The sequence below is a fragment of the Amyelois transitella genome, chromosome 17 (genome assembly GCF_032362555.1).
Source record: "Amyelois transitella isolate CPQ chromosome 17, ilAmyTran1.1, whole genome shotgun sequence".
Taxonomy (NCBI): Eukaryota; Metazoa; Arthropoda; class Insecta; order Lepidoptera; family Pyralidae; genus Amyelois; species Amyelois transitella.
Window position 1 is genome coordinate 483,136 of NC_083520.1, and position 1,102,417 is coordinate 1,585,552.

At 36.9% G+C, this 1,102,417-nt stretch overlaps 57 protein-coding genes, 2 long non-coding RNA genes and 1 other non-coding gene across 92 annotated transcripts; 32 read left to right on the plus strand and 28 right to left on the minus strand.

Moving 5' to 3' along the window:
- Positions 1 to 67,621: 67,621 nt before the first annotated feature.
- LOC106137186 (uncharacterized) lies at positions 67,622 to 93,443 on the minus strand. Of its 2 annotated transcripts, XM_060948718.1 has the most exons (9): positions 93,216 to 93,443; positions 92,583 to 92,747; positions 91,528 to 91,761; positions 90,436 to 90,508; positions 89,347 to 89,448; positions 88,285 to 88,418; positions 87,588 to 87,686; positions 70,944 to 70,993; positions 67,622 to 68,185 (listed from the first exon to the last, which is right to left on the minus strand). In XM_060948718.1, the coding sequence occupies exons 1-9, from the start codon at positions 93,314 to 93,316 to the stop codon at positions 68,145 to 68,147; spliced, it is 999 nt and encodes a 332-aa protein (XP_060804701.1). In that variant the 5' UTR covers positions 93,317 to 93,443; the 3' UTR covers positions 67,622 to 68,144. The 2 variants fall into 2 exon arrangements, with proteins under 2 accessions (XP_060804701.1, XP_060804702.1); XM_060948719.1 differs by lacking the exon at positions 67,622 to 68,185 and having other exon boundaries at positions 68,249 to 70,993.
- LOC132902705 (uncharacterized) lies at positions 73,499 to 75,153 on the minus strand. Its single transcript, XR_009657218.1, has 3 exons — positions 75,013 to 75,153; positions 74,491 to 74,596; positions 73,499 to 73,587 (listed from the first exon to the last, which is right to left on the minus strand). It is a non-coding gene; the product is annotated as an uncharacterized LOC132902705 (long non-coding RNA).
- A 92-nt stretch (positions 93,444 to 93,535) lies between the features above and the next one.
- Positions 93,536 to 96,522, plus strand: LOC106137188 (enkurin domain-containing protein 1). Its single transcript, XM_013337977.2, has 4 exons — positions 93,536 to 94,288; positions 94,411 to 95,037; positions 95,280 to 95,444; positions 95,955 to 96,522. The coding sequence occupies exons 1-4, from the start codon at positions 94,255 to 94,257 to the stop codon at positions 96,113 to 96,115; spliced, it is 987 nt and encodes a 328-aa protein (XP_013193431.1). The 5' UTR covers positions 93,536 to 94,254; the 3' UTR covers positions 96,116 to 96,522.
- Positions 96,523 to 97,011: 489 nt separating this feature from the next.
- LOC132901735 (uncharacterized) lies at positions 97,012 to 106,645 on the plus strand. 2 transcript variants are annotated; one of them, XR_009657216.1, is made up of 2 exons: positions 97,012 to 103,475; positions 106,567 to 106,637. XR_009657216.1 is itself a non-coding variant. In XM_060948717.1 (2 exons), exons 1-2 carry the CDS (start codon positions 97,683 to 97,685, stop codon positions 106,600 to 106,602), a joined length of 2,082 nt encoding a protein of 693 aa, XP_060804700.1. In that variant the 5' UTR covers positions 97,012 to 97,682; the 3' UTR covers positions 106,603 to 106,645. The 2 variants fall into 2 exon arrangements, 1 of the variants encoding a protein (XP_060804700.1); XM_060948717.1 differs by having other exon boundaries at positions 97,012 to 99,728; positions 106,567 to 106,645.
- LOC106137193 (nucleoside diphosphate kinase 6) lies at positions 103,469 to 106,490 on the minus strand. Its single transcript, XM_060948720.1, has 3 exons — positions 106,159 to 106,490; positions 105,436 to 105,596; positions 103,469 to 104,752 (listed from the first exon to the last, which is right to left on the minus strand). Exons 1-3 carry the CDS (start codon positions 106,365 to 106,367, stop codon positions 104,607 to 104,609), a joined length of 516 nt encoding a protein of 171 aa, XP_060804703.1. The 5' UTR covers positions 106,368 to 106,490; the 3' UTR covers positions 103,469 to 104,606.
- Positions 106,646 to 106,762: 117 nt separating the features above from the next.
- LOC106137189 (U5 small nuclear ribonucleoprotein 40 kDa protein) lies at positions 106,763 to 111,565 on the plus strand. Its single transcript, XM_013337979.2, has 6 exons — positions 106,763 to 107,006; positions 107,098 to 107,224; positions 107,810 to 108,013; positions 109,042 to 109,284; positions 109,786 to 109,964; positions 111,086 to 111,565. Exons 1-6 carry the CDS (start codon positions 106,890 to 106,892, stop codon positions 111,263 to 111,265), a joined length of 1,050 nt encoding a protein of 349 aa, XP_013193433.1. The 5' UTR covers positions 106,763 to 106,889; the 3' UTR covers positions 111,266 to 111,565.
- LOC106137190 (uncharacterized) lies at positions 111,338 to 114,173 on the minus strand. Its single transcript, XM_013337982.2, has 3 exons — positions 113,787 to 114,173; positions 113,366 to 113,595; positions 111,338 to 112,655 (listed from the first exon to the last, which is right to left on the minus strand). Exons 1-3 carry the CDS (start codon positions 113,878 to 113,880, stop codon positions 111,894 to 111,896), a joined length of 1,086 nt encoding a protein of 361 aa, XP_013193436.1. The 5' UTR covers positions 113,881 to 114,173; the 3' UTR covers positions 111,338 to 111,893.
- A 449-nt stretch (positions 114,174 to 114,622) lies between these two features.
- LOC106137198 (stimulator of interferon genes protein) lies at positions 114,623 to 126,926 on the plus strand. 3 transcript variants are annotated; one of them, XM_060948742.1, is made up of 9 exons: positions 114,623 to 114,830; positions 114,930 to 115,072; positions 115,697 to 115,770; positions 118,483 to 118,533; positions 119,171 to 119,409; positions 121,175 to 121,336; positions 122,083 to 122,362; positions 123,503 to 123,616; positions 124,598 to 126,926. In XM_060948742.1, the coding sequence occupies exons 2-9, from the start codon at positions 114,978 to 114,980 to the stop codon at positions 124,687 to 124,689; spliced, it is 1,107 nt and encodes a 368-aa protein (XP_060804725.1). In that variant the 5' UTR covers positions 114,623 to 114,830; positions 114,930 to 114,977; the 3' UTR covers positions 124,690 to 126,926. The 3 variants fall into 3 exon arrangements, with proteins under 3 accessions (XP_060804725.1, XP_013193446.1, XP_060804726.1); XM_013337992.2 differs by lacking the exon at positions 114,930 to 115,072 and having other exon boundaries at positions 114,625 to 114,830; positions 124,598 to 126,925; XM_060948743.1 differs by lacking the exon at positions 114,623 to 114,830 and having other exon boundaries at positions 114,958 to 115,080.
- An 839-nt stretch (positions 126,927 to 127,765) lies between these two features.
- On the plus strand, positions 127,766 to 134,682 carry LOC106137197 (nucleolar pre-ribosomal-associated protein 1). Its single transcript, XM_013337990.2, has 3 exons — positions 127,766 to 128,048; positions 128,284 to 132,985; positions 133,681 to 134,682. Exons 1-3 carry the CDS (start codon positions 127,850 to 127,852, stop codon positions 134,654 to 134,656), a joined length of 5,877 nt encoding a protein of 1,958 aa, XP_013193444.1. The 5' UTR covers positions 127,766 to 127,849; the 3' UTR covers positions 134,657 to 134,682.
- An 11,071-nt stretch (positions 134,683 to 145,753) lies between these two features.
- Positions 145,754 to 230,792, plus strand: LOC106137196 (uncharacterized). The gene is made up of 6 exons (XM_013337989.2): positions 145,754 to 145,813; positions 182,560 to 182,919; positions 205,326 to 205,444; positions 224,954 to 225,055; positions 225,822 to 226,019; positions 226,613 to 230,792. Exons 3-6 carry the CDS (start codon positions 205,343 to 205,345, stop codon positions 229,307 to 229,309), a joined length of 3,099 nt encoding a protein of 1,032 aa, XP_013193443.1. The 5' UTR covers positions 145,754 to 145,813; positions 182,560 to 182,919; positions 205,326 to 205,342; the 3' UTR covers positions 229,310 to 230,792.
- Positions 183,150 to 193,517, minus strand: LOC132902738 (uncharacterized). The gene is made up of 12 exons (XM_060948955.1): positions 193,475 to 193,517; positions 192,892 to 193,017; positions 191,750 to 191,858; positions 190,944 to 191,107; positions 189,639 to 189,716; positions 188,761 to 188,843; positions 187,761 to 187,886; positions 187,142 to 187,316; positions 185,952 to 186,073; positions 185,459 to 185,607; positions 184,007 to 184,085; positions 183,150 to 183,299 (listed from the first exon to the last, which is right to left on the minus strand). The coding sequence occupies exons 1-12, from the start codon at positions 193,515 to 193,517 to the stop codon at positions 183,150 to 183,152; spliced, it is 1,404 nt and encodes a 467-aa protein (XP_060804938.1).
- Positions 230,793 to 230,941: 149 nt separating the features above from the next.
- LOC106137195 (CDK5RAP1-like protein) lies at positions 230,942 to 236,571 on the minus strand. Its single transcript, XM_013337988.2, has 7 exons — positions 235,920 to 236,571; positions 235,534 to 235,684; positions 234,482 to 234,696; positions 233,334 to 233,464; positions 232,695 to 232,851; positions 231,844 to 231,971; positions 230,942 to 231,349 (listed from the first exon to the last, which is right to left on the minus strand). The coding sequence occupies exons 1-7, from the start codon at positions 236,455 to 236,457 to the stop codon at positions 230,963 to 230,965; spliced, it is 1,707 nt and encodes a 568-aa protein (XP_013193442.1). The 5' UTR covers positions 236,458 to 236,571; the 3' UTR covers positions 230,942 to 230,962.
- A 105-nt stretch (positions 236,572 to 236,676) lies between these two features.
- On the plus strand, positions 236,677 to 240,412 carry LOC106137194 (PEST proteolytic signal-containing nuclear protein). The gene is made up of 4 exons (XM_013337985.2): positions 236,677 to 236,899; positions 237,017 to 237,190; positions 237,472 to 237,730; positions 238,672 to 240,412. The coding sequence occupies exons 1-4, from the start codon at positions 236,869 to 236,871 to the stop codon at positions 238,835 to 238,837; spliced, it is 630 nt and encodes a 209-aa protein (XP_013193439.1). The 5' UTR covers positions 236,677 to 236,868; the 3' UTR covers positions 238,838 to 240,412.
- A 1,440-nt stretch (positions 240,413 to 241,852) lies between these two features.
- LOC106137187 (small ribosomal subunit protein eS26) lies at positions 241,853 to 243,378 on the minus strand. The gene is made up of 3 exons (XM_013337976.2): positions 243,277 to 243,378; positions 242,891 to 243,068; positions 241,853 to 242,045 (listed from the first exon to the last, which is right to left on the minus strand). The coding sequence occupies exons 1-3, from the start codon at positions 243,277 to 243,279 to the stop codon at positions 241,879 to 241,881; spliced, it is 348 nt and encodes a 115-aa protein (XP_013193430.1). The 5' UTR covers positions 243,280 to 243,378; the 3' UTR covers positions 241,853 to 241,878.
- A 323-nt stretch (positions 243,379 to 243,701) lies between these two features.
- LOC106134456 (uncharacterized) lies at positions 243,702 to 271,855 on the plus strand. Its single transcript, XM_060948820.1, has 10 exons — positions 243,702 to 244,181; positions 249,477 to 249,681; positions 251,286 to 251,419; positions 252,507 to 252,647; positions 253,235 to 253,438; positions 254,407 to 254,637; positions 254,937 to 255,105; positions 256,697 to 256,804; positions 260,981 to 261,243; positions 265,023 to 271,855. The coding sequence occupies exons 1-10, from the start codon at positions 244,001 to 244,003 to the stop codon at positions 265,238 to 265,240; spliced, it is 1,854 nt and encodes a 617-aa protein (XP_060804803.1). The 5' UTR covers positions 243,702 to 244,000; the 3' UTR covers positions 265,241 to 271,855.
- Positions 271,856 to 272,218: 363 nt separating this feature from the next.
- LOC106141528 (inositol polyphosphate multikinase) lies at positions 272,219 to 289,057 on the minus strand. Of its 3 annotated transcripts, none has more exons than XM_060948824.1 (6): positions 288,851 to 289,057; positions 276,879 to 277,076; positions 275,811 to 276,056; positions 275,346 to 275,534; positions 274,553 to 274,742; positions 272,219 to 273,649 (listed from the first exon to the last, which is right to left on the minus strand). In XM_060948824.1, the coding sequence occupies exons 2-6, from the start codon at positions 277,060 to 277,062 to the stop codon at positions 273,163 to 273,165; spliced, it is 1,296 nt and encodes a 431-aa protein (XP_060804807.1). In that variant the 5' UTR covers positions 277,063 to 277,076; positions 288,851 to 289,057; the 3' UTR covers positions 272,219 to 273,162. The 3 variants fall into 3 exon arrangements, with proteins under 3 accessions (XP_060804807.1, XP_060804806.1, XP_060804808.1); XM_060948823.1 differs by lacking the exon at positions 288,851 to 289,057 and adding an exon at positions 278,152 to 278,401; XM_060948825.1 differs by lacking the exons at positions 275,811 to 276,056; positions 288,851 to 289,057 and adding an exon at positions 278,152 to 278,405.
- On the minus strand, positions 278,800 to 288,832 carry LOC106134711 (hydroxyacyl-coenzyme A dehydrogenase, mitochondrial). Of its 2 annotated transcripts, none has more exons than XM_060948829.1 (5): positions 288,579 to 288,832; positions 288,156 to 288,428; positions 286,325 to 286,410; positions 284,496 to 284,710; positions 278,800 to 280,546 (listed from the first exon to the last, which is right to left on the minus strand). In XM_060948829.1, the coding sequence occupies exons 1-5, from the start codon at positions 288,690 to 288,692 to the stop codon at positions 280,293 to 280,295; spliced, it is 942 nt and encodes a 313-aa protein (XP_060804812.1). In that variant the 5' UTR covers positions 288,693 to 288,832; the 3' UTR covers positions 278,800 to 280,292. The 2 variants fall into 2 exon arrangements, with proteins under 2 accessions (XP_060804812.1, XP_060804813.1); XM_060948830.1 differs by lacking the exon at positions 278,800 to 280,546 and adding an exon at positions 281,963 to 282,730 and having other exon boundaries at positions 288,579 to 288,828.
- Positions 289,058 to 289,748: 691 nt separating the features above from the next.
- LOC106134721 (probable 3-hydroxyacyl-CoA dehydrogenase B0272.3) lies at positions 289,749 to 292,604 on the plus strand. The gene is made up of 5 exons (XM_060948831.1): positions 289,749 to 290,042; positions 290,196 to 290,471; positions 291,088 to 291,173; positions 291,639 to 291,853; positions 292,250 to 292,604. Exons 1-5 carry the CDS (start codon positions 289,929 to 289,931, stop codon positions 292,489 to 292,491), a joined length of 933 nt encoding a protein of 310 aa, XP_060804814.1. The 5' UTR covers positions 289,749 to 289,928; the 3' UTR covers positions 292,492 to 292,604.
- Positions 292,605 to 293,583: 979 nt separating this feature from the next.
- Positions 293,584 to 304,218, minus strand: LOC106134726 (transcription initiation factor TFIID subunit 9). The gene is made up of 3 exons (XM_060948832.1): positions 303,700 to 304,218; positions 303,114 to 303,336; positions 293,584 to 294,107 (listed from the first exon to the last, which is right to left on the minus strand). The coding sequence occupies exons 1-3, from the start codon at positions 304,065 to 304,067 to the stop codon at positions 293,988 to 293,990; spliced, it is 711 nt and encodes a 236-aa protein (XP_060804815.1). The 5' UTR covers positions 304,068 to 304,218; the 3' UTR covers positions 293,584 to 293,987.
- Positions 304,219 to 305,119: 901 nt separating this feature from the next.
- Positions 305,120 to 414,124, minus strand: LOC106134651 (stress-activated protein kinase JNK). 2 transcript variants are annotated; one of them, XM_060948827.1, is made up of 15 exons: positions 413,943 to 414,124; positions 413,082 to 413,198; positions 399,199 to 399,267; positions 361,926 to 361,953; positions 341,930 to 341,983; positions 326,462 to 326,570; positions 325,500 to 325,664; positions 317,775 to 317,904; positions 316,049 to 316,246; positions 314,967 to 315,101; positions 313,735 to 313,864; positions 313,300 to 313,457; positions 311,408 to 311,533; positions 310,559 to 310,720; positions 305,120 to 309,818 (listed from the first exon to the last, which is right to left on the minus strand). In XM_060948827.1, exons 7-14 carry the CDS (start codon positions 325,649 to 325,651, stop codon positions 310,559 to 310,561), a joined length of 1,191 nt encoding a protein of 396 aa, XP_060804810.1. In that variant the 5' UTR covers positions 325,652 to 325,664; positions 326,462 to 326,570; positions 341,930 to 341,983; positions 361,926 to 361,953; positions 399,199 to 399,267; positions 413,082 to 413,198; positions 413,943 to 414,124; the 3' UTR covers positions 305,120 to 309,818. The 2 variants fall into 2 exon arrangements, with proteins under 2 accessions (XP_060804810.1, XP_060804809.1); XM_060948826.1 differs by lacking the exons at positions 399,199 to 399,267; positions 413,082 to 413,198.
- A 1,506-nt stretch (positions 414,125 to 415,630) lies between these two features.
- Positions 415,631 to 418,404, plus strand: LOC106134674 (RNA-binding protein lark). 2 transcript variants are annotated; one of them, XM_060948828.1, is made up of 5 exons: positions 415,631 to 415,815; positions 415,925 to 416,598; positions 416,871 to 417,079; positions 417,578 to 417,619; positions 418,146 to 418,404. In XM_060948828.1, the coding sequence occupies exons 2-5, from the start codon at positions 415,933 to 415,935 to the stop codon at positions 418,192 to 418,194; spliced, it is 966 nt and encodes a 321-aa protein (XP_060804811.1). In that variant the 5' UTR covers positions 415,631 to 415,815; positions 415,925 to 415,932; the 3' UTR covers positions 418,195 to 418,404. The 2 variants fall into 2 exon arrangements, with proteins under 2 accessions (XP_060804811.1, XP_013190238.1); XM_013334784.1 differs by having other exon boundaries at positions 415,632 to 415,815; positions 416,871 to 417,142.
- Positions 418,405 to 419,320: 916 nt separating this feature from the next.
- LOC106134735 (bone morphogenetic protein receptor type-1B) lies at positions 419,321 to 494,685 on the minus strand. 2 transcript variants are annotated; one of them, XM_060948822.1, is made up of 3 exons: positions 494,566 to 494,685; positions 424,446 to 424,636; positions 419,321 to 423,905 (listed from the first exon to the last, which is right to left on the minus strand). In XM_060948822.1, exons 1-3 carry the CDS (start codon positions 494,567 to 494,569, stop codon positions 422,646 to 422,648), a joined length of 1,455 nt encoding a protein of 484 aa, XP_060804805.1. In that variant the 5' UTR covers positions 494,570 to 494,685; the 3' UTR covers positions 419,321 to 422,645. The 2 variants fall into 2 exon arrangements, with proteins under 2 accessions (XP_060804805.1, XP_060804804.1); XM_060948821.1 differs by lacking the exon at positions 494,566 to 494,685 and adding an exon at positions 427,265 to 427,503.
- A 217-nt stretch (positions 494,686 to 494,902) lies between these two features.
- On the plus strand, positions 494,903 to 496,340 carry LOC106134499 (large ribosomal subunit protein eL34-like). The gene is made up of 3 exons (XM_013334566.2): positions 494,903 to 494,975; positions 495,112 to 495,183; positions 496,016 to 496,340. Exons 2-3 carry the CDS (start codon positions 495,119 to 495,121, stop codon positions 496,308 to 496,310), a joined length of 360 nt encoding a protein of 119 aa, XP_013190020.1. The 5' UTR covers positions 494,903 to 494,975; positions 495,112 to 495,118; the 3' UTR covers positions 496,311 to 496,340.
- A 2,620-nt stretch (positions 496,341 to 498,960) lies between these two features.
- Positions 498,961 to 501,507, plus strand: LOC106134753 (serine/threonine-protein kinase RIO3). Its single transcript, XM_013334885.2, has 2 exons — positions 498,961 to 500,474; positions 500,859 to 501,507. The coding sequence occupies exons 1-2, from the start codon at positions 499,131 to 499,133 to the stop codon at positions 501,333 to 501,335; spliced, it is 1,821 nt and encodes a 606-aa protein (XP_013190339.2). The 5' UTR covers positions 498,961 to 499,130; the 3' UTR covers positions 501,336 to 501,507.
- On the minus strand, positions 501,499 to 505,865 carry LOC106134764 (40-kDa huntingtin-associated protein). Its single transcript, XM_013334897.2, has 6 exons — positions 505,628 to 505,865; positions 505,295 to 505,544; positions 504,920 to 505,133; positions 504,393 to 504,471; positions 503,549 to 503,661; positions 501,499 to 503,274 (listed from the first exon to the last, which is right to left on the minus strand). The coding sequence occupies exons 1-6, from the start codon at positions 505,690 to 505,692 to the stop codon at positions 503,117 to 503,119; spliced, it is 879 nt and encodes a 292-aa protein (XP_013190351.2). The 5' UTR covers positions 505,693 to 505,865; the 3' UTR covers positions 501,499 to 503,116.
- A 652-nt stretch (positions 505,866 to 506,517) lies between these two features.
- Positions 506,518 to 508,753, plus strand: LOC132902725 (general vesicular transport factor p115-like). 2 transcript variants are annotated; one of them, XM_060948894.1, is made up of 3 exons: positions 506,518 to 506,755; positions 507,104 to 507,238; positions 508,511 to 508,708. In XM_060948894.1, the coding sequence occupies exons 1-3, from the start codon at positions 506,678 to 506,680 to the stop codon at positions 508,691 to 508,693; spliced, it is 396 nt and encodes a 131-aa protein (XP_060804877.1). In that variant the 5' UTR covers positions 506,518 to 506,677; the 3' UTR covers positions 508,694 to 508,708. The 2 variants fall into 2 exon arrangements, 1 of the variants encoding a protein (XP_060804877.1); XR_009657224.1 differs by lacking the exons at positions 506,518 to 506,755; positions 507,104 to 507,238 and adding an exon at positions 507,828 to 508,162 and having other exon boundaries at positions 508,511 to 508,753.
- A 578-nt stretch (positions 508,754 to 509,331) lies between these two features.
- Positions 509,332 to 511,569, plus strand: LOC132902726 (general vesicular transport factor p115-like). Of its 2 annotated transcripts, XM_060948895.1 has the most exons (3): positions 509,332 to 509,569; positions 509,919 to 510,053; positions 511,327 to 511,524. In XM_060948895.1, exons 1-3 carry the CDS (start codon positions 509,492 to 509,494, stop codon positions 511,507 to 511,509), a joined length of 396 nt encoding a protein of 131 aa, XP_060804878.1. In that variant the 5' UTR covers positions 509,332 to 509,491; the 3' UTR covers positions 511,510 to 511,524. The 2 variants fall into 2 exon arrangements, 1 of the variants encoding a protein (XP_060804878.1); XR_009657225.1 differs by lacking the exons at positions 509,332 to 509,569; positions 509,919 to 510,053 and adding an exon at positions 510,643 to 510,977 and having other exon boundaries at positions 511,327 to 511,569.
- Positions 511,570 to 512,153: 584 nt separating this feature from the next.
- On the plus strand, positions 512,154 to 525,017 carry LOC106134771 (general vesicular transport factor p115). 2 transcript variants are annotated; one of them, XM_060948754.1, is made up of 12 exons: positions 512,154 to 512,385; positions 512,735 to 512,869; positions 514,142 to 514,276; positions 514,962 to 515,908; positions 516,995 to 517,208; positions 518,307 to 518,414; positions 519,216 to 519,462; positions 520,166 to 520,312; positions 521,042 to 521,220; positions 521,571 to 521,708; positions 522,550 to 522,681; positions 523,527 to 525,017. In XM_060948754.1, the coding sequence occupies exons 1-12, from the start codon at positions 512,308 to 512,310 to the stop codon at positions 523,620 to 523,622; spliced, it is 2,556 nt and encodes an 851-aa protein (XP_060804737.1). In that variant the 5' UTR covers positions 512,154 to 512,307; the 3' UTR covers positions 523,623 to 525,017. The 2 variants fall into 2 exon arrangements, with proteins under 2 accessions (XP_060804737.1, XP_060804738.1); XM_060948755.1 differs by lacking the exons at positions 512,154 to 512,385; positions 512,735 to 512,869 and adding an exon at positions 513,560 to 513,793.
- Positions 525,018 to 526,914: 1,897 nt separating this feature from the next.
- Positions 526,915 to 531,543, minus strand: LOC106134511 (vesicle transport through interaction with t-SNAREs homolog 1A). The gene is made up of 5 exons (XM_013334593.2): positions 531,341 to 531,543; positions 530,624 to 530,682; positions 530,206 to 530,326; positions 529,210 to 529,415; positions 526,915 to 528,282 (listed from the first exon to the last, which is right to left on the minus strand). The coding sequence occupies exons 1-5, from the start codon at positions 531,432 to 531,434 to the stop codon at positions 528,133 to 528,135; spliced, it is 630 nt and encodes a 209-aa protein (XP_013190047.2). The 5' UTR covers positions 531,435 to 531,543; the 3' UTR covers positions 526,915 to 528,132.
- Positions 531,544 to 533,148: 1,605 nt separating this feature from the next.
- On the plus strand, positions 533,149 to 536,422 carry LOC106134529 (tyrosine-protein phosphatase non-receptor type 13). Its single transcript, XM_060948909.1, has one exon. The coding sequence runs from the start codon at positions 533,149 to 533,151 to the stop codon at positions 536,353 to 536,355; it is 3,207 nt and encodes a 1,068-aa protein (XP_060804892.1). The 3' UTR covers positions 536,356 to 536,422.
- Positions 536,423 to 539,814: 3,392 nt separating this feature from the next.
- LOC106134538 (heat shock protein 60A) lies at positions 539,815 to 541,902 on the minus strand. Its single transcript, XM_013334628.2, has one exon. It carries the CDS (start codon positions 541,743 to 541,745, stop codon positions 540,027 to 540,029), a length of 1,719 nt encoding a protein of 572 aa, XP_013190082.1. The 5' UTR covers positions 541,746 to 541,902; the 3' UTR covers positions 539,815 to 540,026.
- A 203-nt stretch (positions 541,903 to 542,105) lies between these two features.
- LOC106134549 (uncharacterized) lies at positions 542,106 to 552,994 on the plus strand. Its single transcript, XM_060948725.1, has 6 exons — positions 542,106 to 542,302; positions 542,490 to 542,645; positions 543,567 to 543,710; positions 547,245 to 547,434; positions 548,309 to 548,479; positions 549,269 to 552,994. The coding sequence occupies exons 1-6, from the start codon at positions 542,289 to 542,291 to the stop codon at positions 549,635 to 549,637; spliced, it is 1,044 nt and encodes a 347-aa protein (XP_060804708.1). The 5' UTR covers positions 542,106 to 542,288; the 3' UTR covers positions 549,638 to 552,994.
- LOC106134560 (uncharacterized) lies at positions 543,665 to 545,386 on the minus strand. The gene is made up of 3 exons (XR_009657217.1): positions 544,807 to 545,386; positions 544,454 to 544,649; positions 543,665 to 543,801 (listed from the first exon to the last, which is right to left on the minus strand). It is a non-coding gene; the product is annotated as an uncharacterized LOC106134560 (long non-coding RNA).
- Positions 552,995 to 555,449: 2,455 nt separating the features above from the next.
- LOC106134566 (histone acetyltransferase KAT6A) lies at positions 555,450 to 574,399 on the plus strand. 3 transcript variants are annotated; one of them, XM_060948726.1, is made up of 11 exons: positions 555,450 to 556,640; positions 557,937 to 558,098; positions 558,524 to 558,690; positions 559,396 to 560,726; positions 562,285 to 562,579; positions 562,833 to 563,230; positions 563,452 to 567,439; positions 567,946 to 568,055; positions 568,880 to 569,409; positions 569,880 to 569,985; positions 570,219 to 574,399. In XM_060948726.1, exons 1-11 carry the CDS (start codon positions 556,089 to 556,091, stop codon positions 570,506 to 570,508), a joined length of 7,929 nt encoding a protein of 2,642 aa, XP_060804709.1. In that variant the 5' UTR covers positions 555,450 to 556,088; the 3' UTR covers positions 570,509 to 574,399. The 3 variants fall into 3 exon arrangements, with proteins under 3 accessions (XP_060804709.1, XP_060804710.1, XP_060804711.1); XM_060948727.1 differs by having other exon boundaries at positions 557,940 to 558,098; XM_060948728.1 differs by having other exon boundaries at positions 555,452 to 556,640; positions 559,396 to 559,469.
- A 2,779-nt stretch (positions 574,400 to 577,178) lies between these two features.
- LOC132902739 (uncharacterized) lies at positions 577,179 to 582,853 on the plus strand. The gene is made up of 2 exons (XM_060948957.1): positions 577,179 to 577,714; positions 581,932 to 582,853. The coding sequence occupies exons 1-2, from the start codon at positions 577,404 to 577,406 to the stop codon at positions 582,851 to 582,853; spliced, it is 1,233 nt and encodes a 410-aa protein (XP_060804940.1). The 5' UTR covers positions 577,179 to 577,403.
- On the plus strand, positions 577,943 to 579,939 carry LOC132902704 (uncharacterized). Its single transcript, XM_060948730.1, has 2 exons — positions 577,943 to 578,123; positions 579,257 to 579,939. Exons 1-2 carry the CDS (start codon positions 577,943 to 577,945, stop codon positions 579,904 to 579,906), a joined length of 831 nt encoding a protein of 276 aa, XP_060804713.1. The 3' UTR covers positions 579,907 to 579,939.
- On the minus strand, positions 578,106 to 580,648 carry LOC132902703 (uncharacterized). The gene is made up of 2 exons (XM_060948729.1): positions 580,269 to 580,648; positions 578,106 to 579,170 (listed from the first exon to the last, which is right to left on the minus strand). The coding sequence occupies exons 1-2, from the start codon at positions 580,568 to 580,570 to the stop codon at positions 578,285 to 578,287; spliced, it is 1,188 nt and encodes a 395-aa protein (XP_060804712.1). The 5' UTR covers positions 580,571 to 580,648; the 3' UTR covers positions 578,106 to 578,284.
- On the minus strand, positions 581,702 to 585,554 carry LOC106134488 (F-box/LRR-repeat protein 15). Its single transcript, XM_013334555.2, has 3 exons — positions 585,279 to 585,554; positions 584,731 to 585,197; positions 581,702 to 584,077 (listed from the first exon to the last, which is right to left on the minus strand). Exons 1-3 carry the CDS (start codon positions 585,480 to 585,482, stop codon positions 583,927 to 583,929), a joined length of 822 nt encoding a protein of 273 aa, XP_013190009.1. The 5' UTR covers positions 585,483 to 585,554; the 3' UTR covers positions 581,702 to 583,926.
- Positions 585,555 to 586,541: 987 nt separating this feature from the next.
- LOC106134416 (uncharacterized) lies at positions 586,542 to 589,220 on the minus strand. The gene is made up of 5 exons (XM_013334480.2): positions 589,097 to 589,220; positions 588,704 to 588,797; positions 588,491 to 588,592; positions 587,581 to 587,801; positions 586,542 to 587,233 (listed from the first exon to the last, which is right to left on the minus strand). The coding sequence occupies exons 1-5, from the start codon at positions 589,218 to 589,220 to the stop codon at positions 586,542 to 586,544; spliced, it is 1,233 nt and encodes a 410-aa protein (XP_013189934.2).
- An 8,095-nt stretch (positions 589,221 to 597,315) lies between these two features.
- On the plus strand, positions 597,316 to 601,563 carry LOC106134405 (uncharacterized). The gene is made up of 5 exons (XM_060948958.1): positions 597,316 to 597,439; positions 599,100 to 599,193; positions 599,509 to 599,616; positions 599,924 to 600,144; positions 600,872 to 601,563. Exons 1-5 carry the CDS (start codon positions 597,316 to 597,318, stop codon positions 601,561 to 601,563), a joined length of 1,239 nt encoding a protein of 412 aa, XP_060804941.1.
- A 917-nt stretch (positions 601,564 to 602,480) lies between these two features.
- Positions 602,481 to 604,698, minus strand: LOC106134401 (uncharacterized). The gene is made up of 4 exons (XM_013334459.2): positions 604,581 to 604,698; positions 604,109 to 604,304; positions 603,685 to 603,902; positions 602,481 to 603,202 (listed from the first exon to the last, which is right to left on the minus strand). Exons 1-4 carry the CDS (start codon positions 604,696 to 604,698, stop codon positions 602,481 to 602,483), a joined length of 1,254 nt encoding a protein of 417 aa, XP_013189913.2.
- A 740-nt stretch (positions 604,699 to 605,438) lies between these two features.
- On the minus strand, positions 605,439 to 608,607 carry LOC106134397 (uncharacterized). The gene is made up of 4 exons (XM_060948959.1): positions 608,490 to 608,607; positions 607,336 to 607,531; positions 606,525 to 606,742; positions 605,439 to 606,154 (listed from the first exon to the last, which is right to left on the minus strand). The coding sequence occupies exons 1-4, from the start codon at positions 608,605 to 608,607 to the stop codon at positions 605,439 to 605,441; spliced, it is 1,248 nt and encodes a 415-aa protein (XP_060804942.1).
- A 6,802-nt stretch (positions 608,608 to 615,409) lies between these two features.
- Positions 615,410 to 623,753, plus strand: LOC106134391 (cytochrome P450 4d1). The gene is given in 10 exon segments (XM_060948960.1): positions 615,410 to 615,566; positions 616,226 to 616,315; positions 616,716 to 616,826; positions 617,672 to 617,863; positions 618,640 to 618,836; positions 619,446 to 619,506; positions 620,056 to 620,257; positions 621,135 to 621,286; positions 622,555 to 622,734; positions 623,587 to 623,753. Coding segments are annotated over 10 exon segments (1,509 nt in total).
- Positions 623,754 to 625,007: 1,254 nt separating this feature from the next.
- LOC106134383 (uncharacterized) lies at positions 625,008 to 628,352 on the plus strand. The gene is made up of 4 exons (XM_013334417.2): positions 625,008 to 625,125; positions 626,365 to 626,560; positions 627,099 to 627,316; positions 627,637 to 628,352. The coding sequence occupies exons 1-4, from the start codon at positions 625,008 to 625,010 to the stop codon at positions 628,350 to 628,352; spliced, it is 1,248 nt and encodes a 415-aa protein (XP_013189871.2).
- A 1,853-nt stretch (positions 628,353 to 630,205) lies between these two features.
- Positions 630,206 to 633,533, plus strand: LOC106134375 (uncharacterized). Its single transcript, XM_013334405.2, has 4 exons — positions 630,206 to 630,323; positions 631,270 to 631,465; positions 631,967 to 632,184; positions 632,754 to 633,533. The coding sequence occupies exons 1-4, from the start codon at positions 630,206 to 630,208 to the stop codon at positions 633,473 to 633,475; spliced, it is 1,254 nt and encodes a 417-aa protein (XP_013189859.2). The 3' UTR covers positions 633,476 to 633,533.
- Positions 633,534 to 638,601: 5,068 nt separating this feature from the next.
- LOC106134576 (Ig-like and fibronectin type-III domain-containing protein 1) lies at positions 638,602 to 782,108 on the minus strand. 5 transcript variants are annotated; one of them, XM_013334680.2, is made up of 31 exons: positions 781,943 to 782,108; positions 733,979 to 734,013; positions 709,234 to 709,296; positions 704,903 to 704,969; positions 671,463 to 671,723; positions 669,865 to 670,011; positions 668,982 to 669,207; positions 667,480 to 667,652; positions 666,884 to 667,101; positions 666,612 to 666,727; positions 666,206 to 666,359; positions 665,297 to 665,463; positions 664,671 to 664,893; positions 664,182 to 664,307; positions 663,626 to 663,806; positions 662,969 to 663,103; positions 662,510 to 662,694; positions 661,510 to 661,654; positions 659,696 to 659,825; positions 658,971 to 659,172; positions 656,713 to 656,818; positions 655,722 to 655,862; positions 654,226 to 654,404; positions 651,841 to 652,008; positions 644,215 to 644,338; positions 643,092 to 643,293; positions 642,653 to 642,825; positions 642,172 to 642,344; positions 641,887 to 641,973; positions 641,306 to 641,506; positions 638,602 to 640,656 (listed from the first exon to the last, which is right to left on the minus strand). In XM_013334680.2, exons 4-30 carry the CDS (start codon positions 704,967 to 704,969, stop codon positions 641,312 to 641,314), a joined length of 4,404 nt encoding a protein of 1,467 aa, XP_013190134.1. In that variant the 5' UTR covers positions 709,234 to 709,296; positions 733,979 to 734,013; positions 781,943 to 782,108; the 3' UTR covers positions 638,602 to 640,656; positions 641,306 to 641,311. The 5 variants fall into 5 exon arrangements, with proteins under 5 accessions (XP_013190134.1, XP_013190125.1, XP_013190118.1 ...); XM_013334671.2 differs by having other exon boundaries at positions 665,297 to 665,457; positions 704,894 to 704,969; XM_013334664.2 differs by having other exon boundaries at positions 704,894 to 704,969.
- Positions 782,109 to 845,648: 63,540 nt separating this feature from the next.
- On the plus strand, positions 845,649 to 871,075 carry LOC106134593 (sodium-coupled neutral amino acid transporter 9 homolog). 3 transcript variants are annotated; one of them, XM_060949029.1, is made up of 12 exons: positions 845,649 to 846,013; positions 848,404 to 848,481; positions 849,078 to 849,183; positions 852,067 to 852,167; positions 852,572 to 852,729; positions 853,299 to 853,460; positions 856,475 to 856,684; positions 864,119 to 864,315; positions 864,720 to 864,824; positions 865,829 to 865,897; positions 867,956 to 868,119; positions 869,917 to 871,075. In XM_060949029.1, the coding sequence occupies exons 1-12, from the start codon at positions 845,937 to 845,939 to the stop codon at positions 870,086 to 870,088; spliced, it is 1,599 nt and encodes a 532-aa protein (XP_060805012.1). In that variant the 5' UTR covers positions 845,649 to 845,936; the 3' UTR covers positions 870,089 to 871,075. The 3 variants fall into 3 exon arrangements, with proteins under 3 accessions (XP_060805012.1, XP_060805013.1, XP_060805014.1); XM_060949030.1 differs by having other exon boundaries at positions 849,093 to 849,183; XM_060949031.1 differs by lacking the exons at positions 848,404 to 848,481; positions 849,078 to 849,183 and having other exon boundaries at positions 869,917 to 871,074.
- A 259-nt stretch (positions 871,076 to 871,334) lies between these two features.
- On the minus strand, positions 871,335 to 880,661 carry LOC106134629 (phosphoglucomutase). Its single transcript, XM_060949028.1, has 10 exons — positions 880,270 to 880,661; positions 879,986 to 880,067; positions 879,080 to 879,279; positions 877,926 to 878,082; positions 877,115 to 877,303; positions 876,063 to 876,263; positions 874,759 to 874,966; positions 873,273 to 873,456; positions 872,521 to 872,600; positions 871,335 to 872,107 (listed from the first exon to the last, which is right to left on the minus strand). The coding sequence occupies exons 1-10, from the start codon at positions 880,507 to 880,509 to the stop codon at positions 871,969 to 871,971; spliced, it is 1,680 nt and encodes a 559-aa protein (XP_060805011.1). The 5' UTR covers positions 880,510 to 880,661; the 3' UTR covers positions 871,335 to 871,968.
- Positions 880,662 to 881,089: 428 nt separating this feature from the next.
- On the minus strand, positions 881,090 to 893,278 carry LOC106134365 (fatty-acid amide hydrolase 2). Of its 7 annotated transcripts, none has more exons than XM_060948815.1 (12): positions 893,130 to 893,278; positions 890,969 to 891,231; positions 890,210 to 890,336; positions 888,614 to 888,785; positions 886,876 to 887,000; positions 886,216 to 886,305; positions 885,512 to 885,660; positions 884,415 to 884,497; positions 883,800 to 883,983; positions 882,830 to 882,955; positions 882,423 to 882,560; positions 881,090 to 881,524 (listed from the first exon to the last, which is right to left on the minus strand). In XM_060948815.1, the coding sequence occupies exons 2-12, from the start codon at positions 891,194 to 891,196 to the stop codon at positions 881,381 to 881,383; spliced, it is 1,566 nt and encodes a 521-aa protein (XP_060804798.1). In that variant the 5' UTR covers positions 891,197 to 891,231; positions 893,130 to 893,278; the 3' UTR covers positions 881,090 to 881,380. The 7 variants fall into 7 exon arrangements, with proteins under 7 accessions (XP_060804798.1, XP_060804795.1, XP_060804796.1 ...); XM_060948812.1 differs by having other exon boundaries at positions 890,969 to 891,348; XM_060948813.1 differs by having other exon boundaries at positions 890,969 to 891,348; positions 893,121 to 893,244.
- A 284-nt stretch (positions 893,279 to 893,562) lies between these two features.
- Positions 893,563 to 908,425, plus strand: LOC106134466 (fatty-acid amide hydrolase 2). Of its 6 annotated transcripts, none has more exons than XM_060948808.1 (13): positions 893,563 to 893,707; positions 894,834 to 894,879; positions 897,409 to 897,675; positions 898,112 to 898,238; positions 898,915 to 899,086; positions 900,099 to 900,223; positions 901,762 to 901,851; positions 903,106 to 903,251; positions 904,119 to 904,201; positions 905,368 to 905,554; positions 906,252 to 906,374; positions 907,210 to 907,347; positions 907,764 to 908,425. In XM_060948808.1, exons 2-13 carry the CDS (start codon positions 894,841 to 894,843, stop codon positions 907,914 to 907,916), a joined length of 1,650 nt encoding a protein of 549 aa, XP_060804791.1. In that variant the 5' UTR covers positions 893,563 to 893,707; positions 894,834 to 894,840; the 3' UTR covers positions 907,917 to 908,425. The 6 variants fall into 6 exon arrangements, with proteins under 6 accessions (XP_060804791.1, XP_060804789.1, XP_060804794.1 ...); XM_060948806.1 differs by lacking the exon at positions 893,563 to 893,707 and adding an exon at positions 893,917 to 893,995; XM_060948807.1 differs by lacking the exon at positions 893,563 to 893,707 and adding an exon at positions 893,945 to 894,046.
- A 2,398-nt stretch (positions 908,426 to 910,823) lies between these two features.
- LOC106134744 (fatty-acid amide hydrolase 2) lies at positions 910,824 to 922,737 on the plus strand. The gene is made up of 11 exons (XM_013334874.2): positions 910,824 to 911,288; positions 911,794 to 911,920; positions 913,243 to 913,414; positions 914,370 to 914,494; positions 915,871 to 915,960; positions 916,989 to 917,134; positions 918,078 to 918,160; positions 919,678 to 919,855; positions 920,634 to 920,756; positions 921,423 to 921,560; positions 922,357 to 922,737. Exons 1-11 carry the CDS (start codon positions 911,067 to 911,069, stop codon positions 922,501 to 922,503), a joined length of 1,551 nt encoding a protein of 516 aa, XP_013190328.1. The 5' UTR covers positions 910,824 to 911,066; the 3' UTR covers positions 922,504 to 922,737.
- A 44-nt stretch (positions 922,738 to 922,781) lies between these two features.
- LOC106134477 (S-adenosylmethionine decarboxylase proenzyme) lies at positions 922,782 to 951,922 on the minus strand. The gene is made up of 8 exons (XM_013334543.2): positions 951,569 to 951,922; positions 950,465 to 950,551; positions 930,728 to 930,929; positions 927,402 to 927,498; positions 926,893 to 927,050; positions 925,974 to 926,066; positions 925,392 to 925,547; positions 922,782 to 924,706 (listed from the first exon to the last, which is right to left on the minus strand). Exons 1-8 carry the CDS (start codon positions 951,688 to 951,690, stop codon positions 924,569 to 924,571), a joined length of 1,053 nt encoding a protein of 350 aa, XP_013189997.1. The 5' UTR covers positions 951,691 to 951,922; the 3' UTR covers positions 922,782 to 924,568.
- A 510-nt stretch (positions 951,923 to 952,432) lies between these two features.
- On the minus strand, positions 952,433 to 953,424 carry LOC106134521 (uncharacterized). The gene is made up of 2 exons (XM_013334604.2): positions 953,033 to 953,424; positions 952,433 to 952,740 (listed from the first exon to the last, which is right to left on the minus strand). The coding sequence occupies exons 1-2, from the start codon at positions 953,309 to 953,311 to the stop codon at positions 952,453 to 952,455; spliced, it is 567 nt and encodes a 188-aa protein (XP_013190058.1). The 5' UTR covers positions 953,312 to 953,424; the 3' UTR covers positions 952,433 to 952,452.
- Positions 953,425 to 954,322: 898 nt separating this feature from the next.
- On the plus strand, positions 954,323 to 968,809 carry LOC106134780 (activating signal cointegrator 1 complex subunit 2). The gene is made up of 14 exons (XM_013334927.2): positions 954,323 to 954,517; positions 954,622 to 954,699; positions 954,964 to 955,115; positions 956,085 to 956,265; positions 957,238 to 957,435; positions 958,263 to 958,513; positions 958,956 to 959,135; positions 959,631 to 959,771; positions 960,440 to 960,750; positions 961,094 to 961,208; positions 963,510 to 963,638; positions 964,679 to 964,832; positions 966,604 to 966,758; positions 967,494 to 968,809. The coding sequence occupies exons 1-14, from the start codon at positions 954,497 to 954,499 to the stop codon at positions 967,648 to 967,650; spliced, it is 2,223 nt and encodes a 740-aa protein (XP_013190381.1). The 5' UTR covers positions 954,323 to 954,496; the 3' UTR covers positions 967,651 to 968,809.
- Positions 968,810 to 1,003,505: 34,696 nt separating this feature from the next.
- On the plus strand, positions 1,003,506 to 1,023,396 carry LOC106134505 (frizzled-10). Its single transcript, XM_013334581.2, has 2 exons — positions 1,003,506 to 1,003,841; positions 1,021,891 to 1,023,396. Exons 1-2 carry the CDS (start codon positions 1,003,671 to 1,003,673, stop codon positions 1,023,253 to 1,023,255), a joined length of 1,536 nt encoding a protein of 511 aa, XP_013190035.1. The 5' UTR covers positions 1,003,506 to 1,003,670; the 3' UTR covers positions 1,023,256 to 1,023,396.
- A 110-nt stretch (positions 1,023,397 to 1,023,506) lies between these two features.
- LOC106134357 (Golgi-specific brefeldin A-resistance guanine nucleotide exchange factor 1) lies at positions 1,023,507 to 1,060,563 on the minus strand. Its single transcript, XM_060948802.1, has 31 exons — positions 1,060,002 to 1,060,563; positions 1,056,428 to 1,056,546; positions 1,055,861 to 1,055,969; positions 1,054,887 to 1,055,054; positions 1,051,711 to 1,051,801; positions 1,051,048 to 1,051,241; positions 1,050,271 to 1,050,430; positions 1,049,755 to 1,049,823; positions 1,049,068 to 1,049,236; positions 1,047,763 to 1,048,383; positions 1,047,119 to 1,047,269; positions 1,046,505 to 1,046,698; positions 1,045,404 to 1,045,612; positions 1,043,875 to 1,044,034; positions 1,042,112 to 1,042,343; positions 1,040,854 to 1,041,002; positions 1,039,821 to 1,039,947; positions 1,039,023 to 1,039,147; positions 1,037,642 to 1,037,769; positions 1,036,191 to 1,036,413; positions 1,034,621 to 1,034,753; positions 1,033,897 to 1,034,006; positions 1,033,188 to 1,033,377; positions 1,032,925 to 1,033,028; positions 1,032,335 to 1,032,419; positions 1,031,617 to 1,031,702; positions 1,030,378 to 1,030,539; positions 1,028,034 to 1,029,227; positions 1,027,308 to 1,027,407; positions 1,026,359 to 1,026,723; positions 1,023,507 to 1,025,690 (listed from the first exon to the last, which is right to left on the minus strand). The coding sequence occupies exons 1-31, from the start codon at positions 1,060,300 to 1,060,302 to the stop codon at positions 1,025,103 to 1,025,105; spliced, it is 6,816 nt and encodes a 2,271-aa protein (XP_060804785.1). The 5' UTR covers positions 1,060,303 to 1,060,563; the 3' UTR covers positions 1,023,507 to 1,025,102.
- On the plus strand, positions 1,052,558 to 1,052,683 carry LOC132902763 (U11 spliceosomal RNA). Its single transcript, XR_009657234.1, has one exon. It is a non-coding gene; the product is annotated as a U11 spliceosomal RNA (small nuclear RNA).
- Positions 1,060,564 to 1,060,686: 123 nt separating the features above from the next.
- On the plus strand, positions 1,060,687 to 1,074,070 carry LOC106134620 (ubiquitin carboxyl-terminal hydrolase 16/45). Its single transcript, XM_060948722.1, has 7 exons — positions 1,060,687 to 1,060,838; positions 1,061,009 to 1,061,873; positions 1,064,443 to 1,064,566; positions 1,065,334 to 1,065,484; positions 1,067,993 to 1,068,140; positions 1,068,927 to 1,069,022; positions 1,069,424 to 1,074,070. The coding sequence occupies exons 2-7, from the start codon at positions 1,061,033 to 1,061,035 to the stop codon at positions 1,071,355 to 1,071,357; spliced, it is 3,294 nt and encodes a 1,097-aa protein (XP_060804705.1). The 5' UTR covers positions 1,060,687 to 1,060,838; positions 1,061,009 to 1,061,032; the 3' UTR covers positions 1,071,358 to 1,074,070.
- LOC106134610 (recQ-mediated genome instability protein 1) lies at positions 1,074,071 to 1,079,492 on the minus strand. The gene is made up of 8 exons (XM_013334708.2): positions 1,079,470 to 1,079,492; positions 1,078,439 to 1,078,613; positions 1,078,164 to 1,078,360; positions 1,077,691 to 1,077,787; positions 1,076,981 to 1,077,093; positions 1,076,167 to 1,076,307; positions 1,075,170 to 1,075,864; positions 1,074,071 to 1,074,688 (listed from the first exon to the last, which is right to left on the minus strand). Exons 2-8 carry the CDS (start codon positions 1,078,519 to 1,078,521, stop codon positions 1,074,539 to 1,074,541), a joined length of 1,476 nt encoding a protein of 491 aa, XP_013190162.2. The 5' UTR covers positions 1,078,522 to 1,078,613; positions 1,079,470 to 1,079,492; the 3' UTR covers positions 1,074,071 to 1,074,538.
- Positions 1,079,493 to 1,080,255: 763 nt separating this feature from the next.
- LOC106134347 (macoilin) lies at positions 1,080,256 to 1,102,039 on the plus strand. The gene is made up of 13 exons (XM_060948712.1): positions 1,080,256 to 1,080,507; positions 1,081,100 to 1,081,241; positions 1,083,809 to 1,083,935; positions 1,084,658 to 1,084,929; positions 1,085,508 to 1,085,627; positions 1,086,273 to 1,086,399; positions 1,087,351 to 1,087,470; positions 1,089,355 to 1,089,497; positions 1,090,450 to 1,090,622; positions 1,094,707 to 1,094,775; positions 1,097,087 to 1,097,213; positions 1,097,948 to 1,098,110; positions 1,098,914 to 1,102,039. Exons 1-13 carry the CDS (start codon positions 1,080,428 to 1,080,430, stop codon positions 1,099,051 to 1,099,053), a joined length of 1,803 nt encoding a protein of 600 aa, XP_060804695.1. The 5' UTR covers positions 1,080,256 to 1,080,427; the 3' UTR covers positions 1,099,054 to 1,102,039.
- The last annotated feature ends 378 nt before the right edge of the window (positions 1,102,040 to 1,102,417 follow it).

Below are 1,102,417 nucleotides of genomic sequence, written 5' to 3' on the forward strand. Positions count from 1 at the left end.
ATTGGATACATGGTATCACTTATTGACGTCACATCACTTAAATCTAATTATAACTACTAACGCTTCCAAAGCGCATTTGTAGAAGAAGCGGCGGAACGAACTACACTGCAACTTTTTCACCGGACGTCAATTTACAAATATTTATGTAGATCTCTTAAATCGAAATCGCACATAGTCTACATTATAAAAAAATTAATTAATATAAAAGTAATGATTTCAATACGAATATTTCGTCAAATAAATATATAGATTAAATGAGATATGTACACACTGCATAAATTATGTCAAAATGCATATATATATATATATATATTATATATATATAATATACGGGAATACTCGTAGACATAACTCAACGAAACTATCCTACTAATATTTTAAATGCGAAAGTTTTTGAGTATGTCTGTATGAATGTTTGTTACTCTTTCACGCAAAAACTACTGAACCGATTACGATAAAATTTGGTATGTGGGTAGCTGAAAACCCAGAATAACATATAGGCTACTTTTTATCCCGGAGTTCCCGCGGGATTGATAGGGTTTCCATGCGGACTTAGTCGCGGGCGGCCTCTAGTATGTTATAATTAATACATAAATAGCTCCAAAACCTCAAGCAGAAAGAGTTTGTTTTCATTGTCCCGGGTTCGAATCCCGGAAACACTTACAACAACGCATTACCACTAAGCCGCAGAAGCCGCCGCTATTGAACTTGGGATTCTTCATTCAGTCGATGTATTGGCAAATTGTCACTATTTGAATCTCAATTTCAGTATTTTTAAGACTGTTAGCTCTGCCTACCCCGTAATGGATATAGACGTGATTATATGTAGGTGTGTACTTATTGTTGTAACTTATATGAAGTGTTTAAAGCTTTATTGAACTAAGTAATATTAAGTTTTATTTAATGAATATTCACATCTTTCAAGGGTGCGAAAATTGTCATATTTGTATTGGATTTTAATGCTTGTCCCTTGACCGGCGCTGGCCTTTACGATTTGGCGGCCATTGCTCTTTGTGTGGCCTGCACAGAGTAATGTTCAAAAAGATGTTCTGTGCTCTGTGATGAGATAACCATAAAAACTTTAATAATTATTCCGGTTTTTATTTAGAAAATTTATATATCGCTCCTTCAATACAAAAGCACCACAAGTCAAAAAATTTCAAAAACGTTATTTTTGCATAAAAGGCATCTTAAACGATGAAACTTTAATATTTCGCGAAAACAGCCATTGTTTTATGACTATAAACACCCGTAAACGCACACACGTTAGTTTTGTTTTGTACCGTTTTTGTAACTGAGTTCCGCGAAAAAGTACCATATTGTCAGTTGTCAGCAGTCATTCGGCACAAGCACACGCTTTTTTTGTGTAAAACTACCACATTCCAAACAACTGCTAAAAGACGCGTGAAATCATATATTTAAAAGTGCCACATTCAAAAATAATTACCTTTTGCAGATCACATACACGTAAGTATCTTATCATTTTTATATGCAATAGTACAATGTTTGCAAATTGGTTAGTTTTGAATTAATACATGTGGTATTTGCTCTTATTTTTGTATGCAATACCACCATATTTTGAATTAAGTGAGTTTTGCAAATAAAATTCTTTAAGCTAAAGTATCGTATTTCGAAATATGGCATTTTAGTATTTGAAAGTAATCTCTAAATAGATGTTATTTTTAATTAAAAAGCAATGTTTAGTTTTAATGCTGCTATTTTGTCTGAAAGTTTTTTATTGTACACTATAAGCTTCAAGTGACAAATCCCACTTTCGTTGCGGGCTATACCTACTCGTTCCATGTAGGTATCGCGCAAGCCGCAGTAGGGTTCAACAACCTACCTACTCACCTTACCTTTTTTTTTGTTCAGCATGACATCAAGAGCGTACCGTATTTTGAACTTGGTACCACCTGAGGAATATGATGCTGATGAGATAGAAGATAGCAAATCATCCGTACCAGATAGTCAATTTGATTTAGATATTCTAAACTCTAATGAAGAAAACGAAGATATTCCAGAAACGCCTCCAAAACACAGAACATTCAATAAACCATCTTTATTCATCCCAGAAACAGACTCAGACAGTAACTCTTCATCTGATGAATCTTCTAGCTCTTCGAGCAGTTTTAGTTCTTCAAGTAGCTCCAGTTCTACAAATAGCCATAAAGATTTCTCATCCGATGATAGTGTCAAAGATCCTACGTATGAAGATCCATTTATTAAAAAACGCAAAGCCCAGTCAGATTCCGAAGAAGAGCAACAACCACAAGCGCAGTTACCTGGCATTCAAGATTTTCCACAATCATCAGCCGTAGATAACCAGGAGTTATTCAAAATTAATTCACCATTACCTAGAGTTGATGACCAGCCATCTAGCGTTGACGAGCACCCATCTAGCGTAGACGAACAGTCTCCTAGTGTTGTTGCTGTGGGCAACAAAAGAACAAATTCATGCTTGCAATGTACCAATATGCGACTCAAGAATTGCCAAACATCAAGAGTATTACTCATAAGTTCCTTATAAAAGGCCACACACAAAATGAAGGAGACTGTGTTCATTCGGTCATTCAACGTAATATTACTAGAGCATTAAAATCATCTCCAATTTACGTTTCAGACCAGTATATCACTCTGATTAAAACAGCGAAGAAAACTGGAAAACCTTATACTGTTGAAGAACTGACACATGAGAATTTTTTTGACCTCAAATCTCTGTGTATAGGAAACAACAATATAGATGATAATGGCAATAAATTAAAATGGGCTGATATAAAGATTCTGAAGACAGATAAAGTAAGCAATGGCATATTTTTCTTTAAAACGTCCTACGAAGACGAAGAGTTCAAATCGGTATCTACGTTGAGAAAACGCCGCACGAAGTCGAACCCAGTACCTGATAATAATTTGACTCTAAACCAACTTTACACTGAAAAGCTTACTGTTCCTGAAGTAAAAAAGCAAGGGATTCTAAAGCTAATCCAAAAAAATGTCGTGCCAAAATTTTATGAATCTTTTTATAATAATCTCTAAATTCGTGCATAAGTTACTGTTGTGAACTGATTTTTGATGTTTTAGTTTAAGTTTTTTTTATACCTTTACGAGCATTACGCTCCATGTAGTTGTAAGTCAACCTTTTATAAAAAATATATTTTTGTAAGAACACTTTTATACCACGTTTATGTGCTTTATATGGTTGTGATTAGTGTAGAATGTAGATCAGGGAAATAATTTTGGAGGTGTCTACTCCATAAGTAAAACAATACAAATTAGTATTATTCCATTGAAAAAGTCTGATTTGATCGTGACTAGGTGTAGCTTAAAACATTTTATTATTAAAGTATAGTTATTTTTTTTTTACTTATTATTTCGGTTGTTCAAAGAGGTTTCAGTGAATGTAAAGTGAGAATAATTACAAGTACCTACATTGTTGTAACTGATAGTTGTTAAGTTTTAGGAGGCTAGTTAAATACCTGGATAGTGTATTTACTATTACAATAATTCTTATTATTTGTTTTGTTAATTCTATGCAAGAGTTTTTTGTTTTTATAGCTTAAAAGGTTTGTTTTGTTTGTATTAAGTTAAAAACTTAAATTTATTCCTCTTACCTACTAAAAAGGTAATATATTAATTAGAAGACTTAAATATTGATCTCATGGTATGTTTATTTAACTTGAAAACTGATAATAAAACTCAAATTTTCCTTATTATGTTGGTTTCATTTATAAAATTCGAATGTTCTTGAAGTCGAAGTCTATATACAAAACTAACTTATCTGCATTTTTTCGAGGATCTATTTGAGGTATGGTTAAGATTGCTTTATTTAATAATAGTCTATTTAATTACGCGTCTTTTGATACCAAAAACATTACTTAATTACCCATAGATTATAAAAAAAACACAAAATTATCCAAATTATTTTTTCAAATGCCTCTCCTGAACAATTTGCTTATTTTGACTTGTGGTGCTTTTGTATTGAAGGAGCGATATGTAAAGCTTACAATCATTTATGAATCGTAAGTAGGTACACATACATATATATATATCACGTCTTCATCCCTTGCGGGGTAGACAGAGCCAATAGTTTTGAAAAGACTGAAAGGCCTCGCTCAGCTATATGTCTTTATAATGGCCTTTTACGACATCCATGGGAAAGAGATGGAGCGGTCCTATTCTTTTTGGTTTGTTTGTTTGTTTGTAATATCTTTATTGCATAGAAATTTACACAGTAACAAGAAAATAGTACATGGCATTTGGCCGTGGTGTCATTTGGCTGCCAATATTGTCTTCAGAATATTGTCACAGCCAAAATTTATAGACCCGATCTTCTTGTGATGTTGGGGTTTTGTGTCCCAACATACATACATACATATGGTCACATCTATATCCCTTGCGGGGTAGACAGAGCCAATAGTCTTGAAAAGACTGAATGGCCACGTTCAGCTTTTTGGCTTAATGATAGAATTGAGATTCAAATAGTGACAGGTTGCTAGCCAATCGCCTAAAAAAGAACTCCAAGTTTGTAAGCCTATCCCTTAGTCGCCTTTTACGACATCCATGGGAAAGAAATGGTGTGGTCCTATTCTTTTTTGTATTGGTGCCGGGAACCACACGGCACTGTGTCCCAAGATCGTATATATAATCACTAGTCAATAATAATAACAATAGTTACTATTTCTATTTTCTAAGTTTGCATAATTGTGAAGTTGACGTTGTTGAATAAAGCAAACTTAGTTTTAAGTAATTATTTTACGTTAACCAATGTTGTGAAACCAATAGATATTGTTAAGTGATATTGAAGTGTCCAATAATTATGAATAAAAGTTTTGAACACACTCCATCTCTTTCCCATGGATGTCGTAAAAGGCGACTATGAAATAGGCTTTCAAACTTAGGATTCTTCTTTGGCGATATGCTAGCAACCTGTCACTATTTGAATACCAATTCTATCATTAAGCCAAACAGCTGAACGTGGCTTAACAGTCTTATCAAAATTGTTGGCAATATACATATATATATATATATATATATATATATATATATATATACAATACATATAAACTATGTAACTTAAAACATATTTGATAAGTGTTCACAACAGATCCTACTGTCAACAAAAAACAAGTATAAATAAAATAAAAACAATCAATAAAGAATAACTCAATAAAAACACATAAAAGACAACTTCTAAGTTCATAAAAAAACTGTCGTTAAGCATCGAAACTGCGGTTAAAAGTGTAGTTATGGACGTTTTCGTATTGTTTAGCTGTCGAGGGTGAGGTGTTTACCATTATTCTGCACATTACTGCACATTGGGAGCACATAATGATCGGAAAAGGGATCTTCGGTCCATAATTTTAAGGCTATTGTTGGACGATTATAATTTTCTCCCTTTTATTGGGTCAGAGGAAGTTTTTGGACAATTTTATTTACATTGATATTTTTGGGGCGACTAAGGGATAGGTTTATAAACTTGGGATTTTTCTTTTAGGCGATGGGCTAGCAACCTGTTACTATTTGAATCTCGATTCCATCATTTAGCAATACGGCTGAAGTTGGCATTTCAGTCTTTTCAAGATGGTTCTGACTAACCAGCAAGGGATATACACGTGACTATATGTATATATGTAACTTTCTTCAAACACAAAGTTACTCATCACACTTTATCTTTTAAGTAATTCTTGAAATTACACACAGTATCATGCTGGTAAACATTTACATTTACCAAAAAGTCTTTTCGAGAAGAGCCACAAACAAAAGCTAGTAATAAATATAACTACGATGTATCTATTTCCGGGAAAGTTACTTAAAATGGAATAGCACGCAAAGGCCGTAGTTCAAGTTTAAAAGTTACTGTTATTGTCGTGGTACAAATGAAAAATGTGCTGCATAAGTTTTAAGTAACGTATCTTGATCAAATAAAGGACGTCCTGGTAAAGGGTCAGGTCAAGAGTACCCGAAACCGCCGAGCTTGCATGATGAGAGTTTTGAGAGTGAATGTGGATGAAGCGAAGGAAGTATGCAGAGATCGTGGCAAGTGGAAGGAGGTAGTCTCTGCCTACTCCACCGGGAAAGAGGCATGATTTGATGTATGTATGTATAAGTTTTAAGCTCCTAAACGCAGGTACTTCTTATTTTCCTCCTGGCTCTAGTCCCAGTTGCATCCTCACTCTGGAGAGGAGCCTGGGGTATGCCTTTGACCATGGATCAATTGGGTTTGAGTGAGTCAAGTTTTACACGAAGCGACTCCCATCTGACCTCCGAAAAATTTGCAGGGGAACCTTAACCCGTATTGGATTGATCATGGTTACACATCCAGTTGCCTGGATATGCAGGTTTCCTCACGATGTTTTCGGTCTCTGTAAGAGCATCGGTTATTATTCAAACTAATGTACATATATTTAAAATAGTAATTGGTATGTACGTGGCCGAAGTGGGATTCGAACCTATGCCTTTTAGCGCCACACACATTTTAACCGGGCATCTTACCGATTCGACCAACGACGCTCTTACAGATCTTCCTGAATTATCGGATTAATTTTAAGCGAGCCTTATTTGGATTTCGAATTACAATTCAGATTTGCGTAGATTAGAACAAGGATTTATAATATTACGCATTTAAATATCACTTTTAGCTAAATATCAATGAAATCTCCGTGCCCTCGGGATACCTATTCGTAAAAAACCTGGGTATATGCAAAATTTTAATTTCTAAACCCAGCGGTTTGTGCTGTGCGTTGATAGTTCATTCAGTTAATATCCTCTTTCACACATAAGGGAGGAGGGGTAGGCAGAGACTACATCTTACCACTTTCGGGTACTCTTGACCTAACCTTTTGCCAGAACGTCCTATATTAGATCAAAGTACGTTCATCTATATCATATTTGACGGCCTCTGTGGCGCAGCGGCAGTACGTTTGTCTGTGACACCGGAGGTCCCGGGTTCGAATCCCGGCCAGGGCATGATGAGAGAAGATCTTTTTCTAATTGGCCTGAGTCTTGGATGTTTATCTATATAAGTATTTATTATAAAATATAGTATCGTTGAGTTAGTATCTCGTAACACAAGTCTCGAACTTACTTCGAGGCTAGCTCAATCTGTGTAATTTGTCCCGTATATATTTATTTATTTATTTATGATCTAGGTCTTGCCACTCCAACATACCTTATTCACATGTTTGTAAACTTCTAACACAAAGAAAAACAAAACGAACAGCCATCAGTGCCTCATCTCGAATGGTATCTATACGAATCGTGGAAAACAATAAGCCGTTTATTTTAATACGGCCAGGCCTTGACTGGAATCGAACTGTGGTCTTGCGCAATGCGCTGTGCAACTACCGAACTACTCGTTTTGTGTAGTTGCTATGCCGTCATAGATTAAAAATAACAGAAGCGATTTGTGAACGTATTGTTTATACCTTTCCTGCAATGTCTTCTGAGAGGCGTACAAAACTTTTTGTAGAGAGTTTAAGAAAGACACCTTTAAACTTGGACACAATGTATATGGACTTCTTAAACTTCACCCAGACGCGTCATTCTCGTCATGCTAGCCAGTCACTTACGATACTCTTGACCTGACTTGGCTATAACGGCCCCGATAAGGTCAAGGTTCGTCGTTCGTCTTAACCTTCCCTTCATTTTCATTCTATAAAACACAATATAATCATGTAGAAATTTACGAAGTGTATTTAGTTTCCTTAACATAACGTTAGTCTTGCTTTATCAATTTGCACGTTACCGATTGACGCTTCAGAGTTCTTTATGAAATGCAGTCTTTTTTGACTAATTCGTTGTAAACTTAGTTTTTAACCTTAACCCTACAAACCAGACAAAGTCGAGTTGAAAACGTCGGAAAGCATAGGAACCACACGGCACTTTTTTAGTTGGTCTTCCTGGACCAACTAAAACAGTGCCGTGTGGTTCCCGGTTCCAATAAAAAAAAATAGGACCACTCCATCTCGTTCCAAAGGATTTCGTAAAAGGCGACTAAAGGATAGGCTTATTAACTTGGGATTCTTCTTTTAGGCGATGGGCTAGCAACCTGCCACTATTTGAATCTCAATTCTATCATTAACCAAGATGAACGTGGCCTATCAGTCTTTTCAAGATTGTCGGCTCTGTTTACCCTGCAAGGGATTTAGACGTGATTATATGTACGGATGTAGACCAACTAAAAAGACGCGAAATAATGAAAGAAAAATCGCCGTATGTACAAATAAATTGTGTGACACACTTAAGACAATAGGTACAAAACATTTAACGCTTCTGTACTTGGAATCATTGCGGCGGTCGTCGACCCTTCGCCGAGGCCGCAACAACAGCTGAGTCTTGTCCGTGTGTGTGTGTCATTTATATATATATATACACAGGACAGCTGTCGTATGTGTGTGTGTAAACGTTGCATATGACAGCTTCGTTTTGTTGATACGTACTTACTTACACGGACTGTTTGCTAACCAAAACCAAATAGTTAACCGATTTCGAAATAGGAAGATTTATGTGCCGTGTGGTTCCCGACACATTGGAATAGGACCATTTTATATCTTTCGTATGAAGCGACTAAGGGAGAGGCTTAAAGACTTGGGATACTTCTTGTAGGCGATGTGCTAGCAATCTGTTACTATTTGAATTTCATATTTATCGAGGAAGGCTTTAGGCTCTATACTAATATTATAAAGCTGAAGCGTTTGTTTGTTTGTTTGAACGCGCTAATCTCAGGAACTACTCAGGTTCGAATTGAAAAATTATTTTTGCGTTGAATATACCATTTATCGAGGAAGGCTTTAGGCTATATAACATCACGCTGCAACTATAAGAAGCAAAGAAATAATGGAAAATGTGAAAAAAAACGGGGAAAATTATTCATCCTTGAGGGCTTCAATGATGCCCAAAATAACTATTCCACGCGGACGAAGTCGCGGGCACAGCTAGTTTTCAACAAACCTACTTCAATGACCATATGACCGGTGTTATTTTTGGTACCCACGTTACACTAAATTTAGAAGCACTCGTAAAATAAATTTACATGTAATTTTGACAGTCACGCGAACTAAAAAAAGTATGAACAGGTTAACGGTAGGTACTTACGTGAGCTATTCATATTTCTATAAATAAAACTAAGTTGTTTAAGATTAAAAATTTGAATATTATATACTAAAGATGGCGTATCACACGAATACACGAATAAACTTGAAACGGCCTCTGTGGCGCAGCGATAGTACACTTGTCTGTGACAACGGAGGTCCCGGGTCTTGGATGTTTATCTATTTAAGTATTAATTGTAAAATATAGTATCGTTGAGTTAGTATCTCGTAACACAAGTCTCGAACTTACTTCGAGGCTAACTCAATCTGTCCATTTGTCCCGTATATATTTATTTATTCTATTCCGTTCTGCGACATAAAGTTGTTAAATTGCATCTAAAGCTTAAATCCAAACACTTACTAACTGCAAACACTGCTGTGTAGTTTGTTCCGCCGCTTCTTCTACACATGCGCTTTGGAAGCGGTACCTAGTAGTTATAATTAGATTTAAGTGATGTGACCTCAATAAGTGATACCTTGTATCCAATTTTGCAAATAAATATATTCTATTCTACATACATAACATACATATGGTCACGTCTATATGCGGGGTAGATAGAGCCAACAAACAGTCTTGAAGACTGTATGGCCACGTTCAGCTAATTGGCTTAATGATAGAATTGTATTACATACATACATACATATGATCTCGTCTTTATCCCTTACGGGGTAGACAGAGCCAACAGTCTTGAAAAGACTGAATGGCCACGTTCAGCTATTTGGCTTAATGATAGAATTGAGATTCAAATAGTGACAGTTTGCTAGCCCATCGCCTAGAAAAGAATACCAAGTTTGTAAGCCTATCCCTTAGTCGCATTTTACGACATCCATGGGAAAGAGATGGAGTGGTCCTATTCTTTTTTGTATTGGTGCCGGGAACCACACGGCACTAATACAAAAAAGAATAGGATATTCTATTCTACTTAACTACAAGTCAAGCAACCTCCCGAGCGGCTTAGCAACAGATGGGTGGGCAGTATGTAAACAATGTATCATTGTTATGCGTTACATATTGTCCCGTACAATAGCATTCATTATGTTGTAAGTATTATAAAAAGCGTTGGCAAAATTTCATTATTGTTTTTGTTTTAGTAGTTTTACACTTGGATTTGAATGAGTTGCCGTGTGGTTCCTGACACTTTGAATAGGATTACACCAATTCTTTCACGTGAATGTCGTAAAAGGCGAATTAGGGGTAGTACTAATAAACTTGGAAATCTCGACACTTTAGAATTGAACATCTCTTTCCCATGGACGTCGTTAAAGGCGACTAAGGGTTAGCCTTATAAACTGGCTATTCTTTTTTTCAGCGATGGGTTAGCAACCTGTCACTATTTGAATTTCAATTCCATCATTAAGCCATACAATTGAACGTGGCCTATCAGTATTTTCAAGACTCTTGGCTCTATCAATCCCGCAAAGGATATAGACGTGACTTGTGTGTTTTAAACTAAGCACATCGATGCCGATATGTGTTTAAATTAAAAAAAAATAACGACCGGCCACCCAAACCAAAAACTTATCATGCGAGCTACGAAATTGTGACTTACCTACTTAATTAAGTAAACATTTCACACAGCCGATTATATCGTAACGTAGGTATCAATATTCGATTCCCGTGCGGGGCATAAACCATGTAGGTAGGTACCGATTAATTTTAGATGCCATAAACCGAAAGTGCTTTCTGAGTTCAGCTCACATTAAATTTGTATTAGCGCCATCTATGTATGTTGTATCGTTAGATTTTGTTTTATTTTACGATGACAACTGTGCCGTGTGGTTCCCGGCACCAATACAAAAAACGAATTGGACCACTCTGTCTCTTTCCCGTGGATGTCGTAAAATGCGACTAAGGGATAGGCTTACAAACTTGGGATTCTTCTTTTAGGCGATGGGCTAGCAACCTGTCACTATTTGAATCTCAATTCTATCATCAAGCCAAACAGCTGAACGTGGCCTATCAGTCTTTTCAAGACTGTTGGCTCTGTCTATAGTAGAAAAAGTGTCTAAAAAGATCCCAGTAAAAACTAAAGTTCGCGAAAAATCTGTATTCTTTTGTGATAAATGTTGTCGTTATTTTATGGATTTTTACATACATACATACATATAATACGTCTACATACCATACGGGGTAGACAGAGCCAACAGTCTTGAAAAGACTGATAGGCCACATTCAGCTTTATTATGGGTTTTCAATTATCTCTAACGTGACTCAATGATGAAAATGGTAATGTAGATATATAATGTAGTACCTACATAAATAATTTTCCAACATGACTACCATGAATCTTGATCAAATTAAGGACGTCCTGTTAAAGGGTCAGGTCAAAAGTACCCGAAACCGCCGAGCTTGCATGAAGAGAGTTATGAATGTGGATGAAGCGAAGGAAGCATGCAGAGATCGTGGCAAGTGGAAAGAGGTAGTCTCTGCCTACCCCTCCGGGAAAGAGGCGTGATTTTATGTACCTATGTATGTATGACTACCATGACGTACAAGCGAAGCAAGAACATACATACATACATACACATACATACATATGGTCACGTCTATATCCCTTGCGGGGTAGACAGAGCTAACAGTCTTGAAAAGACTGAATGGCCACGTTCAGCTATTTGGCTCAATGATACAATTGAGATTCAAATAGTGACAGGTTGCTAGCCCATCGCCTAAAAAAGAATACCAAGTTTGTAAGCCTATCCCTTAGTCGCCTTTTACGACGTCCATGGGAAAGAGATGGAGTGGTCCTTTTTTTTTTTGTATTGGTGCCGGGAACCACACGGCAAAGAAGGTAGGAAGCAAGAAAGGTAGCAATACAAGCATAAGTACATGCTCTCTCTCTCACAGCATGACAATAACGTAATGTTGCCAGTCTCGAAATAGACCCGAAACAGTTCATAGAAAGTCGAACGTGACGTGACGCGACAAAAGCTGAACCACTACTACGAAACTTGGATACAAAATTCGTCAGTGATACGATCAAGTTACGTGTGGCGAACAAACTGATATTATAATCCACTAGCTGTGCCCGCGACTTCGTCCGCGTGGAATAGTTATTTTGGGCAACATCGAAGCCCTTAAGGATGAATAATATTTCTCCGTTTTTTATTTCACTTTTTCCATTAAGTATTTCTTCGCTCCTTGTAGTTACAGCATGATGTTATATAGCTTAAAGCCTTCCTCGATAAATACATATGGTCACGTCTTTATCCCTTATAGGGTAGACAGAGCCAAAAGTCTTGAAAAGACTGATTGACCATGCTCAGCTATTTAGCTTAATGATAGAATTGAGATTAAAATAGTAACGGGTTGCTAGCCCATTGCCTAAAAAAGAATACCAAGTTTGTAAGACTATCCCTTAGTCGCCTTTAACGACATCCATGGGAAAGAAATGGAGTGGTCCTATTCTTTTTTGTACTGGTTCCACACGGCTAGTTAAATAGAGTATTCTATTAAGTATTCTATTATTCTAGTTTAAGTATTCTATTTTAAAAATAAATCTATTTCTACCGTGGTAAGGGATCCGAGTTCAAGTTCTGACAGGGTTTGAACCGGTTAACTTGGCAAATTTATCCCTTTGTCACGGGAATAGCTGAATTTGGTTACAAATAACGTTGAGAAAAGGCTTCAAGGGACATTGCATGAAGTTTATCAAAGGACCACTGCCTCTATAGAATTAGTTGTAAAGGGTTGAGGAATAGCGTTTCAAGGTGGTCAAGGTTCAAATTCTGACACGGTTATGAACCAATTACAGACTTTATAATTAGACAATGTGCATTCGTCCGAGATTTAGATGTAAACAATCTATATTTGCAAATTGACATACATACATACATATAATCATATCTATATCGCTTGCGGGGTAGACAGAGCCAGCAGTCTTGAAATAAAAACTGATAGACCACGTTCAGCTGCTTGGCTTAATGATAAACAAATAAACTTACTTTCGCATATATGTTAGTTGGGACATGTAAATGAATAAATTTTTTATGGAATCACATAAAGCCGGCTTATCTGGTGACCACTGTGCCCAAGTTAAGCAAACAATACCATCTATACTAATATTATAAAGCTGAAGAGTTTGTTTGTTTGAAATTGTGCTAATCTCAGGAACTACTGGTTCGAATTGAAAAATACTTTTTTATGTTGCATAGACCATTTATCGAGGAAGGCTTTAGGCTATAAAACATCACGCTGTAACTATTAGCAGCGAGGGAATAATGGAAAATGTGAAAGAAAAAACTGGGAAAATTATTCATCCTTGAGGGCTTCAATGATGCCCAAAATAACTATTCCACGCGGACGAAGTCGCGGGCACAGCTAGTTATTGATATTCACGATGTCCACCACACCATATCTGCAAGTTATCCAACAGAAAGTATTCACTATTCATGAGGTGTGTTTCATCGATTATGGTTAAGCAATGCTAAGCAGAATAGAGGCGATTAAATTTCAACATACATATATGTCATTACGTCTATGTCCCTTACCGGGTAGACAGAGCCCTGTTGGCTCTTGAAAAGACTGAAAGGCCACGTTCAGCTATTTGGCTTTTTGATAGAATTGAGATTTAAATAGTGACAGGTTGCCAGCCCATCGTCTAAAAGAAGAAGCCCAACTTTATAAGCCAATCCCTTAGTCGCCTTTTACGACATCCGTGGGGGAGAATAGTCCTATTTGTTTTTTCTATTGGTGCCGGGAACCACACGGCACGGTAATTTCAAATTTGCAATAAAATGGTCTTAATGCCGTGTGGATCTCAGCACTTTAGAATAAGATCACTCGTAAAAAGTGACACATTGTATCCAATTTTAAAATGTATTCCATTCTTACAATTTGCACTGGAAGGAAATCGGTCAATACTACTAATATTATAAATACGAAAGTTTGTGAGTATGTCAGGATGTCAGTATAGATGTTTGTTAATCTTTCACGCAAAAACTACTGAACCGATTACGATAAAATTTGGTATGTAGGTAGCTGAAGACCCAGAATAACATACAGACTACCTATCCCGGAATTCCGATTGATTGATAACTTATGATAGGATTTCCACGCGGACGAAATCGCGGGCGGCCTCTAGTATTTGATAAATAAAACTATGGATCTTATCAGCCGCCCATCACGCAAGGGACAGCGGCTTGATTGCTTGCCCTAGGTTATTGAATACAATGCGCGACGCGTCATACATATCGATGCTGCGTTTGTTTACGGCCGACCAGTGTATTGTAATACGAGACTCGAATAAAGATGCCTTGTAGACTTCTAATACGCGTAGTCTAAGAGCTAGGTGGGGAAAAAATGTGTTAACGAATGAATGTTTATGTAGTTACAGGATTAGAAAAGGGTATGTTAAGATGGTTCGGTCATGTGGAGAGGATGAATGAAAGCAGGTTGACTAAGCAGATATAGAAGGAGAGTGTGGAGGGAAAGGTCGGAGTGGGAAGACCAAGACGAACGTATCTTGATCAAATTAAGGACGTCCTGGTAAAAGGTCAGGTCATGAGTAACCGACACCGCATAGCTTGCGTGAAGAGAGTTATGAATGTGGATGAAGCGAAAGAAGTATGCTGAGATCACGATCTTGCCACGGCAAGTGGAAAGATGTAGTCTCTGCCTACACCTACGGGGAAAAGGCGTGATGTTGTGTGTGTATGTTTGCTCTTATGATTCGAATAAAGCTTTTGAAGCGACTTCACTCGCATGTGCTGTCGTTTATCTCAAATTCCATGAAAACAGTATTTTTCAAGTATGAAATGTATGGTGCCCATGTAATATGATTGCCCGTATTAAAGAAGTGCCGTGTGGTTCCCGGCACCAATAGAAAAAAGAATAGGACCACTCCATCTCTTTCCCATGGATGTCGTAAAAGGCGACTAAGCGATGGGCTTATATACTTAGGGTTCTTCTTTAAGGCGATGGGCTAGCAACCTGTCACTATTTTCATCTCAGTTCTATCTTTAAGTCAAATAGTTGAAAGTGGCCTATCAGTCTTTTCAAGACTGTTGGCTATGTCTACCCCGTAAGGGATATAGACGTGATTATATGTAAGTATATATGTTATATTTAAGAAGACTTCTTCTTCGTCGTTACCTTTTCCCGCTTTCTACGCGGGGTCGGCACAGTATGTTAGTTTTTTCCATTTACTTCTGTCAATTGCCATCTCACTGGTCACGCCCTATAGAAGAAGAAGACTGATAGAAGATCTGAAAAGCAAACAAATACACCTTCTCATTTATAGTATTAGTACGGAGTAACTTTGGTCTCCTGTCCCCTGGCTTAACCCTGGATCCATCATATTTATGTATGTACCAGTAAATCGAGTACGGACCCTGAATGCCAAGCGTGAACCGGCCACAAGTGGAACCGACAAATGAGTGAAATTATAATAATTTTATGCCGTGACGATGGCGACTTATCTATCAATCCTTGTATAGTTTACACAAATACATACATACGGTCACGTCTATATCCCTTGCGGGGCTGACAGAGCCAACAGTCTTGAAAAGACTGAATGGCCACTTTCAACTATTTGGCGTAATGATAAAATTGAGATTCAAATAGTGACAGGTTGCAAGCCCATCGCCTAAAATAATAATTTCAAGTTTATAAGCCAATTCCTTAGTCGCCTTTTACGACATCCATGGGAAAGAGATGGAGTAGTTCTTTTTTCTATTAGTGCCGGGAACCACACGGCATAATATGGTGGTGGTAATAAACCACAAAATTCTCTTGACAACCCTAAATTTAGGGTTTAAGTTATATTATCTATTAAATCACCGGGAATGCGTATCAATTCCGTCAAAATTGCGTCCCTTCGCATTCCCTACATAATACCGTTGAATTATAGCTGAGTTCACACTGGACGAGTGGTTTTGGCTAGTGAAATGGTGAGTAAGTTGGCCGATACTTTAGCCCGCTGATTCATTGTTAGCAATTACTGTACAGCGAATATTAAAATACATGTCAAATATTAAGAGAAAATAATAAACAAAATCGCAGAAAGATATATTTTTTTAAAATATTTTAATTGAAAGAATGTTCTGGCTAATTTAAGACAGGAGCGTTTTAAAATGTCAACATCAAACTATGATTAGCTATACATATTTTCTTAACAACAATCAATATTTTCTCAACCCTACTCTTGCCCAAAACACAACAATAACAATGAACATTCAATATGTCATTTTTGGTTTAACCGTATAATGGCATTATTATTTTAGGCATAACGTTATTTTGCATAATTATTTACGTATAACTATTTAAAGCGTTACTTACCTAACCTAGCTTGAATGAAAATAATTTCACTTGCCCAAAATCAATTATGCCTTAGGCCTTAGGTATAATTACCAAAATATTTAATGCCTAAGTCCGCCATTGCAAGTGATGTAAATTTCAATGCAATAAAGATATTACAAACAAACAAACAAATGTTAAAACAATATAATTTATAGGAAAAACGTTGTCCCCATACTTAGAACGATACATTTTATTCGAATTCGCATTATATTCCTTTACTAGTATATCACATCTACCAATCTGAACTTAAAGTTACCGAATTGGTTTCAAGAGAATTCCAATAGATTGATTAAATCGAGGTTTCAAGTTAGACATCTTTGATTTATCGCAAGATTGGGTGATCTGAAATACACACATACCTACATATAGTCACGTCTATATCCCATGCGGGTTAGACAGAGCCGTCAGACTAGAAAAACAATAAACGCCGTTCAGCTGCCTGGCTTTATAATGAAATTGACATTAAAATTGTGACAGGTTACCTCCTTCAAGTAGAATCCCAAGATTATAAGCCTATCCCTTAGTCTCCTTTTACGACATCCATGGAAAAAATGTGGAGTGGTTCTATGCTAAGCCGAATAACTGAACGTAACCTTTTAATGTTTTCAAGACCGTTGGCTCCGCCTACCCCGCAAGGGCTATAGACGTGATTATATGTATGTTCCTATGCGTTCTAACATTAATCGCTAAAGCTTTTTGCTCAGAATTGCGTGTTCAAATCCCGTATCCCATTCATATGCGGCTGATATCCCTTATGGAGTAATAATGCCTATCATAAAATTCTATGTAGTGATTTGTATAATTTCCTCATGTTCGCGTAGAATTAGATTCCGTTTATGTATGTATGTATGTGTTTAAATGAATGGTAATAAGGCCCACATGAAGAAATTTGCGAGAGTAATTTCGTTGTATTAGTTAAGAATATATGTATATGTGGTACTAGCTCTGCCCGCGACTTCGTCCGCGTGGAATAGTTATTTTGGTCATCATTGAAGACCTCAAGGATGATTAATTTTCTCCGTTTTCTTCACATTTTCCATTATTTCTTCGCTCCTAATAGTTGCAGCGTGATGTTATATAGCCTAAAGCCTTCCTCAATAAATAGTCTATTCAACACAAAAATATTTTTTCAATTCGAACCAGTAGTTCCTGATATTCGCGCTTCAAACAAACAAACAAAGAAACTCTTCAGCTTTATAATTTTAGTGTAGATTATTACAGCCTCTGTGGCGCAGCGGTAGTGCGCTTGTCTGTGTCACCGGAGGTCCCGCGTTCGAATCCCGGTGAGGGCATGATGAGAAACGAACTTTCTCTGACTGGCCTGGGTCTTGGATGTTTTAAAATATAGTATAACAATACTATAGTATCTCGTAACACAAGTCTCGAACTTACTTCGAGGCTAACTCAATCTGTGTATTTTTCCCGTATATATATATTTATTATTAAGAGTATTCACCATGCGAGATTGAAAACTGATTTTTTGAATTCAATGCAAAGAAAAAGTGGTCATGGCCGGCGCATCCCAAATAAATTCGAAAGTCATTTGTTTGGTACATCTTCACGGATTATCTACTTCATTAATACATACATAAAATCACGCCTCTTTCAGCGGAGGGGTAGTCAGAGACTACCTCTTTCCACTTGCCACTATCTCTGCATACTTCCTTCGCTTCATCCACATTCATAACTCTCTTCATGCAAACTCGTTCGTTCTTAATTATTTATGAATTAAAAAATTCTTCTTGAAATATCACGTATAATAAGAGTCTGGAGAAAGAGTACCTTTTATCCCGGTAAAAACTATAGCTCCCGTGGTATTTGCAAAAAACCTGCATTAGTTTTTCGGTGGCGCTAAATTCGTCGCTTTTTGTGAGTAGCGTTTAATTTGTCGCTTTTTGTAAATGGCATTAAATTCGTCACTTTTTGCAGGTAGCGCTAAATTTACGCGGACGGAGCCGCGGGTAAACGCTTGTAGTCTTTATACCGATTCATATAATCGCCCATTATTATGTTTAACCAAAGCAAATTATGTATGTGTGTCAAATAAACCTGTGCTTTTGTGCCAAATTAATATTATTTAATCAAGAATATGGCGTTATGTCACCTCTGAACAAGCATTACATCTGTGCCAAGGCTGGCATTACCATAACTACTTGTCTGTGTAAATATAATTAAGTAAACGTTTTTATTTTACGTGCGAAGGTGCGCGCCTTTATAACAAAATACCCTCTGATACATACATACATATAGTCACGTCTATATCCCTTACGGGGTAGACAGAGCCAATAGTCCCGAAAAGACTGAATGGCCACGTTCAGCTGCTCGGTTTAATGATGGAATTGAGATCCAAATAGTGACAGTCCATCGCCTAAAAAAAGGATCGCAATTATATAAGCCTATCCCTTAGTCGCCTTTTACGACATCCATGGGAAAGAGATGGAGTGGTCCTATTCTTTTTTGTTTTGGTGCCGGGAACCACATGGCACCAATACAAAAACGACCCTCTGATATCAAAAATATTACCTCGTTCGATGTATTCAAGAGACAATTAGCCGAGTGTATACGTGTAATCTCAATTTACTGAACTTTTGCTGTTATATTTCGTTTATTGGTGTGAACTTATTTTTTTTTTGTATTTAAGTTTGTTTGTTTGTAAATACTTTATTGTACATAACAAATTTTTAGAAGTACATAAAAATTATTTTTGTGTTGAATTGACCATTTATCGAGGAAGGCTTTAGGCTATATAACATCACGCAACTATACTTTAGGAGCGAACAAATAATGGAAAATATAAAAAAACGGGAAAAATTATTGATCCTTGAGGGCTTCAATGATGCCCAAAATGACTATTCCACGCGGACGAATTCGCGGGCACAGCTAGTAAATAATAAAAGAACATTTTTTTCTATAAGTTATCCTTCTTCATTCATTTATATTATTTAATAATTTATTTAATAACATTAAGGTTTAATCAAAAATTAAATTCAACCTAACTTACTTAAATCAACTCATATTGGATCATGGTTATCTTAATCCATACATCCTTCTCGTACATAACCAGGTTCGTAAACATCGACCAAGGACTTCAAGGCCCATTGTTGCGTTTTCCGTAAAACTTTTAATTAGCACACAAGAACACTGTGTTATGAAGTTTCAAGTAATATATTTTGTTGGCAAAAGGGGTGGCTAATAAATCGTTGATAACTTAAATTTATAGATAGTATCTATAAATATTAGATACACAAATCATCATTTGGCGGCCTCTGTGGCGCAGCGGGTAGTACGCTTGTCTGTGACACGGAGGTCCCGGGTTCGAATCCCGGCCAGGGCATGATGAGAAAAGAACTTTTTCTGATTGCCCTGGGTCTTGGATATTTATCTATATAACTATTTATTATAAAATATAGTATCGTTGAGTTAGTATCTCGTAACACAAGTTTCGAACTTACTTCGAGGCTAACTCAATCTGTGTAATTTGTCCCGTATATATTTATATTTATCATCAAATCTATCACTAAACTAAAAGCCATACAGCTGAACATACTCTTTCAGTCATTTCGAGACTGTTGGCTCTGTCTACCCTGTAAGGGATATATAGTAGTATATAACCCGTGAAGAGGTAACATACAAACAAATAAACTTACTTTCGCATTTATAATATCAATTGGGATGGGATATATACATATGTCCAAGGATGTCGTAAAAGGCCATTAAAGGAGATGCTTACAAACTTGGAATTCTTCTTTTAGGCGATGGGCTAGCATCATGTCACTATTTGAATCTCAATACTATCATTAAGTCTATTATTAAATAGTGACAGATTGCCAGCCCATCGCGTAAAAGATGAATCTTAAGTTTATAAGCCTGTCCCTTAGTCGCCTTTTACAACATCCATGCGAAAGAGAAGGAATGGTCCTATCTTTTTTTTTTTATTATTAACGCCGGGAACCACACGGCAACCAAGCTAGAATACAAAAAAAAACTCTTTTATTTGTCCTCCAGACATTAAGTTGTCTGTGTCAATATTAACTTAGCCAGAAGTTTGGGGCTAAAAAGAAATGCTCTCGTCTTTTCCCGGGCCTTGTAAGTATATAGCTCCAGGGTAATGTTTTCTGTGCAACATCCGGGCCTTGTAGGGTTATTATTCACTGCAATGTTGTTAATAATAACAAGGGAACAGGGGAATGAGAGCTGCTTTTCTTGCGACTTTATCTGACTTCACATTCATTTTATATTAGAGGCCGCCCGCGACTTCGTCCGCGTGGAATACCTATCATAACTAAACAATCAATCCTGCGGGAATTCCGGGATAAAAAGAAGCCTATATATTATTCTGGGTCTTCAGCTACCTACATACGTAATCGGTTCGGTAGTTTTTGCGTGAAAGAGTAACAAACATCTATACATCCTGACATACAAACTTTCGCATTTATAATATCAGTAGGATTCTCTTATAAAAAAAATCATTAAACCAACCAGCTGAACGGGGCCTATCAGTCTTTTCAAGACTGTTGGGTCTGTCTACCCCGCGAGGGATATAGACGTGATTATATGTATTAGAATTAAGGGAAAGCTCGCCCAAAAGTATTATCAGGCGTGCGGGCGAAAGTCTACTTTTTATAATGTGTATGGGTCTATCAGCCCGAACCAATTGTATGAGTGATCCAACATACATAAATATCACACCTCTTTTCCAGAAGAGTAGGCGAAAACTACATCTTTCCACTTGTCACGATCCCCGAATACTTCTTTCGCTTCATCCCAGGGGACCTGAGTTAACCACTCTGGATTATCCCAGGGGCACGCTAGGAATGTACCCACTGACAAAGGTAGGATCATGGTAAAAGTGTTAACCTAATTTATCTTTAAAGTGCGTGCCTTGTGGTTCCCGGCACCAATACAAAAAATAATAGGACCACTCCATGTCTTTCCCATGAATGTCGTAAAAGGCGACTAAGGGATTAACTTATAAAATTACGATCCTTTTTTTTAGGCGATGGGCTAGCAACCTGTCACTATTTGGATCTCAATTCCATCATTAAGCCGAGCAGCTGAACGTGGCCATTCAGTCTTTTCGGGACTGTTGGCTCTGTCTACCCCGTAAGGGATATAGACGTGACTATATGTATGTATGTATGTGTCCCCACCTTTACAAGGAAGCAACAAATTTTTAATTCCACACACAACCCCTAGAGGCGTGCCATTTCGTGTGTTTTCGGAATTTCCATCGTTTGAAATTATTATGATTTGACGAAAGTTCCGCTGTTTTAGCCGATGGTACAAGTGATAAACTTACGAGGTTTTTTCACACTTCAGACGGCCTCTGTGGCGCAGCGGTAGTACGCTTGTCTGTGAAATCGGAGGTTCTGGGTTCGAATCCCGGCCAGGGCATGATGAGAATAGAACTATTTCTGATTGCTCTGGGTCTTGGATGTTTATCTATACCTATAAGTATTTATTATAAAATATAGTATCGTTGAGTTAGTATCTCGTAACACAAGTCTCGAACTTACTTCGAGGCTAACTCAATCAGTGTAATTTGCCCCGTATATATTTATATTTATTTATATTCATGTTAGGGCCCGTGCAGTGTGACGCCGACTTCGTCCGACAAGGTCTGACCGACTCGGACAGACTGGATTAAACGTGTGTGATTAAACGGCATAAGAGTATCAGATAAGATTTAAAAAAGAACCAAAAGGACAAAGTCGAACATACATACATACATATGGTCACGTCTATATCCCTTGCGGGGGAGGCAGAGCCAATAGTCTTGGAAAGACTGAATGGCCACGTTCAGCTATTTGGCTTAATGATAGGATTGAGATTCAAATAGTGACAGGTTGCTAGCCTATCGCCTAAAAGAAGAATCTCAAGTTTGTAAGCCTATCCCTTAGTCGCCTTTTACGACATCCATGGGAAAGAGATGGAGTGGTCCTATTCTTTTTTGTATTGGTGCCGGGAACCACACGGCACAAGGTCGAAGGTATCTGATTTACTGGATAGGATAAGAACTCTGAAGTGGGAACGGGCAGGGCATGTAAGTAGAATGACAAACGATAGATACTCGTAGGCTAAGAAACTTACTGAACGGTTACCCAGAGAAGGATATTTTGAGAAGGATATTTTGAGAAGGATATTTTGAGAAGGATATTTTGAGAAGGATATTTTGAGAAGGATATTTTGAGAAGGATATTTTGAGAAGGCTATTTTGAGAAGTGTAAATTGAATTGAATGCGGATGAAGCGAAGGAAGTATGCAGAGATCGTGGCAAGTGGAAAGATGTAGTCTCCGGGAAAAAGGCGTGATTTTATGTATGTTACATACATACATTATAATTGAAATTGGGATTCTTCTTTGAGGCGATGGGCTAGCAACCTGTCACTATTTGAATCTCAATTCTATCAGCAAACCAAACAGCTAAACGTGACCTTTCAGTCACTTCAAAACGGGGTAAATTATTCATTCTTGAGGGCTTCAATGACGCCCAAAATAACTATTCCACGTGGACGAAGTCGCGGGCACAGCTAGTGATAGATATAATTCATCCATGACGACCTGTTTAGCATATGATTAATGTTCCTGCCTTTCAATCACATGTCCCGTGTTCGATCCTTGGTCAGGTGATAATGGAAATGTTGCGGCCGTCCAGCCTCCATGGACAGACAGACATTCAGACGAATAACTCTGACTGATAGATTAGTAAAAAAAAAGACTATCGATTGGATTGAGACGACGACTTGTTAAACCTACATGGTTTTAATTCAATAACGAACACACTGGCCATAAATATTATGTCAAGTAGATTCAAAACTAGTGCTACTGCTCATTCTCTTCTCTCATCAGCTGTGTCGTGTACTTATGTGTATCTAAGATTTTATCTGCAAGAAATAAACTAACGTACTCACAGCACTCTCTGCGTTCACTTATTATAAAACGACTAGACAAGAGTCACCTTGAACGAAATTCTGCTGTTTTTCATTGACTACCAGATCCTTGGCCCGTTCAGGAAAACTTTAAAATATTCACTATGAAATTTACTTTCGCTTTTAACTCTACTGTTTGAAAATCTAGAGATAGTAGGTACTTATAAAATTATTTTCATACCCGATTTTCAAATAACGTTCGAATCCCGCTCGCGTCCGTCACTTACACCGTAGCGTATCAAAATCGCGCGCCATTTGCCAGCGCAGCGAGCGCGAACACGCGAAACTTCCAAACGTGCGCATATTTTACGTGCGCGAGGTTCAAACGGCCTTCAACAAAGAAGTTCGAGTTTGCATGGATTTTCTTATAATTGCAAGTTTTAATGAAAATGAGGAAACTTTTACGGTTAAAGATTACGTAAATGTTCGTACATAAGGAGCATTTACAAAAGATAAACAATTATTTAAAGCAGTTATCTAAGACTTTTCAAATAGAGATTAATGAGAAAACTGAACCTATACCTAAATGTCCTAATTATTTTACATGTGTGTAACCCGCTTTATGTAGTCAACCTAATATTATTTTTCGTGAAGTCTGTACAAACTGCCCATATACCATAGTCATTTTGTTACCCTCAGAACTGTTCCCGCTAATTTATATACCTTTCATGCATATTCAGTGCCGTGTGGTTCCCGGCACTAATAGGTAAATGAATAGGACCTCTCCATCTCTTTCCCACGGATGTCGTAAGGAAGACTTACATACTTGGGATTCTTCTTTAGGCAATGAGCAAGCAACCTGCCACTATTTAAATCTCAATTCTATCATTAAGCCAAACAGATGAACGTGATCTAATGACCTGATCGACCTTATATTACTTTTTTTGTTTTTTTTTTTTGTTGGTTCCATCTAACCCGTAAGGGATATAGTTGTGATTATATGCATGCATATACCTTTTAAAACACACTTCAATGGCCATAAAAGTTAAATGTTTTTACCATTAAAAACAGCTGCTACATAAATACAGCTCAAGGGAGTTTAGAAATATTCCAAGACGTTAAACAGGACATCAGGCATCGAAACTTACATTTGACTCGAATAAATATCGTTCTTTACTTCTACCAGCTGAGGATTTTATTCGGTCGTTAAGCTTACTTAAGTAATATAAGGGCGATGTTACACGTCGGTGTATTTATGTATTTTGTAACACAAAAAAATATTTTAACTGTGTGTTATTTATCTGAATTATTACATGATATCGTCAAGTTATACTTTTTAGAAATATATTTTATTTCAAACCCTAAAATAAGCAAGCCACGAAAATATTCCTAAGTATCTCTCGTGTCAGAGAGAGTGGAGAGTGTGGAGGGAAAGGTCGGAGTGGGAAGACCTAGACACACGTATCTTAATCAAATTAAGGACGTCCTGGTAAAGGGTCAGATCAAGAGTACCCGAAACCGCCAAGCTTGCATGAAGAGAGTTATGAATGTGGATGAAACGAAGGAAGTGTGCAGAGATCGTGGCAATTTTATGTATGTATGTATGTATCTCTCGTATATAGACGTAATTATATGTATGTATGTCTCATGTTTGCTCAGGGATTAAATACCCTAAAAAATAGAGTACACATAAATCGTAATCAAGTCGGAAAATGGACCCCGAGCCCCGAAACACTTCTGTGGAGGGTGCAACCGGGAACACGCAGAGATGAGAGAGAAATCGTAATCAACTCACAAACAAACATTCAAAGAATACAAAAAACTATTTCTACATTTTTTTCTTTAAGACAATTTATACATTTAATTTAAGTTGCGAAAATAAATAGAGGCAACAGTGTAACATCGCCCCAACGTGACCGATTACTACAAAGTCCTCACGGTAACTGCTTTCAGAACTCTTTCTCCAGCAATCGCAGTTCCGACACTTGGAGTAAGGCAGTAACGTTTACGACCGAATAGCGATTTAAATGCGATGTCGCTACGTTTACTAACGTTTCAATGTTATTTTTACCTTGTTCCAATTTACTTTTTCTTTTGGTTTTTGTGTCTTTTTTATTTACTGATTTTGTAAAAGCAATCTAAAATTTCAACCATTTTGTAATATGTTTTTATTGCCTAAAAATACTTGTAAATATACTGCTGAAGCAAGTCAATAAAAAACCGAAGTAATAAAGTTTAGTTTTAGAAAATATTTTTTTAAAATTTTTAGTTTTAATAAGTTTTCCATATTAATTTTTACACTAAACGTCGGATCGTGGTACAAATTAGTATGTACATACATACATACATATAATCACGTCTACATCCTTTGCAGGGTAGACAGAGCCAATAGTCTTGAAAAGGCTTATAGGCTACGTTCAGATCAGCATCAGTATGGTTTAAGAATTGAGAGTCTAATAGTGACGGGTTGCTAGCCTATCGCCTAAAAGAAGAATCCCAGGTTTATAAATCTATCTCTAAGTCGCCTTTCACGATATTGAAAAGAGATAGAATGGTCCTATTCTAGTGTATTTTTACTGAAAATCATTTAATTAGATCGTTAACTAAGTGTAACTGAAAACTTTAACAGACTATGTATAGTCACCAGCTGTTCCTCTTCAACTGTGAACCACGTTTCACTTTGTAGTCCATGGATATAGTCGTAAAGCTGTAAAATTTCATTTTACGAGCAGCGAACGCTATCACGGCGCTGTCACGCGCGCTGTGTGGCCAGGAACAGCCATTTTACTACTTTCCCGGTTACGACACGGTGTAAATGATGTCATTTGTCACGAAAAGTTGCGCTATGATGTGTTCGGGTGACGGGTATAGTTCGAATTTTAAAATTTATTTACTTTTAATTTTTCCAGTCTGGTTTGGCAGAAAATGTAGTGTGCCAGTTGTTTTCCGCGCTTATTGATGAAGTAATTTAAAGTATTCTTTTTACATAGGCTACATTTCACAACATAGAACTGCTTACGAGGAACAACATACCACTTCCTTTTAGAGAATCAGTCACAGTTAAAACTTTTTAAATTAAATTAAATTGTCATATTTGTATGGATGTATGGATGTTTGTTACTCTTTCACGCAAAAACTACTGAACCGATTACCATGAAATTTGGTATGTAGGTAGCTGAAGACCCAGAATAACACATAGGCTACTTTTTATCCCAGAGTTCCCGCGGGATTGATAGGGTTTCCATGCGGACGAGTGTCGCGGGCGGCCTCTAGTCTGTTATATTTTTGTTGTCAAACCTACTAGTACTTATTAATAAGTGTATCGAGAGTGCATTGTTTCATTTTTTTATTTTATTTTTCATCATGGCACCCAAGGTATACCAGCGTTGTGGTAATGCCACGCCAAATGCTGAAGATTTTACCATTTTGGTACAAAAGTTGGTTTATTGTTTCTGTTTCAAATATTAAAATTAAAAAAAATGTACCAAATATATTGTTTTTCATTCTATACACATATATATGTATATAACTGTTCCGTTACTGACTGACAGTCCAAACTGCTGGGTCTAAGGACTAGAAATGTAAATCTTGCTAAAGATGGTTATCGAGTTTTTTTTTCCAAACTGAAAAAAAATGGTAAGGACGTACAACGGGATTAAGGTCAGTTCAGGTTTATAAATAACATCTGACTTTGTCTATATCCCGTACGGGACAGACAGAGCCAACAGTCTTGACAAGACTGAAAGACCACGTTTAGCTGTATGGCTTGAGATGGAATTAAGAATTTAAGATTCAAATAGTGAATGGTTGCTAGCAAATCGGCTACAAAAAGAATCCCAAGTTCATAAGCCTTTCCCTTAGTCGTTTTTTACTTGAAAGAGATGGAGGGATCCTATTCAAAAGTCCCGGGAACCACACGGCACCAACAATATCGTCTTAAATTTAATAACAGCACACCAAATAGTTTTAATAACAACAAAAATCTGCTTAATAACAGCTGATAGCTTAGACCTTGACGCAAAAATTAGGTGAACATCGAAATATATTTAATACAACCTTAAAATCTTACTAATAAGGTCGAAATCCACTTGGCAAATTGATGATAAATATTCACACGTGACTCGGAAGCCGAATGTATGTACATTTACATGATAATTACACATTGAATTTTATAATTTTAAATTTCGTTATAATATAAATACAAAATGTAATATTAAGGCTCTATTACGTAAGTAAAAAACAGGTTTATATTACATTATGTTTTTGTTAGAATTTTTGCAATATACTGGCGGCCTCTGTGGCGCAGCGGTAATGCGATTTTCTGTGACACCGGAGGTCCCGGGTTCGAATCCCGCCCAGGGCATGATGAGAAACGAACTTTCTCTGATTGGCCTGGGTCTTGGACGTTTATCTATATAAGTATTTATTATAAAATATAGTATCGTTGAGTTAGTATCGTGTAACACAAGTTTCGAACTTACTTCGAGGCTAACTCAATCTATGTAATTTGTCCCGTATATATTTATTTATTTATTTACTGGCATCTCGTCGGTGGCTGAATGATTAAAGTACATACATACATATAATCACGTCTATATCCCTTGCGGGGTAGACAGAGCCAAAAGTCTTGAAAAGACTGACAGGCCACATTGAGCTATTTGGCTTACTAAATGATAGAATTGAGATTCAAATAGGTAGTCACTATTTGAATCTCAATTCTATCATTAAGGTTGCTAGCCCGTCGCCTAAAAGAAGAAGCCCAAGTTTACATATACGCCTACCTATCCCTTAGTCGCCTCTTACGACATCCGTGTTAAATGAGATGGAGTGGTCTTATTATTTTTGACTGAAATGTATAGAGGGATACTTAGAATATTTTTATATTGGTGCCGGGAACCACACGGATTATTTTTTGTTATGTAATAATAATTAAAATAATGCGTTGTATTTGTAATTATAGTACACAAATTAAAAACAAACAGACGAACACGTGTACGGTATACTACGATAGAGTTACCATTCCATGGAGATAATTATATATAATCAATAATATTTTGTAAACAAAATTTATATATTTAGAAATGATACCTAAGTGTATAATATATGTCTATATATACATATATACACTTAGATATATATATATATCTATATATATACACTTAATATACGTCCAATGAAATTGCTGCAGTGTAGTTTGTTCCGCCGCTTCTTCTACACATGCGCTTTGGAAGCGGTAGTAGTTATAATTAGATTTAAGTTATGTGACGTCAATAAGTGATACCTTGTATCTAATTTTGAAAATAAATCTATTCTATTATATTCTTTGCCGTGTGGTTTCCGGCACTATAGAACAGAACCACTCCATATAATAAAATTTTATGTGGTCTAGCGATGCACGATAGGAGAGTTTCACGAAATTCCCGCGGGAACCGCAATTAACGGGATTTTTCTATTTCGCATATCTAAATATGGTGGAGCCTGTTCTCTCTCTGGAGTCTGTATTCTCTCGTCCACATTTGTGTTCTAAGTTTGGACAGTTGTGAAGTTGACATTGTTGAGGAAAATGCTGCAGTGCAGTAGGTATGTTACCGCTTCTTCCGCACTGACGCTTTGGAAGCGGCAGTAAACTTAGTTTTAAGTTATTTATTTGACGTCAACCAATGTTGTGAAACCAAAAGATATGACAATTATTAAGTGATATGAAGTGTCCCATAATCTATACTAATCTACACTAATATTATAAAGAGGAAAACTTTGTTTGTTTGGTTGTAATGAATAGGCTCAAAAACTACTGGACCGATTTTAAAAATTCTTTCACCATTCGAAAGCTACATTATCCACGAGTAACATAGACTATATTTTATTTTGGAAAAAAATAGGGTTCCGTAATAATATATAAAAATAATTGGCAAAACAGCGTTTGCCGGGTCAGCTAGTATATTATTATAAAGCTAAAAAGTTTGTTTGTTTGAACGTGCTAATCTCAGGAACTACTGGTTCGAATTCGAATTGAGAAATTCTTTTCGCGTTGAAAATTTTACCTAAACCTACAAAAACTCGAGTTGACCATCAAAATTTAACACAATCGCTTCTAACCACAGATTTTTCCCCTTTACTCGACTCAACCGATCCAAATTTCGCTGCTAACTATCTAATTAATACACTTAAAGATCTAATTTCCTTACACACTACTACATTTGTTCCAGCCCGTCATAGGATAATAAAGCCATGGATCACTCCTGGACTACTTAGGTGTATTCGCAATAAAAGTAAGTTACACAAAAAACTCTTAAGAGATCCTACCAACATGACAATTCGCACAACTTATGTAAGATATCGCAAATTTTGTAACGCCACCATAAAATCGGTCAAAAGAACTTTCGAAAAAGAGACTATTGGAAAGGCTGGCAACAACTCCAAGGCCTTGTGGAAAGCAGTCAAGAGGGTTACTAATTTAGAAAAATCCCCTTCTACGTCAAGTGACCTACTTGATTGCAAACCCACTTTTGAAACTTCTCTAAATTATGTAAATTCTTACTTTGTCAATGTCGGTAAAACTCTTGCAGAAAACATAAGAAGTCAGATTAACTCTACTGCTACTTCCTCAACATCTCCCTACTGTAAAACTAATTCATCCCTGAATTCTTTTGTTCTTCTTGACACATCAGCTGAAGAGGTAGAAAATATCATAGATTCTTTAAGAGACGACTGCGCCGTTGGCTGGGATAATGTTTCTACATCATTTATAAAACGCAACAAAAAATTGTTAACTCCCCTTATTACCCACATCTGCAACATCTCCCTATCCTCCGGTATTTTTCCCTCAGCCTTCAAGAAAGCTGTAATCCACCCCATATATAAAAGTGGTGCAAAAGATCTTCCTAGCAACTACCGGCCTATATCTATTCTTCCGGCTCTTTCTAAAATTTTAGAGCGCCTCATTAATATCCGGCTCAAATCTTACCTTGAAGCGCATTCCATTCTCTCCCCTAACCAATATGGCTTTCGCACAGGAAGATCTACTAATGACGCTGTTAATGAGTTGACTGACACTATAGTTAGAAATCTTGACAAGGGGAACAAGTGCGCGGGGCTGTTCTTGGACTTTTCTAAGGCTTTCGATACCGTTTCGATCTCTAATCTCCTGAAAAAGCTAGATTCTATCGGTGTAAGAGGTACACAACTGAAACTCTTCGAAAGCTACTTGACAGATCGATCTCAATGTGTGTCTATAAACCACAAAGTAAGCTCTGACCTGCCTATTCAGTATGGAGTTCCTCAGGGAAGTATCCTGGGCCCCACCCTATTTTTAGTCTATATTAACGATCTGTTTACACTAAATATTCCTCACTGTAAAGTCATATCTTACGCAGATGACACTGCTCTATTATTTTTTGCAAAATCTTGGGAAGATACATACCGTCACGCTCAGATTGGCTTAGACTCTGTTTCAAGTTGGCTACTACACAATCTTTTAACACTTAACGTCCAAAAAACCCAACTTATAAATTTCTCCATTTATAACTTAGTCTCCCATCGTAATGCTATTGCGAAACTGTCAATAACTGCTCACTCACATTTTATCCATAACAACACTTGTTTTTGTACTCCCCTAACTCCTTCTGCATCTGTAAAATACCTAGGTATTGTTTTAGACCAAAATTTGAACTTTAGATTACATATTAATGCTATGGCCGGCAGAATTCGCAAATTAATATATATATTTAAAAGATTAAGACATGTGGCACACACAAAAATCGTGAAAATGGCTTATATTGCCTTAGGACAGTCGTTACTAACATCTATATATATAAAACTCTTCCGTTACTGAGTGACTGACTGACAGACAACGCACAGTCGAAACTACTGGTCGTAGACAGCTGAAATTTGGAATGTAGGTTCCTTGGGATATGTAGGGGAGCACTAAGAAAGGATTTTTGGAAATTCAACCCCCAAGGGGGGGAAAAGGGGTAAAAACGTTTCTATGAAAAATCTTATTCCTTGGGTTTATAAACTTGAAACTTGGCATGAACACGTACATAGGCAAGTAAATATGTTTGACATTATAAGTTTTTTCAAACTACCCTCCAATCGTGATCGTAGGGGGTGCGATTGGGTGACTGATTTATTAACGCACAGCCGAAACCGCTCGGTATAGGAGTCTGAGATTTTGAACAGAGGTTCCTTTAGTAACATAAGTGAGCACTAAGAAGGGATTTTTGAAATGTCAACCCCCAAGGGGGGGAAACGGGATAAACTGAGCCGGGGCTGCGGGAAAGTTCTAACGAGATACCGTGGCCCCGGAACGCAAAGGGCAACTGAAGAACGAGGTGGGTTTTAGTCAGTAAAAGTCTGACACTCCCTTCCGTTCCACCCAGAGCGGGAGAGGTCATTTGATGATTTCCCATCCTTAAAAAAAAAGACTTTGTATGACAACTTTCAGTCGTCTCTTTAACATACATAATAACATACATAATTATGTACATACATGCATAACATTAATAACATCACGCCTTTAAATCCTTATTTTGTGTTAACACTACCCATACAAACAGCTAAAACGAAACAAGTGAAGAGACGAAATTTGTCCGCATCCATTTTCACCTAAATTCTTAACGTTAATGAGATTTACTTTTTATTATCAGGTCAACCTAATAGCCTCATATGTACGTATAACTTCGTAAGAATTTTCTTTCAACTCCTAACCGTTGAGGAGTTGTACCTTCCATCATCAGCTCATTCACATGGGATGATGACTATCAGACGCAAATACTTAAACAGATCTATGAAATTGTCAAAAACGTAATTGCCTGTAAATTTGAGGTTTGCCCTTGATTTCCCTGGAATACCATCATCAGATCCTGACTAGGTAACAACGGGACCAACTTGAAAGTATACTCTACCGAACAAAAAAAGAATCACGTAAATCGGTCCATAAATCTCGGCGTAATCGGTATGCATAAATAAAACACCCGAATTTTATTTTCTATTAACTATCACGAGTTGTCTCGATGCTCGATAGATGGCGTTGGCATCGAGATAGATCGCGCTATGGTTTCGTTACCGTCATTTAGCTAGGTAGCGTAAAATATTTTAATTTATCGTGTAATTTTAGCAGCGCCCCTAGCGGACATACGCGAAACTACATATTACACACTACAAATATTTTGATTTGAAATTATTATTCGTTTGATTCATTAACTTTTAACTTGACTTATTTAACTTATTTTACTCTCTATTTCAGTTAATTTTTGATTTGTTGATTAGATTTGATATTTTTGATAGTGATAGGTGTCGAAGTGCGAGAAGTCTTAAATATTGGTTAGTAAAAAATACGTATCAGTTGCGGAAAGCAGGATGGCACTAAATAGGATGGGATGGGACAGGATAGGACTGGACGGGGCAGGACGGGACACAACAGGTTGGGACGGGACGGAACAGAACGAGAAGAGACGGGACAAGACGGGAGAAGCCATATGAATTTAAACCAAATATAAACATAAAACAGCCCCGCACGATACGGGATAAAAAAATGGGTGAAATTTTATGGCGTATCCTTATAATATAAATACATTTGCGCGGGCGAAGCCGCGGGCAAAAGCTAGTATTGTATAAGCTCCTGGGGAGGAGCGTGCAAGTCCATATTAATTAAACTTGAAAGAGCTCAACGAGCTCTTCTCAAGGTCTGTACCTCCAAACCATTTTCATATCCTACATTCCAACTATACCAATATTGTGAAGTATTAACTGTCCGACAGCTATACATCTTGCGGGTTATTACTCAACAGCACGGCAATACTCGTTATAACCCGAACCGACTCAACCGTCTTGTAGCTACCTCTTCTCTCTTCTTTACGAAATTTGCACATAGATTTACTTGTTTTACCGGACCCTTTTTATACAACAAGGCTCACTCAAAATTGGCTTTGGTAACACTTTCTACGTTCTCTTGTAAAAAATCTATCCTCAACTATTTGTTTTCCCTTAATTACGACGAAACTGAAAATCTCCTACATCCTCTTATCTGATTCGTTATTTATTTTTCTTGGTACGTATCTTATATTCACATGACTTATTTGATATTAAATATTATTGTAGATCTATGCAATTTATACTAACTTTTATCCCTCACTCCAAATTACATGTTACACGTCACTATATAGTTTAGCTCGTAAGTTCGTACTAACCACCCTTTAAAATGGTAAACCTTCTGAAAAATTGTTCTACTTATGAATTGTATGTACTTCTTCTTCAACCGCTGTGAGAGCATGGCGTACTGTTACACAGGCTTGAGTCTTTAACAGACGCCAGTCTCCACCAATATTTTGTACATTTTTTGTAATTTTTCTGTGCCTACGGAGACGAAATAAATACTTTTTACTTTACTTTTTACTTTTTACTTTTACTTTGAATAGACCATTAATCGAGGAAGGCTTTAGGCTATATAACATCACCCTGTAACTTTAAGGAGCAAAGAAATAATTAAAAATGTGAAAAAAAGGGAAATTATTCATCCTTGAGGGCTTCAATGATGCCCAAAGTAACTAAACCACGCGGACGAAGTTGCGGGCTGAGCTAGTAATGAATAAAATTTCGAATTTGAATTGAATTTGGAGCCGCGGGCGACCTCTAGCGGTATATTTGTAAATAGAGTTACACGTGGAAGCTCATAACAATTACACACAACATAGTTATACCGTTTTACGGTTTGTTTGTCTGTCTGTTACATCATACCGGCAGACGTTACGACTCCCATTAATACGCTTTATGATGTAATTGACAAGCTCTTAGATAGGCAAATATAACTTTTATTTTCTTACGCTTTGCTTTAGTCCCGGTTGCATCCTCACCACTCAGGAGAGGAGTTCGGGGTTAGACTTTGACCATGGATCCTGGATTATGGGACTACATACATATAATCACATCTATATCCCTTGCGGGGTAGACAGAGCCAACAGTCTTGAAATTACTGATAGGCCACGTTCAGCTATTTGGCTTTATGATGGAATTGAGATTCAAATAGTGACAGGTTGCTAGCCCATCGCCTAAAAGAAGAATCCCAAGTAATTATATAAGCCTATCCCTTCGTCGCCTTTTACGACATCCATGGGAACGAGATGGAGTGGTCCTTTTTTGTTTATTGGTGCGGGAACCACACGGCACAATGGAACTTGCTGGATAGTCTGCCATTATAGGACTTGGGACCATATATAGGCCTGGTCAACATAATATGTGTGCAACTGTTATAAAATGCACATACATATAATCATGTATATATCCCTTGCGGGGTAGACAGAGCCAACAGTCTAGAAAATACTAATTGGCCACGTTCGGCTGACTAACTTGAGATTCAAATAATGACAGGTTGCTAGCCCATCGCCTAAAAAATGAATCGTAAGTAAAAATTATCCTATCCCTTCGTCGCCTTTTACGACATCCATGGGAATGAGACAGAATGGTCCAATTCTTTATTTTTATTGATGCCGGGAACCACACGGCACATATGCATATATTATAATGTTACCGTTATATTGTGGGTGCAACCTACACCAAATTAAATCATGCTTTTACTATCACTGGATGCGGGTGTTTAGTAAGAAATATTTGGATCTATTCCCATAGAACTTATAGACGCACGCGCATAGTAAATAGTCTTAAAAGACGCAAGTGATAGCGTCAAACGGCATGATATACATATATATATTATAACATACATACCGTGTATTTACCTGCATTTTATTAATAGGCGACTAAGGGAATAGGCATATTTATCTGGTGCAGTTGTTACCATGATCAATTAAGTTTACTATATTGATCATTGTTTGACACCTTTGCAGTGAAAACTTCAGATAGCCATGAACGATCCAAGAGTTAGGTTAGCTCCTGCAAAGGTTGCGGAGGTCAGACGGCAGATGTTTCGTGTAAAAACCTGACTCACCCAATCCAGGATCCATGGTCAAAGGCATACCCCGGGCTCCTCTCTAGACAGTTATTGAAGTACTAGGGATTTATATCAGAACGGAAGAAGAAAATATAGCATCTATGATTGTACATTGTGGTTCTGACCACTCCATCTCTCTTTTATGGATGTCGTAAAAGATGTTCCTAAGGGAATAGGTCAATCAGATCTCCGCAACCTTTGCAGGGAAACCTTACCCATTTTGAATGGCAATAATAAATAAATACGGGACAAATTACACAGATTGAGTTAGTCTCGAAGTAAGTTCGAGACTGGTTGTTACGAGATACTAACTCAACGATACTATATTTTATAATAAATACATAGATAAACATCCAAGACCCAGGCTAATCAGAAAAAGTTCTCATCATGGCCGAGTTTCGAACCCGGGACCTCCGGTGTCACAGACAACTGTACTACCAGTGCGCCACAGAGGCCGTCAAATAATTGTCAGTAATGATCTATCACTTCACGACATTAATGTTGGTGAAGTCCAAAGTGGCAAGAACCACACGATAAAATCAGGGATGTTCTGTCTGTGTGTTCTGGGATAATTGATGATTATGTAAAGCCACGCGTGGCCTTGGGAGCTGACACGTGGAAGATAATGTGTTACATGACTAACTGCTGAATAAACATTGTGTATGTAATTAGCATTTGAAGAGGGAGGAGAGATATTTTTATATGTATTCTATGACATTAAGTTTTACACTTAATTGCTACCTAGGAACTAATTATCGTCTAGATTTTTCCATTTTAACAGTAGGGTACTAACCTATTCCACTGTCATATCCGTTTTTACATACAGCTACCAATAAAGAAGGGAGACCTTATGACCTAGTTATTAACCTTTTAATAGAAATCACAAATGCCGTGTGGTTCCCGGCACCAATAGAAAAAGGATAGGACCACTCCATCTTTTTCCTATGGATGTCGTAACAGGCGACTAAGGGATAGGCGTTTAAGCTTGGGATTCTTCTATTAGGCGATGGGCTAGCAACCTGTCACTATTTGAATCTCAATTGTAGCACGAAGCCAAACAGCTGAAAGTGGCCTATCAGTCTTTCCAAGACGTTGTCTCCGTCTACACCGCAAGGGATATAGACGTGTTTATATGTATGTATGTATGTATGATGGAACTCTCAACGACGACTACTCAGAAAAAGAACCTTCATGATTTTAACATTTTTAACGTCAGATATCATAAAACTTACAGATATTAGGCTTACAAACTTGGGATTCTTTTTTAGGCGATGGGCTAGCAACCTGTCACTATTTGAATCTCAATTCTATCATTAAGCCAAATAGCTGAACGTGGCCATTCAGTCTTTTCAAGACTGTTGGCTCTGTCTAGCCCACAAGGGATATAGACGTGACCATATGTATGTATGTATGTGATATCATAAAACCATGATCAAGATTAGATTCCCCTGCAAAGGTTCTGGAGGTCTGACAGGAGTCGCTTCTTGATAATCCTAACTTATTTACTACTATCGCTGTTTCGCTTTTTGTGATGACGCGAAACGCGACAGCGGTAGTTTTTCGCGCGATGAAAACGGCATCGCGCGCGCATCGGTTGGGATTGACCTTTATAACTACCAAATATAACAATACTTTTTTAGAACACTATAAATATTGAACAACACTCTCCCCGAACGAAATTGAAAGTCAATTTAAGAATACATCGAGTGCCAACTAGCTATAATGTAACACACGTGTTTGCATACAAATTGCACTCATTTAGCTATAAATTATGCAGTTTCTTTGACGTCATCTCCCATATTTATCTCGATATTTTTATTCCACTGATCTCGCTCATTTTGTCTAGCATTATACCCTTATACATTCTTACATGGTACATTTAATCTCGCCAATATTGCTTGCGGGGTAGACAGAGCCAGCAGTTTTGAAAATATTGATAGAACACGTTCAGATGTTCGGCTTAATGATATAATTGAGATTCGTTTAGTGACAGGTTGCTAGTACCTACATCACCTAAAAGAAACATTCTAAGTTTATAAACCTATCCCTTAGTCGCCTTTTACGATATCCAACGAAAGAGATGGAATAGTCCTATTCTTTCTCCACTGATGCCGGAAACCACACGGCACTTATAGAGAAAAAAAATAAAATTCACCATTATTACTGCCTGTGTATCATATTTCAGAGATAGCCACGGGCAATTACTAGTTTTACACAAACGAAAACAACTTCCAAGGCTCCCATTAATGCCCATCTTCTCCGCCCACCACCTATTTTTTTTTTTGTAAATAATACTACGTCTAAACCAGTGTTTCTCAAAGTGTAGTAGGTACGTGTAAGTATGGGAGTATCCCATTGGTCATTAGGGTACTCGTGATAAAAATGGCCGGGAAGACGTTTTTCATTGTATTTTTTTTTTATGAATTAAAACAGCAATACAAACTTAACACAGACATTTTGGTTTTTTTTTATTTAAAATACCTTTTTTAAATATTATACACATATAATATATATAATCACGTCTATATCCTTTGCGGGGTAGACAGAGCCAGCAGTCTTGAAAAGACTAATAGGTCACGTTCAGCTGTTTGGCTTTAAGATAGAATTGAGATTAGATAGTGACAGGTTGCTAGCCGACCGCCCAGAAAACAAGTATAATGTATAAAATCCCAGCCCATTCCCTTGTTAAAATTGCCGTAGACGAAAAACGGCTACAAAAGTTTGAGAAACCATGGTGTGTACAAAACCAATGTATATTTATGTAAACAAGTGGTGGGCGAGAATTATGGTGCGATGCGACACGTGGCGTTGTCTGCCCACGCGCAGGGTATCATCGGGTGCAAAACAGTTTAGGTATGTTATAAAGAGAATGACGTTTTTTTTTTTGAATTCTGAAAAGAAAGAATTCTGACTTTTAAAGTTTGCAGACGTTTTTTTTAAAAAAAGAAATAGAAAGAGTTCTGAATTTAAAAGTTTGCATTTACTGGTTCTTCATAAATGGACGTACGTTAGCTGAAGGCTTTAGGTACTTGTTCTCAATAATTATTATTTAGTGGACCTAATTTAGTGTTAGGTAGTTGTTTATGTTACTTAAAAAATATTATTTAAAAAAAATTATTTGGTAAATTAAACATATGTTTTTAAATTTTTTTACATCTCCGTTTAAGTCCATTTCATTTGTTAATTAATTTTCGAACTTTGAGTAGGTGAGAATGCTTTTAACATTAAATTTGTATTTAAGCTTTAACGATTTTGTTAGCGACTGTACCTTATACGTCTAAGTTTAGCTTTTATGATTATTGAATAAAAACACAACCTACTGTCACTCTAATGTCGAAATGAACAGATTCCCTTTACGGTGCATTTTAACCGATTTGAAAAGGAGGGTGTAATTTTTTTTTATTACTTACATACATACATATGGTCACGTCTATATCTCTTGCGGGGTAGACAGAGCCAACAGTCTTGAAAAGACCGAATGACCACGTTAGGCTATTTAGCTTAATGATAGAATTGAGATTTAAATAGTGACAAGTTGCTACCCCATCGCCTAAAAGAAGAATCCCAAGTTTGTAAGCCTTTTCTTTAGTCACACTTTACGACATCTATGGGGAAGAGATTGAGTGGTCTTATTCTTTTCTTCTTTTGGTGTCGGGAACCACACGGCATAAGTGATATCTAAATTGAGAAAATAAAAGGATGCTTCATTTTGAGAAGCGAAGCCACGGACAAAAGTATAATGTTATATAATACCCGATAACATTATACAATTCTCGTAATGTAATACATAAATAATCAACATCTATATTAAATACACTTTGATCCTCAAAATGAGCGCCATCTTCCATTCAAAACTAACCTAATTCACAACATAACAAGATCCTAATTTCTTTGACCGGGGTAATGTTAAAATTACAACGTGCTGTAATTCTGATAAACAAGATTCCGGCAAACAGTTGTATTTTTAGAAGGAGAAAAAATATTTGTGTCTCGCCCCGGATCAGGTCGGGGGGATACCTCGTCCTGTAATGACACTTTCAGTGTTTCGTTACTTCGTCAGTAAAAACCTGGTAGGGTTGTCAAAACACAATGTTGGTATTTAAAAAAAAAAATTTTTTTTTCAATATGTACTTAAATTTTTTCGAAAACAGATTACTACTCTGCTTCATGCATACGTAAATCAGGCCTCTTTCCCGGAGGGGTAGGCAGAGATTACATATTCCATACGCGTACAAATATATCTCAAAAATATTACTGTCCTCTGGTGGCGGTAATATATATCTCTCTCTCTCTCTTTATTTTAACGGGAAAGCGAGCTACTATTTCAGGACGTAAATGGAAATAAATACATACATATAATCACGTCTATATCCCTTGCGGGAAATACAGAGGCCACAGTCTTGAAAATACTGACAGGGCATGTTCAGCTGTATGGCTTAATGATAGAATTGAGATTCAAATAGTGATAGGATGCTAACCCATCGCTTAAAATAAAAAGAAATAAATAAAATATAAAATCATGCCATTAATTTATTTCGTCTTTCCGACCGTGCCAGCCCTGGAAGTAATGAAAGGAAGTGAGGAAGGTAAAAGTTTTGGCCGTCAGGGAAACAAACGTAGGTACTCCGAAATTTATGTCTTGTTTATCGGACCGACTGTACTTTCTTCTGTAGAACTAGTGATTCACCCCGACTTCTCCTCGGTTCAGTTATGGGTTCAAATCCAGCGGGAATTTGTTTAGAAGTTTTATGTAAACACTAGCGACTAGCCTCGCACGGGTAGTATTTAAAGATTTAAACCTTACTCAGAAAACCAACTTTTCTACATTTTAAACAGGAACTTACTGTTGAAGGTTTCTTGTCAGTGTTTGAAGACTGCTAGCTCTTCTAATGAATATGAATTAATGGGCATTATACGCGAGGCGGCCCGCGAGCTATTGCTATGTATGTATGCAGAATGCAGATATAATAGTATACTACTATTGTAGTATACTATTATATACACACGTGCCGTGTGGTTCCCGGCACCAATAGAAAAAAGAATAGGACCACTCCATCTCTTTCCCATGGATGTCGTAAAAGGCGACTAAGGGATAGGCTTACAAACTTGGGATTCTTTTTTAGGCGATGGGCTAGCAACCTGTCACTATTTGAATCTCAATTATATCATTAAGCCAAATAGCTGAACGTGGCCATTCAGTCTTTTCAAGACTGTTGGCTCTGTCTACCCCGCAAAGGATATAGACGTGACCATATGTATGTATGTATACATACGTACATACATATAGTCACGTTTATATCCGTTTCGGGGCAGACAGAGCACACAGTCATCAAAGATCGTAATAACAAACTTACTTTTGGTATATTATCTACGGAAGTATCTAAACCAAACTAACTTGCTGCTTGCATGGCTTGGGGGCTTGTTCAAACCGGCTCGAAAGGTCAGCGCGTGCGCAGAGACCGACATCCGATGTTTTTATATATATAGATGGACCGATTCTCCATACATACAAACATTTAATAACGTCTAAATCCCATGTAGACAGAGCCTACAGTCTTGTTAATACTGATAGGCCACGTTCAGCTGTTTGGCTTTAAGATAGGATTAAGATTCAAATAGTGACAGGTTGCTAGCCCATCGCCTAAAACAAGAATCCCAAGTTTGTAAGCCTATCCCTCAGTCGCCTTTTACGACATCCATGGGTACGAGACGGAGTGGTCCCATTCTTTTTTTTAAATTGGTGCTGGAACCACTCGGCATATAAACTTACAAAGTAACCAAGCGCATAATAACCTCTCTTTTCATGTCGGAGGTTAACGAATTTACGCGCAGCCACGCGCAGAATTAATCAAAACATACAGTTCAGTTATATTCGCTTTTCTTCGGCCCCTTTTAGAAAGGCTGACGAGACCAATCGCCCCGGGCGACGACATTTTCCAAGATGGCCGGCGCCAACCATAGACAAAGTTAAGTTTTAGACGTGATACCGAAGGCTTTTGGGTGTAACATATTATATACATAAAACATTGAATGTTTATCTGTGTATGTAAATTTTTATTATAAAATACAGTATCGTTAAATTAGTATCTCGTAACACAAGTGTCGAAATTACTTCGAGGCTAACTCAATCTTTATAATCTGTACCGTATAAACTTGGGATCCTTCTTGTATGACGAGCTAGCATCCCACAGTCACTATTTGAATCTAAATTCTATCATTAAGCCAAACAGCCGAACGCGGCCTATAGTCTTTTCAAGATTGTTGGCTCTGTCTACCCCGCGAGGGATAGAGACTAGCAACCTGTGACTATTTGAATCTCTATGCCCTAGCGGCTTTTTTTTCCATCTGTAAGCTCTGTCTACCCCGCAAGACGTAATTATATGTATGTAAGTGTGTAACCTATGTCACTTTTGAATTTCAATTCCATTCCATTATTAAGTCATACAACTGAATGTGGCCTTACAGTCTTTTAAAGACCGTTGATATTAGTCTACCCCGTAAAGGATAAAGACGTAATTATAGGTCTGCATGTAGGTTTCCTAATTCGACCCTATAAGTACTTATATACTTTTTCAACAACATCTGTATAACCTAGTCTCGAGCGTGCCACTTCTGCCATGGGGTTGGGCGACCCCCAGGTAATGGCTAGCCTTACCCTGGCATGCGGGGCTCTGCTGGGGCGGACAAAATTGTTCCCTTGCGTCTCGTGGGAATCGCATGGATGCAAATTTTTTGAAAGAGCACCTAAATGGCGGCGTTGGTGTCCGCACCCCATCACGTCTCGTTCCCGGCGGGAGCGGTATGCGGTCTGCTGAAAGCCGCTTTGCGACGATGAATGTAAGAGGAGGAATGAAGGATAAAATTGAGGAAGTATGTCAGATGATGGATGAAAGACGGTTGGATGTGTTGTGCGTGAATGAAACGAAGCGGAAAGGATGCGACGCGACGCAGCACGGCCCTTACACGGCGTATTGGTCTGGAATTTCCAGTACCAGCCGAGGCTGTCAAGGGGTCGATCTAATCCTTTCTGCACGAATGGCTGAGTGTGTGAATGAGTATGAGTGTGTCAGCCCTCGTCTTCTATGGATTAGGCTGAAAGTTGGAATCACTCGGATCTTCGTTTTAGGTGTTTATGCACCGTGGGATGTGGGTTCGAGGGGTACAACATCAGCAAAAAGCGAAAACGAGGAGTTCTGGAATAGTGTAAGAGAAGTATTGAAAGTTACCAAGCCAAATGAGAAGATTATTATGTTAGGTGATTTTAATGGATGGGTGGGTGTAAAGCGTGATGGATATGAAAAGGTGCTTGGTGCGTTTGGTGACGAAAAGGTGAATGATAATGGAAGAAGTGTATTAGAAATTTGTCTAGAGTGGGATCTTTTTGTGTCGAACTCAATGTTTCAACATAAAGAGATCCACACCTATACAAGAGTGGAAGGTATTTTAAAAAGTATGATAGACTTTGTGATTGTAGATGAAAGATTGAAGAACAAAGTGCTGGATACCCGTGCATATCGCGGTGCTGGCATTGACTCGGACCATTTACTGGATATCCCGGATAAGGGGTATCTTCAATCGCTGGCGGCACAGGTAGAAAATTTGCAAGATATGGATGTAGGTAAAAAGTATATTAATAGACTGAAGGATGAAATTGAAGATTTAGATGAGAGGAGCAATATTGAAGATGGATGGAAGGAATTTAAAGAAAGAATTGTGAAAGTAGCTGTTGAAGTGTGTGGTGTAAGTAGAAGAAGGAAAGGGAAAAATCACAAAAATGCGTGGATGAGTAAAGATGTGCAAGAACTTGTGCGATTAAAGAAGAAAGCATGGCTGGATTTGTTAGCAGCAAAAGCTAACTTAAGAATGCAAGAGGTTATAGATGAGGATGTGAATGAAGCACGTAAGGAATATAAAAAAATGAAAGATTTGGTTAAGAAAGCTGTGATTAGAAAGAAAGAAGAGTATAAAGAGGATTTTGATAAAAGGCTATCAGAAGACTTTCAGTCAAATCTGAAAGTATTCTGGAAATCCGTAAGGTCAGCCCGAGGAAAAACTATAACCAGAGAGCTGACTAGGATCAGATGCCAGGATGGTAGCGTTGTGAAAGGAGAAGAATGTGTGCTAAAGATATGGAAGGACTATTTTGAGAGTTTATTTGAAAAAAGGAAGAAAATAAGAAAGAGTTCTGCTATAGCGAAGAAAAAGAGAATGAGATGGAAGGCGAAATTGAAATGTTTGAAATTGTGGAAGCACTTAAGAGTATGAAAGCGGGTAAGGCTGCCGGGTATGATAGAGTATCGGTCGAGATGCTTAAAGCAGGAAAAGGCGTCGTAGCTAGACAGTTGTACTGCCTTTTCAATTTGTGTTGGAGAAGCGGCCGAGTACCAAAAGATTGGTGTAAGGCTGTTATTGTGCCACTTTACAAAGGAAAAGGGTCACAACTGGACTGCAAAAATTATCGTGGTATAAGCCTGCTTAGCGTCGTCGGCAAATTGTATGCTAAGGTATTGATTAATAGAGTCAGGAATGAAACTGATGACAAAATATGGGATGCTCAAGCGGGATTTCGAAAGGGAATGGGATGTACTGATCAGGTCTTTTCTTTGCGGTGCATAGCCGAAAAGTTTTTGGCCAAGAGTCAAAAAGTCTATTGCACATTCGTGGATTTGGAAAAGGCCTATGACAGAGTTGAGAGGAATGAATTGTGGTCAGCACTTTCTATGCATGGGGTGAGCAGTCTCTTGATACGAGCACTAAAATCCTTATATGAGGATTCGAGTGCTTGTGTCAGGATAAACGGAGCGCACACTGAGTGGTTTAAGATTGAGAAAGGTGTTAGGCAGGGATGTGTTGCGTCACCGTGGCTGTTCAACCTATTTATGGATAGTTGTTTGACAGATTTGAAAGAGTCTGAAAGTGGATTAAGGATGAATGAATTACTCGTCAAATGTCTGCTCTATGCCGACGATCAGGTTATACTGGCGTCATCAGCGGAGGAGTTACAGGAGATGGTAAACTGTATGCATGAAGCTTTAAAAGAGAAAGGAATGAAAGTGAACGTAAGTAAAACTAAAACACTGGTTTTTGAAATGGAGAAAGAAATGACAGCATGTAATATTTTGATTGGAGGAGAAAAAGTTGAGCAAGTGAAAGAGTTTGTATATCTAGGATCAAAGTTTACATCAGATGGCAAGTGTGATAGTGATATTGAAAGGAGAGTGAACGCGGGGAACATGGTGAATGGAGCTTTGCATGCTTTTATGAGCAGTCAGAAACTATCCAAAAAGGCTCGACTGGCTGTGCACAGGGGCGTGTTGGTCCCGACATTAATGTATGGGAGTGAAAGTTGGGTATGGCAAAAGAAGCACGAAAGCAGAATAAATGCAGTGGAAATGAGAGCGTTAAGGAGTATGTTGGGTGTGAAATTGAGTGACCGGATAAGGAACAGCGTGATAAGGGAATGTTGTGATGTGAAAGAAGATGTAGTTACAGGAATAGAAAAGGGTATGTTGAGATGGTTCGGTCATGTGGAGAGGATGAATGAAAACAGGTTGACTAAGCAGATATACAAGGAGAGTGTGGAGGGAAAGGTCGGGGTGGGAAGACCTAGACGAACATATCTTGATCAAATTAAGGACGTCCTGGTGAAGGGTCAGGTCAAAAGTGCCCGAAACCGCCGAGCTTGCATGAAGAGAGTTATGAATGTGGATGAAGCAAAGGAAGTATGCAGGGATCGTGGCAAGTGGAAAGAGGTAGTCTCTGCCTACCCCTCCGGGAAAGAGGCGTGAGTTTATGTATGTATGTATGTCTGTATAACATGTAGTCTATGATATGCATAGTCTATGAAAAACATAGACCCTATAAGTACTTATATAGTTTTTCAACAACATCTGTATAACATGTAGTCTATAATATGAATAGTCTATGAAAAACATAGACCCTATAAGTACTTATATAGTTTTTCAACAACATCTGTATAACATGTAGTCTATAATATGCATAGTCTATGAAATACTAGTGGCGCCATGGCTGCACGCTTTCACACCTATGGCTTTTGCGTTCCAAAAAAAAAAACAAGTTAACCGCCATCTTTTATACTTAAATGAGCACGTCAAGAAACAATAGCTCAATAATTACATTTATGAGTTTGTCCAATTAAATTCTTTGATTGACTTAATCTTTGATCATTTCATTTCACTTGATTAAATTCTTTAAGTTAATCATCGTTGATTTTTTCTACATACATTATTATTACATTTATATAATCATGTCTATCCCTTACGGGGTAGACAGGGCCAACAGACTCGGAAAGACATGAAAGCCACGTTAAGCATCAACCCATCCATCATCCGTTAAACAAAACATTGTGTTTTTTTTTTGCAGATCCTGTAACTTAGCCAAATCACATAGGCATGTTTTGTATACATACATAAAATCACGCTTCTTTGCCAGCGAGGTAGACATAGACATCTTTCCACTTGCCAGGATTCCTGCATACTACTTCTTTCGATTCATCCACATTCACATCTCTTTTAATGTAAAAAAACATTAATAACATTCGCAAGTTTGTGCTATGTAGGGACTGTACTGTATTTGTAAATTTGTTTCGTAATCATCTTTTTTATAAGTAGTTTTAGTTTAAGTTATTTCTAATAATTACTTGTATATGTAATTACAAATAAACCAAAAAATAATATGTAAAAGAACAAATACATATACACAATCCAATTAATAATTATCGACTCTTTTAAACAGCACAAACTCAGAAACAGTGGGTAACATTAACCTTGCTTATAAATAAGAAAATTTAAGAGCACGTATCAAGTAAGAATTACAGGAAGTTTTAAGGGCGCATTAAAATTGATGAAATATCTGAGTTTTCATCGATAATAACCCATGTTTATTGAGATTCGTTTGTTTAATGAGAAAGGGGCCCGTGAATGTAGATAAGGTTGCTCGTCAGACTGCCTGTTACACCGTAACGTAACATTCAACAACTCTTTTGCCGCTTTAATTATGTTCGACGCAAGAAACCTAGAAGATCGTCGAACTCAATTCGACATAACATTTTTGTACAAAATTCTTAACAGTTTCGTGGATTCTCCTACTCTTTCGTCAAAGATTAACTTCATTAGTAAAGCTCGTCTTCCGGTTCGTAACACTTGTCATCTAAGGGTGGGCCAGGAATTAGTTAACATTTTAAAAATTCATTAAAAAAAAACTATTATATTTACATCAAAAATTATTTATTTAAGAGATAGCTTATAAAATGGAAATTACTTTTTAAAAATAATATCATTTAAATAGCCACCATCACGGCGTTGGCATTCCTCTAAACGAGCACGAAAATTTTCGAATACTCGCCGTAATAAAGATCGTGGGATCGCTGACATTTCGTCTCTTATTTTCGCCTTTAATTGAAGCAATGTCTTTGGTTTGTGGGTATAGACACGATGTTTTAGATATCCCCAAAGAAAAAAATCGGCTGGCGTTAGGTAAGGGCTCCTAGGTGGCCACGGAATGTCACCTCTTTGGGAAATGAGCTTTTCTGAGAACATTTCTTTGACGACCGGTAGGGATTCATTAGACGTGTGGCAAGTCGCTCCATCTTGCTGAAACCACGTCTGCCGATTGTAGCCGGCAAATTCTTGCAGCTGTGGTGTCAAAAATTCTCTCAGCAGCTTCACATACTCGGAGGAGTTTACTGTGATCGTACGGCCACGAAAATCCTCAAAAAAATAAGGACCAATGATTCCTGTAGCTGAAATGGCTGCCCATACAGTGACCTTAAGGGAATGAAGAGGCCTTTGTTGTTTAGCCCTGGGATTTTCGCTGCTCCAATATCTGTTATTTTGTTTATTGACGTGCCCATTGAGATGGAAGTGGGCTTCGTCAGAGAACAAGATGTTGTCAAAGTTACGGAAGCGATCCAACATTGTTTCAGCATATGTTTTGCGTAAAATCAAATCATTAGGCTTTAGTTCTTGCACTAATTGAATCTTATATGGATGTAATTTTAAATCACATTTCAAAATGCGGCGTAAAGACGTGCGAGATATGCCTAATTCAGCCGAGCGTTTGCGCGTCGACAAATTTGGATCGCGCCGAACTGAAGCTGAAACTCTCTGCACGTTCTCATCACTCCGTGAAGTCCGTGGGCCGCCGGTTTGCTTCACATTTAGCGTCGATCCGGTCTTTTCAAATTTGTTTACCCATTTCTTTATTAAAACTGAGCTTGGGCACTCATTTAGGTCGTGTAAATGGAATTCCACGCGAAATAGACGCCGCACAGAGTGAGCGAACTATTGTTTAAATAAAATTGCTTTACCCAAAAGGCACGCTGCGGTCCCGTGAAGCGATCCATGTCAACTAAATTTCCAAGAACTGAGCTAGCTGTTAGACCTCTCCCCGCACCACGCCCCTCTGCTGTTTGCGCGCGAAGTCAAATTCAAATGTAAACAAATTCATGGCCCACCCTGTATTTGTGCCACCTCGCTTTCTCAAGAACTACACTCGAGTGAATTTCTTCTACCGCAGTTTGAAACGCTATAACAAAGACTTCACTGACATTGACCTTCTCTCGCAAAAAAAAAAAGAAACGAGCTGAACGTTCAGCTGTTTGGCTTAATGATAGAATTGAGATTCGATTTCGATGAGATTCGGCCTATCAGTCTTTTTAAGACTGTTGACTCTGTCTACCCTGCAACGGATATAGAAGTGATTATATGTATGTATGTATGGACCACAATTTATCAACTTGGAGCGAAAACACAGATTTTTAATGTATGTACGAGTAGGTATATCTATGCCAGTCTGATTTGGATGAAACTCAAATGAAATGTATGTAGGATTTGTAAATATTATTTGTAAGTTAATAGGGCATCAATATCGGTGAAGTAATATTCGAGATATTCACAATTTCGTAAAAATAAAAATGTTCGCAGCGGACGACTAGTTGGCACACGTTAAAAAAAATGCATATTTTAATAACGTACCCAATAAGTTAATATAGCTATTTCGTTCTGGTAACAAAGATAAAAACATAGTGTGTGCCAGATACTTGACACTATCAAACTTTCACACTTCACTATCACACTTGCAAATTGACGTCCGATGAAAATGCTGCAGTGTAGTTTGTTCCGCCGCTTCTTCTACACATGCGCTTTGGAAGCGGTAGTAGTTGCAATTAGATTTAAGTGATGTGACGTCAAAAAGTGATACCTTGTATCCAATTTTGAAAATAAATCTATTCTATCTTATCTGATTGTATGTATGTTCGTTTTTATTTATGTAGGTACGTACCATACTTTATGATTTTCAAATTATTGGGAAGCTTTAATTTGAATTAAAATCTACATCGGTGTGACTGCAGTCAGGTGCGTACGCATAAAAATCGGCGCGTAGCTGAGTGGATTCGGGTATCATGGCACATATGGGGACTACGCAGCTCTACTAAATGTTATACAGTACATACAAGAACAAGTGTACAGTTTCCTTTAATATAAGAATACAATGTATGTTTGTGCAATGAAGAGTTTACAAATAAATTATTTGAAGACATCAGTGGTCGAGTTGGTAAGGTTTTTCAAATAAGCCTGTTCGTTTTAAGGTGCACAGATCGTATCCTCATAAGGCCATCGTTAGGATGGTTTTTAGGATTTTTCGCTAGTGATGAGCGAGTTTTCAGTCAAGAGCCTTGCAGTCGTCGAGACTCTTGGGTCTGTCTACCCCGTAAAGGATAAAGTTTATAAGAAAAAGACGTGTAGTATAGAATAAACTTATGTATATTAGCGTGTCAGAAAAACTGAGTGGAAAAATGGCATAAAAACTTCCCAGAAAACTTGTTTCTACGATGACTTACTGCATAAACGTATCCATTTATGAGTTGGAAAATGTAAATAAAAAAGATTGTTCACTTGTCCACATTTTTACCAAACAAACCTCAAACATAATGCATTACTCACATCAAACAGTGAATAGAAAGCGTTCAATTCAAATAGAACCTTTACAAATACATTACACGTGTCATATACACTGCCTACCCCTTCGGAACAGGAAATGTATGGAGTGGCTTCGATATATATTTTTGTTCGAAGTGAAGAGTTTTGAGGTCACTTGAGAAGAAAAAATAGGTCGCTTTTTGGTGTTTATTTTTTCGGTAAAACTCGCGCATATTTATCACGTCTTTTTCTATAACGGTGTGGACAGAACCAATACTCAAAGGCCTTTAGGGAGAGTTACAGATAGTTCAAAATGTAAAAATCTTTTATATAAAATTGTCGTGTCACAATGTTCGTTCCCGTTCCCGAAACGGCTTGACCGATTCTCATGAAATTTTGTAAGCAGATTGAGTAGGTGAGAATCGGCCAACATCTATTTTTCATACTTAGGTTGATAAGGGTTGTCCAGACTTAACATTTTTTTTAACTAGAAAAAACACACAATACAAGCAAATCAACGTTTGCCGGGACAGCTAATATATATATTTTTTTTACTGGAGATAGAATTGATCAAATTTGTTTTTAAAAAATAACAGCCACAAAAAGATTCTCCACCTTTCCAGAATTCCTCTCGGGTATTGGTGCTATTTCACGTGTAAAAGTTAAAGTTAAGTTGTAATTATTTATCAACCGATATTTTTTTACTAATAGTAGGTAGGTATATAATAAAACGCAAAAGTAATAAACAAAATCCTACATTACATTACCATTACATTACATATGGTCACGTTTATATCCCTTGCGGGGTAGACAGAGCCAACAGTCTTGAAAAGACTGAATGGCCACGTTCAGCTATTTAACTTAATGATAGAATTGAGATTCAAATAGTGACAGGTTGCTAGCCCATCGCCTAAAAAGAATCCCAAGCTTGTAAGCCTATCCCTTAGTCGCCTTTTACGACATCCATGGGAAAGAGATGGAGTGGTTCTATTCTTTTTTGTGTATTAGTGCCGGGAACCACACGGCGGCAGTTAGATTTACAATTTACTACCCGTTAGTAAATTGTAAATCTAACTGCCGCTCTGAAGGTTCTATATTCTGAAACCTATCCTAATTGTGTTTGATCCGGTTGTTTGCCATATCAATCGACCCGGCTCCAGTCGGCAAATTAAACCGATTTTGATATAAAAATCGTTTAATATCACCATTTACTACATGCATCCATATTTTCTCCTGTTCCAATGCGGTATATTACTCTAGCCGTGTAAAGTATTTCTAAAGAACCGTGTGGTTCCCAGCACTTGAAAATGTAACATATACACAGTAAAAAGCGACTAATGGAATAAGTGCATTTTAATCTAGTGCACGTGTGTAAGCGAAGAAAAAACATACATATGACCACGTCTATATCCCTTGCGGGGTAGACAGAGCCAACGGTCTTGAAAAGACTGATAGGCTACGTTCAGCTATTTGGCTTAAACGAAGAATTGAGATTCAAATAGTGACAGGTTGCTAGCCCATCGCCTAAAAGAAGAATCTCAAGTTTATAGCCAATCTCTTAGTCGACTTTTACGACATCCATGGGAAAGAGATGGAGTGGTCCTATTCTTTTTTTATATATGTGCCGGGAACCACACAGCACGGAAAAAACATAGCGTGTCTTTATTCCTTACGGGGTAGACAGAGCCAATTTGAAAAACTCCGGTACGCCACATTCAGCTGTACAGCTGTCAGCTAACAACCCTGCATTGAAGAAGTGGTAGGCAGACCACATCTTACCACTTGCCCCGATCCTTGCATACTTCCTTCGCTTCATCCACATTCATAACTCTCTTCATGCAAGCTTGGCGGTTTCGAGTACTACTGACCAGACCTTTTGTTAAAACGTTTCCAATTTGATCTAGGAGCTGTGTGATTCCCGGCACCATTAGATAAAAAGCATAAGACCACCCCATCGTTCTCCCATGGATGTATATATATATATATATATATAAGAGACAAATTAAACTGATTGAGTTAGCCTCGAAGTAAGTTCGAAACTTGTGTTACGAGATACTAACTCAACGATACTATATTTTATAACAAATACTTATATAGATAAACATCCAAGACCCAGGCCAATCAGAAAAAGTTCTTTTCTCATCATGCCCTGGCCGGGATTCGAACCCGGGACCTCCGGTGTCACAGACAAGCGTACTACCGCTGCGCCACAGAGGCCGTCTAATGTCCTAAAAGGCGACTAAGGAATTAGGCTTATACACTTGGAATTCTTCTTTTAGGCGATGGGCTAACAACCTGTCACTATTTGGATCTCAACGGCCTGTCTACAAAAACATTTGGCCTATCAGTCTTTTCAAGACTGTTGGCTCTGTCTACCCCGCAAGGTATATAAACGTGATTTTATGTATATTACACAGATTGAGTTAGCCTCGAAGTAAGTTCGAAACTTGTGTTACGAGATACTTACTTCGAGGCTAACTCAATCTGTGTAATTTGTCCCGTATTTGTCCCGTATTTTATGTATATATGATCTAGGTGCGTTCCTACCTATAGATAGAATAATATATCTCCCCCTGGATAAAAATAGCCAAGCAGGAATTTTGACGGAACAAGCAACATTGGCCATTTCTCTTAATATTAGATGCGACGACAGGTGGAGTCTCATCCTAATTGAATTCAAGCTGAGAGTTCCCGCGAGACGGGTACACTAAAAAAAAGTAAAGACAGAGCGCGCGTATCAAATATATTTTCATACTAGAGGCCGCCCGCGACTTTGTCCGCATGGAAACCCTTTCAATCCCGCGGGAACTCTGGGATAAAAAGTAGCCTATGTGTTATTCTGGGTCTTCAGCTACCTACATACCAAATTTCGTCGTAATCGGTTGAGTATTTTTTGCGTGAAAGAGTAACAAACATCCATACTGACATACTCACAAACTTTCGCATTTGTAATACTAGAGGCCGCCCGCGACTTCGTCCGCATGGAAACCCTATCAATCCCGCGGGAACTCTGGGATAAAAAGTAGCCTATGTGTTATTCTGGGTCTCCAGCTACCTACATACCAAATTTCATGGTAATCGGTTCAGTAGTTTTTGCGTGAAGGAGTAACAAACATCCATACAAACTTTCGCCTTTATAATAGTAGTAGGATTAGTAGGATTAACAGGCAAGTACATACGTCGTACGTTGCCACGATCATTGATACTTCTTTCGCTTCATACATACATACATACATATCGTCACGTCTATATCGCTTGCGGGGTAGACAGAGCCAACAATCTTGAAAAGACTGAATGGCCACGTTCAGCTATTTGGCTTAACGATAGAATTAAGATTCAAATAGTGACAGGTTGCTAGCACATCGCCTTAAAAAGAATCCCAAGTTTGTAAGCCTATCCCTTTCGCTTCATCCACATTCATAACTCTCTTCGTGCAAACTCGGCGGTTTCGGGAACCCTTGACCTGACCAGGACATCCTTAATTTTTAATGACCTTCATGCTAATTGAGACAAACATTCGTCACACATACGGGTCAAACTGACAACCATCTTTTTAAATGCGGTCAAAATTTATGGATGGCTAAGAATTTAAAAACAAAAACCAAAGTATTTGGCTACGTTACATTTGCCTTTTCGACTAACAGCTTTCTCTTAAATTATTATGCCAAACATAGGGTTGTTTTATAATAACAACGCCGTGTTCGGTACATACATAGGTACATACATATAGTCACGTCTATATCCCTTACGGGGTAGACAGAGCCAATAGTCCCGAAAAGACTGAAATGGCCACGTTCAGCTACTCGGCTTAATTATGGTATTGAAATCCAAATAGTAACAGGTTGTTAGCCCATCGCAATTTTATAGGCCTATCCCTTAGTCGCCTTTTACGACATCCATGGGAAAGAGACGGAGTGGTCCTATTCTTTTTTATATTGGTGCCGGGAACAACACGGCACGGTGTTCGGTATATGTATTAATTTTAGATGTGGAAGTAAAAATAAGGGGTGGAATGTAAATTGATATAGCTTCATTTATTTTCGTAACAAAGGAATGATTCAACGGTTGCAAGTCTTTGTAACTGTTTTCCGCTCACGGAAACACAAAGATAACAACGTATGTATGTTTGTAACAATAATATGGAAATGTTAGCAAGACGTAGAAAGGTTGTGTTCGCGAAAATATATCATTATTGTTGTTGGGAATGCTAAACAAAAACTACAAAAATGACAACTAAACGTGGCCTCTTCAAGACTGTTGGCTCTGTCTACCCCGCAAGGAATATAGACGCAACTAAATTAATGAAAATAAACATTTATAGATTAACTCTAAAGAATTTTCCATACAGCAAAGGTTTAGCCCTTTCTAGAGAAATGTTGAATTATCAATATCTTTTTGAAACATTGTTGAAGAATTACCTATGCTTTTCAAGACCTATTCTTAAGTAGCAGGACTGCACGGCACAATAACAAACACAGAATATAACAATAAAAGTTTTAGTAACAATAAAATAGGTCCACCTCCTGCCGAGACCTGTTCATGGACATATCGTCTATTGATACGCCCGGGATCAGGTTTTGGCAGGAGAACAACATAACATCAACTTCTCCAAAGGGCCTCTACGTGTCGGATTTATATCCCCACGCAAGCCTCTCAAAAATCCAGGGTGTATAGAACCGTCAAATCCAAGAGAAGTAACAATAATTACTCTTTTAAGTGACATACATACATACATATGGTCACGTCTATATCCTTTGCTCGGTAGACAGAGCCAACAGTCCTGAACAAACCGAACGGCCACGCTCAGCTATTTGGCTTAATGATAGCATTGTGATTCAAAAAGTGACAGGTTGCTAGCCCATAGCCTTCAAAAGAATCCCAAGTTTGTAAGCATATTCCTTAGTCGCCTTTTATGACATCCATGGGAAAGAGATAGAGTGGTCCTATTCTTTTTTGTATTGGTGCCGGGAACCACACGGCAAATGTATATATTTTTTAAGTGACAATGCGTCTTAATTTTTCACTAGTCTTAAGACGCAGATGCCAAACATGAGTATTAAGATTTTCCGCCGTAAGACACTCGATAAAAAATGAATACCTAATACTCGGGGCGATGTTAAATTCAAAAGAAAAGGGAAGTTTGCAAGTTTGGCTTCACTAATAATAAAAAAAGAAAACTCCAAAACGTAAATTATTCATGAGTAATTAAAAAAACTCAAACTTTTTTGACTTCCATTTTGTTTTTTAAACAGCTTTTAAGACTCTTGTTGAAAGAGTTTGTTTTTAATACTTTTCTTTGTTACATTTTCCACGTCAGAGCCGCTGACTGGCGTGATGATAACTAAAACAAATATTTCTTTAAATAATCTCTTTCCAATGGATGTCGTAAAAGGCGACTAAGGGATAAGCTTACAAAGTTAGGATTCTTTTTTAGGCGATGGGCTAGCAACCTGTCACTATTTGAATCTCAATTCTATCATTAAGCCAAAAATAGCTGAACGTGGCCTATCAGTCTTTTCACGACGTGACCATATACAACATTATGTATGTATAATAAACTTATTTCTGTGAGATAACTAGTTTCAATAAAACATTGGTTCAGTAGGTAACGCGTGAAGAGAAAACAAACAAATAAATAACAGAAATCAAAGCATACTTTGGTGGTTTTCGAAACCGAAGCTTTATATTAGATAGAGAGCTTTACCTAAAGCGCCTTAAGGTCTACCTGAAGCTTATGCCAGAAATAGAAAGGGCTTTAGGCAAAGTTATACGATTTACAATTTATTCGTTCATTCATATAATCACGTCTATATCCCTTGCGGGGTAGACAGAGCCAATTGTATTGAAAGACTGAGAGGCCAGGTTCAGCTGACATTCAAATAGTGACAGGTTGCTAGCCCATCGTCTAAAAGAAGAATCCCAAGTTTACAAGCCTATCGTTCAGTCGCCTTTTAATACATCTATGGGAACGAGATGGTGTAGTCCTATTCTTTTTTTTTATTGGTGCCGGGATCCACACGGCACCCTTACATCACCTATTAGCATAAACGCCTAAAAGTAATGAGAAGCAATTACTTCATTCAACTAAATGCCACCGTTCGCCATCGATCTACAGGCAAACAAACATATAGTCACGTCTATATCCCTTGCGGAGAAGACAGAGCCAATAGTCATAAAAAAACTGAGTAGCCACGTTCAACTATTTGGCTGAACGATAGAAATGAGATTCAAATTTCAGTTTTTAAAGACTGTTCGCTCCGTCTACCCCGCAACGGATAAAGACGTGACTGTTTGTATGTATGTTTATGCACATATATTATATATATAAAAAAATATATACAAAGGAATCTAAATAACAAACTATTCCATTTATTATCCCCAAAAAGGTATATATAATTTCCGCATATCCTGTTGCTAACGGCGATGGGTACAATTTATGCTCTCCCGTGTTTTCGGGATAGAGGGGGAATGGGTGGTAGGGGTTGGGGGGAGGGGGGGAGGGGGTTAATTACTGAGATATCATTTTCCAATTTTCAACAACCGCCGTATTTGACGGCACGTGGATATGTTTGGTAGCTCAAATAACAAAATGTCGGGTTAATAGCTATTTGGAATTAATTAAATTGTCGTCCCGTCCTTAAATTAGAATATTATAAATGCTAATGTATATATGTATCTAACATATACATGCTTATTATCACGTCTTTGTCCGTAACGAGGTAGACAGAGCCAAGTCGTGAAAATAATGACGGCCGCGTTCAGCTGCGTAGCTTTGTAATGATATTGAGATATTTGTATCTCAATATCATTACAAAGCTACAAATTGCTGGCCCATCGCCTAAAAGAAAAATCCCTTGAATTATAAGCCTAACCATTAGTCGCCTTTTACGACATCCATGAGAAAGCGTAATGGAGTGGTCTTATTTTTTATTAATGCCGGGAACCACACGACATTTTCTCGCACCGTAAAAGCTTACATTAAACAAATGTATTTCCTGTTGCTGTTTATTTCAGATCACATTATATCCGCATCCGTCTCCCAAGGCGTACATCAAGTAAAACACTACCTAATAACATCAATTTACATGCCAAATTACCTCATCTCACAACGAAGGAATAGAGTTGAAAGTCCATTAGCCGTAGCTTTTTACAGAGCCACGTAAAATATAAGGGAACGTGTGGTGCTTTCGCGAGATTCTTGTGAAATTTCCTTCAAAACAGAGTCGTTGTTTGTCATTTTTTTTTGGCAAACAATGGTTTAATGAGTAACTGAATAAGACGGCATTATTAAAATAAATACTTACTTGTAACTACATGTACTTACTTGTACTTGTAAGTGCCGTGTGGTTCCCGGCACCAGTACGAAAAAAGAATAGAACCACTCCATCTCTTTCCCATGGATGTCGTAAAAGGCGACTAAGGGATAGGCTTACAAACTCGAGATTAATTTTTTAGGCGATGTGCTAGCAACCTGTCACTATTTGAATCTCAATTCTATCATTAAGCCAAATAGCTGAGCGTGGCCGATCAGTCTTTTCAAGCTCTCTCTCTCTCTCTGTCTACCCCGCAAGGATTATAGACGTAATTATATGTATGCATGTATTATATTGAAGCTTTAACCGTGTTTACGACATGGCAACACTCCATGATTAGAAGTTGGCAACACTATAAAACTTTATGGCCCATTACCTCAGATGCTATATGTTGGCAACTTTTTAATTATGTACATTGGGGTACTGTAAGTGGAGGGAACATGACGGAACCATGTTTTTTAGGGGCAGGTCCCTTAGTCGCCTTTTACGACATCCATTAAATGAGATGGAGTGGTCCTATTCGTCTTTACATACATACATACATAAAATCACGCCTCCCTCCCGGAGGGGTAGACAGACTACCTTTTTCCACTTACCACGATCTCTGCATACTTCCTTCGCTTCATCCACATTCATAACTCTCTTCATGCAAGCTCGGCGGTTTCGTTTTCTATTCGTTTTTAAAAGCTTTTATTTAGTTTGACTTGTATGTTAACAAATCTAACAAATTTAATTTTATTAATGCCGGTAGCCACACGGCATAGATTCATATAATCTACATTTACCGAAAGTTTTGTTTAAGAAATTTTTTTATGAATAAGATATGCGAGTTTTAACTAACTCCACCACTCGGCTTCACGCGGGGTCACAACTGAAATGGACGAAATATTTCATTCCCGAAAAATTCCGTCACGCTAAATTCCAACTCAGGAATGAATATGGAAAAACGTGACCTCCTTTATGCGGAGCTAACAACAACATATTTGTCGTTACTACGCGTAAATCGGTTTTTTGTGAGAACCACACAATTTTAAGATTGAAATTTTCTTTATTATTAAGCCTTACATATGTTACTAATTTTCAAATGGAAATTCTCTTTATTATTAAAACCTTAAATAAGTTTACGCTGTGTGGTTCCCGGCACCGATAGGAAAAAAAGAATAGGACCACTCTTTCCCACGGATGTCGTAAAAGGCGACTTAGAGATTGGGTTATAAACTTGGGATTCTTTTAGGCGATGGGCTAGCAACCTGTTACTATTTGAATCTCAATTCTATCTTAAAGCCACATAGCTGAACGTGGCCAACAGTCTTTTAAGGCTCTGTCCCCACAAGGGATTTAGACGGGATTATATGTTTAAGTTTACTCACTTATGGAGTAACAATAGGAATCTTGGTGTGGGAAGGCCTGGACAAAAGACCTTGAAAGTCGGAGACGCCCTGGCAAATGGTCAGGTCAAGAGTACCTAAAACCGACGAGCTTGCATGAAGGGAGTTATGAACGTGGATGAAGCGAACGTTTGCAGGGATTGTGGCGAGTGGAAAGATGGAGTTTCTGCCTACCCCTTCGATTAAGAGGGATAATTTAATGAATTTATTTATTAAACCTGAATTTATGGACTCGTTTTGGCGGACAGATAAGAACATTAAGAGGGGATTACCCAGAATTAATCCGGGAAGGGAAATTAACAACATTTTTGCTAGAGGACTACTCGCGGAGTCACTTTGATAATTAAATAAACTGACAGAGCTGAACGTGGCTTATCAATCTTTTCGAGACTGTTGGCTCTGTCTACCCCACAAGAGATATAAACGCGCTAAACCAGCATTTACACTTTTGATGTGAGACAGCATCGACGATGTTTAATGTCCCCGAGAGATAGAAAATAGAAATCTGCGCCAACTTTTGCATGTTAATTTCATTGCATAATGTTCTAAACATGTCTTCTTCCTCCTGGCTTTAGTTCCGGTTGTATCCTCACCACTCTGGAGAGGAGCCTGAAGTATGCCATTGACCAGGGATCCTGGATTGGGTGAGTCTGGTTTTTACACGAAGCGACTCCCATCTGACCTCCGCAACCTTTGCAGGAGAACCTAATACGTATTAGATCGATCATGGTTACACATGGTTAGTATTCAAACTAATGTACATAACTTCGAAAATTAGTTATTGGTCCATGGCCGAGGTGGAATTCGAACCTGTGCCTTTTTTCGCCACACGCATTTTAACCGAGCACCTTGTGGCGACATCTCTACGCCACTCGTCACAACATTCAATGTCACCAAAACAACTAATGTCAATCATCGCGAAGAAATTGACGCGCTCAGCCAATAGCAGCGAAGAATCCAAATCGCGATTTCAAAGATTTCATGGATTGGAGCTATATGTACAACCTCCGACTCAACATCGTCGGAGCCGCGGTTCCCCAGGCATAACACCTAGCCTGGCGGAAGATCTTCCCTTTGGTGGCGGTCGAGCCGAATCATCGCTCCCGCTACAACCTTATCGATTCGGCCACCAACGCTCTAAACTAGTCTTATCATTTGCCTATTACAAATTCTGTCTATAAATGATATCTATTTAAACGTAACAGCTAAGCGTGGCCAATCAGTCTTTTCAATACTGCTGGCTCTGTCTACCTCGCAACGGATAACATATGTAAATATACATACATATAATCACGTCTGTATTCCTTGCGGGGTAGACAGAGCCAGCAGTTTTTAAAGACTGACAGGCTACGTTCAGCTGTTTGGCTTAATGATAGACTTCAGATTCAAATAGTGACAGGTTACTAGCCCATCGCCTATAATAACACGTGAATATATGTATGTAGGTATATTTGAAAGTAATCTCTTACGATAAATCAAATCGTTGCCCAGATTTTCAGAGCGCATCAAAAGAGAGAGACGTCTGATAAAGGTATTTTCACCCACATACCCTCAAAATTCCACCAGAAAAAGTTGAAAGGACAAAATAACGTGGAATTTGTGAGAACTCGCCGGCATTTCAGTCTTCTATAAAGAAGGAATTTTCAGGGAAATATGTTTTGATGTCGGGAAAATATGAGTTTGTCGTGATAATATGAACTACAAGAAGAACCCCAAGTTTATTTATCATTTCCTTCTTAGATATACACTTGCAGGGTCTAGCTAGATATATGTCCGTTTGCCGGACCTTATAAATAACTCAAGTCCTTTTAACTTTGATCGACTACACTCAATGTTTACAAAGAAATTGTTTCGTTCGCTGAAATCACAAAATAGTTAAGGTACAAAAGGATGCCGTGCCCTGTTGTTCCTGGCACCAATAAAAAAAAAAGAATACGATCACTTCGTCTCGTTCCCATGGATGTCGTTAAAGACGACTAAGGGATAGGCTTATAAACTTGGGATTCTTCTTTTAGACGACGGGCTAGCAACCTGTCACTATTTGAATCTTAATACTATCATTAAGCCAAACAGCTGAACGTGAATGAACGCTGAATTTCCTTAATCGCCCTTTACGACATCCAAGGGAAAGCGATGGAGAAATATAAAGCGCCGGTAGCCTTACCGCTTATACCTACGTTAATTTTGTGATTTTTAGTTTTTAAATTCACATTACTGGCCGTGTCTTGAGTAGCATCTGCATCCTTTTTAATTTGTAACTGCTAAACATTCTATTATTCACTCAGTCACTAGACAATATTATTGCTGAGGCATCGACTTATCAAAGGGTTCTTATTGACCAGTCAGAAAATATTACGGCCCAATTTATTTTCCATTTTCCTCCTTTTGAGAACTATGAATTATTTATTACAGCTCCTTCATTGTTGAACAATCGAAAAACAAAGGAGTCTTGGAAATGAGAACAATAAAAACAATGTCAGTTTCAACAGATTAAATTAAAATAATACATACATATATTCGTGACAGGTTGCTAGCCCATCGCCTAAAATAGAATGCCAATTTTGTAAGCCTATCCCTTAGTCGCATTTTACGACATCCATGGGAAAGAGATGGAGTGGTCCTATTCTTTTTTGTATTGGTGCCGGGAACCACACGGCACGGCAGCGAAATATTAAATTAATAAAAAGGCGTCCTCAGCTCAGTAATTAGGGAGGACCATTCTGCCTCGTATTAACTGGGACCCATGCATAGCAACGAGCTTCTATCCCGGATAAGGGAAAACGGGAGATGTAACATCAGATACAAAGCATTATCTATCCATATGCATTTAAACTCTCGTCAGTCGGCGGCCATTTTGATTTTTTAGGTAGTCGAGTCGGTTGAGGTATCAAATTACAACTGGGTACTTTAAACTAACTTTAAAAATTATGATAATTTAATTTTAATTTTAAAATAATAACTATCATCCGACCGTCGAAGAGCTAGAGCTTGTATATCCCTTCACTTGTCATGATCCATTTATACGTCTTTTGCTTCATCCAAATTCATAGCTCCCTTAAAGCAAAGTCGATTTAAAGTATCCTAGACTTGACTGGCCTTATCCATACATACATATAGTCACGTCTATCGCGGGGTAGACAGAACCAACAGTCTCGTAAAGACTCAAAAGCCAAGTTCAGATTTAGGGCTTTTTGATAAAATTGAGATTCAAATATCTTATCCATACTTATATTATAAAGAGAAAAGATTACCTTTGGACCAAAACTTGTGAGACAGAAAATGCCTTAAGGCATCAAGTCCACCTGTTGCTTTTTCAATACAATAAAGTTAATAAAATATATATCATAACATAAAATCATTTTTCCAATTGCCACTATTTCTGTATACTTTTTCCGCTTCATCGACATTCACTCCTTTCATGTAAGCTAGTCACATGAAGGGAGTGATGGATATGGATGAAGCGAAAGTTGGAGTCATTGTGGCAACTGTGTAGTCTCTGCATATCATTCCGGGAAAAGGGAATTTTAGGTTTAAATGTATATGGGATTACTCAATTGAATTTATATCAAACAAATATTTCTTTCGGTTTTAAGAGGCATTACATCTTACAAACACAAAATTTGTCTTACAAACTTGGAATTCCTCTTTTAGGCGATGGGCTAGCAACCTGTTACTATTAGAATCTCAATTCTATAATTAATCCAAATAGCTGAACGTTGCCTATCAGTCTTTTCAAGACTGTTGGCTCTGTCTACCCCGCAAGAGATATAGACGTGACCGTATGTATGTATGTAAACACAAAATATCCTTTTGACAATCCTTGACATTTTACATTATTTTTTTCTAAAATAAAAGTATTTTAAAATAAAATAACAATAACTTAAAATAACAAAAACGACTTAAATAAAAAACGTTCACAACCCACATGTATGTGCAAAGTTACTATTAGCAAGATACCTAAAGATGAAAAATTAAAAACATCTCCTTATTTCCATCATCTAAAGTATAAACCCCTCGAGAGGTCAGTTATAATATCTGGGTAAATAAGTAACGTTAGTTGGAAGTTGGATCAAGCCGGGTTCATTTCTCGGGAGCTCTATTTTTGGCTTCCTATTTACTCTGTATTCTCGTGTTACCCAACTGCTGAATTTAGATTAAGTACAAAACGTATGTACATACATATAGTTACGTCACTATACCTTGCGAGGTAAAAACGAGTACAAGAGTTTCGGGATCCGATCTTTATAAAGTAATTCCGACACAATATTACATACATACATACATAAAATCACGCCTCTTTCCCGGAGGGGTAGGCAGAGACTACCTCTTTCCACTTGCCACGATCTCTGCATACTTCCTTCGCTTCATCCACATTCATAACTCTCTTCGTGCAAGCTCGGCGGTTTCGGGTACTTTTGACACAATATTAAAGACAGAAAATCCTCTTTCATTGCATTTCAAGAGTTTTTTTTTTAATAAATCACTTTATCAAAATTACCTGCCAGTCTTCTCTTTTGCCGAAATCCTACATTATTTTTGATAAACTGCCAGTGCTATTTAGGCGTTGTTTACTTTTTTGCCCTTTTTTCGCCTTCCATAGACACAAAATATTTCCTCATTGCCACCGTTACGAGTTATGTTGATTTATGACGTCATATTCGACGTGTCTGCTGTTTTGGGCCCTAACCACGATACATTTCCTGCTACAAAAAGATTTATAGATGTACAGTATTTTTGGTTTTTAATCTATTTAATACACACACATATAATTACTTCTATATCCTTTGCGGGATAGATAGAACTAATAGTCTTGAAAAGAGTGTCAGGCTACGTTCAGCTATTTAAGTTTGAGTTAATGTTACGAGCTCTTTTAGAGTGTTCCGAACTCCTTTCTATTGAATAACGTATTGTAATTTAAAATAAGAACAAAAAATAAATGACAGTCTTTTTTGAGTGTGCATCATCTTTTCTTTAACAGCGCAAATATTTTATTATTTTCAGCGTATTTCCTATAGTTAATGATAGAATTGAGAGTTAAATACTGACAAGTTGCTAGCACATCGCCTAAAAGAAGAATCCCGAGTTTTATTCTTAATTTTTTCGAGATTGTTGGCTCTACCCAAAGACTGATAAGGGATAAAGACGTGATTATATGTATACATGTACTAATATTTATGTAAATATCGTAAATTTTGTCGCACAAATGAAATAGATGAACAAATTTTACTGAAATCTGTCATGCTAATGGTTAAAATGTAAAACACGCGTCACTGAAAAACGCAAAGAGTTCGTTTTAATGGAATAAACCGTCAAATTGGCCAATCAAAAAATACAAAAAAAATACATTAACTTGTCTTCTCTTTTACTAACAATACCTACTTGTTGTGTTTGTCTTTTTGTGTTTGTACATTTGTTAACCTTCTCCTTTCAGATCGTATACCGTCCAATTTCGTAACTTCGTGTCTCTACAAACCATGACATTGGCAGAATCACCGAAAGCCCGGTGGAAGCCATAATATAGAAAAGAAAGAAAGAAAGACATATTCTTTTTCTAAACGTACGTAGTAAATATATTTGTAGGCAACCTTCTTGGTATACGCCATAGCAACGGTTGCCATAATTTTGTTTGCTAGAAAAATGTCAGAGATATAATTTTTATTGTTAACTAGCTGTTGCCCGCGTTGTCGACCGCGTAAATTTCGAGTTGAATCTACAATAATGTGAAATAAATCAATATATGTACTAATCATATGAAATATTAACTTAAATAATATGTGACCTTACCGAGTAAATTATTTTTGACCGATAAAGCAATTACTTGAGGTAAAGTTAACTCAAAGAATTTCTTTATAATTATAACCAGTTGCAAGCAAACTCATGCCTTGAGTTCAATCAAATGACGATAACTTTTTTTTTAATGAACCGATTTTGATGAAACAGTCTTTAAATGCATTTCTGAGTTAAAACAAAGCAATTGGTGAAAGTTTTAAGTAAATCGGTTCAGTACATTCGGAGATAAGCGTGATCATACATACAGACAGACAAACAAGAAATTCAAAAAACATATTTTTGCTTTCTATTATTCATTCTAAGTATCCCTCTATCCATTGCAGTCAAAAATACAAAATGTACAGACAAAATATTTTTACTGTTTTATTACATGTATAGATAGACTAGCTGTGCCCGCGACTCCGTCCGCGTGGAATAGTTATTTTGGGCATCATTGAAGCTCTCATGGGTGTTTTATTCACATTTTCCATTATTTCTTCGCTTCTAATAGTTGCAGCGTGATGTAATATAGCGTAAAGCCTTCCTCGATAAATTGTCTATTCAACACAAAAATAATTTTAGTTCCTGAGATAAGCGCGTTCAAACAAACAAACTCATCAGCTTTATAATATTAGTATAGATAAATACTTCCTACAATATTTACCAATGGTAACACCCAAGCGTGCCCCGGGCACAATTTGCCGTGAATCACGTTCAGGATAAATGTCTGCGTATGACTGCTCAGTTAAATAATGGCTCGTGTTACACCAACACCGAGGGTACAGATATCACCCGTAATCTGTTCAGGAAGCTTTCACGTTTTCTTTTTATTCAATACTAGCTACTACTACGACTTACATCCTACTACTATTATAAAGGCGAAAGTTTGTATGGATGTATGGATGTTTGTTACTCTTTCACGCAAAAACTACAGAACCGATTACCATGAAATTTGGTATGTAGGTAGCTGAAGACCCAGAATAACACATAGGCTACTTTTTATCCCAGAGTTCCCGCGGAATTGATAGGGTTTCCTTGCGGACGAAGTCGCGGGCGGCCTCTAGTACATACATAAAATCACGCCTCTTTCCCGGAGGGGCAGGCAGAGACTACCCCTTTCCACTTGCCACGATCTCTGCATATTTCCTTCGACTACTACGACATCGTCCGTGGAATACTTAGTTATTTTGGGCATCATTGAAGCCGTCAAGGATGAATAATTTTCCCCATTTTCTTTCACATTTTCCATTATTTCTTCACTCCTTATAGTTGCAGCGTGATGATATACAGCCTGAAGCCTTCCTCGATAAATGGTCTATTCAACACAAAAAGAATTTTTCAATTCTATGATTAGCGAGTTTAACGGCCTCTGTGGCGCAGCGGTAAAACGCTTGTCTGCGACACTTGAGGTCCCGGGTTCGAACCCGGTCAGCGCATGACGAGAAAAAACTTTTTCTGATTGGCCTGGGTCTTGGATGTTTATCTATATACATAAGTATTTATTATAAAATATAGTATCGTTGAGTTAGTATCTCGTAACACAAGTCTCGAACTTACTTCGAGGCTAACTCAATCTGTGTAATTTGTCCCGCATATATATAAAAAAGAAAAAAAAACTAACTTTTTAGTTTTATAATATTAGTACAGATTGGATTAGGCAATAGGCTTCCATGACAACTGATGGTCAGTGACGTTGAAGACGAAGATGTTGCATGATTATCCATAAAAATACATACATACATAAAATCACGCCTCTTTCCCGCAGGGGTAGGCAGAGACTACATCTTTCCGCTTGCCACGATCTCTGCATACTTCCTTCGCTTCATCCACATTCATAACTCTCTTCATGCAAGCTCGGCGGTTTCGGGTACCCTTGACCTGACCCTTTACAAGGACGTCCTTAATTTGATTAAGATAACGTATCTTGATCAAATTAGTTTAGGCCTTCCCACTGCGACCTTTCCCTCCACACTCTCCTTGTTATCTGCTTAGTCAACCTGCTTTCATCCATCCTCTCCACATGACCAAACCATCTTAACATACCCTTTTCTTTTCCATAAAAATGTTGACTACTATTTCACTTCGTATCAAATTTTTCACTTCTAGACGATTAGCTAACAACCTGTCACTATTTGAATCTCAAATTCCATCATTACGCTCACGGCTAAACGTGCCTTTCAGTCTTTGCTTTACCGTTGGCTAGCTGTCAAGAGCATACGACAAAGAAGGTATAGAAAATATGGTCCAATTGAGAACCTCCTCCTTTTTGAGGTCGGTTCAAAAGAAGAAAAATATTGTCCATTTCCAAATATAGAATTATCTGCGAAAAATGTGCGCGCGTATTTACGGCGGCGAGCGATCTACATGATTATGCGCATCACAAATAGGCATTACGGCATAATAACGCCGCTCATATTAAATTTTTTGATAAACTACCTAATTTGCTTTGGGTTTTTATTTAAGACTAGAGGCCGCCCGCGACTTCGTCCGCATGGAAACCCTATCAATCCTGCGGGAACTCCAGGATTAAAAAGTAGCCTATATGTTATTCTGGGTCTTCAGCTACCTACATACCAAATTTCATCGTAATCGGTTCAGTAGTTTTTGCGTGAAAGAGTAACAAACATCCATACTGACATCCTGACATACTCACAAACTTTCGCATTTAAAATATTAGTAGGATTTAAAATTAATTCAACACCGAAAAGCCAGAAAAATCAAATGAGTTAAGGTATCTACACCTTAACTCATTTGATTTTTCTGATGTGAAATGAGTTAAGGTATCTACACCTTAACTCATTTGATTTTTCTGATGTGAAATGAGTTAAGGTATCTACACCTTAACTCATTTGATTTTTCTGATGTGAAATGATTTAAGGTATCTACACCTTAACTCATTTGATTTTTCTGATGTGAAATGAGTTAAGGTATCTACACCTTAACTCATTTGATTTTTCTGATGTGAAATGAGTTAAGGTATCTACACATTAACTCAATTGATTTTTCTGGCCTGTCGCTACAAATAGATATAAACTTCATTTACTTAAAGTGTACAACGCCAAAGATTTATAAAAAAAAAAGTAGGGTCAACGTCACCAAAAAAAATCAAAAAAGGAACATCCTCTGGTTCCAATATTACATACATACATATGGTCACTTCTATATCCCTTGTGGGGTAGACAGAGCCGACAGTCTTGAAAAGACAGAAAGGCCACGCTCAGATTTTTGGCTTAATGATGCAATAGAGATTCCAATAGTGATTGCTAGCCCATCGCCTAAAAAAGAATCTCAAGTTTGTAAGCCTATCCCTTAGTCGCCTTTTACAATATCCATGGGAAAGAGATTTTGTACTGGTGCCGGGAACCATACGGCACTGTTCCAACGTAATATGGTTCCAATATTACGTTGGAACAGATTTTATTTTACCCTTTTTTTTCAAAGCTTCTTAGGTACACTATCATAGAACATGTAAGTATGTATTGCATAAACATCGCAGGCCCTAATAATGTTAAAACATTTCACATATTACTATTCGCTGTTTCCCTCCAGAACCCGTCTAAAAGGAAACAATATTTCCTACCTCACATCGCGTCAATATCTCAAATCTATCACGAGCGAAAATCATCCGAAAACTTTCATTTCTTAAAAGGGTGTCCCGAAATGTGACAACCTTTATAAACCTAAGGAAAGTTGGCGGGAAAATGGATGCTATGTCGGTAAGTTTGTGTTCCGTGATGGATCAGAACGACCCATTGGTCAAAGTCGCCCTTGTAATGAAGATAAAGGTAGCATCCATCTATGTCAAGCGTTTAAAAGGTTGCGCCGTGTGGTTCCCGGCACTTAGAGAAAAAAAAATACGGCCACTCCATCTCTTTGCCATGGATGTCGTATTTTAGGAAATTGTCCGAGTATTTTTCTATGAGGTATAATTTTAAAAGGCAAGATGTACTTTAGTATTTTATTAATATAAATAAATAAGTTTTATTTACTTAAGGCAATGAACAAATACTTAATGTTTTCACTTAACATAGCTATTCAATGTTCTTAACATCTAATCAGAATGAACCATAACAAAACCCATTATTCTTACAAACATAAAACAAGGTTATTTTAAATATTATTCACTATAGTGGTTTAAACCATATCTCCTTAAAAAAAATATAGATATATACGGGACAAATGACACAGCTTGAGTTAGCCTCAAAGTTCGAGACTTGTGTTACGAAATACTAACTCAACGATACTATATTTTATAATAAATACTTATATAGATAAACATCCAAGGCTCAGGCCAATCAGAAAAAGTTCTTTGGGATTCGAACACGGGACCTCCGGTGTCACAGACAAGCGTACTACCGCTGCGCCACGCAGGCCGTCGATAAAGATAATTAAAATGTTCCTTATAATTATATATTCTTTAAACCAAAGTCACATTTACTAGACAAAATGAAAAGACCATTATTGGTAAGCGGTCCCAAATCATAGAAGCCAAGGGTGCGACTGGTAACAAATTCACTGAGAAACTAAAACAGCGTCTTATTTCACTCGGAACACGTACAGGTTGAATGGAAGCCCGCTGAAACTGAGACAATAAAACAATTCACTGACTTTGATATAATTTTAATAACAATAAATCAAACAGGCTTTAAGTCAATACTGGTAGTAACATAACAACTATAATGTCAATAATATAATATTTATATATAATACAGGTATTAAACGCGCACGTAACATACCTACCTTTATTTTTTACGTTTTGAATCACGTTACAATGATCCGTTGTCACCGAGCGAGTAATAAAATAACGTTACGTACGCGTTTAATACGTGTAGTATTTATAAATACTTAGTACAATGCAACGCGCAAGTTTGAAATCAATAATATAAATTGTAATTTGTAACATTATAATTTACAACCCGGCCCGTTTCGCTATTACAATCTAACAACAATATTTTATATGTGAAATAGTGCTTGTTTGTTCACGCTTTATATATTACGAGTACTTATTACATAATAAATATGATATTTTGCTCGATCATATTTGCGAGTGAAGAAAATGGCATTGACTTCGTTTTATCTCGGAAAAATACTGTATTTGCGTTAAAAAATGTTTCGGATAGTTTTTTTTTTTTTTTTGTTTGCGAAAAATTTATGAAATTGTTAATACATTTCTAATATAAAGTAGCAAAATTAATTCACTATAAATATTGTTTATATTGAATTATATTTATTATATTAATTCATTATAAATATTGTTTATATTGAATTAATTTTACAATAGCTCTCAAAACAAACATTTGGGACGGGTTGTTAAAAAAACCTATGTTGAAAATTATTATATTTATATTTGTATATTTTTACAAAAATTTAGTTGCAATTTATAATATGACATTTCGTACATGATTTTTAAATTATAATACAACAAAATATATCGCGCTCACAAGACTTTCAAAATAATTATAATGGCCAAATGAATAATGTTATGAAGTATGAATATTGACGTAATAAAAAATGCATCTTATGACAATTCAAATTAGGAATAACGTTGACCAAGGTCAATCAATGGAAAGGCCGGGAACCACACGGCACTTAATAATGGGCTTTAAAATTCTTCTTTTAGGCGATAGAATTAGTAACCATCACTATTTTTTTATTTCCAGCCATTAATCCCTGGCTACATGAGCATAGGTTATCTATAGATACTAATATTATAAAGCTGAAGAGTTTGTTTGTTTGAACGTGCTAATCTCAGGAGCTACTGGTTCAAATTGAAAAAATATTTTTGTGTTGAATAGACCATTTATTTAGGAAGGCTTTAGGCAATATTACATCACGCTGCAACTATTAGGAGCGAAGAAACAATGGAAAATGTGAAAAAAAGCGGGGAAAATTATTTATCCTTGAGGGCTTTATCAATGATGCCCAAAATAACTATACCACGCAGACGAAGTCGCGGGCACAGCTGGTGTAAGTATATATAAAAACTTGCAAATTTATGCATGTAGATTAACTCATTGTAACTTTATATTATACTAGAGGCCGCCCGCGACTTCGTCCGCATGGAAACCCTATCAATCCCGCGGGAACTCTGGGATAAAAAGTAGCCTATGTGTTATTCTGGGTCTTCAGCTACCTACATACCAAATTTCATGGTAATCGGTTCAGTAGTTTTTGCGTGAAAGAGTAACAAACATCCATACATCCATACAAACTTTCGCCTTTATAATAGTAGTAGGATAATTATTTTAATTCTCCAATGTTATTTTAATCACGTAAAATAAGATTTACGAGTATATATATTATAGGAGAAATTTAATCAAAAATATTACAATGAGGCTGTGTCGTGGCACTAAATTACGCCCGCGGCTATGTCCGTGTGAAAATTACTACCATGTTCGATCCGTACTCGTCCACTACATGTCTGCAAAATTTAATGTAGCCTTACATAGTATAAAGCAAAGTCGCTTTTCGCGTCTGTCCTTATGTCTGTATGTATGACTTTGTTTTCTTTTTAATACATAAAGATTCAAATGACGAAATATTCATATTGACATAATTAGTTCTACATTCATTCATGTTTTTTAATGTAGACAATGTGCATTCGTCCACGATTTAGATTTAAGAGATCTATATTTGTAAATAGACGTCCGATGAAAATGCTGCAGTGTAGTTTGTTCCGCCGCTTCTTCTGCGCACTACACATGCGCTTTGGAAGCGGTAGTAGTTATAATTAGATTTAAGTTATGAGACGTCAATAAGTGATACCTACCTTGTATCCAATTTTGAAAATAAATCTATTATATTCTATTTAAGAGGAATGTTCATTTGCGTAAATGCTGCCGGGGGGATAGCTAGTTTACAATATTGGTATGCATTTGAATATGCATCGCCTACAAAAATAATCTCTAGTTAGCCGTATTGGTTCATATTGGTTCTTTACAGGCATTCAATTATTTTTTCCCTCTTTAAAACCATTAAAAGTCTTGTGCCGTGTGGTTCCCGGCACCAGTACAAAAAAGAATAGGACCACTCCATCTCTTTCCTATGGATGTCGTAAACGGCGACTAAGGGATAGGCTTACAAACTTGGGATTCTTATTGTAGGCGATGTCCTAGCAACCTGTCACTATTTGAATCTCAATTCTATCATTAAGCCAAATAGGCGAGCGTGGCCTATCAGTATTTTCAAGACTGTAGGCTCTGTCTACCCCGCAAGGGATATAGACGTGACCATATGCATGTATGTAGAAGTCTTGTGAACGCGTTATTATGAAACAATAACAATGAAAAATGTAATGTCATTAGAAAGTTCGATTCCTTACTTCCTTTTTACGTTCTCACCTGGAGGGGTGTCCATTTTTTCCGAAGTAACCTCAAACTGTGTGTCCAATCTGAAATAAAAAACAAATTGATCACGTCTTTTTTCTTTAAGGCGTGAACAGTATCGAAAAGACGACGTTCGGCTGGATGACAGCCCATCCAGCCGAACGTCGTCTGGATGGCCATGGGATGGGATTATGGAAGCCTTAAGGAAGAATCCCAAGTTTATAAGCCTATCCCTTAGTCGCCTTTTACGACATCCACGGGAACGAGATGGAGCGGTCCTATTCTTTTTTTTAAATTATTGGTGCCGGGAACCACACGGCACGACTCTGAAGTATTCTCTTTGAATATTCCATACAGCGCAGAATATTTTTACTAACTTAGCGACAATTAGTTACCATAAAGCAAGGCTTAATACACATTTTATTCAATTTCTGAGACAAGTTTGTCTTTGATCTATGAACGATATTATCCAGTCAATGACTGGATAAAAAGCCTTGAAATCTAATTGAATTGCTAATCGAGAAATCTCTATGCGTGTTTTCACTCACAATGTTTAGTATATACATATTTCTATAGACAGATAGGTATTTTGTATACATATAATCACGTCTTCATGTGCCGTGTGGTTCCCGGCACCAATAGAAATAAGAATAGGACCACTCCATCTAATTCTCATGGATGTCGTAAAAGGCGACTAAGGGATAAGATTATGTAATTGGGATTCTTCTTTTAGGCGATGGACAACCTGTTACTATTTGAATCTTAATTCTATAATCAAGCCAAATTACTGAACGTGGCCTTTCAGTCTTTTGATGACTGTTGGCTCTGTCTACCCCGCAGTAGATATAGACGTGATTTTATGTTTTTTGTCATTGGTGGGTTGTACTAATTTCGTCCCTTTTAGTGGAGGGTGCTAATAGCAAAAGCGGGGGGGGTGATGTTAGGTCAAGAATGGTAGGTAGTATAGTAAGATAAGGGGTGCGCTACTTTAGTAGGCCTCCCCGGATAAAAAATCGAGATGTCTTATGACATCTGTCAGGTTTTTACACATTTGAAGCGACTTGACCTGACCACGGCGATAACATGAGGACTATATCCGAATCGTAAAGCGAAACCATAGCGCGTTTCATTTTGGCACAGCGCCATCTAGTGGACTGTTTTTAAAACACATGATTATCACTGCATAGAATTAAAAGCAAAAACGCTTCCCGCGTCTGTGCGTGTCTATATTTATGTGTGAATATTAAGATCTTTCAAACTACAAAACGGGTTTTGATGCAGTTTTTTTAATAAATAGAGGTACTTATCGCTCGCCTAGTAAAAGAGGGGCACAATTCGAAAAATGCGATTTTTGGGAATAGGGTGATAAAGATTTGACTTACGCGGATTTTTTTTTTAATTCTTATTAACTTCACCATTTTTAACGCTAGAGTTTTGAAATTTTGTATACTTTATTGCAGGTAAGTTTACAACAAAATCATAAGCAAAATTTTTTAGCATATTTAAATTTAAGTAAAATATAGCTTAATTAAAAATAACTTTCTAATTTAGGCCTTTATTATACCTAATGTCTGTATTTATTTAAGGCAAATTTGGAATTACGACTTTTTAATATAACAGTTTAAAACATTTAAAGGTCCTATTTCAAAATAAGACTATACTACTCATAGATTCTAACATTAAATAAGTTTAAATGCGATATTTTTACAAAAATTTATAGTTTCAAAAATTTTACTTATCCAAAAAAGAACAATAATGCGTCAGATACTTCTTCATTTCTTATATAATGAAAAAGAATATTAAAAAAAGCGAATACCTATTCTTAAAAAGAACCAAAAAGCAATCAAACAATTCTGCATTTGTGTATTTATATTTAGGTGTAACAGAAGATATGCTTGATAAAATAAAAATACGTTGGAGTTGAAGGCTTCCTAATGCCCAGAAGGATTTAAAATATTCAATTCTTTTACTACCATTAATTTTTTCACTACATTTTAATCTACATTTTTGAGTACATGGTGGCTTCATTTCCCGAGCAAGAATTTGTTTTTTGGTATTAGTAGATGTGTATGCTTCTCCTAAGTTTCGTTTGATCTTTTGCTGATTCTGCTTCCACTTGGTAGGGTCGGCTTTACGTTTTCTTGTTAATTTCTTAGATGTGGACACTTCAGCTATGGTTTCTGTTGCAGAAGACAAAGATGTGGTGGTTGATAAACGTGGTCTACTTCCTTGGTTATAGGTAGGATCATTGTCGCTAAGATCGACCTCACTTTCTCCAGAATTTATCGGTGAAACATGATAATTTACTGCAGGGGCTCGACGTGCAGGCGTCGTTTCAATATTATTAAAATTGAAGGTGAATCTGATATCTGAATTTCAGGTTGTTTGTCTTGAGGTGTTACAGATTTTTCTCTATTTATTGGTGTACCACTACGGGATGATGAACTACTAGTACTACTGCTGCTGGAACTAGACGATGAGCTGGAGTAGAAGATGCCCTTGATCTCATAGATGTAGATGCAATAGTTAAAGTGGTGTCAGTTACGAGAATATTGGGAGTAGTATCAGAGTTATTGAATTTTTCAAGATATTGTGTCGTCATGTTTTGGCGGACTACATGAAGGAATATTCTGTTTTTCAATAATATCTGAGTTAACATCTGAAAAAAAAAGAGACAGTGATTGCAGCATATCACTCAACTTATAGTTCTATTAGGTTCAGAACTATTTAAAAGTAGCATTCACGTAAAAAATCGCATCAAAATCAGTCTCTTAAAAACAGATAGGTGAATCTATGTTTAACAGATACATACATAAAATCACGCCTCTTTCCCGGAGGGGTAGGCAGAGACGGCCTCTTTCCACTTGCCACGATCTCTGCATACTTCCTTCGCTTCATCCAAATTCATAACTCTCTTCATGCAAGCTCGGCGGTTTCGGGTACTTTTGACCTGACCCTTTACCAGGACGTCCTTAATTTGATCAAGATATGTTCGTCTAGGTCTTCCCACTTCGACCTTTCCCTCCACACTCTCCTTGTATATCTGCTTAGTCAACCTGCTTTCATTCATCCTCTCCACATGACCGAACCATCTCAACATACCCTTTTCTATTCCTGTAACTACATCTTCTTTCACATCACAACATTCCCTTATCACCCTGTTCCTTATCCGGTCACTCAATTTCACACCCATCATACTCCTTAACGCTCTCATTTCCACTGCATTTATTCTGCTTTCGTGCTTCTTTTGCCATACCAAACGTTTACTCCCATACATTAATGTCGGGGCCTTTTTGGATAGTTTCTGACTGCTCATAAAGGCATGCAAAGCTCCATTCACCATGTTCCCCGCGTTCACTCTCCTTTCAATATCACTATCACACTTGCCATCTGGTGTAAACTTTGATCCTAGATATACAAACTCTTTCACTTGCTCAACTTTTTCAAGATTTTTTAACAGGTACCTAGGTGTATCCAATTCAACCAAATAAGGATAACAAAATTATAAATAAGCAAAATGTAGGTATGATAAATAATAATGCCTAATAATTTTAAATCCAACCTTATCTTTTGAACCTGTAGTTTTTTGTATGATTCGAGGCGGTGGAATCGACGAATTTAGCATGTTCAAAATTTTTTGTGAACACGGCGACTTTTCTTTAAATATTCTGAAAATAATCATAGTTCATTTACTGAATAAATTCAAAAATATCTTCAATATTTATTATTTAGTTAATTCAATAATAGTAAATTTAAGAATAGTGATATATATCATTTTATATTTAAATTGAAAATGAAATTCAAAACTAGAAATTATATTAAAGTAGTTGAGTAGGTACCCAACTTTGAAATTAATTAAAGAAAATGTACAATATAAAGACATAAATTTAAATCTGCTCCTAATTAATTCCTACAATTTACTGGTACATGGCATCATTCAGATATATTTACGAAAAATATTTACTATGTTTGTATAGTAAGGGATTAATTTGAAATAACTCCACAAATCGAAAACTATTTTGGTACTAAACGGATCTTAATCGAAATGAGCCTTTGTAGTACAAACAGTGTTTGTAGTACTTACCAGATTATTCATGATAGACGGGCCTAAATCGAAATCGGCTTCCACGCGCGGCGTGATGCTTCCACAAATACTGGCGCCTTACTAAATGGGCCTCTTTCGCGGGAAGAAGGACGGGAGGAAATCCTCCGTGTGAAAGAGACACAAATTCAGCGCTCGTTTGATTTGAGCCTTTATTCTTTTTTTATTAAATTGTGGTGCTAGAACTGTTTGTTTTGGGCCGATTTATCACAAAAAGTCGAAAACGGAAAATTTTGAATTGTGCCCCTCTATTACTAGGAGAGCGAGAGGAAGGTTTATATGTATAAATGCTACTCGTGCGAATCTGAAGCGAGTTGCTACTAAGATAGAAGAATAGATGAAGAAGAAGAATGTAATCTCTGTGTTCTGTGATCTCCTCTGTGGAGAGGAGCCTGGGGTGTGCCTTTGACCATGAAACTGGATTGTGTCAGGTTTTCATACAAAACGACTACTCCCTGTCTGATTTCCGCAACCTTTGTAGGGAACCTATATTGAATAAGTTACAGATTCAGTTGTCTGAATGTGCAGGCAAGCTGTAAGAAGAATATTAATAATATTCTATAATATTATTATTATATTATAAGAATACTAGCTGTGCGACTTCGTCCGCGTGGAATAATTATTTTGGGCATCATTAAGCCCTAATTAAGGATGAATAATGTTCCCCGCTTTTTTTCCATTATTTCTTCGCTCCTAATAGTTGCAGCGTGATGTTATCTATACATATTAATATGCAGCAAAGTAAAATGGAATATGTGAAAAAAACGGAGAAAATTATTCATCCTTGAGGGTTCAATGATCTATTCCACGCGGACGAAGTCGCGGGCACAGCTAGTATAGTATGAAGCCTTCCTCGATAAATGGCCTATTCAACACAACATTTTCAATTTGAACTAGTAGTTCCTGAGATTAGCGCGTTCAAACAAACAAACTCTTCAGCTTTATAATATTAGTATAGATAATAACTTACAGAATATCACATACTGCGTTCATTCCGTTTTCATAGCTCCTCTGCCTCACCCTTTTTGTAGCACCTTATAACTATACTGGCATAAACCAAACAAAAAAGTATTCCGTCATAATGTTGAAGCTACAAAGAATTAACACTACGCAGTAACATGATCACATAAAACCTTTTGTCACAACATCAATTAGAAATTGATAATAAACAACGCATTCTAAACTGTACCAGTCAGAGATTAAGACTGAAAATCGTAAGGAAAATCACGCTTATTCCCGTTACGTCTACAAGATGCGATCAACTCTTGAACTATGTATGTAGGTTCCATGATAGTCTAAAAGCTATACATAATAGTGTGTACTAACTGATTCACTTCCCGCGTAAATGTTTTGTAATATGAAGTGAAAGATATATAATTCAAAAATTTTTTGACTATCTGAATCAATTCATCATTGAGCATATGACAATTATTAAGTGATATAAAGAATAAAAATTTTGAATTAGAATTTGAATTTAAAGATTTTTAAATTGAGGTCTCTAATAAAATTCTTTTGTCCATGAGATGTAGTCGATAGCTGGCCAGAGATAAGTTTCACAATAATATTTTTTTATTTAAACTATTGTTGACATCAATATGTTGATATAGAATATGTAGTAGATGTTAACTTAGTTACGTGAGTTACGGTAAGTGAGCTGTTTAATTCTTTATAAGTAGTTATTGTTGAATATTTAGAGATAAATATTCTTTAGTTCTTTTTATTATATTAGTGTTTTTTATCAGTGAGGACATATTATTGACTTTTGGCGCTATGTTCTGTAAACGGTTATTGGTCTTTTAAATTAATACATAAATAAATGTGCATTAATCGAAAGAAGTAAACAAGAATCGTGGCAAGTGGTACGATGTACTTATGGTTTCGTGTCGGATGTAGTCTCAAAATTATTTTATGAGTGGATAGGGGTCAAATCTAAGGCTCCTAGTGGACGCCACCGTCTCCGTCATGTCGCGGCAAAACATTGGAAGCGTTAATTTAGACAAATGTCCAGTTTTTGTCGGGTGCCGAAGGGTGTGTAATGTCCCGGCAGTTGGATTAATCAACCATTAGCCTGGTTTATTTGTTGTCACCGCACACATACTAACACGTCTTGTGTTGAAAAAGCTTCTGTCATTTTGTCCCTTTAGTCGCAGTATATGATATTCGCAAAACATCATAAGAGCAAGACACGTAATGGCCTATAGTTTCAGCGCAAATAGTTTTTGTCGTCATTTTAGGTGACTTTAGTTTCAATTCACTGTTTAGCTTAGATATGTCATGTAAAAATATTAGCAAACCCGTTAAACAGTCTGAAATGGTTTTATAACAAACGTTTGATCTACAAAACGGTTCGACATCACAATTATTATGACGGCCTCTGTGGCTCAGCGGTAGTACGCTTGTCTGTGACAACAGAGGTCCCGGGTTCGAATCTCGGCCAGGGCATGATGAGAAAAGAACTTTTTCTGATTGGCCTGGGTCTTGGATGTTTATCTATATAAGTATTTATTATAAAATATAGTATCGTTGAGTTAGTATCCCGTAACACAAGTTTCGAACTTACTTCGAGGCTAACTCAATCAGTGTAATTTGTCCCGTATATATTTATTTATATTTATTATTCGTCTAAAGAAATTTGAGCGTTAAGCCATTTTCAACTTTGAACGATAGCTTCGAAGCATTTGTCGACAGAATACCCCTTTTTCTGTCGACAAATGCTTCGAATATGAAAAATCCTAAAACATGAACGCCCCAGGACGTAATAGTATGTTCTCAATAAGACAACTGAAAGAGAGCAGATTAAAACTCTCGCGTAAAAATTTTGTACAATTGAAATAGACAGTTTTCTACCTATCATGTTGAAAAATGTCAGAGTTCCCGTCACTATATCCGACTTGAACTTATAAAAGTGGATAGGCTTAAAACTTGGGATTCTTTTTTTAGGCGATGGGCTAGCAACCTGTCACTATTTAAATCTCCATTCTATCGTCCAGCCAAATAGCTGAACGTGGCCTATCAGTCTTTTCAAGACTGTTGGCTCTGTCTACCCCACAAGGGATATTGACGTGACCATATGTATGTATGTATGAATGTAACTTATAAAAAAAAACATGGACGAGATCATCGCTCCCTCCACAGATTATACGTTGAATTATACACCTCGCATTCAGGAATCAGATGCCCCCATACATAATAAGCAGACGCTTAAACATTTTGATTAATTTCATACAACGCGCTGTATAAACTGAACGAATTATACAGGTCAATCGGAGAGCGAACCTGGGTCCACGAGGTCGATCACCTGCGGCATTGGCCCTGACTACAGAAGTTTCTGGAAAATGGTAGACGGATGATGATTGAGTGAGGGTATTTACATATTATCTTAGCTATAAAACGCCCGAGCAGGATAGTTAAATCAATTGATTTTGGCTGATTTAATGTTGCTTCCCGGCACCAATACAAAAAAGAATGGGACCACTCCATCTCTTTCCCATGGATGTCGTAAAGGCGACTAAGGGATTGGCTTACCAACTTGGAATTCTTTTTTAGGCGATGGGCTAGCAACCTGTCACTATTTGAATCTCAATTCTATCATTAAGCCAAATAGCTGAACGTGGCCATTCAGTCTTTTCAAGACTGTTGGCTCTGTCTACCCCGCAAGGGATATAGACGTGACCATATGTATGTACGTATGTTAATGTGTAATACAGAGCTAAACTATACCTATTTATTTTTTAAATAATAATTTGAGTGCGTTTGACTTCAATCAGCCTGGATTATGATTGATAAATTAGATTTAAGTGATGTGACGTCAATAAGTGATTCCTTGTATCCAATTTTGAAAATAAATCTTTTCTATTCTATCCTGGTGGTAAGCAAGATGGAGCCTAAGGTGGTGCACTAAATCCCATCGTAATTGGACTTTCAGTCTTTTCAAGACTGTTGGCTTTGTCTATCCCGCAGGGATATAGATGTGATAATATGTATGTTTATAATCTTTGACTAAACCTTTTTTTTTAATTGATCATGTACAATTTGAGGGTTAAGCTAAATCATTTTGTAACAAATTATTGCAACTTCATTATTTGAGTTTACAATGTGTCATTTCCCAACCAAAAACAATCTAACTAGATAATAGACGTAAAATAAACACTCAAAAGGAAATGTAATGCAAACAATCCAGTTGATTGCTTTTAAACTCATTGTAAGGCGATGTCTACACAGCTATAGATAGTGTAACAGAGACTGTAAAGTCTAGTACACATTGGGATACTTTTGGTCGCAAGTTTTCCAATTTGGGCCGGTTTTCGTCACCTGCGGCCAGTTTGAAAAGGGTTGAATATAGATAAAGTAACTCGCAACTTTACTGCCGTGGAAAGCAGGATTTAAAATAAAAAAATCAACTCGATTGTCTAGTCTATATCTGTATTGAAGAGAAAAATGTCTGAGTTTAATCGTTACGAATAGGTATAAGTACATTTCTTTTCAAGGTATCACCTGAACGTGGCTTTTCAGTCATCATAAAGAGGTGATTATGAGCATTAGAATAGCAAACGCGACGACATTTTCAACGCGCGATAAACTATCGCTCTCCCGTTTCACTGTATAAGAAAGAAGTGAAACAGCGATAGTTTATCGCGCGACAATAACATCATCGCTCGTACAAAGCTATCCCCACAGAAGTGTGTATGAAAAGATTCGTAAAAGTTAGTCTGGATTTCAAAACATACCACATGAGAAGAGAGATTGACTTCAAAAAATGTCATCAAAACTGGTATCACATTAAGTGCATATGCGTCAAAAGACACTTAGCACAAGCCTTTTACATACATACATATAGTTACGTCTATATCCCTTGCGGGGTAGACATAGCCAACAGCGTTGAAAACACTGAAAGAACGTTCAGCTGTATGACTTTATGATGGAATTGAGATTCAAATAGTGACAAGATGCTAGCCCATCGCCTACAAGAGGAATCCCAAGTCCATTAGCCTCTCCCTTAATCGCCTTTTACGACATCCATGGTAAAGATATGCCCATATCCTACAAGAGGAACACCAAGTCCATAAACCTATCCTTAATCACCTTTTACGACATCCATGGGAAAGATATGGAGTGATTCTATTCTAAAGTGCTGGTAACCACACGACGCTCTTACTCTAACAATCTGAACTTTATACAACTCATGTTCTGGGCTTCTGAAATATTATCTGCAAACCATATGAGAATCAAAACTCGGTGTCAATAGATCCTTTATATATACGGTTCCGTAGGGCCTCACCCTTTGATTAAACCACGACTCGAATGGAGAGGGGCAATGCTTTGTAAAACCGAGTAAAACCTATTGAATTGTCGGTAATTTAATGGCCTCCATATAAGAGAATAGATTATTGGATAGAGTCAAAGCGACATCGTAATTTACGCGTTAGCATAAAGTACGCCCATAATATAATAAAATAAATTGAGTCTGTCAGACCCAATGGCTGACTGGTAGATGATGCTACTAGCATTTAGCCCGCCAATTGTGCTATACATTTGTATTTTGAGCATTGACGTACTATAAACAAGTTGTTTATAGTTGATCGAAGATTTTGAGCAATAAAGTTCAAATAAATAAATAAATAAAACAATCATCGTACAATCTTTGCCATGCATGTGGCGTAGTTCGCGAAGATTGTATAGATTACATCGAAACAATAGAAAAAAGAAATACCAGTCATAAATTTGCGTACAAATATACATATACAGTAGACAAAGCCAACAATCTTGAAAAGTCTCATAGGCCAAATTCAGCTGCTTGGCTTAATGGCAGAATTTTTAGCTTGAGATTCATATAGTGACAAATTGCTAGCCTATCGCCAAAAAAAGGAATCCAAATTTTTTAAGTCTATCCCTTAGTAACCTTAAACGACATCCATGGAAAAGAGACGGAGTGTTCTTTTACCAATCAGCGCAGAGAACTACACGGCACAAATGTTCTCAAAATGAAATTTTTTTTTTAACCAAACTAAAGATTGTTTGAAAGCTTGGTCTCTATACCGTATCTAACCTGTGTCAGTGTGTTACGCTATGCCCATTGTTATCTGCAAGGGCCTCCTTTCAGTACGTGAATGGCGTTCGTCCCTTTTAATCATAGTATTTTATTTACTTTTTTTTCCAATTCAATTCAAATTACGAGTTACGCAATAGCGGAGTCCCGAAATAATTTGTGACGTCAAATGACCTTAATACGAGTATGTACGTCTGTACAGGTATGCCATTGTCCCTTTTAGTCGGATAAAGGGGTAGTAAATTAAATTTTAATTTATTGAAAGACTTAGACTATATAATGCATAAAATTATCAAATATAGATAGATAAAGAGTAAAACATACAAAACAGACAGAGATGGTACAAAGGCGGACTTATCGCTAATGCAATCTCTTCTAGTCAACCTTTGGGTGGAAGGAAACCAAACAGGAGATTAGCGTTGGCGCAGAGCAAGATAAATAAATGTTTAAACATAATTAAATGCACACAGAATATATATCAATATATAATACATATAAATACATACAAATACGCAAATATATTATATTTTAAAAGTAAAAGTAAGATAAAAGGGTTTTTTATATCTCTTTAAAGTTTACACAAATTGGTTTTTAAAAATCTGTATTATGTATATCAATTTTTATTTTAGTTTTTTACGGCACAAATTACACTGATTGAGTTAGCCTCGAAGTAAGTTCGAAACTTGTGTTACTAACTAGTTATAAACATCCAAGACCCAGGCCAATCAGAAAAAGTTCTTTTCTCATCATGCCCTGGCCGGGATTCGAACCCAGGACCTCCTGCCACAGACAAGCGTACTACCGTTGCGCCACAGAGGCCGTCAAATCAACATCCTACTACTATTATAAAGGCGAAAGTTTGTATGGATGTTTGTTACTCTTTCACGCAAAAACTACTGAACCGATTACCATGAAATTTGGTATGTAGGTAGCTGAAGACCCAGAATAACACATAGGCTACTTTTTATCCCAGAGTTCCCGCGGGATTGATAGGGTTTCCATGCGGACGAAGTCGCGGGCGGCCTCTAGTACATAATACATAGACGTGAATATGAATACAAATCAAGACTGACGACTGTTTAGACATACACTACATAGCCTGTATAACATAGCAATGATATAAAAACATATTAAATTAACCATATTCAATGCCTTGTGGTTTCCAGCACTTTAGAACAGAACCACTTCATAAATTTCCCGTGGATGTCGTAAAAGGCGACTAAGGGATAGGCTTATAAACTTGAGATTCCTCTTTTAGGCGATGGGCCAGCAACCTGTCACTATTTGAATCTCAATCCTATTATGAAACCATAACTACACCTGAATGTGGACTTTCAGACATTTCGAGACTGTCGGCTCTGTCTACGCCGCAAGACGTGACTATATATAAGTATGCATGTATTAAATTAACCATTTCAACCAAAATCAACCATAAATAAAGCGTACAATAATATCCTACGAAAAAAAATAAAACGCCTCACAAAAAAAAAAATACACAAAGGGAATTTCGTGTGTAATGTAACCCTTACCTATTTATAACATCAAAACATATCCCTGATCAAATTAGGGACGTCCTGGTAAAGGGTCAGGTCTAAAGTACCCGAAACCTGCCACGATCCCTGCATAAAGGAAATATGCAGGGATCGTGGCAAGTGGAAAGAGGTAGTCTCTGCCTACCCCTCCGGGAAAGAGGCGTGATTTTATGTATGTATGTATGTAAAACATATCCCGCCGGAGAAGTTGCAAAAATGTGTACGAATTAACTGGAGGTAGCTTTTCAACGGTGAATATCAAGCTGTCACTGAGGACGATTAAAAAGATAAAAAATACGTCAAGTGCGAGTGGCACTCTTTCATGAAGGTTCCGTCCGTTTAAGCCGTGTGCCGTGTAGTTCCTGGCACCAATAAATGGAAAAGAATAGGACCACTCCATCTCCTTTCCACGGATGACGTAAAAGGCGACTAAGGGATAGGTTCATAAACTTGGGATTCTTTATTTTGGGCGTTGGGCTAGCAATCTGTTTCTATTTGCATCTCAATCCTATCATTAAGCCAAACAGCTGAACGTCGCCTTTCAGCCTTTTCAAGACTGTTGGCTCTGTCTACCCCGTAAGGGATAAAGATGTAACTATGTACGATTGAAGTAAAATGAATGTATGTACGTATGAATGAAAGATGTCCGCCAATTGTGCGAAACATTTGTTTTTTGTACAATTACATACATACGCACAATGAACTACATCTGTACAATAGTTTAAATAAATAAATAATTAAGTAACCTAGGTTTTTTCAATAAATGGTTCCGTTGTTTTCCCTTAAAGTCGCGGATCCCCAAAAAATACGTGGAAATCATTTTCACACTCGGGGCAACGAAAGGGCCTGCCTTCGACCATCCATCATGTGTTTCTGAAAATGCTTTCAGATAAACTAAATAATGTCTTCACGTCGTGAACACTGTACACACGCCTCTTTTTTATTCGGGGCACATCAGTAGTCACTAACATTTGCCCGCGTCTCTCCATCTCTTTTCCATGGATGTCGTAAAAGGCGACAAAGGGACGATGGGTTAGCAACCTGTCACTATTTGAATCTCAATTATATCATTAAAGCTAAATAGCTGAACGTGGCCATTCAGTCTTTTCAAGACTGTTGGCTCTGTCTACCCGCAAGGAATATAGACGTGACCATATGTATGTACATATCCTTTGAAATTTTTTGATCACGGCTGTATCTCAACGGGGTAGACAGAGACTATGGAATTCAACTTGCTACGATCGTTAAAGACCTCTCCCGCTTCCTCCACACTCATTACTCTTTTCATGCATATTCGACGATTACGGGTACTCCTAACATCTCCCTTTTATACTTTAATATCCTAATAAATGAATTTATTTATTTATTTTAATAAAATTAATTTATTTATTTTTAATAAATAAATTATTAAATTCTATTTAAATATTTTTATTTATTTAATTTTATTTAAATATCCTTTGCACTCCACAATATATGTATGCAAAAAAATCATGAAGATTGATTTAGTGGTTTTGATGTGAAAAACAGACAAACAAACAAACACACTTACACATTTACAATAAAACGAGTAGGGTAGATTCATACGAGTAAGTATTTCACTTCACCGTTACTTACGAGAGAGACGGAGCAAACAGTCTCAAAAAGACTGGAAGGCCACGTTCAGCTTCTTAATGATAGAATTCAGATTCAAATACTGACAGGTCGCCTAAAAGAAGAATTTCAAGTCTATGAGCGTAAGAGGTAGCCTAAAAGAAGGTTCCAAGGGTAAGAGATGGAGTGTTCCTATTGTGAAGTGCCGGAAAACACATGGCATATTATATTATAAAGTAACTAGCAAACCGCCCCGGATTCGCGCGGATAGCATTTATACTCGTACATACATTCCTTCATTCATTCCTCTTAAAATCACTCAATCTATTAAAAAATCAAAATCCGTTGTTTCAAAGATCTATTCAAATACATAGGTATATGTGTATATATATATATGTACTAGCTGTCCCGGCAAACGTTGTTTTGCCATATAAATAAATATTTAGTAATTTCTAGGTAAAAAAAAATGTCTAGTGTTGGCAACCCTTATCAATAAGAGATATGAAAAATAGATGTAAGCCGATTCTCAGACCTACTGAATATGCATGCAAAATTTGGTTAAAATCGGTAAAGCCGTTTCGGAGGAGTACGGAGACAACCATTGTGACACGAGAATTTTATATATAAGAAGATAAGTCCTTTCTCAATTGATAAAATAAAAGCGAGATTGAAAGGGGTCATGTACAAGGGTTGCCATGGTTTCCTGGGCAGTTTGAATGCACGTCCACTGTACAGTTGCAATCGGTCGTCGACCCTGCACACCTGGGTGGGAACCTTTGCAGGGCTGCCAGCCATCTATAGCTATTAACATACAACTTAAGCTCAGGGTTTTTAGCCCGTGGAAATTTATAAAAAAAAAAACAGTACAAAAGAAAATTCTGATTTCGATCTGATTTAAATTCTGATTTTAAATTTGATCAACAAACAGACAAAATCATCAGGAAGAAATATTTTCCTACTTTCACCAAAATCGGTCCAGTAGCTTTTCGTTTATTCATTACAAAGAAATATACAAATATTTTCTGTTTATATCTCTATTTTGATAGACCTAGACATATTTTAATCACGACTTGAAGTTTCATTAACCAACTAACCTAATTTTAGGTACCTTAAACATTTTATATTTATCTTATACTACTTTAGTGAACAAATTCAAAAATTTTATTCATTATTATGGGACACACATTTCATTTCACTTAATACCTGTCATACCTTTAAGTTTCACAACATTGGTTGACGTCAAATAAATTACTTAAAACTAAGTTTACTGCCGCTTCCAAACAATAAAGCATTAACTTACTTACTTACTTTTAAACAAATATTTATTTAAAGTTTATTTATATAATATTATTTAATATTACATTTAAAATTATTTAATTAATTATTTATTTAATATTATATTTAAAGTCGACAGCCCTATAAACCAATAGTGTCCTCCTGGCTGGTCTCATCGATAAATGCATAGCAATTTATTTATATCTCGAGTTTTTTACCTCGCATTATTCCAGATTACATTATGAATGTTCCCTGCGGACATAGGTACAAAGGGGTCAATAACCCCCAGTAGCCCCTTGAGCTAAGCGTACAACGATTTCACGCTAATAAAATTAAAGTCTGTTTGGTGAAACAAAGATAATCTTTTCTATCGAAAAGTGTCACTATTTGAATCTCAATTCTATCATTAAGCCAAATAGCTGAACGTGGCCGATCAGTCTGTTGGCTTTGTCTACCCCACAAGGGATATTGACGTGTTCATATGTATGTATCGAAAGTGTACACTATATTGTACACGAGCTAGCAGGTTAAAGCATTCATTCATGTTATTTTTAATGTAGACAATGTGCATTCGTCCACGATTTAGATTTAAGTGATCTTGACGTGATTTGTTGACGTCCTGTGAAAATGCTGCAGTGTATTTTGTTCCGCCGCTTCTTCTACACATGCGCTTAAAGTGATGTGACGTCAATAAGTGATACCTTGTGTCAATAATTAAAAAAATAAATCTATTCTTTTCTGTTGTACTTTAACCATAACGCGTGAAAAATACAATATATATATGCAAAATTTCATGCAGATCGGTTCAGTACCTAGTTTAACTGTGAAAAGGTAACAAACAAACAAACTCACTTTGGCATTTATAATATTAATATGGACTAGAGAGCACCCGAAAAAAACGAAAATAAAACGAAAAATCTCTTTAAAATTGATTCCCGCAGAAATCCTCTCTTAGTGCAACTCTAGACCATATAAAGAACTATATAGTTCACTAACAAATAGCTAGTTTTGACAAAACTTATCCGATTGATACATCCGACAATATAAAAACAAAAAATAATTAAATATTTCAATTTACTTTTTTAATAACGTGAGTTTTATTGTGACACGGTTCGCCAAGGGGGCATTTAATGTCTTTTGTGTAACGCAATCATTGTGGAGTCGCACGTGTTCCATTACTTTCCCAGAGTGTTTCAAAAGCTGAAACTTGGTCAAAAACGGTTCAATGAGCCGACTGAAAGCGGCGTTTAAGGGGTTAAAGAATTTATTATACAATGAATGAGCCCCTATTCACTTGAAATTTCTGATTCCGAGGGCGGTGAGATAAATGAAGGTGAACTTTCAAAAAGACACCCTGCCAGTGGTTTTTTTTTCAATACTAATTGCTCACTGTTTATTTGAATCCTTAATACCATCATAAAACCATCCAGCCGAACGTGGCCTTTTAGTATTTTCGGGGCAACACTCACGGTCAACAGGTCACGTCTATATCCCTCGCGGGGTAGACAGAGCCAACAGTCTTGAAAAGACAGAATGGCAACTATTTGGCTTAATGATAGAATTGAGATTCAAATAGTGACAGGTTGCTAGCCCATCGCCTAAAAAGAATCCCAAGTTTGTAAGCCTATTCCTTAGTCGCCTTTTACGACATCTATGGGAAAGAGATGGAGTGGTTCTACTTTTTTTTGTATTGGTGCCGGGAACCACACGGCACTAGAATAATATATATTTATTTTTAAAATTGGATTCACGGTATCACTTAATGACGTCACATCACTCAAATCTAATTATGTCTACCACCGCTTCCAAAGCGCATGTGTATAAGAAGCGGCGGAACAAACTGCACTACACCGCAGTCTAACAATAAGTCGGCTGACATCATTAAAACGTCACACGCCATCAACCATTCACAGCGTAGATTGTAAATCGCTTGCCGCTACAACATAATATATGTATGTATGTATTTTTATTTTTTTTTATAATACAAAAAATTTTCTGTTAGCAAAAATTTTCCAAGATTAGTTATACCTACTGTAAATTTGTGAACAAAAAGTAGCGTTGATGGGTATCTGCTATTTGATACAGATAGCGTATGTATGTATTAATGCAATTACCTTAAATTCCTCAGACGACAGTCGGAGATGATGCTGATGCGGGACCGAGAATCGCCAAGGTCGAGGGGAGCCAGGAAATTCTTCGACCTTCCCGACATACTGTCACAGAAGAATTGACATTTAACGTCATTATACTCTCACCAACGAAGTCGAAGGACGAACAAGAGTGATGCATGTGGATGAAGCAATGCCTATCGATTCTCCATTTCAGTCAGTTTTACCTCACCGTATTAATTTGGAAGTATACAGTGTTTTTTAATGTAGACAATGTGCATTCGTCCACGATTTAGATTTAAGAGATATTAGGTATATTTGTAAATTGACGTCCGATGAAAATGCTGCAGCGTAGTTTGTTCCGCCGCTTCCTCTACACATGCGCTTCGGAAGCGGCAGTAGTTATAATTAGATTTAAGTTATGTGACGTCAATAAGTGCTACCTTGTATCCAATCCAATTTTGAAAATAAATCTATTCTATTCTATTAAAAACTAGAGGCCGCCCGCGACTTCGTCCGCATGGAAACCCTATCAATCCCGCGGGAACTCTGGGATAAAAAGTAGCCTATGTGTTATTCTGGGTCTTCAGCTACCTACATACCAAATTTCATGGTAATCGGTTCAGTAGTTTTTGCGTGAAAGAGTAACAAACATCCATACATCCATACAAACTTTCGCCTTTATAATAGTAGTAGGACTCACACGCCCTTGGAGAACATCCTGCTCTTCTCAGAGTGATGCCTCTTGGGGCGGATCTTGTCCACGACGGAGTCGCCGGCGCCCCTGAGCGACGCTTCCACCGGCGTGGTCGTCTTCAACGCGCTGAACTGAGAATCCTGGAAGAACGTGTCAGACTGCAGTCTTGTATGTAGACCAACCTCATGGGTTATATGAGCCGTATCATTGGATAAACTGACTTCAAACTCCAAGTCTTGAAAATACTTAAAACATCGATGATGCCGCAACTCCGTCCGCTCGCCTTTCACTTATTCATACATACATATGGTCACGTCTATATCCCTTGCGGGGTAGACAGAGCCAACAGTCTTTAAAAGACTGACAGGCCACGTTCAGCTAGTCCAGCTAAAATAAGTTAATAAGCCAATACCTTAGACGCCTTTTACGACATCCACGGGAAAGAGATGGAGATGTTCCTATTCTTTTTTATATTGGAACCACCACCGTCCCGCCGTCGTAAATCAAAAAATCCCGTCAATTCCCGTTCTTGCGGGATAATCTGGAAATATTCTAATGTACTCTTTTGTGTCCACATAACTAACGTTTGCCGTGTGGTTCCTGGCACCAATACAAAAAAGAATAGGACCACTCCATCTCTTTCCCATGGGTGTCGTAAAAGGCGACTAAGGGATAGGCTTACAAACTTGGGATTCTTTTTTACGCGATGGGCTAGCAATTTGAATCTCCATCTCTATCATTAAGCCAAATAGCTGAACGTGGCCAGCCAGCCTTTTCAAGACTGTTGGCTCTGTCTACCCCGCAAGGGATATAGATGTGACCATATGTATGTATGTAACTAACGTACCTACTCATGCTAAAATCTCTACACTGGGTTTGGGCTGTACTTTGTCGTGAAATATGTATGTATACGTGCTAGCAGATACTGTATTCTTTAGTGTGTCTCACATATCATTGACCGACTTCAAAAAAGGTGAAACTGTTCTCAATTGCACCATGTTTAATTTATTTAATTGTTGAGTGCGAAGTTCCCCAATTCCCCAGCATCATAAATAGCAAAACACGTACAGTCGGAGAGATATCTTCACTGCTGTAATCTGTAACTCTCTGCAGAATCTCACTCTCAGCGCCTACCATCTCATCAGTGCTTATCGACGGCGTGCTCGTGATCTGCAAGAATTCGTAAGACAAAAAAATAAAATAAACAAATAAAGTAAAAGACTTAAACAAAAGCAATAAAATTAAACAAAATCTCAGATGCGAAAAACCTCGTCACTACATTGTATAAAACAAAGTCGCTATTTTAGTGTGTTTGTCTGTATGCTTAAATCTTTAAAATTACGCAACGGATTTTGATGCGGTTTTTTGTAACAGGTAGAGTGATTCAAGAGGAAGGTTTTTATGTATAATAACATTTATAATTTTGCACCCATGCGAAGCCGGGGCGGGTCGCTAGTTAGAAATAAGACGCCGTTGACGTGACAGAGAGTATGACCATCTCTCCTGATGATAAATGATTTGAATGGTTCAAAGGATATCCAAAGCCATCCAAAGAGGAAGCTAGTGTGATGAGTACCTTTTCCATCATTAAGCCGAGCAGCTGAACGTGGCCATTCAGTCTTTTCGGGACTATTGTCTCTGTCTACCTCGTAAGGGATATAGACGTGACTGTATGTGATGAGTACCTTTGAGCCGGGTGTTATTTGGGTGGAATCTTCGACTGAATTTATTAGGAAAAAATCTATAAGTATAAATGCGCATTCAATAACCAATTTCAAAGAAAAATATTCAGAACGACGACAACAACAGCTTTAAAATATTTTTTACTTTACATACAAAGTAGACAGAGCTAACAGTCTTGAAAAGACCGAATGGCCACGTTTAGCTGTTTGGCTTAATGATAAATTTGAGTTTCTTTCATTCAAATAGTGACAGGTTGCTAGCCCATCGCCTTAAAAAGAATCCCAACTTTGTAAGCCTAACCCTGAGTCGCCTTTCACGACATCCATGGGAAAGAGATGGTGTGGTCCTATTCTTTTTTGTATTGGTGCCGGGAACCACACGGAATTTACCAAAGTCTGATTGAAACGTGTTGCTGACGGCTCACACTTATTTAAACAACTAGCTATCTACTTATTAAAATGTAAATACACTTACAATGTCGCTCGCAGACACTGGCTTGTCACGTCGCCATCTCATTTCCTCTGGGACGTTAATTTTACCTGGGAACCTGTTAAAAAAATTAATCAATTTAATTCTTTAACGTTTGTTTGACACCTTGTCTCCTTTTTATTACTCCTCATTCCTCCTCATTACTCCTCATTCCTTCTCATTACTCCTCATTCCTTCTCCTTCCTTCCCCTCTCCTTCCCCCTGCCTCCTCCTCATTCCCCCTCCTTCCTTCTAAATACTCCTCATTCCTTCTTATAACTCTTCATTCCTTCTCCTTCCCCTTCCTTCCCCCTCCGTCCTCATCCATCTTCCTTTGTGAGGAGCATTACGGCTGGTATTTAGAACGTCGGTTTGTCGAGTGGTTAAATTATCTGACTTGAACAGTGAACCCATGTTTGACTTCCATCCTACGCACCCATATACCAATGGATCCTTTATGAATTATAAATCTGCCCTTTCAGCAAGGGAAAACATCTTGAGGAAACCTACGCACCTATATACCTACCTACCTAAATGTGTCAACATGATCCAAGGTGGGTTGACTATCCCTGTTAAAAGGCTGTCGGAGGTCAGATGCAAGTTCATGAAACCTGACTTCTCCACTCCTATTCAAAAGCAGACCTTGGGCTCCTTTTGAACTTCTCATTAGAAGCCTCCTCATTAGAAGCCTCCTCATTAGAAGCCTTCTCATTAGAAGCCTCCCCATTAGAAGCTTCCTCATTAGAAACCTCTCCATTAGAAGACTCCCCATTAGAAGCCTCCCCATTAGAAGCCTCCCCATTAGAAGCCTCCCCATTAGAAGCCTCCCCATTAGAAGCCTCCCCATTAGAAGCCTCCCCATTAGAAGCCTCCCCATTAGAAGCCTCCCCATTAGAAGCCTCCCCATTAGAAGCCTCCCCATTAGAAGCCTCCCCATTAGAAGCCTCCCCATTAGAAGCCTCCCCATTAGAAGCCTCCCCATTAGAAGCCTCCCCATTAGAAGCCTCCCCATAAGAAGCCTCCCCATTAGAAGCCTCCCCATTAGAAGCCTCCTCATTAGAAGCCTCCTCATGAGAAACAACGAGAGATTAAAATAACCAATATTCCGAAGGTATAGGTTCAATTTTCGGCATCTCCAAAGACTCGCTGCTGGTCGCCTTTTGCGGCGGCTCGTCTATGGATTCCTCGACCACGATCAGGTCCTGTTTGCACCAGCTGTCTTTGGGCGAGGGTTCCGGAAGGTCGTCCGGGATCCAGGACTCCAGCCGCTTGGGGATATAGCAGGGGGGGTAAGCGCTAGGGTCTTCGCCTGGATCGTGACGGTAGAATTCCCTGTGTGGAAAGTGTACAATACATACCTACATATATTTACCTAATCACGTCTATATCCCTTGCGGAGTAGAGAAAACAGTCTCGAAATAGGCCAAAAGGGACTCAAATAGTGACTGGTTGCTAGCCCATCGCCTAAAAGAAGAATCCCAAGTTTATAAGCTTGTCTCTTAGTCGCCTTTTACGACATCCATGTGAAAGAGATGGAGTGGAACTATTCTTTTTTTTTATTGGTGTTGGGATAGATACGGCACGGCGTTGTAAAAGTGTTTTAGTAGGTACTTCATACATACACGTGTTTGTTACTCTTTCACGCAAAAACTACGAAAGCAGCGGATTTTCATGAAACTTTGCAGTCATATAGCTTAGAGATTGGAATTATAGATGGCGCCGTAATAAATCAACATACATATAATGGTCACGCGGAATAGAATAGAACCTATAGATTTAATTTCATTTATTATCGTGTGGTTCCCGGCACCAATACAAAAAAGAATAGAACCACTCCATCTCTTTCCCATGGATGTCGTAAAAGGCGACTAAGGGATAGGCTTATAAACTTGGGATTCTTCTTTTAGGCGACAGGCTAGCAACCTGTCACTATTTGAATCTCAATTCTATCATTAAGCCAAATAGCTGAACGTGGCCGATCAGTCTTTTCAAGACTGTTGGCTCTGTCTTACCCGCAAGGGATATAGACGTGACCATATGTGTGTATGTATGTATGTATCCCCTACATCTTAACGTGACCTCATTGGAGACGACCAAAGGGTGTGCCTTTCCATCATGACCTTGGATGGGGATAATAAAAGACATGGAATTACCAGTTGATCAGCTTCAACCAGGCCGCAGCGGCACAGTGGACCGTGAACTCAGCAGTCTGTCTCTCCATGTATTTGCTGTAACATATGTTCATGGCTTCTTCTATGATGTCCTCCCGGATCTCGAAGATCATGAGGTCATTCTCCTCTTTCTGCAGGATTTCAGCCCTTGAATATGCGATGAGTAGCGTTAGCAAGAGATTGACAAACGCAAGAGAGTCTTGGGATAGTATTACGTGGAGAAAGCTGTTCGTACTTCGTTTTGGAAACGGAGTCTATAACATCTGTTTTTCCAATGCTTAAATGCTTATATTTGAGCCTTTTTTCATAATGTAACCTGCGCCATTTAGCACTTAATAGGTACCTACTTTATAGGTTTATAGGTTGGGCGCTAACTTTTCCATCGACGTAGAAAATTCCTTTGTTTACATCCTTGATCAGGAGGCAAATACCTCTATTTAAATAGTACCTACAGCACATATGAGAATGCAAAGAAAACACGTTTTGATGAGAGAAGATCCCTCGCCTCAGAAAATAAATAATTTCGTTTTTTGATGAGAGAGAAAATTTCGCATCCTATGACTATTTAATTTATATATTTATATTTAATTTATAAAGACTATTTAATTATGTTACCAAGTCCTTTCCGGTACTTCCTTTGGTAATGCCACCAAAATCCTTTGGTCATCTGAGGATTGCAATTTCCGACCTCTTCGGGATAGCTTGTACTTATTCATGATCTTTGATTGATAAATCTACAGAAAAATTGATGATTTTACTTCATAGAAAATAAACGCGAGCTAAAATATAAAACTGATTTTTAATCCGACTCTGACAAAGAGAATGAAAAAATATTCCTAACTGTGTGACGTATTTATAGCCAGTGAATAAGGTTTAATATGTATTCGATACTGCTGATAGCTTACCTACATAGTGATTTTATAGGGAATCAAGAAATGGTGCATGCGCTATTACAGAGGCAAAAGGGAGAGCAGTATACCAAAGATTGGTAGAACCATGGGTGTTTGTGTGGTGGGATGGTGTTATGTTACTACCTACTAAAAGGAAATAGCATCCTTTTGGTGTTTGCTCCGCTTCACTGAGAAGAGAGGCAGTAACTCGCGACTGACGTATCCCAAGCGAACCCAACTATTAAGTTTGTTGCAAGTATAATAATTTTTTTTTCTTAACTTAAACTTAAGCTTCGCCTTTGCAACTACCTACCACATTTCAAATTTCAAGAAAATCGATCTAGTGGTTAACTGTGTGGTAATACCTACAGTGATACATACACATAAATTAATTAAGTAGGTACACAGTACTTCCTCCGAATATTTTATCAGTAAAGGATTATTCTCCAAGGTAATGCGGACGCAAATCCAAACAAACAATTTATTTTTCAAACGATCAATATACATATTTAGTTGTAATCGGAAACAAAAAGTGGCCGGAAACAATTTTTGACCATAGACCAGGCGGCCAACGACAGCTGACAGCTGTTTGAAAAATATACAGGTGACAAAAACCGAACGCAAACTAGAAAAATCACCGAAATAATTTCAAATCCATATTCACAAGTGCAAAATAATGAACATTAGTGCGTACGCTGTTTTCTCCGGACTCTAAATAATGAGTGTATATTTTCTGTGTTCTACTTTCGTGGTTTGATACTAAGATGTATACTTTAAAAGGCATATTCCCCGAGCCAAGTAAGTAAAAAATTCGTTATTTTTTTTAATTACAAACTCACGGTTGTCATGACTTTTGTTATTTTTGATCTCATTGGCATTACTTATACTTAGAAACTACATAAATTGCCATGACGTTTCAGAAAAGGAGCAAAAAAGGAATTTTATTCGAGAAAACATGAAGCAACTAAAGTTTATTCAAGGTAAATCGCCCAAAGAGCCGAGATTTATGTTGAAGAATGTCCAGGGTAGCCGTTTGGGCAAACCCATGGGGGTAGGCAGTTCCCTCGGGCAGGTCAAGTCTTCGCCATCTAATAAAAGTGGTAAAGTTTCACTAAACGTAGGTAAAACTAGTTCTACAAATTCGCGGAAGAAATACACGGAGGTCCGGATAAAAAAGGGTGACATGGCTGAATTTTTGAAAAGAAAAGAACTACGACAAGTGAAACAGGCCGAAGACTCGCCTGAGGAGGATGTGCAGTCAACGGAATCATCTGGTAGATTACGAGACGTGGGTTGTCAAACAGTCGACCAAAGCTTGGCACAGAAGCTGTCGGAGAGTGCTAAGTTAACAGTTTTATATCCAAAGAAAGACAGCGAGGAAGAGGCTAAGATGAAGGCTAGTGGGGACAGCGGACAACACCGCAGCGAATCTCAGTCGCCTCCTCGAAGGACTGCTGAAGAATTAATCGAGATTGAGAGAAACCGCAGTCGTTTGAATTCTATTTTGGAAAGGAAAAGTAATAATAAGGATCCCTATCTACCATCAGGTAAACTATATTTTATTTATTTATTCCTGTGATTTTAAAATGAATTGATCGATAAAAGGTGACTAAGGGATAGGCTTATAAACTTGAGATTCTTCTTTTAGACGGTATGCTAGCAACCTGTCACTTTAAATCTCAATTCTACATTAAGCCTAACAGCTGAACATGGCCTATCAAGTCTTGGCTCTGTCTACTATATAGAAATGGTTATATGTATATATATGAGAATGTTTTTCTTATTCCAGGTTACCAAAAGGGCGTGGTGCCAAAGTACCTTCGTGAACGTAAAGAGATGATCGCCAAAGAAACGGAGAGTCCGAAACCTGATGATGACCAGGTGGTCTGCCCCCCGGGACATGTCACACTGCCTGACACGGAGCGGAAAGAGACATTGCGCATGCTTAGAAATAGTATGTATAATTATTTTTTATATATGTATATCGATGATCATAGCCAAGTAGAATTCCTCTGGGAGATTGTGGGGGTCAGGAACTGCATCATGGTAATAATTTGACTCACCCAGTCCAGGATTTTGGTCATGAGCAGACACAAAGTTTGCCTCCAGAGGTGAGGACGCAAATAAGATTAAAAGTGTATGATGATAAAAAAAATTAAGGAGTTATTCTGGTCTGATCCCCAAAATATAATACCTTTGTGGATCAGTTTTACTATATTTTCTAGTAAATTAATTTATAATTTATTAATTTCTTAGTAAATAGATGGACAAAAGTAAGAATAAAACTGGATCCATTTCGGTGATCAGACCTGAATTAGTCATTTTCAGATTGCATGAAATTTTTTTGTGTTGATTTTCACCAAAATACAAATATATTGAAAGTAAAAATTACAAAAAGCCATGCAGTAATTTTTTGAGTGCAAATAAATTGTAGCCATTCCTAAAAGTCTATATTCAATTACAGGTTTTGCCGAATTAGTAAGCGAACTTAACAAAATGCCAGTCAAGACTGACACATTGCGAATGAAAAATAGGAAAATGGAGCTTGAGAAACAGCTGTCCAAGCTCGAAGAGGGCATCAAAGTCTTCTCCCGTCCCAAGGTCTTCGTCAAAATAGGAGAATAATCGATTCTCTTCACATCTCCCTTATCCCAAACAATTACTAAGGGATAATATAATCTTTTACCGTCCAAATTGAAAGTATACAAAAAATTTTTGTGATGTTCATATAAATAAGTTAATTTTGTTCTTATATGTTAGTAGTAATGTATGTTAACTGTTGAAATATAATATGTCTCGTTTGTATGTTTTACAGTGTTTCTATAACGTTTTTGGATGTTTAAATACATTATATGTCTACTTAGTTGTGATTCTTTGGAGTAATAAAAATAAGGTTTATTGTGTATAGAAATTATATTTCTATTTTGAATTGTACATAGGGTAACACTTTAAAATGCGCTTAGATCGGCAATGAACAAATGCCGTATAAAAAAAAATTGTCGATTAGTTTTAACATATCTCCATAATCTCATTAATAAAAAATATGATTACATTATCAGTCCCAATGGGACGATAACAATTAACATACATACATATAATCACGTCTATAACCCTTACGGGGTAGACAGATCCAACAGTCTTGGAAAGACTAATTCAAATTCAATTGAGATTCGAACATATAGTGGCAGGTTGTTATCCCGTCGCCTAAATGAAGAATCCCAAGTTTATAAGCCTATCGCTTAGTCGCCGTTTACGAAATCCATGGGAAAGAGAAAGAGTGGTCCTTTTCTTTTTTTTATTTGGTGCCGCGAACCACACTAACTCGGTAAATAACTACCCACAAATCACAAGATAGCTCAGCTTTATGACCCATTGGGTTGTGCCATGGTAAGACAACTGAAACAAGTTCTTTAGTGTAAGAAAATGCTGAAATACGTAAAGTGACGAGCTGTCAACTAAACCCTATTTTCATGGGTCAAAATCGTCTTCTCATGACCCACTATGGGTATGTGGGACTGTTAGGTAACCGACTAAAATCCTTTTCCTTACCTACAACGCCATCTAGTATCGTCCTGTGACATCTACACGTCAAGATTGCAACCCCCTCCCGGGCGGTCGCGCCAAAAAGTAGTCGAAGAAAGATCGAAGTCACGCAATCTCGCGCGTAACAAAATTAAAAATACTCAAAAATACCCAAAAGTGATTACTGCTGTGTGATAATTATTCAATTCATTCACCTCTAAGACAAGGAACAGTGCCCCGGGGACAGAAGATTAACAGCAAGCCAAATTCACAAAAAATTTGCTGTAAGTACCTACCCCTTCCTTTTAGTCGGCATTGTTTCTATTTTGGGTGTTAATTTATATCAACAAGCATTAGTTTACGCAACATAATTTGGTTCTTCGAGCCGTATGTAATTGGCGTTTCAACAGGGTATCAAAATAGATAAATACACTTTATTTCACTTGTTAGCCTACGCCTTGTAGGTACCTACTTACGTTTTATTCAACTCATATTTTGCACAAATATTCATTCAATAGTTCTATTTGTTGCAATATTATAGTTATATACGTAGTAATACATCTATACTTATCTATTTCTATCATATTTAATATCTTTACGACTCAATTTAGTGTATTTTTGTGTTGCGGCACGCGTTATACCTACCTACCATTTTCGTTCGTAATTCAAAATGGCTCCGTTGTCGGAACTTGAAATAAAAATTAATACACTTATTAGTCGAAAAGAACGATATTTTAGGCGTGTTCAACAATATTATGATGTAGCTCAAAGTGTAGAGAACAATAGTTTCGAACTTAGCAAATTGTCCGTGCGGGTCACTGACCTCGAGTCCACGCGTGAGATATTTGAAAAAATTGTCGATGAAATTACCGCGTTGCAATTGAAACGTGACCCGAATTATATTATTTCTGATCAAGAAGTACATGCTTTCGATGATCTTTATTTCGAGATAAAACGAATACTTCAAAAGTTTGATGAATCGTGCTCAAAATCGTCGAAACATAGTGAAATAAAAAACGGATCGGAACGCGGCGCCCAGCCTCGTTTACCTAAAATCGAGTTAGTGCATTTTGATGGAAAATTAGAGAATTGGGTTACATTTCGTGATACATTTTCGAGTTTGATCCATACAAATACTGCGATAGGCGATATCGAAAAATTCTATTATCTATTGTCAGTAGTCAGCGGACCTGCGCTTCAAATCGTTAAAAGTTTGCCTGTATCGAATGATAATTATACCATCGTGTGGACAAGTCTATGTGACAGGTACGAAAACAAACGTGCTATAGCCACGCGTTATTTGGATAAGTTGTTTGCGTTTAAGCCGTTGCCTAATGAGTCTGTAAACGGATTAAATTCATTTTTAGAAACATTTCAGGAGTGTGTTCAGGCCCTTGAATTGTTGAAAATAAATGATTTAGCGGGATTTATTCTATGTTATATCGGACTTCGTAATTTAGACCCGGTTTCTAGACGTGAATTCGAACAAAAAATTGATTCTAAGGAAATACCTATTATTAGAACATTAATCGATTTTGTCAACAATCAAACCCGTATGTTAGAAATGTCAACAAGTACAAGTACCTTTAAGCCCGGTGTTAGTAAGTTGTCTATGTCTTCGTTTTCAAATATATCTAGTGGTAAACCTAACACGAAAAATATCAATACAAAAACGTGTTTGGCTAGTAATGCGGCCACTGTTAAGGCTGAGCCTACAAACAAAGGCTGTTTGTATTGCAATAAACCTTTTCATTCAATTTATAAATGTTACGAATACATTGCGTTGACACCGGTGCAACGAGTAAACAAAATAAAGGAACTCCGCTTGTGCGAGAACTGTCTCCGTCAAGGTCACGCGCTTAGCGAGTGTCCGTCAAAGATAACGTGTACGGTATGCAAAAGTAAACATCATCACACGTTACATGTTGATTCTAAAATGAATTTAGTGAGTACGGATAGTGATCGTTCTTGTTATGATAATGTTAACAATAATCATGGGACTCAAGTTTCATTGACGTGTTCTACTGGGTCCACAGTAATTTTAGGTACTGCGGTTGTTCATGTATCTGATGTTTTAGGCAAATATCAGCCCGTACGTGTAGTGATCGACAGTGGTTCTCAAACCAGTTTTATGACAAATGATTGTGCACAACGTTTAGGACTTTCGCGTCAAAAGTGCAACACTCAGTTGTTGGGTTTAGGAGGAACATCTGTTCGTGATCAAGGTGTGGTTTTATGTCAAATCAAACCAACCATATCCAACAACCCCATTTTCAATATTAAAACGGTAGTAATTCCAAAAATTTCTGGTGATATGCCATCGGTCGATTTGTCGGAAGGATTAAAATTCGAATATAAACATTTGGTGTTAGCTGACCCTACCTTTTATTACCCGAGCCGCATCGATATGCTGCTCGGCAGTGACGTATTTCCATTAATTTATGACGGTGGTAAATATCATCCGTCACGACAGGGATTACCTTTGGCGTTAAGTAGTGTGTTTGGTTACGTGATTACCGGTCAAATGACATTAAATAATAATACTCAAAATGTGTCGACTTGCATGTTTACTAGTTCAGCAGAGGTTCATGACTTAATTCAATCTTTTTGGGAGACTGAAACTTTAGCTTGTGACTTACCTAAAAACCCGGAAGACGTCATATCCGAACATATGTTTGTTAAGGAACATAAACGGGATAGTACCGGTCGATACGTGGTGAGTTACCCGTTTAAACCAAACGCTGATTTAGGTGATTCGAAACAAATTGCATTGAAAAGATATCAAAATTTAGAACGAAAATTATCGCGTTTGCCTCTTTTGCGAGGAGAGTATAAAAAGTTCATGGATGAGTACGTTTCACTCGGTCACATGGTTTGTGTCGGTGACGTCTCACAAGTGGAGTCAGGGTACGTAATCCCTCACCACTGTGTTCACAAGCCTGACAGTAGTAGTACAAAACTTCGTGTAGTTTTTGACGCCTCCTGTCCAACTACAAACGATAAATCTTTAAATTCTGTTTTATACACAGGTCCAAAACTGCAAGCTGACCTTGTGGAATTATTAATTCGTTTTCGATTACGTGAAATTTCATTGTGCGGTGACATTTCAAAGATGTACCGTTGTATATTAATTGATAAATCTCAACGTAAATTTCAGCATATACTGTGGCGTGATTCGCCCAGCGAACCTATAAAGGTGTACGAACTGTGCACAGTGACGTACGGGGTAGTGAGTAGCCCGTTTTTGGCGATCCGTACGTTGCAACAGTTAGCTGCGGACGAAGGCAGTCGCTTTCCCGACGCTGCCCGCGCTCTGCGCGAAGGGTTTTATGTCGACGATTTCCTTTGGTCAGTAGATAATGTAGAAGAAGCATTGAAACTTCAGCAAGAGCTTGTTGAATTACTCAAATTGGGCGGATTTGAATTGCGTAAATGGTCGAGTAATAGCGTTCAGGTACTCAATAAACTGCCTAACGATCAACTCGAGCCCCCGGTTCAATTTGATGATGGTAAAACCTTGTCGATTAAAATCCTTGGTTTACATTGGTTACCGGAAGAAGACGCATTTTCTTTCCGTACTACACCGATGACAACGAATGTCACGAAACGTTCGGTGCTTTCTGAAATAGCTAAGCTATTTGATCCCTTGGGATTCGCTGCGCCATGCACATTCCTTGCTAAGCATTTTATGCAAAAACTATGGTGCGCGAAACTAGGATGGGATGATTCTCTCCCTAAGACTTTACTTGATGAATGGTTAACCTTTTCATCTCAAATACCGTTGTTATCGAAATTGAGACATAATCGGCATCTTTTTATCAAACACCATACGGTAGCTCAAGTAGTAGGTTTTTGTGATGCTTCAGTGGCTGGATTCGCAGCCACCGTGTATATTCGCAGTCAGGATGCACATGGGAATGTGAACGTGAGTTTACTGTTATCTAAATCTAAGGTCTCGCCCTTAAAAACAGTATCAATCCCTCGTCTTGAATTGATAGCTGCTCATTTATTGTCAAAGGTTCTATGCTATGTGGTGGCTATGTTGTCTAAAGACGTGCAGATCGATGAGGTGTTAGCGTTCACCGACAGTTCGGTGGCACTGACGTGGATAAATACGCCTGCATTCAAGTTAAAAACCTTTATTGCTAACAGGGTTACTAAAATTAATGAAAATCCATATGAGCTGCAGTGGTATCACGTCAATGGTACTGATAATCCCGCCGATGTGTGCTCTCGCGGTGCCACCCCGGCGCAATTACTTGAGATCGCGGATCAGTGGCTCCGTGGCCCACACTGGTTGTATGAACCACGACAAACATGGCCGGTGCGGACAATTGATGAGTTTAGAGGTGAACCATTAGAACTCAAACCTGTCAAACATAATTATACATTGCTGAGTGAAGGTTCCAACGTAAAAACGGATTTTTACTCAATAATTCTTAAATTTTCAAATTTTAATCGATTATTGCGTGTATTTGCTTGGTGTCTGAGATTCATAAATAATTCTAGAGTTTCTTCCCTTAATAGATCAAAAGGTGCCTTGCTTACCGCTGAATTAAATCAATCTCATGATAAAGTTATTCAAATAGTTCAACTTAATCATTTTCAACATGACATTGAATCTTTAAAGAAAGGCAATCAATGCTCTCAAAGTCTACGTAAACTCGACCCGTTCATAGATAGCCGTGGTCTCCTCATGGTGGGGGGTAGACTTTCACAAGCAGACTTGCCATTTACTCAACGTCACCCATTGATTTTGCCTAAAAATTCGCACTTTACTAATATTTTGATAGACTATTATCACACTGTCTATTTACATACTGGGCCTAGGTCACTTCAAAATATACTAGCTCAAAGATATTGGATTGTAGCTGCCAGGTGTATAATACGGTCTCGTCTGTCAAGATGTATTAGATGCTTTAAAAATAGGCCCTCTATTAATCAACCTAAGATGGGTTCTTTACCTAAATGCCGTTTACAAGATGTATACCCATTTCACACAGTCGGTGTCGATATGGGAGGTCCATTTTACATTAAAGAGTCAACTCGACGTAACGCAAAAATATCAAAGGCGTATTTATGTCTTTTTGTTTGTTACTCAACGCGAGCAGTACATCTCGAAGTAGTCTCTGCGTTAACTACTGAATGCTTCTTGGCTGCATTCGACCGATTTACGGGTCGACGTGGCCTTCCGCATACGGTCTATTCCGATAACGGTAAAAATTTTGTGGCTGCCGGCAAGCATTTCAATGAATTATTTGACTTCTACAATAAAAATCAACATCAACTAACTGATAAGTTTACGGTCAGGAAGGTAACGTGGAAATATAATCCTCCGGCAGGAAGTCATTTTGGCGGAATGTTTGAAGCCGGAATTAAATCGGCTAAATATCATTTAAAACGCGTACTTGGTACACGTGCTTTGTCGTTCGAAGAACTGTGCACTTTATTTTCTAATATAGAAGCGATTTTAAACTCGCGGCCTCTGTGCAGTTTGTCAAACGATCCCAACGAATTCGACGTCTTGACCCCAGGACATTTTTTAGTTGGTCGTCAATTAGTGTCGACTCCTACTTACGACTCCTCGAATACGTCTCTTAATCGCTTAACGCGATGGCAATGTATTCAGCAGGCCACGCTGCATTTTTGGCGTCGGTGGAAAGGTGAATACCTACATACATTGCAGCAAAGACAAAAATGGCTAGTTGACACACCTAACTTATCCGTAGATGACTTAGTTTTGATCCATAACGACAACATTCCATGCCAACAATGGAGCCTAGGACGTGTCGAAAAAATTCATCCCGGACTTGATGGAAGGGTTCGCGTTGTTACCGTTCGAACGCAAAATTCGCGACTGCAGCGCCCTGTCACTAAATTGAGTCCTCTCCCAAAAGAGCAGGATGAATAGATACATTCTCATTTTCAAATTCATTCAATATACATACATATATATATAGTTAAGTAATAAAGTTAAATAATATTTATAGTTATATATAGTATATTTATATCCACATTTATACAGTCCACTTAAAATATTCTATATCTAGATAATACCTATTTTATCTCGAACAGGTACACTGATCTCGTAAGTTCTCGTATTGTACTCAAAACATTATTTATTCTGTGTTTATCCATTTTGAAATCAATGTTGATTTCGGTGGGGGGAAATGTTAGGTAACCGACTAAAATCCTTTTCCTTACCTACAACGCCATCTAGTATCGTCCTGTGACATCTACACGTCAAGATTGCAACCCCCTCCCGGGCGGTCGCGCCAAAAAGTAGTCGAAGAAAGATCGAAGTCACGCAATCTCGCGCGCATAACAAAATTAAAAATACTCAAAAATACCCAAAAGTGATTACTGCTGTGTGATAATTATTCAATTCATTCACCTCTAAGACAAGGAACAGTGCCCCGGGGACAGAAGATTAACAGCAAGCCAAATTCACAAAAAATTTGCTGTAAGTACCTACCCCTTCCTTTTAGTCGGCATTGTTTCTATTTTGGGTGTTAATTTATATCAACAAGCATTAGTTTACGCAACAGGGACAGACCGAAATTCACAATTTGAGTGCAAATGGATGAGTCCATTTCATAGATGAGTATTGAGGTCTGATTAAAATTCTACAAGATCTAATATTTCAAAAGAAAGCTGAATTTTGCTTTGGGCTCCCTAAAACTTAAAGCTTTGATTGGAACAGGGCGAGCCCTTTGGCTCTATATTGAATAAATGGTAATCCGTCCAAGGGAAATCCATGGATTTCTAAGTCTAAGAAGTATGCAGAGATCATGGTAAGTGGAAAGATGTGTAGTCTCTGCCTACCCCTCCGGGTAAAGACGTGATTTTATGCATGTATGAATGTTCTAATTCTAATGTTTCTACACTTGTATGAAATAGTTATCTGGTTGTAATAATTATATTTAAAAACAATAACAATATTATAAAACAACAAGTAACCTATCTATAAACAATAAATTCAGTAAACCACCCACATAACTTCAATTTAAATCATAATTACCTGCTAATAATTTATAACAAAATTGGAAAAAAATCAAGAAAATCACTGATTTTAGGCTTCCGGGAGCGAAATTAACAATGGATTCGTCTTAAAATTAAAGCCATGATTATAATAATTTAAGAAACAAATTTCTACCCAAGAAACTTTTTCTGCCCTCTGGGCAATAGCGAACGTTACGTTGAGTGAGCAATTGTCACAGAAGGCAAAATCAGTTTGTTTTGCAAAGCTTTTATGTTTCAAAGAGCATAACACTTTGTGGGATGACAGCTTTTATCTGTGAACTTTGAGCATAGTCACACAAAGTGATCAATGCTTTGTAAAAAAAAATTTAAATATATTTTGAATATCAAATCTGGGTTACACACATACAACATCTATACAATTATGTGGTTAACAAAGCCAAGAATCCGAAATTTAAAGATTCTTGATTGGCTTTTACAATCTGCGTGGAACAGAACTAGCTGGTACCTGCTAGCGGTTTCTTTGCTAACAGACCAGCATGGAAGCTGGATATCAAAGTATCTACATTTCTCCAATAAATATAATTACACTACTTATTTATACTTTTGTTCCCTAAAGCCTCCGGACATGTTGGAACAGGAAGTCGTTGAAGATGATCGGTCCTTTCCTGTAGACAACCTCGTCGTTGTGATGCCAGTCGTAGAATGAGAAGTCCGGGAAGAAAAACTTTATTTCCCTCTCTGCTGATGTTGGAGAGTCTGAAATAAGAAATTTTTTGTATGAAATAGATGATGAATCTCTCATTCTGGTGCATTCCCAGTTGCACACTGCCATTAAATCTCAGGGCCCGCGGTCCGCTTTCCTACTTCTCTCTTACCACTTCTTCTGGTATACCACATCGTCGGGTCTAAAACCATGGGCACATATATCATCTGATGCGGATGATCAACCCAGGATAATTCACAACAAACATCTAACGTAATAACGTCGTGCTGATGCGGGGACGCCGCGCCCTCTCCCCCCGCCCAGGAGCCCTTTATCAGCGCGCGCGCCCCGGGCTATCGCCTTAGGGCCACTTCGGCCTAACCAAGTAGCTCGCTATCCTAAGGTGGCTTCTTGCTGGATCATACGTCTATAGCTAATAAAAATTTTAACTAGTCTTAATAAAGGTAGTTATTCTATGGATTTTTGAATTATCTCCTGTCACTCTAAGCTGCATTGTTTTACCTAAACAAAATTTCAAAGACTGAAAGGTCACTCCCAGCTTAGATAGAGATTCAAATAGTGACAAGTTGCTAGCCCATCGCCTAAAAGAGGAATCTCAAGTATATAAGCCTATGCCTTATTCGCCATTTACGTCATCCATGGGTGATGTGAAGTGATGGAGTGGTCCTATTGTTTTTTACATTAGCCAAGAATACAAATCTCACAATGCCAATACCTGAGCCATGAGCAACATTCCTGGTGTCAGAAATCCCAAACAGGCTGCGCAAACAATAGGGCTCCTCGAATTGTGCCTTGTACACCTTTGTGGGGCCCAGCAATCTTCGCCAGAGCTCTATCGCATTGCTGTGACCTATTACATGGAGGTCTATACAGCCACTGCAGAAGATATTTAAAAATTATTGTAATACTTGAGTTTGATCAACAGATGTATGATAAAAAAATTGTTAGCAATAACAGACACTCCTTTGTGTTACATTAAGTTCTAGTAAGGTGCATTGAAGTGGCATAATTTTACATTATAGTGAATTAAATAAAATTTATGTCAATGTTTATATCATAACTCGTAATAATACTATATATGTAATAACCATTATTATCTACTTGTTCAGGGGTCTACGTGATGGTGCAAATGTGCTTGTGGTAAAAAAAAGGATTTTTAGTAAAAATCCTTATATTTGATTCCATAGAGATACCCCAAGCAGGTGTCAGGCAAGACATTAAATTTAAGTTGAATGCATAGGTAGGTATGATGTAACATTTTTTCAATGTTCTGGTGTTTTGTGTAGAATCAAGAAGTCTATCAAATTATCAACAAGAATTAACGAAACTACTTCAAATGCTAGAGTTATATAGCACCCCAACTAATTTTGAATTCTTATACATCATGCAATGCGAAAGTTTTGTCTTTAGAGGTTATGTTCTTTTAATTAAATCTTACCTCGCCATAAAGGTAACAAGACGATTGTAAAAGAATTTTCCCACATGTTCTTTATAGAAATTTTCTGCTGTTTCTTTATCCAAAGAAACTCTCTTTGTTTTAATTACAACGAACTTATTTTTTATAACATTTCGAATGTAGGAGAGAGCTATCGGGTTTTTCACTGCATGCGGCTTGATTATTGCTAAAGTCAGTTGCAATTTCTGCATTATAAGTATTACAGAATAATAATATTCAGACACATAAGATTAATTTTAATAGAATCATTTTTTTTATTTTTCTTTTGAAAATTCAAAATAAATTCCCCGCCTCCATGACATTTTCTTTCTTTCTTTTAATGATAATTATGACAGTGACAATAACAACAACTTACTTCAAATGTCTTATTTTTTTTCTTTGAACTTTCAGGGACCACGATATGCAGTTGTCTGTTATCCACGATGAAATGGTAAAATGAAATTATGTATAATTAAAATTAATATGTAAAAATTATAATTAATTAATTATTATCAAAGGCACAATTAGTGAATGATATGGTGCAATGCAGCGTGCCACCGAATTCTAGTCGGCTGACGGCGGCACACTGCCTTGGCCTTTATGAAAAATGAACGAATAAACATTCTTTTTCGCTTGTTGTTGTCTTGTCTGTGGATTGTTGTGTTGACAAAATTATTAAATTGGGGTTATATTTTGTTGTAAGATTTTGATTTGAAGTTTATTTTTATTCAAACATGCCCGAATTGGAAATAAAAAGAAAAGCGGAAGAATATTCCGTAGTACCATCTAAAAGGGTCCGCCATGAAATATCTGTTGCTGGCACAAGAGAAAAGGCTGTGGTTACTTCAGCGGTAAGGATTGTTTATTAAATTTTTGTCTAATAAAACAATATTAGATAACGCAATTCTCCAATTACACTTAAATTAAATTGTACAATTACAGGTACCACGCACATCTAATCTATATGCCCCGATAATGCTCTTAGAAGGGCATCAAGGAGAGATTTTTACTGCAAAATTTCATCCTGAAGGAAAACATTTAGCATCCGCAGGATTCGATCGGCAGATATGTGAGTATTACTCGTAATTAACAGGCACGTATTCTCCTTTGCAAATTGTAAAAGTCAATTAAGGTAAAGGCTTATGAACTTGGGATTCTCCTTCTAGTCAATGGGCTAGCGGAGCCCACCCAGCTTAATTTGAGTCTCAATTCCACCAATAAGGCATATAGCTAAATATGGCCTTCCAGGCTTTTTGACATTGTTGTCCACCCCATAAGAGTTAAAGACGTGATTATATGTATGTATGTAGTACAAGAGTACCATCAGCTAAACAGCTTGGTTGGTTATGTAAGTAAAGGTTCTCTGCTTAACCTAATGGTAGACTATTTAATAAATTAGCATTAAGTCTGCCTATTGTACTTTACAAATCAACAACTTATTTTTAATGGACCAATATTGATGAAAGAAACTTCAAATGTTTGTTGGATGTTGTAAATAGCGCCTAGCAACCTGTCACTATTTGAATCTCAAATCTATCATTAAGCCATACAGCTGAATGTGGCTTTTCAGTCTTTTGATGACTGTGGGTTTGTCTACCATGCAAGGTAAATAGATGTAATTATTTAGGTTAAATTATCATTTTCTCTATTACAGTGTTATGGAACGTATACGGGCAGTGCGAGAACGTGATGGTGATGACCGGCCACACGGGGGCCATCATGGAGCTCTGCTTCTCACCAGACGGCGCCCACCTGTACACGTGCGCCACTGACAACACCGTAGCCGTGTGGGACGTGCCGACAGGACAGCGCGTCAAGAAGCTGAGGGGGCACGCTAGCTTTGTTAATTCTGTCTCAGGTGTGATAAAACATACATACATACATACATACATACATATGGTCACGTCTATATCCCTTGTGGGGTAGACAGAGCCAACAGTCTTGAAAAGACTGAATGGCCACGTTCAGCTATTTGGCTTAATGATAGAATTGAGATTCAAATAGTGACAGGTTGCTAGACCATTGCCTAAAAAAGAATCCTAACTTTGTAAGCCTATCCTTTAGTCGCATTTTACGACATCGATGGGAAAGAGATGGAGTGGTCGTCTTCTGTTTTGTATTGGTGCCAAAACTACACGGCACATTGTGGTAGTAGTAATGTAAAAGTAGATTGTTTTTTGTAAATTTTCAGGAAATGTTTAAGTTGTAGAAATACAACATTTTAAATTGTCTTAAAGTATTTATTTTTATTTAATAGACATCTAGCAACATTCAATAAATCTGAGAAGTCCTTGCGAAAGGTCACATTAAAGTATGTACCCTAAACTGATAAGCGCGCGTAAAACAAGTTATGCATATGCACGAAGTAGAGAGATGTGGTCCCTGGCTCCTCCTCCGGGAAAGAGGCGTAAATATATGTATGCATATTAAGGTCCTTCTGAAATGACGGTAATAAATGATAATGATAATAAGAATATCCATAAAAAAAATTTGCCCCAAAACTAATTACAAATCAAAGGGCTTTGGAACAGACATAACTGCACATGGTAATTATTATTTTGTCTGGAAAGAGCAGCTTAATGGTAGGTTACGATTATACGACTGTCAGTCGTGCCGACTTGCGATTTATCCTATTCACGGTTGGTCCAATACATCATCACATTTCTTGCGAACAAATTAAAATAAAGAAATTAAAAACAAAAACATTTCAAGATTAAAATTTTTTATTCATTATTATAAGATACTTCGTATCTCTTAATAATTGTCAAAACGTATGGTTTAACAACATTGGTTGACGTCAAATCAACAACTTAAAACTAAATTTACTGCCGCTTCCAAGGCGTCATTGCAGAAGATGCGGTAACAAACTTTTTATTTCTTCTTCAGGTGCACGAAGAGGGCCAGAACTCCTAGTTTCCGCATCAGACGACAACACCATAAAACTCTGGGACGCCAGGAAACGCAACCCAATAGCTTCATTCGACAGCACATTCCCGGTCACATCGGTGCTGTTCAACGACACAGCGGAGAAGATCATATCCGCTGGAGTGGACAACGTTATCAAGGTGTGGGACATCAGGAACAATCAGATCTCGTATAAGATTAAGGGGCATACGGATACTGTTACGGGTAAGTGGTGGGCTATATGTATTAAATACAAATTCAAAATTTTTATCTGGTTTATGAGACATTTCAAACTGCATCCTCTTGGCTTTTAATCCCGGTTGCATCCTCACCTTTGTGAAGAGCCCAAGGTATGCCTTTGATCATGGGTTCTAGATTGGGTGAGTCAGGTTTTTACACAAAACGACTCCCGTCTGACCTCCGCAACCTTTGCAGGTGATCTACCTGTATTGGATCCATGGTTACACATCCAGTTGCCTTAATGTGCAGGTTTCCTCACAATGTCTTTCCTCTATGGGACATTTCAAACATCACTTAATAATTGTCATATCTCTTGGTTTCACGACATTGGTTGACTTCAAATAAATTACTTAAAACCAAGTTTACTGCCGCTTCCAGAGCGTCAGTGTAGAAAAAGAAGTAACAAACTTCTTCAATAACATATAAGCCACTTGTTATCTTAGCTTTAAGGCTCTATAAAGATTTAAATTAAAAAATAATCTACAGGCATGTCACTGTCATATGACGGCTCCTACCTCCTGTCGAACTCTATGGACAATACGCTTCGCATTTGGGACGTCCGCCCGTTCGCGCCATCGGAACGCTGCGTCAAGCTAATGTCAGGACATCAACATAACTTCGAAAAGAACTTGCTCAGATGCGCGTGGTCACCTGATGGATCTAAGGTAATTAATTCAAATTGTTTTTTTTCTATTCATTTGGTACTAGCTGTCACGGCAAACGTTGTTTTGCCATATAAATAATTTTTAAGTAATTTCTGGTAAAATAAAATGAAAAGGGTGGATAACCATTTTCATTAAGGGGTATGAAAAATAGATGTTGGCCTATTCTCAGACCTACTCAATATGCTTACAAATTATCATGAGAATCGGATCGAGTACGGGAAAGAACATTGTGACACGAGAATTTTTACTAATATTATAAAGCTGTAGAGTTTGTTTGTTTGTTTGAACGAGCTAATCTCAGGAACTACTGGTTCGAATTGAAAAAATATTTTTGCGTTGAATAGACCATTTATCGAGGAAGGCTTAAGGCTATATAACATCACGCTACAACTATAAGCAGCAAAGAAATAATGAAAATATGTGAAAAAAACAAACGGGGAAAATTATTCTATCCTTGAGGGCTTCATTGATGCCCAAAATGACTATTTCACGCGGACGAAGTTGCGGGCACAGTTTGTCATAAAGACTAGGTACTTACTGACAATCGACCTCAGTTTACATTACGCAATTACACATTCATTTACCTTACCTTTATTGTTATATCATGGACAATAAATAAAAATTGTAGCAATTTGTACAAACACCCATATAACTGAAGAGCTGTCCTCGTAATATGGTACTGGCAATGCAGTTTTTATCGTGCGAGAAACTATCGCTGTCCCGTTCCACGTCATAAAAAAAACGAAACAGCGATATAATTCGCGCGATAATAACAGCGTCGTGCGTACCATATTAGGTACATACATACATACATATGGTCACGTCTATATTCCTTGCAGGGTAGACAGAGCCAACAGTCTTGAAAAGACTGGCAGGCCACGTTCAGCTATTTGGCTTAATGATAGAATTAAGATTCATATAGTGACAGGTTGCTAGCCCATCGCCTAAAAAAGAATTCAAAGTTTGTAAGCCTATCCCTTAGTCGCCTTTTACGATATCCATGGGAAAGAGTTGGAGTGTGTGACTATTCTTTTTTGTATTGGAGAACCACACGGCACCATATTACAGGGGCTGATAATTATAATCTGTTGTCTTTTCAATTCTCAATTTGTTCCAAACAGGTGGCGGCTGGGTCTTCTGACCGTTTCCTGTACGTTTGGGACACCACATCCCGAAGAGTCCTGTACAAGTTGCCCGGACACAACGGATCAGTGAACGACGTAGACTTCCACCGGACTGAACCTATTGTACTCTCCGCTTCTAGTGACAAACAAATATATCTTGGAGAAATTGACCATTAGTGTTGAAACTTGTGATAAATGTGAATTGAAATCTTAAAAAACTCTTTGTGTTACAATTTTTGGTACATCACGCCTGTCTCCCAGTGGGGTAGGAATGTACTATGACTGGCTACGATCCTTACAGACCTCTCCCACTACATAAAGTGAAAAATCCCATAATGACTTATATGGCGAATTTCAAATTGTGCCGCGATAAGTCAGTCAGTCTGTCTTCTCATTTATACATTAATACTGTTGTTGCTGGTCAAACTGATGACTTGAATTGTAATTCCACATAATAAAATACATGTAAATAAGGAACATGAGTTTATTTTTTTTTTCTTACACAGTTAAAACAATTTACAATTTTAGTGTTTCAGTAACTTATGACTATTGTTTAAAGGGCATTTCTATAATTTATTATTTTTACTAGTTATCACAGCTGAATAGAAAATAATTACATCTTAACAAAACAGTCTTATGTCGTTAAATAAAAGGTACAGGTTATAATTTGGTTGTCACCATGGTGTTTAAAATAAAATCAAAACGACCAAGTCTAGAAAATCCTCAAAGAAAACTGAGAGTTATGAATTCCTTTCTTTCTCTTCTGTGACAATGTCTACAACCAAATTATTTAGGTTCAATTAAATTATAAACATAACTCTCTTGGTGGTGGATCTTCGGGAATGAAGCCTAATTTGAATTCTTCGCAACTAAACGCTTCAATATCCTCTTTGGACAAGTCCTCCATTTTACTGTACACTCCCGGATCATCCGCAGGTTGCTGCTGAAAAACATTACTGAAACCCTGATTTTGTTCTTTGATCACATTCTGGGTAAACGGGGAAGGATTTGTCGGTTTGAATGGATCTGACAAAGCAGTCACAAATCGATTTGAATTCTGCTGACCAAAAGTATTCGGATCCTTTCCGAATACAGATTGATTCGGACTTCCAAAAACATTTTGGTTTTGAACTGGTTGGCTGGCAGCAAAAACACTAGGACTTGCTTGAGAGAAGATAGATTTTGCCGTTGTATTCTCAATTGGAGCACCGAAAACGCTATTCGGTGCTTGACTTTGGTTGAAAACGTTTTTCGATGCTTGTGCAAAGATTGATTTTGCTGCAGTATTGTCTTGTGCTTGTCCAAAAACGTTAGCCGAGGCAAATATTCCAGTGTTCGGAGTAGGTTGTGGTTGTCCAAAAACAGATGTGTTCTGTGCGGCACTACGGAATATTGATGAAGCATTGCCAGAGTTCCTGAAGGTATTTTGAGCTGTGTTGTTGAATGGAGATGATGGAATTTCTCCTTTGTATATGCTCCTTAATACTTTGATTATTGCCGCTGTTGGTTGCAAGAGTTGTTCATACTTATTACGATTTTCTTTTATCATGTTGTTCATATAAGTCACCTGAAAAAAATTAAATACATTTACAAGGGCTAGCAACCTGTCACTATTTGAATCTCATTGCTATCTTAAAGTCAAATAGCTGAACATGGCCTATCAGTCTTTTCAAGACGATGGCTCTGTCTACCCCGAGAGGGATATAGATATAGACGTGATTATATGTATGTATGTAGTTCAAGCCACACAGACTACCTACTTATTATAATATTATCTGTGTAAAAAATATATAGTGCCTGTGGTTCCCTGCACCAACAGAAAAAAGAATAGGACCACTCCATCTCTCTCCCATGGATGTCGTAAAAGGCGACTAAGGGGTAGGCTTATAAACTTGGGATTCTTCTTTTAGGCGATGGGCTAGCAACCTGTCACTATTTGAACCTAAATTCTATCATTAACCTAAATAGCTGAACGTGGCCTATCAGTCTTTTCAAGACTGTTGGCTCTGTCTACCCCGCAAGCAATATATATAGACGTGATTATATGGTAAAAAATATATTTAGCACAGATTACACAGATTTAGGTTGAGACTTGTGTTATGAGATACTCAACAATACTAATTCTAATTAAAAATTGTAAATACAATTTTATAATAAATAATTATATACATAAAGATCCAAGCCAATAACAAACAGTTTCGTTTCTCATTATGCTCTGATCGGGATTTAAACACGGAACCTCCGGTGTGCGGTGTGATATAGAAAATGATTACCAACCGCTTGATCCACATTATTTTTAGCTTTCGCCTCATAAATGAACAACCGTGCTTCTTCTGGAGACAAATCTGAAATCCCGGGGAATACAGGCTTTTCCTTAAATGGTGCATAACTGGATAGAATCCATTGGCCTCCTTTCAGCGCAGCTTGGATATCCGACTGCACTTGGTTTACAAGTTGTTCGTCGGTTACCCCCGTCTGGCTTTGAGATTGAGCAGGAGCATTGCTAGCTGAAATAAAATTATAATAATTACTAATGGATTAGTAAGATAGCCCCTCAACAGTCCAACAGCAAAATTTACACAGTTGGACTGTTAACCACTAAGGTATGAATCTCTCCAAAGATACAATGCAAGAAACGCTGGTCTGGTGTTAATAATATAGTTCATAAAGTAGGTACAGTGAAATAAACATTTCTTACCGTGATAGCTGTATTTCGACCCGTAAATATGTTCAAATTTGCAGTTCTGCCCATACCGACAGTTACCTTGTTGAAAAAATTTACAAACCACCATTTTACTGAAAGTAGCGGCAATTTATGAAAATAGAACGGTTTATTCCACTTTGGTCACCTGAGTGATAAATATATAAAGATATCACCTGGGACAAACACGACGTAGTGGTTATATTCTTTTATCTATTTGCACACAAGCCTTGCCAAGCTTTATTATTATTATGACATTTCATTCGAACATAATGTCGTTAATGCATCAACCGTGAATCAATCTTGCTTGAAATTGACAATGAAATCTATAATTTCCTACCAAAAAAAACTTCAGATTCAACAAAATTTTAACTCTTATGACTAATGTCAAAATCAACAAGTCAGTGGCGTAGCGTGAGTGTCGGCTGCCCGGGGCGGAAGACAATTTTGCCAGTACATACATTCATTATAGAGAACTTCTATACAGGTTAGATTTAAAAAAAAATTGTCTAAGTTTTACAATCACATTTATTAATACAAAAATTCATTTACTTTAACCAATTATATACATTGATATAACTTAGGTACCTATCACTTAAGATAAGTTACACTTTAATGATCGACGAGATTAAATAAAATCAATTTTTAATTAGAATTAGAACCATACTATAATATTATATTTTTATTGAAAATAATACGAGTATTTGTTAGAATTAAAAACAAAACTTCCGTCTTCAATTAAAAATTTATACGTCTACTTTTTTAAGAGCCAACTTTATAATTAGTTGTAAAATTTTGCCGCCCGAGGCGGGCCCCCCTCCCGCCCTCACTACGCTATGCCACTGACAAAAGAAAAAATCTCAAAACAAATTTTGTTGAATTTTATGTAGAATGTAGGATGTAGGATAAGTTAGGTATTTACTTATAGTTCGTTCGTATATCATTGCAATAGTATTTTTAGTCAGTGTTTTTTTAAATTACAAAACCAAAGAAAATTTAATAAATCTGTAATAGGAATAGGAGACAATTACAAATAAGCAGGTACGTAATCTATGCGGTTATTACTTTTTGAATATATTTGAATATCTTTATGTGATATTTGCTCATTTTCTGTTTATAATATACTAGCATGATACATAGATTTTAGGCCGTCGGTTGTCTAATCGGAAAGGTGCCGGGTTAAATTACATGATGCGCAGAAAGGTACAGGTTCAAATCCCACCTCTACCATGTACCAATCACTACGGTGAGGGAAAAAATCGTGAGGAAACCTGCACATTCAGGTAACTGGGTGTGTAACCATGATTGATCCCATAACATTACCAGTTTACCTGCACAGGTCCCAGAGGTCAGATTGAAGTCGTTTTGTGTACTAAAACCTGACTCAGTCCAGGATCTATGGACAAAGGCTTACTCCCAGGTTATCTGCAGAATGATGAGGATGCATACCGATGATTAGCTCTTATAAAACACAAACAAAGATGCAAACTTTACCTCTTTAGAATATTAATTAAAAAAAAGAATAGTGGAATGGAGAGGTACTGGGTGGTGCCCGGCACCAATAGAAAACAGAATAGGACCACTCCATCTCTTTCCCATTGATGTTGTAAAAGGCAACTAAGGCAACGGCAAAGGGCAACTAACTCGCCTATCCCTTAGTTGCCTTATCAGTGTTCAAATCTCAATTCTGTCATTAAGCCAAACAGATGAATGTGGCCTAGTCTTTTCAAGACTGTTGGCTTTGTCTACCCCGCAAGGGATATAACCGTGATTATATGTATGTATGTATCAATATCTGTCATGTAGTTTTAAAGATCGAAGCATACATACAGAGGAACAGATATAGTGATATTTATCTGTCAATTCTAGAACTTATGAAATTATAATCACTCTTTTGCATTTCACAGAATGGCTGATAAAAAAATTAATGAAACTCTTGTGTTTGGAATACAAACTCTAATTGTTACCTGTGTTCTGTTTGGTAAGTTATTGTTTAAATTCTTCAATATAATTTAGTAACAGTGTCCAAAAACAAATTATGGTTCTCAGTTTTACCTGTATGTATGTATGTATGTCCGTGCTTATATCGTGTTTAGTTGAACAGATTTTGATGCAGTTTTGAGGAAAGTGCTTGTTACACATAAGACAAAGTAAATGCCACAACTGATAAGAAGTATCCTATAATAATGAATAAAAATTTAGAATTTGAACTGAATTTGAAAAAAATTCAACCGATAGTTCTCTTATTGCAAAAGTTTGAAATGAAGTTAAACTTTAAAATTGTAAGTAAAATACATATGGTAACGTCTATGTCCCTTGCAGGTTAGACAGAGCCAACGGTCTTGAAAAGACCGAATGGCCACGTTCAGCTATTTAGCTTAGTGATAGAATTGAGATTCAAATAGTGACAGGTTGCTAACCCATGGCCTAAAAGAGAATCCCAAGTTTGTAAGCCTATCCTTTAGTCGCCTTTTACGACATCCATGGGAAAGAGATGGAGTGGTCCTATTCTTTTTCGTATTAGTGCCAGGAACCACACGGCACTAAATATATGAAAAAAATAATTTACCCAGATTTCTATGAGATCCAGCTATTTTTGAAATTTCAACAAATTCGTTACAGTTGTTTTTGAAAATGCGAAATAGGTATATACAAATATTTATTTCATTTAATGTACAGGAATAGAATTATTTATTCCCAATTTTAATATTTAATACATAATATTGATCCCAATTTTTGAAATTCGCTAACAAAGAGTTTATTCGTCTCATAAAGCAAGCGGGAAATAAGTAGGTAGACCCTAAGCCCTAAAATTTGACACTTCCAAGGCAAGGTGCGCAGAATCAATTTTACATAGAAAAAAAAACTTCTGCGCAGCGTCCATAGAGTAGAATTTTGTTCAAATCTCGTGCCGAGCAGTACGTGACTCCAGTAAGGTTATAAAACACAACAAGGGCTCTTTGCGAAAACTGCCTACTGAGATTAGTTCGTGTTACATTTTGTTTATATACACGATAAGTTACGGGTTTTAGGCCGCCCACAAACTATTTTTATCCATACGTAAAAAATATTATAAAAATTCCTTGCTCACGACTTCAACTGCTTTCTTTTTTCGCAATTTCCTCAGAATCAATTCTATCTCTGTAGGTGCGAAATTTCATCAAAATCGGTTCAGTGGTTTAAGCGTACGTGAACAGTCAGACAGAGTTACTTAGTCTTTTTTTTATTATCAGTAGAAATAAATTTTCATCCTTATTTTTCTAATAGAGTACCTAAATGGGTATCACTTGGACAGGCATGTCTTCGTTCTCATCGTCACTTCCCGTCAGGTGAGATGGAAGACAAATGCCTAATCCAATATTGAATAATAAAAAAAAGACGTGTGGTTCCCGGCACCAATATAAAAAAGAATGGGACCACTCCGTCTGCCCTCTGTATGTAAATTTTTATGAAAATCGGTTCATTTGATGTAACGTGAAAGACGGACAAACAAACACACTTTCACATTTATAGTGTTAGGATTATTATTAAATTAAGTAAGATATCCCATAACTCAAGACTCAAAATATGATCTGTGTGTGTTGACAGTCATTCGTATCTATGGTATGTGATCTCCCTTATTCGCGTTCTACGAAATAATTAATTTATAGTATTTCACTGTGCCAGTTGGAGGCGCAGACTGTTAAAATATCGTCGGTTAAGCATTGTATTTAGTGATGCGAAAATATTAATCGATAAACTGATGCATCGATAGTCATAGTGCCCGGCACGAATGTTGGATAAAATTCTACTCTATGGACACAGCGCAGAAGATATTTTTGAATGAAAAATTTCAACCGAACATCCCGGAAGCGTCAAATTAGGGTCTACTTATTCGGTATCGTATAAACTTTAAGTTATAACGAATTCTTCAGCGAATTTCGATTAATTATTTCGGCTGCGTTTTTATACATACCTCTTCTTTATTGAGTTGTCCCCGACACTTATTATAGCTCTTTCTGACACCCGCCCCCGAGCTGAAATGTCAATTGTTGTACTGCAATTACAGCGAGATACAAGAGTTATTCTGTTTTTGGATTTTAAGTTTAACGTACTTGTAATAAGGTCGTGATTTTATTGAGTTTTTATTCAGTTTGGTTTGGCGGTATGTTGCGCTATTCTGTGCTGTCGAGCACTGCTGAGGCGACTTATAAAGGTAGTACTAGACTTAACACACGAAAGATGTACCAAACCAATGACTTACATTGCTGCGGTAGAATTCGCATTATGGAATGCGTATACGCTTTATCAACGCTGTACCAATGCTTTTTAACCGCCTTCAGAAAAGGTAGTTCTCAGTTTGAACTGTATTTATGTTTGTCCGCTATTATCTCGCGTTTCGCTGAACCGATTTTGCTGCGGTTTTCAGGAAAGTGTTTGTTACATTAAAATGGTTTTTTAAATTTAACTGACTTCAAAAACCGCCTGCTACCCCCGTAGGCGGTTCTCTTACAAATGTTATAAACTGAATTAAACTATCGAGTATCGACATTGGCCTTTTTCACATCACTAACTCGCTCCCTTACCATACCATTCGTGTTTCAATAGTGGAGCATATCAGACGTTAAAATGTTTTGCAAACAGATACGAGTATCATTGCTTCAGTGGTTGGTATGGGGTGTTCCGATATTGATAATTTATGTGTTGATTGCAGTGTGCAAGGGAGTCACTTTTGACAACACGCAGAAATGGGTGGTTAATATTGGTAAGTTTATTTTTGTTGAAACATACATAAGTATGCCATTCAGTCTTTTCAAGACTGTTGGCTCTGTCTACCCCGCAAGGGATATAGACGTGACCATATGTATGTATGTATGTACATAGGTATGCCATGTCTTTACCCCTAAAAGGGTAGACAGAGCATTAGCTTAATTCGATGTTAAGTTATCATAAAATATGATCATTAATCACCGACCAGTGGAATTGATATTCAAGTATTAAATGTTTATTTAAATTCCGTATAAACTAATTACCTATAATAATAATGTTCTCCCGTCCACATTTCCATTCTAAGTTTGGATATTTGTGAAGTTATTGAAGAAAATGCTGAAGTGCAGTTTGTTACCGCTTCTTCTGCACTGACGCTTTAGAAGCGGCAGTAAAGAAGTTTTGTATGGCGCGAAGATGTTAAGCGGTTAGCCAATCAGAGCGCGCGATTTGAAACGGCAGACCGAACTGTCCGCTATTTTGAACGAGATTTACAGAACAATTTATTTTTGATTTTTTAAGTGTAATGTTCTGGTAATAAAGTCGTTATTTGATTGTCGGTTTGATTCGGCGGTAGTTCGTCGTCGAATCGTTTTTAAATATTTATTTTAAAAAGAAAAACATTTTATTTTCAGTCCGATATATTTTCTACGTGCTCTTTATACGGGGGTCTTACGAAGCAACCTCACTTGCGTACAAAATGATCAAATTAAGACAGAACACTAACATACAAATTCTGTTTCAAGTGTACAAGACATATTTGTACATTTTTGCGGGCGTCATCGCATTTTTAATGTATAACAACGAGAGCTTGTTCGGGGATGAATTTCTGTTTCTTTTCATTGCTTGGCTAGTGGCTAAACAATTGGAAATGGTAAGTGTTTATTATAATTATTAGGTTCTTTTTGGGCACCTCGAAAAAAAACTCGAATTTCACATAAAATTATTAAAATTATTTCAATATTCTTTTAAAATTGCGATGCCCAACTGGGTTCATATTGTACCTATTTATAAGCAGTAACTGTAATTCAACGGATGTACTTTATGATACACAATAAAGATTTTGAATTTGAAAAGTTACTTAATTTAAAATTGTCGAATTTACATTCATTTAGTTAGTGACAAGTCGCTAGCCCTTAATTTAAAATTGTCGAATTTACATTCATTTAGTTAGTGACAAGTCGCTAGCCCTTAATTTAAAATTGTCGAATTTACATTCATTAAGTTAGTGACAAGTCGCTAGCCCTTAATTTAAAATTGTCGAATTTACATTCATTTAGTTAGTGACAAGTCGCTAGCCCTTAATTTAAAATTGTCGAATTTACATTCATTTAGTTAGTGACAAGTCGCTAGCCCTTAATTTAAAATTGTCGAATTTACATTCATTTAGTTAGTGACAAGTCGCTAGCCCTTAATTTAAAATTGTCGAATTTACATTCATTTAGTTAGTGTCAAGTCGCTAGCCCTTAATTTAAAATTGTCGAATTTACATTCATTTAGTTAGTGACAAGTCGCTAGCCCATCCTATCGAAATGTTTACAACTGCATGCCAACGCGCCAGGGTGATAACGCATTTATAATCATGGATAATAAGAAGTGTGACGACGCGTACAATTCTGCCGGAAATCTGAAAAAAATATAAAATTGTATGCTCAGCCTCCTTTTCCTCTTTCTCTTATTAAAAAAACACTTTTAACCGCAGCTGCCCGCGCGAATTTAGCGCTATTTACAAATGCGGCCATTTTAGCGCCACTTACAAAATAATATTTTTTTTGCAAATGCCCACGGGAGCTATTATTTTTGCCGCGATGAAAGGAACCCTATGTTCTTTTTCACAATCTTTATTATATATAAGCGTAATTTCAATAGGATAAATTCGGCATAAAGACGCGTGCGTGAAGAAGTAATAAACCAACGAACTTACTTTTGCATCTATAATGTTAGTTGGGATATTTTTGTCCATTTTAAATTTTACACATACAATAGTAGAGATCTGTTACATGTCTTTATAGTATGACTATGTTTTATCCTGGAGAGGATGTACAATAGTTAATTATCACTCACAAAAATATCTTTCAGATACACATGTTTGATGCATTAAAAAAAACAAATAAGAAGGAATATTAAAAATTGTCATTTAAAAAAATCATTTATCGTTAAATAGCATTTTTCTAATAAAAATATGTAGTTTTAATTAATGTCTTCTTAAAGTTAAAAAAATTTAGATCCTTAAAGCACTCTGGCAATTTTTTATATTACCTATAACAGTAGATAATATAAATCTTCTATATATATAAAAATGAATTGTTAGTCTCGCTAAAACTCGAGAACGGCTGAACGGATTTATCTTATCTTGATCTTGAATTATTCGTGGAGGTCTAGGGAAGGTTTAAAAGGTGAGAAAATATCGAATAATTGCCGGGAAAATCCTCAAAACAGCATTTTTCTATTTCCCATACAAACGTTTTCTAATACGTACAGTCAATTTGAGCTTTATTGCTAATATATAAAGTTCACTGTTGTGTAAGCAATGTAGGTCTAATAGATAGGAACAAAAAAAACTGTCATATTACAAATCTTTTTGACAGAACGAAGTCTGTCGGGTCCGCTAGTTATTATATAAAATTATTCCCTTGCAGGGTTACACTCCATCCTCAATCCGTTACGGCATCGGCATGGCTTGCAGTTTCTTCGAGGGTTATTTGGCGCACGTGATCCCCAGCGACGGCGCACAGTTCGTGGGCTTCGAGGAGAACATCCGGATCTACGAGGCTCGGGCTGGGATTGTGTTCCCGGTTAAGGTAGGTTTAAACAGACAAAAAACCAAAAGGAAACGTGTCATCATAAGAGAAATAAAAAAAAAAAAACAGAAAAAAAATGACTGGTGGAATTTCAACTTAACTCCAACTCTTAAATTTAAAAAGAAAAAGAATTATGTATATGAATAAAACATTTGTTTTTTTTCACTTCTAAATTGACACCGGATTATTAGTCTGTTTGCTATTACTAAAGGTTGACTGTATGAGTATTATTATTAGCATTAAGTCCACATGTTACACGTTACACCTTTGACGCTCAATAAAGATTTAAAAAAAATATTCAAAGCTTGGCTGCTTCGCGATAAGTCCGCCTCTGCTCGACATTTTCCTAATCCTATGAACATACATATAATCACGTCTATATCCCTTGCGGGGAAGACAGCCAACAGTCTTCAAAATACTGATAGGCCACGATCAGCTGTATGACTTACCGATAGAATTGAGATTCATATAAAGTGATACTTTGCAAACCCATCGCCTAAGAGAAGAATCCTAAGTTTATAAGCATATCCCTTAGTCGCCTTTTACGACATCCATGGGAAAGAGATGGAGTGATCCTATTCTTTTTTTCTATTGGTGCCGAGAACCACACGGAACAATGTATTTTCACGGCTTTATGTATATTTTAACTACATATGTTATTTTTATGGACAATAAAGATAAATAATTTGTATTGTAGTATTGTATTGTAAAAATCAATAAATACATTATGTATTGGTATTTTGTAGGTTTTGTTCATCATCATCACCAAGTCCATGTACTGCCCCCCGGATCTGATGATGTTCAACAAGCCCAACACCGAGGAGGTGTTGCCATATTTGGAAGCATGCGAGTCGCTGGAGGACGTGACGAAATCGGTGGCTGGCGTCAAGAACCGCATCTACCGCAACTCGGCGTACAAGATCCACCGCGCCGGCGCGGGCGCAGCGCCCGTGTACCTGGCGGCCGAGTGCGCCACGCCGCTGCACACGCTGCACAGGGTGCTCCAGCGCAGGGCTCTGTACCACGGTGGGTGAGCCGTCTCACGGTTATTTTATTGTATTGTATTGTATTGTGATAGTTTTAATTCAATTGAATTAAAAAAATCGTATTGAATTACATTATATGTACATACATACATATAATCACGTCTATATCGTTGCCGTATGCCGTGTGGTTTCCGGCAATGCCGTGTGGTTTCCGGCACCATTCGAAAAAAAAGAATAGGACCACTCCCATCTCTTTCCCATGGATGTCGTAAAAGGCGACTAAGGGATAGGCTTACAAACTTGGGATTCTTTTTTAGGCGATGGGTTAGCAACCTGTCACTATTTGAATCTCAATTCTATCATTAAGCCCAATAGCTGAACGTGGCCTTCAGTCTTTGCAAGACTGTTGGCTCTGTTTACCCCGCAAGGGATATAGACGTGATCATATGTATGTATATGTACGTCTATATCCCTTGCGGGGTAGACAGAGCCAACAGTCTTAAAACCGCCCCGGTTTCGCACAGGTGCAAAATTATAAATGTGATTAGGTATACATAAAAACCATCCTCTTGAATCACTCTGCCTGTTACAAAAAAACCGCATCAAAATCCGTTGCGTAATTTTAAAGATTTAAGCGTACAGACAAACAGACTAAAATAGCGACTTTGTTTTATACTATGTAGTGATGATAATTTTAATTCAATTGAATTAAAAAATCGTATTGAATTATATGTACATACATACATACATATAATCACGTCTATATCCCCTGCGGGGCAGACAGAGCCAACAGTCTTGAAAAGACTGAATGGCCACGTTCAGCTGTTTGGCTTAATGATAGAATTGAGATTCAAATAGTGACAGGTTGCTAGCCCATCGCCCTAAAAGAGAATCCCAAGTTTGTAAGCCTATCCCTTAGTCGCCTTTTACGACATCCATATCCATGCAAATTGTCAATTTAATTAATTATGATTTTTTTTTATTTTTTTTTTACAAATTACACAGATTGAGTTAGCCTCGAAGTAAGTTCAAAACTTGTTTTACGAGATACTTACCCAACGACACTATTTTATATTATTTTCAGACATCCCTATCGTCTATATAGACGTGATTATTTGTATGTATGTTTGCAAATTACATACATTACATTGTATTGTAATCAAAATATTGATATTTCTAGAACTGAAAAACAAAGACATAGACGAGGTGGTGACGGACTTCTGCTATATGCTGCGCAGCATCATCTCCAAGAGCGATGAGTGTCGCGGGAAATGCGAACTCGTATACTTTGACAGTAAGTACTCAAGTATCCCTTCGTTTCTCGCTCACTCTTCGTCTTTCTCTCCCTCACTTTCACGCTCTCTCTTTATCATTCTCTCCCTCTCGCTCTCGCTCACTCTTCATCTATGTCACTCTCTGTCTTTCTCCCCCTCTCTCTTTTTATCTCTCTTTCTCCCCTCTCTTTTTCTCTCTCTTTCTCCCCTCTCTTTTTATCTCTCTTTCTCCCCTCCCTTTTTCTCTCTCTTTCTCCCCCTCTCTTTTTCACTCCCTCTATCCTTCTCCTTCTTTCCAGTTACATTCTGAAACCTCTGGAGAGGAACCCGGGGTATGCCCTTGACCATGGATGCTGGTTTTCACACGAAGCTTCTCCTGTCTGACCTCCGCAACCTTCCCAGGGAAACCTTACTCGTATTGGATCATGGTTCAAAAGTTCGCAGGGGAGACCTAAAACTAACAATTCATCATAACTACATAATCCACATTTCTAATTCCAAATTTCGATTATTGTAAAGTTGACGTCATTGAAGTAAATGCTGCTGTGCAGTTTGTGACCGTTCCTCTGAACTGACGCTTTGGAAGCGGCTGTTAACTCAGCTTTAAGTATTTTATGCGACGTCAACCAATGTTGTGAAACCAAAAGACATAAATGAAATGTGATGTTTGAAATGTCCCATAATAAATTATAAATATGTTGAATCTGAATATTTATGAATACAATTTTATATAATCCTACTACTATTATCCTACTACTATTATAAAGGCGAAAGTTTGTATGGATGTATGGATGTTTGTTACTCTTTCACGCAAAAACTACTGAACCGATTACCATGAAATTTGGTATGTAGGTAGCTGAAGACCCAGAATAACACATAGGCTACTTTTTATCCCAGAGTTCCCGCGGGATTGATAGGGTTTCCATGCGGACGAAGTCGCGGGCGGCCTCTAGTAAATAATAAAAATGTTGAATCTGAATAATTATCAATACAATTTTCAGATACAAACCCACAGTTGAATTTAGCTGATGTTTTGCTGGACAAAATACGTGAGCTCGAGCCTAACTTCGAAAACGTGCAGTCAAAAACGTAACAGATTAAAAATATATTTGTAATAGCTATGACGTTAAATTTGTGATTTAAATTTAAAGAATGTTCGAAAATGTTTTATTTTTTTTTTTAAACCACTCGCATATGCATGCTACTAGTTGTTCAAACTTCATTCTGATTGTTTTTTTTTTTAAGAAATGGACAAAGTAGAGAAAACGTCATTCAGATAATTTTTATAATCTTTTTGTTTTTTTTTAGACCATCATTAATTAATTTCAGAGTACAACTAATTACGGTATAACTAAAGTCGGCGACAAAAAAGTTTTTAGAGAGGTTTTTCTGTTATTTGTGGACTTACAAAAAGTTTAACTGAATTACAATGGACGAAATATATATTATTTTTGTTTGTTTTATATAATTTTTTTTAATAAAAAAATATTATTATTATTGTAAGAGTAAATGAAAATTTTACTTGCAAGTTACTATTAAGAACACGTGCATTTAATAATTTTTCAATAGTTTTAATTGTAGGATTTAATTTGTTTTATTAAGTTTCAACGCAAAACTTACAAATTCATTTGCATTTGTCATAAATCGATTAAATCGATGGATACTAAAAACTGCACAGATTAACCTTATTTAGATTTTCCATCACTCGTTTTGATATAGATTTAGTTTTTATTCAGAGAAAATTTTTCGTTAAATCAAACATTGTTTAATTTTGCGTATTTTTTAAAAGTTATAGTTAATTTTTTATAATAAGTTAATTATTAAGTTATCACTTACAATATTACTTATTTTGACAATAATTTTATCGTTTATCCTAGTTAATCCTGACATTGCATATAAATATCTTTTGATGGCATTCTTAAAAATAAGTTTTCGTAACCAGAGCATTTTTGCCCAATGATAGCATTTTTATTTGTCAAGTGACTTCTTATGATGTTTAGTTATATAACTTTTTATTTTAAAGCCTATTAAAAATTTTTAGAAATTTAATTTACGCCATAACTTAACCAAATACGTGTGCGAATGAAAGTTTGGAAAAACTACTATTTTTATATTATTTTATTGGTTGACATAAATGTTTTACAAATAATTGATATTGTAATGTAAGTTAAATGATTATCATAATTTTGTAACGTACGTTTTCATTACAATCTATTGGTCTTATTAGTGAAAGGTACAAACTTCATAATGTACCTATAAACCTACAAATGTTTTCGATAGTGAGATGTTAAGCTGAGTACACACCAGGCCAACGATGGCTAAAGAATGTGCCAATGAACGTTAGTAAATTAATAATAATATATAGGGTGACTTTTAATTCAACTGCGTAAATTTAACTGTTAAGTGTACTCATCTAAAGGATATTTAATAACGTTAAAAGAAAAATATCGGTTCATATTTCAGAAAGTACGAAAAAAATAAAAGTATCAAAATCCACGATCCTAAATACGTCATATCACCCCGGCCGGCGGAAAAGCGACGCGTAAGATTCAGAGGTCAACGAAACAATTCATTCAGCTGAGCGATCTCGACAACTCTGTACTTTACTTGATCTTGATACTAGAAAATTAATTTAGTTTTAATTTCTTTTTGTAATATTGGTCTTTAATAAAGCGTGTGACGTAGATTTTGAGGGTTTTTTAAATGTGAAAATGATGACGTTTAATTTAAATAAAAATAGGCTTAAACAGCTCAGAAGCATGGGTATAGTCTATGTTTAAAAGGATGCAGTTGTTTTAAATGTCACCCTATATATATTTACGAGACAAATCACACAGATTGAGTTAGCCTCAAAGTTAGTTTGAAACTTGTGTAATGGGATACTACAATCAGAAAATGTTATTTTACCGTCATGATCTGACGAGTGAAGGAACCCGGGCCCTTTTGGTTCAGAGCCGAGATTCCGACAACTGTGCCAAACAGGCCGTCACATGTGTTGATATCATACTAATATTGTTCCGATTTCTTTGGTCCGGTGTGTGTTATCATCGTTATGCGATAATTGTAAGCCTTGTTTTTTGAAATAATTAAGTGGAAACACTTTTGTGGTGATATCACTTTGAAAACCTATTTTTGTGATTTTTTTTTTGCGCGAATCAGATTTAATTTAGGGCGCTGTAAAGCAACTATTACTCTCTGTGTGACATTGTTAAGTGCTTTTAGGTTATTCTTACACAAATTTTAAGTCAAATTAGATTATTTTGTTCTCAAGCATAGCTTGATCTTAAGACTGTAAGTCATAAGTTATCTCAAAGATAATAAAATTGATTATTTTCTTAACAAAAGCTTGTTTTTATTTGTCCATCTCTCTTTCATCCTGGCTTTCAACCCACTTACATCCTTAGTGCCGTGCTGTAAAGGAGCCTGAGGTGACTTGACCCAGTCCTCTATTGGATAAGACAAGTTTTTACAGAAAACGACTGCTAAAAACTACATATTCGAACATTGTAAAAGAGGGTAAAAGCTGCCTTTCCTTACTCGCCTTTTACGATATTCATGGAAAACAGTAATTTTCTTACATACATACATACATATGTTCACGTCTATGTCCCTTGCGGGGTAGACAGAGCCAACAGTATTGAAAAGACTGAATGGCCACGTTCAGCTATTTGGCTTAATGATAGAATTGAAATTCAAATAGTGAAAGGTTGCCAGCCCGTCGCCCAAAAAAGAATCCCAAGCTTGTAAGCCTATCCCTCAGTCGCCTTTTACGACATCCATGGGAAAGAGATAGAGTGGTCCTATTCTTTTTTGTATTGGTGCCGGGAACCACACGGCACAGTAATTTTCTTATATGCGGGAATTAAACGGTCTTTACTGCTGCAAGAAGGCATCTGACTGAAATAGTCATTTTCTGTGGTCATCTTCAACCCTGATTGTGCCTTTCTTTTTGGGCTTGAATTATATTTTGCCGTTATTCAAGACAAAATAACTTATTATTGCGATTATTTGTGTAGGTAAGTAAAAATTTAAGGCGAACGTTTTCCTGTTTTACTGTGAATATTGCATTTGCTACACGTAACAAAAAAAAGAGTTTTATTGCAAATGTCAAAGCTGAATGTCAAAGTCTGAATTCAATCAAAGTCAGAAACACGTGTGGTTGTGTAGAAATGTCAAATAGGTAAGCAATGTGCAATTGTTGTTTTTGTTTCGATATTTACTAAATAATTACTGAAGTGCAAATAATTATTACAATGGGTAAACGTAAATACGAAGAGAATACACGTGAAAATGAAAATAAACCAGAAGAAAATGAATCTGAAACCCATTTATTAAAACCAGAGACGGATCGGCTTGACGATGCAATCTCTACTCAAAAAAAGAAGAAAATAGGTGGTTTTGATGTGAAACACTTCCGAAAAGAGTTGGCCGCTAAGCAGGGACAAACTATGGGTAAGCGCCAATAATTTATCATCTATTTATAACCATTGAAACATGCTATTTATGAGGCCACTTAGTTTGGTGGCCTAAGACTGGGTCAGGCGTTATTCAAAACAGATTAGTCTGGTGTCCGATCTTCTATGCTTCACAGTTTGTGGGATAGTTGTTGTTGTTTATTGGACAATATGATCTTTTAACGATCATGAGCTCGGATTATTTATTAATTAATTTATTTCATAAATTTCAGTTTTGACCCAGTTCCTGCAAGTCTGTCTGAACCCCGACAATGAGGTTGACTACTTACTGGAGTACCTGAAGATTGGTGGCAATTCCCATGAGATTCTGCGGCAGATTGGCGCGGAAAACAAGAAAAACCTTACCCTCGCTACTCCTGCCTTCCATCTGTTCCATCTCATCATCCTTAAAGTGCAGTCTTCCCTCCCCCACATGATTGCAGTCACCGAAGAAGCATGTCGGTATTTTCTGAACAATTTCATGTCTACTGTTGAAATTATGATCAGTGAAAACTCGGGCCCTCGGCATAGGAAAATAGTTCTCAAGTTACTTACTTCTATGGTGACTTTGAATTCAGATTTGGGCATTGAAGTTCTCAATCAAGCTCCGTTGACGCCAAAGCATTTACAATATATAACTGAGAAGCCGAATTATAAAGAGAAGGATAATGTCCGCACTGCATTTGTTCACTTTATGACTTCATTTCTCGTTGAGGGACATCTACCTTTAATTAAAGCGTTGCTAGAAAAGCAGGGTTTACTTGCTCTAGTCGTACCAGGGCTGGTCCATGATGAAGCTGAAGCAGTGTTAATTTTCCTTAATATCCTCAAAAAGAATGTTGTTGAAAATCCACTTATTTCCAAAAGCTTAAAATTGAAGACATTCAGTCAACATGTTCTTCACAATATGTTCAAAATATTTTCATGGAAAGGCCCCCCGGAGACGAGTCGTGAAGTACAGAACGAGTTTCGTCCAGAGATCACCAGTCTTTTATCGCAGATTATACTGACCGTATTTACTTCACACAAACTAGGTGTTTATTTTACCGACAATTCTCTAGGGACCACAGATGTCCATAAGAATCAGAATTTGTATAAGGCCTTGCTATCTCTGAAAAGGCCCTGGGAGAATGAAAAGGAATGTGAAGTGATCCTTCAGATTGTTGACAAATGTCCAGATCTACATAGAGCTATCATAAATGTGATAGAGCAAAGCTTTGAACCACAACATTCACCGATCTGGGAGCGAACTGTGGATTTTACATTGAAATTATTAGATATATTAAAACCTGAAAATTTTATCTCCAGACTTGTTAAATTGAGTGTTAGTCAAGTTTCTAATTTTGTGAGGTTCATTACTTTACCACTTCCTATATTGAAATTTGTAAATAGAGACTTGGGTAAAGATTGCACAGTGTCTTTATATTGCATTAAATTGTTAGTTAAAATGCTTCAAACTTTAAGACGATACATGCAGATATTGGGAATGCAAGATACACTGGCACAAATAACAGATTTGAAAAGTAAATTGGAATATTTCTTTCCTAAACATATGCCTGCGCCAGCCGCTGTTGTAGCGCTCATTAAAGAAGTAATGAAAGATAAAGAAGATGCAGACAATATACAGGGTTATAGGCTTCCGAAATTAGACAAAACTGAGTCTCTGACATGCCTTGTAGACTTATTGTTACTTTATAATGAAATACAGCCAGCCTTTTTTGAAACTCTAGAAGATAACATAAATATGAAAGAAATTCTGGACTTTTCTATGAGTCTGGCAAATGGAAATACTTCCCTATTAAAGTTCAAAATAGTTTCATTATGGTTGACACTTGATGATACTGGTATTTCAGTAAAAAATCCCATGTTCAAAGAGCTGTTTCTTATAATGTTAGAGGTTTATACAAACGAAGATGACAATACATGGATTGAAGCAAAAGATACACTATTCAACTTTTTCCAAAACACCACTATTTTCGAGGCCGACGAAGATGAAATTCATCTGGTCTTATATTTATTGCGTAATTCTAAAGTTAATCCGATATCTTTAGTAGCGGATATTATTGAATATGTTCTTATCAATATAGATCAGCTAACAAATGTAGTAAGAAATAATGTAATAGATTTTGAAAATAAACATAAAAGTAATGAAGGTTCTCTCGATAAACTTTTAGATGATTTGACTGAAGGTAGAAATACTGATGAGAATGTTTTTCTAGAAAGCAAAATGCCTTCTCCGTTTGTGGTCGGCTGTGTGCAATATGCTCAACAGAATAAGATTGCAAAGAAGAGCATGAAATCATTTATATCACTGTACATAGCCAATCTATTTCACAGTAATTATTCGCCTGAATTTTCGGAAGTGTTACTTGGAGATCTGAAACTTGATGCTAGAATTTATGTTAATAGTTGGCTGTCAAATCCAGTCGCATTATCTGATTCAATAATTGGAGGAGAAAATACGTTAAATATTATTTCTAGGTCTATTATAAACGGAGAAAATATTCCACTGAAGAATATTCTAACATTTATTGATGAAGTCATAGAAGAAGAAAGTGATTTGGCTGTTGATGGCACTTATTACAAAATCGTATCTAATAAAAACATAGATGGTTCAGAAATGTTAATGTGGGCAAAATATTTGATATTTTGTACAGTCAGATTGTCAGATATGGGTTTATTGGAAGAGGATCGACAGAAAAAAATAACTCTATATTTTCAAACTCTTATTAGTGTTGGGAAGAAGCGACACATGATGAACATGTGCAGAACTATTTTTTTGGCTTTATTCAAGAATCCGTATGTACTAAAAATTTATAAGCCTCTCGATTTGAAGGAAAGTAAAAGTGCTCTGTTGCCTACCAAATTTCTTTTGGATGTAATACAAGAACAGAAGGACATTATCAATTATTTAGATCAAAAATTCAAGATATTAAAAGCTTATCAACAAAAGAATTACTCTGAGATTTTAAAGACGTTAAGTAAAATTAATAAGAGAAGGAATATCAACAGTGAACACACAATGGAAGTAATGAATGCTGTAGGATTAACCAAAGATGACGATTTGCTAGTTCTCAATAAAATATTTAGTTGTGAAGCAAATTGTTGCGTCAAAGATGACAAAGAACCCAGCATAGTATTAGACGTACTCCAGGCATTGTTAGATAAATATTCAAAGTCCATAAATACAGATCTACCGCAACACGTTTTACGGAAAGCCATGAAATTGTATACGGAACTACTTATCAATAAAGATGTAACAGCGAATCTTACTAATTTAGAGCAAACATTCATAAAATATTTGGAGAATAAACCACACGAAGTGGCATTTGTACCAGAAGATATATTCAAAAAGTTTTTCTATGCCAATGCGATTCGGAAATCTACATCGAATTTAGCCTCCATTTTGTTAACATTCAATACGAAATTTTGCAAAGTTTTCAAGGAAGAAATGACTAGACCAGAAATTATAAGCCAGAGAGAACTGTGTTTACCCTTAGGTAATGCTGTGTTAAATCATAACCAGTTAATGATGAATAAAGAATTCCTACCCGCAATTTACAACGAGTACAAATCAAATATAAATAAACTTCTAGAAAAACCACATAAAGCTGGACAAGTTTACCTCACCAACTGGAAATTTATTAAGAAATTAATATTGGAATGTATGGATTTTCAAGATTGTCAAAAAGTTTTTGGAAAGGCTCAGAAATATGAAGTAGTTGAGACAAGACATTTAGATCTCATCCAGGCTGTTTACATGAAATTATGCCTTTCAGATGAAGGTCATAAGAAGGAATATTTTAGCAACTATTTGTTATCTGTGCTTCATATTATAACAACTGCTTTAAAAGAGAGCAGAGGAGATGAAGTGCTAGCTCCTATTATATCTAGCGTTAATGAAGTTATTCGTATCTCTAAATCTATCAAAGGTTTTGATATAGAACAGAAAGATGACTTCAAAAAAGTAACAGAGAGCGCTGTTTGGCAGAACTTCTGCAAAATGGTATTGAAGGATTCATTAAAAGTTAAAAAGGCTGATCAAAGCAACAATTGTGGTCATAAATTTCTGCATTTGCTTAGTACTTTGGTTAAAATTTTATATCCCTCCGATCATGAAGATATAGTGTTGCTATTTGACATGGTTACATCCCATTCAGAGTTTTTGAATGTGATGTTGAGCTACCACAGTTCGGAGATTAAGACTAGTTTGGTCGAGTTTCTGTACACTTTGACGTGTACGAATAAATCTGTCATGAAATTGACTCACGTACCAGTATATTTAAGTTCGTATCACGCGACGCGGAGTCCGTGTGACCGATTAATTTTAGCAATATTGCATTACTACGAGAGCAATGGTCAACCCGTGAACGAGTATAAGCCTTATGTCTTCGGAGATTCTGCGGCCAATTACTACGCAGTCAGGAAAAACAGATCAGCGACTCTATGGAGTCATCCAACTCCTAATAGAGTTCTTAGTTTATTTGACAGAGATGTAATAGAAAGGACTGTAAGAAATTTCCCTGTGAATCAAAAATTGGTATACCATTACGAACTTCCAAATGAAAATTTGACTCTGACAGATTCATTGATGAAAATTACAAAAGAGGGTATTCAGAAATCAGTGAAAGATAACGAGGGTGCAGTAAAAGCGTTGATTGCGAATTTGTTTTACTCTGAAACAAATAGCCTTATAACAGATGAAATTTCAAACATTTCACACGTTGATTTAGGGCCAGATATTTACGACCCTGCATTCGTATTCCCTCTTTTGAGTCATCTTCTAGCGCCTGGGTCAGTGGCGTCCTGTTTCAAACTCCTGCGCACTGGTTTGCTGTCTTTGCCGGTGGCGGCGCTGAGTTCGCTATGTCCCGTGATGAGGGCGGCTGCGTACCATGTCCTACATAGATTCTCTATGCTGCTGGAGACTGAAACGTGAGTACTTAATAGTTATTCATTCATTCACATCTTTATCCCTTGCGGGGTAGACAGAGCCAGCAGTCTTGAAAGACTGACAGGCCACGTTCAGCTGTTAGGCTTAATGGTAGAATTGAGATTCAAAAAGTGACAGGTCGCTAGCCCAACACCTAAAAGAAGAATCCCAAAGTTTATAAGCCTATTCCTTAGCGGCATTTTACGTCATCCATGGGAAGGAGATGGATCCTATTCTTTTTTATATTGTGCCGAGAACCACCTAACCCATATTGGATTGTCATTGAAATCAAGTTAATTTAGTATTGTGATATATATAATAATATATAAATATGTATAAATATTTCAAAAACCATTTGTGCCTGAATAAGTAAAACAAGGGCCAACTAGTTTGATTCGTATCAAATCGCGAACAAACCAGAAGGCCTTTTAAAGACTTAAAGACAAATGTGACACAACAGCCCAAAGTGTAAACAAATAAAATTAATAAAAAAAAAAAAAAAAACCCATATTGGATCATGGTAACACATCCATTCGCCTGAATGTGCAGCTTTCATAACGATGTTTTCCCTCATCGTTATATCATAGGTTAGCAATCAAACTAATGTACATACTTCTATATTGAGATAGATAAAATTATATTGCAAATGCTATTTCAAAGATGATATGCAACGATGCTATGATTTAATTTTTTTCAGGAGACACAAGAACGACAAGCTGTTCCTCACAGATTTCGTCACGACCCTCCGTCAGAGCCTATCGGCTAACGCTTCTCCCGACTTCAACAACCCACGTCTCCCAGCCATCGATGCCCTCTACCTAGCCCGAGCCCTCATGGTCTCCACTTCCCCAGCAGACCCTCTCTACAAACCAGTCAACAACTTCTTCATTGCTAAACAACTTGTGGATTTAACAACCGTCCCAGATTTCCTAAGCCTTTTCCATGATAGCGACGTCGAGGCTGCAGAGAGAAGGGCTTGGATCTTAGACGTCATCAGGGATGGAACTAAAACTATGACAGACGTAAATGTTATCTTCAAAACTATGTGTCTCAAAATGATTATGGATTTCTACTCCTCAGTACTGTGTGATAGAAGGACGAAAGAAAAGATTATAGGAGTTCTGTCCGCTTTGGTGTCTATTCCGAGAGCGTTCGAAATTTTAGTCGAAGGTTACGGATTGATGTCGTGGATCAAATCAGCCGTTTCTATTATCAGAAAAGACGACAAGATTTTGGTCGTGAAAATGATTGATTTTGTCAAAAACATGTTGCATAGTCTATGGATAAACGCGTTGACTAAAAACTTGTCTGTGGCTAAGAATGGGAAGGCAATATTCGAATTGAAAATTAGTAAAGACGTTGAATATGAATTGATGAGAGTTTTATATGATTTGCAGCAGTACACTAATAGTTTGTATGACGAGGAGTTAGTAGCGTATGTGGATGTTTGTTTAATGCTTTCTAAAAGAACAGTGAAGTTATTGAGTAAAGAGCAAATGTTGATTTTCGTCAGTCGCACCGCTTCGTCATTGGAAAGTGAGAGCGTTAAATTGTTAGCTAAAGCTGTAGTTGACAATGATTCGACTGTGTTATGTAGTAACAATTTGAATGGTTCACAAAGAGATTGTTTGCTTGGAGAGATGACAAGTTTCGTACGTAATTACTTGATGTAAAATAATGTGAAATATTAATAAAGAATCGTTTGTAATAAAATAGTGTTAATCAAATTTTGTTGTTTATTTTTTTATGAAATTATATTATTAGACTGAATTTTTTTAAGCTGTTATTCAAAATCAATGTACCTACTTAGGAATTATGTATTTGATTGCCGCCATTTTGTATTAGAAAAAATGTGTTCCTTTATTAGTCTGTGTAAGTGACTGACAGTAGGTGATGTAGGTTTAAAAATATAATAGCGGTGAGTTTATTTTTATCATCAAACGGTTCTGAAGTCTAGACTTGCGTGCAAATGTTATTAACTGTAAAAAGATTTAAATATACACGACAGAGCGGTAATAGACTATCGATCGTGTTATCTGTATCTAAATCTAGAATCTAGATTGTAAAACAGTTTTAGGTTATCTCGCGTAAGGCATGCAATCCTTGTAATTTTATCACGGGCTGATAAGAGCCGTTACAACTTCAGTTTCGCACGTGTCACTAATTAAGTAACTAAGCGGGGGTTCTTATTATCTTTTTTCTTTTTTTCTTGGGTTATAAAAGCTAAACGGAACAAAACCGATCAAGAACATAACGAAATAAGTTCTAATGCTTAGCTTCAAATTTCAAAGAAATTAAATTCGAAGAATATGCGGTGTGGTTCCCGATATCCATAAAAAAAGGGAATAGGATCCACCTCTTACCCAAAGATGTCGTAAAAGGCGACTAAAGGATAGGATTGTAAACTTGGGATTACTCGTAGGCTCTTGCGACGGGCTAGCAACCTGTCACCATTAGAATCTCAATTCTATTATCAAGCCAAATAGCCCGTGGCCTATCAGTCTTTTGGATAGACGTGAATATATATGTATGTATGTAAATACAACAAAAAAGTACCTACGTTTTATAGTCATTTCATTAGCGCTCTCCAGGTTACTAATCTGAAATGCCCTGTGACCAGGGAACATGCAAATGAGGACTCCACACTTTCCTTAAAGCCGTTTAACTAATTTTATAGTGAAGAATCTATAAGTAAAATATCTCTTTACGATTTAAAAGATTTTTTTATTTTACATAAGTCGCAGTCAACAAGAATTATTTATCTGTAGAAGTCACTTGAAGCCTGCAGATGCATAAAAAAAATAAACAGCAAATGAGCGACCACCCAAACAAGCCTTTCATGTGTGTACAAAGCATGTAAATTCAGTTGTGAAAGACAGACACAAAATCTGATATTCACATGTCTTCGTCACTCTTACACGTTGTGATAACCGTGTAAAGAAAATTCCAACTTATACTTATTATAAATGCGAAGTTTGCTTTTAACGCGTTGTCTACTGAACCGATAGTATTGAAATTTTGCGTATGTATAATTTAGAGTCTGGAGAAGAATAAGCGGTACCTTTCGTCCCGGTAAAAACTGTAGTTCTCGTGGAATTTGCGAATAACTTGTATTGTTTTGCAGGTGGCGCTAAATTCGCGCTGCCGAAGTTGCGGGTTAAATCTATTATATAGGGATATACCGGACAAATTACACAGATTGAGTTAGCCTGTAAGTGTACGAAGTAAGTTCGAGACTTGTGTTACGAGATATTTACTCAACGATACTATATTTTATAATAATAATAAATACTTATATTTTATAAACATCCAAGAACCAGGCAAATCAATCTGATTGGCCTGGGTCTTGGATGTTTATCTATATAAGTATTTATTATAAAACTAGCTTTCCCCCGCGACTCCGTCCGCGCGGATGTCGGTCTTCGCGTAGATGGTTTATTTCTCCATTTTATTTTCAGTCCGGTCAATTTAGACCAAAAAATAGGAATGAAGCTACATTAATTCCCATCAAGCTGAAAATGAGTATAATTGTTTAAAACACAATCAAAAGCATTATTTCAAAATTCCCCATGATTCCGGTTTAAGGAAAAAAATTACCCAAGGTCAAAGGTAAGAAAATGGGATTTTCACGATTTTCTTCAAAACGTTTTATAGGAAAATTACCTCAGACATAGATTGTAGATCATAAAGATATCTATAAAAAGGAATCAATATTTTTTTTTCAATAAAGCTACCGTTTCTGAGATGAAAATGAAGATGATGATGATTACGATGCAAAAAGTTGCAAGCGTATGCATATTGCATATGCATAAGCACGTCTCGTATATACTCTATGTAGCAGTAATATAAGTAAAAATATTGTTCTGTCGGTAATTTTAACTTGAATTCAAAATATAAAATATACATAAGTATAATGAAACCCAGTCCCTTCATTTATACTGTAGTGAAACCTTGAGACAACATCTGTCTCTCTGTTTAATTGTGTACGTGGCTAGGGTCGTATAGCTGCTTTATCTCAGAATGCTCAACACTGTAGATATTAATGGAGTAAAGTCAAGCGGATCAAGCGTCTCAATTGGTGTTCCTCAGGGCTCAATTTTAGGACCATTCCTCTTCTTGGTATATGTCAATGACCTGCCTTTTATGGTGGAAAAACAGGCGGGTATAGTGCTGTTTGCCGATGACACTTCTTTAATATTTAAATTAGATCGCCATAGCGAAAATGTAAGTTCGGTTAATAATATACTGTCGGCCATATCTATCTGGTTCTCAACCAACAATCTTCTTTTAAATGCTAATAAGACCCAATGCATTAAATTTACCCTTCCAAACGTAAGGCAGGCCAATACTGACATAATACTGGAAGGCCAGAAATTAGAATTTGTTGAAAATACAAAGTTTTTAGGAATTATAATTGATGCAAAGCTACAGTGGGGTGCTCATATTTCTAAACTATCCAATAGACTTAGCTCTGCCGCTTATGCTGTTAGGAGGATCCGACAATTGACAGATGTAGCTACAGCTAGGCTTGTTTATTTCAGCTATTTTCATAGCTTGTTATCTTATGGTTTACTTTTATGGGGTAGCGCGGCTGATATACAAACTATTTTTATAATTCAGAAAAGGGCCGTTCGCGCAATTTACGGCTTAGGACCAAGAGACTCATTAAGACAACTCTTTAAGAAAATAAACATACCTACAGTAGCGTCCCAGTACATTTTTGATCTTATAATGTATGTTAGGAAAAATACCTCTTTTTTTCAAAAAGTTAGTGCCACAACTGATAGAAATTTACGTAATAAACATAAATTAGTCATACCGTTTCATAGGCTTAGCAAAGTCAGTAAATCATTTATGGGGAACTGTATACGATTTTATAATAGGTTGGCGGAGTCTGTTCTTGATATGCCCTACCGAAAATTCAAAGAGTATGTAAAGAAAGTACTTTGTGAGAAGGCTTATTATAGGACTGATGATTACCTTAATGATAAAAACATCTGGCTCGAGCTTGGCACAGGAACCTCGTAATTAATTGTAGTTTAATTTGAACTTAAATCAAAATTTCAGTACACTCTGTACATAAATCTTTTTAAAATTGGCAATCCATAAAATATATATATATATATATATTTTTCTTTTTTCAATATTAAATCTCATAAATATATAAATCTCCCGTGAACAATGTATTCTCCCGTCCACATTATATTCTAAGTATAATTTAATATTGTGAAGTTGACGTTGTTAAAGAAAATGCTGCAGTGCAGTTTGTTACCGCTTCTTCTGCACTGACGCCTTGGAAGCGGCAGTAAACTTAGTTTTTAAGTAATATATTTGACGTCAACCAAGTTGTTAAACCATACGACAATTATTAAGCGATATAATAATATCCTATAATAATGAATAAAAAATTTTGAATTTTGAATTTTTGAATTTTCATGAAATACCGTTAGTCTTTAATAATAGTTGTCCTTGCGGGGATACCGTTGTCGGCTATGGACACCACGGCCTCTCATGCCCTAGGAGTGCCGGCCGTTTAGAGCGCCATGCCGCCCTAAATGATATAATCCTCCGTGCTCTTGCCACCATCCATGTTCCAGCCGTTCTAGAACCAAACGGTCTGGCTCAGGATGATGCCAAGAGACCGGATGGTATGACTTTCTAAATATATAAATCTCCCGTGAACAATGTATTCTCCCGTCCACATTATATTCTAAGTATAATTTAATATTGTGAAGTTGACGTTGTTAAAGAAAATGCTGCAGTGCAGTTTGTTACCGCTTCTTCTGCACTGACGCCTTGGAAGCGGCAGTAAACTTAGTTTTTAAGTAATATATTTGACGTCAACCAAGTTGTTAAACCATACGACAATTATTAAGCGATATAATAATATCCTATAATAATGAATAAAAAATTTTGAATTTTGAATTTTTGAATTTTCATGAAATACCGTTAGTCTTTAATAATAGTTGTCCTTGCGGGGATACCGTTGTCGGCTATGGACACCACGGCCTCTCATGCCCTAGGAGTGCCGGCCGTTTAGAGCGCCATGCCGCCCTAAATGATATAATCCTCCGTGCTCTTGCCACCATCCATGTTCCAGCCGTTCTAGAACCAAACGGTCTGGCTCAGGATGATGCCAAGAGACCGGATGGTATGACTTTGGTACCCTGGAGATTGGGGCGGCCTTTGGTGTGGGATGCTACTTGTGTCGACACACTTGTGCCGTCTCATCTTCAGGTTACTAAATCTAAGGCCGTTCTGCTTCAAATGAGGCAAAAAACCACAAAAGGCGCAAATATGTAGTTATCGGTAATATCTATACTTTTGAACCTTTTGGGGTAGAAACTCTGGGACCGGGGGGCCTATCTGCCCATCAGCTTTTCCGACAATTGTCGAAAAAGCTAATTGAGGTATCTCTTGACCGGAGGGCTGGAAATTATCTGGCTCAGAGAAACAGCATTGCCATTCGAATTGGCAATGATGCCAGCCTTCTGGGCACATTCCCACATGTTGATGCTCTGCAAGGACTGTACAATTTATAAATTAAATTTTAGTTTGTAGTCATCTTTTTTCTTTCTTTTTATAAGTAGTTTTAGTTTTAATTTGATTATTGCATTGAATTTGATAATTGTAATCTCTATTATTGTCCTAAGATGATTTTCTTCACTTAGGGTTATTCTATTTTTTTTTAAATAATAAATGCGAAAGTTAGTCTTGAGTGCCACTGCGTAGTGAAAACACGTGTTTATTCTAACCTATTTCAAACTTTTTCAAGTTTAATAATAAAAATGTAAAAAAAAAACGCGCTAATTGTACACTACCTCAGAGGTGGCAAGGAAACGGATGCATATTATGACGCTTGCAACTTTTTGCATCGTTATATCACAGAAAAGGTAGCTTTGTTGAAAAAAAATATTGATACCTTTTTTATAGATAACTTTATGATCTACAATTTATGTCTGATATAATTTTCCGATTTGAAAAACTTACCGTTTTAAAGAAAATTGCGATACACCCATTTTTTACCTTTGACCGTGAGTAAATTTTTTTCCTTAAACCGGAATCATGGGGAATTTTGAAATAATGCTTTTGATTGTGTTTTAAATAATTATACTCATTTTCAGCTTGATGGGAATTAATGTAGCTATGTAGTATTTTTTTCATAGTAATTAGTAGCGGCCCGCTTGTGCAGCAAACGGTTCAAGCCAAAGCCGACTTTAGGCGCTACAGGTTACGGCGCTAAATCCACTGCGGGTAACACAACGTGTGTTCGCGGTTCTACAGAACAACGTCTATGGATAAACTGAAAAATTAAGATTTTTTTTTTCTTCGTATTTTTTCGGGATAAAAAGTATCCTATTTTACGCCCAGGATAATAAGGTATAATTATACCAAGTTTCATCAAAATCGAACCGTTGGTTTTCACGTGATGCCTGAACATACAGACAGACAGACAAAAATTTTTTTAATCACATTTTTGTGTTTGGTATCGATCCAGTAACACCCCCTGCTATTTATTTTTTCAATATTTTCAATGTACAGAATTGACCTTTCTACAGATTTATTATATGTATAGATATAGTATCGTTGAGTAAGTATCTCGTAACACAAGTTTCGAACTTACTTCGAGGCTAACTCAATCTATGTAATTTCTCCCGTACCTATATATTATATTAAATCAGGACAGTGCACTTTTAAAGCAGGTATTTGGTACAATTTATTTTTGCCAATCCGGACGTCGAGACAGGAAAATTGCGTATCAAATTGTTCCGTTTTGCATAATCAATTTAAAATTAAACATATCAACAAAGTTAGTCCAATCGATTCTTTTAAAAGGAGGTTGTTTAATGGCTATGTTGGGTGCTGTGTAATTTCCGGCATCCTGCTCATATTTGTTTTCTTTTTAAAAGTAGGTAGGTACTTACATGATGTTTATCTATATTAATATTTATTATTATTTTATAGAAACGTTGAGTTATTAGTATCTCGTAACACAAGTGTCGAACTTACTTCGAGGCTAACTCAATCAGTGTTATCTCTCCCGTATATAGTATTTTTTTATTTAATACTAACTGCGACTTCGACCGCGTAAACGAAGTAACGGGATTTTTTTCGACTTGACAATTTTATTTTTATCAAATTAATTATAATGGTGATCAATGTTTGAGCTATATTAAGACACAGTTTCATAAAAATTCGTTCAGAAGTTTTTGCGTGAAAGAGAAACAAACACACATCCTTTTATACGTTTTATATTATTATCATTTGAACTTACCTATGGATTTAGGCGCACCGCACCTATTTCTAAACTAATTCAATGAGGTATTTCGTAACTTACTAATATGGATGTTTGAATGGTCTCTTTGTGGTCCATGGGAACTCGCCGTTCTCATGAGAACATGACCTTGGACTTATTTCTATAGGCATGTACTTATATTTTAAAGCTAGCATTTACCCGCAACTTCGTCCGCGCGAATTTAGCGCCACCTACATAACAATACAGGTAATTGGCGCCAACGACAATCTCCTGTTTGGTTTCCTTCCACCCAAAGGTTGACTGGAAGAGATTGCATTAGCGATTAGTCCGCCTTTGTACCATCTCTGTCTGTTTTGTATGTTTTACTCTTATGGTGCAATAAAGAGTTTTATCTATTTATCTATTGTTGTTACCGGTATGAACGGTACGCTATGTCCTCCAGACTCTTATTATATGTACACGAATTTCAAGAAGCTTTTGTAGATTACGCGTGAAGAGGTAACAAACAAACATACATATATACACAATAAAAAAATGCCCTTCACATTGATAAAATAATTCTTAGTTACTTAAATGATTATTTCTACGTTGATAATAACGACATTTATACTAATTCAATGTTTGAACTCTAACTCGAATCAAATTTCATATGTTTTAAATTAAATATTATTTTGAACAACATAAGTATCATGTTTCGAGATAATTGTATGTCGACGATTTAATTTTATGGTCTGTTTGTTGGTTTATACCTCGTAAACTTACGAGGTTTCGTTGGGAACTGAGATATTAGAAATTTTATAGTTGTTGATGATAATTTGATTGTTTACCTAAGTACTTCATATTGACTTTAATTGTTTGCGCTTGAAAATCAAATTTACCAAATATAAGCACTAACTCGAAATACATACACTTAAACTAATTATAATTATTACAATAACTAAAACTTGTAGGTACAAACTTGGGATTCCCTTTTTTAGGCGATTTGTTAGCAACCTGTCACTATTTTAATCTCAATTCTATCATTAAGCCATACAGTGTCAGTCTTTTCAAGACTGTGGGCTCTGTATTCTCGCAAGGGATATAGACGTGACCATATGTATGTATGTAGGTACAAAATAATGTATTACGTTACTACAAACAAGTTATAAGTACCATTTCTAAGCAACACCCTCGATAATTATTCAGATTATATTCGTCGCTTATACAATCTAACATGACTGACATATTTGGAGTGATCATGAGCAGACTTATACAAAAAAGTAAAGTATTAATGTGGCAATAAAAAGCGCGGATCGTCAGAAAATAGGCCAACGTCAAAGGTTAGTTAAAATTTTTATCAAAAGAAACATAGGTATCCTACTAATATTATAAATGCGAAAGTTTGTGAGTATGTCAGTATGGATGTTTGTTACTCTTTTACGCAAAAACTACTGAACCGATTACGATGAAATTTGGTATGTAGGTAGCTGAAGATCCAAAATAACATATAGGTTACCTTCTTTTTATGCCGGAGTTCCCGCTGGATTGAATGTTACGTTATGAATGGGTTTCCACGCGGACGAAGTCGCGAGCGATCTCTAGTAGCTACATAAAACGATGCCACATCCTGTAGGAATAGGCAGAGACTACATCTTTACTTGCGATGGTCAGCATTCTCCTTTGTTTCATCTAGATTCATAACTGTCTTCAGGCTAACTCCTCGGTTTCGTGTACTTTAGCTAGCAGTCAGGTGTCTCCGCTAAACACTAGATGTGCCCGCGACTTCGTCCGCGTGGAATAGTTATATTGGGCATCATTGAAGCCCTCAAGGATGAATAATTTTCCCGTTTTTTTCACATTTTCCATTATTTTTTGCTCCTTATAGTCGCAGCGTGATGTTATATAGTCTAAAGCCTTCCTCGATAAATGGTCTATTCAACACAAACATATTTTTTCAATTCGAACCTGTATTTCCTGAGATTTGCGCGTTCAAACAAACAAACTTCTGCTTGATAATATTAGTATAGATTAGTGTAAGCTATAGAGGCGCTGGTACAGGTTGGAGAAATGGAAACGATGGCTTGATCTTTAATATGTTATATTTCAGAAAAACTCATGTTAAGATACAATTTCGGAGCAAAATCTTATCTTCAATTTATTTTACTAAGGTCCTATCATATCCTTTTTTCACATTAAATTTGGTCCAAAGGTTCGGCTGGCAGAGAATGCCTTGTGGCATTAAGTCCACCAGTTGTAAGTACTTACATTTTACGTGCATAAAGTTTAAATAAATAATTTTTTTTTTTAAAAAGGTGTCCTCGGAAAACCAGCGTTGTGGTTACGACCGCAACATTATGCTGAGAGGAAGCCTTTTTGATATTCACAAAAACGCACAAATTGTAAAATCCTGTTACTTAGTATAGTTAAGTTTGTGATATCAAATAAAATATTTTTCTTTCTTTCTTTAAAATGTATGGCGCCGAACCAAAACATTTAAGGCAGCGTGGCCGTCGCTAAACTCTTGTTTCCTGGCCACACACCATTCAACCAGCGCTCGCCGGATCTGTTTGACCACATTCGGATTAACGTCACTTAGTTGACTCTAACTGACGGGTTAGATAACTAGCACCCTAAGTTATAGCACTAGCTCTAGCTAGCGGCTTTTCGCGTGGCGTGCTGTATTAATATAAAAGATGCATACATACATACATACATATGGTCACGTCTTTATCCCTTGCGGGGTAGACAGAGCCAACAGTCTTGAAAAGACTGAATGGCCACGTTCAGCTATTTGGCTTATTGATAGTGAGATTGAGTAACTGAGATTCAAATAGTGAATAAGTTTATATACCTATCCCTTAGTCGCCTTTTACGACTTCCATGGGAAAGAGATGGAGTGGTCCTATTCTTTTTTGTAATGGTGCCGGGAACCACACGGCACCAAAAGACGATAGGTAATTAATAAAAATAGGTTGTAGTTACTGACATGTTGTAACTGCTTGCTGCAGTGTAGTTTGTTCCGCCGCTTCTTCTACACATGCGCTTTGGAAGCGGTAGTAGTTATAATTAGATTTAAGTGATGTGACGTCAATAAGTGATACCTTGTATCCAATTTTGAAAATAAATCTATTCTATTCTAACATGTGAGCGACGATGGTCGAACCGGAAAGGTGCTCGGTTAAAATGCGTGATGCGCAAAAAGGCACAGGTTCAAATCCCATCACGGCCATGTACCAATGACTATTTTCAAAGTTATGTAGGTACATTAGTTTGATAACTAACCGATGCTAGCTACTAACTACGAACCAGCCGAACAGCTGAACGTGGCCTATCAGTCTTTTTAAGACTGTTGGTTCTGTCTGCCCCGCAGTGGATATAGACGTGATTATATGTATGTATACAACTTAATGTCACCACAAGCAATAAAATGATGAATAACAGCACCCCTTGGGGCGACATCTGCGAGATACTTTCGTAATAATATGCAAATGTAATTAAGTTCACTAGCTGTTATATCTGAGTGAAATACATCTATACTAATATTATAAAGCTGAAGAGTTTGTTTGTTCGTATGAACGTGCTTATCTCAGGAACTACTGGTTCGTATTTAAAAATTCTTTTTCCGTTGAATAGACCATTTATCGAGGAAAGCTTTAGGCTATATAACATCACGCTGCAACTATAAGGAGCAAAGAAATAATGGAAAATGTGAAAAAAAAAACGGGGATAATTATTCATCCTTGAGGGCTTCAATGATGCCTAAAATAACTATTCCACGCGGGCGAAGTTGCGGGCACAGCTAGTTAAGATATAAAATGACGTAAAGTTAAACACACACACACAAATACACAAACATACTGAGAACCTTCGGATGTCGCCTCTGCTTGCATAAATCGGCAACATTTTTTTTAATCTTAACCCATAATTTTTTATTCAATTATGTAAAAATGAAAATTGGCTGCATATCGTGGACAAGATAATTTTAATTTAAGTGCAATAAAAATACAATTGTTCTGACTTTTACTATTTTCATCATTCTTTTGTGCGTAAAGGTGAAAAAGAAAAAAAAATACATCAACAATCCATTGATTTAGTATTTAATAATTACTAAATCGATGCTACAATTAAAGATTAACTTTCTACAATTATATAAATGGAACACATACGTCTAATAAAGTAGTTTACATTACAGTTGTGGTACAAGCTCTTTATCGATGGGAAAACAAGAAACAATACGGCGAAAAAGCTAAACTTTTTGCAGACATTCGATCAAGGCTTTCGAGATCTTGCATCTCTTTTCAACTATTATCATTCAGTCAGTGTAAGGGAGAAAGAAAAGGTCGCAAGCTGTCGGAGTCGTCGCTTCGAGGTCCGCGGAGACGCACGAGTGCGTTCGAGAATTCAAAATTCGAAAAGGTTTCTTTTCCAATTCTGAAAATGTGACGGTGAATTTTTGTGGATGTTAGTGGCCAGTGATTTATACTTTTGTCAGTTATTTTTTTTTGTGCTGTTATTTATGATTTTCAGTGTCGTGTTTTTTTTTTAATTCCCAGCATAGTGGTTCCCGCTAAATTGCTCTGAACTGGACGAATGGGTATGTAAGTTTTTTTTGTTGTTATTATTTTATACAGTTTGTTATCCTTTTCAGTGTATGTAAAATATGTAGCTTAAAACGGATGCAGAAATCGATTATTTTGTAAACTTGTCGTCGCCCCTAGTTACGGAAAGCAATACTTACTTTAGAACGTAAATATAGTTTTTTAATATTAAGTTTATGTATACTTATAAGATTATATATATAACGGGGTCAATCATAATTTTATTACCATTTCCCTGTTTTTGTTTCTGTGGCAGATTCTTTTTTTTTCATTTTAGTGCCCATATACTTAATAACAATTGAAAAATAATGTTATGTAGGTTCTTATACGATTCCAATTATCTCGACCGCGTCAAGAGTAACCCTGCTGATGAGATATGATGAATAATAATGATTGACCTCTGTCTAAGATGTTTCTACGTACCTATACGTTTTTATTATAATCTTTCGATATAAGTTTATCGAAAGATTAGATCGAATTTATTTAGAAGCTAACTTAATTTGTGTAATTTCTTAAAATCGAAAAATTAATCATCTAAGATCCAGGCCAATCAGAAAGAGTTAGTTTCTCATCATGCCCTGGCCGAAAACGAACCCGTTGCATAGACAAACGCACTACTGCGCCACAGAGGCTAAGCACAGGGGCCGTCAAACTTATCCATCTATACTAATATTATAAAGCTGAAGAGTTTGTTTGTTCGTTTGAACGCGCTAATCTCAGGAACTACTGGTTCGAATTGAAAAATTCTTTTTGTTTTGAATAGACCATTTATCGAGGAAGGCTTCAGGCTATATAACATCACGCCACAACTATAAGGAAGGAGGTAGAAATAATGGAGAATGTGAAAAAAACGGGGAATATTATTCATCCTTGAGGGCTTCAATAATGCCCAAAATAACTATTCCACGCGGTCTAAGTCACGGGCACAGCTAGTGAGGTATAAAAAAGACGAGTTATCATTCATGCTAACCATACCTTTTCCATTACAGTAAGATACTTACTAAACACAAGTGTTAATATATCATAGTGTTAAAATTTCAAAGAAGACGCTGCTTATTACTCTACGGCTTTTTATTTATTTGACATTAGTGTTTGCTACCGTCCACATAAGTAAATTGGTTAATAACTTTTGCATTTTAATGTTTTTGACTTTACAAAAATTGTTTACAAGAAGGCTAGTACGGGAACCATGCAAGAATTACATACATATTATCACGTCCATATCCCTTGCGGGGTAGACAGAGCCAACAGTCTTGAAAATACTGATACTTAGACCACGTTCAGCTGTTTGGCTTACTGATAGAATTGAGATTCAAAAGTCTATGTGTTATTCTGGGTCTTCAGCTACCCACATACCAAATTTCATCGTAATCGGTTCAGTAGTTTTTGCGTGAAAGAGTAACAAACATCCATACTGACATCCTGACATACTCACAAACTTTCGCATTTATAATATTATTAGTAGGATTGTAGTCTTTGTCCATTTAAAGAAGACCGTTATTTAAATAAGTGATATAATCATACGCCACATGGAACACTGATATATTTTCTATTAATTTCTGACAGGATGACGCGTGATACTAATTATATTTCAATCTTAACAATCACCACGTCGGATGATTCGCCTTAAATGGGAGGGTGCTATCGATTTAAGTAATCTATCATTCATATGTCTAAGAAAAATTGAGATACTATTTCAACCATTCAGTGAAGGGGTTTCGAAATATTGATGGCGAATGACTTGTGGGAATCAAAACAAAATGTCTTAAAAAAAATATGTCTATACTATTACTATATTATTATAAAGCTGAAGAGTTTGTTTGTTTGTTTGAACGCGCTTATCTCAGGAACTACTTACTGGTTCGAATTGAAAAATTATTTTTGTGTTGAAAAGACCATTTATCGAGGAAGGCTTTAGGCTATATAACATCACGCTACAACTGTTAGGAGCGAAGAAATAAATAAAAAATGTGAAAAAAAAACGGGGAAAATTATTCATCCTTGAGGGTTTCAATGATGCCCAAAATAACTATACCACGCGAACAAAATCGCGGGCACAGCTAGTAATATAATAATTGAACAACATTTATCGCTAAAAAACAATCACTGACAGATCATTTTTCATCTTGACCTGAGCAGATATCTGGCCCAGGGTTATCTAGACAGATAAACAATATGAAAGGTGCAATATAAGCTAGCGGTGGAAATCGATAGCCCGCTGATGTAATGACTTCGACCGTAATGTTTGTCTGTCTGTACGTGCTGTGGTTTCTAGGAAACGGCCCATTTCGTAATAGCTTGGTTCTCGTGTAATGTATTCTTATTTTGATAATCTTCTTGGAGCTTTGAGCTTTTGATAGACAGCTATTTGTACGTTTGTTTAAGATAACTAATAACATCCATGAAATTCCAGAGATAGTCCGCGTAAAACGAAAAATCCCGTTATTTCCCTTTTCCTAGGGAATTTGCTAAAATTCTTCTTATTAATTCTTAGTAACAATCAATCTTCCTGCCAAATTTCATCTTTATTTGGTCAATAGTTTCTGAGATTTCGTGATTAGTGTGTGAGTAGGTAAAGATTTTTGCTTTTTTTTATACATACCTAATAAAAGATAGATACTATAACATATGTAGTACTAAGATTCAAATTTTGTGGTCATGGAAAGATGAAATACGATAAATGATTTAATATTATATTTGAAGTAACGCAAAAGATCCACTTATTTATACTTTTTTGAAAACAAATTTTCCTGAGAACATAATAAAGTTATAAACCTAACAGCTGAGCGTGATCTTTCAGTCTTTCGGGACTGTTGGCTCTGTCTACCCCGCAGTGGATATAGACGTGATTATATGTATTTATGAAAGTTATATACTTATTCAATCGCTAAATACGCTTTAATTTTTAAACACATATTTTCGCACATATCTTAACAGGACACGTGACATCTCCTGTTGGTTAAATATCAGGTTTTTGTCCTTTTATTCCTGTCTGAGGTCCAGGTTTACATCCGAGACCCCCCGACCGATACTCGATCCCGCAGGTGTGGGGTTAATCGCATGACTTGACTCTCGGCATGCAAACTTACAAGGCGTCATGATTTGTCATCATAATACACACACACACACAGCGAGAGAGAGAGAAGCGTACGCGCATACGCACACAAACACATAGATTAACGATATGTTTGCAAGAAATATGTTAAATAGGTAAATATGTCTACATACATAAATATAATCACGTCTTTATCCCTTACGGGGTAGATAGAGCCAACAGTCTCATAAAAACTGGCAGGCCGCGTTCAGCGGTATGGCTTAAAAATGGGACTGAGATTCAAATAGCGACAGGTTGCTAGCGTATCTCCTAAAAAAATCCCAAGGTTTAGTAGTTTATCCCCTAGTCGCCTTCATAGTTTGTTTATTTAAAGTTTATTCGAACATCGTGGGCAAGACTGACATAAATAGTTGTCACAAAACAAGTTAAAAGAATAGATTCGGCCACACCTTCATGTCGAAACGTCCATATCTCATAAACTTAATAAAAACGTCAAACGACGCTTATAAAAACTAAGCCTCCAGTCATATAATTATTGTTCAGTAATTTCTCAATATTCCACAATAGATCGTTGATATTTATGGCTGTAAAGGCATAAAAAAATAAGAAAAAGGCATTAAAAGATAATGATTTATTAATGCATCTGTTATTCAATCAATCTTTGACGGCCTCTGTTTCGCAGTGGTAGTACGCTTGTCTGTGATGCAGGATGTCCCAGGTTCGAATCCCGGCCAGGGCATAATGAGAAAAGAACTTTTTCTGATTTCTTGGATGTTTATCTATATAAGTATTTATTATAAAATATAGCATCGTTGGGTTAGCATCTCGTAACACAAGTTTCGAACTTTCTTCGAGGCTAACTCAACTCAATATGTGTATTGCACTAGCTGTACCCGCGACTTCATCCGCATGAAATAGTTATTTTGGGCATCATTGAAACCCCACAAGGATGAATAATTTCCCCCGTTTTTTTTTTCATTTTCCATTATTTCTTCGCTAATTCCTAATAGTTGCAGCGTGATGTTATATAGCCTAAAGCCTACCTCGACAAATGGTCTATTCAAAAAAAAAAAAAAATAAATTCGATCCAGAAGTTTCTGAGATTTTCGCGTTCAAACAAACAAACTCTTCAGCTTTATAATATTAGTATAGATTTGTCCTGTATATATTTATATTTTATAAATATTTTTAATCCATACAAATGCAGATTGATTCACCTGTATTATTATAAATAGTTTGATTCAATTCTTTAGTGGGTTCGAGTTTTTGATGCACGGCAGTACTATAACCAAGTTTCTTAGTGTTAAATATTTTGTTCATTCATTCATATGATCACGTCTATATCCCTTGCGAGGTAGACAGAGCAAGGAGTCTCGAAGGACTGATAGGCCACGTTCAGCTGTTTGACTTAATGATAGAATTGACAGTTAAATAGTGATGGGTTGCTAGCCCATCGTTTAAAAGAAGAATACCAAGTTTATAAGCCTATCCCTAATCGCCTTTTACGACATCCATGGGAAAGACTACATTGTGACCTTATTCAAGGAATAAATGATTATGATTATGAAAAAAAAGAGACAGAGTAGTTCTATTATTTTTTCTATTGGTGCCGGGAACCACACGGCACACATCGGTGTTTAGTAATATGTCGCAGAATCGCAATCTCACGGCGTTTAAACGTACAAATTAATTTGAAACGTGCTAATAACAGAGGAAAGTATTTAACCGAATGACCGGAACGCACGTGAGAAATCACAGTTGAAAGAAAGGCGGCCATTGTTTTGTGCCACGGCGCCGAATTACGTCAATTAAGGGTCCGTTCACACTGCGAAGAGATGCATCGGAGGAGTTAGTGCGAGTTTCACTCGATTATGAGTGTGGATGAAGCGAAGGAAGTATGCAGACATCGTGGTGAGTGGAAAGATGTAGTCTCTGCCTAACCCCTCCGGGAAAGAGGCGTGATAATATGTATGTATTGTAGTGCCGTGTGGTTCCCGGCACCAATAGAAAAAAGAATAGGTCCACTCCATCTCTCTCCCATGGATGTCGTAAAAGGCGACTAAGGGGTAGGCTTATAAACTTGGGATTCATCTTTTACGCGATGGGCTAGCAACCTGACACTATTGGAGTCTCATTTCTATCTTAAAGCCAAATAGCTGAACTGCCGGGAACCACACGGCACGATTTATGAGTTCATTCGTCAGAAATGAAAAATAGAAACAAATTTTATAAAGATAAACAATTTTCTTTTGCACCTCCGTAACTATGCGGACAAAAATATCATAAATTAAAACATTAGTCGCATAAAATGCCTAAAATAGAATTGTTTCGGCCACAAATTGTCCGTTATCAGATGCAGCACGAACGCAATTGCATGGGAATTGAAAGGGGAATTGTCTGACCCTAAAAATGATAATAGAATTAAAGTCTAACATACACGCCATTCATAAAATTGGATATTATTATATAAGATATGAATAACAAACTAATTTATTAATTGTAATTAGAATGCAATATCAGTTTTGATCAAGCGACCAAATTCAAACTCCAAACTTTTATTCATTTTTATGGGACGCTTGAACATTACTTAATAATTGTCATATAAATTCAAAGTGATCAAAAATTTTATGAAAACTAGCTGTGCCTGCGACACACCGCGTGGAATAGTTATTTTGGGCATCATTAAAGCCCTTAACTTTATCTGTTTCTTTCACATTTTTCATTATTTCTTTACTCCTTTTAGTTGAGTTGCTTAGTTTAGATACTCGATAGGTATATATAACAGAGTCCCTTTGGCTTCTACATCACATGATCCAGATCATCAATTTTTTTTTTCGCCATAATAAAACGCTCATCAGGTTGAACAACTTTTGTTCAGACGTCTTTTCCCATAATTCGGATGATTTACCTGGTTAATATGGTTCTGAATCAGGTGTTACAGATTTTCGATAGTTGAAGGAGCGCATATTCTACTCTGCTGTAAAACCATATTATTATACCCTCCTTTTTGTGCCATTGAGTAACAATTCTTATAACAAACATGCGTGGCCGCCGCCCATCGTTCAGCCTTAAACCCGGAATAGATTTGGTGACATTATCGCGTGACAAACAGACATAAACACAAACTGTGCCGTACAAACAATGACTTACGTTAGACATACATATGGTCACGTCAATATCCCTTCTGGCTAGACAGAGCCCACAGTCTTGAAAAGACTAAATGGCCACGTTCAGCTATTTGCCTTAATGATAGAATTGAGATTCAAATAGTGACAGGTTGCTAGCCCATCGCCTAAAAAAGAATCCCAAGTTTGTAAGCCTATCCCTTAGTCGCCTTTTACGACATCCATGTGAAAGAGATGAAGTGGTCCTATTCTTTTTTGTATTGGTGCCGGAAACCACACGGCGCCGGCTTACGTTAGACCTGTCGATATTTACATTTCAAAATTGAGTACACAGCTCGTGTATAGCGAAAATTAAATATTCTCACGGGAATATCGGGGAATATTCCCGTGGTAATGAAACCCAGCAGGCGCGACGCCGTCTTAATCGTGCGAGAAACTATCGCTGTTTCGCTTTTTATTATGATGTTTAACGGGACAGCGATAGTTTATCGCGCGATAAAAATGGCGTCGCGCGACTTGACGGGCCTGGACCACATTAGGCCAAATTTCAAATTTCTAGACATAGTATTTAGAAGATGGCAGTTACAGACATCGGAATTAAACTTATTCAGATTATTTAGATGGCACACATTTCATAAAGAAGATATATAGGTACATACGTCAAATAGTGACGTCCACAAAGTGCATATCAATGTTACGTAACGATAAAACACGATTATCACTACAAAGATAACGCCGCATAAATAATCGATTCATACTATCGATTCCTCGTGATGTTCCTTTTAAGGCACACCAAACCCGCACCTTAAATGGTACCTTTGTTTTCAATTTATACCCAGGGTAGGGGCAACGTGACCAAATGCACGCTAGTTAATTGGATATATACGAATCTTAAGAAAATATTGGTCCAATTATCACTGACCTTTTAATAAGTACTTTTAAGACTTTTAATAAACTGTGTGGTACCCGGCACCAATACAAAAAAGAATAGGACCACTCCATCTCTTTCCCATGGATGTCGTAAAAGGCGACTAAGGGATATGCTTATAAACTTGGGATTCCTCTTTTAGGCGATGGGCTAGCAACCTGTCACTATTTGAATCTCAATTCTATCATTAAGCCAAACAGCTGAGCGTGGCCTATCAGTCTTTTCAACACTGGTAGCTCTGTCTACCCCGCTAGGGATATAGATGTGATCATATGTATGTATGTTATACCTAGGGTAGGGACAATGTGACCAAATGCACGCTAATTAATTGGATAGATACAAATCTTAAGAAAATATTAGTCCAATTATCACTGGCCTTTGATACTTTTGCTACACTTTTAACTATAAGACTTATAATAAATCTACATAATTATGCTAATATTATAAATTTTAAGAGTTTGTTTGTTTGAATACGCTAATCTCAGGTACTACTGGTTCGAATTGAAAAATTATTTTTGCGTAGAATTGACCATTTATCGAGGAAGGCTTTAGGCTGTATAACAACACGCTGCAACTTTAAGGAGCAAAGCAATAATGGAATATGTGAAAAAAAACGGGGAAAATTAATAAATATAAATAAATATATACGGGACAAATTACACTGATTGAGTTAGCCTCGAAGTAAGTTCGAGACTTGTGTTACGAGATACTAACTCAACGATACTATATTTTATAATAAATACTTATATAGATAAACATCCAAGACCCAGACCAATCAGAAAAAGTTCTTTTGTCATCATGCCCTGACCGGGATTCGAACCCGGAACCTCCGATGTCACACACAAGCGTACTACCGCTGCGCCACAGAGGCCGTCAAAAAAAATTATTCATCCTTGAGGGCTTCAATGATGCCAAAATAACTATTCCACGCGGACGAAGTCGCGGGCGGCCTCTAGTAGTACCTACATATAGAGTTGTGATTATCTAAAGCGAAGTCCTAAAATCAATCACGGTGAGCGGACGCCCGACCGCGAAGCCCTACGTGACGTCACTAGCCCTGGCCATTCGGCTGTAATTCTATACGCCGGTATCAAGGAGCCCCGTGATAAAAATCAAAAGAAAGCCGATTCGGCCTGTATCAAGCTATTCCCGAGAAAAATGTAAACAGACAGACACACTCTCGGACACGTGAACAAAATGGCTACACATTTAATTGGCAGATATAATTCAACATGCAAATTGTGAGATTAAAATCGACGCCGGCGCGCCGTAGCAACATGCCAACGTCGGGAACCTTTTGAACAACATTATAAAAGACTAGCCGTGTGGTTCCCGGCAACAATACAAAAAAGAATGGGACCACTCCATCTGTTTCCCACGGATGTCGTGAAAGGCGACTAAGGGATAGGCTTACATACTTGGGATACTTTTTTTTTAGCCGATGGGCTAGCAACCTGTCACTATTTGAATCTCAATTCTATCATAAAGCCAAAATAGTAGTAAAGTCCCAATTTTGTAAACCTATCCCTTAGTCGCCTTTTACGACATCCCTGGGAAAGAGATGGAGTGGTCCTATTCTATATCAAATATCAAAATATTTATGTGAATATATTCTCAAACTCCTAATGGTATTTCTCAGATCGAGTTCCGAACATTGATACGAATCTGTTATTCGCGTCGTATTAATTAGGTACCCGACTGTGAGCCGCCCACTCGTAAATTAAAAAAAACGTTATCTTAATATCTACTAATGCCTGACACTACCGGTTGTATATACATACCTACATTTAATTACGTCTTTATCCCTTGCGGGGTAGACAGAGTCACCAGTCTTGTAAAGACTGACAGGCCACGTTCAGCTGTATGGCTTAACGTGACTTTTCAGTCTGTTTGGATGTAGCTTTTGCCTACCCCGTGGGGAAAAAAGCGTGTGATTTTATGTGTATACATGTATATATATATTGGTTCCGTGTTGTTTCCGGCACCAATAAAAAAAATAATAGGACCACTCCGTCTCATTCCTATGGATGTAAAAGGCGACTAAGGAATAGGCTTACACTCGAGATTCTTCTTTTAGGCAATGGGCTAGCAAACAGTCATTATTCTAATCTCAATTCTATTATTGAGCAAAACAGTTGAACGTGGCCTATCGGTCTTTACAAGATTGTTGGCTCTGTCTACCCCGCAAGGGATATACCTAGATGTATGTATGAATAAATACCTATTTCTCAAAAGCAGAAGTCGGTGAATCTTAAAATAAAGACGCTATATAACAATTCGAGAAAGTTCGCCTCCCATATTGGGAAGTCATAAATAAAACAGGACACATGTACAAAAGAGAGGCTTGAATGGAGGCTGCGCGGCGCAGGCGCAGGGTCAACGAACTCGCGATTCGTCAGAAAGCTCGCAGATGTCGCCTGCTGTTTTTTTAAAAAAATTTAATTTTGCAATTTAGTAGAGAATTTAGCAATAATGAATTGTTGAGATGACAACATCTTATTGTATGTATGTATGTAGTTACAGGAATAGGTAGAAAAGGGTATGTTAAAATGGTTTGGTTATGCGGAGAGGATGAATGAAAGCAGGTTGACTAAGCAGATATACGAGTACATGGAGAGTGTGGAGGGAAAGGTCAGAGTGGGAAGACCTAGACGAACGTATCTTGATCAAATTAAGGACGTCCTGGTAAAGGGTCAGGTCAAAAGTACCCGAAACCGTCGAGCTTGCATGAAGAGAGTTATGAATGTGGATGAAGCGAAGGAAGTTTGCAGAGATCGTGGAAAGAGGTAGTCTCTGCCTACCCCTCCGGGAAAGAGGCGTGATTTTATATTTATACATACATACATATACATATGTTCACGTCTATATCCCTTGCGGGGTAGACAGAGCCAACAGTCTTGAAAGGACTGAATGGCCACGTTCAGCTATTTGGCTTAATGATAGAATTGAGATTCAAATAGTGATTCAAATTTTATATTTATGTATGTAAAAATCTTATTTACGAATGTTACAACTAGAGATACATACATACATACATACACTTTCTGATAAATTAATAAGCGTCGGTTAAAATCCGTGATGCGCAGACGCAGAAAGACACAGGTTCAAATCCCACCTCGGCTATGTACCAATGACTATTTTCGAAGTTATGTAGTATATTAGTTACAATGTTAACCGCTCTTGCGGTGAGGTTAGGTTTCCCTGCAAAGGTTGCGGAGGTCAGATGGGAGTCGCTTCGTGTAATAACCTGACTCATCCAATCCAGGATCTCTCCAGAGTGGTGAGGATGCAACCGGGACTAAAGCCAGGTGGAAGAAGAATGTAAACCCAGAATCCAAAACCATCGCTTCCTAGTTAAATGTCTTTTCCTAGGGCGACAGGTACAGAGGTGTTCTGCAAAGGGTATATAAATTATACCATACATTATAGACTCGCATATTATATGTATCTTACATACATTCATATATTTATATATAAAATATATAGAAACCGAGTCGGACGTCGAGAAAATAAAACTAATATCTATGTATGTATATATATGCGATTTCATTTTTCATCATTTCAATTTCATAATTTTTACAAAAAGAAATGGATATTTGAAAAGGTAACCATTTCTAGGAAGGAGTAAAGATAAAAAAAAGTTGTCCAAAACACTAATTCTCTATTTTGCATAATTCAGTGACGGTAAATAATAAATTCTTGTCAAACTAATGGTTTCTTAGAAAAAGATTAGCAGATAATAAAGCTATAACTGACGTTAAACACGCCAGCTTACGGAACCTGTTTCTCTCGTCCAGAATATAGTTCAAAAGTTATCCAGATCTCATTAAATAGTGATAGGTTGCTAGCCCATCGTCTACAAGTAGAATCCCAAGTTTACTAGCCTTTCTCTTAGTAGTCTTTTACGCTGTTTACATCCATGGGAAGGAGATGGAGTGGTTCTATTCTATTTTTTTGTTGGTGCCGGGAACGGAATTATATGTTTGTATGTCAACATATTATTCAGTTCTAACTACATTGATAACTTGATAAATATCTACTTCTAGGATATCACGAACTCCTCTTAGGAATATGTTAGGTTGGCTTTACTTCATTTCAATTAATATTCACAGTATATGAACAAAACAAAACCACGCCGACCTCAGTTCAAGAGGTCGAGGTCACTCCGTTTGACCTCTTTATACCCGCTGCTTGACCTCCACGCCTCTATTCTTGCACAGTCTAGTGGCTGTAATGAGAGATCTTATCATACGTGAAACATCATAAAATATATAAAACTATTGCACTTAAAACACTCACCATTTTCATTTGTACTAAATAGCTTTATGTTATTTTTTTGTTGTACGTACATACATACATACATATGGTCACGTCTATATCCCTTGTGGGGTAGACAGAGCCAACAGTCTTGAAAAGACTGATGGGCCACGCTCAGCTATTTGGCTTAATGATAGAATTGAGATTCAAATAGTGAAAGGTTGCTAACCCATCGCCTAAAAAAAGAATCCCAAGTTTGTAAGCCTATCCCTTAGTCGCCTTTTACGACATCCATGGGAAGGAGATGGAGTGGTCCTATTCTTTTTTGTATTGGTGCCGGGAACCACACGGCTCTCGATAATATTTACAATACATCTCGTGAAATATGATGTAGGTACTGCCTTGACTTGACCACTCAACATTATACAAAGTAAAAAAAAACAATGCCTAGCATGGTCTCATGGTACACGGGAATCTGCCTCGGGCCAGGCACAGCAGATTATTTAGAATAGTGCCCTCTACCTGGACATAGCCGGTGGTCCAAGTTGTAAGCGGACGGTGTTCTTAATTGTATGACGGCCTCTGTGGCGTAGCGGTGGTGCGCTTGTCTGTGAAATCGCAGGTCTCGGGTTCAAATCCCGGTCAGGACATGGTGAGAAACGTACTTTTTCTGATTGGTTTAGGTCTTGGATGTTATTTTTTTTTTAATAATAGGTATTTATTATAATATATAGTATCGTTGAGTTAGTATCTCGCAACACAAGTCTCGAACTTACTTCGAGGCTAACTCAATCTGTGTAATTTGTCCCGTATATATTTATTTATCCTATTTATAAGAGGAAATACGGATGGAAAATGGAGACTTCCATCGCAGCGCATATACATATATTTTGCTAATTTCACATTTATAATTTCCTCAATATATAATTAAATGTATAAGTAACCTTAGTGAAAAATATCCACTAATATTCCCAAGAATATTAGTGGATATTTCTCACTAAGGTACCAGGTTTGTAGAAGGCGATAAGGTATCAAAACTACGGGTAACCACTACCTTTCCTGAGAGGAGTTTTACTTACTTAACTCGCACAAACTGCAGTGTAACCTCACCCGTATTGCAACGTCCGCTATCGCTTATGATATGTTAACGCATTACCTTATAAGGACATTCCAGAGATATTACCCGACTTTAAAGGATTGTGCAACAGAAAAAACTCAAGACTTAATACCACTTTATTACCCCGGCCGTCGAACATGTAATTTGGGATCTCCATCATATTCAGCGTTGACTGGTTTTAGAAAACAGTGATACATACATACATATTACCATGTCTATATCTTCAGCGGGTAAGACAGAGCCAATAGTCTCGAAGAGTCTGAAAACCAAACAGCTGAACGTGGCCTTCCAGTATTTCAAGAATGTTGGCTCTGTCAACCTGCAAGGGATTGTAGACGTGACTTAAAAAGACTGATAGGCCACGTTCAGCTGTTTGGCTTAATGATAGAATTGAGATTCAAATAGTGAGTTGCTAGCCTGTCACCTAAAAGAAGAATCCAAAGTTTATAAGCCAATCCCTTAGTAGCCTTTTACGACATCCATGGGAAAGAGATGAAGTGGCCCTATTTTTTTTTCTAATAATGCCGTGAACCACACGGCCGGCACGGAATTTTTCGTCCCATAAATTTTAATGTGCATAATCAGATATCACATAACACTTTTACACATATTCATCATTTTTCGTAAAGTTATTTATGCACATGAGGGCCTGCTGGTAGAAATTTCTCTACAAATAAGTAGTGCCCTTGTACTTCATTTCTCATTATTTTAAGTTTTATTATTATATATTTGTCTTAGTATAGTAAAATATAGTATATTATTGTTTTATATGTATGAAAATGTTATGCGAAAGTTGATTATGCTATTTAATATATTAAAGCTGTTATAGACCATCTGAGCTCCAAAAGTTCGAGACTTTTTTACACAATGCGCTATAATGTTTACAACAAATACGGGGTGTATCATCACGACTTCGTGAATCGAACCCATGCCCTCATGACTTGAGACACTCTTGTTGTGCCACAGAGGCCGTAATATGTTCCTAGAATCTCTACAGAGTGACATTTAAAACAACTGCATCCTTTTTAACATAGACTATACCCATGCTTCTGAGCCGTTTGAGCCTATTTTTATTTAAATTCAACGTCATCATTTTCACATTTAAAAAACTCTCAAAAACTACGTCACACGCTTCATTAAAGACCAATACTACAAAAAGAAATTAAAACTAAACATGTAAATAAATGTCTGAAAAATAAATTATTTTTCTAGTATCAAGATCAAGTAAAGAACAGAGTTGTCGAGATCGCTCAGCTGAGTGAACCTCTGAATCTTACGCGTCGCTTTTCCGCCGGCCGGGGTGATATGACATATTTAGGATCGTGGATTTTGATACTTTAATTTTTTTCGTACTTTCTTAAATATGAACTGATATTTTTCTTTTAACGTTTGTAAATATCCTTTAGATGAGTACACTTAACAGTTAAATTTATGCAGTTGAATTAAAAGTCACCCTGTATAAGATGAACCTCTGAGTCTTACAGCTATCTTCTATAGCCGTATATACTTCGCCTTCTTGATTTAATTGTCAGTTCATCTTTAGCGGCTATACATCACAATTTCTCATTTATCTTGATATATGATGTCGAAAGTATTATACAGTGTTCAGTATTCATAACTTTGGTAGCAAATTATGATCAGAATGTCAGTTTAAATTAAAACAAATATAAATTAGAAAACAATTCCAAATAAAAAAAATCATACAGCTGAGTGTAGCTGTAGTATTTCACGTCTGGTATGGTCAAGTCTATATCCCTTGCCGGGTAGACAGAGCCAACAGTCTTGAAAATACTGAATGACCACGTTCAGCTATTTGCCTTAATGATAGAATTGAGATTCAAATAGCGACAGGTTGCTAGCACATCGCGTAAAAAAGAATCCCAAGTTTGTAAGCCTATCCCTTAGTTGCCTTTTACGACATTCATTGGAAAGAGATGGAGTGGTCCTATTCTTTTTTGCACTGGTGCCGGGAACCACACGTTCAACTTTTTTTCTTGAAAGTTACAATTTTGTAATGGAGCGAAGCCCAGCACATCAACTAGTATACAAATACAGAAGCATTTCCTTACATTTTATTACACACGCCGCATTAAAAAACTAAACTTATTGATGTTTCGTCTACAGTTGAAACAGTGTGTGTTTCAATCATTCTAAAGTCTTTAAAATTATTTTCCAACTGTCAAGAGATTTTCTTACGAAACCGATTTTAGCTTTAATGCTGCGAACAAAATAATACAGTGTGTTCCAGCGTCTTACCATCCCGTGCAGATTATAATTTCCATGAAGGGAGAGGCAAATAAACTTTTGATTCTTTTTTTAGACGAAAGGTTAGCAACCTGTTATTATTGAAATCTCAGTTACATCATTCAAAAAAGATGCACGTAATCACTGCTATATCCTTATCCTACTAATATTATAAATGCGAAAATTTGTATGTCAGGATGTCAGTAAGAATGTTTGTTACTCTTTCACGCAAAAACTACTGAACTGATTACGATGAAATTTGGTATGTAGGTAGCTGAAGGCCCAGAATAACATATAGGCTACTTTTTATCACGGAGTTCCCGCGGGATTGATAGGGTTTCCATGCGGACGAAGTTGCGGGCGGCCTCTAGTATATATATATATATATATGTATATATATATCATCACGTGTTTGTCCCTTACGGAGAAAAGAAAAAGACAGAGATAGACTACTGTTTATATACATTGTTGTGATGTGTTAATGAGCATGCCACAATATTAAAATGGCGTCGCATGTCATAAATGACACTTCGGTGTCAAGAAATCGTTAGAAAGTTAACGATAGCCGGTAAGCAGTTACATAATTACGTCTTCATGTCAAACAGGGAAGACAGAGCCGACATTCTCGAAAAGACTGAAAGGCCACGTTTAATTGGAATCGAGACTCAAATAGGCACAAATTTATATAGCCCATCGCCTGAATCATCATCAGTCATCGGTATATAGCCGAGGTGGGAGTTGAACCTGTGCCTTTCTGCACATCACGCATTCCAACCGGGCACCTTACCGATTCGACCACCGACCCCTTACTGTATACATACATACATATGGTCACGTCTATATCCCTTGCGGGGCAGACAGAGCCAATGGTCCTGAAAATACTAAATGGCCACATTCAGCCACTTGGCTTAATGATAGAATTGAGATTCAAATAGTGACAGGTTGCTAGTCCATCGCCTAAAAAAGAATCCCAAGTTTGTAAGCCTACCCCTTAGTCGCTTTTTACGACATCCATGGGAAAGCGATGGAGTGGTCCCATTCCTTCCCGCATTGGTGCCGGGAACCACACGGCACCTTACTACACTACAGCACGGCTTACTGTATACCTACGTAATATACCTACCACTTATTGTCGAATACCTCAGGAATTTCTTCATCTCTCCTACAGCCAATTGTGATTTCGTTAATAACATAATCATCCTGAGATTGATATCAGTTACCGTTCAATTGACGCCCTCTAATTTTGTTTTATTACATAATCACTCTACTGTAATAGACGTCTTAATTCTCCTGGTATTTGCTTTGTAGTTATTAAAATTATATGGTTTATTCATCTATATTTATTTCTAACCTAACATTCTACATTCGTAGAATGAAGATTAATAGAATTGAGATTCAAATAGTGACAGGTTGATAGCCCATCGCCTAAAATAAGTATCCCACCAAGTTTATAACCCAATTCCTTAGTAGCCTTTTACGACATCCATGGGAAAGAAATTGTGTAGTCATATTCTTTTTTCTATTGGTGCTAGAAACCACACGGCAGTACAAATAAATAAACTATAAATATAAATGAATCTCAGTTCTATCATTAAGCCAAACAGCTGGACGTGACCTATCAGTATTTTCAAGACTGTTGGCTCTGTCTACCCCGCAAGGGACATAGACGTGATTATATGTAAGTATAGATAAACATCCAAAACCTAGGCCAATCAGAGAAAGTTCGTTTGACATCATACTCTGCCTGGCCGGGATTCGAACCCGGGACCTGGTAATTTTCAAGACAAAAAACAGCTAAGCAATAAAAATCATATTTCCTGTAAATGTTATAACGCCGTAAACAATCCATTTACATGCAAAGTGTAGTATTAACTCAATATGGAAGATATAAATATGGTCTTGCTATTGCTAACAGAAAATAACTTCTAAACTTTGCGTAATAAAAAATTATAGAGCGCGTCGTTGCCGCCATTGAATAGGGAAGATTTAGAAATCGGGAACATTAAAGATGAGCTTTGTAGGAAAGCCTGTTACAGCACGGAGGATTATATTTTTAACTAGCTGTGCCAGCGACTTCGTCCACGTGGAAAAAAATTTGAGCATCATTGAAGCCCTCGAGGATGAATAATTTTCCCCGTTTTTTCTCTCATTTTCCAAATTATTTCTTCACTCCTAATAGTTGCAGCGTAATGTTATATAGCCTTCTTCGATATATAGTCTATTCAACACAAAAATAATTTTTCAATTTGAACCGGTAGTTCCTGAGATTAGCGCGTTCAAACTAACAAAACAGCTTTATAATATTAGTATAGATAAACATGTGTGGCCCGAGCTTAAATGAATGTGCATATATTTTTTTTTATATTTGATTTATAACTGTTAGATTTATAACTATTTGACGTAATATTCGTATTTTTCTTCATACAAACTTACATAATATAATTATATAATCACGTCTACATCCTTTGCGGGGTTTTACTTTTTTACTGATTCGCCACGGTCAACTGTTTGGCTACCGCTTCATCTGCACTGACGCCTCGGAAGCGGCAGTAAACTTAGTTTTATGTTATTTATTTGACGTCAACCATTGTTGTGAAACCAAAAGTTTTGACAATTATTAAGCGATATTAAGTATCCTATAATAATGAATAAAAATTTTGAATTTAGATATTTGAATTTTATTATCGAAAAATAAGTACATAAAATATATCTCCGTAATTTCCACTGTCTAAGTAGTTGTGCGCACTCTATAAATATCTTTACTCTTCAGGCTCGTGTTGTCCTGTCTTGTGTCTTGCTCTTATTTGGTGCTTGCCTCTTTTGGAATGGAGTCGCGAACCTTTAATATATACGCTAAAATCAGAGGAGACTTCTGTCGTGTTCAGTACATAAGGTACGAAATATCTTCGGCTTCTTTTACCGTGGAATTTGAAGAAAGTAAACGCAGATTTACTCCAAACCTTATTATAGACTCGATTGATGGAGTTTGGAAGCGGCAGTAGACTTTGTTTTAAGTAATTTCTTTGACGACAAACAATGTTGTGAAACCAAAAGATATGACAATTATTAAGTGACATTTAGTATCCCATAATAATAAACAAAATTTTTAATTTGAATTTTTTTGAGATAAGTCACTCTGAATGTTAAATATTCTATAGACTCTTATTATCAAGAAATTGTTGCAAAAGTAGCCGATGACGCTAAGCAAATTATCGATGTTACGATCGAAGCACAAGGTAAACTTGAGGTATTATTCAACTGCACTAGAATACTAGTGCCGCGTGGTTCCCGGCACCAATAGAAAAAAGAATAAGACCATCTCTTTCCCATGGATGGCGTAAAAGACGACTAAGGGATAGGCTTATACACTTGGGATTCTTCTTTTAGGCGATGGGCTATCAAACTGTCACTTTATATGAATCTCAATTCTATCAGTAAGCCAAGCAGCTAAACGTGGCCTATCAGTGTTTTCAAGACTGTTAGCTCTGCCTACCCCGCAAAAGATATATACGTGATAATATGTATGTACAGATGTATGTTTAGAGGTCGTATTTCCTTTATCGTTTTAAAAATAATCCTTGGTTCGGGTAATTTAAGCACGGCTTTATAAACTTTCTTTAAGAGTAATCTGCCTTACAAAGAAATGTACAGTCATGACAAATAATATCCCACATGAAGATTACATCGGCCAGGAAGCAACAAATTTTGGAGCTAATAATTCAATTACAATGGCTTTAGGTGCTTCCGTAATAGTTCTATGGCTGTTATTAGTTTGCATAATTAATGAAAATGAAAAAGTTTATTTGTTTAACTCCTTTACAGTATCTCATTTTGAATGGGATCTCCATTTAAATGTTAAATATTTTATTTTTTATTTATGACTTTATATTTGTACGCCACTTTGGCAAAATACAGAGCACCTTAATTGTATTGACATCTTTGTATTTACCAGTATTTACAAATAAATTATTTTGATTTGATTTAAGTATAAATACTTGTGTTTGGAGAATCCGCTCTTCTTATGTGGTAAGAAATAATTACAAATAATTATTGAATTTGATAAATCAAATTAGAATACAACTAAAAATAAAAACAATCTTGAAAAGACTGGAAATCCACGTTCAGCTGTAGGTATGGCTTTATGATGAAATTAAGATTCAAATATTCCAAAGTTATAAGCCTATCCCTTAGTCGGCTTTTGCGACATCCGTGGGAAAGATATGGAATGGTTCTATGCCGTTAACCACACTGCACACGCCAAAATAGTAACTTTACATACATACATACATATAATCACGTCTATATCCCTTATTAAGCTTTAAGATAGAATTCGACGGCCTCTGTGGCGCAGCGGTAGTACGCTTGTCTGTGACACCGGAGGTCCCGGGTTCGAATCCCGGCCAGGGCATGATGAAAAAAGATCTTTTTCTGATTGTCCTGGGTCTTGGATGTTTATCTATTATAAGTATTTATAATAAAATATAGTATCTTTGAGTTAGTATCTCGTAACACAAGTCTCAAACTTACTTCGAGGCTTACTCAATCTGTGTAATTTGTCAAAAAAAAAATAGGATTGAGATTCAAATAGTGACATAAAGCTAGCCCTAGCTAGCTAAATAGTAACTTTATACCACAAAAATACTGGCTACTGAATTGAGAACCACTTGCTTTTATGATGTCGGTTAAAAATTATCAATAGAAGTAACTAACTGTTAAAACATTAGTCTGTACTGGTTCTCGTTCTTGCATGCCCGATTATTTTCAGTGCATGCTCCCTGAAGGCACACCTCAGGGCTACGGAGCGTGGAAACGACCGTGTAATTCTGCGCGTACGCAACTAAGATCTTTTTAAGATCAGTGGCTCAAAAACTAGTGTATTTCCTTAAATTATATACCTACTAGCTGTCCCGACAAACGTTGTTTTGCCATATAAATATTTTTTAAATAATTTCTAATTAAAAAAAATGTTAAAGTGGACAACCCTTATCTCTAAGGGGTATGAAAAATAGATGTTGACCGATTCTCAGACCTACTCAATATGCTCACAAAATTTCATGAGAATCGGTCAAGCCATTTCGGAGGAGTACGGGAACGAACATTGTGACACGAAAATTTTATATATATTTATAATTTTCTGCTTCTATATATATAAAAATCCCCTGTCATGGGGTTATATGCCGTGTGGTTACCGGCATTTTAGAATAGAACCACTCCATATCTTTCCCATGGATGTCGTTAAAGGCGACTAAGGGATAGGCTTATAAACTTGGAATTCCTAACTAGCAGGCGATGGGCTAGCATTATGTCACTATTTGAATCTCAATTCTATCATTAAGCCAAATAGCTGAACGTGGCCATTCAGTCTTTTCAAGACTATTGGCTCTGTCTACCCCGCAAGGGATATAGACGTGACTATATGTATAAATATATATAGAGACATATCTAAACAATAAATCTTTTTTGGACCAAACACGCGATGAACACGGTAAGATAAAGTATTTACATACTTAGGTAAGCGATTTTCGTATGGAAATTAATATAACAACATTTATTATGTGTCTCGAAATCTCTTTTTAACGATTCAACAAGCGTGAGAAGCAACAAATTTCTCCATTGTTTTTGTTGTTCAATCTATCAGAATAGGTTGAACTTGGCACGGCCTTAAGGGCCCATAACCATTCATTTTTACGCCATTTTGTTGGTGCCGTGTGGTTCATGGCACCGATAATAAAAGAATAAGACTTCTCCATGTCGTTCTCATGGATGTCGTTAAAGGCGACTAAGGGATAGGCTTATGAACTTAGGATTCTTCTTTAAGCCGATGGGCTAACAACCTGTTCGGATCTCAATTATAATCATTAAGCTAATCAGCTGAACGTGTCTTTTCAAGACTCTTGACTCTGTTTACCCCGCAAAGCATATACTTAATTTCTCTTTTCCTACAAATCTTAGTCCTTTTTGGTAATATGTCAGAAAACGAAGTACCTATTTTTGAATATAATACCTACAAATTCGTTACATAGTTCCTGAGAAACTACAAATACCTGATCCTGAGATACTACAAAACAGGTTCCCGGCACCAATAGAAAAAAGAATAGGACCACTCCATCTCTCTCCCATGGATTTCGTAAAAGGCGACTAAGGGGTAGGCTTATAAACTTGGGATTCTTCTTTTAGGCGATGGGCTAGCAACCTGTCACTATTTGAATCTCAATTCTATCTTAAAGCCAAATAGCTAAACGTGGCCTATCAGTCTTTAAAAGACTGTTGGCTCTGTCTATCCCGCAAGGGATATAGACGTGATTATATGTATGTATACTACAAATTGCTTCACAGCATTCGCTAAATGAACAAATGATTGCGTAAACACTAGTTTCGCGCCGCGGAACACCTCGTAACTACACGGAAGCCGGTGCTCATGATACTATCACGTAATGATATAATTCAGTTAATGAAATGATCATTGAAAAACGTACGGTGGACTCGTCAGTTAGCTGTGTCACCTCGCCTTGAGAAGTGTATGAGAGGTGCCCAAGGTATCTCCTGAGCTGAGTGTATTACCTGGATTTTTTTAAATTCTTTTATTTGCTGTATATTTTGTCACAAGCGTTTAAAACTTTCTGGTTTGTTTGCTATTTCATGCTGCTCAAACCAGTTGGATAGTGTTTTTGTTTTGTAGCAGAAAATGGTTTATTATACATATAAATAAATAAATATAAATATATACGGGACAAATTACACTGATTGAGTTAGCCTCGAAGTAAGTTCGAAACTTGTGTTACGAGATACTAACTCAACGATACTATATTTTATAATAAATACTTATATAGATAAACATCCAAGACCCAAGACAATCAGAAAAAGTTCTTTTTCTCATCACGCCCTGGCCGGGATTCGAACCCGGGACCTCCGGTGTCACAGACAAGCGTCCTCCCGCTGCGCCACAGAGGCCGTCAACACACATATTTACTTATTAACTTTAATATATATATTACTGTTATGGTACTGGGCCACTAAACGTTAATATACTCACTTCTATTTGAGTAATTATTATTTTAAAAACCGGTACTAAGTAATTACTATTTTAGTAACATATGTATCTACTTAAATAGCAATTTAAGTTGTTTGAGGGTTAGGCAGAGTCCACATCTTTCCACTTACCACGATCCCTGCATACTTTAATTTTATGCGCAGTTTACTTAGTTCTTTTTTTTTTCAAAATGTCAATGTATTCTTTTAACATCATACTTAAAAGTAATTAATTTACCGCTAAAGCGTTAGTCTAGTACATTCCCTATTAATGATTCTGTAGCACTACTAATAAATAAAAGGCCAAAGCTAAATGTTTGTCACCACCAACACTTGAAATCGCTTATTTCTCGCGGTTCGTAAAAGCAAAACTCATGTCCAACATCGACAAACCTGCTTTCAATTAATCAGACACATATTTAGATCACAGAAACAGTGAAATAAGAATTTACTCGTATTTGCTTATTCTATTGAGAAAATATAACACGGCCAGATAAAAAAGTTAAAAACAATATTACTGCAGTGATGACACACTGATTGTAATACTCGTAAAATACTGATTACATCGAATATTCAAGAACCCTAATTCTACTAAACGCATACTACAAAAAACGAGTTAAGTCGATTTGATAACGATACGTCCCTTAATGTAGAGTTCATTATATTTATATTTTATCAATTATATTGGCTTGGCTTGTCATTACATAAATTTATAAGATCAATTTTTAAGAATTCATCATTGCTCTGAGTTCACATCTCCTCGTTTCTTTTATCTGTAGACCAACTAGATCACTATACAAAGCTCGTTAAAATACTTCGTACTGATTTAGAGAGATTAAATGTGAGACGATCTTACTGTTTATAGCTACGTCCACATTAGTTCTTGTCGCTATCAACTTTCTGAAACAACATTATGATCTATTTATAAATAATACAGGTATTATATGCGCATGCAATAACATCTTGAAAATAATATAATTGGTAGATGTGGTAAATTTATTTATTTACGACTATCTATGGCCTGAGAATTGAAATTTGTAAATTCAAAATGGTAGACGACAAAGAATTACAAGAAAGGTCTATTGACTGTATTGTATACCTACTTAAATTTCAATTCTATTATGAGTCGTGCAGCTGAGTCTTCTTGAGACTATTGTCTCTGTCCACTACGTAAGGGATAACATACATATACACGGCCACGTCCATATCCCTTGCGAGGTGAACAGAGCCAACAGTCCCTAAAAGAACGGAAGAACAGTCCCTAAAGGTCACGCGCGGCTGTACGGCCAAATGATGAAATTGAGATTCAAATAGTGACAGGTTGCTATTGCTAGCCCATCACCACAAGAAGAATCTCTCAAGTTTTCATCCCTTACAGGGTTGACAGAGTCCTCAATCTCGAGATATATGTATGTAACGTAAAATAAACAAAATTCAACATTTCCCAAACATGTAATGTGGGATAGTTATAGTGTGTGCAACAAAGAAGTTAAACTTAAAGAAACATAATTTATATGGTAATTAGTGCAACAGTTGTTACAACTAATTGTCAGATAACATACAAAAACCTCTTTCTAACTGTGTGATTTTTTCTGTGAAGTGTATGTTTGTATTTTTTACAACAACAATTTTATTGTAGGTGGCGCAAATTTCGTCACTTTTTTGTAGATGGCGTTAAATTCGTCGCTTTTTGCAATATGGCGGTTAATTCACGCGGACGAAACCGAGGGTAAAAGCTAGTAGAAATATAAACATATAATAAAGGTGTATAATTAGGACGAATAATAAGGCATAAATATTAGGCAATAGTTTCAAATTCAATTTTTATTTGCATATATAATTTTACCTTGATCAAATTGGAGACGTTCTAGCAAAAAGTCCAGCTCAAAAGTACTCAAAACCGACGAGCTTGCATGAAGAGAGTTATGAATGTGGAGGAAGCCAAAGAAGTATGCAATGATCGTGGCAAGTGAAAAGATCTGGTCTCTACCTACCCCTCCGGGAAAGAGGCGTGATTTATGTATATATATATATATATATATATATATATATACATAAATCACGCCTCTTTCCCGTAATCCTCTATATATATATATATATATATATATATATATATATATATATATATATATATATATATATATATATATATATATATATATATATATATATATATATAGAGGATATAGAGGATATAATATAGTTTTATGCAGAACATTCAAAGTCAAAAAACAGGTAAGAGGTGTTAATAAAAAAAATCGTTAAAATGCATCCCGACGACTGCAAATGAAGTTGTAAAGATATGCACATAATCGTAAATTTGGATTCGAACCCACATACCTGGCGGGGACATAAATTAACATCGCAATATAAAACTCCACTTGTGACCGCAACGAGTCACGAGTTAGTGTCCATGTTTAACTCAACTGCGCAAGAGGAGTGTTATGAAAAGAAGTATGTACCTAGTACCTTAGTATTGATGGTATGTACCTACTACATCAGTATGGATGTTTGTTACTCTTTCACCCAAAAACTACTGAACCGATTACGATGAAATGTGGTATGTAAGTAGCTGAAGACCCAGAATAACATATAGGCTACTTTTTATCCCGGAGTTCCCGCGGGATTGATTCCACGTGGACGAAGTCGCGGGCGGCCTCTAGTTGTTATATATTTAGAACTAGCTGTGCCCGCGACTACGTCCGCGTGGAATAGTTATTTTGGGCATTTTTTTCACATTTTCCATTATTTCTTCGCTCTTAATAGTTGCAGCATAATGTTATATAGCCTAAAGCATTCATCGATAAATTGCCTATTAAACACAAAAATAATCTTTCAATTCGAACCAGTAGTTTCTGAGATTGGCCCGGTCAAACAAACAAACAAACTCTTCAGCTTCATAGGTTAAGCTAGTATGCTGTAAAAGAATGATTGAATTGAGAGTATTCAAAACCGCCGAGTTTGCATGACGAGAATATGGATGAAGCGAAAGAAATATGCAGGGATCGTGGCAAGTAGAAAGATTACTCTGCCTAACCCTCCGGGAAAGAGGCGTGATTTACCTATGTGTGTGTATGAATTATTGATTGATTTCACCTCAATAGTGAATTCCACCAAATAGTTTTGCTGTCTAATCACTTTTTCTATCGCCTGAGGGCACTATAGTCGGTTTAACGGTGCCCTTGCAGAGGAAATATATACCCAGAGTACAGTCTTCATAGAAAGACTTGATATCTGGACAAAGAATTATAATTACGGGATTGTAAGATCTGGGTAGGATAAAATTAAAGTGACATTAAGCACTTACAGCACTTTTTGAGAGAGACATCTTTTATGTTCAAGCAACAGTCAAGAATTGAGTGCAGTCCGAAATTTCTCACTGAAATATAATTTTTATTACAGATTAACATATGTGAATTTTCCAAAATTATCTGTGAAAAAATAAAGTTTGCAATGATCGTGGCAACTGGAAAGATGTCATAGTCTCTGGCGACCCCTCGAGGAAGGCGCTTTTTTATATTTATGTATTTTTGTAATATCTATGAAATGACAAGGTAAATAGTACAATTATTTTAAACACAGTAAACCCATTACGTAATACAAATCATTTGTAAATGTACGCGTTAAAAAATAGGTGTGTAACTAGTACCAAATATTTACGCATTACAGAATCGAATCCAAGGCCTTGCGCGTATCAGTTTTGACTCATGAAGTTTATTTGATTTGTCTCGCTCAAATCATATTGTCATTGTGTATAGTTTAATCATTACCGTGTTTCCTCTGACGTGAGAATGTTTGGCTATACGTAACAATCCTGAATTATCACTCGTGAGAACCACAAGACATACTGTGACCTGTACGAGGTATGTGATTGCATGTGACAAATATACGAGATTAATTGTAATAATTTATAAAATAAGGGTAGTTGTGACAAAAGGTCAGGTTAAGAGTAACCTGAATCGGTGTGCTTGCATGAAGAGAGTATTGAATGAAAAATGATATTTATTTATATATACAAATATATAAAAATATACAAATACATCAAGGAAAATAAGAATAAAACTTAAAATAAAGAATTGAATTATTATATTTACTATTAAGTACAAGAGTTTCTAGAAATTTCTTTAAGCAGGCCCACCACAGGAAAGTGTAAAGAAAGGCATTGGCTTGTGAACATAATAATTAAGATATAAACTTTTATGTATCTATGTATGCTTAATTGACCACTTTGTCGGCGCGAAGATTGTTTCCATTCCAACTTACATATTTCTAGATAGATATATACAAATCTTTATTTCACCATAAGAGTAAAACATACAAAACAGACAGAGATGTTACAAAGGCGGACTAATCGCTAATGCAATCTCTTTCAGTCAACCATATTACAAATTTCTAGTAATATTTGTTTTGGGAAAACGCGGAAGGACAAACGAACATACATACATATGGTCACGTCTATATCTCTTGCGGGGTAGACAGAGCCAACAGTCTTGAAAAGACTGAATGGCCACGTTCAGCTATTTGGCTTCATGATAGAATTGAGATTCAAATAGTGCTAGCCCATTGCCTAAAAAAAAGAATCCCAAGTTTGTAAGCCTATCCAATCCTAAGTCGTCTTTTACGACATTCATGTGAAAAGAGATGGAGTGGTCCTCTCTTCTTTTTTCATTTGTGCCGGGAACCACACGGCATATATTTATAGTTTTGCCTACAGTACGGAAACAAAAATAAGTGTCATTTGCAAGTAGCTTGGTCACTATGCATTATTTCCTCTATTCGAACGCGTGCCTCCGCGTGACAACCGTGACCCGTGACGGCGACGATACCGGAGCGTGACGGCGGCGTGACGACACGCGTGCGCGACAGGTGTCCCGCCGAAAGTAGTTTTTTGTCTAATTTATAAGTTAGTTATATCTTGTCAAATTGATTTCAAACTTTGTACATTTTCTGGCGGTCATTTTAAAAGGGTTATGAAACTTATGAATGTCACTTGGGACAAACGGGGTATGACTTAGTTTCGTCTGGTAACCAAAAATACTTGAAATTCCCAAAGGAAAACAATTTGAAGAAGATTTATATAAAGAAGTATTTAAATAAAAAACTATCGTGGAGCATTTACCACGACTCAATATGAGTTAGGTTACCTTGCAAAGGTGGCGGAGGTCAGACGGCAGTCGCTTTCTGTATAAACCTGACTCACCCAATCCAAGATTCATGGTCTGAGGGATACCCGGGCTCCTCTCCAGAGAAGTGATCACAATCACACATAGTTTTCAAAGTAAATTCAATTCTTTCGTCATACTAATAAAATTGTAATTTAGTTGTAGTTGAATCGACTAAAATAAATACTGAATTTGTAGGAAATTTATGCTAAGCAAGTTTATGGACTAATAAATTATGTCAAGGCTTAAAAATATGATTATAAAGTTGCTTTCGTTAAGATTTTTTTAACTTAACGTTATAAACGGCCTCTGTGGCGCAGCGGTAGTGCGCTTGTCTGTGACACCGGAGGTTCCGGGTTCGAATCCCGGCCAGGGCATGATGAGAAACGAACTTTTTCTGATTGGCCTGGGTCTTGGATGTTTATCTATATAAGTATTTATTATAAAATATAGTATCGTTGAGTTAGTATCTCGTAACACAAGTCTCGAACTTACATCGAGGCTAACTTAATCTGTGTAATTTGTCCCGTATTTATTTAATTATTTATATTTATTTATTTATGAACGACACAGTGGTCGAGCGGATATAGTAAAATGTGATACATATATGTACATGCGAGGTAGACAGAACCAACAGTCTTGAATAGACTAAAAGACCACGTTCGGCTGTATAGCTATTATTATATTGATATTATTTTATTGATAGAACTGAGATGGAGTGAGCAGGAACAATATGGAGTTGTTTTATTCTAAAGTCGAAAACACGAGACACATTATGTTGTTATATGTAAGATTGCATTGTTTTTCAGGATACGCGATACGGGCAGGTCATAGATCGTTTGTAAATTAGATAGCGTTCAGAAGGGTTAGTAGTCGATTGGCACGAAAATTATTCGCACGATCGTGCGAATCGACCCCCTTCAATAAGAATACTTTTTTAGTAGGCGATTCGCACGGAAGTATTTAAATTGCGTGCGAATCGACCCCTTCAAGAATTAGTAGTATGCGATTCGCACACCGTATATAACCCGTTCAGAAGTGGTATAATTTGTATATTACACATTATATTTATGTGGGATTGAAAGTAAAACAGTGCGGAATTATATCGTAAATCTTCTTAGTTTATTAGACTTCTTAAAAACACATCTTTTAACGTCTTACATCGTACCACAGACTTTCTAGTCTGTATCTTAATGTTGCCAGCGTAAAAAATAGTAAGAGGTCAACTAACAAAAAGGATTTAAATAAAAGCAAAAAACTAAACTTTTCCCATATATTATCTGTATTTTCGGAGGTTCTGTGGCATAACACATAGATTGACGAAAGATCTGCCCTTTGGTGCCGGTGGAGTCGAAATCGTCACCCCCAGAACTGGCTCTGTCTGCCCTGTAAGGAAAAATGACGTGATCCATCCACCCATCAACGAAATCGATAGCAATATCGTAGTAAATATGTACATACAAATATAATCACGTCCATATCTCTTGCGGGGTTGACGAAGCCAACAATCTTGAAATACTAATAGGCCACGTTCAGCAGTTTGGCTTAATGATAGATCCCAAGTTTATTAGCCCTTAGTTGCATTTTAAAACATCCATGGGAAAGAGACGGAGTGGTCCAATTTTTTTTTCTATTAGTGCCGGGAACCACACGGCAGATTCTGTAGTATTTATAATATATACCGCTTTGAGATGCTATCGACCCCGAAGGCCTGCACCGGTCTTGCACAATGAAGTTAATGCAACGAGAAATTCTGAATGCGTTTGATGGATGCACATTACATTGTTGTGAATGACTACAGTGATTTTCATAATAATAAATAAAGAGAATAAAGATAGATAGATAAAAACGTTTATTCAGTTGCTACAGACACAAAATACAGAGTTAAACAAAACATTATAAAAAACACAGTTGAGATGCATTTGCGTGCTGCAGCAAGTAGAAAAGGTCATAACTCAGCGGAATTTTTGCACTAATTGAAGTGCAAAACGCTGATTTTCAGTTATCACCATTGAAGTGGGTGCGGGCGCTAAAGTGAAAGAAAGAAAAAATAAAATAAAGAAAAGTAAATAAATATATACGGGACAAATTACACAGATTGAGTTAGCCTCGAAGTAAGTTCGAGACTTGTGTTACGAGATACTAACTCAACGATACAATATTTTATAATAAATACTATTTAGATAAACATAAATAAAGGGGGTTGACACTGACTTATTTTTTAACGCATTGCAAAATGTCCCACTTTTTCAGTCAGCTATGCAAAGTTTGTGAATATCCCGTTAAAAGACACACCCACCTTACAATTTCAGCGTTTATTTATTATTATTTTATTTATTTATTTATTTATTACACAATATTCATAATGAACTTAAAACAATATTCCGCAAAACTGTTTTCGCAATTTGTCTACGGTCAGCCTCATTTAAAGTTACTAATTTAACACAATAAATAAAACTATATTATCTATAACGTGTAGGTAACAATTTAGTTTTAAGCTTACAAACTTCTATAGAATTTGAGAAGTAATTTTTTTTTGAGTTGTTTTGTTAGAATTACAAATTCGGTTACCAATCGGTTACCAATTGTCGGCCTCTGTGGCGCAGCGGTAGTACGCTTGTCTGTGACACCGGAGGTCCCGGGTTCGAATCCCGGCCAGGGCATGATGAGAAAAGACCTTTTTCTGATTGGCCTGGGTCTTGGATGTTTATCTATATAAGTATTTATTATAAAAATATAGTATCGTTGAGTTAGTATCCCGTAACACAAGTTTCGAACTTACTTCGAGGCTAATTCAATCAGTGTAATTTGTCCTAAAAAAAAAAAAAATCCAATGACAGTGAAGCTACTCGTATCTCTTGAAAAGTTATTGAGATTTCGTCAATGTCTTGTCACGATCGACTTCTGTGATTGGCCCGGATGTCAAATTAAGAAGAAATATGGTTAGCCACATTTATCTTAATCTCTAGGGAACACTAGACAGGCGGTGACAGGAATGGAGTGTCAGGTCTGATGACTGTGGAATTTCAATTAAATTGAATTAACAATTTTGTGTCGAAATTGCAAAGTTCTTGGTCTGGTAGAGAAGGAGGAGTGTGCCTCGCGGGGTAGACAGAGTCCACGGTCTACTATGATAGAATCGAGATTTAAATAGTGATAGGTTGCCAGCCTTAAGTTTAGAAGGCTATCCCTTAGTCGCCTTCTTCAACATCCATGGGAAAGGAATAGAGTGCTCCTATTCCTTTTTCTATTGGTGCCGGGAACTACACGGCACTTTATTACACGGCAAAATATTTTTTGCGATGTTTTTCTTATGTGAAATGAGGGGGGAATCACATTCTCATTATTTTATTTTTATAATAGGTAGTGTGCTTTTATTAAGATGAGTTATCTCACACAGCTGAACGTGGCCTTTCTGTTTCTTCGAGACTGTTGGCTCTGTCTACCCCGCAAGGGATATAGACGTGCAATATGTATGTTTGTCATTCATCCTCTCAACAACCGTCTAATCATTCTCTTCAACATTTATATCTTATTTAAATCAAAAATGATGATTAAGGAACTACACTATGTAAATATTTGGATCATTCCGTTGATCATTAGCGATGATCTCGTCTCCGGATGACAAACAAGCTTGATTTAGACCGGTCCGTTTGATGGTTGATAATTTTTCAAAGAATTCCATGTGAATTAATCAAGATGAAGATTTAGAATAGAATAAATAAATAAATATATATATACAGGGACAGATTACACAGATTGAGTTAGCCTCGAGGTAAGTTCGAGACTTGTGTTACGAGATACTAACTCAACGATACTATATTTTGTAATAAATACTTGTAAGATAAAAATCCAAGACCCGGGCCAATCGAAGTTCCCTGGTCGGGATTCGAACCCGGGACCTCCGGTGTCACAGACGAGCGCACTGCCACTGCGCCACTGAGGCCGACATATAATAACACAAAGAACAGAATAAAATAGATTTATGTTCAAAATCTTATACAAGGTATCACTCATTAACGTCACATCACGTAAATCTAATTATATCTACTACCGCTTTGAAAGCCTTGCGCTTTGGAAGCGGTAGTAGTAGTAGCGGTAGTTTTGTAGAAGAACCGACGGAACAAACTGCACTGCAGCATTTTCACCTCTTAAATCTTAATCGTGTACGAATGCACATGGGGTCTACATTAAAATATGTGAATTCTTTACAGATATACTTACTTACCGTGTAGTTCCTTCCCGGCACCAATAAAAAAAAAAAAGAATAGGACCACTCCATCTCGTTCCCATGGATGTCATAAAAGGCGACTAAGGGATGGCTTATAAACTTGGGATTCTTCTTTTAGGCGATGGGCTAGCGACCCGTTACTATTTGAATCTCAATTCTATCATCAAGCCAAACAGCTGAACGTGGCCTATCAGTCTTTTCAAGACTGTTGGCTCTGTTGTGTAAGGGATAAAGACGTGATCATATGTATCATATGTATGTATACTTACTTACCTACATTTTGAATTAAAACATCTAAAAACAGATAGACCACCCTCATTTGACATGCGTGAGCTCCACAAACACACAGTCACCGTTAGCGACTTAATTGTCCACTATTAAAAACTGTTAACTCATAGAGTTCACGTCAATTATACATATTGTTAGAAATCGCGGCGAAACGATACTTAACAGCGTGGTTTTATATGCTGCTCTTTAATTGATCAATCTGTCTAAATTATGATTGCTTCAAACAGTAAAAAAACATCTATAGGTATACTCCAAGCGAAAATAAATAAAATGTTGTAAAAGGCGATTAAGGGCCTATCCCCTCCGTGCGCCCTTTTTGCCATTTTGAAAAACCTACACTCGCCATTCGGAGTCACATCATTTATTTTAACTTTGTGTATTGGTGCCGTGTGGTTCCCGGCACCAATAGAAAAAGAATAGGACCACTCCACCTCTTTCCCATGGATATCGTAAAAGGCGACTAAGGGATATGCTAATAAACTTCAGATTCCTCGTGTAGGCGATGCGATGGGCTGGCAACCTTTCACTATTTGAAAATCAATTCCATCATAAAGCCATACAGCTAAACGTGGCCTTTCAGTATTTTCAAGACTGTTGGCTCTGTATACCCCGCAGGGGATATAGACTTCACAAATTTTCCTACACGTTTAAACAGAGATGCATTTTATACAAACTATAAAATACTAAGTAGTATGCAGTGATCGTGGCAAGTGGAAAGATGTAGAATAGAATAGAATAGATTTATTTTCAAAATCGGATATAAGGTATCACTTATTGACGTCACATCACTTAATTCTAATTATAACTACTACCGCTTCCAAAGCGCATGTGTATAAGAAGCGGCGGAACAAACTACACTGCAGCATTTTCATCGGACGTCAATTTACAAATATAGATTTCTTAAATCTAAATCGTGAACGAATGCACATTGTCTACATTAAAAAACATAAATGAATGAAGAACTAATGTAGTCTCTGCCTACCCCTCTGGGAAAAAGGCGTGATTTTATGTATGTATAAAATACACGTTCTGAACCGAATTATCTCTAAAACTTCAACAAATAAAAGTTATCTAACCAATTTCTTAGTTATAATGCCCTTCTCAGTCTTCCCACACTTACACCTTTTCTGGTGGTCGCACAGAGTATGAAAATACAGAGATATCAATTAATGGAAATTATTTTGGCAGGTTCCAAAAGCTATTACCTATGTAAAATGTAAATTTTATCACAAACCGCTTCGCCATATTGGGACTTTATAATTCTTTGGTTGAAGATGGAATAATTTTCATACCATAACATATAATCACGTCTATATCCCTTGCGGGGTAGACAGAGCCAACAAGTCATCAAAAGAATCAAAGGCGACGGTCAGCTGTTTGGCTTAATTATAGAATTGAGATTCAAATAGTGACAGGTTGCTAGCCCATCGCCTAAAAGAATAATCCCTAATTTATAAGCCTACCCCTTAGTCGCCTTTTACGATATCCATCAGAAAGAGATGGAGTGGTCCTATTATTTTTTCTATAGGTGCCGGGCACCACACGGCGCGGAATTATTTTCACTATTTATTATTAAACTATTTTTAAAAACAGCTACAAATTAAATTAAAGTCAACCTTTTTTTAGATTTATTTTAATATAATTCAATTATCTTACAATATCTATAATTATATATAATCTTTAATACAATTATCATAAATGTTATACAGTGTATTTATTAGTGTGTAATAAATTACAAATTTAACATAAAAAGAATAATAAACGCTTACTGATAAAAGTAACACTATTTGAATCAGATTACTCTGTATATAAATTGCGTACTCTGTGGCGGTCGCCCAAATAATTAATCGGCTTGATACCCGATTAAACTCATATTAAATTAGAAGCAATCGCCCGTTTCCGAATTCCATTTGTATTATTTTTTTGTGACATAAAGAATTCTTGACGGCATTAACTATACGGTGCTAAACAGCGCTTTGAACAGTTGATTTTAACATAATGACAAAATCTGTAATGTATTTTATTTATTTATATTTACCGTGTGGCACCAAAAAAAAGGAATAGGACCACTCCATCTCGTTCCCATGGATGTCGTGAAAGGCGACAAAGGAATAGGCTTATGATCTTGGGATTTTTCTTTAAAGCGATAGGCCACGTTCAGCTACTTAGCTTTATGATAGAATTGAGATTAAAATAGTTGCTAGAACTATTTTAATCTCAATTCTATCATAAAGCTAAGTAGCTGAACGTGGCCTATCTGTCTTTTCAAGACTGTTGGCTCTGTCTACCCCGCAAGGAATATAGACGTGATTTTATGTATGTATGTTATATGAGCTTATGTACAAACTGTAAATCCTGTTTGTTTCTGTAAGTAACTTCTTAGTTTCATGCCCATATTATACTTTTTCTTTGTTTTTGAATTGAAGACTGTCAAAATTGTATTTCGTTATATCAGAATTCTTTGCCAAATACTTTAAATAAATAATTAAATCTTCCTTAAGACAACATACTCCATTAAACTCACAACATCTTTACAACTGCTATCTGTGAAATCGGAAATGCGAGTTGGCGACTTCAATTCGAACCGTCCCAGGTTCGAATTCTTATAGAGATGTCCAAACGCTAACACTTGCTATTTATTATGGCTTTCAATGCATCGTGCAAAGCCGAGTGTAATTCTAGTATTGTTCTTATGTTAGTTTATTATCTGGTAGTGAGAAACCAAGGACCATATTAATATACATACATATAATACATACATACATATTATACATACATACATATAATCACGTCTATATCCCTTGCGGGGTAGAAAGAGCCAACAGTCTTGAAAAGACTGATAGGCCACGTTCAGCTGTTTGGCTTTATGATGGAATTGAGATTCAAATAGTGACAGGTTGCTAGCCCATCGCCTGTAAGAAGAATCCGAAGTTTATAAGCCTATCCCTTAGTCGCCTTTTACGACATGCATGGGAACAAGATTGAGCGGTCCTATTCTTTTTTTTATTGGTACCGGGAACCACACGGCACCTGCACTTTCGGGCAACTAAATGTGTACCATGATCTTTTTGTTTTTTATTTTTTTTGAAGGCAGTTAAAAATCGAAATAGTCTCTTGAACGACGGCCTCGGCTTTGACGGCCTCTGCGGCGCAGCGGTTGTACGCTTGTCTGTGACACCGGAGGTCCCAGGTTCGAATCTCGGCCAGGGCATGATGAGAAACGAACTTTTTCTGATTGGCCTGGGTCTTGGATGTTTTCCTATATAAGTATTTAATATAAAATATAGTATCGTTGAGTTAGTATCTCGTAACACAAGTTTCGAACTTACTTCGAGGCTAACTCAATCTGTGTAATTTGTCCCGTATATATTTATATTTATTTATTTATAATAGTTCCTCTAGATTTTTACCACAAACAAGTGTCGCCGCGGGTGGCCTAACTTTATGAATGCCAAATTAATTGCGGCACAACGTCGACCAATTAAATACCAGCGGGGGGTAACCGCTTCATCCGCGTCTACAGAAATCGTTTCTAATATTTTTACCATAATTCATTCATATAAATTATAGGTGCCGTGTGGTTCCCGGCACCGATACAAAAAAGAATAGGACCACTCCATTACTTTTCCCATGGATGTCGTAAAAGGCGACTAAGGGATAGGCTTACAAGCTTGGGATTCTTTTTTAGGCGATGGGCTTGCAACCTGTCACTATTTGAATCTCAATTCTATCATTAAGCCAAATAGCTGAACGTGGCCATTCAGTCTTATCAAGACTGTTGGCTCTGCCTACCCCGCAAGGGATATAGCCGTGACCGTATGTATGTATGTAAATTATAGGTAAATATGTATTATTTAATTGATAAATAGTGAGCGCCCGCGGCTCCGTCGTCGTAAAATGAAAAATAACGTTAACTTTCCATGACGAATTTCGTGTGCGTTGTTTGTCTGTCTGTAACTAGTTACGGAAGAGTTTAATATACATACTAGCAAGCGCCCGCGGCCTGCCGTAAAACAAAAATTTCGTTATCCCCCTTTCCCGCGGAAAATTCCAAAAACCCTTCCTTATCGGGCGACTCCTAGTTACAATGTGTTCCATTGAGATTGTTTTAGGCGATATTTTTTAAAGTTTCCACGAGCTAGGGTTGGGAGCGGCATATCGATTCGCTCTTGTGATATCGATGAAGCCAATGAGGCAACTTGATCACGTTTTTGTTGTAAAAAGAAAACCCATATCGTGGTTAAGTGGTGATATTGGAAAGTTTGAAGTGACGTTCATTTTTTCTGTATTTAAAACCAATTTTTATCTGAGAAGGAAATATTATTTATAAAATTTAGAAATCATAAACGTGTTAAAAAAGGCGGACAGAGTGTGGCTTAAACAAAAGTGAAGCATCGTAATAGTGGCATTATTCGTATGAATGAGTGATGTGATGAGTGATGAAGTATGATGAGTGCCGTGTGGTTCCCGGCACCATTTACAAAAAAGAATAGGACCACTCCATCTCTTTCCCACGGATGTCGTAAAAGGTGACTAAGGGATAGGCTTATAAACTGTAGTTTTGTATCTATTATTATTCCTTAAACTTTGTAAAAGTATACTTACATACACATAGTAAACATGTAGATTCTGCCCATAGCCTCTGAGGTCAGCGCAGATATTAAACCGTAAAGGTACATGTTTATTTAAAGTACGAGCTATTATACGCGACCTCATCCATTTTAAATCTCTCTAAAGTTAAAGTTACATAAAGTCAATGTCTATATTTTTATTTGGCTATATTACTACCGTGTGGTTTCCGGCATTTTACAAAAGAACCAATCCATATCTTTCCCATGAATGTCGTAAAAGGCGACTAAGGGATAGACTTAAAGAACTTGGGATTCTTCTCGCAGATGATGGATTAGTCACATGTCAATTGTTTCATAAAGCCATACAGCTAAACGTAGCCTTTCAATTTTTCTAAAGCTCTGTCTACCCCGCAGGAGATATAGACGTAACTATATGTAGGTATGTATGCATATTACTGCAAAGTTTCATGGTAATTAGTTCAGTAGTTTTTTCGTGAACATACACACATCCTTGCAAACTATTGCATTTTAAATAGGTAGGTAAAATTACATAAGATATCGATATCAAATCAATTTCTTAACTATACCAGTTTTACTACAAGTCACAATACTATGCCGCTATTCTGCGCTAATAAATGTGTACGGACCCTAGCAAATCAACTTCTTTTTTCCGATCAAACCTTTCTCTCGTCATCGCCGATGCATATTTAATCATAATAAATATTTCTGTTTCAGGTACTAGCACTGAGTTGGAGCGAGAAGCCTATAGAATCGGAAAGGTGCGTTGTGTTGTGTGACAAGACGATTGTGGCGCCCCGGTGCGTTAGTTGTAAAGAAACTTTACGACGCACCTGTTGTGCTATAGCAATTCTAAATTTAAATTTTAAACATCGAATCGTACTGCATTATTCAGAAAGTAGTGTTGTGCTGTAATTTTTTTTAACAATAATTATCGATGAATTGTGAAATGTCAAAGTGAGATTTCGAATTAAAAGTGTTATTGGAATGAAGTGCATTGTTTGAAGTTAGTGTGTGAACAGTGTTACTATTTCGTATGCGGAAGGTCAACAAAACATTTTATTGAAGTGATACGAGGTAAGATTTTTTAAGCTATTGTTTGCCTGGTTTTTTATGCCAGATACATCATTTTGTGCCGTGTGGTTACCGGCACATTAGAAAAGGATCTTCTCCATGGATGTCGTTAAAGGCGACTTTGGGATAGGCTAATAAACTTTGGATTGCAAAAACTCTATAAATATCTAATAGAAAAAAAAATTACTAAAATTTTAAGACACATTTTATTTTGTTTTGGAAAACTACAGTCTTTACAAATGCCACTCCCACTTTGAGGCATCCTTCCATCTGTACCAGTTCAGCTTGCCCTGGGTGGGACGCCAAGGGATCGTGGTGGGATATTTTTCGAATGGATTCGGCATAATCTTGTTACCCCTCTCCGCTCGGCCGTAAATGGTTACCTGAACATAAAAACAATGACCATAATAACAAATTAGGTGTTGGGAGATATTAAACAATACTAGCTTTTGCGCTTAGCTAGCTAGCTTAGTGCCGTGTGGTTCCCGGCACCAATACAAAAAAAATAGAATAGGACCACTCCAACTCTTTCCCATGGATGTCGTAAAAGGCGACTAAGGGATAGGCTTACAAACTTGAGATTCTTTTTTAGGCGATGGGCTAGCAACCTGTCACTATTTGAATCTCAATTCTATCATTAAGCCAAATTGCTGAACGTGGCCATTCAGTCTTTTCAAGACTGTTGGCTCTGTCTACCCCGCAGGGGATATAGACGTGACCATGTGTATGTATGTATGTAGCTTTTGCGCAGGGCTTCGCTCCCATTGGAATTTTTAGCCTATGTTACTCCCGAACACTTAATTATCTGTGCCAAATTTCATTCAAATCGGTGCAGCGGTTTAGATGTAATAGCGAAACAGACAGTCAGACAAATAGATATACCTTCGCATTTATAATATTAGATAGAGACTAGCCGTGCCCGCGACGTTGTTCGCGTGGAGCATTGAATAACAGCCTCTACTTTAAAATAAGTAAGGAGTTTAGTAAGTTCTTAAAATAATCTTAATTATTAGGAGTTAGTAAATAAAATACATTACAATAACTCTTTATTGCTATTTACATTAATAGGGAGTATTAAATTAATAAATACCTCAATTTCAGCACGGAACGAAAAGAAAAATCTGACTTCCACGTAAGCCTTCGACTTGAAAAACATGAAGCATTCCAATCTGAAATTTAATTGCAAGAACAAAATATATATATTTTTTTTATTTTTGCCGTGTAGTTCTTAGTGCCGTGTGGTTCCGGCACCAATACAAAAAAGAATAGGACCACTCCATCTCTTTCCCATGGATGTCGTTAAAGGCGACTAAGGGATAGGCTTACAAACTTGGGATTCTTTTTTAGGCGATGGGCTAGCAACCTGTCACTATTTGGATCTCAATTCTATCATTAAGCCAAATAGCTGAACTTGGCCATTCAGTCTTATCAAGACTGTTGGCTCTGTCTACCCCACAAGGGATATAGACGTGACCATATGTATGTATGTATGTTTTTCTTTTTGTTGTGGCAGCATACAATCCTACTAATATTTTAAATGCGAAAGTTTGTGAGTATGTCAGGATGTCAGTATGGATGTTTGTTACTCTTTCACGCAAAAACTACTGAACGGATTACAATGAAATTTGGTATGTAGGTAGCTGAAGATCCAGAATAACATATAGGCTACTTTTTATCCCGAAGTTCCCTCGGGATAGATAGGGTTTTCATGCGGACGAAGTCACTGGCGGTTTCAAGTTAAAAATAATGGTTAAGTGTAAATAGTTAACTTATAACCTAATGGATAAGATATCCGACTTGAAAAAAAGATGTACAGGTTCAAATCTATATTATGCGAGCAGTCGCAGACAGTCAGACGGGAGTCGCTTCGTGTACCTGACTCACCCGATCCAGGCTCCATAGTCAGAGGCGGGTTTTATTATTATTTATTTCTAAACTAGAGGCCGCCCGCGACTTCGTCCGCATGGAAACCCTATCAATCCCGCGGGAACTCTGGGATAAAAAGTAGCCTATGTGTTATTCTGGGTCTTCAGCTACCTACATACCAAATTTCATGGTAATCGGTTCAGTAGTTTTTGCGTGAAAGAGTAACAAACATCCATACAAACTTTCGCCTTTATAATAGTAGTAGGATTTTATGACAAATATTTATATAGACTAGCTGACCCGGCAAACGCTGTTTTGCCAATTATTTTTATATATATACGAACCCTATTTTTGTCCAAAATAAAATATATAAAATATAATATAATAAAATATAGTCTATGTTACTCGTGGATAATGTAGCTTTCGAATGGTGAAAGAATTTTTAAAATCGGTCCAGTAGTTTTTGAGCCTATTCATTACAACCAAACAAACAAAGTTTTCCTCTTTATAATATTAGTGTAGATAAACATCCAAGACCCAGACCAATCAGAAAGAAATTCGTCCCCCCGGAATTTGACCTCAGGTGTCAAAGACAAACGCTACTACCACACAACATACAAACCATGATCGCTTCTTCTACGCGTCGCGGGCAACAAACTAGTTTCCCCGTACTTACTTGCGGAAGTCGGGACCCACGTCGGAGTAATGAAGTCCCGTGACGTCACGATGGCACATGTGTTCGATCCAGACAGCGGCGTTGGTTCTCGCCGTCACCTCCAGGGATACCTGGACGCACATTACTGAAGCCGCTTGCAATACAGACATCTGAGGACCAAAAATAAATTCAAATTCAAAATGCCGTGTGGTTCCATCACAAAAAGGAATAGGACCACTCCATCTCTTTCCCATGGATGTCGTAAAAGGCGACTAAGGGATAGGCTTATAAGCTTGGGATTCTTCTTTTAGGCGATGGGCTAGCAACCTGTCACTATTTAAATCTTAATTCCATATGGCTTCATGGTATAAAGCTGAACGTGGCCTCTCAGTCTTTTAGGGACCGTTCGCTCTGTCTACCCCGCGAGGGATATAGACATAACTATATATGTAGATAAACAGACTTTAGCCGTGTAATATGACGTTATAAAAAAATTAAATAATCGATTACCTACATAATAAAATCCTTGTCCGAAATTCTTGGTGGAGAATACTTCGGAGCTTTCTTTAAAAAGTACGCCCCCCCTCGCCTTCTTGTCCGAGCACTGCCCGTGTTCCTTCGGGATCTTCAGGTCAGCTGAAATGTTCAACGGTTTCCTTAGAATTCGCCTGTAACGATGGTTCCAACCATTACGGGATAGACTGATCTTGCCAATTGACAGACTCGATTGTGACTGTGGATTGGAGCATAAACATTCCTTGAGTTTTAAAAGCTATATTTGTATAATACTAGCTGTGCCCGCGACTTCGTCCGCGTGGAATAGTTATTTTGGGCATCTTTGAAGCCCGCAAGGATGAATAATTTTCCCCGATTTTTTTTCACATATTCCATTATATCTTTGCTCCTTATTGTTGCAGCGTGATGTTATATAGCCTGAAGCCTTCCTCGATAAATGGTATATTCAACGCGAATAGAATTTTTCAATTCGAACCAGTAGTTCCTAAGATTTGCGCGTTCAAACAAACAAATAAACAAACTCTTCAGCTTTATAATATTAGTATAGAAAAGATTTCGCCTGCGTCAAAAGAACCCTGCCCTTTTGTACATTATGTACCTTATTTTAGTGAATGAGTATGCTTAATTGAGTAAAATAAATCAAAATCAATATTTTTTTATACATATAGTCACGTCTACGTCTATAACCCTTGCGGGGTAGACAGAGCCAACAGTCTTTAAAGTTCTTTGTGGCTTAATAATAGAACTGAGATTCAAATAGTGACAGGTTGCCAGCCCAGCGCCTATAAGAAAAATCCCAAGTTTACAAGCACATCCATTAGTCACCATTCACGACATCCAAAAAGAGATAGATTAACCTTATTCTCTTTTTATATTGGTGCCGGGAACCACACGGCACATATACATACACATGTTGGAAAGATCATGACGATAGCTTTGACGGCCTCTGTGGCGCAGCGGCAGTACGCTTGTCTGTGACACCGGAGGTCCCGGGTTCGAATCCCGGCCAGGGCATGATGAGAAACGAACTTTTTCTGATTGACCTGCATCTTGGATGTTTATCTATATAAGTATTTATTATAAAATATAGTATCGTTGAGTTAGTATCTCGTAACACAAGTTTCGAACTTACTTCGAGGCTAACTCAATCTGTGTAATTTGTCCCGTATATATTTATAGCTAATTTACCGGAGTACATTGTGAATGCGACAGGTGACTGCCTTCGGAAGTACATCTTCACTGTCCTCTCCTGCTCGTCAGGGTTGGTCTTGGTGATGACGTCATCAATCCAGGGTAGGAAGTCGTGCATAGTGACGTAACGCGCAGGCGCGCCGCAGCCGGGACCTCTCATGCTGAAGGCTATCTGGGTGACGAAGACTTTATGGCATAAAAACATACATACATACATAAAATCACGCCTCTTTCCCGGAAGGGTAGGCAGAGACTACCTCTTTCCACTTGCCACGATCTCTGCCAATGTCTCGTCGTTTCATACGGCATAACAAGCAGTTTTCTGTGCCGTGTGGTTCCCGGCACCAATACAAAAAAAGAATAGGACCACTCCATCTCTTTCCCATGGATATCATAAAAGGCGACTAAGGGATAGGCTTACAAACTTGGGATTCATTATTAGGCGATGGGCTAGCAACCTGTCACTATTTGAATCTCAATTCTATCATTAAGCCAAATAGCTGAACGTGGCCATTCAGTCTTTTCAAGACTATAGGCTCTGTCTACCCCGCAAGGGATATAGACGTGACCATATGTATGTATGTATCTGTAAAAAACAAAAATATGCGTAATTTACTATCATCCAGTGGCCCCAAGACTGTCTCGTGATGAGCACCGAACCCGCGTCCCACACGCACGGTGCGCCCTGAGAAGTGGCCACTGCGCATAGAGGTCTTCTCGGTTTCATCATTTCGTATGTCAACTGCAACATGCATATATACATACATATGTACATACATTGTATCTTTGTACACTTTGTGGTAAATGTAATAAACACATTTTTATTTATTTAGATATTATTTACGTACAAACATATAATATCGTCTATATTCTTTACGGGGTAGACAGAGCCGAACAGTCTTGAAAAGACTGATAGGCCATGTTCAGTTGTTTGTCTTACCTATGTGCCGTGTGGTCCCCGGCACCGGAAATAAGAACATACATATAGCCACGTCTATATCCCTTGCGGGGTAGACAGAGCCAACAGTTTTGAAAAGTCTGATATGCCACGTTCTGTTTGGTTTAATGATAGAATTGACATTCAAATAGTGACTGGTTGCTAGCACATCGCCTAAAAGAAGAAACCCGAGTTTGTAAGCCTATCCCTTAGTCGCCTTTTATGATGTCCATGGGAAGGAGATGGAGTGGTCCTATTGTTTTTTTGTATTGGTGCCGGGAACTACACGGCCACGTTGTAATACGTTTGCATTTTTAAGCACAACGTTATTAAAAACCTTTATACATATTTTTATGATACAGAGTTGTATGTATATATATGTATAATATATAATAATAATAAGTGCCGTGTGGTTCCCGGCACCAATACAAAAAAGAATAAGACCACTCCGTCTCTTTCCCATGGATGTCGTAAAAGGCGACTAAGGGATAGGCTTACAAACTGGGATTATTTTTTTAGGCGATGGGCTAGCAACCTGTCACTATTTGAATCTCAATCCTATCATTAAGCCAAACAGCTGAACGTGGCCATTCAGTCTTTTCAAGACTATTGGCTCTGTCTACCCCGCAAGGGATATAGACGTGACCATATGTATGTATGTATGTATAATAATAATCACCCCTTTCTGATAGTAATACTCCTCACAGTCCTTGTTCCCAACATAATTCACCTTGGTTGCTTCTTTGTGCAATTCACCTCCGTCTGAAAATGTATTTATTTAAACTTAATTGCACAAAATACAAATGTAAAGCACAACTTGAAACCGCCAGTGACTTCGTCCGCATGGAAACCCTATCAATCCCGCGGGAACTCCGGAATAAAAAGTAGCCTATATGTTATTCCGGGTCTTCAGCTACCTAAATACCAAATTTCATCGTAATCGGTTCAGTAGTTTTTGCGTGAAAGAGTAACAAACATCCATACTGACATCGTGACATACTCACAAACTTTCGCATTTATAATATTAGTAGGATTAGCGGGCTTAATGCTAGAAGCATGATAATGATTCAACCATTGGGTCTGACAGAGAACTTTATGTAGGATCAAACTTGATAAATATATTTACTTATATCTACACAAAATATAAAATAAAATAATTATAATAAACATATACATAAACAATATGCACAAATAAATAGGTGCAGCGATTACCGAAATGAGTGAAAAGGCTTATAGGTATTAAATACCCTCGCGGCTCAAGAGAAACGAAGAAAATGCTGCAGTGCAGTTTGTTACCGCTTCTTCTGCACTGACGCCTTGGAAGCGGCAGAAAACATAGTTTTAAGTAATTTATTTGACGTCAACCAATGTTGTGTAACCAATAGATTTGACAATTATTAAGCGATATGAAGTATCCTATAAACAATGAATAAAAATTTTGAATTTGAATTTTGAAACTAGAACGACTTGGTTGATAATTGGTAACTCTTTTCTAATATAACTATAGTTGTATTTCTTGGACAATAAAGATATAACAAACAAGAAGTATGGAGGTACCATCAGTAATCCTGACAGAGAACAGCTGGTCGTAAGTGCCGGCACCAGACAATGGCAAGCATATAGGTAGAACCACCGCTGAAATCATAAAAATAAATGTACATTTAATTCAAAATCATTTATTTATTTATTTATGTAGGTACTTACACAAAATTATGTACTTATACTATTTGAATCTCAATTCTATCATTAAGCCAAATATCTGAACGTGGCCATTCAGCCTTTTCAAGACTAGACTGTTGGCTCTGTCTACCCCGCAAAGGATATAGACGTGACCATATGTATGTATGTAAATTATATACTTACAGGAGATTTTAACACAGTTATTCTAGTACAAAGGTGCTACATATTTCAATAGAAATCTCTTCCAGTAGACCCGTGAGAGGTGAGATTTAAAAACAGAAAATAGGAGAGAGTCGATGAGGCACTGTTTTTTTCTGACTGATCTGAATGACTCTATCGGGTTTCTACATTAGTTTGAGTGCTAACTGATGCTCTTACAGCGGGGGAAATCTACGTAAAAAACCTACACATACAAACATCAATTTAGGTTTTTTTTATTTTATTAGTTATAACTTTAAGTTTGTTTGTCACTAGTGTAAAAAGTATTTTCTTTAGCTTCCTGGTTTGGGTGCTATTTGATGCATCTTCAAACCAGGTTGCTAGCAGTTACAAAAACAACTGTAACGTGATGACGCAAATGGTTTATTATATAGATATGTTTATATAATATTGCATATATTTTTTTAATATTTATTTTATGTGTGTATATATATTATCATTATTTTATTATTATATTATTGTGCTTAGATGTTCCTATTGAGTTCTTTCAAATTGGAGAAAATATATTCGACAAATTTGGTCAGTGAGGCCATCGACTGTCCTTTAGGTTAGGTTAATCATGGTTTCGTTGCCTGGCGAAACGGCCCTGGGTTGAAGGCGCTTGTGCGAGGCGCCCCTCCCCTGGCGGGTAGAATTGAAGGCCGACAGGTCACCCCGCTGGTCTCCGTGGACAGCTGCCGAGGAACGGCCGCCGCGTCAGGAATATGAGCGAGGGCAGCTCACACTCCTGGCAACGAAGCGGTAGGCGACGGCACCGTGTGGTTTTATTGGACTAAAGCCATGAAAAATGTTCCACTGGCAAATGCATCATCTGTTCATCTGATGTTAATTGGTCACCCGAGTCAGTCATATGCTAGTAAATATAATCTCAATTCGATCCAAAGGTTCGACTAGCAGAGAATGCCTTGTCTAACTGTTGTACATTTTACGTGCATGAAGTTTGAACGAATAAGTAAATCTCACATGGGTAAGAGCTGAAGCCAGTTTCTCCGTTGGTGATGAGCTCCACCAGCGCCAGGGTCGCGAAGGTCACCTTCTCCTCGTACTCCGGGTGGAGGAGGTAGTCCTGGACCTCGATAGCATACTTTGTTGTCTCACTGTGCCATAATATGAACTTCGTGTTGTTCCTGGGAACAGTCGAATAGAATAGAATAGATTTATTTTCAAAATTAATAAATAAATAATAATAAATAAATATAATAAATATATACGGGACAAATTACACTGATTGAGTTAGCCTCGAAGTAAGTTCGAAACTTATGTTACGAGATACTAACTCAACGATACTATATTTTATAATAAATACTTATATAGATAAACATCCAAGACCCAGGCCAATCAGAGAAAGTTCATTTCTCATTGGCCTGGGTAAAATTAGATACAAGGTATCACTTACTGACGTCACATCACTTAAATCTAATTATAACTGCTACCGCTTCGAAAGCGCATGAGTAGAAGCAGCGGCGGAACGAACTACACTGCAGCATTTTCATCGGACGTCAATATACAAATATAGATCTCTTAAATCTAAATCGACGAATGCACATTCATTGAGATTCAAATAGTGACAGGTCGCTAGCCCATCGCCTAAAAAAGAATCCCAAGTTTGTAAGCCTATCCCTTAGTCGCCTTATACGACATCCATAGCAAAGAGATGGAGTGGCCCTATTCTTTTTTTGTATCGGTGCCGGGAACCACACGGCATATAGGTAGGTACCTTTACAATCATTTTGCGAGAATAAACTTCATCACACTCTCCCTATACTTACAATATGGTTTCTCTTGGAATCCTGGCAATGTCCTCGGCAGCAGCGATGGCGTACACGGGGTGGATCAGGGTTCCACTGGTCACAGCGTACCTCGCCTTACCGCCCATGTCTCCAAAATTAAACATATGGTCACGTCTATATCCCTTGCGGGGTAGACAGAGCCAACAGTCTTGAAAAGACTGAATGGCCACGTTCAGCTGTTTGGCTTAATCATAGGAAATGAGATTCAAATAGTGACAGGTCGCTAGCCCATCGCCTAAAAAGAATCCCAAGTTTGTAAGCCTATCCCTTAGTCGCCTTTTACGACATCCATGGCAAAGAGATGGTGTGGTCCTATTCTTTTTTTCTATTGGTGCCGGGAACCACACGGCACTCTAATCTAAAATTAAAACTCGTTTTAGGACTTTAATTTGTTCCCAGGGTACGCCCTGGTGAGGCATGATGGAATGCCTTGTAATTTTAAGGATCCTGCCTCATTAAGTCGACAGAAACTCAATTAACTTAAAATTCCTCATGTGAGATAGAATGAGTGAGATGGGAGTCGCTTCGTGTAAAAAATTGACTCATCCAAACAAGGGTCCATGGTCAAAGGCATAACCCAGGCTTCTCTCTCGCTCTCTTCTTCAGAGTGGTGAGGATGCTTACATATATACATACATATAGTGACATCTGTATCCCTTGCGGGGTAGACAGAGCCACTAGTCTTGAAAAGACTGATAGGCCACGTTCAGCTGTTTAGCTTGATGATAGAACTGAGATTCAAATAGTGACAGGTTGCTAGCCCATCGCCTAAAAAGAAACCCAAGTTTGTAAGCCTATCCCTTAGTCGCCTTTTACGACATCCATGGGAAAGAGATGGAGTGGTCCTATTCTTTATTTTTATTGGTGCCGGGAACGAACCGGGATTAAAGTCAGGAGGAAGAAGACCTTGACCCCTCCGTGCGGCCTTCCCCGCAAGGGATATATATATACGTGATAAAATGTATGTATGTATGTATGTATGTGTACACCGCACCACTTAAGAATAAGGACATCTTGATGCTCATCAAGATACTCTTATCACCAGGCAGATTGGGGTCAAATGCATTAAATAAATAAAAATAAGATACATCAGAAGTGTCACATAAAAAAATCCAATTTACAAAAAGTATGCTGGATGACACCCAGCCAAGGGAATCGCCCTATTGGCACGTTTCCTTCGGGAACCCGCTGTTCAGGGTCAGTCGAGCATTTGATCAGGTCCCAATCCACGGATAAACACAGTTTTACTGCAACAAATAACAATATAAAATGAGCACTGGACGAATATGCTCGTTCCCTTAGTCGTCTTTCACCACATCCATTAGAAACTTCTTAAGAGAAACTAACTTTTCAAAATGATGACCACAAATATTTCGAGTTGGACCAAAGACATTTCACTTGACCGATGTCAAAACTCCGAATGACCGGTCTATTATCTTCTGAATTCGTCATCAATGCAAAAAGAAAGACGACAAGTCATACAATCTCACGGTATGTTTGTAAATGTTACTTACATTGAAATTGATTTTCTCAACTAACACGGAAATAATACAAGTACAGTGGACCACATAAAAAGTATGCTTGAAAACGACTAAGATATGAAGATTTTGTGTGGCTTACTTTACAAACAAAACTTATTTATTTCGATTCGCGCATTCATGCACTTTTCGATTCGCCGAATTATGCGATTACTAAAATGTATACCTCTGTTCCGCTTGAGTTTTTTAAGGTAAGAGTGAATACGCATTATTTGCACTTGCGTACACCATCTTAGACACCATTTCGCTTACCATCAGGCAGATTAAGGTAATAATTCTGAATTAATAATAATCATGAAAATTGGATTTCCAGGAGGTCACAATTTCAAATCCTGATAAGACCAAAGATTAACAAAAAACTAATCAATACAATTTAAATAATTCCATACATTAACAGGTTAACTAATATGTATTATAACGCAGATCCAATTAATAAAGCGGTGTCATAAAATTTACAATTAAGTCATAAATACACGTTGTGGACATTTATCGGGAATATATTAATATTAATTGCGATCGAATTAATTTTATTTGAAGATGGCGTACACTGTTTACACAAACAAGTATAAATAAATGAGAGTAGTTAGTATAATTTCTATTGGTGCCAGGAACCACACGGCATACGGTAAATTTCATTATTTTCATAAAATTCCCATACAAGCCAAATCCGCTGTACAATTTTATTACGTGCGCAGATGACCTGCACTAGCACCTAGGTCATAACTGAAAATCAGCGTATTGCTCTATAGCAATAAATTCGTTGAGTTGTGACCTTTTTGTATTGCTGCAACTCACACCCTAATGAATTTGTATTTCATATAAAATTGTAAATTGTGTGTAGCAAATCAAATAAATGAATTATCTATCTATCTAATTCTTGTAGAAAATAATGATACCTACCTTACCACATCTATCTTTTATAAGATCTATGTTTGTATATTTACGGCCCAGACAGTATTTTGCATAAGAATTTGTCGTAAAACCATCGGGTTTTTATGTACTAAATGCATTTATATTTATATCAACTTATAATTATACGATTATAAGAAATTTTTTGTTATTTTGTGAGAAAGGTGAATGTTCTTCAACTTGTTTGTTTTTTTATAAGTAACTTTTTTGTTTCTTACACATAATATTATACTTATTATTTGTCCTTTTCATTTGAAATGAAGACTGTCAAGATTTTATTTTGTTATATAAGAATTCCTTGCCAAATAAGTACTTTAAGAGGTGTACTACTACCGTTGTATTATTGACGTAAATAAATAAATGATAACCTGCTTTTTCATTACTTTTACATGTTTCAAAAGGCCCGTCTTTTTGGCGTGGTCGGTTTAAAAATGAACAGGTTTCGTAAGCGCATGAGTGCCTATTTAAAGTAAATATACCGAATGTGTTTGTTAACCAATTAACCTTCATGTGCTTCCGCTGACATGTTGTGGCTCCCAGTGTAAAAAATAAATGTAGAACAGAATTTACAAGGCTTTTGTGAAATAGTCACGAACTTTATCAATTTTCAAAATTGGATTGAGGCTTATTGACGTCACATTACTTTAATCTAATTACAACTACTACCGCTTCCAAAGCGCATGTGTAGAAGAAGCGGCGGAACAAACTACATTGCAGCATTTTCATCAGTGTGATTGGCCTGGGACTTGGATGTTTATCTATAAAAGTATTTAATATAAAATATAGTATCGTTGGGTTAGTATCTCGTCACACAAGTCTCGAACTTACTTCGAGTCTAACTCGATCTGTGTTATTTGTGCCATATGTATTTATATTTATTTATTTAGTTATCCCAAGATCTTACCTTTGTTGGCGGTCGAGCCCGGAACATTGTTACCGCTAGTTTATTGTTTAACATACGTGGGCGAAGTCGCGGGTCGAAGCCAACTCATAAATCTAAACTAACGCCTAATAATTTATAGCTGGCTATGTAAGTAAACATGTCACTTTATCGCCACGACGGTCATAAGGCACGAGTGAAATCGGGCGTAAAAACTAGTCCATCGTATCTTGGGCCGCGGCCGTGGGCGGCGGAAACATAAACATTGTAACAATATGTATGTCTGTGCCGCGATATTTCCTAAACTTTGGCTCAAAAATGAGGTACATATAATGTGTGTATTTTGATTATATATAAGTATATATATAAGTATATATAATCAAAATACACACTGGAGAAAAATAAATTGTTGTGATTAGAATTATCGATGGCTTATGCTAAAGTCCCAGGTTTGATTCCCGATTCCAAATAGAAAAAAATCTTTGGCGAATTTGACTTTCCTCCTGGATATTTACATACATTTTCATCAAAACCGCACCATAATCGGTTCAGCGAAATGCGAGATAATTACGGCCAAACATACATACATAATATACAAACAAACTGAGAACGACCTTTTTTGACGGCGGTTAAAAATAAACCAACAATGGCAGATGTTAAGCATATAAAAATAATAGAATAAAAGCGCCCATTCATAGTCCCCCCGCAATTTAGAAATGAATGGTGACCCGGAAGTTGTACAGAAAGCTGTTAATGAAAAAAGCTCACGTGGTTCCGGTGTAAACTTTCTAGTTAGGTATATAGTACTAGCTGCGCCCGCGACTTCGTCCGCGTGGAATAGTTATTATGGCCATCATTGAGGGCTCAAGGAGGATTAATTTTCCCCGTTTTTTTTTCACATTTTCCATTATTTCTTCGCTCCTAATAGTTGCAGCGTGATGATAAATAGCCTAAAGCCTTCCTCGATAAATGGTCTATTCAACGCAAAAAGAATTTTTCAATTCCAACTAGTAGATTAGCGCGTTCAAACAAACAAACTCTTCAGCTTTATAATATTAGTATAGATAAGAATTATCACTCTTGAATCACTATTTGAATATCAATTCCATCATAAAGACAAACAGCTGAACGTGGCCTATCAGTATTATCAAGACTGTTGGCTCTGTCTACCCCGCAAGGGATATATATGTGATTATGTGTGTGTGTAGATAAGAATGTCATCATAAAACAAAACGGTCGTCATCACATCGTTATGCAAACGTGACAGTCACATGAAAAAACCGATAGATGGCGTGCATCGGCTCCAGACAATGAAGTAGGGAAAAACTTCATTAGAATTCTGATCCACGCGGAAACGGTACGTGAAGGAATGCGACAAAAAACAATGCAATCTATACTAATATTATAAAGCTGAAGAGTGTGTTTGTTTGAACGCGCCAATCTCAGGAACTACTGGTTCGAATTGAAAAATTCTTTTTGTGTTTAATAGATCATTGATCGAGGAAGACTTTAGGCTGTATAACATCACGCTGCAACTATTAGGAGCGAAGAAATAATGGAAAATGTGAAAAAAACGGGGAAAATTAATCCTCCTTGAGGGCTTCAATGATGCCCAAAATAACTGTTCCACGCGGACGAAGTCGCGGGCACAGATAGTTCTAAATATATCACAATTTTGGCTTCTGTTGGTCTTAAATAGATCCAGATACGGACATCGCTTACTTACAATATTATTATACTTATAGATAATTAATTTCTTACATACATATATACATACTAGCTTTTGCCCGCGGCTTCGCCCGCGCAAATGTATTTTAGATTATAAGGATACGCCATAAAATTACACCCATTTTTTAATCCCGTATCGTGCGGGACTGTTTTAAGTTTATATTTGATTTAAATTCATATGGCTTCTCCCGTCTCATACATATAATCACATCGTCACCCTTGCGGGGTAGACAGAGCCCACAATCTTGAAGAAACTGCAAGGCTACGTTTAGTTGTTTATTTATTTCATGAGTATTTTGGCTTAAACAAACTACAATTTGGATAATTAAGTTTATAAAGAAAACACGACGAGTTTCTACAAAGCTGTAAGACTTATGCTTTATTATAACTATTGCATGCCTTACACAATATATTTCTACAGTAAATTAATTAATCTATTCTTGGACTTTATGACAGCAATCTACCAGGCGTCATGTTCAAGAACCATAGACAGTAATAGACGTGGCTCTATGAAATATTAATTAAGCGAGGACCTGTCTCAGACCTGTGAGGATATAGTACTGACTGGAAGTATTCATGCCATAAAAAACATTTTGTACAAAAACCCAAGTCTCGCAGCTCAGTCTTTCTACCGTAAAAAGTTGCGAGATCCATGTAATACCAAGTCGGTTAATCTATTCAGTCTCTACTTAAAGGACTAGGATAAGGACTACTTAAAGGATAGTTATTATCATGCCAATATTAAAAATATTTTACGTATTAAACAAATAGATCGACTTGGACATCGCATAATTTGATTATTAGATATTTGTAGAAAAACATAATGAACGTGGCTCTGTCTAACCCACAAGAGATAGAGACGTGACCATATGTATGTATGTATGTATGTTTGGCGGCCTCTGTGGCGCAGCGGTAGTGCGCTTGTCTGTGACACCGGAGGTCCCGGGTTCGAATCCCGGCCAGGGCATGATAAGAAACGAACTTTCTTTGATTGGCCTGGGTCTTGGACTTTATCTTATATTTATTACAAAATACAGTATCGTTGAGTTAATATCTCGTAACACAAGTTTCGAACTTACTTCGAGGCTAACTCAATCAGTGTAATTTGTCCCGTATATATTTATTATTTATTTATTTTATTTATGTACTGTAGTGTGAATAGACCTTACAAACTAGGACCTGTCCAAGGCGTTATAAAATGATAACTGGTTTTATTTCGATGATAAAAACCATTTCACGGCACTAATGTAGGCTATTATAAGAGCACTGTGGATCAGAAACTTGATTGTAATGCTTAGACTAAATCTAGTTCTACAGGTTGTTGGGGCGAGAAAGAGTCACAAACAGTCATAGATCCTCATAAACTGTTAAACTATCGCATTGCACGATTATTAATGTATGCAAACGGAAATTAATGCGAACATCAGGAAAAAAAAGTGCCGTGTGGTTCCCAGCACCAATCCAAGTGCCGTGTGGTACCCGGCACCAATCCAAAAAATAATAGGACCACTCCATCTCTTCCCCATGGATGTCGTAAAGGGCGACTAAGGAATAGGCTTACAAACTTGGGATTCTTTTTAGGCGATGGATTAGCAAGCTGTCACTGTTTGAAATTCAATTCCATCATTAAGCTGTACGTGGCCATTCAGTCTTTTCAGGACTATTGGCTCTGTCTACCCCGCAAGGGATATAGACGTGACAATATGTATGTATCTGGAAAAAACGGTATACATACAAACATACAATCACGCATCCTCACCTCTCTGGAGAGAAGCCCGGGGCACGCCTTTGACCATCGATCCTAGATTGGGTGAGTCAGGTTTTGACACGAAACGACTCCTATGAGACCTTTGCAGGTAAACCCTAACCCGTATTGGATCCATGGTTACACATCTAATCGCCTGAATGTCCAGGTTTCCTCACAATTTTTTCCCTTACCGACTTGATATTGATATACGTTTATATGATCTTGATCAAATTAAGGACGTCCTGGTAAAGGGTCAGTCCAAAAGTACCCGAAACCGCCGAGCTTGCATGAAGAGAGTTATGAATGTGGATGACGCGAAGGAAATATGCAGAGATCGTGGCAAGTGGAAAGAGGTAGTCTCTGCCTACCCCTTCGGGAAAGAGGCGTGATTTTATGTATGTATGTATGTTTATATGATATGATATTTTTTTAGTGCGTATAATGGGATTTAACCTTAGTAGCATTCCTTGAAGCGACTTAATTACCTCATCGGCGAGAGACTTGGCACTCGCATGTCGGTTCCTAAAAACATGATCTGTTTAACATCAAATACCCTACTCTGAAGATGAGACGACTTTCGTACGCAAACTAGTCAGGTCGTCGTCCATATTAACTATAGATCACTTAAAAGCATATTAACTATAGATCACTTAAAAGCATATCTAGTATTATATTCATACAAAGAAAATAAAAATTTAAACAGAGACAAAATGGAATCATATACATTATATATATATACACTACCATACATACCACACTGAGTGGTTTAAGACACTCATTCCTCTCAACTCTGTCATATAATGAACTTGTTTTAACTGATATTTAATTTTGAGCATTATTTAATTCTAGTTTTAACAAAGGCATTTAGTAAAAACTAGTTCTAACTAGGGAAAACGCGTTCTATCTAAAAACTAGTTTTAACTGTAACATATATATATTGAGCTTTTTTTTTTTAACTTTTTCATACCACCACGTCAAAGGCTGGTCCATACATCGTTGCTAGCCCATCGCCTAAAAGAAGAATCCAAGTTAAAAAGCCTATTCCTTAGTCGCCTTTAACATGCATGGGAACGAGATGGAGTGGTTCTATTCTTTCTTTTCTAGGTGCCGGGAACCACACGGCACATATATATATATATATTAATTAATTTAAGATTTCTAACCACTCATACTAGGTTTCCATCTCATTAACTGGCCTCTTTCGTAACGGAACCAAGATCTTTATAAACAATGAAAGAATTTCGACGTGCTCGATATAAAGACCGGAAATATTGAATAAGATTAGCCCAATTTTTTGTAGATTTTTTTTTATCAAATGTAAAGAAATAATAATGAACCTTATTTGTGTAGATATAAGTGCTATTAAATAGGCTACGTTCAAATCTTTTGATCGAATTATGAAGGTCCAAATGAAATTGATGAATGTACATATCTAGATGATATTGGTCGAGTTGAGAGAGTTAGAATATTTTTAAGAAACAAAAAAAAAATTGTTCTTATATTTTCATGTAGCCTTTAAAATTTCCGACTTTAGCACCTAACCCGTATTTGTAGCATCAAAGTGTTTTTTTTAGACATTATACTAATATTAACCTGTTCATCATCACCTGGCATTAGTAATTCTGTCCTCTCCCACCGAGGTAAAAGCCCAGGAAACGCCTATCTACCAAACTCTATAGTTACCAATGGTGAAGCTATAGTTACGAAGAATTATGTCATCATAGTCGCACCTCTAGCTCCTCTATGACGGGGTGAGGACACAACCAGGACTAACGCAAGAATGAAGAAGATTACATGAGTTCTTCCTGATATCACTAGCCCGTGTGGTTTCCGGCACCAATACAAAAAAGAATAGGACCACTAGAGGGAAAGAGATGTTTCCCATGGATGTCGTAAAAGGCGACTAAGGGATAGGCTTACAAACTAGGGATTCTTTTTTAGGCGATGGGCTAGCAACCTGTCACTATTTGAATCTCAATTCTATCATTAAGCCTAATAGCTGAATGTGGCCATTCAGTCTTTTCAAGACTGTTGGCTCTGTTTCGTGATAATATGTATGTATGTATCACTAGCCCAGACAATAGACCAATGTGAACACAACTGTTGCAACAAGGAGCTCATCAGAATCGTCCAAGTACATGTATCAGAAGGGTTTGGCGGAACTCGACCGTGTATAATTCCTTATTGTTTACAATCAGTCTTCTGTATGTTAGTGATAGGCGAAGCGGAAAGCGGTTTCATAAGCTTATCGAATATTTAAACTGACAACTTACGACTATTAAGTCGACGTTTAGACCGCTTTATTTCAAACGTGATGTTGACAACGGTGTAGTGACAGCGATGTTAAGGCAAAATCTTTGCCAGGCTTAAAGAACCGTAGCTCGAGCGGTTAAGTCAGTGGTTTTATTTATGCTTCAATCTGTAGAAACTTTGTTTGTGCGATTTAGGATTTTTCGATATTGTGGCGTATTTACAGCGACAGTAAGGCTTGGTGTGCCGTGTACCGAGGAAACCGCACTAAGCTAAACTCACCGATAAACTCGCCGGAAGACGAAAAAATAAACCACCAGCACCATATTTATCAATCAGTTGACAAGGAATATAAAAGATTTAAAATTATATTCAATTTGCAATCAAGAGTGCAGAGTCCAGTGATCCTTGTACTCTATGGTGACGTAGCAAGTGACGCCATGACACTTTGAAGCACAGGTGTGAATTTTAAATTTATGTAATAAAAAGTTCCCACATAAAGGTTCTCTGCTTAACCCAATGGTAGACTGTTAGATAATGCTGTTAGCATTAAGTCCGCCTATTGTACTTTACAAATTGCAATTGTTACAATAAAGAATAAATAAATAATTAAATAAATTTTTAAATACTCAACCTTAATTTTGAGCAGAAATATATCATGCCTATTAAGTACATGCATTCTTATCAATATTAAATTCATATTCTATGAATGTCAATACTACTAATTTCAAAGTCAAATCGCTACCTCTTATGTAACAAGACCTATATATAAACGAATAAGATCGATTTGTATCTTTGTCTGTTCCATTGACAAGCTTCAGTGACGGACAACGATGCGTCCCAGACGCACTATATAGTGCAGTGTTAGGTATAGACAAATTTATAAAGTGCATTAATAAGGGACAAAAGAGTTAATGGTGAGACTGTTTAATTTAAAAAATAAACCGGTACAAGTTCTAACCTACATCAAAAATTGCACATTCTACTAACCTTGATGATTTTATGCGTTTGTGGATTAAATTCGAATTCAAAATTTATTCATTATTATGGGACACTTTAATACTTATCACCTAATAACTGTCATCTTTTAGTTTCACGACATTGATTGACGAAAAAAAAATTACTTTAAACGGTAACAAACTGCACTGCAGCATTTTCTTCAACAACGTCAACTTCACAACTATCCAAACTTAAGAATAGAAATGTGGATGAGAGAATACATTGTTGTGATTAATGACTCATATGAAATTAAAATAATAATTTTGATTTAGGTTCAAAAACTACAATTCTTTATACATACATACATACATAGCGGGGTAGACAGAGCCACCAGTCTTGAAAAGACTGATAGGCCACGCTCAGCTGTTTGGCTTAGTGATAGAATTGAGATTCAAATAGTGACAGTTTGCTAGCCCATCGCCTAAAAGAGGAATCCCAAGTTTATAAGCCTATTCCTTAGTCGCCTTTTACGACACCCGTGGGAAAGAGATGGAGTGGTCCTATTCTTTTTTGTAATGGTGCCGGGAACCACACGGCACTTTTTTATCTTCGTAAAAATCTAATTAGCCGCTCTAGAATGGGTCCACGGGTTCCTTCACCTAACAAAGATTATACTTTCTTCACGTTAACGTCTAATTATGTGTGTGCTCTAAAAATATTATTCGATTCGACACAAGAAACTAAACGCATAAAAATCAATCGTGCGTCGCCTTTTAAACGATTCACGACAAAAACGTGTATTCTGTAATCGATTACTATTCATTATGTGGTCTACATTTTGATATTATTGCCAAGCGTGAGTTTGGCGGATTCAATTATATTTTGTGCCATTTCAGTTAGGCCTTTGCTTAAAAAATTGTTTAAAATTTGATAACAGACGTCAGCTTAAAATTAAAACTAAAGTTATATTTCTATATCCTGAGATTTAGAGAAGAGTTTTTTAAGAATTTCCTTTTTACCAAATTTGTAGTTAAACTTAGGGTTATAATTCTTGTGAAGAAGTATTTCTGCATAAGTTCACTAATGTTAACAGTAAATTTAAAGGGAGAAGGAAGATAAGATTTACGACTTTAATGAAAAGAACACATTCCTAACTCATTTTTAACACTACATAAATACATACGTCTATATCCGTTGCGGGGTAGACAGGGCCAACAGTCCTGAAGAGACTGACAGGCCACGTTCAGCTGTTTGTCTTTATGATAGAATTGAGATTCAAATAGCGACAGGTTGCTAGCCCATCACCTAAAATAAGAATCCCATGTTTAAAAGCCTATCCCTTAGTCGTCCCTATCCCTCTTACGACATCCACGGGAAATGAGATGGAGTGGTCCTATTCTTTTAATATTGGTGCCGGGAACCACACAGCACTAATTAATAAACTTAACACCAGTTTATAAAAAGAGTTAATATTTCCTTTCCACAATTGAATTGTTCGTTCGTAAACACAATTAAAACATATTATTTGTTTTACTTCAATGCTATAAAAAGTACCGTCTCAATAACAGTATTTCAAAACTTTTACGACGGCAATTTGGAAATAATAATAGTAATGTTGCGGTTCTGAACGCATTATTTGAGGCCAGGTGCGGTTGCAAGACCTTCTTTGGACTGTGCGGTTACCATAGATGAAGATAGCGTTAGATTAATATTAGCTTTATCTTCTTCCTCTTTACTTTTAGTCCCGGTTGCATCCTCACCTCGAGAGGAGCCTGGAGTATGCCTTTGACCATGGATCCTGGATTGGGTGAGTCAGGTTTTTACACGAAGCGACTCGTTCGTCAATTTTTTTAGCAAATTAAAAAACAAATATGCAAATAAGTCACAATTAGTGGCTAATTTTATTTTGTTTTAATGTTAATAAATTGACATACAAACATAACTTGTGTGTTTGTTAATTGCAAATAAATTTAAAAAGTTACAAGAAATAGTACATGGTTATAAAATAAATGAATCACTTGCAATGGCGGACTTGTTGATTGGAAATAAGCAACCTCTTTATGTTTGCAACTGGCCACAAATAAAAAAAGAGTTTTTTTGACAGAACATAAATAAAAAAGTGACGATCAAGAGACAAGTTGAAGAGCAAATTGTTAACATATAAGTCCCGTTTGTATTTAATGTATAATGTAATTATTTTAACGAAAATATACAGTTTTAAATTAGTTCAGGAAGAGTGAAGTTTTATTTTCATTTGTTTTAAAGTAATTTTTTTCCCGTAACAAAATATTTTAAAGTGCATGAACATTAGTCTTATTAAAAAATCTTAAAGATTTTTTTTAACAAATTAATTATTTTTTAAAGTTTCATTTGCAGTGTACCGATCTATCAGATATGCGGTCTATGGCCCTAACCCTTCGTATTATCTCAGCGTTTCTCAACTTTTAACTCAAACTTTACTACTCCATGATAAGATGGTTATTTTAGATCCACCATTAAAATTATGGCCTGGTAATGGTAGCCAATGAAAGTGGGCTTCAGGTGGTTTTATAGCCGTATAAAACTCTGTATAGATAATAACAGCCTGTGTGTTTTATCCATCCAATGTAGAGACATATCCGTTTAATGAATTGAAATCGTTCCAACCCACTAAAGAGATATACTTAACATACATACATACATTAATATGGTCACGTCTATATCCCTTGCGGGGTAGACAGAGCCAACAGTCCTGAACTGAAAGCCCACGTTCAGCTTAACGGCTAAATGATAGAATTGAGATTCAAATAGTAACAGGTTGCAAGCCCATCGCCTATAAAAATAAACTCAAGTATAGTCCCTTAGTCGCCGTATACGATATCCATGGGAAAGAGATGGAGTGGTCCTATTCTTTTCTGTATTGGTGCTGGGAACCGCACGGCATTTTTTATCTAACAAACAAAACCATGGCAACCGTTGCTACGGCGTTATTTTAGTCTGTTTGTCTGTATGCTTAAATCTTTAAAATTACGCAACGGATTTTGATGCGGTTTTTTGTAACAGGTAGAGTTATTCAAGAGGAAGGTTTTTATGTATAATAACACTCAAAATTTTGCAACCGTGCGAAGCCGGGGCGGGTCGCTAGTCTACACTAATATTATAAAGAGGAAAACTTTGTTTGTTTGGTTGTAATGAATAGGCTCAAAAACTAATGGACCGATTTTAAAAATTCTTTCACCATTCGAAAGCTACGTTATCCACGAGTAACATAGACTATATTTTATTTTGGAAAAAATAGGGTTCCGTAATAATATATAAAAATAATTGGCAAAACAGCGTTTGCCGGGTCAGCTAGTCCTACTACTATTATAAAGGCGAAAGTTTGTATGGATGTTTGTTACTCTTTCACGCAAAAACTACTGAACCGATTACCATGAAATTTGGTATGTAGGTAGCTGAAGACCCAGAATAACACATAGGCTACTTTTTATCCCAGAGTTCCCGCGGGATTGATAGGGTTTCCATGCGGACGAAGTCGCGGGCGGCCTCTAGTAGGAAATAAAATATTTTTTTCTGTTGTCACAGTGATGGTGTGATACCGCATGGGTCTGCCCGCGGCGCTGCTAGACGCGGCGGCGCGCGGCGACGCCCCACGTTTGGCGAGCGTGCTGCGAGCGCTCGAGCGAGCGGACGTGTGCGACGAGGTGAGACTATATCTCCTGCACTCTTCTTATTAACCCTCAACTGAAAGATGATAAGATTTCATAGAGATTTTATATAGAAATTTCGATTTTTTCCGCGTTAACTTATTTGCACGCAAACTCATGATTTGAGTGAGTCAAATGACGATATCTTTTTTTTTAGTGTACCGATTTTGATGAAACAAACTTTAAATGTTTTTCTGAGTTAAAGCGAAGCAATTGGTGAAAGTTTTAAGTAAATCGGTTCAGTAATTTCGGAGATAAGCTTGATCATACATACAGACAGACAAAAAATACGAAAAAAAAATTTTTGCTTTCTATTATTCGTTCTAAGTGTCCCTCTATCCATTTCAGTCATAAATACTGAATTTATAGACAAAATATTTTTACTGTTTTATTATATGTATAGATTATGTGAATAATTGTAACATTTACTGTGTTCTGTGGTTTTTTACATATGCGCACAATTTAGCAAAAACAAAAAAAAATTGCTCGCGAGGTCTTAGTTGGCGACAAATCACTAATTTTAGCAGTTAACTGGACTGTCTAATTAACAATTCTACACTTTAAATATCCATTCACTTGTCACTTTCACGCTTATGAAAACGAATGTATTTTTTATCATTTCACGAGTAAGCAATTTGATTTTCTAATTAATTAGTTTAATACGAAAGATATATCATTTACTGCCGTCATAGGTCAGTATCTTACAAGCTATTAACTTTCTTTTAACATATTACGATGTTATTTTCTTGCCCGCCCACTGTTCGGCTGAATTTTAACCTCTAACTACCAATTTATGGTAATTTTAACCATAACATGAAGTAGTTATATGTACATTCAGTTTACGGATAACAAATATATTCGAACGTGTGTGGCCAAGTGTCGTATTATAAGCAGGACCGATTTTTTTTTCGTATGTCGTATTAGGCGACTAAGGAATTAAGCAATTTCACCTAGTGAAATAATAATCAGAACTGGGTAAGGTTCCCATATTCGCCAAGAACAGATATGAATCTGTACTACAAAATAGTTCATTACAAGAAGGTAGAATTACATAAAACTTTACATACATCCATATATATAATCACATCTATAATCCTTGCGGGGTAGGCAGTGCCAACAGTCTTGAAAAGACTGATAGTCCACGTTCAGCTGTTTGGCTTAATGATAGAGTTGAGATTCAAATCAAATAGTGAAAATAAAAGACGAATCTCAAGTTTATAAGTCCCTTAGTCGCCTTCTACGACATCCATGGAAAAGAAATGGAGTGGTCTTATTCTTTTTTTATTGCACAAAAATAATAACTAATTATTTATGCTAATGTAATGTACAAAATGCGGCCTTTATATGTACTTATATAGGTAAGAAACTGCTGCCAGTTTAACAAAGATTCCTATCTTCAAACCCATAAGAGAGAAATTACAATATCATAATAATGAAACCGTCTGATAAACTTTAATTTAAAAAAGTAGAAGTATATTATAAAAAAAATTCCTTTACATGTCTTGTGAATAACTAGTTTACGGCTTTTTTAAACATCGTTAATAACGGCTAAGTAAACAAACTGTAATTAATGTAAGTACAGTGTACGTCACATCAGCTCATCGTTTACAATAAGTAAGACCACACATTAAAAGCGGTTCTATTATCACGAGACGCTTATGAACAGGTTTTAATTTATAACAAATATTAATTACTGGATTGGTAAATAAGAATGATTTTACCTATAAACGATTTTAAAAGACTAAATTTTCCCAAAACCCTTTTAAATTTGCTGAGCGAAATGCGTCCTAATGGACTACGTTATGCGTTGATATATTGTCACACATGAATATAAACACGTGTATATTGCCTTGCGGGGTAGACAGAGCCAACAGTATTGAAAAGATTGATAAGCCACGTTCAGCCGTTTGATTAATGATAGAATTGGGATTCATATAGTGACAGGTTGCTAGTCCGTCGCCTAAAGGAAGAATTCCAAGTTAATAAGCCTATAAGTGAGTATCATTAAGTATTTTTAACTTAGTTAATTATATTCTAACCAAATATTGTGAAAATCACTGCATTAGTGAAAATGAAAATATTTAATTACCTACTTTAACAAAGTCGTACAGTATAAAGAAGTATTTGTGACCAGTACAGTTCTTTTCTTCGTCACGAATACTTGTTTTCATTTTTCTCCAATTGTGTCAAGTTTCAACCTATTTTTAGTGGTCTAGCAAACTGTCCGAGTCTAAAGTCATTCTATAGTCATGCTGCATGACCGTTGACTAAGAAGCCTTCGAGTATTTTGTTGTTAAGCTTGTTTAGTTTTTAGCTTGTTAAAGTTTTACTTCTTAGCTTAACGGTAGCCACTTCTTTCCATTTGGGTAAATAAATATATCAACAAATAAATTAAATAAACATAAATGTGGACGAAAAAATATGTAATATTGAAAACAACATTATAATATAAAAAAAAACAAATTTTTTTTAAACAACATTTTAATAATATTTTATCGTCCACATTAATTCGTCCACATTGAGATAGGTACCGACCACTCAGTAAGTGACAGAACAACTGCCAACTAATTTGTGGCATTGACAGTGACAATTCGTTTTGTTTTTAGTTTGCTTTCAAACGGTGCGTTCCGTCTAATGCAATTTTCTCGGTACGTTCCTGGTTATGTCTAAATTTAATTTCTTATTATTATTATTTTTTTTCTGTATACTGTTTACTAAGACACTTAACTTTCGTTCAAAGTTGTTTTCAGTGACAATTTACTTTGTTATTTTTATAATATTGTTAAGTTAGTGAATTGAGTTGGTTGTCTGGAATGCTATGTAAACATTAATTGACTACTTACGTTGTAAGCCGGCAGGCCATTGCAGATTTGGTGGTAGTGCACTTATTTAAGACTTGTATTCTGTTTTAAAATATTAAGTAGGTATATCTTATTATATTTTAAGTAGTATATAACTAATATCATTTATTTATGGATGACTCTTTTGAGTCGGCTGGGGAAGATTCTTTTCATGATGCCGTCTCACTTGGTGATTTAGTGCGTAAAGACTTGATGCCCGTTAAAAAATATTTTAATGTTTGCCACATCAATGCTCAAAGCGTAGCAGCCCACTACACTGACCTCCTAGAACTTGGAATGGTTGAACATCTCCAAGCAATTCTGGTTTCAGAGTCTTGGCTGAAGCCTTGCCTTGATTCATTTTTGGTTGCATTACCTGGCTATATACTGATAAGAAATGACCGCACTGATAAAGTTGGTGGAGGTGTAGCCATATATTTACGCAGCAATCTTTCGTATAAAATTTTGTTCCAATCTCCCTCTTCTTACTCGGCATCAGCCGAATACATTTTTATAGAAGTTGAAGTGAGCCACCAGAAAATTGTATTGGGGGTTATGTATTGTCCACCAGGAATAAACTATTTTTCTTCTCTTGAGACAGTACTTGATCCTGTTGCTTCTGTATACTCTCATTCCCTTGTATTCGGTGATATCAATACTAACCTCTTACTCGACACCTCTTCTTCTTGTAAACTTCGTGATATTGTTGACTCCTTCAATCTTTCGGTTCTTCCTTTTAATGCCACTCACGTCAATAAGGACTCCCCTGACACCTGGCTTGACCACATATTTACCTCATCACTCGATAATATCATGCTTCATGGTCAGCATCCTGCTCCAGCATTTTCTCGACATGACCTTATCTACGCTTCTTACAGGATTCACACCACTAAGATTAAGGCAAAGTCAGTTTTAATGCGCAACTTTGCTGGGCTGGATATTGAAGCGCTGCGTACTGATGCTGCTGGCACTGACTGGGATGCCATATTAGCTGCTGATACCGTGGAATCCAAGGTTGGCCTTCTTAATAGCTCAATTGTTTCTCTTTTTGATCGTCATGCTCCATTCCGTCGTGTAAAAATTAAACGACCTCCTTGTCCGTGGATGACCAGGGGAGTGCGCATGGCCATGGCAAAACGTAATCGAGCGTTCTTAAAATTTAAACGTGATCGTTCTGATGACAATTGGGATATATTTAAGAGGGCACGAAATCTTTGTAATCGTATGGTGAGGTCCGCGAAACGTCGGTATTTCCATGAAAGCATATCGAATTCTTCTCCTGCTGATGTGTGGAAGTTCCTCAAAAGCCAAGGTGTAGGTAAGGGTAATTCCAAGGTATTCAATTCCTCCTTTTCTCTAGATGAGATAAATGATCATTTTACTTCCACTACTTCTCTGGATCCTTCATCTAGGTTGCAAACTATTTCATATTTAAACTCCTTACCTTGTTTGCTACCTGACACGTTTTCCTTTTCTACAGTGACCATTGAAGACGTTAAAAAAATTGTCCTTTCCATAAAAACAAAAGCCATGGGGATCGATGGAATTAATCTCCGTATGATTCTTCTTCTTTTGGACTTCATTCTTCCGGCTCTCACTCACATCATTAACTATTCCCTTAGTTCAGGTGTATTCCCTTCCTTATGGCGGAAGGCATTTGTGATTCCTCTACCTAAAACTAACAATCCTGGCAGCTTAAATCATTATCGTCCTATATCTATTCTTCCATTTTTCTCTAAAATTCTTGAAGCAGCAGTGTATTCCCAACTATCCTCTCTTGTTCTTTCTAATGGACTGCTCAGTGAATTTCAATCGGGATTCCGCCCGGGACACAGCACGGGTACTGCGTTGTTGAAGGTGACTGAGGACATCAGAAATGGCATGGAGCACGGCAAGGTGACCATCCTTGTACTTATTGATTTCTCCAATGCTTTTAATACGGTAGATTACGATGTTCTCCTTGCTTTACTTGCTCGCCTTAATCTCTCTCCAGTGGTCCTCGATTGGTTCGCCTCTTATCTTCGTGGCCGACAGCAAGCAGTCCGTGTTGAGCAAAATATCTCAAGTTGGCGTGACCTTGTTTCTGGCGTTCCCCAAGGTGGCATATTGTCCCCTCTCCTGTTCTCTATCTTCATCAACTCTCTTACTTTACTCCTTTCTTCCTCTTTTCATCTTTATGCAGACGACCTGCAACTCTACCACTCATGCGATTGTGAGGGTATTGACTCCTCGGTTGCGCTCATTAACAGGGATCTTAGCATTATTGCAGACTGGTCGACTAAGTACGGAGTAGTTGTAAACCCGGGTAAATGCCAGGCTATAATTATAGGAAGCTCCCGGCAAATTTGTAATATTAATTTCGAGGCTATCAATCCCGTTAAATTTAATGATGTTACGATCCCTTACTGCCCCAGCGTAAAAGACCTTGGACTGCAGATCGATTCAACTTTTAGCTGGGTTCCTCACGTCACTGAGGTCTGCCGTAAAGTAACTGGTATGCTTCGTTCTCTTTATAGACTAAAGAACTTCCTTCCTCTGAGAACCAAAATCTCCCTCGTCCAATCTTTAGTCATTCCTACTATTGATTATGCCGACGTGTGTTACTGCGATCTTACTCAAGTCCTTCTCATTAAACTCGACAGATTAGCCAACAACTGTATTCGCTTTATTTTTAATATCCGTAAATACGATCATATTTCTTCTTTTCGTTCGCAGTTATCATGGCTTCCTATTCCTGAACGTCGTAAAGCCAGAATTCTTTGTTTTTTGTACTCTCTACTCAATGATGCTCACTCTCCTCTTTACTTAAAATCTAAATTCCCGCTTCTGAGTTCCACCCATTCCCGTTCTCTTCGCTCTTCAGACAACCTGACTCTGCGTACTCCTCTGTTCCGGTCTACTTTTTTGGAGAAATCTTTCCAGGTTCAGGCTGTAAGGCTCTGGAATGCTCTTCCTGAAATGATTAGGAGAGCTCCTAGTCGCTCTGCGTTCAAACATGCTGTGAAGGGGTTCTTTCTTCGGCAGATTAATGATGGGTCATCCTAATTATATATCCTAATTATATATTTTATGTATGTATAATAATATGTATTTATAGTGTATATTATGTATATATATCTTGTATGTATTTACGCATTTTCTTTTTGTAATGTATGTATTTTGTCAGTATGCATGTGCACTTTATCGCACCACCAACTTAAAGTTTTTTCTGTTTGGTCAACTGGTTGACTGGTAGAGAATGCCAAGCGGCATTAAGTCCGCCTTTTGTACATTTTTTGTTTTTGTGCAATAAAGTTTAAATAAATAAATAAATAAAATTAATCAACATACCGTGAAAATATAATGTTGCCATTTAAAACCAATAACAAAAGATCAAATTGCCACACTCTATCTGTAGTCTTATATACTGACAGTGTAACTACAATCTAGCGATTACGTGAGACGGGTAATTGTATCCCACGCTCATAACCCATCGATCAATGTTCACATTGAAACATTGGCGGTATTTGGTACACCTTCGGTGGTTTTAGGGTTAAACTCTGAATGGTCTAATTCTGTAAAACCGCTAAGTTTGTAACCATTTTCTTTTAGAAAACAATTTCAATATTAAGCTTCAGATTTAGGCTTCGGGTTTTATAATATAAGCTATTTTTTATTATTTATACATACATATATTCAGGTCTGTCTCCCTCGTAGACAGTGCCAACAGTCTTGAAAAGACTGATAGGCCACGTTCAGCTGTTTGGCTTAATGATAGAATTGAAATTCAAATATTGACAGGTTGCTAGCCCATCGCCTAAAATAGGAATCCCAAGTATATAAGCCTATCCCTTAGTCGCCTTTTACGACATCCATGGGAAAGCGATTCTATTATTTTCTATTGGTGCCGGGAACCACACGGCACAGTATCTATATTGCGATTATTTTATGTATCACATAGGTAGTACAGTACGCACAACACACCTACCTACTTTTATTTTTATTATTTACTAGCTGTGCCCGCAACTTCGTCCGCGTGGAATAGTTATTTTGGGCATCATTGAAGCCCTCAAGGATGAATAATTGTCACCATTTTTTTCACTTTTTCCATTATTTCTTTGCTCCTTATAATTGCAGCGTGATGTTATATAGCCTAAAGCCTTCCTCGATAAATGGTCTATTCAGCGCAAAAAGAATTTTGCAATTCGAACCAGTAGTTCTTGAGATTAGAAGAATTTAAAGAAACAAACAAACTCTTCAGCTTTATAATATTAGTATAGAGAGTAGGTACCTACCTTTGATTTAGGTTCATGTTTGATATAAATAAATAAAAATGACAATGATATGTATTAGTACCTAATCTCGAATTAAAGCATATATTTAAAGACAGAAATCGTTATTCAAATATATTTAAAGATAATTTGCATAATTCGCCAATTATTATGGACGGGTATTGATTTACTGTCAGCACTTACGATAAATATATAGGTATATATTCATAACTTGTACTTTATTTAAACGCACATACTTCTGCCGGCGACTTTGCCCGTAAAGATCTTGTTAACTTTTCTATTTTTAAGAGAAAAATTATAAAGTACGGTAGTTATATTTTATTTGAAAATCAAGTATTTAAAAAAATTATTGCAAATATAGTTTGTTTGCTTCTATTATATTAATTGTTTACACGAGAAAAAACACAAAATATACAAAAGCAGACTTACTTATAATATTATCCTATTAAGGGATAGTTTTTGTTTTTCAAAGTAAAACATTTGAAAGCCGTATATGCCTAATCATTTCAGTAATTCCGTACTTAGTTTTAATCGTAAAAGTTGTATCGTAACACGATATTTTTACTCCGTTACAGATAGCTTACCATCCAAATTAACAGTTCAAAGTGGACATTGAAATACTTTTGACTACTTAACATAAAATTCCGATCATAACCGATAAGGTACGAACACTATCTTAAATCAGCTTCCTCTTGGCCGTCAATAAATCAAATTTGTTCTCGCTACCGCACTTAACTTTTGGAGCCACACGTGGCCTATCACAACATTCATATTTATTTCATTCACATTAAGAAAAAAACAGTCAAATAGAGTTTGTACATACTACGCACATAAATTAACGTCTCATTCCCGGAGAGTTAGGCAGAGATCTTTTCCCTTGTCACGATCTCTGCATACTTCTTTCGCTTCATCCATATTCATAGCTCTCTTCATGCAAGCTGGGTGGTTTCGGGTAGTCTATAACATCATGGATTGATCCTAGTTGGACAGATTCAAAATTATGTGCGAAAGCTTAACAATTCATATACCCTGTACGTATCACGTCCGTACCAGTTCAGGTATAAACAGAGTTAATAGTGTCGAAAAGATTTGAAGGCTGCGGTCAGCTGGAAGGCGTATAATATAATTGAGATAGATATATATGAGATGCTGCACATTCTGGCCGGCCCACAATCCAAATTATAACAATAAATACATAATATTTTAAAACTTAGTCCTTAACTAAACAAAATACATTTTTAATAAGCATCGTTCATAAATTAAAACACATTAAAACTTTATCGCATAAACTTGTCTTATTTCTACTTCATAAAGGTTTTCTATTACAGCTTAGGTCATCAAACTAAACTTACTAGCAGGTGGAAAGGCAGCACCCATAAAAAATTCCACAATAGAAACTAAACGCACGACGCCTGACGCGGCAAAACCGTTGGGACGAAAAAAAAAGAATTATAAAAAAAAAAACAAATACCAGAGACAACCGGTCTCTAGAACCGAACTAGTTTTTAATGATCCCCCATCGATACCGGCAGATGACAGCAGATATGTAGTGATAGCCAATAATTAATTGTTGGTAGTATACCATGTTGATTAGTTTTTATAATACGATTCCAAAGGGACTTGTCGGTATGTTCCATATTTTGGCTAGTTACCTTTTTGGTCTCGTTTTGTTTTACCATTAGAACTAGTTGGAACTTGAATGTTCAATACTGGCTGAAAAAAAAAATTAATGTGGCTTTCGTTTTTTTTATTTATTTACTCGTCTAAGCATAGATAACATTTGTAGATTTTTTTTTAATTTGATCATATTAAAACTATAAATGTCCAGTAAATCGGTAAAAAATCCTGTTTCTTTGTTCACGCGGACAAAGTTGCGGGTGGCAACTAGTTTTTAATACAAGGATTTCTCCTGTGTGCTTCCGTCGTTCGCGTGTTATCTAGAAAACTGAGACATTTGCCGTCTTTAGCATTGTTAGTAGGTACTATCTGATCGAATTGTAAGCGAGCGCCTCTGACAACCACAGCGGCTCTCAAACAGTTTAAATTAACGACGTATAATGTTTAAATTGTGCCGTGTGGTTCCCGTCCCTTTTGAATAAGACTACACCTCTCCCATGGATATCGTAAAGGGCGACTAAGGAAATATGGACACGATCATCTATTATAAACTTCCATGCTGGTTTGGTAGCGAAGAAAAAACTTAGTGTTAATTCCTTCCCGAGTCAGGCAAGGTAAAGGTTTACTAGTAGTAAAGTAAATGTATCATCTCAATTAAACTCAATTCAGGTGTGGAAGTAACCGAGATTTACGGCAGGTTTAAGAACAACTATAACTTTGCTTCATATGTAACTTTGCAAATAGGTTACCATAAAGTTTGTCAACCACTGGCCCGCAGAGCGCCGAGCCCTTAAAACGACTGAAACCAATTAAGCGTCGTATCAATAAACTCCTAATTAATCGATTTTATACACGCGGGTTTATGCTAATTGGCAGAATTAAATATAAACCTTTCGCTTTAAGTTTTTATGTCTTATTTTGTCACTTCTAATTGGTCGCTTAACTCGCGCCTCGTTTATCGCCAGAAATTTGTAAAAAGTGTTTTTTTATCGTTTTATAGCTCAATTCTTTAAGTAAATTGATAAAATTGACACTTGTTGTACTATAGGCACTTTATTTTACGCTAGCTGTGCCCGCGACTTTGTCCGCGTGGAAAAGTTATTTTGGACATCATTGAAGCCCTCATGATGAATAATTTTCCCCGCTTTTTTTCACATTCTCCATTATTTATTCGCTCCTAATAGTTGCAGCGTGATGTTATATAGCCTAAATAAATGATCTATTCAACACAAAAAGAATTTTTCAATTCGAACCAGTAGTTCCTGAGCGCATTTATTATGCATAGCGCGTTCAAACAAACAAACTCTTCAGCTTTATAATATTAGTATACATAGATTTCAGTGCGTTCTTAAAATCTTGATCACTACTGTATGGCGTTTACATTACCTTACATAAGACTAGATCCCCATATCGTTTTTTTAACAACATATTTCAAGTACCGACAACGGTAAGTTACTATTTTATTATATGTATGTATGTAAGACGACTAAGGGATAGGCTTATAAACTTGGGATTCTTCTTTTAGGCGGCAGGCTAGCAATCTGTCACTTTATAAGAATCTCAATTCTATCAATAAGCCAAACAGCTGAACGTGGCCTATCAGTATTATCAAGACTGTTGGCTCTGTCTACCACGCAAGGGATAGAATAGAATAGATTTATTTTCAAAATTGGATACAAGGTATCACTTATTGACGTCACATAACATCCGTCACAAAGTCCGCTTCCAAAGCGCATGTGTAGAAGAAGCGGCGGAACAAACTACACTGCAGCATTTTCATTGGACGTCAATTTACAAATATAGATCTCTTAAATCTAAATCGTGGACGAATGCACATTGTCTACATTAAAAAACATGAATGAATGTAGAACTGATTATGTCAATACGAATATTTCGTCAAATATTCGATATAGACGTGATTATATGTATGGTTATGTTTCAGTAAGCTAGAAAAATAGCATATCATAACAGTAAATGCGTTTACATACATGTCATATACTTATCAATTAGGTGTTCGCATACACGTGTACAATTGAATCGCTCTTTCGGTCAGCGAAACACTAACCACGGGTTATTACACGTTTTTAATTCAATTATTTTAACAGTTAACATTATAACCACTACGTAAACCACAGTTAAATAGATGGAACCATTTCGTGAGTTGATTTGTACGGTCGTGCGTGTGAAGTGAAAGTGAATTATAAATATGTCTGACTCTTTATATCGTTTGGTGTTCAGACAGGATGGATGTCAAAACAATAACATATACACAAACATACATATAATCACGTCTCTATCCCTTACGGGGAAGACAGAGCCAACAGTCTCGGAAATGATAGTTTGAGATTGAAATAACAGGTTGATAGCACATCGCCTACAAGATTACAAACCTATACTTAGTCGCCTTTTACGACATCCATGGGAAAGAGATGGAGTGGTCCGCCTCTTTTTTGTATTGGTGCCGGGTTATTATTAATTTATCTTCATCATTAACTTTAATGTAATGCTTCATTTTGTCATTCAGATTGGTCAGTCTCAACTTGGAAATGACTTTCAATGTTTAATGATTTGTTGTCATCATTTGCTGTGAAAGTGATTTTAATACGCTCATTTAAAAGCGACCATCAAATTTTTTATTTAAATATTTTAAAGTTGTAACGCCTACCTGGTTGTATTCTTAATGGCCTGTTGTCGGATTCTCGGATCCGAAAGCTTTTTCTAAATGGCCTAAATCTTAGATATTTTTCTAGGTAAATAAATATTCATTATAAAATATAGTATCGTTGAGTTAGTATCTCATAACACAAGTCTAGAATTCACTTTGGGGCTACCTCAATCTGTGTAATTTGTACCGTATTGACTTATGTAAGTATAATTCATATTATTTTAATCTCACTTGGCTTAAAAGAACGAAATTTTGCAAAGTTTTCAGAGTCAACTATATCACTTATTTTGGCTTGGACTCTCTATATCTCTTATTTCGTAAGAAATGACTTGTAATTTTTATGAATTGATTGTAATAAAACTCCTTATAAAAGACATCAACGCGTGTTATCTGTTCTTTTTTTTTACTAAACTTTATTTTAAACATATAATACTTTTTTTTAAACTAATAATATTAACTAAAAATCATAATGTAAAGATACTGAAGACTAGCGCTCTTCAGTGCTCTGTGTAACAGACATTTCCTAATTTAAATGCTCGAAAGGTTCTCCACGAAGCGAAGTGTGTAGTTATCCAAGTTATTCTAAAAATCCTGGCTGACGAGACACCGCCCTGCAACATTTTTTTCTTGTTCTAATTAACACTAAGCAGTGTAGGTTGGCAGTACTGTTTCGCGCTTAAAAAACACATAATGCCGCGCGTTTTAGTGATGGGAAAGATATGGTATTTTCTTTAAAAAAATAACAGTACCTATTCTGTATTCAAAGATTGGTTTTTTACTCTTTGTTCAAGATATATATTTTTTTATTAATACTCCAAGTATACTAACTACTAATGGAACTATCATTCAGTTTCGTCCGAATGGTAGTAATTACAAGAGCTTGAAAACAAATGACGGAGCATGTAATTTATTTAAGGGTTAATAAAACATTAGTCGAGAAAAAGCACTATAAGAAACTATATTACAGAGTAAAATTTATTATTTTTTCTTCTTACAGCGTATATCAATAATAAAATACCAAGTTTTTAAACACAAATAAACTGAGACAAAGCAACATCATCATAGTTAATTTCCGTACCATTTTCAAAGCGAAATCACCTATGAAAGGCATTTGAAAGTGCACTCGCATTGAAATCAACATTTCAATAAGTCAGAGCAGTAACTTGTGACAAGCTGAAATATACTGCTTTCTTATCTCATTCAGTATCAATTTCACGAACGAGAAACATTACTCAGGATTGTTTCACACTACTACCTAAATTGAAGAGCGTGCAGAAGGGCCACTTTACAATTTTATCGACTAAATTATACTCGGAGTTAAATAAATTTAATGTTTATCTTTCAGAAAATTTATAAAATCTTAGTAAGAGTTATAAATTATAATATTTACACAGTTATAGAATAGAAATAGCCAGCGGGGCACGCGCGATGCCGTTTTTATCGCGCGATAAACTATCGCTGTTTCGCTTTTTATTATGACGTGAAACGGGACAAAGTTAGTTTATCGCACGATTAAAACTATGTCATGCTAGCCCCACAGTACAACATCCCTTTTATTGAGATAAGGAAAAAGAACAGATATTAGGTAGAGTTTAGAAGCAAAGTTTATTCGTTTGATAAGTTATTAACAGATTTAATAATGAAATGTTTTTACACATTTGTACTATCTTTATGTTTTCTATCCTTTTCCAACTATTCAACAGACTGTTCGTCGACATTGTTTCACTCGACTTTTCACATCCCTATGAGAACTGAACATGTTTGTTATGTTTGATGCGTGTATGTTATTCGTAATTTAAAATTGTATTACGTGAATTTTCGAATGCTTTGATTTTTTTTTAACTTATTTTCATAAACTAGCTGTTAACTGACACTCCGTCCGCGTTATACTTAAATTCCCGTATTCCCATTCCCGTAAGAATTTCAGCTAAAATCGACCGTGACGATTACCTTCAAATAATTTATTATTCCATGAAAAGGATTAAAACTCTATTCTGACAAAATTAAGCTCTTGAAGAAGTTTAATGAAAAAATACAAACATTTTTGTTTTTGAAATATTTTTAAGATATAATCCTATGTAGCGAAATGTATTAATATTACCATATTATTATGGAACCAACGATTATGAAGCAAAAGGTGTGTAATACCGAAGTTTAACGATACCCATTACACGAGAAAATAGCTGCGATAAAGATCTTAACCATATCAAGTAAAACGGTTGTAATTTAAGTGTCTATTAAAATCGAAGTTTATGCGAAATGTCCAACTTTTGTTACGAAATCCCGCGGTGGATCGCATGACATTTATCCAGGATAATCCGGAATTTATAACGCACATAATCGGCCATCGCCACGCACCATAAAGTATAGCTCACACCGCGAGCGAGCGAGCGACGCAAGCGAGCATCTTTTTACCAAAAGAGGTACCTACATGGTACAGTCAAGAAAATATCAACTTACATAAATTCACTGCAAATACGCTTCTATCACCGCGTCATACAGTTTTGCGTGCTCGCAAGTTCAGTGTAAGCACATCTTTAAAACCACAAATTATTATAAAACTTATAATAGACGTTGCCAATGCCTCCATTACTATACTTACTATAAATCATGGAATTATGAATGTTATAACAATAATCTACGGTTTGAATTCCTTTGAGAATACTGGAATTCTTCGTCGTATAAGTAAGAGGTGCAAGTGACATTGGTAGCTCGTAAAAAAGATTTATATTGGTCGAGTGGGCGAGTAAACACAAGAGGCATTTATTATCCAGCGACTTGATAATTCATACTTATAAAAGACTACTACTACGATACTTATATATTATCTTTAAACATACATAAAATCAGGCCTTCCCGGAGGGGTAGGCAGAGACTACATCTTTTCACTTGCCACGATATCTGCACACTTACTCTCTCTCTCTTTTCATGCCAGCTCGGCGGTTTCAGGTATTAAATTATCTTAAATTATCTTTTTACACCAAGAAATTAAAACAATATCTTTTTTATGTAAAACTTAGTCTGAAATAAGTTTCTTTGACAGTCATGAAAGGCGACCGACGCCAGATTCATAAGTATTCGAGAAAAATGAACGTAGTTTTAAGTAAGGATAAGCTCAAGTTGCGCAGAATAAAAACGAGCTCTTTATAATACTAAGTTTGTCAAATAAAATGTCATTACGCTGTCTGTAGCATAATCATAATAATAAACATTTATCCCTTGAATATGGTTACAATGTAAATCTTAACTATCTTTTTAGGTACAAGTCAAGTAAAATATGCAATCAGCATGATTTTTTGTAGTCAATCAAATAATCCACTGCATTGATTGAACGGACATCATTTTACTGAAACGTATAACCAAAAGCTTTCAAGCGCCATTTTCCCTACTCGCCCAATCAACTCGTCCAATATGAACATATTGAAGTAAGTGTCATTGGTCTAACGTAACTGTTTTTGATGGTCACAACTCAATGATTGCCGCTTATCCGATAGTAATATACTCGGAAGACGGTTGGACCTGTTCCCATCCCTAGTCGATATTGTCTTCCTTGTTTATTTTTTTTTTTTATATTTATCTTTGTCATGTTTTACTGGCCACGATCAATGCATACTTCTTTCGCGCTCCATGCACATTTATTAATTTTAAAATTTAATTCCACAAAAAAAAATGTACAAAAGGCGGACTTAATGCCGTCAGCTTTTGACTGCTTTGGTCAGCTGGTTGACTGGTAGAGAATGCCAAACATTCTCTACCAGTTAACCAGCTGACCAAACAGAAAAACTTTCAGTTTTTATCGTTTTGTGTATTTTGTATTTATCCAGGACTAGACTTTTTTCCAGTGCTTCATTCTGTGGGAATCTCCAGGAGGAAATGCAGCCTGTGCATTTATAACTACTAAGTATTATGATGCTGCATTGGGGAAGTTTTTACACGAATTGACTCCCGTCTGACCTCCGCAAGGTTTGTGGGAGAACCTGACTCCAAATGGTTATATATCCAGTTGCCTGAATGTGGAGGTTTCTAGTTAACCATTCGAATAACTACTGACTAGCACAGTAATCGTTTTATCTCGTTAGAGTCCCATAAAATACCTGGGGTGAAACTCAAAGTAATGCACCTAACATAAATAATGTTGGTATTATTTCTATCACAATCATATAAATAATTTCATGTGAACATCGACAATAAGAAACAATTTATTAAACCATTGATCAAACCACGGTCATAACACGTTCACGGTTACTATAAACGATTAATTATCGCACTTCAACGTACGGCCATAAAATATATAGCGTATAGATGTGGCTCTTCTTAAGCTGCCTACACACCCGACTAACGAAGGCTAGCGGAACCGTCGACACGCGCTAGGTACAACTAAAAAGATATATAGCTACGATTAAGATAAAAAACATCTCTCATTATTACGTATTTCTAGCAAGATTTCTACGCGGGGCGTCGCTCCCGTTAGAATTTCCAAGTAGCCTTTTAACTCTTGAAGTGTCATATCCCGTGAAAATCTGTTTATTAGTTTAACTTTTTTCGTTTCAAAACAAAAATATATATATTTACTATAATTTAAATAAGGTAATATTACCGAATATAAAAAGTATAGTATACTCCATCGCTTTCCCATGGATATCGTAAAAGGCGAATTTAGGATAGGCTTATAAACTTGGGATTGTTCTTTTAGGCGATAGGCTAGCAACCTGTCGCTATTTGAATTTCAATTCTATCATTAAGCCTAACAGCTGAACGTGGCCTGTCAGTCTTTCGAGATTGCTGGCTCTGTCTTCCCCACAAGAGATATAGACGTGATTACATGAATGACTGAAAGTAAAGGACTCAAGCCTGAGTTGCTGCATTATCGCTCTGGGCCAACTTTATTTTTATAACTACTGTACAAATTATAAATCTCCGAGCATATATACTCCAATTACGAAGAGAAAGAATTCACTAATGAACTTCGAGCACAATGTGAACCGATGTTCGGCATCTTGCAATCCTTGTTTATGGCAACATGGAAAAACGAATGAAGAAACAAAACGCATTTACTTTTTTTTAAATTTTACGGCCGTGGCAGTCGACAGTTTAGCCACGTAAGGACGTTTAATCTTTATTATTTCCTTTTAAACGCATGTTCAGTATATTCTACTTGTAGTTAAATGTGACCGATGTAATCCTACCTCATTAACAACAAATAAAGTTACTTTGAATTGTTCTTGTACGATTATATTAAATTGTGGTTAACTTATTGTAATAAGTAAAAAATAAATAAGGACCTACTCAATACGTAGTAGGTAGGTGTAAGAACTGTCAGAAGTACATTTTTAATGTTATTCAAATTAAATGTTTTATTCAGAAAGAAAATTATTTTGCATAGAAAAATAATGAAAACTTTTATTATTTTTAAATTTGTGTAGGTCAAAACGATAATCACGTTATTTAGACTAGGTTTCATCACCTCGTTTTCTCAAACAAAACCGCCTAAGAAGGGAAATCAATTGTCACACTCAATACATGATAAAAGTTTACGAGAACTAGCCAAATTGAATGTCGGCCTGTTAATTCAATGGTTAGTTTTATGAATGAAACCCTATGTTATTATGAGTATCTCTCCTAATAATAACACAGGGTCAGCTTTGCTTTTCTATGGGTATTACAGCTGTTTGGCTTATTCATAGAATTGAGATTCATATAAAGTGACAGGTTGCTAGCCTGTCGCCTAAAAAAGAATCCCAAGTTTATAAGCCCATCCCTTAGTCGCCTTTTACGAAATCCATGGGAAAGAGATGGATGGTCCTATTATTTTTTCTATTTGTGCCGGGCACCACACTGCACTCTTTCATTCAGTCATGTAATAGGTAATTCATGTAAGTAATAGATAGTGGATGGATTTAAAATAAATCCACTCCCTCTCTTCCCCGTGAATGTCAAGGACCAAACTCAAAAGAGCTGCATGACACATATTATCCAAAAACTTTGATAACACACATACATATAATCACGTCTATAACCCTTAGGGTAGACAGTGTACGCTGAGTGTAGAGCTTAAAAAAGCCCGCCTTAAATAACACTTACTAAAAATAAAAGTAAATTATCTAAACGATTGAGTTCCTAATCTTATCTTTGTAATTCACAGCGTAAAAATATAAGAGCAGTTTCATTCCAATCCGAAATCTACACAGTACACACTCATAGTCTAGCTACACTAGATATTTATCCACATTTTATTTAAGTAGTAAAGTTGTCCAGCTTCATCTATCTTTAGAAAACAAGATAAATTAATGAATAAGTTATAAGTACGCACGAACATTGCTTATTCTAAGTACGCAATAACGATAGTACAGAAAAGACACTTCATAATTTAATAGCATGAGTAGGTTGGTGAATGTGGACGAAAAAAGTTAACGAAAAAAGGTGCAGGACTCTTTCGAGCAAGATGTTATCGTATGCATTAATAGTTTTTGACGACCAAGGGAATTATAAAAATACCTTATTTTTTTAAAAACTTCATTATTAACTCGTAGTCATCTTGCTTGGGGAGAAGTCCAGGTTCATTCATCAACACTATGTTATCTTATAGTACTCCTTACTGTTGATTGTAACTTACAGTTATTTAGAACGAACATAAGCATCATTCAAATTATTTTATACCCATAAGCCTTTTCACTAATTTCGGTAATAGTTGCATTTATTTAATTATGAATATTGTTTATTTATTGTAGTTTTTCTGTATGTTTATTATAATTATTTTATTTCATATTTTGTGTAGGCATAAATAATTTATTTAGTTTGACCCCACATAAAGTTATCTGTCAGATGCCAATGGTTAACTGGTAGATAATACTTCTAGCATTAAGTCCGCCAATTATGCTACATATTATATTTTATTATGTACAATAAAATTTAAATAAAAAAATAAAATTGTTCGAAGTTCACATATAATGGAAATTAAATCTCTCGTTTCTATTCATATTTTTTATCCTGGTAAAGGGTCAGGTCAAGAGTACCCGAAACCGCCGAGTTTGCATGAAGAGAGTTATGAATGTGGATGAAGCGAAGGAAGTGTGCAGAGATCGTGGCAAGTGGAGAGAGGTAGTCTCTGGGAAAGAGGTTAATTTTATGTATGTATGTATTAATATTTTTTCATTAGGACTGGGCGCTATGCAGAGCGACCTTGAAAATTAATATTTGGACGAAACATACTGGTTTGTATGATGGATTATAATCTGTTTAAAAAATAACGAATGAGCACGTTGCGAATAATGACTTTTCTATTCAACAGACGAAGAACTTTCCAGATAAATCACACAATATGTAATTCTGTGTTCTTATTATTTTGTGGTAGCGATTTATCGGACCGCTTTCGCAGGAATCTTTAATTGAACAGTAAATCCGCCGGTTACCCTGTACTCGACGACTTTATTACCGATTTTACTCGAATTGGATATTATACTGAATGGCGAAATACGAAGACATTAATATAAGGCACAAGTATTGATTGTATTTTATTTAATTGCAGTCTTTTACTCGTTTCGAGATACGTAATCACTGTATTACGCCGCTCGGAGGTAGAAAGACTGTTGATTTATTTTAATTTCATGGTTTCATGTTTTTTTTTTTGCTTAATGTTTAATATTCCACCTTATTATACGTTTTAGGTATAAAATATTAAATTATTCGGAAGACCGGAAGGGTTAGTGCGAGTTTTACTCGATCAAACGTGTCGAGCAAACAAACGCGAATTTGTATGTGATTTGATCAGCGCCACCTAGTGGTAATAAATAAATATATAAGGGATAAATTACACAAATTGAGTTAGCCTCGAAGTAAGTTCGAGACTTGTGTTACGAGATACTAACTCAACGGTACTATATTTTATAATAAATACTTATATAGATAAACATCCAAGACCCAGGCTAAACAGAAAAAGTTATTTTCTCATCATGCCCTGGCCGAGATTCGAACCCGGGACCTCCGGTGTCACAGACAAGCGTCCTACTGCTGCGCCACAGAGGCCGTCAATGCTTGTTATCTCCTGTGCTATTAAGATCTTAAGATTTCTCGACTAAATTGTGAACTAATGACGTTTCGCTCTCCACAATTTCAGAACGGATGCACCGCGTTGCAGCGCGCAGCCGCTGACGGCCACGTGGAGGCGGTCCAACTGTTGCTCCAGCATGGAGCGAGCCCCAACAAGCAGGATCTCGTTGTAAGCATCTTTTTTCGTATGCTTTTGACACAGCAGTCGCTATCAGGCGTGTTTTTGAGGCGCGCGTTTTTTTTTTTCACAAAAGGATACTATGTTTGTATCGCTCATTGACGTTAACTTAACCCAATTTTAATGATATTTAGTTACTACCGCTTCCAAAGCGCAGGTGTAGAGGAAGCTGCGGAAGAAAATTTTAACCGGACGACATTCTATACTAATATAATAAAGCTGCAGAGTTTGTTTGTTTGAACGCGCTAATCTCAGGAACTACTGGTTTGAATCAAAAAATTATTTTTGTGTTGAATAGACCATTTATCGAGGAAGGCTTTAGGCTATATAACATCACGCTGCAACTATAAGGAGCGAAGAAATAATGGAAAAATTTTTATCCTTGAGGGCTTCAATGATGCTCGAAATAACTTTCACGCGAACGAAGTCGCGGGCACAGCTAGTTAAAAAATAAAAATCTAGGCCGTGGACAAATGCACGCGTTGTACTCAACATACAAAAATGGTTTAACGATTTCAATACAAATATTAGGTATTGCACTGTTTCACGCCGGTTATATCAAATTAGGGTTGCCAGGCTTGACCAGGAGATAGCCTGGCTGTTTGTTTGGCTGTTCAGCCAAAATTTACGGTATCCTGCTTTTGTCAAGCTTTTTATATTGCGGATCGAAACTCAAGAAGTAACTCAAGAACAACACAAGATGTTTACGACATCCTGTCATAAAACTGCATCTCTAGACCATTTTTTTATTTTCCAGCATGGCAACACAGCAACGCACGAAGCGGCGTGGAAGGGCTACTCGCGATGCGTCGCCATTTTGGCCGCGGGGGGCGCCGACCTCTCGGCGAAGAACGCGGGCGGCTTCACCCCCCTCCACCTGGCCTGCCAGAACGGCCATAATCAGTCCTGCAGAGAGCTGCTATTGGCTGGAGCGTCGCCTGATGAACAGAACAATGTGAGTAATAAATATATGTGTTTACATATAAATATAACCGTGCCGTGTGGTTCCCGGCACCAATACAAAAAATAAAAGGACCACTCCATCTCTTTCCTGTGGATGTCGTAAAAAGCGACTAAGGGATAGGCTTACAAACTTTGGATTCTTTTCTAGGCGATGGGCTAGCAACCTGTCACTATTTGAATCTCAATTCTATCATTAAGTCAAATAGCTGAACGTGGCCATTCAGTCTTTTCAGGACTGTTGGCTCTGTCTACCCCGCAGGGGTTGTGGACGTGACCATATGTATGTACATATATAAATAAGTGTTGCCGATCGACAGTCCACTATGTTGAGTAAAAGTAATACTATCGATATATATCGATAAATAATTTTCCAGGTCAACTATATATAGTAAAATTATCGATAGATAGATAGCTAATATCAATATATAAATACGGGACAGATAACGCAGATTTAATTAGCCTCGAAGTAAGATCAAAACTTGTGTAACGAGACACTAACTCAACGATACTATTTTACATTAAATGATTACTTATAAAGATAAAAATCCAAGACAAACAGAGATTAACTGGTGTTACACGTTTCAGTACGGCGACACATCCCTGCACACCGCGGCGCGTTACGGCCACGCCGGAGTCACCCGCATCCTCATCTCCGCGCAGTGCCGCGTCTCCGACCAGAACAAGAACGGGGACACCGCTCTTCACATCGCAGCCGCCATGGGCCGAAGGAAACTAACCAGGATCCTCCTAGAAGCAGGCTGCGACAAGTCCCTCAAGAACCATCAGGGAGAAACCGCGAGAGACATAGCGACGAGGAAGGACTTGTCTGAAATTATTAATATTCTTAACACTCCAATCGCTAAACAACCGAAGAGGAAAGAAAAGAGGGACAAAAGCAAGGAGCGGGCTATAGACGAACCTGATGCTGGAATTAAGAAAAAGGATAAAGACAAGAAGAAGAAGAATGTGCATTTCGAAACGCCTAAGGTTTCTGTTCCTTGGTCTCCGTATGGATGCCACTATTACCCTGATACCAAGTTCTTCCCGAAACCTAAGCTGAGCTCTCTACCCACCGAACCCTTAAAGAAAGGCGAGCAGTACTACTTAGATTTGGCAGGGAACATCAAAAAGGGTCCCATTGGCGCCGGATACACTTGTTATTGTGCTCCGTTCTTCAAACATATGGAGGATAAATTGAATGAAGATAAGAAAGATCTGAAGCGTCACATAGATCGAGCTCACGAGCGATTAGACCAAAAAGTCACGGATTTGGAAATGAAAACTCAAGGACAAATATCTGAGTTAACAAGATTCGTAGCAGCAGAAAGAGCTATGTGCAAAGAAAGACACAAACACTTGGAACAGTGGCTGACAAGAGGAATGATGTTCAGAGCATCAGAGAGAATAAGAAAGTTAGATTATAGTCCGAAAGGCTCCCTAGATATAGCACCATTGAAACGGACGAGGAGTTTAGAGTTGCTAGATACCCACGCAGAAGAATGGAGTAAAGTTCATAGAATAATTAAGAACTTTAATCAAAACACAGAGCAATATGAGACAAACACCAAAGATCTGCACGATAAAAACAAAGTCACATCGAAGAGTACAGAAGTTTTGGACAGTAGGAGATCGCCTGAAGGTCCTAGGAGAAGATATTTGCTTAAGAATTCAAGGAGCAGCGATCACTTGGATTCTGGTCCTAGCAGAAGTTCCAGATCGCCCCATACTTCCGTGTCACACACTAGTCCCGTCCGAGATGGTAATTTGCAAAGTGTCACTGCTGAAATTCACGTCAAAGGCTCCAATAAAATGTCAGTTTCCCAATCGCCCGTTTCAGTTGAAGTACAACAATATAACGAGCGTTATAGATCACCTAGTCGACAATCTAATCTGAAATCTCCGAGTGGAAGCAACGTGACACCGGAATGCAGAAGTGATGCGGAAGGAGATAGAAAAACTCCCACCAACGTACCTGTATGGAAGAGCCAAGTTCTTCAAAGAACAGCCGACGATATTAGGAAAAGAGTGATAATTGAAAAGGAAATGTCTGATGTGATAGCGCGCGGGAATACGAAAGCTATGGACATATCACAAGACGGTTATGTTAGGCTTAGAAAGCAAACGAGTGATCCAAAAGAACAGGGTGTAGACAGAGGATCTAGGAAGTCTGTACAAGAACTCGTTGCGCAAGTTGAGAATCAGCAGAGATGTCAATCTCCAGAACCTTGTGTTATGCCTCTACCTCGAAAGATAACCCCCACCGAAACGCCAGAAGCCGTTAGTCCAGTAAATGTTCAACCACCTTCAAGTATCCTTAAGATGCCTCAACAACCACAAAGACCCGCTCCAGTACTAAAGGAAAAGCCACCGAAATCCAAACGTTTTAGCTTACACAATCTAATACCCTTCCCCACAAGAAAAACCTTTCAACCGCCACCTAGAGACAATGGGAACAATTCTGAAAGTAGCGATGAAGAAGACAATCCGATCCGAAGTTCAAACCAGCCAGGGCTGATGCGGAACTCCAATTTACTGCAAACATTACCGCTGCCAAACTACGAGACTATGTCAAACAAATCTTCATCCCCTGCGCCTCACATCCAACTAAATCAAAACCTTTATGCTCATGAAGTAAGACCGGTTATACCAAAAGACGCGTACTTCCATGAGATACCAAACAGACAAATTCCCCACCAAATTCCTTACAGAGATATGATGGAAAACAGCGTTCCATTACCTCAGTACAATTCAAAGCAACCCCAATACGATTATAACGAGACGGGTCTACCACAAAACCAAATACAGGGCCGAAACAGGAACCCTTTGTACCACCACCAGACCGGAGTGTTTGACGCCATGATGCAGGATCACATCATGCGTGAAATGGAGCGAATACCCCACTGTTACAGTGACCATTTGGACCAGAACACGGAGGTAGAGATCGCAAAACAAAACGACCACTTTCGCGGTTACTACGATAACCATGCGCCAATGTACGGAGGGAAACCACTATCAATGAACAGGAAACCTGCGCCTGATCATAGTTTATTGCACAGTAGACTTCAATCCTTGGCTATTAATACTCATTTGACGGAAACACAAAGTCAGGCGGACAGGGAATCGCATAATGACTCAGGGTATAGCACGAAGGTTTACGGTAGTTCTCAGGGTCCATCGCCAAGTCTGTCAGGTCACGCAGGATCTGATAATCTTTCTGGACAGAGGATTAATGTTTCCCATGGGAAGATAGGCGGCCAGATTGGGAGTTCTAGCTTAGTCTGATAAATGCAGTTTCCACAATCGTCGTCCTAAGACCGAGAGAGGATTTCCATTAAGTTCATGTTGCATGACTCATTTTAAGAAAAAAAAATCTGAACCTGGTTAGGTACGAGAAGCACATAAATAAGTAGAATCAAAATGGCGGCCATCTGAGCAAGTGTGATCACAGAAATTCGGAATACTTATTATTAAATCTAAGATTGTCACCTTAAATATGCACTGAACAGGTCAATTTATGTGCCAGGCGCTGTATCATATCTAATGGCAAATAACGATGAGGAAATTCAAGATTTAAATGAGTTTCACATGCATGTTTCTTGTTAATTTGTCAACTACAGATGCACTACAATTAAGATTATTCAATGCCTAATTTGATCACAATTTAGACACGAATTAACCAACATTAGATTTATTTTTTATACTCATAAAGAGAATTCATAACACCAAGTTCACTTTAAATATGTTTAATTCAACATAATGGCGACCATTAAGTGCCTATACTACACATAACTAAAATATAAGGAATCTACACCATTGACCTATAATTTTATTCACTGGATAATCCACCTGTCTAATATAGTACCTATAGCTCATAATACGATGCAGTTCTTCATACAAATTTTGTGAACTACCCGAAGTAGGTAAAAAATGGTGATACGCAATACATACATACATAAAATCACGCCTTTTTCCCGGAGGGGTAGGCAGAGACTATATCTTTCCACTGATACGCAATCTGGGCTATTATTTGGCATATTCACAAATTGAAAATTAAAGACAATCCAGTGACTATTTAATTTTAAGAGTCAGTGAAATGCACGGACTTACATATCATGAAATTTTAATATAGTACAAAAGTAGATATACGATGCCATGTATTTACAATAATTAAGTAGATATAATATATTTAGTGTTTCCTGTTTTTAATGTATATTTGCTGTGTGCTTTGCCAGTTTTGTTACGCCCGAATATTCAAACACATTTAAAAAAAAAACAATTAAAAAAATATTTGTCATTCAAATTTCACAGCATTGCTTGGAAGAAATTTTGAACGAAACATCTTTATACTTAATTTGGTTTAGTATTAGAAGGAGCACTGAGGTCTGAAGTACAGGTTATACCTATGTACTCGTACTTTAATATTATTTAATATTAAGTATTTACTGCTTTTCTGTTTGGTCAAACAAAGGAATTATTATTAAAATATATATATATATTATTACCTAAGGAAAGAAAGTAATTATAAAACAAAGACTCGATTAAAAATATATTATAATTACATAAAACATCAATTTGCTTTGGGGATTAAAATCCTTTCCCTGTTTTTGTGGTACGCAGCAAATATATTTGATACGTACTTTTATTTTTTGGATTTGTTTAAATATTCCGGCGGGAACTTTTTGCATTGTGTAAAATAGATATTTATTGTGTTTATTTTATGTATGTTTTTGTAATGTACTTATTGATAATTTGTGTACCGTTTCTAATAAAATGCACTTAAGAAGTGTCACAACTAATTTGTGGTTAATAATTTTTTCTCCAGTAAATACAGAATTTATACGAATTTTTAAAATAGTTACCAGAATAGACAAAAATCGAAGAAGACAATAAAAACAATTGATTTTGTATTACCTAAAATAATTTATTTCCATAAAATTACAATACAGCTCTTTCACCCCAACTCTTCTCGCTATAAAACTCTTTAATGCTACTATGATACAAAGGAATTCCGCTCAGCACAGAACTTTTCGCGCCAATAATTTTCACAGCCACATAGTCGCCCGGTTTCGGAACAGTTTCGCCGCCATCTTGATTTTGAACCGCCATTTTGTCGAACACCACTTTCAAATACAGTTCGTTTCTGCCCATTATTTGGCCAGTTTTGTTAATAGTACCCTCAATAAGAACTAAATGGGTGTTCCCTACTTCTTTTTCGTTAAGCAGTTGACATTTTCGCCGATATATGTCTATCATACGGTTGTGTCGATCTTTTTTCACAGCTTCGGGCACATCGTCTTTGTATTTGCGGTGTGCCAAAGTTTTCTGTAAAAACACACAAATATGTAAGTTGTATACAATTTTTATAATGTAAGAATGTGTATGCGCGATGGTATAGTCTAGTCGTAAAATGAATCTTTCTTTAAATGTTTCGACTGGTACGGAGAGTACAATTTGATATAGAATGAAGAAACATTTTATAAAGTTAAAGTCGTGTATTAAGGCCTAAGGTCTGAATAAGGCCTATTTGAATGTTAAGCCTTATTCGAATTAATGATAGAAAACTATTTTTTTATACTACATACACACAAATAATATACATATCTACATAAAATGACACCTCTTTGGATGACATACATACATACATTATATGAATAAAACGCGCACGTAGTTGTTACAATGATCCGATCATTGTAACATGAACATGATTTGAAACATCCGATATAAAATAAAGATACGTTACGTGCGCGTTTAAAAATATTATAACGCAACGCGATAGTTTAAAATCAGTTATACATACATATATACATATAACCTACCTCTCTCATGCTGTAAGGGAACAGGAAAGCCATATTGTAATCCACTATCTCCATCAGAGACAGCGTCTCCTGGAACTCCTCCTCAGTCTCGCCGCAGAAACCGCAGATCATGTCCGTTGATAAACCCACTGGTGACAATCATCAACATATTAGTTGGACACCGACAAGATACATAGATATTTACATACATACATATGGTCACGTCTATATCCCCTGCGGGGCAGACAGAGCCAACAGTTTTGAAAAGACTGAATGGCCACGTTCAGCTATTTGGCTTAATGATAAATAGAGATTTAAATAGTGACAGGTTGCTAGCCCATCGCCTACCTACCTACCCCGCAAGGGATATAGACGTGACCATATGTATGTATGTACAGGACAAATTACATAGATTGAGTTAACCTCGAAGTAAGTTCGAGACTTGTGTTACCAGATATTAACTTAACGATACTATATTTTATAATAAATACCTACTTATACAGATAAACATCTAAGACCCAGGTCAATCAGAGAAAGTTCGTTTCTCATCATGCCATCACCGGGATTCGAACCCGGGACCCACTGTGTCACAGACAAGCGCACTACCGCTGCGCCACAGAGGCCGTCAGTAGTCAGAACTGAAATTAACAAAAAGGTATGCAAACAAATAAATTGAAACTGAAATTATTACAGAGGCCGTTTAAGCTAACCTTAAAGTACCCGAAACCGCCGAGCTTGCATAAAGAGAATTATGAATGTGGATGAAGCGAAGGAAGTATGCAGAGATCGTGACAAGTGGAAAGAGGTATTCTCCGCCTACCCCTCCGGGAAAGAGGCGTGATTTTATGTATGTATGCATGTATTCAGCTTACCTCCCGGAATAGTCCTGCAAACGTGTTCAACCAACTCCAGGTAAGCCTCCCTGGTGTAACCGCGCCGCATTCTCTCCAGCACAGCGCTGGAGCCAGACTGTGCTGGTAAATGCAGCATCTTGCAGATGTTGGGACGTTCAGATATTATTTGGAGCACCTGATACATTCAAGTTTTGTTCTGGACAAACAGAAATCTGACCGGGCCTCTCCGCAGAAGTGAGAGACAACATAGATACATACATAGGCTCACGTCTATATCCCTTGCGGGGTAGACAGACCCAACAGTCTCAAGACTGAAACGCCACGTTTAGCTGTATGGCTTTATGATGGAATTGAGATAGTGACAGGTTGCTAGCCCTACAAGAAGAATCCTAAGTTTATAAGCCTATCCCTATCCCTCAATGAGTCCGGGGTGCCAAAGTCCCAATTCAAAATCTTGGTTCTGAAGGTTACAACCAAGATTTTGAATTGGGTAAGTCAGCATTTTACACGAAGCGACGTTTGCCGGTGAAGGAAAACATCGTGAGCAAACCTGCACATTCGCGCAACTGAATGTGTAACCATGATCCAATGAAAACAACAATATGCCAGCCCATGATATTTGAGAAAAAGAAGAGAATAAATAAAATAATATATAACCTCATCAGGAAAATCCTTGGGGTGAGCTGCTGTGAACCGTATTCTCATCTCAGGGTCCACAGAAGACACTTGATCCAGAAGATCCGCAAACCTGAGACCGCCTTTCTTGTTTTTGTACACTGTTTTAAAACCTATAAATAAAAATTAAAAAACTAAAATTCATCTAAGTTAGTTATGTTGTGTAAGATACTTGTAAACTCCACAAAAATGGCGAAAAGATACTTGTAATATAAATTACATACATACATATAGTCACGTCTATATTCCTTCCGGGGTAGACAGGGCTAACAGACTTGGAAAAGATTTATAGCTCCTGTTCAGCTATTCGGCTTGATGATAGAATTGAGATTCAAATAGTGCTAGCTCATCGCCTAAAAGAATCCCATGTTTATAAGCATATCCCTTAATCGCCTTTTACGACATCCATGAAGAAGAAAAAGAGCGGTCCTATTCTTTTTTATTAGCGCTGGGAACCACACGGCACAATATAAATTAAACAGCTAAAAAATATATTATTTCTGCAAAAGATCGAAATTACTTTTATAGAATGTTTAAAAACTGTGTTCTTGGTCCTTATTAAACCACTGTGGTTTAATAAGGTCCTAGCAGAAACTTTGTTTGTTCCTTTTGCTTTCACAACATTGGTTGACGTGGAATAAATAACTTAAAAATTAGTTTAGTGCCGCTTCCAAAGCTTCAGTGCAGAAGAAGCGTAACAAACTGCACTGTGGCATTTCTACAATAACATCAAATTAAGAATAAGAATAGAAATGTGGACGAGAGAATACAATGATTATGCATGATGAATTGATCTAATTAGAATTAAAATAATTTTAAATGGAATATCAAATTTAAATAAATATACATAAACTTATTCTGTGTGGTTCCCGGCACCAATATAAAAAAAGAATAGGACCACTCCATCTCGTTCCCGTGGATGTCGTAAAAAGCGACTAAGCGATAGGCTTATAAACATGGGATTATTCTTTTAGGCGATGGACTAGCAACCTGTCACTATTTGAATTTTAATTCTATCTTAAAGCCAAATAGCTGAAGGTGGCCTATCAGTCTTTTCAATACTGTTGGCTCTGTCTAGCCCGCAAGGGATATAGACGTGACTATATGTATGTATACATAAACTTATATACCTTTCGCCATCTGCGTATCCGTTTTCTCCGTCAGCCGCGAGACATCCCGGTAACTGTTCACGTTCTGCCCCAACAGCGTGACCTCCCTGACCCCCTGAGCCGCGAGGTGGCGCACCTCGTCCGCGATGGAGCTCACCGGCCTCGACCGCTCTCGGCCTCGCGTGAACGGCACTATGCAATACGTGCACATGTTGTCGCAACCGCGCATTATTGAGCTGCAAGTTTATATGTATAATCACGTCTATATCCCTTGCGGGGCAGACAGAGCAAATAGTCTGAAAGGCCAGTGATGGAATTGAGACTCAAATATTGTCAGGTTGCTAGCCCATCGCTTACAAGAAGAATTGCAAGTTTGTTAGCTTTTCCCTTAGTCGCATTTTACGACATCCATCGTCTTACTCTAAAGTGCCGAGAACCAGACGGTACGGAACTCGTTGTTGGTATTCAAACTAAAGTAGGGCGGACTAAAAAGGCCCACTGTATTAAAAGGCCCATATATAAAAAAAAACATTAACTAAATTTATATTCGTAGCAAGGCGATCCCTATTGAATAAATGATCAATAGAAACACAAAGTACTTAATGCTACTATACTAAATGCTATTTGGCTATAGCTGAATGTGGCCTTTCAGTGTTTTGATGACTATTGGCTCTGTCCACCCGGCAAATTTAAATACCCGCATAGACGTGACCAACATGATTACCAGACATGTGGTTGTCATCGTCCTCAGAAAAAGGATTCCAGAATCTAGGAACAAGGTCCCAATTTGACCTGAGATTCATTTGTGAAGAAGGGTTCCTTGATAAGTAAATCATTATAAAAAAAATTTGCCAATTATCAGCAACAAGGTTTATCAAATGCTTAAATAAACTCATTGGCATTATGCTTTCTCCTTCCTCCGGGAAGTAAATGTGTATATATATAAGTGATATAAGTGAATGAAGCGAGAGAAGTATGCAGGCAAGTGGAAAGATGTAGTATATGCCTACCCCTCCAGGGAAATAGCAGAATTTTATGTGGGTACGTAATTATTTATCAAAAATACCACTCACATAAATGCGGAGACACTGTCCTGGTTCAGCCTCACAGGTACCACGTCAGCGTAGGTTTCATCCAATGACAGTAACACGTTGACTGCAGTCTGTCCACTCTCCGTCAGTGCCAGGAGGCGAGGAAGGTCACGATAGCTGTCTGGACCAGCCACTAAAAAATTATATCATTTTTTATTTTATTATGCTTGACATTAGTCACGTGCAATTATAGAATTATTCATGAAAGAAAAATAGGCCAGGCAGTATTACAAAATGACAACAGTGTAAAGTTACACTGTTTTCGTCACTTACAAGTTACTTTGGGTAAGTGCCCAAAGGCAAACCTAACTCTGTATGAAGAAGGGTAATTTTTTTTTTTAATATTTGTAGTCCTCAATACAACTCACCAACATCAACTGCTCTTTCTTTCTCTATCAGCTTTTCTTTTAGTCTTTCCGCCATACATCCAAGTAGTCCTATCTTCACTGGTGTCCTGTTAAATCTTGACTGAGCTCGACGACGCTTGAACCCTCTTAAATGGTCTAAACGGTGCCAAACCTTTGACTCTGCACCTTCCCTTATAGCACACGTCATTACCAGAAAAATGTCAGCCTCCTCCTCGACGTCCGTCTTCTCGAAACCTTCCTTCTTCAGTATAGACCACACAATATCTGTATCATTCAAATTCATTTGACAACCGTACACATCGAAGAAAACTTTCCGTTTTGACGTATCCTGGATATTATCTGGCAAGTAGGGTATGTGAGGAAGTTCAGTAAGAACTGGTTCAGATGATCCAGTAATGAATTCTTTCAAACCAGGCCCCTGTTTTAATTTCTCCTTCATCAATGTAGGTCTCGGTGAATCAGTATAACATTGGCATTTTTGGTACGATTTTAACGTGATCGGTTTCACCCAGCGGTACGAACGGCGCAAGAATAGCATTTTATTAGCTAATTCCTTCGTTCTGAAAGATTTTGGTAGGATGGATCATCAAAATCGAATACAATCTAAATAAAATATTTCATAACATAACCTCAAAACCATCAGCTCAGCTAAGCCGTTTGGACATCAATAAAATGTCACTGTCAGTGTCATTGAACATGGCTCCATCTTTTAGTCTGTGATAAAGTCCAAGGTCTCTATTGTGTCTATGGTATGCTATTAAAAAAATCTAAAAAATTAAAGAAAATGGTCGCCTGATTGACTGACATTTAGATATCCAAAGAGCCAAAAATATCGGGTTGTGACTGACAAAAAATCTGTTTATTGCGTTTATTGTGAAACAATCATTGTGAATGTTATCCATTAATAGTGAAGTCGTAATGAACTAATCTTTATTAAAATTAAACGACAATGAGCAATCGTTATCAAAGCCACAGCACAGGTATTCGAATATTTTGAATTTAACTTAAAGCTATTTCCTTTTATCAGCAAACAATCAAGTATTTTGCTTGGTTTTTTATATTTTTATTTATCTTTGCCAGTGTTTTCACATTGGCAGGGTCGTCTAGATCCTCGCGTGATGATTATAGGGTGCAGAAAGAGGAGCGTGATGGCAGAGACAAATACAGGAAGGAAAAAAGGCGAACCAGGTCTCGTTCGAGATCCCCTACAAGGACGTACTCACCCCCAAGAAGCAGTAAATCAGAAAGATCTAAAAGCAGAGATTATGAAGGTGATTTTTTTCATAGTGATTGTATTTGCCTCCATTTCAATTCATAGTATTATGTAGTTGTGTTGTGATTTTACTATCAAATAATGATTTAAAAACAGTACCAAAATGTTTAATGTGAGACTTGTTTATCAAATTTTTTGTAAATAAAGAATCAAAGTTACGTCGGTATTATGCAATCTAAATAAATCACTCATTAGAATCTACTAAGTATTTTCTGAGGTATTAAATTTTCTATCTTAAAGTTTGTCTATGTCTTAGTTTTATTAAATTAATATTTTCAGAGAGGAAAATTAGTGAAAAGAATGACTGGGAGGATTCAGACGAGGAAGTCCCACCACCTCCCCCTCCCCCTCGCATCACTAAGATCTCCATCGACTTTTCTAAACCCAAAGCTCCCATCAAGATGAACTTGGGTGGATCAGCTAAGGGACCGACCGCCCCGCCAAAACCTACAGTAGCCTCGGTGTTCAACGATGATGATGATGATGAGCCGGAGGAAATGCCCGCTGAAGCCAAGATGAGGATGAGGAACATTGGCAGGTTAGTAAAAACATTCGGGGTGTATAGACCTGAGGCTTCCAAAATGGAGATAAAAATAATCAATTTTGTTTTTTTATCACCATAAAATACATATAAGTATTTTGAATTGGCACTATATAAATACTTTGGTTTGGGATTCTTTTTTAGGCGATGGGCTAGCAACCTGTCACTATTTGAATCTCAATTCTATCATTAAGCCAAATAGCTGAACATGGCCATTCAGTTGGCTCTGTCTGTCTCTGGGATATAGATGTGACCATATGTATGTATGTATGTATGTAAATACTTTGCTTCATCTCTATTCATTCAAATACATCTGTCCATGAATAGGTAGGACAGCCAAGGCGACGGAACACAACCCTTGCCCCCCTTTAAATTAAAACACTTGGTATGGACTCAGTAAATCCTAAAACATATATGACATAGAAACTTGCATTATGAAATACTAACGATACTATATTTTATACTAAATACCTACTAATATAGATAAACATTCAAGACCCTCAGAAAAAATTCATTTCCCAGCACGCCCTGACAGGGATTCGAACCTGAGACCCACTGTTTCATAGAGAAGGGTACTACTGTTGCACCAGAGGCAGCAATCAAAAAACAAGCACTGTAAACCTCATAATAAGGATTTCAGAGTTGCATTTCATTTTATATTACCTACATACACATGGTCACGTCTATATCCCTTGTGACAGAGCTAACAGTCTTGAAAAGACTGATAGGCCACACTCAGCTATGTGGCTTAATGATAGAATTGAGATTCAGGTTGCTCGCCCATCGCCTAAAATAGAATTAAGTTTGTAAGCCTATCCCTTAGTCGCCTTTTACGACATCCATGGGAAAGAGATGGAGTGGTCCTATTTTTTGTTGTACTGGTGCTGGGAACCACACGGCACATTTTTGATATTCTTATAAAATATTCTTCCGCACAGGGAAACGCCAACATCAGCCGGTCCAAACTCTTTTGGCAAGACGAAGCAGGGCTTCTGTGACGCCAAGAAGGTGTTTGAGAAAAACCTGAAGCAAGCCCTTGAGACCGCTGAGAAGCCGGGCATATCCAAGTTTCCGCAGACTATATACAAGATCAAGGGACCTTGATAATGTTGTTACGATATGAACAGAATTAGGTTACCGCTCATTAGTTTCAGTTTGAATCCGTACTAATGTTTGAAATAGAAAAGCATGTTTGTGTATGCTGTAAGTATTTGAACTATTATAATTTGACACACACTTAGTTGGAGTACAAATACAAAGTAGCCAGTACTGGTGGTCATCTCAGAATAAATAGTGTTACCATGGAGTTTGCTATAAAAACTACCAATGTACGCAAGCAGAGCTGCAGGAAAAAGCTAGCACTAAAGGAATTGGTTATTTATTTATTTACATACATATAATACATATAATATGTCACCGATAAATAACAAGCTTGTAATCTTTCGTAGGAATCTTAACGAGACATGAATTGTATGAACCACATTTCAGTAAATTGATAAACTTACCGATTTCACGCGTAAAATAATAATATTTTATTGACCATTGATCGCTACACATAAACAAATCGGTTGCTCGTGTGTTTTGTTCAGTTTTTTAATGTATAACGAAACTAAATGGACTGAATATTAGTACATGATGTCAGTTAAAAGCGGTAACCAAAAGTCTCAATGCTTGGTTTAGTTATTGTAGTTTTGTAATCATATTAAATATATTTTTTCTTTTAATATGATGATATTATTATTATTATAGTTTACTTAACTGTGTCATAAAATCGTCGGCCATTTTGTATTGCTGTTCTTGTCTTACAGATAGGTTGTACAAGAAACGGCGATATAAAACGTTTCGAACGAAAATGTCTCTTATCCGCGCGCGACATGTAATATTAAGACTTGATCTGTCTAAATAAAGGTATGGAATTAATATTACCATCTTAATCAGGAAAATCTAAATAATATACTGGAAAATGCTAATATTATTCAGATTTCTATGAAGCTGAGCGCGGCCTGTCAGTCTTTTTAAGACTGACGGCTCTGTCTACCCCACAAGGGATATAGACGTGACCATATGTATGCATGTTTCTATGATCAACTTGTCGCGCGCGAGCATAGTGGATTTTTAGAGGCATCCCTGTTTGTAAAACATTCTGTAAATAAGTGTTTTTAATTCAAATATTACGATTAATAGTGTTCATTAGTACACGTGATTTCGTGAGCGTCTCCTCATAGTTTTATATTAAACTAGCGACCCGCCCCGGCTTCGCACGGGTGCAAAATTTTAAAAAAAATTATACATAAAAACCTTCCTCTTGAATCACTCTACCTGTTACAAAAAAACCGCATCAAAATCCGTTGCGTAATTTTAAAGATTTAAGCATACAGACAGATAAAAGACTTTGTTTTATACTATGTGGTGATGCTTATTTCTAAATAAGTCTTAGAGATAAAGCGGGAAACAATGTCTTGCTTGTTATTTTTACTGTTGTAGACCATTTGTTTTAAATTCGTATACAGTACTGCTTATATACTTTTCAATGTCTTGAACTTCAAATACCTACCTACCTACTAGTTACAGAAAGTTTTATTCAGAACTTTATAATATAATACTTAAAACTTATATTATTTTCTATTCCAGAAATTGTTTTATACATTGTATAATGTAATAAAATAGATTCTATGCTCAGATCGGTCTTTGATTTTCCTTCATTGTCTCTCGGGAAAAATCGATGAAACCCAGTAAGTGGACAGAGATTAAAATAATGTTATTTGCCATGTGGTTGCTCTGCACCAATAAAAAATAATAGGACCACTCCATCTCTTTCCCATGGAAGTCATATAAGGCCACTAAGGGATATGCTTATGGGATTCTATTAGGCGATGGGCTAGTAACCTGTCACTTTTTGAATCTGGAATTTTATCGTATATATAGTGGTCTATCGTTTTTTCAAGACTGGTGGCTCTGTCTACCCCGCAATGGATTTAGACGTGACTTTATGTATGTACCTATGTTATTTTATACATGAATGTTAGACGCACTAAATGTAACAATTATTTTACGAGATAATGGCATGAAACACCCTTCATGTGGTTTCTGGCACTTTAAAATTGGACCAGTCCATCTATTTCAAATGGATGTAAAAGACGACAAAGGGTCCTATTCTATCGTTTATTTCTTAGTTTGGATTATCGGATGACGTTATTGAAGAAAATGCTGCAGTGCAGTTTGATATCGCTTCTTGTGCACTGAACACTGTGCAATTAAAACGTATGCTAGGTTTTAATTTATCCACCGTCAACTAAAATTTTATTTATTCGACGCTAACAATGTTGTGAAACCATAACTATTATATTAGTGATGTAGGGATTTTCTTATCGCTTCAGTGATGTTCCCCCATACCACCGAGAAATCTTACTAATAGAAGTAGGTAGCGATTTTTTTTCCTAATAAACTTACTAATAGTAGGATTACTCTTGTGAACCAGCTTTTTTCACATTACTTTCGAGATGACCATAATCATATTTTTAAACATAAAAAATATTTTTGGAAAATTCTGATTCGCCATTGCTCTACATATATAAATCTTCTTTATTAGTGGCGGAATGAACTGGTTCCATGTGGAATGAATCAAGATAAACAAAATTAGTGGGGACGGGAAAAGCGCACGAAGGGTTCAGTACCATGAAAATAAATTTTGAATTGAAAATATTGCAAGCTTGGGTTTCTTTGCATTCCTATGCAGCTTTTCAACATGGTCAGAAAAATATTAGCTTGTTGGGCACACTCCCGCATGTTGATGCTATGCAGGGACTGTACAATTTGTATATTAAATTTTAGTTGGTAATCATCTTTTTTCTTTCTTTTTTATAAGTACCTAGTTTTAGCTTGTACTAGAGGCCGCCCGCGACTTCGTCCGCATGGAAACCCTATCAATCCCGCGGGAACTCTGAGATAAAAAGTATCCTATGTGTTATTCTGGGTCTTCAGCTACCTACATACCAAATTTCATGGTAATCGGTTCAGTAGTTTTTGCGTGAAAGAGTAACAAACATCCATACAAACTTTCGCCTTTATAATAGTAGTAGGATGTTTACAAAAAAACAGAACAAAAATAAAAACACCAAATTGGTTTTTTAGTTTTTTATTGAAGTTCACTTCCTCTGTACATTCTGTGGACGAGCCATGTCCCTGGGGAAGGTGCTCTTGGGCGGTGTCCGGATGCGCCTGTCCTTCTTGGACCTGTTGCGGACCACTTTACTGTGGATCGCGCAAGAGACGCAATAGTGGAGCTTAGCGTATAACTTGGGCAGCTGGAATGCTGGAAAACATCAAGAAAATAAATTAATTTTGGCAATTTGAATAATCATAGGTAAGATTTACAAAATTGATGGGCTTGTCCATTGTGTGACATCTCAAATCTCACACACCACCAGGCCTATCCCAACACATATGTAAAATCGCAAAGGTAAATATTTCATGGATTGGAGAATATATACAATCTCTGGCATAGAGCTGCTGTTCCCCAGGCATACCACCTAGCCCAGCAGGAAATCTTCCATTTTTGGCCTGAACTATTGCTCCCGCTACAATAGCAATATAAATACATCTGAAGTAACAGCTAAATAGTTGCCCAAAATGGGATACAAATAAATATCAATGAATTGCAAGAAATCTATTTCATCTACAGATGGATGATAAAGATGAAAGTATTTCAAAAGATGATTTACATGGTGGCTGAGAGTTCTGAACGAGAAGTTATGCTTTCTCTATTCTAAATTAAATTTAAGGATCAAAAGCAACTGAGATTTTGAAACCATTGGTTGTAAATAAAAGCAAATTGAATTAGGTACTGCCCAGTACCCGAAACCGTCGAGCTTGCATGAAGAGAGTTATGAATGTGGATGAAGCGAAGGAAGTATGCAGAGATCGTGGAAAGAGGTAGTCTCTGCCTACCCCTCCGGGAAAGAGGCGTGATTTTATTTATGTATGTATGTACGCCCAGTCCAACCTTGGTCACATGCAGACCTTGGCTCCTCTACAGAAGCTCAACCGGGACGATGGCCAGGATAATGCAGATCAGACAGGAAATAAATTGTCGTCAAATCCATGTTGTTTATTTCAGACATAGCAATCCAAAGAACGTAAAAACAATGCATCACTTACAGGCATATACGGAGGCTTCATTGATATCTCTGACGGCCGCCGCTTCAACGATATTCCTAATGACGAACTTCTTGATCGCTTTGTCCTTTGGCACGCAGCGCGCGCAGTTGGTGCATCTTACGGCCTTAACGTGGCCTCTTCCGTGCTTGGCACGTCCTCCATTACGGCGTTTGCGAGTCTGGAAACATAAATTCTTGATGAACTGGATAATCCCAACACAAGCCACATGCTCTTAAATTTGACAGCCGCTTAAGCTTGAGGTACCAGAGACCCTATTCAAGAATTAATGTTGTACGTGACTAAACCAATAATTTCTATTGAAAATGGTTAAAAATCACGTGAAATTTTACACGATTTCAATGTATTTACAACAAAATGTTACGCACCATGTTTCTAACCTCCGATACGGTAAACGAAGAACGATGAAAGAGAATTTCTGAGCATAGACACGCGTTTGACAGCAAGACTTCATTTCCGTTTTATATAATGTTGCCCTATACAACTGCTTCCGTCAGTTCGTTTTCATTTACAAGTATAGTTAAACCATTACCTTTCATGCTTTTTAAGGCGAAAGTGTCAATTTACAATGGAAAGTCAATGAAGGTAATAAATGTAGGTAATAACACAATTATTAGTTTGTATATCTATTAATATTTTGCGAGAATAACATTCCTTCAAAAACCATTTGGTCTAAGGGATTGAACGACGGGTTTGATCAAATCTATGGAAAAAATTGTTTATGGTGAAAAACAAAAATGGACACGTTTTGTTGACAAGACAATCATTCATTTCATTCAACACTGACATTTCTTCACTCAGTCATCATCAATCATCAACAAAAAATTATCTTTTCTGTCACGAAGAATTTCTTTCAGTGCTAATATTATTTTTGTTGCTAGTAGATTCGTGAAATTTCGTTTGTTTAGCTTTTTTGCGACCACAAAACAAAGTGCAACAAATATGTTCGATAGGTGTTCATAATCGGCACTAACTTTGTAAACTTCGTCATCGTGTTCGTCCTCGGTGCTTATCCGTAACTTTTGGTTACAAATCAACGTTTGTGAAGTGAAATGCTGTGCAGGTAGTAATTAATCGTGAACCGCGTGTGAAATGTCACAACATGGATGTCCTGAGAGACTGTCGAATAGGTCGAAAGGGTTCCAAGAAGATGTCCCAAGTCAGCAGACGATGGAGGTGCTGGTGGAAACCCTTACGGGAACGGCATTTGAAATGACTGTGTCACCCTCAGATACCATACTAGCTATCAAATCCAAGATATTCAGGGTTGAAGGTGAGTTTTCGATATCTATATTACACAACATTTCAATTTGCCATTGCATGTTTTATTATGCGTCACAAAAGTACAACAAAGAATATCGCGGTATTTTGCGACACAATCGCATGGCTTTTACTTTTAAAACCTAGGTTAACACCATAAATACCAAGTCCAGTTTTCATGTTGTTGTTAATGCAACAGTAATTAATTTAAAGAGGCAGATAAATAATTGATTTTTCTACATTAAACAAATAATTCTTTATTATGTTATTATGTAATATTAATCAAGAATGAAAATGGCTGAAGCAAAAAGTACCAAAACAATTTAAAAAATCCACTGGAGTTTATCATGTTATTAGTTACAGCTGAACCAACACCACCCAACACCTACCACCTCAGCATAAAAACTATTTACCCAGTGCGGTGGTATGCAACCTCAACCCTAGCTTTGACACCTTTTAGCCTTAAAATGAATATTTCATTTGTGTCACATGCTCAAGTCATACTGTATAAATTTATTAAATAAAGCCATATGTACTAAGAAATGGTTAGTTATTCTACACCCAGGTTTATATTGTGTGAAACAACTTTTCATTTAATTATAATGTTTTAACAACACACATGACAAATATTTATGAATTCTTATCATTTAGATTATTTCAATATGGTAGGCTAGGCATAATAAATTCCACATCTTTTCTATCAATCAATAATGCTAAGATCTTACAATGGCATTAAGGCATCTTTAATTTTGTGGTATTTTCATATTTCACGGGCTAGCAACCTGTCACTATTTGAATCTCAATTCTATCATCAAACCAAACAGCCGAACGAGGCCTATCGGTCTTTTGAAGATTGTTGGCTTTGTCTACCCCATGAGAGATATAGATGTGACTATATAAGATTCAAAACGGGCTAGTTGGTTGCCCATCACCTCCAATGACTACAATATACACGGGAAGAGAACTAGCGTACACTGTATTCTTTCTTCACTATGAGACCAGCATGGAAGGTTATCTAAATTATTATTATTAGAACATGCAAAACATACTCCAGCATGCTGTAATTCAGATCAATAAGATGTTACTTTTGTACATTTGAATTGTTGCCAAAAGCTCATTCTATGGTGATCTGATAATTTATTGGTATTGGTAACAAACTTAACTGAATATGGCCTTCGGATCAGTTTTTTAAAGTAAAGTAAAATGTAAAAAATTATTCAATTAAAATCAAACAAAAAATATACATATAGGTACTAGCTGTGCCTGCGACTTTGTCCCTGTGGAATAGTTATTTTGTGCATCATTGAAGCCCTCGAGGAGGAATAATCTTCCCTTTTTTTTTACATTTTTAATTACTTCTTCGCTCCTAATAGTTGCAGCGTGATGTTAAATAGCCTAAAGCCTTCCTCAATAAATGGTCTATTAAACACAAAAAGAGTTTTTTAACTGGAACCAGTAGTTCCTGAGATTAGCCCATTCAAACAAACAAACTCTTTAGCTTTATAATATTAGTATAGATATGAGTACAATAATAAAAATGGTCTTTACGAAGGGTACCACCTAATGCTGGCTGTATATATCAAGTATACTATATATATATATATATGTGGCTGGCTGTGAACAACCGGTGCTGATCTTCTGGGGGTGCTATTCGCGACTATATTCTCTGTCTACCTGGTAAGGGGTCTTCTTCTCAATCATTCACTTATTGCTATCATCACTTATTGACGTCACATCACTTAAATCTAATTATAACTACTACCGCTTCCAAAGCGCATGTGTACAAGACGCGGCGGAACAAACTACACTGCAGTTCCTCTTTTCCTGACACCGTTCGATAGGGGTCATCAGCGGGGCTAGCATAGCACGCGCGAGACAGTTTTTATCGCGCGATAAACTATCGCTGTCACGTTTCACGTTATAATAAAAGGCGAAACAGCGATAGTTTAACTCGCGATAAAAACGGCCTCGCGCGTGTTATGCTAACGTAGCTAAAAGCGTGGATATGTGTGATGTATGTATGTAGAAATTATATCCATAGCAAATAAAATTAGCCTTGAACTGGGTCAAATCTTAAGAAAACAAACTGATTGAAATGTTTATTTAATACGACCTATTTAAACAGAAAACATTGGTGTGTAGGTGTGTTTGTATTTAGAAAAGTTTATTGCTATAACACCAGCACTATCTGAATCTCAATTCGATCATTAAGCCATCTAGGTGAATGCGGCTTTTCAGTCTTTTTGAGACACTTATAGCTCTGTCTATTCCGTAGGCAATGGGGACGCAATTGGCATACCAAGTTTATTAATAGCATTTCCCTTGATCGGCTATTATTATGGGCTTGTGTTCGGAAATAGCTTCATTTGCAATATAATTTGTTTTAAATTAAATTACATATATCTACTACCGCTTCTAAAGCGCAAGTATAAGACGACGACTACTGTGGCGCAGCGGCAGTACGCTTGTCTGTGACACCGGACGTCCCGGGTTCGAATCCCGGCCAGGGCATGATGAGAAACGAACTTTTTCTGATTGGCCTGGGTTTTGGATGTTTATCTATATAAGTATTTATTATAAAATATAGTATCGTTGAGTAAAGTATATCGTAACACAAGTCTCTAACTTACTTCGAGTCTAACTCAATCTGTGTAATTTGTCCTGTATATATTTATATTTATTTATTTATAAAAGAAGCGGCAACGAATTACACTGCAGCATAGCAGACATAAATTTACAAAATATACAGGTCTTTACCGGGGAAGAATATTAATTGTCTAGATTATATTTGTGCCGTGTGGTTCCCGGCACCAATACAAAAAAGAATAGGACCACTCCATTTCTTTCCCACGGATGTCGTAAAAGGCGACTAAGGGATAGGCTTACAAACTTGGGATTCTTTTTTAGGCGATGGGTTAGCAACCTGTCATTATTTGAATCTCAATTCTATCATTAAGCCGAACAGCTGAACGTGGCCATTCAGTCTTTTCAAGACTGTTGGCTCTGTCTACCCCGCAAGGGATATAGACGTGACCATATGTATGTATGTATTATATTAGTATCAGTGGGTGACTAAATCGTTAATTTCTATATCTGATCTGTTGTCATGTAAAAATAAATAGAGATTCAAAATAAATAATAGTGCCAGTACCAACAGGTGTATCTTTGTGTTTTCTCCTGGCCCGCCTCCAATGATGAGTCATTATCTGATTGACAGCCGAGTGGGGCTGACCGTTTAATATCGAGTAGAGGTCGTTTGTGACTAGTAGAGACCATTTTGAGGAATTCTATATATTAATATTTTCTCCCATCGCCTAAAAAAAGAATCCCAAGTTTGTAAGCCTATTCCTTGGTCGCCTTTTACGAAATCCATGGGAAAGAGATGGAGTGGTCCTATTCTTTTTTGTATTGGTGCCGGGAACCACACGGCACTTTTGAAGAATTCTATATAGGTAAATACTTTATTTTTCTTCTGCCGTGTGTTACAATCCCTTGCCGTGTCTTTAAGAAAGAAGAAATGTTTTTTGACGGCCTCTGTGGCGCACGGTAGTACGCTTGGCTGTGACACCGGAGGTCCCGGGTTCGAATCCCGGCCGGGGCATGATGAGAAAATAACTTTTTCCGATTGACTTGATGGAAACATAAGGAATTCTTAATCGTTCTAATAATAAATAGGATCATCCATTTGACCGCCTCTGTGGCGCAGCGGTAGTACGCTTGTCTGTGACAACGGAGGACCCGGGTTCGAATCCCGGCCGGGGCATGATGGGAAACTAACATGCATTGACCTGAGTCTTGGATATTTATCCGTAGAAGTTTTTATTATAAAATATAGTATCGTTGAGTTAGTATCTCGTAACACAAGTCTCGAACTTACTTCGAGGCTAACTCAATCAGTGTAATTTGTCCCGTATATATTTATTTATTTTTTGTGTGACCCCAGCTAGACATCCTTAGTCACAAAGCTTCGAAGGCCAAGATACGATCAAAGAGTTGCATAACTTAGAAACTAAAACGCCTTAATACGTCATAGGCCGAAAACTTGCATGAAGTGAAAGTTCACCATCTCAACTCGAAAACTGCATTCCGTGTCCGGTATGACGTCACTTAGCATATGTCATGCGTCATCATGACGATTCTATGAATGCCGAGAGATATCTCACGGATACTATAAGGCAGTGTTCACACTAGGTAACGCTGGTTGACTAGCGCCGCGAGTAAATGCAAACAGTACATTAAATGATGAGCTTTGTAGGAAAGCTTATTGCAGCACGGATGATTATATTAATGACTAGCTGTTCCCGCGACGTCCGTGTGGAATAGTTATTTTGGGCATCATTGAAGCCCTCAAGGATGAATAATTTTCCCCGGTGTTTTTCACATTTTCCATTGTTTCTTCGCTCCTAATAGTTGCAGCGTGTTGTTATATAGTCTAAAGCCTTCCTCGATAAATGGTTAATTCAACACAAAAAGATTTTTTCAATTCAAACCAGTAGTTCCTGAAATTAGCGCGTTCAAACAAACAAACTCTTCAGCTTTATAATATTAGTATAGACAAACATGTGTGGCCCGAGCTTTACATAATGCCCGCTTAAATGCTTGTGCATTTTTGACATGTTGTTGACATAATTTGTACAGTGTGTACTTATCTCATTTTATCTTTATTTAATTGATGAAATATTCGTATTGATATCATTAGTTTTACATTCATTCATGTTTTTTTTAATGTAGACAATGTGCATTCGTCTACGATTTAGAATTAAGAGATCTATATTTTTTAAATTGACGCGGAATCAAAGCGTTTTGGCAACTATTGAATATGTGCAGTTGCAACAGATGTAGGATAGACTAAGGGAAACGGGTGCCGTGTAGTTCCCGGGAACAATAGAAAAGAATAGAACCACTCCATCTCTTTTCCACGGCTGTCGTAAATGGCGACTAAAGGATAGGCTTATAAACTTGGGATTCTTCTTTTACGCGATGGGCTAGCAACCTGTCAATATTTGAATCTCGATTCCATCACGAAGCCATACACCTGAACGTGGCCTTTTAGTCTTTTGGAAACTGTTGGCTCCGTCTACCCCGCAAGTGATAAAGTCCTGACTTTATGCATGTATACATACATACATAAAATCACGCCTCTTTTCCTTTCACTTGCCACGATCTCTGCATATTTCCTTCGCTTCATCCACACTCATAACATGAAGAGTCATGCAAGCTCGGCGGTTTCGGCTACTTTTGACCTGACCCTTTACCAGGACGTCCTTAATTTGATCATATTATATAGGTATGCATGTATATTTTTCAGGAATACCAGTGTCCCAACAGCATATCCTATACAACTTGAAGGAGCTGGATGACTCGTCGTCCCTTCGCTCGCACGCGATCACAGATGGCGCTAGGTTGCGTTTGGTGCTGGGCATGCGCGTCGGGCCGATATCCACGAGACGGCTACCACCACCACCGAATTCTGAACCGTGGCGGGATATTGAGAGACTCCTCGATAGTAACAGGTATGATAGTAAATATATACATATAATATATTTACTCAATACTCAATCATTTATTGCATCTCATGTGTTTACATAAATTGTACATACATATGATACTACTATACTATTATAAAGGCGAAAGTTTGTATGGATGTATGGATGTTTGTTACTCTTTCACGCAAAAACTACTGAACCGATTACCATGAAATTTGGTATGTAGGTAGCTGAAGACCCAGAATAACACATAGGCTACTTTTTATCCCAGAGTTCCCGCGGGATTGATAGGGTTTCCATGCGGACGAAGTCGCGGGCGGCCTCTAGTATGATATAAAAAGTAAATTAGTTCAAACATGAACCCTGTTAGGGCGCAGCAAATTAAATTAATTTAAAATTATACATGTTTAATTATTTTATGTAGTATCCTATGTATGTATGATAGGAATGATTTTTCATTTATTTGTACATTCTTTTTTGAGAAATTGCCGTGTGGTTCCCGGCATTGGACAAGTATAGGACCGCTCCATCTCTTTCCCGTGGATGTCGTAAGGCGACTAAGGGATGGGCTTATGAACTTGGGATTCTTTTTTTTTAAGGCGACGGGCTAGCAACCTGTCTCTATTATAATCTCAATTCTATCGTTAAGCCAAATAGCTGAGCGTGGTTTATTAGTCTTTTCAAGACTGTTGCCTCTGTCTACCCCGCAATGGGTGTAGACGTGAACATATGTATTTCTTTATAGAAACATCAGAAGTGGGTTGCCTCATAGATCACAGAATGCGCTAGGTTGAGTGAGGTCACGGGACGATTGTCTGAAGTGATTCTGAGTCTTAAGGACCTTTCCAGCTCCTAACACGGATTGGATCGAGCATGGTTACACGTCCAGTTGCCTGAATGTGCAGGTTTCCTCACCGTGAGAGCATTAGCTAGTATTCAAACTAGCGTACATAACTTCGAAAATATGTAGTCGTTGGTACATGGCCGAGATGGGATTCGAATCTGTGCCTTTTCACCTTACCGATTCGACCACCGACGCCCACTTACACACACGGGTTATGGCCGTTGACCATCACAAATATTGAGCTGGCCCCAAAGTTCATTCCCTTCTGATGCCAGAAACAAACTATACATACATATGGTCACGTCCATATCCCTTGCGGGGTAGACAGAGCCAACAGTCTTGAAAAGACTGAATGGCCACGTTCAGCTATTTGGCTTAATGATAGAATTGAGATTCAAATAGTGACAGGTTGCTAGCCATCCCATCGCCAAAAAAAGAAATCCCAAGTTTGTAAGCCTACCCCTTAGTCGCCTTTTACGACATCCATGGGAAAGAGACGGAGCGGTCCTATTCTTTTTTTGCATTGGTGCCGGGAACCACACGGAAACAAAACTATAAAAGTACTAGAGGCCGCCCGCGACTTCGTCCGCATGGAAACCCTATCAATCCCGCGGGAACTCTGGGATAAAAAGTAGCCTATGTGTTATTCTGGGTCTTCAGCTACCTACATACCAAATTTCATGGTAATCGGTTCAGTAGTTTTTGCGTGAAAGAGTAACAAACATCCATACATCCATACAAACTTTCGCCTTTATAATAGTAGTGAAAGTATTTAAATCTTTCTCAGGGAGGAAAGCGAATGGAGTAGTAGTCCCGGATGTCGCGTCACGGTGCTAGTTTTGCGCGACGGCGGCAGAGTCAACTTGCTGCGCGTGCGTCAGAACAGCGACGGAACTTATTGTCCGATTGACAACAACAAGTGTGAGAGTTTTTTTTTGTTTTTTTTTTTAAATTATATGTGAAGTATGTAAATATGTGTTGTTGTTGGTATGTATATGTTCATGTGTCACTGTCTTTACACACTATAGTTTTATCAGAAGGGTTTAAGGTTCCAGTAAAACGACTTGATGCAGTTCACGAAAGTCCGAATATATTGTTCGATAACTGACACAGAAATACGGTTTCACATAACTTTAGATACACGATACAATATGTGGACAGAAATCCACTAGTGCGAATGGAGGCAGGCGGAGGGCGACTGGCGTCCGTTCGCGTTACAGGAATTTGCTGACAATGAACAATAGGTACCATGTATGTGTGTACCCCTACATATATACGGGTCATTGAGCTAGTCTCTGATTTCTAGATTATATATTGGGTTTATATGACAACAAGTGTGAGAGTTTTTTTGTTTATTTGTTTATATTTATATACGGGTCATTGAGCTAGTCTCTGATTTCTAGATTATGTATTGGGTTTAGATGAAGTTTTATCAATGTACTAGCGACCCGCCCCGGCTTCGCACGGGTGCAAAAATATATATGTTATTAAACATAAAAACCTTCCTCTTGAATCACTCTGCTTGTTACAAGAAACCGCATCAAAATCCGTTGCGTAATTTTAAAGATTTAAGCATACAGACAAACAGACTAAAATAGCGACTTTGTTTTATACTATGTAGTGATACGGGTCATTATAGAGCTAGTCTCTGATTTCTAGATTACGTATTGGGTTTAGATGTAGTTTTATCAAGTAAGTAACAAATTATATCTTACAAGAGGTCGCCCGCGACTAAGTCCGCGTAGAACCCTTATCAGAACATGACAATCAATCCCGCGGGAACTCTGGGATGAAAAATAGCCTATATATTATTCTGGGTCTTCAGCTACCTACATACCAAATTTCATCGTAAACGGTTCAGTAGTTTTTGCGCGAAAGACTAACAAACATCCATTATTCATCCACGAGGGCTTGAATGATGCCCAAAATATTCCACGCGGACTAAGTCGCGGGCACAGCTAGTATATGTATAAAAAGTTTAACGGGACTAACCACTACTTATCTGCAGACTCATCATCCCTGACCCTGGCCGAACAAGACCTGGACGAGGATGTGGCTGACTCTGTCCACGACAATGAGGTCACGATGGGCAAGATGATCGACCTCCGCAGACGGATGGAGAACCTGTCTGTCCAGAAGAGGAAGGCTGGTGAGTTTGTTTACTGAATGTTCCTAGTGAGTCACGTCACATTTATTTATTTATTTAAACTTTATTGCACAAAAAACAAAAATGTACAAAAGGCGGACTTAATGCCGTTTGGCATTCTCTACCAGTCAACCAGCTGACCAAACAGAAAAAAACTTTAAGTTGGTGGTGCGATACATTGATAGAATAGAATAGATTACGTACATACATACATATGGTCACGTCTATATCCCTTGCGTGGTAGACAGAGCCAACAGTCTACCTTGTGTCCAATTTTGAAAATAAATCTATTCTATGTGCCTTGTGGTTCCCGGCACCAATACAAACAAGAATAGGACCACTCCATCTCGTTCCCATCGATGTTGATCGTAAAAGGCGACTAAGGGATAGGCTTACAAACTTGGATTCTTTTTAGGCGATGGGCTAGCAACCTGTCACTATTTGAATCTCAATTCTATCTTAAAGCCTAATAGTTGAACGTGGCCTATCAGTCTTTTCAAGACTGTTGGCTCTGTCTACCCCGCAAGGGATATAGACGTGATTACATGTATGTATGTACCTATGTAAAAAATTATCAAACTTGTCTCCAGGCAACAAACAAGAAATCCAGAAAACGAGGAGCGAGGAGTCCCTATCGATCCCGAGTTTGCTTGATGACGCGTCAACGGAGCCCTACAACAGCGGGGCTTACACGTACACGGAGGGAGACTTCGCGCCGATGTACGACGGAAACTATACGAGATATCAATACGACTGCTCATTCGCCGATAGATATACTCTTCTACCGCCTTTGGGTATGTTTTTGGTTTATGAAATAACGACCTTGTTATAAGCGCATTGAACTTTAAATCCAAAAGCAAAATGTCTCTTGCTATTGTGAATAATAATTATTATAATATTAGTAGTAGCTGTTTTCCCTCGACTTCGTTCACGTAAATTGTAGTCCTATGTTACATGTCCATATTAATATATACGTTTCAGTTCATTGACCCCAATTAAATCTACCTGTTCCGATCTCTGGTGATAATACATTCATACATAAAATCAAGCCTCTTTCCCGGGGGAGAATCACCTCTTTCCCGCGTTATTGTAATGAATCAGAAATATACTGAATACTTACCGCCGAATAAAACGTGGAATGGAGACTTAATAAAATAGCGACCTTATTACAAGTACATTAAATTAAAAATCCAAAAACTATTTGTTAATGCCTTTGTTGTCTTCTTCCTTCTGACATTTTCCCGGTTGTCCCGGTTGCATTCTCACTACTCTGGAGAGGAGCCCGGGGTATGTCTTTGACCATGGATCCTGGATTGGGTGAGTCAGGTTTTCACACGAAGCGACTCCCATCTGACCTCCGCAACCTTTACAGGGGAACCCAACCTGTATTGGATCGATCATGGCTACACATCCAGTTGCTTGAATGTGCAGGTTTTGCCAGACACAAATCTAACTAATATTATAAAGCTGAAGAGTTTGTTTGTTTGCGTTTAGTCGCGTTCAAAACGCGCTAATCTCAAGAACTACTGGTTCGAATTGAAAAATTCTTATTGTGATATATAGAACATTTATCGAGGAAGGCTTTAGGCTATTTATCATCACGCTACAACTTTTAAGAGCGAAGAAATACTGGAAAATGTGAAAAAAAAACGGGGAAAATTATTCATCCTTGAGGGCTTCAATGACGCCCAAAATAACTATTCCACGCGGACAAAGTCGCGGGCACAGCTATTCTGAGTTAAAATAAATAAATCAATTACAGAATGGAGCGTCACACCAAACTTGCCTCCAATCGGCACCAGGACAAATTCCGAACCGGTGCAAGAACCTGACGACAGACTGAAGTTGTCGGACGCGTTGGCCGGTTCGATTCTCGTGCAGGGCAGGCGCGAGAGGGAAGAGGAGGGCGCTATATTGGAGGAGTGCTTGGACAGCGAAGGTATAAGGGAGGGGTCGCCCCAAATGGCGGCCAAGATTCCGGCCGCGGAGTATGGTGAGTTTTTCGTAAATCTGTTTTATATTGACGCAAAATTGTGTACCATAGTAGTAAGATAACAAAAAAAAAAAGGAAATTATCAGAAATATACTGAATTTAACTTACCGCCGAATCAAACGTGCAATGAAGACTAAATAAAATAGCGATTATCTGTCTCTTTGATACTCTACCCTTGACTTGTAGACTCTGCAGATACGGATAGTCACCCTATGCTGCGGCCTTCACGGTCGGCAGCAGGATACAGTTATCTCCAGTGGACCTGTCCGCCCATAGTTAATATGTTATACGTTGTGCAGGTCCCCTGGTGTGCGGCAGCGGGTCTGCGTGGCGCGCGTGGGGCCCGCCGCTGCCGCCGCCGCCGTCCGCCTCGCTGCAGTCGCTGTCGGCGCTGCGCTCGCTGCTGGCCGGCCCGCCGCCCGCCGCCTTCTCGTCCTCCACCTCCGACCTGGAGCAGCTGCGGCGCACGTCAGTATCTCCCTCCCCCCCGCTGCTGGCCGGCCCGCCGCCCGCCGCCTTCTCGTCCTCCACCTCCGACCTGGAGCAGCTGCGGCGCACGTCAGTATCTCCCTCCCCCCCGCTGCTGGCCGGCCCGCCGCCCGCCGCCTTCTCGTCCTCCACCTCCGACCTGGAGCAGCTGCGGCGCACGTCAGTATCTCCCTCCCCCCCGCTGCTGGCCGGCCCGCCGCCCGCCGCCTTCTCGTCCTCCACCTCCGACCTGGAGCAGCTGCGGCGCACGTCAGTATCTCCCTCCCCCCCGCTGCTGGCCGGCCCGCCGCCCGCCGCCTTCTCGTCCTCCACCTCCGACCTGGAGCAGCTGCGGCGCACGTCAGTATCTCCCTCCCCCCCGCTGCTGGCCGGCCCGCCGCCCGCCGCCTTCTCGTCCTCCACCTCCGACCTGGAGCAGCTGCGGCGCACGTCAGTATCTCCCTCCCCCCCGCTGCTGGCCGGCCCGCCGCCCGCCGCCTTCTCGTCCTCCACCTCCGACCTGGAGCAGCTGCGGCGCACGTCAGTATCTCCCTCCCCCCCGCTGCTGGCCGGCCCGCCGCCCGCCGCCTTCTCGTCCTCCACCTCCGACCTGGAGCAGCTGCGGCGCACGTCAGTATCTCCCTCCCCCCCGCTGCTGGCCGGCCCGCCGCCCGCCGCCTTCTCGTCCTCCACCTCCGACCTGGAGCAGCTGCGGCGCACGTCAGTATCTCCCTCCCCCCCGCTGCTGGCCGGCCCGCCGCCCGCCGCCTTCTCGTCCTCCACCTCCGACCTGGAGCAGCTGCGGCGCACGTCAGTATCTCCCTCCCCCCCGCTGCTGGCCGGCCCGCCGCCCGCCGCCTTCTCGTCCTCCACCTCCGACCTGGAGCAGCTGCGGCGCACGTCAGTATCTCCCTCCCCCCCGCTGCTGGCCGGCCCGCCGCCCGCCGCCTTCTCGTCCTCCACCTCCGACCTGGAGCAGCTGCGGCGCACGTCAGTATCTCCCTCCCCCCCGCTGCTGGCCGGCCCGCCGCCCGCCGCCTTCTCGTCCTCCACCTCCGACCTGGAGCAGCTGCGGCGCACGTCAGTATCTCCCTCCCCCCCGCTGCTGGCCGGCCCGCCGCCCGCCGCCTTCTCGTCCTCCACCTCCGACCTGGAGCAGCTGCGGCGCACGTCAGTATCTCCCTCCCCCCCGCTGCTGGCCGGCCCGCCGCCCGCCGCCTTCTCGTCCTCCACCTCCGACCTGGAGCAGCTGCGGCGCACGTCAGTATCTCCCTCCCCCCCGCTGCTGGCGAGCTGGCTGGCTGGCTTCGTGTATAAACCCTGACCCACCCTATCCAAGATCCATTACCAAGGGCGTACTTCGAGATGATTAAAAAAGATACAATAAAAAAAATCTTTATTTGTATATTGACGGCCGCTGAAAATGCTGTAGTGTAGTAGTCTGTTCCGCCGCTTCTTCTACACATGCGCTTTGGAACCGGTAGTAGTAGTAATTAGATTTAAGCGATGTGACGTCAATAAGTGATACCTTGTGTCCAATTTTGAAAATAAATGTATTCAATTGTATTGTATCGTAATAATTGTTGCGCAGGCGCATGCTGCCGTCGCTGAGCCGCCACCGGCCGCGCTCGCGGCTGCACCTGTGGGGCTCCGGCCTGGAGCTGCGGCCGCGCCGCGAGGTGGGCGGCGAGCGGGCCAGGTAACTGTACACACTATGTTATACATTCTAAATTCTAAATGCCAGGTATGTATTCAAAAAAATATATAAGTTCTAAATTCAAAATGACAGGCACGTAAAAAAAAAATATCTAAATTCTAACTTCAAAATGACAGGCACGTATTCAAAAATAATTCTAAATTCAAAATGCCAGGTACGTATACAAAAAAAATCATAATTCTAAATTCATTGATATGAGATACTTCATATAAAAAAAATAATAAAGTTCTCTGTCAGACCCAATGGTTGACTGGTAGATAATGCTTCTAGCATTAAGTGTATGAAATTTATTATAATTGACTTCTTCACTTCTTCTGATTGATTCACGAAGCCGGTGCGTGGGGCTAGTATATGGGGCATTCCATGGTGACGGTCGGGACATTTTAACTCTCTTTTCTATGTACTTAAACACATATTTTATAGTTATATTGAACAGTACACAATAGATATGAACAGTAATATAAAATTCAATAAGTTAGCTCTAATTTACCTGAATTTCACGTGTTAAGATTATATTTTTCATTGAAAAAAAAAGTGTTACAAATTGTGACGGTCGGGACTCTTACTTAATAATCTACTCCAGATTTACAACTACTTATGAAAGTTTGTAAGAAACTGTTAATGATATTAGTCCAAATAATTATGTGTGTATACTTAAAGGTTAAAACTTTCGATACTTACAGATCTGTTCGAAATTAAATTATAATTTTCAACAAAATTCTGATTTGAAGAATGTGACGGTCGGGACAAGCCGATGTGACGGTCGAGACAAGTAGCAAATGAACAAAAATGCATGTATTTTTTATACCTTTATTAACGGTTGTTACGAAAAATATGGCGAAAAAGGTTTAAAAAAGTTAAAAAGTTAAAAAAAAAGTTAGGTCATGCCTCGAAAACATCAATGTTTTCATTGAATTCATAAAAAATTCGGTCTCCACTGGTATGGATGGTTGGCTCTGGTAGCACCTTAATTATTTCTGACATCATTACGTATGCTACATCGCTGGGATTACTTATAAATTGTTTTGCTTCATCTCCTTTAGAAACATTTTTCATGTACATCACCTTTACTTCGGAATCTTCCTCTGGAGGTCCCTGACAAATAGCGACGTATCTATAAATTTTATTTTTTCTTTTTGCATTTTCTACCCTTACTAACACAAAACAACCATGCTGAATAGTGTTTTCGTGCGTCATACTTGGACCTGGTGCTAATGGTACCTCATCATCATCTCTTGCCCATAACGAAGGCCCAATGTTGAGCGATTTATCGCTAGAGACATCTGAATCTGATGAGTATACGTCGGCATAGTTGATTTTGTCCCTGATAATCAAAAGCTTGTTTTTTGTGTTATATGTTTCGCTGTAAAGAAGCATAACTGAATTTTTTGCCTGAAATTTGTGGTGTTTTTGTATACGTGGTATGGCAGGAAACTCCGACCATCTTTTTTCGAGATCTTCTTTATGCTGTTCGATGTCCGCAATAGCCACAAAATATAAGTCTACTCCGCTAATGTTCCTGGACTTGAGGTTGGAATAACAGTCATAGCTATTACTGACATTTGCACGCCTCGTCATGATGGCTGACCACAATAGCCTCTTGGCTGTTGCACTGATTCCGTCGACAGCCCCTTTCCCGTGACTGGATGCAAAAAAGCTCCATTCTACTTGTACCCCCCAGTCAGATTCACTATAGCAAAGATTGAGCAAAGTATACCTATTTTTGAATTGCGCAGCACAACCATCAGAAAAAACGGACACTTTTTGCAACTCAGGATACTTTTGTTTCAGGTCTTCAATTATTTGGCGCATAAAAGTCCAAACTGCGTATTTGTCGTGGTTCAATTCATTACTCATAATAATATATGAATGTTTAGAATTTCCAGCATTACCCCAAGCGCATCCAGTGAACATTGTTACTTGAGGGTGAGACCAGTGTGCGCTTTGAATTTCATCTTGGCTCAAAATAGAAAAATTTTCTGCAAAATCAATCTGCAGTATGATCTCCGAGGCAGTGCTGCTTTTCTTCTTGGACTCAAAATAATTGGACTGTTGTCTTTTCACAAAAACGTGTCTTTTGAAAGATGGCGTTTGGTTCTTCATTTCTTGAATCAATTCATGCAATGAGCCCTGACGAGATATTGTGGCATACTGGGATTCGGATTTCTCCCATTTCTTCCTAACAACTTCCATATTCGTTAACAAATTGACAGGCAATATATCAGTAATGTTAAAGCAATCTGGGCATTCATCTTCCAGCATAAATTTTTCATTGTTTATATCACATGTCATTGCAGATAACAAGTCAGCAGTAGTTGTGGGTAAGCTTTCGACATATTTCCTTAGAGTTTCCAACATAAAATTGAAATTGGCATGTTGTGGACATACACAGACATTATGAGGCATGTCATTCATAGTTTTAACATGGACTGGTCGAAATTCAAAGAATTTGGACTTTCCTATCTTAATATTGGGATAGTCCTTCTTAAAAAGCTGATACCCCTCTGCTACTGACATTGTCATATGTCTTTTTGCGACATGGGTTCGTTTTCCAGTAACAGTGTCCTTAATCGAAATAGTGTCTTTCCTTCCAGGAGCAGCCCGACTAATTTCATCCAGTTCATAAAATTTACGCACCACTTCTTCATCTTCTTTCCTAATAGCGTCTGATCTTGGTTCTTTGCAATCTGAAACAGATTTTAAAGACAGTGATGGCAAAATGTTAACAGCGAGTTGTCTAACAACAGCCTGTTTTTTTGTTGGGCTCTCTGGCATAGCCCCCATGACCTTATTTATTGCTTTTTTTAATGTTCTCTTTGTTTTATAAGAACCCATTGGAGAACTGGCACTATCATCAACATCAACAGTTTTGGCTGCTTTCTGTTTGTTCCTGTATCTTTGTTTTCTAAGGCGCTCTTTTTCTCTACACAGAGACTTCGCTTCTTGGTCTTGGTTTTTCTTAGCTTCTATTCTTCTTTTCCTACTTCGTTCCTTCTCCTTCTCTAACAAAAGCTTTCTCTTATCTGGGTCTTCTTTTTGTCTGGCCCTAGACAAACGTTTTCGCTCTGCCGCGTCCATAGGCATCTAAAATTATACCACAACCACTTCATGCCATGCGAAATAAAACCAAAAACTAATAAAGCCAACACAAAACTAATCATATTTTGGATATACAAGCGATATAAGGGATATTTGCAAAAAACAAAAATTTTGCTAGCATAGGATCATGACGGTAGGGTTTGTGACGGTCGGGACTGTGACGGTCGGGACATACCTAAATATTAATGTCTAAAAAGCCCAACGGCCCATAGCTACTTTAAAATGTATACAATCACTCAATTTCTATCCATTCGTTACTTACAAAGCACACATTTTATCATAAGCAATCGTTTTTGAGGTTAGAATTTACAAAATTGAATCAAACTGTGACGGTGTGACTGTGTCGGGACACAAGAAGTCTGGTTACCAAATTTTGTTTAATATCATAGAACATAACTTACCGTTTTGCTTCGTATTTTTTGCCGTAAATCTTTAATAATATATCAATTTGCTCACGTTGACAACGCGCCGATTCACAAACAAAATGGCCGAAATATTTACTTTTAAAACCATAGACAATTACTCTATGCATTGAGCTTGACTACATCCGGTGTTGCTATTGAGCAAAAACAGTAAAAATGCAGATTTTCACGAAAAAATAAATCTGTTTAGTAAGGTTAAGATTATGTACTGTTATTCAAAAGGCATATTCTAACATAATTTTCACTTTTATTTTTTTTTGTTTGGTGTCACTTACCTTGGAATGCCCCATATGTATTTATATATATTTTAACGGTAATGTATAAAATCTAGGAATTGCATACAAATCCTAGGAAAAGTATACAATTCCGAAGCTATTTAGGAAATGTATAAAATATTATATGTGAATAATATATTAATACAAGAAGAATCCCAAAATTATTAGTATTTCTCTTTAACCTTAAACCTGCAAAAATAAATCAAATTCATCTAAATATTTGAAAAAACATTGCCGTGATAAATTACATCTAAACGTGGCCTTTCAGACTGTCGGCACAGTCTACCCCGCGAAGGATATATACGTGATTATATATGTACCTATGTATAATTTATATATACCATCTTTTTTTTTGTTTCAAGCGTAAACAACTCACACGCAGACTTGAACAGCCAACACAACCCGTTGACCGACCACGACGAATACATAAACGACTTCAAAACTGGCGCCTTCAACGCCGATACGGCCGACTTCAACGATCTAAACACTGTTGAAGTGTGCCGGGATGATGAGGAAGACAGATTCGCTACGAGGAGCGGTGAAGCTGAGAAGGTATACAGGTTCGATGATTACGATGTGAAGGAGGACCTCAAGAAGCAGGCGGAACAGGCTGCGCTGAAAGATGGTGAGTTTTGCATACGTACATATGGTCACGTCTATATCCCTTGCGGGGTAGACAGAGCCAACAGTCTTGAAAAGACTGAATGGCCACGTTCAGCTGTTTGGCTTAATGATAGAATTGAGGTTCAAATAGTGACAGGTTGCTAGCTCATCGCCTAGAAAAGAATCTCAAGTTTGTAAGCCCATCCCTTAGACGCCTTTTATGACATCCATGGCTAAAAGATGGAGAGTAAACGTATATATTAGCATTTCGAGGTTCACAATTCGACCGTATTTTTTTATTTATTTATACTAATATTATAAAGCTGAAGAGTTTGTTTGTTATTTTTAATCTCAGGAACTACTGGTTCGAATTGAAAATTATTTTTGCGTTGAATAGACCATTTATCGAGGAAGGCTTTATATGTATAATAATGGAGAATGTGAAAAAAAAATCGGCGAAAATTATTAATCCTCGAGGGCTTCAATGATGCCCAAAATAACTATACCACGTGGATGAAGTCGCGAGAACAGCTTATATTGGATACTAGCTTTCCCCCGCGACTCCGTCCGCGCGGATGTCGGTCTTCGCGTAGATGGTTTATTTCTCCATTTTATTTTCAGTCCGGTCAATTTAGACCAAAAAATAGGAATGAAGCTACATTAATTCCCATCAAGCTGAAAATGAGTATAATTGTTTAAAACACAATCAAAAGCATTATTTCAAAATTCCCCATGATTCCGGTTTAAGGAAAAAAATTACCCAAGGTCAAAGGTAAGAAAATGGGATTTTCACGATTTTCTTCAAAACGGTAAGTTTTATAGGAAAATTACCTCAGACATAGATTGTAGATCATAAAGATATCTATAAAAAGGAATCAATATTTTTTTTCAATAAAGCTACCGTTTCTGAGATATTACGATGCAAAAAGTTGCAAGCGTCATATTATGCATAAGCACGTCTCGTATATACTCTATGTAGCAGTAATATAAGTAAAAATATTGTTCTGTCGGTAATTTTAACTTGAATTCAAAATACCGTTAGTCTTTAATAATAGTTGTCCTTGCGGGGATACCGTTGTCGGTTATGGACACCACGGCCTCTCATGCCCTAGGAGTGCCGGCCGTTTAGGGCGCCATGCCGCCCTAAATGATATAATCCTCCGTGCTCTTGCCACCATCCATGTTCCAGCCGTTCTAGAACCAAACGGTCTGGCTCGGGATGATGCCAAGAGACCGGATGGTATGACTTTGGTACCCTGGAGATTGGGGCGGCCTTTGGTGTGGGATGCTACTTGTGTCGACACACTTGCGCCGTCTCATCTTTAGGGTACTAAATCTAAGGCCGTTCTGCTTCAAATGAGGCAAAAAACCTCAAAAGGCGCAAATATGTAGTTATCAAAGTTTACATCAGATGGCAAGTGTGTGATAGTGATATTGAAAGGAGAGTGAACGCGGGGAACATGGTGAATGGAGCTTTGCATGCCTTTATGAGCAGTCAGAAACTATCCAAAAAGGCTCGACTGGCTGTGCACAGGGGCGTGTTGGTCCCGACATTAATGTATGGGAGTGAAAGTTGGGTATGGCAAAAGAAGCACGAAAGCAGAATAAATGCAGTGGAAATGAGAGCGTTAAGGAGTATGTTGGGTGTGAAATTGAGTGACCGGATAAGGAACAGCGTGATAAGGGAATGTTGTGATGTGAAAGAAGATGTAGTTACAGGAATAGAAAAGGGTATGTTGAGATGGTTCAGCCATGTGGAGAGGATGAATGAAAACAGGTTGACTAAGCAGATATACATGGAGAGTGTGGAGGGAAAGGTCGGGGTGGGAAGACCTAGACGAACATATCTTGATCAAATTAAGGACGTCCTGGTAAAGGGTCAGGTCAAAAGTACCCGAAAGCGCCGAGCTTGCATGAAGAGAGTTATGAATGTAGATGAAGCAAAGGAAGTATGCAGAGATCGTGGCAAGTGGAAAGAGGTAGTCTCTGCCTACCCCTCTGGGAAAGAGGCGTGATTTTATGTATGTATGTTTGTATGTAGTTATCGGTAATATCTATACTTTTGAACCTTTTGGGGTAGAAACTCTGGGACCGGGGGGCCTATCTGCCCATCAGCTTTTCCGACAATTGTCGAAAAAGCTAATTGAGGTATCTCTTGACCGGAAGGCTGGAAATTATCTGGCTCAGAGAATCAGCTTTGCCATTCGAATTGGCAATGCTACCAGCCTTCTGGGCACATTCGCGCATGTTGATGCTATGCAAGGACTGTACAATTTATAAATTAAATTTTAGTTTGTAGTCATCTTTTTTCTTTCTTTTTATAAGTAGTTTTAGTTTTAATTTGATTATTGCATTGAATTTGATAATTGTAATCTCTATTATTGTCCTAAGATGATTATTCTATTTTTTTAAAAAATAAATGCGAAAGTTAGTCTTGAGTGCCACTGCGTAGTGAAAACACGTGTTTATTCTAACCTATTTCAGACTTTTTCAAGTTTAATAATAAAAATGTTAAAAAAAACGCGCTAATAGTACACTACCTCAGAGGTGGCAAGGAAACGGATGCATATTATGACGCTTGCAACTTTTTGCATCGTTATATCACAGAAACGGTAGCTTTGTTGAAAAAAATTATTGATACCTTTTTTATAGATAACTTTATGATCTACAATTTATGTCTGAGGTAATTTTCCGATTTGAAAAACTTACCGTTTTAAAGAAAATTGCGATACACCCATTTTTTACCTTTGACCGTGAGTAAATTTTTTTCCTTAAACCGGAATCATGGGGAATTTTGAAATAATGCTTTTGATTGTGTTTTAAATAATTATACTCATTTTCAGCTTGATGGGAATTAATGTAGCTATGTAGTATTAGTAGCGGCCCGCTTGTGCAGCAAACGGTTCAAGCCAAAGCCGACTTTAGGCGCTACAGGTTACGGCGCTAAATCCACTGCGGTTCTACAGAACAACGTCTATGTATAAACTGAAAAATTAAGATTTTTTTTTCTTCGTATTTTTTCGGGATAAAAAGTATCCTATTTTACGCCCAGGATAATAAGGTATAATTATACCAAGTTTCATCAAAATCGAACCGTTAGTTTTCACGTGATGCCTGAACATACAGACAGACAGACAAAAATTTTTTTAATCACATTTTTGTGTTTGGTATCGATCCAGTAACACCCCTTGCTATTTATTTTTTCAATATTTTCAATGTACAGAATTGACCTTTCTACAGATTTATTATATGTATAGATATATTTTTTTTGTAACCTAAAATCTATAAAAGTAAACTTATGCAAATGGTTAAATAATGGGTGGCATGTTTGATAATTATTCAAAGTCAAAGTCAAATTATTTATTGCAAATGTAGGTAACATATGGGATGTTATATATATATATAAATAGTACCGCTACATTTTACCTTTCGGCATGCAATTACTGAAGTTCAGATTTTATAAAAAAAATAATAATAAATTCAGTGGAAGCTAATAAGTCAAACAAAGTTATTATATTCTAAGAATTGAAATGAGTCGTCATTGACGGCCTCTGTGGCGCAGTGGTAACCGTACGCTTGTCTGTGACACCGGAGGTCCCGGGTTTGAATCCCGGCCAGGGCATGATGAGAAAATAACTTTTTCTCATTGGCCTGGGTCTCAGATGTTTATCTATATAAGTATTTGTTATAAAATATAGTATCGTTGAGTTAGTATCACGTAACACAAGTCTCGAACTTACTTCGAGGCTAACTCAATCTGTGTAATTTGTCCCATATATATGTATTTATGAATTAAAACAGCTGCGCCTGCGCCCCGGCCGCCGCGGCCGCGCTGCAGCTTCTGCCGCAAGCGGCTGAGCATCGCCACGGAGCACCGCTGCCGCTGCGGCGCCGCGTTCTGCGCGCCGCACCGCTACGCCGAGGTGCACGGCTGCGCCTACGACTACCGCGCGCGTGCGCACGCGCTGCTGGCCAGGGAGCACCCGCGCGTGGCTGCCCCCAAGCTGCCCAAGATATAGCTGGGGATGATACAGGCATGTTTGTTTTGTTGGAGCCGTTTCGAATTTCAGTTGAATTTGTTGTCATCTTGTTTTGAGCCGTTTCGTTTGTTGGAGTTGAATTTGTTGGCGTCGCGTTTTGTGAGTTTGAAACTTTTCTGTCTTATTGTACGTCAGTTAAAAGTGTAATAGATTTATTTTCGAAATTTGATGCGATGTATCACTTATCGTTTTATCTAATTATAATTACTTATTTTAACTGATGTACAATATTAATACGTAGAGTTTAAACGGTTTTGAGAACAAAATTTTTTAATGGCAAACGAATTTGTTTGTTGTATTACATTTACTTTGTTATATTGCAAAAAAAATATATCAATAATTTCAATCGAGTCGCGAACGTCCACAATAAAATTATACGCGCTCTTATAACCTGTCTTATTTACAGTTAATTATACGAAAATTTAAAAATTGTATATTCTCAAACAATTTGTAAAAGATAGCATTGTTTCCTCACGAAAGACTCAAAAAATAAAGAATTATAAATAAATATGTCAAAAGTGTGTCGATATTGTGTTTATGGTCTTGTTGGAAAAGATTTTGTCAATATTCTCTCATCTCTGCGTGTTCTCGGTTTCACCCTCAACAGAAGTGTTTCGGGACCCTGGGTCCGCTTTCCAACTGTTCTCACTCCCTTGGTCCGGTTTTCGGGGTCCTCGGATTTCAGTCCATTGTCATTTAATAATCTGTACCATAGTTATTGCACATACAATTTCAAATATGGATGAAGTGATAGAGGTAAGCAGGAATCGTCGTAAAGCTCTCTACCCTTTGTGGGAAAGACGCATGATTGTATGTAAATGTTAATTACTATTCTATAAGACACTTTATCAACACACTATTGGTACATTTATTTTTAAAAAAATACAGCATATCCAGCTTTACATGAAGAGGTTTGTGTATAAATAGTTTAATTTTGAAAGTCGAAACTTATTTTCCTGGTGAAATTATAAAATTGACCTTTAAAATTAAATATTTGACGGAGACGATACATGTAAAACCTCATACGGTGTTAATTTAGGTGTTAGTATCGTTTTTAATAAGACCATAAACAATTTTATTTTTTTAATTTTAAATTTTATATCGAAATATAACCTCATGTCTGGAATGCTTACAATTTTGAATGAAGGTAATATTGTTTGTGAATATACAATACAGTGTAAAAAATTGACGCCTTAAAAAAACTATAAACAAATAAATAACATAAAACTAATTTGTAAATAACTTCGTTTGATTAACGTTAAAAATGGTAAGGTTGAAACGTTTCGACGGAGTAGCGTTCGCATAACGGTTACTTTAACGTTGACATTTTCGAGAGATAAGCTATAATAATGGTTAAACATAACGTTAACTATCATATTAGTTTTAGTTAACCATTCGTCAAAAACGATAAAATTTAGTTTTTTAATAAAATGCAACCATCACTATCATTAAGACTCACAATTCCGCTAATAGTGTCCAAAAACAATCAAATTCGTCTGTCTCTTAGAAAATGGATCTTAACATAATGTCAATAAAGCGCACAGTCCTGTAAATGTTAAACTCTAATTTTTATATTTAAAGATTGTATGCTTTATTGCAATAAGTTAAGATCCATTTTTGAATGGTATAAATTTGTAAAATGATGTTTCAAACTGAGGACGGTGTTTTGTTTTGTTCTCACCTGTAAATCTAAGTTTATAGTTTATGGAGGATTGCCATTAATTAACGTTAGGGTTTAACATTAACAAAACGTGGTGTATATTATGTTTTGTGGTGTAATGCACCTTTGGTAACAGAATATTAATTTTTGGGAGAATAATTTTAGTTTTGTATACTCATATTGATGATATAAAATGTTTATAAGGCCGATAGTGTAGTTCAGACATGTTTGAATCGTATTACAGCGGTGTACGGTTGAAAACTGACTGGCATTTTGTCTACCGCGGCCTGTTGTGAACGTGTATATATATTTGACGTGTATGCAAACGCCACATTAATGTTTGAAGATTTCACTTGCTAAGTAAAATATAACTTTTTTATGAGATATTATTAAAAAAATTCGTATAAATTCATCTTCAAATATGTATACATGTTTAGCAAAAAAATTGTATATAAATTGTTATTATAATTATATTAACATGAATCGCCTATGCAACGCAGTTTGTGTAAATACATATATAGACATAAATATATACTAGGTCCGTTTGAATTGATTACGAATATTTTAAGATGTTTATATAAATAACTATTTCATAAAAAGAATTAAAAATGTATTCATAGCATTCTGTATGTGAAGTTCAAATTTAAACTGTTGTCAAACACAAAAGCCACTTTTAAGACACACGCTAAATTTCCTTGAAGATTTTATGATTTGTATTGAATAAAATAGTTTTTTTGTTCATATTTTGATATAGTTTTTAGTTAAAGTTATTTAGTTTTCTTAACTATCCTTAAAATATTCGTACTCGTTTTGTACGAACCTTATATTATAGAAAGTAAAATAAATATATATATATAAAATTGATGTGACGACTGGTAAACGCGAATATGGGCTTTAGAACACGCATCAAAATGACAAAATGGCGACATTTAAAAGAAAGCCTAGATAACAATTTAAATTATTTTGCTAATTGCACCGAGTGTAGCGTTTGACTTATCCAAAATGGACACGATAATTTTAGAATTTATTATGTAGTAGTCGAATAATTTAGATTTTTATCTGGGCAATAATTTTTTTCATTATATCATATAACATCATATAAATTTGATTTTGAGTTTCATGGATTTTGATATTTGTCTTTTCGAGGACTCTCTCGATCCCTCAATGTTGTAGACGTGATGCATGTATGTAAAAATATGAAAATCTGCTTATTTCTTTTATAAAGAGCATTAAAGTTTATTATATTTAAAATATATTCAGATGATATAGGTGTAGCAAGAGAAACAATTATAAAAAAAAAAACAATTTAAATTAGCTAAGTTCACTTTTTAACCTGAGTCTTTTTCTCGACCGCGAAGCTCATATTTAAAAAATCCTTTACTTTGTCTCGTGGTCTGTGAAGATTTCTAGTGACCTAATTTTACTTCGCAATACGTGTGACGTTATATCCGTTCCGATATATATCCACTTTTAGTATGCTTGTTTACCATGTCTGTATGACGTCATGATATGGGAACTAACAAGTTTTCTCACAAAAAAGATTATATATAACAAAAAAATGGGACTAGTATTTTTTTTTAAACTTCTTTTAAATAACAAAATTAAAATAACTGGGTCAGTCAACAAATTTTACTTAACCAGTTGTTGAATAAAACTTGCAGATTATTATATTATTTCAAATCTATACTAATATTATAAAGCTGATGAGTTTTGTTTGTTTGAACGCGCTAATCTCAGGAACTATTGGTTCGAATTGAAAAATTATTTTTGTGTTTAATAGACCATTTATCGAGGAAGGCTTTAGGCTATTTATCATCACGCTACAACTATTAGGAGCAAAAAATTTACGGAAAATGTGAAAAAAAACGGGGAAAATTATTCCTGCTTGAGGGCTTCAATGATGCCCAAAATAACTATTCCTCGCGGGCGAAGCCGCGGGCACAGCTAGTATTGGATATATATTTTTTTCTAACCTAAAATCTATCGAGGCAAACTTACGCAAATGATATAAAAATGGGTGTCATGTTTGATAAAAATATGTAAAAAGGAGTTTTTATTTATGTAAAACTTTAACTACCTAGTTATTTTCCTTGTAAACTTTGAACAAAATAAATCATTTTTTTTGTGGTGTGAATGTTTGCGTAACTTGTATCTTGAAACTCATTTTAAGCACTTTCTGCACTCGTGTTGTCTCTCTCTCTCTCTAGAGATAAAAGAAAAAGACGATACGATAATTGATAACGAAGTATTCAAAATTCTAACATTAGTTCTTATAAGTAAATCTACATATTTGAATTCATTGGATTTATATATTACTTACAATAGAGCGGTTTTAAATCGATATTGTTGTTTGGTCGCAATTTTATTCGTAAGTTGTATGCGATGCTTGTGTACTAATCCTAAGGCCTAAAACAGTGCTAAATTCTAGTCTTTTTGCAATATTTCTTTTTACATTTTGAGTTGTACGTGTTTCAATAATCACCAGCTAATAATAAGAATTTTTCTTCAATTATGTATGTGAGTGAGTCATACATAATTGAAGGCTTGAAAATTCTATGTTTGAGAAGGTTTACAAGTATTCGAAAGCTAGTAATCGCGGTACAGTACTTTTCCGACATGAAAAGTAACACCATATAATTCTCATTGCTTTAAACCATTGAAGTTTCAAAAACATAAGTTAAGGGAAAGCGTGAGGTAACAAAATATAGTAGCCTACAGACAAACATGTCCATACACATTGAAAATATGGGTCAAGATTATTTGCAACGACTATAAATAGATTATTTATGGCTTCATGTGCATTAAAAACATGCAATCACATTTTTCGTTTATAAAAATTATTTGGGAATCTTTCTTTTTTATTATTACGTACGTCAGCTGTTCTACAAGCATGTGTTAGAATTAGTAATAACGCTGTTTTAGGCCTGATTCGCGCGGGAGAGTCGCGCCAGTTTCCGCGGGAAACCATCGTCGGTCTCCGATCGAATCGAACAAATTGTGATAAAATATTTGACCTAAATTAAGAATAAAATGTGGGAAATCATCTGCCATGTGTGTCTGTGTGTGTGTTTTGTTTCTTTTGTTTTTTTTTTGTAATGAAATAATATTGAAAAATTATCAAAAAAAAAAGAATATAATTATTAATTAGTTAATTAAAAATATCGCCCTTAGTTAACTCGAGGTGCTTTATTTTGTAATAGTTGGTATGGTTTCTGTCATTTGTTGTTGTATATCACATTGTATAACGTTAGATTAATGATGCTTATAATTATTTTTTTTTGTCATCGTAACGCATTGGGCGCTTGGCGGGCTTAAATTAATCTGTAGATATTGTAAAATCTTCTTGTACATCAACATCTAGCCATTTTTATTAATGTGAATGTACAATAAGATTTTATTTAAGTTGGTTTGCATAGTTTGCTACGATATTTATCGATATATAATTGTTTGATATCAATTTTGTATAAATGTAATGGCCATCGATCTATTTGGTAATTAACAACGCTTTTAGATTATGCACAGAAATCATTTTTATTCCTAAATTGATGTGTTATGTGTAATTCTTGACGTAAGCCGTGGTACTTCAGATTTATTTATTAATGAGAAACTATTGTATTGATGAATATGCCAGACATTTGCAAAGTAAAAACATTTTTAAAGGAATTTAGTCAAAACACAGTAAAATCCATTGATATTTAAACACTGACTTACACAGAGGCATATTAAAAAAATTATATATTATATATATATATCGTTATATAATATATCGTTATATAATATATCGTTATATAATAACGTAAATATAGATTAATAATCATTCTGTGCTATAAATAAATTTACTCGCTATTTTTAAGACTTGTGTTTTAAAAATAGCGAGTAAATTTCATCATCATTCATTTTGACAATAAGCCAGGCCTAAATCTCGTTTAATTGATAATAGCAGTGTTTTCTTTTTAAATGAAAGTTGGCATGAATTGTGTGAGAATTGTTTGAAAATTGGGCGTAAGAAGAATGTTATGATTAAAGATAACTATTGTATTAATTTTGATTTAAAAATATGTAAAAGCTCCTTACCGGGGAGAATGGTATGGTACAGTAGCCTGCAGATATATATATAGGCACCAGTTAAAGTCAAAATCATACTGGACACGTTTCTTTGTAAGTGACTGTACATACCTTAACGTTTGAATAAAAATAACCTTAGGTATTGTGTAAGTTTTCATAAATCATATTGCATGTCAAAGTTTAAAGGCGTTCATTTTTAATTGAATGTAATATTACTGTCGCTCCAGTGGTATTTAAAGTAAGAATGAGATGGAAATAAGACACAAAAATATGTCAAAAAATGTTTTATTTTCCGCTCATCACACATTTTCATTTAGTAATTTCATCTTATTAAATATTGATGTACGGCACCAGTTTTAAATTAATTAGCACCTTGTATGTGTTATAGCTTCACTGAATGTATGAAACAGTGTTATTGCAACATTATTATATAATAAGTTGTATTTTTTTTTATGTTTGGAAACTTGATTTGAAATTCATGGAGCGGCATGTATATAGTTACAAGAAATAATACACAGTTATAAAAGAAATAAATCACTTGCAATCGCGGACTTATCTCACGAAGGGATCTTCCAGTCAACCGGCAAACAATAAAGGAACTAGATAATTAAGTAAAAATATTTTGTTTTTTTTTTAATGTTTAACTGTCTTGTGGAGAATTAAGTGATTAATTAATTCATTCATTCATTCATTCATTACTCTCGTATCAATTAATATATGTGCAATTGAATAGATCGATGGTCATTTGTCAGTCACCAAATGCGCCCGAATCATTTCATATTAAATTGTATTATTAAGTTTATAGATAATTTTATTTGGGAAAATAATTTTGGCTGATTTCGAAATAAATATTTATAATGCGAAAGCGACACTTTGTTTTCATTTACGACAAAAGAATTTTCATTATCAGGAGAAACCTTTTTAAAAATTTCATACATAATAATGACATTAAGTCAATAGCTGAACGTGACCTATCAGTCTTTTCAACACTGTTGGCTCTGTCTACCACGGAAACAAGGGATATAGGCGTGATTATATGTATGATACCTACTCATACTAATAAGAGTAAAAGTGTGTTTGTTTTTCTGTCTTTAACGTCAAAACCACTGAACAAGTCTCAATGAATATACATACAATTATATGTTGGATACATGAAAGGGTTATAGATAGGGTATTTATCACGCGGGCAAGGCCGCGGACGAAAGCTAGTGAAAAAATAAGGGAAACGAAAGTCATTCTTAACTATTTTAATGACTAAAAAACGTTCATACAATCAACTATTAAATTTTAGGTTAACAACGTAGAAGTTTCAGAGAATTATACAAGAACAATATATTTTAATATAACATTATCATATCCTGAATTTGTTTAATTATCGCTTTGACAGCTGAATGAGGACTTTCAATATTTCCAAGGCAATGTCTATCCCGCAAGGGATTTAGACGTGATGTGAATGGTACGTATAGCCTTGAAATCCACAGCTGGGCGACGTCTTAACTAAGAGGAGGAATTGTCTATTAAATTATTAATGTCTATGTACATTGCTGAATACATACTGCATAATACTTAATTAGTTTTATTAAGATTTATTATAGTTTTATTAAGGTGATTTCAATACTTTAATATATGGGAAATTTCAATAAATCATAGTAACAACTGGCACTACGTATCTATGACAATAAGGTTCAATTTTCAGCATGCATATACTTTAATTGTTCTAAGAAGATTTAAAAGTTAATACATTTATTACTTAGTGTTATATTACATGGAGTAACATATCGTATAGAAAAATATTAACTTCAAGTAACTGTTCTCATTTTGAGCAAGTACAACTTTAATTATAATGTAGATATAATATTTTAACACTTAAACATTTTGATAACAATAATCCTCTTACAAAATTTACAATAATTATTCAAACATAACAATTTATTAACAAATATGTATATCTTGCAAATCACTACCACAATTTTTGTCATTACTAAGATATAGAGATCATTGAACATCATTATTTTATCTCTAAATTCTTTTATTAATACTTTATCTTATTAAATCTTTAAATACAACTTGAAATGCTTGAAAAAACACAATGACAACACTTTAAAAAAATGAGCTTTATAGGAACATTAAATTTCTAATACAACCTTTTTAACCAACATACGAACAAAACGAAAAATCAAATAATTTGATCGCTTGTCTCCCTCAGAAACGACTCGAAAATCTTGACGAAATTGTCTATGCCTTCGCTGAAATTGTCGTCAGTGGTCGCGTCATCGTCTTCATTGAAGAACGCGTGCGCAAAGTCTATGATCTTAACGGTCCCCCAGGGGTTAGGGTTGGGGGTATCGCTCGACATTTGGTCTAACGTCGCTCTGAAGTTCATTTTCATTTTGGACAGTTTATCTTCGTAATTGTGGTCGAACGAGTGATTGTGGTTGAGTTTTTCTAGAACGTCGTTCCAGGGGGTGTTTATGGGTGTCGGGGGGGTGAAGGGGAGTAGTGCGGGTGTGAGGGGGGCGAGGGGCACGGGGCTGACCTTCTTGTAGACGGGCCCCGCGTGCGAGAGCTGCCCGCTGAAGCTGGCGCCGGCGGCGGGGCTGTGCGTGGAGTGGATGGAGCTGCGCCGGCGCAGCGGCGGCTGGCAGCTCGATTTCGGTTGGGGGCTGGTAAATAAACAGCGTCATGGGCCAACGATAGAGAGGTGCTGTACATACAGACATATATTCACGGGGAATACAGAGACAGCAGTCTCAAAAAGACCCAAAGGCCACGTTCAGTTGTATGGCTTACAAGAATAATACCAAGTTGATAAGCCTATCACTCCCTCAGTTTGGCAGCATCATAGACAAGCAATAGAGAGGTGCTGAACAATTTGTAACAATGTAAAGATAACTCACCTGATCTTCTCCTTCACACAACACTCCCTCAGTTTGGCAGCGTCATAGACTAGCAATAGAGGTGCTGTACAATTTGTATCAGAATAAAAAAACAATGTAAAGATAACTCACATGATCTTCTCCCTTCCACAACACTCCCTCAGTTTGTCAGCGTCATAGACAAGCAATAGAAAGATGCTGTTCACTTTGTATCAGTAAAAAAAACAATGTAAAGATAACTCACATGATCTTCTCCTTCACACAACACTCCCTCAGTTTGGCAGCGTCATAGACAAGCAAAAGAGAGGTGCTGTTCAGTTTGTATCAGAAAAAAAACAATGTAAAGATAACTCACATGATCTTCTCCTTCACACAACACTCCCTCAGTTTGGCAGCGTCATAGACAAGCAATAGAAAGATGCTGTTCACTTTGTATCAGTAAAAAAAACAATGTAAAGATAACTCACATGATCTTCTCCCTTCCACAACACTCCCTCAGTTTGTCAGCGTCATAGACAAGCAATAGAAAGATGCTGTTCACTTTGTATCAGTAAAAAAAACAATGTAAAGATAACTCACATGATCTTCTCCTTCACACAACACTCCCTCAGTTTGGCAGCGTCATAGACAAGCAATAGAGAGGTGCTGTACATTTTGTATCAGAATAAAAACAATGTAAAGATAACTCACATGATCTTCTCCTTCACACAACACTCCCTCAGTTTGGCAGCGTCATAGACAAGCAATAGAGAGGTGCTGTACAGTTTGACAGCGCGCTGCGTTCGCGCCCACTTCTGTATCTGCCACAGAGACGAGAGGATCCGCAGCAACAGAGCACGGCACACCACGCCTTCGGACACGTTCAGGTATTTCTTCAGTGCTGGAATAAAAAAAAATGAGTTTCACTAAAAAGGTGTTCAGCGTTCACCTCAGTTCTTCCCCGGAGGGATAGCAGAGACTATATCTTACCACTTTTCACGATCCCTACATACTTCTTTCTCTTCATCAAAATTCCTTTTCATGCCAACTCGTCGGTTACAAAGAAATTAAAAATAAAATTCAGAAAAACAGCGACACTATATATATGTATATATATTAGATAGATATATTATATTTATATTCATTAGCCCGAAATGTGTTTAAACATAGAGTGCCTACGTATTATTATTTTCTAAGCAAATTATAGTTGCGTCCTTCCAATAGGTAGAAGACAGAAGTCCAAGAATAAAACTATTATTGTACTTACATTAAAATATTTAAAATAGAAGAGAAGAAGAAGACAGATCTTTGAATTCCAAGTATAAGATCGTTTACGACAAATTCTATCCTTGGGAAGAGATAAATAAACGCCCTGAGTCTTAAGACTAAGTACTTGGTTGACCGAGCGGTGCTCGATGGACGTCGATTAAAACCATAGTAAATATTAAAAAACTAAAAAATCTATTAGTGACTGGGGCTCAGTCCTGGGTACTCCGGGTCTTACCATCTCTGACCATCTCGCCGTGCAGCTTCTTGCCGTAGTCCTTGCCGTACTTGTGTAGCTGTCCCGTGGCCAGACGATACACCTGGAAGCCGGGAATGCAGAACGCGTATTCCTGTTTGCATAGCGCGTATTTTGTTTGTTCGTTTTTTATTTTCTCCTCGGTGGCTAGCGGGTCCCATGTACGTCGACCTGATGATAAGATACAGAAATCTTTCGTTTTATTTAATGAATAACGTTTTTGTTTTATTAATTGTTTTATTTACTTTATTTACATTTGAATTTATAAAAGCACCACGGTCAAATACTTTGTCAAAGCAGACACTTAATGTGATAGAAGGAGTATCCAAAAGTTAATATCAAAAGAAAAATCATTACCAATCGAAACTCCTGAACTTATATCAGCACGAACATTACGTGAGGAAAACTTAAAATGGCTCTCGTACAGATAATACAAAAAAAACTCACCAATCTTAACATCCATGATGCACGGCTCCAACATCTTCTGCGTCAGGTCTTCCAGCACTATATACTGCTGTTGGTGTCCGTTATACGTATAATGTCTACTGCCCACGTATCGTGGTACCAGCCGACTCAGTTCCACCAAATCTGACTCCGTGGCTGATGAGACCCGCTCGTAGAACTCCATCTCGCGGCGCTGGGACTCTTTGATGATCGGTTTCAGGATCGTACCATCGTTGCATTGCAGGAGACCTGGTGATTATTGGTTTCTTAGCTCCTGGGATCTTGAACGAAGCTTGCTTTCAACTTACCTTCGACTTTGCTCCGCTTTGTAAGAGACAAAGGTTTGTTTGTAAAATGCCGATGAAGTCCATTAATTAAGCATAGTCAATTATCGTTGGGAATCAAGAAGAGTTGGATTTTGTTAAGCTATCTCAGAAATCTGATGGACCACGAATAAGTGGCCAAATAAAAAACTATCTGAGGAAATTACTAGCCTGACAACATCGTTACGATGTCGCCAGGAATGAACTGACAGTTAAAGAAGATTATTATTGACCAAAAGGGAATTCGGAAGGTTTCTTGAGTCATTTATGTACATACATACATGTAATCATGTATATATCCCTTTCTAGAGAGGTATGATGGTGCCGTGTGGTTCCCGGCACCAGTACAAAAAATAATAGGACCACTCTTTCCTATGGATGTCGTAAAAGGCGACTAAGGGATAGGCTTACAAACTTGGGATTATTTTTTTAGGCGATGGGCTAGCAACCTGTCACTATTTAAATCTCAATTCTATCATTAAGCCAAATAGCTGAGCGTGGCCTGTCAGTCTTTTCAAGACTGTTGGCTCTGTCTACCCCACAAGGGATATAGACGTGACCATATGTATGTATGATGGTGACTAATTGAAGAAACTGTCTCTTCTGGGTAGACAAGGTCTCGTGAGGAGAATATAACTGACCTAAGTTTTACTTCCTTTTGGGGTCATACGCAGCCCCAGGAGAGACAGACATTAGGTGGAATCTCTTGTCCTGAAGTAGTCACCAGTTCATTATATGGGTGCCTTACCTAAGTACTTCTTCCCGTTGGTAGCAGTGTGCCCTGCTACCTGCCTATCGTAAGCCTGGATCTCCTGCTCGGAAGGCATCTTGAGGGGCTTCGTGATGACCGTCTCCTGGCGAGGCAGGTTGTAGTGGACGCTGTGGATGGACCGCTGCCAGCGGACGGGTTGGTGGCGTCTGACATCACTCATTTAGGTGCGGACACCTGGATTGACAAAAATGGAAAAATTTCAGTATTTATTGAAATATGTAAATGACTAAAGTACCCGAAACCGCCGAGCTAGCATGAAGAGAGTTATGAATGTGGATGAAGCGAAGGAAATATGCAGAGATTGTGGCAAGTGGAAAGAGGTAGTCTCTGCCTACCCCTCCGGGAAAGAGGCGTGATTTTATGTATGTATATGTATGTAAATGACATTAAGGGTAACTTATACTAGTAAAAATGACATCGAATGACCTTTTTATTTGCATCCTTTTCAAATTAGGCCAATAAGAAACAGACAGATCTTTTTTCAATTCCCAAAAAAAAATCAATAAAAAAGAAATGGCGAGTGTCGAAAAACTGCAAGGTCCGTCTACATTGCTTTTATCAGTGTTTTTACCTGGATGGTTTTAGAGCAACGGGCAAATAAGTAGACTCTAGAATTTGACGCGTCCGGGATGCGCAGTAGCAATTTTTAATATAAAAAAAAACTATTGCGCAGCGTCCATAGAGTAGGATTTTATTCAACTTTCCTGCTGGGCACTAAAACTACCTACTACTTATTTTCACAAACCTAACGATGACATGAAATACCTGTTTGTTAGTATCACATTTATCAACACAAATATGACCTCTGAGTGTTAAAATAATTCACATATCTTTGTACTTTAGCACTTACGAAAACAAAATCTATAATAAACGCATAGTAGTGTTGACCTAAAGGCACTCTAAACTCATTTGATAAACTGGTTTAAAAATAGAAAAACGAAATGGAATTCCGATTTAAAAGTAATTAACAATTCATGACGTATGGTTTCCGGTACTTTTGAATTGAACCACTCGAAACCATTCCCACGAATGTCGTAAAAGGCGACGAAGTTCAGAACTTGGGACTCCACTTGTAGACGATGGGGCTAGCAACCTGTCACTATTTAAATCTTAATTTTCTTAATTCCATCATAAAGCCATACAGCTGAACGTGTCGTTTCAGTCTTTTCAACACTGATGGCTCTGTCTATCCCACAAGGAATATAGCAGTGACCCTTTGTATGTATGAAACAATTCATAAAGAACTCACAATTTTCCTTAATCACCAACAAGATTTCTGCTTTCTCAATACTGGCGGCAAACGAAAATATTGGTTCTTTTTTTTTAATCCAATAAATCTTGTCTTTGCACCAGATGTTAGCTTGTGTCATAGGATTTTAATACTGGCACATCACACCTATTTTTGTTTAGAAATTATTAATCGAAAATGTGCACTCATAAAATTTTCATGATCACGTCACCAATACTCGCGCCAAATATATCTATTGTTGATTTTTTTTTTAATAATTCAAGTTATCTTATCAATACATAAATCAAGATGGACTTGCTTTTATCACTCAATATACTTTTACGACATTCTCTGAGATAAGGGGATGTAATCTTTACTTAGATAAAAATAACAACAATAATAAGTTCAAGTAAATAGTCTACCTACAATCCTGTATATTAGACTCGAATCTCAATTCTATCATCAAGCCAAACAGCTGAACGTGGCCTATCAGTCTTTTTAAGACTGTTGGCTCTGTCTACCCCGCAAAGGATATAGACGTGATTATATGTATGTGTATATGTAAATGAATCGAACGTTATCTTAGTGGTTCAACAGGTCTCATGATTTTATAAACAGAATTTTAAATACCAGACTTTTATTATTAAAGCAAATGAAAAACTTTACACATCAGATATTGCAACATTTAATCATCATGACATGGTTATTAGAGTTCCAATTGATAATTTCCTGGGTTCACTAATAATCATAATGTGTGAAGTCATGAGACGCAACAAGTCTAGTGATATTAATTGGTTTATCATTTATCAAAATTGATATTGATGCGGAAAAGAAAACAAAAATACGTCTTTATAAACTAAAGATGACAAAATAAAATACTACCCAATGACAGGGCCTCATTAGGACCTCTGTTATTTAATATGTATTAAGGTCATAAAACAATATGTGTTGATAACATTAAATACATTTATTACGAAAAAAATTTGTTTTCATTTTGACGCCATAACTTTTTATATTCTTTTAATTTAAAAAAAAAACATTATTTTGGAATCGGTTCAGTAGTTTTTGCGTGAAAGAGTAACAAACATCGATACTGACATCCTAACATACAAACTTTTGCATTTATAATATTAGTAGGATGCGATTATTTCACCAAGGTTTATGTTGTTGTTAAACTTAATTAATTAACACTAAAACAAAAATCGGTTATCATGCCTAAGTATTCAAAAAAGTTGTGAAGATATTCCAAAACAATATTATTTAACTTGTGAAAAAGGGAAATGTTGCCTTTAATATCAGTGCTGTGAAGACTTCAGAAGCAATATCCTAGCCCGCCGTTCCTGATTCCGGCCCTGTCCAATGACGTCACTTTATGATAAAAACAATTATCCTTATCATTTCGGTTGTGTCACACCCCGAACGATATATAAGTACATTACAATTGGCAAGAGTCCGCCATTGTATTTATTATCTTACTAATATTATAAATGCCAAAGTTTGTATGTCGGCATGGATGTTTGTTACTCTTTCACGAAAAAACTACTGAACCGATTACGATGAAATTTGGTGTGTAGGTAGCTGAAGACCCAGAATAACATATGGGCTACTTTTTATCCCAGAGTTCCCGCGGGATTGATAGGGTTTCCATGCGGACGGCCTCTATTATTATTATAAATCCAATATGAAGATAACTGTATTGTAATTTGTTATATTTCTTTCCACGTGCAATCAAGAGTTGACAATGAAACTCACACTTATAAATATTTGTAGCTTAAGTATGTCGATATAGATATTTTTTTGGAAGATCTATCTATTTACTTTTTATATGTCATGGTCTCATCATACGTCTTCGGTCGGCCAGTCAGTGCACTGGTTTGTATTTACCTAACCATATATCTTACTGACGGTTAGCGAAAAATTAAAAAATGACAAGAAGGTTCACATAAAATAAGTAGTTTGAAGTTTGAGCATGTTTGTAATTGTTTTTTATTTCTTAGATCATAATAAATACTTAGAAAGAATCCAATCCAATTGATCCAATCAGTTTAATCGACCTCATCGATATTAATTGAGTATTCTTCCCGCGGAATAGGCAGCGCCTTTTTATAAGTGCATAGTAACTTTGCACTACTACCTAGTAGGTATAAAATCCATAATTTTTCTCATTCAACTTTCTTTAACATCTCATCGTATTCATAAAACCCTCCTCCACTCTTTCTGCCCAGCTTGCCCTCGCTAACCAACCTCTCTAAAAGAGGTATGCGCTCAAACACAGGATTTCCAGTCTTCTCCAGCATAACCCCAAGTATGGCTACTTTGGTGTCCAAGCCTGTGAAATCAGCTAGTTCCAGGGGGCCCATTGGATACCCTGCGCCGAGTTTCATGGCCGTGTCGATGTCCTGGGCGGAAGCATCGCCTGGAAGAGATGTAATCATCAAGACTCTTTGGGTAATTGTATAAACATACATACATAAGCATCTATAGCCTTTGCGGGGTAGACAGAACCAACATTCAAAGACTGATAGGCCACGTACAGCTGTTGAAACAATAACAGGTTGCTATCCCATCGTCTAAAAGAATAATCCCAGGTTTATAAACCTATCCCTTTCGCCTTTAACGACATCTATGGGAAAGAGATGGAGCGATCCTATTCTTTTTTCAATTGTTGCCGGGAACCACACGGCTGTTGTAAAAAAAAACACAAAAGTAGAAATGAACTACATAGTAAGCAAAGTGAATTTGCTAAATAATTTAACGAAATATTATGCTTACAAACTTAGATACCCTGGTACCAGGGTAGATTAAAAGGATATCTAGAAGTTAAGCCGGATATCCTAGGCAGGCTAGAGATGAAAGTTTAGCCGGATAGCCGGATATCCGGCTGCCGAATACCCGGTGGATAACTGCTATTCGGCCGGATAGTACTTATTAAGGCCGCGTGATAGGCCAGATACCAGATAGTTGGCAGATATCCATTTCATCTCTAGTATACTATGTAAACATACATTCGCTTGATACAATTTTTCATATTTTTCAAGTTACGTTTTGCATATATGTATGATATATTACGTAATGAACGGTAATCAGATAAAAGGTATCAATCTGTAATTCCTCACGATAAAGATTATCTTTTGAATTCAGGGAATATTTTATGTTTTATTACAACGGGAAAACTAAGATAATCTCTTTATAAAGACTTAACCTATCGCGTTCCATTTATTTAAAGGCCTGAATAAATGTTATGTTCTCGTTAATTGCCATACATACATATAAATAAGTTCTTAAATTAAAGACTGATTGGCTCTGTTTACCCCGCATGGGATATATACGTGATATGTATGGATCTTTCTTCGTCATTCAATGACTACTTAATCCTTTGTTTGTTTGCTTGTAAAAATTTTATTGTACATAACAAATTTTTAGTAGTACATAAAAATACATTAAAAATAACAATGCACAAGGGCGGACTTATCCGTGTAATCCCTATTATCCTTTGTCTCTTCTTACCACTCCAGTTAACTTTTTAACGTTCGTGAATAAAGGGACACGCGTAAGTCAAGTCACAATAATGTAGCGGGAGCGATGTTTGGCGCTCGACCGCCACAAAGAGAAGATGTTCCGCCGGGCTAAGTGTGATGCCTGGGGAACCGCACGACAGACGATGTTATGTCGGAGGTTGTATATATACTCCAATCCGCGAAATCATCCGTTGTTTGTGTCAGACAATGATATAGAAAATATTTGGAAGCTGTATCAGCATATTTCTGTATTTTTAATTTTCGCAGGAATGTAGGAAAGGTTTATATAATTATAATTAAAAAAAAACACGTAGTTATAAATTGTATAAAAATATATTAAACAAATTCAAAACACTCTCACATACCATTATTACAAAAGCAGTAATCTTTTCACCTTTAGAGTTAGAGAAAATATAATCATTTAAACATTACACGTCATGTTTTATATCGTAATGAAACAGTGTTGTATAATATTTTTACAGGATTGTTATGTATACCACAATATAAAATAGTGTCGTATTAAAAAAAATCCTTTCTATATCCAGAGCTGAATTTGATGGGCAACCAAGATTCTGTTTTTTTCAATAAAAAAAAACACTTATATGATTTTTGTCAAATCCTCTGTTGAAATCATTTTATTCCTAGCAATAAAAATATTTAATCACTTATATAACACAGACTTTTTCAAATACGGCCCTGTGCGCATCTAACATTAAAAAAATATATATCTTCCCACCCCTCTAACATACACGCGAATACATAAGGCCCACTTAAATAACAATAAAACATAGTTTAAACTTTTAATATATGTATTTGTAGATAACAATAAAATATCGTTCAAACTTTAGACTTATTATACTTGTAAAATCCTTCTCCAGTTTTTATACCAAGCTTGCCTTCCGCGACCATTTTGTCCAATAATGGGATAGGCTTAAAGACAGGGTTGCCAGTCTTCTCGTACATCACTTGCATGGCATATTTGTTTGTGTCTAGCCCGGTGTAGTCCGCCAGTTCGAAAGGCCCCATTGGATAACCAGCGCCTAATTTCATTCCGATATCAATATCTTCTTTTGAGGCGTCACCTGCAAATTTTTAAATAAATTTGTAAACCTCCATACTGGTCTGGTAGGGCATAAATAAATAAATATATACGGGACAAATTACACAAATTGAGTTAGCCTCGAAGTAAGTTCGAGACTTGTGTTACGAGATACTAACTCAACGATACTATATTTTATAATAAATACTTATATAGATAAACATCCAAGGCCCAGGCCAATCAGAGAGAGTTCGTTTCTCATCATACCCTCACCGGGATTCGAACCCTGGACCCAAAAACATAGTGGCTTCCACCTGTTCCTCTTCCCGTACACTGTAAAATCAATCAAGGGAAAGATAAATAACTTGGGATTCTTCTTTAAAGCGATGGGCTAGCAACCTGACTATATTTGAATCCCAATTCCATCAATGAGTCATTCATACAGCTGAAGCCTTTTCAAGACTGTCAGCTCTGTCTACCCCGTAAGGGATAAAGACGTTATTATATTAATGTATGGAAAAAAATTACATTTTATTCTATATTATTTGATTTACATTCCTACTTAATAGCGATAGATTCACCCCCAAGTTCGCCCCTTGCAAGGCACAGTTCAGGCAGAAAGGTACTTATTATTAAAAGTATTGATACTTACAGGATTAAGCAGAGAGAAAGCATGCATGCATTGTATTGAGTGCACCAAAACCATAAACAATATTTGGGAAAAGCGAAATGTATGTTTCTAATTGACGCAGCACATAAAAATGATATAGCTTCGATGTAAATAATGTGGGAAGACCTAGACGAACGTATCTTGATCAAATTAAGGACGTCCTGATAAAGGGTCAGGTCAAAAGTACCCGAAACCGCCGAGCTTGCATGAACAGAGTTATGAATGTGAATGAAGCGAAGGAAGTATGCAGAGATCGTGGCAAGTGGAAAGAGGTAGCCTCTGCCTACCCCTCCGGGAAAGAGGCGTGATTTTATGTATGTATGTATGTAAGTATGTTAATAATGTGATAGTCTAGACACCCAGTAAGATGCATTTAATAGTCACTAGGTTGTCATACTTTATTTCTAAACTTCACGGGGCTGATAAGGGGCACGCTTGTGACCAAAACACTAGTGAATAACTGTCTGAACATTTTGAAAAAGTGAATATCTGCGATCAACTATACAGGGTGTCAGGTAAATCGCGTTACATATTTAACACGGATTTAACAAAAAGAACAGATGACGATATATTCAATTCAAAATTGGATTTTAATGTTTACAAAAAAGCACAAGACAATACAAGATACAACATAATTTTATATTTGACGATTGTGTGCCCTATTTATTTTAATGTATTTAATCGACCTTATATTATTTTAATATAAGGTCGATTTTTAAAAGGACGGACGTATTTGTCTAATTCGTACACTTTTTATAGAAATTGATGAATTTACCAGTTAATGAAACTCATTCTTTATTTTCAAACTTCAAATGCCAAATTGGTAGTCAGGGTAGAGGTTATGTGGTTATAGAAAAAAAAACACAAGAACCAAAAACAAAAATAATGTAGTAAATTGACGGCCTCTGTGGCGCAGCGGTAGAACGCTTGTCTATGGCATCGGAGGTCCCGGGTTCGAATCCCGGCCAGGGCATGATGATAAAAGAACTTTTTCTGATTGGCCTGGGTCTTAAAATCTATATATGTATTTATTATAAAATATAGTATCGTTGAGTTAGCATCTCGTAACACAAGTGTCGAACTTACTTCGAGGCTAACTCAATCAGTGTAATTTGTCCCGTATATATGTGGTACCCACCTCTCTCATACATCCTTATAGCTTCAGCGCTGTACGGCCCCAGCAACCTATTGACAACGAAGCCAGGAGTGTCTTTGCACGTGATACAAGTCTTCCCGATAGACTTGCCCCACTCCATCATAGCCTGGTAGGTCTGTTCCGAAGTGTGCTCGCCCTTTATGACTTCCAGGAGGCGCATAACCGGGACTGGGTTGAAGAAGTGAAGGCCGCCGAATCTGACGAGACACGTTTGATATGAGACTAGAAAGTTCCGACGTCGTAATGTGAAAAATCGCAAAAAAAATTAGCTGTTTCATACATACATACATACATATGATCACGTCTATATCCCTTGCGGGGTAGACAGAGCCAACAGTGTTGAAAAGACTGAATGGCCACGTTCAGCTATATGGCTTAATGATAAAATTGAGATTCAAATAGTGACAGGTTGCTAGTCCATCGCCTAAAAAAGAATCCCCCATTTTGTAAGCCTATCCCTAAGTCGCCTTTTACGACATCCATGGAAAAAAGATGGAGTAAAGTAAAGTAAGTAAAGTAAAAATCTTTTATTTTCTCTAACAATCGTACATGAAAATTACATAGGTTAATTATAATAAATTGTGAGTGATCCTATTCTTTTTTGTATTGGTGCCGGGAACCACACAGCTGTTTTATACATATTCCTAATCAATTTCATATAGAACAGCTGTTCTTTTTTGGCGAATTCGGTGTTGGCCCCATAGGAAAAGTTGATCAGTGGGAAGGTCTGAGCAAGTAGGTTAAAGGTTGTGCGTTTAGCAATAGTAACCCTGTATAAATAGATAGAATTTGGTGCCGTGTTGTTGCCGGCACCCAAAATTAAAAAATAATGGGACCACTCCATCTCTTTCCCACAGATGTAAAAGGCGACTAAGGGATAAGCTTGGGATTGAACCTGTAGCTATTTGAATCTCAATTCCATCAGCTGACCGTGGCCTATCAGTGTTTCATACATACATACGTACATAAAATCACGCCTTTTTCCCGGAGGGGTAGGCAGAGGCTACCTCTTTCCACTTGCCACGATCTCTGCATACTTTCTTCGCTTCATCCACATTCATAACTCTCTTCATGCAAGCTACTTTTGATCTGACCAGTGTTTCATCATATGAATAAATAAAAGAATTTGGTGGCAGTAACACCTACCCGGCCTAACTTAAAATACATACATTACACATTGGTTGCACACCTTAAAAAAAGAGGTTCCCATTTTCACTTAACAAAATCCTAAGAACCACATGGAAAATAAAAACAATTGTCTTTATTTTCCATGTGGGTCATGTTCAGCATGATATACAATTACAAAGACTAGATATCACTCAAGTCACTGTACCGTTTATGTGATAAGACTTGCATACATACATATACTTTATACCATACAGGGTTTGACACAACCAATGGCTTGCAAATACTGAAAGTTACGTAAAGCTGTACGACTTATTTATAGAATTGAGATTGAAATATTGACATAGATAGAGAAATGTGAATAGAGAAAGTGTGCCGTGTGGTTCCCGGCATCAATATAAAAAAGAATGGGACCACTCCATCTCTTTCCCATGGATGTCGTAAAAGGCGACTAAGGGATAGGCTTGTGAACTTGGGATTCTTTTTTGGGCGATGGGCTGGCAACCTGTCACTGTTTGAATCTCAATTCTATCATTAAGCCAGGGAGCTGAACGTGGCCATTCAGTCTATTCGAGACTGTTGGCTCTGTCTACCCCGCAAGGGATATAGACGTGACCATATGTATGTATGTATTTATAGAGAAATGTTTTATAATCATATTCCTTAAGAGGTAAAAGAAATATTACCTGTCCTTCCTCTTGATGCCTTCTCCAATGGCATTGACGGATATCGACGAAGTGTTGGTCGCCAGGATTGTATGTTCCGGGACCAGCTGGAATATACAAACAATTTTTGTTAATTAGGATCAGTCCCTTAATTATTAAAATTGCTTTTGTGCGATCTTAGCCACCTTGGGACTTTCCAGAAGCTTATGTTACTCTTGAAGGTCTAATCTATACATACATACATACACATGGTCACGTCTATATCCCTTGCGGGGTAGACAGAGCCAACAGTCTTTTCAAAAACTGAATGGCCAGGTTCAGCTATTTGGCTTAATGATAGAATTGAAATTCAATCCCAAATTTGTAAGTCTATTCCTTAGTCGCCTTTTACGACATCCATGGGAAAGAGATAGAGTGGTCCTATTCTTTTTTGTATTGGTGCCGGAAACCACAGGGCACGTCTAATCTATCTAAATTTCGTCAAAATCTGTCCAGTAGTTTTTGAGTTTATTTATTACAAACAAAAACACAAATAATTTCTCTTTATAAGTATGGAAGACTCGTAAGCATATAAGATACATGAAAAAATGCTTCATTAATATAGATAATACGTACATATATACTATATCCCTTGAAGGATAGACAGAGCCAACAGTCTGAAGACTGATTGTGCAATACTAGGTTTAAACAATTCTAATTAGATTTAAAATTATAATGTGATACTAAGTAGGTACCTTTATGTATAAGTTTGTATGTCTATTAATACATAATAAATGTTTGCAACGTTCGAAAGGGCAAATATGAAGATCTGTTATACATAATATTTAAGACCTTGTTGTACTCATATTATGCAAATAAAAGTTTGAATTTGAATTTGATAGAATAGGTTCAGCTATTAAGAATATATTTGATATAGATAATTCCAGTCTTTTGGGAATGTCGGCTCTATCCATAAGGGATAAAGATGTTATATTAATGTAAGTATATTGAGATAAGTACTTCTGGGATGTATATTAAGATATGTACAGGAGGTCTTCAGTCAAAAGTACAGTATTAAAAATGATTAGATAAAGTTATTTACACTTTTTATCTGTTTTTAAGCCATGATTATATGTCGACTTTGGCCACCAACTACTACATATGCATTCATCCACAATTTAGATTTAAGAGATCATACATACATACATATCATCATGTCTATATCCCTTACGGGGTAGACAGAGCCAACAGTCTTGGAAAGACTGAATGGCCACATTCAGCTATTTGGCTTAATGATAGAATTGAGATTCAAATAGTGACAGGTTGCTAGCCTGTCGCCTAAAAAAGAATCCCAAGTTTGTAAGCCTATCCCTTAGTCGCCTTTTACGAAATCCATGGGAAAGAGATGGAGTGGTCCTATTCTTTTTTTTATTAGTGCCGGGAACCACACGGCACTTTAAGAGATCCATATTTGTAAATTGGTATTTGGTGAAAATGCTGCAGTGTTGTTGATTTAAGTGATGTGACGTCAATAAGTGATACCTTGTATCCAATTTTGGAAATAAATTAATTCTGTTCTAAAAATAGATTGTTATTCAAAACTTTCAAAAATTTCACAATGACTTTGCATAAATAAAAGCATTACATCCCATTCCCTCATACTTAATAAAAAAATCTTAAGAATGCTATGGAACAAAGTAAAATGTGAATAGGCAACAAAAAAATAAACTTACTTTCGAATTATAACATTAGTTAAGATTGATGAAAGAAGAAAAGAGATGTTTTTTTTTATGTGTGTAAAAAAAATATTATTTACACACATACATAAAATCATGTTAGCCTATATCTTAACAATTATGTATGATATTTTTACCTGATCGAGCTTATTGAAAAGCTCTTGTTTAACATCAAGTTTCTCAACAATAGCCTCTATAATCAGATCAGCTTTCACTCCATCTTCAATCTGTGTGGATGTTTTAATCCTAGAGAATGAGTCTCTGACAAAATTCTCTACTTTAGCAGCGTCATCCTTGAAGGTTTTCTTCCCAATCCGCCCCAAATTGGTCTGGATAGATTTTTGTGCCTTTTCCAGCAATTCAGGTTTTATATCCACTATGGTAACATTTTGTCCTGCCTGTGCCGCCACCTAAAAACAAATCTTAATTTTTAATTTACATTCCACATTTAAATTAAGAAAAGAGTATGTTTATCTCTGACCTCAAATTTATGTTTGTTTGAGACAACAAATTCAATAAATACTTTAGGTGCAAAGTCCAAATAAATAGAAAATATTTACCTGAGCAATGCCGGAGCCCATTAAGCCCCCGCCGACAACCGTTATGGTTTTAATTGCATTTCGTGTCGAGGAACTAGAAAAGTTTCTTGAGGCACCAACTAATAACTTGTTCATCGTAAAAAAAGTTAATGCACTTGGCGAAAGACACGGAATGAATGGCAAAAACTGGAACCAGACGACTTGTAAACAACTAGCGAGCGTTCAAGTGTAAATGCTTGGCGGTTGGTCGAATAAAATTATCATAACTGATAATGTAATGTGCAGTTGCTTACCCATAATAAACAGGTTTATGGCGAGATGATAACACAACACTGAACATATTGATAAGATAAAATGATAGTAGAAATAACACTGAAAATATGAAGGTTCAAAAATAAATAATATTACAATTTATTTCGATAAAATAAAATAGAATGGAGTTCGCGACTGTAGAAATTGAGATTCTTGTTTTGTTGATTTTGTTTATTATAAATGTCAATGTCAATATGTGACATTTGTTTGTAGTACACAGGGATGACGATCTGAGATTAATTAATCAAAAATCGATTGTTCATGTCCAAAAAATCGATATGTTAAGTCGATGTGCAGTACTGAAACGTTGAAAAATGTCATGCGATTTTTTTTTAATTTATATATGAAGTATTTTGAAAACAAATTTACATTATAAATGCAAACTTGAAAAAATCATATCTTTTTGGAAAAAATCACCATACCTAGAGTGAAATAAACACGTGGAAGATGAAGAAAGCAAAGACGTTGTGAAATGAAAGCGTCTATGTTTAAAAATAAAAGCGTAGTAATAACCAAACATCATTGGATAAAGTTTTTGTCATTATTTTCACTTTAAAATACGACATGATAAAAACCGGATCCCAAAATCCAAAGCAGGTGGTAAGAGAGAGAGAGAACAAACCACTGTATAGTTAAATGTATAAATTTTGATTCGAGAATCCAGAATAATATTATTATACTTATATAAAGTGGTTGTGAAAAAAACGCTTCTCATACCGGCAAAATAGAAGCAAGGAAGAGAAGATAAAAGTAATTGTCACTGTCAATATGACTTCACTTCTCCCTCGTCACCACACATCATCATTCATTCTCCAACATATCTCTAGTCTTCTATTTCTCTCTGGCAGTATTGTTAAGACAGGGATGGCAACAAATATGTAGCGATCTTCGGGCGACAATCGCTATACGCTTGTTTTCATCTCATCAATTGGTACCGGCCGGTTTGGACTTGAACTTTGGATTTTCATAACTTTTAATATTTTTTTTTCAGTTTTTTACTCGTAATATCTTAAGAATAATTAGAAGTGAAGCAGACATTAAGTGTATTTAAACTTTAAAATGAACCAATTCGGAGTAATAGTAAGAAATTTCTCAAGTTCCAATGCAGTACAAAGTGCAATCAAAAATGTAACTGTTATTGGAGGAGGCCTTATGGGCTCTGGCATTGCTCAGGTAAATAAATTATCAGCTTTGTAAATATACTTTTTACTAAAATACTTAATTACTCGCAAAGGTCCAAGAATCACCAATAAAGTTTACTTACTGTAAACTTTAACATTCACCTTCTTTTATTATATTAAAAATGCCTTTGCCACCTACTTCCAGGTGACAGCCCAGGCTGGCCAAAATGTGACCCTTGTGGACGTGAGCTCCGATGTCCTGGCTAAAGCCCAGAAGTCCATCGCCAACAACCTGGGTAGGGTCGCGAAGAAGGTTTACAAAGACAACCCGGCCGAAGGTGAGAAGTTTGTCTCCGAGGCTTTGGGGAGGATCAAGACATCCACAGACCCCGTGGAGCCTGCGAAGACTTCGGACTTGGTGGTGGAAGCCATAGTTGAGAACATAGATGTGAAGCATAAGCTGTTCAAACAACTTGATGATGTAAGTTTACGTATGAATAAATTCTTTGGTCTGGAATAAATTCTCTGGGCCTTACTTATACAGAAAGTGACCAATTACATGAATATTTTTATTAATTAGTTACTAAGATAAGCATACAGCAATATCTATAATCTATTTTATTTATAATTTTCCTAAGGTTTAAAGTCCAATTATTCACTGATTCATTCTTAAGTCTATAGCATAGAATTTTCAAAATTGGATAGAAAGTATCACTTATTGACGTCAACATTCATCTATGCAACATCTATCTTGCTCTGCACCAATGCCAATCTCCTGTTTGGTTTACTTCCACCCAAAGGTTGACTGGAAGAGATTGCATTAGCGATAATTCTGCTTTTGTACCATCTCTGTCTGTTTTGTATGTTTTATTCTTTTGCTGCAATAAAGAGTTCTATCTATCTATCTATGGGTTCAAGGGTCAAATTTTATTTACAATATGTAAGGTGTTACTCATATTTCGTCTTGAACTGACCCATGATTTGATTAAAGGAAACTCAGAATAAAAGCAGGAGAAATCTATATAGGTATTTAGACTTGAAATCTTAAATCACAAACATTCGGAGAATAACAGTTGTAACCCTTCTTTTATCTCCAGGCAGCTCCGGCACACACAATTTTGGCGTCCAACACATCATCACTCTCAATCAATGAAATTTCTTCTGTGGTCAAGAGGAAAGACAAGTAAGTCATATTTCTTATTAAACCTTAATATTTATAACCTAATATAGCAGGTTATTGATTAATAACTTATGTAAAAAGGGACCTGCCTCCAATTGAAATTCTCCTTTGTTGAAGTCTGTAAAATTTCACAAAACATTCTCCTAAGTGTTAAAAACACTTTCCTGAAAACCAAATCAATATAGTTCAGATATACATATATAATTGTGGACAAACATACATACATACAGGTGAAACTGAGAACCAGTTTTATTTTGAGGCGGTTTAAAAAGGAGGATATTGTTTCTCTCATCTTTGTGTGTTCACTTTATCTGATTTGGTTGCATCTTCCACCACTGTATGCATTTATATGTAAGACATAATATGTCTACATGTTTTCTAGAGATGGGCCTTGACATCTGGTACACAGTTAACTTCTGCACATGTCATTGTTATCATCATTTTTTTTTTATTAAAAAAAAATTCTAGATTTGGTGGCCTCCATTTCTTCAACCCAGTACCCGTGATGCGACTGTTGGAAGTGGTCCGTGGCGCGGAGACCTCGGAGGAGACTTACAAGAGCATGATGGCGTGGGGCAAGTCCGTGGGGAAGACTTGTGTTACGTGCAAAGACACCCCGGGATTCGTGGTCAACAGGCTGCTGGTGCCTTACATCTGTGAGGCGGTCAGGATGTACGAGAGAGGTAACGCTCATTCTAATTTGAAGTACACAGACTCATAAATGAAATAGGTAGAAATTAAAATAGAACAGAAATTAATTCATTTACAAATTACTTACATTAATTACAAAATTTAAAGCTGACAGTTGATTTAAATAATAAAAAAGAGAATATGACCACTCCATCTACCATGGGTCTCGTTAAAGGAGACTAAGGGGTAGGCTTATGAACTTGGGCTTTTTTTAGGCGATGGGCTACCAACCAGAAACTATTTGACACTCACTCCTATCACTAAGTCACATCTGAACATGGTCTATTAGTCTCGAAATGAAAGTATACTATATGAAGATTTAAGAAGACAGGGGCACATTGTGCTTTGTGTAGTGCTATGTTTTGTAATAAGTCTGCTCTCTCTACCAGGGGACGCCTCAGCCCGCGACATTGACGTAGCCATGAAACTAGGGGCCGGGTACCCCATGGGGCCTCTGGAATTAGCTGACTATGTGGGTCTGGACACCAACAAGTTTATCCTGGACGGCTGGCACAAGAAGTTCCCGGACCAGGCTCTCTTCAAACCCATCCCGTTGTTGAACAAACTAGTGTCAGAAGGAAAGTTGGGTGTCAAGACAGGGGAAGGATTCTACAAGTATGATAAGAAATAAGTGAAGTTGTTTGAAGAATATTTATTTAGAAGTGTGCTGTTATATCGTTGGTTAATCGTGAATTTAATATACAAATGTTATGATGTATTTTAATCAATAAAGTCTGAATCAGTTTTTTCAGTTTTAATATTGACAGTGTAAATACCTATAACATGTGAAATAAAACTAGTATCTATGTACTCTATATCCCATCCTACGTATTTAATAGACAGCAGATAAATGGAAGAAGAAGAAGCATTACATTTAATCATGTAAACATACTGGATCGTTGTCAGGTCAGGGAGTAGAAAGAAATAAATAACAGAATCATTATGACAAAAAACGGGAACTCTGAATCAAATGATAACTGTACTTTGGTCTCAGTCATAACAAATCGCAAACGAGGTACTAACATTCTCGATACTTTGCGACGCGGGAGCTCGACCTGACAATTTCGTGAAATGACGCCAAAAATTCAATACAAATTTCATCACGGACATAACCGCACTGTTTTAATAGTACAAAATATATTGTACTCTATCTCGAAAAACTACGGCTATAGCCGCGGAGCGGTTATGACGTGTATGACACTCCGGTGTTTGCGTTTAGGTATGTTTTGAGATTTTTTTTTAATACTTAAATTTGACGGTAGCGAAAGTTGAGTAGATCACAGATTGCCAGTATCTAAATCTTGGCCTATACGATGATTCCATAGTCATGGCTCGGTTATCACCGTAGCTCCGTTTATACCATCTTTTTTAGAGACAGCATTTGCCGTACTGTCAATTTTCGAATTTTAGCGAGTACTGCTATAACAGTTCCGCGCCGCAAATTGTTAACCTGAGTATCATAATTCACTCAAATCTAGGTGTTTACGTGTGATGCCCGGATCATTCAAAAGGCGAATAACGCGGCAGTATCTGCTGAAAGCCTCAAAAAGCGCAAATATGTACGTTTTTCTAATAACTATATTTTTGAGACTTGGGTGGAGACCTTGGATCAATGGGATCCATCAGCTTTTCATTTATTTTCTTAGAGCCCGATCGAGGTATCTCGTCAGTAAATTTTTACGGTGACCGAAGACGCGAGTGACACAAAAAAAAACATTTAAAATAATAATCTTATATGTATTCAATAAACATAATTAATACTTAACCATACTCCTATAAATACGAAATACAAAAGCATTTTAACCAAAGACCGTAGCTCATAAACTAGCATAGCCAGCAAACGGTGTAAAAGCAAAGAAAAATATAGTGTGTCAACTGCTTGTCTTAGGGCTTTTATAAATTTAGAATGCTTTTAGGCGATGGGCTAGTAACCTTGTCAGTCACTATCTGAATATCATTATTTATTTATGAAGGTTTCAGAAATTTTACCGACTTCAAATAAGGAGGATATTGATTTGGCTAAACTGCAATATAATTTAAATAGACAAACTAAACTCAAGAGTTCAAGAGTTGCCTATGCTTAAAATGCTTTTACAAATCATGTTTTTCTTAAGCCTAACTTATAGACTAGAGATCATAATCATCGTCTTCTCTCTTCCGCTTCTGTGCGTGTTGTTCGTCCACCTCCATCTTGACGGGGCCGGCAGGCGGACCCGCAGTCACCCTCACTGCTGGCTTCGCCACTACCTGAGATTAAAAAAGGTTTTATGTATGTAATTTTTTTTCACAAATTTGACCTGATCCATTTATCTGTATAAGATCTAAATATGAGATCATGTTGGAGAGACAAACCCCTTTAGTCGCAGTATATGATATTCGCAAAACATCATAAGAGCAAGACATTATAATCTCAAAATAGCACATTCTCAAAATATGATATTCTCAAAATATCATAATAGCTAGATATCATATTCGCGAATCATAATGTTCCCAATACATCATATTTGCAAAAAAGCTAATACTCAGGAAATCATATTCAATCAAATATCATATTCGCATTTCACGATATTTTTGATCCAAAAGTAACATCAGCTACAATAAAACCAAGACTGCGTTTAATTGATTCTTGTCCTAAAACGTGGTACTGGCTGGCCATTTATTTTCCTTTATTATTTATGACTAATAATGACAGGAAAAACGTCAACTTTGATTAAACATATTATTTATTGCCTCAGAGGGTAAAATACTTTGCTTTAATTAGTGTTTCTCTGCTTAGGCATAAATATGGAACAATTCAAATGTAATAATAATGAAATAAAGTTCATCAAAAGTCAAAAAAATAAACCGGTGTTACTCTATCAGGGATACAGGTACAATTTCTATTTAAAAAACAAATCTGGGACGACAAACTGGCGGTGTTCTAAGCAACAAGAATGCAGAACGTCAATAACTCTCAACGCCAACAATGAAATTATCAGACCCGCTAAGCATGTCTGTGATTCTCCCAATTTTACAAGCAACCTAATAGATTTGATTGTTGATGACTGTAAGAATGAGGTGTGCACCAATTTTACTTCTGCGCAAAAGATTTTTGAGAACAATATTTTAAAACACGATTTCAAGGGTCAAGAACATGAAATACCAATATTTGCGTCAAAAAAAGATACTCTGTACAGAGCTAGAAATAAATATTTAAATATGGATAACTTGAAAAAAGACTCATTTAACATAAGACTTCCAGATAACTTAGTAGGAGATTTCTATTTATACGACGTACATGAATCATTTGGCCGTATTATATTTTTTTCAATGTTGACACGTGCAGAGATACGTGAATATTTAAAAACGGTATCAAGTATTTACGGAGACGGTACGTTTAAGATTGTACCTAAGCCGTATTATCAACTATACAGCTTACATGTCGACGTGGCACGTACTGAAGAAACAATTAATTTTATTCCAATAATTTTTGCTTTACTTCCCAACAAACAGCAAAAAACGTACGAGTGCTTTTTTTCTATACTTAAACTACAATTCGGATTGAACTTAAATATGTACAAGTGCGATTACGAACTGCCTGTTGTTAAAGCTGTAAACCAGGTATTCCCAAATGCAACCGTCAAAGGCTGCTATTATCACTTTTGCAACGCTGTTTTCAAAAAAAGCAAAGAATTCGATCTCTCTGCAGAAAATCGAAAAATTGTGCAATATTGTTCATTGTTACCACTGCTACCATCAAATTTGATACCGGAGACATTCTACACGATTATGGAAATGTCATCACGAGACCGAGACATTAATAAATTTCTTGATTATTTTAATAATCAGTGGATGAAAAAGATAAGCAGTTCTATATTAAGCTGTTATGATCAAAAAAACAGAACTACAAATGGAGTCGAAGGATGGCATCGCCGAATTAATAGTAAAATTCCTAAAAAGCCAACATTGTATCAATTTATAGCATTAATGAAAAAAGAAGCAAAAATACAAAAAGTAAAACTAGAAAGAAACAATTTACATTTTGCTGACAAGAAACGAAATAAAAAAACGATAGACAAAAATAAAAAAATTAAAAGTATCGTCAATGATTGTGTACTTAAAACAATAAGTCTTCCGGTATGTCTAAAACGGTTAAGTGTTTTACAGAAATATTAGTAGTAAATATATTTTGAATATAATTAATAATAATAAGAATATTTTTTATTTTGTTTTTTGTAATAAGAATAAATAATTTGTTTTGTAATACCTAACAAATAATACTATGTTTCGAAATAATATATCTACCATTTCCAGCACTTCCAGCGGTCACCTCCTCCGCTCTTTTTTGTCTAGCTACATAAATTTTTGTCATATATCGTAATATATCAATTACATATGCCTTACTGTACTTAGAATATAATGTTTTGAGCTTATCATATTTTGCGAGTGTGGTATATTGCGAAAATCATATTTCGTGAATGTGTTTTTACGAGAATCTTATGTCTAGCTATTATGATATTTTGAGAATATCATATTTTGAGAATGTGCTATTTTGAGATTATAATGTCTTGCTCTTATGATGTTTTGCGAATATCATATACTGCGACTAAAGGGACAAACCTCTGAGTTTTAGAGGTATTTTTTTATGGTTTCATATTTGATGATTTTTTTATGATTGTTTTAACATTTGAAGGCCTCTGTGGTGCAGAGGTAGTTTGTGACATTGGAAGTCCCGGGTTAGAATCCTGGCCAGAGCATGAACAAAGAACTTTTTCTGATTGGCCTGGGTCTTGGATGTTTATCTTTACAAGTATTTATTATCGTTGACTTAGTATCTCATAACACAAGTCTCAAACTTACATCGAGGCTAACAAGGCAATCTGTGTAATTTGTCCCGTTTATTAAAAAAAAGATTCATGTCCTGTCTCTGCCACTCATCTTGTATGTTACTTAGATCAAAGGTGACTTATAATAAAATATCTTTTATATTACTGAGTACTTCAATTTTAACCACTAGCCTGGTAAATAAGTATATCTCTAATCCAAACCTAGGGGTTTACTATCAGCCAGTTAGTTGAAGTGTAGCTATTTCTTAAAATAATATGTCCAAGCATAAAGTTTTGTTGTAAGTTTATGGACTCTTTTGATTTTTGGCATTGTTCGGTTACTATGGTTTTTTATCTTTGTTATTAGTTGGTAAGATGGAGGAATAAATTTTTCTTTTTTAGTTCGCCTAGGACACGGTATTTTTATTTAATTGGACCCTTATTGAACATGGTCCTATCGCCGGATTGCGGCCTAGTTCCGCAAGCGACATACGGAAGCATCTAATGGCGGATATTTCACTATTGCTTCATAGCATGAACCCAATGAAACAGATGTGTTTTTTATCATCAAAGCGTGAAGGTATCAATACTTATCAACCGATAGAAAATGCAGTTTTATTTAATGTGGTGACAAATCTGTAAGTAATCTGTATCTTGAATCTTCTATAAAGGGGAAAATAATAGATACCTATAGAGATTGTCTAAAAGTGCACATATAAGATGAGTTCGTTGTTTAAGCTTCAGTATGATACTATTTCTAGTCTCTCTAAAGCAAGGCGTAATTTTAAAAAGACTCCCAAGGATAGACTTACCAGCTCTTATGTGGAGACGAGACTAGAGATTCTTGATACATTGTGGTCATCTTTTTATTCCACCCATAGAAGAATAATTGAAGAGTGTAAACCAAATGAGTTGGAAGAATCTGATTATCACACTCAAGATTTGTATTCGTCAACTGAAGATGTTTACATTGAATATAAATCGGATTTAAAAGAAATGCTGTGCACGTTGAAAAATAATTACGCAAGTATATCAGATAATGAGATGTCCGATGCCTTTCAACATGTTTCCAATATAAAGTTACCCAAAATTTCGTTACCAATTTTTAGCGGCCAGTATTCGGAATGGACTAGCTTTTATAACTTATTTGTTTCGCTAATTCATAACAATAAGACACTCGATGAAGTGCAGAAACTTCACTATCTTAAGAGCCACTTATCAGGTGAAGCAGAGCAGCTGCTACGGCATGTGCCTATTACCGGGGAAAATTATATGATATGTTGGAACAAATTAGAAAACAGATATAACAATAAAAAGTACTTGGCTAGTTGTATTTTGTCGCGATTTATGAGTCAAAAAAACATTACTGTTGAGTCATCGAGTGCCTTAAAAGAATTATTAGACACAAGTAATGAATGTCTTAATGCTTTGAAACAATTAGGTATTAATGTAAAAGAATGGGATATAATGGTAATATATATTTTAAGTTTAAAGTTAGATATAGAAACTAGAAAACAGTGGGAATTAGCTGTCAGTAGCTCATCTCAAGAATTGCCATCGTGGAATCTGTTTCAACAGTTTTTAGAGAACAGATTTCACGCATTCGAGTTTTTAAATAGTAAAAATAGTGTTAATAAGACATTCAGCCGTAACTCTTTTAACAATGTTAAAGCTCTTCATGTCACCACTACCTTAAGTTGTCCATATTGTACCGAAAACCATAAATTATATACATGCCAAAAGTTTTCGAGGGATGATGTCGATACACGTCGCAATTTTGTCCAAAACCAGGGTTTATGCTTTAACTGTTTAGGTCCACGCCATTCCGTAGTTTCATGTCGCATGTCAACTAGATGCCGAATATGTTCCAGGAAACATCATTCTCTACTTCATTCCAATTCAGCAGTCCCGTCGATTGATGACACAAGCGATACAAATACCAATCAATCGGATGGGGCCGAAGCTGTGTCCTCAGTAGTCATACAAGGCGATTCCAATGATGTTGTAGTAGGCTGTTGCTCTAAAGCTCAATCTCAGGTATTGCTGGCAACTGCTTTAGTTAAAATTCAATCTCGAACAGGAGCAAACATTACTTTTAGGTCAATGTTAGACCAGGGTTCACAGGCTTCGTTTATAACAGAGTCTGCAGTTCAATTACTTGGACTGAAGAAAATTGCAAGCAAAAGTAATGTTTCGGTATTAGGAAGTGACAGGAGCCCTTCAGTGGTTTCTAAGTATATAGTTTTTATCCAATTGCAATCACTTCTTGATACCAATATTGTTGTTCGAGTAAAGGCTCATGTGTTAGACAAACTGACCAACTGTCTTCCTAGTAAGAAAGTGGCAGTTCAATTGTGTCCAAAGTTTACACAATTGTCGTTGGCTGACCCTACCTTTGCTACTCCCAATAAAATTGATCTTTTGCTCAGTGCAAAGGTGTACAGTCAAATTATAAAGCAGGGCCTAGTTAAAGATTCTAACAGTTGCCTTATAGCGCAAAATACATCTCTGGGATGGATAATATCCGGAGAAACTGATGAAGGTGAAGATGTTGGGACGATTATTTGTAATACAAATGTAACTATGCATGTTCAGATAGAAGAAAATGATAAGCTTTTGAGGAAATTTTGGGAAATAGAAGCCGAACCTTCGTTAGTTAAAGCAAAGAAACATTTAACGGAAGAGGAACAGCTATGTGAATCAATATATTCAAGCACGACTAAAAGGGATTCTTTTGGTCGTTATATAGTGAAGCTGCCATTCAAAGAATACAGTCCACAATGCTTAAATGGAAACTCAAAAGAAATAGCACTTAGAAGATTATATTCATTAGAACGTAAATTAGACAAGGAGAAAGATTTGAAAGAAAAATATGCAGAGGTATTTGCTGAATATCTCAGTCTAAATCATATGGAGATTATTCCACCTGAAGAACATAAAAGCTCCAAAGGTTTTTATTTACCACATTTTGCTGTGGTGCGCAACGATAGAAGTACAACAAAAGTACGTATTGTCTTTGACGCATCGTGCCCAGGATCCAACGGTGTTTCTTTAAATCAAGACTTATTGGTTGGTCCCACATTACAGGATGACTTGAGACATATTTTAATGAGATGGCGGGCACATCCTGTATGTATTTCTTCTGATATTGTGAAGATGTATCGTCAAGTTCGTGTATCTTCAGAAGATGTTGATTTTCAGCGTATTCTTTGGCGTGAAGATTCTGCTTCTGAGGTGCAACATTATCGACTTTTGACAGTTACATTTGGTACATCGTCAGCTCCATATTTAGCAATTCGCTCATTACGTCAAGTAGCTTATGACGAGGGTGTTCATTTCCCAATAGCTGCAAAAAAAGTGTTGTCAGACTTTTATGTTGATGATTTGATGTCAGGATGTGAAAATTTTATAGAAGGTCAACAGCTATATACTGAAATGAAACAATTGCTTAGAAAAGGAGGGTTTGAATTACAAAAGTGGACAAGCAATGATAAAAATCTAATGAAGTGGATAGAAAACGAAGAAAAACTTGGAGATAAAAGTATGAAAGAGCAAATAAAACATAATAGAAACAGTGAAGACAATGATAATAGAATTGCAGAGGAAGAGTCTAAGACAGAGACACCAAAGTTTGTTGATAAATCTGATTCGATTACTAAAATATTGGGTCTTACGTGGGACAAATGTAACGATACATTTAAATATTTAGTGCAGTTGCCGACAATTGAAGAGCCAATCACGAAACGGAAAGTGATCTCAGATATATCACGTCTCTATGATCCATTAGGTTGGCTTGCTCCAATTGTAATAAAAGCTAAGATTTTTATTCAAAAACTATGGACATCAGGTTTGAAATGGGATGAAAAACTTACGCCTCAATTACTAACCGAATGGGTCGCATATAGAAACGAGCTTTTATTAATAAAAAGTTTCGAGATACCCCGATGGATGAACACTCGAAAGGATGATACTTCTGTTCAGCTTCATGGATTTTGCGATGCATCGAGTGAAGCATATGCCGCAGTTGTCTATATCCGTGTTATTGATAAATGTAGTAATATTAATGTAAACCTTGTTACTTCTAAAACAAAAGTAGCTCCTATCAAACAACTGTCAATACCCCGATTAGAACTTTGTGGGGCAACAATACTTTCTAAATTATTAATAGAGGTAGCTGATATTTTAGGTATTCCAAAGCAACACATTCATGCGTGGAGTGATTCTTCAGTTGTACTTGCATGGCTTAGTAGCCATCCAAGCCGGTGGAAAGTATTCGTCGCTAACCGTGTAGCAGAGATTTTAGGAAGTTTAGACAGATCTCAATGGTCTCATGTCCAATCAAAATATAATCCTGCGGATATTGCATCGCGTGGAATTATGCCGTCTGACATTTCAAAAATGAGACTGTGGAAGCAAGGACCAGATTTTTTGAGAAAGGTAGTCATAAATTACAATGGAGATGATATAACATATGATACAAATACAGAAGAAAAAGGTATTAAAATATGTCAAGTATTAACAAGTATAGATGATGATGTTATTATATGGGAAAGATTCTCATCATTAAGGAGACTTCTAAGAGTTATATCGTGGTGCAGGCGATTTATTTTGAAAAGCATTAATAAAACCAATGAAGGTCCTCAATGGCTAACTAATGTAGAATTACAACAAACATTACATATATACATAAAGCAATGCCAAGTTCGAAGTTTTTATGAAGATATTGAAAGTATAACTAAAGGAGGAACAGTTAAAACAAAAAGCAAACTTAAACCGTTAAATCCTTACCTTGACGATGATGGACTTTTACGTGTTGGTGGGCGGTTGGATAGAACAGCTACTTTCTTGAACGTAAATAAAAGACATCCAATCATTCTTCCGGCTAAAGCTCATTTAACGAACTTAATTATAAAGGATACGCACGAACGAACTATTCACGGGGGTATTCAAATTATGATCAACCATCTTAGAACAAAATACTGGGTTATTGACGCTAAAAACCAAATAAAGCATTATATTCGCAATTGTGTTATTTGTATTCGATATGCAAGTCAACGTAGAGAGCAACTGATGGGACAATTGCCAACAGCCAGAGTTACACCAATGAGACCTTTCAAAAGAAGTGGCGTCGACTATGCTGGTCCTATTGCTATAAGAACGTCCAAAGGGCGTGGTCATCATGCATATAAAGGGTATATTTGTTTATTCATCTGCATGGTGACTAGAGCAATCCATCTAGAAGTAGTAAGTGACCTTACTGCTCAAGGATTCATTGCTGCCTTTAAAAGATTCGTAGCTAGAAGAGGACATTGCGCAGAGCTTTTTAGTGATAATGGTACAAATTTTGTGGGTGCAGAACGTGAATTGAAGTCCTTATTATTTGCAGAAAAGTCTAGATTACTGCCAGAAATAGCGAATTGGTTATCTACAAATGGTACTGAATGGCATTTTATCCCACCGCATTCCCCCAACTTTGGAGGACTATGGGAGGCTGGCGTAAAATCCACTAAATATCACCTTAGACGGATAATCGGAACTTCTACACTTACTTTTGAAGAAATGAGCACTCTCTTATCTCAAATTGAGGCTTGTCTTAATTCGCGTCCATTATCAAGCTTAAGCTCATCGGCTGATGATCCCGAGCCTTTAACACCAGGTCACTTCTTGATTGGGGAACCATTAGTACTTGTACCAGATGCAAACTTTGAAACGTCAAACATGACTAGCTTGAAACGATGGCAGTTTATGCAACGTATGGTACAAGATTTTTGGCGAAGGTGGTCTCAGGAGTATCTTACACAATTTTTACATCGGTACAAATGGAGTTATCAAACGCCAGAACCAAATATTGGTGATATAGTACTAGTAAAGGAAGATGATCTTCCCCCTGCGAGATGGTTGTATGGAGTTATAACTCAAAAGCACCCTGGGTTGGATAAGATTACGCGTGTTGTTACTTTAAAATGTAAAGGGAATATAATTAAGAGACCCGTCTCAAAGTTGTGTATTTTACCTATAGCTAAATAGAAATTTGTGGTATTTTTTTTTTATCATTTACACTGATACACATGCACTTCTATTAACCTTTTCTTATGAATTAGTAGGTTAGTTTCTTTTTGTTATTTTTACTTTCGTTACATTTATGAAGATTTGATTTTAGTTAAGTAAAACATTAAGTTTAAAGATAGCATAGTGAATGTTTTTAACATCTCATTCATTGTTTTATGGACATAATGTCCATGGTGGGCGGAATGTCCAAGCATAAAGTTTTGTTGTAAGTTTATGGACTCTTTTGATTTTTGGCATTGTTCGGTTACTATGGTTTTTTATCTTTGTTATTAGTTGGTAAGATGGAGGAATAAATTTTTCTTTTTTAGTTCGCCTAGGACACGGTATTTTTATTTAATTGGACCCTTATTGAACAAATATGAAGATATTCATAGTTTACCTTGCTTGACGAAGTAAACTTCAGCACGGGTTTGGGAACAACATTGGCTTTGGAAGACGCAACATTTAAGATGGCGCCCGGGGGCCTGTTGACTACCACTTTCTGCTGCGGGAGCTTCTGCGTGGCCATGGTTTTGATGGTGGGCGTGGCCGAGATGTTGGCTTTGACCATTGTCTTCTTAGTGGCAGGTTTTAGTCTATAGTTACAGGCTGATAGGCAGTAACTGAAAGAAATAATTAAAGGTGTTTATGGATTTAAATTAAAAAATATTTTGCAATTTTCAGGTTAAAAACAAAGGCTTGTAAATGGCAGATAACATAAAGAGCACATTAAATCAAAGCATCTTTTGATTTTCACAAATTACAAAATGTGGAAATAGTAAATAATGAAAATGGAACTTGTATTACTGATATGTCTGACTGCATCCATCATGGAATCATGCTTTTAATAACTGTTGAAGTTATCATTGATGTTTATAAGTGTAGTTTAACCATACTGAATGATGAGCATAAGCATAAAGTGTGCGCCACTTTACACAATACAATGACTTAAAACAAAACTGATGCTTATTGATCAAACAACTTACCGGTCTGGGGGTAATCTCAAACCACAATGAGGTTTAATTAACGGCAGTGGATTTACATTCTTCACCCTCGCTAGTTCCAGCAGCACTTCTCTCTGCGGAGGGCTGGTAAATGACTTATCAAGCTGCATTTGAACGGCCAAGCGAACGTCTTCCAAATCAATTGTCTTTTTCTTAGCGTGATTGGCAAAAACACGCGCGTCTTCTAAAACCGAAGTGACATATCGATATGTGAACTCCAGGAGCTGGTTAACGACTCTAGGCTCGTAGTCCGCCACTCCAACTTCCTTCATGATGGACATGATGACTTGGGCATCCTTGGGAATGTGTTTTGTTTGGGTACTGGATTTGGACTTCTCTTTTTCAGACATGGTGACTTTAAAAGTTTTCTAACTTAGCTTTAACTCGCCAGTAAGTAAACATGTACCTTGATAATTTTAATGAATTTAAAAAAACATTCTTATGTAGGTACACGCGGCGTCTGTTTGGTTTATTTTTTATGAAGGAATTTGGAAAAACTTGACAGTTTTGACATTGACAGAACTTTCAATGGAATCGATTTCAACGTCATGTCAGGAAGTCGTGTCATGTCAACATGACTTTTTTTTATGCGATCTGTTTATGACGCTGATAATGCTCCAACGTAATATACAACGCAGCGTTAGAAACTTCTTTTGATCAACTGTCTTCGAATGATCAACTATTCCGCCCATCCGAGTTATTCCAAAAATCATTGACTATTTTAAAACGAATCGCTAGATTATGTCTTTCGTATGTTACTATTATCCTTTAGAATATTTATATGGCCTTTGGGTTAGCCTCGAAGTAAGTTCGAAACTTGTGTTACGAGATACTTACTCAAAGATAATATAATTTAAGGACTGAATACACTGTAATAGAACATTATGTGTGTGTGAATCTTTTGCCAATCCAAACTTGGTAAACATCGGTTTATAAGTATTATAAACACACATACATACATAAAATCACGCCTCTTTCCCGGAGGGGTAGGCAGAGACTACCTCTTTCCACTTGCCACGATCTCTGCATATTTCCTTCGCTTCATCCACATTCATAACTCTCTTCATGCAAGCTCGGTAAGTATTACAAGTAAGTATTAAAAATGCGAAATTTATTTTTAAACCACTGAATCGATCTCCATGAAATTTTGCGTGTACGGAAAAGGATTTAGGGTACAATTTACCCAGGCGAAAGTTAAGAATATAGCTTTGCCCGCGCTGGAAATCGAAATCCAGAACCTCCTATCAGCAGCAGACGTAGACGTAGGTATAACTACTTCCAAAGGTACGTACGTACAAAGGTACAAGTTAATTATTTGATATACACTTTCAAGTACAAGCCGTGACAGTCTAGTGACTTGTGTGAATAAAGGTCAAGGTATTAATTTTAAATCAAACAAACATTTATAATAACCAATTCGATTTTATTCAGTTAAAATATGAAATAACTTACGTGTACAGTAAAAATAAGTTGTTTTTAGATAGTCATCAAGTGTAACTCAAATGTATACTAGAGTTCGCGGACGACCGCCCGCGACACCTTAACTCGCCTCCAAGTGTACTAAAATACATTCTACGATTATATTATTGTAATTTGTATTAGGTACATTAACATATGGACAATTTGGACGTACAATCGTGATTTATATTCACTATAGTGATCAAACTCCTAAGGTTAATGTCCTGTGTTCTTCACTTTCGTTCCGTTTCGTCTATGGTTTTTATATTTACAATTCCCTTAAACCTAAATTATTGTATACTTTCATAATGTTATGTCAAGTTGATTTAAATGAAGTCAAGTAGATAAGCATAATATAGAAAAGAAAGAAAGAAGGGTACTATTACCATTTGTAACAGATTGTGTGGACACATTTGTCGCGAAATTGATTAAAAATACACGCTTGTTATGTCTTTTTCTTATTTGATGATAATTATAAAAATGAAGCATTTAATGAGTTTAAATAAATACAAATATTCTGAAAATTCATATAGCTAAATAACATGTAAATAACATATTGTAACTATTATTTTGTAGGTAATTAAATTTAAAATTTTATTAAGGAAAAGGTGAGCTTAAGAGTAATTCAATTGAAATTCGTCAAAGAATTTGAAAACATAAACATAATTCTGTGATTACAAAAAAAAAAAACATTTTGGTGGTCAGATAATAAAAAGAGATAAAAGTCAGAGTTACAATGATATCAGTAAACCTGGTCTGACCTCAAAGTTTGTTCACAAATGTTGACAAGGAATTTATCTAACAAGTTAACCTCAAAGTCAGAGTTGGAGTGAAAATAAGAAATATGACTTGACAGCGTTCGGGAATAACCCTGCATATAAATGAAGAAAGAAGACAGTTACTATGTAGTATATTATTCATGCTATTAAGTAATCGCAGCACTCAAATAGATAACATCAGGTATGTAATAAAGTTTCATGTAAAACAACCCATTTTCGATTTCATAAGTTTGAAATAAGTATATTTGGAATCAGTCTTTTGTTAATTTTTGTGACATTGAGCACACATGAAGACATAACTTTAAAAAAGAGCAAGATTTACAGTTATGTCGCATTAACGTTTACAATATTCCTGTTAATTTACGTTATTTTGGTAATTTTTTGTTTCTTATTGATTTCTTTGTGTTTTTATTGTGTTATCTATTAAGAGTGCAGAGAAAACTGTTTTATCTAAGGTATTATTGCTTTTTTTATCGACATCGATACAAAACGCGAGAACATCACAAACTTGATACCGTCCGGCTTCACCTATAGCTAGTAAATTGTGCTATTTACTGAAACCATCCGAGACAGCTATCTTTCTTCATCTTATTATAATCATATCATCTAGTGAGGTTTCAAACAATAACCTACTTATACCTCACACGTTAATTTGCGTCTGGCAATGAAAAAAAGTGTGAAGGTCCTAGGTGTCATCCTTGAGGAACCGCCAATGCATGGTATAACAATTAAAATATTTAGTATTTAAATTAATACAGTCAGTTGATAGATTACATAAAAACCTAGAAACGGTAAGAAAATAGCTATAGAAAATGTATGATTTACATTAAATGTGCAAGATTAACTATATTTGATATAGAATAAAACGCCAAAGTCAAAACTATCTTTGATCGGTCGAATTAATTTATTTAAAAAAAAAACAAAATTAAAACAGAACTAACCATGTTGCATATCTCTTAATTTCATTGTTAAATACATTGTTTATATCGAATCATTACAATATATTTATTTATGGCACTATACTTCATCTATCCAAGCATAAAACGCGCAGGATTTAATGATTCGCATTACCGTGCAAGGTATTTACATTTGATATAATTAACCTTATAAATACAGTCGCCGACAATATTATTGTCAAATATCCACAACGTAAATTGCAATTCATTCCTAAGCGACGCTTTTCATATTCAAATTCATTAGAACCTTAATACAATGATCTTAAAAACGTAATATTACACAATAGCATCATAAAAATAAGTGCCAAAAATAAATATGTAGATGTAACTACAATCTGTTATTTTAGGTATACATATATTTTATTTTGGTTGACTAAGCAAACAAACAAAGTGTGAATGGAACTGTTGGAGTGGAAAGGCCTAGATGAACGTACCTTGATCAAATCGGAGACGTTCTAGCAAAAGGTCTGGTCAATAGTACCCGAAACCGACGAGCTTGCATGAAGAGAGTTATGAATGTGGATGAAGCGAAAGAAGTGTGCAGGGATCGTGGCAAGGTGAAAGATGTGGTCTCTGCCTACCCCTACGGGAAAGAGGCGTTAATTATGTATGTATATATAGATTGATTAATTAAGCCAATGGCGTCATAAATACAATAACTATATCTTGATGGTAATTTTTATTCACCTATTTTTTTCAAATTCATAAAATAAAACTATAATTGATAGATAGATTTTCGCATTTTGCAATAACGTGTGAGGTGTCCTATAAAAGTACTACTTAAGTAGAAATGTCCTTATAATTAATCCCGTACAGTATATCAACAATGCCTAGGAGCCTACCTACGAGAAACTATCAACATCACGAAACCCCATCTGATTGTGTAAAGCTAAGGAAACTATAATACATTTTGGATAATCACGATATTCCCACCCACCATCGCAAATTCAAAATAATCTTAAAATCAGGAGCATAACTTGATGACAACTCTATTTCTAAGATTTAGCGAAAATTCTTCCGTCTATATTTTCCGCCTGTTAATATTTGGACAATATAACACTGGCAATGAAATTTTGTTGAATTTGCGATAGTGGTTCATAATAATATTAACTACAGAATATTATTCATATTACATTTAAATTAAATTGCACGATAATTAAAATGAGGGTTTTCAAAATCCACTATGACAGATGTCAGCACTGGTGCGTTGGATCCGACGCACATCTTTGGGCGAAGATTCGAAATTTGACAGCAGTCAAATGGAACACAATATTTGAAACATCCGACTGTCACGTGACCACAACTAGCGCTATCTGTTGGCAGACATCGTTAAAACCCCCATTCGGACAACACATATTAATAAGCTCAATTTTTTTTATTATCATCCGTAATTACATTATTATCAGTATATAAATTGAAATAAAATATAAAAAGAAAAATAAGAAATATTGCATTGAATCGATTGATTTTACATTTCGTTATTACAAAAATATTCAAACATATGAAAGTCAGTCCGCAAGCTGGTAACCGCTTTATTGATTCGCAAAGGCACTCCTTTTTGCAAATAAAAAGGGAAAACGAAACGGGGAGACTGAAATAATGCCGAGCTTTACTCAAAGAGCCACCTGTCAGCCAAACAAAATTACCAATTTGTGCCGATTGAGAAACGATTTGAAGGTACGATTGAGCGAGAAAAATATATTTATCTCGCTCAGACTTCTCTATGACACTATCAATTCTATATAGAGAGACAAGGATAGAAAGATGCTACCATGTCGATCATTAGGACCAATAATTTCACGCAAATAATATTTTCATTTTACTCTGCCAATATAACCAGTATTTTTTTGCCAGAGAGATAGTTGTCAATCGTTTCAAAATTGCCACAACACTTATGCCTATTTATTATAAGAAATAGGAAGAAACTACAAGAAACAGACAATAATAAAACGTTTCCTCAAAATTATATAAACTTATTAAATGGAGTACAAATTTACGTTTCATCTACGCTACGATTACAATGTTAAGCTGCCTAATGTTTACACTCGGACATTCTCTGTACACGGGAAAAAAATAATGGCTTATTGGCCACACATAACGAGCGAGCGAGGCAGGCAAACATTAATTCATCTCTTTTCATTTTTCGCTTCATACACCAAATATAAACAATGTAGGGTCGTTGCAAAAAAAAAAAACGTTTCTCTGTTTAAACAAAACGCTAATTCTATAGCCGCTTCTGTCACTCACTTGCTCGAAGTTTGAATCACATCGCTTGGCTCTTAATTTTGTTAGTCACGTTTCGCTCGCCTATAGGTAAAGTCTATAAATGTACCCATTAAATATTAACATGGCGTCAACAGAGTCTCAGTGTAATAATTTTTAAAATTTCTTGTACGGATTACTGAATGATAAAAAGTTTTTAAACCATAAAGCTGAACGTGACCTCTCAGTATATTCGAGATTTTTGACTCTGCCTACCCCGTAAGAGATATATGTAGACGTGATCATATATGTATGTACTTTATCAACGCGCAACATTGGCATATATATTTAACTAGCGACCCGCCCCGGCTTCGCACGGGTGCAAAATTATAAATGTTATTATACATAAAAACCTTCCTCTACAGACTACAACAGACTAAAATAGCGACTTTGTTTTATACTATGTAGTGATGAAGACTCGACCTCGCTCGCTTGTATTTATGTCGTGTGACCTCGCTCTAAACAATTTACACTTCATCCGAATATTGCACATAACATTTCCGGTTTAAATATGTACATAGTCATAGTCGTGTCATCGTCGTGTTGGTGTGAAGCTCAGCCGCCGGGCCACTGCGCAGGAGTGGCGCGCTGCAGTGTCACTCACTGCTTATGACGATTATATCTCGGCGGTCAGCTCTGTCGATACCTAAGACGGAATATTGTCGAATTAAACACAGTTTTGTGTTTTAACGTGTACAGTTAACAAAAAAATGGTATTTCAATCACCAAAGAGAATATAGTAAAGTCGATTTAGTTAGACAATGTCGGTACACCCCATATATGGATGGATATGTTATCGTAACAAAATCCATCCCAATATGTAAAAAATAAGCGATGTCTGTACTAAAAAAATCGATATAGGGGATCATTATAAAGCCAGTAGAAGCTATAAATGTGATTATCATATCCTATTATCCATTTTATATGGGAAAACGAAAATGATTTGGGTAAAAAAAAATGAGAAACACTAATTTACCCAGACATCGGTCTAACTTAAATCAATTTTTTACCCTTTGCCTATAATTCAAATTTAACGAAATCATTAGAGCCGTTTTCGAAAACGCGATAAACAAATAGTGCTTGTTTTATAATATAGTACAGTATAGTACAATACAGTACAGTACAGTGATAGTAAAGTATAGTACAGTACAGAACAAAACAGAACAGTACAGTATAGTTCAATACAGTACAGTACAGTATAGTACAGTACAGTATAGTACAGTACAGTATAGTACAGTACAGTACAGTATAGTACAGTACAGTATAGTACAGTACAGTATAGCACAGTACAGTACAGTATAGTACAGTACAGTACAGTACAGTACAGCACAGTACAGTACAGTACAGTACAGCACAGTACAGTACAGTACTGGGAGACACACTCACCTATGTGGTGAGCGCGGGCTGCGCGTGGTCGGGCGGCGCGGCGAGCGGCGGCGCGGGCAGCGGCGCGGCGTACTCCACCACCTCCTGGTAGATGAGCTGCTTCCACTGCTCCACCGTGTGCTCGCGCTCGTCCACCGAGTGGTCGTACGACGCGGGCGCCGGCTGCAACCACGGCATCGCGGGTTTGTATAAAAAAATTGAATTTGAATAACTAAAGGGTGGGACCCTTATCACTGAGGGGTATGAGAAATAGATGTTGGCCGATTCTCAGGCTGATTTTAGTCTTACGCTGACGGCACGCGCACCGTCAGCGCTGTTGGCCGAGATATATGAACTACTAGGAAGCATTATTGAATGACACGTAGCTACGTCACAAATTCTCCTGCAACGGCTGTCTGCTCTATCAGTGGTAATACACTCCGCATTTTGGTCGTCGGCTGTACAGTAAGGCGGTTAGTATGATACTGAAACGAACCACGCTGAGCCTCAGCGCTGAGAAACTACGCGCTGAGCTATGAGCGCTGACGGTGAGCGTGAGACTAAAATCAGCCTTAGACCTACTCAATATGCTCACAATATTTCATGAGAATCGGTCAAGCCGTTTCGGGAGGAATACGGGAACGAATATTGTGCCACGAGAATTTATATATAAGATAAACGACATCCCTGTCGCCAATGGAGTCCTGACACTTCACAAGTGTATAAATTAACCCCAAGAAAGTCCAAAAAGCTCCCGACACCCTCCAGAAGTGGAGACTGTCGGTGACCGTGGCTAAAACGCAGGCCCTCGTCCCTAGACACACCCCCTATGTCAGTGAGTCAGTGAGTCAATCAGTCAGTGAGGCTCACCGCGTTGACTTCCCCCTCGTCGTACCACACGTTGATGTAGGAGTGCAGCAGCGCCTCGTCCACGGAGATGCGGCGCTCGGGGTCGATGACCAGCATGCGCGAGAGCAGGTCGCGGGCCTGCGACGCCTGTCGCATACATACATACATAAAATCATCATAATTCCCGGAGGGGTAGGCAGAGACTACCTCTTTCCAAGCTCGACGGTTTCGGGTACTCTTGACCTGACCCTTTACCACGACGTCCTTAATTTGACATATATATAGATATATATAAATTACTAATTAACATACATTATATAAAATTAAGGACGTCCTGGCAAAAGGTCAGGTCAAGTGTACCCGAAACATAGATATAGACGTGATTATGAATGAAAATTTGACGGCCTCTGTGGCGCAGCGGTAGTACGCTTGTCTGTGACACCGGTGGTTCCGGGTTCGAATCCCGGCCTGATGTGAAAAGAACTTTTTCTGATTGGCCTGGGTCTTGGATGTTTATCTGTAGGTATAAGTATTTATTATAAAATATAGTATCGTTGAGTTAGTATCTCGTAACACAAGTCTCGAACTTACTTCGAGGCTGACTCAATCTGTGTAATTTGTCAAAAAAAAAAAATTTACTAAAACTTTACATACCCATTTTATTATTTAAGGTCGTTAACATATTCAATTTTATTCTTGAAATTTGGCTAATTCTAAAAGGACGTTACTATGCAATGACGTCATCTGTATGAACTTATCTAGTTTTAAACGTTTGCCAACGTTGTCAGTCTTGAAAAAACAAACCAACTTGACGTTATTGAGACTTCATTGACACTGACAGTGCTTTGTACACAAAAATATCCTATGAAATGTTACTTATTTCGTTTTTGTTACGTTGTTTCAAAATGTCGGTAAAAAACGTCATTAAGCATTATTGTTTTCAAAATTTAGTACTTCAAGTCACATAACAATGAATACAAAAATGAAAAATTTACAAAAAGAGTTTATGTTTACGCTTGTCTAATGCTAGCGAATTATATTTTCCCAGACAGTTGACAATTAAGAGACTGTCAGTTGATGAATTGAAGCTAGCAGCAGAAGATTACGAATTAAGATATGTAACTAACTTCTCTTCGTCATAAAGATAACGTCACAGCTCTGATAGTGGATTTTATTATTTTTCTCAAAATGAAATCGATACGAACAACTTATTACAACAATAACATATAACATTAACAATTAGGTATATTTTATTTTTGATCTAGAATAGTATAATAAAAATACTTAATTTTGTTCATTAAGACACTTTTTTACCGCATCAGGAAGATGTGTTAAAATAAGTACTTATTGCTTCCCTTCCTCACAATTCGATCCTTCTCCCATTAGATACTTCTCACTTCCCCCCCCCCATGTGATAACTCCATAATCGGATACTTCACTCCCTCCCCTAATTGAACATCCCCACATCATTTAGGCACTACTCCTCGGCACTGACCCAGAGCCTGCCCCCCCCCCCTTTCCACCCTACACACACACACACACAGGTTGCAGGCGCGCCATTCTTCTCCCCCCTCCCCCATTAGATACTTCTCAATTCCCCTCCACTTGACTCCTCCTATCTCTCTCCTCTCTTAACTCAACAATTGGATACTTCTCTCGCTCCCCCCCAATTCAGCATCCCCACATCATTTAAGCACTACTCCTGGGCACTGACCCAGAGCCTGTTCCCTCCCCTCCCCCCACACAATTGGACACCCGAGCAGGGCGTGACGGCATATTGAAGAGCCGCAATGATGAGGCTCCTCCCCAATTCAGCATTCCCACACCATTTAAGCACTACTCCTGGGCACTAACCCAGAGCCTGTCCCCCCACAATTGGACACATTGAAGACCAGATCAGACGAGGCACCGACCTTGAGCCTGTTGTGCTCGTTGCTGTCGCTGGGGAACAGCAGGTCGGGGAACAGCCGCTCGAAGGAGTAGCCGGCGTACCGCGGCCGGTTCTCCACGTAGTTGCGCACGGTCGGCTGCAGGCGCGCCATGAACGCGGCGGACGGGGTGCCCAGTTGTTCTGAAATTTAATTTATTATCTTATTCATAGTATAAAACAAATTATATAAATATTATAAAGATTTTGATGAAGATTCACACTTTATAATAGGTATATAGTGATTAGAAAATCATCACATACAGTGTATTGATTAAGGTGACGCGCATAAGGCGGTCTTATTTCATAATGCAGTTCTCAGATTGTCTTTTGCGCGACAGTTCGACCAGAACTTGCTGGAGTCGACCGATCAGATGTCCAGGGTGTCTGTAGCCGGCGTCACCTGGTCACGGAACATTACCTATGATCTTGTTCCACTGGTCGATGTGGTCCGTGCCCGGGAACAGAACGCCGCCCCGTATCATCTCGCCCATGATACAGCCCACCGACCAGATGTCCACGTTCTCCGTGTAGCCCATGCCCAGGATCACCTGACGGAAGACATAGGAGAATCATGAACATGGGTTCTGTCAACTACATTACCTAATGACAGAGTCAATGGAGAATTATTATATAAAGAAGGGTTTTGTCAACTACATAACCTAATCCAAACCGTTAACGTTATTCAAGTGACCTCAGTGAACTCATTTTGACAAAATGTGTAAGAATTACAAGTTTTTGTTTTGTTTCATCCATTCATCAAATATGTATATGGCATTTTATGAAATAATCTATTATCCTATTCTTTGTTCTATTTGTGCCGTGTAGTTCCCGGCACTAATACAAAAAAGAAAAGGACCACTCCATCTATCTCCCATGGACGTCGTAAAAGGCGACTAAGGGGTAGGCTTATAAACTTGGGATTCTTGTTTTAGGCGATGGACTAGCAACCTGTCACTATTTGAATCTCAATTCTATCTTAAAGCCAAATAGCTGAACGTGACCTATCAGTCTTTACAAGACTGTTGGCTCTGTCTACCCCGCAAGGGCTATAGACGTCGCTTTGCCATGGATGTAGTAAAAGGCGAATAAGGGACCGCGTGACCACGCACGGAGTCATCATGAAGGTGGTGCCGGGATGTTCAGAGCGTCTCATCGCCACATAGCTCAACTTACGCGCCGCGGGCACTGACCTCTGGCGCGCGGTAGTACCGCGTGACCACGTACGGAGTCATCATGAAGGTGGTGCCGGGATGTTCAGAGCGTCTCACCGCCACACAGCTCAACTTACGCGCCGCTGGTACTGACCTCTGGCGCGCGGTAGTACCGCGTGACCACGTACGGAGTCATCATGAAGGTGGTGCCGGGATGTTCAGAGCGTCTCACCGCCACACAGCTCAACTTACGCGCCGCGGGTACTGACCTCTGGCGCGCGGTAGTACCGCGTGACCACGTACGGAGTCATCATGAAGGTGGTGCCGGGATGTTCAGAGCGTCTCATCGCCACATAGCTCAACTTACGCGCCGCGGGCACTGACCTCTGGCGCGCGGTAGTACCGCGTGACCACGCACGGAGTCATCATGAAGGTGGTGCCGGGATGTTCACAGCGTCTCATCGCCACATAGCTCAACTTACGCGCCGCGGGCACTGACCTCTGGCGCGCGGTAGTACCGCGTGACCACGTACGGAGTCATCATGAAGGTGGTGCCGGCGGTGCGCGCCAGCCCGAAGTCCAGGATCTTCAGCGTGCAGTCGCTCTTCACCACGATGTTGGACGGCTTCAGATCCTGAATGCAAATCAATATCCTTTATAAACATATCAGTCTTCAATATCACGTGACCAGACCAAACGTTTTGACAATTATTAAGCGATATGAGGTATCCTATAATAATGAATAAAAATTGTCGTTTATAAACATTTCAGTCTTCAATATCACGTGACTAGAGCAAACGTTTTGACAATTATTAAGCGATATGAGGTATCCTATAATAATGAATAAAAATTGTCGTTTATAAACATTTCAGTCTTCAATATCACGTGACTAGACCAAGCGTTTTGACAATTATTAAGCGATATGAGGTATCCTATAATAATGAATAAAAATTGTCGTTTATAAACATTTCAGTCTTCAATATCACGTGACCAGACCAAACGTTTTGACAATTATTAAGCGATATGAGGTATCCTATAATAATGAATAAAAATTGTCGTTTATAAACATTTCAGTCTTCAATATCACGTGACTAGACCAAGCGTTTTGACAATTATTAAGCGATATGAGGTATCCTATAATAATGAATAAAAATTGTCGTTTATAAACATTTCAGTCTTCAATATCACGTGACTAGACCAAGCGTTTTGACAATTATTAAGCGATATGAGGTATCCTATAATAATGAATAAAAATTGTCGTTTATAAACATTTCAGTCTTCAATATCACGTGACTAGACCAAGCGTTTTGACAATTATTAAGCGCAAACGTTTTGACAATTATTAAGCGATATGAGGTATCCTATAATAATGAATAAAAATTTTGAATTTGAATTTGTTCAAAATCAAAGATAATTGGTACTCTCTCTTCATAGAAAACATATATACGAACAATGTAAATCACACGGAAGAGACGGGGCATCGCAGTCTTATGTAAGATTTGACAATTATTAAGCGATATGAAGTATCCTATGATAATGAATAAAAAATTTGAAACTTTGTAAGTATGTAAATGTGCACACCCTGTGTATGATCCCAGCTAAATGCAAATGTTTGATGCCGCACAGCATCTGATAAAGCAGGTAGCTCATCCTCTCGTGGTCCAGGTCCATCTGGATCACCTGGCAGAGGTTCGCGTCCATCAGCTCCATCACCAGGTACACGTCCTGGAACTCCTCCAGGCTGCGCTGCGGCGTGAACGCGTTCAGGAGACCGATTATCTAGAGGAATGAAGGAATGGGAGCTATGAAATCTCATCTAGTGCAAAAGTATGTATGCTGATATGAGTGCCGTGTGGTTCCCGGCACCAATACAAAAAAGAATTGGACCACTCCATCTCTTTCCCGTGGATGTCGTAAAATGCGACTAAGGGGTAGGCTTATAAACTTGTGATTCTTCTTTAAGGCGACAGACTAGCAATCTGTCACTATTTGAATCTCAATTCTATCATTAAGCCGAATAGCTGAACGTGGCCTGCCAGTCTTTTTAAGTCTATTGGCTCTGTCTTACCCGCAAGGGATAAAGACGTTATTATATGTAAGTATACAATGACCATATTGAACCAATAAAATGTGAGTTTGGATCATCGAAAAAGTTAAAACTCGAATCCGTTTTGTTGTAAAACTCCAACATTATCCAACAAACTGTCCTAAAAGCATATTGACACGGGTGCGGGTAAAACGGATTACGTGTAAAAGACAATTACCAGAGTTGACATCTCTCACAAAAATCCGCAAATAGATCTTTTGTACTTGTTATTTTGTAATACTTAAATTGTTTTGTTACTATATTATTACTTGTTTATACATTATTTATGTTTATGCATTATTTTTTATATTATATATTATACCTACTAATATTATAAAGCTTCTGGCTCGAGCTTGGCACAGGAACCTCGTAATTAATTGTAGTTTAATTTGAACTTAAATCAAAATTTCAGTACACTCTGTACATAAATCTTTTTAAAATTGGCAATCCATAAAATATATATATATATTTTTTTTCTTTTTTCAATATTAAATCTCATAAATATATAAATCTCCCGTGAACAATGTATTCTCCCGTCCACATTCTATTCTAAGTATAATTTAATATTGTGAAGTTGACGTTGTTGAAGAAAATGCTGCAGTGCAGTTTGTTACCGCTTCTTCTGCACTGACGCCTTGGAAGCGGCAGTAAACTTAGTTTTTAAGTAATTCATTTGACGTCAACCAAGTTGTTAAACCATACGACAATTATTAAGCGATATAATAATATCCTATAATAATGAATAAAAAATTTTGAATTTTGAAAAAGTTTGTTTGTTCGTGACAGTTTTAGGACAGTACGGTACTCTGAAGCTTCTTCTACCTCCTGGCTTCAGTCCCAGTTGCATCCTCACCACTCTGGAGAGGAGCCTTGTATACCTTTCAAGTACCAATACATACATACACATAATCATGTCTATATCCCTTGCGGAGTAGACAGAGCCAACAGTCTCGAAAAGTCTGAAAGGCCACGTTCTGCTATTTGGCTTAATGATAGAATTGAGATTCAAATAGTGACAGGTTGCTAGCCCATCGCCTAAAAGAATCTCAAGTTTATAAGCCTATCCCTTAATCGCCTTTTACGACATCCATGGGAAAGAGACGAAGTGGTCCTATTCTATTGGTGCCGGGAACCACACGGCACTTCAAGTACCAATACTCTGAACCTACAAGACCTCTTATTTAATATGTCAATGTCAATAACTTTTAAAAAAATGCTCACATTTTTGTGGTTCACCAGCTTCATGAGTTTGAACTCGCGGTATGCGCGCTTGGCGTGCGTCACGTTCTGAAACGGCCTGGACAGTTTCTTAATGGCCACATTCTGCTGTGTCACCGTGTCGTACGCCGCACTGTAACATACAAAAAGTATATAGAATAGAATAGATTAATTTTCAAAATTCGATACAAGGTATCACTTTTTGACGTCACATTACTTAATACTTATGCCGCACTGTAACGTAAAAAAAGAATAGTAGAATAGAATAGTATAGATTAATTTTCAAAATTCGATACAAGGTATCACTTTTTGACGTCACATTACTTAAATCTAATTATAACTGCTACCGCTTCCAAAGCGCATGTGTAGAAGAAGCGGCGGAACAAATAACACTGCAACAGTATATGTATTGTAACTTCAGTTTATTTGTTTTAAATAAATAAAAACCCTATAGGTACAATGTTAGCTAGGAGTATAAAACTAATTAGCTAGCATTATTGATGGACTTTTGGCCTTGGAAAAGTTCGACACCATAATTTTTCATCCTTGCGCGTGCAGCATTCATTTACCAACAAAATTATGACATTTTTACTAATAGTTCAAAAATAAAACGTACTATCCGTCGTCCATTGAAAAAAAAAAAACTCGTCGAACCGTTAATATGGCCGAGGACAGCCGAATAACTGTCAAACTTACTACGTATTAAAATTATATAATAAAAGTGCAATGCAATAACGAGCCACAAAATTACATTCAAAAACAAATGCACACATAACAAGCCATTCATAATAAAATAATGCAAAATATGTAATATCATTGCAAAGCTGATTCAAATTAATGTTTTATTGCAATGAGATTAGTGCAGCCGTGGTGCAATCAGATAGCGTGAAATTTATTGTTAACTAGCTGTGCCCGCGACTTCGTCCGCGTGGAATAGTCATTTTGGGCATCATTGAAGCCCTTAAGCTGGAATAATTTACCCCGTTTTTTTTTCACATTTTCCATTATTTCCTAATAGTTGCAGCGTCATTATAAATAACTTAAAGCCTTCCTCGATAAATAGTCTACTAAACACAAAAAGAATTTTTCAATTCGAGCCAGTAGTTCCTGAGATTAGCGCGTTCAAACAAATAAACAAACAAACTCTTCAGCTTTATATTATTAGTATAGATTCTAAAAGGTGACGTGTGGTTTTCGGCACTTCATTTATTTATGTACATTCATTTGTGTATATACATAAGACAAATAAACAAAATAACAGAGCAAACACACGAACGTAGGAAGCTCTACCGACTCGAGTAAGCTCTTAAATTTAATACGACGTACGTATACATACATAAAATCACGCCTCTTTCCCGGAGGGGTAGGCAGAGACCACCTCTTTCCACTTCCTTCGCTTCATCTACATCACTCTCTTTACCAGGATGTCCTTAATTTGATAAGACGTACGTATGTACTTAGTAAGTAGGTATGTAATGGATACTATCTACGAAGGTCGTATAGACACTGGCCTTCGTGTATCACGTTCAATACAGAGCCCATTTAACTATCAGTTAAGGAGAAATATCTATTTACAAGCTGAAACAACAAAGCATGTTCCAGTTTCATGATTGGCACATCATTGAGTGGTTACATACAATGGGGGGGCCAAAACAATATACGAGGAACATAACATAACATATAATCACGTCTATATCCCTTGCGGGGCAGACAGGGCCAATAGTTATCAAAACACTGAAAGGAGATGCTCAGCTGCTTGGAATTAATGACAGAATTGAGATTCAAATAGTGACAGGTTGCCAGCCCATCGCCTTAAAGAAGAATCTCAAGTTTATAAGCTTCGTCGCCTTTAACGACATCCATGGGAAAGAGATGGAGTGGTCCTATTCTTTTTTCTATTGGTGCCGGGAACCACACGGTCACCAACCTTTGAATTTATTACTTATTTATACTGTAGTGATTCGCTTACCCACCGGCTTTTTTAGCTCTCAGACACAAACGCTCACTGTACCTTACATCATGAACTGCTGTCTAAAATTATATCATGGTGGTGTGTGTGCTAGAGACGACATAATACTTCCTTCTCATTCACTCTTATCCATATGCACATATACGAAATGAAAAACAAAAATTAAGGTACAAAATTGGTTGATAAGTTTACCTGTTTTATATTTGTGTTTGTCATACATACATACATACATAAAATCACGCCTCCCTCTTTCCACTTGCCACGATCTCTGCATACTTCTTTCGCTTCGTCCACATTCATAACTCTCTTCATACAAGCTCGGCGGTTTCGGGTACTTTTGACCTGACCCTTTACCAGGACGTCCTTAATTTGATCAAGATACGTTCGTCTAGGTCTTCCCACTCCGACCTTTCCCTCCACACTCTCCTTGTATATCTGCTTAGTCAACCTGCTTTCATTCATCCTCTCCACATGACCGAACCATCTTAACATACCCTTTTCTATTCCTGTAACTACATCTTCTTTCACATCACAACATTCCCTTATCACGCTGTTCCTTATCCTGTCACTCAAATTCACACCCATCATACTCCTTAACGCTCTCATTTCCACTGCATTTATTCTGCTTTCATGCTTCTTTTGCCATACCCAACTTTCACTCCCATACATTAATGTCGGGACCAACACGCCCCTGTGCACAGCCAGTCGAGCCTTTTTGGATAGTTTCTGACTGCTCATAAAGGCATGCAAAGCTCCATTCACCATGTTCCCCGCGTTCACTCTCCTTTCAATATCACTATCATACTTGCCATCTGATGTAAACTTTGATCCTAGATATACAAACTCTTTCACTTGCTCCACTTTTTCTCCTCCAATCAAAATATTACATGCTGTCATTTCTTTCTCCATTTCAAAAACCAGTGTTTTAGTTTTACTTACGTTCACTTTCATTCCTTTCTCTTTTAAAGCTTCATGCATACAGTTTACCATCTCCTGTAACTCCTCCGCTGATGACGCCAGTATAACCTGATCGTCGGCATAGAGCAGACATTTGACGAGTAACTCATTCATCCTTAATCCACTTTTAGACTCTTTCAAATCTGTCAAACAGCTATCCATAAATAGGTTGAACAGCCACGGTGACGCAACACATCCTTGCCTAACGCCTTTCTCAATCTTAAACCACTCAGTGTGCGCTCCGTTTATCCTGACACAAGCACTCGAATCCTCATATAAGGATTTCAGTGCTCGTATTAAGAGACTGCTCACCCCATGCATAGAAAGTGCTGACCACAATTCATTCCTCTCAACTCTGTCATAGGCCTTTTCCAGATCTACGAATGTGCAATAGACTTTTTGTCTCTTGGCCAAAAACTTTTCGGCTATGCACCGCAAGGAAAAGACCTGATCAGTACATCCCATTCCCTTTCGAAATCCCGCTTGAGCAGTGTTTGTCATTAAGAAAGATATTTGATAATTTTTGTATTGTAATTATTAAATCCCATCTAATATTATAAATGTGAAAGTTAGTAGTTATCTAATGAAATTCTTGAAATTTTTCATTAATATAATTGAGAGTTTGGAGAAAGACATAGAGAACTTTTCATCCCGGTAAAATAAAGCTCCCGGGGGGATTATTTTGGAGATATTTGCGAATAACCTAATTTTTTTTGTAGTTGGCGTATCATTCGCGTGGGCGACAACCCAGATGATTCTTCTTCATACTCCTGGCTTTAGTCCCGGTTGCATCCTCACCACTCTCGAGAGGAGCTCGGGGTATGCCTTTGACCATGGACCCTGGATTGGGCGAGTCAGGTTTTTACACGAAGCGACTCCCTTTTGACCTCCGCAACCTTTGCAGGTAAACCTAACCCGTATTGAATCGATCATGGTTACACATCCAGTTGCCTGAATGTGCAGGTTTCCTCACGAAGTTTTACGCTCAACGTGAGAGCAACGGTTAGTCTTCAAACTAATGTACATAACTTGGATAATAGTCATTGGTACATGGCCGTTGTGGGATCCAAATCGAACCTGTGCCCTTTGCGTCACATGCATTTCAGCCAGGCATCTTTACCGACTCGACCACCAACGCTCTGAGCATCCACCAGCTTGTATTAAGGTACAGGAAGAGAAGAAGTATGAGTTGTATCGTTAGGAAAGTAATCTTGAACGGGCTAATTGAGGTGTTAGTATATTTTCTTGTTATATTAGTTACGTTTTTGTGTGATGTTAAGTTGTGCTAAGGTTAATCAATTTATTTGGCGGTGCAGTGAGGTACATAGAAATCTGTCCCTGTTTTTAAAATAATGTAAGGCTGTTCACAATATTTGATAAGAGATATATCTTTATTTTCGTCTTCCGTATTGATACGAGTCCGATTGAAAGACATTTTGAGATGGGTTCTGTAAATATTATGTCATACATTTTAATGGTGTAATTTGAAGATTTATATATTATTATGTGACACTTCATATCACTTAATAATTGTCATATCTTTTGGTTTCACAACATTTAAGTCAAATATGGTTTGTCGTAATTCTATATGAATAATTACGCGAAACTATGTTTATTGCAAAATCGTTATGCACGTGTATAAAGTGAGTTATGAATGTGGATAAAGCGAAAGAAGTATGCAGGGATCGTGGCAAGTGGAAAGATGTAGTCTCTGCCTACCCCTCCAGGCCGCCAAGTGATATTATGTATATTTGTTAGTTACGCCGTTATTAAAAATGGGACATTATAAAAAATGGTCTTACCCATTTAATGTACCAAAAAAAAAGGGACAGATTTCTACAGCTCCTTCGCCCGCCACCAGACTACTTACCACACCACACCCTGGACTCCAGAATCCAGGAATTTGAGTTGGGCGTACCTCACTGGCACGGTGAAGACAGAGTCACCGGCGCTCACCGAGTAAAACTGTTCCATTTCGACCATTAGGTATCTTACAGCATCAGCTAGGAACAGAGATCACGGTCATCCACCTCGCTATGGTGCTGGTTTGGTTGAGGTCGGTGAGGAGCCCGGGGTCCGATTGTGTTCCATGTGTATAGGTAAATAATGCCGTGTGGTTTCCGGCACGTTAGAATAGAACCGTTCAATATCTTTTTCAAGGATATCGTAAAACAGGATTAAGGGAATTTTAAACTTGAGAATCCTTTTGTAGACGATGGACTAGCAACCAGACACTATTTGAATCTCAATTCCATTATAAAGCCTTACAGCTGAACGTGGCCATTCAGTCTTTTTAAGACTCTGTCTACCACGCAAGAGATATGGACGTGACTATATGTATGTTATGTGTAAATTACACGTTCAGTTGCCTCAGTAATTTCTTTTTTCTATTACAATATAAGCTAGGAAAATAAATTAATCATGAGTAACACATCACAGAATAATTCTATATGTGTAGGCGAAACTGACCATATTTGCCAGATGGCTTGGCCTATCATTAAGCCAAATAGCTGAACGTAACCTTTCAGTCTTTTCAAGACTATTGGCTCTGTCTACCCCGCAAGACATATAGACGTGACCATATGTATGTATGTATGTCTACAACGAAGTCGTTCATTAATTTATAAGGTTTAAAGAATTTATTCTCATAAAAAGATTACAATTAATCCACTAACATATTGGCCTAAAATATTGGCTGTTCAATGTATTACTCAGTATGTATAAGGTGTTTTTATGTTTACTTACTCGTTTTTAGATAGGTGTAGTAATAATATTTAATGGCATGTTTTATTATAGTAAAAACGAGATGTGAAAGCAGAGAATGAAATACTGAGGAAGAGAAGAATTCGCAGAAGACAAGAGATCGCAGAATATTGTTAAGACAATATATACCTACTTAAACAGGAATTATGTTTTAATAGGCTGACTATGTACCAACTGTACAAAACTAAAATTTTGCGCAGCGGTAGTGCGCTTGTCTGGCCAGGACATGGTGAGAAACAAACTTTTTCTAATTTATTTGTCTATATAAGTATTTATAATAAAATATAGAAGCTTTGAGTTAACATCTCATTAATACTCATAACTCAGTCTGTGTAATTTTCCCCGTATATATTTATTTATATATTTATTGAAATAAATAAGTGACGTAAAATAAAGAAACAACTCCATAGAAATAAAATAATGGAACGTTACGTGCGCTTTTAATACCTGTAGTATATATAAAAAGTATCATTTAATTATTGTGTGAAAGCATAGTACTGAGCTAAAAATAACAACATTGAAAACAGGAAACACCAGCATTCATTAAAATTAAAATTGAACAAGCAAATAAAGCGAGTGCGCATAGAGAGGCGAAATAATGAATACTGCAAAGGAAAACAAAAATCCAAAGCTGGCAACACTGCAGAAAGAAGAGCTCTTTCATTTGTATAATGTAAATGTATAAACTGTACAGCTATACAGGGTGATTGGTAAATCGGGTTGCATATTAAATTTTAATGTGTCAAAAACAAAAGAAAAAGAAATGCTGTATAATTTTATGTTCCACTCAAAAACTTTCCTATTAAAAGTTCGCACAAACTATTTTTTTCAGACACTGTGTATAAACAGTTTAAGTTGTAAATTTAATGAAATATTTAAAGAATTTAATTAAATTAACAAATCGAATTGAATAAAATACATGATTAAATGAACAAAACCGCTTGAAAACCAGTCACCCTGAATATGTATGCGTTGAATCTTTAAAAGGGCAAAAGTTAGTTTAGACAATTTTGAAGTCCATTCAATGGCTTTTGTATAAGAAATTGACATTTTGAATCGTTTAGTGTGGTTGTTGTGTTAAAACAAAATATAGTTTGTTTGAGTGTAGATACTGTTGGAAAAATTAATGAGCTGATTTGAAAAAGACACAATTATCCTTCATACTTAAACTTATAAAAATGATCCAATCGTTAAAGATAGGACTCCATGCAAGGAGGTTCCTATCCACTTAAAACCATGCCTTAATAGTAAAATCACACAAAAAACAAACTACATTAAATAAACTATAATAACACTCCACATGTAAGCTTCTGAACACGCTCAATAGAACCGGAATAATAATTTCCGATTTGTTGAGCTTAGGGTAAAAATACAAGTGAATCATGTGAGCTTCAAGCTCAAAAACCAACATACTAGATATTAACACCTAAAACCCATTATAATAAGGCTCATTTCTCTCTGTAACCTTCACCTTGGCTGCAGAACTGTCCACCTCCAAAAGTCTTAGGAATAGAGTAGTGTAACAGAAATTAATCTGCCCCTTTGGTGATGAACGCTTACATGGCATACTCGACAGACGTATAATGTCTCTTTTTCAATCATTTCCAAAAATTAAAAAGACAAAAAGAGAGAATTATATTAGGCTGAAAACAATGCTCGTACGACCATCAGCGCTGGCCGTCAGTCGGCGTAGCTATGACCTATGTCAATGCAAAATATGCCGTGTGGTTCCCTGAGGAATAGGACCACTCCATCTTTTTCCCATGGCTGTCGCTAAAGGCGACAAGGGGTAGGCTTATTAACTTCGGATTCTTCTTATAGACGATGGGCTAGCGACGTGTCACTATTTGAATATCATTAGGCCAAACAGTCTTTTCAGGACTGCTCTGCTTAGTCATTAAGGTGATAAAAGACGTGCATATATATAAATATATATATAATATGTATATATATATATATATGGACTGCTCTGCTTACTCATTAAGGGGCTAAATGCGTGAATATATATAAGAACATATATAATATATAAGAACATTCACCAAACAATCCCCTGGGCGCCCGAGCCGATCGGCTTGAGGTTCTGGTAACGCTTGAGGATTGTGAACCTCGTGTCTCCGACTTCGACGGTATAGAAGTGTGGGTGTCGCGGCGGGGCCGACATGGCGGTGGCTGGAGGCGCCGCGTGGGGCATCGACCACCCCTGCCTGAGAACAAGGATTGATTGGGTTATAATGTGTGATGTGATCAGTGATAATGTGCCGTGTGGTTCCCCCGGCACATATATAAAAAGAATAGGATCGCTCCAACACACTTACCCATGGATGTCGTAAAAGGCGACTAAGGGAAAGGCTTACAAACTTGGGATTGTTTTTTTTTTTTTTTTGGGAATGGTCTAGCAACCTGTCACTATTTGAATTTCAATTCTATCATTAAGCCAAACAGCTGAATCTGGCTTATCAGTATTTTCAACTAACACAAAAACAACAAGCTCTGTCTACCCCGCAAGGGATATAGACGTGACTATATTAAATGAATGTGATCAACTGGTCCGCATAGTATTTAACCATTCCCCCGAAATAGTACGCAAATCATTCATCAATAGCTTAGACATATTAGATAAACCTGCCCACATACTAACACTCATTAACAAAGCCGTCATTCTTAACAAACCCCCTCCGACCCTTAACTGCTTGGCTTATAGGCCCGCAAGTTATTTAAATATTGTTTATTATGCCGTGTGGTTCCCGGCACCATTACAAAAAAGAATAGGACCAATCCATCTCATTCCCACGGATGTCGTAAAAGGCGACTAGGGGATGGGTTTATAAACTTGGGATTCCTATTTTAGGCGATGGGCTAGCAACCTGTCACTGTTTGAATCTCAATTCTATCACTAAGCCAAACAGCTGAGCGTGGCCTATCAGTCTTTTCAAGACTGGTGGCTCTGCCTACCCCGCTAGGGATATAGACGTGATCGTATGTATGTTTAAAACAGACTTACTTTACAAAAATATCCTTGCAAGAGGTGTTTCTCTATCCATATACCTCCGAGGAGAGCCGCGGTCTATCACAGTTCAGCTGAGTTCAACTTACACGAAGTCACGTCACGTCTGTGGACAAAAAAAATAATTTAAATTTTTTATCTCTGGAAATTCCCAGGGGTGCGATGCTTCGGGCATCAATCTACTATTTGTTTACATACATACATAAAATCACATCATTCCACTTGCCATGATCTCTGCGTACTTCCTTCGCTTCATTCACATTCATAACTCTCTTCATGAAAGTTCGGCGGTTTCGGGTACTCTTGACCTGGCGCTTTGCCAGGATGTCTTTGATTAGTACAATATACTATTAGTATATACAGAACTAATTTCGGTCCTTTTTAAACATTACAAAAACAAAATACAAATTAATAAATATAAGTACAAAAAAAATGCCAATTGTGTATCGATAGAGTAATTGACCATAAAAAAATCAATACCAATGCCAAAACACTAATGGTACATTTTATATCTTACAAATAAAATTAAATCTTACAAAATTTATAATACATCCTACAAAATTGAATTTGAAAATAACTGTAAGTTTAAAAAATTGCGTTGTATTTATCAAACTCCGTGCTTTGAAGATGTATGAAGAGAACTTATACGGCAAATAAAGATATTACCCAGCATTTTTTTTCTAAAAAAAGAAATAAACAAAAACCAACAGACATCCGACGTACAAGCTGAGCTCGTTCCTGTCCACTTAGCGAGACGAGGTACAAGTCTATATAATTAATTTAATTCAATTCCGTCTCGGAGTCAAGATGGCCTCTCCACCATACTGTTTGCGCTGGACGCTAGAGTGTTTGCTTATTTCTGCGATATCATAGCTTGTTTGCAGTTGTAATTACTTATAGACAACGAATCCCAGCCTCTGAGATCCTGCAGTGTAGTTTGTTCCGCCGCTTCTTCTACACATGCGCTTTGGAAGCGGTAGTAGTTATAATTAGATTTAAGTGATGTGACGTCAATAAGTGATACCTTGTATCCAATTTTGAAAATAAATCTATTCTATTCTATTCTGAATCATCCGAGGGTGCAACTGGGAATACGCAAAGATGAGAGAAATTATTATTATATCTCATTTTTTCCTTTTCTCCTCAGATGAGGGTAAATTTTCTTCTAACGCGGCGGGTCGTGACCAAGCGATAGAAGCAGAAGATAGATAGAAGAGGTTACCTAAATAGAAAAGTTAGATGAAATGTTAGATGAAGTTAAAAAAAATATTATTATTATTAAGGTATAAAACTTTATGCTCTTGAGCAAATGCCGAGCTTTGGATATAGAACGGAGAGGTAAACAAGTTAATGTAAGACATTCTTTACAAGATAAGTCAGCCATAATGAAATTCAGATCCATAGAATAACTACATCAGCCTGTATTAGGACTATATTTACAAATTTTACGATCGATTTACGACGGATAGCGAGCTACTTACCCTTGCCTTTGGACTACTACAGGTCTTAGTAGTAGCAGAGTTAAGTAGCTCGCTATAATCTGGCGGCCACTTGCTGGATCTCGTGTTTATAGCTAAACCCACGACCCTCTTCAAATTTGTAAATATTGTTGTAATAGAGATTGATGTAGCTATTCTATGGATTTTTATATTATCTCTCATCTCTATTACCTGCGACGTTTTATTTTAAAATCTACAATATAGTTATCCGATATGCAAAGATAATTTTTATTTCAAGCAAACTACATGCTTTAAAAATAACATACATACATATAATCACGTCTATATCCCCTGCGGGGTAGACAGAGCCGACAGCCATGAAAAGACTTAAGAAATAGGGGAAGACCGAAAACGAGATGGATGGACAGCGTGCTCATACTATCCTTGCATGAGTAGAAGTGACCAGTGCGATAGCACGTGACAGAAGTAATTAGAAAAAACTAACATACCGTGTAAGTAAGAGGGAAAAGGTGTAGAAAGTATAGTTGCAAAGTGATTTATTCCTACAGAAGATAGAAAGAGAGAAGAGTAGAGAAATAATCAAATTTAAAATACTATATTATTGAACATAAAATAAAAATATTTGACAATAAAAAAAATGTGGTTCCCGGCACCAATAGGTACAAAAAATAATAGAACCACTACATCTCTTTCGCATGGATGTCGTAAAAGGCGACTAAGGGATAGGCTTACAAACTTGGGATTCTTTTTGAGGCGATTGGCTAACAACCTGTCACTATTTGAATCTCAATTCTATCATTATGCCAAATAGCTGAACGTGGCCATTCAGTATTTTCAAGATTGTTGGCTCTGTCTACTGCGCAAGGGATATAGACGTGACCATATGTATGTATGCATGTTAAAATAATTTTATCTGACACTTTTACCTAACTAACCACACCATGGCAACCGTTGCTTTGGCGTACAAGCACTACAAAAGGGAATGCCAAAAAATTGTAATTACACTTGTTTTGGATTTAATTTCCACCCACTCAGACAGTATAATTAAGTTGATACGATTCGAGCCCGTTTCAAGATGGCCTCCTCACTATTGTTTGACGCTTGGCACTCGAGTGTCAGCGTGCTTATACAACCGGGTTTGAATAGTTTGTTTTATTTAAAATAACAGTCTTAACTTGTTAAGGGATATGATTATACTGAAGAGTGCCGTGTGGTTCACGGCAGCAATAGAAAGAAGAATAGGACCACTCCCTTTCTCTTTCCCTTGGATGTCGTAGAAGGCGACTAAGGGATAGGCTCTTAATCTTGGGTATTCTTTTTTTGGGCGACGGGCAAGCAACCTGTCACTTTTTGAATCTCAATTAGATCATCAAGCCAAAAAGTTGAACGTGGCCTATCAGTATTTTCAAGACTGTTGGCTCTGTCTACCCCGCAAGGGTATATAGACGTGATTATATGAATGATCGAATGAATGTATATATGATCCGATCCATTCACTGCAGTGGTAACTTTGTTAGTCCTCAACATGAGTATTCTTTCTTTCTTTTCGTTGCCTGCATCTCTTCGCATGGACGTCGTAAAAGGCGACCAAGGGATAGGCTTACAAACTTTGGATTCTTTTTTAGGCGATGGGCTAGCAACCTGTCACTATTTGAATCTCAATTCTATCATTTAGCCAAAAAGCTGAACGTGGCCATTCAGTCTTTTTAAGACTGTGTTGGCTCTGTCTACCCAACAAGGGATATAGACGTGATTATGTGTATGTATGTATGTATTTGCGTTTCGCGCAGTCGAAAAAGTGTGTCAAGAAATGAACTCGGGCGGGCGGGCATGCGCACTAGGCACTCTGCTTACTATTGTGTTACAGTGTGTATTGTAAAAAACGGGTCGAGAGCATACATATATTGTGAGTCCTATACTTGTACTTTAACGCATCTACATACATACATACATACGTATAATCACGTCTATATCCCTTGCGGGGTAGACAGAGCCAACAGTCTTGAAAAGACTGATAGGCCACGTTCAGCTGTTTGGCTTTAACGCATCTACATATTCTATATCCAAATTCTAACAAAAAAAAATATTCATTATTATTGGACGCTTCATATCACTTAATTATTGTCATATCTTTTGGTTTCACAACATTGGTTGCCGTCAAAGAAATTACTTAAAACTATGTTTACTGCCGCTTCTAAAGCGTCAGTGCCGAAGAAGCGGGTAACAAACTGCACTGCAGCATTTTCTTCAACAACGTCAACTTCACAACTATCCAAACTTGGAATAGAAATGTGGACGAGAGAATACATTCAGTCAGAAAAGTATCGGGAATGGATTATTTATTTATGGTTCCAAATTCAAATTTTTGTTTTTTTTGTTGTTGTTAGATTGGCACAACTGTTTTCCATTTTGGCGCGGAGTTTGAGTTGCATCTGTTGTTTACATTAAATACAGTGCTATTTTTAGTTATATCATATCTAGTGTGTGTTGCTAATTTCATAATGGATAAAAACATCGAACAAAGAGTTTGTCTTAAATTTTGCATTGCCAATGGAATATCGTGTTCGGAGTCACTGAAAATGTTACAGAAGGCTTACGGTGAATCGACTTTATCAAAAACTCGTGTTTATGAGTGGTACAAAGCGTTCAAAAGCGGTCGAGATGTGATGGAAGATTTGCCTCGCTCTGGTAGGCCATCAACGTCTGCAACTGAAGTTAACATCGCAAAAGTGAAGGAAATAGTGACTGAAAATCCTCATTCAACTTTGAGAGAGATAGCCACCGAACTTTCTGTATCTCACGAGTCGATCCGTACCATTTTAACTAATAATTTGGGTATGAAACATGTTGCCGCTCGGCTAGTCCCAAAAGACCTGAATTTTTTTCAAAAACTCAATCGCATGAGAGTCGCTGAGGACATGCTAGAACGAGTCAATTCCGACCCAACATTCATGAAACGCATTGTTACTGGTGACGAGACGTGGGTTTACGAGTTTGACATGCAAACTAGTCAACAAGCTTCGGAGTAGCGCCTTCCAACTGAACCGAAACCGAAAAAACCACGCCAAAGTCGTTCAAAAGTCAAAGTCATGTTGACTGTTTTCTTTGACTATCGCGGTGTTGTGCACTCGGAATTCTTGCCGGAAGGTCAAACGGTAAATAAGGAATATTATTTGAGTGTTATGCGGCGTTTAAGAGAGCAAATCCGACGAAAAAGGCCAGATTTGTGGAAAGAAAATTCTTGGATTTTGCACCATGATAATGCACCTTCGCACAAGGCCATCATTGTGAACGAATTTTTAACCAAACACTCAACAAATACCATCGAGCAACCACCATATTCACCAGATATGGCTCCAGCCGACTTTTTTCTTTTTCCTAAACTCAAATTACCACTTCGTGGCACCCGTTTTCAATCGGTAGAAGACATAAAAGAGAATTCGCGGCGAGAACTGACCTCAATTCCGGAAACAGCGTTTAAAAAATGTTTTGATGATTGGATTATTCGTTGGCGTAAGTGTATCGTTTCTAAAGGAGCATATTATGAAGGTGATAAAATAAATTTGGATGAATAACAAACAGTTTGTGTATTATTGATCTTTTCCTGCTACTTTCTTGACAGAGTAGTACATTGTTCAGATTAATTGATTTATATGAGTTTTCAATAATCTATCATTGAGCCAAACAGCTGAACGCGTGGCCTATCAGTCTTATCAAGACTGTTGACTCTGTCTACCCCGCATCGGATATAGACGTGATTATATATGTGTCCCGGGTAAGTAGAACGTAAACCCCGAGTTCGCACTTGACACAATATAACATGCGGAGCGGACCCTTCAGATGCGGGTCAAATGCATGCGCATAGCATAGCTATTGAAGTTACAAGCTACATTCTTGAAATTTTGTGTAATATTACGACTCTTGAGAAGGACATAGAGCACTCTTCACCCCGATTAAATAGTATAATTGCCACGGGGTTTGCTCAAATCCTGTATTTATCCTACTACTATTATAAAGGCGAAAGTTTGTATGGATGTTTGTTACTCTTTCACGCAAAAACTACTGAACCGATTACCATGAAATTTGGTATGTAGGTAGCTGAAGACCCAGAATAACACATAGGCTTTTTATCCCTTTATATCACTTTTTATCCCAGAGTTCCCGCGGGATTGATAGGGTTTCCATGCGGACGAAGTCGCGGGCGGCCTCTAGTTATTATATATATTCGCGGGTGGTGGTGGCGCTAAATGCGCGCGTGCGGGTGAAAGCTAGAATACCATAATATTTAGAGAATTCTTTGTTTAAATTTCAAAATTAAGGAACCAAATGCGTAGGTGTAAACCACAGATTAAAAAATAAAAAAGTAAAATTACTCGCTCGCTTCGCGGAACCGCTAAAATATTACATTCCAAAAATACGAGCACATTTCCACGTTTGACCCTTGACCTTTGGCAATAAGGGCGTTGTGTGTTCCGAATAAAAATAATGATTACTGAATAAATAAACGAGTCTGCTCGACATTGAAGAAAAAAGAAAAACTATTTTACATACATACACTAGCGACCCGCCTCAGCTTCGCACGGGTAGCATTTATTATAAATATACCTTATATTCCCTACTTATGATACCTAGTTATAAACTATCCTGGGAAAACCCTCTTTCCAACATTTGACGGCCTCTGTGGCGCAGCGGTAGTGCGCTTGTCTGTGACATGGGAGGTCCCGGGTTCGAATCCCGGTGAGGGCATGATGAGAAACGAACTTCCTCTAATTGGCTTGGGTCTTGGATGTTTATCTATATAAGTATTTGTTATAAAATATAGTATCGTTGAGTTAGTATCTCGTAACACAAGTTTCGAACTTACTACGAGGCTAACTCGATCTGTGTAATTTATCCCGTATATATTAATTTAATTTATTTAAAAACAGAAACAAAATCCGTTTTCGAAACCTTGTGGGCTTTCATTCTTTTCGTGACTGGCTTTTGGCTCTGTCTACCCCGTAAGGGAAAATAACCTTTAAAGCAGCCGATGCAGTGGTGTCATGGCTCCGGCTTGAAGGCCGGGGCAAACGTCCTTTTTATAGGACCCCACGCAAATATATCTAGTGTGCCGATAGCTTCTAAATATACAGGCGTAGTGGATAAACTTAGTAACTGGTTTAAGGACGTGACCCGAGTATGCTGCATTACGTAAACTTCAGATTTGATGTCCCAGAATAATGTTAAATAGTAATTACACAAAGGATTTGTTTTTTTGCTTGTAATATTGTAAGTACTACATACGAAAGAACACAAAAATACCTACAGTAAATTTGTAAGTCAAAATATACAAAGCTATAAATGAACAAAATATATATTTGAATTTCAGACTGGTATATGATCAGGCATAGAGGTTTACATGCGAGCAAAGTGATTTGAAAGAAGAACAGTGATGTTTAACAATAATAAAAAAAATGGGGCATAAAATACATTTTTTGTATTCATTTAAGTAGGGCAACGATATCAATAAGGTATTTTTAGAGATGTTCAAAGCAGTAAAAAGTAATATATAGAAGTATATGTACATATACTAGCTGTGCCCGCGACATCGAATACTTATTTTGGGCATCATTGAAGCCCTCAAGGATGAATAATTTACCCCGTTTTTTTTTTCACATTTTCCACTTTATAATATTAGTATAGATATGTGAAGTTAATATGAAAGTGTTCGCGAGGTCATCCGCGGCGAACGACTAGTTATTTAATCAACATTAATTTGATCTCTAGTGATTCCTAAAATAGAATAGCTATTACAAGATTCATCCTAAACGATAAGAGAGAAACCTAATCCGATAAATGTATCTCATTTATAATGCAATGATACTCGTACGCATCTAAATATAGAGAGCCATATTCTTCAGATAATCCCGGTTATATCCTCAACCATTCAACCTTGATGCTGAATTGAATGAGTCAGGCTTTTAGATCTGACTTCTGCAACCATTTTTTGCAGAAGAACCTAACCCATGCCTTGCCGTGTGATTTCCGGCCCTTTAGGATAGAACCACTCCATATCTTTCCCGTGGGTGTCGTAAAAGACAATTGAGGGATAGGCTTATAAACTAGTGATTTCACTTGTAGACGACGAGCTAGCAACCTGTCACTATTTGAATCTCAAATCCATACATATTGCAAAATTTATTTAAAGTATAAACCGCATGGCAAGATATTAACGTCACATGCCATCAGCCAATCACAGCGCGAATCCTACGCCACCAGCCAATAGCAGCGAAGAATCCAAATCGCGCAAGCAAAGAGTTACTACTGTAATCCCCTTAAACCATCTGACATTACACTTATGCCATCTGACATTAGACTCTAATCAAAATTAAATCTGAAATGAAACCGGGAAACTTCATAAATCTGTTATAATTTTATTCATGGAAAATGTAAATTAACCGGTTAGTGTTAGTTTGCCGGCATTCCGCATCTGTCCTGGCTTTAGTTAAAAATATTACCGTTTTTAGAGTACCGCAATGTCAGAGGAAAACCCTTCAGAATAAAAATATTTTCGCCAAGACATTTTTTCTAGGAACGCGTAAATGTAAGTCTCATGCTTCTTTCTCCTGGTGTTTATTCTTCAAATTTTTTGCACATTTCTCTGCATCTGCTCTCTTAACTGAATGTGCAGGTTTCCTCACTTAAGATCTTATCTGCATCTGTGTAACATTGCTATAATTAGGCCTACAGGTAAGTCACGTACATATATATTCCTAATACCGCATCACTTAATGCGTTATCACTTAATGCCGTGTGGTTCCCGGCAAAAATAGAAAAAAGAATAGGACCACTCCATCTCTTCCCCACGGATGTCGTAAAAGGCGACTAAGGAATAGGTTTTAATACTTAAGATTCTTCTTAGGCGATGGGCTAGCAACATGTCACTATTTGAATCTCAATTCTATCATAAAGCCTAACAGCCAAATCGTGGCCTATCAGTCTTTTCAAGATTGTTTGCTCTGTCTACCCCGCGAGGGATAAATACGTAACTATATGTATGTATGTATGTTTATTTATTTATTCATTTAAATGCATTTATATTTTATTGCATGCATTTTTTTTATGTTAAATGCCTTAAGGATCAAGAACGCAGTGTGATACAAGTCAGATTCCCCAGCAAACTCCCAAGCACGACTAGTCTTTTACCGTATTTATTTCTACCACTGCTGTAGCGTAGCACTGTAAACTAATATACATTCCGTTTGCGTTAATGTATGCCTCCCGGCCGCGCCCAGGGAAATGATTGCGGAATGCAGGCGGCTGCGGCGTCCGCCTGAATTTTACATCTCGCGCGGGAATCTGACGCTTGATCAGTAGTTACTGTCGGCCCGTGTTCGTGTAGTCTTAATTGCTAATACATACATACATATGGTCACGTCTATATCCCTTGCGGGGTAGACAGAGCCAACAGTCTTGAAAAGACTGGCTGGCCACGTTCAGCTATTTGGCTTAACGATAGAATTGAGATTCAAATAGTGACAGGTTGCTTAATTGCTAATACATGTACGGTATGTTGTAATTTGATATGCTGTTACATTGTGAAGGAAAAAAGACAAATCTATACTGAAATTATAAAGCTGAAGAGTTTGTTTGTTTCAACGCCCTAATCTCAGGAATCGCTAGTGTGAAGATAAAGGTGTTTGTTACGAACTCGTTTCTATGAGCCATAAAGGTTTGTGTAGATACATACATACCTATAGTAACGACTATATCTCTTGTGGGAAAGACAGAGTCAACAGTCTTAACAAGACTGATTGGCCGCGTTCAGCTGTGTGGCTTAATAATAGAATTGAGATTCAAATAGTGACAGGTTGCTACCTCATCGCCTAAAAAAGGAATCCCATGTTTATAAGCCTATCCCTTAGTTACCTTTTATGGAATCCATGGGAAAGAGATGGAGTGGTCCTGTTCTTTTTTGTATTGGCGCCGGGTACCACACCTTTTGTGTAATTTAAAATAAGAAGAAGTACTTAATAAACTTCTTAGGAAGAATAATCATATCTTTTTATTCCAGCGCAACATATTATTTTAATAGCAAATTTCTTGAATATCACTATAAGTAAATGTTATGTGATAGCGAAGGGCTGCCTGCGACCGGTATTAAAATTAAGCAAAAAAAAAATAGGAAAACAAACACGTTAATTACATGGAGAACGCATTCTTTAAGCAGACTTTAGATAAAGATGTAAATAGGTAGAAATTATTAAACAAAAAATACAAAGCATACAACGAAATGTGTCACAACATTTTTGTTATCAATATTTCATCGGTTAGCCGCCGACACAAGCAAATCCACGGTCGTAAACCAATCACAATCGGGCCGGGCCGGGCCGTCAGTCGTACACCGTTTGAATACAAAATGGCGCGGGTCGGCCATTTGTTATTTTCGACAATATGCCTTTTGATTTTCCGGGAAAAGTGACGTTTTCCATTCGTTTGTGTCGTTATACAGGCTAACAGCGGCGGTGGTGTGATCGACGTTTCTAAAATAAATGTTATTTATAACTTAAACCTACCCGAAACCGCCGAGTTTGCTTGAAGAGAGTTATGAATGTAAATGAAGCGAAGAAGTATGCAGAGATCGTGGCAAGTGGAAAGATGTAGTCTCTGCCAAAAAAGGCGTGATTTTATGTATGTATAACCTGACAAAAATGAGCTTTGTTTTATATATTTTTTTTGACATATAAATTTAAGTCTTCTACTAATATTACATCATTTCACAAAAACATAGTCTGTGCTACATAATGTGTTTTACTTCACATTCGAGACAAGATAGACAATCTAAATGCTTACAAGAATTTATTGACAGTGGTGTCTATAAGCTACGAATCAGCTACGAATGCTACGCAAAACGCACTGAAACTGCTACGAAAATACTTGCATTTGCTACGATGTCTACGAGCTACGCTTTCTACGAGTATCAAATGTAAATTTAAGTGAAACAGAACAAATTTCCTTTTTATTTTACATACATACATACATATAATCACGTCTATATCCCTTGCGGGATAGACAGAGCCAACAGTCTTGTAAAAATTGATAGACTACGTTCATCTATTTGGCTTTAAGATAGACTTGAGATTCAACTAGTGACAGGTTGCTAGCCCATCGCCTATAAGAAGAATGCCAAATTTATAAGCCTATCCCTTAGTCGCCTTTTACGACGTCCATGGAAAAGAGATGGAGTGGTCCTATCCTTTTTTTATATTGGTGCCGGGAACCACAAGGCGACTTGTGCGTTGATATGTCAGTCAAACCAATTGTCAAATGGTTCAACGCAGTACAAAATTCTACGATTTTACTTTTCCACATCATAACAACCAAAACCCATGATTAAATCGGGCGAGCCGTATCAATTATTCGCGGGAAGCCATCTTGTAGACGAGTCGGGACAATTAACAGCTGTCACCGGACTTGCGCCGACGTCAGACGCCGGTAATGACAAGATTGCCATCTCTCTGCCGCTCTGATGGTTCTTGCATACTACAACGTAAATATATACTAGTACGTATACATACATACATACATAAAATCACGTTGTTAAAGAAAATGCTGCAGTGCAGTTTGTTACCGCTTCTTCTGCACTGACGACGCCTTGGAAGCGGCAGTAAACTTGGTTTTAAGTAATTTATTTGACGTCAACCAATGTTGATTTGACAATTATTAAGCGATATGAAGTATACTATAATAATAAATAAACATTTTGAATTTGAATCTATATCCCCTGCGGGGTAAACAGAGTAGACAGTCAGAGTATACGTTAGTGTTGTAACTAAATATATTGAGTTCTACAGACATATGTATATATGTATGTGGTTAGATACCGCCCGTTCAACTATCAGTACAAAAATTCAAGTGTCTTTCGTATGGATATCTCAAAGGCGATTAAGGGATAGGCTCATAAACTCGGGATTCTTCTTTTAGGCGATGGGCTAGCAACCTGTCACTATTTGAATCTCAGTTCTATCATAAAGCCAAACAACCGAACGTGGCCTTCTGAATCAGACTTTTGAAGATTGTTGGCTCTGTCTACCTCGCGAGGGATAGAAACGTGACGTATGTATGCACCCTAAGCATTGTCGTCAGTTAGTCACTCAGTTATAGTAATGGAGTGATGTTGGGTGTGGCAGAACAAACACGAAAGTAGCATAAACGCGGTAGAAATGAGAGCACTTAGGAGTATACTATGATAGGTGTAAAATTGAGTGACAGGATAAGGAACAGCGTGACATGGGAATGTTGTGATGTGAAAGAAAATGTAGTGACAGGAATAGAAAAGGGAATGCTTAGATGGTTTGGACATGTCGAGAGGATGAATGAAAGCAGGTTGACTAAGCAAATATACAAAAGAAATGTGAATGAAAACAAAAACTGTTGGTGTGGGAAGGCCTAGACGAACGTACCTTGATCAAATCGGAGACGTTCTAGAAAAAGGTCAGGTCAAGAATACCCGAAATCGACGAGCTTGCATAAAGAGAGTTATGAATGTGGATGAAGCGAATGAAGTATGCAGGGATCGTCGTAAGTGAAAAGATGTGGTCTCTGCCTACCCCTCTGGGAAAGGGACCGCGTGATTTATGTACGTATTGTAGCGTGGGTAGTCTGCCACCGTGAATACTAATTAGCGGTCGATACATCTCTCGGACACTAAGCCCGGACAAACGTAGAAATTCACATTAGTACAATAATTATATATTGGTACTAGCTGAGACCGCGACTTCGTCCGCGTGGAATTGTTATCATCATTGAAAATTGAAGCCCACAAGGAGGAATGAATATGATAGGAATAATGTTCCCCGTTTTTTTTTCACATTTTCCATTATTTCTTCGCTCCAAATTGTTGCAGCGTGATGATAAAAAGCCCAAAGCCTTCCTCGATAAATGCTAATAATATATTCAACGCAAAAATAATTTTTCAATTCGAACCAGTAGATTCTGAGATTAGCGCGTTCAAACAAACAAACTTTTCAGCTTTATAATATTAATTTAGATATTAACATATCAGGTGGCGAGCGTCGCTGGGAGAATCGATAGGATAATATGCGTGCTGCGCAGAAAGGCACAGGTTCGAATCCCACCACGGCCATGTACCAATGACTATTGTCGAACATTAGTTTAAATACTAACCGATACGGCGATCCGATCTTACGGCGAGGGAAAATATCTTGAGGAAAACCTGCACATAAAGCCAAACAGCTGAACGTGGCCTACCAGTCTCTTCAAGACTTTTGGCACTGTCTACTCCGCAAGGGATATAGACGTGCCTATATGAATGAACGAATGAATAAATCTATTTCACCCCTCTTTTTCTTTCGCGAGTTAAAAATACGCATGGCGAGCTGGTTGAACACCGTTGTAAATGAGGCTCGTCGTCCAAGCCGACCGTGCTATTAGTTAGCGTCGCTGGAGCCGGATTTATTTATTTACCTTCTCGATCACGACGCTCTGTGCGAAATTATTTTTACGCGACTCTCCTAAACTGGAGTATCATGTCTTTGAGTTTCTTTGTGTTCCATTATATCCTATACTACATACTATATACATACAAACATACATATAATCACATCTATATCCCTTGCGGGGTAGACAGAGCCAACAGTCTTGTAAAGTCTGATAGGCCATGCCCAGCTGTTTGGCTTATTGATAGAATTGAGATTCAAATGACATGTTGCTAGCACATCGCCTAAAAGAAAATTGTCGAGTCTATAAGCCTATCCCTTAGTCGCCTTTTACGACATCCATAGGAATGAGACGGAGTATTCCTATTCTTTTTTTTATTGGTGTCAGGAACGACACGGCACATTATACAGGGTGACTTTTAATTCAACTGCATAAATTTAACTATTAAGTGTACTCATCTAATAAAAATATAAAAATCCACGATCCTAAATACGTCATATCACCCCTGCCGGCGGAAAAGCGACGCGTAAGATTCAGAGGTCAACGACACAATTCATTCAGCTGAGCGATCTCGATAACTTCTACTTTACTTGATCTTGATACTTGAAAAATAATTAATTTTTCAGACATTTATTTACATTGTTTTAATTTCTTTTTGTAGTATTGGTCTTTAATAAAGCGTGTGACGTAGTTTTTGAGGGTTTTTTAAATGTGAAAATGATGACGTTAAATTTTAATAAAAATAGGCTCAAACGGCTCAGAAGCATGGGTATAGTCTATGTTTAAAAGGATGCAGTTGTTTTAAATGTCACCCTGTATACATATTATGTTATAAATTATTATACTATTATTAATTATATACATATATTATAAAGTCCGTCACTCTATATACTCTAATTGTGCGATTCGGCATACTGGGTGTTTTTGGTTGAAGGCGTAGCATGCAACGCTGTGATTGGCTAATGGCATGTGACGTTTGATAATGTCGTCAAATCCATGCTGAGCATATAATGTAGGTAGGTATGTTATACATGTCATGTTTTCATATTTTATTTAATGTTATTGGGTTTTACTTCCCAGGAATGGAAAAATCTTTATACTACCACAGTAAAGTTAACATTATCCATAATAAAACTATCATCATATTTATTTCGAATCCAACATTCTTTTATCAAAAAAAATAAAAATATCAAAAGCCATTCAATCATTAATGAAAACATGAATCATTTATTTTCATTGGACGCAGAATCTGAAATATGAGGAGGCCGACCATTGACTTGCAAATGTATTAAAAATACCACCATTTTCCCAGAACATCCCTATTCACGATATTCAGACTTCCATTTAGGTTTCTGAATGTACCTATGTGCTATTCAAATTAATTCTGCGCCGAGGTAAAACTAGTTAAAAAAGTACACTCTATGTGAAATGTTAATACAGGCGATTTCGCAGTTAATTTGGATAGGTTAATATGCATTTAACTGTACATAAAGATATCTGAATTAAAATAGTGGTGTTAGGTTACATACATACATATGGTCACGTCTATATCCCTTGCGGGGTAAAAAGAGCCAATAGTCATGAAAAGACTAATAGGCCACGTTCAGCTGTTTAGCTTAATGATAGAATTGAGAGTAAATGGTGACAGGTTGCTAGCCCATCGCCTCAAAGAAGAATCCCAAGTTTATAAGCCTATCTTTTAGTTGCCTTTAACGACATCCCTTTATTGCACATAAAATTACCTATAACAATACATTTATTCTAAGCTTATGTAAGTATAAATACATACATACATAAAATCACGCCTTTTTCCCGGAGGGGTAGGCAGACTACATCTTTTCATTTGCCACGATCTCTGCATACTTTAAAAAATAAATACATACCTGATACGCAGGTATCTTCAAAGTTATCAAGGCACCAACAAACTTATTAGGTTCGTCCGCTTTTTTTCAATTCCGATGCTAATTAATTACGTTACTCATTTTTATTAAATTGTCTTAATTAAAATCCCATGAGAACATTACGAATTCAATTTCAAATATTTTTTTGTGATAGTATCTTAAGACGAGGGGCGTCGGAAGACTCTCAAAGCATCCCATTTCGATCTCCTCAGGATAAACATTTAAAGAATAAGTACGTTTTTACGAGTAGGACAAAAGAATTCGGCGCTTTTCCTTAAAAAAAAATCTAGTCAATAGGGAAAATTGGTTTCATCTTGAACATTTCGGATTAATTATGTCTTTTGTTTAATGTAGATACTTCGTTCAGTGTATTTTTTAATGAAAGAATTCATTAAATTAAGGTTTTAATTAAAATGTAATTTATTTTATTAATACCTTCGTTTTATGATTCTTTATATTAATAAATTAAAAGTTTATTGGACAAAATAAAATGTACAAAAGGCGGACTGCCTGCCATATCCTGGCGTCATGCGGATAGACGGACAGTCACACAGCAGAGATTTATTAGTAAGGTCCCGTTTTTACGTAAGGAACCCAAAAAATAGGTTAACACCCGTTACATAACATAGCTTCGGGTAAAATGCGTAAAAAAAATCAAGACTTACCATAAACTACTTCCTTTCATTTTGTGAGTCCAATCTTGATCGATTTAATACCATCTGCAACAAAATATAATATACATTAATAACACGTAAACATATCTAAATACAAATACTTCTTTCCGACTAAAAACAAAAGATACTATACAATGCGTTCAAATTCTATTAGCAAGAAATGTCCATATTAAAATTAATAGATGTAGAAAATAAAGGCGGGTGGCTTCAAAAAGTGAAGCATTTAATGGCGGCGTAGTACGCATAGAGTGACAGAAAACTTGCATTCGATAGATAATCTATGACGCATCTATGACGTAACGGCGGCCGCTGTCACACTATTGGGAGAGTGTGTGCGTGAGGCGTGTACGTATACTATTGGTACTTCATTTAGACGTATAATAAAACTCCGTCTGCCTTATTATCTACGTCTATCTCGAGTTTAATAAACAAGTTATTTCAAAATTTCAAAATTTTTATTCATTATTATAGGATACTTCATATCGCTTAATAATTGTCAAAACGTATGGTTTAACAACATTGGTTGACGTCAAATAAATTACTTAAAACTAAGTTTACTGCCGCTTCCAAGGCGTCAGTGCAGAAGGAGCGGTAACAAACTGCACTGCAGCATTTTCTTCAACAACGTCAACTTCACAATATCAGTTAAACTTAGAATAGAATATAATATTTAAATATCTGACGAAATATTCGTATTGAAATAATAAGCTTTACTTTATTCATGTTTTTCAATTAAGACAATGTGCATTCGTCCACGATTTAGATTTAAGACATCTATATTTGTAACTTGACATCCGGTGAAAATGCTGCAGTGTAGTTTGTTCCGCCGCTTCTTCGTCACACGCGCTTTGGAAGCGTTAGTAGTTATAATTAGATTTAAGTGATGTGACGTCAATAAGTGATACCTTGTATAAGGTAGCATTTGGAATTCTATGTTAATTTTATTTTTAAATAAACTTCATTAATTTTTTACCTATTGACAATTAACTACACAACAATTTGCCCTCACAGGTACTTCTTATTCCCTCTAAATGTCGAAAAGGACAAACCGCCCACGTTCTTCGTAACTTTTGGACAAGTAAACAAACAATGTCGATATAAAAGCGTGGGTGGGATATAGTGGGTTGGAGTTGAAATGCCAGTGAAAGTCAACTTAACCGCCATATTTGAGGCACACGTGGATCTAAAATCTCTGAAAATCTCAATCGACCGTGGTGAAGTTAAACAGGCGTCTAAGGGTCAGAGTTCACATCATAGAGATAGGACGCGGCAATTTAGAAGCGCAAAGCGTTATTTTTTTATTTTACTTTATTACAAAATTCTTTACGCTGCATACACACATACTACTAATATTGTAAATGCGAAAGTTTGTATGTCAGTATGGATGTTTGCTACGAATTCGATATTTCGTCAAATAAATAAAGATAAAATAAAATATGTACACACTGTACAAATTATATCAACATCATGTCAAAAATGCACAAGCATTTAAGAGGCCATTATGTCAAGCTCGGGCCACACATGTTTATCATTAATATAATCCTCCGTGCTGTAATAGGCTTTCCTACAAAGCTCATCTTTAATGTAATTTTTGAATTTTCTATAATTCATTTCAAGAACACTTTTTGGTAATTTATTATAAAATCTTATACAACAGTAGACAGAGCCAACAGTCTTGAAAAGACTGAGAACTTTTTTGTATTGGTGCCGGGAACCACACGGCATTTTCTTCTACTCACTCAAATTATTGTACACTATCAAATATCATAAGCAAGGATCTATAGTAGTAATATTATATAATGTACGCACCTACAGAATTTCTAACATAATATCCATTTACGCCATCAGATCTCATCGCAAGAATACAAAAGGATTATTCCCAGCTCAGTGCAGATTGCCGGCATCCACAGAGGGTGATTCCTAACGATATTCTGCCCGTAAAAGTGGGTCGCGCTGCGCTCGTAAAATTCTTATTGAGACCATTATGATAATTTATACAGTAGCGGGTGGGGGCAAGGGCGTAGCTAGGATTTTATTATGAGGGGGTTTAGTAGGAACAATTGGGGGACTCATCAGTTGTCTTCTCACATTCCTCTTCACTTTTTACTTCATTTAGACTTTTGATTAAGTTGATTAGAGACATTGTTTAGAATGGGGGAAAAATTATAAATTTTGCGTGGTTCCCGGCACTTAAAAAAAGAACCATCTGTCCCATGGATGCCGTAAAAAGCGATTAAGGGAAAGGCTAAGATACTGATGATTCTTCTATTAGGCGATGGTTTAGCCACACAGGTGAACATGGCCTTTCAGTCTTTTCAAAATTGTTCAAATTCAGTTTGTTACCGCTTCTTCTGCACTGACGCCTCGGAAGCGGCAGTAAACTTAGTTTTAAGTAATTTATTTGACGTCAACCAATGTCGTGAAACCAAAAGATATGACAATTATTTAGTGATATGAAGTGTGTGTTGAATTCAAATTCAAATTCTAAAATTTTATTCATTATAATGGGATACTTCATATCACTTAATAATGTAACAAGCAATGCAATTTCCTAGCGAGCTTTTCTAGGAAGGGCAACTGCCCTCTACACCTTTCTATCGTTACGCCCATGGGGTGGGCGGTCCGATGGCGGCGCGATAGCAGGGCGTTGGTATCGGCCCAGATCAAATCTAAGTTTGCAAAAGGAAAGTCTTAAGTACATTGCAGGTTATCAACAGTAAAATAATTTTAGTCCCATCGAGATTTATTAACTAGTCTTTTTAAATAGTCACAAATGATTTGTAAACAAGTTGAACACAATCAGTTTTGATTATTTCTTTCCCTTATTCAATTACCTCAAGACATGAGATGTTAGTTATTTTGAAAAAAAAATGAAGGACTTAATATATATCATTTACATGATACTATGATACTGATTCACCCAATCCAAGAGCCATGGTCAAAGTCATGTCCCGGGCTCCTCTCCAGTTTTGAGAGATAGAGAGATATTGCAACCGGTACTAAAGCCAGGAGGAAGAAGATTATACTATAAACCTATACTAAGATATATAACTATTGCATTAGCGATAAGCCTTTGTACCAGCTCTATCTGTTTTGTTTTATATGTTTTACTCTTATCGTGCAATAAAGAGTCTATCTAATCTATCTATCTAACATATATATGACATACAGAGATTATTTACTCTCTCACGGCTTCGACAACTATCGTCTCACAAATGAGGGAGCAATTTTTCAATAGAAACTAAACGAATCCCGTTAATTTATCCCTAATTAGGGACGCGCCCCAAACAATCCGGCGCAGTGGCATAGTGACGACATCGAGCTGTTTTAAAAAAAAATTACTGTAGAATAATTTGCATTGTTATATACGTCCCTTTCATTCATAATTAACAAGTTAATAATATCAGGATACTGTCTACACGTTCAGAATATTAAATTGCGTGTTGCTTTTGCAACTTACAACCTATTTGAATTTCAATTACTTTATTAAGACATCTGCAGCATATTCTCTTTGATGCAATTTCCAAAAGTTTGATTGGAAGTTCTATCATTAAGACAAATAGCTCAATGTGGCCTATCTGTCTTTTCAAGACTGTTGGCTCTGTCTACCCCGCATGGGATATAGACGTGATTATATGTATGTATGTAGTTTGGAAAGGCAGCAAAATGGCGTAAAGACCATCTTGTTTACATCGCCTAATTCAAGAATGATTCCGTGTGGTTTTCGACACTTCATATGTCTCTTTATATGACCAGCACCAATAGAAAACAGAATAGGACTACTCCAGCTCTTTCCCATGGATGTCGTAAATGGCGACTAAAGGATACGCTACAACCTTGGGATTCCTCTTGTAAGCTATGGGCTAGCAACCTGTCACTATTTAAATCTCAATTCCATCGTAAAGCCATTCAGCTGAACGTGGCCTCGTGTCAGTTTTTTCAAGGCTGTCGCCTCTATCTACACCGCAAGCGATATAGACGTGACTATATGTATGTATGTATACCATTGCTGGAGAAATGTTAGCTTTCATTCATCACTATGAAGCTTCCAGAATGTTTGTCATAACCTGTTCAATCCTGTCTTCAACATGACAACAAACTTGTGAGCGCTGAAAATCGATGAATATGCATGAGATTAGGAGCTTTAGGGATCAACATTTCAACTTGTGAAGCACGAACAAACATACAAACAAATGTAAGCTCGCGGCTCCGCTTGCGTCAAGAGAAAACATACATACATACATATGGTCACGTCTATATCCCTTGTGGGGTAAACAGAGCCAACAGTCTTGAAAAGACTGATCGGCCACGTTCAGCTATTTGGCTTAATGATAGAATTGAGATCCAAATAGTGACAGGTTGCTAGACCATTGCCTAAAAAAAGAATTCCAAGTTTGTAAGCCTATCCCTTAGTCGCCTTTTACGACATCCATGGGAAAGAGATGGAGTGGTCCTATTGTTTTTTGTATTGGTGCCGGGAACCACACGGCAAGAGAAAACACCTGTTAATTTCCCTTCAAAATGAATAAATTTCAAAATTCCCTTGAAAATTTATCAAAAGTGCACCCCCAGACCTCGTACGGAACCTACATTCCATTTTTAAAACCTTACCTTACGATTTGTGCTTTGATATACCAGTCAGTTAGTCAACATCTTCTTTTACATATACATACATACATACATATAATTAAGTCTATAGAGAAGACAAAGCCAACAGTCTCGAAAAGACTGAAAAACCACGTTCAGCTGTATGGCTTCATGATTGAATTGAGATTTAATTAGTGACAGGTTGCTAGCCCATCGCCTAAAAGAAGAATCCCAAGTTTGTAAGCCTATCCCTTAGTCGCCTTTAACGACATCCACGGGAACGAGATGGGGTGGTCCTGTTCTATTTTTTATTGGTGCCGGGAACCACACGGCATTTATTCATGAATATAGAATATATCAGAGATTAGTCATAAAAACTATAAATACAACAAATTATACCTACATTAGTGTATTTTTATGATACATCAGCACATTTTTGTGAACGTTTTACGTTACAGATTGTGAGTCGATGAACAGCGTATCGATTCGGGACACATCAATGTATCGATTCCGGTCCTGTCTTGCCTGACCCACTGACTCTAATCTCTTGTGAAGGACTAGTCGACGCCCGCGACTCCGCCCGCGTAAAAGAAAAATCTCGGTAGTTATCCGTTCCCTTGGGAATTTCGGGAAATTCTCTCTTAGTCCACCTTTTTAAACTCTAAACCCAGCGGCAAAAAGCACAAGTAAAAGTTACAACATATCAACTAAATTAAAAATATATAAGACTGTAAAAAATGTATCTTGATCAAATTAAGGACGTCCTGGTAAAGGGACAGGTCAAAAGTACCCGAAACCGCCGAGCTTGCATGAAGAGAGTTATGAATGTGGATAAAGCGAAGGAAGTATGCAGAGATCGTGGCAAGTGGAAAGAGGTAGTCTCTGCCTACCCCTCCGGGAGAGAGGCGTGATTTTATGTATGTATGTAAGACTGTAAAGAGATGAATGGAGGACGCTCCACTTAACTCCACCGACAAGAGCTCTTAAATTTAATCAGATTTGGATTCTGCTTTGTCCTGTCAGTCAACAACGCCATCTGCACAAAGCGTACGAATTTAAATTTAACGACATTCAACAAAAAAGCGGCGAATTTAGCGCCGCCTACATTGAATTAAACACCACCTACCTACAAAATGCGATGAATTTTTTGTTTGTAAACCTTAGATCCAAAAGCTCACATTTGTTCGTGTCGGTTGCGTGACATAAAACTATTTATTTCTATACTTAAATCCGCAACGGCTAGTTTGAATGAAATATTTAGCTGCGTGGGAGTAATTTATGCTTCGAAAACAGTTTCAAAAGAAAATACATTAATTAAATAGATTTTATCAACCCTGAAATTTCTTAATGCAAAATATAGGCAAATTAAATAGGTTAGGTAGGTTTTTACGAAAAAACTTTAGTACATTTATGCACGGAATAGATACATAAATACATATAGTCACGTCTTTATCCCTTGCGGGGTAGACAGAGCCAACAGTCTTGAAAAGACTGAGAGGCCGCGTTCAGCTGTATGGCTTTACGTTGGAATTGATATTCAAATAGTGACAGGTCGCTAGTCAATCTCCTTCAAGAGGAATCCCAAGTTTATAAGCCTTTCCCGTAGTCGCCTTTTATGACATCCCAGGGATATGGAGTGGACCTTTTTTTCTATTGGTGCCGGGAACCACATAGCAGCGATCACGAGTGTAGTACAATAATATAATCACAATAATAAATAATAATAAATACTATATACGTTACGTGCGCGTTTTATACCTGTATTTTTTATAAATAGTATAATAACAATATATAGCAATCGTTTATTTTTTTATTAATGTACACAAAATTATATACAGGAGCATTTATTAAAGTAATTCTAGTACAATGGTGCTACTTATTTCCAAAGAAATCTCTTCCAGTAGACCCATGAAAGGAGTGATGAATTTGAGCGGTATGGCGTGTGCATAAATATCGTTTAACATATTTAACTGAAGCATGAAAGCAGAATAAATGCAGTGGAAATGAGAGCGTTAAGGAGTATGATGGGTGTGAAATTGAGTGACAGGATAAGGAACAGCGTGATAAGGGAATGTTGTGATGTGAAAGAAGATGTAGTTACAGGAATAGAAAAGGGTATGTTAAGATGGTTCGGTCATGTGGAGAGGATGAATGAAAGCAGGTTGACTAAGCAGATATACAAGGAGAGTGTGGAGGGAAAGGTCGGAGTGGGAAGACCTAGACGAACGTATCTTGATCAAATTAAGGACGTCCTGGTAAAGGGTCAGGTCAAAAGTACCCGAAACCGCCGAGCTTGTATGAAGAGAGTTATGAATGTGGACGAAGCGAAAGAAGTATGCAGAGATCGTGGCAAGTGGAAAGAGGTAGTCTCTGCCTACCCCTCCGGGAAAGAGGCGTGATTTTATGTATGTATGTATATTTAACTGACACCTTTAGCTGGCTGGGAATATGGAACAAATAAAGATATTAAACGTGCTTGTTCAATCGATTACGACTCGACTCGATTACGCGAAATCGAATTAAACATTCAAACAACATCACCACAGTTTGTCGACCAATATTTGGTTTGTAGTAATTGGCGAATTGGCCATCCGAACAACGTTATTAAGTTCGCAAATTGTGAAGCGGTTAAAACCGGTTTGGACCGGTTAAAATCAGCCACCTGAAAGCAGTATTGCCAACATAGCGATTGCGGCGCAAAATCTGGCCTTTTGATCTCGTCAGCGCCTAAATTTCGAATCTTAGCGCCTTCTTTTTTTTTAAATTCAATGACAAGGTACTATGATATTAAAGGTTGGATGTTGATGATCAAATGTTTTAAAAAAAATTTAGTTCAATCACAAAGCCGAATACACGAGCAAAAAAGGGGTCGTTCCGGTTCTATTTGCTCAATAATTATGAGTAAACCTACGCGGGCGGCGTTTTTTTGCTCGTCAATATTGTCCCAAAGATCGCGTTTTTTTTTCAATAACGGCGAGCTAGCGCTGTTTTGGGACCGATTTAGCGCCTTCTCGCCGGAGCGAGTTGGCAACAGTGCACACTGAGTAAACAACTACACGCGGTAACTGCGGAAATTAAAATCGTGATAGCCAAGACATCATACGAGTATATGTATGTAGCTACGTCATCACCGTAAAATGAATAAAATGTATTAATATTATAAAGCTGAAGAGTTTGTTTGTTTGTTTGAACGCGCTAATTTCAGGAACTACTGGTTCGAATTGAAAAATTATTTTTGTGTTTAATAGACCATTTAACGAGGAATGCTTTACGCTATAAAACATTACGCTGCAACTATAAGGAGCAAAGAAATAATAGAAAATGTGAAAAAAAAAACGGGAAAAATTATTCATCCTTGAGGGCTTCCGTTGCGTGCGCTGCGAAAACGGTTCAAGATACCAAAAATACATATATGTATCAAAGCATTATTCCTCTTGAAATAATCTGAAACAATATTCCACGCGGACGAAGTCGCGGGCAACAGCTAGTCCTTAATAAATGGAATATTAAGCCAAACAGCTGCACGTGGCCTATCAGTCTTTACACGACTGTTGGGTCTGTCTACCCCGCAAGAGATATAGACGTAATTATATGTACCTACATATGTGTTTTAAAAACAATATAGCTTGACCTAACGTGTTGTTATTTCAATATCCTCAGAGCAATACCAAAGCGGTAACACACGTAACTTTGAGCCTGCAAATGCACAATATGCCTCGTACATACACATTGCACATTGCACATAGCATTGTGCGCGCACCTGCAGCTGAGATGCAGGCATTCAGGCAGCTCTCGAGAACATTGCATCGCAACGACACTTGCATTGTAATTACTTCATTCTTTTGTAAGTGGTATTTTAGTCCTTAGGTATAATAATTGATTTTAAACTTTTTTAAGCCGAACCACACGGCCTACACAAATAGAGAAAAGAGTAGGACCACTCCATCTCTTCCCCATGGATGTCGTAAAAGGCGACTAAATGATAGGCTTTTATAATTGGGATTTCTCTTAGGCGACGACGACTTCATTCTTTTGTATGTGGTATTTTAGTCCAAAGGTATAACTGATTTTAAACTTTTTAAGCCGTATGGTGCCCGGCACAAATAGAGAAAATAGTAGGACCACGCCATCTCTATCCCATTGATGTCGTAAAAGGCGACTAAGGAATAGGCTTTTTATACTTGGGATTCCTCTTAGGCGATGGGCTAGCAACCCGTCACTATTTGAATCTCAATTCTGTCATTAAGCCAAACAGCTGCCCGGCACATTAGAATAGAACCACTCCATATCCTCCCATGGATGTCGTAAGAAGCGACTAAGGGAAAAGGTTAAATAAACTTGGGATTCTTCTTGTAGGTTGATGGACTAGCAACCTGCCACTATTTGAATCTCATCTCATAGACATAAACATCGACATATATATCACGTCTATATCCCTTGCGGGGTAGACAGAGCCAACAGTCTTGAAAATACTGATAGGCCACGTTCAGCTGTTTGGCTTGATGATAGAATTGAGATTCATATAAAGTGACAGCCTATCGCCTAAAAGAAGAATCCCAAGATTATAACCCTATCCTTTAGTCGCATTTTACGACATCCATGGGAACGATACGGAGTACTTAGTCCTATTCTCTTTTCTATTGGTGCCTGGAACTACACGGTATTACAGAATAGAATAGAAAAATATAAATCATATTTTTTTTTATATTAACAAATTAAGTTTTAGCTACGAGTAAAACCAACCATAAAGATTTAATACAAAACAAACAAAAAATCCCAAATTCAACCCCAAAACCCCAAAAAATCAGTCCAGCCCAAGAAATCGCCACATCACAAAACAAAATAAAACAACCACACTCACGACTAGAGGTTCAATGTTTCGTTGTGGGCGTACTGCTCAGGTCAGGTCTCATCTCATTCATTATAAAGCCATGTAACTGTACGTGATAATATGTATGTATGTTGTATACATATATTTATGCCTTCAGAGCTTTCAGTAGATTGTATTGGATGTCAAATAATTGTAGTGACGAAAAGAAAAAAGAAAGTCAATTGATTCGACCGCATCAACTTTTTCCAATAACAGTATTTATATTTATTCGGAGATTTGTGTTTCCTTAGTGATGAAAAAAAGGAGAGAAAACTATTTTTATTAAGGAAAATCATTTCAAAAAATCGTTACGCCGTATTTAACGCACAAAAATCTATCGCCCTTTCGCTTTTTATTATGACGTAGCTTATCCCTTAATTGCCTTTCGACATCGATGGAATAGAGATGGAGTGAGTCCTATTCCTTTTTCTACTAATTCCGGAAACCCCTCAAGGCATTGTAATTTAATATATGTAAATCCAGCTGTAACAGATTTCAGTTTAGAAGTAGCAGTCGACTTGTCGAAGTTGAAGACTTCAAAATTGCTAACCTTACGAGTGGAGATAGGTATAATACCTTATTAGATCAAAAGTACCCGAAACCGCCGAGCTTGCATGAAGAGAGTTATGAATGTGAATGAAGCGAAGGAAGCATGCAGAGATCGTGACAAGTGGAAAGATGTAGTCTCTGTCTACCCCTCCGGGAAAGAGGCGTGATTTTATGTATATATATATGTTACGAGTGGAGATAACTTCAAAATGAGCCCATGTAACGGTCGGGACTTCGAATTCCATATGAGTTATCTCATAAATAATGGCTCAAAACTCCTAGATTTAGACTCGTAGATTTTATTTATGCCTTGCGACGTGTGGTTCCCAGCACCAATAGAAAAAAGAATAGGACCACTACATCTCTTTCCCATGGATGTCGTAAAAGACGACTAAGGGATAAACGTACCTATATTATTTGATTCTTTTTTTAGGCGATGGGTTAGCAACTTGTCGCTAACAGCTCTCATCAAACAGCTGAACGTGCCCTGTTAGTATTTTGATGACTGTTGGCTCTGTCTACCCCGCGGGGGATATAGACGTGATTATATGTGTGTAGTGACAGAAGTAATTGGAAAAAACTAACATACTGTGCCGACCCCACGTAAAAAGTGGGAAAAGGGTAATGACAAAGAGAAGGATAACAGCATTTATTTTTAACCAAATCTATCTTAAATATCAAATCTTCTTATTTTTCGTTATTTGACTCAGATTTTTTACGGGAAAATAATACTTTCAAAAGACTGACTGCTCCTCATGACCTCATGTCCTCTTCTATCACACATACAATAAAATTTTAACTCACGACACGAGTCTGTTTGTTTGTTTTTCTTTTTTTCTCACACCCTTATTTTATTACATGCGCAGATTGACCTGCAGTAGCACCTATGTCATAACTGAAAATCAGCGTATTGCTCAATAGCAATAAATTCGTTGAGATGTGACCTTTTTGTATTGCTGCAACTCACACCCTTATTAATTTGTATTTCATTTGAAATTGTAAATTGTGTTGCTACACACAATTTACAAGATTTTAAAAATCAAATACATTAATTATCTATATATCTATCTATCTATATGTATGTATGTATTTATTCTTTAGAATATGGAAACATTTTCTCGTTCAAAATTTGCTTCGAAAATTGTTCACTGTTTTTGATAGTCACCCTGTATGTATGCATAAAGTTTGTATTCGAGGGTCGCCCTGAGGCATCGATTTGCCTGATAGATTGGAAAATCGCCCTTCGCCCGAACTGCGCTGCGGAAGAATTGGGCACGTTATTCCAAACTCCCTTATCATGTCGTGGTTTAAGGGCTCTGAATAATATTTACGTGTTTTTCCTATAAAATTTCTATATAAGAATGTAAAAAGAAATCTTTTTTTTAAGGCCAAGTGCGTATTTGCGTTTTTTTTTACAAAATTTGTGTGTACAAAGAAATCTTTTCTTAAAGTCCAAGTTCACCATTGTATTTGTTTTTGGAATAATAGTATTTAGTTTGGGATAAAGCTGAACGTGGCCGTTCAGTCTTTTAGAGACTGTTGGCTCTGTCTACCCCCTAAAGGGTGATTATATATGTAGGTATGTTTTTTCAGACTATACGTGCAGTAAGTATTTACAAACAAGTTATAAATGAATGTGGATGAAGCGAAGGAAGTATGCAGAGATCGTGGCAAATGGAAAGATGTAGTCTCTGCCTACCCCTTCGGGAAAGAGGCGTGATTATGTATGTATGTAATAAATATTTCATTATAATAACATAATCATATACTGAATGATTCAATTGTACCTCTATATTCTATCAAGAGCATATTTCAAAATTATATATCACCCTCGACGCCACTAAAAGCGATAAAAATAAAATCACCCCAAATATCATTAGGCGTGTGGACACACGTGTGTCGATTCTGCACTTAGCGTCCCGGGCACTATCGAGTTAGCGTAATCGAGTTGGACGGCCATATCGATATATCGGCATTCGAGTTGGCGATTTCGAGGCATTGCACGCATGCTTAATTACACACACATACGAGTATCACGTCTTAAACTCTAAAGGTCCGAGCACATCATAGACTGGTCAGAGGCGGCGTAGTTTGTAACAAATAAAAGTAACTCTACATACATACATACATATGGTCACGTCTATATCCCTTGCGGGGTAGACAGAGCCAATAGTCTTGAAAAGACTGAATGGCCACGTTCAGCTATTTAGCTTAATGAAAGAATTGAAATTCAAACAGTGACAGGTTGCTAACCTATCGCCTAAAAAGAATCCCAAGTTTGTAAGCTTATCCCTTAGTCACCTTTTACGACAACCATGGGAAAGAGATGGAATGGTCCTATTATTTTTTGTATTGGTGCCGGGAACCACACGGCACTCTAACTCTCCTTTCCCTTATATAATTATTTAGGTGCCATTTTTTTTTAATCATGACAATGTGTATACGTCCACAGTTTATAATTAAGATCTATATTTGTAAATTGACGTCCGGTGAAAATGCTGCAGTGTAGATAGTATCCGCCGCTTCTTTTACACGGTAGTAGATATAATTATTATACTTAAGTTATTCTGACGTCATTAAGAGATACCTTGTATACTAAAAGTCAACACACAAATATACGTGTATTCATACACACATTTAATTACGTCTATATCCCATGCGGGGTTGACAGAGGCAACAGTCTTAAAAAGACTCAGACTACTACCACCGATATAATCAAAATAGATTATATCGGTGGTCTTTGAGTATTTTTAAGAAAGTCTTTTTTCGTATCAAAATCATTAATTCCACACAGCCAAGAAGTTTATGAGATAAGAATCTAAGTCTATCATTTAATTACGTCACTTGACAGGATAGTGGATGGCTTCGGGGCGCTCCCGGGGCAAAATGTTAAACTTTATAAAGCAATCAGTGTTCAGAGCTGAGCTGAGATTATTAAGCTGAGCGTTTTATTTTTGCTTTTTCTAAAGTATCTAATTGTTTAGTAAGTAAATGCTTTATTGTTCACTAAAGGAGTTATTTATAAATTGATGTGTAGTTCTTGAACACTAATTTACTTAGAAACACTGTTAACATGTATAGTATATCTACAGTTACAAATTCTAATAAATTGAGTATTAAATGAAAGTTACGACAGGTTCTGCGACAATTTTTGGTCGACAAAGTGTAGATCAACTCTCAAAAGCAATGTTTTTTAAAATAATTCATTGTTAAAATTGTTATTGTGTGCCGTGTGGTTCCCGGCACCAATATAAAAAAGAATAGGACCACTCCATCTCATTTCCCGTGGACGTTGTAAGAGGCGACTAAGGGATAGGCTTTTTAAACTTGGGATTCTGATTTAAGGCGATGGGCTAGCAACCTGTCACTATTTGAATCTCAATTCTATCTTAATGCCAAATAGCTGAATGTGGCCTATCAGTCTTTTCAAGACAGTTGGCCCTGTCTACCCCGCAAGGGATATATACGTGATTATATGTATGTATGTTGGCATTACCTTTTCCCACTTTCTTAGGTGGGGCTAACAACCTATCGCTATTTGAATCTCAATTCTATCATAAAGCCAAACAGCTGAACGTGGCCATTCAGTCTCTTCAGGACTGTTGGCCCTGTCTACCCCGCAAGGAATATAGACGTGGCTATATGTATGTATACATACATACATACATAAAATCACGCCTCTTTCCCGGAGGGGTAGGCATATGTATGTATGTAGGTATGTTAAAAATAATATTTATGTATAATGTGCAGGTTTCCTCACGATGTTTTTTTTTTTGCCTCACCGTAAGAGCATCGATTAGTGTTTAAACTGGTTTAACTTTGAAAATAGTCATGGTCGAGGTGTGATTCGAACCTGTGTCTTTATGCGCATCACGCACTTTAACCGGACATCTTACCGATTCGACCTCCTTACCCCAAACTCAACCAATTACGATAAATTTTAATCGAATAAAGCTGCAGGTCACAACTAGTATAATGATAAACTGAAATTACCATAGAGGAGAGGGATCTCTTACTCTCCCTACGGAACAGCATATTAGGCCCTCCGGTGTTTGCCATTCACGATACACACGGACTGCTAGGACGGCGAACAAAAATAATCTATTCGCTCTTAAAACATCATTTTTAATAGTACCTATATTTCGAAGTGTATTTCAAGATTATCGGAAAGTCTTCCGATATTAAAGCTAAACTAAATTTAAACAAAATTAAAATCCTTATTTGAATTTTAAAACTAACATCAGTATGTATTTAAAAATTATTTGCTCTTTTAGTTAGCTAATCTACAATTTTAAAGAACATTCGTGGCTATCAGTTGCTGATATAATGAAAACAAAATTAAACTTGCTACGTACCACGAATATAAATTCTTTATTATTTACACAATTTTATGGATCTTTGCACCAACTTGTCACTATTTGAATCTCAATACTATCATAAATTAGTTTGTTTGTTATCTCTTCACGGGTTATCTTCTAAACCAATTTTCTTGAAATTTTACAGATGTATTTATAAGTCTGGAGAAGGACATGGGGGTAACTTAAATCCCGGTAAAAACTTAAGTTTCCGTGGGATTTGCGAAAATCGGTATTTTTTTGCGGGTGGCGCTAATTTCGTCGCTGTTTTGTAGGTGGCTTTTGATTTGTCCCTTTTTGCAAGTGGAGCTAAATTCACGCGGGCGTAGCTAAACGTAAGAAATAAAGTAATAAATAACCAAAGACAAAAACCATATGTTATACTTAGGCGCATCAGAAATCCGAGCAAGCTAGCTGAACTATTCACCCGTGTGTACCACCTGTGCAGCACACGGCTTGCTCTTCAGCGGTGCGTGAAAACTCCAATTACTGTTTTGTTTTACACTGCAATCTTACATTCAACGAAATATTCACTTTGTAAATAAATCCGTAAGGTTTAATTTCGCTCGTTTCGTCCCATATCGGGCAAAGCCAGGTGAAGTTGCGGAGATGTTTATTATTATAGCGCTTGCCAAGAGAGGCTTATTCGGGGTTATTGACCTTCTGTTTTTGGCGTGAGGTCTCGGGATAAGAGTATTGTCAGATATGACTGGCTGGCTATAAAATTATTATTAGCTTTATAAGAAATTTTAATTTAAAATATGAAAAATATGCACAGATAATATATCACCTATAACTGATTTTAATTTTTTCCGTTGCATTAACGGCCACGCTTCATAATACGGACTCTGTTAGTGTGTACTGTGAAGGTAGTTAGCGGGTTAACAACTTGGCCGTAGAAGAACATTCTGCCCGCAGACGGAGCTGTAACCCGCTGGTTTTCAGTCGCTCAGTGACCACGGATCATTGTAACATGATTGAAGGAAAATCAAATAAAACGAACTAGTCATTTCAATCAAAATTCCGTTCATTCGAATTCAACAATTGAATTCTATTGCGTAGATTAATTTGTTTTCACCAAAAGACCTTTCAGGGACACCGACATGGATTCGCTAATTGAATCTCCATCAGAATTATTAAGATGAATCAATACAATCGGTTGCACGTTTTCAATTGACGTAACCTTAATAAAATCAGACTACTTTTTCTACTACTCTGTCACTATTTGAATGTCAATTCTATTATTAACACAAATAGCTGAACGTGGCCATTCAGTCTTTTCAGGACTGTTGGCTTTGTCTACCCCGCAAGGGATATAGACGTGACCATATGTAGGTATGTATGTAATTTTTCTACGGAGTTATGAATGTGGATGAAGTATGCAGCGATCGTGTCAAGGGGAAAGTTGTAAACAGTATGTCAAATACAAAGTGTTGGTAAAATAAGAATCAATGTACATATTTGTTGACATCAGAACAAAACTAAAAAATAAAAGAAAACGCCTTAAACCTAAAAAACCTAACAAATTGCGAAGTTCATTGAATGAGAATGTAAACTACATATGGGATGGAATCCCTGCCCGTATCTTTTATAGTTTTCTAGAAAAAGTTGATTATTTTTCCCTTTACATATTAACTGCTTTTAAATACATAAATACATACACAATCACGTCTATTCCTCTTGCGGGGTAGACAGAAAGAATAGTCTTGAAAACGACTGAGAGGCCACGTTCAGCTGTACGGCTTAAGGATAGACTTGTATCAGGTTGGTAGCCCTTAGTGGCTACGAAAAGAATGCCAAGTTTATAAGCCTTCCCCTTAGTGGCCTTTTATGACATCCATGGGAAAGATGTGGAGAGATCCTATTCTCAAGTACCGAGAACGGCACGACAAAGCTTATTAAACACAACAGAAAACTGAAAATCCCGATCCGCCAAACATTTAGACCCGTAATTCACCGCCCACAAAAGTCATGAATTTCATAACGGCCAAGATTTATCCGCCATTACGACGGCTGCCGACGATAAATGAAAATGGACAGATTATTTCTTCGGCCGCACCAAATCCAAGTAATAAATAATTCGGCGGAACGGCCCCTGGGTCGCGGCTGAAAGTACCCAGACTTGCATTTTTTTGGGGAGATTTTGAAGCAAATGTGGAGAGTACAAACCTTGGAATTCGATATACGAGTAATATATTCTTTCTCTTAAATTTATGAGCTAACTCTTGTCGGTGGAGTTAAGTGGAGCGTTCTCCATTCATCACGGGAATAATATATTCAACTAATATTATAAAGAGCCGAGCTTGCATGAAGAGAGTTATGAATGTGGATGAAGCAAAGGAAGTATGCAGGGATCGTGGCAAGTGGAAAGAGGTAGTCTCTGCCTACCCCTCCGGGAAAGAGGCGTGAGTTTATGTATGTATGTATGTAATATTATAAATGCGAAAGTAAGTTTGTTTGTTCGTTATTTCTTAACGCGTTATCTACTAAAAATCTTTTTTAAATTTTGCGTATATAATTTGGGAGTCTGAAGAAGGACATAGGGTACTTTTCATACTGGTAAAAAGGATAATTCCAGTGACATTTGCCAAAGACCTGTTTTCTTTTGTAGGCGGCGCTAAATTACGCGCGTAAAGGTGGCGCTTAATTCGCGCGAACGAAAAGCGAAATGAGAATTAAGATTATTTTGAGATGTTTTTTGATAATTCAGATTATTCCAAATATCTGTCAATATTTTAAATTTAGCTTTCTCAAGTCAGATTTGTGGATGAAACGATAGAAATATGGAGGGATCGTGGCAAGTTGGAAGATGAAGTCTCTGCCTACCTCTCTGAGAAACAGGCGTGACTTTATGTACGAGTATATATACGTAACAAGCCAAACAAAGTCATTAATAAAACACCGACTTAATGTAGTTATATTCCTGAACACACGATATTTTTGCTACCAACATTGAAAACTTGTAGGGGGAAAATAACTAAAGTATTGTAATAATGCCGTGTGGTTCCCGGCACTATTACAAAAAAGAATAGGACCACTCCATCTCTTTCCCATGGATGTCGTAAAAGGCGACTAAGGGATAGGCTTATAAACTTAGGATTCCTCTTTTAGGCGATGGGCTAGCAACCTGTCACTATTTGAATCTCGGTTCTATCATTAAGCCAAATAGCTGAACGTGGCCATTCAGTCTTTTCAAGACTGTTGGCTCTGTCTACCCCGCAAGGGATATAGACGTGATCATATGTATGTATGTATGTATTGTAATAATTTATAGAGTTTTGATAAGAACCTTTGGAGGGTTTTTTTTTATTTATGTGATCAAAGGTGTCACCACATAGAGCAAAGGCATATAAATTCGATTGCAATTTTTTTTGCCGTGCCGTGTGGTTCCCGGCACCATTAGAAAAAAGAATAGGACCATTCCATCTCTTTCCCACGGATGTCGTAAAAGGCGTTCTAGGGATGGGATAGGGATCTCCTAAGGGATAGGCTTATAAACTTGGGATTCTTCTTTTAGGCGATGGGCTAGCAACCTGTCACTTTTTGAGGCTCAATTCTATCACTCAGCCAAACAGCTGAGCGTGGCTTATCAGTCTTTTCAAGACTATAAAAGGTCAATTTGACGCTAATAGCATTATCTACCAGTCAAACCTATGACTTTGGTTTATATGAACCCGGGGGCATGTTTTTCTGCAGACAAGTCGTACAAGCAGAGAGAGAGAGGGAGTGATAGAGAGAGGGAGAGATGAAATACGTTCGTTCGCGTAATTGAATGATTGTATTTTCTATATGCAAAATTTCATTTCTGTCACGTGTTATCTAATTCGTTTTATCTGTGCAAATACATTTGAGCGTATCACTTCGTGCATATTCATGAGATCCCGGCCTGGTCCTAATACAAATACGTGTGATAAAATATTGGCACAGCCTTCGAGGGGTCGGGAGATGGCTTTATAAGGGAAATTGGTTTGTTAAGACTGTTGCTATGCTATCTTATATCCGTATTTAAACGCGTGTGGTGCCGTGTGGTTCCCAATATAAAAAAGGATATGACCACTCCACCTCTTTCCCATGGATATCGTAAAAGGCGACTAAGGGGCAGGTTTGTGTACTTTGGATATCTTCTTTTAGGCGATGGGTTTGCAATCTGCCACTATTTGAATCTCAATTCTATCATTAAGTCTAACAGCTGAATGGCCACGTTCAGCTGTATGGCTTTATGATGGAATTGAGATTGAAATAGTGACAAGTTGCTAGCCCACCATCGTCTGAAAGAAGAATCCAGTGTTTATCAGCCTTTTTATATATATATATATTTATTTATATAAACTTTATTGCACGAAATACAAATGTACAGCACAATCGGCGGACTCAATGCTAGAAGCATTATCAGTCAACCATTGGGTCTGACAGAGAATTTTATGGTCATACATTTCCTAATTTTTCATTAAGCCGAGCAGCTGAACGTGGTCATTCAGTCTTTTCAGGACTATTGGCTCTGTCTACCCCGTAAGGGATATGGACGTGACTATATGTATGTATGTATGTACATTTCCTAAAAAAGCATTTTAAGATTCGGCAATTTACATGCCAACTTCTTTAGCATGCTTGCGGTTTAAAAGACCAATGAGCAAAACCTATAAAGAGCGGTCGCAAACATTTGAACACCACGCCAACGTACTCCGTCACTAAACAGCTATGAATATTCAGACACCAAACCCGGGCCCGTCGCGTCTAACAAAAGACCTACCTGCGTCATCAATCATTCCTTACCGAGCCACAAGGGGCAAGTCTCAATTTTGCAAATTAAACCCTAAATCAACGGCCCTAAGTCCATTTTCTAATGCGCTAGTCGATTTATGGTCGTACGTCTAAAAATACTTGACCTACCATATTTTTCTCTCATAAACTGAAATTCACAGTCGCCCTTACATTTTTATCGAAATGTTATGCGTTAATGGAGAAATATGTGCTGGTCATATACTTTTATTTCAATTTCAATTCATTTATCAAAACGAATTTCAAGATAAGAAATGTAATCTTTTATCAAAATCAATTTCGAAGGAAGAATAAGAATTCTTATTTTGAAACTTGTTTCCATAGATCGCACAACCGACTCCCTCTATTACCTCTTTACGATATAAGTATAAGTAAAAGTATTGATCACTGTCCCAAAATTAATTACAACAATAATTAAGTAAAACAACAAAACAAAAGGCGGCCATTGTCTGAGGGCACAGGAGAGTAGGCAGGGGGATGAAGTTAGGAATTTTGTTTTTATTGTACAACTCAGAAACCCTTTCCACCCTGTCTCCCTTTTTTTAGGGACTATAGTAAGCATGGGCCGAATTCTGGGTGTCGGAGTGGTAGGAAAGAAAAAAAATATACAGTGTGCGCTGGATATTTTTCTTCCCGTGGGATTGTAGAAATCAATCAAGTGAAAAGCAACAAGGAATGCAGTCGATTCCATTGAAAATAGCTTGGTATTGCAGCCTCTTCGAGATTGTTGGCTCTGTCTACCCTGGTTAAAGTAATATGTAATGTATGTTGAAATATTTACTTTTTAAATATGTTGGTTGCTTTCATACTTGTCAAATAGCCAAGAAAAAAACTGATTAATACATACCAATTTCGTGGTATTGCGTAGGAGTTATCTGAAACAAAAAAAAATCATCATCAAATGTCAATGAAATGATGTCAAATAAATATGATACAGTCAAATTCCATTTTAATACTTCCATTTTAATAAAATTAAATACTTCCAAATGTCACAAAAATACTTAGGGGTAGGCTACGACTAAGGGACTCACGACTAAGGGATAGGCTTACAAACTTGGGATTCTTTTTTTTCGGTGATGGGCTAGCAACCTGTCACTATTTGAATCTCAATTCTATCATTAAACCAAATAGCTGAGCGTGGCCTATCAGTCTTTTCAAGACTGTTGGCTCTGTCTACCCCACAAGGGATATAGACGTGACCATATGTATGTATGTCACAAAAATAAAATATCATAGCTACATTTATTACATAATTTTATCATTTGAAAATTCATCTAATGAATAATAACTTTTTTCAATTTTATTTTATTTTTTTAATTTTGCCTCGACTGTCCTTGAATTGTCCGAAGAATTCAAATTGAACATTCAAAATTTTTATTAATTATTATAGAACACTTCATATCGCTCAATAATTTTCAAATCTTTTGGTTTCACAACATTGGTTGACGTCAAATTCCGAAGGTTATTTATCAATAGGCTGACTACTATGCCCGCTGGTGATTAGTCGCAATGCGGCATTCACCACTAACAATCGGAACACGTACTACATACATACATATAGTCACGTCTATATCCCTTGCGGGGAAGACAGAGCCAACAGCCTTGAAAGACTGATAGGCCACGTACAGCTGTTTGGCTTGGTGATAGAATTGAGATTAAATAGTGACACGTTGCTTTATTTATAAGCACATCCCTTAGTCGCCTTTTACGACTTTCATGAAAAGAGATTTAGTGGTTCTATTATTTTTTCTATATGTGCCGGGAACCACACGACATTAATATACAATGAAAAAAAAATTTAAATGTGCAAGTTTTTTCACCTTAAAAGAAGTTAAAATATAGTGTTTATATTATATACTTTAATTAAATCATTACCTTGTTCTAATTATACACCATGACATACATTTACATACAGACATACAACACCTGTCCTATTTTAGGGACACTGTCCAAAGCTCGTTAAATCTATTTCCGTGACAATGGCGATGTGCTACGCCGTAGACCCTCGTAGCTACGTAGACTCGTAGACGCTCTACGACCCGTCTCGCGCGTGATTCTGAATAAGTTTTTCAAAATGATGGGTACTAAAGAAGTGTACAGGAATCGTGGCAACTGGAAAGATGTAGTCTCTGTACACCTCAATGGGAAAGAGACGTGATTTTAACTATGTATAATTCATATTAATCGTATCGCCCTTTACAGCTGCTTTTTTTTCTACGAGTATTCTAATAACAATTTAAACATTAAGCCAAACAGCTGAGCGTGGCTTATCAGTCTTTTCAAGACTGTTAGCTCTGTCTACCCCACAAAGGATATACACGTGACCATTTATATGTATGTACTAATTACATTACATTTACATACATTTAATTTAATTGTAAGAAAACTACCTTTTCTTGGTTGAAATCTCTAACTTATGAAGAAACAGAAAATTTATTAGAAATCCCTGCTTAAAAACTAAAATTATTTTGTTTTGGATTCGTGATGGGTATATGTCCTTACGTTCATTTCGTTTTGTTATTACTTATTATGTTTTATTTCATAATTCTTACATTTTTTTTTCTTTTGTTTCTTTTGTTTTTATAGACAGGTACATACCAAATGTACTTAAACTAGTGTAAGGTTTACCTGCATTGTATACACTTGGTTCAGAGTAGGAGAGGCTGGTAATCTGTCATACAGGTTTTCCTAGTACAGACACCAGTCTCTCACATATATCATTATTTTGTAACTGCATGGTTCATCTTACTTCTTTTTTTAACTGTTTAATTCTATGTGAGAGAGAAAAAAATAAAGATTTATTTATTTATTTATTATTTATACATTATGTCACAATGTTCTAATGATTTTAATGGGTATATTTACACAGAGTCGAATTGTTTCCGACCAATAAATTTCGTTCATTCGTTCGGCTTCTCCCTCGGGCCCTGGGCACAGGACCCCTGCGAGCTTGATTGGCCACGAAAACTTACTCACAAGGAAAACACGTGTCACGAATTAATTTAACTACCTTCCGAAAATATAACTATTAACCGTTTGTTCGCGTAAGAACAGAATCGCTTTAGACAAAATTTATTTATTTATTTGTAGAAATATGTTCAATGTCTCCATTACCACTTTATTTTATTTGTTTGTAGTGGCCTTACAGTCTTTCAAGATTATCGGCTCTGTCTACCCCGCAAGGGATATAGACGTGACTATATGTATGTGTGTATGTATCTGTGGTTTCTGAGGTATTTGTAGTAATGATTATGTGTAAATACTCGTATTATATAAGTATGCCTACCATTATGGTAGGCGTACACTTAAGGCAAATTTAAAATCTGTATTTGTAAATTAAGAATCAAGAGTACCCGAAACCAACAAGCTTGCATTAAGAGAATTAGGAATGTGGATGAAACGAAAGATGTATGCGGGGATCGTGGCAGGTGGAAAGATGTAATCTCTGCCTACCCCTTTGGAAAGAAGCGTGATTATATGTATGTATTGGTAAATTGACGCATTTTGTGAAAATGCCGGAGTGATTAAAAAAATATTCTCTTTTACCCTGCCACACTGACAGTCAAGTCAAATCAGTACCAATAAAAAAATCCCCTGGGTGATGCCTCCTCTGAACACGAGTGTACGCTAATCTAATCGCAGGGAATTGATGTGTCAACGACACACTACACCTTTATCGTTCATTCATTCATCGTTCCGTTTAGATAAAAAAGAAAAAAAATTAGGTTGTGCCGTGTGGTACCCGGCAATAATAAAAAATAATAATAGGACCACTCCATCTCTTGCCCATGAGTGTCGTTAAAGGCGACTAAGGGATAGGCTTGTAAACTTGGAATTCTTTTTTTAGGCGATGGGCTAGCAACTTGTCATTATTTAAATCTCAATTCTATCATTAAGCCAAACGGCTGAACGTGGCTTATCAGTCTTTTCAAGACTGTTGGCACTGTCTACCCCGCAAGGGACTATAGACGTAATTATATGTATGTATTTGTGGCAGGTATTTCTTCCATCTTTTCTCTCTTTCCTACCAAATATTTGTCAATATAGTATACCCTGGGGCTCCCTCCCCTGGCCGCTTCGATGTGCAATGCATGCTAATTTAATCACAGGAAAACGACCTGTCATCAACACGACTTTGAACGCGAACGATTGAGATTTTGTTCAAGAATTCTACTGAAACGAGTATCTGTATAGTATAAAGCTGTATTGGAGTGATATATTAATTGTGAAAACAGGTATTTGGGAAGTGGTATTAATAAGTTTTGTTAAAAGGGAACTTTAAAAGTCGCGGACATGAACCTAGGCAAACGAGCATTGACTTGATCAAATCAGAGAAGTTTTGGTTCGTTTTGAGGTTCAATTCCCAACTACAGTATTTTCTTACATTTTTTTTTTTTACTAGAAATACAAAATACATTTTTTGTGGTTCTTGATCAATTAACTTAAAAACACCGGTCGCCCAGGTACTTTCATATAATTATATTTATTCCAAAAAAATTGGGGCAAAAAAATACTCGCGAATTCCGCTCCTGTCACAAAGTTTTACCATCAATTACAGTTTAAATATTTGATAAATTGTCTTTTTCCTCGAATATATTTTTTCGTACACCTTACTAGTTATTTCAGATAAATGATTGAATAATTAAGTATTGCTCAGTTAAATAAAACATTAGTAAAAAATATTACATTTTAAAAGTACAATTTATCGTGTGTTTCTTTGAAACCCCATTCAAATTATAAAAGTAGATTTTAATAAAATCCTATTTTAATATGTGGCCGGCTGGGTTCTTTGTGTGTGTGATAAAATAAAAACTTAACACAGATTAACTCAGTCTGTATTCGCGTTTTACTTATATTCTCGTACACATACATATTCTTTTAAAAAAATAATTTTATACGGATCCCTCGACGATCCAAATCACACTTGAACAATAAAAATTATCCAACGTCCATTATAACTATGTCTTCTCATCGTGTACATTACCCACAACAGCCTGTGGGCCGAGCCATGTTGTTACAGAGGGTGGACCCCAGCCCCTGTGGCCCGGGGTTCGAAATCAAGGGTGCTTGTTAAAAGCTCCAACAACAAACAAGCCTATGCTTTTTGTTAAACCTCTTTTTGTGACTTGATGGTAAAATATGGTGGCCATTTTGGTTGCCGTGTGATTTTACAAATTGTTTCATCTTTCATCTTCCTCTTGGCTTTTAATCTAGTTGCATCCTTACGTGAAGTGAGTGCCGTGTGGTTGCCGGCACCAATACAAAAAAGAATAGGACCACTCCATCTCTTTCCCATGGATGTCGTAAAAGGCGACTAAGGGATAGGCTTGCAAACTTGGGATTCTTTTTCAGGCGATGGGCTAGCAACCTGTCACTATTTGAATCTCAATTCTATCATTAAGCCAAATAGCTGAACGTGGCCATTCAGTCTTTTCAAGACTGTTGGCTCTGTCTACCCCGCAAGGGATATAGACGTGACCATATGTATGTATGTATGCATCCTTACCACTCTGGAGAGGAGCCTAGGGTTTGCCTTTGACCATGGATCCTGGATTAGGTGAGTCAGGACACATACAGTTGCCTGAATTAGTAGGTTCCTCATGTTGTTTTTCCTCATCGTAAGAGCATCGGTTAATATTCAAACTAATGTACATAACTTCAAAAATAGTCATTGGTACATGGCCCGAGGTGGGATATTAAGATTCTTTCATATTTCCTAAATATTGTATCTATCTTTATAATAAAAATTTTACAATAACAATGAACTACGATTTTTTAAATTAACTATGAATAATTTAAGATGCACTTTAAAATATGTTACTTCATTTTCGTATTCACAGTCAAAAGGGACATCAAAGGGAGGTACTGGGGTGAATGACCTATATAATTTATTCGTGACGCTTCCACACGGGTGAAACGTTCATGTATGTTGTACTAGCGACCCGCCCCGGCTTCGTACGAGTAGCGTTTATAGACAGTATCCTTTCAAAATTTTAAACAGGAACAAAATCCGTCCACATCTTTCCGAGATAAGAGCATATGTACATATTGACAGAGAAAATATGACTGAAACTTTATAACATGTTGGGATTGACTTAAAGTATCTGCGCTTTAAAGCAGGTCTTACAGCAGATAACAGATCATTAGGCTTATATATAGAAAAAGCTATTTAATTCGGGGCTATTATATTTATAAAGCTTATAAACTTGAGATTCTTAAAGATGGGCAAGCAACATGTCGCAAGTTTTGAAACACAATTCTGCCACTATTGAATGTCATTTTTGAATACAGATAAACGTATGGCCTTCGAGTCTTACTATTTTAGTTCTGTCTACCCTGCGAGGGATGAGACGTGATATATTGTAATAAAAATAAAAAAAAATGTATTAAAAACATCAGTCCGCCACTGAATGTTTAATGAGGACACGCGACCAACCTTACATCGATTCCAGACTCCTTTTTTGGACAAACGTCACTGACCTTTGTGTAATGAAACCTCTTTTTTAGTATCAAATTTAATAATACATAAGGATTTCCAGTTGCGGGGCACACAGAGCCACTAGTTGAAAAAATTCAAATTACTATTCAAAATTGATATTGTAATAGAGACATAAAACATCGCTCAAAAAAAAATCCCAAGTTCATCAATCATAAGCCTTACCCCTTAGGCATAAGGCGTTCAGACAAATGCGGGCCGGGTTCGAAGAGTTTCTTGTATTTAACAAATCTGTGCGTTCAAACGCATTGCTTGTGACCTGCATTTGGTGTGATCTAGTTTAATAAATTAAATATATAAATATAGGTTAGACAGTTAAGATATATTATAATAAAAATCACATTAATTGTTGTTACCTTCCAAATTAAATATTCATTTCAGACAACATATTAAGGTTGACTGGAAGAGATTGCTTTAGCGATAAGTCTGCCTTTGTACCTCATAACCTGTGTTTTTTTTTCTCTGTATTTCCATTTCTTATGGTAAGAGTTTATCTATCTAAATTCGGTTGTCGGATGTGTTGTAGCTTTCGGATGCCGGCTCTGTCTACCCCGTTTAGGATAAAAACATGATATATACGTATGTATGTAAGTACTAAGTTTAAAGATCGTCTAGACAGACGCTTGCTGTGTCATGTGCAGACCGCGTAATGAGTATCTGGTACGTGCTAAAAATGCTCTTTACAAATAATAAATAAATATATACGGGTCAAATTAAACAGATTGAGTTGGCCTCGAAGTAAGTTCAGATCTTGTGTTACGAGATACTTACTCAACGATACTATTTTATAATAAATACTTACAAAGATAAGCACGAAGACCCAGGGCAATCAGAAAAACTTCGTTTCTTATCATGTCCTGGCCGGGATTCGAACCCGGGCCCTCCGGTGTCACAGACAAGCGCACCACCGCTGCGCCACAGAGGCCGTCAAAGTGATATTTACACAATTGTATGATGCATTTATGAATACAATTAATAAATGCATCATACAATTGTGACAGCAGAAAAACAAGTGGATGGATTGAATGACTGACAGATTTTAAACTTTCGCGTTGCATCATAGTTTTTATAAACATACATACATACATATGATCACGTCTTTATCCCTTACGGGGTAGACAGAGCAAACAGTCTTGGAAAGACTGATAGGCCACGTTCAGCTGTTTGGCTTAATGATAGAATTGAGATCCAAATAGTGACGGGTTGCTAGCCCACCACAGTAGAACCACACGGCACAGTAGTCATTAGTTTGTATAAATATTATTATTATTAGGTTTCTTCTTTTAGGCGACGGGCTAGCGACCTGTCACTATTTGAATCTCAATTCTATCTTAAAGCCAAATAGCTGAATATGGCCTATGAGTGTTTTCAAGACTGTTGGCTCTGTCTATACCGCAAGGGAAATGACGTGATTATATGCATGTATTTATGTAAGGATCATCCCCGTATTATTACGTACAAAATGTAACTATTGACTTAAAAATAGGGTTTTTTTTACAAACGTAAAATAAAAGATTCTTTCATTTAACCCTAAAAAATTATACACGTCAATGTTAATTTCGGTGCCGAAGTATTTATTTTTATTCAACCCCTCTCAGGTCAAAAGCAAAGGTCAACATCCAATAATGTCCTTTTCGTCGCGAGTCAGTAAATTAGTCAGACACCTCTATTGAAGGTGAAACATCGTCTAGACAGAACGCCGTCTTGTCTAGAACTCAGGACTTCATGAAGGAGGAATGTTACCAAGTCACAGGCTAATTCTTTGCTACAAATTTATGTAGGTATATCTTTTGTCGTGAATTTAAAATAGAACCACCACTTCGTATCTTTCTCACGGATGTCGTATAAGGCGACTAAGGTATAGGCTCATAAACTTGGGATTCTTCTTGTAGGCGAAGGGCTAACAACCTGTCACTGTTTGGATCTCAATTCCATTATAAAGCCATTCCAGCTGAACGTGGCCATTCGGTCTTTTTAAGACTATTGACTCTGTCTGCACCGCAAGGGATATAGACATGGTAACATATATATATATATATATAAATGTATGTATGTATGTATGTATATATATAAATAGAACAAACTCAAAATAACACATTAAAAATAAAAACAGAAATGCGAAACTTCAAAAGCGTGTCTTATTCCAGTTTTCAATTTGCGTTAAATTGCAAAAGTTTATACAGACGCGGCAATGGAAAATATCAATCTGGTACGTTGAAACAACGCGGTGGAGTTGCGACAAATAAAACTTTCCTCGGAAATAAAGTAACTCTGTCTGTCTGTTACGTTATCATGCCTAAACCATTGAACCGATTTAGATGAATAACGGTACAAATATCGAGTTGACCCAAACCATTGAACCGATTTAGATGAAATTCGGTACTCGTACAAATATCGAGTACAAATATTGAGTAACAGACGGTACAGAACAGGTGCTCGGAAATAAAGTAACTCTGTCTGTCTGTAACGTTATCATGCCTAAACCATTGAACCGATTTAGATGAATAACGGTACAAAAATCGAGTTGACCCTGAGGTAGAACACGTAACAGGACAGGTCCTCGGAAATAAAGAAACTCTGTCTGTCGGTAACGTTATCATGCCTAAACCATTGAAACGATTTAGATGAATTTCGGTAGATACAAAAATAGAGTGGACCCTGAGGTAGAACACAATCTATTGCGAAATTATGGGAAAATCGGGTTAAAAAGGAGATGACAGATTTACAGTAAACTTACGGCGGACTAAGTACATACATAAAATCACATCTAATTTCTTCCGGGGTAGACAGAGCCAACAGTCTTCAAAAACTGATAGGCCACGTTCGGCTGTTTGGCTTAATGATAGAATTGAGATTCAAATAGTGACTGGTTGCTAGCCCATCGGCTTAAAGAAGAATCCCAAGTTTATAAGCCCTTCCCTTAGTCGCCTTTACGACAGCCATTGGAACGAGATGGAGTATTCCTATTCCTTTTTTTTTTATTGGAGCCGAGAACCACACGGCACCGGACTAAGTCGCGAATATTATAATTATGATGATAAGTTGGTTATCATTGTATATTACTATCTCTATACTATCCTACTAGTCCTACTACTATTATAAAGGCGAAAGTTTGTATGGATGTTTGTTACTCTTTCACGCAAAAACTACTGAACCGATTACCATGAAATTTGGTATGTAGGTAGCTGAAGACCCAGAATAACACATAGGCTACTTTTTATCCCAGAGTTCCCGCGGGATTGATAGGGTTTCCATGCGGACGAAGTCGCGGGCGGCCTCTAGTTTAAAATATAATAAGACGATCACTACAGGCCATCTCTTCGGAATCTGTCGCTTTACAGAGTCACAAACTCCAGAACTAGCCCCCTTTTGCATAAACACGTCAGGTGTGTTGTCTAGACTGTGGGGATCGCAGACAGATAAACAACGCTATAACATTTGAGAGTCAAACTTGTATGTGTTCTTTGTACATACATACATACATACATACATAAACTCACGCCTCTTTCCCGGAGGGGTAGGCAGAGACTACCTCTTTCCACTTGCCACGATCCCTGCATACTTCCTTTGCTTCATCCACATTCATAACTCTCTTCATGCAAGCTCGGCGGTTTCGGGCACTTTTGACCGATACAGATATATAATCACGTCTGTATCCCTTGCGGGGTAGACAGAACCATCAGTCTTGAAAAACTGATAGGCCAAATTCAGCTATTTGGCTTTAATAAAGAATTGAGATTCAAATAGTGACAGGTTGCTAGCCCATCGCCTAAAACGAGAATATCAAGTTTATAAGCCTATCCCTTAGTCGCCTTTTACGACATCCATGGGAAAGAGATGAAGGATTCTTATTCTTTTTTTGTATAGGTGCCGGGAACCACACGCACGTGTTCTTTGTCTATAAAGAGAAACCTAATACACGGGATTATGCAAAACTAGCCCACACCTGCCGTTTGAGTCAGCACATATGTTACCTGCTGCATTTGATGTTATGTAAATCTATGAAGAAATATAGGAGTACATAAAAAAGTATGAAAAAGGCTTATAAACTTAGGATTCTTCTCAGACGATGAACTAGCAACCTATACATACATATTTTCACGGCTATATCCCTTGCGGGGTAGACAGAGCCAACAGTCTTGGAAAGACTGATATGCCACGTTCAGCTGTTTGGCTTAACGATAGAACTGAGATTCAAATAGTGACAGGTTGCCAGCCCATCGCCTAAAAGAAGAATCCCAAATTTATAAGCCTATTCCTTAGTCACCTTTTACAACATTCTTAGGAGCGAGATGGAGCAACTAGCATCCAATCATTATTTGAATTTCAATTCCATCCTTAAGTTGTACATCTGAACGTGACCTTTCATCTAAGCCAACAAGAGGAATCCCAAGTTTATAAACCTATCTCTAAGTCGCCATTTACGACATCCATGGGAAAGATATGGAAGGGTTCTATTCTAATGTGCCGGAAACCACACGGCACATAATTGCTTTCTAATTATACATTAGAATAGAATAGATTCATTTTCCAAATTCGATACAACGTATCACTTATTGACGTCACATCACTTAAATCTAATTATAACTACTACTACCGCTTCCAAAGCGCATGTGTAGAGGAAACGGCGGAACAAACTTCACTGCAGTAATACTTCAACTATTCACCCCTACTGAACTTAATATAAATTCCATTTGTACTCGCCCCTGTACCAGCATATTTTCTTATTAGAATGTGATATAGTGTTAAAAGGATTCCCCCTAGTAATAAATCTAGCGTGAAATCTAGTCTAGACATTAGACAACCTAAGACCTGCCATTCCCCTGGAATCTTTGTACAGATTGGAGGAATAATAGGACATTGGGGACATCTTGAGTCAGGTGTAAAAATTATTCCAGAATTTTGGCATAACTTATCGCCATAACTGCGTAAGTTTTCTAACAATTGCCTTTTTTAACCACAAATGAAAAATGTGCTTTTCAGTTTGACCTGTATGTATACATATACATATATCTATGAATGTTTTTCCGCGATTATCTTGCGTTTTGCTGAAAAAAAAGCTGAACGTCGCCTATCAGTCTTTTCAAGACGGTTCTGTCTACCCCGCAAGGGATATATATATAGGGTCACAATATGTATGTATATACCTATATGTTTTTAAGATACGACCAATTTACCATGATCCCGGATTGACCGAGTCAGGTTTTTACACGAAGCGACCTTTACAGGAGAACCTAACACACATTGGATCACGGTAACACATTCATTATTCTGAAAGTGCAGCTTTCCTCAAGATTTTTCCCTCACCGTAAGAACATCGGTTGGCACTCTAACTAATGTATATAACTCAGAAAAGAGTCACGGGTTCATAGTCGAGGTAATTTTTGAACCGGTGGCCCCGCGCATTACTTGCGTATTTTAGCCGGCCACCTTAACCGTTTGACCACAGATCTCGTAAAATACTACTGTATATAAACCCACTTTCGATTAAATATTGTAGCAACACATTTAATCAGAATCAAAAGATGAGTAAGTATTAGCATGTATCTTTAGTTAAATATACATACATACATTTGGTCACGTCTATATCAATTGTGGAGTAGACAGAGCCAACAGTTTTGAAAAGACTGAATGGCCACGTTCAGCTATTTGGCTTAATGATAGAATTGAGATTCAAATAGTGACAGGTTGCTAACCCATCGCCTAAAAAGAATCCCAAGTTTGTAAGCCTATCCCTTAGTCGCCTTTTACGACATCCATGGGAAAGAGATGGAGTGGTCCTATTCTTTTTTGAATTGGTGCCAGGAACCACACGACACTAAATAATAACAGTTAAATATGTTAAACGATATTTATGCACACGCCATACCGCTCCGAAAATTCATCTCTCCTCTCATGGGTCTACTGGAAGAGATTTCTTTTGAAATAAGTAGCACCTTTGTACTAGAATTACTGTAATTAATGCTCCTGTATATAATTTTGTTTACATAAATAAATAAATAAACAAAATGAGTTGTAGAATAAATCTACGCGTTTAATCGCAACAGATTTACAGTTTAATGAACGCGGGCCCCATGCTAAGATTAGGGTTGCCATGTACGGATTAGCATTTTATACTGAACTAAAAAGCCGAAACTACGACTCCGCCCGCGTAGAAGAAAGCGGCGTTAATTTCCTTTCTTGGTGTGCCGTGTGGTTCCCGGCACCATTACAAAAAAGAATAGGACCACTCCATCTCTTTCCCATGGATGTCGTAAAAGGCGACTAAGGGATAGGCTTATAAACTTGGGATTCTTTTTAGGCGATGGGCTAGCAACCTGTCACTATTTGACTTTCAATTCTATCATTAAGCCAAATAGCTGAACGTGGCAATCAGACTTTTCAAGACTGTTGGCTCTGTCTACCCCGCAAGGGATATAGACGTGACCATATGTATGTATGTATGTTCTCTCTTGGTGCACCCCTACACTACATTAGTAACATTCGTGCCAAATTTCAAATCTGTAGACATCATTGTTATACATTCAGTTACCTGAATGTGTAAGTTTCCTCACGATGTTCTGCCTGCTGTAAGAGCATCGGTTAACACTGAAACTAATGTGTTAAAAAAAAAAACAAAAGAGAGTGACATTGCCACATTGGTGATATCAGAGTTAGTATTTGAACCTGTGCTTTCATGCGAGCGCGTATCACGCATTCATTTTGTTTGACATATTGCTAATAAAACTTTCTAACCTTAGGATTCATTTTTATACCTTCGAGCACCTAAATAACTACCGACGTTCTGTTAAAATGCAAAATACGATTTAATTTAAACTTAAAATGCAAAATACGATTAAATTAAAAAAAAAAAAAACAATATTTTTTATTCACACACATTATAATAAAGCAACAAGTGTGGCAACCCTGTGCTGTCACCCAGCGGGCTCTTTCAAGAGCGCCAATAAACCCCACGCCCGAGAGCTTTTGAAAAGATCTTCACCGCGACACGAGATAATTACTCATGCATAGAGTTTTACACAAGTACTATGTATGTTTATACTAGCTCCTAAACGGGGTTGGGCTTCCGTAAAAATTTTGGGAATATTCCTTACATACATACATATACATATAATCACGTCTATATCCCTTGCGGGGTAGACAGAGCCAACAGTCTTGTAAAGACTGATAGGCCACGTTCAGCTATTTGGCTTTAAGATAGAATTGAGATTCAAATAGTGACAGGTTGCTAGCCCATCGCCTAAAAGAGGAATCCCAAGTCTATAAGCCTATCCCTTAGTCGCTTTTTACGACATCCATGGGAAAGAGATGGAGTGGTCCTATTCTTTTTGTAATAGGATAGATAAGCATATTCCTTCTCGGCAAATATATCGTTGTATTAAAAATTTTGCGTAAGAAAATAGGAGACTTCCTTTTTTGCTTGCTATATGCTGCATAATAGTAATTACAAATAAAAACAGTACAGTACAAAGGCGGGCTTATCCCTAAGTGGGATCCCTACCAGCCAACCTATATATGTATATATAAATATGTAAGTAATCTGAGAAAAGCCGTGGACAGAGCAGCCAGGAAACAGCTCGTTACAAGAGAGACACGACTTTTAGTGATAAAGAACACGATCAATAAGAATAATGTGTACATCAAGGTATAAAAAATCGAAATAAATATGATTTACTTACATATTTTTTAAAAATACATATATTTACGTCTTCGTTTATGTGGGTCAGAATCGCGGGTGTACCTCGCGGATTTAAATATCTGTTTTGGATTAAAAACGTATTTGATGTGTACCTCAGTGTACCTAATCTAAAAATTTGTGTACCTCCTTCTATGTAACTTTTTTTAAAATAAAATAGGTACACCCGCCATCCTGACGTCAGGACCGCGGTTGTACTTCTAGTAAGCATATGTAGGTAAGTAAACTGGATATGTAGATTTGGTACCTCTTGTGTACCTGCAGAAACAAGTATTAAATTAATAAAAAATATTAAGGGTGCTGAGAAATTGAAAAAAAAAAAAAAGTTTTTTTTTTTAACTTCTTTCGGGTGGGTACGGAACCCTGAAAAACGACGTCAAAGAAAAAACAGCTTTTATTTTTTTGGAAATATATATAATTGGCTAGATAATAGAATTGAGATTCAAACAGGTGACAGATTGCTAGCTCATCGCCTAAAAGAAGACGCCTTTTTTCTCTTAGTGCCGGGATCCACACGGCACAAATTAAACTATGATGAGAAAAAAAAATAAAGAAATTATTATTATTATTGTACATCATACAAAGCGTAAACAAGTAAGGACACGGAAATCCAATAAAAACCGTCGGCGTCCCTTTCTATACGAGTGTACTCAAATTTTACGTCGACACCAAATAGGGTAGCGGAGATGAATGATCCAAATCGGAACGTTACGCTTGTTTCTGCGCGGGGTTCCGGTCCTGTGGGAAAATTCAGTCCGACAAGCCTTAATTGCATTGCATTCTACATTACAAGCTGAATTATATTATAAGCATTTGAATCTCAATTCCATGATAAAGCCATACCGCTGAAGGTGACCTTTTCAGTCTTATCAGTCTTTGCAAGACTGTTAGCTCTGTATACCCCGTAGAGGATATAGATGTGACTATATGTATGTTTGTATGTATGTTACCAGCTGACAAACATTTTCATACTACAGTCATTGGAATCGTTGGGCTCTTACGGCGAGGGAAAACATCCTGAGGAAACCTACGCATTCAGGCAACTGGATAAAGGATATCAAAGGTTGCGGAGGCCAGACGGATGTCGCTTCGTGTAAAAACCTGACTCACCCGATCCAAATTCCATGATCAAAGGCATACCCCGGGCTGCTATCCAGAGTGGTGAGGCTGCAACCGGGACTAAAGCCAGGTGGAAGAAATCATTGTTATTGTTAATACCACTGATATCAAATCTGTATATAACGAAAATTATGATTTGATCCTACATATTTTTTTAGAAGGATTACAAAATGTACACTAGATATTCAAAGACAAAAAAAACTACACTCCGTTTAATAATTTAAATAGTATTGCAAAAGCTATTATTAAACTTGCTATATATATGTATCTTTCAGCGGTGAATTCCCCAAAAATAACTTGCAGTCCTGCCCCCTCCCCCGCGCCGCTTCCCCTCATCCCCTCCGCCCTCGGGACCCTACAGAGGGGCTGAAACGCTCACAGCTCATTGCCTCGGATGAGCCCGACCGTTTACGGTACAGGCGAGGGAGAAAGTGCTAAGAAATTTGATTATACAGTCAAGACGGCGTGTTAGAATGTGTGTTCACTTGTGTTATGGAATAAATGATATCATGAGAACTATGAATGTGCGTGTGAACGAAAAAATATGCACGGATCGTGGCAAATGGAACTATGTGGTCTCTGCCTAACCGTCAGAGGAAAGTGTAATTATTTATCATGTTTGTTATGATATCATCATTTATTAGAATTCTCCTAATTTCAAGTCACGCGTATACAATTTCCCTTTGAATCATAAAAAACAGTAAAGTCTAATCCAAATATTTTTGTAAGATAAGTGAGTTTAATTACTCTGCGCTAGTATCTGTTATCTGCATGACATGAAACGGTTTTATTAAAACGGTTATTTAGACGTAACAATGCGCTGGCAAACTAACGCGTTGGCAAAAATGTTGTGAACGTTATATATATATGCTATTATTTTTTAACTAAATATTTTTAAATGCTCATATATTAGTTGAAACTGCTAGTTATCATATTAAAATTTCGTCGAGTGTGTTGCGAAATCGTTCGTTACGGAGGATGTGTGCATACTGGAATGCTAATATATTTTTAAGCGCTAATAATTTTTCATATTCACTGAACGTAAAAAAAATATATTAATGCACAAAAATCTTTTCAAATCTTTTGACCATGTCTACCCCGCAAGGGATATAGACCTGACTATATGTACATATGTTTAATTAGAGAACAGAATATAAAAAAATACAATACCATATGGTGCAACAAAAAAAAGGGTAACGTTAGTCTGAGTTGGTCACTTTCGAATAAAACATTCTTCTTTCTTTTGAAATAAGCAGCAACCTTTGTAATTTTGTTTCTTGCTATTATCAGTCTCGATGTTTTCTGTGCACATAAATTAGTAAATAACACTAACCACTTTTCCAACCGACAGTACAGTGCCGCTGGACATGCACAGAAACCTGACCCCTTGTTATTTTCCTCCGTACCTTATAAACATAAACTCACACAATCTTTAGTTAACGAATTCCCCTGCACAATAATTGGACAACAACACATTACTGTGTATTGTGTATCGTTAACAGCGTGATAAGGGAATGTTGTGATGTGAAAGAAGATGTAGTTACAGGAATAGAAAAGGGTATGTTAAGATGGTTCGGTGATTTGTTTTGATGAAAGCAGGTTGACTAAGCAGATATACAAGGAGAGTGTGGAGGGAAAGGTCGGAGTGGGAAGACCTAGATGAACGTATCTTGATCATATTAAGGACGTCCTGGTAAAGGGTCACGTCAAAAGTACCCGAAACCGCCGAGCTTGCATAAATAGAGTTATGAATATGGATGAAGCGAATGAAGTTTGCAGAGATCGTGGCAAGTGGAAAGAGGTAGTCTCTGCCTACCCCTCCGCCAAAGAGGCGTGATTTTATGTTATGTGTATCGTTGAGTAAGTATCTCGTAACACAAGTTACTGATATTCGCGATTCCCAAACTCTTTCTTCATTCAAACGACGAGTTAAAGATTATTATCTCTCGAAATAGACTTATATTATATATTTATATATATATATATTTATATATATATATATATATATATATTAGTATGTTTATGTAGTTTATTACTGTCATTTATTTAATTGTTCCATGTTTTAATTATGTAAGTATTAGCATGTATCTTTAGTTAAATGTTATTTATGCACACGCCATACCGCTCCAAAATTCATATCTCCTCTCATGGGTCTACTGGAAGAGATTTCTTTTGAGATAAGTAGCACGTTTGTACTATAATTACTGTATTGAATGCTCCTGTATATAATTTTGTGTACATAAATAAATAAATAAAAAATAAATAAATAACAAGTCTCGAACTTACTTCGAGGCTAACTCAATCTGTGTAATTTGTCTCGTATATATTTATATTGTGTGTGAGCAGAGAACGCCGCTGAAATCAAATTTATTCCTTATATTTTCCAAGATCGTAGGGAAATTTGAAAAATTTCAAACCTATTTACATACATACATATAGTCACGTAGATTAGAAAGAAAGAATATTATCGGGGAAGTGAGAGGACGCAATAATAAAATATTCCCGTTCGTCCCGCGGGAGTCATCCAGCAAACTTGTCGATATCTCCTCCCTCGCTGTTATAGATCTAATGTATTCCATGAATTCACTCTATTTGCATTTAGAGATTTTTTATATCTAACACCATCTAACAAAAAAGTGATTATAGTGTATGAAGTATATCTAGTCATAGTGAATGAAGCGAAAGAAGTATGCAGGGATCGTGGCAAGTGAAAAGATGTAGTATCTGCCTACCCCCGGGAAAGACGTGATTATATGTTTTTACTCTTTCTGTAGCTCCCATACGAATTTGTAAATACCCATTTCGGAGGTCTACCGTCAAAAGATTAATAAGATAAGCTTTTTATACCATATTTTAACGAAATCCGTTCGGTACTCCTAAAATACTGTTCCAATTTGTGCGAGTTCTATATAAAGATATTTAATACGCTTGTTGGGACTCCCGTGATCTTAATAGGATATTCCTCAAATGACTACACAAAGTGGATTATGTACGAGGTAAAATATAATTTCATTTGAGTTATTTGATTCATTTGAGTAGATACCGGTACCAGTAAATAAATAATGAGGCCAAAAAGATGAATACTTTAGAATTATAAAGACGAAATCACGACCGGAGTAGATTATTCTGATTAGAATTTTGTTTCGATTTGTATCAAAAATGTTTTTAGGCGATGAGCTAGCAACCTGTCGTTAATTGAATCTCAATTCTATAATTAAGTCGAGCCTGAACGTGGCCTTTCAGTCTTTTGGTAACTGTTGGCTCTGTCTACCCCGCAAGTGTATATACCCACATGAACGAGATTATATGTCAATTAATATGTTCAAGATTTTTTGCGATCGCGGCTCCTCATCTGTGAAAAAAGAGAAAAATACTAAATTTTTAATAGAAAAAATACTGCTTCCTCGTTCCCGACTACATTTTCAGCTGCTGGCAACGAAGCTCATGTATTGTGGCTAGATTCTATTAAAAGACTATAAAAACGGATAAATCTTGCTATCACTTTACACACAATAAAGTGATAGTGATAGCAAGATAATCTATATATCCGAGACCTCAATTCCAATAATAAGCCGACAGCTGAACGAACTTGGCATTTCAGTCTTTTGAAGGCTAAAGTATAAAGACATGATTGTATGTATGTATTCAAGATAGTGAAACAGTGGTTTAATTATTTCTCAATATTAGAAACCTTTTCAAATTGGGAACTTCGAATCTGATAGGCAGGTCCAAAATGCTTCGTTTTCCATTCGTACCCTTCAGCTCATATGAAAAATTACAATGTCTGGTGTTACACAAAAAGCTTTGCACTGAAAAGCACAGTTAAATCCTGTCTGCCCGTTGACAGCTCAAATATAAATCATACTCAGCGTGAAGCCATTTTTCAAATTCTTTTTGTGCGAGCATAAGTTGGGAGTGGTTTGGATATAATCCAGTTCATGTTGGAATAAGGTGTAGCTTCTGTGATAATCTTGGTATTGAAGAAAAATTATATTTTGCCAGCTGCTTTTTTACGTGTGGAAGACATAATTAAGTTTAGCTGAACGTAGCATTAGGATTAATTCATATAATCACGTCTATATACATTGCGGAGTAGACAGATTCAGCAGTCTTGAAAGACTGACAGGCCACGTTTAGCTATTAGGCGTTATGATAGAATTGAGATTCAAATAGTGACAGGTTCTAGCCCATAACCTAAAAGTAGAATCCCAAGTGTATAAGCGTATCCCTTAGCCGCCTTTCCGACATAAAAAAAGAGATGGAGTTGACCTATCCTTTTTTATATAAGTGCCGGGAACCACACGGCCATAGGATACTTTTTTTAAATATAGATTTGAGTGCGCTTGACCTCAATCTGCCTGGTGGTAAGCAAGATAAGGTGGATACGGTGGTGCACGCAAACTCAAATAGTGCCTATTCACTCTAGCCTTGAAAATCTCCAAGTTAAATGTATCGAGGAAAAGAGATGCGATGTAAGGGATAGAAACGTATTAAATGATAGAAAAAATACAATTATTTTTAATGACAATTACACGCTACAATGAATTAAAAAAGAAAAGCTGAGTTCTGTTTTAAAGACTTACAATAAGTAAAATTTTTCAGCTGAAGGAAATAACATCATCAGCATGAATACCAAAAATGATAATTAGCTTTTCAAATCAATAGAACGAACACAAGGTACAGTCAACCACATAATAAATCATCGTAACGCCTTAATAACCTTAATAAGACTCCGCAAACTTAATGTAGACGCTATAAATAACATTGAACAGCTTTCGCTAAACTTCCAGTCGTAAACGACGAAGCACAACCACGCAAGTTGAAAACTTTACAAAATATGTTTACAAATGTATGCTATAGAGAGCACATATAGGATGTCCTGACTTGTTACAGTATTAGGATTTTTATGAAAAAAATACAATTATTAGGTCTTTATCCTCATTTTTGACCGCCTTCACAAGAAAAGTGGTTCTTAGGTTAACATGTATGTATGTAGGGTTGTCCACGATTATGTCGCGTTACGCTGAACAGATTTAGACATTTAGGTTTATTTACATTTAGATTTTATTTCTGAAGGCTTTAGACATTTAACCGGCTTCAAAAAAGCAGGTTTCCGATTGGAGGCGGTTCTCTTTTTACAAATGTTATTTGGTAAGAACTCCGAGATTTCCACACACCATCTCTTAATCTCTCTCTGTCTATATATCTCTCGCATTCTTTCCTTTTCCCATAGAATGTAGCCGCGTACGGCGTGAAAGACGATTCGGACCTTTATCAAGTGTAATGACCATGATACAAGTTGAATTTATAAAGCTTGAGTAGCAGTTCTTAAAAATATCTCATAGATCAGCAACCTATGTATTTTTATACCCACAATCCACATGCTAACGAAACTGTCTTAATAACAAACCCACATAGAACAGCCTGTATATAACGGGAGGAAACTTCCCCGACTGAGATTAAAAGTAGGAAAACCGTCGGGAGTTTGAAATTCTTACGGGAATGACGCAGCCGCTTACCTGGAACATAAAGGAAATTCTGTTAGTCTATTGCAAAAAAAGCAACACATACATACATTAACTTTAATGCTGGTCTGGTGGAGAAGAAAAACATAGATAGATAAACTCTTTTTATATTTATTTATTAAAAATTTTATTGCACAAAAAAATTGTACAAAAGGCGGACTTAATACCGTTTGGCATTCTCTACCAGTCAACCAGCTGACCAAACAGAAAAACTTTAAGTTGGTGGTGCGATAAAAGTGCACATGCATACTGCAAAATACACATTACAAAAAAAATGCATAAATACATACAAGATACATAATATACATTATAAACACATATACATACATAAAATATCAAATTAGGATGACCCATTATTGATCTGCCGAAGGACAGCCTGTCTGAACTGAACGCAGAGCAACTAGAAGCTCTCCTAATCATTTCAGGGAGGATTTATAAGAAAAATAAAAACAAAAAAAACACATGTTATGAGGTACAAAGGCGGACTTATTGCTAAGGCAATCTCTTCCAAACAACCTTAGGGTGGGAGGAAACTAAAGAATAGAACGGCGATTGGCGCAGTACGTTTAAAATTATATACATACATACATATATCACGTCTATATCCCTTGCGTGGTAGACAGAACCAACAGACTTGAAAATACTGAAAGGCCACATTCAGCTGCTTGGCTTAATGATAGAATTGAGATTCAAATAGTGACAGGTTGCTAGCACATCGCCTAAAAGAAGAATCCGAAGTTTATAAGCCTACCCTTAGTCGCCTTAAACGACATCCATTTTATTTTACCGCATTGTGAATATGTAAATACTTAGAGCGAATAGTGGTGTTGCCAACAGTGATGTTGTCTGAAATGTAATTAAGATTTAGCGGTCTAGCGGCTAATTTTAAACCTAGCTGCAACCACAGGCTGTACATTGCACTCAACTTGTAAAATCTAAAGCAAACTTATGTGCACTCGTGCGTCGACCTCTGTGGCGCAGCGGTAGTACGCTTGTCTGTGACCCCGGAGGTCCCGGGTTCGAATCCCGGCCAGGGCATGATGAGAAAAGAACTTTTTCTGATTGGCCTGGGTATTGGATGTTTATCTACATAAGTATTTATTATAAAATAAAGCATCGTTGAGTTAGTATCTCGTAACACAAGTCTCGAAATTACTTCGAGGCTAACTCAATCTGTGTAATTTGTCCCGTATATATTTATTTATTTATTTACTCGTGTGACAGTGTGGTCATTGGTTCGCATATTTAAACATAGAAAAGATTTATTTTCAAAATTGGATACAATTTTGTTCGTTGTCGTTAAGTTTTATTGTTTGTACAAATACAGGTTGTAATTGGAAATATATTGAGCTATACAGATCAACAAAATCGGCGACATTATTACCAACAATTTGTAATTTTTATAGTCCGTTTACAGGCCATACATACATAAAATCTTAATTCTATCTTAAAGCCAAATAGCTGAACATGGCCTATCAGTTTTTTCAAGACTGTTGGCTCTGTCTAGCCCGCAAGGGATATAGACGTGACTATATGTATGTATGTATACATAAAATCACGCCTCTTTCCCGGAGAGGTAGGCAGAGGCTACATCTTTCCACTTGCCACGATCTCTGCATACTTCCTTCGCTTCATACACATTCATAACTCTCGGCGGTTTCGGGTTCACTTGTCGGGCCACTTTAGATCAATAAAGGGAAATCGTATACGTAATTCGGAACACGTCGTTAAATTCCAATTTCTTCTTTATTGTATGGCAATAACTATACTCACCAAGAAAGCAGTACATTTAGTCGATAAATTGAAATGAAAACATCACTATCTACCGGCGAAAATAGTTCTAAAAATACATGCGACTAAAAAAATCTAATCATCTATCTATTTACAAACTTCTCACTCGCGCGAGAGTGCGGTCAATAGCTCGCATTCCGCTCACGAACTCGCAACTAATAAATTCTCTTGTGAACCGCTGTGAAGTCGCTATATTCCCTCTGTAATAATGTCAAAATGTCTCACTTGGAGGAAAGAATTTAAAGGCACTACTATTTCTATTGGTTTTAAGAACTACAACTCATTTTATCTCAATTCTATCATTGAGTCGTCCGGCCGAGCGTGGTTTTACAGCCTTTTTGAGACTGTTGACTCTGTCTACCGCCTTAAAAAATTAAGACGTGATACATATATGTAGTTTTATCTAGTAATAATGATTTTGTCTTAATTTTGCTAACTACTTCAAGAACATCACTACAAATCTACAGTGTTACAAACCTACGCAGATGTTAGAATCTAAGATGTTAGGAACCTTAAGTGCTTAAAGTATGACAATTACGACAAAATTTTAACATATGCTGCTATGAACTCATACTACCACGAGCCTACGGTGCTACAACTCTAGCTACTACGACACTGCGCTGCTAATAAGACTACGCTACTACGACACTGCGCTGCTAATAAGACTACGCTGCTACGAACCTACGCTGCTGCGATCCTACTCTGCTACGATCTTACGCTGCTACGAGCTACTAGTGCTACGAACCTACGCTACTACGAACATTTCGTGCTACGAACCTAGGCTGCTACGATCCCATACTGCTACGAACCTCTCCTGCTACGAACCTAGTTACATGTAACTCTCATTTTTGTGGTGGACACTAGACTAATATAACAACATGTGGTCTCATAGGTATCTACGCATATAAAAATATATACGGTAATAATACTCTATATCTACCCAATAGTGCCATGTAGTTCCCAGCATCAATGAAAAAAAGAATAGGACCACTCCATCTCGTTTCCATGGATGTCGTAAAAGGCGACTAAGGGATAGGCGTATAAACTTGGGATTCTTCTTTTAGGCAACGGGCTAGCAACCTGTCACTATTTGAATCTCAATTCTATCATTAAGCCAAATAGCTCATTGTGGCCTATCATTCTTTTCAAAACTGTTGGCTGTCTACCCCGCAAGGGATATAGACGTGATTATATGTTTGTATGTATGACGAAAACATTTGATCTATAAGTAGTTTTAATATATAACACCCTTTTAACGACGAGGCTGAAATACTATTACATATGGTCGCATCCTAAGAAACCACACATCACTGTCGTGATGCAAAGCGGCCGGACAAAGTTGGCAACTAGCGACCTGTCAACACCTATTAAAGTTGCCAAGTTTCAAATTGGACGGGTTACACGCTAGCGGCGGGGGTAGCTTCAAATTTCTGCGCAGGAACATTCTTAGGCACTTACGCTTCGAAAGCTAGAGTTAACTTAATTATATAAGTTAAACTAGCTGTGCCCGCGACTTCGCCCGCGTGGAATAGTTATTTTGGGCATCATTGCAGCCCTCAAGGATGAATAATTTTCCCCTTTTTTTTTTCACATTTTCCATTATTTCTTCGCTCCTAATAGTTGCAGCGTGATGTTATATATAGCCTAAAGCCTTCCTCGATAAATGATCTATTCAACACAAAGAGAATTTTTCAATTCGAACGAGATAAGCGCGTCCAAACAAATAAAGAAACAAACAAACAAACTCTTCAGCTTAATAATATTAGTATAGATAACTTAACTACATGTAACCTGCGACTTTGTCCCGCTAAAAACGTGCCTCTGTTCGACCTGGCATCTTTACATACAGTTACGAGTATATATGTCATATATGTTATACATAAATACAAACATATTATAACGTTTTTATTTTATAGGGGGTAGACATAGCTGATAATCACAAAAGTAGAAGATCATGAAAAGAATAGGACCACTCCATCTCTTTCCCATGGATGTCGTAAAAGGCAACTAAGATATATACATAGCTTATAAACTGGGGATTCTTCTTTTAGACGATGCGCTACCAATCTGTCACTATTTGAATCCCAATTCTATCGTTGAGCCTAACAGCTGAACGTGGCCTATCAATCTTTCGAGACTGCTCTGTCTACCCCACAAAGCATACATCATACATACATATAATCACGGCTATATCCCTTGCGGGGTAGACAGAGCCAACAGTCTTGAAGACTGATAGGCCACGTTCAGTTGTTTGGCTTTATGATGGAATGGAGATTCAAATAGTGACAGGTTGCTAGCCTATCGCCTAAAAGTAGAATCTCAAGTTTATTAGCCTATCCCTTAGTCGCCTTTTACGACATCCATTGGAACGAGATGGAGTGGTCCTATTCTTTTTTTTATTGGTGCCGGGAACCACACGGCACAAAGCATATAGACGTGATTATATTCATGAATGAATACTAATCTATCTCTGATAACATCACAAAAAGCAAGATCTGAGCAACGCAAGTTGCTTTTGACACTGGATAACAATGACTCAGCCTTCATCTCTTCACCCCTCCGATGACAGGCAGTTTTCAAATTTTAATTACCCATTTTGAAAGAGAGGTGAAGACAAGGCTAAGTAAAATGAAGGTAATGTACATATATACCCATATATATAAAGAGATAGTTTGACGGCCTCTGTGGCGCAGCGGTAGTACGCTTGTCTGCGACACCGGAAGTCCCGGGTTCGAATCCCGGCCAGGGCATGATGAGAAAAGAACTTTATCTGATTGCTGGGTCTTGGATGTTTATCTATATAAGTAGGTATTAATTATAAAATATAGTATCATTGAGTTAGTATCTGGTAACACAAGTCTCGAACTTACTTCGAGGCTAACTCAATCTGTGCGGCAGGCAAATGTGGATATTGGTATAAGTAGTAAAAGATTAGATTTTGTTGATAGTACTACTTTCTTAGGAATAACATTAGATTCAAATTTGAAATGGCATGCTCACATTTTAAATCTTTCTAAAAGGCTTAGTTCTGCAGCATACGCTATTCGTCGTATTAGGCATTTGACGGATGTGGCAACTGCTAAGCTAGTATATTTTAGTTATTTTCATAGTTTAATGTCATATGGTCTACTGCTTTGGGGATCAGCAGCAGACATACAAACTATTTTCATTTTACAAAAAAGGGCAATTCGATATATCTACGGTCTTAAACAAAGAGATTCCCTTAGAGATTTTTTCAAAAACCTAAATATTTTAACTTTGCCCTCCCAATACATATTCGATAACATCATGCATGTTAGGAAAAACTTAGACTCTTTCAAAAAAGTAGGTGAATGTACTAGTAGATCACTGCGGAACAATTACAAGTTGTCGATCCCAGCACATCGGCTGGCTAAGGTAGGGAAATCATTTCTGATTAATTGTATAAGATTTTATAATAAATTACCAAAAAGTGTTCTTGAAATGAATGATAGAAAATTCAAACAGTAGGTATATTAAAGTTGAGCTTTGTAGGAAAGCCTATTACAGCACGGATGATTATATTAATGATAAACATGTGTGGCCCGAGCTGGACATAATGGCCTCTTAAATGCTTGTGTATTTTTGACATGATCTTGACATAATTTGTACAGTATGTACATATTTTATTTTATATTTATTTTATTTGACGAAATATTCGTATTGACATAATCAGTTCTACATTCATACATGTTTTTTAATGTAGACAATGTGCATTCGTCCACGATTTAGATTTAAGAGATCTATATTTGTAAATTGACGTCCTATGAAAATGCTGCAGTGTAGTTTGTTCCGCCGCTTCTTCTACACATGCGCTTTGGAAGCGGTAGTAGTTATAATTAGATTTAAGTTATGTGAAGTCAATAAGTGATACCTTGTATCCAATTTTGAAAATAAATCTATTCTATTCTATTCTATTCTATTCTTGTGTTATTTGTCCCGTATATATTTATTTATTTATACATACGACGACATACAGGTGCCGTATGGTTTTCGGCACTTCAAAACTAAATAAGGGACATCAAGGAGGAAAAGGGAAAGGCTTATAAACTAGGAATTCTCTTCTTATAGGCGGTGGTCTAGCAAATTGTCGCTCTCTGAATCTTAAACCCGGGATTTTCGGGATTGTAGGCTCTTTATACCCCGTAAGGAATTAAGACGTGTATGTGTTTGTATATACGCAAAGTCTTTTATCATGACACAGCCCCAAGCCGCTGAATCCAGAGAAGTGGCCTATTCTTGTCGCTCTGTCTACCCCGTAAAGGATGAAGACGTGTCTGCGCTAAACGCTGTCGCCGTCAGCAATCAGGTCACATGTCAATACACTTTAACAAGCGCGCCGTTCGACGGACTCATAAAAAAACCGCATACCAACACGAATGTATAAAATTCTTTCGGAATACATGCGACTATATAACGAGTTGTTATTGTATGAGTAAAACGTTGCTGAAATATTTCTGTTTTTACTATAGTTTACTAGCCGGCAAACGTTGTTTTGCCATATAAATAATTTTCAAGTAATTTCTATTTATAAAACGGTTAAGGTTTAACAACCCTTATCACTAAGGGGTATGAAAAATAGATGTTGGCCGATTCTCAGACCTACTAAATATGCTCACAAAATTTCACGAGAATCGATCAAGCCGTTTCGGAGTAGTACAAGAACGAACATTGTGACACAAGAATTTTATATATAAAAATGAACAATTTTTGTTTGTTTGTATGTTTGTAATATATTTATTGTACATACGAAATAAAACAAAAAATATAGTACATTTGCAAGACAAAATATGCAAAAGCATTGAATGGATTGCTGATAGGCGGATAAAATCAGAAATGTGGGGAAATCTCCAATCCAATCTTTGTCGCGCGCCATCAGCCAACAGCAGCGGAGATTCTAAATCGCGCAAGCAAAATTTCTACGGATTGGAGAATAAATAAAAACATCCACGTAGCCTGATTCCTGGTATCCTGGTTCCCCGGCTCAACTTTTTATCCCGGCAAAAACTGTACACTGAACTCACGCATGTACGTAGCGCGTATTTAATACCACCTACAAAAAAAATACATATTTTTTCGCAAATCCCACGGGAAATATAGTTTTTTTACCGGGATAAAAGAGTTTTATAGACTCTAATTTATATATACGCAAAATTTCAAGAAGATTAGTTCAGTAGATAACGCGTGAAGAGACAACAAACAAATAAAACTTACTATCGCATTTCCAATATAAGTTGGTACTTAATTATACACCTAAAAAGCTTTGATACTTGACTACTAAAGCGATTTCAGTGATTAGCCCTAAAAAGGGGAGTCTAGTCTAGACACGAATCCAGGTAATAGCTGATAATAGCTTTCGGTATAAGTTTCACTGTTTTTGTGACCGTCTGGGATCACTGACCGCAATTACCACTTTGATTTTTGCCCTGACGTCTATAAATAGACGAAACAACCCTTTTTGACCCCTCTTAGGGTTAAATTCCGAAAAATCCTTTCTTATGTCAGCACAACGTGGTAACATAAAGCTGGTGTCCATATTTCAAGTTTGTAGCTTCTATGGTTTAGGCTGGGCGGTGATGAGTAAGTCACCCTTGTTACTTTATATAATAAGATACTATTTTTGGTTTTTGACACTTAATGTGCGATATTGCCAGAATTATTAATTTTTGGACAAAAATACTGCTGGTCGGGGTCAAGGTTCATCGCTTTGGAGAATTATTAAAATCCTCGCTTCAAAACTATTCGTTTATTCAATTTAACCTAGAATACCGAAGACCAAGATGCCCGTAAGTATAATGGCTGAAGGTACTTACAAACACACAAATAAAATTTATTATTCTAACGTTCTAATATCCGATAGTTTAAAGCAAGGGAACAGCCGATCGGGTCCAAACGAAAACGATCCGGGCCCAAGTTAACCCGTTTAATGCGTTTTCCTTTTGCCCCCGTCGCGTCCCTGTTCGCCCTCCTGCGACCCGAGCAATGTGACGGTAATATGTGGAGCGTTGTTCCCAAATTAAACGTGCGGAAAATTGTTTAATCGTTTAGTTTTAATTGCTCTTACATGAACGTGTATGTATCTATTATATTTTTGCAGCTGTTTACACGTAGTATTGTTTAACATAGAATTGAAATTTAATAATTGCAGAAAAATACATTGGAAGAAAGAGCAAAGAACCAACAAAGAAGACAAATAATATATGGGAATCAAAATTATGTCAACGCAATTTTAACAATGCAGCATTAGCATTTCACATGAACAAAATGTAAGATTTTCTATGCAGGACGTGTACAAAATTAAAGGTTAAGATAAACAAGAGTTGTAACAACTCTAACATAGTTAACATACATGTAACATTCAATAATTTCGTAAATTTCATACCTTACAACTGTTAAATGTTACTATTTGAAAAAGAAAAAACAAAAATAAAAACATTCTACACAAAAACAAATATTGTTCAATTTTTGTAAAACATTTTTTTTATAACGCACACACATCTATTCACCCTTCAAATACACACACACACACACACACATTATTATACACGCTACATTGTTACACACATTTTCAGCAGTCAACACGTTAGCAGGACCCGAAACACCGGGGTGTGCGGGGCGGGGTGAATTGGGAAAACGGGGTTAATGGCACGGGCGTAACACTGATGGCTGAGGGTTCATTAAAAGTGCATTCTTTGCCTGTCATAGGTGTACCACGGGAGGGTTCATTCGTATCAAATTATTCTGAGCAAATATACAAGGCGGGTGTATATTCCATACATACATATAATCAGGTAAAGACCTGCGGGGTAGACAGAGCCAGTAGTTGTAGTGTATATTCCTATTATATATAATTAATATACAATGCAAGAGGAAGGCCTTATATTATGAAAAACACCTACATTTTGACAATGGAAATTTCGTTGTCGAAGTTCGTAGCAACGTCGTAGACATTCGTAGGCGCTTCGTAGTACTAAACGCCTACGATCCTCTACGACTTAGGGAATTAGGGACGTGTTAACCATATCAAACCTTACGTAATAACGACCCAGTAGAAGGAAAAATAATTGAAAAGACAGGAAGAGGAAGACCAACAATAAAATATTTTTATCAAATAAGGAAAAAAAATAACGTTACAACATACCAACAAATAAACAAAATTAACAGAGAAAAGAGATGAACGGAGGACGCTCCACTTAAATCCACCTAAAAGAGTTAGATGTGGATAATTTTTTTTAGTTACTTTTATTCTCTAATATATCCTACTAATATTATAAATGCGAAAGTTTGTGAGTATGTCAGTATGGATGTTTTGTACTGTTTCACGCAAAAACTACTGAACCGATTACGATGAAATTTGGTATATAGGTAGCTGAAGACCCAGAATAACATACAGGCTACTTTTTATCCCAGATTTCCCGCGGGATTGATAGGGTTTCCACGCGGACGAAGTCGCGGGCGACCTCTAGTACCCAATAATCCCCAAGATCGCCCGCCCCAATTCACTTGTTAAACATCAAAGGAATATGATATTTTTCCTTGTAGGCTGTGTTTTTCCAATAGTTTTTGTATAATTGTCCTCATATTTCGATACTAGCTGCTACAGCTTCGTCCGCACGAATTTCGCGCCACCTACAAAAGAATGAACAGCTGAACGTGGCCTATCAGTCTTTTCAAGACCGTTGGCTCTGTCTACCCCGTAAGGGATAAAGACGTGATCATATGTATGTATGTATGTATGTACAAAAGAATACAGGTATTTCGAAAATTCCACGGGAGCTACAGTTTTTACCCTATCTCCTTCTCCAGACTGTTACTCAAATAACCGCAAAATTTCAAAAAGATTGGTTATGTAGATAACTTGTGATCAACAAAGAAATAAACTTACTTTAGCATTAATAATATTAATTGTGATACAGAGGGGAGCTTCATGGCGTGATTGATTATTTCTGAAGTAATCAGATATATATTTGATATTTCCGAGTTCGATTCCCGCGCAAGTTAAAATTTCGTATACCGAGTAGGTATATTACAAAAATACCTTGACATGGTAAAATTTCAGCTTCTAACGCCCAGCGCTTCTTCTTTTCTTACGATCATACGTTTTCTTTTCGAGACTGTTGGCTCTGTCTACCCCGTAAGGGACAACATGTATTCATGGATGTATATGCGTTGTCTCGTCAGCCAGTTAATCATAAAAGATATATATTCTCCAATATCCGAAATTGGAACAGTCGAAACAATCTTCAGTGTGCCCACGCGAGAATGAGTGGGTGGAATAATAAAAGTTATACATATTATATGCTGAAGACCTACGTCGGAAAGCGGGCCCTGGGGTTCTCAACATGACAGCTACACAAATAAACAAAATAAGAATAGGCAGTGACAATTTGAAAGCAAACTTTTATTAATTAATTTATTTATTTAAACTTTACATACATACATATACTCATGTCTTTATCCCTTGCGAGTAGACAGAGCCAACAGTCTTAAAAAGACTGATAGGCTACATAATTTAAACATTATTGTACAAAATACAAATGTATAGCACAATTGGCGGACTTAATTCTAGAAGCATTATCTATTTAATCTAATTCTATCATTAAGCCAAACAGCTGAACGTGGCCATTCAGTCTTTTCAAGGCTGTTGGCTCTGTCTACCCCGCAAGGGATATAGACGTGACCATATGTATGTATGTAGCATTATCTACCAGTCTACCATTTGGGTCTGACAGAGACCTTTATGTGGGGTCTTTATATTGTAGGTACCCTGGGTTTCACTCTCGTAAAATATTTCAACATTTCAACGAGAATTCAGGCTTTTCGAGGTTTTCGGCTCTGTCTACCACGCAAGGGATATAGACGTGACTATATGTATGTAGGTTTAACGAGAATGATGATGACGTTACAACTTGATTGTATGCCAAATGATACAACACATTCCGTTCAATTATTCGTCATATGCATATATGTAAATGTCAGCTATCTTCCCTTCATATATGTACTAGCTATTTCCTACGACTTCATTCGCCGTAAAGTTTGCTGAAAAGGCTGACCTCCTGTTATGCCCCTTAGAAATCTTATTTTAGCTTATATCTTTCAAGTCCAGATATCGAACAGTAATTAATGTATTTAATGTATATTATATGTATATATATATTTTCGGTAAGACAGAAAAAGTGATGGACAGACAGTGTAAAGGAAAGTATTAGGAGAAAAAGAGTGAACAGTGAGATGGCAAGTGACAGAAGTCATTGGAAAAACTTAACATACTGTGCCGGCCCCACGTAAGAAAGTGGGAAAAGGTATCTATAAAGAAATGTATATGTATTACATGTATATATGTATGGATTCCTACTCGATATTAATAACCTCAATAATCCAATAGTGCAGTCTCATAACCGATTGTCGACAGCCAATATTATACATAGATATACAACGAACAGTTACATAATACGCTTTTTTTCAAGCAATTGGCGAAACTAGCACTGCATTACAGACGCGGCGTTCCAACGCCATCTAGTGGAATGAAAACAAACTTCACCCGGCTTTCCTCTGGAAAGAGTTATTTTCATAGCAATTACATATTTGTCAATATTTATAAGTCAAAACAACGCTTTCTTAGAACCATAACTATTTAATCACATATTTGTGTTAAAAAACAAATCAAAACTCACCGATTCAAAACCTCTTTTTGGCACACGCGTCACAACACCAAATAAAATCCAACCTTCAAGTGTGTTTAGCACAGTTCAAAGTAAGTGAGCACTATGGCACGAGGGACACGTGGTTTCGAACCCGGCACCGCGGCGACACTGCCGCACTCCGCCCCTCTGCGCCCCGGGCTGCGCGATCTCACCCCCCGATCCACCCCCGTTCGTAGACTTTGGAAAGTGTAGACCGGTCACTTTTTAGATAAAACTGCAAGCTATGAAAGTGTCTCTAGTTTGTGAATTTTGTAACTTACTCGTGCCGTGTGGTTCCCGGCACCAATACGAAAGAGAACAGGACCATTCCATCTCTTTCCCATGAATGTCGTAAAAGGCGACTAAGGTATAAGCTTACAACTTGGGATTCTTTTTTAGGCGATAACTTGTCAACCTATTTGAATTCACTATTTGAATCTCAATTCTATATCATTAAGTCAATCAGCTGAACGTCGACTATCAGTCTTTTCAAGACTGTTGGCTCTGTCTACCCCGCAAGGGATATAGACGTGACCATATGTATGTATGTTACTTACTCTGTATTTGTATTTGTAACACATTTGCCCTGTACTGTAGTATAACATAAACAGTTAACTTATACGAGTAACTGCTGAACATACTCGTATGCCCACCCCAATGACTTCCACCTCGCTCTGTTAGAGGCGACCTGCATCCAAACGTTTTCCCGCGGACTTCACCAGATCATTGGTCCATCCCGCGGGTGGTCGTCATACGCTGGGCTTTCCGTTACGTGATCTCCACTCGAGGACGTTTTGGCCCCATCAACCCTTCGAGATATCGGTCCTGCCCATTGCCACTTCAGTATACTGACCAGAACTGCTATGTCGGTTACTGTCGTTCGTCTACGGAACTCCTCATACCTGATTCGGTCTCGCAGAGAAAAACCGAGCATTACTCTCTTGATAGCTCGCGGAGGAACCCTGAGCCTATCAAAGAGGCCCAGTTAGAGACCACATCTCGGCACCTTAGGTCATCACTGACAGTTCTCTCAGCGTTTGGCCGCTATCTGCCTGATAAGGATGCGATTTTTAATGTGATCGCGGTATGCAATAAGTCATTAGCAAAGGGTTGGCTCTTTCAGGGAACACGCGACTGGTACAAACGCCAACACTCAAAAATATTAAAAGGCTTGAGAATACAAAGTTATCCTGCCGGAAAATTGCTTTATAAAGGCTAACTGATAATGCCTTCTTATACATGAATTGAAAGTTGCGAAAGCTTAGAAGTTCAGTTGACTACACAAAAAATCGAATTATACTTACTCTGTTGAACATATCAATTAAAAATTGACGTCCGACGAAAAATGTGCCGTACTAAACATTCTATAATTCATCATATCAAGAAATCTCGTGATTCAATTCAAACTTGAAACAACTCCTGTCTATTTCGACATGACCGCTCTTTTTTTTAAGAAGTCTATGTCCCGATAAAGAACACGCGCACAGAAGTGACACAGGACGCCACTTAGCCGTGATTGTGCGAACTCGCAAATAAAAGAAAACGCCGGGTGACGGCACTAGTTTAAGGTGATCCGGCTTGAGGGACCATTTTAATTCTTAAACTAGTAATTAAAACCAGATTTGAGCACCTACAAATTGAAGTGGAAGTGTGCTGTACGGATTCTCACACAAAAAAAAATAGAACTATTCATCATTTTGGATTTTGTAAGCCTCTTACATCTTAGACAATAAACACTAATCTATCTAATGCTTATCTAATCTATAAAAGTGAATAGGCACTCTTTGAGCTTACGTGTACTCATCTTGCTTACCACTAGGTAGATTAAGGTCAAAAGCTCTCAAAACTATTATATTAAGGGAAACAAATTGCTCCACGTCGCATTGGTCAGACACGTGACACGTATACCTCTACCCCTTGACTTTCCACCCGAGGATCAGTTATGACATAATCTAGTTTCTGGAGGACGCAACCGGGACAAAAGGCACGTGACTTCAGCATTTCAACTTTAAAATTTTCGTGTTGCATCACTACATAGTATAAAACAAAGTCGCTATTTTAGTCTGTTTGTCTGTACGCTTAAATCTTTAAAATTACGCAACGGATTTTGATGCGGTTTTTTGTAACAGGTAGAGTGATTCAAGAGGAAGGTTTTTATGTATAATAACATTCATAATTTTGCACCCGTGCGAAGCCGGGGCGGGTCGCTAGTTATTAATATAACACACGTTTTACTCGTAACGCACTCTCTGCCACAGCTCAGGGTAGTTGGAGAAAAAAAAATGACGGTAGAAGATTTCACGGAGTTGATGGACTCACTACGAGGATCATGTCGTGACCTCGACCGCTGAAAGCGACCTAAAGACAGGGTGTTAAAGGCTATTTATTTACATTATTCAAGGTTTGTATTTTATGATTAAATTTTCAGCCGTGACTTGCAAGCTAAATGAAAACGTTTCGTGACTTATCACTTGCCAGGAGCGATCCGGCGCGAAGGACCGATTAAAATCGTTAATAATATTTAAGATAAACTGACATTCCCAAGGTTTTTTTTATAAAAAAAAACTAGGGTTAGGCTTATAAAGTTGGGATGCTCCTTTTAGGCGATGTGCTAGCAAACTGTCACTACATGAATTTCAATTCCATCATAAAGCCATACAGCTGAACGTGGCATTTCACTCTTTTCAAGACTGATGGCTCTGTCAGTGTCACTATATGTATGTATGTTAGTGTTTACTTAAATGTTCTGCTGTCTTTCATTGTATGATTTACATTATAACAAACAGAAATACTTGTGCAATATGTTTATTTTTAAACTCAATTTCTTGTATACAAGGTATAATTTAATTTAAGGTTAAATTATAATAATTATAACTAGTACCGCTTCCATGTGCGCATGTGTAGAAAAAGCGGCGGAACAAACTATACTGCAGCATTTTCACCGGACGTGTCAATTTACAAATATACACCTCTTAAATCTAAATCGTAGACGAATGCACATATGTATACATATAAAAAATATGAATGAATATAAATATAAATATTGAATGAATGAAATAACAATCCAGCCGATCGCATTAGATACTTATGCGGAAAGTTACCAATAAAACAAAAAAAAAACAATACAGTGGATCATAGATAGTCCTTCAATTATTTGGTTGACTGGAAGAAATCACATTTGGGATAAAGACGCCGTAGTAGATTCATTTTCCGAAATATCTTCTATTTTCGTGTAATAAGAATTTAGTTTATAGAAGAACAAATATTACCTTTTTAATTTACGAAGGCACATTGCAAATATTTTTTCGTATCAAACAAACATTTTTTCGCATCAATATAAAAATTATTAGATGTACATAAAACGCAATCTTACTTAAAAAATATTTTCTTTTATTTACAAGTGAAGTTCAATTTAGTCAATATACAAGGAGAGTGTAAATGGGTTTTTTTAAAAGAAAGGCCTAAACTACTTCAATAGAAACTGCCTTATCCAAAATTAAGTCGTAATATACATACATACATACATACATAAAATCACGCCTCTTTCCCGGAGGGGTAGGCAGAGACTACCTCTTTCCACTTGCCACGATCTCTGCATACTTCTTTCGCTTCGTCCACATTCATAACTCTCTTCATACAAGCTCGGCGGTTTCGGGTACTTTTGACCTGACCCTTTACCAGGACGTCCTTAATTTGATCAAGATACGTTCGTCTAGGTCTTCCCACTCCGACCTTTCCCTCCACACTCTCCTTGTATATCTGCTTAGTCAACCTGCTTTCATTCATCCTCTCCACATGACCGAACCATCTTAACATACCCTTTTCTATTCCTGTAACTACATCTTCTTTCACATCACAACATTCCCTTATCACGCTGTACGCTCATTAAGTCGTAATATATCTAACTATAAATAACTTCAGGTCGAACCGTTGATCTGTTGGTAAAAATGTTAATCAATAGATACTCTACATACATACATACAAATGGTCACGTCTATATCCCTTGCGAGGCAGACAGAGCCAACAGTCTTGAAAAGACTGAATGGCCACGTTCAGCTATTTGGCTTAATGATAGAATTGAGATTCAAATAGTGACAGGTTGCTAGCCCATCGCCTCAAAGAAGAATCACAAGTTTATGAGTACGGATAAGCCAAACAGCTGTACGTGGCCTTTCGGTCTTTTCGCGGACTGTCGGCTGCATCTACCCCGCAGGGGACATAGACGTGACTATATGTGTGTATGTAAATAATGGTGCCTTAAGCAAAGATCCGATAATCGAACCGCGCCAAAACTCCAAACAATTGAACTACAAGATAATTCTACACCAGAGTCGGTGTCACGTGCGTATTACAAGATACATCTCGTACATAAATAAGTAGGTATATGTGCAATTGAGAGGTTTCTCTTTAAGGGGTTAAATTAAAAGGAATTACCTTTACTCCAAGTGGTGATTGAAATATGTGGGTATATGTACAAGTGGGTGTTTAAGCCTATCTAGCCTAGATCATGATTGAAATGTCTGAATTCTGACAGCAAATTTACCAAAGCACGTTTTCATTCACCGTCTTTTCGGTACGTAGTATGAAAAGAGTTCGGATATCACTATGTACGGATATCACTATTCGCACACATATAGGAATTCGCTCCGCCGGGTCCTGGTAGAAGGGGTAGACCTAAGAAATCCTGGCTTGACGGAAAGAGAGAATTAGGAAAGCGGACCCCAGGCCCCGAGGCTTATTGGCAGAGGGTGCAACTGGCCACGCGCCAGAAGAGAGAAAAAGATAGATATTCTTATATCACATCCGGACATCGAAGCATTTTTAAGGAAGACGCAACTGGGAACACGATATGAGAGAGAGTCACTAAAAAGAATACAGAAATATCTTTCATCTCGGTAAAAGATACATATGGTCACGTCTACATCCCTTGCGGGGTAGACAGAGCCAACAGTCTTGAAAAGACTGAATGGCCACGTTCAGTTATTCGGCTTTATGATAGAATTGGAATTCAAATAGTGGCAGGTTGCTGACCCATCGCCTTAAAAATAATCCCAAGTTTGTAAGCCTATCCCTTAGTCGCCTTTTACGACATCAATGGGAAAGAGATGGAGTGGTCATGTGTTTTTTTTTGTATTGGTGTCGGGAACCACGCGGCACTAAAAGGTAAAAGGAAGATTCCCGTGGAATTTGCGATAAAGTGTGTGCGTGAATGGAACGGGGGGCAGTACCATATAAAAGGATTTTACGACCGCAATCTTTGAGGTTTATAGACGGTTTATTTTCAGACATCCATAGATAACAATCGGGAAGACTTATCATAGACAATTCATCCCGTTGGGCGGCCATAGAGGCCATTATCCTGGATGTCTATGATCCCGGTTCAGTCCATTGGTAACTATAATATATTATAGAGATAGGATTCCGAGTAATTCGGATATCGGATGTATTGGCTTAAATTTGTCTATGGTCGAAAGTATAAACTCATATTCATATACTACCTAAGCAAATATACAAAGGAAATGTGAATGTTGGAGTGGGAAGGCCTAGACGAACGTACCTTGATCAAATCGGCGACGTTCTACCAAAAGTTCAGGTCAAGAGTACCCGAAACTGACGAGCTCGCATGAAGAGAGTTATTAATGTGAATGAACGCGAAGGAAGTATGCAAGGATCGTGCCAAGTGGAAAGATGTGGTCTCTGCCTACGCTTCCGGTAAAGAGGCGTGATTGATACTGAGAAAATATAACAGCGCAATGATGATTGTTCATTGTTCTTACGAGTATATATCCCACCTGATAGAAAGCAGTCACCAGCTATTATCGCCGTTCCACCAAAAATGGTCCGTGGGGAAATGAACTTACCTGGAAAGAGACATAACAAAAATTAATACAACGTCCTGGATTCGAATCACCGCGCGGCACAATAAAATTGTACATCTTTACATTTTTACAGATGTCTACAGTCTGTCCTTCCTATGTTATTATTATAGAAGCGCCAGTAAGTCAATCAGTCAGTATAATTTTGTTGGACTTTGATAACCGACCAATATGCCGCGACCTTTCTATTAATAAATAAGCTCTTAGTAATCATAAGAACTGGCAGTTTCACTGGTATCTCCTGGTTATGAGTTTGAAATTACACATAATTTGTCATACAACCTCTTTTGAATTTGGTTCAAAATTCAAAGAGATTGACGACAGGCCATCTTTAAAAAAAAAGCAAAGAACGACGCGTCGATAGCTTCATGTTTTTTTTTTTATTAGTACAATCTAAAAACATAAAGATCAAGTCATTATTAAACAGACCATAAATAATACAAGTTCAGTGATAAATAAGAATCATTTTCACTTCAAATCATTCTTCTCATTTTAGTACAACATTTACCAGGAGCCAAAATTATAATAAGACTATAGATGTGAAAAATGTTTTATTCAGTCAAATCTATACAATAATATTATTAAAAACTTCGTCCGCTTTAAAACCCTATCATAACGTAACAATCAATCCCGCGGGAACTCCGGGATAAAAAGCCTGTGTTATTCTGGGTCTTCAGCTACCAACATACCAAATTTCATCGTAATCGGTTCAGTAGTATTTGCGCGAAAGAGTAACAAACATCCTGACTCACAAACTTTCGCTTTAATAATATTAGTAGGATTATTAGTTCCATTAAATGGACACAAATCTTAAGTCATAACACCCCACCTCTTTGCGTGAGTGTTGAAAATAAACCGGGGAAGTACTAGAGTGAAATTGTTACATTTACAGTCACTGAATGACTTACGTTCGCCATTCTACAAATGGCGGCTGTAGGTTGGGCTGTCTCGAATATTTCTGAGGCCATAAAATTTATGCAGACGTTTTAGAACCGACAGTATTTTCCAGGAATTTAGACATATGGGATAGTACATTTAAAATCGATTTAAAAAATATTTATAACTATATCAATTGGAAGAACTTCGCAAGGGCACTGAGATTTTTATTCAAAGGACGTCCTGGTTTGAAAGATCAGTTCAAGATAACCTTAGAGCGAAGAGCTTGCATGAAAATATGTAGGATCTTCCTGCTCTCCCGGGATAGAGGCGTGATTCTATTTATTATAATAGTATGTAGTGAAAAATATAAACGAAAATCAGGACATCTTGAAAAATTCCTAACAAATTTCAAAAACACATTTTTACCCTCGAGAAAAGCCCTTAATAATTTTAATTAAATAACAAACATAACTCTAGTGAAATTCCTAATTGATTTCCCTGGAGCAAAAGTGAAAGGATGCCGGGATTAATGTAGCCTACTTTCCAGAGTGGACTGGCCGCCATTTTAAGAATGACCCATTGAGTTTTACAACTAGAACGAAACTATCAAGTACATTTTTGTATTTCCAACTGCAAATATCAGTTACCCTATGTGGTGTAGGCTAGATGTGTCCAAAATACATTAATTAAACTACGACTAAAAAAAGGAGGAGGTTTTCAATTACCAAGTGTTTTTTTTTATTAATACTTTAAACTTTCGCGTTGCGTGATTAGTAATGTATGCAAACGGGAATTGACGCGAAAAAAACGACTTTTCGACCGAGTTGCATTCTTTAATAAGCTTCTTTTTAAAAGCTTTTATTTAGTTTGTCTTGTATGTTAACAAATCTTTCAAGTTTAATTTGACCCACTTCCCGATATCAGACTGAGCTGAAATTTTGCATGCTGGCGACAAGCTTTTATTATAGTTTCAATTCTGTAAAATCATATATGAATGTGGTTAATGTGATTAAAATTTTCATTTTGATCTTTTTAGGGCACTTAAATAAAAGCTTGTTTTTTAAAGTTTTTTATAATATTTTTTTAAAACTAATTTCATGGCAATTTAATTGCATTGCCATAAAACGGACAACGCAATATAATCCAAATTTTATTAATATATTAATTAGACAACTTTGTTTCACTTAAAAATATAAAATTTGGTGGACTTTGGTACACTGGTTTGATGCTGTTGACACGTATATCCCTTCGGTTTCTTAATACATTTCTGGACTTAATCGGGATAAATCTCCTAACTAACTAAAAATACTACTCTATTCCTAGAAAATAAAAAAATATCATAGCGCTAAGAAAATTAATTTTCGAGCCTGAATCTGCGCCAATTTGACTTGTACATTCTATACATATATATCTATGTCACAAGAACATATTCAGTGCGGCTGAAACTAGTCCTCCAGGCCATTATCCTTGGACACATTTGCATTATTTATCGCTTCCGTGTAGTTTCTGGACTAGTGGGTTTTATGACTGAGGAATTTTCATAAAGCCTTGTTGGATTGAATTATTACATAGAATGGAAGGAAATGAAATATAATGTAACATTTTTACTAGTATAGTTGCTACTTGGGACGAAAATACTTTTTTGTATGTGTGTTTGTAAGCTAATATAAGTGGGGTTGGGATTCTTCTTGTAGGCGTAGGCGACGGGCTTACAACCTGTCACTATTTGAATCTCAATTCCATTATAAAGCCATACAGCTGAACGTGATATTTCAGCTTTTTTAAAAAAACTGTTGGATCGAAGTGGCTACCCCGAAGGGGGTATAGACGTGACTATATGGAATAGAATAGAAGTATGTAAATAATGGTGCTTTAAGCAAAGATCCAAAGGATATAGACGTGATAATACGTATTTATGAATCTTTAGAATCGTTATTGTGATTTGATAAAATAGAAATAGTTTGTAGGGTCTGTCAATATGTCAATAGAATTTTTAAGTTCGTGGAGCATCAACATTAGTTAAGTAGATTTTATTAAATTTGTAAAAATTTAAAGTTTTACTAATTTAACTAGTATTGCCTACAGTTTCTCTTCCACTACGACCTAAGAACGGGAAAGCTTACGGGACTCCCTCAGATAACTCAGAATCTTTACCTTTGACGCGCTAGTATCTTTAACTAGCTGTGCCCGCAACTTCGTCCGCGTGGAATAGTTATTATGGGCATCATTGAAGCCCCCGAGTATGAATAATTTTCCCCGTTTTTTACACATATTCCATTATTTCTTTGCTCCTGACAGTTGCAGCGTGATGTTATATAGCCTAAAGCCTTCCTCGTTAAATGGTCTATTCAACGCAAAAAGAATTTTTCAATTCGAACCAGTAGTTCCTGAGATTAGCGCGTTCAAACAAACAAACTCTTCTGCTTTATAATATAAGTATAGATACGTAAAGAAACCTTCCTTCAAATATCATCAATAAGAGTACGGTTTCCTACACCTGTTCTAAAATCCTGCCAAGATCAGGATTCCTCTTGGTTTAAGGGAAAATGAACCTTAAAACGAGGGAGGAAACGTTAAGGAAATCCAGTTACATAAATCAAAAGGAAACTTTAGTACACATTATGTGAATCCCCATAGCCAAGGAATATTGTCTGGTTAATATTTTTACTGACTTCAGAAATAGGAAATTCGGAATTCTATTCAATATTTGCTATTTTGAGCATATATGTGTCTGCATATCTTTTTTTATTTTAGGTACAATGTATAATATATTGATATGAAACATTACCTATAATTAACACACTACCGATTTCAAAGCTGTGTAAAAAAAGTACACGGAGATTGAAAGGTAAATTTACACTGAGGATTTTTCATTGACCAAAAAACGAATTGTAATTACATGTCCTTAACAATTCTTACCAACAAAAGAAGCAGACTTTGTTCAACAGACTTATAAAATGGACCAACAAAATTCCCTTACAAACTGGCAGGTGAATAAAACTTAAAAAAAAAAAACAAAACAAAAAAAAACTTTACAAAATGTCCACAGCGAAAATAGCTCTCGAATGTCACAGCAACTTCAGAAGCTTAAAAGTTAACAGTTTTATTGACGTCCAGGGCGAAAGCTCACCGCTTTTACGACAGCCACCCCGTTATGACATCTACGGTTGGTGTTTTAAAGCTGAGTTTCGGTCTGGTTCTTTCAGGACGATGAATATTTATCCTTCTTGAAGAAAAGAGTTCATGCTTGTCTGAACTCTGAACAAAATGTAAAGGCGGAGTACGGGCTTTGGAGCCAGATCCACGAATCAATGAATCACTCAACTAACCTCAATAAAACCCCTCCCTCATGATACAGAATGATTATCTGTATTAAGATACAATAGTAATGATTACTAATGTCCTATACGAAATAATAAGATTAGTTTTGGCGAAATAAATAAGAGGGACCCGGCAGCTTTTTCAACTGCTATTTTGGAACGCAGACTCACAGCCGGCAAGTCAATTATAATTTAGAAATGAACAGAAAATTTTAGACTCCAAACTTAATTCAGTATTTACGAAACACTATTTTAATTATTGTTCTTAAATTAAAATGACAATGACGTCTCAAAATTAATATTCACGTTACTGAAATAGCACGCATCGAATTTTTACTATAATATGAAAATAATTTAAAAAAAATGCAATTTCAGCAATGAATTATGTTAACACGTAAAAATTAAGGTTCATAATATACCTAGGTTATTTCAAAACCGTGCTATCCATAGTACACACGATTAATTTGGGCCATTTAAAAGCGAATAGATAATTTTTATAGAGTTCACTTGTGACAAAACAAAACGGCGTCTTTATTTTTTTTTTGTCTCAAGTACAACTTTTTTGTTCAGAACTTACCGTCTCTCAAGGTAAAGTTTGTCCGCCGTCTGTTTGATTGAATATCCCGGACTACACCGAACAATTTATAGTTCCCAAGTTTACAACATAGTTTATAGTTGATATTTTTTACATGGAGAAAGAAATGACAGCATGTTATATTTTGATTGGAGGAGAAAAAGTTGAGCAAGTGAAAGAGTTTGTATATCTGGGATCAAGACTCATCTCTTCGGTCGACTGACCAGAAAAGATGCACTTATTATATTAGCTCATGGCTGACTAGCCATAAGCTAATATAATAAGTGCATCTTTTACTTAAAACCTTAACTTCGTGTAAGATTTTTACCAATAAGTAAGGTTGTAGTACCTTGAACGTACTTATTGGCCCTCTTCCGATATTCTCACCTTGTTAATGTAAATTTCCAATCAATTCCCATGACTTGCGTTACTCGTATCAGAATACCGAGAGGTTGATCATATAAACATTGGAGGTTTTAACGCCAACATTTCAACCCAAGCCAATTAAGAACAATAGTTTGTTCAAAAATCGATTTGAGAATTATGATTTGTACTGATAATCTTCACTTTTTAATCTGTAAAGAAAGTAATTGAACGTGGTATTTTGGGATCAAAATTAGAAAAAAAAACACAATTTTTTCCGGACGTGGGACCCAGCTGGATCAATGTTTCAACTAATATAATAAATGCGAAAGTAAGTTTGTTTGTTAACTCTGCACGCATTATCTACTGAACCAATTTGCTTGAAATTAAGCATATACACAATTAAAAGTTTGGAGAAGGACCTAATGTACCTTTTGCCTTATTAAAAATATTGTTCCCGAGGATTTGCGAAAAACCTGTACTCTTTTGTAGGTGGTGTAAAATTCGCACCGAGTAAAACTAGTTAATTAACAAAATAAGTATAGGATTTATGATCAAATACGTAATTAAAAAAAACTCACCTTAAAACTACAAAGGGCCTTTATTAAGCTTATAAATAACAAAATCTTATTTTTGGACAAGTTTTAAACTTGATAAAGTTTTAATTAGCTCACTGGTAATCTGAATTTCAGGCTACCCTCATAACTCATTGTCGGCAATTGAAACCTCTCGACGTTATGGAAAATGAAGCTGGTTTGAAGAAAACCCTACGATATTTAGTAAAATAAACCACATCTGCGAGAGTTTGAAATAAAAACCTCCATTTGAAAACTGCCATCAAAAAGTATACAATCTGAGAAGATAGATTAAACATATGGATGTGAATTTGATTTGTTTGCTACAAATATATTTTTTTTCGGGCCAAATTACACAGATTGAGTTAGCCTCGAAGTAGGTTCGAGACTTGTGTTACGGGATACTAACTCAACGATACTATATTTTATAATAAATACTTGTATAGACAAACATCCAAGACCCAGGCCAATCAGAAAAAGTTCTTTTCTCATCATGCCCTAGCCTAATACCGCTGCGCCACAGAGGCCGTCATAATATAAATATACAAGTATGTGTGTGGACTTGAACTTAATTATAACTAGGGGGTTGGTTACGTTGCAGGGGATGGCGAAGCCGGACATACCTTGACCAAATAAGGGACGACCTGGCGTCAGTTCCTCATCTTAGCAAGTTGAGCTTGCGTGAAGTGAGCAATAGGAATCGTGGTAAGTGGCCGTGGCATAGAGGTGTGATTTAGGTGGTTCTCCTTTATGTATGTATGTTTGTCCGAGATTACCTCGCGTTTTGCTGCACCGATTTTGATGCGGTATTTAGTAAAGTGTTTGTTATACAAAGGAGAAGGTTTTAAAATTTTTACCGACTTAAAAAAGGAGGATGTTGATTGGAGGCGATTCTCTTTTTACAAAAGTATGCGTAGATAAATTTACTCTCCTTTAGATACGTAGGTACATTACGGCTGTAATCGTAGCAAGTGGAAAGATGTAGTCACTGCCTACGCCTCTGGGAAAGAGGCTTGATTTCATGTATGTATGTGAATGTTTTATAGACATAGACACAAAACTTCTGTCTAAAAAGCAAAATTGTACTCACAAAGGTGTCAATTTTTTTTAATAACTGAATTTCATCGCACGAAATTGCGACCGTAAAGCGTTGATTGCGCGCCGAAATTGAGTGCGACCTTATAAAGAGTACACAGGCATCGCACGCGATCACATTATTTGAAAATCGAAATGGCACCCTCTTATATCTCGCAATTTTAACCCTTTGACCGCCGTAGTAAAAGTTTTCCCAACAATACAATGTGAAAATAAGTACCGGTTTTAATTTTTTTTAATCCGTTTTCCAAGCCTATCATTAAATAATATGAGCTATTTTAATGATAGGCTTGGCAAAAATATATTTTTTTAATAATTTTATCTAGTAATAAGGTAAAATTATTTGATGTTATATTGCTTCGTGGATACGACTACTTGCGTGTTCTAAACGTTAGGGTAATTTTATTAAAAAACGTATAATAACAATTGAAAACGTTTCTCATTATGCGTGTATGTTTGGGAGAACTCTTTCACGCAAAACCTGTTGGTTGGATTTTGACGAAATTTTAAACGCGGGTACAATACAATCCAGAAACACATAGGGTACCTACCTTTATCCCGAAATTCTCACAGGAGCGAAGCCCCGAGGCACGGCTAGTAGGTATTATGATAAATCATTAAAAATGCCTGCCTGACTGTGAATTTGAGATATATTTTCGATTTTAATGAGCATCAGATTTTTCCACAAGTCATTAATTTGAAATTGAAGAAAAACGTAATCAAATATTTGTTCTAATATTCAAAAGAAATCGAAAGGACAATTTGCAAACAATTATTCACCCAGCTCAGAAATGTAAAATCGAATGAACCGACATCGTTACAATCAATTAACCTTTTACTTCTGGAAAATTCCGAGACGCAACGATTTTAAGGTTAACAATAAATAAATTGATTACGACTTTAGCAATAAAAATCGGTTATTTGGGCACAAAGTCATTTGATTTCGAGGGGCGCACAAAAAGGGCTTTTGAACAAGAATCTAGGTTCAAAGACCACTTGGGCAATGTATGATGTCCACCACGAATGGACATCGAGAAAAAACTTTTTATATCCAGCTTATATTTCCATTAAATTATGGATTAAAATATGGAAGTAAGAGAAATGTGTTGAGTGAAAGAGGATGTGGTGACCAAAATTGAAAAGTACTCTTTAGATGGTTTGGACATTTCGATAGAATGGATGAGGACAGGCTAACGAAAGGGATTTATATGGCAGAGCTAATTGTAAAAGTGGGACAGGGCCGGCCTCGTCCAACTTTCAAGGACCAAATTTCGAATGTCTTGAAAAAGGGAGATGAATGATGTATGTACCAGTAATCGTCGAATATGCATGAATATAGTAATGAGTGTAGAGGAAGCAGGAGAGGTCTGTAAGGATCGTGGCAAGTGGAATTCCATGTTCTCTGCCTAGTCGTGGTCTAGCAGACTGGACCTGGACGTCCGTAGGAAGTGTCCGTTAATCGGAAGGTTTTATCATTTTTATTTCTCCAATAGTCGGGAATAACGGGACTACGGTGCATTAAGAAAGCATTACCTGAAATTAACGCGAGATCGGATATTAGCGAGATGTTTCGCATAAAGCAGGCGGAGCGGAGAGTGTACTCTAGTAAATTTAATAACTTTCAACTGTGTTGAGTTGAGGGCGGCCATCAATCGTTTTATTAATCGAATGCGCCACCCGGGGAGCCGACCGAATTTATTGTGTTCTGAAAAGGATTTTATGCGGAGCAAGATTGGGAATTCAATTCTTGTATTTAAATTGACATACATACATACATACACATACATAATCGTCACGTCTATATCCCTTGCGGGGTAGACAGAGCCAACAGTCTTGAGAAGACTGAATGGCCACGTTCAGCTATTTGGCTTAATGATAGAATTGAGATTCAAATAGTGACAGGTTACTAGCCCATCGCCTAAAAAAGAATCCCAAGTTTGTAAGCCTATCCCTTAGTCGCCTTTTACGACATCCATGGGAAAGAGATGGAGCGGTCCTATTTTTTGTATTGGAACCACACGGCACGTTTAAATTGACGTTTTAGTATACTGTCGAATACAATTCCGCTATTTACATATATGGAGTGATCCTATTCCAAAGTGACGTGAACCGCACGGCAGTTGAATAAGCTAGCATAATTTCAAATTCACGCTAATTCAGCTCACAATGCATCTAGCAGTAACTCCGGGATTTGCATCCAAACACGAGGCCATCACAATCGGCTTAGCGCTCATTATCAGCCTCTCACAGCTGGGATTATGCTAATTGCATCTCAGTTGTTGGCATTAGTGATCAATATATACGTAGGTACCTACTAATAATGTGGATGCAATGTTTAACAGATAAATCTGTGTTAATATAGACTTTAGTATATGAAGTAAACGCGAATTTGTATGCGATTTAATCAGCGCCATCTAGTGGTAACGCGATGGCACTAATGCAACTCCATACAAACTCGCGTTTACTTGCTCGACGCGTTTGACCAAGTAAAACTCGCACTAACCCCTCAGGTAAGTCTTAAGAGTAACATATGAAGTTTCTTGTATGAGGCTTATATGTCTGGTGTGTGAAAACACCAAGATGTTGACAAGTGGTACAAAAAAATCTGCAAGTTTAACATAGCACTGAAAAAAACCATAATAGGAACAACGACGGGCGTCTTGAAAATTTCGATTCTCTTTTTATAAGGACTTATCAGCAGCCTAATACGAGTATGCAGTGCATGTGTAGAAGGAGTCTATGCGACACCTGATATGTAGTTGGGACTCGTTAGCTGAATAATAATAAATAAATGAGGCTCTTCAGACTATAGGCACTTCGCAACAAATAACATTCTGAAATTTATGCTTGGAGCCCGAAAATCATATTAAAATAAACTCCTTAACGGACAGAAATAGCCTCAAATTCACCCAAATTTCCGGGATTACTTATTCCGTAAATGGCAACACAGCCTCAGACCGGTGACGCGGAGGTGTCCCGGGCGGTGGGGGTGCGACGTCAGCCATTGATCGCACGGTGACGTCACGCTTCGCGCGCCATTGCAGGCCTAGTACTTAAGAGTTCGTATTTATCTGCTGTGGAGTGCGCATATCACGACACCGTAAGATTAACTTGTTAATCTTACCAGGAATCTAGCTACATGTTACAACCGCGAAAATGCCATTACGGTGATGAAAATTTAAGTTTTAATTTACGTCAAAATAGTATGCACAAGGCTCTGCCCGCATTAAACATAAAAACCCGTCGATTTTCAGAAAATTCTCTCATAGTGCATCCCTGCATAACCACGGAACCAACATATTTACTATACACGCGCTCTAAAGCAACAATAACTGCTCTAACCTCACGCCATTACCCGTGGTGCGTTTTAAAAATTATTGAATGGTTTCATTCGCTAATGTGGCTTTACGGGTTTATTCCGTCGCCTGTGCCTCTATTCCATTAGGATCAATTTGTCTATGGATTGATCACTAGTCCGATGAATGTAGCTCTTTGATTTGGCGCGGTTTATTGAATGAACGAATGGCTAATCTCTGACTACACAGCTCTGAAATTGAATGTTTGGATTGCCGCTCTGAAAGTAAAAATATTTTAGATGATTGTACAGTCTAAAACGAAATGTGTGACACATGTTTTGGTTGTGGTGTATTAATCATTTTATTCACCAAACCGTTAATGATAAGTGAAATTAAAAAAGGCTATTTTAAAGATTATTTTCATCGAATAAGTGTTTTGAAAAAAAATATTTCACTGTAATAATACGATTGTCCTCAGCGATTTGAAGAGGTAACAAACAAACTAAATTTCTATCAAACAATATTAGTTTGGGTATGATTTTAATCATATGGTTTTAATATTTTAGGAATCGTCATTTAAATAGTGAAAGGTAATTGAAAATCTTAACTTTCTGAGACACGAAAACATTCGGATTAACTTTCTTGCTAACATAATTACAATCTCCTGCCAATTATTATATCTAATTCCCTCTTAATGAGATCTCGGGGACGAAACCCCATGCCTCGGGGCAGTTAGGTAGGCGTTTTTAACTGAGTTTTAATAGGAAGGAAGTATCTTATAATGTTTATTTAATTTTTAATCTGAGTTTAAAGTATAACTTATAGCATTAATATTACAACATTTAACAGGACGCAGGTCGTGGTATGCCACAATGTGGTGATGCACAAATGTTTTGCTTAATTAATACTTTTATTTGTGTCTATACAAGGTTCCAACGATCTGCCTACAGGCGTACAAATATGTCGAATTTTAAAGTAAAGCTAATGTAAATAAGTCTTACACCAATTGCACCAATTTAAATAAAATAATAGGACCACTCCATCTCTTTTCCATTCATAAAAGCGACTAAGGGATAGGCTTGTAAATTTTAGATTCTATTAGGCGATAGGCTAGCAACCTGCCACTATTTGAATCTCAATTCCATCATCAAGCCTAACAGTTGAACGTAGCCTGACAATCTTTTAATATTGCTTGCTCTTTCTACTCCTCAAGGGATATAGACGTGATTATATAAATGAATGAAATAGGTCTTAACTTATAAATACCATAGACTATCTCGCAACAGAATATCAAATCAACCCAGTTTCCCGACGGCAAACTCTAGGCCAATAAAAATTTCAGACGGACCTGATCCCGGGGCTATTACATAATTGCTGACCTTTCCAGGGCCAATCGGTGGCCGAATGGGGAATTATAACTAAATAGAGCTAGGCAAAGATATAATATTTGTGTGGTCGTATCGAGATGACTTTTCTGATATTATTTTCTGTAAATTAAAAGAAAAAGGTACCGGATTCTTTGCGGGATGTTAGTATAACACTTCATCTCTTTCCCGTGGATGTCATCATAGGCGACAACGGGAATGACCACATTCACTAATTACAGCTCTTAATATGATCCAATATGGGTTAGGTTAGGTCCGATAGGAGTCGTTTCTTGTAAGAATCTGAAATATATATTGTACCTAATCCAGGATCATGTCAAAAAGCGCACAGTGGGCTCCTCTCCGGAGAACCTTCCATCGGTGAACCAAAATCTCATTTTATTGCCAATAACACAGCACGATATATTGAAATTACATACTGTAGGAAGTACAGTCGCAAAGTTAGTTATTTACTACAGAAGACAGAAGGTCAAGAGTACCCGAAACCGCCGAGCTTGCATGAAGAGAGTTATGAATGTAGATGAAGCGAAGTAAGTATGCAGAGATCGTGGCAAGTGGAAAGATGTAGTCTCTGCCTACTCCTCCGGGAAAGAGGCGTGATTTTATGTATGTACGTATGTATGTAAGACAGAAGGAGAAAAGGGGAGATAAATAATCAAATTTAAAGTACTATATTAACGAAATAAAATGAAAAATATTTGACAACAAAAATAATATGTGTCATTTTTTCCTAACTAAACCAAACTATGGTAACCGTTGCTATGGCGTACATAAAGAATGTTGCCCACACATACTTACACAAAGTCACGCCTATATCCCTAGCGGGGTAGACAGGGCCAACAGTTTCGGAAGAATGAAAGGCCTTCAGTTGTATGGCTTCATGATGGAATTGAGATTTTGAAATTAAAACAAAAACCAATTATACTTCGAAAAACAAATAATTAAGGAGAAAACGGTTACCATCGAGACGGGACAAAACAAAGTTATGGGGCTCACCGAGACACAAAATAGAGGAGTGAAATTTTTATGCAGTTTAAAAATGCATTCGAAATGCTATGTAAAGCACGGTGCAATTCTGAATGGGTTTGGGTTGTGGTTTGCACAGAGATGCATTTAGAGCTAAACGCGAATATAAGGGACGCATTCAAAATAGTGGCTTTTAGCGAAGGCTAAAAGCCTATCATCGTATATCGTGCCGTATGGTTCCCGGCACATTACCATAGGACCACATTTTCCCATGGATGTCGTGAAAGGCGACTAAGGGATAAGCTAATAAACTTGGAATTCTTTTAAGCGACTCAAGACTCAAAGGCGTTGCTGTGCTGTATGGCGTAATGATGGAATTGAGATTTTAATAGTGACAGGTTGCTAGCCCATCGCTTACAAGGGGAACACCAAGTTTATAAGCCTATCCCTTTAAGTCGCTTATTAAGACATTCATGGGAAAAATATATGTTGTGGTTCTTTTCTAAAGTCCCGAAAACCACACGGCAAACAATTTCATACTAACATCACATGAAGGCTACACGCTAGTACATTATAAGCCAATAACAAGACGACAAAATCTTCTATTTCTCATACCGAGTTACATAACCCTCTTGAACGCGGCGGGGTGGGGGGCACAACGCGCCCCTACAACACGGGGGTATCGAGCGGCGTCCGTCCCTCTCCAACGCCCGCCGTCTCCCTCCCACACCGCTACACATCACTGTCACGGAAACGTTCCGCGCGCGCCATTCATTGCCTTTCCACTTTGTGGTTCGAAATAAAAAATGTAGGGTGAAGCGGCGATGTATAGCACAATGGAAGTTAGATCGCAATGCAATCTGGCTATTGTGACGTCTGCGTAATGTCAGGCTTAGTGGTAATACCTAATGTTAATGGTTCAAGATAAATTCCTTAAAAAAAAATAATTGAATTATCCATCCGTATTTTGATGAATAATTTTATTTGTCAGGCTTAGCGGTAATATCTAATGTTAATGGTTCAAGATAAATACTATTCCTTTTAAAAAAATACTTAATGAAATATTCATCCGTATTTTGATGAATAATTTTATTAAGTTTTGAATATACAAGTTATGTAGGTATGATAAATTGACATCTTAGCTCAGGCATCATTAAGACCTCTGTGGTGCAGCTGTAGTATGCTTGTCTGTGACACAGTAAGTCCTGGGTTCAAATCTCAGCCAAGGCATTATGAGAAACCAATTTTTTCTCATTGACCTGTGTCTTGAATGTTTTACTACATAAGTATTTATTAAGAACTAGTATTTTTAAGTTAGTTTTTTGCAACACAAGTCTCAAACTTACTTGGAGGTTAACTCAATCTGTGTAATTTGTCTAATATATATCCATATCCAAGCCATGAAGAGAAAAGAATTTCCAATTGCGCAGGCGAATTGGAAAAACTGAGCCACAGAAGCAACACTAAAAGCAATCAAATAGTTATGAAGGTTATAGGTACTGCTTGACCTTATTGACCAAGTATTTACCACACTTAAATTTTAATTTACATGCTATCTTTAGACATGAGTTTTTTAATAAAAAAAGCATTATTTCATAAAATAAGTATGTATATGCCATTATGCAATAAAGTCAAATGTTAATATGACATGACAATTTTTTTTTACTATAGTAGAAAAAGAATTAATGGAAAAAGAGGAAGACGTAAGCTATAAGATTTTAGAAGAAGATAAATAGGTACATGACTATTAAAAATTTGATCATATACATTCTATCACATAATTCTGGTATTAGTACTTGAAAGTAACTTATTTTTGATAGATTCGGAACTTTTATAAAACCTATACTGACAAGATTTAAACCTACACCTAATGGCTGAACTGGGCATGAGACATTTCTGCCTGCAGTTGAATGAAACTAAAACAGTGAACAGAAAATAATGGTTCCTACGTATCACCGGAACACCAGTTTCAGCGCTTATGCCGATCGATGTAATTGACACCATTAACTTCTTAAGTGAAGCATTAAACAATGCTTCCACCCGCCTACGCACTCGGTATTATTTATCGCCTGCATACCTACGTTATCTATAATTTAAAGGAAATCACATCATTTAAAATTGCAAACCTTTTGGCAATTTGATTGACTGACATGACATGTAGCTATAGGTATTTCTCCTCAGCTATGTATTGAACAATTTGCACTTACCTGATATGGCTTCGAATGTAGTTTTTTTTTAGATGGCTACGGATGTTGTTTATGCACTATCACTTATACAAAAATGTCTATAGTTATTTATTCAAATATTATATATTTAATTTATTATTAAAAACCTGAACCAGAACCACTTAATTCAATACGATTCCACTCGATCCGTCAGCTCAGCTAAAGTTCCGTCAGTAATATGACATTGATTGATTGAGCAATGTCATAACATTGTCATTGACGTTTACGTTTTGTTTATGAAGAAATAAATTATTTGGTACATTTTTCAAAGAAGCATTCCTCATTCCCCTAGTCGCATTTAACGACATCCATAGGAAAGTGATGGAGTCGTCCTATTCTAAAGTGCCGGGAGCCTCACAGCAAATTACTTAATTAAACATGCAATATAAATAAATTGCCGTTGCAGCCAGAATTTCTAAGTCCATATTCAAAGCACCATCGCAAAATGAGCTGAGCAGTACGCAAATGTGTGAACAACTACATGCTACGAACGCAAACGCTCAATTTTAATGTGCTTATTATCGCCGTGTTTATTTTGCATTCACACGTTTTTTTCTTCAACTCGACTTTAAGAAATACATTAGTGTGGCAGTCCCTTTAACACAGTTGACGGATACTCGTCTCTATACGAAAGGGTCAGGTCTAGTGATGATAGAAAAACATTTTTTCTAATCGGCCTAAATCTTGGCCAAATGACTTTTATTATTAACAAGTGCAACGTTATTAGAAACTAAAATTTTAGACTTGAGTTTGAAGCAATGACGTTGTATCTCCTATCAAGAACTAACAATACATGCATATGTTAAGTGGAGCATCTTCAATTCATCTCTTTTTCTCTGCAATTTATTTGATAAAAATATTTTAATCTTGGTCTTCATGTAATACCATATTCAAGTAAATATATAGATTTCACTTTGTAAATTGTCTTCCTTTACAGGTTACGAATGCAAATGTATATGCTGTTTAATTGTCCAATTAGTTTATAACTATAGATATAACTTTTATTATTTTAGCACTTAAGAGACTGTCTGGTGGTCTCAAGTGTATACTATGCAAACTGACTAGTGAGTCTCAACTTTGGCACTACTCGACTTCAGACTATTACTATTAGACAACAAGACGGAAACAGAAACCGTTCGTGTAAAGTCATAGACAACAAGACTCACAGTTTCCAACGAGTTAGTTATTCAGAGGGTTGTGATCTAAAGTTTCATTATCAAGCGAAAGTAAATATTGAAACTAAATAAAATAGAGAAAAACAAAACAATATGTAAAACTAAATTAAAACATTGTTACGGCGGTGTTCAATTCCCAGCAACGATAATTTTTTGGTGGTTTTCGATGATATTTTTTTGTTTTTACTATTTATAATCATTTTTGTGTAGTCCGCCGATTCTTATTTTTACTTATGATTTTTTCTGTGTCTGCTGAATACAGTTTGGTCACCGGGGTACCGCTGGTTAAATACGGGTTACAAAAAAAACTAGGATATGAAGTATACATAATGTGAACTGTATTAATGTGGTTAGTAGTCAATTGGCTTATTTTAGATTATTATGCCTATTCTTGTTATGAATCCCCTTTATTATCATGCAGAGTCACACTTAATACACAAAAAGTTTATAAGTTTGTAGTTGGTTACACTTAACAGCATAGACAATCCGAATTGATTTGACACGACATACGGTACGGACGCCATTTTGTTTGATTCATTTCTTACTTTTTTGCCAGCGCGTTTGCTGAGTTTACCTTTTAGCGTGGGTTTAATTTAGTGACATTCGTGGTGATTTTAAGTAATTGTAATATATTTTGTTGCTGTTTGTGGTTTCCTGTACATTCTTCAAGATAGCGGAAGGTAAGTATTACTACGTAAGTAGAAAATTCCCGTGTCTCTTACGGTACTGCGAACTAATTTCGCCATGAACGCTGCTGACTCATTTCGTGAAATTGTGTATGCGTTTCAGAAACTAAAATGCCGGGCGCCGGTACTTTCAAAATCTTCGTCGGGAATCTTTCCGATAAAACGACGGACGCCGATCTTAGACCGCTGTTCGAAAAATACGGTACAGTCGTAGAATGCGATATTGTGAGAAATTACGGTTTCGTCCACATGGAAAATGAACAAGTCGGTCGCGAAGCAATTCAGAACTTAAACGGAGAGATGGTTCATGGTCAAGCTATTAAAATAGAAGCTGCGAAGAGTAGAAAGGCGCCGTCGACGCCGACCACAAAAATATTCGTCGGTAACCTCACAGACAAGACGCGCGCGCCCGAAGTCCGCGAGCTATTTCAGAAGTATGGCACGGTCGTCGAATGCGATATTGTTCGTAACTATGGATTCGTGCATCTGGACGCGACGGGTGACGTGAACGAAGCTATCAAAGAGCTGAACGGTATGGTGGTGGACGGGCAGCCCATGAAGGTGCAGATCTCTACGAGCCGTGTCCGGCAGCGGCCGGGCATGGGCGACCCCGAGCAGTGCTACCGCTGCGGTCGCGGTGGACACTGGTCCAAGGAGTGCCCCAAGGCGATGGGCCCCGACCGAAACGGTTTCCGCGATCGGGCGTTCGGCCGCGACCCCTACCCCCCGCCGCCGCCGCCGCCGTTTCTCCGCGATCGCATGATGGGAGGATTTGGGGTACGGCGTCTCAATCTTTACTATTTCGTTCCGCCGGTTTCTCATTGACCGCTGCATCATGTAGGCCGAGCGCGAGGGTGTTTCTCCGCACGCGGTACCTATATTCAGTCCAGGTCCGTTACCACACAGCGGGCTCTGTGATGCTACATTCCTTTGCTTTGTTACTTTACTTTTATTGACTTCATTATTACACTATTAAATTTGGATTGAAATGTGATTAATATTATGCTTTCCAAATGGGTTTCAATATTAATGTGTTTAATTTATAACAGGATCCTTATGATGGATACTACGACCGTGCCCGTTTCGACTCTCCCCGTGAGATGTTTGAGCGCCGTTACCCAGTGGGTGGATCCCGGGGGCTAGACATGGGCGCGTCCCGAGGCGCTCGCGGGGACTTCGCGTCGCCGCCGCTGCGCCGCGAGCCGATGCCGCCGATGCCGAGCCTGCCTCCCATGCGCAGCAGTATGGGCGCCATGAGGTCGTCGTATGATGCTATGTTCAGCCGCCGGAGCCCCCCGCGCGGACCTCAGATGTCCCGCGGGTGAGATTTCTTATATTTGTGTGGCAATTTTACTTTCTATCAGCTTGTATCCAAGACAGCAATTGTTTTCCGCACAAAGCCATATGTAGATTCCAGTATTTTATGTAAACAAATAATTTTAAATAGTATCAGTATTATTAGGAAGTATGCAGAGATTGTGGCAAGTGGAAAGAGGTAGTCTCTGCCTACCCCTTTGGGAAAGAGTCGTGATTTTATGTATGTATGTATCAGTATTATTTCATATATTGTTAAAATTTTAACATTTTCTTTGTAATACGCAATCTCAAAAGCCCAAAATACCAAATTGCCTCATAAGTAACTATTGACCATTGTAGGCAATCAGCTGTTTAGATCATATAATCCATTCAATTTAAAAAAATAATAAGAATAATTTTAAATAATATGTTTGCTGACAATATTTCTTTTCTATTACAGCATGTACGAAGACTTCAGCCGTGATACATTTGATGACAGAAGGTAAATATCTACATTACATCATATTATCTTATTACTATAGGGAAGAGAAGGCTTGTTAAAGAATAAATGTGTGAATATTGCGTCAACAATATGTTGATAGTCTTGGTAGAATAGTTTTTGTCATCTGCCTAGCCTGTACATTAACAATTGAACTCTAAAATGTAAAAATTATTATACTTACATAACACATTGATAACATATTTTTTTTTCGAAGAGAAACATATTTTTCATTTATCTGTATGTTTGTTTGTATTCGCATCGCACGAAAACTATTGCTCCGATTTTAAGGCGGTTTTCTCAGATGTGTTTGGTTTGGTCGAACATAAAAACTGGTTTACAAAAATGTCGCCCCCACTTCACTTAGGCCAATAAAGGGGGATGACCTTGTTCTTCATTGAAGTTGTGATTAGTATACAGATTTCGTTTTCCGGCAGACGGATGTATAATTTTATAGAAAGAAAGAAATAAAAAAAATTATTTTATTTGATATCACAAACTGTTACAATCTATTTGTTTATCTTTCTAGGCCTGGGATGCGCGGACCGTCGCCGTCTCGAAGATACGCTCCGTACTAAGAACGATTGAAGAAAAGATTATCTTTTCCGATTCGTAATTAAATATAGTACCTATTTCTTGACTGTCCGAAAATCAATTTATATGACTATTTTGTTAAAGTGGAGTGGAATGACTGAAAAACAGATTCTAGTTTTTAGTGTGATTCGAATGAATGATGGATTTTATCGTGAAGGAATGTAAATAAGTGAATAAATCTCATTTTAAGTACACATTGTTTTTTCTTTTTCATCAAGAAACTCTGTATCTGTCAATATCGTTCGTTAGTTCATTCCATCTTTCATATATTGTATGCTTTAAAATGTTAAGTTATTGTAAGTTAGCTCTTGTGGGGTGGCTTATATTATACATCACAATACCCCGGTAGCAGTGGTCCACCTGTATGGCAATATGATGAAATTGAGATTCAACTAAACCGGAGAAAAAGCGAAATAGTAACAGGTAGCTAGGCCATCGCCTAAAAGAATCCCAGGTTTGTTAGCCCTTCCCTTGCGTTTATTAGCCTTTTACGAAATCCATAAGAGAAATATTGGAGTGGTCCTATTCTAAAGTCCTGGTAACCACACGGTTTTGCCCGGAAAGTCAACCAAAACAAATAGACTAACTGTGTCCAGATTTACCAATGGCAACCCTAAACAGTTCTTTTCCGTCCCGTGACGAGAATTGCATCACACCTGCTTCTGCCACAAACGATAAAACAAAGTGGTTACCTAATTACATAACATTTTGACACGTAGCTCTCACATCACTTGTTATAATTAGTATGTCAGCCCGCTAGATGTCGCTGATCTTAACTCTATGAAGGTAGATAAATATAAATCTGTTTTTACCCGACTACGGCGAAGCAAAAACGAATTTGAATCTCAATTCCACACCGAGACTAGTCTTTCCGGAGACTAAGGGATAAGGACGTGATTGTATGTCCGGGCAAAATTTACGGAGCCTGACCTTCAGCTCTTTATATTGTGGATCACGAATCACGGCAAATTTACAATTCAGGGCGTCCGACTATTCCATCTCTTGTTGAAAATACTTAATAAAGAGTACTTTAACAAAAATAAACTTGACGTGCCAATAGGCCTCGTATCTGCCAAAACCATACTAAGCACGGGAAAATAAAAATTCAAATGTACGTCCATTAATATTTTATTTATATCTTATCTATCAACATGTATTACCTATGCAATGTTTCTACAGCTATATTTACAGTACACTGTACAGGGCGCGACGCAGGCGCACTAAATGCCACGCGGCCGCTCGGTCTCACATAATAAGCTGTTAACGGGGCCATTCTTACGGGAATTACGAAACTTTAAAACAGATGCAATATAGTAAAATTCTCTAGATAATTGTTACACACCACAGAGCTTTATTTCCTGTGCGAGCTGAAAATGGCTGCCGGAGTAAGCATTCAAATAATTTAACAGCCTTAGTGAGTATAAGAAGTAATGTAAACGCTATGTTAAGATGGTTTGACTAAACAAATATACAAGGAATGTCTATGGAAAGTTCGGGGTGGGAAGGTTTAGTCTCTGCTTATCCCTTGAAAAAAAAGGCGCGATTTTATGTATGTATGTAAACAAGTGATTGATTTTTAGGCGCGCTAATTTCCAATGACGTCAGACCGAGGGCAACGCAAGAAACCATGTGAATTAATACTAATCGTGGCGAAGGCTTCCTATGACACGCTAAACACTTCTCATACATTAACCCTACAGCGCATACAGTTCCACATCTGGTACAGATAAAATAAATAAGTCCACTGTTCGTTTAAAGATACGTAGCAACATTTATCGACCGACGGAATAATCTTTAAACACTTAGCAACGATTTAGTAATTGCAAATGTCACTAGATGGCGTTAGCTATCGAATAATGTTGTGATTCTTACAGAGTTTGAATGATCGATGCGAGTTCGTGTTTTACGTAAATTGAAAAATCTAAATAAAATAGTTTTTGTAAGATTTTGAAGCGGATAAAAATATATTTACATTAGAAACAGTGTATAATAAACGAAGGTAAGTAATATTTTTTTTAAATATTACTATTTTATGTAAAAATACCAACTTATTTAAATGTTCCAGATATGGTACACCATGCATTAATTCACTTCTAATATGTTGTTTCGGTTTGATTTCATTACAGATTATGGCGAAGAAGGTATTATCTGACGAGTATATTGAGCAGTATTTAAATATACCCTCAGGGAGTGAAGACGGTCTAGACTTTTCAAGTGCGGAAAGTGATGATGACATGGCGAGAATCAGGGAAAACTTGAACCAAATGAGTGCAGATAGTGACTCTGAAAATGATATTGAGCCTACCAGGTATGCACCATCATCTTCTACTAACTGTAGTACTACCCTCGCCGAAAACAACTCCTCCGCCGAAATAAATCCTCGACCCAACATTTCAGAGCCAAGTACGTCATCACGCCAAAGTAGAAGTTCTATCACTATGCCAGTTACCAGAAATCGGATTTCGGAAAGAAAGAAAAGAAATTTAATATGGAAAAAGAAATCTTTACAGGCTGGTATCCAGTCACTTGGAACGGTAAACAAAGGTCGACTGGGCAAAGATTTGAAAATCCCATCCCTGAAAGACTTGAAGAGTACTAAAACAGAACGAGGCCATTCAGAAGAATGGGTAGCTGATGTAGATGGCACGGAAGTTGGCACAGTGATGTGGTATGATAATAAGCCTGTAGTTTTGTCTTCATCTTTTGTAGGGCAACAGCCCATTGAAAAGGTTAGCCGGTATTGCAAGAAACAAAAAAAATACATTGAAGTGGATTGTCCTAAAATAGTAAAAATCTACAATCAGCATATGGGGGAAGTGGATTTGTTAGACTCCTTTCTTGGAAAATACAAAATAAGAATGCGTACTAGAAAATGGTATCTGCGTTTGTTTTACCATTTTCTAGACATTGCCACAATAAATAGCTGGCTTCTAAACAAGAGGGTGGGAGAACAGAAGAATGAGCCAAGTGCGATTAAATTAAAAGATTTTAAACTGGAAATCGCTAAAAGTCTTTGTATGAGTGGACCATCATTACAAAAAAAAAAGAGGAAGACCGTCTTCTGCCACTGACGACGCGTTGGAGAAGAAGAAAAAAAGAAATGCAGCAATCCTTCCCCCTCGAGATGTCAGACTGGATAAATTTGATCATCTGCCTATATGGAACCAGAAAAGACAACGCTGTAGATATCCACAATGTAAAGGGAAAACTTATATTTTTTGCGAAAAGTGTCGTGTTGAGTTGTGTTTGAACAAAGACAACAATTGTTTTTATAAATTTCATCAATAAGTAGAGTAACTGTAACTATAAAACTAAATATATGATTGTGTTCATTGTTCCTGATTATGAGCCAAATATTAGTGTTAATGCATACTGTACCACATATGGAACAGATTTAAAAAAATAAATATCTTCTTAAATAATATTTTTTTATTATTATTATTATCATTTATTATGTCTAGACGCTATATAGAACCACATATATTTTAATGACAACATTTAAAAAAATCATGCATTGTAGGGTTAATACTCGCACTACCATAAGTCTTTTCATCGAAATTTAAGTACGAACTACAATGGCGCTTCGTTAGAAAGTGAACATAACTATTGCTATTTGTGAGTAATGTTCAATTTTGAATGTTTTGTTTGTACATTATGTATCTTATTGTCGAAATATCACAATACAACTCGCTACAAGTAACAGTAACAAGTACTACACACGTTGCGTCGTTAACGCTTAAGTTTGAATTCGAATTTGCGATGTGACAAGAATGAGTGACAATAATTGAATATGCAAAGTAAATCACGTGGAACTTTGTCATTATCCTTGCATTTGTCCTGGTTTCTTCCTTCCTGGAAAGGAGCCCAGGGTTCGCCAAGGAATAGTTACCCAAGATTGGGCGAGTCAGGTAGAATTTGAAAGATTTGACATGAAAATTTAGTTAAGAGGAATACCAGTACCATCATTTAATTATGTGAAGCAACATTTATTACTATTATTAATTCGTCGCATCTCAAATTGGAATTCAAACCATTTTAGAAACAAAACCAGAGTATTATCTGAGCTGCCTCGTCGCGATTCACCTATTCTTATCAAAACGGAAGACAACAAATTTTCAATATACAAAAACCCTTCGTATATATTCTATGAAACAAAATACAAATAACTATAACTCATTACAGTTACCGAGATTCCGGAAGGACCGTCGATTTCATAAGTCCGTACCGATAACTTGACGAAATCGTTTCACTGGTATCCGAATTAACTTAACAATACTGAGATTTAAATAAACGGTGGTCGGTCAGAATCAGGATTCGCATCGTCGGGGTCGCTGTGGGGCTTGTGATTCACGTAAAAATAAATAGAAACATATCGAGGAACACGAATCAGTCACGTAACGTCACATATTTACAGGAACAGAACACATGTACACCGTCACACCAGCTTGATGGTGGTCTCCGTGACGTATTTGGAGAGAGTCTTCTTGACCCGCAGCGCCGTGAGCCGCACGGGCGGGTTGGCGTGCCAGCACTCCGCCATCACCGCCGCCAGCGCCGCCAGCGGCTCGGCGCGCAGCCAGCGCGCGGGGAGGGGGGGGCGGGCGCCGCGCCGCACCACCGCCGCGTGCATGTCCTCGAAGGACGGGTCGGGCGGCACGTGCTCGTGGTAGGGCAGCGCGTACGCCTCCACGTACTGCCCCTTGTCGCCCGTCGCGCAGCGCCGGCCCAGCTCCCACAGGACCAGCCCGAGGGAGTACATGTCGGCCATTTTGAACGCTTCGAAGTTGGTCACGTCCAGTTTCTCGTCGAGCACTTCGGGCGCCATGTAGCGGCGCGTGCCCACCCGCGTGTTGGGCGCGATGTCCACCTCGTTCCGCTCCGCGATGAAGCGCACCGCCAGGCCGAAGTCCGCGAGCGCGCACTGCCCGTTCCGTTTCACTAAAATGTTCTTGCTCTTAATGTCGCGGTGCGCTATCGCCGGTTTGCCGTTCGTGCCGAAGATGTCCATGTGCAGGTGCGCGAGCCCGCTGACTATAGAGTACGCCATGGTCATCATACTGTGCGTATCCAACACGACAGTTTGAAGATAATCGTGTAGGGATCCGTTCTCGTGATAGTCCGTGATGAGCAGCATCTGAGTCCACGATCCCGTGCCCTTGATGTCTGCGGCGATGAATCCGAGGATATTCTCGTGTCGCATGAGTACAGTCTGGTATATTTCAGTTTCGCGGAACCAGGAAGCCTCTTCCGTCGTGAAGAAGACCTTGACGGCGACCTTTTCGCCGCGCCACTTCGCCAGCCAGACCTCGCCGTAGCGTCCCTTGCCGATTGACTCGACCATTTGTATTTGTTTAGCCACCGTTCTCTGGACGAGCAGAGGCAGGCCGGATCCGGAGCCCGAGGATATTTCAGAGGTGTGCGAGATGGTCGGCGGGGTCGGGGGTCGCTTGCAGCCGCGTCGCCGTCGCCGGAAGAGGAGCACGAAGGCGGCGACGAACGCTACGAGGGCGATGCAGAGAGCGGCCGCGAGCAAGATGGTGGGGCTGCCGGGGAGCTGCGGGCGCGGCGCGGGCGCCTCGGTGACGTCGGGCGGCGGCTCGGGCAGCTGCGGCTGCAGCGGACGGTTGCAGAAGTCTCCGTCGTTACAGCACGCGATGGCTTTCGGGTGCTGGTGCGGCACTTGTGAACTCTTGCACTGGAAAGACAGAACAGACGTGTCATTGTATTGCAAAAGATAAATCGCATCACGTGGACACGAAATATCAGAGGATTAGCTACTTGCAGACAAATAAGGACAAGTGATAAACAGTAGCCGAATGTAATTTATTGCTCGTTTCTGTTATCAATTAGGGCTAAGGTGTGGCGAACTATATCGACACCAAAGAAATTGATGTCGAAACGAATTCTATTACGAGTAATAGAGTTTTCTTCGAATTGCAAAAGCTTTTCGGATTAATTTTGAGGTTTCAAAAGAGTAACTCCGTCTTATTTTCCAAGGGACTTCAGACACCTCATTTAGAGCTACCCATTGCTCTAGTTTTCAGTAGTGGCGTTGAGATAATCAAATATCATTCAGGCGGTTGTAGGTATAGTCTAAATCCAGACACCCTCCAGATTAAATCCAGACCCTCCCTCATCCTTCTATCGTCAATACATCCTCCCACAAACGGCAGCTCCACCATTGATCACGATCCATGATATAAAGTAAATAGCGATGAACTAATAAGCGACTCACTTGCATAAACCCAGCTTCTTCAGGCGGCAGACAGCCGGTGGTCCTGTCTCTGACGACGGCGCCGTAGTCGTCCAGCACCTCCTCCACGGCCACGAAGCAGTACCCCCCGGGCTGGGTGGTGCACGTGCCGTTGGAGGAGCCGTCGGGGCACGCCCTCGGGCCCGAGCACTCGCACTGCAGCACGGCCACACCTGGAAAAAGAGACAAATTTTCTTATTTATTTATTTATGTACACAAAATTATATACAGAAGCATTTATTACAGTAATTCTAGTACAAAGGTGCTACTTATTTCATAAGAAATCTCTTCCAGTAGACCCATGAGAGGAGAGATTAATTTTGGAGCGGTATGGCGTGTGCATAAATAACGTTTAACATATTTAACTAAACATACATGCTAATACTTAATTTTGATACTTCTGCTTTAATTTTTTTATACTTTTGGTTGTGCGTGGACTGATGAGGCCAGTCAGTTAAAATTAAATACAAGTCCTTAAATAAGAACCAGAAAGTCAAGATAGAAGGGAAATGTTAAGAAGCCTTGTACAGTTACTACTGCTATGACAACTTGGTTATCCGCGCATGATATTGGCAAGGTGATAAACATGATAAATATCAAGGTGATAACAACGTAATAATTTATCGGATCACATTTGTTGTCTCAAAAGTATATGTACGCGATAAAAACTTGAATAGGAATTGAAATTACGATTACAGCTGTTAAATAAAACAAAATACATAAAAAAGAAACATACACAGTCATATCAATTGTCACGATATCCAATGATTTGACGTAAATAAACATTTAGACTATTCCGCAGGAAAAAATGTTTATAACTTTCATGATAAAACTGTTGACTTGAAAAATAATTAATTTCTTATCTCTCACGCTGCTACTGTCTATGATGAAAATAAATTGAAATATGTAAAACAACAGTTAAATTTACGTTGATTCATGTAAACCAAAATTCTATGCGAAAATGAAGGAAACTAACTCTGACATGGGAGAGTAAGTTCAAGAACAGAAGGCAGACTTTAAAACTATGAAAACACAACCGATAAACATATGAATTGCAGGACTGAAGCCTTGTAATTCCGCACAGCTGCGGAACAAGTTACCGCGGAAGCTCAGGTATTTAAAAGATTTTCCTGACTTTTTATATTATGAAAAAATACGTTGAACAATTACACAATCTTGCAACTAAGAAGGCTCTCGCAGTAGCTCAAGATGAATCAGCGAACCGTTAAATTGATTCCGCATCTTTACTTGATCATGATGACTTTTTTGTAGTACAACCAAATAATAAGATAAAAATTTAAATAGCATAATTTTAACGAGACTTAATTAGTACAACCTGATTAAAAATTAAATAAGCATTAAGAAGTAATTTAAACGCTTCAATGGAATGTAGCGTGACGAAATCCTTTAATTCTAGCCAATAATAGTCTGTTACATATTCATCATTACCTTCTGCTTAAATCATGTCGATATGGTCAAATGATAAAATATACATATTCATAAAACTACCGATCGTAACATCAGATAATGAGTTTGGAATTAATAGAAATCATTAAAGCGTAAAGGAAACATAATAAAATTTTGACGAAACGCCGAATTTTTGAAGGGACAGTTACGGCCATCGGAACAGGTATATAGAAACTCGAGCGCCGTTCTGTCGGGGAGCAGAATTGGCCGGCCACAATACAAAAGGACCCGCAAACAACAATGGAGTCGAAACAGGTAGAGCGTCTACACTTGGTGAAATGGAAGAATCGTGTTTAGTATTGGATGTTTGTTTTATTTTAGAATTAAAACTGCTTCGAACTAAACTTAAAAAATATATACTAAGTGTCCGTAAGGTTGAATCTCTCCAAACATTTCCCCGTTTTATTTAAGTTTCAACAACTTAAAAAAACTTTAATGAGCTACTTCATTCATTTTTGCCTTGCACTCAGTACTCATTTTGATAAATACCTTTTCGCCTGTTAGTCCTTAACTGATAATTAAATATTATTCTGGGGCTGATTGACAGCTATCCCTCAACTACCACGTGAAGTATAAATCATTTAGCAACATAGTATACAGTAAACAACATAATCATACCTTCAATTAGAAACTAACATGGACATACGTAGGTTATTTTCTAATCAAAATCCGGTTTCGGAATCAGACGAATTTGATAACTGGTACTACTTGGTTTACTAGCTTTTTCATGAATTACCAATATTGTAGTGAATATTGAAGAGACTAAACGAACAAATATTATATGTTTGAAAACTATTGAAGGGAATCCGATACCAGTAGAAGAAGAAGTCGATAACGGAGGCGACGGACGAGGTAAAGATAAACAAGCATGCGGGGAATGTTTGTACCTGAATCATGACCAGCTTGTTTGTAATTACTGTGAATACAACTACAATATGATGGAACAAGAAGAATTCAACAATTATTTTTTTACAGCCATCACCATTACTCATTATTTGGCAAACCTTATTCTGTCTTCTAACGATGATTTACGCATTTAAATAAACAGAATAACTACAAAGACAGGAAATGATGAATAATTCAAGCAACACATATCCTCCACTACAAACCAGTATAGAGAGCAAAGACGGACACTTGAGCTTAAACATATCACAATGCACATCAATCCACTGGCTTTTAACAACATTGACACAAACAACACTGCAGAATCTATAAAACACGCCTCGGAACACAACTTGAGATCCTTCGCACACTTGCAGCGCGGTAATACAATACTCGCGTTTGCGGGCGTGAAGCTTAGATTTATGATGTAGTTCAGGTGTCGGAGTACATACTTCTTAGTCTCATGTCGTCGGGAGTTCGAGTCGAGCCGGGCCCCGCTTCTGCGCTATCATTTAAATATAACTTGGGACGCCGCCGTCTGTCGACGGCTTTATTTTTACACCACCGAGATTGTTGTGGACAGTTACAACGTACGCCGTCTCTCGGGAGACGTTACGGTCAGCGCGCACGAGGTTAGCTGCGTGACAGGTACACCGGTCGTGGAAGCCACGGCGCGAATGCCGGGCGGAGCGAGCGGCGCGCCGACGGAGCCCCGCCCGCGGCCCCCGCCGCCCCCGTGCAGTATGCACCGCTGCACAGCCTCCGCTCCACATGGCTCCGGCACAGATAACGACGAGCAACGATCGCGCGCCCACTGATCCGAGACATACGAATGCAATTCATTGACGCCGCGACGATAATTCTCAATGTTTACACGATCTAGTTGCTGCATATAAACAATGGCAGCAGATCGGGGTCTGGCAAAACAATTAAACGACAGCGAAAATTGTATTCGTAGTAATGAACAACGAGCTCTTTGAAGTCTTTATTGTGAACTGAAATTAAAATAGTCTGTACAATGTTTACAAACCATATATTATATTCTAGTAACAGGAACTACAAAAAGTTCGAAGGTATCCTTCTTACGAGTAGGTATAAGTCATCGTTATTTTTGTCATACAATTTTTTCAATTATACATTACAATAAAGTATTTAAAAACCAACATTAATGTAAAAGAATAACAAACTACCATTGAAACCGGTAAGATATGATCGCGCATATAAATTTAGCAAAGGGCATAAAATCGACAGCAGTTCTTGAAATCCAACATCTGTCGGAAACTGAAGCTTTTTATAGTTTACAGCCGTACTTTATATCCTAACTTCCACATGTTATTAGAGGCATCCAATAAAATCTAACGATGCTTCACTAATCGTGCGACATAATGTGATTGCTTTATAGCAGGCATAGCTTAGTATTTTATTGTTATTTCTTCGAGAGTTTCGTGATATTAAGTAGTTTCTCTAGTCCTTGTAGAAATCGTTGTTTTGTGTGGCTCGCCGAGTATGGGCATACGGACTCGAGTGGCCGCTTTTCGACCGATTTGGGCATGCACGGACCCTATCTCGTTGCAAAATCGTTGCTCGATCTCTCCGCTCGGCCATATGTGCCTCACGTGCACGCCACGTCACTCGCCGATCTGTACCTGGTCCAATTGCTGCGATAAATAACGGCAACACCGGCATAGTAGTTACTTTACCCGTAATGTATCTCAAGGATGCCTGCAACTGAGACTACGTCATAAATTTGAACGCGTATCTGATCGACCACCTACAAAAACATGTAAGATTAAAATAAGGTTCAGGTTCTGCTGATTATGTACAAAATTTAGTGTGGAATTTTAGTATAGAACCATATATTTACGCCAAATTCTGTTGAACAATTCAAAGTTCGCAAACTAGGCCGTGAATATGCAAATGATTTGATAAAACAAATCACTGCCGAATGAAATGTAAATTGCACTTACAAATTCCAATTACACGGTCAAACAGACACTATTGTTCTTGAGGCTCGTCTGGGCCATCAATTTGCAAATAAAATCAGCGTTATTAGCTTTAATATGGTCAATGTTTTCGTTGTAATGTCCGCATTTGGGTTTTATACCGGGTCATGCGACGCGATGGTTAACTTGTTTATCGATGGAGACATTTTCCCGTGGGAAGGGTTATTGTCATTTCAACATCCATCAGAAGCTCATCAAGACACTCACTATTATGTCATAAATCATCGCGATCAAAGCTGCTATTATAGTAGACAACGGTGACATGTTTTATGTTAAGTGTGCTGTCGTACATAAGTCAGCAATATTCCGCGGAAAGCAGAAGCTCATTTGAATTCGCGAAACGAGGCAGATGTTTCCGATAGAGATGAATAAACGAGAGAGCATCGTCGCTGCACACGCATAAAACGATTTGTGTAGATAACAAGTAAAAGGCAATTGATCAAGATGAATTTGATGTAAAACAACATGTCGTACTCAATTTTATTATTGATAGTAAACTAGACTAGGCGAGTATTGATTGAATCAAACGGCAAGTTATAGATCAAGTTAAAAAAATGGTGAAAGTATATAGATACGAACAAAGCGATAATCTTTGCCTAAGGTTGCGCCGGTTGCACGACTGCGCACCAACCACACGTCGATACGCCCCCCAGTTAAGTTTACATCGTGTACAATTGTCGTGACTATTACAATTGGCATCCGCTCGTATCACTGCAGAGGAAAAGGTCAACATGGCCAAATGCGCGGGCGCCGGCGAACTCTAGGATTATCCAACTCGATCGATAAGGTCCCGGGGGCTGCGCAGAGCAGCGGGCGGGGGTGGTAGGGACCGAAGAACATAATTTATTCGGCGGCAGAGTGGCGCGCCTCGGAGGTGCCGCGACCCCGCGCGTCCCCCGCACACACCCGCTTAGAACCAAAACTGGTCCCTTGGGCATTTTTTGTGGGTGGAGGATTATGGAGTATCAGGTTAAACGCAGGTTACGTAATAGTTTTTACACACCCTTAATCTTGCGCAGGTCCCCCTTCGATATTATGTGTTTAATTTTGGAATTTTGTTGGTTATTGAAATGATATACTGTTGAGATTAAGAGTTGCGGATTCACCTGTGGCCTGTGGGCGATGACCGTTTCTGCGATAAGGCAATGACAATATTTGCGCTAGCGCACAAACATGTCTTTGACTGATTACACTGACAAATACCTGAAGACATTTTAAGACGTGGAAAGTTTTAGCAAACACATTGGTATTTAGTTTATTGCAGATAAAACAGGTACCTACAAAGTACTTCATTCAGTGTTTAACCATACAAATATAAATGTGAGTTATTGCAACAAAAAAAAATATTGATTAACAGACTGGCACATAAAAAATTAAATATTCGACATCACGGAATTAACCGTGACTTATATACAAGAACAGACAGGCTTATATGCATACGAGTAGTACTAAACTTACAAAACATGATATAATATTTAGAGTAGAAACACATGTTTCGGTTAATCCCGCACCGGGTAAAGAGTTCATTGGTTCTTGATAAGTTCAATACCAATATTTACCGATGAACCAAACAGTACAAACAGTCGCAACCATATCTCAGTTTTGTTGCATTTGTTGTTTGTTATCACAATAAAGTTACGCAAAATCATAAATAACTCCCTTCTGATAAATCTGTACGATGATGTAGAATATACAAGTGTTAAAAAAAATAACAAAAGGTTAAACTTTTAAAACGACCCAATGACTTACTTTGCCTGATAATCACAAGAAACAATAGTTGCAATTTTAATGATTACAGAACAGTAGTAATAAACATAAGGTACTACTAAAAGACAATACATGGACACTTATGCAGTCAGTGTTACCATTGACAAAGATAAACTGATAAGTACGACACGATTTTCTGATGAAAAGTAATTGTTTCTCACACCTATCGTTGGAATCATAAATATCAATTAATCAGTGTAAGTACTAGTTCTACAACTTTCCAAGAAGGGTAGCAATACGTGACTGTCGTCACGGTAATTTCTTATCGTGCGGAAAAGATTACATTTTTTACTAATTCAATCGTACTTGAAATTGATTGAATTAAGACGACCTTAAGGCTAATTAATCTTTCACATCGGGTGAGAAATCAACTGATTTCAAATCTAAGATTTTAAGATAGGCATGAAATTACAAGGCAATGTTTTGCTTTCAAAATCTTAACAGATAAGTATAAATTCTTGATGTTCTGCGGATTATCAATTATAATCACAAAAAGTTATTAATAGGTGGGTATCCAAATCTTGAATGGTTGTTGGTATACAATCAAGATAAAATTTCAGTTCTCTTTTATTCAACATTTACGAGTATCCTTAACTTGATTAACGTTAAAGAAAACCGGCTAATTACAATTATGAGTAATAAAAATAAATATCTAAGTATTGACACTCCCATCACGAACCTATCGATTCTGTACGAACAGAATTTGCATTCATTATAAAATGAATGATACAAAAAGAAGCCAGCAACGGTTCATGCTGTGCATAACGACCTATCATCATCTTCTCGTGCAGTACGAGATCATTTGTCTCCGCACGACAGGGAACTACCAACATGGCTACCTTTAACATTCTGCATACGTACAATTTACGTCGGACCGCAGGCCGGTTACTGAATCAACATGTTGATCGATTTCCCTGCATATTCATGATTGCAACAGATTGTGCGTAATACTAAGTTTTCTGTGTTGTGGTGATGCATGATTGATCAATGTTAACTGCGTATGATACCGCTATACTTGAATGTACAAAAATAACTAATCTAATATTTTAAAGGTAGCTAGTTCTTTACAATAGCGATAAAACAAAATAAACAAGAATAAGTAAGTAGAACTTTCAAAACCGCGTAAACACCAAATACATATTCAAGAGTTACAAACATATGTATTTGAAAAAATCTTACGAACTACTACTAAAGGAGTACTATTTGTAGCAGAGATTTAACTCATAAACCCTGAGTCTTTCCGTGGTCTTACCTAATTAATTAAAGAAGAAAACTAGGGATGGCTATCATCATAATTCAGATCTAATGGAATGAACGAAGCGCTCTAGTGGGTGTTGTAATGATAGCTTGGCGGAATCAGAGTTTATCATTTTAATGTGTCGCCTTACAATTTTTACGTTAGAGATAATGAAATCAAACAAGTTATTGAAGTTATGGAGATTATCCTAAATAGGGTTTGTGTTAGAAAAGTAGCGATGACTGCCAAAGCTTTTCCCAATGACTTCATAGCATATAAAGCATCTGATGAATTCAGCTAGCCTCAAATACTACGACGGTCGATGCCCATGATTGGATAGAATACGATCATTAGCACTTGCCACGTGAAAAAGAAATTATAAGAGAATCGAATCACACCCATCATCGAACCAATCACGATTAACCTTAAATCTTATCTCCGAATGTCGAGGCGGTAACAGTCAACTGTGATCAACACACCTTCCCAATGTTTCACGTCATTGGTCTTTCAACGCGGACTCTCAATCTGCGTCCTGCACGAGTTCCACTGAACATCTGTTTCCTCACACATTGAGCAATCGCAGGGCATCGGTTCACTCATATCCGTGCCCCTTTGGCAAATCGGACAGCACTGATATATTTACTAGAGAACCATCCCGGCTTCACACTGGTAACATCTATAGATATAAACCATTGAAAGAAAACTTTTCAACATTCAAACGGAACTAATTCCGTCTACAACTTTTCGAAATTAGAGCATACTAGAGGCCGCCCGCGACTTCGTCCGCATGGAAACCCTATCAATTTCGCAGGAACTTCGGGATAAAAAGTAGCCTATATGTTATCTGGGTCCACCTACATACCAAATTACATCGTAATCGGTTCAGTAGTTTTTGCGTGAAAGAGTAACAAACATCCATACTGACATACTCACAAAGTTTCACATTTATAAAACATATTAGTAAGGATATACAAACAGAGAAAAGGGGTGACTTTACACAATTTAGAAAGATAAGTTTTCAGAAAGGACGGTTCGCTAAGGGGCAATATCAATACCGATAGAGCGCGTTCTATTTCCAACATCAAAACAAAGATTGGTGTATCTAGTGAATGAGTCCCGTTTGCTGGAATGTGATAAATTACACTACTAATTGTACCAATGTTCACGATAACGAGGCCCAATATTGCGAATGTTGTGATACTAGTCATTCACCAGTTTAAATTCGCGTCCGTTAACTGAATGCCTATAAATACAACAATCGTGACAATGTCAACAGTCTCATGGTTACCATTATGGGAAAACAAAAAGCAGTAGATGGTTAGAGCCAACAAGACCTAAAATGCGCTAAAGTCATCAATATGAAGCTAAAATTAAATAATGTCACCCAAACACTGCGCAGTTAAGTCTAATCATTTAATCAAGTCACGATAATCTTAATGATCTGGGTGTGGCTTTTCGAGAAAATGCGCTATCAGGTGTCTACGTACCATTATCTCGAGGTGATAACGTAACGTGTTGCCGTGGTGAGGCGTCACGTGACCTGTCAGCTAAATCTACAGCACATTGACCAAGCACGCTAGATCTCTATCGGAACACAAAAATGATATTGATCCGTTTAGATAAATATCCAAAAGAAGATCTACTTTTATCGGTGGAATCAAACTACGCAGTAGAAATAAACTTTTGAAACAATATCTTAGACATTCGTAATCGATTTTATGACAAGTTATCATAAAGATTACCGATGTGGATTATACCCCACGATAACATAAAGAAATAGAAAAGCAAACAAGCACGTACTTACTTAAACATATGTAATTAATAGACTGTCAAAAGATATGGGATAAGAAACGAAAACAAAGTGTAAACAAAGTATTTATGAAGAAAATACAAATATTGTTTGTGCGGCAATAGGTTTGCCCGTCAAAAATTTCAATATTTTCGAAGTTGATTGACACCAGATAATCATGTTTTAATGGCGAGACAAAAACGAAAAGCGTGTAGGCGAACCGGTAAGGTTAAACGAATGCGTATATGTACAAAGCGTTAAATATAAATAGGTTCTGATTAACCATTATAGCGAAAGTATGGTATTGAATACATGAGAGACAAGATATATTGCGACCTTTGGCATTAAGACGTTATAACAACCCCCCGAGGGGAATCTAGCGGTTCTACGACAGAAAATGATTGATCGAAATCATAAAAACGCAGCAAAGAAAGTTTTGTTATGACATCTTTTAGAAGCAGATTTGAATTAATCATTTTATGCACAAACCAAAGACCTGAATTCGGTCTACGCCAATGAGTGATTGTGGGCGACGCCAAACCTGACGCGTCTATTTTGGTTCTTGTGTCGATGTATATAAGGTCGTCAATGAGACGTTAAATTTATTTGCGACATGTAAGTATGTAAGCGAGTATGGCACGACAGAACAGGTGACGCCCACGTTTCGTGAAAGTGGACTTTAGTCTTTTTCTACCTTGGTGGTCTAGGTTGAAAATTACATCGCAGGAGCAATAAACGAAACATTTCTTATGACCCGACTTGATATAAATGCTAAAAACCCCACGTTAAGGTTACGAAAAAGTTAAGAAGAAGAAAATTCTGAATGATATATTAGTATTAAATCATGTCACTTGCTGTATGAATTACCCATTACTTATTGTAGTCCACTATGTTACAAAATTAACATACTTGTGCGTGATTCCAATATGAATAATCCCTTAAACATATTAAGCCTTTCATTAGTCAAAATTAATGTATAACCGTGACACCAGAGTCACAGCGGCCATTTGTTTGCAGATGGAATACATTATGAATGCTAACTTGGTATTTGTGTCTGTTATGTGATCGGGTATGTAAACCAAACGTATGACAACTCGTAAGACAAAGACCAAGATGAAAATTCAAAAGACAGATTTGGACTTATATTTTTATTAAGAAATATGACAAACCTGAGACGATTTCTAATCAAAAACGAGCATAAATTTGTAGTCAGTTGAAAAGAAAATGAAGAGCAATATTACTTTACTTTTTAAAATACTAAACAAGGTAAAACTGAATAACGTCCAATCATTAAAAGTATTTATAAAGTTATCTACAGTTTCAAAAGCGCGAGTGCAGAAAAAGCGATGGAACCAAAAACAAAAGAGGAACAACAATATGACGAAAATGAAATTCCTGTAGACGTGTTACATCAGACAGAGCTACTCAACAAGGCATACGATATTATAAATCCCCAAAGCCCCTACAACCCACGGTCCACGTGGGTGCAATAAAAGCAGCGGGCGCGAACTTTTGACCGTTTTATTGCGGCCGTGTGGGCATCGCACAACGGGACTATTGTGCAACAGATGCAACTTATATTATTTAGAATTTATTAATATTGTATAAATTCATAAATAATAATGCCCGTGATAAATAACAGTCAATATAAAATATTTAATTATTCGTTTGATAAGATTTTGGGTGATGGCAAACATTAAACAAATAACAATTACATTTTTTTATGATGAAAATGATTTTTGAAAAACTATATTTATTGTCAAATTATGAAGCACTACAAACATACATATATATACATATATATATATGTTTGTAGTGATACAAACACTACACATACATATTGACATACTGCAAGGCATTCATCATTTTCATAGTTTGCATCCTCTGCAATAAACATTTATGTTCTGCATAAAATATTGAAGAATGTTTCAATGTTCAGGATAAAATATGAATTAAAGTCTCAATGTTGTATAATGATATTCAACGGTGGATCATGTTCTGACACTAATTTGTTTCAATTCATGTCCACCAATACCAAAGACTTAAGACAAAACTGAAGACACACCTACTTTCTGCCACAATAAAGAATTAATTTAATAAATTCTTGTCGCTGCTATAAAATATAAAAGAAAATGTGATAATGTGACCTGGGCGACCACAACAAAGCATGTTGGATGTTTTTAATCGCAAGCGTGGGCGTTTTCCGTGACACTAACTGCTGGGGGCAACATTAAAACATCGAACCTACGACACACTCTGCCCATTATTATTATAATTCAACATAATAGCGATAGATAGAAACTGTGGAGAAGTGAAATCTCGATAGTATAAATAACTATATAAGATACTGAATAAGGTTAGGATGATAATAATTTTTATTCACTTTACAACTCCAAATTTAGAAATGTCGCTACTTATGTTTAAACATCAGACATACTTACAAATTTCACAACAATTTTCAAATGAAAGACTTCTTCTTCTTCGTTGTTACCTTTTCCCACTTTCTGCATGGGGTCGGCACAGTATGTTAGTTTTGTCCAATAACTTCTGTCAATTGCCAAATTCAAATAAAGTACTATCGATCTTATATCACATACGAGAATCCATTAAGTCTTACTTATAAAATTACGATATTTATTCATACGAGTTTCTGACCACGTAGCCTAGATTTTTCATCATTATTATTATCAGCAGCCCCCCATGACCCACTGTTGAGATTGACCCCTACCTTCTGTTTTATTAACTTTATCTAACTTTGTATTATAAGTCAACGAGACGGTAACATTGTACGTAAGAATCATAATTAAGATTTCTTCCAACCTAATGTGTAAAGCGACACTGACATGCACAAACACACACTTGACCGCTTCGCTGAACAAATCGAAACGCGATATTTTATATCAGCCAAGTTTACCAGATTGTCGGGCCCACTAAGTCTTGGTGACGGAGTTTTTTTTTTGGTCGACCAATATTGTGTAACCCGATATGGTTAATTGAAATTTGTGGTAAAATTAACGTTGCTTAAAGCTGTATGTAACAAGATATTAATGGGCTACGATGAACTATAAGACAGATTAGGTACTTATTATTATACGGTACTAGAGGCCGCCCCCGACTTCGTACGCGTGGAATTATTGCCGCGGGAACTCCGGGATAAAAGTAGCCTATATTTTATTCTAGGTCTTCAGCTACCTACAAACTAAATTTCATCTTAATCGGTAGATTTTGTGTGAAAGAGTAACAAACATCCATACTGACATCCTAACATACAAACATTCGCATTTATAATATTTGTAGGATTACAAAAAACTTCCTGTCTTGAAAAAATCTATTGAAAAGCAAACAAAGAAAGTAAAATTGTAGTAATAAACAACAACAGAATTATTCCTTCCCTTGTGAGTTGTGCCGTGCCTTTCTTTATCTGGTACTGAGTTTACGAATTTCAACAATTCATCATTCGTGTTCGTTCATTTAAATTTAAACGAAAAAAAAACTCTTTGCTATTTATTACCTTTACCTGTCTGGACATTAAAGCCTTTTTATGCTTTGAAGGTCCGATCTCCGGCAATTTTCTCCAAAATATTGGAGGAATACTAATAATACCTAATAAGGTATCCTCTGTTTTAAATCCATTTGCTCACATATCAACTTGAGGGATAGACTACAAGCTAGCGCCAGTAATAATAGTTGTGAATACTATATTATTTTTTATATACGATGATTCCAATTTAAATTTTTAGTTTAAAATACCAAGGGATAGGCTTATAAACTTGGCATTCTTCTTTTATGCGATGGGCTAGCAACCTGTCACTATTCGAATCTCAATTCTATCATTAAGCCAAACAGCTGAACGTGACCTATCAGTGTTTTCAAGACTGTCGGCTCCATCTACCCCGCAAGGGATATAGATGTGATTATATCTATGTATGTAAAAGTATAAAACAAAAAATATCATAAATCAGTAGAAGTCGACAAAAATTTAAATTAAAACGCTTAACCGGCAAAACTTAACAAATTCAATGATCATAAAACGCCAATGTAGAGGTTAGACTATTCAGATGAGCATACTACATCACTACCAGATGATCAACAGATCGCGGTAGAAAGCCGCGCCCACGCAAGCCGAGAGGTCACCACCGCCCACGGTGAACTATCAGAGAATTGAGAAATAGAAGACTTACTTGCAATTATCGGCTGCTGATGAATATTGCCAAATGATGCGGAGGTGGCTCAATGCAGTGCATTAGTGAGCATACACGAGGCACAATTAAATGTCAAGCTATTGCTTTACAAAATGGTGTATGTAAGTATGTAAGTACACCATTTTGTAAAGCAATAGCTAGTTGCCGTGTGGTTACTGGCACCAATAAAAAAAAGAATAAGACCACTCCATCTCGTTCCAATGGATGTTGTAAAAGGCGACTAAGGCATTGGCTAATAAACTTGGGATTCTTCTTTTAGGCGACGGGCTAGCAACCTGTCACTATATGAATCACAATTCTATCATTAAGCCAAATAGCTCAATGTGACCTATCAGTCTTTTCAAGACTGTTGGCTCTGTCTACCCCGTAAAGGCAAAAAACGTGATTAGTATGTATGTAAGTACACCATTTCGTACACGCAAATAGCTCTGAATTTGTTCAATATAAAATTACTCTGGAAGCTCCATCGATCGTCGCATAATGGAAAAGATAGACTAACTAGAAAGCGAGGAAATTTGTAGCCTAGAACAATATAATGGCCATAAAATAAGAATAATACCTTTAAAGTGACTACATAAGAATATAAGAAACACTACTCTTACAACACACTACATACATATAATTAATCACGTGTATATCCCTTGCAATGTGGACAGAGACGACAGTCTTGAAAAGACTAATAGACCATGTTCAGCAGTTCAGCTTAATGTTAGAATTGATATTCAAATAGTTTGCTAGCCCATCGCCTAAGAGAGGAAGATCTACGACGTCCAAGCGAAAGAGATGGAGTGGCTATTCTTTTTTTTTTATTGGTGCCGGGAATCGCACGGCACAACTCATAAGGGAAGGAATAATTCTGTTGTTGTTTATTACTACAATTTTACTTTCTTTGTTTGCTTTTCAATAGATTTTTTCAAGACAGGAAGTCTTTTGTAATCCTACTAATATTATACTCGTAAATGCGAAAGTTTGTGAGTATTTCAGTATGGATGTTTGTTACTCTTTAACGCAAAAACTATTGAACCGATTACAAAGAAATTTGGGTAAATGTAGGTAGCTGAAGACCCAGAATAACATATAGTCTACTTTTTATCCCGGAGTTCCCGCGGGATTGATAGGGTTTCCATGCGGACGAAGTCGCGGGCGGCCTCTAGTATTTAATAAATTGTATATTAATGTCTAACAATTTTTTGTATTTTAAAATAAAAGCAAATCAATTAATGACAAACGTAAAGGTGTGTTTTAGGTTTCAAACTGAGATAAAACCGTATGTACCGGCGCGTGCCGAATGCCAGGTCATGGGTGGGCGACGATGCCCATTATCTTGGAGTGCGATGAACAAATTAATATCATGATGGTACGTGGGAGAAATCAAGAGGCCATTAGTAAAAACGTTGCTGTGAATCTTTAAAATCATTGCGGTATCGATAAGTCTTTGAGAAAATTCACTATACGATAATTCTGCCGATACTTTTACAATAAGACAATTTGGAAAGAAACTGTGGAGATTTGGAGTAAGAACAGTATTAGTACTGGTTCAAACCTCGGATTTCTCACAGTGGGTGTTTTAAGATATTAACATCGACCAACGCTTTGGGGTCGACGTGTTGGGAGTTATGTATGATATAATCTTTGCAGGTGTATGTGATATGTTAATTGAAGAACGGCGTGTGAGCAGCGTTTATCTTGCAATTTTTAATGTCTTTGATAATGTAAAGGTATTACCCGGGTTACAAAGTAATCCGTGAGAATACAACAAAATTACCATCAATCTAAGAACTTCTAATTACAGTGTAACAGTCTTATTCTGTTGTTCTGTTTTTAATACGTAAGTACTTATCATATCATATACATAACACATATTTAACATTTAACATTTTGTCTTTGAATGGTAGAGTTTCTATGAATTTATCCACAAATTTAACAAGCATTTCAACATTAATAATTTACTTTAAATAAATTTAACGTTCAGTAAAACTACTACTTTATTTTTCTGGAAGAAACTGTTTATGTTGGTGATAACAAATTAAAAAGAACACTGTTGTTCAATGTACATTTATTAAAAATAGTTATTTTCCGCAATTTAAAAATAATTCATAATCATAGGTCACGGAAGTCGACCCGTGAAATAATTTCAAAGAACAGTGTGTGCATTGTACTTACTTTAATGAGTGCTCAAGTCCAGACAACAGATAAAAATGTCGAAATAGTATTGTAAGTATAACAAGAATAAGAGAATTTTGGTAATAAAGATATAAATCCTGCTTGCTTTAGCAGTTTGTAAGTAATTTCCTTTTTTTTTGCAAGCAAAACAATTGCAATTTTGGAAAGTGATGGGACTCTACAAGCTTAATATAATAGTAGTTAGCTTACAATAAACAGTTATATTTAAACTGATAACGAATACGACAGTAATATCATCCCGCCGGACGCCATAACTGTTAGAATTAAACGGATTTCCAACCTGATGAAGTCCAAACCCATTAGGCAGTTAAGGATGTTCTCATCATTTCATTATAATAATAAACGACCAATTAATAAAATATTCCGTCAGACACCAACTAATTATATTGAATGTTGCTAAACTTAAATATTACTCACTAACCGGTTATAAAATTGGCATAGGAATTGAAATGTTCTGACTTAAATTTCGATTCGTAACGTGTATCTAGATGATATGAAGCTCTGTATAAATTTTGTGGAAACATCTAAGATTGATGAATGAAGCTGCGATGCTATTACGAGAGATCTTATGCAAATATACACAGCCGCCATTGAGGGGCCCATTGAGAAGGTAACGGGTCCACCAGACCAGTCTGACACTGCGTCCGGCGATGAAAGAAAGTATGTGTTTAATGCCTAGCGATAGGTTCTTCTTGTAAATTTTAATTTTAATTTGAGACATGTTCGAGCAGTTACTCATATTGAAGACTTGCTTTTGAAGTATTATCCGATAAAATAACAGGTGTTCATTTTACCTTGATTAACGACCTCTTCGTTTACAAACTATGTTTTCTTTCTCTTATTACATACTCATTACATACGGTCAGAAATAAAAGGTAAATAATAATTACATTATTATCATTGGTTTATTTAAAGCTTTCATACAACGATGGCGACACGACTGCTGCTGTCCATTATCAAGAACGAATAATATAATCAATAAGATTATTACATCTATTTTTATTCAGCTTTCATTATTATTGAGACGATAACTAAAGAGATATTTTGTTGCGATACCAAAGCGGCTCGTCTATGAGCAATACATTATGTACGTTCATTATTAATTCGACAAAAACTTGTTTGGATTCGACAGTCGTGACCTCTTCTCAGACCACTTGTATCAAGTCTGGATAGTAAACTTTCATTTCGGCGTCGGAGACGGTGAATGAGACAAAATTTGAGTTGATTGTGAAATTTTTATTTTTGACCAAAAAGTGATAAACTAATCTAATCTTATATTGATTTAAGATGAGACTGACGATTCACTTTGAACACAATGTACTGTCACGGAAATTCCGGCGATAATGGATAAACAAGCCAAGGTTAAGTTTGCATTTGCTCAATATGCTTCGACTGTCAAAGTGTTGTTTTATTCTGAAAGTCTTAAAGAAAAATGCGGAATGATGAGACATATAGTCCAAGTAAAAGTCGTTGCATAACTGGAGACAATATAATAAGATAGACCAAACACATAGCAAACGGTATATAACACGTGCGTGATGCAACTATTCTCAAACAATATTGGAAGCATCTTCAGTATAGGAATGACTTCATAATTTCTCTGCACACATTGAAACGCTCGTGTACACGTATTGCTAGTACACTCACACGCGTCCAGTTTCCGCTCGACTCTGTGAATGACGCTTACGCATGTTTACTACCGCGTCGTCGGTCGGCTGTCGATCATTTCGGTATGTTCTTACGTCATTCATTACTGTTCAGATTACCACCTCTACAGTTGGCATGAGAATGTATGGTTTGTTAGCTAATGTATAAAAATAGAGCCTACTATGAACTGAATTTAGTGTAAAATACGGTTTTGATCGAGCTGAAACTTTGTTAGCATTAAAATTTTAGAATTTGATAGCATTGTAAGAATAAACATGAATTTTTTTAATGTTGCAACGTGAAAAATTTATTTTCAACAAATTGCAAAATAAATCTCTCGGAAAAGCCGTTAGATAAAATTATCACTCTACATCTCTGAAGTTTAGCAAATAATAATAAATTCTGTGAATGTCCCTGTAAATATTACGAAACGGTCTCGACGAGGGAGATCGCGAGAAAAAGTTAGTTTGCGAGTTATTTTTGTATTCTTTAATAGCCACGACCTCTTCGCTCGTAATGTCTGTAGGCGGAGCACATAATAGAAATATTTCAATATATTTTTTAAGAGATTAACTTATTGACATTTGGAAATTCCTACATTAGCTGCGCCTTGTAGCAAATCTCAAAGTTATGAGAGGCCAAGTGAACGAACTAATTAAATATTCTATGAATTAAGAATACAAGAATACAGTATAGATAAAATTTTAGTGGGCGTTAGTCAAATGTTAGTTTCATTAATTTGTAAGATAATGATCATGATTATGCTCGAAGAGATAGGTAGTTGATATTTTTGACAACGTTATAGAACGGCTCACGATTAAAGCAGATAAACACTTGTAATTCAGTGACATAAATCCGATTACCCGAAATTGCCTGTGACCGCCAAATTTGCATATCTAAAGGATACACGACTTGTTCTCAAATACACATAACAATAATTTTAAACCTAAATTTAGTAGTTATCTAATGAATAATTTTATCCACACAGTATGCTACCACGTATACATATATTATTCTAACATAAACTTAAATCTTAGCAATTTCCTTAATAAATATGAAAATTGCAACACGCGCCATTTTATCTACTGGAAAATATGTCAGTTCAACAGTTACACCTGCTATGACTGTTGTGCGTGTCTTTATTTCTGCGACGGCTTCGTCTGCATCATGCATCATTCATGCTGCATCTATAATGTTGACGGATGGAATGACTTACATTGCTGATGCCACAACTGTATTACTCACTGTCTTTTGACCAAAGTTTGTAATGAATAGATTTTGCCCGGCAAAAGTACTCTTTGTCCTTCTCCGTACTCCTCACTATATTTATGCAAAATTACATCGAGTTCGGCTCAGTGGTTTCGACGCGAAAAACGGACAAACAAACACACGAACTCTATCTCAGTGCAATCATCATCTATATTCCTGGTAGCGTCCTAGATTGCTTTGGAGTCTGGGGTCCAATACTTTACCCAGCTGATTCAACATTCTTTCTCAGTCTTGGTAATATCATCAAATTGACACTTCCGACAGCATTGGGAACATTTCGTTCTGATGTATATCAATCGCTGACAGACAACTTATTAATGACTTGGTATAATAAATGGGAAATTTTGCCTAATATAAAAGAACTATGTTCTAATGAAATTCACAATACGAGTTTCCCACGGCTTGTAAGTTGTGTTGAATACCCGTATACATACTGTATTTAGCGGATCTTAGCAGTATAAATTACATTTAATAGTTCAAACTAAAGTATCGTATTTTATAAAAGACAGGCATATAATATGATGAGATAATCAATTAAATCTGCAAAGTTCAACTCTGGGCGGCGCAAAAACGTATCATCATTTCGATTTTTCTAGATTAATCGAACAGCACCTCAACGCACACCTGTGCGTTCTAAAGCATTTAGGTCTTGTATTTGTCCAAAATAAAATTGGCGGAGTGCACCGCCGCATGCCAAGTCAGTGTCGTGTCTTCGAGCGTCGCGCCGTCTGCACCACAGCTCGATACAGTCATTGCATGCGCATTAATATCTTATGCTATCGGATGACTTTAAAATTAGGGCTGATATTCTAAAAAAAATTTTTGAAGTCATTTAATGCCGATTTTAGACTTAATATTTTCATCGGTAACCTTTGAAGATAGTTATGACCAGAAATTTAGACTTAGGTTCCGAATATTATGTAAGTACACGATATGACTCTTCTGCATAGTGCAAAAAACAGGTGCCGCGAAATGTATGTTATAAAAGCTATAGATAAAGCCCATTCCAATCTATCTATAGCAACACTCTAAGATACATTAGATTAACTACACATTGGTTGGAAATTTTAATGATGCAGAAAACCTAAGTAGCTGGTAATCCTATAGAAACTTCAACACGATGCCAAGATGAATATGGCATTAAACGCATTACAGGTCAGAATGTCAACTTAATCCAAATTTACAGCCCGGGCGACAATAATGACATTCCAGATGACTATAATTCAGAAAATTATGTCCATTTCATTTTATTTTACATCTTAAGGATATATCATCTTTTTCTTTCGTTTTAAATAAATGCGCACGTCACAGAAAAAAATCACGTTAAGAAGTACAAAGCCTTCATTATAACCTAATCATGACGCAAAATTTTATTTTCTTTGAAATAATTATTAAATATTACGACGACGATTTTATTATTGAAAAAGATTCAGATATTTTACGGTGGAAAACATCGTGAGGAAACCTGCACATTCAGGCAACTGGATGTGTAACCATGGATCCAAAACGGGTTTGGTTTACCTGCAAAGGTCGCGGATGTCAGATGGGAGTCGCTTCGTGTAAAAACCTGACACACCCAATCCAAGATCCATAGTCAAAGGCACCGGGCTCCTCTCCAAAGAGGTGAGGAAGCATGCGGCACAAAAGCCAGGAGGAAGAAGGTCTTTTTCAGAAATTACAACAAAAACGGAACCGTCTTGAACACAAGAATTCTTTGAATCTGTCTTGGACACCCAAAATCGTCGAAAATCATAATACGAGCAATTGAGTAACGTAAAGTTTTTTGTAGTCAGTTAAAAATACTAAAACATATTCAAAGACAAAACGCAGAAAATAGAAATGGCACGTAACAATGCCACCATTCTCATTCTGTATCTGGAAATCATGATATTCAAAGTAAAGCACACAAATCGACTGCACATTCCCAAGCAACGGAGCATTGGAAATCACTTGTTGCCTTCACAATACAACAACTATGCTGGCATCGCTTCGGACCAGGGTCGTTTTACGATTGTGCAGGTATAGAGCACATGTGCATCGAATCGTAGAACCGAAGGTTTCCGAGAAACTGTGAGAATTCATCGGCATAAAGGACTGTCCGCATCTGCCAGACATCGTGTCGTCTGAGAATAATAAAGATTTTTTTTTTAAATTATGTTCGATATACTACCTGCCTGTGCTACCTGTGCCTTTTCATCCAATGTTATATATATGCATACATAAAATCACGTCTATATCCCTTGCAGGGTAGACAGAGCCAACAGTTTCGAAAATACATCTGATAGGCCGCGTTCAGCTGTACGGATTAATGAAAGAATTGAGATCCAAATAGGGACAGGTTGCTTGCCTATATCGCTTAAAAGAAAAATCCCAAGGTTATAAGCCTATCCCTTAGTCGCCTTTTAAGACTTCCGTGGGAAAGAGATGGACTAGGTCTTTTTTCCATTGGTGCCGGGAACCACACGGCATCTTAATAAATATATGAAATTTTTATTTATTATTATGAGACATTTCAGTATCACTAAATAATTGTCATATCTTTCGATTTCACAATATTGGTAGGCGACAAATAAATAAATATTGTTACTGAAATTTTATTACCATAAATGTCAGACATAAATAGGTAAAAGATTAAAACATTCTAAACTTCTATTTTCATTGACGGTAGTAGTACTTGTTTTTCAAACTATGTTAATTTCGAAAACCAGACCAAATAATGTGCTATGCAATCAAAAATAACGGACTACAGTTATTATAGAATCAAATCATAATGGATGGTGCAATTAGACACTGGCTTGACCGTTGACCGCTTTTGGGTCGAGTCCTCAGAGTTTTACGATATGAACATTCATACGTATAATCACGTCTATATCCCTTGTGGGGTAGACAGAGCCACCAGAACCAAGTTCAGCTGTTTGGCTTAATGATAGAATTGGGATTCAAATAGTGACAGGTTGCGAGCCCATAGCCCTAAAGGAGAATCCCAAGTTTATAAGCCTATCCCTTAGTCGCCTTTTACGACATCCATGGGAACGAGATGGGGTGGTCTTACTCTTTTTTCATTGGTGCCGAGAACCACACGGCAACCATATGAACATATTACACTAATGTCATGGTATCCTTACTCAAAGATACTAATATATTAAATAGTTTAAAGTTAATACACCCAGATAACGTATAACACGCGCGACACCGTTTTTACCACGCGAAAAACTAGCGCCGTCCCGTTTCACGACACGATAAAAAGAGAAACAGCTATAGATTATAATTAAATAAAAAAAAACGCGCTATTAAAACGGCGTCGCGCGTGCCTCACCTACGGGTGTTCACATGAAATAAACACCAATAATATATACTTAAAAACAAACGTTTAATACAGTGGTAAAACTGTCAGAAAATCTAGACCAATGCACTGTAAGGAAACGCGCACAGTGAAATTTATTTGTTTCCAGTTATCTCGTTAAAACGAAAAGCTTGTTGTGTATATTTATGAGCGAAAGTTGACTAATATCGTGTTGTCAATTAAACCAGTATACAATAATTACACAACTGTCGCTACTATTATTACAAGTCTGCGAACATTTGACTCCAGCTAATAAACAGCTCCACGCAGCTGCCCGTAAAGTGGCAAAGGAAAAAAAGTTTGATTTTGTTTGGGTGCGTAACGGAAAGATTTTTATGAGAAAAGACGTTAATTCGAAAAGTTTTCTTGTAAGTGACTTAGACACCCTTAACTCTATTTAATTTGATGGTGTCTTTGCCTAGTGATAGCTCAAATTTGTGTAGAAATTTGCACCTAGTATATCAAAATGTTAGGGGTCTCAAGACCAAAACTCAGATTATATTGGCTAATGCAATTAAACAAAATGCTGATATAATTCTACTCACTGAGACATGGCTTAATGATAGTGTGTACGACCATGAGGTTATTGACAACAGATATGTGATATTTCGGCGTGACCGTAGTACCACCGATAGTACTAAATTGGAAGGAGGTGGCGTGCTTATCGCGGTATTAAAAAAACATGAACCTGTTCGTAGACGATCGTGGGAGTCCACAGATGAAGATTTATGGGTGTCAATTGAACTGAGGTTAGGAAACTCAGTTCGGCACTTTTGTATAAGCACTGTTTATTTACCATCTCCGGTAGTATTCGATCAACTTAAACGTGTCACAGCTAATATTACTAATGTTTTACAACACAAAATACCGCAGAATTCATTGCTTCTAATGGCAGGTGATTTTAATTTTCCTAAATTGACATGGAATAAGGACCCTAACACTAATTCTTTTCTCCCATTTGGAAACAATTCATCAGAGGAAGACCTATTTGTAGATACTCTCACATTCAATAATTTGCACCAGTTAAATCCAGTGACGAATATATCAAAAGACCGTTCATTAGACTTGATTTTCTCTAATGAACTGGATGTTTTTCAAGTAACTGAACACCCTGTACCTTTAGTTCCAATTGATAGTCATCATCCAACTTTATGCATTAAAATGAAGTCTTCATTGCATAAACGAGTAGCCTTTAATAGAACCCCTTTTCTTAATTTCTTCAAGGCTAACTATCCTAGCATCAAAGATGAATTGAATAAGATTGTCTGGTTTGAGCATTTGAAGCCCCATGATTCTGTAGATGATTTGGTTGATAAGTTTTACGAACTAATTATGCCTATAATTCACGCTCATACGCCTATTGGGACTACTAAAGATAAAAAATTTCCTTGTTGGTTTAGCAGGTCACTAATCAAAACTCTCAAAGAGAAGGCCAAATTTCACAAGAGATTCAAAAAATATGGTAATCCCAGGGATCAGTTTACGTATAAATTACTGCGTACTAGGTGTGATAAAATGATTGATGACTGTCTCACAAAGTTTAAGTCTCAAGCTAAAACGGATATTAAGAATGACCCTAAATATTTCTGGACTTATATCAAATCTTTAAGAACTAATAGTGTTAATATACCTGACGAAATGTATTTAGAGAATCAAAAAGCTCAGGGTGGACAACAGATTAGTGATCTTTTTTCTGATTTCTTCAATTCAAATTACATTAGAAATTCATCAACGACGTATACGGTCTCTTCTTCAAATAATGCTCATGCTTCACTTGGTGCTTGTTACGTGACTAAAGTGGAAATTCTTAGGGCCCTTGAATCCACGGACACTAAAAAGGGACCGGGTCCTGATGCTATACCACCGATGTTCTTTAAGATATGTGCGTCACAATTAGTTGAGCCGCTTTATATAATTTTTAACAAATCACTTACAGCTGGAGTATTTCCCTTAAAGTGGAAAACTGCCCATATAACACCGGTTCATAAAAAAGGAGATCTTACTAACATAATTAACTTCAGACCGATTTCGATTCTTTCATTTTTGGGTTTGTTATTTGAATCTTTGGTACAAAAACATCTTTATTTTCATTTTAAATCCCTATTTAATATCCATCAACACGGTTTTTTGCCTGGTCGCTCAACTGTCTCTAACCTTTTAGGGTATGTGGATGATATAACGGCAGCACTTGAGAATAATTATGAGGTCCATGCTGTATATACCGACTATTCTAGAGCATTTGATGTAGTTGATCACAACTTACTTTTACAGAAGCTTGCTCATGCCGGAATATGCGGTTCATTACTGAGGTGGTGTGAATCATATTTGAGAAATCGTTCCCAGCTTGTGGTAGTTCGTGGTTTTAAATCTCAACCTAAATCAGTCCCTTCAGGTGTACCACAGGGCTCGCACCTTGGTCCTTTATTCTTTTTAATATTTGTTAACGATCTTTGCTCCAACATTGATACGGAACATAGAATGTTTGCTGATGATTTAAAATTGTACCGTGTAATTAAATCGGAGGAGGACGTCACAATGTTGCAGGATGATCTAAACAAACTCAGTCAGTGGACTCTTGATAACAAAATGCTCTTGAATCCCAGCAAGTGTTATCTTATAAAATTCACACGCAAAAGAAACTCCCCTAATACACCATATACAATCAATGGTTCTGACCTTCAGGAAGTTGAAAATATTCGAGATCTTGGGGTAATGTTGGATCAAAAATTGGATTTTAGAGATCATATTGACTGTGTGGTTAGGAAGGCTTCCAAATTGGCTGGATTTGTAATACGACAGACTAAAGTCTTTAACGCGCCTGAAATTCCTAAACTACTTTTCAACTGTTATGTTAGAAATATTCTTGAATATTGCAGTCCAATTTGGAATCCATCATGCGAAATACACGTCAATAGAATTGAACGAATACAAAAACGGTTTTTATATCACCTGACCTTTTCAAAAAACCTATGTAATCAGTTACCCTCTTACCAGTTGAGACTTGAGCACTTCAAACTAATTTCACTCCAGCAGCGTCGTTTAGCCGCTGATATGTTACTCTTGCATAAAATTGTCACGGGCAAAATTGATAACTCTGATCTTCTTAATAGACTAGCTTTTTCTATACCTAGATCTAGCAGTCGCCTACACAACCGTGTTGTCTTCCATTTGCCTCATTGTCGTACTAACTATCGCCAAAATTCATCATTAATTCGTATGTGCACTCAATATAATAGTATTTGTCATGAGTTAGATATCTTCAATGTATCAACAAATTTTATCAAGAAAGTATTATTGTCAACACAAACCAATGAGTCATGGTAGGTACTTTTATTTTTATCATAATTTTATTATTGTTTTTCTTTCAATATGAATTCATGTTTTTTTTTTTCCTTTTTAAGTACTAAGAGCTAATTAATTTTTATGTGCATGCTGTGTTCACTCTTAGAAAGTTGTACAATTTACATGTTTTCAAAATATCTATTTTACTATGTTTGTAATGATTGTAACAACTAGTTTGTGAACCAAATAAAAAAAAAAAAAAAAAAAAAAAAAAAAAAAAAAAAAAAAAAAAAAAAGAACAGTTGAACCACATTTTAGAACGATGATTCGAAATCCTGAATTCGAACACATTAGAACATTAATTAACTAAAACTAGCGGCATTGTTTAATCTATTATTAATATTAAGACAAACAGCTGAACGTGGCTTTTCAGTTGTTTTTAAGAATGTTGGCTCTATCTACCCCGCAAGGGATATAGACGTGATTATATGTTTGGATGTATATGTATGAAGAATCAAAAATACGGGCGCGATCTTACATAGTAGTGACTGTATGTAGAGATGTATTGTAGATACGTCGATAATAACATTTTACAAAGATTGTGACTTAATTTTTACGTCTTGTGAGAAGTTGGCCGGTACATATTTCACTTTTTGAAAATAATTCTTGATTAAATACATCACTTAATACACATAATATACATATATATATCACATCTAAATCGTACAAGCAGATAACTCACCAAGACGTAACGGCTTAGAAGTAACTGGAGTATCGTATGTAACGGATGATATATTTAGAATTATGATGATAACTGAGACAAATATGACAGATATGCAGCGGAGTAATAAAGTCGCGACAGCGATGGAATTAGACTCGGGTTTCCTAGCCAAGATTTATGGTTCAACTAATTACATATTCAACGTGAATTTTTGATTGATGCGGGAGCGAAAATAATTTAATTTGAAGACGGCGTCCATTTGATCCTCGGTGCATAATTTTGCAAATGTGATTTGAAAAAACCATTTAATAGATTATTATGTCTCAGTTCCATAGCCGAATGATAAAAACAAAACGCTTATAGTGTTATTTTTTTAGACAAAATTTCTGGCGTACAGTCAACTGGACGTTAGTTACGCTTAACGGAACTCTATGGCGTTGTAAAGAGAAGCGAGTTCGCAGTGAATTCTGGCAACTTGAAATGTTGGTGACTGTACGTTTATAAATATTTTTTTTTAGATGCATTACCGTGTCCTGAGATACTCTCAGCCAGTGACAAATCTAGAGCATCTACAGTTAAAGTTTCGAGGTCAGCTGGCTGGTCTGTCTGTACATCAAGAGGCGACGAAGCGTGTCGCACAGCCGTCGCCGAGAGCCCGCTGTCTGCTGGGAACGGAACGTTGAACCTGTTTCTTTGAGCTTATATATTTAATTAATCTAGATAAAGAATTAATTTCAGCCTGGCCAATTTTGAGGTTAAAATTATTATTTTATGAAATATTTATGTCGTAAAATGTCATGGATGTCGTAAAAGTATTCTTCTCTTAGGCGATGAGCTAGCAACCTGTCACTATTTCAATCTCAATTCTATCATTAAGCCAAACAGTTGAACGTGGCCTATCAGTCTTTTGAAGACTGTTGGCACTGTCTACCCCGGAAGGGATATCGATGTGATTATATGTATGTACGTATAATAATTATTAAATTGGTTTGTGGGCTGACATCCCATTATCCGCAACATGCTTTTTCATATACCTTACTAAATAAATACAGAATATTTAGGAGAGATTTAAGAAAGTAGATATTTTATTTTACTGACACCATCAATACTAGCTGTCATAAGGGATTCCTGGTCGTGACTATTGAACTAAGAAGTGAACTTTTCTCTTGATAATAATGCTGTAAGTACATATACGCCAACTCTCCGTCGAAATATGTGAGACATGTTAGGTAAACAATGTTGTCTAGACTAAGGATTTAGTGGCATCTCGTGGATACATTCTAAGAATTCTCCTTTTGTATGGCGTCAACAAAAGGAGTGTTAGAATTCTTTAAGCAACCAGAGGTGGCGTAGGTTATCGCCGCTTGAGAAATTAATTTGCCCGCTTGTGAAATTCTTAGAATTTTATTTGGGCAATGTTATCTGTGACATTTGACATCGCCAACGGAAGAAAAAAGCGTTTGTGCTCGAAATAATCAATTACTTAATTCGCTATCGAGAACATACTTCCGGTCAACATCAATTAATATGAATAATACATTTTTTTGCCATCAGAAGATTATTTACCTAAGTAATTACATTTTTTTTTTTTATTTATATTAAATTATTAATGGGTGTACTTATATAAAGCGTATTCAAATTTAAAAGAACAAATAACATTGATTCGTATGATGACATATTTTAATTGGTACTGAAGCTGTTTCAATCTCAAGGCAAAGTCATATTTTATTTTAGAATTCAATTCAGTAGCATATTGCTATTTGTAGTGACCTTAAAACATTTAAGCCTTTGGTGATACAAAATAAAGAGAGCCATAGAGATGAAAATAGAAAGAAAAAGGTAAATTGAAAATATAGTATTTCCTAATGAGACATTTCCATATATGTTTACAAAGATACTAAACCACCTCTTTCCCATAAAGGTAGGTGTTCCTGGATACTTCTTTCGATTCATCTCACATACGCCCCTCTTTCTTCATTCAAATGCACGTCATTTTACGTCCGTAATATATTAATTACTTACTAGCGACCCGCCCCGGCTTCGCACGGGTGCAAAATTATAAATGTTTGAATCACTCTACCTGTTACAAAAAACCGCATCAAAATCCGATGCGTAATTTTAAAGATTTAAGCATACAGACAAACAGACAAAAATAGCGACTTTGTTTTATACTATGTAGTGATGATTTTCAAGTGAGCTCATCATTTTAGGGTACATTTTAGGTACAAGTAACGAACTGGTGAGAGTTCAGGACCTTCCTTCAGTTCGTCACTCGTTCTTTTGAATCCAATTTGTTTTAGGTTCGGTGCATTATTTACAGCCAAGCTCGTGGACTTAAGATTGTTATAGCACAATTTGACGGCCTCTGTGGCGTAGCGGTAATACGCTTGTCTGTAACACCGGAGGTCCTGGGTTCGAATCCCGGCCAGGGCATGATGAGAAACGAACTTTCTCTGATTGTCCTAGGTCTTGGATGCGTATCTATCTAAGTATTTATTATAAAATATAGTATCGTTGAGTTAGTATCTCGTAACACAAGATTCGAACATATGTCGAGGCTAAATCAATATGTGTAATTTGTCCTGTATATATTTATTTATAGCATGACCTTACACCAGACCCTCGTCTTCTTCCGAATCCACGTTATTTTATATCAGAGACACATCTTGACCCGTGCTCCCGCTTCCACTTTTTTTCCTGCACCGTCTCGCCCCACCGTTCCGAGAACTGTCGTTGTGGAAAAAAACAACAAATAACCCAGCAGCGAACAAAGGTGTGAATATAATTAATGGTTCATCAAAGGATCCGCCTCCGTCGTCCCCATTCGGTCGTGATCTCATCACGTGGTGTTTCACCGGCAGCGTACTCGCAAATATGGGTTATGACTTCAAGTGCAAGTTGCCCCTTCTTCTACACATGCGCTTTGAAAGCGGTAGTTGTTATAATTAAAGTCATGTGACGTCAATAGGGCATACCTTGTATCCAATTTTTTTAAATAAATCTATTCTAGCGAAATTGGATTTAGAGGATTAGCCTTTGCTGATAGAATGTCGTTTTTAATATCTTCGTTGCACAGTTGCAAGAAATAGTACATAGTTATAAAAGAAATTAATCACTTGCAATGGCGTACTTATCCCATGAAGGGATCTTCCAGTCGACCGGCAAAAAATAAAGGAACTAGATAATTAAGTAACAAAGCGGCAAGTCGCTGTGGTATTAGTAATAATATTATAAGATACTAACATAAATACAAATAAAGAACATATACCAACCCCCTAAATATATATGTATGTATAAATTTATTAATAAATAAACATACATAGACTTAGATACTTTGCCTGATGTTCTAGGTGCTTAGATCTGGGTGCTCAAGTGGATATTTAAAAAATCATCATTTAAACTCAAACTTATATAGGTTAGATTAAGATTGAGATTATTGGTTGAAATCTCAAAATAATCTTGGTTAAAAAATGTAACGTACCTCATGCTTACATTCTATTTTAATTTCCGTACAAACTTGCGTCATATTCTCAAGATCCGCTTTACGACATACTTCGAGAAAATAAGTGCTCACCTCTTAAAATTTCTAAGTATTCTCAATAACACGTTAACAAAGTTCACCACTGATTACAATGTGTTATAATAGTCTCACCTACAGCGAACCTTTTTATTGCAGCAACCTTTTATGAATCGGCCTGTGGTTCACAAACTGTGTGTCATTATTTGAATCTCAGTTCCATCACTTAGTCATAAAAGCTGAATGTGGTATTTTTCTAGTTTATAGGCCCCGTAAGCGATGCTCTAACGTCAAATAGAACATCCAATTGATGTATCAGAAGAAGATATGGTATCATGTTATCAAAGGCTTGAGAACCACTGGTCTCTGCCATATAGTTGATGTTTACTGCGATTTAATGTGCGATAATGTTGGGCTTGCGCACAGCAAGGGACCCTTACTAAGGGCTGCCACACACGCGGCAATTTTATATCGTTAATAACGGTTGATTGATAATTTTACCAAGTACAAGTATTCATATCCATAATAAATATACTAAAATTGTAACTAGCCAATGTCCTGTCTTGAAAGATATTGGTTAAAAATCGATATGGGAGTGATTTATCAATTTTTGATTAAAATAAGTGAAAAATGTTTGTGAGTATGTTTGTACTCGTATCACTATCCCCAAGTCGCCTTTAACGACATCCGTGGGCAAGAGATGGAGTGGCCCTATTCTTTATTCTATTGGTGCCAGTAACCACTCGTCATATCTATACTAAATTCTACGAATATTAAGTTAAATTCTCCATACAAAAATGCAGTCTGTGGCAAAAAGGTGATTTAATTTTGAATAACCCTAACAACATTCTCGTAGGTTCCACACTCTCGTCGTGTTAGCATAATGATCCGAAAAACGGGCGAATATGACCAGAAGATTAATACAAACTACCTAGCACTTGTTGCTAATTTCAAGAGATAGTCACGACATATTGACGTCATTGGATAATCTTTGTGGGAACGGAAGTGTAATAGACAAGTTTGTAAAATTATTACACGAGAGGGATTTTAATATACACTTGGCAAGGTGGTTGTTAAAGTTAAACATTGCTTATTCTGTAATACGTACTATGATTACAGTGGTCCAGAGTATTTATAAATACTACAGGTATTTTATTTTATCTCGGACATTTTAAATCATTTTAATATATGGGTACGTTACGTGCACGTTAAAAAAAAATAATAGTACCACTCCATCTCTTTCCCATGGATGTCGTAAAAGGCGACTCAGGGATACGCTTATTATATACTTGAGATTCTTCTTTTAGGCGATGGCCTATCAACCTGTCACTATTAGAATCTCAATTCCATCATTAAGCCCGACAGCTAAACGTGGCCTTTCGTTCTTTTGAGGACTGTCGGCTCTGTCTGTCCCGTGATAATGACGTGAAGTTATGTTGTGTGTTACAGTCATAAATCATAATATACCAAGGGCCAAGTGGCGCGATCGTGCAAGTGTTTACTAAACTTGTCGCTGCAACAATTTATCGTCAGTAAAAGCTGTGTATGTAATGAACTGACCCCTAGCCTCAACACTACGTAAAGTTTGTGTTCTCGTCTCAGTCGTGCCATGTCTCACGGAATAACTACAGATATCCGAGCAATGTAGGCGTGTTTGTTAGCAGGATCGGCTTTTAGGGTTGACCCTTGTGATTAGTCTCCAAATCGCAATTCTATGATTCACACAATAAGCCGACCACACCTGGAATGTTGTCTTCCTTGTCTTCTTCAAAAGAACAGGATAAGTTTAGAAATTCTTAAGGTTTGTTTTTAATATACGGGACAAATTACACAGATTGAGTTAGCCTCGAAGTAACTACTAGTAAGAACTCATTCCAAGATCCCAGAAAGTAAAGAAGTGAAGGGATTATGCTTATAATAATTAATTTGTCAGAGAATTCTATCTAAAATTATAACTTTAATAGCATTAAATAGTACTGTAAATCATATAACTCTGTTAAGTAAACCTATTATAGATTATTCTCAGCCAACTCACTAGCCCACACCCATAACTCCAAAAAGCTTTCCTTGTGTGCGCTGGTCTCATGGTTGGTTGACTATATATGCAAACAATGTAGGTACTACAATTATATATTTAAAACAGATCCTTAAAAAAGTCCGCAATACCATATACCTATCTTACTTCTATAATTAATTAAACCTAATATAGATTTATTCTCAGCCAACTCGGAGGCATCACTAGCCCACACCCATCAGATTATGATCTTAATGTCAGCCTGCTGTCCCCAATGCTTTGAAACGCCGCACAAATCATAAAGATATAAATCACAATAATTGTAATTCGTAATCGCTTTATAAGACGACATTTTCCTTCTTGCATATCAAACCGATCTAAATTACAATTTTCTATCAAGACGAGGCTATTTATTTTAGTGATAGAAAAAACATCAATTTTGTTACAACAATTTTGTAGAAGTAAATTCAAGATTACCTAAGTAGTAGTAATACTAGTAGCAAGTGACAGAAAAATTTGGAAGAAACCAACAATTGTGCCGATTCCACGTAAAGAGTAGGAAACGTTAATGACGAAAAAGAAGATAAAATATAAAGCATTTTGATAATAAAATTCATCCTAATCCATGATTTCACGCCACAACGATTTAATAAGCTTGATATATTAAGCTCGGCAGCTGCTAACCTGAATTCAATCCTATTATCGACAGGACAATAAGCCCAGCATAACTCAGACTTGGAAACGCTTAAGTACCTATATCAATTTGCACTAGTTCCAGAGCGTTCGGCGGGTTTATCAGAAATCTCCAATTAACATAGATTTAATTACGCGATAGTGGATATGAATTGATTGGGAATGTGTCAAGGCGTTTTCCTTGGAACCGTTTTGATAAAAATCTAATTTTACTTCGTTATTATTTAGAAATCTAAAGGCTAGATGATATTGAACCAAACAACATAAAGGATGCACCACCATTACGTTGCTTTAATTGTGAGACTGATTTGATTACTGTTGCCAGTAAAACAATCTTACTTGTGAAAACGATAAATTTTGAAAAACAATCATTGATTTTTTGACAATAATAACTCACAGGTGAATTCACAAAATGGGGAACCAAGTCGTAGATAACATGTTATGTTTAGATTCAGTGTCAAGAGTGACATGTGAAGTGGTTATCAGAACGAGCCCACACGATAATGTAGAATTCTTATCAGTAGTGTTACCAGTGCAACGTACACTCTCTCATCATTAAAAATTTGTATTTTTTTAAATATAAAATTGATATGATCACTTTTTTCGATAAGCATCGGCGTTCTAAAGCCAAAGATACGAAAAGTTGAAAAAGTACGAAATAGTGGTAGACAATGAAATCCTATTGAAAAATTTCAAGAGTTGAAACATCAAAGTAGAGTTTAAATTTTTGTTATAAAGGCATTAACTGAATACTTTTGGGATTTGTCATAATACGACCATTAAAAGTAAATGACACAAGACATATCCAGCAACATTCCAAAATTATTTAGACATTCGTGTAACTGGTCCCAGGCGCCATTGCACAATAAACTAATTTGTAAACTATCCATTGCCGTGTCACATTGTCCGCAACGTGTACCAGTGTTGAGATTAGACATGACATTTGACCGTACCCCTTCTAGAGGCAGGTTAAGCAACGGACTAGATCACGAAGTGCATGCCGCGCCGGTCTAATTAGCTACTAATAAACAAACTGATCGGATGGTTCAAATTGGGAGAGCAAAGCTTTGATAAATTGGAAATTTGCAATATTGTTTTATGAAAAGGATTACATGTTTAACGACTAAGGGAAAGGTTAATAAACTTTGAATTCTTCTTGTAGGCGATGGGCTAGCAACTTGTCACTTTTGAATCTAAATTCCATCATTTAGCAGTACAGCTGAGGCCATGAATGATAGAATTTAGTCTGGATCTGATTTAGTATGGAATCAGTCTTTTCAAGGCTGATGGCTCTGTCTATCCCGCAAGGGATATAACGTGATTGTAAGTATGTATGTTAATTATATAAAAACATCTTAAGTTTTTTCATCTTTAGTATTCTTTCATGAATATGAAATATTACTCGCCAACAAATTCGATCAATGTGAACTTTATAGCTAGCTCATGCGAATTCCTGTGGTGTTTATTGAACTTCTAAGTTAGAGTTTGAACACGGGGCAAACCGACGTTCAATAGTCTAAGTCAACAATTTGTTATTATGTACGTGCTTGTTATCCATTGAATTCCTACATTCTATCGGTAAATTAATTAGGAGTACAAACATGATTGGATTATTAGAATTACAATTGACATTTAGGTCACACGTGTATTGATTAAAAGACGGTAACGTTAATCCAGCTATTTCAATAAAGTATATGAAAAACAATTAACCTTTCAGTTTCAAGAAGTTTTCGAGAAACTCCTGCAGATATAGTTGTTACTATGTTTATAATTTCAGTATTCTCAGCAATAAAAGGATGCAGATGATAGATAAATCTTACCTCTACACTTAAACATTAAACACACACATTATCTAAATCATTTTTTTGTAATGCTTACAATTTTCAAGCCATTAAAATGATATTATCTAGACCGAAATCATTGTGTGACACTATACAAACCGTGTAATTAGATCATGCTACGTTCGAAGTCAATCTTAAAATTTATCTCGTATCACAATTTACACAGGGTTTGAGTTTTGGTAGTGGAACGGTTAAAGATTTTTATTCGGAATTCAGAATTGAATCGGAATTCGAAGAGGTATAGTATAAAATCCTATCGCGGCCGAGCGGCAAATGACTCATTGCTCATTGATGTACTTACATTAGTTTCTTTGCTAACTGATGCTGTTACGGTAAAGGAAAACATTGTGTGGAAAGTTGCACACTCAGGCAGCTGAACGTGTAACCATGATCCCGATATGGGTAAGGTTCCCGAGTAATGGCAGCGGAGATTAGAGGGGAATCGCTTCGTGTAACAACCTGTCTTACCCATTCCGCAGAACCGTGGTTACAGGCGTACTTCGGGCTTCTCTCCAGAGAGGCGAGGACGCAACAGGGACTAACCACCAGAATGATGATGACACCACAAATCCAAATTTTTCACATTGCGTAGGTACATACCTGTAACAAAGACAATATAATACAATTAGTCTTGTGTTAGCACCAACTGACTAACCTAATGGTTATTCCCTTATGGTTAATTATTGAGTACAATTGCTTCTTCAGCATCATACAAAACATCAGGCATTTAATGCTACCAGTACTATGGCAATGACCTTCCTTATGGATGTAATAGAAAAACTTAAGGTTATACATAGTCATCAACTAGTGTTACAAGAAAGAGATGTAAGTTCTGCTTGAACGAGTTCAGCAACAAAATCAAAAAAAGATAGTAAATCAATTTTTTTTTCGAAACACTCCACAATTTTTTAGTTATATTGTATGATAGTTTTTAAAGTTCCAGTTTGTTTATTACAACACATTATTTTATTACAATCAGTTTTAAAACCACGTATAACGAAGATTAAGCTGAAGCCTTAAGCTAACAAGATCCGGTTGGCCGTACACGAATTTATCTAAATCCGTTTAAAATCTCTCAACTATTACCAGGGCTATTACTTCAACGTGCAGTACGTGTCAACGAGGCGATCTGGCGTTCAGATTAACTTTGTCATGTAGAGGACAAAGAAAACTAGTTCTGGAGCCGGGTGACGCACCCATACACCTCTTGTTTAAATCTTTTTACGTCCCCTTACGTCTTACGTCCCCGGAAGAGACCGTCGGGTCTCTTCTCTCTATCAAGAAAAAGACTTGAACTCCTCGTTCAACTGGATGATTTAATGATCAAAAGAGATTCTGACAGTGACAGATTGTTTAGACCATGGCCAAATGTTAATCCTATAAGTTCACAATGGAAGTTTAAAGTGAACATATAAAAATCTTCTTCTTCATAAAAAAACACAGTTGTTAATCCTATTGATACTTTTATTGGTTAGTAGTTTAGTTTTAACACACTAACTAAAAGGTTTTCTGTAAGATTTTTATGGTAAATGTCTGTATAAATTTATTAGATTTCAGATTTATATACTTAATCTCAAATTAAAAGACATGACAGACAATAACGAAAACAAACACAGTAAGCGTTATATTAAATCCATATACAAAACATTAAAAAACTTATCACTACTAACAAAATGTCTAATTGGTACATATTTATTTTGCATTAGACAATTACCTAAATATTTTGCAACTTAAAAAAAAAAATTAACTCATTTCATAGCTGAGTGGGTCCGTCACCCGAACCTAGAGATCTCGGGGTAATGTAAACAAACAGACCCAGGACGGACAAACAGACGTGCTGTGTGCTGTGTCCGTACAGCTAATATTTGAACACAATTTGAAGGCACGACAATTAGACGGCTGCGACTAATGAAACCTTCAAACATGGGACGGTTTGGTTTCGAAACACCACTTCTTTGTCATATTTCTAGTTACTGAAAATTAAAAATATGGCCGCGGATTCGAATTTATCTTGTTACTTGCCACCCGCCCCGGGTTGCTTTTATAAACATATGAACCATCCTCTTGATCACTCTATCTATTTAAAAAAACTGCATCAAAACACGTTGTGTGGTTTGACACAGGAACAGACGCGAGAAACGACTTTGCTTTATACTATGTAGTGTTTCTCCGCATAAATATTGCTGTTGATTCCCTCATTACTTTTATGTAAAAAGTAACGTACATACAAACTGTTGCATTTATAATATTTGTTTGATGTGTATAAAATTAAATCTAAGTAGGTAGGTAGACTTTGATAGGTAGAATCTAGGTGCCAAGAAATGTTTCAGAGAGATTTTTAATACCTTGTATTTACTCTTCATGAACAGTATTCAAAAAAAAAAAATCGAATTGAAAACAGTAATGTAACCACGAAGTATACACGAAGTTGTATCTAGATATATGAGTTGATACAGCCCCACACGACGAGTATTTGCTATTCTACGGCGTGCGCCGGCGCCGACGCCCCTGTTAATCCGATGTCCATCGCACAATGCCTCCGAAAACAAAAACGAAACAAGATCAAGAATATTTGTATGAAGACGATGCGAGCAGACCCTTTTGTGTATTTCTGGTCATATAATTCTGAATCGTGCACCGTTGGTACTTGTGATTTGTGAGATTATACATTTTAGTTTAGGGTTTAATAAAAATTGCAGGAATATCCTAATCTTTATTAAAATGTCTAACAACAAGTAGATCAGCGCAGAGTACTAAAGTCACTATCAAGATTCTTATCTCAGTCTTTATGTGTGCGGCAACTAAATTTTAACCAAATGTCTGAGTTGTTCAAAGATAGTATCAAAAGATTATACGGATGCAACTACAAACAGAACCTAATACAAACAATAAAACATAAACAGACGAACACAAAGGTGTTACAATTTCGGAGAACACAAAACAATCAAAGAAATGGCTGTAAGACGAGGAACGCGACAGAAACCAGACGAAAGAAATAAATCCAAAGAAAGCAAACATAGCATTGTCGAAAAGGGTTAAGATTTTTCACGCGCGAATGTTAAAGCTACGAATGAGAAGTGTCGTTTAAATTCTCGCGTCGAAAACGAAGTGGGAAATGTTCGTGGAGAAAAACGAAATAAAAATGTAGAGAGCAAACCCTTGTAGGAATGTCGCCGGCCGACGGAATTAAAGGGACAAGACCATATTGAGAGCTCGCTTTGGCGGCACCGCCGTGCACTATTACCATATTACATGTGCGTTTGCCTGTGTTGACTTTGTGACCTTTGTAATAGAACAGTTTTCATGTGTTAAAAACCTATTATGTAAAGAATAAAAAGCCTATGTATAAAATGAAGTTGGACGCAAACAAATTGACGATAAATCGACAGGAGATAACGGGTGAATAAAACATGGTGTTCTCGAAGTAGCAATTATTACTTGACTAGTAAACGTTTGATTTCCATTTGGATCTTAACCAGTACGTTTGACGTAAATGGTAGACAAAGGAAACAGGGATAAATGCGACTCGACATCGATATCTATTGCAAAGCTTACACCAGAGCAACTAACAGAAATACCCGTATATACTAGACCAGCATTACAAAATGTAATCATAAAGTTAATGCTTCACCAAAGAGTGGTAATTCGTTGGTAAAGATGAGCTCTAAATTTATTTATTTAGTCTTTATTGTAACAATTACAATTAGGGTATTAAAGTAAGTAATGTACAATGTAGAATATTGTTTTTACAAGAATGAAAATATAAGCGATGTCTGAGTGCTGATTTATCATGTTTAGTAATGACCGAAATTTGGGACAAGGGTTTATAAAGATTATGACTATGATGTTTACATAGAATTTATCCCAAAAAATAGTCCTAAGTAAAAGCTAACTTCTCTTAATCGCTCAGCTATCAATGAACTTCAGCCTTAGACCAAAACACGCGGCACCCACTAAAGGAGATACAGTTTCATTGTTCAGCAGAAATAGCTTCGTTACAAAATCTCTTGTTGCCGTAGATAGGGCTCAGCAAACGACCGCTTTAAAGGGACTGTTCGAAAACGGAATAAGTAAACTTAGTATCCCACTATAAAATTATTCCTAGAAAGTACATGCTTCGAGCCAGCCATAACATTTGTAACGTCCAGTTCAAAGGATCTGGCTTCTCGGTTTATAAATTAACTCAATTTATACTCTCGCGGCGCATATAAAGAATGTGATGTCTAGGCGACCTTTTGGAGGATTTATAAGATTGTTATAATCGTAGTCTGTGCTTTGATTTATCGTCTTGGTAGTGTGACGTTGCACCTCGTGTATTGGTGTATCATTTATAGCATCATAGATTTATTGAGGTATCAATACAAAAACATAACAAAAGCCGTAATAAAAATGGTAAAGCGATGCGGGCTCTTCGAAGAATGCCTACAATATTTTACGATCAGCGTCATGATTCAAATCGGATTATTTCCGAATTTTTATTGAGAGGATTATGACTGTAGCTGGGGCTACGGGTTGGGAGATTTTTTGTACAACGATTTTCCGTCTTCACTACCTGACCAAGCTATAAATACCATAATATTGTCAAAAAATATTTTACAGCTTATCCAGAAGACTTGAATTATAAAATAAATTATTTGACTTTCATATCATATATTAATGGAGGTATTAAAACCTTAAAACCTACAACAAACTATTTTCCAATTTTAACGAAATAAGTATTATAGGCGAGATGTCCAAAAAAACCTAACTTGAGCCGTAAATTAATACCCACACATTCGATAGTAACAAAAAGAATACACCTGATTTACAGGGAACCGTGTCGCCATCACCAATCGTTGATCTAAAAACAGTGTGAGTTCACCCGTTTGGTATAAAAATAAAAACACATTCGTTGAATTGCTAAAACACGTGAAGCTGGACCCCTGCCGATGCTGCTGTGGGGAACTAGGGTTGGCAAAATACTGCAAAATCACCAAATGAACCTATATCATCTTTTAGGCGTTGGGGTAGCAACAGCAACTTGTCACTATTTGAATCTCAATTCCATCATTGAATAGAATGTGCGCATTTCAGTTTTTTTCAAGACAGTTGGCAGTGTATGGAATGATATGAATGAACCTAGTGGTATGATCATCATATGTAGATAGTAAAATACTATATGGCGCTTTAGTAATAGTAAAATTAAGACATTTGGGTATATAAAAAAATATTTAATTCAGCATTCAGTTGCTTTAAAATTTAAAAGGTAAAGAGTTGACAACTCAAAATTTTAACATTGTAACGTATGTTATAAAAATAAGATACTACAGGTTGTATTTACAAATATTTATGTTTTTGACCACACATGTAAGTTAACAGCCCTAATTTTTCAGAGCCCGTTTTGCCAAGACGTATGTATACGAGATGCGTGCCGCGACAATACAATGGGACTTGGATTTACAGAAAGCGGCGCGCACGCATGCTCCTGCACAATTGTATATATGCACGCATGCTCCTGCACAATTGTATATATATTTTACCTTCTTTTTGAGAAACTCTTGTATTTTAATGTAAGCATTCACACGCACCGAAAGATAAGTTTAATTTACGACCTTTGGATATTTTTAGGGTAAAAAGTTTAAATACCTAATGATTCTAATGATATTAAAAAGGTTTACGGATAATACGGATTTAAACTAACCATTGCATCACGTATCCAACCAATATGTCTTCAGATATTTTTATTTCTTTTCATGAAACGGAAACAAAATCCATTCTATCATGATTCTATTGGGCTATCATTAATTCAATACATCATCTTACATTTACGCCGAGAACATTTCCCGTATATCAACTATCAAGTCTATGCTTCTAGATTCAGTTCCCTCAGGGTCTTTTAGTTTATAACACACTTCCCTTCCCACAGCCCTTCCAGCGTTAACACAGATTACTGGTATATGTAATCTCTTCTCAATCAATCCTCCTTGGCATTACGCGCGCGACGCCGTTTTTATCGTGCGAAAAACAATCGCTGTCCCGTTTTACGTCATAATAAAAAGCGAAATAGCGATAATTTTTGGCGCGTGCCTTGCTATGGAAGGAGTAAATAAGACAATTTGAAAACGACTTGAAATTTAATCGAACTAAGCAGAAGACACTTTCCGGAAACGTCAGGTTATTTAGATAAATTACCAGCAGGACACGCTGTGTAGATGCGTTTCCCTCTGCGATTATATATCGAATCGATTATATATATACATACTACTTAATGGTGGGCGCTTATTTTTAAGGTACCCAAATCTTTGCCTATACGACCTCTGGATGATATCTGGATGATTATATATTCAAGGAGCAAAAACATTGCATCATCTACAGAATAAACAGATGAACTATTCAGTCAATCCATCACTATTCCACCACCACCCATGGGTCCATAAAGCTTCGCTTATCCTCGCCGAATCATGTCGGTGTGCGCTGCTGTCGCGTATACTTTCTCTAACAGCGCACCCTTTCTTGACTCCCTACAAAATCTCTTGTCCCTTTATTGTCTCTTTAGTTTCCAGTCAATTGATGTCTTTCAATTGTAATCTATAATCTCGGTGTCCAGTAACATTATCCCGGACAGCCCGCATCTGCATGATGGAGTTTAACAGGAAGATCGCCGGATATGGTTACATTGGGGTGGCTGATTCAGCGGACGGCACCAATTGACCGCCAATTGGTAAACTGTTTGAAGATACAATGATTGCGGTGAAGACAAAGATTTGTGTGCATCAGTAGCCTTCGGGATTTGACTAGGACAATAATCTGATATACAGACTCCGAGGACATGGTCAATACATACATACACAAATGATGCTTCTTTTTTCCGAAGGGATAAGCAGAGACTTCATCTTTCCACTTGCCACGATCCCTGCACACTTCTTTCGCTTCATTCACATTCATAACTCTCTTCATGCAAGCTCGTCGGTTTCGAGTACTCTTGACCTGAACTTTAGCTAGAACGTCTCCGATTTGATCAAGGTACATGTTCAATCTTTTTTGAAAACAAAGTTCCCGTAAGGAGGACACAAGATGGCACAACAGATAAAAACTCCACGAGGCATATGAATGTATACATCCATTGAATCACAATTTTCGGTTCAAAACACAAAGGAACTATCCTTTAGCGAAAACAGCAATTTTTATGGGAAAATATTGTTACAAATTCCCCATAATAATACCTAACAACAGCCTCTGATTGCCGATCGTGATTTACTCTGGAACAATCGTCAAAAAAATAAATAATTGGCAGCAGGAGTTGCGTCCGACAACTGCGTATAATTTTCGACACTTCGACAAACGAGATTCGGCATCATTAGTTGCATTTCTCCGCATTCACCGCTCAAACCACTAATTGCATACTTAACTCTGAAATAGTGTTCACATTGTGAACTGGTTTTGGTAAAATTGCACGCATTTTGTAAAATTTTGGCCAATGATACCGTTTTAAAAATACTTGCTGCCTTGTTGATGATATCACCAGTGCATTGCTGATCTGTTGTCATGTGAGCCAAGCTTTTGCCTTCATGTTCAAAACTTCTACTTTTTAAATACATTATGCCTATGATTTGCCGTTAAAGCAAATCAGAATCTTCTAGAACAGTAGAACTAGGTCAATAAGACAAAAAGATAAAAGCACTCCCAACTGCTTAGTGTGTAGATAATTATTGACACGTGTTGGTTTCAGGGCTGTTGAGCTGATCCAAAAACTACAATCAAGGAAATTTCCATCAAAAACATCCAATCAATATTGTCATCATATCACATATTATAATTAGCACAAAGCCCATGAGACATTGACCACATCCTGTTCTCAAAAGAAAAAAAAATAAAACAAATATATCGATAGTTTTTATCAACATTGACGAGTTGCGAAATCTTGTCAACGTACATGAAACTAATTATCCGAGATGACTGCCACGGGTATCGGATGAACACCGCGAATCATACGCCATGCGTGGCTCGCTCAACAACCGCACTGCGAGTGACAGATCTAATCGATAACCATTCATATCGATTACCGGCATAAAAGAAATTGAGCATTCGTCATGTTATGAGAAATAGATCTTGTGATGTTGTGATATGTAATTCCATGCTTTTTTTTAACGAACTTTCCACCACTTATTTTTAATTCAATGGCATATCTTAAGATGAAGCGAAGGTATTAAATTACTAAGATGACTAAAATGATGAAAGAACGTTCCGAAAAAAATATAAAGTAGCCAGTTGATGATAAAAATCAGTTTAACGTATATAATTTTGATAAGTAATAAAGATGTCTCATCGTGGTCGAAATGAGAGGCAGATGTGTGCTATCATAATTCACCTCAAGCTCAATTAGGGGGCTGAGATAAAGATGAAAGCTCTGCAGACCAACTTTACACCGCTGCCACTGAGCTTATAAAGGCGATTAAAATTATTTAAACAGTGTAACACCAGTATGATGTCCCAAAAAAAAACTTACATATGTAGGTACATGCATAAAATAACTTCAATATCCCTTGCAGGGGAAGACAGAGCCAACAGTCTTGAAAACACTGAAAGAATTGAGATTCAAATATCGACGGGGGTTGCTAGCCCATCGCCCAAAAAAAAAACCCAAGTTAATGAGCCTATCCCTTAGTCGCCTTTTACGACATCCACAGGAAAGCTATCAGTTGACTTTTCCCTAATTTGGGTTAAAGACCTCTAAAACGTGCATATTAAACACGGAAATCTCCAAAATCAGACACATAGCACGACAAAGATAAGGCTAGATTGCCGGAAACAGTCAAGAGTGCACAAACAGTTACACACGACACGACACGACACGACACGACACGACATGTAAACCACCACCTTTGTATCCGGTCAAACGGGTTCACATCTCGCTGGTGTCAATCTCAAATCGTACAGATCGAGATATTGAATTACAGTATTCGATACGTCGTCCTGTCGATGTATCGATTATTAACATAGATCTTGTTTCGAATGAGTCATTTCATTGGGCTATAATAGTGTGGAGCGACATCCTGCTGTCTATACATCTCATCTTTAAGTAGATTTAAATTGTACAAAATTAAATTAAATAAATAACTTTTCTTTTAAGCCTTTATATCAGTATTTGTATAAATAAGAATAAGTGAAATGCTTTCAGAATCATAAAAGTATTGGTCTTAATTAAAAAGGACAACAGTGAATATTCAAATTAAACAGTAATTGTACAGTGTATGCAATTAACCAAAATATATGCAAATTCTTATGATGTTGACCTTATTATGATAACGAATGAGAAACGTAAAAAAATCAATGTTTTACAAATAAAATAGCTGTTTAATCACATCTGTAACCTAACTGAAATTTACATACATACATATGGTCACGTCTATATCCCTTGCGGGGTAGACAGAGCCAACAGTCTTGAAAAGGTTGAATGGCCACGTTCAGCTATTTAGCTTAATGATAAAATTAAGATTCAAAAAGTGACAGGTTGCTAACTCATCACCTAAAAAAAGAATCCAAAGTTTGTAAGCCTATCCCTTAGTCTCCTTTTACGACATCCATGGGAAAGAGATGAAGTGGTCTTATTCTTTTTTGTATTGGTGCCGGGAACCACACGGCACTAACTGAAATTTAAAATACTAAATTTAATAACACAGTAGCCATTGATATAATTGGTTAGTTATTTAAAGATTTCCATCTTTAGACACGGCAAACAATAAGAAAATTATTATGTCCGATGAAGATATAAAAATACTGACAACACGATCAAAATAAACATCAACAAGGCCTTTGTCTGCAGTTTGATTACAAATCATTTCATATCAATGAATCGCATTCATCTATCACGAATTAAACAATGTTTTGTGTTATTTCACATTTGAATTCTTCATCAGAGATGATTGTGCGTCGACTTATAATCTGGCTGACAATCAGAAAGTAATGAACTTAAATATTACATATATTATCTTTTTTATTATTTTTCTTTGGGACCATTGGATCAAAATCGACCCAGACGAACGCCACAAAAGTGATGGAAGGATAACTAACATTCCTTTTGATATTGTTGGCGGAAATCATACGGAACCTTTACTGCACACAGTGGTTTAAGTTCAAGGCCTACATCAAATAGTTGATACACGAAGGCTAAGAAGAAGAACGAACCTCAAGACTAGCTCACCCCGTGTAAACTATAATGTAACCAAGCCGTGGTGGACACTCGATACAGCAAGCGACGCGATTTAGCCGCGATCCGACACGGCCACTCGCAAAGCTGTGCCAATTGTGATAATTTATGCAATTTATTCGCCATTAGCAAACTGGGCTCGGTCGGTGCACTCCCAAATACCGAGTTGCCGCTCACGTATTGCAATACGGGGATCGTGATCGTAAATTATGTTTACAGTGGGAATTTTGATGTATATGACACGAATGAAGTAGAAATGTTAGAGAGGTAGACACAATATTTTTTTTTAAATAAGGATGAGCATTTGAATTGTGTCCAAACTAACTGAATGAACAAATCACTTTTTTTGTTAGTTATCAGGAATTTGAAAAACAATTTAGTAATAAGCTCAAATTTTAACAATAGAATACACCAATGCATTAGATTAATGCCACATCTAGCAGAAATAAACCAGAGAACGCAGATTAAGCTAATAATTATTTCATATGACTTATAATAATTACTTTGCTCAACATTGCTACAGTACAGATCAAAGAAGAATGCGCCCTCAATAGATCCAACATGACAGCTTCCGCAAATTCGAGCGTCATATCTAGCAATCTAAGTCAAATAGCTGTAGACGACATACGAAGACAGTACATTAATAAATCAGCAGCTGCTAAATCAAACTAGGTCAAATGTATTCCGCCTTGTCTTGGGGAATTAGAATTCACCAGCAAAAAAACTATATAGGCTTGACCATTTGGAGAACTATGGATTTGAGAATATCATCTTCTGGCTAGGTATTTAAAGTGTAATTTTTATAATGACCAATACATCTAGATGCTTTCGGATGCGAAAAGAATAAAAGGATATAAAAGCGTGAATTAACAAATACCAAAATGTTCAAGGTTACAAGCACAAATCTGACCGCAAATTTTTTACAGATCTCCCCAAAGTACATACATTTAGCATCCAAAAGAACCCTTTCTTTATGTAAAAGCCTTGAAATATCACACACTGCAATTTCAAAAGCAAATTCTGCATCAGCAAGTTACGTGACAAGTGTGAGCTGTGCCCGGCCATAATTTCGAACAATGCCCCCGATACTGGACACAACAATTCATCACACCACTCCTCGACTTCAGACATTTGTCTACTGTGCTGATTGCAATCTCGACTCGGATAGGGTTGTCTAGTGATTACAGATAAAACTGAATTGTCTCGTAATTATTAACAAGCTAACAATATAGTTACGTATATGGTCAATACCAACAACTTATATTGATATAGGTCAAGTATACTTCTTTTGTTTCATCTACATTTGTCAATCCTATAATGCAAAATCATCAACGTTACGTTTATATTGTTATTTTTTATCGGGACCAGAGTAAATTATTACATTCCAAAATCCGTTCACGTAAATTTCTTGTTAAAATTACCACTGATAATATTAATTTTATCGGTACCACCATCAATGTCCAAGGTATAATCATTAGTTCCGTGTATGGTCAATGTCTTGCAGATAGCATTACCGGATTTAATAGTGCAAAATTATCCTTACCGACCATAAAACTACATTCGGTTTTTTTTGGATTAACTTACATTACACTTTTTTTTTTGAAGTCCCTGTCGAAACCATTTACGAAAGAATTATTGAAATGAAGAAACATTCTGCACTCTAGCAGAATTTTTGAACAGACACGCGCATTTTTGCGCTCTAGCTACATTCCCCTTTTATTTCTCGAAATAAGGTAGACAAACCATAAGTTAAAAAGAATTGAACAAATAGTACAATTAGATTGAAGATTAGAATCCCTTTTCCGAGACTTATTTCCCAACACCTGGCATGCGTTCACACAAATAGCTTCCATCATTTAGATAGCAATGCAAGTTTTCCATTACATCACATTTGTTAATGCACTCGCTATCGGACCCTCATTGGCAGATTAAAATGGAATCATTTTCCAGTGGGACGATCTTATTATTTTAATTCACCATGATATTGAGATTTAAATTTTATCTACGTAATTCTCACATACATTTAAACTTTTTGATAACTGTTATGTATACATCATCTTTCGTCATGAAATTTGTTACTGAAAAGATTTGCCAAATCGATTATATCATTTCGATCAATAAAGCGTTAATACGAGACACCAACATTATTCAAACCAACATTCACATGAATTAATACTAGGATATCAGCAGCCTTGAGTTAGATTGCAGCCACCTCTGCATTGCAAGCCTGGCCGTTCCTCCCTTCAGTCACAACAAGGTAACAAATTCCTCAGCGGATCGCCGCCTACGCGTCGTTTCCAGTCCTAGTATAACACAGACGTCTATCTTAAGTAGAGAACAAGGGTTCGACAAAATCTTCTCTTTAAAACATAAATAAAATAACGCCTGTTTAGCGGAGGATTATGCAGAGACTGTCTCCTTTCCCTTACCGCGATCCATGCATATTTTTTCGGCTGATAAAAAACAGACATATTTCTATTGAAATTTTACAGATATGTAATTTTAGTGCCGTGTGGTTCCCGGCACTATTACAAAAAAGAATAGGACCACTCCATCTCTTTCCCATGGATGTCGTAAAAGGCGACTAAGGGATAGGCTTATAAACTTAGGATTCCTCTTTTAGGCGATGGGCTAGCAACCTGTCACTATTTGAATCTCGGTTCTATCATTAAGCCAAATAGCTGAACGTGGCCATTCAGTCTTTTCAAGACTGTTGGCTCTGTCTACCCCGCAAGGGATATAGACGTGATCATATGTATGTATGTATGTATGTATGTATGTAATTTTATGTTAAAGATTGGAAGTTGGTTAACAACTACGAATTTATTTCAAAAGTAATAATATAGAAAAGAAAATTAAATCGAAGAAAATCGTACGACCATATACGTATGTTACTTGGCTGAATCCTGCTTGCCCGGTGTTAACGCAACTTTAGAAATTGACAAATGGATAACTATTGATTAAAAATCTATTCAAAAACGTTAAAGAGTCTCTACATTACTAATATCTCTTTCAAGTCACAGTCGACATGAGCACGATACGTTATCTATTAACTATCTACGTCTGTGTCCCGTATCCAATCACTAATCGCCGCGGCATTGGCTGCCCGCGAACCAAATTACCTCAATTTTGTCCTCGAGAGCTATTTGCAAATCTGCGACAGCTTTATCGCTTTATACACAGACATAATTGTCAAGAAAACGATTGAATGCGATACTTATTGAAAGGTAAATTGAGGGAATGTTGTTTGGTTGTAACTTATCTACATTCAAACCGCTTCTAATGAATAAAACGACAATTGTATTGCATTGATGATTACAATTACCGTCATTAGGTCTCGGGGCGTTCGTCCCGGTTAGATCCTCACCTCTTCGGATCGGACTATGCATTGACCATGATCTGAATTGGGTGAGTCAGGTTTTTTACACGAAGCAACTCCCGTCCGACCTCCGCAACTTAGCAGGGAAACATTAACACATCCAGTTGCCTGAATGTGCAGATTTGCTCACGTTTTTTTCCCTCACCGTAAAAGCAATAAGTATGCTGCACTGCACGCGTATGTTAGCGGTCACCGAGACACTACGTACATATCGATTGTAAATGTTGTCGGCGCGTCCCGATTTCTGTACCTACTTCAATTAGTTGTTAATTGTCCATTACTTTTAAGGAGTTTTTACGGATGAATCATATTTAGTTTCAATTGGTTACCGTAACCAATTTCTAGCAGTACACATTGTTGTTCAATTTAATTATTGATAATATTTGATAATGAAATCCACCTGAACTTTAGCAGTTTCGCGATATGTACTTATACAAAATTGAACTGCTTACCTGTAACAAAAACAAAATATGATTAAAATAAAACTTATCTAATTGTTACTCTATATCTAATAGTGTAAAACGCATTGAAACATGAATAATCCACATGTGTTCGCAGAATTGGGTGCCAACAATCAAATCAACAAGACGTATAAGTTTACAACGCGTCCTGATTTCGACTAATTACTCGGCCCATTGTTAATTGTCTGTACGCGCGAGATTAATCAGCGTTGTGGTAACAATTCATTGGCCACTCTTAATGTGAGTACCCTTGTTTACAAAACGTTCATAAAATAAATTTTAATAATATTGTTGACTATATTTTTTGCCACAAGCGCCCAAAACATATGTATATATGTATACCATCCCTGAAAATAAATGCTATATATTTTTTATCAGTTTATTTAAATTTACGTAACGTTACGGGAGCATCTTTTAAGGAAAATCTTTAATCAAATCAATAACTTTACTAATCAGGTTCTATCACATAAAAATCGTAATATATCATTACGACAATGTTAATGATGCTATTAAAACAAATTGATATAATACCGGCAGTGCTGTCACTATATCATTAATTTTAATACGTAAAAATAATAATAAAAAATAAAAATTATCTTTCTAAAATTGAAATTGATATAATCTATCTACACTAATATTATAAAGATGAAGAGTTTGTTTGTTTGTTTGAACGTGCTAATCTCTGGAACTACTGGTCCGAATTGAAAATTCTTTTTGCGTCGAATAGACCATTTATCAAGGAAGGCGGCTATATAACATCACGCTGCAACTATAAGGAGCATAGAAATAATGGAAAATGTGAAAAAAAAAACCGGAAAAATGGAAATATTATTCTTCCTTGAGGGCTTCAATGACGCTCATAATAACTATTTCACGCGGACGAAGTCGCGGGCACAGCTAGTTATCTATATGGGCATTAGTTGCTGAGCAAAACTTAAACGAGTATAAAGTTTAAATTAGGAAATGATTTGTACAAACTGTCAGGTACTTATGATAATAATTACAAGAACTAGGATTTAAGCAAGCCGCGTTTCTATTTCAAACACCATCTTTATACGAGTAATCGTGCAATCACATGTATATTTATTTTACGATATGGTTAAAATCATCAATAAATAAACTTGGATTCTTCTTTGGGCTAGCAACTTGTGACTATTTAAATCATAATGATAAAGACGTGATTATACTAGCTGACCCAGCAAACGTTGTTTTGCCATATAATTTTTAAGTAATAGTTAGTAATAAAAAAGGGTGGACAACCCTTATCACTAAGGGGTATGAAAGAAGATGTTGACCGATTCTCAGACCTACACAATATGCTCGCAAAATTTCATCGAGAATCGGTCAAACCGTTTTGGCGGAGGACGGGAACTAACATTGTAACACGAGAATTTTATATATATGTATGTCACGATCGTCATTCTTTATTTCTTTCTTTTACTTTATTATACTTTTATTTTAATTTTTTACTTTACCGATAGTCCCGTAATATAGATCGTCGTCCCGTAATAAGAAGCCGTAATATAGATAAATAATATAACTATGTGTCTCTTGGAACCATGACATTGACCGGATTCTGCCAATGTCATGGTTTGAAGAGACACATATGTAATTATAAAAACATCCGATTGTCTTTTTACCAACCACGATACTGGCAAGACCATCTGTGTTGCCCTTAGCTGAGTGCACGGCGCCAGAGTACCGAAGTTCTCCGGTTTGTTTGTCTGGACCGAGAGGGCCGCCGACCTTACATACATACATACATACATAAAATCACGCCTCTTTCCCGGAGGGGTAGGCAGAGACTTATCTGTTTACAATCGCGGAATACTAATGTCTGTCATCAAATATTTTTTTTTGACAAATTACACTGATTGAGTAAGCCTCGAAGTAAGTTCGCGACTTGTGTTACGAGATGCTAACTCAACGATACTATATTTTATAATAAATACTTATATAGATGAACATCCAAGACCCAGGCCAATCAGAAAGAGTTCTTTTCTCATCATGCCCTGGCCGGGATTCGAACCCGGGACCTCCGGTGTCGCAGACAAGCGTACTGCCGCTGCGCCACAAAGGCCGTCGAATTCGTCGAAGAAATTGTATGTTGTATGCACTTTAATATACAATTAGCGCGATTTTTCACTTACTATAGGTAATATTATAAACTTGGGATTATTCTTGTAGGCGATGGGCTAGCAAACTGTCACTATTTGAATCTCAATTCCATCATAAAGCCATACAGCTGAACGTCTTTTCAACACTGTTGGCTCTGTCTACCCCACAAGGGATAAAGACGTGATTATATGTATAAAGTACGCTCACCGCTTCGTTTCCGTGAAAGTAAGTTGAAATTCTTTTCCTCGGGAATTTTGGGAAATCCATTCTAAGTGTACACTTAGAATGGATGGAATATGTGGTCTAGTGGTACCACTAGACCACATAAGAATATTACATGCCTCTGGACTCAGCGGTTTGAGCTTTGTATTGTATGTGAGATAGGTTAGTTTCCCCTGCAAAGGTTAGATGGGAGTCGCTTCGTGTAAAATCCTAACTCGCCCAATACAGGATGGTCAAATGGTGCAAACCGGTCTCCTGTCCAGAGAGGTAAGAATGTAATTGGGACTAACGCCAGGAGGAAGGAGATGTTTGTTAGAATTCAGAATATCTATAATAAAAGCTACTTGCGCTTGCGCTGTTCATTCACTACTACGAAGAAACTTATAGCAAGTTTTTATTTCACAGATTCTTAATTGCAAAAAAACCAAGTAAACCCTATGAAGTCTTCTGAAGGAACATAATAATTAATCTTCTTTCCGGCTCATAAATTTCGCGTACGCATCCGGTGTTCGATGATACCGTTGACCACGACCAAACAGACAGAGATATTTATAATTAAGCGGATACATGGCCGTCAATATGCCAGAGTTATTACTTAGAAACATATAAAATTAATTTTAATTGAGATTAGATGTTGATTAATATATAATTTATTACTGTGTAGTTAATTTGAGAAGCTGAAAGTTGTTGAAGATGATCAAGAGAACCGGTATAGTTTGATTGATTCAAAGTTATAATCCTTTTCCACTTCGTCTGCCATAGAACTAATAAAAACTGAACCTCAACAACTAATAAAAAATGCTTCTTTAGAGTGGTAGGGAGCAAATTTTGCATATCAGTTTTTAAATTCTACCAAGACAAATTTACATTTGTAAAACCAACGTTCCAATCGGAGCAATAGCTTTGCGTGATGCGATTACAAACCAACAAACACACAGAAATTCTAAACATCATATTTTTTCTCCTTTTGGTCATATATGTATATAGAATCCCATGTCGAATTTGTAACAAAATAAAGTACTTACAATCATTAATAATTTTAAAGCAGCTATTTTAATTAGACGTTCAATATCCTGGTCCTAGACTTATCTCAACTGCTGTGCAAATAAACTAGTTCATCCAATTCTTATAATAGTTAATTATCAATTACCTACAGGATATAAGCGTTATCTCATTAACTGGCTACACCTATATCTCTAACGACTTTATTCCTGTAAGTTGGTTTCACGGTTGTGTTTCGACGTGGGGAAAGCGTCGCGTGCGCCGCTCACATCCGTCATAATCTGGAGATAAATATGGTAGCAGTAGTTACATGGTGCTCGCTCGTAGAACAGGAACACGCTGTACTGTTGTGTAAGGATATTGCTGTTTTTCTCAGCAAAGGCTGTATCTTAGAAGCATTTGATGTACGTAATTAAATTTGTATTTGATCTGTCATAACCAAAATCCCATTAAAGAAACGTTTAATACAGGATATAGATAAATAAGATAAATAGAAATAGATGAATAAAAGTGCCGTATGGTTCAAACACTGTCTTGATGTAAACCCATCAAGTAATTTTAATGTATTTATTTAGAAACTTGTGACAACTTGTGATTGCGATGAACCGCACGTAAGAGCTCTTCATTGTGCATTCATCATAATGATTAATATTGAATCTGCAAACGGCGACCGTTTATTTGCCTTTAAACTAAACACGCCACACGCAGGCCTAGCGGTAGTGGCTAATGATAATGAACTTACGCGAATACGTGCCCGACTGGAATTTTTATTTGAACCTACATATCTGGAAGGGGCCATATGTTCATAAATTAGTTGAGCAGCATCAAGAGTTGCTTACAACAACCAAGTACCAGTATGAGACTCTAGTGCCATCATCATCAGTAAACATATATAAATTTCTTCTTAAATTTGTCTGTAAGACTTTTTACGTCAATCGCTTCTTTTTGTCAGCCGCTTTTTTTCATAACATTGGAGAATGCCACGGATGATCTTTTTTTAAATACTGATTTTCTTTTTGTTTTTTTGGGAAAATAAAGTTTATCAACCTAACTATGATCTTATGATAACAGTCTCGGTGCACCGCTGTCGCTGCTGCATTTGGTCTAGTATCTGCCTCTTTAATTCGCCCTAGGTCTCTCTCAGGCGCCACGGCGACGCGCACTAGACATATCATTGGATAATTCATAAGGGCACGGGTTTCCATCGCGAGTCAACTTCAACAGGCTTCCTGGTTACCTTATACGCCTTTATTGCCCACCTAAAATGGCAACTTAATAAAGCCCAATAGATAAACTCGACCGCCTTTGTGCTGCGCTAACAATGCATTTAGTATTTTACGGATTGCGTCAACGACGCTGTTCAACATGGCCGTAACGAACGAATTTACTTTAACGTCAAGCCATAACCGGTGTCCGAGTGAAGCGAGGGCAACTTTATGTTCACGAAGGGCGAGCAACAAAGATCATAGTGACGTCGCTCGATATCGGCAAGTCTTTCGATAGTGCAGCCAGATGTATTTTGCACAGTCTGTCATTAAAATTTAAATAGAAACAAGTTGATGATATAAAACAAAATACATATCTCACGGTGGAAGTACGAAAATACTCGTAAATACAAAAATAAGAGACCACATAAGAGGTTGATTTTGTATGTCAAAATTGTCTTTAGATTGTAGAGTAATAGCAAATTACGGAGGCTATAAACAACGTGCTGTGCCAGCCCATATAAAAGCGTGATAGAAAAGAAAATTAATTAATTTCATAAATCACACATCGATCAGCTGTTTCACATTAACAAAACTACGTATTACACTTTTAATAAGCACAAGCAGCAAGAGTCGCGAAGTTGAAAATCCATTTAATGGGCGCTGTAATGGAATAAAAACTGAGGTCGTCAGGGTCTGGAGGACTGCTGGCGCCGGCGCTGATCGTTTTGTTCGACGGCGGGCCAGTGATGGTGAATTATCATATTTCACTGTAACACTCGCGCTTGACGTTTATGGGATGAGAACGGCGCAGACCTGATGAGGTTTAAAAATTGGAAACTGTCCAGTCCATAAACATTTCCCATTTAACTTGAATGCATTTTTGAATTGTACTTGTCAATGGCCAGTAAGAATTTTAAAGTAAAACTTTAGTGCAATATTTCGTTATTACTTTTTTAATTACACAGTCTTCATTATTATGATTTCTGCTTGGACCGGTGATGTCAAATTTTTTTATTATCCAGGTATAGGTATATAGGTATGTAGCAGACGTAGCCGACAAAATAGGAAAGGAAAAAAATGAAGAATAATCTCAATCGAATAAATAAATAAGCTCTCACGAACGAGAAAATGCGTGATTCTTCAAACTCATGCCTCGACTTGGAGGCGGCGGCGTACTGAACAGAAAAAACCTCGCTTACCTAATAAGGACCTAGTACGTGCTCGGACACTACCGTTTGCGATTATCTCACGGCCTACAGAACGGGGTCATGTGGGAACGAAATTGTTGCTTCTACACTTAATGATCACATTAAAAATAAATATATCCAAGTTGCAGTCACGGAATCCTGAGTCGTGGCCGATGCGAGTGATAAGACCCTTGAATCACCTTTTGAATGGAACCCGCGGGCTTCAAGTAGACAATTCTCATGATCGGAACCAGTTCTGTCTACTTAATAAAGGGAATGTTAAGTCGCTTAAGAGTAATTACTCGTTGCTGATAAATTACTGCGCGAGTAAGGAGTTTAAGGACAGTAATTTGCGCATACTGACGGACAATTCCAAATATGGCATTTAATTAACGTAGATTGCACGGTACTTTTTGAAATAGGTGGGATATTCCAGATACGTATTTATTCTTCAGTAATTTTGCCCTCAGCACTAATTATAATTTTTTTACATCAATCAAGATTAAGGTTAATCTCAACAAACGATATTAATACCGCCACTGTAAATAAGTAGCTTTCTTTAGAAATAAAGTAGAAATTGACACTGAATTCTAAAAACTATATCCTCTAAAAGGGTCTATTGGTTGAAATAACAAAACACAGGTATGAGTAATATGTTCCACTTTGTGCCATACGTGGAAAACCCTTGAATGAAAATAATAAATACTAGAAACCTTACGTGGCAGCGACTGACGCAAAATACCCGCGAACAAGAAATCGAATACCTTAGACGTGATGTACAAGAAAAACAAAGCACGTAGCAGATAAACATTTGTCTACTCATTACTGACTAACGTTAGCTTCTTGTGGGACTGCAAACATAGGTAATTGGCAGGAAATGGAAAAAGAAACAGTTGGAGTTATTAGCGATTTTGTTGATCAGGTTGATAAACATGGATAATTAGTTGAACTTGAAAGTAAGGAAATATATTAAAACACAGCTAAAACAGTTAGATTCAAAAAGTGATCATTCGAAACAATAAGCGTTACTTAATAAGTAAACGAATGTACTTATCAGATTAGGATGAGAAGTGGATGAGGGCCGGGATACAGTGTCTTAGGAATCTTATTCAGAGCCATAAACGAAAACGGAACCGGTTGAGTATTATCGATGGCGAGCCGCGATAGGGGGCGAGGCGCCTGCCTGCCGACCACCGCCGGCTGAATAATTGGGCACCGCAGGACTTCACACCATATACAACCATCGGACGCAACACCAAATTTTTAATACGCACTCTCGTAAAACCAGTAAAGTTAGACAAAAATAAACGAGCACGGTATGAGGCGAAGGAGTTTTTACGCTTTTCGTTCAACTGGGTTTAATCATGATCATGTCACATTGCAGTCAAATGAACAACTGGATGAAAGGTTAGTATGCAAATATCAAAAAAAAAACAAAGACAGCAAATACATTGTTTAAATTTTATTTCAATAAAAACTGTAATTAGCTTAATTAATAAGCTGAATGCTGGAATGGATATGAAAGATCCAAGAGTGTTTATTGCAAGTCATAGCCATAACGCGCTTTTGTCCAAAATACACGCTGGCATGAAACAAAACGGAACGGGAACGGTCCAGCCTAGTGTAAAGAGTCCTTAAGATACCTTTTTATCGATAAATATACGCACTTGACATTCAAAATGGAGAATTTGAATCGACGTTATTAATGGGCCCGGAATGGAATTTGAGGACGCTGGAGTAATCGAAATGTTTTCATTGGCTTTGAGAGTTCAAGCAATGATTCGTAATGAGCTAAATATGGGTCATTTTATAGCATTTTTATGATATCCTATAAAAAGAAAAATTAATTCGATATTTTTTATGAATAGTCAACTAGATAGTAATAAGCAGGATGATTTACGAGATTATGTTTATAATAACACGTCATATTTGATATATATTACACGTAAGAGCACAAAGAATAATAAAAGCTTTTCATTCCAATCTAATTTGAACAGGTACAAGTGGCCTTGAACAAATAATGTTACTTTCCAAACACCTGCAGCGACATAATTTAATGATATATCAGATACACCAACTGCTCTAGAAGACAAAAGTTATATGCGTTATCATAATAGTACTCATTATGAGTTCATTGACCCACCGAGACGTCGCGGAATCTAGCGACGCGTGTATTTTGGTCCAGACGGATGCATAGGCTTCCTCGGCAGTAAATCCACAAATATATAAATAACGTCGTTTTCGTACCAGCAGCGCAAACTGCGGACTTTTACGACGGGACGATAAGACACCCCTTTTACGATTACACCCATTCAACAAATACCATCAACCAGCCGTATATGATCCCTTTGATATTCCTATTTTCTATTATTAGAAGGCCTATACATATTGGTCAGTAATCTAGATGCATTCTAGAGAAATTGCTTACAATGTATACGATTCGCATTTAATATCTACTGGGAATTGTATAAAACGGGAGTTAAAACTAATATTGACGTTGAAATATCTAAGTCATATTTTATGAAGGGTATAAACTTTCCGAGAATGCAAGTTATAGAAAGGAAATAAGATATTCGAGATGTATAACATACCCAATAAATTGTGATATACATATTCAAATTAGCTTTAAAATTGACATACATAAAAAGTATTCCATATTTGAAATTGGACTATCGCACAAATACAAAAATGTTAGTAAGTTATAGCAATCTAAGCGTTAGCCGAAATAAGTCTTGAGAGACCGTCTCCGATAAATCAGTTACTATAATGACACTGTTACTTTAATGAGAAAAATAAGCATGAAGGTAGCAATAAATTCAATAACCTCGCAAATGAATTATCGATAACGATCGAGAAAAGTTTGATTATCGATTTTTAACGACTTAATAAAAAGGTGCGAGGCGTCGCGTGGGAGTCGCCCGTCTTAGGTCCGTCGTCGCCTGGCTAATTAAAAGGATTTTGTTAGTTGTCAAATTGAGATAAGAAAACCTTTTGATGTGCCGCGGTCGCCCTTTAATGCTCGGAATAAAAATTTAAGGATTACTCGTTTCATCAATTTGGGTAATTGAATGGAAAATATTGAAATGTATCAAACAAAACAAGGACATTACGCACATCTTTTATTTTTTTCGTCGTTTCTCCACTCTCGGGTTTACATACATACATAAAATAAAAGTAGTCTCGGGTTTGCTGGAAGAAATTTCTTTAGAAAAAACAAACCTATGTACCATTGTTTTTTGTGTTTATAATTTATACATGTTTTCTGTGTAAATTGGCACAATAAATGGTCCACATTTTTGTGTCCTGAAATCACCTAATGGCAAATCAAAATCAACCAGATTAAAATCTGGTGCTGTATCATTACTTTCATACACATACATTTTAGATTTGAAGGATATCACCAGATCGTCACTGGAACACACAGTAAAACTTCACTTTGCCAATTCCGTAGTTGGATGCAGCAATGTTTTGTTGTTCGGATTTATTTTGTTTGGACAAACAAATATTAAAGAATACAAACAGTATGCAGTTTATAAGATAAATTAGTTGCTAGTTATGTAATTGTCACCTATTGCTCAGACATTATAAGTCAATGTTTGATTAGAACCAGCATACATTTCAATTGTTCCTCGTCTTGCCTAATAGTGCAATATGTGCATTCTGACATTGCAAGGAGATCTAGCAAATTGTTAGCTCATCAATTTGTAGCCTAGCTTGATACATTATCTAGAACGTGGAGCAATCGACCACCCGGCCACGAGTGTTACAAGTTGCTTTACAATCGCCATAAATCATTGATGTAATGAATATATTCCTATTAATGTTTGAAATAATGAAGTCAAATCCAAATAATTTTTCCTTGCACTCCAAAGTACGACACCGTATCCTTATACATTCAGTCAGAAAAGTATCGGGAATGGATTATTTATTTATGGTTCCAAATTCAAATTTTTGTTTTTTTTTGTTGTTGTTAGATTGGCACAACTGTTTTCCATTTTGGCGCGGAGTTTGAGTTGCATCTGTTGTTTACATTAAATACAGTGCTATTTTTAGTTATATCATATCTAGTGTGTATTGCTAATTTCATAATGGATAAAAACATCGAACAAAGAGTTTGTCTTAAATTTTGCATTGCCAATGGAATATCGTGTTCGGAGTCACTGAAAATGTTACAGAAGGCTTATGGTGAATCGACTTTATCAAAAACTCGTGCTTATGAGTGGTACAAAGCGTTCAAAAGCGGTCGAGATGTGATGGAAGATTTGCCTCGCTCTGGTAGGCCATCAACGTCTGCAACTGAAGTTAACATCGCAAAAGTGAAGGAAATAGTGACTGAAAATCCTCATTCAACTTTGAGAGAGATAGCCACCGAACTTTCTGTATCTCACGAGTCGATCCGTACCATTTTAACTAATAATAATTTGGGTATGAAACATGTTGCCGCTCGGCTAGTCCCAAAAGACCTGAATTTTTTTCAAAAACTCAATCGCATGAGAGTCGCTGAGGACATGCTAGAACGAGTCAATGCCGACCCAACATTCATGAAACGCATTGTTACTGGTGACGAGACGTGGGTTTACGAGTTTGACTTGCAAACTAGTCAACAAGCTTCGGAGTGGCGCCTTCCAACTGAACCGAAACCGAAAAAACCACGCCAAAGTCGTTCAAAAGTCAAAGTCATGTTGACTGTTTTCTTTGACTATCGCGGTGTTGTGCACTCGGAATTCTTGCCGGAAGGTCAAACGGTAAATAAGGAATATTATTTGAGTGTTATGCGGCGTTTAAGAGAGCAAATCCGACGAAAAAGGCCAGATTTGTGGAAAGAAAATTCTTGGATTTTGCACCATGATAATGCACCTTCGCACAAGGCCATCATTGTGAACGAATTTTTAACCAAACACTTAACAAATACCATCGAGCAACCACCATATTCACCAGATATGGCTCCAGCCGACTTTTTTCTTTTTCCTAAACTCAAATTACCACTTCGTGGCACCCGTTTTCAATCGGTAGAAGACATAAAAGAGAATTCGCGGCGAGAACTGACCTCAATTCCGGAAACAGCGTTTAAAAAATGTTTTGATGATTGGATTATTCGTTGGCGTAAGTGTATCGTTTCTAAAGGAGCATATTTTGAAGGTGATAAAATAAATTTGGATGAATAACAAACAGTTTGTGTATTATTGATCTTTTCCCGCTACTTTCTTGACAGAGTAGTATATGCAATTTCTATTATTCATATTGCCTTTTCTTTGTACTAACTCGTCTTTTTCATTACACGCCACTTGATGATATATTGCGTTAATAAATAAATCTAATGCTCTTTCAACTTCACTGAGAGATTTTTTCGTATGACAATGGAGGTCTAACGAAAGGATTAGGTCCGGTGCTGGATTTTGTTAATGAGACCCCTTTGTAGACGCCTCCGCGGCTCGACTCGACGGAAATCATTTATTTAACCGTAACGAATGAACATTTCCATTTTTTTCTAATTTGTGATGTGCTACAGGTTTGTTTTTAAGTCATCGGGTCGCCTACGCTGAGCTTTCGATTAAACTGGCCAACCGTGCAATTCGGGTCGAGCGACTTATAGTGAAGAGTCTAGATTACTAGTTTTATCATGGTTCAGTGACTCATCGTATATTGCTTCCTGTCATCTATGTAAATCTTGTTAATTAATGGTGAGAATCATTAGATTAAATCAAAAAAATATACCAATATTATAAATTACTTGTAATCAATACACGCAAAACGACAATCAATATTGATGAAAATTATACAGAATACACCATGAGCTATTTTATTATGGAGTTTCTAAAATTGATAACCATGTCCAGGGCACAAGTCAAATTACTAAATTTATAGTGGTATTATTGGATAAAATCTGGAGAAGATTTGTACAATACATATATAATTAGAGTAAACGAATGGTGCGGCGCCAGCTGTCAATCATCCCGAGTGAAGTATATCATTTCTGGACGCCTTAATAAAACATCTGCAACTACTGAGAATACATTAAATTCTAAGTCGGGAGCTGCTATCACAGCGATACTGTCACTGATGCTCACTTGAATATATAATATCTAACACTTTCAAATAATATTTGAATGAAAAGATTAGTTTAGTCAGGTTTTAATTCGAAGCAACTCCCATCTGATCTTCGCAACATTTACAGGTAAACCTAACCCGTATTGGAGCGATCAAGGTAATCGTGAGGAAACCTGCACATTCACGCAACTGGATGTGTGCCTGAATGTGCAGGTTTCCTCATGGTGTTAGGTAAATTTAAAAATTAAAAAGATGCCTTTCTTAGCTCGCATGTACGTAGAATCATAATCTATTCAACAGAAAATAAAATTCCAATAGGATAACATCCACAAAGTTTGTTCCTCGTACAACCACAATCGATAGCAATCAAAGTGACAAAAGGCGGAGTGCGGCTGAGAGACATCCATCAATAAACCAACGTACAAAATGATTTTAGACCCGCCACGAGAAATATCTCGCGTCGTAAAAGGAGATGAGTATTATTTACGAGTAGAACCGAGCATAGCATCCCACATAACCTTTTGAAGAGAGGCTTAACGAAGTGAGCCCCGTCAATCAAACGCAGCCCGTATCATACGGACAATAGCCATACGATGTCTGTATAAATAACCAAAAGAAATAAAATCATGTCAAAACCGATCATCTTAAACTATATTAAATTTATGTTCTCGAATCAAAATGATGGGGTTAAGACCCCCGAGATGCCAATGTATGATTACTGATATACTTCTGTAATGCTTGGTATACAAAAATATTAAGAAAATTTTTAAAATTTTTTCATAGTACTGACGGACGGAATTAGGCTCACACAAACACAAATATTAAAAATATATGAATTTATAAGAAATTTTAGTGGGCAGCTAATCTGAATTAAATGTGTGAGATCATAATAATACCTTGGCCAAAGAACAGTTCTATGTTAATGAAGACAATCTGCAAATATTAGTATGCAAATTGGACATTAACAATCCACCTGCGTAACGTTTTCCAGTTGTAAATAGAAAAAGCATGCCGCGTCGCCATCGATGGAAATCGATAGTCGCGTCCAGACAATATCGAAGTGATTAACATTTTAATTGATGTTAATAGATTGGAAAGCACAAAGAATAGACGAATTTTCATAAGCAATGATTATAAAGTTATCTATTGGACATAAGCCTTCAGTTGATATATGAAAAACGCTCTAGGCCACACCATCATTCGTGACTAAGATAATTGTTACAATTTAAGTTTCATAACTACCAGTGATATTAACAACAAATTACAAATCGATATTCCGACACCCATACCGCGAATCCGCTTATACCGATTAACAAGATTATAATAACGAACAACAAGCAGTGGCATTTCCGTGAGCAATAAATAAAACAGACCCAAGCGCCCCTCTTTAATTAAAATTTTGAGATTTCGCATAATGAACGGGCTGGAGCAAAAACATCAAAACTTTGTAACGGATAGACGTATAAAAAAGGTATTTAACTTTGATATAGCCGCTGCACGGACATTAGCGCGAATCGTTTACGAGCCGAATGATATTTATAGACAAGATACAGAGATATAAAAACTGATCTCAACAGGAATAGCTTATATAGGAACATTTTGTATCCGACTGCTACTGCTTACCCTTGGATAGAAATTTTCGAATGAACGGTTGTTATTGCTCAAATAAAAGATATAAATGATGAGACCACATCTATAAACTTTATTACTGGCGGTATCATACGAGTACATGTACCATAATAATTCTGCTTACCATCTAGAACTACCCAGAAATGTCTAAGTAATTATGTAGACATCCTTTCGGCCTTATTCTTTAGCGTACTAACATCAAACGATTCAAATCTCGGTCACAGTACTAACGACTTTGGCATTATTATTAATAGACACTTTCTGTCGCTTTTGTAGATACTAGAATTCTGCAGAAATTTTCAAAGAAGCCCAATATCGTCTTGATTAATGTCTATTATAAAATTAATACAAAATAGAATAAAGAAAGAAGAATTGATCATAAAAGGTATTTTAGAATTGTACGACTCAAAGGAGTTGCTGTATTTTACAAACCCAAGCCGACAAAATATATTTGAACATTAAGTTAGGTCATTACGCGGAGAGAAGTTTTCAAGCAATTTTAATTAACTGTAATCTGTTAACGACACAAATCCGAGTTTCTCAATTAAAAGGCCCATCGAGGGATACTGTGATATTAATCAAGTACCGATTAAGATTTTCTTAAACAGGTTAATAACAGTGAAAACTGTTATTAACCTGTTTAAGAAAATTGCTTCATACTAAATACGTCTATGGCTAAATTAGTATTAGTATTATATTAATAGCGACTAAATGTAATAATTTATTTTTACTTGCGTCTTGTATAATAAGCTGAACGTGGCCTTTCAGTCTTATCAAGACTGTTGGCTCGGTCTACCTCGCAAGGGTTATAGATTTATATATATATAAATCCATGTGAGACATAACTTGTTTCAATATAAGACGAAAAGTGAAGCAGACAGCAGCAAAGTGTGATTTTATAAAACAACATTGATCATATCATATCACTCATAAAGTCAATTTAAAGCTTCAACATCAAAGAAGATTATTTTCACGTCTGTGCAAGAATAATAATTAGTGTAAACATATAAGTGTATTTTTTTATAATGAAACTGACGTTTGGTATAATAAGGATGACGTTTAACAAATATGTTATTATCCCTGAACCCAACACTAACGACAACTGCAATTAGGACCAACCATTCAGAGAGCATCGATTTATTTATCTCTAAAAACGCATTTATTTATTTGATGTATATTTGTGTAAAAACACGCGTCCAACTGGCGTATAGAAGCGAATATGATTTATAGATTAACAAACATAATAAAACACATAAAAAAATAAATTTAAACCTTAAAGTGTTGGGTTAAGGGATAATACAAATTTAGATAGTGTGGATTCGGTTGTCGGCGCAGGCGCCATGGGGCCGATCTGTTTGGGATTTTTAATGCGAGGTCGAGTCTGAATACTGACTCGGGCAGGTTTATGATACAAAAGGCAGTCGCTACGATATTCTTTACATTTAAACGACGTATTAAATTAAGAGTGGAAGCCAACGATGGAATCGAATAGGTTTTTATTATTTTTCGTAATGTTAATGCTAATTTGTTTGTAAATACTTTATTTTACATAACAAATTTACAGATGTACTTACTTAGTATGACAAAAACAAAGAGCTAGTTTTGAATAATATTAATTTTACAGAAAAAAATCGAAAAATTGATTTCAATAAAAGTATATTATGGTAGTACACAATCACATAATAGAACAATATATTTGATTCCAAATCAATTTGCCAAATTGTTGAATTTTTGTGCATTTTGAAACCTTTATGAAGTAATTTTTTTTTACGTCTGTGTCACCACAAATATTCTGTCTAATATATGTATATTTGTCTTATCACAATCCTGCGAGAATGAGTTTAAAAATGAAGCAAACATTTGTATATTCTTCAGTTCATTTTACAAATCTCTGTCGCCTATATCCGTTTTGTGTATACCAACCCTTTTATAATAATATGGTAAGATCGGCGCCGGCGCAGGCTCCACCGCGTGCCGGTAGCAATTAGAGTTTAGCCCTTAAAAGCCGCTATTATCTTTTTTATAAACCGATGCTCACTTCAACTGATACCGATCGGACGTGAGATGTCGGAAATTCGTATTTAATGGATGAGAGAGTGGATAAGACAGATCAATGCTTTATTAATAAATCTGCGTCTGTTTAGTTTACTCACCCTTCCTGTTCCAATGACATTTTCCACGCTTAACAAATCCAGGATCGATTACTAAAATTATCAATTAAAATTATTATTAATATAATTAAGACCAAGACAACCGTAATTATTAAAAAAAATACGTGGTACTCTACATAGTTCTCTTTATTTATTTATAGAATTCACTTTACCGTCGTCGTTTGCAAGAATATACATGATGATTTGGAAGAAGTAATGAAAGATAATAACAACAATTATCCTTGGAACAAGTGGATGCGCAAGTAAAAACCCTTATTTCAATCAAATCCCACATAATACTCATAAATCAACAAAAACCGAGACAAACGAGGCAATCCATCTCATCAAGGTTTCCGACATCACGGCCGCCTGGACCTAATTATCCCACTGGAAATCCAAAAGCAAAAAGCTGACGTCTCCCAAAATTTAATCACGAACGTACATAATCGATTGTCACCAGTGGGTACATCTAACCGACACCGAAAATTAAACGACACGTTTCCACGAACTAAAACTCGAGCTATAAATCGGCTGTACAAAAAAAACATGCCCAAAAAGAGTTAAGCGTTTGGGAGATCGTCGAATACAGATTACTGGGCGCAGGTGTTAAATAAAAATAATAAAATTGGAGCCGAGTCGGGCGGTGTAAAAAGAGAAGTGGACCGGCCGCGCGGCGCCGAATGCCCTGTAGTACGCTGCGTTTCAACAAAAAAAGAGGCAAGTGCGAGCTTCGCGCATCCGAAGTAAAGATCTTTGCGTGTTAAGAAAATGTAAAACGTATGTTCTGTAGCCGTGGTTAGATCAGCTTGGTAAGATTAACCACAAATATTACTGAACTTGCAACCAAGGCAAAAATTGCTCTTTTAATACCTTCAGTTCAGTGTAAAACAAAATCTTATAAATATTGCCAAAAAGTATATTGGACGTCGTTATCCTAAAACTCTTTAAGAAAGAAAAAGTACGACTTTTAAATGGAGGTTCCCATGTAAGCAGCAATCGTGGGTTCTTTGATTGAAACGCAGATCTCTTAAATGTGTACCCTGTGTACCTCACCACTGGATTTACATATTGGCCATTCAAAGTCAATCCTCAGTATAGGCGGCGGCTGCTTTTAAGTTAAATCCTTATAAGTACGGTCGTATCTCCCACGTCACACAACACCTTAATAGGAAGATATCATCAAGATACACAATCACGTCCTACGCGAAAACGTGTTAAATAGATACCTATTAACTTAAACGAGCAGCTCAATGGAGACGATGCTACAGGTTCTAATAACATTTAGAAATTGAAAGACAGTACTCTAATCTTACACAATGCTGTAACTAACCACCCACAGACTACTCATGGACTCTATTTAAATAAGACGTTAATTAATTGATGATATACATACATCTCGTATTAAGTATTTTAGAGATAGTTTAGGAGAATACACTTTTATTATCTAAAATTTCCTATCCCATCAATATTGGATGATTAATTACTTTGCACCTGAGATTATTTGAAGAAAATATATCACGCCATGATAGTGTATTGCAAATATCTCTGTGAAAAAGTTAATTTTACACCGAAGAATTCAGGAAGAACATCAGCGATCAAGTCACATTAAGTATAATTTGTCCGTCATTTCTTCATTTCCGAGAAGTAAATTCGAGATAAAATAACATGGAGTAAATAAAATGGCCGGTGTTGGAAATATGACTGCAATTAGGAATTACAATCCTTACCCGCACGTACGAACAAATTGCAGACGATGGTGGCGCCGCAGACGCCAATGAAAATGTACATACATTGATTGCAATAGATACTCAAGCCGAACCAGCAATCGACTTGATTGAAAAATAAAACAAGTTTATAGGACGTGCACTCCATAATTGAGACAAAACGTATGCACGCAAAAGGCTACAAGAACATATTTCAATAGCTCAAGACATAAATAACACGACTAACAAGTTATATCAGGCCGGCAACCCAAAAACATTACCAATCCTCTGAGACGACGGAAAGAGGTCATTATGTGAAGCTTAACGTAGCTGGAATTCATGGAACGACCCCAAAATAAATACTAACAAAATATTCCGGCGTGAATGTTAAGCCTACATTTAATTAAACGAGGGACATATAAATAACTGGATTATCGGTGCATCTCGCATCATATGCATCCGATCCTGAATCAAATACATAAACATCCGACTCAGAGAGACGGTCTTTAAACAAGGTGATCATTTGTATCATGAGTTGACTGTCTGAGATATTTATCCCACGAATTTCATTACGGGATAATCGTCGCAGTATCATTACTATTCGTATGTCACATAAAATCAAGTTGTAAGATACTAAACAGTGCGTAGTAGTTAAAGATAAAACTAAATTTTCATTTGGTAACTCTTGGGTGCGATTCCCGTATTTACTCCTAGGCTAGAGTAGCAAAATGTGTGGACACTGTCAGTACTGCAGAGAATATTTTAGCCGGACCGCCTACATTACTCAAGCTACTTCAAATTCATTGATACAGAGTTGTAAACATTCGAATGAGCGTCATAAAAACAGGAACGCTCCCAACACAATCGACTATTGCGAATTAGTAAGGAAATCCATCGGAATGTTTTAATCTAAACAGAGGCTTGTTGTTAAACAAATGCCTCATTTTAGAGGGGTAATGCCCTAGATTGTAAACTCAGTTACTTATAACAATACGTTCTTCGTATTTTCTGTTCGGGTCAATGACTCATAAACAAATGTGAGCATGAATTCATCATGAAATATTTCAGTGTGGATTACTGTAATTTTAATAATATTATATTTCTCATCTTTAGTAACATTGAAACATACATTATTAATAAGTACTTCATGTTATTTCTGTAAATATATATCAAATATTTCATTTTTTGCTTTCACAGCATAGAGCATCGCTGACCGAATAAAAACAAGACCACAGCGTTCGTTTTAATCAGTTCACGCATCACTACTTTTTATAACTACAATTATCCCGAGCTGGTTCATATTTATCGGCAAAAGTAATCTTGTAGCAAGAGCATCATTTTCCAAGCTCTTAGTGAGTACAATGAGTTGATGGATTGAAAATCGATTTAAAAAACTAATCGGCTCATCGATATTCGAACCTTTTGACTGCATTGTGGTCTTCGTGGTTAGGACATGAATGCCCAAGACGAATATATAATCTGTGGGAAGATATAATACGTGTCTGCTCACGGCTTTGAGATTGGATACCGTCGAAAAAAGGACACTAGGGATGCAAGTCTAATAAGATAATTGAGTTTATTCACGGTGTTTTTAGAGTCATTGCAAATGTAGACGAAACTGCTGGATTCGGAATGCTGTGATTATTATAAAACATGATGATTAATATAAATAAAAACCCGTAAGGTTTGTAAGAAAAATACTTCATTGCTGTTGTGAAAAAAAGACAACTGAAGCGAAGCAATGCGAAGGCTTCAAATAATCCGACCTTCCAACAAAAGCGGATCATCTCCGTAACCTGGCTCCATGAATTTACAAGTAAGTCAAATCTGAATAGATAACGCCTACAAGTGATTTCAATGGGTGGCGTTTAAATAGTCGAATGCATGCTTAGATGTCATTGTGAAGTAACAATGCCTTACCCTGGAGCTGGTAGGCGGATGAGACCTATGGAACGTCATTGTAGTACGGCAAGGACGAAGACATTGGTCTTTTGAATATGTATGAAGACCGGAGTCAAATAACTTTCAGGAACCAAGTTAGATGAATTTGTATGCTCTGCCTTTTTCCACTGTTGTTGTTATGTTAAATATTGAGTACTACTACAACAATAAAGTACAGAAACAATTTTCAATATGCGAGCAAATCCGAGTGGATTTATATATCTAAGTTATATGATTAAAAAATTTGATGCCAGTTTAAAACCTAAAATCAAAAAGAGGACTGGCCAAGGTATCGTAATAATAACTAAAAGGTTTTGATTTTAATCAAAAGCATATGGTTGAAGGGCAGCCGCCATTGTCACGAGGTGTCGGCCGGAGTCTCTAAAAAACGTAAAAGAAAGAAACGCGCGCGCGCCTCATAGGGCTGACCACTTAACATTTTGTAATTCGAATTGCGGCAGAAATACTTGGTGTGTGTATGTATCAGGTGAAACGAAGGATTTATGAATTGTAGTAAAAATGGTGTAGTAATAGTGAATGGTTGTCACTCTCTAAGGCGGGCAACGTAATTTTATTTTTGTTTTATTATGATTTCGTTGGATCGTTTGGAAGGGACAAAGGTTAAACGCACTACAATGGCTATATTGGCGACACTGGGTAATGAATTAAATGATTAACAAAACCACAGCCCAAAATAGGAAACGAGAACAAAGCGTGCTTCTTTATTCACAGCGGATTATTACCAAAGTGATAACTGGAAAATTAACTAAGTTTTGACTAATTTGAGGTCGCGCTCATATACAACTTTTCATTCATCAATTGTACATAATTTATCGTAATAAGTTTATTTAATTTCTTGGAATATATATTGAGGAAAATAACCACAAATAACTGCGATTTATCAATGGGGTTATTTTTACTCTTTGACGTAATATAAAGTTAGTTGAATGGGTCCAAAACGTAGTAGAGCAACTCCATTATCACAAGGGATAAAAATATTTGACAAACAGTTAATTCATTTGCGGATGCTTTTAATTATATCGTTAACTCAAAAAACTCCATATTTTCGTGCTTTTTCTGAAATAGTTTTTGTTTTTTCACATCTTAAGTATGCGTGTAACGCAGAACTGACTGTAAAAGTGGGCCGGCTTCGAACTTCATAGGACCAAATTTAAAAGGTCTTAAAAAAAGGAGATGTAGTAGACATAGTCTCCGCCTACCTCAATGGGAAATAGGCGCGATGATATGTATTTATGTACTATTAAATTAAAAATTTACAAGTGGCAACCCTGATGAAATTCTCCCGGCTATTGTTATTACAAAATGACCGATCTCAATGTCGAGAGCTTCTCGGAACCAGAGCGTCTTATATAGGAAAGCTCCGGCCACTTTATAAGGCTTATTTCTGACACCTCGGATGAAACATGGCGCATAACGAATGCGTATGCGCGCGGCGTTGGAACGGGCCCCACGAAATGGGATACCAAATTGGTTACGACGATTTATATCGCATATTATACCTCAAACTCACACGTATAGGCTGGTAATTGGCTGGTAAAAACACTAGTAATAAAAAAATTATATTCTTTTATTACTAGTGTTTTTTTTTTTGTTGACCGGACCGGATAAAAAGAATGTTCAGACAGCTACCATGAGGTTTGTTTGCTCCAGTACGAAATTCAACGAAGCATCCCTACCTGTCTGAAGGAGATTTAATTATTTCCAATACTATATAAGTCAGACTAGTTTTTAGTTACCAAGTCTTTAAGTCAGACTAGTTTTTAGTTACCAAGTAAATCTCCATCCTACCTCCTACTAGTCAAAATTGTCCCCCTCGTCCCACCACTGGACAAATCAATAGGTCTATTGGGAAAGACGGGTAAGCTCAAGCAGAGAATCTCGATAAATGAATTGAATTAATGAATAGGTTTATTTAAAATGAATGATTTTAACTCGCTTGTAAATTTTAGACTATCTGTTATTCTGATTATATGTTAATTACTGGTTTTTTTTTACTCTTTTACCGATTTTTTTTAAGTACATTATGTGAATATTATAATTGGAGTAACATGTAGTTAGTGTTTAAAGTTAAACACAACTTAAAAAACGCCATGTGGTTCCCGGCACCAATACAAAAAAGAATGGGACCACTCCATCTCTTTCCCATGGATGTCGTAAAAGGCGACTAAGGGATAGGCTTACATACTTGGGATTATTTTTTTAGGCGACGGGCTAGCAACCTGTCACTATTTGAATCTCAATTCTATCTTAAAGCCAAATAGCTGAAGGTTGCCTATCAGTCTTTACAAGACTGTTGGCTCTGTCTACCCCGCAAGGGATATAGACGTGATTATATGTATGTAAAAAATTCCTAAAGATCATAGTATGTTTGCTATAATTGGTGCTACAAAAAGTATTACTTAAAATTCTACAAAATTCCACAAAACAATCAAGAATAGTAGTAAAAATTATTATAAAATATAATTACTACACACCTTTTGACTTGCTACAGTCAAGATACTGGTGTAACCCACAAGTAATGATAGATCTAACAGATCCTTACTTTGTTTTTGTTTTGCATCAGAAATTACTTAACATACTATGATCAATATGAAGAGTCTGAATATTGGAATGAAATGAAGAGTTGTACAAGTAAAAATAAAACTTTGTGACTTTGTACCTACAGGTACAGCACCATCTAATCGCTAATATTGAAATATAAGAACATGTCAACACTGTTAAAGTTTGAGAACATACATACATATGGTCACGTCTATATCCCTTGCGGGGTAGGCAGAGCCAACAGTCTTGAAAAGTCTGAATGGCCACGTTCAGCTATTTACCGTTTGAGAAAAACATGACAAACATGAAAAAGTATATAGCAGTAATTATAAGCCTACACGGAATAACTTGGACATACTCGGGATTTTTTTCGTCAATTTATTATGTATTTCGATGAAACGTATGCAGTAAAAGGTGATTCTAGCAAAACACAATGTTTTGAACTTACCCATTATGTGGAAAAGATGACCAAAACGGCACAAATCAGTAATTTACACAGAAAAACATCACTAAAAACACTTCACAGCAGCGGACATTTTACAATTCAACAATGTTGCCACTAAACTACTTTAAAAAAAATCTATGTTCTGGATGCATTCAGTGCTCAACATTTTGCGGTACTTTAAAATATGTAGTGAAATTCGTTAATTAACTCGTCATATCAATTCCAGTTCTTTATGCTTAGATTATTAAAATGAAAACAAATTACCAAAATATGACAAGAGTTTATTACGACGAGGTGAAAAAAAAATAATGTAAATAAATAATTGTATTGGTTCGTGGAACAAACCCAATGATGTTAGGAGTGTTGCCATAGTTTACATCTGTTTTCTTTTCTTGTCAACAGCTGTCAAAAAGGTTAGGATGTGAAGGATTTTAGAAAAAATATTTAATAAATCCACAGTAATCCTTGATTTAATAAGTAAAAGTTAGTATATCTCTGCTGTTATTCGAAGTGCTGTGTGTGTTAAATATATTTTATTTTATATTTCAGCTCTAAAATGGTACAGCGGTTAACTTTCAGGCGACGTTTGTCGTACAACACCAAGTCCAATCAAAGGAGAATGTAAGTTTATACTCTTTTTAAGTCATTATTATTCCTGTTACAGTTATTGAATATATATTTTTTGCATTTAAAAATCAAGCAATACCAAGAGTTTAAGTGTTTTTGTTACAAACATAACCTCAACCTTTTGCACCAGGCAAGTGGTACTAGGAACCTCTGTTATTTTGTAACACCTACTGTATTGTATTTCAACCGCGAGTCGTATCGAGGAGGTTGCAACCGAGACTAAATTCAGTTTGAATCAAAGTAATTCATTTGGTGGTGTATCCACCAAGAATGGTCAATGACTTCAACAACTAGCTATTTCACCAATACTCTTGTGATCTTTGAAGAATTGTGGTATTAAAAATCTAAATTATTGCTGCTATTTATTATAAGACATGCCTACAATTTAGTAAAGTAGTTTCAAGTTGTCAAATCGACATAATCTTAAGATACTCATGATATATCCATTGATGAACTAGCGGCATAGATGGAATATTTTGTCAAAATTATGTCAGAATTGGAAAGCCACTTGGTTAATCTGATCCTAATTAACACGCTAAAGCGCAGTTAATTCCCCAATTACCTTTTCATAATTTTATATTCTTATTTTTTTTTCAAAGCAGGTAACCTTATAATAAGACTTATAATAAATCTAATATCATAAAAGAATCTGTCTCCTTATTATGCTATTTGCCTATATCTCTTAACTGATTTCTTAACTTTGGTAAAAATCTGACACATCATTGAGAAATTAATAATTTGAGAAATTCCACTGCAAAATTTATCTGATCATTAATGAATTACTGTTTTAATATATTTATTACACCATGTACATTTTAATTTACAGAGTAAGAACTCCTGGTGGACGTCTGGTCTATCAATATGTAAAGAAACCCAAGAAGATCCCTAGATGTGGTCAGTGCAAGAGCAAACTCCGTGGCATTGAGCCCGCCAGACCCGCAGAGCGCTCCCGTCTATGCTATCGCAAGAAGACAGTCAAGCGTGTATACGGTGGTGTCCTCTGCCACAAGTGTGTGAAACAACGCATTGTAAGAGCCTTCCTGATCGAGGAACAGAAGATTGTGAAGGTCCTCAAAGCACAGCAAGCCAGTTCAAGGGGTGGCAAGAAGTCCACAAAGTGAATGTTAGGGTTAATAAATAAGTAAAAACAAGTGCTGCTTTTTATTTTTTTATTATGGCACCATGTTGAGTTGTATTATAGCCATATGCCAATTCTTGATAGGCTGTATTTATATTATTGAGGAAGAACAATAGCACAACTCAACAGATGATAGTGCTGCTCTACATATTAAATATTATTATTCATTTATTTTAGACAGGATTTTTAATACAGATAAGAAAATAAACCCTGAATGTGTCCAGGAGCGCAGCTAGTCAATGAATATATTCCTCAAAAATAAATATATACGGGACTAGGGTTGAAAAAAGCGGGAAATTTTCCGGTTTTTTTCAAATTCCCTCGTTTTTATAAAAGTTTTTTACGAAAGTTTCAAGAAAGATAAGAATGAAATATATCATGTTTTTTATTAATAAAACGGAAAAATATTAAAGAAATGGAAAAATACGATAGGAAAAGTATTGATTTCCTTACAATATGCATCATTGTTTTAAAAATTGGTAATTATACATAGAATATATATATAGTTTTCCAATCGTTTTTTTCTTACATTTCGAAACAAACGACGAAAATTTCAATAAAACCGTTTTTTCCCCAATGTTTTATTCTGATATATTTCAATGTAACAAACCAATAAAACGGTAAAAAACGAAAAAACGTTTCTTTCACCGAAAAAAACAATTTGTTTCTTTCGGAATTTTCAACGCTATACGGGACTATTACACAGATTGAGTTAGTCTCAAAGTATATTCGATTCTTGTGTTATGAGATACTAACTACGATAACTAACGTTACTATATTTTATAATAAATATTTATTTAAATATCCAAGACCCAGGCCAATCTGAAAAAGTTATTTTCTCATCATGCCCTGGCCGGGATTCTAACCCGGGAATTTGTAGCATCCAAACGTTTGTCAGAGTTGCCGTTGGTTTTAGTATTTTTGAGATACTATCACCGTAGATATTAGGTATAGTTTTAGTATTTTTAAGATACTATCACCGTAGATGTTATAGGGCAGGTTGAATTCAGACTAGTGGTTTCATGAATGAATTAGATTTGTATTGTAGTTTGCGCCGTTATACATACATACATAAAATCACACCTCTTTCCCGGAGGGGTAGGCAGACTACCTCTTTCCACTTGCCATGATCTCTGCATAGGTACTTCCTTCGCTTAATCCACTTTTTGCGCCGTTATTATAGCTATATTGTTCTGAGCCTTCATCGCTAAAAAAATATCTGGATAAAATAAAAGTTAGTTTCTTTTTTACTACGCTTTTTTTCAACCAATCAGTCCGACTCATCGAAGCAAATTTTGTTGACGATTGGTTGAAATTTAGTGACACTGTGACAGTGATATTTTAACAGTCTTCATCATGTCAATGTCAAATTGCCTGAGCTGAGTAAGGATGTTCCAAGGAAATTATATTTACAAGGCCTATATTTTGCCAACGCGTTATGTGATTATTCTATTATTTTTAACGTTGTGGAATGTTGTGAATCAATTGCGAACGATTATGCGCTACTTTATGCTCATAAGTTTTTAATTGCTAACATATTCTTCCAAACTGCTTTTGATATTTTACATTTAAAGCGTCTCGCCGAGTGCGTTGATTAATCGCCTTCAAAAAAAGGTGGTTCTCAGTTTAACCTGTATGTATGTCCGCGATTATCTCGCGTTTCGTTGAACCGATTTTGACGCTGTTTTCAGGAAAGTATTTCATACACAAAGAAGACGATACACTAATAAATTAAACCGACTACTAAAAAGTAGTATATCATTTGGAGACGATTCTCTTTTTTTAAACCGCCTTCAAAAAAAGGTGGTTCACAGTTTGACCTGTATGCGTATGTTTGTAAATATGTTTGTCCACAATTATCTTGCGTTTCGCTGAACCAGTTTTGATGCGGTTTGAAATATTATATAGCTGTTAGTTCAATATATTCTAGTATATTAATAAAAAATATATTGCATACATATAATCACGTATATATCCCTTGCAGGGTAGACAGAGCCAACCGTTTTCAAAAGCCTGAAAGGCCACGTTCAGTAGTTTGCAGCTGTTCGGCTTAATAATGGAATTGAGATTCAAATTGTGCCAGGTTGTTAACTGATCACCAGAGATCGGAATAGGTAGATTGAATTGGGGTCAATGAACTGAAACGTATATGGCCATGCCTCCGGGATTGCGGGATTTTGTAAATTATTAAGATTATTTTTTCCGGTATTTCTACAAGTAGGATGAAGATTATATTAGTGGTAGCTGTTTTCCCCTGACTTCGTTCACGTAAATTGTAGTCCTATGTTACCCGCGGACAATGTAGTTTACTGTAAGTGTATGTTCTGAAATGGAATCCCGGAAAAGAGGCTTATCCATGTTATGCTTTCTACGGTAATTCATGATGCAAGTACATAAAATCAATCTACCTATTCCGATCTATGCTGATCACATATATAAAGAAGATTTCCAAGTTAAGCCAAGCCTATTCCTTAGTCGCCTTTTACGACACTAATAGGAACGCGAAAAAGTAATAGAAGAAAAGAATAGGACCACTACGGTTCTATTTTTTTTTTTCCATTGGTGCCGGGCACCCACCACACTGCACTAATAATATTAGTAATATTTATTCTGCTACCTAATATAACGAACACCTCTAGAGTTGAGCTGAGAGACTCGAACCCCTCGAACTCCATTTTCAACAACGTCTCGTGAGTGCGATTTACATTAAGAAATAATTTACATTTTTCGCAATAATTATATAATTTATTTTTTTAATTGAAATTTCTGTGATATAGTTAAGTATACTCATTATTTATACAATATGTCGAACCCTTGGAAGAAAGTTGCAGCGCCAGCTGATGTGCAAAACCTTTCAGAAATAATGTCAGAGCAATATGCGAAAGATCTTCAAATCAAAGAAGAAATCAAATTCGCTGAAGAAATAGGGACTGCATTCCAGTCACACGACCCCGTAAGCAGCGAATCCAGTGATATATCGCCAGAAATATTGAAACATATTGAAGATTCGAACGTAAAAGAGTTCTGCGATTCAGACGCTGTTATTGCAAAAGTGTTGCAATGTCAATTTGATAAAGAATATGATGATGAAATCAGGCGAGTGGAAAAGAAACTCAACGGAGAATCGAAAGTGTCGGTATCTTTTGAAAACTACCGCCATGTTCCTGACCATTTAATTTACGATTCCGAACCTGAAGATGAGGATGTTGACATAGCTGCTAATAAGGACTGGGATCGGTTTGAAACTAATGAGAAAGAGTTCGCAAATTTACCTACTGTTAAGAATGGCACAATAGTGACGAAACATGATAGTGATATTAATGGCAGGAGGAATGCATGCCGTGTTATGGCATTCCCGCCAGAAGTGTGTACAGGGGATGGTGCTGGATTCGACATGAAACTGTCCAATGCAGTGTTTAATCAATTGAAAGAGAGTACAAGAGTCCATCAGCCTCGCAAAATCACATTGTTAGATAAGAAGGATGCAAAAGCTACAGCTGTAATGGCCGTGGACGAGGCAACAAAGCTTATACTTTATAAGCTTGTTTACACCACCAATCTGCTTGAGGCTGTTAATGGAGTGATCTCAACAGGCAAAGAAGCTGTTGTGTTCCATGCTGATGGAAACACTTCATATCCCGACTTGGTAATACCAAAAGAGTGTGCTGCCAAGGTATTCAAGACAACTCTGTGTGAATTTAAAACGAGGGATAAGTATATAGAGGCGGACTATCGTTTCAAAGATAGATTCTCGAAGCAGAATCCGTGGAAAATTGTGCAAATGTGGGCCGAGAAGGAGAAGCACAACTTGATACGTATGCAGAAGATTGGAATGAATTGTCCCCAAATGATTTGTTTAAAAAAGAATGTTTTGTTGATGTCTTTTATTGGGCGTGACATCACACCGGCGCCAAAACTTAAAGATGTGATTCTTGATGCGAAAAAATGGCAGAGGGTGTACATTGAGGTTATAGATGCCATGTACAAATTGTACAATGAAGGGCACCTGATTCATGCCGATTTGTCGGAGTACAACATCTTGTGGTGGGAGAACAAGTGTTGGTTTATAGATGTGTCCCAGTCAGTACAACCTGACTATCCGAAAGGGTTGGACTTCTTGCTCAGAGATTGCCAGAATATTACCAATGTAAGTAAAACAACAAGTATTTTCAGTCATGGGTAACATTAGTTTCATGGCGACCATGAATGTTGCCATATATTATAATATTGTTTAGATGTTGTAGGATATTGCATAACATAAACAAATATTTTGTTTCATTTGTGAGGTGTAAACAATGACTCACTAGTGTTTCTCATTATGATGGCTAGAAAGTAGTCTTTTTATCAAGTAATTAAGTTGTTGTTTTTTATAAAGTTGAAATTTTGATTTTAGAAATTCCTTATGAAATACGTTGTTAGTTTATCTTTTGGAGTTTTTTGGGGAACAAAGTCAAATTGCCTTCTGGTTATAGTTATGCTCCCTATGTAAGTCTCTATTTAATTATTTCTAACTCAATTTTATAATTTACAGTTCTTTGAGAAGAAGGGAGTGCAAAACATGAAGTCTGTAGACAAACTATTCAAGTGGATCACTGGCTTTGATGATGTGGATGTGAATCTGTTGGATGGAGTTCACACAATCTACAATTCCTTATCATCCCGCTTTGAGATAGCACCAGATGACAATCGCAATGTCAGCTATCCGTTTGAGTATTGCTGGCAGAAGACCAATGAGGGGAGGATGGCGGAAAGTGACAATGAAGAAGATGAATTTGATGAAATGTGGAACTTCTCAATTAAGAATAAATTTGACACTGCCGTCAACTTAGGCAATGTTGTGGAAGTAGATGGCGAGGAAGATCATAAAAATGAAAAAATGAAGACTGAGGATAAGGTTGTTAATGAAGAATGTGTGAATATTGTTGATAATAATATCAATTTCGCCAATGAATTGGATGTTGTACCCCTCGATGAGGGTATAAATAGTAGTAAACACAAAAAGTCTTAATGGAATGCCAATTAAATATATTGTATGACAAAAAGAAAATGTTCTTGAATATAAAAAATACAGGTTATGTATTGGGACGATACAATGTATACCTATCATATTTGAAGTAGATAAAAAGAAAATACAATTGTTCTTGACTGTTTTATTGGGAATAAAACTAACTAGTTTATGATAATGATACAATTTGTTCTTATTTTTATAACCATAAACAGCACATCACCCGTTTCAAAGAATCAAACCTAAGAGATCACAAGCATAGTATGTCTCGATGAGGGCTCTCCATCATAGAACTGAAGATATCAATTTCTGAGTGCCTTTTGATATGCAACGCCATTTACCAGACATATAAGCAAAAATATGGTAGAATAGGCTATTTGACAAAGTTCTAAAAACTATCTTAGGGTATTTATTTGTTTATAAGGAGCCCTACAAAAATACTTTTCTGCCTTTATTACAGCTATTTTATTAAAAAATCGAAAAAGAAAATGAAATATTCAAATATGCCGCCAAAACGCGACTTTTAGCAATATGGCGGCCATGGCATGCAGTGACGTAAATTTCGTGTAAATATCATACAAAGCTTGTTGGTGTTTCGAAAAGTTTTGATTTTCTCTTGTTTTATTTAACTTGTGCCACGTCATATGTGTGAAAATTATTAAAATGAGTTCCTATAAATGTTGTGCAGTGCCTCAATGCACTAATACAACAATAAAATCTCCTACGAAACTGTTTTTTTCTATGCCGATGGATTTGAATATTCACAAGAAGTGGTTTCAGATCATGATCTAAGATAAGTGGTTACCAAGATATACTTACATTGATGTTTTCACATTCCTCAGTTCGGCAGCATAGAAATCTGGATTTTCTTTGAAGAAGACAATCCAGATTTCTTCCTCGCGGAATTGGTTTCCATTATTAAATACCTATGTTATCTGAGTAATCCTGAGCGATCAAACACTTATAAAATCTTAAAAAATAATAGCGAACACTAAGGAACGGTACGATCCACAGTCTGTTTATGGATAATTGACGTCATAATAGAAATAGCCAATCACGTTCGTTTTTAGTCACGTGACAGCTGCATATAAAAACCTAATTTTCTGAGACGGATTTTGTTTAAATTATGCAATATTTTTATTTCGCGTTATTACAAATCGCTCCAAAAAAATAATATTAAGACTGATGACATAAAAGGAATGTATATTTTTAATACAGTCAAATAGCTTATTGAAAATCTTTTTTACTGAAGCCAGTTAAAAACTACCAAGATATTTTTGCTTCACTTTAAAAATCTGGTGTGAAAATGCATAATCTCTGAAAAAGCCTTTGCTTTCTTTTACCTTTTACATGTATATTTGTCTACGGTATTTGTGAATTTCTCTTTTCAAAGTTTGGCAGACTCAAAGATCACATTTTGTTGGCTACCTGATTACCTAAAGTAGAATGCCTAGTATAAAAGTTCCTTAGACCGTAAAAAAGAAGACTGGTTTTTATTGACTGCATCTTTGGTCAGTGGTCACAATTCGTAGGTTGCTATAACTCTTTGAGCTAACTCTTATCCACGCACTGAAAATCAAGGAGATCAACTAGCGACAAGAGGTGGCTTTAACCGCGATGACCAGCGATGAGTGGACTCTGCTGCTCACTGACTGTAGTTACAGCCAGAGGTCACAGTTTACTGGTCACACAACTTTTAAGTTAACCAAAAATGAGAGGTCTCTGCTTCTCACTGTCTGAAAGTACAGCCGGAGGTCACAGTTCACTAGTCACAACTCTTCAAGTTAACTCCTAATGAGACTGTCAACGAGGTCGGCCTGCTGCCTGCTCAGCGCCGGCTTGGTGTCTACCGCAGCTGTCACCAGTGATGAGAGATCTCTGCTTGTTACAGACAGCGTCACGGACTGCAGCTTCAGACGGAGGTCAGGGTTCACTGGGAACACTGAAAGTAAGGACTATATAAATTACAAGGAAGACAGCACCAGTAGTCTATAGAAGACTCAAATGCTATGCCGATTTTTTTACATTTTCCATTATTTCTTGGCTCCTTATAGTTGCAGCGTGATGTTATATAGCCTAAAACCTTCCTCGATAAATGGGCTATTCAACACAAAAAAAAATTCAATTCGAACGAAGTAGTTCCTGAGATTAGCGCGTTCAAACAAACAAACTTTTCAGCTTTATAATATTAGTATAGATTGTACTAAATAACTTACTATCAGTCTCGCAGTCATTCATAATGGCGGTAAACAGCTGTTTCAACGATTCTGGTTTACTCTCCTCAGGTGGTTCCACAAGAAGCGTAAGAAGAACACGGCTTATTTGTACCCTGAAATTACGATAAGAGAAATATTTTTTACTTCTTTGTTTTCACAAAGTTTTTTCTAGCAAATTTATGCAATGAATATCGTAGGATGTGAATCAAAGTTGATGGAGTGAAAAACACTAATGCATCAATGTCAGGCAGACAACCAGAAATTGAGTTTTTGCAAATGTTCTCAAATCAAAATAAATTATACATTCTATTCTCATCATTCAGTGAAAACTTTGCCATATATTATACTTTTTTGAACTTTGTTTTCACTGTCTTATTTTAATATTGAGTTTGAAAATCAAACAGCTCAAAATACAGTATGGTAGCAACAAATAAGGCTACTTCTAAGGCAAACCTGTGCCTGCAGGTAACAACTTATATGAATAAGGTTCCCCTGTAAAGATTGCAGAGATCAGATTGGAGTACAAACTTGAGTAACTAATCCTGAATCATGATTCTGGATTAGTAAGTCAAGTTTGTACTGGGTCTGGGGTGCACCTCCGACTCCTCTAACATGGACTAACATACTTACATACTAATAATCATGTCTATATCCCTTGCAGGGTTTTGCAGGACCAACAGTCTTGAAAAGACTGAAAGGTCACATAGCTTTTTGGCTTTATAATAGAATTGAGATTCAAATAGTGACAGGTTGCTAGCCCATCGCCAAAAAGAAGAATCCCAAGTTTATAAGACTACCCATTACTGTAACTAACACTAAGATAAAAAAGTATACTATTACTTACTCAGCTAATACATCTTCAGGAATACTTGTGAAAGAATCAACAAGAGAATTAGCAGTATCCAAGGCTTCCTCAAATTTATCTAAAAAAGAATATATCACTGTTATAAACAACATTTTGAAAGTGCTAGGGACTGACTGAGTTAATGGTCCTATTTTATACATACAAACACATAGTCATGGCTAAATCCCTTGAGGGGTAGACAGCCAACAGTCTTAAAAAGACTAAAAAGCCACATTGAGCTCTATGGCTTATTTTAATCTGTTTATTATTTAAGACAGTGACTTGTTGCTTAACTCTTACAAAGCTATCAAAATTATATACTGTCAGAGGAGTTTAATTTAATTACGTTAATTTTATAATTTAATTACATGATATGGATCATGACAACCGAAATATTTTCTTACATATAACATAAACTGTAAATAAATAGGCTGCACATTTAGTAGCCATAAAAATTATAGGTTCTCACTAATGTTTTATCATTGAGTGGTCCTACTAGCAAGGAATCACTCAAAATTAACACTTACCACATTCAATCAATAAATTCACTAAGTTCTTCATATGCACAATTTTCATGGTCTTCTCGTCAATATCCTCCAAGGCTTGCTGATAATATGCCACAGCTTCACACTTGTGGTTGAGGGCTACGAGATGGTCGGCTATTTCCATCAATATTGAGGTTCTTAGAAGGGACTTCTCAGGGTACTTTGTTAGTGCTTGCAAATAACATCCTATGGCCGCCTGGAAAAATTTAATTATTTCATTGCTCATTTATTTTATTTCCTCATAATCTGTCCTTTTGAGGTAGACAGAGCTTATGGACAAAAGTCATGACACTTCAACTCAGCATTCACTTACTAACAAGTGTGAACAAATAAAAAAATTTCTGTATTAACACTCACTTCCAAATTCTCCCTATCAGGGCTCGAGAATTTAAGTGAAAGCAGCTTCTTCTCAGCCTTCATGAACTGCCTTGCCGCTGTTATATAGTACTCCGCCTCCCCAAAAGCGTTTCCAGCTGTGGCCTCACATTTCGCAGCCCCGATATACGCGTGCCCTGCGAATATTGGTTGCTCACTATGTTCACACTGTATAGCCAATGCGATAAACTCATTTGTGGCCTCCGAAATGTTAGGCTTCCTCATAAAACGCCTGTAAACATATTGATAAGTTATTAACACAATGTGAAGAAGATTTAATGATTGTTTAAGGGGATAATCGATCGTGATACGCACTTTTTTAGCTTCGTATTGATGTTCATGTATTGCTCATCGAAACTTGCAAAAAGGTCCGTAGCCATTGTGAGGTACAGTAGTAAGGAACAAGAAAAAACAAATGCTATTATATAGGTGGATGGAACACAGCTGTGAAACAATAAATTATATAGGTAAGTATTATATTATTTAAATCAATATAAACTTTAAAAAAGACCACAACGAGTAAGATTTATTTTTTTATTTGAAATAGAATTGCCAACCTCAAAAGCTAGAAGTCCAAAAATCAGAAGAAAGTCACCAGTACAACTGTCGTCTTTATATTCATCGTTCAATAATCATCAAATGAAAATAATTTAATTGATCTGCCGGGGTTTTATATTTAGGTGTATTTGTAGGTTTATCTTTTAATTTTCCATAATTACCTAGTTTGATTTAGATTTATTTCAGTTTTAAGATAAAAATATTTATTATTCTAACGCTAACAACATTTTGTTTTTTATAAGTACGATAATGCGGTATAATATAAAAGTGTTATACTAAGAAATTTTCCTATCATATAAACTTAAAATCTGATCTGATTGAATCAAAAATTCAATATGGCGTATTAAACTAATATAAAAAATATTAATATGTCTAGTTGGTACTTTGGTATATCTATATATCGGAAATTAGAACTCATTCAGTAGTAGATAAGACAATTGAATTAATTAGTTAATTCCTCGTTTTGGGGCTAAAACACTTTGCTGGAAACATTGAACCGCGCACTGACAGTTAGATAGTGTCACAGTTCACAACTAACACTGACTTTTATGAAAATCTTCCGAACTTCGGGGAGCAAAATATTTTTACAAAACGTCAATGTCACACAAAATCATTGCTATTTGCTGTCCTGTCACTCTTAGCTGTCAGTCTAATGTCAAGTGAAGTGTCAAATATAATAATGCTTTGACGTGACGTGTCTTATTAGAAATTTGGAATATTTTACTGTGTGTTTCTCTATTTTACGACATGATTTCGTTATAATAATAACTGTGCTAGATATAAATAGAGTAGTGAGTGCTCTGCAATATGGATTTCCTAAAAAGCGGCCTCAAAACTGTCCTTGGGGCTCCAGAGCCCGGTCAACAACCTTCGGCAGCCGAAACGGTGACTTTTCTACGATTTTCTTCCAAAATATTAGCATTTAACCCATTAACCCACAGCCTACGATTTATGTTATAAAGCGTATTAACCCTGATAAAGATTTTGGAGCGCGAGGCCACGTATAAAAAGAATAGTAACACATAATGCCTGCCAAATTCATTGGATGTTTTCCATTTATTTTGAGCTTGAGGTTCAAGTGTTCCGCTCATTTGCAGCGTAAAATATGATGTTTTTTATGATTCCGAAGCCGGAAGAATATGTTGGTATTCTAAAAGCTTAAAAGTATTAGTACCTATTTAAAATATTTTTTTTTTCACTTTGGATGTCTGATGGTGTTTTGATGTGTACCAGGTGGAGCGCCTAGTGGATCGTGTCAACAATTCCACGTTATTAGAAGACCGTCGCGATGCCTGCCGCGCGCTCAAAGCTATGTCCAGGAAATACCGGGTGGAGGTTGGGGCACAGGGGATGGACACATTGAAACAGGTACCCATTTACCAAATTATTATAAAAAAAATTTCTGCTACTGACTAATGATTGAAATGGATATTGTAAAGGCTTCCACTGTTTGTCTTTTGTTAAATTATTCAATAATAATATATATATATGTTCAATAAGTGGAGTGATAAGAGAGCCCCATATACATATATCTACCTGTTATGTGATTTCTGGGATTTCCTACCCACATATCTTCTCTATCTCTGAGCCAATTTTAATTAAATGAAAATTATCAATTCTAACGCTAACAACATTTTGTTTTTTATAAGTACGATAATGCGGTATAATATAAAAGTGTTATACTAAGAAATTTTCCTATCATATAAACTTAAAATCTGATCTGATTGAATCAAAAATTCAATATGGCGTATTAAACTAATATAAAAAATATTAATATGTCTAGTTGGTACTTTGGTATATCTATATATCGGAAATTAGAACTCATTCAGTAGTAGATAAGACAATTGAATTAATTAGTTAATTCCTCGTTTTGGGGCTAAAACACTTTGCTGGAAACATTGAACCGCGCACTGACAGTTAGATAGTGTCACAGTTCACAACTAACACTGACTTTTATGAAAATCTTCCGAACTTCGGGGAGCAAAATATTTTTACAAAACGTCAATGTCACACAAAATCATTGCTATTTGCTGTCCTGTCACTCTTAGCTGTCAGTCTAATGTCAAGTGAAGTGTCAAATATAATAATGCTTTGACGTGACGTGTCTTATTAGAAATTTGGAATATTTTACTGTGTGTTTCTCTATTTTACGACATGATTTCGTTATAATAATAACTGTGCTAGATATAAATAGAGTAGTGAGTGCTCTGCAATATGGATTTCCTAAAAAGCGGCCTCAAAACTGTCCTTGGGGCTCCAGAGCCCGGTCAACAACCTTCGGCAGCCGAAACGGTGACTTTTCTACGATTTTCTTCCAAAATATTAGCATTTAACCCATTAACCCACAGCCTACGATTTATGTTATAAAGCGTATTAACCCTGATAAAGATTTTGGAGCGCGAGGCCACGTATAAAAAGAATAGTAACACATAATGCCTGCCAAATTCATTGGATGTTTTCCATTTATTTTGAGCTTGAGGTTCAAGTGTTCCGCTCATTTGCAGCGTAAAATATGATGTTTTTTATGATTCCGAAGCCGGAAGAATATGTTGGTATTCTAAAAGCTTAAAAGTATTAGTACCTATTTAAAATATTTTTTTTTTCACTTTGGATGTCTGATGGTGTTTTGATGTGTACCAGGTGGAGCGCCTAGTGGATCGTGTCAACAATTCCACGTTATTAGAAGACCGTCGCGATGCCTGCCGCGCGCTCAAAGCTATGTCCAGGAAATACCGGGTGGAGGTTGGGGCACAGGGGATGGACACATTGAAACAGGTACCCATTTACCAAATTATTATAAAAAAAATTTCTGCTACTGACTAATGATTGAAATGGATATTGTAAAGGCTTCCACTGTTTGTCTTTTGTTAAATTATTCAATAATAATATATATATATGTTCAATAAGTGGAGTGATAAGAGAGCCCCATATACATATATCTACCTGTTATGTGATTTCTGGGATTTCCTACCCACATATCTTCTCTATCTCTGAGCCAATTTTAATTAAATGAAAATTATCAATTCTAACGCTAACAACATTTTGTTTTTTATAAGTACGATAATGCGGTATAATATAAAAGTGTTATACTAAGAAATTTTCCTATCATATAAACTTAAAATCTGATCTGATTGAATCAAAAATTCAATATGGCGTATTAAACTAATATAAAAAATATTAATATGTCTAGTTGGTACTTTGGTATATCTATATATCGGAAATTAGAACTCATTCAGTAGTAGATAAGACAATTGAATTAATTAGTTAATTCCTCGTTTTGGGGCTAAAACACTTTGCTGGAAACATTGAACCGCGCACTGACAGTTAGATAGTGTCACAGTTCACAACTAACACTGACTTTTATGAAAATCTTCCGAACTTCGGGGAGCAAAATATTTTTACAAAACGTCAATGTCACACAAAATCATTGCTATTTGCTGTCCTGTCACTCTTAGCTGTCAGTCTAATGTCAAGTGAAGTGTCAAATATAATAATGCTTTGACGTGACGTGTCTTATTAGAAATTTGGAATATTTTACTGTGTGTTTCTCTATTTTACGACATGATTTCGTTATAATAATAACTGTGCTAGATATAAATAGAGTAGTGAGTGCTCTGCAATATGGATTTCCTAAAAAGCGGCCTCAAAACTGTCCTTGGGGCTCCAGAGCCCGGTCAACAACCTTCGGCAGCCGAAACGGTGACTTTTCTACGATTTTCTTCCAAAATATTAGCATTTAACCCATTAACCCACAGCCTACGATTTATGTTATAAAGCGTATTAACCCTGATAAAGATTTTGGAGCGCGAGGCCACGTATAAAAAGAATAGTAACACATAATGCCTGCCAAATTCATTGGATGTTTTCCATTTATTTTGAGCTTGAGGTTCAAGTGTTCCGCTCATTTGCAGCGTAAAATATGATGTTTTTTATGATTCCGAAGCCGGAAGAATATGTTGGTATTCTAAAAGCTTAAAAGTATTAGTACCTATTTAAAATATTTTTTTTTTTCACTTTGGATGTCTGATGGTGTTTTGATGTGTACCAGGTGGAGCGCCTAGTGGATCGTGTCAACAATTCCACGTTATTAGAAGACCGTCGCGATGCCTGCCGCGCGCTCAAAGCTATGTCCAGGAAATACCGGGTGGAGGTTGGGGCACAGGGGATGGACACATTGAAACAGGTACCCATTTACCAAATTATTATAAAAAAAATTTCTGCTACTGACTAATGATTGAAATGGATATTGTAAAGGCTTCCACTGTTTGTCTTTTGTTAAATTATTCAATAATAATATATATATATGTTCAATAAGTGGAGTGATAAGAGAGCCCCATATACATATATCTACCTGTTATGTGATTTCTGGGATTTCCTACCCACATATCTTCTCTATCTCTGAGCCAATTTTAATTAAATGAAAATTATCAATTCTAACGCTAACAACATTTTGTTTTTTATAAGTACGATAATGCGGTATAATATAAAAGTGTTATACTAAGAAATTTTCCTATCATATAAACTTAAAATCTGATCTGATTGAATCAAAAATTCAATATGGCGTATTAAACTAATATAAAAAATATTAATATGTCTAGTTGGTACTTTGGTATATCTATATATCGGAAATTAGAACTCATTCAGTAGTAGATAAGACAATTGAATTAATTAGTTAATTCCTCGTTTTGGGGCTAAAACACTTTGCTGGAAACATTGAACCGCGCACTGACAGTTAGATAGTGTCACAGTTCACAACTAACACTGACTTTTATGAAAATCTTCCGAACTTCGGGGAGCAAAATATTTTTACAAAACGTCAATGTCACACAAAATCATTGCTATTTGCTGTCCTGTCACTCTTAGCTGTCAGTCTAATGTCAAGTGAAGTGTCAAATATAATAATGCTTTGACGTGACGTGTCTTATTAGAAATTTGGAATATTTTACTGTGTGTTTCTCTATTTTACGACATGATTTCGTTATAATAATAACTGTGCTAGATATAAATAGAGTAGTGAGTGCTCTGCAATATGGATTTCCTAAAAAGCGGCCTCAAAACTGTCCTTGGGGCTCCAGAGCCCGGTCAACAACCTTCGGCAGCCGAAACGGTGACTTTTCTACGATTTTCTTCCAAAATATTAGCATTTAACCCATTAACCCACAGCCTACGATTTATGTTATAAAGCGTATTAACCCTGATAAAGATTTTGGAGCGCGAGGCCACGTATAAAAAGAATAGTAACACATAATGCCTGCCAAATTCATTGGATGTTTTCCATTTATTTTGAGCTTGAGGTTCAAGTGTTCCGCTCATTTGCAGCGTAAAATATGATGTTTTTTATGATTCCGAAGCCGGAAGAATATGTTGGTATTCTAAAAGCTTAAAAGTATTAGTACCTATTTAAAATATTTTTTTTTTTCACTTTGGATGTCTGATGGTGTTTTGATGTGTACCAGGTGGAGCGCCTAGTGGATCGTGTCAACAATTCCACGTTATTAGAAGACCGTCGCGATGCCTGCCGCGCGCTCAAAGCTATGTCCAGGAAATACCGGGTGGAGGTTGGGGCACAGGGGATGGACACATTGAAACAGGTACCCATTTACCAAATTATTATAAAAAAAATTTCTGCTACTGACTAATGATTGAAATGGATATTGTAAAGGCTTCCACTGTTTGTCTTTTGTTAAATTATTCAATAATAATATATATATATGTTCAATAAGTGGAGTGATAAGAGAGCCCCATATACATATATCTACCTGTTATGTGATTTCTGGGATTTCCTACCCACATATCTTCTCTATCTCTGAGCCAATTTTAATTAAATGAAAATTATCAATTCTAACGCTAACAACATTTTGTTTTTTATAAGTACGATAATGCGGTATAATATAAAAGTGTTATACTAAGAAATTTTCCTATCATATAAACTTAAAATCTGATCTGATTGAATCAAAAATTCAATATGGCGTATTAAACTAATATAAAAAATATTAATATGTCTAGTTGGTACTTTGGTATATCTATATATCGGAAATTAGAACTCATTCAGTAGTAGATAAGACAATTGAATTAATTAGTTAATTCCTCGTTTTGGGGCTAAAACACTTTGCTGGAAACATTGAACCGCGCACTGACAGTTAGATAGTGTCACAGTTCACAACTAACACTGACTTTTATGAAAATCTTCCGAACTTCGGGGAGCAAAATATTTTTACAAAACGTCAATGTCACACAAAATCATTGCTATTTGCTGTCCTGTCACTCTTAGCTGTCAGTCTAATGTCAAGTGAAGTGTCAAATATAATAATGCTTTGACGTGACGTGTCTTATTAGAAATTTGGAATATTTTACTGTGTGTTTCTCTATTTTACGACATGATTTCGTTATAATAATAACTGTGCTAGATATAAATAGAGTAGTGAGTGCTCTGCAATATGGATTTCCTAAAAAGCGGCCTCAAAACTGTCCTTGGGGCTCCAGAGCCCGGTCAACAACCTTCGGCAGCCGAAACGGTGACTTTTCTACGATTTTCTTCCAAAATATTAGCATTTAACCCATTAACCCACAGCCTACGATTTATGTTATAAAGCGTATTAACCCTGATAAAGATTTTGGAGCGCGAGGCCACGTATAAAAAGAATAGTAACACATAATGCCTGCCAAATTCATTGGATGTTTTCCATTTATTTTGAGCTTGAGGTTCAAGTGTTCCGCTCATTTGCAGCGTAAAATATGATGTTTTTTATGATTCCGAAGCCGGAAGAATATGTTGGTATTCTAAAAGCTTAAAAGTATTAGTACCTATTTAAAATATTTTTTTTTTTCACTTTGGATGTCTGATGGTGTTTTGATGTGTACCAGGTGGAGCGCCTAGTGGATCGTGTCAACAATTCCACGTTATTAGAAGACCGTCGCGATGCCTGCCGCGCGCTCAAAGCTATGTCCAGGAAATACCGGGTGGAGGTTGGGGCACAGGGGATGGACACATTGAAACAGGTACCCATTTACCAAATTATTATAAAAAAAATTTCTGCTACTGACTAATGATTGAAATGGATATTGTAAAGGCTTCCACTGTTTGTCTTTTGTTAAATTATTCAATAATAATATATATATATGTTCAATAAGTGGAGTGATAAGAGAGCCCCATATACATATATCTACCTGTTATGTGATTTCTGGGATTTCCTACCCACATATCTTCTCTATCTCTGAGCCAATTTTAATTAAATGAAAATTATCAATTCTAACGCTAACAACATTTTGTTTTTTATAAGTACGATAATGCGGTATAATATAAAAGTGTTATACTAAGAAATTTTCCTATCATATAAACTTAAAATCTGATCTGATTGAATCAAAAATTCAATATGGCGTATTAAACTAATATAAAAAATATTAATATGTCTAGTTGGTACTTTGGTATATCTATATATCGGAAATTAGAACTCATTCAGTAGTAGATAAGACAATTGAATTAATTAGTTAATTCCTCGTTTTGGGGCTAAAACACTTTGCTGGAAACATTGAACCGCGCACTGACAGTTAGATAGTGTCACAGTTCACAACTAACACTGACTTTTATGAAAATCTTCCGAACTTCGGGGAGCAAAATATTTTTACAAAACGTCAATGTCACACAAAATCATTGCTATTTGCTGTCCTGTCACTCTTAGCTGTCAGTCTAATGTCAAGTGAAGTGTCAAATATAATAATGCTTTGACGTGACGTGTCTTATTAGAAATTTGGAATATTTTACTGTGTGTTTCTCTATTTTACGACATGATTTCGTTATAATAATAACTGTGCTAGATATAAATAGAGTAGTGAGTGCTCTGCAATATGGATTTCCTAAAAAGCGGCCTCAAAACTGTCCTTGGGGCTCCAGAGCCCGGTCAACAACCTTCGGCAGCCGAAACGGTGACTTTTCTACGATTTTCTTCCAAAATATTAGCATTTAACCCATTAACCCACAGCCTACGATTTATGTTATAAAGCGTATTAACCCTGATAAAGATTTTGGAGCGCGAGGCCACGTATAAAAAGAATAGTAACACATAATGCCTGCCAAATTCATTGGATGTTTTCCATTTATTTTGAGCTTGAGGTTCAAGTGTTCCGCTCATTTGCAGCGTAAAATATGATGTTTTTTATGATTCCGAAGCCGGAAGAATATGTTGGTATTCTAAAAGCTTAAAAGTATTAGTACCTATTTAAAATATTTTTTTTTTCACTTTGGATGTCTGATGGTGTTTTGATGTGTACCAGGTGGAGCGCCTAGTGGATCGTGTCAACAATTCCACGTTATTAGAAGACCGTCGCGATGCCTGCCGCGCGCTCAAAGCTATGTCCAGGAAATACCGGGTGGAGGTTGGGGCACAGGGGATGGACACATTGAAACAGGTACCCATTTACCAAATTATTATAAAAAAAATTTCTGCTACTGACTAATGATTGAAATGGATATTGTAAAGGCTTCCACTGTTTGTCTTTTGTTAAATTATTCAATAATAATATATATATATGTTCAATAAGTGGAGTGATAAGAGAGCCCCATATACATATATCTACCTGTTATGTGATTTCTGGGATTTCCTACCCACATATCTTCTCTATCTCTGAGCCAATTTTAATTAAATGAAAATTATCAATTGGTTGTTCATAACTAAGAAATAAAAATCTTATTAAATGAGATATTTAATGAACTACCACTAACAAGCAACTTGGGCTAAAAAAAGAGTTAACTTTTAGTTTAGATACATAAATATATTCACGTCTATATCCCTTGCCAGGTAGACAGAGCAAATAGTGTTGAAAAGACTGATAGGCCATGTTCAGCTTTTTGGCTTGATGATAGAACTAAAATTCAACTAGTGACTAGTAGCTAGTCCATCGCCTAAAAGAAGAATCCCCAGTTTATTAGCTTACCCCTTAGTCGTCTTTTACGACAATCATGGCAAAAAGACGGAGTGGTCCCATTCTTTTTTTTATTGGTGCCAGGAACCACACTTCACGTGGATCAGTTTTACAATACTGCTTGTTTTCATTAACTAAAGAGTATGTTTTACTAGACTACAATGTTTTGCAGGTTCTAGAATTGGACAGGGCCGACAGTGAGACAATAAACTATGCCCTCGATACGCTCAACAACATCATGTCCCCCTCACAGTTCGAGGAAGAAGAAGACAACCCGAATATACCCATGAACATCGGTGAACAATTCACGGAGATGTTCATAAAAGATGACCGTAACATCCAACTCGTATTAGACTTACTAGATGAATATGATTTTAGAGTCAGACTTTCCGTAGTTCAATTACTCGTTTCTTTACTAACAAATAGACCGAAAGATATCCAAGAAATAGTCTTAGTTAAACCAATGGCTGTTTCCAAAATGATGGATTTGCTTGCCGATACCAGGGAAGTGATCAGGAATGAAGCGTTATTGTTGTTAATCAAATTGACGAAAGGGAACGCCAATATACAGAAGATTGTTGCATTTGAGAGCGCATTCGACAGATTATTCGATATAATATCTGTTGAAGGTTATTCAGATGGCGGGATCATTGTTGAAGACTGTTTATTGTTAATGTTGAATTTGTTAAAGAATAACGGTAGTAATATTAACTTTTTCAAAGAAGGCAGATATATACAGAAGATGTTGCCGATGTTTCACACTCCAGCCGAATCTGAAGACTTGGGTTGGTCCCCGCAGAAAGTTTCAAACGTGCATTGTATGCTACAGATAGTCAGAACTCTGGTGTCGCCCAGTAATTCGGCGCAGATTATATCTAGTTGTCAGAAGATCATGAAAAATTTGGGTTTGTTGGATTGTCTGTGTAATATTTTGATGGCGAGCGGCGTGCCGGCGGACATTTTGACGGAGACTATAAACACAGTTGGGGAGGTGGTGAGGGGGGACGTGACGAACCAGGATTTCCTCGGGAACGTGATGGCGCCTTCCAATCCGCCGCGGCCGGCCATCGTGGTACTGCTCATGTCTATGGTTAATGAGAAACAGCCGTTTCCTCTGAGGTGAGTCGAATTCTTTAATGAAGTCAGCCTGATTTTGTGAAGATTTTTCAAGAATATATATTGCAATTATTATCTCGGCGAATTGGCTGAGCTGGCTTTACCTACACGTTCTTTGCTATTATGCATTTGCGCATTAAAAAAAACTCAGTCAAATGACACGCCTTTTTGAAAATATATTCTATTCTCGAAATTCACTTCCTCTCTAGTTAAGAAAGAGAGGGAAGACTTGACATGCTATGCTCTGTCAATGTTTGTAAATAAGCTCGCAGCTTATTTATAAAAACGTTTGTCTTTGCAACTTTAATCGTGTTAGTACTGGTAACATCTTCACTTCCCTGGAGAGAAGTCGAGGTTGCGCCTTTCTCTGTTCCCGGTTGCACCCCTCGATTGAAGTGTCTCAGGGCCCGGGTCCGCCTTCCAACTTTTTTCTCTCCACTTGGTCCGCGTCCTTGGATTTCAATCCATTGGCTCGCATATCATCTTTTGCGACGTCCAGCCTATTCTAGTTTTGTCCATACATACATTCATACATATCATTATATCTATTTTCCCCTACCGGGTAGACAGACCCAACTGTCTTGAAGACACTGACAGGCCACGCTCAGCTGTTCGGCTCAATGATAGAATCGAGATTCAAATAGTGACAAGTTGCTAGCGCCATCGCACAAAAGGTGTTTCATATAGGAATTTATGAAATAAAACACATTCGAGCTTCGTTCACATGATGACGCCATCACAAACATACACACATAAAATCACGCCTCTTTCCCGGAGGGGTCGGCAGAGACTACCTCTTTCCACTTGCCACGATCTCTGCATACTTCCTTCGCTTCATCCACATTCATAATTCGGCGGTTTCGGGTACTTTTGACCTGACCCTTTACCAGGACGTCCTTAATTTGATCAAGATACGTTCGTCTAGGTCTTCCCACTCCGACAATGATAACTTTAACGCCATCACAAACTGATTTATTGTATCTCCGTTACAAACTGTTAGTCTCTCTTGATAATGACATTGACACTCATAGATAATTAATCATACGACACAAAAGGAGAATGTTTTATCTATAAAATATTTAATTACAGATGCGCAGTCCTCTACTGCTTCCAATGTTACCTGTACCACAACGAGATGAGCCAGGCCAGCCTAGTCCAGACCTTGCTGCCTTCTTCCACGGACGTGTCAAGTCTCAGCAGCGGTCAGCTCCTATGCGGTGGGCTGTTCTCATCAGACGTGCTGTCCAACTGGTTCGCGGCCGTGGCGCTGATGCACGCCCTGGGTGATAATCCTGTTCAAAAGGTAAGATGATTGATGATGATGATGATGATTTTACATATGTACATACATATGATCACATCTTTATCCCTTACGGGGTAGACAGAGCCAACAGTCTTGAAAAGACTGATAAGCCACATTCAGCTGTCTGGCTTAATGATAGAATTGAGATTCAAATAGTGACGGGTTTGCTAGCCCATCGCCTAAAAGAAGAATCCCAAGTTTATAAGGCTATCCCTTAGTCGCCTTTTACGACATCCATGGGAACGAGATGGAGTGGTCCTATTCTTTTTTTTTTATTGGTGCCGGGAACCACACGGCACATGATTTTACAACATGATTTCTTTTGGCAAACAATGCTCTCATGAAACTACTTCATACTGTTTGTCAATTATAAATGTGTAGCAAAGTTCTTAGTTTGTATGCGTGTACACTTACATGCCGTGTGGTTCTTGGCACCAATAAAGAAAAAGAATACGACCACTCCGTCTAATTCCCATGGGTTTAGTAAAAGGCGACTAAGGAATAGGCTTATAAATTTTAGATTCTTCTTTCAGGCGATGAGCTGGCAACCTGTCACTATTTGAATCTCAATTCTATCGTTAATCCAAATAGCTGAACGTGGCCTATCAGTCTTTTCAAGACTGATTGGCTCTGTCCACCCCGCAAGGGATACAGATGTATGTATGTATGTTTGTTTCCAGGAACAACTGTTGCGTGTGCTACTAGCCACTAACATCGGTAGCTCGCCGTGTATGATTAATCCAAATAGCTGAACGTGGCCTATCAGTCTTTTCAAGACTCTGTCCACCCCGCAAGGGATACAGATGTGATTACATGTATGTATGTATGTGCCGTGTGGTTCCCGGCACCAAATAGAAAAAAAGAATAGGACCACTCCATCACTCTCCCATGGATGTCGTAAAAGGCGACTAAGGGGTAGGCTTATAAACTTGAAATTCTTCTTTTGGCGATGGGCTAGCAACCCGTCACTATTAGAATCTCAATTCTATCTTAAAGCCAAATAGCTGAACGTGGCCATTCAGTCTTTTCAAGACTGTTAGCTCTGTCCACCCCGCAAGGGATACAGATGTGATTACATGTATGTCTGTATGTTTCCAGGAACAACTGTTGCGTGTGCTTCTAGCCACCAACATCGGCAGCTCGCCGGTGTCCCTACTGCATCAGTGCACGTTGTTACTGCAGCAGACGACCAAGTTGCAGTCCAAGGTCATTTTTCCCTTATTATAAAATAAATATTCTGTATTTGTGCCGTGTGGTTCCCGTCACCAATAGATAAATAAATAAATAAATAAAAATTTGTTTATTTTCTCTCCACATTGGTGAATATAAGTAATAGAAAAAAAAATTGAATGGGACCACTCCATCTCTTTCCCATGGATGTCGTGAAAGGCGACTAGAGAATAGTCTTGTAAATTTGGTATACTTAGGCGAATCACTAATTGAATCTCAATTCTATCATCAAGCCAAAAACCTGAACGTGGCCTATCAGTCTTTTTAAAGATTGCTGACTCTGTCTACCCCTCAAGGGATATAGACGTGACTATGTGTATGTAAGTAAGTAAATGTAAATGCTGTATTGTTAACTAAAGGAGTACATTACAAATATAAAACAGTAGTTCAGTACAAAGGCGGGCTTATCCCCAAGTGGGATCTCTTCCAGTCAACCTCACAATAAGAGGATCGCATACAAAATTGAGGCTACGGGTGCGATATTGTCACTTATGCAAAAACACAATTTAAAAGATAAGCATTTAAAACTTTAACATCCCATAAAATTGTCATATTTGAAGATTTTTACAAGATGAATAGCTTATACTGCGGTAACTATGTGTACATACTACAAAAGTAACGTTATCGCACCAAGTTAAGGGAAGCATTAGGAGAGTTATTACATATGTAACTCATTTTTGCTATTTTTGCATAAGTGACAGTGTCGCACTGGAGGTGCGATATGTATGTATGTATGTATCAGTAGTATTTTTTTTTACCAACACACATTGATCGCAGGTAGCCCTCCTGATGCTTCTATCACAATGGATGAGCTACTGCCCGCCGGCGGTAACCGCTTTCCTCCAAGTCCCGGGCGGCGTGGGCTACCTGGTCAACCAAACCTGCTCCAACGACCACGACGACAACGAGTTCTTACTCCAAGGACTGTCAGCGTTCCTACTAGCTATCTGTATACACTTCAATGATGATACAGCTGATAATTACACGAAGGAATCGCTGAAGCAACTCATGTTGAAGAGGATAGGTGAGTCATTGATTTAGTGTCTGATTAAAATACTTTAGTGTCCGATTAATATACTTTAGTGTCCGATTAACATACATTAGTGTCCGATTAACATACTTTAGTGTTTGACAGTCAAACTTAGTGTCTAATCGTATAACTTTAGTGTCTTGTGTGAAATGTTTGATAGATAGCTAGTTGGAACATAAAAGAAATCTGGTAAGTAATTTTATAAGATATAATGTTTTATACTCTGGTATATTATAATGATATTGAAGTATAAAATCTTCTCCAACGACCACGATGACAAAGAGTTCTTACTGCAAGGACTATCAGCGTTCCTACTAGCTATCTGCATACACTTCAATGATGATACAGCTGATAATTACACGAAGGAATCGCTGAAGCAACCCATCTTGAAGAGGATAGGTGAGTCATTGATTTAGTGTCTGATTAAAATACTTTAGTGTCGGATTAACATATTTTAGTTGAATCACTGACTAAAATTATCAGGTTGACGTCACATAACTCCCGTACCTCCCTGTTCCGCCGTAGATATAATAAGATTAATTATATCTACTACTATCCGTAGATATAATAAGATTAATTATATCTACGGCGGAACAAACTACACTGCAGCATTTCCACCGGTTTCACTGTGCAATGATCACATATAAAATTAATTCGTCCAATATCATAATATTAAAAAATTGTATTCTTTTAACAGGTGTAGAAACTTTCACAGCGAAACTGAGCGAAGTGACAAAACACGAGCTATACAACAGAGCGGCGAAGCACCCGCAGCTGAGGGTGAAGTCGCCGGCCGAGATCCTCATCGACTACGAGTTCTGCCGGCTGTTCAAGGTGTTGGAGAGTGAGTTAATGTGACAGACAACATACATTGCACATATGTTTCTAAGCGATATAGATGTGGCGACATCTCTATAGCCAATCAAGCGACGCTAACAGCCAATAACAGCGCAGGAGTCTAAATCGTGCAAGCAAAGATTTCACGGTTTGGAGCATATGTAGAAACTCCGACACAACATCGTCTGTCGCGCGGTTCCCCAGTCTTGACACATAGCCTGGCGGAAAAGAACACAATTTTGAAAATCTCTAGTATAAGAAAAAAAAACTTTCTTTCCTTTGTGGCGGTCAACTTTGAACAAAAGAACACAATTTTTTAAATCTCTATTTTAAGAAAAAAAATACTTTTTGTCTTCGTGTATGATATCACATGAGCCCAGCGTGTATTTTCTTGTTACTTGCTTTTGCTTAAACCCTGCAGATAATTTACTCGATCTGAGTTAAAACGACAAAAAAAAACATGGCGGCAGTTGATCAGCTGATTATGGTGTCTGTCAAACATCAATGACGTATTTTTTCCCGCCAAAAACAATGCACTGAAAATCCATCTATAATTTGTCATTGTCAAAAACTCAAGTATAGATATTTAAAATATATCTCTAATGGCCTCTGCCTTGTTTTTTTATTTCTAAAGTCGAAATTTGATATCAACATACAACAGTCAAAGAACTGTTTCAGACTGTTTACTAACCGAGTCTAAAAGGAGGTTCTTAATTAGACAGTATTACTCTTCCAGACGTCCTCATCCAAAGCCTTATTGAGAGGAAAGAAAATGGAATCACCGAACCCGAGGGATCCCCTCCGGAGAGTGACACCTTGGAACAGTACAAGACCCTCATCAGACAACAGGACTCTCGTCTCCAGGAGCTGATGCAGCAGCTGGAAGCTATGATGCAGCAGAACCAGTCGCTCCAGGTCTGTAAAACCCTTCGCGTTGAACGAGGGGTGTTACAGCCTCATCAGCTAATAGGAATCTCGTCTCTAAGAGCTGATCAGATACCGATGTTTCACAGATGTATAATTTTTTTATGACGCGAAACTATTTAAGCAGTTGAGCCAATCAGAACGCAGCATTTGAACACGCCAACTGAACTGTTCGCCATTATGAGTGAGATAGTAGGATTCGGATTATATGTTTAATGTTCTTGTAATAAGATCGTTATTTTATTGGGTTTAAATATTAAAGTTTTAATCATGAGTTTTTTTTTTTATTTGTACTTGTATAAGGTCGTTATTTCATTGAGTTAAAATCATTCCATTTCCAGAGTGCCTTGAACGACGCGTTAGCCTCGAAATCCCATCTCAAAGATGAGAACACGTTACTCCGAGCGCAACTGTCTGCCAACACAGCCACTACACCACAGGACCAATCGCAATTGAGAGAGTATGAAGCTAGGGTACAGGTGAGTTAGGTTTTACATATTGCGGTTGTGAAGAAGACAAAAATTCACGAAAAGACCAATAGGCAACATTCAGCTATTTGGCTAAATTATATATAATTGAGATTCAAATATTGTTGTGTTGTGTTGTGTAAGCTTGCCAGCCCAACCCCTAAAACAAAAATACCAAGTTTATAAGCCTATCCCTTAGTCGCCTTTTACGGCATCATTCTTTCCCAATGATGCCGTAAAAGGCGATAGATAGAGTGGTGCTACTCTTTTTTATACACCAACAGAAAAAAGGAGTAAGGTAAACGTAAATAATTTTTGAATTTGATAGAAATAAAATTGTAATATTTTTTTTCTAAGACCATGTTTAGAAGAAGCGGCGGAACAAACTACACTGCAGCATTTTCAAATAATATACTCGTAGATCTCCTAAATCTAACTTTTGGACGAATGCACCTTGTCTACATAGTTTTTGTGGCGACATCACTAATATCACACAGCAACTGTCAATCGTCATCAGCTGAATCATCGCTCCCGCTACAATGTTAAAAATAATTTTGTTGCTAATATTTTGAATATATGCCGCGTGGTTCCCGGCACCAATACAAAAAAGAATAGGACCACTCCATCTCTTTCCCATGGATGTCGTAAAAGGCAACTAAGGGATAGGCTTACAAACTTGGGTTTCTTTTTTAGGCGATGGGCTAGCAACCTGTCATTATTTGAATCTCAATACTATCATTAAGCCAAAAAGCTGAATGGTGAGTGGCCATTCAGTCTTTTCAAGACTGTTGGCTCTGTCCACCCCGCAAGGGATATAGACCTGACCATATGTATGTATATTATTTTTTTCCAGGAATTGACGAGTCAAGTCAGCATGCTGAACAACGAGCTCAAGATGGCTGAGGAGAGACAAAGACTGAGCCAGGAGGAGCTGGATACCCTGAGGAAGGACCAGGATGATTTGTTGGTGCTGTTCGCTGATCAGGTGAGCGTGTTGGGCCCCACGTTGGGCGCCACTGTCACGTTTAGGTAAAACTTCGCGGCTAAGAGAGATGAGAGATAATTTGAAGATCTATAAAATATAATGACGTCTATACCCCCTGCGGGGTAGACAGAACCGACGGTCTTTAAAATACTGAAAGGCCACGCTCAACTGCTTGGCTCAATGAGATTCAAACAGTGACAGGATGCTAGCCCATCGCTTAAAAGAGGAATCCCAAGTATTTAAGCCTATCCGTGAGTCGCCTTAGTTTATAGAATAACTACAAACTGTATTAGGACTAGTTTTACAATATTTAAGAGGTCGTGGATTTAGCTATAGACACGAGATCCAGCAAGTGGCCGCCGGAGGATAGCGAGCTTAAGTTGGTGAGCGTTGAAGTAGTAGTCCAAAGTGGGAGGCTCGGGGCACTTGCGCTCTTTTTATAGGGCTCCCGAGCTGGAAAGGGCGCAGGCGCAGCTAGTAGGAGGCCGGACTGGTCTCGCCTGATGATTTTTTTGTGTTTTTATTTAATCTATACTAATATTATAAAGCTGAGGAGTTTGTTTGTTTGAATGCGCTAATCTCAGGAACTACTGGTTCGAATTGAAAAATTCTCTTTTTGTTGAATAGACCATTTATCGAGGAAGGCTTTAGGCTATATTACATCACGCTGCAACTATAAGGAGCGAAGAAGTAATGGTAAATGTGAAAAAAACGGGGGAAATTATTCACCCTTGAGGGCTTCAATGATGCCCAAAATAACTATTCCACGCGGACGAGCTAGTCGCGGGCACAGCTAGTGTGGAATATAAAATTAATAAAATAAAATATAAATATTTTGTTTTCAGGATTTAAAACTAAACGAATACAAGATGCGTCTATTATCACTCGGCCAGAAAGTTGACGATGAGGAAACAACAGAAGCGCCTCAACAGACGACATAGTTTTTATTTAGCGATTTTATTTTGTAAGATAAATTTGTTCAGCCACAAAACAAAATGGCTGACTTCTAACCACAGACCCGAAGTGCAAACGAACTGGAAGCCAAAATTCTAAAAAAAAATCTATCGCTGACTTTTCAGTGCCCTTCCAAGTGGTGTACCTGCGCAGGAGTTTAATTCTTGTACGGCACGAATATATTTGAGCGGTTGAATCAATCAGAGCGCGCCATTTGAACTCGCGAATTGTACTGCACGCTGTGATGAGCGAGATAGCCGAGACATTTTTTGGATTTTAAGTTTAATGTGCTTGTAATAAGGTCGTTATTTTATTGAGTTTTCATCGGGTTCGATTCACTCGTTGCGCTATTAACTGACTTATAAACGTGTTAATACTATATGAAGAATTCCACTATTCCATCTCTTTGCCATGGATGTCGTAAAAAGCGACTTAGGGATAGGCTAATAAACTTGGAATTCTTCTTGTAGGCGATGGACTAGTAACCTGTCACTATTTGACTCTTAATTCCTTTATGAATCCATACAGATGAATGTGCCCTTGGGTCTTTTCAAAACTGCTGGCCCTGTCTACCCCGCAAGGTACATAGACGTGATAATATGTATGTATGTAATACTGTTATTGGGAAGAGACAGAGGTGAAACGATAATAGTATCTTTGGCTTCCAGTTGGCATTTTTTTCGTTAGACCACAGACATAGATTAAGCTAGATACAGCCGATTCAACTGTAGATATGAAAATTTCGCTTTGATAGCTATCTATTATGTAAATAAAATATACTGTTGTTTTATTGGCTTTGTTTGTAAAAATCTGAGTTTTATGTGTATTTAGCTGTTCATAGCTGATTTTAGGGATTATGTTGAAAATTTGTATTAATTAATTGAACGTGGTCCTATTGGTTCTGTCTACCCGTAATGTATGTATTCTTTAATTTAAAACTTAATATAATAAAAAATGGGTAAAGTAAGAGGAATATCATCGCCATATGACTTCCACTGCTGAACATAGGCCTCCCCCAATGACTTCCACCTCGCTCCGTGGGAGATGACCTGCATCCAACGTTTCCTCAGATCATGCGTCTTTCTCGCGGGGGACGGCCTTGCGGTACGAGGTCTCCACTCGAAGACTTATCCGCCATGAACTCTTCGTGAAAAGTGACTTGACCATAGCCACTTTGTTTAGAGAAACATATGTTCCACTTATATCCACACAAAAACCCTAATTCCAGGAATGATTTGTGTAAGTTTTGTTTTATAGAAAAAAAAATATGCTTTTATTTCGCTTCTATATGTCAAAATGCGTTGTCTTGATTTTATTTGTTACCTATGTTATTTATTTTAAGATATAATTTAAGCAATTACTAAATGAGTAATATATATCAATACAGAGTTTTCATTTATGACGTTTTTAAATAGAATCCTCATGAATTTTCGCATACAATAGGAGTTGTAAGCGTGAAGGAACCCTGTGGAATATGAGATAACATCCATACATACATAGTCACGTCTATATCCTTTACGGTGAGGGAAAACATCGCGAGGAAACCTGCACATTCAGGGAACAGGATGTGTAACAATGATCGATCCAATACGGGTTAGGTTCCCTGCAAACGTTGCGAAGGTCAGACGGGAGTCGCTTCGTGTTAAAATCTTACTCGCCCAATCCAGGATCCATGGTCAAAGGCATACCCCGGGCTCCTCTCCAGAGTGGTGAGGATGCCACTGGAACTAAAAGCCAGGAGGAAGAAGGCTGCGCATGTATTTATTTATTTTTTTATGATTGAAACATTAGTAAGAAAAAAAAAACAAAATTACAAGCATAACATTTTAATCTCCTTACTTCATTACACAATAAATATTACCATTTTCTATGTATATAACAGTCTCAATACACGATCATTAATGTATGTATGTTTAGCACACACAAATCCGAATGACATTATTCTGATTTCCACGTAACTATTACTTTCTTCATAATGTTCCCATGAACTTTTGAGATTGACTATAAATAATCTTAGTTTACTTTTTATTTTTTATTCACAATTAAAACATATAAACATAGTGAGAAGAATATTAGAATATGACCTTGAGTCACATTGGTGTCAGATAAGTAAGATATATTTATTTGCCAAAACATGTGTACAATAACATATAGTCCTGACGCTGACTCCAATTTGACTACGAATTTTCACTGTCAGAAGTAATTGCTAGTCAGCCAGGGTGCTTTTAACACGAACCGGAGAGGCTATTCACGGAATTGACGAGATAATGAAAATAAAAATTTCGTGAATAGCCTCGCAGCTTATTCACGTATATTAACAAAGCATGTTAAATCTTCCTACTCTATTTATCTCTATGCTCAACTTCAGGGACAGATAAAGAGGGAAGATCGGACATAACTAATGGTATAAACCCCGCAAAAGTGCGTAATTCTACCAATTAGAATAAGCTACCTGTCTGACCTCCATGACCTTGTTAACCTAACTTACATGTAATCATAGTTCTTGCAATAAATAAAGTGCTTATGCTCTTAGTTCTTATGCATTGCAGTATAATTAATATATTAAGTACTTAACAATAATACTATATTTTCTCTCAAATACTTTTAGTATGCATTATTTTGTTTAGAGTGAAAGCTAAATAGTGTGTACAAAATTGAAAAGTTTTTATTCATTATTATAGGATACTTAATATCGCTTAATAATAGTCAAATCTTCTATAAGACTGCGATGCAACGTCTCTTCCGTGTGATTTTCATTGTTCGTATATACTACGTTTTCTATGAAGAGAGAGTTATAAATTATTTTTGATTTAAACATCAGACTTATTAATGGACTTTAAAACATAAAAAATAGCTGTGAATAACGTAGTTGGTTGCATTGTGTTTAAAACTTACTTTGAAACTGTCCAATATTTACCTCAAATATTTAACTGTAACTATAATAAATAATGACTATAATAAATAAAATTAGGTAAAAATGTATTTGATCTTTGCTTATTTCTTAATAAGGTAGTGTATCTTATTAAATATATAATGCATATGTTTATATATTGTTTATGGAATACATATACTACATTACTCCCAAAAATAAACGAAGTTTATCATAAATAGATGTCATTAGCTGCCCCCCGGGGTTTCGCTCCACTGGGAATTTTGGGAATAAAAGTACTTATTATATTATTCCAGGTCATATTCTACCACGTGTAATAAATTTCATCAAAATCGGTCCAGTGGATTTTGCGTGAGATAGTCACAAAGATATATCCACACAAAACAAACTTTCGCATGTATTATTTGTACGATTGTGTGCTTACGAGACTGATTTAACATTCAAGATACTGATTGAGTTATAAGCGTAATCTTAATTTAAAAAAAACGTATAGTACTTAATGAACGGACGCAAAATATAATTAAATACTGCAAAATGTGATGACATTGACCGCTTAAAAATATTAACATGTTTAAATACATACAAATTCAACAGCTTAGTTTAGGAATGTTTTTAAGTAATTCTTAGTAACGAACACACCAGGCCTAACAAATAACTTTGTACAATACATACAAGTATATATAATAATTAAAGATCGGAATAGGTAGATTGAATTGGGGTCAATGAACTGAAACGTATATATTAATATGGACATGCCTCCGTCCAGGATTGCGGATTTGTAAATTATTAACATTTTTTCCGGAATTTTTACAAGTGGGATGAAGAATATATTAGTGGTAGCTGTTTTCCCCCGACTTCGTTCACGTAAATTGTAGTCCTATGTTACTCGCGGACAATGTAATTTACTGTAAGTGTAAGTACTGAAATGGAATCCCGGAAAAGAGGCTTATCTATGTTATGCTTTCTATGGTAATTCATGATGCAAGTACATAAAATCAATCTACCAATTCCGATCTCTGATAATAATAGATTTGAGTGCGTTTGACCTCCATCATCATCAAATAGTGCCTATTCACTCTTGCTTTGATAATCTCTAAATTATCGTAGTATTGGTAATTGGTAAAAATCAGAATAACTGATTGTTGGGTTTTTTATCAATTAGAACATAATAATAGTGATATCTTGAGTGTTTATCGTGATAACACGTTAATCGCCTTTTACGACATCGATGTGAACGAGATTAGACTGGTCCAATTCCTTGTTTTTACTAAGTAACTTTGACAATATTAAAGTAAAAGATTAGGAAAACAGACACAATATAGTTAAAAGTATAGCGCCCACCTTGAATTTGAAGTATATTATGTCACGTTTACAAATAAGTCGTGTCAAAATATGTGTTCCGACATTTTGTGAGGGCGGCCATCTTGGACTGATTTTCTTCTTAACTAAGTTATGTTTTATCAAATTATCTTCAAAACTAATCAATCAAAGATTGCTTTGACCGTTATTAAAGATTCTCATAACGTTTACCTCTTAACTTATCGACGCCATTTTGTATTTATTTTCACGACAGAGCGGAACATAAGAATACCAATAAATGTGACCATCTATGTGACGTAGAAGTAGAGGCCTAAACAGAGCATAGCACCCAGCAGCAGGAACACCATGACGAGCACGAGCCGGTCCTGGAGGGACCTCACTATCATGGAGCTCATGAGGCGGGAAGACCGGTTCAGTTGCTCGTCTGTTTCACGTAGCTAAAAAAAAGTAAAAAAAAAAAAATTTTTACCGCCTTAAAAAATATAGTGGCTCTCAGTTTAATCTTTATGCTAGTCCGCGATTATGTCGCGTTTCGCTGAACCGATTTTGATGCGGTTTACAGTAAAGTGTTTGTTCACCTATACTACTTGCCTTGTGGTTCCAGACAGAATGGACCACTCCATCTCTTTCCCATGATATCTATATTTGTAAATTGGCGTCCGGTGAACATGCTGCAGTGTAGTGTTCCGCCGCTTCTTTTACACATGCGCTTTGGAAGCGGTAGTAGTTATAATTAGATTTAAGCGATGTGACGTCAATAAATCACTTATATCCAATTTTGAAAATAAATCTATTCTATTCTATAAATACAGTCATGTGGAGAGGATGAATAAAAGCAGGTTTGTCTAAAAAGATATACAAGGAGAGTGTGGAGGGAAAGGTCGGAGTGGGAAGACCTAGACGAACGTGTCTTGATCAAATTAAGGACGTCCTGGTAAAGGGTCAGGTCAAAAGTGCCCGAAACCGCCGAGCTTGCATAAATAGAGTTTTGAATGTGGATGAAGCGAAGGAAGTGTGCAGAGATCGTGGCAAGTGGAAAGAGGTAGTCTCTGCCTACCCTTCCGGGAAAGAGGCGTGATTTTATGTATGTATGTATGAAAATGAAAAATATTTTATTTGGAAACAAAAACAAGTACAATTTAAGTAACATAGGATAACGATGACATCTGCAGAAGTTATGAAACTGTGTCGCAGATCTCAACGCCCACCTCCAGAAAACATTTATATAATGTGTTTCCTTAATCTTAGCACCTAATCCATTTATTACAACAAAAGAGAAGGAAAAAATAAAGATTTGATATTTAATATATGTATTGGGTGCAAATGTGTTTTGTGAGTGTGTTGTGTGGTATGTAAATACTGACCCGTCCTCTCGACCTCTGTATAGTCTCCCTCTGTATATTAAGATCTTGCAGCACCGCAGCTCCAATCTGCTCCGTCTCCAATATAACTCGGTAGCCTTCGGTTAAGTTCTTGCCAGTCCTCTCGAGGCGTTCCGTGTTGTCCAGGAGTTTGGTGCGCTGGTCGCTGCCCCCCCAGTCGTCGTACACCTCGTCAGTTTCTATGTTATCTGTTGAGACAGGTAAAAATATATATTATACCTAACGTGACCATTTTTTTTTTGTCGTCAGAGCGGGACGCTTACGGAATTTTGTATATAAATAAAAAAATATATTATATACTTAATATATAAGTCAATTATAAATAATTATCTATACATATAATAAAACAGTATAAATATTTTGTATAAACAGTATAAACATTTAGTATTTTTGACTGACTGTTCTCGTCAGCGAGATTTGAGTGCAATGTTGATATAAAATAAGTATAAAAATTTGGTTTGCTTGCAAAAGCGGGACATTTTTGCTCTCGTTGGGGACAGCGGGACAGACAGCTTGAAAGCGGGACAATCCCGCCGAAAGCGGGACGTATGGTCACTTTAATTATACCCCCTGTATATATGCCGGACAGCTCCATGTGGTCCTTCAGTCTTTTCATGACTTAGTCTACCCCACACGATGCGCGTAGCGAGTGTCTGAACATTCTGCTACTATGTGCACTATTTTGATAATTTTTACTTTTAAACTGGCTATTAAATTGTTGGTTTTATATTTTATAAAACTAAGTATTTATGTTCATAAGTATGAAATGCTTGATTCTCAATTCCATTGTAAAGCCATACAGTTAAAGGTGGCTGTGTCTACCCCGCAAGGGATATAGGCATGACTAAATGTACAATACATATATGTGTAATATGAAATGCGATATACCAAACACCCTGTATACTTGATCAAAACCCTAAGACAAAGAAAATTTATAACATGCGCTTTTTGACAGAGGAGTTTTAAGAAAATAGTTACATGAAGAAGAGTTGTTGACGACAGAGCGATATTCTTCTCTGACCCTTTGCAGTTCAGCTCTGTAGGCGGCCAGCCGGGAGCTCGCGCCGGCGCCCCGCGACTCCAATTCCAATTGTTCCAGCTAGAGTAATATAAAAAAAATGATTATAATTTATTTCAAATTATTTAAACTTATAACTATTTATAATAAAATGTTGCATCCTTGAGTTAGTAGCTCCTTACACAAGGTAGCATTACCCCTGATTGATTTTAGCAATCTGCCAGGGAAAGGCGAGTAAGTACGAGTAGCAGCTATATTTTTCTTCACTGTAGACACAGCACACTGACCAGCATAAAACCTAAGCTAATGGAAGCTGTCGCAACGGAACAATTACTACTTTTCATAATTTATAAAGTTTCAAAACTTAAATAAACTTACCAGGTCATTTGCTTCCTCGAAATTAGCCTGGATCTCTCTGGACAGCTGATCACGATTCTCTATTTGGAAAAAGAAAAGAATATTCAAACAAAAGTAATAAATATATGTAACATCTTAGTCTTCACTGTCACTTACCATCAGGTGAGATGGAAGACAAATGCCTAATCTAAAATCTATTTTCTTTATTTAAGTCTTGATCCTTCTTAACCAGTCATTAATCAATCTATTTGAAACTTATAATATGAAATCAATATAAGTCTTGGTAAAATATGTATTGTGAATTCTACATAAAAACAAACACATAATTTGCAGTCTCAGTCAGTCACACGTCAAATTACCTTGCATAGAACTCTATACCATAGGGGCTTTGCGATGAGTTTGGGTGACTTGATACACTGTTTGAAAAAAATATTTTTGTTCATAAACTCAAAAGGTACTGGATAATAGTGATGTTATAGGGTAAAGAGATAGATTCAGGATTAACATAACTGACTAACTTTTCTTGAAATTGCCACGAGAGCGAAGCCTTGCATATATTTATGTCTAGCTTACAGCCATTTCTACATCGTACCTTGTAACGTAGTTTTTTTTAGTTTTGGCAACTCAGGCAACTTGCATGTCCACGAATTTCATACCACAGATTTAAGGGCATTTACGGGTAACCACTTACCATCAAATTCAAAATGTTTGATGCTTTAACGATCGAGAAAATATTACCTTCGTGACCTGCCTTCAAGCGGCCAATTTTAGCAGTGATATCTGCCGTGAGCACAGAATATTGCTGTTCATAAGATTGCACTAATGTAGCCATTTTTTAAATATCTAATCGTGGGGCATTATTGATTTGATAATACTTATATATAAAAATTTAGTTGAGTTAGTAAATCTGCAACACAACAACCACAAATTTTCTAGATTGTCGGTCATCTGTCAAGTGAGATCAAATATCAATTTGACAAATTTGACTTGATTGACACTGTTGATTGATGTTTACTTTTTAAACACTACAGAAACGAAGCGAATGAAGCCCAGAGTGCTAAAGTTAAGGCTCACGAATCTATACTAGTCGTCGTCTGGATGTCTTAACTTTAGCACGCAGCTGTGCCCTCATACTCACCTATTTCTAGCAAAGACCTGGAAACCGTCAATATTTTCCTATGGTTTTAGAAACTTTGACGTCAGTAAGCGTCAAGGGTTCTGTATGAACTAAATTGAGACACTTCTTCCATTAAAACTGTTAATAAATTCCGTGTCAAATAGGTTGTGATGAGAAGCCAACTTTGCCCAATCAACCAACACACACCAATCAACCAAATGTCAAAATAATAAAAAAGATTCATTTGTGTTTTTTTCTGATTTATCTGTTGTTCGTTGATGTTTGACGCGGAATTATATCTGTTTTTCTTTTGGTTAAATAAATGTAGAAAGAAACATTGCAGTATATTTCTAAAACAAGTGATGAATTTTATTTGAGTTAATCAGAGAAAAAGATAAATCTATAGTATGTAAAATGTGAACTGCTAATATCAAACAAGGTAAGTAATTTATTTATCAATGAATTATATTATTTCATTTTACAACGGAAGATAATTTATTAAACCATGCGTAATATCTTAAATCATAATAGCTAGCTCAAACGTTGAGACAATAGCTGTTTACTTTCTCTATTCATAGCGTGAGATCCCGATGACAAGAATGCGCATTTGAATAAACAGTGTCCGTTTGTATGCATAAATAAACTCATGTTTAAAGATTTTGTGGAATGTTATATTGCTACTACAGTTAATACGCAGTCGTCTTATATTCTTAGAACTAGTATAAGTATTAGTCTTGTCATAATAATTGATCATGTTAGTTGTTTAGTCAGTTCCTACAGATTACAGATACCTTTTAATTAATTGAGAATAAGAAACATAAGTTTATGTGTTTATATCATTCCTATTAAGTCCCACAGTTCTGTTTTAATTAAATGTTTGTAATATCTTTAAAGCATGAAAAAAACCTGACAATGACTCATTCATGATATAGAGGTTGGTAAAAGTACTTTGTAGTAGTTTGTAAGGTTTTCTAATTCATCAATTTGTAAGCAGATTTCTTCTTGGCGTGTTGACATTGCCTCTTACTAGTAATAGTCAAATTTTCCCACAATATTATTCTGGCATTTTATCAGCCTTATCAGTGAATGTCAGAAGGTTACAAAATACCTTTAAAAAGGTATTTTTCTTTTCTATAATTTAAATCATTTCATATCATTAAATCATTACATATTGTTAAAAAGGATCAAGCAAATTACTCACATTTTACCCATGGATATTGTAAAATGTGACTAAGGGAATGGAGGTGAGAATAAAGAGTGCTAAGAATCTTAGGTCTCTACAAAGTTATTTTAAAAACAATATATCTTTCAGAAAATATTAACTCAAGTGGTATGGTAATTAGAAAAGTAATTGGTTACAACTAGTTACAAATAGTAGTACTTAAATAAACAATTAAATATATGGTTTCAATTATTTTGTTCCAGAAATATGCATCACGCCTGTGATGAGGATTCCGGACGCAGCTCCTGTTCAGCTGCATCGCTTGCTCTCAGTCCCATCCTAGATTATCATGAGAAATCTGATGAAAACCAGGTCAAAAGACGCCACAAAGTGGCATGTACCAACACAGACTTGAAAGTTAGCACTAGACCTAGAAGCTGCATCTCTTTACTCAAATCTCCTGATGAGAGAGACCCGTTCCCGAGTTGCAGACTGCAGAACAAACGAAGAAATGTCTTGTTCAATGTTTTTGACACACCCCGAATGGGAGGATTGAGTAATGCTCATTCCACTCTGAACATAGCTTGCAGCACACAAATTGAAGAACCGATAAAGACTAATGCTGTGTCCATGGTGGCTATAACAGAAGAGAAGTTAAGATTAAAAACGGGCCAGTTAACATCAAATTTCAGGAGAGGTAAGCCGGTTCAGAGAGCGGCGTCTAGGCTGTACAAAGCTGAAGGTTTAAGAGGAAAAGAAGGCTGTATAGGCCCAGAGTTTATAGTTAGAGCTTCACAACCCGCAAAGCATATGGACCTTTCTCTATCAGCATCTGACAAGAGAGTCATAACAGTAGTTTTACTCAATGGGCAAAGAGTCGAGGTTCTTTGTGATCCAAATTCTATAACGGCTGGACAGTTGTTCGAAGCATTAGTCCACAATGAGAAGTATGAACATAACTTCATGTTAGGAATAGCTGTCTTGATCGGCGGTGACTTTGTCTTCTTACCAGATGATTATAAAATTAAAAAGGTTACTCCAGAAAACTGGCACAAAAGTCATTGTAAGAAAAATAAATCAGATCAAGAGGGTATAACATTTACTGTTTTCCTGAGAATTAAATTTTTCTTGCCCAAAAATATTGCTAATAATATTCAGACTGGTGAGTGGATAAACAGAGTGTACTTGCAATTGAGGAGGGCGACTGTCGAAGGGCAGATGACGTCAACAATTCAGAATCTCATTTTGTTGGCTGGCTACGCATTACATGTAGAATTTGGTGAGTTTTCATATAGAGAGCACGGCACAGCCGATTATTTCTTACTAGAACATTATTTACCAGAATCTGTGATCACAAACAACATGTCAGACATTAAGTTGCGTATGAAGAGAGCCCATGAATCAAGGCGTGGTTTGGATCGGAATAAAGCAATAATTAATTATATAACCCTAGCTCAAACTTTTAGAGATTATGGAGCCCATTTTTACTCGGCTATTTGGGCCACTAGAGATGGATTTTGCAGAGACGTGTGGCTGTCTATTGGTCCGCGTGGCATAACTCTATACTCCAGAAGCACTCATGTTTCTGATGAGTCAATGAATAACACGAACAGAATAGTACTTCAAAGTCTTCCATGGCATCATATCCACACATTCTGCTTCAATAAAAAGAGCTTATACATTATACCCAATGCCTATTCAGGACTATCGAAAATAGGAATCAAATATAAGTTAAAAATGTCAGACAATAAGAGCTATTTTACATTTTGGCTCGCGTCGCTCCATCACCGATTGTATTTAAAATTGTATGCAAAAGAGGACTTTATCACTTACTTATCGGGCGAAATGAGTTGCCCGTACAAAGGTGATAGTCCACAGCAAACAGATTGTAGTAACTACCAAGACAGTTACAATTTAGCTGTTAGAAACCCAGTGAGAGTTAGAAGACCAGTGAGAAGAAGATTCAAGATGGACATTTTTGGTGATAGAAAATTGCAAGATAAAGAAAACGAGAAACCGAATACAGAAGAATTGTTAAGAGAAATACTAGCGCCTCAGCCACATGAAGATAGTATTTTAAACTCGCCAAATCAAAATGCGCAAGGAAATTCTTCTAATGATGGCCTTTCATCTTCAGAAAGTTGTAGTCTTCCAAGAAGGCGTGGGGTCAAAATGGGGACAAGAGTTTTTAATGGAATGAAGTCTCCATCAGATAGTAAATATAGTAGATCTGCCGTGAGTAAAACATCTAGCTATTGTACGAGATCTGAATGCGACTTGGCCACCACGCAAAGCGACTCCGACGATTTGGGCTCGGAGCAAAGACAGTGCGATGTGAACAGCATGAAGTTGTTACCTGAGAGACATTACAACCAAGACATCTCTAGTGCCCCCACCGCTTATGTTTTAGAATCTCCTAAAGTTTACAACGACGCCTTCAATTATAATGGTGTTAATGAATCATGTTTGAGCTCATCTATTTTTGAAAAGTTAGATAATATGGGCTGTGTACAAGGAGAAAGAATTTTTGTTACTGCCGTGTTAGAGAGGGATCCTATGAACGCCTTAGGTTTACAAGTTGCGGAGGGATCGGATGGTAATGTGTACATTAAATCTATAACTGCTGGAAGCCCGGCTGATTTGTGTAAAAAACTATTGCCTGGAGATCAAATTATATCTGTTAATGGCAAGACTTTATTAAATGTTAAATATGAGAAAGCTTTACGTATGTTACAATCAGCACCGCAGACTGTAGAACTAATAGTTTTGCAGAACGCGACGAAAAGCAGCAGTTTTGACAGTCATTATGAAGGAGACACATTTGGCGAATCAGATTCTAAAATTAAAAAGATAAGTCAAAGTGTAGCGAGTGCCTTAGATGGAGATATAACAGATGACGAGCTTCTAAACGAAGAAGCTTTGAAGACAGTTTATGCTCTCATAAAATTGACAAAAGAGAAAGTTATAAAGAGAATGAAGGACACTAGTAGACAGAGCACACCAAATAGTAATTTACAAAAATGTTTATCAGAGAACAAAGTTTATGAGTCAGATACGGGGGAATCGTCAAAAGATACAACGCCTCAGAAGCGGCAATCTCAGAAGTTCAATACGTGGAGGGGACAGTTCCCTGATGCAAGACCGAAACGCCGTCCACTGAGTTTGAGCATACCGTCAGATATCGAAATTCCAGACAATTATTTGAATGGAGAATTGTTACTGCAAAAATCTTCTTTAAAATCCATTCAGTCATCTTTAAACAGCTTAGATAAGTCTGTGAAGAGCGGTTCCTGCAAGTCTGTCGCTTTGCCTAGGAATTTTGGCTTGGGTAGACGATGGCTAGGCCCAGTGAGGTACCCGGTAACTCCATGTAAGAATAATGTGGAGGATAGTGCAATCCCTGATGAGAACATAGTAAGAAGACGTTTTGTTTACGGTGCTGGAGATTCAGACGAAGACCAGATATTTATATAGCTTGTATGTTTATGACAGTGCCTTAAATATATAATGTATTGTTGTAAGGTTACAAATGACTATTTTTAGTAAATATTTTTAAAGTTGTATAACAGTATGGATTTTATTTCAAATCCTCTATTCCATCATGAAGTCGAACTGCTGAACGTGGCCTTTCAGTCTTTACGAGACTGTTGTCTACGTCTACCCCGCAAGGGATATAGACGTGACTATATGTATGTATGTAAATTCACCAAGCTCGAATTATTGAATGCAAAACGTTACACATAGTCATGAACGTCTATACCCCTTACGGGGTAAACAGAGCCAACAGTCGTGAAAAGACTGAAAGGCCACGTTCAGTCGTATAGATTGTGGCGACATCTCGCCACAAGTCACAACAACAAATCAAGCGACGCGACGTATCAGTCAAAAACAGCAAGAAGTCTAAATCGCGCAAGCAAAGATTTTACGGAATTAAGCATATATATTATATAACCTCCCGACACAGTGAAACCATCTCCAAACGACTCCAGCTAGCTGCTAACGCACTTGGGGAGTGGTTTAGGAAATGGAGGATCGAAGTGAACCCCGAAAAGAGTACGGCAGTATTCTTCTCCCAAGACCCCCGCGGTGCCACCAGGCCTTCAGCCTACAGCACCCGATCCCCCCTGACGCCGATATCTTTGTTTGGAAAGTCCATTCAGTGGGCCAGACAAGCCAAGTATCTGGGTGTCACCCTCGACAGTGGGATGACTTTCAGACCTCACATCCAGAAAGTCAGAAACCGAGCTGCCTTCTTCCTCGGCAGACTCACGCCCATGATAGGCAACGCAAAGATGTCGCTTAGAAATAAGTTGACTCTTTACTACGCTAGCGTCGTATTCGCACACGCAGCCCCCTCCCACATCGAAAAACTCCAACGTATCCAAAACAGGTTCGCGCGGAGAGCCACAGGTTCGCCCCTGGGTCTTCGAACACGCGACCTGCACAGGGACTTGGAGCTCCCCACAATAGCAGACTTTCTCAAAGGCGTGTCGGAGCGCTATTTTGAAAAAGCTGCCACCCACCCCAACCCTCTGGTGGTCCAGGCCGCAGACTACACACCAAGACCAGACGCCCCATTGCGCCGCCGACGCCCGAGGAATGTCCTCCACGATCCGGACGACCCCATCACGGTTGCCAAGATGGCAAGGTTATCGATACCGTCCCCATCGCGCCCACCGGAACAGGGCGCGAAGAAGTAGGAACAGTATCTCTTTTACCAGGTACCGCAATGTACCAGGGCGCTTCACGCCGACACGTTAGGCCCCTAAGGCAGGCTAGTCAAGATTAGAACCCATAAGGTTGAGCGTCGCATCCGCAAGACACAACAACAACTTTGGTGGCGGACGAGCCGAATTATCACTCCCGCTTCAGAACTGAGATTCAAATAGTGACAGGTTGCTATTTCATCGCCTAATAGAGGAATCCCAAGTTTATAAACCTACCTGTTAATCTCCTAGGAAAGATATGGCACCTATTATTAGGTGCCGGAAACCACACGGAACCCTGCAGTTGCAATAGATAGAAATGAATTTTCCCTTAGTCGCCTCTTATAACTTCTACGGTGGTCCTAGTCAAAAGTGCCGAGAGAGACCACGTGGCGTTACGTAATCGGGTCGGATACATTGACTCTGAATATAGTGAAATCATTAACATTGTGTCCTTTATGTATAGGTATAATTAAGTAGATATATATGCTGTCATTTTATCAGCACAGGACATTGAACTATGATACGCCGATACGGTGCCATGGTGGGGTAGTAAGATATTTTAATCTGCTAAAATACGCCTATTTTGTGACATAATTAGCAATATCACTCGTTATCATAGGAATTAGTGAAAGAACATAAAAGTAGGTACCTACTATATGTAGCGCTTATCACAAAAGATATGAGTTTACACAATTTTCAAATAATATCTGTCGGCCGATTTATAAATGTCTCGTTAACTGTACGACCCATATTCTCATGTTGTGTTGAGTGTACGGCGGCTTAAATTATTCGAATTATTGCGTGTAGATATCGTAGAAGACGACTAAAGCACTTCTTAGTGTAACTACTTTGATTGAACATATTTGCAAGGAACAGTAGGAACCGATCTTTTAATCCCAGTGACATACCTTACATATCGTACCACTAGTCCCAAGTAATAAGTAGGTTAAGTAAGGCTTGCCATTAGGGATAGGCATCACAACACTGGCATGCCATCGATCTGATCCTCTGTCCCATTTGCATCCTCACCACTTTAGGAGAAGCCCGGGTCCGTGCGCCTACAAACATACCATCACGCCTGTCTCCCATTGGGGTAGGCAGAGACTATGTATTTCCACTTGCTACGATGCTTACAGACCTCTCCCGCTTCCTCCACACTTATTACTCGTTCATGCATATTCGGCGATTCTCTCCTAACATCTGACGACCACGATATCTGGATTGGGTAAGTCAGGTTTTTACACGAGCGGCTCCCATCTGATCTCCGCAACCTTTGCAGGGGAACCTAACCCATAATTGATCATGATACATTTATTCAATCACGTTTTAGTTTTAATAAATTATTTTGCCTCACCATCTTGTAAGAAATTCTTAAGGGCAAGGGGACCTTATCAACCAAGGGTATTAATATAATATATACGGGACAAAATACACTGATTGAGTTAGCCTCGAAGTAAGTTCTAGACTTGTGTTACGAGAAATTAATTCAAGGATACTATATTTTATAATAAATATATACATACATACATATGGTCACGTCTATATCCCTTGCAGGGTAGACAGAGCCAACAGTCTTGAAAAGACTGAATGGCCACGTTCAGCTATTTGGCTTAATGATAGAACTGAGATTCAAATAGTGACAGGTTGCTAGCCCATCGCCTAAAAGAGGAATACTAAGTTTATAAACCTATCCCTTATAATAAATACTTATAAAGATAAACATCCAAGACCCAGGATTCGAACCCGGGACCTCCGATGTTGCAGACAAGCGTACTACCGCTGAGCCACAGTGGCCGTCAAATATTCAACGAAATTTTCTCACTGCGCCTATGTATGTATTAACATACTCTTCAGAGATCTTAGTTAGATGATCTTTACAGAGTAGTGGAGTGCAGAGTGGTCTGTGGATTGTGTAGGTAAGCAATGCTTACGCTCGCCTCCAGGGAGCACACAATCGTGACAAACAAACAGGAGTCTAATAAATATTATGTGGCCTTTTTCTTGGCTACTTATCAGAGGTAGTCTCTGCCTACCCCTCCGGGAAAGAGGCGTGATTTTATGTATGTATGTACTTATCAGACTTCATCTTTATACGTTTTTTTAGACACGTTGAGCAAAAGGCAGTATGCAGCATACTGCCTTTGACTTCAGAGTTATAGTAGGTACTCATGAGATAGATGGCTGCACGGACCATAGTTGGGGAAGATAGTAAAAAAAGCAAATATAATATAAAACATTATTTTATTATTAAAAATAACAGTGCTGCTCAAGCATTAAAACTAAATAAATCTACTACAGTTCAACACAATCAGACAGAATTAAGTAAACTATTCATTCACTCCACATTTAACGGACACTAACTTGCAATACCCCAACAACTGGTATACACTACCAAAAGTCATTTTGTCTTAAATGCATTAGGGATCAGTCGCGGGCTTACATCATACCGCCCATGCCTCCCATCCCGCCCATACCACCCATGCCAGCCATTGGGTTCGGCTCCTTCTCCTGAGGGATTTCACAGATCACGGCTTCAGCTGTCGTCAGTAAAGATGCAACGCCACTAGCATCAGTCAATGCTGTTCGGACAACCTTTGTGGGGTCAATAATACCTTTCTCGATCATGTTCACATACTCATTATTCAATGCATCATACCCAAACTCAGGTCCCAAGTCTTCCACCTTAGCAACAACCACTGAGCCGTCGATACCAGCATTCTTAGCAATAGTCATGCAAGGCATTCTGAGAGCTTTCTTTACGATCTCAACTCCTGTAGCCTGGTCAGAGTTTCCTGTCTTGAGCTGTTCAAGCATGGGAATGCATCTGAGGAGAGCAGAACCACCTCCAGGCACAATACCTTCTTCAACAGCAGCTCGGGTCGCATTCAAAGCATCATTGACACGGTCCTTCTTCTCGTTAACCTCCACCTCACTGGAACCACCGACATGCAGGACAGCCACTCCGGACGCCAACCTCGCCAGACGTTCTTGCAACTTCTCCTTCTCATATTCAGAAGTTGTCTCCTGGATCTGGTCACGGATTTGCTCAGCCCTCCTGTCAATATCAGCCTTCTTGCCTTTGCCCTTCAGGAAGAGAGTATCATCCTTTGTAATGACGACTTCCCCAATCTGTCCCAGGTCTGACAGCTGCACATCTTCAAGTTTGATCAGGTTGGCATCGTCACCAAAGACAACACCGCCAGTTGCAATAGCCATGTCGCTGAGGGTGGCTTTGCGGTTGTCTCCAAAACCTGGGGCCTTAACTGCAGCAACTTGTAAGCCAATCTTCAACCTATTTACTACCAGAGTAGATAATGCCTCACCATCGACATCTTCGGCTACAATGACTAGGGCCTTCCTTTGCTGGTTGGCCAGCTCAAGAGCAGGGATGATAGTCTGCACATTACTGACTTTCTTCTCAGAGAATAAGACTAGAGCATCTTGGAATTCGACTTTTGCACCTTTGGATGAGTTGATGAAATATGGTGAAATATAACCTCTGTCGAATTTCATACCTTCAATGATTTCGAGCTCGTCATTGAGGGTCTTGCCGTCCTTGACCGTGATAACGCCGTCACGACCCACCTTCTTCATGGCGTCTGCTATGAGCTGACCGATGGCAGTGTCTCCGTTGGCAGAGATTGTGGCGACCTGCGCGATCTCCTCTGGTGTTGTGACGGGCTTCGACATGTTCTTCAACTTATCTTTGACAGCGTCTACCGCCAGCATCACACCTCTTCGGATCTCAATCGGATTTGCACCCTTAGAGATTTTTTCGAAACCCTCTTTAGCAATTGCACGTGCAAGCACTGTAGCTGTAGTAGTGCCGTCCCCAGCTTCTTCATTTGTGTTATTCGCCACATTTTGCACTAGTTTTGCGCCGATATTCTGGAATTTATCTTTCAATTCGACTCCTTTGGCAACTGTCACACCGTCTTTTGTAATTTTCGGAGAACCCCACGACTGTTCTAAAATAACATTTCTGCCTTTGGGGCCCATTGTAACAGCAACTGCATCGGCCAGGACATCCACGCCCTGCAGCATAAGGGCTCTTACGTCCGGACCAAACCTCACATCTTTGGCATAAAATCTTGAAAGCTGATGAGACTTTTGGAGAGAAATAGTCTGGCGAACAACACGAGGCAGGCGAAGCATTTTGAAGATATGTGGAATGATGGATTTATGAGAAGATTTTAATTATTCCAACCTCTATTTCTCGAAGATTCTAGCCGGAGACTGCAAAACGTGATCTTCTCGTTGTAGGTTATCCGCAAAAACTGTTTCTGATTGGACGGTTCAAGGTACACTATCGATAACGCTGCGTTCCGTTTCTCCTTCCTTCCTCACGTCGTAAAAACAATATTACTCACTAAGTTCATGTAAAGAGACTATATTTTCTCTTTGGTTGGCTTTGACGAAGACGTTGACTGTCAAATATGTCATTTCACGTCAAGTTGACAAGTCAACAAGACTTTCTTGGATGTCATTTGATTGACTTAACTGTCACTGTCAAATTTCATTCATTTCTTGTTCAACTAGGGAGTGTGGAGCACGTTTTTTGATTTTAAATATATCAACACGGCATGTGTTGATTGAATCGACCACAGTTAATATATCGTCACTATATTGTGCAGTTATATCGCCTAACGCGATTGTATATTCGCCGTTACTAGTTAACCGAAAGAAATATTACATAATATGGGTTCATCTGTGTAAGTATTTAAGAGTTTATTATTGGCATCCTTCGCAGCCAAGACATAATTTGCCTAATTGAGACACAGCAACCTCTTCTTGATCTTCAATTAACTTTTTATTTCTAAATTAACCAGTTAAAATGTCTCTTAGTGAATCTTGTTATATACCTTGCCTAACATACTAAACTTTATTATTTTATTTTAGTGGTCAAAAGGGTCTGTTAGTGGGAATTGGGAATCCACTTCTGGATATATCAGCAAATGTTGGTGAAGACCTTCTGCAAAAGTATGGTCTTGAAGCTGATGGAGCCATCATGGCTGAAGAAAAACATATGCCTCTGTACCAAGAACTCATAGAAAAGTAAGTGAAATAAATAATTATATTGTTGTAATAAAATATGTTTTGAATAGATTTTTTTTAAATGGGGTCATGGTATTGTTTCATACATCAACATAAATTAATTTCAACTTTATCTACTCTCACTACTTAAGTGCAAATGTAGAAGATAAATTGTTCATCTTCTTTCTTACCTTTTCCCTCTTTTTATGTGGAGTCAGTACATTATTTTCATTTCTTTCAATTTGTTCAGTGACTTGCCTTTTCACTAGTCACTGGTTCACACTATTCATTCAATTAAAAGGCTTCTTATAGATATTTCAGATGCCTATGTGTTTATTTGCTCTTGTATGTAGGTTTTAAGTATAAACTTTCCACCTGAAACTGCTAAGATACAGATAATATCAACTTTTGAATCATAACTTTAAAAAAATATATTAAAACTTTTATCATCTGTAAAAATCTAATAAACAGTATTTGAGAACAATATTGCTTGTCTTTGCATCACTTCGTAAATAAAAAAAAATCCATTTTCAAATATTTAGATATTTAAAACTTTATTGCACAAAAACAAAGTACAAAAAGCCTTTTAGCATTTTCTACCAGTCAACCAGCTGACCAAACGAAAACTTTAAGTTGTTGGTGCAATAAAGTGCACATGCATACTGCAAAATATATACATAAATGGAAAGGAAAATGTTGTAGAAACACCCCTGTGATAATACTAGAAATGTGACAGGTCACACACTTGCAATGTCTGCTCAAGTGCAAGTCATCCTTATCTTGAACTTTGGAATAGACAATTTTTTTTTTATGTCTATAGTTTATTTTCTTATTTGCCATTAAATGTTTATGTTCTACACTTTTCACCTTGATAATAATCAATTCAAATTAGTCCATTCTGTAAATTTAAAACTTTCTTTTCTAAACTTTTTTTTTTTTCAGATATAAAGCAGAGTTCATAGCCGGCGGTAGCGTCCAGAACAGCCTTCGTGTGGCGCAATGGATCCTCAAGACTCCTAACATGTGCACGTACTTTGGGTGCGTGGGAAATGACGACTATGCTAAGATATTGAAGGAGCGGGTGGTGTAAGTGTGTTTTGAATTTTATCATATACTAGATATACACTAGAGTCCATACATTTAATCACGTTTTTTATCCCTTATGGTGTGGACAGATCTGAAAGATTGAAAGGTCACGTTAAGTGGTATGGCTTAATGATAGAATTGAGAGCAAATAGTGACAGGTTGCTAGCCTAGAGTAACAAATACGGCTCCATCTGCGTAAAAACGAAAAATCTAGTTAATATTTGTTTCTCTTAGAAAGGGAAATTCTCTCTTAGTGCACCCCTTGACAACATAGAACTTACATACCACTTTTACCCTACAAACCGCAAGGGATATATAGTCACGTCACGTATAAATGCGAAAGTAAGTTGGTTTATTGACTGTTCACGCCATATCTACTGAACCAATCTTCTTTAAAGATTGGCGAAACACCTGTAGTCTTTTGAAGGTGGCGCTAAATTATATGATTTTGTAGGTGGCGCTAATTTTGGCGCTTTTGTGAGTGAATCTTAGTTAGGCACTTTTATAGGTGGCGCTAATTTTGCGCTTTTGTAGGTAGCACTAATATTGCGCGGCCGAGCCTGTGGGTAAAGACTAGTTCTATAAATCAAATATAGGTTTTATATCCGCCATATTATTTTCCTTATTAACTTGTAATCTAATGCAAGGACAGTGTTGTGGTTAGATTTACAATATCATTAACTGATTCATGTCAGAAAGTGTAACTTTACTAAGTTTTACTCAACAATTTTTTTGCTCCTTACCTTACGAGTGAACCCGGGTAACTGTTAGTAATAACGATTAAGGTTATCTGAAGCTCTACTAACAGGATACTCTTAGATAGATTAGAGTAATGCTAATTTTTATAACTTTCTGTAAGCTGTGAACATAAACCGCACCCCGAGGTCCAGAGAGGTTCGATGTAACTAGGATTAACGCCGGGAAGAAGTAAAATGTATGCTGTAACAAGAAATGTTTCATTTATATTATGGTCACCATTACAGCACGTATAAGTTGAACATAGATTACATTACACTCCGGGATGCGCAATGGCAATTTTTCATATTAAAAAATCTTCTGCGCAACATCCATATAGTAGAATCTTGGTTCAACTTACGTGCCGGGCACTGTAGGTCTTTGACGTAAACTGTAACCAAGGCTTATGGTTTGTTTACGCTCGACTTCTTCTTCGATTGTTCTTCTTATTTTTAAAAGCTTTTATTCTGTCCAAAATGCAATGCTAAAACAGCCGATGTCTCTCATGAGTTCCAAAATATCTCCTCATAAAATTAACATATCCGTCGCCCCGTTTTGACGTGAAGGAAAAACAAACAAACAGAAAGAGATACTTATCTTATTTTTATAAGTATGTATTATCGTAATGTTTGTTCATTCTATTACACCGGACGATAAAAAATAATCGAATTTATTGTCATCAACTAAAGGATTTCATCACAGAATACAAAGCGAGGATTTCATTGTGTTTTAATCGATTTGGCTGATATTATTCATAAAAGTCTTTATAACTATTATTTTAATTTCAAAATATATACCGGACTTTTTACACGGATTGAGTTAGCCTCTAAGTAAATTCGAAATTTGTGTTCCGAGATACTAACTCAACGATACCGTATTTTATATAATAATATTTTTATATAATAAATACTTATATATGTAGATAAACATCCAAGACCCAGGCCAATAATAGAAAGATCGATTCGAACCCGGGACCTCCGGTGTCACAGACAAGCGCACTACCGCTGCGTCACAGAGGCCGTCAATTAATTCCCAATAACAATCTGAAGTATTGAATATGTATGTATTTTGCTATACTAAAAGTGCAATAAATAATAAAAAAATATTTTATAGTACAACTTTCAAAAAGATGATAATTCAAACATCAATCAATATTTATCGTTTAGTTTTAAAGTACAGCAAAAAAAATTTCTGATAAAAAATGTTTATGAAAGATGTTAAAAATGTTTCTAAACATTTACCGCTAGATATAGAATATTTGAGAAAGTTTACTTCGTACTTTTGTTCTCGCGTAGAGTGTAAAAGTCAATGGAGACTTTCGTAGACTTAGGATTTTTTTAGAATGTATGTATCCTTTTTTAGTCTGTGGTTCCACGTATTCCTGACTGAGTCAATAATGATGTAAATGACTGACGATAAGGCGAGAGTAAGCAGTCGCCTGATAACATTTGCCTCCTGTTATCGGTCACAGAATATTTTATCATATTTTTAAGACTTTATTTACATACTGCATAAAATATGAGGTGCGCGAAAATTTGTTAATTTACCTATACTTGTATGAAAATTGCTTATGATTCAAGAATAGAATAGATTTATTTTCAAATTTGGATATCACTTCCCTTAAATCTAATTATACTACATACTACCGCTGCCAAAGCGCTTGTGTAGAAGAAGCAGCGGAACGAACTACACTGCAGCATTTTCACCGGACGTCAATTTACAAATATAGTTCCCTTAAATCTAAATCGTGGAAGAATGCACATTGTCTACATTAAAAAACATACATAATTATGCGGATGACATGTACAGCTCAAACCGCGTGATTTAGAAATTTGAAAGGTTACATAATATGTGGTCGTGGGTGCCCTAACAGAGATTTATCGCTTTAACGGGGGCAGAGCCGCGGGCGAATGCTAGTGAAATATACTCTTGCGCATATTATTATAGTAGTCATTCAAATGCATTTTACGTTTATAGAGTGAATAATAGCTGAACTAATTATGCTCCCTCGACGGCGGAATAAAGTTGTATACTTGCCATAATTATTATACGGTGTATATTTTATGATTTGTTACGATAAGATTCTATTCATGATTTCGACCGTGCAATGTTTGGTCATAAGGAAAATTTATTATACATATATTTATTTGTGGACTTTGGACCTAGACTTACTTAACAAAAAATTGCTGCCAAATTAAAACTAGTAGCTTATTTTTTGCATGGAGTTGGGGTCCCGTGAGATTAAAAGGTGTTAGACGAGAGAATGCGCAGACGCATAAACTTAAGGTCCATGAACTTAAGATACAATTTGGAAGACCCACCGCATTGAGTTTTTATCTAGTTTCAACCTTTTCAGTAAATTTTCTCTATTTTAGTTGTTTTTTAGTTTTACTTAGTTGTTCCATTTAAACCGACTTCGATGAAGGTGGAGGTTCACAATTCGACCGTATATTTTTTAATTTTCTCTATTTTTGTGTCACAGTCAAAGTAAGTCCCGAAATTTTGCGTCTGTTCTTAAAAAATAAGTTGAAATACGTGTATTTTATTTTTATAATAGAATAGAATAGATTTATTTTCAAAATTGGATACAAGGTATCACTTATTGACGTCACATAACTTAAATCTAATTATAACTACTACCGCTTCCAAAGCGCATGTGTAGAAGAAGCGGCGGAACAAACTACATTACAGCATTTTCATCGGACGTCAATTTACAAATATAGATCTCTTAAATCTAAATCGTGGACGAATGCACATTGAATGTAGAACTGATGATAATAGTATGGACGAATATTACAGTAAAAGCGGTGTGACAGTCCACTACCAAGTCACAAACGAGGTGCCCACGGGCACGTGCGCGGTGTTAGTGACCGGCACACACAGATCCCTGTGCGCCAACCTGGCGGCCGCACAGAAATTCACAGTGGACTACCTGGACAAAGAAGAGTGCAAGAAGAGTATAGAGGGCGCTAAATTCTTTTACGCTTCTGTAAGTATTTAGTGGTTTTGTTTTTTTTAAGTATAACGCGTAGGTATGTATGCGATGGAAACTTTGTTCTAGAATATATTTTTATCAATGTTTTTTTTTGTTTTTTAGTATGTATTCTAGGGCTCCACTTCTTTTAGAATGATAATGATGAATATATATTAATTGTTGGATCAAATTTTCACAGAATTACATAAAAATATGTTATTACATTTACATTACGATTTTCTCAATATAGGTTAAATACTATAAACGATCAAATAAATCAGTATTTTCCAATTTTTTTTTTATATAAGTAAACAACCACGACAAAATTTATCCATTACAGGGTAAACTGAGCCAACAGTCTTAAAAATACTTAAATGCCCCATTCAGCTATACATAGGTATAGCTCAATGATGGAATTGAGATTCAATTGGTAACAGGTTCCTAGTCCATCACCTAAAAAGAAGTCCCAAGTTTATTATCCTTTCCCTAGGGACTGGCACATGCTGATTTTTCTTCACTTACAGACCATCATGAAAGCATAAAGCATGGAGGAATATTTTTTTATTCATTGAAATAATTTCTAAAATGAAAATATAAGTGCCGTGTGGTTCCCGGCACCAATACAAAAAAGAAGAGGACCACTCCATCTCTTTCCCATGGATGTCGTAAAAGGCGACTAAGGGATAGGCTTACAAACTTGGGATTCTTTTTTAGGCGATGGGCTAGTAACCTGTCACTAGTTGAATCTCAATTCTATCGTTAAGCCAAATAGCTGGACGTGGCCATTCAGTGTTTTCAAGACTGTTGGCTCTGTCTACCCCGCAAGGTATATAGACGTGACCATATGTATATGTATGTATGTATGTAAAATGTAATTTTCCAATTTCAGGGTTTCTTCGTAGCGGTAAGTCCCGAGTCGATCATGCGGCTGGCGACGCACGCGCATGCGCGCGGCCACTTATTCAGTATGAACCTGAGCGCGCCCTTCGTGTCGCAGTTCTTCAAGGAGCCCCTGGAGAAACTGCTGCCATACGTCGACGTCATGTTCGGCAATGAAGCTGTGAGTTTAATGAATAATTTTATTTTCAAATTTGATGAAATCCATCATTTCTTATTCTTCTTAATAATTTAAACCTTCGCATTGCATTATTACCTATGTTATGTTAAAACTAATGTACTTATGTAAGGAAAAATTAAAAAAAAAAGTATGTTCGTGTAAGTTACAGTTTGCCAAATTTAATAATGTTGTTTTTCTTGTTGAGTACGTCTTAGACTATTGAAGAGTGGGGCAGACCAGTAATGTACAGCTAAATCCGCCTGACCTGCAAATGGCTTTCTTTAAAGAGAGTTAAAAAGTAAATGTATTTATCTATCTTTAAATTTTGACCAAAAAGAGGGGTAACTATAATATTGAATTGTCTGCTCAGGCTGCAATAATCAGTTATTTGTGTATCAGTCTGTGATTTCAATCAAGACGATAAAGGAGGTAAACGTAACCTGTGTTTAATGCGAGTTGAAGTATTTTGCCTTGTGAACATGTTTAGTCAATTTAAGTCTTTTATACCCTGTGGTCATGAAATTGCCGGCACCAATTGTAAAAAGAATAAGACCACTCACTTTCCCATGGATGTCGTAAAAGGCGACGAAAGGGATAGGCTTATAAAGTTGGGATACTTCTGTTAAGCGACGGGCTAGCAACCTGTCACAATTTGAATCTCAATTCTATTATTAGCCAAACAGCTGAACTTGGCGTGTCAGTCTTTTCAAGACAGTTGTGACTCGTATCTACCCTGTGGCCAAAGACGAGAAAAAGCATGCCGTTTTATAAACAACCTTTAATCTATTACAGGAAGCGGAGGCGTTCGCGAAAGCCTTCAATTTAAAATCAACAGACCTCCAACAGATAGCGTTAGAGATTGCCAACATGCCGAAACTAAACGCGAACAGGCAAAGGGTTGTTGTCGTAACGCAAGGTTGCGAGCCGTGCATACTCGTTGAAAACGGCAAGATTTCACTCATTCCGGTGAAGAAATTGACGCCCGAGCAAATTGTTGACACAAACGGCGCGGGCGACGCGTTCACGGGCGGGTTCCTCAGCCAAATGATGCTCGGGCGGTCCTACACCACGTGCGTCAGATGCGGCATTTACGCGGCCGCACATATTATACAGCACTCTGGGTGTGTTATGAGCGGCGAAAGTGATTTTTCTGACAGTTAAGTCGTGTTTTTTTTTCTTTTTTTTTTTTATTAGTTCGTTTTGTAGGTTGTTGAAGTTCAGCGGGTAGCATTTTATGTGAAATGTTTACAGTGAACATTCGATTTAAAAAATTGGTGATAAACGTTTACTACTTTGATTTTAAAAAAGAATGAATAAGTTTTTTTTTTTATACCGACACGGACGGACGACAGTTTACGAAACTTTTGCTGTTGTGTTTATGGGTTATAATAAACAACAGAAATGATTTTTGCTCTCGAGTGTACATTAATTGAAGATGTACCTACTCATACAGTACAATGCTATGGTACAATCTAATATGTTTTTAGCATATTATACCGATAACAAATATTGTCATCGTACGCGATTGAAATATTATCATTATTATACCTACACTTGATCTGATACCCGCTGATTAAAAAAATAATGTAGTAATAATGAACTTGGTTCAAGAATACCGCAGAATTTCCTTGTACCTATATTTAGGTAATGACAATTAAAAAGTATATATTTTTTATAATCTGTATCTATATCAATTTAATTACATCATAATTTTTTATTTAATTTTTAAACAGGTTACTGGACTTCACTTTAAAAAAATTATTGAAGAATATAAATCATATTGATAAATAAATAATATTATATATTTTTATTTTTTAATATACATTTAATTTTATTTAAATCTTTTATACGTTATACCTTATTAGGTTATTCTGCTGTATTCATGAACGAATATTTTTCAGTAAGATTTCTATTAATTTCAGTACGATTTCTATCAAATTTGTATGATTAAATGTGTTAAAAATCGTACTTAAAAATTTTACGCAAATGATGCAAATATTACATTTCGCAGTTGGGGAATGTATATTATGTAGTTTTTTTTATTGTAATTATGCGTAAAAATAGCAATTTTTATAAATAAGCAGATCATTTAGAAACGTTTGTAGATGGAATCGCCACTCAGCAACTCACTACCCAGCAACTTTCAATAGTGTATATTTAAGATATAAATGTAATATACATGTATATTGAAATAAATATAATGATGTACATGTAAGGTTGTATAAAGTGGCCTAGAATTTTTCAGTAGTGTAAAATGTAGTATTTTTATATTTTGTACATAATTTTGCAATTATTTTTATAAATAAAACATTCACACATACCTAAGATTCGTTTAATTTACAGAAATGTCATAAATTTTCATTGGCTTTAGGGACCAATTTTCAGATATTGCAAAATTGTAAACTCTTGAAGAATCATGAATTGAAATAAATCTCTCATGTTTAATCTTACAATAAAATCATTTAGTTATATTTTTTTTTTATTTTGTGTAAAAGTTACTCGATGTCATGTAAGTATATTGTATTATATATTTAAATGTAGACTGAGTTCTTCCATTAGACATGTAAAATGTAGCAATAATGTATAAACTAACGCACAATTTCTCTAGAAAGACATAAATTATTCCAACTATTAATAACTTAATTTGTTGCATACCCTCAATTTTTATTGTGTAATTAACTGCTGGTAGTTAGTAGTTTATTATAATCAGTGTGTAACCATGACCATTTAGCTGAATTTTTATCTAATTAGTTACTATCTATGTTTTATGACATGTTCCATATGACAAAGACGGCCAAACAAAAAAAAATTGCATAATATTATTTGTTTCACAGGCGGATATGTCCGTGTGCCGAAAAACATTCTCAAATGGATTCAAGTTCAAGTAAAAAACGTACGTAACGTACCTTTTTGAAGGGCCTTATGTCAATTGGACTAATAAAATAATTATAATAGGTACAAACAATATAACGGTGATTTAAAATAAGAATACCAGGTATGAATTAGGTACAAAGTATATGATGGTGATTTATAAGTTTAATGATTGGAACAAAAAAGCAGTGGCGTAAATATAATTTGTTATGTAACACTCCTCTTATTTCACAAACTGATTTAAATTTGATGTTAGTTTAAAAACACTAAACGTAAGATTAATTTAAACCTTTTTTATATCATTCGTTCTAACCGTTTTCTCTAAAAAAATACTGGCTAAATTGAAAACATCCTTTTTATTTAAGTTGATGAACAAAAATTTAAACACTTCTACGTAACATGATAACAAATTTGTTTGGAATCACATAATTGTCATTTATATTAGAATTAAATCATACAAAATATTCTCAAAAACAAAATAAATGTAATTAAATGGTTATTCTACATTATAATCTTTTTTATCAGGAAATAACATCCTTATGTTGACGTAGTACAGATATTGCAATTATAGGCTATGTACAGTGTGCGGCAGCCTGATCTCACCATCCTTATATCGTGTTGATTAATAAGGATAGTCACATTTATTTGCTTCATACTGTACACAAAGAAAAAGTCTACATAACATTTTCTTAAGAAATAAAGATTATGTTTAAGATGAACATTTTGGTCCCTTATTTGTTAGTATAATAACCATTTAATGAATATAAAAGTAATACCAATCATAAATTGTACATTAATATACTTATATAATATAATTTTTTATAAAATCTAATCATGGACCTGAAAAAGCAATATCAGGTCGGTGTCATTAAGTGAATTAAAAAGGAATGTCCATGTGAAAGTATATAAAAGAAATGGAAAATAGACACAAAATTCTACTATGGCAAGTTATACAACCGAGTATGAAAAAAAATAACTTTTGTACCTTTGAAACAAATTAAGTGTCATATTGTAACATGGTCAATTTATGTTTAAAACAAAAAAGATGTTCATTTTGTATTTTTGAACTGAATCAGGAAATCAGTGCATCTATAAATTTAATATTTTGTTTTGTTTGCACTTGGAACCTGATTCACTAATTTGGTCAAAAACAAATTTTTACAAACACAATTGTAATGAACTGATGTTGCACTTTCATACTACAATGTTTCATTAGAAGGTTAGACAATTTTTGAGCAATGATTACATATAAGAAAATAGTCTCACTTTTTTACAGACCTTTCTGACTTTATGTGCTGACACAGCATAACAATAACAAAAATAACTAATATAAAAATAAAAATAATGCCAATGGCGTCCAGCACCTGTTAATTCATGTCATTTTATATTTGTAAATATGATGCTGTATCTCACAATATGTACATCCCAATCTGGCGCATTCTCAGACTCATTGCCTAACAATGGCATACTACGATATATCTCAATAATGATGAAATCTTTGGTGCTCTCCAAATACTTAGTGAAACTCCGAGTGAATTTAATTTCTCCCCTCACATTTTTATCAATACAACTATGTTTACAAACTACACAAGCTCCAGGAACGATCTTAGTATGAGCTTTAGGAATTCTTTTTCTACTTAGCACTCTGTAAGCAAAATAGTAAATGTAAGGTGTTATGATTGTACTTATGTTTGTAATTGTTGTGAAATAAAGTTTTTTTCTAAACAAAGTTGGATTTTTATTGTGGGAATGCAAAAGAGCGCATACTCCTATACTTAGGTACTAATAATACGAACGTATGTAGAAAGAACTATGCAGGTACCTAAAAAGGTATTTCCAAGCAAAACTAATAAAACATCATTGTATTAAACTTCAATAATCAGTTGTTTCATTCTATTATTGGATCTATTATTTGACATTAACTAGATAAAAGCTTACCGCATTTTTTTTAATTACCCTGTACAAATAAATAAACTGCCTTCGATGTTTTACTTAAAAAATAACCATTAATACACTATTTTTTATGATGTTGAAATCACGCAAGTATTGTAAAACTTTAAAAAATCAAAATAAATCTTAATAAGTATCGAAAATTTTTTGTATTGTGCTGATAGCGCGAAAATCTAAATTTTTTTAAAATTCTTCTCAGCGAGCATTTTATAAAGTTATGGCATACTACCATAAACTCTATGCGTTACCTTCGTGCCGAAGTTAAGATTTGTGAAAATGGTTTTGGACATACATACTGTCTCCCATCTTTGCGCATTTCATACCCTCTACCATAGTGCTTCGGGGCTTAGGGTCCATTATGTTGACCGTTGACTTCGGCCTCGAGATCTCTTTTTTTTTAGTTTAGCGACAGGGGGTTTTTTATGAACTAAATGGGGCGCCCTTTCCATCAAAAATGTTATTATGATCCTTGAATTAACCCTTCTTTACATGAACTTAGTTTATTGCTACTCAGAGGAGCTACTTGAATTGGTTAGCCGCCTGTGTTAGCCATAATCGTGGCATGTGGTACCAAAGGGAGATATCTTAGAATGTTTTTAAATTTGTGGGAGGGATTGAGTTAAAATAACCAAAAAGAATGTAATCACTAAGTTTTAATTAAATATAAATAAAGACCAGTACCTTTATTAAAGCTGACTATACACGCAATAAATTACTTGGTCAGCGCTAGAGAGGTCCAGAAGAGTAAGTCCAGGGCGTGTCCACCCGCTTTTCTTAGGCCCCTGGCGGTAAAGAAGGAGACAGGAGAGATCGCGGCGGTACGCCGACACCAAACAAAAATACATATAAATCTATATCCTATACTATTAAACGAGTTTTCGAAAACGGCGCTCTAACGATTTCATTTAAGTTTGAAATATAGGTGCATAAGGAGGTAAAAAATTCGATTAAGCTTGATCCACATCCAGAAATATTCCATTCACGGCCATTGGTTTTCACGCCTATGGACCGGTTTCGATTCTGGACAAGGGATAGTTTTTTTTTAACTATTTTTTACTTCTTCTAATATTTTATTTAATACTAGCTGTGCCCGCAATTTCGTCCGCGTGGAATAGTTATTTTGGGCATCGTTGAAAACCTCAAGGATGAATAATTTTCCCGTTTTTTTCACATTTACCATTATTTCTTTGCTCCTTATAGTTGCAGCATGATGTAATATAGCCTAATGCCTTCCTCGATAAATGATCTATTCAACGCAAAAAGAATTTTTCAATTCGAACCAGTAGCTCCTGAGATTAGCGCGTTCAAACAAACAAACAAACTCTTCAGCTTTATAATATTAGTATAGATGTCTTTTGTTTACTTTTATTCATATTTTTATAATTTCTTCTATTTTTTGTGTCTACTTTTGTTTTATTGTTATTCGTGTGGTTTCTGGCACTTTAATAGAATAGGATCACTGCTCTTTCCCATGGATGTTGTAAAGTGACTAAGGGAATTGGTACACTACACATTCATCCTACATAGTACAAGCTTCCGTGCTCGTCTGATAGCAAATAAAAAACATTGTGTGTGCCAGCTGCTTATCTTTCCGTAATGTATAAGTTAGTCAAGGGAAAGACTAAAAAAATTGGGATTGGCAAGCAAAATCACTGTTTGAATCTCAGCTCTTATTTTTACTTATCTTGATATTACTTATATTCTTGATACTGTCTCTAACTCTGTCTACTCCGTAAGGGATAAATAAAAACGTAAGGGATCTCATGTTTGTTGATTGTTTTTTTGACGTCCACCAAACACAGCTCGGTCACCCAGTGACTATTAGTAATATGGATTATTGCATAAACTTCTCTCCTCCTCTTGGCGTTATACTTGATTGTATCCTCATCCTTACTCTCTGGAAAGGAGTCCATTATTATTATTATAAATATAAGGTATTTTTTCAAAACTACCACACTATATCGGGCACATTCATAGCTAATTGGGCACTAATTAATGTTCCACTCATATCTCTCTCGGAGCCACTGTTGGGGTTAAGGCACACAAAGAAATGTATGAAACCATAGACAAGAAAATAACCAAACAAAATAAATAAATGAAGTAAGTAGTCATTGTAATAAAATGGCAATACATTACCGACAGGATATCAAAAATATTTTTTAACTAGGCAAGCAATCTGATTGATAGCCATTTTGAAGAGCCTTTTGTTGGTGTTTTGTGGATGTTTTCATGTAAATTTTGAACTAATTCAGAGATATTAAAGTAATTAAAATACCAAAAAATGATTTGTTAAATTAAATTTATATAGTTGTATAGTTTATGTTATTGTGTTGTTTGTTTAAAGAAGTCGCATTGTGAAAAAAAAACCGGAAAGAAGTATACTGTGTTTCAGTGTTCATATTTTTGTTTTTATTATATCAAAGTTATCATAATAATTAACATTTCAATTGATCGACTTAACAGAAAGGTGTAGTGTAGTTTAGAATACGTTAACTTCATTTACGTCGCGTGTTTGTACGTAAAATTTAGATCGACACAAGATGGCCGCCATTGAATGCCCGCTCCGCCAAAACCCGCTTGAAAGGTGCGATGTGTCATCCGTTGTGGAGCGCCTCGTGAGTATGCTGTGAAGCCGGCGTCTCGCACTGCGGCCGTTTTTCAGGTCGCATCCGGCGGGGTTCCATTTCGTAAAATGGAATTTCGCCCGAGGCGCCAAAATATGAGGGGTGTTGACACTACTCTGACACCGTACCGTTACTCTGACGGCTGTACAAAATAATCGTAGACGAAGATGAACGAGCCAGAAGACGTCAGCAAAGAAGTGTGGAAGCGATGGATATTAGAAGCGATACACAAGATAAGGGCGCAGAAGCAGAGGCCGAGCGTGGAGCGTATCTGTCATGCAATTCGCCAGCATCATAACTATCACGAAGATGTGGTTTCGGAGCGGCTGGAGCGGGCGGTGCGCGAGGGTGCCGTGTTGAAAGTGTACAATAAGGGACAAAGTTCGTACAAGGACCCAGGGGGTTTACAGAACAAGAAATTGCGTATCGCGCCAGATAGTGACGTTTCGCGAGCCGTAGCCAAGGCAGTGCGCGAGTTAGGGGAGCGTGACGGCTCTACGTTGAGGAGCATTGAGAGATATTTAAGACAAGCATACCAAGTGACTGTTGCGCCCGAAGTTGATATTAGGACAGTGTTACGGGCAGCAGCTAAGCGTGCTGTTTCTAGAGGACTGTTAACACATACGGATTTAACATACAAGGCAACGGAGAGGCCCTTGACAGCTTCTACAGAGCGCCCTGTGAAGAAAGAGAAATCTAAACATCAAGAATCAGTGGAGGTGAGGTTATTTCACTGTCCTTTGTAGTTGAAATTTAAAATATTCTTTATTTTTTTATTATTATTTTTTTAATTGCAGCAACTTGTTTTCATTGTATTAAATTGTTTATGTAAACAAAACATGTTATTTTTAATATTCCCATTAGGGATCCAAATGTTTACTTTCACAATAAATGTATTAAGAAATTACTAAATATAAAACAAAAAACATATGAAATCACCACAAAAAAGTTAAACAAGGTAGGTGTATACTATCTATGTTAATATGAATTATTAGTATTTCTTCTATATACTAAAAATTCAAGTAAAATAATATAAATATACATATTTATTTTCAAAATAGTACATGAGCTTTTTCTTATTGATGACAACAGAGTATAATTATGCATGATATATATAATGCAGAACAAACTACACTGCAGCATTTTCACTGGGTGTAAATTTACTAAAAGAGATCATAAAGGTAGACCATGAATGAATGCAATGAAGAATGTTTTTATAAGAACAATAGTTATCTTAAACATACAAAACAAAAGTCTTCTATTTTCCATACCAAACTGTGAACATATGATTGAAATTTATAAGAAAATTAAATTAAATTTATATGCTAAATATAACCAGGTTATTAGTTGGTGCAGAAACACTGTTGATGATTAATGTTTATCCAAATTTTGGATCTAATTTCTGTGAAATAAATACATATAATCACGTTTTTATCCCTTGTGGGTAGCGTTGAAAATTCCGAAAGAAGCAAATTGTTTTTTTCGTGAAAGAAAGTATTTTCGTTTTTTACCTTTTTATTGGTTTGTAACATTGAAATATATCAGAATAAATTCTTGGGGAAAAAACGGTTTTATTGAGATATGATTTTCGTCATTTGTTTTGAAAAATAAATAAAAAACAATTGGAAAACTATTTATATATTCTATGTATAATTACCAATTTTTAAAAAAATTATGCATATTGTAAGGTAATCAATACTTTTCCTATCGTATTTTTCCATTTCTTTCATATTTTTCCGTTTTATTAATAAATAACATGAAATATTTCATTATCTTTCTTGAAACTTTCGTAAAAAACTTGTATAAATACGAGGGAATTTGAAAAAAACCGGAAAATTTCCCGCTTTTTTCAACCCTACTTGTGGGTACATGATATCCTCTCTCATTTTGTTTGTTTTATGGTTTTTTTTTGTTATGGGAAGTTAATTTAAACAATAATTTCTTTTTGCCCTTGGTATGTTACATATAATAAGAACTAAATGTGGTGTAACAAATTTTGTGATATTTCTTTTCAGAAGCAGAATCAAGAAGGCGTTCAGGTCTGCACCGAGTGTCTTGGTACGGAAGACCGCAACAGTTCGAGTGTCCCCGAAGCATTGATCTGTTGCTATCTGTGCAAGTCATACGCGCATCCTTCGTGTATAGAACTCTCTGATCTAAGTGAGAGTGTATTGAAGGTATTTTTTTAGAATAATTTCTTTGTTACTAACTGTTGTCCACGACTTTGTCTGCAATCAAATAGTATGCGTGCCAAGGTTGTTTATCAAACACGAGTTAAAAAAAAACATAATATTTTTTTGACTTTAAGACTTATTTCACGGGTTTAAATGGTGAGCTTTGATCTATACTAATATTATAAAGCAGAAGAGTTTATTTGTTTGAATGCGCTAATCTCAGGAACTACTGCTTCAAATTGAAAAAATCTTTTTGTGTTGTTGACCATTTATCTAGGAAGGCTTTAGGCTATATAACATCATGCTGCAACTATAAGCAGTAAAGAAATAATGGAAAATGTGAAAAAAAAACGGGGAAAATTATTTATCCTTGAGAGTTTCGGGCACAGCTAGTATGCAAATAAAGTAGTGACCTGTTTGCCCCGCAGTCGGTGCGGTGGTGGTGCGGCGCGTGCGCGTCGTGCGGGCGCTGCGGCGCGCGCGCGCGCTGGGGCTGGCGCTGCGCGCGCTGCCGCCGGGCCGCGCACGCGCACTGCGCGCCGCCGCCCCACGGCTGCCGCTGCGGCCGCGCCGGGGGGGACGCCGACGGGAAACGGTCAGTTTTATCACTCTCATATCTGTGTGAGAACATATCATTGTGGGACATTTCCAATAATTAATTGTAACATCTTTTGGTTTCACAATATTTGGTGATGTTGAATTAATTTGGTAAAACTAAGTAGCTGTAAGTTTTTCAGAAAAAAAAAAAGCCTTTAGCTTTTCTCTCGATTGACTTTTTTAAACTCCACAGGTAGAGTATCCCGCCATCGAAATATAAGTTTACTTTTGAATTCCAGTGCTTTACATGTAAAACAGGCACTAGTTATAATAAAAGTTAAAATGTTAGAATTGCTTTACAAATACTTTTACAATCAACATCTTATTATCATCCTCCCGGCAATTACTGCGTTTTACGTGTAACGTAGCCCGGGTTCCTTTGAAAATAGCTAGTTTACCTTAATCTCTGTCTAGCTTGATGATATTATGTAGGGTTCTGCAAACAAACATGACTTAATGTAAAAATAAAAACATGTAAGGGGTTGTGTTCCTTCACAGGTAACTGTACTTGCCAAAACTTGTGTGGTTCACATATGATGTATGTACTTACAAGTGGCGTCCGATTAGTATTATTTTTGTTCGATAATGAATAATCGATAGCATTTCTATAGACTATCGATAATTTAAAAAAAAGCGGATTTTACTATCGGAAGATTGGCAGTACTAGCCATGAGCAATAGGTTATGCTGTGATCCCGTTGCAGGTCCGCGATGGGAGGCACGGCGAAGCCCCGCGCGCCGCGCACGCCGCGCCGCGCGCCCGCCGCGCGCCCCGACGGTAATGACGGCTGCGCGCCACACTCGCCAGAGCAACGAATGTCCAAAGAGAAACAAAAGTTTTTCAGATTCTCCGCCTTCAACCTCGTCAAGCGGCGCTGCCGGGACTCCGACAGCGACTGGGACGGCTGGGACTCCCGGCTGCGCGTGACGCGCGTGCAGCGGCTCGAGCTGCGCCTGGAGCGCCGCCCCGACACGCCCTCCGACTCCACCGACTCCGACTCGGACCCCCAGCCGGACAACCAGCCGCCGAGACTGTTCCCGGCGGCGCCCGTAGTGCCTTCCCATGTGTCTTCGGTGTTTGAAAGACTAGCCGCCGATACGGGGCCCGACGGGACGTGGGGGTTTGCCGCCGAAGCGCAGAAGCAGCGGTGCATACGATCGCCCGTACACGAAGTTCCCGAGAAACATGTCAAACCGCAAGACACTCCGCCCGAGAGGCACCGGGTCGCTCGCAGACGAAGTAAATGCGGGGAGAGGCTGCTGACGACTCTGTTCGACGGGCTCTCGGAGTTTTACTCCGTGCGGACCGCGTCCCGGTCGCAGTCCCGACACAGGGCGAGGATAGAGCCAGAGGAGGACCGACAAGTATTAAAAGAAACTAGGAGTACGTTTAAAAGGTATCAGGCGGCTCTGCGAAGGGATAGAAGTCCTAGTCGGGCGCGGAGTCAATCGAGGTTCAGAAACGACGAGTATGATGAGACTGAGTATGAGCGCGGTCAATCGAGAGTCAGGGATTTGGATTACAGACGGCAGTCTCGAGCGAGAGACAGCGACACTGACTACAAACCGGAATACAAGAGGAGTCGATCTAGGATCAGCCAGCCTCGCGAGCGGAGCCGAGCACGATCGATCAAAGAATACGTACCTCGGAGTAGATCGCGCGCGAGAGAGAAAGAATCACCTCCGAAACGATCACGAGCGAGGGAGATAGTGTCGCCTCCGAGACGATCTCGAGCGAGGGAGATAGCGTCACTTCCGAAACTGTCACGAGCGAGGCAGATAGAATCGCCTCCGAGTCGATTGCGCGAGCGGAGTAGATCGCGCGCGGTGTCGCGGCCTCGCGTTTCGTTGAAAGAGGAGGAAATTAGCATAGAGCGCGCGCCGGAAGTGAAAGAGGAATACTTAGACGAGAAAGAGAAAGAGATATCGTGGTCGATGTCGGCGCTAGTGCGGTGGTGTGCGCGCGGCAAGCAGTACGAGCTCGCGGCGCCCCACAAGTTGTACCGGGGGCTGTGCCGCGCGGCCGACACTCAGGGTAAGCGCCAGCGCGCAAGCGAAAGTGTGTGGGACGCGCCAGCGGCACGGGCCACCACTCTACCGCAAATAACGGGTTTTTTTTCATTATTAAAAAAGTGTGCGAATCTATTCTGGACGTTTGTGTTGACGTGTTAACAAAGTTTAAAGTTGGTGGGTCCCCCACTGCCGCGCGGCGGCTGCCCTGATTGCCGGCCGCGAGTTCGGGTCGGAGTCCACACTCGCACTTTCGCTCGCGCGCCTCGTGTCGTCTCATCCGGTTTCTGTTTTCGTTTTAGGGCGGACGCGCAATAGGCGGTTAGTTTCGACGGAGAAATGCGGAAGAGTTAAGGTGAACCGCCCTCGGCCTTGCGAAACGTGATTTCGCAGTATTTTGAACAATTTTCTTTATAATTTCTGAATAATTTGGTAGAATGAACATGGTGTTACATAGTATCTGGAACATCTGCATGTTTTCCCAAATAATTTTGATAAAAACTTCATAATTATCCAAGTTTTATTTTAGTTTTCCAATTGTAAATTTATGTTATACTTTTATTTAATCAAACAGATTATAAAGTGCGCAACATTGTCAAAGTAATCTGGCTTGTAAAAGATATTAATTCCATTGTGGTTTTTAGGTTTATTTTTTCCACTATAAATTTGTTCAAAACAATTAACTTTCAGACATTAAGAAATAAATTGGTATTGTCATTATTTCCCATCAAAAATGCTGACAATCAAAAGTCTTACTGGACAAACATCACATAATAATGTTCAAAGTACAAGAAATCTACGTATTGCTTGAGAAGCAAGGGTCAATCCTTATAGGCCGCCCGATGCGCGCTCGCCTTTATAGCGTGTAAAGGCGCGGGCCACACTGCGAGCTAAGTTGTATCGATTTGTTTAATCGATTATTGAGGTGGGTAATCCTAATAGATTGAAAAATATGAAGAGGCAATAGTAAAAATGCTTTCTACCACATAGCCATGGAAGAACTTCACATGAGTAGTGTGTAATCATTCGATTTACATACTGTTTTTCTCAAAGAATTGTAACTGAGAATTTTGTTTACAGAGTCGCCATTCCAATTGAAAGTTAGCTTGGGGTGTGGCCTGCTTTTGACTGTTGTCAAATGAAGATTTTTTTTAAACATTTGTATTTTTTTTAATTGAAAGAAGATATATTTTTTTTATTATTCGCTGCATGTATTTCAGTGAAATTTGAATGCTTACCTTGATTTTATTTTTCATATTTTTTTTTCTTTCACAATGTGTATCTTTATTATGTTTTATGTTCTCCTTGATCTGTTTCATAACATATTTTTTTCTACTTTATTTTAACAGACAGTCAACATCGGTTTGACTAAGCGAGAAGGGCGTAGATGCTTTGTTTTCTCCACAACAATGAAATGTGAAATTAGTGATTGATAAATCATGTTTATTATTCATTTATTTTTCAATAAATTTAATCTCGCCTATGATCACCTCACTTTGTTACCTTTGTCGACTGTACATTTGACTAACACTCTTTTAGTAACGAATTAAATTCGAAAAACTAATCTAAAAAAACAATTACAGACAACAAACGCCTTCCCGCCGGGGTAACTCAATCCGACGCGGAATTATTCAATGCCGCGCGCAACGCCGCGGGAGAGAACGACTTCGTAGTCGATCCCGTAGCCGCTACGCCGTCCGCTACGGCCGCTGCGACGTGCGCTACGCCGGCCGCGGCGGGCGCTACGCCGGCTACGAGCGCTACGAGCGCTACGCCGGCGGTGCTGGCGCCGGCGCCGAGGTGCCCGTCGGCGATAGAGTTCGGCCAGTGGGAGATTGAGACGTGGTACTCGAGTCCGTTCCCGCAGGAGTATGCGAGGTGAGTTCATTTTGTTTCATGATTATTTCATTTCATTTCAACCTCACTGAACTTGCGATGGAATTCATACTCATATAGTTCGTACGAATTATTTAGAAACTTTTTATACAAAAAAATATTTGGATCATGTTTCTAAATAATTCGTTGTCATGTGAATGCACTTATCTATGTGTACATGCAATACTAATTTACTTTTTTTTTGCGTTACCACCTTTGTGTATGACCTACACTAATATAACATTGTTCATTCCAGGCTACCGAAGCTATTCCTATGCGAGTTTTGTCTGAAATACGCCAAGAGCCGCGCGGTACTCCTCCGACACCTGGACAAATGTCTGTGGCGACATCCTCCCGCCACAGAAATATACAGATGCGGAGACATATCAGTATTTGAAGTCGACGGGAATGCTAACAAAATATACTGTCAGAACCTATGCCTCCTAGCTAAACTATTCCTCGACCATAAAACCTTATATTACGACGTTGAACCGTTCTTGTTCTACGTTTTAACAAAGAATGACAGCAAAGGATGCCATTTGGTCGGATATTTTTCGAAAGAGAAACATTGCCAGCAGAAATATAACGTGTCGTGTATAATGACGATGCCGCAGTACCAGAGGCAGGGTTTCGGGAGGTTTCTCATCCATTTTAGTGAGTGGTGGAATCTTTATTTCTTTTTTTTGGTCTTTTTGAATGTTGAATGTTGTTCAAAATATCTTGAGAGAAACTTGATTTAATTGTAGCAAAAAATTTGTGTTTATATTAAATAGTTGTATAAACAAATTGAGAATCGTAATAGCAAATAAAAGCTAGTTAAAAAGAGTCAATAATGAAAGTTAATACAGAGAATAAAAGTTCAATTCATTTTTCAGGTTATTTATTATCAAAGGAAGAGGGACAACCTGGCACTCCAGAAAAGCCTTTGTCGGACCTTGGCAGAGTCTCGTACCACGCTTATTGGAAATCTGTGATCCTAGAGTTCCTCTATGACTATAAAGACAAACCCTTTACCTTTGAAGACATCGCACACAGTTCAGGAATGCATATGAACGACATAGCTGTCACATTTCAACTGCTAGGCTTCGTGAGATACATACCAAACAATGACACAATGAAATTAGGGCTCTGTGTCGACTGGAATAAAGTTGAAAATCACATGAAGAAGCTAAAGAGCAAACCTCGCTTAGAAATTGATCCTGAATGCCTAAGGTGGACGCCACTATTGGCGCCAACAGTAAATCCTTTCAGATCTCCTGAAGAAGCGTCAGGCGATCAGGAGACAGAGAACGAAACTGAAGCGAAAACAGAAAGCGACGGAACGACTACAGAGTCGGAAATACCTGATGCTAAAGCAGATACTAAAGTCAAAAATGAAGTTAGTAATGAAGAAAAAGAAGAAGCGGTTGAAGTGACGTCTTCGGGTAGAAGACGCACAAGGCCGCTGAAGTATAGTGAAACTACTTATCAGACGACGCCCACTATTGAAGGTGGGCGGAAGAGGAAACGAGATCTTAATAGGAAGATTTCAGAATCTAATGCTGAGGAAGACAAGAAAGAGGATGAAACGCCAAGGCAGAGAAGTAAAAGCGTATCGAGACGGTCTTCTAAAGCTCAGAACGAGGTCACAGAAGATAAGAAACATGTCAATAGGCAAAGAAATAGGCGACAAAGTGTCAAAGAGCCTAACTATGCGTCTGATAGCCAGGACAGCCAAGTGGACAATGTGGACGCGACGGTATTATCAACGCCTGTCGCAAACACCAATAAAGGGAAGCCCAAGAGGAAAATGGTTTATAAAGGTCGCCCTAGAAAGCGACCAAGAGGTAACAAGAGCCTCAGAACAAGTTCACCTGAAGCAAAGAAAGTCAAAGTGGACGAAAAAGAAGAAACAAATGATTACAAAACTGACGATTCTATGGAAGATCCAGACAAAACACTTGTGCCTCCTGTGGAAGACAAAGTATCACCAAAGGCTCAGACTAGCGAGCAAACAGATGAAAAGGCTAAAAACTCTGATGACAGTTCCGAAGATTCTTCAGGCGAAGCTGATGATGAAATGGACATTGAGGATAGAGAGAATAAAGATACTGCTGCTATTAAACCGGCTACTCCTAGACATGTGGAAGAAAATAGCACAGACCATCATACTAGCGATATGGAATTAGATAGTATACACATGGACTCGCCAAAGTCGGTAGCAGAGAAAGAAAAAGATATGGATGAAACATCTAATGATAAAGCTGAGAAAGATGATACTACTGTTAATAATTCATGTGAAGAACCATCTGAAAATAAAGTACAGGACACACTAAAGGAAAACGCTGAAGTAAATAAATCATCTGATAATAGAAATGGTGAAAATAAATCTCCAATGAAATCGGTTCTTGATGATAAAGATACCATTGTTATATCAGAATCTGATGATAATAACAGTCAAAGTTGTCCTCTACCATCACCGAAACATAACTCAATAGTACCTGTGGTTCAGAATAATGAAAATAAACCAAAAGAAATTGAGGAAAACGAGAGTCCATCTAAAGTTATCCCAGTTGTGTCTACAGAGAATGCGCACATTGTTTTAGATCCCAAAGTACAAGAGGACGTGAACTGCGCAAGGCCAGCGGAAAATAATAATCTGCCTAAAATTCAACCGATAGAGACGATAGTTGTCGAAGGCGAGTCTGACACCTCGATTTCTTCAGCTGGAATTTCTCCAAAGAAGAATGATAGATCAGTTATAAGTGAATCTCCTAAACAGAAAAGATCTCCGGAAAAGTTCAACCATGATATGTGTGAACAGAAAAAGAGCGAAATGAGAAAAGAAACTGTCATACAACACCAGACAGTCGACGAAAGTAAAACTAACGATAAGAGATCGCCTAACAAAATTGACTCAATAATTCAAAGCTTGGATCCTCAAAGAGATATAGCGTCGAGTATAAAAAGGCCTGATCCTCCAAAACTAGATTCTTTTGTGGAAATGGACAATAGAAATAAGATTCAATATCCTATCGTCAGTAAAGAGAGTGAAATTCCGTTTCGGAATGACGTGATGAACACTCGGAAAGATGAAATAGTTATCACTAGAAATATCATAGAACATAGTCTACCCAATTATCAGAACCAACCTGTGGTGAATTCTATGACGATACAGCAGATAAACACAGCTCAACATTCGTATTTGAACCACAGGGCGAATATAACGAAAGAATCTCAAGCGGTGCAAACCGAAAAAGTAGTGAAGACTAGTGAACATAGAGTTATAAACAACATGGATACGCCAGTTATAAGTAAATCAACTACGAAACTGGAAGTGCCTCATCCAATCTCTTCTCCCGTTATTAATCCTGTAATACCTAAAATTCCGAATGTCGCTGATAATTTTTTACCGCGATGTCAAAGCGCTCACGCGGCCATCAATATTGGTCTCGATAGGACAGATTTAGACCCAAATTATACAAATAATTTGCAAAATTCAATGACAATGAATATGGTGCAAAGTTCGCAAGATAAGAACGACATGAACCAGAAACCTAGAGAGAAAAGTAAATTACGGGATGTGAGAGTGAATTCCGCTCACAGTAAAATGGAGAAGACTGAGAAGAAGAGTAATAAGGACACGCCAAGGAGTACGCCTGAGCCCAAGATGTTTTTTCCTGAACAGAACGCTAACACCAGAAAGCCCGAGACGTCCGTCCCTATAAACGTCATCAACACGACTGTAGTCACTAGCAAGGTCGATACTAAAACTACGAATGAAGCTCCGAAGAAACAAGATTTCTACAAGAAAGAAAAATCTAACGCCAATAAGTGTGAATCTAAAAACGTTTCGGTGAAACATGACAAGACTTGCGCGTCACAGTTGAATCTAAAAGCGGCGGCCGACCATCAAAATGATCTGAACAAAATGCTGCCAAAGCTCAAATATGACAACGAATTGGTACCTAAAGCTGATTATCCTATGAATCAGATCCCTAATTATCACACTACACATCCGCAGTATCAGTGGGCTCCATGGGGCGACCCCACGAGGTTGCAGGGCAGCTGGGATCACAACAGATTATTCGACAATATGAAAAACGATAAGAACTATTTAGATAAATTCCAAGGTTTCAATCTGCCCCATTTGGAACAAATGCAAAAGACGCCACAAAAGTTGCACCCGAAATACGACCAGAAGGATTTTATTGCGTACGGGGCGCTCTCCAGCGGGATTTACGCGACCGCGGGCCTCACTCACTACAAGGAAGCCAAAGGGCCGGCGGTGAAAACGTCGGAATGTTCACAAAAGACCGAGTGCAAGCCGTCCAAGCAGTCGAAAACGACGACCGCGTGCCAAACTCAGTGCGAGCCGAAGAAGGCCGACGCCCAGATGAAGCAGATGATGCAACGGCAAGTCAAACAACAACAGGAAGTGGCCACGAGCTGCGCCGAATACCGCCAACAGAGCCCGCAAATATTGACCTCGCCGGGTTGCAAAACTCCTTTCAATCAGAACGGGCCGTGTGAGAAGGATATCGAGAAGAAGTCTAGGCAGAAAAAGGAGGAATCGCCCAAAGATGGTAGCAAAGAGGAGATGTGCGAAGCCGTCAGCCCCGCTCTGCAGTCCATGGGGGTGTACACCCCGGACTCGACGAGTAACTCGGTGCACTCGGTGCAGTACCCGGCGTGCGAGCTGGACGTGAGCCAGCTGGGCCTGGAGTCGCCGTCCAGCATCGGCTCGGACCTGGCGTCGCCGTGCGGCATGATGCACATGCACGCGGCGCCCAGCCCGCAGTACCCGCACTCGTCGCTGCACATCCCCAGCATCATGACGCAGCCGGCGCAGCCCAAGCAGCAGAAGATCAATAATAGGAACAGGTGACTCAATTCTATATATATTTAACTATTACATCATCTATGGAGATTGAGAAATAATTATTTCATTGTTGGTCATTTATCGGCTACATGCTCATAGATATATAAATGTAAATGTACTATATATAAATAAATATATATGAGACAGAGTGCATGATTGATTTAGCCCCGAACTTGATACCTCTCTGCCACAGATTGTTCATTAAAACAGGAGCTAAAGATAATGTTATAAACTGAAATTATTTGACAAAACCTTTTCAGTCGGTAGAAATTAACTGTTCATATACCCTGAAGATTGAACTAATAAATCAAAAAACATAAATTTTTTATTCATTACTAGTAGGTCCCGATTTATAAATGTGATAGTTTGTTCATATCATTAAAACTGTCCATAAAATGTAATTTACCAGACAAAATTAGGCTTTAATTCGTCGTATTTTACTTACGCTCTTAAAATATTCACGTGTACACTATTCCACAGTCGTTAACAACAAAGCTACTTGTTTCAGGAGCACGCCGAGCAACGCTAGCAACGCGTCCGACAACAAGAACAACAACATGCGCGGCGCCGCCACCCCGCCCGCCAGGCATCGGGCGACCCCTCCACAGCATAACCACGGTAAATATACACATATATATACAGGGTGACATTTAAAACACCTGCATCCTTTTAAACATAGACTATACCCATGCTTCTGAGCCGTTTGAGCCTATTTTTGTTTAAATTAAACGTCATCATTTTCACATTTAAAAAACCCTCAAAAACTACGTTACACGCTTTATTAAAGACCAATACTACAAAAAGAAATTATAACTAAACATGTAAATTAATGTCTGAAAAAGAAATTATTCTTTTAGTAGATTATCAAGATCAAGTAAAGTACAGAGTTGTCGACATCGCTCAGCGAATGAATTGTGTCGTTGACCTCTGAATCTTACGCGTCGCTTTTCCGCCGGCCGGGGTGATATTACGGATATAGGATCGTGGATTTTGATACTTTTATTTTTTTTCGTACTTTCTGAAATATGAACCGATATTTTTCTTTTAACGTTTTTAAATATCCTTTAGATGAGTACACTTCACAGTTAAATTTATGCAGTTGAATTAAATGTCACCTGTATAGGTATATACATTTGACAATGTGCATTATGTAAACAGTCCACGATTTAGATGTAAGAGATTTAATTTTTGTAAAGCGGCGTCAAAATGGATTGTGGCTTGACAAAAAGTGAAGCATCGTTATTAGTGGCGTTGTACGCATGTGTTAGTTGCAGAAAACTTGCCATTTCGTGAGACAATCTCTGACGCATGACGTAACGGCGGCCGACTGTCACACTATTGGTGACAGTGTCTGCGTGAGGCGTGTTCAGTGCAGTACGTCTGCAGTGGGTTGGCATAAATTTGTCGTATAGTTGATGGTTGAGGTTGTATTGTCATTGCAGGCGGCGTGGGCGTGGGCGTGGGCGGGTCCGCGCAGGGCTACGGCGGCGGCTACCTGTCGTTCCAGCAGCAGCAGCAGTACTCGGGCTGGGCCGCGCCCAGCTGCTCGCTCGCCAAGCTGCAGCAGATGGCGGACGGCGGCCAGCACCACACTCCGCCGCACCAGGTATGTGCTACCTGTCGTTCCAGCAGCAGCAGCAGTACTCGGGCTGGGCCGCGCCCAGCTGCTCGCTCGCCAAGCTGCAGCAGATGGCGGACGGCGGCCAGCACCACACTCCGCCGCACCAGGTATGTGCTACCTGTCGTTCCAGCAGCAGCAGCAGTACTCGGGCTGGGCCGCGCCCAGCTGCTCGCTCGCCAAGCTGCAGCAGATGGCGGACGGCGGCCAGCACCACACTCCGCCGCACCAGGTATGTGCTACCTGTCGTTCCAGCAGCAGCAGCAGTACTCGGGCTGGGCCGCGCCCAGCTGCTCGCTCGCCAAGCTGCAGCAGATGGCGGACGGCGGCCAGCACCACACTCCGCCGCACCAGGTATGTGCTACCTGTCGTTCCAGCAGCAGCAGCAGTACTCGGGCTGGGCCGTATTCATATTTCTCAAAACCCCTTGTTTCTTCGTTTTACTATTTTAGAAAATTAATAAAATCCAATATCAAAACTGTGAAGCTTATCAAATAATATCAAATCTATAGTTATATTATAAAGCTGAAGAGTTTGTTTGTTTGAACGGGCTAATCTCAGGTACTCTGGTTCGAATTGAAAAAATATTTTTGCGTTGAAAAGACCATTCGAGAAAGGCTTTAGGCTATATAACATCACGCTGCAATTTTAGTGAGCAAAGAAATAATAGAATATGTGAAAAAAAAAACGGGGAAAATTATTCATCCTTGTGTTCTTCAATGATGTCCAAAACAACTATTCCACGCGGACGAAGTCGCGGTCACAGCTAGTTATTTGTAATTGGCATGTAGCAGTAGTGTCATGCATTGTGTAACGTGTTGCAGTACGGGCAGCAGGCGGGCACGCCGCCGGCGGGCGCGCACTACCACGGCAAGTACTACGCGCCGCACAACCAGCTCGACTCGCCCAGGAACGCCAGGAATGCCACCAGTCAGTATTGGCATGTTATTATTGTTTCGTTTTCAATTCAATCATAAGGCCATACAAACAACATCGCCTTTTAGTCTTTCCAAGACTGCTGATGGCTGTCTCCCCCGCAAGGGATTTTGTCGTGACTATATATATATATATGTATTTGACAAGAACAGGACAACTTACTTTCCAGGACAAAATCTTTTCCAAATTGATGTTAAGCATTAAAATAGGACATTTTCATATTCCAGGCAACTTAAGCCCAATGCAGCACATGCAAATGGGCACAGTCGCTGCCGGGTCCCGGATGTCTCCCAACCTCAACACGCACATCATTAGCCAGTACGGGCTCAACGGGTACCGGATGTCGGCCCAGCAGCAGTTCAACAACCTCCCCGTGCAAATGATGAACGTACAACCCGGAGTCGGGGTCCAGTATCCCACTGCTGACCCCAGAGCCCAACAACCGAACGTCTACTACGGATACATCAATCCTCCACCACTAGCGATGCAGACTTTAGATTCTTCTGTGCGTCGGTAGCCCACAGTTCGACCGAGGAATCAATGTGCAGTGCAAAAGGATAGGTGAGACGCGATAAGTGTGTGTTAGGACTTGTACGGTTAGATCTGATGGTGATAAGTTGCGATTTAAGTGGTCTCTGTGGCTGTGTCTTCGTTTATAAAGTATTATACAGATATTTTAATATATTTTATACGATTTTATTCTAGAACAAGTCATTTGGTACTTTAGACTCCAGATGATTCTGACATACATACATACATAAAATCACGCCTCTTTCCCGGAGGGGTAGGCAGAGACTACCTCTTTCCACTTGCCACGATCTCTGCATATTTCCTTCGCTTCATCCACATTCATAACTCTCTTCATGCAAGCTCGGCGGTTTCGGGTACTTTTGACCTGACCCTTTAACAGGACGTCCTTAATTTGATCAAGATACGTTTGTCTAGGTTCCCACTCCGACCTTTCCCTCCACACCCTCCATGTATATCTGCTTAGTCAACCTGTTTTCATTCATCCTCTCCACATGACCGAACCATCTCAACATACCCTTTTCTATTCCTGTAACTACATCTTCTTTCACATCACATACATACATACATAAAATCACGCCTCTTTCCCGGAGGGGTAGGCAGAGACTATGTTGTTGTTGTTTCAAATCACAACATTCCCTTATCACGCTGTTCCTTATCCGGTCACTCAATTTGACACCCAACATACTCCTTAACGCTCTCATTTCCACTGCATTTATTCTGCTTTCGTGCTTCTTTTGCCATACCCAACTTTCACTCCCATACATTAATGTCGGGACCAACACGCCCCTGTGCACAGCCAGTCGAGTCTTTTTGGATAGTTTCTGACTGCTCATAAAGGCATGCAAAGCTCCATTCACCATGTTCCCCGCGTCCTTTCAATATCACTATCACACTTGCCATCTGATGTAAACTTTGATCCAAGACATACAAACTCTTTCACTTGCTCAACTTTTTCTCCTCCAATCAAAATATTACATGCTGTCATTTCTTTCTCCATTTCAAAAACCAGTGTTTTAGTTTTACTTACGTTCACTTTCATTCCTTTCTCTTTTAAAGCTTAATGCATACAGTGTACCATCTCCATTCTGACCTTGGTTGGTAATCACTGTTAATATTCTCTCTTATCAGTTGGTCTTTTTATTATTAAGTGTGTATAACGGGTGCCCACAATACACGTTTTTTATTTGACATTACATTTAATGCAACATATTTGGTAGATTCACATATGAAAATGGCCATTAGGACTTCTTGAATTGCGACAAATCACACAAATTAGGATTGAAAGTAATGTGTATATTAAAGTGAAACTATATTCTGTATATTTGTGCAAAAAGTGATAGAACGCTAAAGTGCGCGTGTGTACGCTCAGGTGATTATTTAGACATGTCATATAATACTCACCTGTCATTCCACTGAAACAAAGAAAGTGAACAGCATAGCGAGACTGATGGACTTGTGATGTGCAGCTTTGAATCTGTAACCGACGAAAACCTGACCAAAAAATACCGCCCCGGCCGGAATGTATAGTATATAAGGCATAGTACAAATAACGTAATGCTTCGTAAATTAGTTGTGTAATGTATATATTGACCGTAACACCACTTGGGTTGCCTTACCTGTCGCGTGACTCGTTTTCCCTTTTTAACTGGCAGCTGTTTGGTGTGCGCTGTTGATGTGCGAAATGACAGAAACGCAAAAGGGCAAAATGTTTTTGGTTATCTACAATAAAATTCGGATATTGCGTCTCTCACGAGATACCTAATACGTTGATGTACTAATGATGATTTTTTTATGGAAGAATCTTATTTTGACAAGTGATGACGTAAAATCCGTATTTTGCTGTACATATTAACGTTTCGCTAGCTAGCTGTTAACATTTTATTTCCTGCCCATCTGTGATGTGACATTTGTATTATGTATTGTAATTTTAACATTTAGTGGCAAGCGGTAGTAAAAAGTGTGACTTGGCATTATGCGTGAAATTTGCCCGAGTATGCCGTTTTGCGACACATGACATTTCGCGTATCGTCTTTACCCAAATCGATTGGAACAATGCGCCATGCCGTGTCGAAGCTGAATAAAGTACAAAATTGCAGATAGTATGTATTGAAATCTGTTTATAATATAAAAACGACAATTAGCATAATTATATAGTGCAATAATGTATGTACTCGCTAGAAATGCAGGTCCGGTTTGGGTGTTGTCGTAATCTGACCACTGGCATGATGAGTTTTATGATGATCTCACTTTTTTAATAATGGAAAGGTGATGAAAACATATTAAAAATGGAAGCAATTTGTGGCATAATATTTAATGTTCATCAATCATGATTTTTTTACCTAATTGATCAGTTTTTGCACATTGTAAACAAATAATAATTATGTTTGTAGTAATTGTATAAAGTTAATAAATTTATATTATTACTCAGCAATTATTTTTTAAATAGAAAATGATCTTTAAACTCATCATGTGGCTATTGCAGCGGTACGTGGCGACGTTTACTCGCAAAATGCCTAATATATGACAAATCAAAGCCAAGAGTGATATTAATTGTAATAATGTCTGCTTAATATTGGTATATCTACTTAAACTTTACATGAAACCATGAATAAACAACGAATGCCGCCCCACTTGCTTATCGAAGAATAATTTATTTGTTTTTTTATGAATGTTGAGATGTTTAAAACAATTAGTAATTTTGCGAGTGCGTACGTTACGCGCGCCCATAACCTTATCAAATTGATATAATTGATTCCCAAAGATGTAATGTTAAGTCTTTGGTTGTTGAAAATAAGTGCAATGTTTTGATCCGTTTTGTATAAATTCCGCCGGACTTATTGTTTGTATATCCTGTTTAAAATTTGAATATTTTGTGTGCGCACGTGATTGTAAAACACAGCTTGTACTTGTACAGTCGTATGTAATTATAATTTACAATAAGAACCCAGTTTGTGTCTTTTTGAATATTTCTTCGAAGTGCCTATTTCTCGTCCCATCCTTTTTTGTGTAAGATATTGTAAATGTACCGCTTCTCATTAACACAAGGCTGTATAGATTTAGAGATCTTAGGCTGGGATTTTTAGCCCATTTTGTGTTAAAAGACGTATGAATAAGGTAAGGAGTAACAATAATTTTATAGCTACTTTTTTGCTATCTATATACTGAATTGAAATTACCATCGGTACATTGATCGATGGATCAAATGTATTTTGAATGAATTGTATAGATTATACAATTGTTTCAATGATTCAGCAACTCCCTGATCTTTCTGATCCGCGTTATCGGGACCAAGTCAATTCCTCGCAATAATCTTTTTCCGGCTGATTCATTGAAGTTATAAAAAGATATACATTAAGAGTTTATTGAACCATTCCATATTGTGTGGCAATAGTGAATTTTACAAATAAAACGATTTTCTCCAGCAGTACTCGATTTTACTGGTTCGTGCGTCTTATAACATATATTTCGGTTGAAAATTCACATTTGTAGCATATGTATATCTTTTATGAAGTAGCGAGGCGACTGCAGGCAGACATAACGTGGGATTTTTTTTTATATTTTGTATTCTTTTACATGTGTAGAGTTTAATTATATTACTGTAACTCCTGTTATATCTCGCTTAAGGATTATTTCGTGTTATCCCAGTAATTTATTGCCAAATGTTATTAACACTGATTTTTGATTAAGATTTAAGTATTTTAGTTATAATTTAAGTTGGCCCATGCGGGCATTCACAATCGGTAAATTATTTTGTAAGTCGCTCCTCTGAGGTTATGAATGTTATTTGTTACTAATGTGTAGTATATAAAATATTGTAAATACAATAACAGTAAGACATGTAGCAGGTGTTATCACACAAAATATAATTTTGTGAAAAAATGTGTTGTTTTATTTTGGTAAGATTGCTCCCGAGTCGCTCTTACTAAAACTTGTACCTACACCGTGGCATTTTGTACTCTATGGAGAATATATGATTTAAAACCAATTTATACAATTCGCTGTATGATCTTGAATCTTAGGTTTGTAGACTATTATGACAGAAGCAATACTAATACGTATAGGTAAATGGCGCAATAGTAATGGAAGTTTATAATTGTTGCTCATACGCAGAGGGAAAACATCGTGATGAGTCTGCCAGTCAAGCATTGAATGTGGAACCAGGATCCAATATGGTTTAGTTGACAGCTCGTGGGTTCCTTCATTTTTGGATTTGAAGTAAACGTCTCCAGCATTATCTAAAAGCATTTTTAAGCATCTAGGTATCCCATAGCTGAATATGGAGAAAACCAAGGCATTCACGAGTATCATTTTGGTTTTGTGAGAAGATGTTTCGATCTTTCCATATTCCTTGCAGTTTTAGCCATTCCTAATATACATATGTATGTCGCCTGATCTCTATTTAACCCTTTCCATGCGGCTGGCGTAATATCACGTCTAACTAAAAACCGTTGGCCACACGGTGGGCGTATTATTGCGTCCAAAACATATCCTTGTGTTAAACGATTAGACCAATATGAAAGTTGGTTCCCCTGTACTGTAGTTATAAACTCAACAACCTTACGTGAAACGGTGGAAAAATACTTACTTATTATTATGTAGATACGAGTGCATGGTTTACGCCGATAGTGTTGTAAGCTTTTTATATCAAAAGTCTAATAAAAGGAGAATAATATGAATGGTAAGTTTATTACTTATAATTCTTAATAATGTGTTTTACCTCGAATCCTTTTGATTTCGATAATATTTTTAAAAATAAATCTTCAGATGAGACTCAAATTGACGAGCATGAACCATATTCGCAACCAAATTTTATCGACGATGATGACATGTCGCAAAGTATTTCATCTAGAAAACGAGGAAGAAACAATGAAATTTCTCCCGAAACTATTGACGAGGTCAAAGTATCTCAAGTATTCAAGATACCGCAACGAATTTTACAAAATAAAGTGAAATGTTATGATGACTCTCCAAATCCGATACCATGTCCAATACAAACACGATACAATGTACAAGATATGTCAACTAGCCAGTTACTTATTGTACCCTCATAAATTAAATTTTAAGCTACCCTCGTTACATTTTATTATAACCATAGTTTTTTTTTTTAAAAAGCATGATAACATAATATAAAAAAATGTAAAATGAGTATGTAAAAAACTGAGTGTTAATTTGCTTATATGCTTGCTCATACCCAGTTGCCCAAAAAATTATTATGATTAATAAAAATTTGTTTTCAATATACTACATAATCCAGTATTTTATAAAAAATATATATGCAAGAAATTTTATATAAACATTTGATATTTTTTTTTTTGTATTTTTGCAGCAAATGTTCATTATTCTTAATCATAATTCAATTTTGCTCATTTCTGCTAATAAAGACGTTATTGTTTCAAGGTATGGCAACACCAAAATTGTCTATATAATTTTGAAAACGAAATAATACGCCAACCGCGTCTAGCGAAAAAAAATACAGGACGCAATAATACGCCTTCCGTACAGTAGAACCAGTTTTGTTAGGACGTAATATCTCGCCCATCGTTTTATAGAAGGGCTTTAATACAAAACCGCCCGTACAGAGACGGCGAAATTGAAATAATGCTTCCGCATGGAAAGGGTTAAAACGAACCATTACTGTGTAGCCGGAGCGATGATACGCGGTACGACCGTTCAATGTTTTAATTTGAAAAGAAAAATAAAAATGACATCAGATTATGATAGGTATATATTTTTTTTTTGAATAAACACTTTAATTGTCTCCACACGTTTGTTTTTTTTTTACAAACAGTCTAATCTTTGGTATGAAACAACACTTTTGAGAATAAACTATACTTAGGTATAAAAAGACGACAAGAAAAGCCTTATAAACGTTCGGATTGGTAACTATGTATATAACAAGCAATTTAGATTCAGATTAATTAATTGTATGTTTAGTTTGAAGATGTTACAAGGTACAAGTTAGACAACATTAGGGCAGCATTATTATTGAATCTTCCAAACATACATACATAATCACGTTTATATGCCATGCGGGGTAGACAGAGCCAACAGTCTTGAAAAGGCCATGTTCAGCTGTTCGGCTTAATGATAGAATTGAGATTAACATAGTGACAGGTTGCTAGCCCATCGCCTAAAAGAAGAATCCCAAGTTTATAAGCCTATCCCATTCCCTTCCCACGGATGTCGACGACGACGACGACGATCGTCGACGTTATTTGAATCTTGTTGGAAATAATGCATATTACCCACTGATCTCTATTTTATGTATATATATGATTTGTTAATTAAAGAGAACAGTGATAATAATTCATAATACTTTAGTATAACAATAAGATTATAAATAATTTACAACAATTAAAATTTATAAATATTTAAAGCGAATCTCTTTCTTATAGTATTTAATTTAATACAAACAATTTAGAGTAAAATAAGCAACAAAGCATGATAGGCAAATACAATAAAAATAAAGTAATAGGTTAATGTCAAAACTGAATGTGTTATTAACCCGCGGCGCGTCCCAACTCCTGACTCAGGAGCTAACTTCATAGACGCTAGTAGTCAAGACTCTGGAGTCGCTATGGGTTAAAATATATACATAACTGTACTGTACTTAAATTATAATTCAATAAATAGTTAAATTACCAGTTTAAGGGTCTCAGCACACATATGGGATCGGAAAGGGATCGTAACCGTAACGCCTTTCGCCTCGCTGTCAACCAGGCGTCAACCTACCGTATGCACGTAACGAAAACGTATCAGCAGCGCCTGTACGTCAACTCGGCTACGGCTAGGCGACACCGCGCTTACGCCTCGCCGCCCCCTGGCTGACCTGGTTGGCACCAGATCAGTTTGAATCCAAACGTTAAGTGTAGCGCACGGTTATGTCTTGGTTTACAATACGTGAGTTGGCTATCATAGCCATAGCACTTGATGAAGAGGAAAAAGAAAATAGCAAGAAAAAAAGAAAAAGATATTGGGTACACAGTATGAATAAAGCAAGGAGTACTGAAGGGGAATTTCGGACTATAAAAAAACATTTGATGGATGATGAAGAGAAATTTTATATTTATTTTCATATGCCGAAATATCTCTTTTATAACATATTGCAGTCTATAGATGAATGTATAAGGAAGAAGAATACAACATTCAGAGAAACAATATCGCCCGAAGAAAAACTAGCTGTAACGTTAAGGTGAGAAATTGCATTTGTTTTTGGAATTTTTAATCTGGTCTACATAAATATTTGTACTATAATTTTAATGTTTGTATTATCTCTATTGTTCTTTTTTTTTAAGTGTACAAAAAAAATAGGGCGTGGACCCATGTCTACGGTGCGGCGCCGTTTGCCGTGCAACGGTACGGCACCGCCGCCGTGGTTGTCAGTTGCATAGTGCGCACGTGGTAATTTTTTTTGCATAAAATGGCGGACGATTTAGATTTAGACTTTTTGATTTCACTAGTGGAAGCACGTCCCGTTCTCTGGGACAAGTCAAAGGAGGATTATAAGAATAAAAATTTAAAAACAGAAGGGTGGAAAGATGTCTGCCTAAATATTTTTCCATCATTCGACAGCATGGACAATAAAGAAAAAACGAAACTCGGTGAGTATATACCTACCTATTTATTTATCTTTTTAACTTAATAAAGTGAATACAATAAACATCAAAGTGAAATCAATGCATTAATGCTTAGTATTATTATGAACTTGCCATTTACACACACTCAATACATTTGGTGGGTTCGATCCGTGACCCAACTTTAGTTATATTTTGCTTAGTTGCCAACTAAGCGCACCGACATCACTATTAAAGTATTTACAAAATTCGTCTCTTATATTGACAGGATTTGTTAAGGAAACGTCATCTGCTGTTTGTGGAAGGTTCAAAAAACAGTCGTCAATATATAACTCCTCTGATTTTCTAACTCCATCTCGACTTACAACAAAATTGTGTAAAACACAACATGCTTTGATAATGTCGGTCGCAAAATTATATTGAACATTTAAGGGCCGATGAAATACTCGCCATTTATTTGCGAAAATACCAAAAGCACACTCGACATATCTTCTTGCTCGACTCAAACGATAGTTGAAAACCCTTTGTTCTTCTCTGAGATGCTTCCCTGGGTATGGACGAATTAGATTGTTAAGTAACGGTAGGCCTTCATCAGCGATAAAAACATAGGGAACTGAATTTTGGAGCCCCGGTAAAGGCTTTGGCGCTGGTATGGGAAGTCGATTTTGCAATAATAATTCGTATAGTTTTGAATTGTGGAAAATGGTGGAATCACATTCCTTTCCATACGATCCTATATCAACATATACAAATCTATACTTAGAATCCACCAGTGCCAGCAAGACTATAGAGTTAAAACTTTTATAGTTAAAAAAAAGGGACCCACTGTGGGCAGGACTACATATTCGGATGTGTTTCCCGTCCAATGCCCCCATGCAATTCGGGAAATTTGTTTTTACGTCAAAATCCTTAGCTATTTTTTCAATTCGCTCTTCGGATATTTTCGGTATACTTTCACTTAAAAGAATGTCCCATATAGCACGACAAACATCTCGTACAATTTTTCCAATTGTAGATTTTCCACGATAATCTGTGAATTCCATATCTCTGAATGAATTCCCTGTTGCCAAAAATCTGCAAAAGAAACATTTCTTAAAATTTTACAGACCATTATAAAAGCAATTTTATTATCAGTTCTATTTTTATAACGATTGTTACAGGTAATGACGTCATAAAAAAATGGACTAACATTAAGGATAATTTTTTCAAATATACAAAGAAGGTAGAACTTTCAAAGAAATCTGGAGCTGGTGCTAAACGTATAAAAGAATATCATTTGTATAGACAACTCATGTTTTTACAAAAAAATGCACCAAATTTAACTGAAGATAGTATAGAAGAAGAATCTCAAACTCCGAACACAAGGTCAAGATATCAACCCTACAGAAAAACTACGCTAAAACGAAAACCAAGTTGCGATGAATTTGAGAAGCAAATCGTCGAAACTTTAGCTGCTTCTGAAAATCGACACCTGTCATTTTTTAAAGCCATTTTACCGTCTCTCAACAAGTTAAATGACCACCAGACCTTGCTATTTCAAAGCGGGGTTTTAAAGATTTTAACAGATTTCCATCAATCACCATTCCAGTCATATAGCGGGTACCAGACAGCAACATCTTACGACGCTAACTATAACCAAACTGCCCAACAACCACAAGCTACAATGTCTTATGAAACTAACTATCAAACAGCTTGTAATTCATCAAACCCAATTAGTATAAATCGTCGCGAAACATCACCAGTCTCAACTTTGGAAGACATCATGTCTAATACCACAGATACACTGGAATCCGAATACGATTTTTCTTAAATCATAATAAATACGAAAAAGATTACATTATTACTGATTTATATTATAATTTTGTAAGAAAACGGTTTTTTTATTGATTTTCTTTTTTGTTGATTTTTTTTTGTTTGATTGTTATTGATACAAAGATTACAATATTATGGTTGCGAAAAGAAGTAAAAAATATACATTTGTTTAAATGCGTGAACTTGATTGTTTTATTTAAATTCTGCAAAAAGGACCACTTGACGAGTTAGCAATTTTAAAAGGCTTGGCGGATTGACACAAAACACAGACCTAGCTAATACATACGTATGAATACATCAAAGAAAATATTTCTATGATTAGAATATGTAAATAAGTTGAAATAAATTTCTTTTTTTTACCTTATAGTTAAGCCTAGCATTTCCATGGGCCCAACAGGTTTCCTGAACACGTATTTCTTCTGTATACGAGGCGCTATTTTGGTTAGCAGTTCTTCAAAACTTGATATAGACATTCTAAAATATTCGTAAAATTTGTCATCACCACATATTTTCAACGCTTCATATTTCCTCTTAAAATGATCTCCATCATGGTTCATTATAGAAAGGTATGGATTTACCCAATATTTTCTTTGATTTCGTTTTTTCTTCATTCGTCGACGTCTTAACAGCAACAGGAGCAGGATACGTCTTTTGCGGTCCATAACAAGCCAAAACTAATTTTGGTATAAGTGCTGAGCGTGTACGTGCCGGTACACGACGCCGTGGCGCGGCACGGCGCCGCGCCATCTGCCGGCGGCGGTGCCGTACCGTTGCACGGCAAACGGCGCCGCACCGTAGACATGGGTCCACGCCCATACTCGGTTCCGAAACTACAAGATAGATTAATTTTTATCCTCTGTCGATAAAAAATATTTCTTTTGGAACGCAACCCTCATTTGCGATCAGGTGTGCACAGGGGATGTACGTTTTATGTCTGGTGTATGTGTGTATATATTTTGTGTGATTTCGTAAGGTATTTTAGTAAATGCAACTTTTTTGTAGTTTAGGTAAAAAAAAATACCCATAAATCACATATTTTTTTATTATACAAAACTATATTATTAAATCCAAAAATTATGGTAATTAAACAAAAATAGCGCCACAACAAAAATACAATCATTGTATAAATTAAAGATTGTTTGAAGTATCAAGATCGTCAGCATTTGACGCGCCATTTTCTTCTAAGTTTGAAATATTAAAATCATGAATGTTTGAAGCGCCAGATGTTGATTGTATCTCGTGGCTAATGTTATTTAGAGTGGTATAACCTCGAGGCATGTCATCTTCTCTTTGGGGAATGTAAGGGTTGCGATAACTATAATAGCTTTGTTTCTCTGCGATTTCTTTTAACTCCATTTCCGAAACTGCGTTATATATTTTACTTTTCATAATAGCTTGGTTATATTCTGAAAATTTTTTAACCGTTGCCGCAATGCTCTTAAAAAATGTATCTATCTCATCTTCTTTTTTGGTTTCGTTGTGATTTAATAAATATTTCATTAAAGTTTGTGACGCTGAATTTTTTTCAATATTAAGATTTTTTTTTTTTGAAATTTTGGATGCAACTGAAGATGCAGAAGACTCAGGACGCGGCGAAAGTGGAGTAGTTTCCGCTTGTAAGTTTTCTGGAGACTGAATTATGTTTATTGAGTTCTGTGAATCATCATTACCCAAGAAACTGCTAAGATCTGAACCGTCATCATCATCAACCGAAGAGATCGTATTTCTTTCTTTGTAATGAGGTACTAAAAAACTCATTTCATCTTCAAAGGTCCACTTTTTCGTCGTCGGGGCTGCCTGACCACTTTTAGTTTTACGCTTCTTCATAGCTCGTCGGTGAGACTCTCTAAGATTTAACCAAGTTTTCTTGCACTCAGATTCTGAAATAAAATAAATCATGGTTAACTATATCAAGCGCATGTAGTTACACATGTATGTGTGAAAGGGAGTACGTACACACACATTCACATAAACATATAGACGTATTATAAAACGTATATTAAATATACATTTATTGTTGCAGGTACTTCATAACTGGATCTACATTTACTAATTTATCATCGAGCTTCCGTTTAGGAGAATCAACTATTCGTTTGATAGTAATAGATGTGTGCAATGCAATAATAAATAAATTAATGCCAATTCATATACCTCAACCAACTACAGCCACATGGCAAGGAATCGAAGAAGGATTTAAAAATAAATGGAACTTTCCGAATTGCATAGGCGCCATTGACGGCAAACATGTAAATATAATTGCACCTCCCAATAGTGGATCGTTGTTTTTTAACTATAAAAAAACATTTTCTATTGTTTTGTTAGCTATAGTTGATCCTGAATACAGATTCATAGCGGTTGATGTAGGAGCCTATGGAAAAAACAGCGATGGCGGAATCTATTCATCATCTACATTTGGAAAGGCACTTGAAAGAAACACATTCAATATTCCATGTGACAAACCATTACCAGGAACTAATCATGCAATGCCACATGTATTTGTGGGAGACGAGGCATTTCCATTGAAGACATATTTATTAAGACCATATCCTCGCTTAAATACACGGAGACTATCAGATCCTACTGATACTGAACGGCAATATAATTACCGCTTATCACGAGCTAGAAGGGTTGTTGAAAACGCTTTTGGAATTTTATATCAAAAATTTGCGATTTACAACAAAAATATTAAATTGCATCCAAAGTTTGTAGATAAAGTGGTATTAACAACTTGCATTTTACATAATATGATGAGGACATATAACATTGAGATGAATTTACAGGAACCGAACAGAACAGAACAGGAAATTACAGTTGAATTCGGCGAAGACCGATTGTTAAGTGAATTACCAAGTATTAGTGGTGCCCATATGGCTACCGCTTTTAATGTACGTGAAAAGTTCAAAACATATTTTCAAACTTCTACCGGACGAGTTCCATGGCAGTAGCTTTTAGCTTTAAATATTAATGTTAATTCTTAATGGATATTCCAGTTAAATTTTTCATTATAATTATATTAATCACAACTGTTTTATTTCCCATACATACCTACATACGCGAAAAACATTAAATAAATAATTAAGTAGGAGTAGGTACTTACCAGATTGCTTTAAAGTAATACTTATTTGTTTCCAAGCCTCGTCCTTTTTTATAGTATTGCTGTATTTAGCATCACTTAAGTCATATAAATATGGATATTTTCTCACTTCTTCAATAAGTTTCTCCCTTTGCATCGTTATTTTGTGTTTGAATCGAACTTAAAATTTTAAATAAAACATACGCGCAACACGAATGAAATACTCCTTGCGAATGGCGGCGTCTTTAGCAGGCAAGTCGCGGGAGGGGAAAGGGGAAAGGGTGGACGAAGAGATGTGAGCTCGGGTACGGAGAGACGTAAGCGCGGGGACGGAGAAACGTAAGCGCGGGGACGATGAGCCGTAAGCGCGGGAATTCAAGTTCGGAGCCTGTTCCGAGGCGAGGCGATTACGTTATTATTCCGATTAGTGTGCGTTGCAGTAGGGAGTTTAATACAAACCATTCTGAACGGCTCGAGGCGATACGGTGACGATCCCTTTCCGATCCCATATGTGTGCTGAGACCCTAAACCACCATTTTAACTGTAAATCACAATCACAAGCCTAGTTGTGTGCCTGTGGCTAACTGGTACTTAAGAATAATCACCTCTTCCCCGTCTTCTTCATCAGCTCTTCTTCTAAATGAGGTGATGAAGGGATTGAACAATATTACTAAGTGAAATTACCATAAGACAAGCTTAATTAGGTTCCCAGGGGTTCACAGAAGTCAGGCAGGAGTTTCTTCATGTTAATTCATTTAATCTTAATCTTTTGGATGGTACTCCGTGCACATTCTTTCAAGGAAAAAATACCCAGACAGGGGCCAGAATAATTAAATAATTTTAATAATAGTTGTAATTAATCAACACAGGGTACTTAATTGTTCTTACTTGGGATATAACTTACATCACTGAGTGAACACGAAATTGTAGCTAAAAACCGCTTACTTATAAAACTAAATACGGTATTGGCACCGGGTCTACAGGTTTCCTATCGATGTGGACTCGTTGCCTCATCAGTTTCAGTGTGTTCTCCGTCACCTTGATGCAGCCTCTCAATAGCAAGCCCTCCAGTTTGTGACTGTGCAGTGCTAGAGCCCTGAAAGTTAAATATCCAACATTTAAGAGCTAACAATCTCGAAAGAGTGTTAGTTTAGTATATGTTTGTCTGTTTATCTGTCCGGCTTTATGATGGAATTGAGATTCAAATAGTTGCTACAGGTTGCTAGCCTACTAGAGGAATCCCAAGTTTATTAGCTCATTCATTAGTCGCCTTTTATTTTCTCAGTTTTATTATATATATTATATTTCTTTTTATTCATGTCCTACCCTATCCTGCTCTTATGTTTGCCATAAAAACTAATATATACTAGTTCTATTGATTAATGCTTGCCGTGTGGTTCCCGGCACCAATACAAAAAAGAATAGGACCACTCCATCTCTTTCCCATGGATGTCGTAAAAGGCGACTAAGGGATAGGCTTACAAACTTGGGATTCTTTTCTAGGCGATGGGCTAGCAACCTGTCACTATTTGAATCTCAATTCTATCATTAAACCAAATAGCTGAACGTGGCTATTCAGTCTTTTCAAGACTGTTGGCTCTGTCTACCCCGCAAGGGATATAGACGTGACCATATGTATGTATGTATGTACTATTGATTAATGTAATATATGAGTAATATGTAATGTTTATAAATATATATTATAAAAGTCTAAAATAATAAAGTGTTCCAAGAAAAAAACACAATTACCTTACACCCTTGTCAGTGATATCACTGCATCCCCCTAAATTGAGATGCTTCAATGACTTGCTGTACTTAGCTAGAGCATAGAGGCATTTATCCGTCACCTGCTTGTTCCCCTCCAAATTCACAGTCCTCAAATGTCTGAACTTTTTTATGCATATTAATACACAACTTTCAGATATACACACACAATATGACAGATCCAGGTCTTCCAATTTACTCTGATGTAATGCTAGGGCTTCCATTGCACCTGTAGTCAGCCAAGTACATCTACCAAGCTTCAGAATTTTTAAATTATTACAATACAAAATTACTGGCTGTAAACATTTTGCTGACAGGTTTTTACACTGTGATAAATTCAAATTTGTGATGCCTTTGTTTTGAAGAAAGAGCGGGATTAGCTCGGCATCTGTGACCGTCACGCAGCGGCTTAAATTTAATATATTTAACTTCGTACATGTCGCTGTGAAGACCTGCAAAACAAGCAGTTTTTTGAAGTCTTATTTATTTTTAAAATGTTATCCGTAATACAATCGGTACGGCTAGTCACTTACACCGAAAGTGTGCGGCGAAAACCCTTTATTCATTAGTTTTAATGATTTTAATTTCGAAAAATATATATTTATTATTTGTAGACATGTTTTTGATACGCAACGAAAATTGAAACATTCCCTGATTGTAAGATGAGGCAATATTTTAGTAACTATTATGTCTTCCCAGTATAAATCAAAAAGCTGCGTGTTTCGTCTCATATTCATTGTTTTAGATAAATAATTTTAAATTAGAAAAAGGAAAACAAGACCACCCTGATCCTATCCATTGTTGATAAAATAAAATTTTTAAATCTGTCTGTCAGTGTAAGCAGTGTCACTGTCAAATCATTGTTTTTTTGTTCCATGTAGGCTAAGGTTAAAAGACCAGGCTGCCTTATCACTGATAATGTATGTAATATGTACATAATCAATCCTATGAAATAATTAGAAAATAAAGCTATTGCGATACTTCTCCGTTTCTCATTGTTCATTCTCGTTGATGAAAGAAAGAAAGAAAGAAAAATCTTTATTTGGCGCAAGAGGTAACATTACATTAAAAGAATTACATGATGCGACCAAAGGGTTTCCACTCAGCATAATATGCATGTGTATGATAAGGTACTGATGGTACTACGTGTACACTTCGCAAAAAAAAATCACCTCGTGAGTGATGTGATTGAGGTTCATCTTCAGTTCATCAGGTTCAGGTTCAGGATCAGAAGGTTCCGAAGCGAGAGCAGACAATAGCCTAGACGTTCAGAAGTATTTATAACAATTTCAAATGAAAAACATAAGAAATATAGTAATTTTATTGTGGTGATCACTATTCCGAGGTTTGTTAAAATCTTGTCCCAGTTAGAGTAGAGGTACCTAATATCGGCTGTGGCCTAATATCGAGAAAATGGAACATGATTATAAAAAGAGTCCTAAACTTCTTGTGGTTTTTATGCGGAAATTGGCTCTTTATTCTTGCGCATAATCTCCAAACTTTTTCCAAAGTTTCTTTTGCACTGACTCTTTGGAAGCGGCAGTAAAATTTGTTTAAAGTAATTTATTTGACGTCAACCAATGTTGTGAAAAACCATGACAATTTTTAAGTGATGTTGAAATGTCTTTTAATAATTAAAAATAAAAGAATTTGAATTGCATTTGAAAATCTGCCTAGTGCAGAATAGCCGTATTCACGCTTTTTTGATTGAGAAGCAATATTACAAAACTACTCTCATAATCAAACACATTTAATTTATTCTATAATTTCAGGCTAATTCATTACGCTAAATAAATTTATTCTTGTGTCTCTAACGCTTTATAAGCTGAATAAACGCTTTTGATAATGCTCATTAGCAGCTCAAAATTCATGATGGACACACCGCCAGCGGACAGCATCAGAGTGCTCTGAGCATCAACCAACATCAAAAGAATAGTTTTCTTATTGCGAACATCAAAATTCTCCCAGTTACTATCGTACAGGGCGTGCTCGAATGCCACCCCAGCATCAATCAACTTCTGACCCACATAACATTCGATTCCTATCTGGAAGAACGCAAAAGGTATCTGATCGTACGTTTTTTTCAAACCCACGATCAGTTCCAGAGTTAGACTGATTATAAGCACAATTAACTCTCCGGCGAAAGCATTTCTGAATATTCGTTGAGTTTCCCTTATCAAAGCTATATTCTTTACGTGGACTTTCTGAATGCTCCTAAGTTTACGTCTGACAAACTCATTTTTTATTCTTGCCTCGTCGGCATTATTATCTAGTCTTGAATGTTTGATATCTTCGTAATGCTTTTCAGCGTCTTCCCAAACAGACATCAGATCGCAACCCAGAGCTTTAAGTTGTGATTCCGTGTAGCCGACCATGGCTATTAGAAGAACGTTGATTTGGGCTGGGGGGAACACGGTAAAGAAACAGGCCAGTGTCATCAATGCAGTGTTCACCTCGTAGTTTGGCGACTCTAAGACTGGTTCGAGACCTGTAAATTAAAAAAAAAATACTCTACTCTGTGAATAGAAAATAGAATAAATGACATTGGCTGAATGTGTAGCACCGACGAATAAAAGTTTTATCTATCTATCTTCTCGTTACCATTTTATATTATTTTTCTTGCATTCGATTCAACTTTCTTTTGTACTTCATGCTCATTCATTATAACCATATGTATCACATATATATCTTCAAACCCATTATGTATAAAAAAATTAAGTATTTGATGCATAATGCGATCAAAAGTGATGTACAACAGTAACACACCGAACAGAGCAGAAAAGGAAAACATAACACACCATAAAGAGGAAAATAGGAAAAATATAGAAATAATACCATAAAGAGGAAAGTTCTCATCAATCGCAATCCTCTTAGTGGGGTGCAACGCAGGTCTGATGAGGTAAATGACCCCGGTGGCCATGATGATCGACCAATAGATGAGGGCTCTCCTCTTGACTATCCTCATGTTCTCCACAAGTTTCCTGGCGGCTCTGCTGTCGGCCTCCACTAAAGCATCGCAGGCTAAGTAATCGTCTATAAGCTGTTTAGTCGCTGATCTGTTAATACAATTATGTGAAAAAAAAAATAATTAAAAATAAGGGAATAGGTACTTCGTGAGGAAACTGAATGCGTAACCATGATCGACGCAATACGGGTAAGGTTTTCCGGGTCCGGGAGTTGCTTCGTGTAAAAATCTGACTCACGTATATCTCAGTTTAGTCCAAAGGTTCGACTGGCAGAGAATGCCTAAAGCATTAAGTCTTCCTGTTGCACATTTTACGTGCATATAAATTAGTAGAACTTAGGACGTTGTTAAGATCTAATAGAATTAAATAAAGATTTTTTTTGTGGACATGTCGTGTGTATTGAATGTTCGTCTCACGTCAAATCAGATGCTGTTTTCACAGTTGATATTAGTGGTCCATCTTATCGTTTCATCACAAAATATTAGTGAGAATCCGAGAAATCAAAGAAAGTTTATATAATTAAATTAAATGTAACTTTATACTGCAATATTTATATAACTTAATGGAGTTTTAGTTCGTACTAAAACTACATATAAGAAAAAGATGATTACAAACTAAAATTAAATTTACAAATTGTACAGTCATTGCATAGGATTAACCTACGGGAGTGTGCCCAGAAGGCTGGCACATTTGCTTAGTAGTAGTAGCAGAAAAAGAAATTCCGCCTGGTAATAAGTAAAAAAAAAAAATATCAATAAAAAAAAAATAATGATTCTTACCTATTCAAAAACAGATAGAAATACTTGATCGGCCCCATCTCAGTACAAATCGTCAGTGAGAGAACCTTGACTCTGTAAGTGGTGACGCCCAATTCTACGGCTCTGATTGAGACAAAATTGATCGAATAAGAAAAGTAAGTAAAAGATATTATTAGTAAGTAAAGTGAACACTAATAATTAAGATTATCGTTGGACTTAATTAATACAAATTACCTGAAGACCACGAACCATATTCCAGAGAAGATGAACACGTATACAAAAGAGAAAATCAAGATCGGCAACAAGATATAGAAGAAACTGTGGATACCTGTAAAATATATGTAAATGATACATACATGTAGTCACGGCTATATCCCTTGCGGGGTAGACAGAGCCAACAGTCTCGAAAATGTCACGTTTAGTCATATGTCTCCATGATGGAATTGAGATTCAAATAGTGACAGGTTGCTAGCCCATCACCTACAGGAGGAATCCATTCCATCATTAGCTCTGACTACTGCAAGGGATATAGACGTGACTATATGTATTTATGTAAATTATTTCTCACTTTAATTTCTTTTACTCGTTTTTTCAGTATTCGTAGAGACAAAGACATCACGAACTCACCTTTTTTATTGCGACTGTCTATATCAAGCACGACCAGTCGCAACATCACAGTGACGTTCCATAAGAAGGTGGGCAAGTCGCAGTGGCCCAGCCCGAACTTACGAAGAGTTTCCCAAGCCGCCATTGTTACTAGAATAGAATAGATTAGATAGATAGATAAAACTCTTTATTGCATCATAAGAGTAGAACATACAAAACAACATAAAGCAGATATAGATGGTACGAACGCGGTAGAATAGAATAGATTTATTTTAAAAATTGGATACAAGGTATCACTTATTGACGTCACATCACTCAAATCTAATTATAACTACTGCCGCTTCCAAAGCGCATGTGTAGAAGGAGCGGTGGTACAAACTACACTGCAGCATTTTCATCGGACGTCAATTTACAAATATAGATCTTTTAAATCTAAATCGTGGACGAAACGAATGCACATTGTCTACATTAAAAAAAAACATGAATGAATGTAGAACTAAATATATCAATACGAATATTTCGTCACATAAATAAAGATAAAATAAAATATGTACACACATATACAATAAAATATGTAAAATATGTACTTGGAACAAGAGTATCTAAGTAAGTTTTATTGCAATTCGGGATCTGTGGTTATATATGGTATTTAAGATTAGGACTAAATTCCTCTCATCTTTGTGTGGTCGCAGGTTGCACCCTCCACGGCAATGTTACAGGGTCATATTCCAATTCAAATTTTTATTTGCATAATATTATTGCAACAAGATATATAGATAGATGAATAAAACTCTTTATTGCACCATAAGAGTAAAACATACAAAACAGCACAAAACAGATAGAGATGGTATAAAAGCGGACTTATCGCTAATGTAATCTCTTCCAGTCAACCTTTGGGCGGAAGGAAACCAAACAGGAGATTCTAAGATTCCAAATTTATATACTAAATCTTCATATTTACCCTTTTGGATGTTGCAAACATTTATTATGTATTAGTAGACATACTAACTTATAAAGGTACCTCCTTAGTAACATATTATAATTTTAAATCTTACTAGAATTGTTTAAACCTACTATTGCAAAATTTACATTTATCTGTTAATAGGTGTGTATTTATTTATTATTGTAAACATTGGTCTGGTTTCTTAATAAAACTATAGAGTAAGATAGCTGTTATATTTATATGTCTTTTATTTACTGATTAGTACAATGTTTACTACTACTTCAGGTAGAGAAAAATGGCGTAGCATCGTGCGGGGTGTAAGAGACTCTTTATTGCATCATAAGAAAAAAAAAACAGAAAAAAAGACACAGGTACAGGTACAAAGGTTTCACCTGCGCCCTCCACTTCCACGACTACATGACAACCACGGCCACTCTTCTTCTTCCTGGCTTTAGTCCCGGTTGCATCTTCAACGGTCTGGAGAGGAGCCCGGGATAGGCCTTTGACCATGGATCCTGGATTGGGTGAGTCAGGTTTTTACACGGAGCGACTCCCGTCTGATCTCCGCAACCTTTGCCGGAAAACCTAACCCGTATTGGGTCGACCATACTCACTATCCAGTTGCCTGAATTTGCGGGTTTCCTCAGGATGTTTTCCCTCACCGTAAGAGCATCGGTTAGTATTCAAACTATAGAGTGATAAGTAGTTTTTATATAGCTATCAAATTTCGCTAGAATTTTGCAAAGCTACAAATACCACGTACTTTTACGAGTACGTTAGAATGCCAAATAAGTAGGATTTGGATATTTCCTTAACGATACTTCGGATGAAAGACATTTATAATTACCACTGTTTAATCTCAGTATTCCGATGGAAGCGGATATAGAATATAAATGTAGCGGAGCCCAGGTTTCTAAATCTTACCGTCTGAGGGTGCAACTGTACCAAACAGAGCGAGATACCTGAATGAAAGGTTTTCCTGCAACGATTGTTTCAAAAATAAAAATGTGAATCTAATGTACTGCCTTTTTATAATTATCGCTATCAACAACTAATTTATAAGCACTTATCTTTTTTAATTGTCGAGAGGGAGCCATTATGGGTCTACTTAAGAATTATCATGTCACTCATGTGTGCAATTTTCATGACCGGAAACGGAGGTGTGAGAAAATTTACGTCTGTGAAGTGTTAATATTAAATAGATGTAATTCTTTTAACGCTATCGGAAAATTTTAGTTCGGTTACATATATTAATACGTGACTATGTGTATGTACTTGGCGGGGTAGACAGAGCCCACAAGCTCAAAAAGACTGAAAGGCCACCTCCAGCTGTAGTATGGCTTTATAATAGAATTGAGATTCAGATAGAGACAGGTTGCTTGCCCATCGCCTAAAAGAAGTTTCCCAATTAGGTGTTTGTCAGTCAGTATATTATGTATGTAACTCCTGAAGGTACAGTAGGTACCTACCATTGTGCTAGTTTCAGTATAATTCAAGCAAGTTATTTACAAACGGTACTATTTCTTTTATATTTCATATGCTGTCTTTGGAATTAACTAAAATAATTTTTAAGAAATACGTATTAGGTACTTAAAGCTATTATTTATATTTCATGAATAATTATATTTTAAATATTACCCAATTCGATATAGCATTTTTACATAAGATAATAAATAACTTGATTGATTCTTCTACACTCCTTTCGAAAGTAAATTTCATATCCAAAGCTCGACTTCCACTTCGCTCCTCTCGCAATCTACACATCTTAGTACCCCCTCAGCTTCGCAAAAATTACACTCGGAATAACTTTTTCTACCGTTGTTTATGTAATTACAATAAAAATTTCTCAGACGTTGACATTTTTTTAAACTCATTGCAGTCCACAAAAAATTTAGTTCGTAATAAGCTGTTATCAATACAAAACTAAGGTACAATACTACATATACATACTAGTAATCGTTTGATGTCTACTCGTATTTCTGTTTGTATTTGTTTTTCTACGCAACTCAATGTCCTTCTCTTACTTTATATAATTGCCTTTATCTGATACCTACCAAATTAGTTTTTCTTTTACCATCTCTTGCTGTTTGTTATAAGCACGCAATTTTTATTGTATTATTGCTCGACACTGTTTGGTCTATCTTTTTAAAACTGTATTATTGTACTTTTTGTTTCTTATGACTGTTTGTGTCAAAATAAATAAATAAATAAAAAAATAAATAAATAAATAAAATTTCGTATAAGTCAATTAATTTCAGATTAATTCCAGATTTCTATTCTAAGCTTAGATAATTCAAGAAAAATTAAATTCATTTGTGAGCTATGATGCTACAGACAGACATAGAGGTCAAACTTATAACACGCCTTTTTTGCGTCGGGGGGAGAGATAACATAAAGTACCTATAGTTGTTGTGGCCTTTGTTGAAGAAGTACGCAGGGAAGTGGAATGGTGTACACCCTTCCACTTCCCTTCTGCCTACCCCCCTTCTTCTTCTGCCTACCCCACTGGAGGGTAGGGCACTCATATGGTGAGGGAAACCTACGCACTCAGGCAACTGAACATGTAACCATGATTGATCATGGATCATTATGTTTGTTAAGAAACGTAGTACGTATACTAAGATGTATCAATATAAGGTTTACATAAAATCCATTTCATTGACAAACAACATTCAATTTGTAACACACTGAGCCGAGTCCGACCAGCAGGCTTACTCTCGACTCACAATGACAATATGCCGTGTGGTTCCCGGCACCAATAGAAATTGCCGTGTGGTTTCCGGCACCAATAGAAAAAAGAATAGGACCACTCTATCTCTTTCCCATGGATGTCGTAAAAGGCGACTAAGGGGTAGGCTTATAAACTTGGGATTCTCCTTTTAGGCGATGGGCTAGCAACCTGTCATTATTTGAATGTCAATTCTATCTTAAAGCCAAACAGCTAAACGTGGCCTTTTAGTCTTTACAAGACTGTTGACTCTGTCTACCCCGCAAGGGATATAGACGTGATTATATGTATGTATGCACAATGACAATATACAATTCCAATCTCAATGCAAGAAACGTCATTTGGCACTCTTGAATTTCACATTAGCGCCACATTGGGGCGAAATCGGGCGGATATTGAGTGAACTAACTAACATTGAGATTGTGTTTTGGAACTTTGAATTCGTTACTCTTGAAGCCATCCGACTCTTTGTCCGAATTGTAATAAGAAATCCTTGTTGACTCGCAAGCTTTATGTTTGAATAGTTTGGTGATGATGGGATAGTAAATACCTTATTAAATTTATTCTTTATTGTAACAATTACAATTTGTATAGTACGATAGGCGGACTTAATGCTAATAGCATTATCTAACAGTCTACCATTGGGTAAAGCGGAGAACCTTTGTGTGGGTGATAATAATAATGTATGTATAATAAACATACTTACTATAGGTACCATATATACTAAAAACCTATACATAATATACCTATATACTCGTACTACACTAAACATACATACATATACATATCATATAAAATAATATATATATTTGCAGCATGCTCTCATGACTGAGTCAGAAACAGCTGAACCACGTGCGACTTAAACTGACACGGCTCGGAGAAGCTTGAACGGAATTGGGATAAATAGTTTGGTATCGTTTTTAATGATCTTACATACATACGCCTTTATCCGTGTAAAAAACAGACTCACGGTCACCCAATCCAGGTTCATGGTCCTAAAGGCGCACCCCGGACTCCTCTCCAGAAAGGTGAGGATGAAACCAGGTCTAACGCCAGTAGCAAGAAGTAGTAAGGTTCGAAGTCAATGAGTAAAATCATCTACATACATACATACATACATATGGTCACGTCTATATCCCTTGCGGGGTAGACAGAGCCAACATTCTTGAAATCATCTTATATATAAAATTCTCGTGTCACAATGTTCGCTCCCGTACCTACTCCTCGGAACGGGTTGACCGATTCTCATGGAAATTTTGTGAGCATTTTGAGTAGGTCTGAGAATCGGCCAACATCTATTTTTCATACCCCTTAGTGATTAGGGTTGACCACCTTTAACATTTTTTTACTAGAAATTACTAAAAAAATATTTATATGGCAAAACAACGTTTGCCGGGACAGCGAGTTATATGTATAGAATATTATTTTACACATTATTAAAAAAATAATAACATTGATTGGAACATACAACTCATTTTGACGTTTTTCACCCTCCTTTTGTTGCAATGGGATAAAAAGGCATTAAAAGCAAATATTTATAGATCTAATTAAAATAATAATCGATCATAAGTTTTCTTTGAATAAAACATTAAAACTTTGCTGAACTGAATTAATAGTCTGGCTCAATTTTGAATTTTTTACGCTGAATGTCGTTTGATAACTTGTACTCCGGTAATTCACAGATCACATACATACATACATATAATCACGTCTATATCCCTTGCGGGGTACACGGGTAGACAGAGCCAACAGTCTTGTATAGACTGATATGCCACGTTCAGCTATTTGGCTTTAAGATAGAATTGAGATTCAAATAGTGACAGGTTGCTAGCCCATCGCCTAAAAAAGAATCCCAAGTATGTACATAAGCCTATCTTTTAGCCGCCTTTTACGACATCCATGGGAAAGAGATGGAGTGGTCTCATTCTTTTTTGTATTGGTGCCGGGAACCACACGGCTTCAATTCAATTCACAGATTTAGAGAGAGAGATTCTTTATTTGCATACCATAGTTTAATAACAGGTTTTACAATTTAATTGTGAGCTGTAAATGGCGACCCCCAATGAGTATTGAAAACTTTATGGTATTCCAGTTACAATGAATGGTGTTTCTATAATTATAATTATTACAAGTTAATCCAAAAGTGTTCACAATGATACTTGCACATTCAGACAACTTAATCTGTAACCCCATTTTATGAAACCGTGATCTAAGTTGGGTATCTATTAGGTTAATCTCAATTCTATCACTAAGCTAAACAGCTGAGCGTGGCCTATCAGTCTTTTCAAGACTGGTGGCTCTGTCTACCCTGCAAGAGATATAGACGTGACTATATGAAATGAAATGAATTCATTTCAAATATAGAGGACAAAGTAGGGATATAGACGTGATCATATGTATGTATGTATGTTAGATACATACATACATACATATGATCACGATTAGGTCCTTTTGCGAGATAAATGTCAGAAGTGTCGCAAAGCGAACCAATGGCCTCAAAGCATGGAGGATGTAACAGGCATAGACAATGATGCAGATGGAGAAAGAAAATTATTGATTTCTACTTTATGTGATGTAAGTAGATATAATATGTGCCGTGTGGTTCCCGGCACCAATACAAAAAAGAATAAGACCATTCCATCTCTTTCCCACGGATGTCGTAAAAGGCGAGTAAGGGATAGACTTACAAACTTTGGATTCTTTTTTAGGCGATGGGCTAGCAACCTGTCACTATTTGAATGTCAATTCTATCATTAAGTCAAATAGCTGAACGTGACCATCCAGTCTTTTCAAGACTGTTGGCTCTGTCTACCCCACAAGGGATATAGACGTGATTATATGTATGTATGTGATGTAAGTATTTTGTCTCTGACTATGAATATGGCAACAAAATGTAAAACTAACATGTCGCAAACTTTCATTTTCTCACGCTTCGATTGCTCACAATTACATTAAAATTGTTCGCAATTGATACAATTTCCTTGGATTACAATTATAAGAAGTTGCAGTATGTATTTAAGGGCGTTCACACATTCAGGGGCATCGCATCGCACCGCGCTGACGGTACCGGCCCGCACGACGTAGTGAGCAAGGAATAAATATATACATACATACATATGGTCACGTCTATATCCCTTGCGGGGTAGACAGAGCCAACAGTCTTGAAAAGACTGAATGGCCACGTTCAGCTATTTGGCTTAATGATGTGAATGAATGAATGAACCACACTGCACACAATTAAATATATACTAATATAAATTCAAATTCAAAATTTTTATTCATTGTTGTAGGATACTTCGTATCACTTAATAATTGTCAAAACGTATGGTTTAACAACATTGGTTGACGTCAAACAAATTACTTAAAACTAAGTTTACTGCCGCTTCCAAGGCGTCAGTGCAGAAGAAGCGGTTTCTTTTTTTATTCTTATTTTCTTCTATATATACTAAGTGATGTCGTGCCGCCGCGGTCTCCCCTGCCTCTCTCTTCGCCGCCCGGGGATCCTTTACGAGCACGCGCCCGGGACTTTCTTCTTGGACTCCGTCAGCGCTCACCAAGTTAAGCTCGCTATCCTTAGGCCACTTATTGCTAAATCTCACGTCAAGACACGCTAAACTACCCTCGTATATACGTTTTACTGTCCGCTTCAAAAAATATAATAAATATTGTCGTTAATATTGCAGAGATCATGGAAAGATCTCTACAATATTAACGACCCTGCCTACCCCTCCGGGAAAAAGGCGTGATTTTATGTTATGTTTGTTATGTGAACCTTTAAATGTTTAACTTATCCTAATCGTCATTGCGCCTTCATACTTATCGGTGTACGGTGTGAAAACGGCCTTAAGTTGAATAAATAAAACGGAATAGTACCTATATAATGTAAGTTACAATATTCAATCACGGAGAGACAGGTAAATTTATAATACGACACATTCAGAAAAATGTTGTTATAGGTAATAGCGAGTAAAAATCACACATATCGAGTTACCCCCAATGTAAGTTCGAGACTTGATACATAAAATTGGCTCGGGAATAGGATACAAAACTATTTTAGGTCTGGATAATTGCAGTTTCCAAAGATTACGCGAAAAGCGACCAAGTAGGTACATTATAAATAGAATGGAGCTTAATACACTGCCTTGTGGTGTACCGTTATTTGCATAACATATAAGTGATAGGTAAAGATTTCGAGTAGATGAAATCATTAAAAATATATGAACCTTTTTTCGGTACTAGTACGAAAGAAGTCAAAAACATGATGTTTTAAGTATATTATAAGGAAAAAGAGGTAAATCAAGTGAATGGCTTTATACATGGCGGTTTCTTCTTTAAGCTTAGCCCCCTGACATTTCTTCTTAATTTTAAATTAATCCATCCAACCAAACATAGCCTCCGAATCTTGTCACTATTACCTCTGCTCTGTCTCCCTTGTAAGGGATAAATACTGAGGTCCTGTCAGATCCACAAGCTTATGCTTTTTATTATCGTAGATTATGTACTTTCAGAGCCAATATATATAGATAGCTTAATAAATATCAAGATTTAGTATTTCAAGATAAATTTACAATGCGGTTTTTGGAAACCCTATCAAGATTCGGGCCGAAATACTGTGACCTGCCTGACTTTCTGTGGAATATGACCGTGTTGTTACGGCTCTTCATTTTGGACATTGACAGTCGCAACAAGAAAGGTGAGATTTCTATATACCTAGGTTCTAAATAAAATCATGCCCCTTTCCAGGATACAAGGTATAGAATTCATATTTCCACCAATAAAAAAATGAATATGATCACTCCATCTCGTTCCCATAGATTTCGTAAAAGGCGATTAAGGGATAGGCTTATAATAAACTTGGGATTCTTCTTTTAGGCGATGGCCTAGCAACCTGTCACTTTTTGATTCTCAATTCTATCATTAAGCCAAACAGCTGAACGTGGCCTATCAGTCTTTTCAAGATGGTTGCCACTGTCCTCACCCCGCAAGGGATATACACGTGATTATATGTATGTATACCACGATCTCTGCATACTTCTTTCACTTCATCCAAATTTATAATTCTCTTCATGCAAGCTCGTCGCTCAAACCGATAGGATAACGATTAAATTTATTGCACTATCTTCAAGTTTTAAGAAAGCGTGGATTTATCTAAGGCTCGAGATCCAGTAAGTCCTAAGGCGACTAGGATAAGTAGCGAGCTTTTAACTTTGTGAGCGCCGGAGTAGACCAAAGAAGAAGGTTCAGAGCACGCGCATATAGGGTACCCGGGTTATATATAATATAATATATATATATATATATATTTGTATATATATTTATATATATATTATTTATAATATATACGGGTTATATATAATACTAGCTGTGCCCGCGACTTCGTCCGCGTGGAATAGTTATTTTGGGCATCATATTTATTTCGGTCACGCGTATTAGAAAGAACGCTGGTTCGCCGTATTAAATGTTTCTCTGCAAATTGCTTATAACGACTAAGTATATCTCAAAACCTATTCGTCTGATTTATATACTGTAAATGGCAATTTTAGTCTACATGAAAAGCCGAAAGTAATAAACACATTTATTTGGATAAGGATTAATACTGAATTAAGAAAATTGGTTTCAAAATAACTAATGTTTATAATGAAAAAATAATCTTAAAAAATGAACATAAAAGTGGTTATTGTAAGTAAACCTTAAGAGATAGATATATGCTCTCACGGACTTTTTTGTGGCAAAAAATGAGTACTACACATCTTTAGTACATTGTTTTACTATATCTTTGTTGGTTTGCGCAGCGTTCGCGTGGAAAGCTCGCAGATGGCCGACTCATTCAACTTTCACCTGCATTGTTGACGTTTCCCGTAGGAAATCCGGGATAAAATGTAGCCTATAGCCTTCCTCGATAAATAGACTATCTAACAGTGAAAGAATTACTCAAATCGGTTCAGTAGTTTCTGAGATTAGCGCGTTTAAACAAACAAACAAAACAAACTCTTCAGCTTTATAATATTAGTATACGAGTAGATATACGGGACAAATTACACAGATTGAGTTAGCGTCGAAGTAAGTTAGAGACTTGTGTTACGAGATACTAACTCATCGATACTATATTTTATAATACATACTTATATACATAAACATCCAAGACCCAGGCCAATCAGAAAAAGTTCTTTCCTCATCATGCCCTGACCGGGATTCGAACCCGGGACCATCGGTGACACAGACAAGCGTACTACCGCTGCGCCACAGAGGCCGTCAAAAGGGTTGTGAAGAGTGACGCAGGGGAGACCACGGTGGCCCGAAGTTACAAGTTGTGTAAGAGCTTTATTATACTTCTCTGTTAATTAAAATTTCAGGTCTACCTATTATCTCCTACTTCATCTTTCCTCTTATACTTTTCGCATTTGTGTACGTGTACCTCATTTCTGGCCCGTGGTATGTCCTCTACAGGTTAGTAATTCACCTATTCAATTATATTTATTCTGTAACAAATATGCGATAGTCTAATTTGCTATTTGGAAATTCAAAAACTAATGAAATTTTAAAAAATTGTAACTTTACATACATAGACTAACTTTATACATATTTAATGTATAAAGTTTCTTTGTTTTATTATTCTTGTTTCTTTATTTTATTATACTTGTTACATAGTGTATAATTATGTAATGCGTTGCAGAGACTAAGTTTAGCTTTTTTGTGGACTGTTAGTAGGGAAATGTAGGTACATGATATTTTGGCCTTTATCACCTATGTTACTCTCATCAGGAGCTTACAAATGGAGGAGATCAACGAAAAGACTCGGATTAAGGTTCTTTCAATGGTCATTTGCTCCCAGATTTCTCCGATCAAGTGGCTCTTCCTTCTCATAAACAGGTTAGCAAGTTAGTTAATGTTCTCATCATCCGATTCCTAGCGTTTTTTCAAACTCAATCACAAAAATATTTATTGCTTTACTGCGTAGACATGTTGATGGAAAAACATTTAACCTTAAACTTGGGATTCCTCTTTTAAGCGATGGGCTAGCAACCTGTCACTATTTGAATCTCAATTCTATAACTATGACAAACAGCTGAGCGTGGCCTATCAGTCTTTTCAAGACTGGTGGCTCTGTATACTCCGCTAGGGATGCAGACATTGATCATATGTATGTATGTATGTACAAATTTAAACAAAATTTCAGTTCGGGAATAAAAGTTTTATTGGACAAGTACTTATCATGCGACGCTGAGGTGGAACCCGACAGTAGGATGGCGATTAACATTAAGACGAAGATGAGGGAGATCAAGATGAGAGCTATCACCTACTGGCTGCTGGTGATGATGACCGGGGTACTGTTCGACTTGAGACCGTTCTTTTATCCGAATCAGAGGACTGCGATTGTCGACGATTTTATATTTTACGGTGAGAAGTTAATTGATAATGGTATTAGTTAAAGTTCAGTACCTATCGCCCTTCGGATAATATTATGTTTAGACTTGTATACGCAATTACCGAAGTTAAATGTGAAATAAATATGACAAACACAAGAACTTGCAAAGGTGACCATTTCGTGGCGAGTGCGTATCAGACGGACCCAATGTGTTGGTAAGTGCCTTCATGTTTCCTCACACACTGCGATAAACCCAATATATACTTCAAGGTGTGATCTAGAATCAGCCGGAGATTAGACAGTTTCCAAATCTGGTAGCATGCATATGTTCAGGATTTTGGCAGCGGTTACGGTTTAGATTATTTTGTTTAATCTCAATTCTATCATCAAGCCAAACAGCTGAACGTGGCCTATCAGTCTGTTCAAGACTGTTCGCTCTGTCTTTTGCACAGTAGACGTGATTATATGCAGGTATGTATATAACACGGTGCACTTTTATAAAAAAAATGTGCCGTGTGTGGTTGATATTCTTAGCAATTTTGTTTTGGACCACTCCATCTCTTCGATGTGCTTGTCGTAAGAGGCGGCTAGTGAAACAATGATGATTCAAACTGAATTAGAGGCTCTCATGTTTACAGGGTCACGGCATTAAATTAGTCAGTAGACCCCAGGCTTTAAATGGACGCAATCGGATAAATGTTAGAAGGATTACTGAAATTAATGTATAAAGTGTTTAAATAACGTTTAATTATTTTTCAGGTTTAGAGCCAATGTTGGAAACACCTTACTACGAGTTGGGCAGTCTTATGATGACTCTTGGGAGTTTCTTTACTGTTTACCCTCCAGCCACAATAAACGGCATGCTCATAGCTTTAGTTGGCTACACCGAATGCCAATTGTTGGCCCTTAGCTGCGAACTCACTTCAATCTGGGATGACGCCGAAGAACATTGTGAAAAATTAAAAGATAACCAAACTGGCAAACATATAAATGAAATTGAGGTTAAAAATACATTCATTAGTAATAAGTTAAGAAGTATTTATAAATCTCATGTTACTAATATAGCTCTGGTAAGGGAAATTGAACGGTTGTTCAAGAACGCCTTTGCTGGTGAACTTTTTATGATGATAGTTAGTCTAACCATAGAACTGCTGGGTGGTTTAGAGAAAACGTACGATCAGATACCTTTTGCATTCTTTTGCATAGGAATTGAGTGTTACTTAGGCCAGAAGTTGATTGACGCCGGCATAGTTTTTGAGAATGCTCTATACGACAGTAAATGGGAGAACTTTGATGTTAGTAACAGAAAATCTATTTTGTTGATGTTAATGAATGCTCAGAACACGCTGAACTTGTCGGCAGGAGGAATAGCCATCATGCACTATGAGCTCCTGATGAGCATGCTTAAGAGTATTTACTCCGCATACAAAACGCTAGAAACCCAAGAGTAAACGATTATTGAAAATAAATATTTTTTTTAAATTAAAGGAATTTATTCAAGGAAATATTGTTTTACAAATCCTTTATTGATTGTTAACTCTTTTGAGCACATAAAAAAAAATAACGCAATACCTATTTGGTTTGAACGCACTTTCATATATACAATGATAAATTGCTTTCTTCTTCTTATTTTATAAAAGTGCACAACTTTCTTCTTGCAACATGCAGAAGAAGCGCTTCGAATCCTCGCGTTAGTCTGTATTCTTAGAACTGGAGTGTCTGGTGATAAAAACTCTGCAGTGTTCCAACTTTCAACGAGGTATAGATTTTGACAAACAGCACAATAATGTTCAGTTCAACACACTTATCCTTTCATTGATTTACTTATCAATGTATTTTGATGAAATTAAACTCCATATTCTACCTAAACAGTCGTTTATATTTTCAAGATCACAACCCGAAATGCAATTACAATTCTTAATTGTATTTTGGCTAATACATAGTACAGGTATAAGTATGTACTAGGATTACATATAATTATCATACAAATAATGTGTACTGCACACGGCACAGACATTACGACTAAATTATATGCAAGGATCATGAATGGGAAAATTGGCAGATGCTCTTGGAAATTATATGAATAAATGTCGTGATGATTTGAGCACTCGAGTAGGTAGTTAAATTGGAAATGATACAAGCAGTAGCTAAATTATGTATTTTTAAATTCCTATTTATTAAGCAGGCAATAATATATATGTATATATAATGAATGCTATAATGTTAGCAAGTTCGAGTACATTACTTTAAACATTAACCGATGCTCTTACGGCGAGGGAAAACATCGTGAGGAAACGCAAATTAAAAAAAACTGGGTGATCCGATATTATAAATAAAATAACGAAGATATGATTGCTGTTATTTTATTTCATCTATTGAACATAGACCTTAAGGCTGTGTAAGTAGAATAAATCATTCTGAAAACATCTAATAGGCACAAGAAGCTGAGCGTTCTCAACCCTCCCACGGTAAGTGTCATGTCCTTCTGAGAATTCGTTAACATCATCAATACTGTCTTCATGTTCTTCACATCGAAGTTCTCCCACTTGCTCTCATACACAGCCCTCCGAAACACGTTACTTGAATCTAAAAGTTTCTGCCCTGCAATACAGTCCATTGTTACTTGCACTAAAGCGAAAGGCATAAGTATGTATGTATTTTCTATTCCACCCAGAAATTCCGCTATTAGAGATATCATCAATAATCCAAATTCTATGGCCAAAGAACTATTAAACACTTCTTCGATTTTGTATAGTAAGTTAATGTTAGTTGTATGGTTATTGATAATTACAAACAGTTGTCCCCTTACATATTCATTTAGTATAATGTCTTTATCTGTTATTTTAGTTTCTGTTTGGTTTGAGAAAACGTTTTCTGAGACATTGTTATTTTGATAGTAAAAATCTTGAGCATCTTCCCAAACGTTAACTACTGCTTCGCTAAGACTTAGCATCTGCGCCTCAATGTACCCAGTGACTATGACAAAGAAAGCTGATATATTGGCGGTTGCGTAGACGGTAAATATGCAGGCATTAAGTGAGAGAATATAACCGATTTCATAATAAGGTGATTCAAAAAGTGGATCCAAACCTGTGAATTAAAGCAAATTATCACTTTTTTGGCAATTGCTAATCGCCTAAAAAAATATAAAGAAATGGATATAATAGAATAAAAACACTCCATCTTTGTCGTATAGACCAATCGACAGGAGTCACTTCAAGTAAAAATCGGGTTTTACGAATTCAGGATCACGGTTAAAATAGCGCACCCCGGGCTTGTCTTCAGAGTGGTGAGGAAGAAGGATTACTTTTAATTGTACGTCCATTAGAACAGCTCACAGTGATGATCACAAATATGCAACGACCTTTGGAACCTGTGTTGCACAATAAAGATATTTGATTTGATTTTAAAACAATACTAATATTTATAAATACTAATACTTAAGTTTAATATAAAACACGTTCATAATTAAAAACGTGAAACCTTCCTGAAGGTATGTGCAATAATGAAATCCACATTAAAATCAGATCAATCCCCTTATTTGAAGTCTTTGAAAAATGTAACCATCTTACCAAAAAGAAAAGCAATATCTTCCATCAGGTGCCTCCCAGGCAACAGTAGTGGTTTGATGCAATATACAAGGCCATTTCCCATGACTATGAGCCAAAAAGTCATAGCAGTCTTTTTTGTCCCTCTTAAAACCGCTCGAACTTTCTTTGCTGTCTTGCTATTGGGTATAGATTTTGAATCGTACGATAAATACTTCCCAATCAAACTTCGCAAGGAATTTCTGAAATTAAGAATTTAACATTCCATTTCACATTTCAATTTCAATAAAATAACTTTTGTTCTAGAATATGTATCTTGTTCTTCCTCATAAAAGTTTTCTTCTGTTTACTCGTACATAAATATATAATATAAATATATACGAGACAAATTACATAGATGATGGAGAACTTATCTAACAAGCTAACCTTAGAAATACTTAAAACTTACTGATTTACAAACATGTAAAGAAACTTGATGGTGCTGATTTCACTAGACACCCCGAGGGAGAAGATTACCATAGCACTGATGACGTCACCGGTTTCCTGGCTCTTCCAGAAGACAAACCAACTCATGGAGAACACGTAAACGTAGATGTAAGAAGAGAATACTATGACAGTGAAGACGTAGAATATCAGTGGTATCTCTGGAATTATTTTAATTGTGTAATGTGACATGCTCGTTTGGCGTAGTTGGAATAAATGACGATTGAATATGCAGGGGTTTTCCTCCAAAATGTAAAATCAAAACAAGGCACTGAGACAGAAAAAGGTCATTAGGTATAAAATTTTGAATTGAACCTTGGAACGGGCATGCTATATAAGAAGTCGAGTACCTTAATCACTCTATAAATACATGAGATTTTTAAACTCGTGCTGGCCAAATTCGAACTCCAACCCTTTTTTTGACCAACAATACTTACTTTTCTCTTGCAACGGATTCAAGTTCAACGATAGAACACGAAGCAAAACCGATGAGTTCTCCACCATAGTTGGTAGATCACAATGCTCCAAACCAAACTTTCTTACTTTTGACCACATTATGTTTTTCTATTTAACTGGCTAATAAAACCAATTTGTGGGTCTACTTATTTCGGTTAATACTTTATGGACTTAAATTTAAGGTATTTTTTCTTTTGGATATTAGGAACCAAGCGATGTAAGTGTTAGTATACGTATTCTAAGAATAACTTTTTTAATGTCTTAAATTATTTTTAGCGTAAAATCATGCTTCACTAACGACATTAATTTAGCAACTGAATCATTTCACAACATTTCGAAATTAATAAATATTTACCATATTATTGATTTGGCAAATATACGTTGTATTAAACTCCGTCATAACCTCGAATCGAAGACCATTATTATATTTAGTAATTCTAAACCGCATGCTCTAATTATAGGGGCTTACATTTGCAATAGAGGATACACCAACTGAAAATTAGATGAGTAAGATTTGGTTAATAGAATCGATCGTCATCGACCTAGGGTAAGCCCGGTTGCATCCTCTCCTTACTGCACGCCAAGATCTTGGGCAACTCAGGGTTTTACAGGAAGCGACAAGCGTCGGAACTCCCTAGTATTTCTGGGTCATTCTTTAACAGGGAAGTTAAAGAATCACTAAATAATATGATAGTGTGACATTACCCCATTTAAAATTATTATCAGTTAATATAAACAAATGTGATACTGCAATAAAACGCTCTAAAAAATCTACATTTTATAATAGTGTTGACATTTTAGAATCAATAAATAATTCTGGTCCAACTTAAAAAGTCAAGTTAACTATGAACCATTGTACTCAAAGCTGCGTATGTGGAATATATCTTCCGAAAAACATCCATGAGGCACAGCAGGCTAAGCGTTTTCAGTCCACCCACAGTGAGAGCCATGTCTCTCTGAGAGTTCACTAATATTATCAGTACTGTCTTCATGTTATCCAAGTCGAAGTTCTCCCACTTACTTTCAAACACAGCTCTCTGAAACACTTTACTTGAATCTAAAAGTTTCTGCCCTGTGATACAGTCCATTGTTACTTGAACTAAAGCGAATGGTATTAGTAAGTATGTGTTTTCTATTCCTCCTAGAAATTCAGCGATCAAAGATATCATTAACAACCCAAACTCTATTGCTATGGAGCTCCTAAATACATTCTCTATTTGAGACAAAAAACGTATGTTACTTGTGTGTTTATCAACAATTGTGCGCAGTTGATTCTTAACATATCTGTTCGTAATAATATGTTTGTCTTTTGCATTTTCATTGTTGTCTTCAAATTTATGTTCAATAACATCATATTTTTCATAGTAATCTTGTGCATCGTCCCAGATATTTAATAATTCTTCACCGAGAGCCAGCATCTGGGCTTCGATGTAGCCAGTGACAGTGATCAGAAATACGGAAATGTTAGCAGTTGCGTAAACAGTGAACATTGACGCGCACAGAGACACGAAGTAGGCGATTTCAAAGTTCGGTGACTCGAATAGTGGCTCCAATCCTGAAATAAATAAGGCAGGGGAGGTAAATGTAGTGCAATTTGTGACACAGACAAACAGTGGTTCCCAGCACTTTAGAATAGAACCAATCCATATCTTTCCCATTGATGTCGTAAAAGGCGACCGTTGATGTCGTAAGTATTAAGGGAAAAGCAAAAAATTTGGCATTCTTTTTGTGGGCGATGGGTTAGCAACCTGTCACTTTTTAAATCTCAATTCCATCTTAAGCCGCACAGCTGCCTTTCAGTCTTTTTAAGACTGTTGGCGTTATCTACCCCGCAAGGAATATAGACGTGGTAATATGTATGTAAGTGAAAAAATATATTAGGGCATGAGCCCTTTTTCTTTTTTAATAGAAACAAAACCATTTACCGTAAAGGTATTCTGTGTCTTCTATCAAGTGTCTTCCGGGCATCAGCAATGGTTTGATCCAGTATATCAGGGAATCTCCCACAACTATACTCCAGAATATGATTGCCCTCTTTTTGACCTGCCTCAATACTTTTAACACGTTTATTTTGAATCTGCTATTGGGAGCGGCTTTAGAATCGTAGGACAAATAGTCTCTGATAAGATTTCTTAGAGATTTTCTACAAAAATAAAAGATGTAGGTAACACATGATTTTTTGGTAAGGTTTCATTACAAAACTTTGGCAAGTTACATTAAAAAAATGTTCTTTGGTTATTAAGTGTCTAGAAAATTCACACCACCTGGTCATTATATAAATAACTAGCTATTGCCCGCGACTTCCTCCTGGCTTTTTGTCCCGGTTGCATCCTCACCACTCTGGAGAGGAGCCTGGGGTATGCCTTTGACAATTAACCTGGAAATGGGTGAGTCAGGTTTTTGACTCCCATCTAATCTCCGCAACCTTTGCAGGTAAACTTAACCCGTATTGGATCGATCATGGTTACACATCCAGTTTCCTGAATGTGCAGGTTTCCTCACGATGTCTTCCTTCACTGTAAGAGCATCGGTTAGTATTCAAACTAATGTGCATACATTACGAAAATAGTCACATGGCCGGGTTGGGATTCGAACCTGTGCCTTTCTGCGCATCACACCGATTCTGTTCGCTTCCTTCGCCGTAAATGTTCACTGTTAAACCTGCCCCCAATACTGCCCTTTAGAGGGTGGGTGGGAGAAAGGGGGGGGGGGGAATTGATTTTATGTAAAACTCACTGATACAGGAACGTGTAGACAAACTTGACCGTGCTGATTTCACTGCAGATCCCGAGGGAGAAGATGACCATTGCGCTAATGACGTCACCAGTCTCCACGCACCTCCAGAACACATACCAGAGCATGGAAACGACACAGACGTACACATAGCAAAGGAATATCACGATGGTGAAAATGTTGAACAACTTGGGGATCTCTGAAAAGATAAACATTATGACAATATTGGTGGTGATATATTTAAATATGCAAATTACGCAGATTGAGCTAGCCTCAAAGGTAGTTCGTGACTTGTGTTACTTAAAATAGGATACTTAGGTAATTCTCTGAAAAGATAAACATTATGACAATATTGGTGGTGATATATTTAAATATGCAAATTACGCAGATTGAGCTAGCCTCAAAGGTAGTTCGTGACTTGTGTTACTTAAAATAGGATACTTAGGTAATTCTCTGAAAAGATAAACATTATGACAATATTGGTGGTGATATATTTAAATATGCAAATTACGCAGATTGAGCTAGCCTCAAAGGTAGTTCGTGACTTGTGTTACTTAAAATACGATACTTAGGTAATTCTCTGAAAAGATAAACATTATGACAATATTGGTGGTGATATATTTAAATATGCAAATTACGCAGATTGAGCTAGCCTCAAAGGTAGTTCGTGACTTGTGTTACTTAAAATAGGATACTTAGGTAATTCTCTGAAAAGATAAACATTATGACAATATTGGTGGTGATATATTTAAATATGCAAATTACGCAGATTGAGCTAGCCACAAAGGTAGTTCGTGACTTGTGTTACTTAAAATAGGATACTTAGGTAATTCTCTGAAAAGATAAACATTATGACAATATTGGTGGTGATGTGTTTCCTGTTTTTCGCACTGTGTTTGATGGAACATTTCTTGGACTGTTTGCGCAGTGGTGTTCCTGCCTTTGAAACCCAGGTCTCCGGTTCGATGTCCGGTCAAGTCGTAATGAAAATGTTGTAATGTAATGAAAAAAACTTGTTCTGATTGAGCTGGGACTTAAAGTTTAAATTACCTAAGTATCGTATTTTAAGTAACACATGTCTCGAACTACCTTTGAAGCTAGCTCAATCTGCGTAATTTGCATATAAGTATATATATTTTTTTAATTCAATTACTTACTCTTATCATACGAAGGATCCAAGTTTAACGAGAGGACTCGAAGGAGTTCGGATGAATTCTCCACCATCGTCGGTAGATCACAATGATCCAGGCCGAACTTGCGTAATTTAGACCACATTGCCCTGGAAGGGTAAATAATTTTTGTCAATAAAATTTGTCTAATGTGACACCACAAGGCGTAGGGTTGTACCTTAAAACGTATTTATGTAAAATTTGTAATAAAAAATCTAGAAAAAGATAAACTTAATCTATTAGTAGTACTAGCTTTTACCCGCAGCTTCGCCCGCGCGAATTTAGCGCCATCTACTCGCGCTAATTTACCGCCACCTACAAAAAAATACAGGTTTTTCGCAAATCCCAAAGGAAAGATGGTTTTAACCACGATTTTTTATAATAATTCTAAATCGTATTTATACGATTTTGTATATACCTACATATATTGTTTTTTATTATACTTACTGTTTTGTCTGAAATAAATATGTTACTAGTCTTGTATTAGTTTCACAGGTTCAAAAGCCATAATAACCAAAAGCCTAAAATGGCATATAGCCTTATGGCGGATGGAGACACTTAAATACAGTAACAAAGCAATATTTCCTTCTTCCTCCTGGCTTTAGTCCCGGTTGCATTCTCACCTTTTGGGACAGGAGCCTGGGATATGCCTTTGACCATGAATCCTTGATTGAGTCAGGTTTTTACACGAAGCGACTCCCATCTGACCTCCGCAACCTTTGCAGGTAAACCTAACCCGTATTGGATCCATGGTTACACATCCATGCCGGAATGTGCTGGTTTTCTGCCGATGTTTTCCCTCACCGTAAGAACATCGATTAGTATTCAAACTAATGGACATAACTTTGGAAATAGTCATTGGTACATGGCCGAGGTGGGATTTGAACCTGAGCCTTTCTGCGCATCACGCATTTTAACCGGGCAACGTACCTATTCGACCATCGACGCTTCAACCACACAGTAACAAAGCAATATTATTGAAATTAAATTTTGCAAGTAAAATTGCATACGTGTATTGCGATGGCTACGTAATTAACTAAATATTGGTTTGTCAAGGCATCTATCATGAACGATGCTAACGTTAGCCAATTTTGTTATTAATTATTAAGACCCCGCCTTCATGGTCCAGCGGTTAAGTCGTTTGATTAATGATCTGGGGGTCTTATTGTCGAATGGCATATGACATTTTTATGTAAACCATCTAATTGTGTTGTTCAGTTAATGTGCCGTGTGGTTCCCGGCATTAATATAAAAAAGAATAGGATCACCACATTTGCTGCAGTGCAGTTTGTTACCGCTTCTTCTGCACTGACGCTTTGGAAGCGGCAGTAAACTTAGTTTAAAGAATTTATTTTCCATCAACCAATGTTGTGAAACCATAAGATATGACAAATATTAAGTGATATGAAATATCCCATAACTATGAATAAAATTTATGAATTTTTAATTTTTTGTGTAATTAAATTAAATTAAAAATAATTACTAAATATGAAAAACATAAGTTTATTACACCTTATTTTTTATACGGTTGCGCGCTCTATGAAAAATCTTAGAAATATAGGCCAGTTTATGTCATTGAGTGTTCATTATAAGATATGTACATCTTTAGCGAATCATTCCCTGCAATACACATTAAGTGATAGCCGTTGTGAGGTTGCGGACGGAAAGTGAGTAATTTAATGCGTTTAAAAACAAAATATATACAAACATATGGTCACGTCTATATCCCTTGCGGGGTAGACAGAGCCGAATGTCTAGAAAAGACTGAATGACCACGTTCAGCTATTTGGCTTAATGATAGAATTGAGATTTAATTAGTTTGCTAACCCATCGCCTAAAAAATAATCCCAAGTTTGTAAGCCTATCCCTTAGTCGCCTTTTACGACATCCATGGGAAAGAGATGGAGTGGTCCTATTTTTGTATTGGTGCCGGGAACCACACGGCATGTCTCGGCGTAGTGGTAGTGTTCTTGAGTTTGAAAAAGGTCCCTGATTCGATAATAGGTCAGGTCATGATGAAACAAACTTTTTTCATCGGCATGGGTCTTGCTTGTGTTTGTCGTCGAATAGGCATTATTGCGACACAGGTATATTTTTTAAAAAGTCAAACAGTATTCAAGGTAAAACTTCAATCGAAAGAAGTTTATTTTAATTATTTTTTTACTTTTAACATTCACATTTATATCCTTTATGTCATTAGGCATTGACCGCCTCTGTGGCCAGTTCTAATTGGCCTGTGTCTTGGATGTTTATCTATATAAGTATTTATTAGTATCGTTGGTTTAGTATGTTGTAACACAAGTTTCGAATTTACTTTAAGGTTAATAAAGTAAATCTAATAATCCAAGACAACAGGGGACTTTCCTCCACAACAATATTTCTAACATTCTCAGGAAAACAATAAAAATCTATGTAGGACAATACAAATTAACAGAATTGAAAGAGATTAAGACCAGTTATTTTAAAACTTAAAAGTCTCTTTAAAACTTAAAAGAAATCTACCTATTCTCTTTCCAATGGATGTCGTAAAAGTCGACTAAGGGATTGGCTTATAAACTTAGTATTCTTCTTTTAGGCGACAGGCTAGCAACCTGTCACTATTTGAATCTCAATTCTATCATTAAGCCAAACAGCTGAACGTGGCCTATCAGTCTTTTTAAGACTATTGGCTCTATCTACCCCGCAAGGGATATAGCCCTGGTTATATGTATGTACGTATAACCCGTGAAGAGTTAACAAGAACACGAATAAACTCACTTGGACATTTGTAATGTTAATTGGTACTTAAAACTTTATTGTATAAATTAAAATGTACAAAAGGCGGACTTAATGCTTAATGTTTGTCATTCTCTACCAGTCAATAGCTGACCATTCAGTGGGTGGTGTATTATTGCAAAATTAAACAGGCTAAGTGCGTGTCGGGCCTCGCGCTATGAATTCCCACAACATTATTTTAAAATATTTTTTTTAAAGATTTTTTTAAAGCTTTTTGATAATTATCGTGAAACGGGACAGTGATAGTTGAATAACTACCTAGCGAATGCTAGATAGAAATGACGTCGCGTATTATGAGGTTGGGACGTGGTGAACTTAAAAAAACATAACCTCAAAAAACAAACCTTGTTAATAAAGAATCCTACTAATATATAAATGCGAAGTTTTTAGTATGTCAGGATGTCAGTATGGATGTTTTTTACCACTTTACGCAAAAACTACTGAACCGATTACGAGGAAATTTGGTATGTAGGTAGCTGAAGACCCGGAATAACGTAAAGGCTACTATTTGTCGCAGAGTTCCCGCGGGAATGATAGGGTTTCCATGCGGACGAAGTCGCGGGCGGCCTCTAGAAGGTACATAATAAATTATGTTGAATTAGAGTTGAAGTACACATTTTATCATTCGAATTCACAATTTTGTGCTAAGGTCGCACGATATTTCGTGAGTCAAATTATTGCCTCCCAGAGCTACTTACTATAATTTTTATAGGTTTGCACACTTACCATACTTTCTTTTCTATATTATGACTTCCACCGGACTTTCGGTGTTTCTGCCAATGTCATGGTTTGAAAAGTCACGAAGTTACGAAATTGGACGGTATACAATCTGAAAGGAGAAGGTTTGCACGCTTACCTGAATGGATCCCTAAATTAAGCGATAGTGTCAATTAAAGTAATGTGTCAATCAAAAAATATATAATGCAAATTACTATACCAAAAAAAAAATTGTATAAATTACATTAAAACAGTGCGTAGGTGTAAACAATACCGCTTAATATTAAATGTTTATTGTCTAAAGAATCTATTAATACAGGGTGACATTTAAAACAACTGCATCCTTTTAAACATAGACGGGGTGATATGACGTATTTAGGCTCGTGGATTTTGATACTTTTATTTTATTCGTACTTTCTGAAATATGAACTGATAATTTACTTTTAACGTTTTTAAATATCCTTTAGATGAGTACACTTAACAGTTAAATTTATGCAGTTGAATTAAAAGTCACCCTGTATAAAACGCAAAGGTAACTGACTGACTGACCTCTCAACGGACAGCCCAAAGACAAGACCATAGAATTGTGGCGGGAGTGTATCGATATTAATTCCAAATATATAAATTAAATCAGGTAGATGAAAAGAATACATAAAATCACACCCCTTTCCCGGAGATTTCATCTTTCCACTTGCCACGATCTCTGCATACTTCTATCGCTTCATCCACATACATAACTCTCTTCAAGCAAGCTCGTCGGTTTCGGGTACTCTTGACCTGGTCTTTTGCCAATACGTCTCCGATTTGATCAAGGTACGTTCGTCTAGGCCTTCCCACTCCAAAAGTCCTATTCACACTTTCTTTGTATATTATCTGAATGACACTTACATATTTGATTATAACTAGAGACCGCCCGCGACTTCGTCCGCGCGGAATCATTCCCGCGGGGACTCCGGGTTAAAAACCTATATATTATTCTGGGTTCAACTACCTACATAAATTTCATCATAATTGGTTCAGTAGTTTTTGCGTGAAAGAGTAATAAACATCCATACTGACATCCTGACATACTCACAAACTTTCGCATTTATAGTAATAGTAAGTAGGATTATATGCAATAAACAAGGCAGTTGTTAGCTGTATAAATGTACACAAAAGCATTCAGGATGTCAATAAATGACAAAATTACATGAAAATTACATGACAAAACGGCTGTGATGAAGCAATTGCATGTTGCAGTTGATAATTGCATGAATTTGTGCAGTTCAGAAGACTGCACTGCAATGAACATGACTTCGTTTACAAAGAAACAAAACGATATTCAACTTTCATTTTTTAACTATGTTATCCAAACCAATACATACATACATACAATCACGTTTATCACGTTTTAGCGACATCTATACGCCACAAGTTACAAAAATAAAAAATGAATTCACGCGACGATATTAGTCTAAAACAGCGAAAAACCTAAATCGCGCAAGCATAAATTTCACGGATTGGAGCATATATAGATAAATAAATATATATATACGGGACAAATTACACTGATTGAGTTAGCCTCGAAGTAAGTTCGAAACTTGTGTTACGAGATACTAACTCAACGATACTATATTTTATAATAAATCCTTATATAGATAAACATCCAAGACCCAGGCCAATAAGAGAAAGTTCGTTTCTCATCATGCCCTGGCCGGGATTCGAACCCAGGACCTCCGGTGTCACAGATAAGCGCACTACCGCTGCGCCACAGAGGCCGTCAAATAATATACAACCTCAACCAATATACAACCTCCGACACAACATTATCGGAGCCGCGGTTCCCCAGGCATAACACCTAGCCTGGCGGAAGATCTTCCCTTTGGTGGCGGTCGAGCCGAATCATCGCTCCCGCTACAATATCTCAATGTAACATAATTATTTTCACATATAACATAATATTATCAGAAAAAAAGATGACTAAGACCAGCTTTTCAGTCTCTTTAAAACTTTAAAAAAAATCTATCTATTCCCTTAAGGCGACTAAAGGATAGGCTTATAAACCAGGAATTCTTTAAAGCGATGGGCTAGCAACCTGTCACTATTTCTCAATTCTATCATTAAGCCAAACAGCTGAACGTGGCCTATCAGACTTTTCAAAACTGTTGGCTCTGTCTACTTCGCAAGAGATATCAGACGTGATTATATGTATGTAGGTATATACCGCAGATCACCTATGTATTCCTATATGGCACGTGGCCGGACAAGCACTTTGCAATTACATACATATGGTCACGTCTATATACCTTGCGGGGCAGACTTCTGTGACAAACTTGGGGTTCTCCCCAAGTTTGCTAGCCTATCCCTTAGTCGCCTTTTACGACATCCATGGGAAAGAGATGGAGTGGTCCTATTCTTTTTTGTATTGGTGCCGGGAACCACACGGCACTTTGCAATTATTTCTTTTTTAATTCTGTTAATAAAGAACTTGGTACATGCGTGTCAGGTTTTTACACATGTCCTCATACTATTATAGTTTAAACGCATACGCGATGAGAAAACAAAATAATAATGATGATTAAATATAATAACACATAATTGCATCTATCTAACACTCAATTATGCCATTTAATGAATTACTAAGGCGATCCGAAAGATGACCGTAATTATGAAATGAAATTACATAAATTGTTTTCAACTTGTATTGTCAGAGAGCCTGTAATCATAACATTTAGATAGCAACCTGCCACTATTTGTATCTCAAATCCATGTATAAGCCATAGAATAGAATAGAATAGAATAGATTTACTTTCAAAATTGGATACAAGGTATCACTTATTGACGTCACATCCTTTCTTACATCACATCTAATTATAACTACTACCGCTTCCAAAGTATATAGCTGAACGTGGTCTTTCAGTCTTTTTCAGTCTTTTTAATGTACCAAAGTATGTATTTACCTTTCGTTAGAGCGTTGGCAGGCGAGTTTATATCATCAAACTCGAAAATATGGCCGCTACGTTACAAAGTACCTATTGGAGTTCGTAATTGTTACTGTCAACATAACAAAAACCGGTTACTTATTACGGTTTCTATATAAAATAAAACAGACCACGTACAGCCAAAATTAATAATCACGTCTATATCCCTTGCGGGGTAGACAGAGCCAACATTCTTGAAAAGTCTGATAGGTCATGTTCAGCTATTTGGCTTTAAGATAGAATTGAGATTCATATAGTGACAGGTTGATAGCCCATCGCCTAAAAGAAGAATCCCATAAGTTTATAAGTCTATCCCTCAGTCGCTTTTTACGACATCTATTCTTTTCTCGTCCTATTCGTTTTTCTATTGGTGCCGGGAACCACACGGCATATATTATAAGTAAAATAATTATAAGTACGGATAAAAGAAGATTACAATTATAATGATTTTCTAGAATGATCCCGTTGATTCTTGGGGTCTTACTGCTGATCTGCGCGTACGGCGTCACGCAGTTGCGTGAGCGGCGCGCGCGCAAGATGTTGGCGGGTCTACCATCGTACTCATATCTGCCATTTGTGGGGAACTTACACCACTTTTTTGGAGGTCCTGAAGGTATGATATTAGATACTTTTGTAGAGCTTTTTCTTCTTCATGGCTTTCAGACCCAAATGCATCATCACCTCTCTGGAGAGAACCAAGGTTGGGTGTTTTAACTCACTGTCAGAGCATCGGTTGGTATTCAAACTAATGCACGTAAGATGTTTGTCAATATAACTTTTTATAACTAAATATAGTATAGTTGAGCTAGTATCTCGTAACACAAGTTTTGAACTTACTTCGAAGCTAATTCTGTGTAATCTGTCTCGTATATACATACATACATACATATAATCAAGTCTTTATCCCTTGCGGGATAGATAGAGCCAACAGTCTTAAACAGCCTTCAGCTGTTTAATGATGATGGATGTTATAAAGGCGACTAAGGGATAGGTTTATAAACTTGGGATTATTTTTAATCAGCAACCTATCACTATTTGAACTGCTGAACGTGTCCTATTAGTCTTTTAAGACTGCAATCCCTGTCCACCCCGCAAGGGATATAGACGTGACTCTATATATTTATGTATTGGTGCTTGGTGCGATAAAGTGTTTTATTTTTTTACATACATACATATGGTCAGGTCTATATCCCTAACGGGGTAGACAGAGCCAACAGTCTTAAAAAGACTGAATGGCCACGTTCAGCTACATATAGTTTATTTTTTTTGCAGAAGTATTTCGAAAAATGACCGAGTTTTGTCAAAAAGCCGAAGAGACTGACAAACCGGTGCTATTGTGGGCCGGCAGTTTTCCTGTTCTGTGTAAGTATTAATAATTAAGTAAGTATTTCAACCCATCTCTTTCCCATGGATGTCTTAAAGGGCGACTAAGGGATAGGCTTATAAAATTGCGATCCTTTTTTTAGGCGATGGGCTGGCAACCTGTCACTATTTGAATCTCAATTCCATTATTAAGCCGAGCAGCTGAACGTGGCCATTCAGTCTTTTCAAGACTGTTGGCTCTGTCTACCCCGCAAGGGATATAGACGTGACCATATGTTTGTATGTTCAAATTCAAAATTTTTATTGATCCCTGAGTCGCCTTTTACGACATCCATGGGAAAGAGATGGAGTGGTCCTATTCTTTTTGTATTGGTGCCGGGAACCACACGGCACGTTTTGAATTTGAATATGAATGGAAATTATTTTTTATTTATTTCAGTTTTGTGCAATGCTGAGGATGTGAAGCTGGTGACCAACTCGTTTGTGGGTAAACCTTACTATTACTATTTCGCCAAACAGTGGCTCGGGGACGGCATCTTAATTGCACCAGGTGAGAAATACATCCTACTACTATTATAAAGGCGAAAGTTTGTATGGATGTTTGTTACTCTTTCACGCAAAAACTACTGAACCGATTACCATGAAATTTGGTATGTAGGTAGCTGAAGACCCAGAATAACACATAGGCTACTTTTTATCCCAGAGTTCCCGCGGGATTGATAGGGTTTCCATGCGGACGAAGTCGCGGGCGGCCTCTAGTCTATACATATATTATAACGCTGAAGAGTTTGTTTGTTTGTTTAAACGCGCTAATCTCAGGAACTACTGGTTCGATTCGAAAAATTCTTTTTGTGTTGAATAGACCATTTATCGAGGAAGGCTTTAGGCTATATAACATCACGCTGCAACTATGAGGAGCGAAGAAATAATGGAAAATGTGAAAAAAATGGGGCATTCTTGAGGCTTTAATGATGCCCAAAATAACTATTACACGCGGACGAAGTCGCGGGCACAGCTAGTTAGGTATAACTACTGGAAGGCTACAGATATTTTTTGCATGTGTACTTACCATTACTACCAATACAAAAAAGAATAGGACCACTCCATCTCATTTACCATGGATGTCGTAAAAGGCGAGTAAGGGATAGGCTCACAATCTTGGGATTATTACTCTGGTTGATGGGCTAGCAACCTGTCACTATTTGAATCTCAATTCTATCATTAAGCCTAACAGCTGAATGTGGCCTATCAGTCTTTCAAGACCGCTGGCTCTGACTAGCCCGCTAGGGATATAGACGTGATCATATATGAATGAATAAATGACAAAATTCATTTAAATCAAACTTATCGTTAAACAGATTTTGGCGTAAAAATGATTTTTTATTTCCCCATTAGCGCCAATTTGGAAGCGCAACATCAAGAAGATAGCATCCGCCGGCTCCTTCAACACAACTACAGTGGAGAGTTATCAAGAGAAGTTCAGCGCTCAAGCTGTCAAGTTGACAGAGCTATTGAAGGCTGAAGCCGGTAGACCGCCCTTCGACATGATGGATATACTGGCTAATATTACTCTTGAAACTGTGTGTCGTAAGTAGTCAAATCTTCTTCAGGATCCCAATAGCTAAATCGACACAAATATGTATGATTACCTGTCACTCCGCATTGGTTCTGTTGTGGCTCTGTAAGATGGAAAATAATAGAATTTTAGTCCTCATAAGGGAGGTAATATGTAAAAAAACCATTCCTTATTAGACCAATTTCATAGAAATCAACTTGTTATTATATTTATAAAATATAATAATAATAAAGAGGAAAGATTTGTATTTTTGTATGTTTGTGTGGAATAAACTCAAAAACTACTGGTCCGATTTTGATAAAATTTGGCACAAATATAGAATAGACCTTCAAAAGTGACATAGGCATAAATTTGTTTTTACTCTTTGTTTATTTCAAAATACAAAACACAAAAATATGTCCACCCGTGCGAAGCCGGGGCGGGCCGCTAGTATAAAATACACACAAACCGTAGCTACTACTAAAATGCGTAGTCATATTTAATGTACAACGCCATCTATTAGCTAAAAAAGTAAATAAATCTACACTGCAACCGTATGTTTCATAACAAGAATAATATTATTTCGCGATTCTAATACCTAACATATTTTTGAAATCGTACGTCAAACGCATTAATTAGGCGTATTTGAATTTTCTTTTTTTTATTATCTTTTCCATGTGGCCAGTTGCAAACTTTTTTTTTAATGGATTCGATTTGAACAAAAGAGGTTGGATTTTAATAAGTTTCGGACCTATGGTTTGAAAATAGACTGCGACACTTTTTTTACACAGAGTTTTTTTTCTTTAAGAAACGGCGCTTGGTGTATGCTATACATCAGACTCCACTTTCATGGTGAAGTACTACCACTCTTTCAACCGGACCCTCTCCCTGATGTTCTCCAGGGGGTTCAACATTCTCTACCACTCGGACTTCCTATACAGTCTTACACCAATGTATCGAGAGTTCAATAAGCATGTGGCTGTTCTACACGAGGTCACGGATGCGGTAAGATTTGACTGGTCAGTCAGTCTTTTTGAAGTCAAAACATTCTCTACCACTTTCATTTTCTATATTCTCCACCAATACACCAATATGTGGTAAGAGTTGACTGGTTAGTCAGTCGTCTTTTCCAATTTTGAAGTTGAAATGATTCGGTTAAGCCGACAAATTTCAGATAACGCTTGCTTTTTTGAAATTGGTGGAGTAGTAATTAGTAGTAATAATATATCTTAATTATAAAATTCTCGTGTCACAATGTTCGTTCCCGTACTCCTCCGAATCGGCTTTAATGATTCTCATGAAATTTTGTGAGCATATTGAGTAGCTCTGAGAATCGGCCAACATCTATTTTTAGTGATAAGGGTTGTGGGTTGTTAACTAGAAATTACTTAAAAATTATTTGTATGGCAAAACAACGTTTGCTGGGACAGCTAGTATTATATATATAAAGTATTAATCGAGATTACAATTCCTTCATATTCTATCCAATATGCATCTGTTGGTAAAAGATTTTTTATTATCGGTTGATTAGTTCCGGATATTGCGCCCTACATACAAAGTACAAACCTCTTTTATGTTGATGTTGTTTTTAAATATATATTTTTTTTCTTTCAGGTAATGTCTCAAGTAAGCGAACAAAGAGATAATATGAAGAAACCTGGAAATGACACAAACGGTAATTTAATGATTCATACATACATACCTACATATAATCACGTCTAAATCCCTTACGGAGTAGACAGATTGGACAATCTTGAAAAGACTGACAGGCAACGTTCAGCTGTTTGGCGTAATAATGTAATTGAGATTAGCTTTTTTCTTAGTCTTCTTTTACGACATCCATGGGGGATAAAGATGATGATTGGGGGAAGTAAGATGTGGAGTGTAGGAGCACTTATGTGACGGGAACCACACGGCACAGATATACTTATGAACATATTTTTTGTACTTCCGTTTCATATATGTATATACAAAACATTAGTTGTGCCTGCGACTTCGTCCTCGCGGAATAGTTATTTTGGGCATAGTTGAAGCCCTCATGGATGAATAATTTACCCCGTTTTTTTTCACATTTCCCATTATTTCTTTGCTCCTTATAGTTGCAGCGTGACGTAGGTAATACAGCCTTAAGCCTTCCTCGATAAATGGTCTATTCAACACAAAAATAATTTTTCAATTCGAACCAGTAGTTCCTGACATTGCGCGTTATGATTCTATAATTCAGGTAAACCCCGAGCGAAATACAAATCTTACCTGGACTATCTCCTGGAGCTTCACGAGAGGGATCCCAGCTTCACCTGGGACCAGATCAGGTCGGAGGTGCACACCATCATCCTGGCTGGACAGGAGACAGTCGCTACAGCGCTGTACTACATCTTCCTGATGGTCGGATGCCATCCAGAAGTCCAGAAGAAGTTGTATGATGAGTGCGTTTATTTCAAATTTATCTATAGATAGATATACATATAATAAAACAGTAAAAATATTTTGTCTGTACATTAAGTATTTTTGACTGAAATGGATAGTGGGACACTTAGAATGAACAATAGAAAGCAAAAAAATTTTATTTTTATTTTTTTGTCTGTCTGTATGTAGGATCATGCTTATCTCCGAAAGTACTGAACCGATTTGCTTAAAACTTTCACCAATTGCTTTGTTTTAACTCAGAAAAACATTTGAAATTTGTTTCATCAAAATCGGTTCACTAAAAAAAAGTTATCGTTATTTGAATGAACTCAAGGCATGAGTTTGCCTGCAAATAAGTTTACGCGGAAAAATTCGAAATTTACGCGGACGAAGTCGCGGGCAACAACTAGTATCTACTTACGATGTTAACGATGGGCAAGCAACCTGTCACTAGTTGAATCTCAATTCGATCAGTAAGCCATTGAAGCAGCTGAACGTGGCCTTTCAGTTTTTTCAAGACTGTTGGCTCTGTCTACCCCGCAAGGGATATAGACGTGATTATATGTATGTATGCTAGCCCATCACCTATAAAAGGATTTCAAAGTTTACAAGCCTACCTCATAGTCGCCTTTTCCGACATCCACGGGAAAATACAAATACAAATATGTACTTTATTTGCTTTAAATGCGGCACAATTATAGGTGTTACAAAGCAATATATACATTTCGCGCATTTAACCAGTCATGGCATGCAAAAATACAGAAAATTCAAATTAAATTAAAATTGAAAGATTCTAAAGTGCTGGAAAGCACACGGCACCGTAGTATCGATAGTTTAATCGATACAATTCTTTCACTAGTTAAAACACTACTTAAAACTATAACATCTAATCCACAGACAAAAAGACATATTTGGTGATAGCAAGCGGCCAGTGACCCAGGCTGACTTGGACCGCATGGTGTACTGCGAGGCCGTTGTCAGCGAGACCCTCAGACTGTACCCCCCGGCACCCTCAGTCATAAGATATGCTGACCAGGATCTGCCTATCAGTGAGGAGTTAACTAGATAACCTATAAGTTACCTAACCTATAAGGTGCCGTGTGGTTCCCGGCACCAATACAAAAAGAATAGGACCACTCCATCTCTTTCCCATGGATGTCGTAAAACGCGACTAAGGGATAGGCTTAAAAACTTGGGTTTCTTCTTTTAGGCGATGGACTAGCAACCTATTTGAATCTCAATTCTATCATTACGCCAAAGAGCTGAGCGTGGCCTATCAGTCTTTTCAAGGCTGTTGGCTCTGTCTACCCCGCAACGGATATAGAAGTGACCATATGTAATGTACCTATAAGTTAAACCAGGCGTATAAACTTGGGATTCTTCTTTCAGTCGATGAGCTAGCAACCTGTCACTATTTGAATCTCAATTCTTTCATTAAGCCAAACAGTCGAACGTGGACTATCAGTCCTTCAAGACTGTCGGCCCTGTTTACCCCGCAAGGGATATAGACGTGAGTGTATGTATTTTGCTAGCTTTTGAATCTTCCCTTTTTGTTCTTAAGAACTAACACATGTCGGTTAAGTGGATCGTCCTCCATTAATTTCTAGATTTTTGTGGCGTGGCATTTCGAGACTGTTGGCTCTGTCTACCCTGCAAGGGACTAAGAAGTAAAAATTAAAAGTGTAGAAATTAATGTTATAATTTATTTAATAGTTATTTATTTCATTATAAATAGGAAACTTAATTAAAATGAACTCAAATTAAAACTATTAAATAAATTATAACATTACACATAAAAAAAAATTATGGTGCTTAGGTATACATGCGTACCATCACGCCTGGTTTCCATTGGAGTAGGCAGAGACTATAATTCCTTAAATAATTTACCAGTATGACATAAAATTTTCATTCAGCATGCTTCCTGGCAAAGGGTCAGGTCAAGAGTACTCGAAACCGCCGAGCTTGCATGAAAAGTATGCAGAGATCGTGGCAAGTGGAAAGATGTAGTCTCTGCCTACCCCTCCGGGTAAAATGCATAATTTTATACATGTACTAGCTGTGCCCGCGACTTCGTCCGCGTGGAATAGTTATTTCGGGCATCATTGAAGCCCTCAAGGATGAATAATTTTCCCCGTTTCACATTATCCATTATTTCTTCGCTCCTAATAGTTGCAGCGTGATGTTATATAGCCTTAAGCCTTCCTCGATAAATGGTCTATTAAACACAAAAATAATTTTTCAATTTGAACCAGTAAGTAGTTCCTGAGATTAGCGCGTTCAAACAAACAAACGTATGTATGTATGTATCATTTACCAGGTTCGTGCACAATACCTAAAGGCACAGCATGCTGCGTTGGGGTCTGGGGTCTCGGCAGGTCTCGTCGTCTTTGGGGCTCCGACGCGGAGGAGTACCGCCCTGGACGGTGGCTGGAGCCCGACTGCCCTGGGAATACCGTGGCGTTTGCGTCTTTCAGCTACGGAAGACGAGCGTGCATTGGTAAGACTCACATACAAGTAGAAAAGAATAGATTTAGAATAGAATATGTATTCAGGAGACAATTAGCCGAGCACATTATCTCAATTTACTGTACTTTTGCGGTTGGTTATATTTCGTTTATTAGTGTGACAACGAACTTATGTATTATATTTTTTTGTATTTTATGTTCTTATGTAAGTGATGTAAATTATGTCTTTATAAAAATAAAAGTCTATAAACATAAACATAGACCACTAGCATATGCTAAATCGCGATATTAAAGGTTTCACGGATTGGAGCATAAATACAACCTCCGAGTTAAGATCGTCTGTCGCGCAGGCGTGACACTTAGCCTGGCAGAATCTTCCCTTTGTGTCGGTCGAGCCCGAACTATTGCTCTTGCTACTAATTACAAAGAAATTGGAATAATTAATAGGCCTTTATTATTCCGATTCTTACGACAAATTAAAAGTTTCTTGTATTTAAAACCCGCTGTCAAACTATGTTGCTTCTAACCTATTAATATTGACCCGTTTCAAAAGCAGAATCGGGGCTCTGGTTTATTAGTTTGACTACCGCCCGCCGCTCGCTACAATTACGGCCTCTGTGGCGCAGCGGTAGTGCGCTTGTCTGTGTCACGGGAGGTCCCGGGTTCGAATCCCGGCCAGGGCATGATGAGAAACGCACTTTCTCTGATTGGCCTGGGTCTTGGATGTTTATCTATATAAGTATTTATTATAAAATATAGTATCGTTGAGTTAGTATCTCGTAACACAAGTCTTGAACTTACTTCGAGACTAACTCAATCTGTGTAATTTGTCCCGTATTAAAAAAAAAAAAAACTACAATTTTTTACTCCTTTTGTTTTTTCAGGGAAAAAATACGCAATGGCATTCATGAAGACGGCGCTGTCTCAGTGTGTGAGGGATTTGGAGTTCAAATCTGAGGCCGACAAAATGCAGTTCAAGGTTGCTTTAGCCCTGAGGCCAGTTAATCATCATTTCATCGAAATAAGTCTGCGAAAATGACAGAATATGTAATATTTCACATTTCTTCCGTCAAATAAAATTTATTTGCAATTGTGTGTCTTTTTTATCTGTCTGGTGAAAATGCTGCAGTGTACTTTGTTCCGCCGCTTTGGAAGCGGTAGTAGAAATAATTTATACTTAAGTTACGTTTGTTACCGCTTCTTCTGCACTGACGCTTTGGAAGCGGCAGTAAACTTAGTTTTAAATAATTTATTTGACGTCAACCAATGTTGTGAAACCAAAAGATATGACAATTAGTAAGTGACATGAAGTAAATTTAAAGTAGGATAATATCTTCTTTCGAAATAAAGCTTAAAGGTTTTCAACGTCTCCATCGATTTGCATAATAAGTACTATGTATTATGTCTAAAGCCAGTTGTGAAATGGTAATTAATAATTCCTGAACACTTGGTTTTCTCTCGCCCATCCCTTCGTTACCCATTCACACCGAACTGGTGTCCAATTTTGAAATTCAAACGTATTTGTAACGCGTATTCTAGTTAGGCCGTGTGGTTCCCGGCACTAATAGAAAAAAGAATAGGACCACTCCATTTCTTTCGCCGTGGATGCCGTAAAAAGCGACTAAGGGATAGGCTTATAAACTTAGGATTCTTCTTTTAGGCGACAGGCTAGCAACCTGTCACTATTTCAATCTCAATTCTATCATTAAGCCAAACAGCTGAACGTGGCCTATCAGTCTTTTTAAGACTGTTGGCCCTGTCTACCCCGCAAGTGATATAGACGTGATAATATGTATGTATGTATTATAATATAAAGCATACCTACCATTAAATCGGCAGAGGTCAAAAGAGGTAAATGATTTTGTGGAAGGCGTAATACCAACTGTACATATCGTTATTAAATTATTCATATATTGATTTGTTTGAATTTTAATAATTCGGATGTGAAAACAAACACCGTTTGTTTGTTTACTAATTTTTTTTTTGTTTAAAATAGATTTAATATCATTCGACAGCGGACGCTTTCGAGTGATTTAAAGATATAGTAGTATCGACTATGACCATTCGAATATGTAAATTTAAAATTCATTCATTTGATTCAGGCCGTTGAATTAATATGGCAAATAGGATTTAGAAGGCTCTTGGAAAAATTTGCAACATTAAAGGTTTGGTTTATAAAAAAGTAGTAATTGTAAAAATATATTAGCCATTTCCTATTAAGAAAATCTGTTGAACTCTATAGAAGATTGTCATATTTTAGCTTGCGTGTTTGTAGGTATAATTTTTTTTAAGAAATCATCAGACAATGTTTTCGAAAATCCGTGAGTTTGGATTGGACCACTGCACCTTACCAAATCTGATAGCAAACTCTTGCGCACTGCTACGATTTCTCTCCTTAAACGTGGATCCAACTTACAAGAAAAGTGAGTATCAATCTTCTATTTTTAAAGGTTCTAAATACGGTAGTCGAAGTTCTCAGATGACTAAAAACATATCTTTCATTAAATTCAAATTCAAATTCAAATTTTTTATTCATTATTACGGGATACTTCATAACTCTTAATAATTGTCATAACTTGTGGTTTCACAACATTGGTTGACGTCAAATAAATTACTTAAAACTAAGTTTACTGCCTCTTCCAAGGCGTCAGTGCAGAAGAAGCGGTAACAAACTGCTTGTAATTAGTAAATTCACTCCCTCTCTCTCTATCATCTCTGCGGGTTCCCGGTCTTACCCTCCACAGGAGTGTTTCGGGGCCCGGGGTCTCTCTCCACTTGGTCCGGTTTTCGGCGTCCTCAGTATTCAGTCCATTGGCTCGCATATCATCTTTTGCGACGTCCAATCAGACGTCATACATACATACATATGGTCACGTTTATATCCCTTGCGGGGTAGACAGAGCCAATAGTCTTGATAAGACTGAATGGCCACGTTCAGCTATTTGGCTTAATGATAGAATTGAGATTCAAGTACTGACAGGTTAGCAACCCTTCGACTAAAAAAGAATCCCAAGTTTCATCAAGCCTATCCCTTAGTCGCCTTTTACGACATCCATCCATCCAATCAGACGCCATTAGTATAATTAATGCTGATACTTGATACTATAAACTTCATTTCTAATAATACATTGTGATAATAATGATGGCTACTCTTAATAAACTTGGCATTCTTGTAGGCGATTGGCTAGCAACCTGACACTATTCGCATCTCAATTCTATCATTAAGCCATTAAGCTGAACGTGCCCTTTCAGTTTCATGACTATTGGCTCTCTCTCCGCTGCAAATGATAAAGACGTGAGTGTGTGAATGAATACAATGTGAGTTTGTCCCGGTCCCAACAACCCTTGGAAATAAATAAATAATTATAAATAAATAAATATATACGGGACAAATTACATAGATCAAGTTAGCCTCGAAGTAAGTTCGAGACTTGTGTTACGAGATACTAACTCAACGATACTATATTTTATAACAAATACTTAAATAGATAAACATCCAAAACCCAGGCCAATCAGAAAAAGCATTTCTCATCATGCCCTGGCCGGGATTAGAACCCGGGACCTCCGGTGTCACAGACAAGCGTACTACCGCTGCGCCACACAGGCCGTCAAAAGAAAATAACATAGAAACTAGAGTTACACCATCAAAACATCTTTTCCAGATATCCCAATCCTCTGCAAACTGTGGACTGTCTTCTTAGCCTTGTGCTACTTATACGTTTATCTCATCTCCATGATCTGGTTCGTCTTCTTCAAATGCGCCGAGAACGGCGACCTCATCAGTGCCACGGTCATGTTCGCTACAGGCATGGCCAGTGAGTTGAGTAACATCAAGCTGTTATACATGTTTGTTTATCGGTAAGTCGTTATTTTTAATAGGACAGATATTAAATTACATACATATATCCCTTGCGGGATAGACCGAGACAGAGTCTTCAAAAACTGAAAGAAAAAAATTTAAGTTTAAGTTAACAGTTTAAATTCGAGCCTCGAAGTAAGTTCGAAACTTGTGTTACGAGGTACTAACTCAACGATACAATATTTTATAACAAATATTTATATAGATAAGCATCCAATACACAGTATAAATATTTCATTTACGGTGAGGGAAAACATCTTGCGGAATCCTGCACATTCTGGCAACTGGATGTGTAAACGTGGATCCAATACGGGTTAGGTTTATCTGTAAAGGTTGCGGAGGTCAGATGGGAGTCGCTTCGTGTAATAACCTGACTCACCCAATCCAAGATCCATGGTCAAAGGAATACCACGGGCTCCTCTCCAGAGAGGTGAGGATGCAACCGGGACTAAAGCCAGTAGAAAGAAGTGTTAACCCATCACCTTGTAAAACTAAAAGTAATTGAGGCGAAATAATTTTTGTATCATATTGTTGCAGGAAATATCTCACAAATATGATATCTGAATATTTGATTCACGACGCTAAGAAAGTATCAAATCACAGATTCATGAGTAATCTGCTGAAAGTGTTGAGGCGTGTTAAGAAAAGAGCCATGATATTTTGGTTAATAATTATGGGTAACGGTGTTGTGTATATGGTGAAACCTTTACTGTTGCCGGGGAGACATTTGATGGAGGATATGGATTATCTATTCGGTAACTCTGTTTTTCTATTGGAAATTTCAGTGCGTTCTGCTTGATGGTAAGCAAGAAGAGGTCTAATACATACATATGATCCGTCTTTATCCCTTACGGGGTAGACAGAGCCAACAGTCTTGAAAAGACTGATAGGCCACGTTCAGCTGTTTGGCTTAATGATAGGTATTGAGATTCAAATAGTGACGGGTTGCTAGCCCATCGCTAAAAAGAAGAATCCCAAGTTTATAAGCTTATCCCTTAGTCGAATGTATTAAGTATGTGAGAAGCGTTTATTTTTATTATAGACGTCATAATTTAATTCACTGTTTACTTTTTAGGTCTAGATCCAATTCTCGAAACACCGAATTATGAAATTGCTTTCTTTCTATCCCTTGGGGCGGTAATTTTCGCTTGTCACGGCACTGCTACCGTATCAACATTCCTCATCATTGTTTCTGGTTACATCGAGGCCCAAATGATAAGTCTCAGCGAAGAATTATTAAACATTTGGGACGATGCTCAGGAGTATTATGAAAACATTATTAACACAGCACCATGCACTGGTAACTCAGAAGATCTTAGGAGAAATAAAGAAATAATTTTAAACAAATATGTAAAAGAACATTTACAAGATATTGTAGCTAATCATGCTGTCTACATCAATTTTCGATTCCAAATAGAAAATGTATTTCGAAGCGCAATAGCTATAGGATTCGGTTTCCTAACTGTATCGTTGATATCAGAATTTTTCGGTGGCATTGAAAATACTTATTTGGTATTGCCATATGCGATGGTGCAAGTGATAATAGACTGTATTATAGGGCAGAAGCTGTCAGATTCGGGCGATGTGTTTCAGAAAGCAGTGTATGAGAGTAAGTGGGAGAACTTCGACGCGACGAATATGAAGACTGTGAAGATGATACTGATGATATCTCAGAAAGGTATGACCCTCAGTGTGGGAGGTCTGAAGCCGCTGAACTACTTTTGTCTCATGAATGTTTTTAGAATGATCTATTCGACTTATGCCGCTCTGACATCGGCCGTAAAACATTAATATCAGATCATATAAAACAACTATAATTCTACTCCAACAGATATGAGAGATCATAATATAAATAATCAATTAAATTTAGAAGTAGTTAAATATTAAGTTACAATAGCTGTAACTATGGTTGAAAATTAATTTAGTGTTATATTAAATTACTGCCGTCTAGAGTAGCAACCGGTAGAGAAGATTACTTTGGAATAAATATAATTGTTTATTGTCAATATATAAATAATATTGTGCGTTATAAAACCAAGTTGTATCTGTTTTTTTAATGTGGATGAAGCGAAAGATGTGTGCAGATATCGTGGCAAGTGATGAGATGTAGTCTCTGCCTACCCCTCCGGGAAAAGGGCGTGATTTTATGTTTGTATGTCTGTATGTTGTATTTGCTTCGGGTCACAATATTTCATCAGTAAGTAATCGGCGCGTAAGATCATTTTTAAATTTGTATGTTATTCCAAAATATTTTTTTTTTAAGTTGTATGAATACCAGTTAAGTAGAACAGTAACATCCTATCTTTATATACTTAGAATATAAACAATAGTGCTCAAATTTTATACATTATATTATTATATTACATACTAGCTTCCGCCCGCGACTCCATCCGCGCGGATGTCGGTCTTCGCGTGGATGGTTTATTTCTCCATTTTGAGTAACTCCGACAATGACATCTTATTACGGCGGCGCTGAATCTACTGCGGGTAACGCAACGTGTGTTCGCGATTCTACAGAAATCTACTATGGATAAAACTGAAAAATTAAGATTAATTTTTTTCAACGTATTTTTCCAGGATAAAAGGTATCCCATTTCATGCCCAGGATAATAAGGTATAATTATACCAAGTTTCATCGAAATCGAACCGTTAGTTTTCACGTGATGCCAGAACATACAGACAGACAAACAGACAAAAATTCTGTTTGACATTGAATTTTTTTTTCAATATTTTCAATGTACAGATTTGACCCTTCTACAGATTTATTATATGTATAGATAATTACGATACAATTAGTGCATATAAATGTCTAAAGGAAGGAGACACCATAATAATGATAACAAAGATTGAACTTTACCAATTTCTCTACGGAAATCTGGGTAAGATTTAGTAATACTTAACTATACCGTGTGGTTCCAGGCACCAATAGAAAAAAATAGAATCACTCAATCTTTTTCCTATGAATGTCATAAGAGGCGACTAAGGGATAGGCTTATTAATTTGTGATTCTTCTTTTAGACAACTGGCTAGCAACCTGTGAATTTCAATTCCATCATTAAGTCAAACAGCTGAACGTGGCCTATCAGTTTTTTCAAGACTGTTGGCTCTGTGTACCCCGTAAAGCATATAGACGTGATTACATGTATGTATGTTAAGTATAACTAAAAAGGTTTTCGACACCTCCCTTCATAAATAAATGCAGGCACGATCATCGATAACTTTGAGCTATATAAATAATTCGTAATTATTTCACTACCCCATCATTAGCTGTTCAATGTGGTCACCATTTTAGAATCGATTTGGCAAATAAAATGTTAGTCATACAAATCAGTTGCGAAGGTGACCTGTATAGTTATGTCATGTTCAGATTCCAATGTTTCAATTGAGAACGAATGCAACTTACTCGTAAAAACATTTGCGAAAAAGGGAACTCAAAGATTTTGCGTGGTAAGTTTGTGATTTTTTATAATACTCGTAGTTAGTTTGAAAAAATATTTTTACTTAACGCCTGAATGAGCGTATGCGTACGTTGTATCTCTCATTTTTTTTAAGGGAACCAATTTAAAGTCAACACTGAGATAACAATATCCTATTTCATGTAAATTTCAAAATCCTGAGTCACATAAACTTCAGGGACAAAGAAAATGTGGTCAAAATTACGCAAGTTCGGTTTAAATGAATGCACATTACGAACGATGGTCGAGAATTCTGCAGTTTTGTTAAGAGTTCTCTCCCTGAACCTTGAACCAGATTATAAGAAAGGTAAGTACAAATTGAAATATAATTATTTCAAAATTTTGTAAACATAAATGACGTCAGGAGAAAAATTATTATGTCTATTTGTTATATTTGTTTAATAAAAGTTGAAGTTCTTTCATTCTTTATTATTTAACTTTGATATTACAAAATAGAGTAGGAGCGCGCTTCGCCATCTTGGGTCTTGGGCAGAGAAGAGAAAGACCACAGACAAACAATAACATAAAATAGAGTGGATCAGACTCGAGTGTTGCCGTATAAATGTACTTATTTCTAACATTATTAACACTTCCAAAGCGGAATTGTAAATGAAGCAAAGAATGGCAAAGACATGACTAAATAACCTGTTAAACTTAGTGGACGAAATATAATCGCTGAGAGTACAACTGGTAACAGGCAAAGAAGAGAGACATCAATAAGTTTTTAACCTAGAGGCGAAAAAAAATTGATAAATAAAGGCAGGTGATAAAAGTGGAAGGGAGGAGAAAGCCTTGAGAGAATACGTGTATTAATTTGATAGTCGAGAGAGAATAAAAGAGTCTTATGTACTTTTAAAATTTAAAAAAAGAGACTTAATAAGCTAATTAAGAAATATGAGGTCTCCAACAATTACAAAAGCGATAAGAATTGATTATTGCAATTTATTTACTAAAAAGCAAATAAAATTCCTTACAATTCCGATTGTTTCTTAGAGCGAATTGCTTACCTTATTCAGATGTGCCATTCCATGGATATCGTTAAAAGACGATTAAGGGATATGCTTATAAACTTGGGATTCTTCTTTTAGGCGATGGGCTAGCAACCTGTCACTATTAAAATCTCAATTCTATCATTAAACCTAACAGCTGAACATGGCCTTCTTTTAAGACTGCTGGCTCTGTCTACCCCGCAAGGGATATAGACGTGATTGTATGAATGAATAAATGATTCAGATCTGCCTCTATGTTTTCAGACATTCCCATAATATTCAACATATTTACGCTCGTCATTTGCATATGCTACTTTTACGTCTACGTATTCTCCATGGTGTGGTTCGTGTTCTTCAAGTGCATGGAGACTGGTGACGTCATCAGCGCCATGATTGTCTTTGCCTTGGGTATTGCCAGTGAGATCTCTACAATCAAGTTTATTTACATGATCATGTATCAGTAAGTATTGAGTTGTTTACTAATTTTGAGGTGGAATTATGAAAGTTAAAATTCAAAATAATCTGAGAGTTTTTTGTAAAAACTTGCCGTTCTTTTTTAGGCGATGGGCTAGCAACCTGTCGCTATTTCAATCTCAATTCTATCATTAAGCCAAATAGCTGAACGTGGCCATTCAGTATTTTCAAGACTGTTGGCTCTGTCTACCCCGCAAGGGATATCGACGTGAACTTATGTATGTATGTATGTTTTTGTAAAACAATTTATCTTATCTAGCTTTGACGCCGACCCTATCTCCTTTTTGGTACTCCACACTTTGTATACAAAATGTCATGGAGGTCGGACGTGAAAGACGGACAAACAAACATACAAATACACTTCAGCATTTAAAATATTAGTAGGTATGGATTTCATCGTAGGTCATTATTTTATTAATTTACAAACATTTCTCCCTATCGGTTTTAAAATGTTTTGAGTTAGTAGCATATAAACCTTTATTTACAGAGAATCTCTTAGGAATATAATAAACAAATTTTTGATCCATGACTCAAAAGGTGATTCAAATTCAAGATTCACAAATAATCAGCACAAGGTTCTGAGACGAGTGAAAAAGAGAGCGATGATATTTTGGATGATGATCATGGGTAATGGAGTGGTGTACGCCATAAAACCTTTGCTGATGCCCGGGAGACATAATATGGAAGATGTGGAATTCCTCTACGGTAAGGGCCATAGGTGTCGTGTGGTTCCCGGCACCAATACAAAAAAGAATAGGACCACTACTTCATCTCTTTCCCACGGATGTTGTAAAAGGCGACTAAGGGATTGGCTTACAAACTGGGTTCTTTTTTAGGCGATGTACTAGCAACATGTCACTATTTGAATCTCAATTCTATCATTAAGCCAAATAGCAGAATGTGGCCATTCAGTCTTTTCAAGACTATTGGCTCGGTCTACCCCACAAGGGATATAGACGTGACCATATGTATGTATGTAAGGGCCATGAATGGCCAAGGTATGTTTTTCATACCTTTATTTATACGTATGTACTACATAGCTAAATACGCTAATTTAGTTACAATCTAGCCTGTGTTGAATATATGGCTGAAAATTAGTAATTTTAAAAACTGCCTCTATTTTTTTTTTAGATTCTTAATCTGTGATTTACAATTGCATCTTCGACCAAATGCGCCACGTTGAATTCTATTTCACATGGCAAAACTATAATTGCAAATTTTTGTTTTTTGGAATACGAACTTGTATCTAAATTTTAGTAATTTCGTTCTTTCAGGTTTGAAACCACTCGCGGCTTCACCAAACTATGAAATCGCATATTTCCTTTCTTTAGGAGGAGTTATATTTACATGTTATGGTACCGCCAATATCTCTGGGTTTTTCATTATCATAACCGGTTACATAGAAGCGCAAATGTTTAGCCTCAGTGAAGAATTGTTGAGCGTTTGGAACGACGCTCAAAATTATTACTATAACAATTTTAATGGTACAGAAACATGTTTTAGAGATGAATCTGAAGATATATTGAAAGAGAAACATAGGATTCTTAATAAATACGTAGAGGAACAGTTACATTACATTATTGATTATCACACGACTAATATAAATTTTCTCAATCAAATTGAAAATGTGTTTTGTAGTGCTATAGCCATAGAATTTGGTTTGCTTATAATATCTCTTATAGCTGAATTCTTGGGAGGATTAGAGAACACGTACTTGCTGGTGCCTTATGCTTTAGTCCAAGTGACAATGGACTGTATTACGGGGCAGAAGCTTCTAGATTCAAGTATTATGTTCGAAAGAGCAGTGTACGAGAGCAAGTGGGAGAACTTTGATATGACGAATATGAAGACAGTATTGATGATGTTGGTGAATTCTCAGAAGGGGGTCGCGATAAGTGCCGGTGGGTTGGTGAAGCTGAGTTTCATATGTCTCATGTCTGTTGGTCGGATGATCTATCAGACATATACGGCATTGAGATCAGCAGTGAACCGTTGATTTAAACGATAATCTTCTTTAATAGTTAAGGAAAAAGGCTTTGTTTTGCTCAAAGTAACAATTCAAAATTGTTGGTTGGTAAAATTTCACGTATGTAAACTGTGAAAATAAATTAACCTGACAAAATACTAAAATACATGGACTAGTTCTTCATACTTTAAAGTTGATGCCATCGCCTATAGGAGAAATCCCAAGTGAACTTTAGGTGGTTTTTGTTAATTTTCACTTCACAAGAAATGAAATTAAAGTAAACTGACAAAACTATATGATAACTGATGGAAACTAATGAAGAAATGAAACTTTGTTTTATTTTAAGTTACGCTTAGTTCTTAATTACAATAAATTATCCATGCGCACATGTTTGTTTTTCTTTTCTCTCAGGTCAATTTGGAAGGATTTGATAATCATATCAATGCGTTTATGCCACCATAGTCCCCAAGGGTCCAGTGTAATCATGTACAGGTCGACAGGAACCTTTTCAATATTCCTAAGTCAGCAAAACTGAAATTGAACATGATACCTTCTGAAAATGTCTGCGAATTTTTTGAGAAAATTGTCATACATTTTTTTCATACACTAGATTTTGCTCGTTACTTTGCTCAGAAAGAAACTTACTCACGTACTTTGTGTTCCAAATTTCATGAAAATCTATTTAAATTTCTTCTTTATGAAAAAAATGTATTTTATTACATAGGTATCATAAGAAGTAGGTACTAAAAAAATTTGCTTGTTATTAGAATATCATCAACATAACTCAATTAGTGTAACCTGGCTGGTAGGTAATAAACAAACGGGTCGGAGACAAAGCCAGCTCCCCGTGGTACGCCCGCACTGTACAAATTAAACTGGCCAGTTTCCACCTGACTGGAGCCGGGAACTGCTTTGTGGGTGCTATAGTTGAAGAGACAGACATCATCTTACAATTTTGTCTAGTTTTTTTGCTTCTATGAGAACTTCTTACAAAATAACCTGTGTCGCTTTAGAAAGTCAGCTTTGTGTGTGACGTTTAGGTAAATCGTCGCAGGCAAGAGTAATGAGAGATACCTACTTTAAAAATCCATAGATTAACTCCAACCTTTATTAGGGCTAGTTTCACAAATTTAATGAAGGCGTGAGTTTAACTATAGAAAGACATGAGATCCAGCAATAAGTCGCCAGAGGATATCAAGCTACTTAACTTGGTGACAGCTAAAGTAGTCCAAAGGCGAGGCCGGGGCTCGCTTACTGGTTGGAATTGAAAAATTATTTTTGCATTGAATAGACCATTTATCGAGGAAGGCTTTAGGCTATTTAACATCACGCTGCAACAATAAGAAGCAAAGAAATAATGGAATATGTGAAAAAAAAAACGGGGAAAATTATTCATCCTTGTGGGCAAATTCAATGATGCCCAAAATAACTATAACACGCGGACGAAGTCACGGGCACAGCTAGTGACAGATAAAAAGTAAAAAATTCCTACTAGCTCCTGGCCTACATGCACTAGTACAACAGAGACGGATCACTTTGAGCAATTTGGAGCGCGTTGTAGACCTGTCATTTGGTTAACTCCAATCAGCTGTGTTTCGTCGGTCACGCTGGAACAGTTTGCGACCTTTGACATGATGCGGTCAAGTTTGTTCATTGATATTATGTAGGTATATAGAATAGAATAGGTTTATTTTCAAAATTGGATACAAGGTATCATTTATTCACTTAAATCTAATTATAAAGCTTAAATCCATTCTATCATAATGTAACGTAACTTCCTTGGATAAGCTGAAGTAACGGTTTTGTTTTCCCTCTGGACCCCCGTCCTATGAAACTTCTCTCATTACAAGTTACCTATTTTATTCGATAACGATTATTAATCTATGACGCAAAAAAGAATGGTCATGAGTTTGTCGCTATTCTTTTTGGTTTAATTTTGTAGTGTCTGTTTGTAATTGACCTTTTAGTTCTTAGTTTACTTTTGTAGCTTACGTCTGGAGAGTAGATCGATTTTGATGTGCTTTTTAATGACGTTCCGAGTGTCTCATACCAACCCACAGTCACTGTTGTGATTTGATGATGTGTCTTCTGATTTTGGTACTCTAGTCACCTTTTACGATATATCTATATCTATACATATAATAAATCTGTAGAAAGGTCAATTCTGTACATTGAAAATATTGAAAAAATAAATAGCAGGGGGTGTTACTGGATCGATAGCAAACACAAAAATGTGATTAAAAAATTTTTTGTCTGTCTGTCTGTATGTTCAGGCATCACGTGAAAACTAACGGTTCGATTTTGATGAAACTTGGTATAATTATACCTTATTATCCTGGGCGTAAAATAGGATACTTTTTATCCCGAAAAAATACGAAGGAAAAAAAATCTTAATTTTTCAGTTTATCCATAGAACCGCGAACACACGTTGCGTTACCCGCAGTGGATTTAGCGCCGTAACCTGTAGCGCCTAAAGTCGGCTTTGGCTTGAACCGTTTGCTGCACAAGCGGGCCGCTACTAATTACTATGAAAAAAATACTACATAGCTACATTTATTCCCATCAAGCTGAAAATGAGTATAATTATTTAAAACACAATCAAAAGCATTATTTCAAAATTCCCCATGATTCCGGTTTAAGGAAAAAAATTTACTCACGGTCAAAGGTAAAAAATGGGTATCGCAATTTTCTTTAAAACGGTAAGTTTTTCAAATTGGAAAATTACGTCAGACATAAATTGTAGATCATAAAGTTATCTATAAAAAAGGTATCAATATTTTTTTTCAACAAAGCTACCGTTTCTGTGATATAACGATGCAAAAAGTTGCAAGCGTCATAATATGCATCCGTTTCCTTGCCACCTCTGAGGTAGTGTACAAGCGCGTTTTTTTTAACATTTTTATTATTAAACTTGAAAAAGTCTGAAATAGGTTAGAATAAACACGTGTTTTCACTGCAGTGGCACTCAAGACTAACTTTCGCATTTATTATTTAAAAAAAAATAGATTAACCCTAAGTGAAGAAAATCATCTTAGGACAATAATAGAGATTACAATTATCAAATTCAATGCAATAATCAAATTAAAACTAAAACTACTTATAAAAAGAAAGAAAAAAGATGACTACAAACTAAAATTTAATTTATAAATTGTACAGTCCTTGCATAGCATCAACATGCGGGAATGTGCCTAGAAGGCTGGCAGCATTGCCAATTCGAATGGCAATGCTGATTCTCCGAGCCAGATAATTTCCAGCCCTCCGGTCAAGAGATACCTCAATTAGCTTTTTCGACAATTGTCGGAAAAGCTGATGGGCAGATAGGCCCCCCGGTCCCAGAGTTTCTACCCCAAAAGGTTCAAAAGTATAGATATTACCGATACCTACATACATACATAAAATCACGCCTCTTTCCCGGAGGGGTAGGCGGAGACTACCTCTTTCCACTTGCCACGATCCCTGCATACTTCCTTTGCTTCATCTACATTCATAACTCTCTTCATGCAAGCTCGGCGGTTTCGGATACTTTTGACCTGACCCTTTACCAGGACGTCCTTAATTTGATCAAGATATGTTCGTCTACCGTCGTCTACCCCGACCTTTCCCTCAGATGGTTCGGTCATCTGGAGAGTGTCTCCATGTATATCTGCTTAGTCAAACTGTTTTCAATCATCCTCTCCACATGACCGAACCATCTCAACATACCCTTTTCTATTCCTGTAACTACATCTTCTTTCACATCACAACATTCTTATCACACTGTTCCTTATCCGGTCACTCAATTTCACACCCAACATACTCCTTAACGCTCTCATTTCCACTGCATTTATTCTGCTTTCGTGCTTCTTTTGCCATACCCAACTTTCACTCCCATACATTAATGTCGGGACCAACACGCCCCTGTGCACAGCCAGTCGAGCCTTTTTGGATAGTTTCTGACTGCTCATAAAGGCATGCAAAGCTCCATTCACCATGTTCCCCGCGTTCACTCTCCTTTCAATATCACTATCACACTTGCCATCTGATGTAAACTTTGATCCCGATAACTACATATTTGCGCCTTTTGAGGTTTTTTGCCTCATTTGAAGCAGAACGGCCTTAGATTTAGTAACCTGAAGATGAGACGGCGCAAGTGTGTCGACACAAGTAGCATCCCACACCAAAGGCCGCCCCAATCTCCAGGGTACTAAAGTCATACCATCCGGTCTCTTGGCATCATCTCGAGCCAGACCGTTTGGTTCTAGAACGGCTGGAACATGGATGGTGGCAAGAGCACGGAGGATTATATCATTTAGGGCGGCATGGCGAACTAAGCGGCCGGCACTCCTAGGGCATGAGAGGCCGTGGTGTCCATAGCCGACAACGGTATCCCCGCAAGGACAACTATTATTAAAGACTAACGGTATTTCATGTGTTGAGCATTCTGAGATAAAGCAGCTATACGACCCTAGCCACACAATTAAACAGAGAGACAGATGTTGTCTCAAGGTTTCACTACAGTATAAATGAAGGGACTGGGTTTCATTACACTTATGTATATTTTATATTTTGAATTCAAGTTAAAATTACCGACAGAACAATATTTTTACTTATATTACTGCTACATAGAGTATATACGAGACGTGCTTATGCATATTATGACGCTTGCAACTTTTTGCATCGTAATATCTCAGAAACGGTAGCTTTGTTGAAAAAAAATATTGATTCCTTTTTATAGATATCTTTATGATCTACAATCTATGTCTGAGGTAATTTTCCTATAAAACTTACCGTTTTGAAGAAAATCGTGAAAATCCCATTTTCTTACCTTTGACCTTGGGTAATTTTTTTCCTTAAACCGGAATCATGGGGAATTTTGAAATAATGCTTTTGATTGTGTTTTAAACAATTATACTCATTTTCAGCTTGATGGGAATTAATGTAGCTTCATTCCTATTTTTTGGTCTAAATTGACCGGACTTAAAATAAAATGGAGAAATAAACCATCTACGCGAAGACCGACATCCGCGCGGACGGAGTCGCGGGGGAAAGCTAGTATAGAAATAAGGGAGTAAGTAATTAGTAGATCACATTCCTTTACTCGTGATTTTATTTTGTTACAAAAATAAAATTACAAAACGAAAACTGAAAAGGAACGAATAAAACAAAACGCATCGTATTTATCTTTTTATTTAATTTTTTTTATCAATATTATTTACAAATCTAATCACATCCGCTCTTAACTAAATTATATTAGTACAATATAGAGACCTTTACTCATCACATCTTCATTTTCTGAGCAAAACCAATTTTATTCATCAAAACCAACAATTATTGCTTCTAAAGGAAACGTCACTGAATCATCCATCAATGCTTTATTTATTACTTTAATTTTTCGAGACTGCTGGCTCTGTCTACCCCGTAAGGGATAAAGACGTGACTACATGTATGTATGATCTCATTTAATTACACTTCAAGTTTCTACCCCGAGTTTTGGTCTAGACTTTTTCAAAATTCCATCCGCAGCAAATTAGTCTACACTTTTACAACTACCAATGCCAAATTTCAATGCATACTTAATATCTCTATGTTTCAGATGTGCATTGATAGATGTGTCAGCCAATTTTCCCTTATATATAATAGACAATATGAGATTCAATCATTTTTTTTTCGACATACTACATAATATACTTATTCGTACATCATTTGATACGGAAATTGATATGCCTAACAACAAACTTTAGTCAGTTTATTAATACAATTGTAACCCGTTTCGCTGAAATGATATACTATGAGGAACCGCATCCAATTCTCCGCAGCATTGCACGCGCGAAAAGCTATCGCCGTTTCGACTTTTATAATGTTTTGAAACGGGACAGCGATAGTTATTCGCGCGATAGAAACGGCGTCGCGCGTGCTATACTACGGCGGCCGGGGGCATATCGCTTTTTGAAATCTCTATGACTTTACAGATTTCTATATCATATTATAAAGGTGAAAGTGTGTTTGTTTGTAAGTCTTTCCCGACAAAACCACAAAATTTAGTATACTACATAACAGTGTGGAGTTCGGATAAGGACATAGGGTAATTCTAACGCGGGCGGAGCCGTGTACGATAGCTAGTATATCATAAAGTTTTAAATGAATATCTAATATTCCAAAATATAAGAAAACTATTTGGAAGTACCGAATTAAGAACATTCTAGACGCGGTCTCCTCGACATTTGGTATACTTAATAAGATTCTAAACTGTAAATGGAATGTGCGTTTTATTTACACTAGGTACATTTTTACAGACCAAAAGGTAACTGTTACTATACTACTTCATATATTGAAGGCACATTTTTTTAAAGGATGACCTAATTTATCAATTAAAATCAGGAGCTACAGGGAATAACTTAATCTACAACACCCTTTTTATTGCGTTGGGGGTCAAGTCATTCATTAGTTGTTTTCGGTCACATAGGAGAAGATAGCTAGATACTTAAGCAAGAAGAATTCATTTCTCAATTAATATTATGCCTTTTTTTAAGCAATTATCTTTAATATATATTTTTTAAATTCAAACTACCTTCATTTTTTTACGTAGTATTTTGTTCATATTGCACGCATCTGTCATACAATTTTTTAAATAAAATCGCAAATTTTATGAAACTGTCATAAGCGTTACGAAAAAGGACTAAAATATGCGCGCACGCACTTCCAAACGGTCGATCATAAAAAGTCAATAGAAGAATACCTAAGTCGGCGAATCCTATCCTGACCGAAACCAAATGAACCAAGATCTCCCAACTATATTTACATGAAATGACAAGTACTGAAGTCATTATTTTTGGTTAAAATCACATCAAGTATGTTACTGTTAAACATATTTTTTTTATACATATTTTCTACACTCTGCTATGGCCGCGTATCCATTTAGTTGCATTTAATTACTACTGTACATAATTTATCGTAGAAATATATACATTCTCTAGAAATCTCGCTCGCTTATTTCAAATCATGGATACGACGAAAAAAACCGAGTTATATACTTAACTATTGAGAACGTTTAGGAAATTAAACTACACTTATATTTGAATGGAATTATTCGCGGGTGCGAGCGAGAGGAAAATACTGTGTGTGAGCGCTGAATGCGCTATATAAGGACCGTGCGTGGCCGCGACCGCTCAGAACCGCGGCGCCACGCGCGGCGACGACAGCCGCGGGGTACGCAGCGGGGAGCGGCGCGCCACCTATGTAAAACATATATTAATTTCACAAAAGTAAAACAAAATTTTAAACATAGGAGAGTGTGCACTGGAATTATATAATTTTATACCTCCTGCGCCATCCAAATGCGTGGACAGGGATTCCACCCGTATATAACCATGGTCGATATAGTCATCGCATCTTGCGATTACCCGAATCTTTCATCATGCGAACGGCTGTGATTTGGAATTCCCTCCTCCCTGGCACATACAACTGGGGGATTTTCAAGGCAAGAGTGAATAGGCATTATTTGAGCTTGCGTGCATCACCTTAGGCCTGATCTTGAATATCACCGGGAAGATTAAGGGCAAACGCAATTAATTATTATTATTAAAAAAATGGTCCTAGTATGATGTTATATTGACTTAAGACATTGAGATCTTGTCCCATCATAATAGGCTTGTTGAGAAAACTCCAACCTCTGAAGAAAAGTGGCCTAGGCTGCAACTCGGATTATGCAAAGATTACAATTCATTCATTTGTCAGACATTATGAAACATGTTCAACATCCCAGAGATTCAATCAAAGCTAAAACTGCTGATAAAGATTCCCCGATCATTTGTCCTTCGGGACAGAAAATGTGATTGATCAATTTCGAATAAACAGGATCCCCTTAAAACAAAAGTTAATTACCTCGGGCTATGGCTTCAGTCTCTTGAAGCCGGCGCCATCCTGACCGAGCTTCAACTCCTCATACAGCGTAGGGTCAACCTCCCGTGCTGCTGGTATGGCTGTGCCGGGATTCTGGAGAGTCTCCTGTCTCCACGCTGAACTGTTTGACACTCCATTCGCTACTCCGTTACCACCATTCGCGTTGCCGTTTGGTACGGATCCCTGGTAAAAATATAAAACTGAGTCAAAATCGTTAACAGAATAACTGTGCATACTGAAATTGTTATTTATATATGTAATATAATATATGTAATGCCTCAATATTTGAGTAACTTGTTTTGGAGAATGATTTAATATGAAAAACAACGACTAGTGCAGAAAAAAGTCTAAAGTGGTGGTAGGACATTAACTAATTCCGATATCTTACTACATAAAGCAATTACTTCATTTTTGTCGTAAAGTAAGTGTTCCCTTTCATGAAATGAAGAAAGCCAAACTAAAACTTACATGACATCTGCAACGAATCCAAAGCCTTAAAGTTTATTTCTTAGAATGACATTAGAATGAAAGATAACAGAATTAAGAATTGACTTATAACTTACATTGCCAACAACGGTATCGGGGTTGGGTTCCCTTAGGTAACTAGGATTTTCAAATGCCACACCACCTTGTGCTTTTAAGCGGAGATTCTGAAAGGAAGTAATCATTATGTTTTTAATCACCTACATGTATTTACTTGTACTAAATGACCAATGTCAATAATATCGTCTAGATATCCAAATTAAAAATATATTTTTGAACATATTTTTATCGATTGTGATTGTATTTGCTTGTCTGTAGAAGATTTTGATCCATATTATCAAATACAGTTCCAAAATATAAGTCACCTTTCTATGTCTATAATAAAATCCGGCTGCCAAAAGTATAGCCGCGACTAGAATACAAGCCACGGCGAGACCCACGGCAGAGGCAGTTCCAGACGATGTCACAGGAGCAGCCGCTGCACCGGTTTCTTGACCAGCCGTTGTGAATGTTATAGGATCACTGAGTGACGATGTGCCTGTTGAAAAGAACAATTCGAGTCATACACGTGAAGAGAGTATTGAAGGAACAAAAATAAGTGACCAGCTTGACCAAGAAATGAATAAACATAATGATAATGTTTTGATGTTATACAATACTCTTTATATATTTTAACTTGGTTGTAAGTACATTGTTTTCCCATTATGTTTTTAATTATTTTGTTTACTTTGATAAAGTCATAAATATTATTGACGTACGGAGACTTCTTTCTCATAAAATTATGGGAAAGAAAATATTTTTGGACTTTATCCAGTGACTTGAGACACAAAAGTACATAAAACTCACCAAGATCGTTGGCCGCTTTAACGACACACTCATATCGGACGTCGTTTTGTAGGCCTGTTAGCACCACGCTGGTCTCGCTAGTGTCCAGTTTCTCTGGCACTTTGGCACCTAACGCCCGCCAGAATACTCGGTAAAGGTAGACCGTTTGTGGGTTTTTGATTGGTGGCTCCCAACTGTGGAAATTAGGTTATTTTAAAATTGGAACGCATGCGAGAACCAAGTTTATATATTCTTCGATTTACAAAACGTATGTAGTTAATTTCGTGTGTTTTTAATTTAAAGTTGATGACTCAGATAAGATTTGATAATGATATGGTAGATGAATGAGGTAGCTCGATCGATCGATGGAGAAAGATGGTAAGCTGGATGTTCCAGCGCCCACGACCATCAATAATGCGGGAAGTCTAGCGAGAGAAACCTAACAGAAATTAAAAGATACCTCAAAAGTACAGAATGCGGCGTAGGCGCAACATGGGCCTTCAAGTTCCTCGGTTGACCGGGCAACCTTGCTCCAGAGTCTCTGAAGCAGGCCAGTGCTCGTTTTGCGTGGGTGTAGGTACAAGACCGGGAGACGGTTCCACCACGGCACAACTCGAGGCAGTTGCGAGGTACTCCCCAGGAAGCGCAGCAACTTCGGTGATCTTAAAAAAAAGAGAAGAAAAGAAAATTAGTTAAAAAACGAGTCAGTTTAACACGAGACTATTCAGTCAAACAAAACATTTTAACGGCTTACTATTTAAGAAGTTTCTTCATAACATGATTCTTACTTTCAGCAATAAAAAATATGGCAGGTCGATTCTAAAAAGGTGTCCTTATAAGAAGATTTCCCTTCTCATTAAGTCTGATTCATCAATATAATAATAACAATTTCTGTGGCATACTACAGACTGTTTTAGAAATTAGCTAACTCAAAGAAAATTTTCAGTTATCGTATTAATCATTTAACACGAATGAATTGATCTACTAGGAAAAGTGTACAATTATAGGAAAGCGGCAGTTCGCTTGTCTGTGACAACGGAAGCCCCGGGTTCAAATCCCGGCTAGGGCATGATAAGAAACGAACTTTCTCTGATTGTCCTGGGTCTTGGATGTTTAGTTATATCAGTTTTTATAGTAAAACATAGTATCGTTGGGTTAGTATCACGTAACACAATTTTCGAACTTACTTCGAGGCTAACTCAATCCGTGTAATCTGTCCCGTATATATTTATTTATTTATTTATTGTCCTGTGTCTTGGATGTTTAGTTATATAAGTTTGTATAATAAAATATAGTATCGTTAGATAAGTATCACGTAACACAATTTTCGTACTTACTTCGAGGCTAACTCAATCCCTGTAATCTGTCCCGTATATATTATTTACTAGCGACCCGCCCCGGCTTCGCACGGGTGCAAAATTATAAATGTTATTATACATAAAAACCTTCCTCTTGAATCACTCAACCTGTTACAAAAAACCGCATCAAAATCCGTTGCGTAATTTTAAAGATTTAAGCATACAGACAAACAGACTAAAATAGCGACTTTGTTTTATACTATGTAGTGATTTTTTAATATATACCTGATCCATCAGCAGCACACTTCATCAGCTTGTCGAAGTCATTCAGGCACTCTGGTCTGTCCATGATATTGTCCATGTCGATGTGGAAACTGCACGCATCTATACATGCCGAGGTCACGTTCATCTGAGAAAAAACGAGTTGGACTAGTCTGTAATAATCACAATCATTATTCCTTGAATATGGTTACATACATACATATCATCTAGGGTTGCCATCTCTAAAATTTGGAAAACCGGACAAGACGCGCGAAAACCCCGGATTTTAGAGTGCGAAAGCCGGACATGTCAACAAGATCTTTTAAACATATACAATGCAATAAAAGACATTTGAAAATGTCATAAATCACTTTTTTTATTTATTCATTATTTTTTAACAACACAGAATTATATTACAATTTGTTACAAATTGTTTATATAAATCAGCTTTTTTAACGGTGAATATACTTGGTTCGTCGGTTGATCGTGGTGGGCGAGTATAGGGCGTGTCTCGCGAGCGGCCCAAATTTTTTTTTTTTTTAAATTTTTTAAAACCCGGTCTACAAATGAAACCTTCCCCGGACGCTCCCCGGATGCCCTCTAAACTAGGACAAATCCGGGGAAACCCGGACGGATGGCAACCCTAATATCATCACGTCTATATCCCTTACGGGGTAGACAGAGCCAACAGTCTTGAAAAGACTGAAAGGCCACGTTCAGCTATTTGGCTTAATGATAGAATTGAGATTCAAATAGTGACAGGTTGCTAGCCTGTCGCCTAAAAAAAGAATCCCAGAGTTTGTAAGCCTATCCCTTAGTCGCCTTTTACGACATCCATGGGAAAGAGATGGAGTGGTCCTATTCTTCTTTTTATTGGTGCCGGGAACCACACGGCACTATAGAGGTGCAATATGGTTACAATAGAGGAATTTCCTGCCGTTGTTTTCCTTCACCGTTAAATCATCGGTTAGTATTCAAACTGATGTACATAGGATGTTTATCTATATGTATAACTTTTTATTATATGCTAAGAACCGTTATTCGAGACCCATAGAGTGAGATAGCAACACCTTCGTGCTCTTTCAACAGCCCCAAAGTGCCCCCTCCACCCACTTCCGGTCACCTATCTCGTTCTTTCGGAGTGGAGGGGGGGCCTCGCTTGCCAGTGCGCGCAGGAGCGCTGTCTCCTCACATTGGCATCGACTTTCGTCGAAGCAACACCCCATAAATAAAACAGCGTTGCTGTTCGAAAAAATTAATTAATAAATCAATAAGTTGTTATTGTGTATGTCTGCGGAAGACTTACAAAACTGCCTACAAAAGGCATCGCCTGCGGAAGGTAATTCCCTAAAGTTTCCTACAGAAGGAATCTTTATGATGAATAAGTCACCAGATAAAGACGAACGGAATCGGCGGGAGCGGTCCACAAGTTCCAGCAGTACTAGTTCATCGTCAAGCTCATCTAGTTCCGACCGGTTACGTTCCCGCCATAAGGCGCGAACACGTGGTCATAAAAGAACACATAGCGGTGGGGATCGCAGGTTAGACATATTAACATCTCAAGTAAGTGATATATTGAATTATATTAGGCAGACCGATTCTACTTTTGCCAAAAAACAACGTAGGTCTATCAGTGATTCAGATTCTAACGATTCTAACATTTCATTTCATCCTACCGACAATTTAAAAAGTTCTCTTTTTGCCGACGAGCCCCTCGTCAACAAACCGCGACCAAGTAAAACTTTCGAATTTAACGTTAACACTAATCTCAAAGAACCTAACGTAGAAAATGCATTAGAGAACCGATTAAATCTTCTGAATAAACTGCATCACTTTAATACGAACGAGTGGGATCGCGTTCGATACGTAGAAACCGAGAAAAAGTATTTGGCAAAACCTGGTTTTTACGAGATTGATGTTAACACTGAGGTTCGATACTTTGATCCTAATTCTAGCTGGCTAAAGTCATTAGATAGGTCATTGGGCGCCATGACTCATGCACTTATCCAGCAAAATGAGAACTTAAAAAAAATAATCTACAAGAGCTCATAGAATGGTCATCATTACCCGGTCGTAACTTAGATGCAAATACGTTATTTGATAAAATTAATTCCCTTTTTTCCGACAAATCGGCCTATGTAAAAGTGTCCGAAGATATTTTACAATTAGTTTGTGGGAGGCGTGCTGACGTCATACAAAAGCGACGCGACAGTGTTCTTTCAAGCATTAAAGATCGTTTTATAAAAGAAGACATTAGAAAGATACCTCCCACAAACTCACAATTATTTAATCCAGATATGTTAAGCTCCTTTTTGCAGAAAGTTGGGGGTACTAATAAAATTTTTGTGTCAAACAAACGCTCTGCAGAAGAGCCAATCATGTCTATGCGGAATAGAACAGATTATTCTCAAAACAAACGATCGCAGAGATCGTTCAATAGACAGGAGCAAAATCTTGATAATGTACCCTCAACTTCGACTGGTTATCGCGGTTTATCGACAAAGACCGGTAAATATCAAAACAGCAAGGCGAATAAAAGTGGGACGAATTCGAAGCACTGTACCAACACTAAGAAATCAACTGAGAATTCAAACCGTCGGTACAGTAATTTTCGTAAATGACTATATACAAGACGACTTTTACGGTGGGCGTTTGAAAGATTTTATTCATGTTTGGCGTCATTTCAACGCTCCAGATTACATCATAAAAGTAATATCGAGTTATCGAATCCCCTTTTTAGTTCTACCCCCATTAATAGCACCAAACATGTTAAGAAAATTTCAGACACCCAACTGTGCTGCAATGACAAAACAGATTTCAGATTTGAAAAAACAAAAGGTTTTGGTACCAAAGCTAAACGATTACCTAGCACAATTCAAATTTCGCCTTATAAACGTTCAGAGGATTCCAGACTTCTTACAAGAAGGAGACTGGACCGTGAAGATCGATTTATCTCAGGCATACTTTCACCTGGCGGTCGCCGAAGCCGATCAACGGTATCTGAGAGTTCTATACGAAACGGATTCAGGAAACATCGGCTCCTTCAGATGACCAGTCTCCCCTTCGGGCTGTCATCAGCACCCAAAGTATTCTCGACTGTATCCAACTGGGTAGCCCAGCTCTTGCGCGAAAGAGGCTTAAGGCTCATAGTCTATCTCGACGACTATCTGATAGTCCATCAAAACCGAGAAATTTTGATAGAGCATGCTGCAGAAGCTGTTCGAATACTGACCCTGCTCGGATGGACGATCAATTACAAGAAATCTGTGCTCGTCCCGACCAAATGTATAAACTACCTAGGTGTAACATGGAATCTCAGCCAGAATTCCAAGTACCTGCCCAAGGACAAAGTGTCGAAAATCAAAAACAAAATACTTTATTTGTTAGACACCAATCAATGGAATTTCAAAGATTCCCAGAGGGTACTAGGCATGCTTAACTTTGCAGCGTTCGTCGTGCCCAGAGGTCGTCTTCACTGCCGCCCCATACAGAAGGCCAGCATACGACTTTCGAAAATTCAGCCACAAACAAAGTGGCCATTAGAAATTTCAGTTCAAGACGAACTGAAATGGTGGTTAACTGCAGTAGAATCAGGCACTCCTATTCACTGCCAGAGGGCTGCACATTTTTTGACAACCGATGCCTCCGGCTCAGGTTGGGGGGCTGTGCTAGATGGAAAAAATGTAAGTGGTGTCTGGCAGAACAGTCAGATAAGTGCCAACTTATACTACAATTAATTAACTACAGCTGACATTTCTTTCAGATTGCTGTGCCAACAGCAATCTGAAAGAAATGTCAGCTGTCACACAGACATTAAAGATGTTCAACCGCTACGGTCGACCACAAATCGATTTATTCGCTTCCGCGAACGCACACGTGCTTGCTTGTTACGCATCGCGCAATTACGAAGACTCGAGCGCAATATTTCACGACGCGTTCAGCAGAAAATGGAACTTTTAACTTGCTTGGGTGTTTCCACCGCCCCATCTTGTTCCCCGGGTCCTAGCACATATGAGCCAGGCGAAGGGAATGTACATCATAATAGCCCCGCGTTGGCACAAAGTATATTGGCGTCCGGATCTCAAGAGCAGGGCTGTGCGAGCGCCGTTCACTATCACCAACCTACAGCACAGGCTGACGGATACACGGACTCGGCTCCCACCGCCTCGTGTGGCCGAGATCTGTCTCGAGGCTTGGTTGGTGAAGGGTGGAGCAATCAACTGACAGGTTGGTCTCATGACGAAATTCAATTGCTTAACACTAGCTTGAGAGCATCAACAAACAAAATGTACCAGTCTGTCTGGTCCAAATGGGAAGTTTGGTGTAGGGCTAATAATATTAACAGCCTACAACCCAACGGAGCCCAGCTAGCTAGATACTTAGCACATTTGCATATACGCTTGAATTTGTCATATAAAACCATTTTAGTTCATAAATCCTGTATTTCTACACTGTCTGTTCCTAGACAAGAACCACTTAGCGCAAATGTTATTGTGAAGCGTATTCTTAAGGCTATTTCAGTCGCTAATGCTGACAAAAAGCAAAGTAAACCAGCAATCTGGGATCCCAGAATTGTAATTGAATGGTTAATTACACACTCCCCTGATCTAAATTCATTATTTGTATTATCTCAGCGCACAGCTTTGATACTTTTGCTTGCATCTAGTTACATATTGATGAACAGCATTATGAAGATCAATCTGATGTTATTGTGTTTCACCCAGTATTCGGCTCTAAGACTGACAATTATGTGCACAGGCAGTCTTCATGGCGTCTCAAACAAACTGAGAATTACAATATCTGTTCTGTTTTTCATGTAAAAAGACTGATAGAAATTTCTCGAGCAAGGCGTACTGAAGAAATGACTGAACTGTTCATTTCATGTAATGGAAATATTAAGGCTGCCTCTCGGACTATGATTGAAGGCTGGGTCAAGAGGATTCTTCGCTCGGCGGGAGTTGAAGCTAGTCCAGGGAGTACGCGCAGTGCTTCAGCCTCGTTAAACTGGATGGACAATTGTAATATTGATGAGATAATGCAAAAAGGAAACTGGCGTGTTCCTAATACCTTTGCATGTTATTATTCAAAAGAGATACGTGAACCCCAGAATGGGTTCAACTTGTCAAAGTATTTTGATGCTTTATAACCTGATTTTATGACTTTTATATTATCATATTACTAACTGGAAAATAACTTTAACTTTTATTTAATTTTTTATTTTCAATTCTTGCTTATAAGAATTCTATACATTTAAAGAAAAATACATACATATATATATTTCATTCATTATTTGTCGCAGCAAATACCATTGATTAGGTATATTTTCTATAAGAAGAAAAACTGATTAGCAGATGTCTTCTTTTTATTGCCATTGCATATTTCAATGACTATTCCATACTGACCTTCATCACACATTGGCTTATTATTTTTCGCTTGCCACCAGGCGATAACAAACACATCTCACTCTATAGGTCTCGAATAACGGTTCTTAGCATATAATATACCTGTTTTACCTGAAATTAAAACAGTTATTATATGCGGTAACCTTATTCGAGACCTATAGTTTAAATTCTGCCTGCTGGCTTATTTTAACATACTTAAGTGAGATGCAATGTGAGGAGACAGCGCTCCTGCGCGCACTGGCAAGCGAGGCCCCCCCTCCACTCCGAAAGAACGAGATAGGTGACCGGAAGTGGGTGGAGGGGGCACTTTGGGGCTGTTGAAAGAGCACGAAGGTGTTGCTATCTCACTCTATAGGTCTCGAATAAGGTTACCGCATATAATAACTGTTTTAATTTCAGGTAAAACAGGTATATTACTAAATATAAAATAGTTGAGTTGGTATCTCGTAACACAAGTTTCGAACTTACTTTGAAGCTAACTCAATCTGTGTAATCTGTCCCGTATATACATGCATACATATAATCAGGTCTATATCCCTTGCGGGGTAGACAGAGCCAACAGTCTTTAACAGCCTTCAGCTGTTTGGCTTAATGATAAAATTGAGATGATGGTTGTCGTAAAAGATGACAAAAGGATAGGTTTATAAACTTGGGATTATTTTTAAGGCGATGGGCTAGCAACCTAGGGTCGGAATTCGAACCCGTGCCCTTTTGCGTCGCACGAATTTCACCCTTTCCGATTCGACCAACGACGCACACAATGTTCCAGCTCAAAATGTTTTGATCCCAATTAATTAGTTGATTATGAAACTGGAAATTTACTCTCATAAAGTGAAACCCGTCCTCGGGTCCAATTTAGCAAAGAGCTGAATTTAAAATTAACAGTCGTTGTTTTGTGAAACGAAACGGTTCATTAAAAGGGTTTTAGGAGTCTCCGAGATAGGTACGCGAATGTCGTTTGAGGCGAGACGGAACTTGTCATCGGAGCAACTTTAATTTTGAAATTAAAATAAACGTTTGTTGAATACTAAATATAATAATACGCTTACTAAATATTAGCAGCATTCGTTCAGTTGTTTTTTTTTATGTTAAGAGTAGCAAATACACACAGGTACTTACAAACTTTCGAATTTATGATATTAGTAGGATGGATATTAGGACACTTTCAAAGTATTTTATTAAGAAGTCGACATACATACATACGTACATATGGTCACGTCTATACCCCTTTTGGGGTAGACAGAGCCAACAGTCTTGGAAAGACTGATAGGCCACGTTCAACTGTTTGGCTTTAAGATAGAATTGAGATTCAAATAGTGTCCCAATTAATCCTAAGTTTGTAAGCCTATCCCTTAGCCGCCTTTTACGACATCCATGGGAAAGAGATGGAGTGGTCCTATTCTTTTTTGTATTGGTGCCGGGAACCACACGGAATTCTTTTGTAAAGAGTAACAAATACATACACATGTACTTACAAACTTTTGCATTTACGATATTAGTAGGAAGGTTATTAGGGACACTTTCAAAGTATTTTATTAAGAAATTGAGACGTGGCAAATTTAAATATCCATCTTCCTAATTCACAGTAAAATTCAAATTCAAAATTTTTATTCATTATTATAGGATATTTCATATCGCTTAATCATTGTCAAATTTTTTGGTTTCACAACATTGTAGTCGTCGACCGTACATTCAAAATCTTTTTTAAGTCTGCTTAAAATTATATATTTCCACTATTTTTATACCTGTTTGCTTAACGTAAGCCATGGTAAGATATAGTATGTCCACCTTAGTTTTTTCAAATGCATTGTTTATGTTCAGTCTCAAATTTTACTCGTAATCAAATCAGCAATTTTTTTTAATACATACATACATACATATGGTCACGTCTATATCCCTTGCGGGGTAGACAGAGCTAATAGTCTTGAAAAGACTGAATGGCCACGTTCAGCTATTTGACTTAATGACAGAATTGAGATTCAAATAGTGACAGGTTGCTAACCCATCACCTAAAAAAGAATCCCAAGTTTGTAAGCCTATCCCTTAGTCGCCTTTTACGACATCCATGGGAAAGAGATGAAATGGTCCTATTCTTTTTTGTATTGGTGCCGGGAACCACACGGCAATTTTTTTAATAGCGCCCAAAATTCTCGCGGGAACGACTATTAGAGCAATTAGGAGAAACCACGGGTGTCATCGAGTTTGTAAAAAAAAAAAAATAAGGCATAGACAATTCAACTTTACTGACCTTAGAACAGCATTCAGTCACGTTGTGGTGGGGAGAAGTAGGCCTCAATCTGACAGACACGGGCCTCAACGTCTTCCCGAAGGCGTTCTCAGCGTGACAGAAGTAATCCCCTTCGTCCGCTTCAGATATCTTCTTTATTATGAGCCGCATCGTGTATTTGGTTTGGTCCTGTTGGAAATATGTAAATTAATACACACACACATTCAAACACAATCTCGTCTATATCCCTTGCGGGGTAGACAGAGCCAAAAGTCTTGAAAAGACCGATAGGCCACGCTCCGTTATTCGGCTTTAAGATAGAATTGAGATTCAAATAGTGATAGGTTGCTAGCCCATCGCCTAAAAGAAGAATCCCAAGTTTATAAGCCTATCCCTTAGTCGCCTTTTACGACATCCATGGGAAAGAGATGGAGTGGTCCTTTTATTTTTTCTATTAGTACCGCGAACCACACTGCATAAATAAATACATTAACTGTTAATTTAATTTGTAAGGAAAGCAAGTAATAATTGAAGTTGTAGGTGTAGTGATATACGCGTGGTTCCCGGCACCAATAGAAAATAGAAGTGGTCCTACTCTATCATCCATTAGAAATGACGTGACGTAAATCAATCATGTATGTACGGCAAAACCAGGATATTATCAAACTGATTTTCATTTATATTTATATGTTTTAGGTATAATGCTATCGTACAATGATAAATGACTTTGTATTTTAAATTTCGTAACTTATTTGCAGGCAAACTCATGCCTTGAGTTCATTCAAATGACGATAATTTTTTTTTAGTGAACCGATTTTGATGATACAAACTTTAAATGTTTTTCTGAGTTAAAACAAACAAATTGGTGAAAGTTTGAAGTAAATCGGTACAGTACTTTCGGAGATAATCGTGATCATACATACAGACAAACAGACAAGAAATTCTAAAAAAATATTTTTGCTTTCTATTATTCATTCGAAGTGTCTCTCTATCCATTTCAGTCAAAAATACTAAATGTACAGACAAAATATTTTTACTGTTTTATTATATGTTTAGACTAGCTGTTGCCCGCGACTTCGTCCGCGTAAACTTATTTGCAGGCAAACCTTGCCTTGAGTTCATTCAAATGACGATAACTTTTTTTTTAGTGAACCGATTTTGATGAAACGAACTTTAAATGTTTTTCTGAGTTAAAACAAAGCAATTGGTGAAAGTTTAAAGTAAATCGGTTCAGTACTTTCGGAGATAATCATGATCATACATACAGACAGATAAGAATTTAAAAAAAATATATTTTTGCTTTCTATTATTCATTCGAAGTATCCCTCTATCCATTTCAGTCAAAAATACTAAATGTACAGACAAAATATTTTTACTGTTTTATTATATGTATAGATTAGAGTTGAAATGTCAATGTACATGGATTTAATAATTCCCAAACTAGACGAATCTTTATTCTGGGAATTATTTTAAGACTATTATCAGAGGAAAATCTGCGGGCTCGATATAATTTGTGGTCGTTAGCTCATCGCCACCTCGGCTCGATCTCAATTAATATTATGGAGATTCGATTATCTAAACCTCATTGTCATTCATGAAGCCATCAATGGAGGCTAAACGGGCCACTTTCTATTCGTTTGTCATCCCAAACCTCGTGATTTATGATAACGTCGTCGAAGTTTCTAAAATTTTACGTCTCTCGCTCGAAATCAATAATTTATTATAGGACCTTGGTTAGCAAATTGGCGGGAATGAAGAGACGAGACGTTTTCATTCAGCGGTTTGTTATTAGTTGAAGGAATTTGACTGTAATGACAATGAAACACAAGAATTTCTTGTTCGGCCAATTAATGAAGAAATCCCTTCTTAATATTGCTTATAGTAGGTGAAGCAGATAAACTAATCTATTAAGGTGAAAAAAATTGCAAATGACTCCTTAAAAGTTAGATCGGATACTGTCAATTTTTGAAAGACCTATCTAAATTAAGAATTCCTTACTGACTTCGGGGCACTTTCTATATAATTTTAACATTCTACAATCATTTAACGGAAGCATGTCAGTTAAGAATAGGTTATCTTGACTCAACCTTTGTTCAAAGTCAAAGCACGAGTATATCAAGAGCAAACATACATATAGTCACGTCTATAACCCTTACGGGGTAGACAGAGCCAATAGTCCCGAAAAGACTGAATGGCCATGTTCAGCTGCTCGGCTTAATGATGGAATTGAGATCTAAATACTGACAGGTTGCTGGCCCATCGCCTAACAAAAAGGATCGCAATTTAAAAGCCTATCCTTTAGTCGCCTTTTACGACATCCATGGGAAAGAGACGGAGTGGTCCTATTCTTATTTTGTATTTGTGCCGGGAACCACACGGTACAAGAGCAAATTTGACTGCATTTACCTCAGGATCGGCCACAAGTTGTATCGTATAGTTGGGGCTGTCGATGACCGGTGTCCTGCCATTGGGGTCTCTCCAGAAAGCGATGGTGGGTTTTGGCAGAGCCTCCACTCTGCATTCCAGGATCACAGAGTCGCCGGCGGCGGCCATTGTGATTCCAGATGCTTGAATCGATGGCACGTCTGGAGAAAACTTGTTAGTTATTTATCGACCTAGGTAGGGTACACATTCTTCACATACATACAAACATACATAAAATCACGCCTCTTTCCCGGAGGGGTAGGCAGAGACTACCTCTTTCCACTTGCCACGATCTCTGCATACTTCCTTCGCTTCATACACATTCATAACTCTCTTCATGCAAGCTCGGCGGTTTCGGGTACTTTTGACCTGACACTTTACCAGGACGTCCTTAATTTGATCAAGATACGTTCGTCTAGGTCTTCCCACTCATTCTTCACATGATTTCTATATTGGGTGAATCAGGTCTGACTTTCGCAATCTGTGCAGGAGAACCTAACCAATATTGCCTATTCCTAAAATGTTCCTATTCCTGCCTTTTGTCGCCTTTACGATATCAATGGGAAATAGATGGATTTGTGGAAGTCAGGTTATGTATTGGTTTTCAAAGTTTATTAGTCACTAGAGGCCGCCCGCGACTTCGTCCGCATGGAAACCCTATCAATCCCGCGGGAACTCTGGGATAAAAAGTAGCCTATGTGTTATTCTGGGTCTTCAGCTACCTACATACCAAATTTCATGGTAATCGGTTCAGTAGTTTTTGCGTGAAAGAGAAACAAACATCCATACATCCATACAAACTTTCGCCTTTATAATAGTAGTAGGATTACATAATATACGCTTCGTGTCTCATGAAAGATCTGACTTACCCAATTCAGGTTCGTGGTTAAAATACCGCACCCCGGGCTCCTCTTTAGAGAGGTGAGGATATAACTAGGACCAACGTTAGGAGAAATTTACAAATAGTAGAGCTATAACTGTTGAAAAAGCCATTTTGATACACTAATATTATAAAGCTGAAGAGTTTGTTTGTTTGAACGCGCTAATCTCAGGAACTACTGGTTCGAATTGAAAAATTATTTTTGTGTTCAATAGACCATTTATCGAGGAAGGCTTTAGGCATATAAAATCACGCTGCAACTATAAGGAACAAAGAAATAATGGAAAATGTAAACTATACATACATATATACATACATACATATAATCACGTCTATATCCCTTGTGGGGTAGACAGAGCCAACAGTCTTAAAAAGACTGATAGGCCACGTTCAGCTGTTTGGTTTAATGATGGAATTGAGATTCAAATAGTGACAGGTTGCTAGCCCATCACCTAAAAGAAGAATGCCAAGTTCATAAGCCTATCCATTTTATGACATCCATTGGAACGAGATGGAGTGGTCCCATTCTTTCTTTTATTGGTGTCGGGAACCACACGGGAGCTATAACTGTTGAAAATGACATTTAAATAGAACTCACGTGATATATTGATCTTTCTGGAAGCCTGCATGGGGGTGCCGTAGCCGTTGTCAGCATAGCACGAGATCTGGTCCATGTCCCGAGTGACGTTGTGGATAACTGTCACCATGTGACGGGTCACCTCTTGTCGGACTAGACGACCTAGGAGTTGAATTAAATATATATTACATATATGTATTCATGGGACATATAAAATATATATATATGAAATAAATGTATTTACGGGACACATTATACAGATTGAGTTGGCCTCGAAGTAAGTTCGAAACTTGGTGTTACGAGATACTAACTCAACGATAATATACTTTATAATGCATATTTATATACTTAGATAAACATCAAAGACGCAGGCCAACAAGAATAAAGTTCATTTCCCATCATGCCCTGCCCGGGATTCAAACCTGGCGCACTACCGCTACGCCACACAGGCCGATATTGTAATTGAATGGAGGCATAGAGTGAAAAATAATATTTAATATACATAGATAAAAATAAAAAAGACATACATACATATGGTCACGTCTATATCCCTTGCGGGGTAGGCAGAGACAAAACTTGAAACATCGCCTAAAAAGAATCCTAAGTTTGTAAGCCTATCCCTTAGTGGCCTTTCACGACATCCATGGAAAAGAGTTGGAGTTGTCCTATTCTTTATTGTACTGGTGCCGGGAACTATACAGCAAAAAATATTTTAACTAATAACAGTCATAGAAATCGGCATTTTATTAACTATTTAGCAATAGAATAACAAAGAAATCGACATATTTAACACTATTACTATGGCCACAATGGACATTTTTTATCGTAGCTGAACATAATTGAGTGCACTTTTTATCGTCCTACCGTCAATTTTAATTAATTATTTGATGGCATCCGATAATTAAATTAATTTTCAACAAATATAAAGTTAAAGGAAACCTTGGTGCAAGAATCGGAGTGATAACGAATATTTCTATTAATAACATTTCATACAGATCAAACCACAGGTTACCTGATATGTATAGAGATATTGTAGGTGTGGGTGTTCCCATAGCTATACAGAGGATGGTCATGCTGAAGCCTTCACGCACCAGGTTCACGGGGTTCACAGCTGGAGGCTATAAAATAGAAAAAAAAAATTATGAAAAATAATAAAACTACATATAATTTACTTAATAATTTATTATTCAATACGTAATGCCAATTGTCGTGTGGTTTCTGGCATTTTATAATAGGACCATTACATCTCTTTCCCACTGATGTTGTAAAATACCTTTTATTTTACGACATCAGTGGGAAAGAGATGTATGTGTAGCCTATCCCTTATTTACCAATAAGGGATAGGCTAATTAAGTTGAGATTCTTTTGGTAGGCGGTGAGTTGGCAACCTGTCACAATTTGAATCTCAATTCCATCATAAAGTCATACAGCTGAACGTGTCGATTCAGTCTTTTCAAGACTCTGCTTTCGCCGCAAGGGAATATAGATGTGATTGTATGTATGTATGTACGTTTGTCTGGGCTTTTATACGAATCACAAATATTTGATTTAGATGTGTATATAACATATTTAACTTCAAATTAAAATGAAAATAAATTATTTGAAGGCATCACAAAATATATATTCCGCCCACCAAAATGAGGAAAAGAAAAATGAATGTTAATTAATGTTTGCCAACACAAAGGCAGCTACGTTTCAGGGAATTCGAGTAGCCTAGTTTATTTGTGCGTTTCTTTGGTAAAACGGAACGCTACCACATCATTAAGAGTCACATATATACTTTGTTTTAAATAACGCATAATTAACATTTGTTACATTTACTGGGTGGGCCGTGTGGTTATACGAATTTAAGATTAGGACTTAGAAATTTATTTTCTGGAAATGAGTCGACTAAGGCAATTTTCTTCCACCTGACTTAAGTCTCGGTTGCATCCTCATTACTCCGGAGAGGAGCCCGGGGTTTGACCATGGATTCTGAATGGGGCGAGTCAGGTTTTCACACGAACCGATTCCCATCTGACCTCCGCAAATTTCGCAGATGAACCTGACCCGTATTGTATCGATCATGGTTAAACATCCAGTTGCCTGAATGTGCAGGTTTCCTCACGATGTTTTCCCTCATATCGGTAATTACTACTTCAACTAACGCAACCGCTATGTTCTTAGTTGGACTATGTGCCCCTGTTAACTGTTACTAGGGTTATATGAGAGTGGTTTTGTGTAATTAACCCGAGTTACACACTTGGAACATGGTCATCAGTCGACTACATTCTCCCAAATGAGAGCACTTGGTAAAACACGAAGGTTTACTCTCGGAAAGACTTGTTTCTTTTGACTGTGCGGTCAACATAAGCTGTGCAGGCAGTTCATGCAACCAAAGAAACTGACGACGTGTGTGCTCTGACCCACAGCACATATTGTGTGTTTGGCGTTAGTTTCTCTAGTGTGGGACCATTCACTGTTGCGTTGACTGAATTACGCTAAGGCTACATACATACATATGGTCACGTCTATATCCCATGCGGGGTAGACAGAGCCAACAGTCTTGAAAACTATTTATTATTTGACTTAATGATAGAATTGAGATTCAAATAGTGACAGGTTGCTAGCCCATCGCCTAAAAGAAGAATCCCAAGTTTAAAAGCCTATCCCTTCGTTGCCTTTTACGACATCTATGGGAAAGAGATGGAGTGGTCCTATTCTTTTTTGTATTGGTGCCGACAACCACACGGCTCTACGCTAAGGCTAAATGTTATGATTTCATATAAAATTACTATAATATTATAAAAAAATAAATTTACCTCAACATAGGCTGGGTCAGTCCAAGCTACCAAAGTCTCCGATGGCAATGAGTCTCCTGACGACGTGTGTGCCTTAACCCACAGCACATACTGTGTGTTTGGCGTTAGTTTCTCTAGTGTGTGACCATTCACTGTTGCGTTGACTGAATTACGTTGCTTAGGCTAAATGTTACGATTTCTTATAAAATAGTGTATAAAATTATAACAATTTAATAAAAAATAAATTTACCTCAACATACGCTGGATAGGCCGGGTCAGTCCATGCTACCAAAGTCTCCGATGGCAATGAGTCTCCTGACGACGTGTGCGCTTTAACTCACAGCACATACTGTGTGTTTGGCGTTAGTTTATCTAGTGTGTGACCATTCACTGTTGCGGTGACTGAATTACGTTGCTCAGGTAATAATTTTTGATTATTTCTTATAATTTTTTTTATAAAATACTAAAATTTAATAAAAAAATAATTTACCTCAACATAGGCTGGATAGGCCGGGTCAGTCCAAGCTACCAAAGTCTCCGATGGCAATGAGTCTCCAGACGACGTGTGTGCCTTAACCCACAGCACATACTGTGTGTTTGGCGTTAGTTTCTCTAGTGTGTGACCATTCACTGTTGTGTTGACCGTAGTCACGTTGCTAGGGCCGATTTGAGTGGGCGATTTGTAGTATAGCCTGTGGGATGAAACAGATTTTATTTATCTTGTCATGCAGACATGATATGATTTTCTGAAGACAGTATTAAGCTTTTAAGACGGTATTTGACTTATGAGCGTACTCGTTACAAAATGCTCAGGTGCATTAACTTGGTGAACGCACTTCATTTTAACACCTATCAGTAGAATATATATTACGATACATACATACATATAATCACGTCTATATCCTCTGCGGGGTAGATAGAGCCAACAGTCTTAAAAAACTGAAAGGCCACGTTCAGCTGTTTAATGATAGAATTAAGACTCAAATTCTTCTTTTAGGCGACAGTTTATAAGCCTATACCTTAGTCACCTTTTACGACATCAATGAGAAAGAGATGTAGTGGTCCTATTCTTTTGCTATTTGTGCCGGTAACAACACGGCAATAATTATTATCATTTTTTTTCATAATGGTCTATGTCTAATCTAAGTACAATCAAAGACCTAAATTGATAAGGTCACGTTAAAATGGTTTGAACAGGTAAAGTTGAATACTCACGTGTAAGTAATCTTCTCATCGGGCATGGAGAACTGTGGAGGTTGCCAGCTCAGCGTCAGCCAGGTGGCAGATTGCGAGGACACCGACAAAGAGTGGGGTGGAGATGGCACGCCGTTCACTTCCTTTTCTTCTGTGGAAGTGTCAATTTCTTATCATGATTAATATAATTAAAAGAATAGGACAACTCCATCTCTTTGCCATGGATGTCGTAAAAAGCGACTAAGGGATAGGCTTATAAAATTGCGATCCTTTTTTTAGGCAATGGGCTAGCAACCTGTCACTATTTGGATCTCAATTCCATCATTAAGCCGAGCAGCCGAACGTGGCCATTCAGTCTTTTCGGGACTATTGGCTCTGTCTACCCCGTAAGGGATATGGACGTGACTATATGTATGTATGTATTAATAGAATTTAATGGAGTGACCGCTAAATAAAGGATTAATAAATGGCAGTCAACGTGTTCGTGACAAAGAAGACAGCATTTCAAGACAACATTATGTGCCGTGTGGTTTCCGGCACCATTAGAAAAGAATAGGACCGCTCCATCTCTTTCCCGTGGATGTCGTAAAAAGCGACTAAGGGATAGGCTTATAAACCTGGGATTCTCCTTTTAGGCGACAGGCTAGGAATCTGTCACTATTTGAATCTCAATTCTATCATTAAGCCAAACAGCTGAACGTGGCCTATCAGTCTTCTAAGACTGTTGGTTCTGTCTACCCCGCAAGGGATATAGACGTGATTATATGTATGTATATTTGTATGTAAGACAACATTTAACGCTGTATGCGACGTGATTATAATTTTCTCTATATACGTCAATCTATGAAAAATATCATTCCCTATTTCATTTTCGGTCTGAGAATGCAATAAGAAATCTTTGGAGACAAGAACTAAGAATTAAAACTTACACACATGAAAATCAAATAAGAGCGATCTTATATTGTACATACATACATATGATGACGTCATTATCCCTTACGGGGTAGACAGAGCCAACAGTCTTGAAAAGACTGATAGGCCACGTTCAGCTGTTTGGCTTAATGATAGAATTGAGATTCAAATAGTGACGGGTTGCTAGCCCATCGCCTAAAAGAAGAATCCCAAGTTTATAAGCCTATCCTCATCCATGGGAACGAGATGGAGTGGTCCTTTTCTTTTTTGTTTTGGTGCCGGGAACCACACGGCACTAACTAACATCTTATATTGTTCTTTCCAAAAACATGGTTAGATGACACATGGACTAGCAACCTGTCACTATTTGAATCTCAATTTTATGAATAAGACAAACAGCTGAACGTGCATGGCCTTTCAGTCTTTTCAAGACTCTGCTGTATAAATAAATATATAAATATATACGGGACAAATTACACAGATTGAGTTAGCCTCGAAGTAAGTTCGAAACTTGTGTTACGAGTTACTAACTCAACGATACTATATTTTATAATAAAAATTATATAGATAAATATCCAAGACCCAGGACAATCAGAAATAGTTCTTTTCTCATCATGCCCTGGCCGGGATTCGAACCCGGCAGACAAGCGTACTACCGCTGCGCCACAGAGGCCGTCAAATGTATACCCCATGACGTAACCCCCTATAGACACGTGACTGACTGTATACATACATACATACATAAAATCACGCCTCTTTCCCGGAGGGGTAGGCAGAGACTACCTCTTTCCACTTGCCACGATCTCTGCATATTTCCTTTGCTTCATCCACATTCATAACTCTCTTCATGCAAGCTCGGCGGTTTCGGGTACTTAATAAAGCATGTATTCGACTGACTGTATGTATGTATGTATCGCACTTACCACCTTCTGTGTAGTTGAAGAGTATCATGCTGGAAGGTAGAGAGAATCCGTGGCTGTTCATCGCAACCACGAATAATTGGTAGGTCCCATTCGGTGTCAGTGTGTGAAGGTCTATCGAAGTGTTTTTAGTTTCTATTTGCATTCCCTGTAAAAAGATGAGTCTATAGAAATTTAAATAATATCCAGTATTTTTTATAAATATGTAAATAAATATATAAGGCACAAATTGTACTGATTGAGTTAGCCTCGAAGAAAGTTCGAGACTTGTGTTACGAGATACTAACTCAACGATACTATATTTTTGTTATAAATACTTATATAGATAAACATCCAAGACCCAGGCCAATCAGAAAAAAGTTATTTTCTCATCATGCCCTGGCCGGGATTCGAACCCGGGACCTCCGGTGTCACAGACAAGCGTACTACCGCTGCGCCACAGAGGACGTCAGTACGAGGAGTATTACTAGGTAGACAGTACATTAATTATATTAAAGTTACGTTGATGTATCTATGTATATTAGTTTGATGTTAATTAAATAAAAGTGTTTAACAAAAGTAGTGGCAAAGAATGTCACATATAAAAAGTGAGAAAGGTATGTCTATAACTGATATTGAAATGTCCCATAATAACGGATAAAAATAACGTCGGAAATTTTGTTTCATAATTTTAACCATTTTCTCACTTCTACCTTACAATCATTTTTAATTATCTGTCAAATGTGTATGAATTCCAATAAGAACATCAGGGTGTGCTTTATTAATTTATTAATTATACGAAATAATATGACTGTCCTGATTGGGGTCCATTTTGAGAATATTCATTATTAGATCACCAATTTTTTGTAACTTAAACTAAGCTTAACTTAACCTAAAGCTTTCCTCTATAAATGGTCTATTCAACGCAAAAAGAATTTTTCAATTCGAACCAGTAGTTCCTGAGATTAGCGCGTTCAAACAAACAAACTCTTCAGCTTTATAATATTAGTATAGATATACTTACCTGTGAAAACGATGGCAGAGTGTTGTAGCTATAAGTCTGCGTGGTGTTGCTGATTCTCTGCCAGTGCACCACGTACGAGGTATCATTGGTGACGTCAGGAGCTGGTATCCAGTCCAGGTTAAGGACTCCTTTGCTGGAGACTGTGGCGTGTAGCTCACGGGGCGGTCCGGGGAGGAGGCCAGTACCTGGGTAATAATTATTATCAACACATATTGTCACTATCATAATCTTTTTATTATCTTGAGATTTTGCTTCAACCGTAATATAATATAATAAAAATAAATGGCTCGAATATCTATGTATCGAACCCATTCCAAAAATTTCAGTAGGATTGGTTGTAAATTGAGGTCATCCCTTAGACGTGAACAAAGAGACGACAAAGCATTTTCGGCCAAGGCTGAAACGGGATAACAGTTAGTGATTACGTTCTTAAATAAAGTGAAAGAGACAATAACTGACCTTCTTCAAAGCACTGCACGATGTTGCCAATGTAAGGCACGCAGGTGTTGACGCCTCCGGAGTATGCGCCCGCGCAGATCCCGCGGCATGCGACCGGCACACCGCGACGCGCGCAACATGCTGCATGGTTACGACCTACACAGATAATTCAGGTGACCATGCAGAATTGGCACGGCTAGAAGAGTCAACATGAGTAGATACAGCTCTCCAAAAAGTAACATGCAAACGGTAGAAAGAAGAAAGGCAAGACAAAACAAAAAATCTCCAGCTCCCCATTTCAGTAACTGGAGAAACAAATAGGAGGTTAAATCCTGTTGTAATATATTTCGCATCGTACGACCAAAGTGCCATAAATTGAGACTGTAGAGAAAGGTGACACACTGTGGATGTAGGAAGTATAGTTATTCAGTTATTTATTCCTACAGAAGATAGAAGGAGAAAAGAGGAGAAAATAATCAGTTTAAAATGTCTATATTATTCAACGTATCAATTAAGAATATTTGACAATAAAAAATATTTTTGACATTTTACTCACTAACAAAACCGTGTATATAAAATGGCATATACCAAGAAGGTTGCCTACAGTGAAGAATTTAAAAAGTGATCTGGTGCTATGGAACAAATATATGGTCGAGGGCAAGGCGTAACAGTATTTACCTCCAGCGCCGCACTTCAGCAATTTGGAGAACTCTTGCGTGCATATAGGAGCTAAGGTCCTGAGGTCAGACATCTTCGCGTCGTACGAGCAGAGTGGCATGCAAACTCCGGCCAACTGCACTCGTTCGCAGCATTCCGTCACATTGTACACGTTGGCTTCCTCTTCTTCTTCAACGATTATCTGAGGATATTAACGCTTCATCAAGTTTATTGCTATATCTTACTCTCTCTTATTTTCGAAGACAGGCTTTTTTTTAAGGTCTGTTAAATCAGTAACATGAAATAAATTTGTATTGTTCGATTGCCTAATTGAAACCAATTTTACCTTAAACTTTTTCTAGTTTCTTCTAATGACATTCACAGAAAGAGATGGTTTGTTTGTGGTCACCTATGACCCAAAAATTTCCACGTTTTGTAACTCTTATTCAGGCGAATCTAGTATGTGATAAGTACAAAATGACCAAGGTTTCACGTGCTTCTGATAATCGAATTTCTTACGCTAACAAGATAAAATTCTGAACTCCAAATTGTGTAAGTACTTAAATTTTGAACTTACCTGACTCTGGGTCCTGAAGATAACTCTTGGCGATGGAGCGCCCACACCATGCTCGTTGACGGCTTCCACATAAATCTCGTACTCGGAGTTGGACTCCAAGTCTTCGAGGATGTATGGAGAATGGATCTGGATGCGATCAAAATAATGCTTGAGTATACTGCCAATTCATCATCTTCATTGAATATCTGGTGATGTGGTATTGCTTTGGAGTTTGAGTCCATGAATTGATGAAATTTTTGGTTTGTTTTTTTTTTGCACAAAGCAAATATATTGTGAATTCTACAAACAAAACGCTGGCCCAGAACAAAGCCTAGATAAAGTTAATGTTTTGAAATTTCAGAAAGTTCACAGCTTGATGTCTAGATTTCCACAAAAGATTTCCTACAATTTATTATAATTGATTTTTTATCTACGGGTAAGAAATGAAATTGCCCTATTGTTGTTAACACTTTAAATAAATAAATAAATACCTCACGACATTACACATACCTTTTGAATAGCTCTGTAATCTTCATCATTATTATCACTGCTCAGCGATTTGAAATGCAGATTGTAGTATTGGACGGTGTCACCCAAAGCAGACGGCGGTGACCAATGGACCACAGCGAAGTCTGTATCGATATTGGTCAAGTGAAGCCAGGACGGAGCCCCGGGGAGGACTCCGTAGCCTTCGAGCAAGCAGTTCGTGTAAGCTGACATGTAGCGGAGACACCTGTTGATGAATCGAATAATAATGTTTTAATAATCGATTCAATTATTCAGTGAAAAGGAGCAAAAATAATATAAAATACAAAACCAAGCAGATTTAAAGAGCGAGGCAGGTAACTCTGTGGCGCAGCGGTAGTACACTTGTCTGTGACACCGGAGGTCGGGGGTTCGAATCCCGGCCAGGGCATGATGAGAATTTTTTTTTCTGATTGGCCTGGGTCTTGGATTTATCTGTATAAGTATTTATTATAAAAAATAGTATGTTGAGTAAGTATCTCGTGACACAAGTTTCAAACTTACTTCGAAGCCAACTCAATCTGTGTAATTATTCCCGCAAATATTTATTAAAAAAAAACTGACAAAAACTCTGTAACTGTGTCTGAACAAAATGATAAAAAGGTACTTACTTGAAATGATTGAAGTCCAAAGTGGTGATATTCCCGCTGCATAGAGGCAGGCACGGGTCGATGAGGCCCCTGGAGCGGCAACACGGCGTGTGGTCCATCCCGTTGGCGAGGCAGCCGAAGGTGACTCCGGCCCAGGGTGCGCAAATCATCAGATCTGTGACCTGCAGCTGGGGGTTAAACGGGGATCGAGGATTGATGAGGTTAGTCACAAATGCGGTGCCGATGGGCTCAAAGACCAAAATTATTTGATTTGTTGTTGATTTGGTGACGTGATTGGTGTTATATGATCACGTGTAATGATGAGTGATGGTGTATTGTGATGATTTTATTGGATGTTCCGGTGAAGTGACTTGTTTGATATTTCTTCAGCGTTGTGATGTGTAATATATTATTGCAAGTAAACGTACGCTTAATACAAAATACGTAAGTTTTTCAAAAATTATCCAGTTAAATACTTCCTTAAAGTTATTGTTTTTTTAACATTTTCCGAGGCAGCGACTACTCGTATATTGATGTCTGCGTACATCTAAGCCGAAATAGACACGTACCAACTTCTATAGGATAAACAAATGTATTTAATGTTGCGGGATGCCAGAGAGTGAAGAAGTTATACATATACCTATGTTCATGTGATCAAATTGATTAATACTTAACCAAACCTTATTTGACTGTGTCACAAAAAAAGCAAACACGATGGAAGTCGACAGTTCTTCCTAACACTTCCCAAATCAACATTTGCAACATCTTGCAAAAATTTTTTATGATTACCTGCATTAACTGACGGTAGAAGCACACAAAGTTTTACAACGAAGTGCTTTTTACGATGATATTTCTAATAAAGCTCTTGCCACAGATATTATGGTCGATAATGATACACAAAATGAAGATGAACACAAAGCACAAACTAACCTGAATCTCGTAAGTCTTGGTGGGGTCGCAGAGCTTCTCAACGCAGCCGTTGTGGTTGACTCCAGCGGAGACACAGCAACCCTTGATGTCCGGGAGTTTGGGGGCATTGGCTACTTTTGTGGACTTCATCTTGCCAGGGGTCAGGGTCAGGGATCTTGAAAATAGAAATTGATGTCACACATGAAATTATTGTATCATATAGAACAGATCTTCAAAAATATTTACAAATATGCTCCGAATCTATTATGTCAATCATTGTAGCTCTGAAAGCGAAATATTTGATACCCTTTTTCTGTCCACAAATCGCCGCATATAATCAACTACACTATATTTTAAGATGGATTATATACTATATTTTATTATATATTATTATTTAATATACTATATTTTTTATAAAAAATCATACCTGATACCATAACTTGGAAGACTAGAACCATGTATGTTGTATGACGTCACAGTCACTTCATACATCGTGAATGGTAGCAGGTCATCCAACACCAAGAATGTCTTGTTTGCCGGCACCTAAAATTAATCAGTTAGTTAATAAACTTGCTTTAGTCAAATTATTAATGCAGTAGAGTTTAATTTGTCTGAAAGAATTGTTTCCGACCTGTAAAATACTATCTAAAACCAGTTTTTGCAGTTATTTTTAAGTGCAGTTGAAATACAAAAACAAACCTTATAAGTCGTCGTCTGAATCTGCTTCGAGACGTCAGTTTTCACGGCGCTTTCTGATGGGTCGATCAAATGGGCGTCAAATGATTGCAGTGTAGTTACGTTGACGATATATTCTGTGACTGTATCAGTGTTCTCGACCGGCGGGCTCCATGTCACATTCAATTGTTTTTCGTTTAAAGGTTCAACTTCCACGTCTTCTGGCGGACTGGGCAGTAGTTCTGGAACCAAAATTGTTAAGTAAAGTCCAGTTTAAGAGAAATTTCGAGAAAAAGAGACACATACACTACGTTTAAGAACACAATATCTGGATGCTTCTAATTATAGTTGAGTTAGTATCTCGTAACACAAGTTTCGAACTTACTTCGAGGCTAACTCAATCAGTGTAATTTGTAAAAAAAAAAAAATATAGAAAAATACTGCTGTAGAATTAAATGAAATATTTTTTTATTTGTCACACAAACAGCGTAATTGACTTAAATATTAAGAAATTTTTTTTGGTCTTCTAATAAGAATAAAGCCTCAAGTCAAAACTAGTTCTCAATTAAAGAAAGATTTAAAAAAGGAAGATATGTTAAAAAGAAAGATCTAGAACATACCAATCCCTTCAACGATGCAAGCCAACGTCTTCTCCATATAAGATGCGCAAGAGTAATGAGTTTTGATGTTATCCGTGACCGGTGTGAACTCTCCTCTACAGACATCCTGGCAGATGTCAGGGACTCTCTCCTGGACGCAGCAGGGCACGTGATTTCTGCCGTCTGCCATGCATCTATTGAAGAAGATGAAATTATAAATAAGGTTGTTGATAAAATATGATGTTAAATCGATGATAGATTAGTGATTGAAGTGTATGGAGGAATTGATGACATTAATCTTATATTTAGGACATATATGTAGTAATTAAGAGAATGTGATATTAAGTAATGTACGTCTTGTAATATTGTGGACGATCTGGTAAACGCGGTGCAATGACCTCACATTGACTCGAGAAGTAAGATGTTAATTCACATGTAATAATAGAGTTACTTTTTGAAGTGGATACGATACATACATATAGTCACGTTTAAATGCCTTGCAGGGTTGACAGAGCCAACAGTCTTGGTTAAACTGAAAGGCCACGTTCAGCTGTATTATTTTATGATGGAATTGAGAATCAAATAGTGTCAGGTTGCTTACCTTTCACCTACAAGAGAAATCTTAAGTTTATATGTAAGTCTATCCCTTAGTCGTCTTTTACAACAATACGCAGTAGTTCTTATCTAAAGAGCCAGAAACCGGAAATCCACATACAGGAAACCAGACGGCTTGAAATGGATTTGACTGATAATAAATTTGTTTGTTTTGAATAATTTCATCTCAATATGATTAGCAATAAATATTTTATAACTCACTAAATATAAATGAAAGAAAAGAAAACATTTACCTACGATCTTTCCTTTGCCATTTTAGCTATTTCCATCGCTTGCAAATTCTCAATTGTTATAAAGTCGTCACTATTATTGATGCTGTCGGGTTTTAGTCTAACCAAGATTGACCTTAATCTCAATAATTCTAAACAAACATAACTTTGTCTCAAAAGACAAAGTTATATTCAAAGTTTCTAGGTTTCATGATCACAAATATATTGAATTTTAACTTCGTGAATAATTATTAGCTTTAGAACTCAAGAATAAAAGGTTTTCGCATTTTGTTGAACTTTTGTTGCTAATTTTGAAGACCAATATAATTTCTACGATATTATCTTTTATTTTTATCAATTGCTGAGCGGTGTGGTATCTGATATAGTAAAATAGAGGCTACTTTTTATATCTTTTAGTATATTGAAGATCAAATTCAAATTTTTACTTATTATTATGGGACATTTCAATATCACTTAATAATTGTCATATCTTTTGGTTTCACAACATTGGTTGGCGTCAAATAAATTACTTAAAACTAAGTTTACCACCGCTTCCAAAGCGTCAGCAGAAGGAGCGGTAACAAACTGCACTTCAGCATTTTCTTCAATAACGTCAACTTCACAATTATACAAACTTAGAATAGAAATGTGGATGTTTGAATTGTCTTATAGTAATTAATTAAAAAAAAATTTACTCACTTAACTATAGCGGGGAAGTCGGGCTGGCAAGTCTCTGGGTCTTGCCCAGTGCCTTCCAAAATGGTCTGGATGCTGCAGAAACCCAAACATGCCTTGGACACGTTGGCGTTCACACAACAATCTGTGTAGTTGTGGGCTAAAGCTATTGAAGATGGAGTGGGTGAGTTGGCTGAGTACGTGTCAGTGGCGTTCTGCTGAAGAGGGGGAGTCAGTCCTCTTGATATTACTGGAACAAAGATGTTTGGGGTCACATTGGGCAATGGAACGACCAAGGTTAGTCTGTATTTATTTATTTGGACTCATATAAAATGGTCAATTAATTTATAATCGCTTTTTCAAAGATGTTTTAGTATAGACATGAAAACTTTTACTGGGTAGATAGATTTTATTTGTGTTTAATTTCTTTACATAATAATTTGTTTGTTAATTCTTTTTTTTACTTTGTTTTTGTATTTTATGAAGATTTGAGTTCATACTTTTATTTAAAGTAAATTTATCAGTGTCTTATTTTTTTTAAGAATTGATTTTTTAATTTTAGCAATTTACTTGTGTATGCCTTGCGTACGTGTGTTACCCACTTACGCACACGACGTAAATCGATTTGAAGATCGCTGGACTACAGTAGCAGCGACGCCACTCCCGCGCATCCTGTGGCTTCTTCCTTCCTCTGTAGGTCCGCATTCACTTCTCGGGCGGACATCCATTATTGTTCTCATAAATTGCAGTGCAAATTTTTTTTTATAACGTCTTAAATAAATGAGTTTTCACTTTTATCAATTTAGTGGTCTAATTTAATAAAAATATAGATAATATATAACTTATTTCTATGAACACCACACCAACCAGACGCATCTCGTCACTAGTAGTTTTATTCTGAACATACCAACTAATTTATGGAAACTCCTGACTGGTGGCTCGGTGTTTAATTCGCACACGTAGAGCCCAGCGTCGGAGGGTTTAACCCCCTTGATGACGAGCGCCCATACATCACCACCCTTGGCGATGCCTGGCCCTTGCAGGGGCTCGTCCGCTGAAACAGAGTTAATGAGATGAAGCATTTATTTTCTTGCTGCTGAAATCATAGATAGATAAGATACACTATATATATATATATATATATATATATATATATATATATATATAACGTCCGTAAGGATGTGAAGAATATATGAATGTTTATATGAAGTATATATATATCATATACATATATATATATCAAAAATAAACGGGGAATAATATATATATTCTTTATTCTTTTTAAATGTTTATATGAAGTATATATATATATATATTCTTCATACACACATCCTTACAGACGTGACTCACGAGTTCCCTCGAGACTATTGGCTCTATCTACCCCGTAGGTATAAAGAATATGTATATTATTCCCCGTTTATTTTTGACGTAGCATGTTGCTGATACCTGGCTATTTTTCTATTTTTTTATTATAATATTTTTATAATTATTCTATAAACAATATGTAACCAGATATTTCACGAAAAAACTCTTGAACCGATTTCCATAAAACATTGCACTAACGTACTTTAGACACAATTTATTAACATTAATAGCGGACGAAGTCGTGGGCAACAGCTATAAAATATCTAACTAAACGTTTCTACTCTAATTCATGGAAAAATACAACGCCATTTGTCACCGAGGGACCTTTGACAAGTTGAACTTTAAAAAAGCTAGTCCCCGAGCTATATTTTTTGTCGGATGTCAGCGCTCGTTTTATCTGTATTTTCCTCACAAAAAACTACCTTTTGTGTTTTTTTATAGCCTTTTGGTTTCAGTCAAAAATATTGCAAAGTGCTCAAATGAAGCGAAGTTTTCGAGAGACTAATTTAACATACTTGTACCTACTTTTTTTTCTGTGGATGAAGCGATGGAAGTATGCAGAGATCGTGGCAAGTGGTAAGAAGTAGTCTCTGCCTACCCCTCCGAGAAAAAGGCGTGATTTTATGTATGTATGTACTAGCTGTGTCCGCGACTTCGTCCGCTTACCTTTCACGACATCCGTGGGAAAGAGACGGTGTTTCTATTCTTTTTATATTGGTGTCAGGAACCAATCCAGGATAAATCGAGGAACCCGAATCTCATCGCCAGAGATGAAGGCGCACCAATATAAAATAATTTAGCAAATTATTTCTAAATACTTATAGAAGTGTATGGGCCTTATAGAAGGGTCTAGGCCTTATATAGGTGTATGGGCCTTATAGAAGTGGCTAGGGCCTTATAGAAATTTCGAGGCCTTACAGAAGTGTATGGGCCATATAGAAGTGTATGGGCCTTATAGAAGTGACTAGGGCCTTAGAGAAATGTCGAGAGAAATGTCTATTCCTAATAGAAGTTTCTATGCCTTATAGAAGTGTCTATGCCTAATAGAAGTGTCTAGGCCTTATAGAAGTGTCTAGGCCTTATAGAACTATGTATGGGCCTCAAAAAAGTGTCTAAATCTTAGAAAACTGTTAAACTCACAATCATCATGCAAGATCTGCACCCTGTCATCTCTAGTGACCCTCACGGAGCCAGCAGTCAGCAGCTGCAGGTCCCTCGCGCGTCGCCACAGCACCGGCTTCCCTTTAGCACCCAGCACCACGCAGGTGAGCAGGGCGTCCTCCCCACTCCTCACGGCGACCCCTCCCCCCGGTGCCCTCATCCAGGCCTCCTTGACCTCGTCATCCTCTTGAGAACTGCCCGTTGATGCGCTGACGCTCTCGACTGATTCGTTTCTTATGTCTGTAACAATTGAGGCATTTTTGGATCAGATTTAATTAATAAAAAAAAAAAGATATGCTTGTTAGTGGACGTAAAAAATTAATCAAAAATACTAAATGTACAGACAAAATATTTTTACTGTTTTATTATATGTATAGATTGGTATAGTTGGAACGGAACCCACCTTGCAAATAGCAAATTCGGCCCTCAACCAACCTCAGTATACCACTTGGCAGTTGTTATCATACAGATTGATTCATTCTCGGGAAAATATGTGGAAAATTGAAGCGGACTCGGTCAATTTGCGTTGATTTCTTTATCCCGGAGCCCCGGGCGCGGTGTGTGTGGAATCTAGATGAGAGTACGGGTGGGGTCCCATTGAAAGCGATAACGTTTTGTTTATTAGATAAACTAGCTGTGCTCGCGACTTCGTCCGCGTGAAATAGTTATTTTGGGCATCATTGAAGCCCTCAAGGATGAATAATTTTCCCCGTTTTTTTTTTCACATTTTCCATTATTTCTTTGCTCCTTATAGTTACGGCGTGATGTTATATAGCCTTTATATTGATGCCGTGAACCACACGACACAATAGTAATAGTGTACGTGTATTACAGTCTATTATGGTATGATGTATTTTTATGAACTATACATACATACTATGTCTTGTGTATGTTTGTAGGTTTTTTTTATTTATTTTATTTTGGCTTCCGCAAAATATCATCGTCATGGTACTTATAGTTTTCCATTGACACAATACAGATCGGAGACCAATTTGATACTGGATTTAAAAAAAAATTTAATTGTCAATCGTCTGTATGATAGAGATACGAGTATGGGTTGGTGGTGTTTGAGATTGGAGTTCGACAAGCCGCTAACACTCGACCCCACACTGAAAATTCTCTTGACATTTATATGCGTAAGATCTTGGGAGTATAGATGACCTTTTACAGGAGCGATGGAGCCTTAAACCGTTAGGGTCGCTACACATGATGTATTTCTCTGCGGTCAGGTTAAATGTACTCGACATTGATGATTTTGCATGAAGAGACTTATGAATGTGGATGACGCGAAAGAAGTATGCAGGGATCGTGACAAGTGGAAAGATGTAATCACTGCCTTTGGGAGACAGGCTTTATTTTTGGTTATTTTCATTGGAAAGTCAGACCTCCCATTTACCACGTGTGGATTGACCTTCAGCGGCGTTTGCAGTGTTTTCAGGCAATAAAAAATATTTCATGATCCTTTCGTGGAAAAACTATGTTACTACGTTAATCGCTCGATATCTACGGATCATTGTATTGAGATTCAAAACATCCGAAATATATTAAAGGTACGGTACGTGCGCGTTTAAAACCTGCATTACTTATAAATAAGGGATTGGTTATCAAAGCTAATACATCGCTTTTGTAAAAAAGACGATATTTCTTTAAAATACACCAATCCGATCTTCAATCTCTTAAGAAACCGTCAATACGTCGGCACCAATACAAAAGTTCCCGCAGAAGATTGCGTAGGTACGTCATACTCAGGAGTAGTGTGTTGTATAAAGGCTTCCTGTATCTCAGGTGTCGAGATGTGATGTGACATACGGTCGTAGCGGACGACCAATGTTTGATTCTGTGTGCGTGTAAATTCTAATGATAAAAGTCTAAAAACTTAGGTATAGTTGTTTGTGAATGGAGATCGTTTGATTATTAATGAATAATGCTTATCGAGGTAGAGATGAAACGTTCAACCTGATACCTACAGGCCTTTTTATTTTTTTACTTTAAACATTTAATTTTTAAATTGGTGATTAACAGCTGAACGTGTAGCTATCAGTCTTCACAACACTGTTGGCTCTGTCTACCCCGCAAGGGATAAAGACGCAATTACATGTATGTATGTGTATATTTTTTTTACATTTTACTATAATTTTTGCAGTGTCGTCAATACATGCGACATTATTCTGAGTCAGGAACTTTTCACTGTCCATCTTTGTTCTTGGTACATACATACATATACATTCCCCTTTGTTATTACTGTTAATTATGTATGTAACCAACAAACGTATTGTGACAGTGAATAAACATTTTATCTTTTTATCCATCTATCTATCTATTTTTTTAATGGAACCCTTAGTTTCATCTTCAAAACATGCTGAAAAAAAATTTCCTTAACGAATATAAATTCAACCAGTTTAATCAGTAAACTGGCTACCAACAAGACAAAAAAATATTAAAACCCTTTACATAAGCTCAAAAGAAAAGTGAGTATAAAAAGAAATTATACTCAGTGTTAAGTAAAACATTTTGATGTTTTTTTTTTTTTTTTTTTTTTTTTTTTTCATTTATTTTGGCACAAACAGTCATAAGTACAAAATAAAATATCTTATAGAACAGTATACAGTATTATAGACCAAACAGTGCCGATTAAGTAAATATTATATGAATTATAATAACTTAAAACTACGCGTGTTAACGAACTTTGTGTTATTTAAATTAAAAGTATGTAACGGGATGCATGCATACAATTAGCATTACACAAAAATCGTAAAGAGTATAAAAATAAAAAATAAAACCGAAAACAATATTAAGAAATCTGTTTCAAGATAAATTTTGTACACACTTTGTTTTTAGTGGACAACAGAGAACAGGAAAATATGTCTATGTCTGAGAAAAATTTGTTATAATTTACAATGCAGCGATGAAAAAAGTTATTTCGAGTATAATTCCCGCGAAACTGAGGTGGTACTAAAATGTTAAGTTTGCGAGAGGAGCGAAGCGGAAGTCGAGCTTTGGTTAGGAAGTTAATTTTTGATAGTAGTGTAGGGGAGTCAATAAGGCTATTAATTATTTTATGCAAAAGTGCTATGTCGAATTGGGTCCTGCGGTTCTGAAGCGAGAGGATTTTATAGTAACCAAGAGAGTCGTCATATGAAAGGTTTGTTATGTTGTTCCGATAATTGAGCATTTTTAGAAATTTCTTTTGCACTTTTTCGATTACGTTAATATCATCTTGATAAAAAGGGTTCCAAACATTACAACCAAAGTCCAAAATAGATCTGACGAAACTAAAGTATAAAATTTTTAAAGTATTACTATTTTTGAAAGGCTTGGTAACCCTGTTAATAAACCCTAAATTTTTAAATGCTTTTCGCGTAATATAATCGTAGTGACGTTTAAAAGATAGTTCGCTGTCCATCATGATACCCAGATCTCGAATTGAATCAACTCTTGTGACCAAGTTATTATTAATAAGGTAATTAAACTTAATGCACTTTTTCTTACGAGTATATGTGATGATTTGACATTTTTCACTATTAAGGAAAAGTTGATTTTCATCGCAATATTTTACAAGAGAATCTAGATCCTGTTGGATTTTGTGACAATCATCAGTGTCAGTCACTACTCTGAAGAGTTTAGTGTCATCGGCATATAAGAGTTGATTAGTATTAGTCAGAGCTTCCTGTATATCATTGATGTAAACAGTAAAGAGAACTGGGCCCAGATGGGAACCTTGAGGGACGCCAGATGGAATGGGTAAGAAGCTGGAACAAAAACCTTTAACACAAACGGCTTGACTTCTGTTTCTTATATAGGAATCCACCCATCTAAGAAGGTTTCCGTGTACACCGACCTTCCAAAGTTTGGTTATGAGTAAGTTATGACTAATTTTATCAAAGGCTTTGGAGAAATCGGTGTACACGACATCCACTTGAGTACCCCTGTCCAACGCACTCAATAAATAGTCCACAAAAGCAATCATGTTTGTATCGACACTTCTTTGCTTGATAAACCCGTGTTGGTTCTCAGATATGACATGCTTTAGGGCGGTGGATAATTGCTTGGTGACGATTTTTTCAAAGATTTGCCCAAATTTTGAGAGTTTAGAGATAGGTCTATGCTCCGTGATTAGCGAACGACGATTATTTTTGGGGATGGGGGTGACAAGCGCATGTTTCCATTTACTCGGAAAAACGCCCGTATCAATAGATTTTTTGAAAATTAGATATATAGGTACAAGTAAAGTATCAGCGCAATTAAGGATAAAAATTGGGGGTACACCATCAGCTCCTGCACTTTTATTTAAGTTGATATGCTTAAATTCATATAAAATTATGTCTTTATCAATGTTTATTGAGTTTATAAGTGAATTCGACTGTTCGTTCCCAGGTAAGGTAGAAAAATCAATAGGTGGATCCCGGTGTGAGTTTATGAAAACAGAGTGGAAATAAGAGTTAAAAGCCTCACAGATATCTTTTCCTGTAGTAAGCGGATCATTATTTTTATCATACATAATATTAGGAGTATCACTAAGTTGCTTTTTAGATTTAACATAGGTCCAGAAATAAGTTGGATTATCTTTAATTCTATTTTCAGCTAAAGAAATGTATTTATTATATTGAGTTTGTTCTAATTTACGCAATCTCTTTCTAAGAAGAGAGAAAGTTCTATAGTCTGATAAATTGCCGTATGTTTTCCACTTGTGATGATACTTCTTTTTTTCATTACTTAATTTAGTTAATGGTTTGTTATACCAGGGGGGAAGCCTATTGTTTACTGATGAAAAACTGGTTGGAACATATTTGTCTATTACTGTTTTCAATACATCATAGAAATAATCAACACAGCTGTCAACATCCTCTAGAGAAGAAAACAGAGATTTCCAGTTATATAAAATAAGATCTCGATTGATAGAGCTGTAGTCAGCTTTGTAAAATAGTTTTTTAGGAGATTTGTGATTTTTCAATGTATTTACGGGCGAACATGATGGAAGGCAGATATCTAAAGCTTTGTGATGCGGATCTTCTGCTACTAGGGGTTTACGGGAGTGGATAACTGTACAGAATCTATTACTAAAAATTAAATCTAAGAATCTATTATTAATATTTCGTTCATTGTTGTATTGCTGTAATGAAGAAAAGTTCATAAAATCTATAGTAAGATTCGTTGGGGCGTCACTACTGCTTTCTACAATCATACTATTGTTTTCGACGTCAGTGTACCACACGGCCTTAGAGACATTGAAATCCCCCAGTATTAAGAACACGTCATTAGGTTTCGAGTGAACCAAATCAGCTGTGCGATCATAGAAAGAGGTTAAAATACTTTGGTGTGAAGGCGAGTGGGGAATGTAAGTACATCCTAAGTAAAGGCAGGAGGAAGTGATCTGCCGAGAGGCAGTCGGAGCGCGCCGGTCGGCGCGAAGTTTTCACATTATGAATTATTTATTTACAATATGTATCATAGCAACCGTTACCAAAGAGTAAGTATGACTTTATCATGGAGTGTGTTACCAAAGAGAGAGAGAGAGAGAAAGTATATGACACTCAGTTTGAAACGAAACTGATTTGCTCGACATACGTTACGTCCGTGTGTCCATACGTTCTGTACAGAGTGGTGTCATCTCATTTCATAGAGGTCCTCATCACGCTGCCTCGGGCCTGAAAGGATATCCTTAAGGGTTTTAAATCCTTTTGTCAGGGCTTAGAAATTCCCGGGTTCGGGGATGGCGTCAGGTTCACTCCGTTTTCTTGTATTTCTGTATGTACTGTCAACTGAAATAGGTTTCATGTTGTTTGTACGTAACAAAAAAAAAACTTATTTCATTGTATTGTGCCGAAAACTTAACAAAATTCGGCCATTCCACCTCTTTTCCATGGATATCGTAATGGGCGACTAAGGGATATGATATAACATAGTGCCCATCTTGTAGGCGATGGGCTAGCAACCTGTCACTATTTGAATCTATTTAACATATATACAGCTAAACGTGGCCTTTCGAACTTTTCAAGACTGCTGGCTCTGTCTTCCCCGCAAGGGCTGTAGATGTGGTAATATATATACATGTATGTACGTCAACAAAATTAATTTGGTGATTTTTTATGTTTTTATAATCTTTTTGGTTTGATGATGAAGACGAAACAGTAGTTTATTTAATGTAAACAAAATTTCTTTTGATTAAAAAGTGTATTGTTGTTCTAAGTAATCGTTGGTCAGACCTCGGAATCGTAATAACAATTAAAAAGTGAAGTTACTACTACAATATACATTTTTAATTTAGTTCTCAATCCGCAACTTGCTATACCTACTCAAGTATTCTGAATTACTGACATATAAAAACTATTTGCATAGCCCGTTTAATCTTTCCTTCTAGTACTTTATAGGCATAAAAATGAGGGATATTATTACGTCAGAAAGGGTATTATTGATATATGGTTCGTCATAAAAACCAAATACTTACCTACCTACACATAAACAGCCTACAATCGACTTTAATCATGCTCACATTTTCCATTTCTAACGTGTAAACAATTCGCTAAGTTTACTTTTTAAAGAAGAAGAAGTTTTTTTTTTTTAAATGATAAGTTTCAGATTATTTTTTTGAATTAGACAAGATTAATACATTCAATTTTATTTCGCAGCTCTTGTAATATCATATTCTGAACGGCACTTAATAGTTATGTTTTATAATGGCACAATTCTATTGATTACTGTACAAAGAATGGACAAAACTTATTATATTTACGTCCTTAATACTTATGGCCGTGACTATTTTTTTTTTAAACTTACGAATATTTTATAAAAGTATTTTAATGTGTTACAATCACTAAAGTTTTATTTTTATAATAGGTTTATATAAGTTAAATGTAATTTTCTTAGTTCACAATTTGTAAATATTCTTTGTTGATGAAAATAAAAGTTATCATACGTTTAAAAAAAACTGAAGTGTCAATCTTCTTCAATTAAGGTGCACATAAACCTACTAATATTATAAATGCGAAAGTTTGTGAATATGTCAGGATGCCAGTATGGATGTTTGTTACTCTTTCAAGCAAAACTACTGAACCGATTACGATGAAATTTGGTATGTAGGTAGCTGAACAACCAGAATACCATATATGCTACTTTTTATCTCGGAGTTCCCGCGGGATCGATTTCACGCGGACGAAGTCGCAGGCGGTCTCTAATATTTCAATATAGTTCAGTTTTGAGATAAAAAGACTTACTTTAAAAAATTCAACTTAGCCAATTCAGTAAGACTCGGCTCTTTGATAGCGCGAAATTATTCATCGGGTACAATCTCCACTTTTTATGATACAAAAAAAAATAATATATATCCACGGAAAGTTGACTTTAAGACGTGGGTAGTAAAGGGTTGTTTCCTTTGAAAGATTCTCGTTGTAAATATTTATGGGCTGAATGGTTGGGAAGGGTTCCACTAATGGTACCTAAAGTGGGGTACCTTGAATCTTGAAGTTCATGAATAGTAATGCCGCCTATTGGAACAGTATGTCCGAAGTTGTGGGATTCCTCGGGAAATTCATTACTGTACATTTAAAATTAAGTATCGCTGGGCTAGTATCTATATATAGTATATTATTTTGAGTTTATTTTAATCGCTGTGGTTTGTCGAATTTATATACACACATACGTACATATTATCACGTCCATACCCCGTTGCGGGGTAGACAGGGTGGAGAGTTTTAAAAAGACTAAAACGCAACGTTTAGCTATTTGAATAATAAAATTGAGATTCAAATATCGACTAAAATAAGAATCCCAAGTTTATAGGCCTGAAAGTTTATGTGTCGCAAGGTTCCCGGCACCTATATATAAAAAAATAGGGCCAGTCCATCCCTTTCCCATGGATATCGTAAAAGGCGACTTAAAGATATGCTTATGAACTAGAGATTCCTCTTTTAGGTGTTGGGCCAGCCATCTGTCACTATTTGAATATCAATCATTGAGCCAAACAGCTGGACGTGGCCTAGCAGTCTTTTCAATATTGTTGGCTCTATCCACCCCGCACGGGATATAGACGTGATTGTATGTATGTATGTTTAAGTTAAAATCGTAAGAATGACAAATATATTATACTATACTTAAGATTTTCTCAAAAGCTAATTAACACACATAAAAAAGCAAACAAATTCCAGCCAAGCGATTAATATAGAAAAAGTCAACGTTACATTGGATTCGGAACGAAACCGAGGTCCGGAGGGAAATCTAAGTCCGGGAGCTCGTAGTAAATTTAATGAGGTGAAAACAGTAGAGCCGCCGAGCGAGAGTGTACTGAAAAATGTAGGATGGCAATTAAATAATACGTCTACAACGAGGGATATGCTTGAGATTCTTTTTTAGGCGATGGGCTAGCAACCTATCACTATTTGAATCTCAATTCTATCATTAAGCCAAATAGTTGAACGTGGCCATTCAGTCTTTTCAAGACTGTTGGCTCTGTCACACCACACGGGATATAGACGTGACCATAGGTATGTATGAATGTTTACAACGAAGTCGTTCATTAATTTATAAGGTTGAAAGAATTTATTCTCATAAAAAGATTACAATAAATCCACTTACATGAGAAAATAATTTACAAATATGCTGAAAGTATGATGCAGCCACTGTAATAACATTTTAAATATCGGGCAAACAAAAGGTACAGAAAAAAATCATTATCATTCAGTAAAGAAGTATAACAGCGAAAATTTGTCATTTCGGAACAGCGTGATAAGGGAATGTTGTGATGTGAAAGAAGATGTAGGTACAGGAATAGAAAAGGGTATGTTAAGATGGTTTGGTCATGTGGAGAGGATGAATGAAAGCAGGTTGACTAAGCAGATATACAAGGAGAGTGTGGAGAGAAAGGTCGGAGTGGGAAGACCTAGACGAACGTATCTTGATCAAATTAAGGACGTCTTGGTAAAGGGTCAGGTCAGAAGTACCCGAAACCGCCGAGCTTGCATGAAGAGAGTTACGAATATGGATGAAGCGAAGGAAGTATGCAGAGATCGTGGCAAGTGGAGAGAGGAAGTCTCTGCCTACCCCTCCGGGAAAGAGGCGTGATTTTATGTATGTATGTAAGTTTTTATTATGGCTACTGTTTCTTTGAGACTTGGATATTGGACTTCGAAGTTTGATAACCGCATGTTTTTCTCAGACACTCAGTCTCGCATAATCGTTTCATTTCTGTCAGGTTGTAGAGTTAGACGATTTGTTCGGATTGGTTGGACCTTAAATGTCTCTCTCTTTTTATCTTCCTCTTTCACCCTTTGCTATGTTTCTTTTTTTTTTTTTTAAATATATTCGTGACAAATTACATAGATTATAGATTGAGTATGCCTCGAAGTATGTTCGAGACTTGTGTTACGAAATACTAATTCGAAGGTACTATTACTTATATAGATGAACATCCAAGATCCAGGCCGATCAGAAAACGTTCGTTTTTCATCATGACCTGATCGGGATTCGAACCCGGGACTCACTGTGTCACAGATTAGCGCACTACCGTTGCGCCAAATTGGCTGTAATGTTTCTCAAAACCTCAAAAAATATGATGACTTTCAATTCATTCCCGCGAAATTATTTATTAATTCTCAGCTGTTGGATCAAAACTGGATGTTCAAAAAGCATGATAAAATTTAAAGCTTTTAATATTTATTTTTCGTTCAATTATTTCACTAGGTATATAGTACAACTCAGCTATTAATTTCACAGCATGTTAGTGGTACCTACATACAAACATTCAATAATCATGTCTTTATCTCTTAGAAACAGACAGAGACAATTGTCTCGCAAGACTCCCGATATGAACCACCAAAGCGAGTGTGCCTTTATTCGCTTCCTACGACAGATAGACGTGTGGAGTGGTCCTACATACGAAAATCACGTGGTTTATCCTAATACATAAATTTATTTATCGCAAACAAAATGAGACCCATGGGAGTTGATCTCAAAATATTTATACTAACCAATGTTTACATGAGAAACATTTACCCACGCACAAAGCACAGAAGACCGCCCCTCAGCGACGCGACCCTGCTCTGTGCAGTCACCGAATGTAATCGGCTGTTACACATTACGTAGGATTAAGAGGAATCTGACAAACTCGTAAGCTGTTCATCCTAAAGCTGTGTAGTAAGTATATATACTTATCTATCGTCAGAATATTTCGATATGACAATAACTAAGTTATTCTCAAAGAGAGTTAGAAACACAATGTGATGAGGAAGATAGTTTGTTTGTTTTTAATAATATATCTTTATTGCATACATTACACAATTACAAGTCTTTTTAAGCCTTTTTAAGACTGTTGGCTCTGTCTATATGTACAATTACAAGTTATAAATGAAATAAATCACATGCAATGGCGGACTTATACCATGCAGGAACATTTCCAGTCAACCGCATTGTCATATTTGTTTATAAATATCACGTCTTAATTCCTTACGAGATAGACAGGGCTTCGAAAATGCTTACCTAGTTCAATTAATTAATGAAACTTAATGATGGAGTGTTCATATTCTAATAGTGACAGGTTGCTAGTCTATGGTCTGTTACAAGGACCAAGTAAACCTTCATTAGTTCAAGTGAAACCTTCAACTTCAAATCATATTGATTGATTTTTACAATCATCCGTGATATTATTCTTTTATCGCTACCAGAAGGCAAAACAAATTTAATTTATTTGAAAGAATTTTAAGTGCCGTATGGTTCCCGGCACCAATACAAAAAAGGATAGGACAACTCCATATCTTTCCTATGGATGTCGAAATAAACGACTAAGGGATAGGCTTATAAACTTGGGATTCTATTTTGGGCAATGAGCTAGCAACCTGTCACTGTTTGAATCTCAATTCTATCATAAAGCTATACAGTTGAATGTGGCCTATCAGTCTTTTCAAGACTGTTGGCTTTGTCAACCCAACAAGGGATATAGATGTGACTATATGTATGTACGTATTTGAAAATAATAGATTTTAGATTGATGTAGAATTTATAGTAATTTTAAATTTACCTCGTTAAAACGAGTTTACGAAGCAATTACACCATTTTTTTCTTCTTATAATTTCCTAATTTACAAATCTTAAGCAACTTTAGATAATTTGTCAAGTTAATACACTTCATAACAGCAAACCGAAACTGATTTCACTTCAAAAGCTAACACATTCACAATAATCTGTTGACATAAACAAAACTATTTAGCGTCAACACTGCATGGAGTACGTATAACATGAGATCTTGGGAGACGACATCGGGAAAATTACGTGCTAACATCGTATGTGGACCTACATATATACGTTTAGTTAAATTACATGCGCTCCCGGACTAAGTGTCAACATTATTAAACTTACAGTTCGTATTCAAATTAGATTGTGAGATTAAAACTAACATAGTTTATTCGGTAATTTTACACTTTGCATACTAGCTTTTACTGGCAGCTTGTGCCCGTGTGGTTTACGGCACTAATAGGAAAAATAATAGGACCACTCTTTCTCATGGATGTCTGTATATTAGTTGGGTGGGATACATTACATATAATCATACATTCATAGATCCTATAATATGTATGTACAAGAGGCCGCCCGCAACTTCGTCCGCGTGGAAACCTGATCCTAACATAACAATCAATCCCGAACTCCAGGATAAAAAATAGCCTATATGTTATTCTGGGTCTTCAGCTACCTACATACCAAATTTCATCGTAATCGGTTCAGTAGTTTTTGCGTGAAAGAGTAACAAACATCCATACTGACATCGTGACATACTCGCAAACTTTCGCATTTATAATATTAGTAGGATAAGGTATAACAAAATTAGCTTTCCGATATAAAATTTTGTAAATTGAAGTAATAAGGCGTTTGTAATTAGTCTTTGTAGAAAATATTTTTCTTCAAGAATAAAAAGAGGGTAAATCTACTAGGCACAAGACTAGTTCTAAAACTTTATAAGTTTCGATATTAACAGGCGTTAGGACTTTTAATTTTCTTGGAAAAAAAGAAAGTCTTTTGTCAGAAATTATTGCCGTAAAGTGTTCATTAGTAAAGTTTTCCGTCTGATTTTATTACGAGTATAAAAAAGTGTACGTAACTAATTGGAAAATAAATGAAAGTATTGCATTTTTTCATTAATCATATTTCGTGTTAGTGCCGTGTGGTTGCAAATAGAACCACTCCATATCTATCCCATGAATATCGTAAAAGGAATAGGCCTGTAATCTTAGGATTCTTCTAAGCGATGGGCTAGCAAACTGTCACTATTTGAATCTCAATTCCATCATGAAGCTATATAGCTGAACGTGGCTTTTCACTTTCGATACTGTTGGCTCTGTCTATCCCGCAATTAATATAGACGTGACCAACCACCCGGAAACTGATGTAAGTACCTACATACATACATACATATAATCTCGTCTATATCCCTTGCGGGGTAGACAGATGATGTACCTATTTAATAAATCTTTGGCCCGATTTCCACTAAAGCCGAGAGGAGATATAATTACGTGTTTTGAATAACCAATCAGATTTTGTCATTTCCACATCTCTCTTCTCTCCTTATCTCTTTTCCCGTCCGCATTGATGGAAATCGGGCCTTATACATCTTTTATTGACTTAGTTCATAGACCCGTGGACCATTCCGTCTCATTCTCGTGGATGTCGTAAAAGGCGACTAAGGGACAGGCTTGTAAATATGAGATTCTTCTTTTGGACGATGGGCTAGCAACCTGTGTATCTTAATTCTATCATTAAGCCAAACAGCTGAACGTGGCGGCCTATGAGTCTTTACAAGACTATTACCTCTGTCTACCTCGCAAGGGATATGGACGTGATTATATCTATGTATGAATTACCCATATGCTCAATGAACACCCGGCAATTTTAATAAAAATAAACGGTTACCTGTTAACCGCTTCAGCAAAGGATAATCCGTGTTCATAACTCTTACCTTCCGCCGAATTCCTCAGTTATTAACCTTTGATAATGTAGATATCGTAAGATAAAGACACGGCATTTTGATAATGCATTCAATGTTATTTTCGTTTGTTCGAAAAAATTATAACTTAACTTTCACTCGCAGCTACGTCCGCGTGTAATAAGCGCCATAGTAAAAGAGCGACAAATTTTACGCGATCTACAAAAAAGCGACGAATTTAGCACCACCGGTTACATAAAGCACGAATTAAACGCCACCTACAAAAAGTGAAGATTTTAGCGCCACCTACAAACAAAATTCTACGGGAACTGTAGCTTTTACCAGACTCTTAATTATATGTACGTGATATTCCAAAAAGATGTAGGTATGTTAATGCATTTGTTATATTGTTTAAAAATTTACACCTAATTAGTTATGATTTTTATTTTTTTTTATGATTTAATATGATAATGAGTATGATTTTGAGTTCCTAGGCTAATAACACGTGTTTGTGTAAAAAAATTATCGAGCTATCTACCGAATTAATTATTATACTATAGAGATTAAAAATACTGTTTGATTATTTAAAATATTGTTTGCTACGATTCATGACGGTAGCACGTGCTTTTTACTTAATAGTAAACAACACGTGATACAATCAAGAATAGTATAAAAGAGACCGTACGCCCTGGGCGACACAATTTGCCATCGGGCGCTCGATCAGTGTGGACGTTTCTCAATAATAAGTTAAGTATACTTTATTCTCTGATAAATTAATGATGTACTATTTTATGTTTATTCTTATTGCTTATTATTGCTTATTTTATTTTAATATGAAATATGAAATATAATTACTAAATTATTATTGCTACATAAAATTAATTTGTTTGAAATAGCAAAAATACATTTGTGATGAAGCTATTACTCAGCTTTAACTTTGGACAGTATTATTATGATTATGTTATAAACCTTTTTTGTACACAGCTTGCTTTTCTTTCACTTTCTTAGTAAAATCTATTTAATTGCTTTCTGCGTGTTACCCTATAATACTTACCTAAATATGCTTTATAAAAATAAAAAAAAAGAGATCAAGTTTATATATATACATACATATACATTTTTTTTTTTAACATCAGAAGTGGGATTGGATGCCAATGCAATATTAGAACTGATAATAATAATATATAATTTCTAGGTAACCATGAATCAAGAAATCCTTCAAGGCTTACTCACGGCTATACGGGATGCCCTGTCCAACAATCGTCGTCAGGATGACGTGGCACTGCCGACGTTCGATCCAGCTTCGAGTGACAACGGCGTTGCTGGGTGGTGTGACAACGTAGATAAGATTGGAGAGGAGTTCGGCTGGAGTGGAATCATGAAAGTGGCTAAGGCAGGTAAGGCCCTTAGGGGCTCTGCGCTTACTTGGTATGATTCATGGCAGCCTCGAGATGGCCGTACATGGGAGAACTTCCGGAACGAAATTATTTCACTTTACCCAGAAAAAAGAAACATATCCGAAAAATTGTATAAGGCCGTAACTTATTCCTCAGACTTAGCAGATTCATACTGTGAATACGCAAGAGAGAAAATTAGGCTACTAAAAAGTACCAAAATAGATTTCTCTGACATTCAACTAGTTGAAATAATTTGTGGAGGGATTCGAGAAGTTAATGTAAAAATGGCATCATTCAATAGTAATGTCACGTCTACTTCGGATTTGATATCTCTATTCTCCACATACGTTAAAACTCGGAAACGACCGGTAGACTACGTACCTGAAAATTCTAATGATTCGAAACGGTCCAAGCTAACTCCAAAAATAGAAGGACCTTCTGTATCTAAAATTTGCTTTTCTTGTGGCGATAAGGGGCATTTAAGGACGCAGTGTCCCAAAAATAAGGCTACTAAAGAAGTTGCAAGTGCACAAACGATAAAAAATTGCACAATTTGTAAAAAAATTGGTCACAACGAGTTAACTTGTTTTTTTAGAAAATCATCTGAAAATCAAAAATCAACTACAGATGATCTTGTATCAAAAGAATTGTGACTGGATTTTCCAGTTAACTCCATGCATAATGACGCGAACTTGATACTCACTAAAGTAACTATTTTTGGTTTATCATTTAATTGCCTCATCGATACTGGCGCCAGTTGCAGTATTGCAAAGGAATCTGTTGCTAAGCGACTTAATTGCCACTTAACGCCCTGTTCTATGTATGCTAATGGAATCGGTAATGGTAAAATTCATATATTTGCAACGATCACCGTACCAGTAAAATTTGAAGACATCTGTTTAGAATTAAATATACAAGTAGCTCGGGACAAAGATTTTAAATTTGATCTGTTAATTGGTAGGAACGTTGTAAATCGTCCTGATATAGAATTAATTGTCGATTCATGTGGTTGTAGATTGAAACGTAAAGATATTTCTCAAAGTATATCTATTGCAAACTTTACTAATGCTTATCTGAACGATATGTTCGATGAATTAGAACCTCATATTAAACATTTGGAACTCGACTTACAACATAAAATTCGGAATATCTTTAAAAAATACCCAAGTGTTTTGCCTTTTGCTGAAAATGTTGGCACTGTTCGTACAGGCCAGCTTGTTATAAAATTGAAACGGGATGAAATAATTAATTATCGACCTTATAGACTAGCTCCCATCGAAAGGCAGAAAGTAAATAATATTGTAAAAGATTTACTAGATAAACAAATAATCAGAGAAAGTCATTCTCCTTACGCAAGCCCTATTTTGTTAGTGAAAAAGAAAAATGGCGATGATCGCTTGTGTATTGATTACAGAGCACTAAATAAAATAATTGAAAAAAAACAGATACCCCTTACCCCTGATCGAGGATCAAATTGACAGGTTAGGAAAGGCAAAATTTTTTATAACTATAGATATGAAAAACGGTTTTTATCAAATTCCCATTGCCAACGATTCCATAAAGTTTACTGCTTTTGTCACGCCTGATGGACATTTTGAGTTTTTAAAGATGCCTTTTGGGATTTGTAGTGGTCCCTCTGTCTTCCAACGGGCAATAACAAAAGCAGTAAAACATTTAAATTTTTTACTTACCTATATAGATGACCTGCTAATTCCATTTTCCACTATTGATGAAGGACTTTCTTATTTAGAACAAACTTTATTGGCACTTTTCGAAGCGGGATTTACAATTAATTTAAAAAAGTGCAAATTCTTTGTTACTACACTTCAGTACTTAGGTCGAGAAATTTCAGAGGAAGGAGTTAGGCCTAGTATGGATAAAGTATCAGCACTTGTAAATTCTCCCACCCCGAAAACTGTGAAACAAGTTCGTCAATTTATGGGCCTTGCGAGTTATTTTAGAAAATTTATTCCAGAGTTTGCCCCCCGCACGGCCTGTATTACAAAACTAACTAAAAACAACCAAAAGTGGGAATGGGGATCTGAGCAGGATGTGGCTAGAAATTATATAATACAGTGTTTAGTTTCCAAACCTTTATTGACTATTTATAATCCCGATCTGCCTACGGAATTATACACAGATGCTAGTTCACTAGGATATGGTGCCATACTAACACAAATAGATAAAGATTTGAAAAAGGTTATTGCATATTATAGTAAACGTACTACACCAGCAGAGTCAAAATATAGTTCATACGACTTGGAAACATTGGCTATTTACAATGCATTAAAACATTTTCGAGTTTACCTTTTGGGAATTAATTTTAAGATTTATACTGACTGTAACTCTATTAAATCTACAGCTAATAAAAGGGATTTATCACCTCGCATAGCACGATGGTGGACATACTTACAGGACTTCAATTTTGAAATAATTTACAAGAAAGGAAAATTTATTAGCCACGTAGATTTTCTAAGCCGTAATCCTGCTGAGACTCCCACAATCGATATTAACCATACTACCCTTTCTAAAAAACCTCGTTTCCAGACAATCAACCTTACTTCAAATGATTCCCGTTCATGGCTAGAAATTTCGCAACAAAATGATCCGGAAACTCTTTCATTGATTGATAGACTAGGTACTGGAGATGTAGACGATAATCAATATACTGTTGTAAATAATCTATTGTATTACAAACTTAGCCCAGAATCGCAGCCTAAATTATACGTTCCAAAAAAATTGTAGATTAAATATCTTAAGATTATTCCACGACGAAAACTGTCACGTAGGTTTTTTTAAGACTATAGACAAAATAAAAGAGAATTTTTGGTTTCCTTCTATGGCGGCATTTGTGAAAAAGTACCTGTATCACTGTCGAATATGTGTTGAACGAAAAGGTCATTCAGGGCCAAAAGATGGGTTTCTGCATCCTATAGATAAATGTGCAGTACCCTTCCAAACAATCCATTTAGACTGCACAGGTCCTTTTTCACAATCAACAGATGGCTATAAATATATTTTGCTTACAATTGACGGGTTTACTAAATTCGCTATTCTAAATAAGCTCAAAAGTTTAACTGCTTCTGAACTAGTACCCATAATCCGTGAAACAATAACATTATTTGGTACTCCATCATTAATAGTTACAGACCGTGGAACTAATTTTAGTTCAAATTTAGTAAGGAATTTATTTCGAGAGTTAGAAATAGAACATCATATGATTGCTACCGGCACACCTCGCGGAAATGGTCAAGCTGAGAGATACGTTTCCACAGTAATCAATATGCTTACTACTAAATGTAATAATCTGTCAGATTGGCCGAACGAATTATATAAAGTACAACTATCTTTAAATACCACTATTCAAAAGTCAACAGGGTTCTCTCCTCTTCGATTATTAATAGGACAAAACTCTAACATACCTTGTGTTCAGGCACGACTTAACGAAGTTCTCGGCGAAAATATTGCCACTGGGCAAACTTTTGATATACAAGCAGATCGCGAACTTGCCAGAAAACGATTGAAAGAAGTTGCAATAAAATTTAAAAAACGTTTTGATGCGGTACGTCGTAATAAAAAAACTTACCAAGTCTGTCAACTGTCTGAAACTGTCAAAACTGTCAAACTGGAAAGACGTGTGTGAATTAGCTCCGTGTAAAAATACGAATATTCAGTGCAAAAAGTTGTCATCGAATAGTTTTTGTTGCTCAAATAACCAAATAAGCGTTAAACAAACACTTTCAAGAACAAATTAAAGTGCGAATCGTCGTTTCAAAGGAAATTTTACAACAATATCAGTTCGAGACATAACCTCAAAAGTGCAAAATCACAGATCGAAGTGAAGATAGCGGCGAAACGTCAGTGACAACAACATCAGCATCACAACAAATTATATCTGTCAGTGTCAGGTGACAGCTGAAGGTGACGGTGACAGCTGAAGTGTACGTCAGTGTCGTGTCAGTACGATTAAATAACATGGCTAATATTCATGCATCTTGGGGTTGCTGTTCGGCTAAAACAAATGAAGAAAGTTACATAGTATGCGACATATGTGTAAAACAATATCATGCAGAATGTCTTGGTATGACGCCTGACTACATACCTCAAGAAAACGAGAAGTGGATCTGTCCCATCTGCAAAATGACTTGTGTAACAAACCACAATAATGACAGCACACCTGTCCGCTTCAACCCGAATGTAACTGTACGTCCTACCAAGCGACAAGCGCTTCAATCGCCCCCAAATTCCTCCACAGAGGAAGCGGCAATAACTAAAGAAGATGTACGTGCGATTATTGAGGAAGTTTCACAACAGCAAATGGAGGGTCTTGTGTCGCAATTCCGGGCGCTTTTTTCCACTATGCTCGAGACCCAAATGAAACCATTACGCGACCAGCTGACGGATGTGAAAGAATCAGTCACTTTCATGAGTGGGCAATACGATGAAATAATTAAGCAAAATAAAAGAAATCTCGAGATCATCACTGATTTGCAGTCCGAGTGCGATGGTATGAAATCCAAAATAAGAGACTTGTCAACCCGTTTGAACAATCAAGAGCAAAATGCGCGTTCCTGTAACATAGAAATTCAGTGTGTCCCGGAAAAGAAGGATGAAAATCTTATCACAATAGTGACGAAACTAGGAAGCATAATAAAGTGTAACACTCCACCGGAAAGTATAGTCCAATGCACCAGAATAGCAAAAATTAATCGGAACTCTCCTCGACCTCGGTCTATAGTCGTTCAGTTCTGCAGTCCTAAAAAGCGCGACGATTTCTTGGCTGCCGTCGTAAATTACAACAAATCTAAACCAATTCATGACAAGTTGAATTCCACTGTTGTTGGACTGAATGACCAGAAACTACCAATATTCGTGATGGAGCATCTTTCCCCAGCCAACAAGGCTTTGCATGCTGCTGCGAGACTGGCGGCGAAAAAGAAAGGCTACAAACATGTCTGGGTGCGCAACGGGAGAATATATTTGAGGAAAACGGACAACTCGGACTATATACTGGTAAAGGATATGGACTCTATTGATAATCTCAAGTGACGGATCCTTCTTAGTTCTTGATTTTCTTTTGTCTGGTATGTACATTTTTAAAATTCGATTCCTCACTATCAATATATTACCAAAATGTTGGTGGCCTACGGAGTAAAACACATATTTTTTCTAATAATGTAGCTTGCACTAATTACGATATTATAATCATAACTGAGAGTTGGGCAAACGACAGTGTGTTTGATTCGGAGTTGTTTGGTGGAAGGTACACTGTACACAGGAGGGACAGAAATATTTTAAAAAATCACCAAAATAAGGTGGATGGTGGCGGTGTTATTATTGCCGTTTCTAATAAGCTCCCGTCTCGACGAGTAGCAGAGTGGGAGAGTGAATGTGAGGACTTATGGGTATTAGTCGACATTCCACGATCAAAATCCTTCACCCAACTGGCTTTTTGCGCGGTCTACCTTCCACCTGCAACTGCGTTATCTACGCTCGAACACTTTATCAATAACTGTAATCGCATTAATGAGGTCAATAATTTGCACACTTTCTATATTGGTGACTTTAACTTTAGTAAATTAAATTGGTCCCTAGTGGAAGGTGACAATGACAACTATCAACCACCAGTTTTGTATCAAACATTTTTAGATTTTATGAACATCAATAATTTGTCTCAGTATAATTCGGTGAAAAACTCAATGGGAAGAATTCTGGATCTTGTTGTAACTGACATGTGTTCTTGTGATGTTAGTGAATCTGCTGATTCTTTGTGTAACGTTAGTCCACTGCATCCTCCTCTTCTAATCAAGATTCCAACCTCCGTTGAAAATACCTTAAACTACAATGGCAATAGCAGGCCAAACTTCTATAAAGCTAACTATAATGCAATTAATCAACACCTAGCGTCTGTCGATTGGGTGAAACTTTTTTCAAATATCTCGGATATAAATCAAATTGTCGATATTTTCTATCAGCAACTACAAGATGCTATACAAAAGTTCGTTCCAAAAACTAAAAAGCGTAACAACAAATTCCCACCCTGGTTTAGTCAAGAATTGATCAATAGGCTGCGGGAAAAAAATAAATATAGACAAAACTACGCTAAATACAAAAACCCCCGCGATTTATTTTCTTTTAAATTACTGTCAAAACGTTGCAAGACTCTCGCGAATGAATGCTATAAATCATACATAACACGACTAGAAGAAGATATTGCCAAAAATCCAAAATCTTTTTGGAGTTTTGTAAAGCGTAAGCGCGGTGGTGCAGGGTCTTACCCAGGAACTATGTCTAATGGTACTATAACAACTTCAGACGGCACAGAAATTTGCGATCTCTTCGCCTCATATTTTTCATCAGTATATAACGAAGGGCAGAGTACGAGTACGTCTAATAATGCCAATAGTGACAACTCGCTCGGCTCCTTCGAGGCCCATGGTGATAACCTGTCATCTATAACAATCACGAGACAGGAAATTTTGAGTCAGTTAAAAAATTTAGATTGCTCAAAAGGCGCTGGAGCAGACGCAATTCCTCCAATTTTTCTTAGACGTTGTGCAACCAGCCTAGCTGATCCAGTTCAATTTATCTTTAATAAATGTCTCACCCAGGGAGTATTTCCAGAGGTATGGAAATTGGCTAAAGTCGTTCCTATTCATAAATCTGACGAAAAACATCTTGTCAATAATTACCGACCTATTGCAATACTATCTTGCTTGGCAAAAATTCTGGAACACTTAGTACGTCCGCACATTCAACGGCACTTTGACAAGTACTTAACCGAGAGACAGCACGGCTTTGTTAAGGGCAGATCTACCTGTACTAATCTTGTTGAATTTACTGATGAGCTAACTAAATCTATTGATAATCAAAAGGAAACAGATGTAGTCTATACAGATTTTAGCAAAGCCTTCGACAAAGTCCCACATAACGTCGTACTAGAAAAGTTAAGCATGTATGGATTCAGCGGAAATGTACTCAAATTTTTTGAAGCGTATCTGTCTAACAGGTCATTTTATGTTGTAGTAAACGGATTTGTCTCATCACAGTACATCTCTTCTTCAGGTGTTCCTCAAGGGTCTATTTTGGGTCCCATTATCTTCACAATATTCGTTAACGATCTTCCATCCCAGTTTCTAAATTGTTCATCGTTTATGTTTGCTGATGACCTAAAACTTGCCAAAGAGATAAACTCCGTCGACGACAGCTCACTCTTTCAAAAAGACATAGACGCCCTATGTCAATGGTGTTCTAAAAATGGAATGCACTTGAATGCCAGTAAATGCTTTTTGATTAAGTTTACACGTAAACAGAACGTCCATAAGACGGAATATCATATCAACGGAAATAAAATACAGGAAGTCGAAGTTGTCAGAGACCTGGGAATATTACTAGACAAAAAACTTACTTACGTTCCCCATATTAATTCTGTGATAAAACGAGCTTCCCAAATGCTGGGCTTCGTAATTAGAAATGGCAAAGTTTTTCGCAAATCAGCAACTAAATGTACTCTCTACAAATCCTTAGTACGCCCAATTTTAGATTACGGCAGTGTAGTATGGCGCCCCCATTTCGCGACTCATGCATTGCGGATTGAACGGGTACAAAGAAGGTTTACACGTCATCTGGCGTTCACATCTAGCAATGCAACAAAAGAGGATCCATACGACAATCGTTTGGCAAAATTTAATCTTACTACCCTTGATAAGCGCAGAGATATCCTTGATCTGTTGTTTCTTTATAAAGTTATTAATAATTATATAAAATGCCCCCAAATATTAAGTAAATTGAATTTTAGAGTACCACGACGACCACCTCGTAGACCAATTCAATCTTTTGTACCCCCCTTCCGCAGAACAAAGTTAGGAAGAAACTCAACTATACCCAGAATTTGCAGACTATACAACGGGATCAGTGGATTAGCAGATATTCACAATTTATCTTTAAAAAAATTCTGCACTTCAATTTTGAGTTGCTTGAGTACCTAATTAACGTATGTAAAAGTACCTAGTTATGTTGTTTTTAAAAAAAAAAAAAAAAAAAAAAAAAAAAAAAAAAAAAAAAAAAAAAAAAAATTATTATTTTCTTCTTCATTTCTCATATCTTGTAATACTACCTACACACACATTAAAAATATAGATTGTTACCCATTGCATGCTGGGTTTACCTTTAATTGGTCGATCAATTAGAACTAATTCTTTTATACATGTATCATCTTTGTATCTAAATAAATAAATAAATAAATAAATAAATAAATAAAAGTCGGTGACACTGTGTACGTTTACCAAGACCACCGACGTCACGATAAGCTAAGACCAAAATTTAGGGGTCCCTATGAAATAGTTGAAGTTCTTAGTAATGATCGTTTTAATTTACGTGGTACAGGCCAAAGAAATCTTGTCATTTCCAAAGACAAATTACGATACTGGCCAGGTGAATGGGTAAATGGGGATGTTACTGTTACTGATGAATAAATAAATAAATGATGCTATTAATATGTAATACTATGTGTATGTTATAAATGATGATACTTTGTACTTAAAATTAAATATATTTTTTTTTAAGTGAAATTGTTACCTTTATGTATCATGGCTGTACCTGTGGCTGTGTTTATGGCTATAACTGTGGCTGTGCCTATTGGCTGTACCTGTGACTGCTACTGTTGTCTTTGGCTGAATTTTTTGCTGACATGGGGCTGAACCTATGGCTGTGTCTGTGGTTGTGCCCATGGCTGTGCCTGAAGCAGTGCCTATAACTGTGCCTGTGGTTGTGCCTATGTACATAATCTATAAAAAAAAAAAAAATTTAGAGATGGACTTCGAGAACGAAGTCCATATCAGAATGGCCGTGTTATATTGTTTAAAAATTTACACCTAATTAGTTATGATTTTTATTTTTTTTTATGATTTAATATGATAATGAGTATGATTTTGAGTTCCTAGGCTAATAACACGTGTTTGTGTAAAAAAATTATCGAGCTATCTACCGAATTAATTATTATACTATAGAGATTAAAAATACTGTTTGATTATTTAAAATATTGTTTGCTACGATTCATGACGGTAGCACGTGCTTTTTACTTAATAGTAAACAACACGTGATACAATCAAGAATAGTATAAAAGAGACCGTACGCCCTGGGCGACACAATTTGCCATCGGGCGCTCGATCAGTGTGGACGTTTCTCAATAATAAGTTAAGTATACTTTATTCTCTGATAAATTAATGATGTACTATTTTATGTTTATTCTTATTGCTTATTATTGCTTATTTTATTTTAATATGAAATATAATTACTAAATTATTATTGCTACATAAAATTAATTTGTTTGAAATAGCAAAAATACATTTGTGATGAAGCTATTACTCAGCTTTAACTTTGGACAGTATTATTATGATTATGTAATAAACCTTTTTTGTACACAGCTTGCTTTTCTTTCACTTTCTTAGTAAAATCTATTTAATTGCTTTCTGCGTGTTACCCTATAATACTTACCTAAATATGCTTTATAAAAATAAAAAAAAAGAGATCAAGTTTATATATATACATACATATACATTTTTTTTTTAACACATTCATATAGTCTAAATCCCGAGTGGGGTAGACAGAGCCAACAGTCTTGAAAAGACCGACAGGCCACGTTCACCTTTTGTTTTCAGAAAATTAATTCAGTAGATTACCCGTGCAGTGGTAACAAACAAACAAACTTACTTTCGCATATATAATATACAAGAAAATAAACAGTAGTTAGATCCTACAATCCACACGACATACACCGTAAACATCATATCGCCGGTTGAATTTCGCCGGCGCCATCTTGGAAATATTCAAAATGTTGTTCGCTTGCATAAATTGCTTTTATATATTGCATGCAATATGAAATCACATGTTTGCTGATACGTTATTAAGTGCGGGTGTACCGAGTATACGGTTTTCATTTAATCGGATCGCAAACTTGGAAACTAATTGAGGGTAGTCAATTTTGGATGGATTTGCTATCGGTTTCGGCCGATTTAATTATTATTCAACTGTAAATGTAGTAGTGTAATCCAATTTAAATTTATATGATGACGGCCTGTGTGGCGCAGCGGTATTACGCTTGTATGTGACACATAAGGTCTCAGGTTCAAATTCTGGGCAGGTCATGATGAATAAGATCTTTTCCTGATTGGCCTTGGTCTTGGATGTTTACCTATATATGTATTTATTTATAAGATATAGTATCGTTGATTGAATATTTTAATACAAGTCTCGAACTAACTTCTAGGCTAACTCTACCTGGATAATTTGTCCCGTTTATATATTTTTTATTTGTACGTAGTGATTTTTTCGTCTACATCCATTACGTGGTAGACAGAGCCATTAGTTACAAGAATCGAAATTGCACTGCTTGTATATAGAATTGAGATTCAGAATAAGTGACACGATGCTGGTCTTTCGCTTAAAAGAAGAGTTTACTATACAAAAGTTAATAAGAATAACTTAGTTTGCAAGCCCTTATTATTAATGAACCCAAGGCAAACAGGAGTAAAAAGTACTAAAAAATAATAAAAATAAGTTATACATACATACATATGATCACGTCTTTATCCCTTACGGGGTAGACAGAGCCAACAGTCTTGAAAAGTACTGGTAGGCCACGTTCAGCTGTTTGGCTTAATGATAGAATATAAGTTATATAATTTGAAATAACAATCAGGTGAATGAATTTCCATTTATTGAAACATATAAAAAGTAAAAATTGTGCTGGTCGAATAGATAAAAATTTAGCTAGAAAAATTTATTGCCACTTCTGAAAACTCTAAATGCTAGCACCGCATGTAAATTACTGAGAGCGCTCGGGTTTTCATTAAATGCTTTAATAAAACTCCCCATGACGCCTCTAGATATTTTTACAGCCAGACCGGAAACTATGTTCAAATTCGTTTTGCTCACATACAAACATACAACATGGCAGTACCTCATGGGGGTAGACAGTGCAAAAGCCACGTTGAGCGGGAAGAATCAATAGAATTGAAAATTTCCACGGGAATGAGTTGTAGACGTCATTTTTATTTGTACGCATGTAATCCGTTTTTACAGCGACTACAATTTGGTTGTTTTATATTTTACTAGCATCCCGTCATGGCTTTGCCCGTAGTACATCCATATACATAGCCTATGACACCTTATTTACGGAGAAAGAATTTTCATGATCAATCCAGTAAATTCCGAAGAGTAGCTCTTACAAACAAACAAACAAAATTGCAAAATTTATCTCTTATTCAATTATATATTAGAATTCGATGGTTTTTCCTTACCAAAGACCATAAATCCAATCATTCTTTCGGCTTGAGAATAACTAGACTTATTTGGTAAAACATATTAAAGAAAAAAAAGTAGACGTAGTGTGGCTTGAAAAAAAGTGAAGCATCGTAATGGCGGCATTGTACGCATGTGTGAGTGACAGAAAATGTGAAAATTTTGCGACTGATTGTAACACTATTGGTAAGAGTGTGTGCGTGAGCCGTATATATACATATGTATATATACTTACATATATATAAAGGCGACTAAGGTATAGGCTTACAAACTTGGGATTTTTTTTAAGCGATGGGCTAGCAACCTGTCACTATTTGAATCTCAATTCTATCATTAAGCCAAATAGCTGAACGTGGCCATTCAGTCTTTTCAAGACTATTGGCTCTGTCTACCCCACAAGGGATATAGAGGTGACCATTTGTAAGTATGTATATATAAATATATTAAATATATATACACACAGTGGGCCAGCGTGTATATATATTATTGGTGTTTCATTTTGCCGCATAGAATAACCCTGTCCGTCGTTTTTTCTACGTCTATGGCTACATTGATTGACAAGAGCTCACATTAACAACAAATACACTTTCGATTACTAATGTTTCTTTTTATCCTCCACTAGAAACGGAAACCACACGGCCTTTTCGGCAGCCGTGTAAAGGCATGTAATCTGCCCCAAATTGAATAACATAATTCGCATGCTCTCTACACGATTCGAGCAGAGATCGCGTTTCGGATTGCATTAGCCATATTTGCATAGACACATTTGATACGAATTTGCATTGCAGATGTTCACACGATTTCGAATTTGGAAGGATTTTAAATTCTGTCATTTACTTTTCGATTTTTTTTTTATATTTGTAGTCTTTATGCATTCTACATTCATGTTTATGGCCTGCAAAACTCGACACTTGCAAAAAAAGCTTAAAGAAGTTTGATTGCCACAAAAAAAAGGACTTTTTTGGCGGGAAACCAAATGTCATATTAGTGCTGTGGTAATTTTTACGATACCTAAGTATTTTTAGGCCTACCCTTGTCGCTGTTAGGAGTATGGTGTTTAAATATAAATGTTATATATCATCTGTAGTTAGCTACAGAAGCTGACTATAAAATGTTCGTCTTTTGCATAACTTGGGAAATTTCCGAAATCATGTTAGTGTTTTTGCGTCAATTCAGTTTCGGCTGTACGTTTTCTTCAGTCACTTGGTCAGGCATCTTAAAATGAAATTGTAATTGATCGGTCTTTATATTTTTGTGAGCTACAAATTCCAAAGATAAATAATCCAAGTTATATATTATATGATCAAGCAAATAATATTCTGAACAAATGAAAAGCGCCTTAATTAAATTCGCCCACGATCAAAAAGTTTTAGGTGTAATATGAGAGGGTAAGGGACTGATGGTTAGCTTTGTGGCGAAGAGAAGTTCCCTTTTATAGACATTTAAATATTAATTATTGTTTAAAAGTCAATTCTATCATTAAGCCTAACAGCTGAACGTGGCCTGTCAGTCTTTCAAAACAGTGCAGTATAGTTCCCGGCACCAATAAAAAAAGAATAAGAACACTCTATCTCGTTTCCATGGATGTCGTAAAAGCGAATGAAGGATAGGCTTAGTAACTTGGGATTCTTCTTTTAGGCTATGGGCTAGCAACCTGTCACTATTTGAATCTCAATTCTATCATCTGGTACACACTATATATTTTCTTTGCTGCCCCTTCGCTACTAAAGCGTGTATGTCTTGTTTAGTTAGACGACCGCGACTTCGCCCGCGTGTATAAAAAAATAGTTTTTTTTTTTTCAAATTTTAATTTTATAAATTCCGCTGAATTTCGTTTCTGTGGGAATCTTAGGACGTCTTAGTACTTAAGACCCAGTGGTTTGGGTTGTGCGTTGATTCGTCAATTACTCTCCGAAACTGAATTGACGCTAAAACACTAATATGATTTCAGGAATTGCCCAAGTTATGCAAAAGACGAACATTTTTAAAGTCAGCTTTTAGCTACAAATGATAAATAACATTATATTTAAACACCATAACAGCGACAAGGGCAGGCCTAAAAAAACTAAGGTACCTATCGTAAAAATTACCACAGCACTAATACTTTATATGACATTTAGTTTCCCGCCAAAAAAGTCAATTTTTTTGTGGCAATCAAACTTCTTTAAGCTTTTTTTGCAAGTGTCGAGTTTTGCAGGCCATAAACATGAAAGTAGAATGCATAAAGACTACGAATATAAAAGAAAAAAATTTCGTTTCTGTGGGAATCTCAGGACGTCTTAGTACTTAAGACCCAGTGGTTTGGGTTGTGCGTTGATTCGTCAATTACTCTATCAGTAATTAAACTCTGTTTTGTATTTACAAAGAAATATTATAGGTAGAAAAAGATAGTATGAAAAGAACTACTCATAAGGGCCGAGAACCACACGGCACTAACCAACTAAACTCACGCCTCGTTTAGATCTGTGAAATCGTATCATATCCGAATTAGTTCGCCACAAAAGACTTAGTTAATATCAGACGTGGCACGGAATGAAATCTGCGGCAATACGTCATCTGACCGAAGATAGCTCCCGTTTGGTACGTCGGCAAATAAACTTAATGGATCCCCTCGTATGTCACACACGGCCATGGCGAATGGAGAGTAAATTTTGAAGAATATAAAAAAAAGGCAGAATATTTTTTTTATTATAAGGTTATAATTAGTATTTTCAAAATTGTCCCTCGAGAAGACTGAAGTCTACCCCGTAAGGGGTTTGGATGTGATTATATTTACATATGTAAGTTTAAGGTTGCATGGAAGGAATTGTATAATTCGATAAGGCCGCTTTTTGTGCATCAACTTTTTATAGATTAAAATATGATGATGAAGATCTTGAATGTGAATGTGAAATAAATTCATTATTTCTAGACTATCTATCCTTCACTTTAAGAAACATAACATAAATATACTTATAATCACGTCTATGTGTGTATATACCCTTGCAGGGTAGACAGAACCTACAGTCACCAAAAGACTATATTATATCCTACACTCATATAATAACTTGTTTCCGTCTGTGTCAACACCTATAATAGACATGAAGTCCGTGTTTGTTTGAAAACATCATGTAAGGAATAATTCGGGAACTTTTTAAGATCTACCAGACTCCAAGGTGAATTTGTGTGTGCCATTCAAAATGCATTTGTCCTTTAGTAGCTGAACGGGCCGAGGGTCTATTTGGTCGAGTCTGAATAAAATAGAATTTAGCCCGTTTAAGATACGTCTTGTCGTCTCGTCGTCTTATGGTCGTCTCCTAGTGTCCTAGTCGATTGTCCTTTTTTTCACAGTCTGTCAGTCGGTTTTAGTCATCTAAAATGTTAAGTCAAAAAGTGGATTGTCCATGGAGGCTGAACGGCCGCTACAGTAGCTTTTAACGACATCCACAGAATGAGTTCTTTTGCGGAGCCTACATGCCTCAGGCTTACTTGTTAGCCTTGATAATCCATTAACAGAAGGTAACAAGGTTAAGTGATATGTTTAATACTTATGTATTCATTACTGATTAGCTCCTTGTTTTTATATTAGCCATTCAAAATGATTGTTCCTCCTGCCCATTGTTATGTTTCTGAGTCACAACATCACATCAATCGCATTCCGGTTATCCTTATAAAATGGTGTGAAGATAATAATTGCTTATATTCTTCATGTGAGGTTGATCTTCAATGCAATTGAAAAGAGAAAGAATGAATTTCTTTGCACGAAATTAACTTTAACAAATATTTCATATTTCGCACTTCAGGCACATCAAAAAATAAGAAATTCCATCACATATTCGTCTTGAAAACTGTAATATATGTAGATATATATATATATATAGGATAGGTAGCTATCTATTGATAAAATCCACGCTATACTATTCTGCGTACGTTTCTATATTTTTTATAGTGTTACAGTAACAGTGTTACTCTTTTCCAGTCCAGTCGCGTCCTGGGGTCCGCTTTTTTAATTGATGATCTTAATTGGATTGGGTTAGTCAGGTTTTTTAACCTCCTCAATCTTTGCAGGAGAACTTAACTCGTTCTGGATCATTGTTACACATTCAATTGCCTGATGTGCAGGGTTACTCAAGATGTTTTCCCTTACGTTATGGGCATCGGTTAGCACTCAAACTAATATACTTGTGTATTTAATTTAATCGCCTCTTTATAGTTTATTCCAAATGCATTTCCAATCAGCGTCAGAGCTTGCAATCCACTTACACTACAAATCATTTTTATCACTATATTTTTTGTTGGCGTTTTTTAAAAACCGTGTGTCTCAAAACAAAAACAGGGGAGTGGAATCGCCGACCACAGCGGGAATCTTTCATTTCTTATCGGCCATGACGAACGCGAATGTAAGACGATACGATATCAGGTTTTGTTCTACCCTGACCCTTGATCGTTGATTAGCATCTTGGACCATTCTTTTTATTTCTATATAGGTGCCGTGTGGTTCACGGCATCAATAGAAAAAGAATAGGACCACTCCATCTCTTTCCACACGACACCAATAGAATACTTATTCTATCTTTTTTCGATGGATGTCGTAAAAGGCGACGTTTGTCATGTTTTCCATCCGCTACGGGGCGAACGTTGGATTTGAATTTATTTATAGGTTCCACGAAAGCAGATGGTCCAGATTAATTATTATTTTACAATCGATGATAATGAAGTGTGTGCGTTGTTGGTTTTATTTTTGTCGTTTACGTCTGGTAACTCTGTCTTCCCCGTAAGGGAAAAATACGCGATTATGTATGTAACATTTTTGGAATAGACATCAAAATCGGTCAATTTGTTTTCAAGAATCTTGCCTTATAGTATTTTCAAGACTAGTTTGCTCTATCTTCCCCGTAAGGGATTAAGACTTATTTATGTATGTAAGATCATTAAAAACGATATGAAACTGACAGTATTTCCTATTTCATCATCAGTAAATCTATTCAAACATTCAACAAGGATTTCTAATTACAATTTGGACAAAGAGACGTATCTGAACGGACTCTGTTCAGTCTATTACAGAGTGAATGTTGTTTGTTAGTGAAATGGATTTCATGTACCTAAGCCTTATATTGATATGCCGTGTGATTTCCGGCTATCATAGCATATCTCTTTAGAATAGAATAGATTTACTTTTAAAATTGGATACTTATTGACGTCACATCACTTAAATCTAATTATAATTACTACCGCTTTCAAAGCGCGTGTGTAGAAGAAGCGGCGGAACAAACTACACTGCGGCATTTTCATCGGATGTCAATTTACAAATATAGATCTCTTAAAACTTAAGTCTACATTAAAAAAACATGAATGAATGTGTAGAACTAATTTTATCAATACGAATATTTCGTCAAATAAATAAAGGTTTCTTTCTTTGCCATGGTTGTCGTAAAAGGCTACTAAGGGATAGGCTCACAAAGTGGCAGAGTGCAACTGAGAACACGCTAGAATGAGAGAGAACTAAATCTACTAAGCCAATTAGAACCTGCATTCTATACCCGATGGTTACATGTCAACAAGCCGGAACGTAATGTGCCGTAAAAGCCGATCACGGTAACAAATCGTAGCTATTACAGCAAACAGTGGCGATTCGTACTGATGACGGTGCTTACCACGATTGGGTCGGGAAAGTGGCCTGATTAAATACTATATACAAACACATGTTTAACGATAAATTTAATTAAGTAGTGAACAATAAAGAACACACATACATATGCGTCTATATCCCTTGCGGGGTAGACAGAGCCAACAGTCTTAAAAAGACTGAATGGCCACGGTCAGCTGTTTGGCTTAATGATAGAATTGAGATTCAAATAGTGACAAGTTGATAGCCCATCGCCTAAAAAAGAATCCCAAGTTTGTAAGCCTATCCCTTAGTCGCCTTTTACGACATCCATGTGAAAGAGATGGAGTGGTCCTATTCTTTTTTGTATTAGTGCCGGGAACCACACGGCAAACACGTTACAAATCGTAGCTATTACAGCAAACAGTGGCGATTCGTACTGATGGCGGCGCTTACCACGATTGGGTCGGGCAAGTGGCCTGATTAAATACTATGTAAAAACACATGTTTAACGATATATTTAATTAAAATCATTAATTATGTAGTAAGTAATGATGAATAACATCCGATGTGTGTGTTAATGAATTTTAAGTGTTCCAAATATTCCATTTGTAATAACTAAAAAAAGTAAAACCAAAACAATTACGTCTTCATCACTTAGGGGTAGACAGAGCAAACAGTCTCACAAAGACTTTTTCAGTCTTCAGCCACGCTCAACAGTATGGCCCAAAGATGGAATTGAAATACAAATAGAAAATTAAATAATATTAGTACAGATATAGTATTAGTAGTATAATATTAGTACAGATATAGTATTAATAGTATAATATTAGTACAGATATAGTATTAGTAGTATAATATTAGTACAGATATAGTTAAAAAAGTGCCGTGTGCCACCAATAGAATAAAGAATAGGACCACTCCATCTCTTACCCATGGACGTCGTAAAAGGCGACTAACGGATAAACGTAATTATATGTACGTATGTATATTTAAAAAAGTCACATATTAATTTCATTTTAAAAGTAATCAAATGAATATACCTACAAGCATCTCACGACGTTGTTCTAAACATTGAGAGCGGATTTACTAAACAAATATACAAACGAAACAGTTAAATTTCCAGTATTCAAATGCAGACACGCTGAAAACCTAGTTATTTAACGAGTGCGAGCTTTGGTCTCGTGTCCGCACTAGATAAAGGCTTATTCTGTTTGGTGTTCGACGCGGAATGGACACAACGCAAAAAGTACAATCAAGAGTGTCCAAAATGTGACAACAAATTTTATACTGAATAAGTATGTAGTAAAATGTATGAAATATGTAGTAAATCTAAATGTAGTAAATCTTTAAAAAGTATGAAATAAAATTTAAATTAAAGATGTCGTAAAAGGCGACTAAGGGATAATGCTTATAAACCTGGAATTCTTCTTTTAGGCGATGGGCTGGCAACCTTTCACTATTTGAATTACAATTCATCAAACCAAAAAGCTGAACTTGGCCTGTCAGTCTTTGGCCTTTGTCAAGGCTGTTGACTCTGTCTTCCCCGCATTCTTCATTTTTAATATTAAATTTTTTACACGGATATCGCCTTTAATTTGCTTTTAAGGTTCACGCAACATTTCATACATTATTGTATACCTTTTTTCCGACCACAGCCTTTAGGAAAATGGAATCAAATAAAACATTGTACATTTTGCTGAGTGCACGATTTGCGTCGAACCTTTCTATTGGATTTGGCATTTTGTCTGTTTGTTCGTACCGCGGTTGGAGTTCCCCTAATCTCAGTTATATAGTTTGTAATGATACAGATTGTACAAAGTGGACATTTTCCATGAATAAATTAGCTGTTATCATTCTATGTATGTAAGTACTAATATTTGCCGTTATCTCATTTCACACTTCCCCCAAACAAAGATTATGAAAAGTCTAGACAAAAAGTTGTATTCTATTTAATAGGAAATTAACTGTTGCATTAAAAAAAGTATGTATTCGACGAACATCATACAAAAAAAATCTAAGATAAAAATTGAAGTAGGTACAATACTAAATAGAGTTCCCGAAAAGGTACCGCTTCAGTATAACGCTGGCTGGCTTAAAATTTACTAATATCTAAGTATAACCAAAGAAAAAAACATAAATTATCTGAATAATAATAAATCACATTGTCATCCATAACATGAAATATTTGCCAATAAAAATAATAAAAAAAAAGATAAAATGTATACCTAAATTACCTTCAGTCGTATCCGCTGTGGCTGTGACGAATAGCGCCAAAAGTGGAAGGCACCATGCTCCCCGCATCTGAAAACAAATAATTTAACATTAATCTTTGACGGCCTCTGTGGCGCAGCGGTTATACGCTTGTTTGTGACACCGGAGGTCCCGGGTTCGAATCCCGGCCAGGGCATGATGAGAAAATAACTTTTTCTGATTGGCCTGGGTCTTGGATGTTTATCTATATATTTTTTTATTATAAAATATAGTATCGTTGAGTTAGTATCTCGTAACACAAGTGTCGAACTTACTTCGAGGCTAACTCAATCTGTGTAATTTGTTCCGTATATATTTATATTTTTTAATCACAGCGGCACGTAAGTTGAACCTAGTGAGCGACGGTGGTCAAATTGCCTGGTTAAACGCCACTCCGCATAAAGGCACCGGTTCGAATCCACCGCGGCCGTGTACCAATAATTATCTTTTTTCGAAGTTATGTACCTACATTAGTTTGATATCTAACCGATGCTCTTACGGTGAGGGAAAACATCGTGGGAAAACCTACACATTTAACTGGCTGTGTAACCATAGATCCAATACGGATAAGGTTTACCTGCAAAGGTTACGGAGATCAGACGGGAGTTTGTGTAAAAACCTGATTAACCCACTCCAGGATCCATGGTCTGAGGCTTACCCCGGGCTCCTCTTCCAGAATGGTGAGGATGCAACCGGGACTATAGCCAGGATAAATAGAAGAATATACTCGTAGAGGTGATCATATGAATGAATGATTATTGGATCTGTCTACCCCGCAAGGGAAAAAGATACGATATGTGTACGTGTGTTTTCCATAACCGTCAAGAGCTTGTTATTTGACGTCCGGTGAAAATGCGGCAGTGTAGTTTGTTCCGCCGCATCTTCTACACATGCGCTTTAGAAGCGGCAGTAGATATAATTAAACTTAAGTTATGTTGACGTCAACAAAAGATACCTTGCATACAGTTTTGAGAATAAATCTATTCTATTTATTAATTTTTAACCCTTAGAAGCCTCTAACGACATTCAAGTGTAAAATACGGAAGTTCCAATTAAAAAAAAAATACCACCATCGCTCAGCAACATTTTACATTTCAAAAGGGAACAAATTAAAAAAAATAAGATTTGCAAGAACCTGTCATCTTAAATTATTGGGATTAGTAGAAAGATGGAAAGGATTATTTTAATCCTTACTTTAATCAATTTTGCGAATTCTTGCCAGGATTAAAATGATCCCGAATAATTAGAATTGTCCGCATAATAAGCCAATAATCCTAAAAATTAATTCTACTAACAGATGGGAATTCTTTGCAGGATTTGTGCTAGTGTTGTGCGAGGCGAGACTTTGAGATTGAGACTTTTTAGGGTTTTCGAGTCTATGTAGCTATGTTAGTCCCTAAGATATTCATATTTAATTAATTTAAAGATGTAAAAATCTTATTTTCATGGATGTCGTAAAAAGCGACTAAGGAATAGGCTTATAAACTTGCGATGCTTCTTTTAGGGGATGGGCTAGCAACCTGTCACTATCTGAATCTCAATTCTATCATTAAGCCAAACAGCTGAACGTGGCCAGTATTTCAAGACTGCTGGCTCTGTCTACCCTGCAAGGAAATAGACGTGATAATATGAATTAATGGAAACGGTCGTGAATAATAGAATACTTTACAGGTTTTGAATAGAGTCTATATTATAAGTCTCAGTCGAATTGACTACAAGGCTCAGATATCAATTGGGCGGAGTTCAAAGGCTTCTTACATCACTATTTTCAGTGAAATTCACATTTATTCCAAAGGAGATTTGCAGCAAAATGTAAAGCTGAAATCACAATGGCGCGCGGAATTTGTAATTGTCGTAATATTTTGAAGGGGAAAGTTTTCGTGTTTCGTTCGTTGTTTGGGCAAAGCTGTAAAATGAAGTGATAGTCGTTACGTCTAAGTTTTGTATGGATGGTTTCCGTTTATATATAGTTTGTTGAATTTTTTGTCAATCTACTGTTAAGTGTGTGTGTGCCGTGTGGTTCCAAGCAGTGCCGTGTGGTTTCCTGCACCAATAGAAAAAGAATAGGACTACTTCATCTGTTTCCCATGGATATCGTAAAAGGCGACTAAGGGATTCGCTTATAAACTTGGGATTCTTCTTTTAGGCGATAGGCTAGCAAACTGTCACTATTTTAATCTCAATTTCATCATAAAGCCAAACAGCTGAACGGGGCCTTTCAGTCTTTTCAAGTTGTTGGCTCTGTCTACCCCACGAGGGATATAGACGTGACTTCATGTATTTACTGTTAAGTATTTATGAGTAAAAAAATCTGAGTGAAAGTGATTGAACTGTATTCGGTACTTGTTGTTTTAAAATGCCTATTAAGTTAGTAATTAAAAAGTTTGGTAATGAAGAAAAAAAACATTATGTGATCCAGCTGCTTCTGCGCATGTAGATTGTTAAAGTCAATAAAGGAAAAGACTCATAAACTAGTGATTCTTTTTTCTGACGTTGGTCTAACAATCTGGCACGATCCGAATATCAATTCTATCACAGCTGAAGCCTTTCCGTTTCTTCGAGACTGTTGGCACTATCTAGTAATCTTAGTCTATCTTATCTAAGTATCCACTTAAAGATTATTAGAATGTGATTTAACATCATTCAGACTTTTAATCAGGTCTGAGAGAAACTTGGTGTTTGATTAAAACTCACTTATTTTATTACTCAAGTCGAAGTTATGAACTTCATTATAATGGACATTTTTATGGACGTTCTTAATTCCTTCGGATTTTCTTTCTTTGTTCATAATTATGCGGTAATGAACATTTTTTTTAAATGATAAAAAAAATTATAATCGAGCGTTTTATTTATTTATTTTTTTATCATTTAAAAATTTTCAAGCGTGGTCGATTTTATTTTATGTTATTAAAAAGGTAACTAAAACAGACGCTAAGTAATAATATTACATGGTTTCATTAATAATTAATAGTATTCTAACTTAGCATCCTAAGGGTGCATGCTGCACAATTGCTTAAGCTAATAATAATAGCTTAATGTTCATATCCCTCGTGGTCCCACGAGTCTTACAAAAATAAAATATCGTACCGTATTGTTTATCTAGTTGAAATAATACAGCATTTTTTTTTAATTTTAAGATTATACTTATAGATATAATTTTTGAGCTAGCGTACTAGCGTAAATGAAAACATCTAGCCCTTTTTTTAATTGCCGTCGGGAAACTTTAGGAACCTTAATCTAAAGTAAAATCTGTAAATCTGTAGACCCAACGTTTTAAGCTGTGCATTAGATAGTATTTTTTTATATATTTCCCTAAGGCCTCCTTAATGAATACACAAATAAAAATTTCCAATTGTTTTACGTTCTACAACTGAAAGACCACTTAAATTTGTCGACACGCTCCGTTCCGCCTTTTATTGGTCATTAAAAAGTTTCATCAACGAAGGACATTCTGATTGCTTTAAATGTTAAAAAAAAATATATGTATAATTCGAACTCAGAAAACGAGAATATAAATTACATACATACATACATAAGGTCACGTCTTTATCCCTTGCGGAATAGACAGAGCCAACAGTCTTAAAAAGACTGGATGGCTACGTTCAGCTATTTGGCTCAATGATAGAATTGAGATTCAAATAGTGACAGGTTGCTAGCCCATCGCCTAAAAAAGAATCCCAAGTTTGTAAGCCTATCCCTTTTACAACATCCATGGGAAAGGGATGGAGTGGTCCTATTCTTTTTTGTATTGGTGCCGGGAACCACACGGCACAAATTTCACGTTTCAATTAAATGGCTAAACTAAATAACATAACATCTAATCCATTTACAAAACCACTACCTACTACATCAGAAACAGATAACAAAATAAATTTATTTCTATCACAGCGTATAAATAATTCAGCAGTTGGATTCGGGTGAAATATGGTGGCTACGATTACGTAGAATAAATAGATTTCGGACTCATTTCTTTGGCGGGGAAATATATTTTTTTATCGGCATGTGTCGCGGTTAGAATGATGGATACGCGATTTTGCCAGGTAATATTGTTTATGGTCTCGGTTATAGGATTTATTCGGTTTGAATTTGGAAGAGGTTTCTTTTTTTTAATATAAACATCTGTATTATATGTATTATTTAAATTTCGAAATATACATATTATTGAGTAGCTTGTAAATCTTATGAAATATTTTTTTGTTGTATTTTACTTGCTTGTTGTATGTTATTTTTTAAAGTATATTTTTGTAACTGTCAAAATTATTGAACCTTTTAATTACCTATATATAAAATAGTTAAAAAGTTTTTTTTTATGTACCTTTGGTTGTAGGGTTGCCAACCCGTTTACGGTAGTGGTTATCTTCTAGGTTGCATACGAGACCTGTAACAATAAAAGATATTATGACAATATGGCCAGAGCGAGATAACTATACCTACTAATGTTATAAAGCTGAAGAGTTTGTTTGTTTGAACGTTAGGTATATTTCAAATGCTACGTTAAGTTCTTTGCTAGATAATTCTTTTTCAACATACATACATACAGTCAAGACTTATACTATATTTCATATATATATTACTAGACCGATAGGCCACGATAGAATTGAGATTCAAATAGTGACAGATTGCTAGCCCATCGCCTAAAGAAATAGAATCGCAAGTTTATCAGCCTTTCCCTTAGTCGCCTTTTACGACATGCTTGGGGAAGAGATGGAGTGGTCGTATTCTTTTTTGTATTGGTGGGTACCAATAAAAAAAAGAATAGGCGGGCGCACCACACGGCACTTTCAAGTAAGTATTTATTCCCCAAGACAGCCTCAATTTCACTCGCAAAAACGTCAGATTATGTCTGTTGTCCATATTTTATCAGACGTCCTAAACTTAAGCAAGAGTTCTGACGAAAAAAGCAATAAACAGTGGCGCATGCCTTCACTTCGTCCCTTCAATAAAAAAAAGTCAAAAGTTTGCGGCCGGCTAAATGGGCAACTTGAAACCATTGAAGTCAAAATGTGACAAGAATTGACGTTGATGAATCTAGGTACCTACCGCTGAGCTTGCATGAAGAGAGTTATGAATGTGGATGAAGCGAAGGAAGTATGCAGAGATCGTGGCAAGTGGAAAGATGTAGTCTATGCCTACCCCTCCGGGAAACCCCTCCTCCTAATTTTATAAAGCTGAAGAGTTTGTTTGTTTGTACGCGCTAATCTCAGGAACTACTGGTTCGAATTGAAAAATTATTTTTGCGTCGAATATTCCATTTATTGAGAAAGGCTTTAAGTAGCAGAGAAATAATGGAAAATGTGAAAAAAAAACGGGGAAAATTATTTATCCTTGAGGGCTTCAATGTTGCTCAAAATAACTATTCCATGTGGACGAAGTCGCGGGCACAGCTAGTTAATTATATTTTCTTTAAAGTCTACTCTAGTGTCGTGTGGTTCCCGGCTACAAAAAAAAAATAGGACCACTCCATCACTTTCCCATGGATGTCGTAAAAGGCGACTAAGGGATGGGCTTACAAACTTGAGATTCTTTTTTTAGGCGATGGCCTAGCAACCTGTCACTATTTAGATCTCAATTCTATCATTAAGCCAAATAGCTGAACGTGGCCGAACAGTCTTTTCAAGACTGTTGGCTCTGTCTACCCCACAAGGGACATAGACGTGACCATATGTATGTATGTATGTAAGTCTACTCTATACTATTAGGTACTTCAATATCTAGTATACCCAAGTCTTCAGAAGTCCAAAGGGGATGTACCGTCAAATATTACCCCGGGAGCTGTCACCGGGACGCGAAACTTTGGGGTTCCCAACATGTGTTTAAATAAAACTATTTTTTGAACTTTCTCGGGGAGTTTATAAGATAGGGGCATCGATTTATTATTGTCAAGGGAGATTTTCTTCGCTTTTGTTTTGGTCATCATTCTCCTGGTGTTACGGGTTCACCTGTGACCACGATGTTATATACATACGCACATACATATAGTCACGTCTAAATCCCTTGCGGGGTAAACAGACCCAAAAGTCTTGAAATAACTGGAAGTCCACGTTCAGCTGTATGGCTAAATATGAGATTCAAATTGTGCACGTTGTTAGCCCATCGCCTACAAGATTCCTTAATAAATAAGCCCTTCCCTTAGTCGCCATTTACGACCTCCAAGGAAATGATATGGAATGGTCCTATTCTAAAGTGCTCCACACGCCACACGACCACGAACATGGAGTGAGTATACGTTAGATTTTTGTATGAAGCAACTTTTTAACTCTTTTTTTTTGAGTGAATATTATAAATCACGCACGCCTCTTTCCCGGAGTATTAGTGCCGTGTGGTTCCCGGCACCAATACAAAAAAGGATAGCACCACTCCATCACTTTCCCATGGATGTCGTAAAAGGCGACTAAGGGATGGGCTTACAAACTTGAGATTCTTTTTTTAGGCGATGGCCTAGCAACCTGTCACTATTTAGATCTCAATTCTATCATTAAGCCAAATAGCTGAACGTGGCCGAACAGTCTTTTCAAGACTGTTGGCTCTGTCTACCCCACAAGGGATATAGACGTGACCATATGTATGTATGTATGTAAGTCTACTCTATACTATTAGGTACTTCAATGTCTAGTATACCCAAGTCTTCAGAAGTCCAAAGGGGATGTACCGTCAAATATTACCCCGGGAGCTGTCACCGGGACGCGAAACTTTGGGGTTCCCAACATGTGTTTAAATAAAACTATTTTTTGAACTTTCTCGGGGAGTTTATAAGATAGGGGCATCGATTTATTATTGTCAAGGGAGATTTTGTTCGCCTTTGTTTTGGTCATCATTCTCCTGGTGTTACGGGTTCACCTGTGACCACGATGATACATACATACATACGCACAAACATATAGTCACGTCTTTATCCCTTGCGGGGTAAACAGACCCAAAAGTCTTGAAATAACTGAAAGGCCACGTTCAGCTGTATGGCTAAATATGAGATTCAAATTGTGTACGTTGTTAGCCCATCGCCTACAAGATTCCTTAATAAATTAGCCCTTCCCTTAGTCGCCATTTACGACATCCAAGGAAAAGATATGGAATGGTCCTATTCTAAAGCGCTAGGATCCACACGCCACACGACCACGATCATGAGTGGGTATACGTAAGATTTTTGCATGAAGCAACTCTTTACCCCTTTTTTTTATTTGAGTGAATATTATAGATGTTAATCACTCCTCTTTCCCGGAGTATTATAGCCGTGTGGTTCCCGGCACCAATACAAAAAAGAATAACCCACTCCATCTCTTTCCCATGGATGTCGTAAAAGGCGACTAATGGATAGGCTTAAAAACTTGGGATTCACTGTCACTATTTGAATCTCAATTCTATCATTAAGCCAAATAGCTGAACCAGTGGCCATTAAGACTTTTCAAGACTGTTGGCTCTGTCTACCCCGCAAGGGATATAGACGTAACCATATGTATGTATGTATTTATTGCAGTATGGCAGTGAATACATCTTTTCACTATCTATCTATCTATTTACAAGATAGACTACTCTCTGCTTAGAGACTTTGACACGATTCATCAATTACTTTGGTATACGGTAATACACTTTAACTGACCTTTCACTAGAAAAAAGGGAAGTAATCAATAAGAAAGATCCTAAAAATGATAGAGGGATTTTTTGAGACATTTATTTTTGTGCGAGAGCAGCAAAAGGTAACTTATAATAATAGTTCAGTAAATTCACTTACTTTGAAACTATAGCCTATTAAGAGTATGCAAGCCATTTAACTGCTCGGTCAGTGGGTACTTCTTATTAGGCATTATGGCGGTTTATGTAGTTAAGGATGATCCTAGGATATTTATTACGGACATAACAAGCCTGAAATAAGGCACATTTCCTGTGTGTGAGTTAACCTTTTTACTTTATTGCCTTTACGTCTTTTTAAAAATGAAATAAATAAATGTAGATATAGAATAAAGCTTTGGTAGGTACAATTTCACTTAAATATAAAGTACGTACTTTACATCATTATAACAACCTGCCGTGTGTGCCGTGTGGTTCCCGGCACCAATACAAAAAAGCATAGAACCACTCCATCTCTTTCCCATGGATGTCGTAAAAGGCGACTAAGGGATAGGCTTACATACTTAAACTTGGGATTCTTTTTTTGGCAATCGGTTAGCAACCTGTCACTATTTGGATCTCAATTCTATCATTAGGCAAAATAGGTGAACGTGGCCATTCAGTCTTTTCAAGACTGTTGGGTCTGTCTACCCCGCAAGTGATATAGACGTGACCATATGTATGTATGTATTATAACAACCTCAGCCCTCAACAGTCCAATATACTCCAGGTAAAAAACCGACGAGTTTGCACAAAAAGAGTTATGAATGTAGATGAAGTGAAAGAGTATTGCGAATAAACTTGGGATTCTTCTTCTAGGCGATACGCTAGCAACCTGTCATTATTCGAATCTAAATTCCACAAAAAGCCATACAGCGTGGCCTTGCGGTCTTTACAAGACCGTTGGTTCTGTCTACCCCGCACGGGGTATCGACGTGATTATATGTAAGTATGTATGAAGCGAAAGAAGTATGGGGTGATCGTGGCAAGTGGAACTATGTAGTCTCTGCCTACCCCTCCGGGAAAGAGGCGTGAGTTTATGCAAAGAGAAATGATAACCGCTGAGAGTAGAGAATTGAAATTTCTGTGCCTCAAATGTCCAGTGGTATCTTGAGAGAGGATTTTGCAGAAACTCTCGCGAAAACGAAATAAGCAGTATTTTTTTTTTCGATTCACTTGTAACTTTCCAAATAAGCAGTCTACTAAGAAAATCGTTAACACCTTACAAACACTTTACAAAAATTAACAAGCCTGATCTTAATAATATTCCATTTAATCCTAATAATATTTATCGTACAAATAAACGTATTTAGATTTAATTAAATCCTCCCTCCCTACCACTTAATGAAGAAACCCTCCCTGCAATATTCATGTCCTCCCGTCTCTAGTGGTCAAGTGTCTGAAATTTAATCCGGGAAAAATCCAATCGTTCTGTCTTGACCCCTGATTCTCTACATGTATGTGTGGTTAAGGTTTGTTGCACAATGAGAGTTAGTGTGGATTCAGCCTTGTTTACGTAATTTTTTTTCCAAAGAGGTAGCCTATTTCTGAACTTGTCACGTTCTTTAGATATTGTACTTATTAATACATACATTATAGTCACGTCCTTGTGGGGTAGACGGAGCCAACAGTCTTGAATAGATTGAAAGGCTACGTTTAGCCGTGTGGCTTAGTGATAGAATTGAGATTCAAATAGTGACAGGTTGCTAGGCCATCGCCTAAAGAAGAATCCCAGGTTTGTAAGCCTTTCCCTTAGTCGCCTTTTACGACATCCATGGGAAAAAGATGGAGTGGTCCTATTCTTTTTTGTATTGGTGCCGGGAACCACACGGTATTCCAGAATTTTGCGCATTAGACATTCAGCACATGTAGGTTGGAATTCATGGTCACACCGTCATAGAAGCTTGTAAACCTGTCAGACCCAATGGTTAACTGGTAGATAATGCTTCTAGCATCAAGTCCGCCAATTGTGCTATACATTTGTATTTTCTGCAATGAAATTTAAATAAATAAAAGCCTCCGAAGTGAAGCTGCAGGCTTAAGAGGCAGTAAAAGACGCACAGAATTGCTGCCAATCGACAATATTCATAGCTTGGAATCTATTGACGTGACCTCAATAAGTGATATCTTCCTTGTATCCAATTTTGAAAATAAATCTATTCTATTTTATTCTATTCCATTGACTGAATGTGGCCGCAATACTTATTGTGCTACAACCCGAAAACTCGGCTGGCCAGTAATAGAAATAAATCGGCACCAACCCTTCCCGACGCCCGCGGGTGCGGCTCAAATTGTTACACATTTGCGTTCTACGAATTGAATGTGGGAAGGGTTAAAATTACCCGCATTCGTGAGGTTTTTTTTTAACTGATTCAATGTAATCTCTGAATTTATAATGGCTGTTTTGTTTTTTTTTTTTTACACGAATTTCATTTGAAGTCGTCGAGGTTTTAGATTAAAAATCGAACGATATTTATTTTTGAAAAAGATTGTTTTTTTCTTGTATGACACTTTTGTAAAGGTTTATATTTTATTTAAGGTTAATATTTTCTTATTTATATGTATAATATTTGAATCGATTACTCTAAAAAGGTTAATATAGGCTTAACGATTTTTAAAAGTCATCTAAACATTTATTTTTATATTTGCGCTTTCGATAGGTTATGCAAAGTAATTTTTAGTATAACCGGGACTTTTCACATGCTTAATCTTGAATATTTGCAGAGTACCTAAGCAATGCAATGAGCTAGTATACACACGTTTTGTCATACAACCTTATTTTGACATCGTGTTCAATACGCCTAGTTTCCCGGCACAAATCGAAAAAAGAATAGGACCACTCCATCTCTTTCTCTCTGTATGTGTGTATGTATGCTTAGATCTTTAAAACTACACGACTTTTTTTTAAATAGATAGAGTGATACAAGAGGAAGGTTTATGTGTATAAATGCCGCGCGAAGCCGGGGCGGGTCGCTAGTTAGCTATAAGTTAAGGATAAGTTTTTGCTTAACAAAAAGCAGGAATATACTGCTTGAGGCGAGTTTCAGTAGAAACTTTAGACTTTGGCGATGCAATATCGATTCAGGGATGCAGTTTTTTACCAGAAATAATATCGGAAAACACTGTGCCGTGTGGTTCCCGGCACCAATAAAAAAAAGAATAGTACCACTCCATCTATTTCCCATGGATGTCGTTACAGACGACTAAGGTATAGGCTTATAAGCTTCTTAAACTTAACTTCTTTTAGGAGATGGGCTGGCTCTCGTTACTATTTGATGATCTCAATTCTATCATTGAGCCAAACAGCTGAACGTGGCCTATCAGTCTTTTAAGACTGCCGGCTCTGTCTACCCCGCAAGGGCTGATGAAGCCAAACGGCTGAACGTGGCCTACGTTCAGCCGTTTGGCTTAATGATAGAATTGAGATTTTGATAAATAATACACTCCATACTATAAAGTCAGCCTATTTTACCACGGATTTTGTTCCTGCTTCAAATGTGGAAATGATGTATTTTTGAGAAAGTTTTACATCTATAAATACTTAACTAATACTTCGTGTAGCTAACTTACCCCCATCCAGTATATATAATTCCTCCTGAGGGCGGTACCAACGATAATAATAATGATACAATTTTCAAACAAATTTTGACGCGAGGTCAAAGTGATTTGTCAATTAAAAAAATAACCAAAACACATAACACTTTTATTTCTAGGCAATCGGTTAAAACGATTCTGTTCAAGCAAACTCGATAAGGATAAAATCTGAATTTTATTCGCTCGATTTGCGGCTCTTTGTCTTTTTAGGAAACAAAATTGCATTTTATACGACACATGTATCTATATCGTAGGGTTGACACGTTTTGAAAGAAGTTTTTTTGTTTGTTTGTTTGAAATATCTTTTTTGCATAGAAATTTACACAGTAACAAGAAAATAGTACATAGTTATAAAAGAAACCAATCACTTGCAATGGCGGACTTATCCCATGTAGGGATCTCTTCCAGTCAACCGGCAAACAATAAAGGAACTAGATAATTCAGTACAAAGTAGTAATACCTATCCACTAAATATATATGTATAAACTTATTAATAAATAAATAAATTGGATACAAGGTATCACATATTGACGTCACATTACTTAAATCTAATTATAACTACTACTGCTTCCAAGGCGCATGTGTAGAAGAAGCGGCGGAACAAACTACACTGATATGGAGTGGTTCTATTTTATAGTGCCGGAAACCACATGTTGTGAAAAGGTGGACTGTATAATTATGATGAAATACAATCTGTTATTATGAAATGATAACACATAAGCGGTCGAATAGGTAATATTTGCTTTGTACTAGAATTTTATTTGAAGTGAGTGACAAGACATAATACAAAAGAAAATGAACTTAAAAAGGTTGTAATAAAAAATAGTTCACAACACCACACGTAACGTAAACTCGATAAAGAGGGAAGAGAGAGAGAGGGAGAGGAATAATTCGAAATTTATTATTAGTTTGTTGCCGAATGTTGTTCTTGCGATGAGGGCAAATATCATTGGAAAACATACACGTTCATTCTACTGGATCATGATCAAGTTTAGGTTCGCTGCAAAGGCTGCAGAGGGCAGGCGAGGGTCGATTCATGTAAAAAATTGACTCACTGAAACCCAGACCATGGGCTCTACTCCAGGCATATAGATTAGAGAGCAATCGGTTTCATTTCATTAAAGAACTTTATTTCCTCATAAAGAATTAACAATTCACTTACTGAGAAACTAACAATGTACATCATAATTATAGCAAGACAGCGAGCGTATATAAAACAAAAAAAAAAGAGAGAGAAACAAAATATATTTTTTTTATTGTATAACAAAACTAGCGACCGGCTTCGCACGGGTGCAAAATTATAAATGTTATTATACATAAAAACCTTCCTCTTGAATCACTCTACCTGTTACAAAAATACGCATCAAAATCCGTTGCGTAATTTTAAAGATTTAAGCATACAGACAAACAGACTAAAATAGCGACTTTGTTTTATACTATGTAGTGATCTGCTACAGCGACAACCCTAGAGCTGTGGTTAGGAACTATTTGCGTCGGGTAACGATACAGTAATGCACTTTTGTTTTTTTTTCGCGACACAGATTAAAAAGTTTTTTAGCGCGGGACTTTTTAAACCCGAAGCAATTTTGGTTTTTCAATTTACTGCGATGGAATACTCTTACGGTCAGAGAGCGAGGAATAAATGTGTGCAAGTCGACCAAGGGAGAAGGGATAGACTTAAGATTATTGTTCAGTCGGTCTCTGTTCTGAATTGGTAATTTTGGCTTTTAAATTCAAAGGAGAGTTTGAAACAAGTTTAATTATTTTAAAAAACACTTATCTGGTTTGTGAGAGTACCTATCACATATCTTTTTTTGTAAAAAAAAACGGGATAATTTTCCAGCCTCTCAAAAATAAGACACATGCAAAATAATAATTTAATAGGTTAATAACTATTGAATTTACAACAATTACTGTTGGCTCTGTCTTCCCCGCAAGGGGTATAGACGTGATTATATGTACGTATGTATGTTTACAGTTAAGTTAAGTGTAGTTTGTTCCGCCTCTTTGGAAGCGGTAGTAGTTATAATTAGATTTAAGTTATGTGACGTCAATAAGTGATACCTTGTATCCAATTTTGAAAATAAATCTATTCTATTCTACACCAATTTTGTATGATTAATCCGTTTATTCTTTTTAATGGTTATTGCTGAGTAATTGTTATGATTTATGCATTTATGTTGTTGTTTTTCCAACTCTAATTGCCAGCGCCTGTCGGAATGTATAAAAAGTTGATGTTGTTAAACAAATTTGCGTTATATTTTTCGTTCTGTCTCTTTCAAATTACACAAATATGTAAGAGATGGAGGGAACAGAAAAAGGAAATTTTTCTCGTCTAAAATTTGGTTAAAGTGGCTGTTTTTTTTGTTATTATATTGTTGGTTATACTAAACAATGACACGGGATGATTTTTGTGTGAATTTCTTGTGTTTGTCTCATAATTCCTCCAGGAGATGAATTTCTCTGATTTAGAGAAAGAGAAAGTTCCGTGTGGTTCCCGGCACCAATACAAAAAAGAATAGGACCACTCCATCTCTTTTCCATGGATGTCGTTAAAGGCGACTAAGGGATAGGCTTACAAACTTGGGATTCTCATTTAGACAATGCGCTAGCAACCTGTCACTATTTGAATCTCAATTCTGTCATTAAGCCAAATAGCTGAACGTGGCCATTTAGTCTTTTCAAGACTGTTGGCTCTGTATGCCCCGCAAGGGATATAGACGTGACCATATGTATGTATGTAGAGAAAGAAAGAGTACTGCTACAGTTAAATAACTTAAAATCTTCAACTTAACTAATTAATTTAAATTACTTAGTTAAGTTGAAGAATTTAATTGCTTTTTTATTGTATTTTTTTCAATTAATTTGTAATTAATTGAAACAAAACAAAATACTATATATTAAATGAAATGACAAGCAGTTTGGCACATTAGTAAAACGTTATTCCTTCAGTTGCCGCTTACGACATCCCGAGAAGCCCCCGTCTTTAGTGCCAAACCGTACGGCAATCATTCGCCTCTAATTTTCGCTCGTAATTTCACTCAAATTGGTAGACATTTAATCTACCGCGGACAATGAGTATTAAAACCTTTTATAGCACAAAGGATTGTTCCAATAAAAAGGGGATTCCCTATTGGCCATAAATTGCGGAGTCCTGTGGGACTCCGGGCTGTCCGAGATGTCACAAAGAGCTCCAAGGTTTAGGTGTAAGATTACGTATAAAAAGATGCCGTATAAAAACGAAAATGTGCTTAAATGTGCTTAAAACTGTGTCATATTTTCATGTAAGAAAAATATGTATGTAGCTCTTGTTTTGACGGAGTGGTCCTATTCTTTTTGGTATTGGTGCCGGGAACCACACGGCACACATTATATTTAGTAAATATAATATAATAGCTGTGCCCGCGACTTCGTCCGCGTGGAATAGTTGTTTTGGGCATCATTGAAGGCCCTCAAGGATGAATAATTTATCCCCGTTTTTTTAACATTTTCCATTATATCTTTGCTCCTTATAGTTGCAGCGTGATGTTATATAACCTAAAGCCTTCCTCGATAAATGGTCTATTCGACGCAAAAATATTTTTTCAATTCATACCAGTAGTTCCTGAGATTAGCGCGTGCAAGCAAACAAAATCTTCAGCTTTATAATATTAGTATAGATTTAATACATTTGATTATGCAGGGACTGCGCTAATGATAAATGTAATATTAAATGTAATCATCTTTTTTTTATAAGTAGTTTTAGTTTGTAAACATTAGGTCATTTAGATATTGTTTTACTTTTGGGTAATAGTAAAATGGGTAACGGTGGGTAAAATGGGTGCCGTGTGGTTCCCGGCACCAATACAAAAAAGAATAGGACCATTCCATCTCTTTCCCATGGATGTCGTAAAAGGCGACTAAGGGATAGGCTTACAAACTTGGGATTCATTATTAGGCGATGCGCTAGCAACCTGTCACTATTTGAATCTCAATTCTATCATTAAGCCAAATAGCTGAACGTGGCCATTCAGTCTTTTCAAGACTGTTGACTCTGTCTACCCCGCTAGGGATATAGACGTGACCATATGTATGTAAAATGGGTAATAATTTGTATTGGTGCCGTGTGATTCCCGGCACCAATACCAATTAAAAAAAAAACGCTTTTATTGCTAATCGAACTAAAAAATAGAAAATTAATACATTTCACTAAATATATGTATTTAAGGACAAAAAAAAACACATTATTTATTTGTATCCAACCACAATTGTACAAAACACAATCGGTATCACACAAAAGACACATTACTGACGTTCTGTTCGTGTAAAAAGATAATGAAATTTCGTTATCACAAGAGTTTTGGGGTAGCGAACAAAAAACAACTTTCTAAGCAAAAACAAATGTTGACAAAAAGTTTAGTTTTCGAGGTCTCATCTATAGACAGTGACAAATAGATACAAAAAGATAGATATCTCTTGCAAATTTATAAAACGAAAAACATACTGGATTTATATTTCAATTTAAACAATACATAGGTACATACAATCACGTCCATATGCCTTGCGAGGTAGACAGAGCCAACAGTCTTGAAAATACTGAAAGGTTACGCTTCTTTTCGGATTCTTACATTTATGCGAAGGGCTAGCAACCTGTCATTATTTGAATCTCAATTCTATCATTAAGCCAAACAGCTGAACGTGGCCTTTCAATCTTTTGATGACTGTTCGCTCTGTCTACCCCGCAAGGGATATAGACGTGATTATATGTTATTTTATGTATGTCAAAAATTTTAACTTTGTTTGTTTGTCTGTACCAGCTAATCTTCATAAGTATTGAACGGATCATGAAAATTATTTCACCGTTAAAAGATACATTCTCTGCGTGTGCCGTAAGACTGTATGTATCGCGTCACGGGCAAAACTGGTAATACATTGTTTTATCGATAAATCGTGTTAGCAACGTGTGATCACCTTAATAAGGTTTAAGTTACAGAATTGTACAGTTTTGACGAGGGTACAACGTCGGATACACGTAACACGAGGTTTAATCACGTCAAATTGTTCGCGAGTTGAACATTACTTTTTTGCTGACCAATGTTCCTGGATCGATGTAGCTAAGCGTATATCACTATAACATAAGTCCGCCATTGCAAGTGATTTGTTTCTTGTATAACTATTATCATACTATTATCTTGTTACTGTGTAAATTTCTATGCAATAAAGATATTACAAACAAACAAACGTAAATGCGAAAGTCTGTCTGTTTCGCTTTGACAGCCAACCCGCTGGACTGATACGAATGAAATTTGGTATGCGTATAGTCAAATAGAGGTTGATAATGATAACTCATTTCTGTTTTATTGAATGCAAATTTTCACGGCATCATTTTACGAAAATGTAATCCTCCTCAAAGGCGCCATTTTATACCGGCGCGCGAATGAAAGAGTTCATTATTTAACTAAAAGTTGGAATGGGCAAAATTACTCTTTTCAACGCGCTGAAAACAATGTATTTAACTTTTTTTCCAGTATTGTCGGGAGATTGTTGCTTAAATCATGCCCTTTTGTGGGTAATGTAATTTTTTATTTTTATCGTTGTTATGTTGTTTCTAGATAAAGCGATTTCTTTTTTCAGAATGAAAGATACCTTATTGATTGTGAGTACTTACACATACTTATATATTTGCAAGCATGAGACATAGTATGATAATCAGCTTCCGTGGCAAGGCACGCGCGCCGCTGATATATCGCGCGTAAAACTATCACTGTTCGGCTTTTTATTACGACGTGAAAAGGGATACATACATACATATGGTCACGTCTATGTCCCTCGCGGGATAGACAGAGCCAACAGTCTTGAAAAGACTGAATGGCCACGTTCAGCTATAATTATAGAATAGGGTACCGGACAACTTTTCAGATTGTGTTTAAAAATAATCTTTATTTATTTATATATCCATAAAAAATATTATTTTAAATAAATAAATCATTTGGAGTATTAAAAAACGTCAAAAACATAATTTATTTAAAATTGCCGCGAAAACAGCACTTTACGTCAATTCAGATCGCGTGACGTCATATGTTTAGAAAACAAGCCTTATTACAAGTGATCAGTGCTTGGATAATTAAAGTATTTTCTCGCAGATCTAGAAACATGCAAAACCCATAATAATGTAACCTTTAAAATCATAAAAAAAAACATATGTGAAAATAACTTTGTAAGCAATGAAACTAGTTTTAGGTTATGTTTTCGTTTGTTATTTTTTCAATAATTTCTGTTGTTAAGATAAACAAAAAGAGGTTGAAATACTTACACAAATGTTTTCACATTGCGAAATTCAGCAAAATAAAAGTCGGTATTAGTGGCAAAGAAACTGCCGACCATGAAAATATCAATCTTTTGAGAGATTTCTATTGTCGGCTTTATTAACCTTGTTCCATGATAAAAGCTTGATATAGGCGGCTTCAAGCACTTGCGACAACTTCTGTTATGAGTAAAGTCCTTCAATTCTTAACTAATTACAATTAAATATTTTTAGAAAAATGCTAATAAATCGTAGAATAACTCGAAATAACATACAAAGCAGTGTTGTTTACTTATCACTTCTGAGGTATGACGTCACCCACTGTGATTGGTGTTTGGGTTCTTACGCTGCACAGATAAAAAATATTGGATTTTTGCAACTTTATTTATTGATTTAAAATTATAAATCATTGTTATTTCTTAAAAATCTTTACTAAGTGATGTTCTTGTATAAAAAACTTTATTTTAAAACACAACTTAGATTTTTTTTCGATTACTGTCCGGTACCCTATTGAGATTCAAATAGTGACAGGTTGCTAGCCCATCGCCTAAAAAAGAATCCCAAGTTTGTAAGCATATCCCTTAGTCGCCTTTTACGACATCCATGGGAAAGAGATGGAGTGGTCCTATTCTATTTTGTATTGGTCCTATTCTATTTTGTATTGGTGCCGGGAACCACACGGCAAAAGGGATAGCGATAGCAATTACCTGAAAGTGGGCGTCCTCTGCGCGTTTTGTCTGAAAATGTTATTAGGAGGAGCATTAAGCCCTTACTTAAAAAGTCTTGCTGTGACGCCTTGCAGCGAGGCACGCATGACACCGTTTTCATCGCGCGAAAAACTATTGCTGTCCCGTTTCACATACCTACATACATACATATGGTCACGTCTATATTCCTTGCGGGGTAGACAGAGCCAACAGTCTTGAAAAAGAATGTATGGCCACGTTCACCTATTTGGTTAAACGATAGAATTGAGATTCAACTAGTGACAGGTTGCTAGCCCATCGCCTAAAAAAGAATCCCAAGTTTGTTAGTCTATCCCTTAGTCTCCTTTTATGACATCCATGAGAAAGAGATGGAGTGGTCCTATTCTTTTTTGTATTGGTGCCGGGAACCACACGGCAGTCCCGTTTCACGTCATAATAAAAAGCGAAACAGCTATAGCTTTTTTGGCTCTGTCTACCTAGCAAGGGATATAGACGTGACTAAATGTATATTTGTACCTACATTGCAATAAATTAAAAGCATCTAGCGAATATGCTCATGCTGGTAAATCGCAAAAAAGACGGCGAATGCACTATTGACCAGACAAAAAAAAATGTGTTAAATCGGGACGTAATGGAAATTTAAAATTCCGATTGAAACGGACACGAGCGAATCAGTGTCCGATAGGAAATAGTAAAAAGTATTTGGAACAAAAGGAGTGAGAGTCCTTGCTGGGGTGGTCGTATGTTTACAAGGTGGCCCGAAATTAATTTTGGCTTTTAATTTGGAAACGGCTTTAGTTCATAAATTAACTTTTACATTTTAAACAGTGGAAAGACGTAGTCTCTGCCTACCCCTCCGGGAAGAAGGCGTGATTTTAGGTTTGTATGTATTTCAAACAGATTTACAAAATATTAACTAAAGGACTCTTTCTGTAATTTTATATATTTATATATCATATTTTTTTTATTTTCTGGGTAGTATCAAGATCGAGGATAAGTCAGGTAATTAAAAGAATCACTCCGCTGGCGGTTCCGTGGAGAGCGGCCGACCTGAGGCTGCCGTGTGGTTTTAGTGGTTCTAGCCCCCATAACCCGTCCGGGTTAACGAAAGTCTTCGTATTGAAATAATTAGTTTTACATTCATGTTTTTTAATGTAGACAATGTGCATTCGTCCACGATTTAGATTTTAGAGATCTATATTTGTAAATTGACATACATACACATACATTAGGGTGTCCCAAAAAAATCAAAGTTGTTTTTTTTTAACGCATACCCTCTTATTTTGTTCGAATGATGTCAAAACTACCGTATATAAAATTTCATCTACTTAGAACCACGGCAACCCGTGCCGACTTACATCGGGAAATGTGGGTACTTGTTTACTAGGCGCGCGGCAGCGAGCGTACCGACATTCATGTGATTACTTGTTTGTTTTATGAGTGAACGCATTGTTTTCTTTCAACCAAGATGTCGGTGGAGTTACGCAGTTCAAAAAAGGATATTTTCTTAATAGGGAACGTAAAACATCAAATTACTGGTTCAAAACTTCCCTCAAATGGACAAATGCTCGCAGTTCTATTCTACAATATTCGTGAAGTAAATTTAAGTGTGAATGAAAGTGCAAATCTAGCTATTCGTGAGTGCATTATTTATTGGGAAAAGGCACGTATTCCAACTAAATCTTTTCCTAACTGCGTTAAGAAATTAGTTAATTTATACCAAGTTTGGAGGGATTTACAAAAAAATTCTAAAAAGACGCAAAATGTGTTTCAGCAGCGTCGACAAGATTTTGTTACGAACTTAGACAACTTATTTGATATTGCACATGCCGATGCGCTTCAATTAATAAAGATTGACGAAGATAGGATCTTCTTCCAGCGACAGAGAGAGCCAGGTCGGCCTGGTCACTTAGCTGGAGTAGACAAAAAACTGACCGAAAAAGAAGAAAAGGCGCGAGTTAGGAGCATTGAAGAGCAAAAACGGCGTGCTAAACACTTTTCAACTCTGTTGCCTTCAACTTCATCTCATGTTCCTTAAGAAGATTCATCATCTGATTCTGAAAAAAAAAGTACACAAGAAATAATTCGTATATCCGTTGAGAGCACACGACCCGAGTCTAATATTTCTAAAAGGAAAAGTTTCATAACTCCAAAATTGATTGCTGCATTAGATCGGTGTCAGATAAGTATGAGGAATTCTGTTTATATAATACAAGCAACAATTGAAGCTCTTGGGCATAACATTGACGAATTTCTAATAAGTAAGTCAACAATCAAAGAGTTCGTACGGAAAAGCGAACAGAGCGCGCAGAAGTAATTAAAGTTGATTTCCAGAACAAGGTACCAGATACTGTAACCGTCCACTGGGATGGGAAGCATGGGCAGCATTTGCGTGAATCTAAAGCGGGCAACACCGCTTTAGATTCACGCAAATGTAAAGAAGAACGTCTTCCGATACTTTTTACATATGATGATAAAGAACAACCACTTGCAGTACCTAAATAGGAAAACTCTTCAGGTCGTGAACAGGCAGAAGCTGTTTGGAATGCTCTTTTAGACTGGAATCTTGAAGACAAAGTGCAGATGCTGTGCTGTGATACTACTGCTTCAAACACAGGTCGCATTAATGGCGCCTGTATGCTCCTGGAACAGAAATAAGACAGGGAAATGCTTATATTTGCATGTCGCCATCATGTATACGAATTTGTATTGAAAGGCGTATTCGAAACTAAATCAACCAAATTACGACGAGCCCTGACATCCAATTGTTCAAAAAATCATATATGTATGTGATCCGTTTGAAGTTCCACACTCTTATAACCGTCGAACGTCGAGTATAAAATAACATGATTGATTTAAACTGATATAATAATCGCCCGTCTGAGTTGAGTACTCTCCGTCTCATCTGAGCGTGTTCCCAGTTACACCCTCCGCCATTTCTTATGCATTTTAACTTCGTCAAGTCTGCGAATCAAAAGTGATACAAAGTGGTTCGCAAAGATCGTTTACGAAGGTGGACTAAAGGATTCAATAGTTTCAATTTGCCACAAAAAGTTCGCAAAGATCGTTTACGAAGATGGACTAAAGGATTCAATCGTTTCAGTTCCAAATGTCATAAATCAAAGTCCGAACTAATAAACCGATTGTCGTACATAGTGAAAACCCAATTAACCGAGCGATTCAGAGCTATCTGAATATTGGGATATCCGAGTATCGATACGACATCGTAACGTAATGCCACTCGATTTGGCAGTCTGTTTGCACTCCACTAATCGATATATGTTCATACACACATACATAAACTCACGCCTCTTTCCCGGAGGGGTAGTCAGAGACTACCTCTTTCCACTTGCCACGATCCCTGCATACTTCCTTTGCTTCATCCACATTCATAACTCTCTTCATGCAAGCTCGGCGGTTTCGGGCACTTTTGACCTGACCCTTCACCAGGACGTCCTTAATTTGATCAAGATATGTTCGTCTAGGTCTTCCCACCCCGACCTTTCCCTCCACACTCTCCTTGTATATCTGCTTAGTCAACCTGTTTTCATTCATCCTCTCCACATGACCGAACCATCTCAACATACCCTTTCGATATATGTTCATTGTGTTAGATTCACAGAAATCTGAATGATTATGAGTTTCTTTGTTAGACATATTAACACGTCTATGTTTCTTGTGGGGTAGACGGAGTCAACAGACTTTGAAAAACCTGGAAGGTCACGTTCGGCTGTATGGATATTTTAGGCGATGGGCTAGCAAACTGTTACTATCTAAATTTCAAATTCTGTTTTTTTTAGTTAATTAGGTATAACAAACAATTTTAAAATAAAACAAATATACAATTTAAAATTAAGATATATATTTAAATGTAAAAATCAAAGTAAATTCCATCAGTGGACAATACAGTTGAACATGACTATTCATTCTTATCGAGATTATTGGCTCTAGATGTCCTGTAAGTAATAAAAGATTTATTTGTGTTAATTACTAGCTTTTCCCGGTAACAATTCCTGTATTTCCCTAATGAACATTCCATATATACATATAGTCACGTCTATATCCCTTGCGGGATAGACAGAGCCAACATTGAAAAGACTGATAGGCCACGTTCAACTTTTTGACTTGATGATAGAAATGAGATTCAAATAGTGAGAGGTTGCTAGCCCATCGCCTAAAAGAAGTCCCAAGTTTATACAGGGTGACTTTTAATTCAACTGCATAAATTTAACTGTTAAGTGTACTCATCTACAGGATATTTGAAAACGTTAAAAGAAAATATCCCACGGCAGCGTAACCCCGGGCCGAAGCTAGCGAAGATAAAGGAGTCGCAATAATTCGATCAGCTGTTAGCGATTCAATACGTTCGATCAAAGGACCTTGCCTGCCCTTACAGGGCCTGTCAGTGCCTTCCTACGAGTCAGCAAGGTCGCCTGCGTGACTTCGTATAAATTATACATTGTTTTAGTACCTATTAATTTAAATTGAGGATAATCAAAATGATTATGATTTTTTTAACCTTTGACTGGCTTTTACAATTTGCACGGGATGAGATTTTACTCTTTGTTTTTCTACGTCATCAGACCCCCACCATGACGCATTAAAACAATATTTTTTGGCTGCAGAAATAAATTTCGTTCCTACCATAAGGTGGCATACTTCCCTAAGTCGCTCATAAACTTATTTACATAATATATTTAAGATCAACGCAGTCACGACATCATGGGGTCAACGCCCCCTCAGCAATTTTTATCAACAATAAAAGATGACCTTTACTAGAACTGGTCCGAGGTTAGGGACCCATTGATTCGTTATTTGAAATTCAAAATAGTTTTATTTTTTTTTATTTGCAATATACATAGGTACCTATGTAATGTTTGCATCAAGTTTGTTTTTATTGCAGTTTTTTATACGTACATAAATACGTATAGTCACGTCTTTATCCCTTACGCGGTAGACAGAGCCAACAGCTTCACATAGACTGAAAGTTCAGCTGTATGACTTAAAGATGGAATTGAGATTCAAATAGTGACAGGTTGCTAGCCCATCGCCTTCAAGAGGAATTATATGTATGTACTAGCTGTGCCCGCGACTTCGTCCGCGTGGAATAGTTATTTTGGGCATCATATTTATTTTTGCAAACATCCTCCTCGGCTTTGGCTTGGGGCGGTCAGGCGGTCACGCGTATTAGAAAGAACGCTGGTTCGCCGTATTAAATGTTTCGCTGCAAATTGCTTATAACGACTATATCTCAAAACCTATTCGTCTGATTTATATACTGAATTAAAGAAAATTGGTTTCAAAATAACTTATGTTTATAATGAAAAAATAATCTTAAAAAATGAACATAAAAGTGATTATTGTAAGTAAACCTTAAGAGATAGATAGCTCTCGCGGACTTTTTTGTGGCAAAAAATGAGTACTTCACATCTTTAGTACATTGTTTTACTATATCTTTGTTGGTTAGCGCAGCGTTCGCGTGGAAAGCTCGCAGATGGCCGACTCATTCAACTTTCACCTGCATTGTTGACGTTTCCAGTAGGAAATTCGGGATAAAATGTAGCCTATAGCCTTCCTCGATAAATAGACTATCTAACAGTGAAAGAATTATTCTAATCGGTTCAGTAGTTTCTGAGATTAGCGCGTTTAAACAAACAAACAAACAAACAAAACAAACTCTTCAGCTTTATAATATTAGTATAGATATTGCATGTCCACGAGATATTTTTAAGTTAGAGTAAGAGAAAAGTGTTATAATAATTGATTTATGTGGCTTTAAAAAATATTATAAAGTAAAGACCCCCTTTTGTCAATGTCTGTATGTAGGTATATGTGTATCTCGGAAAGTTGTGGACGGATTTTGTTCTCGTTTGAAATGCTTGTAACGGGTTTTTTGAGGAAGGTTTTATATCTTAAAATGCTACCCTATGCCCTTCAAAAAGATTTAGACATTTATCCATAGCCGTCAAACAACAATAAAAAAAAAATATACGGTAAGTACTTAATCATAAGGTAAATGTGTCTAACTAAATAAAAAAAAAATCATTTAATTTTTTTTCCTAAAAAAGATGTGTTAATAATTACCAGTGTTGCAAATTTTAACATCTACTTGACAAACCAAGACATTTATATTTGACCTTGGCTTTGAAACCATACATTATTATGATAATAACAAAGAGTCAAAAGCGAGAACGAGTGTTGGACTAACACAAAAGACACACAAACACAAAAACACACATTAGCGAGGACACAAATATGTATGACCTTCAAACATTTTGTACCTATAATTACCTACGTTTGACCACATCTGCATGCATAAATATTTGCTTAATTAATTAGGTATTATTTGACAAAAGCATAATTATATTTGCTGTTTAAAAATGTAAATAAACTATTGTTTATTACCTGCCGTGTTTAATTCCTTTATGGTTTTGTAGTTAAAAGTCATGCATACATCAAGTAGTGCACGTGTTCAGTCTTAAAGCGTCGTGTGGTATTTTATATTTTAGAAAAGGTTCACCCTTTTTTCCGTCTGATCCTGTCCGATTTAAAAAGGCCCTATAACTTTAACGTTTATAAAAAATAAAAAACAAATAAATACTAATTACAATAATAATGATTTCATTTTTTTTATAATTTAATCCTTATTACTTATATTTTAAATGCTAAACTAAGTTTAAGTTATGGCGACATCTCTACACTACAAAGTATTTGTTTATTTGTTTGTTTCATAGTCGCGCGTTATCTAATGAACAATCTTCTTGAAATTTTGCATATTTATATTAAGGAGTCTGGTGACAGACATGGGTAATTTTCATATAGTTACAAATGAATTTGTTAAAAATTTAAATCAAAAAAGTTCCCATTTGATTTGCCAAGAACCTGTATTTTTATGTAGGAAGCGCTAAATTCGCGCGTTTGAAGCTGTAGATAAACTCTAGTATATTTTTAAACAGTAGAAGTTTTCTTTACTTATTCTCTGTCGATGAAATGGCCGGATAACATCGACATCTTCCTCAGTGGTAAGCAGAATTTCCTCTCCTAGAAAAAACATAAATTCATATAGTTACGTCTAAATCCCTTTGCGGGATAGACAGAGTCGACTGTTTCGAAAAAACTGAAAGGCCACTTTCAGTTATATGACTTCATGATGAAATTGAGATTCAAATAGTGACAGGTTGCTAAGAAATCGCCTACAAGAGGAATCCCAAGTATATAAGCCTATCCCTTAGTCACCTCATCCATTAGAAAGATATAAAGTGGTTCTATTTTCAAGTGACAGAAACCAAACGGCCTAGAACAAAACAGAATTGAAGTGCATCCTAATCGAATCGCGTAATAATTGTGCTTCAATATAAATTTAAAATACACATATTTTACATCAGTACCTGAGAGGTGTTAGTGTTGTAAGTTGTAACAGTTTTCTATCGATAAAATGGCTGAATGTAAAATGACAGTCAGCAAATATTTATTCTAGTTTTGTGTGGCTAGAATAGATATTATTCAACTTTGTCCTAAACATCTAACTAATTGATCGGTAGACTGACTTTATTTTATCTATATAGGAAACTAATTCAAGTCTGTGAAAACTAAAAGTATGTTTGTTTAGTTTAATGCAATATTTTTTGTTATTATGTCGTGTGATTCCCGGCACTAATATAAAAAAGAATAGGACCACTTTATCTCTTTCCCATGGATGTCGTAAAAGGCGATTAAGGGATAGGCTTATAAACTTGGGATCCGGGAGCGATGGGCTAGCAACCTGACACTTTTTGAATCTCAATTCAATCATTGACCCCCTACAGCTCAACGTGGCCTGTCACTCTTTTTAAGACTGCTGGCACTGTCTGCCCCGCAGGGTATGTAGATTTGACTATATGTATGTATGCTTTTTTGTTATTAGGTACAATACAAACCAAAAATAATTGAACATCACATGTCAAATCTATTCCAATAAAACTATCACACCATTAACATTTTCTTACGATAAATAAATATCGATACTAGAATTATCGATAGTTTAGCAACACTATAGATTCCATTCTGTGCTAAGGCCGCTAAAACTGGTTGTATCATCTTCTATTTGTCGGCCATATTTGATTCGTTGAGGTCTCACGACGTGTTTGATATGCGATCAATTGACTCTCAATTAAGGCTATTTGCTGTTTTGTTTCCTTAGGATTTACGATATAAATCTGACATGAGACAATTTTTGACAAGCAAGTAGCTTTTTTTAGCTTCGCATCTATGTATATGCCACCGGAAAATAACAAGAAATGCAAATTTATAAATTTCCTAACACAACTAAAAACAGGCAAGGATTTTCGTGTAAATTTCCTGAAAAAAGCCTAAATTATTTCCGAAGTGAATCAAGCTATCTCTGTGGCAAATTGCGTCAAATTCGATCTAGCAGTTATTGTATGAGTTTATTCGTTGCAAACGTTATCATCTTTTTTATAACTAATATATAAGTATGGAAGAGAACGTATTTATGCCATAAGTAAAAAGATTATGAGACATTAAGTAATGAGTCAAAATATCTGTTTGTTCTGTTTGTAATACTTACATTTAACCATAGTTTTTTTTTCATTTAATAAAATATAAATAAATATATACAGGACAAATAACACATATTGAGTTAGCCTCGAAGTAAGTTTAACCATGGTTTAACCATAAAATAAACATCAAAAACTAAAAGTAAGTCAAGTTCATGCATTTTAGTCGACTTAAGATGAAGCAATTAGCGATTAGTATTTGTATAACCACAAACAACTGAGTTAAATAGTCACATACATACGTTTTAAAAAGAATTTGGTTAAGTCCATTGAAAATACAAATCTACTAGTCCAAAAAATGAAACGCCATTAAAATGTTGACCAATTACATAATAAGTGTTATGTCAATGTCACGAGAACAAAATATATGGAGTGGTCGTTAGTTTACAGACATATTTGTATACTTATATGAGTTACTAAAATATACTCGCGGCTCCTTCCGTGTAAAATTAAAATATCGCGTTAGAAAAGTTTAAAAAAACTTCTCTTAGGCACCCTGAGTTAGTTTGTGGATCAGCGGATTTCGATGTATATTGATAATTATGTCAGTAAATCAACCATTTTTTGTCTTTAACGTCCGTTTAAATTTAAACATCGTTTGAAAAGCGTCGTTTTACATGAATGTAAATAATCCCTTTATAGTTTAAAAGCTTATTGAGTTATACTTTATAGTAAACTAGAAATGCCTGCAGCTCCACCCACGTTCAACGAAAAATCCCGTTAGTTTGCTCAAGAGGCGAAATCGGAAAACACTTAAATATTTTGTAGTAGTGCATAAATGCGACTTACTCCATTACCATTTATTTCATTTAATGTCTTTATCCCTTTCGGGGAAGACAGAGCCAACAGTCTTGAAGAGACTGATAGGCCACGTTCAACTGTTTGGCTTTATGATAGAATTGAGATTCAAATAGTGACAGGTTGACTACTCCATAGTTTTCGCTATTCCATGTTCTAACAGCATAGTCACACAATCATGTAAAATTATTTTGTGGTCGACAAGATTCAAGGTTGCGCTAAATGCAAGTGCAAAATGCGTTTAATATTATGCGAACAGGTATGAAATAATTTTACATACATTCATATAGTCACGTCTAATCCCTTATGGGCTAGACAGAGCCAACTGTCTTAAAAGACTGATTGACCACGCTCAGCTGTTTGGCTAGATGATAAATTTGAGGTTCAAATACTGACAGGTTGCTGGCCCATCGCCTAAAAGAAGAATCCCAAGTTTATGGGCCTATCCCTTAGTCGCCTTTTACGACATCCATGGGAAAGCGAAGGAGTGGTCCAATTCTTTTTTTTTATTGGTGCCAGGAACCTCACAGCACTTTTACTTTGTCCTCTATATTTGAAATGAATACTGTCAAGATTATATTTTGTTATATAATATAAGAATTCTTTGTTAAAAACTTTAAGAGCGCTTGTAGACGTCCGTTTTTTTCACCGGATAACGGACCGTGAATAAACGGCTATCCTTGTATACATATTTTTTTTACCGGATGGATGGACTGCCGTCTATATGCGTTAGTTTTGAACTGGTAGTCAGAGATTACACACGTGTGAAATGTCGAATAATAAGAAAAAAAAACTCGTATTGGCCTACTATTTGTACAAGAAGAAACAAAAAGAAATAGAAAAACGTAAAAGGTCATCGTGGGTGCATCCTATATTATTGGAAAGGGAAAAATATGGTGCATTTCAAACTCTTTTTACGCAGTTGGAAGAAGATGAAACTAAATTTTACAATTATTTTCGGATGAAGAAAGAAACCATCATGACCAAAATCATTTTTTTCTTTCTCGGACATCGTTTCAAAACCTTCATTTAACGCAAGACAAATTTCTCTCCAAGCGGCAAAACTCGACTGTCTATTTTTATAGCACTCTTGGGTTTTGTCCCACAGTACAGGCCTATTTTCAACCAAACTTATTAACAATTCCATGTCAATATTACCCATTTTTAAAAGAACGCAGGTAGACGGCACTCAATTAACAGAAAACAAGCAATACGTCCGGCAGCGTCAACACGCACCAATACACTGGCGTGGACGACCGCCATTTCTTACACCGGACCGGTGTCCGTCGCGCCGAGGGGAAGGGGTGGTGCATCCGGCGTAAATTGTTCGCCGGACCGATGTCCGGTGCATGTACACACATTCATTATAATTCATACACCACCGCGAATCCGGCAAAAAACACGGTCCGTTATCCGGTGAAAAAAACGGACGTCTACAAGCGCTCTAAGAGGTATACTTTAACAGTTGTATTATAAACTTGAATAAAAGTAAATGACTGAAATAGGGACAATATTACTTACCGTTATGACTTAGAAGATTACAGCCAAAGGTTTATCTGAAACAATAATTATAAAAATAAATAAATTATCATCTTATTCTTGACTAGCTGTGCACGCAACTTCGTCCGCGTGGAATAGTATTTCGGGCATCATTGAAGCCCTCAAGGATGAATAATTTTCCCCGCTTTTTTCACATTTTCCATTATTTACTCTCCTTATAGTTGCAGCGTGATGTTATATAGCCTAAAGCCTTCCTCGAAAAATGGTTTATTCAACACAAAAATAATTTTTCTATTCGAACCAGTAGTTCCAGAGAAAACGAACAAACAAACTTTTCAGCTTTATAATATAATTTTTTTTTTTTTTTTTTTTTTTTTTTTTTTTTTTTTTTTTTTTTTTTTTTTTTTTGGACAAATTACACTGATTGAGTTAGCCTCGAAGTAAGTTCGACACTTGTGTTACGAGATACTAACTCAACGATACTATATTTTATAATAAATACTTATATAGATAAACATCCAAGACCCAGGACAATCAGAAAAAGTTCTTTTCTCATCATGCCCTGACCGGGATTCGAACCCGGGACCTCCGGTGTCACAGACAAGCGTACTACCGCTGAGCCACAGAGGCCGTTATTATTAGCCGCTATTAGTATAGATGTCAGACCCGGTTGCGTAATAAACCTCTGAGGGAGCCTAGGGTTGGCAAAGTACCATAGGTGAGTTCTTCCGCGACCCTTTAGGTACCCTTACAATCTAAATATAAATAATCACACATCCCTCTCGGGGTAGACAGTGTCAAGAGCCTCAGATTAAAAGGCACAGACAGCACAAGCGATGGAACCTAGTATCAATAAATAATAATGTTTTTTCATTGAAAATAAAAATAAAGAAATCCCCATTTCGTATCATCCTTACTAAAATTATAATTTGCAAAAAAAATTTTCATTTATTTGTTAACTACCTCTTTGCGCGTTATCTACTGATTCTTCTTGATACATAAGGTATCAAGAAGATATATAAGGTATCTATAAGGTATAAGAAGAAGAAGGAGTCTAGAGAAGGATTACTATAGTTTCTATAGTATGGGCGGAGCTATATTCCTTTGAAGGCGGCGCTAAATTCGCGCGAGCGAACGTGTATTCCTTTGTGTGTGGCGCTAACTTAGCGCGGACGGAGTCGCGGGTAAAAGCGAGTATTGCATAAAAATACATGTGAACTGCAACTGCGCAGTTGCATACTACCTAATTATGCACAAATGCACATTATTTCCATAGTTGCATAGCTACAATGCGCATGCGCAGCCATTCCTGCATATTTTTATTCGAATATTAAAAGAATCGAAGATTTTTATCACATTTTATTGTTAACACTTACTGTAGCCCGTGGTTTTGTTTGTTATTGCTGTCTAAGAAATATTCTTTGAGTATTATCACATATCATATAAGTGTATACCGTGTGGATCCCGGAACTTTGGGTGGGACCGCTTTATAGCTTTCCCATAGATATCGTAAATGGCAACTAAGGGAAAGGCTTACAAACTTGGGATTCTTTTTTAGGCGATGGGTTAGCAACCTTTCACTATTTGAATCTCACTTATATCATTAAGCCTAATAGATGAACGTGGCCTATCAGTCTTTTCAAGACTGTTGGATCTGTCTACCCCGCAAGGGATATAGACGTGACCATATGTATGTGTATGTATTAAATACCGTTGACTGCGACTTTCCCAAAAGAAGAATCTTAAGAAATTTCCAAGTACCGAAACACCAGGTCAGACATTATTCAGTTTAATTATTTTAAGAACATACATACCTACATACATATGGTCACGTCTATATCCCTTGCGGGGTCGACAGATCCAACAGTCTTGAAAAGACTGAATGGCCACGTTCAGCTATTTGGCTTAATGATAGAATTGAGATTCAAATAGTGACAGGTTGCTAGCCCATCGCCCAAAAAAGAATCCCAAGTTGGGAACCCTATCCCTTAATCGCCTTTTACGACATCCATGGGAAAGAGATGGAGTGGGCATACTCTTTTTTGTATTGGTGCCGGGAACCACACGGCACATATTTAAAGAACTAAATAACGTATACGTTTTGTTATTTATTATACGATAGCTCGTTAAAGACAATTGGCTGATATGAGAGCCTTATTGCCACATAAATATAAAAATATTTATGGCACATTGAATAAAGATGACCTCGGGCGGGAGAGTCGATTTTTGTTATAGAATCTTCTTGTAAGGTCATTTTAGGATTTTTAAGGAACACAATATATTACACTTGCTTAATGTAAGTAAGTACATATATGTAGTGCCGTGTGATTTCCGGCACTAATATAAAAAAAAGAAAAGGACCATATCACATCGTTCCCACGGATGCCGTAAAAGACGACTACGAGATATGTTAATAACCTTGGGATTCTTCTTTTAGGCGACAGGCTAGCCTATCAGTTTATCAGTCTGTCTAACCCGCAAGAAATATAGACGTGATCATATGAATGAATGAATCAATACCATCACTAAGCTATACAGCTGAACGTGGCCCTTCAGTCTTTTCAGGACTGTTGGCTTCGTTTACTCCGCAAGGGATATAGACGTGATTTAATGGTTGGGTATATTTATACCTACCATCGAAAAAAATGCGTCGGGGGTTGAAAAGTCAAGCAAAGTATTATTAAAAAAAGTATATAGGTATAGTCGCGTTGATTTAATTGCAATAATGTCAGTGGCAGGATTTGAACCTGTGCTTCACGATTTTGTCTTCAGGCACCTTAACCACTCGACCACCGACGCTCTCTAAGCGAGTACGTCAACGGCGCAAAAGATAAAAAAAATAAAATAAAAACAAAATCATTGCATTTGGCAAGTGTGGCAGTGGGATTCGAACCTGTTACATCTATTCGCTCGTGACTCCACAAGGCCTACACTATACATCATTATATCGGAAATAATGTGATTTCCGTAAACATGATGATGTGTATAGAATCAACAATTAGGTATTGATTGACTAAGGTCTAAAGTTTAAAAAAGTTAGGTAAAATAACGTTTATTAAAAAATAATTGTTCGATTATTTGTTTGTTTGTAAATAATTTATTGTATTCCTTCCCTTTCCCATGGATGTCGTAAAAGGCGACTAAGGGATAGGCTTATAAACTTGGGATTCTTCTTTTAGGCGATGGGTTAGCAACCTGACACTATTTGAATTTCAATTCAATCATCAAGCCAAAAAAGCTGAACGTGGCCTATCAGTCTATCAGTGTTGGCTCTGTCTACCCCGCAAGGGATATAGACGTGACTCAAATTCAAATTCAAAATTTTTATTCATTATTATAGGATACTATATATCGCTTAATAATTGTCAAAACGTATGGTTTAACAACATTGGTTGTCGTCAAATAAATTACATAAAAACTAAGTTTAGTGCCGCTTCCAAGGCGTCAGTGCAGAAGAAGCGGTAACAAACTGCACTGCAGCATTTTCTTCAACAACGTCAACTTTACTTTGACTAGTATATATGTATGATAACCCCTTAAGGATAACAAGATTAATGTCCCCAATGTATTGACTGCAATAACGACTCTTTTGTCATTCACACACCACACAAAGCAAAGCAGAACCTATGTACCTCTAACTATAGATATACATATCTTGCACTGATTCACTGGCCCGCCGCCAATCATAATAGCCAACGGCATAATCGCTTTGTGCACTTGTCATTTTATGACCGTCAATTATTTCATTTGATGTCCTTTTGTACGGCTTTTGTGACTGCAGAAGGCTTGTTCCGATCGTTAAATAAAGGTGTTCGTAGATTTTTGCGTTAGACTGAAAGGCTGCGTTCAGCTGTCATTGATGAAATTGAAATTGAAATTCGTCTGCAAGAACAATCCTAAGTTTATTACATACATACATACATATAATCACGTCTATATCCCTTGCGGGGTAGACAAAGCCAACAGTCTCGGAAAGACTGATAGGCCACGTTCAGCGCTTGTTTTTAGAATAGAATAGAATAGATTTATTTTCAAAATTGGATACAAGGTATCACTTATTGACGTCACATAACTTAAATCTAATTATAACTACTACCGCTTCCAAAGCGCATGTGTAGAAGAAGCGGCGGAACAAACTACACTGCAGCATTTTCATAGGACGTCAATTTACAAATATAGATCTCTTAAATCTAAATCGTGGACGAATGCACATTGTCTACATTAAAAAACATGTATGAATGTAGAACTGATTATGTCAATACGAATATTTCGTCAAATAAAATAAATATAAAATAAAATATGTACATACTGTACAAATTATGTCAAGTTCATGTCAAAAATACACAAGCATTTAAGAGGCCATTATGTCCAGCTCGGGCCACACATGTTTATCATTAATATAATCATCCGTGCTGTAATAGGCTTTCCTACAAAGCTCAACTTTAATATACTGTTTGAATTTTCTATCATTCATTTCAAGAACACTTTTTGGTAATTTATTATAAAATCTTATACAATTAATCAGAAATGATTTCCCTACCTTAGCCAGCCGATGTGCTGGGATCGACAACTTGTAATTGTTCCGCAGTGATCTACTAGTACATTCACCTACTTTTTTGAAAGAGTCTAAGTTTTTCCTAACATGCATGATGTTATCGAATATGTATTGGGAGGGCAAAGTTAAAATATTTAGGTTTTTGAAAAAATCTCTAAGGGAATCTCTTTGTTTAAGACCGTAGATATATCGAATTGCCCTTGTTTGTAAAATGAAAATAGTTTGTATGTCTGCTGCTGATCCCCAAAGCAGTAGACCACATGACATTAAACTATGAAAATAACTAAAATATACTAGCTTAGCAGTTGCCACATCCGTCAAATGCCTAATACGACGAATAGCGTATGCTGCAGAACTAAGCCTTTTAGAAAGTTTTAAAATGTGAGCATGCCATTTCAAATTTGAATCTAATGTTATTCCTAAGAAAGTAGTACTATCAACAAAATCTAATCTTTTACTACTTATACTAATATCCACATTTGCCTGCCGCACATTGGGAAGTGTAAACTTAATGCATTGGGTCTTATTTGCATTTAACAGTAAGTTGTTGATTGTAAACCAGTTAGAGATGGCGGCTAAAGTGCTATTCACATCATCACAGATTTCGCTACGGCGGTTCATTTTAAAAATTAGTGACGTATCATCTGCAAACAACACGATGCCAGTCTGTTTCTCAATCATGCAAGGCAGGTCGTTGATATATATCAGAAAGAGAAAAGGTCCCAAAATGGAACCTTGCGGTACCCCAATTTTTACCGTCGCTCCTTTCGATTTTGTATTATTTAAATCTACCGTCTGTAATCTATCACTAAGATATGATTTAATTAGTTCAACGGCAGCAGTATCGAACCCGTAATGAGCGAGCTTGAGCAGAAGAGTTCTATGATCTACGCAATCAAATGCTTTGGTCAGATCGCAAAACACTCCGATGGCATCCTGTGAGTCTTCCCATGCATTGAGAATATGAGTGACAAGAGCCACACCTGCATCTGTTGTACATTTCCCCTCAGTAAAGCCGTATTGCTGACTATGAAATAATTTATTAGACTTAAAGTAACGCTGCATTTGATTAAGCATGATTCTCTCGAACACCTTGCTCAAAATTGGTAAAATTGAGATTGGTCTATAATTACCAGGATCTGATTTTTCACCTTTCTTGAATAATGGAATTAGTTTACTATACTTCATTAAATTTGGAAATATCCCTTGGTCAACACAATTATTGAATATATATGCTAAGTCCCCAGCTGTTACTCCTTATGCGCTGCTCCTTACAGCGATGACCATTTTTAACATATATTACAGAACCGCCTCTGATTGCAGACCCTCTCCTGAAGCAGCTCACCGCATTAAAATTGTTAACACTGGGCATCAGCTCACCCTCCAAGATCCAATGCTCAGTCAAACACACCATATTAACATCCATTTTTTCATTAAATAGATCAATAATAAGTTCTTTGCCAGGAAGGCCCTGTATATTTTGGTGTACAATTTTTAATTCATTTGTCCTTCCTTTTGTCCTGTGGTTTAGTTTAAACCACATGAAGCGTCCACAGAATCATCATTACAGAAATTTGATGATTCTGTAGATTTTGTAAACAATGTAGTTTACCACAATGTAAACTCGTCCATTCTTTTATGTTGTTTGCTATCAAAGTAGCAATTCTTTTTTTATAAAGTCTAGAAAGATAAATATTATCTTTAGTCAAAAAACACTTGGGATTCTATTTTAGGATTCTATTTTTTCACTTGGGATTCTATTTTAGGCGATGGGCTAGCAACCTGTCACTATTTAAATCTCAATTCTATCTTAAAGCTAAATAGCTATGTTTATTAACCTTTCCTTAAGTCGCCTTTTACGATCCATTGGAAAGATATAAGTAGATATTTGGGCCTATCCTAAACTGCAGCGTACCACACGTTGTAAAATATACTTTGAAAAATGTTATCTCTAGTGCCGTGTGGTTCCTGGCACCAATGGAAAAAAGAATATGACCATTCCACATTTTTCCCATGGATGTCGTAAAAGTCGACTAAGGGATAGGCTTTCAAACTTGGGATTCTTCTTTTAGGCGATGGGCTAGCGACCTGTCACTGTTTGAATCTTAATTCTATCATTAAGCCAAATAGCTGAACGTGGCCTATCAGTCTTTTCAAGACTGTTGGCTCTGTCTATCCCGCAAGGGATATAGACGTGACCATATATATGTATGTTTCCGCCAAATTATTATTACTCTTATCGCTATCAGTTTCGGATTCATCAGATTAAACGCGGAAGTTATCGGATTACCAATCAATGTTGTCATAACAAACACTGTTTTCTGTAAGAAAAGATGTTTAACTTTGCAACTGGGCTCTTCAAAGGTGTCGTAATGGCCGTGTTATGTCAACACACCGCCCAAATGGTCCAGTAAGTTATTAAACACAATTATACTTTTGCTACGCACGCATTGACCAATTTGAATATTGTCTGTGTGTACTGCGTGTGCGCATATTGTAGGTACTAGCTTTTGCGCAGAGCTTCGCGTCCAATTCCAGAGAAAAAGTAGCTTATGCTAATTCCGAAGGCTTATTCAACATTTGTGCCAAATATTGTGAAAATCAGTCCAGTAGTTTTTGAGTTTATTCGTTTCAAATTAACAAAAATACAAACATTGAAAAATATAAAATCATCAATTAATCATATTGGGCCATTCTTAAAGTGTAGTGTGGTTCGAGGCAGTTTGAGAAAAGGACCACTCAATCTCATTCCCGTGAATGTCGTTAAAGGTGACTAAGGGAAGAGGCGCACCTTCATCTAGTGCAAGTTTACAATGTAAACTTTACATGCTCGTCTATTCGTCATGCAAGTGTGACTGACTGAGTCGTTACTTCATTTTGATTCAGTCATCCAAAATAATTTGGGAGAAGTTTTCTTCTGGACAGCATTAAAAAAACCGCTACATCTAAAACTTGGAAAGATGTAGTCTCTGCCTACCCCTCCGGGAAAAAGGCGTGATTTTATGTATGTATGAACATGTATGTATCTAAAACTTAGACCATTTCAAACATAATAATTATTTTCATTCATATTCTCACTCAATCCATCATCATTTTCAAGTTGACTGGCAATTTCCTGACTACACCTGGACCAGATTAAGGTGACGAAGGTTTGGCATTCGGAAGGGACCATGGCTTCCTATTTATCGCTATCTAAATTGCATCTTTATCACTAGCTCTTAACTGTGACTTCGCTCAGATATAGTGTCTCGTTTATACAAATAGCTTTTAATGTAACACTACTAGCTGTTGTTGTGCAAAAAAGAATAGGACCACTCCATCTCTTTCCTATGGATGTCGTAAAAGGCGACTAAGGGATAGGCTTACAAACTTAGGATTCATTTTTTAAGCGATGGGCTAGCAACCTGTCACTATTTGAATCTCAATTCTATCATTAAGCCAAGTAGCTGAGCGTGGCCTATAAGTCTTTTCAAGACTTGGCTCTGTCTACCCCACAAGGAATATAGACGTGGCCATATGTATGTATGTATGTATGTACTAGCTGTTCCGGCAAACGTTGTTTTGTCATACAAATAATTTTAAAGAAACTAGTTTAAAAAAAGTGTTAAGGGTGGACAACCCTTATCACTAGGGGGTATGAAAAATAGACGTTGGCCGATTCTCAGACCTACTTAATATGCTCACATTTCATGAGAATCGGTCAAGCCGTTTCGGAGGAGTACGGGAACGAACATTGTGACACGAGAATTTTATATATAAGATTTGTTATTACTTTTGACCGCAGCTTCGTCCGCCCAATTTTAGCCACGTATACAATATATAGAATACAAGTTTTTGGCAAATTGTATAGGAACTTTATGTATTATGTAGGTTGCTAGCCCACCGCCTAAAAGAGGAATCCCAAGATTATAAGCCTATCCCTTAGTCGCCTTTTACGACATCCGCGGGAAAGAGATGGAGTGGTCCTGTTCTTTTTTGTAATGGTGCCGGGAACCACACGGCACTATTATCCTGGTAAAAACTAGTTAGATAGATAGTTTTATCTCTTTATTGCACCATAAGAGTAAAACATACAAAGCAGCACAAAACAGATAGAGATGGTAGGTACTTACAAAGGCGGACTTATCGCTAATGCAATCTCTTCCAGTCAACCTTTGGGTGGAAGGAAACCAAACAGGAGATTGGCGTTGGCGCAGAGCAAGATAAATAATGTTTAAACATACCTAATATAATGCACACAACATATTACTTACATAGAATATATAAGTACATACATACATACGTCACGTCTATATCCCTTGCGGGGTAGACAGAGCCAACAGTCTTGAAAAGACTGAATGGTCACGTTCAGCTATTTGGCTTAATGATAGAATTGAGACTCAAATAGTGATAGATTGCTAACCCAACGCCTAAAAAGGAATCCCAAGTTTGTAAGCCTATTCCTTAGTCGCCTTTTACGACATCCATGGGAAAGACATGGAGTGGTCCTATTATTTTTTGTATTGGTGCCGGGAACCACACGGCTTTACACACTACTTACTTTCACATTAATAACATTAATTGGAATTAAGCGTGGTTTAATGAAAATGTTAAGTAATTCGCGCAACAAATTAAAATCTCGATAAATTACAATTTTAATTACAGATAAAGGAGTTAACTTATTAATGGACAGTTGCAAAATTTCCCAATAAATTTAATCCCAGTTTTAATACTCAATATAGAGGGATGAAAATTTTACTTTAATTATTGAATTTAAATTAAAGACTGTATGATGATATTTCAAAAATTGTCGAATTGATGTTCAGCAAAATTCAATGGACATCACATGAATACCTTATTGTGTCAAAATAAGTTACATTCATACATAAAATTACATCTATGATACTTGCTATTGACTCTGTCTACTCAGAGTCAAAGCCTTGAAAAGAAATTACAACACAATAAATAGATCTCTCTGTTTTATTTTTTTTTTTGTCATAATCATATGAGTATAAGTACCATCTTGAAGCCATACAGCTGAACGTGGCCATCTTTTCGAGACTGTTGGCTTGGTCTACCCCACAAGGGATATAGACGTGATTATATGTATGTATGTATTTTGATCGCACCAAGAATCCTCGAGCATAAAAACAAGCAAAATATGTTAGGTAAGAACAGTTCGAGCGATCGCATACAATCAAAATATACAACAGCATATTCAACAAATCAACCATAAAGAGTGTGTGGATAGTAAAAATACTACTAGTATTGTGTTATGAGACGGAATATTTCTCCCAATTTCCTGGTAAAGTCGTAAACTGGCAACCCCAGAGGGCGACTTGTATAACATTTTATAGGTGGCGCGCGGTGTACCGTTATATACAGATAAAGTCGCTTTTATTGCCAGGAATACAACTCAACTTACCTTATTTTTATTGTTTGTTGCTGTTTCTTTTTTTTTTAAGAAGCGTGTCTCGGTGTGTTGTTTTGAATTGAGTCTGTAATGCTAATCAATGTACGTTTGTTGTAATGGTATATTTTCTATATAGGAATTTTCAAACTAATAATCTTACTGACATGATGATGCAAATGAATGATGCGAAAGAAGTGCCGTCTGGTTTCCGGCCTGAGACATCACCAGAGGTGAGCAATCTATTCTTAACAGAATTCGGGAGCCGTGGCCTGGAAACGGGAATTTTTCATGGACCTTCCTTAAGATGCTTCATTATGTCTTTGAAAATTTCAAGCTTCGATTAACAAAGACCGTCTTGAGCTCAAACTATCGACTACAAAGGGACTAGTGGAGAGGGTAATTAACTTGAATTTTGAATTATTGACTAAAATTGACTTTTTATTAACTAGAACTGAATTATTACGAGTAACATAAAGTTCTCTTAAAGAGCTACTTTAATTTACATACTTACTACTTATTATATATATAGGTATATATATATTTTATTAAGTACTTTAATTATTATAACTACATAATTCAATTCTATCATTAAGCCAAACAGCTGAACGTGGCCTTTAAGTCTTTTCAAGACTGTTGGCTCTGTCTACCCCGTAAGGGATATAGACGTGATTGTATGTATGTTACTACATAAATGAGTTTTACAAACCGAAATAATCAAATTGTTTAGTGAAAGTAAGAGGCAATTAAGGGAAAGAAAAATAAAGTTAGAATTATCTTTTAGGCGAAGACTATTATCTGTCTCTTTTTTGCGTAAGTATATCTGAAATTTTGCGTACATATATAATTAACAATTCAAAGAAGGACAAAGGGTATCTTTTATCCCTGTGAAAACAATAGTTCCCGTAGGATTTGCGAATAACATGTATTCTTTCGTAGATGGCGCTAATGTCGCGGGCGAATCTGCGTGTAAGTTTTTAATAAATCATTTGTTTTTACGATTTCTGAAGGCATAGATAAACCAAACAGCGGGCGAAAGAAATAAGATTACCATCTCCTTAACCGACTTCAGATAAACGATCGTTCCTACACGAAATGACCATAACAATTTTGATTCTCAAATTTTCAAAGCCAACTAAGATAACATTTATGTACCATAGAATATTATACAACCAGATTGCGGAGTCGACACGGCCGGTTAATTGAATAAGCTATGAATTTTAATGGCAATGACACAAATTAAAGATGATACAGATACTTTAAATCTTATTTAATTATGTTTTCTATAGTGTAAATATACATACAACCTAAAGTGTAACATTATAGCTTAACTCCTAGCCAAACTTCAATAAGAGTGGATGTAGGTAATTAACATAAAGAACTATCATAAAAATATAACAGGCATGCCCAGAAATCAATCTACTCAGAATCAGAATCTATTACAATTTGTGCTAGAAAAATATACATACATAAAATCACGCCTCTTTCCCGGAGGGGTAGGCAGAGACTACCTCTTTCCACCTGCCACGATCTCTGCATACTTCCTTCGCTTCATCCACATTCATAACTCTCTTCATGCAAGCTCGGAAAAATATGAATTATTGTATTTATTTTGTTCATATTGCCCGAACAATTTGTGAATATTTTTTCTGTTTTTCTTTTTCTTATGGTGGAATAAAGAGTCTATCTAATATCCATAATAAATGCTAACAGTGTTAAGTATAATCTTATTTTGAATTTTCATACCCCTTATTTTATAATTTATTCTAATATTCTGGTAAATATACTGAAACTAAATATCTATGCTCACTATAATTTATGCTGACGACATTGTCCCGCTAACATTGGACCTTACGCCCTTAACATGATTACATTAGTTTTACATAAAACTATGAGACTTATCGTCAAAGCTAAAAAATAGATATTACGTGTGGTCCGAAGCGAGGTGGAACTTGAAGATCATGGATAACCTGATATCAGAATATCTACTACGGGTTCCTCAAGTCACGTAAATGAAAACTAAAACAACCAACTTTGAATGCAACGTTTACTCGACACTTTAGAATAGGACCACTCCCTCTCTTTCCCTTGGATGTAGTAAAAGGCGACTAGGGGATAGGCTAATAAACTGGGGATTGTTCTTGTAGGCGATAGATACTATGAATAAAAAAAATTCTGAATTTCACACAGTAACATATAACAAGATATACAATTAAGGGACAGTATACATGGTCAATTTAAATCCAGAATGATCTTGAAGCAGCCGAGCTATGTCTCGTGTGCAACGGATACAGTCACTTATCTTTATGGGTACCTACCATTGTACACTACATTTAGCTCAGTGGACTCTCATTCCTCAGTTACGAACGAGAATTCCTACCATTGGTGCAATTTCCAGAATATATTTAGAATTTATTATTTTACATATCGTTTTTGTTTAATAATAATAATGTTTTACTTTTTCTTCATAAATCATCCTTGAATTATGGTACAAAGTAAGTTTACATACATACATATATTCATTCACGTCTATATCCCTTGCGGGGTAGACAGAGCCAACAGTCTTGAAAAGACTGATAGGCCACGTTCAGCTTTTTGGCTTGTTGCTAGGACAGGTTGCCAGCTCATCGCCTATAAGTAGAATCCCAAGTTTATAAGCCTATCCCTAAAGTAAGTTTATATATAAAAAGACATATTTTGTGAGGGGCTGATGTCTGAAGTAGGTAAATCCTGTATTACAGATCCTGGTGATCTGTAATACAGATCGATCATAAACAGTGACAGGTCGCTAGCCCATCGCCTAAAATAAGAATACCAAGTTTAAAAGCCTTTCCCTTAGTCGCCTCTTACGACATCCACGGGAAATGAGATTGAGTGTTCCTTTTCTTTTTTATATTGGTGCCGGGAACCACACGGCACAATGATAGATGTTTATCTGTATAAGTATGTATTTATTATTAAATATAGTATCGTTGAGTTAGTATCTCGTTACACAAGTCTCGATCTTACTTCGAGGCTAAGTCAATCTATGTAATTTGTCCCGCATATATTTATATTTATTTACATTCATAACTCTTTCCTTGCAAGCTGGTCGTTTTAGGCTCTTTACCAGACCCGCAGTCTCACACCGAAGGCGAATTCACTTTGATGAGTATCTTTCGAGTTCCAATAGTATATACCTGTAACATCAATGCTCCGTTCGGCTGTTAGCCAGTAATTTGGTACTGTTTAACGCTGTCGGCTGTTATTGTATTGTGTTTGTAAAGTATACAATTTTCCAAGGTCTCTATTGTATAATGTTTAGATTTGTTTTCATTACATCTAGAATTTGTTGTAATGTTATGTTGATTTGCGACAGATTTTCCCTGCGCGCTACATATAAACTCTCACACTGTCACTCACTATCACTCATTTTCACTCACTATCACTCACTATCACTCACTTTCACTCACTATCACTCACTTTCACTCACTATCACTCACTATAACTCACTATCACTCACTATCACCACACCATCTCTCAGGATACCCTGGGGCGACTCCCTGTGACCTCCTGGGCCTTTACAGTGGAACCTAACCCATATTAGATCATGGTTACACAGCCTGTGAAGGTTTCCTCACGATTACCCACAAAAGCGAATCCCCGGGTAAATACTAGTCAAATTTGAAGCTCAATTAATTACCAGATCAATACTCTCTAACGAGACACGGCCGCACAAATGTATCTAACTAATGATAATGGATCAGTGATGTTCGATGTTACTCCCAAGTTGACAATTATATCTGGTTAGATGTTAGGGAGTATGAAATCCAGTAACTACAGAGTACCTACCAAATCAGGGCTATGACTTTCGAGAAAAACTATATTTTTAAGAACAATATCTCAAACCTAAAGAGAGCGTGGCGACATCACTAAACGTCACACGCCATAAGCCAATCACAGCGATGCATGCTACGCCCACCACCAATAATAGCGAAGAGTCTTAATCGCGCAATCATAGTTTCTACGAACTGGAGTATAAATACAACCTCCGACTCAACATAACACCAGTCTAGCGAAAGATCTTACGTTTGTAACGAAAGCCTGATAAATCGCTCCCGCTATAAAAAAAAAGGTTTATAATTATCTAAATATAACACCGTTTTTGCACGTTAAACTACAGCTCTCCCGTATCCCGTCATAATGAAAAGCGATAGTTAGTGAAAATCATAAGTAGCGTCAGCATCACTAACATTTTTATTTTATAAGTTTTTCGACTTAACAAAAATTTGATAGTTGTATAGATCAATGCTTGTTTTACTGACCGTACCAAGTACAGTTAGCGCCAAGTGTACGCATCGTAACGGCCACTACAGTCCGAGTTATTGCTAAGATATGGCTACTAAATAGCTCTTGTTCAATGTAATAGTGCATATTATTGACAATACAGGGTATTTGACCTGTCAGTCTGTCTATTAATATGTTTACTTCTTAAAATTGTGTAAGAGATTTACGTACACACTTTCTCTTTGATAAATATTATTTCAATTGTATTCTAAAAGCGTTTGTAGCAATTCTGAAACAAAATTTATATTTTTAATTTTTATTTATGTTCACAAAATTATCTACAGGAGCATTTAATACAGTAATTGCAGTACAAAGGTGCTACTTATTTCAATAGAAATCTCTTCCAGTAGACCCATGAGATGAGATTTTTAAATTTGAGTTCCAAAAAAAAATTGGCAATTTTTTTACTTTCAGTCGGCTGCTTGGCTGACACCAACTAGATCAGTCAACTACGGAATTTTGGATTAACTAGTTGTAACTTTGTCCCTTGGTCGCCTTCTACCATCGAGTACAATCATCACTACCTGAGCCCCACGTAAGTCAACATAAATTCAAATAAGTTTTGGCGTAAAAACATAGTTACTTACAAACTTTGGCATTGATATAAATAAGGGAAACATGGATGTCATTACTCACGCAAATTAATTTGCGTAACAGATACTATTACAAAAAGATCCAAGATAACTAGTTTGCCATAGAACTTAATTAATTGTTCATTAATTTACTTTAAGGCTTGGCCTCCATCGTTGAGAAAATGTAGCGCAGCTTCAATAATTTTAATTACTGTCGCACAGTCGCATGAGTCATCTGATGTTTAGATTTTCATACTCTTGTTAATTAAAATATTAATAATTTAAATGTTTATTTAGATTATAATTAATAATGAAACCACATATTGGTACAATAAATTTTGAGTAAAGATAACACCAACGTTTATAGGTAAAACATACTAAAGAATTTCTATTTATAAAAATTTTATTTTTAAATTAAATAAAAAAAATTAAAGAATGTCAAAAGTTGATTTTGAGAGAAAATTCTGAATTTTGAATACAAGATTAGTTCAATATTTTGAATCACTGTAATTGGATTTGATCATGACTCTTCTCATAGTTTAATATAGCTTTACATCAGTGGACATTTACTTTACCCAATTAATCTTATCCGAGATGTTGCGAGGCACGTACAAGGGCTCATCTCAATAAATTTGGAAGATAATCTACAAGGACTAATATGTTAACTAAGGGTTTAATATATACTGTTTATAATTTCTTGTTAAGTAATACTTATTCCTTTTTGTAAAGGTGATCGCATTTTTACTAATTGCATTTAACAGATTTTTCAGATGTTATATTTTTGTTCTGTCGTAAAAGGCGACTAAGGGATATGCTTATAAACTTGGGATTCTTCTTTTAGGCCATGGGCTAGCAACCTGTCATTATTTGAACTTCAATTCTATCACTAAGCTAAATACTTAGTTGAACGTGGCCTATTAGTCATTAATAGACTGTTAGTTCTGTCTATCTCGCAAGGGATAAAGATGTGATTATATGTAGGTATGTATGACAAATTTAAAAAGAGAACCTACGAAGAAAAATATGACAAACCACATTTTTTTTTTAATAAATCTTAATTGATTAGTTATTATGGTTCTCAGTTATGGTTATCACTATTAAACTTTTACATTTTCCACGTAAATATACTATTAGTTTCAAACATATGACACGTTTATTTTAGTTTAAATCTATGCAACCATCCATCACTTAGGCCCGCGAATATGTCATTCTCATATTAGTGGTTGTCTTCACGTGAATTATGGTTATTAGCCTCAAGACATAGATAAATAGACCAGACCAATCATGGAGGTTGTATATATGTTCCAATTCATGAAATCTTTGTTTGTGCGATTTAGATTCTTCGCTGCTATTGGTTAAGCGCATCAATTTCTTCGTGATGATTGACAGTTTGGTGCGATTGGTGGTTTGTGACGTTTGGCGTAGAGTTGTCGCCACAGTAGAGTTCTTAATAATACGAAAGGAATTAAGAACAAGTGAACTAGGTTTTAGATTTTGAATGGCGTGCATAAGTTAAAAGAACACATTAATGTCATAGCTATCTGTCAATGTCATTGTCACTTGTAGAGGTTCTAGAATCCGTTTCTATTTATTTTTATTTACATTGTTTGTAGTTCTGTATTGTAATTTAAATAAAATGATTAGAATATAATCGCAAATAAATGCCGTGTGGTTCCCGGAACCAATAAAAACTCTCCCATCACTCCCATCTTTTTCCCATGGATGTCGTAAAAGGCGACCAAGGGATAGGCTTATAAACCGTTTACCATTAGTTTAAGCAGTCATTTTTGTTTAATTGCTGCAGTGTAGTTTGTTCCGCCGCTTCTTCTGCACATGCGCTTTGGAAGCGGTAGTAGTTATAATAAGATTTAAGTGATGTGACGTCAACAAGTGATACTTTGTTTCCAATTTTGAAAATAAAGCTATTCTATTCTGTTCTATTTCAATAACTTGAAACAGACGGGAACAATACATTCACGTAAACTACTTTCCTATTTATTATTACGTCGCCATGTCAGATAGTGATTTACATACTGATACATACATATATCTAGTGCGTAATGTGCAGTGCGTATAACCGCGGCAGTGATATAACTGATTGTATAATTTAACTGTTTTAGATTTTTCTTTTTATTACTATTGCTATGTGACTTGGTTCCGCTCACGAAATACTTTATTTTCTGAAGTTGAGCTAACAGGTTTATACGAATTTAGAATTTTGTATATTTACATGAATTTTGTTACCGGCTCTTTTGAATTGAACCACTTTTTCTTTCCCAAGGATGTCGTAAAAAGCGACTTAAGCCTTAATAGGCGTATAAACTTGAGATTTCGTCTTGTAGGCGATTGGCTAGCAACCTGTCTCTATTTGAATCTCAATTCTATCATAAGCCAAACAGCTGAACGTGGCCTATCAGTCTTTTCAAGACTGTTGGCTCTGTTTACCCCGCAAAAGACATAGGCGTGATTATATGTACAGAAAAATCCCAAGTTTGTAAGTATATCCCTTAGTCGCCTTTTACGACATCCATGGGAACGAGATGAAGTGGTCCTATTCTTTTTTTTGGTGCCGGGAACCACACGGCGCATTTAAATAGTTTAAAAGTCAAATTTCATAGGAATCAGGTAGTTGGCGTGATGGAAAATCAATTAGAGGTAATTTCCTGAATGATCGGACGTCGCAAATAGTTAGGAATTGCTTCCACCGCAAAAGGAAGGCGCGGGCGACTATTCTGTGTTCGTATTTGTTTATTAAAACTTGTTGCATACATAATAATCACATCTATATCCCTTGCTATCAGACTGTTGTCTCTGTCAACCCCAGACAGAGGCAACAGTCTGACAGTACTGATAGGCCACGTTCAGCTGTTTGGCTTAAGATAGAATTGAGATTTATATAGAAGTTAGTAGCTAGCCCGTCGCCTAAAAGAATAATCTTAATAAGCCTATCTCTTAGTCGCCTACGACATCCATTGGAAACAGATGGACTGGTCCTATTCTTTTTTTTATTAGTGCTGGAAACCACACGGCAAGAGAATTGAATTGCACTGTCTTGACTAACATTAAACGGAGCTGAACATTAAACATGGTTGTGTATAGCCACGACTCTCTCCCGGAGGGGTAGGCAGAGACTACATCTTTCCAATTGCCAAGATCCTTGCATACTTCTTTCGCTTCATCCACATTCGTAAATCTCTTTATGCAAGCTTGTCGGCTTCGGGTAATCTTGACCTGACTTTCTGCCTGAGTGACTTTAAATATCACCTTATTAATTAATTACCTTATTTATTTATTTAGATGTACAATTTTTTTTATTTTTAAAGAAACATCGCGCGATGGAATCGCCGCCTGCGACGTGTGCGTGATTATTTTCCGGGATGTAGTAGTATTAGGCTTACAAACTTGGCATTCTTTTTTAGGCGATGGGCTAGCAACCTGTGACTATTTGAATCTCAATTCTATCATTAAGCCAAATAGTTGAACGTGGCCATTCAGTCTTTTCAAGACTGTTGGCTTTCTCTACCCCGCAAGGGATATAGACGTGACCATATGTATGTATGTAGTATTGTCCTTTTCTGTACTCAAAACTATGTGTGTGAAACTATATGGTCAAGCGAATAAAGCATGAGTATGTGACAAGCAAACAAGTACACTTTCCCGTTTATAATATTAGTTTGTATCTAGTAACGCAATTTCAAATTATAGATTTCGATTCGGAAGCGATATAAAAACGGTATAGAAACGATATGGCTCACGTCTACCAGAATAAGCGCGCGGTCAGTAGCATGTGAAATACTTTTTCTTTCGTTACGCAACTGTAACGTGCGTTACCGGTGTTGTTCAAAATTACAATGATTCATTGTCCGCTGGTCCAAGTTATAAGCAACTTCTGATATGTGTATATAACGCCTTATCCAACACTAGCTGTGCCCGCAACTTCGACCGTGTGGAATAGTAATTTTGGGTATCATTGAAGGCTGAATAATCAAGGATGAATAATTTCTCCCGTTGTTTTTTTCAGATTTTCCATTATTGCTTCGCGCCTAAAAGTTGCAGCGTGATATAACCTAAAGCCTTCCTCGATAAATGGTCTATTTAACACAAAAATAATTTTTCAATTTAAACCAGTAGTTCCTGATATTAGTGCGTTCAAACAAACAAACTCTTCAGCTTTATAAGATTATAGTATAGTATAGATTCGCCAGTAATATAAGTTTGATTCCTGGCCACACGGGAATGAATTTCATAACTTTATTCCACTAATTAATTGTTTTATTATTTTTGTAAAAAATACTACTGGGTCAGGTCAAAAGTACCCGAAACTGCCGAGCTTGCATGAAGAGAGTTATGAATGTGGATGAAGCGAAGGAAGTATGCAGAGATCGTGGCAAGTGGAAAGAGGTAGTCTCTGCCTACCCCTCCGGGGAAGAGGCGTGATTTTTATGTATGTATGTATGTGTAAAATACTGCTGCCATAGAAATCTGAATAAAAACGTTTATTTTTTTATTATTAACAATTATATTTCTGTAACCGCTTAAGTTTCAACACTTGGACCACACTTCACCTATTAAGAAAGTGTTTCTTTAACGGCTACGTATCATGTTCGTGTGCACTTCGCATTGTATGAGCCGTGTATGAATTATGTATGACGAGATTAGCGGGTAATCTGATAGGACATCCTTAGTTTTTCAAGCGGAATTTTATAGCCGTGATATTTTTACGCGACGCGACCGCAAGAAGGGTTAACAGCTATATGTAAATCGGTTCAGTACTTTCGGAGATACGCTTATACATACATACATAAAATCACGCCTCTTTCCCGGAGGGGTAGGCAGAGACTACCTCTTTCCACTTGCAACGATCTCTGCATGCTTCCTACATAAGCTTATAAACAGACAAAAAAAAGAAACAATTACGTTTTATAACCGACTTCAAATAAGGAGGATATTCTCAATACAATAGTTTTTTTTAAGTGTCCCTGTATCCATTTCAGCAAATAATACTTTTACAGACAAAATAATTTATCAAACACACACAGCGTGAGGTATTTCTATAATTAATTTACGATTATAGTGTCTTCATACGTACATAATACGAATAATACATACATACATATAATCACCTCTTTATCCCTTACGGTGTAGACAGAGCCAACAATCTTGAAAAAACTGATAAGCCACGTTCAGCTGTTTAGTTTAATGTTAGAATTGAGATTCAAATAGTGACAGGTTGCTAGCCCATCGCCTAAAAAAGAATCCCAAGTTAATAAGGCTATCGTTTAGTCGACCTTTTACGACATCCGTGGGAACGAGATGGAGTGGTCCTATTCTTTTTTTATTGGTGCCGGGAGCCACACGGCACTCTAAATTTACAGACAAAATAATTTATCGAACACATATGGCATGAGATATTTCTATAATTTAATTTATTTTCGATTAGAGGGGTGATCATATTGTCTTTATACGTACATACTCGTAATACGAATAAATTTGATATAATTTTACGTTCGTGTTCGTGTGTAATAAAATTGTTAAGATAATAACATTCATAAGGCTAAAATTACAATCGATAACTTCCAAAAGGATATGCGATATTGCTTCTAAAAGAACACGGAAAACCCATTTCTAAAAATGAAGGTTGTCACTCTTAATAATTGTAATGAATATTGACAGTTGATGAAACTCTTATTTATATAATGTACTAGCGCCCCGCCCCGGCTTCGCCCGGGTGCAGACCAAAATGTGTTTATTTACGACTATAAATCTTTAAATTATCAGTGGTTCTTTAATATATTAAGCATGTTATTTATACATATCCTAAATCAATGAATCTGTTAAAAAAATCCGTTGTGTAGTTTTAGAGATATAAGCATACTTACAAACATACATTGACACGGGAAGCGACTTTGCTTTATACTATGGAGTGAAGAGGCATATACTTATTTTTGAAGTTGGCAGGGGTCGCGGACGTGGCGCGAGTTTAGTCTCTACCCGTTGTAATTAAATGTTATGTTTTTCCTTTATACATCAATAAACAAAATAAATAAACAATTAAGCAGCCGTCTACGTTGAACGGCCAGTTAAAAATAAATCAAGAAAATCGCCGAGTCAGCATCGTTTCCCCCTCGCTCCTAGACCACCCCTATTAATTAAAAGTATTTATTCGACTGAAAAGCTAACGATTCGTGCTTTTAAAGTCTTATTTATGGCAGGTCTAATTGAAGATAATTTAACCGAAGTTTCCGTATAAATTACACAAGTTCAGTTGTTCGTACTAAAGAGACCTACATTCTATGTTGAAACTGTTCTTAGTTCTACAATGCTTAGTAAAATTTGCTTGTTTTTTAAGGATTTTGTTTAATGGTGACCGCGATAGTTAAAAAAAAGGATTTTTATTTTTATTCAATTAAAATTTACTAAACCTATTTCACCTAGCGAAAAGGCTTTTCCTGTCAAGCAAATTCTCTTCATGTTCTTCTTCATGCTTATCCACATTACCTGAAAAATAAAAAAATATGATTTAGTTATAGTATCGGTTTGAGTCAAAAAAAATATTCAACCTTTTTAGCACAAAGACTCGACTAATATCTCTCTACGTCAGAAATTTCTTCTTAAGTTAGCTCTTGACGGGAAAGTATAAATATAGTGTATTTTTTTAATCTAATCATTGCAAAGTCACATATTTTGTCTTCTTATTTAACGCATGTAAATGGGCTTGTATTCTTTCACTTTTCATCCATCGTAATAAAAATATACAGAAATAAAATAATACTACTCGAAAAGTTACAGAAATAGGTTCATACATACATACATATAGTCAGATCTATATCCCTTGCGGGGTAGACATAGCCAAAAGTCTTCAAAAGACTGATAGACCACGTTCAGCTTTTTGGCTTGAAGATAGAATTGAGGTCAAAAGTAGCGAAAGCGCCGAGCTTGCATGAGGAGAGTTATGAATGTGAATGAAGCGAAGGAAGTATGCAGAGATCGTGGCAAGTGGAAAGAGGTAGTCTCTGGCTACCCCTTCGGGAAAGAGGCGTGATTTTATGTATGTATAGAATTGAGATTCAAATAGTGATAGGTCGCCAGGCCAACGCCTAAAAGCAAAATCCCAAGTTTGTAAGCCATAATAAATTCATATACCAATAAATAAAGTTAGTTACATAAATTCTTTCGTGATTTTTCATCGTGTCAATGTGCACTGGAATCTATAAGCCGTTCGTATGTCTATGATTCTATGCTACTTATAAAATTCTTTCACTTTTTTTCCATCAAACGTTTATCGATGTTGACACGAACGTTAGAGTCTACTAATCGACCGTGATATGAAGATCACGTGTTGCGCAATGACCGGACTGGCTGGTCCAATTCTTCGTTTGACGGATCAATAGAGGTTAGTGACCTGCGAATGTCGACTATGTAACGCGCGATTTACTTTTTTAAACACACGATCCTATGGGATTTGGATGAAGCTTTGCAAAGTTTAAGATTAATATACTTTTTTTGAAAATAAGGAATCACAATGTGCCGTGTGGTTCCCGGCTAATAATAAAAAAAGAGGTCCACTGCATCTCTTTCCCATGGATGTCGTAAAACGCGACTAAGGAATAGGCTTATAAACTTGGGATTCTTCTTTTAGGCGATGGGCTACCAACCTGTCACTATTTGAGTCTCAATTCTAACATTAAGCCAAACAACTAATCGTGACCTATCAGCCTTTTAAAGACTGTTGGCTCTGTCTACCCCGCAAGGGATATAGACGTGACTATATGTATGTATAAGAGCATCAGCACCATTTATACCCTCCTTACTATTTGCTTAATCAACCTGCTTTCAGTTCATCGGTTTAGGGTACTCTTGACCTGACCTTTTACCAGAACGTCCCCACGAGTGACATCACTACATAGTATAAAACAAAGTCGCTATTTCAGTCTGTTTGTCTGTATGCTTAAATCTTTAAAATTACGCAACGGATTCTGATGCGGTTTTTTGTAACAGGTAGAGTGATTCAAGAGGAAGGTTTTTATGTATAACTAGCGACCCGCCCCGGCTTCGCACGGGTGCTTGAAACCCTGAAAATAACAGTATTTCTCCATTATTTAATAGATGTTATTATACATAAAAACCTTCCTCTTGAATCACTCTACCTGTTTCAAAAAGCCGCATCAAAATCCGTTGCGTAATTTTAAAGATTTAAGCATACAGACAAACAGACTAAAATAGCGACTTTGTTTTATACTATGTAGTGATAACATTTATAATTTTACACCCGTGCGAAGCCGGGGCGGGTCGCTAGTAGAACGTCCCCACGAGTGACATATACTATGACATATACATTATATATTAAAACGGCCGAACACAACCTGTCACCGGTCCAGTTAAAGCTTGCAGACGGTCATTATAGAGAGGATGTGATTAATTTAAGTCTTGCACAATAGTGGTGTGGTCATATCTAAATGTGACAGCTTCTCATAATCTACACACAGTTTTTTATGTTACGGCACATATTTTATACTGGACTATGGCTATATAAATATAAATATTTATACGGGACATATTACACAGATTGAGTTAGCCTCAAAGTAAGTTCGAGATTTGTGTTACGAGATACTAACTCGACGATACCATATTTTATAATAAATACTTACGAGTATATAGATAAATAGTTTATAAATATATATATATATATATATTCACGTCTATATCTATATCCCTTAAGTGGTTGACAGAGCCAACAGTCTTGAAGAGACTTTTATTTTATTCTAAACTAGTTTTGAGTCGGGGTTTCGCTCCTTTATTACTTACGGGGTAGACAGAGGCAAGATTCAGAATGACAGGTTACTTTGACCTTAACTAAACTTACGGCTGTAACTAGAATAAAACATATACATTTCTACTACGTTCTAATTTAAAAGCAATTTCGCAATACCCAGCAGTTTGAAACATTTCTAGTCCATTTTGACCACAGGACGACTTCGTCTGACCACAATCGGTGACCTCTGTGGCTAAGCGAGAGTTGATAATAATGGGTTAAATGTAAATGGAACACTATAGGGTTTCGAGTGTCGTGTGGTTCCTGCCACTTTAGATTAGGACCATCCATCTCTTCCCTTGGAGTGTCGTAAAAAACTAAGAAAATAAGCATATTCATTTAGTAAAACATTTATGAAGTTCCAAAATAGATTAGATTTCTCTGCAAAGGTCTTCAGATAGGTCAGGATCAGGTCAGCCAAGGGGAAAATATAGTCTCTGCCTACCCCTCCGGGAAAGAAGCGTGATTTTATGTATATATGCATGTATAAATAACTGTTTTTAAAAGAGAACCGCCTTTAATCGGTATTCTCCTCGGTTAAACTTTGTAAACCTTCTCTTAAGTGAAACAAATACTTTTTTAAAAATCGCATCAAAATTTGTTCAGCTAATTTAAAGAGGCGCTTTTTTCTATCGCGTAATAAAAGCAAATTATTTTAACCCCCATAATAACACGTTCTTTTATTGTTTGCCGGTTGACTGGAAGAGATCCCTTCATGGGATAAGTCCGCCATTGCAAGTGATTTGTTTCTTTTATAACTATGAACTATTTTCTTGTTACTGTTTAAATTTCTATGCAACAAAGATATTAGAAACAAACAAACAAACAAAAAAAACACGGCTTAACATCACACAATCACCCACAACTCCGACGACGCTTGTTAAAACTGTCAACAATCTGATCTTAAAAAAAGCAAAAAAAAAAAAGAAACCGCAAGGAAAATTGTATCATTCAAATTAAGGCTGAATCAAAACGGAAAATGTACACGGCACCGCTAATGGTCAGGCCATGAGAACTGAGACGAATGACAATTTCCACATGCAATTTTGTCATGACAGAATAGATTTTTTTTCAAAACTGGATACAAGGTATCACTTATTGACGTCGCATCACTTAAATCTAATTATAACTACTACCGCTACCAAACCGCATGTGTAGAAACAGCGGCGGAACAAACTAAACTGCAGCATTTACACCGGACGTCAATTTTCAAATATCCCTTAAATCTAAATCGTGGACATTGTCTTTCTTGACAATTCTTCAGCATACCAGTCTTATTTCTTTTCTTATGTCGATGATCCGTGAGGGATCGTTTACGTCTCCTCATCATACTAATAATGTTTGTTTCTCTTTCTTGCGATTAAGCAATAGACTCATGAACTTGGGATTCTGTTAGGCGGTGGGCTAGTAACCTGTCAAATTTTGCCTCTCAATTTAACATTAAGCCAAACAGCTGAACGTGGCCAATCAGTTTTTTTGACAAGACTGTTGGCTCTGTCTACCCCGCAACGGATATAGACGCGAATATATGTATGTAATGTATGTACGAAATACAATAACATTCATGAAACTAAATCAAATATCTAATGTAATTTGCACCGTATAAATGACTAGCTGTGTCCGCGACTTCGTCCGCGTGTAAGAGTTATTTTGGGCATCATTGGAAGCCCTCAAGTATGAATAATTTTCTATTCAACACAAAATAATTTTTCAATTTTTCAAAATTTCAAACCAGTAGTTCCTGATATTAGCGCGTTCAAACAAACAAACAAACTCTTCAGCTTTATAATATTACTTAGTATAGATTACTATTGCTATTTTCGTGGCCACGCTGGGAGTATCACCATTTACCCTTATTATCCACAATAGGGAAATGAAGGGACTTCCCTAGTTATACATCAAGGGGCAGACCGACCGACAGAACGCTTTATTTGAAGTGATTACTAAAGTAGAATTGGGTTTGTTCAATATTTACTTTGAAATCAGAGCGAAGTTAAATTTTTACTTGTAACTTTTCTGTTTGTTAGCAAAACTCGGATGATTGATAAAGTTTGTTTTTTTTTACAATCTGTTGCCTGTGGATTCGTTTCCGTGTGGATTTCACATGTCTTTTTATATTTAACATTTTTTTTATATATATAGTTATATATAAAGATATGTTAAATGCTAATTCAAATTTGTTTTTAACGTCTTCGCGAGTTAGGTACTTAGTTTTTTTAATGTCAATCGATGCTCAGACAACATCATGCAATTGAATGTTATGCGCAAGTGTCGATCTTTGACGTTAACTATGTTTTTTTTGTCCCGTATAAAAGAAATAAAATAAAATTTGTAACCATTACATCGTAGATCTAAGGTTCTTTCTAACAACATTTTAAAATTTACTTATCACGTTTAACAATAAAAATTCCTATCAGAAAGAGCGCTTTTAATTACAGTAAAGAATTCTTAAAATAATGTTCCTTTCTACCCATTCCACGCGCTGCGTAAAAGTCAAAAACAGAAGGTTAATTTCTCATTACGTATTATTTTTTTTTTCGTTTGGTTAGCCGTGTGGTGGTAGAAAAAATAATAGAACCACTTTATCTCTTTCCCATGGATGTCGTTAAAGGCGACTAAGGGATAGGCATACATATAATCTCGTCTATATCCGTAGTGACAGGATGCTAGCCCATCGCCTACAAGAAGAATTTCAATATAGCCGTTGTTACTTTAAAATAAATAAATTCATTCATTAATATTATATTATATCTCTCTCATCTAATGAACGGTCATTTAGCTTATCATGTCCTTCGAGTCTCTTACGTCTTTTATTAGTCTACACTGTAAAGGATCATACGTCATACGTATTTACATTTTAGCGGACCTTCAGCATAGTAAATAAGTGCCAAAGAATACAATACGTTCAAAAGGTTAAAGCCAGCTTTCTGTCTTCTCCTATACTGTGGCTGTAGTCTGTTTTAATATATATCAAGGAAGGTTATGAGAAATTTTGATAACGGATTCCATCGCTGGCTAAATTTTGACGCGTGTTGATAGGATTAAAAAATTGGATAAGGAATTTGTGCTTTATGATTGAGTATTAAGATATAAAATTCAAGTTGAAGTCTGTCGTTAGGGGTGCTAATGGTTTTTTTGAAGATAAGGGTGACTGGCTGTTAGACTAATGAGTGTTGAATATTGGTTTTCAGCGTACTTATGTGTTGGATCTTCTTCTTGTCAGAGTGGTCGTGGTTGCGCAGACGAGGTACATGGAGTGGAATTCGGGGGGTCTTATTCTTTCCCGAGGATTGTTCTCTCAGTGATGTGCTTCTATTTCTGCCAGTTACAGACGTTGCGAGTACACTGGACCATGGTAGACTCAGTAGCTTTTTTGACCAGGTCAGTCCAGCGAGTTGGTGATCGGCCACGTGTTCTCTTGATTTCCACCTGGCCCTGAATAACCAGTCTCTCCATCCAGTTCTCATTTCGAGAAATGTGACTAAAGATGTGTTGGATAAACTGAGGTAAAACGTATGTCATGATCAACCTATTGGCGTTAGATCTGGTTACATCTTCCATCTCTCTGGAAGGGATCTCATTGGGTACCTTTGAATGATCCTGGAATGAGTAAGTCAGGTTTTTAAACGAAACTACACCTATCTGATTGCCGCGTTTTTCTTAAAGGGAGCCCAACCCATATTGGATCATTGTATAAGCTACCTCGATTAATTTGCCTGCTTATTAAATAGTATCTTATGTATTGCACATTCAATTATTTATCTTCCTCCCTCCATGCGTCAATTTTATCAATGCCGAGGGTCGTGTCGTGACCACCCGTCTTAATCATTTTTTTCTTACACGATCTACCTCCATCTATTTCTGTCCCTGGCGTTGTGTGGGGCGTAATTATTTTCAAGTAAAAGTTTAAAGAATTCAATTACTTTAATACTTATATCCCCCACAAAATCCCTTTTCAATTAAAAGGAGTATTTTACACTTACGTGGCATAAAGTACAAAATATTCGCGCGCAAAAAACTTTGACTTTGACAGGTGTCAAACTTATCAAAGGAATTTAACTCCATCGATTTATCTGGGTTGTAATAACAAAATCAATTTCAACCATCAGATAATTTAATTACTTATGACATTTAAAGATATTCGTCTTTGTAAACTTTGACATAAAGAGTCCGAAAGCCGCCGCTTTATCCTCATTTAAAATTTAATTAAATAAATGGCTAATCTCAGTAAATTCCTATGAATACTGAGTTGGCGACGAAATTGCGTCAAAAGTAATCAACGTTCGGGTTTTTAATGAAATGAACGTAAGTACATAGTAAGTACCTAAGTATTGAACGTTTATAACGACGCCAGTGTATCGATACGAGGATATCGTAGGAGGCGACTATGGGCCTTAAAAATATAAAAAAATTGTTTCGTTATTAAAAAAAAATTCTACAATCTTTAATTCATAGAATCACGTCTTCATCCCTTCCGGAGTAGACATAGTCAGCAGTCTGAAAAGACTGATAGGCCATGTTCAGCTGTTAGACTTAATGATAGAATTGAGATTCAAATAGTGACAGGTTGCTACCCCATCGCCCAAAAGAAGAATGCCAAGTTCTACACAACCAGAAGGCACAAATATACGTATCTACAAATTACTAAAATTCGCTTATATTATATTTCAAAAGCATTATAAGACGTTAAAAGGAAAGTTTCGACGTAATAACATAGGCATAAATTTCCGGAATGAGTTGATAGCACAGACATAGCTTCAGATAGATCCAGCAAAAAACTGTTTCCAAAAAAAAAGCTTTATTTCCGAAACTGTATTTCTCTTCTTTTTTTTAATCTGCAGTGATCGTCATGATTTATGCTATTGTGTTGAACTGACACATCTTTGTACGGGTTACGGGGTAAACAGGGCCAATAGACAAAACAATGTCGGCTTCTGTGCCGCAACGGTAGTGCGCTTGTCATTACCATAGTAGGTCCCGGGTTCGAAACCGGGCCTGGGCATGATGAGAAACGAACTTCCTATGATTGGCCTGGGTCTTGGATGTTTGTCTATATAAGTATTTAGTATAAAAATATAGTATCGTTGAGTTAGTATCTCGTGACACAAGTGTCGAACTTACTTCGAGGCTTACTCAATCTGTGTAATTTGCCCCGTATATATTTATTTATAATTATTTACTTAATGGGGCTTTTGGTCAGCTAAATGACCTAATGACTTAGATTCAGCTATTGTTTGATATCAGGATGCCACCCGATCACTTGAAGACTTGAAGCTAAGTATTCCATGAAGCCAAACAGCTGAACGCGGCCTTCGTCTATCCCGCAAGGGATAAAGACGTGATATGTTGTGGTTGTAGGTATTCCAGAAAATATATAAATCTTAACCTGTTTGATTTGAGATATGGGAACTTACGGTATCTAGGTATATCTACATCTGTGGTTAATATCTTTCTTTGATTGACGTCAAACAAAACTCTCCCGTTTGTCCGTCTATTTGAAACAAATTTAAAAGTTGTCAAAATGAATAGCAAAGTTTCTTCAAATTAAGTACAATCGGGAAGCTGTTTAATGACGGATTTTGGGTTGATGGCGGTTTGTTTTATTTCAACCCTCTATTTAAAAGAAGGGTGTTGTATTTAGAAGTAAAAAAAAACCATCCATTTAATAAGATTCCAGGAAGATGCTGGCAATCATTGGAGGGAACTTTATCCTGTAGTGGACTTAATGCAGCTTGCCATTTTTATAATTTCACAGAACTAGGTATAATACAGGATTCCTAGATCCTAGATTCTAGAGAGGTGAGGATGAACCGAGACCAACGGCAGGACGAAGAAGTCCTAGGTTCATATTTAAAGAACAATTTTCGTGTGGTTCCCGGCTCCATTAGAAAAATAATAGGACCACTCCATCTCTTTCCCATGGATGTCGTAAAAGGCGACTAAGGGATATGCTTATAAACTTGGGATTCTTCTTTTAGGCGACATTCCAGCAACCTGTCACTATTTGAATCTCAATTCTATCATTAAGCCAAACAGCTGAACGTGGCCTATCAGTCTTTTTAAGACTGGTTCTGTCTACCCCGCAAGGGATATAGACGTTATTGGATGTATGTATGTATATCAAATATTTTCATGAAAATATTGATACAATTTGTAAGGTAGGTAATATTATCAACTATCCCATTCCATCGTCATAAATCAGAGCGAGATAATGCACAATATTGTTAACAATAGTTTCTCATTGAGGATCATTAGGGAACAAAACGTAGGAATGTCGGACATCGGACACATCCTGTGAGATCTGATGGGTACAGTCGGCAGCATAACCGACCTGTCCAAATTCAAAGCGAATTCGCCTCTATTACGGCGCCATACAGTTCCATGTAGACTAACTTGATATGCGGTTCTCTGTACTACATCTTCAATTAAGATGGTGTTTTTATAATAGAAGATAGCGGAAATGTTACAACTTGCCGCGTGGTTTCCGGAACCAATAAAAAAAAGAATAGGACCACTCCATCGTTCCCATGGATGTCGTTAAAGGCGTCTAAGGGATGGGCTTATTAAAATGGGATTCTTCTCAAAGGCGATGATGGGCTAGCAACCTGTCACTATTTGAATCATCGAGCCAAACACCTGAACGTGGCCTATCAGTTTTATCAAGACGTATAGACGTGACTATCTATATTATGTAGATATATGCATGCAGAGCCGCAAGCAAAGGTTAGTATTGTATTCTATAAATATATAAATATATACGGGACAAATTACACATATTGAGTTAGCCTTAAAGTAAGTTCGGGACTTGTGTTACGAGATGCTAACTCAACGATAAGTACTATATTTTATAATAAATACTTATATAGATAAACATCCAAGACTCAGGCCAATCAGAAAAGTTCTTTACTCATCATGCCCTGGCCGGGATTCGAACCTGGGACATCTGGTGTCACAGACAAGCGTACTACCGCTGCGCCACAGAGGCCGTCACATAAAAACACGTCTATAAAAACAAGGCTGAACTAAAATACTTGGTCCTAAACATACACTCTGATGATGACAAGGTTAACCTAACGACTATAAAATGCTCCTATCTTCTGCATTGGGGTTCAAAATGGCGCGATATTGCATCCTAATGGTACATGTGACGCGAGCCTGATTTACGAGCACTAATAAAGGGTTAAGGGTAATGTTGGAATGTCTATAGTTTGTAAAGTCTATGGGTGAAATACACGCGCTTTATTTACTGTTGTAGGTCTTAAAATTATTAGAGTTTTAGTCTTCGCTTCAGGGGGAATTTTTCATAAAAGTCGCTTAAGTTTACTTCAGAAAGTTTTCTATGTCTCTGTGCAGAATATTATCGAAATTACACAGGGTGGACAGAGCCGACAAACTTGAAAACACTAAAAGGCCACTTTCAGCTTGTATGGCTAAATAATGGAATTGAGATTCAAATAGTGACATGTTGCTTGCCCATCGCTTACAAGAAGAACCCCAAATTTATTAGCCTTTCCCTTTGTCGCCTTTTACAACATCCATCCATAGCTGAACGTGGCCATTCAGTCTTTTGAAGACTGTTGGCTCTGTCTACCCCGCAAGGGATATAGATGTGACAATATGTATGTATGTATGTAAGTACAAAATCCATAGTAACGATATGTAGTGGTCCCATTATAAATGGAGTGGTCCTATAATTTTATAAATTAAACGAATTCGAATTTGCGATTGGCGATTTCTCCTAAAATTTTCATTGACTTAATAATTAACATGTACGGACATGTTTAACAAGGACCAAACGCATATAATTGTTTGTCTAACATACACAAACAAATCAATCTGACTAATCAGACGGTTTATGACTAATCAAATAGTTACCCATTTGGCAGCTAAAGCTAATAGCAATACTGTAGTAGATACTACATACATACATATATATAATCACGTCTATATCCCTTGCGGGGTAGACAGAGCCAACAGTCTTGAAAAGACTGTTAGACCACGTTCAGCTGTTTGGCTTAATTATAGAATTGAGATTCAGATAGTGACAGGTTGCTAGCCCACCGCTTAACAAAAAGAATCCCATGTTGATAAACCTTTCCCTTAGTCACCATACATTCTGTCAGAAAAGTATCGGGAATGGATTATTTATTTATGGTTCCAAATTCAAATTTTTGTTTTTTTTTGTTGTTGTTAGATTGGCACAACTGTTTTCCATTTTGGCGCGGAGTTTGAGTTGCATCTGTTGTTTACATTAAATACAGTGCTATTTTTAGTTTTATCATATCTAGTGTGTATTGCTAATTTCATAATGGATAAAAACATCGAACAAAGAGTTTGTCTTAAATTTTGCATTGCCAATGGAATATCGTGTTCGGAGTCACTGAAAATGTTACAGAAGGCTTACGGTGAATCGACTTTATCAAAAACTCGTGCTTATGAGTGGTACAAAGCGTTCAAAAGCGGTCGAGATGTGATGGAAGATTTGCCTCGCTCTGGTAGGCCATCAACGTCTGCAACTGAAGTTAACATCGCAAAAGTGAAGGAAATAGTGACTGAAAATCCTCATTCAACTTTGAGAGAGATAGCCACCGAACTTTCTGTATCTCACGAGTCGATCCGTACCATTTTAACTAATAATTTGGGTATGAAACATGTTGCCGCTCGGCTAGTCCCAAAAGACTTGAATTTTTTTCAAAAACTCAATCGCATGAGAGTCGCTGAGGACATGCTAGAACGAGTCAATTCCGACCCAACATTCATGAAACGCATTGTTACTGGTGACGAGACGTGGGTTTACGAGTTTGACATGCAAACTAGTCAACAAGCTTCGGAGTGGCGCCTTCCAACTGAACCGAAACCGAAAAAACCACGCCAAAGTCGTTCAAAAGTCAAAGTCATGTTGACTGTTTTCTTTGACTATCGCGGTGTTGTGCACTCGGAATTCTTGCCGGAAGGTCAAACGGTAAATAAGGAATATTATTTGAGTGTTATGCGGCGTTTAAGAGAGCAAATCCGACGAAAAAGGCCAGATTTGTGGAAAGAAAATTCTTGGATTTTGCACCATGATAATGCACCTTCGCACAAGGCCATCATTGTGAACGAATTTTTAACCAAACACTCATTAAATACCATGGAGCAACCACCATATTCACCAGATATGGCTCCAGCCGACTTTTTTCTTTTTCCTAAACTCAAATTACCACTTCGTGGCACCCGTTTTCAATCGGTAGAAGACATAAAAGAGAATTCGCGGCGAGAACTGACCTCAATTCCGGAAACAGCGTTTAAAAAATGTTTTGATGATTGGATTATTCGTTGGCGTAAGTGTATCGTTTCTAAAGGAGCATATTTTGAAGGTGATAAAATAAATTTGGATGAATAACAAACAGTTTGTGTATTATTGATCTTTTCCTGCTACTTTCTTGACAGAGTAGTATACCAGTAAATAAGTACTCACTTCTTAAGTTTAAGTTAAAACTGACAATAAATTGGTCTGATTTGGTGCAAAACTAACCAATTTTTGACAGTCTTTAAACTTCAAATGTTTTCACAATTTTACGCTGACATCTCATTACCGAATGGCATGTTTTTTAATCTATACTAATTATTATAAAGCTGAAGAGTTTTAGCTGTTTGTTTGTTTCTTTGAACGTGCTAAACTCAGGAACTATTTAATTTTTAATTCGAATTTAATTTTGCGTTAAATAGACCATTTATCGAGGAAAGCTTTTGCAACTATAAGGAGCAAAGAAATAATGGAAAATATAAAAAAAACGGGGAAAATAATTCATCCTTGAGGGCTTCAATGATGCCCAAAATAACTATTCCACGCGGACGAAGTCGCGGGCGCAACTAGTCTTTTGTATAACGCCTATCAAAATAGGACACATCTTAGATCACGTGCAGACCTACAATTTGATTGTTTATTGTTCTATAATCAATACAAGGCATTATTAGAATTTATCTTGACGCAATAACATCGGACCTTTTGTGTGGAGAACAAAAGAGTTATACTGTAAATATAAATTAATTATATCATCGGTCTTTTGGTATGTGTAGAGTTTAACATGAAGCAATAAGATGAGAGGAAATTGTTTATAAACGTAGATCATCACTATATCAGCTCTGAAGTTTATTTTCTTTTAGAATTTAGGCAAAATTGGGATATTTACATACATACATATAGTCGCGACTATATCCCTTACGGGGTAGACAGAGCCAACAGTCTTGAAAATACAGATAGGTCACGTTCAGCTGTTTGGCTTGATGAAGGAATTTAGATTCGATTCAAATGGCGACAGGTTGCTAGCCCATCACCTAAAAAAAGAATCTCAAGTTTATAAGCCTATCCCTTAGTTGCCTTTTAAGACATCCACGGGAAAGAGATTGAGTGGTCCTATTCTTTTTTTTATTAGTGCCGGGAACCACACGGCACGGTTTAATATTTCTTTAAGGAAAAAACAGCAACTGTCACTCTCACTCTAAATCTTATTGACACTCTTAGCTCTGTCTACTCCGTTAGGAATAAAGACGTGGTTGTGTGTATTGCAATAATAGACCTCGAGTTGAGCGCTTCACTTGTAATTTCTGTTCATGTTAGTTTGCAGCCAAGGTTAGTATAACCTCAATTTTTTCAGGCATATTCGTTTTGCCGTGCAAAGGTCATTGCTGAAATTATTTAACTGCTAAATAAGGTTTTATTATTATTCATATATATATATATATAACGGAAAATGCCCCAAGACATAGGTACTTAAACAATAAAGTAAAGTAGGATGTGACCCAAGTCGCATTCCAAGCATGTCATGACAAGTCCCGACCTACCAACTACTTCATGTCCTCTAGTTAGTGACAGATTGTAGAGATTATAAAAAATATATATATATATATATATCCCCGTTTTTTTTTCTCATTTTCAATTATTTCTTCGCTCCTAATAGTTGCAGCGTGATGTTATATAGCCTAAAGCCTTTCTCGATAAATGGTCTATTCAACACAAGAATTTTTTAATTCGAACCAGTACTTCATGAGATTAGCGCGTTCAAACAAAGAAACAAACTTAATAGCTTTATAATTTATCAATTATAAAGAAAATATTTTTTTCTTTTACTTGACGTTAGTTTTCGTGGAGAAATCCGTTTTAAAATATATTACACTCACAATGACGTCGTAGGAGCGCTAAGGCTAAGGGACGGTAGTCCCTTACGGGGTAGACTGAGCCAGAAGTCACAAGACACGAACGCCATGTTAAGCTCGATGGATAATACAAATAAGATTCAAATTCTAGTGTCAAGTTGCTAGCTCATTTTCTTATTGAAGAATATCAAATCTAAAAGTCGTTCCTTTGATTAATTTTACAAAATGCCGTGAGAAAAGCAGGAAAGAGCGTCGATGGTCAAATTAGTAAGGTGCCGGTTAAAATGCGTGACGCGCAGAAAAGCACAGATTCGAATCCCACCCCAGCCATGTACCAATGACTACTTTAGTGATGTACATTATTTGTATACTATCCGATACTCTTAAGGCGTGGAAAACCATCGTGAGGAAACCTGCACATTCAGGCAATTGAAAGTGTAACCATGATCGATCCAATACGGGTTAGGTTTACCTGCAAAAGTTGCGGCGGTCAGATGGGAGTCGCGTCTTTTAAAAACCTGATCCACCCAATTTAGGATCCATGGTCAAAGGCATACCCCGGGCTCCTCTCCAGAGTGGTGAGGATGCAACCACGTCTAAAGCCAGGAGGTGGATGTGAGAAATGTAGCAGCAACATTATTTTTTTTTTACAAGACGGCGTATAAATATGTCTTAACAAATATAAATCACATTTGAACTCGTCAAATAATCCACATACGGTTTCTTTTTATGTCAAAGCTGAACAATAAGATTGTAAGAAAGGCGGTTTTGGGTCGACTTGATACCAAACAAATCTACACATCACAAAACGATCACGGAAGAATAGTAAAAAGGTTATGAATTTAAGAGAAAACAATTTTTCTTATTTTTTTTTTTTATTCTTTGAATATCGTGCAAAAGGGACATTTTTCATTCGTTAGATGTTATTGTTGAAATTTTGGTATGGGTAGGAATAGTATAAGATTTTGGTGCGTGGTACAAGGTGAGAGAACAAGCGTGTATTATGTTATTCGTTTTTATTTCTCGGCATATAAGTGAATGTAAGACAGAGCCAACAAACCAAAATACAAAAAAATAACTCTACATACATACATATGGTCACGTCTATATACCTTTTGGGGTAACAACTTTATTATAACTCTAAAACAATATATTACCGCTTCCGGCACTAAAAGAAACAAGATAGGACCACTCCATCTCGACTAAGGGATAGGCTTATAAACTTGGAATCCTTCTTTTAGGCGACGGGCTTGCAACCTGTCCCTATTTGAATCTCAATTCTATCATAAAGGTATACAGTTGAATGTGGTCTATCAGTCTTTTCTAGACTGTTGGCTCTGTCTACCCTGAAAGGGATATAGACGTGATTATACCTATCCCTTAGTCGGCTTTTACGACATCCATGGGAACGAGATGGAGTGGTCCTATTCTTTTTTTTATTGGTGCCGGGAAACACACGGCATACATTAAATTAATTACGGAGATAAATTTTAAGCATAAAACCTCTTTTAACTTGTACCACACAGGGTCCTTAGGAAAAAAACGTATTCATTTTAATTTGTCGTCTGGATTTGTGCCCTCTCGAGTAGGTATTTAAGTTTGATTTATTACTGCGTATTTTTCATGCGGGGCTAGACCTTGACGACTTGAAATAGATCGTTCTTATTGAAATTGGCCTTAATATGCTTTATTCAAATTATTTATCTCAACTCAATCTCACGGATTGAAATGTAAAAAGTTACATGTTGTATCGAGCAGATTTTGATGCAGAAAATTGAGAAAGTGAGGTACTCCTCACTTTCTCAATTTTCTTTACACACACACACACTCACAAACAAACACACACTCACTCACACAACAGACATAATATAATAATCACTTCATCACTGTATTTTTACGGGTTATCTACCCCTAAAATTTATCAAAAATATATCTAGATTTTTGATATTTTTTTTTTGTATTAGAGAATAGAATAGAATAGATTTACTTTCAAAATTATATACAAGGTATCACTTATTGACGTCACATCACTTAAATCTAATTATATTTACTACCGCTTCCAAAGCGCATGTGTAGAAGAAGCGGCGGAACGAACTACACTGCAGCATTTACACCGGACGTCAATTTATAAATATAGATCTAAATTGAGGACGAATGCGTATTGTCTACATTAAAAAATATAAATAAATATAATACCAATGATTTCAATAGGAATATTTCTTTAAATTATAATAGTAGACCGTGTCTAGTGCCGTGTGGTTCCCGGCATCAATACAAAAAATAATAGGATAATAGGACTCCATCTCTTTCCTTGGTCTACTTTACATACATACATAAATATGGTCACGTCTTTATCCCGTGTGGGGTATACAGAGCCAACAGTCTTGAAAAGACTGATAGGCGACCAGCAGTTATTGAGCTTTATGATAGCTCTATGATAGAAGATATTATGATAGAGATTCAAATAGTGACAGGTCCCATCGCCTAAACGAAGTCTCAAGTTTATAAGCTTATCCCTTGGTCGCCTTTTACGACACCCATGGGAAAGAGATGGAGTGGCCCTATTCTTTTTTGTATTGGTGCCGGGAACCACACGGCACAACTAAAACTATTAAAACAACATTATATTCTCTTACCAGTTGCGAATTACTAAGGATATTGGTTATACAGTCCGGCAATGTTTTGCGAAACGAATCCGGCTAAATATAGACTAGGGTCGCAATGTATGTAAATTGTTTCAACCTTGCGGATATGTTTCGCGGTCGGGTAATAACGATAATAACCCTTCGGATGTTTGATTAGGATTTTTGGAAATATGTTAGGTTATAAAATAAATTATTTTTATTACAGTGAATAAGCTGCTACTCATCTTGTTTGTTTGTTTGTAATATCTTTATTGCATAAAAAATTACACAGTTACAAGAAAATAGTACTAACATAGTTATAAAAGAAACAAATCACTCACAAAATTCTTGTGTGGATTGTAAAAGTTAGCCAAGGGTAAGGCTAATAAAATCGGATTCTTATTTTAGGCCATTAACCTGTCACTAATTGAAACTCAATTCTATCATTTAGCCATATAACCGAGGAGCGAATTCATAGCCTTAATACTGTTGGCACTGTTTACCCCGTAAGGTATAAAGACGTAATTATTTATGTATGTTTTTCGTTTGGTACGTTAGTGGTCGAACATAAAAATTACATTCGATGCAAAATTTCAAACCCTGTTGTAAACCAGAACTAATTATTATCTAAGTACATTATTTTTGAGGCGACATCTCTACGCCAAAAACAAAATCACGCAACGCTATCAGTCAAAAACATCGAAAAGTCTAAATCGCGCAAGCAAAGATTTCACGGATTGGAACATAGGTATATATACAACCACCGACACAACATCGTCTGTCGCGCGGTTCCCCAGGCATAACACACCTTTTAATGCCGACGTAAAGGCTTTTCCCTCATTTATCAACATTACCTCCCAAGCTTACTTCAAGACCTATTCTAGAATTTTGTCTTTGAATTTTCAGGTAAAACAGTCATTCATCGTTCACTTAATTCAAATTCAAAAAATTCAATTCAAAACTTTTATTCTATTTTTCAATTCATTCAATTTTGAAAAACCTTCAGTATCGTAGAAATATTCACGGGACTGAAATTAAAGATTACAAAAAACAAAATAACTAAGCAACAATAAAGTAAACAAATAAATATTAAGGAATTATAACAGTCCTCTTTTGTGTCGGGGTTTGATTAAAAAACAAAAACAGGATGTGATTTGAAATACATAATAATAACACTTACGATCATTACTGGCTAATGAAAGTAATGGCATTTTAATTGGAGGAAAATATCTGTTTTCGAGTTGACATTGCGAGGTAGCTGTTCGCGACTTCGTTGACGTTAAAATTGGATATTAATGTACCTACTTAAAGTAAATAAGGTGGGGCGGGTAATATTTTTTACACCTATTTCAAGTTACACCAAATGAATCATACGAGTAGGGATTTAGGAGAACTGCGCTCAAATCGGAGTAATGGTTTTCGCGTGATGCCAGTACAGACATACATTACAATACATATACTTAAAAAATACATGATTAAAAACATATCAAGATTGATTAAGTACCTAGTTTTATTAAATACCAGTATCAAAACACAAAACTATTAGATTTCTTACGACTTATAGCCAAATTTTCGTTATTTTAATATAAGTGTTCCATATCTCAGTATAAAAATAAATTGACCCAAAGAGCTATTTGAATCAGTCAACCAGAAACATATGATGTACAAAATTGTTCCCCGCAACGAGATTGCCTATTGTCCATTTTCAAAGACTTTACCTTATAAGAAGAGAGCATAGACAACTAGAGTTACTTAGAGATTTCTATTATAGAGCGCGCGAAACAAAAACTTAAATGATGGTGCTAGTCCTAAACACACATTAAAAAAAAACATTGTTTTTAATCATTTATACAACATACAATAAAATACAATAATTATATATTGCACCACAATGAATTACAGCAAATTCACGATTATTAAAAACATTGCAGCAAAAGGCGACTTTATCACTAAAAGCGATCTCTTCCGTCACCTGAAAGAGATAGAGCAACCAAATTGTGTATAAAACTTCACCCAGAGAAAATATAAGCAGGTGTTGCTGAATTACCTTTGTACCAACTTATATATGTCACAAATAAGATATAGTAGGATACAAACACATACAAATTATAGCAACTGACAGTGGAAAATTCGCAGGATTTATCCATTTTGGTCTTGGTCCTTCCCTGTTTAATATAAGCATTATTTTTTAAACCACGCAATTGATTTTGATGCAGTTTTCACTGTTATTTAGATAAGTTATTTCCGTAGTTCGTACATAGAAAACATCATTCAAGCGATATCTCAAAAACTTCTGAATCGATCATTTTGGTTATAATGACTACATTTCAGTTTATTTATGAGTCATAACCGGAAACAATGATGAGAATCGAATAATTACGAAATTGTATTAATGATGCTCATTGTATTTCAAAGCCATCTGTACAATGGTCTGCTTGTATGTATATCATAACACCAATTATTTAAGTCACGTATGTTTTTGTAAGCAACGTATTCAGTATTGACTTTGGCTTTTGGAATATTATTATTTCGAAGAATTTTCTGTTTTGCATATTTGATGTAATTAAAAATTATTGCATTTAAATTGTTATAAAAAATCTTTAAACGGCTCAGATATAATAGGGATTGGATTCTTTCTAATTTTCTTTTACTCTTACTTTATTGTTTTTGTGGAAAATATTTCGCGCACTCTATAAAATCATTAGTTCCTCTAAGATTGGTGACATTTCCAATATGTCGCTATTTTACAAAATGGCCACTTACTGATGTCACTTTTGTGGTGACTTTTTTTCTCAACGAACTACTTTTTTTTAAAGATATCAAAATATATTTTAATTCTTAGTTTTTGTTTGAATCAGATATAATACTTAAAGTTTTTTACCAGTCAACCATTGATTTATTAATACATTGTACCTACCTACATTATAATTTTTGCATTAATTATAATAACTTCATATTTTTAATTGCATGGCTTATAGGATCGTGTCGACTCAGTTTTAAAAGCAAACAACGTGATTTAATAGATCCTTTTCTCACGATTTCATAAAATAAGGCGCTCGGTAGCAAATCGCCAAGTTTCGCAAAGATCTGTCAAAATGATATGATTCCCTTATTTTTCTTTGTTGAGTGTAGCAAAAAGTGTAAATCCGTACCTATTCATACAAACGTATTATGTAAAATATCTAGTTTACTTGAAATATATGAAATAGATATATATACCAAGTATGAATTATATTAAAATTATTGAAATATATGAATTTTCTTTTTGAACATTTTGAATCTCTGTATATACAGATTCAAAATGTACATTTGTTAACTTATAGATCCCCTTACAATAAAAAGAATAGGACCACTTCTTCTCCTTCCCACGGATGTCGTAAAAGGCGACTTAGGGATAGGCTTATAAACTTGAGATTCTTCTGTAAGGCGATGGGCTAGCAACCTATCACTATTTGAATATCAATTCTATCATCAAGTTTTGGCTTGATGCTTGAGCTAAGCGTGGCCAATCAGTCTTTTCAAGACAGTTAGCTCTGTCTACCCCGTAAGGGATATAGACGTGACTATATGTATGTATAATTTAATTGTAAGCAAATGGACTATAAAAATCAATCGATTAATTTATGTGGAATTTATTTTATATGTCGATACTGATTTAAAAAGGCTAACCCCCTTGATTTGAAAAGGCTTATATTAATCCTAATGTTTTCCGTCATACTTTTCAATTACTAACACCATTTGATTGATGTACCTACCGTGCAACAAAATTCAATTTAATTTACAGTGAACCAGGAACTTGGCGCATCTTTTTAATAAAACTAACCTCTAATTGAGGCATCAAATAATTTCCGTTTTTAAGTCGTGATGACTTCTCTAGGCCATGAACTCTGCTCGAAGGATTTTTGTGAACGGACCTTTTATTAATAAAATTATATTTTTTATAGGCAGCTGATACTCGTAATCACCTTTTTTGCTGAGTACATATTCGGTTTTGGCATATTTAATTGTGGTTTTTATTTTAGAACTAGCTGTTACCCGCGACTTCGTACCCGTGGAAGAGTCACTAATCCCACTCTCTACTTTTTCAATTCGAACCAGTAGTTCCTGAGATCAACGCGTTCAAACAAACAAACTCTTCAGCTTTACAATATTAGTATAAATTGAATTAATTCCTTACATTTATTATTAAAAACATTTGCAGTATCAAAAATGTGTAATGCCGTGAGGTTTCCGGAAGTTAGAACCAGTCTATATCTTTCCCATGGATGTCGTCAAAGGCGACTAAGGTATAGCCTTATACATTTGGGCTTCTAATCTGTCACCGTTTGAATCTCAATTCCATCATGAAGCCATACAGCTGAACGTGGCCTTTCAGTCTTTTCGAGACTTGTGTGTCTGTCTACCCCGCAAGGGATATAGACGTAACTATATGTATGTATGTTGTTACTTATTATACGGATTCCTTTGTTGTTACAAAGGAATGCCTTGGGTACGTCTAGGAAGCGTACTTTGTCTCTGCCTACCCCAATGAGAACAGGTGTGATGGTGGTATGTAAAAACAAAGAACATTTCTGCATTCCATACTTTCACTACGTTCCAATCCTACTACTATTATAAAGGCGAAAGTTTGTATGGATGTATGGATGTTTGTTACTCTTTCACGCAAAAACGACTGAACCGATTACCATGAAATTTGGTATGTAGGTAGCTGAAGACCCAGAATAACACATAGGCTACTTTTTATCCCAGAGTTCCCGCGGGATTGATAGGGTTTCCATGCGGACGAAGTCGCGGGCGGCCTCTAGTAATATATGTTTTTCAGTTTTATTCTTATAAACATATATAAGTATTCTATTTAAAGAGGCAAAAATATATTTTATTTGAAACTAGCTGTTTAATTAACTGATAACTTTTTTTTGTGAACCGATTTTGATGAAACAATCTTTAAATGATTTATCTGAGTTGAACAAAGCAATTGGTGAATGTTTAAAGTAAATCGGTTCAGAACTTTCGGAGATAAGCGTGATCATACATATAGACAGACAGACAAAAATACAAAAAAAAAATTTTGCTTTCTATTATTCATTTTAAGTGTCCCTTTATCCATTTCAGTCAAAAATACTAAATGTACAGACAAAATATTTTTATTAATACTATTTTATTAGATGAATAGATTTAATCAAAAAGTACTCGACGAATTTAGACGATACTCGAAACTCAGAGACTATATTATATAATTAAACCATCGTGATTCTCACAGGAACAGGGACACGAACAAGATATACTAACTTTAAAAAAAACCAACATTTTAAAGCTTATTAGTTCTTTAACTTTCTATCCAAACGAGCAGCCTTTAAATTCAGAGTCTTAATTTCGCAAAAGAGTCTTTATTAAAAGACTGTAATTTCCTCATACGAAGAGGCAAAGACGGGAACCTGCTCCAAAGAATTTTCATTTCAACGTCATGCATGGAGCGGTATATATCAACAGAAATTTAGGTCGCGTTTTAGAAAGGATTTGCAGACTCTTGCATAATCTTGTCACGTTAAGAGGGAATGCCTTAGGTTCACGCGGGGAGCGACCTTTGTTCTCATAATCTGGTAAACATTACATAAAAAAGCATTTAATGCCAGCCAAACAGCTGAACGTGGCCTATCAGTCTTTTCAAGACTGTTGGCTCAGTCTACCCCGCAAGGGATATAGATGTGATTACATGTATGTATGTATTTAATGCCAGACCAATTAAAATAAGTTCTATGTCTAATCTAAATGATCGGATTGTGATTTTGTGGGAACCGGGAATTTGTGAGTTGTTGGCAATCACAATACTTTACCGTACAAGTACCACAGTGATATATTTTTCTTTTCAAATTTTTGAAAGATTAGCCCTTATTTTCTTCTAATCCTTGACAAAGTTCGTGAATAGTGCTTGATTTTTTTGGGATTTAAACCCTTCTTTCTTCTACTAATAATGCAAAATTATAACCAAAAAACAACAGAAGAGAAAAAATTTAAGATTCTGAAAATGAAAACAAAAATTAAAAAAATTATCTATTATTTTTTTATTAGGGGAACAACAACTCTTGAAATATTACAATCAAATATATTAAAACTAATTGCTAATTAGAGATTCTTGTTAACAATTTATGTGTTAAACTCTCCTATAAAAATATAAGAGTACATTTGTAATAATGATAAAAGGTTTCATACAGGGATACGGAGCGTCACCTTGGCTGTTCAACCTATGGATAGTTTATGGATATTAATTTAACAGATTTGTAGATTAAGGAAGGAAAAAGAATGAGTTACTCGTCAAATGTCTTCTCTATGCTGACGAATCTGACGATCCTGTACCGGAGATAGTACGATAAACTGTATGTATGAATCTTTGAATAAGAAATGCATGAAAGTGAACGTAGGTAAAATAAAAAAACAATGGTTTTGGAAAAAGAGTAGAAAATGACAGAATGTAACATTTTGATTGGACGAGAAAAAGTGGAAAAAGTGAGAGTTTGGGAAAAGTCATTCTCCACGGTATTTCATCTTAAAGGGGTTTCCAACATTTCCGATTTAATTTAATACGTCTAATCCTGTTTATTACGTGAGTCGTATTATGATTTAAGAAGCAGGGTTAGTATTAACTGCGTTCTTTATTTGGATTTATATTTGGGCACCGTGTGGTTCCCGGCACCAATAGAAAAATGAATAGGACTACTTCATATCTTTCCCATGGATGATGAAAATGGCGACTAAGGAATATGTTTTAAAACTTAGGATTCATCTTGTAGGCGATAGGCTAGCAACCTGGCCTATCTATCCCATTAAGACTGTTGGCTCTGTCTACCCCGCAAGGGATATAGACGTGACTATAATTAATGTATGTACGGTCAAAGGCGAACGCCGGCATCCTGCTTGAAATCATAAAAACTGATTTAAACACTAACGTTTAACGCTAAAATAACGAACCGTTAACATAATCCATATTAGCTTATCAACAAACGCGACTGATAAAAATAATGTCAAGTTAACGTTGGCGACAATTAAACGTCGTTTAGTGGTTTCTACAGAGTAATTATCACTTCGTATCTCATACGTACATACCTACATATAGTCACGTCTGTATCCCTTACGGGCTAGACATAGCCAACAGTCTTGAAAAGACAACTGTTTGGCATAAAGAGAGAATTGAGATTCAAATAGTGACAGGTTGCTAGCCCATCACCTATAAGAAGAATCCCAAGTTTATAAACCAATCCCTAAGTCGCCTTTTACTACATCCATGGGAAAGAGATGGAGTAGTCCTATTCTTTTCTATTGGTGCCGGGAACCACACGGCACACATATTCAAAGAAAATAAATTATCTCATCGATCAATGATGATGCAAGGAAAGAAGTATACAGAGATCGTGGCAAGTGGAAAGTGGTAGTCTCTGCCTACCCCTCCGGGAGAGAGGCGTGATTTTATGTATGTATGTATCAATGATGATTTTTGTTAAATGTTTATGCCGTATTCACCGTCTGTGACGTACAGACAGACGGAATAAGACACTTTTTATCTTAACAACGAAGGTCGGTCGACGGAGGCTAATAATGACAAAAAGTTGTATAAGAACATTTTTGTTGGTAATTAAAGATTTTTAGCCGTGACCGAAAAGAGGGGTGTTCATAGTTTCGCGTTATACAGTATTCTATATAACGTCACGAATATTGTGCCTATATAACATAACATATAATCACGTTTATATTCCTTGCGGGGTAGACAGATCCGACAGTCTTTAAAAACACTGAAAGGTCACGTTCGGTTTAATGATGAAATTGAGATTTAAATAGTGACGGGTTCCTAGCCCATCGCCTACAAGAGGAACCCCAAGTTTATAAGCTTATCTCATAGTCGTCTTCAACGACATCCATGAGAAAGATATGCAGTGGTTCTATTTAAAAATGGCGGAAACCACACGGCACTGGTTGGCCTGTTACTTATATACACAAACAAACGTATTGTAAACCTAATCAATTTGTCTGTCTGTATGTAAACAAACAATGACGGTTTCTCCTGAACTGTGTGCCTGTTTGAGGTCTCACGCACTCAGAGGAGTGTAAATTAATTCATTATAGTTGGAAAAGTTTGAAACTAGCTGTTGCTCACGGCTTCGTAACTGTAGGAATTTTGGGAAATCTGTCATTTGTTGGATTCCTCGAAATTGGTAGAGTTTGTTGTGTTTTATCTTTATCTTTGTATATTTGACGAAATATTCGTATTGAAATAATTAGTTCTACATTCGTTCATGTCTTTTAATGTAGACAATGTGCATTCGTCCAGGATTAAGATTTAAGAGACAACATTTATCGAGGAAGGATTAAGGCTATATAACATCACGCTGCAACTATAAGGAGCGAAGAAATAATGGAAAATGTGAACAAAAACGGGGAAAATTATTCATCCTTGAGGGCTTCAATGATGCCCAAAATAACTATTCCACGCGGACAAAGTCGCGGGCACAGCTAGTTTATATAATATAAGTTGGAATTACTTCCACAGCTGACGGTCAAAGCCGATATCCGATGACTGATGTGAAAAAAAAATGAATGTGGCATAAATAATACACTGATAATGTCAGGAAAATACGCGTTCTCTCACGCCATTGAAAATATCTTGTGATTAATTGCATCAGATGTTAGGTACATCGCGGAAGTTGGAACAATGAAGGGCGGGTCTGGTTTTTCTTAAGTCCAAAGTGACCATTATCTGTTGGCTTCATGTAGGTACGTAAAGAGTCCATTTTGCGAGTGGGGCACATAGAAAATTATAAATCTATACTAATTTATGAAGCTGAAGAGTTTGTTTGTTTGAATGCGCTAATCTCAGGAACTATTGGTTCTTATTGAAAAATTCTTTTTGCGTTGAATAGACTATTTATCGATATAGACTTTAGGTTATATAACATCACGTCGCAACTATAAGAAGCAAAGAAATAATGGAAAATGTGAAAAAATCGGGGAAAATTATTCATCCTTGAGGGCTTCAATGATTCCCAAAATAACTATTCCACGCGGACGAAGTCGCGGGCATAGCTAGTAAATAAATATATACGGGACAAATTGCACAGAGTCAGCCTCGACGTAAGTTTGAAACTTTATGGTATTATAAAATTAATACAATAAACATCCAAGACCCAGGCCAATCAGAGAAAGTTCTCATCATGCCCTAGCCGGGATTTGAACTCTTTCAAATAAAAATAACTCTTCCTCCTGAAGCGGAAGACATAGATTGGCATTCTTTCAATTCATTTAGTTTTTGTTATACATTTGCGTCCCTTCATACAATATTCCTATTACTATTACCATAGTGCGGGCTGTGATCAGTTTCATCTTAATAGGTAATATTTCTTAAATGATGCTTGAATTTTCATTTGCTAGAAGTTATTTGAGAATGGATATTTTTTCAATGAGAATGCACATTCTGCATGTATTGTATAAGGTTGTTTTAGGTTAAAAATGTTATTTTTTTTTTTATTATTTATTCTAGTTAAGTAATAAAAATGTAAGAGTATTTATATTATTTCATTTTGGGATTCCTATATTATATGTTCATATTCGAAGAAGAAGAAATTACTAGAACCCTTTTTTTAATTTACTTTTACAGTCTGGGAGGAGAAGCAGCAGACTATAGACTATAGAAGCATTTGGCGTTAGAATATCAATTTACAATTTCGAAATTCTGTGAACAAAAACTTCGGCTATTGAAATTGCTTTTTTTTCCTGTGAATGCTGTCAGTCGGGAAATAGAGAAACAGTTTTTGCGTGTTGGATACATTTCGTTGTAACAGGTTTTTGTTGAAATTATTCAACATTGTTAGTCAACCGAATATTAGCAAGTTATACTGTTATTATTGCATAAATAAATACATATAGTGACGTCTTTATCCCTTACGGATAGACAAAGGCATCTCTCCTGAAAAGACTAAAAGGCATTTTTTTTATTAAAAATGATGTTATTTTATCTTTGTTCGAGTTTATACCAAAAAAAATACTATATTTAAATAATGGTCATTAATTCCTACAAAGTCCTACCTACAACTATGAAAATACATTTTGTTTTGTATGAAGATAGTTAAAATATAGTTGTTTCTTTTTTAACTATAAACTTATATATGATGTATTCAAATCTTTACTACTTATTTCAAACTTGTTAACAAAACAAAAGACTAATATTTTTGGAGAAACGACGCTTGGATAAAATAAATTAAATTTCCTACTTACAACAATGTTTATAAATTATCATAGTTACGAACATGACCGCTTCCTTGTTGATTTAGACATAGTATAGGAAGCAATTCCTCAATAAAATTGATCGATCATTCAACAGTTTCAACACCAACAAAGAAACGAACAATTGATTTTAATAATTCAGATTCAATAACAAAAGACTTTTGTACGTAAGAAGAAAGCGTAACGCAACATTTTTATTGACGACAATTTCTTTAAACTAAATTGTCTGAACAGAATTTTTCTTTTTACTATTTCCTAACACAAACACGATAAATATAAAAAAAAAATAAAATACTACAAACCTTATGCAGTATCCGAAAATTCAAAATCCTTGCACTGGCACACAGAAAAAAATTAAACAAGTAAAAAATGCACTATGGTTTTTAGCACACGCGCCGACGACCGTACGATTTTGGCGGGAACTGACGTCGGTCCGCGCCGAATCACAGACGACGCACGACTGAGCCAAGGAACCGAGTTTTACCGACAGTTTTCCATTTCGACATAACAACCTGAAAACAAACATTTATACAGTAATTAATACAAGGGTATGCCGCATATCGATTGTCGATACACGTACCTACGTACAGGTGATTAATCGATCGTTTTTAAAATAGATAAAAGATATTCGACAGATGATATAAGGCCGGGACTCCACCAAAGCAGAGATGTGTGCGGTGTGCTGTGTGCTGTGCGAGAAGAGATGTTTTTCAGCTCGCGGGACTCCACCAAAGCGGAGATGTGTGCGGTGTGCTGTGTGCTGTGCGAGAAGAGATGTTTTTCAGTTCGGGTGCGGGGCGTTGAGTGCTCAGTACGCACATCTCTCGTCTCCACTGCGCGACGTCCGCGCACAGCTCACATCTCCGCTTCCATCGCGACATACAAATATTACACATCTCCGCACAGCGATCTCCACTGAAGCTGAGCGGAGAGGAGACGTGTCAATAACTTAATTCTATTGGTTGTTTAAAAAACATCTCCTCTCCGCTCGTCTCGTCTCCGCTTTGGTGGAGTCCCGGCCTAAGGGAAATAAAAAAGTAGTGTTGTACAATGTTTTGTTCTTACTTGAATTTACACAAGATTTACCTATCTTTTTTTTGGCTTTTTGAAAAACTAGACAATAGTTTTAAATTTATAAGTGAAGGAAAACATCGCGAACCTTCTAATTCAAGCAACATGTGTAGGTACGTAACCATAATTCAAAATGGATTCCCTCGGACCTACCAAATCCAAGATGGTCAAAAGGCACACCCTGGGCTCCTCTCCAGAGAGGTGAGGATGTAAACGGGAGTAAAACCAGGAAGAAGAAATCAAACCTACTCACTTCTTTATCCTTTACGGATGGACAGAGTTAAAAAGAGTGAAGGGCCACGTTCAGCTGTGACTGGACTGGTTGCTAGCCTATCACCTACAAGAAGAATCCCAAGTTTATAAGCCCATCCCTTAATCGCCTTTTACAACATCCATGGGAAAGACAAGGTCCTATTCTTCCTTGTTATTGGTGCCGGGAACCACAAGGCAATCCCTAAATAATATAAAAATTAATAACCGACAAGACAGCAATGTTCAGGTTTAACAAAGCCAAGTTTATTAACAAGAAAGAACCGATTAGTAATTACTTAATACTATGATCTTATTTGTATTTGCTGATTTCAAGATGGTTGCAAGGTCGGGAGGTGACATTACTAAACTTGACATCAATTTCCATGCGTAATAAGTATTACAAATATTCTTGCCAAGGCCTGTAGTTATGTTCCAATTTGGATGAAATATTTTTATAGCATTGTTTGAGATCTGATGTACAGTCTCATAGAATTCATAACGATGTTTTGTACAGTCAACCGCATATAAAGTTAACCTTAATGGAACTCTATGATGGCGCTTTTGTTAGCGTTCATACCTTACTTATTTCATTCATATTTACAGTTTACCATCTCCTGCAACTCTCCAGTATGCCGTGTGGTTCCCGGACCTTAGAATAGGACCACTTTATGTCTTTCCCATGGATGTGGTAAATGGCTATTAAGGGATAGGCTTATAAACATGGGATTGTTTTGTAGGTGATAAGCTAGCAAACTGTCACTATTTTAATCTCAATTCCGCCGTTAGCCATACAGCTGAAAGTATGGCTTTTCAGTATTTTTAAGACTGTTAGCTCTGTCTACCCCACAAGGGATATAGACGTGACCATATGTATGTATGTATGTATGTACAATTACATGTTGGCTAACTCATTAGTTTTCCGGTTCGGCTTACCCGGAATTAATGATAAATCCCGACCAATTCCGAATTGGAATAACATTTTTCGTTATCCCGTTATTCCCTTGGCATCCCAAATGTAGTAATTAAAAAGAAAAAATAATTTTGTCTTGTTTAATTTTAGTCTACCCGAATCCAATAAACGTGTGGAAGAATGTGGATTCAGAGAAAAAGTATGCAAGAGCGATACCACGCAAGGAGAAAGATGTTGTCTCTGCCTATCCCTGCGAGAAATAGGCGTGATTTTTAAAATCCCGTTAAGTCCCGTTCCCGCGAGAATTTCCATAAATCCTTTCTTAACGGACGTCTCCTAGTTACAATCTACCTTCCTGCTAAATTTTATCTTTACTGACCCAGTAGTTTTTGATATTTCGTGATCAGTGAGCTGGTGTATAAGTGTTTTTCTTTTATATAATTAAATACATACATATGGTCACGTCTATATCCCTTGCGGGGCAGACTGAGCCAACAGTCTTCAAAAGACTGCGAAAGGCCACGTTCAGCTGTTTGGCTTAATGATAGAATTGAGATTCAAAAAGTGACAGATCGCCAGCCCATCGCCTAAAAGAAGAATCCCGAGCTTATAAGCGTATCCCTTAGTCGCCTTTTGCGACATCCATGGGAAAGAGATAGAGTGGTCTTATTTGTTTTGTCTATTGGTGCCGGGAACCACAAGGAACTTATAATGAAAATAAGTAAAAAGAAGGAACGAATAAAAACTGCGGAGAACACATTTTTTAATTGATACACAACACGTCCTATATCAATTGGTTTTTGATTAATTTCCCTTTGACGTGGCAATCGATAACGTAATCGTCACTCGTCACGGTAAACGATTATCGAGTTGTTGGAAATGACAAAAAAAAAATATGTAGTTGAAATTGCCATGCTGAAGTTGATGAAATGATCCAAAAACGATTTGACTTTTCAATTCAAATCATATTTTAAACAATGTTAGTTCAGTCATTGTTGCTGTTGTAGTTAGTTGCTGCAGTGTAGTTTGTTCCGCCGCTACTTCTACACATGCGCTTTGGAAGCGGTAGTAGTTATAATTAGATTTAAATGATTTGACGTCAATAAGTGATACCTTGTATCCAATTTTGAAAATAAATTTAATCTATTCATTATTCTCCTAGCTCAGCAGACGGTGCAGTAGCCCGCTAGTTTTTAGTCGCTCGTGACCACCGTGACCACGGATCATAGTAACATAATTCTGAACGTCCGAGATAAAATGAAGGTACTAATACATTAAATAACTGTAGTACCTACTTATAAATAGTATAATGTAACGCGAAAGTTTAAAATCAGTTATAGAAAAGAGTCTTTTGTACAAGTGTGATTCACAGTCACGTCTATATCCCTCGCGGAATAAACAGAGGCAACAGCCTTGAAGAGACTGGTAGACCACGTTCAGCTGTTTGGCTTTACGATAGAATTGAGATTCAAATAGTGACAGGTTGCTAACCCATCGCCTAAAATAAGAATCCCAAGCTTATAGGCATATCCCTTAGCCGCCTCTTACGACCTCCATGGGAAATGAGATGGAGTGGTCCTATTCTTTCTTATAGGTACCATAATGTACGACATCCACGGGAAATGAGTGGTCCTATTCTTTCTTATACCATAATGCTTCTGCCACAGATGCCTATCCCGGCTTTTACTTTGACTGTCTGAAGTCTACTAAGGACATGGCATCAATCAAATTAAGTCTGGTATCGTTTGGCGGCAATCCGTGGCAGAGTTACGCAAATCCCTATAGTAATGTGTGTGCTAATAGGATGATCGAGTTGAGTAATGTCGGGTGACATTGACCACTTTTAGAATAGATATCGCAAGTTTATATTATCCGTATTATATTGTACGTCGAGTGGTTCCCGGCATCAATACAAAAAAGAATAGGACCACTCCATCTCTTTCCCATGGATGTCGTAAAAGGCGACTAAGGGATAAGCTTACAAACTTTTTTCTTTCTTCAAACGGGATTCTTTTTTAGGCGATGGGTTAGCAACTATTTGAATCTCAATTCTATCATTAAGCCAAATAGCTGAACGTGGCCATTCAGTCTTTCCAAGGTTGTTGGCTCTGTCTACCCCGCAAGGGATATAAACGTGACCATATGTATGTATTTAGTTTATATTATTGCAAGCTTTCAGTAAAAGGAATAGATTCATTTTGAAAACTTGAGAGCGCCCGCATGTAACGTAAATAACTTTTATTATATTTTCATTTTCACTTTTATTTTATTTCCCGATGGAGTTTCGGGAAATCCTCTGTTAGTGCACACCAAGACTATTGAACCTACTAATCAAATTTCATGTTTCTGGACCCAGCGGTTTGGGCTATGCGTTGACTGTCAGTCAGTCAGTAACAGAAGAATATAGGTATGTATATATAGGACTAGAGGTCGCCCGCGGTCATCGGCCGCATGCAAACCCTATTAATCCCGCGGGAATTCCGGGATAAAAAGTATACGTTATTCTGGGTCTTCAGCTACCTACATACCAAATTTCATCGTAATCGGTTCAATAGTTTTTGCGTAAAAGAGTAACAAACATACTGACACACTCAAAAACTTTCGCATTTATAATATTAGTATGATATAGGATATATAGGATTTATATAGGATATCCTATACTAACTTGTTACTCAATCCCTTAAGCCTTCGCCCGCGGGTCTCCACGCGTGTATTGCAACAGTAAGAACTTCTCCCAAAATAAAAGGTAATCTGCGTCCTCGTGGAATTGTTGTTCTATTTCTTAAGTCATCTTTGTACTGAGGGCTACAAAGAAAAATATACCATTCAGTAATGGTTCGTATCAGTTGATATACATATATCATGTATTTATCTCTTACAGGCCAATTATTCTGAAAAGACTAGAAGTTCATCTGAATAGTTTAATAAAGATTAGAGATTATGTCTTTTGTCACTAATTATTTCTTAGAAAAATGATAGGACCACTCCGCTCCTACCAAATTGAACTCTTCTTTGACCACACGGCAAAGAAATCAATCTTTATGATTAATAAACAAAAAAGTCAGTTTCGCACTAGTCGAGGTCGCCCGGAGTTTTTGCTGACCGTATAAGGTCACGGATAAATGATGAATTGGGGCAGAAAACAAAATGCCCGCTTTCAGTATTGAGATCAAGTTGCTGTAACTGAAGGATTTTTTTTTATAAAAATTATACGTATTTTATTTGAAAAATACGACCCAATTTGTCAATTTAAAATAAACCAAAACATTTATGGAATTAACCAACATAATATATCTAATAATTAAAAATACATACATACAAGAGATTGCGAAGAGATGAGTCTTAAGGTGAGGGAAAACATCGTGAGGAAACCTGCATATACTGGATGTGTAACCATGATCTATCCAATACAGGTAAGCTTTACCTGCAAAGATTGCGATGGTCAAATGGATGAACCTACTCCCAAGGTTCATGTAAAAACCTGACTCACCCAATCCAGGATCCATATTAGCATATCTCCTCTCCAGAGTGATGAGGATGCAACCGGGATGGCAGAAGGAAGAAGATAAGAGATTGTGTAGAAATAATAAATAAAAATAGCACTTATCTAATAAAATGATAATATCCGTAAACTGCATGAAATAAAAATTCACAATAGATACTCATTTCTTCATATCTTATTGATCTCCAAAGGTCACAAGATTCTTACTGCTCAATGTTCACGTAAATATTTAATGGAGGTCACATTTTTGTGTGTATAATGTCAATTTGTGATAAATATCTGGATTGACAAGGGTCTGAAATGCCTTCATTTTGAAAAATTGCTTTGAGATTGGCGTATAATCAATTATGGCTTTTGTAGGTTAATAATTGCAAGAGGCCAACCTATTTTTTCAATGGCATTCAATACAGGAATTCTTTTATAGAAGTTCTCAATTCTATTATATGTTTTTTTTTTATATTTCCACGCGATTTCTTGACCAAAAAGATTTTGGAGTTATTCACTCACATACATAAAATTATCCCGGAAAATGTTCATGCCCGTTGATTCAAGATCTAAGCAAACATACATACGCCTATTTGACATATCTATAAAGGTTGCTAAGTTATAAGCCCCATTCTTAATTACCAGAGAAGACCAAGTACCTAACTACACTAAACTAACCTACACTACAAATAAATAACATACATAGGTACATAAATTCACGCCTTTTTCCCGGAGGGGTAGGCAGGGACTACATTTTTCCATTTTCCACGATCCCTGCATACTTCTTTCGCTTCATGCACATTCATAAATCTCTTCATGCAAGCTCGTCGATTTCGGGTACTCTTTGCCTTATCTTTCGCCAGGATGACACCATGTTGTATTTATTTTATTTGCCAATTCACGTGCACAGAAAATTTACACAAGAAAAAGAAAGAAAATAAGTTCTGCTGATGATGATGCAAGAGATATCTCTTCCAGCAGACATAACGAAACTTCTTTTAAGTACTTTATTACCGAAATTCTGATTTTAGTTCTGCCTCAAAGGTAGTCCCTTATGAAGTAAAATGAAGATCTGTTTTCGTATTGATATTTTTTTATATACTTAACCTTTTAAATATTCTCATTTAAAAGTAATATTTTTAATTTGAACATTAAAAAAAAACTAATTAATGACGATTTTGATCCATTACTTTTTTATGGGTTGTTCAAAAACTCGGATATTTATAAAATATCTCAATTACATACCTAACTACTACATATTAATATAGAGACGAAAAGTCTGTTCAAATTTTAATATCAAACTGAATCAGCATAAGTTTTTTATCATTATTATGTGCGTGGGTTTTGCTGACTCTACGATCAAGTTATTCAATTTAAGACCTTAACGTTTTAAACGTTAAAGTATACTATAAAACGGACGTACATAATTGTTTCAATAGTTATATGAACACCTGTTTTGCCTGTAGGTAATTATGGTAGTAGATTATTATTTTTAATATTTATGTGGTGTATGTAATTCTTTAATTACATACACACATACTTACGGGGTAGACAGAGACAACTGTCTTAAGGCCATGCTCAGCTGTGGAAATGGGATTTAAATAGTGACTGGTTAATTTTCGCTTCATTCACTTTCATCACTCTCTTCATGTTAGCTCGTATCGCACGTGTATGGTTATTAGTATTCTAGACCGAATCTCTCGAAAATCTCAATATTTTTTTTAAACTTACTCCTTTGAAGTCACATCTTATCATATCTTAACATAAATTTTTAGAACAAACTACCCTGTCACCCATGAAGGTTTAGTCTGCCTCTGCACCAGATGTCATCATAAACGGTTGAGTAGTCGCTGAATTTATTTCGTAACAAACAAAAACACAAATCTATACTCTATATAATTATATAGATTATACTAGACCAGTGATTATTGCAATTCTCCATGAAAACACGATTCAATTTTTTTGATAGATGTCTAAAAATATATTAGCATCCTCGAACATCGAGGCAGTACCAGGTTACTAGGAAAAACTGCGTGACGTCATCACCCTTTTTTCCTCTGAAAACAATATCAAACTGTCATATCGAAGGAAATTAAACTCTCTTTACATGATATCAAGGCTTACTTTTCAATTACCCTAGTGATGCCTAGTAAAGTCACTTTGTTTTCATCTACCGTCTAATTGATTTTAAACTCTATGACAAGAATTTAAAGCACAGTTTGAATATGGAACAGCTTTATTTTTAATTACTATTCATCCGAGCGCTAAGCAACTTTGATTTTGCAGATTAATTAGTGAAAAATAGGTTTTATGTTGACGTGTTAAAGGTGATTTGAGTGAATGAAATATGTTTGTGCATTTTGTATTACATAAGCCCGTCACTGTACTTGACTTCTAGCTTACCTGATGAACAAGTACAATCGCGGAGATAATAAAATTGACTATAAAAAACAGTTTCGTGAATTCCATTTTTAATTTAAATTTTTTAATTACTTATTTTTATCTATGTATGGACAGTCTTTGATATTTCACTAGCTATTTGTTAGTTTCCCCGTTACTTTTTTAGTCAGCATAAAATTTTGACTGGCTGTTCTACGCAAGCGGAGTCACGGCCCCGCTCTAGAATAAATTTAAAGGTACCTATTAAAAATAGCTATGTAGCTAGGTACTTCAAGAGTGTACGCGATAACAACTTTAAACTCACTTTGAGCGGGTCGGGATTTCATTAACTTTTAAATTCCCGAGGCTTTGCCGCGAGTGGTGCTAATTAAAATACATAAGTTCGTGAAGGTGCGATTTTCATAGAATTTAGCTGAAAAAAAATGCAATACAAGCTTTCGCTAGGGGAAACAGTCGTGATAATTTATTTGCTCTGTAAAAAGTATAGTTGCAAAGTTAGTCATTCCTACATAAGATAGAAGGAGAAAAGAGGAGAGATATAATCAGTTTAATATTGAACATAAAATATAAATACCTAATAAACAATAAAAATAATTTGTACATTCTTTTACCTAACTAACAATACCATGACAACCGTTGCTATGGCGTACAAGAAGGTTGCCTACATTCTCTGACAAAAATTGGTCAGTATTTGGTGTCAACATCAGGTCCCCGTTCAGGTCTTGGTGGTAAATGAATTTCCTTATTAACCTGGCTCTTGTTTGTATATCTATAAGAATTTATTGTAAAATAGTAACGTTGTGTTAGTATCTCATACACCAATCTGTTACTTACTCTGGGATTAGTGTGAAGATAAGGCATACCTACACCTTGTTGTAATAAATGGCTGCCTGCTCAACAATAAATATATTTTTTTAATGTTGCCATGATTTTCCCGGGAAAAAAAATGTTTTTTCATATATAATTACATAAGAATTTCAAATATTAAATGTGAGTTATATAGTTTTATAACTAAAAATAATTTTGTTCTCACCTGTACCAGCTAAGCGTGAGCGTTTGAAGGTCGAAACGAAGTATGCAGTACAATCACGCTGCTCTCCACTTAACTTAAAAACAACTTAACCTCCAACACTTTACTAAAAATAGTTAAAACCTTATTTTATAGGCATAAAGTTAATAATCGTTCTTTATTTCCGAGATGAACATTTATTTACAAAGGATTTATCAGTTGATTACAATGTGAATCTTTTCGTGATTATTTTAAAGTTGAAATTAGATTGTTACAATCTTTGTTTATGAATCTTTATTTAAGATTATGATACCTAGTATAATAGCTAAATGATTATGCAATTGATTCATGCATTTGCGTGATAATGATAATAGTTGAATTTTTTTTTAATTATTGTTTCTAAGGTTGAAGTACAAGGGTTTAAGGTCTTTGGACTTTAATTAGGGCAGTAACGAGTCTCCTTTGCAAAGCAAATGTGAAAAATAAGGAATTAAATTACGTTGACTTCTTGAAAGCACTTTTGGCGGGAACTCAAACGTCATATAACATTTTTCCAAAATGGTGTCCATGGCGTTCAAAGTGTTAACAGTCGATCTACGACTGTTAACCCTTTGAACGCCATGTACACCTTTAGGGCGTCTGTTAAAAACTCGGCCGAGACGCCAACGACACTATAAGTTGGTAAAATAAAATAAAAAAACACAAAAATCACTAAAGAATTGGTTTCAGAAACCTATCATCATCATTAGCTCAAATCGAGAAAAAAATTGTTCACGGCGTGTCGTGGGCACGAATGATATTTTTACTTGCAGCGTTCAAAACGTTAAAGATTTAAAAGTGTGAATTATTGATTTATTAATTGGATCATGGTGACACATTCGGTTGCATGAATGTGCAGGTTTCCTCGTAATTATATAGGTTAGTTTTCAAACTAATGTGGTGTTTCACATTAGTTAGTAATTATTTTCATAGTCATGGGATTGAACCAGTGCCTTTATGCGATGATGTCTAAATCGTCTGAAATTAAAAACAGATTTGAGATAACATTGATTTATAATTTATAGATTTTAATTGCAGCGTTAACATTTGTACCTATATATGGAATCCATTTATAACCGCTAATTACTTTTTAATTGGATTTGCAAGTTAATTTTTATTTATTGATATTTTATCAATATGTTAATATGTTGATATTTTATCAATATGGTTATCGTAATTACATTAATGTTCAATGCATCTTTAGGCGTTTAGACAATGAATACTTTGTAACGTTTTAACGACTAAACTTCTCCACTGATTTTGACATAAATTCAAATTAATATTGTTTTGTATCTACTTATAGTCTGCCTTAATTAAAAATATAAAACAATTCTTAAGTTACTGCAAGTATTTTAAAAAATGTACGGTGCAAAATATCATATCTTTTTATCTATGAGCATTATTTTTCGTACGTTATAAAATTCCTTATTCATAAGTCGAGTCATGTAAAAAAAGTGAAAAAGTGTCGCAATGTTCCTGTCATAAAATGTAAATATAGTTGCCGCCCAGAAATAGCTATCTGATATTAAATATGTACCTTTATTTGATTTGACACCTCGGAATGTCAAGTGTCACGGCTAAAACCTGCAACATTTCTTATTGTTAGTAGATATTGTGAGCACGCCCTATCTATTTAAGGCCCGAGCACACCGAACGCTGATGAAAGAAGCAAATATCAAGAATTTTGATAAAGGAAAACTATTTATTTAGACTAAATTGCCAAAACAAAACAAATTAAAAACAAAAATTGCCGTGTGGTCCCGGCACCAATACAAAAAGTAATAGGACCACTCCATCTCTTTCCCATGGATGTCGTAAAAGGCGATTAAGAGATAAGCTTACAAACTTGGGATTCTTGTTTAGGCGATGGGCTAGGAACCTGTCACTATTTGAATCTCAATTCTATCATTAAGCCAAATAGCTGAACGTGGCCATTCAGTCTTTTCAAGACTGTTGGCTCTGTCTGTTCCGCAAGGGATATAGACGTGACCATATGTATGTATGTATGTAATTAACGGAAACAATGGCACTGTAAAATATTCAAACGTAGGAGGGCTTGACAAGTGTGAGCCGGAAGTGTGTATAAGTGCCTCATTGCTTATTATTTTTACTAGGCGCGGCGCATGACTGCGTTTCTTTCAACAAAAACAGCGCGGTTTGAAAGCGGACCCGCACAGAGTTGTAATACAAGAAATTCTTCTAAGACGTCACATAGCGGCGCGGCTATAGAGCATTTTAACACTTTAATTTATAATAGATGTTTTGATTTATCAAAACACAAATGTCATGGGCTTTAGTCTCGGCTAACATTAAAACTATAGTTTATTTTTATTTTTTTGTAAGTTGCCAGTTGCAACCTGGTAAACGAAGTAAAGAGTTTTTAACCAATACTCATTTAGGATTATACTAATCAACCAGTCAACCATTGGGTCTGACTGAGAATGTATTCATGATTGATAATGAATTTATGTGGGGTCAAACTAAAAAATATATATTTATTTTCCTACACAAAATATAAAATAAAATAATTATAATAAACATACATAAAAACTACAATCAATAAACAATGTACATATAAATAGGTGCAGCAATTACCGAAATTAGTGAAAAGGCTTATAGGTATTTAATACCCTAGCGAATCAAGAGAATATATTGTTATCTTATCTCAATATATGCTTATTAGTCTTTTTATACGTCGATTAAAATAATGGATGCCTATCAATTAGTGACAATTTCGGATCGTTATAAATGTATAAAGCTATTCAAAATTGTTATCCGTTATTTTAGATTACAACCACTTCATCTCTTTCCCGTGCATGACATTGCCTACAAGTGGAATCCCAAGTTTATAAGTCTATCCCTTAGTCGCCTTTTACGACATCCGTGGGAAAAAGATGGAGTGGTCCTATTCTTTTTTATACTGGTGCCGGGAACCACAGCGTCTATAAAAACCAATCGAATAAGGGTTACCTAGATTTCATTTTCAAAGGTTGAATAGCTACTTGTAAAAATCAGACTTACACAATCCAGTTATGATCAAAGGTCGGGTTACAAATAAAATAACTAGTTTTCATTAAACACTCAAAAGGATGACTATTCGCGTGTTTTACAGAATGTTAATTAGCAAATGAAGGCTTCTTTATTATTACGAGCATGTATATATGCCGATTCATTATCGTATAAATTAGTAAAATTTGCATAATTTATTTGCAGTTTTAGGTCAAAGTGGAAATCAATTTTGACCGACTTTGCTTTATTTAATGTGATACCTATGTTTATACAAACATACTTACATATAATCACCTCTATATCCTAGAATGGAGATTCAAATAGTGACAGGTTGCTAGCCCATCGCCCGAATGAAGAATCCCAAGTTTATAAGCCCATTCCCACAGGAAAGAAACCCTGGGGCGCAGCTCGTAGGTTATAATTTTATGACCTATTTCAGATTTCTCAAGGAGGCTAGACGTCCTGCTGTTGTTTACAAGTCTGTTGCCATGGCGACCGTAATTATTTCTTCCGCCACCATCGATTTTTGCCGCCTAGCGGTGGATGACCTGCATAAGAAATTGATGCACGATTTCGCAGAGAAGTTTTCTTAATCCTATTTGAATCTCAGTTCTATCATTAGCTGAACGTGGCCTATCAGTCTTTTCAAGACTATTGGCTCTGCCTACCCCACAAGAGATGACTGTATGTGTGTATGTATGTAATATGCTATTCCAGGTTATATTCTACCAGTCTATCAAATCTCTTCAAAGTCCGTCCAGAATATTTTGTGATACACATACATTTATGTTATTAGTAGGATTCATTACCACAGCAAGAGATTTAATTTTTAATAGACATTTGATTTTGTGAAAATGAGACGGACTTTCAGCATTTTTTTTTTGGGCGTGAAAGAGGTGTTGATTTTTGACAGGCACCACGATCAGCTGATCAACTTCCGCCATTTTTGTTTTTTAGTTCGGTATCTCAGACTTAATGAATTATCGCGTATTAAACCTTAATAAGGTAAGTAGGTATTACCTTTTTTTTTTGGTCAATAAGATAAATCCTTAAAACACAACACTCCTTTTAACAAAAACGTAAAACCAACCCTTTATTTAAGTCACGTGTCATTTCATCAGACTAACAACACTAAGCGTGTTGGGAGCACGTAGGTACAAATAATTTTATTTTAATGGCAACATTTTCCGTGTAACCACAATATTGCCAGCGTTTTTATTTGTCATTTTTATCTTGTATCCGGACATTTGATCCTGGATTTATGCCACTGGCATTAGGCATGGCATAAAAGAATAAACATGGATATAGATTATCTAGATATGCATTACGTAAATTTAAGATTTAATATAAAAAAAATTTTTCAAAATTTAAATAATGACAGTTAGCTAGCCCATTGCCTATCTACTATACGACATCCATGGGAAAGATATGGAGTGATCCTAAAGTCCTTATAAAATATCAGTTTTTTTACAATTGCTATAGAGTATAGGTACCATTTTGTGCGTCTGTAATAAGTTTTTGAAAAAACCTAAGATGCCGATATAGCCTAGTAGGCTATATCGGCATCTTAGGTTTTTTCAAAAACTTCACAGCCAACAAGCCTGATAAACTTGAAAAGACTGAAATTACTACGTTCAGCTGGATATCTTTATGACGGAGATATGAAATAATGGCTGAAATTGTTGCCTCTGTCTATAAACTTCTTACTGATTACTTATATAAATTATAAGTAAGGGATAACACTTGATATAATATATATGTGAAAATAAAATTCACGTTTAAAACTAGAACTAAATATTTTTAACGCATCTAGATATAGCTGTAACTCTAGACTCAAGAAAATACCCGAACGCCGCGAGGCGTACGCCTTTATTGTTAAATATACAAAATGAAGAATTGAGTATATTCGTAACGTACCTCATAAAATGAATGAAAGATTTGTAATACAACAATACTTACAATAAAAATAAACTCATATCACTTAAGCATAGGTCACAGATTAACCCCAATTTATAAATAAAATACATACATATGGTCACGTCTATATCCCTTGTGGGGTAGACAGAGCCAAAAGTCTTATAAAGACTGAAATGCCGCGTTCAGCTGTATGGCTTTACGGAATTGAGATTCAAATAGTGTCAGGTTGCTAGACCTTTATCAACAAGAAGAATCCCGTTTATTGGCCCTGCCCTAAGTCGCCTTTTACGGTTTTTGTTCTTTTGGTACCGTGTAGTTTCCGTCGCCTATAAAAAAAAAGATTCGGACCACTTCATCCATTAAAAAATGCGTAAATTATCTTTATTCCGCTCACAATAAAATTTTATATATGTGGTATAACATCAAGCGAGTTAATCCGCGGTTTTAAAACAAACAGCCACTCAGACAACATGACCGCAAAAAAACAAAATGGCGCAACACGTGAATGGAAAAAGATGAAAATGAATAATATACTAATCGCATCCACATCCAAGTCACAGAGGAAGTATAAATTTTATGAGAGTGCGCTCATTATACTTAGATGGCGAAAATATTTGGTTTGCGTTCAAAAAGTCGGGATGTCTATTCTGATTTCTTGACTCGATTCTTATCGTGGTCAAATGTGCCGTGTAAAACATATCGTGGTAAAAATACATCTTTTTCTCGTGGATGTCGTAAAAGGCGACTAAGGAAAAGGCTATAAAACATGGGATTCTACTTTGAGTCTAGCAACCTGTCATTATTTGAAACAGCTGAACGTTTCAGTCTTTGCGAGACTACGGGCTCTGCTTACCCTGTAAGGAGTAAAGACGTGACTATGAATATATATGTATGAATGTAAAATGTTTTTCTTTCCTATAAACCAGATTGTGTTATTCGTACTCTAGGTGTATATTGACAGTTTCTTTAGACTTTTAACCCTCAAACTGTACCTCAAAAATTTCCAAACTCAGAACTGTATAAAAATGTGAAAGTATTTCTAGTTTCCGCGTTTTTAATTACGAGATAAATGCGCGCTTTATAAACGAATCGTTGCTCTGTGCGGCTTTCGCCCGAATTTCAGGGTCTGTGTGAGTTAATAATACATGCTTCGGAAGTGGAGTTGGTACTGTTATATTTCATACAAAGGTAGGGCGTGGCCTCAGTGTCAGCGTGGAGCAGAAGTCGCGAGTTTGAAATTTTGTGGGAAAAGGTCGTAGTAGTGCCGTGTGGTTCCCGGCACCAATACAAAAAAGAATAGGACCAGTCCATCTCTTTCCCATGGATGTCGTAAAAGGCGACTAAGAGAGTGTCATATTTGGATCTCAATTGTATCATTAAGCCAAACAGCTGAACGTGACTTTTCAGTCTTTTCAAGACTGTTGGCTCTGTCTACCTCGCAAGGGATATAGACGGATACATATCGTATGTATGTATGTATGTAAAACATAATTTCATGAAGTAATCTTCATTTCACGAAGATATAAAGCTTTGTTTCAGAACAGGCACACTATCATAATTATACCCAGGTTGTAGCTCACTTACTGTTATGTAAAAAGCATGATTATAAACAGTATGTAAGAAGGGATTTTCAACCTGAAGGTTTATAAATAACCAATTAAGATAACTCCTAATCTATACTTATATTATAAAGCTGAAGAGTTTGTTTGAACGCGCTAATCTCAGGAACAACTAGTTCGAATTGAAAAAATATATTTGTGTTGAATAGACATCGAGGAAGGCTTTAGGCTATATTATATCACGCTGCAACTATATAGAGCGAAGAATAATGGAAAATGTAAAAAAAACGGGGAAAATTATTCATCTTTTCAATGATGCCCAAAATAACTATTCCACGCGGACGAAGCCGCGGGCACAGCTAGTAATTAATATATGGAAATAATATCTGTATTTGATAAAAGTACCTATGAGTTTAAAGTTAATTTAGAATTGTGATATTACTCGCTAAATCAATGTGTTCATTAAAGACGTTTTACATAACATAAAAGACAATAAAGAAAACTTAATAAGTCTGAAAATGTTCATAAAATCAGCGGTTCATCTTTAAAAACAAAACACAATATTTTTTATAAATTTTAAATAATATATTAAATTTTATATTTAATTTTTATTTATAATAATATAATAATTTTAAATTTTAAATAATAATTGTTAATTTACATTGAGACCACACCCCACTCATCTGATTGAATTGTTCTCGACCGTATTCATATTAAGTTGACTGTTCCTAGACGAACATTCATTAAGTTCCATAGATATACAATTAAGCACGAATATAAGTTATGGAGACCAGACCTGGCTAGGTTTTGTCGTTAGCAGGGTGTAAAGAGTTATACATACATACATACATATGATCACGTCTATATCCCTTGCGGGGTAGACAGAGCCAACAGTCCTGAAAAGACTGAATGGCCACGTTCAGCTATCTGGCTTAATGATAGAATTGAGATTCAAATAGTGACAGGTTGCCTTCCCAACGCCTAAAAAAGAATCCCAAGTTTGTAAGCCTATCCCTCAGTCGCCTTTTATGACATCCATGGGAAAGAAATGGAGTGGTCCTTTTCTTTTTTGTATTTGTGCCGGGAACCACACGGCATATATACATATAATCACATCATATTTCCCTTGCGGGGTAGACAGAGCCAACAGTCTTGAATAGAATGATAGGCCACTGATTTTATTTATTTCTAATAATTGTCACGAGAAATCTGGTTAATTATCAGTTACTAAAGCATAATTATACATCATTATATTATATTCATTGATCCTGAAGCAATCCAATACAGGTTCATTTATTATAACCCCAAATCATACGGTTCACCCGCATATCAAAGGGGACCCTAACTCTCGTATTGTGACGACGTTACTCCTACCCAATTATGTTTGACTGGTCAGTTAAATAGTTGGTCAGTTATTTGATTCATAAGCAAAGTAAATTATTTCACCGTGCCGTGTGGTTCCCGGCACCAATAGAAAAAATAATAGAATCACTCCATCTCTTTCCCATGGACGTCGTAAATGACGACTTAGGGATACACTTATAAACTTGGGATTCTTCATTTAAGCGATGAGCTATCAACCTGTCACTATTTGAATCTCAATTCTATCTTAAAGCCAAACAGCTGAACGTGGCCTATCAGTCTCTTCAAGACTGTTGGCTCTGTCTACCCCGCAAGGGATATAGACGTGATAATTTGTATGTATGTATAATATATATTAATTTGCCAAAAAACGTGTGTGCATCCATAGTCTTGTACACTCTTACACATACGTCTTTACACCTTGCGGGGTAGACAGAACTATTAATCACAAGTTACAAGGATCATGTTTAGATAGATACATCGCTCAATAGAAATTCAGAAATAATGACAAAAGATTAAATATAGTATTATTATTATAATATTTAACAACGTTTTGTAAAGATCAGTTGATAATGCAACCGAATTTGCCATATTTTAAATGAAGAAAGTCAAAACATTAAAAGTGAACACAGAAAATTTCTAAAGTCACAAAGTTATCCTTTTGTTTTGAAATCTAATAATGTCAACACCCTTTTTCCTTATCTGGAAAACACGGTAAGTAGCACCTGTTTCTTATTGCCGTAAATATTTAACGACTATAAACACCAGGAAGGTGTCTATTATCATGGGGTTTATGTCGACAAAATACATTCCCTTTTGGCCCCACTAATATTGACCTAGCTAAAATTAAAACGGATTTTTGTGTTCAGACGGAGGGTGCAAAGAATTGGCACCAGGCAGAGATTAAAGAGAATATACATACAAACATACATATAATCACATCTATATCCCTTGCGGGGTAGACAGAGCCAACAGTCTTGAAAAGCCTGATAGGTCACATTGAGCTATTTGGATTAATGATAGAATTAAGATTCAAATAATGACAGGTTGTTAGCCCGTCGCCTAAAAAAGGAATCCCAAGTTTGTAAGTCTATCCCTTAGTCGCCTTTTACAAAATCCACGGGAACGAGATGGAGTGGTCCTATTCTTTTTTTTTTAATTGGTGCCGGGAACCGCACGGCACTAAAGAGAATATTAACATTAAAAAAAAAATACGTTTTTGCCTCTATAATTTTTTACCCACGCGAAGCCCATTCACCCCATAGGGAATTTAATTATATGGAAATCGAACTTTGCTCGTAACCATTTCCCTACTACTGGGAGCATGCTAGCGGTGACAATGGGAACAAACGCGTAACTGCCTGTTACCCAAACACAAAATGATTCATTAAGAAAGTAATTAAAAGTGAAAATTGTCGCCTTTTAATTTGCAGTCTTAAAACCTTGGGGACAATGGAGACGGGGTGACCAGAATTTTGAGATTTTAAGTTTTGTTCTTTTTTCATATTTTTTTTTTGTATGTTGTGAGTCTCAAGACAAAAATTTATTTTTAAAATAAATTTATATTAAACAACAGAAGAGCGGTTAAAAGCCACCAAATTGGTTGTGATTATTGTAACAAAAAAAAACCGTAATAAAAATAAGGACTTTTTGATAAAATCAATTTTACATCTGGTCACCCTAAAGGAGAACAAAACAGTACTCAAAATAAAAACATTTTCTTTTTAATTTGTTTCTTTTCAGCCAGTGCTGTTTTATTGTGGTTTCCTTGTGCTTTTAATTTCATATTCAAAATGCAAAAGTAACACACGTTTGAGTTTTTTCTTTTTGCTTTGTTTTTTTTTTGTTTGTAATATCTTTATTGCAGAGAAATTTACACAGTAACAAGAAAAATATATTCGATTAAAATCAATAGTAACTCTGTAATTATTTTTAAATTTTTGATTATTATATTACATTGGCTGGAAGAGATTGCTCAGCGATAAGGCCGTCTTTGCTCAACATATTCATAATGTATGTTTTTACTACATATGTATTTTTATGGGCAAAAAAGATAATTTGTATTGTATTTGTATTGTGTTTTTTGAGTCGACCTATGTGTATAATGATTTCATATTAGGTACCTACTTTTTGTAAGAGTTAAAGTTATCAATTGAGTATACCAACATTATAAACCAAAATTACACCTTAGAAAAAGAAATATAATTCTACAACAAAGTTTATAAATTTTAGGAGCCCTTCATAGGGCCTGTGAGAGTGTGCCCAGAAGGCTGGCAACACTGCCAATGCTGATTCTCTGTGCCATATAATTTCCAGCCCCAGGGTTTCTACCGCCAAATGTTCAAATATATAAGTATTAACGAAACCTTTATATTTTTTTAAATAATATAGGTATTTAAAAGCGTCCAAGATAAAATAAAGGTACGTTACGTGCGCGTTTAATACCTGTATTATTTTTTAATTCATACTATTTATATATGTAACGCGAAAGTTTAGAATCAATAACTTGCATATTTAATAAGAATAATGAATAAAAAACGTAGTATGTGCCATTTTTTTTTCTTTTCTCGTAAATTTAAAACATTGACTGGAAACTTATTTTTCTTTTGTGCCGCATACTGGCAACAAATAAGCTGTACTAAACGTGGCCGTCCAATCTTACGACTATTGACTCTGTCATCCTCGTAAGGAATTAAGACGTAATAAGTGTCATTCTCACAGACATCGGACACAGTGTAAGCGTTCAGGAATGCTATTAAAACGCCGTTTAGTATTGCCATATGAAATGAACTGTAGGCACGCGTGGAATTCGCATTTTGGCGCTGAAGACGCAATACCAATAAAAGAACATGAGATAGGCTGATGATAAATAAAAGAATCGATAAGCAATATGTTAAAGTAGTTGTGAATTATGTGTTTCATGGCCTTATTTTGTTTATTTAAACTTGATAGCACAAAATACAAATGTATTGCACAATTGGCAGACTTAATGCTAGAAGCATTATCTACCAGTCAATCATTGGGTCTAACTTAAATAATTAATTAATTAACTAATAAAATTTAATTAAATAATTGGTTGCCTTTTTTTGTATATATTCTTTATTTTTAAATGGATGTTAGTGCAACTAATATCATAGTATATAATCTGAATCCGTTATAATAGGAACACTGCATATGTTTCCCGGAGATGTCGTAAAAGGTGACCTAGGGAAAGGCTGATAAACGTCTTAATCACTTACGAGGAAGACAGTGACAGGTTGCTAGCCCTTTGCCTTCAAGAAGAAACCCAAGTTTATAAGCTTATCTCATAGTCGCCTTTTACGACATACATGAGAAAAATATGGAAGGGATTCCAAAGTTCCCGGAATTACGCGGTTGATTTTTAACACAAAATTAATCGCGCAGTGGTATTAGACGTAGCAGAAATTAGCAACATGAAGCATTGTTATTGGTCCGTAACACCATAAGATCGTTTCGTTCGTACAGCCAGCGTAGCAGCATAACTGCGGTCGTAGCACATGGCGTAGCAGCATAAGATCGTTTGTAGCACCCGGCGTAGTAGCATAACTGCGGTCGTAGCTCACGGCGTAGCAGCATAACATCGTTTGTAGCACCCGGCGTAGTAGCATAACTGCGGTCGTAGCTCACGGCGTAGCAGCTTAACATCGTTTGTAGCATCCAGCGTAGCAGCATAAGATCGTTTGTAGCACCTGGCGTAGAGCATAACTGCAGTCGTAGCACACGGCGTAGCAGCATAACCATGTTCGTAGCACCCGACGTAGCAGTATGAAAGCATTCGCCGTCAGCAATAGGCCGTAGGCAACGAATAAAGAAATCCCTCATAAAAAATAAATAAATAAGTATAATACCTTTCAATTTTCAGCATTCGTCTCATTTGAAATTCATGAAGAATGTTTAACAAAAGTTATATTTTTGTATCGGTCTTGGTCGAAATGAACTGTCGGCTGGCCGCTAAATTATTCAGCGTCTATTCTCAGAAACCGTCTCGTCAGGCATCAAATAGAAATCTAATATAGACTGTCAATCTATATATGTACTATATACAGTAGAATCCGTTTAGTACGACTTCGCATATAACAACCAACCGTTTTTAGCGACGCAACTATAGACATATGTTTGGTTTCGTATCGAGCCACTATGAAAGTACATTCGTTTATTACGACTCCGCTTATAACGACCGACCGCTTTTAACGACGGAATTCAACGCACATTGTCCGGTTATAACGACGTGCGTCGACGTGTTTACAAACAAATCTAAGTTATAGGTACATAATAGAAGCTATCCCCGCCCCGCGCACCTACCTAGCCCATGCATCGCGGACTGTCTGTTTTGTTTATGTTACATTTCCTAATTTGCGGGTGACAAGTGAGTGCGCGTACTAAAATGGCTAAGCGAAAAAGTTTCTCTATTGAAGAAAAAAGTTTTATTTTACAACGTTTAGAAGCTGGCGAGTCGAATGTAACTATTGCGAAGGAACTTGGTGTAAATCACTCGACTATATCCACAATAAAAAAGAATAAACACAAAATAGAACCTTTTGTGAATGTTTTTTTTTGTCTGTTAGTCACCTTAATACGTATTAATACGTATGTACATAAATTTTGTATTGATTATTAAAAAAAAAAATTATTGTTTAGTACGACTTCCGGTTATTACGACGTAATATCACTGGTCCCTTGACCGTCGTTATAACCGGATTCCACTGTATATATAGATTGACAGTCTATATTAGATTTTTTGACTTATAAATATATAATCGTACTGGGTAAGTTTGTTTTATTACTTATGTTTGAATATTTACCGATGCTCTTACGGTGAGAGAAAACATCGTGAGGAAACCTGCACATTCATGTAACTGGATGTGTAACCATGATCTAATGCGGGTTAAAGTAACCTTGCTAAGGTTACGGAGGTCAGATAGTAGTCAATTCGTGTTAAAACCTGACTCACCCAATCCAGGATCCATGGTCAAAGACATACCCTTAGCTCCTCTCCAACTTCTCTCCAAAGTCATGAGGATGCAACCTGGACTAAATCCAGGAGGAAGAAGAAGAAACTAAGAGAGAGATAGAGAGAGTATATTTCGTTTTTTAAGTCCTAATTTATTATCTGGTTTTTACATACATACATACATATGGTCACGTCTATATCCCTTGCGGGGTAGACAGAGCCTATGTCTACCCCGCAAGGGATATAGACGTGACCATATGTATGTATGTATATAATTATATACGAAATATACACACTCTCTCTCTCTAAGTTTCTTCTTATTTATTTATATGCTAACAATATACAATAATAAACTACTTCTACAGAAATTAAAGCAGCCTGAACTTATGTAAATAAATTCCGTCGTGGCGGCACGCGGTACATCCTAACAAGTGAATTAGCATATCCTAAACAAAAAAATGTTTGCATGGGTCGTCTGTCTGCAGAAATAGTGGAAAATATGAGGTTAACATGGAACATGGATGTGCCGTGTGGTTCCCGGCACAAATAGATAAACAAGAATAGGACCACTCCTCACCTCAGTCACGTCATATCCCTTGTGGGGTACACAGAGCCAACAGTCTTGAAAATAATGAAAGGCCACATTCAGCTTTATGATAGAATTGAGATTCAAATTATGACAAGTGGCTAGCCCATCGCCTACAAGAGGAATCCCAAGTTTATAAGCCTATCCCTAAATCGCCTTTTACGACATCCATAAGAAAGATATGGAAAGTCATAGTGTACATAATGTGCCGGGAACCACACGGCACCATTTTTTATTATCTCTCAAAACCGTAAGAGCAATAAAAGAGCTTAAAAGAACTTCGTACCTTTTTTTTAAGAAGACACCGCAACTACTTTACACTTTAACTCATAATTAGTTTTAAAACAAGCAACGGAGATTATTAAAAAAGTTCAGAGTTAATTTTTTATTTCACTAGAGCTCTGAACACAATTGCGACACGATGCGACGCGACACGACGCGACGCGACACTATGCGACTAAATTATATGTATTTAGTTTAATCGTACGTTTACAACACTCCCCGTGGGATTTTACGTATCAATACCCTGTTATTCAAAAGGTCAGGTCAAGAGTACCCGAAACCGCCGAGCTTGCATGAAGAGAGTTATGAATGTGGATTAAGCGAAGGAAGTGTGCAGCGATCGTGGCAAGTGGAAAGAGGTAGTGGTGGTCCTTGGTCTATCATTAATAGAATTGATATTCAAATAGTGACAGGTTGCTAGCCCATCGCCTAAAAAAAGAATCCCAAGTTTGTAAGCCTATCCCTTAGTCGCCTTTTACGACATCCATAGGAAAGAGATGGTGTGGTCCTATTCTGTTTTGTACTGGTGCCGGGAACCACACGGCACACCACCAAACCACTTTTATAAACACTTACATATTATCCTTTTAACCGACTTCAATAAGGTGGAGGCTCTCAATTCGACCGTATTTTCATCGGTAAGAAAATCACTCGACTACTATATTTCTTTCTTCTTTTCTTCGCCAGCACACCAGATTGAAACCCAGATTTCAAAAATAAGAAATTATGCTAGATTTTCTTAGTTGCATACTCGTGTTTATATTGCATATTGACGTAGTGAGCCTGCATTTCCTCAACTTAGCCGAACGTCGTCAAACAGCTCTGAAAACCTTTTCCCCAGCTCATTCTACATTCATGAATACAAATATTATTTGTATACTTTCACAGCGGGAACAGCGCACCCAAGATGTCTCAGCCTTTGATATTTTGTCACAGCCTTTATTACTGTACTAGAGGCCGCCCGCGACTTCGTCCGCATGGAAACCCTATCAATCCCGTGGGAACTCTGGGATAAAAAGTAGCCTATGTGTTATTCTGGGTCTTCAGCTACCTACATACCAAATTTCATGGTAATCGGTTCAGTAATTTTTGCGTGAAAGAGTAACAAACATGCATACAAACTTTCGCCTTTATAATAGTAGTAGGATAGTAGGATAGTTTTAGGATAACCAAAGTGAATTGAAATTGAAAGTGAAAATGAATATGAAATTTGACGGCCTGTGGTGCAGCGGTAGTACGCTTGTCTGTGACACCGGAGGTCCCGGGTTCGAATTCTGAGAAACGAACTTTTTCTGATTGGCTTGGGTTTTGGATGTTTATCTATATAAGTATCCTACTACTATTCTAAAGGCGAAAGTTTGTATGGATGTTTGTTACTCTTTCACGCAAAAACTACTGAACCGATTGCCATGAAATTTGGTATGTAGGTAGCTGAAGACCCAGAATAACACATAGGCTACTTTTTATCCCAGAGTTCCCGCGGGATTGATAGGGTTTCCATGCGGACGAAGTCGCGGGCGGCCTCTAGTAGGTATATATCCCTAAGCCGGGTTTTATGACATCCATGGCAATCGGTTCAGTAGTTTTTGCGTGAAAGAGTAACAAACATCCATACAAACTTTCGCCTTTATAATAGTAGGATAGTTTTAGGATAACCAAAGTGAATTGAAATTGAAAGTGAAAATGAATATGAAATTTGACGGCCTGTGGTGCAGCGGTAGTACGCTTGTCTGTGACACCGGAGGTCCCGGGTTCGAATTCTGAGAAACGAACTTTTTCTGATTGGCTTGGGTTTTGGATGTTTATCTATATAAGTATCCTACTACTATTCTAAAGGTGAAAGTTTGTATGGATGTTTGTTACTCTTTCACGCAAAAACTACTGAACCGATTACCATGAAATTTGGTATGTAGGTAGCTGAAGACCCAGAATAACACATAGGCTACTTTTTATCCCAGAGTTCCCGCGGGATTGATAGGGTTTCCATGCGGACGAAGTCGCGGGCGGCCTCTAGTTTATTATAAAATATAGTATCGTTGAGTTAGTATCTCGTAACACAAGTCTCGAACTTACTTCGAGGTTAACTCATTCTGTGTAATTTGTCCCGTGTATATTTGTTTATTTTGTTTGCCAGTTTATCGTGTGGTTCCCGAAACTTTAAAATAGAACCACTACATCTTTTTGCAATAGATGTCATAAAACCCGGCTTAGGGATATATACCTACTAGAGGCCGCCCGCGACTTCGTCCGCATGGAAACCCTATCACTCCCGCGGGAACTCCGGGATAAAAAGTAGCCTATATGTTATTCTGGGTCTACAGCTACCTACGTACCAAATTTCATCGTAATCTGTTTAGTAGTTTTTGCGTGAAAGTGTAACAAACATCCATACTCACATCCTGACATACAAACTTTCGCATTTATAATATTAGTAGGATAACATCAAAACTATATGACCGCGTGAAATTTCAGTTCAAAAACTCCAGCTAACAATAAATGAGAGGCGAACTCTAACGCAATAAAACTTTGTCGTCATTCCATACTGACCTACGCACTTTTCTAGATTGCTTCTAGGAAAGTTATTTGCCACTTTATTACATACACACATACATATAATCACGCCTATATCCCTTGCGGGATTTACAGAGCCAACAGTCTTAAAAAGACTGATAGGCCACGTTCAGCTGTTTGGCTTAATGATAGAATTGAGATTCATATAGTGACAGGTTGCTAGCCTGTCGCCTAAAAGAAGATTCCCAAGTTTATAAGCCTATCCCTTAGTCGCCTTTTACGACATCCATGAGAAAGAGATGGAGTGGCCCTATTCTTTTTTCTAATGGTGCCGGTAACCACACGGCACGGCCACTTTATTACTTTGTCGGAAGCTACTTTTAAGTTTTCGTAAACAGATTTTTACATACATACATAAATTACGTATCACAGATTTGTAATACAATATTAAGACCAAGAACGTCTCTCGAAAAACTCAATGTTAAAATGTAAATTATTATCTAAAACTAGGCAAGCAACAAGCATTAATGCCGTGTGGTTTCCAGCACTTTAAAATAAAATCACTTCATCTCATTTCCCACGGATGTCGTAAAAGGCGACTAAGGGATAGGCTTATAAACTTGGGATTCTTCTTTTAGGTAATGGGCTAGCATCTCAATTCTATCACTATGCCAAACAGCTTATCGTGGCCTATCAGTCTTTTCAAGACTGGTGGCTCTGTCTACCCCGCTAGGGGTGTAGACGTGATCATATGTATGTATGAAAATAGGTTCCACATAATCAATTACTTAAAGATTTCAGTACAAAATGCTAGACACGTTAAGATAACCATAAATTGTGTTGTCAAAACGTGGGCAGTCAGTCATACTCCGAATAAGAGAGGGGAACAACTGAGATGGTACAAGTTATAAACTTAAAAAAAATGTATTGGTGCCGTGTGGTTTCCGGCACCAATACAAAAAAGAATAGGACCACTCCATCTCTTCTGCAGCTATCAGTCTTTACAAGACTGGAGGCTCTGTCTACCCCGCAAGGGATATAGACGTGATTGTATGTATGTATGTATGTTAAAAAAAAAATCAAATTATTTATTTAATATTATAGGACACTTCATATCGCTTTATAATTGTCAAAACTTTTGGGTTTCACAACATTGGTTGAGGTCAAATAAATTCCTTAAAACTACGTTTACTGCCGCTTCCAAGGCGTCAGTGCAGAAGAAGCGGTAACAAACTGCAATGCAGCATTTCCTTCAACAACGTCAACTTCACAAATACTTATACAAACTTAGAATAGAATGTGGACGAGACAATACATTGTTTTAATTCTTCAGTTAGGCGATGAGCCTTGACGGCCTCTGTGGCGCAGCGGTAGTACGTTTGTCTGTGACACCGGAGGTCCCGGGTTCGAATCCCGGCCAGAGCATAATGGGAAAAGAACTTTTTCTAATTGGGCTGGGTCTTGGATGTTCATCTATAAAAGTATTTATTATAAAATATAGTATCGTTGAGTTAGTAACTCGTAACACAAGTCTCGCACTTACTTCGAGGCTAACTCAATCTGTGTAATTTGTTCTGTATATATTTATTTATTTATCTCTGAAACTACGATTATTGGCTTCGTTTACCACGTTAGTTAGACGTGATATTGTGTGATCGTGAGAACATACAAAGATACTAGCTGTCCCGGCAAACGTTGTTTTGCCATATAAATATTTTTTAAGTAATATCTAGTTAAAAAAATGTTAAGGGTTGACAACTCCTGTCACTAAGGAGTATGAAAAATAGATGTTGGCCGATTCTCAGACCTACTCAATATGCTAACAACATTTTTTCATGAGAATTCGTAGGAGTACGGGAACGAACACAGTGACATGAGAATTTTACATATAAGAAGATACCTATTTATTTAAAAAAAAGCGTGATTTACAACTTTAAATTGTACAGCGGTCATAAACTAAATATACTTTTCTAAGTTAGTTTTCGACGTATGGATAAAGGCGATTGATTATAATTGCATACATACATATAATATACATATATCCCTTACGGGGTAGTTAGAGCCAACAGTCTGTATGGCTTTTTAATAGACTTGAGATTCAAATAGTGAAAGGTTGCTAGCCCATCGCCTAAAGAACTCAAATTTCTTCGCCTATCCCTTAGTCGCCGTTAACATCCATGGGAAAGAGATAGAATGGTACTAATTTAAAGTGCCGGTAACTACACGGCATAAAGACTAAGAATGCGATGAAACTAATTTCTTGTCCCTTACACCACGCCACTTCATGGGGTGACACCCATTCGTCATTGTGACATGACATGACCCCGTACAAATGAGAAATACTATCAGAGATCTTAAGTTTAGGAAAACGATAATATAAAGGCAGTGTCACATTAACGCAATTGTCTCAAGAGTTACATCGCTCTTTTTAGCTGCATAGGAATGTAGACGTGATTATATGTATGTATGAACTAGAGGCCGCCCGCGACTTCGTCCGCATAGAAACCCTATCAATCCCGCGGGAACTCTGGGATAAAAAGTAGCCTATGTGTTATTCTGGGTCTTCAACTACCTACATACCAAATTTCATGGTAATCGGTTCAGTAGTTTTTGCGTGAAAGAGTAACAAACATCCATACAAACTTTCGCCTTTATAATAGTAGTAGGATGTGTGAATATATATACATATATACACATAATACGTAAGAATATGAACATACATATAATCACGTCTATATCCCTTGCGGGTTAGACGTAACCAACAGTTTTGAAAAGACTGGTAGGCCACGTTCAGCTGTTTAGCTTAATGATAGAAATGCGATTCAAATAGTGGCAGGTTGCTAGCCTTTCGCCTAACAGAAGAATCCCAAGTTTATAAGCCTACCCCTTAGTCGCGACTTTTTCTTCTTTCTTTTCTTTTGCGACATCCATGGGAGAGAGATGGAGTAGTCCTATTCTTTTTTCTATTGGTGCCGGGAACTACACGGCACGACATTATTGAAAAGTCTAATTGGCTACGTTCAACTGTTTGGCTTAATGAAAGAATTGACTTTCAATTAGTGACAGATTGCTAGCCCATCGCCTAAAGAATCCTTAGTTTATTAGCATACATGCATACATAGAATCACGTATACTTTGCGGGTTAGACAGAACCAACAGTCTTGAAAAAAGACTGGTGGGCCACGTTCAGCTGTTTAGCTTAATGATAGAAATGCGATTCAAATAGTGACAGGTTGCTAGCTTATCGCCTAACAGAAGAATCCCAAGTTTATTTATTAGTCTATCCTTAAGTCGCCTTTTACGACATCCATAGGAAAAGGATTGAGTGGTTCTATTCTTTTTTCTTTCGGTGCCGGAAACCACACAGCTACATAACCTAGTCTAATGTAACTAACTATAACAATGGTGATTAAATAAAATTGATTTTTAATTAAATTTGTAATTACGTCATTTAGTTATCCAGCTTAATGTGTCCTTTAGTTTTTTGGGACTGTTGGCGCTGTCTATATGTCTATAAGAGATGTATAAAAAATTCGTATATGTACTACTAAAAATTTTTGCATTTTGCATAGAATAAATAAAAATTCATGAAATATTGTCATAACAGTGTGAAGCAAATCCAAATCGCAGTAAAAAAAAATTGTTAAATTAAAATGTTTTAAATTTTTTATGATTTTTTATAATAAAAAAAGCTTTCAAAAGTCACACAATTTTTTTTCAAAGAGTCCGCGTTGTGTCCCTAGCTTTATTTGCAAAAATTTCGCAACATTTATTTTCGCAGACAGTTAAGTGGGTCCTTAACAAAAAAAAACAAATCGGGGAATCGAACCGAGATCAATGTTTCAACGGATCTTCAACTATTGCTCATGAACTGCTCTGAACATGACGAAGGACAATAGAAGAATCCCAAGTTTATAAGCCTTTATACCTAAGTCCATTCCTTCTCTTAAAAAAAGTAAAAGGCGACTAAGAGATAAGTTTTTCAACTTGGGATTCTTCTTATAGGCGATGGGCTAGCAACCTGTCACTATTTGAATCTCAATTCTATCATCAACACAAAAAGCTGAAGGTGGCCTATCAGTCTTTTCAAGACTGTTGGCTCTGTCTACCCCGCAGGAGATATAGACGTGACTATATGTATGTATGTATATATCTCTTAGTCACCATTTACAACATCCATGGGAAAGAGATGTAGTGGTCCTATCTGCTTTTTATACCGGTGCCGGGAACCACACGGCACTAGAAAAGATTAAGATTATTAAATTTTAATAATCTGACGATAATACTTACCCAATAAAGAGCGTCTGAGACCCGCTATTATTAAATTCCCCGGCAGATGGGACCCGATTTAATAAACTGTACCTAGTGAGAACAGACGGTATTGGACGATTGGAGATTTCTCCGTTCCATGAATCTTATATTTTCATACATACATACCTACATATGGTCACGTCTATATCCCTTGCGGGGTAGACAGAGCCAACAGTCTTGAAAAGACTGAATGGGCACGTTCATCTATTTTGCTTAATGATAGAATTGAGATTCAAATAGTGACAGATTGCTAGCCCATCGCCTAAAAAAGAATCCCAAGTTTGTAAGCCTATGCCTTAGTCGCCTTTCTTACATCCATGTGAACATGTAAAAGTCTTATTTATATTGGTGCCGGGAACACATAATTTTTAGTAGACTTCGGAAAAAAAAGAAAGTTAGTGAATAAAGCATATTTGAATCTCAATTGTATCATTAAGCCAAATAGCTTAACTTAATAGATGGAGTGGTCCTATTCTTTTTTGTTTTGGTGCCGGGAACCACACGGCACACATGACTAAAAATAGAAAACCTCATGACATAGGTGAGATCAAAGTAGAACAATCCAGCAATTTCCTACCTACCAACCCGTGCACCTCATTTCCGAGCCAGCAACGTGGCGCAGCACATACATGACAATAGCCAATTTATTGACGATACACTATTACGGTAAAGTGTACGACGTTGTTGCAGAAAATTTATTTCACTTGGCATTTTTATAAGGTTGTTTTGTTGATTCTGTACATACATACATACGTACATATTCTCACGTCTTCCCTTGCAGGGTAGACAGAGCCAACAGTCTCGAAAAGACTGAATGGCCACGTTCAGCTTTTTTTTGCTTAATGATATAATTGTGATTCAAATAGTGACAGGTTGCTAGACCATCGCCTAAAAAAGAATTCCAAGCTTGTAAGCTTATCCCTTAGTCGCCTTTTGCGACATCCATGGGAAAGAGATGGAATGGTCCTATTCTTTTCTGTATTGGTACCGGGAACCACACGGCACTATATGATCTAATGAAGAAATTAAGATTTAGAAATAGTGAAATGCTATGCCATCGCCTAAAAGAAGAATACCAAGTATGTATAAATTGGCTGTCTATAATGTAGAATTTAAAAAAAAACTTTCTTTTTAATTAACGATGAATAAGAATCCAATGAATTGCTATCATTTTGTCTCGGTTGAAGTCCCTAATTAATGGTCTCTTGAACTGATTCTATTGAAAAAATCACAAATAAAGAGCTCACTGCAGTGTAAATCCATTTTTGCTTATCATCAGTAATTTAATTAAAATATTTTGTTTACAGCTTTGTATTCGAATATTTTTGATGAATTTGTACCCAACCTCCAGATTATAAGACAAACTCTTAGAGAAAGTAAACATGTAAAATTACTGAATTTACCAACATCAAGCCAGCAAATAAAAATTAAACACCGATTTTCACCTTTAATACTTTTGTTACATTTAGGTACATAAAATCACGCCTCTTTCCCGAAGGGGTAGGTAGAGACTACCTCTTTCCACTTGGCGCGATCTCTGCATACTTCCTTCGCTTCATCCACATTCATAACTCTCTTCATGAAAGCTCGGCGGTTTCGGGTACTTTTGACCTGACCCTTTACCAGAACGGCTTTGGTTACGGCTGGAGTAAATCAGTAACAGTTGTATTTTTACTTACATACATACATACTTATAATCATGTCTATAACCCTTGCGGGGTAGGCAGAGCCAAAAGTCTTGACAGACTGATAGGCCACGTTCAGCTGTTTGGCCTTATGATAGAATTCAGATTCTAATAGTGACAGGTTGCTAGCCCATCGCCTAAAAGAATAATCCCAAGTTTATAAGCCTATCCCTTAGTCGCCTTTTACGACATCCATGGGAACGAGATGGACTGGTCTTATTCTTTTTTTTTATTGGTCCCGGGAACCACACGGAACTGACATATATTAATCTTTTTGGCGGGACAAGACAATGGCAATTATGTCTAGACATTTATGATACCCTTTCTTGGTTTCTAGAAGTTAAAAAAAATATCCCAACATAAGTCACCTTCAGAATAAATCCATAACTATCTAACTGCAAGAAATCTCCAAGTGTTGTTTGTTTGTTACGACGGAACTTGAACTAAACCTTATAATAAACAACCTAACAAAGAAAACATCAATCTTGTTCCAAGGCAGTAAAGTACAAATTGCTATATATTTTTTTCCATGCCTGACATAGATAAAGCTAGATACAGCGAGTGTCATTCATATATTCACTTCTTTATCCCTTGCGGAGTAGACAAAGTGAATAGTCTTGAAAGGACTGATTGGCCAAGTTCAGCTGTATGACTTAATGATAGAATTGAGATCCAAATAGTGGTAGGTTTTTATTTTAGGCGATAGGCTAGCAACCTGTCACCATTTGAATCTCAATTCTATCATTAAACCAAACAGCTGAACATGGCCCATCAAGTCGGCTCTGACTACATCGCAAGGGATAAAGGTATATATGTAATAAATGAACCTGCAGTATCTATCTTGATCTATGTCTGTGTATGCAGCTAAAGAAATAAGGACAACTTATCATTTCTTGCGGCTATAAATTGTTGGGTGTCGCAGCGCAATCTGTCAGTTTGAAGTCTCTGTTTTGTTGCGTTTGTCTAAGATACAATAACTTTGATGCTATATGGCAGTGATGTGCATTCTATTGTGCCGTGTGGTTCCCGGCACCATTAGAAAAAAGACCACTCCATCTCTTTCTCATGGATGTCGTAGAAGGCGACTAAGGGATAGGCTTATAAACTTGGGATTCTTCTTTTAGGCGACAGGCTAGCAACCTGTCACTATTTGAATCTCAATTCTATCATTGAGCCAAATCCAGTCTTTTCAGGACTGGTAGCTCTGTCTACCCCGCAAGGGATATAGACGTGACCATATGTATGGATGGATGCCCGCTACTCCACTCATGCCCGTTAATTCAAGACCTACTCGTAAGCAAACAAACAAACGCCTATTTGCCATGTCTATAAGGGTTGCTAAGTAATAAGCTCAAGCTTAATTTTAAGACCAATGTACCTACACTGCAAATAAATAACATACTTACATAAAATCACGCCTTTTTCTGGAGGGGAAGGCAGAGACTACATCTTTCCACATGCAACGATCCTTTTTTGTATTGGTGCCGGGAAATACACGGCACATGTGGATGCCGCACGAGTGGAGCAGCGGGCATCCACTAGTATACATATCATAATTTCCCCACAACGAAAGTTGGAAATCTTTCGGTGTCACAAAACTTGAGCACAGTAAAAGTTCGCGGATTCTTGCCACCCCACACTTTTCCGGATTACTTCACTCTTAAGGCGGCGGGCAAGCTTAACTTGAATTTTACTTTGTGCAAGAGGTTACTGCCCTGCCCTTTTTACTAGTTCATTTTCATATTATCACGTCTATATCCCTTGCGGGGAAGACAGGGGCGATTGTCTTGAATTACTGATATTGCGCGTACAGCTGATAGGCTTAATGAGATAGAATTGAGATTCAAATAGTGATTTCAAATGGTCGCTATATCGCCTACAAGAAGAATCCCAAGCTTATAAGCCTATTCCTTCTTAGTCGCCTTTTACGACATCCATGGAAAAGAGATGGAGTGGTCCTAGTCTTATTTATATTGGTGCCGGGAACACTTAATTTTTACTAGACTTCGGAAAAAAAAAGTTAGTGAATAAAGCATATTTGAATCTCAACTGTATCATTAAGCCAAATAGCTTAACGTGGCCTATCAGTCTATATATAATAACTGTTGACTCTGTCAACCCCGCAAGGGATATAGATGTGATTATATGTATGTCTTATTAATATACTAGTGTTAACTTACTAAAAGATACAATCAGAATTCCTTTCTCAGTTCTTCTTTAATAAATTACAATAATACATCTTTATACTTCTTGTAGTTCGAATTGCCTTTTTTTCAATGACTCCGAAAAACGCGGCTAACTCAAACGTCAGTATTGCAAACACATGACAATAAAATACTATTTTTTTCTTTATGTTAACACTAGTTATTATATATTTAACATTTAAATGCAACTTTTTCTATTTCCATTTATGTAAGATGTCGTCGAATGTATAAGTGCTACGCTACACCTTGCCATTGCCACCCCGTCGCTTTTAGAAAGCAGGGGAGCTCAACCTTTATAAGGTAACGTAACAATAAAATATAGAACACATATTGTATGTGTTCTATATTTTATTGCTACGTCTTTTATTGTCAAGTCTTTATTACGGGGAAGAAAGAGTTACTAGTCTTGACAAGGCTGAAAGGTCGCATTCAACTGTTTAGCTCAATGATGAAATTAGATAGATAGATAGTTCATTAATTCACAAATAACAAATTAATCAAAAAGAGAACTAAATAATGTGTATGGTATTTTTTTACAGATTTAAAAATAGCTGAACGTGGCCTTTCAGTCTTTTCAAGACTGTTGGCTCTGTCTACCCCGTAAGGGATATAGACGTGATGATATGTATGTATGTATGTTTAAAAATAGTGCGAACGCCACAGCAAAACAATATACAATCTGTACATACATATCTTCACATCTATATCCCTTGCGGTGTAGACAGAGCCAACACTCTTGAAAAGACTGTTAAGTTTAATGATTGAATTGAGTTTCAAATAGTGACAGGTTGCTAGCCCATCGCCTAAAAGAAGAATCCCAAGTTTATAAGCCTATCCCATAGTCGCCTTTTACGACATCCATAGGAAAGATACGGAGTAGTCCTATTCTTTTTTCTATTGGTGCCGGGAACCACACGGCAATCTGTAAGAATAATATTCCCACATTATTTATATGTGTGTGGTGTTACATACTCGTATGGTACGAAAAAAGTCTAATAAAAAATGTTGGTAGGCGATGGGCTAGCAACCTGTCACTATTTGAATCCTATCTTAAAGCCAAATAGCTGAACGTGGCCTATCAGTCTTTAAAAGACTGTAGGCTCTGTCTATCCCGCAAGGGATATAGACGTGATTATATGTATGTATGTACTATGTAAAAAATGTTGGTGACGCCTGCCTGTGAGCGCGACTCACGCTCCGCCGGCTAGCAATAATGAGCGCCGTAGCTCTGCCTAGCTTCCATTTGGGGCTAGATCTAGACTAGACAATGCCTAGATACTTAGCGAGACACTCATTCTGGTAGTGCCTTTGTTTTGTCAAATATGTCGCCCTTGCGAGTGAATGGCGTTTTTAATTTAAATAATGTCTTGAAATTACATACGGGACAAATTACACAGATTGAGTTAGCCTCGAAGTAAGTGCGAAACTTGTGTTACGAGATACTAACTCAACGATACTATATTTTATAATAAATACTTATATAGATAAACATCCAAGACCCAGGCCAATCAGAAAAAGTTCTTTTCTCGTCATACCCTGGCCGGGATTCGAACCGAACATAGAATAAAACTTAATTTTCTTCCTCCTGGCTTTAGTCCCGGTTGCATCTTCACGACACTGGAGAGGATCCCGAGGTATGCCTTTAATCCTGGATCAGGTCTCTACACGAAGTCTAGAGACTCCTCAACCTTTGCAGGGAACCTAACCCGTATTGGATCGATCATGGTTACACATCCAGTTGCCTGAATGTGCAGGTTTCCCCACGATGTTTTCCGTCACGATCCGTCCGAATAGGTTCAAACAGGATGCTAGCCCATTGCCTAAAAGAAGAATCCCAAGTTAATAAGCATATACCTTAGTCGTCTTTTACGACATCTATGTGAAAGAAATGCAGTCCTATTCTTTTGCTATTGGTGCCGGGAACCACACGTTAAATATAATATCGTTTCCGAAGTAGTAAGTCTAGTATTCTGAGTCCCTGTAACAAAGCACGCGCAACACCTTTTTTAAAGCGCAAAAAGCTATCGCTGTTTCGCTTTTTATTATGACGTGAAACGGAACAGCAATAGTTTTTCGCGGAATAAAAATGGCGTCGGGCGTACTTTGCCACGGGACAGGTAAACGGGTATAAAGCAATTTTAATTTGTCGCATCTTGAGCTTGCACCTCGCGTTCCTTTGTACCGGCAGCTCGACCAAGTTTCTCCTTATATTTCAGAGTTATTTCCACGAAATATAAATGCTCTTATTCGCAGCTTCTCCCGCGCGAATTTAGCGCCATCTATGAAAAAGCACCGAATTAAACGCCACCTACAAAAAGTGACGTATTTACCGCGACACCTACAAAATAATGCAGCATTTTTGGCAATCCAACTGATAGGCCACGTTCAGCTGTTTGGCTTAATGATAGAATTGGGATTCAAATAGTGTCAGGTTGCTAGCCCATCGCCTAAAAGATGAATCCCAAATTGATAAGCCTATCCCTTTGTCGCCTTTTACGACATCCATGGGAAAGGGAAGGAGTGGTCCTATTATTTTTTTATTGGTGCCGAGAACCACACGGCAAAGTCAGACTGTTTTTATTTTATTATTTAAACAGTCAGTTGTCTGGATGTCCGGGTTAATTTCTGATCTCATATTTTCCATCATAGTAAAAGCATCGGTTAGAATTCAAAAACAATATTTTATAACTTAGAAAAGAAATATTGATACATTGTCCCAGTGGGAATCAAACGTGGTTACTTTCACACACGAATCAGATACATTAACATACCTACTTACCCATCATTCAAAATATATATATTTTTCCAAGAACCCTGCTAAAAAAATAACTTCAACGGGTTATTATTACACTCTATTATAAAGCAATTTTTAAATGATTCCTTTTGTGCATCGTCCAATTCAAGATAGACATGTTGCCGTTCTTGTGTGCAGTAAAGGGAATTCATTAACTAATTTGTTATTATTTTAAGTTTGAAAAGGCATTATTTGCTATATAAATACCATTGGGTAGTGGGTGGGTCGAATATTTTGCCAGAATGACACCCGTCTACTTAAACTCCAACCCTAGCTGTCATCAGCATAATATAAGCTATCTAAGACCATTTTTGTATGTCTTTTAGTCGCATCTAACGGCATTTTTACTAATGTGCTGCATATTCCAGAATACTTAGGAATATACTTTATCATAAACTGACACCTTAAGTTAAATCCTCAAATTTCTTCTAATTTAAATTTTTCCAATTGTATCTGGTTGTTTTTTTGCTATACTTATTGTGGAAAATTGAATAATATTTAATGCATATAAATGAAATTTAATGCATAGAACTCTTTCCCGTTTGTTTTTTGCATAAACACATCCTGTGGAATACGACCCAGATCTGTTTCTACTATTTCTTTTTTATCTTATTATATGTACTTAGTTGTATTTTGTTATGTGTAATATTAAATAAATAAATTGGTAATGGATGTGTTGATCCTATTTACTAAGTCGCCTCTTGCGATAAAAATAGATGGAGTAATTATGTTCTAGACAAAAATTGCATGGTGATTTTGACAAAAACTTTTTTTGTATTTTATACCGACTTACCATTAAAAGTCATAGAATATTTAAAAGCAATTTCTTTCCATTTATGTTAACATCGTCAACATAGCACGTTAGAATTTAATATACGACTATAATAAAAGTCAATTTTGCGACTTATGAATTTATAGAGCGGCCGTGACATATTATGGCGCTGAAAATTTAAACGCTACGTTCACACGAGACATCTAGAAACTAGATATACCAATGATAGAAAACTTACAAAGTTCTTATTGAATTGAGGACATATAAAGAAAAATCTTTTCATTTGATAACGAAACACATACCAAATCTGTATCCCTTTCGGGGCAGACAGAGCCAAAAGTCACAAGACTTGAAAGTCTCATTTAACGCTGGAAAGGATAAATTTGGTTCAGCAGTGACCAGTAATCACCGTGATTATTTTTCACCTTGGTGTCCTAGGTTCGATTCTAAACTATACATACTTAGTTTTTTTTTTTTTTTTGGCTAGAAAAACAAAATACTTTTTTCGTGGTTTTTGAAACAGTTTACGTCGTTTAGTCGGTCGTCAAAAAACTGTTATTTTTCAGCGCCATCTTTTTGAACCACAGACCTTCCGTTTCATTCACGAACAGGGTAATTTATTGCTGTTAATGTTGCTGCATTTTTATAAATTGTCCAGTCATTTCTAGACTTCACTATATCTTTGTTTAAACCTAAAGTGGATATAAATAGCATTAGCACGACGCTAACGACTTGTAGGGCGCAAATCATTCCTTTGTACCGCAAGTTATGATGTTATATTTTTATTTAGGCTTTGAATTTTACATACATATGTAAAATCACGCCTCTCTCTCAGAGGGATAGGCAGACATCTACATCTTTTCACTTGCTACGATTCCTGCATACTTTTTTCTTCTCGAATATTTTAAGTTCGTTATATATACCTTACGTGCATAATCCCCTAATCGCCTCTTACGTACGAAAAACGTAGCGTGTGCCAACTGCTTGTTTCTCAGACACTGTAAAAGTTAATCAAGGAAACGGGATATAAAAATGCAATTTTCCTTTTAGGCGATGGGTTAGCACTCTACAAATGTAACATTCCATCATAAAACCATCAAGCTGAATGCCTTTATGTATTTTCGAGACTTTAGGCTCTGTCTATCCCGTAAGGAACACAGGCGTTTTATATGTTTACGTTTGAAATATATTTATTTAAGTAAGGACGACCTGGTAAAAGGTCAGGTCAAAAGTACCCGAAACCGCCGAGCTTGCATGAAGAGAGTTATGAATGTGGATGAAGCGAAGGAAGTATGCAGAGATCGTGGCAAGTGGAAAGAGGTAGTCTCTGCCTACCCCTCCGGAAAAGAAGCGTGATTTTATGTATGTATGTATATGTATTTTCAATAATTTATTTCTATTAATATTCTCACGAGTATTCTTACAAATAAACTGTACAACATTAAAGCAAGTAAGGAAAAAATATAGACACAAATATACCCCTAAAGAGCTAGAACTGGCATAATAGCCTGCCACTTTAAATTTTTAATTTGTCGCGTCTAGGACTTTCTTGCGCTTTCACGTTTCTTTGTCAACTAGCTGTATCAAGATATGAAATATTATAATGATGAAGTATCTTGTTAAATTTCTGATATCTTTTAGTCTAGTCTATGCCCGGCTGCGGCGCACCACGCCTCTTTCCTGGAGGGGTAGGCAGAGACTACAACTTTCCACGTGCTACGACCTCTGCATACTTCTTTCGCTTCATTTACATCTACATAATTCCGTCCCTAATTCAAAGAAGATCAAGATCATTTAATTAGGCTTTCCCACACTAACGTTTCCAAAATTTCAAGCAATCCATAGTTTAATAGGAATAGGCTAAAGAACTTGGGATTCTTCTTGAAGGCTAGCAACCTGTCGCTTTTTGAATTTCAATTCCATGATTAAGCTTTAAGACTTTTCAAAACTTTTGGCTCTGTCTCCCCCGCAAGGAGTAGGTCTGATAATAGGCCAACATCTATTTTTCATACTCCTTAATGATAATTTTTCATACTTAAAAATTATCAAAACAAAATAATTAAATTATATAATGTTAACTTTAATTTGTTGTGAATCTCTCAGTAGGTATCGCAGTTCGAGAATTAAACAGTAAATGTATGTAATAGTTTATTTGCCTTAATGCAACATAGGAAAAGTATAATATAACCTTAATCGTGCCTTATAAAGCACTAAATATCGCTTCGAAGCCAATGTGATACTACAAGGGCGGTCCGCTGACTCGACGGCACCCAAATAACCTGCGCCCACCCATCCCATGTTCGCCCATTTCTCATTTACATTCCCTTCGGCTGCCTTGTTTTTTTTTCACAAAATAAGGCTCATATATTTTGCTATTTTTTTTTTGGTTAGTTTTTGTTAACACTCTCTGTGAAATATTGAAGGATGTTGTTGTTTCTCACTATTTATTGTGATGCTGCCAAAGTTTTTTCATCGACTTCGTGTATTTTTCATGAATCATAATTACATATATCGATTGTATTTTTTTTAACGGCGTGACGTTTGTAACTTAACATTCTTTATTTTTTTAATTGAATATTTTTTTTTTTTATTTGAAAAAGATCCACCGCAGAGACCGTAACAGGGATAAGATCCAGAACATTAATAAAACGGGAATTCGCGATAGGGGGTAATTTCTTCCCAATTTACAGTGGTTTCAACTGATTTTATTACACCTATAAAACCGTTTGGGGCTCGTAAATATTTATATTGGATTGACTATAATATAGTGTAATGAAGATATACAGATTCGCCAAAGTATTATATAGAAAAGAAAACTAGATACAATTACTGTGACATCTTCATGCTTCTCATATATTACTTAGGTCAGGCAGCAATGTAATGTGCTCTTTAATTCACTCCAAAAATTTACTTATCTGAAAAAAAATAACTAGAGCTCTCAATATTGTTTACTCTTAATATGATAAAACGCAGTATTACGTAAAATCAATAATCTTCATTGCGTGCGTACAAGCGCTAACAATTTAGCTTGTTGAAAATCAGCGCATTGTCCATTTTACCTTATTCATAAACATGCATATGCTGACTGGAAACCCTTTTTGTTCGCAACATGTATTTTTTTTATTAAAAATGTTATGTAAACCTTTTGCTTTTCTTTATAGGATCTGTAAATCTACGCTGCTCTGTACAGAAAGGGGATATAGCAAAGTGTTGGAATTTTTATCACTCCACGTAATGCGGTGTGAAAATTTATAATGGAGAGAGTCGGGTAAGGAGGTGTTGTTTGAATCGGTTCAACTGGTACTATTTGCTCGGAACCTTGTGGTTTATTTAGAGATCGTAAAATAGAATATTCAATACATTAAATAAATGATTTAAGGGCAAATAAGATAGAGGTAAAGGACGTCCTGGCAAAGGGTCAGGTCAAGAGTACCCGAAACCGCCGAGCTTGCATGAAGAGAGTTATGAATGTGGATGAAACGAAGGTAGTATGCAGAGATCGTGGCAAGTGAAAAGATGTAGTCTATGCTTACCCGTCCGGGTAAAATGCGTGATTTTATGTATGCATGTATGAAGGTATAGGCATGCCTGTGTGATCTTGGTGATTTAGACTAGGTTAGATATAGTCAGATTACAATATAAACGATCTTTTTCTGACTGCCCTAATTGTTTATCTTTACATATGATCACAACTATTTCCTATAAAATAATAAGCCCCACGTTGGGCGCCACTCTGGCGTTTAGTTACCTAAAACGTGGCTCGAAATAGAGATCAGAAATGATTTAAAGATCCATAGGATAACTACAACCTTTATAAGTGGAGTATTTTAACAATATTTTAAGAGGGCGTGGGTTTAGTTATAGACACGAGATCCAGCAACTTGGTGACCGCTGTAGTAGTCCAAAAGCGAAGGCACGAGATGCGCACGCGCGCTTAATTATATAGGGCTCCCGGGCTGTGATGGGCTTAGGGGAGACCGAAGTGGCTTGACATGACATTGATTTGGCTTTGCATATATCGTCGCGTCTACTGGTTAGCTTAAATATACATACAAACATACATACATACATATTCACGCCTATATCCCTTACGGCGTAGACAAAGCCAACAGTCTTAAAAAGACTGATACGCCACGTTCAGCTGTTTGGCTTAATGATTAAATTGAGATATAAATAGTGACAGGTTGCTAGCCTGTCGCCTAAAAGAATAATCCCAAGTTGATAAGCCTATCCCTTAGTCGCCTTACGACATCCATGTGGAAGAGATGGAGTGTTCCTATTCTTTTTTCTATTGGTGCCGGGAACCACACGGCACTACATACAAAAATAAATACAAAACGGCTTTAGATAGAGACTGGCAGAGACAATATCTTTTCACTTGCAACTTAGTTGACTTAATATGTTTGTCTATTCCTCTTCAATCAACATAATCCCTCCTATGGCATAGTCGGATAATAGAAAGTATTGATTTTTACATAAACAAAAAAACATAATTTGAAAAAGGCAATCACAAGGTACAGCGTGAAAATCTTGTTTTGTTGAATTATTTATGAAATGAAATTATTCTCCATCATTGGCGCAACATGTGGCCCATCACAAAATATTATATAACCAACGATTCTCAATCTTTATTGTTTTATTATCAAACTTTATTTTTATTAGTGCCGTGTGGTTCCCGGCACCAATGCAAAAAAGAATGGGACCACTCCATTTCTTTCCCGTGGATGTCGTAAAAGGCGACTAAGGGATAGGCTTACATACTTGGGATTCTTTTTTAGGCGATGGGCTAGCAACCTGTCACTATTAGAATCTCAATTCTATCTTAAAGCCAAATAGCTGAACGTGGCCTATCAGTCTTTACAAGACTGTTAGCTCTGTCTACCCCGCAAGGGATATAGACGTGACCATAAGTATGTATGTATTGTTTTATTCGTCAAAGTAAACAATTTCACTTGAAGCGGGCGAATCAACTTGAGGCGAAAATATTCGGACTTTTTTTAACATGTGTCTATGGGTAATTAAAAATGCGATAACTTTTCTAACTAATTTAAGGTCTGATTTTGATGAAATTTAAAAGACAATTATTGGGATCTGTCAACAGAATTTTTATGTTCGTAGAGCAGCAAAATCAGGTAAGTGGATTTATGATTCAAAAAAAGACAAACACAATTTTGTACAAAAAAATTAAATCCGGCCTGTTTATCGCAGTTGTCATTTTCGTCTCTGAACCAAAAGCTCCCGGCTTCGATCCCCGGTCAGGTCACGATGTTAAAAGAACTAATTCTGTTTGGTCTGGATCTTGGATGTTCATATCGTTGATATAGTATCCCATAACACAAGTCTCGATCTTACTTTGGTGATGGCTCAATCTATATGATTTATCCTGTTCATACATACATACAATATAATCACGTCTGTGGGGTAAACAGAGCCCACAGTCTTAAAAAGACTGATAGGCCTCGTTCAGCTGTTTGGCTTAACGATAGAATAGAATTGTCCTGTGTATACATTTATTTATTTATTTGTTTTTTTTTTTTTACTAAGGCACATGTTGAGAATCACTGGTTTAGCCGCGGCGTGTCCGTTGGATCCGCAGGCGAACAATGGCGTTCGTTTGGCTATTTTTCCAGCCAATTACCTGCTCCCTGTGTTTAAATTGGCACAGATTCGGGCTATTCAGATTTAGACATAACTAGTTTTTTTTCTTGGCTTGACTCCTGTGCGAAGTGACGTTGACGGCCTCTGTGGCGCAGCGGTAGTGTGTTTGTCTGTGAGCCCGGGGGTCCCGGGTTCCCGTAGGAGTAGGTAGAGACTACATCTTTCGACTCCACGATACCCGCATAATTAGGTAGGTACTTCTTTCGCTGCATCCACATTCAAATATTTCACATACTTTCACTTATTCATATTCTTTGTGAAATGAAGTGTAGGTAAATTTGTATGCTTAAATCTTTAAAATTACGCACCGGATTTTGATGCGGTTTTTTTTAATAGATAGACTGATTTAATAGGAAGGTTTATAAGTATAATAACATCCATTAAATAATGGAGGAACACTGTTATTTTTTGCTGTAAAAATAAAATAAATAGTAACAGTTTTTCTGTCGTGTATTTAGAATCAGCATTGCACCCGTGCGAAGCCGAAGCGGGTAGCTTGTACTGAATAAAGTGTTTTTAAACGGTTTTATTAAACGGTTTTATTTAGCTCACCCCGTTTGTTTTATTCTTGGGTCAAATTTAGTAATTCAAATTTCACCCTCTTCCTGTCAACCGTTTAATTTGAAATTTTGTATACACTTTGGATTTTGGTGACAATATAATTATGTTTATTCATTATCATTATAAATTCAAGATGGCCGCCGTTACAAAATGGCGGATAATTTAGGTTTCATTAATCCCATCAATATGGGTATCAAATCAAAGGGCTCAACAAGCAGAATACAATATACTATAAAAAATTGAAATCCAAGATGGCGGCCTCTACAAAATGGCGGATAACTTAGGTTTTATCAATCCCATCAACATGGGTATCAAATGAAAGGGCTCAACAAGCAGAATACAATATACTATAAAAAATTGAAATCCAAGATGGCGGCCTCTACAAAATGGCGGATAACTTAGGTTTTATCAATCCCATCAATATGGGTATCAAATGAAAGGGCTCAACAAGCAGAATACAATATACTATAAAAAATTGAAATCCAAGATGGCGGCCTCTACAAAATGGCGGATAACTTAGGTTTTATCAATCCCATCAACATGGGTATCAAATGAAAGGTCACTATCATGGGCTTCTACAATACATGAAATGCAGGGCAGCACTGTGGATCACGCAGTCGTATACTTAGGTGCGAAACTGTTTGAAGAAGGTCAAGCCTACGTGGCTCTTAGTAGAGTAAGATCTTTGCAGGGACTACGTATAGAGGAGTTGGACTGCAATAAACTAACGGGCAAGAAACCTTGCAATAATGAAGCACTAAATGAATTAAACAGAATGCGAAATAAAAACTAAAAACTAGAAAATAAAAATAGGTAAAAAAACTTTTTAATTTAAACGGTTTTATGTTAAACATACATTGCAATGTTTAATATAAATGTACTAAAAACCAAAAAATAATAAAATAGATACAGTCATGGGAATTATAAACATATGCATAGAGTAGACTAAAATAAAACCGTGGGGCACGTCAATTGTCTACAAATTATAGACTTAATGTGCGATAGAAGAATCGTTTAATTCGTCGTTAGGCAGTTGGCCCGCAGACGGTGCGCAAATTACTTACTATTTTGCTGGCTAGCGAGGAATCGTTTCACTGCTCGTAGTTTGTCTTTAATCGACAAAACTTATGATAAAAGTACTACTCGCTCAACATTATGAAACCCTAAAACTCGCTTAATCGAGCTTGCTAACTTGTTTCCACATTCTAGCCCTACTTATCACACGTCCATCGTTGTCGGTTGAACAACTGCCTAATTATAGTGTAACATTACAAAACAAACATTTTAATCAACGATTGTAGACAATTGACGTGCCCCACGGTTTTATTTTAGTCTACTCTATGCATATGTTTATAATTCCCATGACTGTATCTATTTTATTATTTTTTGGTTTTTAGTACATTTATATTAAACATTGTTAATTCATAAAACATAAGCGTAGCGGCCGAAACTTATCTTTAATTCACATCCATAAGCTTTACCGAATACGCTACGAGCACTCAAATTAATTTCATATCGTTGCAACAAAATTTAATTTCGAAAATCCTGTCGTCGAAATGCTGAAATTAACTTCAACTGAACAACACTAGTAGTGCCGATTTCAGGATATTAAGTCTTTTGGCGTCACGAAAATACTCCTATCTCGTACATTGATATAAACATTGGTATAGAAGTACAACTGAGGTCATTTTGGTAGACATATAACCACGTCTATATTGCGTACGGAGAAGACAGAGCTGACTGTCTTGAAAAAAACTGATAGGCCACGTTCAGCTGTTTAGCTTAAGATTCAAAAGTGACAGGTTGGTAGCCCATCGTCTAAAAGAAGAATCCCAAATTTATAAGCCAATCCCTTAGTCGCCTTGTACAACATCCGTGGGAAAGAGATGGAGTAGTCCTATTCTTTTTACTATCGGTGCCGGGAACCACACGGCACTAAGATAAGAATGTGCCGTTTAACTTTAAAATGAAATAAAAATATAAATCTCACCAAATGTATGTCTGGCCACACCAAATCCAAAGTAAACGCAACTCTATTACTAAGTATTTACTGTAAGACCAGTAGTAACAAGGGCATAAAAGGCCCATTTTACGAGTGGCCTTCACTTGGCCAATATTTTTTTTTATAATTACTCTCCGATCTTTTTTCTTGTTACATACATACTATATCCCTTGTGGGGTAGACAGAGCCAACAGTCTTGAAAAGATTGATAGGCCACACTCAGCTATTAATGCTAGAATTGAGATTCAAATAGTGACAGGTTGCTAGCCCATCGCCTAAAAAAGAATCCCAAGTTTGTAAGCCTATCCCTTAGTCGCCTTTTACGACATCCATCGGAAAGAGACGGAGCGGTCCTATTCTTTTTTGTACTGGTGCCGGGAACCACACGGCACTAAGAAGATAAGATAAGATAAGATTTTTCTTGTTCTTCTACATTTTACCTGATCTATGGCACGAATGGGAATTTCGTCGCCTCTGACGACTTTATTAAAACGAGATTGGGTTTCTCTCTCGTCCGTCAAACGGCTCTTGTCAACAAACCGGACTGTGCATCCTGGGCTGAGGTTCTCTTCATTTTGCTTCAATGTGAAAATGTTCTGTGTGTAAATAAATATCTGAATTTCAATACGGTTAAGCGAAACGCGAGATAATCCCGGACAAACATACATACACACATGCAGGTCAAACTGAGAACCCACCTTTTTTTGTAGGCGGTTAAAAATACGATCGCTACAGAACATGCCAATCGTTCTAAGAAATTAAAAATGGCGGCGTTACGCGAACATAATCCTAACAGACGGAATCAGGGCGGCGTAATCTGCATTTAAATTATGTTTTTAAATGAAGGTAGTAAAATAAAAGCTGGGAAAAATGCGCGGAGAGATGGGGAGCTAATCTTTTTTATGGTATATGTTAGTAAGAATCGACGGCCGTCCTACTTTAAGATTCCCATTTTATTTGTACACGTAAGTATTAAGGATGTTTATAATAAGAAGATAAGATCTTGAGTACATTTTAGCCGTTAATTCCATCAATTTAAGGTATAAGTTTGATATATAGACCTGTTTTCGAGTTATTGCTTTTTAAAAAGGACTATTTTTCTAACTATAAATTATAAAAAAATGTTTTCGCTTCTTGGCAACTTAACGTGAAAAAACACTATCGATAAAGTGTCTTGTTACACCCAAAAAAAAAATTGAAACAATTTCACCAACGTAATAAAACTGTCCATGTCTAGCTTTCCAGCCATTGCCCAAATCTTAACAGATTACTGTGTACATTGTTAAAGTTACTATACACAGCCTACTATCATACATGGCTGTACCTTTCTGTTACTGTCGCCGTTTACTGAAACCGCTTTTGTATGCCTGACTTAGTAAAGAGTTTTTGGCGGGAACCCAAATGTCATGTTGTTTAATCTATACTAATATTATTAAGCTGAAGAGTTGTTTGTTTGAACTCGCTAATCTCAGGAATTTCTGGTTCGAATTGAAAAAATATTTTTGTGTTGAAAAGACCAATTATCGAGGAAGGCTTGAGGCTATATATAACATCACGCTGCAACTATAACGAGCGAAGAAATTATGAAAATAGGTGTAAATAAAAACGGGGAAAATTATTCCTCCTTGAGGGCTTCAATGATGCCCAAAATAACTGTTCCACGCGAACGGAGTCGCGGGCACAGCTAGTGATTTATACGTCATGAACAAACAAGCATGAGTGTTAGATAATGTTACTGTAGCAAGAGAGCGATGATTCGGCTCGACCGCCACCAAAGGGAAGATCTTCCGCCAGGCTGGGTGTTATGCCTGGGGAACCGCGCGACAGACGATGTTGAATCGGAGGTTGTATATATGTTCCAATCCGTGAAAATCTTTACTTGCACGATTTAGATTCTTCGCTGCTATTGGCTGAGCGCGTTATTTTCTTCGCGATAATTGACGTTCGTGTGTGAAATTAGTGACGTTGCCACTGACGGATTTAGTGACTTTTTATGTTATTCTAAAAAGTCCCGAGAAATAGCGAAAAAAAGCACTCACACCACTTACTCGACCATTGTACAATGAATATTCTTTAACGGAAACTGACTAAAAGTCAACACGGGCAAAAATAAGCTCATGAAGAAGTTTGATTACAGGATACCTACTGGAGAATAATCTAGCATGAAGATAAAACATGCAGGGACCGTGGCAAAATGAAAAGATGTAGCCTCTGCCTACTCCATTGGAAAATGGGTATTATTTATATGTATGTAGTAAAAGGTGGATTTCAAACCTTTAACACGCTGTCTTAGCAAGCTGGCTTAGCGTTTAGCCAGTAACTGGCCCAATGTATACACAGTCGACTTCACAGTCACCCTAAATAGATCGCCGTGCCATAAATACTGGACAGACACATCCAATCTGCGCAAACGCGTTGCCCTTGTCTCGACAGATATACAATTCCATTGACACAAAAAAAAATTGGGTGAAGAGCATGGAGTTTTCATGAAAATGTAAATAAAATTAGAACAATCAATACATATACGAGACGGCCTCTGTGGCGCAGCGGTAGCACGCTTGTCTGTGACACCGGAGGTCCCGGGTTCGAATCCCGGCCAGGGCATGATGAGAAAAGAACTTTTTCTGATATGCCTGGGTCTTGGAAGTATATCTATATAAGTATTTATTATAAAATATAGTATCGTTGAGTTAATATCTCGTAACACAAGTCTCGAACTTTCTCGAGGCTAACTCAATCCGTGTAATTCGTCTCGTATATATTTATTTATTTACATAAAACTCGCATAAAAGCACCAGTTCACCACCTCGGCCATGTACCAATGATGGCAATTGTGTACATTAGTTTAATAACTAACCGATGCTCCTACGGTGAGGATAAACATCGTGAGGAAACCTGCATAATATCCACATATATACATACGTTTAATCACGTCTATATCCCTTGCTGGGTAGACAGAGTGCACATTCTTTTTAAAGACCGAAAGGCCACGTTTAGCTGTATGGCTTCATAATGGAATTGAGATTCAAATAGTGATATGTAGCTAGCCCATCGCCTACAAGAAGAATCCCAAGTTTACAAACCTATCCCTTAGTCGCCTTTTACGAAATCCTTCATATTATATTTGTTTAAATTTTTAATTTTAATACAGCTACTTTTTAATTTTATTTCGGATATTTTTATGAAAGTCCTTTACGAGATAAGAATCGACGATGCTAACAGATTATATTATAGGATAAGCGAGTTAAAAACTGACCCTTATATCTTTTCCTTTGAAGTGTCTTGAGAAAAATCTAATCTGGTCATCTCAACCAACACTTGTTTCAGACGCAGAGTTCGGGCGAACCCGGGGTTTTATTCCACACTGATCTCTGTGACGACGTCTCATTTCGACATCCTTCCTACTAATATTATAAACGCGAAAGTTTGTGAGTACCTATGTCAGGATGTAAGTATGTTTGTTACTCTTTCACGCAAAAACTACTGAACCGATCACGATTATATTTGGTACGTAGGTAGCTGAAGACTCCTACTAACGCGAAAGTTTGTGAGTATGTCAGGGTGTCAGTATGTTTGTTACTCTTTCACGCAAGAACTACTGAACCGATTACGATTAAATTTGGTTTGTAAGTAGCTGAAGACCCAGAATAACATATAGGCTACTTTTTATCCCGGAGTACCCGCGGGATTGTTATTAAGTTGTGATAGGGTTAATACGCGGACGAAGTCGCGGGCAGCCTCCAATAAAAAATTAAAATGCATAATAAAGTTTCTTCGTAATTAAAGATTTTGTTGTAAAATATTGTGGCTACAACATTAACGTCAGCGTTGAGAGTCTAGAGTTGCCAAGAATAGTTGGAAGGAGATGTTTGAAGTGCCCACGGGTAATTTGATATTTGTTTATATTTATACATACATATCATCACGTCTTTATCCCTTAAGGGGTAGACAGTGCCAACAGTCTCACAAAAACCGACAGGCCGTAAAGATTGAAGAAGATTTCAGCTGTATGTACGTACGTACGGCTTAACGATAGAATTGAGATTCAAATAGTGACAGGTTAATAATATATCCCTTAGTCGCCTTTTACGACATCCATGGAAATGAGACGGAGTGGTGCTATTATTTTTTTATTGGTGCCGGGAACCACTCGGTATATTCTATACTAATATTATAAAGCTGAAGAGTTTGTTTGTTTGTTTGAACGCGCTAATCTCATTAACTACGGGTTTGAATAGAAAAATTCATTTATCGAGGAAGGCGTTAGGCTATAACATCACGCTGCAACTATAAGGAGCGAAGAAATAATGGAAAATGTGAAAAAAACGGGGTAAATTATTCATCCTTGAGAGCTTCAATGATGCCCAAAATAATTATTCCACGCGGACGAAATCACGGGCACAGCAATTGTAGTATAATGAAAATAAAAATTGTATTAACATCGTGCATTTATAGAACAAGGAGGAACAAACCAACTTATTTACATAGTAATACGGTCTCTTGACAGAGTTCTCAGAAACGACCGCTTTCGTATTGAAAAGAGCTCAAGAATTCACAGAATATTATTTGAATTTGCCGGCAAATATAATAAAAAATGACCAAGTGTAAGTACTTAACATCAAAAGAATATCTTTTAACAATAAACAAACATTTATTTGTCTCAACGGATGGTCTTACAAAGCATTATTTACCAAAACATATTAGCAATAGAAAATAGAATAGGACCACTCCATCTCTTTGCCATGGATGCAAAAAATCGTAAAAGGCGACTAAGGGATATGCTTATATGCTTAGGATTTTCCCTGGGTGATGGGCTAGCAACCTGTCACTATCTGAATCTCAATTCTGATTCTAAAATTAAGCCTGGTAGGTGATCGTGGTCCGCGTGAATTTAGCATCACCTACCAAGAGAAACGTATTTAGCCCTACGAAGGAATACAGGATTTTCGCAAATCCCACGGAAACTATAACTTTTGCCATGATGAAAGATACCCTATGTTCTTCTCCAGGCACTTAATAATCTTATACATTTATAAAATTCTCGTGTCACAATGTTCGTTCCCGTACTCCTCCGAAACGGCTTGACCGATTCTCATGAAATTTTGTGAGCATATTGAGTAGGTTTGACAATCGGCCAACATCTATTTTTCATACCCCATAGTGATAAGGGTTGTCGCCCTATGGGATAAAAAGTAGCCTTTGTGTTATTCTGGGTCTACAGCTACCCACATACCAAATTTCACCGTAATCGGTTCAGTAGTTTTTGCGTGAATGAGTAACTAACATCCATACTGACATCGTGACATACAAACTTTCGCATTTATAATATTAGTTTGACTAGAAATAACTTACAAATTATTAATATGGCATAACAACGTTTACAGGGACAGCTAGTTTCATACATATATACCTACGTGAATATTTCAAGACAGTAGACAACTCGTGTAGAGGTAACAAACAAACAAACTAATAAACTAACTTTCGCATTTATAATTTTAGTTGAAATAATGTCGGGTCACGTCATTCTTAGACCTTTTTGAGGATGAAAAATCACCGAAACTTTCTTACAACATAATTGGCTCAAACTTTGACAGGGGCGAGCTTTCGTCAGGAAAATTGCCTTAATTTTTCGTAAATTTAACTTATTTTCTTAAGTATGTGCCGTGTGGTTCAAACAAAAAATGGGACCACTTCATCTCGTTTCCATGGATGTGGTGTCGGAAAAGGCGACTTAGGGATAGGCTTATAAACTTGGGATTCTAGAACTGGGGCTAGCAACGTGTCACTATTTTAATCTCTATTCTATAAAAAACCCAAACAGCTGAACGTGGTCTATCAGTCTTTTCAAGACGTAAATAACGTCTTAAGGCATTGGGCAATTCGGCCTAGGCACGACCAAATCAATCAGATGTAAAAAATAGTCTCTGCCTATCCCTCTGAGAAAGAGTCATTCTTAAATATATATGACGTAAGTGTAATAAAATATATTGAAGGCCGTGTGATTCCTGGGACTTTAAAATAGCTTTAATATGGCGACTAAAACATAGGCTAATAAACTTCTTTTAGGAAATGGGCTAACCTGTCACTATTTAAAAACTCAATCCCATCACAGCTGAACGCGGCCTTTCAGTCTTTGCGAGACTGTTGGCTCTGTCTATCCCGTAAGGGAGGGAAACGTGATTATTGTATGAAGGTATAACTGTAGGAAATACTTTATTTTAAAGCAACAATGTAAAAACAAAACTAAGCTTTACTTAATACATATCTAAATGCATACATATGGTCGCGTCTATATTCCTTGTGGGGTAGACAGAGCCAATAGTCTTGAAAAGACTGATCGGCCACGTGCAGCTATTTATCTTAATGATAGAATTGAGATTCAAATAATGACAGGTCGCTAGCCCACCGCCTAAAAAAAAGTCCCAAGTTTGCAAGCCTATCCCTTAGTCGCCTTTTACGACATACATAGTGGTCCTATTCGGGAACGCCAAGGCTCTACTTAATAATCACAAAAACCTTTATAATGGAAACTCGTTACCTACTCCGCGGAAATGTGCTCAGAAGACTGGCGGAATAATGTTAATTACCTTATTATTACACCAGTAATTTTCACTTAGTTTATTTTCCCACTGAGCTCACTCGTTCAGTGCTTTTGTTTGACTTTTCAAATCCACGGCTTTAATTAAGGTACGAAGGGTACCAAGTTACAATCGCCCCGGGGGGAAGAACCGATCTCAAAATATAATAGATGAGACATACATACATACATATGGTCACGTCTATCCGGCCTTTGACGGCCTCTCTGGCGCAGCGGTAGTACGCTTGTCTGTGACATCGGAGGTCCCGGGTTCGAATCCCGGCCAGGGCATGATGAGAAAAAAATACCTTTTTCTGATTGGCCTGGGTCTTGGATGTTTATCTATATAAGTATTTATTATAAAATATAGTATCGTTGAGTTAGTATCTCGTAACACAAGTCTCGAACTTACTTCGAGGCTAACTCAATCAGTGTATTTTGTCCTGTATTTATATATATATATATATATATATATATCCTTTGTGGGGTAAAAGACTGAAAGGCCACGTTTAGCCGTTAGGCTTTGTGATAGAATTGAGATTCAAATAGTGACAGGTTGCTAGCCCATCGCCTAAAAGAAGAATGCTAAGTTTATGAGCCTATGCCTTAGTCGCCTTTTCCGACATCCATGGAAAAAAGATGGAGTGGTTCTATTCTTTTTTTATATTGGTGCCAGGTACCACATGGCACAAATATATCTAAGTTCATTTAGAAATCTATACTTAATATTATAAAGCTGAAGAGTTTGTTTGCTTGTTTGAACGCGCGGAACTCAGGAACTACTATTTCTAATTGAAAAAATATTTTTGCGTTGAATAGACCATTTATCGAGGAAGGCTTAAGGCTATATAACATCAGCTAGTACTAGTATAATTGTATCTACAAATATAAGTTATCTTTATCGTATCGTGGTACCGACCGACCGGAATTACTACTAAGTTTCCCAGCGTCGGCTTTGAACTATGGCAACACTAGCACTAACTTTATTCTACTACCATACAACTTTATACATGCACTAGCTGTGCCCGCGACTTCGTCCGCGTGGAATAGTTATTTTGGGCATCATTGAAGCCCTCAAGGATGAATAATTTTTTTTTTCACATTTTCCATTATTTCTTTGCTCTTTGTAGTTTCAGCGTGATGTTATATAGCCTAAAGCCTTCCTCGATAAATGGTCTATTCAATGCAAAAATAATTTTTCAATTTGAACCAGTAGTTCCTAAGATTAGCGCGTTCACACAATCAAACTCTTCAGCTTTATAATATTATATACATGCATATACATGCATTAATGGCTGGTTTGTAAAAGAAAAACCGACGTATCAGGTTATATTTCATTTTTTCAAATTTAAATTCTCGTCGGCTGAAAACAGGTGACATTAAATAAGTTGAAAATATTCAATTAATATATCATTTCTTAGAACCCACAGAAAAGTTAATAAATTAACTTCAAATACCTACATAACCGAACTGAAAACGACATTAGGTACATTGATCAACTACGCCGCTACGAATGCGTGCTACAACGAATTATATATTATACATTCATACAACGAATTATAAATTATAAAGTTCTAGGGCTACGAGATGCTACGAACTTGCTACGAAATAATCAGCCTTCAAGTAGGTAGGTATTTAATTTTATAATTTTTTTGTAAGTATTAAAAATAAAAAAAACAGTACACAGTATCGGAGAGGAAATGAGTAAAAAAAGGTAACACTCATTTAAAGAACCCCTCTTATTCGAAGTGAGTTAAAACAGGTGTGAAACACATTCCGCCATATTTACGTAAAATACGAGCGGAGAACTTGGTCCTTACATTAAACATTAATTGCAGCTATGAAAAGAATAAGTAATTGTGTTCAGAACAAAAGCAACTCGTTAAAACTTCCTTAAATTTTCACCCCTGACTCCGGCCCTGGCAGAGTCGCAGTACACAACTGCTAACAGAGACGTATTAAGGACTGAAGACTGTTTTAGAAATTCGAGCCATGGATGCTAATAATTTTTTAATTAACTAGATATGTTTGTTACTCACGAAGAAACTTCGTAGAACAAATTTTTGCTATAACTTTGAAGTATTATATAGAACAAGTTTTACTTACTAACAAAGAATGTTTACATATTGTGAACTAAGAATCTTCTAATCTAAAGCATTCCAGCCTATTAAAAATACAACTAGGTAATATTATTTAATAATAAAAACTATTCTACATTACAGAACAAAAAGAGCTATTGCACCAATTTCAATACGGTGTTTTCAGATATTTAAGGCTTGGTCCAAATTAAAAACTGGCATATAAATATTTTATATAAAAGGCAGCTTTTTCAGTAAACTTTTACGGCGAACGAAGTCGTGGGCATTAGCTAGTCACACAAAATAAAAACATACTAATTTACTTTTATCTCTATAATATTATTAACAATGGATTTATAAATATTTTTTTAGTCCTGTCCGTCCGTCTCTGTATTTTTGTGCAGGAAAAGAGGTGAGATTTTTCAAGGTTAAGAATTCTCGGCGTATTGCCGTCATTTGTTTTTTAAATAAATAATTTTCTACTCTGATAATAAAGATGAGCATCGCGAACGGTAAGAATGAATTGCTTCTTTTTATTTTTTAAATTAGGCATCTACTAAAAAAGAAAATAATTTCCTAAATTACAAATGTGGAAACTTTAGATGGCGTTTGTTATACAATTATATAGTAAGTATAACTTAATTTTATCTCTTACGGGGTACACAGAGCCAACAAACTCGAAAATGCTGCAGTGTAGTTTGTTCCGCCGCTTCTTCTACACATGCGCTTTGGAAGCGGTAGTAGTCATAATTAGATTTAAGTTATGTGACGTCAGTAAGTGATACCTTTTATCCAATTTTGAAAATAAATCTATTCTATTCTATTCGTATGAAGTTTTTGTGTGCACTTCGTTCGAAATTAGTGCAATCAGAGCAGACTCCCAAATTCCCATATTGTTGGTTTTTTAATAATAGAAACATATTTTATATAGTTTCATGCTGAAAATTAATTTTTATTACCTACCACATGACGAGAACCTAGCACGGAACAGCTTGTTAACGACACTCTCTCGTAAGAACATTATGTATGTATATAGTTCACTATCAAAGGGGAATTAAGCAAGAACAGGAACATAGAATTACAGCTTTAAATACTAGAAGAGTCATTCGAGAGGTTATTCAAGCTTTTAAAATGGTTTCATGGCTATTTTACATCCTTGACCGTAAGATAACAACAGTTACAACAGTTTATTTGTTATTTTATTATGCTTTTCTTTTTCTAGCTTAAAAATATTTTAAACTGTATTTTTAACAATAAGACTAAGGGAACGTGCAGCGTGCCGGCGGCTAGCGGTCGACAAGTTCAATCCAGTCTGCCCGAGTCTGACGGACAAGTCGGCAGCACGCTGCACGGGCTCTTACCTCACCATCTCACCTCTATTCCAGTACCTATAGATATTGACTAAACATGCTGTAAGGCCCAGCACACGGCTTATTTTAAACGCGCAGGAGACACGCAGGAGACGCGCGTAGTAGTAAAGTAGCGTCCGAATCGCGTTTGAAGTTCTTAACTTCAAACGCGATTCGGACGCAACATTGTAACCACGCACACGGGGCGATTGTGAAACGCGCCTCTTCTGCACTAGGAATGTGAAAAAAAAATCGATTATGGAAAAAATCGATTAAAAATCGATTTTTTTAAAGTAAAAATCGATTTTTATGCGTGATTTTTTTTAAATTAATAATCGATTAAAAATCGATTTTTATAATCATACAATAAATTCACTCCGACATTACGTTTTTGTCTTCTGGCTTGGAGCCCGGAACGCGAACTGCCAAAGAATACTATCATAGCTCCATAATATTACATTAACGCCATCTGTGCATTCTTTCTTTGCTCTTAAAACAGTTTAGATGATTAATTTAATCAAACATTCTCTAGATGGAATTAGTCGATGAATAATATTTTACCGACATTCGGTTGATATTTTATTCATTATTCGTTGCTGAAACTTCATTTTTCAAACTTGATTGTTAAAAACTTTAATTTGTGTTGATTATATAAGAACTTGCTGTTTCTGTTGTTTATTTTTAATGAATAAATCTATTGATATAATGTATATGGCGTTTATTTTGACATAAATTGAAAAATCAGGAAAAAATCTATCAATATAATAAAATCGATTATTTTCTTAAGAAAAATCGATTATTTGTGAATCGATTTTTCATACTTAAAAAATAAATCGATTATAAAAAAATCGATTTTTTATCAGCAATGTCACATCCCTATTCTGCACGTATACGCACCCCCTTCCCTCTCTGCCTCACTCCGCTCCTTTATACGCGCGGCGTTTGTATCGCTTCAAACGCGCGTAAACGCGCTTCATGCGCGCGTTTGTATCATCAATGCAAACGCAACAATCGGCGTATACGGTGCCGGAAACGCGCGTTCATAATATCGCGCGTCGCCTGCGCGTTTAATACGCCGTGTGCTATGGGCCTAATATTGTCGTATCTAGAATCATTATGTTTCTATGTAATCTTACTCTATACCTTTTACTGACAAAGTTTTCTAATAATAATGTTGCGGCAACTTCCCAGCCGCGCCTTAATCGACGATTATGATAGTTAAGTCTTAGTTTACTAATCTCCGGTTTAACTCGCGAAACTATCTAGGTTTCCTCGCGTTGTTTAAAGTTTGAGCTCTTATTAGGCGACCAACGCATCGCTGTCAAGTTAAGCAGCATATATGCTTTAACAAGCGTTTAAATGTATTTAGAGAACTAATTAAAATTTAAATAATAGCAAAAGATGGTAGCAAATAGTATGATGGGAGCAGGTTGATTACTAATGCAAATACGCAAAGATTATATATAAATAATAGACGTAGAAAAAAAGGCGGACATAGTGTGGCTTGAAAAAAGTGAAGCATCGTAATGGCGGCGTTGTACGCATGTGTGAGTGACAGACACAAACAACAACAGTGACAAACTTGCATTCGTGAGATAATCTATGTCGCATATAAAACGTATTATTTTGGGCGATGGGCTAGCAACCTGTCACTGTTTGAATCTCAATTCTATCTAAACCAAACAGCTGAACGTGGCCTATCAGACTCTTAATGACTGCTAGCTCTGTTTACTCCGCAAGGGATATAGACGTGACTATATGAATGGATGAATGATCTATAACATAATAGCGGCCGACTGTCACACTACTGGTAAGAGAATGTGAGGCGTGTATGTACACAGTGGACATACTATTTATTGGTGCTTCATTTTACTGTATAGTAAAACTCCGTCTGCCTTTTTTCTACGTCTATGATACAAACAATATATTTTTGTTACATTTTTCTCTTGTTATGTGTTTAAAAAACTTGTGCTGTGTTGAGTTGTTCAAATAAATCATTCATTCAAAGAGAGTGCGAATGGAACGATGGAAGAGGAAGGCCAAAGACTGACGAACGCAGTCCTGTGCATAAATACGCTAAAATTCGAACCTCATACCTCACCGTTCCTGCCCATTCTAACCACCCTACCATCGGCGCTTTAACGCCTCATTACGTACAATACGAGCAAAATCGCAAGTGTTTATGTAAATCACGTCCGGCCAAGTATCATTTACATTCAAAACTGTCATACCACACGGGGACCGAGCTGTAAATTTTAACTGTTATTGCTGGTGTTAAATGTAATATTCTTACACCCCTACAATGGTGGTAGGTGTCGTTAGAATATACATTTATAATAACAAGAAAGAGCCTCCCGACATCAGTTTTAAATTGCAAAAAAAGTTGACAATCTTGATACGTGTTTTTATTGAACAATACATTTTCAAACTAATATATAGCCATGAGAAGAAAAAGGGAAATGTCTAGTTTTGTTAAAGACAACAATTTTAGAAGTGAATTATTCAACTAAAAGACGAAAGATTGTTTGTAAATACATTCATTTCAATGCCCAACTAAAGAAATAGAGTTTACGTAGGTACTTAATGTAGACAGAGTAGATATTTACATAATAGGCACGAGATTCATAATGCTTTTGAGTATTAAATGCTTCGTAGTGCCGTGTGGTTCTCGGCACCAATACAAAAAAGAATAGGACCACTCCATCTCTTTCCCATGGATGTCGTAAAAGGCGACTATGGGATAGGCTTACAAACTTGGGATTCTATTTTGGGCGATGGGCTAGCAACCTGTCACTATTTGAATCTCAATTCTATCATTAAGCCAAATAGCTGAACGTGGCCATTCAGTCTTTTCAAGACTGTTGGCTCTGTCTACCCCGCACGGGATATAGACGTGACCATATGTATGTATGTATGTATGCTACGTAGAATAGATTTTTTACCCTTTTTGCCAACCCCAGAATACAAATATAATACTTACTCATACTTTTTACTACCTAAATAAACTTGTGCAATTGTTAAAATTTTAACATGATACCTACTTTCCTCTGAACAATTTTCTGAAGTTTGACATATGCGTAAAGTTCCTCTATACAGTAATACCCCGGACTTACGCGGTAGGTGGGTCCGAGCGGTTGCCGTGTAAGTCGAATTCGCGTAAGTCGGGGTTCAACGTTGCATATAAATACATATAAAGTTTGTTTAATCGGGACCAGAGTGTAAAGAAAACAATAATTTAGAAGAAAAATGTTAAATAGGTATAGTGTAGGATAATAAAAAAAACATTGTTATGAATAAAGTAAGCAAAACCAAAGTTATTTTGATGTCGAAGGCTTCATATATTCTAACGAGTTAAATTTTTCTTCTTTTCACGTAAGTATAATTTCCTCGAAGCATACCAGTATTTTTTTTATTCCTCGTTTTTTGTAGAAACGCGTTCTTCATTACAATCAATTTTTTCTTAACTTTGTAACCCCTTTTCAATTGAATTGAGTCCTTCTGTTAAGTTTGCAATTGTCATTTGATTTACCGATTCAACTGTGTCTAGCGAATCAGTTTATTCAATGTCTTGCTCTAAATTTAATTTCTTGGCGATATCAACAACTTCTTCTATTATGCCATCGATTTGTTCAGGATCTGAAATGGTGTCTCCTTGGGTTTCAGAGATAAAAAAAAATGGACACAGGTTTTTCCAGACACCACTGAGAGTTTTTTGGGAAACCTCATTCCAAGATTGTCCAATATGTAATTCTTACAACATCTAAAACATTGAATTGCTTCCTAAAATCTAACAAAGCTTTTTGTTCTGTCTTAAAGTTTCATGTAGATGTGCAAATGACCGCCTTGTGTAGTAAGTTTTAAATGTTTTAATGATTCCCTGGTTCATTTCCTAGACATAATTAGAGATTATAAGTAAAACGCACTTGCCTGTAAAACAATAGCACGCGGAACACGTTTAAACCTGTCCCAAATTGAACACTGAGTAGGCGGAGCGAGAGCCGATGTGCGCGGCAAACAAAATTGAAAAACCGCGTATCTCCGAATTCGCGTAAAACGGGGTAGCGTAAGTCGGGGTATTACTGTACTTTCCTACTTTCAAACTGTATCTACCTATTATAGTTTGAAAGTAAGTATGTAAGTATTCAAGATATAAAGGTTCTTTCGTTTTCCATACAGTTAAATCCTATAACATTGACTTTCTAGACCACTGACGAGATTAGTAACTTAATTAATTAAATTATTTATAAATTCATCAGTAAAAATATATTTACCTACCTAGTTACGTAGTTTGAGAGATTTAATAAGCAGAAACATTAAATAACCCGTAAATTAGACGTTTTAAACTTTGTTTTGTTTTAAAACTAATTAAAACTAAGTAGTGCTGTTTTGATGAAGCGAGATAAACAATAAACCCGGGATTAAAGGCCTAGTTTTCAGTTTTGGACTCGCTTGAATATAAACCTACCTACCTCTATGATATTTGTTTAGGATAGTTAATAGAACTCGGTAATTTTGGTAATTATAATAGGTATTTCGCGGTAATTTTGGTTAATATTAGGACTAGGATGCTATAAAGATATAGGTCACAACAAAATAAACATTTTAACAGCCGAATCCGTGGGCGTTAGTACTCAATAGTCTTTTAGTAAGTATATAATTCCAATTTTTATGAGCCCAACCTAAAGAGTTAGTCCGTTCAGATTATTAATTACAAAGTCTCCTCCGAAGATGTGGGTAATGTCATCGTGGGAAGATAAAAACGGGTAAACCTTTTTTTAAGTGCTTACAAAGCCTTAAATAACAGGTACTACTTAGTGTGAAAATGCATACCTACATAAATAGGCACCTACTTAAGTCATTTAGCTACTATTGACCTTACCAATTATTCAAGATTCTATCTCAGAGAGGTGAAGATTTTCTGAGGTCACGAGTCACACAATTATTTTCTTTTCGTTTTTTTTTTACATAAGATGTGTTCTTCATTTGCATTCTTTCATTTTCACGTATTTTATTTTTCTTGCAGACAAAGTCCTAAGAAATAACTAATAAAACGTATGGTGAACAAAACGTTTCGTTTTGACATTTTCCTTCATTTAACTCTACGTGACTTGACATGACATGACATTGACAGATTTGACAGTTTAAAAGTCCTCGCTCGCACCGTGTTTGTGTTGAATTGAAAATAATATTGCATCATATTTCTAGAAATTAATACACAATGGGTAATGCGAGTGCAAAAGCTGTGGAAATTAAAACTCCTGAAGTACCGGCAAATGCTGAAAAACCAAAACTGAAACCTTGTTGTGCGTGCCCAGAAACCAAAAGAGCGCGCGATGCATGGTGAGGTTATAGGGGCAATTCCTTGATTTTTTTTAAATTACGCAATAGCATAAGGAATAGATTTATTGAAATTATTTCGTTAAATATGCGTCTTTTCTTGTTAAAGAATATTAGGTAGTGTGCACCGATTTATATTTAGAAAGTATCTTTGACCACAACTTCACTATAACCATTAATTAAATCTTCGTAGTGTTACCTATTACAGTGTATCTTCGAATACATATCCTAAACTAGACACATCTTTATAATCACGTCTTTATCCATGCGGGGGTAGGCAGACCCCGCAGTCTCGAAAAGGCTGGAAGGCTTTACATAATCCTACCTACAAATTAGGGACTGTATATCAACCAATGTCCACAGTGGAAGCATATATTTAGTAAGATATAGTAAATTTATTCATTAATCTCAAATCCTATCTGGACCAGACCTCCTATAGAAATAATATTATTTTCAACTAATTGTTCTAAACGACAAACTTATCCTCTTACCTGGACAAGTAAAAGCTTAAAGGCAGCTAGGTTTTAAGACCTTTTAGGTACATAAGCCTCCTTATAATTTGAAGGTAGCAGATATTTCTACTTGCCATGATCCTGGCACACTACTTTCTAAACTATTTTCAATATTTTTTGCCATATGTAATAAAATTGTAATAGAATATTTTCTCAATTTCAGCATTATAGAAAATGGAGAAGAGAACTGTGGTCCGTTGATAGAAGAACACAAGGCTTGCATGAGGAGAATGGGATTCAACATCTAGATGTGTAAAAACTAGTCATTCCTACCCACTTAAATATTAAAATGTAAAACTAATGTTTGCCGCTGTAAGCCAAAAAATCCCAACTAAAAATCTTTATTGTACTTTGTATTCTTCAGCGGGTTTCACTTCCTGCGCCTTATTTTTCTTATTGTTTTAAATGGAAAATATTTTTTTTTTAAATTTTTGGCATATGAGCATCAGTGGTAGACCATAAGTATTATAATTTAAACCAAAAATATGTGGTTAAAACTCACCTCGGCCATATATTAAAACATGTTCTTGTCTTTCGGATATCAATATTTTGTTATATTTATATGACATTATTAAAGTACTTACTAACAAATCTTTCTTAACAACAAAGGAGTTATTTAACATTAAAGATCTGTAGTATTCGCTAACATTATTTATTTTAGAATTAAAGGCTATTGAAAGTGTAAATAAACGATTGTTTTTGTTTTATATTTTGTTTTTTCTTATGTAGTCAAAACAGATATTGCTGGGTTGCATATCAGGTAGGTAGTCTCCAACTTTTTTCTTGTACAGACTTGACAGGACATATTGGGTCTCATAATCCTTCATTCTAGCATCTTGGTAAGCTCAGAGAGAAAGGATAGGTAGGGCAATAAGTAATTAATAGGGTACCGGACAACTTTTCAGATTGTGTTTAAAAATAATCTTTATTTATTTATATATCCATAAAAAATATTATTTTAAATAAATAAATCTTTTGGAGTATTAAAAAACATCAAAAACGTAATTTATTTAAAATTGCCGCGAAAACAGCACTTTACGTCAATTCAGATCGCGTGACGTCATATGTTTGGAAAACAAGCCTTATTACAAGTGATCAGTGCTTGGATAATTTAAGTATTTTCTCGCAGATCTAGAAACATGCAAAACCCATAATAATGTAACCTTTAAAATCATAAAAAAAAACATATGTAAAAAAAACTTTGTAAGCAATGAAACTAGTTTTAGGTTATGATTTCGTTTGTTATTTTTTCAATCATTTCTGTTGTTAAGATAAACAAAAAGAGGTTGAAATACTTACACAAATGTTTTCACATTGCGAAATTCAGCAAAATAAAAGTCGGTATTAGTGGCAAAGAAACTGCCGACCATGAAAATATCAATCTTTTGAGAGATTTCTATTGTCGGCTTTATTAACCTTGTTCCATGATAAAAGCTTGATATAGGCGGCTTCAAGCACTTGCGACAACTTCTGTTATGAGTAAAGTCCTTCAATTCTTAACTAATTACAATTAAATATTTTTAGAAAAATGCTAATAAATCGTAGAATAACTCGAAATAACATACAAAGCAGTGTTGTTTACTTATCACTTCTGAGGTATGACGTCACCCACTGTGATTGGTGTTTGGGTTCTTACGCTGCACAGATAAAAAATATTGGATTTTTGCAACTTTATTTATTGATTTAAAATTATAAATCATTGTTATTTCTTAAAAATCTTTACTAAGTGATGTTCTTGTATAAAAAACTTTATTTTAAAACACAACTTAGATTTTTTTTCGATTACTGTCCGGTACCCTATTTTAGTTAGTTATATTATGTTATATTATCTTAATAAATTATAGTTATCTATATATATAAAAATCTTTCCTAAGTGACTAACAGACAACACACAACCCAAACCACTGAGTCTACAGTGGCTTGCAGCTAATTCTCAAAAAAATCCACGGGAACGCCAATAAACGAGGTATCGTTATTACGCGGGTGGAGTTACGGCATACTTTAGTCTAAATACATAATATTTACCCAGACGAAATGTAGGAGATCCGCCTCCCCTGGTGGGGCCACGTCTTTCGAAAACCTACAGACTATAATACTTGGGGAACAGACGTCAGATAGAAGGGGCAGGCCGAAGAGATCCTAACTGGACGTCGCAAAAGATGATATGCAAGCCAAATGGACTGAATGACTGAAAACTCGGTACGCCGAAAACCGGACCAAGTGGAGAGAGAAAAGTGAGAAGGCGCACCCCAGGCCCCAAACACTCCTACACTTCTGTGGAGACAACCGGGAACACGCAGAGATGAGAGAGGGAGATAGAATATGTACCTAGCGAAACACGCAGAGATGAGAGAGGGAGATAGAATATGTACCTAGCGAAACACGCAGAGATGAGAGAGGGAGATAGAATATGTACCTAGCGAAACACGCAGAGATGAGAGAGGGAGATAGAATATGTACCTAGCGAAACACGCAGAGATGAGAGAGGGAGATAGAATATGTACCTAGCGAAACACGCAGAGATGAGAGAGGGAGATAGAATATGTACCTAGCGAAACACGCAGAGATGAGAGAGGGAGATAGAATATGTACCTAGCGAAACACGCAGACATGAGAGAGGGAGATAGAATATGTACCTAGCGAAACACGCAGACATGAGAGAGGGAGATAGAATGTGTAACTAGCGAAAACGACTAAGCAACACAAGATAAATAATTACTTAGAATTAAGATACCTACAAAATCAACAACAGGCCATAAGTCAAAGAGCACATTAAATTATTTTTTTATCAACAATCTTTGACGAAAGAATTTATCAAACGTTCAACGTGATCCGACCAGTGTGCACGTAGATTAAAAAGTATATTTTAAGCTCATATGTAATTGCAAACATTAAACTTTACAAGTTGTTGGTAACATGAAGACTTATTAAGTATCTACTTAGTTACGCAAAACTTAGTTATCGTGAACCACAGAGCAAGCAAGTCTTCAGTGTTCATGTTTTGTGTTAATACTTCTACAGTTCAACCAGCTTGAAAAAAAGAGGTTCTCAATTTATCTCGATATTTCTTTAATTCGACTTTGAGTGGACATGCGTTATGTGAAATCGCGTCATGACGACGACCTTTCTTCAGCGGCTAGCTCTGTGCGATCTGTAGATAGTTACGAGTAAGTACCTACTTTCTTTCTCACTATCATGTAAATAAATAAATATATACGGGACAAATAACACAGATTGAGTTAGCCTCGTAGTAAGTTCGAGACTTGTGTTACGTTACGAGATACTAGCTCAACGATACTATATTTTATAATAAATACTTATATAGATAAACATCTAAGACCCAGGCCAATCAGAGAAAGTTCGTTTCTCATTATGCCCTGGCTGAGATTCGAACCAGGGACCTCCGGTGTCACAGACAAGCTCACTACCGCTGCGTCAAAGAGGCCGTCTGTTGGTATGCGTGATCCCGGTTGCACCCCCCACAAAAGCGTTTCGGGGCCCGGGGTCCGCCTTCCGACTTTTCTCCCTCCACTTGGTCCGGTTTTCGGCGTCCCCTGATTTCAGTCCATTGGCTCACATAGATATCATCTTTTGCGACGTCCAGCTGTTTAATTATGAACTAACGAATAAGTCTGTCACTTGAAAAAAAGGGGGAAATAAGTCGGGATAAATAAACTTTTGATACTTGAAACTGAGAAATCTGTATTATTACACTGGATTTAACAATATTTGTATTTATTTACTTAAGATTATTAAATATAAAAACATGCACTCGTGAACTATTGCGTCGTAATACAATTTTGAATTATTTTCATTAGGTTCCATTATGAAAACAAAACATATTCAATGTCTCTAACTGGCCAGTGACATGTAAGGAGGTTTTGTATAAAAATTTTACAAACATTCTGGACGATGCCATGATGTTTTTGGCCTGCCTCTTCTACCTGTGCATGGCGGTTATGGAGGTCAGGTGGGAATAGTTTCGTCTAAAAACCTGACCCACCCAATCTAGGATCCATAATCGAAGGCATACCCCGGGCTCCTCTCCAGAAAGATGAGGATGCAACCTGGACTAAAGCCAGGAGGGAGAAGAAGCGAAAGAAATATGCAGAGATTGTGGCAAGTGGAAAGTCTCTGCCTACCCCTACGGGAAAGAGTACTTACCTAGTTACTAATTGTATTGTGTTATGGCACTAACTTTATCAGAGTTGTAGGGAAGCGAAAATAAATTAGAATGACGAAATACTGATACGCGTTACATCATCCTGACGCAGGTCAATAAATCTATTGAGGAAAGTAAATAGTTACTATGAGAAAATGATATAGGGGGGGTGGGGTATAGAAGATACATGAACACGCGAAGATAAGAGTGAATGTCTGAAATTCTACAATCCAGAAAATTTTTACCACAAATTCCCCTTTGCAGCACTACTTACTTACATAGATATATCGCGTCTTAATTCCTTACGACCAGACACAGCCACCTTGTAAAGATTCAAACATCACTTGAGAATTCAATTTTTAGTGACTAGCTCATTATTCCCACAAACATTTATATAGATTCATGATTAAGAATATTTATATCTACATAAGTACAGCCTACTTTCGTCAGATTACAATGTACACCTTTATATACGCTACTTACTTTATTGTGTAGTATTTATATTAACAACTAAGATAATACAGACCTAGGTACTTACGCATCGCTTATTTCCTAAAATAGTCCTACAACTCCAACAGCAGTAAGTTTATCTGGGAAAGATCAAGGATTACTTACTTGGGTACTTGAAAACTGACATATTTATGAGTTGATAACTTGATTAATGAATTTGCAACTTGATAATTGAATTTGCGCATATTTATTTCAACATAAATATATACATATAGAAGAACGTCTAAATCCCTTGCAGGGTAGACAGAGCCAACAGTCAGTTCAAAACACTGTTAGGCCGCGTTCAGCCATTTAAAGGAATAAATATTTAATGTACCTAAGTGTTAAATGATACCTAGGTATATTACGCCCAATTCATTTATCCTAGTTTCCCTAGACGTGAGTGGACAGTTTGGGAAGATACCTACGTATAATTACAGTTTGACAAAGCTGTAGGTAGGTATGTTATATAAAATATAACATTTATGATTTAAGTATTACGTGCATACATTTACTCAACACATGTGTTAGACTGAGGGGCCGCGTCAAGCTTTATGGCTTAGTGGAGAAATTAAGATTCAAATAGTGACAGGTGAGAGAGAGGCTACTAATTCATCGCCTAAAAAACAATATAATAATATGATTTACACTTACTTTTAATTATAAATAGGTATCTATACATTGGCGTGAACATAAATAAAATTAAATAAGTACCGTACAGTGCTGATATACTCGTAGCTATAGGTAATTAAGTATAAATATTTACGCGCGAACTTATATTATTGTCGTTCATCAAGTTCCCGCCATTTGTCAAAAGTGATCCAGTGAGCGTAGTGTTTAATTTAATGTTTTTTACAATTTAGTTTAGTTTACAATTAAATGTTTATTTCTTTTTTTTTTTTAAAGAATTTTCGCCAGTGATTGCTCGGATTTTGAAGACACTGAAATTGAAGAGCGGAGACGAAGGAATAATAAGCACATAAAGTAAGTGACACTTAAGTACCAACTAGGTTTTCCTTCTACTAATTTATATAAATACTAGAGGCCGCCCGCGACTTCGTCCGCATGGAAACCCTATCAATCCCGCGGGAACTCTGGGATAAAAGTAGCCTATGTGTTATTCTGGGTCTTCAGCTACCTACATACCAAATTTCATGGTAATCGGTTCAGTAGTTTTTGCGTGAAAGAGTAACAAACATCCATACATCCATACAAACTTTCGCCTTTATAATAGTAGTAGGATCTACATACATACATGTCACACGTCTATTTTCCTTGCGGGGTAGACAGAGCTTACAGTCTCTCTCTAATCTCGGGAAATTGTGTAGGGATTTAGTTCCTGTTTTAACTGTTGAAAACAGGCATATCTGAGGAATGTTTAATATCTGAATAAACTTGGGATTCCTGGATGGGCTTGCAACCTGTCACTATTTGAATCTCAATCCAATCCATAATGACATAGGTACCTACAGCTGAATATGGCCTATCAGTCTTTTCAAGACTATTGGCTCTGTCTACCCCGCAAGGGATGTGACTATATGTATGAATGTATGTAAGAACGAATTCTCAAATTGATCCAGATTATCTGTCTGCAGCCAGTGTAGACACCTGATGATGGACCGTCTCGAGACTTCCCCCCTTTTGGGGACGGCACCCAAACACGGTTACAACCATTTTAATGAACAGGTTAGTTGCATTTGTATCATAATTAGGTACCTATACAACTTATTTCCTTCTCCTGGTATTAGTACCAGTTGCATCCTCACCAAAGTGTCGTGTGGTTCCCGGCACCAATACAAAAAAAGATAGGACCACTCCATCTCTTTCCCGTGGATGTCATAAAAGGCGACTAAGGGATAGGCTTAAAAACTTGGGTTTCTTCTTTCAGGCAATGGGCTAGCAACCTGTCACTATTTGAATCTCAATTCTATCATTAAGCCAAGTAGCTGAACGTGGCCATTCAGCCTTTTCAAGACTGTTGACTCTGTCTACCCCGCAAGGGATATAGACGTGACCATATGTATGTATGCATCCTCACCACTCCGGAGAGGAGCCCGGGGTGTGCTTTTGCCCATGTATCCTAGATTGGGTGAGTCAGGTCAATCAGACACGAAGAGACCCCCATCTGATCTCCGCAACCTTTGCAGGAGAACCTAACATACATACATACATATAGTCACGTCTATATCCCTTACGGGGTAGACAGAGCCAATAGTCCCGAAAAGACTGAATGGCCACGTTCTCTCGGCTTAATGATGGAATTGAGATCCAAATAGTGACAGGTTGCTAGCCCATCGCCTAAAAAAAGAATCACAAGAATGTAAGCCTATCCCTCAGTCGCCTTTTACGACATCCATGGGAAAGAGATGGAGTGGTCCTATTCTTTTTTGTATTGGTGCCGGGAACCACACGGCACAGGAGACAACCTAACCCGTATTATATCGATCATGGTTACACACCCAGTTGCCTGAATGAGCAGGTTTCCTCACAATGTTTTCCCTCACCGTAAGAGCATCGGTTGGTATTCAAACTAATGTACATAACTCCGAAAATAGTCATTGGTACATGTCCGAGGTGGGATTCGAACCTGGGCCTCGCCTAATTATACAACTTATCGCCTGCAAATTAAAGCAATTGAATGTGTTTATATTGTTAGCTATTTGTTTTTGTTTAAAAGCTATTTATCCTTTTCCCTTACTTAACTTTTACAAACATTTTAATTCACAATGTATTTTCTTCACTACCAAACAACCTTGGAAGCTTGCACTGGATAAATTGTTTTTTTCTTGATTACCCTTTACGACATCCGATACAAGAAAGAGATATAAGTCATATTCGAGTACTGCAGAATTGTGCATAACTATTTTTAAAATTAACAGCTAATCATGGACTTTCTGTATTTTCGAGACTTTTGGCTCTTTCTACCCCCGAATTGCTATACTGTACTTATGTAGAACGAGTTATAGGTATGGTTATGTAAAACCTACAATATAATCAATTCTAAGTTTAGATAGTTGTGAAGTTGACGTTGTTGATGAAAATGCTGCAGTGCAGTTTGTTACCGCTACTTCTGCAGTGACGCTTTGGAAGAGGCAGTAAACTTAGTTTTAAGTAATTTATTTGACGTCAACCAATGTTGTGAAACCAAAAGATAGGACTATTATTAAGTGATATGAAGTGTCCCATAATAATGAATAAAACATTATAATTTGTGCCGTGTGGTTCCCGGCACCAATACAAAAAAGAATAGGACCACTCCATCTCTTTCCCATGGATGTCGTAAAAGGCGACTAAGGGATAGGCTTACAAACTTGGGATTCTTTTTTAGGCGACAGGCTAGCAACCTGTCACTATTTGAATCTCAATTCTATCATTAAGCCAAATAGCTGAGCGTGGCCTTTCGGTCTTTTCAAGACTGTTGGCTCTGTCTACCCCGTAAGGGATATAGACGTGATGATATGTATGTATGTATGTACATTATAATTTTGAATCTTTTGTTACCTAAAATCTAAGTATTCTAAGATCCAGTGACCTCCAAGCGGTTTCTTGAATTCAGTTATATCTATCTTCAATAAGCCAGAAATACCTAGACAGTGACCTGGTAACTGGGTCGGCTAAAATTAGATTTCCTTTATCAAAATTTTGAAAGACGTCATTCATATCTCAATTGCTCGTATTTAATCAAAGCTTAATTTACGTTATTTGACCTAAGAGCGCTTGTTTCATTATTAGACGATTAATGATATTGAGTTGTGCCGTGTAGTTTTTGTCACTTTAGATTAGGACCACTCCGTCATCATTAATTTATTTATTTAATACAGCGGTAGTAGTACACCTCTTAAAGTATTTGACAAAGAATTCTTATATAAAAAAATATACCTAATCTTGACAGTCTTCGTCTCAAATACAAAGGACAAATAAAAAAGGATTTAACATCATTCAAGGAAAGAGACGTGGCACGTGCCATGATCCATGAGATGGAGTAGTTCTATTATTTTTTCTATTGATGCCGGGAACCACACGGCACAAGTTACACATCGTTCAACAAGATGGTTTGACCGTAAACATTTTTAAGTAGTTAGGTTTATGACTACCTAAGGCTAACGTTTATGAATAAGGCTGTATGCATATGTTTACGAATATGTTTAACTGTCGATATTTATAATTATTATATTAGTTTAATTTAATAAGATTTATAATTAGTCATATTTACAATACTTGATGTAGGTATTTATAGTTGATATTATACCGCATCTCGATTTATAGCATGCTGACGTCTGCTGTATGCAGGTATTAACTTATGATATAAATTATTTCGTGACCGAGGGATTTCTCATTTTCGCGCGCAATTCTAAGATTTGGGAGACATTTTGACTATCTTTAGTAGCTCACAAAAATGCTTGCTTTACTCTGTACGTGTGACTAGCAACGCACACATAATAATTCGCTGATTTACCTAAACTCGAGCGGACGATTTTTGTGAAATGGCTCTTAATATACGCGACTAGTTTAAAAAAAACTTAATTGCACAACAAGCACATAAGTTTGTTTATCTTATTAATTTCACAGGCCCAATCAGAACTGACTTCTAGTAAAATCATATCGTCTTACAAGCGTATGGAAAACTCAACAAATCAGGAAAAGAGAAAGCAAAGTTCTCTGGTCACGATGTAAGTAATTCGAGATCACTATTTGTCATATTATTAACTAAGTTTTGCGTGGGGCTTCGCTCCCGTAAAAAATTCCCGAAAAATAATGCCTATATTGTTGGTCTATACTATATCTGTGCCAAATTCCGTGAAAATCGGTCCAGTAGTTTTACAAACATACAGAAATACCAATCTTTCCTCTTTATTATTTGTGTGGATGGCCCTCTTACTATGCTATAGTAAAAAAGGCTACTACAGGTCTTTTTTTACTCAGAAACAATTTCAAGCATGAATATAGTCTATGTTTAAAAGGATGCAGTTGTTTTAAATGTCACCTTGTATATATAAAGCGAGCTTGTTTTGAAGCACCACACTGTAATGAGAGAAACAAAAAAAACATGACATAACCTATCTTTCTACCTCAGATTTTCAGTATGGAACACAATAATGGGGTCGTCTCTCCTGACCATGGCGTGGGGGGTGGAGCGAGCTGGTCTGCCAGCCGCCCTGGTGCTGGTGGCGGTCATGGCCGCCCTGTGTCTGTATACTGCGCATGTGCTGCTGAGGGTCAACCTTCATCATGGTAAGGTTCCTACCTGTAAAAGGATAGGGCGACCAATCGGCTGTGGCATTCCTATCAACCCGTTGGAAAAGGGGATGAGTGAGTAATAATAGAATAACTGATTAACTAACTGACTGACATATAAATGCATAGCTCCCAGCGGTTTGAGCTTTCTAGATATTTGACATTTAACGTGTGTGTGTAGTGTACCGTGTGGTTCCCGGCACCTATAGAAAAAAGAATAGGACCACTCCTTCTCTTTCCCGTGGATGTCGTTAAAGGCGACTAAGGGATAAGGAAAACCAGGAATTTAAAAAAAGGCTAATAAACTTGGGATTCTTCTTGTAGGTGATGGGCTAGCGACCTGTCACTTTATATGAAACTCAATTTTATCATTAAGCCAAAAAGCTGAACGAGGCCTATCAGTGTTTTTAAGACTGTTGACTCTGTCTATCCCGCAGGGGATTAGACGTGATTATATGTATGCATGTAACAATACGTAGATTTCTTGTTTGGTCTAGGGTTTTATTATGTGAGGAATTTCCTAAATTCCTACTCGAACTGAATTTCTTCTTATTCTCTCGTTCCAGGCACAGTGACGTGTGAAGTTCCAGCTCTTTGCAGGACCCTGCTGGGGAGACCAGCGGAGGTGGTAGCCCATGCCTTCAGTCTTGTTGTGCTGCTGGGCGCCAATGTAGTTTATTGGATTTTGATCACGAACTTCTTGTATTTCACCGTCAATTACTTTGCAGGTAAGTGGAATTGGAGATGAACTAAGTCTACGTCTAAATCTAAGAGTCAAAGTTTAAGCCAATGACTGAATTTATTACGATGCCGAAATACTAACATTTTATTCTTCGACGGCCGCAGTGGCGCAGCGGTAGTGCGCTTGTCTGTGACACCGGAGGTCCCGGGTTCGAATCCCGGCCATAATGAGAAACGAACTTTCTCTGATTGGCCTGGGTCTTGGATGTTTATCTATATAAGTATTTATTTATTATGTTTATCTTTAAGTGTGGTAGAAGCGTGTGGTTTAATGTTACTGAAAGATACCTCCTTTATGAAAGAAATATGTTTCCCTCAAACGATGACAATGTCAATATACAAAACCCTGGAAACCTTAGGTATATTTATAATTTATTTCTTATTTATTTACTAATTTATACATACATACATTCATACATATGATCACGTTTTTATCCCTTACGTGGTAGACAGAGCCAACAGTCTTGAAAAGACTTATAGGCCACGTTCAGCTGTTTGGCTTAATGATAGAATTGAGATTCAAATAGTGACGGGTTGCTAGCCCATCGCCTAAAAGAAGAATCCCAAAGCCTATCCCTTAGTCACCTTTTACGACATCCATGGGAACGAGATTGAGTGGTCCTATTCTTTTTTTTATTGGTGCCGGGAACCACACGGCACTTAATTACTAATTTATGTACACGGAAAACATCGAAAATGATAAATACAAGGAACAAATTTACACAGGTTCTGCTTATTTCAAAAGAAACCTCTTCCAGACAGGCGTGTACTCCACTCACACAACTATTTATAGACATATGTACATAAACAAATACATAAATAAAATACATATGTAAATACTAAATAATAAACTTACATCAAATACTCATATACAATAGGTACCAAATGGGCTTGCAGAGGAAGTATTTTTTATTAAATTTTTCAAATGGGAAAGTGATTTAGTGTCAAGTATCTCGGGAGGCAATGACACAATCTAACATCATGAACATTAGTTAGTTAGTTAGAGACATTATATTACATCATACTCGTCGCGTTTTATTATTTTTCCAAATAGAAAACACAGAGATAATCATTAATGTGCTGAAAACTAAACATCTAAAGCAAAGTACATTAAATAAGACAGTTAACAAATGTATCAAAAACAAGTTCAAATTCAAAATTTTTATTCATTATCAAAGGACACTTCATATCGCTTCATAATTGTCATATCTTTTGGGTTCACAACATTGGTCGACGTCAAATAAATTATTTATTTATTTATTTAAACTTTATTGCACAAAAACAAAAAATGTACAAAAGGCGGACTTAATGCCGTTTGGCATTCTCTACCAGTCAACCAGCTGACCAAACAGAGAAAACTTTAAGTTGGTGGTGCGATAAAGTGCACATGCATACTGACAAAATACATACTACTCTGTCAAGAAAGTAGCAGGAAAAGATCAATAATACACAAACTGTTTGTTATTCATCCAAATTTATTTTATCACCTTCAAAATATGCTCCTTTAGAAACGATACACTTACGCCAACGAATAATCCAATCATCAAAACATTTTTTAAACGCTGTTTCCGGAATTGAGGTCAGTTCTCGCCGCGAATTCTCTTTTATGTCTTCTACCGATTGAAAACGGGTGCCACGAAGTGGTAATTTGAGTTTAGGAAAAAGAAAAAAGTCGGCTGGAGCCATATCTGGTGAATATGGTGGTTGCTCGATGGTATTTGTTGAGTGTTTGGTTAAAAATTCGTTCACAATGATGGCCTTGTGCGAAGGTGCATTATCATGGTGCAAAATCCAAGAATTTTCTTTCCACAAATCTGGCCTTTTTCGTCGGATTTGCTCTCTTAAACGCCGCATAACACTCAAATAATATTCCTTATTTACCGTTTGACCTTCCGGCAAGAATTCCGAGTGCACAACACCGCGATAGTCAAAGAAAACAGTCAACATGACTTTGACTTTTGAACGACTTTGGCGTGGTTTTTTCGGTTTCGGTTCAGTTGGAAGGCGCCACTCCGAAGCTTGTTGACTAGTTTGCATGTCAAACTCGTAAACCCACGTCTCGTCACCAGTAACAATGCGTTTCATGAATGTTGGGTCGGAATTGACTCGTTCTAGCATGTCCTCAGCGACTCTCATGCGATTGAGTTTTTGAAAAAAAATCAGGTCTTTTGGGACTAGCCGAGCGGCAACATGTTTCATACCCAAATTATTAGTTAAAATGGTACGGATCGACTCGTGAGATACAGAAAGTTCGGTGGCTATCTCTCTCAAAGATGAATGAGGATTTTCAGTCACTATTTCCTTCACTTTTGCGATGTTAACTTCAGTTGCAAACGTTGATGGCCTACCAGAGCGAGGCAAATCTTCCATCACATCTCGACCGCTTTTGAACGCTTTGTACCACTCATAAGCACGAGTTTTTGATAAAGTCGATTCACCGTAAGCCTTCTGTAACATTTTCAGGACTCCGAACACGATATTCCATTGGCAATGCAAAATTTAAGACAAACTCTTTGTTCGATGTTTTTATCCATTATGAAATTAGCAATACACACTAGATATGATATAACTAAAAATAGCACTGTATTTAATGTAAACAACAGATGCAACTCAAACTCCGCGCCAAAATGGAAAACAGTTGTGCCAATCTAACAACAACAAAAAAAACAAAAATTTGAATTTGGAACCATAAATAAATAATCCATTCCCGATACTTTTCTGACTGAATGTACATTACAAAAAAAATGCGTAAATGCATACAAGATATACATACATAATATACACTATAAATACATATTATTATACATACATAAAATATATAATTAGGATATATAATTAGGATGACCCATCATTAATCTGCCGAAGAAAGAACCCCTACACAGCATGTTTGAACGCATTCGCACGCGCAAATTACTCAAAACTAAGTCCACCGCCGCTTCCAAAGCGTCAGTGCAGAAGAAGCGGTAACAAACTGCACTGCAGCATTTTCTTTCATCTGCAGATCTCCGAAATTCAAACACGACGGATTATAACACAACGCTGTTATGCCCGAAGCAGGACGTTATCAACGGTTCCCTCATTATACCAATGGCCGCAGACGACTCCCCCTTTTGGAGTCTCCACACGACCGTGCCCATCTACGTGGCTTTGATCGTCTTTCCACTGCTTAACTTCAAGAATGTTACCTTCTTCACCAAGTTCAACTCTTTGGGTGAGTTTGCTACTAAATACTTTCTGTCTCATTTAATTTCAAAAGATTACTGTCGACAACGACCTAGTGGTCTTCTTACTGCTTACATACATACATATAATCACGTCTACATCCCTTACGGGGTAGACAGAGCCAACAGTCTTGAAAAGACTGATAAGCCGCATTGAGCTGTATGGTGTAATGATAGAATTGATATTCAAATAGTGACAAGTTGCTAGCTCATCGCCTAAAAGAACAATTAAATCCAAGTTTATCAGCGTATCCTTAAGTCGCCTTTTACGACATCTATGAGAAAGAGATGGAGCGTTTCTTTTCTTTTTTGATGCCGGGAACCACACGGCACCTACTTACTGCTTAAATTTCATGCATAGCTAAGTTTCGGGGCAGGACTTCGCATTTCGACATTTCTCTACACTTTGTCCGGTCTTTTGTTAGTTGGTTTACCTAAATGTCATTGTAACACGAGCTATGTTTATAGCCTGACCGTCATCAAAGCAAAGCTTTTCCTAGGATAAGTGTTATGCCTGAGGAACCGCGCGACACACTCTAATATAGGAGGGAATGCGTGTAAATTAAACAAAAGCTGAATCGATACTGATTTATTGATCATCAAGTATATAGTATATAATAGTATAACATATTACAATTAGGGCTACACTACACCACGGGGGTGCAAAAAGAATAAAAATAAAAATATTAGTTTTATTTTTATGATTATAAACAAATACAATGTTATATAGGTATTCGTGTAGGTTTCGTCGACGAAAATTACCTACTGTAAGAATATTAATTAATACAAAGTATACCTATGTGCTAAACAACACAGATAATCTTAATATTAGACGATTATATTATAGATATAGGTATGTATTTAGGTATACTGTTGACGACTACATTTTACAAGGTAAGTACAATTTTTTTTTTTTTTTTTTTACATATTTAAGTATACGATTATTGTACATATTTAATAAATGTTAACATAATGTAAGTACTTAACGATGTATTATTGATATGACATAATAAACCTTTTTGTCCTATTTTTGTGTACTACGTCTACTTTATTATCATCTTTTGCAATTTTCACATTACATCCTAAATCTTCTATGACAGTAAAAGGACCGAAAAATTTACAATCTAACTTTTTACCTACTTCATTTTTAATTAATATTAAATCTCCAGTATTATATGATACATCATTTAATGTTTTATCATATAAACATTTCCTCTTTTCTTTACTATAAATTAAATTCTTACGAGCATCTTGAAGAGATACTTGTAAACGATGCTTTAAATGTAAAGGATAATTTTCTGGATTATACAAGGGTTCTATATTATTATTATTTCTAACTCTACAGGGAATTTTACTAGGTTTACCAAATACCAATTCAAACGGTGTGTAGTTCGTCTCTGTGTGAACAGTATTATTGTAGCTATAACACCAAAATGGAAGCCATTGACTCCACGTATCTTTTTGATCATCACAATGTATGCGTAAAAACGCACCTAGGCTCTTATGAGAAATTTCAATAGCTCCTAGCGATTCGTGGTGGTAAGCTGTAGATGTTAACTTTTCTATACCTAATAAATTACAAACCTGTTCCATTGTAGATGAGACAAACTCCGTTCCGCGATCTGTTGCAATAGTATCTGGTATTCCAAACCTAAGTATAAAATTATTGACAAACGCATGTGCAATACTTACCGTCTCTTTATTTTTTAAAGGATAAGCTTCGACAAACTTTGTTAATTCGCATTGGATTGTCAAGATATAGCGATTATCATCTGAGTCTCTCTCTAAAGGTCCACAAAGGTCTAAATAAATTTTCTCAAAAGCATTGGAAGCAGTTGTAGTTATCTCCATTGGCGCCTTGGTATATCTACAATGCTTCATTTTTTGACATTTGCTACATTTATTTACAAAATCCTTAATATCCTTATCTAAACCAGGCCAAAAAAAAAACCTCTTAATGTTATTAGTCATTCTACGAATTCCAGCATGTCCACTGGTTGGTAACAAATGGAAGTCATGCAAAATATACTGTTTGTCTTCGTCATTCTCTATTCTCTTAACACTCTTTATTATATAAAATCGTGGACCGGTCCAATTCGTTCTATTATTTATTTCTTGTAACAAATCATTTATGAATGTTTTTATCTCATTATTTTTTATTATGCATAGTTCTTTTACTTTGATTATTTTACAAAATTCCATTAACTTAGTCACAAATTCGGCTCGCGTAAAATGTGCCCTAAAGTCAATGTTTATATAAATAGTATTCTTTATTTTGCAATAAATGAAACATTCTTTTTCTAAATCTACGTTATTTTTGCTCCTCAATTTATCTAAATCCTTTTTTTCTATAAAAGTCAATTCCATGTAATCGTTCGGTATTTTAAACAATTCCACAACTCGAGGCTGATCAGACCTTTCATCAGTGGGATTACTTAAAATAGAACTTTCACTACTTTCTTCCAAATTTTTACGTTGTCTCCTAGTCAAAACCATTATAATGTCTTCGTTCATGCTTTTCAATGTATCTGACGTAATATAAACTCTAGACAAAGCATCTGCAACACTATTATCTTTACCTTTTATATAGTTAATCTTGAAATCGTATTCTTCTAAAAGAAGTCTGAATTTTAAAAGTCTACTGGATGGGTCTTTCATTGAAAATAAGTAAACTAATGGTCTGTGATCTGTTAAAATTGTAAAATTTCTATTGTATAAATATGGTCTAAAATACTTTATTGCCCAGACTATAGCAAGTAATTCTTTCTGAATCGTAGGGTAATTTAATTCCGCTTTATTTAAGGGTCTACTGGCATAAGCTATAGGTTTCATATTTTTATTACACAACACTGCTCCGACAGCAATACCGGAAGCATCAGTCTGTAAAATAAACTCATTACCTTCGGAAAAATCCGGAAAATCTAAAACAGGGGGTGAACTTAATTTTTCCTTTAATTTTTCAAATGCAACTGTACACTCTTCCGTCCACTTAAATACTTCATTTTTCCTTGTAAGCTTGTTTAAAGGTGCAGTTATTTCAGCAAATTTTTTTATAAATTTACGGTAGTAATTACAAAAGGCTACAAATCTTTTGATTTCGTCGGTATTAGTAGGTTTTGGATAATTTTTAACTACTTCAATTTTAGCTGGGTCAGGAAGTACACCCTTTTCAGAAACCAAATGTCCTAGATACAGTATTTCTTTCTTTAAGAATACACATTTTTGAGGATTTAATTTCAAATTAATTTTTCGAAGCCTTTCAAACACATCTGTTAAATTACGATTATGAATTTCAAGGTTACGGCCAAAAATTACAAGGTCATCTAAATATATGAAACATTTTTCATAGTTTAATCCTGACATCGCTATAGACATTACACGACTGAAAACACTTGGGCTAGTTTTCAATCCCATGGGTAATTTTTTCATGTGGTACTTTCCTGTGCTCGTTGTGAACGATGTGCAGTTTCTACTGTCTTTATCTAAGCTTATTTGAAAATACCCTTGATATAAATCTAAATGTGTAAAGTAAATTGAACCTGCTAATGAATCCAATATGTCTGTTATATTGGGTAACGGGAATTTATCATCAACAATGCAATTATTTAATTTTCGGTAGTCAACAACAAAACGCCATTTTTTGTCTTTGCCATCCGATTTCTTTGGAACTAACATTATTGGACTAGACCACTCACTTCTAGACTCCTCAATGATATCATTGTCTAACATATTTTTTATCTGATTGTCTATCTCTTTTTTTAAAGATTGTGGTAACCTGTATTGCTTGACATAAACTGGTGTCGTGTTTGGTTTTAATGTAATAGACTGTTCATTAACATTTGCAGAAGATAACTTATCTCCTGGCAAAAAGAAAATATCTGCATATTTGGAACACAAAAGTTGAATTGAATCTCGTTCTTCAGTATTTAAATTTTTTAAATTTATTAAATCTAATAAACGTTTTGCTCGTTCTGAGTTTCTTGAGCAAGACTCGAATTTATATGTATCGTAATCTGACAACAAATGTAATTCTGGTTGAAATGTAGGCAACTCAATTTGATGTTCATTGGTGTTTAATATTTTAATTGGTATTCTATTATTTGTTACTCTAACTATAGATCCTGCCATGAACAAATTTTCCGCTAATTGCTTTGGATAAACAACATAATCCTTGTCACTACTAGAAGAAACATAAACATGATGGAATGATTCGCTTCGTGCTGGGATAAGTAACACTTCTCTAGAATAATCGATTGAATCATAAAGTGGCAAACAACATTCCATTCCGTTTTGGGATACAGTGACTACATTTGAGCTCAGATTGATATTTGAACCGTAGTAACACAGAAAGTCTAAGCCTAAAATTCCATCTGCCTGTAATGGTATGCTATCGAATACGTAAAACTTATGATTGAATACTATTCTAGAATGATCACTATTATGCTCCAAATTAAGATAAATATATCCTGCCGAACGAATTTGTCCGCCTATTCCGTTCACGATAGTGTCGTCTTTATTTAAAGTTACGTTTATAGGTAAAGAATCTCTTTTTATGACAGATAAAGATGCACCGCTATCAACCAAATAAAAATGTAATTTCCTATTAACATAAAAAGACAAAAATTTTGTTTTACCATCTAAAGTCAAAATGTTATGTTTAAGATCGAAAAAACTTTAATTCATTTGTACTAGATGTTTCGGGTTGAACCTCCTCATTCGTTTGTTCATTGTAAAATACACGATGATTCGAACCACGATTCGAAGAATTTTTCATATGTTCCCTACCACGGGTATTATAACGAGTACGATTCTGACCGCTTCTATTATTAAAATGTCCTCTATTAAAATTGTTAAACGAAGTGTTTTGACTGCCACGAAACTGATTTCCTTGTCTAAAATTTCTTACATTGTTATGCTGATACCTCGAATGTTGGAATCTGCCATGCTGCATGCGAGTATATTGAGGATACATACCTCTTCCACGGCGCGAGATCTGCATGATACCTGCTGAGGCCGTCGTCGAAGACGTTGCAGCTACCTCCTCGTCTTTAGCCGCCTGGATCGCGTCCTTGAGATGCTCGTAGTTTCGAGCTGTAATGATGGTGCTCAGACGGGAATCCCGCAGTCCATCTGAAAACCGTTTCACCGCCAACTTTTCATTCAAAGGTTTCAAAACAGCGTATTTTTCTGAATTACCCTCTGCTTGCGAAATTGTCAAATCGGAAAACAATTTTTCGATTTCTGCCCCATACTGATCAATTGTACGCCAACCCTGAGTAACATTTTGCAATCGCGAATGAATTGATGTAAAAGATTTTTTAGATAAAAGAAATTTTCTTAAGTCTTTAACAAGGTCACTTACAGATGAATATTCCTTTTGCATACGAAGTTTAGCATTTTCTGTAAGTCTGCTTTTCAGCACAAATTTTATCAAAATTTGTTTTCCTGGATTGGACAACATTTCAGCATACATTTCTATCGAGTCAATCATGTTTTTCGTATTATTTTCATTACTGTTCATTACAGAGATAAACTCACAGGCCGTCTTCAAATCAAACTCCATTTTTGAGTCTAAAAATTCAGCAGTTTCACTATAATTACTATCACTATCACTACTTATTTCCTCTTTAGGAGTTGAACATAAAAGTTTAATATTGTCGTACACACTACGAATTTCAGTTGTTATGGAGTTAATACTATCTACTGTTTTACTACTCAATCCTTTCTCTTGACACAAAACTTTTACAATACTATCACAACGTTTCAAAATTAAGACTCACTTAATTTATTTTTTATAACGTTTCCCTTGTACCTAGATTTTCCTTTCTTAATCAAATACTTCTTTATTTGTATGATATCTTCCAAGCATTTTAATAATTCTCTTTCCATAACTTAGTATAAAATAGCAATAGAAAAAGTAATATAAAATTACGTACCATATTAATTCCCGTGAGCTCCAGTAGTAGTGGCACCGAGACGTATCATATATGGACATCGCTATGTAAACAATACACGGTAAAGTAATAATTTTGTTAAGTACTTATCATTATGAAATATTATTTATACCACAATTATGCTTTAGCTTTAACACTTTAATATGGATAAGAATAATTTGTATATAAGTATAAAACGTATAAGTATATTGGTAATTTAATATAGAGGTATAATTACTTAATGTCCACTAAATAGGTAGGTATCGTAATCCGTAAATTCTGCCGTATTCGAACTCAGTCCCGACTTCTATACCGCAACAACTCTTAATTTTTATTAACGTAACGCATCACTATATATATCACACTGTACACACCCGAGAGATTTAAAACGCACGTAGTAGGATGAACATCAGGACTGGGTCTGCTAGTCACGTAGTTGGTCGTCATCGTCAATCACGCTAGGCCTGGAACACAGGATCACCCCTATCCTGCTGCCGTCGTATGATACTAGAATATCTGGTCAATATTGCATCTCTAACTTCTTGTCGTATCACAAATCCCTGCCAATTTTTAAAAATTCTGTATATGAATATCAGGCCGCCCGTGGCCACCAAAACCAGCAGTAAGACCAAGATTATATTATTGGTGTTCATATATTTCTCGAATTGGGTCGTATTACTCCCTCCAGATGCAACTTGGGCAATCACCACGTCCTCGTTCTTGTTAGATTGAGATGCACCCATTTTTCGTGAAATTTACCAAATTTCCTCCGTGTAACAATAGCGTTGTGATCGCTTCACGAATCTTATTATTGTACTCTTCCAAATGCATTTTCGATCACAGAGAGCCACACGGCCACACACGATGATAAAATTCCGTAGTCCTTAAAAGGCGCGGTATCGGGTCGCGAGCGCGGAGACAGACTAGGCAAGGGTCGCCATCTAATATAGGAGGGAATGCGTGTAAATTAAACAAAAGCTGAATCGATACTGATTTATTGATCATCAAGTATATAGTATATAATTGTATAACATATTACAATTAGGGCTACACTACAACACGATGTTAAGTTGAAGTGCTAGAGTTTGTTTATGTTCCAATCCGTAAATCCGAACCGATTTTGTACACGCGCTGTGATTGGCTGTTGGCGTGTGACGTTTGAAGATGTCGCCATGGCATTCTTAGTTTTACATACATATAGCCAACAGTCTTGAAAAAACTGATAGGCCTCGGTCAGCTTTTTGGCTTGATTATAGAATTGAGTTGAGATTCAAATAGTGACAGGTTGCTATACCATCGCCTAAAAGAAGAATCCCAAATTTATAAGCCTATCCCTTAGTCGCCTTTTACAACATCCACGGGAAAGAGAAGGAGTGGTCCTATTCTTTTTTTTTAATTGGTACCGGGGACCACACGACATCATTACGATATTCTTAGTTTTAAGTACACGCATTTACTGCAATCCTCTGCATTAATGCCTTTTTTTACCAGGAACCCTCTCAGTTGCTTACCTTCTCATCTTCGTTGTAACCAAAGGCTACATATGGGGCATTAATATCAGCGTGGTGACCGCTGAACTTCAGATCGGGAAGAACGCGGCTGTTCTCAGCGGAATGTTGGCCTTGTCGTTCTACATTCATAACATTATCATCACTATTATGAGCAATAATGCCAAGCAGGAGAATAATGTGAGTTCTCATCTTTTATATCAAGAATTAGTTGCGTCGGTAACAAAGCTACTGATAACATACAAGATTTGGAAGAATGGTTGATGGTTGTCTGAAAGCCCGTAAGGTTTTCGCCACCAACAGAAAAAAGAATAGGGCCAATCACATCATTGCATTTGGCTTTAAGATAAAATTGAGATTCAAATAGTGACATGTTGCTAACCGAGCGCCTTAAAAGAATCCCAAGTTTGTAAGCCTATCCCTAAGTCGCCTTTTACGACACCCATGTGAAAGAGATGTAGTGGTCCTATTCTTTTTCGTATTGGTGCCGGGGACCACACGGCACATTGAATGTTATTCATTGATTAAAATAGATGGCGCGCAACGCCAGTATCGAATGATTATTTTCATTATTCTTGTTTTAGGGTAGAGATCTGGCCATAGCATTCGTCCTGGTGACTCTGACATACACCCTGGTCGGAGCTGGTTTCTACATCTGCTTCCCTCTCGCCAAGTCCTGTATTGAAGACGTGAGTCTTTTGACATACATTTCTTTTTTGTTTTTTTAGTATGTCTTGTGGTTTCCAGCACTTCACTTAGAATATGACCACTTAATTATTATTACAATATATATTACACTTAATTTTTTATAAGTGCCATGTGGTTACCGGCACCAATACAAAAAAGAATAGGACCACTCCATCTCTTTCCCATGGATGTTGTAAAAGGCGACTAAGGGATAGTTAGATAGTTTAGACAATTTTATAATTGCGATCATTTTTTTAGGCGATGGGCTAGCAACCTGTCACTATTTGGATCTCAATTTCAAATCATTAAGCCGAGCAGCTGAACGTGGCTGAATTCGGTCTTTTCGGGACTATTGGCTCTGTCTACCCCGTATAGGATATAGACGTGACTATATGTATGTATGTATGTATGGTTTCCAGCACTTCACTTACAAAAGGACCACTTATTATTTACAAAATTACACACATCTTTCCCATGAATGTCGTAAAAAGCGACTTATGGAAAGGCTAATAAACTTGGGATTCTTCTTGTAGGCGATGGGCTACCAACCTGTCACTATTTGAATCTAATTCCATTTGAAGCTGGACGTGGCCTTACAGTCCTTTCAAAACTCTGCCCCGCAAGGGATACAGACGTGATTATACATATGTATGTAGGTGCTACATAATTTATTTAAGTACTAGCTGTGCCCGCGACTTCGTCCGCGTGGAATAGTTATTTTGGGCATCATTGAAGCCCTTAAAGATGAATAATTTTCCCTGTTTTTTTTCACTTGCCCATTATTTCTTCGCTCCTTATAGTTTCAGCGTGATGTTAGGTATATACTTAAGTAGCCTTTAGGCTAGGCTTTAGCCTTCCTCAATAAATGGTCTATTCAACACAAAAATAATTTTTCAATTCGAACCAGTAGTTCTTGAGATTAGCGCGTTCAAACAAACAAACAAACTCTTCAGCTTTATAATATTATACTATAGATAAGCCAGAATGTCTATATTTTATGTTACAGAATATCCTGAACAATTTCGAAATGCACGATGTAATGACCGCCGTAGCTAGAATCCTACTACTGTTTCAGGTAATAATAATCTCGAAAGCTCGTATCCTAAAAGCCTAAAGCTCGTTATTCTAATGCCCTACTCAGTGCTAGTATTAATTCTAAGCTTAGCATGGAAATCCTGTCTTATTGCATTGTCAATTCAAATCTTAGGGTTATTTCGGACTACCGTGTACTTAGTAAGAGTTTGACGACGACTATATGAGTAGGTACACTTTAAAAATAATCAAATAAATAAATTATAAAATATTATTAATTATGAATTACCAAATAATCAAATTATTAAATAATATTAGATATAAGTTATATACCTATATTTTACGATAATCGAATAATATTTCGATAAAATAAGAATCAAATCGATTCAGGCTTGGATAAGTTTTAACGGTAATTTTGTTGAACATTAAAAAATCTGATTATTAAATATATATATATATATTTCAAAATAGATAAACTGTAGAAAAATTTGTGGGTTTTTTAAGAATTTTCCATTTAGTTAAGTATGACTCGAAAAGATTCAATGCTATTAGTATGTTGATAAGCCTAAAATGATTTTGACAAGCTTCATATTTGTTCAGTTAAAAAATTACTACATCTAAATTTGAAAAGCTGCCAAGTCTACTAACTTGTCTTTTATAGTAGATATAATATTATCTACTCTTATTAAAATTTATAGGTGCGCTAAATGGCAAGGTAATTTCAAGGGGATATTCAACCATGTATAGTTACTCTCTAATACTTAACAAGCTTATGTTAATGTAAGCTGTTATGTCAAGATTAAGAAACAAAACCTTTCTGCCACTACCTGGGTAGATACTTACTCGTTATTTTTACTTAGTGTAAGAGTTAAGTTGTTAGTTGACATAGTAACATCACTTAATTATACCATAGTCACACAATATGCAAAGACCGTGCAAAGTTGGATCGCTTATGATGGAATTTAGATTACGAAGACTATACTTTATAATACGGATATACCTGCTTATACTTGATATATATATGTTTTTTGGTAAAGGCTTACAAACTTGGGACTTTTAGACGATGGGCTCGCAACCTGTCGGCACTTTTTAAACCTTAAATTCTATTATAAAGACAAACAGCTGCACGTGGCCTTTCAGTATTTTCAAGACTGTAGCTCTCTCTACCCCGCAAGGGATATAAACAGGATATACATACATAATATAGAGGTCTAGGGTTCGAATCCCGGCCAGGGCATGATGAGAAAAAAACTTTTTCTGATTGGCCTGGGTCTTTGATGTTTATCTAGGTACCTATATGAGTATGTATTTATTATAAAATATAGTATCGTTGAGTTAGTATCTCGTAACACAAGTCTCGAACTTACTTCGAGGCTAACTCAATCTGTGTAATATTTATTTAGGTATGTTAAAATGGTCAGGTCAAAAGTACCCGAAACCGCCGAGCTTGCATGAAGAGAGTTCTGAATGTGGATGAAGCGAAGGAAGTGTGCAGAGATCGTGGCAAGTGGAAAGAGGTAGTCTCTGCCTACTAGTATGTATGTATGTATATACGGTACTATCATGGTACCATCTCTTTCCCATGGATGTCGTAAAAGGCGACTAAGGGATAGGCTTACAAACTTGGGATTCTTTTTAGGCGATGGGCTAGCAACCTGTCACTATTTGAATTTAAATTCTATCATTAAGCCAAATAGCTAGCTGAACGTGGCCATTCAGTCTTTGCAGGACTGTTGGCTCTGTCTACCCCGCAAGGGATATAGACGTGACCATATGTATGTATGTATGTATATATTATTGATATGTTAAAATGTTTGCCGTGTGGTTCCCGGCACTATTACAAAAAAGAATAGGACCACTCCATCTCTTTCCCATGGATGTCGTAAAAGGCGACTAAGGGATAGGCTTATAAACTTAGGATTCCTCTTTTAGGCGATGGGCTAGCAACCTGTCACTATTTGAATCTTGGTTCTATCATTAAGCCAAATAGCTGAACGTGGCCATTCAGTCTTTTCAAGACTGTTGGCTCTGTCTACCCCGCAAGGGATATAGACGTGACCATATGTATGTATGTATGTTAAAATGTTTACCTGTTTTCCAGGTAGTGACAGTATATCCTCTAGTGGCGTACATGCTGCGTACTGAAGCGATCCTGTTGCTCCCCCTGACAGAGTCCCGGTGTCTGACTGTCTGTATCAACATCATCATTGTCGTCATGTGCATCATCGTCGCCTGCTTCTGCCCCAATATCGGGACTATTATTAGGTGAGTACAATTTTTTAATAATTTTTTTTTTATAATTTATATTTAAATACTATCATTAAGCCAAATAGCTGAACGTGGCGTCAGTCAGAACATGGGTATCAGTCTTTTCAAGACTGTTGGCTCTGTCTACCCCACAAGGGATATAGACGTGACCATATGTATGTATGTACAAATTTTTATACCCGCTACGGTCGATCAACAATTGAACCTTTCTGAATGCTGTTATACTGCAGTATAGTTTGTTTCGCCGCTTCTTCAACACATGCGCTTTGAAAGCAGTGGTAGATATAATTATAAGATTTAAATGATGTGACGTCAATAAGTTGTATCCTATTTTGAAAATATATCAATTCAAATGTACTGCAAGTAAGTGGTAATGGGCAGGCCATATTTCTCGAAGAGCTGATGGCAGATGGTGCCAAAAAGTTCTCGAGTGGAAACCATGGAAGAACGGCCTCCCGCGTAATGGATCGATGATCTGGTGAAGTCCTTGGGGAAACGTTGGATGCAGTCGCCTCCGACGGAGCGAGGTGGAAGTCAGTGGGGGAGGCCTGTACCTAGTATTTATTTTTAATAAATATAATAAACTAGCTGTGGCCGCGACTTCGTCCGCGTGGAATAGTTATTTTGGGCATCATATTTATTTTTGCAAACATCCTCCTCGGCTTTATCAATTATAGCAGCTAATTGTTATGCGCCTTGGCGACGACTTGGCCCACATCATTGAAATTAAGTGATATCAAAGACAGTTGTGTTTACAATTAAATACTCATAGGTAAAAACAGACAAACATACAAAGGAAGTATTATAAGTAGAATGATACCTATCTATATGTAGGAAGTAGGATAGAGCAGGGCGATCGAAAGATGCGGGGGGGGGGGGGGGGGGGGGAGGTCAGGCGGTTCGCCGTATTAAATGTTTCGCTGCATATTGCTTATAACGACTATATCTCAAAACCTATTCGTCTGATTTATATACTGTAAATGGCAATTTTAGTCTACATGAAAAGCCGAAACTAATAAACATATTTATTTGGATAAGGATTAATACTGAATTAAAGAAAATTGGTTTCAAAATAACTTATGTTTATAATGAAAAAATAATCTTAAAAAATGAACATAAAAGTGGTTATTGTAAGTAAACCTTAAGAGATAGATATATGCTCTCGCGGACTTTTTTGTGGCAAAAAATGACTATTTCACATCTTTAGCAACCAACAAAGATATAGTAGGTAAAACAATGTGTTTTACCTACTATATCTTTGTTGGTTTGCGCAGCGTTCGCGTGGAAAGCTCGCAGATGGCCGACTCATTCAACTTTCACCTGCATTGTTGACGTTTCCCGTAGGAAATCCGGGATAAAATGTGTATAGCCTATAGCCTTCCTCGATAAATAGACTATCTAACAGTGAAAGAATTATTCAAATCGGTTCAGTAGTTTCTGAGATTAGCGCGTTTAAACAAACAAACAAAACAAACTCTTCAGCTTTATAATATTAGTATAGATACGGGACAAATTACACTGATTGAGTTAGCCTCGAATTAAGTTCGAGACTTGTGTTACGAGATACTAACTCAACGATACTATATTTTATAATAAATACTTATATAGATAGATAAACATCCAAGACCCAGGCCAATCGGAGAAAATTCGTTTCTCATCATGCCCTGACCGGGATTCGAACCCGGGACCCCCGTTGTCACAGATAAGCGCACTACCGCTGCGCCACAGAGGCCGTCTAAAGTACGACTAATTATAGAATCCTATTATAGAACACCTACACCCCCTTATTTCCAGATACACCGGCGCAGTGAGCGGCCTAGTCCACATATTCACACTGCCCTCCGTTCTACAAGTCAAATCTCTTTACCTTAGAAGAAAACTCACGTGGTGGAAGATAGTATTCTACTGCTTCATAGTTCTCTTCGGAGCTGTCAATCTGCTAATGCAGTTCTTTATAAGCGAGTAATGCTGTTATTGACTTAGAAAACTTCATTTGACGAATCGAGACTTAAGAAAACCTCATTTGACGAATCGAGACTTAAGAAAACCTCATTTGACGAATCGAGACTTAAGAAAACCTCATTTGACGAATCGAGACTTAAGAAAACCTCATTTGACGAATCGAGACTTAAGAAAACCTCATTTGACGAATCGAGACTTAAGAAAACCTCATTTGACGAATCGAGACTTAAGAAAACTTCATTTGACTAATCGATACGTATATTACCATCATTTGACGAATAATACGAGAGTGATTGTTCAAATTATGGACGTCCTGGCAAAGGGTCAGATCAGGAGTACCCGAAACCGCCGAGCTTGCATAAAGAGAGTTATGAATGTGGATGAAGCGAAAAAAGTATGCAGAGATCGTGGCAAGTGGAAAGATGTAGTATCTGCCTACCTATCCGGAAAAAAGGCGTGATTTTATGTATGTATGTATGTATAATCGTTAATATTGAATGTAAACTGAAAATATATACAGCACTCTTTATTGTTAACTTATTTGAGAATATCTATTCAAATCTGCAAGAACATTCTATATTTTAAGTTAAAAACGCTAGAAATAATGATATACCATAGCCATAGTTATACCATTCTTAATTATAATTGATGAATTAAAAAAGACGAAGTGAAGGAAAATAATGAAGCGATCTTTTCATGTAAAACTACCTCCTACAGAAATTTAAATACCAAGATTTTAAAACATTCATTTGTAGCGCCATCTATTCATTTGGCACAAAAAAAACTAGATTTAACAGCATTTGCTGTAAAAGCATCCAGAATTGTGTACCAGAAGTGTGTAACCAAAGTTTTTATAGATAAGTTTACTACATATATTTTATAACGTAAATATATAGGTATTTTTATCATAACAATTATGTGTAAAATCTAGTCAATGTTACCAATATTTTAACAATAAATACCAATTTATTATAATTAAAACATTTATTAAACAACCAAATAAAAATATCAATTACAAAGAATAAAAATTGTGTACTAATTATTTTATCTTTGGCCAATTTGTATAATAAATTCGATAAATAATTTCAAAGGTGTTTCATTTTAATATAATATGAATACAAAACATTTAATAGTAATTGCTCAACATTCTGTAATCATTCACAATATATATAACTTTTATTTCCAATTTAATAACTAACAAAATATATTCATTAACAACGCTTAAAAATATAAAAAAAAAGAAAACTGTATTGACCTTCACATTTTTAATGAAAGAATTAAAACAAAAAATTCCAAACGCTTTTTATAGCGGCTTCTTTTTCGCAATGGCAATATTTTTGCCTCTAAACCAAAGGGTACGGGTTCGATCTCCGGGTTAGAAAATAATTGAAAATTACCTTTTTCTGATTGGTCTAATATCTAAATGTAATTATTATGTAATAACGTCGAGTAAGTAAACCAAAAATTACATTAAGGCTTACTTAATCCGTGTAAATAATTGCTACAAAATTTATTTTTAAAATGGCAATTCATCATTATTAGTAAATATATAAAATATAATATCTGAGGTATCCTAATTTTGAACTCTTTACTCTTAATATAGGAAGAAAATTATGATTATTTCACCTTAAAACTAAGAAATACCTCACACACGCGACAGGCACAATGTTTTCATAGAAATTGTTTAATTTTTTAAAACATGGTTTTTACAAAATGCAGATAGTTAATATGTTGGATTAAATAAATTAAAAGGAATAAAAAAACAAAACATTGCATAGGTATAAAACCACACATTCTCTATTATGTGACCGTAAAAAGCTACTATAAAGGAGATAAACAAAAACATCTATTGCAATAAAAAAATTTCAAAATAAATTACAACATTTACGTGATAACAGTAGGTGCGTCGCGGCCGGTATATTTCTTCAGTTGGGATATTTGTAAAGCAACGTCGATCAAGGGACGCAGCATGACTTGAGCGTCACCCATAACGTTGGTCGCCTCGTACGAATCTATGTATAATCTGAAAGGAATTACATTATTAAATTTTTTCAATTGTATACCTCTTATCGATGCCGTGAACCACACGAAACACACACACAAAAAAAAAGAAGAAGACCACAGTCTCGTTCCCATGGATGTCGTAAAAGGCGACTAAGGGATAGGCTTATAAACTTGGGATTCTTGTGGCATTTACATCCAAAAAGTTTAAATAAATAAATAAATTCTTCTTGTAGGCAATCGGTTAGCAACCAACCTAACGTGGCCTTTCAGTCTCTTCAAGACTGTTGGCTCTGTCTACCCCGCAAGGGATACAGACCTAATTACCTGTATGTATGTAAGAAATTTAACCCATACAGCTGAACATGGCCTTTCAGTCCCTTCAAGACCGTTGGCTCTGTCTACCCCGCAAGGGATACAGACGTACAGACATACCTGACAGTAGCACCAGAGCTTCCAGTGCCACTCAAACGCAACACGATCCTGGATCCATCCTCGAAAATTATGCGCAGGCCCTGAAAATAATGAAGAATTTATTATTACAGATTTTTTTAAATGCTTAAATTTGGATATTCTATTAAAAGGCGACTAAGGGATAGGCTAATTAATTTACTTAATTACATTAATCAATCTCGTTCTTCAAACTGAGTCATCAATCTCTTTCTAAATCTCATATATCAGTTTGAAAAATGAATTCAATCTTAGTCATTAATTTCATTTATTAAACTGAATCATCAATTTCATTCTTCAAACTAATCCAACAATCAACCTCATTCATCAACTTTATTCTTCATTTATCAATCGCATTCATCATTCCCATTCATCAGCCTTACTTATCACCTTTATTCTTCACCATTAATATTTATTCTTTAACTTCTTTATTCATTTACGTCATTTTTCTGCTTCATTGACCAACCTCATTTATTTCTCATTTTCCATTCATTCGTGGACCTACGTAATGCATGAATCTCATTCATTAAAGTGAGTTCAAACTTAATCATCAAACTTGGTCATAAATCTTAGTCATCAATCTTAGTCATCAATCTTAGTCATCAATCTTAGTCATCAATCTTAGTCATCAGTCTTAGTCATCAATCTTAGTCATCAATCTTAGTCATCAATCTTTGTCATCAGTCTTAGTCATCAATATTAGTCGTCAATCTTATTCATCATGCCACGACTCCCACCTGTCTCATAGCCACACTCCGGTCAATGGGGTCCATATAAGAGAAGTTGTCCGCCAGTTTCACCACATAGGTCTTGTCTCCGCTGGAGTGGGAGGATCCCACGAACCCTGGATGAGTGATGTTCTCCTCCAGGACTCTCATCATCTCGTTGCATGGATCGCTTGCGCATTCCTCGTAGTCGTACCTGATGATGAAATCGATTCAAGTTTAGAACAAACTTTGCCTATGTTATTGCCAAATGGGAGAGGTCCTGGTGACATAGACTGTAAATAAAAAATAGACACATTCCAATTTCAAATTTTCCCCCCATATTTTTTTGAAAGCTAGTAATTTTTTTGATGAATTAAGCCGTAGAATCCGACTAGCGAGAGCAACCCTTTCTAAACTAAAAATGGTGTTTAATTAAATCCAAGAGTCTAACTCAATCTACAATTCTACATTCAAGAATGTACAACGAATGCGTTCTTCCAATAATGACAGTCTTTTCAAGACTGTTGACTCTGTCTACTCCGCAAGGGATATAGATGTGACTATATGTATATTAACTCCTCCTGCACCTTAGCATCTCTCTTCTACTTTACCCTGGCTTTTGTTCCAGTTGTATCCTCACACTCTGGAGAGGAGCCCGGGGTATGCCTTTGACCATGGATCCTGGATTGGACGAGTCAGGTTTTTACACGAAGCGACTCCTTCTGCATCTTAGCAACACTCTTATCAACTCTTTTATCAATTACTAGCTGTGCCCGCGACTCCGTCCGCGTGGAATAGTTATTTTGGACATCATTGAAGCCCTCAAGGGTGAATAATTTTCCCCGTTTTTTTTTTCACATTTTCCATTATTTCTTCGCTCCTAATAGTTGCAGCGTAATGTAATACAGCCTAAAGCCTTCCTCAATAAATGGTCTATTCAACACAAAAATAATTTTTCAATTCCTTTTGTGTTGAATAGATTTTTCTGTAGAATTTCCTGAGATTAACGCGTTCAAACAAACAAACAAACTCTTCAGCTTTATAATATTAGTATAGATACATACATGCCTCTTTCCCGGAGGGGTAGGCAGAGACTACCTCTTTCCACTTGCCACGATCTCTGCACACTTCCTTCGCTTCATCCACATTCATAACTCTCTTCATGCAAGCTCGGCGGTAGTCTTTAAGTTACAGTAATTTATATTTAAGTCTTCTTTGAGACAGTAAACTCTGTCTACACCTGAGATTAGTTCTGCCGTGGTATAACTAAAATGCCGTTATCTGACATCAGGATTTACACCTTTTTTAACCTGTAAAATAAGAAAAAAACATCTCTTTCGATCTGTAGGTATATACGACTTTTTCGTACCTTTAAGTCTAATAAATAGACTTAACTCATTATTGAATGGCATCAGTTTAAATTTTTACCGCAGTTTTTGACGTTTTACTTAAAACAAGGATTTGGCAGATAACGGCATTTTAGTTATACCTACCAGGGCAGAGTTATAGATTTTACCTGGTAAAGTAGTTCCTCCCGAACTCGGCCCAGTGCGCCCTCAGGACGTCCTCGACCGACTGCCCCGATGCAGCGATGACTGAGAGCCAAGCTAGAGCCGCCCAAAGCCCGTCCTTCTCCCGCACGTGGTCGGAGCCGGTGCCGAAACTCTCCTCGCCGCAGAGAGAGAGTCGGCCCGCGTCCATTAGGTTGCCGAAGTATTTCCAACCTGATATCATATTTCAATTTCAGTTTCAGTTTCGGTTTCGGTTACGGTTACGGTTACGGTTACAGTTTCAGTTTCAGTTTCAGTTTCAGTTTCAGTTTCAGTTTCAGTTTCAGTTTCAGTTTCAGTTTCAGTTTCAGTTTCAGTTTCAGTTTCAGTTTCAGTTTCAGTTTCAGTTTCAGTTTCAGTTTCAGTTTCAGTTTCAATTTCAATTTCAATTTCAATTTCAATTTCAATTTCAATTTCAATTTCAATTTCAATTTCAATTTCAATTTCAATTTCAATTCATTCAATTTCATATCATAAAGTACATCAGTTGAATTACAGTTACTGCTTGTAAATAGGTACAATATGAACCCTGTGGGGCATCGCAATTATAAAATAATACGGAACGGTACATAATAAAAAAATGTCGTATTATATTTGCAATATTCATAATAAAAAATCTGGGATACTGGAGGTCCCGGGTACGATTCCCGTCCCGACCAGGGCATGATGAGAAACTAACTTTTTCAAACTGACCTGGGTGGTGGATGTTTAATTATTTTATTATAAAATATAGTATCGTTGAGTTAGTATCTCGTAACACAAGTCTCGCACTTACTTCGAGGCTAACTCAATCTGTATAATTTGTCCCGTATATAAATCAAATCAAATCATCTCTATTGTGGTACACATGTTTTACATAGATCTTAAATATATAATAATAAATGTTTTAATGTGTCCTATTCTTAACATAACGTACAATATAGGCATAGCTGTTATTGTGGATCTAATTCATAATAATATATTTATTTACATACATACAAACATATGGTCACGTCTATATCCCTTGCGGGGTAGACAGAGCCAACAGTCTTGAAAACAGTGAATGGCCACGTTCAGCTATTTGGCTCAACGATAGAATTGAGATTCAACTAGGGACAGGTTGCTAGCCCATCGCCTAAAAAAGAATCCCAAGTTTGTAAGCCTATCCCTTAATCGCCTTTTACGACATCCATGGGAAAGAGATGGAGTGGTCCTATTCTTTTATCTATTGGTGCCGGGAACCACACGGCACATATATTATATATTTATTTATAAACAAATATCTACTCACCAGTGGGCACTTCAAACATCTCCTTTCCACTTTTCTCTGCAACTCTGTCCACGGCGGCGGCGGTGGGCATGCTGCGGGCGTAGCCCTGGACCCCCGTCTTCTGGAAGTACGGGATATGCTGCAGATTGTTGGCCAGGACGGCCAGGGAATCCGACGGGGTCACGAAGAATGCCCCTCGTCCGATTATCATGTTGCGATCGCCTGAAAAAATAATATACGAGCGCAAATCTCAGGAACTACGGGTTTTTTGGCAAAATACAGAGCACCTTAATTGTATTGACATCTTTGTATTTACCTGTATTTACAAATAAATTATTTTGATTTGATTTGATTTGAATTGAAAAATTCTTTTTTGTGTTGAATAAGTAGACCATTTATCGAGTAAGGCTTTAAGCTATATAACATCATGCTGCAACTATAAGGAGCGAAGAAATAATGGAAAATGTGAAAAAACGGGGTAAATTATTCACCCGTGAGGGCTTCAATGATGTCCAAAATACGAGGGTCAAACTGAAAGTTTTTAGAAAATCAAAAACCTGAGAATTCTACTTTAATATTAGTTTTATTAGGTATATCTTTTGAAAATAGTGTCCCTTTACGTAAATACGTACACATACGTAGATCACGCCTCGTTCATCACGGAGGGGTAGGCAGAGACCACGTCTTTCAACTTGCCACCATCCCTGCATACTTCTTTCGCTTCATCCAGATTCATAACTCTCTTTATGCAAGCTCGTCGTCTTGATTAATATAAAATAATATTTATTCCAGTTTTTTTATTTTTCAACAAAAAATAATAATTTTAGTTGGCGCCGTGTGGTTCCCGGTACAAATGTAAAAAAAAAAGAATAGGACCACTCCATCACTTTACCTTGGATTCCATTCGTAATAGGCTCCTAAAATTTGGAATTCTTCTAATAGGCGATGTGCTAGCAACTTGTCACTATATGAATCACAATTCCATCATTTAGCCACACAGCCTATTCAAGACCGTCACCCCGTCTACCCCGCAAGGGATTTAGACGTGACCAATATTATATGTAACAGCTTACCATCCCCATCGAAAGCGGCTCCAAAATCGTAATCGCCATTCTTGACCGCGGCCACCAAGTCGGCCGCATAGGTCAAGTTCGGGTCAGGATGGGCGCCGCCAAAGTCGTCAAGCGGTACAGTTCTTCTGACGTTGTTCTCCGAAGCGCCAAGTTCGTCAACGAATATGCGTTTCACGTACGGACCCGTTACTGTTGAAACAAAGATATTATTAACAAAATTGATCTGAACCTATCATAGCAGATGAATGTGTCTCTTCAAGACTGTTGGCTCTGTCTACACCGCAAGGGATATAGACGTGACTATTTGTAAGTATGTATGTATGTTGGTTTCAACTATAACTGTGAGAAATGTAATTTTTTTTTAATAATAAAAACAATATTTAGTGTTGTATGGCAAGATATGGCACAATTCGATCATGATTTAAATTCAAATTATGTATTATTTAAAAATTGAAGTTATTATTATACAAAAATTTCCAATTAAATACTTTAACAGAAGTCAAAATAAATACATACATATAATCACGCCTATATCCCTTGCGGGGTAGACAGAGCCGGCAGTCTTGAAAAGACTGATTGGCCACGTTCAGCTGTTTGGCTCAATTATAGAATTGAGAGAAACTAATAAAAAAAACTCTTTTTTTTAACTCACTTTTTTTTATTTTTTCCAACCCTGATTCTTGATGATATCCAGTGAAAATACATACATACATATTATACATACATACCATACAATTCATAAAAATAAAATAAAAAGTGACCACTTATATAAATTGGATGTATTGGGGGTTCAAATATGATTACTACTCACCCCCACTCATGGAGTCAATGAGAACATTGAACGGCTTCCTCTGCTCAGAACCCTGGATGAGACTCCGGATCTTGGGGAAGTCGAATATTTCCTTCATATAGTCGACATAGTCCTGTACTGAGTCCACTATTTCAACTGTGAACTGATGGTCTTCCACCTACGAGACCAAATTACATGTGAATTTATTAAAAAAAAAATCACTTATAAAGTGTAAGTTATAAAGTATATTATGAACTTTGGTAGGTTTAGACCTACAAAAGTTCATAATATACTTTTTCATAGCAAATACATAAGGTTCTTGTAAATACATATTATCACGTCTATATCCCTTGCAAGGTAAACAAAGTCAACAGTCTTGAAAATACTGATAGGCCACGTTCAGCTGTTTGGCTTACTGATAGAATTGAGATTCATATTATAAAGTGGCAGGTTGCTAACCCGTCGCCTAAAAGAAGAATCCCAAGTTTATAAGCCTATCCCTTATCCATGGGGAGTGGTCCTATTCCTTTTTCTATTGGTGCCGGGAACCACATTTATAATGAACACACATTTATGCCATGTAGTCCCTGGTAGTTTTAGAAAAGGATACATTCAAATTCAGAGGAATGATAATGTTCTGGTCCACTGTTATTCTAGTTTAAAATTTTCTCAGCACATTAAATTAGAGTACCCGAAACCGCCGAGCTTGCATGAAGAGAGTTATGAATGTGGATGAAGCGAAGTAAGTATGCAAAGATCGTGGCAAGTGGAAAGAGGTAGTGTCTGCCTACCCCTCCGGGAAAGAGGCGTGATTTTTTATGTATGTATGTAAGTAGTTATTGGCTATACTTTACTGATATGCTTTTGACGGCCTCTGTGGCGCAGCAGTACTACGCTTGTCTGTGACACCGGAGGTCCCTGGTTCGAATCCCGGTCAAGGCATGATGAGAAAAGAACATTTTCTGATTGGCCTGGGTCTTGGATGTTTATCTATATAAGTATTTATTATAAAATATAGTATCGTTGAGTTAGTATCTCGTAACACAAGTCTCGAACTTACATCGAAGCTAACTCAATCAGTGTAATTTGTCCCGAAAAAAAAAAAATTACACAAATTAGTTATTCGCTATACTGTACTGATATGCATCAGTTCCTCAAAGCATATTTATACTTACGGTAAAACTTTGCACTCCAATCTTGTCAATCGCACATTTCAAATCGGGCACGATATTATACTTCTCAATCTTAGTGGTCAGCTCATAGATCTCATTGGTGGTGTGGTCAGGGGCCGGCCCGCCGTTGCTGCAGTTGAATTTGATGCCAAAGTCGTTGTTGATGCCGCCAGGGTTGTGGGACGCAGTGAGGACGATGCCACCTATGAAAAGTTACAAGTTATACATAGCCAGTCTTGAAAAAACTGAATGGCCATGTTCAGCTATTTGACTTAACCGTAGAATTGAGATTCAACTAGTGACAGGTTGCTAGCCCATCGCCTAAAAAAGAATCCCAAGTTTGTAAGCATATCCCTTAGTCGCCTTTTACGACATCCATGGGAAAGAGATGGAGTGGTCCTATTCTTTTTTGTATTGGTGCCGGGAGCCACACGGCACAAGAAAAAAAAAAGATACAAGTTACTAAATGTTTTTCAAATGGAATGGAAGTATTTTATGTGGCTGATATTAACCTGAGAAGCCCCACAGACTGGAGTAACATACAATCACTCATATGTTTATCACATATTTACCCCTTAATGGTATAGAGAGTCAACCGTCTTGAAAGACTGAAAGGCCACAACAGTCTGCCGGCTTAATGATGGAAATGAGATTCAGATAGTGTCAGGTTTATTATTTAAACATAACAATATTGTTTATTTATAATGAAAATTATCTATTTGTAATTAATCAAAACAGTAAAGTATAAATTTAAATCTTATAAGAATCTAGTTATAAATTGTAATCTCTACTTATTGTTACAAAAACTAAAAAACAATTGAATAATTCATATTCTTGTTTTTTAAGAATTAGTACAGCTGATAAAAACATTTTGTTACTACAATTTGATATTAATAAATGCACACTCACCAAGAGTTTTGTATTTTCTGATAAGACACGACACTGCTGGTGTTGAAAGTATGCCATTTTGACCAACAAGAAGTTTCGCTACCTATTAAAAAATATTTTTTTCAATTAACATTAACAACTTTTTAATAATTCACAAACAATATTTTATACAGTAGATATTGTTTGTGAATTATTAGTATATTATTAGTAGATCATGGTGATACACCACAAATTATGTCACTCTCAAAATGTTTCACAATAAAATTGGCATTTTTTACCATGATTATTATTAAATAGTTACTTACCCCATTTGCAGCAGTTATTTTTATAATTTTGTCAACGACTTCTTTCACAAGATACCGGCCGTCACCTCCAACTACAAGGGTAGAGCCAACTATTCCCTCTTTATTAGCATCCAAAATGCTCTGAATAAAGTTTTCAGTGTAGTTTTCTTGAAGAAAAACTTTTACTTTCTTGCGAAGACCACTCGTACCCGGCTTTTGTCCCTCATAGGGATTTGTGTTCACAGTAACAACTCCTGACATTTTTCTCGATCAAATATATGTTTGTACAACGTTGTTATCTTCGCAAGACGTTAATTAGAATGATACAATCATTAAATTTGGTGATATCGAAGTTCGGAAGGTCAGCAACGTAAGTAGGTAGGTACCTATCGAAGATCTTACCGAACTGTCAAATCAAGAAATGTCATGTCAATGTCAACCAAGGTCAATTATTGCCTGCGTTCGATGCAGTCATAAAAATTTAGAATGCATTCATAAAACTCCAATATAAATCTGAAAATAATTACGTAAGTTTATGTGTCATTTATCCCATCTCAAGCATTAATAAGGATTTTTTTAGCTAAAATACCCATAGACTTATGGTACGTTGGCCAGTTAGGATCAAATGAGGATACGGCCCTATAAAATCTATAGGTATGTATGCGAAGGTGGCACGTACACTTTGCGCCCCCCGAGTAAAAACCCGATAAAGATTAGTTTATGAAAGTTTTATGTTAATATGTACCTAACTACCAATGCTAAAAAAAAAATATTGGGTATGTACTTAACAAACTAGAAGAAAACAAATTGCATACTTATGTATTCAAAATATTTTATTGGAAGTTTAAGTTTAAAAAAAACTTAATTATCTACACAGTCATGTAAGTACTAAAGTACCTACCTATTAAAAAATATATTTTACATAATGTTGTGTGCAGCAGCATTTTTTTAACAAATTGATTACTTACGAGTACGTTACAAAGCGGCTATAAAATTTTCTATACGCAATGAAAAAACGATAAAAAAAATTGGCAAGAAAATAAAATAATGACTGATTCATTTCAGAACTTCCTTCCAGATAATAAAGAAAAGCTAACACAGAAATATAATTTATTTTTAATCTATAAGAAACTCATTCTGCTCTGCAAGCCATCACGGCTCCTCCAAACTCCTTCTCCAAATACTTAGCCACAGCAAGGCATAAACCGTCATTGTTTGGAGCCGCTACAACTTGAATACCTATTGGCATTCCTGAGCTATCCACCCCTAGAGGTACCTGCAATAGGAGTGATATTAATTAATAGGGTTTAAATTCAGATACCTACATTTAACTGTGCCGTGTGTTATAAAAAAGAATAGGACCACTCCATCTCTTTCCCATGGATGTCGTAAAAGGCGACTAAGGGATAGGCCTACAAATTTGGGATTCTTTTTTAGGCGACGCGATGCAATTAAGTCAAATAGCTGAAGGTGGCCATTCAGTTTTTCAAGACTGTTAGCCAACAGATCCTCTCAAGGTATATAGATGTCTTAACTGTTTTGGTATCATTTATATTATTAGTCTCTCTTTCTCATCTTAGACATGGTTCAAGTTGCGTACTCAGCTGGTAAGATACAGAACTTGTGAAGTCTGCTGGTTTTTTTCAAAATCCTGTCACCATTGTCGCTACGTCAAATGACAATTAAAAACCTCCACAGAGCACTGTTCAATCCAAATAATTAATTGCTTTCTAACATTCTGACAATTTCATCTCCAGGATTGAGGTTACATGTCAGAAAGATGATACCTACACGATGATATATACTGGCAACTGCATCGGAAAAGTAACTCTTGTTGAACGCAATTTGCTTTATACATACAAACATATACATATAGTCACGTCTACAGCCCTTGCGGGGTAGACAGACCCAACAATCTTGAAAAACTGATAGGCCACGTTCAGCTGTTTGGCTGGATGATAGAATTGAGATTCAAATAGTGACAGGTTGCTAGCCCATCGCCTAAAAGAAGAATCCCAAGTTTATAAGCCCAATTTGCTTTAAAACTGAACTTAATTGTTAAAAGTCTCATGTTAAATAATCTTAGCTCAATAAATTAGTTTTTAAACTGGACTTAATTGTTAAAACTCTTATTTTAAATAATCTAAGCTCAATAAAAGTCGCTTCGTACTCACTTGAGTAGCTGGACACTTCAAAAAATTGGGCAGCATGAAGAACGAAGTGTTTGTGGGGAAGAAGTAGCAGCTGTTGTGGTAAGGCGCGGAGTTAGGGCCACTGGGCAATAACAGAACACCGTTGTCTCCTAACTTTTTCTGCAACATTACAAAGGTGATTATAATAAAGTCTTCATAAGCGGTTAAACTCGAAATTCTAAGTATCAATAACGGTTGGTCGATTGTTCTCGATACCTTGCCGCTTTTTGACTTTGAAGGACAAACAAATTAATTCTTTTTTTTAAATTGAATGTGTGATACAAACATTCACGAGTATGCAGCCGTAAACGGTTACATTTTCCAATCTTTGTTTCAAACTTACTTACTTGATGTTGTTTATAAAAGATTGTTTCTGATATAATACTTACAAATAAATCCTCTTTGATGTCCTTAGTGAGATTCTGAGCCCATTTGCCGTCCATTCGTGGTCCTAATAATTGTTTTTCACCAAGTATCAACAGTGTGCTGAAGTGGTGCTCACTCATAAAGCATATCTATAAAAAGAAATGGAACACTTCAAAAGTTATTGCTGTATAAGTACACTTCCCTATGGGTGTCGTAAAAGGCGACTAAGGTATAGTTTTATAAACTTAGGATGTTTTTTTTTGCTATGGGCTAGCAACCTGTCACTATTTGAATCTCAATTCTATCATTGGGCCAAGCGGTTGTACCTAGCCTATCAGTCTTTTAAAGACTGTTGGCTTTGGCTACCCCGCAAGGGATGTATGCTTGTAAGAATTGACGGCCTCTGTGGCGCAGCGGTAAATACGCTTACCTGTGACACCGGAGGTCCCGGGTACGAATCCCGGTCAGGGCATGATGAGGAACGAACTTTCTCTGATTGGTCTGGGTCTTGGATGTTTTTCTTTATAAGTATTTATTATAAATTATGGTATCGTTGAGTTAGTATCTCGTAATACAAGTTTCGAACTTACTACGAGGCTAACTCAGTCTGTGTAGTTTGTCCCGTATATATTTATTATTATTAATTTATGAAAGTTGTAATAAGCTGACGAATTTTCAACCTAATCATAACAACCTCACCTATCAAAATGATTTAAAACAAAAGCAAAAAATATGAGTGTGAATTTACGACATGCATACTTTGCGTCTTGTTCTTGTTAACAAAACAAAACGAACTGCGTTAATATCTCTTGACAGTTGAAACCAAATAGTGACAGGTTGCTAGCCCATCGCCTAAAAATAGAATCACAAGTATGTAAGCCTGTCCCTTAGTCGCCTTTAACGACATTCATGGGAAAGAAATGGAGTGGTCCCATTCTTTTTTGTATTGGTGCCGGGAACCACACGGCTCTGGATTATTCATATGTAACTTACCTTTTTCACAAGCTCGATAAACCAATGTGGTTTCCCAGTGAAGTTGGTGTACATCAGCTCATAATCCTTCTGTTCTTGACCCAGCCAGTACCGCCATAGATCATACATGTGATTCACCGCTTCGTGGTAATACTGCTTCGGAGCGTTCGGGCTTGGCACATCCTTGTTTAACTTCGTAATCACCCTGGAGTTAAGATTTAATGCGTAATATAGATTACATACATATATATATAATCACGTCTATATCCCTTGCGGGGAAGACTGATAGGCCACGTTCAGCTGTTTCGCTTAATGATAGAATTGGGATTCAAATAGTGACAGGTTACTAGCCTGTCGCCTATAAGAAGAACCCCAAGTTTATAAGCCTCTTAGTCGCCTTTTACGAAATCCATGGGAACGAGATGGAGTGGTCCTATTCTATTTTATTGATGACGAGAACCACACGGCATACAACACACAGAATGATGATGATCTCTCTCTCTCTATTTCACGTCACTCAATCCAAGAAACGGTGATACCAATTTTTTTTTTTAACTTTCCGACTCCGAATCTCTCCGACAACAAGTAGGTATAAAATTTATTATTTCTATTTTTTAGGTGTGCATGAAAATTTACCGTTTCATCGCTTCTTTCATAGCCGGTCTTAGGATAGTAACTTTAAGGTCCTTCGTCGATTTTATGTAGTAAAAATTTATATCCTGAAACAATAATACACGTTGCTACAGAAACAAATATCGACATTTTTAGATATTTTGAAAGCTGTAGAAATAAAAAAAAAAACTATCTAACTGACTACGCAAAATCCTTGAAGAAGAAACATGTTATATTTAACCTCGGTTACTCGAGTTGCACTAAGTTTTACATGGATAATCAATTAGTTTTAATTACAATTACTTGTTTCGGTCATCAATATTCAAATGTTTTAGTCAAAATATACTTACCTAGTTGCTATTAAAATACATCTCACAGTAAGTTAGGTTTAGTTATGAGTGGTAATAAAATTGATTCTGTAATAGGGACTAGATTTTACTAAGAAAGTCAATTTTGGAGTTATCTTATTCACCAGCACCATTACTAAAGACACTATATAAAATGATTTTAATTAACTATGATCATAATGGTTCTGTGGCAACATGTCTACGACACACGTCACAGCAATAAAAAATAAAAAGAATCACGCGACGCTATCAGTCAAAAACAGCGAAAAACCTAAATCGCGCAAGCAAAGATTTCACGGGTTGGAGCATATATACGACCTCCGACACAGTATCGTCTGTCTGCGACAGACTTCGTCGAACAGTGATGACGCCGCCGCCGATGGGAACTCCCAGTGAAGACGTGAAGACCCCGGCCGCCACGGCCGCCCCATCGACCTGCCTACAGTTGTAGGCAGCGCAGATGTCATTGAAGTGTGCCAAAAGCCCTGAACAATCTATTCCGACTCCCCATTGGGAGTATGGGAAGACCCGACGACGACGTCTGCCGCGCGGTTCCCCAGGCATAACACCTAGCCTGGCGGAAGATCATCCCTTTGGTGGCGGTCGAGCCGAATCATCACTCCCGCTATATTACCTTTATACATACATACATAAAATCAGGCCTCTTTCCCGGAGGGGTAGGCAGAGACTACCTCTTTCCACTTGCCACGATCTCTGCATACTTCCTTCGCTTCATCCACATTCATAACTCTCTTCATGCAAGCTCGGCGGTACCTTTATGTCCCACTGTTTATCCAGCCCAAGCCGTGGTGCCTTCTCCCCTGTTATGACCTTGGTTAGTGGGGCCAGATCCTCCGCATGCTTCGTTATGAAACCCAGCGAAAACATGATGTCTTCATCGTCTTCTTGTTTTAAGTATACTCCTGGAATTAATGGTTTAAATTTTAATGTTTCTGTTAAATACTTATACATGATTACCTCCTAAATAACTAGTTCACTTTATGAAGTAAATTCTTTTTTAAAGGTCGGTAGGCTCCAAATGCATAAACACTCAGTTCTAAATGTAAACTAGGTACGATTAGAGTAAACTAACAAAAAAAGGGCGCCATTTCAAGTTTTCGCCAAACGCATAATATTGATAGAGCCGGCACTTTTAATGACGCAATAGAGCTAACAATGCAATAAGTATTGCTTTATAGGTAGGTATACACAGCGGACATTCTCTTGATAATACATACATATGGTCACGTCTTTATCCCTTGCGGGGTAGACAGAGCCAACTGTTTTGAAAAGAGAGCTTGCTATGCAATAAGTATTGCTTTATAGGTATACACAGCGGACATTCACTTGATAATACATACATACATATATATGGTCACGTCTATATCCCTTGCGGGGTAGACAGAGCCAACAGTTTTGAAAAGACTGAATGGCCACGCTCAGCCGACTTGATAATATTTTAGATGTGGTGTCTTTACCTTTGCAATTGGTATTGCCAGGAGTTGTATGGTGTCCGAATTGACCGCAGTACATGGCCGGCATACGAGTGGAGCCCCCGACGTCAGACGCTGAGAACGGAGATTGATAATTAAAACTTGAAAAAAAAAGACTACTTAATCAATTTTGGAACAGTGCCGTGTGGTTCCCGGCACCTATTGGTAAAGGATAGCAGATATAAAGAATAGGGCCACTCCATATCTTGCCCATGGATGTCGTAAAAGGCGACTAGGTAGATTACAAATAAGTAAAATAGGTAGAATTGCGGTTGTAATGAAAAACTGACCTTTAGGTATATAATACTAGCTGTGCCCGCGACTTCGACCGCGTGATTATTTTGGGAATCATTGAAGCCCATGAATAATTTTCCCCTTTTTTTTTACATTTTCCATTATTTCTTTGATCCTTATAGTTACAGCGTGATGTTATATAACCTAAAGACTTCCTCAATAAATGGTCTATTCAACGCGAAAGAATTTTTCAATTCGAACCAGTAGTGCCTGAGATTAGCGCGTTCAAACAAACAAACTCTTCAGCTTTATAATATTAGTATAGATATATTCAAAGACTGGATACTATAAAGAGTTTGATATAGGAAAGTCCTTATCAAATATTCAAGATCTTATAAAAAAAATACCAACAAAGGCTGATGACGCTCGCGTACGTAGCCATCAAAGCAGCTTCCGCCCCACTGGACCCGCCTGGGGTACGGCCGGTGTGGTGGGGGTTGTTGGTCCTTCCGTACACCGGATTGTTTGTTTCTTGCCTGTAAGCGTACAATACTTCAACATTCAAACACGCAAAACCACACCTGAAATTTATGTATTTGTAGATGGATACCACAGATGGATACACATGCGTTATCTATACTACCTAATACTATAAAGCTGAAGAGTTTGTTTGTTTGAACGCGCTAATCTCACGAACTACTGGTTCGAATAGTAATTTTTGTGTTGAATAAACCATTTATCGAAGACGGCTTTAGACTATATAATATCACACTGCAACTATTAAAAGCGAAGAAATAATGGAAAATGTGAAAAAAGGGGTAAATCATTCATCCTTGAGGGCTTCAATGATGCCAAAACTAACTTTTCAACGCGGACAAAGTCGCGGGCACAGCTAGTAGAAGATAACTACCTTGTGATAAACTGGAAAGGTAGAGAAATATTAATACGCGGCTTAAAACCACCTTCTAACTTTTTCTTCGAAAGGTAAGTATGTAATGTATACTAATTTTAGGCAGAACTTTAATTTCCTGGCAATTTTATACCAACCATAAATGGGATTGTATCATCCCTGAGCCAACGAAATTGGAGGAAGAGTATCTAATTATTAATGTGTTTGAAAGCAAAGCGTAATATTATGCAAATAAAAGTTTGAATTTGAATTTGAAATAGTTATCATAGCAAGTTGAAAGGTTAAGTAAATCGTTTGTTTGTAAATTTATGATTACATTCACTGCAATTTTACTGTGTAAATGGGATCGTTTGCACATTATACTGCCTCAATTTCATAGTTACCTATTACCGTTATTACGCCAACCGCAGGAAACTGAAGTGGTAAACCAATTTAGGTTACTATGATGAAGCCGTTGGATTATAATTTTAATACTGTCTATTGGCTTTGATACATATTATCACGTCTATATCCTTTGCGGGGTAGACAGAGCCAACAGTCTTGTAGAGACTGATAGGACTCGTTCAGCTGTTTGGCTTTAAGATAGAATTGAGATTCAAATAGTGACAGGTTGCTAGTCCATCGCCTAAAAGAAGAATCCCAAGTAACTGCCCGCAGTTCTGCTTAAGTCTCTCTCATTCCCGATTAAAGTTTGAATAAAGTTTGCTGAATCAGGAACTTTTCACTGTCCGTCATTGTTCGTGGTACAGACATACACATTGCACATTCACCGTTGATATTATTGTTTATTACTCGTATGTAACCAACAAATGTAATGTGATAATGAATAAAGCTTTTATCTACCACTCTTTTCCAAGTTGCCAAGTTTTGCCTCGGATTTACTATATTCGTACAAAATTTAATCTTTAATCTTTCAAACGATTTAATCATAACAACTTCTAAACGACAAACTTTTGCATCAATTAACTAGAGGCCACCCGCGAATTCGTCCGCGTGGAATCATTCCCGCAGGAACTCCGGAATAAAAGTAGTAGTAGCTTATATGTTATTCTGGGTCTTCAGCTACCTACATACCAAATTTCATCGTAATCGGTTCAGTAATTTTTGTGTGAAAGAGTAACAAACATCCATACTGACATCCTGATATACTCACAAATTTTCGCATTTATAATATTAGTATAGATAGTACGGTTAATATCTATAATGGAAAGAATCCTGAGATCATTGATAGAATCTCACCAAATCAACAACTCCGGGCAGTTAGTGCAAGCTACGGGAATGGCTCCAGCAAGCCTCAATTTCTGAACGCACACACTGTCCTCAGCAGCCACTTCGTTCCTCCTAGCCCAGAGCCCGAGAGTGTACCGCATGCCTTTCACTGATTGGCTCTCCTTCGACGTGAACGGGACTCCTAAAATGGGAAGTAAATGTTGAAAAAGTATAGTAAAGCATAATAGTAGCTCTCTTCCTAATTTTAAGACCAACCTACCTACACTTAGTTGAAATATACATACATATGGTCACGTCTATATCCCTTGCGGGGTAGACAGAGCCAACAGTCTTGAAAAGACGAATGGCCACGTTCAGCTATTTGGCTTAATGATAGAATTGAGATTCAAATAGTGACAGTTTGCTAGTCCAGCACATAAAAAAGAATACCAAGTTTGTAAGCCTATTCCTTAGTCGCCTTTTACGACATCCATGGGAAAGAGATGGAGTGGTGCTATTATTTTTTATATTGGTGCCGGGAACTACACGGCACGGCAGTTGGAATATCTTCTACTTATTTACCGCTCTTCCTCCTAGCGTAAATTCCGGTTACATCCTCACCTCTCTGGAAAGGTGCCTGCGGTGCGCCTTTGATCTCCTGGATTGGCCAAGTCGGGTTTTTACACGAAGCGACAACCGTCTGACCTACGCAACCTCTGCACGGGATCCTTACCCATATTGGGTCATGGCACTTTCGTAAACTTTCATTACTTCTTTAAAAATTACAAAACAAAAGATCTATATCTACGTATGTATTCTTAACTTTCATTACTCTTTCAAAAATTACAAACAAAACATCTATAACTACGTAAGTATTCTTTACCTACCTACCTATTTATAGAATTCAGATTTCTATAATAGGTAGATTCTATTAGTAAAACTAATGCAAAAATATGCAAGGTTTTTGAAGATGCAATGAAAAAATCGTATGAGTTTTACACAGCGACAATAGTCTGAATAGTTGCGAATGAATTAATTATAAAAAAAAAATCTATAGTATGCTAACCAAACAATGGCAAAGATTTTTGCATAACAGTAGGTCTTGGACAGTTTAACTTAGAAGAAGCAATACTCTTTCTATAAATATAATAAAATAGGTATGTCTCAAGTATAGGAGCAATTTATAAGAGCTATTAATCAAGTAATCTAGCCACAAAAATCTTGCATAAAAGTATGTTAAACATAATATTTATAAGCCCCCTAAAACTGTCTATATGTATTATGGAAATGGCATCTTACAACTGTCGTACAACTTCTTGAGCATTTCCTGTTTATGACGTTTCGACAGAGTCATTACCACACGTAGGGAGTCTCGGGAGACTACCTCCAAAATACGACTGTACCTAGTTCCTGTCGACTATACAATTAAACCATCTGTTACAAACTCCTTTCTAAACAACAACTTGAACAAACATATTGTGTTTTAAAATAAGAAAAAAAAATTTCAGTTTTTGAACGTGCATCATCTTTTCTTTTCCAGCGTAAACATTTTAATATTTTCAGCATATTTCCTAATACCATCGCATCACCAACCACCACTTTAGGGAGTCACACATCCAATCTCACCTAAAAACGGTTTTTTCTGCCATTCCTCTTCTGTCAACCCGGCTGCAACTTGACTATCTGCGTCCTTTGCTTCAGCTAAGGCAGCTTCGAATCTATCTTCTACCACGGCGTTTAAAACTTGGTTTACCTGTCGCAATATTTCTAAATTACATTAAGTACCTACCTTTTTTTACATACGAGACATATTACACAGATCGAGTTAGCCTCGCGGTAAATTCGAAACTTGTGTTACAAGATACTAACTCAACGATACTATATTTTATAATATACTTATAAGTACTTATATAGATCAACATCCAAGACCCAAGGGATAATGTCGTTAAAGGCGACTAAGGGATAGGCTTATAAAATTGCGATCCTTTTTTAGGCGATGGGCTAGCAACCTGTCACTATTTGAATCTCAATTCCATCATTAAGCCGAGCAGCTGAACGTGGCCATTCAGTATATCGGGACTGTTGGCTCTGCCTACCCCGTAAGGGATATGGACGTGACTATATGTATGTATCCAAGACCCAAGCCAATCAGAAAAAGTTCTTTTCTCATAAAGCCCTGGCCGGGATTCGAACCCGGGACCTCCGGTGTCATGTCACAGACAAGCGTACTATTGTTGCGCCAAAGAAGCAGCTTGATTTCCTTTCTTGATATTCTGAACTTTATAGTTTCGAGTGCCAACTTTATTTACTTACTCCGTTTTATTTAAAAATTGATATATTGCTCAAAATTCTAAAAAATAAGTAAATACAAAAACGTTTTATTACCTCTTTAATCCTCTCAATCACAGCTCGTACCAAGTCTTCTGACTTCAGTTCCTTCTGCCTTATCTTCTTTGCTAAAGAACATGCACTCTCCTTCAACACAGCATGTTCCTTCTTCAGTGGAGGTATGGGTTGTTTTTTCGGGTCGTAGTAAAATGAAAATAGCACTTCTATCAAATAGTCAAATATAAACTTCAAGTACATCAATAGAGTTTTTATTATACTACACATTTTTAGTATTTAGTTGGCACACTTCACTAACACGTCTGATAGCATAGGAGATAGATTCACTTTTGGTAACTATAATTATATTTACTTGTAGTTACTTGCTAGTGTGACGTTCGTTTAGTGTAGTGAGGTTTTATGCAGTGATGGTAGTGTTCCTGTGAAGCATTAGGTCTTAAGTTTGATGCGCGGTTTGGGCGAAGAAAGTGAACTTTTTGATTTATTATCTGGGTATTGGATGTTTAGTTTTATTGAGTAAGAATCCCTTAACTTACTTTGGGGCTAGTCCAATATCATTAAGTTTTATTGGTATTTTTTATTACAGAATCAGCTTCTTAGCTAGCAATTAGTTACCATAAGTGCATCTAGGTATCTCAAAAATATAGTTTATTCCCCTTTCTTCACCTAGGTGATATCACCTGGAAGCTACTATTGTGATCAGATGATTGCTTAGTAGTCTTTTTAAAAGAGTTTTAGGTTCGTTTCAAATAAATAGTCATCAAATAGATTAAACGTGGCTTATCAGTCTTTTCAAGACTGTTGGCTCTGACTACCCCGCAAGAGATATGGACGTCATTATATGTATGTATGTACGTACTTTCCTCAATTTTCTAAGTGAACTTTTAAGAACTCTGTTATTGTACCTGCGTCCTAAACATGTTATTACACATGTGTGTCTGTCTGTATTCCTATTTCCACACATCGCATGACCACTTTCCTCGGATAGTCGATTACGGAATGCAGTTTGGTGCATTAACGCTTACATCACCTTTTAACAAGTCGGCAAACTGTTAGTTAATCGTTTATGAAATTTGCAAGAAATTTATGCACCCTGATTAGCTCAAGTTACTGCAACATTTCTTTTAGACAACTTTAACTAGGTAACCCTACTAACCAGAATGGACTTTAACTACGAAACTTTTTTAATAAAGATACAATAATATATAATACTACCTTTTGCGCGGGGCTTCGCTTCCGTGTAAAATTCAGAAGAAAAGTAGCCTAACAGTAAGGTAAAAAGTGTACTTTTTATCCAGAATTTCGGCGCATTTAGTTTATGGTATCAGGTAAATTTTTTTTTATATTTTTTAGGTTATGGGCTCGGCATCTCAGCTAAACGTGGCTTCTCACTACGTCTACCCCGTAAGGGACAAAGATTGTAAACTATGATTGTAAAATTATATACTAACGTAAGTATTATCAATGAAAAATCAAATATTGCATGCATGAGGGACATACTGTTGATAGGTACTATAATGTATTAGCATTAACATGTCTACACAGTTATGCAATAAATATTTTTGAGTTTGAGTAAGGTTTGATACCAATGTGTGTTTATTTTTACGGAAATATAAATCTGACTGTAAATATGTCTTATAAGTACCTATACTATAAAATTCTCGTGTCACAATGTTCGTTCCCGTACTCCTCCGAAACGGCTTGACCGATTCTCATGAAATTTTGTGAGCAAATTGAGTACATCTGAGAATCGGCCGAGATCTATTTTTCATACCCCTAAGTGTTAAGGGTTGTCCACCCTTAACATTTTATTAACTAGAAATTACTCAAAAATTATTTATATGGAAAAACAACGTTTGCCGGGACAGCTAGTTGAGGTTTAAAATATTTTACCTGATAGGCAAGTAGTTCAATCCCAACTAATATTATTAAGTTCACCATTAATCAGGGTACCCCTTTAATCCCGGTAAAAACTATAGTTCCCATAGGATTTGTGAAAATCCTGTATTCTTTTGTACGTGGCGCTAAATTCGCGTGAATAAAGCTGCAGGTAAAATATAAGCTAGTTGTTTATGAGATCACCTTAAAAACGTACGAATAGATAAACGCAAAAAATACATTTGCTTTTTTTGGCTAAAAGAAAAAACTATTTATGCATACGTAAGTAAATAATAAAAAAATCAACATTAACTTTACAAACCGAAAAGTTTCAAAACACTAAGTACCTAAGTACAATATTTTTTAACGTTTTTACACGGAACATAAGCAAGCAATGAACACTCCAATCGACTGTGGATATAAAGTAACTATGATAAGTGTTACTTGTTAGCAACGCAATACGCAATCGTAACTCACCTTCCGTCGCAGTAGGCTAATAACGAAGCAGTAGGATTACTGCAGTTGGCAACTAATTATCTAATTAACTTATGCAAAAGGTGAGCAATAGCAAAGTTTAGCACTTAGAGCGTCGGTGTTCAAAAATTTATTGTCTTCGTCCGGGCGTTAATCCGCCCGGTTACATTTTCACTCTGAAGACGAGCCCGAGATGCGGTTTTTGTCAGATTTACATCGAAGCTACTTACCTAATCCAGGATTATAAACAAAATGTGCTCCCAGGGCTCTATTTTGGAGTAAGCGGTCTAGAACTATTGAGTCGCGTCTTTGTCTGTGATGACAGAGTGAATTAGATATTAAAGACCTCTTTTAGTGTTAATTATTTACCTCTGAGTAGGTATCTAACTTTTGCCTCCGAAGCCGCAGCGACAGGTTCCAGGACAGGTATAATTCTGTAAATTAATTAGATATTTTTTTGATGTTCGTTCATTATATAGTGTTGTTGTTGTTAAAAAGAATTAACTAGCCAATCAATGCTTCAAAGTTTGCTTCGACATATAAATTAAGTGCGCTTCGAACACGCTTCGAAGTTAGTTGCATCACTAAAGACGTCAAAGTCAAAACTGCCAATCAAGCTGTCCTCCATTTGTCAACCTCTGTCATTGTCAATCACAGAGATCAATCAAATCAATCGCTGTTGTTGCAGACTGTTGCTGCGCTTGCGCTGAAAAGGTTTTTATTAGTTTATTTTACTTTATTCTCAAGCAATAAATAGGCTTTTTGGTATGTATCCTACGGAATCAACCAAACATTTCTTACTAACCCAATTAAATTTCAAAAAGTAAGGACATAAAAATAGTTTTTATTATGAATAACTTACCTACCTACCTTAAAATTAAAAATCTGCTATCAAAACAAGTTTTTGCGACAAACATCGAGTATATACTTCTTAAATAATGCCACCAATTTGCGCGGAAACGTAAGTTTCAATAGTAATAAAAGTGGTTTCAAACAGGTAAGGTGGTAAAAGACTTCGCTAATAATTTTGAATGTTTAAAATTATTTTCATACAATTCAAATTGAGGTCAAGAAGTGAGCATAACAACATTGCTAACTTGATTTCCATGTTTACATAGCGGTCGAAGGCAAATATTGACGCTTATGTGTAAATTTAAGCATAGAAAGTGTAAGTGTATAGATGAGCAAGTATTATAATAGTTTGTATTTTAAAGGTTAATAGATAGAAACTTTTGTTACCAAATTTTCATCATGCAACTGAATGTGAATTGTCTGTATAGTTTGGTACTGCTCTTTACAGGATTAAGCAGCAGTATAAATATTACCTAAAATAATTTGCCTTCGATGACCACAATCCAGAATTGAGAAAATTCTGGAACAAAAATTAAAATTACCCAATTCTTGACTATGGTCATAAAGACTCCGTGGAGAAGATGCAACGTTGATAGTCTATATTAATTACCTGGGTCCTAGGTCATTGCCACTGAAGTTGCAAGCTTGACAAAGATCAGGAGTAAACAATTGTGAGTAATGTCACTTGTTTCTTTTACAGATAAGGAATGTGTACAAACAGGGCAGAAAAAAAGGCTATAGCAAAGGTAAGGTTTAAAATGTAAAATATTTTTAATATTGGCATGATAATAACTTAAGACAGAAGGTCCTTTATGTAGAGACTAAATAGATTAACCGACTTGGTATTACATGGATCTCACAACTTTTTATGAAAAAAACACTGAGCTGCGAGACTTGTATTTTTTTTACAGAATGTTTTTGATGGCATTATAGTTTTTATGACCAAAATGGCATTTGCAATGACTTTTTGTTCGTGTGGTAAACTATTACTGTTTCGCTTTTTATTATGATGTGAAAAGGGACAGCGATAGTTTAATGCCTGAAAAAACGTCATCGCCATGTTACCCACGCAAATTGAAAGTACACTAAGCTGATGAGATTGCTTAATGAACTAAAACTAAATGAAACCGATTTTTAATTTGGTAGGGTAGCATGTAAAATTATTTTGTCTGTGCCTACACTACTCCAGCATATGAATTTAAGTATGTGGTGTTTACCTTCAATAGTTTTCATTCAGCAATTAAATTCACATATGTATTAGATTGTATATCATGAATCTTTATTTTTTTTTTATTTGGTCTACCATTGTTTGCTACATTGAAACATGATATAAAATCTAATACATATGTTAAATTTAATTGCTAAACGTGCAATCAATGTAGCATACAATGGTAGACCAAATAAATAAATAAGATATGAATTTATACATCATTAATTATATATCACTTCCCTCGTGATGCCTCCTCTGATATTGTTTGATAACTTCACTCTAAAAATTACCTCCTACAAGAGTATGAAAAATAAAAGTAGATGATTTATTTTGTTTTATGTAGAAATATTGTACATATGGATGTGGACGTCGTAAAAGGCGACTAAGGAATAGACTTGGGATTCTACTTGTAGGCGATGTGCTGGCAACCTGTCACTATTTGAATCTCAATTCTATTGTTAAGCCAAACAGCTGAACCTAGCCCATCTGTCTTTTCGAGAGTGTTGGCTCTGTCTTCCCAGCATGGGATATAAACGTGACTAAATGTATGTAGAAATATTCAGGTGTCAATCATTATGTCACGGGCCTAGTTACTACTAATAAGATGTGCATATATTTCCATCAGGAGCAAGAAAGTTGAATGACTTGTGTATAAAATTAAGTTATTTAACAGGTGTGACGTGTGGTTTTACAGATAGGATAGTACCACTCCATATCTTCCCATGGATGTCATAATAGGCGACTAGGGCGAAAGGGCTTATTAAAAACTTGAGATTCTTGTAGGTATTGGCGGCAGTAAACTTTGTTTTAAGTAATTTATTTTAACGTCAACCAATGTTGTGAAACCAAAAGATATGACAATTATTAAGTGATGTTTTAATTATACCATAATAATGAATAATTTATTTTTATTTGAATTGGAAAGTGAACGTTTTATTTTGACACTGATGCTTATAAAGAAAGGAATGCTGTTTTTTGTGGATAAGGCAAGTTCTGACTAGTCCTACCCCAATACGAACTAATATTAAAACATACATAAAAATAATGTCTAGTTATATCCCCAGCGGGGTAGACAGAGCCAACAGTCTTGCAAAGACCGATAGGCCACATCCAGCGGCTTTGCTTAATGATTAGTTGAGATTCAAACAGTGACAGATTGCCAACTCAACGCCTAAAGCGAAGAATCCCAAGTTTACAAACCTGCCCTTCAGTCGCCTTTTACGACATTGTATAAATATATTATTTATTAAAGTATTTAAGTTTATGTCGTCTCAAATCACAATACGCGTACATAGATAAATAAAAGTCAAGTTGAGCAACTATATCAATAAATTGGGGTAAAGGTTCCAATCACAATGGTGTCGTAGTAAGTTTTTATTGTAAAACTTTGGGTTAGTATGTCGCTGTGGTGAGTTCGTCGGAAACATTGACTATCGTCGTAAGTCGTGAATCTTTAAAAAAAAACTACTTTAAGAGATATCCTTATGTAGCCGTCAACACGATTAATACTTTCTTGTGATTCTGTTTTAACGGTGCTGTGTGGTTCCCGGCATCAATAAAAAAAGAATAGGACCACTCCGTTTAATTATATGTAATGTATGTATGTATATTTTTTAGTAATCTTTTTCATCACTCTATTGAAATTTTTATTATAAGTAACAAGTATTACCTAGGTATTTCATTGTGAAAACAGTATTGTCATGTATAGGTATTTGCAGCACACTCAATGTCACACTGTGTTTATATTATTGATTTTTCGTTTAGACGTACTTTTTATAGAAAACATACATCCTACATACATAAAATCAGGCCCTGGATAGGCATAGAATTAGCCTAGAAGTAAGTTCGAGAATTTTGTTACGAGATACTAACTCAACGATACTATATTTTATAATAAATACTTATACATATATGTAGATAAACATCCAAGTCCGGGCCAATCAGAGAAAGTTTCTTTCTCATCATGTCGGAATAAGAACTCAGGACCTCCGGTGTCACAGACAAGCGCACTATTTTATAGTAAACATTATATTAAACATAAACAAACACACCTTTTTTTTTACAGGAACGACGCAAAAAAATCAACAAAATTTTCCGCGGCATGGCGTCCAACATGCTGAAGCATTCCTTCCTGACCTTCCGTTACTACCTGGACCTGATAATCGACACGATCTTCGGCCTCTTCTGGGAGAGCAAGCGGCAACCCTTCCCGGACTTGGACAAAAGACACGCGATGCTGGAAAATAGCGCATTGACATTGGCATATAAGATACGTACAAAAGAACTTAAATCAGAAGATTTGGTTAATGCGTGCATCGAAAGAATTAGGATTGTAAGTGTGCATTTTTAAATATTTACCTACATACATACATATAGTCACGTCTATATCCTTTGCGGGGTAGACAGAGCCAAGCCTTGAAAAGACTGATATGCAACGTTTAGTTTGGCTTAACGATAGAGTTAAGATTCAAATAGTGACAGGTTGCTAGCCCATCACCTAAAAGAAGTATCCCAAGTTTATAAGCCTATCACTTAGTCGTGGGAACGAAATGGAGTGGTCCTATTCCTTGTTTATTGATCCTATTATTTTTAGATCGAGTTAGCCTCGAAGTACGTTTTCGTACCATAGTAGGCCGTGCCTATCGATATGTCACTTATCTGAATATCCATCATAAGTCGTCCAGCTGAGCACAGCCTTTCAGTCTTTCGGCTCAGTCTACCCTGTAAGGCGTTAAGACGTGATGTAATACACATATGTTTAATTTCAGGTAAATCCCATCTTGAATGCAGTAACAGACGAGAGGTTCGAGGAAGCGTTGAAAGATGCTCGTGAGGTGGACAATATGATTGAGGAGGGCCTGTCAAGGGAGTATTTTAAGAAGAGACCTTTCTTGGGTACAATAGAATTTGATAATTAACATACATACATACATACGTTCATATAATCACGTGTATTTCCCGTGCGGGGTAGACAGAGCCAACAAACTTGACAATACTGATACGCCTAATTCTAAGTATGTTAATTTTTCATATACACAAAATACAACACAATGTTTGCCGGGACACCTTATGTATTATATAACAAAAAAAAATAGCAAGCCAATTTATAAACTTTGTCTTTAACAATGTGGCCTTAAAATAGTAAACCTTGTCTTTAACATAACGGTCTGGAATAACAAAGCAAAAAAAAAAACAAAAACAAAATCATATCACCATAGATTGGAATAGGTAGATTGATTTTATGTACTTGCATCATGAATTACCATAGAAAGCATAACATGGATAAGCCTCTTTTCCGGGATTCCATTTCAGAACTTACACTTACAGTAAACTACATTGTCCGCGGGTAACATAGGACTACAATTTACGTGAACGAAGTCGGGGGAAAACAGCTACCACTAATATATTCTTCATCCCACTTGTAAAAATACCGGAAAAAAAATATCTTAATAATTTAAAAATCCCGCAATCCCGGAGGCATGGCCATATTAATACACCTATACGTTTCAGTTCATTGACCCCAATTCAATCTACCTATTCCGATCTCTGCATAATTATCACCAATTTCCAGGTGTACCGTTCACAACAAAAGAGAGCACAGCCGTTGAAGGCATGCTGAACACGCTAGGCCTGGTCTCCAGGCGTTACACGCGCGCCCACGAGGACGCCGAAGCGGTCAGACTGATGAAGGCTGCTGGTGCTATACCCTTGGCGGTCACCAACGTGCCAGAGGTCAACAAATGGTCAGTGACAACGAATCTAATTGTGACCATGAGTCTAATTTTTCATTACAAACAAACAAATGGCTTATGAGTGAAAAAAGGAAGATATCTTATACTGTAGACATAACATACATACATATGGCCACGTCTATATCCCTTACGGGGTAGACAGAGCCAATAGTCCCGAAAAGACTGAATGGCCACGTTCAGCTGCTCGGCTTAATGATGGAATTGAGATCCAAATAGTGACAGGTTGCTAGCCCATCGCCTAAAAAAAAGGATCGCAATTTTATAAGCCTATCCCGTAGTCGCCTTTTACGACATCCATGAGAAAGAGATGGAGTGGTCCTATTCTTTTTGTACTAGTGCCGGGAACCACACGGCACGTAGACTTAACAATCAATTTATATATTCATACAACCCTGTACTTTACTTGATCTTAATACTAAAAAGAATTATTTATTTTTCAGACATTTATTTACATGTTTAGTTTTAATTTCTTTTTGTAGTATTGGTCTTTAATAAAGCGTGTGACGTAGTTTTTGAGGGTTTTTTAATGTGAAAATGATGACGTTTAATTTAAATAAAAATAGGCTCAAACGGCTCAGAAGCATGGGTATAGTCTATGTTTAAAAGGATGCAGTTGTTTTAAATGTCACCCTGTATACATACATATGGTCACGTCTATATCCCTTGCGGAGCAGACAGAGCCAACAGTCTTAAAAAAACTGATAGACCACATTGAGCTATTTGGCTTAATAATAGAATTGAGATTCAAATAGTTACAGGTTGCTAGCCCATCGCCTAAATAAAGAATCCCAAGTTTGTAAGTCTATCCCTTAGTCGCCTTTTACGACATCCATGGAAGAGAGACAGAGTTGTCCTATTCTTTTTTGTACTGGTGCCGGGAACCACACGGTACAATTTTATATATACCTTTTTTATTGGTGCCGGGAACCACACGGTACAATTTTATATTTTATATATATATAAGATACATTAATTTATTTACAATAATTTTGCGTACCCGCAGGCAGGAGTGCCGCAACATGTTGTTCGGTCAGACCAACAACCCGCACCACGCGGGGCGCTCCCCGGGGGGCTCCAGCGGCGGCGAGGCGGCGCTCGCGGCGGCCGCGGCCACGCCCATCGCCCTATGTAAGTAACACATTCTGACGTCACACGACACCGGCCAATCGCGGCGAGAACGCAACGCGCTCAACCGTATGTTGAGATGGTTCGGTCATGTGGTGAGGATGAATGAAAGCAGGTTGACTAAGCAGATATACAAGGAGTGTAGAGGGAAAGGTCGGAGTGGCAAGACCTAGACGAACGTATCTTGATCAGATTAAGGACGTCTGGTAAAGGGTCAGGTCAAAAGTACTCGAAACCGCCGAGCTTGCATGAAGAGAGTTATGAATGTGAATAAAGCGAAGGAAGTATGCAGAGATCGTGGCAAGTGGAAAGAGGTAGTCTCTGCCTACCCCTCCGGCGAAGAGGCGTCATTTTATGTATGTAACTGTAATTCAACTGATGTACTTTATGATATGCAATAAAGATTTTGAATTTGAATGCAACGCGCTCAACCAATAGCAGCGAAGAATCCATGGCGACATCTCAATACGTCACACGTTACCAGCCAATCGCAGTGAGAATGCAACGCGGTCAACCAATAGCGACGACGAGTCTATCTATGGCCAGCAGGGTTCATATTGTATCTATTTAAAAGCAGTAACTGTAATTCAACTGATGTACTTTATGATATGTAATAAAGATTTTGAATTTGAATGCAACGCGCTCAACCAATAGCAGCGAAGAATCCATGGTGACATCTCAATACGTCACACGTTACCAGCCAATCGCAGTGAGAATGCAACGCGCTCAACCAATAGCGACGACGAGTCTATCTATGGCCAACAAGGTTCATATTGTACCTATTTATAAGCAGTGACTGCAATTCAACTGATCTACTTTATGTGCCGTGTGGTTCCCGGCACCAATACAAAAAAGAATAGGACCACTCCATCTTTTTCCCATGGATGTCGTAAAAGGCGACTAAGAGATAGGCTTATAAAATTGCGATCCTTTTTTTAGGCGATGGGCTAGCAACCTGTCACTGTTTTGTTCTCAATTCCATCATCAAGCCGAGCAGCTGAACGTGGCCATTCAGTCTTTTCGGGCTGTTGGCTCTGTCTACCCCGTAAGGGATATAAACGTGACCGTATGTATGTACTTTATGATATGCAATAAAGATTTTGAATTTGAATTTGATTGCAACGCGCTCAACCAATAGTAGCGGAGAGTCCATGGCGACATCTCAATACGTCACAGGCCACCAGCCAATCGCAGTGAGAATGCAACGCGCTCAACCATGCTCCGTATGATCCTCATAATTTTTAATCACGTCTTTATCCCATTCGGAGTAGACAGAGCCAACAGTCTCGCAAAAGCTGTATGGCTTTAATACGGAATGCGATTCGAATAGTTACAGGTTGCTAGCCCATCACCTACAAGAGGAATCCCAATTATATAAACATATTCCTTTCACGGCATCCATGGGAATGAGATATAAAGTGGTTCTATTCGAATGATTAGAATTATTGTATAAACATACATACATACGGTCACGTCTATATCCCTTGCGGGGTAGACAGAGCCAATTATTGTATATCGTAATTGTATATTGTTCGTTTCAGGTTCCGACATCGGCGGCTCCACTCGAATGCCCGCATTTTACTGCGGCCTGTTCGGCTATATCCCCACGGCCGGGTGTACAAATCTAAGAGGTATAAACATATAGTTGTGTATATAGACGAGTGCCGTGTGGTTCCCGGCACCAGTACAAAAGAAGAATAGGACCACTCCATCTCTTTCCTATGGATGTCGTAAAAGGCGACTAAGGGATAGGCTTACAAACTTGGGATTCTTTTTTTTAGGCGATGGGCTAGCAACCTGTCTTTATTTGAATCTCAATTCTATCATTAAGCCAAATAGCTGAGCGTGGCCATTCAGTCTTTTCAAAACTGTTGGCTCTGTCTACCCCACAAGGGATATAGACGTGACCATATGTATGTATGTATGTATATAGACGACCTTGTGGCGATATCACTAACGTCATACGCCATCTTGTCTGAGTCTGAATCGCGCAAGCAATGTTTTCACGCATTGCAGGCATGGGGCAGGCATTACACCTAGCCCGGCAGAAGATCTTCCCTTTGTGGCGGTCGATCCCGAACTAATAATTAAGACAAGCAACTGAGCGTGGCCTTTCAATCTTTTGGTGATTGTTGGCTCAGTCTACCCCGCAAGGGATATAGACGCGATTATGTGTATGCATGTTTCCTCCAAACGAACGTATCTTGATCAAATTAAGGACGTCCTGGTAAAAGGTCAGGTCAAGAGTACCCGAAACCGCCGAGCTTGCATGAAGAGAGTTATGAATGTGGATGAAGCGAAGGAAGTATGCAGAGATCGTGGCAAGTGGAAAGAGGTAGTCTCTGCCTACCCCTCCGGGAAAGAGGCGTGATTTTATGTATGTAGATAGATAAAACTATTTATTGCACCATAAGAGTAAAACATACAAAACAACATAAAACAGATAGGGGTGGTACAAAGGCGGTCTTATCGATAATGCATAATGCCGTAATATAAAAGGAGGAAACATACATACGAAATTTACGCGAACGAAGTCGCGGGCAACAGCTAGTTTATTTAATATATTTATATTATATTGTATTTATGTATGTTTATTTTTATTTATTTAATATATTTATTTGATATTTGTTACTTTATGATAATATGTTTTAGGTCTATTAATGTCAGTAAGTTTATATCTTAAATATTAGGTATGTACACAAGCCAATGCCTTTCTTTACACTTAACTGTCGTGGAAGAAATTTCTCTAGAAATAAGCAGTGCCCTTGTACTGAATTTCTCTTTATTTTAATGTTTTTTTTCTTATTTTCCTTGTTGTACATAAATATATAAATAAATAAAAAATAAAATACATATATAATGCTATGTATGTATGTTCCCTCCAGGCGTGGCGCTCCGCACTGGCGAAGCGCCATCTATGGCGTCAATAAGTTTCGTCAGCAGACACCTGTGGGACCTGGCGCCGCTCACCAGGGTCGTGGCCGGGGAGAAGGCGGAACTCCTCGGGCTGGACAGGGATGTCGCTATCGACGTGAGTGCTATCGTGACTATAATATTATAGTCAAATTACTAGCGACCCGCCCCGGCTTCGCACGGGTGCAAAATCATAAATGTTATTAGGTATACATAAAAACCTTCCTCTTGAATCACTCTACCTGTTACAAAAAACCGCATCAAAATCCGTTGCGTAATTTTAAAGATTTAAGCATACAGACAAACAGACTAAAATAGCGACTTTGTTTTATACTATGTAGTGATAGTTACGGTGCCGTGTGGTTCCCGGCACCAATAAAAAAAAGAACAGGACCCATCCATCTTTTTCCCATGGATGTCGTAAAGGGAGATTAAGGGATAGGCTTATAAAATTGCGATCCTTTTTTTAGGCGATAGGCTAGCAACCTATCACTATTTGGATCTCAATTCCATCATTAAGCCGAGCAGCTGAACGTGGCCATTCAGTCTTTTGGCTCTGTCTACCCCGTAAGGGATATGGACGTGACTATATGTATGTATGTATGTAATATTTACTAAAGGCCGCCCGCGACTTCGGCCGCGTGGAATCAATAGCGCTGGAACTCCGGTATAAAAAGTAGACTTTGTGTTATTCTGGGTCTTCAGTTACCTATGTACATACCAAATTTCATCGTAATCGGTTCCGTAGTTTTTGCGTGAAAGAGTAACAAACATCCGTACTGACATCCTGACATACTCACAAACTTTTGCAGAAAAAAGTGTGTTGCTCCTGAAATTCTATTCTATCTCTGTGCCAAATTAAGTCAAAATCGGTCCAGTACTTTTTGACGTTTATTCGTTACAAGCACAAAAACACAAATATTCCTTGTTAATATTAATGAACGGGTAATTTTGAATTAGTTAATTTGTTTTTTTTTATTCACAGAAAATCAAAATTTACTTCACTGAGACAGCTCAAGACATGAGAGTTAGTCCCATCAGTGCCGAGCTAAGGGACATTATGAGAAAGTAATTATATCATTTATCATTCAAGAGGAACCCGTGGTCCGCTTTTACGACCATGATCCTGATTTTTTTTGTGAGTCAGGTTTTTACACGAAGCAATTACCGTCTGACCTCCACAACCTTTGCCGTGTGACTAAACTAATGTAGGTACGTAACTTCGAAAATAGTCATTGGGACATGACCAGAGAATAGGTAGATTGAATTGGGGCCAATGAACATATATAGATATATATATTAATATGGACATGCCTCCGTCCGGGATAGCGGCATTTGTAAATTATTAAGATTTTTTTTTCCGGTATTTTTACAAGTGGGATGAAGAATATATTAGTGGTAGCTGTTTTCCCCCGACTTCGTTCACGTAAATTGTGATCCTATGTTGCCCGCGGACAATGTAGTTTACTGTAAGTGTAAGTACTGAAATGGAATCCCGGAAAAGAGGCTTATCCATGTTATGCTTTCTATGGTAATTCATGATGCAAGTACATACAATCAATCTACCTATTCCGATCTATGGACATGACCGAGTCTGGATTCGAACCTGTGCCTTTTTGCGCCACACGCATTTTAACCGGGCACCTTACCCATTCGACCACCGAGACTCTGTCCACGCTCCTAACATCTCTCTTTTTAAAGTCAGTTAATATATTACACACTAGCTGTGTTCGCGACTTCGTCCGCGTGGAATAGTTATTTCGGGCATCATTGAAGCCCTCAAGGATGAATTTGCCCTGTTTTTTTTCCACATTTTCCATTATTTCTTCGCTCCTAATAGTTGCAGCGTTTAGTTATATAGCCTGAAGCCTTCCTCGATTAATGATCTATTCAACGCAAAAGGAATTTTTCAATTCGAGCCAGCTGTTCTTGAGATTAGCGCGTTCAAACAAACAAACAAATTCTTCAGCTTTATAATCTTAGGTATATATAAAATTCTCATGTCACAATGTTTGTCTCCGTACTCCTCCGAAACGGCTTTACCGATTTTAACCAAATTTTGAATGCATATTCAGTAGGTCTGAGAATCGGCTAACATCTATTTTTCATACCCCTAAGTTTTAAGCGTTGTCCACCCTTAACATTTTTTTTTTAACTAGGTTTACTTATATATGGCAAAACAACGTTTGCCGGGACAGCTAGTATTAGTATAGATAGATGAATTTCTATTTCAGAGCGATTGCGGTATTAGCTAATTTAGCGCCATCTGGCGAGAACGCGCCGAAGCCGTATTACCATGAAGGATTCAACCACATGTACTCCCTTTGGCGGCACGCGATGACAAAAGAGGTTGACAGCTTCCCCAAACTCCTCGCTAACAATAATGGTGAAGCGAAAGCGATTGTTGAGTTGCCAAAAAAGGTCGGTACTATTAAATTTTTGAACACTTTACAATTTTTTTTTTCACTCATACATACATATAATTACGTCTATATCCCTTGCGGGGTAGGCAGAGCCAGCAATCTTGTAAAGACTGATAGGCCACGTTCAGCTGTTTGGCTTTAAGATAGAATTGAGATTCAAATAGTGATAGGTTGCTAGCACATCGCCTAAAAGAGAAAACCCAAGTTTATAAGTCTAACCCTTAGTCGCCTTTTACGACATCCATGGCAACGAGTTGGAGTGGAATACTATTCTTTTTTTAGTGTCGGGAACCACATGGCACCAATATGAATTAAACCTTAAATGTTACCCAAATGTGATGGTTTCACATAAAAAAGGAAACATGTAAATGTGATCAGTGGTTCCGAAGATCAACATAATTATAGTCATGTCTATATCCCTTGCGGGGTAGACAGAGCTAACAGTCTTGAAAATACTAAAAAGCCACGTTCAACTATATGGCTTAATGATGAGATTGAGATTCAAATAGTGACAAATTGCTAGCCCATCGCCTAAAAGAAGAATCCCATATCCATAAGCTTTTCCCTTAGTCTCCTTTACCACGAAGCATTTTTTTTATTTGCATCCATGGGAAAGAAAGTTATGGAGTGGTCTTATTCTTAAAGCGCCGAGAACCACGCGGCACATGATATTAAGGGATTTAATTTTATTACAGCTCCTAGGCCTTTCACAATTCACATTGGCGGCCATTTTGAAGTTAGTGGACGAGCAAATCCTTCCTCAGGTTAATAAGGAATGGGCGGAACAGCTGACTGAGGAGTTGAAGCAAGATCTTCTTGTGAGTAACACACTGTTTTTTTCTTTAACGAACGCTTACTTTAATAAAGCTTACATCTTATCTTATGTATAAAAATCTCGTGTCACAATGGTATGCTATTAATGGTTGACCAGGGGAAATATGTTTTGTTTTTACACCTTTTGTAAACCCTAGTCAAATGCAAATAAATATTCTATTCTATTCAATGTTCGTTCCCGTACCTACTCCTCCGAAACGGGTCGACCGATTCTTATGAAGTATTTGTGAGCATATTGAGTAGGTCTGAGAATCGGCCAACATGTATTTTTCATACCCCTTAGTGATAAGCGTTGTCCACACTTAACGTTTTTTTTTTTTTCTAGTAATTACTTAAAAAATATTTATATGGCAAAACAACGTTTGCCGGGACAGATAGGCCACGTTCAGCTGTTTAGCTTAATGATAGAATTGAGATTCAAATAGTGACAGGTTGCTAGCCCATCGCCTAAAAAAGAATCCCAAGTTTGTAAGCCTATCCCTTAGTCGCCTTTTACGACATCCATGGAAACAAGATGGAGAGGTCCTATTCTTTTATTTTATTAGTGCCGAGAACCACACGGCACAAATGTGTGATCACATACAGAGATTAATTACTCTCTCTAACGACCGAGTTGGAAACAAATGGACCACGTGTGAATTAAAACTTTAAATATTTTTTTTTTTGGTTTCAGACTACACTGATTTTTTTTTTTGGTTTCAGAGTACACTAGTTTTTTTTTTAGTTTCAGAGTACACTATTTTTTTTTTGGTTTCAGAGTACACTGTTTTTTTCTTTTTTTGGTTTCACACTACACTGTTTTTTTTTTTTTGGTTTCAGAGTACACTGGGCACTGACGGCGTTTTGGTGTTCCCCAGCGCACCGTCAGTGGCGCCCTATCACTACACACTGCTGTTGAAGCCGTTCCATTTCGCTTACTGGGGTATTTTCAACGTGCTGAAAGTACCAGTTGTTCAGGTAGGTATACATACCATACACATATAATCACGTCTATATCCCTTGCGTGGTAGACAGAGCTGACTTCAAAAAGACTGGGCCACGTTCAGTGCATGTGCATGTAAACGTGCATGGCTTTATAAAGAATCAAAGTTATTATCAAAGTTTATTAGCCATTCCCTTAGTCGCCTTTCACGACATCAATAAAATGATATGGTGCAGTCCAATTCTAAAGTAAATTCTAAAGTGTAAGTTCTATCGTTAAGCCAAACAGCTCTGGCTCTGTCTACCCCACAAGGTATATAGACGTGACCATATGTATGTATGTCAAAAGTGGCGGAGACCGCACGTCAAGTTTTGGAATATTACATTTTTTTTTTGTAATACGAATGTCCCCTTATGTTGAAAAGAAATTAAATGACTTTTGTTGTTTACAGGTTCCCCTGGGATTGAATAAGAACGGTCTCCCTCTGGGCTTGCAAGTTGTGGCCGCGCCTTACCACGACCATCTCTGCCTGGAGGTCGCAAAACACCTGTCAAGTGCTTTAGGTGGTTCCATACCCCCTTGGATGTCTAGATTTTGTAGATAAAGTTTTTATAAAATAAATTAAAAAAAAAATTTTTTTTTTTTTTTGTAAATAATATTAGTTTGAACAAGTGTTATTTGTGTTTGTGGTTCTTTATATTGTTTTTTTTTTTAATAGTTCAAGAAAGTTATGATATTGATTTTTTTTTTTTTTGTACTAAAATATTAATTCTCGATGTATAAATGCTCAATATTGTCGTAAGCGTAATTAACACAAGTGATTTCTTTACTATAAAACTATTTCTTATATTAAAAAAAAATATTATTTAATATGTATTATTATAGCATAAAATATTGTTTTATATTTTTAATGTTATTATTCGAGATATAAAGAGCTTAGAAAAAAAGACATAATAATAGAAAACAATAATTATTTTCACGATGATATGCCCTGAAATCGAACCCGGGACCTGTGGTCTAAAGTCTTGTTTGTCTCTGTATCAAATGTCAAAAAAAAACATTCCAACAATTTTTGCACATTCATAGATTGTCACAGTATTTTCACGAAACTGAGTTGTTAAGCATGTTGTGAATTTTGTAAAATAGTTAAAATATCGTTTTTATTAGTAATTTAATAATTAACATTTAAACAAACTACATGCATTTAATGAATGAAATAGTATGACGAGTTTTACAATTTTATATTTATATCTATAAGTTTTCAAAACGCTTATCGTCCATAGAATTTGGAAAAATATGAGACTATAGAAGTGGCAAGTAGTGGTAATTGTGTCTATATGGTATTATCAGAAAAATATTTTTCTGTCTTCCTTATAATGTTGTAATTATCGCAAAGCGAAGTGTATGTAGATAAATTTTATATTGAATTTTAAATTTTGCATGAAATCAAAATATTTATTTGCATGAAGTATAAGAATGTATACTGATGCATGATTTTACGAATAAGTAGTATATTTGTTGAGGTACTGAATTAAAAGGAAACAATCTTATGTCTTAAACACATTTCTTAAACTAAAAAAAGAAAACTACGGTTTATCAACAGTTATTCATTATGACATCTGTCACTTAATTTTTTTTCGTCTTCTCATAACTATTAATTAATTTGTAAATGTATTTTTAGACATGTCTTTTAATTGAAAAATACGTTTATTAAATCTAGATTGAATTAATACAAGATTGGTAACCTTTATCTCAGTTCCTAAAGAAAATGGAAAATATGTTTATCTTCATTTCAATGCTACTAATAAGACTGAGTCGGTATTTGTACTAACTTGTATGGTGAAGGTGATATGAGCAGTTGAACTGCAAAATAAAATATTTTTGCATAATACAATTTTATTTTATTTGCGATGTCTGTGGAAACAAAACCTATACAATTTAAAATAACTCATCTATACTAATATTATAAAGCTGAAGAGTTTGTTTTGTTTATTTGTTTGTTTGTTTAAACGCGCTAATCTCAGAAACTACTGAACCGATTTGAATAATTCTTTCACTGTTAGATAGTCGATTTATCGAGGAAGGCTATAGGCTACATTTTATCCCGGATTTCCTACGGGAAACGTCAACAATGCAGGTGAAAGTTGAATGAGTCGGCCATCTACGAGCTTTCCACGCGAACGCTGCGCAAACCAACAAAGATATAGTAAAACAATGTACTAAAGATGTGAAGTACTCATTTTTTGCCACAAAAAAGTCCGCGAGAGCATATATCTATCTCTTAAGGTTTACTTACAATAACCACTTTTATGTTCATTTTTTAAGATTATTTTTTCATTATAAACATAAGTTATTTTGAAACCAATTTTCTTTAATTCAGTATTAATCCTTATCCAAATAAATATGTTTATTACTTTCGGCTTTTCATGTAGACTAAAATTGCCAATTACAGTATATAAATCAGACGAATAGGTTTTGAGATATAGTCGTTATAAGCAATTTGCAGCGAAACATTAAATACGGCGAACCAGCGTTCTTTCTAATACGCGTGACCGCCTGCAAAAATAAATATGATGCCCAAAATAACTATTCCACGCGGACGAAGTCGCGGGCACAGCTAGTGTACACATAAAAGTCCCAAAAAGTGTAAGACAAGATTGAACCGTATATGTATGGCCCTGCCCTTATTTGTAGTAAACATAGATATATGTAGAACGAATATGACAAAATGACTGAAGAGTAATCGTTGTCTGAAAAATCAAATCCTCGACAGAGTCTTTGAGCGACATACAAACTTCTTGTGCGCCAAGCAAACTTGATCGGATAATGTGTTTCTTCAGCGCCTTATTTCTACGACTAACTTTTGACAATGAAAAATTAAATTTAAACTACAGAAAAAATATATTTACTTATATGATAATAATGTTATGTTCTTGTCAGCATAAATTAGTGATTTCTTATCAATCATTGATTATGAAATGTTGGAAGTCCATTATACTTATCAGAAAATCCCATATCAAAACATACAAGAGTTCAAAGTTATATATATGTATATGTATGTAAATATACCTAATATTTCGGCACTGACATATACATTGTAAATACGCTGGACATTCTCAAACTATTGACTAGAAAAAAAAAATAAGATTTTCATATTTGTATTATCTCATTAATGAGGTAGAGACTTCAGATAGTTTATTTTTTATTATGTATCTAATCATTTAACGTCCCTTACTTATATTGTAAAATTTAATCATGGGTAACAAACAAATTAATGATTCTTATATTGGGAGATAGGCTAGCAACATCTCACTATCTGAATACCAATTCCATTTGTAAACTATCCAGCTGAAAGTGGCCATTGAGTCAACTCCGTATGGCATGAAAACGCGATATTGGTATTTATCAACTGTCTAGTCTAGTGAACAATAAAATAATCGTCATTATTTCAACCAAGCTAGCAGATTGTGTGATTGTGTAATCAACGAAATCAACACGGACATAAGTACCTACTTACGTACAATTTTAATAAGCAATTCCCATTCCAGTCGTTCGTCAATATATTCTATCAAGTTACTTCGAGTGGCGCAGTCGAATACCAATATAATTATATTTAATGAAAAGTTTTAGTGATTGATTGGTAACTGAGTGATCTAAGATTTTACACCTAAATAAGTGTACGTAAAGTAATTGGTACCTAAATAAGTGTTGAACGACAAAATATCAAAATTTTTGTTATAAATTTAACCAAAAAATGGCGTTAAGCAAAATTATAGTGTTCATCCGGACATATATAGACATGTTTATAGACTTTGTGTTCGGATTGTATTGGGAGGGGAAACGGCGACCCATCCCGGATTTGGAAAAGAAGCACAGATTCCTGTCAGACAGTGCTGTGTCGCTTGCAGCCAAAATTAGAAATAGGGAGTTGAAGTCTGAGGAGCTGGTCAACGCTTGTATTGAACGGATAAAAATAGTAAGTCATTATTTATCCCAACTAATATTTGTCAATGCGAAAGTTAGTAGTATGTTAGTTTTTTTTTCTTCTTCCTCCTGGCTTTAGTCCCGGTTGCATCCTCACCACTCTGGAGAGAAGCCCGGGGTATGCCTTTGACCATGTATCCTAGATTGGGCGAGTCAGGTTTTTACACGAAACGACTCCCATCTGACCTCCACAACCTTTGTGGGTAAACCTAACCCGTATTGGATCCATGGTTGCACAATCAGTTGCCTGAATTAGCTGGTTTCCTCACGGTGTTTTCCCTCGCTGTAAAAGCTTCGGTTAGTACTATTGACTAATTGTTCTAACCCCATTATTGACGTCCGATGAAAATGCTGCAGTGTAGTTTGTTCCGCCGCTTCTTCTACACATGCGCTTTGGAAGCGGTAGTAGTTATTAAGTAGTTTTCTATTCTATTCTTCATGACCGCGAAGACGGAACATAAGAGCGAGATTTGATTAAAGAATGGATTTTATTTAAGGTGAATCCGATCATTAATGCAGTCACTGACGAACGTTTTGAGGACGCCCTGAAGGAGGCTCGTGAGATTGACCTGCAAATTGCTGGAGGCCTACCCAAAGACTACTTTGAGGGGCGCCCATTTTTAGGTAAATGTTTTGTAAATCTTATCGAGATGACCCTATAATTTATATAATAGAATCAGATTTAGCTCGTAAAAACTTACATATAGCACCTTTCCAGGAAAGGTAAACAGAAACTAGCGGTAAGGCACATCTTTCCATTTGCCACGATTCCTGCATCAATTTTATGACTAATTAGTTATATTTTTTCAGCCAAATAAGTAAGTAAATGCTTTATTGTTCAATATAGGAGCACATAACAAATATAAAACAATAGTACAGTTCAAAGGCGGGCTAATCGGGCCCTTTGTGGGATCTCTTCCAGCTAAGTTAAGATTAAGATAAGTTGGATGATTGTGTAAAGTTTAAGGAATTTATCTACCTAGTAAATAAACCTTGAACTGATACCTAACATACAACAAATAAACATAGAATTATAGGTGGGTACTTTAACTAAACATTGCGACATTGTTTTTTATTATACCAATAAAGGTAAGCAGGTAAATACCAAGCTTCAATAAAAACGTAACTTACGAAGGCCAGTGTAAGTCATATGTATAATTTACTTAAAAAATCTGTCCCACACATTGGAAATACCTATTTGTGCGCAATTTGTGTGGTCAAAGTCTGATACGGAGATTACAATCGGACCATTTCGTATGACACGTAAAAACGTTTATAGTTTTCTCTAGTTTTATCTATCTTTAATTAAATAAATATCAGAAATAGGACACGCGTGCAATTATACCCACTACGGATATGCTTTGTGGGTTCGATTACCTAGGTAGTTTTAATCAAAATTAAAATAATTAGCACATTTATTTTATATTAAAACTCGATGTTAAAAACAAGCGACCGTTTATATTTAAAAATAAAGTGTAAAAACTAATACCCACTACTAAAATACTATAAGTATTAATTAAACAACTTACAGGTTTGAACTATTAAATATTTCTAAATCGTAAATACGTCTAAATAAGTTGTTTAATACATAGTTGGTAAGTGTTAAATAGTTTGTACCTGCATAATAATTTCAACGAAGACTTTTTTCTTATTTCATACTTTTTAGAGCGTGGTTAAGTTTTTATTGAATATAAAGACCAATCAAAATTCACCTTAAGGAATTGAATATATTTATTTATAAATACTACAAGTATTAAACGCATATAAGACCAATCAAAATTTACCTAAAGGAATGGAATATATTTATTTATAAATACTACAAGTATTACCTAAACGCGTATCTTTACATACGTGCGTAACACGCACGTGGTATTTATAAATACCATAATGCAACGCGAAAGTTTTAAATCTGGAATATACATTTAGTAACCATTTTAAAATGTCAGGCGTCCCGTTCACTGTGAAGGAATGCACTGCAGTCCAAGGCATGCTGATCACTATCGGATTGATCTCCCGTCGTCACACACGCGCTGATGAGGACTCGGAGTGTGTCCGGCTTTTACGACAAGCTGGTGCTATACCATTGGCTGTCACCAACGTGCCTGAAGGTCTACTATGGTAAAAATCTTGTTAAAACCTTCTTCTTCTTAGTCGTGTCACGCTTGACAGAGTGGTCGTGGTTATCATGTAGTGTTGGAGGCGGGCGCCAATGTGCGCGTTAAAACCTTAAGGTAGTTAAATTACAGTCTCTTACAAACAATAGAAGGACAGTCTGCCCGCATGTAAAAGAATAATGCCTTTTTTATTTTAGTGGGAATATCGGGGAATCCTCTCTTAGTGCAGCCCTAGATTACTTATGTACTTATGACAGGTTGCTAGCCCGTCGCCTAAAAGAAAAACTTAGTCCTCCCTTAGTCGCCTTTAATGACATCCATGGGAAAGAGATGGAGTGGTACTCTTCTTTCTTGCTTTTTTCACAAAACGTTATGTATTTATATTCAATATATTAAAATTTGATTTGCTATATCGTTCTATTTAAATTTATATTTTTACCTTCATATATGCAGCGTGGCGTGAATCGTAATGGCCACGGGTTTTGTTTCAATGTTCTTACCCAATATAAGAATAGGACCACTCCATCTCTTTCCCATGGATGTCTTAAAAGGCGACTAAGGGATAGGCTAACAAACGTGGGATTCTTTTTAGGCGATGGTTTAGCAACTTGTCACTATTTGAATCTCAATTCTATCATTAAGCTAAATAGCTGAACGTGGCCATTCAATTCAGGCTTTCCAAGGCTGTTGGCTCCGTGACCATAATTATGTATGTATGTATGTTCTTACCCTAATGTTTAATTCTACCCTACATCAAAAAGCATTTACTACAGACAGACCTCCTACTACGCCATATTTTTATGGGGCAGTCAAGATACTCTTGGTACCTTTCCAATCATTACAATTCCATCCATGCTTGCATCATTGTTTCATTGCTGGCCTTTCAGTATTTTCAAGACTGTTGGCTCTGTCTTCTAGATATAAGAGACATGATTGTATGTTTGTATGGTATCTTTCAGGCAAGAATCCCGTAACATGTTGTACGGTCAGACCAAGAACCCGTACCACACTGGTAGGACCACCGGGGGCTCCAGCGGCGGCGAGGGAGCCCTATGCGCGGCCCTAGGCTCGCCCATATCTCTATGTTAGTACGTTTTATACTCAGCCTAGCCTTAGGTACTTAGTTATGCGTTTATGATTAACTACACTTATGTACATACGCATACATACACTTTAATAGTAAAGACATTTCTTTGGCATTCAATGACAGTATATTGACGTCCGATGAAAATGCTGCAGTGTAGTTTGTTCCGCCGCTTCTTCTACACATGCGCTTTGGAAGCGGTAGTAGTTATAATAAGATTTAAGTGATGTGACGTCAATAAGTGATACCTTGTATCTAATTTTGAAAATAAATCTATTTTATTCTAATGTCGTAAAAGGCAAATAAGGGAAGAGCACATTCATCTGGTACAACTTTTACCATGATCCAGTACGGGTTAAGTTTCTCTGCAAAGGTTGCGGAGGTCTGACGGAAATCGCTTTGTGTATAAACCTGACTGACATATAAACATTCACTATTTTAATCTTAATTCTATCATCAAGCCAAAAGCTGAACGTGGCCTATCAGTCTTTTCAAGACTGTCGGCTCTATCTACCCCGCAAGGGCTATAGACGTGACTATATGTATGTTACCCGTGCGAAACCAGGACGGATCGCTAGTCTCATATAAATATAGCAGTCATTATACCATGAATAGGTATTGTTATATTCGCAAACAAGTTTATTTAGTCAAATTTAACCTTTGATTTGTTTGTTATTTAAAATGGCTTAGCAAGTCACTTACTATTTATATATTTTGACGTTTTATTTACAAAATTAATCGGTAGACGTTTAATGTTTACAATTAATATGTTAAACGATCTATAATATAGATTTAATTAGATAGATACATACATACATATAATCACGTCTATATCGCTTGCGGGGTAGACAAAGCCAACAGTCTTGAAAAGACTGGCGGGTAGGAAGTCTTAAAAACTTGTGATTCTTCTTTTAAGCGATGGGCTGGAAATTCGTCACTAGGTATTTTAATCTTAATTCCATCATTAAGCCATTACAGCTAAACCTTTCAGTCGTTTCGACTGACTGTTGGTTCTGTCTGCCCCGCAAGGGCTATTAGCGTGATTATATGTATGTACTTATGAGGCAATGAATTGGAAAACTGTCTACCCTGTCGAGGATAAAGACGTGATTATGTAGTTTCTTTCTTTCTTCCTTCTTTACAATAAATTGGAAAACTGTCTACTCTGTCGAGGTAAAGACGTGATTATGTAGTTTCTTTCTTTCTTCTTTCTTTACAATAAATTGGAAAACTGTCTACCCTGTCGAGGATAAAGACGTAGTTATGTAGTTTCTTTCTTCTTTCTTTACAATAAATTGGAAAACTGTCTACCCTGTCGAGGATAAAGACGAAGTTATGTATGTATGTACGCTTACCTATACAGTGTAAACTTACAGGTTCTGACCTCGGCGGTTCAACCCGTATGCCTGCGATGTACTGTGGCTTGTACGCGCTGAACCCCACCGCGGGTCACACCAATTTGAAAGGTAAGTACATACATACATACCTACATAAAATCACGCCTTTTTCCCGGAGGGGTAGGCAGAGACTACCTCTTTCCACTTGCCACGATCTCTGCATATTTCCTTCGCTTCATCCAAATTCATAACTCTCTTCATGCAAGCTCGGTGGTTTCGGGTACTTTTGACCTGACCCTTTACCAGGACGTCCTTAGTTTGATCAAGATACGTTCGTCTAGGTCTTCCCACTCCGACCTTTCGAAAGGTAAGTACCTGATGTGAAAACTCATTACTCTACTCATAGAGCTCCTTAGTTACCGACCTTACCAACCATGTTTATACGTCAATAATATTGTAGTACCCGGTTGACCGAGCTACCAGAGATGCCGCTGATATAGTTTCTTAAAACGCGGTTTTTAAAATGTTTATATTCTTGGGAACCGAGCTTTTCTCGAACCTAGGACCTTGATAAATCGATTCCTTGAGCTGAAAAGCCCCTAATCTGTAACTTTCATGAAAATCGTTGGAGCCGTTTCCGAGATCCTGATTATATATAAGAATTGGTCGTTTAAATTTATTAGATAGATTAAAATACGTGCTGTTTTTAAGCTGAATAAATTGATACAAGAATAAAGACAAAACTATAAGGAACGTTTGTTTGATTTCTGCACAAACACCACAAGCCTATACTATTGATTAATAGATATTAGATATATATATTACATATCATATTATGCCTATATTTATACTGAAATTTTAACTGAGACACATAATCATAAAAAAGACAATTGGGGAAATACACTAATAGAAAAAAAAAACTGAAAAAAATAAGACTCTAGTCTCTGTCTACCACGTAAGGGATAAAGACGTGAATACTTGTTTGTATGTATGAATGCCTACATTTCTGGGGAGGCATTAGTCCAGATGTGGACTTGTAAAGGCTGTTAAGGTAAGGTATGTGTATATTGTTTCCAAAGATGCCCCTAAATAGCTATCTATAAAATTCTTGGTCATCCCCAACGGTATGTCTGAAATCATTTATTGCCGTTTTCCAGGACTGGCCATGAGAACTGGGAAGGAACCCACTATGGGCGCGATCGGCTTCGTCTCCAAACATTGTGAGGATCTGGCGCCGTTGACCAAAATCGTGGCTGGCGACAAGGCCAGGGAACTGAATCTTGATAGACGTGTCGATGTCAAGGTACCTACCTAATTTTAAAACAATGTCAAAAACAAGTGTAAATGGGCACTTAAAAAAAAAGAATAGGACCACTCCATCTCTTTCCCATGGATGTCGTAAAAGGCGATTAAGGGAATAGGCCCATAAACTTGGGATTCTTTTTTTTAGGCGATGGGCTAGCAACCTCTCACTATTTTATCATTAAGCCAGATAGCTGAATGGGGCCATTTAGTCTTTTCAAGACTGTTGGCTCTGTCTAACCCGCAAGGGATATAGACGTGACCATATGTATGTATGTATGTACCTATGGGCATAATTGGTTACATACTTTAACCAAATTTAAATGATTATCTTTCAAACTTAGCGAGGACCTAGCGCCGCTGTACGAAATCGTCGCTAGCGATGAGACGGAAAAAACTAGTCTTGATAGACGAGTAGACCTCAAGGTGTCTTATTCGAAATCTATACTAATATTATAAAGCTGAAGAGTTTGTTGGTTTGTTTGAACGCGCTAATCTCAGGAAGTACCTACTGGTTTGAATTGAAAAATTCTTTTTACCTTGAATAGACCATTTATCGAGGAAGGCTTTAGGCTATATAACATCACGCTGCAACTATAAGGAGCGAAGAAATAATGGAATATGTGAAAAAACGGGGAAACTTATTCATGCTTGAGGGTTTCAATGATACCCAAATTAACTAAGTATTCCACGCAGACTAAGTCGCGGGCATAGCTAATTCAAGAATATTTATCTTCTTAAATTAACTTGAGTTCAAAATAACGGCCGACAAACACTTTAGAAATTCTGGTATCGTAGTCTGAATACTACGATTTTGGTTGATTTTCACTACATTTCTGTTTATAACTCTAAGAAAATGGCTACCCTCTAGGCTATAGGTTGTAGAATGTCTGTGAGTTAGAGTGTAATTCAGTAAACTGTTTAATTGTTTATTATTATTACAGAACATCAAAGTTTATTATGTTGAGTCGACCCAAGATCCACTTGTGAGCCCCATCAGCGCAGAATTGAGGCAGACCATGAAAAAGTAAGTTTAATAGCAACATAGTGTAAGTATCAGTATAATCTCTCTCCCATGGATGTCGTAAAAGGCGACTAAGGGGTAGGCTTATATACTTGGGATTCTTCTTTTAAGCGATGGGCTAGCAACCTGTCACTATTTGAATCTCAATTCTATCTTAAAGCAAAATTGCTGAACGTGGCCTATCAGTCTTTTCAAGACTGTTGGCTCTGTCTACCCCGCAAGGGATATAGACGTGATTATATGTATGTATGTCTATACATACGTGATTATATGTAAGTACTTACCTGTATCTTCTTCGTCGTTACCTTTTCCCACTTTCTACGTGGGGTCGGCACAGTATATTAGTTTTTTCCAATTAGGTACTTCTGTCAATTGCCATCTCACTGGTCACTCCCTTTCTCCTCATACTATCCTTTACGCCGTCCATTCATCGCTTCTTATGTCGCACCCGTCCTTGATGCAACAACCCTGATCCATTTCCCACAGACCGGGTGCTGCGTCTGCGCGTCGCCTCGGGGGTACGCCCTAGTCCTATCGCTGTCTGTCTTATCACTAATCATACTGGAAAGCTTTGGCTTTGGTTTTATAACCAGACCACAAGCATTACAAGCCATTTTGTGACAGGAAAGGTTTCAAGCCAAACCTTATTAGCTACAGCCTTGGTAAAGGCTAAGGCAAGAAATGGTTCTCCTCTGATATTAAGAGCTCTGCTGGATCAAGGATCACGAGCATCTTTTATATCGGAAGCAGCCGTACAGTTATTACGGTTGAATAAAGTTGCTGAGATAACTAGTATTTCAGGATTGGGTGGTGGTCAGAGTGGCTTAACCTCAAAATATGTGGTTAAGGTCAAGATTCAGTCACTCTGTGACCTAACCTTTAAGTTGCAAGTGAAGGCTCACGTCCTTCAAACGGTGACTACATACCACAAAGGAAGTTCACTCCACCCAGATGGACTGAACTTGGCCGCATCAGTTTGGCTGATCCGCAGTATAATTCGCCTAATAGAATTGATGTTCTCTTAGGCTCCGAGGTGTTGGTTGCGCTATCCTGAAAAAGGAATTGATTAAAAGTCCTAATGATTTGATTATTGCACAGGATACTTACCTTGGATGGGTGTTGTCGGGTCAGGTTGACGGCTATGATAATGAAGAAGCTTCATGTCACAACATTATAATGAGCTTTCATATCTTTTTACTTACCTGTATTTATGAACCAAAATAATTTTACAAACCTTAAAAGTACTAAATATTAAAGAGAGAATAATATTATAGTTTTTGCGTGAAAGAGTAACAAACATCCATACTGACATCCTGACATACTCACAAACTTGCGCATTTATATTAGTAGGATATTAAATAAAGATTTGTGTATACTTACATATTACTGATATTTTTTTTAAATAGTAAGTATTATTTGTAATTATAAAAACTTAAATTTTGTGTAGGCCTAATTTAGTTTTGTCCAGGCATGTACCTTACTCACCTAAATACGCTACTAATAAGTACTATATTTTCCAGGGCCATAACCACACTATCGGATGTATCTTCACACCCACCCAAACAATACTACCACGAGGGTTTCAACCACATGTTCACACTATGGAAGTACTGGATGACGAAGGAACCAGAGAAGTTCAGATGGTTCGTCAAGAACAATCGTGAGGAAGCCAATGGATGGGTTGAGTTGGCTAAGAAGGTGACTATTTATCTCGTTAATTTTCGTTTCACGTTGGAATTTTAAAACATGCTGACATCATAAGGACTGACCCCACAAGACAAGTTTGGTTGCCCACTTGAAAAGTAGGAAAGAAGCCAGATCCTTTAATACATTATTGTTGATTAAATGAATGTTATGATTATGAAAGAAGATTAGAGAGAAGGTTGTCACATGATCACATAACTATTGGAAGTATGTACTTACCTAAGTACCTACACGGCTCTGGTGAACCATAAAAATATTCCGTGTATAACCCTAGTTACTGCCAAAAGTCTTATTACCATTATGTGACAACTTAGTCACATAATGGAAATAAGACTTTTGGCAGTAAAATATTCCATGTATTCCACTAGGTCCCATTGAGAGACAAGTGAGACAATTTCGTTAGTGTCACTAGTCTCATGACAAAATCCGTTTCATTTGTCATGAGACAACTAAATGGGACTAGTGGAATAGACCGCACCAATAAAAAGGGAATTTGTACAGCTATCCCATAACGGAAACTTGCATCTAAATCTTAAGTGACTGTCTCAAAAATATTGTAAAAAATTTGAAGAAAAATTTAACTACACTTGAAAATGGATGGATGGAATGATTGAAAAATTCATTGTCTTTTCATACATTGGATGGCTTACTGGGTTGTTTTATAAGTAAAAGAAAAGGTGATGGGATAAAAAAAGGAAAAATTGCTTAAGATACTTTACATCTACATCTTTGAATTACAGCTTACAATGAAATAATATGAATAATTTTACAGCTTGTAGGACAATCTGAGCACACGATCTCTGCCATTTTGAAAGTACTGGATGATCAAATAATGCCGGTGGCGGACGCGAAGTGGGCAGAATCGATGACAAGCGACACGAAGAATGATATAGTGGTACGATTTTTTAAACATTTTCTACTAAATACCGTGGATTACTGAAAAGAACCTCACTAACTTCGCACACCAGAATGGCTTTTGTTTGAATTTAGCAATTTTTTTTGAAAGTTTTGAATTACATATGAAAATATTAAGTCGTGATAAATAGGACGAACTGGTCACATCTGTTTATCAAATGAATCCCAATACATACATACCTACATACTATTGTCACGTCTATATCCCTTGCAGGGTAGACAAATCCAACAGTTTTGAAAAGACTGATAGGCCACGTTCAGCTTTTTGTATTGATGATAGAATTGAGATTCAAATAGTGACAGGTTGCTAGCCCATCGCCCAAAAGAAGAATCCCACAATTTTGACGGCCTCCGTGGCGCAGCGGTAATACGCTTGTCTGTGACACCGGAGGTCCCGGGTTCGAATCCCGGTCAGGGCATGATGAGGAACGAACTTTCTCTGATTGGTCTGGGTCTTGGATGTTTATCTATCTAAGTATTTATTATAAAATATAGTATCGTTGAGTTAGTATCTCGTAACACAAGTCTCGAACTTACTTCGAGGCTAACTCAATATGTGTCATTTGTCCCGTATATATTTATTTATTTTATTTTATCCCAAGTTTAAAAGCCTATGACCCGATATTAATCAAAAATTATCCTCCAGCGCACACTAGGCGCAGACGGCGTGTTATTGTTCCCCAGCGTATCCCACGTGGCTCCCTACCACTACTCCCTGCTGCTGCGACCCTACCAGGCCTCCCACTGGAGCGTCTTCAACGCACTGCAACTGCCTTCAGCTCAGGTAACATGTCACTAACTTCCCTGTCATTTAGAACGCCGCGCAAAAAACTATCCTTGTCTCGCATTTTATTATGAAGTGAAACGGGACAGCGATAGTTTTACGCGGGAAAATAAGGCGTCGCGCGTGTCATGCTAGCTAGTGCCTGGAACCGCCATTGTTTCGGAATGCCCAACTCTGATATCCCGACATTGAATTAGTTACTTATCAAAATAACCCTGGCATACAAGCCAAGGATAAACTGCTCTGACATCAACCACCACAGAACAAGTAGTAAACCAACCGATGCTCCAATGGTTTGCAGGTGAATAAAACTGCACATTGAAGTGAAATTTAAATGTCTGTCATGATATCATTTCCTGTTGGCTGAAAGTGTATTTTATAGACTGTTTTGTTTGGTTCAGATCATTTTTCTTGTTGTTGCAATAAAGATGTAGCAGGATCGATGATGCCACAAAGGGAAGATATTGTGTCGGTTGTATATATGCTCAAATCCGTGAAATCTTTGCTTGCGCGATGTAGACTTTTCGCTGTTATTGCTTGATAGCGTCGTGGATTGGCTGTAGTGACTTGTGGCGTAGAGATGTCGCCACAAAGAGTTTATCTATAATATCGATATGATGATAGTGGTTTCATTAACATAATTATAATGCAATTAGGGTTTACTTTCCCCTGCCAGAGTTGCGGAGGTCAGACGGGAGTTATTTCGTAAGAAAACCTAACTTACCCAATATAGAACCGCGTAATCAGTATTATTCATCAAAAGAAAGATGACCTTACAATTTATAACTTTTCCCAGGTACCACTCGGTCTGAATAAGGATGGCATTCCACTAGGCATCCAAGTGGTAGCGGCTCCGAAGCAAGAGTCATTATGTCTAGCAGTGGCAGACTACCTCGGCAAGCAGATAGGTGGATACGTACCACCTTGTAAGATAAACCAGTGATTGACAAGCCGCCATTTTGTATATTGTCGTCCATTTTAGTGGTGCTGCAGTTAGAAGGACCATAATAATTCAATGCAAGGCGAGGCAAATTGTGAAAAGATAATAAAGAGCTAAATGTTATATTGAAAAGTTATATTGAATTATGAACTCTTGATTATGAAATTATATTGAACTATGAACTTTTTAGACAATATTGCATGTGTATAACTATTTATGTACCTACAATTATATGTACCTATATCAGGTAAACAAGGTCTTATTTTAAAATAAAACAAAAATTACTGAGACAAAAATCTTTATTTGATTAAAATCTCTGACATATCCGCCCTCGTTCGCGGTCTTCGACTGTCCCCCAAGCGCCCGCATGTTCCACTCGCATGCCAGTACACTCGCACGCTTCACACGCAAGCCGCTCGCCTGCCCGCTTCCCCTCTAAGATGTCTACGATCTAAGACATCATATAAACTACATTTCTAAATCCTACTAACAATTCACGTACAAATAGTTAAATATAATCTGAAATCTGACACCTTCGATCTATCACTACCTATATAATATCACGTAAGGATCACGTCGAATGGAATGGAATAAAATCACATTATTACGGCACCCTGCTCTAAGTCTTATTTACATTTAGGTAATAGTTTGTACATTCAGATAGAAGTAGAAAAAATATTGTCTATTCTCTAACGAAGCGGGAAGAGGCATCGGTCTACAACGTAACAGCCAATCAAAGGATAAAGAAGCTCGTCAATGCGAATGCCTACTAGATAGTAGTGCCCCCTAAGGAAATAAAAAATGGCGTTGTAGTAACATATTAATGGTTCTTGGCTTTACAGGCCTCGGTCATATTTCCTCTAACTTATAAAAACATGATTAAATTTATTGAAAATTTTTAAACATTATCTCGAAGATATAATTTCCTAATTTCCAATTGGGGGCGCCACTAGTTAAGTAATCGCGTCAAAATCGAGTATTCTAACAACGAATAAGCACTCGTAGACCGACGCCGAAGCTATAAGCATTAATTTAGCTACATCGCGGTAAAATCTACTGGGTGCCGGAGAGCCTAAGATGTATCGCCGATCGAAGTTACCGACGAAATAAATCATTTTCTGATATTGAAGTTTTAATTTCAATTCAGTTAAGGCTCAGAGGCCTTAAGTTTGACGTCAAACTCTAATGTTGAGGGTTACCATTTTAAATGTATGTGATGATGAGTTATGAACTTAGAATGATCAGTTTTAAGGCATATTATGTGTTTACGAATTTTTGTAATGAATAGTATTATTTGTCAAATATAGATCTAAAGAGAAAGTTTAGTGATAATTCTATAAATTTGTCAAGGGAATTATTTGTCATAGTAATATTAATCGACATAGAATTATTACAAAACTTTCTCGATCAAATTGCTGTTTTCTTTAATAAGCAAGTATTCATGGTAACCCTAACTTAATAACGTATGCTGCAATAAACCCGTTAATCGCCCGAAGCCCTATGGGTTTTAATCAGATTCGCAACGGGTTTAAGTACATTGGATCACAAAATGAACTCACTAAACTTCTGATACACTAAGTTTAAAAACCCATTTTGAAGATTGATTAGTTAACGCATGATGATTCTATACTTTCGTATTATTTTATATTTCTTACAAGATTGGGAACGGGTTAAGTGCATCAAATCGCAAAATGAGCTCATCAGACGTCCGAGTTAATGACGAGTTGAACACTCCTCGACACATTCGAAGCCCGATAAGTCAACGGTAACCCATCAAGTCCGAACCGTTCAGTGCAACTCATCAAAGATCCGAAGCCCTAAGTGATTACAGCGCGTCAGAGCGTAGCTTGGCGCGTTGCCGCGGCCGCGAGCGCGCGCGCCGCTCGCGTCACGCGCGCGCGCACGGGCACGCCAGCAGCCCGCGCGCCAGGCTCACGGCGCGCCGCGCCACGCTGTCCGCCAGCACGTCGGCGAGCGCGCGGCGCGGGGGGCGGCGCGGGGGGCGCGGGGCGGGCGGGGGGCGCGCGGCGGGGGGCGGCGGCCGCGCGCGCCGGCCGGGGGGCGCGCCTCAGCTCGGGAACTTGTTGTACAGCGCGTAGTGCAGCTCGTAGCCGGAGAAACGACAGTACTGCGACTCCTTCTGTTGGAACTCGCCGAGCGATGAGAATTTGGTGAGTTGGCGGGGCGTCTCCGCGGCGGGGGAGTCCTGTGGGCACGGTGGTTAGTCAATATTGATATACAGTTTCTAATGGAATCTAAGAGATGCTAATGAAAGAAAGAAAGATTATTTCAAGTTCAGTTCAGAGGATCCAATGAATTTGAAAATCCCTTTGATCTACATAACCGATTTGTGCAAAAAAAATATAGCAGCAACAAATTCTATATGTCTAATGCCAAACCACACTAATTATATTCCCATTATTATATGGTTTGTTCCCCTTTGTTTCTCCACTATTGATCTAAGAAGAGGTTATTATCTCATGAAAGTTGATACAAAGTATGTCCAATACATCAAAAATAAAAGTCCGTCTTACTTTACAAAAATGTATTAAACTGATTTTTGAGTTTCTAATATCATATAGTATAAATACTGATGATATTAATTTTGTTTATTGAATTTGTGAGACTTCACAGTTTTTGTTTACCTTGACGACTTACTGATATTATCAAACACTTGTAAGAAGCTTCTCAATGCGGTGTTTAGATTTATAGCATTCGCCCGGGGCTCCGCCCGCGTGAAAAGGTCCCTATGGCCTTCTCCATACACCACACTACAGGTATGCAATCTATCATGGAGGTTGGTTCAGTGGTTTTGACGAGAAAGACGGACAAACAACTTTCACATTGATAATTAGTGGTAAGGACAGCATTATAACTATGAAGTTACTTACAGGAGTGGCGAACACGGTCAACACGAACTTGTTCGGGCGGAACGCTCTAAGTACGCGAGCGATCACTTCGTCGTAGCTCGACACTGGCACGTTGGACTCGAACGACACGTACGAGCATGTAGGCTCGGGCGTTATGTGGATCGTCATGTAGCAGCCCTAAGAAAAAAATATAGTGGATTAAAAAAAAAGACATCAAAGAACTGCTACAAAAAAGGCAATGTTGCATCTCTATCTTTGCGTGATTGCAGTTTTAACCTCAGTTGTTATTTTTTGGAACCATTTTTAATTATTCGGCCAATTCTTAGCAGATTAATTCTTACCATTAAATTAAATACATTAATTTATACACATTTGAAATGCAGTATCAAAAATACAGTTTGATGTCAGAGTGACCTTAGTTTTGTATCTAATAAATGAAATAAAACCCTTTGAATATTATATCAAACTAAAATCGACTTACTGATGGTAAATCCTTGTCTCCCTTTGAAAGCGTAAAATATAAAACGTGATCATTATATAAATATTATTGATCATTATACGAATACCCAGTAGTAAATAATTAAAAATAAAATAGAAACTTACGTCTTTAGCGACTCCGTTCATAGAGTAGCCGCACGGGTCAAACAAGAAATCGTCTATCACCATACCGGGAATAATTTTGTCTATGCCCGATTTCTGAAAACAAAAAAAAAAAGGGATTTTGAAAATTTTAACACACTTTTTCGTACAATTAAAAAGCTTCACATTGCAGTGGAATGTTTAAATTGTTGCATCTTTCTTGGCTCATCATAATAGCTTGTATTCAAAAATTCAAAAAACAAAATTTTTATTCATTATTATAGGATATTATTATATCGCTTAATAATTGTCGTATGGTTTAACAACTTGGTTGACGTCAAATAAATTACTTAAAAACTAAGTTTACTGCCGCTTCCAAGGCGTCAGTGCAGAAGAAGCGGTAACAAACTGCACTGCAGCATTTTCTTCAACAACGTCAACTTCACAATATTAAATTATACTTAGAATAGAATGTGGACGGGAGAATACATTGTTCACGGGAGATTTATATATTTATGAGATTTAATATTGAAAAAAGAAAAAAATATATATATATATATATATATATATATATTTTATGGATTGCCAATTTTAAAAAGATTTATGTACAGAGTGTACTGAAATTTTTGTTGACACGATAGGAAAAAAAGCAATACACCCAATTTTTTTGTGTTTATACATTTATATTATTACGACTTAGGGTTAGCTAATAAACTTGGGATTCTCCACATAGGCAATGGGCTGACAACCTGTCACTATTTGAGTGTCGATACCTGTTCTGTTCAAGACTCTATCTACCCCGCAGAGGAAATAGACGTAATTATATGTGTGTATTTTTTTATAAATATTTTACTTGTTTGTTTATAATATTAGTTTTGAAGCATCATTGTTAAGCCTTGTTACAGCAAAGAGTAAAAAAAAAGTATTAATTTATTCCACTAACCCTGGTGGCCTGAGCGGCGTCTTCAGAAGCAGCCCTGGTGAAGATGTCCATGACCTCTGGATCCAGGTCCGACATCAGAATCTCTATGGTCTGGTCCGGCTCCGAAGACTCACTGATAGTGGACTCGAGCTGTTCCTTCTCTAGGGCGTCCACTGTACCTGAATCAACGATAAAAATAAACATTTCATAAATAAGAAGTACAAGACTATCACATTCTGTTCAATTCACAGTCCCATTTTTTTTAATCTGCTGCTCACATAACAGATAAACTGCTCAGATGCAAATAAACAAATTATATAAGAATACATACATACATACATATGGTCACGTCTACATCCCTTGCGGGGTAGACAGAGAGAGTCTTAAAAAGACTGAATGGCCACGTTCAGCCATTTGGCTTAATGATAGAATTGAGATTCAAATAATGACAGGTTGCTAGCCCATCGCCTAAAGAAAGAATCCCAAGTTTGTAAGCCTATCCCTTAATCGCCTTAGATAAGAATGATTACCTTCAAGCGGCAGCAGCGTGTAGAGGTACCAGCAATCCTTCTCAGGGCCCATGATGTAGGCGCGCCCGTCGCCGAAGAAAGAGTCCAGCAACTCCACCTGGAAATAGGGTCTATGTTTACAAACACAATCGTTAAACGTTTCTAAAATAATAACCAATTCAAAAAAATAAGTCTATGAGTATCAACTTGGTAAAAAATACAGTGCCGTGCGGTTCCCGGCACCAATAAAAAAAGAATAGGACCACTCCATCTCTTTCCCATGGATGTCGTTAAAAGCGACTAAAAGATGGGCTTATCAACTTGGGATTCTTCTTTTAGGCGATTTCTTTTCTTTTTTTCTTTCATTCATTTGTCTTTTCAAGACCGATTGATGATTATATGTATGTATGTATGAATTTGGTCATTGCTATGGCTATTTATTTAAATCTGTGTGACAAAATGGACGTCAATCCAATAACGCCGTCCAGCCGGGCCGCTGCCAGATAATTGTGTTTGCGCGGCATTTCCTCGCCTCAGCGACTTCCAATTTGCATGTAACGGCAGATATTGGATTTTGCGATACGCAAGCTTGTGACAAGACTGATTCTATGTACATAATGTTTTATCTTGATCAAATTAAGGACGTCCTGGTAAAGGGTCAGGTCAAGAGTACCCGAAAGTATGCAGAGATCGTGGCAAGTGGAAAGATGTAGTCTCTGCCTACCCCTCCGGGAAAGAGGCGTAATTTTGTATATGTATGTATGTATATGTTATTATAGTAATATGTACATAAAAGCTGTTGATTAACCTTAATAATTAATGCATTCAATAATTCCCATATTATTTATTAACCAGTCTTTGTGGTTTAATTTACCATCGCCATTCATATCTCTTTCAAGAAATTATTGTCCGGTTGTAATTTGTCTTCAGCCCGTGTAGCATGGCACGCGCGATGCCGTTTATATCGCGCGAAAAACTATCGCTGTACCGTTTCACGTCTTAATAAAAAGCGAAACTGAAAAAACGGTTTAGCGCATGCCAGCTACGAGGGCTGGTCTGGCAAACTCGCGTCGCGTGTAGAACACGTTGTGACACACGCGTGGCCGGCCACGTCGGGCGCCAGGGACATCACCGTGTGCAGTACGTGCGCAAGATGTGTTGTAAAAATAAAGCTTTGATAAAACCAAACATATCTGCCTATTGTTTGGCATAGACTTAATCTCTCGCACCAATCGATTCTTTGCTAGTTAGACCAAATTCATCATCATCAACATAGACCTAATTCAAATTACATGGTTTTCTTTTAGTTTCATCTAAAAGAAAACCATGTAATTTGACTAACTTCTAATTTCTTGAACCTGATTCATCATCATCAACATAGATAATTCAAATTACATTGTTTTCTTTCAGTTTCATCTAAAAGAAAACCATTTTTCACAAACCAAAGGGTATAGCCGGATAAGTATGACGATCTGGCCTCCAAATGAGAACCTTTATCGAAACTTATGTTCTAATATCGCCTTGATGTACAAACACAATTTATGTACTTTTCGCGGCCAGCTTTCGCTTTGACCTTGAGATATGGGAAAAAATAATCGCACGCATGACTTTTATTCAAAGTCATATATCTCAAAAATTAATTACGCTAGAGAGATGAGACCAACGCGAGTTTTTAGATTACATTGCAGAGTATATCATATATTATTTTCAAATTTTTAGAGTATATTTATATATAAAAAAAATTAAAAAATAAGTAAATCATAATTTTTTTTTCATGTTCTCTGAGACTTACAATCACGAAAATAATATATGTTATGCTCCTTTACGTGCTCTATTACTCATAAAAATTTGGTAAAAAAAAAGTTGGTGCAACACTTTGAAAAAAAAAATAATGTGATTAGCGCCTTCTACTATACCCTTGTTCTATAAGGCCTACATTACATTTTATTCATTTTTTCGAAGTGTTGCACCAACTTGATAAGCGTTGGAATAATTGTTCAAAAAGAAAAGAAAAAAATAACCAATGTCCAATATTTATCACAACTTTTATTACTTTTCGTGTTAATCAAAATAGCAAAAAGAGAAAAAAATTAATCATCGTCACTATTGTAATTAATTATTCCTGGAACATTTTGAGTAGCAAATATTTTAGTGAGGACTTCAGAAGGACGCAAAATTTTGGACAAATATCGTCCATATGACAGATAATAAATAATAGCTGCTGTATGTGAACAGCACCCCACTGTACGGTTGCCATTGGGACAATCACACCAATAACGGAGAATACTATTGTAATCATTACCATCGGAAATATAGTGAATGTAAATACGATAGACTTTACTATTTATATGCCTTGATTTTACTTCTGCTTTAATGATATTAGATGCTGATTTCACATATTGTACTAAAAGATTATTTTAATCGTCCATTATTTCGGCCAAGTAAGATAAAGCCTGTGAAAATTGATACGAGCCTGTGAATAAAATCTTTAGCTGATCTTCAGTTACGCGTGGAAAATCAAGTAGTTCAGATGCTGTTAAAGGTTTAAGCATAGTTTTTTTTCTGTTCCAACGCTGATCTTGCACTTCTTGACTCAAAGTATTTTCTACATCCATTCTACTTTTCATATATTGTAAATCTTGGAACAAAATACCATAAAAATCCAAGTTAAAAGCTTCACTTTAGAGCAATACCAATGTCCAAGAGCGATACCAACGCATGACAAACGATGTTAGTAAGACAAAAAATAAAAGAAAAACAACGTGAAAACAAGTCTCAACTTGTTTATGTACAATTCTTTCCACGAGCGATAAAATTTTGTGCGTGTTGAGTCATGTTTATATCTATGTTACAAGGTGCGAAACACTTTTTTTTTTTTTCAAAGTGTTGCACCAACTTTTTTTTTACCAAATTTTTATGAGTAATAGAGCACGTAAAGGAGCATAACATATATTATTTTCGTGATTGTAAGTCTCAGAGAACATGAAAAAAAAATTATGATTTACTTATTTTTTAATTTTTTTTATATATAAATATACTCTAAAAATTTGAAAATAATATATGATATACTCTGCAATGTAATCTAAAAACTCGCGTTGGTCTCATCTCTCTAGCGTAATTAATTTTTGAGATATATGACTTTGAATAAAAGTCATGCGTGCGATTATTTTTTCCCATATCTCAAGGTCAAAGCGAAAGCTGGCCGCGAAAAGTACATAAATTGTGTTTGTACATCAAGGCGATATTAGAACATAAGTTTCGATAAAGGTTCTCATTTGGAGGCCAGATCGTCATACTTATCCGGCTATACCCTTTCGTATCTCTTCCACTGAATAAACAAAACATACCTCTTTCAAGAAATTGTCGTGCGGTTGCAACTGCGCCTCGGGTCTGGCGAACTCGCGTCGCGAGTAGAACACGTTGTGGACGCACGCGTGGCCGGCCACGTCGCGCGCCAGAGACAGCACGGCGCGCACGCATCTTAGCGGCGTCGTCGTGCCGCAAGTCTTCAGGATCCATCGGCGGCGGGACACGAACATGCTGCTCTCGCTGGAATAGAAAGAGACGATGTTAATTTAATTGCGAAGGTTGCGAAGAAAAAAGCTTAATGAAAGGTTTATAAATTTGGAATACACCGATAGTATGACACTCTTGGTGTGTCTTTTCCGAATAAATAAATAAACCTTTCCCTATCTCTAAATTTCAATTACAATATTAATCCTCTAGATAAACTTAGCCTGAGAGTATTTAATATTGACTGTGTCAAACACATAAGGGACAGAAATATAAAATGCTATGATGTGGTTTCGAACAGATGAAGGCTGGAATGATGGTCGTGTGATAACAAAAGTACTTGTACAACAAAACCGCCCAATGTTAATTCTATCAATACAAACATACCATCACGTCTGTTTGCCATTGGGTTGACAGAGACTACGGATTTCCACTTGCTACGATCCTTACAGACCGCGCCGCTTCCTCCACACTCATTACTCTTCCATGCATATTAGACGATTACTTGTACCCCTAACATCTCCCTTTTTCAAGTTATTAAAATTTAGTCCTTGAAAGTTCTCATGATAATTCTATCAAAATCATTGTGTGTACCAACACGAACTTTTTTTGTTCTTCTCATATAGGTACGAAGAAATCTAAAGGCATCTGAAATTGACGTACGTTTTCAACGTCAGTACTATTTTTAATTTAGTAGATCTAGTCTAATTTTGTTCACGGATGTGTAGGTACGCATCTTAATATTAATCTTCAACCTGAATACTAACATCATTGACATAATTTTCTTAATACTTATTTAAACATATCTTAAATAGCATGGCGACCCGAATTACTATAATGAAATCAACAAATAATTTGTCTACGTTGATTATTTATTTTGGTTCATTAAATAATAATTATTTAATGTTTATTTAAATAGTATGCCGTCAGCCCTGTGCACTCATTAGGTTAAACATAATTAATAGCGTTTAAAGTTAATAGTAAATTGAGTATTTATTTGTGATAGAGTATTAGATGTGAAGAATGTAATGTTTGTTAAGTATAACATTTTTAAAGCATGGAGTGAAGATAATGAAATGTATACCAGAAAATGAATAAAATCTATGTTTACAATATACCAACGCATATTACTAACTAGATCACGTTCTAAAATAACAAGAGGCCTCTTGAGACATTGACCACTTTATAGAACGATAAACTACAATGTGATTTCCCGCGAATTTATTAATTTAGTTTTTTTTTCAACTTTACAATGTACTACTACTTTGTACAGAGTACTACATACGAGTACATTTGCTTAATTCATTATTTTTTAAATTTCCGTCGGAACCTCTTTTGATAAAGTGGGATAAAACCTACGCCATACAGACCTAAGTTCCACATTTAGATGATCAGAGGGATCTTTTTATAACCCACAAAAAGGATACACGGGCTCTTTACGAGTACGATTTCTGCACGACTAGAAATATAATCAAGAGGTTTGGGTCCCATACAAATATCATTCAGCCTTTTATCCTTTACTATGAAAAGCGACGTTCAAGGGTAAAGGGTTGAAATCACGAAATATGTAAAATAGTATATAGTCAGGACTCTATAAAAAATAGATAAAAAATGTTTCACACCAAAATCAATGATTCGCACGATTTTATATCACCCTTTTGACACTGGAATCTGACTGAAATATGATAATTTGAATATTTCACAATATTTTTACTAAAATAGTCAAAAATCTAAACTTCTGGACAACTGCACTTTTGCAGGCATCCACCGTTTTAGCTATAAGCCGCTCCATGCTTTTCTGTTACGAAGTAAAAAAAAAAACAGAATAATTAATGTATGGAGGCCATACCACTGAACTCCACCGACAAGACCTAGCACTTAGTTGTAAGAAGAATTATTATTAATTTACATGCATACATACACACAAATAATCACGTCTATATCCCTTGCAGGGTAGGCAGAGCCAATAGTCTCGAAAAGACTGATAGGCCACGCACATGGCCTAATGATAGAATTGAGATTCAAACAGTTCTAAACCATGGCCTAAAAGAAGAATACCAAATTTATAAGCCTTTCCCTTAGTCGCCTTTAACAACATCCATAAGAAAGAGATAGAGTTATCCTCTTCTTTTTTTCTATTGGAACCACACGGCAGATTATTAATTTCTGCATTGTGAAACAGATTATCTGCGCCCTGGGCCCCGTTCCTGCTCTTACGCATGCCAACAATGGACCGATAAAGTCTATAATTAGCGTTGCTCCTATTCTATCAGTGTCACATGACCACAGGTCAAACATTGTTTACATATAGATTACAACGTCTGGCGTACAATGACAAAATCCTATTCAGAATAACGATACCGTTATCAATGTAGATATATAACTTTAAAAGTTAATTAAATCGTGTGATATGATTGATGACTTCAAAGAAAAAAGAGTATTAAGTATTGTTAACCGCGATTATTATTAAGGATGTCATCATTGGAAGCTTCTGGATGAACGCAATTGATAAAAATACCAGCCGTTAGCGGCGTGCAGAGATTTTTACAGGGTTGGTAAATCTTGCCGTGGGGTTCACGGAACCAATACAAAAAAGAATAGGACCACTCCATCTCGTTCCCATGGATGTCGTTAAAGTCGACTAAGGGATAGGCTTACAAACTTGTGATTCTTTTTTAGGCGATGGGCTAGCAACCTGTCACTATTAAAATCTCAATTCTATCATTTAGCCAAATAGCCGAACGTGGCCATTCAGTCTTTTCAAGACTTTTGGCTCTGTCTACCCCGCAAGGGATATAGACGTGACCATATGTATGTTGGTAAATTCATCATAATCATCATCATTTGAGCCGTAGGTGCAGCTGCAAATGAATGCAAATTAGCGCATTTCCACGTTCAGACGAGACGTCACCGCCACACGTGGCGTGTCCTACACGAGCCAACATATTATTATGATTCATTCATTTGTTTAAAATAAACCCAAAAGAGATTATAATTTTCATTTTTCAACTAATCTCACTATTAGAAACAAATATTTGATTTTTATTTTTTAACTACCTTTTAACCGCAGCTTCACCCGCGCGAATTTAGCGCTACCTACAAAAGAATACAGGTTTGGTCGCAAATTCCACGGGAACTAATTAATTACTGAAATGAAAAGTACCCTATGTCCTTCTCCAAACTCTCAATTATATATACACCCAAATTTCAAGTAGAATGGTTCCGTAGATAACGTGCGAAGGGAAAACAAACTAACTAGCTTTCGCATTTTGAATTTAAGTTTTTGAGATATTCATAATTTTGAGTGATATAATGAAAAAAAAAACGGGGAAAATTATTCATCCTTGAGGGCTTCAATGATGCCCAAAATAACTATTCCACGCGGGCGAAGTCGCGGGCACAGTTAGTTTACTATAAGTTAACTCAGCGACACCTGCTAATCTTTGCTCCGGGTGTAGTTTTATTCACAATTCAAAGGTTACCACGAAGAGATCGCTTTTAGTGATAATGTCACCTTTTGCTGCAATGCAAAAACATATGATTTTGCTGTAATTAATTGTGGTAAGAGATGTTGTATTGTACATATATTATACATATCATATCATTACCACGCCGCTGAAGGGTAGAGCAGAACCTACATTTCTTTACTTCCCACGATCCCTACTTACTTTTGCCTCATCTGCATTAATCAATACATACATTAGTTTCTTATCAAACGCAAGTAAACAAAGTACCGACCACGGGCACATTAGATTATTATAGTTTACATAACTATTACGTTGTGCAATAAAACGCACTTTATCGTATCGTGTCATTTAAAGGCATTTGCACAGTGCCACCGACCGACGACTTACGATGCGACTGGCGGTCGGCGGCAAACTGCACTGCGACGTTTTATTGCACTCTTTCAATCATGTCCGTCCACTGGCACTATTATGCCACATCCAGATTACGCTCTGTAAACTTTAGATCCGTGGTTGCCCGATGCGCAACTAGCAGTCGATTTTTGTGACTCCTACCCTACATAGTTCCTTATTTAAATTTTTGTTTTAATACGCTCAGTGTCTTGCTATTTAAAAGGGTATGTTAAGATGGTTTGGTCATGTGGAGAGGATGAATGAAAGCAGGTTGACTAAGCAGATATAAAAGTAGAGTGTGGATGGAAAGGTCGGAGTGGGAAGACCTAGACGAACGTATCTTGATCAAATTAAGGATGTTCTGATAAAGGGTCAGGTCAAGAGTACCCGAAACTGCCGAGCTTGCATAATGGAGTTATGAATGTGGATGAAGCGAAGGAAGTGTGCAGAGATCGTGGCAAGTGGAAAGAGGCGTGATTTTATGTGTGTATGTCTTGCTATTTGTACTTACTATATTGTAAGTTTCTCAGTAAGTGAATTGTTAATACTTTATGAGGAAATAAAGTTCTTTAAACTATGTCCCGAGTCGGTCAGACCGGGGTCGTACAGTCGGCGGCACTGTGTACGGGCCCTAATGCACATTGCACTCTGCGCGACACGCTCTCATGTTGCACGCGCGTGTAAATACGATGAGTTTGTACAAATTGACGGCCTCTGTGGCGCAGCAGTAGTGCGCTTGTCTGTGTCACCGGAGGTCCCGGGTTCGAATCCCGGCCAGGGCATGATGAGAAACGAACTTTCTCTGATTGGCCTGGGTCTTGGTTGTTGATCTATATAAGTATTTATTATAAAATATAGTATCGTTGAGTTAGTATCTCGTAACACAAGTTTCGAACTTAGGTCTAGGTTAACTCAATTAAAAAAAAAAAAAATTTACATTATATCATACAGACATGCCAAGATACTATATCCCATCCAACTAAGATTAGGCTATGTATAGGCTTACAAACTTGGGATTTCATTTTTAGGCGATGGGCTAGCAACCTGTCACTATTTGAATCTCAATTCTATCATTAAGCCAAATGGCTGAACGTGGCCATTCAGTCTTTTCAAGACTGTCCGCTCTGTCTACTCCGCAAGGGATATAGACGTGACTATATGTTTTATGGTTACCTCTTCGCAAATAATTTTGCACTTAATTTCGTCAAAATCGATTCAGGGATGTTTGTTACAAACAAAAAGCAAATCTTCATAATACTCGTATAAATATGGACAACAGAAACGAGTATCGAACTCATTATAATTCTGTTAGTGGTGTTACAGAAATAGAATGGCGATCCGAGCTATATTTACCTGACAAGTTGGCAAATACTTTGTTACGTACGTATTCCGGGTTTAAAGAGGTTCTTATTCAAACAACGATTTCATTCTTTGACTTCACTTCAACTTGAGGGCTGGGTGCATTAAAAAACAGAGGGAACCATACCACACGGCCTATTATCTAACCAAATGAAATATGCATTTGACGCCCGGTGAAAATGCTGCAGTGTAGTTTGTTCCGCCGCTTCTTCTACACATGCGCTTTGGAAGCGGTAGTAGATATAATAAGATTTAAGTGATGTGACATATGTGTGTAATTTGAAATTAAATCTATTCTATTCTACTTATTATGACCACGGCCATTTTGCAAAAAGCGAAGGAACAAAGAAGTCAATTGTACCTTTTCATAAGATACACCGTATGATTATCTATGAGAGGACACAACAGTTAAAATTTAATATATGAGGTTACTACATATATATGTATAATTAAAACAGTTAGAACTATAATATATAATTACATAAGGCTTAGGTATTGAGTCTTTTTGGGCTTTCACAAAAGATTACATATTTGCACATATAATTTTCATTCATTTCAAATATGCAGATTATGCAAAAAAAAACCAGTAGGTATGATAATTTTAATGATACATGATCGTTGCATAATAATATGTGTTAATTAAATATGGTTTGTACTGAATTTTCATTATTACGTAACATAATATAGACGAGGCCTTCAAATTATTCAAAGTTGAAAAAAAAAGATTCAATTCATACGATTATAAGTACTTATTGGAAAATAAATATAGTCCCTATCTAAATTGGCAGAGAAGCTATTTGAGGAAATTAACAAATTTTTAACTAACTTACTTACTAGAACTCTATTCAAAGTTCGGGTTGCGTCGTCAGCTGGAGCGTAGCCCGAGATGCGCCTATGACTAAACTTCATTACGCAGAATTAGTAATTGTAAAACCATTTCAAATTCCCTATTGTTATTGTAACTTTTTTTATCGCCAGCCAGTACTTATCGCAAGCTTTTGTACCTAAGGCAATAAAAAAAAATCTTATTTGAAAATTCCATTCGACAATTTTTTCCGGCTACCAATTAAGATTATTTTCGTATTATGAAAAAAAAAGATGACATTCCTCATTCAAAATTTCATATCGTTGTAGGTAAAAAAGATGTAACAAATTCCCGCCACCCTTTATTTTCACGACGTGGCATGCCGGCTAGGCACTGCGTCACAGCCTGTTGATAGCTACAAGAGCGCGCAGGCCCCGATCGATAGCCGGCACCGCCGCCGAGGTATATGACATAGTACTTGTAACTTGTACCACAGGATATATAACACTAGACGTACTTGTTTACAGTTCAAAACACAACCTATCTTCTTCTGAATATACTATGTGTAAAAGGGGACTCACAGATTGACTGATATACAACATACTGTCGTTTGATAATTCTAAATTATTTATTATGCATAGACTCTTGAAAGAATATTGTCTACAGAACAAAGAAAACTGAATCTGTTTAAAAGAAACAAAGACAATTATATGATTTTTAGTTTAGTGCAGTTGATATATTTTATAAATGGTAATGGTAGACCCGCAGAACAAACACAACATTACAAAACCATAAAGTAGTACCAATAAAGAAAGCCATGAAAATGCTCATAAAAGTGACATTAATGACGCTTACATGAATCTTCTATTGAGGGGCAAGGAATTGGCACGCATCCATATAAAACGGTGCTTCAACACATCTATAATACATTAAAGTTTACACGAGTTTGTAAACGGTATGAACTAGATGTTGAACGGATTTAAGAAGGTCTATATTCGAGAAATATCAAAACGTTATTCACTTTTGATATTTGGCAACATGGCAAGGCTTCGATTATTCGATATGAAAATTCGTTTATTCAAAGCTCCGAATAAGATAATTACGGTCTCTAAGTGATGATTTGTAAAAATATCTGACAAAACTTATAGAACACCAATCTGTTATGGGGTTTATTTATAATACGGTATGTTGAATGAACTTTGTACGAGAAAGTATTAGGACATTACAACAAGCTCCTTGCTCTTAAGTAAATTTTTATTCATGATCTTTCTATATAAGATTTTACATTTTTCAATTGGAGTCTTAATTTAAAAATACACAAATGACAGAAGTATATGAAATGTAGTTTTCAAGGAAAACGGAGAAAATGAATTAGTTGGAAAGAGTAAAGAAAAAAAAGAAAAAGACTAATCGTTGAATAATCGAAAGAAAATTGCGGTGTGACAATAATCGGTCATTTGATCCGACATGACATCAAAACTATTCCGAAATAGATGAGCCTTGTTTACAAACATTATCTAATCAAACGTCCGATACCACAATTTCCATGTAATCTATTATGTAACCGTTAACCATAGACTGTAACACGACACTGGATGACTCACATAACATAATGGCAAGTATTAACCTTGAGAAATCACACATCGCAGACGACCACAATATCGCCAAGGCCAACAGGATTCCAATTTTTACTTCTCACTTTTTATATGTTGATGTCACGGTGGCATCTTAAGCTACAGATTTCATTATACAATTTATAGAACAAGTAGTATCACCATTTCGCACGAATCAGCGTCAAGCAGATTATAAGTTAACTAGCTGTGCCCGCGTCTTCGTCCGCGTGGAATAGTTGTTTTGGGCATCATTCAAGCCCTCAAGGATGAATAATTATTCATCCCCCATTTTATTCACATTTGCCATTATTTCTTCGCTCCAAATTAAATTTAATTGTAATAAAATAAAATTTGCAGCTTCACATATCCCAATGTAAGTCTGTAAATTCCTTTATATTGTAAGTTTTTGACCTACTTCCCGTTGTTCAATTGAACTGCGTGTAGGATGAATGCCAATGGAATTGTATAAGTCATATACCTAATGAAAGATGGTAAATAAATAAAATGCTTTGTCCTCCGAGTTGTTTATGGTAAAAAAAAAGTTCTGTTTTGTTTCAATATTTGTCAATTTAAGAGTGTTAGTTTGAATAGCTGCATTTGATTGGTCCATGTGATCAATCAGTGGCCAATAAAGATGCGTTTAAACTTTTCATTGACATTGATGAACAAATTGATCTGGCTTTGTTTGTGGTAATTATGCTGACTACATTGATTTGCTTTTTTTATCTTTATCAAGGATTTAAAAATCAGTTTTAAAAAAAGATATCAATTCACAGATTTGTATTTTTTCCCCTCATGAGTTTGGACGTTTCTTTCTTTGAATAGTCACGAGGTTACTCAATTTTAATCAAGTCAAGGTCAGATGAGTCTGTCGTTTTTGATAAATTATTAAAACCATTGACATCTAGTAAGGCAATTGCAAATTAGGAAGAACTCCTTATCTTATAGTTGGATCTATTTCAGTCAATCCCTGTTCCTGCTTCCTCCACAATGAAATTAAAAATAGCAAAATATTCAGCACGTTAATAACGTTACCTTAAACGTGAGCCTTGAAAATCAGCTTACAACCGCTTTAAACTGGTTCAATCAAGCCAATCTTTTTAAATCAAGAGCATAACAAGAATAAAAACTTACATTGACATAGACATGATGTCGGGCGAGAAGTGTCTTCGTCAGTGAAAACAAAAAAACAATTTCACAATCAAAAACAATATTTCTATATCAAATAGACGCCATTACAACAAATGAAGTACTCATCAAAATTTTAGATTGCCCTGCAGATCCTGTCTACATATTTTTAAAGTCTATGTTGCCAGACCAAATTGACCACTGAACTATGGCGTGATGTCATCTCAAACGATTAGTTTATTTATATTTATTCGCGTTGAATTGGGACCAATCATGTATAACACAAATGTATAAAAATATCCTACTTTATAATTTTGATAAAACCATTAAGCAAAAGGACACTCCTTTGCCGTTTAAAGTGATATTCACCGAAGAGAATTCACAAACAGTGAGTACCTGTAATAGACCATTTGTTTCATATACGTGTCGCTATTTACTTTTATTGGTCTTGCCAAAAAAAAAAAAAACAGTTGGCCCCAAATATCAGTAACAATAACAAGTAAGTAAGAAAGTAAAAAACTTTTTGGTGCACCAAAAAAAAAACGGAACAACGCAAGGAGTTCTATTAGCCACACTTCTTCCTCCTAACTTTAGTCCCGGTTGTATCCTCATCTCTCTGAAGAGTAGCCCTGGGTATGCCTTTCATCATGCAATCTGGATTGGGTGAGTCAGGTTTTTACGCGAAGCGGCTCCCATCTCACCTCCGCAACCTTTGCAGGTAAACCAAACCCGTATTGGATCGATCATGGTTACACATCCAGTTGCCTGAATATGCAGGTTTCTAGAAACCACACATATGCACCAAATTTCCTATAGCAGTTTAGTACTGCACCATCTTAGTGCAGTGCGCATGCGCCAGGCCTACCTTGACCTTACCCGCGCCAGACCCCCTCCACCATAGGCTGAAGACTTGCGAGGCGTATAAGGAGACAACTTGGTAAATTAAGACGATGTACAGGGAAAAGTTATTTTTAATTTCATTGTACAAACTAAAAGGTGTAATAGCACAATCCTAGAGGCATTATGTATCATTCAAATAGATGGTATGAGTTTTATTTTTAATGAGATATAAATTACACAAAATCAAAACTAGACTAGTTTAAACGAAGGACTGACTTTAGCTCTCGCAATGCGTACGAAATCGCCTAGAACTAAGGAATTATAAACCGGAAGGAAGAAGAGGAGGCTTTTGCTCGGCAGTTGGACAGTGGGCCATGGATGGCTAAATAAAACAATAACAATTCACCAATATACAATATATCCTTTTGAATGAGTCCATCGAGTTCAGAAAGGTAAATAACGCGAACATAATATTGATATTAAGTTACGTAATGTCGCCATTAATTCCGTCTTAATTGAGTGGTGGGGATCAGAGATGGCGGGAAATGACGACGTGGCAAATCTTAAGAGCATTTCAAGATTTTATGGTAAAAGGAATTCCGACAGAGCAATTTCTTTATTTAGTTTTTTTTTAGAAATATGAGACTGCCAGTAGTCTTCATATATACCTTATTACGTTCATTATTTGACAAAAAATTGATATTTGTGTTCATAAAATTCTATTTTTCTTTGCAGATAATCTATATCCCTTGCAGAGTAGACAGAGCCAACAGTCTCGAAAAGACAGAAAGGCCACGTTAAGGTGTATGTATCTGATGGATTATGGAATTAAGACTCAAATAATTTTTGATTGAAAAACGTTACTTTTAAAGATATGACTATGTAGTGCTCTTGTCATTTTTATTTCATCATCATCATTATGAGATAATCATCTAATACAAAAGCTTATCTATGAAACAGAAGATCACTTTTAAATATGACATGATAAGAAACTAACACCAACTCTCCAGGAAGGTGAGGATGTAACAGGGAGTGAAGCCAGGAGGAAAAAGTTAAGAAACTAACATTGCTCAAAACATTCATATCGTCTTCTCTTGTTTTTTTCATCTTAATCTATTTCTATCGCCATAAATTTTATTTTCGCTTAGCATCATATACAAACAAACTGTGGTCGCATAAAAATAATATATAATATAAAACAGAGTCTGCCCGCCCACTCAGCGAAACTAGGCAACAACAAATATCCCGAAATAGCCCGCCGCCTACCTAACGAAGCGCCGTTTTTATATCATCCAGATAAACAAATCGATGCCCCGGGACTGGGGTTATGTCTCATGCGTACAGGATCTTCTTTATTCAAATTGCGACAATCTGTACTCTTCTTATTCTTTCTTAACTAAACTACCATCAAAGGTGTTCCAGTGTTGAAACATTTAGATATTAATTCTTCAACAATGTTTTATTACTTTTGTTCCGTGCCTATAAATAATTAGCTACGATTTTATAAATTAATGGCTTCTAAAATATAGTCAGTATTTCAACTGTGTTTGTTTATAGCTACACAGTGTTGAAGACTGCCTTTTCCGCATCGAGACAAAATGAATGTGTCTTCATTTTTAATTTCTTCAAAGCCTGTGTCAAAGTGTCATCGGAGTATCGAAAACATTAAATGAGAAATTAGTGAAATTAACGACGCCGATGGAAATTTTTTGCATAGTATACTTATAATTTTTAATTAACTAAAACCAGAGGATACCACTGTGCTTATAGAATAAAGAGTTACTAAGGGAATAGAACAGCGAGATATTATTAGTGATAACATGCCTTTATACCTTATTCAGAAGGGTTCACATCAAAAGCCGAACTCGGGACTGTACACGAAACGAAGCCATCATTGCAACGGAAAGAAAAGGGAATGTACTACAACAAGATGAGAGAGGCGATTTGCCATTGACCCAAAAAGAAAAAAAAACTTGACTAAATTAATGTAATAGGCATCACAGAGACGCGTGATTGTAAGAAATAAGAAACACCACAAATAGAACAAGGCCATTTTTTACGAGTTACTTTGACGCCGCAGCTAAATATTGTTTTAAGGAGTTATGGCACTGCTCTAGACTTTTATTTCGGTTAAGCAATTAAGATTACAATACAACGCTTTGGCAGCACAAAACATGTTAGCTTGTGATTGTCACATCTCGTGAATTTTAATTTAAAGAATTTTGGATATTTAAAAGTTAATAGGCCAGTCACCATAATTACAATAATTCATCTAGTGGGTCTCGTTTGTAAACCACTGCATTTTGCAAGAAAACTGGATTCATTTAAATTTTGCTAACTTCTGTACCTCAACAACAAGGCCTTGGAGAAGAGTATACTTGGTCAAATTAAAACTTTACTACTTTTCATTAAAAAAGTTGATGCTACCAAATTTTCCAGGGCAGCAACTTGATTCCAACTGCTGTCCTGCAATTTAGGGTAAAGTAAAGAAAGTAGATGCAAGTTATGTGACGACAATAAGTAAAATACGTCAAAATGTATTCAATTTTGAAAATAAATCTATAAAAAAAAATCAAACGTATGAATATAGTCGGAGTTCTTTTGGTAAATACTCATAACCATAAAGACACAAGGCACGTATGGTACGTGCGGGATAAGTGTTCAATGTGGTTTGTTGTGCTACATACAGAATGTTGCTTTACAACTCCAATCTTACAATACAATGCTCTGTTGCAATAATACACATCGGAAATACGATTATACGCGACACAGTCACTTTCAACAGTACATCCAATAACATTTTATACAAGCGATAAAGTATCAACAGGCATTTGTATCGCAATCGTATGTGCGCATGGCTATAAATGTTTAAGATTACATTATTTCACGTCTTGTAACAATGTAAGTATGACTAGCAACATTGAAGCAACCTATAAACAATGCATTTGCTTTTGCAGGCGTTGGTTCCTGCTCAATAAAAATATATACACCATCTCTTTATTTGTAGACAGACGCTGTTTCTGCGTCAACAGAAAAATGTCAAATAGTCGAATTCGCTGGGAATACGCAGTAATATTTCATGTGGACATTAGATTTGGCAGAGACAGGCGGTTTTCGGTCAATTGTATAAATAAATAGGTATAAAATAATAGCAAAGAGTCATCTTGAATATCGCGTTGGTTAAATATTTAATAGTAAGCTATATCTTTAGCAATTTCAATCTAAATGCGTTTATCACTCATATTAATAGTTTAACCACAGTGTTTTAATAATACTAGACAAACATCAATAAAATTTATTTATATCCCTACTAATTTTGCCGATCAAAAATTGAAATGTTCGCTTCGCTTTTTGCTTGCAAACATCAGGAAACCAGATTGCCAAACTTGTGTTGCAACATGCAACTGTACAATTTGGGACCAATTTCGGATAAAAATTCCGAACAACCGCTGCTCTGCACCGACTGGTTATTGGTATTTTCTCAGTAACAGATAAAAGTAATTACATATTTCCAATATTTTCAAATTACAAGCTTTACGCTTGAAAAACTATAAAGAAATCGCAATATTTTGTCTCAACACGTCAATATATCTTCAGGCCATTTGGGATATGCTTTGATTTGGTAAACCTGCAATTACCATCCTATCGATTGTTTTCAGCTAAAATGTATTGTTACTGTTACCACTATAATGGGTACTAACCATAAAATTACACGATTAATTTACATAATATTGATACATGGTGACGTCAACCTCGTAAAGATCTTGGGATAAAGAGATGTTTACTGTTCTAGTAAGAATTTTCCATGAGTTCAAGTTGAAAGCAGATCAATAGAGGTGGCATGTACTTAATTATGATCATAAACAGGACATTTACAGTTATTTACACTGAATCATGATTCTGCTAAATTCAGTATCACATACCATTATTGTAAAATATTCCACAACAGTGACTGAATGCCGTATACGGGGCAGTTTGGAGAGGAATGTCGAAAAGTTGACAAAAATCTTGGCAGCTCTAGATGGAATGAGAGACCACACATCAGCAAGATCAAAGCAAGATATAAGCAGACACTCTTAGGAGCAGACATTTTAATTCAGCTAGTTTTAGACCGTCGATAAAATATATATGAAGTGGACATTTGATCAGTATAAGAACTTCTTGAAAGATGAGATAAACAAACACACAATTTCCGATTATCCGCGCCAGGACCAGCTTTCACTATCGTCCTGGCGAACAGCCAGATACGTCACGGCGCGTACATCACGTATCTAGCGAACGTAACGCGCACGTAACACGTTGGCTGAAGTTACCAGACGATACGGACAACGCTCTTTCAAGATCACGGACCATTTTAATGGATGATATAGTGGTGTTTACTTCAATGTAGGTACTTCATGTTGGAAAATTCTGTGTGTTCAAGTGATCATAATCTAAAATTCACGAGAAAAGGAACTGTCCCTACGTTCGACGTTAATATTTGCTGGCAGAATCATCTTAAAGAAATACACTCAACATTGTGCCAGATGCTCAAACAAATGATATAAATTATTAAGTTCACTTCTAAGATTCTAGATATTAATAGAAGATCTTAGAGAGTTAGAAATACAGCATCTTACATAATCTTTTCAAAATTTCCCGTTCAAAGAGCGCTTACAGCCGTCTAATTAATTCCGTGAACTTTATCGCTACAACTGCGTGGTAAACGACTCATATCATATCGCGAAAATTGACCCCGTCGGTTTACTATAACTCGGATAAGTGGAATTGTGCGATAACCTCACAAAGCATTATGTGTGACGATGACGTTTTAATCTATCAGGGTGACGACGCCTGCGAAGGTCTAAACAATATTCGAAGTTAGGAAATGTTTGGGGGCAAAAAGGTGATGTTATTTAGTCAGTGACGTTACCCTCTTTGCCATGAAATTAAAGGTTGTAAATGGTCATCGAGTTTTAAGGATCAATCATAACTCGAATAGCATATGAATCACCTAAACGTTCTTCCTAAAAGATATTTTTGTAAAATTTTGATTAAGCTGTTAGGCTTAACGATAGAATTGACATTCAAATAGTTTCTTCTATCAATCAGGTAATATTCGTTTGTGAAAAAAGGTTACTGCTTAATGTTTATTTTACTGGCATCTTTGGCTATAAAAGGCCTTCGTTCTTATATGATCGAAGCAAGGGGAACTACATTTAGTACACATTTTACCCGTTGCTTTTTAAGTTCGAATGTTCTTGCGTCAAGATCGCACAAAATGGCGGTTATTTAATTATTTATACTTTATCATACAAAATACAATCCGTATTGTGCAATAGACAGACTTAAAGCTGAGAACGTTAGGCATTATATCAGTTTACCATTGGTCAAAGCAGAGAACTTTTGTCATTTTTTGTTCTAGAAATATCGTTGAGTATCTTCCTCCTGGCGGTCAAAAGTTAATTTACGATAAAGTTTATCTAATAGGGTTTACGGTCAAGAACCATTCGCAAGTCGTTGGAGTCAATTGCAAGATCGGTTACATTGCTCTTTCATTGTATCACAATGTAATTGAAGGATATAAGGCATCCGCAAAATGGCGGCAGTTTTCGCTAATATTACCATTATAAACACGTCGAAAACTCTTTTTATTCCGCGAAGTAATATTATCCTAACAAAATAGGTAATATTTATTTATTTAAACTTACAAACGCACAAAATACAAATGTATAGCACAATTGACGGATTTAATGCTGGAAGCATTAGGTATCTACCAGTCAAACATTGAATTTCTAAGCCATTGAGTGCATTGTACCATCTCTGTCTCATTTGTGATGTTGTTGAATATTTCACTACAATAGTGCAATATTTTTTTTCACGAACAAAATTTTTTCATTTACTGGTGATATCCCGGATAAGGGGTATCTTCAATCGCTGGCGGCACAGGGTAAGGGAGCAAACCAGCGCTTTGGAAAGAGTAAAAGTAGAAAATTTGCAAGATATGGATGTAGGTAAGAAGTATATTAATAGACTGAAGGATGAATTTGAAGATTTAGAGGAAATGAGCGATATTGAAGATGGATGGAAGGAATTTAAAGAAAGAATTGTGAAAGTAGCTGTTGAAGTGTGTGGTGTAAGTAGAAGAAGGAAAGGAAAAAATCACAAAAATGCGTGGATGAGTAAAGATGTGCAAGAACTGGTGCGATTAAAGAAGAAAGCATGGCTGGATTTGTTAGCAGCAAAAGCTAACTTAAGAATGCAAGAGGTTATAGATGAAGATGTGAATGAAGCACGTAAGGAATATAAGAAAATGAAAGATTTGGTTAAGAAAGCTGTGATTAGAAAGAAAGAAGAGTATAAAGAGGATTTTGATAAAAGGCTATCAGAAGACTTTCAGTCAAATCTGAAAGTATTCTGGAAATCCGTAAGGTCAGCCCGAGGAAATACTATAACCAGAGAGCTGACTAGGATCAGATGCCAGGATGGTAGCGTTGTGAAAGGAGAAGAATGTGTACTAAAGATATGGAAGGACTATTTTGAAAGTTTATTTGAAAAAAAGGAAGGAAATAAGAAAGATTTCTGCTATAGCGAAGAAAAAGAGAATGAGATGGAAGGCGAAATTGAAATGTTCGAAATTGTGGAAGCACTTAAGAGTATGAAAGCGGGAAAGGCTGCTGGGTGTGATAGAGTGTCGGTCGAGATGCTTAAAGCAGGAAAAGGCGTAGTAGCTAGTCAGTTGTACTGCCTTTTCAATTTGTGTTGGAGAAGCGGCCGAGTACCAAAAGATTGGTGTAAGGCTGTTATCGTGCCACTTTACAAAGGAAAAGGGTCACAGCTGGACTGCAAAAATTATCGTGGTATAAGCCTGCTTAGCGTCGTCGGCAAATTGTATGCTAAGGTATTGATTAATAGAGTCAGGAATGAAACTGATGACAAAATATGGGATGCTCAAGCGGGATTTCGAAAGGGAATGGGATGTACTGATCAGGTCTTTTCCTTGCGGTGCATAGCCGAAAAGTTTTTGGCCAAGAGTCAAAAAGTCTATTGCACATTCGTAGATCTGGAAAAGGCCTATGACAGAGTTGAGAGGAATGAATTGTGGTCAGCACTTTCTATGCATGGGGTGAGCAGTCTCTTAATACGAGCACTGAAATCCTTATATGAGGATTCGAGTGCTTGTGTCAGGATAAACGGAGCGCACACTGAGTGGTTTAAGATTGAGAAAGGCGTTAGGCAAGGATGTGTTGCGTCACCGTGGCTGTTCAACCTATTTATGGATAGCTGTTTGACAGATTTGAAAGAGTCTAAAAGTGGATTAAGGATGAATGAGTTACTCGTCAAATGTCTGCTCTATGCCGACGATCAGGTTATACTGGCGTCATCAGCGGAGGAGTTACAGGAGATGGTAAACTGTATGCATGAAGCTTTAAAAGAGAAAGGAATGAAAGTGAACGTAAGTAAAACTAAAACACTGGTTTTTGAAATGGAGAAAGAAATGACAGCATGTAATATTTTGATTGGAGGAGAAAAAGTGGAGCAAGTGAAAGAGTTTGTATATCTAGGATCAAAGTTTACATCAGATGGCAAGTATGATAGTGATATTGAAAGGAGAGTGAACGCGGGGAACATGGTGAATGGAGCTTTGCATGCCTTTATGAGCAGTCAGAAACTATCCAAAAAGGCTCGACTGGCTGTGCACAGGGGCGTGTTGGTCCCGACATTAATGTATGGGAGTGAAAGTTGGGTATGGCAAAAGAAGCATGAAAGCAGAATAAATGCAGTGGAAATGAGAGCGTTAAGGAGTATGATGGGTGTGAAATTGAGTGACAGGATAAGGAACAGCGTGATAAGGGAATGTTGTGATGTGAAAGAAGATGTAGTTACAGGAATAGAAAAGGGTATGTTAAGATGGTTCGGTCATGTGGAGAGGATGAATGAAAGCAGGTTGACTAAGCAGATATACAAGGAGAGTGTGGAGGGAAAGGTCGGAGTGGGAAGACCTAGACGAACGTATCTTGATCAAATTAAGAACGTCCTGGTAAAGGGTCAGGTCAAAAGTACCCGAAACCGCCGAGCTTGTATGAAGAGAGTTATGAATGTGGACGAAGCGAAAGAAGTATGCAGAGATCGTGGCAAGTGGAAAGAGGTAGTCTCTGCCTACCCCTCCGGGAAAGAGGCGTGATTTTATGTATGTATGTAACAAAAACAAAAACTACTGGACTTAAATTAACAAAATTCGGAAGAGTTATATAGAATAGTCCATCGAAAATTACAAAGGCTCCTTTTTTCTGGAGCTCCCCACACGAGTGAAACCCCTCGCAAAAGTTAGTCAATCTGTAAATGCGAAAAACCCTTCTGATTGTTACAATTTCACGCCTTAACTACTGGACCGAATTTGATGAAATTTCGTACAGAGATAAAATTGACCATAGAAAGACCATACTCGTAGGCATACTTCTTATTGCGGAAAACATACCACGGGGATGAAAGTCGATTTCTCTTGTAGGCGATGGGCTAGCACCCTGACCATTCAATATATTCAAGACTGGTCAAGACTCTGTCTACCTGCATGGAATATAGACGTGACGTGAAAATATGTATGTATATATCTTATTAAAAAAAATAATTGGCTGATCAGTTTTTTCAAGACTATTGGCTCTGTCTACCCCGCAAGGGACGTGATTATATGTAAGTATATTTGTATAGATATGTGTTTAATATAAGCGTAGCAAGAGATTAGTGCATAAGCCCGTTGCTCTCATTACAACATAACGTTATCACCGTTATCAGCTGGTTAACGTACGGAAGCGTTATCAGCTGACCGTTTTTCGCGTTATGTAACTACCTACTTATAGTTAACTAAATCAATAACTAATTATAGTTGCTGATTAAAAAAAGCTCAGTGTTTTATCTTCGGTCACTATGTGAATTACGCAAAAGAAATTATCTAAGTATACTAATATACTAATAGTATTATAAAGCTGAAGAGTTTGTTTATTTGTTTGTTTGAACGCGCTTATCTCAGATTCTACTGGTTCGAATTGAAAAATTATTTTTGTGTTGAAACGCTGCGATTAAAAGGAGCAAAGAAATAATGGAATATGTGAAAAAAACGGGGAAAATTATTCATCCTTGAGGGCTTGAATGATGCCCAAAATAACTATTCCACGCGGACGAAGTCGCGGGCACAGCTAGTGAGGAATAATGGAGATACAAATATTACGTCTTTTGGCTCAGTTCTTTCTCAGCTTGATAATCCTTTGGCCTTATTCCATTATTAGATGTTTATAGAATATTAGCTGGCCATAGCTAAATCATGAACTTCACTTCACTTTTTGTTCCAAATGCCTCAATAAGCACTTCTTAACTTCAGAAACTGTTCCACATTAATTCATTTTAGGGAGTATTACTTATAAGCTTAATTAATGAATCTACACCAATATTATAAAGTTAAAGAGTTTGTTTGTTTGTTTGAACGTACTAATCTCAGGAACTACTGGTTCGATTGAAAAATTATTTTTGTGTTGAATAGACCATTTATCAAGGAAGGCTTTATAACATCATGCTACAACCTTTAGGAGCGAAGAAATAAAATGTGAAAAAAAAACGGGGAAAACAAATTTATCCTTGAGGGCTTCAATGATGCCCAAAATAACTATTCCACGCAGACCAAGTCGAGGGCACAGCTAGTCAGAAATACTAAGTAGTGCTTTTAATTAATAATTCTGAATGTGTTATTGTATTCTTAAAGTAGTTATTAGGAGAGATTCATTTAAAGACCTCAAGTTTTAATGATAGCTTACATAAATTTCATAAATCCGTTATTATTTAAATAAAAATAATTTATTACTTAAATTCGAATGATAGTACATTTTTTTTTACTTATTCAGCTAAAGTACCCTAAAAATCCTCATATTTGAGTTTAATATCTTACACATTCAATACAATAACATTGTTTTTTTAAATATTTATTAACATGACACTAACCTGAGTACATAAGCGTCAACTTGCTCGCTCTGCGTAAAAGAGATGATCTCGCAGCGAACTATTTTCAAGACATTCTCCCATTGTTTACTGCAAATAAAACAATAATATGTTAGCATACTGCACTAGCTACATGACGGCCTTTATACAAACTCTGTGATCTTTTTGCTGTTTTGTATGTTTTACTCTTATGGTGCAGTAAAGAGTTTAATCTATCTAAAGAAATTTTAATCGGAGACGTTCTAGCAAAAGGTCAGGTCAAGAGTACCCAAACTCGAAAACTCGCAGGACAGATTCCACAGCTACCATGTACCAATGAGTCATGTGGCAATGATTAATTGACGGAAAACATCTAGAGGCATTATTTATGATCATTCAGTGAACTCTAGATGTGAAACCATGTTATAAACTGTATGTAAAATGGATCAAACGTCATCAGGATGATAATTCTTACAATCTTAAACTCTTTGTTTGCCTTTGCGACTCAAGATAATTGCTTTATCCTAACAAACAAGTTATGACATGACAATACTGATTGTGTTGGGTGATATTTTGATATAGCTCTTAACTTAGTTATTGATTTGGGCAATTGAAATGGATGCATTTTAAATTTTTACAATTGAAGGCATCTCAATTCAAAGCAAGCATCAGATCAATAGTTTTGACCTTATTTTGTGGACTTTTGATTTTATTATTATAGTTCTGATAACAGCACATTCAAATACACGCGCGACTCGCGTGGTTGGTGCGCCGTGAGCCCGACCAACCACGGGCGACCGCCGGGTGCCGGCCCTGTTTTAAAATAGGAAAACAGCTGATCCAGAACTTTCCATAACATCAACATGGGGAAAAATACACGTATCAACGAGATTTAAACATAACTTAATTGATAAGTAAGTATTTATATACAACTACAACAAATGTATAGTTATACTTCTGTACTAGAAGATAACTACTTTTATAATATTTTATTTCCCATCGTGGTTACATATACAATATTATGCCATCAGACGGTTGTTTATTTATTTAAATGATTGTTTTATTACTAAATTGTTATTGGTTTTAAAGCTAAAATATTATAAATACACTTAGGGCGATGCCACTCACCGTGTGATTTTTCTCAGATCCGCATTTTTCGCCGGCGTAAACCAAATCTCAATGAGCTTTTCGACACCTTCGAAAAATTGGTCATTATTTTCACTACTAGATATTATTTCTGTTTCAGCCATTGCGAGAAAATTTATCTTTTATTCTTATTTTATAATTTATTTGATTCCACAACTTTTAGCACAAGCACAGCGCTCAAACGTCAGAAATTGACTGACTGAATGAAAGAAAGAATGGAACGAAATTATTGGCAAAATGCAGGTGAAAGAAGAGACGGAGCTATGGACATCTCTTTCTATCAGAGCGAGCGAGTCGGCGCGCGAACGTTCTGAATTACGAATACGGAGTGACATAAAGAGGCACGCAATTCAAAATGAAGATTCATGTTATCAGTATTTTAATGATAACAACGTAATTAATGATGGCCAATATCAGTCATTGCCACTAAAACTTCTTCGATTTTTTTTTAGTTTTATTACTGAGCTTGTACTTTGAGATTGCTTGTGATTATTCAATTAATGTATGTAAAAACAATATGTACAACTTGAAACAAAAATAATTGATTGAAAAGGGAATAATTCTCCAAATTTACATAGAGGTAAGTAAGTTATATGTCCAATTGTAAGCAAAGATAAAGCACTAAAAATTGGCATAATCTTGTTGCAGACAGGCAATCATAAAAATAATTCCAGATGTTAACATCTAGGATTATTTTTCCTTAAGGAAGATTAAGAAGAGAGAATTAAACAAAAGCTTGTTCAGATGAAATCTAGGAGAATAAATACCGAAATGATAGTTTGGCAGTATACATAACATGTGTATAGTGGCAATAAAGAAAACACAAATCAAGCAAAATTCTGAAATATTTTTAATAGCATCAAATGTCATAAATCTTCAAAGGACGCAACCAGTTTATGCAAGTCTCCATTCTCAATATATTTTACAGGTTTGTATTTTGGTTTCATGACAGGAATGTTAGGAGGTGAATCTATTTCTTTTTCATCTTCAAAGAAATCTTCTATGTTTGGTTCAAGGTCTCGTTTGCTGTGGCTTAGTCCACTTGAAGGTCTTCTACCACTTTTCCGACTTTTAGTTTCTTCAACATTTGCATTTAATTCAATTAAGTTTTTATAAATTCGATCATTGAAATGGAAATTCAGTTTTTTTGTTATCTAAAAATGAAACAGAAATTAACCTTAAATAACATGGTATGTGTAAACGAGGGAGAATAAAGAGATAAATAACAATTTGCAAATAAGAATAAGTTTATACATTATTTTCAAGTATACAAACCAAATCAAAATTGAGTCTAGCTTAGATTACACTGACAAACAACTTTGAATCTTAGCAAATGATTCGTGTCTTTATTGAACTTGTGTATTTTAAAGCCCAGTAATAATTATACAATCGGGAATACACGATGATAAATAGAGATAAACAAAACAGGAGTAGATAAGTACATACTTTAGAACTAAATTGACCTTTGTCAACACGAACGTTTTCCTCCGACGGGGGAAGTGATTTCTTGACATCGCTCAGATAATTAGCTAAGGCTTCGCTAGAACAAAGTGTGGGTTGACTCAGTTCTTTCTCAACTTGGGCATTCTTTGGACTTATTCCATTATTAGATGAGCTGGCCATAGTCACATCATGAACTACTTGTTTTCGTGCCGGTTTCACTTTCTGTTCGAAATTCCTCACTAAGGACTTCTTAACTTTAGGGTCTGTTCCACATTTATTCATTTTAGGAAGTATTACTAAAAACTTCAAATTTAAAAAAAAACTTATTTAAAGCAACCATTGCAATCCTGACTAATTTCAAAAACAAAACCAACTTTCCTTTGGTAGGTAAATAAACCGGCTTTTCTTTCTTGACATTGACATTGATTGATTAATTGTGATTGTGATATAAAGTTGATGTTGCTATCAAGTTTGGTCGTAAAAATATAAATAAGTAGAAATGTTATGGTAGCTTTGCCAGCACACTTACGTTAAGACTAATTTAGCGGAATCTTTAATAATTTAATAGGAAGTAATGTTATTTGACTAAATTTACAGATACCCTATAAAATTCACAGCCACTTTATCAGAAGATTTTTTTAAATACGTTATTATAATTTATGACAATAGGTTAAGCAGGTGAAAAATATATTATGTAACTAGTATTTACTTACTTTCATAAAAATTAGACAGTTGAGATAATCAATAAAAAAACCTTAAATTAAATTTATGAATGTGTAGTCGTGTTTAAAGCGCTCACCCGCGACATTGTGCCCAAAAGTTAGATAGCATTGCTGTGTTGAATGGCAACAAATAAATTTTTGACCTTAAAAATTTCCAGCCCTCTTATCACAGGCTATCCGATAGATAACTAGTCCAATAGAAAAATCCATCCACAAGTTTCAGAGATAAGCGTACAGTTACATATAGCCAAAGAAAAAAATAGGAGGACTTTACTTATAGTGATTGGGCTTTTTTGCTGTTCATTATTATTGTTATTCTTTTCTGACTTCGAAAAATATGACTCTTCTGATTGATTACGATTCTGAGTACGTAAACATGTTATTATGTGAGTTAACTGATAGTGGTTTTGTATGAACGTTAGAGGGACAGCATTTCCAAAACATGAGGCTATCTATATCACCACAACTCAAGAAACCGCCGAAAGAAGCGTTTTCTTTACCTCAGAGTAAGATTTAAAAAATTTGAATCATTTGTCAATGTCAATAACAATTTATTAAATATGCCAATGTCAGATGGTAGGCAGTTCAGTCAAGTTATTAATTTCTTTTCGTTTCGTCTTCGTCGGCATATTTTATTTCAAAAGAAATAAAAAGTTTATTTATTTTCTGGCTCTAAGCCTTTTAATATATCTATCATTCATAACAATTAGTAATCAGCAGCCGTAACTTTTGTATAACATTTAAAATGTCCAATGAAGAATTTGTGGTAAGTTAACACTGGTTAAAGCAATAGCCATTCATTTTATGGTGCAATGTGCAATAAAAGATACGTATATGGTAACTGAATATAATTTTCAACATTTCTTACAGAATCCAGAAAGCTTGCCTGTGGAAAAGCTCGTATTATCTGTGAGAAATGCTGGTGTCATTCAGCAAATCAAAGCCTTGGTAAACAAATGTTTTTCAAATATGAATTAAACTTGTGCAATAAGCTAATAAAACTTACTGATTACAAAAAAGTGTCTACTAATTGTTTACAGTATTAAAACTGATTATAACTTTTTTCCACACTTCTTTTCATGATACACATAGAACATTGTGATAAAATCTTTTTCATATAACTTCTTCAAACTTCTTTCACTATGTTCTTTCTCCAGTTATTCTTCAAATTTTACTATGATATTCTTATTGTTCAAATTTATTTGTGTTTAGGACCCCTACTGGGTGGACAAAAGAGAGTTGATGTTATATGAAAGTCCCCCCACCGGAAATGCATTAGTGCTGGGTGCAATCTCAGCATGGAGGACAAAAATGAAAATATATTTAGAAGACCTGAAATGGATGCTAAGTTTAGAACATCATAAGTGAGTTATGTTTTTTTTTATGTACATACTTTTCTAATTCAAGACATTTTTGTTTGTGAGAACATGTAAACATACAGAAAAAGGTGATATCAATCTGTGATATTTGGGTAAAATGTCTACTTGGTGAGCACTGAGGTAAATCAAAGGTGAAGGCCCGGAGCATGCGCGCTCACTTAAATAAGGCCCTAAAGAAGGACCTGTACTGTGAAGAGGGGCGCAGGGGGACCCTGGCAGCTACAATGTCACAAATCTGCACAGCTTCCAATTTGCTTTCATACAAGTGTTGTTTAGTATGGGAGCATGCATGTGCATTTTATATTTGATTTTGTTCCACGTACCTTGGGAAAACTTATTTAGTGTCAAGGGCTGGCTTAATATGGTGTGGATAGAAACCCCCTTTCTATTAGACTCTGTATAGCATGAACAAATTTCACAATGGATTACTAAGGGTTTTTGGAGAGGGTTATGGATGTATATTTCTGTGCCGTGTGGTAAATATAGGATCACTCCATCTTGTTCCCATGGATGTTGTAAAAGGTGACTGAATGTTGGGCCTATAAACTAAGATACTTCTTTTCGGTGATGGGCTAGCAACTTGTCACTATTTGAATCTCAATTCTATCATTAAACCAAACAGCTGAACTTGGCGTATCAGTCTTTTCAAGACTATTTGCTCTCTCTACACAGCAAGAGATATAGGTGTGATTACATGTATATATGTATATTTCTGCTAAAACTATTGGGTGCATTTTTCTGCTATTTTTTGGGCCAAAATGACAATGGCCTGTGCAAGCTAATGCTTGGTATACATGCTATAATTACTATGCATAATCTGAATGTTCTTTTTTAAACAAACATTGCACAAAATAAATGAATTTAAATGTAGATAAAATAAAATTTAAAGGTACCGAGCTAGTCTCAAGGAAAGTTCTAGACATAAATGTATATTTCTCACTGTATCCGTTACAGATTTTGGAGCACTGTTCTTTACCATCCGCAATGCATGGACACATTAGTATCATTCCTGCAGGAAGCCATACCTCCGTACCTACCCCCACATGACAGTAAAGATGTACAGAAACTTTATGAAGAAATAAGAAGGCTAGTTCTTATTGTATTTAGCAGGCTAGTTACGAATAAAGAAAGCAAAGTGAGTTATGTTTAATAAATATAGGATATATAGTAATATAGGCTTATAAACTTGGGATTCTCCTTTTAGGCGATGGGCTAGCAACCTGTCACTATTTGAATCTCAATCCTATCTTAAAGCCAAATAGCTGAACGTGGCCTATCAGTCTTTACAAGACTGTAGGCTCAGTCTACCCCGCAAGGGATATAGACGTGATTGTATGTATGTATGTATGTATATATAGTAATAAGAGTGGTACATCATGAGTAAACCTAAATGTGTCAGACCAGAGTCAAAAGAGTCGGGAGAGTAAACTTGGGATTCCTCTTTTAGGCAATGGCAACTTATCCCTATTTGAATCTGAATTCCATATAAAGCCATATAGCTGAACATTATACTACAGTAGAATATAAAAAGTTTTGACATGGTCTTGAACAACTTTCAATTCAATAGTAATATAGTCACGTCCACATCCCCAGCGGGGTGGACAGAGTCAACAGTCTTGAAAAACTGAAAGGCCACGATCAGCAGCTCGGCTTAATGACAGAATTGAATTAAAGTCGTTTCACAAACGGGAGCTTTACTTTTTACCGGGAAGAAAGACTCTTAATTATATTTCAAGAAGATTAATTTAGTGCCGTGTGGTTCCCAGCACCAATACAAGAAAGAATAGGACCACTCCATCTCTTTCCCATGGATGTCGTAAAAGGCGACTAAGGGATTGGCTTACACACTTGGGATTCTTTTTTAGGCGACTATTTGAATCTCAATTCTATCATTAAGCCAAATAGCTGAATGTGGCCAATCAGTCTTTTCAAGACTGTTGGCTCTGTCTACCCCGCAAGGGATATAGACGTGACCATATGCATGTGCATATGCATATATTCCCTGCGGGGTGAAAAGAGTCAACAGTCTTGAAAAGCAACAATCAGCAAGCAGCTCGGCTTAATAATACCTAGAATTGAAATCAAGTCTTTTTATCATATGTTACAGACCAGATGGATGAGCAAAGATCACATGTCCACATTACTATACAACAACTTCATATTCACCATACCGATCATATGGGACATTTGTTTGACATATGCCGTGGACAATAGCCGGCACGTATCGAGATTAGTGGACAGTATATTCATGATACAGCCGAAGTATGAAAGCGATGCGGTAGCCGCTGTGGCGTTTGTTAATGAGGTATGTTATGTCGCTATTTTTTTTTAATTCATACATTTTTGTACTTATAATTATGCTCTGATAGGTTGGTGACATAGTGATAGGCTCATAAACTTGGGGTTCTTCTTTAGGTGATGGGCTAGCAAGTTGCGAGCCCATCGCCTCAAAGAACGTCACTATTTGAATCTCAATTCTATAATTAAGCTGAACGTGGCCTATCAGATTTTTCTAGACTGTTGGCTCTGTCTACCCCGCAAAGGATATAGATGTGATTATATGTATGTATTATCTTTCATCGACCTCCTCGCATTAATCCCGGTAGTAACTCCACATCTGGAGAGTGGTCCCGGTCACAAGTCAAGGACGGTCAAGGTCAAGGTCAAGTACAAGTCCAGGACGGTGAAGAGGGGTACACGGGAGACCACTGCGACATGACGTCACAGTATATACCATGGTAGGACTTGAACTTGTGCATCTCGCTTTTGCGGCGGCACCTTGTCTGTTCAACCACCGACGCTTCTTGGTGAAAATTTTACGACACAAGCTGTGCCCGCGTCTCCGTTCGAGTGGAATAGTTATTTTGGGCATCATTGAAGGATGAATAATTTTCCCCCGTTTTTTTTTCACATTGTCCATTATTTCTTCGCTCCTAAAAGTTGCAACGTGATGTTATATAGCCTACCTCCATAAATGGTCTATTCAACGCAAAAATAATTTTTCAATTCGCACCAGTAGTTCCTGAGATTAGCGCGTTCAAACAAACAAACTCTTCAGCCTTATTAGTATAGATGATAGATGTATATTTTTTTACTTTCATACTCCTACACATTTTTTATTTTTATTTACAGGCCTTCAAATATATAATATTGCAAGTAAACAAAGACTACGATAGCGAAGAACCTCCGAATTTGCCGGAGACGTTCAACGGTTTCGGAGAAATACGTCGGCCGTCGAACAACAAACCGACAGACAAACTCACATTCGATATACTGAGAGACCTAGTGATACATTTACTGGACACTGCGATGACGCTAAGGCTGTTTCTAGAAATGTATCCGAACGGTGTACGGATATTTAGGAAAACTAATTTTATAGTTAGGTGAGTTTTTGTTTTTAAACTGTATCGACATCACTAATGCCAATCATAGCGAGGAAAATGACGCGCTCAGCCAATAGCAGCGAAGAATCTGAATCGCGATTACGAAGATTTCACGGATTGGTGTTTAAATATAACTTCCGACTCAACATAGTCCGTCGCGCGATTCCCCAGGCATCACGTCTGAATTCGCGATCTTAACACTTGATTTTGGATTTTAAGTTTAATATATTTGTAATAAGGTCGTTTTTTTATTGCCGATGTGACATATAAACGTGGTAGTACTGTACTTTATTTTGATATGAAAATTCAATTCGAATTCACATAAATATTCCTATCAACTCATTCCATAATATTTAATACCAGTCAGGTAAAAAAAAAGAAACTTTTTGTATATTTTATTTTTGTAAGCGAGCAATTTACATAAACCATCTCTTTGTTGTAGTATAGTCCAATTGTACGAACACGGTGTACCCCAGCTGTATGAGAAACTCCAGGAATTGGGGGACCAGACCAGCGTCACTTGTACCGAAGTGGAGTCTTACATAGACTCGGCACGAGCTGAACTTATCGACATCTTCAGAGAGACTTTAGCGGTCTACAAGAACAGTATACTGAGCGGAGAGTGAGTCAAATTGTTTGAATGTATGCCTTTAAAATGTAACTTGATTTCCGTGATGTGAGCAGGATGGAACGATAACTATGACATATGTGCGAAAAAGACAGACTATAATGCATTTGACATCTGTCAAGTTATATTTTGACGGCCTCTGTGGCGCAGCGGTAGTGCGCTTGTCTGTGACACCGGGGGTCCCGGGTTCGAATCCCGGTCAGGGCATGATGAGAAACGAACTTTCTCCGATTGGCCTGGGTCTTGGATGTTTATCTATATAAGTATTTATTATAAAATATAGTATCGTTGAGTTAGCATCTCGTAACACAAGTCTCGAACTTACTTCGAGGCTAATTCAATCAGTGTAATGTGTCCCGTATATATTTATTTATTATTGCCCTTAAAATATAACTTGATCACTGTGATGATTATATTTCTCGTTATATGCGTCCGCATATAACAAGAAATAAAACTTTTTTATATATAAAAGTTTATTTTTATCATCAGAGGCAGCATACAATCTCACGTGGAGGAGTACCTCTCAGTGATAATGGACGGGTTGTCTGAGAAGCTCCTTATAAAAGACTATCACGCGTGTTATTCAATACACGAGGATTTGGAGATGTTGCGACAGGCTTACCCTGATATGTATCCTTTTGACATGAAACTAATAACCGTGTGTGTGGTCAAAACACGCACTCACACGCACGCACGCACGCACACATACACACACGTCAAGTCTTGAGAAGACTCGAAGGCCATGTATAGCTGAATCATTTACTGATTGAATTCTGATGGATGTAATTTGTCCCGTCTATATATTTATATATTTATATTTAATTGGGATTCTATAAGTACATACATAAAGTCACGCCTTTTTCCCGGAGGGGTAGGCAGAGACTACATCTTTCCAATTGCCACGATCTCTGAATACTTCCATTACTGCATAGGTACTTTTCTTTCAGAAAGTGACCGGTCATATATCTGCTTAAAACGATCTCAACTATAAGCCTCTCTTTTGATTGAATTTTACAGAATGCACAGGTGTTTTAGCTACCAAACTAGCTAGGTAACAAAAAATATGAATCTTAAATATAAAAAATAAAATAAAAACTTAAGCAATTTTTCTTTTTACATATAATACTATATCTTATAGCAGTAAATTCGTTGAGTTGTGACCTTTTTGTATTGCTGCAACTCGCACTCTAATTAATTTGTATTCCATATGAAATTGTAAATTGTGTGTAGCAAATCAAATAAATGAATTATCTATCTATCTATACGAGTATCTAATAAGAACCTGAACAAAATCTCAGTGACACAGTAAAAACCGACTTCATCCTCCAAGCGATTTACTCCAACATCGACGAACCAATACCAGAGACAATTTCGACCAATAGCGAGCCAGTGCCCAACGGCCATCTTGAAACCATAGACAACCCGGGCCCGTCCACGGACAACGAAATACCGGACAGTATTCGAGAACAGTCTTTGATCAGCGAAGTGAAGGATATACTCCCACATTTGGGAGATGGGTTCATTTTGAAATGTCTAAAACATTATGGTTTTAAATCAGAGAGGGTTATAAATAGCATTTTGGAGGGAAATTTGGCGGAACCGTTGAAAGGTGTGTGTACATACATATATAATCACGTCTATAATCCCTTGCGGGGTAGACAGAGCTAATTGTTTTAAAAAGACTGATAGGCCACGTTCAGCTGTTTGGCTTAATGATAGAATTGAGATTCAAATAGTGACAGGTTGCTAGCCTGTCGCCCAAAAGAAGAATCCCAAGTTTATAAACCTAACCCTTAGTCTCCTTTTGCGACATCCATGGGAAAGAGATGGAGTGATCCTGTTCTTTATTCCAATGGTGCCGGGAACCACACGGCAAAGGTGTGTGTATTAAAGACTTAGATATTTCGTTTGCTAAACGCGCGTCTGGTTATAATATTATTTTTTGTATTAAGGTCTCGACCAGAACATGCCAATAATACCTGATGACCCCCTGGACCAGCACTTCCTTGCCACTGGTATTCAGAGACTGAACGTGTTTGACGGAGACGAGTTTGACATCATGACAAGGTAATAAACAGTATTATTGTACAAAATCCAGTTTAGATATACATATATACAAAACTTATTCTTGGGATAGACAAGCCGTTATTCCGAAAACTCAAGCCCAATCTACTTAACATACATACATACATATGGTCACATCTATATCCCTTGCGGGGTAGACAGAGCCAAAAGTCTTGAAAAGACTGAATGGCCACGTTCAGCTATTTGGCTTAATGATAGAATTGAGATTCAACCAGTGACAGGTTGCTAGCCCATCGCCTAAAAAAGAATCCCAAGTTTGTAAGCCTATCCCTTAGTCGCCTTTTACGAAATCCATGGGAAAGAGATGGAGTGGTCCTATTCTTTTTTGTATTGGTGCCGGGAACCACACGGCATTGACACGGTAATAAACAGAATTATTGTACAAAATCCAGTTTACATACATACAAAACGTATTTATGGGACAGACAGGCCGTTAGTGTGAAAACTCAAACCAAATCTACTTAACAAGAGTTGATATTTATGAATTGTTTACTTTATAGCAACATGTTAAGATCAAAAATGTCGTAAAAGGCGACTAAGGGATAGGCTTATAAACTTGGGACTTATTTTAGGCGATGGGCTAGCAACCTGTTTGAATCTCATTTCTACCATCAAGCCAAATAGCTGAACGTGGCCTATAAGTCTTTTGGACTGACTGTTGGCTCTGTCTACCACGCAAGGGATAAAAACGTGACTATATGTATGTTTATATGTTAAGATAGACTTTTGAATGTAATATATTTGTAAAATGACGTATAAAAGGTAAGACCTTTTATTTGATTTGGTTTTCATTTGCGCATTTAGTAAATAGTTGATTAAAGGCTATCTGGCAACCTGCCTAATAATCTATACTAATATTATAAAGCTGAAGAGTTTATTTGTTTGTTTGAATGAGCTAATCTCAAGAACTACTGTTTCGAATTGAAACATTCTTTTTGCGTTGAACAGACCATTTATCGAGGAAGGCTTTAGGCTAAATAACATCACGCTGCAACTGTAAGGAGCAAAGAAATAATGGAGGTGAAAAAAAACGGGGAAAACATCCTTGAGGGCTTCAATGATGCCCAAAATAGCTTTTCCACGCGGACGAATTCGCGGGCACAGCTAGTCAAAAATATAAAGAACATTTTAACGTAACTATGATCTATTAAAAATTGAATTAAGAACTTAACATTCCATATTATTACGTTCATATTAATTTACCTCAAAACATAAATGAATACCTACATAAAATCACGCCTCTTTCCCGGATGGGTAGGCAGAGACTACATCTTTTTGTCACGATCTCTGAATACTTCTTACGCTTTATTGACATTCATAACTCTATTCTTGCAAAAACATAGGTATATAAGCTTCAAAAAATTCGCGAGAGCATCGTTGGTCCAATCGGTAAGGTTATGCGCAGAAAGGCACAGGTTCAAATCCCACCTCGGCCATGTACCAATGACTCTTAAGTTATACGTACATTAGTTTTAATACCAACCGATGTTCGTACAGTGAGGGAAAACATCGTGAGAAAATCTGCACATTTAGGATGTGTACCTAACCATGATCGATCCAACACGGGTAAGGTTCACCTGCAAAGGAAGTTGCGGAGGTCAGACGGGAGTCGCTTCGTGTAAAAACCAGACTCACCCAATCCAGGGTCCATGGTCAAAGGCATACCCCGGGCTCCTCTCCAGAGTGGTGAGGATGCATCTGGGACTAAACCCAGGAGAGAGAAGATACATGCATACATAATGGTCACGTCTATATCCCTTGCGGGGTAGACAGAGCCAAAAGTCTTGAAAAGACTGAATGGCCACGTTCAGCTATTAGGCTTAATGATGGAATTGAGATTCAAATAGTGACAGGTTACTGGCCCATCGCCTAAAAAAGAATCCCAAGTTTGTAAGACTATCCCTTAGTCGCCTTTTACGACATCCATGGGAAAGAGATGGAGTGGTCCTATTCTTTTTTGTATTGGTGCCGGGAACCACACGGCACGGCACGGCAAGAAGAAGATAATGAAGACGGCTTCTGTGGCGCAGCGGTAATACGCTTGTCTGTGACACCGGAGGTCCCGGGTTCGAATCCCGGCCGGGGCATGACGTAAAACGAATTTTTTTTTGGTCTGGGTCTTGGATGTTTATCTATCTAAGTATTTATTATAGAATATAGTATCGTTGAGTTAGTATCTCGTAACACAAGTGTCGAACTTACTTCGTGGCAAACTCAATCTGTGTAATTTGTCCCGTCCTATATATTTATTTATATTTAATCTTCAAATGATCCTAATTCCAGAGACGACGTGGCCTTGGACAGGATGCATATCGGGAAGAAGAAGAGTCATTACAGGGACCTGAAGGACATGCTGGATGACAAAAGCACTGTCAAGGAGTTGAAGAATAAAGACATATATGTCAAGTACAAGTGAGTCAACTCGTTTGTCGAATTCATTCATGTTTTTTAATTGTAGACAATGTGCATTCGTCCATGATTTAGATTTAAGAGATCTATATTTGTATATTGACGTCCGATGAAAATGCTGCAGTGTAGTTTGTTCCGCCGCTTCTTCTACACATGCGCTTTGGAAGCGGTAGTAGTTATATGTAGATTTAAGTTATGTGACGTCAATAAGTGATACCTTGTATCCAATTTTGAATATAAATCTATTCTATTCTAATTGATACCGATGAGGGAAGCGCTGCGGTGCAATTTGTTCCGCGCAAGTCAAAAGACTTTGAAGGCGGTAGTAAATTTTTTTTTATATAATCCTACTAATGTTATAAATGCGAAAGTTTGTGAGTATGTCAGGATGTCAGTGTGTTTGTTGCTCTTTCACGCGAAATCTACTGAACCGGTAACGATAAAATTTGGTATGTAAGGTGTAGCTGAAGACCCAGAATAACATATAGGTTACGCTACTTTTTATTCCGGAGTTCCCGCGCGATTGATACGCGGTCCGATATCAGATCCTATTATCATAAGGTTTCCAGGCGGACGAAGTCACGGGCGGCCTCTAGTTTTTAAATGAAATTGTTAAAATATGTTTCATCTTGCATGAAGAGAGTTATGAATGTGGATATAGCGAAGGAAGTATGCAGAGATCGTGGCAAGTTGAAAGAGGTAGTCTCTGCCTACCCCTCCGGGAAAGAGTCGTGATTTTATGTATGTATGTTTGTGTTGTTGTTTGTTTTGCCGTGTGGTTCCCGGCACCATTACAAAAAAGAATAGGACCACTCCATCTCTTTCCCATGGATGTCGTAAAAGGCGACTAAGGGATAGGCTTACAAACTTGGCATTCCTCTTTTAGGCGATGGGCTAGCAACCTGTCACTATTTGAATCTCAATTATATCGTTAAGCCAAATAGCTGAACGTGGCCATTCAGTCTTTTCAAGACTGTTGGCTCTGTCTACCCCGCAAGGGATGTAGACGTGACCATATGTATGTATGCATGTTTTACCCACAGCATGGTGTGTGACGAGACAGACTTGTACTCGGACGAGTATGACGACACATACGACTCCGACGGCGCCGCGCCGCCCGCGCCCGACGCGGAGGAGCCCCGGCGCCCTGTCGTCACGCCCCGGGCGCTGCAGGGCTCCCACGGCAGGAGGCGGGAGGTAATGTACACTATCAGCAAGGCATGTGAGCTGATCCATACACATACAATACATTTATAAGCCGAGTCGTTCCCGGCACCAATAGAAAAAAGAATGCCATCAAAACATCCTGTAAAAAAACCCAAGTCTCGCAGCTCAGTCTTTCTACCTTAAAGATTTGTGAGATCCATGTAATACCAAGTCGGTCGATCTATGTAGTCTCCACTTAAAGGACCTTCTGTCTTAAATTATAATATTACATAAGTTATGATCATGCCAATATTAAAAATATTTTACCCTCATGGGCTAAACACACCCTTACCGGGGGTACTATACCCTCTCCCGTTATACCTCATATAGTAATAATACAGTAAGAATGATTCATTAACTACAAATGTAACCTTGTAATCCTATACATTTATATGGGATTACAAAGTTATTCATGCAGTTGGTGTATTTATAAAACTGAACCGAAATTACAAAATATTTAGGTTTTCCCATGATTAAGACACTAAACTCTATTTGTATTCTAAATTTGAAGCTTCTATGTCTGCTAAAAGTACCTTGGACTTTTGATGATGGGTGAGTCAGTGAGTGACAAAATTCAGAAACTTTAACAAGTTTCCATTCTTAAACTACTGGTTCAAATTGACTGAAATCTATACTAATATTATAAAGCTGAAGAGTTTGTTTTGTTTGTTTGTTTGTTTGTTTGTTTGTTTGTTTAAACGCGCTAATCTCAGAAACTACTGAACCGATTTGAATAATTCTTTCACTGTTAGATAGTCTATTTAACGAGGAAGGCTATAGGCTACATTTTATCCCGGATTTCCTACGGGAAACGTCAACAATGCAGGTGAAAGTTGAACGAGTCGGCCATCTGCGAGCTTTCCACGCGAACGCTGCGCAAACCAACAAAGATATAGTAAAACAATGTACTAAAGATGTGAAGTACTCATTTTTTGCCACAAAAAAGTCCGCGAGAGCATATATCTATCTCTTAAGGTTTACTTACAATAACCACTTTTATGTTAATTTTTTAAGATTATTTTTTCATTGTAAACATAAGTTATTTTGAAACCAATTTTCTTTAATTCAGTATTAATCCTTATCTAAATAAATATGTTTATTACTTTCGGCTTTTCATGTAGACTAAAATTGCCATTTACAGTATATAAATCAGACGAATAGGTTTTGAGATATAGTCGTTATAAGCAATTTGCAGCGAAACATTTAATACCGCGAACCAGCGTTCTTTCTAATACGCGTGACCGCCCGCTATAAAGCCGAGGAGGATGTTTGCAAAAATAAATATGATGCCCAAAATAACTATTCCACGCGGACGAAGTCGCGGGCACAGCTAGTTTTAAATAAACCTACCATGTTTATATAGGTACGGCCGTGCCGCTTTTTTGCTTGACTTGGCGGGGCACTGCCGTGCTCCCAGATAGGACCACTCCATCTCTTTCCCGTGAATGTTGTAAAAGGCGACTAAGGGAAAGACTATATTTGGGATTCAACTTTAAGCGATGGGCTAGTAATCTGTCACTATTTGAATCTCAATTATATCATTAAGCCAAGCAGCTGAGCGTGGTTTTTCATTTTTTCTGGTGACTGTTGGCTCTGTCTACCCCGCAAGGATGGGTATATACCCATGAGATTGACTAGCATAAACATATTATGTTAAACAGGTGAAATATGTGAATCGAAAGTCTCAGAAAACAACCGTATTTCCAAACTGAGAGCATGTCGTTTACATTATAAGTAACAGTGAATTTTGAATTGTTTTCAGGAGGAGTCCGAGTCTGATGAAGAGGAAGAACCGCAACCCAGCAGTAGCACCAGGAGCCGTATGGACTTCTGTGCCAACCCAGAGGAGGTGAGGGCGCGGCGGGAAGCCAACATGAACATGAGGAGGGGCAAGGGCCATAGACCACCGCCACCCAGGTAGGTTATTAGGTAATAAGATCCGGGATTGAAAAAGGTACTAGGCATAAAATTCTAAGGCTGATTTCATCGGTTGGGCGCATTATGTCCAATTCGCAAAATGTCCAATTGTCCAGTTCGCAATTGGTCCAGTTCGATTTGGTCCAGTTCGCAATTGGTCCAATTCGCGATTGGTCAATTACGAACTGGAAATTGGACGTTTTGCGAATTGGACATAATGCGCCTGAACCGATTTCATATCTCACGGCTGATGACCTATCGCATGGTAGTAATTAGAAATGTACAAATACTAGTTGTTCATTTTATTATATTAAAATATAGTAAAAATTTGCCGTGTGGTTCCCGGCACCAAAAGAGATAAGAATAAGACCACTCCATCTGTTTCCCATGGATGTAGTAAAAGGCGACTAAGGAATAGGCTAATATACTTGGGATTCCTCTTTTAGCCGATGAGCGAGCAACCTGTCGCTATTTGAAGCTCAATTCTATCATCAAGCCAAACAGCTTAACGTGGCCTTTTAATCCTTTGATGGCTGTTGGCTCGGTCTACCCTGCGAGGGTTAAATTTGCCCTGAAGGTTTATTCGTTACAAACAGAATGACGGATATACATACATAATTTTATAATATTTTAGAATTTAAGAATTTTCACCACGGGCTGGATAAAAATCTACCCTTTGGCGGCCGAGCCCAAAAAATGCCTAAAATAACTTTTGAAAATTTCACTCTTTTCCAGAAACGTCGACGTTGTCGGCAAACCGAAGGGCCAAGGGCAAGAAAAGGAGGTTCTCGCTAATCGGGAACGCAAAGAGAAGCACAAGTCCTCGCGCGCCAACCACAACCGACGACAGGGCGCTTCGTGGAAGCGGAGTCAGGGAATGGTGCCCTCTTAGGTGTTATTGAAGAAATATGTCAATATAAAAGAAATACATATGTCAATATAAAAGAGATATGTCAATATTTCTTTCCTACAGAGAGTGCAGTCACAGATTAAAAAAAAAAACAAGATGGAGTATAGTGGGCTAAATAGCAAAAGATACCACTTAAGTATCGTAAACGTATCGCGATTTGTTCGTTTGTTTTAAGCCCACTGTACATGAACATACAATCTTGAAGCTAAATCCCTAAATAAAAGTTCAGAATGAGATAAATTTTGTAAAAAGAGGACCGCGTCCAATGGCTAAATAGCAAAAGATACCACTTAAGTATCGTAAACGTATCGAGATTTGTTCGTTTTGTATGCGGCCCACTGTACATACAATCTTGAAGCCCAATTCCTAAATAAAGTTCAGAATGAGATTTTTGTAAAAAGAGGACCGCCTCCAATCGGAATCCTTCGTTTTTGAGATCGGTTAAATTTCTAAAACCTCCAAAGTGTTACATCCTTTCACTTTCCTGAAGACAGCATCGAAATCGGTTCAGCGAAACGCGAGATAATCGCTGTCGTACATACATACATACAAACAAACATACATACGTACAGGTCAAACTCAGAACCGCCTTTATTTTTGAATACGGTTAAATATGATCATCAATGATCTTTTTTCGTACAATATCTTCTAATTAGTCCCAATAGAAGACAAATTGTTTGATTTCCCTCCATCCCTTTTTAATTGGTATAATTGCAAGTTAAAGTGTTTAAAAATACAACAAGTTTGTTACTTAAATAGATTTGTTTTATGTTAATAGACTTATTTATTGAATGTATTATTTTATTTATATATGTATTTAATTTAATGAAACTCGGCCCGACTACGCACATGTCATCGCCTAAAAGTCGAATCGCAAGCTTAGTTAGCGCCTCCCTTAGTCGCCTTTTACGTTATCCATGGAAAGATTTGGAGTGGTCCTATTCCAAAGTGCTGGGAACCACACGGTTTTGTTAATTAGATTTTGTTTTCTGTAAGGCTCGTTCGTGTTTTTCCATACCACACTTTATTTATATAGAGTTAAGGTAGTTAATTGTATAAACTGTGATCTATTATCATGTGCTTCACCGATCGTGTTATTTTCTGTATCATTGTTAAGACGAAATAAATTGTTTTTTATTGTATTTAATAATTTACGTTTTTTTATTTATATCTTCCTCCTGGCCTTCCCAGTATCATCCTGGGATCCCTTTCAGTCGACTAAGTTTTTTTGTCCTATTTTAGTTTGGCATAACGAGTTACGCATACTATTTTTTGGCATAATTGGTTTTGGCATACTATTTCTAAACTCTATTTATGCCTATTGAGGCATAAATAGAGTTTAGACAAATTTTTTTTTTGCCCAGGTTAAGTTAGGTTAGGAAATATGCCTTAAAAAGTTATGCCAAATAATATTATGCGAAACAATTATTAGGCTAAACAAAGGTATGCCATGTAAAATTATGACACTAAATTTTATGCTAATAGATAGAGAACCTTTCATCCTCACCTTTTCTGACCGTGATCCTGGAATGGGTGAGTCGGTTTTTACACAAACCGACTTCCATCTGACCTCCGCAACTTTTGCAGGAGAACCTAACAAGTATGGAAGTGACTTTCATAAAAAAAATTGCATTAGCCAACTGGTTTGAGCTGTATCAAATGGCAAATAAACCAAAGGGCTACCCCAATTATGCAAGTATAAATATTTCATATAGTTCAATTTGATTTAATATAATATATAATAAACATTTGTGACTTCAAAAAATAGTAAAACATTAGCCAACTAGTTTAAATTGTATCAAATTGCAAACAAACTAGAAGGCTAAAGAAAAACTTAAAACATATGTGACATAATAAACCTAAAGCTAAAACAAATAAAAATAATAATAAAAAAAACCCGTATGGGATCATGGTTACACATTTAGTAGACCGAGGTGGGATTTGAACCTGTGCCTTTATGTGCAACATGCATTTTAACCCGGCGTCAGGCGTGATTATGTATACGTATGGATTATTTAATAAAAAAAAATTATAGAAAAAGGAGTGGGACCACTCCCTCTCTTTCCTATGTTTCGTATAAGGCGACTAAGGGATAGAATTATATACTTGGGATTCATCTTTTAGGCGATGAGCTATCATAATCATTAAGCCAAACAGCTGAACGTGGCCTATCAGTCTTTTGATGACTGTGGCTCTGTCTACCCCGCAAGAGATACAGACGTGATTATATGTTATGTTATGGTTTATTTAGAAATAGCATCCTACTTCCAAATAAATCAAAGGGTCAAAATACAGCGCTCGTTTAAATTTACTAAATGAAAAGATAAAATAACTTTTCAACAGAGAGTAGAACTCATCATTCTTAATACCCGCATGTATTAAGATTGAGGACAATGCAACGATCGAGCATCAAATGGCATGCGCGTGATCAGAATCGCAATATTTCATCTCGATGCCACACTCATGCGCAGGGCGTGCGCTTGTTCATAGGCGAAGCGATATAAAGATGAAATAGGATCTATTATTGGCTTTGTTGATACCAATTTTTATCACACATTGTAATCATAATAGCTGTTGTTCTTTCCATTAAAATAAAAATAAAATAAATTTTTGAAAACGACTCATTATACCGCATCGGATGTTACCGATTGCATGTACCTGGAACTAAGCTGTTGAACGTGGCCTTGCAGTATTCGCGAGACTGTTGGCTCTGACTACCCCGTAAGGAATAAAGACGTGATTATATGTACTTACCTATGTATTTATTATAAGATTTGGCACTTGAGATCTTTTCTTTACAATATCTGGTTGCTTTAGGCCCAGGACCCGTATTTCAACAATTCACAGTTAGCTATTATCAAAAATTTTATTCATTATTATAGGATACTTCATGTACCTTAATAATTGTCAAATCTTTTGATTTCACAACATTGGTTGACGTCAAATAAATTACTTAAAACTAAGTTTACTGCCGCTGCCAAGGCGTGCGGAGCAGAAGCGGTAACAAACTGCACTGCAGCATTTCTTTCAACAACGTCAACTTCTCTGTTTAATTTTAGTTACATTTCTCGTTATATAAAAGTTGGAGAGTAAACTTTTATGTACTTTACTATAAAATTCAATACAACTTAGTTACGTCGTTTTTTATACGAAAAAAATTAAATAAAAATATATTTTGCACAAGTATTGTAGAAAAAAAAATATCCTTTCCCCGCCAATTAAGACACTAAGCTCACAGGTTTACATAAAAGTTACGCCGCGCTCGTAAAAGTGTCGTAAGCTCGGAATATAGTGTTCTCTTGCAGGTCTTAATACGCCTTCAATGGCGCCGACAAATTTTGCTGTAGGTTCGCTGATTCAGTTACAAAATCTACAAGGATAATGAATCTGTATGGTAAACCCGTGAGCCAAAATGGCGGCGGTTGGCTTACGCGCCCTTTCCATCCATGTGACATATTCGGCTAAACACGGATAAACCGAGAAAACCCTAGCATGGGAATCTGAATTCTACATACATACATTATGTAGCGGGAGCGATGATTCGGCTCGACCGCCACCAAAGGGAAGATCTTCCGCCAGGCTAGGTGTTATGCCTGGGGAACCACGGCTCCGACGATGTTGTGTCGGAGGTTGTATATATAGCTCCAATCCGTGAAATCTCTGAAATCGCGATTTAGATTCCTCGCTGTAATTGGTTGAGCGCGTCAACCTCTCCAGCTTCTTCCACACTCTAACTCTATTCATGCATTTTCGGCGATTCGAATATGCATCTCCTAACAAATCTAAACCTGAATTCTGAACAAAAAGTTAGTTGTGATGCTTAGTTACTTACCTAACGGACATCTGCAATTGTTTTAATTCTTTATTCGTATATCGTATGACTGTTTGTTTATTGAACTCACAAAATATACCTATATTCTTTATTTCTTGAAATATGAGTGAAGAAAATGACTTGTAGGCGTCGTGAAGAAAACTGCAGAATAAGCTATGTAAATTGCACTGTATTATCGCAACACTCTTAAATATATTAAACTTTTAAAAAATGCACTGATAGTACTAGTACAGTGCACAGTACTAACTATTCAAGTTCAAAGGACTTTAAATGATAAAAAACAATAAGTTGAACTAAACAATAAACACGAACTTTAAATATGGTTTGGCGCTAATAATAAATTTTTTGTTCCTTTTTTTAATTTTATTTGTTTTCCAGCCAGTACTACCTACTATCCTATGAGGTTGTGTTTCATTTTACCTGCCTGTTTGACCACTGTTCCTTCGAAAACCTTAAATACTAGTACCTGACATAAACAAGGCGCAATTGTTAGTAATCTTTTCAAATACTACCCCCATAAATATTTACGTTAGACCTGTGTCGCTTAATGACAGGGATCGGCAGCGGCAGTTTTATTATATTGCCTGTAATGGCGGCATTAGGGCGGGCCCCGGGTTTAATAAGCGGGCGGCGCACAGACGGGATTGCGATGCGCTTGCGCACGGCGCCCCGGGCTTAAGGGGTGGGATAGGTTGTATGGTAGGCAGTCGATAACGGTACATTTACTAAAATTTCTCATCATCCTTTTAGCGTTAGTCCCGGTTTCGTCCCAACCCTTTGGAGAGGAGCCCGAGATGTGCCAATGACCATGCTTCTAGATGTTTGGGTAAATCAGGAAGGTATATATGAAGGCTCTCGTCTAAACCTCTTTGGATCACGGTTACACATCCATTGAATGAATGTGTAGGTTTCCTCTCAATGTTTTCCCTCAGCGTCAGAACTTCAGTTAGCTTTGAAACTAAAAATCGAACTAACATGACTCAAGAATAATCATTAATATCTACATAGTTAAAGCAAAGTCGTTTCTCGCGTCTGCCCCTATGTCTGTATGTATGTACGCTTAGATCTTTAAAACTAAACAACGGGTTTTGATGCAGATTTTTTTATTCATAAAGTGATTCAAGTGGAAGTTTAATATGTATAAATGCTACCCGGGCGAAGCCAATACTTGTGCAAAAAGGTCAAAATAATAGAAACCGCAATTAGGTACCTACTAACATAAATTGGGGTTTATAACTATCTGAATGTCAGATTCGGCTACATTTTATATACGTATACATACATTATTTTGTATAAAGATACAACAATTTCTGTCTATTCGAAGACTTGAATCGATATCGATAAATTAAGTCAATGTGGACAGCACTGCGTATAATTTATTTTCTATTGAAGCTGGTCGTATCGATATTATTGTTGCACAAAGATGCCGATATATAAAGTGCACTGTCTTTGCTAATACAACCATTTGCTTTATTTCTGAAAGATTGTATAATATATATTCATTATATCAATATGAGCAATATTGTGAAAGTTATTTAAGTGGTCCCCGGCACCAATACAAAAAAGAATAGGACCACTCCATCTCTTTCCCATGGATGACGTAAAAGGCGACTAAGGGATAGGCTTACAAACTTGGGATTCTTTTTTAGGCGATGGGCTAGCAATCTGTCACTATTTGAATTTCAATTCTATCTTTAAGCCAAATAGCTGAACGTGGCCATTCAGTCTTTTAAAGACTGTTGACTCTGTCTACCACGCAAGGGATATAGACGTGGTCATATGTAGGTATGTATGTTATTTACACTTCAAGGTATGAGCCACAACCTTATGTTTGAAACTGCATCAGTAGATAGTTTGAGTGCTAATCGATGCTCTTACTAAGAGGGAAAATAAGGTAAATGAAGACTTTCCTGCGAGGTTGTAGTGACTTACCATCCAAGATCATGGTCATAGGTCATGTTTTTCCAATAGTTAGTATACAACCGGGATTATTACTATATGAAAATGGATTATCTATCGGATTTTATAAAAAAAAAGCACGGAATTTGTGCCCTATTATTACAAAATAATCTGCGGCCAATCTTAAAGGATCGTGGCATGCGGCCTCCTTTCCTGAAGAACGAGATGTGAATACACATTTCTGTAAGCTAGAGAGAGAAAAAATACTGCGGAAGTGAGATATCATAGCGGTTTCCAAACGCACAAATTACATAGGCTTCACAGGCAGATGTTGTAACCTATTTCTCCGAAGCCCGAGGTAGGGTATTCACAGAATATAGATCGTGAGATAATTCCTCAGAGGCATTTCGGTTATTGCATGTCATGAGAAAATGAGAAAGATTAATAAACTTGGAATTTTTGTAGGCGATGGCTAGCAACCTAATAGGTACATTTGAATCTCAATTCTATCATCAAGTGAAAAAGACGTGACCGTAATTAGGTATGTATAAAAGGAAAAAATCATTATTTAAACAATGTTTTTTATTAAACATTCAACAGTTTACTTTGTCTAATGACTGCATGGTAACATGAACATGAAATAAGCCGCCTGGAAAATGGGCTAAGTGTAGTGAATTGAAACTGCAATTTGCGCTGTCGGAGGCATGATGTATGGCCGCTCGCAAGAAATAATCGCGGCAATTATCTGTTGCGATTCAGTGCTTCTAGTCTAACATATTAAGGGTTTATTCCACTTTGGTCGCCTGGATATGGAATTTAATTTTATACAATCACGTCTATATCCCATGCGGGGCCGACAGAGCCAGCAGTCTTGACTGTTAAGCTGTTGGGCCCAATGATCGAATTGAGATTCAAATAGTGACTGGTTGATAGCCCATCGCCTATAAGTAGAATCCCAATTTTATAAGCTTATCCCTTAGGCGCCTTTTACGACATTCATGGGTAAGAGCTTCCAGCTTTTACCCGCAGCTTTACCCACGTGAATGCAGCGCCATCTTAATATAGCGACCAATTAAAATTTAACTCTATCTAACAATAAAGCGACGAAATTAGCGCCACCTACTTACAAAAAGCTACGAATTGAACGCCACCTTTAAAACTAACGAATTAGCGCCATCTACAAAAGGATACAGGTTTTTCGCAAATCCCACGGGTGTTTTAGTTTTTACTGGGATGAAAGACTCTTAATTATATTATAATAAGAGTAGGTAAGTATACGTGATATTTCAAAAAGATTAATTCATTAGATAACCCGTAAAGAGATAACAAACAAATAAACTCAGTTTCGCATTTGTAATATTTGATGGGATGATTACCTACTTTCCGGGCCCACATCTCTGTTAATTTTTTTCGTCTCTACTCCAGACGGCCATTTATGGCCTCATAAAAAATGATCATTCTCCCATCGCCAGATAAAGTCATTCTCTAGAGGAGCCCAGTGCCCGTCTATGACTAAGTTTCTTGATTTCGGCACCAAGTACGATTTTACAAGTCAAGTTTTTACAAGAAAAGTTTCCCCGTCCAATTGGACCTTTGCAACCCTTGTGAGGGTACCTAACCCAGACTGAATCACGGTCATTCAGTTACCTACCTGAATGTTAAGATTTTATTAAGATATTCCCCTTCGTCGTAGGGGCATCGGTTAATATTCAATGAAATTCAGGTAGATACATTCTTTAGAACCTTTTTACACTATTGAATGACGTTGTTGAAGAAAATGCTGCAGTGCAGTTTGTTACCGCTTCTTCTGCACTGACGCCTTGAAAGCGGCAGTAAACTTAGTTTTAAGTAATTTAGTGTGTATTAAGTGGTGTCAAAATTAAAGTAGACTACATAAACTCTTTCCCATGGATGTCGTTAAAGGCGACTAAGGGATAGGCTTACAAACTTGGGGATTCCTTTTTAGGCGATGGGCTAGCAACCTGTCACTATTTGAATCTCAACTCTGTCGTTAAGCCAAATAGCTGAACGTGGTCATTCAGTCTTTTCAAGACTGTTGACTCTGTCTACCCCGCATGGGATATAGACGTGACCATATGTATATATGTAGAAACAGTCCTATAGCTACTCATCGTCAACTTTTAATCAAAAAGTCAAGAGGATGTCATCCCGCCAACCGGTCCTAGACGAACAAAACAAAAATCAAATCATTCCCTGATATCATCCGCGATCATTAGCGGTACAAAACAAACGCCTGCCGATATAAATGCGACTTTATCTGGCCGTATCTCGTTGACATTTATCGCTATTTAATTATGAGAAGCCTTGCCGTAAGGCAGTGTGCACACTCACCACTTATAGCGGATTTTACTTTTTAAACCATTTTCGATTTTACGAAATGAGAAATTAGGATGGTTAAGTTCGAGAAGACAATTAATTAGTCACTCTTTAGATATTATTCATATTATTCATAAAAATAAATGTACTAATACTTATTTTACAATGAAGCGCTTAGTGCCATTAGTAGTGGGTTAAGGGATAGCCTTATAAACTTGGGATTCTTATTTTAGGCGATGGGCGAGCAACCTGACACTATTCGAATCTCAATTCTATCATAAAGCTAAAGTGGCCTATCAGTCTGTTGGCTCTGTCTACCCCGCAAGGGATGTAGACGTGACTATATGAATGAATAAATGAGTAGTGGGTTAGTACCAAGGTAGGTATACCAACCGCACTAAACTAACCTACGATAATAATTCTTAATAAATTAAAGAACTGGTATGTAAAATAAACATATAATTGAAATCGTGAATACACTATTAATTACATACATATCTACACAAATAAAACCACGGATACAGCGACCACATAAAACACAAACACTTTTTTTTTTAATCAACATAAATATCAGGCGTCATTGTAAACACGACCTTATTATCGAAGCGGCTCTTTGAAGTCCCCGTACAAAGTGTAGCTGTAGGAACTGCCGACTAACAAGTGAAATCCCACAGCCTTGCACTTGCAACGCAACGCAATGCAATGCAACTTTTAGTTAATTTAATTTAACAGTCCCGGGTTTACTATTAAACGTTACCAAGTTAAATTAATACGTCATTAATCAATTACGAGTATAAACATTAAAAGGTCAAAATGGTCTTTCAAGGGAAAGGTCGGAGTGGGAAGACCTAGACGAACGTATCTTGATCAAATTAAGGACGTCCTGGTAAAGGTTCAGGTCAAAAGTACCCGAAACCGCCGAGCTTGCATGAAGAGAGTTATGAATGTGGATGAAGCGAAGGAAGTATGCAGAGATCGTGGCAAGTGGAAAGAGGTAGTCTCTGCCTACCCCTCCGAGAAAGAGGCGTGATTTTATGTATGTATGTATGTAGTATAAACATAAGAAAGGTTTATGTTTTAGTGGCTTCCAGTCTTACTTAACAGTGTTCCCTGGCTGAAGCGGTTCACGTGGTGGGATCCTGGTGCTAGCACTAGAATAAAATTTTTATTCCCTTAGTCGTCTCTTACTACATCAACGCTTTTATAGTCACCTGCCTGCTCAAAATAGCAACATAAATAAAGGTAGCAAAGAATAATATCTGCAATACTAAAAATTCAAAAGGAGATTTTTATCTTTTTCACTAGGATATAAATTGAAGTAAGTCGCTTTTAATTCGGTCGGAAAGAATTTGTCCAAATTAGTAATCCTAGTTTGTATTTTTCTATATTTAATGTGTCTGCGGACTCTCTCCACCCCGTAGGAAATTGAGACGTTGTTTAGTGAGCTTATATGTGATACAAGTGTCCATCTATTTTAGATAATTATTTTTAGTTTAATTCTTATAGTTAATGTGTGGTTACATAGATGGCTCTGTTCAATATTAGAACGCGATATGGTTTCTTGCATTGTATCTAATATAAGGTCAAAGAAAGTTCCGAGTTAATGCGTTTAGCAGCAGTGGTGGTTTGTTTTATTCGACGTGCAACCGTAGCGACAGAATTTATACTTTAGAAGTCCGTCTATGATTTCAATAAAGCTAACAAGGAGTTTTATATTAACGATACGGAGCATTTAGATCTAAGTCACATTTATTTAATTGCCTTAGTTTATCTTTCTCATTTCTAGAGTTAAATAAACGGTGGCAATTTTCAGATTTTTCTGTCGTCGACCGTCATTAGCGGCCGTCAGAATGTCATCTAGCTACAAAAACCGTCAAAAGTGGCCTATTTAGTTGGAACCCCGTCTCGGAATGACGATCCCCCACAAAAAGCCACGGCCAAATTACACCGACAATCATTGAGAAGTGCGTTTAGAGGGCACGACACAATTACGATTTAAAGATCTAAATATGAAGTTACTTCTCTGTTTATTGAAACTTTTTGACACACGGTATTGCACACCATATTTTTGCGAGAATGTAAGACATATCTTGCCTTTCACAATGAGATTGTGGGATAAAGCCATGATATGTGTGTGTTTACTCTCTTTTTTTAAATTTTGGTATCAATTGGAATGGATAAAAATACCACTGCCTGAAAAAACCTGAAAATACCACTATTTTCAAGAGCCCTCATGAAATCTTTTATAAGTTTTGAATTAAATAAAACATCGAATAGGTACATATTTTTTTTAAAGTTTTTTTGTATAGTTTACCAGATAAATTAATGTACATACATATACATCACGTCTATATTCTTTACGGGGTAGACAGAGTCAATAGATTTGAGAAGCTTGGCTATACGGCACGGCTACATGATGAAATTGAGATTCAGATAGTGACAGATTGACAGCCCATCGCCTACCAGAGGAATCCAAGTTTACAAGTTTCAGACATCTTTTACGACATCCATGGGAAAGATACAGAATGGCTGCACTCAAAAGTGCCAAAAACCACACGGCACTAGGCACGGCTACCTACCTGTTTTAGCAAAATCTGTAAAATAATAAAAAGTCATAAAAAATGTCATTAAAAATGAACGTATCTATTTTATAAAAATAATCTGAATCGTGTCGTGCATTGTAAAGGTACGTTTGACGGCAGAGCGAAGGACACTGGGCTAATTATTTTTTTCATTCCAAACTTTGCTTTGATGACACATAATCACAACAAATGCGAGTTGGCTATCCTTGGGATGGAACGACTGTCACAGGTAGTACCTATACTAGAAGGTTTTTCTTATTTTCAACTACATTTTGTATGGCTAAGCGTGGCCTGAGTTTTGTGACTATTACCTCTGTCTAGATTTGTGCCGTGTGATTTTCGGCACGAAAATATAGGACCACTTCATTCCATGGATATCGTAAAAGGCGACTAAGGGATAACTGAACTTGATATTATCTTTGCAGGCGATGGGCTAGCAACCTGTCACTATATATACAGCAGAACGTGCCTTTTCGTCCTTTTCAAGGTTCTGTCTCCCCCGCAAGGGATATAGACGTGATAATATCTATGTATGTGGCTCTGTCTACAGACTCTGAAAAAGCGTCAAGTGTATGCCTGTAGGTTTATGACTATTTTAAGGATAATTGAACGAAGCGACTCCTGCCTGAACTTCGTGACGTAAGTTGTAATATCTCCTTTTACGTCCTAAACTAACTAACCTAACTCAATATACAGTTATCTAATATTCTTAAACTTTATATAGTATGCTCTTAATTAAGTGATTAACGTAGCAAATGGAAATACGCAAAGACGAGGGAGAATCACCCTAAATAATACATGCAAACATACATATAGTCACGTCTATATCCCTTGCGGGGCAGGTAGAGCCTACAGTCTTGAAAAGACTGATAGGCCACGTTCAGCTTTTTGGCTTGATGATAGAATTGAGATTCAAATAGTAACAGGTTGCTAGCCCAACACCTATAAGACGAATCCCAAGTTTATAAGCCTATCCTTTAATCGCCTTTTACGTCATCCATGGGAAAGACGAGGAGTGGTCCTATTCTTCCTTTTCGTGCCGGAAACCACACGGCAATCCCTAAATAATATAAAATTTTATAACCGGCAAGACAGCAACGTTCGCGCCAAAAAATTTTCGACTCAAAATATGTTTTTCGTTCCGTCAACCATTCAAATATTTAAAATTCGAGTTAGCCAGTAACGCAGGCATCCAGCATGCCAATGCCTGGATATTAAAAGGCAATATCTCTTGTAGATAGGGTGACCATCGGTTGGGATTTAGACGGACAGATCAAAGACGGAACAAGATCCATACTAATATAACATACATACAGTCACGTCTATATCCCTTGCGGGGTAGACAGAGCCAACAGTCCTGAAAAGACCGAATGGCCACGTTCAACTATTTGGCTTAATGATAGAATTGAGATTCAAATAGTGACAGGTTGCTAGCCCATCGCCCAAAGAAGAATCCCAAGTTTGTAAACCTATCCCTTAGTCGCCTTTTACGACATCCATGGGAAAGAGATAGACAAATATAATAAATGTGTTAATATGTGAATTTCAATTCCATCACAGTTGAACGTAACAAAACTTTTGCTATTAAAAACGGGACTTTTCCATAAACATGCCATCTACTTGGTGACCCTGGTTGTGACTTTAATTCCCCACGGGAGCGGCGGGCAAGCTCTAATGACTCGTAATTATACCGGCGTAATGGACTTCGTAATGGCGGCCCGCCACAAAGCACGATGCCTCCATTTTGTTTTTTATTTTTATTTTTTTTTATTATGTCTCGGAATCAAGCTGCGTTCTGTTCTGATACCAGCGTTTTAGATATTTGTCAGATGAATTAAATCGAGCAGTTTTGTGACGCGTTGATGTCTGTTACACACAGAAATATCACGGTTACATTGTGGGGTAGACAGAGCCGTAGTCACAAGATTCGAAGGCCACGTTTGAGAATCAGAAATACTGACAGGTTGCTAATCCATCACATTAATAATCCTATAGATTTAGAATTTTTCGTTTACGCAAATTTATGAAGAATCCAAAGTTTATCAGCCGTTGACATGACTTCCAGTTTAGCATGGGAGCGTTGAAGTCTATTCTTAGAAATAAATGCGTTTTGTTTTGTTAATGATGTTATGTAGGTAATTACCTATAAATAAATATATACGGGGCTAATTACCCAGATTGAATTAGCCTCGAAGTAAGTTGAAAACTTTTGTAACGAGATACTAACTCAAAGATACTATATTTTATAATAAATACTTATAAAGATAAACATTTATACCAAGGCCAATCAGAAAAGTTTGTTTCTCATCATGCTCTGGCCGGGATTCGAATCCTACTATGTCTCAAACTAGCGCACACCGCTGCGCCACAGAGGCCGCCAATTATTGTATTAAATCTTTTATATAATATAAATATATAAAAGATTTTTATCTGTAAACAACGTGAGTTATAACGTAAGTATATTTGTTATTTACTTATTACAAATTTTTATAAGACATATTCTTTCTCCTTATTTCATTGATTCCGAGGCATCATAAGACATTTGCCATAAACCTTCATATAACCTCAAAGATCGTTTTTCGTGTCCTTTCTAAATAACAATAGCCACAGAGCCGGAGGTGTCGGCAATCAACCGCACACCGTAATCAAACCCACGACCCATCATAAAAAACCTTCAAACCATCGCGTTCGAAGGTAGACGACCACTCGGAGGAAGTAATTGCGTTTTTATTATTATTTCTGGCCAGAAAGTAGTTACGTTCATGAGTGGTCGAGTGGTTAAATATCTGACACAAGAAGCGTATGCACGCACAAGGAACACGGCTTCGAATCAGTCGTCTATAGAGAAACTTGATGACCTAAGTAGTTTTGGTTATGTTTCCAGTGTGCACTTAAATTTGTGTATTAAATAATCCCTAATAAGCTGTGGCGACATCTATATGCCACAAGTCACAAAAATAAAATCACGCGACGCTATCAGTCAAAAACAGCGAAAAATCTAAATCGCGCAAGCAAAGATTTCACGAATTAAGCATAACACCAGCAGCAGATCTTCCCTTTGGCGGTGGTCGAGCTGAATCATCGCTTCCCTAACCTAACCTCCTAACGAACAAAATCTCCAGATTTCACAAAAAGGCTCAAGGTTTAAACCAAGGCTTTTTGTCGATATGATGAAGCTTAAAAGACTTAAGGATATGCTTGTAAACTTGGGATTCCTCTTATAGGCGATGGGCTAGCAACCTGTCACCATTTGAGTTGCGATTCCATCATTGAGCCAATCAGCTGAACATGGCCTTTTCAGTCTTTATAAGATTGTTGGGTATGTGAAGCTTAAGCCCATTACTTACTTATGATTTAGTAGCTTAATGAAATAAAACACATTGAATAACTGTTTATAACGTAATCATAAAATTACAAAAAGGTCATGTAAGTAGATATGTAAACATGTAAGTACATGACACGACAAATGTTTGTCTTTTGTACTCAACCTTCGATTAGTTCCCAAGATCGGCAAAAACTCTTTCATTGCCTCGATTTATTTAATAGCTATATCGATATTAAAACTCGAGATCTTTTTATCGATTACAAAAAAATATGCCTACGTCACTATGGCTTGACCACGAACACATGGAATTAGATGACTAGATGTGACAAAATTTGTATGGTATGGTTCCTGTAGGCAACTTCATCTTCAGCAAACTATCTTCTTGTACGCCATAGCAACGGTTGCCATGGTTTTGCTTGTTAGGTAAAAATGTCAGAGAGATATAATTATTATTGTCAAATATTAATATTTTATGTTCAATAATATAGGTAGTAATTTTAAACTCATTATTTCTCTCCTCTTTTCTCCTTCTATCTTCTGTAGGAATAACTAACTTTGTAACTATACTTTCTACAGTTCCCGACACTTAGATCGACCATTGGACCTTGAGTTAACTCACGAAGAAACAATTTCAATAATGCACTATAATGTGCGCCAATGGCGTCACCAACACTCACTCATCATCATGCGAGAAACAAACTCATTTTCGCATTTATGTGACCATATGATCAGTTACATAGTCGTGTTATAGTATTGTGCACCCAGGTGGATTCCACGCTCCTCTCTAGATAGGTAAAGACACTTCCAGCGCTATACCAAGTAAAATTGATTAGGTAGGATTGTGATCTTTAGGAAGATACTCGTATTAGGTACACACGGTTCAGGCCTCTGGCCATACATAAAAAAGTGGGGTTGGCACAGCTATCTTCTGAGCTGAACTGTACCTACGATATTTTATACTAGCTCATCTAGATATAAGTCATCTCCGGTATAAATCCAAATAGAGAAAAACCAACGCATTCATTAGTGATCATTGAAAGCGCGCTCTGCCACGAGTTATATTATCTGTGGCCGTCTTTTTGTCTTATAATAATTACTTTTGTACGAACCTCTATTCACCGCATGAGCTATGGTATCGAAGACCTTGTCTATGACCCTTTGTGTGAACTTTATTATCTGCCGAAGGTAATCTAAGCTTTTTGTCTATTAATTAGGTTTTATTCTTCATGAAATTCCATTTAAAGACATACAGCTGATCGTGGCCTTTCAGTTTTTTCAAAACTGTTAGCTATGTCTATCCCGCAAGGGATATAGACGTGATTGCATGTTACGTATTCTTCATGGAAACTTAAAGAAAGAAATAATTATTAATTAGGTATAACTACCTATTTACACCAGGAGATTCTTCCATAGCCTTATTCTCCAAGGGATCCCCCTAAACTTAATTTTTCTTCAGGATCCCCTTTCATGAAAAACCAATAGAAATTTCCAAACACTGGAAATATAACTCAAAACAAATCCTATTGCGAAAGTCGCCAAAGAATAGCTATCGTAAGTACGTTTAGGATCACTGCCGATTAAGAATTTATTCAATAAATTATTTTTTTTGGGCCTGTTACTTTGAAATTACCTACCTACATGTGTCCAAAAAACAGACTCCAACACGTTATCTCATTTTATGTGAGTTTCAAACATTAAACATTCAAAATTATACATTTTAGACTAAGAGAACCAATTAAACGAAATTTCCTTATCATGGAGACAAAATTTATCATAATTATTCCCAAAGTCGGTCTTTTAATTAAGCGTCTGACCCATTGCGCTTTTTTTATTACTAATTTATAGACGGCACCGCAAAAAAGTTGCGATTATTTTAAAATTTCGGTGGCTAAACGACGAGAATCGATTTCGGCGACATTAAACTTTTTGGTTATCGATTAAGAAGTTTATTCGGGTAATAAATTGTTTTGTTCTCGTTTCAATGCGAAATGAAGTGGAAATGTTAATGTATGGAACCAGAAACTTGATCAAATTTTAAATATATAATTAATAAGCTAAGAATTTTACCTACATAATATGTATTTTACTTACGTACTTACATATATTTGACAGGATAGACAGAGCCAGAACCAATAGTCACAAGACTCAACGGCCACGTTTATATGATGACCCATGACCTAAAAGGGAAATTACAAATACTCCCTTTCTTTTTCCCAGCATTTCCCTTAAGTATTTAACTTTTTGACAATTTAAAAAATACCTCCCTGAGCTTTGAATTATCAACTGGCTTTGAATTATCGCGTACCGTCATCTTTCTTTTAATTTTGTTTTGGTATTCGGAATCCATTAGTCCGCTGTTTAGTTCAAAGCCCACATGTTTGCCCAGGACAATGTAAAAGAACTTCTTGCATGTTTAAAAATGAGTTGCCAATGTTTTTAAGGTTAGAGCGAAAAAACAAAGTGAAATAACAGCACTCCACATACAACAGAGTACCTATTCGTCTGACAGACTACCTCCATATTGGTTCAACTTAAGATATTTCCGAATTTGTAACGTAAAACGAAACGGGATAACATACATTAACACTTTTTTTTAACCGATCGCCAACAATTTTTTGATTTATCCTATCAAATTACATAATAACCTCCAAATCGTCGTCGCCGGTAGAAAATGGCGGCTTTTATAAAAAAAAATCACGCATCACACGCGATTCATCATACCTATCCCTTGATATGCCGTTCCGAAATGTATAAATAATCGTTCCTACATCTTTATTCTGAGAAGGCGATTATGTATATTTTTTCTTTACCACAAGCAATTTGCTCTGGCCGGCCCCGTTGCGGGTGTGACCAATCGATTTTGAAACAGTCGGTAGGTATTTCCGTTTGATTCCCGTGTTGAGTACAAGCAATGTTCGTGTTTTTATGATTCCGTGATGAAGTTTATTTTTATTGTAATAATAAACATGGAGAAATGTATTTTTATCACAGTTAGGTATTCCAGCACAGTGAATATTCTGATAGCTAAAAGATTCGTTTTCAGAGGTTCTTGAAAGACAGCATTCGTAAATGATTTTTACACGTTGTAGCTTGATAAAGTGGGTAATAGAGCCTTTAATGGCTCTATTACCCACTCTATCAAGCTACAACAGCTAGCTAGGTTGACTGGAAGAGATTGCATTAGCGGATAAATAAGCCTTTGTACCATCTCTATCTGTTTTGTGCTGTTTTGTATGTTTAACCATCAAGAGTTATATCCATCTACCTATCTATCTATACCAATCTTCCTACCATAGAAATGTTTGTTCTTTGCTATTATGATGATAATCACAGGTATTTCTTGGTAGAGAATACACGTTAACTATACGACTAAGTGTTCATATGATTAATTTCACATATTTAACCGTGGAAATGAATATTTAAAACTATAAATGTTTACGACTATATTAACATGGCGGTAGTTGTTACGAATTTATTTTAAAGCAATAAAAAAACGGCATCAATTGCAACATTGCTTCATGCATAATTTACTGGGTTTTTAATTAAAAATATTTTATTGTATTTAACAGTTAGTTGCATAAGCATCGCTTAAAATTAAAACTAAATATACTTGTACACAAACATGCTTAAAGAAATGTAAATTTGAAAAATATTAAATAAAAATAATCCTTTTTTTTTACAGTTTTTGCACTACCCGTACATCCATCTCAGTTTGGTCCAAAGTTTCGCCTTGCAGAGAATGGCTTGTGGCATTAAGTCCACACACACAATTTATTTAAACTTTTTGCACGTAAAATGTACTTTTACATGCAAAAAGTTTAAATATAAAAAAAAATCTAAATAAATTTTACGAAGCGATATTTAAATAAATGAGACCAGATATTTTGTAAATAGTTTATGTACAGTGGTCAAGTGTTTAAACCATCCAATACCCTACAAAGTAGCAGAGGTCACAGGACGTTGAAGTCAAGAGTTACCAACTTCAGAATCGTGGTCTTCTCAACTCACAACAAAAGCATGTCTTCAGCCAAAAGGATAAATAATAAATAGATTATTCGCACTGCCAGCCATTTTAAATTTACGTTTATGTCTCGGCAGGTAATTATTCCGTTACAATTGTCTTTACAATGTGCGACAGTGTATAAGCCACTTTAGAATAAAGAGTACGATTAGAATTAGAAATTTGAATTTGAAAAAAAAAAAAAAAAAAAAAAAAAAAGACTACCTAACTTTTATTACCGCACATTCTGATCGATTCACTATCGATTACGATTTAGATCCAATATTATCCATATCGTATTCACCGAATTCTCGACTCTTATTTTTAATCAAATATATTTTTATCGACTTACCTACGCCACTTACAAATATTTTTATTGCCTTATCGAAAGTAAAATAGAAGAACAACATGTTAATATCCTTTGTTATCTTTGATTAATAATTGAGGCAAGACAATCAAACCGCGTCATGATTTAGATTTTAGGCACCTACCAAAGGAAGCTCCAACATTAGTAAAGATAAGTTTGTAGTTCTGTTTTTTTTTTATATTTTTCTTTAATCTTGTCAACTATTAGGCACAGGCGCTTCTGTCACAACAGAGTCAGCAGCTTAAAGTATGTAATTAAAAATAATCAAGTCTAAATAAGAAGACCACAAGATATTATGACGAAATATATATATGTATAAACTCCTATTTTTAATTAAAATATAATTTTGTAACAGATGAATAGAACACTAAGTAAAAAATTAGTAAGTATAATTAAGAGCGCAGGCGCCGCGGGGCGGGGCAGCGCAGCGTAATGCTCTCCCTTGATGACAGGCGCAGGCGCACCGTACCACCGGTGCCGTGAGTGGCATGGCTAGGAGGTAAGTAAGACAGTAAGTAAATTTCAGATCTTTTCTCGGGTGAAGTCAATTCATATTAAATTTCACTGTGTCACAAAGATCACACAGTACTTTAAGTATCGCTCAAACAGGATATATTTATGTACGAATTGAATTCTTCTAGATTGTGGTAATTTTTGACTGGCTGAAACTACTCACCGAGGACGCAATAGGGCCAAACTGCTCTATGTTTTTACTTTTTTAGATTTTTTTTCGCCACAGACAACAATCAGTGCTAATCGATGCATTTCTTCAATAGGTAGTAATTTTCCTTTTTAATAAAAAGCTTTGAAAGGGTTGTGTTTGCTGGAAATGAGAAACATTGGTATCTCGAAGCTCAAACCCAGATATAAACTTAATGGACTTGCGGCAGTAAAAAGATTTGTCTGATCACTCGCCGGCTAGCATACTCCAGGGGATAGGGATTTTTCGTTATTTTTTTTAAATAACGTCATTATCTGGTGCCTTGTGTTTACCGGCACCAAAAGAAAAGAATGCGACAACTCCATCTCTTTCCGAAAGGCGACTAAGGGATAGGCTTATAAACTTGGGATTCTTCTTTTAGGCGACAGGCTAGCAACCTGCCACTATTTGAATCTTAATTCTATCATTAAGCCAAACAGCTGAACGTGGCCTATCAGTCTTTTTGAGACTGTTAGCTCTGTTTACTCCAGAAGGGATATAGTCGTGATTATATGTATGTATGTATGTTACTACTTATCTACCATCAGCCGAAGATTCACCGTAACATATTAACTCCCCTTGCGCGGCGAGTCTTAGAAGAAATTAATTTCCACGTAATTGAGGTAATTTCGATTCGCGTCAGAGAACTTAAAAACGAATGGAGTTTTCTGATGAATTCAAGCGTGATAGAAACTCTACGTACTTAGATATTCTTAATTCAATAATTATTATCACTTAAAAATAGGTTACTTAAAAATAGGTTACTTACCTATTTTTCATTTATTTTTTATTTATAGTTTACTTCTTGTTAGTTACATCCAATGATGAAATGCAAATATGTAAAATATCATTTTATTTTCTTTGAATAACTTGATTCATCAAATTTAAATTTCGAAATTCTGTCGATAAAACTAAAGAGTCCAGATATAAAGCATTGCATTTTTGTTTTTTATTTTGTAAGAAGACTCCATTTGATTTTCGCTATTTGTATTTCATTCTCAGTGTGTGCTTGGCTGCGCTCCATTCCACGTAAACAATTAATTATTGTTTTTGTCGCTCCACACTGAATAGCTCGGCGTCGCGCGTCCAATTACCTTTGCATCGATACCGTCGATTTACGATTAATTGCATCTTGACAATTGTCGCCGTCGTATGCCAATGGAATTGTACCTTTTTAAAAAAAAAAAGTAGTTAAAATGTAAATTGGTACAATTTTGTAGCTGTAGATAAATATGTGGAATTAGTAGTAGAAATTATGTTTGTTTATGATACTGATGATGTTGATTTGTTGACTGATGACTATTGTTGTTTTTGAACTAGTGATGATCATATACAAATTGGTTGGTCAGCTGATTAGTTTTCATATGAAAAAGTAATAATATAATATCGCTTTTGCTTTATGTTTTTATAGAAACTTACTCATTTACATCGTCGAAGCTACTGTGCTGTACAAATTTCCATAAGAAATTAAAATTCACCCTTTAATTAAACTGGCAACAACAGAAAACTCTTTCACTCTATCGTATGCTTCGTAAATGAAGATATATTCTTAGCAATTTCATCCAAAATTCGAGTAAAAGTAAAGAAAGTTTTGTACCACGACCTGTCCCGGAATCGAATCTCATCTATTTGCCGTAAATATTCCCATATTTTTGTCGAATGTCTAAATTTATTGCCGTGTGGTTCCCGGCACCAATACAAAAAAGAAATAGGATCACTCCATCTCTTTCCCACGGATGTCGTAAAAGGCGACAATGGTATAGGCTTACAAACTTGGGATTCCATTTTTAGGCGATGGGCTAGCAACCTGTCACTATTTGAATCTCAATTCTATCATTAAGCCAAATAGCTGAACGTGGCCTATCAGTTCTTTCAAGACTGTTGGCTCTGTCTACCCCACAAGGGATATAGACGTGACCATATATCCCTTGTTTGGTATGTATGTAAGTACAATATATTTATATTAAAAAACATTAGAACTAAAAAGTCCTCACTTCCCTGGACTATAACCGGAGCGGTTTCCATGCTCAATGTAATCGAATTGATTCGTTAATTACTTCTTTTATCGCCGCCATTAGCCGGTCCCCCCACGCACTGTGGGTAATTGCTAATTTTGTCGAAGATGTAGGTGTGGGAGTCCGCCGTGGTAAGGTAGCTAGAAATTGTAGACCTAAGAATTACTGGTTTGCCTCATGATGTGCTGACAAATGTCGAACACGGGGCGCAAAATTTTAAAAAATGCGCCACTAGGTGTAGCTGTGTAATTCCTCCTGGCTTTAGACCCGGTTGCATCCTTACCACTCTGGAGAGGAGCCCGGGGTATGCCTTTGTCCATTGATCCTAGATTGGGTGAGTCAGGTTTTTACACGAAGCGACTCCTAGCGGTAACAAACTATACTGCAGCATTTTCATCATAAAAATTTCTAATTAAAAATCTAATAGGGTTTGTCGTTAGATGTGAAAGCGAATGTAGCAAAATACACCATTCTGCTTGACTTTTCTAAACGATAAAACTCACCAAATGGAACGTAGCGGCATTAACATTATATGTAAGTAGTTAATATAAAAAACCAGCCACAAAATTTATCGTAAACTGGACTGATATAAAAAGCGACACCATTCATTAAAGCGCTTTTAAATAATTGAAAAACAAAAAAAGTTGAGGCGCGGCGAGTTTGAACTCAGTGCCCAAAATAAAAAAAACTACAGAAGATATAATTAAGATTGTTCTTTTAGGCGATGCACTACCAAAATGTCACTATTTAAATCTCGATTCCATTATTTTGCCATAGAGATGAACGTGACCTTCCAGTCTTTCGCCCTGTCCGCCCCGTAAGTGATAAGGACGTGATTATATGTGTGCCAATTACCAATCACCGCGCAAAACTGTCAGTCAAAAACAGCGGAATGTCTAAATCGCGCAAGCAAAGATTTTACGGATTGGAGCATAAATACAACCTCCAACACAAAATCGTCTGTCGTGCGATTCCCCAGACATAACACCTAGCCTGGAGGAAGATCTTCTTGTTGGTCGAGCCGAATCATCGCTCCCGCTACATATATATGTGGGAGTAGTTTTGTTTTTGTTTTTATTTAAATCCTTTTTGTTAGCTAACCTTATTTTTACGTTGGTAACATTAAGATATAGAATAGTGAGTCTGTGGTACGATGTAAGACGTTATAAGATGTGTTTTTAAGAAGTCCAATAAAATAAGAAGATTAACGATATAATTCCGCACTGTTTTACTTTCATTCCCACAACTATTTTGGGGGCTCGTCCGGGATATAAAAAAAAAACAGTGTGAAGAAATTGAAGACGAAGTGATAAAAAACGAAAACTGAAGCTGTGTTATTTTATAGAAGTAACGGCCATTTTGGTTTTACGTAGACGTTCTGTTTTACCGACGCAGTGCTATTTTCCCGATACTGTCACTGATCCCTATATTCAATAAGTAGGTACTGTGGACACTGAACTGAAGTTGTTTACGAAGTCATTGACATTTTATTATTTTAAATAGTTCATCTCTTTACAACACAATAAAATGCCGCCGAAGAAGGAAGTAAAGGAAAATATGGAAGAACATGAGTCTCGTGATGACTCACCCAAAATATCTTTCAGAGACATCGAACAATCGATGACGACATTTAGCGGAGACGATACTTACTTACCCGATTTCAACATGGTTCGAGGAGTTTGAAGATGTTGCGCAGTTGATGGACTGGTCGGAAATTGAAAAGTTGATTTATGCTAAAAGATTACTAACCGGAACCGCTAAACTATTTCTACGATCACTCGGAAGTGTACGGGATTATAAGAACCTGAAACAACAGCTTGATGAAGAATTTGGCGCTAAGTTGAACAGTGCCGCTATACATAAGAAACTTAGCTCAAGAAAAATGAAAAAAGATGAAACTTACCAGCAATACTTCCTTCATATGAAAGAATGTGCACTCCATGGAAACATTGAAGATGCAGCACTTATGGAATATGTCATTGATGGCATTGAGGATACTGAAACGAATAAAGCAATTTTGTATGGTGCATCGAACCTTAAAGAATTTAGAAAAAAGTTAGACATTTATAAAACTATGAAAGAAAAATGTCAGGACCAGCCTAGCCCGTTGTCTACTCAAATAATGAAGAACAAGACTATGAAGAGATGTTTTAAATGTGGAGATCTTGATCACCAAGCACCTGCATGCACAAAAGGTATTAAATGTTTTAGGTGCAATGAATTTGGCCACAAAGGAATAGAATGTAATGACTCACCTAAGAAAGTGCTGAATATTCAAAATGGTGATACCAACATTAAGATTGATGAAGAAGATAAAGAAGTTAAAATTCCATACAAGAGAATTAGAGTTAATAATTTTGAAAAGATAGCACTAATAGATACCGGAAGCGATGTTAATTTAATGAGCATATCTGAGGTTATGAAAGTTATTAAAGATGAATCTAATTATGACAAAGATACTATTACAGAACTTACTGGGATAGCAGGAAAACGACTACGCACTGAAGGACTTTTGAGCGCTAAAGTTGCGATCGATGATTATAATACCAATTTTAAATTCTATGTTGTACAAGATAACTGTATACCTGTTAGCATTATCCTTGGAAATCCTCTTCTTAAAGAATTTGAAGTCAAGTTTACTACAGAGGGCGTTTATCTGGAAAAAAATCCTTGCATGACACGAATTGTTAAAGAAAATAATGCTGTTTATAAAGATTATAACCCTGAAAATAAAGCAATTGCTAAAAAGATTAATAAAATGTTTGAAGAATATAAGAATGCAGAAAAGAAGAAAGAAAGTAATATTGATATAAAATTAGTACTTACCGATGAAGATGGTATCCGTCAGGATCCGCGTCCATTACCTCCAATAGAAAGAACATTACATAAGAAAGACTTACTTGTAGCTAGCTGGGCTCCGCTCCTGGAAGAGTACACTAATGAAATAGAACACAGATCAGAAATGGAACTTAATAATGCTGACGCATTAATTAGAAATTCAGTGTGCACGATGCGTACAAAGATTGCTGCCCGTCTGAAGAAAGTACCAAATTATATGTTGAAAAGAGGAATTCTTTGTCAAGAAAAAGATGCTGCGTTTTTTCTAAAGAAAATGCCAATTGAAATAATAAGAAGGAAATACCAATATGGACATTTTGAAATCACGAAGATTGAAGAACCTGTTAATAGAGAGTATTTTATAGAAAACCTGAGAGAAAAGATGAAAAAAGTTATTAATAATTCTGGGTCAAAGATGAAGGTTGGAAACAAAGAATTTATGAAATTTATAGATGAAGAAGAATTAACGATTTATAATAAGAACAGAAATGAGTTAAGACTGAATGCTGAAGAACCAATACAAAAAATTCAAAAAGAAAATATAAGAAATTATTACAGAAATAGAAAGAAGCTTATCGCTCATATGGATGATGATTGTTTGCTAAAAAGGAAAGTCCTTTTATTACCTATACAACAAGCTTTGCTGATTTGAAGCCATGGATCAACGATGATACTTGTTCATCTGGGTCAGATGAATGTGCAGGACGGCCGTGTGGGAGTAGTTTTGTTTTTGTTTTTATTTAAATCCTTTTTGTTAGCTAACCTTATTTTTACGTTGGTAACATTAAGATATAGAATAGTGAGTCTGTGGTACGATGTAAGACGTTATAAGATGTGTTTTTAAGAAGTCCAATAAAATAAGAAGATTAACGATATAATTCCGCACTGTTTTACTTTCATTCCCACATATATATGTATGTGTATGAATGTTAGTACCGAAGATATCAGTTCAGTCGTGATGTTTTAGAAGGTATATATCTTCACCTTCTTCTTAATTTTCATTATCTGACTCATGTTTCTAGAAAGGGCCCTTTGTCCGCCTGTGTGGCCCCCGTTGCATGACACGCGCGACGCCGTATTTATGCTGCAGTGCAGTTTGTTACCGCTTCTTCTGCACTGGCGCTTTGGAAGCGGCACAAAATTTATCTTAATATAATTTATTCTACGTTATAACTAATGTTATGAAACACAAGGTATAACGATACAATAAAATCGATTTCTAATAAAATGAATAAAAATTTTGACTTTTTAATTTGAAATAATCCTTGGATTTAGAGTCTGAAACAAGCTCACTAGCGCCGTATTAACCAGCATCGGACAGTAATTAGCTAAGCGGGCTATCCATCTGTACCCTCTTTATTTTTTCGGAGCACAGAGCATTCTGATACCTACATGCACTGGCTAATTTAAATTGACCTCTCCAAGATCTGTTATCTTTAACCGGATATGTTCGTTTCTGAACTTGTCGGGAGAGCCGAGAAGCTCTTCCTTGGCTGGTCTTTGAGAACTATTCGCTTACAATTACGTACAATTAAGCTATCATTAAGAGTGGTTTTTCTCGAAAGCTGCAATTTGTCACGCGCATGTTGCAGGGGGAGGGGGGAGGGCATTAATTAAGTGAAGTAGGTACCACAAATACGAGTTAAGTATGTAATTTTTAAGTGAGCGAACAAAGTTGTAATATATAAACAGGAAATTTTGACACACACACATAGAAATCTACAAATACACGTGAAGTCTTGTTACTTTAGAACATTTTCATAGCATGTTTGTACGAATGAGAATACATACAAACATATAATCACGTCTTTATCCTTGCGGGGTAGACAGAGCCAACAGTAAAAAGACTGATTGGTCACGTTCAGCTGTTTGGGGATTCAAGTAGCCCATCGCCTACAAGACCAGCAGGCCAATTCTGCTATTTGTTAACCAAAACAGTTCGGATGCGTTTCAGCTTGCGTTTATATTGTCAAACGGTATTCCAGTAACTTTACGTTGATAGCTGAAACGCAAATGAAACGGAAGCGGTTGGTTATTTGCTGCCGATGCAAAACCGTAACTTTGGACAATTCAACCAATGCAGAACCGTTGCGTTTCGGCCGGACCAACTGTCAAAAACTTATCAGAATACGAAATAATAGCCGAACGGCAAACGGAAGGTTACGTGTCCTTTAGCAGAATACGACAACCAAACCGTTTCGGCTGCGTAACCAATGCGTTACGGCTTCGTTTTGACAAATTGTTAGTAGAATACCAAAAGTTGTCATCAATGCGTTTCAGATCCGTTTCGGGTTAAAATAAAATAGCAGAATTGACATGCAGACCTATTTATTTCTTATCCGTATTTATATTTAACGTAAGTATTTTGTTATACATTGAGGAGTTTATCTCTCTAAACACCCAAAGTATAAACGAAATAGTAAGTACATACATATAATCACGTCTATATCACTTGGGGGTAGACAGAGCCAACAGTCTTGAAAAGACTGATAGGCCACATTGAGCTATTTGGCTTAATGATAGAATTGTGATTCAAATAGTGACAGGTTGCTAGCCCGTCGCCTAAAAGAAGAAACCCAAGTTTATGAGCTTTTCCCTTAGTCGCCTTTTACAACATCCATTGAAACGAGATAGAGGGATAGGAATAGGACCACTATTCTTTTTTTTATTGTTTTATTGGTGCCGGGAACCACACGGCACTAAATACCTAGTAAGTACTCTTTACCAACCGACCACTTTAAGCAAATATCTCAAAATTACTACGAGAACTGGAATAGTACCTAAGTAGGCGTAAAACTAGTAGAGTCGATGGAGAAACAAAAGCAGATAAAGGGAACCAGCATGTTAAAATTTAACTGTATGATTTCGTGGTCTCTTCAAAGTCCCTCATCACCGCCCGGGGACTCCAATGTAAGCACGCGTCCCGGAATTGCGCCTTTGGTCTTCTCCAACGCTCACCAAGTCAAATAGCTCGCTATCCTCAGGCGGCTAGTTGGTGGTCTATAGCTAAACCCTCATAAAAATTATAAAACAAGTCCTAACAAAGATTTTCGATGTAGTACCTACTTCGGAAGAGATTTTTTACTTGTGACATTTTTTGTTTTCTTTTTTTTTTTGTTAAAAATAATGTTCACTACCTAACAAACATTGTCGTTATTCTATGAATTTTTAAATTACCTGTCATCACTATTACCTGCGACGTTTTACCTAAACGTCATAACCGTTTATTACGAGTATCATCATAGCTAGAACTAAGGAAATTGTCGACACAGCAATAAAAAGTAACTTGTACAACTTTGTAAGTACAATACAATAATTTTATCGCTCTACAGTTCGTTGAATGCACGATGCGTTCGGGTGGGCGCATGCGCACCGTATAATAAACGGCGGCGGGTTCAAAGCGACGGGATCCTTTGAGACGCCGCGCATTGTCTACTCGGGTGTTATTTAACGTTTTAACTCTCAATTTCATGTCAATTTTTTATCACTAGCTTGATATTAGTCTTTAAGCAAATGAGTTAAGTCTTAAAGTCGAGTTTTTAAACTGTAACGGATAAGTGTCTATGATTTTATTGTAAGCGGAAGTGTAAAATGGTTTTATTGTTAGGTACTAAACGTAATTTGATAGTGTTGGCGTCAGTATGGTGGGTGGTGGGTATATGACACGCTCATTTAGCATTAGCACAGAATGGGTGTCATTGTTTTTTTACGGAATAGGGACAGGAAACGGTGTTATGATAGCGTTGAGTTTAGGTAGTTTAGTGATTCATAAAATACTTGGTACTAAAACGTAATTATACCTACCAATTGTTTCTTTGTTTGAACGCGCTAATCTCAGGAACTGCTGGTTCGAATGGAAAAATTCTTTTTTTCTTGAATATACCCTTTATTGAGGAACGCTTTAGGCTATATAACATCACGCTGCAACTTTCAGGAGCGAAGACACAATGGAAAAGTTAAAAAAAAACGGGGAAAATTATTCATCCTCGAGGGCTTCAACGATGCCCAAAATAACGCGGACGAAGTCGCGGGCACAGCTAGTGTCATATAATCCTTTCGCTTTAAACTGGTTGTCAGCATTAGCGGTAAGGTAGCCTTTTGTACATTTTGTTAATGTTACAAAAAGTTTTGTCTTTATATTCCGAATTCTATATATTTTACTTATAAATAAGTATGTGGTTAATCGCCTTTTTTACATAATCTTCTTTTGTCTACGAACGTTATTTTACTATCCTAAATGTTGACCATCACTCGCAAAAGAACACAGTATAAAGTTAAACCATTCATTCATAATACAAAACACAATCGAAGTCGGCACAGTATTGTATTGTTTAGTGTATTGTCCGCAATGTTCAATACAACAGATTATTATGTAGTTGTTTGTTGTCTAATGAGACCCCACCGGGGCGAGGACGTGACTAATTCTGCGTTACCGTCACTTGAGAGAAAGAAAGAAATCTTAATACATACATACATATTTACGTCTATATCTCATGCGGGGTAGACGGAGCCAACAGGCTTAAAAAGACTGATTGGCCACGTTCAGCTGTTTGGTTTAATGGTAGAATTGAGATTCAAATAGTGACAGGTTGCTAGCGCATCGCCTAAGAGAAGAATCTCAAGTTTATAAGCCTATCTCTTAGTCGCCTTTTACGACATCCGTGGGAATGAGAGGGAGTGGTCCTATTCTTTTTTAATTGGTGTTGGGAACCACACGGCACCTACCCTACCAACTAACCCACGGCAGAAATCTTCATTTTAGTTATTATTTACAGTGCCGTGTGATTCCCGGCACCAGTCCAACTGCATTTACTCATGAATGTCGTAAAAGACGACTAAGGGAACGGGTTATTAACTTGGAACTCCTCTTATAGGCTATGGGCTAGCAAGCTGACACTATTTGAATGTCAATTCTATCATTAAACCAAACAGCTGAACGAGGCCTATGGTTCTTTTTTAGAATTGGCTCTGTCTACCATGCAAGGAATAATGACTTGATTATATGTAGGATGTATGTATGTATTTGCCAGGTGACTAAAGCACAATACAAATTATATAATTGACCGTCATCATCCCTTCTTTTTCATCATTCTTGCTCATTGCGTCGAACTCTTAAATGATATTTGTCCTTTAGTCACCTCTTATTATCTTCGCGAAAAAAAAGTTGTCGATCCACACAAGATTAAGAAAATTATTTGAATTCCATAAATTAATGTCGGGGAAATATATTAAAAAATTTTTATATACTTAGTTATTTTTTTACACTTATTTTTTTAATCATTCTCGCAACACGGTGTGAGTCTCGAAAAAGTAATTTCAAAGTTTTACTATATCCGTAAACATTTAAAAAGTCCCATAAAACTTTTATTATTAAGTAGACAGGTACATTATGCATTTGTCGGTATCTTTGTAAATGGTTTCTGATTCTGTTATTTCAATAGTTGTATAAAATTTAGTGTTTCACATCACTATGTTATTTCGTTAAAACACCAAGTTTAAGACCCGAAGAATTTCACGCGTTACTTTGCAAAGCGATCTTAAGTGACGTAATGATGACCATGACGTGACTATGCACTGACAATTACCATGGCGTAGTGGTTAACTGGCTAGATTTCCGTACTATGGGTAGGTAGTTAGTAGTATTAGGTAGGTAGTTGGTAGTATACATTCTCTGCTACTTTTTTTTGTCTATGGTTCTAGCGGGTACTCATACATACATATGGTCACGCCTATATCCCTTGCGGGGCAGACAGAGCCAACAGTCTTGAAAAGATTGATAGGCCACGTTTAGCTATTTGGCTTAATGCTAGAATTGAGATACAAATAGTGACAGGTTGTTAGCCCATCGCCTAAAAAAAGAATCCCAAGTTTGTAAGCCTATCCCTTAGTCGCCTTTTACGACATCCATGGGAAAGAGATGGATTGGTCCTATTCTTTTTTGTATTGGTGCCGAGAACCACACGGCACAAATATATGGCGGTGGCACGGCACATTACGAGTATCTACTTATAAAACATATTGTTAATTTCTTTCAGTTGAACCTTGATGTTTCTCCTGACATTCCCGCTGCTGACCACAGCCCCCGATATATCACGGTCCCAAAACTTGTGTGTCTGTGTGGACGCCCCGCGGCGCGAGTAGGTGTTAATGCACGCTCCCGCTGAGACGGCATAGAGAAGGTGAGGAGTCGATATTACTATTATTTTTCTTTTATCCAGCATTTTTTTTTTTTTTTGGCTAATGTACAGTCTCTCAATACTGAACATTGCTACTGCTGCTGCTACTGCTATTATCCTGGGCACGTAACCCCGCTATATGGCGCGTTGAAGGATTATACATACGTACATACATAAAATCACGCCTCTTTCCCGGAGGGGTAGGCAGAGACTACCTCTTTTCACTTGCCACGATCTCTGCATTCTTCCTTCGCTTCATCCACATTTATAACTCTCTTCATGCAAGGTCGGCGATTTCGGGTACTTTTGACCTGACCCTTTACCAGGACGTCCTTAATTTGATCAAGATGATTTGAAGGATTATTTTTATTCTTATTTGTTTTACCGTTTAATTTTGAAAATAAAATAAATATTTCATTCTCTTTTAACTAATTTTGTCGGGAAAGTGTGTACGTGCTTACAACAATGACTCTCAGAGCAACTAACAACAGTTTCTGCAAATCATATAACAATGTTTAGGCTTTGGTAAGGTTTTTTGGTGTTGTTCAGTTTAAATTTTCATAAAAAAAGCAATACACAGTGCAAATCGATCCGTTTTGGAGTATTACTATTTTTATCTGCCCAATTCAACATGGCTTAAAACAAAACGCACGTCTTAATTACCTTTTTTCAATTCCGGCACTAGTTTTAAGGTTTAACACTAGCGTTAACTTCACATTTCAAAAGAGACAAACTTAGGTTTATTTATTTATTTATTTATTTATTTAGGTTTAACATTATCATTTTACTGGACTTTTAATGCAGAAGAATGGCTATAATAATTTCTAAAGTATTTATCTTATTAAGTTGGCTATTTTTTTGAGACTTTCTTATCATGTTGTCACAAAAATAAATACATTTTACTACAAGTCCTCTCCACGCCACCAGAACCAATTACATTCAGAATTCGGTTGCCGAACTGGGCGGCTTTACTAAACCTGCATTCAGATGCATTGACACCCATGGCGCCTGTGACGGCCGATGTGACGACTGCCTGCATTATTCATACGTTACAATTTACATTTCTTTTAATAGTAGCATGGATAGTAGAGGTATTAACACGGGAATGACGTAGGGACCACAGTATGAAGTTTCTTTGCAGATAAGAAGACTTGTTTTGGCTCTACTTGACTTGTATGCATATGATGATGTAATTTATAACGATTTTATAACAAAAAAATGTGATAAAAGTGTGTCTCTTTTATTTATTTTATACAGACTTGACCCCCCATTGATCGCCGAGCTTGCACGAAGAGATCGTGGCAAGTGGAAAGATGTAGTCTCTGCCTACCCCACCGAGGAAAAGGCGTGATTTTATGTATGTTAATATGTTGACCACCCCAATAAAGAGAAATTATTTTTGCATATCGACGAAAAACGAGCAACAGCTTATTTCTTATTGCCGCATTATGATTATAGCATGATATGAGAATTGCATTTACCTTTCCAGCATTGAGGAGTGGGAGCGCAACCCCTCCTCGTCGAATTTGTCTGTTTTTGCCGGTCCGGCAGCGCCTGCGTTCGTCATAGTTTTTGCAGAGCGACCACTTCGAGTTGCGATGCCATTCCGCTCAAATTATACCGTCATTATGTGGTCACCATGCTATATGACCGTTCAGGATATAGAAGGACATCGGAAACCGTAATTTTATTTCCGAAAGAAAAGTATTAATAAGGCTTTGCCTCTTGTTATAATGTCGTGGTAGGCGACAACAGGACATGAACACTAAAATATCAACCAGGCTGCATAAAAGACTTACACTTCCCACTTTCTCACGAATACCATGCTCCAAAGAAATTTCATCCTATTCGTCAATAATTTCTTTTCTAGTTCTCGTGTCAAATCAGTTTAAATTTATTTATTTTTTGTCAAATTGCTACCATACTTCAATTCAATTCAAAATCTTTATTAGTTATTATTTAAAGTTATCAGTTGAATTACAGTTATTTACTTGTATAAACTGAAAGTTACATATGGCCTAAGTATGAAAACACGAGGCTTTAGCAGGATAAGCATGAAACAAGAAGGCGTATTTGTATTGCGATATTACATTCGCACCCTATACTCTCCGGCCTCCAAATACAGCATTTGAGTTGCTTCGTTTTTAAACGTTTAACGGCCGGCTTTAACGAGCAACAATAACTAATCCCACAAATGTTCCACTAATACCGAACTATATGGTCACCCTACCGTAGCTTCGAATGTGGTTTTTGCGTCCTGGCAAATTCATTTAATTGTGGCTACGACCTCGCGACTTGTTGCGGTAATTGCGAAGACCGAAGACCACGCCGGCTGCCTCAAATTCAGCTAATGATAGGTGAAATAGCTCAAGTTTTTACAAATATATACATATAATCACATCTTTATGTCTTACAGAGCTGATAGTGTGTAGTATGTTCAGCTGTATGGCTTAACTAGAGGCCGCCCGCGACTTCGTCCGCGTTGAATCAATCCCGCGGAAATTAAGGGTTAAAAAGTAGCCTATATGTTATTCCGGGTCTTCAGCTACCTACATACCAAATTTCATCGTAATCGATTCAGTAGTTTTTGCGTGAAAGAGTAACAAACATCCATACCGACATCCTGACATACTCCCAAACTTTCGCCGTTATAATATTAGTAGGATATTAGTAGATAGGATTATGGGATTGAGATTCAAATAGTCGAGGTTGCCAGCCCATCGCCCAAAATCTTCGTCGTTCGTCGTCATGTCTTGGGGATATCCTTACGGGGTAGACAGAGCCATCAATCTCTAAAAGTCTGAAAGTTCTTGCGTGACAGGTAGCTGGTACACACTATGTTTTTCCCTCACCACCACACAGGAAACCACACGGGAACTGGAACAACATTCAACAGTAATTAATTAATTATCATTTTCTACTCTGCCCATAAAGTTGCCACAACTTTAGCCAATTATTCAGTGCTAAACCCAAAACAACAATAAATAAAATAATAAGAATCTAATTATGGTTTCTTTCACAATAAAACAGCCACTTATGAGCTTGTTAGTACCATGATTAAAACCAATTAAAATAACATATTACCACGCACTTGACTTACAATAGTCATTACGGGTAACGAGGTACATACATTTCATTGACCTTTAGTTGCATTATTAGCAATTTATGTCACTCCGTCTTTTTTGTTATTGTTTCTGTTAGATAATAGTAGACATCGAGTGCTAAGTTTTTATTGGTATGCTAAGGCATTAATAGGTTAACCATTGCAGTTATGTCAACGTTTAAAAAATATATTTTCTGTACAGAACGAGGCAAAATATGCCATACAAAAGTGTTTGTGTAACAAACTTTTCTCAGAAAACAAGGATTCTTTAAAACAAATTTTATGCTTTTCATTCATATAATCACGTCTATATCCCCTGCGGGGCAGGCAGAACCAGCAGTCTTGAAAGATTGACATTCCACGTTCAGCTGTTAGGCTTAATAATAGAATTGAGATTCAAATAGTGACAGGCTGCTAGCTCATCGCCGAAAAGAAGAATCCCAAATGTATTTAGCCTTTTCCTTAGTCACCTTTTCCGACATCCATAGGAAAGAAATCGTGTTATCCAATTCTAAAGTGCCATAAAAAAGAAACAAAGAAAGAAAGAAAAATCTTTATTAGGCGCAACAGGTAACATTACATTGTTCATAGGATCTAATAAAACAGTACAATATCAACGGCGTCGCTTTGAAGCCGAATGTATCCGTAGTGCCGTGTGGTTCCCGGCACCAATGAAAAAAAAATAGGACCACTCCATCTCTTTCCCATTGATGTCGTGAAAGGCGACTAACTAAGCTCACAAACTTAGGATTCTTTTTTTTTAGGCGATGGGCTAGCAACCTGTCGCTATTTGAATCTCAATTCTATCATTAAGCCAAATAGCTGAACGTGGCCATTCAGTCTTTTCAAGACTGTTGGCTCTGTCTACCACGCAAGGGATATAGATAGACGTGACCATATGTATGTATGTATGTATCCGTAGTTGCAATAAGTCGGCCATATTAATATCTTTACATGTAATTGATATTCAACATCGGCCAAGAACTGCGGAAAAGTCGTGTAACATTTGCATCGCCGATAGCGAGCCGCCATACTTATGACGTTTTAATTACGATTCCAAACTGAATGTGTCTGTTGTGTGGTATGCGCAAGAGTGACGAGCGGGCCAACAGATTGTTTCTCCTTCTTCTTACCCGTTTAGATAGGTCTTCTGAACAGTTTTCATCAAGTGTATTTAGGTTTATTTTCAGCTAGAATGACAAAATAGATGAGATAGGTACGGTTTTTAGGAAAAGTGTGCACGGTAATCAAATTGCCAAGGCACTGTGTATTATGTAATGTAATGCTTATCGTTTATAGCTTAAAATTTGTATTTTTAAACTTTATAGTTGTATTATCCATTTCTAACCTTCAAAATTTTCTATTTGACTTGGTTATTCGAATGGCGATCTTGTGTTTTTTTTTAAGTTTATAAATGCGTCTCTACTAAAGACATCTTTGTACTACATTTCTACTCCGCCTTTGCTTTAATTATGTTATATTTAATGTTATTTTTCCCTCTAATCGCATGTGCTTATGCCATGCACCCTCACCCTGCGGTCCACGCATGCGTCCTTAATTAAGCATTCCGCCGGCGTCCGGCCGCGTACGCGCACTGCAGGCGGCGCCTTTGACGACTCCTCACTCCGTCTCGCTCCGACAATGCAACTATTCATACCCACCCACCAGCATAACCTGAACCTTCTCCTCTTTTCAATATCAAACAATACCCCTCAAACTTGCCGACCAAAATAAACTGGACAAAACATCTTAGAACCATAATTTAGAGTGCTTTACAATTTTGAATCTTAAGCAGTATGACCAAAGTCTGAGATTTGATAGATCGATTGTATTATTAAAGGTGTTATTGGAGTGATGTAATGAAGGGGTCTAATTGTGTATTCTACTTGGGATGCCCGGACTGGAAGATAAAAGCTCGAGCGGAAGGGACTATCAGTTATCCCACTTGCATATTAGGTATAGCGTGACGCAAAATGGTATCTATTGTTTTTGGATCAACTTCAATTCGGATGAGAAAGAGTCAATAGGAAAGAATCAATGCTTTGAGCAACAAAATGTGCAAATTAAGCTTATTTCGTCTGGAGTTCACATGGAAAAACTTCCGAAATCAGAAGTATTACAACACGTTCATTATTCTCCCATATATTTTGCATAAGAATTGTTGGAACTTACTTATATATACTGCTCTGGCAGGTTAAAACTCGCTGGGCTGATAGTAACTAAATAGTAGTTCATAGTAGGTTCTTGCATAATTATTTCAATTATACACTACGCCATCATCTCTCCATCTCGACATGAACATTAAATACCAAAACTGTGTAATAAAACTTTCGAACCGCTCAATTACCCAACACTTTTATTGCAGCAATTTTGTAAAATAAAATCCATCCCCATGGGCAGATACACTTAATTTTATACGTTCTTCATAGTCTCTCCTGTCCTTTACTAACATGCAGACAAAAGAAAGAGACAGTTTAAATTGCTCCCACTGATTGCAGTGAGCCGTACACGAATTAGGCCCTTTTTCTTTTTCTTAATGCCCTGTTCATGCGTTCAGACCTTTTATCGGAACATATGCATGTTGTGAATGCACCGGCCGCTCGACCGGTTTCTTTTCTTTGCCTTTGAAACGCCGCACTGCCGAGCCGGGCCTAGGGCCTCGTTCGAAATTTCGAATCAGTCTGCTCTAGTCTGCCGAAGAGTGAGCTCGTGCGCAGCTGATAAGGATACACAAAAATATGTTCACGATTACTCAGTGTTTACAAATAGTGATTTTGTGACTGGATTTATTATGCTACATTTAAACAGTGTTGTATAGTGAGAATACAATGCTTCGGATTATTTTGGTGCTGCTGAGTGCGTGGCTGGTGTCGGCAGCTGAAGAGGAAGGTGGCAAATGTGAGAGGATCAAACTGCCACTATGCCAGGATCTGAGATACAACTGGACGGTGATGCCCAACCTGATGGGTCACCGAGACCAAAAGGAAGCTGAAGAAGCTGTAAGTACAAATTATTGGGCTACTTGCAAAGTTGTTTTCATTTTTGGTTACAGTATATTCCGAAAGAATTTCGTCGAATTGATGTTTCGATTATTTCATTTTCATATAAATATTCTTGAATGCGAATAATATAAAAAGTCGCATGTGACTATATCAGCACCTAAAATGTTATGAGTAACTTCAAATTACTTTTGCAAAGTTTTGGGGTCGAACCAATTACCAAGCTAGAAACTTATGTGCCAGAAAGTTTTTATGACAGCATTCAAAACTACTTTATATCAATAGGATTGGCAGCGTGGGAATATGTTACATTGATACATCAGACGAAACACATTAATTGGATAAAACACATCAAAACTTGGCAATGTTTTACTTTTGTAAATATTTTCTAAACTTATTATGCTTTACCTTCTTTTTGCTTTCCTGTATTTCGATTTCAATGAAAATTGACTTGAATCTTACGGGGCAAAAAACCCTCAGTCTCAGAATGGAGGCTCAGCTGTATAGTTCATTTATGGAATTGAGATTGAAATAGTGACAGGTTTTTAACCAATCGCCTAAAAGTAGAATCCCAAATTAATTAGCCTTTCTTTTGATCGACTTTTACAATCTGCACGAGCACGAGGAGCAACTGTCACACATCATGGAAACTATAATACCACACTATAAATCAATTTAACATTTTCATTGAGCTACGATTTAGCACTGAGAGTGGGGAAGTTTTCAAAGGAGAGCAACCCTCTAACAGCTAACAAGTAGATGTGTTACCGATAGTTTGACGATATGATCCAATGATAGGATTTGTAATGTTACCCGGGGGGGACTGGTGTTGACTTGCTACTGTATTGTTTGATTTCTGATAGTAATTCGGGCATAGGGTTCCCACGAGAAAGTTATCCTACCTGTTTAATTACTGAGGTTGATTTTGATTATCAATGGCTACGAGGTACTTGAATAATGAGAGGGTAGTTACGAGAAATGAAATGTATAAAACATTTACAAACTTGCGTCTTTGAAACTGGTGTTTCGTGTCTTGTAATTTTAACTTTTGTATGTAGTTTCAGCCATCCGACAATGATGTGTATATAAATTTTGAAGGCAGTAGTATTATATTACGCTAGATGAAAACCCGTCTTCGCTCGTATGATATTACATAACCAGAGAAAATTATTTCATTCACAAACGCTGTCGTTAGCAAGAACAAACCAAAGTTGCAATTCTAATATTCCATGGAAACGCATGCGCATTTACATAAACAACAAATGCAATCTGAGCAACTAAGCAATATTACTTTAAAAAAGTAACATTTGGTTACTTTTTAAAGAATATATTGAATCATAAAAGCCAAGATTGAGATCCTTCAATTTAATGAAACCATAAAAGGCACGATTCCTAAAAGAGTGATGCGTGTTTACGCGTACAATGCGTAGGCGCAGAGCGACAAACGTGCGATAACGTCAACAAATACAGCTTATCAGACATCAAAGGTGCCGCCGCGATCTTCTATCTAGCATGGTTAGTCACTTGTGTGGCCGCATAACTGTAATACATCAATTTAAAATGTCGGCCACCAATCGAAAGAAACTTAAAGTAAGCCAAGCAAATTATTTTCGCACTGATAGTTATCGGTTACAAAGATCAAAAGATAAAATTTGACTAATAGGTTTTCAATATTAATTAAATGAGTGAGATATAATCAGTTATAAGCAAGTTACATTTATAAGTACTAATGTTTTTCGATTATAGTATACTAAGGGCTAACAATGATTTGATTTCTAAACGCATTTCATAAAATCTTTAAAAAAACATTGTTTACGTTTCTGTTAACAAACCTGTTCAAGTTTATTACAAAATTACTCATAACTACGTACAGAAAGTGCACTATAAATAAGTTGAATACTCCATTTGTTAGCATTGTGCAAACCCAGGGATTACTACATACAATAATAATAAATCAAGAAGCTTATTTGCGGCACTGTGTTGATAAACGATACATAGATTCAAAACAACTGTTGTCCGTCAATAATTTAATTATATTTAATTACCTATGCTTATCTTCTTTCGTTTGAGAAAGATTGAAAACTATTTTAGCAAATATTAGCACTAAAAATTAACACTTACATAACCTATAAAAAGCACGTGCAAAGTTATTTTTTTAATTTTGAGATAAAATTGTAGACATAAATTCAAAGTCCAAAATTGTGTGTGTTTAATTATTTTTTTAATTTTTTTTTTAATCTCTCATAATTTAGACTTAGTATCTAGTCTACTTCGAAACTGTTACAATTTACAGGTGCACCCGAAGCACAGACTTAGTCCATGTAATATCGTTCGATAGCGGTATCTTTACAAGCGAACGTAAGAGTAGCCATTTATTTTTATTTATTCTGTTATCGAACGCCGTATCGTTGCTTTAAGTAGTGATGTATATCGGGTAATGCCGTTTTATCGTCGGCATCCCTTTAAATCATATATCTATATATCTTCAGTTATATATTATTCGCTAAGCTGATAGGAGCTAAATAAGATAATAATGTTAGTAGACGCGTGCATAAATTCCTACTATCAATATATTTTACTAAATTATATTAGAACTTGGCGCAAACACAGCCGTGCACACTGGATAAAATATTATAATCTGTTCTTTTCTATTTCATAAAAAGAAATACAAAATTCTCTTCTAATGAGCAGCAGTCTTTTACCTGCAGTTCTCAGTACAGTGGTCTGCAAAACCTTGTACAGCCACAACTCCGCCCACTGTACCCAAATTATCACAAACTTTAAAGTCACGTTTCTTTTTAAATTGCCGTCCTATTTCCTTTTATAGACTACACGACTTTAACAAATCTTGTCCCAAATCTAATTTAAAAGATACACCGAAATCAACCTTACCCCTTTCAAATAAGAAAGATTTAGTACGTCGGAAGAATTTTACGGAAATCTTCAGGTGTACTTAACCAAAGTTTTAGACATGCGAAACGTATTGAGGCGCCTACTAATCATGCGTCTAAATAGTGTGGTGAAGTATTATCACAAGATCTTTGATCTCTAGTGGGACGGTCCATTCACGAATGCTCATCTGATTTGGCCACCGAGGCTGTTGACCCCACATTGGGCTATTAAGCCACAGTTTCTGGTCCAATCATTTGTTACTTTCATATCGTTAACTCGCTCTATCGTAATGTTTCATAATTCTGTTCTTGTACATTTATTTTTATTACTTAGAAAGTTTTTGATCAATTTATTACGTTTTTTACGATCTGAAAGTTTGATTAGGTTAGAAAAAAATTGGAACTCAACTTCCTACATTATGGTAGGCTGGATTGTACATAAAATCATAAAAATTAGGTGAGGTTGGCAGTAAGGTAAAGTGTGCCTTAATAAATAAAAAATACTTTTAAATTTAGTAAAAAAAAACGTTATTCACTAATACATTTTAAAGGAATACAAAATATTATTTGAAACAAAAAAATGTTTTGAAGCCAATCAAATGAAATAACACGTTTTTTCTTACTTTGTAATCTTTGTAAGGGTACCTATAACAGGGTGTTTATTGTTACACATACTTTACTATTGACTAAATTTTATTAATTCAATATAGCTTTTTTCAATAATAAAAATAGAAAATTATTCATTGAAATTGGAACAATTACAACGTTAACAAAAGAATCATCTCAAAAAATAAAAAAAGCGTAGTAAAAATAAAGCGAGCCACCATACCACCACTAAATAACAGAAAATCCGTGTAAATTGGGCGTTTCTCCGGTTTTTGTAACAGACAAACAGACAGGCGAGGCCAACAATGGCGGCCGTTAGCTCCCGAGGTGGTAATGGACCAATTTAGAAGTCCTCGCACCTTGGCCTATAAATTTACAAATGGTTTAAACAAATTATTAAACTACCTATATGTTACTGTAAATAGTATAGTCGCAAATTAACAAAGTCATAGGTACTTACTTAACCTATAGTAGGTACTTAGTTCAGTGCCGTTTTGATAATCTGCGATAAAAATAAGAGAGATTTTATCGAATAACGTACAAATAATATCTCTGTGATAAATATTGCACAAATCATTAAGGTCTTACATATATGTATTGGATGAATGAAAGTTATTTTTGTGGTAAATAAAAAATATTGTAAGAGTGTAAATACACACGACTCAGGATTACTTGGACCATCTGTTTCAATCACCAAACAAGGTTAAGTGACACAGTCATCTTCTGAGCCCCCTGTACTTACCTTTTTTGACATAACAATTTTTTTAACGATTCAACATTCTATATCTTCAAGTGCCTTACACAATGCTATTTCGATTTTCAATATTCGTAGAATATTCATAACGATAGATCAATGTTCGAACTTTTCGTTGCCAATAGATGCCTAAGATATCTCAGGCCATAAAACAATAAACTGATAAAAATGCTGCGCAAAATGATAACCTATTTTCCTATTTACATTGGGCCCTTCGATGCTAGAGGGTTCAGTGCCTTTAATGAATAACCTTCATCCTGATGTAGCTTTATAAGAAGGACTCATGTAAGTCCTACCAAGTGACTTTTTTAAATTGGTTAAATCAAATTTCATGTCGTTCACAAAGTAAGTATTGCGGATACTGATTGAATGATGATATGAAACAGGCTATTGAATATTTTGTGAAGGATTTAGATAAAGTTTAAGATTCATAAATCGAATGCGTACGACATAGACGTCTACATATAATTTAAAAATAATAAATTATATATGCATACGACGTAAAAATAAAAGCTTCTTAGATAACTCTTCATTTACATTACAATTTAATATCATTATTATCTCTAAAAGTGCCTATCTTATAACATAATTATTGAGTACATTTAATATTAAAAAAAAACATATTATAGAAATTTCGTCGTAAACTGTACTGGTCCCGCGTGACGTCACTACCACTTAGCCGTTTTTATGTCTTCAATCCATTGACGCCTCAGCTGTTATGGTCTTCTTTGACAGTGCACCCTATCATTTGCTCAGGTACTACCTACCCAAGGATGTTACGGAACATAAAGAAGACCACGGTTGAAATATTTTTTACGGTTGAGTGGCGCTCCCTTTGTTGGTGTCCCGCCGATGAGTCGTCTGCTTATTGCATGAATTCAGGAGTTTTAGAAGAAATAAATAGTGATAGAAGTTTGCTCATCTGAATGTATTCCTACGTCATCCGTTAATGCTTAGTAAATAAGAAATTAAAACAAAAAAGTTGTCATCTCTTCCTCGATATCTAATCGTAGCTCAATACAAGCAGGTCTAAGTCCACAATTATTATCAAACTAGCTGTGCCCGCGACTTCGTCCGCGTGGAAGTTGTTGAAGCCCTCAAGGATGAATAATTTTTTCCCGTTTTTTTTTTTCATTATTCCTGTGCTCCTTACAGTTGCAGCGTGATGTTTTATAGCCTAAAGCCTTCCTCGATAAATGGTCTATTTAACGCAAAAAGAGCCCGTTCAAACAAACAAACAAACAAACTCTTCAGCTTTATAATATTAGTATAGATGTTTTTCAGTTGAGGAATGGGCTCGTATTAAATTGAATTGATTTTTTATTCATACAAACCTACCGTTTAGTAATATATTAGCGATTTACTAATGATCGATCAATTCTATCTCGCATTTCCATACTTGTTCAATTTATCATTCGTTTTATGGCCACTACTGATTTTTATATTTTTAATACGACTCTAATGACATGATCGCCGATACCATGAGGCGTAATGGTCGTAAGATGTTAAGCATTAGCTTATAAATTATGTCGTAATACATCGTCGATTCATCTATCAAATGGGTTGATGAAAGTTGGGAACGGATTACCACCATTCCCATTTGCCTATTAAACTTTCCAAGACTGTCGGCTATGTCTGCCCCGCAAGGGATGAGGACGTGATATTTGTATGTAGTACTTACCTATGTATTTGTTTTTGTATGTTTTCCTACCTTTCCTAACATATTTATCCACTGAAATAGTCATTATACATGTATTCGTATGCCAGTAGGTATTCTTCGGCTTGAAATTAAGACACTTCGTAGTGCGCCTTCAGCAAGAATTTTTTTATGATTTTATTTAAATATATATCTTCCTAAATGTTTAAATCGTGCTTTTTATAAGGAATAAGTACCTAGTACAAATAAAGATTATGAACGAAAAAGGGTGCTACGGCTACAATTTTTATTATAAATTTGATACACAAATCATAATTCAAAAAGGCTTTATAAAACTTGTTTTTAGAATTTAACACTTTTTTTATCAAAAGGCTGTATTGTTCGGCCGCCTACCTGGGTAATTAGGTGGGGCAATTTGTAGGGCCGGGAGGGCCTTTTTTGCCGTTTTGTGTGCGCAGGCGCCGCGCCCTGAGGCCGGCCATGTATCATACACCGCGACTTTAAATTACACCGTAAATCTTACTGTTGTCGAATTCCAAATGTGTTTTTGTTATTTAGTACAATGTATTTCGTTGTGTATTTTTATACCATAGGTATATATATATAGTAAGGTGTAGTATATGTATATACTTGACAATCTTAATATCTCCTTCAATTGCCTGCTCCTCATAAGTTTATTGTTATATTTTTTTTATTGTAGTGTACGTTAATGTATATAAGTAAAACGCGAATACAGACTAAATTAATCTGTGTTAAGTTTTTATTTTATCACTCACACAAAGATCCCACCCGGCCACATTTTAAAATGTTTTAATTTTACTTTGTTATTGCCACAAATAATAAGAAGGTAAGTGTAAACATTAATACGCGGAAAAACTTACACAATAATCTTAAGATAAAAATAGAAGTTAAGTACAATTAAACTCGGCCACAAAAGCTAAAATTATTTATTAATTGCATCTCACGAGTCCAACTAAACGTTATTACGCTTTAATTACGGTTAATAATCAGAAATTACTGGCAATAAAGATGTTTACCGCGGCGTGGGGGGAGAGGGGGCGGCGAGATCAAAGCGAGATCGCCGCGATGGCCGATATGAGCGATGAGTGCGCGAGCGCAATCGTGCTACGAACCGGTGCATGGTTGCGTTTTATGCTGTTATACATAGATAGTTTGTGGATTGTTTATAATTCTACATGGAACGGTTTCTTACTGAGCTATATAAATGGGAAGGATTTTTTTAAATTAAAAATTGATTCGTTCATCTTTGAGTATTCCCAGTAGCACCCTCCGCCTCAGTGCTTCGGGGCACTATTAAAAATTAAAAATTTACTAACTATAATTTTGCAACTATTTTTGCTATTAATAGGGAACTTGTTTGTTGCAATTTATAGTATTTAAAGACACGTCTGTTTTGTTACATTGACAAGAACATAAAATAAAAAATTGCAGAGAAGCGAGATGAATGAAGGACGCTCCACTCAAACCACCGACAAGAGTTAGCTCTTGAAAAGAAGAAGTAGCGAAATAATGTTTTTCTTTTTGTATATCTTTTCTTATCCTTCATTTTAAAGGAACAAAATAAAACACTGTAATTTGATAGCGTACACCTCAATTAATGGATATTTAAAGAAATGTTTGGAAATCAAGCTATGATGCCAATGACAAAACATAACATATATAAATCTCAATCCAAGTTGATAATAATGAAAAGAGAGAGAGCTTATATTAATTAGTAGCAAATAACGTATAATAACGTTTAGAAAATTGTAATCTCTCAAATAGGTAATTTCACAAAACCTGTACTTTAAAATTAATGCGTAATTAATGTCGGATCACAAATTAGTTCTCTCGTCACTTCCGGCCATAGACTGTGAGTCTGAAGCAATAGACAAGCCCCGGGCGTGTCGGATCGCGGGAATCGAACCGGGGCCCGTCTAATTGGGCAGCATTCCTGATCTCACAATGGCTGACCGAATGACTGGACGTTTTTGGACCACAAACGAATTCGATAGAAATGTCGGTTATTTATATAGATACATATAGCTGTTTTTGAATACATATTTTGCTGGCGCGCAATTTGTGTGATACGTTTAAAATGTTTCTCATTTTGACATACTTAGACGCGACAGTTCAAGAAAATGTTATTGAAACTATTTATTTTCAAAGTGTATGTGGCTTTTGAGCTAAAAAAATGCGAAAGTCTGTTTGTTATACTTTCACGGATTTTTGGCTCGACTTTAAGAAGTTACTTTTCCCAGGGCAAACATAGGTAGCAAATTCTAATAATACCTACTAAATGTCCCTATTGTAACTCTGTACATTAAACCTTTGTACTAGGTGACCCGTGTAGTCAGCACTTATCAAAGATGGCGGTTTCGCCCGCAATTAATTAAACATGAGCTAATGAATACGACACTATCTAAAAGAGACATGTATATCAGCTATTATCACACTTCCGTTCCCAGCTGTTTTAGCGAGCCGACTTCCTTTAACGTTATCTGTGCAATGTAAATTGTTGTTATGTTTTGTTTATACTAGCTCTTGCTCGGCTCATGTGATTGTCGAAAAACAGACCCCGATCCTTCGAAGCAATCAAACAAGGCAAAAGTGAGAGATTAGGAAGAAAAATTGCTAAATTACAGAAAATTTACAGCCGCTGTTTTACAAAACTTACATAGGATTCGAACGACATCTTGACAAAAAAAAATGGCGGCGCTCACAGACAGCAATTCACAATTTACCGCGTAAAAAAAGAACTCGCATCCGAGCCGAATGGAATAAATGGTATAATTGACAAGAGAAGGACCCGCCGATGTCGTTCCAATGGATAAACAGTTTTTAATGGTTATTTATGTGAGCCGCGATGCAATGACGAGCATCAGGGCTGCTTCAGATTGGGATTTTAATTAAAAAAAAAGAGTCTTCAAAGATTCAAATATGTTAAGGAAAAAAAACATTCGAAGATGGTGTAGAAAAAAAATACTATTCAAAAAACAAAGTTCTTATTTTAAAAATAAATAAGCTCTGTCAATACATATACGTGTGGTGCAAACATTGACGTACTATAAGGTGCAAACAAAATCCTTAACCCTTTCTAATATTTCTTATTGATAACATTTAGAATTCGTCATGAAAACATGAACGTTCTTACAGGGGTCAGCCCTACGATGTTGCCTGAATTAAATACTCCCATAAAAGCTGTCTCTGAGAGAGCGCCATTAAAACGATTAGCTCCACCGATTACTTGTAATTGTAATGAAAGCAGTTTTATCCTAATGTTAGACAGAGAAGGCATATCAAAAAGCGACTGCAAGGTTTCTACTTTCGACAGCAACGTGTCCATTCTTAATTAATCTTATATATAAAATTGTCGTGTCACCGATTCTCATGAAATTTTATGTGGTCTGAGAATCAGCCAACATCAATTTTTCATACCCCTTAGTGATAAGGGCTGTCCACCATTCACATTTTTTTTAAACTAGAAATTACTTAGTAATTATTTATATGGCTAAACAACGTTTGCCGGGACAGCTAGTTTTTTAATAAAAATAACCATATTTGCAATAATTTATTTGCCTTGCAAAACTGTCAAATAGTGGTCAAATAAGAATTGTTTGCTATTGCTCAAATGCTAAGGTCGACAAATATAGTAAAGCTAACATTTGCTAATATTAACTTTGCTTAGATGTTTAGTTTATGCCGACTGTTTACATTGCAAATAGCAATTGAAGTTAAAGATTAATACTTCGTATAAATAAGAATATATTGTCAGTTGACTAAATGAGGAAACATTTAGTTATTTGATTAACAACATGCAATATTTCTTAGGTAAACACGGTACTCATCAGTAGATATAAACATATTTTTAAAACATGTGATTTTAACCGCAACACCGTGTAGAAAAGATTTATTTACTGTTAACAATGAAGTAAGCCGAGCTTGCATGAAGAGAGTTATGAATGTGGATGAAGCGAAGGAAGTAAGTATGCAGAAATCGTGGCAAGTGGAAAGAGGTAGTCTCTGCCTACCCCCCCGGGAAAGAGGCGTGATTTTATGTATGTAACAATGAAATACATAAATTAATTAATACCACAGGCCTAAGGACACTACAAAATCCATTATAATCTCTTCTTGATTCTCGTTTTAAAATAGCCAGGTAGTTCGTCATTGGAAGTCATTATCATTAGTTTCCTTTGCGTAAAAGCTCAGCAAGGCTTAGTTAAAGTGTAACTAAGGCTGGTATCTGACAAAACAAACCTTCCAACTAGATCCCACAGACAATAAAACACGATGTCTGTAAGCTAAGACGTCGCCCCAATTAAGCTATCAGTTGATAACATGCACGGCGCCAAGGAAACCTACTCACGTTGCGACAAAACGAAAAATAACACTTTAGTTTCTTCAAAAAAAAAATCGTGTGGAGAGATTTACTTTTGTTGCTGAGAAATTTGTACGTTTCTCACGATCTAAAGGAGTTATAATCAGAGACTACATCTTTCCACTTCTTTTTACAAAATTCAAATAAGTATATCAATTTTGGCATGCAAGGTACAATTGATTTATTGATTTCCCTTTTGAAATGGCTAAGCCAGATAATTTTTTCAAACAAACGATACACAAAACATCAGGTTGATGTCATCAAACGACAATAAATTCCAAAGTTTACTTGGACTAAAACTGTCATTCAGAACAAAAACAACCTATTAGATACCTTGTAAATAAATTTTCCATAGCTTGCTTTATCTAAAGTTATTTCACTCCCCGCAAAGTATGCAACCTTATTCTTATGACTAATGCCTTTTTACAATGACAGTGTTGAAACTGTACCTTAATAACAGAGGCATGCAATATGGCGTCCTATTATCATATGTTTAACTGAGCGTAATGCGGGAGTTTATTTACACACTTGATGATGAAGAAGCTTCAATTATTAAATGTCACTGACTTCAAATGTTTCATAAGCACAACATTATGAATTAACTTGTGTAATCAAGTTTGAAGATGTAAATTAATATTCATTGCGCAAATATTTAATGTGATGATTTGAACACCTCTCTTAAATTACAAGCATCATTATTCCAATACATATCACGATGGGAATCTTATCATACATAAATCTAAGAATGTCTAAAATTTTGCAAAGTTTTTCGTTGTTTTGTTTACCTAATTTCAAATATCAGGTCTAGACGTATTCATAATTCGCGACAGGTCTAAAATTTATCGTAGTTGCGATCAAATCTAAAGCTATTCGGTGTCCGCCCACGTAGATTTTTATATTTTCCGAGGCGAGTGTACATTACAGAACATTGAAAGGTTAGACATAAATAACGCTTTTAAACTACATACGTTTTTGAAATCTTTCAGTAGTTTAAAACTAAGATAATAAATAAAATTCACATGTAGGAACTGTAGGTACAACTACGATCCGACCCGGATTAATCGAACACTATTGAATAAAGTCACTTGGTTTTTTAACGTGGTTTGATTAAATTAGGAACGTTCTGGCAAAAGGTCAGGTCAAGAGTACACGAAACCGCTGAACTTGCACGAAGTGAGTTGTGAATGTGGATGACGCGAAAGAGGCATGCAGAAATCGTGGCAAATGGAAAGATTTAGTCAGCGGAGCACTCCGGGAAAATTCTGTGAGCAGTTTCCAAGAGTAAATAACCTTTGATACAGGTCACTTGTCACAGGACAAACGCCAGAAGACTGTTGAACTTGAGTGCGCTTCAGCTTACAGATATTTTGCTCTTGGCTTTCACTTGTATTCAGATAAATACCTACATTTTTTCTCAATTCTTATATAAAAATCAATATAAATTCAGATATTGGGAAACACTAATTATGCCATATGCAAATTAACATTCAGGTTTTTTTTTACCAGTCTTTATTTCTATGCTGTCGCTATTTCGTGCGTGTTGACCGTACTTCAATTCTCCCGGTTATGAAGTGCTAACTGCCCGATGTACGGACAGATATGCGTCGGCACTTTATATATACGGAGTTTTTGATGTTCCCGAGAAAACACGTGTCGCCGTTGTCGGCCACTAAATCTTATACTACGGCGGTCGTATTAAAATATGTTTTTTGACGACTGGGGAAAGGTTAAGGTCTGAAATTATTTTTAAAAACCTTTTTACGAGTTGATGTCTTGTGTTGACACTGACATTATATGGTGGCAAACAAAAACTATACATCCTTTGATGGTTCTTTGATACGCACATGGTAGGGTACCTACCTAAACTTTCCTATGAGGTCCAACGTAAGTACAATAAAATTTATAGGACTCAGTACATATTTTTTGTACTTTTTAGTATTTACAGCGAAATACAGAAAATTACAAAACCTTCGATGGTTTTTCGATGCGTCGTACCTAAATGGTAAACTTTCCTATGAGGTCCACCGTACAATGAATTTTATAGGACTCTGTCCAGCTCATTGTACTTATATACATTATCTTTTATCTTAATAAGATATACAAATGTATTAATCTAACTTATTTTAAAGTAAGTTTTAATTCATTCGGCATAGCTGAAATTACTAGTACTTCCATATAGGTACTTTCGAAGTCATGACCGCTAATAAAAATTAACGCCACCACAGCACAATCACGATTGTCTTTAAAGATACCGGCGCATCAAATCAGTACTCCAACCGTTGCTAAACGAAAATACACTTTATTATAAAACGCTTAAGTTAAAAATAAGTTTAAATCACGAGGTGTTATTATGGATTGGCTACGCGTCGGCTTATGAACCGGTCGGGATGTTGTGGCGGAATTCTGAGGCGGTTTATCGATTCATCTCGATGATTAGAGACGCGATCGAGAAATCGATATGGTATGTTACCGCTAATGGAACTCATTGAAGGGGTTTAGATGGTAGAAAATGTAAAAATTATTATTTCTCTCTAAGCTCTCTTTACTTGAAAAGATAATATATTCATATTCATTCATATAATCAATCTTGAAAGACTGATAAGCCACGGTCAGTTGTTAGGCTTAACGATAGAATTGAGATTGAGATTATTTATAATACGAGTATAGTATATCTTTGAGTTAGTATCTCGTAACACAAGTTCCGAACTTACTTAAGGGCTCACTCAATCTGTACAATTTTTCTCCTATACCTATATCTATTTTTTACGACTCATCCACCATAACTGCCACTCGGGAAACAAAATCCCAACCCAATCCGTTTGGCTCAAAACCAATAACGGTTTATTAGATTCCTAACCTATAAAAATCTGGCTGTAAAATGAGGCGCGCGTGCTTTGGTCATAAACTGCCAAATAACGTGATGAGGAACAGTGGGCCTTCATGATTCAATCCTGGGTTTATGTTGGATAAATCAACCGTGGCGTTGAAAGAGGGCAGCTGGTTGAAGGATTGCCCGATAGCAAGATTCGGTATTCTGAGTTACTAGGTCATTTTAAAGTGGTGTTATTGTAACTTAATTTTTCAAATAGAACAAGAAAAATCACGGTTCTTATGTCGATTCACGAAGCTTGTTAAGGCTTATGTCTTCTCGTTGTAATCTTATGAATCGTGTTCTAATTAAAATGATAAATAGCTTCCAAAAAAACATTCGTGAATAACCGTGCTTCATAAATGGAGAGAGGAATAAAATTAATAAATGTGTTACGAGATACTAACTCAACGATACTATATTTTATAACAAATACTTACTTATATAGATAGACATCCAAGACCCAGGCCAATCAGAAAAAGTTCTTTTCTCATCATGCCCTGACCGGGACGCGAATCCAGGACCTCCCGTGTCACAGACAAGCGAACTACCGTTGCGCTACACAGACCGTCACGATACTAATTAGTAATAGGTACCTACATTAACTGAAAATTTAAAAAGTTTGTCTATTATAAGAAATTTTTACGCATAAACATTTAGCGTGACAAACAGGTTCCGGGATATGTTTTCCCCCTCACTTCAAAGGCAATTAATATTGCTCCTTTGATCGCTCCTACGCCGGGCGCTTTGATGTCTACTGACGGCCCTTGTCTCCTGTTAGTGGTAGATAATTGAATTCATTATACATGAGGTTACTGTTGCTTTATTTTGGAATAAGATTTAAAATAAAAAAAAAAACACTAGGTATGTTCTGTTAACCCATTTTTTAATGAATTATCGTAGAATATAGCTCACTCTCAGTACGCAAACAGTAAATTGTATTTTTTTTTATTTTTGACCGAAGGTGCTTGCTTGGTACGCTTAACCTAACCCACGACTAGGTCGGATTTCGGGTTAGGCTCGTTATAATTCTCATTAAATAATGTATAAGTAAGCGAAGAAGAAAAATGTGTGTTGGGGATTTCTGTCCCCGCGTATTTTGTAAAAGCCAATAAAGGAAAAGCTTATAAACTTGTGATAATTAACGTATTTTTCGGGGCGACTCAGGAAAGCGATGGACTAGCCTGTCACTATTTTTGCACCTCGATTCTATTCAAAAGCCAAGCCCTTAATTCTTATTGCTTTTGGCTCTGTCTACTCCGTAAGTGTTAAAACGTGATATGCTTCATTATCTGAAAGCTGCAAAATACAAAAGAAGCGGGTGGTAATGTAAAATAAATTAATACACCCGTTAAATGCTGGCAAGATTTCTAACAACTCTATAAAAACCTATTTATAGCAACCGAAAGTGTATTGTCTACGGCTGGGCCATAGACAATTTCACTCGGCCGCGTCTCGTCCCGTCATCGGCTCGTAACATCAAAGCGCGCGTTTATTTTCGTCCTTTGCCAGTAATGTTTTTTTTTTCTTTTGTCGCGCTGTCGCTTTGTTCAAAGAGCCAAGATGTTTATGTGTATTGCATTACTTGAGTTAATGCTTCTGATATAGATACTGTCTTGAAAAGTACACATTTTATGGCCCATTTCGACTTGCGAGAAGTCGCTGTAATAGGTACTATAGCTTAGTAGATTTATACCTAATAAAATACTCTGTGTATAAAAATCTTTCATAGCAAATACCAAAGGCAATGATTTTTTTTTTGGGATCAAAGATTTGAAAAGTCCTTAATCCCGTACCTACAGCCTATTAGATTTAATTGAAATTTTGACGAAGAAACTTAGAGATATCAATTTTTTCTCTTATTTATTTAAGTACCTACAGACTGTTTTACAACATAGGAACATTATAATTATTAAGCTTTCCCGTTTATAATTCTCGTTAAAATTAAAATTAATCTAAGTTGAAATTACTTTGAAAGGACTTAACTTCCTCTTTCACAAGTTTTATTAACTGAACAATTATATCGCCGTAAAGTTTACTATAAAAGTAAATTTTATGCTGAACATAAAAAATCCATTCCGTTCGGCTCAAAAATATAAAAAGCGAGAACCAATATAAGCTCCACTAAAATAACAAACAAGGTTTTTATGAATAAAATTGTAAAGATGATCTTGGTTTGATTTTGAGAAATTGACGGTAAGAATTTATAATGGTAAAAGTAAAACTGCACTTGCTTAAATATAACACTGAACTGATGTAGTTTGACAATACAATTAAGATCAATAATAAGGGTATGAACTTCAATGGACTGATATTTCATAATAATACCCCTTTTTAAACAACATCTGACTGTACATTCTATTTTGGATTTTCTTTTTTTCTAAGTGGCCAGTTTTAGTCATAAATAGTTTGTACAAAACTAATGCGTAGGGTTCTTAGAAATAACACAATGGTTAAGCTAATGAAGGTAAACAAGCATATGCTTCAGTAGATATATAAATGCATCATGTTTTTTAATGTTGATACATATTATGCCTACATTTTATTATTGTGCAACGAGTAGGTCTCTTATTAGTAACAATAGAAGCTCTTGTTCGCGGCCCAATAACATCCGATGCCACTTTACGTGTACAAATGTTTGCGTTATTAAGGCGACGTTACTCCTTTAATCCTTATGGACAATTAAGATAATTTTGTCAATATATATAAGACATCTATATAATAAACAGTTTTTAATTGACCACCGAATTCTAAAAGAAAGGGATAATTATTATTAGGTTTGCACCGCCTATTTTAAAATCTTATTCTAAATACTAACAAAATTCTTGTCAAAACCTGACGAACACACAAAATTTTACAGTTACATTTTTAACTTAAAAAATATTAATACGCCAAAAATTACCGTTCACGCAAAATCTTTGAAACCCTTTGAGTATTCAACCAAATGAGCCAGTAATTCGTATCAATTTCCAAGCTTGACTATCTACTGTGCCTTAACTAAAACATCTTAAGTGGTGCCGACAATCTTAAACCTTTCCGAAACGCAAACAAGCGTGTTCGTCCACAGTTCGGATTCACAAAAAAAGGGAATAATACAAAGTACACTTTGCTTTGGAGGGCGATCTACCGTTCTGTAACAGGATAAGCGGGCATTAACCACGTTTTGTTAATGGGGTATGGATAAATGACAATAAAATAACTCGAGGATTTAAAAAACTTTTTTAGGACATTCCATTCTTGTTGAAAACTCATGGAATTTAGGTTCTTGTTATGATATTTGACGAATTAAATGTATGTTCCTTATAGGTATGTTTAAAATTAATGGGACATAAGATAACTTGGTAAAGATAAAATGACAAATAAAACATTATCTTAATCAATGTACCTATTTTATCTTTGCCATGAAAAACCTGCTAGGTATTATTTGAATCTCAATTCTATCATTAACGTGGCCTTTCAGACTTTGCGAGATTGTTAGCTCTATCAACCCTGTAAGGGCTAAAAGACGTGATAATAATTTAAGTCCTATGTAATGAAAAACTTACTTATTTTGGTATCAGAGAGTCACTTACGTTCTGAAAGTGTGTTTTGCAAGTGCTTTTTGCCTGTCTCACCGAAAATAATGCCTCAATACTTTAAATTTCAACTCAAGACCGCAGTCCTTGCCCAAAATAACATCTTCATTGAACTCCTAACCTTATTCAGTGGGAAGATCAAAGCGCACTGATCAAAGCTGGTTTAACTGAAGCAAACCCGGTTATGATGTTCTGATAAACAATTCGCGATTGGCCTCCACTCAAATGATTAATTGGCCTTCTTTGATGGTAGCCTAATCAGAGCAATGGAATGAGGAAATTGCGGTACGATCAAGTGTACGATTGCTGGATTCGTAACGTTTAGAAAGAGCCACTTACTGATTTTATTTTTTCGTTTTGTTACGCTTTCCCGCCAGCTTTCGTTCAAAGGCAGTTCCAAGCGGTTTGATTTGTAAAGCCTGTATAACATAGAGCTAACTAAATAATTCTATAACTTATTCAGGTAAATAGTTACGGCTAATATCAAAAATTGGTACTAGTTATTAAGATGGTACGGTACCTAGTATTAAGATGGTACGGTACCTAGGTTCTTTATATCCTTTTCTAGATCTCCACTCTAGACAGACCGCTCAGGTCAGATTTAAAAACCAAATTACTTAATAGCTGTATTCTCGGGTCTTTTCATCCTTCAAGCCGGTTATTTTGATTGCGTGACATCCGTCGTTTTGACAAAACAGCGAGTCTGGTCGACCTTGCCATTGTGCCGGCGTCATTCAGTTTTTGCAGGCCCACTCCCAACCCTGAGAAAGATCGGTAATAAGCGGGCTCGAGACCTATTGTGATTTAAGCGAACAGAGCACAGACATCTTCAAGTATTGCTTTTAAATCTGTGGAACAGTGTATTAGACTAATTTGACGAATACGACTGAACTGACTTAGCTCTTTGATTTTCAAGTTGTTTTAAAATCCGACTTTTACATGTGCTGGTTGCAAACATTTTCTATTTTTGTAAAAAAAAAATTGAAAAAAGAAACCTTTTTAGTTTTTATTTCAGTTATTTAATCTACGTTAACTACACGTATTGACATAGGTATATGTCTGATAGCGCTTTTAAAGGTATCTTCTTACAATAAAATTTCACACATCGTTTCTCAGTTGTGAAGATCGTGAATATGAGGTTTCTTCTTATTCAAAAACAAATGCTTACTCACAATTTACTATTTGGCACGTTGTCTGTCTATTTTACATCATTTGTATTTTGTAACCCCCCAATGATTTATGATATTTATATATAATTATCAATCCTTTACTAAAATAAAATATTTGACCCTAAACATTATTTCTCTTTGTTCCAGATGGTCGCATACAGCAACATATTGACAAGTGGTTGCTCCACACACGCGCGGTTCCTCCTGTGCTCGGCCTTCGCCCCGCTCTGCACAGAGCAAGTGTCGGGCTCCGTCAGCGCCTGCCGCGCCCTCTGCGAGACCGTCGCCGAAGACTGCAAAGACCAACTCGAAAAGAACCCCAGTATCAAACTGAACTGCACTCAATTCCCTGATAGAGCGCGACGACTCTGCATGAGGCCCCCTAACTCCACAGAACTTGAACCGGAACCCTCACCACCTCCGCGCTGGCCGTTCCAAGACAACGAGCTTAGAGAACATGGCTGCCCCCCGGCGCACACTAGAGCCCCCACCGGCGAGTGCTGGCCCGCCTGCGGTCAACACGCGCGCTACAGCCAAACAGAAAAGAGAAAAGTCGAAATCTGGATGACTACCTTAGCGTGGTTCTCACTATTATCCACCTCCTTCGCATTGCTTACCTTCTGCGCGGAACCTTCAAGATTCAGATACCCAGAACGACCTGTTGTGTGGATAGCTACATGCCACGCTCTCGTCGGGCTAGCTTATGTAGCAAGGAGCTGGCTCGGAGCCAAATTGGTGTCCTGCACCGGTACCACGTTAGCTGTCGACGGACTAGCATCGCCGACTTGCGTCGCTTTCTTCTCCCTCACTTATTACTTCACTCTGGCTGCTGACGCGTGGTTCGCGAACGCTTGCGTCGCGTGGTACCTAACCGCTGCCAGTGAATGGTCCAGTGAAGCTTTGGAACGGGCAGCCGCGTATTTACACGCCGTCGCATGGGGCTGGGCTGGTGCGTGGACTGCAGCCGCTTTGGCGCTGAGAAGAGTCACCGCTGATGAATTAACTGGAACGTGTGGGATTTCGGACGCAGCGGCTGCAGCGCTGATAGGAGTGCCTCGAGGAGCCCTACTTGTGACGTCGATAGCGCTGGCTATCGGAGCGTGCCCTGGGATAATGAGGGTTCGACGGGTATTGGATTCGAGGGGAGCGAAAAGAGTTGGGAGATTAGCGGCACGCGCCGCAGCGGCTGGAGCTCTGTATTTCTTGCTGGCAGCAAGCGGGACTGGAGTAAGGGTTTTTGAAGCGAGAGTGCGGGAAGCCATCAGTGGTTTGGCGTTATTAGCGGCCTACGAAGCTGGGACAGTGGAGGAAACGGCCGGTTCGAATGGACTGTCGATTTGTTTGTGGTTATCGTGCGGCATCGCGGCTGGGGCGTGGGCTTGGTCGCGGAAATCTGCCGTCGTGTGGCGGAAAGCGCTGTGCCCGCCTAAAAAAACACCCTGTTGTTCTCCCCCCCTGCTCAGACCTCATCACCCGTACTATAAAAGACCTTTACACGTGTCTAGAGTGTGATATAGTAGTAAGTGCCTCAAAGACTTATTTAAACTGTATAAAGTGCCTAATTTATGCCTTCTGTGAAGGTGCTCTCGATTGTAAATAGTGTATATATACGTCAATTTGATAAAATATACTGTTGATTTTTATTCATACTCATCTTTTTTGTTTTTTTTTTTCCTCCTGTAAGAATGCCCAAATCTCCATAATGGATGCCTGTATTAAATTCAGCAAATTGAGTAAGCATCATATTGAAAAATACACACATATATCCATTAAACACATTTATTTATAAATCGTTAAACATATATTACATTGATATTGTTTTATATATACCTCTCTCTATACAAAGAAACAATAATTACAGAATTTACATTCATCTAAAGATAATATAGTAACCCTGAAAATTTTCACAAAGTATAACAAATAGATTTTAATAAAAAACATTATAGTACAATATGATAAAATAAAACATTATGGCCTACACGGCTACCATGAATTTTACTTGGTATCATCGACTCTCGTGAATCATTTGTATGAAAACTTTAAGTTCCTATTGTATCCGCCAGGGGCGCTTTTACAGTTATTCATACAAACCTACATGCTACGCCTCTTTCATGGATAAGGCAGGAGTCCCTACAAACTTTTCATACAAGTTTAGGACAAATACTCTTGACCTGACTTATTACTCTTAATTATTTTCGTACATTTATTCACGATGCTATCGATTAGGTCAAGCAAAGAGTCATGACGGCCATTTTGGAATGTTCTAGAGAAATACTCTCAACATTAGGCCTGAGAATAAGAATAAATTGTTAATTATTTTCGACGTAACAGCTTGTTATAATCTGATCTACACTATTCAATATTCAACATTAATAAGAATAGTAGTGTTAGTTACAAGAATTTTATTGGTACATATTTTCAAATCCGTAATCTGAAACCTGTTAGCCACTTTCATAAAAATGCGTCCCGCAGGATTTGAAGTCACGTCCTCTAATAATAGCAAACGCCTTGAAGTCCAAAATATATCACATAACATCTTACCACCCTGTCACCTGTGTTTCAAATTATGTCGAAAAGGCAGGTATGGGAACTACACAGCTATTAATTAAAGTTCAACTTATATTCCGGGTATTTTTAATTTACTTTTTCGGGGTATATAATCATCATATTTTGGTGCCTTGTGTTGTGGTACCGGCACCAAGAGAAAAAGAATAAGACCACACACCATCTAGCCAAACAACTGAATGTGGCAGTGTTTCAGTCTTTTCAAGACTGTTGGCCCTGTCTACCCCGCAAGGGATATAAACGTGATTATATGTATGTATGTACAATTATCTAAATATGAACATTTTGTGTCGTGATGTCTAGTAACGAACTTTGAAATTTACATATTTTGTTTGATAACCGTTGTTCTTACCCTGAGAGAGAGAAAAAATATTTCAGGCAACTGGATATGTAACCATGATTCAAAAATAGATTCCCCAGCAAGGTTATGTATATTATCATACTTTAAATTTGTTTATTTCGCCACGAATATTACATAACAACTAGGCTTTAAGGTGGTTTAAATTATGTTTTTGTCAAAGTCAAATAAATAAAATAATGCCTTATTGACCTTCGTGAATAGACCTACAATACAGTAATAGATACAATGTTAAAGGCGACTAAGGGATTCAACTAGTGCAGCTTTCACCATGATCCGATATGGGTTAGGTTCCCGTGCCAACGTTGCGGAGGTCAGACGGTAATCGCTTCGTATAAAAACCTGACTATGACCATATTAATAAATCCGTTATATACAACAGTTCTTTAATTCCTTCATAAATCTACAACCACGTACCCACATCTCACTCTGCGAGCTATCCTTCTTGCGTCGACATCAACGCATCAAAAACCTCCGAACTCCTCTCGTTCACCGCGCCGAAGTAACTCGAAAAATTAAATATACCCGAATCCCTGACGTTATCCGTTGAACCGAATTGAGCCTTATTACTCTTATGCATTGGAGTCGCATTCGCGCTGAACGATTTCTGATCTAGATTAATTATATTTATGGTATCTTTTGAAAATTCCGGAGTTAAACTCTCAGGGTCGTATAGAGCTTGTTTGGTCGACTCATTCTGATTGTACGGATTCGTCAGATATTCAGCGTAGATCTCTGATTGGTCGACGTCTTGTCTATGGCTGTGTTGTGTTATATTGACAGATTGTGGTGAATGTGATTCAATTTTGACAGGATCAATCGGCAGTGTTGCCTGTGGTTCAATTTTGACAGGTTCGGTCGGTAATATTGTCTGTGGTTCAATTTTGACAGGTTCGGTCGGTAATATTGTCTGTGGTTCAATTTTGACAGGTGCGCTCTGTGCTTGTGGCAGTTCGGTCGTCGTCTGCGGGTACAGTATCGGCATTTGGCTCTGGATCGATATTCCGATGGGCGTCGATATCATCTGCAAAGGAAAGATAAGTAAATTAAAAAAAGATACTAAGGTAAGCAGCCGAATTTAATGTTTGCGCCAAATATTACTTTACAGTTCACAGCAGCTTTGAGGCAAAATAATGCAATAAATTTAACCCTATTATGAATGAAACTAAGACCATTATGTAAATAAATCTATACTAATCTATACTAATATTATAAAGCTGAAGAGTGAGTTTGTTTGTTTGAACGCGCTAATCTCAGGAACTACTGGTTCGAATTGAAAAATTATTTTTGCGTTGAAAAGACCATTTATCGAGGAAGGCTTTAGGCTATATAACATCACGCTGCAACTATAAGGAGCAAAGAAATAATGGAAAATGTGAAAAAAAAACAGGAAAAATTATTCATCCATGGATTCAATGATGCCCAAAATAACTATTCCACGCGGACGAAGTTGCGGACACAGCTAGTAAATAAATATATACGGGACAAATTAAAAAGATAAAACTTCGTGACTTGTGTTGCGAGATACTAGCTAGCCTGATCCTGGCCGTGATTCGAACCCAGGACCTAATACTGTATCACAGTCATCAACAATACCATCCCATTTTTGTAAAAATAATAAACTTTGAGCTATCGTTAAATTATGGTAACCTATTGGTGAATTAAAATCAAGTTTTCACAAAAGTAAATTACCTCATTCAAAGGTTGTAGTAAGACAGAGGACGCCAATCCGGCCTGGTCATAAAGCTGATTCCTTATCGGCACCATCCCGCTTATTGGCGTAGGCGCGACCAACGTTGGCCCTATTGGCGGAGTTTGGCCAATATTGGTCGGCGATTGAGATTGGACAAGAATATTGGACGTAGGACGTTGGGCGATGTTGGTCGGCGATTGCGCTGGATATGTTGGTCGTTGGGGTTGGATCAAAGGTTGGTTAGGTGGGTTTAGTGGTAAAACTGGCGTACTGGGAGTTCCGACTGGGATCAGGGTGGGGAGGCTCGGCGGCAGTGTTGGCTGCAAATGTGGCGGCAGGTTGGCTGTCTTCGCATCATCTTTCACTGGAAAGAAGTTGTTGCTTTTCTAAATCTTGATTATATTATTAAGTCGTCTAAGTAAACGTGGCTTTCGAGATAGAGACTCAATGAGTCTGCGTGTATGTAAATACTTTATTATATAAAAGATCAGTTGCGTAAAGGATAAGGAAATCGGGGACGCCATTACGAAAGGTAAGAAACGCTTGCACCAAGAAAGAAATGTAGGAGGTATTCAGGGATCGTGACAATTTTAAAGATGTACTATCTGCCTACCCCTCCGGGAGAATGGCATGATTTTTTGTATTATCAAAAATATTAAACAATATATGCCGTGTGGTTCCCGACACTTTAGAATAGAGCCACTCCATATATTTTCCATGGATTTCGTAAAAGGAGACAAAGGCTTATTAACTTTGGAATCCCTTTTCTAGGAGACGGGCTAGCAACCTGTCACTATTTGAATCCCAATGCCATCACTAAGCAGCATATATACAGCAACAAATACCCCGTAAGGGATATAGTCGTGACTAAATGTATGTTTGTATGTATTAAACAATAGTTGCGAAAAGTTTGAAAGCGTCGGTAAAGTTACAGTAATATAAATGTACCTTGCGGGAACAATTCTTCCTTCAAGTCAGGCAAGACTTCACCAATAAGGTCCCAAGTGATGTACCAAAGATCGTTGTAGCCATCATCGTTGTTAAATATCTAGAAAAAGAGAAAATATCTTGTTGAAAATTATGAAACTACTAGCGCCATCTAGTATTATTTTATGATGTAATAATCGGTTTGAGTCCCGGCAGCGCATCGGTGGATGAATTGTTAAGATGCCCGATTAAAAAATGCTTGTTGCGTTTGAACCAGAGCCCTCTGCTCTGGTTCAAATCCTACCTCGGCCAATTACTTTTGTATGCGTTATGGAGTGCTGCCTGATGTTCTTACGGTAAGGAAATTATCGTGTGGAAATCTGCACATTCAGGCAACTGGACGTGTAATTACGATCCAATATGGGTAGGTTTATTATTTAGGTAATTTTGGTATTTTTATTCAAATTCAGTTACCGTTTCCGCACCCCCGCACTTCGTCTTATTATGTTGCCTGTTGACACGTACAAGTATTGAAAGATGCTCGATTTGCGATGATGATGCGATGCGAAAGATGCGCAAACACGTATTGAAAGATGTTGTAGTGTTGATGTTGATGCTATATAGTGTCTAGCTACTTTACCTCCTCATGTATGAAAAATATAAGGTTTCCTTGCAAACATGAGACAATAAATCACATTTTGATCCTCAACAGTACAGACAGACAGACACACACGTGGTGACACTGACCCGCACGGAGTGCATGACGAGCAGCATGTTCTTGAGCGCCTCGCTAGCGGCGTCGGCGAGCGCGTCGTCGCGGGCGCGCCGCAGCCGCAGCTGCAGCGCCGCCACGCGCACAGACAGACAGACAGACAGACAGACAGACAGACAGACAGACACACACGTGGTGACACTGACCCGCACGGAGTGCATGACGAGCAGCATGTTCTTGAGCGCCTCGCTAGCGGCGTCGGCGAGCGCGTCGTCGCGGGCGCGCCGCAGCCGCAGCTGCAGCGCCGCCACGCGCACAGACAGACAGACAGACAGACAGACAGACAGACAGACAGACACACACGTGGTGACACTGACCCGCACGGAGTGCATGACGAGCAGCATGTTCTTGAGCGCCTCGCTAGCGGCGTCGGCGAGCGCGTCGTCGCGGGCGCGCCGCAGCCGCAGCTGCAGCGCCGCCACGCGCACAGACAGACAGACAGACAGACAGACAGACAGACAGACAGACACACACGTGGTGACACTGACCCGCACGGAGTGCATGACGAGCAGCATGTTCTTGAGCGCCTCGCTAGCGGCGTCGGCGAGCGCGTCGTCGCGGGCGCGCCGCAGCCGCAGCTGCAGCGCCGCCACGCGCACAGACAGACAGACAGACAGACAGACAGACAGACAGACAGACACACACGTGGTGACACTGACCCGCACGGAGTGCATGACGAGCAGCATGTTCTTGAGCGCCTCGCTAGCGGCGTCGGCGAGCGCGTCGTCGCGGGCGCGCCGCAGCCGCAGCTGCAGCGCCGCCACGCGCACAGACAGACAGACAGACAGACAGACAGACAGACAGACAGACACACACGTGGTGACACTGACCCGCACGGAGTGCATGACGAGCAGCATGTTCTTGAGCGCCTCGCTAGCGGCGTCGGCGAGCGCGTCGTCGCGGGCGCGCCGCAGCCGCAGCTGCAGCGCCGCCACGCGCACAGACAGACAGACAGACAGACAGACAGACAGACAGACAGACACACACGTGGTGACACTGACCCGCACGGAGTGCATGACGAGCAGCATGTTCTTGAGCGCCTCGCTAGCGGCGTCGGCGAGCGCGTCGTCGCGGGCGCGCCGCAGCCGCAGCTGCAGCGCCGCCACGCGCCGCCACAGAGCGGGGAACCGCGCGCTGTGCGACAGCGCCGACAGATGCTGCAGGAACACCTGCAAATAACACCACATCAATTCCACGTTGGGCGCCACTGTCACCGTTTAGGTAAAACGTCGCACAAGTGATAAAGAGATACTTTTTAAATATTTCTTAGGACTTGTTTTACAATGTTTAAGAGGGCGTGGGTTTAGTTATAGACACGACATCCAGCAAGTAGCCGCCTGAGATTAGCGAGCTACTTGGTGAGCGTTTAAGCAGACCAAAGGCGAAGGTCCGGCGCGCACGCTTATGTAGGTTCCCGGGCTGGTAAGAGGGGCGCAGGGGAGACCACGACAGCAAAACGTCACGAACCATCATGACATAGGTAAACTTTTCGCAACTTTAAATGGGGGTTTAACTTCCGTGAGAATTCACAATAATCCACCTTATATCATCACAATCGATCGACTAATGAACTTTTTCGTTACAAAAAAGAAATCTTTTCTCTTTCTATTATAAGTATAGATTACAACAACGTCAAGACAAAAACTACGCAAGATATACATATCTACACCAATATTATAAAGAGGAAAACTTTGTTTATATGTTTGTTTGTAATGAATAGGCTCTAAAACTATTGGACCGATTTTAAAAATTCTTTCACTATTCGAAAGCTAAATTTTCAATGAGTAACGTAGGCTATATTTTATTTTGGAAAAAATAAAGGGTTCCGTAAGATATTTGGGTTTTGCGGACACAAGGTGTAAAAAATCAACCAAAAAAGTTACTTATTTTGCGTACGCTGCCTAAACCATAAAAAATAGAGCCATAAAATGTTTTAATTAATTTTTAAAAAATATGACCGCTCCTTCTCTTTCCCATGGATGTCGTAAAAGGCGACTAAGGGATAGGCTGATATACCTACTTGAGATTCTTCTTTTAGGCGATGGGCTATCAACCTGTCACTATTTGAATTACAATTTTATCATCAAGCCAAACAGCTGAACGTGGCCTATTGGTAAGTCTTTTTAAGACTGTTGGGTCTGTCTACCCCGCAAGGGATATAGACGTGATTATATGTATGTAAGTATGTAAAATATATAGTTCAAGAAGAGAGGAGTTTTAGTTGCATATATTTTTAATATATAATTCCCGTCACATACAATTATTTCAAAGTGCATCAACAGTGTTAAACAACTACCATTAAACACACACACACAATACCTTGCACATTATAGTGTTAGCTCGTGCTGCACATTCGGGCATCTGCTCCAGCAGCGGGAACAGCACCCGGGTGAAACAGGCCTCCCAGCCGGCGCTGCTCAGGTGGGCCAGTCCCGGAACCAGTAATGCTCGTTGGAGGTACGCTATAGCTGTGTTTGCCACCTGAGAATAATTCCCAGAATACAGATTCGTCTAGTTTGGGAATTATTAAATCAGTGTACATTTTACTTCAACTTAAATAAACAAACATCATTACATCCTACTGGATCTTCCGTGATGCCTTCTACCAATCAAGATACAGGTTTATTCTTAGTTTGATGGTGGATGGCTGAGCGTTGGACCAGATTAGAAAATGTATTAACACCTTTTATATGAACGATGAATGTACATAATATGTTGCTGAAATGAGTCAATAAAACCAGTATTATGAGAAGTAAAGTTGTTGTTCTCATTTGATCTCCAGTTTGACGGCCTCTGTAGTACGCTTGTCTGTGACACCGGAGGTCCCGGGTCCCGGGTTCGAAACGAAGCCAAACGGCTGAACGTGGCCTTAAAGTCTTTTTGAGACTGTTGGTTCTGTCTACCCCGCAAGGGATATGATTATAACTGGATCCACCGCCCGGCCGGGGCATGATGAGAAAAGAACTTTTTTGTGATTGGACTGGGTCTTTGATGTATTTCTATATAAGTGTTTATTATAAAATATAGTATCGTTGAGTTAGTATCGCGTAACACAAGTCTCGAACTTACTTCGAGGCTAACTTAATCTGTGTAATTTGTCAAAAAATAACTATCATTTTATTATCTTGTATAAAGTGACAAAGCCTCACTTTTTTTTAACAATCTTCTTCTTGTCGTTTTGTTTCCGGAACTTTAGAATAGATCCACTCCATATCTCTCTCTATTGATGTCGTAAGAGGGGACTAAGGGATAGGCTTATAAACTTTGTATTTTTCTTTTAGGCTAGCAACCTGTCACTATTTGAATCTCAATTCTATCTTAAAGCCAAATAGCTGAATGTGGCCTATCAATTTTTTCAAGACTGTTGGCTCTATCTACCCCGCAAGGGATATAGACGTGATTATATGTATGCATGTAAGAATCCAAGACTCAGGCCAATCAGAGAAAGTTCCGTTTCTCATGCCTGCCCTGGCCGGTATTCAAACCCGGGACCTCCGGTGTCACAGACAAGCGCATTACCGCTACGCCACAGGGGCCGTTATAAATACATAATGTTACCTGTTTCCTTCTGTCCGTGCAGAATTGTGCTATTCCTTGCAAGAGCGGCATCCACGCCACTTCCCATAAATCGTATTCTTCTGTTCCTAAAAAGTACATTCAAGATTTAAATAGCCGGTTTTAACTCTGTGTATAGGATACTAGCTGTGCCCGCAACATCGTACGCGTGGAATAGTTAGGTAGTTATTTTGGGCAGCATTGAAACCCTCAAGGATGAATAATTTTCCCCGTTTTTTTTTTTTTCATATTGTCCATTATTTCTTTGCTCCTTACTAGTTGCAAAGTGATTATCTAAATACTCGTAGAGAATGGCACGAAATTTGATCTAATTCAAATTCAAGACTTTATCATTATTGGGACATTTCAATATCACGTAATACATTGGTTGTCTTCAAATAAATTACTTAAAACTAAATTTTGTGCCGCTTCCGTCAGTGCCGAGAAGCGGTAACAAACTGCACTGCAGCATTTTCTTCAACAACGTCATCTTCACAATTATTCAAAATAAGAATTCAAAACATTTATTCATTATTATGGGACATTTCAATATCACTTAATAATTGTCATATCTTTTGGTTTCACAACTTTGGATTGGACGTCAAATAAATTACTTAAACAACTAAGTTAACTGCCCCGCTTCCAAAGCGTCACAAGAAGCGGTAACAAACTGCACTGCAGCATTTCCTTCACAGCGTCAACATCACAATTATTCACTGACCTTGACTCCCTTGATCGGCTTCGTCACGCCACCATTTGAATATTTGTGCAGTGCGACTGTGTAACGTGTGCATTAAGTCCAGGAGCTAAAAAGAATATACATACATACATACATATAGTCACGTCCACATCCCCTGCGGGGTAGACAGAGCCAACAGTCTTGAAAAGACTGAATGGCCACAACATAGCAAAATATTTTGGCTTAATGATAGAATTGAGATTCAAATAGTGACAGGTTGCTAGCCCATCGCCTAAAAAAGAATCCCAAGTTTGTTAGCCTATCTCTTAGTCGCCTTTTACGACATTCATGGAAAAGAGATGGAGTGGTCCTATTCTTGCCGGAACCACATGGTACCAATACAAAAGAAAATTTGATATGTAAATACAAAATATAATTTAACCGGACATCAATCGATCAATATTGGTATTTTTATTTGTGAAAATAAATTATAAGAACTGCTTCCTGCTTTTAGGCGTACAAATGTCAAGATATGATTGAAGAATGATAATCACTAGAAAGAAGAGACTTATTAACTGAGTTTCTTTTGTAAAATTATATTTTTAAATTAAAAACATATCTGACCACCTTACCTGTATGCTGACCATGTGGTACTGGTCCATGGTATCCACCTCCTCATCACTGGATTCCTCGTGCCTCAGACGAGAACGCTGCTTGCGACTTTTTGGTTTCTTGCCTGTAAAAAAAAAAGAGATTATCAATCATTTATAATATTAGTATATCATTTATAATATTTGTACGATTGATGTTTGTAAGAACAACTTTTACTCCCAATGCCAAACCATTATTTTTGAACACAGTACAGCGCTTAAAGGTTAAAATAAGGTGCCGTGACCTGGCAAGGCGGCCCGGGCGAACAGGCGCACGGCGCGCACGGCCAGGCGGCAGTTGTCGGGCGTCACGTGCGCCACGTCGCGCAGCACCAGCGACAGCGCCTCGCTGCAGCGCGCCAGCGCGCTCGGCCGGACGGCGTGCTGCCGCGGCTCCGCGTCTAGCTCGTACACGGAGGTTTCCGGGTTTTTCACCTGCAGGAATAACACAGAGAAATATGATTAGAAGAAGAAGAAGAAGTTATAAGTGTTATTATATATATGCATATATATAATTATATAGGTATATAGTGTTATTATATATACTTATATGTATATATATAAGTGTATACCTATACACTGCATTGTATTATGTTTTAACATTTTGTCACGGCTCCCCAACATTTGGGAACCATTCCGCATCGGGGAACCCAGCGGAGGACACTGCGGGGTGCGCCACGTACCGCGCGCGACTCGCAACACTTCACTTACGTATGTTACAACTACAACTTCCTTCCGCTTTCACTACAACACTCGGACAACACTTAGGAGACCACAAAGTATAACACAGCGGACTTCTACTTTTTCCATCCACCACCATCTGGCTCAGAGTGATGTGAATAGTGAATGGTCTACCCCGCTCACACGACCACGAGGTTTAATTCGGCGGGCTTCGACACATCTATTTATCTTGCTCTGTGCAAACCAGGAGTCGGTATGTTTAAAATACGTTACCACTATCCAGCCTTGCGTTTGCGGGGAATGTGACAGTTCGCTCTCGGAAGAAACGCTGGTTGGGCGTCGATCGCAAGTCTCGTCTTCTGAGCCCTCCGATCTGCTCGATGCTGAAAACATTCAAATAAGTTACGTGGTCGGCCATTTTGGTTGTATAGTGAGGGTAATTGTAAAATTGTCAGTTTACTAGCTACATTTAGAAAGGCAAACATGCATACATATAATCATGTCTTTATCCCTTGCGGGGTAGACAGAGCCGACAGGCTTGAAAAGACTGATAGGCCACGTTCAGCTGTTTGGCTTGATGATAGAGTTGAGATCCAAATAGTGACAGTTCGCTAGCCCTTCGTCTTAAAGAAGAATCTCAAGTTCATATGCCTATCACATAGTCGCCTGTTACGATATCCATGGGAAAGAGATGGAGTGATCTTATTCTTTTTTTTTATCTGTACCGGGAACCACACGGCATTGAGAGGCAAGAGGTAATCTGAAGCCCGATTCATTAAAAATAAGACATGAATTCTTCCTTTTCAAATTCATAACAACATTGAATTAGATAAAGCCACCTCTTCCAAAGCGAAATTGAAACTTAAATCTTATTCGACGACTCCTATTTACAAAAACGCATATAAATCTTTTATGACATCCGACAGGTTAGTTATATAATAGTAATTCCTTAGAAAAAAAAAAGAAAGTGTATAACTTCAGTATACGTTATACTCACTGCTCTGCGCGGACGCAGTAGGATATACCCCGGCTCCGGCCGCGAGAAGCAGAGCAAACACCACGTCCCAATCCGCTGTCGTGTGCACGTTCTGTGCTGATGTTTTAACCAGCTCGTATAGACCACATGATATCTGAAAAGATAATACATACATACATACATATGGTCACGTCCATATCCCTTGCGGGGCAGACAGAGCCAACAGTCTTGAAAAGACTGAATGGCCACGTTCAGCTATTTGGCTTAATGATAGAATTGAGATTGAAATAGTGACAGGTTGCTAGCCCAACGCCTAACAAAGAATCCCAAGTTTGTAAGCCTATCCCTTAGTCGCCTTTAACGACATCCATGGGAAAGAGATGGATTGGTCCTATTCTTTTTTGTATTGGTGCCGGGAACCACACGGCACAAGATAATTATATCATCAAAATACTTTTCCAATTAATTGAAGTAGAATTAATGCCACGATTCGTTATGGTTTAATATAAAAACATATTTCATTAAAGAGATTCTTCTGCTTCCTTGCTGGTTTTAGTTCTGGTTGCATTCTCACCTCTCTGGAGAGGAGCCCGGGGTATGCCTTTGACCATGGATCCTGGTTTGTTTGAGTCAGGTTTTTACACGAAGCGACTGCCATCAGACCTCCGCTGGTAAACTTAACCCGTATTGGTTGCACTGTTACACATCCAGTTTTCTGAATGTGCAGGTTTCCTGACGATGTTTTTCGACGGCCTCTGTGGCGCAGCGGTAGTACGCTTGTCTGTGTCATCGGAGGTCCCGGGTTCGAATCCCGGTCAGGGCATGATGAGAAAAGAACTTTCTCTGATTGGCCTGGGTCTTGGATGTTTATCTATATAAGTATTTATTATAAAATAAAGTATCGTTGAGTTAGTATCTCGTAACACAAGTCTCGAACTTACTTCGAGGCTAACTCAATCTGTGTAATTTGTCCTGTATATATTTAGTTATTTAGTTTTTTTTACACACCGTGAGACTATCGGTGAGTATTCAAAGATTCATTAAAGAGATTCTCTTTTGCGTAAATAAGTACTATTGAAAAAAGCCACCCACTTAACACTATTATACTTTACGCGTGTGGTGTGTTTAATATTTTTGTTGTTTTACTGATACCACTCGGAACAGTCGATTCGGGAACACCGAGTATTGCTCGGTCGCCCAGGTACTTTTTATTAAAAAATTGATACATAACTAATTTTAAACTTTCGCGTTGCATTATACGGTCTTATCGCAATATGTTACATAATAAGATTCGAAATGTCCGCGATAAAATAAAGGTACGTAACGTGCGCGTTTAATACCTTTATCATTTACTAGAGGCCGCCCGCGACTTCGTCCGCTTGGAATCATTCCCGTGAGGACTTCGGGATAAAAAGTAGCCTATATGTTATTCTAGTTCTTCAGCTGCCTACATACCAAACATCGTAATCGGTTCAGTAGTTTTTGCGTGAAAGAGTAACAATCATCCATACTGACATCCTGACATACTCACAAACTTTCGCATTTATAATATTAGTAGGATAAATAGAGTTATACACATAGTTATACATACCACATCGGCCTGCTGATAGATCAATTTATAAGGCAGTTGGAACAACATAGTTAAATGGTGTAACACGGTGGCGGCGCACTGGTCGCATCTCATCAGCCTCGCGGCGGTGCGCAGGAGGCATGTCAGAGCCCGAGACAGGGCTTCGCCCCCGCGCTGTGCCGACCACAGGACTACGAGCCGGATGTGGGGACCAGCGTCCTCCCATACGGTTAGCAGGCGGTCTCTGGAGGGATGGAAAGACGAAATTTCGTTTTAATATTGTAATTATACATGCATATAATCACGTCTATATCCCTTGCGGGGTAGACAGAGCCAACAGTCTTGAAAAGACTGATACGCCACGTTCAGCTATTTGGCTTTAAGATAGAATTAAGATTCATGTAGTGACAGGTTGCTAGCCCATCGCCTAAAAGATGAATACCAAGTTTATAAGTAAACTTATAAACTTGGTATTCATCTTTTAGACCCCTTAGTCGCCTTTTACGACATCCATGGGAGAGAGATGGAGTGGTGCTATTCTATTTTCTATTGGTGCCGGGAACCACACGGCGCTTTTCTATTGGTGCTGGGAACTATTGCGTGTTATATTCGAAAGTTAATAATAGTGAAAGTTTTCTTATAGGCAAAGTCTAAAAACAAACACTTTTGATAGAAAAAAAAAAGAAACGGTCAAGTGCGAGTCGGACTCGCGCGCGAATGGTTCCGTACCATCAACACGTTTGTTACTTAAACATTTATCTTTTTAATATTCACGTTTCTACCTGTTATTAAAATGGACCAAAAAGATGCTTAAAAATTAAATTTGTTCTATGGGGAGCAGAACCAACAGTCTTAAAAAGACTTGATAGGCCATATTCAGCTTTTTGACTTGAAGATAGAGTTGGGATTCAAATACTGTATATTGTAGATACAAATGTACAAAATTCAATTGACCAATAAACTTGATTGTAGGCAACCTTCTTTACGTATACCATAGCAACGATTGCCATGGTTTGTTTTATTTATTTAAACTTCATTGCACAAAATACATAAATGTATAGCACAATTGACGGACTTAATGCTAGAAGCATTATCTACCAGTCAACCATTGGGTCTGACAGAGAACTTTATGTGGGGTCTAAATAAATAAATATATTTATTTATATAATTATTATATACATACATACATAAAAAGTACAATAGATAAACAATATACATAAATAAATAGGTACAGCGATGAGTGAAAAGGCTTAAAGGTATTAAATACCCTCTAATAATATTTGTTGAGTTAGGAAAAAATATCAGATATTATTTTTATTGTCAAATATTTTTCATTTCCATAACTATATTATGGAAATGAACTACTACTTTAAATTTGATTATTTCTCTCCTGTCTTCTGTAGTGATAACCAACTTTGCGAATATACTTCGTACAGTGATCGTAGGTCAACTTACATGCCGCGGTCACTCACCTATTCTGTATGAGGGTCTGGCCCAAGAGTTCCAAGAAGAATATCGTGATGTCTTCAAGTTGAGGGTTCATCTGAAGGTTCTCCGCATCGGGCGGAGCGCCTACTGTTACCATGGCGCGGATCAGTTCCTGGTGGGGAAAAATATATTGACACGTCTCTATCTCTTTCGGGGTAGACAGAACCAGCAGTCTTGAAAAGATAGAAAGGCCACGTTCAGCTGTATGGCTTTCTGATTGATGGTATTAAAATTCAAATAGTGTCAGGTTTTTAGACCATTGCTTACAATAGGAATCCCAAGTTCATAAGCCTATCCCTTAGTCGCCGTTTACGATATCCATGGGAAAGATATGGAATAGTCCTATTCTATTTTTATTCTTCTTCTTATTCTATTATTATTTATTTTATGACTATATATAAAGTTGCAGAAACCACAAAATAATTAGTTAAATTTTTAACATATTTCTGGCTTTCACCAAGTCGCGTGGAAGAACCGGGTCTGCCTTCTTCTTCCACCTTGTTAATTAATTCTGGTTACATTTACTGTATGCCGTGTCTTGCTGCTGTATATGAGTGAGGAGATCAGACAAGAGATAGAGAATGTAAGTACACACCTGCAAACTCTCCTGCTGCAAGAACTTGGTCTCAGACACGAGGAGACTGTGTATGTTGCATTTGGCAACGCATTCTGTCGCCGCGTCTATTACTGCCATCTCTTTCTTCTGTACATGAGAGAACAGACAAGAGATAGAGAATGTAAGTACACACCTGCAAACTCTCCTGCTGCAAGAACTTGGTCTCAGTCACGAGGAGACTGTGTATGTTACATTTGACAACGCATTCCGTCGCCGCATTTATTACTGTCATCTCTTACTTCTGCACATGAGAGAACAGACAAGAGATAGAGAATGTAAGTACACACCTGCAAACTCTCCTGCTGCAAGAACTTGGTCTCAGACACGAGGAGACTGTGTATGTTACATTTGACAACGCATTCCGTCGCCGCATTTATTACTGTCATCTCTTACTTCTGCACATGAGAGAACAGACAAGAGATAGAGAATGTAAGTACACACCTGCAAACTCTCCTGCTGCAAGAACTTGGTCTCAGTCACGAGGAGACTGTGTATGTTGCACTTGGCAACGCATTCCATCGCCGCATTTATTACTGCCATCTCTTACTTCTGTACATGAGATAACAGACAAGAGATAGAGAATGTCAGTACACACCTGCAAACTCTCCTGCTGCAAGAACTTGGTCTCAGTCACGAACAGACAGTGTATGTTGCATTTGACAACGCATTGCGTCGCCGCATTTATTACTGCCATCTCTTACTTCTGTATATGAGAGAACAGACAGGAGATAGAGAATGTCAGTACACACCTGCAAACTCTCCTGCTGCAAGAACTTCGTCTCAGTAACGAGGAGACTGTGTATGTTGCATTTGGCAACGCATTCTGTCGCCGCGTCTATGAGGGCTTTCTCGTGTGGCGTAGGGGCTCGCACGGCTGCGAAATGAGAAGGGAACTGTTATATAGTGTGAACACGTTGTGCGACACAATGCGACGAGCAACGACACAACGCGACGAGATACGACACGACGCGACGCGCACAAAGAAAAATGCTGCACGTAACAATTAACTATAGTTTATAACAAATACTTATAAAAATAAACATCGAATACCCATCCAAGACTACTGGTGCTGTATGGCTTTTTGGCACCAATTAAAAAAGAATAGGACCACTCCCATCTCGTTCCCGTGGATGCCGTAAAAGGCGACTAAGGGATGGGCTTATAAACTTCGGATTCTTCTTGAAGGCGATGGGCTAGCAACCTGTCATTATTTTAATCTCAATTCCATCGTGAAGCCATGGAACTGTGTACCCGGCAAAGCCTTGACTATATCTACTATACTAATATTATAAAGCGGAAGAGTTTGTTTGAACGCGCTAATCTCAGGAACTACTGGTTCGAATTGAAAAAATCTTTTTGCGTTGAATAGACCATTTATCGAGGAGGGCGAGTAAGGAACTCGTAACATCACGGAGCAGAGAAATAATGGAAAATGTGAAAAAACGAGGAAAATTATTCATCCTTGAGGGCTTCTATGATGCCCAAAATAACTATTTCGACGTGGATGATGTCGCGGGCACAGCTAGTATAATATAAGGAACAATTACCTGATTCGCCAAGTGCAATGTAAGAATATAAACTGGACAAAAGTCCGGCCTCCGATCCCCTGGGAGCTTCCCTTATCAGAGACACCGTGCCGGTGGGAGACAGGTAGTCTTCCGCCTCTGTCATACACTGTAACCAAAAAAATATTACGATTATTCCTCAGCTTCTTTTCCTTCTATACCGATTGTAAAAGTCAATCAAGAGAAAGGCTTATAAGATTCTATTTCAAGCGTTATGTTTGAATATAGAGCGTTAGTCGGTTACATTAATACATACATATATTCACGTCTTTATCCCTTGCGGGGTAGATAGAATCAACAGACTTATAAAGACGGATTGGACACGTTCAGCTGTTTGGCTTAATGTTAGAATTGAGATTCAAATAGTGACAGGTTGCTAGCACATCGGCTGAAAGAATCTCAAGTTAATAAATAAAAAATAAGCCTATCCCTTAGTCGCCTTTTATAACATCCATGGGAAAGAGACGGAGTGGTCCTATTCTTTTTTCTGTTGATACCGGAAGCCGCATTCATTTATACCGTGCCAATAGTAATAAGGTTTAGGTGAGGTTTATAGACTTTTATTCTCATGAAGACATATTTTACATCACTTACATGAGAACATAAAATACAAAGTAATAAATAAGTTCGTTGTCATTCTAATAAACGAAATATAACAGCAAAAGTTTAGTAAAATTGAGATTATGTGCTCGGCTATAGTCTCTTATAATAATGCTCATTTAAGTTGAGGGGTTAAAAGTGTAATCTATACTAATAGCTGATGATTTTGTTTGTTTGTTTAAACGCGCTAATCTCAAGAACAACTAGTTCAAATTGAAAAATTATTTTTGAGTTGAATAGACCATCTATCTAGAAAGGCTTCAGGCTATATAACATCTCACTACAACTATATGAAGCAAAAAAATAATGAAAAATGTGAAAAAAAAAACGGGGAAAATTAATCATCCTTGAGGGCTTCAATGACGCCCATAATAACTATTGCACGCGGACGAACAGCTAGTATAGGATACAATACCTTAGGCAACAGCCGGCCGACGTACAACGTCTTGACGATCTCCAGCAGATGTCGCCACGCGTCGCGGACGGCGTCCGCGTGCCGCGCCGCCACACTGAACGCCCGCCGCAGCGCCAGCTGGCTCTTGTTGGACTGGCCCAGGGTCACGCCTGGAACGACGCAATAGGCATCATGACAAGGTCTTAAGACTATACATACATATGGTCACGTCTATATCCCTTGTGGGGTAGACCAAAATTCAAAAAAATTCAAAATTCAAAATTTTTATTCATTATACTAGGATACTTCATATCGCTTAATAATTATCAAAACGTTTGGTTTCACAACGTCTTGAAAAGACTGAATGGTCACGTTCAGCTATTTGGATTGATGATAGAATTGAGATTCAACATACATACATACAAAAAATCACGCCTTTTTCCCGGAAGGGTAGGCAGAGACTGGGATACTACTACTACTGAATTGACTATTGAGATTCAAATACAATATAATTAGTTAATAACATGATTGAATACCCTAAATTGAATAGTTTGTTTTTAAATTTTGACGCCATAAATGTTTTTTTTTTATATTGATTGAAAGTACCAAAGGAGAGTCCATTTTAAAAATTCAAAATTATTTAATAATAACTACGCCGTCATCAATAAAAAAAAATATGGGTCATCTTTTATTAAGACATCTATTTATAAATGAAATAATTAAGGCATGGCAGCCAGCCATACAAAAAAAATTCATGACGCGAACAACACATTCAAGAGACGTTTTGGACGAGTCCAAAAAATGAGTTATATTCTACGTTATATCTCAGACAATTATTTGTAGATGGATAAAGGAATTGAAATTGAAATACCGACAGGTTGCTACCCCATCATCTAAAACAAGCTATTCTACTGTTTTTGAAAGCAAAACTCACCGATAGCGATATAAGAATTGTTCTGGTGGGCCAACAACCCAGTGAACTTGCACAGGGTGAGCAGCAAAGAGTCCAGGGTCAGGCAGTCAGCGGGTAACTTGGCGACCAGCGCGGCGCAGCGCTCCAGGCCGGACAGCGCTAGCAGCGCGGCGCTGTCTTATACTTACCACGTCTTTCCTCCGTCAGGGGGTCAACAGAGCCAGCAGCCAGATAACTCGAAGGCAACTTTAAGCTAGTTGGTTTGATGACAGAATTGAGATTCAAAGATGGCGACGGATTGCCAGCCCATCATCTAAACATCATCTAAAACAAGCTATTTCTACTGTTTTTGAAAGCAAAACTCACCGATAGCGATATAAGAATTGTTCTGGTGCGCCAACAACCCAGTGAACTTGCACAGGGTGAGCAGCAAGGAGTCCAGGGTGAGGCAGTCAGCGGGTAACTTGGCCACCAGCGCGGCGCAGCGCTCCAGGCCGGACAGCGCTAGTAGCGCGGCGCTGTCGCGCACGTTGTTGCTCGCTATCTCCTCCGGGGACGGATTGGGCGCGCGCTCGAAAGCGGCCGACAGTGCTGCCACCTATTGACAAAAAATATTGTTATTATTAAGTACGGTATTATCACTTCCGTGCCGTGTGGTTCCCGGCACCAATACAAAAAGAATAGGACCACTCTATCTCTTTCCCATGGATGTCGTAAAAGGCGACTAAGGGATAGGCTTACAAACTTCCTCTTTAAGGCGATGGGCTAGCAACCTGTCACTATCTGAATCTCAATTCTATCGTAAAGCCAAATAGCTGAACGTGGCCATTCAGTCTTTTCAAGACTGTTGGCTCTGTCTACCCCGCAAGGGATATAGACGTGAACATATGTATGTATGTATTATCACTTTTTTGAGTTAGAGTGCTATTAAATACCTACGGTATTGTCACTTTTGTGAGTTACAATGACGTGCGGTTCCCGGTACCAATTGAAAAAGAATAGGACCATTCCGTATCTTTCCCATGGATGTTGTAAAAGGCGACTAAGCCAAAGGTATTATTATATCATTTACTTGGAGTTCCTCTTTTAGGGGTTATGGACTAGCAACTTGTCACTATTTGAATGTCAATTCAATCATAAAGTCAAACAGCTAAACCTTTCAGTTTCTTGATGACTTTTGACTCTAGTCTACCCCGCATGGGATATAAATGGGATTATGTGTTATGTTATATAAGTTACGTAAGTTTGTATGGCGCGAAAATAAATGAACAATTCAGCCTATTACTATGAATTAAAAAATCAAAATTATCAGTAATTATAGAACAAAGGTGTTACTAATTTCAATACAAATCCCTTCCATTAGACTCACGAGAGGAGAGATGAATTTTGTTATTGTAAATCCTACTAATATTACAAATGCGAAAGTTGGTGAGTATGTCAGGATGTCAGTATGATGGATGTTTGTTACTCTATCACGCAAAAACTTTTGAACCGATTACGATGAAATTTGGTATGTAGATAGCTGAAGACCCAGAATAACATATAGTCTACTTTTAATCGCGGAGTTCCCGCGGGAAGTTATGAGATAGGGTTTCCACGCGGACGAAGCCGCGGGCGGCCTCTAGTGAATTATATCGACGGCCTCTGTGGCGCAGCGGTAGTACGCTTGTCTGTGACATGAGAAAAGAACTTTCTCTGATTGGCCTGGGTCTTGGATGTTTATCTATATAAGTATTTATTATAAAATATAGTATCGTTGAGTTAGTATCTCGTAACACAAGTCTCGAACTTACTTCGAGGCTAACTCAATCTGTGTAATTTGTCCCGTATATATCACTACATAGTATAAAACAAAGTCGCTAATTTAGTCTGTTTGTCTGTATGCTGAAATCTTTAAAATTACACAACGGATTTTGATGCGGTTTTTTGTGACAGGTAAGAGTGATTCAAGAGGAAGGTTTTTATGTATAATAACATTTATAATTTTGCACCTGTGCGAAGCCAGAAGAAATTTTGAATTTGAATAGCCGTGTGGTTCTCGGCACCAACATAAGAAATGCACAAGCACATTGAAATTAGAATTCAAAGAACAGTATATCCGTGTAGAATGAACAGCGTGTGAGGGTTACCGTTGGCGGGCAGGCGCCGGCGAAGAGGCGGGCGCGGTGCGGGCGGCCGGAGCCCCGCCAGCGGGCCGCCGCGCCCGCGCCGCGCCGCTGCAGCGCCCGCCACAGGTAGGCGTCCCGCAGCGGGCCCACGCGCTCCGCCGGCATCACCATCTCCTCGTTCCTGGGGGGCGAGTGGCTCATTTAAACCAGATGAGTTCTGATTGCCTAGACTTAGAAAACATTTTTTTTTTCTAGATGATCTACTAACATTGATAATTTCAAAGTATTGATGTTCACCCTTGATATGCTGATAGTATTGTAAGAGTTCTGGTCTAGATTTTGATGTTTTTGTATAGGTATATTCCTGTTCTATGAAACACAGAAAAGTTCTGATTGCCTTAACTAACAAAATATTTCTTTTTTAGATTAGATGTTTTAATAACATTGATAATTTCATCAAAAAATTGGTGTTCACCGTTGATATGCTGATATTATAAGAGTTCTGGTCTAGGTTTTGATGTTTTTGTACATTTTTTTGTACATATATCTGTTATTCTTGTTGAGATTATTGCTATTCATTACTATTGGTAAGGAACCGACCCTCTTAATCCATGTAGCTGTCACTGCGTGACGTTAACTAACTGTCAATCTTGTACCTACTGCCTTGGGCGGCAAAACCTCTTTTTTAAAACTATAATTGTGTTTGCAATAAACCAATATTATATTTCAAATCCTACGTTGTTATTTATCGAATAAACAATTAAGTATTTCAGTAAGAAACACGCGTCATGGTAACTGTTTGTTTTTCTACTTTCACTAAATAATTCACTGTAATATATGTTTGTGTGATGCTAGTAAACTTTCATTCATAATGAGCTTGACAAAAATTTATGTTATTTATTACCAATACATGTTTAAAACACGCAGGTAATGTTTTCAGTCGCTCGTTGACCACGGATCATTGTAACATGATTCGAAACGTCTGAGATAAAGTCTTTACGTGCGCCTTTAATATCTGTTTTATTTATGAATAGTATAATTAAACTCTATATTTCAATGGACTCAAATGAGCTCCCTGAAGCACCCATAAAGTTCTTCATAAAATCCTCCATTGTCTGATATTAGTATGCATAGTGAGAGCAAATGCAACAATAGAAATCGACCACGCTACCTAGACGGATATACTCACTTAATAGAATGGAAAACGGCTTCCAACATCGCCTGGTCGAAGTCCCCCGAGCCGTTGCACCCTCTAAGGTTCTTCACAAAGTCTTCCACTGTCATTGGTACATTTAATTTCTTGGCGTTATGGTTTATTGAGCTAATGCAAGACAGAAATCGACCACGCTACCTAGACAGATATACTCACTTAATAGAATGGAATACGGCTTCCAACATCGCCTGGTCGAAGTCCCCCGAGCCGTTGCAACCCCTAAGGTTCTTCACAAAGTCTTCCACTGTCATTGGCACATTTAATTTCTTGGCGTTATGGTTGTGTTGAGCTAATGCAAGACGGAAATCGACCACGCTACCTAGACAGATATACTCACTTAATAGAATGGAAAACGGCTTCCAACATCGCCTGGTCGAAGTCCCCCGAGCCGTTGCACCCTCTAAGGTTCTTCACAAAGTCTTCCACTGTCATTGGCACATTTAATTTCTTGGCATTGTGGTTGTGCTGGTCCATATTGAGCATGATGACGGCGTAGGCGAGACGAAAAGCCGCGTCCGTATTCGCGAATGGCTCCCCATTTGTTGTCTGTCAAGAAAATATATAAAAAATTAAAAAAAATTTATAATTATGAAACATCATTTCATATGCTTATTTATATACACATACATACATACATACATATGGTCACGTCTATATTCCTTGTGGGGTAGACAGAGCCATAGTCTTGAAAAGACTGAATGGCCATGTTCAGCTATTTGGCTTAATGATAGAATTGAAATTAAAATAGTGACAACCTGTCACACTAGCACATCGCCTAAAAAAGAATTCCAAGTTTGTAAGCCTATCCCTTAGTCGCCTTTTACGACATTCATGGGAAAGAGATGGAGTGGTCCTATTCTTTTTTGTATTAGTGCCAGGAACCACACGGCACACATATGTTTTAATATATGTAAACATAGTTATTCCAGTAATAGTCTACATAATGTTAAGTTAAATAAATAATTTTGCTTACATATCAGATTGTACATTGAGATACCATGAGTAGGTAATGTTAACCACAAGTGGGGGAGTCTGGTTTTCTGAGATACAAGCATCTGCTTAGTTCAGACACCAGTCTCTCATAAACTTAACTATGTAACGTATTTACTGCTTAAGATTTGAGAGAAAATTAAATATTTTTTTGCCATGTGGTTCCCGGCACCAATAAAAAAAAAGGGTAGGACCACTCCATCTCGTTCCCATGGATGTCGTAAAAGGCGACTAAGGGATAGGCTTATAAAGTTGGGATTATTCTTTTAGGCGATGGGCTAGCAACCCGTCACTATTTGAATCTCAATTCTATTATTAAGCCAAACAGCTGAACATGGCCTATCAGTCTTTTCAAGACTGTTGGCTCTGTCTACCCCGTAAGGGATAAAGACGTGATCATATGTATGTATAAAATATTTTATCTGATTTGAAACATCAAGTAACTCACATGCCACCTCTCAGCGAACCTCTCCATGACCAGGAATATGAGCGGCGCCTCCCCCGGCAGCCTGAACGTCTCCAGGTAGAGCCTCAGGGCCTGCTCGATCCGAAGCCCTGAAAAGTCGAAGCTGTCCGCGAAGGCGCCGAGTACGCTGGGGCCGTCGTCTTCGCCGCGAGACGACCGCTTGCAGATGTACTCGCCTGGTGGAAGGTAATTAAAAAATCATTTCTTGTAACAGCTTGTTTTTAAGTGGTTGGTAACTAATTATAATAATTTTGAATAGTATACTAACTCTATGGACTGTCGTATGTAATAAAAATTGAAAGAGAGAGTGGAGAGAGAAGAGATAGGTGGAGAGAAGAGAGAGGGGGATAGAGAATAGAGAGGGGAAGAGAGAGAGACTATGAACTGTAATGTGAAATAAAGCGTGTCAACATGAGTCTTGAAACAAATTGATTAAATAACTCGATCGCGGCTAGACCCAGACTGTTTGATTGCCGTGTGGTTCTTGATATATCTTCCATATAGGACCACTTCATCTATTGAATAAATAAAGGAAGAAAGGGGACAAACGCCACACATGAGTATGACAATAAAGACAGTTCCATTAATAAGCTTACCAATCATTTTCTTGTCCAAATCCGGGTTCTCCCTTAGAAAAACGGCAACTTCGTGGGGATCCAAAGGTGTTGCCAACACTCCATGCTCTTGCAGGAACTCTATGCCGCGCTCCGGTTTCTGGTTGAACAGCTCGGTGCCCTGGGTTACCCACTGTAAAAAATATTTTATCATTTATCAGGCATACATAACATGTTTGGGTTAATTTTTATTAACAGACTGACATACTAAAAAAAAGGGGGAGTAATGTACTGATGGCATTACTGCATTGGTTATTGATCATGTACATGATGGGCATTTTGATGTTTTTCATTTAAAACTTATGGTATACCTATACACATAAATCACGATTCTCCCAGAGGGGTAGGCAGGGACTACATCTTGCCACGATCCCTGCATACTTATTTCGCTTCATCCACATTCATAACTCTCTTCATGCTAGCTCATCGGTTTCAGGTACTCTTGACCTGACCTTTTGCCAAAACGTCTCCGATTTGAACAAGATACGTTCGTCTATACTATAGTGCAGCGCGGAATCTATATAAGATTAGACATTTTCCATAACATGAAAATGGCGATGCAACGAGAAATAATTTATCCCTTGGATAAGTTACTAAGTAATTTATTTCCATTAAAGTTTTCATACCTTCTTCATATTCCTTATATTATCCAACTCCGCTTCGGTAGGCATGTCCGCAGTCACGAATCTATACCTGGCCGGCCTGCCGCACAAGTACTGACTAATGTCATGCGTCACGTGGTCACTCATCACTGACGCGTCATCCATCCCCCCCAACTCCAGACAAACATGGCCGCCGCGGCCTCGCTGCGTCTCTCTCTCCTCCACCTCCGTCTCGCTCTTACACTCCTTCTGACTACACCCCATCTCGATCGCTTCTATAATCGTCATAAGCGCTTCCAAAGATAACGAATGAATGTTATAAGCTGTTGAAGACACGACGTTTTTTGATAGTAATTTCGTTAATTCTTCGAATACATTCATGCAGTACACATCGCAGTCGTAATTCAAATACAACTCAGTGCAAAGACCGGGTATTCTAAACATTTGGGATAAGCTTTCTAATGCCAAATGGTGTATTTCTTTTAGCTCGTATATTGCTTTAGTCGTGTCTAAAGATATGATTTCGATGATCTTCTTGAAGAACGCCTCCATTTGGTATTTCAAGTGGAATCTGAGGGCTTCGAAGAGTAAGAAGGAGATTTGGAGGTCTAGAGCGAATATTGATATCCTTTCTGTGCTTAGTAACTGTGAACAAATATGAAAACATTAAAACTACATTTGGCAAAAAGAAAGTGAGACACATTATTAATTAATACACATTCATAATCACTCAAACGGATTTTATTCCAAACGCTGTGAAGGGGTTTTGTAAATTCATACTAACACTATTGATTGACGTCGAATTAATTATTTAAAACAAAATTTACTGCCGCTACCAAAGAGTCAGTGCAGATGAAGCGGTGACAAACTGCACTGCATCATTTTCTCGTGGACATCATAGCGTGGCGCATGGATGAAACTATTAGTAGGAGAAAAGTTTCTTGTGAGATAGCAAGTGGCAGAACACACTAGAAGGAACTAAAATATGACAAACTATGTAAACCGACCCCACGTAAACCTTAACAATTTTGAAATAAATTAAGTATAATGAATACTCAGTGCCGTGAGGTTCCCGGCACCAATACAAAAAAGATTAGGACCACTCCATCTCTTTCCCAGGTATGTCGTAAAAGGCGACTAAGGGATAGGCTTACAAACTTGGGATTCTTTTTTAGGCGATGGGCTAGCAACCTATCACTATTTGAATCTCAATTCTATCATTAAGCCAAATAGCTGAACGTGGCCATTCAGTCTTTTCAAGACTGTTGGCTCTGCCTACCCCGCAAGGGATATAGACGTAACCATATGTATGTATGTATAAATACTCACGCTCAACAAATTCCTGCACAGCGGATCTTTGACCAGGTACAACATCGATGGGTATTCAGCCAGATGATCAGCTCCTACTTCTAGAGCCGTGCCGACCAGGCTGAGACCCAAATGGACCATGGCCGTTGTGTTCTGAGCGTCCAACGGGTTGCACAAGGATATAAGGAACCTGAGGATTTAAAATAAAAATATTTGTGATAGTGAACTTTGGTTAATAAACTTGGAATTCTTCTGTTAGGCAACGGGCTAGCGACATGTCACTATTTGAAACTTAATTCCATCTTTAAGCCAGCTGAATGTGGCCTTTTAGTCTTTGTGAGACTGTTTGCTCTGTCTTGCCCGTAAGGGATAAAGACGTGATTATACGAATGTGTGTGAACTTTTAAAGATTTCCCCTTAACCGGTTAATGTAAAGTTGAAACTGTTGTGGGAAGCCTTTGTTTTGCAGTGGAGTTTTTGCGGCTGCAATGTTATAAACAATTAATTATTAAACAAAAATGTATAAATTAAGAACCCCTTTTTTTCTATTGGTAAAATTTAATATTAACTTTGAAATCGCTTAATTGACAAAAGCTAAACTAAGATAAATAGCTCTTAAAACAAGTTTTTCTATCAGGAAACTGCTTTTAAAAAGATGCGTCACCTTGGCTGTCTTTGTATGAGTATTTGAATGTAATGGTCACTTACCTAAATAGTTCTCTGACGCAGACCAATCCATACGGCTGCAATTGTGTCGCGTCTTCTTGGGGCGTAAACCTGACATAAGAAATATGATGATAATTCATCGATTCTAAAGTTTCTTTCTTTCACTGGAGAGGAGCCCGGGGTATGCCTTTGACCATGGATCCTGAATTGGGTGATTAACGTTTTTTTTGCAGGAGAACCTAATCCGTCTTGTTATTGGATCATGGTTACACATCCAGTTGCCTGAACGGAAGGTTTCCTCACGATGTTTTCTCTCAATGTAATAGCATTGGCTAGCATTAATTCAGTCTTATTACAATTGCAAAAAATCGTAAGGATAAATATACATACATTTATGTTGCCCTTTCGTGCAAAATCTACTGGATGGAATTTGATGAAATTCAGTACACAAGTAGAATATAATTTGGATTAACACATAAAGCACTTTTTATCCTGAAATTTTAACGAAAGCGAAGAAATGGGGCGCAGTTAATTACTCATAGTTTTGTGAACACATACCTGATTCCTCTCGGGTTGACGTATTCCTCCATCTTGTCCTCGCCAGCTTCGTTCCCCGCTTCCGTTTCCTTAACTTCCGAAGCGACATCAGGTGGAGGGGAAGCGGGAGGGGTCATTTCTTTCCTTTGACCGGAGCCGTCGGTTTCGGTGACTTCTGGAACTGACAATTTATTTTATTCATTAGAATGAACGCCCGCATTACACGAACAATCCTTGTTAATTCCCGTTAGCGTGAGTAAATAAGTCCCTACGGAGTGTAGGGACTTATTTACTTAAAAAGTTAGGATGCCAAATTTCAGTTTGCTATTTCCAGTAGTTTCGCGTGTACGTTGTTGGAAAGATAAGTAAGTAAATGCTTTGTTGTTTACTAAAGGAGTATGTTACAAATATAAAACTGTTGTCTACCCCGCCGGGAAATAGGGATCCTCTCTTAAATATACATACATACATATGTATTATCACGTCAACATATACCCCTTGCGGGGTAGATAGAGCGTACGTAGTAGTACGTAGCGCCTTGAAAACATTGTTAGGCCACGTCCAGCTATTTGGCTTAATGATAGAATTGAGATTCAAATAGTGACAGGTTGCTAGCCTGTCACCTTCTCTTTTCAAGATTCTCAAGTTTATACGTCTAGAATAGACGAATTTGCCTAGATTATATCCCTTAGTCGCCTTTTACGACATCCATGGGAAAGAGATGGAGTAGTCCTATTAGTGCCGGGAACCACACGGCACATCTCCCTTAAATATTTAGATATATACATATAATCATACCTTCAGCGTCTTTAGCGTCATCTCTCTTCTCCGGCTCGGCGCTGTCAGCGACGCACTTCTCCAGCAACTGCGTGATAGTGTTGCTGCTCGCTAAATCCATAGACGAGTGGCGGCCATGTTTTTTTGTTGGAGTCCTTACTGATTCGACTGGCTCGATGGTTATTTCAGCTTCGTTTATTAGGTTCTTGTCTTGGCTGTAAAAATATTAAGACACTTCATACATACATATATAGTCTCTAAGTCACGTCTGTATCCCTTGCGGGGTACACAGAGCCAACAGTCTTGAAAAGACTGAAAGGCCACATTCAGATGCATGGGTTTATGATGGAATTGAGATTTAAATAGGGTCAGGTTTACAGGAAAGATATCCGAGTAGATCCATTCTCAAGTGGCTGAAACCACAAGACAAATTACTTTAGGATAGAACCACTCTTTATATTTTCCAGGGATTTCATAAAAGGCGACAAAGGGAAAGGTTAATAAACTTGAGATTCCTGTTGTAGAAGATGGGCAATCAACCAGGAACTATTTGAATCTCAATTCCCTTTATATTTTTGTATGTTTGTTACGAATAAACTCAAAAACTACTGGACTGATTTTCACGAAACTACGACGGGAGCGTAGCCCCGTGCAAAAGCTAGTAAAATAATAAAATAAACATACTTGTGCCTGTTGATAATATTATCAGTTTCTGAATCGGCCGAAGGGGTAGCATTTTCTGTTATTGATGATTTCCGTTCTAGAGAATTGGTACCTAAAACAAACAAACAATTTAATATAACAACTCCGATGGCAATAAGGCATGTAATGTGCCAAGTTCTTTTTTATTGCAAATGCAAAGCGGTTATCGTAGCCAATGAATTACCACAATACGTAGATAAAGAAATGTCAATAATTTGTCATTAAAAAAATTCATCATTAGGTTAGGTAAAATAGTAAATGTTTTTTAAATTTAATTATACATTCAGAAATTAAGGGATATATTTCGAAATAAACATTTATTAATAAATAAAATATCTCGCTATGTTTTTTCTAAATCGTTACAGTTTAATATCCCTGATTAACTTTAAAACTATTATAACAATTATATTATTGCATCGAAAAAAAAATAAACAAAGAAAATCTGATTAGGCTATTTTTGCATTCATCGAACAAAAAACACACATACCTACATACATATAGTCACGTCTTTATCCGTAGTGGGGTAGACAGAGCCAACAGTCTTGAAAAGTCTGAAAGTCCACGTTCAGCTCAATGATGGAACTGATATTCAAATAGTGACTAGTTGCTAGCCTATAGCCTTCAAAAGGAATCCCTAGTCTATAACATCCGTGTGAAATATATGGGATAAATCTATTCTAAATTGCCAAAAAACCACACAGCACAAAAAAAAATAACAATAATAAAGTACCAAAAACTTTCAACAGATGGCGCTGACACCATTATAAAACGCGCTATCGTTTCCCTCACACCGATCGCACATAAACTTCGCAATGTTGCCGACTTGTAAAAAAAGGGTGTTTGCCGCTTCGATGGCACGCGCGCCTCGTGCGCGTGGGGTATGGCTATCAAGACATACTCAACACGTAATTTTTTAATCGGAGAGGCTGTTGGCTACCTACGTACCGGCGCCTCCTCTGCATAAATACTCATTTATAAATAAAGCCTGTAATACGAGGGTGGTTTGAAAAGTTCTCGGCCTAACCTAGATTTGAGGGTAGAAAAAAAATAAGAATATACTCATTCGATAGATTGATTCTTTATATACACTTGTGTTAAATTTCATTGTGATAGGTTGTGTGATTATTTTTTTACGATTTTTTGTTTGAGCTAATCTGACTCTCTACTGGAAAAATGGAAAAAACCGAAGTAAGAGCCGTGATTAAATATTTTGTCAAAAAAATATGACACCTAGCCAAATTAAGGAAGACATGGATAACACTTTAGGTGAATCTGCGCCTTCGTATTCGACGATAAAAAAGTGGGTAGCTTTATTTAAACAAGGCAGAGAAAGCGTCGAAGATGACCCTAGGAGCGGAAGGCCTTCAACGTCCACCACGCCAGAAATGATCGATAAAATCCATAAATGGTTTTAGACGACCGCAGATTAAAAGTGCGAGAGATAAGTGACACTATAGGGATCTCAACCGAGCGGGTATTTAATATTTTAACCAATGAACTTGGAATGAAAAAGGTTTCGGCAAAATGGGTGCCGCGTTTGCTGACCGCCGAACAAACACTCAACAGAGTTGAAATTTCAAGTGAGATTCTGGCCTTGTTTAGGTCAAATACCGCCGATATTTTGAGAAGATTTGTTACCACCGATGAAACTGGGATACATCATTATATTCCGGAAACAAAAGAACAATCAAAACAGTGGAAACATAGAGGTTCTCCGCCTCCAAAGAAGACCAAGGCGATAAAGTCTGCAGGAAAAGTTCTGGCATCCGTGTTTTGGGATTACAGGGGAATAATTTTTATTGACTACCTTCCGAAAGGACAAACTATTACAGGCCCATACTATGCTAACCTGTTGGATAAATTAGCAGAAAAAATCCGTGAAAAACGCCCGGGATTGGCGAAAAAAAAAATCCTTTTTCATCAGGATAATGCACCAGTGCACAAGTCAGTTGTTGCAACGGCTAAACTCCAAGAACTGCGTTTTGTAGTATTGAACCATCACCATTATTCACCGGATTTAGCACCATCAGACTATTATCTGTTCCCTAATTTGAAAAAACACCTGGCTGGAAAGAAATTTTCCACAAATGAAGAGGTCATAGCTGAGGCGGAACGTTTTTTCGACGAGTTGGAAGAATCGGCCTATAAGAGTGGCATAGAAGCGCTAGAATATATATTAAATAAGTGTATTGAGACAAGAGGGGATTATGTAGAAAAATAAAAATATTTTTTTGTTTATTTATCTTTGCTTTCTTAGACGGGCCGAGAATTTTTCAAACCACCCTCGTATTATTGATGTTTTAGGCGGGAGCTTCGCTACGACAGTGAAAATTTCCAGGAAAGTCTCTATGACTATAAAGGTGGAAATGACTATAAAGATTCTTTTGTCATAAGATACTAGGTAACAATAGCGGTTTAATCGTGAAAGCGTATAAGACAGACAAAAAAAACATACTAATATTATAAATCAGTTTAGTTTTTAACCGCCTTCGATAAAATAAGGTGGTTCTCACATGTATGCATGAAGAACCGATTTTGACGCGGTTTTCAGGAAAGGGTTTGACACACCTAGGAGAAAGTTAACTGACTTCAAACAAGAATGATATTGATTGGAGGCAGTTCTCTTTTTACAAAAGTTATTTGTGCCTTTGTTTCACCACAGAACAATTCCACTCATGTGATGTATCCCAAAAATCACTACATCTTCTTTCACATCACAACATTCCCTTATCACGCTGTTCCTTAACCGGTCACTCAATTTCACACCGATCATACTCCTTAACGCTATCATTTCCACTGCATTTATTCTGCTTTCATATTTCTTTTACGACACACAACTTTTATAGAGATATTAGTGAAATTGACCTTTGCGACTTGTTTCAGTTCTTGTTTGTACATCACTTCTTTTTACCCTTACAGGGTAGTCAGAGCCAACAGTCTTGAAATGACTGAACAGATGTGGCCTTGTTTGTAGCAAAAACAAAAAGCCTAAAAAAATGACTAACTAACTGTTAGCTGCAGAAATTCCTTACTTGTTAACCTTCTCCTTCTTCTGAAGCAACAGACCCACACAAGAGAAACTAACAGTGGCGACCTCTAGCGCTAACTTTGAGGGACACATTTAAAAAACAACAATAGATTAGTAGTGACAAACTCACTGTTAGCCCCAGAAATGCCTTTCTTCTTCGCCTTCTCCCTCTTCTTCAGCGACAGTCCCACACTGGAGAAACTAGCGGTGGCGTCCTCTGGCGGGAACTGCGGCAGACGCATGAAGATTAACTGCGTCATGTCACGAAGACATTGTTCTGCGTTGCGGCGAAGGAGTTCTGAAAAGGACAAGAATAATATTTTTTAATGTAGACAATGTACACAATTTAGATTTAAGAGATCTATATTTGTTATTTGATGTCCAGTGTTAATGCTACAGTGTAGTTTGTTCCGCCGCTTCTTCTACACATGCGTTTCAGAAGCGGTAGTAGATATAATTAGACACGCGCGACGCCGTTTGTATCGCGCGAAAAACTATCACTGTTTCGCTTTTTATTACGACGTGAAATAGGATAGATATAGTTTTTTTTTTTTCAGTACATTAAGGAAACATTAATTCTTTTGGTCTCTCAATGATTTAGCATTCACTTCCATTTTAATTGTATCTCTAGTAAATTATAGGTGCAAATTGTTCTTGAGAGATTATCTTGCTTCAGTGTAATCAAACACAATTAGTGACATTGTAAGTTATAACATGCAAACCTTGATAATGCAACAAAAATAATCATTGCATATCTTATCAACCCAATAATTTAAAGCAAACATTAAATTCATCATTTTTCATGTCACCCACACATAAGTCCATTGTTAGATAATGCTATTAGCCTTTAGTCCATCTTTTATGAAGACTGGAGGGCTGAGAAATGTGACCACCATATTGTATTTTGCATAATACCTACTATCATGATTGCAAAAGTAAGTCTGTCTGTCTAAACCACTAAACAGATTTTTATGAAATTTGGTACAGAGATAGAGTTAACCTTGAGAGAAAACATAGGTTACTTTTTATTGCTAAAAAAGGAACCATGCAGACTAAAGTCACGGTCAAAATCTAATGAAGTATAAATAAATTAACAATAAGTACCTGTGAGGCGTGTTTCAAAACATATTCGGAAACAACTGAGCATGATCTCGCAAACACTTTCGTCAGTCAGCATGGCTCCTTCCGGGCTGAGCATCAGTGTGCGAAGGACCTGTAAAAATAATCAAAGTCTTATAAAGAAGAAATCTAATAAGGTAAACTATCAACATTATCAACATGAATAAATAACTTTCTTTCCTCATGACGAAAGATTAGTTCTAATTTAGTCTTATATTTGGTACATCAGTACTCAGTAATTCATTACAAATTTTAGAACCATCTCTTTATGCCTGGCTAAATAAATACAGGTTAGTTAAGATAGAACACAACTTTAATTTATTTAGTAGGTCCGAGTACGAAATTCCGCCAGGGCATGATGAGAAACAAACATTTTCTGATAAGCCTGTGTCTTGGATGGTTATTTATATAAGTATTTCTTGGTCTTGTAACACAATTCTTCAACTCACTTTGAGGCTATAAAATTATTCAAAATTAACTCAAAATCGATCCAGATCAGTCCCTACAAAGACTAGTACGTTGTCATTTCAAATATTTGAATAACAGGCTCACCTGTAATATTTTCATGAGAACAACTCCATCGGAAGAGTGATCAGTTCCCACAAACCGTGCGTGTGTGACAGCATCCGCTATGTCCTCCACTGTGGCTGGCACACTGGGGTGTGTTGGGTCTGAAATTATTTATTTTACACCATTGATCTTTTGTTTTAAACAATTCCATACATTCATACAGACGTAAATCACACATCTTTCCTGGAGGGGTAGACAGAGACTACATCACACATCTTTCCTGGAGAGGTAGACAGAGACTACATCTTTGCACTGCTACAATTCCTGTATACTGTAACTTCATCTACACTCATAACTTTCTGCATGCAAGCTTGTGGGTACCAATTATAATGTTGAAGAATAGTCTTTCTTTTGTTTTACTATTTTTATGGGATGGGCTAGAAACCTGCTATAATTTCAATCTCATTTGAGGCTTTGAGTCTTTTTGATACTGTAGGTTCTGCCTTCTTAAATGTAAGATCTAACTCTTGTCTGTGTAGTTAAGTGGAGTGTACTCTTATAAGAAGAGAAAGAAGGTTCTGTATACCTTGTAAGGAATAATGATGTGATCATATGTTAATATGTTGCATCAATGGCATAATGAAGGGATTGAGAGAAAAGGAAATGCATTAGCAGCTAGGGCATGACAAGTAGGAACGAAAAGTGTAAACAGAAAATACCCATACAAAGATATCGTCGGTGATACTGCAATACCGCGTAACCAACTGTTGCAAAAACCGCGGAAGTACGAAAAAATCAAAATTGAGATTTCGCGCCTACATGTTCTTGATAGCGATTGGCGTCGTCCTGTGCGATCACACGAGCGCTTTATCCAATCAAAACGGTTCAAATCAAGCTTTTCAAAACCGCGCGAATAGCGAACTGACGAATTTTGCTTCAAAACCGCGAATCTACACAGAATTACTACGAGCGTTTGGTGGTTTGGTAAGTGTCTCCGATTTATCAGTGATTTAAGCAGAGTTTATTCAATTGAACGGTAAGTATATGTTTTATTTTTATATATTATTACATTTGGCACTATGTTAAATAATTTATTTATTTTAAATTAGCATAATTAATACTAAAAAGGTAAATAACTTCTCTATTGTAGTTACGCGGTATTTTAACATTCTCTTTACATCATGATTCGTGTACTTACGCGGTATTTACACTCTAATGTTGTTAGAATAGCTTAGTGGATTATGCGATTATGAATTAAATTTTCTTTATATTATATTTCAGATAACTAATAAAATAATTATGGAAGAGATAAACAGTGAACAGTCATTGAAGTTTTAAGAAAATAAAATAGAATCCAATATGACAGATCTTCAAAGACAACGACAGGAACTTCTTCTGAAAAGGCAGAATATTTCAGATAAAAAACTTTCACAAAAACAATCCATAATGAACATACCTTAAAAAAATGACTCACCGATGAACATAACAGATATCGGTTATGAAATAGCTAATAGCGATACTTTAACAACAATTTTCCCCATTTGTCCCAGCCAGACTTCATTTACTGATATCCCAGATATTATTGATCAAACACTGTAACTTTTACTCCAAACTCCCAGTACTTCCACGGTGATTTTTCTCGTGATGATCCCACTTTTTCCACTGCTGTCTCAGATGTTTAAGAAATAACAATTTTAGAAATGACTTCAGACTATCCGAGTACTTCAAGTACCGGTAGTCGTAGAAGAAATGGTTACTGAAGTTACTCAAGATGATCCCAACTGTTTATGTACTGTCATCCCAAACATAGCAGAAGAAACGGTTGTACAATTTTGTCTGGATAATCCTAATACATGACATCCTATCCACTGATGTCCCGCATGTTGCCCAACAAATCTCGTACATCCTTCTCCCAATGACTCTACCACCGATCCTGACTGCGTACCTTTATCTGATATTACCAACATAGAGCCTATAGAACCTTATGATTCTGAAAGTTTTCCTGAAAGAAATTTGAAGCCAGAAGCTGCAAGAGACTCAAGAAAAAGAAAACGTAAAGCTGACTGTGAAACCTGGAAAAGACAACTAAATAAGAAGGACAGAATGTTAGGAAAAGCTTATCTTGGGTATAAAAAAGGAGACAATAAGTACCATCAAAAACAACCGAAACCGGAAAGATCTATGGGCCCTAAGTGTATGTTAGCATTTTGTGGTCGAAGTAAATAAAATCTTATTTTGTTCAAATCTGGCTGAGGACAATAGAAAAGACATTTTGAATCGTTTTTGGAGCATGACAAGGGCTGAGAAAAAGATGTATGTACGGTCAATGATTGATACGGAACATGTTAAAAGGAAGACAACTGAAGGTTATTCTAGACGATCAGATACTAAACTATATTATTTACAAATAGACGGTAAAAAAGAAAGAGTTTGTTTGAAGACATTTCTGGCGACATTAGGCATAAAAGAGTGGACTATCCGCTACTAGCTTGGTGATAGAACACTTGTGAATTCAGTAAATCCGAACCTTACTCCGATTTTGCACAGTTTTAAACGAGACTCTGTTGAATCAAATCTTTATTGCCCAAGTTGCCCTTACATTATTGTCCCCAATCAACCACAAAGCAGTATGTTGAACCGATAATACAATCAAAATCACAATTTTACAATATATACGTCGAATATTCGTCGTCAGAATGCAAGCCAGTAGCTTCGAGAAAATTATTTTTTGACATATTAAATGAGGAAAACGTAGGTCTTTTTCAGCCAAAAAAGATGCCTGTGACTATTATTGTTCTTATGCAGTAGGTAATGTTTCTGAAGAGGATTATCAGCGTCACATCGAATTGAAAAATTTGCCTCGAACTGAAAAGAGTAAAGATAAAGAAATTGCAAAACGTGGGATTGCTCATCAAAATGTTTAGGTCGCATTACCTTCTTACTACCTACTACTAGTATTACATAAATTATGTTGTAAGTTCTGTTAGAATTTTGTTTTTGTTTTGGAAGAATTTTAAGTACTTAGTACGGTTTTTGTTTCTAAATGTTTATTTGTATGTGTTAGATGTTGATATTCGCATTGGTAGGTAGCTGTTCAACTACTTCCATGTCTTAAATTAATAATATAGTACTTGTAAAGGCTTAATTTAAAAATAAGACTGATAAGGTGTTGTATAACATAAAATAATAATAATATTGAATACACAATATTTTATTTCATCCCTCTTACAATTACGCGTAAATAATGAAAAGGCTTAATAAGTGTTAATTTTTGATGATTCATTACCGCGAAAGTGATTTTTTATATCATCTATGGAGTTATTTTACCAATGGACTTTACTAATAGCTAAAGTACATATATTTACAGTTCATATAAAGTTCAGTCAGCCAAAGCTGTCATAATATAGAATATATTCAGTTTTTTTGCTCTCCTGTAAAGTTTATCACCCACTAGTTACGCGGTATTAGCAATTGTTGCTTACGCGGTATTGCAGTATCACCGACGATATATGATTTTGATAAAAAATAATTGTGAAATATTGTGCAGTTCATCAGTCCAATTCATTAAAGCAAAGTAAACAAAGCTTCAATTTTAACCAAATAAATATTCACCAACCTATCAATCCATAGGACAAAAACTTGTGTATTGCTGAAAGAGCAAGACTTGTCACTGGGCCTGTGGTCTCCTTGCTTCGAATTACTTCTAGGAAAGGACTCAAATAGGTGGCCGGGTCCAGGATTCTCAGATCTTCCACTTGATTCAAAATTGTTTTGAGATCTTGAAAGGTTCTCATGAGAACATCATATTCTTCGTTAGGGAACGAATGGGAGCCCCAGCGAGTGCTACGTCGCATAGCGGTGACCAGCATGGCCATCTCGCCTTGCACGACGAAGATACCATTCCCCGGCAGCGACATTGTGACGAAAATTTAAGTAAAACTCGCAAACATGAAATATGAAGGGAAATCGTATTATATCACAACACTTTACACGACACTACATATTGAAACTTTGTGAAAATTATGCGTCACCACTTTGACTGCTATTTTCCTAAAAATTACAGCACAGGCAATAGAAATTAAATAAAAATCAATGGAAATTCACAATTTGATTAGCAGATTCCATCACGACAAAATTCATGTTGAATGTTGACGTTTCAGAAATCTAGTTTCATTTATTTTCGCTAGAGGTCACTGTCATCAAAAAATAAAATTTTGTCTATTCTTCATAGGATCGAGCGAGTGGGGTCGAGTTTTATTTAGTTTTTTAGGGGCGATATCTTAAATGAGTTGTATGGACAAGAACCTTTATTTTATTTTATGACTTAAATATTACTGGCAACACAGTTAAAATGGCTGACGGCCGTGGTTTACTTTTCTGACAAGAAAAATCTTAAAATTAGGATTTCCTTTAGCCTTGACTATTTAATTGTTTCTTTGTTTCGTCGACATTTGTGAGTACTCAGAATTATGTATTTTTAAATAATATTTAGTCTTAATTGTGGAGATAGTCGTGATGAATGTGCGTTGTCACGCGTGCAATGGCTATCGACACAGATTTGTCATTTTTCTCTTTTTGTCTTCTTGCAGTTATTATTACCACGTATCTCGTTACGTATTACAGATAATTTCCTGATTCAGCTTGAAAATGGTCAAGAAAAAGAAAGCTAGTGATCCCACCGAGAACGGGGACGATTCGACAGAGTCCTGCGATGAAAACGTCAAATCCGCATGTCCTCATATTGCAAAATCTGTGTTCCTGGTTAAATTGAAGAAATGTCTGAAGGCTGGTGGCTTCGAGAAAGAATGTTCGGAGTGCAAGGCAATGACAAAGACTGAAGTATGTGACCCAGATTTCGAGGAAGATCTCACACTGTGGATGTGCTTACGTTGTGGTTCTCAGCTGTGCGGGCGGGCGCGAAACAAGCACGCCCTAGAGCACTACAAGAAGGCCCACTCTGACCCACACTCTGTCACAGTAAACACTACAACATGGGAGGTACATTGCTATGATTGTGACAATGAAGTGCCAGTCTCCAGCTCCAGAAAACTGAACGAATGCATTGAATTCCTAAAGAAACAAGTCGTTGTTGAGAAACCAAAGCCCTTGCCTCCTATAGAACTGTACTTTGAGAGCCGCAAAGTAGACTTAGGACTGCCAGTAGAAAATCTAATTAAAACTGATAAACTTAAGGATAAAGCAACATCAATGAACCTGCCTAGAGTAAGAGGACTCACCAATTTAGGAAATACATGTTTTTTCAACTCTGTTATGCAATGTTTAGTTCAGACTCCCTATTTATTACAAGTCCTACAGGAAATGGCTACTCCTGGAGAGAGATTCACTCTTCCCGGAGGAAAGTTGAAGTTGAAGGTTGACGGGGATGCTGAGGGGAAGGAAGTGGATCTCCCGCCGATCACGGGACAGCTTGCGGAGTGGGGCACCCTGACCCGTACCTTGGCAGAGACGTTAGCAGAATTGCAAGCAGGTATTGTGTAATCACAATTATTTGACACATACGAAAATTTTAATTTTCATGTAAGTTTACTTGTAGTACTTTACTACTAAGTAGACACAAGGCCCTGGAGATATAGTGGTAGAGAGTGCAACTAGGAACATGCAAAGATGAGAGAGCTTTTTGAAGTCTGTAAAAATTTATATTTATTTATTTGGAAGAGCTACAACTGTTTACTAGTGCCAAATAGTGGACATGTAATTGACCATATGAAACAAATGGTCAATTGCACATCGTCATTGATACAAAACACTAATAAAATAAAAATGAACACTAATCTCAATTTATAAAGAATTTAATAGCTCACTAAAATGTGTAAACAAATTTTTCTTTGGATAAAGGGTATTTTTAAATGCTTCAAAATGTGATGTGTGTTTCCTACCTGTGTTTGAGATATTAAAAACACATTATTTCCTCTTCCTGTAAAAAGTTCTTACTTACATTTTGAAACCGCCGAGCTTGCATGAAGAGAGTTATGAATGTGGATGAAGCAAAGGAAGTATGCAGGGATCGTGGCAAGTGGAAAGAGGTAGTCTCTGCCTACCCCTCCGGGAAAGAGGCGTGAGTTTATGTATGTATGTATGTTACATTTTGAAATAATCAAACATTCCGAATTGCAACTTTGTGAGCCTATTATTTTTTATGTTATCTGTCAGATAACTAATCATCTTAACAGTATTTAAAAAAACTTTACATTTCTTTCTTTCTAAATTGTATTGCTGTATGATAATCTTATTAAACCTTTATTTATTTAAACTTATGTTAAAGCCGTATGTTGATCTGATCCACTATTTCATTGTAATGTTTTGATATTGAATTTAAAAAAAAAATACAATAGTTGCAATATTTGATACAGTTTCAACAATTAACATTTTTTACAGCTATTCAGATTATGTAATAGCTAGCTTATAATTCATTACAGAATAATTAGTCTTAAAACATTTATTGAAGTACTTCAGTATCTGTAGTGATAAGAATTAAAAACAAAAATAGTCCCCCTGCCTGTTGTTAAGTAACATGTGATAAGTTTTATCTTTTTATTTTACTCAAATAATAAATTTAATTTGTAATAATAACAACAACAAGATCATCAAACAATATATATGTTCGAAACCTAGAAAATATAAACCGGGATAGACAGAGCCAACAGTCTTGAAAAGACTGTAAGGCCATGGGCAGCTGTATAGCTTAATAATGGAGTGGAGTTTCAAATAGTGCCAGGTTGCTAGTCCATCAGCTTCAAGAAAAATCCCAAGTTTATTGTTATTGGAACGAGATGGAGTGGTCCTATTCTAAAGTGCCATGAGTCTGCATAGGAGATTTAGTTACTTAGATATATCTAATCTACGCCTAGGATTTTGTGATTTCTAAGAGAGGACTCTCACAGGATCGGTAAAAATTTTCAGAACTTTGTAACTGAAATTCATGATCTTAGGGTGCTAAAGTGTCTCAGGTCCCAGGGAAGCGTTAATACAGACAAAAGCATATCAACTTTCCCAACTTCACTGCAAATTCGCCTCCCGCGTCATGGTAACTTGATAATGTGGTTTACTTTACAAAACAAATAGTAGTAACTAGCTGTGCTCGCGACTTCGTCCGAGTGAAATAGTTATTTTGGGCATCATTGATAAATAATTTTCGCCGTTCTTTTTTTCACATTTTCTATTATTTCTTCACTCCTAAAAGCTGCAGCGTGATGTTGTTACCTATATAAACTAAAGCCTTCCTAATGGTCTATTCAACATAAAAAGATTTTTTTTATTCGAACCAGTAATTCCCGAGCTTAGCACGTTCAAACAAACAAACAAACTCATCAGCTTTATAATATTAGTACAGATAAGTTAATTTTTGATTGCTTCAATCAAAACAAAGAGTGTGGCTTAACGTTGGGCGATAGGTATATTTCCGTATCGGTGATTTAAGCTAACCTACATAGGCTAAATTTAAAACACCTACTTTCACGTCAACAAAACATGTTGAACGTGACCTACTTTTTTTTCTTCACATTTGGGAACTTGCAATTTTATCAAACTGTTGTAAAAAACGTTGCTTTGTGTTCATTTTTTGTGAATGAGTACTTTCACATGTCATAGTTAGAATTTTTTTTTAACAACATTAAATTAAAAGCATAAAAAATTAACACGACCCAACTAAAGACCTGATTTTATTTTACTGAGCACTTTGAGCTAGTTTAAAATAATTTAAATTGAATGCGTACTAATAAATAAATAAGCCTTTATTAAGATTATTATTACAATTCTTAAAACTTCATTATATAATTTGTGTTTGACTTACTTGATTTAAGGTCCTATGTCCCCTAGCTGGGGCAGAGGGCATCCACAGTGCGTCGCCATCCCGCTCGGTCTTGAGCTTCGCATTATATATAATTTGTGTTTAGAATATATGTATTCTTCTGAAATCAACAAAAGCCACCTCTAATGTTCTCCATTCCTGTCTTCCGCCTGCCATGGGTCACTAGAACAAAGGCGTGAAAATAACCAACATGTAATGCAATAACTAATGTATTCTGTTCTGAATCCAGGTGAAGGCGGAGTGTACACCCCCCGCAAACTGCTATCAGCGCTGGTGAATAAGCTGCCTCAATTTGACGGCGGGGAGCAACACGATGCCCATGAGCTGCTGAGGCATTTGCTGGAGGCCGTCAGGTATGATGCCGTGTGGTTCCCGTCATTTTAAAATAGAACTCTTTCCCAGGGATGTCGTATATGGCGACTTAGGGATTTGCCTCAATTTGACGGCGGCGAGCAACACGACGCTCATGAGCTGCTAAGGCATTTGCTGGAGGCCGTCAGGTATGATGCCGTGCGGTTCCCGTCATTTTAGAATAGGACTCTTTCTCAGTGATGTCGTATATGGCGACTTAGGGATCTGCCTCATTTTGACGGCGGGGAGCAACACGACGCTCATGAGCTGCTGAGGCATTTGCTGGAGGCTGTCAGGTATGATGCCGTGCGGTTCCCGTCATTTTAGAATAGGACTTACCCAGGGATGTCGTATATGGCGACTAAGGGATAAGCTAATAAACTTGGGACTCTTGTAGGCGATGGGCTAGCAACCTTTCACTATTTGAAACTCTATTTCATCATTGAGCCATACAGCTGAACGCTGGCTGCCAAAAGACTGAAAGGCCATCAGTCTTTTGGCTTTTGTTGTTGTTTTCATGACTTTTGGCTCTGTCTACCCCTTCAGGGATATAGACATGATTATAAGTATGCATATGTATGTATTTGTCTGTCTACCCCGCAAGGGATATAGACTTCGAAAGAATGTCTAGTGCTTGTTAAATTTTATTAAGCGCTCAATATGCCTAAAAGTGACCTCTTTAGATTAAATAACTTACCTTTAAGAATGTGTGTATGAATGTTAGTCTGTTATGAACACATTTGTAAACTGCAATTTTATAACTTTACAGATCGGAAGATCTACGCCGCTACCAGTCCGTGATTCTTAGTAGCCTGGGCATGAGCTCCAAGGTAGACCCTGCCAAGGTTGATGGGGAGGTCAAGCAGAAGGTCAAGTTTTATGGTCAACAGGCCTCCGACACCATGCTGAGGCCAGAACAGGTATAAAACTCAACTCTATTCCGCTCACTAGAAAAATCAATATTTGTCAGTGTGCATAAGTAGAAGTATGCAGAGATCGTGGCAAGTGGAAAGGGGTAGTCTCTGCCTACCCCTCCGGGAAAGAGGCGTGATTTTATGTAGAAGATTTATGAGACTTAAACTCCCACTTTATAGGATGTGTGGTAACGACAAAGTCTGATAGCACCACCCCATATGTTAACGTGGGTATCGTAAGAGACGACTGAGGGTTTAAGCAGCGACGGTATGCAACAACGCCTCCTACGCTTGTACGACTTTTATTGGCAATTAAGGTTATACGATCTATATGTAGGGGCAAACGGCGCATGCGCATATTCTATGAAAAAAGGATAACAGCGCGTGTTATTTGAAGCTAGTTTTTCTATAACAACTAATAAGCCTATTTAAAAAATAGGAATCCTTTACTTATTTTGAAACCTAACTTTACCAGAAGTCATTCTTCGGCTACTTTTGATGTGTTCATGAGCAGTTACTTGTTAGTCAGTAATTTTTGTTTATTTAAATGTATAAGTGGTGATCAAGAGAAAGACTAATTGGGATTCTTCTTCTAGGCGATTGGCTAGCAACCTGTCAGTATTTGAATCTCAATTCCATCATGCCATACAGCTGTACATGCCTTTTAAGTCAATAAGGTTGGCTCTGTCTACCTTTGTGTATGTTAACATACATACATACATACATAAAATCACGCCTCTTTCCCGGAGGGGTAGGCAGAGACTACCTCTTTCCACTTGCCACGATCTCTGCATACTTCTTTCGCTTCGTCCACATTCATAACTCTCTTCATACAAGCTCGGCGGTTTCGGGTACTTTTGACCTGACCCTTTACCAGGACGTCCTTAATTTGATCAAGATACGTTCGTCTAGGTCTTCCCACTCCGACCTTTCCCTCCACACTCTCCTTGTATATCTGCTTAGTCAACCTGCTTTCATTCATCCTCTCCACATGACCGAACCATCTTAACATACCCTTTTCTATTCCTGTAACTACATCTTCTTTCACATCACAACATTCCCTTATCACGCTGTTCCTTATCCTGTCACTCAATTTCACACCCATCATACTCCTTAACGCTCTCATTTCCACTGCATTTATTCTGCTTTCATGCTTCTTTTGCCATACCCAACTTTCACTCCCATACATTAATGTCGGGACCAACACGCCCCTGTGCACAGCCAGTCGAGCCTTTTTGGATAGTTTCTGACTGCTCATAAAGGCATGCAAAGCTCCATTCACCATGTTCCCCGCGTTCACTCTCCTTTCAATATCACTATCATACTTGCCATCTGATGTAAACTTTGATCCTAGATATACAAACTCTTTCACTTGCTCCACTTTTTCTCCTCCAATCAAAATATTACATGCTGTCATTTCTTTCTCCATTTCAAAAACCAGTGTTTTAGTTTTACTTACGTTCACTTTCATTCCTTTCTCTTTTAAAGCTTCATGCATACAGTTTACCATCTCCTGTAACTCCTCCGCTGATGACGCCAGTATAACCTGATCGTCGGCATAGAGCAGACATTTGACGAGTAACTCATTCATCCTTAATCCACTTTTAGACTCTTTCAAATCTGTCAAACAGCTATCCATAAATAGGTTGAACAGCCACGGTGACGCAACACATCCTTGCCTAACGCCTTTCTCAATCTTAAACCACTCAGTGTGCGCTCCGTTTATCCTGACACAAGCACTCGAATCCTCATATAAGGATTTCAGTGCTCGTATTAAGAGACTGCTCACCCCATGCATAGAAAGTGCTGACCACAATTCATTCCTCTCAACTCTGTCATAGGCCTTTTCCAGATCTACGAATGTGCAATAGACTTTTTGACTCTTGGCCAAAAACTTTTCGGCTATGCACCGCAAGGAAAAGACCTGATCAGTACATCCCATTCCCTTTCGAAATCCCGCTTGAGCATCCCATATTTTGTCATCAGTTTCATTCCTGACTCTATTAATCAATACCTTAGCATACAATTTGCCGACGACGCTAAGCAGGCTTATACCACGATAATTTTTGCAGTCCAGCTGTGACCCTTTTCCTTTGTAAAGTGGCACGATAACAGCCTTACACCAATCTTTTGGTACTCGGCCGCTTCTCCAACACAAATTGAAAAGGCAGTACAACTGACTAGCTACTACGCCTTTTCCTGCTTTAAGCATCTCGACCGACACTCTATCACACCCAGCAGCCTTTCCCGCTTTCATACTCTTAAGTGCTTCCACAATTTCGAACATTTCAATTTCGCCTTCCATCTCATTCTCTTTTTCTTCGCTATAGCAGAAATCTTTCTTATTTCCTTCCTTTTTTTCAAATAAACTTTCAAAATAGTCCTTCCATATCTTTAGTACACATTCTTCTCCTTTCACAACGCTACCATCCTGGCATCTGATCCTAGTCAGCTCTCTGGTGTATGTTAAATGTATTAAATTAAAAAAAAAATAACTAAAATGTTTATTTCCAGGTGTTCCGCGGGTTCCTTGTGTCCACACTGGAATGTCAAGACTGTTTCAACCAATCAGACCGAGCGGAGTATTTCCTGGACCTGTCTCTTCCGGTGGCCGCTTGCAGGCCCCAGCCCCCCGCTGTGTTGAGAAGGAAAACGCCTAATGGTATGTTATACAGGGTGTGTGGTAAATAATATGGATATGGTCGTCCCCCGTGCACAAAATAACCTTGGAAGGAACGTGCCTTTACCTAGAATGCACTGCACTTATAATAGACGGCAAATGTCATAGTCTAGATATGAATGAACCTTTTTTTTTTTTCAAAAGTCAAAAGTAACTCACAAAAATGCCTTAGATAGTATTTGTTTATATTTCGTCGTTGTTTATTTATCTGTACTTAAGTCTTAGTTTGAAATTACCTATATTATTTATGAAAGATGTGTCCACCTATAATTGGGTTGCGTGCTAGAATATTGAGTGAAATATTAGTTGTGTTTATCATGTATCATGTGGGTGAACCTAAAAAAAAAGTTCGCTATGTTTACTGCAAGGGAGAGCACTCAGTATCTAACTCTTGTTCAGAGTAATTGAAATAAATAAGGGTTTTAACCTCTTTTCCTTAACACCCTGTATAAAGTTTCGTGCCACCAACCTTTTGGCAATAGTCCTTTGTACAAAGGTGATCGGCCTTTGACCATGTTTCTGGAGTAAATATGAAGCGATATACATCAAAAAGGGTGCCACAGCATAATACCTGTTCAAAATATAAATTTAGTTCAACTTTTATCACCGGTATTGTATCATGTTTTTGTGTTAATAAACTAATATTTTCTAACCCTTACTCATTTTTGAACCACCAAAGTGTTGTCAAACCTTGCTTGTTTTCTCCAATATTAGCCTTAATCACATAACGCTAAGGCCCAGTTTGTGATGTGACATACTAATTTGCAGATGAAAATACGTATAACACACAAGAAGAGAACAAACCTTCAAAACACCAACTGAAGAAGGAGAAGAAGCGGAGAGCTCACCGCAGGAACACTAGTGGTATATAATTGCATGATCTGTTTGTAATTCCGTTTTAGAGAATCCCATGCTTTTTCTTTGATTATCTGAAGTTTTAAATGATTAATCGTATGTTGTGATAATGTTACTTACAAGTCAAACTTAGTTTAGATTTGTGTTTTATATAGATGCTGTCAACCTCGTCAGGGATTAAGAAGTGGCATAAATTCCTATATTTGTTACTCAGTCAGCTTATTATGTCAGAAAAAACGTAAAGTTTAAAGAAAACTCAGTGTCACGAGTAAAAAAATAAATATAATTTATATTTATTGTTACACATAGCCTGTACAGTATGTACTATCGTTCATTTTAAAAACATTGATAAATCAACCTCCCAAACTATGTGTAAACTCCAGTCGCACTCAACAAAATTATTCTTCCAGGTCACGCTGCTCCCAAAGAGGAGTCTCCAGCCGCGGAGGCCGGCACCAACGGCGCCAAAGACGACGGCAAGTCCTCCTCCGAGCAGTCTGACGCTGACGTGGAGGACAACCTCGAAGACGTGCCCAGGCGCAACGACACCCACACCAGCTCCGTGGGCAGCCAGGCCATCGCCCACACTGCCTCCAACTTCGCAGCGTACCACATGAGCGACTCCACGTACAACTACGATAAACTCGGGAACACAACTCACAGCACCTATCGCACTAGTCCGGTCGATCTCGATAAAGAAAAGAATGATAACACTCCGGAATGTGCAGATAAAGATAAATGCGTAACACAACCGCCTCCGCGATTCCCGACTTTGCAGCTCCCGTGTGATTATAAAAGAGATAATGCCGAAGACAATGATAATGTTGATACAAAACCTGTTTCGGACACGGCGTCCAATTTCGCCGCTTACCATCTCACTTACGACTTGAAGGAAAAGAGCGACAATACTCCGGAAAATGCCGATAAAGTGGAGTTGGTCGATTCGTCAACCTCCACTGTGGCTATACCCTTAGAATACAAACCTCTCATATCTCTTGAGAACCTGTCCAACCCTGACTCGGGCGTTGCGAGTCCTGAAACCACGAAACATAATTCAACAGAGACCGTGGACAATGTGGACTCTCCGATCAACGGTAAAGAACTTGGCAGTCATAGTTCTCTATCGAGCGAAATAAACCTCGATCTGTCGAGCCCGCAACACAATAACTTGTCGCCGGACAAAGACTTTGAAACACCAGAGTCTGAAGCGGCCGGCACTAAGCCTACTCCTAGAACTGAATTGGAAAGGCCGGCTTCGAGAAGATCTTTTGCTATGGAATATTCAAACGAAGTCGTCTCTAGAGGCATCAGTGTTCAAGGATGTAAGAATGTGCTGGAACATAGCGGAGAAAGCAGTTACGAATCCTTACCGGAGAATAAGAACTTAGTGATCAATGATTTGCATAATTACTACCAAAACATCGCTAATAAAGTGGACGAGTTGAAGCTTATTATGGAGGATTCTAAAAATTCGAAGGCCCAACCCTCACAGCCGTCTCCGGTGGCAGCTGAACCAGAGCCCGAACGGGGAACATCTGCTCGGACCACGTTCAGACCAAGGACCACAGCTTTGGAACCTAAAGTCTATAACGTGGACGTCAACAAAAAGGAGACCAACACTAATGATTATTTATACTCCAGACCGACTCTCTCTTCACCTTACGTATGCGAGGAAGACGAGTGCAGCATCCAGTCATGCCTGAGCCAATTCACAGCTCTAGAACTCCTAACAGGGAACAATAAAGTCGGATGCGACAACTGCACAGAGAGAATTAACGGCAAAGATGGCAAGACCGTATACACTAACGCGACCAAGCGCTTCTTAGTGTCCAGTCCGCCCGCGATCTTGATCCTCCATCTCAAACGGTTCCAAATAGGTCCGCGGTGCATGTTCAGGAAGATGTCCAAACACGTCGACTTCCCGACCATATTGGACTTGGCGCCGTTCTGTGCAATGGACAAGTTGAAGAAACTGCCGAATGTCGCGCGCGGGCAGAACGAACTTTTGTATTCGTTGTACGGAGTGGTGGAGCATTCGGGGGGGATGCACGGGGGGCATTACGTGGCGTACGTGAAGGTGAGGCAGCCGGTGAGGGCCGGGGACCCCCGCTGGTGGTTCCTGCCCAAGAGCGCCAACATCCCGGCCGCCAGCGCCAACGGAGACGGCGACGCCGACTCGGAGTCCGACCTGTCCGGGTACGAGTCCGGGGAAGGCCCGGGCTCCGCCGCAGAAGCGCCGTCCGGCAAGTGGTACTATATATCCGACAGTATGGTCACAGAAGTGACCGAAGATAAAGTGTTGAACGCACAGGCATATCTCCTTTTCTACGAGAGGATCTACTAACAACGCCCGCCCGCTCTCCTTGCCGTGTGCGCTGAATGGCCTAACAATTTGTGTTGGAGTGGCATTTAAGTGGAAGACTGAAGCTTAGAATGGATATAATACGTAGAGAGGATTGCGTGACGTCATTATATGCATGTTCCGCCAGTCCTGTAAATAGTTTTGAAATTTCATTTATTGGCTTTGCGTTTTAAATTAATTATATTTTATCGCGATGTATGACTTTGAATATCGTCCCATTTCGAATGTGCGGTTTGTTACGTTTTCATTTTCTGATCTTTTTCCTGAGGTGTGTACTTTGAGTCAATCGGAAAAAGGCGAAATATATTGTCATCATTAAATTGAGAAATTCCTTTGATGAAATTTTGACACACTACAACAGCTAATATTATCAATTAAACCTAAAGATGCACACAACAGGAAAAATAATAAAAAATAGACCTGTTCATGTACAGATAACAATGAAGTTCCTGCATCTAAGAAGCTTTCTAGAAAGGATTAAGATAACATGTTCTATTTCATTATACATAATAAATTTAGTTCCCTTAGACCAAACCAAATCTAACAAAAACAAGCGTCACAAAGTTAATATATTTTGGCACCAAAAACTGGCTCCAGCCTGTATTGCATCTCTACAGCCATTTTGAGGGTCAAATTGTATGCACCTGTTTATAACACGCAGATTTTATAGTAATGACCGATTCGTGTGATTCTATGGAAATGCCACTTAACTTAGTTTAGTTTTCGTTAACTTTGATTAATTTGTATCAGCATAAAGTCGATTTTTGAGTTGCGCCATTTTTTTTTCATCCCCAATTTCACATTATCGCATGCTCATTAACCGTTATGACGATGATTTAACTGAATAACCTAAATCAAAGTTTTGTCACACGTTGAAAGTATTATTATTTCATACATATTAAGTAATTCCTCACATAAGAAATTGATTAATTCATTTAATCTATACTTCTGTAATGACAAGTCCATCAACTTAAAAACATAAACTCGCTATAGAAAACAGAGGCGTGTGTCATTTGCGCCGTACCCTCCTTAATGCGTTGTCAGTATCATTATGTTAATATAGTAAGTTAAAAATGTAACAATCGGTGCGCACTAGTTATAATTTGGTTGTGTCGTTCAATTTCAATGGTGGTCTTCCATTGGATAGTCAAGCACGCAGTATACATACATAGGTAGATTTCGATTTTAAACCATATGGAGTATGAAATGATTTGTCTGAATTTATTTATTTATACGTAACTCGCGTTTTAGTCAATTATTGAACTTCGCATCCGCAGTTAAAAAGTTTGTATCTATATATTTGAAGAAGTCTGTGTTCATGTATCTTTCGATTTGTCTAAATTGGACACTTAATGAAAAGAAAGCAATACAACAGTATTTTCAAGCCAATGCTTTGTTTTTTTATATATAAATTTTTGCTTATCCCGAAGAATTTGTAATTGCTTCATTTTGATTAACAGAACTTCAATTTAGAGATTTCACTTCGTGAGATTTTTAAGTAAACGCAAATAATACCTGAATGCGTGCTATGATGTAATCTGAGGGTGGATTTTTCTAATCTCTGATATCTGTCAACTAATGTGACAATTTTTTTCAACAATTAATACCTTTATGAATGTCATCTTGAGTATATCTTGATTATGAAAAATCCGCTTAGAAAAATACTATTGGATTATTTAATTCAAGAAAATATCTTGCGGATGCGTTGAATTTATGATATTTACATATTTTCACAATTATGTATTATGAATATTATGATTTTGTAATTTTCTATGTATAATTTGCTTCAAGGCACAGAAATTGTACATACATATTTATTTGACCATTCGCTTCATGGGATGGTAATAATTTTCATGTTTTAAAGAAATTGTTATTTTAAATCGTGGTTATTGTAATCCCTATTTAGATTTAGGGTTGCCATGCATATACGTGAATTTTTGAAGAATATTTGTCAAAACAATAATTTTACTACATTACATAGAACTTAACAGTTTGTATAACTATTTTATTGTTATGGCAAAAGAAACTTAAGCGTAATAGTAATTATGCGTGTCAACCCTAATCGACTTAATTACCATGCATTATTTTAATGTAGATTTAGATTTTGTAAAGCCATGATAACTTTGATCTTGAGTTTCAGTTAAGTTTTAATTATGTATTGTTTATTGCGAGTTCTCAATTTTGTTGCTTTACCCGCGTGTAACTAATCGTCGGTGTAGGGTCGAAGCTGGCAACACTGGGTTATGAGTACTAAAGTTCTCTAACTCTTATTTACTTTCGATTATTCTTATTTGCTTTTTTTTGATACATGCGTTTCTCAAGCGTAAATAACAATTTGAAACTGCTGAAGCCGTACATATTTAATGTATTTCCTTGGGATATAAATTTTCTTTCAATATTATTGATGACTCGTCCATTTTATGGAGGATTTTTGATGGTTAGTTATAATTAAACTTTGAGTAAAACTTAAATACTATATACCTAAATACCATCTTATAGAGAGCCTTAACGTTTCTCGTACTAATATATCGCCCAGTGTTGCCATGCTTCAACGTCAGTTGTTTGCATTTGTCGATAGAATTGTACCGTGAGTTAGCCTGTGTTATATTATTATTTGATAACTTTTGTACATTGAATTCAACTACTGCATTATAAACCAGGTGTATTTAAATAAAATATAGTCTTAAAACGTCAATTGTGTTTTTATTGTTCTTTTTGTATACATATACCTACTTTAAAGGAAATTTTTAATAAATTCCAACATTTCAACTAAATATAGATAAATATTTGCAACATATTTATACATAAATAAAAAGTGTAATATTTACAGCATACACAGACTCTGAGGGTACTTTAGACATTGATACAAAAGTAATTATTCTGGAATTTCAGTTATGATAAGGTCATTACAGCTTTACATAACTTTTGTGACCTTGTTTATTCGAAGAAACCACTTCACCATATTGTTAAATATCAGTGAGAATATAAATTGATCACCAACCAAGGAATGACCATGACCACTCATTTTGAGGGTTCAATTTCTTTAGCTTTATCTGCTCTTATTTTGGTCGGAAGGCGGATCCCGAAGCCACAATTTTGACAATGCGAAGATGAGAAATAAAAAGACCAGTTTTTTATAAAGTTATAAGCAAACAATTTTTTGCTATAACCCAGTGCATTGGATTCTTTTCTTCAATATTTCTACGTGTCTATCACTGTAAGGTTCTAAAGACGTTATCTTGGGCACTTCTAATATTGTTAGCTCTATAATACAGTGTAGTACTTGCAATGTGTCCTTAGCTTTTTGTAGGGCCTGTAAAAGAGACTTTGTTTTATTAATTTACACAAGAATACATAAGATTCAATTTCGATAGAAAAAGAATTGATCATTGGCACTAACTTATGAAGAATCTTAAGCCTTATTCATCTAACATGTATCATCATAAGCTGATTTAGTAACTTCTTATATCTCAAAAAATAAAAACTTGGGCAAGCTAAATTCTATTTTTTTATTAAATAATATAAATTTATATTAATCATACTAATTATAATGTATTTCATAGATAACTGATAATTACTTATTAAAAATAAAACAAAATTTTATATCTTCCAAATATAACCATATCATCTTTGTATAGCAAGTTGATAGCATAAACCTATATAGTCCCTATTTAGATATGCAATAAAAGAGTCAAATAGTGAATAAAAAAATTCCGTTCCGCCGTTGCCGCTACAAGCTACAAGTATTCCGGTCGGAAGCGACACTTAGGAACTTAATCCAACACAAAACTTACCGAAACAGCTTTTTCCTTCATTTCAGGGTTAGTAGCCATCTGTTTCTTGATGCTATGCATCTCTTGCGGCGTCAACCCGACCACTTTGGATAGCACATCACTAGTAAAATCCACATCTATACTCCCAGTGCCATCTACAATACTACACCGCAAACTCCAACCTTCTTTACCGACTGATAACTTTGAGAGCAATTTTATTATCTGCGCTTTTACTTTAAAAACTTTCCCAGTTTTTTCTGTTGCATTCATATCGTTAATTTGTTTAATATAAACGAAAGGCTCAGCTGGCACTGATATTGGACCTTCACTTGAAGTCGCATTAATTTCACGATCTTTAGCATCAATTTTTTCTTCGAGTACCCTCAAATAATCTTCGTCTTCGTCGAAAAATATGTCAGCATCGTCCGGATAGTCATCTGATTTGTTTACTGTTTCAATTCTCATTTTCTTTTCTGGGTTAGTACTGGCAACACTGAGGGGTCTTTTCGCTGTGTTTTCGGTATATTGAGCTTCTATTGCTGCTAATTGATCAATGTCTATTTCATCATCAGCAAAGTTGTTGGCTATTTGGAGGCTGGTGACTCTCGCTACTGGTCTAGAAGGTTCAGTTAACTCGTGGTGTTCCAATCTAGGTGGAACATCGGAGTGTGGGGTGGGGATATTGGTGTTTCTTATTGTTGTGTTGTGTGCTGGTTCTGAAATTGACAAAAAAAAAGATATACCAACTTTATGACTAAATTCCAAAAGATAAGGCAATTAACAAGTCACTTTTGTTGTTTTTCACAAGTTAAAAATACAAGAATGACACATTCTTGCTGTGTAACGGGGCATCTATTGCTCTAAATGTGAAATCTATTTGTAGTAGAGTAGTAGTAGATAGAATATTGTGAAAAGTGGGTAACAATAACATAATGCAGCTGGTGCAATCTTATTCTTTCCTTACTCCCTAGGCTAGGCTAGCCTAAATAAAAAAAAATATATTTCAAAGTGAACTAACCCTGAGAGATTGGAAGCCCTAACTTGGAAGACAGAAGCCCTGCCAGAGAGTTGGAGATGGCGATTTCCTGGACCTCGCCTCCTAACAGCTCTATAGCACTCTCTGTGAGCAGGATGACACCGCGCCGACATTCCACTGGCCCTGAAGTGGTTTATTATGGTATATTTGACGTTGATCAAAAGTCACGGAAAATTCCAGAATAAAGAGTCCTATGTCTGACATAGGACATAAAATATTTAACAAACTTCATCAAAATCCATCCATAGCCAAAGCATACATACATGTAATAATGACTATATCCCTTGCGGGGCAGATAGAGCCAACAGTCTTGAAAAGAGTGACAGGCCTAGTGCAGCTGTTTAGCTTAATGATAGAATTGATATTCAAACAGTAAAATAAAGTAATAATAATTAATAGTGGTGCAATAAAGAGTTATTGTAAAACATAACAAAGATGGAAATGACTGAATTTTGTTTTCTCAAATTTTCAACACTTTTCAACTTTGTCTTCCTTTCCAGCTTCACCTTGAATTTTTGAGTGGTATTATTTATATCCACATGCATCATACCATCTGTTTAAAAATACATTGTTAATTTAGACACTGGCCGCTTACAGAAAAGTTATAATTTTACGTTTCGAAAAAGTAGAATCCTCTTTTAATTTTTTTAATAAATTTTTTTAAGACATATTGAAGTTAGAATTATTATTATGTTTTAAATTTTTTATTATAGTTTTCTTAATTTTTACCAACACACAGTATTTTATTTTACATCCCAGCTAATTATCTAAACACCATCAGTATTGATGACAGTACCTTTTATATACATCTTGCAACCAGGCGTTACATCGCAGCTCAAATTTCTCATGGGTTTGTATTCAATAGCAGACACCTCTTGAACGCCATCTGTGAGGAATAACTTTATCATTCTGAAATAGAGATAAATTATTATTATAAGACTGTGACGTTATAGACCGTGTGGTTCCCGGCACCAATACAAAAAAGAAGAGGACTACTCCATCTCTTTCTCATGGATGTGGTAAAAGTCGACTAAGGGATAGGCTTACACACTTGGGATTCTTTTTAGGCGATGGACTAGCAACCTGTAACTATTAGAATCTCAATTCTATCATAAAGCCAAATAGCTGAACGTGGCCATTCAGTCTTCAGTCAGGAATATAGACGTGACCGTATATATGTAACTCCATTGACCTAAAAATTTCAGGGTTACACTTTTCTGATCCCCAAAATCTGACACCCTAGTGAATTAATTTTTTTTTAAATTATTTTCTGTTCTATTTTGATACCCATTTAGTAGGGAGGGGGATCAGAATGGAATGGAATATAATGAAGAGTTGATCCCTTTGGGTGATCAGACCTGGGTCTTGGATATTTACTATATGTGTGTTAATTATAATTGAGTTAGTATCGCATAAAACAAGTTTCGAACTTACTTCGAGGCTAACTAATTCTGTGTTATTTGTCCTCTTTATATTTATTTACTTTTTATTTGTGTGTGTGTTTACCTATGACTTGGCACTTTATCCTCAAACTTTGTAGTGGCATCAATGTTCTCCAGGTTCACTTTCTGCAGCTTCAAATATTGTTGATAAGCCGGCGTACCTGCACCAATACATTTACACAAATGGAAACAGGTCTAATGTTGTTTGTCACCCAGTTATATCATCCCTGGGGAAGATCCTAACCATGATTAACTTAGAAATGGAATGTTTAAGTGAACAATTAATGTTTTTAGCTATTTACAGAATGAACATTTAATACATTCAAATATCTACTTATAGAATCTCCTGTTCAACCTTGTTTTGGAACTTTAGGCACAAACCATAAAATTATGGTCTTAAAGTACCCCGATATAAACGCAGAGGAATTTGATACTAAGTGACATAGTTTTGTAAACAACCAACATGTCAAACAACTTCTGAGGGTTTAAGTTTAACAGTAATAGTATAACTAGAATAAAATAAAAAACTTAACCTACCTATATCAACAGCTGCATTGATCTGTAGCGCAAACTTTCCATTTAACACTGTCTTCTGTACATTTCTCAAGTTGGGCGGTAAGCTGCCTGGGCAAATGTCTTTCAAGTCATTCAGTAACCACTGTTCTTTAGCCAGGTTTTGTATTTCATTGATACTGTAATTGTTACTGCTATCTTCAGTCAAATACTCCACACATCTAAAATAAAATATTTAAAAGCAGAGATTCTACAGAAAGTTTGTTTCAAAAATACAAATGGATTTTATCAAAACATACCCTGTCAGCCACTCATCCTCGACTAACATGAAATGAGACGCTAAAAACTGTCTTACAGAATTGACTACTAATTCTGACGACATATTGGCTAATTAAACTATCGCCAAACATGTTACTTGCAAAATATTTTCATTAATTTATCTTAGAAATAATCATTTCTTCTACCCGCCATGTGATGTGAATGTAAACTAGGAATGTGAAAAAAAAATCGATTATGGAAAAAATCGATTAAAAATCGATTTTTTTAAAGTAAAAATCGATTTTTATAAGTGATTTTTTTTAAATTAATAATCGATTAAAAAACGATTTTTATAATCATGCAATAAATGCACTCCGACATTACGTTTTTGTCTTCTGGCTTGGAGCCCGGAACGCGAACTGCCAAAGAATACTATCATAGCTCCATAATATTACATAAACGCCATCTGTGCATTCTTTCTGTACTTTTAAAACAGTTTAGATGATTCATTTAATCAAACATTCTCTAGATGGAGTTAGTCGATGAACAGTATTTTACCGACATTCGGTTGATATGTTTGTGGCGACATCTCTACGCCACTCGTCACAACATCCAATCAAACAACTACTGTCAATCGTCGCGAAGAAATTGACGCGCTCAACCAATAGCAGCGAAGAATCTAAGACGCGATTTCAAAGATTTCACGGATTGGAGCTATATATACAACCTCCGACACAACATCGTTGGAGCCGCGGTTCCCCAGGCTTAACACCTAGCCTGGCGGAAGATCTTCCCTTTGGTGGCGGTCGAGCCGAATCATCGCTCCCGCTACATGTTATTCCTTATGCGTTGCTGAAACTTCATTTTTCAAACTTAATTGTAAATAAATGTATTGATATAATGTATATAGCGTTTATTTTGACATTAATTGAAAAATTAGGAAAAATCTATCAATATAATAAAATCGATTATTTTCTTAAGAAAAATCGATTATTTATTAATCGATTTTTCATACTTAAAAAATAAATCGATTAGATGAAAATCGATTTTTCATCAGCAATGTCACATCCCTAATGTAAACATCACGACAATTCTCAACGTCAAACAAGTGTCAAAGTGAAGTGGACATTCCTTTCCACTGCTTTTATATTATTTTTTCTAAATACTTCTTAATATATATTTTTGACCACGATTTTGCATGGACATGCAGTCATAAAAAATTGGATCAATAATAGAACTATCAGCTTTGTTGTAATATCGCAGTACTCCAGAAAAGTATTACACAATTTTTGTATATAAAAATGTAGGTACTAAAATTATGAATACGTACCATGAATAGAATGAAACGTATTTAATGGTAGAAAAGCTTTAAAGAGTAACCAGTGTGTGGGAAAAAAGCTATAAAGGTAGTTTATATTTAAGTAGGTGTCACATTAATACTCTTGTAGTATTATGCATGTTACCTCCTACACAATATTTTGGCTTCAGAAACAATCTAGGCACTTTAGTCTGAATGTAGTGCACTTAGGCATTTTAGTCGGAATGTAGTGCACTTTAGAATAGGACCACAATAGATCTTACAAACCCATGAAGTAGCCTAGCCCAAGAAGATTCCAGTCCTCTGATCATGGGATATCTTTCTTTCAAAGATAACTCTGATCATTATTTTAAAATATATTTATGAATCTGACTGGACAATGAATTTACGCCTTTTAATTTTAGAGAAAAATACTGACCATTGTCATTCTAGGATTAATATTGAAAGACTTTGGTTGGGTTAGGAGTTAAAACTTTTTAAGATATTTTTATAGTAGTTTATATATTATTTATGAATTATATGGCAACATTATTACGAGTGCAATGCAAAAGCTCTGTCCGATATTTCATCTCCCTCGTAAATTCTCAATAGGCTGATTGACAACAAAAGGCACTTGTATTTTGATGAGTATTGTTGTTTTAGATGTTTCTTTATAAATAAGTGTTCTGTGCGAAACGGCTGTAATCGTGATTTACATCGTGGAGGAAAAAATATGAAGAGAAGAAATGCCGAAACTGGCAAGATGCGGCGCCCCCTAAAGCGCACAAAAATCACTGAAGGAATGTACGGAAAGTGAGTGGCTGCGGTTTCTATTGTTATTCTTCCAATTTAACTGTTGCTAGTTCAGTTTTCAGCCAGGGTACAAGAATAGCATCATACTGTGGTCTTCGTCATATAAATTCGGTGTGGGTAGCGGTGTACTACACCATCTGGCTTTCGTAGCACCATTCATTTATGATGAGCGAAAAAAAGCGTAAAAGAAACATTCTCTACACGTGTCTATCGCTCTTGACTGTGCAACACATGTTCAAACTGGATTTCCCACGAACTTTCTTTTCTGCAATACTTTGGTATTGTTTTGCTGTGTACCAAGTAATTTGATAATCTGACAAGAGACTTTAATCTCTTACTTGAATTTAAAGTTGAGTACTAAACAGGGCCTCGGCCCAAAAATTGTTAATTTATTGAAACCAAAACTTTAAAAAAAGTATCATTGATATCACAAACGAGTGATTAATTTTCATGTTCTATATAAAAGAACCTATGAACCAAATTTAAACTTCTAGACACATTTGTATGGGCTTTCTGTCAGTCACTCAGTTGCAACCGAGTTTTATTTAAATATACCTCAAAAAATTAATGAATGTACCTCAAATTGTTTCAGCTCCATGCTTTACCTGAAGTTCGTCATGCTCTGGGCGACTGTAGTGATGGCAGATTACATGCTGGAATTCAGGTTTGAGTTCCTCTGGCCGTTCTGGATGCTGCTGAGATCTGTATATGACTCGTACAAATATCAAGGACTTGTAAGTATTATTGTGTATTAGCGCCTTTGATAAAAATCTATAGAAAAGACTCGCAATCCTCTTGAAAAAGTATCCCAATCAAACATATTTGTTAGTCTGTTCGAAAATGGATCTTAACATATTACAGTAAAGCACACAATCCTTAAATATAAAACTGCTTATGAGTAGTGAATGTGCAGTTTTATGATTGAGGAATTTTTGAAATGTTATGTTTTCATTTATTTGTTTGGTTTTTCTCTCATTTGTGAATTTTACATACATACATGTAGTAGCAACTATATCCCTTGCAGGGTAGTTATCCCTTTGTCTACCCTGCAAGGGGCAGGGTCGACAAAACCAACAGTCTAGATAGACTTGACAGGCCAAGTTCAGTTGTTACGTTGAATGATGGAATTGAGATTCAAATAGTGACAGGTTGCTAGCCCATCGCCTAAAAGAAGAATCCCAAGTTAATAAGGTTATACTTAGTCTCCTTTTACAACATCTATTGGAATGAGATGGAGTCGGCCAAGGAAACATTCAACTAGTGTGATAGCCACCATGGTTTCCTCTGAATAAAACTGCAAATAGTTACTAATCTTATATAATTTATACTGCTTTTTATTATAAGAATATAAGTTAATTAAGAAATCAGTCATTAAGAACAATGTAGGGACATTAAAAAAGTATTATTGAGGGAAAAAAAATATAATATTGGTGTTATCATTCCTATCTATTTGATTGCGCAACTTTTGATAATGGGTTTCGATGGAGCCCTAGAAACAATTGTACTAATAAAATTATTGGACAATTTGTTGTTTGATATGATAACGAATATTGTTATTATTTGGTCTGGGGGTTAAGAGAATTTCCTTAGCGTATTCCGTACAGCTGTATAAATATATACATTCACAGCTGATAGCTTCAATCGCCGGCCTCTGTAGCGCAGCGGTAGTACGCTTGTCTGTGACACCGGAGGTTCCGGGTTCGAATCCCGGCCAGGGCATGATGAGAAAGGAACTTTTTCTTATTGGCCTGGGTCTTGAATGTTAATCTGTATAAGTATTTATCCTACTACTATTATAAAGGCGAAAGTTTGTATGGATGTATGGATGTTTGTTACTCTTTCACGCAAAAACTACTGAACCGATTACCATGAAATTTGGTATGTAGGTAGCTGAAGACCCAGAATAACACATAGGCTACTTTTTATCCCAGAGTTCCCGCGGGATTGATAGGGTTTCCATGCGGACGAAGTCGCGGGCGGCCTCTAGTTATAAAATATATTATCGTTGAGTTAGTATCTCGTAACACAAGTCTCGAACTTACTTCGAGGCTAACTCAATATGTGTAATTTGTCCCGTATATATTTAATTATTTATTCTCATGCCTCACTAAAGCTGCTCCCGTAGCACGGCATACGCTTTTATCGCGCGAAAAACGGTCGGTTTTCCTTCTTATTATGACGGACAGCGATAAAAATGGCGTCGCGCGTTTCGTGCTGTGCTGTTTATTTCACAGACTGTATGTATATAGATAGACCTCGCATGTTTGCACCGGGAGTTAAGGATGAAAAGTGTACATACATACATACATATGGTCACGTCCATATCCCTTGCGGGGTAGACAGAGCCTGTAGGGGTAGCAGTCTTGGAAAGACTGAATGGCCACGTTCAGCTATTTGGCTTAACGATAGAATTGAGATTCAACTAGTGACAGGTTGCTAGCCCATCGCCTAAAAAAGAATCCCAAGTTTTTAAGCCTATCCCTTAGTCGCCTTTCACGACATCCATGGGAAAGAGATGGAGTGGTCCTATTCCTTTTTGTATTGGTGCCGGGAACCACACGGCACATGGAAAGTGTAATTGTAATAAGTGATGTTCATTTGACCCCATATGGCCTTAACCGCGCGGCAGGTGTCCTATACAACTCGTTACAATTAATGGTTTTCACAATTGTGACTTAATAAGCTTAATGTCCGCTATTGATGTTTCTACAGTTGGTTCTACATAAAATTATAATCAATAATAGGCTTTGTTAGTGTTGAATTGAAACGTTACAATATTAGCTTATGCTAGTGTAGGTATATCTCTTGGAAAAATTCACGGTTCATATTAAATCCGTCGTGTTATTGATTGATCTGCCATTCATGGCCTTAAACCTCATGCCCTTTTTATTTGCCAATAAATCAAAAAAGAATAGGCCCGCTCCATCTTGTTGTCATGGATGTCGTAAAAGGCGACTAAGGTATAGGCTTATAAAATTGGGATTCTTCTTATAGGCGATGGGCTAGCAACCTGTCACTATTTGAATCTCAATTCTACCTTAAGGCCAAATAGCTGAACGAGGCATATCAGCCTTTACAAGACTATTGGCTCTGTCTACCCCGCAAGGGATATTAACGTGATTATATGTATGTACGTATGTAGCATAAACAAACATACACGAACTCTTCGACCATCTTTATTCATCATAAAGGTGCGTCATATGTGAAAGGTTGCTAACCTTTTACATATGCGCGCGGAGACGATGCGAAACCCTGTTCAGGAGTTAAAAGAAGAACATAAAAGTGATTTGTCTCTTTGCAGGCGTTCTCATTATTCTTCATTTTCATCGCGCTGATGTCCGACATAATCTGCTTCTTCTTCATACCGCTGCAGTATATATTTTTCGCCGCGAGCACATATGTGTGGGTGCAGTATGTCTGGTATACATGTAAGTATGAATAATACATACATATGGTCACGTCTATATCCCTTGCGGGGTAGACATAGCCAGCAGTCTTGAAAGACTGCAAAGCCACGTTCAGCTGTTAGGCTTAATGATAGAATTGAGATTTAAATAGTGACAGGTTGCTAGCCCATCGCCTAAAAGAAGAATCTCAAGTTTATAAGCCTATCTCTTAGTCGCCTTTTACGACATCCACGGGAAAGAGATGGAGCGGTTCTATTTTATTTCCTATTGGTGCCGGGAACCACACGGCACTAGTATGATTAACTGTATGCAAATATGAACATAATATGCTAATATATATATATTATTAAGGACGTCCTGGTAAAGGGTCAGGTCAAAAGTACCCGAAACCGCCGAGCTTGCATGAAAAGAGTTATGAATGTGGATGAAGCGAAGGAAGTATGCAGAGATCGTGGAAAGACGTAGTCTCTGCCCGCCCCTCCGGGAAAAAGGCGTGATTTTATGTATGTATGTATATCTTCTTCTTCTTCTTAGTCGTGTCACTCTTGACAGAGTGGTCGTGGTCATCATGTAGTGTTGGACGCGGGCGCCAATGTGCGCCTCACGATGTCCCGCCATTTCTCCTTGCTGGAAGTCATCCTGCTGCACTCGTTAAGTGAACCGCCAATCACAGACTTTATTTGGTCGGTCCATCGCATGGGTGACCTCCCGCGCGGTCGATGCTTACTCCAAAACGTTTACAGTCGCCGACAAAGGCGTGTGCCTGCCCACGGCGGCGATATGCTGCCTGGTGGTGTACGTGGAGGGCGCGCTGCGCGGCTCGCGCGGCTCGCTGGCGCTGTGCCGGCCGCTGGCGGCGCACTGCGTGGGCTTCCCCGCCGCGTCGCTGGGGCTCGGCGCGCGCTCGTACGCGGCGCTGCGCCTGCGCCTGCGCCGGCAGCGCCGCGTGCGCGCCGAGAACGAGTTCTACTTCCAGCTCATGCGGGACGCGATACCCGAGAGCGCTTTAGAACAGGTTTGTTGTGCCGGCCTGTTTGTGAGCCATTTGAGTTTTCCTTGTTAAAATGAGAAATATATATTTATTTGGAAATTATAATAAGTGAAATTAAATTACATAGAATAATGATGACATATGCGGAAGTTAGTTAACTGTGCCTTAAGCTTGTGTCAAAAAGATTTGTTATGTATAAAAGACGGCCTCTGTGGTGCAGCGGTAGTGCGCTTGTCTGTGACACTGAAGGTCCCGGGTTCAAATCCCGGCCAGGGCATGTTGAGAAACTAACTTTTTCTAATTGGTCTTCGATATTCTTCTATACAAGTATTTATTATAAAATAAAGTACCTTTGAGTTAGTATCTCGTAACACAAGTTTCGAATTTACTTGTAATTTGTCCCATATACATATGTATTTATTTATTTATAAAACGCTGCTAGTATTGTCCAGCGATCTTCAATCGATTTATGTCATGTGCATAAGTATTTACTTACAGTGCCATTGATTAAATTTTGTTTTAAAGACACGTTCTTATAATTTTTGTCTGTACAATATATACGTGACTTTAACAAATTAATTGGAAAATTGAATGATCAACAGAACCAGCCTCGCAAAGACGAGAAACCGTCGGAGCACGCGGAGGGCGCGGCCGACACGCGACACGTCAACGGGCACGTGCGGAAGAAATGTCGCGACCACAACGGGGACGCCACCACTAAGGTAAAACAACTACATATATTAAACGTAGGTATGCACGTACATACATAAAGAGCAAGACACAGCAGAGAGAGCACATAGAGGAACATACATAGCAGAGACCACATCTGTCAAATCAAATATATTTATTGTGCAACACAGGTTAAAGGCTATTACATTTTGTGATCATCGCTGTGAGCTTAAATACGATATTGTACTTCGATTAGGCTGTCCTAATCGAAGTACAATATCGTATTTAAAATAAATTTCAATGTCAAAACATCTTGTATGTTTATCAACGATCCTTGTACAATTCTTTCGCTTCATCCACATTCATTACTCTCTTCATGCAAGCTCGTCGGTTTCGGGTACTCTTGACCCGACCTTTTTACTAGGACGTCTCCGATTTGATCAAGTTACGTTCGTCTAGGCCTTCCCAAACCAACAGTCCCATTCATACTTCCTTTGTATATTTGCTTAGTCAACCTGTTTTCATTCATCCTCTCGACATGACCAAACCATCTAAGCATTCCCTTTTCTATTCCTGTCACTACATCTTCTTTCACTTTCAAAATGTGCATTCGCAAAGGAAATTCGCTTCCCGCTTTTTTCAAGATGTGTATCCCGTAGGGGATAAAGAATTGATTTAAAGTACGTATGTTTTTTTAGTTACAGTTAGAAAAGTTAGAAAAGCCGGTGTCTCAGCCGCACAAGAGCTCGATGAACGGTCACGCGCTCAGCAACGGCAGCGCCACCGCCGTGGTGGACGACGCCGACAGGCACGACCACGGGAAAGGTATGTAGATAGTGGTTCTCACCGACTTGTGATTGTTTCTCGCTGTGTTGAGATGGTTTCTCGGTCTTTGAGATTGTTTCTCGTACTTATGGAATTGTGCCTCCCCAAAATATGATTGTTTTACAAAAAACAATTCTTTTCCGACATTCTTATTTGTATAAAATATACTAAAAGGTTACATACGGAGGACACATAAAAATAAAAGACAACAGAAGGGCTTAGAATTAAAAAAAAAATCGAGCTCAAGTTATAGATTCTCCAAAAACTCACTCCCGTAAAAGACTGGCGCGTGAAATAGGTTTTGTAAGAAACCTGTAACACTGGTCGCTAGGTATAGGGGATAGCTTAAACGTAAAAACAAATTCTTGAATTAATGCAACAATAAATTGCGTCTTGCTTTAAAGTATTTATGTTTCTCACTGGAATAACTTTGGAATATATGTTTCTCGGTTTGATAAATTGGCAGTTTCTATTCTACTCATTAGATTACTAACCTATTGCTAAAAACGAAGGTTTAATATCATTTTTGCAGATAAAAAATTAGTCTATATTAAGAATTACTTTTTTCTTCTTCATCAGTTTCTACTCATTACATTACCAATCGATTTCAAAAAAAGCTCTATTTTATATGTTTTTGTAGTTAAAAATTAATCGTTTAATTATTGACAATTGTTGCGACTTCACTCACTTCACACGCCATCTGTCACTGCAAAGAATGTGACGCGCTCAGCTCAGCTCAGCGAAGGGTCTAAATCGTGCAAGCAAAGGTTTTAACGGATTGGAGCATAAACGATCGAAAATCGACTCAACATCGTCTGTCGCACGGTTCCCCAAACATAACACCAGCCTAGCGGAAGATCTTCCCTTTGGTGGCGGTCGAGACGAATCATCGCTCCCGCTATAGCAATATTGAAAATGTACTTAGGTGATTCCTTTTTTTTTACATTACAGGTGGTGCCAAAAATTCAAAGTGTGATAAGAAGGAGGCTAGTACGTTAAGAGAAGAAAAGAGACGCAGTAAAAACAAGGACAAAGATAAGGAGAACGATAGTCATAAGAGTACAGAACAAAGTGAGTTTAATTATATCTATACTATACCTACCCCTCCGGGAAAGAGGCGTGATTTTATGTATGTATGTATACTAATATTATAAAGCTAAAGAGTTTGTTTGTTTGAACGCGCTAATCTCAGGAACTACTTACTGGTTCGAATTAAAAAATTATTCCTATCATTAATATTTGCGCGCCTGCGTGCAGGTTGATTTATATGTAAAAAATATGTGAATCATGCAAATAAATTATTCTATTCTATTCTATTCACAAAAATATATAACTCAAAATCAGGATTACATTTGTTTTTTTTAAATACATTTTAAGTAAATCATAAGTAGATAGTTAAATTCAATGTTTATCGTCCATATACTCTTTAATGCTATAAAATCTTTTTCCATTCAACCATTCCGTCAATTCTTTGTCCAAAAATTTTATGTTATTTGGTAGCTTATTAAAAATCTGTATGCACATGTAATATACGTTGTGTTGAATAGACCATTTTCCGAGGAAGGCTTTAGGCTATATAACATCACGCTGCAACTATTAAGAGCGAAGAAATAATGGAAAATGTGAAAAAAACGGGGAAAATTATTCATCCTTGAGGGCTTCAATGATGCCCAAAATAACTATTCCACGCGGACGAAGTCGCAGGCACAGCTTGTATACATACAGGGTGACTTTTAATTCAACTGCATAAATTTAACTGTTAAGTGTACTCATCTTAAGGATATTTAAAAACGTTAAAATAAAAATATCGGTTCATATTTCAGAAAGTACGAAAATAAATAACAGTATCAAAATCCACGATCCTAAATACGTCATATCACCCCGGACGGCGGAAAAGCGACGCGTAAGATTTAGAGGTCAACGACACAATTCATTCAGCTGAGCGATGTCGACAACTCTGTACTTTACTTGATCTTGATACTAGAAAAAATTATTTTTCAGACATTTATTTACATGTTTAGTTTTAAATTATTTTTGTAGTATTGGTCTTTAATAAAGCGTGTGACGTAGTTTTTGAGGGTTTTTTAAATGTGAAAATGATGACGTTTAATTTAAATAAAAATAGACTGAAACGGCTCAGAAGCATGGGTATAGTCTATGTTTAAAAGGATGCAGTTGTTTTAAATGTCACCCTGTATAATAGGCTATAAGTTACCGGTCACCTTACCGATTCAACTAACGAGCGTCAGTAGTCGAATCGGTAAGATGCCCGGTTAAAATGCGTGATGCGCAGAAAGGCACAGGTTCAAATCCCGCCTCAGCCATGTACCAAAGACTCTTTTCAATGTTATGTACATTAGTTTGAATACTAACCGATGCTCTTACGGTGAGGGGAAACATCGTGAGGAAACTGGCACATTCAGGCTACTGGATGTGTAATCATGGATCCAATACGAGTTAGGTTTACCTACAAAGGTGGCCAAGGTCAGACGGGAGTTGCTTCGTGTTAAAACCTGACTCACCCAATCCAGGATCCATGGTCAAAGGCATACCCCGGGCTCCTCTGCAGAGTGGTGGTTTATCTTTTCTCTGGTTTTATACACAATTTACAGGTTACCTGGAAGAGATCGCTTTTAGTGATAAGGTCGCCTATTGCTCTTGTGTTTTTATACATTATTGTGATTGTGAATTGGCTGTAATTTATTGTAGTGTAATAAAGAGATATTGTTTGTATGTCTGTATGTGATTGTATGTGTTGAATTGATCCAAATAAAGTTCTTGTCTACCTATCTTAATACAAACACACTTCCATAAATATAGTCACGTCTATATCCATTGCGGGGTAGACAGAGCCAACAGTCTTGAAAAGATTGCGAGGCCACACTCAGGTTATACTAAATTCATATATTTCGTTAACGAAGTTCGCTGTTCTAACGTGTGTGTTATTTTTTACAGCAAAAGAACAAATAGTTAAAGATGTAGAAATTACAAAAGAAAGTGTAAAAAGTAAGGAGTGTAACGGTTACAAAGAGGACAAGAGAGAGAAGGAGAGAGAAACGAGGGAGAGGGAGAGAGAACGCGAGCGGGAACGGGAACAGGTATATATGTTTACTTATATTTTTTTATTTCAATATTTCAAATTCGTTTTATTTCCTCTTTACTAAGATCAATGCTTAAGCTAACTTAACTACTTATAGCTAAATGGTTATTAATTTCAATTTTTTTTTTTTCTCTCGGATTTCAATACCCAAACTAACAGAACTAACAGCTAAAATTAAAATACAATAAAGAAAAAGAGAAAAAAAAAAAGAGAAAAAGTGTGCCGTGTGGTTTCCGGCACCAATACAAAAAAGAATAGGACCACTCCATTTCTTTCCCATGGATGTCGTAAAAGGCGACTAACTTACAAACTTGGGATTCTTTTTTTGAGCGATGAGTTAGCAAGCTGTCACTATTTGGATCTCAATTCCATCATTAAGCCGAGCAGCTGAACGTGGCCATTCAGTCTTTTCGGGACTCTTGGCTCTGTCTACCCCGTAAGGGATATAGACGTGACTATATCTATGTATGTCTAGCTCAATAATTTCTGTACACTTCCAGCGTGAAATCCGCGAATGCTCCGCAGAGTTGAAGCGCTTTAAAGCGGAGCTGACACACATGCGTACTTGTGATTGTGACTTACAATTACGATGCTCCACTTTTTCCTCCATCCAGTTTCATTTTCTACGTCCACGATCGATATAAACTCAATAATGATGAGAAAAGAACGTTTTTCTAATTGGCCTGGGTCTTGGATGTTTATCTATATAAGTATTTATTATATTATAAAATATAGTATCGTTGAGTTAGTATCTCGTAACACAAGTCCCGAACTTACTTCGAGGCGCTAACTCAATCTGTGTAATTTGTCCCGTATATATATATATATAAATAATACTTTTTTTTAAACATTCCAGCGTGAAATCCGCGAATGCTCCGAGGAGCTGAAGCGCGTGAAGGCGGAGCTGGCCGTATATATATATTAATAATACTTTTTTTATACACTTCCAGCGTGAAATCCGCGAATGCTCCGAGGAGCTGAAGCGCTTGAAAGCGGAGCTGGCGAGCGCTGTGCGCGGCGAGGGAGAAGCGCGGCGCGCGCTGGCCAGCGCGGCGGCGGCGGAGCGCGCGCGCCGCGCCGACCACGCGCACCTCAAGCAGGCCTACGCGGCGCTGCAGCACAAGTGCGTTGATGACGTCATATTGTGTTATATCTTTCACCATCATAAAGTCTGTCGAATCACTACATAGTATGAAACAAAGTCGCTATTTTTGTCTGTTTGTCTGTATGCTTAAATCTTTAAAATTACGCAACGGATTTTGATGCGGTTTCTTGTAACAGGTAGAGTGATTCAAGAGGAAGGTTTTTATGTATAATAACATTTATAATTTTGCACCCGTGCGAAGCCGGGGCGGGTCGCTAGTAATACATAAAAAGAACATTTTCTCAGAGGACTCTTTCACATAAATATAAATATAGATCGTGGCAAGTGGAAAGAGGTAGTCTCTGCCTACCCCTCCGGGAAATAGGCGTGATTTTATGTATGTATAAATGTTCAGTGCAACCTCATTGATACGTATAAAATTATAAAAAAGCATAATGACAATATAATTTGAAAATATCTTGATTTTTGGTTGTCATATTATGTACTTAAAAAAGATGGTTTGTTAGATCAATTATTATATATTTTCGAGTTCATTACAAAGATCCTAGTTTTATTTAGTGCTTTAACATTTGGTCCTATCGCGTCGGATTACTTTGTAGCAATATTGAAAAGACAAATATAGCGAGTACTGTGTTTTCATATTGCTATAGAAAATTGCATGTACATAGTTCCGGTGTAAATAAGTAGTTATATTGCCCAACGCAAAGTCCACAATGCAGTCTATTATTCGATTACAAAAAGATATTTTGTCGCGTATAATAAACGCTCATAATAAATTTAAGAACACAACTGAAGAGATGTTGACTGAATATTTTTTAGAAACGAGATTGCATTGTTTAGAAGAATATTGGAAACAATTTACAGAAAAACATCAAAACTTATGTATGGATTATGATAAGTTAGATCAAAGTTCATATGTACAAGAGGATGTGTATTCGAAATGTGAAGACGAGTATATAGAATATAAATGTCAATTAAAGGAATCCCTCAGACAATTAAATGAGAAAAATATAAATAGCAATCAAAGATGTAATCCCGCTTCATCAGTTAAGTTGCCAAGAATTACTATTCCAAAATTTTCAGGCGAGTACACGGAATGGACATCATTTCGGGAGTTGTTTCTGTCCATGATTCACAAAAATGATAACCTGAATTGTGTTCAAAAATTACACTATTTGAAAGCTCACCTTTGCGGTGAAGCTGAACAATTAGTCAGACATGTGCCTATTACTGCTGAAAACTATAGCCACTGCTGGACTACGTTAGAATCACGTTACAACAATAAAAGGTATTTATGTAACTGTATTTTGCAGAGATTATTCAACCAGCGAAATCTTACGATCGAGTCTTCGGCTGGAATCAAAGAAATTACCAATAATACATCTGATTGTTTAGCTGCGTTGAGTAACTTAGGTGTTAACATAAGCACATGGGATAGTATTATTATTTTTCTAGTGAGTTCAAAGCTCGACCCTGAGACAAAAAAACAATGGGAGCTTCATTCTGTAGCTGACAATCGAACTGAATTGCCTACGTTCAAACAATTTCAAGAATTTTTGACAAGTCGATTTACGGCGCTGGAGTTTATTCAACCATTTGATACGTCAGAACAAAGCACAGATAGCGTGAAGTTAAGCAATGTAAATAGTATGAAAACATTCCATGTATTTAGGATGTTTTGCGAATTTTGTGGTGAAAGTCACAAACTTTGTTTTTGTAAAAAGTTCGCTCAAGAGTCCTATGAAATACGTCATAATTTTGTAAATAGTAGAAATATGTGCTATAATTGTTTAGGGGGAAACCATTGTTTAACTCAATGCAGAGTAACTTTTAATTGTAAGATATGTAAAAAAAGACATCATACTCTTCTTCACCCCCCTGAGACCTCATGTGTAAATGCCACAACATGTAAAACTACAACTAATTCTAATGATATTGCACCTCCTTTCATTAGCGATGTTAGACATGTGGCTGAAGACGTACTATTAGCTACTGCTCAAGTGCATGTAGAGTCGAATTCCGGTAACTATCACGTAGTACGAAGTTTAATAGATCAGGGTTCTCAAGTATCGTTTATTTCAGAAAAAGCAGTTGATATATTACAACTACGTAAGGAACCTACAAAACGCGTTATAGTGGGTCTAGGAGGTGATCAAAAAACGATGGTTTCTGATTACCAGGTACAGTTAAAAATTCAATCACGGCTTAATCCGAAAACAGAAATTTATGTAAAGGCTTTTGTTTTGAAGCAAATCACATCATATATTCCTAATAAAAAATTACGACCGTTTAATTGGCCCGAACTAAATTATATTGCTCTTGCGGATCCCATGTATTCAGTCCCCAATAATATTGACTTGCTTCTCGGTGCAGATGTGATGAGCGAAATAGTACAAGAAGGCATTTTGAGAGGCCCACCTGGAGCGCCTGTAGCGCAGTGTACGAAGTTAGGTTGGCTTTTATTTGGTCCAATTGGATAGCAACATAATATTGTTTTAATTTAAATATGAAAATAATCACTGTTATAGAAGTTCATGGTTTTGTTAACTTAGTATTATGTTGTACCTATATAATTAAGTTTTAAGTTATTACTCGTGTGTTCTAGTTCAAAAATAATGCATAACTTCAGTTGTTTATTGCATTTAAAGCAATTATTATTATTTTAAGTTTTGTTTAAATAGGTAAGTGTTTGATATTTGTGGCATCCCCTCATGGCGGGCGGTAGTAGAAGGACCTGCAACGAGGTCCTTGGCGGGCGGTATGTTCAGTGCAACCTCATTGATACGTATAAAATTATAAAAAAGCATAATGACAATATAATTTGAAAATATCTTGATTTTTGGTTGTCATATTATGTACTTAAAAAAGATGGTTTGTTAGATCAATTATTATATATTTTCGAGTTCATTACAAAGATCCTAGTTTTATTTAGTGCTTTAACAATAAATATATACGGGACAAATTACACAGATTGAGTTAGCCTCGAAGTAAGTTCGAGACTTATGTTACGAGATACTAATTCAACGATACTATAGGTATATTTTATAATAAGTACTTAAATATATAAACACTAGAGGCCGCCCGCGACTTCGTCCGCATGGAAACCCTATCAATCCCGCGGGAACTCTGAGATAAAAAGTAGCCTATGTGTTATTCTGGGTCTTCAGCTACCTACATACCAAATTTCATGGTAATCGGTTCAGTAGTTTTTGCGTGAAAGAGTAACAAACATCCATACATCCATACAAACTTTCGCCTTTATAATAGTAGTAGGATTCATAACCCAGACCAATCAAAGAAAATTCGTTTTGCATCATGCCCTGACCGGAATTCGAACCCGGGACTCCCGGTGTCATAGACAAGCGTACGACTGCGCCACAGAGGCCGTCAAATGTCACATTGCTGTCGTAAAGGCGACTAAGGGGTACGCTTATAAACTTGAGATTTTTCTTATAGCGTTAGCCAACACAGCAACGGCCTACATTATGTTGTAGCACAAGCGAGTTACCTATATAATATCATTTCACTACCAAAATTTCCATCACACAACACTACCTCAACCGAAAGAATACGAGTAAAAGGGATGTGATGACTGTGGGATGCATAATGATTCTGTAAAACATGGCCGTCCCCCAAAAATATAATTGAATAAAGCTTTTTAAAACAAATAAAAAAACCACATTATTTAATACAGTTTATTGTATTTTTCCTAGATGAACATAAAAAAGATAAATTAATTAATTAAATTTAGACGGTATTTTCTTGGCAACCGTGTAGTTCCCGGCACCAATACAGAAAAGAATAGGACCACTCCATCTCTTTCCCATGGATGTCTTAAAGGCGACTAAGGGATAGGCTTACAAACTTGGGATTCCTTTTTAGGCGATGGGCTAGCAACCTGTCACTATTTAAATCTCAATTCTATCATTAAGCCAAATAGCTGAACGTGGCCATTCAGTTTTTTCAAGACTATTGGCTCTGCCTACCCCGCAAGGGATATAGACGTGACCATATATTTTCTTTTAACTTTCCATATGATTGATTATAATTTAATTACAATAATAAATAACGGGTGATGCTATATAACGTATAACGTTTGCAGGATGACAGTATGGCGCGCGGCGGAGCGCCGGCGGCCCGACACGCAGATACTGCGGCACACGAGGCACAGGTAACCGCTTCACTTTCTATATACATACATACATACATATGGTCACGTCTATATCCCTTGCGGGGTAGACAGAGCCAACAGTCTTACAAAGACTGAATGGCCACGTTCAGCTGTTTGGCTTAATGATAGAATTGAGATTCAAATAGTGACAGGTTGCAGGCAGATGAAACCCAAGCCTATTCCTTAGTCGCCTTTTACGACATCCGTGGGAAAGAGACGGAGTGGTCCTATTCTTTTTTGTATTGGTGCCGGGAACCACACGGCACATATACTTCTTCCTTAAAGCCCCGATATGCCGTGTGCCGGGATAGGCTTATAAATTTGAGATTCTCCTTTTAGGCGATGGGCTAGCAACCTGTCACTATTTAGATCTCAATTCTATCATTAAGCCAAATAGCTGAACGTGGCCGATCAGTCTTTTCAAGACTGTTGGCTCTGTCTACCCCACAAGGGATATAGACGTGATTATATGTATGTATGAATCCTCACCACTCTGGAGAGGAGCCCGAGGTATGCCTTTGACCTTAGATCGGGTGAGCCAGATTTTTATACGAAGCGACTCCAATCTGACCTACGCAATCGTTGCAGGTAAGCCTTACCCGTATTGGATCGATCACGGTTACACATCCAGTTGCCAGAATGTGCAGGTTTTCTCACGATGTTTTCCCTCACCCGGTTAGTATTCAAACTAATGTACATAGGTGGGATTCTAACCTGTACCTTTCTGCGCATCACGCATTTTAAGCGGGCACCTTAACGATTCGACTACCGACGTTCTCTAATATGTATGATGTATATGTATGACTTCTTCTTCCATCCTGCTGCGGGAGTGCGACAAGGGTGTATTATCTCTCCGCTTCTGTTCAACATCTACACGGAATTAATAATGAGAATCACCCTGGAAGACTGGAAGGACGGTGTTTCGATTGGAGGCCGGCAAATATCGAATTTGCGGTATGCGGACGACACCACCTTGTTTGCTACTAGTGCCGGACATATCGAAACATTCCTGCATAAAATGGAGTCGGTTAGTAAGGAGTTTGGGCTAAAGATCAACCGGTCGAAGACTAAGGTGATGATTGTGGACCGTGTCAATAACAACCAGCCAGAAGTCACTAGTATTGCGGGTTGTGAGGTTGCTCATTCATACATATATCTGGGAGCGTTGATCACCAACAATGGAGGATGCGACGAGGAGATAAAGAGACGCATGGCCATGTCAAGATCTGCCATGGATAGGATGAGGAAGATCTGGAAGAGCCGGAAAATCACAAAAGCGACCAAAGTACGGCTTGTACGTGCATTGATCTTCCCAATTTTCCTTTACGCAGCGGAAACGTGGACCCTACGAGACACTGAGAGAAAACGCATAGATGCCCTGGAGATGTGGTGCTGGAGAAGAATGCTTGAAGTAGTATGGACAGACTTTCGCACCAACCAGTCCATTCTCCAGGAACTCAGAATCAAGCGTCCCTTATCTTCCTTAGTGCAGGCTCGAATTCTCACTTTCTTCGGGCACGTGTCGCGTCGTAACGAGGCATCCATTGAGCGACTGGTGGTGCAGGGGCGAGTTGAGGGTACCCGACCTCGAGGCAGGTCCCCCATGAGGTGGACAGATCAAATAAAATCAGCACTAGGTGACCCTCTCTGTGAATGCTCCAGAAAGGCAGCGATGCGCGACGAGTGGCGAAGGATTGTGAAGCGAGCCACTAACCCTTCTGTACGACCACGACCACTCTGACAAGAGTGTAACGCATAAGAAGAAGAATATGTATGACACTACATATCACATTACAGGGTTAACCCCTTATATAAATTCATATGGAAACGTTCATATTACGCACAACTATACAGATATAACTGAAACGTCGTAAGCAATCGACCGCAATCGCATCTATTAAAAAGAAAGTTATTAAGTAAGTTTGTTTGTATCGACTGAACCAGTCTTATTGAAATTTTGCGTTTATATTATTAAGAGGCTGGAGAAGGAAATAGGTTACTTATGATCCAGGTAAAAACTAATAGTTCTTGCGTGATTTGCGAAAAATTTGCATTCTTTTATAGATGGCGCTAATTCACGTGGGCGAAGCGCATATAACAGCTAATTATTATAACATACCGCATCACTCCTTTACCCTTTAGGGGTTGGCATATATTTATCTTATATTATTCTTCTACACATGCGCTTTGGAAGCGGTAGTAGTTATAATTAGTTTTAAGTGATGTGACGTCAATAAGTGATACCTTGTATCCAATTTTGAAAATAAATCTATTCTATCTCTTCAATTAACACAATAAATTTATTTTCTAGCGGTGAATGCGACAACGAGTGGTGTAGAAGCCGTCGTTCCGGTCTCGAGAATGAGACCTCCACTCTCCGCAGGGAGCTGGCCAGAGCGAGAGACTCCGCCATGCGGCTGCAGAGAGAACTAGAGCAGGTAATGAGAGTGGTGTCGCAGTCTAAAATAAAATAAAACAAAATATCTATCTTCCATTTTAGTTGGCGAACAGCATCGTTATTTTCTTTTGTCCTCTTTGGCCGACCAATGAACTGGTGAGAAAGGAATGACCACGACGAAACTCAGAATACCAACGCGAATTTAACATCGTCGAAAGTTGTAAAAAATTATCTCACGAAAATTTTCCCGCGTAAACTCCATTTTCCTCGCCGACATATCAAATTGAAATGAAAATTACTCTTTTTTTTTTTAGTTTCAAAAATGGAATTGTGTTAAGAATAATATTACATTTCATTGACTAAAGAGGTTTTTGTCAAATTTAATCCTGGATATTCTATTCCCGATCTTTTCAGTGTGGCCCTCGTTATTATGTTCTTTATTTGAAAACACAACTTTCAAAAGGAGCACTTTTTTCGTTCTTTTTTTACGTTTGTTTAAACATGTTCTAAATTTTAAAAAAAATTTGCCTAGTGCTTGGGAAATAATCCCGATAATTTTAAGCATTTTAACTTGATCCAAATTTAAAAAAAAAAGAAAAAATTCAGATGTACGCAAATTATTTTTAAAATATTTTTATTTTCTGTTTTCGTTTGGATCGCACCATGTTCCAAATTCAAAAATATTTTGCTTGTTAGGTATACGATAAACAGTGAATAATTATCGTTCGCTGTCCGCAAAGCGAGTGAGGTTTGTGAACGTTCCCCGTCCCGCAGATGCGGTCGGAGGCGCTGGGCGAGGAGGCGCCCCCGCGGCTGTGGCAGGCGCTGACGGAGCGCTCGCAGCAGCTGGAGCAGTCTCTGTCCGACGAGACGCGCGTCAAGCTGGACCTGCTGTCCGCCCTGGGGGACGCCAAGCGGCAGATACACATACAGGAAGGTACGATTACATACATACATACATATGATCACGTCTATATCCCTTGCGGGGTAGACAGAGCCAACAGTCTTGAAAAGACTGAATGGCCACGTTCAGCTATTTGGCTTAATGATAGAACCGAGATTCAAATAGTGACAGGTTGCTAGCCCATCGCCTAAAAGAGGAATCCTAAGTTTATAAGCCTATCCCTTAGTCGCCTTTTACGACATCCATGGGAAAGAGATGGAGTGGTCCTATTCTTTTTTGTAATAGTGCCGGGAACCACACGGTACGATTACTTTCGAATAAATCCGTTTTGCATATATAGCATTTTATACTTTTTTTTTTTTCATGAAAAAAATGGATTTTGCAAATTGTCTTATTGTGTGTACTCTTGTGTGTTCCTAGAAGTGACATCGCTGTAAGGTCTGATACTTAACATTTACATTCGTCAACTTGCATTTTTTTTACCTTACTGATGCATGAATGATTATATTGTACACTAGCTGTGCCCGTGACTTCGGCCGCGTGGAATACTTATTTTGGGCATCATTGGAGCCTTCAAGGATGAATCATTTTCCCCATTTTTTTCACATTTTCTATTATTTTTTTGCTCCTTATAGTTGCAGTGTGATGTTTTATAGCCTTAAGTCTTCCTCGATAAATGGTCTATTCAACGCAAAAAGAATTTTTCAATTCGAACAAGTAAATCCTGAGATTAGCGCGTTCAAACAAACAAACAAACTCTTCAGCTTTATAATATTAGTATAAATAAGTTTTTTGTTTGTTAAGGTAATAAAAATTATACTCTTCTTTATCTCCAGGCGTAATAGCGCACAAAGACAAAGAGATCTCGGAACTGAAGGCGCAGTTGCTCGCGTTGCTGCCGAGCGAGGCGCTGCGCTCGCCGCTCGACCCCAACGCCAGCGTCTACACTCCCGCGCAGCTCTGCTCCGACGCGTGAGAGGCACTACTACAGTAGTAGTGGTACTACTGCCGCCACTACCACACCACTCCGAATTGGGCTACTACAGTCAACCGACGGTTGAACGTTCGTATAAAGTTTGTTTACTCGCCCGGGAAACTATTGCTACAGCAAAATAAACTTTACCGCCAACAGTGATCACGTGTGTTTTTGCCTAAATTTGTTGTGTCAATAAAGTCAACAATGCGTTAATTATCACTACTTACACAGGACAAATTTAATACTGTTTATACCAGGGATAGTGAATTGGATGTGTTTATGACTAAAGTTGATTTGGCCGCTCACTCATATAATTACTGCTGTCTGCATCGACGGGTGAGCTACTACTACTAATTTACAACAACTACTACTTTTTAACAACATAATGTAATTATGTTCATATTTCACCGTTGTAATCGACACACAATTTTTTTTTACTCTAGTTACAAATACATCCGAATAACTGTATCTCTGATTTTTACGATAGGATATCAAAGGTTGGTCAGGACTATTTTGATAACTAAAGAAATGAATACGTTTATTTGGTATAGCTTGACAAGAAAAATAATATACCTCGCCATATTGCGGATAAAAAAGTGAATTAAAATGTTAAGCCGGCAACAATAAGCATAACTCACACAGTCTTGTTTATGGCTACTTTTATGACTGTACATATTCTGTAACAGGTCTCTTTATATTTGCCTATGGTGCACTATTGTCAAATAACATGACTTTCACTCAATTTCGACATAACTATTTGTTGTTGCTATTTAAAACGCAGAACTAGCGCCCCCGTTGACATATCTGCTATATTTCTGATTTACATGAATTCACATACATTTTGAACTATTGTTTCTCGTATAATAACAATGTTTATTTTAATTTTATTATGAGAAATGTCTGTTGTTTTCACGTATTCTGTCGGTTAGATATAAACAATTTACAAATAACATGAATAAAACACCTGTTGTGTTTCACAACTAATTAATACCTAAAAGTACAATTTATATTTGCTTAACTAAAAGTTTAAAGGATGTTCGCGTAATATTAATTCCTAATAGTCGGATATTGATCAGAATAAGGTACAAATATTTTAATGATGGGTATTGAAAACAAGAGTGAATCACTTTTGTTGTAACAAATAAAAGAACGATCGCGAGGGTCAAGATGTTCAAAAATTTTTTTTAAATAACACATTTTCAAATATTTGTACTTAATTTGTAAACACTTTATAACCGCATGCGACAACTGAATATTGTTATTAAAAATCTAGTGTTTCTACATAATTTGGTTAATTTTCGTTCGTTCTACGTTTCGTTTATACGACATGATTAATTCAGTATAAAAAAAATGCCACCTCTAATTTTACGGCTACAGGTTTTTGTATGGGCCCTTATTGATCTCATTCGTTAATTTTTTTACGGTTCAGAATGTCTAAGGGCCGTTTTGTTTGTAATTTATGTGTTATTTTAATAGTACATTTTGCGCTTCCTTATGTCGTACGGTATCGTAATTTTCAAATGATTGAATAAGTAAGATATGATTTGTAAGTAATATAACGTGTGTCTACTTAGACGTACGTTTCAAAATTTCATTTTCAAATGATAATTATGACATTTACCAATTATCGGTTTGTGAGTATTGAAACAATAATCTAATTAAATTCATTAATAAGAACAATGTTTATTAGTTGTACGCGTCTTAAGTGTGATAGTAGCGACATCTATGCGTTTTAAAGTCCATACAAATATCTGTAGAATTAAGACCGATCAAAATATTGTTAGTTTTGTAATTGTGTACGCAAAAAATAGAGCTTTATTTTTTTTTAATTTCGTCTTAACACATAGTACCTGTTTGGAAACGATAGAATTGGCAATTGTAATCAGGCTATTTCAATCATATAGAAATGTAACAAATCTGCAAAAACACTCACGTAAGCTTCAGATGGAAATAATTAAGTGATGTAAAGAAAAAAACGTCATTCGTTCGAGAAAATTTTTTAACATTGGAATATGTTCTGAGTATTTTCGAGGTTGGTTATATTTCTTAGTTCAATGCGACAGTTATTCATTCTTTCAATTGTTATATTCGTCACATATTTTGTATGCTAATTGCTTGCTACTCTTATTCGACGCAGATACTATTTTTATTATTTACACATAGAAATTGGAATCTTGTATCTTATCTATAAAGTTGAAATTTCTTTTAATGAAATTAATTTACCGTTATAAAGTCAGCCTCTCCCATTACCGGGCCACTGACTTCAATGTAATATACCTATGTACTAAATACATGAAACGAAGCAATATATGAATGATTGATATTTGTTGAAAAGTCATCATATGCATTTTAAGCAAGTTTTGGAATTCTGCCATAAGGAGCATAACATAAAGTTAATATTTCAATAGCAATATTTTAACATTTGAAATTTTAGCTTTATTTATGTTTGTGGCAATTGGAATTTCATTTCATAGTTAGCGTCAAATTGCGAAAATGTATGCAAACAATGCTTCTTACAAAAATAGGATCCTCATATTTTTATATATATATCCCGATAACACAGATATTTTTTCACTAAAAAATAGAGCTAATGATCTCTTAACGCATAATGTGTGAGGTGGTGATGTTAAGTCTTGTGTTCTTTGAATTTTTGTGATAAATTGTACAAATAAAAGATCTGAATCGAGTCTTCTCATTTGTAAATTGTAGTTTATTGACGTTTTTAGTGGAATTTTGTGCGTGAAAATGTCGCGGCGCCTGTTTCTCGTTAAATTGTTATACTAATAATAAGGTTCAGGGGGCTATTCATGATCGCTAACAATGTGGGTTTTTTTCTGTCGTTTTCTATATTATTGGTTAATCTCAAAGTTAGAGAAAGATAAGGCATATCAGACATGTCAAAATTGTGAATACGCCCTCAAACCAAAAAAAAAAAAAACAACAAATACGGTATAGTGACTTAATTGTGTTTTCGACATGCAAATAATTATACAGAGTCTAAAATATGTAAGCGAAAAAAGCTTACAATAATTATTGTATTGAATTTTAGACTCTGTATACTTAATGTTGCACACTTCTCATTCATTATAATTAATTATAATTATAATGACATTGTTTAAAATGCCTACTAACAAACAAAAAAAAACATTGCAACTTAATTTTGCTTCATTTTTCAATTCAAATTTTGAAATATTTTGACATCTTCCAAAATTGACTGGTTTATCATTGCATTTATATAGTACAATATTTAATTTATATTGAGAATATATCGGATACGATTCAGTGTGGTGTGTTATGTGAGTGACATAGGTTAATGAGAAACGCAGTCAGTCATACAGACAGACATCCTGTTAAATACAGTATC

What these genes read in the sequence shown, in the direction of transcription:
- LOC106137186 (XM_060948718.1), bottom strand. Translation starts at nt 93,316, where the DNA reads ATGAATAAGTACAAGCTATCCCGAAGAGGTCGGAAATTGCAATCCTCA. An exon ending in GAAGTACCGGAAAGGACTTG is followed by an intron (nt 92,748 to 93,215) that starts GTAACATAATTA and finishes CGCATATTCAAG; the next exon opens with GGCTGAAATCCTGCAGAAAG. An exon ending in TGGTTGAAGCTGATCAACTG is followed by an intron (nt 91,762 to 92,582) that starts GTAATTCCATGT and finishes CTTTCCACACAG; the next exon opens with GGAATTCTACCGTCACGATC.
- LOC106137188 (XM_013337977.2), top strand. Translation starts at nt 94,255, where the DNA reads ATGTATACTTTAAAAGGCATATTCCCCGAGCCAA. An exon ending in AGGCATATTCCCCGAGCCAA is followed by an intron (nt 94,289 to 94,410) that starts GTAAGTAAAAAA and finishes ATGACGTTTCAG; the next exon opens with AAAAGGAGCAAAAAAGGAAT. An exon ending in GGATCCCTATCTACCATCAG is followed by an intron (nt 95,038 to 95,279) that starts GTAAACTATATT and finishes TTCTTATTCCAG; the next exon opens with GTTACCAAAAGGGCGTGGTG.
- LOC132901735 (XM_060948717.1), top strand. Translation starts at nt 97,683, where the DNA reads ATGGCTCCGTTGTCGGAACTTGAAATAAAAATTAATACACTTATTAGT. An exon ending in ATAGTACCGGTCGATACGTG is followed by an intron (nt 99,729 to 106,566) that starts GTGAGTTACCCG and finishes TTGAACTTTCAG; the next exon opens with GGACCACGATATGCAGTTGT.
- LOC106137193 (XM_060948720.1), bottom strand. Translation starts at nt 106,367, where the DNA reads ATGCAGAAATTGCAACTGACTTTAGCAATAATCAAGCCGCATGCAGTG. An exon ending in CTTGTTACCTTTATGGCGAG is followed by an intron (nt 105,597 to 106,158) that starts GTAAGATTTAAT and finishes TATCTTCTGCAG; the next exon opens with TGGCTGTATAGACCTCCATG. An exon ending in GAATGTTGCTCATGGCTCAG is followed by an intron (nt 104,753 to 105,435) that starts GTATTGGCATTG and finishes TTCTTATTTCAG; the next exon opens with ACTCTCCAACATCAGCAGAG.
- LOC106137189 (XM_013337979.2), top strand. Translation starts at nt 106,890, where the DNA reads ATGCCCGAATTGGAAATAAAAAGAAAAGCGGAAGAATATTCCGTAGTA. An exon ending in GCATACGGATACTGTTACGG is followed by an intron (nt 109,285 to 109,785) that starts GTAAGTGGTGGG and finishes AATAATCTACAG; the next exon opens with GCATGTCACTGTCATATGAC. An exon ending in GGTCACCTGATGGATCTAAG is followed by an intron (nt 109,965 to 111,085) that starts GTAATTAATTCA and finishes TGTTCCAAACAG; the next exon opens with GTGGCGGCTGGGTCTTCTGA.
- LOC106137190 (XM_013337982.2), bottom strand. Translation starts at nt 113,880, where the DNA reads ATGGTGGTTTGTAAATTTTTTCAACAAGGTAACTGTCGGTATGGGCAG. An exon ending in GTCGAAATACAGCTATCACG is followed by an intron (nt 113,596 to 113,786) that starts GTAAGAAATGTT and finishes ATTTTATTTCAG; the next exon opens with CTAGCAATGCTCCTGCTCAA. An exon ending in AAAATAATGTGGATCAAGCG is followed by an intron (nt 112,656 to 113,365) that starts GTTGGTAATCAT and finishes AATTTTTTTCAG; the next exon opens with GTGACTTATATGAACAACAT.
- LOC106137198 (XM_060948742.1), top strand. Translation starts at nt 114,978, where the DNA reads ATGATGCGCAGAAAGGTACAGGTTCAAATCCCACCTCTACCATGTACC. An exon ending in GAAATGGGTGGTTAATATTG is followed by an intron (nt 118,534 to 119,170) that starts GTAAGTTTATTT and finishes TTTTATTTTCAG; the next exon opens with TCCGATATATTTTCTACGTG. An exon ending in TGGCTAAACAATTGGAAATG is followed by an intron (nt 119,410 to 121,174) that starts GTAAGTGTTTAT and finishes ATTCCCTTGCAG; the next exon opens with GGTTACACTCCATCCTCAAT.
- LOC106137197 (XM_013337990.2), top strand. Translation starts at nt 127,850, where the DNA reads ATGGGTAAACGTAAATACGAAGAGAATACACGTGAAAATGAAAATAAA. An exon ending in TAAGCAGGGACAAACTATGG is followed by an intron (nt 128,049 to 128,283) that starts GTAAGCGCCAAT and finishes CATAAATTTCAG; the next exon opens with TTTTGACCCAGTTCCTGCAA. An exon ending in ATGCTGCTGGAGACTGAAAC is followed by an intron (nt 132,986 to 133,680) that starts GTGAGTACTTAA and finishes AATTTTTTTCAG; the next exon opens with GAGACACAAGAACGACAAGC.
- LOC132902738 (XM_060948955.1), bottom strand. Translation starts at nt 193,517, where the DNA reads ATGCGTATTCACTCTTACCTTAAAAAACTCAAGCGGAACAGAG. An exon ending in TGTCATCCAGCATACTTTTT is followed by an intron (nt 191,859 to 192,891) that starts GTAAATTGGATT and finishes TTAATTTTGGAG; the next exon opens with ACATGGGCGGTAAGGCGAGG. An exon ending in GTGGGTCCCGACTTCCGCAA is followed by an intron (nt 184,086 to 185,458) that starts GTAAGTACGGGG and finishes ATTAAATTTCAG; the next exon opens with ATTGGAATGCTTCATGTTTT.
- LOC106137196 (XM_013337989.2), top strand. Translation starts at nt 205,343, where the DNA reads ATGGGTCTGCCCGCGGCGCTGCTAGACGCGGCGGCGCGCGGCGACGCC. An exon ending in CCAACAAGCAGGATCTCGTT is followed by an intron (nt 225,056 to 225,821) that starts GTAAGCATCTTT and finishes TTTATTTTCCAG; the next exon opens with CATGGCAACACAGCAACGCA. An exon ending in CGCCTGATGAACAGAACAAT is followed by an intron (nt 226,020 to 226,612) that starts GTGAGTAATAAA and finishes TACACGTTTCAG; the next exon opens with TACGGCGACACATCCCTGCA.
- LOC106137195 (XM_013337988.2), bottom strand. Translation starts at nt 236,457, where the DNA reads ATGCTATTCTTGCGCCGTTCGTACCGCTGGGTGAAACCGATCACGTTA. An exon ending in AGAAAGAGCAGTTGATGTTG is followed by an intron (nt 235,685 to 235,919) that starts GTGAGTTGTATT and finishes ATAATTTTTTAG; the next exon opens with TGGCTGGTCCAGACAGCTAT. An exon ending in TTGCAGGACTATTCCGGGAG is followed by an intron (nt 231,972 to 232,694) that starts GTAAGCTGAATA and finishes GATTGTCACCAG; the next exon opens with TGGGTTTATCAACGGACATG.
- LOC106137194 (XM_013337985.2), top strand. Translation starts at nt 236,869, where the DNA reads ATGAGCAATCGTTATCAAAGCCACAGCACAG. An exon ending in TTATCAAAGCCACAGCACAG is followed by an intron (nt 236,900 to 237,016) that starts GTATTCGAATAT and finishes TCACATTGGCAG; the next exon opens with GGTCGTCTAGATCCTCGCGT. An exon ending in TAAAAGCAGAGATTATGAAG is followed by an intron (nt 237,191 to 237,471) that starts GTGATTTTTTTC and finishes TAATATTTTCAG; the next exon opens with AGAGGAAAATTAGTGAAAAG.
- LOC106137187 (XM_013337976.2), bottom strand. An exon ending in TGAAGCCTCCGTATATGCCT is followed by an intron (nt 242,046 to 242,890) that starts GTAAGTGATGCA and finishes GATGTTTTCCAG; the next exon opens with CATTCCAGCTGCCCAAGTTA.
- LOC106134456 (XM_060948820.1), top strand. Translation starts at nt 244,001, where the DNA reads ATGTCACAACATGGATGTCCTGAGAGACTGTCGAATAGGTCGAAAGGG. An exon ending in TGTCCAGAAGAGGAAGGCTG is followed by an intron (nt 252,648 to 253,234) that starts GTGAGTTTGTTT and finishes ACTTGTCTCCAG; the next exon opens with GCAACAAACAAGAAATCCAG. An exon ending in ACAGGCTGCGCTGAAAGATG is followed by an intron (nt 261,244 to 265,022) that starts GTGAGTTTTGCA and finishes GAATTAAAACAG; the next exon opens with CTGCGCCTGCGCCCCGGCCG.
- LOC106141528 (XM_060948824.1), bottom strand. Translation starts at nt 277,062, where the DNA reads ATGAGTGATGTCAGACGCCACCAACCCGTCCGCTGGCAGCGGTCCATC. An exon ending in CATCATGGATGTTAAGATTG is followed by an intron (nt 275,535 to 275,810) that starts GTGAGTTTTTTT and finishes TCTTATCATCAG; the next exon opens with GTCGACGTACATGGGACCCG. An exon ending in TGTGTGAAGGAGAAGATCAT is followed by an intron (nt 273,650 to 274,552) that starts GTGAGTTATCTT and finishes TTTATTTACCAG; the next exon opens with CCCCCAACCGAAATCGAGCT.
- LOC106134711 (XM_060948829.1), bottom strand. Translation starts at nt 288,692, where the DNA reads ATGAACAAGTTATTAGTTGGTGCCTCAAGAAACTTTTCTAGTTCCTCG. An exon ending in TTTTCAATAAGCTCGATCAG is followed by an intron (nt 286,411 to 288,155) that starts GTAAAAATATCA and finishes TGTATATTCCAG; the next exon opens with CTGGTCCCGGAACATACAAT. An exon ending in TATAAGGATGTATGAGAGAG is followed by an intron (nt 280,547 to 284,495) that starts GTGGGTACCACA and finishes CATCTCTTCCAG; the next exon opens with GCGATGCTTCCGCCCAGGAC.
- LOC106134721 (XM_060948831.1), top strand. Translation starts at nt 289,929, where the DNA reads ATGAACCAATTCGGAGTAATAGTAAGAAATTTCTCAAGTTCCAATGCA. An exon ending in TGTTCAAACAACTTGATGAT is followed by an intron (nt 290,472 to 291,087) that starts GTAAGTTTACGT and finishes TTTTATCTCCAG; the next exon opens with GCAGCTCCGGCACACACAAT. An exon ending in GGTCAGGATGTACGAGAGAG is followed by an intron (nt 291,854 to 292,249) that starts GTAACGCTCATT and finishes TCTCTCTACCAG; the next exon opens with GGGACGCCTCAGCCCGCGAC.
- LOC106134726 (XM_060948832.1), bottom strand. Translation starts at nt 304,067, where the DNA reads ATGTCTGAAAAAGAGAAGTCCAAATCCAGTACCCAAACAAAACACATT. An exon ending in TTGAGATTACCCCCAGACCG is followed by an intron (nt 303,337 to 303,699) that starts GTAAGTTGTTTG and finishes TATTTCTTTCAG; the next exon opens with TTACTGCCTATCAGCCTGTA. An exon ending in AGTTTACTTCGTCAAGCAAG is followed by an intron (nt 294,108 to 303,113) that starts GTAAACTATGAA and finishes TTTTAATCTCAG; the next exon opens with GTAGTGGCGAAGCCAGCAGT.
- LOC106134651 (XM_060948826.1), bottom strand. Translation starts at nt 325,651, where the DNA reads ATGCCCCACGCGGCGCCTCCAGCCACCGCCATGTCGGCCCCGCCGCGA. An exon ending in AGCTGGTGAACCACAAAAAT is followed by an intron (nt 316,247 to 317,774) that starts GTGAGCATTTTT and finishes TCATTCCTCTAG; the next exon opens with ATAATCGGTCTCCTGAACGC. An exon ending in TAGCTGGGATCATACACAGG is followed by an intron (nt 315,102 to 316,048) that starts GTGTGCACATTT and finishes ATTTGCATTCAG; the next exon opens with GATCTGAAGCCGTCCAACAT.
- LOC106134674 (XM_013334784.1), top strand. Translation starts at nt 415,933, where the DNA reads ATGCCGGGCGCCGGTACTTTCAAAATCTTCGTCGGGAATCTTTCCGAT. An exon ending in GCATGATGGGAGGATTTGGG is followed by an intron (nt 416,599 to 416,870) that starts GTACGGCGTCTC and finishes AATTTATAACAG; the next exon opens with GATCCTTATGATGGATACTA. An exon ending in GGACCTCAGATGTCCCGCGG is followed by an intron (nt 417,143 to 417,577) that starts GTGAGATTTCTT and finishes TTTCTATTACAG; the next exon opens with CATGTACGAAGACTTCAGCC.
- LOC106134735 (XM_060948821.1), bottom strand. An exon ending in AAGAAGCTGGGTTTATGCAA is followed by an intron (nt 423,906 to 424,445) that starts GTGAGTCGCTTA and finishes CTGTCTTTCCAG; the next exon opens with TGCAAGAGTTCACAAGTGCC.
- LOC106134499 (XM_013334566.2), top strand. Translation starts at nt 495,119, where the DNA reads ATGGTACAGCGGTTAACTTTCAGGCGACGTTTGTCGTACAACACCAAG. An exon ending in AAGTCCAATCAAAGGAGAAT is followed by an intron (nt 495,184 to 496,015) that starts GTAAGTTTATAC and finishes TTTAATTTACAG; the next exon opens with AGTAAGAACTCCTGGTGGAC.
- LOC106134753 (XM_013334885.2), top strand. Translation starts at nt 499,131, where the DNA reads ATGTCGAACCCTTGGAAGAAAGTTGCAGCGCCAGCTGATGTGCAAAAC. An exon ending in ATTGCCAGAATATTACCAAT is followed by an intron (nt 500,475 to 500,858) that starts GTAAGTAAAACA and finishes TATAATTTACAG; the next exon opens with TTCTTTGAGAAGAAGGGAGT.
- LOC106134764 (XM_013334897.2), bottom strand. Translation starts at nt 505,692, where the DNA reads ATGGCTACGGACCTTTTTGCAAGTTTCGATGAGCAATACATGAACATC. An exon ending in CTGATAGGGAGAATTTGGAA is followed by an intron (nt 505,134 to 505,294) that starts GTGAGTGTTAAT and finishes AAATTTTTCCAG; the next exon opens with GCGGCCATAGGATGTTATTT. An exon ending in GAATTTATTGATTGAATGTG is followed by an intron (nt 504,472 to 504,919) that starts GTAAGTGTTAAT and finishes ATTCTTTTTTAG; the next exon opens with ATAAATTTGAGGAAGCCTTG.
- LOC132902725 (XM_060948894.1), top strand. Translation starts at nt 506,678, where the DNA reads ATGGATTTCCTAAAAAGCGGCCTCAAAACTGTCCTTGGGGCTCCAGAG. An exon ending in AACCTTCGGCAGCCGAAACG is followed by an intron (nt 506,756 to 507,103) that starts GTGACTTTTCTA and finishes GATGTGTACCAG; the next exon opens with GTGGAGCGCCTAGTGGATCG. An exon ending in GGATGGACACATTGAAACAG is followed by an intron (nt 507,239 to 508,510) that starts GTACCCATTTAC and finishes GATGTGTACCAG; the next exon opens with GTGGAGCGCCTAGTGGATCG.
- LOC132902726 (XM_060948895.1), top strand. Translation starts at nt 509,492, where the DNA reads ATGGATTTCCTAAAAAGCGGCCTCAAAACTGTCCTTGGGGCTCCAGAG. An exon ending in AACCTTCGGCAGCCGAAACG is followed by an intron (nt 509,570 to 509,918) that starts GTGACTTTTCTA and finishes GATGTGTACCAG; the next exon opens with GTGGAGCGCCTAGTGGATCG. An exon ending in GGATGGACACATTGAAACAG is followed by an intron (nt 510,054 to 511,326) that starts GTACCCATTTAC and finishes GATGTGTACCAG; the next exon opens with GTGGAGCGCCTAGTGGATCG.
- LOC106134771 (XM_060948754.1), top strand. Translation starts at nt 512,308, where the DNA reads ATGGATTTCCTAAAAAGCGGCCTCAAAACTGTCCTTGGGGCTCCAGAG. An exon ending in GGATGGACACATTGAAACAG is followed by an intron (nt 512,870 to 514,141) that starts GTACCCATTTAC and finishes GATGTGTACCAG; the next exon opens with GTGGAGCGCCTAGTGGATCG. An exon ending in AAACAGCCGTTTCCTCTGAG is followed by an intron (nt 515,909 to 516,994) that starts GTGAGTCGAATT and finishes ATTTAATTACAG; the next exon opens with ATGCGCAGTCCTCTACTGCT.
- LOC106134511 (XM_013334593.2), bottom strand. Translation starts at nt 531,434, where the DNA reads ATGGCTACATTAGTGCAATCTTATGAACAGCAATATTCTGTGCTCACG. An exon ending in CTTGAAGGCAGGTCACGAAG is followed by an intron (nt 530,683 to 531,340) that starts GTAATATTTTCT and finishes TTTTCCAAATAG; the next exon opens with AGAATCGTGATCAGCTGTCC. An exon ending in TCGAGGAAGCAAATGACCTG is followed by an intron (nt 530,327 to 530,623) that starts GTAAGTTTATTT and finishes ATATTACTCTAG; the next exon opens with CTGGAACAATTGGAATTGGA.
- LOC106134529 (XM_060948909.1), top strand. Translation starts at nt 533,149, where the DNA reads ATGCATCACGCCTGTGATGAGGATTCCGGACGCAGCTCCTGTTCAGCT.
- LOC106134538 (XM_013334628.2), bottom strand. Translation starts at nt 541,745, where the DNA reads ATGCTTCGCCTGCCTCGTGTTGTTCGCCAGACTATTTCTCTCCAAAAG.
- LOC106134549 (XM_060948725.1), top strand. An exon ending in TACCAAGAACTCATAGAAAA is followed by an intron (nt 542,646 to 543,566) that starts GTAAGTGAAATA and finishes TTTTTTTTTCAG; the next exon opens with ATATAAAGCAGAGTTCATAG. An exon ending in TCATGTTCGGCAATGAAGCT is followed by an intron (nt 548,480 to 549,268) that starts GTGAGTTTAATG and finishes AATCTATTACAG; the next exon opens with GAAGCGGAGGCGTTCGCGAA.
- LOC106134566 (XM_060948726.1), top strand. Translation starts at nt 556,089, where the DNA reads ATGAACGAGCCAGAAGACGTCAGCAAAGAAGTGTGGAAGCGATGGATA. An exon ending in AACATCAAGAATCAGTGGAG is followed by an intron (nt 556,641 to 557,936) that starts GTGAGGTTATTT and finishes ATTTCTTTTCAG; the next exon opens with AAGCAGAATCAAGAAGGCGT. An exon ending in CCCTCCACAGCATAACCACG is followed by an intron (nt 568,056 to 568,879) that starts GTAAATATACAC and finishes TTGTCATTGCAG; the next exon opens with GCGGCGTGGGCGTGGGCGTG.
- LOC132902739 (XM_060948957.1), top strand. Translation starts at nt 577,404, where the DNA reads ATGTCTTGGTTTACAATACGTGAGTTGGCTATCATAGCCATAGCACTT. An exon ending in AAACTAGCTGTAACGTTAAG is followed by an intron (nt 577,715 to 581,931) that starts GTGAGAAATTGC and finishes TTATTGTTGCAG; the next exon opens with GTACTTCATAACTGGATCTA.
- LOC132902704 (XM_060948730.1), top strand. Translation starts at nt 577,943, where the DNA reads ATGGCGGACGATTTAGATTTAGACTTTTTGATTTCACTAGTGGAAGCA. An exon ending in TAAAGAAAAAACGAAACTCG is followed by an intron (nt 578,124 to 579,256) that starts GTGAGTATATAC and finishes CGATTGTTACAG; the next exon opens with GTAATGACGTCATAAAAAAA.
- LOC132902703 (XM_060948729.1), bottom strand. Translation starts at nt 580,570, where the DNA reads ATGGACCGCAAAAGACGTATCCTGCTCCTGTTGCTGTTAAGACGTCGA. An exon ending in ATGCTAGGCTTAACTATAAG is followed by an intron (nt 579,171 to 580,268) that starts GTAAAAAAAAGA and finishes TTTCTTTTGCAG; the next exon opens with ATTTTTGGCAACAGGGAATT.
- LOC106134488 (XM_013334555.2), bottom strand. Translation starts at nt 585,482, where the DNA reads ATGAATATGAGACGAAACACGCAGCTTTTTGATTTATACTGGGAAGAC. An exon ending in TTTCGCCGCACACTTTCGGT is followed by an intron (nt 585,198 to 585,278) that starts GTAAGTGACTAG and finishes CTTGTTTTGCAG; the next exon opens with GTCTTCACAGCGACATGTAC. An exon ending in ATCACTGACAAGGGTGTAAG is followed by an intron (nt 584,078 to 584,730) that starts GTAATTGTGTTT and finishes TTTAACTTTCAG; the next exon opens with GGCTCTAGCACTGCACAGTC.
- LOC106134416 (XM_013334480.2), bottom strand. Translation starts at nt 589,220, where the DNA reads ATGGCGGCTTGGGAAACTCTTCGTAAGTTCGGGCTGGGCCACTGCGAC. An exon ending in ATATGGTTCGTGGTCTTCAG is followed by an intron (nt 588,593 to 588,703) that starts GTAATTTGTATT and finishes TGTCTCAATCAG; the next exon opens with AGCCGTAGAATTGGGCGTCA. An exon ending in TGAGAACTTTCCTCTTTATG is followed by an intron (nt 587,234 to 587,580) that starts GTATTATTTCTA and finishes TTTAATTTACAG; the next exon opens with GTCTCGAACCAGTCTTAGAG.
- LOC106134405 (XM_060948958.1), top strand. Translation starts at nt 597,316, where the DNA reads ATGCGGTTTTTGGAAACCCTATCAAGATTCGGGCCGAAATACTGTGAC. An exon ending in TGACAGTCGCAACAAGAAAG is followed by an intron (nt 597,440 to 599,099) that starts GTGAGATTTCTA and finishes TTAAAATTTCAG; the next exon opens with GTCTACCTATTATCTCCTAC. An exon ending in CGACGATTTTATATTTTACG is followed by an intron (nt 600,145 to 600,871) that starts GTGAGAAGTTAA and finishes ATTATTTTTCAG; the next exon opens with GTTTAGAGCCAATGTTGGAA.
- LOC106134401 (XM_013334459.2), bottom strand. Translation starts at nt 604,698, where the DNA reads ATGTGGTCAAAAGTAAGAAAGTTTGGTTTGGAGCATTGTGATCTACCA. An exon ending in GAATCCGTTGCAAGAGAAAA is followed by an intron (nt 604,305 to 604,580) that starts GTAAGTATTGTT and finishes AAATAATTCCAG; the next exon opens with AGATACCACTGATATTCTAC. An exon ending in AGATATTGCTTTTCTTTTTG is followed by an intron (nt 603,203 to 603,684) that starts GTAAGATGGTTA and finishes TTTAATTCACAG; the next exon opens with GTTTGGATCCACTTTTTGAA.
- LOC106134397 (XM_060948959.1), bottom strand. Translation starts at nt 608,607, where the DNA reads ATGTGGTCTAAATTACGCAAGTTCGGCCTGGATCATTGTGATCTACCG. An exon ending in GGATCCTTCGTATGATAAGA is followed by an intron (nt 607,532 to 608,489) that starts GTAAGTAATTGA and finishes TTATCTTTTCAG; the next exon opens with AGATCCCCAAGTTGTTCAAC. An exon ending in AGACACAGAATACCTTTACG is followed by an intron (nt 606,155 to 606,524) that starts GTAAATGGTTTT and finishes TATTTATTTCAG; the next exon opens with GATTGGAGCCACTATTCGAG.
- LOC106134383 (XM_013334417.2), top strand. Translation starts at nt 625,008, where the DNA reads ATGTTTTCGAAAATCCGTGAGTTTGGATTGGACCACTGCACCTTACCA. An exon ending in GGATCCAACTTACAAGAAAA is followed by an intron (nt 625,126 to 626,364) that starts GTGAGTATCAAT and finishes CATCTTTTCCAG; the next exon opens with ATATCCCAATCCTCTGCAAA. An exon ending in GGATATGGATTATCTATTCG is followed by an intron (nt 627,317 to 627,636) that starts GTAACTCTGTTT and finishes TTTACTTTTTAG; the next exon opens with GTCTAGATCCAATTCTCGAA.
- LOC106134375 (XM_013334405.2), top strand. Translation starts at nt 630,206, where the DNA reads ATGTGGTCAAAATTACGCAAGTTCGGTTTAAATGAATGCACATTACGA. An exon ending in TGAACCAGATTATAAGAAAG is followed by an intron (nt 630,324 to 631,269) that starts GTAAGTACAAAT and finishes CTATGTTTTCAG; the next exon opens with ACATTCCCATAATATTCAAC. An exon ending in ATTTACATGATCATGTATCA is followed by an intron (nt 631,466 to 631,966) that starts GTAAGTATTGAG and finishes CTTTATTTACAG; the next exon opens with AGAATCTCTTAGGAATATAA.
- LOC106134576 (XM_060949026.1), bottom strand. Translation starts at nt 704,969, where the DNA reads ATGCGGGGAGCATGGTGCCTTCCACTTTTGGCGCTATTCGTCACAGCC. An exon ending in GAGTTTCCATAAATTAGTTG is followed by an intron (nt 669,208 to 669,864) that starts GTATGTTCAGAA and finishes TCTTTGTTCCAG; the next exon opens with TAATATCAAGAGGACTGACT. An exon ending in TCTTCAGGACCCAGAGTCAG is followed by an intron (nt 663,807 to 664,181) that starts GTAAGTTCAAAA and finishes TAATATCCTCAG; the next exon opens with ATAATCGTTGAAGAAGAAGA.
- LOC106134593 (XM_060949029.1), top strand. Translation starts at nt 845,937, where the DNA reads ATGCGTTATGTGAAATCGCGTCATGACGACGACCTTTCTTCAGCGGCT. An exon ending in CGATCTGTAGATAGTTACGA is followed by an intron (nt 846,014 to 848,403) that starts GTAAGTACCTAC and finishes TTTTTTTTAAAG; the next exon opens with AATTTTCGCCAGTGATTGCT. An exon ending in CACCAAGTTCAACTCTTTGG is followed by an intron (nt 856,685 to 864,118) that starts GTGAGTTTGCTA and finishes TTTTTTTACCAG; the next exon opens with GAACCCTCTCAGTTGCTTAC.
- LOC106134629 (XM_060949028.1), bottom strand. Translation starts at nt 880,509, where the DNA reads ATGTCAGGAGTTGTTACTGTGAACACAAATCCCTATGAGGGACAAAAG. An exon ending in TTGGAGTGCAAAGTTTTACC is followed by an intron (nt 878,083 to 879,079) that starts GTAAGTATAAAT and finishes TTGGTCTCGTAG; the next exon opens with GTGGAAGACCATCAGTTCAC. An exon ending in AGCCGCTTTCGATGGGGATG is followed by an intron (nt 876,264 to 877,114) that starts GTAAGCTGTTAC and finishes TTATTTTTTCAG; the next exon opens with GCGATCGCAACATGATAATC.
- LOC106134365 (XM_060948815.1), bottom strand. Translation starts at nt 891,196, where the DNA reads ATGTGTAGTATAATAAAAACTCTATTGATGTACTTGAAGTTTATATTT. An exon ending in TGCCCGGAGTTGTTGATTTG is followed by an intron (nt 887,001 to 888,613) that starts GTGAGATTCTAT and finishes GTACGCTTACAG; the next exon opens with GCAAGAAACAAACAATCCGG. An exon ending in TGAAGTGTCCAGCTACTCAA is followed by an intron (nt 881,525 to 882,422) that starts GTGAGTACGAAG and finishes CTCCTATTGCAG; the next exon opens with GTACCTCTAGGGGTGGATAG.
- LOC106134466 (XM_060948808.1), top strand. Translation starts at nt 894,841, where the DNA reads ATGTGTACAAACAGGGCAGAAAAAAAGGCTATAGCAAAG. An exon ending in GCATCGAAAGAATTAGGATT is followed by an intron (nt 897,676 to 898,111) that starts GTAAGTGTGCAT and finishes GTTTAATTTCAG; the next exon opens with GTAAATCCCATCTTGAATGC. An exon ending in GGCCACGCCCATCGCCCTAT is followed by an intron (nt 900,224 to 901,761) that starts GTAAGTAACACA and finishes TGTTCGTTTCAG; the next exon opens with GTTCCGACATCGGCGGCTCC.
- LOC106134744 (XM_013334874.2), top strand. Translation starts at nt 911,067, where the DNA reads ATGGCGTTAAGCAAAATTATAGTGTTCATCCGGACATATATAGACATG. An exon ending in GTGCCTGAAGGTCTACTATG is followed by an intron (nt 913,415 to 914,369) that starts GTAAAAATCTTG and finishes GGTATCTTTCAG; the next exon opens with GCAAGAATCCCGTAACATGT. An exon ending in AGGCTCGCCCATATCTCTAT is followed by an intron (nt 914,495 to 915,870) that starts GTTAGTACGTTT and finishes GTAAACTTACAG; the next exon opens with GTTCTGACCTCGGCGGTTCA.
- LOC106134477 (XM_013334543.2), bottom strand. Translation starts at nt 951,690, where the DNA reads ATGGCTGAAACAGAAATAATATCTAGTAGTGAAAATAATGACCAATTT. An exon ending in GTTGACGCTTATGTACTCAG is followed by an intron (nt 930,930 to 950,464) that starts GTTAGTGTCATG and finishes TTTCTATTCCAG; the next exon opens with CGAGAGCAGCATGTTCGTGT. An exon ending in TGACCGTGTTCGCCACTCCT is followed by an intron (nt 924,707 to 925,391) that starts GTAAGTAACTTC and finishes CCGTGCCCACAG; the next exon opens with GACTCCCCCGCCGCGGAGAC.
- LOC106134521 (XM_013334604.2), bottom strand. Translation starts at nt 953,311, where the DNA reads ATGAATAAATGTGGAACAGACCCTAAAGTTAAGAAGTCCTTAGTGAGG. An exon ending in AAGGTCAATTTAGTTCTAAA is followed by an intron (nt 952,741 to 953,032) that starts GTATGTACTTAT and finishes TTTCATTTTTAG; the next exon opens with ATAACAAAAAAACTGAATTT.
- LOC106134780 (XM_013334927.2), top strand. Translation starts at nt 954,497, where the DNA reads ATGTCCAATGAAGAATTTGTG. An exon ending in TGTCCAATGAAGAATTTGTG is followed by an intron (nt 954,518 to 954,621) that starts GTAAGTTAACAC and finishes CATTTCTTACAG; the next exon opens with AATCCAGAAAGCTTGCCTGT. An exon ending in TTCAGCAAATCAAAGCCTTG is followed by an intron (nt 954,700 to 954,963) that starts GTAAACAAATGT and finishes ATTTGTGTTTAG; the next exon opens with GACCCCTACTGGGTGGACAA.
- LOC106134505 (XM_013334581.2), top strand. Translation starts at nt 1,003,671, where the DNA reads ATGCTTCGGATTATTTTGGTGCTGCTGAGTGCGTGGCTGGTGTCGGCA. An exon ending in AAAAGGAAGCTGAAGAAGCT is followed by an intron (nt 1,003,842 to 1,021,890) that starts GTAAGTACAAAT and finishes TCTTTGTTCCAG; the next exon opens with ATGGTCGCATACAGCAACAT.
- LOC106134357 (XM_060948802.1), bottom strand. Translation starts at nt 1,060,302, where the DNA reads ATGTCGCTGCCGGGGAATGGTATCTTCGTCGTGCAAGGCGAGATGGCC. An exon ending in TGTGCAGGAATTTGTTGAGC is followed by an intron (nt 1,048,384 to 1,049,067) that starts GTGAGTATTTAT and finishes ATTTGTTCACAG; the next exon opens with TTACTAAGCACAGAAAGGAT. An exon ending in AAACGCAAGGCTGGATAGTG is followed by an intron (nt 1,033,378 to 1,033,896) that starts GTAACGTATTTT and finishes TTATTCCTGCAG; the next exon opens with GTGAAAAACCCGGAAACCTC.
- LOC106134620 (XM_060948722.1), top strand. Translation starts at nt 1,061,033, where the DNA reads ATGGTCAAGAAAAAGAAAGCTAGTGATCCCACCGAGAACGGGGACGAT. An exon ending in CCATGCTGAGGCCAGAACAG is followed by an intron (nt 1,065,485 to 1,067,992) that starts GTATAAAACTCA and finishes GTTTATTTCCAG; the next exon opens with GTGTTCCGCGGGTTCCTTGT. An exon ending in GAGAAGGAAAACGCCTAATG is followed by an intron (nt 1,068,141 to 1,068,926) that starts GTATGTTATACA and finishes ACTAATTTGCAG; the next exon opens with ATGAAAATACGTATAACACA.
- LOC106134610 (XM_013334708.2), bottom strand. Translation starts at nt 1,078,521, where the DNA reads ATGTCGTCAGAATTAGTAGTCAATTCTGTAAGACAGTTTTTAGCGTCT. An exon ending in GATAAAGTGCCAAGTCATAG is followed by an intron (nt 1,077,094 to 1,077,690) that starts GTAAACACACAC and finishes TCTCTATTTCAG; the next exon opens with AATGATAAAGTTATTCCTCA. An exon ending in TTGCAAGATGTATATAAAAG is followed by an intron (nt 1,076,308 to 1,076,980) that starts GTACTGTCATCA and finishes AAACCACTTCAG; the next exon opens with GGCCAGTGGAATGTCGGCGC.
- LOC106134347 (XM_060948712.1), top strand. Translation starts at nt 1,080,428, where the DNA reads ATGAAGAGAAGAAATGCCGAAACTGGCAAGATGCGGCGCCCCCTAAAG. An exon ending in CTGCGGCACACGAGGCACAG is followed by an intron (nt 1,094,776 to 1,097,086) that starts GTAACCGCTTCA and finishes TTTATTTTCTAG; the next exon opens with CGGTGAATGCGACAACGAGT. An exon ending in GCAGATACACATACAGGAAG is followed by an intron (nt 1,098,111 to 1,098,913) that starts GTACGATTACAT and finishes CTTTATCTCCAG; the next exon opens with GCGTAATAGCGCACAAAGAC.